This window comes from Acomys russatus, chromosome 12 (assembly GCF_903995435.1).
Source record: "Acomys russatus chromosome 12, mAcoRus1.1, whole genome shotgun sequence".
NCBI classification, from domain to species: Eukaryota; Metazoa; Chordata; class Mammalia; order Rodentia; family Muridae; genus Acomys; species Acomys russatus.
Genome location: NC_067148.1, coordinates 57,867,647 through 59,021,079, shown reverse-complemented (window position 1 = coordinate 59,021,079; position 1,153,433 = coordinate 57,867,647). Strand labels below are relative to the sequence as shown.

The window sequence follows — 1,153,433 nt, the reverse complement described above, 5'->3', positions numbered from 1 at the left end:
TCTAAAATTTCAAGGGCAAAGAGAGAGAGAGATGTTGAATTTTTTGTTTGTTTTGTTTATTTAGTTTTTTGAGACAGTTTCCCTGTGTAGGGTTACGGTTAGGGTTAGGGACTCACTTTGTGGACTAGGCTGGCCTCAAACTCACAGCGATCTGCATGCCTCTACCTCCTGAGTACTGGGATTAAAGGTGTGTGCCACCACCACCCGGCTGATATGTTGCTATTTTTAAAAACCCTTTGTGGCTAAAATAGTGTTTTAAATTTAGGCAGTCTAGATAAATCAATCTCTGTCTCTCTCCTCCTCTCTCTCTCTCTCTCTCTCTCTCTCTCTCTCTCTCTCTCTCTCACTTTGTGTTAGGAATTAAGCCCAGGGTCTTGAGCATATAGACAAATATATACACAGGGGACCCTGGGCTATTCTGATGCAGAACCTGAGGCATTCTCTCACTGTGAGAGCTCTGTGTACTTACTGCAGGCAGATTTCAGCAGCTGAGGAAACCCTGAACTCACCAAATATGTTCTCATCGCGTGGGCATTTGGTAGAGAGTGGGACAGTATGAGGGACCCGGGGGCACTTATACTTAACTACGCTCACTGAGGCAAATGTCTGCAAAGAGGTGGCTCTTGCTTGAGTGAGTGGAAAGCTCTCACTAGTGAGGGGGACACAGTGTAAGCTGTAAATAATAATAATAATAATAATAATAATAATAATAAAGCAAAAATGTAGCCTTAACTTTATAGTTGTTGAATTAATCAAATTGTGTTTTTCATAAGACAATTTCATAAACTCAAGCACATGGACTCCCAGGAGGCAACGTGTAGACTGGATCCCCTGGTGTCCATGGTGATGAAGGGTGCGAACAACAGCAGGCCGTGAGGGAACTCTCTATACCTAATTTTCTCCTAAAGACTTGCGCTATTCTAAAAGAAAATAATATTTTTAAAGCACCTGGTACGGAGACTCCTGACAAGAAAGTGATCCCTGAGAGTGGTTATCTCTTGGGACTATCAAGAGGCCAGTTAAGACTAGTCAAACCTTGGTCATTGTCTAATTTGCTTCAAAACCGTTCAGACATGCTAGAGAGAAGGCTGTGCCATCAACAACACTCACTGCCAACCAGGTGGCGGCAGCGCATACCTTTAATCCCCGCACTCAGGAGGCAGCAGCTGTCAGATCTCTTTGAGTTTGAGACTAGCCTGTTCTACAGCGCTAGTGCCAGGAGAGCCAGGGCCACACGGAGAAACCTTGTCTTGGGAAACAAAAACACAAATGAAGAGCACCTAGGCCTCTCACAGGACACGCAGCTGCTGGCTCGCCACCACCTGCCACTCTAGCTCTGGAGGCCTCTGCCCTCTGCCCTCTGCCCTCCGGCCTCTGCCCTCTGGCCTCTGAGAGCACCTGTGTGCACGTGGCACTCACAGACTTATGGAAGCACAAACACACAAGGAATAACTAATCTTTTTTTTTAACATTTATAAAAGCAAAGAGAATTACGTACATCAAAAGCAGAACGTGGGCCAAACATACACAGTACAGGAAGTAAGTAGCACTGTACAAGAAAATAAGGGTCAAAGGTTTTTTGTTTTGGTTTTTGGTTTTTCAAGACCGGGTTTCTCTGTGTAGCCTTGGTTGTCCTGGACTCGCTTTGTAGACCAGGCTGGCCTTGAACTCACAGCGATCCACCTGCCTCTGCCTCCCGAGTGCTGGGATTAAAGGCGTGTGCCACCATGCCCGGTCAAGGGTTTACAGGGTGCACAGGGCGCAGTTTCTGAGTAGATGTTAAGCACATGCGTGAGTGCATGAGTGCGTGCGTGCGTGCATGCGTGCGTGTGTTCATTGTGTTGTGTGTGCAGGGTGGGCTACTGCCATTGATCTTCTGGTGTGATCTCATGGAAGTGGCACACGGCCTCTCTACTCTGCTACCCAAGGTGACAGCTAGCTCACGTCTATGGAACAGTTCCGAAGCTAAAGGTTAGAACCTTCAAGTTGAGCTTGTGGATTGCTAACCAACTGGAAGCCAGAGTGAAATCTGTCCCTGGCTGGCCGTTCCAGCAAAAGGACTGCATTTTATACTGCAGGCCACAGAGCACAGCCTGTTCTGATACCCGTCTAAGTTCAAAGTGGTATTTATTTGCCTCTATCTCTTTACTCTATTTGTCTACAAAATAAGCTGTGATATTGGGTGTATTGCTGCCTTCCTTATTTTGAGTACAATGGAATTTTCTCATTACTCTTCTTTTTTTTTACTCTATTTCTTTCATTATTGTTTCTACAAATTTTTCAAGCTCATTTTTTAATGTTTGATTGCAAGAGAAGTTATGACACTATTATTTTTGTTTGCTCCTTTTGTCCTGTAAGACAAATATGAACTTATTATATAGGACATACCCCAAATGAGATTACCCTGGTCTCACAGGTAAATCATAGCAGCTGAGTTTTGTTTTTTATTTCTTTGGTTCGTTGTTTTGTTTGTTGATTTTTTTTTTAGTTTTTCAAGACAGGCTTCTCTGTGTAGCCTTGGCTGTTCTGGACTCACTTTGTAGAGCAGGCTGGCCTTGAACTCACAAAGATCTGCCTGCCTCTGCCTCCCAAGTGCTGGGATTAAAGGCCTGTGCCACCATGCTTGGCACAGCTGAGTTTTAATAGTTAAATTAGACTCTAAAGATTTGTGGCAACAGTACTAGCTCCCATTTATTACTTTATATTAAGGACTATGTTGTTATATATTGTACAATATTATATAGGAAACACAAAACTGCAGCATTTTTATCCTTTCTAAAGCTTATTCAAGCTATTGTTTGTTTGTTTCTTTCTTTTAATCTGAGACAAGGTCTCACTAAGTAGCCCTGGCTGTTCTGGAACTCACTGTATAGACCAGGCTAGCCTAGAACTCACAGAGATCTGCCTGCCTCTGCCTCCTGACTGCTGTAATAAAGGCGGGAGCCACCACAACTAGCTGAGTCACTGTTTCTTGCAGAGTGTGGGAGTAGACGTTAAATAACGATTTGAACAGATGACAGCTATGCCAAGTTATTTACTGACTGGCTGACTGAGCCAGGGTCTGCTTCATAGCTCAGGCTGGCCCAGGCTCATGGTGGTCCTCCTAGTTTACGGACCATGCAACTATGCCCAGCTTCCAAGTTATTTACTGAAGCTAGAAAACAAACCAAACAAGGTGGGGACAGTACCTGAGAAAAACACTGGAGACTAATTTCTGGCCTCAACTCACATGCACTTATGTGCAGCCGTGCCACCCCTCAACACACACACACACACACACACACACACACACACACACACACAGGCAAATAAAAATTTTTTTTTTGAGACAGGGTTTCTCTATGTAGCCTTGGCTGTCCTGGACTCGCTCTGTAGACCAGGCTGGCCTCGAACTCACAGCTATCCGCCTGCCTCTGCCTCCCAAGTGCTGGGATTAAAGGCATGCGCCACCACGCCTGGCTATAAATTTTTTTTTTAAATCTCTCAATAAAATGGGACAAAAAAAAGGGACTTGCTCAACCTAATAAGAACCCACGACTCTGTCTGTCTGAAGCGTGTATGGCTGACGGCACGCCTCGTGCTTCACTTCTTCCACTCTTACTTAGGGTCCAGGGACTCAAGCTCACGGGGTTTTCCCTGTGCAACAGTGAGCACCTTTAACCACTGAGCTCTCGCGGTCCTCTCACAGTTCTTTGTGCGTTTTGTTTGTTTGCTTTTTTTTTCAAGACCTGGTTTCTTTCTTTGGCCCTGTCTGTACTAGAACTCACTCGTAGACCAGGCTGTCCTTGAATTCAGAAATCTGCCTGCCTCTGCCTCCTGATGGCTGGGATTGAAAATGTGTGCAGCCACACCCAGCATGGTCCATTTAAAGCAGGAACAGGAGCGCTCGCTCTCTGTCTTCTAGGCAGAATCAAGAGATGCGTTTTCTAAGACTGTCTCCTTTGGACTGAATTTTTCTGTCTTTGTACAAGTCGCGTTGACACGTCCCAGCTCGCAGTGTAGTGGTCCTGTAGTTGACTAGATGTGACATCACCAGTTACTTGCTCATTCCCAGAGAGAGCTGGGAGAAGGCCAGGCCTGTTGAGACAGCTCCCGCAGGTTCCCCACTGTCTGGTCAGCGGGCCGGAGCTGACAGACAGACCTAACATTTACCCCAGGCACAGAGACCAAACTCAAGTCAGCAGGTTTGGCAAAAGCACATTTACTCTAAGAGCCATATTGCCAGCCCTCTTCTGGTATTTAAGTACCAACATAATGACATCATGTTTCTTCCTATATAGTTGAGGATCAGAGGAAAAAGGAACATAAACAGAAAAGCCAGAGGGACAGGAAGAATGGGCTGGGGATACAGCTCAGTATGTAAAGCGTTTCCTATGAAAGCGCGGCCATGTGAGTATGTAAGAGTCCCAACACCCATGTAAAGAGCTGAATGTGCTAACGCTGGAAACACCTGTGGTTTCAGCACTAGGTGATGGCGCCTAGGGGACCCCAGCGTCTTTGCCGTCCAGCTTAATCCAGCTGAATTCTAAAGACCCTGGGTCAGTGAGTGTGCTGGTCTCAAAAGCATGGAGAGTAACAGAGGAGGGCACGTGGCATTAGCCTCTGGCTGCCATACATGCATGCACACACATGGGCACACACATTGTCCTTGCATTCCTCCTTGATAACATGTATTGTTATATAAAACAGCAATCTTGCTATTCTGGCAGGGTTTGTGCTGTTTTTAGACTCTTTTTTTCCTCAATATAACCACGAATTAAAGGCATTTAATATGTTTTATGACATAGCCAGTAACCAGTCTGTGCTACAGCCACACTGACTCCAAGTAAGCCTCACTAAGGTCAGCCAAGCCCTGAGCGCATCTAAATCTCCACAGTTTCCCCCTTAAGACTGGGCATCCAACTACAAAGTCGGGCTGAAAATAGACCCAGTGCGTACATCCACTGCGGAGGGGTGCCTCTCCAGAGCAAGGGGCCGTTATCAGCAACACTGCTCACAACCCAGAGAGAGACAGCCCATTTAGCAGGAAAATCCTTCCATTCTGAATGGACTTAAAAACAGCCTAAGACATGATCGAGACAGGAAGCCTGCACTTGTCGCTCCTAGTTCTGAAGATGACGCCTGCAATGGCTCCAAGGGCAGGCTTCTTTCTCTTTACACTGCACAATATGAAGAGAAGAAGGCAGCACTGGCATTTTCTCCCAGCATGCACTGCTTCTAGCTCATCCGGATCTTGCCAAGAATCTTGAAGTCACTCTTGTTTGAACACAGCAAGCACTGATAAATACCAGCCTGCACACACAGGAGGGACGGGGGCACAATGTGGGACATGGGGAAAGGACTACAGCGTGTTTCCTATATGAAGCTTGTCTAAGGCTGCCTGGCAAGATCCCTGCTCCCTCCAAAAAGGCCAGTCCAATCACTAATACTTGACACGATGTATCAGATTATAGATGAAAAGGATCCTGCACGGAGTAGTCTAAATAACACAAAGCAGTCCACGTAAAGTTAAAGTGGTTTGAGCATAAAAGTTTGCAAAGGAGCTAAGGAAATAAAAATCATTTAAAAATATAAATGTAGAATACCCTGTCAATTCTTCCATGTTGGAAAAATAAGACAAATATATGAGAAACCAGCCGACAACTTCGTGATCATAAAAACAATATCTTCTGTAGACCCAGGGCAGTCAGTCCAGGTAAATGGATATTTAACATCTAATCCTCCTCGCAGCAAGACAGCTGCTCTCCTAAATGAAGCTTCTGAATATAGCTATGGAACATTCTTCAAGAGACCACACTGATGCTGTCACACACACACAGCATGTGGTGTTAATTCCTCCCAACTTTCCTTTGGAAGGTGAGTCACTCAAAGTAAGTGCTAAAAGAAATAGATTCTCCTCAGCGACAATATTTCCATTTTTACAGCCAACGCGAGATCCTTATGAATATCCCGTGGCAGAATATGACCTATGAAAGTGAGACGGCAAGGTGATCCTGCCCCATTCTAGGTGGAATTTCAGAGTGCTGCCATCGTGCATTCCAGGCAAACCCCAGCCGACTCCGGCTGGCTCGTGGAACCTGCCAGACGCTCCCTTGAGGTCACTGGCACCGACATGACAGCTGTAGGTCACGGATTTAGGGACTTCTGCCTTCTCTGCATGATGCACGAGCCACTGCATTATTTACATAACCAGAAAGAGAGACTTTTTTCCAGTTGCCTCAACATATATTTTACACCTAAATCTTAGAAGACTTAAAATTTTACTATAAAAATAAGTTTATTAATAAAAAAAAATGCCACCTAAACCACATGCCTTAGAGAAGAGGGTTAGAGGCAGTGAGTGGTTGCAAATCATACAACTCACGTATATCTACACTGTAAAGATCACTGCAGACTATAAATAGACTTATTAAAAATTGCATATATCTTGTAGGTTCTAGGACCCTCTGGATCTTCTGTTTCCCCATTCTCCCATACTTCTCTCGCTAGAGTCCCAATAGGATGTCCTCCCCTCTGTCCCACTTTCCTGGTAGGTGAAGACTTTCATGGGACATGCCCCTTGGGCTAGTGTCCAGATAAAAATGAGTATATACCATTTGAGTCTCTCTGCTTCTGGGTGAACTCACTCATTATGATCATTTCTAGTTTAATCCATTTGTTCACAAATTTCAGGAATTCCTTGCTTTTAGTACTGAGTAGTATTCCATAGTGTAAATGTACCACAGTTTCTGTATCCATTCTTCTACTGAAGGACACTTAGCCTGTTTCCATGTTCTGGCTATTATGGATCTAGCCAATGGACAGGACATTCTCCGCCATTGAGTGGAGAGTGGGGACTGACTTTCACATGAACTCTGGTGCCCCATATTTGACCACATCCCCTTGATGGGGAGGCCTAGTGGCACTCAGGGGAAGGATAGCAGGCTACCAAGAAGAGACTTTATACCCTATGACCATACACAGAGGAAGGAGGTCCCTGTCAGCCACAGTCATAGGGGAGAGGAATAGAGTGAAAGTGGGAGGGAGGGAGGAATGGGAGGATAGAAGGGATGGGATAACAATTGAGATGTAATATGAATGAATTAATAAATAAACAAATTTTTAAAAATTACATATATCTTACATGTGTATTTTTTAAAGTTCCTATAAAATGTTTTATTTTGCCAGGTGCAGTGGCACACATCTTTAATCCCAGCACTAGGGAGGCAGAGGCAGGCAGATCTCTTTGAGTTCGAGGCCAGCCTGGTCTACAAAATGAGTCCAGGACAGCCAGGGCTACACAGAGAAACTCTGTCTCAAAAAACCAACCAACCAACCAACCAACCTAACAAACAAACAAACAAAAAACCCCAAGAAACAAAAAACAAACTAAAAAAAGGTTTTACTCTTAAGAGTGGTAGAATAAAAATGGCCTCAGTCTGAGGAGACAAACCTCTGCCCAGCACAGTGGGCTGGACAAGCACGCGCACCTAAGCCGAGTGCAGAATGCTGGGACGTCTCCAGGGAAGTCTCTATTGCACAGCGTCATAGCGACCGCTGTAGTGACAGAAGACCTGCTCTAACACTGCTTCGCTACACTGACACCTGCTGAGGGCAAAGGAAACACAGAATGGGGAGTAGAGGAAGACAGTTACAGAGACCAGCCGAGACCACGTGACCAGCTGCAGACATGAGGATTATAACCGACATGAGTGTTTCTGTCATATCTGTAAGAAAGTCTTTGCACAGATATTTGTGTTTTCTTTCCTCGGTTTCTTTACCTTTGAATGTGTAAGGACAACATCAGCTAAGAGAAGAGCAGTGGGCATCAGATTTAGGTTTGAGACATTAAAAGGATGTCCATCAAGGTGCATTGCCACTTCCTCTAAAATTGACAAAGCGCTTGCAGTTACCATACCATGTTAGGCATAATTATGCCCTGGTCAAATATATAGCGCATTTGCAGTTGTTTGTGGGATAGTTGCATCGTGTCAGGGGTAATTATGGTTATTGTCTTCATTGCAGATAAGACTGTGTGTCAAGCTGACCAGGGGTAGACTTGTGGTGGCCATTCCTGGTTCTCAACTTTACTACACCTAGATTTTACCTAAAACCCAAGTTGTTGGGTACACCTGTGAGGGATTTCTTTCCCTTAATTAAATCATGTGAAGTGGGAAGACTTTTAACCCGGATCTTCTGGAGTGGGAGACCTGTCAGCGGGCTCTGCTACTTCGTGGGGTCTTCTTCCTTCCACCGTTCCCCCCCCCCCCTTCTCCTCCCTTTCAACCCATGACGCCAGACGGGAGAGGAAAAGGGATGGAGAGGAGAGGAAAGAGATGCCTGAATAAAGTCAGGCGTCAGGAAGGGGGTGACACTATTGTTAGGCCGCTTCCTGCTGGTTAGGACGTCCAGCTCCTTGGAGCAAGTCTGATCTTTGACATCGGGATATGTAATTTCTTCTTCTTATTGTCTCTTTTTTCTGCACACGATTACTTAACAAACAACCAATAGCAGCCAACCAACAACCCACCCCACCTCTCGGGCCTCTGAAAAGCCCCTAGAATTCCAAACATGACACAATCTCAGAACTATCTGCAGCTGCCAAGATCACACCATTGCTAGAGCAGGAGGCGAATCCTAGTCAGCTGCTGTGAAGCAGCCCACAGCCCACAGCTGGGGCTAAATGAAAACATATTGCTATAATGCTTGTTTCTGTGGTTTTTTAAAAGAAACAAAACTTCCAAAATTGTCACTACAAAGGCCCACCCTTAACCTGGGCCACACCTTCCGCTGGCAGCCTATATAAAGGGAGTGGAAGGGGGAAGCTCTCCCTCCCTGCCTGCTTGCCCTCCCTCTCACTGCCAAGCCCATCCTTACACCCGCATTAGAGGCCACTTCTTCAGGAGTTGGGTGCACACTGAAGACCAGCTGAGACATCGGCCTTGTAGACTTAACAACTACTGGGTTCTTGGACCTTCCACTGGTAGACCACCGCTAAACCACAGCCTATACCCCACAGCTGCATGTCTATGTATGTTTGTATTAAATAAGGTGAGTGTGTGTGTGTGTGTGTGCATGTGTGTGTGTGTGTGAGCATGTGTGTATGTGAGCATGTGTGTGCATGAGCGTGTGTGTGTGTGGAATGGACTGTCTTGGGAGCTGCAGCACTGGCTTTTTCATTGCAAGCACTACTGCCCTCACGAAGACTCACGTTCTGTTCGCAGCTCTGTGTGGTTTATAACAACCACCTGAAACTCCAGCTCCAGGGGCTCTAACGCTCTCGCTGGGCTCTGTGGGCACCTGCATGCCATGAACATGCAAACTCCTGCAGACACACACACACACACACACACACATAATTTGAATTAATGACTCCTAAACTTCCCGCTTTCACCTACAAGACCTCAGTCAGAAAAGCAGCTTTAACTCCCACCCCAGCAAAGAAATCTAAATGGGAAATTTCTAGATATAACAGTTACATTTATGTTAACTTTACTGTTTCCAAGGAAATGAGAGTCTGGGCTTGCTTTGCGGAACAGCCCTTCGTCTGTGCCTTACTCTTCCTGGCACCTTACATAACTTTCTTGTTTAAGGGTACGCTCTTCCTCACTGTGTCTGGTCAATAGTCTATGTGGCACAATGTATGCTTGTTCCTATTTTCTTAGGCCCACTGAGAGAGGGCCATGCTTCTGTATGCAATATTCCAGACAGAGAAAATATGTGTTGCTTGAATGGCCCAGAATTTTGAGTATTGGTTTTCAGATGTTGAAAAATTCCAATGCATCTCTGATGCAGTTTACTTCTTTGGAACCTGTGAATTTTAAATTCTGTATTGGCTTTCAACCTAAGCAGAGACATTACAAGAGCCAAAACATTTTCTGGCTCTGTTGCTGCCAGAGTAACCAAAATGTCCTGCTTCTAGAAGTATCACCATAGCGGATGACACAAGCAAGCCCCTCCAGTGAGGCTCTGGAGCTCTGATAATCTCAACTAGACAGTGAAGGGGTAACGGCAAGACGCAGCACTCAGGCCTCCATCCACAGCCCATCTAACGGGGTTGCCGTATGTACAGGAAACACGCTTATTTAGAACACGTGCCCAAGGTTGGAAGGCTGCTCCTGACATACCCGTAGGAATAGCCATGATCATATGCGGAGGCTGTCTTCCGGCTGACTTCAGACCCTTGAGAATACTGAGATGCTCCAAGGTGGTAGGCCTGAGTGGCCTGCTGCTGGTAGGAGGCGGCAGATGCGTGACTAAAGGCCTCTGACTCCTGGCGGTGTGCTGCGGAGGACCGGCTGCTGTAGGCGGTGGAGCCGTGGGTGTAGATGGCGGAGCGCTGCTTCTGCTGCTGTTGGTAGTGGCTCATGGTGCTGCGGAGGTCCTTGTTGCGGTAGCTGAGATCGTAGTGCTGGTGGGACTTCTGATAAAAAGGCAAAGCCATCGTGCACCCCAGAGGGGAGGAGGCAACCTGCAAGGAAACGGTTCTTTACTGAGCAATCCCAAAGAACAATCATCTCGACCAGTGTATAAAAACGCAGGCTGCAGTCACCTTGCGCAGTGACTGGGAAAGGATGGAAGTTCAGCTCAGCTGGGCAGTCACAAACCCCCTTTTCCGTGGCTCACACACGCACCCCCTGCCATTACACATTTTTTGTTTTTGGTTTTGTTTTGTTTTGGTTTTTGTTTCTTTGTTTGTTTGTTTGTTTTGAGACCGGGTTTCTCTGTAGCCCTGGCTGTCCTGAACTCAGTTTGTAGACCAGGCTGGCCTCAAACTCACAGAGATCCGCCTGCCTCTGCCTCCCGAGTGCTGGGATTAAAGGTGTGCGCCACCACGGCCGGCTGCTTTCTTTTCTTACGTTTTTTCTCTGGCCATTGTGCTTTTCTCCCAACATTCTGCAATGCCCATTTCTAACATTTTGGCATTCTCCTCTGATGCATGTTTCTTTTAGGAGAATGTGGAATCATGGGAAGTAATGTGGCATTCATTTAAGAAATAGTGAGCACCTACTGTGAGCTCCAGCACAAGTACTGGGGTGAAAAAAACAGCAAAACAAAACCAAACAAGAAAACATCCTACTCCACCTGTCCAATGCAGGACTGAGTGTTCTGTAGGAGACTGGCAACAGTGAGAGTTAATAGTTGTGAAGTATACTGAAATGTGCCTAGGACCATGGGGTAAAGTAAAAGAAGGGGTACAACTTAAAGCACCCTCACCAGAGCCTGCTTCAAGGGAGGACCCATACATGCAAAAGCAGCAGGTAGAGGACCCACGCATGCAAAAGCAGCAGGTGGAGGACCCACACATGCAAAAGCAGCAGGTGGAGGACCCAAGCATGCAAAAGCAGCAGGTGGAGGACCCATGCATGCAAAGCAGCAGGTGGAGGACCCACGCATGCAAAAGCAGCAGGTGGAGGACCCACGCATGCAAAAGCTGCAGGTGGAGGACCCACGCATGCAAAAGCAGCAGGTGGAGGACCCACGCATGCAAAAGCAGCAGGTGGAGGACCCACACATGCAGAAGCAGCAGGTGGAGGACCCATGCATGCAAAGCAGCAGGTGGAGGACCCACGCATATAAAAGCAGCAGGTGGAGGACCCACGCATATAAAAGCAGCAGGTGGAGGACCCAAGCATGCAAAAGCAGCAGGTGGAGGACCCATGCATGCAAAAGCAGCAGGTGGAGGACCCACACATATACAAGCAGCAGGTGGAGGACCCACGCATGCAAAAGCAGCAGGTGGAGGACCCACGCATGCAAAAGCAGCAGGTGGAGGACCCACACATATACAAGCAGCAGGTGGAGGACCCACGCATGCAAAAGCAGCAGGTGGAGGACCCATGCATGCAAAAGCAGCAGGTGGAGGACCCACACATATACAAGCAGCAGGTGGAGGACCCATGCATGCAAAAGCAGCAGGTGGAGGACCCATGCATGCAAAAGCAGCAGGTGGAGGACCCATGCATGCAAAAGCAGCAGGTGGAGGACCCATGCATGCAAAAGCAGCAGGTGGAGGACCCATGCATGCAAAAGCAGCAGGTGGAGGACCCACACATATACAAGCAGCAGGTGGAGGACCCATGCATGCAAAAGCAGCAGGTGGAGGACCCATGCATGCAAAAGCAGCAGGTACAGGACCCACGCATGTAAAAGCAGCAGGTGGAGGACCGACGCATGCAAAAGCAGCAGATGAAGAGCAAACATGTCAGTCTCCATACAGAGCTGAGGACAGTGGGGCTTGAAGCAGGTGGAGAAGGTACAAATGATGTCAGAGAGGTGAAGGGCAGGCAAGAGAGAAAGGGCTGATATTGTAGGGTCCTAGACGAGATACTAAGGGCTTGACTTTTTACTCAGAGCTGAGAAGCCACTGGAAGACTCTGCACTGCCAATCCCTTGTTCATGTCTGAAGAATAGATTGTTGAAAGAAAGCTATGGGATCAATATGAGGGCTCTCCTGGGCTGGATTATGCCCCTTTCCCCCAGACTGATAGGCCAAAATGTCTCCAATCCTAGTAGATAGGACTGAATTTGAAAACTGGTTCCTTGAAGGGAAAATTAAACTAAAATGAGCTCATACCAACATAGCTGGTATCCCTAGAATAAAATTAGGACAGTGTCTGCACACAAGACAACCATGTGGAAGCACTGGCGAGCTGGGCCATCTGCAAGCTGTCAGAAGCTTATTGTTGTTTTCCCTATGTTGTTATCATATGTGTCTTGATGTTTTGCCTGCAAGTGATGTTTGTGCACTCCATGTGTGCCTGGTACCTGTGGTGGAGGGAGGAGTGTGTCAGATCCTCTGGGACTGAAGTGACAAATGGCAGTGAGCTGCCACGTAGGTGTTGGGAATTGAACTTGGGTCCTCTAGATGAGCAGTCTTATCTTTAAAAAGACAAGTCCAAATCTAACAGCACTTGCCCTTGGGTTTCTAGGCTCCAGAAACTGAAGGAAACACACATCTGTGGGTTAAGCCATCTAGCCTTGGCACTCTCTTCCATGGGCTCTGCAGATGGTTTGAAGGTGCAGCCAATGGCACGCACTGGATGCTCTGAGCTACAGCATGAAGGAAAAAGAAATGGTGCCAGGGTTTTTGCCTGACTAACTAGCAGGCTGAGGTTGCTATTACCTGAGACAAGGGAGAAAAGAAAACATCACCTTGGAGCTGGGGGGACAAGAGCTTGCTCTGAGGCGGTCTGCATTTGAGGCGCCTGCTGCACCCTCCAGCCAGGTGTGTGACTTTAAGTTGTATAGGATGAACATGTACTCTTGGGGTCAGCAGCGTGAAACGGAAAGCCAGAAAGATGGCTGGGATGCTGGGGCACACCTTTACTCCAGCACTCCAAGGCAGGTGGGTCTCGGAGCCTGAGGCCAGCTGGGTTTGTGCAAATTCAGAGCAGCTAGGATTGCACAGTGACACCTTTCCCAGGCTGGGGGAAGATGGGGAAAATGACAACAAACTGAAAAGCCCTAAGACTGAACCTTGGGGTCTGGTACTTTATTACATACACATTCTTTTAAATCTTGCAGACACTTCAAAACAGCAACTTTCAAACCAAAAAAGTATTTATTCCATGTAAAAACATGGAGATTTCCAGTCTCACTACATAAAGAAGAAAGGGTCGGGCCTCAGTGTGGCATGGTGAGCTTGCAACTGTGTGTGTGTTGGGGGGGGGGGGCGTGCATGTATGTCAGCATGTACATGGAGGACATGTTAGCATATGTGTTTGTCAACATTTACATGGAGAACATGTCAGCATGTATGTGTGTCAACATGTACACGGAGGACACAGGACACGTTGTTAGCATCGGTTCTATCATGTGAGCTCTGGAGATTGAGCTCAGGCCCTCAGGCCTTTACTCTCTGAGCCCCAACATTTCCTTTTGTAAGTAATGTGCTTCCTGAAAGGAAGACTATCGACTGCACGGCACACTAGGGTAAGTCATAACTCTACAGGCACCTCCCCTAGGTTTTTAAAAACACTCTTATGCATAATATTCTAAAATATTTTCAGAACTATGTAAGAAGGCTGGTGAGATGGTTCAGAGGTTAAGAGTACTGGCTGCTCTTCCAAAGGTCCTGAGTTCAATTCCCAGCAAACACACAGTGGCTCACAGCCATCTATAATGAGATCTGGTTCCCTCTCCTGGTGGACAGGTATACATGCAGGCAGAACACTGTAAACATAATAAATAAATAAATCTTTTTTAAAAATTATTTTAAAACTATGTAAGAAAGTTGTTTCCAAGTAAAGGTTTTTCCCCCTAACCTTGTTTTGCTTTAAGCTTCTAAATAAGGAGTGAATCTTTTTAATTTTTATCGTATTCAAAACTAAATTTTACTTAAGCCATTAAAAAAGTCAACATGAACTGCCTAAAGAAGAAAATCCAGCAAACTTCATTTAGAAATATGTAACTAGGTCCCATGGAAAATGCCAGTTTGTGTGGCATTCCTGAGAGGAAGAAAGTAGCTGCTAGGAAGCAACTGTGTTTCAATCTTCAGTAGATTGCTTTTTCCTTCACTCAGGTGCAGAGTTATACTTAATGAACACTATTAGAAAATGGTAACAGTATAAAATGGTTAGAATACATTAACTAGGATGGAATTAGAGTCTGGAAGTGTTCTCTGTAGTGATGCCATCAGAGTAACTTACAAATAATGAGAGATCTTCCATTGTGTCACATTAAAAACTAACATCAGTCCCCAAACGTTCAAAATGTGACCATTCTCACAGAACAAACCATCTAAGTGTCTTGTCCCACTTCTGTTTTTACTCTTGATTATCTGCCCCAACTGTATTCATTTTATTAACACCTACTACTTAGTACATGGGGTCACGTGTTACAGGTAAACAGGCTTTGACTTTAAGTCTCCAGAGCTGACTGACGTCAGGAGCGAAGAAGGGACAACCATGTCCTTTTCTTAAGTAGCCAGGCTCAGATGAACACAAAACAGTCATAATTTGTTAGAAAAAAAAGATAGGTTTGTTGTCCTCTGTGCCTCTGAAACTTCAATTCTCTTTCTAAAGAGAATTTGGGAGGTTAGGAAGAAATACAGACTCCATAAACTGCACTTGGGCTGTAACACTCTTATACCGGCAGCACAGGCTAAAAGCTGATGAGAATTCCTTACAGAAGTAAGAGCTTCGGGGGCACCTGCCAAGTCTGCCACCATTCTATCACCCAGCCATTTTCAAGTCAGAAATATCACTCGGGAGTTCATCTACGCGCTCTCGTGGTACAATTCTTCTTTCTGTCTCTGCCTGTCTGTCTGTCTTGAACTCGTGGCTTTAAGGAGAATTTGTATGCTTCTGGCCTAACTTGCACTCAGGGAGAGCTGTAGGCATGCAGAGTAAAGAACACCTCACTGCTCCTGCCCCTTGTCCAGTCCAGATTTCAATCAAAACACTGAACTGTGACTCAGGCAGAGTTCTTGGGTTGAATCTGAGACAAACTGTGATCTTATAGTTCCAGGAACAGCAGCTTAACTCCAGAAATCGCTACCAGCCCAGCAGGCACCCCGCTGCCCAGCTCTCCCTCCCTGGAGTGCCCTCTGTTACTCCCGCTGAGCTGTGAAGACGACAGAAACTACTGCGTACCTATGTGCCCCTGTGTCACACTTACCAGTTTCTGGGGCAAGGATACCAGGGGGGTGTTCCGCCGCTGCTGTCAAGAGCAGGAGGAGATAATGAAGACCCACTGAGGTTGAATCTGAGAGAAAGTTTAAAGGCAGGGCTAGAGGCAGGATTCTGGGTGCCAGTTCAAAAATAATGCATGTGGTCAGGCAGCAGAATGTCCGGGCCCCACAGCCAGCCTTTTATGGCCAAGGAGGCGGATAAAAATAGCCGCACAAGGGGAGGGGAGCCCCAAACCCAGAGGAGGGAGAGGAGAGGAGCAGGAAGCTGTGTGGCAGGGGGATTAGGTTGATGGCTCAGTGAGTGTGGCCTGATTAAACCAAATAGAACACTTATAATAGAGGACCAGATGGGCTGTGACTTAAATAGAGGGTTATACAGACTATGTCCAAATACCGTTAATTGCTCTATATTTATGCCTGCAATGCAACAAGTGGCTGTATTTGGGGCTAAAAAACAGGTGTGTGGGAATTGATCCTCAAAATGAAACTCATGGAATTTTTAATGCCAAGATATAGCTTTGTACGTGCTGTTGTTAACACATGTACTACAGAGCTAAAGGCACCATGAAAAAAAGACCCCTAGGCTAGCTAAAGGTACTGTGTGGTAGTGTTTTCACTTCACAACGAACGCTCAGTTGTTCCTCTCAGTGTAGGAAAATCCACAAAGTAAATCACGGCTCCAGGTGAAAATATTTAATTACATGTTTATTCGCAATAGCCTTAGGAAGAGGAATTCATTGGTTTATCCTTCCACACTGAAGAGCTCGGTCAGCCCAGCTAAGGGACTCTGTGCCTCTCCCGGGTGTAATGAAGGAGACGTGGCTCCACTGACACTAGGGCCCCGCCCAGAATCCAGTGAAAAGAATCCTGGAGCAATGGTGCACATCTGTAATTACAGAATTCCCTGGAACAGTAACCCCAGGAGTCCTAGAGCAGGACGAGAGGATCACTGCAAAGCCGGGGGCCAACCGGCCTGGGGTGTTCAGAACAGCGAACAAGACCAACCACACAGCAGCTAAGTGACAGGAAGAAATGGACTCCAGCAAGCTGTTCTCTGACCTAGATACACAACACACACACACACCACACACACACACACACACACACACACACGGTACACACACTAACAATAAACAGAAAGTAACTGACTACAATCTGTAACTTTAGAAACTATTTGCTTCAAGAATTCTAATTAGACACCACCCCACTCCATCCCCACAAAGGGCACAGAGACACTTGTTGGTGTTGTTGTTATATCAGTCAGGGGAAGAGCAGGTGGCAGTCCTTTGTTCATCTTAGCTTGATGCCTGGCCTGGTGGCCAAAGCTGTTTTATGCCTAGGACTCAAAAAAAGTCAAAACCAAGTCCAGGCAATGCAGCGCAGGAGGAGGAAGACAGAGCCCTGAGGACTGCCATGCCACCCGCAGACCTGCCCCTTCAGTGCATGGCACAGGTGGGCCATAGACACCTGCTTGGCGTCATGCCACACAGCATGGATGGAGGATGTCACCCAGGTGCCTACCAGCCTCATGGCCAGTCTGCAGCAGGAGCCACCACAATGTGTGAGTATGCGGTGATCAGATGGGAAAGAAAGTGAGCAGCTTGAGCATTGTGAAGACAGATGGCAAAGAGGGGTAGCCTGTGAGTGGCCAGCCCCACCACCTGGGCCATGGTGAGGCTCCAGTCTGAGCTGCACCGAGGGCCATGTCTGAGATGCCAGCAGCAGAGGTCGGTTTGTAGATGCAGTGGCTCATATTACCACTAAAGACCCTGGGGATGTCCCTGGCTGGGGGCAGCCACCAGGAACCTCGTGGATGGGGTGCTATGGGTGCCAGGGTGATGCCTTCCCCAGCTTGCCCATGGCAGTTGGAGAGCTGGTCTTCAGTTTCATGAGAGCCAGAGAGCTAGCCCTGCCCTCGCCTGGGAAGGAAAGTGGGCCCCTGCACCTCACCTCGGGCAGCACAGTAATGCTGGCTCTCGTTGAAAGGGATTGAGTGAGCTATCCCAAAGGACAAAATGAAGGAGAGCTGGCCCCACCACTTGACTGGCATGAGGTGGCATGGGTGTGAAGGTGATGCCCTCTCCCTACCACCTGTACTAGCCAGAAAAGCTGGCCTTGGAGTCATGAGAGTGGGAGAGCTATCACTGCCCCCTCACTGGCTGTAGTACTCAGGAGAGTGGGCCCTACACCTCAGCTGGTCAATACAAATACAGTACAGCTGGCCCTGATGGCGAAGGCATGACTGACGGAGCCAGCCCTAAGGGTGTGAGAGCAGGAGAGCTGACCCTGACTCCTCACAATGCTGGCATTGGTTGGCCTAGCTGGAGAAGTGACAGGAGAAAGAGCTCACCTGGTAGTGTGGGCAATGGAGATGTGGGGGCCTGCTGACCAGCTCAGCTGTTACCCAGGGCCAACTCCAGGGCTCTGAGTTGGGCCACCCCAAAATCTATATTATCTGCAAGTGGTTTAGACTGTGAAAGAGCCAGTCCTGATGACCCAAGCTGCAGGATCTACGTGACACAGGGCAAAACAGGGTAACTGGAGGAATCCAGTGAGGATGCAATATTGATGGCGCCACGGAAGGCAGAGATCTTGAACCAGACCAATGACTCACTGCAGCGAACATTTGCAAGTGAAGATGCGTGGACAGAGGGACACACTGTGGGACACACTGTGACACACTACAGCTGCCACGATGAGATGGTTTCTATGCTTTATGTTTTGGTGTGTGTGTGTGTGTACATGTGTTTCATTGGGGGGAGGCTGTAAGAGCTCAGGGTGGATCTGAGGGGATGGAGAGTTGAGTGGGACTGGGGTGCATGATGTGAAACTCACAAAGAGTCAATAAAGAGTTGTTTTAAAAAAAAATTCTGGCTAGTAGATTTGCCTCACATAGTTCCAAGAGATTTTTAGTAGTTTTTGTGATCATATTGTCTAGAAAAATATTTAATTCTATCATTGCATTTCTCTATATTCCAAAAGAGAAAAAAATCTAGCTAGTTTCTTTTCTTAAGGTAATGACTGGTCTTAAGGTAATATACAGATTTCTTTTTAAACTAGATATACAGCTTTTTCTTTAAATCAGAACGATAGTAAAATACAAGTTGTATTTGGCCCCTAGCATTCTGCCAGCTCACTTTTGTTTTATGGTAGGGCATAAAGTAATTAGTAGCAGATCATTACTCTATGCATGGTGGGGGATGAAAGAATTATCATTAAGGAATGAAAAGTAAAGAAAACAAATAAGAACTAAGTTCCACCTCAAGAAAGCTTTTTTCCTAGGTTATCAATTTTAATTCACAACTAAAACCCACATATCGACAACATGCAAAAAGAGAGATCCGTATCTATTCAGTTCAGTTCATAAAGCATTTATAGAAAGCCTCGTGGTGAGGGCAGCGCTGTGCTGCATCCTGCTAGCACAGGAGGAAGATAGGATTTCTGGTTAGAGCGCACACAGCAGAACCTCACAGGGTGCCTCCCGCCTTTACAAGGTGGGAATGCAGGGTGAGATCTGCTAGGCTAGGAAGGGGGAAGAAACACGCTGACATGGGGCCTGAGGTTACAAATGCCCAAAGCTTAAGCCGTATCTCTCCAGTGAAGACCCTTTAAACCTAAGAAAAATCCTAGCTGTGCCAGGCGTGGTGGCGCACGCCTTTAATCCCAGCACATGGGAGGCAGAGGCAGAGGGATTGCTATGAGTTCAAGGCCAGCCTGGTCTACAAAGTGAGTCCAGGACAGGCAAGGCTACACAGAGAAACCTTGTTTCAAAAAAAAAAAAAAAAAAAAAAAGAGAAAAATCTTAGCTGAATTGTTCAGTGAGCTCTTTTGAAGGCTGCAGTTAGAGTGTGTGTGCTCGCGCACGCATGTATATGTGTACATGTGTGTATATACATGTGGGGTGTGTGTGTGTGTGTGTGTGTGTGTAGGGGGGGCTTAGGTATCTGGTGTCTAGTCTTGCTGTTTACTGAATAACTTCAAGAATCATGTCACCACTCTGTATCTCTAGAGCTACATTGTCTCTCAAGCTGACTCTGGGTTGATTTTCTGTGCTTTCGAACCAGAGAGTGACTTTGACTCTGTCCTCACTCATAAACTGATCTGGAACAGTTGGTTCTGAGGAAGGAAATTGCTTGAGGTTGACACTTCTGAAGTGTCCCTTCGTTGATTTTTTTTTTTAAGCTAATGTCTCTGAAAATAACCCAGAAATATGTTTGTGTTACCATTTAAAGCTCAGGGTTGTGAATAGGGGGGTGGGGGGTGGGGTGGAGAGGAGATTGGGAAACAGCAAGAGAACAGGGCCTAGAATTCTTATCAGAAGCCAAATTTCACCTAGTTACTAAGTGAACCAGTTCTGAACTAGATCTAGGTCTAAAATTAGAGCTCGTTATCTGAGCAGCAGCAAAACGAAGCCAGCAGTCTTCCATCAGGCCCTGCAAGCTCCCTCCAAACCAGGCAGAAGGGAAGGTTTCTGGGTCAGTGATCCTGGAAAAGGGAAGGCCTGTGGTGGTACAGCACTCGCAGATAAGTGATAAGACAGAGTCCCAACATCCCCTCAGATCCTGTCTACCGCCAAGTCCCTAGAGTAGACTCTAAGCCACCAGTAAGCACATTTCATGGAGGCCTTGGTTCTCTGTGGAATGCTGCGGCACTTGTGCACTTAAATACTAGTTTCCCTGTTTTTTTCTGTTGCCTGCATTCCCTTCTCTCACTTCTTTCCTCCATCACTGCAGGGAAGGCATGGTGACACATGAAACCATGGTCGCATTGTGTTCAGGCAGCAAGCAGAGAAATGCATGCTGGTACTCAGCTGGCTTTCTCCTTTTCACTCAGACTGGGCCGCCATAGAATGGTGCCACCCACATTCATGGTGAGTCTTCCTGCTCAGTTACACATTTCTGGAAACACCCTTAAAGACACACCTGGAAGTGTGTCTCCATGGTGACTCTCATTCCTGTCAAGTCGACAACCAAGATTAACCATCACACTCTCCAAGTCGGTCTGATGGGGGGAAACCTTGGTTGCTAAGGTGCATCTGGCCTAGAGTTGTTGGTTAAGTCGGCAGAGGCTGCTAAAACACTTGTGGGCAGGCAGAGATGGTCAGTGGCACTAACGGAAACTCTTACTGACGCAGAGGCAAAGGAATGACCTTGGCTTCTGCCACCACCCTAGATCCAAACCCCAGCCCCCACACATCTCTTCCTAGACTACATATTCCAGAGGAAGGAGAGCAGAGTTTAGTTGGAATGGGGCAAGTCCCAGGCAAGCCTTTAGTACCTTTAACATAGCCGAAGATGATACCCACATGCATGCTGAGAGGATGATGAGGTAGCTGCACTGTGTTTCACTTGACCCACGGCCTGTTCTCGCCATGCCCCTCTGCCCCTCTGCCCCTCTGATGAGTGAGGGGCTCTCTGAACACTCAGTTCTCTTGCTGCTGAACACTAAGAACAGTGAGTCTGACAACTGTTGGCTCAGATTCTTTCCTTTTCTCTTTCTCCCAGCACCCCTTTCCTGTGGGGCTGACAGGGTCTTTGCTTGACTTGGGCTGTAATATTTCTCTTGAATTTCCAGGGACAGAGAATTTGACAATTCACCACTGTTTCCACACAAAGGCATTAGCAACTAGACCCAAACTTCACTCGTGAGTCCACTTATTTTCCAGACTGACAGACACACTGTATATACTTTGTCAAAATTATTGAAGGCTGTGACCCACTCAGGCATCAGCAGTAAGACGTCAGAAAGCATGGCAGTATGATGCGCTACAGCAGACCAGGTCTAAGGCCAAGGCAGATTCGGGGCTGCAGCTGGGGGCCGAGGATGGGCATAGGCAGAGCTCATTTCATCGTCTCCCCTTAGCTCCTCCCTGGGCCCCCGCGCTTTCCCAGCTACCCTCCTTAACACAGGTTAGGGGATCTTGGCCATCTGACCTGCACACTCCTCCAGTGCCACCCCTCTGTTTCTCTGCTTTACCCCTTAGTTCCAACCACAGTAATTCTCCAAGCTCCGAGACCTAATGCCTCAGTCGGTCTACATGTGCCACTCCTTTCAGTCTGCCTAGCCCATGACCGCTTCTTTCCTTGAGGGCTTCTGTCATCCCTTTCAGGAAAATGTCTCCAATTCCACTAGGCTGTGGAATTATTGTATGGTATGTAAACAGTGTGTTTGTCTTTCTGTTTCCTGTACTGTGACTTACCTGCAGCCAGAAGCTGGTCTTTTCTAAGACCCTTGGCATCTAGCATAGCTCTTGACATATAATGGGCATTTGGTAAGGAATTGAGGACTACTAAGAAATGGGGAAGAAAGAAGGATGAGGCAGCCAGGCCGGGACCAACAGATGAGCAAGAGATCAGAGCAGCTTTCAGCACCATCTACCCTGTGTTTGTCTCCAGAGCTGGTGATGGAGCCAGCCAGAGCCTACAAGAGTCAGATCCGTGGGGACAGAACGTAGAAGGGCAGCTGCCAGGGGCTGGAGTGGTGTTTAATGGGTAAATAGTTTTGTTTGGGGGAGGTGAAAAGTTCTAGAGATGAGCTGGAATGGCTTATTCAATGCCACAGAATGGTGTTCTGTAAATGGTTAAAGGGGGCCGGGGGGGGGGGGGGGAGACGCATGCTGACTCATAACCCCTGAACATGGCGAGTTCACCATCTCTCAGTCCTGCCTGCAGAGAGCCCTGCCCTCCCAACAGACAGACTTGCCTCTCTTGGATCAGAGAGAAAGGCAAGAAAGAACTGTGCTCCCCCCAAAGGAGGCAACAGTTCCAGAGGGAACAACTGCTGCTCTGCAAAACAACGCAGCGATGGCCCCACATGGTGGCTCACTCATTCCAGTTCCAGTTCCAGCAGACCCAACGCCCTCTTCTGCCCTCTTCTGAGCTCCGAGGGCACATGCTACACATACATACATGCAGGCAAAACACTCATACATAAAATAAATTAAATAAGTACACAAAATTTTAAAAAGAAAATAATATTGACTAAATTTAAAAACCAGAAATTCTTCGTTCATGTTAATACGCTGTTTATCGTCTATTGTAGCTCTGGTGCTCTAAACCTAGTTATTGAACAAATTTATGTAAACGTCCTCTTCATTTAAAAGACAAGAGCTCCTCCTACTCTTTTCCTCACTAATAGATTAACTCATTGTTACATCATAGAGACCTCATCTACAAGGAATTAGCATTTATGTTGTTAAAGCCAAAGTGACAGAGCTGGAGTGCAGCTCAGTTGCTACAGTGCTTGTCTGAGGGGCTGGGGAGCCATGGGTGGTGGGGGAGCCCAGAGTAAGAGTAGGGTCAAGATATGTGCACACCCTGGAAATCTTGTCCTGAGGTTGGCGGAAGCAGAACTGCTTCTTCCCAGCCCCAGGCCTGCGTGACCTGGCCATGTAGCCCTGTGTCCCCACCCTTGGCCCCCAGAGGAGGTCATGTAGCCTGGTAGCCAGGTTAAACTTCATCTGAGCGGCACCTGAAATTCCTCCTCATGCAAATAAGGCACCCCCAGTGCCCTGCCCCCACCAATGATGTGCACTCACCCTGAAAACCCCTACCCACTCCTCAAAGGTTTGAGTAGGCTTTAAACAAGCTGTCTCACTGAATCCTGTTTCCCAAGAGTCTGTGCCTCCTAAAGCTCACACCGCCTGAGGTCTCTTTCACCCATGGCTATTGCCACCTTCCTTCCCTGCTCAGGACCCACTGGTCCCTGCCCCGCACCATAAGGGCTAGGGAAGCAGAGCCTGAACGGCACTTGCCTACTCTGCATGAAATCATTTCAGGTCCCAGAGTGGCATAAAAACAGGCGTATGGCACATGCTGAAACCCCAGTCAGGGGAAGGAGGAGTTCAAGGTCATCCTCAGCTATTTACGGAGTTTGAATCCAGCCTGGGACTACATGAGACCATATCTCAAAACACAAGCAAACAAAGAAGAATGTAAGCGCATATTTCTCAACAGGCAATGGCTTCTTACATGTGACAAAAATCAGAAGTGATCGAGCCAGTTACGTAGCTAAGTCTTGCCACCAAGCCTGCTGACTGAAAATCCACCCTGAGATGCACATGGTAAAAGGAGAGAACTGATTCTTACAAATTACCTTCTGACTGCTACACACACACACACACACACACACACACACACACACACACACACATACACACCTTAAAAAAATCAGAAAACACAGGCCTTTCATGTGTGCTACTAACTAGCTATATGCACTCAAATAGCCAATTACCAAATATTTTCTGATACTCATAAATATTTGCCCCATGCTCCCTTCTCTCCTACCTCTACAAAACCAAAGATATAAGTTATACTTTTGGCTTTTGTATGGCTCTTAGAATAACCTGTACAAATAACTGAAGTACCCTGAGTCTCAGTTTATGTGAGAAAAGCAAATGGCAATGGCTGCCTCACAGGACTGTGCTAAGAACAAAGTGTTACATAAACACCTGACATATGCCGGGCACACAGTAACTATGAGCTTCTTTTTTCTTTTATCCCAGACCTCTGAGGAAAGAATGGTAAACACTGTCATTTGGTGCTCACAGTACCCCCATATAATCATTGGAATACTGAGTGCCCCAAATCACTAGTGTTTTCTCAGTCTGAGCCCTCCTGGCAGCATCCCAGGCTTCTACTCTCTGCATCCTCGTAGCAGCCCTCTGCTTATAAAGATCCCAAAGGACATTAACAAATGCTCCTTTAGAGGGAAAATCCGAATTTCTTACCCCTGGTTATTGTGAGCCACAGGATGGTGGAACACGATCTCCCATTTTTGTGGGACTTGGGTATTATTTTGAGAGAGGATCCCCCGGGAGATAATAAAGGTTTATGCTGGCAGCAGTGGTGCATGTCTTTAATCCCAGCGCTCTGGGGGGTAGGGGGGACAGAGGCTGGTGGATCTCTGTGAGTTCAAGGCCAACCTGGTCTATAAAGCGAGTCCAGGACAGTTAGGACTACACAAAATTCAAACCAAAAGTTCAGAGTGACTACAGGGTAAGACTCTCATCAGACAGGGCACATAGGAAGGGGGAGCAAAGTGTCTCCCTGCCATGTAGGATGGGACAAGAAAGTGGCTGAGGTGAAGAGGGATTCAACAAGAAGTCAACCAGCCAGTTCCTTAACCTTGGACTTCTCAGGCTCCAAAAGTGGAAAATGAATTCTTGTTATTTAAGCTGCCTGGCCTGTGGTTTGTTTTAAGTATAGCAGCAATGTGGATCAATACTTTTAAGAGGATAGGGAATCTTGCAGACATCACAGATGACGTTAGTGATACTTATCACTTTTGATCTTGTTGCTTTTACTTCTTTTGTGGGTGAGTGTCAGTGCGCAGCTGTGAATGGTGGTTCTCTCCTCGGCCATGATGGTCCCAGGGACTGAGCCACCTTCCCAGCTCTGATATAAATTTACTACTACAAGTTTCAGTTAAAAGTTTGAAAGCCACTCGAAGCTGGGGAGACAGCTCAATGGGTAAGGGCACTTGTAGCTCCGACACGCCAAGGGCTCGCTGGCCAGCCAGCCAGAAATGGAGAAAGACTGATAGAGGGATATGCCCGATATCTTGTTCTGGCTTCCACGTGGCCATGCACAGTGTGCACACCTGTACTATGAGCTACAGATATCATTCATACAATACCACCTGAGTGCACACACACTCACACATATACACTCACACACACTCATACACATACTCTCATGCACACACACACACACACAGAGTTTAAAAGCCACTCTTCTGTACATAAAAAGTCTTCTTTTATTTTTTTTAATGTTTATTTATTTATTATCATGCATACAATGTTCTGCCTGCATGTACACCTGTAGGCCAGAAGAGGGCATCAGACTACATTACAAGTAGTTGTAAACCACTATGTGTTTGCTGGGAATTGAACTCAGTACCTTTGGAAGAGCAGGTGGTGCTCTTAACCACTGAGCCATCTCTCCAGCCCCAAAAAGTCTTCTTTTAAAGCTATAAATGAGGGGCTGGAGAGATGGCTGTTCCAGAGGTCCTGGGTTCAATTCCCAGCACCCACATAGTAGGTCATACCTGTTTAAAACAGGTCCTGTGAGATCCAATGCTCTCTTCTGGTGTGCAGATGTACATGCAGACAAAACATCCTTACATATAAAATAAACAAATCTTTTAGAAAAATGAAATTATAAATGATCTCATTTAATCACAAAGCCCTTTAGGGGAGGCTGGAGAGGGAGTTCAACACTGAGGTCAGCTAAGGGACTTGCAGAGCCCGGAGACCAAGCCTGGAGTGGGAGGAGGTCCTCACCTGCTGCTTCACGAGGCGCTGGTAAGTCCCTGCAGAACAGGGGCAGCGGGCAGCACCAAGAGGCCATGGGAGTGGCCTAATCATTAAACGTTCATATTAGAGCAGTATATGGAGTATTAGGACCTAATTCTTCCACATCGACTTGGCATATCCACAGCTCTGTGGAAATTCTGTTCACAGGGTGAACAGAAAAACCTTCAGCCAGGCTCTTTGCCTCTCCGGACAACACGCCTCTCTGTCCTCCACTAAGCCCTAGAATCGACCCAGCTGACCTCTGTGGTCGGTGACCTTCCACTAGGCCCCAGGTGGGTTTGTTTGCTCTTCTGTAACCTGTTCGTATCTGTCCCCAGTAATTCTCCACCCTTTCTGTCCAGCCCACTGACAGCTCAATCCCAGAGCTGGCGACTGTTCATTTTTAAAGTTGAAAACCACAGCCCCACCACAGTTTACCAGTTTAATACCTAGTGACTGACTTGAGGAGGACACAAGGGCGATTCCTAGAGAAGGAACCAGGCTCGGCCCGGCGCATTGTCATCTAATGGGGCTTTGGTTTGCCCCGTAGGACCGGAGTGGGAAGGCCTGAGCTTCCCAGGGTGACAGGCCGCCCCCTGATGGAAGGGCTGGTTTACTGCAGGAGCCACGCGGCCTCAGCAGGCGAGCTCCGAGAACCCACACTGCCTCTGCGTGCTGAGCCCTCTGAGTTTGTACTCTCACGGCCTGTCACCAGCTGTCTCCCCAATCTTCTCTAAAGGGCATGGCAGACCCCTTAATTCCCTGAATTCCAAGATCTGCTCTAGACAGACCTAGATTCAGAGAGCTGGAGATACAAATGTCCGCACCTGTTTGTATTTTAATTAGCACTCTAAGGGATTTATGCTTTCAAAGAAGGGAGGGAAATTTTGTTTCCTACACCTATGGATTAGGGCAAAAAAATTTTTTTTCTGTCAAATAGCTTTACCTCTGAGTTAACTTTAATCACAAAGTAATAGAACGGCTGCTTCTTGTTCCTTGAAGAAAACAACCGTTCTTAGGGATATTTAACACAAATCCTTTAGAACAGCATTTTTTTTTTTTTTCAGTCAAGAGACAGAGCTTTGAAGATGAAGATGGAACTCTAGAACTGCGCAGGTCTCGCCAGGATCTTGATCTGTTTCTAGACTCGAGGTGACCAAAAACTACAGCCTTCCCAGGATTCCGGACCAGGAGGCCTGCTGTTTCCTTTAACTATAACAATTGTTAGCAGCTGACCCACGCAACGACACCTGAGGCGTCAACAGGTCCAGCGCTTTATTCCGATTCCACCAAGTCACCCTCGGGCAATAGGAGGAACAAGCAGGAGTCGCCATCGGTGCCAAGGGGACTGTGGCAGGAAGTTCCAGGGAACATTCTTGAAGAAGGAGCAATCGATATTGAAACTCATGAACTCTATCTGGACCAAAGACAAAGCGGGGCCCTGAAACGTCAGTGTTTCCTCCCCCGTGGGAAGCGTGAGGAACTCCATAAAAGGCCACTTCATATTTTCGATCCGCTCGCACACGCCCTCCCGCGGTGAGCAAGACCCTGACGCGCACTAGCTGCCTGCGCAGGCGCACTCCAGCCGGCCGGCGGCGCCCGGGGCGGGGCCGAGGCCTGTCACGTGAGGCCCGCGGCGTCCCTCCGCGATGTCCCTAAATGGACTTCGACCCGGGGTGCCCGCCTCCCGCCGAGCTCTGGAATGCCGGCGAAGGCGAGCCCCGGCATGGACGCAACCATCAGCCGGGGTGGGGGGGGGAGAGCGGAGCCACACCGCAGAGAGACGCGGAAGAGACGAAGAGCCAGCAGCTAGACCTAGAGATCCTCTGCGCGCGCCCTGAGTTCTAAGCTCCTCACCCCGTCCTCGCCCGTCGGTGCCCGGCGTCCACCAGCTGCTCCGCCGCCCTCCCCGATGTCCCCTCCCGTCAGCGCCGGGCCCACGCAGGCGGCGGGGAATGGTGGCTCGGCTTCCTTCCGGTTGCCGGTGGAGACCGGAAGTGGCCGTTCTCGGGCAGCGGGAACCTGAGTGAGTGGGTGAGGCCGGCGGCGGAGCTTCGCGGAGACAGTCGGTTGTCGCGGCTGAGCCAGGTGAGTGGTACTGGCGGCGGGGCGTTTTGTGCGGCCGGTCCCGGGGAGGTGTCCGCGCGGGGCGGCGGGGCCGGTGGGTGCACGCCTGGGCGACTGACGACCGTGAACCCGGAGCCCCACCGTGGTGACCCCGGAACTGTGTGTGGTTGCTGGTGTAAACTTGAGAGTGGAGAGCGTTTGCAGATAAAACCGTAGCACGGCCACCGTCTGCAGTGTTGTTGGCAGCCGTGCGCCTACGTGGAGTAGGGAGAACCCACTCACATCTGCAGCTCAGTGTGCCCTCCTCTGACTAGAACTTGTTCTTTAACTGATATATTTAAACAGAGGGGACAGTGGGGTTTCGTTTGCCTCTCGAGGGGACTAAGTGGACTGACTCTACAGAGGAGTGTTTTAGTTAGAGTTGTTGAATAGGTATATAAAATATATTGCTACGTCTTTAGACAAAATTAACGATTTTAACTTCTTAAATGCAGAAGTTTGTGTCTAAAGGTGAGGAAAGCGAATCTATACTAAGATTGCTGGCATTTTTTTCTGGATGGCCCTTGATGAGGATTAAATAGAAAAGCATTTTATCTTCAAAAGTGAGGCGTAGTTGACAAGTCACTCCATGGAACTAATTGACATTTCTAGAAAGTGCTCAGAACTCTTGGGTGTGGCTGTCGAGGACTCTCAACCGGAGTGTGCCTAAGAAACAAAAAGTTGCTTTTCCTTGGGACTGAAACACTTTCTTAAAAACATATTTTCAAAAACTGAATTTACATGCCTTTCCCCCCTCCCTACCCCCAAGAAATCTCATCTTGGGGAGAAAGATTGCACTGATTAGAAGACAGATTTGATCTGGATTTTGAAGTAGGTGGAGCACCTACCTAGGTGCTAGCTCGCCAGAGGTTCTGGGATGGGCGTTTCCCAGAGGATGCATTTCCAGCTTTAAAGAGAGGTTTTCCTTAAAGGGTATTTCCTGTGTGGGCTTAGTGTGGATGTTCTGTTGAAGAATTTCTGGCCTTTACATGCATTACAGGTTTAGGAGTGTGAGCTCCTCCTATTTTTAACGCAGGCAGTCTCACGTATGTCTTACTGTGGTCAGTCCTACTTCCCAGGTCTCACAGGTGCTTTGCTGGTGGTTGGGTGGGTGTCATTTTGGATAGGGTCTCCTTATAGTCCATGCTGGCCTGGAGCTAGAGGTGTCCTTCCTGCTTCAGGTGCTAAGTATAGGCCCAGTTATGAGCTGCCACACACAGCTGTAGCTTTTTCAAAATTTAGGTACCATAGTTTCTATAAATGACACATGTCTAAAGATTCTATAAAATCCGGTTGCCCTTGGTGTGTGTAGAAAGCCTCTGTGGGTGTCTCCATAGCAAACTGCATGGGCAGGGATGTAGCTCAGTGTAAGCAGAGTGCTTACCTAGCATATGTGAGGCAGAGCTGTAAGACAAACAACCCACACCGGAGGAGTCATTGGTACAGCACTTGGTTTAAAACAAGGTTATTCTTGCCATCTGCAAACAGAACTCACCCTGGCCACCTCTGACTGTCCTCTTTCTGATGCTTTGAAACTTTCGTGTGTTCTCCAGAAGGCCAGTCTGCAGATCTTCTTGCTTTTCAAGTTTCAAGCCAAAGATCTTTCACAAAGCCTTCCGAAGTGAGGTCTTCCACACACCCTAAGTTAAAATAATTAAATGATTGTAAAATATTTGCAGTTTTATTTTGCTCTAACTTTTGAAACTAACATGAGCATTACGTTTTACAGCCTCTCCTTTTTAGAGCCATGGCAAACAAGATGCTACTGCTATCAAAGGTTGTCTCTTTGAGGTCATAGCACCGGTCTCCACATGCCCCTTTACCCAAGTGTGTTCTAATCATGCTTGTATGAAAAAAGGAAACAACTTCTTTGCTTTGTGTAGATGTATACTTGACCATCCCGTGGCTGACAAGCTCCAGGTTTCTGTGCTGGAAGATAAGCTTGTGAATCAGTCTCATCTTGAAACGTTTGAGGCCCAAGGAGTAATGTGCTCAACATTACATCCTCGGATTCCAGCAGAATTAACTACTTGAATTGAGATGAACAGCTGGGTCTTGATGATAAAGTTAGTTTGTAACTTCCGAGTGATAACTGTTGGTGTTGCAGGGCCTGATGGTTTGAGGTTGCAGGCCTTTAGTCTGGAAAGCCTCTCTGGCTTGACGCTGCATGGAGGACTCCCTCCCCCCAGCAGAGCCTCTACTCTGTCTGACCTCATCAGGAGGGTGTCCTTAGGCCCAGATGTCTCTAACCATATTTGGATATGAGCTTTGGCACAGTTCCCGCTTGCTCTACCCCCTCCCCCTATAGGATAATTTGGATCCATATGACTGGATCCTAGTGCAAATACAGCATTCCTGGCATGCCCGGCCCCATCCAGTAGAGCCCACGTACCCTAGGACCCCCCCAACTGCTCTCCCCAATAGCTGTATAGCCTTTGTTCATCCCAAATAAAGTTAAGCAGCTAAAGGTGATCCTGGAAGGTCATTTCTCATTTCATTACTCACGGGCCATCCAAATCCTTTGTTGCTTCTTCTCCCTTGTCCCCAGGACAGGTAGCCACGACCCAGGCTGAGGGGAGAGCTACACATTGGGTTGCTAGCTTCCCCTCTGGCCTTATAGTAATGCCACCTGATGAGTCCGTTTTCTTCCTGCCTGTCTGTTTTTGAGGTAGGGTCTCACTGTGTATCCTTGGCTGAACTGAACAGAGATCCCACTGCCCTCCAGTGAGGATTAAAGGCATTCACCACCACTCCCACTGCATTTTTTTCGCTATTTTTATGATTGTTTTAACTTGAGAGTCATACCTCTGGAATGGGAAATATGTAGCTCATTTCGTAAGTTGAGCCAGTCAGTGCATCTTAACTTCTTTAAGATAGGTTACATCTGTGCTTTACATTTTTTTAACTTTCGACTAGTATTCAATGGTAATAACATTTCATAGACATTAATATGATTAGCTGGTCCTAATACAATTGAATTAAGCCTGGAATGAGCTAAAATTCTGTCTGAAGCTATTGTTGATGTTAAATGAAACACCAGAAAGTCTTTTCAGCTGTTTGAAAATGCATTTACTAATTTTTAAATGCATGATTTAAATAATAGAAAATATACTCTTAAAAACTCCATGTTACTTTTAACATGTTGAGCATTTTTATAAAAGAATTTTTAAGAGAACCCCCATCATGTTCAGTTTTATGTGAGATTTTTGTAGATTAAAAATTCACCTTTGTCAGCCATTTGATTTGTGATTCTCATCAGTTTTTCAAATAACTGACATTCCTGTGTCATTGGGGAAGGAAAACAATGTCATACAAAACAGGCTGTTTTTGAAATGATTTTTGACTTCCAAAGGCATGCTGTGCTTAAAATACTGAGATATGGGTTAGTACATATGTGCCACTCACTGGTCTCAACACCCTCTGCAAGTTGTTGAGTACATTTTAAGAGACATAATAATATTCTCCGTACAGTTGTGGTTCAACCCTTTAGATCGGAAGGGAAGATTACAACTCTGTGTAGTAGGAGATGTACAGCCCCCAACGTGTAACAGACTGAAAACACGCAATCATGAATGGTTTTCAACAGCTATGAAAGGGTGTCTGAAGGATAAAAGGAGGAAATTTGAGAATATATAATTGCTGGGCTGTGCATGGCATCTTTCCAGAGGCATTCCACTGTTCTTTCTAACTCTGCCGCTGTGGTAGATAGCTGGAGTTGTAACTGACTATCCTTTTAAGATTTCCTACTAAATCTGAAATCAGATTTAGATAATAAGTAATGGGTACAGGGCCTTTCTAATTATTTCCATTCTTGTTGATGTGTTGTAATCAAGGAAAGAATGTAAGAAATAGCTTTTTTTTTTTAACTCAGGAAAACATTCTAAGGGTCACTTTGGGTACTGGAATCTAGGTAGCGGTTCATTCTTTGCGGTCCACAGACTTATTTTTAGAGTGAGGGCATGGTGCTCTGCTGCATCATGGCTAAATGTTGTTTTCAGAACGTAAGCTTTAAAACTGTTGTCTTGGTCAGAGAGTGAAGTCAGTGGTGCCTGTTTTAGCCCTCTGGGAGAATATAGCTCAGCGGCGTCCTAGTCCTGCGGTCAGGCTGTCGTCGCCACCTCGCTCTGCAGAATGGTATGCTAGAGCTTTACTATCCGTACCTGGGACTTTCCACTCGAAACATTTATGTATTAGATGTTCTTTTTAAGTTTTAGAGGGATGTGTTTATTAGAGAGCAAAGATAGTACCTGGGCTGAGAACGGCATGAGTCCTGTGCATGAACCTCAGTTCCTAAGCTTTTACGGTAGCCTTGTAGCAAAATGTTCTTGAGCTTCATGGACCCCGGAAGGGAGGGTGAGGTCTGAAATGTTACCTGGATGTTGAAGATGTTCCCTTGTCAGTTGAGGGAAGATCTGTGCTGTTTCAGCCTTGCCACTTCCTTGCTTTTCTTTCTCTGACAGAATGGACTGGCTAATTTATGTGTGAGCTATAGGGGATGGGCCTTTGAAGACGTTAGTGTTTCCTAGCAACCCTGTAGTGCTCATGTATAAGAACTGCATGTGAGTGCCCCCAACACACACACACACACACACACACACACACACACACACACACACACACACACACTCTCTCTCTCTCTCTTCTCTCTCTCTCTCTCTCTCTCTCTCTCTCTCTCTCCTTGGCTTCACTTGTCTGTGTGGTTAGCCTCTGTGGTAGGAATGTGGAGTGCGCTAATGTGCTGTGAGCTTTGACTTGATGTTGACTGGGACTGGAAATGTGTTGGTCCTTAAAAAAAGTCTTCCAGCTTTAAGAATGAATGGACTCAGGGTTCACTCCCCTTCCATTCGGTTTGTCGGGGTGATGGTCCTGCATAGCTAGAACCCAGTTCTGTTACCGCTCTGAAACATCTACTGCCTGAGTACCTCAGACCGCGAGTCTTTGTTAATCGCTGTTGTGATTCATACTTAGTAATCATAGACGCTGATTTCGTTTTCCTTGAATTCTTTCCTAATTAGGATTTAATCGCCACCATGTCGAGCAAAAGGGCAAAGACCAAGACCACCAAGAAGCGCCCTCAGCGGGCAACATCCAATGTGTTCGCCATGTTTGACCAGTCCCAGATCCAGGAGTTCAAAGAGGCCTTCAACATGATCGACCAGAACCGGGACGGCTTCATCGACAAGGAGGACTTGCACGACATGCTGGCTTCAATGGGTAATGTCCGCTTGTAATGTTGATGTTTTGGGTAGAATTTCCTTAATGTTTTTCATGATTCTTAAGGCTCTATGAAGCTAGTCTAAGTGACTAATTTTGAAACAGTGTTTCCCACTGGGGCACATGCAGATTCCTGTGCCTGTCTCAGGACTGGACTGGAGGGCTGTGTGTGTCTGTGTTTGTGCATGTGTGTGGTAGGAGTTTGAAAAAGGAAGAGACGCCGATTATAAAGCAGCACTAATGACCCTCGTGCCTCACTGGAATAGGACACGTTATATCATCTCCGGGCGGTTCCCCCAGGTCACGGTCTTGATTCCTGCGATTAATAGTTGATGTGTTTGCTAGTGTGATGACAAATACAGCTCCTTTTATTTAGGAAAAAATCCAACCGATGAATACCTGGACGCCATGATGAACGAGGCCCCGGGCCCCATCAACTTCACCATGTTCCTCACCATGTTTGGAGAGAAGTTGAACGGCACAGACCCTGAGGATGTCATCAGAAACGCCTTCGCTTGCTTTGACGAGGAAGCGATTGGTAAGTCAGGCGTAACCTAATCACACAGATGTTTTAGGTATGTGACAGAGTATATAGTAACTAAAATGTGGTGAGTTAGCACTTTGTGGAGAAGGTTTTCTTCACAGCTTTCTTTTGGTGTGCTCACCACTGGCCTTCCCCCTCCCTTAACTATTGGTAGTTTTCAGAGGTTCGTTGGTTACATTTGAAACCTCTTTGGAAACATATGTACTCTCTTACTTAAAAGTTAGTTCCCCAAGGTCCTGGCTATCTGTACTGTTAAATGAGTGACTGACCAGAGAAACTTCATAAGCCGCTGCGGACCACAGCACAGGAAATGTGCTGAGGAGAGCTTACACTCTGGATTGGGGAGCTTGGTCTCACATTCCTCTTGTGCTGTGCGGTAGCTGTGTCACTCGAGGCTGTTTCCTGTGGTGAGGTGCTGTTTTGTTTTGTAATGATATGACCATCTCACAGGGCTGTTGGAGGAGCCGGCGAGGAAACGAGACGGCCTACTTAGTGCTTGCTGCCTGGCGTACAGCTGACCCTGAGCAGAGCGTGGGCTGCGCGCTGCAGGCTGTGATCCCGGCATTCGGGAGGCTGGGTTGGGAATCAGGGGTTTGGGCTACTGAGTAAGAAAGTCTTTCAAAAGACAAAAGCGTCAACATAGGACTGCCCAGGCCTCGGCAGAAGTGGAAGAGAAAGCATGTTTTCCAAGGTCTCTGCCTCGTGGCTCAGCAGGTGTGTGCAGAGCAGGAAGACACGGTCTGCTTGCCTAGTCTTGACTGGACTGGCTGTCAGGCAGCTGATGCAAGCAGGTCTCACTCTAGCATTCAGGACCCCCACAGAACGGCCATCTTCTGATGGCCACATAATGGCCCTCAACCACAAAAGAGGCACACACAGTACATGTGACTGTGATTTTTGTAGAATTTTTTTCTGGGCTCCTAAAAGCAATAAGCCTTTTCTTTCTTTCAATGTACCAAAGTTTTTTTTTAAAAATCTTGTCTATCTCCTGAATGCGTGGTTGATGTATTTTAGTTGTATGCTTACTGCCAGTCACACTTAACTTCTGTGCCAACCAAGTGAGCTGGCTGGTGTTAGAAATCAGTTCTACAGAGCTACACTTCTAAGATTTTAGGGACCTTTGTTAAAAACGCAGGATTGGCATTTCTTTTCTAATTTTACTTTGTTGTTGAGCTCACTTTGTGTGAAATGTAGTCTTAGTGAGTTCATTTCACAGACCAGGAAGTCCTCAGTCTTTTCTGCATTATGGTTAAACCTCTGTGTTTCCTCATTTCCCACCTATGGTATATGAAGGGTGCGTACAAGTTACTTTGAAATGTCCAGTGCTGGAAGAGAGATCAGGGCTGACACAGGGTCCTGCTTCTGCTCTGTAAGTGGTGACATTGTTTTCTAAGGTAATTTATGAAAATGATGTCAGGTGGCAGTTACACTGCTGTACCTGTCACATTGGCCTGAACAGTAGGTTTGGCCTTGTGTGATGACCAAGCTACAAAAAGGAGTGGGGCGGACAGACAGACAGACAGCACAGTAATGTCACAGTCTGGTTGTCTCTACCAGGGTATCCTCGGCGGTGGAAACACCGTGCTGCACCTCTGAGTGTGGGTGTTCTGACCTCAGTTCTTCCCGTCCAGGCACCATCCAGGAGGACTACCTGAGGGAGCTGCTGACCACCATGGGCGACCGCTTCACAGACGAGGAGGTGGATGAGCTCTACCGGGAGGCCCCCATCGACAAGAAGGGCAACTTCAACTACATCGAGTTCACGCGCATCCTCAAGCACGGCGCCAAGGACAAGGACGACTGAGGACGCCCAAATTCCAGCCCAGTGTTCCCTGTTGCCACTTGGGGTATTTCTGAGATTCCTCTCCTAGAACCCGTGGCATGCCCTAGCTTTACTGCTTTTTGCCTTGTTTTGTATTTATTCTCAGCCACTCTGGGCCTTATGTACCTTTATGATCAGACTGGAAATGGGACTTTCTGTCATTACCCGACTAGAAAGGAAGGTCATTTACAGACAGCCTTGTCCCTCCTGTGTAATAACTGTAGCCCACACAGAGTCAATATATTTTTTCAGAGAAAGTTATCCACTCAATTTTTTCTGAATGACAATTAAACTTTGTGATAAAATACGTAGTCGCTTAAACTTATTTCTCACTCACAGCTTTACTCGCGTCCCTCACACAGGGTAGATGAGGGACGCGCCCTCAGGCTTGGCTTGCATTCTTCCTTCCAGCGCCCTGCTGCCTTACAAAGCATTGGTTCCCTCTGCCCCTGCTTGCTGCTCTCTCCCAGGAGGAAGACTGTCTTCCAACCTGGAAAATAGTTCCTGCAGAATTGCCATCACTTGAATAGCTTAAGATAGCAGAGGTGACCACACTTGCGCCATCTCTTCTCACTTTAAACTTCTGTACGTTTCTTCCTGCCACCTAAAATGAGACCAGGCCACCGAATGCACTAATTTTCACTAGTTCTATTTAGAAACTGCTCCGGCTCTAAAGGGTCTATGGAATGCTGTCAGCAGAAAGACGGACTTCCGTGCTGTAGTCCCAGCTGCTGGACACACACATGGTGTTTGCTGTACACGGCCTCCCCTGTTATAGTAGCCCCTAGAGAAAGTCCACGTTGATGCAGAGGTTCATCAGGAGTCCACGTGTGCATTTTAGACATTCCTGACCTACCCGCAGTCAGAGCAGCTGTGCCACATGCCTGGGAAAGTGAGGTCATTGTTTCGATCCTAAAAATAGCTCGGGTTATTTGTGAAAATTCAGAACTGTTGCCGTGTTTATCAGGGAGTGAGTGAAAAACACTTTTGTTCTGTTTAGTTTCTAATGTTCCGTAAAGTCCTACGTTTAATTAAAAAGGTTTGAAATGTGGGGCCAGGGTTGCTTCAAGCTTGGAGTTTTATGCTAATTGACAAGACTTTCCTTGAAGGAAACCATTACCTCACTGGATAAACAATTACGGAATGCTTTTGAACAGCCAGTTAGGGAGCTGGAGCTTCACCCTAGTAAGGCCTGCCCTGAGAATGGGGCGAGTGACAACTCTTTGCCTCCTTCAAGATTGGAATCACAGAAGTCTGCCCTAATTTGCTGCTTGAATTCCACTTAGGGTTTTAAGCCAAATACTTTTTTCAGAGTCTTGTTTGTTTATTTCCATTTCCACTGAAGCGGGGTAAAAACCCAAACCTATCATCTCTGCTTTGCTAACAAATCTTCAATGAGGAGTAAAATTATTTCCATTACAGAAAAAAAAATGTTCTACTAAAATTATCTCTCGTAACATCTATTTCCATCTGGGCAACCCTTTAAATAGCTGTTAGGAACAATAGGTGGTCAACCCTGAATGAAACAAGTCTCTTAATTTGCTAGTAGGATTCTCTGCCTAATAGCCTGGCTTTGCTCGAGCAAGAATAGCTGCCAATAAAAAACTGTAACACTCTCCTCTAGTGGCTTGAAAGCCGGTCTCCAAGGTTTTCGTGATGAGAAGGACCTCGGAGCCATCCAGATTAAAATCCCAGTAAAACAGTGCAAAGCGGCCGCCCACCTGCTTATGGTTATGTTGCGCTTGGGACCCAAGTGCCCAAGTTGAATGTGATCAAGGAACCCGAGACTTAAGGCCAGGAAGTGAGTGTGCTGCACAGAAGTGGAAGCCGACTCTGAGAAGGGAACCAAGTGTGAGGAGAGTGAGGACCAACACTGACTACAGAGGCATGGGAGGAGGGAGGACGGTTCTGTTAGGTCAGAGACAGGGGTAGAGAGGTTTAAAGGAGCCCACTAGATTGGGCATGCCTCAGCAGCTAGGTAGTTTTGAATGTAGAAACCATAGTGAAAAAATACAGTGAATAATGCTGAAGTTTCGGGCCCTGGCAGACCCGATTTTTTCCTCTCTTCTCTCGTTTTCCTTCCTTTTCCAGGGCTTCTTTGGCTTTCTGGAAACTCAACTCTGTAGACCAGGCTGAACTCAGGTGGCCTGCCCTCCCGGCCTGCCTTTGTCTCCCTAGCACTGGGATTAAACCTATCCTGCCATTTTTAAGTCCCAGCTTTGCTACACCTCCACTTTATGGCCTTGGGCAAGCTGTTTAATCTTTGGTGACCTATTTGTTCATTTATAAAATGAAGTAATGCTGTTCATAATGGTATCTTAACGATTAAAAGCAGCATTTATCTGAAGGTGGGTGTGCTTGAATAAATTCCACCCGGTACCCAAGTAGATCTGTGGCTAGGTTGTTTTAAAATGCCATCTTCCTCATCTGAAATAAGAATTCTTCCAAGTTTGCTACAAAAGTTAGAAACATGAAAAAGAAAGGTGTGAATGCAGCAGATACTCAAATCGTACTTACTCTTGCTTTGCTCTCTAATGGGTTCCTGAAAGAATCCTGAAGGGAAGGCAAGGCTTAAGGGGCCTCTACTTAGAGACGAAGTCTTGTGGGGGGGGGGGGGGACCTGGCCCTCACATGATGCTTAGAGATGAAGTCTTGTATATGGGGGAGGGGGGAGCCTGGCTTTTACATGGTCCTTAGAGACGAAGTCTTGTATATCGGGGGGGGGGGGGGGGGGGGGGGACCTGGCCCTTACATGATCCTTAGAGATGAAGTCTTTTATATGGGGGTGGGGTGGGGGGTGGGGAGCCTGGCCCTTACATGGTCCTTAGAGATGAAGTCTTTTATATGGGGGTGGGGTGGGGGGTAGGGAGCCTGGCTCTTACATGGTCCTTAGAGATGAAGTCTTGGGGGGAGGTGCTTATCCTTACATGATCCTTAGATATGAAATCTTGTATATGGGGGATGGGTGGGACCTGGCCCTCACATGATCCTTAGAGATGAAGTCTTGTATGGGGATGGGGGGTGGGGGGGCCTGGCCCATTCATGAACCTTAGAGATATGAAGTCTTGTATGGGGGGGGGGAGCCTGGCCCTTACATGATCCTTAGAAATGAAGTCTTATATATTGGGGGTGTTAGCCTGGCCCTTACACAATCCTTTGAGATGAAGTCTTGTATATTAGGGGGGCAGGGGGAGACTGGCCCTTACATGAGTGCTGGGAATTCTAACTTGGGCCATCTATCTTGCATAGCACCTCTCAGCCACTGACACACTTCCCCAGCTGCACTCTGTTTTTTAGAGGGGCTTTTGCCGTGTTAAGCTTGCCTGTTTCTGTGCCACTGGGATGCCAGGATTAAAGGCAGGTGCCACCATCTCCTGCTTAGTCACTGACCTTACATTGCCTAGGGTGGGGATTTAGGAAGTGGTCATAGACTTGGAAGAGTCCTACAACAAACTGTTGAAGAGCCAGAATCCTATAAGAAACATAAGTATTTAAGCAGTGACTCTTAAGGACAGATGGTATCAAAGGAAAAGAATAAATACTCATGACTAGAAATAGCATCAGCATTACCTAGTACATATGAAAAACAAATTATTTTCCACCTCTGACCTACTCAATACCAGTACCAGATTTTCAGGCACCGACTTAGAGCCACTCTCAATTTATTCTGGGACTTATTTTATTTTACATTTTATCTGTGTGTGGAGCTCAGAGGACAACTTGGACAAGTTGGTTTTCTTTGTGGGTCCTGAGAATCTAACTGTCAGGCTTGGTCCTGCCGGCCCCTAGGATGTTTTTGTGTTGTAAGAAAACCACTGTGTGACAATAGTGCATCAAAGTGCTTTGTACTGCTGGGCGTGAGTGGTATTCCTACCTTCTGGAAATCTCTCTTTTTTTTTTTTTTTTTTTTTTTTTGAGGGGGGAGAGAAGTTCAAGACAAGGTTTCTCTGTATGGTCTTAGCTGTCTTGGAACTAGCTCTGTAGACCAGGCTGTCCTCTAACTCACAGAGATCCTCCTGCCTCTCCCTCCTAACCCTGAGGGCTGGAGTTGAGGGCATGCTCCACCACCGCCGACCTGGAATTTCTGATCAGATTGAGAGAGAGAGAGAGAGAGAGAGAGAGAGAGAGAGAGAGAGAGAGAGAGAGAGAGGAGAGGAGAGGGAGGGGGAGGGAGGGAGGGGGGGAGGGAGGGAGGGAGAGACAGAGAGAGGAGGAGAGAGAGAGAGAGAGAGAGAGAGAGAGAGAGAGAGAGAGAGAGAGAGAGAGAGAGAGAGAGAGAGAGAGAGGGAGGGGTGTTCAATCAAGACTGCGGCTACAGGGCTGGGGAGATGGCTCAGAAGTTAAGAGCACTGCCTGCTCTTGCAATTCCCAGCAAGCACATGGTGCCCTCTTTTGGTCTGTAGGCGTACATGCAGGCAGAACACTGTACACAATAAATAAATAATAAATAAATAAACCTTTTTAAAAAAGACTGCTGCTAGCCGGGCGTGGTGGCGCACGCCTTTAATCCCAGCACTCGGGAGGCAGAGGCAGGCGGATCGCTGTGAGTTCGAGGCCAGCCTCGTCTACAAAGTGAGTCCAGGATGGCCAAGGCTACACAGAGAAACCCTGTCTCGAAAAAAACCAAAAAAAAAAAAAAAAAAAAAAACCAAAAAAAAAAAAAAAAAAAAAAAAAAAAAAAAGACTGCGGCTAGATTGACTATCCATTATTTCAAAAGAGTGATACCTAGATGCTCACTCCGGTGGGGGCGGGGAGTGGAATTGTCCGCAAGAATGCAGTCAAATCTTGTGCAGTGTGTGTGTGTTAATTCTATTATGTCTTTAAAAAACAACTCAAACCTTTCTTGTGATTGAAAGAGGAATGAGCCAGGCATTGGCTGAGGCCTGATTAATTTGCAAGTAGGAAATGGGGGAGAAAGTAAAGTGCAATTTCAAATAGGCGAAGGCGTTGCCTGAGCTCCGGGGAGGAGAGCTCGGCCGCCGCCCTCTTTGGTATAGCGTTCCTCCTCTAGAAAACTGTGTCTGAAACTCAACTAGGCCGACCGCCCTCTGCTAACTCAGGCAACCTCGGACTGGCCGCCGCCGGCACCAGGGGACCCCAAAACCAGGGGGGCGGACCGCAGCCCACCCGGGTCACATTCCAGCGCTGGCGCTCCGCCCTCGGCCCGGGGAATGCGGAAGGACCGCGGGAACCGGCGCGGGGAGCCGGGGGACGCCGTTGGGCGGGGGGCGGCTGCGGCAGGGGGATGCCGCCGTGCAGGTGAGCTGGGCAACCGGCGCTCAGGGCTACCGGGGACTGAGCTCGTCGGAGCGCGCGGCCAGGTTAGCCGCTGTCCCTCCCTGGCTGCGGGGCCCTGGGTCCCACCGACCGCCAGCAGCATCCCCCTGCCGCAGTTGGTCGCGCCGAGCTAGCCGGTGCTCCTTCCGCCCCGCCCCCGGGCCGGAAGTGCGGCGCCGCCACCGTCCCGCATCCCTCCGCTGGTCGCAGTCTCCGGCCGGGTCCTCGGGTTCGCGCGTGCAGCGTCGGATCTGGTGAGTGGACCCCGGCCCCGCGGGGCGCCCCCACCCCCAGGTCGCGTCCGCCCCTCTCCGGCCGGCGGGCTCGGGCGGGACGAGGCCCTGGCGCGGCTCCTGGGCTGCGGACTCCCGCCGAGGCCCCGGCCCTGCCTGCTCGCCGCCTGCACGGCTGACACCTGGCGCCCGGCTGCGGGCACCTGCGGCGGCTGCGGGCTGGGTGTCCGCTCCGCTGCGCGCGCCGGTTCTGGGCGCGTTGGGGGAGGAGAAGCGGCTGCGCGGTTCCTGCCCGAGGGAGCCGCGAGCCGGAACTAGAGCCCGCAGTTAGACGCAAAAAAGGGCCGGTTTCCACAGTCCTACTGCGTCTTGCAGATATTTAGTTCATTGTTAGGAAAGGGCAATGCAAAGAAAGTGTGAAGAATTGGGGACTTACTGAGCAAGGGCTCCTTGCGGGAGACCTGGGCGGATCTCTGGTGGGAGGCAACGGGAGCAAAAGCTCCAAAGGTGAGAGTCGTATCGTGTGTTCAGGAAGCACAGGACACCAGCCCGGATGGAGGAGAACAGTAACGAACACTCGCTGGGAATGAGGAAGGTGCCCTGGGCGAGGGCCTGTAAAATAAAAGTAGTTAGCTAAGTTAGGCCTTTTTATAGGTGTGTTGAAATTTTGACCAGAAGTGAGATTTTACGTAAGAGGCCTTAGGGAGTCACTTGGATTCCTCTATAAGGAAGTAACAATGATCAGGTTGACAGCTTTTGTTAAAGATGGCTTTGCTGTAGTCCTCTGCGTTAGGGAAACATCACAGCGTTTTCTAATTCAATAGACCCCTTTAGTTTATGGTCGTTGAAAGTGTTACCCTGAAAGGTGAGGCATTTGAAGAAGTCATATGATGTCAGCAAAAATTTTTGTATACCCTCTCACTTCTACACACACAAACACATGCACACGCGCACACACCCCTGATCACTTCCTGTCTGAGTGCACGGCTTTTTGTTTGTTTTGGATACTGTGTTAAATAAGACGCATTCTATGATTGCCCCTCTGTGTTTGTGCTTCAGTGAGGCTGCGACCACTGGACTGCAGCTTCTGAAGGACACATGTCCGGGTGATGGGGGCCAAGGTTAGGAAGGCCGGGGTGGGTCCAGCGTCCCCACTTCCCCAAGGTGGAGAGATACCAGCTGTCTAGGTATGGAGAGTTTCATACCTGGTTACCAGCATCTTTGATTGGGCTCTGACAAGTTCCACACCACAGGCGAATCGGATTTCCCTTCCTCCCTCAGAAGGCAGAAGGCAGAAAACAGGAGAAAGAGTATTCAAAACTCACTGTGTGCAAGGGAGGGAGAAAGACAGGAAACCAAGTCAGCCTCAGCAAGCTTGTTCGCTGTTTGTTGGGGATGGGTTGGGGGGGCGTGTCTGCAGTTTTAGAGGAAGATTATACAATTTTTAGAGGATCTAGGCTTGTTCCCAGTCATGGTAGGAAGGTAGCCTTGGCTACTCCGTTCTTTGTGCTGTGCCTTCCATGGGCAGGTCCTCAGACTTTGGAAGAGAAAAGTGGTCAGTCAGAGAGGCGCCTCTTTGGTTCAGAATATTCCTCATGGCAGGCATCATTTCTGAGCCCCAGGGTACATGCTGGCCTTGCGGGGTTGCGTCAGCTGAAACTGTCGTGGTGGGCTGTGTCCTGTGACTGGATCTCCTAGGTGTATGTCCTGCCACTTGCTAGCTTTTGTCTGGGAAATCGGTACCACAACAGCCTGCATTATCAGCTGTTGTGACGGCTAGTTGTTAGTGCATGTGGTACGCTCACTCTGGTACGCCCGTAGTTCAGCCTGTGTTGATAATGTTCCTTCCAAGTGTTCAGCAAAGGGTAACTGGCTGGTGGGTTTTGTGAAGTTGTCTCTTGAAAATGAGACTGGCCAAGTGTATGCCGACCCGTTGGTAGACTGGACAAAAAGCCTTATTTTAGGAGTGCTCAAGTCCATGAACATTTGTGTATGGAATATTGTTTGTGATGGGAAGAAACTAATTGTATGTATGTCCTGGCTTACCCGGTATTTATGTGGCACCTGCCATGTACAAGGCAGTCTCCTAGACACTATAATCCAAGCAAATAGGCAAAAGGCTTTTAAAAAATATTTGTAAATTCTATGGCCATGGCTGGGTGGTGGCGGCAGCAGTGCACACCTTTAACCCTAGCACTCTGGAGGCAGAGGCAGGGGGATTTCTGAGGCCAGCCTGGTCTCCAGAGCAAGTTCTAGGACAGCCAGTGCTACATAGAGAAACCGTGACTCAAAAAACAAAAACAAAAATTGTATGGTAATGTAATTCTACTCATTAGTAGAAAAGAGTAAAAGGTTGGGTGGGTGTTCAGCTCCCAGCACTGTGCTGAGGCCCTGGGTGTTCAGCTCCTGGCACTGTGCTGAGGCCCTGGGTGTTCAGCTCCCCGCGCTGTGCTGAGGCCCTGGGTGTTCAGCTCCTGGCACTGTGCTGAGGCCCTGGGTGTTCAGCTCCCCGCGCTGTGCTGAGGCCCTGGGTTTGATTCCCACACACTCAGAAACTTTTTGTTTGTTTGTTTGTTTTTCGAGACAGGGTCTCTCTGTGTAGTCTTGGCTGTCCTGGACTCACTTTGTAGTCCAGGCTGGCCTGGAACCCACAGCGATCTGCCTGCCTCTGCCTCCCAAGTGCTGGAATTAAAGGCGTGCGCCACCATGCCTGGCCAGAAACATTTTTTAAAAGAGGAGGAGGACAATCATAAACTAGACACAATGAGTCAGTTTTAGAAATAATACATTTAAAGAAGTCAAGCCTGGAGGACCCGAGGAAGGATGCTTAATTCTCATTAGGAAGAGCAAATAGAACAGACACTGGAGCCGGGTGGTGGTGCACGCCTTTAATCCCAGCACTCCGGAGGCAGAGGCAGGCAGATCTCTGTGAGTTTGAGACCAGCGTGGTCTACAAAGCGAGTCCAGGAGAGCCATGGCTATACAGAGAAACTCTGTCGGGAAAAACCAAAAAAAAAAAAAAAAAAGACAGAGAGAGAGAGAGAGACACTGGAAGCAGTTGAAGAGAGGGAGCAGGACAGGAGCCGCCACCCATGGAGGTCCTCGGAAGGACTCCACCCAGTGAAGGATGGAAGCAGATGCTGAGACTCACAGCCAAACTTTGGGGTGGAGCGCAGCAAGTCTTATGGAAGAGATGGGGGATAGAAGGACCTGGAGGGGACAGGAGCTCCACAGCGAGACCAACGGAGCCAACGGATCTGGATGGAGGAGGGGCTGCTGCAGAGCCTGATGCACCAACCAAGGACCATGCATGGTTAGGACCTAGACCCTCTGCTCAGATGGAGTAGATAGGCAGCACAGTCTCCTTGTGGGTCCCATAATATGGGGAGTAGGGACTACTTCTGAGATGGACTCTGGCCCCCACATGTTGGTCACTTCCACCTGGCAGGGCAGCTTTGCCAGCCCACAGAGGAAGAGGATTCAGGCAGCCCAGATGAGATTTGATAGGCTGAGGCCAGATGGTAGGGGAGGAGGGCTCCTCCTTTCTGAGGAATAGGGAGCAGGGGAGGGGGGATGGGGGGCCCCCGGGAGGGGACAAAGGAGGGGCTGCAATCGGGCTGTAAAGTGAGCAAATTAAAAATAAATAAAAAAAGTCAGGCCGACATAAGCATATGATCATCATTTGATTTAAAGAAACCCAGACCAGAGCAGTCAAGGTCGCAAATACCTCTAATCTCAGCACTCTGGGAGCTGAGGCAGAGTCCTGAGTTTGAGCTCAGCCTTGTCTATGTAGTAAGGGTTGTCTCAAAAAAGAAAAAGAAATTCAATCAAGATTTGCTGGGGGCGGGGGGTGGTGTGTGTGAGGTACACAGTTGACTTCTGGGGCTTTCTGGGATGATGTTAACATCTGTGACTTCCCTGGGTTCTTCCCTGGGTGTTCAGTTACGGTAAGTATGTGAGGTTAGTTTTGTGAAGCATTTTAATTTGATTATGTACTGATTTCCCTTATTGCTGCTTTCAAATCTTGTCTATGCTAATTATGTGAGGATCCCTGTGAAATTCTGACAGACACTGGGAAACATGAAATGAAATTTTTAAAGGTTTCTGCCCTCCATACCTCCTCCTGTGAATGTGCTGACAAATCAAGAACCTGTCACTGCACAGTCCCTATAGTGAGCATCTGTCCTGGGCACCTCAGCATCCGTCCTAGTGAGTCCCCACCGTGAGCATCTGTCCTGGGCACCTCAGCATCCGTCCTAGTGAGTCCCCACCGTGAGCATCTGTCCTGGGCACCTCAGCATCCGTCCTAGCGAGGCTGGGCTAGAACTAGAACTCTTTCTGCTGTAAAGATTTAATTATGTGCATGGGCGGACTGTGTGCGTGTGAGTGGATGAAGGTGCCACAGAGGCCTTACACCCCGGGAGCTGCGGTTGCCCATCTTGGCTCTCTGCTAGAGCCGCGTGCACTCTGACTGAGCCGGCTCTCCAGCCCACAAAACCAGTCCCACCCTTTTCTTCTCCTTAATTGGCTCACAGTCACTAGAAACTTTTATTTTTAGATTTTTATGGTTTGTGTTGTTTGTAGCTCAGGCTAGACTCAAATTTGGGCAATCCTCTCCTCCTTCCTCGGCCTGGAGAGTACAGAGACTGCAGGTGTGCGGTGCCACACCCACCTTGAGTGGTACCTTTGTGATACATATTTTTCAACCAGCATTTAAGCACATTCAAGGACAAAACTTTGAAGAAAGCTGCAATTAGCAAACGAGAAAGACCTGCAAAGCAGTAGAGGAGTAGGAAATAGGATAGCGGTGACGCCGGAGGGGAGAGAAGAGTGGTGTGGGAGAGACAGTACAGATCCGGAAGTTCTATTGTGGTTACGTTTTCTGACCAGAAATAGAAAATCCCCTGGCCACCTGGCTGGTCCTTTTGAACTTTCTGGAATTCTGTGACTCTAATCCCAAAACAAAAATGCTTCCTCATCTCGCTATTAAAGAAGTCACAGAACTGGGGGCATTGCTGCTTTCCCGTTTATAACAACAAATCACTCTCAGTTTTGTTTTGAGCACGTATAGGGCAATGCCTGGGTTTTGTTGCTGTTGTTTTGGGGTTTTTTGTTTTGTTTTGTTTTGAGATAAGGTCTTTAGCTTGCCTCCAGCTTGCCTGGAATCTGAGGCGTGTGCCACCACACCTGGCTTATAAATCCCAGTCTTTGAAAGCCAGGAATCCCTGGGTAGTTGACTCCTGTGTGGTTGTCTCCACTGTGGCTCACTCACTTGGCTGGCCAGTTGCTGCCGGCTTCCCGTAGAAGGCCTCAGCTCCTTGCCACCCTGTGCAGATAGACTCACAGCAGGGCAAGCAGTGTCTGCCAGCCGCCATCATCTCATATCCCACCATTGCTCACACAGGTCCACTCTGCTCGGCCGCTGTGCAGTGACAGCTGTCCAGGTCATGTTGGGGCCTGGCTATCACCTTGGCAAGGCGGGGAGGAATTTCAGTGCCACCAGGAACCACGCACTGTGTGTGCGTGTGTGTGTGGGGGGGCTTGTGCTCATTGAGTACTCATCACTCCAGGAATCTGGGTGTGCTGATCTAGTGATTCCTTCTGCCACTGTTCAAGATGTCTGAAGTTCAGGTTTTTAAGTAAGTATCACATTTAAAAAAAAAAAAAAAGGCAAGCTAATTTTTAAAGAGCTATCTTAAAGGTCATCTTGGGGGCTCTAAACAAGCCTTCCTGCAGACTACATACAATTTGCTAGCTGCCAGTTATTGGCTGTGAGCTACCTCTCAGTATGTGTGCATGTGTGCACATGCATGTGGGGGCCAAAGGACTGGTGCCATTCCTCAGGTGTGTTCACTTCTCTTTGAGACGTAGCCTCCCACCATCTCATCACTGCCCTGCGTGCATCACCAGTCACAGGTCTTAGGCTCGAACTCAGTTCCTCGTGCTCAAAGGGTAAGCGGCCACTGAGCTGTCCTCCTAGCCCATGAGCTGCCCCCTATGTGGCTGAGGAAAATGGGGTAACTAAAGTAGCCAAAGGTCAAGCAGCTGCTCATGCCAGAACTGGAGGTGGAGTCCAGGCCTCCTGTATCACCATTTGCCCGAAACGAGCAGCTTTGAGGAGCCTGGGGAAGCAGGAGACGTGTAAAGCCAGTGCCGAGGGAAGGGTCTCAACCTTAGCTATAAGCTGGAATTGCCTATTGCATTGTAAAAATTTTATCTAATTACTTCATGTTTATGAGTGTTTTGCCTGCGTGTGTATCTAGGCACCACGTGCATGCCTGGGACTAGAGTTACACAGACAGTTGTGAGCCTCCGTGTGAGTGCTAGGAATTGAGCCCAGGTCGGCTGCAAGACAGCAAGTGCTCTTAGCCAATGAAACAACCCATGAAATTCTTGGCCTCCCCTCCCAGCATTCCCTTTCTGTGAGGGAGTGTCTAAGACTCTGGCATCGTTTTTTATAAGCTTCAGAGATGGTGCTGGGAGAGCAGTGTTCATTGGCCACATGGAGATAACAGGCACCTGGGGGAGCATCCGAGGGATGTTGGAGGCCATAGGCCGCCGCAGTATGCACTCTGAGCATCTTTACAAGCCTGAGGAAGCCGGGCAAGCAGAATGAGACTCACAGAGTTCTGCTTACTAATGGCATGTCCCTGAGCTTTGACTTGGACGTCAGACATCTGCATCACCTGTAAAGCCAGCTCCCCACATCCCCTCCTACGTGTGACCTGGCAATACAAGACCCCTTAGGTCACTGTGTTAGGAATGTGGGGAAATAATAAAGTGTATGAAGAGGAAGTGCCTGGTTTTTTGTTTTGTTTGTTTGTTTGTTTTTTATTAAAGGTAACTTGCATTCCGGGCTCTCTTATCTATATCTATGGCTGTAAATCTCCAGGCAGCGGGTTGGGTTAGGTGCCCCCCCACACACACAGACAAAGCACTTTCATTAATAATTGAACGTAAAGGTTTCTCTGTTAAGTCATGGCTAATGGAAGAAGATGCAGTCACTTATTGACCCAGTCTGACCTGCTACACTGCATGATGATCCAAGCTGTGGCTTCTACCTGCCAGTCACTGCTGGGACAGTGGCACTATCCGTGTAGTTTCTCTGGGACAGTGGCACTATCCGTGTGGTTTCTCTGGGACAGTGGCACTATCCGTGTGGTTTCTCTGGGACAGTGGCACTATCCGTGTGGTTTCTCTGGGACAGTGGCACTATCCGTGTGGTTTCTGTGGGACAGTGGAGCTACCTGTGTGGTTTCTCTGGGACAGTGGCACTATCCATAGTCTCTTTACTATAGTTAGGATTTCTATGAGAATACCACTTGTCTGTGATCCGAGTGCAGAGGCTGCTCAGAGACCATGCTTGCCTCCGTTGGTCACTGAAAGGTTCTAAGTGAGTTAAAATAACTAGGAGAGACATTAGCATGAAAGAGGGAGTACGTACATAGAAATTCCCTCTAGTAGGGTTGAGCATGGCTGATGTGGGGAGGTATTTAATGTCCAGTCTGCACTTGCATATTTTGAAGGCAGGAAGTTTCATTTAGTGCCAGGCTCTTAAACCTTTTCACTCATATTTTTTTTTTCTCCTGAGAATGAGGATAGATCGATCGATAGATAGATAGATAGACAGACAGACACATACATATATACATACATACATACATACATCCAATGATACATAGAATACTTGGTGCTGATGCAGTGTCTCAGTGCATGAAGGCCATTTCTGTCCAGTCTGACAACAGCCTCTGTTTCATCCCCAAAGCCCATGTGGTGGGAGGAAACCGATTTCAAGCGTCCCCTGATAGCCATGTGCATGCATAGGCACACACAAAGAAAGATTGCTTTTTAAAAACACCAAGTGTGGCAGTGCATGTTTGTGGCACTGGAGAGGCGAGAGTACGTCGACGTGAGGGATGGAGATGGGGCTCTTCATGCTGGCAGAGAATGAGGAGGTGAGCACACAGAGGACTCTACTGGTTCACGGGGGAGGGTGACTCCTGGCTTCCTGGCTGAGAAATCTGAAAGCTGGGAAGGTGGGAGAGGGGATGGTGGACTCCGTTTTCAGCGTGCTGGTTTTGCGGTGTCTGTGGGATGTCCCAGTGGGCGTGTTTCCCGGGCAGCTGGAGTTGACTCTGGAGCACCAGGTGAAGTGCCCGCCTGGAGGTGGCGGCTCGGAGCCGGATGCTGAGCTATGAGACCATGTAAGAGCTTTATGCCATGTAGGGGAATTTTGATGCAACTAAGTGGCAGAGACTGGCTTGGAGGCTACACACTCATGGATCCCAGTGTGGTGGTATATGCCTGCAGCGTACTGGGGAGGAAGGAGGGTAGAGAATTCTAGACCAGCTTGGGATGCATCATGAACCCTGTCAGAAATGCCAGGACATGAAAAACCCCAATGTTTAAGCGAGTGGAGAAGACAATCCAGGAGGGCTGATCCTGGGAGTGGAGAGCTGAGACTGTAGTGGGGCACAGCGTCCCCAGAGTCCAGCCTAGGCCTGTGTCAGGCACAGTAGAGCCCAGAGAAAGACAGTTTGAAGCAGTTGCTGGGGCTGGAGTGAGGAGGAGTCGGGAAAGTGGAGAAAGCCTAGACAGTCAGATTATAGTTCATACACCTTTGCTCGCTTTTCAACTCCTGTGTATGTTTAATTTTTATAAATGCCGAGTGTGTGTGTGTGTATTTGTACGTCTGAGGATTGAACCCAGGACCTTGAACATATGGGCTCTACCACTAAGTTATCCCCAACCCTAAAAATCTAAATCTCCCAGCACTTAGATGGAGGGAAGAGGATCGTAAATACTGAAAGAGTATGTAAAAGCGAGAGTGCGCTACAGCGCGACAGGCGGTCAGTGACCGCGTTCTCACCCCTCAGCCTCCTTCCCGTTTCCTTTTGGAGACCAGACTGCCGCAGCAGCGGAGGCCGTGTGCCACTGCCCCTCCCAGACTGCTGCACTAGGGGAGGCCGTGTGCCACTGCCCCTCCCAGACTGCTGCACTAGGGGAGGCCGTGTGCCACTGCCCCTCCCAGACTGCTGCACTAGGGGAGGCCGTGTGCCACTGCCCCTCCCAGACTGCCGCAGCAGCGGAGGCCGTGTGCCACTGCCCCTCCCAGACTGCTGCACTAGGGGAGGCCGTGTGCCACTGCCCCTCCCAGACTGCTGCACTAGGGGAGGCCGTGTGCCACTGCCCCTCGGTTTTTTTTCACTAATCACACTCCCTGATCAAATCTTTCCATTTGGTCCTGTCTTGTCATTGCCTTCTTGAAGAACGCTAATTAAACCTCACAGATGTTTAATGTAGGATACATTTAGCATGATACAACTGACACATTGTTTTTTAAATAAAATTACTCTTTAGTAACTTTGCAAAAACAACTGGCTAATGGAACTTATCTGTGCCTTTAGGCTGCTAGTATCTATGAAATCTTGAAATACGATCAGTACTTTTCACATGAGAAAAGCTTTGAGCTAACAGTTTCAGGGTGTGTGTAAAGCATTAAGATACTCAGTAGGGGCTGGAGCTCATTGGGCAAGCATGTTATAACATGCATGCTGGAGATATAGCTCATTGTGCGAATATGTTATAACATGCATGCAGGAGGTATAGCTCATTGGGAGAACATGTTATAGCACGCATGGTGGAGGTATAGCTCATTGGGAGAACATGTTATAACATGCATGAAAGCCTGGGTTTAAGCCTATTCTGGCTAGGTTTAATTAAACTTGACACAAGCTAGAGTCATCTGAGAGGAGGGGACCTCAATTGAGACAATGCATCCATAAGATGGGCTGCAGACCATTTTCTTAGTTAGTGATTGATAGGGGAGGGCCCAGCCCATTGTGGGTGGTGCCATCCCTGGGCAGGTGGCCCTATGTTCTACAAAAAAAGCAGGCTGAACAAGCTATGGGAAGCAAACTAGTAAGATGGGCCCTTCCATGGCCTCTGCATCAGCCCCTGCCTGCAGGTCCCTGCCTGTGTGAGCCCCTGCTCTGGCTTCCCTCAGTGATAGACTGTGTAAGCCAAATACACTGTATCCTCCCTAAGTTGCTTTTAGTCACGGTGTTTTATCACCCCAATTGCAATCCTAGGTAAGACAAGGCCCTAGCAGCAGCAGCCAGAAAAGAGAAAGAAAAGTCAAAATCATAGCTAGTAGACCACATTCTATTCTTCATTTCACTTCAATATAACTATAGTCAAATATCAAGCTAAGTTACAGGAAGGAGAAGAAAAATTAACATTATGCAGAACAGATACAAGGGGAAGGCAAGGTGTTGGGATGATGAAAGTTGATGCCATGAAGCGAGTATAAATCAAAACTGACCCTCAAAATCAAGCTAAGCTCAGAAGAGACACTGAATAGAAAGTGCAAAGCCAGAAGTCCTTCCTGTTGACCAGCTAGCATGGCTAGAGTTCTGGCTGGTCTTTATCAGCTAGACAAAAACACAGCAGGAAAGTTATGTACGGCTAGTCCTTTGTGATTCATTTGAACCTGACCTCTAACTCCAAAGCTGGCATGATAGTGGGGTGTCCTGCTTGCAGTTCTGCATTGTCCTCTAGTGGGATGGATTCTGAGACCTGCTCTGTCCGGCAGTCTCAGTGCTCTGCAGACAACATGGGGTTCATTTACACAGAACCAGATAGAACAGCTTACCGCAGACCAAGACTGTGTGCCATATACCTTTGAACATGCTGCTGTTGACCAAAGCACTGCCATGCATGCATTTACGTCGTTTAAAATGCAGCCAGGGCATGTACCATGCCTGCAGCCCCAGCACTCGAGACAGAGATGGGAGGACCAAGGCTTTAAGGTACCCTGAGCTACGTACTGAATTCAGGGTGAGCCTCAACTCCATGACACCCTATTTGCAAATAGACATGGGAATTATCATCTGTTTGCCAGCTAAAATTAAGTTGCTGGTGGCTGTCAGAGTGGAGGTAACAGCGAAGCCTCCACACGGGAAGATGATGAAGAGGGACAGCTAAGGGGATGTGGGGACGTGAGGGCTGCATGGGTTCTGTTTGGTTGAGACAGGGTTTCTCTGTGCAGCCCTGCCTGTCCTGGGACTCGCTCTGTAGACCAGGCTGGCCTCGAACTCGGAGATCTCCTGCCTCTGCCTCCCGAGTGCTGGGATTAAAGGCGTGCGCCACCATGTCCAGCAGATGATGTGTTTTAAAGGTGAACACCATATCTGGCTACCTTAGTCCTGTGTACAGTGTATGCTTAGTTCTCACCATTGCATTATAATAGGTAGAATATCTGGATGATGAAAATTTGGGGTTCTGAGAGATTTTTCATATTGGTAGTAGAGAGTACCTGTCATATTTGGTGGTTGTGAGGGCTAAATGGGAAAACCCAGCCTGGCGACTGTAAGAGGTTTATATGCTGGGGCTCTGCTCCTTCAGAGAAGTGCTTGGCACGCGGTGCTCAGCCTCTGTGGTTCCGTGTTTTCCTAGAACTCCCAGTGGGTTAGTCTTGGGGCCAGGGACACGGCTCAGTGGTTAGGAGCTCACCTGCTCTGCGTTGGGAGTGTGTTCAGTTCCCTGTAACTGCAACCCCAGGGGCTCCAGCACCCTTCTCTGGCCTCCATGGGCACCTGCACTCGTGTGCTCACACCCATACACAGACATAAACAAAAACACACAGAATTAAAAATAAAAGCTAAAACTTAAACGAAATTAGTCTTGCTGGGTGGTGGTCGCCCACACCTTGAATTCCAGCACTCATAGAGGCAGAGCTTAGGCCTGGACTGCTACAGAGTTCCAGGAGAGAAAGGGCTCCGTAGAGAAAACGCTGTTTCAGAAAAGCAAATAGAACAAAAACGAAATTAGCTTGTGAAATGTGATGGAAAACATATTGATAAATTGTTAGCATATGCTTTCAAAATCCACTTTAACTGCCACATTGAAAATAAGCTTGGGTGCACTCATTCCTACCTTATCAAAGTAAATGTCTTTACTAAGATATTTTTACTCTAGCTGGGCATAGTGGCACACAGCTTTAATCCCAGCACGTAGGAGGCAGAGACAAACAGATCTTTGTGAGTTCCAGGGCTACACAGGGAGACCCCGTTTTTGAAAGGAAAGAAAAAGCTATTCTAGGTGTGTGTATACCCTTTTGCTTTGCGTATTATACGTTGTTTTTGTTTAATTTCAGATTTAAATCGCCACCATGTCGAGCAAAAAGGCAAAGACCAAGACCACCAAGAAGCGCCCTCAGCGGGCAACATCCAATGTGTTCGCCATGTTTGACCAGTCCCAGATCCAGGAGTTCAAAGAGGCCTTCAACATGATCGACCAGAACCGGGATGGCTTCATCGACAAGGAGGACTTGCACGACATGCTGGCTTCCCTAGGTAGCCTTTCATGTGCATTTTCCCTGGTGATAAACCGTCTCTGAATCATTTGTTTTGAGATTTAATCCTCGTCCCAAATGGCCTTTGAAAAGCTTTCAGGTGTTGGGGGGGGCCTTAGCAGGGCTGGGCCAGGCATGAGGGCGATCAGCCGCAGGGAAAGGGCCTGGCAGGTACTGTTTGGGTTAGCTAAGTAGATTGTGCCTGTGTGGGCCTGAAAGCTGTGCGCGCGCATGTGTGTGCATGTGTGAGTGCGCGTGTGTCTGTGTGTGTGTGTTGGTGGTGGCTAGATGTAAAGGATCAGAAGACGTAGTAACAAAAGCCACTAATAATGCACAGTGGGCAATAAATATCCAGTCAGTGGAAGACAGGTCATGAGCAAAGAGGTGACACAACTAACAATTGTCTGGGAAGGAAGGGCAATGTTACTCAAAAATGGACCCCAGGAAAAGAGATCCCCATAATGATCTTTCTTATGATTAAAAAAAAAGAGAGGAAAGAATTTAGTTTTTTTCTAAAAACCATAGATGGGATGGCTTAGCAAATAAAGGCGCACACTGTCAAAGCTGGTGCCCTCAGTGTGAGCCCCAGGATGGAGAGGCCTGGCTCCTGGAAACGTTCTCTGTCCTCAGCATGTACTCCATGACACTGGCGTGTGTGTGCGCGCACAGACACATGCGCACGCACACACAAACAAGATCCATTTTAGATCCCTGTTTCACTCTGAGAACTCTGTTGACTCTTTGGGCTACAGTCATTCCTGCCCTCGCTTCCCAGGGTGCTGCAGGACAGCCGGTTAGACGAGCAGACGGAAGGGCAGCTTTTTACTTGTGTTGTGTTGTGGTGTTTTGTTTTTCGAGACATGTGTCTCTGTGTAATAGCCCTGGCTATCCTGGACTCACTTTGTACCAGGCTGGCCTTGAACTCACAGTGATCTGCCTGCCTCTGCCTCCTGAGTGCACCACCACACCCAGCTTTTTTTTTTTTCCCCACTTGTTTTTCTTGCTCAGTGGCTCCATTAGCACAGGTGAGTTGAGGAGATAGGTGTGGTGGGGCAGAGAAACGTTCAGCCAGATCCTGGCTCAGACTGCCCGTCAGATCTCAGTCTGGTATAACTAGAGTTATAACTGGTATAAACTCAGATGTTTCCTTAGCTCTAAGGTCCCGTCAACACAGCTTTTCCTGTGTGTCAGCTTCATGGCTGCAGGGCCCTGTGAGATGCTGGTGTCAGCCTCCTCGAGGGTTAAGAGTCAAGGAGGCTGGGCGGGAGATGGCGCTACGTTCTGTGTCTGCAGTACTGGGTTTGGGGTCCAGTTCTTCCACCTCCCGGCTCCAGTGAACCGGTCTTCAAACTCCTTCTCCAAGACCTTTCCTTTGGGGAGCTCTGTAGCTACCACCCCTCCCCCACCCCTCCCCGACCCGCCTCGCTGTCGGGCGTTTTCCATGGGAATAGAGATCAAGGTTTCCCTTCACAAACAAGACTGTGCGCACTCGAGGTCACGCCTGGCACGGTGGGTCATCTGTCAGCATGCAGGAGGATGAGGCAAGAGGGTTGCACTTGGGGCCAGCAGTGCTTTCTTTAATATCGTCCAAAATAAACTGCCAGTCCCAACTGACCTAATTGTTTTAACCCAAATGATCAGCTTATAAATAGTTTTTAAGCTACCAATTTTCATACAACTGTATCATAATTAGAAACATTACTGTGGGTTTTCTCTTAATAACAACCCCCGGTGACCCACTACGGAAGAATCTGTGTTCAGCATGTGCCAATGTGGTGTTCCCCATCAACATTTGAGAGTTTTGGTTTTTTTAATGAAAAGTGTTAAGAAGCTGGAGCTTTTGTCTGATCCCTGGAATTCCTGTGGAAGGAGAGAACTGACTCCTGAGAGTCGTCCTCAGACCTCACACATGTGATGTGTGTGCACACGCAAAATAAATGTAATAAAAACCTTTTTAAAAAATACGTTTGGTAGCATAACAGTAGCCAAAGGATCCGGACTGAGGTGGTTTTGTCTTTGCCCCGTGTGCACTCTGACAGGGAAGAACCCCACTGACGCCTACCTGGACGCTATGATGAACGAGGCCCCGGGCCCCATCAACTTCACCATGTTCCTCACCATGTTTGGAGAGAAGTTGAACGGCACAGACCCTGAGGATGTCATCAGAAACGCCTTCGCTTGCTTTGACGAGGAAGCGACAGGTAACGGCGCCTCTGGCCTCTCATATCACCTGGTTCCTCCCTCGCTTGGTCCTCTCTTCCTGGCTGACTGAGCTGCGCTCCCTGCACTGCCGGTCCGGGTGGCACTCCCTTCTGTTCTGGGCAGCCACCTCTTACTCTGACTTGACTTTATATTTCTATACTATGTTTTTTGGTTTTATTTTGTATTTTCATTTACTTGTTTATTTATTTTCTAATTTTAGAGTAGTCTGTCTGCATGTACACCTACATGCCAGGAGAGGGCATCAGATCCCATTATAGATGGTCATGAGCCACCTTGTGAGTTGACCTCAGGACCTCTGGAAGAGCAGCCGGTGTTCTTAAAAACTGAGCCATCTCACTAGCCCAGTAGACTGTGGTTTTTAAGAAGATGTAAAATCTCCATTCTCTATATAAATGTTTTGCCTGTGTATATGTGTATGTAGCAGGTGCGTGCCTGGTGCCCTCAGAGGTCAGAAGAAGGCATAAGAGCCCTTGGAACCGAGGTTACAGATGGCTGTGAGCCACTATGTGCGGTGCTGGGAATTGAACCGCAGTCCTCTGGAAAGCAGTCGGAGCTCTTGCACTGAGCCATCTCTCCATTTCGAAGCTCTTCAGATCCTTTAATATTTACTAAAGCACTTGGAAGCGATTGGGAAGTGGGGGTTTGTGGCAGGTGGTGAGGCGGCGACGGCGCAGGCTGGTCCGACCTGGAACTGCCGTGGCCTCCTTGTGAGTCTGTCCTTTGTTCCCGTCCAGGCACCATCCAGGAGGACTACCTGAGGGAGCTGCTGACCACCATGGGCGACCGCTTCACAGACGAGGAGGTGGATGAGCTCTACCGGGAGGCCCCCATCGACAAGAAGGGCAACTTCAACTACATCGAGTTCACACGCATCCTCAAGCACGGCGCCAAGGACAAGGACGACTGAGGACGCCCGCTGGGCGTCCTGTGCGGTACCTTACTCACTGCGTTTCTCAGACACTCCTTCCACCTCCTAGGGCCCACTGCATGCCACTTAGGTTCACAGCTTTGCCTCTTTTCTAATGTATTTATTCCAGACCTTTCTGTCTCTTAGCACTTGTATAATCAGACTGGAAATGGGGACAATGCTGTAAATTGTATTGAAAATGAGATGCGAATAAAAATCAACAAATGTGAAAGCCCAGGAAAATATATCCGTATTTCTGGTATTTCTGGTTTTGCTGGATTTTTTACATTTTTTTACATAATAAAAATGTTATTTTGAAATAAAGATTATGCTGACTCAACTGGAGTATAAAACAAACAAGTGATAGTTTGGGGCAGTCCTTTCTTCACGTTCCCAACTTTGTAAAATTCAGACTTTATAACTTTCACGTCCCTGGGACAGTTCTTCAGAACTTTTAAATATACCTTGGCATCTTTAGGGCTAGTAATACACCTTGATCTTTATCTTGCTTCTGTGGCGGTGTCAGCTGAGGGCTGAGTATGGGCTGCTACGTGAAGGCTTCACTGGTGTAACATTAATTCTGAATCAGTGCCGTTCACTGTGTAGCACCACGCCTTCCTGGCTCCTGATGACGGGGTCATCACCAACCCTGCACTAGAGGGGAGGTGACTGCAGAGGACTGAACACGCTGACCTGAGCACACTGCACCTCAGCCACACCCCCAGCCTGCTCTGTAAATTGGGGTGGGCCTGGTCACTGTTGGTGAGAATAACGCTTCTCTCTTACTCCAGAGCTCACGGTACAGAAGCCAGGGCCTACAGAAAGCCCCAAGTGCCAGTGCTTTTTCATTACACTGGGGCAGAATTCAGTAATCATTGCTGACATCTAAAATCATCTTGGAGTAAAATAATTATTTGAAAATTTTTTCAGGAAATTAAGCACCAGGGAGAAAGCAAAAGACAAATGTTGTAAGCAGCCTGTGGTATGGATTGGTGGTAGTCCTTTGCAGAAGACAAATGTTACAAGCGGGCTGCGGTGTGGGTTGGTGGTAGTCCTGTACTCAGCGTATATAAGGCCCTATGTTCAAACCTCATTGGAAAGTTAAAGGATAAACATTAAAGCAACTACAGATGTGCTTGAGGACAGCTGCATAGAGTAGACTCACTGAGGGGAGGAGAGAGAGGCAGTGTTACTGAACGCCAGGGCAGGCACTGCTCACGGCCTGTGCCCTGCAGCTCAGTGCAGCACGCTGGGTGGCTTCTCCTGCTGTCCTTTCACTCGCTGTACTCTTCTGTCATCTTTTAAGGGAGCCAGCTGTTGCTGGGGGCGGGGTGGGGGACGAGAACAGTCAGGTGAGTGTTCGCGCTATGCTGCTGGAGCAATGGTACCACGTCTCACTGATGGAGATTTGGAAAAGCCGAAGCTCCCATCCAGAATACAAGCATTCGCCTGAGGCTCCTGTTCCCACTTAGAATCTGAGACTCGCCACAAGGTGTCACAAGAGAATTGTCATGTGGGTTAGACTAGGCAGAACAGACACCAGCCTGCTACCCGACGAGGCCACTGTTATTATAGGGCTCAGATTCTAGGCAGAGATGTAATAATTAATAGCAAATACATTGTGTGCTTGTGGCGAACCCTGCATGGCAGGATGTGGACAGAAACACCCCCAGGGAGCTATGGCCCAGTTGAGGTCTGTTTGACAAGAAGAGGGTCCCTATGCCAAAGGCAGGTGAGGCTGACCACTCACAGGAGCCGACTCCTCCCAAGCCACAGTGACAACAAGGAGAAGAGGAAGATACTCTCAACTCCATGATGTCGCTGGTTACAATCCACGTGGGGAATCCCTCCAGTTTAGGTAGGAAAACAACAACCAAACATGGTTTATGTTTGAAAAACTCATTGTTGCTGTGTGTAGAACAGTGGCAACGAGGAAGCAAGGCCACCTAGGGAACCCGCATCCAGAGACGCAGCCACTTGGCTCAGGCTAATGCGGACCTGGCTGTCTTCGGCCTGCTGACCCCCACTCCAGCTCGTTATCCCTGCCTCGGAGCCGTCTGTATGTTCATTGTATTGCTCTGCTAAAAGCAAGACGGGAAAGACGGGTGTAGGGTACCAGGAGGTATGTTCAATGTTTAAGACAAAGCAACATCCATGTCCAATAATAATACCCTTGTGTTGGACAAGGCTATCTCTTGAGAACTTTGCTGATCCTATAGCCATTGGAGCGTGTGTGTATAAACCTCTTAAGTGTCATGGCGGGGCCTGAGGGTTTGGCTCTTTGGTAGGGTTCTTGCCTCGTATTTACTTCTGAAGCCTTAGGTTCGGTTTCCAGCACTGCATAAAAATACAAAAGTGGCAGCACAGCCTGTGGCCTCAGCACTGGGAGGTGAGGGTGGGAGGACCAGAAGGTCAAGTCAAGGTCAGCTCGCCTGTGTAGTGTTTGAGGCCAGCCTGGGCTACATGAGTCTCCATAAGTAAAGTCCTGAGCATTTTTCTATGGGTACAGGAAAGAACAGAATCTGCCTCTAGGTGGAGACATGCCATTGTCTCCTGTCTTTTTTTTTTTTTTATGATTTAAAAAAAGTTTTTATTTTATGTGCACTGGTATTTTGCCCAAATGTATGTCTGTATGAGGGTGTCAAATCCTGTGGTGCTGGAGTTAGAGACAGTTGTGAGCTGCCATGTGGTTGCTAGGAATTGAACCTGGGTCCTCTGGAAGAGCAGATCATGCTCCACCACTGAGTGTCTCCAGCTCCACCTTTCACTGAGACCTGTGTTGCTCCTGTCCTGAATCTCTCACCTGCTGCTCCTGAGCTGTCACGAGGCTCTGCTAACCTGCCTCCTCTCTCAGTCCCAACTCTCAGAATGGCACAACCTTTTCCTTTTTCTTCCCTTCTGTCATCCTTTTGGATGCTGGCCAGAGCCCAAGCAAGCTTTTCCTGGGGCGTTGGGCTTCCTGACTTTCTCCTGCCGTGTGGCTGCTTGTCCACCACGTGGCTCATCTCCATGCGGTTTTTACTCTCTCCTCTCTCCTCCTCCAGGCAGCTGCCAGGGGCTACAGCTGCCTTCTCTTGGCGTTGTTGGTTTAAACTGTAACTCCATCCAGTTCCGGATGACCCAGCTCCCTCCTCTGGCTTCCTTGGGCACATGGTGAACAGCCACGCATGCAGACAAAACAGCCGTGCTCATATGTAAAATCACACTAAATTTTTAAATAAATGTTATGCCTTAAAAACCGTAAGCCCAGTCCTTGAAATATGAATGTAGGAAGTGCTGAGAAACCTGGTGTGGAAAGATCCCATGAGACTGTCACCTGAGAAACAGAATGAGCCAGTGAAAGTGTAGCACACACTGCAGTTTTGTTGTGTTGTGTTGTTTGGTTTGGTTTGTTTGTTTGTTTGTTTGTTTCAAGACAGGGTTTCTCTGTGTAGCCCTGGCTGTCCTGGAACTCTGCAGACCAGGTTGGCCCACATACTCTAGTTTTGAAGAAAAAGCTCACGCATTGAAAAATGGTGACAAACACAGATTACACACATCACCTTTGTATTTGGTCTAAGCGGGAGTTTTCTTTTTAAAAGTTGTCAAGTGTAGTTCTTTGGAGACAATAATTACAAGTGTCACTAGGTGTCACTGTTATTCCTGCCTGGCAGTAAGCCATTCCTGAAGACTGAGCTGCCTGGTGACTGCATGGCCCCAGTGGTGCCGTCACCCTGTCAGAGTTCTTTGGAAAGAACAATTTTATGAAACACCCCTACAGGAAATTCATGCATCCATACATTCCAGATTTAGGGAGCGTTTCTGGGATTTCTTTTTTTTTTAGAGATACTCATAGCAAGTTTTTCCCTCCCTCTCTTCCACTCATCCATCATTAGTTCATGGATAAATATCTGTTAAGTGATTGGAAAGTCCTGGAAATCAGCTCTGGGGTCTTTGCTCTTCTAAAATCTAGTATTCATCCTCTCTCCCTCCCTTCCTCCTCCTCCTCCTCCTCCTTCTTCTTCCTCTCTCTCTCTCTCTCTCTCTCTCTCTCTCTCTCTCTCTCTTCCCTTCCCTCCCTCCTTTATGGGCTGACATTGAATTCCTGGATTTAACTACTTTAATCTCCCACGTAGCTGGGGCGGGGCTCACAGGCGTGTACCACCTCACTCAGGGTTAGGGCTCCACTCTCTTGGCCATGTGGGCAATTGAGCAAGTCTTCATCATTCCTGCTATTATCACATCTATTTTAGAGATGGGAGATGAAGGCCACAAGCCAGCAGATGTGTATGAAATTGTGTTGTAAAGTTATGCTTTATTTTGCTACCTCAAATATTTTGAGCATCATCTGTTTAATAGCTCTGTATAATGTACTCTACGAAGCCATGCAACCCAGACTCACGGCAGCAACACCACACGCACCACTCTCCCAGAATTATACCAGGAAAAATTACCAAGTGAATAAAAGACCGGAAGTTGTTGGCAGCAGAGGGCTAGAAATATTTTGTGGGATGCGTACAAGTTGGTATGTTTAAATATGAGCAATCATCTTTGATGTATCTCCAGGAAGCTGCCTAACCCTGCAGTCCTACTTCTGCTGTCGGGGGTCGGGGGTAGGGGGATGGGATGGGGTGAGGAGGTGGGGAGGGGGGGTAGGGTGTAGTGGGGTGTCTCGGGCATAGTGCTTCCCCAGGAACATGATGCAGTCCACTTCCTCCTGGACCCTGGTAGCCAGCACCGCAAAAATACTTCCGAACGCTTTCCTACACTCACGCCTCTAACCGTCCCAGTGCAAACTGACTTTGGCTGACTATACTTTCTCAAATAACCCTGTTTCACGCTTTGCTTGCCAAGTCCTCACTAATGACGTTTTTGTTATATTTGGGAGCCCTTCTCTCTGGAAGCAGCATCATACCCCAGCCGTTTAGGGCTGGGGTATGGTTCAGTGGTGAAATATTAGGCTAGCAGGTCTGGTTCAATCCTCGGTACACAAGTGTGCCTGCACACACACACACACACACACACACACACACACACACACACACACAACTTCTCTGCCTAGTACAATGTAGTAAGTGTCAGTTCCCTTTGTTGATCACCGTGGAAGACAGCTGTTATGGAGCCACAATGTGTAACACCCCAGGAAGCTGTCAAAGCTGGTTTTAAAAGTCTGCTTGCTGGAGAACTATGCTTACTTCCTTTGCAGTCCCACTACTGGCCATTATGCGTCAGTTGCCACAGCAACAGTAAGAACACAGCCAGACAAGTAACTGAGGAAGGCCCAGGGTCACATTTCCATCACAGACATAGTGTTTAAAATGTGTATGGTATTCCTTGTCAATAGTTGGGAGCAGGATCCATTTGCTGAAGGAATTTGGGGAAGCAACTCCCACTTCTCAGAAGACTATCGGCCCAGTGCCCCTGACTCTCCCTGGGGAATGAATGTCACAGCCAGTTGTACAGAAGCACCTCCCACCCCAGGCTCTTCCTCTGCCCCTGTGCGCTCCATCTTCACAGTCTATCGGAGGTGGGATTGGCCTGCCCAACCCCGGGGCTGCTGCTCATCATCATAAAGAAGAAGAAGAAGAAGAAGAAGAAGAAGAAGAAGAAGAAGAAGAAGAAGAAGAAGAAGAAGAAGAAGAAGAAGAAGAAGAAGAAGAAGATGAAGATGCTAAGATGATGGTGATGAGTTCCACACTTGAGTTGGAAAAGTGTTTTCACGTCTTTTGAGCCTATGTTTTCTTTTCTGATTGTTTTTTGGTTTTTTGAGACAAGGTTTTTCACTGTGTAACCCTAGCTGTCCTGGAACTCACACTGTAGATGAGGCTGGCCTCAAACTCACAGAGACCTGCCTGCCTCTGCTGGGATTAAAGGCGTCATCACTACCGTCCAGCTGGATGTATGTTAATTCCTTCTGTGTAGCTACAACCAGAGTCTCTGAGAGAACAACTCACCGGAGAAGGAGTGCGTTTGGGCTGACTCTGTGGTTGCTTGGTCCTGTCCAGCATACAGAGAGGAATGCTCACCTCATGGTGGACAGGAAGCAGAGAGCCAAAGGAAGGGACCGGCGGCCAAGTATCACCTTCAAATCCACTCCCCCTGTGACGTACTTCCTTCAGCTAGGAGCTACCTTCCAACATAGCCCCCAGCAGCTGGGAACCAAGTCCTCAGCACAAAAGCCTATGGGGGACACTGACTATCTGAAAACCACAACAGAAACCACATCTTTCATGTAAGAAAAGACAAGAATTTCCAAACACAGAGGCAAATGGGAAACAGTGCCTGCTTTTGTTGCTGTAAACAGAGCAATCTTAGAAAACTCTTATGCCAGCCAATTTTAATCACTGATTCTGAGAAACTACCCCAAAACCCAAAATGTTTGCTGTCTGAGCCTCTTCTCCTTCCCCATCTTGTGTACTGGTTCCTAACTAAAAGAGAACGGGATTTTTTTTTTAAACACCCTTCTTAATCTGTATCACATTCAGATGGATTTTTTCCTACCTTATCACGAGTCTGTTAAAAGACAAACGGGATCTACGGTCCAGTCTCTTCACAGAACATTAACTCAGCAGGAACAGGAACTCCTTTCATCTACCAGGCTTGGGGATCCGAGCAGGCAGTGCAGACGCGCCAGTTGTCCGGAAGTCCATGATGTGCACTGAGAGGGAGAAAGAAAGGAGGGATGGCGTGACGGAGGGCCGCGGACCCATGGCCATCTAAGATGGTGGTACTGGGAAGACCTACAAGCATAGCTGACCCCTGAAGGCGGCAGGCTGGCCCAGGGGTGAATGAACTCAAAGGAAGACATATGGATACAATCAAATTGTTACAAAGAGGAAACAGACAATTTAAAAGAAACCAAATAAGTATTTCTACACTCTCCTCAGTTATGAAGATTGAGAGCCTTCCTGATCTCTTCAGCAAATATCCATTTCTTATGTATGGAGTTTTTGTGATTTCTCTCTTTTTACCTCTGTGTGCCACAAGTCCGTCACTTTTTGCTACTTGCCTTGAGTATAGCAGAACAGACCTCAATTTTAAAACTCTTGATGGAACTTTTTTTTGAAAAGACGCTTTGGATTTAGAAAATACAAAATTATTGTCCTACTTTCTTCATTGCTGGGCTGGACTGGAGGCCTATAACAAAGTGGGTTCTCTTCTGATGGGTGAAGAGAAGTGGCATGCGTCAGGGACCCTTGGCTGTGGGGCCTGGCAGACAATGGCTGACGGCTGGGTGAGCTAGGCCAGGCCAAGGGTGTCTTCCCCTCATTGTATTACCAAACTCAGAACTGACAGGAAAATATGAACCCCTGGGACCACGTGTTAAAAACAGAGTCTGTTTAGAGTCCATAGCCATAGGAAGAGCTACAATGTACTACTATGAGTGGTGTGTGTGCGCGTGTGCGCGTGTGTGTGCACACACGTGTGCCACAGGAGCATGCACGTGGAGGTCAGAGGGCCACTTATCAGGGTGAATTTTCTTCTACAATGTGGGTCCAGGGGATCCAACTCAGGTCATCAGATTTTCAATTTAAAAATTTGCAAGCTGTGCTTGCATTTCTCATTTGGAAAACAAAAGTGTTCTGGAACAGCCTAGGCTACACAGAGAAACCCTGTCTCCAGAAACAGACAAAGCAAAGCGGTTCATAGTCCTCCTAGCAAAACAACATGTTTCGCAAGACTAGGTCAACTTAAAAGAGGCTCCCTGGAGTAGCTCATCCCTTACCTAAAGTAGTGAAACCCCACTTGTCACTTCAGTGGGAGGTAGCGTAGCAGGTTTGTGCGCGAGGCTTTACTACTGACATGTTGAAGTACAGATGTGCATTTATGTGCCAAATGGTTCTGGAACAGTATTGGTTTTGAGCGCTCATGCAGGGCTGTGGGAAACAGTAAGAATTTGGGGCCTGAAAGCCGCCTTCCTGCCCCAGTCACTGGAGGAGCTGCCTGTGTGCTTGGAAAGGTGTGGACCAAGGTTGGCGTGGGGGCGTTGGAAATGAATGGGCTGCTGACAATAATAAAGAGGTAGCTGGGCTGTGCATCACCTGAAATCCACTTCTGTTCACTCCTCTCAGACAGCCAGAGCAAGGGCGAGGGGGCTTCTTTTAGCTCACAAATCCAGACTACAGTCTAGTATTGCAGGAAGTCAGTGTGGTGGGAAGACACTAATCACATCACAGGCGCCATCAACAGCAGAGAACAGTAAGTGCCGACGAGCCCGGTGTTCAGCCTTCCAGGACCCCACACTTGGGGCCGCATCGCCCCTTTCAACTGGGTCTTCCACATCAGTGAATCCAAACAAGACAGTCTCCTGCAGGACACCTGACCTTGACCCCTTCCCAAGACCGACTTCCAGATGTTTCCAAGTCATTTCAAGTTGATGACCACAACTAATTGTCACACTGAGGAAGAAATGACGTAGGCTGTCACCCCTAAAGAGGGGGTGAACTGGTGGAAGGGTCACACAGTGCCTCCGGACAGTGTGATACACTGCGCAGTGGACAGAGTTGAGAGTGAATACACCCAGGAGCAACACTTTCAAAGAAAGGCAAAGCCCAGTGGCCTCTGCGCAGCTGGTACTTACCGATCTTGCTGAGGTCACCTGGACCAAGAATAGCTGTCACCAATTGGCATCTGACTTTTTGTCCAGCTGCTGTTTTGTAAGATAGAGGATCTGTGTTTGCTCGTTTGTTTTGGGGACTGGGTCTTGTCATACTGTCAGGCTGGCCTAGTGCTAGGATTGCAGTGTTTGCTCTAGCAAATGTGTGCTCTTGACAGGTGCAATGTGGTGCCCTTGTAATTTATGCAGGCTCACTTCCCACAAGCTCATTTCTGACTTGTTTCTGATCACTGTGGGCCTTGAGGGAGCCTCTTACGAAATGTGGAAGGTTGGACAGAGGTGGTCACACTCAGCCCCGTCTGTCCTCCCGAGTCCTAGCTCGTGCTGCAGACGAAAGGTTTCTTTTGAGCTTCCTGATGACTGTTCAGCTGGCCGGCTAGTTCTACACACTTTGGATTTCAGGCTCTCTTCTCATTTGAGATTACAATCAGTGCTTATATGGTTCCAGCAACTGTGCAAGACCAACTTTCTACAAAAGATCGTCCCTGAACTATATACCTGAGTTGATGCTAATGATACAGCTCGGGATGGGGCCGGCCAGACCAGAGAATTTGGCCACAAGATTAGGGGGGGTTGCATCTTTCAGCCATGTGACAGCAGCTGATCTCTGATGTCCAGGGAGAAGATTGAGTCCAATCTTATGTGTCCAATGTCCAACCAGTAACATATGCATAATGAAACCAGTGTCACCTGAACACAGACTTAGTGACAAACTCCTTGGCTTGCTAATCCTGTGAGCATAGCAGTGAGTGAAGGGTCCTTAACATCTGGAAGCTTTGACTTGGGGCTACATGCTCCCAAACTGCCCCAAGTGTTTACATCTGCCCCCTGTGACATCTTTTGTAGTAAAAGTATTCTTCTTAGCATGAAATGTTTCTATGTTATGCCAGTCACTTCAGGCAGGCCTGAGGGCACAATGCAAACCTCTGCATTTGCAGTCCATAGGTCAGAGTCATGAGTGCTCAAGGGACCCTGGAGCTTACAGCGGGGACCAAGGGTTAGCCTGTGAAATCAGACCTAAGTCTAGGCAGTTAGTGTTGGGTAGACACTGTTAAAAGTAATATAATGCCCACCCCCCTAACCCCCCCCCCCCCCCGTGTAGATATCATCTAATTTTTGCTACAATCAACTTTTAAGATGTTTTTGTTTTTGAGACAGGGTCTCACTATGTAATCCTGGCTGTCCGGGACTTGCTCTGTAGACCAGGCTGGCCTCAAACTCAGAGCAATGTGCCTGCCTCTGCCTCCCGAGGGCTGCGACTACAAGTGTGTGCCAATGCATGCTTGTAGCAGTCAGAGGATGACTTTTAAGTGTTGGTTCTCTTCTTCCATCTTGTGGATCTCAGGGATTAAACTCGGGTCCTCTGCCTCCGTGGTGGCAAGAGCCCCCCTGGGCCTTCCTGCCAGCCCTTCCTTCTGCTAGTGAGTATTAAAGCACGCGTCGTTAAAGAGAAGGTCCTCTTGATTTTTAAATATAACCACAAACCATTACTATAAAAGATTAGTAGGGCTGGGGACATAGCTCAGTGGAAGAGATCTTGCCTAGTATGAACAAGGCCCCGAGTTCAATCCCCAACACTACACTGGGTTAACTGGAGCTGAGGGATGGCTCGGTGGTGGACAGCACTTGCTGCTCTTGCAGAAGCATGAGTTCAGGTCACAGTGCACATGGGGTGGGTCACTTCCACCTGCAATCCAGATCCAGGGGGCCTTGTCCTCCAAGGGCACCTACACCTATACGTACATATGCACACACTTTTAAATTAACCATGACTTCACCTATCTATCATACTTTTAACGGATTCACAAGACATAAATGTTTAGATGCACCAATATGGTACCATATAATTTATATGTAGATGTATGGTGCTTAATCAATTTAAACACACTGGTTCCCTCATTATAACTTCTTTGTGATGAAGGCATTCGTCCCTCCCGGCTCTTTGAGATGTGTACTGTGTGCTTGTCATGCATGTCACACTACCGGGAAGCGTCATACTGTCATGTGTCACACTGCCATGAGTTGGTGCACTGTCATACACGCCCGACTACTGTAAAGCGATGCTCTAATGCATCTTCCTCCTTTATAACTGGACGCTCACTGTCATGTGTGAGCAAGACCACGAGATACTTGTCCTTCTCTGCCTAGCTTATTTTACACCACATAATTATCTCCAGTTCCATCCACCTTGTCACAAATAACAAGACTCCTTTTTAAGGTTAATTAGCAACCTGTTGCATATATGCACTGTGTTCTCTCTCTCTGTGGCCTGTGTGTACATGTGTATGCATGCACATGTGTATATGTGTGTGTTCATATTTGTATGGGTGCACATATGTGCATACACATGTGGAAGGTAGCAGTGGACCTCTGATCCCATTTCTCAAGTGCCATCGTCTTGTTTTTTAAGAGAGGGTCTGTTGTTGCCTGAGCTTACTGAGTAGGCCGGCTGCTTGGCCATCAGCCCCAGAGATGCACCCATCTCCACCACCCCAGCTCTGAGGTCAAGTGTTGTCAGCACACACAACTCTGTATTGTATGTGAGCTCTGCACGTCACCACCTGAGCTATCCCCGAGGACATTTTGCTTTATTCACTCGGAAGCTGAGGAATGCTTCAGTCAGCTTCATTTCTTGGCCACAATGAATACAAGATTGCCAATACCTCTTTGACATAACTGACTTCCTTTGGATACACATCCAGAAGTGAGGTTGCTGTGGTCTTTTCTGTTTTTAATGTTTTGAGGGGCTTCCATACTGTTTTCCATAATGGCTGCATTAATGCACATTCGCACCCACAGTGTGCACGAGTTCCCTTTCTTCCTCATTTTCACCAGCACACTCTCCAGCCTTTTCTCTATTAGCCGTCCTTACTGAGACACAGTGAAATCATCTCACTGTGGTTTAGATTTGCATTTTTGTTTGACTGCTGATGTTGAACATCTTTTGTCCATTTATATGTCATCTTTTTCCAAGTGTCTATTTAGAGTGATCAGATTTTATCCATTTGTTATTGAGTATTTAGAGGTCTTTATATATTCCAGACATTGACTCTTTTTTTATTTATTATGTATACAGTATTCTGCCTGCATGTAGGCCTGCAGGCCAGATGCAGGAACCAGATCTCATTATAGATGCTTGTGAGCCACCATGTGGCTGTTGGGAATTGAACTCAGGACCTCCAGAAGAGCAGACAGTGCTCTTAACCCCTGAGCCATCTCTCCAGCCCCACACATTAACTTTTAAAGATGAGTTTTCTCTTTCTTTCTTTCTTTCTTTCTTTCTTTCTTTCTTTCTTTCTTTCTTTCTTTCTTTCATCACTTGAAGTGGGAAGACTCACTCTCAATCCAGACCTTTTGTGGCGGGAAGATATATCTTTAATCTGGGCCACACCTTCTGCTGGCTGCCTATATAAAGAACATAGAAGCCGGGTGTGGTGGCGCACACCTTTAATCCTGGCACTCGGGAGGCAGAGGCAGGTGGATCACTGTGAGTTCGAGGCCAGCCTGGTCTACAAAGCAAGTCCAGGACAGCCAGGGCTACACAGAGAAACCCTGTCTCAAAAAACAAAAACAAAAACAAAAACAACCCCCCCAAAAAGAACATAGAAGGAGTCAATCTCTCCTTCTCTGTCCTTGCTCTCACTCTCACTGACAAGTCCGTCCCTTCTCTGGCATTAGCCCACTTTGAGATTCAGACATTTACCAAAGATTGTCTGAGACATCCAGCCTCATGGACTGAACAACTACTGGATTCTTGGACCTTCCATGGGTAAACAGACATTGTCAGACTAGCTGGATCACATCCTGTAAGCAATTTTAATAATAGGTTCTGTGTGTGTGTGTGTGTGTGTGTGTGTGTGTGTGTGTGTGTGTGTGCGTGTCTGTATGGTGTATGTGTGTATATGGTGTGGTGTGGCCTCTGTGTGTGTGTGGTGTGGTGTGGTCTGTATGTGGTGTGTGTGTGTGCATGGTGTGTGTGTGGTATGTTTAAGCATGTGCACGTGCGTGTGTGTGCATGGCATGTGTGGCGTCTGTGTGTAAGCGTGTGTGCGCACATGTGTGTGGTGTGTATGTGATGTGTGTGTATATGTGTGGTGTGTGTGTGTGTGTGGTGTGTTGATTCTATTAATTCTGTTTCTCTAGAGATTCTGACTAGTACTGAGCCCAGTGCTAAAGCACCATGGACAACATTCAGCAAACTAACTCTAGATGTTCCTATAGTCTGGATTTTGATGGTTGTGTCTTCAAAGTGTCCTTGTCATGTCTCCTTGCCTCTCTGAGCGTCTCATCAGGTCTCCTAAATTGAGTAAATGTGCATCTGAGCAGTCTGACGTCTCCACCAGCACCTGTGGTGCTCTCTCAGCCTCTGCAGTAGTCTTCCTGACTTAAAGGTCAGAGGTTGATCATTTGTGTAGCATATATACAAGGCACTGAGTTTGAGTTCTGGCACTTCAAAAAAAAAAAAAAAAAAAAAAAAAAAAAAAAAAAGGAAAAAGAAAGAAAGAAGGAAAGAAAGACACTTGAAACTAAAAGTAAATTTGAGTTCAAATTTATAGCAATTACTTTTAGGTCAAGGAGAGAATATATTTGGTGTTTGTAACGTTAGAAGAGAGGTTGGTATGACATGGGAGAGGCTGAGAGTGAGTGGAAGAATAGATGCTGCCACACGCTCTGCTGGAGTGGGAGTGCTGGGTGCTGGGGTGGGGGTGGGGGGCGAGGGTGTGGAGGTCAGCTGTATGGCCTGGACGGAGTGGGCAGATGTTCTTAGGGGAGTCTCTACAAACCACTGACTCATGCCCCTGCATCTGACACAGTGTCGGTCTGCAGTGCACACTCTGGCTTCAGGTGTGTGAACTCATTGGTGGAGTCATTAACACAGCCCGGAGAGGCAAGCACTTTGGAGGAGTTTGGTATATGCCGCTCATACTGCAACATGAATGAGATGAACTTTGGGGTGCAGAGTGGGTGGTCACATGGCAGAGTGCTTGCCCAGGGGGTGTAAGGTCCTAGTTTAACACCCAGCCTGAAAAGAAACAAAACAAAACCAGCCACAGAGATGAACTTAGCTGCCAAGCTCTGAAGAAATAGGAACTTGGATGAGAAAAATAGAAATAGAATTAAAAATGATTTATGTTTCAGTACTCTGCTTTCTGTCATAAACACAAGGCGAGAAGGAGGAGGGGGGTAGGAGGAGGAGGAAGGAGGAGGAGGGCTGGGTGGAGCAACAGGAACATATGAACCTGAGCTCAGTGGCTGGAGCCAGGACACATGCCTGCAATGAAGTCTGGGCTTCTGGGCTCCCAGGCGGGCTGCGTCGTGGGGCCATTTGTTTGCACCAAGCCACACTCAGGTGTCCTCATTCTCTCTACGCAAGCTTTGCTCATTCAGATGCACACATTGCTTTGGAAAATTTAATGGAAACTTCCTGCTTAGAATTTGACCCGTTTCCTCTTTCCAGCTTCATATGCCCCTCCATACTGCCAGCATAGACTCGTCCTCGGCTCCAGCCTATTGTGAGCACAGGCTGCCACGTGCACATGGAGACCAGAGGACGATTTCAGGAGTTGGTTCCCTTCTGGAATATCAGTTCCAGGATTAAGCTTAGGTCTCCAGGTTTAGCAGCAAGCATCTTCACCTGCTGAGCCAGCTCTCTGGTCCTTAAAACTTCTTAAACCTAATTTTTACTAACAGAAAAATGTAGAAAATATTAGGTCACATCTCAGCGAGATCCTGTGGGTGCTGGTTGTTGTGGTCTGTAGCAAGCATGCTACTCCGTGCATACAAGTTTTCAAGATTCACCAGTTGTTTCTTTCATGGTATGGTGGCAAATATCCTGCCTTGCGACACTCTATTATCATTAAATATGAAGTAATTTTTTATTTAAAAATGTGTTAAGCAGGGCACGGTGGCACATGCCTTTAATCCCAGCACTCGGGAGGCAGAGGCAGGCAGATCATTGTGAGTTCGAGGCCAGCCTGGTCTACAAAGTGAGTCTAGGACAGCCAAGGCCACACAGAGAAACCCTGTCTCAAAAAACCAAAAAAAAAAAAAAAAATGTGTTGAAGAATAGGACCAAAATGATAAAAGGAAATGAATTACACAACCGATAAATTAAATCAACCCTTATTACCATATTATTTAGACAAATGATTTCTTATTTATCATGTGTAGACTTGGAACACATGGATAGATACTCAGGGGGGTGACCTTGCAGGGACTGTCCTTGTGTGACTGACTAAAAGTTAATTCACGTTGTCACAAGGACATTTCAGCTGCTCTTAATTATGTGCCTTAAGAGAAAATACGCTGGGTTTCACAGCGCACGCATTTAGTCCCAGCACTCTGGAGGGGACACACGTGATCTCTGTAACTCTGAGGCGAGTCTGGTCTATAGAGCTAGTTTCAGACCAAGCTGCCAGGCTTACCCAGTGAGGCGCATGTGGCGCAGAGCTTTTGTCTGCTTGCTTGCTCACTTAGTGTGCTGGGGATGGGACCGGAAGACCTTCTGCCTTCAGCAACATCCTGAGCTTCCATGCTGCCAGCTTTATGAGGTCACTGGGTGAGGAGATGCTTTTTCACCTTGTTTTAGTAACAAGCAAGCTGGAGATGCAGCTCAGTTGGTAGTGGAGTGCTTTCCTGGGTGTGGGAAGCCGAGTCCCATCCCAGCACCAAGGGTACTAAAAGGGGTAGGGAGGGGGGAACACTGGGGAGGGTAGGGACGGGGTGGGAATTCTCTCTAACAGGGCATGCCCTGCACCTTGCCTTTTGTTCATTTAATTTAACAGGGTGTTCTTCTGCAACCTGGCTTTAAAGTGCTTCATCTTATCTACTTCAAAATTCCCTAAAAATAAATATGGAAAGTTAAGTTGGGAGGAAGAATTTCTCAGAATAACAAAGCCTGTGCCCACTCCCCTGTATTTAGATGTGTTCGTATTCCTCCTGTGTTGCTCTGGTGGAATCTGACATGTGATGGGTCTGCTGATGTGTAGACTTTTATTGGTGTCTATTGGGAGGTAGAGGCATGTAGGGAGTGTGTGCATGCATGTGCACATATTACTGAGGCCAGAAGCTAGGGTCTTCCTTGATGACTTCCCACCATATTTGTTTGTTTTTGAGACTGAGCATTTCACAGAACCCAAAGCTCTTCCATTTGGCTGGGCCATCCGGCCAGTGAGCTTTATGGATCTGCCCACCTCTGCCCTCCACGCTAGGGTCTCAGGTGGCTGCAAGCCATGATGAGCTTTTTACTTGGGTTCTGGGGATGTGAACCTGGGTCCTTATGCTTCCAAAGGTGGTGCTTTCCAGACTGAGCCATCATGTCAACCTGAGATAAAAGCTGACTAGTGGCTCTTTACTAAGAAGTGACAGCCCTGTCACTGCCAGTGCTGCTTACTATTTCTTAGCGCCTACCTAATGGGTATGGTCATCTGAAACTATTTTTACTCAATACATGAAGATTTTGGGGACATTTCTAAATAGATATTGGGGGAAGCTGAGGAGCCTGACTGGTGGAATTTCACTGTGCGATGCTCCTGTTATATATTTTTCTCCTTAGGCAGCTGTCACCTAAAAGAAATACTCCAGCTGGCCTATAATAGTCTAGATCATTTATAAATCCTGCTGGGCATAAATAATACTGAGAAGTGTTATAAGTGGCATCAATGGAGCCTTTCTGATGATAGCCTGGCTTGAGTTTCTTCAGAGTGCTATTTCTCCATGGTCCTAGCTTTCTCTGTTTTAACAGACACTGTGCTGTAGATGTTCATACTTGCCTCAAGTCTAACCCTGATCCAGGCTCTGGAGCCTTCAGCCCATGCCTGCTTCCTAGTACCTTTACCAACTACTGTTGGGCAACAGCCAGAAATGTCACTGGCATGGTTGCTTAGGTAAGTTTCCATCCAACTTTTGGATATATAGTGGTAGGCAGAGATTTTTGTCAGAAAAATATGTGTCAGGAAATGTATTAGCACCTGTAATTGTTATTGCTACTATTATTATTATTGATTGATTGATTTACTTGCTTCCCATCACTTGCCATGGCTCAGAGGCAAAGGCCAGGGACAACTTGCTGGAGTCAGCTCTCTCCTTCCTTCTCCGTCCATGTGCATTCTGAAGACGGAATTCATACTGTTAAGTTTTGGCAACCAGTGTCGTTACCCTCTGAGCCATCCTGCTGACCACAGTCCCTGTTTGGGTTTTGTTTTTGTTCTGGTTTTGATACAGAGCACAGAATCTAGAGCCTCACGGTATCAACTGCGAGCAGACGTCTCAGTGACAGCGGCTCCCGCGTGAGTCCCTGCCGTGGCCAAGAAGGATGAGCTCTGTCTTTTGCTTTGTTGCATCCTAGAAATCCTGACTTGCACATGAATTTAGATGGAAGCAGAGATCTCGAGTGCTACACTGCTGACTAACATGAGCCTTGCCGGGGGCCCTCCTTTCTCCAGGGACTCTCCCGCTCGTGTGAGCCTCAGCATGATGTGAGGGCTCCGTGTCCCTGCAGCTGGGGGCTCAGCATCAGCCCCTGCCTGTTGTCTCTCTCTTCCTGGGTAAAGCATCACACTGTGTCGTTCTAATGGTTTATCACTAATTGAGGTTTGCCTGGGCCATTCCTAACAGGCGTATGTTCATTGTTAATAAGTCAAGATTGTTGGGAGGAAATGGGCTACAGCGCAAGTGTGATAGAGTAACATAGTCAAGACCCTGAGTAAATACCCTTCATTGTTTCTTCTATGTCTTGGACCTCTTTTGAGGACCAGTTCTGTAACTTCATACCACACCTGACCTTGCCCATTGCTTTTGAAGGCTTTGTACCCAAGTTCCAACTCTTTGACCACATTGTCAGTCCAGGGCTGCTGTTTGGAGGGCCTGTCCTGCTTTTGCGGGTGCCGACTCTGGCTTGCTGTTTCCTAGGGCTGCGCAGCATGACTCAAACGGACTGAAATGTCCTCAGTCCCCACAGACAGGGTCGATGGAGGTGTCCATGGAGTCAGCTCACAGCCAGGCTGGAACCCTGGCTCGGTTGGTACCAATGGAGAAGCTGTCCATTTGGAGAAGACCTGGCACTCCAGCCAAGTCATAGGCGGAGACAGTTTTAGGAAGTACAATTTCAGGAGCCTTTAAGTTGGTACTTAACTAGTAATTCCTTAAATCCAAACAAAATCCACTCAGGACCTGCCTCCCTGGGGTCTCTATGCTCAAACTCTACAATCTCCCTGCCTTTTTCTTTCCTTTAAAAAAACATTTGGGGGTGCCGGAGAGATGGCTCAGAGGTTAAGAGCACTGTCTGCTCTTCCGAAGGTCCTGAGTTCAATTCCCAGCAACCACATGGTGGCTCACAACCACCTGTAATGAGATCTGTTGCCTTCTTGTGGTGGGCAGGCACACGTGTGGGTAGAATACTGTGTAAATAATAAATCTTTAAAAAAAATAATAAATAAATAAAATTAGTTAATTTTTACTTTATGTCTCTGAGTGTTGGTCTGCATGTATGTCTGTGTGCCGTGTATATGCAGTGCTCACCGAGTTCAGGAGAAGGAAGCTGTCATGTTCTCTGGACTGAAGTCACAGATGGTTGTGAGTCACCGGGTGGGTGCTAGGAACTGAACCCAGGTCTCCTGCAAGAGCAAGCAAGTGCTCCGAAACACTGAGCAGCATCGTCCCACCACAGCTATGCGTTTATTCTTAAATGTCAAATGAGCAACAATATCCTGAGACACGAGACACATTTCTGTGACTTTTGCACAATACTAAGGAAGGTGATGACAAACAGAGCAGGCAGGAAAAATAGAACTCAGACAAAAAGAAACAAACAAACAAACCAAAATCGTTTTGTAATCCTTCTGTAATTCATTTCCTTGTTCCACCTTATTAAGTTTTCTCTGATCTCTAGAGCATGGCAAAAGTCCAAGCATAAATAAACCATAGAGAAAGAAGCCTTAAAAATGTTCTTTAAAAGAGATGCATTAAATCTAAGATCATTTGCATAACGGTTTTTAAAAAGAACACACTGAGCTCAGAAGATAAGTTAAAAGATAGTGAGAGGTTTTCTCTAAGGAACAAAATAGATTAAAACACACATATCCTTTTCACTTAAGCAGCCCAGCTCTGCATGACTTTTATTTTAACATTAAAAGGGCCTATGAGGGACGATGGGTAAACCTGACATCCTGAGTTCAACCCAGGAGCCAGAAGGAGAAAGGAGAGGAAACAATTCTACAAGCTGCCCTCTGAGTTCCCCTGTACACACCCACATGTACACACAACACACACACACACACACACACACACACACACACACACACACCCCTCATACACATACCAGATAAGAAAAAATACAATAATAAAAGAAAAAATAAAGACTTGAGAACAGATCCTTAGTGCTAAAGGCCAGCTACAGACCTCTGTGGTATATTTACTCAGAAGGGCACAGGAAACCTGCTGGGTGCACAATCTGGGTCAAGGTCAGGGCCTGGTATGAGGGGCTTGCCTGTGAAGATTTGAGCTGAACAAGTGACTTGGAACATTGCTAAATGCAGGTTACACTTCAACAAGTAAGACTTGAGAATTAATGAAGGGGTTTTCAGACTTTCATTTATTCAAAAGTCCATTTCTAGTTACCCCGGGGCAGAGCTCTAAGCCACTGGACGGCCCACACTTGTGTTCTATGGACAAAACAGAGAACTGACACGTAGGACTGCACTTCATAGTCACCAAAGGACTGGTGGCTGGTCCCAGACACCAAGGGAAGTGTGTCTGGTCTCTTGCAGGAACTGCCATTGGAACACGGATTTTTGTTGCAATGCATTTGAGCCTTTTTAATCTCTTCTTCTTCTTCTTCTTCTTCTTCTTCTTCTTCTTCTTCTTCTTCTTCTTCTTCTTCTTCTTCTTCTTCTTCTTCTTCTTCTTCTTCTTCTTCTTCTCCTCGAGACAGGGTTTTGCTGTGTAGTCTTGGCTGTCCTGGACTCACTTTGTAGACCAGGCTGGCCTGGAACTCACAGTGATCCACCTGCCTCTGACCCCCAAGTGCTGGGATTAAAGGTGTGCGCCACCATGCCTGGCTCTAATTTATCACCTTAAACACAATTTGTGCTGTGTATTCATCAAGAACTTAGTTAGCTGGAGAGATGGCTCAGAGGTTAAGAGCACTGACTGTTCTTCTAGAGGTCCTGAGTTCAATTCCCAGAAACCACGTGGTAGCTCACAACCATCTATAATGAGATCCAGTGCCCTCTTCTGGCCTGCAGGTGTACATGCAGACAGAACACATGTATATATAAATAAATAAACAAACCTTTTTTGAAAGAAAAAAAAAAAACCTTATAAGCATATATTAATGATACAGAATTACATAATAACAGATTAAATGGTGGCATCTCCATTTATGTGCATAATGTATTTTGACTTATCACCCCAATATTCTCTTGCTGTTCCCTTCCTGTTCCCAACTAATCCTTCTTCCCCTTTCTAGACTTTTGCGTGTGGTGTGTATCTATGTGACCTAGTGAATCTCATCAGGGTTGTTTATAGGAGCAGGACCACTGAAGAGATGCACGTCTCCCCTAGCAACCAGTGACTGCCTAGAAACTTTCTTCTACATAAAACCTTACAGACCTTTCACATGAAACATACAAACATCTCATTCTTTTTAATAGGTACACAGTACTTCATTGTATACTACACTTTATTTGACTGATTTCAAAATAAGCACACTTGGGGTGACTTCTAGGACACTGTTATCATTAATGCTTAATGGGCATCTCTATGTTTATAGTGAGGCATATTTTTGCAATTACATCCCATTTGTGAGTCACAGTAGGACAAATGGGTCAAATAATAAGTGCATTTTAACCTCTGGTAGAATTTGTTTACTTGTCCCTCTGTCCTGGTTTGCCTTAGTGTGGGTGTAGTACAGCCTAGAGTCACCTCAGAAGAGAGGAACTGCCTAGCTCAGGCTGGCGTGTGACATTTCTGCAATGTGGATGGGTCCAGCCACCGTGAGCCACATCATTCCTCGGCAGGTGTCCTGGCTGTCTAAGAAAGCTAGTTACGCACAGGTCTGTGGGTGAGCCAGAGAGTGAGGCGGCAAACAGCCTCAGTCTACGGTTCCTGGCTTGACTTCTCTTGGTGAGGAGATGTCACTGCAAGTGTAAGCGAGTTTGCTTTTAATCAGAGGGTTTTATCACAGCAACAAAAATCAGACTTGAACATGCTCCAAAGGGCTTGTCAGTTCATCTTCCAGCTTACGGGTGGGGGGGGGGGGGCTGTCTCTCCCCCTACTGCTGATGTTGGGCCTGATCAATCTCTTATGCTTCTTCTCAGTAACACATATGGTGTCTGTGAGAGGTAGATCTGAAGATCAAAGTTGAGCCATGTAGGGTTCACGGTTCTGAGTCCCCGCCTCTGGCCTGACAGAGTGGCTCCCTCACCCTTATCTGCTCAGCGGTTTCCACTATCGGTTTATCACCTTGTCCCATGATAAGGCAGATGTTTAAACAATCAACTAATCTGCTTCTGCAACTCACCCTAACATTTGCTTCATATTTTAGTGCTGCGTTTGTTTAATAAAATGTCCCCTGATGGGCACATCTACTGCTGAGAACACAAGCACACTTCATTGGATGCTTAGCCCATGAGAGACTTCCTTTTACACGTGGGTAAAAGGAAAAAACAGGTCATGCTCTACAGAACAGGAACAGCTCCCTCGGATGACCTCATGGTGGACTTTCCCTCTGACCCAGCTCCATTCATGCTGACAGCAGCCTGCTAATCCTTCCAGAAGGGCAGAGTGCACTACCCTTTCTTTAAAGCGCTTCAGGCAGTTTATAGCTGATGTCACGGTTGAATATGAACTAAGCGCTGTTTTGTACCTGGCTTCCCAGACTACCGTGAGGAGAGCTTGTAGGTGCACGTTTATTTACAGCCATAGGTGATAAATTAAAAGCTCCCACATTAGAACATGCCTAAAACGCAGTGTCAGACTTTTAAAACTCATCACACAGGTGCTGGGAATGCAGCTCTATCAATAGTGTGAGTACCTAGCGTTCCGGAAGACCTGGGCTCGGTTCCAAACGCTGTATGAAGCTGGATGTTGCGTGGACGCCTGTATTCACGGTACTTGGGGACTTGGGAGGTAGAAGCAGGAAAATCAGAGGCTCAAGGGCATCCTCGGCTATGTAGCTAGTTTGAGGTCAACCTGAGCTACATGAGAACCAGTCTGACTAAATAGATAAAATAAAATGAAAATAACTATTCACAACCTATTTCACCATTCCCATAAGGAATGCTATTGATCACAGCTGTCTTTGCAATTTTCTTTTAAGCTACAAAAACCATCAACTATCAGCCAGGAGCAGCTCCCCAGCCTTTGCTCACTGATCTGTAGCTCGAGCTCTCTGAAAAGTAGCCAAGGGTATGTTCACCACAGACATGATACTTAAAACAATCACAGCGAAACCAGAAAAAAAGGAGGTAAGAAAGAGAGATGCAGAGGAGGAAGGAGGAACACGTGAAAGGGACCTAGGAATATATTAATAGCTTGGTGCTACAGTGCTGGCCCAGCATGTGAGAGGCTCTGAAAACCCCAGTGTTATTCCTCACATGTGCCTGTGCACGCATAAAAGAAAGAACCAGGAGGGAAGGGTGGGGCTGAGGATACAGCGAGGTGGTAGTGCATTTGCCTACCATACACAAAGCCCTGGGTTCAGTGCCTGGCACTCTCTAAACAAAATCAATAATGAAAACACAGTAGGGACAGCCAAGGCTGAAAAACATGGGGTCAGTAGGGGCAAATGGCAGGTGGGTAGTTATTTTCTAATTTGTGTTGCTGTAGCCAAATTTATTTCACCATTATACAGGTCATGTATCTATTACTATTTACTTTCAGAGTTATTTTAGACCAAACTTTGAGAATTTTATACTTCAACCATAATAAGCCCTCCAAACTCTTTACAGGTCAACCTTCTCGACCCAAACAATTTCAAGTCTCTGCCTCCTCTCCCCCCTCCTCTCCCTCCTCCTTTTCTTCTTCCCCCTCCCCTTCTCCCTCCTCCTCTCCCTCCTCTTCCTCCTTCTCTTCCTCTTCCTCCTCTCCCTTCTCCTCTCCCCCCTCCTTTTCTTTCTCCCCCTCCCCTTCTCCCTCCTCCTCTCCCTCCTCTTCCTCCTTCTCTTCCTCCTCTCCCTTCTCCTCTCCCCCCTCCTTTTCTTCTTCCCCCTCCCCTTCTCCCTCCTCCTCTCCCTCCTCTTCCTCCTTCTCTTCCTCCTCTCCCTCCTCCTCTCCCCCCCTCCCTCTTCCTTTCCCCCCTCCTTTTCTTCCTCCCCCTCCCCTTCTCCCTCCTCTTCTCCCTTCTCCTCTTCCTCTTCTTTTCCCTTTCAGTCCATTATCTGTTGTTCAGCTACTTTGGGAATGGGGCCCTAGAGTATGGTTGACTTATGGCATGACACCATTAAAGATAACTGACTCTCCTTATCCCAACAGTTCTTTTCTTTTTTTTTTTTTTAAGATTTATTTATTATTTATACAGTATCCTGCCCACAGTACACCTGCCCGCCACAAGAGGACACCAGATTTCATTACAGATGGTCATGAGCCACCATGTAGTTGCTGGGAATTGAACTCAGGACCTTTGGAAGAGCAGATGGTGCTCTTAACCTCTGAGCCATCTCTCCAGCCCATCCCAACAGTTCTTAAATGCCAACAGCTCCTCAGTTAATAGTGGGAGTTTGTGCCCACTCCCTCCACCCTTACTCTTGGATTTCATTGTGCTTGAGCTTATAGAAGTCTTGGGCATACTGTCATACGTGTCATGAGTTCCCATATGCAACTGCCATGTTGTATCCCCAAAACACTGTCTCCTTGCCATTAGTCACCTCCTCCTCCATGAGGATCTCTGAGTGTTGCAGGGTGACATGCAACTGGTCTATTCCATCGAGGGTTGAGCACCCTACAGTTTCTCACTCTGTATACTGGCCAGTTGAGTCTCTGTTGACTGACACCTTCCGTGAGAGGCTCCTCTGCTGGGGGTTGAGCGGTGCCCTGACCTAGAGTTCTGGGTTCTACAAAGGGATGCGTGGAACAATGGGTCTATCATTCGTTTGTTTGTTTGTTTGATGTGTGGCCTTGCCATATAGCCTAGGCTGACCTGGAACACACTACTTAACCCAGGCTAACCTCAAATTCACAATCTTTCTCCTCAGCCATCTAGGTACTGTGATTTATAGGTGTGTACCATCAAACCGGACCATATGAATCAACACAAAATATTCTCTTAAAACATCTCTTAGTATCAGTGAACAAAATGAAGCTAATATTACTACCAGAATGTTGATCTACCTGCCTCTGCCCCACCATGCTCGGCCCCCTAACTTGCTTTCTATTGCTTCTATACACACCATGACCAAAAGCAATTTAGAGAGTGTCTCAGTCACTGTTCTATCGCTGTGAAGAGACAGCACGAGGAAAGCATTTAACTGAGGCTTGCTTATAGTTTCAAAGTTTAGTCCACTTCATCCTGGCAGGGAGCTGGAGCAGTAGCTGAGAGTTCTACATCTGGATCTGCAGGCAGCAGGAAGAAGCAGACACTGGGCTGGCTTGGGCTTTTGAAACCCCAAAGCTCAGTGACACACCCCGAGTGACACACTTCATCCAACAGGGTCACACCCTCTAATCCCCATCAAGTAGTAGCACTCCCTGATGACCACGCATTCAAATATATGAGCCCACAGGGGCCACTCTTATTCAAACCTGTTAGGTAGGATTCTGCCCCAGTCTGCCTAGTAACCTGTGATGTCATTGCCTACCTGCCACTGGGTGTGGCCCTGCCCAGGGGTATATAAAAGGACAAACCCACCTCCCTCTTTCCCTCTTCTCCCTCCTCCTCTCTCTCCCTCTCTCTGCCCCACCCCTTCTCTCCCCAATAGTTCATAGTTCACATCTCACATCTCATTAGAATGTTTAAAGCCACTACATGGAGGAAAGTTTTATTTGGTCAGCCCAGGACCAGCTGCCTGACAGCGGCTCAAGTCACGGTGTTCTGGTCCCTCCCACACCAGTCATTCATGAAGAAATGACCCGCAGGCTAATAGAGAGGCATTTTCTCAGTTGCCGTCCCTCTTCCCAGGCAACCTGAGCTTGTGTCAAGCAGACAAGAACTCAGCAGGACAGGTGTGCCTGCACTAAGAACACTCAGCAGGACAGGTGCGCCTGCACTAAGAACACTCAGCGGGACAGGTGCGCCTGCACTAAGAACACTCAGCGGGACAGGTGCGCCTGCACTAAGAACACTCAGCGGGACAGGTGCGCCTGCACTAAGAACACTCAGCGGGACAGGTGCGCCTGCACTAAGAACACTCAGCGGGACAGGTGCGCCTGCACTAAGAACACTCAGCGGGACAGGTGCGCCTGCACTAAGAACACTCAGCGGGACAGGTGCGCCTGTACTGCGGATGCTTCTCAATGTACAGCAACGCTACGCCCTGATAATCTCATTGTACATTTCAAATATCAGAAATGCGTTTACCACCCGAGCATCGTGAAGCGGGCCTGCGGAGCCAGTGTTTGGACGGCTGATGCAAGTGAGTCATGGCTACGAGGCCAGCCTGGGCTACGTAAGAGGCTATCTCCAACCAACCCAAACCGTTTTCTGAGATTACCGCATGCCCACTTGTGCTTTGCTGCTCCTTCATAACATGGGGTGGGGCAGGCATGCGTTCAATACACTTAACTATTAAATATCATAGCTCAGAATAGCCAGCCTTACACATGTCAGGACACAGACAGCAGCTTCCAGGTGGGCACTATGGCAGTTTTGTTCTGTTTATGATTGGCCAAGGACAGGTAAAATCCAAAACTCTAAGGACAGCTTTCCCTCACCGCGTATTTTTCTTTTTCTTTTCTGTGTGTGGGTGTCTTGCTGCGTGTGCTTCTGGGCATCACTTGTGTACCTGGTGCGGAGGAGGCCAGAAGAGGGAGTTGGGTCCCCTGGAATTTGAGTAACATTGTGTGGTGGGACTAGAACTTGGATCCTCTGGAAGAACAGCCAGTGCTTTAGCTGCTGAGCCATCTCTCCAGTTTTCTTTTGCTCTATTGAAAAGTTGGAGGAGAGCAGATTAAACTATCACAAATTATTTTCATGCTAAGAATGGGGGTGGGGGGGGAGGGTATTTCCTTCAGGAAGCATGGTGGACTTGCTCATACCTCCCCCGCCCCATTATCCATGGTGGACTTGCTCATATCACCCCCCGACCGCCATACCCCATTATCCATGGTGGACTTGCTCATATCCCCCCCCCCCGCCATACCCCATTATCCATGGTGGACTTGCTATATCCACCCCCCCCCCCCCGCTGCCCCTATCCATGGTGGACTTGCTATATCTCCCATTGTCTACAGTGCTGTCCCCAGGCACAGTAAGAAGCCACAGAAGAAAACTGAAAGTAGAAAGAAAACGCAGGCAGGCGAGGGACCTTGAGATTCAAGGAACAAGAAGATAACTTCTCTCCATGGGCTTGCCTTTGCCTCCTCCAGCCAATACTCTGAAGAAGCCGGCAACCCAGAAATTGCAACTGACGGAGATAAAACAGCAGGCCTGCTCTCTCTAGACAAGCCCTCCTGGGAAGGGGCCACCCGGCCACGGCAACTCTACCCAAACTCCTATCTGCAGAAGCCAGAGCGGGAGTTTAGCCTTCTCCCCTGGCCCAGCCTTGACACAAACCCCAAGTACGCCACCAGGCTGATGTGAGAGGCCACCCCCTGGGGAGTCAGGACACGCCTACAGCAAGCCTCTCACCCTCTGTTGTCAGCAGAGGTCACACTGGGCAGAGAGTGAAACACTCATATCCAGCCAGGGTGCCCTTCTCAGGGTACTGTGGAGAGCCCCACACCTCCGTCCGCTGCTCAGCAAGTACCTGGGAAGCCAGCACCGAGAGGGGGACTCTGCGCCTGCTAAAATTGTATCGCAGGAAGCCAACTAAAACAGAAGCTCTAGACAGGACCCAGAGTCTCTCACACACACGTCTAGAGGCTTCGGTCAGACTGAATACCATTCACTGTTGAAAAAACCCACAAACTTGAATGGAAAAAAAAGAAATCACCAAGAAGACAAATATGTTAGAATTTCTAACAAATGTTTTTAAGCACCCGTGCCGGCTGAGCATGGTGGTGCATGTTGTAACGTCAGGGCCTGGGAAGCAGAGGGCAGAAGATCGAGAATTCAAGGTCACTTCGTCTACACAGAGAGACTGTGGGCCAGTGCCAAAGCCCATCAGACCGAAAGAAACAAAGAATAGAGCTGTTATCCCAGAATTCCACATCCAGTGACCCAAAGAGAACATCCTTCGGGGATGAGGAAAAAATGAAAACATTCTTAGAGAAAAGAAAACTAATGTATTAACCTCAGACCTCCCATAGGAGGATGGCTAAAGGAAGTCTTTAAGCAGAAAATAAACTTTTAAAAGCAAATTGGTTTTGTTTTTTAGTTGTCTGTTTCTGTGGGGTGGAAGAGAGTGTCGGGCTCTCCGGGGCTGGAGTTGCAGGGGTTGGGAGTTGCCCACTGTGTGTGCTGCAGACTGAACTCAGGTCCTCTGTAAAAGCAATTTTGAGCTCTTAACCACTGAACCATCTCTCTAAGAAAGTCCTGTTTAGCAAAGAAGGCTTGAGACAGTTATGGTGACCCACACCTATGACCCCAGCATTCTGAACCCTGAGCTGTGAGTCGGAGGAGAGTTTGGACACGGAGTAAGATGTCTAAAGGCTGGAGGATGGCTCCATGGCCAGGCGCTTGCTGCATAGTCTGAAGGCTGCAGTTCAGACCCCAGAGCCTACCTAAGTGTTGGCATGGTGATCTGCTTGTGATTCCAGCCTCAGAAAGCAGAGGAGCCCAGGGCTCTCCAGAGCATGCCAGCTAGCAAAAGTAGCCATATTGGTGAGCTCCATTTTGAATGAAAGACTCATTTCATTGAATAAGGTGAAAGGGTGACCAAGCATGGCTCCTGGTATCACATCCATAAGCTCACACTTCCATGTGGCTCCACACATGCAAGCATGTGCGTTCACACACAAGAGAGAGACAGAGAGAAGCAGACACCCACAGACACACAGACACACACAGACACACACAGACACACACACACACACACACACACACACACACACACACACACACACAAGAGAGGGGGGGGAGGAGGGAGAATAAAGCCAGCAGGAAGAATGAATGGGAAGTTTCTTTCCCTGGCTTACTGACTATGTAGTTACTTAGTACTGACTATGTAGTTACTTAGTACTGACTATGTAGTTACTTAGTACTGACTATGTAGTTACTTAGTACTGACTATGTTGTACTACACAGTGCTGCAACAAATACCTGAGAAAAAGCAACTGAAGGAAGAAAAGGCTTTGAGGGGAGAGAAACCAGCATGTCAAAAAAGTCATAGTGACAGAGGCAGGGGGCGCAGCTGGTCACATTGCATCCCTGGTCAGCAAAGAGCGAGGAAATCTGATGCTCAGCTGGCTTGCTTTTATTTGATCTAGCAGGTAGGGCAGCTTGCAACCCCACCCTTTGCTGGCCCTTTACAACTCCATTTGTAAAAGCTTTTTCTTTTTTAATTAAAAAACACAGTGAGAGAGAACATAGACAGAAACACTTCAGTAAATGCTATCTATAGTCACATAGAGATCTGGTATAATCTTTGGGGCCTACTGCCCTCCGTCTTCCAGTACAGCAATGGGGGCAGATCTTTCTGGGGAAGGACTTGATGGTGGTATTGGCTACACGTAATTTTTCCTAAGGTAGGAAAGTATACAAATGATTTTTTAAAATAGAAAGAGATTGTTTTCCCACCGTAGTCTGTCAAGCTATTTCCCCCTAAAGTACACTGAGAAGCGTAAAGTTAAGAAGAACGGCCGTAGGAAGAGGGTTACTGGTCATAAGGTGTGGGGTTAGTTAGTGTCTCCTAAAAGGGGGGAGCTTTTACAAATGGGGGTGTAAAGGGTCAGCAAAGGGTGGGTTTGAGATGTTTGGGTGGGTAATGGGCATTTGGACTCCATGGCTTTTTTTTTGTCATGTTTAACTGGGTTATTTAATAGAGACCCTTGTAATTTGAGGTGGCTTTTTGTTTATTTGTTTGTTTTGATTTGATTTGTGAGACAGAGTTTCTCTGTGTAATCCTGGCTGTCCTGGGCTTGCATTGTAGACCAGGCTGGCCTTGAACTCACATCGATCCACCTGCCTCTGCTTCCCTGAGTGCTGGGGTTAAAGGCGAGCGCCACCACACCTGGCTTAGTGCTCTTTCTTAAGATGCCTCAAGCTCTTGATCCCTGGGCTCCATGACCCTGTTGGACTCCTGGAGCTGGCGTTCTCCACTGCAGCATGTGTGGTGGCAGTGGGCCTGAGCATGCTAGGCAAGCACCCCTCCACGGTAGTGTCTCCTAGCCCTAATTTTGTCTGTTCATATATATGCATTGTTTTATTTATTTATTCATTTTATTTATGTACTTTGGTGTCTCTCCTACATGTATGTCTCTGTGAGGGTGTCAGATTCCCCTGGAACTAGAGTTACACACAGTTGTGAGCTGCCATGTGGGTGCTGGGAACCAAATCCTGGTTCTCTGGAAGAGCAGCCAGGCTCTTCTTTCCTTCCTTCTCTTTCTTTTTTTTTGGAGGGGGTGCGGGGGCTGGTTTTTTTGTTTGTTTGTTTGTTTGAGACAGGGTTGCTCTGTGTACCCTTGGCTCTCCTGGACTTGATTTGTACACCAGGCTGGCCTTGAACTCACAGCAATCCTCCTGCCTTTGCCTCCCCCAGTGCTGAGATTACAGGCATGTACTACCGTGCCTAGCTATGTTTTAATATTTTCATTGGAAATAAAAGAGTGTACTTTTCTATTTTGTTTTTGCTCTGCAGATAAAACCCAGGTCCTATGGATATTAGGCAAGAACTTCACCAGTTAGCTGTAGCCCCACAACTTTTTTTTCCTTTAAGTATGTTTTTTAGACAGGAGTCTTGCTAAGTTACCCAGGCTAGCCTTGAACTTGTCATTGTCCTGCCTTCATTTCCAGCATGATATAGCTTAGATGACAGTTCATGGAAAGGAGCTGCTGCAAGGTCACCCTTCAGAAGAGCCTCGTGAGGAGGAGACAGGGTCCTGCAGGGACAGGGCAGGTCTGCAGGCCCATCAAGGAGCTTCGGTAGGAGAGGTAGCCACTGTGTACAGCACGACGAGAGGCAAAAAGGGAGAGACAGACCCTTCTATTTCAGAGAACAAAGTAGGTTTCTAGCTCTTACAGGCTGGGGCTGGGGGCGGGGCGAGCTTCACACCAGGAGATCTAGCCTGGCCTAGCCTATATGCCAAGGGGTATAGAAGCAGGTCCTAGCTAGGGTCATAGACATCCTACAGCAGCAAAGGGGTTGGGTTACAAGGACACAGCACATGATGCTTTCTCATCAACTCTGACTCAGAGATGGGTAGCGTAGGCAGGCTTGCTGTGGGTAGGCAGGCGGGGTGGACAGCTAGAGGGTCTGTGAGTAAGTAAATGTATGTGTCATACATTTACACAAATACACACATAAGAAAAAATAAACATTTTAAAAAAGAGTTTAAGAGGCTGGAGAGATGGCTCAGCGGTTAAGGGCACTGACTACTTTTCCAGAGGATCTGGGTTCAAATCCCAGTACCCACATGGCAGCTCACAATTGTTTGCAACTCCAAGATTCGACACTCTAACACAGACAAATATGTAGAAAAAACACCAGTGCACATAAAGGCCATCATCTGCCAGGCGTGGTGGCGCACGCCTTTAATCCCAGCACTCGGGAGACAGAGGCAAGCAGATCACTGTGAGTTTGAGGCCAGCCTGATCTACACAGCGGATCCAGGACAGCCAAGGCTACACAGAGAAGCCCTGTCTCATAAAACAAAACAAAACAAAACAAACAAACAAACAAACAAAAAAACCAAAAACCCATGATCTGAGCTCCTGCTGACTGTAAAGAGTAAGGAAGCCACATTTGCAGTGATACCAATGATTGCAGACAAAGTTGAGAAAGAGGGACACTGAAGGGTTCTGTGACAACCCCAACCATCCCCAACCATCCCCCCATCCCCCACAAAGTAGCCACCCAAACAGGAAGCCATAGATGAGAACTCTTAAAAAGTGTGATAAGGATGCCAAAGAGTAGCTTCCCACAGCTGATGGCTTCTGGCAGAGGGAGGGTGGGGGCGGGGGCACAAGGACACACGAATGACTCAGTTCTATTTAAGGGGCAGGTAACTGAGAGCTTGACCTTGCTCCAGTGAGTATATAGATAACACAAATTGAGCTTGTTTTCTTTCTTTTACTTATTATTCTTTTTAACTTTTATTTTATTTGGGGGGGGGGGTGGTTGCAAGGGTAGAGGGCAGACAGACGGGGAAATGAGTGTGATCAGGGGATATGTGAAATTCTCAAAGAATCAATAAAAATATTATGTTGATAGAATATAATATTTTAAAAACAAAAGTGAACAAATCTTTAAAAATAAAAAGAAACTTCTGAAGTGAACTGATTGCTCACCCAGCATACCCTACCATAACTCACTCAATATGAAACAAGTAACGTCTGCGTATTCTTTTTAATTGAATTTGTATTCTAAAATCCGGGGTAAAAAAAAAGACTTCATCAGGACCAGATGGTTTTACTAAAGAAAATTGCCAAACATTAAAATAATTAACACCAACTCTGCATAATCTTCCAGAAGGTAGAGCTTTAATGGGTAAAGTCTGTATTACCTTAATGTCAAAGTCAAAGACGGAAGCAAAACAAAAGCCCACGGACCAACAACTTTTCTGACCAGTATGGCTCACGGCAGAGACATGGAAATCTTCAAGGAAACCTCAGAAACTGGAATTTAGCAATAGATACTGGAAACTCAGTTCAGAGAAAGGCAAAAGCAACAGTGTGCCACGCATAGCACAAGGTCAAAGGAGGGAGAATTACAATGTTGCAGACTACCGCCAAATCATCCTCAGATATCAGGCCGGTTCATTGTCCTCCCATGTCTAACCTCACATCCTTGTAGCTATGAAAAACTTTACAAATATATTCTGTAGTATTTTTGAGACTGAGTGCCACTGTGTAGCCTCAGCTGACGTAGAAGCTGGCCTCCAAATTCTGGGCCTGCGACAGCTAAGCATAGTATCAGGCTACAGCTAAGAGCTGTGGGTGCTGCTCCCTTGTCTCCCTCCTGCTATGCTGCTGGAATTGCCTGTTTGAAATTCCTGCCCATGTGTTTGGTAAATGCCTTGATTTATGATTCTCTTCATTCGCAACTACTAAAATCTCAGGTACCGACCAGGAGTGGTGGTGCACATCTTTAATCCCAGCACTCATTTGGGAGGCAGAAGCAGGAAGGTCTTTGTGAGTTTAAGGCCAGCCTCGTCTACAGAGTGTACAGGGAGACATAGAGAAACCTTGTCTAAAAACAAAAACAAAACCCCCACAGAACCCCAGCAACTCGGGAAACCCCTTCCACAGTGGAATATGGAATTTGAAGCAACATGAACACTGGTATTTTACTGTGTTTCTGCATGCAGAATATGAAAAATTAGAAGAAAAAAAGACTAAATATTTTACTTAAGCAAAAATTTATATCAAACAAGACTAAACTATATTTTAAGGATGAATAGTTAGGTGGTAAAAGACAGAAACAAAGCATAGAAGGTCCTTCTATGAAAGTCAAGAAAATAGCTGCTTCTGGTGTAGCCAGGGGTATTTATTGTTAGTATAGGGTATGGTAAGGAGGTATTATGTGCTGGCATTATTTTATTTCTTATGGTCATAGGCAGATTCTGTTATTGAGCATTTATATTTGTTGTGTTTTTATATATACAGTTGCATTTTAAATTTTTATTATTTGTTTATTCATTCATTTATTTATATTGTGTGTTTGCATATATGCACATGCATATTGAAGAGTGTTGTGGGCTCCATCTAAATCTAACATAACTCAAACCCTAGGTCAATGCAGGTGGCAAAAATTTATTGTAATCAGCTGCTACTGCTCGGTCAGGCTCGCAGGACAGCCTTGGAAGCTGAACTGTGACTCTGAAAGAGCATTGCGCAGCATATATAAAAGATGAAACCATAAATCGAGGAGAAGCGGGGTGGGCTGGAGCATTGTCCAATCATATTCTGACATGAGGGGTTGAATAAAGGCGTTTCCACCAATCAAGGTAGGAGTGGGTCCCTGGGCCTGGGAACGCGGACTTAGTTGACCCTGCCAGCAAGATGGAGAAGTTGTCCTTGAAATGGCTGGACTCAGACAACGGTCTCCCTGCAACAGAAGGTGCTGAGCTATTGAGAAGTCTCCAGCTCCCTGGGGACCTGGAGCCTTGTTTCTCCTTATGATTAAATGGAGTCTGAAAACAAAATGGCGGGACTGACAATACATTTGCCTTGCTTGTTCCTAACAAGGAGCATCCCAGGATGCTGGCGTGGAGGTCGGAAAGCATCTTGCAGGAGTCAGTGGATCCCAGGATGCTGGCGTGGAGGTCAGAAAGCATCTTACAGGAGTCAGTGGATCCCAGGGGTTGAGCTCAGCTTGTCTGGCTTGACCCACGAGCCATCCCAACAGCCCTCTAATGTATTTACTAATTGAAACCTTATTTACTAAAATTACTCATCTTCAGGGAGGAAGTCTATACATCCTGACTAGGAGACAGACAGGAATGGTGGACACTCTGGGAGGTGGTGGCAACGAGAGAGGAACAGCCACCAAGCGGCACAGCTTGAACAGTGGGGAAGACCTGAAGAGATGAGAGACGACGAAAAAGTAAATGGAGGGAGAGACAGGTCCAGATGTGGCCATTTGTCTCCACAAATTGTTCCTGTGGCGGCTAGTCCGGTCAATTGGGATAAATTAAGAAACATTTAGGAAGCCGGGCGGTGGTGGCGCACGCCTTTAATCCCAGCACTTGGGAGGCAGAGGCAGGCGGATCACTGTGAGTTCGAGGTCAGCCTGGTCTACAAAGTGAGTCTAGGATGGCCAAGGCTACACAGAGAAACCCTGTCTCGAAAAACCAAAAAAAAAAAAAGAAAGAAAAAAAAAAGAAACATCTAGGAGAAGCAGCAGGCACACGTGTGGCATGCACATATATATGCAGGCAAAACACTCAAAAGCATAAAGTAAATAAGCCTAAAATATTGAAATCAATAAACCTAACATTTTAAATACATATAATTTAAAAAGAACAATCTAGCCTCTTACAAATTGAGTGGCGCATGGGAGGCGGGGCTTGGTACATGGGGGGCGGGGCTTAGCTGTTCCTCAAGCTCTCTTACGCTCTGGCCCCTTGCTGTGGTCTCCTGCTTCCTTCTCCCGTTACCATGTTTCAAACTGCACTGCTCTGCCATGCCCTCCTCACCAGGATGGGCTGTGTGCTGTTTAAGTATCTGCCAGGTATGTATCACTGATACAACAGAGCTGTTTAACACAATCCCCAGTGAAGCACAGTGACTCAAGGACTGTTCATTAAGACCCTAACTGAGCTCCCAGCCATGTGATATCTAGCCCAACGGAGTCTACAGATGAGTATAGTCTTGGCCAAATTTCTGATTTCAATCGTTGGGAAAACGGCAACAAGAACCAGTCTCATCTGGGCCCAAATGACCCACAGAATCGTGAGAAATAAAACAAACAAAACAAACGCCGTGAGGTTTCAGGGCCGCACACACACAGGTAAATAACTCACACTCTTGAGGGTGGTGACTGGGAAAGTGGTGTTGGAGCAGCCGAGATACAGCATGCTCTCCCTGCTCCCTGCCTGGGTTGGGATGTGATCTCCCTGCTGTTACCCCTCTGGAACTGTGAGCTGAAATAAGTTATACTCCTTCTTAAGTGGCTGTGGTCGTGGTGTTTTATCACAACAACGAAAAAGAAAAAAACAGGCAAAACCCTGATTCACTAATAATGACTACAATACAATAGGTGATTGCATGACTGAGTAAAGGAATGACTCAAACCTTAGACAGATCAACAGAAAGACATACTAAAATGTAAAAATCACGATGTATTTATGCTAAGAGGGGTTTTTTGTTTTTGGTTTTTCGAGACAGGGTTTCTCTGTTAGCCTTGGCCCTGGACTCGCTTTGTAGACCAGACTGGCCTTGAACTCACAGCGATCCACCTGCCTCTGCCTCTCAAGTGCTGGGATTAAAGCCATGCGCCACCATGCCTGGCTTATGCTAAGATCTTATTGGTAAGATATTTCTTTTAAGCTTTTTATTTTATTTTTAATTATGTGATGTGTGTTTGGGATGGAGGTATTAAAACCCTGTGCATGTGTTCCTGAAGAGGCCAGACGGATGAGAACCCTCTGCTATGTGCCATGCGATGTTAGTGGGGGCAGACTCAGGTCCTCTAGAAGGGCAACTCAGACTCCTACGACTGGAACACCGCTCCAGAGCCTTGAGCAAGGATATCTTCTTTTTAGACTCAAGCTTGAAAACAGTTCAGTATGTGATAAACATAAAACTGAAGAGACCATTGTCTGTAAGTATATTCTTCATCATCTAGACTTACTCCTGTCTAGAGACTATTTCTAGTTACATGAATTGATCTTTGTGGTATTTGGACAAGGGGAGATTTTGCAAGTTGTATTTGGAAGAGACTCCAGTTGTGAGGCTTTAATAGCTGGTAAAAAGAAAGAGAAATGAACAGGCAAAGGCTTGAGAGCGTGTGAGTTACAAAGTTTAATGGATTTTTCTTTTTTACCTACTGAATAAGGGATTTCATATAAACTAGTTAAATGGCTTTGGGCACCTCTTTGACTATCTTAGGAAGTTAAGAAAATCCTCTAAAACCTTTGATTTTTATACCAGGATACTTTATTTAATCCAATAAAGCATAATTAATTTATTTAGACTCTTGAAGAGTCAGTGTAGGCTTAAATACTGTGCCCGTAGGCTACTGTACAATTTTAGTTTCCTAGCCTTTCTGTGAGTGAAGAAAACAGCTGTGTTTACCCTTTTTGTGGCTGACAAGATCCATTTGTTGGTACTGTGCTATCAAAGTTGCCTTTATAAATGCAAAATCTGACAGTAATTTAATTTCAAATTATCCCGTGTGCCTGAATAGATCTTTCGAGTGAGCACTGGCAGTTTTGAAGGGCTACTGATGCTGCTAAAATATTCATCAGACAGGAAGAGTGCCAAGAGCCTCCCCAGGCCAAGAGCTTCCTCAAGTTACCCAGCAGACAGGATATGCGAGGAGTGTTCACAAAATGGCAAAGTTGCTTAGACACCTTGCTTGAAATTAAATTGAGAGTAGCCAGCCCCACTGAAGGTTAGGAGCAAACAAGAAAGCGTCTTTCTAGAACAAACAGAACCGTGACTGGTCCTGCGGTACCTATCACTGCACAGCTAGCCAAACTTCTGACCAGGAGATTCTAAAAACACTTTAAAAAATAACCTAATTTATAAAAGCACTGGCCTCCTGAATCACACATCCGTTCAACACACAAAGGTTAAGTGCCCGCTTCAGTTGCTGATGCAACTGTTGCCATGTGTGGTCTGTTTAATTAAAATCAGAAACAAAGAAGGCCCCTGCACAGTTTGTTGCCCGTGGTGTAACTTGTAACTCCTTCCCTTCTTCTGGTCCCAAGTTAGCGTCCTCTGTCCTTCCCATATGCCCTTTAGATTCATGTTTAAAGTGTGTGTGCGTGCATGCATGTGAGCACACGTGTGTGTGTGTGCATGTGTGTGTGTGCGTGTGTGCCTGCACAGGTCAGAAAAGGGTACCTGACCCGCTGGAGCCGGAGTTACAGGTGGTTGTGGGCAATCAGACATGAGTTCTGGGACCTGAACTCCCCCTGAGCCATCTCTCCAACCCCGAGAGCCATTTCTCTACCCCCCCAGCCATCTCTCTAACCCCACCAGCCATCTCTCTAACTGCCCCCACCTTCGTATGCCCTTTACAGTTTTTTAAATATTGGATTGGTAGTTCTAAATTATCTTTTTCCTTTGACCTGGAGTCTTGCTATGTTGCCCTCCAGCTCAGCTTTTCCTGCCCACTCTCCTGAGCACTGGGACTACGGTGTGCACCTCCATGTGCAGCTCAGTGATGCTCTAACCTGACAGACTGTTAGACCCCCAAGTTAGGCCTGTAACTTAACTTAATTCTCTGGGGATTCTAACGCAACTGCTCTGTGGAGCGGTCCACACAGGGTAACATGTTTTTCAAAGAAATTCTGCACACGGATCTAGGCTCCACATTATAAGTAGCTGCCTGAGACCCTAGCCTCTATGGCAGACCTGGCAGTGTAGACAGCAGAGGCTGAGGCTGGGAGAGAGGCTGCGCTATACTCCCACAAGGTCTGTGCAGTCCAGCGTGGTGTTCTGGAAATAATAGTCACTAAAATAGCTGTGCACACAGCCCTGCTGCAAAATCCTTCTGTAGACTTTCCTTCCATCCTCATCACAATGACATTCGCTGGTCGCTAAAAATACTAAAAATGCAGTTGGAGAAACTGGTACTAAAACCCTGTGTTACTCCAGACTTGCAGGGATTTGGCAAGAAGTGTAAACCTTCAGGTCACGGAGTTGCCCTGTGACACATGGCTAGAGGCACACACAGCCCAGCTCTGGTCTCATCTAAATGTTCAGGAAGCATCCTCAATCATTTTAAATGATGTCCTGCGCTGGGGAGACTATGCTCTCTGCAAATGAGAGAAGGCCTCACCTCTGAGCCATATGGACAATAATGACATGCGTTTTTTTCCAAGCAGGAACTCCAAGGCTGAGGGTGATCGGGGGGTTAAAGCGCTTGTCTCACAAGCTTGAGGACCTGATTTCTGTCAGCCTTCAGATTCCACACAAAAACTGGGCATGGTGACACAGAGAAAGGCTGATCCCTGGGGTCTGAAGACGGACTCCAAGGCCTTGCATATAGCCGGCAAGCAATGTACCGCTGAACGGTGTCACACCTTTAATCTTAGCACTTCAGAGGCAGAGGCAGGCAGATCTTTGTGAGTTCAAGGCCAGTCTGGTCTACAAAGTGAGTCCAGGCCAGCCAAGGCTACACAGAGAAATCCTGTTTTGAAAAATTAATAATAATAATAATAATAATAATAATAATAATAATAATAATAATAATAAATACTCAATAAATTAAAGTACAAATCTTACAACTTAATGCTTCCTTAGGCTTTTAAGTGCTGCTTGTGAGTTCTATTTTTATAAGCCCAATAGACTCAGCAGCTACTGTATGGAGGCATTTGTTTTTGTTTGTTTTGAGGAAGTTCAGCTGGACTTGAACCTTCAACCTTTGGATCTCAGCCTCCCTAGTGTGCTGGGATTGTATATGTACCCTATCATACCAAGCCTTAAGAGAGCTTTGAGCAAAGCTCAGTCCTATTTGTAAGCAAAATGTTGGGGACAATAGACCATATGGCCAATGCTCAGCCATCTTGTCAGAGTCTGCACGTTTAAGTCTCTGTTTTTCCCAGAGCTTGCCTTTCACCAGAAACTAGCTGACCCTGTTGTGGGTCGGCAGTTAGACTAAAGACGGAGATGGAGCAACCCTGCTTTGGTTTAGCAGTTAGACTAGGCAAAGATGGAGCCAGATACCCTGTGTGGCAGGACATTATGACCCTGTCTGGAATTCCCTGTGTTTTGAGAAAAGCCTGCAGCTGGGTTGCTATAGCAATATGCTTCTCTGCCTTCTGACTTATAAAAGCTGCTGCCTGACTAACAAAGTTTGAGAGTTTGATCAATCAGACTTGCTCTCCTTCTTTGTGTCTTGCATTCCAACAAGTGAACCTCCTCCCGAGTTTCAGTAGAACCCTGCAGGCCAGGGCATCTAAGAGTTTTATGTTTTACTTATCAGTGTGATGTAGGCATTAGGTTATTGTATAACTCAAATGCTAATTTCTGTATCCCTCATATCTGGTTGCAAGCCTTGTTCTGAGAAGCTCCCGTCTTAATGTTGTATAAACTCTGCTCCCCAAATGTCCCCTGGTATGTCAACAAAGCAGCTCACAGACAACTGATGAGCAGGGGAGAGAACAGGGCTGGACTTCCTGCCGCCAGGGAGGAGGAGCTAGAGGAGGAAGGTGGGGATTCGGCAGCCAGGGAGGAGGAGCTAGAGGGGGAAGGCAGGGATTCGCTACCGGTCAGCAGGGGCCCAGGTGACATCAGGAAGGAGCTAGAGCAGGAAAGGTACAAAGTGCAAGTATTGCTGGGATGCACCCTGGGAGGAAACCAGGTTAGCATAGAGGGTTAAGAATAGATTAATAACTGCTCAGTTATTGTGTTGTGAAGCATATTACTAAACAAAAATAACAGAGTTATTTGTGTGATAGCCAGGTTAAAAAAGAAACTAAGAAAAACAAACAGTTACATAAAAATAACATGAACAACGTATATTTGATTTTATTACATAATTGTAAATTAAAGCTCCTTGAGCACTAAATAATTCTAAATTTCATATGTTAAATCCCACTTGCACCAGGACATGAAGTTCTTTTTAACTATTCACTCCTGAATATGAACTTGAACATACCCGAGTTGATTATTCAGACAGACTTTTGCATTTACAAAGTATCTATTCTAACATGTCAATCTTATTCAAATGCAACAATTTTATAACACCAAGTATTCACAAATCCCTTAACACTCAAATACAAACACAGTTTGGTTTAGTTGCCTGAAGTAGTGTTGGGGTTACAAGTTACTTCCATTCAGCCTGCAACTTTCCCATGTAATTACAGCTTGAGGTTGTACAGGCAGCAGATTCCCGCCAGCATGCTAACTTGGTCCCTGGTGACTAAGTGAATGCCACTTGTGGTTGCTAAGTTAATTCCTCCTTAACTGAAGGAGAAGGATGTGGCAAGTATCTCACGGCCGAGACCCTTCTGACTCTCCTGACCAGACTGCTTCTTCTGCATTACTTCAGTAGACTCTGCACATCTTTGGCTCTTGAAGAACAGAAACGTATTTTTCTTGTATAAAGAATGTTGAGGGCCTACAAGAGCTTGGTCAGTAAAGGTGCTTGCTGTCAAGTCTGACACCCAAGTATAAGCCCCAGAGCCCACATGGTTGAACTAGGAAACTGACTCTCAAAAGTTGTTCTTTGACCTTCAATTGTATACATGCGTGTATACACACACACACACACACACACACACACACACACACACATTCCTGCACACACACTGAACAAATGTCTACTCACTCCAAATAGAGAACTCATGACAAAGCACAGATATCACCAAAGTCTAACTTTATGAACCAATTTGGTTTATTAATGTTACTTATAGGAATATAGATGAGGGGTTACTCGATGATCAGAAATGACAGTTCGCCGGGTGTGGTGGCACACGCCTTTAATCCCAGCAGATCACTGTGAGTTCGAGGCTAGCCTGGTCTACAAAGCGAGTCTCAGACAGCCAAGGCTACACAGAGAAACCCTGTCTCGAAAAGCCAAAACCAAACCAAACCAAACCAACAACCAAACAAACAAAAACTAAAAAACCCAACAATAAAAAACAGAAATGACAGTGCATGAAACCTGGACATGTAGCGCACACTGCACAGCCTGAAAGCCACATCACCAGTTGGAAAATGTCCTTTCCAGGTAGCTCTACTATTCTGAGCCTCTTCCAGGCACCCCAGCTTGTCTGGGAGTGTCCCTTAGTCCTTACTGTATATATATGTTTGGGGGTGTGGGGGCAGGACATTGAAGGAAGGTCTTTATATCTGGTCAGTTTCAGGGACTTCCTAAAGCTAATGAGTTTACTTCCTGTTTCTTTCACCTCCCCTTTAACATTCTGTGTCTATATAAACTATCCTCCAAAATGGAAGGTTTTGATCAAAGAGGAAATTGCTACACAATGGTCAATATGAAGCAAAACTGGAATTTTATTTAAAAATAGTTTCAATGGGGCTAAAGAGAGGGCTGAGCAGTTAAAACTGTAACTCCAGTCCCACTGAATCTGACACACATTTGTGGCCTCCGTAAGCAACAGTCACGCATGAAGTATGCGCAGGTAAAACACATACGTAGAATAAACAAAGAAACAAACATTTAAAAAAGGTTTAGCATAATTTAAGTATGAACATTAACACACAAAAAATAAGAAATTAATAAAATATTTCACTATTACAAAAAGGTTATTGGTTTTTATATAAGCAATCTTCATAGCAGTTTTAATAATGCTAATTCTTGATTTCTGGATGTTGAGAGTTCAACTAGACTCTGGTGAGGCACACCTTTTCTCTTCCATGCTCCTTTAATTTTCTCTGCCTTTCTAGCCTCTCGAGGTGCTTGCTGACAAGCCAAATGACCAAGTGCAACCCCTGAAGGCCATGTGCAGGAAGGAGAGAACGACCCTTGCAACTTGACCTCTGAACTCCACATGGGTGCTCTGGCACATGATCCCTACTGCCCCCCCCCATTAAATAACTAAATAAGTAAGTAAATAAGTAAACAAACATTAAGGGGGAGAAAGAGACAGAGACAGAGAGACCTCTTTCTGCTTGCCCAAGTAGACAAGAGCCCTTTACAGGGACAACAGCCTTACTGTTTGTTTCACAAAATTCACTACTGAGTCGCAATGTGCCGGGGTGGGTGGGGCTAACGAAGCAACTCCTACCATAATTCACAGAACCACTGACTCAAGAAAGGGTTACTCCACCTGTGCCTCAATCATGTCTCAAAGGTTCCACCCGTCCTGCCTCTTAAGCCCTAACAGTGGGGAATAAGGCTCATCGTGTGTTTTAGTGGATATATTCAAACCACTGAGAGACGCTACCTGAGCAGCTGGGTATGATTTGCTTGTGTTTGTTTTTTGAGAGAGGGTCTCTGTGTAGCCCTGTCTCGCCTGAAACTCGATCCGTAGTCCAGGCTGGCCTCAAACTCGGAGGTCTGCCTGCCTCTGCCTACTGAGTGCTGGAATTAAAGGTGTGCTCCAGGGCTGTAGAGATGGCTCAGTGGTTAAGAGCACTGATTGCTCTTCCAGAGGGCCCAGGTTCAAATCCAGCACCCACATGGCAGCTCACAACTGTCTCTAACTCCAAGATCTGACACTCATAGATATACATGCAAGCAAAATACCAATGCACATAAAATAAAGGTAAATAAAATAAAGGGGTGTGCCACCATGCCTGGCTTTGTTATTGTTGTTGTGTGTTGTTGTTTATGTCTATAAATTCTGACTCTTACTATGCATTCACAAGAAATGATTGTGGAAAAGGAGTTTCTCCAGTCCCTTTGAATGGGCTCTGCTCCCCTACTTTCCCCCCAGCCCTTTCTTGCTCCCTTCTTCCCAGCGAGACAGTGTTGCTGTGTAGTTCCGGTGGCCTCAAGTTATATATGATCCTTACTCAGCCCCAGCGTGCTGAGCTTATAGGCAAGCAGCACCATACCCGGCTTGAGGAGATTTATTTTAAATAGCCCACAGCCCTGAGTATTAATAAAAAAATGGTTTTTTGGCCTTTAGCAAATCCTAGCCTTCATCTGAAAAATAAGGGAATTGCAAAGACACTTTCCAGGATTTCGTCCAACCCTAGCATTCTGTGGTTTCTACATTTGTGCCCTTGAACTGAAAACTTGTGGTATTTTGTATGATCTATACCTTACCAGAGGATTCAAAACCAGAACCAAAATAGAGAGTTATTTCAAGAATGTGGGAGCAGGAAGAGGAAAGTTGAGCAGGCAATGGCTGGAGGCAGGAAATGAGCTAAGAGACAGATGAGAGTACTGGAGATCCCCAAGCGGCACTTGTCAGGAGTGACTGTGTTCTGAAGGCATGGGGGGGATGAGGGGGCCAGGGTGTGTTGTTTGTTGTTTTTAAATGCACTATTTATTTAGTGGGGGGGGGGGAGAGGAATGTGCTTGCCATGGTTCACGTGTAGAGGGCAGAGGACAGCTTATAGAGTTCATTCCCTACGTCAAGCTCAGGCTTTCTTCCTTCCTTCCTTCCTTCCTTCCTTCCTTCCTTTCTTTCTTTCTTTCTCTCTCTCTCTCTTAAAGATATTTATTTATTATGTCTATGAGCACGCTGTCTTCATGTACACCAGAAGAGGGCATCTGATCATAGTACAGATGGTTGTGAGCCACCATGTGGTTGCTGGGAATTGAACTCAGGACCTCTGGAGAAGCAGCCGGTGCTCTTAACCACTGAGCCATCTCTCCAGCTCCCAAACTCGGGTTTTTCTTGCTGGGGCAGACGCCTTTATTGGCTGGGCCACTTGCCTTTAATATCTGTCTTTTATCTGTCTGCTAATCCCTTCTTCCATTGAAATCTCTAGAACACTTGTCAATACAGAACAGGCACCCAAAAATATTTAAAAATAAAAAGTGTGAGACTCCCAATGCAAATGATCCTTGCCCACTTTTGGGCAAGCTACCACTGGAAAAACCACATTTTCCAAATATAAGAACCAATACTTTCTATCTATCTACCACCTAGCATCTATCTATCTATCTATCTATCTGTCTATCTATCTATCTATCTATCTGTCTATCTATCTATCATCTACCTAACATCTCTATTATCACCTATCAACTAATTTATCATCTATGCATATGCTGCTTTTAACAAAATTCCACATGTCCGACTTTACCAGTGGAGACTTGGGAGCCAGATGCTGGAGTGAAAGCCTGCTAGCTCAGAGAGGCAGAGACAGCACCAGCTGACCTTCCTCCTCAGCCAACACTCCAAAAGGAAAAGTGAGGCTCTCCCTCTCCAAGCTATCTCAAACAACACAAAACAAAACCCCAAACCGAATGTCCCTCCTTCCACTTTCTGTGTGTCTCTCTATCCATCCTTCTGACTTCTCTTACTCTCTATGGTTTTTTCCCTATGTTTGCTCCCTGTCAACTGGTTGCTCCACCTCTTGACCTAGGGTTAATTTTATTTAATTCTATTTAAAGTCTCATGAAACTTACTCTTGTTAAATTCAAATGGGTTTTTTTTTTTGACATTTTTATCTTTTACTTTTCCAATGCATGCATTCATGTGTGTGTGTGTGTGTGTGTACATGCATACATGTGTATGTATTGTATGTGTACAGGAGTGCTTGTGTCCAGGGGCCAGCGATCAACTCTGGGTGTTTCTTTATGGCTCTGGTTTTTACATGGCTCTGGTGATCCCAGCTCGGGTCCTCAGGTTTGTGACCCAGAGAGTCGTCTCCCCAGTTCTCTTCCATTTTTATTAAAATTTTGTTTTTTTCTGGGTCAGATATAGTGTCAAAATGCCTGTGGTCTCAGCATTTAGGAGGCAAAGGGATTTTGTTGTTTCTGCCACTGTGAGCTTCAGGCCAATTTTCCTATATCAGCTTCCAAACCTGCCACAGCCATGTTGAAATTATAGAGGCAAGGCACTCCATCCAGCACTCTATGTGAGTCCTGGGATTTGAACTCAGGTCATCATGTTTGCAAGTCAACTTCCCCTACATGGAAGCCATTTTCCCAGTCCAATTCTTCCTTTGGTTTTTTTGTTTTGTTTTGTTTTTGTTTTTTTCAAATTCAGTTCAGGACTTCTACCTAAGGAATGGTGCTGACCAAACTGAGATTGAGCCTTCCTGCCTCAATCAATTGAATCTGCATAATCCCGATTAATCTGCATAACCCAAGCAGTTAGCCAGTGCTAGACACAGGCTGACCAGCAGTGTCAACCACCACTCTAGGCTCTCTTAACAATGAGATCAATTGTTCCTGTCTCCTGTTCCATTCATTGTGTGTGTATGAGTGTGTTGCCTGCATACATGTCTGTGCACCGTGTGCACACCTGCTGCCCAAGTTGGCCAGAAGAGGGCACTGCGACTGCAATTACAGATGTCTGTGAGGCTGGGAATCAAGCCCGGGTCCTCTAGAAGAGTAACTGCAGAGCCAATCATTGCCGCAACTCCCACCTCCTGTTCTTTTGTTTTGTTTTTGTTTGTTTGTTTTTGTTTTTCTCGAGACAGGGTTTCTCCGTGTAGCCCTGGCTGTCCTGGACTCGCTTTGTAGACCAGGCTGGCCTCAAACTCACTCGAAGGCAGTGTACCTGTCAGTGACGAGAATCGTCCACTGCTCTCAGTTATCTGTATCAGGTACTAGAATCAGACCCTGACAAAGCAACAGGAGGAGTTAATCCGGATGACAGGGAGTGAGCCCAATGTCTGTCCAGCTGAACAGGGAACAAACTTCCTGCGTGAGCTTCTTGTTTTGTTGTTTTTGTTGTTGTTGTTTTTGTTTTTTGTTTGTTTTGTTTGTTTGTTTGTTTTTGTTTTTCGAGACAGGGTTTCTCTGTGTAGCCTTGGCTGTCCTGGACTCGCTTTGCAGACCAGGCTGGCCTCGAACTCACAGCGATCGCCTGCCTCTGCCTCCCGAGGGCTGGGATTAAAGGCGTGCGCCACCACGCCCGGCTCCTGCGTGAGCTTCTAATCTGTCTTCACTACAATACAATGGAGGTGTCAGGCCACGCTTACCTGCCAAGGCTTTCTGAACTCAGGCTGCACACCCACAGGGCCACTGTAAACTTCTTTCCCTGACCCAGTTGTTTAGAATTTTGCCATGTTGAGTACTAATTCATTAATCTTGATAGCCAAGCACTGGTGAGTGTGTGGTGTGGTGTGGGGCGGGGGGTGGGGGGGGGACACGCGATTGCAAAGCTAGAAGTTCAAAGCTATCCTTAGCTACATATTAAGTTCTAGGCTAATCTGAGCTGCATGAGATCTTGCCTCAAAAACACAAACAAGCCCAAAGCAAAACAAACCAAACTAAAGCAAACAAACCAGGCAGGGAGGTTCTGCCTTCGTGATGCCTGTTGAGACCTGACAACTCGTGGTGAGTCTTCAGTATTAACTTGATTGGGTAGAGATGCCGGGAGGTTAGGGAAGCGCATTTCTGGGTGTATCTGTGCGGGCGCTTTCAGGATGACTGGCATGTGGAACAGAAATGGAGGAGGAAGACCTGCTCTGAACAGAGATGGCACCATCCAACAGACGGGACAGTGGGAGGAAGCCTGCCAGTGTGGGCATGTCTGCCTCTGCCTTGCGTCCATCATAAGGTAAGGTACTTTGTTCCATCACACGGTCTCCGCCGTGATCCTGTTCTCAGCACGCAAAGGCCCGGAGGCAATGGAACCGAGTGACTGTGAACTAAGGAGCCAAAATAAATCTCCCTTCTTTGTTTACTTGTCTTCAGGTAATTTTCATAGTAGTGGATGTTAACACAAGTCTTTTACATTAGTGCTATGCTTGAGAGTCTCAGACTGAATTGTCTCCAGCTGCACAGTGTCACAGTAGTATCATGAGGGGAGAAAGAAAAGGACACAGGAGATGGCCAGAACAGGCCTGTCACTCGGCAGCTTGGCTGCCTCCACAGTCCTGAGCCTCGTATTTCCTTGTTACTCAGAAAAGCAATCACATCTGAATGGATGCTTTCTTTCCCCTCATATCCCTCTTTGTGACTCACATAAAAGGTCTGTGGATTTTTTCTTTCAGGTCTCCACACTTGTAAACAATGTTTATTTCTCCGCCCCCCCCCACCCCCCCCCCCAATGACTGCATTTTCTCAGAATCTTGCCTTGCTCCAATGTCTGGTTCCCAGCTGGGAATGTGACTTCTGGTGGTGGTAGAAGCTTTGGTTTGTGAGGGCTGGTTGACAGACACAGTCTGCTAGGAGCCCTTTGAAGGTTACATCCACTTCCAGAGCCAGGCTGGGCCTATTTCCTTGTCTGGTGGCATGGAGCCATTCTGTGTACCTTCCTGCACCACTGAGCCCCTCTGCCATGCCTTCCCTGTGCCCCAAAACATTGAGCCTAAATAAGTTTTCTGCCCCTAAATTGGTTCCTTCTGGCATCTTGTCTCAACAGTGAGACCAGTAACTAATGCTGAAGCTGAACAGTGTTGCTTGGGTCAAGAGGAGAGGAGAGATGGGCAGTGTGGAAGGCGCTGCTCCAAGGGCTTTGCTGTTACTGTTTTGCATGTCCAATGGGCACCAGGGCGTTACTTGCTGCGTTTGGACACCTGGTGTGCACAGGGGGCAGAGTGGTCCATCACACCTCGGAGCCCATTTGCTGATTACCAGCAAAACAGTCTTTTTTATTTTTATTTTTTGGATTATTTGGGGGTCTCACATTACGTACCCTGATTAAACTTACTTCCCAGTCTTTCAGTATCTGTCCCTTCCCCTGTGACTTACCTCCCCCCAACACATACACACAAAGAAAAAAAATGATCAAGTCCATTTTGTATTGTCCATATACCCACTAGAGTATGGCCAAATTCCTAGGGGCCGGCCCACCAAGGGAGGAAGAGACTTTCTCTGCCTGCATCCATGCCAGAAGCCATCAATCAAGGAGAAGCATGTGGTGGCTGATGAGGGGCAGGGCCAACTCTCCCACACCTGTGGCACTGTGCTTCAGGAGGGAGACCAGACCACAGTCATCGTCATGGGCTTTGGGCCTAACACCGATGTCAGACATCAACAAGGCCCCTGGTCATATCAAGACTCCAACCCACTCAGGGCCTCAGCAGCTGCACAGACCACGCGCACGGACTTGGCTTCAGGTGGTTACTCACGACACTCACATCGGCATGGCCCCGCCCCAACCCTGCCTTCTTCCTCGATGCAGCTGCCAGGCAGCACACGGACCCATACCAATGGACAACAGTTGTGCTTTTGACTAAGAGTATTCTAAGGGCTAAAAATCCAGCCAAAGATATTCAAAACAGAACTTGAAAATGAGGAACAAAATCTCCTCCCCAGAGCCGGGCGTGGTGGCGCACGCCTTTAATCCCAGCACTCGGGAGGCAGAGGCAGGAGGATCGCTGTGAGTTCCAGGCCAGCCTGGTCTACAAAGTGAGTCCAGGATGGCCAAGGCTACACAGAGAAACCCTGTCTCGAAAAACCAAAAAAAAAAAAAAAAAAAATCTCCTCCCCAGGACTGAAAGTGGCACAATGTGCTGTATTACTTTCTCCAGTCACCATGGGGAAGAGACCCAAGGACAAAGAAGAGAGAATGTCACTGGGTTCACATAGCTTCACACACACACACACACACACACACACACACACACACACACACACCATACACACACACCCCACCACCAGAGTCTCACAAATAACCGGGCCACAGCAGGGTCAGGCTTATTCCTCAGGGAATCTGTGCTGGGCCCTCCCACACAGGGCTGCCAGCACCAGCAAACAGACAAGTAACTTAAGTTTAGGGTGAACAGTGAATACATTTTTTTTTTGTAAGAATGCCCCTGTGGTTATTCAATTGAAATATAACAAGCCACCCTGTGCATTATCTGACGGCCCTTCTCTCAGCACTTACAAGGGGGTGGGGTTAGTGGTATAGCTACACCAAACTTGGAGAAAACACGGAGGGCGGGACATAACTCTGTGTGGACTGTGTGCCCAGCACATGCAGAGCTCTGGCCTCGTCTCTGGCAGCACACATACGCAAGGAGAAAGATAGAAGTCAGTCACAAAACAGTCTGCAAAGGGATGGATTTTTGTCCTTGTTTTCTTCCCTGATTAAAGCAAACTGCGGAAGTGTGTAAGAACAGCTGGGCGGGGAGTGGGCAGAAAGGAGTCGCAGCTTTGCTTTGCCGGACTCCCTAATTATCTGTCACTCTCCTCAGATCCTGGCAAAAACCGCTCATATTTGGCAGCATCACTGAAGAGGAACTACAGAAGAGGGGCCGGGGGAGGGTTTGCATGTGGCGAGATGGAATACTGTAACATCCGTGTTCACTTACTGAACACAGTGGGAGCTTTTACATGTTGGCTCCATTGCACACCTGAAGAGTGAGCTGGAGGGACCTGGGGCCACCCAGTTCACCCGTGTGTTTCCTCCTGGCCCCAGGGGTTTTCCTGAGGGTCAGATTCCTAGTACTCCCAGCCAGGCGGGGCTGGACGGGAACCCATACAGGCTATTCCTGTTCTTTTACCTTGACAATGCCTCAGTGGGCTTTTGTAGCCACAGGAATGTCAGAACTCAGAGAGGAGAAAGCATGTGAGCGTTTTTTTCCAAGTTTCAGCTAGGGGACAAAGTAGCTTCAGGTTTTATCACTGAGCAACAACCATAAAACAAGGGCTGAACTTTATCAAAAGGAGAGAGAGAGACAGAGACAGAGAGATAGAAGAGAGAGACAGAGAGACAGAGACAGACAGAGAGCACAGAACCATTCATCCTTTAGGATGCCTAAGGAGCAATTGTTCAAAGGCCTTTTCCTTTCAAGTTGTCTGGAAAAAGCTGAACCCCTTTTTAGTCATGACATATTCATAAGTGGCAAAGGAGTAAGAAAATGTAATGATAAACTTTCTACCCCTGTCTAGGCACAGTCCAGAGTTTCTTCTCTTTGGGCCGTTTCTATGGGGAGGTCTGGTTTTTCTCTGTTCCTCACTACCTTTGGCCTCATGAGTTCCGCAGGTTTTGGTGTCTTACCCCTGCTGGTCCACAGTGTGTGACATTTGAGTCTAAGTATCAGCAAGGTCCTTGAGTAGATTCTGACTCTGGTGGGGAGCTAACAATGCCTATTTATTTTCTATGAATATAAGGGAATAAAGAACCTATTTAATGTGGTGTGGTGGGGTTGGGGTGGGTGTTTGTGTGGGAGGGTATATATATAGTGTTTATGTATTCCTAAACATGTAAATACAGCTTGCTCTGCTATGATAATTTTACTTCCTGTGTCTTTAAAACTGAGGTTCACTGAGTAAATACTAGGATAGGAAGAACTCTGTCCTCCATTCACAAGGATGTTACCACATAGATGACCGTGGCATCTGCCTGCGCCAAATGAGCTCGGACTTGGGGAGTTTGTGACAATGCTAGACAGTCACCACACTCGAGGAAACACACAGGAATCCCCCTCTGTTCTTCTGTTCCAGCCTGTCACTGCACTCACTGCCAGACCTGTGGGGGGGCAGGAAATCTGCAATTCGTTTGTGCATCTCCCTATTCTCTCTGTCCTGTGGTCACATCTGCAAGTTCTTTCAGGGTGCTGAGGTGCCATTAATCTAAGTCAGCAGGCAGCCTTGCTCTCATCATCCACCATTAGACACCCCCTTCCTGTCTGCCTCAGAGAGGAGACAAAGCCCTCGCATCTTACCACGGACATTACATATTTCTTATTTACATTGACTGTCCTTTTGTTTTCCCTGGATGTGTCAGGAAAAAAAAATGTGCCTACTATTACACACATCCTTTATACTATAGAATTTTATCAGTAGATATAACAAATGCCAGGATATAATGTGCTACAATGACTCCCCTGGAAGCTGTAGGGTCTATGAGCGTGATACACCACTTTGCACTATTATAAATACACTAAGGAGTTCTACATAGATTTTAAACCTATTCCTTTGAGTTTTCTATTAGTCTGGAATCTTTGTCATGTGTTATACTGTTTCTACAAGACTCAGGTACTGAATCACAGCAGTGTGATTTCCATGAAATGAAAGGGTGTGTTTCTTTCCAACCACATTCTTCCTGTCACGTGCACATATCTGCTGCACACTGCCTGGACTCCCCTCGGGGACCATCCATCAGCCCCTTAGCCACCAGGGTCTGTAAAACTTACACGTTGACCTTTTGCAGGACTGAGCCAACCCATCCCACTCACCTGAGTCCTTCAGCCTGGTACTGATGCGGGGGACTACTGCAGGAAAGAAGGGCTCTACCACTCCAAAGCCCGCCATTGACCTCTGTAACACCATTGTGGGGAAGGGCGGGGCCAGGCCTTCCTAAGAGGGCTCAAAGGGACTCCGTTCTCACATCCCACACACAGCTCTTTGTGGGAAGGCTGAAGGGAGGAGAGGCTTCTTTCTCACCTCTTTGTCTTCTAACACCACTGCCACCATTTACACAAAGGTGTCAGTCACTATGTAGTCTAGGCTGGCCTCGATCTCATGATCATCTTTCTTCAGCGATGCAATCACAGGTGGGCATCACTGTACCCACCTTAAAGGGGCAGTGTGTAGCCCGGCACTGGATGTCTACTGGCACTTAATAAAGTGCCTGGCTGTCTGTGCCCTGCCTGCAAATAGACACATACCAGAGTCTGCTCCACGGGGTTTGAGTTGGAGGAGGGGTAGTCTTATACGGCAATTATATTCCAAACTCTATATTCTAACAGGAGAAGTTGGGGACCGTCTTATACACCCAGTCACCTTATATGTTGGAAAATATGGTAGTTTGTTTCATGACTTCTTAAACTTTCCCACTTGCGGCCTCTCCAGGGTGTCATCCGCTTTCTTCTCAGTCACAGGCTTTCTGAATGAAGCTAAATTTTAACGTTATCTTTTTAAGTGGGGAAAACCAATCAGCTTGCAGCCCCCAGAGGGATCTGAGCCCTACAAGAGCTCTAGTTTATGCCACAGCACATAAAAAAAGCTGAGCCAATGTCTGCCAGGCTGCTCTGTTCTCACCAAGGAGAAATGAACCTCAACCAGTCTAATACTCCTGAACCAATCGTTAGTTCTGCCCATCAGACTGTGATTTCCTTTATGCTATGAGGGATATCACAGGAGCTGGGGCATGGTTCAGTCAGCAGGGTCTGCCTGACATGAACAGGCTCTAGTACACGTCTCTAATCCTAGCACATAGGACAAGGAAGAAAAAGGACCAGAAGTGCAAGGGACATCCTCAGCTACAGTAGGAAGTTGAAGCTAAGCCTGGGGTATGTAAGATGCAGAGAACAGGGGAGAAGGAGGGAAGGAAGAAAGGAAGGAAATCACCAGGCATACTCACAGTCTTGAAAAAGGAAAAGATGCTGTCTGTATTTAACAAACTAAGGGTTGAAAAATATTTGAAGGTAAAAATGTGTCTTTATTGAATATTCATGGATTTTGAGGAGAGCACTATTCCTTGAGCAATACAGTACAATAACTACTTGCATAGTATTGATCTTGTATTCCATATTTTAAGTAATCTGTGTTATTTAAGTAGATGAGAGGACTGAATAAACTTCATGCAAATACAATGCTATTTTATGTAAGAGCCAGCACGTCGTCGGTCAGCGTGGAGGGTGTCTGCAGGGAAGCTGAGACCGTGCCCTGTGAGTCCGCAGAGAGGGCTAACACAGGAAATAAGAAGCCCTGTGTAACTTGAAACCCTGACTTTGTTTGATTAGAAGATGCCAAGTCTTGCCTTCCTGGCACTGTAGGTGGAGGATTTCCTGCATGCCTGCTTCTAACATGAGGTGCACTAGCCATAGTGTTGGGAATTGCAGATTTCTTGGCACCAGTGGATGATGAATAACTCTCTCCACTCCCTTGACTAATGGACGGCTCTGCAAATATCTCCTGGCCCTGACCTCTTTCTCCAGCGTTGGTGCACATAGAAACCACCTGGAAAGAAGTTAGACTCTCAGGCCACACAACCAAGTGCTGGTTGGAGCAAGATGTATTCACTGACCGTGACTCTAATGTTACATGAGTTGACCGCAGCCCATGTGGTGGAAAGCACGGAAGGAGGGGACTTGCTTGCTTATAAAAGATACAGAAAGTGTCACTGACAGACATGAAAACTGGCCGGGAAGATGGCTCACTTGGAAAAGTGCTTGTTGAGAAAGCAAGCATAAGGACCCGAATTCAATCCCTGGCACCCTTGTAAAAAACCAGGTAACGTGGCATGCACCTGCAATCCTGAAACCGGGAGGTGGGGACATCCCTGTGGTTTGCTGGTCAGGCTACCTAGCTTAACTGGGGAACACCAATTAACACCTAGTGAGAGACCTGCTCTCAAAAGGCAAGATAGAAGGCTCCTGAGGAAGGATAGACACCTGAGGTTGACCTCTGACCTTCACATGCAGGCAACATACATACACATACATACACCCACACAAATCTCCACAGGCACACACATGCATGCTCCCACGTGCACACACAGATGTAACAATCAAAGGCTTTGATCCAAACACTGAGTTGTTGGACAGGAAGGAGTGATGGAAAACCCACGTCTTGCATTTCAATTCCCCAATTGCTAAAGAATAAAGCTTTAGAATTGCCTGGTTATTTTCACTTGTGAAATGTGGTGTTGATGGTACAGCCACACATTGCTTACTGGGTGATTTGGTCACTGTACAGGCTTACATAACGGTTTCCAAAGGCATCAGTCAATACACTGCAGGGTGTCTGTGTCACAAGTTGGCCCATCCTTGACCAAATGCTGTTGTGTGGTGCATAACTGTATTTCCCTGTCTGACTGGGGCAGAATGAAGCAGAATGCCTTAGCATCTTTCCCTGAGTGCTAAGTTCCCACATCTACAGGGACTGACCTCTTTTCGATTTTGGTAAGTAGATTTGAAATGAGTTGATGCACACTTGCTGAGTTGGCCATGAGCAATGCTTGGGTGATCTAAAACTGCAGTTTAGAGTTGGGCCTTGTGCTCTTCAGTAGATTCTTACCCCCCCCCCCCCACACTCTGTTCATGTTTTCCTCTCCTGAGAGGCACTCCTCTGAGCATCTCCCTCACTCTCAAGCTTGGCTGTTGATCAGGCACAGAACTTTAGCCTTAGCAGGACTCCAAGTTCTGAGCAGAACAAAAATCATAGTCGCCTCCTATAGAGCTTCATGTACAGCAGCAGGACAAAAATATCTGTTGTAGGGCTAGAGAGATGGCTCAGTGGTTAAGAGCACTGTCTGCTCTGCTCTTCCAGAGGTCCTGAGTTCAATTCCCAGCAACCACATGGGGGCTCACAACCATTTCTAATGTGACCTGACGCCCTCTTCTGGCCTGCAGGTGTATGTGCAGGCAGAGCACTATAAATTAGTCTTTAACAACAACAACAACAACAACAAAATGTCTGTTGTGTACATCCATAAATATTTAAACATATCAATGTATAAATTAATATATAAATGTGCAGGGAGCCTTCACGAGGTCAGTTACTGTATTCAGATTTAGAATGGCCCCCGCCTTCTCAGCGTGTAACCTGTGACAGTGCCAGCCAATCAAAGAGCAGCACAGCTTACCATTGCAAGCAAGCTACCTAATTGTATACATTTAGTAGCGCTAGTTTTAAAAGAACAGGTGAAATTAATTTTAAAGTGACATTTTGTTTAACCCAATGTGTCTAGAATATTCTTTCATCACACAATGAATAAACACTTAAAGACTAAAATTGTTTTAAATTTTGAGAGAAGTTCTCACAATACAGCTCTGGCTAGCCTGGAACTTACTATTTAGACCAGGCTAGCCTCCAGGTCACCAAGATCCACCTGCCTCCATCCAGAGTGCTGGGATTAAAGGTATGTGTTACCATATCTGGCTGTTTTGATTTTTTTATCATATGTGTATGTGTTTGTCTGGGGCTTGGGTACCTGGATGCAGTGATGGAGGAGGCCAGAAGACAACATCCAGCTTCCTGATCCAGGGGTTTGTGTGGCATTCGATGCTGGTGCAGGGAGTCAAACTCCAGGCCTCTGCAAAAGCAGCAAGTGGTCTTGGGCACTAAGCCATCTCTCCAACTCCGCAGTGCACTCTGTTGTCATTGCCCTGGGGACTGAGCTCAGTGCCTTGTGTCTGTAAGTATGTGCTCTACCACTGAGCTATACCCTTGAGACAGAGCTTCTCTGTGTAACAGCCTTGGCGGTCATGAAACTCACTCTGTAGCTCAGGGCTGGCCTCAACTCACAAAGATCTGCCTGCCTCTGCCTCCCGAGTGCTGGGATCAAAGGCGTGTGCCACCACCACCTGGCTTCTCATACTGTTTTTTAACCTGCTGTGTGGCTCACACTGACAGTGTAGCCTTAGTTTAGATCACCCCAGCTCAATTGCTCGCCTGTTACACGTGGAGCGGCTCTGGAGTGGTGTTAGCCAGAAACAAAGCCTAGTTTCCTTATTTATGTGGGACTGTGCAACAATTCCTCATAGACCCTCATCAGGATCTACAAGGATAAGACGAACAAACAGGGCATGCGCGGAGGTGCGTGGTGGCTTATGCCTCGAAGGCTTGTTTCTTGCTATACACTCAAGGTTAAGCGAGGACTCTCGCCACTTTAGGAGAGGCAAATCGGGTGGGAGTGGAAAGCTGTAATCCTCCCACGCATGCGCAGAGGGGTGGAAAGGAAGCAGTATTTGCTGAGCTCGTTTGGTTGACGGTGCTTTAGCTACTCTGAATTGGACTCATGTTGTTTTAGTCATGTGGCGGCTAATTTGGTGGGGGAGGGTGGGTGCTGACATGATCAAGCGATGCGTAAAGGTAGAGTGTAATTCACTTCTGGGCTTGTCGGAGAGTGTGTTTCCAGAGAGGGAGCCAACTGAGTGGAAAAGAACTGCGTCCTGTGTGGACGGGGCTGGAGGCAGGAAAGAGAAGAAAGGCTCTCCCTGGGTTAGCCATCTTCTGTCGCTGCCGATCTCGCTCAGTCTCCAGGTCTCTTGGTCCTTAGGCTCTGAAACTCCCACCAGGGCCCCTGACGCTCTAGGTCCCAGGCCTCTCTCTGCTTGTAGGCTGACCTCAAATCAAATTCCTTGTCATCCTGTGTCAGCCTGCCAAGGGCCAAGACTACAGATGTATGCTGCCACACCCAAACGCCTAACATCCAAATTTGCCTGAGGTTAGACCCATTTTTAGATGTCAAAGTTTAAGATTTTTTAAAAGTTTCACTTTCCAGATGAATTTGGATTTGGATTGAGTTCCTGCCATCAGCGTGTTTGCTGGGGATCAGCTACTAGGGGTCTCAAGTCATATCTGGGTTTAGCTACAACAACGAGCCCCTCTAATTGTTGTAGGTTTTTCTTCAGCTCCGACTCTTCGCTGGGGACATAGTGTTAAACTCCATTTGATTCTGTTCTTTGTGGGTTTTGCTTTTGTTTGTGTGTTTGCTCACTTGCTTTGAGGCAGTCTTTCTGTGTAGCTCGGCCTGGCCTGAGCTCCCAACTCTGCCTCTGCTCCCCGACGCCTGGGCCACAGGTGTGGGCCCACGCACTGCTATTAAACTCATCTGTAGGCGCTTCCCTGTTGCTGCCTGCCTCCTGAGTCTGTACAGAGTGCAGACACCCTCTGCCCCTGCTTGCCCCAGCACCTCAAAAGGCAAAGTGAGGGTGGGACGAGTGACTCATGCTGGCTGTTTCAAGCTGGGGAATTCAGGTTGGGCCCAGGGCCACTTTGGAAGGAAGAGGCGGAGACAGAGCCCCTCCTCTTCTGCTTTGCAGCTCCGTGGGGGGGGGGGGGGCAGCCTACTGGACGGTGCTGCCCACACGAGGGCAGCTCTCTAGGTCCAAGGCATCTCTGCTCCCTGCATAAAGTGTCCTCGGTCTTCCTTGTGCTAGCTGGCTGTTGGGGTATCTGATGATGCTGTGTTAACTACAAGTCATTTACACAAAACTCACTCTGTTGACCAGCCTGCTGCAGACTGTGGTATTCCTCCTGCCTGTGTTTTCCAAGGAGCTTGCATTGCATGTGCCACCACACCTGGACACCACACCTGGACACCACACCTGGACACCACACCTGGACACCACACCTGGAGACCATATTGAAGTTGTCTTCCCCTGCTTGTGTTGACTCAACCCCAAACAGACCTCTGCAAGGAAAGGCCCCAAACTAAACCTGCCCTCTGCACACACTGTGCAGGTGTTTAATCCACTGAAATGTTATACTTAGACATGAGTAGCAAAAATGGAAATTCTTCGTTAAGTATATTTAACATGCATGAGCAGTCAAACACAAGAACACACAAAGGCTTGAAGTTGTACTTCAGTGACAGAGCACGCACCAGCACGCGTGAGACCCCTGGTTCATGTGTTTCCTCTTATCTCTATACCGAAATGCAAACATACACTAAGTTTAGGTGGACTTTGAAAGACAGCAATTCTAGAGTCACAAACATCTCTGAACAAGATGAATGTTCCCAAGCTTAACAAAAAGTTGACTGATATTATATCTTCAATAAGTGTTACTAATCTTGATGGTAGTTTAGTCTTTTAATATGTCTATGTGGTAAGGAATCAAGACGATATAGAGTTTAGTGCTGCACACTTGCAATCCAGCCCTCTGAAGGTGGAAGCAGACGTGCCAGGAGTTCGAGACCAGCCTTGGTTACATTAAGAAGAAAAGAAAGAAAGAAAGAAAATAAAGGAAATCCTTCCCAGTCCCTTTTCTTCATGAGAGTAATGTAAGTAAATGACCAAATTTCTAAAATATTATTATTAATGTCTAAGTAGAGCATGGAAATACAAAAAGAGAGTTCACACAACTGCTCCTGTGACTCAGAACTTAAGAAGCGTTTCTCATGAGTTGCATACAGCTGTCACTACATGAGACACAAAACCACAGTGCAACAGAAATAATTATCTCATGTGTCACAGTCCATGAGTCACTCAGTTAGATAAACAACACGATTCCAGAGAGGTCACTGCCACTCATTTCAACATCGGAGGGTGTGTGTGTGTGTGTGTGTGTGTGTGTGTGTGTGTGTGTGTGTGCAGCTAACCCTGGCTGTCCTGGAACTCACCATGCAGACCAGCTTCCTTGAGCTCATAGAGATCTACCTGCCTCTGCCTTTGAAGCTCTGAGATTAAATGCATGTATCACAGTGAAAGGATTAGTTTATGGCCATAAAGTGTTCTATATAAAGCATATTCATTGAAATGCTGGCTGACTGGTTTTAGTTGGAAGAAGGCCTGAATCATTATGACTCCAGGAAGTAAGAAAGTGTTCAGACATAAACTGGGGAGCAGTGAGATGGCTCAGTGGCTGCAGGCTCTTGCCGCTAAGCCTGAAGACCTGCGTTCAAGCCCAGGGACCCATATGTGGCGTCAGGAGAAAGTGATTCCCCTGACCTACACATGCATTCTGTGGCATGAACAGCCCTTATACCCCACAAATAAATGTAATGTTCAATTTTTGTTTTGTTTTGTTTTTTGAGACAGGGTTTCTCTGTGTACCCTTGGCTATTCTGGACTTGCTTTGTAGACCAGGCTGGCCTCAAACTCACAGCGATCTACCTGCCTTTGCCTCCTGAGTGCTGGGGTTAAAGGCGTGTGCCACCAAGTCCAGCATGTAATTTTCAATTTTTAAAGTAAATGCCAAAGTCCTTAAATAACAACAGAAAACACATGGGCCAAGGAAAGATAAGAGTCTGTCTACAAGAATAATCATTGGAGGGCTGGAGAGATGGCATAGTGGTTAAGAGCACTTCCAGAGGTCCTGAGTTCAATTCCCAGCAACCACCTGGTGCTCACAACCATTTAAAATGTGAGCTGATGCTCTTTTCTGGCATGCATGTGTACATACAGATAGAGCACTCATACATAAAATAAATAAATCCTCAAAAAAAAGAATAGTTGTTGGATGACCAAATCATAATGATTTAAGTATGTACCATATAATAAAAATGAGGGACAGTATCCAGGCATGGTGGCATAGGCCTTTGATCCCAGCACTTGGAAGGCAGAGGCAGGCAGATCTCTGGGAGTTCGAGGCCACCCAGGGCTATATATAAGACTCTGCCTTTAAAAAATTAAAAATTAAATTAAAATTCTGAAAGCTGTGCACAGGTGTTTTAGTCAGGATTTTGGCTGTGTGATGCAATCTTTAGAACATCGCGCCCAACCCTGATCACCTGAGCCTGGCCGAGTGTGCAGGTGGCCAGGAATCTGCACTAGCAGGGTTTTTCTTTTGGTTTAATTTTTGCCCCACCCCACCTCACCACCACTCACCCCACCAACCCTTTCACCACCCACCCCCCAATTCTATCCAGGCGTGCATGGCCTGGAGGACAGTGCTTTAAAAATCAGTGATAGGATTTAAAATTCCTACCTTTTAAATGTGTGTGGGTGCTTTGCCCGTGCACCAAATACATACCTGGTGTAGGATGAAGCCTGGAGAGTTCCAGGATCCCCTGGAGCCAGAGTTTCAGAGAGTTGTGGGCTGCCGTGTGGGTGCTGCAACCTCTGCAAGAACAGCCAGTGCTCTTAACTGCTGAGTCATCTCTCCAGCACCTGAGATTTTTATATAGCCAGAATTCAGCATTTTACAAATGCATGTGAGCATCAAGAGAGAATACGTGTCAAAACAGCCAGGTACTAGCAGCAGCTTCCTGTGGTTGTTTTCTTCATGTGTAGCTCTGCACTCACACATACAAATGACCAACGGAGAAGGTAATATATAAACTCCGTTATTAACCTCAAGAAATTGGTGTAGTTGTTGAGTGACCATGCTATTCATGGACGGGGTGGGCTAGTCTCACAGAACTCACTCCCCACCCAGCTATGTCTGTCATACAACCACTGAAATTAAGAAAAAGAAAACTCACTGGGCATGGTGGCACACGCCCTTAACCCCAGGCACTGGGGATGTAGAGGCAGGCAGATCTCTATGAGTTCGAGGCCAGCCTGCTCTACAGAGTAAGTTTCTCGACAACCAGGGCTATGTATCAAAACAAACAAACAAACAAACAAAAACCCAAAAACCTTGAAGCCAGCAAGTAAGCACGATTAGATACAAGATAAGAAGAGGCAGGAGTGATGTGGGAAATGTGCCGAACTAGATCACCCTCTCACCGAATAGTCCAGAGGGGCCTCCTGCTCTGCCAGGCCACACCCACCAAAGGGTGTCCTGTGACTGGCAGGCCTTCAGCTGGAGATTTGCTTTCTCTGGGTGACAAGGGCAGCCAGGCAGTCAGCTGTCACTACTGACTGTGGCTCTTGGTCTTGATGGCTACCAAGGAAACATCCTGCCCTGAGGACCTGAAATTAAACACAAGTTTGTTGTTTTAGTTGTGACTCATTCTCAGAATTTTCTCTGTGAAGGTTGCTGCCATAGGCCTGTGCATTGTCACTTCCCAAACGAAACACCCGAGAAACAGAATCTCCTCAAGAGTGGGGAGCAGGCGGCTACTGCAAGCAGAGGGCTGTGGCCAGCTTTTTCCTCACTAGTCACGCCAAAGTTTTCCTAGGACTCCCAGGACCACCCTGGCTAGCATTAATGCCATCCACAGCACAGGGTTTGCTTTCTTTCTTCTTCTTAATTTAGGTGGTAGAATTAAATACACTGTAAGAGAGCGGTGGGCTGGGAGGTAACTACAGTACTGTCTGCAGTCTTCTTAACCCAGCCCAGCCTCGGAAGCCTTGAAACTTTGAATCTCCTGTCTCCACTTGGGAGGTGTGCACTGCCCTGCCTGGTTAGGCAGCGCTGGAAATGGTACCCAGGGACTCACACAGGACAGACAAGCGCTCTTGCCCTTTATTTATTTAACAGGTCCTCTAGTGCATTATAGTTTTCTCATTCTTTCACTCTGGACGTGTGTGTGTGTGTGTGTGTGGTGTGTGTGGTGTGTATATGTACATGTGTATATATATGTGTGTGTGTGTTTGCACATATAATTATCTCATACTATTTGAAATTTTCTTTTTATTAAATAAGATATTTTTACATTTTGCAGGGGCTTTTGCAAGCCAGGCTCTCCCTATATGATTCACACTGGCCTCAAACCTGTAATGCTCCAGCCTCAGCTCCCTGGATGGTGAAATTAAGAGCATGAGCCATCACTCCTTTTATCTCCTAAAGTGTGGACGCAATTGTGAATTTTTTTTCTTGGTATAGTTTTAAAATTTTTTTTTTTTTTTTTAGTTTTTAAATTTTTTAAAAATTAGATTTAATCATTTCATGTGTTAGTAGTTTGCCTGCATATCTGTATGTGCCTCGTGTGCGTGCTTGGTGCTAACAGAGACCAGAAGGTGGCACCAGATCTCCTGGAACTGGAGTTAAGGATGGTTGTGATCTTCTATGTGGGTGTTGGGAATTGAACCCCAGGACTCTGCACGAACAGCCAGTGCTCTCAGCCTCTGAGCCATTTCTCCAGCCCTTAGGGTGCAGTTTTGTCTTTGCCTCATCTGTTTTTATATATATTGTATGTTATTAATTGTTTTTTAGTCAGAATTTCACTACACAGCCAAGGCAGGTTTCTAACTCATCTCCTGCTTACACTCCGGTGCATGACCTCTGACAGCACACGGCTTGCGATGTTTAGATGGTAACTGTATATAAGCACTTTTAATTTTAACCAAGCTGCTCCTTTCTTTGTCTTAAGTTGAATACCTCCCCACCCCACCCCCCTTCTTCCTGCCTCCTTCAATCTTTTTTCCTGAGTTCTGGGATTAGAGGCATGCAGCACCATGCCTGGCTTCTATTATACTTTTTTTCATTAAATTGGTTGGCTGTATTTGTTTATTCTTTTGTTTTTGTTCTTTCTGAGGGCTTTCATCTCCAAGTATGGGTGTTTGTGTTTGTATTTTTACCTGGCCCTACACGGACAGACCTAGAAGACATTATGTTAAGTCAAATAAACTAGGGAAATGCAAACACCACATGTTCTCACTCTCTTCCAGGAGCTAAGGCAGGCTGTGGGCTGGAGACCACTGGAGGCCAGGAAGGACAAGGAGAGAAGGGAGAAAGGACTGTCACATCATACTGGATACTGGCTCACACAGCAGCAGTTCCATTTTCATATACACATATAGGTGGAATTGATAAAATCAAAGAAAATACAACAAATAGGCAAAACCCTCCATTTCTACTAGTTGGAGGGAAGTGTTAATATTTTGTTGTGCAGCCAGGCACACGCCTTTAATCCCAGCACTCGGGAGGCAGAGGCAGGTGAGTTCGAGGCCAGCCTGGTCTACAAAGTGAGTCCGGGATGGCCAAGGCTACACAGAGAAACCCTGTCTCGAAAAAAAAATATTTTGTTGTATAAGCTAGGTGGTGGTGGCACACACCTTTAATCCCAGCACTCGGGAGGCAGAGGCAGGTGGATCGATGTGAGTTCAAGGCCAGCCTGGTCTACAAAGCGAGTCTAGGGCAATCAAGGCTACACAGAGAAACCCTGTCCCCTGCCCCCCTTAAAAAACCAAAAAAATTGTTGTAATTTTCTCTTTATTTTTGTGTAAACTTTCTACAAAGTTTTAATAAAATAATGAACAGTTCTACATAGCAAATTTTCTTACATATGAAAATCTAAAAAAATTTTTTTTGAGACAGAGTTTCTCTACGTAGCCCTGGCTGTCCTAGACTTGCTTTGTAGACCAGGCTGGCCTTGAACTCACAGAGATCCACCTGCCTCTGTCTCTGACTGCTGGGATTAAAGATGTGTGCCACCACCGCCCAGCTTGAAGATCTAAATGTTTAAGGTTTTTATAAATTTTGTGTTTTTCTGGTGATACGATGAACACTTTCAAACTGTATTTCTATGTTTCAATTCCTTCACTCTTAACTCCCAATACAGTGTTCATTTGCATTTGCAACATTTAAACAATTACATGTTATCCCATAATTATAACTAGGTGCTTTGTGCTTTGCCACTGAGTTACTCCTGGATATTTTAAATGCCACAGAACGTCATTTTTAGTGGGTCTCTGTGACTACATCATTTGCTGCCTACTCAGAGAGAGGCTTTCAAGGGAGAACTGAATTCCCTGTGGCCTCCTCAGTCCCAGGGCTGCCGTGGGCTGAATGAGACCGGCTCCCATGACTGCAGGCATTTGAACATTTGGTCCCTAGATGGCTGTGGTGCTGTTTGGGTAGGTTTAGTCGTGACCTTGCTGTAGGAGGAAGTGTGACCCCCCGGGGGCAGGCTTTGAGGTTCAAGAGCTAAGTGCCACTCCGGTTAGCTTTCCTGCTTGGCATTTCTAGCTCAAGATGTGAACCCTCAGTTCTCAGCTCCCAGCTCTGGTCACCATGCCAACTGCTGCCCCTCTACAGATGGTGCTGGACTCCCATCCCTCTGAGCCGTAAGCCCCAAATGAACTCTTCCTTTAAGTTGCCTTGCTCATGGAGTTTTATCACAACAACTGAACAGTAACTAATACAGTGCTTTTTCTTGTTTGTTTGCTTGCTTTTCCTGGACTTACTCTAAGTCAACCACTGTTTTTATTAAATATGAACTAGAAATTTAACATTATTGGTTTTGTGACGCTGGCAGCTGAGCTTGGTCCTCGAATACAATAGGTGAGCACTGTCCACTGTAGTCCTAGCCCTTGTTTGTATTTTTTTAATTGCCAGTTTCCTTTTATAGGGAAAAAATTCTCATTCTGAGTTTAACACGCTTTTGGTTTCTCCTGTCAGGAAATGCCTTTCCCCATGTCCTCTCACTTTGATACTAGGCAAGGAACAGAAAAGAAGCACCAGGTTTGGAGATGTGGCTCAGTCCCCAGCATGCAACGGGTCTGGGCTCAGTCCCCAATACTGAGTGCAATGGTGTGGTACCGTGCACATGTGACCCCAGCACTCAGGAGGTAGATACAGGAAGACTTCAAGTTCAAGTTACTTATTGCATAGTAAGATTGAGGCTATCCTGGGCTACATGAGCTCCTTTCTCAGAAAAAAAAAAATGTAGAAAATACTTGCAAAATCTCTTTGGAAGTGGGGTGCTGAGAGGAAAAGGAGAGACTCAAAAGATGGCATTTCCCTAGCTGTGGTGCCCCAGGCCCTTGCTTTGGTTCCTTGTTATTTAACAGCCCTGAAGCTTAGTGGCCAAAAGCAACACCCCTTTTATTATCACTAATGGTTCCTGTGTTTACTGGGTCTTTGGGGCCCGCTCTTAGCTGCGTGTGATGTGGGCTGCGGCTGCACTCATCTGGGCGTTTGGCTAGGCGGGGCTGTGTCGGTGGCTCCTTCTCGTGGCTGGCAGGGACACGGGCTGGCAGCTGGCAGCTCAGCGGGGCTGTAGGCTGGACGCGCACTTGGCACATCCGTGTGGCTTGTGCTTTTCACAGCATGGCAGCTGGGTTCCCATAGTCCCCAGAGAAGTAAGCAGAAACTGCCAGGCCTCTCACAGGCTGGGTCTGGAGAGCGCGGGCGTTCCGAGGCGGGCCGGTGGTTGCCCATCTCTGTGGTCCCGAAACCGTTCCCCTATCTTCCAGCATCGCGTTCACCTTGGCTCAGCTACCTTTCCTCGCATTGTTGTACTCTTGCCCTTTCATTGGCTTCAGGTTTTGTTTGGTTTGTTTTTGCATTTTTTATCAGAGCATGGGAAGGAGGGACTTATGTTAGTGGTGTTCTTTTGGAAGGCTGTGGAATCTTTAGGAAGAAGAACCTTACTAAGGGAAGAGGGCCTGGAGGTTTAACGGTCCTGACCACGCTCTGTTCACTCTGATTTCTGACGCAGCATGGCTCCAGCCATGCCGCCTTCCTGCCGCGATATGCCGTACCCATTTGTAAACTGTAAGCCAAAATAAATCCTCAGCCCTTAAAGTGTTTCCTGTCACGTATTTTGTTACAGCGTCTTTAACCAGTACTGAGGTGGCAGAGGCAGGTGAGTTTGAGGCCAGCCATGCGGCCATAGGTACATAGTGAGACTGGGGGGGGGGGGGAGAAGGGGGGAGGGAGGGGGGAGGAGGGAGGGAGAGAGAGAGAGAGAGAGAGAGAGAGAGAGAGAGAGAGAGAGAGAGAGAGAGAGAGAGAGAGAGAGAGAGAGATAATACAGATTCTTATGAAGTGAAGTAAAGACGGGTGTGTTTGTCTCAGTTTTCGAGTTTCCCATTGCTTTGGTGAGGCTGGCTGACGGCAGCGGAGGGACGAGCACGTGGGTGAGGTCCCACAATCCCCCAGTTGTATTTGCTCAGTCTGCTAAGACCTCCCACTAGGCCCCACCCTAGCACCACGGTGCTTCCCATGGCAACCGTCATAGAGCACGGGCACTCCCTCCACTCACACCGCATCTGGGACGGCTGTGTTTTGTTGAGCATCGCCGTCCAGCTACACAGCCTTAGCGCTTATCTCAGTGTATTGCTGACAGGGCGGTTTCTTCCTGAGAAACAATACAAACAATTCTTCTATTCGGTGTTTGAGACAGCGTCCTCACTATGCATCCTTGTCTTTGGCTGCCCTGGAACTCACTATGTAGACCAGGCTGGCCCTGAACTCAGAGCCTCACCTATCTCTGCCTTGAGAGTGCTAGCATTAAAGGTGTATGCCACCACACCTGGCTTTTATACTATTATTTATTTATTTATTTATTTATTTATTGTTTTTCAAGTCAGGGTTTTTCTATGTAGCCTTGGCTGTCCTGGATTTGCTTTGTACACCAGGCTGACTTCGAACTCACAGAGATCTGCCTGCCTTTATCTCCTGGGATTAAAGGTATGTACCACCACCACCTGGCTATTAATTTATTTTTTATTTTATGTGCCTAAGTGTTTTGCCTGTGAGAATGTATATGCATCATATATGTGGATGGTGCCCACTGGGCCAGAAGAGGGCATCTGTTTTCACTGGCAATAGAGGACATCAGCCCCTGGAACTGGAGTGATGACCTGTTGTAAGCAGTCATGAGGGTGCTGGGAACTGGACCCATATCCACAGCCCCCCCAAAATACCCTTCTTGTAGAAGTCATCAAAAGTACATAATGGAGAAGGAATAGATAATAGATACAACAGTGATAACTATTTTTCCCTATGTTTGATCGAATAAAATATCTGCTGTTGATTTCTATTACAACTCCTCCAACTGATTTGTTTTTTGAGACAGGGTCTCATTATGTACCCCTGGCTAACCTGGGACTAGGATATAGACCAAGCTGGCCTCAAACTCACAGCAATCCATCTGCCACTGTGTCTGGAGCTGAGATCAAAGTTGTATGGCACCACAGCCAGGCTGTGGTGTTGCACACTGTAACCCCAGCACTTGGGAGGCAGAGGCAGGTGGGTCTCTGTGAGTTTGATGCCAGCCTGGTCTACAAAGCAAGTCCAGGACAGCCAGGGCTACACAGAGAAACCTGGCTCAAAAAAACAGAGAGAGAGAGAGAGAGAGAGAGAGAGAGAGAGAGAGAGAGAGAGAGAGAGAGAGAGAGAGAGAGAGAGAGAGAAAAGGAAAGGAAAGAAAAAAGAGACTGTGACAAGTACAGTGCTGAGGTTTGTTTCCTGAGCTAGATCTTATCGCTCTGACAGTCAATGTTGACTACCCGGATTCTTACACGCTGTTTGAGGTTGAAGAGTGAGTCTTGTCTGTCAGGGAAAGCTCCGCCTACGTAACTTCAGGATGGTCTCTGTTGGTGCAGCAGCAGCAGCAGGCACAGCTGGGACTTCACTATCTTAAGGGGTCCATTCCACAACCTATAAAAAAACCATAGACCTCAACATTTTAATTAAGCCTATCTTGGTTTCGCTTGTTTAAAAATTGGTTTTACTGGATCTAGACAGACAGTTCAGCAGTTAAAAGCCTTTGTTGCTCTTCCAGAGGACCTGGGATTGGTTCCCGGCACCCATGTTAGGCACCCATTGTCGTCTCTAACTCCAGTTCTAGTGGATGTGATGCCCTGTTTTGGCATGTGTGGGCACTGTGTGCACATAGTGCACATATACATGGACACCCAAACCTTCATACAAGGCCCAGAAGCCAGGAGAGTTGCCCTGCCCCTTGCCAGCTGCGGCATTGGGTGAGCTGGAGCAGGGCTGGAGAGCTGGCCCTGGTGGGAAAGGGGCAGGAGAGCTGGTGGGCTGACCGGCTCAGATACCGCCCAGACACAGATCCAGGCTTTGAGTTGGTCCATCCCCAACATCTTCCCCATCTACGAACTGCTGGAGTGAGTGCAGACCCAAAGCTGCAGGACCTCCATGACACAGGGCAGCCACAGCAGATCCAAGACGGTCCGGGGTGGTGGTGGTGGTGGGATCCCGTGTTTACAGTGTAGCAGAAGCCAGAGGCCTGAACCAGACAGTGACTCACTGCAGTGAACATTTCAAGTGGAGATGTGTGCACAGAAAGGTGTGCTGTGAGACACGTTATGACACACTGCAGCTTCCACGGTGAGGGATTTGTTTGTTTGCTTGTTTATTTTTCTCCTGTTGTTTTTTATTTTTGTTGGTGTTGGGGAGGTTGCAAGGGTGGAGGGCGGAAACAAAGGGACAAGGAGATAAATGAGACTGGAGTGTGTGATGTGAAATTCAAAAAGAATCAACAAAACTTTGGTTTTACCAAGAAGTCAATGGCATACATGGATTGTCTTTTACTTGAACTGACTTCAGATGCTAAGGCAGGTGGCTTTCTATTGCCTTCCCCCATGCCTCTTCCCTTCCCTGGGTCCTCCTCCCGGCTCTGGATGCTCATCCTCCCCGCTCTGGATGCTCATCCTCCCCGCTCTGGATGCTCATCCTCCCCGCTCTGGATGCTCATCCTCCCCGCTCTGGATGCTCATCCTCCCCGCTCTGGATGCTCATCCTTCCCATTGTGCCTGCTAACTCCTGTTCTAACTCTCCTTGTCCATCTGCAAAGGAAGCTTCCTTTCTTTCCGCCTTCACACCACAGGACTGGAGAGAAGGGGCAGCAGTTAAGAGCCCACGCTGCTCTCTAGGGGACCTGTGTTCAGTTCCCAGGCCCCACACTGGTGGCTCATGGCTCTGTGCACAACGCGCCAGTTAACTCCAGCCGGAAGGGCTCTGACCGCTCTTGCCGCCACAAGAACCACAGTCACACACACATAACTGAAAATATATCTTTTAAACAGTAAAGAAAAGACCTTCATACTAACTTATTAAACCTGGAGCTGGGAATGGGGGGCGGGGAGGAGTCACGACTCAGTTTCTGTCCCTACAATAAGCCAAACAAAGGCTTTAGTCACAGGTGCTTGCAGGTGCTGACATGATGTCATCAAGATTGTATTTCCCACTCTTCCTCTCTGGTTTATTTGTCTGTTTCTCTCTGCATTTGGCCTCATTCTCTTCTGACCCAAGTATGCCCCTCATAGGTTACAGGGAAGAAGGCTGACATTTGCCATGGTCATATAAAGAGCCTGTGACTCACGGTCATGGAGTGAGACCCTCCCCAGAATCCCAGAAAAATCTCTTGGAAGAGATGTGATTGGACTTGCTTGGACAATGGCTGGCTTCACTGTGTAAACATGGCTGGGTTGGCATGATTGGAGGGGGCGGGTTGTGTATTCACCTCAGTAGCCAGTCCCATGGGGATCATCTGGGATCTGGGAAGGACCAATTCTCTGGTGTAAAGAGGGATGCTTTGTTGAGAAGACAAAGGCAGCAGCTGTCCCGCACCTCACACTCTTTGGTATGGAAATGTGCCCTGGCAGTATCCTGCCCTCCTCTGGCTCATCCTGCCTTTGCTTGAGGGTTAGCTGAAAGACCTTCCGTAAGCAGTACATTCTAGTGGACCTCAGGGTGTCCATCCTGTAAAACACAGGGAGCTCTTATTCGCAGGCTTTTCCTGTCTTTTTCCCCCTTAATGATTCCAGGGAAAGGAGCAACAGCTGCGAGTCACTTCACGAAAGACCTTTAACGCTTTGTTTTGGCTTTGCCTGTGTGACATGGTGGAGACTGGAAAGCAAGCAAGGAAGAATGAGAGTAGGGGTAGGGATGACCTCATGAACCCCAAGCTTTCCAAGGGAAATTGTGGCTGCTGTGATTTTACTCTAGGGCTCGGTGAGTTGCAACAACAAGGCAATTTCGTGTGTGAAAGTGCTCAGTCAGCTGGGTAACCAAGTGCTAGAGTCAAAGGAATGTCTTGCTTTGAAGCTATTCACAGAGAGAGACGCACAGTGACTGAGAGCTGGGGGTCTGCCAGGCACAGCGCTGAGTACCAGACACAGCGTGAGAACTTAGAACAGACCCAGAGGCAGCTTAAAATCTAATTTTGTGTTGCATTAGCCTTTTATTTCTTCTACACACTCCATTCTTTATTGTAAGTGGTGACTTTTCAAGGTTCTATTTCCTTTATTTCCATTTTAAAAAGACTCTTAGCTCCAGACATGGCTCTGTCAGTGAGAGCTCCTAGGATACACGAAGCCACAGGTCCCATCCCCAGCATTACACAAGGCAGGCTTGGAGGAACGTGCCTGTAATCCTGGAAGGAACAGAAGGAGCCTCAGAAGATGATGGCCTCAGCTGAGAGCATGTGCTGAGGACATGAGTTCCGTTCCCAGCACCCACAGCAGTGGCTCAGAAGTGCCTAACTCCAGGTCCAGAGGAGCTGATCACTCTGGTTTCCTCAGCAGCCAGGACTCATATGCACAGACACATAGACGTAATTAAAATAACCTTTTAAAAGAAGTTCAAGCTCATCCTTGAGCTATAGTGAGTTTAAGGCAAACCTGCCTGGGACTCACGATCTAAAAAATAAAAATGTAAAGTTCTATTAGGTCGCATGTACTTATGTTATGTATACTATCTTGAATATATTCTAAAACCCCAAAGTAAATATGATTTTTTAACATTTATATTTAGTATGTAGTATTAAATCAATTTAAGGGCACTAGATGCTCCTACCCAGGTATGGCAGCTCTCAGCAGTCTGTGACGCCAGCTCTAGCAAGGAGACTGAAAGGAGTTAAAGATCAGCGGGGAGACCAGGTGAGCATCTCTCAGAGAGACATCTGCACTCTTCACTCTAGTGTTCCTCATCAGACACAGTTACGGGACATGGTCAGCACACACAGCCACAGGTGGATGAGTCAAAGTGCACATCCACACACAAGAGAGAGCTACTCAACACTGGGACGTTGGTGAGAGGGGTGAACCCGTGTGTATGGGAAGCCATGTCAGAAGCGCTGCGCAATCTCACTTATGCACGGGTAGTAGCAGACTGGACCCCACAGCTGGGAAGAGAACGGTGCTTTCCAGGGGCTGGAAAGTGGGGAAATGTTAGTCAAGAAGCAGCCTGTGACCCCAGCACTCGGGAGGCAGAGGCAGGGTGATCACTGTGAGTTCGAGGCCAGCCTGGTCTACAAAGTGAGTCCAGGACAGCCAAGGCTACACAGAGAAATCCTGTCTCAGAAAACCAAAAAAAAAAAAAAAAAAAAAAAAGAAGAAGAAGAAGAAGAAGAAGAAGAAGAAGAAGAAGAAGAAGAAGAAAGAAGAGAAAAAGAAAGAAGAAGAAGAAGAAGAAGAAGAAAAAGAAGAAGAAGAAGAAGAAGAAACAGCTTCCGGTTATACAGTGAGTAGACCCTGGAGGTCTAACATGTAGTGCCATGACCCGCACATGCTGGAAGGGTGCTGTCCATCTAAAATGTTCTCAGTCAATCTTTTTGTAAAAATTATTTTATTTTAAAATATTTATTTTATTTGTGTATCTCCCCCCTGTGTGTGTGTGTGTGTGTGTGTGTGTGTGTGTGTGTGTGTGTGTGTGTGTCCCCAGAATAGGGTAGCAGATGCCCTGGAGCTAGAGCTACAGGTGACTGTGAGGAAGCACTGAGCACAGTCTCCAGTCAAGACTATTCTATTTTTAATGGTGTAAGTGTGTGTGTCTGTGAATGTGCATGTTAAGTGCAGGTGCCCGAAGTCCACAAGAGGATGCTTGGTCCCCTGGGGCTGGAGTTTTGGCATGTGTAAGCTGTAGGCCATAAAAACTGTTGAGCCATCTGCTAGAATCTTTTTTTTTTTCTCAAGATAGGATCTCTCTACATAGCACTCGCTGCTCTGTAACTCAATATGTAAGCCAAGCTGGCCTTGAACTTATGGAGATCTGCCTGCCTCTGCCTTGCCTGACAGGATTAAAGACATTCGCCATAATACCCAGAGAGTAAACCTTAAACATTTTCAGTGTACAAATGTACACAAAGACACACAGCTGGGAACAATGTAAGATGGTGGCCATCAAGGGTACATATATCATAAAAGTCACCAAGGACCTGATAGGTGTCACACCTGATAGAAACACTGTGAGCCATCCCGAGGGTGTAAAGGGAGAGACAGCATATGGACCCAGGCCTAGTGGGCTGGACAGAAGTCAGTGGGCCAAAGGAGTGCTGATTTGTTTAAATTACATTTATTTCTGTGTGTGTGTGTGTGTGTGTGTGCACATGCGCGTGCGCGTGCATGCATGCGTACATGCATATGGACCACGGTGCATGTATGAAGGTTGGAGGACAATTAGCTAGAGTTGGTTTTCGCTCTCCACCATAGAAGTCGTGGGAACTGAACTTAGGTCATTGGGCTTGGCAGCAAGCACCTCTCTGGACCATCTGCCGCATTGGCCAGAAGGCTGAAATGCAAAGAAATGCTGAGTTTCAGGATTTAGATGCGGATGCTCTGGTGGAGGGGCATGCCCAACGCCTCACTGTGGTGGCAGAGCTGGGTCAGGCTCAGCCTCCCACAGCCTTCCACACCCTCCCACAGCCTGCCACAGCCTCTCACAGCCTGCCACAGCCTCTCACAGCCTGCCACAGCCTGCCACAGCCTCTCACAGCCTGCCACAGCCTCCCACAGCCTCTCACAGCCTCCCACAGCCTGCCACAGCCTCCCACAGCCTGCCACAGCCTCTCACAGCCTCCCACAGCCTGCCACAGCCTCCCATAGCCTCTCACAGCCTCCCACAGCCTGCCACAGCCTCCCACAGCCTCTCACAGCCTCTCACAGCCTCCCACAGCCTGCCACAGCCTCCCCTGCCGCACTGAGGAGCCTCCTTGAAAAACAAGGAACACATTGTTCCTGAAACAGAAGAGGAGACTACACAGAAGAAAAGGATATCCCAGAAGACACGCAGGAGACAAAAACGTATGGCCTGGGAATATATTCAGCACAAAATAAATGCAAATAAACATGAAAAGAGGAGTTATGTTTTCAAAAGATTTTCATAATATGGAGAAGTGGCTAAAATACACCAAGTGAAAACAAAGAACGATGAAGTTTCTTCAGCACAGCGCAGTAAGTGAACGCGTCCATTTCAAGTGGCCAGAGGGCAACAGCAAGTGAAAGGGAGAAAAGCAGGGGAAAACTGAGAAGCTGGGAAGCAAAAAAAGAAAGAAAGAAAACATAAGTTTCTTCACAGTGGCTCCCAAGGACAGTGTCCAGACCAGGAGGCCGCAAGACCCCAGCATGGATGAGCACGTTACAGGCTTTGTGTTCTGTGGCACCAGCAGATGGTAGCTGCAGAGCTCAGATCCTTTGCTAGCCACTCAGCACAGTGGCATGAAGCTTTTGCAAGTAGCTCTGTTTTCTGAGAACATTCCCCTGTTGGCCAGCATCCTGGGCTAGCCATTTGGCTTACAAAGCAGCCCTTGTCTAGATAGTAAGACAGTTTCTCCTCCACGGTCGCCGTGAAAGCTCTGAAACTTGGCACAGAGAAAGCAAACGCTGGGCTGTGTGTGGCTGCCTCCCTGCAGCAGAAAGACACCAAACAGGTTCAACCTGAAAGCGCCAGCGACCTTTCTCTTTCCTCGCTCCAAAGTCCTGAGGTCACTCGCCAGCGGTACCAGCTTTTCATATCGAGTCTCCAGTAAAGGCTGGAGTTCTGGGATCTCTATAGCTTAGGAGGGAGCTCCAGGACACAGCATCTCACTGTCTCTGTCTCTGACTCACACCTACATGTTTTCATATTTGGAGGAAGGTTCTTATGGGTAAGGAAGAAATAAAGTTCATAAACACAAACCGGTAAATCACTGGTTAGATGGAAGGGGGTGGCACGACATAGCACTGGGGGAGGGTGGTGGCAACGGCTGTGGCAGCAAGGAGGGAGGGGCTAGATCACACACACACACACACACACACACACACACACAGAGTGACTGTTCAATGACATCACTGTAATTCCCTATCCGCAAGGGGAACTCCAAAGAGAGCTTCAGCGGAAACAAACCAGAAGAATGCGAATAAGAACAAAGATGGCAGCTGAAGAATGGCTCTGTGAGCAAGAAGGTATCCTGACTGCTCGTGCAAAGGACCTGAGTTCAGATCCCAGCACCACAGCAGGTGGCCCATGACCGAGTAACCCTCTCTCGTGGCTTCCCCAGTGTAGTGTTTCGAGGAGGAAGGGCCCCGTAGACTCACCTGTTGGGTGCTTGGCCCATACGGGTGGCATTAGGAACTGTGGCCTTGATGGAGGAAGTGTGTCATGGTAGGGCCTGGCTTTGAGGTCACAGAGGCTCAAGCCAGGCCTAGTGTGTCACAGTCACTCCCTGCTGCCTGTGGGTCCGGATGTAGAGCTCTCAGCTCCTTCTCCAGCACCATGTCTGCCTGTGTGCCGCCATGCTTCCCGCCATATAAAGGACTAACCCTCTGAACTGCGAGCCAGCCCCAACTAAATGTTTCCCTTTATAAGAGTTGCCATGCTCGTGGTGTCTCTTCACAGCAACAGAGACCCTAAGACACACAGGCAAATACAGCCACAAATACACACACAGACACACAAACTCAAGAAAACACAACGGAACTATGAAAATGTTTTGTAGAAGTGTAATAGTGACCAATTAGCATGAGTTTCTCTGCTGAACTAGCGCAGGGGAGTGGGAAGAGAATGGGTATGGGGGTACAGCATAAAGGCTGTACCTCGCCTTCAGAGCGGACAGTCTCCTGCTGTCTGGGTTAAGTGTCCCCAAGCTGTATCCTGGGACTGTTACGTTCATTGTACTGTGCAGTTTGCACCTCCAAGGACCTTACTTAAAACAGCTATTTAACACCCATGGGAGTACCATGAAAAAAAAATTGTAGGCTTGTTTTACAAATGAGGAAACTGAGGCACAGAACAATTAACTATTTGGACAAGGTTGTTACTGCTACCGTCATGTAAAGAAATGCAAGGGCTCCCAGGGTCAGCAGCCCTTCTGTAGAGCTCAGCCCTTGTGGCTTTCTTCTTCGAACTTGTCATATACCCACAGTGCAACAGGGTGCCCAGTAGACTGCATGAGGGGCTGCTGCTGAGATTAGCATTTCCGCAGGGCAGGTGGTAAAGCTGACTGGCCTTTCCAGAGCAGCTGGCCTGGAGGCAACAAATAGTGCAGGAAGGAAGAGCTGCCCTTTTGCTTTCTGCTTGTCTGCTGATGTGGGGACCTGAGCTCCTCGGGCCCTCAGATTGGGGTTCACCTCACTCACTGTTTCCCACCCCTTGCTCCCACATCTCCGAGGCAGAGATTTTGGAAGAGGATTCAGCGCTGGGACACAGCTCAGGATGTCAGGCTCTGTAGCAAGCACCCTCAACCACTGAGCCATCTTGACAGCCCTCTCTGATTACTTTCTCTTTTCCCCTCTTTATTCCACCCAGTCAGTCACCCCTGAAGAGGACGGTGCTGCTAACACTGAGCAGCTATCTCTCTGTAAATAATCTTACATGCATGCCCAGAGAGAGGTGTGCCTCACCAATCCCCTGGGCTTGATAAAATTAACCATCATGCCATCCACACATCCAACTCAGCAGCTGTGGGTTTAAAGGTATCTGAGGGTGCTGGAGAGAGAAATGGCTCAGCTCCTAAGAGCACGCACTGCTCCTCCAGAAGACCTGGGTTCAATTCCCGGCACTCACAATCACCTGTAACTCCAGATCCAAGGGGCTCTGACTCCTCTGGTCTCCGGGGACACCTGCACTCACATACACAGACACAGCCCCATACTTAAGATAATAACATATATACTTTTAGGTATTTGAAGTCAGTTGTTACCGATGCTTTTTAACCCTTGCACTCAGTAACTAAGGCAAGAGGATCATGAGTGTGAAGCCAGCCTGAGCTACATAGTGCCAGCCTGAGCTACATAGTGCCAGCCTGAGCTACATAGTTCCACTCTTCCTCCAGAAACAAACAACAAGCTTACTAAAACATAGGTACGCGTGGTTTCAACCTTCCTAATACTGTGATCCTTTAACACAGTCCCTCATTCTCTGTGAACCCCAACCATAAAATTATTTTTGTTGCTGCTTAATTGTAATTTTGCTACTATTATGAATTATAATGTAACTATCTCATATGCAACCACTGTGAAAGGCTCTCATAGGTTGAGAAACATTGGCCTGGAGAGATGGCTCAGTGGTTAAGAGCATTCCTCGCTCTTACAGAGGACCCTGGTTTGGTTCCCAGCACCCACATGACAGCTCACAACCATCTGTGATCTAGTTCCAAGGAATCTAAAGCCCCTTTGTGGCCTCTGTGGACACCAGGCAAGCATATGATGCTTACACATACATTCATAGGTATAAAAATAAAAATAACAATCTTTTAAAAATAGTAATAATGAGACGGGCGTTGGAGCGCATGCAGATAAGCCCAGCACTCTGGGAAGCAGAGGCAGGTGGATCTCTATAAGTGCTTGCGGAGCACATGTGTGCATGTGTGTGTGTGTGCATGGGTACTAGAGGAAGCCAGAGGTGGTATGTCTTCCCTTGGAGCTAGAGGTACAGGTGGTTGTAAGCCCCCTGATGTCTGATAGCTAAACCCAGGTCCCCTGCAGGCATAACAAGAACTCTCAGCCACTGAGCCGTCCCTTAGCCACTGAGCCATCCCCCAGCCACTGAGCCGTCCCTCAGCCACTGAGCTGTCCCTCAGCCACTGAGCTGTCCCTCAGCCACTGAGCTGTCCCAGCCTGAACAGCTTTATAAAGCCTTTCTTCTCTTTTTTCTTCCTACACTAGGCATTGAGGCCAAGCCTTTGTACATGCAAGGACAGGCCAACACATGCTATTTCACTTAGCTGCATCGTAGCCTCTAAGTCTTCACTACAAATTCTTCCATTTACTCTTCATTAATCATGAAGGCTGATAATATTCTCCTTCTATGTGTGAAAGAGAATGTGTGAGAGGTCAGGTGACTTTTCCAAGGACACATGGTCAATCTACCACAAAAATACAGGACCAGGATTAGGGCGTGTGTGGAGGAATGTCTTGAGTGGATGGAGCAGTTGTCAATAAAGAGCTGTTTGGCCACTCAGATGGGCAGAAGGGCAGGCGCTGGAAGGCGGGACTTCCTGGTGAAGGGGGAGGTGTGTCCAGACAGAAGAGCTCTTGGCTGGAGAAACAGACTTGAGGAGTAAAAGCTGCGCCCGGAGTCACCATATTGGCAAGTTATTGGTTTTCATCTGGGTTTTAATGGTTCTAGCAGGATTGGAGTAGCTCAGAATCTGCCCAGCATAATGCTTACAGTTTAAAAATAAATCATAGTCTCGCTGTGTCAGTCATTGGGGAAGTAGCTGATTAAAGAAAACTACTGCCTTAATAATTTACTGTATTAATTAATATAGAAAGAATAATTTTTTAATTCAGCAGGCGTGTTCTGGATGGAACCAGTCAGGGAAAGCCCCTGTTCTTTGGGATCTCTCATATAACCAGTGTGGCCATAAATGACAAAGAAGTGAATATGGTTGAGAGGTTTTGGTATCAGGAAGAGTTTGTAAGTCCTTATTTAGATCTGTACTATACCAGGTGGTGGCGGTGCACACCTTTAATCCCAGCACTCAGGAGGCAGGTGGATCACTGTGAGTTCGAGGCCAGCCTGGTCTACAAAGTGAGTCCAGGACAGCCAAGGCTACACAGAGAAACCCTGTCTCGAAAAAAAACAATAAAATAAATCTGTACCATGAAGCAGGAGCTACAAGAAGTGTGTACTGCAGGAGAGTGCACTCTTTTCAGATTCACTTATGTAGATGAGGAGGAGTGTTTAGCTTTCATGAGCATACGTGAATGGCGTGTGAATGGCACGCGTGCTAGGTGCCCATGGGGCCAGAAGAGGGCATCAGGTCCCCTGGAGCTGGAGTTACACTGCTTTGGTTGTGCTGGGATCTGAACCCTAGTCTTCTGAAAGAGCGGCAAGTGTTCTCCAGCCCACAGCAGGATGGAAGGCGCATCCTCTACCTGGAGACAGGCTGCTGTTTAGTGCCTCAGGGGTATTGGCACTATGTGTTCCAGTAACATGGCCCTGTCTGGTTTGAACAGGTTTGCTTTGCTATTGCTCTTGGGTTTCTGCTTCCTCCCCCTGGAGACAGTGGAGGTGAAGCGGTGAAAAGCGGGAACTGGGCTCCAGCAACACCAGGGTGGCCGAGACAGGAAGCACGTCTGGTAGGACCTCAGAGGAAGAGAGGTGGCCAAAGGCCACCACTGGAAACCAGTCTCAAGTTTCTATTTTCTTCACAACAGCACCTTGGGTTCACTTCCAACCTTGATAACACCTGTTAAACACGGGAGCCTGGCCTTCCTGAGTGGAGGGCTTCACACTGGGTGAGAGGGCACAGCAGGCAGAGACACGGCTATGAAACAGCCAGAAGGAAGCATCCGAGAAGCCTCTGCTGCATGCGGGGCGTGGAGGAAGTAGATAACAGGTGGGATGGAGCCGTGACACCCAGGTGGCTGAGGAGGACTGCTTCCCAACAGGCAAGTGGCTGGAGTCTATAGGGCTTTGTAGGGGCTTTAAACAGCAGTGATTTCTGGGCAGCCTACACGCGTTCATAAATTCACACACCCTTGAAAGCTGGGGGCTGGGAGGGCTTACGTAACTTTTCTTAAAGGCACAAACTCTGGACTGAAGAAATAGCTCAAGTGGTTAAACTCACTGGCAGCTCTTACATAGGGCCTGAGCTCAGTATCTGGCACTCCACTTCTGGGAGATCTGACCCCCTCTCCGGCCTCCACAGGCACTGCACACGTGTGGGGCATAGATATACATGCAAGCACAATACCCACACACGGTTTAAAACAAGAAAAGAAAAAAGGCAGGGACTTCCATATGTCCTGACAACTAGAAACTTGTGTGGATATCTAGAAAATTCCATCGCCATTAGGTCCCAGCCTCGTGTGTCTGGGGAAGATGTGGACGTGACTGACAGAATGGAGGGAAACGAAACCTCAGAAGTGACAGACGCAAGCCGGGCGTGGTGGCACGCGCCTTTAATCCCAGCACTCGGGAGGCAGAGGCAGGCGGATTGCTGTGAGTTCGAGGCCAGCCTGGTCTACAAAGCGAGTCCATGATGGCCAAGGCTACACAGAGAAACCCTGTCTTGAAAAACCAAAAAAAAAAAAAAAAAAAAAAAGAAGTGACAGACGCACAACTGAGAGGCTTCTCAATGCTGCGCGTGAATGTGCACTAGCTACAGACACAGCCTGCGTCTGCTGCTGACTTCAGACACGAAAGGGAGCCTGTGCTGGAGCCACACAGATTCAGTTTCAGCTGGGACACTTCAGCTCCCACTGGCACTCTTTTGTTTTGTTTTGGTTTTTCAAGACAGGGTTTCTCTGTGTAGCCTTGGCTGTTCTGGACTCCCTTTGTAGACCAGGCTGGCCTCGAACTCACAGCGATCCGCCTGCCTCTGCCTCCCGAGTGCTGGGATTAAAGGCGTGCGCCATGATTCTGGCCTTCTGTTTTGTTTCTATAAGATACTTTTTAATTTTTGAGACAGCATCTCATATAGCCTAGGCAAGCCTCAACCTCACCATGCTCTAAGGATAACCTTGAATAACTTTGAACTTCCTTTTTTTTCCTTTTTTCATTTTGGTTTTTCGAGACAGGGTTTCCCTGTGTAGCCCTGGCTGTGCTGGAACATGCTTTGTAGACCAAGCTGGCCTCAAACTCACAGACATCCACCTGCCTCTGCCTCCCAAGTGCTGGGATTAAAGGTGTGTGTCACTACTGCCCTGCTTGTGAACTTCCTTTTTAAACAGTTTTATTTAAGATGATGAGTGATGTGCAGGGGGGATAGCAAACCAAAACCAAGAGAATTTATAAATTAGCCATACGGGGTCTAAGAAATATTAATTTGTGGTTGGTATAGCTTAGTAGCAGAGCACTTACTAGTAAGTATGAGGCCCTGAATTCAATCCCTAGCAATGCACACACATGCGCACGCGCGTGCACACACACACACAAGTACTTGCGTCCTGTAAACATCAGCTCATTTAAGTGGTCCATTGACGTGACGTCATGTTGTCTGAACAGGAATGGGCTCATGTATTTGAACAGTTGGCCCCCAGGGTGGGGACTGTTCCTGAAGCACTAGGAGGCCATGTTGGAGGAGGTGTGTCACAGCGGTTTAGCCTTTGTAGTTTCAAAAATCCCATTGCCAGGTCATGGCTGCCTGCCTGCTGCCATGTTCCCCACTGTGATGGTCATGGCTCTATCTGAAACTGTAAGTTCCAATAAACTCTTCTGTGAATTGCCTTGGTCATGGTGTCTGACCTCAGCAAGAGAAAAGTAACTGAGACACATGTATTCATAGAAACAAAGCGCCCCCCCCCCCATCTTCCTTTGACTTTTTAGGACTGGATTTCTCTACATAGCCCTGGCTGTTTTTCAGATTACTATGTAGACCAGGCTGGCCTTGAACTCACAGAATCCACCTGTCTCTGCCTCCCTGGTACTGGGATTAAAGTTGTGCGCCACTATGCCTGGCTAACTTTCTTTTTAGTAACAATAACAACAACAGCAACAGAAACAAATTCTGGATTATAGTTGATATTAAAAGAGGAGAAGCAGAGACAGGTGGCTAGCTCTCTGTGAGTTCGAGGCCAGCCGTGTCTCCATAGTGAGTTTCAGGATAGCCAGGGCTACAAAGAAAAGCCCTGTCCCCCCCCCCCAAAAAAAAGGGGGGGGGGGCTGAAGAGATGGCTCAGTGGTCACAAGCACTGACTGCTCTTCTAGAGGTCCTGAGTTCAATTCCCAGCAACCACGTGGTGGCTCACAACCATCGACACTGGGATCTGATGCCCTCTTCTGGTGTGCAGGTGTATGTGCAGATAGAGCACTCACATACTTATATACATACATACATACATACATACAGTCTTTTACAAAATATGGAGATGGAGGAAAACAGAAGCAGAAGAAGCAGCAGCAAAACACAAAAATAATTATAATAGTATTTAGTGATTAGTCTCCTGGGACCCTATTAAAATGCTAGGGAAGGGGCTGGAGAGATGGTTCAGCAGTTAAGAGCACTGACTACTTTTCCAAAGGACCTGGGTTCAATTCCCAGCATCCACATGACAGATCACAACTGTCTGTAACTTCAAGATCCGACACCCTCACACAGACAAACATGCAGACAAAACATCAATGCACATAAAATAAAAATAAATTAATTTTTAAAAATTAATAAAATGCTAGTGAAAAAATTTAGGAGTACAACTAAAGGGCAAAGGTCAATTGAAAGAAGCAAAAGGAGCTATCAGTTATGAAAGACTGAGAAGGAAACAGCAACTTATAGAAACACATTGAAGTGAAAGAGTTAAAAAGGTGCCACTCTGGCCCATTAACTATTTTGATTTCTCGAGTGCTTTGAAAAATAGAAGATATAACACAATCACCATGACCTTTTTGTTCCTCCAAAACAGTAGTTGTAGCTGAGGAAAATGGCATACCTTTAGTCTCAATGCTGGGGAAGCCAGCCTTGTGGTGAGTTCTAAGCCAGCCAGTGCAGAAAAGTAAGACTGCATTTCAAGAGAAAAAACGAAAAAAAGTAGATGCAATTCCCATGGTGAGACATCTTCCCTCCCCAGGTATAGTAGCGCACACCTTTAATTCCAGCACTCAAAAGGGGAGGTAGGCAGATCCCTGTGAGTTCAAGTTCAGCCAGGGCTTCAACATACCAAGGGCTAAGATGATGGCTCAGTGCTTAAGAGCACCAGCTGCCCTTCCTGAGGACCCAGGTTCGATTCCCAGCCTACATGGTGGCTCACAACTGTCTGTAACGCCAGTTCCATGGGATCCAGCATCTTTTGGGCACTGCACTGCATGTGTGTGGTGCACAGGCATACATGTATGAATAAATATGCATGCCTATAAAATAAAACTAAAGAAAACTACAAAAACAAAATAATGGGGCTGGAGGGATGGCAATGGTTAGGAGCCTTTTTGTTCTTGCAGAGGACTGGGGTTGGGTAGCACCAATGTGGTGGTTCATAGCCAACCGTAACTCCACTTTCAGAGGATCAAAGCCCTCTTCAGGCCTTCAGGGCACTGTATGCATGTCCTGCACAAACATACATGCAAAGAGAGCACATGCCAAGAAGAACACACGCAGAGATCATGTCTTGAGAAGACACCCATCATGCCATGAAACACAACATACAAGGGGCAGAACGCCCTCTTCCCAGGGATATGGTATGCCTCAGCAAAACAGGAGGAAACTGGGGCAGAGACATTGGGTCCAGGAAAGGGAAGTTGCAAATGAGCTAAGTCATTAAGGGAACCCCCTGGCTGACAGCTGTGCAGCAGATGTGGACAGCAAAGGCCGCAGACGGAAGTTACTTTGGGAGGAGAGGCAGCTGTTTTTACATTTTTCATGCCAACTTCCAGGGTTTAGAATAACAGAGATCAGCACCCGGGAGGAGCCTCAGTGGGTAAAGGTGCTGTCACCACATTTGGGTTCAACCCCCAGGACCCACGTGGTGGAAAGAGACGCTTCCCACAAGTTTTCCACCAAGCTCCACACACGTGCACACGCGCACATGAATAAATAAATGTAAAAAAAAAATGACATCAAGATTGTGAAAGGAAAAAGACACAAGACAATTAAAAAGCCATATTTCCAACTAAGATGATTTAATCTGCACGCAGCAGTGGAATAAATGAAATGGGGGCTGGGGATGTGGCTGTGCAGTGACCGTCACGCATGACGCCCTGGGCTCAGGCCCCGCCATGACACAAACCCAGTGTGATACACACCTGTAATCCCAGTACCCAACAGGAGGAGGCAGGAGGATTACAAATACAAGGGCATCTTTGGCTACATATTGAGTTCAAGGCCAACCTGAGATACACAAAACCCTGAGTAAAAAAAAAAAAAAAAAAAAGGAACAGGTGTTGTTTGATTCCCTGCACCCACACGGTGGACTGCAGACATCCGGAACTCCAGTCCCAGAGGGTCCAGCGCCCTCTTCTGGTCTCTGCAGGAACTAGCATGCACATGGTACACAGACATACATGTGAGGCACCCATATTATTTTAAAACTAGTAAGAAATTGCTGGGCAGTGGTGGCGCATGCCTTTAATCCCAGCACTTGGGAGGCAAAGGCAGGTGGATGTCTGTGAGTTGGAGGCCAGCCTGGTCTACAGTGTGAGTTCCAGGACAGCTAGAGTTGTTACACAGAGAAACCCTGTCCCAAACTGGCACCCCCCCCCCCGAAAAAAGAAAAGAAAAAAGAAAGAAATGTACTATCCAACATATTAAAGCTCTAAGGTTAGGAAGCCTCAGCTGACAGTTTAACTAAGTATCTGTGATTTCATCAAATGCTTAACTTTTCCTCTGTCTCTGTCTCATTTATTCAAAGGCCAGCCCTCCCCACAATAGCAGATTTCCCACGTTCCCTTCAATGTTTATAACTAACATGACAGAATTCCAAAGGAGCCACCATGGTTCTCCAGAAGAAACCTTTGCAGAATTCCCCAGCAGACGTCCTATTCTGTGCCCGACTGACACTGAGTTCCTGGCACCTCTAAAAGCATTGCTAGGCAGTTAGTCGTGGTCACATGACTAAGTTCTGGCCAATAGGACAGGACCAGGCGTTTGTAAGCAAGTGGTCGGTTGACCCTTTAAATGCTCCGTGCTCTCCTGGGCAGCACGAAGGTCTAGTGGTGGTGGTCAGTGTCAGTCTTTCCCAAGGAGAAGGAACCCAGAACCCAAATCTCTCATCAAAAAATGTTGTGGTGGCACACCTTTAATCCCAGCAGAGGCAGATGAATTGTTGTGACTTCGAGGCCAGCCTGAGTCCAGTATAGTGAAGACTATATAGAGAAACCCTGTCTTGAAAAAACCAAAGAAAGGAAAAAGAAAGAAAGAAAAGAAATGTCTTGACTAGGTGGCGATGGTTTCCTACTTTGAAATTCTAGTTATTTCCAGTCGCTGTTAAAGCAGCGTGTCCTAACTACTGAAATGGCCGAGTTTCACTTAGGGTGGACTTTCTCAACAAGGTGCCTACCCTGGCAGTGTCTGCAGCCTGCGTCACCCGGCTGCTTGTTGACATGTGAACCCTTATACTATACAATCAGATTTACAAAGTTAGAACATCCGAGGATAGCCGCCCCCCCAAGTCCTATTTTTTCAGTAGCCTTCCAGATCATTCTGTTGTACACTAAGTTTAAAAAGCAGGTTACCCACAGGCCCCAGGGGCGACCTTATGCTATTATTCTGCTAGATGGACATGGTATCAAACTGTCCTTTAATTTACTATCTCTACACCACAGATCAGTGGGGCTCTCGGGCCATATTGGGGGGGTCTATGTGCAGTGGACAGCAGTTACGACGGTAACTCACAGCTAGTCAAGGTGTAGACACCGTGTCAGTGACGTGGCCAGCCACAAGTGTGACATCTATATCAACAACCCACCAAAGCCTCAGGACCAGTGCAGAAGAGGCAGGCCGTGGAGGGCCGGAGCGAAGCTGTGCCCTCTGAACAGGACAAGCCCATCGTGCTCCTGAACTCCCAGGACCAGCCCAAGACCAAGCAAAACACCTCTCTGCCATGGAGGGAGGAGGGGCTTGTGAGCCCCTGCCCTAACTGAGGAGCGTTTGAGAGTTGATGGCGTCTTTGGGAAAGGTAGCCAGTCTTCTTTAAGGCTGTGGCTCCCAGTAGGCAGATGGCTCCATACCTATCCATGCAGCACAAGTTGGGCTGGTTTAGCTTCATTTTGTTTTGTTTTTAGAAAGGGGCACTAGGTGTGCTGCACACACTTTCAATTCCACTACTCCAGGAGGCAGTGGCAGGTGGATCTCTATGAGTTCAAGGCCAGCCTGGCTACACAGTAGAACCCTGTCTCAAAATACAAACAAATGGAAATGAAGGAAAGAAGTTGAGGAGAGGAGTGCTCGGGGCAGATATAAAAGGAGTTAGGGTAGGAAGTGTGGAGTAAATGTGGTCTAAATGTATCGTATGACATTCTCAAATAATTATACATGCATGCATACATACATGGACCAACTAACCATGCACGGTAACACACACCTTTAATCTCAGCTCTTGGGAGGGAGAAGCAGGCATTCTGTGAGTTCAAGGCCAGCTTGATCTACTTAGCAAATTCTAGGACAGCCAGTTCTATACAGAGAGATTCTGTCTCAAAAACAAATCAAAACAAAACAAAAAAGGGCACCAATTATTCCATGCTAGAGTCATTCCCTGTTGGTAAGAATGTAATGGGATCGCTCTAAGGTTTATAGGCACATGGAAAATAAAGGGTTTAGTTAGGAGAGAGTGGATGGAGGTTGGGTAGGCTACAATTAGACTTTGCCTCTGTTACAGTCGGGATGGTCCATGTTTTCACCTTCCAGAACCAACAGAAAAATAGATGTTTACTTACAGTTTCAGAATTGAGGTGATGACCACTAATAAAATGGCGGGTAGCAGGCTGGGAAACAGACATGAGAAGGAGAGGGTGAGACGGGAAGACATTGGTAAAGGAAACCATGGGACCAAAGAGTCTTCTCTCTCTGAAAGCTACTAGCATAAGCCGGCTAAAATAGGTGGACAGTGACAGGTGGCCAGGAGGAGAGACGAACAGGCCAGTGAGCAGGGGCATCACAGCACGCGTCCCCAGAACAGCCCCTGAACACTCGTGTACTTCAATTCTTGGTTCCCAGTTGGTGGACTGTTTGGTAAGGATTAGCAGGTGAGGACTTGTTGGAGGAAGTGTGTCCCATGGGATGAGCTTTGAGTTTTCAAAAGCCTGTGTCAGTCCCAGTGCTCTTCCTTCTTTTCTCTCCTCCTCTTCCTCACCTCCCCCTCCCCCCACTGCATCTCACTCTCAGCTACTGCTCTGTGACACACGTGACACACGTGACACACGTGCCTGTCTGCTGCCATGCTAGCCATCACCATGGCCATGGGCTTACTCTGAAACTGTAGCCACAAGTTCACTATTTCCTTTCAAGGTGCCTTGGCCATGGAAAAGTAGGACACCAGTGACAGCCCAAAGCTTTCTGCGTTCTTCATCAGGGAGAGGAGGTGTGCGCAGCACTAGAGGATGATGGGGAAGTGAACTTTGGAGGAGATGAACAAGCCCAAGGAAGGACCACAGTGTGGGTCACTGCACGCCGCTCATGGCTCGCAGGCAGGTGTCAGTCAGAGCTGGCCTTCCATCCTGCCACGCGCGCCAATCTCTCCTGACTGCTGTGATTACCTGGGGGAAGTATACACATAGGAAGAGATCTTCTGGAAGAGCCATTGTTCAGACGTGTCAAAACCTCAGAGAAAGCCCTTCCTTGCTGTCTCCCAAGTGCTGTGCTTCAGATCCAAAGAGGCATCTGAGGTGCTATTTCTGAACTTCCACAGTACAACTTTCAAGTAGACAGGAGGAATACATTTAAGTGGAGGACATAGTCACAGTGGAGACTGTGACAACAGTGACAAAGCATTGCTAAGAGAGCAGATTGCAAGAGTCCCCAACACACATACATGCACACGCACACGTGCGTGGACACACACACACCAGACTCATGCATATATGAGCACACATGCCCCCACACACTCCCTTGCGTGCACACACACACACACACACGGTAAGGAAATGAGGAAGCGGCTATGTTGCCTGGTTTGGTTTAATCACCCTGCATTATTTACATCTATCAACATGCCACACTGCACAACATAAACAAACAAACGCAATCATAATTCACCAATAAAAAGTGAGTTTTGGGGAGCTGGAGAGATGGCTCAGTGGTTAAGAGCATTGGCTGCTCTTCCAGAGTTCCTGGGTTCAATTCCCAGCACCCACATGGTGGTTCACAACCATCTGTAATGGTGACTAATGCCCTCGTCTGGCATGTAGGCACACATGCAGACAGAGAGAAGAAAGGCAGTTAAAACGGTATGTGCTAAAGACCTCAAGTGATGGAGTGAAGGCGGCTCCTTTTCCCTAGTTGACCTTCGGTTTAACCTAGGGCATGTATCTCTCTGGCTGCTGTTCACATGCCCGGGGCAACAATCTGTACTTCAGGTCCAAGTTAAGCACTAACAAGCAAAACTAAAAAAACAAGTAGAAAGTAGCAGAAACCTAGAGGCAGCAAATGCACAGTAAAACATCATCAGGTGAGGTGCTGCCACCACCCAGTACAGGCGACCACCGCAGCTTAATTGGGGAGTGGGCAGCAGAAGCAGCTCATCAAACTGGAGGCTTACAGCACCCAGCAGAAAGAGGCGAGGAAAGAACTTGAAAGGGGGAGCTACTAAGATGCCCCCACCGCAGGCATTTTATACCCTGGATAAACAATTGTTTGTCTGTTCTCAAAGCTGCAATGCTTTTTAACACCCTCAGCTGTTTTCTTTCCTACTCTCAGAGTTAGGGGGACTGCCTGCTACAGAACAGGGAGTTTTGGAGGGCTGTTGGAAATAAACATGTTCGAGGGCCCTGAGACAGCTCAGTGGGTCAAGTCAGTTGTGTCAAGCCTGACAGCCTGTGCCCCATTCCCAGAACCCACGTGGCTTCAGAAAATGGTCCTCTGATTTCTACATAGATGCCTGTAGCCCAAGTGCACTTCTCCCTCAGAGACCTCCCCCACATAAACAACATGTTTTTTAAAGTGCCTGAGGGGGCTGCACATGAAATACTTATGACAGAAAGTTTGCTATCAATTATTTAAGAATAAACCACCGGAAAGGCTGTACAGAATGTAGGGATGCACCTTCCTGCTCTGATGTCCTGCTTTGTTCAGCAGAAGCCACCAGAATGTTTTCAGTCTCTGGAAGGAGCTCTGAGAGTGGTTGGATGGGAGGGGCTTCTGACAAAGGACCCTCCCTCAGGCTATGATCCTCTGGAAAGCTGTGCAGCAACACGTGTGGCCAGGCAACGGAAGAGGCTGTCACCCTTTGTAGCCTGCCTTGGCCAGCCTCTTTCCCACTCAGGCAGAGTACACTGTCTTGAAGGATAATGAGTGCGTTCAGCTGGAGGATCCTGCTAGCCACTCGGCTCTGACCCTGCAGGGGAGCATTCACAGCCCTAAAGTCGGGATCCTTCAGCAGTCCCTGCTGCCCCTCATCCCCCCCACACACACACCCCAGCCCGCCCTATGCAGACAGCCACAGCAGCTGCTGCTATGAGAGCAGCAGTTAAACTGTGGTTCTATCTTTTAATCCAGCTCCCATGCTCCCTCTTAACACACTGTTGCTGCCAGTTTTTAAATTTACTTTGTGCCCCAAAGTAGATGTCAGGATCTTTGCTTTCAGGGCCAAATAATCAGCAGTGGGAATTGGACAGTGTGGCGTAGGGCTGCGCTCTCACAGGCTGCTTCTGGTGGGGCTCTGAAGTGCCCCTGGGAGCGGCCAGGACTTGGAGCAGCACATCGGACTGGCTACTAGACAAGGAGGCTCAATTATATCATTATTCAGTAACTCCTTGGAAACAAGTGGCACACTTAGGAAGGTGACACACGATGGATCCTGTTTCTCATCTGCTTGGTCGGTCTGCAACCCTGAGCAAATCAAACGGCTGCTTTGACTCAGTTCCTTTGGTAGTGAGAGAAGTGGTGGTGTCTTCTTCCTCTTTACCACAAGACTAACTGTAAAGCCTTCTGTGTCCGTCCTTACAAGGAGTACTCAAAACAACAACCCATCACTTTTGGTTTCCTTGTTTCTATGTTCCTCATCTCTTTTCTGTCTCTAAAGCTGGTTGGCTTATTAAAAACACTTATTCTCTTATTCTACTGTAGGGATTGAAGCTTTATCTGATTTGGGAATTGCAAACAATTGAGGTATTAAAACTAAATTTTTGTAATTAAAAAACTTTTTGAAAGCTGTACATGGTGGTACACCATTAATTCCAGCACTCAGAAGGCAGAGGCAGGAGGATCTCTGTGAGTTTGAGGGTGGCCTGGCCTACATATGAGTTCCAGGACAGCTGGTCTACATAGAGAGATGCTGTCTCAGTGCTGGGGAGGTGGCTCAGTGATTAAGAGCACTGGCTGCTCATCCAGAGGACCCAGGCTCAATTTTCAGCACCTACATGGTCACTTACAACTGTCTGTGGCTCCTTTTACAGGACCTGACACAGACATACATACAGGCAAAACACCGATGCACATAAAATAAAAATAAATAATTTAACAAAGTGAGAAACTATGTAACAAAGCCAAAAATGTTTTTGTGTGTATAAAGCATTGGCCTACATGTATGTAGGTGTACCATGTGTGTCCTAGTGACAAATGGCACTGGACCTCATGATTGAGTTACCAATGGCTGTGAGCTGCCATTTAGGGCCTGGGAACTGAACTCAGATCTTCTACAAGCACCGCCAGTGTTCTTAACCATCGAGCCACCTCTCCAGCCCCTACATTTGGTTGCTTTTAGTAATAGTTCCGTTTCTTCCCACTAATTCAAGCTGATTTCAGTGCAAACACTTGATCCATTCACGGTTCACTCATTACTAGGCCAGGTAACATCTTAATCTGGTTGAGTAAACTACCTCAGATAAAATCCATACTCTGTCCCTTAAATTTACTTTCCACCTCTTCCTTGTTCCGGGAGAAAGGGCCTGACTAAGTCCTGGCCAGGCCTGTGGGATCAAGGTATTTTAATGGTGCATTATCTCAGGTCTCCTCAGAGGCAACTGCCTCCACCCCCACCCACCTGCCCCCTCAGCCTGGCTACTGCTTGGCCTGTGGATGCAGGCGTATGAAGTAATGCATGGCTTGGTCAGTGCCTTGTGGCCTGGCACCTTCAGGTGCTCTGAGCCCATGCTGCAGCCTCACCCTTGCACAGCAGGCCCACCCATGCCCTTGCTCAAGGCTCTTACCCTTGTCTCCTTAGGGCTCACAAAACTTCTGTTCTCAAGACAGTCCCCACCGGTCTTCTCCAGTCTGAGACCTGTGAGAGCTTCTGGGCCTGGTGACTTTGGGAAATGACTGTCTGCTTTGACTGTGCTTCATGACCTCATCTTAACCCAGAAAGAGAAGTTAGGAGCTGTAGTTGGTATCCCCTCTCTTCCTATCTCCAGCAGCCCCAAGTAGCAGGCTGGGGCTTCTTCCTATCTGAAAGAGCACTTCCCTTCGCCATGTCCTCCCTCCTCCTGAGGGGATCATCCTCACCCTGGGATAGAAGGACTCAGGAAACAGAAATCAGCTTATCACAAGAAACATAGGGATCTTTCAAAGACATTGTATCTGTTATGAGGGAGAAAGGAGTGTGTGATTTGCCTCTGCTCAGCAAGGCCAGGGCCTGACGGAAGAGGCTAGCTTCAGAGGTGGTGTCAGGGAGCCAGAACTCTCTGAGCAGTGGATTCACTTGGAGCTGGGACTTAGGATGGCCCGATGTTCAGGAAAGCTGGTGCCTGCCTTGCATGTGGCATGTGGCATATGGCATGTGGCATGTGGCTGCCGCTGCTGTTGTCATTATTCCTGCATGTGGAAGCACCAGGTAACCATGCTGATAATGGACGTGATCCAGGTAGAAGGCTGCAGCCTCCCCCTCCCCGTGTCCCCTAGCTCCTGTCTTCTGAGATAGGGTCTGCTATGTGGGCTATTGGTAAAGAGAGACAAAATATAGGGCTCCAAAAAGCTATCAACTCTTTTCTCTGCAATATTGCAAAGAAACTGAATCCAAAGTTATTCAGAAATACAGACTTCTCTTACTACGTGTGTGTGTGTGTGTGTGTGTGTGTGTGTGTGTGTGTGTGTGTGTGTGTGTTTTGAGACAGGGTTTCTCTGTGTAGCTCTGGCTGTCCTAGAACTCCCTCTGTAGACCGTGTTATTCTTGAACCTGGAGATCTGCCTACCTCTGCCTCCCAATTGCAGGAATTAAAGGTGTGTGCCACCACTGCCTGGCAATATATGTATGTATATATATATATATATATATATATATATTGGTTTTTTTGAGACAGAGTTTTTCTGTGTGATAGTCCTGGCTGTCCTAGACTCACTTTGTAGACCAGGCTGGCCTCGAACTCACAGCAATCCACCTACCTTGGCCTCCCTAGGGCTGAGATTAAACGCGTGCACCTGTGTCTGGCTCCATCCATTCCTTTTATTGAGTCTTTTGGCCAACTGACCGACCACTGCTGTAGATCTTGTGGGTTTTCCGCTCCGACCAGCTGGGGAAAGCCTCACACTTACCTTGTTCTAATGCAGAGGTTCTCACCCTGTGGGTGGAGACCCTTTTGGCAAACCTCTGCCTCCAAAATTATTACATTACAATTCATGACACTAGCAAAATTACAGTTATAAAGCGGCAATGAAAATAAGTTTATGGTTGGGGCTACCGCAACCTGAGGAGCTGCATTAAAGGGTCGCAGCGTTAGGAGGGCTGAGCGCCACTGGTCTAATGGATGCTCTGACGTGGTCGTGTAAAGCAATAGCCTTAGCAGGAAAGAGAGCTTTGTTGTTCTGCTTATTGTCCTTCGGTGAAGGGAGACAGGAAGCAGCTTTACTTCGGAAGACTGGGATCCCATTGCGACCCTCTTTCCACCTGTCCTGCCCAGGTATAGTGGTCTCATAGGACTTGGCTAAAAGCAGCAAAAAGCAGTCAGTCCCGATAAATCCTGCCTCAGGCCAGAAGCCCTTCCAGGGCTAAGTGCTGACTGTGTGTGAACAATCCTCTGAGCACTGCTGGGGAACTCAGGAAGATCTACCTGCCTCTGCCTCCACACCCAGCTCCTTCCTCCTGCCTCCTACGCGCAGTGAGTCTACGTCTGTACCTAGCCTCCTGAGGAGTTATGGCCCAGCTGACTGGATTTTAACTCTTTTGTTTTAGGTAGTTTAAAATGTTTAGTCTCCACCCAGGTTGGAGAAACATCTTTCCCTAATGGGCCTCCATAGGAGTGGAAGTGGCAGACATCTTTAATCCCAGCCCTCGGGAGACAGACGCAGGGGGATTTTGTGAGTTCCAGGCCAGCCTGGTCTACAAATTCAAGTTCTAGGACAGCAAGGACAACAGAAAGAAACCCTGTCCCCCCCCCCCCAAAAAAAACCAAAAAACCAAAATGAGGCCACTGAGCAAAATACTCTTAGAAGCCACCGGCATATGCGTGGCATCGCTGTGGCTGGACTGTTGCTGTGTGGCACAAGCAGGCCTTTGAAAAGCTGAGGTAGTGACAATTAAGAGCTCAGTGACGGAACATCTGCCTGATGTGTAGGAGACCCGCGTTTCATCTCTAGTACTGCAGAGGAAAGCGGGGAGGCGAACCAGCAGCTGGTGAGACAAGAGTGGTGCTAGAGCAAACAGCCTGGTCTCGCGCCCCGGCCGGCAGGGCTGATGTTTAGATGCTGACACAGAAACAAAGTCTTTCAAGCTGCAGCCTAATTAATTGTGTATCTCATCCTAACTATCTGTGTTAATTATGATTCTCTTTTCTCCCACTCAATGTTGGAGGCCAAACCAGGCTTTGTGTTTGCTAGCGAGGTAAATTACCACTGAGCTATATTCCCAGCCCTTTTGGAAAAGTGTGTGTGTGTGTGTGTGTGTGTGTGTGTGTGTGTGTGTGTGTGTGTGTGTCTGTCTGTCTGTCTGTCTATGTGTGTGTGTCTGTATATGTGTCTGTGTGTGTGTAATGTGTGTCTGTCAATGTGTGTGTGTCTGTGTCTGTGTGTCTGTCCATGTGTGTGTGTGTGTGTGTGTGTCATATGCAGTGCCTATGGAGGCCAGAAGAGGGTGTCCAGTCCCCTGTAATTGCAGGTAGCCACAGATCACCTGACCCCCGTCCTTCCTAAGAGCAACAAGTCCTCTCAGCAGCTCAGCCATGGCCCCGCTCCCACCCCATTCATTTTATTATAAGTCATCAGTAATCCTAATATTGCAGCGGATAACACGTAGCACGTCTGCACTGCGTGGGGCTGGATGCGCAGCAGGCCCTGCAGGGTCTGGTCAGGGAGGAGGGGACTCAACAGGCGCATTTCTACATCTGTGAGCCAGATTTCTCCACTGTGCTGTTGTGAGCAGACATTTGCCATTCATTTACTGGTGCACAACTACAAAACAACACCAAAACAAAGAAACAAAACAAAAAATCATGGACTCTCCAAAGGTATTTTTCCCCCATGCTACTGGTTGAGGGATGGCTGGACTCCTGGACAGCTCAAGTGTGGAAACCACCCAGTCACAATTTGGAGGGTTGCAGGTTTCAGCTTAACTTCCTCAGTCTTGGAGGAGGGGTTGGAGGCCAGGCTGATCATCACCATCATAGGATCTTCTAAAGAGAGACACGTGCCCCTCCCCCTGCTCATGTTCTGAGACAACGGCTGCCAAGGAACTGGAACTTTCCCAGGAGGCTCATGGCTGGGAAAGGAACAGGCCCTGGTGTCAGCAGTGGGGTGAGACTTTCTCTGGGAAAAAGATGACAACTTGAACAGACTTGGAAGCAGGAGTCAGGACAATGACCGACAGTGATGAGCAGGACCACACCTTGACCAGGACTATTTAATAATGCACACCACGACCGGTGCTGTAGTGGCGCAGGACTGTAATCCCTGCACTCGGGAGGCAGAGGCAGGCGGGTCTCTGTGAGTTCGAGGCCAGCCTGGCCTACAAAACGAGAAATCCTGTCTTGAAAAACCAAAAGAAAAAAAGAAGATGCTACCTCCTGCCCTCTATTTAAGCCTAAATCTTGTGGCAGGGCCCTAAGGATGAGCTTGGGGTAGGAGGAGGGTTTACCAGGCCTCTTTCCTTCCTTTCCAGCACAGCCACATGAAATAACTTAGTTTTCTCTTTCACTACCAGGTGTCTGAGGACAGGCAGCTGAGTTCTTGCTAAGGACTTCCAGGGGTTGACCCTAACAACTCTGGTACCCATGTCTACTCTTCCACAACCAGAGCAGGTCATTTGGGCTGAGCTCTGTACCAAGGCCCAACACACTGTTCCCAGAGTTTTAGGGTAACTGCACTCGGGCTCAGCCAAGGCCTGCTTCTGCCATGGTCAATCAAAGAAAAAGACCACGGTAGGAAGCAGAGGGAAGGGCTGACCTTCTTCAGGCACCTGCTTGAGCTTCCAGTTTAGATAGAGGAAGGGGCGGGGATGAGAGGTGTGAGTGATGAGAGTCCTGGTCTGGGTGTGGCTTGTCCGTCCTTTTCTCCATGGTAATTAAAGAAGTCTTTATTGCTTGAAGGGACAGAGCCATTCCCCAGGCAGCAGCCCCACCTTCACTGATAACTGCCTCATCTGAGGAAAGGAGAGTTTTGTCCTGGGGTTACTCACTTATAGAGTACAGAGGGATGCAACTCAGCTTTTTGCCTTCAGCAAAACACAGGAGACAGTGAGAGTGGAACACAGGTGTCCGACTTCCACCTGCTCCTCCAGCGCTGCCGCACCCGAGGCCCAGGTGAGGAGTCGGAGCTTCGCAGCAAACATGACTTCCGGGTGCCCTGTTTTCATTCCAGACCAAACCAGAACAGAGCCACTCATCCCAACTCCAACTGGAAAGCCTTAAAGCAGTTTCCAGGTAGACCAGTTTCCCCCCTTAAAACTGGAGGTTCCAGTCTCTTCCATGAGGAAGTGCTCTCCACTTTAACCCTCACAAGAAGTAATCGGGTTTAACCTGATGTTAATCAGGTGTTTTTTTCTGTTTCCTCGTTCCCACCTCACAAACTCCACTGTTCTGCACTGCCCAGGGTTGTAGGAGATGCGGTTTCTCATTGCCTTCAGGAAAACAGAGACTGTTCACTCAGGAATCTCAAACTAAAGCCAATTACACTGTGACAAAGTCATTGTCATTTTGTGTTTGACAATACACAATTAAGGCTGCTCTAGTAGGGCAGGGCTCTGGGGAGGGGCTCTCTTGAGGGCAGTATGTCCGTCCCTAGAGGGAGAGGCTTTCAATTCATTACACTCCTTGTATCTAGCTTAGTGGTTCTCAGCCTCCCTGATGCTATGACCCTGTATCACAGTTCCTCGTGTTGTGGCAAGCCCCAGCCATAAGTTACTTTTGTTGATGCTTCATAACTGTAATTTCACTACTGTTAGGAATTGTAATGTAAACATCTGTGTTTCCCCATGGTCACAGGTGACCCCACAAAGGAGTCTCCACCCTCAGACTGAGAACCCATGATCTAACTGTTCATCAGCGTCCTTCATGGTACCCTCTATAAAAGCAGGTGGGCAAATAAATGTGTCTCCTGAGCTGAACTGTTCTCCAAACTAAGCAAGGCAACGGGAACCCTGGCTTACAGCTGACAGGTACAGGTGAGAGAGGGAGTCCTAAGATTGATGTGTTCCTCTGTGAGCCGAGCAGTCAGTAATATCCCAGGAGAAACAGAATTTAGATTCTCTCGCATTGGTTGGCACGTGGCTAAAGGTCTCTGGGAGGGCACCAACTTTGAGTTTCTACTGGAGGCAACTGGGTCCTCGTCCTAGATCCCAGGACAGGATCTGGCTCAGCTCTGATGGGGTCAAATTCTGATTGACCAGGGAGGGAGATTTCCACTAGCAAGAGACACAATGCTAGGGAAGTGAAATGTGGTGTGTCTAACAAGACAGCATCTATCTATCACTTATCTGTCTGTCTATCTATCTATCTATCTATCTATCTATCTATCTATGTATCATCTACTTAGGTCTGGTGGACCTTAAACTCACCAACTTCATATACATTGTTTTAGTTGATTACTTTTAGTTTATTACAACAAGCTCAGAAAACATCTTGTGATAGGTGATCTTGATATGTATATATAGGGAGAGAGACAAAGAGAGGGAGGGAGGGGGGAGGAGAGAGAGAGAGAGAGAGAGAGAGAGAGAGAGAGAATAGGTAGATGAGAGGGAGGGAGGGAGGAAGAAGGGTTTCCAATCCCTCACACACTCACCCAAATTGACCTTGACCTTCAGATCCTTGGGCCCCGCCCTCCCAGTGCAGGGATTACAGGAATGTGCTAGAGACCAAACTCTTTGACTAACTGAGATACACTCCTAGCCTGGAAGCTTCCCCATGCCACATTTGTTCAGTGTAGTGTGTGTGTGTGTGTGTGTGTAGAACAATTTACAGGAGTTGGTTCTCTCCTCCTACCCTGATGTCAGGCTTGGAGCAGGTACCCCACACCCTGAGCCATCTCGCCAGCGCAGTGCACTTATTTCTGACAAAGCAGTGTAGAAGAGGTATTCCCAAGGATGTACCTGCGGTGATGAAAAATACCCATGAGTGCGATAGTTCACGGCAGCAGCTCCAACCTTCAGAGATAAGAAAGGGTTAACTAGAAGGTGGTCCTTGGAAGCCTGGAGTATCATAACACACTGGAAGGAGGGAGGAAGCCCTAACAGGCGCCTGAGCCCTTCCCTTTGGGCTATCTGACTGCAGAGACAATAGGTCCCAAAGAACTGGAATTTCCGCAGGAATCTTACCTAGGAGGACAGTGAAGTCTGGGGCCAGCCAGAGAAGGACGTGGACCCTCCCAGCCCACCTTGCGAGAAAGTGATGGCCCAAATGATGCTGAAGACACACCCTGACCAGGGATGCTTAGGCGTGCCGAGTAAGCCTAAGCTTCACGCCAAAAGCCTGAACATACGGGGCCATTGGACCTCTGTATCTGTCCCTTTTCCAAATGTGCACACTGAATAAATATCCTTTCTCTGCTTTTCCTCTGTTTGTCACTTCACTTGGCTTACGGTGGATAAGCTTGTCAGGGCTGCCGGGCCCTTGGCTTTGATCCTTAAAATTCTGGTAACAGTAATATACAATTGTAAAAATAAGTAAGACTTCTATAACCTGATATAAAGAATTTTCTATATTATTATTATTATTATTGCCAGAAATAAGCCCTAAACACAAGGAATACAGAACACAGTTTTTGTTGTTGTTGGGTTGAGTTTTTTGTTTCGTTTTGTGTTTTAGAGACAAGATCTCATGTAGCCCAGGCTGGCCTCTAAACCTCTAAAGACAAGATCTCATGTAGCCCAGGCTGGCCTCTAGCCCTCTATGTAGCTGAGTAAGACCTTGAATTCATAACACTCCTGCCTCCAGCAGTGACTACAGGGTGGAATCTGTGGGTTTGACTGGTGGCTGGGTGAACTTTTCACTTAGTGCAGACTTTGGAGTTGTGCTAAATGTAGAAATGCAAGAAAAAAAAACTGCAGAGTCAAAAGAATGGGGGAGAGATACAGTATGGAATACAAATAAAAAAAAACCCAAAAAACCTTAAATGTAATTCAAAAGAGGAATAGTCAGCCAGGCGTGGTGGTGCACGCCTGTAATCCCAGCACTTGGTGAGGCAGAGGCAGAAGGATCTCTGTGAGTTCATGGCCAGCCTGGTCTACAAAGTCCAGGACAGCCAAGAATTCAGGACACCCAGGGCTACACAGAGAAATTCTGTCTCAAAAAACAAAAAACAAACAACAATAACAAAACAACAACAGCAAAGAGAGGAACAGTCAGCGACGGGCATGGAGGGCAGAGCTAACTGCATGAGCATGCTCGGACCGACACCCTCAGAGCAAAGGGAGGACACAACAGTCAGTGAGGGGCATGGGGGGGGCAGAGCTAACTGCATAAGGTGCTCTGACCACCACCCTCAGAGCAACGGGAAGACACAGCAGACTTAACCATCAGCACAGGGCTGCTAGCCGCAGTGACCTGCCTGCTGGACTAAGTGCCAGTTACCTTGAGGGAACAGGAAGCAGGTCTCATGGCCAGGAGAGAGACACGCATCAGCAGTGGAAACAGAAGTGTGTGCTGTAGTGTTTAACTGAAATTGGAAGCATCAGAATAAATGTATGTTCCCTTTCTCACACCTGCACCTACACACACACCCCCCCACACACACACACACACACCTTTTTCAGATTATGTTCACATACATTTTAATCCATGTAGCCCAGAATGACCTCAAACTCCCAATTCCCTGGTTGTCTTCTAAGTACTAGAATTATAACTTACATACAGCTACTCACAGTCATGCCCTGGTTGAATTCATGACTTTCAATATATGAAGGTGTGTGTGTCTGCGTGTGTCCGTGTGTGTGTGTGTCTGTGTCCATGTGCGTGTGTGCGTGTGTGTGTGTGTGCGTGCGTGTGTGTGTGTTTAGTTCTGCTGAGAAACCCAGAGGCACTGATGGTTTAGGAGCAACGCTGCAGCCTGGAGCCCACCCTGGTGTCTATAAACAATCTCTTTTCCACTGAGAAGAGCCGGTGCTTGCTGGGTAAATGACTAAGTCCAGGGTCTAAAGGCTGGAGCAGGGAAATGGAGCCTGCTCTGAAGCAGACACTAAAACCATCTCCTAAGAATGGCGGGAAAGGATATCGAGCCAGTTTGAGGAACTATTGGCTCCTGGATGGTGCTGGGGAAGGGGCAATCCTCATTCTCAACGGGGTCCCCACTGGTGAGTCCACCAGTGTCAGTGAATAGTCCCACGCCCAAGGTCACATGAGCCACTGTGGTAAAATTCAGTGAGTCACAAAACAAAACAAAAAGGCCTGAGGGGGCTGGGGGTAAGAGCATTTGCTGCCCTGGTAGAGGACCCAGGTCCCCTTGCTAGCACCCACATGCACTCACTCACAGCCATCCTGACTGCTGTTCCAAGGGACCCCTCGCCCTGGTCTGCCCTCTGCAGGCACCAGGCACGTGTGGAGCACACTGCCACATTCAGACCAAACACTCACACACATGCAGCATTTTCAGTCTTAAGAGAAAAGACATGAACACGACAGAGGGACTCAGAGAGAGGACAGAGGATTGACATGTGTGGGAGGGGGAGATGGAAGGCAGCCGAGGGTAATCAGAACGCAACGTGTAGGTTTGAAATCGTCAAAGAATAAACTTAATTAATAAACCAGTTTGAGAAACTCCCTCTCGGTAAATCTGGGGATAATAATAATAGTAGTAATGATGGGCTACCAATGCACTAAATAAACCAGGACCCCGGAGGCCCGTGCTTCTGTAAGTAAACAAACCAACACAGACAACCGAAGGAGACACTCTTCCCACTGCAGAACATGCAGAAAAGTGGAGAAGACAGGACAGAGTGCAGAGGCACAGGATGAAGGTCTGAAGGACAGGATATCCACACATATCGATACATTTGATAGATTTTTACCTGCAAAGGTAAAAAATAACACCCATAGCGGAAGGCTTTAGAAGATGCCATCTCACCCTGTGACTGGGGTTGACACTGAGAAGAGCGTAAGGCCGCTTTAGGAATGTGCCCATCAAGAATGGAGAGTTTTAATCTAAGTGTGAGAAGCCATCAGACAATGCCAAGGTGGAAGAAGAGCTGTAAAATCCCACGCCATGTCATGAACAACAGGTACAACCTAAGCCAGAGAGCTCCCTTTCGCTCCCAACACCCACTGGTGGCTCTCAGTCTGTTATCGCAGCTCTACTAGCCCTGATGCCCTCTGTGGCCTCCTCAGGCCCCAGTGCCTTCCCACGCCTGCACACAAAAATAAACAATAATTTTCCTAAGGGGGGGGCAGAGTATACATTGCACCCATGTACATGTGTGTGGAAAACCACGAGCAAACTGGAGAGTCTGGGCGGAAAAGAGTTTATGGGATTTCTTTGTACTATTCTTAAATTTTTTACTCTAAGGCTAAATTATACTAAAGTTAAAAATTGTGAGCCGGAGGCCAGGTATGGTGGCATGCGTACTTCTAATCTTAGCACTCAGGAAACCAAGGCAGGTAGAGCATCTCTGTGAGTTCCAGACCAGCCAGGATATACAGTGAGATCCTGTCTCAAAAAATAAAAAGTAGCCGGGTAAGGTGGCACATGCACGCCTCTAATCCCAGCCTGGTCTACAAAGCGAGTCCAGGATAGCCAGGGCTACACAGAGAAACCCTGTCTCGAAAAAACAAAACAAAACAAAACAAAAATCCCAAAAAGCAAAAAATAATAAGTAATTTTTGAAATTGCAGCTAACCATCCTCGTTCTGACGTGAACCTGACCTAAAGCGGTTCCGCTTTCTTGTTAGGTTGACACACACTACAGAACAAGCCATGGCTGTAGCAGGACAGCACTGAATACCACACACAGCTCACACAGGTGAGGCAGCCAAGCCTGCCTTCTGTGTAGAAACTTAAAGTGCCAAGTTAAAAAATTGTTTCTAGAGCCAGGCCCGGTGGCACACGCCTTTAATCCCAGCACTCGGGAGGCAGAGGCAGGCGGATCTCTTGTGAGTTTGAGGCCAGCCTGGTCTACAAAAAATGAGTCCAGGACAACCAGGGCTACACAGAGAGACCCTGTCTGGAAAACAAAAACAAAAACAAAACAAAACACCCTTGTTTCTGTTTTCATGAGCACAGTGTAATTTCTTTCCACTTACTGAAGATCCCTTCTTGAGATGGGCACAAGCTTGACCTGAGTTTGACCCCCAGAACTCGTTCAAATGCAGTGGTGTGCACCTGTAACCCTAACACTCCTGCGAAGAGCCAGAAGACAGAGACGGGAGAATCAGCAACGCTTACAGAACACCTAGCCCGGAACGCTCAGTGTGGAAGCAACAGGAGAAACTGCCAGAAAAAGAAAGGGAGGGAGGGAGGGAGGGAGGGAAGGAGAGAGGAAAAAGGAAGAAAGGGAGGGAGGGGTGGGTGGGAAAGAGGAAAGGAGGGAGGAAGGGAGGGAGGAAAAAGGGAGGGAGGGAGGGAGAGGCAGGAAGAAAAAAAAAGAGAGGAAGGAAGAAAAAAAAAGCTTTTGTCTTTTTAAAGTATTTATTTATTTGAGGGGGCACACATGCCCACTTGAATCTTGAGACAAAATAAAATTTTCTTCTGTTAAATTGCTTTCTGTGGAGCATTTGGTCACAGTGACTATCTAATTCCCAAAACAAAACAAAAAAAAAAAGCAGAGATTGAATGTGTCTCATCAAGCCAAACAACCAAGGACAGAGTGAGCACATATGTGTCAGGTGTCAGCACAAAGAATGGAAACGGGTGTCCAAGACTCAGCCTGTGCAAAGCAGGAATTTTATCTCTTTACTGACCTAAATAATGGGCAACTAGAAATAACAGCATTAAAGTCCCAACTAAGGACAAAATGTAATTGTTCTCTGAAGAAAAGCTTAACCCTAGAAGCAGAAAACAGCTAGGAAAAGACAATTGGGTGTATGATCTGGCCTGCCCATCCCTGGTAAGTGAGCCATTTTGTCAGGCCTCCTGACAGGCAAGCTAGAGCGTTAGCCATCACTGCTCATCCAGAAGCGACGTGATGTCTGGGGTTTGTACCGGCAAACAGAAGAAAGTGTGAGGTTGTTGGTGAAAGGAGACTGCTCAGGAGTCGTGGCTGGTCGTGTAGCCCAGTGGGCAGAGCGCTTGCACACAGCCCTGGGTTCTAGTCCTGCCTCCTTGGAGAGCCCTGAACTCCACAGGCTCAGGCAGCAGGACTGTCATGAGTTTGGTGTGAATTCGCACACCATCCTCAGCTATAGAGTGAAAAAAAAAGCAAAGGAAACATACCCATAATTTTTAAAAAGTTAAAACAAACAAAACCACTCTCGGAGCAATGAAGTCATCGTACCCGAGCTCACCCACCTGTCTTTAGGGTGGCGGGAGAAATACTCAGCAGGTGCAGGCCTGAGGGAAGAACTCCAGGGGCGCAGGGCAGCCAGTGACCAGCTATTGCTCCAGTTCCAGACGATCCAAAGTCCTCTTCTGGCCTCCAAGGGTACCAGGCACACGTGTGACACATAGGACACCTGCAGGCAATTGTATAAGTTATAAAAACAATTGGAAAAAAAAAAAAAAAAGGCTTAGCTTGGCACTGACGGCGCACACCTTTAATCGCAGCACTTGGGAGGCAGAGGCAGGCAGATCTCTGGGTTCGAGGCCAGCCTGATCCACATAGTGAGTCCAGGACAGCCAGGGCTACACTAAGAAACTCTGTTTCAGAAAAAAAGCAAAAAAAGGAAAAACAAAAAAATGGGGTGTCAGTACTGGAGAAACGGCTCAGAGGTTAAGAGCACTGTCTGCTCTTACAGAGGTCCTGAGTTCAATTCCCACAACCATATGGTGGCTCACAACTATCTATGATGATATCTAGTGCCCTCTTCTGGTGCACAGGTGTACATACAGGCAGAGCACTGTATACATACTAAATAAATAAATAAATGAAAACTTGACGCCGCGCATGTGCGTGCACACACACACACACACAAGGGGAGGGGGATTTTGCCAGTACTAACACATATACATATTATAAATTCTTTAAATATGTTAGAGGGTTTTCAAAATGAAAAACTAAAATGGAATATACCAATCTTTGTACACCAAGTATAATAAATAATAATATAGGGGCCAGAATTTTAAAATCAAGTTTTCTAAGGCTAAGGTGTAGCTAGGTGGTCAGTGCTTACCCAGCACAAGGGATGTCCTATGTTCAATCCCTGACACACTGCAATAAACAAGTAATTAAATAAATATGAAAATAAAATGTATTCACATAGCTTGGAAGGGAATAAGTATTCCTCCCTTTTAAGAAAACATGAAGGAATTGCCTTGGCTTCTGCAGGATACCTGTGGAGATCGCTCCATTTACAAACATGCCATGGACTAGAAAGCTTTCGATTAAGTTCCTGCCTTCCAAAGCGTGTACTAACTTTACCCACGCATTTATTAATTCATTTTTGGTGGACGTGATCCAGCTCTGTTTTCACACATCATAATGCTTGGTCTATAAAAAACCATGTGCATCATGATAAATGTTTTTAATTTTTTTCACATCTGGTCACCTAGTCTCAGGCTATGGCAGCATTTGTTCCTGCTTCCTGTAAGGGGCGGCGATAATTAGTTTCCGCTGTCATTCCGGGTTTTTCACACCAGCGAGTGATTAGCCGCCACGGGCTGCAGGAGACAGAGTCCGACCGGAAAGTCTCTTTTCAGATGTTCCCTCAGGAGGCTGAACAAACCCAAGGCAAACAAGGACCAAACTCACGTAGCTAACGGAGACTGACGCGTAACATACAACCCACATACATAGCACATAGCACAATCCACAGCAGACGATCCCTACGCAGCTGCTGCAGGGACCGACGCCACGGGGCAGGCACCGCCCAGCCTCAAGCTCGTCGCTGCCACAGTGCTTCCTGAGTATCATTCTAAACTATGCAGGCATCCAAAAAAATTATGAAAAATGTGGGTCTGTGTGTGCGTGCAAACAGTCGTGGGCTATATAGTCAGGGGTGTAGCACACAGGTAATGTTGTTTCATAAGACCGAATGGCCTGGCCAGGTGTGGTGGTCCACATCTTTAATCCCAGCACCCGCAAAGAAAGCAGAATATTTCTGTGAGCCAGCCAGGGACTCATAGGGAGATCTGTTCTGACTTAAAGGAAAAGGAAAAAAGAGCGGTCCAGTGATATCATATCCATTTTGGATAAAGTCATAATGAAATCACCTAACAACAACAGGTTTCTGGGTGTATGGCTACTGTTAATTGATCAGTGTGCCCTCTAATAACATCAAAAGCCAGTTGTCTTTTTCAAAGTTTTAGTAATTTAGATTCTTTTATTATTAAAGATTTATTTATGTATTACTATGTACACAGTGCTCTACTTGCATACACACCTGCAGAGCAGAAGAGGGCATCATATCTCATTATAGATGCTTATGAGCCACTATGTGGTTGCTGGGAATTGAACTCAGGACCTCTAGAAGAGCAGTCAGTGCTCTTAACCACTGAGCCATCTCTCCAGCCCGTCATTTGGATTCTTTTTGTTTTGCTTTGTAAATGTCTAACCTATAGGTTTATTTGTCAGACTTTTAAAATTACTTTTATTTTCTCTCTCTCTCTTTCTTCTCTCTCTCTTTCTCTCTCTCTCTCTCTCTCTCTCTCTCTCTCTCTCTCTCTCTCTGTGTGTGTGTGTGTGTGTGTGTGTGTGTGTGTGTGTGTGGACAAGTGCCTGTGAGTGCCCAAGGAGGCCAGAAGATGGCATCAGGTCCCATGGAGCTGGACTCCCAGTAGGTGGTTTTGAGCCTTCTGATGTGAGTGCTAAGGATTGAACCCAGGTCCTCGAACTCAGCCACCTGGTCCTCTCTCCAGCTCTTGTCTCACTTCTTAAAACCAGGTTGTTCTTTCTTACAGCTGTGCAGTCTCCTCTGGAACAGAGTCTGTCTTGTGTGTGCTGGAACTGTTTACTCTGGTTCCGTTGCACTTGAGAAAATGAACAAACAAAATGCTTTTTTTCTTTTCTTTCTTTTTTCTTTTGGTCTTTTGAGACAGAATTTCTCTGTGTGTAGCCCTGCTTGTCCTGGACTCATTTTGTAGACCTGGCTGGCCTGGAACTCACAGAGATCCACCTGTCTCTGCCTCCCGAGTGCTGGGATTAAAGGCGTGCACCACCACCTCAGCCTCTTGAGTGCTGGGATTGTGGGGTGTGCTACATTCCTGGCTCTGCTTTTGAAACACATTCTAAATTTCTCCTTCTATTAGTGAAATGCTTATAGACATGTGCATCTTGTGCTGATGAGAGTAAAGGGCTGGGAAACTAGTGGCCTGAGGTCACTCTCAGGAGCTCAGGTAACGGTGGAAGGGGAGGCACAGCTCCACAGGGTTGTCCTCTGACCTCCGCACACGTCCCTCCTGTATCCTCCACCTACACAATACTAAACACACACATACACTCTCATGTCCCTTTATCATTTCTGTGTTTGGTGTTCTAACTTGAAAGGCTTCCTACTCCATGCCTCCTTCTAGAACACGGTGACACACTCTTAACAGCACCATTAGAATACACTTCTGTGCATTAAAAAAAAATTTTTTTTCCTTCAGGAGTTAAGGGGGGGATAGCCCTGGCTGTACTAGAACTTGCTGTGTAGACCAGGCTGGCCTCAAACTCACAGATATCCACGTGCCTCTGCCTCCTGAGTGATGGGATAAAACGTGTGCACTACCATGCCTGCCATTAAATTTTACATACCCTTTTCTTTTCTTACTCAAACAGGTTTTCCTGTGTAGCCCTGACTGTCCTGGAACTCTATAGACCAGGTTGGCCTCAAATTTAGACACCTGCATGCCCCTGCCTCCAAGTGCTAGGATTAAAGGCTTGCATCACACCATGCCTAGCTTTCCAGCTTTATTTCTTAACTAAAGTACCCTTTTCTAAATTACATGAACTGCAGCACTGTTTGTCTATTAAAACACAAGCCGGGCGTGGTGGCGCACGGCTTTAATCCCAGCACTCGGGAGGCAGAGGCAGGTGGATCGCTGTGAGTTCGAGGCTAGCCTGGTCTACAAAAGTGAGTCCAGGACAGCCAAGGCTACACAGAGAAATCCTGTCTCAAAAAACAAACAAACAAAAAAACAAACCACAAAACAGAAAAATAACTGCTATTATTTCATGGAATTTGCTTTGAACTTAGGAATGACTCAGGGGGGCAAACCTCAAGCACTCTTTGCTGCCGGAACCTCACTAGGAAGTTGCCCTACTAAGCGGAAGCTCCTCTCTGCTTCTCAGTCTCCCTGCATGCTCCTCAGTGGGGCCTTCAGGTTTTCTTTGTAAGCCTGGGGCATATTTCTTGTTAATTTTATTCCTAGATAATTTATCAATTTCTTGCTATTATAAATGGTTCCTCTACAGGTTTAGGTAGCAATAATGTAATAAAGAGAAACATGTCAATGGATTAACCTTTTGATGGGAAGGAAGTTAAAAAACTCTTGAGATGTTTGGCCCTTACTGTGTAAAAATATGTACTTATCCCAAACAATGTTTAAAGAAAAGTCACAACAGTCTGCCTCTTGCAATTATAATACTTGAAGGCAAATGAGTTTCTAAGGTAGCTAATGGGCTGGCTTTCAAGGGCGGAGGTACAGCTCAGTGGTGGTGTTTGCCTACACAGGCCCTTCCTGGTTTCATCCATGGTCTACAGAGTGAGTTCTAGGCCAGCCAGGGATCTAGAAAGCCTTGTTTATCCCCACCTCAGAAGGCACCACAGAAAAGCGTTCCAGCAGCCAGACTCTGCCCCACACGGTAGGAAGAGGAGAAAGGGCTCCTGAGCTCAGCCTGACTCAGTGCATGTGTTCCCAGATCCCTGTGCTCCTGCTGGCGCTCTCTCTCTCCCTCTCTCTCTCCTCTCCGCCCCCCCCCCCCCCCCCGCGGCTATGATTAGGAATCAGCAAGAAATGAAAATGACAAATGTGTGCACACACACGAGCTGATTCTCTCCAACACAGAAATTTGGACTTAAGAGGGCAGAGTTGCAGGCTGGAGAGATGCTCAGAGGGTGAGAGCACTACCTGCTCTTCCCAAGAAGTCCAACTCAGTAACCCCTGGGGTGGAGGTGGGGCAAAGCCCTCTTCTGGCCTCCAAGGTGAGCCTGCGCTCACGTAAATAAACCACCCTCCCCCATGTGCACATGATTGAAAAATAAATCGTTTTTATCTAAGAGATAGACCAAAAGAAAGCCAGCGCTACTTAGGAAAGAGTGGGCCATTTTGGAGGACAAGGTACCTGAGTTTCGGTGTCTCTGACGCTAAGGTCGATCGCTGCCTTCATTATCTGTTTGACCTTCTAGAATGACAGAGTCCCTTGAAAGCCAGGTAATCTATGCCCAGTTACGCCTTTTAGCCATGTCACATTTGGATGTGTTGTTCATGATGTCGTGACTGGCTAGGCTACTAAATGAATGTTTAAACGTTTCAGAAACTATGAAGCACCATCAAGTTACAGGATGTTGAAAACAAAGGATTAAAGGCCGGAACTATTCTAAAGGCCACTGTCCGAGGAAAACCAGAGCGCTCATCCCAAAGACACAATAGATCATTAACTCTGAGCTGAATGGCCGATGGGTGGGGAGTATGGCCCAGGGAACCCGGATTTGGATGGGATCCTCCGCCCCCCCCCCCAGACGTATTCTACCATAAACTGTTTGTCACACACTCAGCTATAAATAAATGCATCAAATACCCTGGTGGGATGAGTGGAGGGAAGCTACAGAGACACCTCATGTGCTTGTGGCATTTGTAGCCTGTGGCAGTTAAAGTTGGTAGAAGCTGCTGGTCTGCTGAGTCAGCGCCTTCTTAGGAGCTTAACTGCCGGTCAGGGGAGGCCGGATACAGAGGTAGTGATAAATGACCAGGAAGGGGACCCGAGATACATCCGGATAATTTGGGTCTGGATTGGTATCATTCCAACTCTTCCCCAGACAGGATGATCTCATCAGGTAGCCAGGGTGCAGAATCAACACTGGTGTGGCTTTTCTAAGGTTCTTCAGTCCACTTCACCTAGGTAAAGAAGAGTGACTTCTGCTATGGAAAAAGAGAGGGGTGGGGCTTGGCTGGAGAGATGGCTCAGAGGTTAAGGGCTCTGACTGCTCCTCCAGAGTTAATTCCCAGCAACCACGCGGTGGCTCACAACCATCTATAATGTGATCTGGTGCCCTCTTCTGGCCTGCAGGTGTACATGCAGGCAGAGCACTGTATACATAGTAAATAAATAAATCTTAAAGGAAGGGTGAGGGACTGTGCAGGTTTACAGAAAGTGAACCACTAAGTGTCAACTACCTTTACTCATACCTCAAGAAGATAATTACCCTGATAATGTTGATAAACTCACCCAGGCCAGCCCCTGCAGGCAAAAGACAATGGTTAGCTTCCTCCTTGGGCAGCCAGAACTCCTCAGACCTAAGATGTGACAAATGATTACAGGTTCCTTGTGCAGTGTTGGGAGCACAGCGGCCTGCATATTTTATAAATATCTGCCCTCGCTGCGCTGCAAGCAAAGGAGATTCGATGACTACGCGAGTCAGCCTTCCCCACCAGGGCAGCACCTGATGGCAATCATACCTAACTAACTGTCCAGATGAAACAAACACCTCCCTCAGGCGTTTGACAGACCAGGTGCCAATAATAATAATTACACTTACTGCTACCGGCCTGTTTTCTCAGCCTTCCCAAGTCTGCGCCCGTTGAGTTTTTTGCCTGCTCTAGAGTCTGCAGACGGCGAAAAGTTAACTAACTTGTCTTTTAACAGCTCTGCTGGGCTTAAGGCACCAAATGGCACGGTGTGTATGGCAAAGCAGAAAACAGTAGACAATGGCGAACGTGAGAGCGCAAGGCAAAGGCTCCGTTGCGCTTAGACAATTCGATTAAAAAGCAATAAGAACTCAGTAAATAGCACGTGGCAACAGCCAGCTAGCCCAAAATCAACTGAATCAGTTACACAGAGAGGCTCTGAGAGGCTCTGAGAAGTGGCACAGCCAGAAGCGAAGCTTGTTTTTTCCGCCGTGCAGACAGCGGATAAAATACATACATATATATGTATATATTGCGGGTGTTATGAGCTCATGCTGAGGGGTCGTTTCCCTTTTCTGGAGTTGTAGAAGACCCGGGGGCGGCGCGCAGTCCTGCAGGAACGCTAAGCTCCTAAGGAGCTTGGCTCAGGCCTTCAGTGGTGGAGTCGGGCCGAGGTGGGGGAGGGGCGCCTCGGGGCTCCAGCTGATCGCAGAATCCGGCCAGTGCGCTCCCGCTTCCTAACCGCCTCGAAATGATTTACACGAGCAGGAGGTGTGCATTGGCGGGGTCCAGCTGGCCTTCGCGTCACGGTGAGTTTTTAAAATTCTGCGGTTTTTTTTTTCTCTCTTCTCCCCTCCTAGTTTGAAAGAGGCTTCTCCCCCGCCCCCTCCTACTCGCCCTGTAAAGTTTGTTTTCAAAACCGTAAACTCGTTTTCCGTCTCCGTTGCCCTGAGAATCGCATTCATTTAGCCGGGCTGACTTGGAGAAAAGAAAAACTACCTTTGTGCACATAATGTAGAGCCACCGCGCTGCTGCGGATAACCGCCGAGGGGGAACGTTTCGGCCTGGCGCTGCCCGCCGTGTGGGTTGGGGTTTTAGCGGACCCCAGGCGGGTCCCGTGGAGTGGTTCCCACCCCCACCCCGCTCCCTCCGAAGCCACTGTCCGTGTTAGCAAACAAAGCAGTCACCGGCGGGTCCCCCCACCAGGCAGGCTCCTGCCACTCACGCGGTCCAGCTCCTCCTCCTCCTCCTGGCGTCTCTCCTCCCTCCGCTCCCGAGTTCCTAGCGGATGCGAGCCACCAATCCCAGCTACAAACACCCCTTCAAAACCCGGAGCGAGGCGGCCCTCCAACGGGCGGCCCCCTCCCCGCACCACATCAGTCCCGAACCCGGGGCGCAGCAGCTGAGTCACCGCCAGCCTGGTCCCCGGAAAGCGCTGCGCCCCGGCCAGTTTGCAGAGGGGGCTTGCCAGCCGCTGGGTTCTCGCTGGGCACCGTCCTACCACCGCCTCCTGCGCTGATTTCCGCGTGCGCCCCTTTACCGAGCACTCTGCAAGCCACAGGATTTGGGGGGAGGGGAAGGGGGTGTCGTTTTATAAGGTTCCTGCCTTCTTAGAGTAACGCTTCCTCCAGTTGATTTAATTTTGGAAAAACCACCCCCAGCTTCTTTAAACTCTGGGTTTTCAACGCACTCCCCGGAGGGTTTGTCTTTGGGAAAGGGGGCGCGGCGGAGGCTTGCTTTAATTTCCAAAGTAATCGTAAACAGGCTCCAAAGTCTAGTGGGTCATCCGGTGACCGCCTTAGTGTGACTCGGCTTTAACCTTGTTTTCACCGGTCTGTCTCCTGCCGGATCTCCACCGAGGTCACAAAACCAGAACAGCCACAGAGCCGAAACTGGAGACAGACACTGACAATGACGTCGCCGCCAGGCTTATTTACGTTTGGGTTTTTTCTTCTTCTTTTTTTTAAGTTATGGGGAAAGTCTCCCATGGCATGTGACAGTTGGTTTGCTTTTTTTTTTTTAAACAGCCAGGCATAAGTAAAAACTAGACCCAGAAGTACGGGCATGAGTGTCTTGAAGTCAGCCAAAATAGCATCTGGCTTGTGTTTGGGGTGTGTGTGTGTGGGGGGGTGTCATCGTGGAACTCCTTTTGGGTCGCCCCTCTTAAGCAAAATAAACCAATAGGAACGAGTGTTAACTTAATGGCTAGTTTCTGTTTGAAATACTGAAGCCTGGAGGGGGCCACAAAGTGCACACTGCTTACGGAAACGGACGGACAGCCCCGGCGTGGCCACCCATCTTGTTATAAAGGCGAGAAGGTGTTGGTGATGGGGGGGGGGGTGTCTCAGCAGGGCGCACATGCACCCCGGCCGTCCCCAAGCCCAGACGTTTAAAGAGCATGTGAGCGTGACAAGTGTCTGTCCGCAACGTGTTGGATTTCGAAACTGCCTTGCAATCCAATCCGGAACTCGGAGCTTTAGCCCGGGGGAACAGACATTCGCCCAGTGTGCCTATGTCTGTGTGCCCCCTCCCCCTCAACTGTCGTTGTTGGAAGAAGAGTCCACGAGGAGGAGGGTGTGCCGTGCCCCGCCCGAGTGTCAATGGCAGCTGCGCCTTCTGGAAGAAGTTGGTTCTTGTCTGGAATACTTTTACTTTGGTGCCTCACCCCTTGAATCAGAAGCCGCTGCCTCTGGCGGCTGGAGTAGCGACCGTAGAGTTTGGGGCAGCTGTCAAAAACAAGGGTGGAGGTGTCTTCCCTGGGGTGGACAGGAAAAGGAGCCGTCCTTAACCCTCTCCCCATCTGTTGCACAGTAAACGCACTCTTCGCCAGCCCCAGAAGGAAAGGCCCCAAAAGACCTGGTGTGGTCGCGGAGGGCTGAGGGATATGGGCCGTACTCACGGACTGGCAGGCATGACCCTGTTTCTGGGCTCCGCCACCCTGGAGAGGGGCAGACGTTTCTCTCCCGCGTACCAGGGTTGTGGAGCTGGAAGGTGCGGGGGAGGGGCAGAGGAGCGGCGGCGCGGGCGGGGGATGGGGCGGGCGGCTGGGGGCGGAGGCAGGACCTCCTGTACCTTCCCTCTGCTCTCTCACTCTGACAGCGCCGAGGTGCGCGGAGTGGAGCGGGAAACAAAGGAACCGAGTAGGGAGGGGAGTGAGTTGGGCCAGGGAGAACCCCCGGCTGGCTGCCAGAAGATCCCGGCTGGAGGAAGCCCAAGTGTCACTTGAATTCCAACCCAGGAGCCAGCGCCTGGGACCCGAGCACCTTGTTTTAGCTTTAGTGGCTGGGGCACTGTCCTGTAAGTTACCGGAGCAGGAGTAAAGGAGGACCACCGCCTGAGCCCCCCGCCACTCCGGCTGCTGGCCCCTAGAAACCCCAGCTTCACCTCTCGCTGGGACGCGAGGTCCAGAATGAAAAGCAAGAAAGGTAAGGTTGCGGTGGGCTGTGAGTAACCAAGGCACCGGTGCGGGACATGTGCGGGCCGCGTCAGGTCGGGGGACACTCACTTGGTGGACTTTTTCCGCCCAGTGTCCCCCACGACTGGAGCAGTGGCCGTTCCCTTTGTTGAGGCTGTGTCTGGAATGGCAGTTGCTGTTCTTTTCCTTCTAGACACAACACGAGGGGCTGTTGTGGGGAGAATCAGCCTCGCCACGCTGCTGGCACGTTGTCAAGAAACACGCTCAGCGCCTTGTTTGTGCGCCTCCAAGTTTCATTGTCTTCGCTGACACCCCAACGCTCGGCCCCGCCGCCGCATGGTTTCTAGTGGTGTTTCTGGGGTTGGGGTGTGGGGTCGGTGTTCAAAGGAACCCTCGCACCTCGTTTTCCTCTGCGGGGGAGGGGGGAGTTAGTCCTTGGCGCATTCCAGCCGCCTTACCTTTTGTCTAAAAGTTTGGTTCCGGGTGCTCTCCCACCGGATCCTGGCACTGTTTTTTTAGGGGATGTGGTATTTTTCACTATCAAAGGAATGTAAGCTCAGACCCAATCATACCGCTCTACAGTGAACAAGCTTTGGAAAGCTGGACTTTAAAAATTACTAGCTCCGAAAACTTTTCCCACGATGAGTTTGGGACAGTGTGGGCTAGTAGAACAAAAGTATCATGCAGTCAAGATGTGTCCAAGTGTGACAAGCAGGCTTGGCTGTAAGTGCACACAGAGCGAGGCTGTCATTGTTTCCACCGAGCTTTACAAGAAAAACTTGCCGTCAGTCTGGTTTAAAAACAAAATACACAGGGGAGGAAAGGGGAAAAAAAAACCCCAAAGGTCAAAAACTGTGAAGTCCCTTTTGAAGCTAACTTTGGAATCCCTGACTGGGAGGTCCCTCGAGTGTTCAGTCCGTGGACTGGAGTTGGCTTTTCTGTTGTGATTTATGTGGACTGGTTCAAAACAGAAGTTAGTCGCTTGGGGAAGCTAGCGAGATGGGATCGCTGCTGCGCATGCCCAGGAGCTTCCTCGAGTTTGTTACTCCACATTCTTTCAGACCCAGACCGCGACTGCAGTTCCAACGGAACACGGTTACGGCAGCCTCCCCCCAACACACGCCCCACGGGGTTTCTCTCCGCTCTCTACCATAGAGTTGTGCGGACGTAGTTCCGTGAGAGACCCTGAAACATACGGAACTCATGAAGACCTCGGGTCCTTAGTTAAGTAGGCCTCCTTGCACATCTCCACCATGGGACACAGAACGTGGGCGCTTAGAGTTGGGGACAGTTTAACTGGGCTGTGCGGAAGGCTTGGGGAATCCTCTAGAGAGCCGTGACACCCTTGACAAGACCGGACCCCGTGGGGGGCGTTCTGCTCCAACTGCATCTAAATGAGGGTAGTTTGGTTTTGTGTGGTTCCTGGGCGCGGAATGCAAAGCTGGTTTCCGGGGGGGGGGGGCGCTGACACTAGCCTCCCACTCATGTACCACCCTCTTGGGTGTCCCCTTCCTCAGATGGGAGGTCTGGGGAAAACATCACTGGTCCTCAGGCCCCGAGTGCGCCGGTCCTGCAAGTCAACCCCCGACTCACGGAAACAATGAATGGTGACGTGGTGGAGGGGAAACTTTGCTGCGGCCGCTTCAGCCGCTTCTCTCTCGTGGGGGAGAGCCGAGACTGCTGGTGTTGTCCCGGCGCCTTTCCCTTTTTAGGCTTCCCCAGCACATGGTCCGGGAAGAGGGCAGACTCTTGAGGTTGCTGGCTGCACCGCCCCGTTCCTACTCCCAGCTCGGTTGCTAACTTGTGCAGTTAGCAGGCGGGCTTCAGCTGGCGCTGGAGAACTCTGAAGAACAAAAGCTGCGTGCTGTCCTCGGGCTCCTCCCTCTCCAGCGAGCCTCCACAGCCCTTGCCTGCCCCCCCTCCCCCCTGAGACTGACTACCTGGGAGGGGAGGGCGAGCTTCCCTGTCTTTGGGCCAGGACTGCTTAAACCTGTCCTGCCTATTGTCTGCCTTAGGAAAGTGAACATTTATCCTTTCAGCTTTCCTTAAAACAAAGATTGGTTTGTGATAATAAAGTGCCCTCTTAGAAAGCAGCCAGAAAGAGCTCAGAAAATGTCTTCGGAACAGGCTAGTAGAACATCCCCAAGTGCCCTCGTGGGTCTCCAAGCCTGTTGAATGTGTTTAAGGGCTGAGCTAGCCGGGTTCCTTCCTGTGGATGTGGTGACCAGGGTAACTTGTCCAGAGAGAGAGAAGAGACTTTTTAGGTTTCATTTTCCTTTACCTTTTCCTTATATCCCTTTTTCTAGTCTCATGTATCTTTAAAATCCAAGCTCTCCCCACCCCACCCCCAACCTCGATGTTCACAGCTTCAGAAAAAGAAAGTGAAGAAGCAACGGTTGCTTCTTAGAGCCATGGATCCACAGGCCATCCTGTGGCTTTCTAAACAGCATTTCCTTGTATGTGGATAGAGTGAGAGGTTTGTGATTCTGTCCCACACCCAACTCTCCCTCCCCAACCGCCTTTTTTTTTTTTTTTTTTTTTTTAAGTGTAAGCAAAGCGAGACGGTTGGAAACAAGTCCTAACTGGGAAGCTTTTCAAAAGCTCTGTTACAGTAGGAAATGAGTAACAAGGAAAAAAGTCTTTGTTTTTCCAAGTCGAGCCACAATCGAGAGGGAGATTTAATGAAAGCAGCCGTGTGACAGTAGCAAACGTGGTCTAGCAGCGCTGAACATATCAGCTGGCGCACCCAAGGCACAGAAGTCTCAGCTTCCTGTCCTTTAGCCTCTGTGCACGCTTTGGGAAAACTTGTAAAGAGGTCCGGCACCCTGGCTTTCTCTTTTTCTTTCTTTCTTTCGTTCTTTCTTTTTCCTTTTATCCCTCAAACGAGCGGAGCCGGCAGTTTGGTGCTGCCTAACTGAACCTGCTTTGTGTCCTAACCTGTTCTGAAAGACCCTGCTTCTTGTCAAACCCCAGCGAGCAGACCAAAGGGCAGCCTCCAGGGGATTTTTGTTTCAAGCACTTTGTTACTACCAACTTACAGTTGGGAATTAACTGCTCAACCAGCAAGTTTTTGACACTTTCCCCTTCTACATTTAAGAAGAGGGGGAAGGAAATAAGTAACGTTGAAGAATGTCTGGCTTTTCTGAAGTTGGGAGAGTTGAAGCAAATTGCTTTATTCAAATGTGCTTGTTACCCAATTAACCTGACTTGTTTAAAAGTGAGATTTCCTTGGTTACCAAAGCAAATGTGAAACAGGAACTCATTTATAATCAAAAAGGGCTTTTTTTTGGTAATTAATAGTTTTTCACTCAAATTTCAATATGGGGCTTTTAAAAGTTTCTCAGATTTTGTACAATAAAAGCACTTTCGGTTTTAAAATTGCCCTTCCTTTAAACTTGTTTTTAGCTTGAAACAGATTAATTGCATCTTCAGGAAGGGACTGCTCAGCTGCGCGGCACTTAAAGTGGAGGGTTCTTGTGGTTTATTTATGGCAGTTTGTTAAGCCTTAAGCTACAGTGAATTTGCAAGATCATGTGCCTCTTTTGTTAGAACCTGCTTTTACTTTGTCTTTGCTGGATTTGGGTTTTTCCTGTTGGACTGCCTTCTAGCACCTTCTGCCCCCTGCAGTCCAAAGCTAAAAATGTGTCAACAAAGTCAGTCTGCTCCTGGTTGTAAAAGAATTCCTTTAAAATTCAGAGTTGATGTAGCAATGTAAAGAATATTTCGTTTTTATTTCCTAGATCAGCAAAGGCACACAATGACTGAATAAAAAGCTATACAAAGCTTAAGAAAATACACCTTTAAAATGAACTTAGTCTCATAAATTATAAAGTTTATATTGTCTGACTTTTCGATTTGAAAGGAGTTAATAGCATTTGTTAGTTAAAATGTTCTAAAGTTCAAAATGATGTTTTTAAAAGTTGGCCTGGCCTGTATTCTCACTGGTCTCTGGTTTAAGTACTCTGTAGGGTTTGAATTCTTAGCATTTCTGGTGGGATTAAAGTATTTACCACCAAAATAGCTTCCTTTGTCAGTTGCATATTCAATTTTCTTTGTCATGTAAGAAATAAAGACTGATGGTCAGCATTCTAGGGTCACTTCTGACAGCCTAAGAAAACCTTCAGGCACATGGAAATACACAGTGCTTGCTTTTATAGAAAGCAGAGAGAGCAACCTTAAAGATAAGGTTGTTAGGGCCGCTCCGAACTGCCTTAGCACCCTTCCTGATTTGGATGTAATAACTTACTCTTGGTTAGTAAGTACAGTTTGTCTTCCCGAGCACCATGTGATGGGGGGGGGGGGATTATTATCTCAACTGACAATAGCAAGAAACACTGTGGATTAATTTGTTGAGCCTACACCATCGGCAGTGATAGTCTGACTAGGATACCCTGACCCTGACTGAGAACTTCACCCTCAGCAGTTGAGAAAACACAAGGGTCTCAGCAAATGAGCTTTGAGATGCTTTTAAATGAGTGACAGTGAGTCTTTGTCCTTTCTCAGGTGTTGTCACAGCATCCGGCAGTGACACAGAGGATGAAGACAGCATGGACATTCCCCTGGACCTTTCCTCTTCAGCCTCTGGCAAGAGAAGGAGGAGAGGCAACCTGCCCAAGGAGTCTGTGCAGATCCTGCGAGACTGGCTATATGAGCACAGGTACAACGCATATCCCTCGGAGCACGAGAAGGCACTGCTCTCGCAGCAGACACACCTGTCCACGCTGCAGGTAAGGAGACAGGTTAGTGCCAGGCTTCACGCTGTGCCCCTGACCTATGCATAACTTTTCTCTTTATCATTAGACATTTTATAGCATTCCTGTGTGTTATGTCATTAATCTCTTCCCCTAGTCACCCAGGGAAGAGAGGGAGAGAGAGGATCTTTTCATTGTAAACTTTATAGTGTGAAAAGCTAATAATTGGCTATTTATAAAGGACAGAAGTGCTTGACACTCAACTGTCAGGAAGCATTTCCTTCAGTGCCTGACAGAACCTATGCACCGGGTATTGAAAATGAGGTTAAACCTCACTCTATTGCCCAGGAAACTGGTTTGATATTTAAACAAGGACGGACTTGGGTGAGGTAATTTGTGTTGTGTCTGTTGACACAGTCATTTGAACTGAGAGAAATCAGTTACTGGGGGGCGTGGCCTCTTTTATACAGGAAAGGCTTTCCTGTAGTTGATTAACTTAAATGTTAGGGCGTAGGCAGTGAGTTGAAATAGACTTAAAGGTGAACCTTCCTTAAGGTTATTTTCAGGTGTGTAAGATTTTATACCCTTTCCTTGCTCCTGAAAGGAGTATGGATGACAGCGCATCCTAAAGCAAACTGTACTTACGCAGGCTGACCTGGTTTGTAAATCCAGAGAAGTTGTTCTTTTGTTTTTTGTTGTTGTTGTTTGTTTGTTTTGTTTGTTTGTTTGTTTAATCATTGCTATGGTTGGCCCCTAGATGCTAGACAAAGGCTCTGCCACTCAACTCCGTCCTTAGTCCCGGAGAAGCCCCTTTCTATGCCTCCTTTAAGTTAGGCACACTACATAGGATGCTTTCAGAACCTGTTTGTCAAGTGTCCTGAGGAGGCGCTGAAGCAGCCCCTGTGTGATTTCAGGTCTGTAACTGGTTCATCAACGCCCGCCGCAGGCTTCTCCCTGACATGCTGAGAAAGGATGGCAAAGATCCAAACCAGTTCACGATTTCCCGCCGTGGGGCCAAGATTTCAGAAGCTAGCTCTATGGAAGCTGCCATCAGCATCAAGAACTTCGTGCCAGCTCTAGAAGACAGCCCGTTTCATTCTTGCGGATCTGGACCCAACCCAAGCCCAGGGAGGCCGGTGTCGCCCAAACCTCCCTCCCCGGGATCCATTTTGGCTCGCCCGTCAGTGATCTGCCATACCACTGTGACTGCATTGAAAGATGGGCCTTTCTCTCTCTGCCAGCCGGTTAGTGTGGGACAGAGCACAGATGTACAGCAAATAGCGGCCAGCAACTTTACAGACACCTCTCTCATGTACCCAGAGGACGCTTGCAAATCTGGACCGAGTCCAAACCCTCAGAGCGGGCTTTTCAACACTCCTCCCCCTACCCCACCGGACCTCAACCAGGACTTCAGCGGATTCCAGCTTTTAGTGGACGTCGCACTCAAGCGAGCGGCAGAAATGGAGCTTCAGGCCAAGCTCACAGCTTAACTTTTTCAAGCAAAACAGTTCTCCAAAATATGGTCCTGATTGCCGGGGGTGATGGCATTATTTTATATATTTTTCTATTAATATTTGCACATGGGATTGCTCGAGTGGAGCTTCCTCAATGGAGTACAGTCATTCCAAGAACTACAGACTAAAGCTACTGTAGAAACAGAGTTTTCTTTTAAAATGTTTCTTGGTAGATTTTTCATAATGTGAGATGGTTCCCAATATCATGTGATCTTCCCCCACTCCTTTTTGTGATGTTTTTTTTTTTCAGACTGTGCAATACTTAGAAGCCTAGCATCTTTCTATCACACATGGAACAGGATGCCCACATACAGTCTAATGGATAAACTTTTAGATTCAAGCAAGTATGAATCTAGTTGTTAAATACCTTTTTCATGATGTAATAAAGTATTTTCTTTAAAAGTTATTGCAATGAAGAGTATTTTCTTGTAGGAAGCGCGTAGAGCCCACACCTATAACAGGAAAATCGGGGGCAGGGCAGATTGACTTGGGTGTCACAAACTAGTATAAATAAACAGGATGTGTGATATTTACTCTTGGCTGGAGGGGGAGTTTGCCTTGGCAAAGCATTTAGTTCATCAATGGTAAGCTGCTGAATATTTCAGGCTTCAAGTGACTGGTCATAGCTTAACTTTTTACAAATGAACAACACAAGCAATTTTCATCTGCCTAGTATTTGTTCTATTGGGTAAGGCTTTTGCACTTGAGGACATTTGTAGAGAAATCACCTTTGATACATTTTAAAAGCATTTTCCAGTAATGATACTTTGACCGGGAAGGTACTGTCTATGACGATATTCTGAGTTTATTAAACTTTCCAAGGTCATAAGTTTGAAAGCTGCCATGTACAGGTGGAGCCTGTACAAAGCCTGTTTGGCCAGGAGGGAATTGCTTGTGTCCCTTTAGCTTGTCACATGCCACAGAACCATGCTCACAAAAGTGATGCTTTGTGGGAGGGTCTACCCACCGCATCCCCGCTGCAGCTAGGGTGCATCACAGCTTCTCCGTGGCCTTTCCAGAGAGTAGGAAATTCTTACACATTCAGATAAGATACACTCAAAAAGTTTCTTTGAGCTGGGCATGGTAGTGCACTCCTTTTATCCCAGCACTCGGGAGGCAGAGGCAGGCGGATTTCTGAGTTTGAGGCCAGCCTGTTAAGTCCAGGACTGCTAAGGCTACACAGAGAAACCTTGTCTTGAAAAACCAAAAAAAAAAAAAAAAAAAAAATTTGTAAGTGAAACAGAAAAACACAGTGACAACTAGAAGTGTCACACAAAGCAAAGGTCTCCAGCTGGATCCTGTCAGAGGGTCGCTTGACCATAGTGCAAATTAAATAATGAGGGTAAGTAAAGAATTACGCTTACTTCAAAGTCGGATCAAAGGTCACAAACTTTGCTATAAATCCATGTTAGGGTGTTGCTCACATTAAAAGAAAGTGAAATGAATGTCCCCTCCCACAAAAAAAGTGCTGGGGAGAGAGGCAACTCAAGGCTAGAGGAGTGCAAGGCAGGCCCTGGCCAAACAAAACAAAACAAAACCAAAACAAAACAACAACAACAAAACCCGTGAACTCAGTTGAGGGCTAATGAGCCCATGCTGTATGCAGCTTTCCTTCCTTGAGCTCCGTATAGGCTCTAGTTATCAGTAGCTGACATATACCAAATACAGGACAATGTGCTGGAACAAGCAGTTCAAAAGCTTCACTGTCAACGGGCATGGTGGCACATAGCTATAATCCCAGCCTGCATTGAAAATTTGAATGCTGCAAGCTTAAGAGCTTGTCCAGCCTGGGCTACCTAAGACACTGTCTCAAAACAAACTATTCTGCCAAAGCTGAGCGGAAATGATTCTTGTGTGTCTCCTAGTTACACGGTGTAGCTTGTTTGTTTACTTTTAAACTTTTTTTTTTTTCTTGTTTTTGATCACCATCTTTGTTGGGGGGTGGGGGGGTGGTTGAGACAGTTTCTCAAGCCGGGTGCAGTGGCACACACCTTTAATTCCAGCACTGGGGAGGCAGAGGCAGGTGGATCTTTGTGAGTTCAAGGCTAGCCTGGTCTACAAAGTGAGACCAGGGCAGCCAAGGCTACACAGAGAGACCCTGTCTTGGTTTGGTTTTTCAAGACCTAGACTCACTTTGTAGACCAGGCTAGCCTTGAACTCACAAAGATCCACCTGTCCTCTGCCTCCCCAGTGCTGGGATTAAGGGTGTGCTAACACGCCTGGCCTAAACACCATCTTATAGGGCAATGTATAATTGGGTCTTTCAGTGAGTCATTACCTTTGAATCAACTTGTTGGGTCACTTTACACCTAATATATTTCCAGCACTGAGTCCAGCTACCTGTTGATGTATTTGTAGCCTGTCTGTTCTTTTCCCGGCTTTTGTACTCCTCCGTTTCTGTCTTAGTTTAATTAGTATTTTCCAGTATTGTTTTCTTTTCAGTCGTGAGCTATACTGTTAGTTGAGTTGTGGTGTTTTTGGTCTCACTCTGTAGACCATGCTGACCTTGAGCTTAGACAACACTGCTTCCTCTGCCTCCCAAGCTCCGGAAGCTAAAACACCCGCCCAGCTTTACTGTGACTTTGAGTGGTTGGGGGGATTACAACATGCTACGTTAAATTTTTTTTTTTTTTTTTAGTTTTTGGTGTTTTGAGACAGGGTTTCTCTGTGTAGCCTTGGCTGTCCTGGACTCACTTTGTAGAGCAGGCTGGCCTCCAGCCATCCGCCTGCCCGCCACACCCAGCTACAGCGCATATCTTTGCTGACTTCTCCAGAGCAGCTCTGGTCACCTGCTGTCTGTATACAATAAAGCTCAATGACAGATAAAAAGTTTTGCTTAAAACAGCAACAACAAAACCTGAGCTTCGTCTGGCTTGGCAGAACATTACTTTAATCCTGGTCCTAGGGAAGCAGAGGCAGGGGGATCATTGTGAGTTCCAAGACAGCTGGGGCTACTTAATGAGACCCTCTCTCAAAGAGGGCAAAACAAAACATGGGCTTAACGGGAGACAAAATAGTACTTGTGTAGCACTCCCAGTGCCTTCCATTCTTTCCTGTAGATTCAGTGACATCTAGTGTCACCCCTCCAACGTGTTGACTTTTGGACATTCCTTCATTTATTTCACGTCTGTCTTGGATGCTTTCACACTTCTGGAGAGTGGTTGGTTGGTGCTTGTTTCCCTTTGGCGTGTATAAGGCGTAGCCTCTGTCCCCACTCCTCTGTCCCCCGACTCACACCTGCTGTCCTTTCCTCACATGGAATGCTGTGTTATTTTGGAATTTCAGCAGTTGAACTTTAGTGTGCCTAGGTGCAGTTTTCTTTTCTTTCTTTTTTTTTCCCCCCCGGTTTTTCAAGACAGGGTTTCTCTGTGTAGCCTGGGCTGTCCTGGACTCACATTGTAGACCAGGCTGGCCTTGAGCTCACAGGGATCCACTGCCTCCCGAGTGTTGGGATTAAAGGTGTGTGCCACCCAGCTAGGTGCAGTTTTCTTTTTCCATTCATTTTTGTTTATTTGTTATACTTTCTAGTGTCTTGGAGTTCATTAAACATCTTGGGTGAGTTTGTTTTCCCTTTTGTTTGTTGCAAACAGAATCAGGGAAGTTTTAGCCATTAGTTTTAAAAATAAATTTTCTGTTTTCTTCTCTCCTAAAATGCCAGGAAACTTGTATCAGCTCACCTGGGATTGCCTTACATGTTTGTACGGCTTATATTCACTATGTTTCAAATTCAATAATTCATCTAGGGGCTGGAGAGATGGCTCAGAGGTTAAGAGCACTGACTGTTCTTCCAGAGGTCCTGAGTTCGGTTTCCAGCAACCACATGGTGGCTCATAACCATCTGTAATGTGATCTGATGCCCTCTTCTGACCTGCAGGCACAGCACTGTACACATAATAAATAAATACATCTTTAAAAAAAATTCATCTAAGTAATTTTTCAACCTACTCTTTGTCTTCAATCTGCTGCTGGGCCTATCCCAGGATATTTTGAGTTATATTTTTTATATGTAGATTTCCATTTGCTGGAAATGGAACTCAGGGCCTCGCCCATGCTCTGCTAGTGCTGTACCACTGAGCTATACTCCAGCCTCCCATTTGATTTTTTAAGACAGGGTCTCATTTTGTAGACCAGGCTGGCCTTGAACTTGAAGTGATCCTCCTGCCTCTTTCCTGAGAGCTGTTATTAAAGGAGTGTATCACCAGCCTTATTCTTGGTTTTTGGTTTTGGTTTTGGTTTTGGTTTTGGTTTTGGTTTTTCAAGACAGGGTCTCTCTGTGTATCTCTGCTGTCCTGGACTCACCTTGTAGACCAGGCTGGCCTCGAACTCACAGCAATCTACCTGCCTCTGCCTCCCAAGTGTTGGAATTAAAGGTGTGTGCCACTGCGCCTGGTTTATTCTTGTTTTTGAAAAGCCATTTCTATCCTATTGTGATCTATCATTGGCTGAGTAATTAATTATATATTATTCCTGTGTAAGCTTTTTTAAATTTTTTCCCTCATCTGTGATGTGTGTGTAGGGCAGGCATTGACTTCAAGGGGCCTCAATCACTTTCCATTTTGTTGACTGAGGAGATCACCTGTGTCTTCCTCCTGAGCGCGTGGGTTGCATATGGGCTGCTGTGCCCACCTGGCTTTGGTGGTGGGCGCTGGGGTTTGCACGACAATTGTGTCACCCACTGAGCCATCTCCCCAGCCCCTCATACACTATTTATGATCAACAGCCTTAAAACAAATGTCTGCCAATTGGAATGTGTCTTAATAGACTAAGTTTCTGTTAGCAGCTTTTTACTTGAGTAGGAGGCCAATTCTGGGGGCCAGTGATCTTTTTTTTTTTTTTTTTTAACTATACACCGGACACTGTAGATGTGCCATGCTTAGACGGTCAGTTCTATGGCATTCCTCTGCAGAGTTATGGTTTGTCTTCAGGCAGTTCTCCTGGCTGTAGCTGAAGGCTGAACCTGTCCTTTCACTGTCCTGCAGCAGGCCTGAGAGCCGTACTCTCACCCACATGGGACCTACAACACCTTTCTTTCCATGGCGTTTCCCAAAACCTTCATAACTTTTCTACTTTGTCCACCCCCGGGTCTTTCCATGATATCTTGAAAATAATATTCTTTTTAACTTACTTTGCATGTCGGAGTGTCTTGCCCGCAAGTATATATGTAAGTCCTCTAGAGAGCAGCCCCTGAGCTCCATGGAAAGATGTCTTCCCACGACGCCTTAAGCTGTGAGGGATAGCGCTGGACCATGGCTAGGCCTGAAAATGAGGTTACAAACAAGTACGCCTTTAAGTTACCATCTCTTCTTTTTTTTTTCACTTTTATTGAATGTCTGATTTACACGTCATGCACCAAAATCCCTCTCCTCCCCAGTAAAAGAAAATAAAACAAACAGACATACGAAAAGTCTTGTCACAGAAGCTGTAGTGTATCACACAGTATAGCCTTTTGTCCACATATGTTTACTTTCAAATGTTCACAAGTCATGGGTCTGGTTTGAGGCCTACACTATCGTTACCGGATCCTCCCTGGAACTGCTGTCGGATATCCCACTGTTGCCGGGTGTCAGGGCAGGGCCCTGCTCCTGTGTCCTCAGGGCAAAGTTATCCTGTCTTAAGGGAGACAGTTTCTATCCACTTACATAGCTCAAGCTGGTCTCAGGGTTACCAATTCACTAGCCTTAACCTGCCATGCCTGACTCAACTAGCTTTTTATTTAATAAATACTTTGTTAATCCTGAGTACCGTTAGTCTAGAAAAGGTTCTACCGTTACTGGAAATTAGAATGTCACTCAAAAATCAGTGAGAGAGGAAGGGGCAGGGAGGGCTACATTTAAAAAAAAAAACCCAGACCAGGCAGGGCATGGTGGCGCACGCCTTTAATCCCAGCACTTGGGAAGCAGAGGCAGGTGGATCGCTGTGAGTTCAAGGCTAGCCTGGTCTACAAAGCAAGTCCAGGGACAGCCAAGCCAACACAGAGAGACCCTGTCTCGAAACCACCCCCCCCAAATGTTTTTTTTAAGTCCCCGACGGGCTAACCCGTACTCTCCCATCTCAGAGTCTTGAGTATACTTGTCCACCACCACACCCAGTTTTGATCTTTTTTTTTTCAATTTTAAACATTTATTTTATGCCTTAAAGTTATTTTGTGTGTGCCTATGTGCTTTGTATCCAAGGACTTCAGACGAGAGTTTCAGATATTCTGGAACTAGACTTCCAAAGATCAGTGAGACACCATGTAGTTACTTGGATCTGAACCCAGGTCCTCTGCAGGAGCAGCAAGTGCTCTTAACTGCTAAATCTCTCTAATCCCCTTAAATCACCTTTTTATTTTATTTTATTTTATTTTTTGGCAGGGTGTGGGAGGTTGGTGTTAGGACAGGGTTTCTTTGTGTAGCCCTGGCTGCTTAAAACTATGTAGACCAGGCTGACCTCAACCTCACAGAGATCTACCTGTCTCTGCTTCCCAAGTGCTGGGATTAAAGGCATGCACCACCAGTTATCAGCTATAAATCTGACATTTGGCACTGGATTCGTATGGCAGGATTCATGTGTTTCTTACTACATGAGAAGCCAAGCCTCTATTGGCCCCGAGAACACTGCAGGGAGGTAAGCATTCATATCTATCTACCCCCAAATTAATATGTACGCTTGGAACACAACCAGGGAACCAAAAATAATGTGTGAAGATCAGAGTTTCAGATATTAAGCTCATTAATGGGAGAATATGTTGAGTCTTGACCTCTCAAAATCATGACCTGTAATTAGAAACAGACTGCCCCGTTGGCTGGGTTTGATGAGTCAGAGGTTGAAGAGAGAATGTTCAACAACTGCTCTGCGGATGAAGGGAAGATGGTAGATTAGGGCCAATGGCCACAGTGGCACAGCAGACAAACAAGGGAAAGAGGCATGATAAACGGATGAGTAAGAGCAAGTTTGGCAGAGACTTAGCAAATGTCAAGGACACAGGAGTGGCTAGGGAAGTGCTCTACAGACACCAGAAGCTGCCTCGACCCCGTCATGAGAACTGACCTGGCTTTAGGAGAGGGCTGCAGGCAGACAGGGAGCAGACCTCACGCACAGGTGAGAAAAGCAAAACCGTGCAGAGGTTTCAGAAGATGGGCCTTACCTTAGGAAGCATGGCTTTCGGGCTCATGTCACTTATTTTCTTTTTTTGTTTTTTTTTTGTTTTGTTTTTTAGTTTTTTGAGACAAGGTTTCTCTGTGTAGCCTTGGCCGTCCTGGACTCACTTTGTAGACCAGGCTGGCCTCGAACTCACAGTGATCCGCCTGCCTCTGCCTCCCAAGGGCTGGGATTAAAGGCGTGCGCCACCACTGCTCGGCTTATGTCACTTATTTTCATGTTGTGTGTGGTGTGTGTGATGAGTGTGATATGTGTGTGTGTGGTGTGTGTGTGTGTGTGATGTGTGTGGTGTGTGTATGTGTGTGTGTGGTGTGTGTGTGTGTGATATGTGTGGTGTGTGTATGTGTGTGTGTGGTGTGTGTGTGTGTGTGTGTGGTGTGTGTATGTGTGTGTGTGGTGTGTGTAGATGTGTGTGGTGTGTGTATGTGTGTGTGTGTGGTGTGTGTATGTGTGTGGTGTGTGTGTGGGTGTGTGTGTGGTGTGTGTGGTGTGTGTGTGTGTGGTGTGTGTGTGTGTGTGTGGTGTGTGTGGTGTGTGTGTGTGGTGTGTGTATGTGTGTGTGTGGTGTGTGTATGTGTGTGGTGTGTGTATGTGTGTGTATGTGTGTCGTGTGTGTGTGGTGTGTGTATGTGTGTGTGTGGTGTGTGTGTGTGTGTATGTGTGTGTGTGTGTTGTGTTGTATGTGTGTGGTGTGTGTGGTGTGTGTGTGTGTGTGTGTGTGTTGTGTGTGGTGTGTGTGTGGTGTGGTTGTGTGGTGTGTGGTGTGTGTATGTGTGTGGGGTGTGTGTGTGTGTGTGTGTGGTGTGTGTATGTGTGTGGTGTGTGTATGTGTGTGGTGTGTGTATGTGTGTGTATGTGTGTGGTGTGTGTGTGGTGTGTGTGTGTGTGTGGTGTGTGTATGTGTGTGGTGTGTGTATGTGTGTGGTGTGTGTATGTGTGTTGTGTGTGTGTGTGGTGTGTGTTTGTGGTGTATGTGTGTGTGTGTGTGTATGTGTGTGGTGTGTGTGGTGTGTGAGTGTGTGTGTGTGTGTGTGGTGTTGTGGTGTGTGTGTGTGTGTGGTGGTGTGTGTATGTGTGGTGTGTGTGTGTGTAGATGTGTGTGGTGTGTATGTGTGTGTGTGTGTGTGGTTGGTCGTTTTTGTGCTTTTCTTGTTGTTTTTTGGTTTTGGTGTTGGTTTTTTTTTTTGTTTTTTTTTTTTTTTTTTTTTTTTTTTTCTTGTTTGGTTTTCGAGACAGGGTTTCTCTGTGTAGCCTTGTGGTTTTGGTTTTTTGACACAGGGTTTCTCTGTGTAGCCGTGGCTGTTCTGGAACTCACTTTGTAGACCAGGCTGGCCTCTAACTCAAAGTGATCCTGCTGCCTCAGCCTCCCAAGTGCTGGGATTAAAGGCGTGCGCCACCACACCCTGCTCAGTTCTCAATTTCTGATGGAATCTCAATCATCAAGCTTGGAGAGGAGAGAGAGCCCTTATCACACCAAATCACTTTATCTTAATAATCCTGTCACTGAAACTTGAATGGGTTGACATTTGATAAGATCATTCAAATTTATATTGGGACAATTATCTGAAATTATTGCATATATATGTATATATATCCTAAAGCTATAAGTTTTCTCCATATAAGTTTTAATGTGAAATCTTAAATAAAGGTAGTTGTCACTCTGGTTTTTTTGTCTCTTGTCACCTGGCCTAGTAATATTTCATAGTTCTAAGTTTTTTCTAATGAATTTTGGTTTGAAGTTTGCTTGAAGGATTCTGTAGTTTTCCTTCATCTGCCTTTCTAAGAGTTTCAGTTACTCGGGGCCAAACAAGGACTAAGAATATTAAATGGAAAATTCAAGAAATAAACAACTCATGTTTTAAACTCCGTGCTGCCCTGAATAGCGTGATGAAATCTCGTGCGATCTTACCCTCTGACTCACCCTCTGTTCTGTACAGGGGATGCGCTCCCTGCCTGTCAGCCCCTGGGTGGCCATACCAACCACTGACCGGACTGATGGCATCCAGTACTAGTGTGAAACTGCGAGGAGGAAACAGAGGTCCGTGTTCATCCTGGCTGTCCAGCCTCAAGTCCCACATGGTACCACATGACAAGTAGTTAAGATAAAGGACCATGCCTGTGCATACATAATTCGGAAAAGGCAGTTCTGTGTAATGGGGTCCGGTACTGTCAATGACCCCGGCTGTCCCAACAGGACAGACCACTTTAAAGATGGTTGCTGATTCATGATGCTTAATTTATAGTTTTTGACCTACCTAGGATTTGAAAGCAGAGTATATTCTGTCGAATCGCACTTCCGGTTCTCATGGTGTCCCAGGCAGATGATGATACTGTCATTCTGGGCAGCCATCTTGAGTCACATTAGCCGCAGATCATGAGGGTAAACACCAGGTACCATGGTGTGCAGTATTGTGACCACATATCCATACGTTACATGACACGCTCACTCAACACATTATGGCAGAGGTTCACGGCTCCATCTGAAAACAAGGTGCAGAGACTGCAGGTTCAGTTGGAAGAGCAAGGCCGTGGCTTCCATCCCCAGAAAGCACAAACAAAACACCACAAAACAACAAAAAAATAGGCGAGACTAAACTAGATAGGTATATTAAATTCATTTCGGAATTAGAATATTTTTAATTTATAACATTCATCTGGTTGTAATACGGTCACAAATAGAGGGGTATTTCATAGTCCATATTTTATTCCCAAGGCTATGGGCACAGCAAATCTACACAATCTAAATCACCATTTATTTAAAAATTTTCTAATCAGCCTGGTCTACAAAAGTTAGTCCACGACAGTCAAGGCTACACAAAGAAACCCTGTCTCGAAAAACCAAAAATAAATAAATAAATAAAATAATAATAAATAATTTTCTAACGAACAATTTTGATATGTTAATTAGCTCAACCTAATTTCAAAATTTATATCATAAATCAAGATGCAACAAATATATACAATTTTTTTCTTCACAATTTTTATAAAGACTTTATAAACTTCAAAATAACTTTTTATTTATTTATTTATTTATTTTTGCTTATTTTGAGACAGGGTTTCTCTGTGTAACAGACCTGGCTGTCCTAGACTCACTTTGTAGAACAGGCTGCCCTTGAACTCACAGAGATCCACCAGCGTCTGCCTCCCAAGTGCTGGGATTAAAGACGTGTGCCACCACACCTGGCCTCAAAATAACTTTTTTTGTTTTGTTTTTTCCAGACCAAGTTTCTCTGTGTTGTCATGGCTGTCCCAGACTCAATCACAGACCAGGCTGGCCTTGAACTCACATTGTTTTGCCTGCCTCTACCTCCCTGAGTGAATAGGCTTTCTCTGTATAATAGCCTTGGCATCCTGGACTCACTTTACAGACCACCATGCCTAACCACACCTCCAACTCTTAATCTTACATTTCACTGCTATCCTGGATTAATAGAAAATATTAGAGTCAGGTGTGGTGGCATACGCCTTTAATCCCAGCACTTGGGAGGCAGAGGCAGACGGATTGCTGTGAGTTCGAAGTCAGCCAGGTCTACTCCAGGACAGCCAAGGCTAACACAGAGAGACCCTGTCTTGAAAAACAAAACAAAAAAAGAAAATATTAGAAAAATTCTACAAATAAAAGTTATTTGAGCTGGGCATGGTGGCGCATGCCTTTAATCCCAGCACTGGGATACAAAGGAAGGCTGATCTCTGTGAGTTTGAAGCCAGCCTGGTCTACAAAGTGATTCCAGGACAGCCAACGCTACACAGAGAAACCCCGTCTTGGAGGGAAAAAAAAAGGTGTTGAGATGTGAGCTGGGCGTGGTGGCCCATGCCTTTGATACTAGCAGGAGCATCTCTGTGAGTTTGAGGCCAGCCTGATCTGCAAAGCGAGTCCAGAACAGCCAAAGCTACACAGAGAAACACTCTCTCGGAAAAAAAACAAACAAGCAAAAGAGTTGGGGTGTGGGTCAGTGACTCCCAGCTTTCCTAGGGTCCCAGGTTCAGTTCCAAATGCTACATATATAAACACAGAAACACAAAGTCAGACTAGCTAAAAGCAATAGTAATATATTTATTGGACACCTTATGGTGTCGTTTATTACATTGCTATATTTATTGAGCACTTTATGTACACATAGTTTAAGACTTCACAATCCTAGGATTTTGGAGTTGCCTTGGCAAATGGTTGTTTACAATCTTATTTTCTAAATACCTCTGTTTTTCTGTTGTCTGCCAAGTCACCTCCTCTGCTTCCCAGCCCATTTCGTTTTTGACCACATCTGCTTCTTGGCTCTGGAGACTTGCAGGAGGAACTGACGCATCCTCCGGGTTTTCCCAACTCTCACGAACTAAGAAGACACAATGAATTCCTCCTCTGTGTTCCCCGCAGCTTCTCAGTGTAAGTACTAACACTCACCCAACTTGCCAACACTTTTCAGTTTCTTTTCCAGGTGTCAGCTATCTGAGCCCACGACCTTTGTTTTCCAGTGAATTTGTTTTTGTTTTGACCGTTTTAACTCCACCTTGATCTTTTTCCTTTATTAATACTGTGGCTTTTAAATAGAGACGAGGGAGCAAAGCTGCTGCTTGCTTGACGCGAGTTTATGATAAAGCAATCCATTTCTCCTCTCTCCTAACCCCATCGCATCCATCCATTTTTTTGCAAAGAGGGTGCGCACTGATTAGAGCCAGGGAACTCCGGCGGAGGTAGGACCAACTTTAAACATGAATAAATACCTCTATGCAAAGAAGGCAGACCACGCCTTTCCCCTCCGACGCAGACTGGACCGGAGCCATCAGCCTGGGCAATCTTTCCGAGAGGCTCACCTCCCAGGCAGCTGATTCGGTGTGCGGCCGCGCTGCCCTTCGCGCGCAGGTGTTGCGCGGGCTCGCCAGCTCCGTGTTAATTTGAGCCGGCACAAGGACCTTTGATCGGCGAGCTCTCAGCCTGCGGGCTTCCCGAGCCGGCTCCGGCGACTTCAAAAGAGCTGTAAAATGGATTGTAATCTTGGCCTTCCTGTTCCTGCGCCTGCCCCCCCTGGGTCCTCACACTACGGACCGGCTTCCCACAGGACCATTGTCCTCGGTTCCTCGAGTGGAGTGCGCTTGCAGGGGGCTGGGCCGCTTGGTGGCTCAGATTTCGTCCAGAGGAGGACCGGGCTCAGGCTCATTTGCAGGGAGGTGGAGGTTGGCGTGCCACTATTTAGTGCTTGCTGGCCGGAAGCTTGGGGAAACTACTAAGAAGGCAAGCATTGGAGTGCAGTATACTTCCACAAACTGTGTGTAGGCTGAAATTGTGATCCAGAAACTACAGTAAAATTGCCCAGCAAAGTCTCATCCATCTATCTATCTATCTATCATCTATCTATCATCTACCTATCTATCTCATTATTACATACCTATCTTTCATCTCCATCATCTTTCTGTAATCTATCATCTTTTTAAAAAAAGATTTATTTATTTATTACATATACAATGTTCTGCTTACATGCGCACCTGCACACCAGAAGAAGGCACCAGATGTCATTATAGATGGTTGTGAGCCACCATGTGGTTGCTGGGAATTGAACTCGGGACCTTTGGAAGAGCTGAGCTAACTCGCCAGCCCTCATCTTATCATCTACCTATCATCTATCTGTTTATCTATCTCTCTACCTACCTATGTACCTACTTACCTGCCTATGATCTATCGTCTGTGGTTTTGTTTGTTTTGTTTTGTTTGACAGGGTTTCTCTGTGTAGCCTTGGCTGTCCCTGGACTCACTTGGTATACCAGGCTGGTCTCGAACTCATAGTGATCCACCTGCCTCTGCCTCCCAAGTGCTGGGATTAAAGGCGTGCCCTACCACCGCCCTGTGTCAAAAACTTAACACTTACCTATTTTGCATTGTCAACTGTGCATGCCTTAGCAAGTGGATAGAAATCAGATACTTGAGAGCATCAGTTCTGTTGGGTCCTGAGGCTTCACAGCAGGTGTTTTTTACCTTCTGAGCAGTCTCCTTGGCCTGGGTTTATGGCTTGTTTGGCCATGGGGCTGGGGTGGGGGTGGGTGGCAGGGGGTGGAGTGGCGGGGGGGGGGGTGGGGGGGCTTAAGCAAGCATTCTGTTGTTTTTGTATGGTACTAGGAGTTGAGAAATTGTTGAAAAATCACAGGAGGTAAACTGAGGTCTCTTATGAATATCCCACCTAAGCTGGCAAAGGGAGCAGGTGAAAGCAATCAAAGGCTTTGCCAAGAAGAGGCCTAGGGCTGTGTAATTAAGGTCTGGGCCTGGGGGCTGGAGTCATGTTTCTGTGGTTAGAGCCTTAGCTGCTTTTCCAGAGGACCCTTGTTACAGCCGACTGTAACTCCAGGCCCTCGGGATCCTGCACTGTCTTCTGGCCTGTGCATGGCACCAGGCAGGACACAGTGGGCGCACACACCTGCAGACAAAACACTGGTACCCATAAAATAAATAATCAAAGAACTGGGGTTGGTCCAGGGCCAACTCAGCGGTAAAGCGCTGAGCTAGCGTGTGAAAGGCCCTATGGTAGACCACAGCACCTTAAAGGAGGAAAACACAACAAAATCGCAACAGCAACAAAGCCCCTCCATCTGGGAGACGATCAGTGGTCACCGCATCCTCCGTGAAGCAGTCACAGCTCTCTTGGGCTTACGGCCATCTTTGAAGCCCTCACACTACTTCCCCCTGTGAGGTCCTAAGAGAGAAGAAAATAGGAACCGCTTTGCTGCCATGTCAATGAAAGCAGGAGGAGGCCAGGCCAAGGGTGAGCTCGCCAGGGCCAGCCTGGAGCCAAGAGGGAGGAGCAGGGCAAGGGCATCTGCCCACGAGGAAGAGGAAGCAGGATTTTGGAGGTCATCCAGGGAGAGCCACTGGAAGACTTGACGACAGCATCTGCTCGTTGGCAGCTCAGCTTTCTTGCGAAGAACTTGCTCTTGCTTGGCGTAGATCCAGCACTTGGGACACAGAGGCAGGGAGGTCTCTGAGTTTGTGGCCAGCCTGGACTACCGAGTGAGTGCCAGGACAGCTGGAGCTTCATAGTGAGACCCTGTGAAGGAACAAACAAACCTATGCGACCAACAACAACCAAAAAAGAACTTGTCCTTTGTAACCGTGCATGTGTGTGTGGGGTGTGTCTGTGTGTGTATGAGTGTCTGTGTATGCATGTATGTGAGTGTGTGTTTGTGTGTGTATGAGTGTGTAAGTGTCTGTGTGTGTGCATGTGTGTGTGTATGTCCTTACTCTGATTTCTGAGGCTCTAATAAAAAGCTGACCCAAACCAACTGGGGAGGGAAGGGTTTATTTTTTTGGCTCCCACTTCCTCATCTCAGTCCATCGCTAAGGGAAGTTAGGGTGGGACCTGGAGACAGGAACTGAAGTGGAGGCCTTGGAGCGAGGTTGTTTACTGGCTTGACCCTCATGGCTTGCTCAGCCTGCTCTCTCATGCCACCTAGGACCATCTGCCCAGGGGTGGTACCACCCACAGTGGGGTGACCCCCAACTACACCAAACATTAATCAAAAAAATTGCCCCACAGACAAACACACAGGCCCGTGTGATGGAGGCAACTCTTCAGGGGAGGGTCTCTGTTCCCACTAATGTGGGTCAAGTCAACAAAACTAGCATAGGAGGTTTGACCACATGGTGAAATGATTGTACTTCTTTGGACAAAACTGTCAAAAGGGCCTTTGCAGACTTTAGGGTCACAGGGTGTGGTGGCGCACGCCTTTAATCCCAGAACTCAGGAGGCAGAGGCAGGCGGGTCTCTGAGTTCCAGGCCAGTCTGGTCTACAAAGCGAGTCCAGGATAGACAGGGCTACACAGAGAAACCCTGTCTTGGGAACCAAAAGCCAAAAAAACCAAACCAAAACATTGGGGTTGACACTTCAGAGAAAAGAGCAATCTGTGTTAAAACATTAAATCTGGCCAGCCTGTTCTACAAAGTGAGTCTAGGACAGCCAAAGCCACATAGAGAAACCCTGTCTCAAAAAACCAAAGCAAACAAACAAAAAACCATTAAATCTGAGAGTCATGTTTTTATGTTTCAGGTGGGAGTAATAGGTGTGCAGAAAGGATGTGCCCCGACACATTCGGTGGAGAAGACAGCAGAGGGGAGGGTTGGGCATAGGTCAGGCTAAGGACAGGAAGGCAGGTATGAGACGGTCTGCTGGCAGACCACGAGTTCCAGGCAAGGTGTCTCTGCTGGATATAGGAGGGAAAGGTCACAAAATAGTATTTTTCTTTCTTTTCTCCCTCCCAACCTCCCTTCCTTGCTTCCTTAGTGCTTATGGACAAAACCCAGAATCTTGGGTACCCTAAGCATACATCTTACCACTGAGCTACACTCTTTTTTTTTGTTTTTGTTGTTTTTTTGTTTTTTGAGACAGGGTTTTTCTGTGTAACCCTGGAGGTCCTGGACTCACTTTGTAAACCAGGCTGGCCTTGAACTCACTTTGTAGACCAGGCTGGCCTCGAACTCACAGAGATCCACCTGCCTCTGCCTCCCGAGTGCTGGGATTAAAGGTGTGCACCATCATGTCTGGCTTGAGCTACACTCTTTTTGTTGTTGTTTTGCTTTTGGTTTTCCCAAGACAGGGTTTCTCTGTGTATATCACTGGCTGTCTTAGACTCACTTTGTACACCAGGCTGGCCTCGAACTCACAGAGATCCACCTGCCTCTGCCTTCCAAGTGCTGGGATTAAAGGCATGCGCCACATGACCAACCCTGAGCTACACTCTTAGCCCCACTAATCTTCTGAGGATCAATAGAGCTCCAGTAAAACCTGTGGCCAATCAGGGAGATGGCAGGATTGTATAGCTGCAAACTCAGCAAGAAGCCAGAGGAAGGTCTGTAGGCTGGAAAGGAAATAGCCCATGACTACAAGAAATAAAAAGGCACAGCCTTGAACTCAGGGCATGCACTTGGCAAACGCATGTGCCCACAGAAGGATATCTTATGGAAGAGAGCACTGCAGAAAGGCAAGGCTGGTGAGAGCCCCCCAAAACAGCCGTGGTGTGAAGGGGCTGGGTGAGTGTTGGGGAGCAGGCAGGAGTCAAATTCTAAGAAGCCTGAAACAGGCCCAAGACCCAGAGTGTGTGGGCCTTGAACCCCATGTTCTCAGTTGAACTCTGTAGGACTCCTGTGTGTGTGCACACCCAGCCCCCACACCACTCTGGAGTCTGCCGTGTTGGCATTCTGTTTCAGTCTGCCTACCTGTGATGTCATCACTTACCTGCCAGGGGGTGTGACCCTGCCCAGGGCCATATAACAGGGCAGATCCTCCACGTGGTTGGCCTCTCTCTCTCTCTCTCTCTCTCTCACCCCTCTTACTCTTTCTTTCTCTTCTCATACTTCCTCTGTCTCTGGGGGGCACCCCTCCCCTTTTACCCTCCTCCCCCCCACGCTCATTTAATAAGCTCCATATAACATAATATCTGGTACCTTGAATCTATCATTATATATTAACAGATATAAAAACACATGCCAGGGGGCCTGGAGAGATGGCTCAGAGGTTAAGAGTACTGTCTGTTTGGCCAGGCGAGATAGCGCATGCCTTTAATCCCAGCACTCAGGAGGCAGAGGCAGGAGGATCGCTATGACTTCGAGGCCAGCCTGGTCTACAGAGTGAGTCTAGGACAGCCAAGGCTACACAGAGAAACCCTATCTTGAAAAACAAAAACAAATAAACAAACAAAAAAGTAAAAAAAGAATATCCTGTCTGTTCTTCCAACGGTCCTGAGTTCAATTCACAGCAACCACATGGTGGCTCACAACCATCTATAATGAGATCTAGTGCCCTCTCCTGGCCTACAGGTGTACACACAGGCAGAAGCAATTAAAAAACAAAACAAAACAAAACAAAAACAAAAACACATGCCAGTTCGAAATGCACATGTGGATCACCTTCCAAAAGGACTATCAGGGCTGGCAAGATGGCTCAGCAGGTTAAGGTACATACTGCCAATCCTGACGACCTGAGTTCGATTCCCCAGGACCCACGTGGAAGAAGGAGCAGACTGACTCCCTCAAGCTGTCCTCTGACTTCCACATATGCACAGAGCAGTGCGAGCCCATCCCACCCCTCATAAACAAATAAAATGTAATTTTGCAAAAAAGAGCAAGGGGAGGTATTCAAGTGCTGAGTATGTACATGCTTTCCAACTGCAGTCCCTGGTACTTGGATGGTCCAGGCAGGAGACTCACTTAAGCCCATAGTGCTCAAAGTCAAGAAAACAAAGCAAAACAAAAACATGACCAAAATCAAAGCAACAAGTGACAATCAAAATGCAAATGGAACAAGGAAGTAGGAGGGAGGGTCAGGACTCAGGTCATCTTTAGTTATGCACAGACCTGGGTGACAGCCTGAGGTAAGTTTGACTTTGTCTCAAAAACACAAAACAAGGAGTCCTGCCGCCCTTTGCCCTGCCTGTCAATTTCAGCTCATCCTTAATAGTTTACAGTGGAGGAGACAATTAAATCCTTAGCATCGATTTGATTTTTAACGTTTACCATCATCTTTTCATGGCAGCTTTAACTGGGCGTTAAGATCATTTCACAACATGTAGAATCTCCCAAAGGACAAACTGCTGCTCCACCACTCAGGCTGGTCTTGGTGCCTGTCCCCTTCCACATCCCCTGCCCCTCCCCCATCCCATCCCGTGCGCACCCACCCCCACCATGACTTTTGGACTTCACAGGCTCATATCTTGCCGACACACTGTTGGTTAACACGGGGAAATCACAGGAGCAGGACCTTTGGAGGAGCAGCCATCTCTCCGTCGCATGTTTCCGTGCTCCTCCAGGTGCAGCGGATGGAAGTGAGTTTACCATGTTTTTCCAGACAATGAGATGCACCCAGTTTTTAGAGCAGAAAAAACAGTAAAAACAACCGGACCAAAAGGTGCACCCTAGTTTCCCTCCCCAACCCATCCCCACGCAGCTTTTGCAGGGTAAAGTGCTGTCTTATGGTCAAAACAAAACAAAAAAGCCCCAGTACTTCAGATTACTTGTTATAACTGGCTGTTATTTGGTTTTGTGCCCCTATTGAAAAACAAGTTTTTGCTGCATGTGGGAATTCTTGGCCTGTCCACCATGTACTGCATATCCACCATGTACTGCATGTCCACCACGTGCGGCATGTCCACTACATGCGGCATGTGCACCAGGTGCGGCATGCCCACCATGTGCGGGATGCCCACCACGCGCGGCATGCCCACCTCATGCGGGATGCCCACCACGTGCGGGGTGCCCACCACATGTGGGATGCCCACCACGTGCAGCATGTCCACCATGTATGGCATGCCCACCACATGCGGGATGCCCACCACCTTTTACATGCCCACCACGTGCGGCATGCCCACCACGTGCGGCATGCCCACCATGTGCGGCATGTCCACCATGTATGGCATGCCCACCACGTGCTGCATGCCCACCATGTGCGGCATGTCCACCATGTATGGCATGTCCACCACATGTGGCATGTCCACCAAGTGCGGGATGTGGCATGTGCACCACGTTGGTTGAACTCCAAAGGACTTGAGAGTTTGCAAAGATATCAGAGCTATGAGCAAACCCAGAGAGAGATCTGTATTTCCACAGTTGGCATCTTGCGGAGCCTAGGAGCTTGGTAATATATTGACTCCTCTCTCTCTCTCTCTCTCTCTCTCTCTCTCTCTCTCTCTCTCTCTCTCTCTCTCTCTTTCTCCAGGGTTTCTCTGTGTAGCCCTGGCTGTCCTGGATTCACTTTGTAGCCCACACTGGCCTCGAACTCACAGCGATCCACCTGCCTCTGCCTTCCAGGTGCTGGGATTAAAGGCGTGCGCCATCGAGACCCAGCTTTATTCCTTCTCTATTCATTTAAAACTTGGCTACTGTGAGCGTCGGTTACAGCTCAGCGGTGTCTATTGAATAGTTGAAGACCCTCTGGCCAATCCCCAGCAATATGAAAAAAATATTATTCAGTTTGCAGGAGTCATGTTAAAGTCTTTTAAGTGGAGTCTGGGAGCTTAGGGAAATGGCTCAGTCAGTAAATTTGCAGCAAGCAAACAAGAACTTGGAGTTGGACTCCCAGCACCAAAAAAATAAAATCTATGAAAACACACATTTGTAACCCCAAATCTCTGAAGCTCATTGGCCTTCCTGCCAAAACCAAGGAGCTCTGGATTCAGTGAGAGAAGCCAGCTCAAAAAAGAAGGCTGAGAGCTGGGGAGCTGCCTCAGCAGGTAGGGTTACCTGCTGCCAAGCAAGGCAAGCAAGATGACCTCAGTTCAATCCTGGGAGCCGCGTGGTAGAAGGAGAGAACCAACTCCCCTGAGTTAGCACTTCACACATGTGCATGCTTGATACACACATAACGCGCGCGTGCGCGCGTACACACACACACAAATAAATGTAAGTAAAAAAAATAACAAAACAAGTAAGATGGAGAGGGACTAAGGAGACACCTGACGCTACACACACTCACATGAACACACACACATGCACCACATGCACACATACACACACAGGAGAGATTAACGATAATTTAAAGACCAACGGACAAGTGTACAAGCTACTAGCTCGTGTAAATTTGCTAGTCCCCGCAGTTCCCAAATCTGCTCCTCCTTCGGACTTCTAAGCCCTCATCTGGGGTAGGTGCGAATGATCCTATTTTCTGATGGGTTCGCACGTAGGGAGAAAATTATGTTTACTCTTATCTCCACTTCTGACTGCTTTGTCTTGGGAATTGCTGAAGAAAATCGCACTCACATCATAGCCACCTTTACAAAAGCTATGTTTTTGTGTCTTCTACTGAAATTCCTCTGAGGTGTGCCAGGACTTTTGAAGCTAGTGCGTCTCTGAGGGACTCTCTCTTGGTCTCAGATCTCTGTAGTTGCTGTGGCTGGAACCCAGAGCACACCAGCCGGCACCCTGTGAGCCATGAGCAGCGCACTGGTTTCTGAACCTGCTTTCTGAATGCTCTGTTTTGGTTGCTTATCAAAGTAGGTGCTACAATGCATACATATTTGGCTGAGGGAAAAATCAATGTGGCCTTAAAAACCATCATGTCTGGGCCGAAGAAGCTGGTTGGTGTTTGAGAGGTGGTGCTCTCTTATACAGGGCTGGAGTTTGGTTCCTGCCACTCATGTCAGGAGATGCACAACTGCCTGTGACTCCAGCTCCAGAGGATTCCAGGTCTCCTGACCTCCACGGGGAGCTGCATCCACCCTCATATATGTACACATATGCACGTAATTGAAAATAGAATAAATAAGTGCACATGTGCTGGTCTAGACATACAGTCTGCAGATGTACTTCCATGTGTTCTGAAGATACAGGGTAAGATGGCCTTACTTCTACTTACCTTAATTTATTTAAGACAAGGTTTCTCTGTGCAGCCCTGGCTGTCCTTGAACTCACTATGAAGGCCAGGCTGGCCTCCAACTCACAGAAATCCACCTGCCTCTGCCTCCCGAGTGCTGGGATTAAAGGGGTGTGCCACTACTCCTGACCAGGTCTTTGAGTTTGAGGCCAGCCAGGTCTACATAGTGAGTTCCAGGACAGCCAGGGCTGCAAAGAGAAACTGTCTCAAAAAGCTGTAAAAAAAAAAAAAGGGTATCTTGGCTCATCCATAAAGGGGAACATCTTGAGCCACTCAGGAGGGTTGGTGGGTTACAGGGCTCTGAGACAGACTCATCCATAAAAGGGGGCACCCTGAACCACTCAGGAGGGTTAGGGGGTCACGGCGCTCTGAGACAGAGTGATAAGTAGATTACTAAGTAAAACAAGAGTGCTTAGAGTGTGCTGCCATTCAGTGGGAAAATGTTTGAAAAAACGAGCAGTGGAAGAACATGCACACAATAAACTGTTCAGCGCGGAAGGATTGTGATGAAAAGTCACCCTCACTCTGTCCTTCTTGACATTCTCATTTGAGTGCATTTTTAGCCAAATTAAAAAACAAAAACAAAACAAAAAAAACCCAACAAAACAAAAATCAACAGCAACAAAATGCAGGCTTTGCTCTTCTGGGTAGACGTGTAGAAACTTTTCCCAGTGTCCTTGTGAACCCGCAGATGGCAGAATTGCTACCGAGACAGAAGCCGGGAGCGGTCACGGGGCAGGGAGAACTGTCTGTGATGGACGATGCTCTAACTGACAAATTTAAGTTTTGCTTTCTGCAGCGCAGATGGCCCAGGTGAGCGAGTGAGTCCTGTCTCAGGTGCAGGGTGTGGTGCGTGGTCACCACAGACAAGCTGGGCTAAGTGTCACTTTACCAACCCGGGTTCTCTTTCCTGAACACTTAACACACAGTCCTAACCTGTTTTCTTTGCTGGAAGAAGAGATGGCCCCTGGCTTTCTTACAACCCATCGTCAAATGACCTTGAACTCAGCCTCTGAAAGACTGTAATTAGGCTAAGGACCAATGTTTTAGGTCTGTCTTCCGTCTGTGCAAACCCGTCTTGTTTGTCTGTGCAGGGTCAGCTCTCTCGTGTCGCCGTGGTTTACAAAGTGCCTCCATGTTCACTCCAGCTCCGTTTGGAAATCCCATCCTTCTGTGCCGTCCGCTTCTCACTGTTTGAACTTCCCAGACAACAGAAACCTGAGTTTCTGCCCTCTGACATTGCACAGATTTCCCTGCCTCTTCAAGGCATTGGCTGTGCACCCATCCTAGACCACATACAACAACAGCTGTCATTGGAAAGGGCTCCCTTCAGCCTTTCTAGTCTTCGCTGTCAACAAACAGGCCCCAGGTAGGAACGCTTTTTTCTTGAACATGCTTGGAGCTTAGGGCGACTCCTCAAGAAATCTCCAAAGGAATCCAAGGCTGAATCATTCAAACTACTCGTTTTTACCTTGCTCCCTTGGTCATGCTAGCTCAAGCAGTAAAACACATTAGGTTTGACCTTGAAAATGAAACAATGTGAGTAATCTGGTACCTTCAAGTGTCAAGTACAGAAGTGAATGAGTTTTGTTGTTGTTGCTTGTTTTTGTTTTCTGAGACAGGGTTTCTCTGTGTAGCCCTGGCTGTTTTGGAACTCACTCTGTAGACTAGGCTGGCTTCTAACTCACAGAGATCCACCTACCTCTGCCTCCTGAGTGCTGGATTAAAGGCCTGTGCCGCCGCCGCCACCACCACCACCACGACCTGTGAACGTTTTCTGTAATAAGATAACAAGTAACCAGCACTCAGGAGGCAGAGACAGGCGGATCGCTGTGAGTTCAAGGCCAGCACGGTCTACAAAGTGAGTGCAGGACAGCCAAGGCTACACAGAGAAACCCTGTCTCGAAAAACAAAAACAAAAACAAAAAAAGGATAACAAGTAAATAATAAATCCACTCCCTAAAGTAGACTCTCTTTTTTTTTTTTTTTTTGGTTAGTAAAACATAATACTTTTAAAGATTCACTTTTATTTCATGTATATGAACATTCATCTGCATATGTGTATGTGGCCAGGTGTGCAGTGCCCTTTGGAGGCCAAAAGAAGTTGTCAAATTCTGTGAAACTAATTACTATGGTTGTGAGTCAATACCCGGTTGTTGGGAACCAAACCCGGGTCCTCTGGAAAGGCAGCATGTACTCTTTTACTCACGTCTCTCCAGCCCTCGTGAGCAGAATGTTTTCATTCTAATCTAAATGGGGCCGTAGATAGCATCACCCAATCACCTAGGTCTTCTGCACCATGGAAACTGTTGGTAGGCTTTGGACTCCAGACACCCGGGAAAAGAATGTGTCCATCAATCAGTCACCTCACAATACATACGAGTGGCTGGTTCCGAAACCATGGACACCAAAACCAGTGGATGGTCTCAGATAAGTCTGTCGTGTAGAACGGTGTAGAATTATATATCACTGGTGCACATCCTGCTGTGTCCTCATTTCTAGATTCTCTATGTAAGAAGTTGTAGCGAACTCTTTAGGAAATAACAAAAAGAAACGTTTTTATACATGCTCAGTATGGATACTTTTTTCTAAATAGATTTAAAAATATATATATTATTATATTTATTTATTAATGTCTGTGTTTTTGCCAAGGTTTGTGTGTGGAAGTCAAGAGGACTTGAGTTTGCTCTCTTCTTCCACCATGCTGGTCCTGAGGACTGAACTCAGGTTGTCAAACTTGACGGCAATCACTTCTACCTGCTCAGCTGTTTTGCCAGGCCCTCCAAATAGTGTTGATTGACAGTTGGCTGAACCTGGGAATATGGAACCCCGGGGTAAGGAGGGCTGGCCGTGCGAAATCCAGGAGCCCGGCTGTGCAGGCCTGTTTGCTTTGCAGAGCACTGGCAACCGAAGCATTCAAGATGTCAGGAGTTAGAGGCTACCAGAGCCAGGTGTTGTCACTGATAACATCCTTGAAGAGCCACTGGGAAGGCTGCATTTCCCCTGGGTACCAGAAGGTGCAGTGCCAGACTCCAGAGTCTCAGTTGAAGACTCTCTTACTGAGATCTCAAAAGAAGCTGCCTGATGATACCGGTTCACCCATCATCGGGCTTCCAAGTCTTGTCCATCTGCTTGTCCGAAAGGAGGACTAGAGAGAGCCCGTGGGGGCTGGAGAGATGGCTCAGTGGTTAAGAGGACTGACTGCTCTATTCTTCCAGAGGTCCTGAGTTCAATTCCCAGCAACCACATGGTGGCTCACAGCCACCTATAATGTGATCTGATGCACACTGTATACATAATAAATAAATCTTTAAAGAAAAAAAAAGAAAAGAGTCTGTGGAGAACAGTCTGTGCAGCTGACAGCAGCACGGGCTGTGACAGCAGGGTCTGCGACAGGACAAAACTCAGCCTGTGCCACTTATTAAAACTGTCTCATGCTTCCTGCTACATTCACTCTAAGCTCAGGTTTGTGCTCATTTGTTTAGGAGACATAAGAAGCCCTTGGGGTGGGGGCGCGCGTGTGTGTGGGAGGGGAGAATCCCTGACCTCCTAAACCGTGGCATGGGGTGACTGCACATCAGGGCCTCACATTCTTGGGGTTTTCCCAGGAAGCGCAGTGTACCTGAAGTAGCCCCGCTCTCTTTCTGCCTAGTGGGAGACCATGAGTGACCCACGGGGGAACTTAGGGCCTATTTTGTAAACTTAAAAGTTGGTTAGAAGTGAGGGAGGGATTTTTAAACAGGGTCATTAGTTTCTGTTTGCAAGAGGGATTGGTTAGGTCTTGGTTTCCCAGCTGAAAGTCAAACAGCCGACTGAACAAACAGAAGGGAAATAAACTTCTGCGCCTTTGACTCTCAACGGGAGCTCGTGAGTGAACACGCACACACTGGGATCTTAATGCACATACCATTTATTTAACCCAAAATTTGTTTATAGCTTCAAGGAGTGGGTTTCAAAGATTGAAAAAAAAAAAAAGTCATGTTCTCAACTCACTTCCCCTCACCCCCAATTTGTACTAAAAAACTAAATTACAGTGTCCAGGATGGGATTAGACCTTAACACAGGAAAATGCTTGTCTCAAATAACATCTTCCTCCACTTCCTCCTCTTTCTCCTCCTCTCTCACCTTCTCTTTGTTCTCTTTCATTTTTCTAGGCAGGGTCTCTCTGTGTAGCCCACCCAGGCTGGACTTGAATTCTCTTTTCTTTTTTTCCCCCTTTGAGACAGGTATTTCTCCATGTATCCCCGGCTGTCCTGGAACTCACTCTGTAGACCAGGCTGGCCTCGAACTCACAGAGATCCACCTGTCTCTGCCTCCAAATGGACTTGAATTCTTGATCTTCCTGCCTTACCCAGAAGTCTTCAACTTTAGATTTCCTACATTCAAAAGGAAACTCAGTGTGGGGCTAGCTAAAATGTTGAAGGGGCCTGGATGAAGTAAAATTGGTGAAAAGGCGAGAAGTGTGATCAGATTAGTGCAAGTCATCAGATCTGTGCGCCCCTGTCCCCCTGCCCCTGGGTTTCTGTCAGTTGGTCATTTCACTTCTGAATCTGTTTCAAAGGCATAGCGTGTTATTTAGTGGCCGGCGCAATTGCGTATGCACCACATTCAGAGAAGACAGCGGCTGTCTGCGCATTTATTTCCAAGCCTGTTGCATTATAGGTGAGTTTTGCTGGGAAGTTACAGGAACACGGAAAGGCGGCACTGTGGACACAGCTGACAGGTTTTTCAGTCGATTGATGAGTGCGAGTCCATTTTTGTAAGCGTAAAACTCAGGTGAAAATGGCAGTGTTGAGTAATGACCCAGGCGAACTACACGAAGCGCTACTGAACCACAGAGGTGCTACTGAAGGCACTACACCCAGGCCTGCATCTTAGATGCAGCTCCGTCCCTTAGTAATTGTGTTCAGGTGGCAAGAAACTAAACGGTGAGCAACACTTGGTCATTTTTCACTTCTTCCTCCCCTTGCCTTTGTGGTGGGGGTGGATTAGATCCCCGTGTGTGCTCAGCTCTGAATCCCAAACGTCACAATTTAAAAAATTTAAAAAATTTTTAATCACTGGGGGCATGGAGTTAGAAACACAAAGCTCATTCCTGATTTTACTTGTAAAACTGTGTGGGAGGCCGGGTGTGGTGGTGCAATCTTTAATCCCAGCATTTGGGAGGCAGAGGCAGGCGGATCACTGTGAATTCGAAGCCAGCCTGGTCTTCAAAGTGAGTCCAGGACAGCAAGGCTACACAGAGAAACCCTGTCTCAAAAAACCAAAACAAACAAACAGACAGACCGTGTGGGAGACACAGGGGCGGGCGTGTGCAAAGACATGAAAGCGGTTAAGATACAGATGTTGCAAGGGGGCCTATGGTTCCCTTCACAACCTCACAGTGCAGCGGTAGGAACACCAGAATCAAAGCTCCAAGCGTGTGATTACCAAGGGTAAAAGGCTCCGGCTCTTCCAACTCTGAAATCCGTTACACAGGGTCTCCCACAACCTGCACAGTGGGTAGGCAGCACAGTGCGCCGTTACAGTGAACACGCAAAAGATGGCATACCTGGTAGTCGCTGAGTTACCCACTTCCAAAGACAACCACCTAGATTTGGAACACTGGGGCTTCAGTGAAAACACACAGGCCTGAAAAGCAGTGCATTGATTATTTTATTAATTCCTTCTTTTTACATTATGGGAAACATTCATCTATTTACATGTTTGTTTTGTTTTGTTTTTTTGTCCACACACAATCTAGGTTAATAAGCCTATGAAATACCAATTCAGAAAGCCATAAAAATCTTCCCCGTCTCTCCGTCTTAAGGCTTTCAAATGAATCTTTTTTTTTCCCCAAACCAAAATAATTTTTAAAAATTACATTAGGGAATTCAGATATGCTAATGATTTATATTCCATTTATTTAAAATATGCATCTAGACAGGTTCTTAAAAAAGAAATGGTAAATTCACAAGGATAAGGGTTAAACTAAAGCAATACTGCACAGTAAAACATTAAGGGAACATCTATAAATAACAGAAATATATTACAAATAAATTAGTTCTATTTACCATTTCAAATATTAAAAATCTTTAATCCATTTCTTCATCTCTCTTTACAAAAAGGTTATGTGAATTGTATGGAAACATCTGCAAAAAATATAATAAATACTTAATTTCTTTGAATGTATTTTTTTTGTTGTTGTTTTTGATGAGGGAGACAAACTTCTTTTGTAATTCCCCCCACCCCCATCCCCCCCTGCCCCAAGAAAATGCCCAACACCTTTATACCAAAGTTAAACAAAATAAGTAATTTTCAGGGTACGTACACTGTTCACTATGAACTAAAAAAACATCTCTACAAATTACATCAAAAAGAATAACGCGACAAAGATTATGGTCACAGGTGTCAGTTTCCGGTTCCAGTGGATAACAAGCTATATTGTGTGGGGTCATGCCCTAACGTCAATAATTAGCTTTTTTTTTTTTTTTTCTTATAAAGTGTTTGCACAGTTTAAACTGTGTTTTTCAGGAAGGCAAAGGTTTGTGATGCCCTGCAGACATTCAGCTAAAAGATTAAAAATTCTTACCAAAAATAGCGTATGAATATACAAATGCCATTCACTTAGACAAGGCAAACAGGCCTTCTCTTCTCTCTTTAAAATAGCCTGGGCTAAATCAGTTCCCAAAAGAAAACAGTGTAGGAGGGTCTGGATCCCCTTAGAAACTGACCTCAGGGCGGGAGCTGTAGCAGTGAAAGTGGGTCAAAGTGGGTCTCATGGACGGTGCTTGCTGTGAAAGCTTCCTTGATGAATGTGACCACTGGCTGCCCAAGCAGACTGTCGGCCTTACCCCTGCACACGGCAAGCTATCTTTCCTTGCTGCAAAGGAAAAGTATGTCCTTTTTTTTTTTTTTTTTTTTGAAACTAGCAAATACTTGAAGCTCAAAAATCTCTGCTCCGGTTTGACAAAGCACTCACTGCCTTTGTCGGCCCTATTTAAAAGTTGCTGTTGTTGTTATTGGTTTGTTTGTTTTAAAATAAGTTATAGCCCTTTTCTTGTAAACCACAGCAGTAAACATTTGTGCCCTGTTGATAAGGTAACTCAGAACGCCAATGGCTCTGAGAGGTAGCAAATTCTCTAGTGGTTTTAGAATATGTCTGAAAATACTGGTTGTCAGAACCCATCACTTCTCTTTAATTTTGTAAAGAAAATTAAATTAGCACCTGGCTATGAGAGTTTTTTTTTTTTTTTTTTTTTTTTAAAGCATCTCTGGTGCAAGCATTGTTTTCTTTTAAGTCTTTCATTTATTTTTCTATGGCAAATTTCTAATTCTTTTAGGTTGCAAGCTTGACATATTATGTGGCTGATCCTTTCAGATCACCACATTCTGAATGTTTAAACTGCTACAAGTAAGGGCATTTGAAGACTTCAGCAGGATGCCAGTGCACACAGCCCACCTGGACCATGCAAGCCAGCAGAAAGCCTGTGTCTAACCAGAAGCTTTGATTTCCAGCAGCAGGGTTTAGGAATGCCGACTTTCTTCCCTCCTGGTAGCTCCTGACCCCTATGCACAATCACGTGGCGTCTCTCCCTACCTGTGCCTCAGGATCAAGGACAGCTCTTTGGAATGAGGCAGCTTGTCAACTGGGGTAGAAAACCTTTTATCTTATTCACTTGACACAGAACAAAAATCCTGCACTGGGGAACAAGTGAACTCTGTAAAAGGCATCCTTATGTGGGTGAAGACTAAAGGGGGCCTACCCGGATGGATGCTAAACTTACAGAACCAACTTTTTTTTTTTCCTTCCCCCTCCCATTTAAAAACTACTGCCATGACATTATAATACACAGAGTACAAGAAAAGTTGATAAAACATTTCAGGTTTAAAATTTCTTAATAAGATAAATAGATTCCTTATATATAGGATCTTAAGCCATCGGTGTTTCCTTTGCCTTAACTTTCTTCATTTTATTGCCTTTCAGAATAGATTAATTTCCCTGAAAGATCAAATTTACAATCTTCTGCTGATTGAAACATTTGAAGCTGTGATTGATGAAGTACCAGTGAGGCAGTTTGTACAGCTGCGAGGGCGCCGGTGCAGGGTACCTGCTCTCTATGCCCCTCTCTCCTACACACCCAGCTGCCCCCACCCCACTCCAGCCCTAGGCCAGCTTGGTCCCCCGCTCTCTCTTGGTCACCACTGATTCCGATGAGACTGTGTGATTTCTGGGATTAGAAATAAAGCGCTCTCTGCTTGTAAAAAAATAACCGTTTGGGGCAAATAAAGGGAGTCGGAGCCCTCGTTTCTTTCGCGTGGAAGACGGTTAAGTCCCAAAGGATCACCCTGTTGTAATACGGGGTTTCTGAAATACCCTACTGATTTATATTGCTGAGTTCTAGGGACACACTAGTTTGAGAGAACTGAGGAGGGTGAGTGACCTACAGGTGTCGTTTCTACACAGGTGGGTTCGCTTGGCCCAGAAAAGTAAAGGGTTTGGATGTCTGCACTGAGGCTTCAGGACAGGGGAGCGAAGCTCGGTGGAGAAGATGGGCAAAGTGGTCCAGGGAGCGGGCGGTTTGGGGACGGCTCCTGCGAGGTGGACAACTACGCCACGACGGTGGCGGTCACTGAGCTCAGAGACGGAGGGGGACGGGGGGGGGGGTGGGGGCAACGGGGAGGCGGGACGGTCCTCGAGGGCAGCGGCACTCAGAGCCGGGTCTGCGCCTCCGGGATGTAGATCTCGATGCTCTCCGCGCTCTCGGTGGCCGAGTTCTGGCGGACCGACGCGGCGCGCTTGGCGGCCATCAGGCGCTTGCGGGCCTCCTGGCGCTGCGAGCTCTCCAGCGAGCGCTCCCGGATCAGCGGCGCGGGGCCCTTCGCCGGCTTCTTTGGCACTGGAGGAGGGGCCCTTCGCTCCTGATCAAAGCAGAAGGTTCAGGACATTACACGGCTTCTCAGGACAAGCTTGGGAAAGACTGGGAGAGGTCAGTAGTTCGAACACACACACTCACAATTCTGCTTTGCTTTTTTTTTTTAAACCTAAGGACGGTTAGTTAGTTCTGATCTGCACACTGTGTGTGTATATATATATGCTTTCCTCTTCATTGCTTTGGTTTGGGTATTCAAAGGATTCAGAAACAAAAAACAAAACACATAATCTCTTCCGCTTAAAGCCGATGGTAAAGCTGGATCGCAGATGAACCAGGACTTCCCATGGCAGGATGTGAGCTTTTAAAAAGCACCCCTCAAAAGGCTTCCTGCACCTCGCAGTGCACACTCCAGACTCCCTGGTGCTAGGGATGGGGCTGGGAGAGCTACAGAATCGGTTAGAACTCTGAATCGGGCAGGGGCTTGGTTGGGTTCAAGACTAAAAAGCCCTGCGCACCCTCTCCGTGGGCCCTAGAAACACCCCCCCCCCCCCGCTTGCACGCATTCCTAAGTAGCCAGGTGAAGTTACAAGATTGTATTCCTCAGCCTCGATGGTGCCGTTGTGCGTCACACCTTTTTTGCACACCACACAGGAGCACACAGCCATAGGCTGCACAAGGTCGCCAGGGAGGGAGACTCTGGTACTTCCTAGTTTGGGAAAGACTTTTCCAGAGTTTCCTCGCGCTTGTTTTTGGTGGCCCAGAAGGCAATCCCAACAGAAACCACGTTACTGAAGTTGAACAGAGGACTGACTGGAAAAAAAAAAAAAAAGCTGTCCCTCTTATCAGCAATCCTTGAAACAATTTTTTGATCTTTTCTATCCTACTGCAAAATACAGCCTCTCGTCGCCACTGGGTGATGAGCGAGCAGGAAAGAAAGGCATCTAACCAGCAAAGGGTGCAGTTAGGAGAAAAGTGTCCACCTTTCTGGCTTTGAAAAGCACCCACCACCACCACCACCCCATTTCCATTTTAAATAGAAGACCCTGCTGCCTGCCGTGTGAAGTCAAGTATGACACTTCTCATGTGGGCACCAAGTTGTCTGTGACTGATGCTCGCACAGCCGTGCCTTCTTGCTTGCCAGGGTGAAGAATTACTACACCTGGACTCGCCGTGGTCGTTTTAAAGTGGAGCCTGTGTTTCTGAAAGGACAAAGAGGAAGAACACGGACTGCAAAACAGTCTCCTGCCACACTGTCTTCATTATGTTTTGTTCCCCCCCCCCCCCCGTCATGTTCATAAGATGATGAAAAGCTCTGATCGAGGTAAAATGCATCTTTAAAAATGTAAAAATTAAGCTAATAGCTATTATTAGGTGGCCTACCAACAAGTCACATGGACCGACTTCCAGACATTTAGAAGTCTGCATTGTGGGAGTAACTGATGGATACTTTTAAAAGTATGAATATTGGAAACTTTTTAGTCATTTTTCTTTCTTTGCACACTTTATTATTTTTTCTTAAAAAAAAAAACAATAATGTTAAAGAATCAGGAGGTGAGAAATCGGATGGAGCAGTACTAAAATTCCAGCGTGTGTACATGTGTGTATACTTTTAAGACCGATTTAAAAGCCTTGCCAGCAGAGAAGTTCCACACACAAAGAGAACTAGATGGAGCACAATGTTTGGCTCCTCAGAATGAGTGGACACACACACACACACACACACACACACACACACACACACACACACACACACACACACACACACACACCCCGCAGAACTCCCAAGCTTGGTTCTAAGCCTGCCCAGTGGGATGGCCAGAGGAACTGGAGCCGTGACAGTAGTGATAGCACTGCCCTCCTGTAGACGGTCCCGGGGGCTGGGTTTGTGCTAGGTGCCCACCGGTGGGCAACAGTGGATTACGGTTAGCTCTGCATGGGTCAGGAGACCCGCAAGGGCAGAGCTTTCTCCATGCGGCACGGCAAGAGCCATCCTTCATATTCAGAGGTTTCGCTTCGAACTATTTGGCCTCTGGTCATAGAAGAACAAAACTTATTTAAAAAGTCATACAGGACAAATCAGCCTGGGAAGGTGGACATTAGATACCTGTAGAACCCTGGTGGAACCACAGTAATCAAATGTGAAATTATTATTGGTGAATTAAAATAATTTAAGTCTTTATTCTAAACTGTTCTATGAGGATCGCAGGGAACAGTATCCTCTCAGGCAACCAATCAAAAGTTAGAAAAAAGAATCCCAACATTTCTGATGACTGTAAGCCTCGCAGAGAGAGGTTTAGACTTGACCGTTAGTGACTCCTTCGCCACTGTGCTTATGAGATGATTGTCAGTTAGTTACTTCTTAGGGCCTCCTATTTTTTTTTTCTCATAAACACATCCTGAGGGTGGAAGGAGGTTGAACTCTGGCTCTATGGAACCGTGCACTGAAGAGACAGTTTATTTTAGTTTAGAAAGCAAAATTGAAGGCAGTCCCCTTTAGCGTCTGGTGTGCTTTAACTTAAAAGTTTAATTTAAAAAAAGAAAGAAAGAAAGGGGAAAAAAGGAAAGGAAAGAAGGAAGAAAAGAAAAAGGTAAAGAAAAGCCACATTCCCACTTTCCAATTCACAGACAAGTTTTTCTTCCAAAAAAAAATATGTATATATATATGCCTGACACATAGTACAGATGCTGCCCCAAGTGCTCAGTATGCAAACATTCGTTACAATGAAACGAGTGTGACGCCAGCTCTTTTCCACATCGCAAACAGCGGGCCTGGGTGCAGCGCCTACTTAGACTGTCCAGCGCTTGTGCAGGCTTTTAAATGAACCATACAAAATCTACATTGTTCTACCTTCTTGTCAAGAGGATCCATCTGTTTCCAGTTATTGGCCTTTAACTGGTGAAGTTCGTCGAATTTCATGCTAATATTCTCTATGGACAACTGAAGCATGTCCCAGAACCCCGCCAGGTCCTGGGAGGTGGGTCTCGGATGAGCGTTGGGATTCTGTGCAAGAAAGAGGAAAAGCATCCGTGCTTTAGAGGCAGCAGTGACAACAAACCGGCCGAAACCCAGAGGTTTAAACATTCAAAGAACCTAAGCAGGCTCAGTTCTTTTTGGCTTTTCGATAAGAGATATACGCGAGGCTACAAATGGCCATTTTGTAGATGCCCTATTCCAGCCCCCTGGGCTTTAAATGCCAAGGCTATAAAATTCCTCTGTCCTTACGACAGAGTGTTTAGTTCGGTCTGATAAGTGGAGTCTAAATATTTGAAAAATCCCCTCGTGTGTTATCTCTTCCTGGGTGTACTTAAAAAACGCCATCTTTAAGTGAAAATACCGCCTCTTCATTTACAAGTTCACCCATGCAGTTAATTCAGAGAATAAATGAAAATTCCGGAATAAAGTTAGTTTTAAGACCACTGCTGAGTGAAACACTAGGGCACAGAGTTGGTAAACAGCAAGGTATTTTCAAAATACTTTGTGTGCCGAGGCTTCTTTGATGCTAGAGACTGATCTGGGTTTTAAATATTTGAAGCAAATGACCAACCACAGAGACACATACCGAGTCGCTGAAACTGTTACATATTCAGTATTTGAGATATTACTAGTTTTTTTTTTGGTTTTTCAAGATAGGGTTTCTGTGTAGCCTTGGCTGGACTTTCTCTGTAGACCTGCCTGCCTCTGACTCCCAAGGGCTGGGATTAAAGGTGTGTGCCACCACCATCTGGCTTCAATTACTTTTTAAAAAATATTTATTTATCTATATAAGCACTCTATTGCACATCTGCCTGCATGACAGAAGAGAGCATCGGACAGACGAGGACACCAGATCTCATTATAGACAGTTGTGAGCCACCATGTGGTTGCCGGGAATTGAACTCAGGACCTTTGGATGAGCAGCCAGTGCTCTTAACCCCTGACCCATCTCTCCAGGCAAAGAACCAAGTAAGTACCTTTACCCACTGAAGCTGGCTGATCGACCCAAGAACTGACTTTCGTTAGTTTGTTTGCTTGAGAGCTTGCTGCGTAACCTGTGCTGGCCTAGAGACCTCTCGCTTCCTCCTGAGTACTAAGACTGCAAGTGCACGTCATCATGTCTGCGCTCAAAAGCTGACTTTCTTTGTCCCTGCAGTCTGGTGTCGCTGCCATCACCAACCACCGCCTGCAAAAGCAGCTGAAGGCATCATAAGCACACAGCAAGTCTCCCTCCCTTCTATACATCAGCCTGTCCAGTGCCATTTCTAGCTACTTCTTAGCATTACAAACCACTGTAGAGCCTCGCATCCTTTGGTAACTGGAGCCAGCGTGTATGTTTAAGGTTGACCCTAAGAAAAGTGGTACCCTCAGGACTTTAGGAAGTGCAAAGGCTGATGATCGTCTCATTGTCTAAAGGCTGGAAGCAACACTTACACCTGAGGGTGACCTTGTTCAAAACAAGTGCAAATAAAGGTGCTTGCTATGCAGTATATGTAGTTCCAAATCTACTCAGAGTTATGAGACTCTTTGGAGTAGATAATTTTGTTTTTTTGCTTGTTTGTTTGGTTTTCAAGACAGGGTTTCTCTGTGTAGCCGTGACTGCCCTAGACTCACTTTGTAGACTAGGCTAGCCTTGAACTCACAGAGATGCCCCTGCCTCTGCCTCCCAAGAGCTGGGATTAAAGGCATGCGCCGCCACTGCTGCCACCGCCGCTAACACCTGGACCAAATTTTGCAGTTATTTAGTGCTTGGTTCAATATTAAAACCTGTAACAAGTCTAGTGATACTTGAGGGAACAAAACAGGTTCTTTGTAGTATTTTGACACAGTCAACACCAACTATACCCAAAGTCCCTAAGGGGAGTGGTGGCAAGCACCCACAATCTCCTCAGCAAGGAAGCTGAAACAGCAGAGTCTCAAGTCTGAGACTGCATCCCCCAAACCAACAACAGACCCAAGGGGACAAACCAAACGAGCGAAGAGACCAACCCTCAGAAGAGACAGCAGTTCTGACAAAGCGCCTCTCAGCAGCTCATGATCTCACTATAGTTAGCCTTATCCACAAAGGAAAAGTAAACAGTTCGTATTTTGGAGTTTGGTGACATTTTCTGGGTCACAGGTTTTTGCTGCTGCCTTTATCTCATCACCAGCGAAGGGAAGACTGAGGATTGCGTGTCTCTGATCTGAGACCCTTCGGCCCAAATGTTGAGCTATCAGACTTGGTAAGGTTTGGGAAGGCTGCCTATCCAGTGAGATATCTTGGAGACGAAATACAAGACTTAAAATGTGAAGTTCATATATCTGCCACATACACACCTCCTACACAAAGTCTGAAAGTAATTACATATGTTTCTAGTGTGCCTGTATTTTGACAGTGACATGTTACATGAGGCCAGGTGTATACATTATCGGTGCCTCGGTGTCCCCAAAGTTTCAGACTTTACAGCATTTCTGGTTTTGGAGGTTTTGGGTTTTTTGTTTGTTTGTTTGTTTTTTGTTTTGTTTTTTTGTTTTTTGCTTTGGGCATGTGCAACCTATAGCTCAGTAGCCTACGCTTAACTCTATGTCATGGGCAACTTGGCCTTGCCCCCAAAGGAATCTCCTGGCCCCATTTTGTAGAGGAAACAAAGAGAGTGTAAGCGCTGGCCATCTCAATTCTGAGTCAGGGTGGAGTGACTGAGCTTAAACCAGACCGTCTCTGAGGTGAGAGGTGCTTTTGGTTGCTTTGTGTTAGCATCAGCCTGACCAACAATGGAGCAGAGTGGTAGAAGCTGTGCTCGGAGTCACTCCTGGAGGATGTAGCCTCCTCAGAGAGGCTCTCCCTTTATTTCACCTTTGTCAACTCTGCAAATTCTATCATTATTGCGGCTGCTGTTTGAGGCGTTTTCTTTCCTTTGTTTTTGTATGTCAGAGGTAGATGGAGCACTCATTCCTCTCAGGGTGTCTGATCGACACTGTGTGATTCCCTCAACCTCTGGCCCTTGAATGAAAACAAAACTCTGGTCGGGTAGTGGTGGCGCACGCCTTTAATCCCAGCACTCGGGAGGCAGAGGCAGGTGGATCCCTGTGAGTTTGAGGCCAGCCTGGTCTACAATGCAAGTCCAGGACAGCCAAGGCTACACAGAGAGACCCTGTCTCGAAAAAACAGAAAACAAAACAAAACAAAACAAAAAAACAATAAAACAAAACTCTGATCAGGAGACACGGTTGCTGATGAATATTTTAGAAAGAGACTCAAGTGCCAAAATAATCCCCTTTATAACTGTGTTTAGGTTTGCTCCTTATTTTAATGAGAATAAGATCAAAAGCATCATATAAAATCTAGGAACATGGAAAAAATCTAGGAGCATGGAAAAGCATCATATAAAATCTAGGAACATGGAAAAAATTCAATACAGAGACCAGAAAATGGAGTTTTAACTTGATTCTGCCCTAAGATTATTTAAGTGTGGAATAAAGCATTTTGTTTTAAATGAATTAATTTATTTAAAGAAAAGCAGAGGCTGGGCCGTGGTGGCGCACACCTTTAATCCTAGTACTCGGTAGGCAAAGGCAGGCGGATCGCTGTGAGTTCGAAGCCAGCCTGGTCTACAAAGTGAGTCTAGGACAGTCAAGGCTACACAGAGAAACCCTGTCTTGGGGTGGGGGAGAGAAGGAAGCCAGATTCATCTGTGAAAGACTCCAGTAAGCCTGACTTAACTTGGTTCAAACTGAGTTTTGCTTTGGCTGGCCTGTCTTAAGGACAAGGTCTCTTCCCGGCTGCGCTAACAGAGTCACAGTGACAGGATGGTACCTACCAGGTTCTCTTCACAGAGTTCTCTGAACTGGTAGAATTTCTGCGCCATGAGAAGCTGGGCACTGCCCACCGCGGTTCGGATTTTCCCTAGAACTGAAAAGAGGAGACACAGATGTTTACACGATGCCTCCTTGTTGAGACATAGTCTGGTAAATACAGTGGAGGAAAAAGTTAAGCTGCCAAGGTTTGGGAAAACAGCACCAACCACGTGCCCACGCCCACCCGCGTGGGTGCTATTGTTGGTCCGTGAAACCCGGGAATCCCGGGTTCAAGCATAAAGCCGATTGGAAAAACCCACGTTCCTTGTGTTTGTTTCCTGGGAGAACCGGAGTTTTAGGTCCTTACGGCTCTGTGCTGTATGTACCACAAGGAGAGACAAACAGCCTTCCTTTCATGGTGCAGGCAAATCTCATGGGTGTTTCCTAGTTTCAGCTTTATAGTCAGTGAGCCTGATTTGCTGGCTTGATTTTCTAATCTGGATTCAAAAACAAGAAGAGAGATGCTACCTGGGCGAGGGGAATCTCCCCGCACTCTCCCCGTCCAGTCCATAACCCAGGGTTTCCCAGAGTCCAGCCACTGGCGTTTGCTGATTTGCTAGGGAGTGATGTGCTTCAGCCTGTTGCCTAGGGAACACCAGCGCCAGTCCGACTTTCCACTTTGCAGCCCCCTTTCCTACTAACAAGAGAGCTGCTTCTGGTCTCAGTAAATGCCTTGGAATGCCTCAGCAGGGGCACAGGTCTGTGTGTCCCAGGGCTCCCCCAGAATCCATAGCCCCGTGCAGCTGCTCAGCTGAGCTCAGTCACGCCTAGGTACAGAAACTTTCCACAAGGGAAGATCAGAGAGAACCCAGGATCCCCCTCTCCCCACCCCCCCAGCCCCCCAATCCCTGCCCCGGGAGGAGGCGGCTTGGCTAGGCTGGGAACTCTGGCTGGAAGAGACAGAGTGGGATGAAGAAATCTCACCGTTGGGCTCAATTTAAAGAACTCACACTTCTTTTTTAACCAGCCCCCCCACCCCCCCCCCAAGTCAGGAAAAAGCAAACAAAGCAAGCCACAGGCATGGCCCAGGGCTTTCTAGTAATTTGCTGTCCTGGAGTCCCAGTGCCAGGCTAGACTAGGGAGTTCATGATAAACATTCTATCTCGGTTCTGCTCAAATATTTCAGCATCTGCACCTGTACGTCAGAGCATTCCTGAATTCCTGTGTTCCCAGTCATGCCAGACTGCTTGGGAACACGCATTTGCAGCCTCTGTCAAGTAATAGTGTCCCCCCTGACTTGCAGCTCCAAGCCCTTATGTAGGTGGAAACCTTTGTTTTCCCTAGTCTGTTTTTAAAATCCTCTCAGACCATTGCTGTTTTTCCTCTTTCAATGGAAAAGTCAGTTGAGTGAGGTCTCTCCTTATTAATCAGTTAAGACGGGGCTGCCCTCGTACAGGCAGAAACCTACCTGTTTCTGTCTCTAGAGTGCTTGGATTAAAGATGGCGTGCACCACCACCAAGCACCACTTTTTTTTTTTTTTTTTGTAAAAAGTAAAGTGCATAGGGTGAGCCTAAAGTTCAGAGCTCAGGCCTCTTTGACAAGTGTTGACAGGACAAGTCAAAACTTTGAGCTAAGAGGTCTCAGCCACATCTGAATGTGATAAGGGCGACCACCATAAGAGGATTGGAGAGAGGCACCTTTCCCATCCTCATCCCCCACCCCCTACCCCCAGCCTCACACCCTCAGCCCCACACACCTCCCGCCCTCCACACCCCTGTCCCCACTCCCCCAGCCCCACCCCCCACCCTGCCCCCTCAAAAGAAGGATCCTGTAGAACAGGGTAATCCCCAATTCATAATGTAGTCAGAGACGATACTAAATTCCTGGTCCACCTTACCTCCACTTCCCCAGTGTGTGTGTGTGTGTGTGTGTGTGTGTGTGTGTGTTACTCGGATCCCACAACACCTGGCTTGAAAGTGTCACATACTCCTTAAAAAATAAACGCCAGCCTGGCTTGGTGGCACAAACCTTTAGTCCCAGCACCAGGGGAGGTAGAGGAAGCAGGCAGATCGCTGTGAGTTTTAGGCCAGCCTGGTTTACAAAGCAAGTCCAGGACAACCAAGGATACACAGAGAAACCTTGTCTCAAACACAAAACAAAAAGCCAATGGTCAAAAGTTGATCATGAAAGGAGAAATGGACAACAGATGCATGGTGCTAAAGTTTGGGCTTTGCTTATAATGTCCCAGGCCAACAGTCAATGGGGTAGGGAGGGAAACACTTCTGTGGGGTTTGCAGTTAATCAGATGAAATGCTAGAAAGTTCTGGGGCATGTTTTGCACTAAGGTGGTAATTAACCTTGAAGCTGAGGCCTGGTCCCCAAGATCAACGCCAAGGCCATCAAGGTCAGAGGAGCCTGAAAGAACCAGTGGAATCTAGTGATAGGGCAGGGACAGGCCTTGCCTGCTTCCTTTTCCGCTCCAGATTCATTCACTCTGTCAGCAATATTAGTGAGGGCACAAGCATGCCAGGTGGTTTCACTAGACAGGAATATGGCAGTGGTTAGCAAGACAGAGGCCCTGCCCTCTTGGGCTTTGCACAAGTTAAAAGCAGGGGGAAGCAGACCCCTTCAGTGGAGTCTGACAACACAGGGTTCCTCCTCTCCCTGCTAAGAAACAGAAAACCGAGCAAAAAACATGTCTTGGAGTTTCAGCTACAATGTGAAAGTCTGCTCTGTGCCTTAAACAGTTTGTCCTGAGAGCAACAATTTTCTTTTTCTTTTATTATTATTATAATTTATTCACATTACATCCTGATAGTAATCCCCCCATCTTATCTTCCCATTCCCACCCTCCCTTCCTTCTCTGCTCTATTCCCCTCCCCTAGACCTCGGACAGGTGGGGACCTCCTCCCCCACGGGCTGACCACAGCCTATCAGGTCTCATCCGGATAGGACGTTTCCCCTTCCTCTGAGTCCCACAGGGACTCCCCACCAAAGAAAAGTGATCAAATTGAGGGCACCAGAGCTCATGTCAGAGGCAGCCCCGCCTCTCCCCTTCCTCATGGGGAGAATGAGCTGTCTGTTGGCTAGATCTGAACAGTGGGTCTAGGTTTACTGCATGCACTGTCCTTGGTTGGTGCATCAGTTTATGCAGGCCCCCCTGGGTACAGATTCACAGGCCTTGACAGTTTCCTTGTGGGGCTCCTGCCAGCCCCCCCAATCCTTCCACCCCTCAATTCTTTCATACAACTTGCAGCTTTTCACCCAGAGTCCAGCTGAGAGTCCCAGTATCTGTCCCGATTCCCCCACTGGGTGGAGCATCTCAGAGGAGATCTACCTTGGGCTAATATTCACTTACAAATAGCCAGTTTTATAATTCCAGTGCTTTTTATTTAGTTATTTTTTTTACCTACCGCATTATATCTATGCACATCAAATTACTGTGTATATGTGCATGCACACGTGGGTATGTACCACGGAGTTCAGAGGACAACTTAAAATAAGTTTTTCCCCCTGGTGGTGAGAGTCCTGGGGGCCCTAAGGATTGAGTTCGGGCAATTAGGCTTAGTAGCAGGCACCTTGAATTGCTGAGTCATCTCACTGGCACGTGCGTCTGAGTCTCTCTCTTTTGTTTTATGAGCCAGGGTTTCTCTGTGTCCTAGAACTCAGTAGACCAGGATGGCCTCAAATTCAGAGATCCACCTGTCTCTGCTTCCCAAGTGCTGGGATTAAAGGGGTGCACCACCACGGCCTGATCTTTTTATTTACTTAATAATTTTTTGCCACTATTTTCTTTTTTCTTTTTTTATTTTATTTTTCCACTATCTGGAAACAAATTAAAATTTTTTGGGGCTGGAGAGATGGCTCAGAGGTTAAGAACGCCATCTCCTCTTCTAGAGGTCCTGAGTTCAATTCCCAGCAATCACATGATGGCTTACAACCAACTGTAATGGAATCTAATGCCCTCTTCTGGCCTGCAGGCAGAGCACTGTATATACATAGTCAATAAATCTTTTTAAAAAATAAAATAAAAATATTTTCAAGGACTTGATAATTTTCCATTCAAAGAAAGCAAGTGTCCCTATGTATGTCCTCCCCGAAGGAACCAACTTTAGTTTTCATCCCCACAGTCCTACGCTCCAGTGTGAATTCTTCCCTCTTGATCCTGAGAAAAATATTAGATCAGAGCTAAAACAGAGAGAGACTTTTCTGGCACAATTCAGATGCCACTGAGGTACCCTCTGGTCCTGGAAAAGTGAGAACTAAGAGCCTTTTACAATGCACACAGTTGGGCTGGAGAGATGGTTCAGAGGTTAAGAACATTGTCTGTTCTTCCAAAGGTCCTGAGTTCAATTCCCAGCAATCACATGGTGACTCGCAACCATCTACAATGAGATCTGGTGCCCTCTTCTGGTGTGCAGGCACTCATTCAGGCAGATACTGTATAAATAATAAATAAATATTATAAGAAATAAAATGCACACAAAGGGCTGGAGATGGTGGTCATGCATTTTAATCCCAGCATTTACAGAAGCAGGCGAGTTTGAGGCAGCTTGGCCTACAACATAGTAAGTTCCAGGATAGCCAGGGCTACACAGTGAGACCCTGTTTCAGTATATATACTTTATTTTATTTTATTTTTTTATTTTATGTTCATTGGTGTTTTGCCTGCATGCATGTCTGTGTGACGGTGTCAGAAGCCCTGGAACTGGAGCTACAGACAGATGTGAGCTGCCATGTGGGAGCTGGGACTCGAACTGGGCAGCCAGGGGTCTTAACCACTGAACCATCTCTCTGCAGCCCCATGAACTCAGAAATGGAAAAAAAAAAAAAAAAAAAAAAAAAAGTGCACAGGAAAGCACACTGGGTTGGACCCCTCCCTCTAACAGCTGAGACACTGTGCTGAAGTGACAGACAGACTCCTTCTGAATGTCAGAATGGGCCGTTAGAAGACTGTTTGCTCCTGGCATCCTGGGCAGTCAGCCTCTTTACCTGCAGCCACATGCGCTGTTGTCATGGGCACACTGACCATCCTCAGGAGGCCTATGAGGCCACTGGAAGGTGGTAGACACTTAGGCACTTGGGCCTTCATGGAAGAACTTGGGCTGCCAGGAGGGGGCCAAGAAGGGGACACTGGTACCGAAGTGCTTTTCTCTCTCTGTTGCTTCCCAGCTGCCATGAGGTCAGCCACCTCCTCAACCTTGACGTACAGTGCTACCTGGGGCTCCAAGCAACAAGGTTAAGTGGCCATGAACGGAACCTTCTCCTTTACTGAGGTCTTTTCCTCAGGTATTGTTGTCACAGCTGCAGAAAGCTAACACATGTGAGGAGCAGTGTTTGCTGTCTGTATTCCTTAGGACAAACAGGGCTGATTCTCTCTGTTCCATTTCCCAGCCATGCCATTGCGTGTGGCTTATATACCGCTTGTTTGTGTTTGCTGTGCAGCTCTTCTTACGGAAGTATATGACAGCAGTGCCTGATGTTGAATGGAATTCCTTCTATTTACGACGTGGGTGTTGAGGGATGGCTCAGCGGTGACGAGCACTTACAGCTTTTCCAAAGGACCTGGGTTTGGCTTCCAGCACCTGAACCAGGTGGCTCATAACTGCCTGGTACTGCGGCTCCAGGAGTCACATGTACACACCCACACACTGATACATAACCTTAAAAATAACAAAAATAGGGCTGGAGAGAAGGCTCAGAGGTTAAGATCACTTCCAGAGGTCCTGAGTTCAATTTCCAGCAACCACATGGTGGCTCACAACCATCTGTAATGAGAACTGGTGCTCTCTTATGGCATGTAGGCATATAGACAGGGAGATAATAAATAAAGTTAAAAAAGAAATAAATCTTTTCTTTTGGTTTTTCGAGACAGGGTTTCTCTGTGCAGCCTTGGCTGTCCTACACTCCCTTTGTAGACAAGGCTGGCCTCGAACACACAGTGATCCAGCTGCCTCTGCCTCCCAAGTGCTGGGATTAAAGGCGTGTGCCTAGGCATCCTTCTTTCCTTCCAACCTTCCTTTCTCGTTCCATTTTAAAAATTGATTTCTTGTTTTTTTTAAATGTGTGTATGTGTGTGCATCATGTGTGTGCAAGTCCCCGTGGAGGCCGGAATAGGATATCAGATCCTTTGAAGCTACCATTACGAGGGATTGTGAGCTTCCTAATGTGGGTGTTAGGAATGGAGCCTGCGTCCTGTGCAAGAGCAGCAAGTGCCCTTAACCACTGAGCCATCTCTCCAGCCCTTGTTTTCTTTTTTCCTCCTTCCTTTCTTTCCTTCCTCCTCCTCCTCTTTTGGTTGTTTTTGGAGACAGGTCCTGGTTCCTGGAACTCACTATGTAGACCAGGCTGGTCTTGAACTTGGAGACATCCACCTGCTTCTGTCTCCTGAGTGTTAGGGTTAAAGGTGTGTGCCACCACAGCCATCTCTTTCGTTTATTTTTTGGGATACAATCTCTCCTTCCATTCTGCTCTTTGATCCACTCTATGAATTTGCCTTATTTGTTTTATTTTTCACTTATTTTTAACCAGCGTCTTACTACACAGCCCTGAAGGCAGCCAATTCTTCCTACCTCGGGCTCCATAGTACCAGGTGTTCTAAGCTGTGTTTCACTGCACCCAGGTTTGAATTTCCCTACTTTTTGCATTTCACGAGGTAGAAGCGTTCGGTAACTATCTGTGTCTGGTTTAATTCACCTAACACAGGGAGTGTCCTCCGAGTCACTCGGGACTTTTTCTTCTTTTTAAGTTTAGTAACATTTCCATTTCTAGAACCAAGTGAGGTAGCTCGTCCTTAGGAGGCTGAGCTAGTACTAAGTCAAGCTGCACAGGGAGACCTTGTCTGAAAACAGAAAAGGCAAAGCTAAACAAAAGCAAGCATTCACCTGCAGGATGGGGCGAGAGGCAGCACTGCAGGACCCATCTAGGCGGAGTGGCTGAGCCAAGGTCAGAAAGTGGAGAGCCCAGGGCTCGCTCCACAGAGATGTTACATTGTTTTTTTAGATGTTACATTGTTTTCTTCAAAGATTATAAATCATAATGAGAAGCAGGGGGGCTGCTGTGGGAAGGATTCCTATGCAAGCCATGCTTTGGGATCCCTTTCCTATTAAAGACGGAATCAGATCTCATTACAGATGGCTGTGAGCCACCATGTGGTTGCTGGGAATTGAACTCCAGACCTCTGGAAGAGCAGTCAGTGTTCTTAACCTCTGAGCCATCTCTCCAACCCTGGTTTTTGGTTTTTCAAGACAGGATTCCTCTGTGTAGCCCTGGCTGTCCTAGACTCATTTTGTAGACCAGGGTAGCTTTTTTTTCCCCTTCCTTCCTTCCTCCCTTCCTTCCTCCCTCTCTCCCTCCCTCCCTCCCTCCCTCCCTCTCTCTCTCTCCCCCCCCCCCCAAGACAAGGTAGCCCTGGCTGTCCTAAAACTCACTCTGTAGACCAGGCTGGCCTCAATCTCACAGAGATCTGCCTGCCTCAGCCTCCCAAGTGCTGGGATTAAAGGCCTGCGCCACCATGCCCAGATGACCGAGACATTTAGAAAATAGCAAATATCCTCTTTGCCCACACACCTGTGTGGAATGTGGCTTTTATTTGGGGAACACAGCGATGGTATAAAAGACACAAGGGTCTTTTATAAAAGAATGAACAGTTTCTTTTAACCATGCCAGCGGATCTGTGACTGCTGCAAGGCCTTTCAGGGCGCTGGTGCCAGCAAGCCAGAAGAAAGACCAGTTCCCCTGGGAATATGCCTGGCTTTTTTCTGAGTCATAATCAAAATTTCAGGGCTGGAGGGTGTAGCTTGGCTCCCATGAGGCTCCAAACTCAGCCCTTAGCATCTAAAGCACAAATAATCAGACACACACACAACAGTTGAGCGTTCAAACCCTACACACACCAACCCTTTGTACCCTTCCATGTTCCAAGAAAATTAGGTCTACACCTCAAAAGTGAGAACAGGGGTTTCTCTGGCTTCTTTTAATTCCTCTCTTTTCTTTCTTTCCTTAAAAAAAAATTAATTTATTCAGATTACATCTCAATTGTTTTCCTATTCCTTGCATCCTCCCGTTCCTCCCTCCCTCCTGCTTTCCCCCTACGCCCCTCCCCTAGGTCTATGACCAAGAGGGACCTCCTCCACCACTAAATGGTCATAGGTTATCAAGTCTCATCTTGGTAGCCTGCTTATTCTTTCTCTGAGTGCCACCAGGCCTCCCCACCATGGGGAAGTGGTCAAATATGGGGCACCACAGTTCGCGTCCAAGTCAGTCCCCACTCTCCACACAACTGTGGAGAATGTCCTGTCCATTGGCTAGATCTGAGAAGGGGTTCGATGTTTACTGCATGTATTGTCCTTGCTTGGTGCAGTAGTTTGAGCAGAACCCCTGGGCCCATATCGACCCATCATGATGTTCTTCTTGTAGGTTTCTGGGACCCTCTGGATCCTTCTGTTTCGCCATTTTCCCATGCTTTTCTCACCTAGAGTCCCAATAGTATGTCCTCACAACTATCCCAATCTCCTGGTAAGTGAAGACTTTCATGAGACATGTCCCTTGGGCTAGTACCCAGTTATAAGTGAGTATATACCATGTGAGTCTTTCTGCTTCTGGGTTAACTCACTCATTCTGATCATTTCTAGTCTCATCCATTTGTCCACAAATTTCGGGATTTCCTTGTTTTTAATAGCTGAGTAGTATTTCATAGTGTATATGTACCACAGTTTCTTTATCCATTCTTCAACTGAGGCACATTTAGGCTGTTTCCAGGTTCTGGCTATTTATGAATAAAGCTGCTATGAACATGGTTGAGCATATGTCCTAGTGTGCTGGAGCATCTTCTGGGTATATTCCAAGGAGTGGAATAGCTGGGTCTTGAGGAAGCCCTATTCCCAGTTTTCTGAGATAGCGCCAGATAGATTTCCAAAGTGATTGTACAAGTTTGCACTCCCACCAGCAATGAAAGAGTGTTCCCCTTTCTCCACATCCTTGCCAGCATGTGTTGTCACTTGAGTTTTTGATCCTAGCCATTCTGATGGGTGTAAGATGGAATCTCAGAGTCATTTTGATTTGCATTTCCCTGATGACTAAAGAGATCTAAAGATCTTCACCAACCCTACATCTGACATAGCTCTAATATCCAAAATATATAAAGAACTCAAGAAATTAAACACCACCAAACCCCAGTTAAGAAATGGGGCTCAGAATTTCTCAACAGAGGAATATTGAATGGCTGAGAAACACTTAAAGCAATGCTCAACACCTTTCTTTCCTTTTAAAATTCACTTTTTACTTTTATTTTTGAGGCAGAGTCTCAGGTTTGGCCAGCCTGAAACTTACTATACAGACCAGGCTGGCTTCAAACTCTCAGGGACTAGCTTGCTTCTGGATGTGCCCAACTTCAAAGCCACTGTGCCTCTACTTTAGCGCCCCACACACTGAGTAGAACACACATACAGAATTTGTTCCACGGTCAAAGATAACCTTGACCTCCCGATCTGGCTGCCTGTGCCTCCCTCGTGCTGGGATCACCCTTGCTGGGATCACCCTTGCTGGGATCACCCTTGCTGGGATCACCCTTGCTGGGATCGAGCACAGGGCTCTGTGAGTGCCAGGCAAGCACTCTACCAACTGAGCGACATCCCCATCCCAAACAAACATCTTTTCTCAGGCCAAAAATAGGAAAAGCAGTTAAGTCCCTAATCTACTAACCTTTCTTTCTATCTTAGCAACAAATACCCCTGTGTGGTCTCAGTTGCCACCCTTCCTGACCAGGAAGCGGCTGGAAGCAGAGAGGGTGTACTACCAGGGCCTAGGAAAAGGCAGAAGTCAGAATCCTGAGGCCCCAGGAGGGAATAGCCCATCACAGAAACACCACTGAAGATCGTAGGCTATCTGTGCTCACGTTTGGACTTCTGCTTAGCCACTCGGCTCTTTTTTTTCATACTGTAGAATTTTGGGGTAAAGGAGGAGAGAAGACTGGTGGTGGGGGGAGAGGAAAGGGGAGGGGGGGGGGGAAGGGGAGGGTGAAAGCGAATGGGGAGGGGAGCCAGAGGGGAGGGGGAGGTGAGTCCTTCTTCCTACTTTAAAGCCACATGGATTTGCCGTCAGTCCATGTCTGTATGATTTCAGCTGAGACTATCTGCGCATTGGAGAATGTGTGCTTGTGCCAGTCTCTCGAGTCTGTGGCGCACAGGCCACACATCCCATGTACATACAGACCAGAGCTGCCGCCGACAACAGTGCGTCTCTGTCACACAGTCAGATCTGTTCTCTCAACTGGCTGGTGACAGGTGGTGCTGGGAACTGAAGCCACAGCCTTACGTATGCCGGGCAAGTGCTGTGTCCATCTGTGCCTGCTGGGTTTTTGTCTTGTTTTGTTTTGTTTGTTTTTTTAATTCATTATTGTATGTGTGTGGGTGTCCGTTTACATGTCTGTCTGTACGCAGGTGTGTGCCCAGTGGCTGCAGAGGGCAGAAAAGAGTGTGCATCTCCTAGGCCAGGAGTTGTGGCCCAGTGTGGTCGCTGGGAAAGGGACCAGTACTCTCTGGAAGAGCAGCAGCCAGTGCTCTTAACTGCTGAGCCATGTCTCCAGGCCCCGCTTCCCCTTTCGAAGGAGTCAAAACTGTGGCTGCTAACGTACAGAAAACTGAATTCTCAGGGAAGCGTCTTCTGCACTGGGAGCAGAGATCTCATGGATGTTGATGACCTTTGAACTCCTGTATCTTTTTACTGCAGGTGACAGGCACGTGCCACCATGCCTGATGCAGTCGGTGACAGGCACGTGCCACCATGCCTGATGCAGTCGGTGACAGGCACGTGCCACCATGCCTGATGCAGTCGGTGACAAAGCCCTAACCTACTGCTTACGTAAAGCCGGCTTGAGTGGCATCCCCGGCTCGCTTTTTTAAAAAAATATAATTTATTTATTTTTATGTAATGTACACCGATGTTTTGACTGCATGCATGTCTGTGTGAGAGTGTTAGATCTCTCAGTTGTAAGCTGCCACGTGGGTGCTGGGGCTGCTGAGCCGTCTTCCAGTCCTGCTCCATTCCCACCCCCTCTTTTGGTTTTTTGTTTATTCGTTTGTTTTGTTTTGTTGGCTTTGGTTTTTTGGAGACAGGGTTTCTCTGTGTAGCTCTGGCTGTCCTGGACTCACTTTGTAGACCAGGCCGGCCTCGAACTCACAGAGATCCACCTGCCTCTGCCTCCTGAGTGCTGGGATTACAGGTGTGTGTCACCACGTCCAGCTCTCTGTTTAGGTTTTTTTAAAAGTGAGTTTAGGCTGAATGTGGTGCTATGTGCATGTCATCCCAGTCACTCTAGACTGAGGCAGGAGGATGCCTTGAGCCCAGAAATTAGAGAGTAGCCTGGTGAATATAGTGAGTTTCTTTAGAGTCACAAAATTTTCCCCAGTCCAAACAACCCCAGGAGTTTTATTTTTAAAGGTGGTTAGACTTTGGGTGAACATACATCAGCCACAAAACTGTTAACATCACATATCACCTGCACAAATAAAGATGGTATCTTTGAAAGTCGAATGAAAGCAGGTATTGTGGCCCACCTGGTAATTCCAGCACTGGGAAGGCTGAGGCAAGAGGAATGCCCTGAGCCCCAAGCCAGTTTGGTACCCAGTGAGACCTTGTCTAAAACAATAAAGCAAGCATGGCTGGAAAGAAACCTCAGAGGGCTGGCTGCTTACCACTCAACCTGTGTGATCCCCAGAACCCACATGGAGAAAGTTAACTCCAGACAGTTTTCCTCAGGCATCCACACGCATGCCACGGCACATGTCCTCAACCCTTCCCAATAAATAAATGTAAAACTAAAAACAAACAAACCAGGACATTCTCCACAGTTGTGTGGAGAGCAGGGACTGACTCTGACATGAACTCTGGTGCCCCATATTTGACCATCTCTCCTTCGTGGGGAGGCCTGGTGGCACTCAAAGAAAGAATAAGCAGGCTACCAAGTATAGTGGGGGAGGAGCTCATAGACCTAGGGGAGGGGAACAGGGTGAAAGAGGGAGGAAGGGAAGAACAGGAGATACAAGTAATGGGATAACAATTGAGTTGTAATCTGAATAAATTAGTTAAATAATTAAAAAAATGGGAGAGTGTCAGGCTAAATTTCATTTTATAAACTTTTTTTTTTTAAGCTGAGAAAATATCTTTTAAAAATTGGTGGATACTGGTGGTTGTGGGAAATCTAAACAATTTTTTATAACATTATTCTTTAGAAATGAGAGTCAATTTTACAAACAGATGGATAGCATTCACAAAAACTATAGACCTCTACGATATGATTGTCCCTATGTGAGTGTTTGGAAGGTAAATATCACACATGTATAAAATATTTAATGTCATACTCAAGTAATATTTGAAGTAATTCACCCAAACTTTATATTTTTCTGTTTATAAGAAGTGAAATGACCTACTCATAACATCAACATTTAACTGGGGATTTTTCTTTTCTTTTCTTTTCTTTTTTTTTTTTGGTTTTTTGAGACAGGGTTTCTCTGTGTAGCCTTGGCCATCCTGGACTCACTTTGTAGACCAGGCTGGCCTCAAACTCACAGTGATCCGCCTGCCTCTGCCTCCCAAGTGCTGGGATTAAAGGCGTGCGCCACCACGCCCGGCTCTACCTGGGGATTTTTCTTATTCTGTGGTAGAAGCAGCCATTGTTCTAGGGTTATATCTCCCTACTACACCACGTCGTTTTGGAAAATCTATAAATCACAGGCAAATATTCTTTGTTAGAATCATGTCTTCAGTTTATGGAGAAGCAGAATGGATTAGTCAACTCTTTCTATCAGAACTCCAACGTCATTAAAATTTTAATTTCCAAAGTTAGTATAGAATGTGCAAAACACAATATGAGCAATTCCCCATCACTTAGGTGAGTCAGCACACATCCTGACTGACAGAGTTACCAGCAAAGGGGGCAGCAGGGTAGACAATGTGACTGCCATCTCTCTTATTATATAACAGGTTGTCAGAAGCTAAGGCTTGTAAAAACTTGGCTTGTAAGACATGGACTGTGGTTACATGTCAACTACCACCCATATAAAACTAAAACATCCTGGGAAAAAAAAACCACCACCACCACCACCACCAACAAACAAACAAACAAACTCCCAAATAAGAAAATAATTGAGCTACAGGAAAGCACTTTATATTTTTGTGACATATATGTGTATATATGTATTGTGCATGTCCATATATGTATGTATACAAAATTATGACTTGGGACTCATAACTCGTCCTCTAAGGCAGTGGGATTGGGGGAAGAATACTGAAGTAGGCTTTAGCCCCACTGCTGGGGAGGCAGAGGCACATGGACCCCTGAGTTGGAAGCCAGCCTATTTATATAGTGAGTTCCAGGACAGCAAGGGCTACACAGAGAAACCCTGTCTCAAAAAACCAACAACCAAAAAAACAAACAAACAAACGCATAAATATCTCTGCCTCAGGGTATGACTGTGTACACATGTGATCCAGTAATCCAGAGGACAGAAGCAGGCAGATCTCGGTAGGTCTGAGGCTAACTTGGTCTACACAGAGAATTTCAGGCCAGCCAGGGCTAAGCAGTAAGGCCCTGTCTCAAACAAAACCAAATAAAACAAATGCAGGCAAACACTCACACTTATGAAACAAAAATAAAAAAATAAGTGTGTGTGTGTGTGTGTGTGTGTGTGTGTGTGTGTGTGTGTGCCTCCGTGTAGAGCCCAGAGGCCTACCTGTGGGGCCCTCTCAGGAGTGCCATCCATCTTGTCTTTGATTACAGGGTCTCGTTGGCTAGATGGCTGGCCAGCAAGCACCATGGGGCTCTCTTGCTTTCACCTTACTAGTGCTAGGGTTGCAAGTGCACCTTGGTGCCTGACATTTTTTTGTGAGTTCCGGGGCTTTGAACTCAGGTCATCTTGCTTTCGAGGCAAGTGTATTGCTGACTGACAGCCCCCTCCCCAGGCCTCACCTTGTCCGTTCTAATGTCCTCTGCAACAAATTGGTAAAGGTGTTTCCCTGAGTTTTGTGAGTCATTAAAGCAACTTAGTTGAACCTGAAGAAGGGGCACATGGGATTTATGCCCCCCTCCTTTTATATTTTATTTTATTTCATTTTTTGTTTTTGTTTTTTTGAGACAGGGTTTCTCTGTATAGCCTTGGCCGTCCTGGACTCACTTTGTAGACCAGGCTGGCCTCGAACTCACAGCGATCCGCCTGCCTCTGCCTCCCTCCCGAGTACTGGGATTAATCTTTTTATATTTTAAATTTACGTGTATTTGTATTTGTGTAGAGGTATATGCACATGTACGCAGGTTCCCTCAGAGGTCAAAAGTGTCTGGTCCCCTAGAGAGGGAGTGACAGACGGTTGTAAGCTGCTCAAAGTAGGCATTGGCAACTAAATGCTCCTAACTGCTGAGCCTTCTAGCCTATGGATATTTTTAAACACTTGGGCTGTGAGATCTTCCTCGGTAGTATGTATGTGTGCATGTGAGGGGGGAGGAGTTGGGAGAAAAGAAGAGTCAGTCTTATGAACTGACCTTCAACCTGGGGGATTTGATGCTACCTCCAGATAGTGGCAAAAACTGAGCACTCAGCTGGCCAGGCATGGACACCAATGGCTTTCATGCATGCAATGTGAGAGGCAGAGGCAGGTGCTTCTCTGCAAGTTCAAGGTCAGCCTGGACTTCAGATGAGTTCCAGCCACGAACTCGTAGAGAACTGTTGTTTCTTAGACTAGCTATACGACTTCCCTGGTCCCGTTGCACCTCTTTCTACAGAGAGCAGTGAGCGAGCTTGCTCTCCGAGCCTGTCCACTTCCGTCTCTGCAGCCCGTGTACTGCTGTGGCTCCTTCGGGGTCTGTTTTGCCTGTCCTGGCTTACCTTTAGCATATCATTTCTTGATGATTTAGGGCCATGCTCAGGCTCCACCCCACCCCAAGAAGGACACCACTAAAGGATGCCCCCTAAGGCCCTTGCAGAGCCGGGGCTGAACAAAGCAGAGCAAAAATGGCCAGTCTCAAAAGCTGAGCACAAAGCACATTACACACAATTTCCCTTCGTGGCTGGCACATCCTGTGGTCATTAAGCAGTTTCAGGTTAGCCAGACCTTACGAAACAGGAGACATGCTTTCTCTCCTTGTCTTTCTCTGTCTCTTGTATGTGTGTATGTATGTGTTTGAGTGTGTGAATGTGTGTAGATGTGAGTATGTGTATGTGTGTATATATGTGTGTATGTGTGCCTGTGTGTGAGTATGTGTTTGAGTGTGTGAATGTGTGTAGATGTGAGTGTGTGTGTATGTGTGCATGCGTGTGTGTGTGTGTGTGTGTGTGTGTGTGTGTGTGTGTGAGCACGTGCACTGGGGAATAGAAGGAACTCTTTTGAGGATTCCCTTTAAAGGGATGCACCTGCAGCTTCCCACTTAGCCACGAATGGCAGGCCTCACAGAGTACAGTTTTGTCCACCACCTACCAGCTGATGGTCTACAAGTGTGGCAGAGGCAGCCCTGGACAGGAACCCAGGGATGTCACTCATAGCTTGTCACGTTTAGTGACCAGGCACAGCTTCCGTAACCCAAGCCTAGAACCGGGCGAAGCTTACTCAGGGTTTCATCACCAGCCTCTAGTTCCCTGTCCAAACTCACAGGCCTTCATTGGGGGTGGGGGTGGGGAGGCTACAATCCACTTCCCTGGACAGGATTGCCAGGCAAAGTTGGAGTGGAATTAATCTGCCTCCATCTTTTTCAGATAAAGCCTGGGAAGTTCCACGCAGAAGTTGTCCACTGAGTCAGGAGGCAAAGATAGATTACCAAGTACAACAAACCGGCACTTCGTCCTTGAGCCAAGGAAACCTGAGCCCGCTTCACCCTGGTGAGAGGAGGCTCAGTTCCATCTGGCTGGTCCTCTCCCTGTTAGATAATCCGGCATGCAGCCGTGTAACATGTGAGCCACTGTCAAACAGCGCCGAGCCATCTCCCTGGGACAGCTGTTTCACACAAGGGCTGCATTGTCTGAGGAGAGCTGGTATCATTTTCCTTCAAGTGCCGGAGACACAAGCATCCTGCCAGCTGCCTGGGCTTGAAGGAAAGCCTCGCCCACTGCAGACTCACATTATTCTGTTATCTGGCCCCAAACCGCTACGGACCGGGAGGGCTGAAGGCCTAATCAAGAACCAATGGCTTTGTTCTGCCTCTGTTGCTTTTATCAGGGGGAAATAATAGCTTGGCACATCCGGAAGAATTTATGGTCTTACTCTCACGACGCCAGCTGGCTTGTTGTCTGTCTCCCCTGGGCTCCAGGTAAACTGCACCAAGTTCTCCAGTCTGGGACCAAAAACTGTATCCCAGGGAGAAGCTGTGACTGCTATGTGAGTAAGCTTTGCTAGTGAGATGGATCTTTCCTCTTCTAATATAGATAACTCTTAACTACCCTCGCCCCCAAATCTCTGCTTTGGTTCCAGGGTTGACTCAGCAATCAGACTCCTAACCACGGCTCTCCCTCCCTCCCCTCACCCCCTCCTTTCTCCCTCTCTTTCTGTCTCCCTCTCCGGTCTCTTCAGCCCCTGACTACTGTCCTCCTTTCAGTCTATGCCTTTGATTAATGGAGGTTCTTCACAAAGGCAGAACCATATAGTGTTGATTGATACAGGGCACCGGGAGCCCCCTCTTGGGGTCCTAGGTCTCATTAATATAGTAACTTAAAAAACTGATTCAAATGGAAGCTCAGGGACAATTTTATTAGACAAACATCCCAAGCATGGTGGCGCAAGCCTTTAATCCCAGCACTCAGGGTTAGGGAGGCCGAGGCAGGCAAATCGCTGTGAGTTCGAGACCAGCCTGGTCTACAAAGTGAGTCCAGGACAGCCAAGGCTACACAGAGAGACCTTGTCTCAAAAAACAAAACAAACAAACAAACAAAAAACAAAACAAAAAAACCAAAAACAGCGCCACGCCTTTAATTCCCGCACTCGGGAGGCAGAGGTAGGTGGATCCATGTGAGTTCGAGGCCAACCTGGTTTACAAAGTGAGTTCAGGACAGCCAAGGCTACACAGAGAAACATTGGCTCAAAAAAACCCAAGAAAAACTATTTGGTTCTGCTGCGGGACGTGGCTGGCATGGTCAGCCCTCTACCTAGGGGCGTGGCTTCCCTTCCCCCAGAGATTCAGTATCCAAACCAGACATTTTGGTTCCAGGGCCCTGCCCACCTCTCATGCGCTCCCCTTCCCTCTCTCCTCCTGTGCTGCTTCTAATAAACGTGTGTTTATTTTACAGCTTCGTCGCCAATTAGTTCATTCTGCTTGTTTAATCACTCAGGGTTGACTTCTTTCCTTACTGATCTTCTTTCAAAGAAAGGAAGGAAGGAGAAAGAAAAAAGGAGAGAAGAAAAAAAAAAAAAAAAAAAAAAAAAAAAAAAAGAAAGGTTGAATAAGAGAATTCGGGACACAGAGAAAGCCCTTTGTAACTTCAGTCTGAGTCTGTCATCGGAACAGGGGGGCAGTTGCCAAGGAGCCAGGGACAAATGTGAGGGTCTTGCCAAGCAGCACACGGGTCATTATCTTGTCAAATGTTATTCGCGCAGTGTCTCTTGTATCAGACACTTCTCTGTTTGTGACCTTGGACAAGATGCTGCCAGGGAGCTGTTTGGAGGGCAATGGCGCCTGACACAGTATCCAGTCCACTCTCAGGGGCTGTGCAAACACAGCAGGCTCTCCCCGGGGCTCTCTGGGGCTCGTGGGGCTGCCAGGGCAGGGTTCCCTCACCACTAACTTGGGACTTATTTCATCTGAAATTGGCAACACTTTCTGGAATTACCAGCCAACTTCAGAAATCTGGGGTCACCACAGATTAAGGCATGACTTGGGGCATAAAATAAATGGAGACACGTCCCAAGTGCTTGTGTGATAAAATTATGTTTAGACGCTGGACGGGGCTTACCTAAGATGATCCCAAAGCTATCCTCCAATCAGAGGAGGCCACATCACACAAGGGGGGGGGGGTTGATCCTTGGAGTTTTTATTTTTATTTATTTTTTGGGGTTTTCGAGACAGAGTTTCTCTGTGTAGCCTTGACTGTCCTGGACTCACTTTGTAGACCAGGCTGGCCTGGAACTCACAGAGATCTGCCTGCCTCTGCCTCCCGAGTGCTGGGATTGTTGGGTGGTGGTGGGAACGTGCTTCACAGAGGAACCCTATCTGGGAGTGGGGAGAGGGGTGGCGGTGGGGGTGGGGATCAGGACATGGGATTGGGACTCTCATGAATGGGATCAGTGATCTTCTAAATGAGACCTGGGGGAGCTCTTGTAACCCTTCCCCCACCCCAGAAGGCTTCAGGAAGGGCCCTTGCTGGAAGGAGAAGGTGGGCACCATCGGTGTCTGGATCTTAGACTGCCAGTCTAGGGTCCTTTGCTGTAGCAGCCAGAGCAGTCTCAGGCATCACTTACTAAGTGTTTTTTACCCAACTAGAAGAAAGGTATTGCTAAATGGAAAAGTTGGGGCCTGGAGTGATGGCTTAAGTGGTTAAGAGCACCGGCTGTTCTTGCAGAAGGCCTGGGTTTGACTCCCAGCACTCGCATGGTGGTTCACAACTTCTGTAACTCCAGTTCCAGGGGGCTCAACCTGCCTCTTCTGGCCTCTGAGGGCAACAGGCAAATATGTGGTATACAGACATACATGCAGACAAAGCACTCATACATACAAAGTAAATAAATAAAACATTTTTGAAGTCTTATAAGAGTAATATTTCAAAGGTTTAATGTACACTTACTGATCCTGTCTTACGTGGCAGAGGGTCTGGGTACATAAAGGAGAGCAAGAGAAGTAAACTCTTGCCAGGAGTGGCAGCACACACGCCTTTAAAAGCAGATGGACTCTGTGAGTTCAAGGGCAGCCCACTCGACATGGTGAGTTTGAGGACAGGGCTATGTAGAAAGACCCTTTCTCAAAACCAGAAAACAAAAAACTGGAAAAGAAAAACAACAACTTCTAACTCTATAAAAACGTTGCTCCTATCTGAAAACGAGAGCACAGACTACCATAGTGTAAGGCTGGAAGCCTGGAGAGAGCACAAAGATCCTGGGTACCACACCCAGTGCACCATCCTAACAAGACTGAGCTGGGAACCATCAGCACCAAGATGCTCCTTCAAGCCGAGAGGTGGGTGCGCACATCTTTAATCCCAGCACTTGGGAGGCAGAGGCAGGCGGATCTCTGTGTGTTCAAGGCCAGCCTGTTCTACAGAGCGAGTTCCAGGACAGCTAGAGCCGTTACCCTGAGAAACCCTGTCTTGAAAAACAAAACAAACTAACAGACTAAAAAAAGATGTTCCTTAAGAGCCGTTACTTTAAAATGACTTACAGTCGTAGTCTTTCCTTCCTTCCTTTCGCTTTTCTTTCTTTTTCGGTTATTTTTGAGACTCTATTTTAATTACAGCATTTCTCGCTTCCCCTTTCTCTCTCCAAACTCTCCCATACACCCCTCCCTGCTGTCCTCCAAATTTATGACTTCTTTTGTCATCAATTGTTATTGCATTCAGATATGTCTAGGTATAAATATATATTCTTAAATATATCCTGTTGAGCTCCAGCATTTAGAATTCCAGCACCTGGGAGATGGGAGCAGGAAGAAGTTCAAAGTCATCTTTTGCTACTGAGCCCCACGATAGCCTAGGTTATGTAAGACCCTGTCTCATCAAAACAAAACAAAAAGGCTGAAAAATGCCACAAGCAGGGGTTCTAATGGCCTACGCATTATTGTTATTCTAATATTGCCTGTTAATAAGACTAATAAAACTATAAAGGTTCTAATTGCCCAACACACACACACACACACACACACACACACACACACACACACACACACGTGCACACATGCATGTACACACACATCAGGAGGGCTATTAGTGTTAATTACCAACCTGACAAATTCTAGAACCAAGTGGGAGATGAGCCTACGTGTATGTGTGAGAGATTACCTTAACTACGCTACTGAGGTGGGCAAGCCTGCCCACTGTGGGTGGCACCATCCCATGGCCTGGGGATTCTGAGATGTGCAAGAGGAAAAGGCAAGCTGAGCATTGTTATCCATGGTTCTTTTCCTTGGGTTGGGGGGGGCGCAGCGTGACCAGCTGTTTGTGCTCCCACTGCTGGTGGTTTGTGAGCTGAAGCAAACCCATTTTTTTATAAGTTGCTTTTACCAGGTTTTTTTTTTTTTATTACAGTAACAGAAAAGAAACTTAAGACGTCCCTGGACCTTGTGCTGGAGAGTTTTATGTCAACTTGACACAAGCTAAAGTCATCTGAGACGAAGAGCCTCAATTAAAAAATGCTTCCATGGGGACTGGAGAGATGGCTCAGCGGTTAAGAGCACTGGCTGCTCTTCCAAAGGACCCGGGTTCAATTCCCAGCACCTACATGGCACCTCACAACTGTCTGTAACTCCAAGATCTGACACCGTCACACAGACATGCATGCAGACAAAATATCAATGCACATAAAATAAAAATAAATAAAATTATTTAAAAAAATGCTTCCATAAGATGGGGCTGTACACAAGGGCATTTTCTTAATTAGTGCCTGATGGAGGAGGGCCCAGCCCATTGTAGGTGGAGCCATCCATAGCCTGGTGGTCCTGGGCTCCATATGAAAGCAGGCTGAGCAAGCCATGGGGAGCAAGCTAGCAAGCAGCACCCTCCATGGCTTCTGCACCAGCTCCTGCCTCCAGGTTCCTGCCCTGCTGGAGCTCCTGTCCTGACTTCTTACGATGATGAACAGTGATCCCAAATAAACCCTTTCCTCCCCAACTTGCTTTTGGTCCCAGTGTTTCATCACAATAGTAACCTGACTAATACAGACACTAAGACTAGTTAGAATCAGTGTTAACCCTTCGGGATCAGGCACTTTTCGAGATCATTTTGGGGAACAGAGAACCAAGGAGAGAAAGAGAACACTAGCACGCTGGTACTGTGTGGAGGATGTGACGTGTGCTCAGTGGATTTCGTGTGTGTGTGTGTGTGTGTGTGTGTGTGTGTGTGTGTGTGTGTTCACAAGTTTCTGGTCTTTCAGCTGGAATTGCCCAGCTCTTCCACAAGTTTGAGTCTGGGGTGTGAAACAAGGTTAAACAAAGTTGACCCAGTGGGAACCAGGGAGTGGTGGCCCATGCCTTTAATCCCAGCACTTGGGAGGCAGAGGCAGGCTGGTATCTGTGAGTTTGAGACTAGCCTGGTCTACAAAGTGAGTCCAGGGCAGCCAAGGCTACACAGAGAGAGCCTGTCTTGAAAAACCAAAAACAAAAAGAAAGCTGACCCGGTGGGAACCAGAAGAGCAACGCCCATGAGCGCGAACCACAGGCACAGACAGGAGCTCGGCACTACTTACTGTCCTCCGGGAGGTTGTTTTCTCTCTCCTCTCTCTCCATTTGCTGGCACCACCCTTCCATGCGGTCTCGCTCGGCCTGCAGAAGCTTCAGGAACCAGTGGCCATCCCGGTGGCACACGGACCTCTGAACGGCCTCCAGGGGGTCTTCTGTGATAGAGTCGATCCAGGGGTCCGGAGGTGGCAGGATCGAGGGGTCGAAATCCGCGTCGAAGTCGTCGTCGGCTGCGCAGGCGTGATAATGGTTTCCTGAACCCTGGATACTGACTGTAGAGGTGCTGGCATCCCGGGAGAATTGCCTGGCCATTGGGCCTGGACACGAATTATCCTCTATAGACTCCAGAGAGTTTTCCAGATTATCGTGGAAGTCCAGGTCAGCCTGCACTGCAGTTGTCACGCTGTTGGACCGAGTAAATCTGCGGAAGCTTGGAAGAGAAGGGAAATGAGAATTAGTTCCAGGATATTTATTGAAGTGTAACTATATCCTGTTTGTTTCGGTGGGCATGACAAGGAGAGGTGTCCCATCCTCTCAGTCCTGGGTGTTTAGAGGAACAGTTGGGGGTGATCTTTTAGGTGAATACACTGGCAGCAACGAATCTAAATCACTGTTAAATATGAAATAATAAAGTATACGTAAAGTAATTTTCTTTTTTTTTTGTTTGTTTGTTTTTCGAGACAGGGTTTCTCTATGCTATCTTGGCTGTCCTGGACTCACTTTGTAGACCAGGCTGGCCTCGAACTCATAGAGATCCAGCTGCCTCTGCCTCCCAAGCACTGGGATTAAAGGCGTATGACACCATGCCTGGCTCTCGTAAAGTAGTTTTATGGGAGGGATACAACATGGAGCTACAGAAGTCACTGTTGGAGTCCCGTGTCTGATTTCTTCCTCAGATCTCAGGCAGCTTTCAGAACCACTATGGGAGAAGCAAAGCATTTGGATTTAATGTTTCTACGATTTTCTTACAGGTGGGGAGAAGCATGCCATGTAGGCTTGGCCACGACTATTGCAATTCCTGCACTTCCCCAGGGTCACCTCTTAGGGAGAGTTTCCTGAAATTCCTTAGGTTTCCCTTAAATTCTAAACCTTTTTGCTTGGGAAGCATTCGCCCGCCAGTCCTGTAGAGTCACATAACAGTGTGGTGGTTCACAGTCTTCAGGATAAAGATCAAGAGATCTGGGGTTCTCCGTGACTGCCCTCCGTGTGCCTTTCATGTGCTTTGCCACAATTATTCTTCAAAGGTGGCAAGAGTCTGCTTGTTAACAGGTTCAGACCGAACCTTGGTGTCTCCGTCTCTCTGTCTCTCTTTGAGACAGGGTTTTTCTGGATAGCCTTGGGCTATCCTAAAGCTGGCTTCACAAACTAGGCTGGCCTTGAACTCTCACCAAGATCCATCTGCCTCCGCCTCTGCATGGTACTGATGGTACCTGTCTCTTGCTCACTCCTACAGCCAAGGTGAGGGTGTGTAGATTGTCAGGAGGGTTGTGATGGGTTTAAGGCCAGCTTCTCTATACCCCATCAGCACCTCTTTTTCTGTAGTGTGTGTGTGTGTGTGTGTGTGTGTGTGTGTGTGTGTGTGTGTTTACATGTGTGATATATGTGCATATATGTGGGGGTCTATACCCGTGCATGCACCCAAGCATCTGTAGCAGCAGTGCTCAGCCTTTGTGGGGATGGTGGGGGTGGGGGTGGTGTGGAACAGCCCTTTCACAGGGGTCACATATCAGATTTTTGGGGAGGTTTCAAGACAAGATTTCTCTGTGTAACCCTGACTGTCCTGGACTCCCTTTGTAGACCAGGTTGGCCTCGAACTCACAGCGATCCGCCCCTGCCTCTGCCTCCCGAGCGCTGGGATTACAGGCGTGCGCCCCCGCGCCCCGCTGCATATCAGATGTTTACATCATGATTCATGACAAATTACAGCAAAGAAGAAGCAATGACAATCATTTTATGGTTGCGGTGGTGGTGGGGACACCACATGAGGAGCAGTACTAAAGGATCGCAGCGCTGGGAAGACTGAGAGCTGCTGGGCCTAGAGGAAGACACCGCGTGTCCTGTGCTATCTATCACCCTCCACCTCACTCCCCTCAAATGGTCTCTCACAGGACCTGGAGCTCAGCGGGTGGCCAAGAGGACCCAGCCTGTCCTGAGTTGCTGGTGTCACAGCAGGCACATGGATGGTGGGAATTTGAACTCAGGCCCTCCTGTTTAAGCAGCCAACATGGTTTTAAAGATTTATTTTTATTTTATGTGTTTGTTTTGCCTGTATGTATGTATGTGCACTGTGTGCATGCCTGGTGCCCTCAGAGGCCAAGAGAGGGTGTCGGATCCCCTGGAACAGCTGTTACAGATGATTGTGACTCAAACTTGAATCCTCTGCAAGGGCAGCCAGGGTTCTTTTTGGAGGGTTGAGGCTGAGACAGGGTCTCTCTGTGTAGCCTGGGCTGTCCTAGACTCTGTAGGCCAGGCTGGCCTCGAATCTACAGAGATCCACCTGCCTCTGCCTCCCGAGTGCTGGGGTAAAAGTGTGTGTCACCACCGTCCGGCTTGAGGCCAGTGTTCTGACCACTGAGCCATCTCTCCAGCACTTTGGCCTTTTAAATTTTTTATTTTTATTTTTGTATTTTTTACTGAAGCCACCATAACGAGCACAATGTGGGGTATTTCCTTAGGTAGCTCATGACTATGCCATTTTGGGAGTTTCTCTGCCAGCTGATTTTCAATTACTGTGTCATATTCAACGGTGCCAACCTTAAAGGATGGTGCATTAAGCAAAGTCTATGCAGCATTAAACACCTCAGGCTTTCACTTGATTCTCCTGGAGAACCCTGTGGAAGGCAATAAAAACTAGTGCTTTTAGTCTACCAAAACCAGAAAGGTCCGAGTAACATGGGGAAACAGTCATGTGAACCAGTCAAATCAAACTGTCAAAGGAAAAAGGATCATTATCTAAATAAATAAATAAAAATAAAATCCACATTTCCCTCCAGAGAATTATGTCAAGAAAAGGTGTCTGGAGGACTGGTCTGTGTTGGTATTAAGAGTAAAGACAGGGCCAGGCGCCAGCTATGGTAGCGCATGTCTCTAATCTGGGAGGCAGAGGCCTCTATGAGTTTGAGGCCAGCCCTCGGACAGGCAAGGGTGCACAGAGAAACCTGTCTCTAAAAACAAAACAAAACAAACAAACAAACTGAAAAGAGTAGAGACAGTCACGCACAGCAAGATCCAGGCCACTCAGTTAGGCCATCTTACCACCTACTGTCTTAAAAACTCACATCTATCCCAGTGCTTGGAGGACAGAGGCAGGTGGGTCTTTGTGATTTCAAAGCCAGCTGGTCTACACAGAGAGCTCCAGAACAGTCTGAGCTTTCTCCACCTCCCCCCCCCCCAAATAAAATAAAATAAATCAAATCTGTTGACATGATCAGTTTGGGTTACGTCTGTATATTATTAATACTCCAAGGAGCCAAAGCATGTATGTGTGTGTGTGTGTGTGTGTGAGGTTGTGTGTAGTATGTGTGTGTATGTGTGAGGTTGTGTGTGGTGTGTATGTGTGTGTGTCTGAGGTTGTGTTTGGTGTGCAGGTTTGAAAGCTATGTTAAAAAGTCTCTGTTTTCACAAGGAAGGGCAGAAGAATGATTAGGGTAAACCATTTCCCTCATTTTTTGGCTGTTTCTGTATTTCTTCCACTTTGTCCCTAAACGCTAAATGTCACTTCCTGGTGACTTTTCTCTTCAGCTGCCGTGTGTGACTCAATGGAGTTCAGGCTGTCCCACTAACACAAACATCTCAACCTCACAAATCTTTAGTCTTCTCTTCCCACGATCTCTGCTTGCCAGGAGATCGAATTTCCGAATTCACTAGTCCCACTTGTGCTCCAGAACCGCACACTTGCCAGGAAGGAACCTGGGGCACAGAGGAAACAGTGGCCTGCTCTCCTGTTCTCAGCCACACAGAGCTGTCCTGCTAGCGTTCCTGAGGGCCGTCTCCCGGCCGTGGATCGGGAAATGCATCCACCTTCTTAAGAAAAATTACTTGGCAGTAGATTAATAGAAGTTTGCAGTGCAGTTTAGCCACCCAGAAAGAAATAAAAGTTAAGCAAAATGAAAATGGTTTGGGATTAAAGGCGGTGCCTTTGAACTCCTGCACCCTGCACAAGCTGTACCTCCCACCCCATAAGTCCCATAAGCAAACGCTTTCTGCTTTCTTCCACTCTGAGCTTTCAAAGAATGCTTTGTAACACACACACGCACGCACGCACGCATGCACACACGCGTACGCACACACACATGCACACACACGCACACCACACATACACACATGCACACATACACACACACTTCTCCTCATCTTTCAAGTGCATAAGCACTTGTGGGCAAAGGGCTTGATAAAGTTGTGATTGTTTTAAGTTGTCCCATAGGAACTCAGGAAAGGGTCACTAAGATTAATCCCCATGAAGGGGTAACCCTAACAGCTGAGCCTGATCACGATGCCCCCAAACCCACACTTCCCAGTCTTAAAAGCCCTTCCTTCCTGCATGCCCTGCAGGCACAGTGTGTAATGATTTCACTTCTGAGCACGTCCAGCCAGTATGCAGGCCTAGGATGCAGAAAGCCAGCGATGAGAGACTGGATGAACCAGTGTGGAGGACAACGGCCTGTGTGTTCTGAAGACTGAGCAACAGAAGTCACTGACTAGCAGTCTGGGCTGGGGGCCCTTGTGCCTGCTAAACAAGTGGGGGTTTCTGATTAAAGAACTTAAAAAAAATTTTTTTTTATTTAATTTTAACTTATGTGTGTTGGTATGAGGGTGTGAGATCTTGGAGTTACAGACAGTTGTGAGCTGCCATGTGGGTGCTAGAAATTGAACCCGGATCCTTTCAAGGAGCAAGCAGTGCTCTTAACCACTGAGCCATCTCTCCAGCCTCCTATTAAAGGACTTTTTATACCCGTTGCCACAATGTTTCTTTATGGAACAGGGGGAGGGGTGGGAGGGAGGAAGGGAGGAAGGGGGGGGGGGGGAGAGAGAGAGAGAGAGAGAGAGAGAGAGACAGCTAAGCTGAATGTTGCCATCTTCAGTGTCCGTTTAAGGGCTGGAGTTTGAACCCAGGGCTGTGTTCATGCCAGACACGCGCACTCTAACAGAACTACTTGCATCCTGACACATCTGAGTCTATGGTCTAGACCTGCCCAGCATTCAGAAGTGACACTCAAGTCATGTGGACATCTTGAGGGGGGACTGATGCTGTCATGCCCCCGGGCACAGCCCCCAGCCTCTGGTCACCACCTTTGTCCCTCTATTTACATAAACTGGTGGTCTTTCGGAACTAAATCTGGCCACGCAGTTGGAAACGCGACTCTTAGGCAGTTCTTTCTTCTTAGGAACCTCCAGCTTTTCTCACGGAAGCTCCTATCAGGGTGTGCGTGGCTCTGCAATGTACTCCTCAGGGCCACGGCCATTTTGATGATTTGTGAGCCGGCACCATTTCTGATAAAGACCCAACATAATTCATTATACAAAGTAAAAGACAAAAGAAAGGGAGGCTGAGGTTGAGAGTCCTATAAGAATGTTGTCTTTCTAGTCAGAGCTGCTCCTGAGAGAAAGCTCAGCAGAGCCCAGCTGTGATGTATCCCTCACTCAGAGCATCCCCCTCCCCCTGTCCCCATCCCCTGGCAGCCTTGTGAAGGACACAAGTGCTGTCCTAGCTAGACTGCAAAGCTGTTCAGGACACATCACAGCTTGTTCTGAATTCCACAGTCCTAACTCTTTCGCCCGGAGATCTCTTCAAAGCAGAGAAAAGGGTCATGAAGACTCACTCCATACTGAATATGGGTGATGTATTGGCAGCTAAAGGCACGGGAAGGGAAGTAAGGGCAGGGGGCAGGGTAACACCCAGCATCCTTTGAGAGGAGCCACGTGTGGCTGGTCATCTTTTGGGATGAGCTGGGAAGCTGCTAATATTCCTGATGGCCGTCACTATGGGAAGTCTGGTTCTATCTTTCAAAAATTCCAGAAGAAACTGCTTTGCTTTAGTGAGGCCAGCCCTTGTCCTCTGACCCAAGGTAACTAACACAGCTATGAGATGTCTCCCTAATGAGTTTTAAAAGTTCATTTTGATTTTACGTCTATGGGTGTTTTGCTTGTGTGTGATGTGCCCAGATTTGCTTGTGTGTGTAAGGTGTCCAGAAGAGGGAGTCAGATCCTCCTTGGCTGGGAAACCAACTTAGTTCCTCTACAAGAACGCTGCCCAGAGGCAGGAGCCAGCCTGGCCTACAAAGTGAGCCCAGGACAGCCAAGGCTACAGAGAGACCCTGTCTCGGGAGTGGGTGGGTCAGTGAGACCATCAAGTGCTCTTAGCTGAGGAGCCCTCACTTCAACCCCAGTGATGCGGTCGAACACAGCTTTGGTGAGGTAAAAGTCATAGCTGGTCTCTTTTCTTTCTGTTAACTAAATTATCTTAAAAAAAAAAAAAAAAAAAAAGTAAAATGGAAGAAAGAAAGAGAAGGAAGGTAGAAGGGAAGAAAAAAAGGAAGAGAGGAGAAAAGGAAAAAGGGGCTTTTGAAATTTGAGGCCCACTGATGGTCATGCCTTTAAACTCAGGTGCCTGTTAGGGACTGTGTGAGTAGGTTTCATCATTGTTAAGCATGGAGAGAGACTGAGAAAGGTGGTCACGGGCTGTGTTGCTGTTCCAGGAGACAGTGAGGGGTCGACGGGTCTGAAATTTCTTTGTGGACAAAACAGGGATGCAGTCTTAGGCTTGAAGTGCCTGTTCCTCAGGCCCTTCACTTTGTTTTACTTTTTGTTTTAATGTCTCGTTGAGATGAAATCGCTGAAAGCTCAAATGTTTACCCACTGAAGTCACCAGCGATCAAAGGAGGGATGTTTTATGGTGGCGGCCATTGTGGTCAAAGGGAACAGTGCGGGTTCTCTGCGTCTTGTTCTGCCCAGTTATGAGGCGAATCTGAGCTCTTTCTTTTGTTTTGAAAAATAGGGTTTGGGGGGCTGGCGCGCTACTGGCTCACTGGGTGAGGGCACCTGACACAATACCTGATGACCAAAGATGAATCGCTGGTTCCCACACAATGGAGAGAGCCAACCGATTCCTCTAAGCCACACACGCACCCGCCCATTAGGCAAACATACAGGGTCACCTGTAGCCAAGGCTGGCCTCAGACTTGCTATGCAGCCCAGGTTGGCCCTGAACTCCTGACCCCTGGTGGAAACGGAGGCAATTTTGATGGAAAACCAAAGATACAGGAATTCTGTTCACTGAAGCTTTTGTTTCTGGAGATGACTCTCATCAGGGGTGGCTCTCATCAGGGGTGGGCAGCGCGTCCTCCTAGGCCCGTGACTAAGTCTTTGTTTGCAGATCCGGCAGAACAGCAGCAGTCTTGTGCAAGCAGATGTAATGGGGCAGCCCAAGCTGGTGTCAAACTCATCATCCCCCTGTGTGAGAGTGCAACTACCATACCCAGTTCTCAGGAGTGTCTTTCTTATTTGTAGTCAGCATACTCTTTATGCCTACATTTAGGCACTGTGTAAAAGGCGTGGTAGGAGAAAGAGCAGGGGCTCCATTTTTTTTTTTTTTTTTTTTTTTTTTTTTTTGCAAGTCAACGTATGTCTGTACCAATTCTTTCCCCACCAATATACAGGCAAAGATTCCAGCTTTCTCTTCAAGAGGGTGCTCACGTTTTCCAAATTCACAGAGAAACAAGAGTCATGGTCTCAGTAGGAAATGTGCTGGATGCCTGGTCCCTGGCTGGAGGAACTATCTGGGAAGTGATGGACACTCTAGGAAGTGCGGCTTTACCTGGGGAGCTTGGTCACTAGGGGCACGGTAAACTTTATTCCCTCATTCCTCTGACTCTCTCTTGTCTGACACAGGTTGAAGAAGGTCATCACATGTTCCCAGGACAGTGCCACCCTGCCTAAGGACATGGGACCAAGGGACCATGAACTGATCCTCCTGAAACCGTAAGACAAAATCATCTTTGCTACCGGAAGCTGTTCTCAGATATTTTGACCAAAGCAACACAAATAACCAAGTAGGCAAAAGCAAAGCAGAAAACTGGTTCCAGAAGTGGGGTTACTGCTGAGACTAAAATCTGACCGCATAGTTCTTAAGCCTTTGAAACTAGTTTCTAGGAGGAATTTGGCAACAGAGAATCCTCACAGACACAGAAGACCAGAGTGTTGGCACAGATGTGGACAGTTAACATTATTTTGTGATGTTTTGGACGGGGACAAAGATTCCATTGGCAAACTGTTTGTGTTATACTCTGGCAAAGAACTTGTCTATATTTTGTCCTTGTCCTAAGCCTTTGTGGAGGCTCCAGAGACCAATGGCTTATGCTTTGATCCCAGTACTTAGGAGGTAGGAAGGGTGTTACCAGTTCAAGGCCACTCACAAGTCACAAGTTCAGGACCAGAGAGTAAGAAGATCCTGTAGAAAGAAAACTAAAAATCTATGATTTCTGAGGAGTCTACTGTCATTACAAAGAAGCTACATGTTTTTGCATTGGGACAATAAGAAAGATGCCTTGGAGGAACAGTTCAGGAATTGGCCAGACTTTTAAATGTGAAAAATAAGATGGCAGGCAACAGATATGACATGGAGACGTTTATTATAGTGGGAGGGGCACCCCCAGAGAGGAAGAGAGACAGAGAGAGAGAGAGAGAGAGAGAGAGAGAGAGCGCAAGAGGGAGCAAGGGGTACCCCAGAGAGGAAGAGAGAGAAAGAAGAGAGCAAGAGGGGAAGTGAGAAACAAGAGAGATGAAGAGGTAAGAGAGAGGGACAAGATGGGTTTGTCCTTTTATATACTGGGCAGGGCCATGCCCGTGGCAGGTAGGTGATGATGTCATAGGTTGCTAGGCAGAGTGGGGCAGTATGGTAACACAGACCTCACCCATGGCAAATCCAAGAGTAGAAAAAAAAAAGTATCATTTGTGAAGTTTTTCCCTTGAGAAGAGGGTGCGTCCACTATAGCTTGTTTGCACAGGGCTGCCAGAGAAGTGATTTATTAAGGAGCTATTTCACTGTGCACAGCCACCAGGCATTCCAAGCCCAGGGTCACCGAGAGAGGCCATGTGGCCTGTGAGTGACCTGGCCACAGAGGTGAGGCCGCTCAAGCCTACTGGGGCTCCATCTTGTCCGCATGTTTCAGACATGGAGCTACAGGGTTCAGTGTTTGCCCTGCTGGGTTTTTGCTTTGATTTCAACTCTCTTTTCTGTGCTCTTCCTTAGGACATTACATGTTGGAGGCATGTAACTTGTCTTTTAAATTGTACAGGTTTTACTCATGTTCCACAGTGTACACACACACACACACACACACACACACACACACACACACACACACACAGTGGTACCCACTGGAAATCCCAACATTCAAGAGACTGAAGCAAAAGGATTGCTGTAAGTTCAAGACTAACATGTCTATAAAGCAAACTAGCCAGGCTTACATAATGAGATTCTATCTCAAAATAATGGTAATAAAATTAAACAAGTAAGGGGCTGGAGAGATGGCTCAGAGGTTAAGATCACTGTCTATTCTTCCAAAGGTCCTGAGTTCAATTCCCAGCAACTACATGGTGGCTCACAACCATCTACAGTGAGTTCTGGTGCCCTCTTCTGGCCTGCAGGCACATATGGGGGCAGAATACTATATAAATAATAAATAAATCTTTAAAAAAAAAAAAAGTAAAATACATACTGTTGGCATCAACCAAAATGTAATGAAACATATAAAATTTATAGAAACTCTTGCAGAAAGCTGAAAAGGAAAAACTACTTCCTAACTCAGTGTAAGCTTTATTCTGACACCGAAGACACAAAGACCTTGCAAAACAAAATAACAAACACCCTCAGAATATAGATATGGAAGTCCAACTAAATACCCCTCAGTCAATCGAATCCAATACTATGTGGAAAAGATACAAGATGAGCAAGCTGGACTACAAGGTCGAGTTAACATTTAAAAAAAAAAAAAAATCAGATGGTGGTGGCGGTGGCACATGCCTTTAATGCCAGCACTCAGGAGGCAGAAGCAGGAGGAAGTCTGTGAGTTCAAGGCCAGCCTGGTCTACATAATGAAACCCTCTTATCGTGTGGTGTGTGTTGTTTTCCCCTCCCCAAACAAACACCAAATGTATTTATTTAATTAAAAAAAATAAGTATTTTTAAAATTTTATGTGTATATGTGAGTACCTGCATGGGTGTAGGTGCACCATGTTTGTGCCTGGTGCCCTCAAAGACTGGAAGAGGGTGTCCCATTCCCTGGATCTGGAGTCCCAGGGGAAGCTGCCATGTGGGTGCTGGGATGCTCTGCCAGAACAGCAGGTGCTCTTTACCACTGATCATCTCTCTGCCTTCCTCCAGCAAGTAAACAAATAAATCAGTGAATGCCAGCCGACTGGACAGCCTCATGAAAAAGAATAATTTTGCATCTTTACCTCAACTTACATAAGAAAGAAATTAGCTCAAAATGAATAAAGACTGGATTAAGGTCTAAGGCTGTGGTAGTCTCGGAAGGGTGCGCTTGGCCAAATGTTGACCTTGGGTTTGGTAATGATTTCTTTAAAAAAAAATTAATTAGCCAGGCAGTGGTAGTACACTTCTTTAATCCCAGTGCCTGGAAAGCAAAGGCCGGTGGATCTCTACGAGTTTGAGGCCAGCCTGGTCAACAGAGCAAGTTCCAGGATAATCAAAGCTGCACAGAGAAACCTTGTCTTGAAAAAAAATTAATTAATTTAGTTTTATGTGTATGTGTGTTCTGTCTGCATGTATGTCTGTGCACCACATTTATGCCTGGTGCCCAGGGAGGCCAGAAAAGTGCACTGGATCCCCGAGACTGGCACTATAAGTGGTTGTGAGCTGCTATGTAGGTGCTAGGAATTGAACCATGGCTCTCTGAAAGAATGGCCAGTGCTCTTAATCGCTGAGCTGTCTCTCCAGCTTAAGTGAGATACTAAAAAATATAAGCAACAAAGAGATAGGCTGGACTTTTTCAAAATTAAAAACTATCGCACTCCCCCCCGGCAAAAAAAACCCTATACAGAGAGTGGGAAGCCAGCTCACAGAATGTTGGAAACGGAACATTTTAAATCTGATGATAAAGACCTGTTGTGCAGAATATGCGAAGAATTCTTAAAATATTGAATCACAAAAGAACAAACAACTCAAATTTATATAAAAGGACAAATGACTTGAATAGATACTCTCCAAAGAGATATACAATAGACACATGAAAAATAGCTCCTTATATAGTACAGAAATTCAAATTAAAGCTCTAATGAGATAACACAGCATAGTCACCAACATGACAAGGAGGAGGAGGAGGAGGAGGGAGAGGAGGAAGAGGAGGCAGAAGTAACTAGTGTTAGTGCTTCCTCAATTAAACACATAAAACTTCCTTTTTCCGGGGGCTGGAGAGATGGCTCAGCGGTTAAGAGCACTGTCTCCTTTTCCAGAAGGCCCTGAGTTCAATTCCCAGCAACCACATGATGGCTCACAACTATCTATACTGAGATCTGGTGTCCTCTTCTGCCATGCAAGTTCACAATACAGGCAGAGCACTGTATAAATAATAAATAAATAAATCTTTAAAAAAACAAAAAACAAAACAAAAAAAACTTCCTTTTTCCTTTTTTTGAGACAGGGTCTTTAACTCCTGGCTGTCTTTGAACTCACTATGTATTCCGTACAGACTAGCCTCAAACTCAGAGATCGTCTTACCTCTGTCTCTGGAGTGCTGGGATCAAAGCGTGTGTCACCAAAGTCATTGCTTTACATTTTTAAAGTATTTGTTCTATATGAGTATATGGACACACGTGCATGGGTGTGCATGGGTGTGCATATGCCCAGCTTGTGTGTGGAGGCCAGAGGACAGTTTATGGACCTTGGTTCTCTCTTTCTCCCCTGTAGGCCCCAGGGATAAAGCTCCTCAGGCTTGGCAGCTGGTTCTGAGCTATCTGGCATTGAGGTTTTGTTTTGCTGGGTTTTTTTCTTTGTTTCGTTTTTTTGTTTTTTTGAGACAGGGTTTCTCTGTGTAGCCTTGGCTGTTCTGGACTCACTTTGTAGACCAAGCTGTCGTCGAACTCACAGAGATCCGTCTGCCTCTGCCTCTCAAGTGCTGGGATTACAGGTGCGTGCCACCAGGCCCGGCTTTATGTTTTTCAAAACAGGGTTTTTCTGTGTACACCAGGCTGGTCTCGAACTCACAGCAATCCCTGCCTCCCAAAGTAATGGGATCACAGGATTGCCCCAGCACCTCTGCCTTCTTGGTATGACTTTTTTAATAATAAAGAGAAAACTTATGTGATGTTCTTTTTAAAAATTTTACTATTTTAGCTGGGCAGTGGTGGCGCATGCCTGTAATCCCAGTATTTGGGAGGCAGAGGCAGGGGGATCACTGTGAGTTTGAGGCCAGCTTGGTCTACAAAGTGAGTGCAGGACAGCCAAGGATACACAGAGAGACCCTGTCTCGGGGGAAAAAAAAAGAGAAAAGAAAAAGAAAAAGAAAAAGGATTTTTTTTTTTTTTTTTTTTTTTTTAGTATTTTATGTGTATGGGTGTTTTGCCTGCACTTATGTCTGTGTGCTACATGTGTGCCTGATAGCTTCAGAGACCCGAAGATGGCGTCAGATCCCTGGACTTCAGTTAGAGCACTTGTGAGTTGCCGTGTGCGTGCTGGGACTCTAACCCTTGTTAGTTACTAGAACAGCCCAGCCGGTGTTCTTACCTGCTGAGCCATCTCTCCAGTGCTTCCCTTTCTTAGTATTAACTGAATTATTCAAAAGCACACACTCCTTATTTTAAAAGTCAATGTACAGAGAAGAGATACAGGCACACAGACACGGGCGGCTTTTGTTTTTCCAATTACTCTGAAGCCCACTAGTTATAAACTTACAGTGTCACTGTATCTTTGCCTCTGGGTAAATTTGCATAGTCCTTTTATCACAAAGGCAGTAATCACCTCCCTCTTTGTGTGTGTGTGTCCACTGCTGGGGTCAGAATCACCAGTGGGCTCATGTGACAAAGGGCAGCTTAAAGTCACGGGGCTAACACAGTCGTTACTTAGGGAAAGCGGAGCCCCCTGGGAGCCTTGGGCTTTCTCACCTTAGTTAACAGAAAGGGATTACTTTCCTAGAGTTGTTAATTATCAGTTTGAAAGCCTAGAAGGCTTCATAGGGATTCCTGAGAGCAGCCAGAAGGATGAGAGAGGACGGGCAGGTGTCGGAGGGCTTGCACCCAGGGCTGCAGAGGAGGCTGTGGGTGTCTTCAAATATGTACCTGTGGATCCTGTAGGGTCAGTGCTACCAGCGGGCCTGCGGCAAGGAGCAGGAACTGGGGACAATAGCTGGTGTTTGAAGAAGGTGATGAGTTAAGCTCCAGAGAACGGCCTCCTTGCAAACACTGCATTTAAACAATGAGCTGTGTGTGGACAGCATTCCTCTGTGCATGGCCCCTACTGTGAGACTGTGAGGCTGCCCAGGAGAGGGGACCCGGCACATCTGCCACCTGTGACGGTCCGAGCACGTCCTAGCTGCTCCACCACATCCAAGCCTCTTCCGGAAGCAGACCGCTGCCTAGCACATCTCGCTTCTGTTTTTTCCTTTACAAATAATTTATGAACGGCTTTACTTTAATTCAGAACTCTGAAGTCTCCTGCTTGGTAAACAGTCAGGCAGGTGGGATTTTTTTTTTAGGTTGGTTGTCTAACTAAGCTGCGGCCGTGCAAAAGGCTAGGAGTCCCCCAGCCTCCTAAGTATTCTTTTCTTCTGTTTTCTTTCTTTTCTCGATTTTTGTGAAGTTGCCGCTTCTTATTCCTGTCAATGTGTTAGGGGGAAGGAAGGCTGGCTTGTTATCTGGTATTCAGTGTGAAAACAGCTGGTTCCTCATTAACACTAAGATAATTGGGGGTGGGGGGATGTCCCCAGTCATCATGAAGGAATCTTAGCCGCCCAGTGTCGCTTTGTATCTAACAGAGCTACTACCAGCAGAATCATAAAAAGGAATTATGGGAGAGAGAAGATGAAAGCGACCCTTTCAGAGACAGGGATAGACATTTATGTAAATGCTTGTTTACTTCACAGAAAAGGCCAACTACAAAGCGACCTGAGGAGGAATATTCCTGAAGGTCAGAGCACTAAAATTACCTCAGCCTTTCTAGGGGATTAATTAACTTGTTTACCCATTTAGTGGTTTGGGATTTTTTTTTTTTTTTTTTTTTTTTTTTTTTTTTTTTTGAGGCTGGGTTTCTCTGCATAGCCCTGGCTGTCCTGGACCATCCTGACCTCAAACTCAGAGAGATCCACCTGCCTCTGGCCCTGAATGCTGGGATGAAAGGTGTGTGTCACCACCACCCAGTTAATAATGCTTTAAAAAATATTTTTTTGCATTTGTTTAATGTTTGTGCAGGTACCTGTATGCATGCCCCATGTGGAGGTTCGAGAACAGCGTTTGGAGTTAGCTACTTCTCTGCATCACGTCCACAGGCTAGGTGCCCAGTGAGGGCCTTTACGCACTGACTCGGCACAGCAGCCCCACTTGCCATCAACTTTAGTCTTCATAGCACTTAAGACACTAGCAAAAGAGCTGGGCGGTGGTGGCGCACGCCTTTAATCCCAGCACTTGGGAGGCAGAGGCAAACAGATTGCTGTGAGTTCAAGGACAGCCTGGTCTCCAAAGGGAGTCCAGGATAGTCAAGACTACTACACAGAGAAACCCAGTCTCAAAAAACCAACCAACCAACCAACCAACCAACAGGTAATAGCAAAGGTGAGGAGAGCATCCTTCATGCCAGGCACTGCTCTGAATGCCTTCCTGTGTTACAGGACACACCCCAGGACAACCACCAATACTGATATTATCCGTCTTCTCTTTCACAATTAAACAAATGTATGCTTTTGGCAACAGTTTTGGAGTTCACAGCAAAATTCTATAAGCTGTATATTTCCCGTGACGCCCTTCTTCATTCAGACACACCGTACCCCTATTAAAATCCTCCACTAGAATACGATGCGTGGTGTAATTGGCACCTCCACATTACCAAAGGATTATGGTGTGTATTAGGCCCAACTTGCTTTGTTTCCCACCTCGGGTGATTTGCATAGGAATGGGCCCCCCAGACTCCAGTGTTTGAATGCTGGGCTCAGGGACTGGCACAGGTAGGAGGTGTGGCCTTGTTAGAGGAAGGGTGTTGGAGCATAGTAGACACCCAGTGTCTCCTGTTGCCCAAAGATCAAGGTGGAGAGCTCTCAGCTCCTTCTCCAGTACCGTGTCTGCCTGCATGGCGCCATGCTTCCCGCCATGACCACAGTGGACTAAACCTCTGAACTGCTAGCCAGCCCCAGTTAACCCTTTCCCTTTGTAAGAGTTGCTGTGGTCATGGTGTCTCCTCACAGGAAACTAATACCGCATCTGTGTAGCTGAGGTTGGCCCTAAGAACTCACATCCCAAGTCCTGGGATCACAGGTTTGTGTGACCATGCCCCTCCAGAGTTCAGCCTTGGTTTCCGTTGTATATTCTACTGTTAGTTTGTTTTTAGTTTTCCTAGATGGGGTTCTCTGTGTAGTCCTGAGCGACCTGGAACTCTCAGAGATCTACCTGCCTCTGCCTCCCCAGGACTGGGATCAGAGGCGTGCGCCACCACTGCCTGGGTCTACTGGGTTTGATAAATGTATTCTGCTAAGTATGTACCACTGCAGTTTCGTACGGAGAAGTTGATGGCCTCCAAATTTCTCTGTGTTGCCCCTGGCCATACCTTTTACCCCACAACCCTTGGCTTCATCTTTAATGCCAGCAATCTTATGGTAAGCAGTCTGTTTAGATTGACTTGTTCTGTTATAGCAGTTTCCTCGTTTTTTTCTGCATGATAGCTTTTTTGTTTTGTTTTGTTTTTGTTTGTTTGTTTGTTTTTGGTTTTTTCTTCAAGACAGGATTTCTCTGTGTAGCCTTGGCTGTCCTGGACTTACTTTGTAGATCAGGCTGGCCTCGAACTCAGAGATCTACCTGCCTCTGCCTCTGCCTCTCCAAGTGCTGGAATTACAGGCCTGCGCCACTGTAGTGGCTGGTTTTGTTTTTTAAAAGAATTTTATTATTTGTTTTTTATTGTGTGTGTGTTATTTAATCTGTATTGTATTTATTGATTATAGGGAGAGGTATGTGTCACGGTGTTGTGAGAGTTTTTAAGATTACAGGCACCTATATGTGTGTATATGTGTGCACATACATGCACAGCAATGCACATGTGGAGGTCAGGGGCTGACTTTGGAGGCTGGTTCTCTCCTTCCACTACCCGTGTCCAGGGGTTGCCAGGCTTGGTGGCCAGCATCTTTTCCTGATGAGCCACCGCTCAGGCTCTGGTTTTCTTTTATCATGACTAGGTAGTGTTCTTTCAGAATGAACAGGTGTGAGAATTTTGGCACTTGGTACACATACCAGTGTGATCACGTGATTGCTTTTCCTAGGCATGTTCATGTGCCAATTGTTTTACAAATGTTGAACCAGACTTGCATCCCTCTGAGAAATCAGGACTGATCCTGGTGTAAAATTAACTTACACATTGTTTGATTCAATTTCCTAATATTTTGTTGAAGACTCTCTCTCTCTCTCATTTTCTTTCTTTCTTTTTTTTTTTTAATTTATTTTCTCTCTCTCGTGTTCAAGACAGGGTCTCTCTGTGTAGCCTTGACTGTCCTGGACTTGCTTTGTAGACCAGGCTAGCCTCGAACTCACAGCGATTCTCCTGCCTCTGCCTCCCAAGTGCTGGGATTAAAAGTGTGTGCCACCACCGCTGGGCTAAGATTCTCCTATCTGTGGCCATGAGAAACATTTAGGTTTTTTTTTTTTTTTAATTTGGATAATAGGGTCTTGCTGATCTCGTGAACTAAGTTTGGAAGCAGCTTCACGATTCTTCTACAGTGTGGAAAAGACGGGTGAGAATTTGTATAGCTCATACAGCATGGGGAGCTACAAACCGAACCTCTGACTCCTCTGCAAGTGCAGTTTGCACTTTGACCCTGTAGCCTCTCTCTGGCCCCTACGCGCTCCTCGTGATGCCTGAGAACGCCCCTTGGTCTGTACTGTGCGGCTCTTTCATGCAGCTGCTCCCGCACGCACTCTTTTTACTAGTCTTAGGTGACGGCTCTTTCTCCCTCAACTTATCCAACATCTTTTTTTTTTTTTTTTTTTTTTTTTTTACTTGTTTTATGTGTGTAAGTGCTTTGTCTGCATGCGTGTCTGTGCATCATGTGCATGCACTTCTGCCCGCGGTGGTCGGAAGAGGGTGTCGGATCTTCTAAAACTGGAGTTGCAGGCACTGGTGAGCTCCCGTGTGGGCACTAGGAACTGAACCTGGGTCCTCTGCAAGACTAATAAGTGCCCTTAACCACTGCGTCTTCTCTTAGCTATTTTTGAGGGAGGGTCAGGGCCTCACTATGTAACCTTGGCTGGCTTAGAATATCTTACGTGTAGACCAGGCTGAGCGCAAAGTCATAGAGATCCGTCGCTCTCTCGCTCCTGACTGCTGGAACGAAAGGTGTGTAGCATCAGGATACGGGCTCCCCAAAACTTGTCTACACTGGCCTTGAGCTCACTGGTGCAGCCCAGGCAGGTCTTTCACTTGCCATCTACATGAGTCAGATCTCCAGCAAGGTGGACCACTATTGGCCTGGCTTGACCTCATGAGATAGTTTTGTAGAATTGTCCAAGTCGGTGGCGTTTTCCTCTCAACACCTTAAACACTCCACTCCACACTTGTCTGAGTCCTTTGCGTTTACTGGATCTGTAGTCTGACGCCTGACAGTTTCTCGGTTGTCATTGCTTCAGATGGCATTTCTGTTCCCTCTTTCTGTCCCCTTCTTCGGGCTCTCCCCTCCTACATATATCGTGGTTTGTAGTTGTCTCAGCGTTCACTGTGCAGACCCAGGGTAGTTTTCCTGAGGGAAAATTTACCAAGTATGGCGGTGTCCTAAGCTACTGCTGGACAGTTTTCTCTGGGGTGCCAGGTCCCTCGGGATGGCATTAGGCAGGGGTTGGATACAGGAGGCGGAGGAAGGGTATGCCGCTCTGTTCCCCAGAGCTGGAGTTTCAGGCAAACATGAGCCAGAGGCTGTGGGTTCTGAGAACCAAAACGGGGTCCCCCATAGTGTTTAATCTCAGCTCTGTGGCAACAGGACATCTGAACCCACAGGATTACAGAATCCCATTTAAAAAAAACAAAAACAAAAAACAAAAAAACAGTGATATCACAAATCTGTTCCAAAAGCCAGGTGTGGTGGCGCATGCCTTTAATCCCAGCACTTGGGAGGCAGAGGCTGTGAGTTCAAGGCCAGCCTGGTCTACAAAGTGAGTCTAGGACAGCCAGGGATACAAAGAGAAACCCTGTCTGGAAACAAAACAAAACAAAACAAAAAAAACAGAAGTTTGTTCTAGCAATGAGATTCTGCGATGCTTTGAATACTAAGATTGTCCAGTAAGTTTGCTTTAAGCATCAGTGTAAAACTGGGCCCTGTGTATTTAAAAATATTTTTTACATTTATTTTGTGTGTGTGTGTGTGTGTGTGTGTGTGTGTGTGCGTGTGTGTGTGTGTGTGTGTAAGTGCATCTGTACTCCCAAGCGCACACCCACACACAAACACATACACAGTTTAAAAAGATAGCATGGCTGGGCTTGGTGCTGCATACCTTTAGCTTCAGCACTCAGAAGGCAGAGGCAGGCCGGTCTTTGTGAGTTTGAGGCCAGCCTGGTCCCATGTCAGCCAGGCTACATAATGCAATTTTGCCTTAACAACAACAACAAAATAATACTACTAATCAAATTAACATAAAAGCAGCCATAAAATTTTATGGAGAGGGACCTTTGGCAGTTCCACGTTTGCACTTAGTGTTTGTACGGACACTCTCTCAGCTACTGTCCTCACCAAAGCTCAAATGGAGTGCTGTCATTTACAACACAGGAGGGAACTTAGTATCGACTGGTGCTTTCCAAACTGAGTGGAAAGGTGAGGGAGCGTGCTCGCTTATCACGGATGAGTACCAGACCACCCTTCCCACATCCTGACCGAAGCGCAGGAGCTGCAGACTCACCACTTCTCCTCCTCCACTTGCACTCCCACGGACTGGAACTTACTGGAGGCCTTAGTCTCCACTGTTTTCTCAGGCTCCTCAGCATCGTCCACCTGGAGAAGAAAACAAACAAACAGAGTTGATCCTTTTTCACTGCCTCACTTGAGAAACAAACGCACTTTCACCTCAGGCCTCTCAGGGAGGATGGGACTGCTCTGTGATTTATAATCTCCCTGATCCATATTTGTGCGCTTGAGAGCAGCAATTACTACGTTATTGGTGCGATTCTGTTCATATTTTCTTTTGTTTTTTATTTTTTCTATTTTTAAATTTTTAATTTTATCTTTAATTAATTAATTACTTTTTGGTTTCTTTGTGTAGCCTTGGCTGTCCTGGACTCACTTTGTAAATCAGGTTGGTCTTGGAACTCACAGCCTTCCACCTGCCTCTGCCTCCCTGAGTGCTTGAATTACAGGCATGCGCTACCATGCCCGGCTCTTCAGCTTATATGTGTATGTGTGTGCACCTGAGTATATTTATGTGTACCACATGTAAGCAAGTGCCTGGGGAGGCCAAAGAGGATACCTGAAACTGGAGATACAGGCAGCTGAGAGCCACTATGTTGGTGCTAGAGCTGAACTGGCCCCTTGCAAAAGCAGCAGGTGCTTTTAACCACTGTGCCATCTCTCCAGCCCCTGCCTGACTCTGCTGACTGGAGTAAACCACTGTTTTATTTCCTTCCAAAGCTGACAAATGCCTGTGGTTCCTCCATAGACTTATAGACACAGTCACTCTTTGGTTTCTACAGGAACTGGCTCTAGGATCATCATGGCTATCCACACTCAAGAAGGTTTCAATTCTTACCTAAGAGGGCACAGTGCCTACCTGTCGCTACGCCTGCCCTCCCTTGTGTGTGGCCACCTCTAAAGCGTTTCTATTTTACTTACATGATATGCAGAGTTGCATACTGTACAGTTTGGAGAACAGTGAAAGAAAACACAAGTTGAATACATACACACTTTTTGTTGTTGTTGCTTTCTTGAGACAGGATTTCACTGTGTAGCCTTGGCTGTCCTGAAACTGGACCTGCGGACCAGGCTGGCCTTGGACTCAGAGATCCACTTGGCTCTGCCTCCCAAGTGCTGGGATTACAAGCATGCACCACCACACCCATCTGACAATGCAGAGTTGTAATCCTAGGGCTTGGGAGATGGTGGTAGGAGGACCGGGTTAGAGTTTAATTTTACAAAGCAAGTTGGAGGGCAACCTAAGCTGTAGGACGGCTTGCCTCACCCGACACCCAATCATGTTAAATGAAAAAAGATGGGCTGAACCAGGTGTGGTGGCGCACAACTTTAATCCCAGCACTCAGGAGGTAGAGTCAGGTAGGTCTCTGTGAGTTTGAGGCCAGCATGGTCTACAAAGAGAATTCCAGAACAGGCAGAGCTACACAGAGAAATCAATTCTGTCTCGAAAACAGACAAACAAAACCAACAAAACCAAAACAAAGAAAGAAAAGAAAGGGAAAAAGAGAAAAGGCAAGCTGTTGAGATGGCTCAGCAGGTAACACTTGCTACCTGACAACTGGATTCAGTCCCTGAGGTCACAGGCAGAAAGAAAGAATTAACTCATTAACTCTCATAGTTTGTCCTCTGACTTGTACAAGGCAGCCATGGTATAAGTAAGACTACACACACACACACACACACACACACACACACACACACACACACACACACACAGATAAATAAATAAGCTGTCCTGAAAATGTAGTAAAACATAATAAAACAAAAATTCAGGGGGCTGGAGAGATGGTTCAGAGGTTAAGAGCACTGTCTGCTCTTCCAGAGGTCCTGAGTTCAATTCCCAGCAACCACATGGTGGCTCGCAACCATCTATAATGAGATCTGGTGCCCTCTTCTGGTGTTCAGATGTACGTGGAAATAGAACACTGTATACATAATAAATAAATAAATCTTAAAAAAAAAAAATCAAAGCAGTGTATAGAATATTGTAAGGTACATGCTACCACTGGGGCAAAAATAAGGAATAAGCAAAATACATTTGCTAGAATATTCATAAAATATCAGTGTATACAAACATTCAGTGTATGGATTTCCTTCCAAAAAAGAATTGACTGGCTATTGATTATTGATCATCATTGGTCAAGGCCTCTTGTTATTATGTATATTATTTAAATAATAAATTTTGGCAGCTGGAGAAACGGCGCTGAGCTTAGGCGCACTTCCTGCTTACAGAGTGCCCATACGTCACAACTGCCTGTAACTCCAGTTCCAAGGGATCCAATGGCCTCTTCTTCCTTTTAACCTCTGCAGGCTCCTACACACCCGTGGCTCACAGACACGCATACTCAGGCACAGTCACATACACACGCACATAAAATAAGTAAATAAAATCTAAACAGTGTTTTTGAGCAGGACTGTTCAGCGTCCCAGAGACCTGTGTCCACTGGACAATAACCCTGCAGAAGTCTAGACTGCGTGTGTGTGTGTGTGTGTGTGTGTGTGTGTGTGTGTGTGTGTGTGTGTGGTATGGGGCGAGGTGGTGCCTGCCTTGTGCTCCTGTGGCACTTGGATAATGACGTTCGGGAGTTGGTTCTCTCCCTCTACCCTGCGTACTGGACTCAAACTCCGCAGATCAGGCTGTAGAGCGAGAGCCTTTACCTGCCAAGCCATCACACAGGCCTGGAAGTTAGAGGTCTGAAAATGGCATTCTTGGACTGGAGAGATGGCTCAGAGGTTAAGAGCACTGGCTGCTTTTCCAAAGGTCCTGAGTTCAACTCCCAGCAACCACATACTGGCTCAAAACCATCTACACTGAGGTCTTGTGCCCACTTCTGTCCTGCAGGTGTACATGAAGGCAGAGCACTGTATACACAATAAATCAATCTTTAAAAAAGGGGGGGGGGCGGCTGGAGAGATGGCTCAGTGGTTAAGAGCACCGCCTGCTCTTCCAAAGGAACCAGGTTCAATTCTCAGCACCCCCATGGCAGTTCACAACTGTTTGTAACTCCAAGATCTGACACCAGCACACATAAAGTAAATAAAATATTAAAAAAGGGGGGGGGGCTGGAGAGATGGCTCAGCAGTTAAGAGCACTGATTGCTCTTCCAGAGGTCCTGAGTTCAATTCCTAGCAACCACATGGTGGCTCACAACCATCTATAATGTGATTTGATGCCCTTTTCAGCACTGTATGCATAATGATAAATAAATATTTTTTTTAAAAAAAGAAAGAAAGAAAAAGAAAATGCCATTCTTGCGTGAGCAAGACGGCTCATTGGGAAAAGGCATCCTGCCATGCCTCTCAAGCCGAATTCAACCCTGGGGCCCACACAGTAGAAGGAGAGAATCCACTGATGCAAGCTCTCTTCTGACCTGTACGGGTGTGTCATGGCACGCACACTCCCCTTACTCCTCTTTTATACACACAGTACTGTTTTTGTTTTGTTTTATTTTTCAAGACAAAGTCTCTCTGTGTAGCCTTGGCTGTCCTGGACTCGCTTTGTAGACCAGGCTGGCCTCAAACTCACAGCAATCCACCTGCCTCTGCCACCCGAGTGCTGGGATTAAAGGCGTGCGCCACCACTGCCTAAAACACAAGAAATGAAAAATGAAAAATCTTCATTCTTTCCTGGTGCTAGGAACGCAGTCTCATCATTTGCTGGGTGAGCACAGGAGGACCAGATCCTTTAGTGCTGAGAGGGAAACTTAGCTTCTAGTGAACAAGCTCTGGGGGCCGGCGTGGACCTCTGACTCCTCTGGCATGATCTGCCCCCAAGTTTCAGTACGGGAGGTTCCCCGGCAGACCTGACCATGTGTGCCTGGCCACAGGAAGGCATCTGGCTTCCCTCAGTGAGGGAAAGATGAATTGTCCTTCAAAAGTGAACTTCGTAGGGTGGACTGTGAAAATACAGCAGTAAAGTGGAAGAGTCCGTGCCTGGCTCTCAGATGTGCCAAGAATGGGTTTGGTGTGACTAGGACTCACAGTCCACCACCGTGTAGAGAAACAGGCACCTGCAGAAGGTACCAGATGGAAGGGATTTACGTGAAAGGCCACCTGGGATGGTGGGACAGCTCAGTGGGTAGCTACTGCAAAGTCTGACAACGTGAGTGTGAGCCCCAGGCCCCACATGGTAGAAGAAGAGAATCAAGTGTTGAAAGCTGTCCTCTGACCTCCACATGTGTGTTGTGGCAAGTGTGTGTGTATGTGTGTGTGTGTGTGTGTGTGAGTGCGTGCGTGCGGTGCACACACATGTGATTTTTTTATTGTGCGGGTACAATGAAAAATGTGATAAAACAAAAAACCAAAGCAAGATGCCAAGGTGGGTTGATGCTCATGGAAGTCTCCCTTTCTCTGAGAAGGAAGAGAGAGGGCACAGGAGGGAGGGAGGAGAGGTGAGAGGGAGGGAGGGAGGAGAGGAGGGAGGTCACAGGGAGGGGAACTTCCTACCAGGATGTCAAGTAAATACATAAATTAATGAATAATAATTAAAAAAAACCCAAAACAAAGAAAGATTAGCTAGGTGTTATTTTAGAAAACTTTATGACATAATAAAACATTTCCACAATATTCCCCTCTGTGGAGCGTGCGTTGCGGGAGGGAAGGAGAGCGGTGATCTGAGACATCTCCGACTGGCTACTGTGTTTTCATGAAACGCATGATCAAATAGCCAACAATGGCCCCAAGACTGATCACATTCCTTCCTCGTGATGCTGGGCTTAGACCTTGCTTTCCCCAAAGCAACTGCTTTGCCCTTGGCCTCCCAGGCCTGTGAATGACGGGCGAGTCACACACTGTTCCCATAAGGCACTTCAATGGATTAGGCATAAGGCAGCCTTACAGATTTTTATATCATGTGGGTGTGTGTACATGTGTGAACGTGAGCATTGCGTGTATCTCTGTGTTTGTGTGAAGGTGAGCATTGTGTATATGTGTATGTGTGTGGAGGTGAGTGCTGTGTGTGTGAGTGTGAAGGTGAGCACTGTTTGTGAGTATGTGTGTGAAGTGAGTACTGTGTGTGACTATGTGTGTGTGAAATGAATTCTGTGCATGTGAGTGTGTGTGTACGAAGGTGAGTATTAGGTGTGTGAGGGTGTGCACTGTGTGTGTGAGTATGTGTGTGTGAATGTATTTATGTGTGAAGGTGAGTACTGTGTGTGTGAGTGCATGTGTGTGTCTGTGTGACGGTGAGTATTGTGTGTGTACGTGTGTGTGAGTATTGTGTGTGTGGAATGAGTACTGTGTGAGTGCGTGTGAAGGTGAGCACTGTGCGTGTGTGAGAAGGTGAGTACTGTGTGTGTGAGTACGTGTGTGTGAAGGTAAGTTCTGTGTGTGAGTGCATGTGTGTGAGTTCTGTATGTGAGTGTGTGTGAAGGTGAGTATTGTGTGTGAGTACTGTGTGTGTGAGTGTGTGTGTGTGAAGGTAAGTATTGTGTGTGTGTGTGAGGTGAGTACTGTGTGTGTGAGTGTGTGTGAAGGTGAGCACTGTGTGTGAGTACTGTGTGTGTGAGTACTGTGTGTGTGTGAACGTGAGTATTGTGTGTGTGAGTACTGTGTGTGTGAGTGTGTGTGTGTGAAGGTAAGTATTGTGTGTGTGTGTGAGAAGGTGAGTACTGTGTGTGTGAGTGTGTGTGAAGGTGAGCACTGTGTGTGAGTACTGTGTGTGTGAGTACTGTGTGTGTGAACGTGAGTATTGTGTGTGTGAGTACTGTGTGTGTGAGTGCGTGTGTGTGAAGGTAAGTATTGTGTGTGTGTGTGAGAAGGTGAGTAGTGTGTGTGTGAGTGTGTGTGAAGGTGAGCACTGTGTGTGAGTACTGTGTGTGTGAGTACTGTGTGTGTGAAGGTGAGCACTGTGTGTGAGTACTGTGTGTGTGAGTGTGTGTGAAGGTGAGCACTGTGTGTGTGAGTGTGTCTGTGAGTATGGTCATGTGTGTGTGGCAGCACTCTAGAGGAGGCGAGAGCACATGGTGTTGGGCCTGTCCTTCCACCGTGTGGACTCTGTAGATGAATGGACATTGTGAGGCAGGAAGAACCTCTACCCACTTGGCTCCCTGTCGGCCTTCATGCTGCTCTGAGTGGAGGCGCCAAGAAAACAACGCCTTCGAGACACAGCACACACATGACGTCACTGGCAGCGTGCACGGGCCTGCATGGGTCTGGGTCAGATGGTGCGTGCCAGTGCTGAGAGGAAAAGTGGGCATGAGGCCCCATCCTGACCCAGAAGCGCTCTCCAATTCACAAAGGAGGCCTCCAATGGAGCCTCACTGGGTGTACAGAGCACACTTGACAGCAGGCGCCACGCCTGCACACAGCAAAGTCAACAGTATTTTTGGAGGATTTGTTTGTTTGTTTGTTTGTTTTGTTTTGTCCATAATGCTTTGCTTAAGATTTTTTTGTTTTGTTTTCTAGACAGGGTTTCTCTGTGTGTAGGCCTGGCTGTCCTGGTCTTGCTTTGTATACCAGGCTGGCCTTGAACTCATAAAGATACGCTTGCCTCTGCCTCCATGAGTGCTGGGATTACAGGAGTGTGCCACCTCCCCCAGCACCTAAGATTTTTTTTTTAACCTCACAGATCTTTTGCCTATAGATCATGTTTTCTGATTTTGTGTTTTGTATGGGAGCTGGGTGTGTGTAGATGCACGGCTGCAAGTGTTTCTTAGGCTTTTTCTTTAGCTCTTCTTATTTTCTTTTTGTTTGTTTTGTCCTATTCTGGTCTGTTTGCTTCTACTTTATTTTATTTTATTTTGCTTCTACTTTACTTTATTTTTATGTGCCTGTCTGTTTTCTAGTGAGAGAGACAGAGAGAGTGAGTGCATGTGTATGTGAGGGTTTGGGGATGGGGATGGGGAGGATCTGGGAGGAGTTGGGAAACCATGATCAGAATAACAGCCTATGGGGGGAATATATATATATATAAAATTAATTCTAATTTATGTGTGTTGGTGTGAGGGTGTCAGGTTTTGGAGTTACAGACAGTTGTGAGCCACCATCTTGTTGCTGGGAATTGAACCCCCGTCCTTTGGAAGAGCAGGCAGTGCTCTTAACCACTAAGCCATCTCTCCAGCCCTGGAAAAATATTTTTAATAAAAAGGATTTATTTATTTTTATTATATATGTATGAGTGTTTGCCAGCCTGTATGTGTGTGCACCATGTGCATGACTGGTGCCCAAGGCCAGAAGAGGGCACTGGATCTCCATGAACTGGAGTTATAGATGGTTGTGAGTGTTGGTGTTGAGAAACAGATGCGGGTCCTCTGCAAAATCAGCAGTGTGCTTACCACAGACACAGCTCCTGAACTCTTTGAGAATCAAAACACACATTAGAGACTTAAGGGTATTTTGAGTTATGATATGAAGTAATGGCAGCTATAATTTTGTTATTTTATTTTATTGTTTTTGGTATTTTGGGTTGTTTTAAGAAAGAAATATGTAGCCAGGCATGGTGGCATGCACCTTTAATCCCAGCACTTGGGAGGCAGAGGCAGGAGGATCGATGTGAGTTCGCGGACAGCCTGGTCTACAAAGTGAGTTCAGGACAGCCAAGGCTACACAGAGAAACCCTGTGTCAAAAAACCAACCAACCAAACAAACAAACAAATCAAAAAACCCAACCAACCAACCAACCCAAAACAAACAAACAAACAAAAAGCAGAAAGAAAAAGAAAGAAAGAAAGGCATACGCAGCCAAAACTGTCCTAAGATGGCCTAAAACTTGCAACCGTCCTTTGTTTTTGAGACAGAATATTGCTATATAACCCAGGCTGGCTTTGAACTCACAGAGCTTTGCTTGCCTCTGCCTCCTAGTACTGAGATTAAATGTCTGTGCCACCATAACTGGCCTCAGTTTGCAACCCTGTTGCCTCAGGTTTCTGAGTGTAAGATTACAGGTACCCATCACCCACCCCAGCCACACCTTCTGTTTAGCAGCTAAGAGGTACAGATAAGGTATCATCATAATTCTGATCACACTTAACAAGGTTAAAAAAGACCCACCACTAATAATTTGAAAATCTCATTTTACACAGAGCTCTCTCATTCCCAATGGCAAAATGGTGAACTGGAAAACAAAAACAAAACAAAACAAGACAGGAAAAGGCTTACTTCTTAGTAGCGGGGGTTGTATTTCAAGGGCACAGAGGGCAGTTACCTGTATCCCGATAGACAGGCATCGGTTTTTCTTAAAGTCTTTCTTCCTGTCCTCGGTGGTGACGGTGGCTATGGTGGTGGTGGTGGTAACTGCGGCGGCATTATTGCCCATGTGCTGGCTTGCTGGGCCGTGGATCTGGGCGTTGGCAGCCTCGATGGCAGCCGTTAGAGCCTTCATACTGTCCAGACTTTCGGTGGAGTTGCTGAGGCCAGACTGGCTGATCATGTCCCCGCGTTGGCCCTGCCCGTCCATGTAGGCATCCTGCGCGGACTCTGTGCTACTCTGGGCTGTGATAGAAATGAAAGGTTTCGTGGTAGTTCTGGGTGGGACTGGAGGTGGCGTCTTCTTGTATGTTGTAATGCAAGATGACACTGAAAGACAGCGAAAACAGAGACACTGTGATGTCCCGCATGGGCCTTAGCTTCGCTTATCGTCAGTGACAGCCACTGAAGACAGCGAAAACAGAGACACTGTGATGTCCCGCATGGGCCTTAGCTGAAAACAGAGACACTGTGACGTCCCGCGTGGGCCTTAGCTTCGCTGATCGTCAGTGACAGCCACTGAAAACCGGGGGCACACGGAACAACACTCTCAGACATTGAACGTGGAAGCCACTCCATAAGCAGCAAGGTCCTTCCCTGGGGCTGGGGGGTGTCACAGCTGCGCCACTGATGGGGTGACGCGCCCACAAAGGTGAGCAGGAAAGACTGCAAAATGCCCACCTCTGAAATGGAAGTTATTAAGTCAACAGGAGCCAGATACGAAGGGTGAACTGCAGAAACTGTCTCACGTGGCAAGGGAAAGGGTGAGAAGATGCTCTGCCTCTTCCTCGGGAGAGCAGGAGATAAAACGAGCGACAAAACAAAGCAGGTCCTTTACGGATGGATTTGGTGGTTGACAATAAAAAGTGAGGTTTTTGAGCATGTGCGTTCTGGTCCCAGTTAAGTCTGACCTACTTGGGCCACATCAGCCACCGTAGCTTCCTGGATCATACCTGTGCACACTAGGTTCCTCCCTGCCTCTCATACTTCCCTTTTCATCCTCTGTGGTTTCTTCTTATTTATTTATTTTGGTTTTTCAAGACAGGGTTTCTCTGTGTAGACTTGGCTGTCCTGGACAGGCTTGGTAGACCAGGCTGGCCTCGAGCTCACATCGATCCGCCTGCCTCTGTCTCCCGAGTGCTGGGATTACAGGCGTGGGCCAACACGCCCTGTACTCTATGGTTTCTTTCCTATTTGCCTTCCCTTCCCTGGCCTCTCCCACCCTTGTTTTCTTTTTTGTATAGGTGCTCACTATATAAACTTTTGTTCAGAAACTTTGCCGAGTACAACCACTCACTAAGAGGATGTGCCCCCCCCCCCAAATGATACACTGGGTTATACATTGCCTCTGAGCATTTGTTTGATCTCTCTATAATGTCACTCCTCGAAGCGCTACCCTAAGCCTTCCTTTAGGGTGTCTGACTGTGTCCACCCGAGGCTGCCATTTGTCCAGCTCCTCTCTGAGGTTCCAGGCCCTCTCCAACCATCTGGCTACAGTTTTCAGCATCCAGGAGGACTGTGCCTGCTTCTTAGCTTCCCATTTGGGGTGCACGGTTCAGAAAACAAAGGAAGATTAAATAAACCATTTCCAAGTAGGACTTTCTGTCAGTAAAGAGTAAGCCCCATGCAGTGGCCTGATCTTCGCCCCCACCGCTTCTCCATTAGTTTCCACACCTTCCTACCCGCACACACGCAAACACACACACACACACACACACACACACACACACACACACACACACACACACACGGCTGGCACCGCTGTCGTGACAGCAGGACCCAAGCAACTCCAACTTGCCACCTCGGGTCCTCCCTGCCACCTGGGCACTCAGTGAAATACCTATGCTTTTTTTTTTTTCTCTCAAGACAGAGTTTCTCTGTGTAGTCTTGACTGTCCTGGTTTCACTTTGTAGACCAGGCTGGCCTCGAACTCACAGAGATCCACCTGCCTCTGCCTCCCGAGTGCTGGGATTGAAGGTGTGCGCCACCACCGTCCGGCTCTAAGCATGTTTCTTTAAGGCCACTAAGCACATTCAATGATGAGACAAAAAACGAGAGAGGGTCCTGTTCCGCTGTCCTGCTCTCTGATGCTCTGAGACTTGGAATAATTTTCTTAACCACAGATGAAAGAGTAACAGTAATGTTGGTGCTGTTCTTCTGACAGACCGCCTGAGAACCAAAGGACGAACCCTGCGTAGCCATGCTGGAGCATCGCGGGAAGACGGCTGTGTGAGCACATGATACAGTGACGTCACCGTAGTTCCCTGTGGTCCAGTGATCAGCAAATGCTACATGAAACCTCCCATGTGTGCTTACTGCCAGGGTCTCCTTAGGATTTGGACAGTGAGCAAGTGATAAGCAACTCAATTCAACTTCCCTTTGTTGTTAGTGTTTGTTAATGCTTCAGAGAAATGGGTCCAGTAGCGAAGACACCACCAGAAGAGGTCCCTTGTGCCTACTTAGACGCCCCAGTGGCTCATGGGAAGACTCCCTCTAAGTCATGTGACCCTGGAGGGTCACTTCGGCCTGCTTCGTGGACTTCGGCTGTGCTGCCTCCCGCCTCCAGACAGAGGTAAAAGTGGCAGCTGTGTTTGTGATGCCCCAGTCACCCATCTGAAGACCCCAGAGAGGCTCAAGGGGACCCGATGACATCAGATCATGGCATCTAAGGCAAGTCTCTACAATGCAAACTCATTGCTTCTCATTTGACTCCATTCTCGGGACATGCAGCCTGCTTCATTTCCAAGTATACTAACTGGTGCGCCCCGGCACACAGGCTCTGCTCTGAGCTCTCCCGCCTTCTCCTCCTATGCTGATAATCAGACTGGCTGGCTCTCTGTGTGGGACTGATTACAACAACAACAACAACCCAGATCAGTGCAGAAGAAAACTCATTTCATTTCTATAATATACAGAAAAAGTCCTGCCATGGTTACATCCCGGTCTTTCCAGTGCAATGGCTGTCCCTGCCCCATGCAACGCCCACACAGTTCCCAGGCGTGCCGCAGTTTTTCTAGTGTCAGACCGGACAGGGACAACACTGGTGACATGACATGTTGCTGCAGAGTCTATACTCAAAGGTGATCAGAATTTGAGATTGTCCTACTTCAAGAAAGAGGGCCAGGAGCATTGCTGCAGTTTGCTGGCCTCTTGCTGACTTCCATGCACAGGGAGAGACCCTGTCTCAAAGGAATAAAGCAGAGAGTTATGCGGCAGGGCAGCCACCGTCCTCCTCTGGCCTCTGTGTGTGTGGGTACTTTGTACTTGCAGACACATTTGTACACACACACACACACACACACACACACACACACAGAGAGAGAGAGAAAGAGAGAGAGAGAGAGAGACAGAGAGACAGAGAGACAGAGACAGAGAAAGAGAGAGAGAGAGGAGAGGAAGAGAGAGCGAGACAGAGAGAAAGAGAGACAGAGAGTCAAATCAAGACTTTACATACAACAAATTTTTATCATTTCAGTCACTTTTTTTCTGAGACAGGGTTACCCTGGCTATCCTGGACTCACTTTGTAGTCCAGGCTAGCCTCAAACTCACAGATATCCTGAGACAGGCGTGTGCCACTGCGCCCGGCTTCAGCCAGCTTTTTTTTTTTTTTTTTTTTTGGCTTCAGCCAGCTTTTGAACATTGACTATTTCTTTCTTTCTTTCTTTCTTTCTTTCTTTCTTTCTTTTTTTTTTACAGCTTAGCCTTGAACTCTGTTTGATCCTTCTGCTCCAAGGTGCTGGTAGTACTGGTGTGGACTGCCATGCCTGGCTCAAAGTTGTCTACACTCTAAATGAAGGACAGCCCTTCTGTGGCAAGCCTCTGAAGAGGCTGGGCCAGGAGAAGGCTTTCTGCAGGAACAGGCAGATCCCACCCACTCTGCCCGTTCTCTGTGAGCTCCTAAGCACAGATGTTAGGTGACCACTGAACACACAGGTAAGCAGGGCAGGGACATGCTTTGTGTTGGCTTCTTTATTCTCCCTTAAGGTATGTTTGTTTGTTTAGGTTTTTCGAGACAGGGTTTCTCTGTGTAGCCTTGGCTGCCCTGGACTTACTCTCTAGACCTCCTAATAAGTTTTTACTATCTAAGTTCGCAGGTCCCATAACTGCCACTGAGCCATGAGGGAAAACTGCTTAGCAGCTCTGGGATTACTGGGATTTTAAGAGTGTGCCTGGCCTTTCTGGAGAGAGCCAGTATGTCTGAAGAGGCGTTTGTGCTCCCCTCTTGGCTATAGAGTAAGCAGAGGATTGAAAGGACGGCTCCTGAGTATTAGAATTTCCCCAGCCATCTCTTTATGAGAGATAGGAAGTGGCTGAAAGCTTGGGCCATTCAGACGAGGAAATTGACTCTCCTACAGGGACTGACTTGTTAGCTGGCCATGCAGGAGAGGCTCGGAGCCGCAGCACTAGTGAGCTAGTGCTATTCTCTTGCTTTCTAGTGAGCCCTACACTCATGTGACAACTCAGACGGTGTGCCTGGGGAGTCACTGGTCTCTTTCTCTCTCCCCTCGGTGGCCACGTTGAAGGAATCTCCTTTTTCTGCTTTTTGGTATTAATTGGCTTACTCCTTATGAGTGATGAATCCTGAATCCTTGAGGCACAAGCTATGACCCCCAAGTGCGGTATCAGTATGGAAGCTAGCCTATGAGAGACTGCAAATAAAACATAAGGGTGGTGCTGGTGAGATGGCTGTGCAGCCACAAGCACTCGCTGCTCTTGCATAGGTCCAGGGCTCAGTCCTCAGCACTCACGTTATAGCTAACAACCATTCCAGGGGACCCAGCATCCTCTTCTGGTCTTGTGGGCGCTACACACATGTGCTACACAGACACGTACAGGCAAACACCCATCAAATAAAGAACAGAGCATAAGAAGGCCGCGGTGGCGCACCCCTGCAATCCCAGCAACTCTGGGCTGCAGGGGCAGGTGGAGCTCTCTGAGTTCGAGGCCAGCCTGGTCTACAAAGCAAGTCTAAGACAGTCGAGACTACACAGAGAAACCCTGTCTTGAAAAAGCAAAACAAACAAAAAACAAAACAAAAAACCCTACCCCACAACAAAACAAAAACCAAAGCATAAACCCCACCAATCTACCTAGCCACATTCAGTAACTCAAAACCAGAGATGATAGCACATATTCTCAGCGTTAGTAAGGCAAAGGCAGGAGGATTCTAAGACCATAACTTGCCTAACTAGTGAGTCTGAGCTAGGCTGAGCTACAGGAGACCTTTCTCAAAAAATAAAAAAGAAAAGGAAAACAAACCAAAACCCAACCCCCAAAACAAAATTTAAAAACCCCACCAAGATCAGTTGCACAGTGGTCAATGAAGCGTTCTGTGTGTAAACACGTTATTTTAGGGGACTTTTGCTGCTGGTGTTAGATCTTTGAGCCCAGGGCCACGGGCTTGCTAAGCAGAGTGTTGCCCCTGAGCCCTAGGCTGCTACTGCACTGAACTTGAATCTCAGCTGCCAGCTACTGTGCAAGCCCTGGCTTGTTCAGCCTAAAACCACACGGTGGGAGGAGAGAGCCAAGTCCTGCAAGTTGTCCTCTGATTTTCTCATGCACACCAGAGCAGGCCCAGCAGATCACACACGTGCGTGCAAAACAAACACATGGAAAAGAACAACAGCCACTGTGGTCTGTGAGAGGGCCCCATGGTGAAGACACCAGCTGCCAAATCTTACGGCCTGAATACAACCCCAAGATCCACATGGTAGAAGGTGAGAGCTGAATCCCAAAAGTTGTCCTCTGGCCTCGGCACGCACACTGTGGCATGTGTATGCCCTCTCCCCCCCCAAACATACACAATAAATAAATGCATGAAATTTTAATTAAAAACACAACAACAGTCATCTTGGTGGTTAGTCCTGACAATAGAGAGGCAGGGGGATTTATGTGAGTTCCAGGCCAGCCTGGTCTACACGACAAGTTCCAGCACAGCCAGGACTCCCTAGAAACTCTCTTGTCTCAAAAAGGCCTGCCTTCGGATCGCTGTGAGTTCGACGTGAGCCTGGTCTACAAAGTGAGTCCAGGACAGCCAGGGCTACACAGAGAAACCCTGTCTCGAAAAACCAAAAAACCAAAACCAAAAACAAAAAACAAAAAAACCCTACCCAGATCTAGCCAATGGTCAGAACATTCTCCACAGTTGAGTGGAGAGTGGGATATGACTTTCTCACGTACTCTGGTGCCTCACATTTGACCATGTCCCCTGGAGGGGGAGACCTGGTGGCACTCAGAGGAAGGACAGCAGGTTACCAAGAAGAGACTTGATACCCTATGAGCATATACAGGGGGAGGTAATCCCCCTCAGGAACAGTCATCGGGGAGGGGAATAAGGGGAAAATGGGAGGGAGGGAAGAATGGGAGGATACAAGGGATGGGATAACCATTGAGATGTAACAAGAATAGATTAATTTAAAAAATTAAAAAAAAAAAAAGGGCCTGCCTTCAACTCTCAGTACCACCAATGAACGAATAAATATTTAAAAATAAAAAGTAATAAACAGGCAAAATACCCAAGCATATATAAATTCTAAAAAAATTAACAAAACATTGCAGAAACCCTGCCCAACAGAGTCCACATGGAAAAGTTACTGCCCTGTTTAAAAAATATTTACAGCCTCCCCATTTCCAGGCCGCCCAGAGAGATCGTGGTGGCTTGCGGTGAGAGGCTTGCCAGTCCACCTCTGGGAGGCACGGTGCACCCCCAACAGTAGTCTCTCCTTGTTACTTCTGGCTCCAGGGCAGTGGCTGCGTTAGAGTAACTTCCACTCGAGGCATCCTCGATGGAAAACACTTTTCCCTGAAACTGGAGGGAAAGGGGGGGAAAAAAAAAAGCAAGCAGCTGCCGGCTGCGAGCGAGCGATCCGGGAAGGAGGGGCTGGCAATAGCTGCAGCAGCCATCCACACCCTTGCCAGTTGGTGGTTACCAGGATCCCAGACACTTCCTAAAGCCAGACAACTTCCCCAAGTCTCGGCATGTCTGGCTTGAAGATCTAGTCAACTGATAGCCCCCGCCTTTCCAAGGGAGAGCCCCAGTCAGTACCCGGTGTAATCAAACAGAACATTGTTCTCAGAAGGCAGGAAGACAGGAAAGGCTTGTCTCTGGGCCACAAACCATTTAATATATATGCATGTTCCCAGCTAAAAAGTTGCTACAAAACTTGGGCTTCCAGATGCGAGGCTGTTCTGTACAGAGCGTGCGCAGTATAAAAAAAAAAATCCCAGGAGGGGAGGCATCAGAGCATCTAGAGCCGGCGTAAAACAGAGAAAAGAGGAAGGTGGGGAGGGAGCTCCAGGCACTAGATGCCTGGAAATGATGTAAGACGCAGCCACTCCTCTGTTAGACTAGCAACCAAAGAAGCTCACATCCATCGCAGCCGCTCTACAAATGTCAGCGCCAGCGCTGGGCAGAGCTCGAAACCCACCAGACTCCGGGAAGGCTCGTCTCACCCCCATTTGCCCCCAACCCCAGCACTCTTAGGAACCTGGCAACAGGTAACGTGGCAACCTTTAACTCCGAAAACGGCGAGCCGGATAATTTCAGGGAACAAAATGCATTGTTTTCGAGCCAGCTGCGTCTCTCCTACCGCCCCCTACACCCTCCCTCCCTCCCAACTCCAAGTCTGGGAAAACAAAGTTAAATGCTGCGGGCTGCCCTGCTCTCGGGCGTCCCCTGGTGGCCAAGGTCGGGACCACACGCACGCGCTTGGGTCTCCAGGGCAAATTTCTTCCCACTGTTAAGTGTCTCTGTGGAAGTCCAGGGGGGTGGGGGTGGGGGTGGGGGTGAGTTAGTCCTGCGGACTTGCTCTCCCCGAAAGGGCTGGAATCCATCCGGAACACCTTCATTTTTTTTTTCGAGATAGACAGGGTTTCTCTCTTTAGCCTTGGCTGTCCTGTCATTCACCATGTAGACAAGGCTGGCCTCGAACTCGGAGATCTTCCTGCCCCTGCCTCCCGAGTGCCCGGATCACACCCAGAGCTCCAGAACACCTTCATTTTTAATCTAAGCATATAAACATTTTCCCACTTATACGCTGATTTAAAAAAATCTCTGGACGAGGAACTAGAATCGGTGAGGGTAGTAAACCCTGGGTGGTGGGGGTCTGAGTAAGCACACAGCAGGTGTCTCAGGCCGGCGATCCTTACTCCAGAGGCTGATGTGGAAGAGATCAGGGTTCAAGACCAGCCTTGGCTTCTTCATCAGACTTCTGTGTTGAAAATGCATCAACAAAATGGGGTTCCTGCGGCGACTAGTCCCATTTCCTCTGTCTTGCCTGTGCCTTCTGCATACTGACACCTGCTGGGCCTGAAACCTTGCTAATCTGCATTGCTGGGTTCCTATCTGCAAGGATTACTGAAGACTTCCACACCTGCCACACCAGTTTCCCAGACTAAAGGTTCGCCCAGGAGAATGCGGGAGGCCGCGTCTTCAGGCCCTGTGATCATTTGAGGTACTGCCCCACCCTCTTATTCTTGGATGGGAATGGAGGCCCAGTCTTGACCTACTGTTAGTCCGCAGGACCAGGCACACCAGCTCTGCGTCCTGAGACAGTGCCCTGGAAACTGAGAGGCTTCGGATCAAAGTAACTGTTCTCTTCAGAAACTTACATTAAGTAACTGAATTAGAGGACGCCAAATGCTGCTGGGGGTGGAGGTCCAGGGGTAAGGGCTGAACCGTTCACTACAGCTTTAATGAAGTCTGACAGTCAATGAAATAAAACTACGAGCTGAAAGTTACCATATGTGGAAACAGCCCATGCCTGAAACCATAAGATGCCAGAGTAGTTTTTGCCCAGATCATTTAAGGTCAAAGATTAAAGGTGGGGGGGGGGGGGGGGGGTGGGGGCGTGGTCTGAGTAAGCTAGCATGAACCGCAGCCTCCCAGAGCACAGGGCACCTGTGTTGAAATTCGGGGACATTTTTATTTGTCAGGACTACTAATTTCCAAGGTGTTGTTCCCCCCTTGGGAATTTGATCTAGCGTTCACACTCCGTTTTCCCGGCCTGGCTAGCCGGTGCTGGTGAGTCATCCGCGGACACAGATGACCGCCCTGGCAGCTTCCTCACTGGGAAGATTTCATTTCCAGCTTGATCCACGGCTTTATGGAGTGATTCCTACCTTTGACTCAGAGAGATTGTTTCCTCTCGGACGCAGGCGACTGTTTTGTTCTTTTTCGGCCTTTGTAATCTGTGTGCTTTTCAAAAATATGTCCCAGCCTGGCCTGCAGGCCTTCCTGGGTTGAATGGGCTGTTTTCAGAAGGGGAAGACTCCGGGCCCAAGGTCAGGGTTACAGAATTATATAAGGTTTCCTGTTTGGGCAGCTGGCCGCCCAACCCCTCATTTAGGGCAGACTGATGAAAGACACATGCCGGTCGGGTGTGGGGGCACACACCTAAAGGTCAGCACTCAGAAGCTCACGGTCATGCCATCTGTAGCTGGGTATAGATTTCAGATCTACTAGTGGGGATACGGTGCCAGGAATAGGGAAAAGCAAAACCTTCGCTTCAGATGCTGCCTCTCAGCCGTCCGGCTGACCCTGTATTTCTATTCAGTGATTTTTTTCCCCCCTGGCCAGATATGAGGTGAGAAGGGCATCGCCGTGGCTTGTCTCATTCACAGATGACGCTGCAGTTCTTAGAACAGGCATGTCACACAGCCACGCCATAGTAAATATTTGTTATGTGAAGGAAGGAGAGTGGGAAGGGACTTCCTGGAGGAAAAGGAAACGAGACTTCTCAGGAAAGAGTCATCCGGGCAGAAGCAATGTGACAGCAGAGCCATGCTCGGTGGCCTTGGGTGTCACAGTCCGGCCATCCTGCAGGCTCCGGTGCAGCTAACACCCATGGGTTCCGCCACTCCGAACCAAAGTGCAAACCCGGCCCGCATTGAGCTGCACAGACTTAATAGCGTGGTATACACCCGCAGCATCCTAGCATGCAAGGAGGCTGAGGCAGGGGGATTGCAAATGGAAAGCCAGCTTGGGTTACAAATTGGATACCTGCCTCAAAAAAAACCTAACATCTAGCCAAGTGGGTTGGTGAATGTTTGTAAGCCCAGCACTTGGGAGGCAGAGGCAGGAGGATCTCTATGAGTTTGAGGCCCACCCAGTCTACAGAGCAAGTTCCAGTCTCACGTAGAGCTACAGAGTGAGGCACTGTCTGTCTGTCTATCATTTATCTATATTGTCTATATCAAGTATATATACATTTATACTATATATACACACATACATTTGGGGGCCCAGAGTTCCACTCTCAGCATCACCAAATGAGAACTGTAGTTTCCGCTCACCTGTGGTTTTTCCACCTAACATCCTTCTTTGCCACACTCAGGTCTGCTGAGTGGCCCAGCAGAGCAAACAGCCCATGTCCGTCTGTCCATCTGTCCACTTTTCCTCCCCTTCATTTTTCACACTCATCATTATTGGGCTTTTGTCTCCTGTAGCCTAGAACTCACTTTCTAGTGGAAGCTGACCTTGAACTCCTGATGCTCCAGCCTCAGCTTTCCAAGTGTTGGATCACACACACACTGCTGTATCCACCTTCCCTTCTGGGAACCTTTGTTGTTTTGTCTTTATATTTTTTACATCCTTTCTGCTTATTATTTTATTGACTCACTTGGAAAGGTCTCGAGTGGCTCAGGCTGGCCCGGGACTTGAGGACAACCTTGAACTTCTAATCTTCCTGGTCCACCAGCATGGTTGGGGTTTTATCGTGACATCTTTCCAGGAACCCTCCTCTCACCAGAACTGCCTTGGAGTCCTGAGTCCCAGGACGAACCCAAATGGAACGCACACGCCGCTGCGTGCCTGGGTCTGGTAGACAGACCTCAGCCGGCGTTCGCTCACCCTGGGACCAAGGCCATAAGGAGTTGTAGAGCGCCCCTCGTACTGGGGGAGCTCACTGCACACATGGGGTTCCTCTTGTGTTGCCTCAGCAAGTGAGAGGCCTGTTTACAAATCAGAAAACTGCACATGCATGGGAGCCCAGGTCTGCTAAGTCCTAACTGACAATGAAGCGTCACCATCCCTGTGCCCGGGCACTGAAGCCAGCCACAGGCCGGGAAGCCTAGTGCCTCAGACCTGCAGAAAGGAAATCAGTCTTTTCTTCCTATTGGTTTCAGCAGGGTGCTAGCAGCCCTGGGCTGTGCAGGTAAGCCCTTAATTATTCACCACGCTCCCTCCTCCTCCTCCGGGAAACACACCCTTTCAGAGGGGAGACTTTGCAAGCTGATCCACACTGTTCTCCGTGGTGCAGAAAGGCTTCCGGCTCCTCACCCATACTCACTCAGACAGCAAGAGCAGCTCAAGGGATGACTGACTCTGACTGCTGTGCCACTGACCTCCGAGGACACAGGTGGAAGAAAGTGTCCGGGGCTCCCTCAGGGCGCCTTCCGACCACGTGACTAGCCACCCTAGGGCGGTGGAGCACACACCTAGGGATGAATCTCTAGCACAGGGGGAAAAAGGCCAGGCAGGACAGGAATGCTTGTCATTTGCCAAAGTTTCAGTTAAAAAAACAAAAAACAAAACAAAACAAAAAAAAAACCACCAAAACAAAAAACCCAACCCACTTTACAATCCTTTTGAAGTCAAGATTAAAACTGTTATGAAGTTACTGCAACCTCTGGCCTCACTCGCTGAGCGTTAATGAACCCAAGGCTGTAGCTGGTCTCATTAGATTCCAGAAACAACCCCCACAGAGGAGGGTACACATGGCCAGCTGATAAAAAGGGAGGCAGAGAGAGAGGTTGCTTTGCCCCAGCTCCCAGGATAGGGAAACGGTTCTGCCGATCAAAGCCTACTTAGTTTTCAAACACGCTGCTTGGATTTGCAGGTCATGGTGGGCGAACACCTGTAATTGTTGCACTGGAAAGGTAGAGGCAGAGGGAATCAGGGGTTCAAGGCTGGCTTCAGGTACATTGTGAGTTCAAGTCCAGCCTGGGCTAGATGAAACACTGTCTCAAAACAGTAACAAAAAGATTCTCACCAAGAAGAGACTTAATACCCTGTGAGCATATACAGGGAGAGGAAGTCCCCCTCAGTCACAGTCATAGGGGAGGGGAGTAAGGGGAAAATGGGAGAGAGGGAGGAGTGGGAGGACACAAGGGATGGGATAACCATTGAGGTGTAATATGAATAAATTAATAAAATAATTTTTTAAAAAAAACCTAAAAAAAAAAAGTATAACTACCATATGCCCCACAGTCCTACTTGTGGTTGCACATTCACAGGCAATAAAGAATAAAGTCAATATGTTGAAGAAAAAAAAAAAAAAAAAAAAGATTCTCCTTTGAATCTCTGTGAGGACGGTGCTGCCAGGAGCTCAGGTTGGAAACTCTTGGCCAAGAGTGCCTGGAATGCTTGCTTTTGGGGATTGCAGATGGCTGATGTACAGTGATCCAACACTTGAGAGTAGGTATGAAAGTCATTGTGCAGTTTTTTGTTTTTGTTTTTTTAATTTGTGTCTAGCAGTTTCAAGGTCAGATTTTGAGTGATGGCTTTCAGAAATGTGGATGGAGGAGCTATGTCTCCTAGCCACGTGCCAACTGTTGTAGTAGTCAGAGACCCCAGGAGGGGTCACTCTGCAGCGGTGCCACTTTCTGTACTCTGGACCACCCATAGAGGGTAGTGGGTGTACACAGGTTTTTTTTTTGTTTTTTTAAAAAGATTTATTTATTATTTGGTATAGAGTACTCCGCCTGTATGTACACCTGCAGGTCAGAAGAGGGCATCAGATCACATTTATAGATGGTTGTGAGCCACCATGTGGTTGCTGGGAATTGAGCTCAGGACCTTTGGAAGAGCAGCCAGTGCTCTTAACCCGAGCCGTCTCTCCTGTACACATTAAAAAAAAAATATTTTAGTTTAGTTTTGTTTATTTTGAGACAGCGTTTCGCTGTATCGTACGTAGCCCAGGCTGGCCCTAGAACTCTGTGGACCAGGCTAGTCTTGAAAGAGCTCTGCCTGCCTCTGTTTCTTGGATGCGGGGATGAAAGGCGTGAGCCACCACACCTAGTTTACAAGCATAGCTTACGGTGGCCTGAGACTCCTGATCCTCCTACCTCTGCCTCTTCAGCGTATTCTGCTGCGGAGCAGTTAGGGTTGACAGGAGTTCTTCTGGCATTGCTTCCCTGGTACAGTGCTGGGTGTTCGTTAGTAGGTGGCACCTCGTGGGCCCCTTAACTGTGCCCTTCCCACAGGGTTTCCAAATGGTACATTTACAAAGTGGTGACGCCCCTTTCCCTACCCACAGGCCAACTTCATAGATCACATAATAAAGCAGTTTCTTTTCTTCTTCTAATTTTTTTTTTTAACTTACAGGAGGACAGGTCCACAGTAGGTTCTGCTGGGGGGGGGGGGCTGGGGACACATCTACCTACTGTTTACTTGCAATCAAACTTTTCAGTCATTGACGCTGTGCACAGTGAACACGACTGGAGGTCATCTTTAAATGCGCGGCTCTAGTTTAGACCCAGGTAATGGCTGAGGTAATTGTTTTCACAGCTCGGGTTACCCGAATATGCCGTGGATACAGCTTGTGTCATAGCACTTGCCTAGCACATGGGGAGCCCCAGCCCCAGCACTGCCAGACAATCTTTCCAAACCGACAGATGCGTTGGGGAACTGCACAGGTGACTGATCACACGCTTGCTCGACATTTTTATGACCCCACACAAACCCTGTACCCTACTTCCTTGTATGGATTATATTCTTGTTTTTAAAAATGAACCATAAAAACAAAAGGCAATAAAAATCTTGTTTTGATTTTTTTTCCCCTTTCGGATTTCTGTTGTTGTAGGTCAGATTTTATTGGGTAATAACTTTGGGCTGACAAGATAGCTCTGTGGGCAAAACCCATGTGCGGTCACGCCTACTAACCTGAGTTCAGTCCCTGGAACCTGCAGGGCAAGAGGGAAATGGCTCCAGGAAGTGGCTTCTAACCTTGGCGCCCCCTTTCTCAATAAAGAAACGACTGTTAAAGAAACAAAACAAAAACCTAACTAAATAGAAAAGGCAAGCATGATCATGGAAGATCTCCTGAGTGTGGCTGAGGAGACGTAGGGCGCTGTGGTAGGGCCGATGGCCAGATGGGACTGGCTGGAGGCTGGCTTCGTTCATACCTGAAAGTGCCCTGTCACTGTGGGTTTGGTTCCGGGCAGAACCCACTGGCGAAGGATCAGGAGGGGAATGTGGAAAAACCTGAAACAAGCAAGGCTGGAGTGCAGATGTAAACTACCCGCCAAACCTCAGAGGGGGGGGAGTCCTTTGTGAATGGCGGCTGCCCCAAGGTTCAGTCCTTTTGAGTTGGTGATAACCTTGTCAGGCCCCCAGATAAAGGCCAGTTTTGTCACCCTGGACACCTGGCTGAGAGGCAATAAAACATAGCCTAATCTCCTAAGGGAGTTGCCCAGCCAAGCTTTGCTCTTAGTAATTATAGCTCTGGAATAGCAGTCCTTGACTGAGAAACCCGGACCGGGGAGGGCCTGGGAGGAGAGAAGAGGGTTTCAGGCAGGAAACTGTGTTTCTGTCCTTGGATTTAAAAGAGAAAGGGAGCAAAACAAGGGGAAAGAAAGTGAGGAAAACAGCTAGGGGCTGGCTGGGCTTCCTCACTGGGCTAACTTGCCTGCTAACTGTAAACAGGCACAGCTGCTGAGAGCAATCCCAGAAACGTTAAGTAGGAGCCTTTCCTTTTACGTGTAAATAGTGGAGTCTTTGGTTTGCTGAGCAAGGGGAAGTTACCGGAGAGACTCATTTGCTGCCGTTCGCTCAGGCTGTCGGATAAAAAGCATACGAAAGGCAAGAAATCGACTTTAAATCCCTGTGCTGTGAGGGAATTCCTCTCCAGAGGGATGAATGCGGTCCACACAAAAGAGCCCCTGTTGACATCTCATTTACAATCTCCCCCCAGGACACGTACAAGACCGCCTCAATAAACCGGGCTCAGATACAGCCATTGTTCAAAATCGCCCATTAGCAACGGGCTACTGTCACCCCAAGGCTTTGCAAAAGAAAAGATGTGTTTGGAGGAAGCCTGGGACTGGGGGGGGGGGCGCTGTGAGGAGGAACAGGAAAAACGTCCCATGATCCTGGCTGCCCAAGAGTTCACGCAGAATATATATATTAATTTATATTATGTGTATATAACTTTTCCCCTAAGAAGTGCCTGGAAGAGTCCCAGACTAGTGATTGTAAACACTAGATTTGGTGTCGGTTCTATACAGAAACTTCTGTCAACACGATTGCTAAACAGACCACGGTCTACCTAACGTAAATATTCCTGAACCTGACACCACCACCCGAGTCCGCAGTAGCCATTGCTTGTTCCCACTAGTCCTCTAACCTACACCTGTCCGCAGAGCTCTTGGTCAGCTCTGTCACTTCTGGTTCCTCTCTTTACAGAGTTTGACAGCTCCTGGAATTATATAAATGCTGTCCTTTGGAACTACCATAAATTACAGAATGCATTTGGGTTTACCAAAAGTAAAAGTGGGATTAAAAAACAAACCGTATTATCTTTATTTTCCCAAGACATATTCCAATTAGCATATCTCTTCCCAAACCCGTGACATACGTGTGCCCACTGTTCAAGCCAGAATTCTGGCTGCTCTCTCAGACCCTTCTGTTTCTTTCTCAAGTCATCCTGGGCTCACTCGTGTCCCATTTGCCCCTTTCTGGGCCTCTCGATCTTTCTACTTATTAATTCCTCTCTGGAGTGTCACAGCCACTTCCTGCCACAGGTCTCTACAGCTCCACGTTGTGATTTATTACTGAGTCATGAGATCAACGGAGGTGAGTCATGCAGTTTCACGGTCTAAGAGAGGAAAATGTCTAAATAGAAACGCCAGAGCGCCTCATGGTTAGGAAAAGTATTGTTGCGTGAAGCATGTTTGTCCGGATCTGTGTAAGAAGTAGGCAATAGGTCAAATGCTTTTGTTTGTCCAAAGTAGTTTCTAATTGGCCATCTTGGGTGTCTTGTCCCTGTATCCAAACTGTTGTACACAGAGCCAGCAGTGAAAACGTGGAATGCACAGCCTGTCATCATGGCTTACAAATGTTCCTTGGAGGAAGGTGTCCCATCTGGGGCTAAGGAAACTCCAGCTCCCTCATTCTGCCATTCTTCAGGCCACCCAATGCCCTCTTTCTGAGCAGTTGTACTTTAGTTTATGCAGGCAATCAAGTCTCCTCACTTTGCCCTGGAACTCCTGCTGCTGACTTCCTGGTCCCCACCTCTCCCTCCTGCTCCTTCTGGTCCAGGCGTCAGCACAGGCTCACCACCTGCTAAAGACATCTGCACTGGGGGCTAGAGAGATGGCTCACAGGTCCTGAGTTCAACTCCCAGCAGCCACATAGTGGTTCACAACCATCTATGAGATCTGGTGTCCTCTTAAATTAAGGAAAAGATGGGCTCAAAAATCACCCTGCCTCCCCCTCCCCCAGCCACATCCAACATCACCACATATAATGGCTTCCTATCTGAACACATCCAAATGTTTCCAAATATGATCTTGTGGCTATTTGTTAAGTGGAGAAGTATTTGGATTTCCTTTTATTTTCAAAAGATTTATTTATTTATTTATTTATTACATATACAGTGTTCTGTCTTCATGTATACCTGTCCTCCAGAAGAGGGCACCAGATCTCACTATAGATGGTTGTGAGCCATCATGTGGTTACTGGGAATTGAACTCAGGATCTTTGGAAGAGGAGCCAGTGCTCTTAACCTCTGAGCCATCTCTCCAGGTCCTGGATTTCCTTTTAAAGGTGAAAGTGAGTAGGTCATGGTGGTGCACACACATGCAATCCTAGTATTCCAGGTGCTGTGGCAGGGGGATTGTGTGTTTGAGGACGGCTTGGGCTACACAGCTGTGGCCAGCCTGGACTATGAAGCTAGATCCCATGTCACACAAGAAAATAGAAAAAAAGACAAAAGAAAAAGAAACAAAGCTGAAAAGGAAAGATTAAAGAATTTTCTGCTTCCAGACACACTGTGCTGACTCAGCATCCCAAAGATGCTGAACCGTTCTGTGCGCTTTTCAGGATGCAGGCTCTGGTGTCTAGACCAGTAGGCACATTGAGAGACAGCTGCAAATTTGGTTCATGCACCCCATCTCTCCTCGTTCCTATGTCTACTACAGTAGCAAATTCCCTGAGGTCAGGGACAGACTGTGTTATTTACTCTCCAGTTTGGGTTTAGATAACGTGCACTATAAAGCAAAATTATCAACAGACAGAGATCACTCCTCTTGGGCGTGTACCCTCATTACTTTGAAAGCAGTCCTTGGCAAGGCCTCCTCCCCTCCTCTTGCTTGGCACTCTTAAGGTAAACCCACACCTGAGAGACTGTAACTCACTGCTACATACAGAACCTTTAGATCTACAGGTCCCCCCAAACCACAGGTAGACTGTTGGCTAACATCAGAATGTGTTCCTTTTTAAAAATTTATTTATTTATTTTTAGTTTTGTGCATAAGTAGCACACACCAGGTAAAGTTCTGTGGGGTCTGATTCCCAGAAAAGCAATCTGTCTGACGAACCATAGAGGCAGCACTGAGGGCCAAGGTCCACTGCACATGTTGGCCAGGGAAGAGAAGTACTGGCATTGCCCATTCAGTGTAGTGCTCCGTGTAGTGCTCTGTTCTAGACATAAAAGCCCTTTGTGCTCCGAGTTCCCAGGAGGATTTCAGTGTGACAGTGCCTATGTCTTCTCTAGTCTAGTTGGCTGTTTAATAAAAATCCATTTCATTGGTTTCTGTGCGTGTTCGCGCGCACGTGTGTGTGCGCATGTGTGTGCGCATGTGCCGCATGCACGTGTGCACATACGCGAGTGTGTGTGACTATTCAGGCTCTATCATGAGTACTGTCACTTTGGTACAGTTATATTAATAATATGCAAACGAATAGGCATACATTTCACCAGTGAATTGGATTTGGTTTGAAGGACTCAGTTGGTCGATTTCCACTCTGGAGTGTGAACTATTTCCCTCCAAGGGTGAAGTCTGAAGGTGTGTGATGAACTGACTGGTTCAGGGTTCTGTCTCTAACCCCCATCACCCTACCTTACCCCTGCAACAATCACACAGTACAGTCTTATGCATATTCCCTAGAATGTAGGCAGAGTTGTAATTTGGTTTTTTTAAAAAAAGATTTCTTTTTTTGTTATTTATACAGTATTCTGCCTGCATGTGTAACTTCACACCAGAAGAGGGCATCAGATCTCACTACAGATGGTTGTGAGCCACCATGTGGTTGGTGGGAATTGAACTCAGGACCTCTGGAAGAGCAGCCAGTGCTCCTAACCCCTGAGTCATCTCTCCAACCCATTGTCTTGTATTTTTTTTCCTGAGGTCATTTCTGGTTTAACTAGAATTTGATTTCCTTGTTGGGAAATCCTGTGGAAAATTATACGTCTCTATTCTAGGAACCCCAGGTCAAGATGCCCCAAGCTAACTTAGCTTCTGTTACCCTGTTTGCTTGCATAACACTGTCCCTGCCTCCACAGCTGCAGAGCAAGATACCAGAATGCAGTTTTTGCCAAAAACAGAACAAAGCAAAATAACAACACCAACAAAAGAAAACCTTATCATAAACACTTGTTGCTACAATTGGATCCCGGATACCTGAGTGTAACCCCAGCCATTTGGAATAACAGTATGACTGACTGTGCCTTCCTCCACTCACTGGAAAGTCATGCCCCCACTCCAGTGTTTACGCCCACAATGGGGAGGAGGGGAGAGCTCATACTGGCCTTGACTCAATGCCAATGAAGGTCAAAAGGTCCCTAATTCTAGTCCAGATTCTTGTAGGGGCAGGGATGGCAGGTGTGACTGCCACAAGCACCTCAGCCTTTATTGTTGGGAACCAAAGCTTCAGTTCCCAGATGGACTTGGACCTAGGTCATTTGGGCAATCCAGTGCTCATGGTAGAATGCCAGGTTGAACTGGAGGCTAGACCTCCCTTTTTTATGAAACAGAATCTTGCGTGGCCTCAGGAGAAACTTGCTGTGTCTATGCCAACCAATCAGTTGTAGTTAGGGAAAAACCTTGCCATGGTCAGAGAAAACCTCAAAGAAAGGAAAGAAAGGATGAGATACTTGCCGCCAGGTTCTGTGTACCTGGGCCCGTGTGTGACCATCTTACTGTCAGCATCAGCTGGACCATTGGCTCTTATGCTGATCAGACTAATGGTGGGACACTGCACCCTAAACTGCATCGCTGTCTATATCAAACAGAGAATAAACTCAGCTAAGTTTTACTGGTCCACAGGACCAAAGGGATCCCTCAGGAATAGGACCAGCCAACTCATGCCATAGAACTAGTGGGAATGTGGTGACAGGGTAAGATAGTGCAGAGGCTCCTCCATCTTGTATTCTTACTGAGGCGATTTCAGGTTTAACTTGAATTTGATCTCCTTGATGGATAATCCCATGGAAAATTGCCCTGTTCTATTCTAGGAGTCTGAGAATACAGTGACTTAGCTAGGTGCCTCAGGCCTTTAATTGCAGTACTTGGGAGGCAGAGAGGCAAGTGGAGCTCACTGTATAGACCAGGCTGGCCTCAAACTCACAAAGACAGCCAGAGCTACACAGAGTAAACACTGTATTGAAAGAGGAGGAGGGGGAGCTGGAGAGATGGCTCAGCGGTTAAGAGCACTGACTGCTCTTCCAAAGGACCTAGGTTCAATTCCCAGTACTCACATGGCAGCTCACAACTGTTTGTAACTCCAAGATCTGGCACCCTCACATAGACATACATGCAGGCAAAACACCAACTTACATACAATAAAAATAAATAAATTAAAAAAAAAATTTAAGGAGAAGAGGAGCCAAGAGTGGTGGTACACACCTTTAATCCCAGCACTCGGGAGGCAGAGACAGGCAGATCTCTGTGAGTTCAAAGCCATCCTGGTCTACAAAAGTGAGTCCAGGACAGCCAGGGCTACGCAAAACAAAACAAAACAAAAAACCAAAAAAACCAAAAAAAAAAAAAAAACAAAAACAAAAAAAAAAACAAAACAAAAAAAAAAAAGAAAGAAAGAAAGAAAGAAAGAGGAAGAAGAGAAGAAATCCTAGTTAACTTAGCTTCTGTTAAACAGCTTGCTTGCACAAATTTCCCGCTTTCAGTGACAAGCAAGATACCAATATGTGTTTTTTTGTTTTTTGGTTTTTTTTGCCTTTAAAAACCCCTTACCCTAAACACTTGGCATTATACTTGGGTTCTATATATCTGAGTGTAGTTTCTGCTGGCTGGGCATGGTGGTGCATACCTTTAATCCCAGCACTTGAGAGGCAGAGGTAGGTAGATCTCTGAGTTTGAGACCAGCCTTGTGTACAGAGTGAGTTCCAGAACACCTGGGGCCACACACACACACACACACACACACACCTGTCTTGAAAAGCCAAACCAACCAACCAACCAACCAACCAAACCGAGTGGCTATCTGGTGGGCTCCCTATAACACTGGCTTGACTCCACATATCTATTTTTCTTACTACATAATTTTCTTCCAGTATCTTTAAAAATTGTGCCAAAACATACATAACATGAGACTTACAACGTTCGCCGGTGGTTGGGATTGTGCAGTTCGGTTGTGTCTTAAGTACATCTGCACAGTTGTTCATTCTTCCCTCTGTCTTTCTGGGAACGTCCTCATCGTGAGACAAAAACTGTGCATCTATTAAAATAACTTGTAGGGTTTGAGTGTAGCTCGGTAGCAGAGGCCTCGGATTCAGTGCCCAGAACAAAGCAACAAGCAACCCACCCTTCACCCTATGCAATTCTCCTTTCAGTCTGTGCCCATGTGACGGTTCTTCACATGGGCAGATACAGGGGGAGACTGCGGCCCCCAACCCCCCCTTTTTTTTTTGTTCTCAGTCTCATCAATACAATAATGTAAGAACGGATTCAAATGGGAGCTCAGGGACAGTTTTATTAGAGCGAAGAACAAAGTCACAAAAACAGGGCAGGCTAGCCGCCCAGAGGAGGGAATTGGAGAAGTGAAGGCCCTGCCATTTAGGCTGGCACAGAGGTCAGATAAGCAGTGGACAAGCAGCCATGTGTCCCAGAAGCCCAAAGTGTTAGTGAAAGCACGCTTAGAATGGAGATAGAAAGGAGAAAAGTTAAGAGTTTTCTGAATAATCCGAAAGGTTTATAAACTACATGCGGGGGGTTGGGGGTGCTGCAGCCCTGTGGCAAGCAAGCTACCGCATTAGGGGTGGAGACTCTGGAGAGGAAAGTACAGTACTTCATTAAAGCACTAATTTTTCCACCTGTCTCTCTAGCATGGTTTGAGGTGAGGCTCCACCTAGGGATGGTCCTTTTAGTAAGTGAACAGCCTTGGAAGGTTAGATCTTTACTTAGTCTATAGATTCTATTCTTTTTACAAGAATCATGTTTTTCTTTACTGTAACAGTATTTGTTCCTTTCTGTGACTGGATTATTTCACTTAGATCCATCCATCCATCCATCCATCCATCATGCATCCATCCATCCATCTATCCATATGTATATGCATACATAAGTACATATGTGCACATATATAGGCTAATAAGCAATATATGTTGTATATAATAGATTCATCAATATGAATCAATATGTTTCTATATTGAAACTAGTTCCTATGACTTCAGGAAACCACATATCCGAAGAAGGATGTTGCAACAACAGTCTCTCACACAGCTTTAATCCCTCACACCCAACCTCTAAGGACTTTGAAGACACAGGAACCCGTGAATCAGATAAGTCCTTGGTCTGTTTAACACGCGCACTGTGTGGCTTCCCGGTTAGATCTGTGCGTTGACCAGAAGATCATCTTTCTATCATGCAGCCTACATGACCTGGCCATGCCCACTGTTTAATTTCCTGTGTCCAAGATGTACATTGATGGGCTTTCTAGGACCTGGCGTGAAATTATATATGGGATAAAAAAACCTTCCGTGGCGACGCGCCTCTGGGAGACTGAGTTCTAGCTGCTGCTGTTTGCGCACACAGACCAAGGTGGAGCTCTTCGGTGGGTTCTTTGGCCTCTCCCTTCTTCACAGCCCTAAGCTGAGGCAGCGATGGACACGCAGTTCTGAGTTGTAGGGCACACATTTAAAGCCATCAGTGTGGTCTGCCCCTGTCCATATCTGCCCCAGTTACATCCTGTCCACCTGCTTGGGGACTGGAGATGCTCGGGTTTTGTTGTTGTTATTGTTTCATATTTAGTGCCTCTGGTAGCCCAGGTTGACCTTGAACTTAATAGATAGCTGAAGATGACCTTGAACTCCTGCTCCCTGCCTCTTCCCCCACTGAGAACCAGGACTACAGATGTGTATTGCCAAGCCTGGCTCGACTTGCCGGTAAAACTCCCAAGTGGCTGATGATTGATTGGGAAAGCAGTGGTGGTGGCTGCGCTGGGCGAGTGGAGGCTCTCAGCACATCCACAGAAATTAATCAAAAGCTCTTGACTGCCTAGGAAGTAGGCAGGTGACAAGCGTTACATTAGCCCCCCTTCTCTTCTCCTGGCCACACCTTTTCTTTCTCCCGTTCTTGCCTACTCTTTGATACTGTCTTCCCGCCATCCTTCATTACCAGACAAGCCGGAGCAACGGAGACACTGGCTAGCCCCATCTGACAGCCTCAAGGTATAAATCCTGACCTTGTCTTGTTTTTATTCGGGGAGCAGGAGTGATAAGGGGTGGAGAGACCCATGCTAGAGCTCATGTAGGTGGTAGGATGGTCGGGCAGCAGACAGACTGGTAGCCCGTAAAGATGTGTAATGGCTTCACTGAGAAATGCCTGGCAGTGTTTGGGAAGGTTAGGGATGTACCTTGTGGCAGCAGGTGCGTAACTGCGGGCGGCGGGGGGTGGGGTGGGGTGTAGGGGGGTGAGGGGTGTCTTGAATGTTTATAGCCTTGCTCCATTTCTAGGTGCTTTTTCTGTTTCCTGGGGGCGGATGAAGGGTACGAATAAGCAGCCTCCGGGTGCTGCCGCCTGCTGCCATGCCCTCCCCAGTTACAGGCTCTAATTCTGGAATTGTAAGCCCGAATAAACTTCATTTTATTATAGCAACAGAAAATTAATACAATGGCCATCCCCTAATCTCTGTCTTACGCGACAAAGGGGACTTCGCAGCTATGTTTAAGAATCTTTAAATGGGGTGGGGGTGGGGGGCTGGAGAGATGGCTCAGAGGTTAACAGCACTGTCTGCTCTTCCAGAGGTACTGAGTTCAATTCCTAGAAACCACATGGTGGTGGCTCACAACCATCTACAGTGAGATCTAGTGCCCTCTTCTGGCCTGCAGGTGTACATGCAGGCAAAACATTGTATACATAATAAATAAATAAATCTTAAAAAAAAATCTTAAAATGGAGTGTGTCTGTATATGACAGGGAGGGGAGGGAGGGGAGGGAGGAAGGAGAGGGAAGGAGGGGAGGAAGGGAGTGAAGGGAGGGAGAGGGAGGAAGGAAAGGAGATCACGTGGGTTCAGTCCCGAGTTTGTTCCCTGGAAAACTGGTTGAAGAGGAGAATCTACTCCTGCAAGTTGCCCTCTGATTTCCACACTTATACCCCACAAATAGATAAATGTAACTAAGATGTTTTTTGAAGAATATTAAGATGGGAAGCTTGTTGCTGACTATCTGCAGGGGCTCTGGGTGACAATAAGAGTCCTTATAAGAGTGTGGTGGGCAGGAGGGTCAGGGAAGGCAGCACAATGCTGGAGGCAGAGAGGTCCGTGTATTCTAGAAAGAAAAAAGTGGGGGGGGGGGCCAGGGCTGGACGAGCTTCCTTCTGACCTATAGAACTGCAAGCTATTTGGTGGGGTGTGTGTGTGTGTGTGTTATGTATAGTGTGTGTATGGTGTGGTGTGTGTGTGTGTGTGTGTGTGTGATGTATAGTGTGTGTATGGTGTGTGTGTGTATGGTGTGTGTGTGTGTGTGATGTATAGTGTGTGTGTGTGTGATGTATAGTGTGTGTATGGTGTGGTGTGTGTGTGTGTGTGTGTGATGTATAGTGTGTGTATGGTGTGTGTGTGTGGTGTGTGTGTGTGTGTGTGTTATGTATAGTGTGTGTGTGGTGTGTGTGTGTTATGTATAGTGTGTGTATGTATGGTGTGTGTGGTGTGTGTGTGTGTTGTATAGTGTGTGTATGGTGTGTGTGTGTGTATGTGTGTGTGTGTATGTGTGTGTGTGTAATGTATAGTGTGTGTATGTATGGTGTGTGTGGTGTGTATGTGTGTGTGTGTGATGTATAGTGTGTGTGTGTGTGTGTGGTGTGTGTGGTGTGTATGTGTATATGATAGGTGTATGTGTCTCTGGTGTGTGTGTGTGGTGTGTATGTATGCATGTGTGTCATGTATGTACAGTATGTATGGTATGTGTGTCATGTGCATATATGTGATATGTGTATTGTGTGCATGGTATGTGTATACATGTGTGGTGTGTGTGTATATGTGTCTGTATGTGTGTATGTGTGTGGTGTGTGTATATTGTCTGTGTGTGTGTAGTGTGTATCTGTACAGTGTGTGTATGTGGTGTGTATGTGTGTCCCACTGAAGTGCACAGGTAAGTGGATTGTTTCAGGGTGTATGCTTGCCTTGGGACTTGAGAGAACGGCCACGTTTATCTGTCAAGGATGGGCTCAGTCGGGAGAGTGTGGAGAGAGGGAGCGTCCACAGTCCCTGCCGCGCCCCCCTACCTGCCACCTGTGTCTTTACCTTGTTAAGTCAGGTTCCGTCCTGGTGACAAGCCCACCTTGTGCCCTATCTGTCCCCGCAGGCCAGGCAGAAGGGTTACATTTCCTCTGACTTTCCCCTCTCCCTGAAGCCTGAGGCAACCCTTCTCCAGCTAGTCGGAAAGACACTGCACTCGCTTTCAACACACACATGAGGTCACTCCTCCAGGCCCAGCTTGAAGGCTGAATCACTGACACTGATTTGCAACTAGGAACTAGTTGCTTCATGTCGGCTGTGTGATCGCAGGTGCGCAGGCTCTGTGTTTTCATCTGTATAGTGGACACGCTGAAAGCATGTATGACGGAGAAGGTTAAGTATGCTGGTGGAGGTGTAAGGGCCAAACGGGGCAATCTGTGTGAAAGTCCTTTTGTGCAAGGCCCAGCGGGGACAGGTGACACTACCCTAAGCAGTTACAGTCACTCGTCATCTTGTTTGTACAGGCTGGCACCAGTCCTCAGTTCACACCCACCCACGACCGCTACAGATGCATATATTCACATACAGAGGGACCTAAGACTCTTCCCTCCCTCTCTCTTCCTCTGTCCCGCTCCCTTTCTTTCCCTCCTTCTCCTCCTCTTCTGTGATGCTGAGCTCCAAAAACCTTGCACATGCCAGGCAGATGCTCTACTGCTGAGCCACGACCCCCTCAATCCCAGCGACTCTTCTGTTCACGTCTGTGAAGAAACTCAGTATTAGCATTACCCAAAATGCACCTGGGCACAGAGTGCAGCTCAGTGTAGGACAGCTTGGTTAGTATGCAGAAGGCCCTGGGTTCCACTCCAGCACTGGGGGGGAGGGGGTGGGGGTGGGGGTGTGGACACACAATGTGTTCAGGTGGCCTCTGTTTTCTGGAGCTTTCCTTAGTAAGGCTGGGGTGCAGCTGGACCTGCGTGGGCGGCCACTGTGACAATCCGTCTCCTTGCAGCCAGCAAGCCTCTGAGTCTTAGGGCTGGTACTTTTCCTCTCACCACACCACCCTGCTGGCTGCTGCCACATTCCACTGCTCCAGCCGCGGAAGTAAGGCGGGTTGAGGTCTTCTGGGTGAGTGGCAGTGTTTGAAATGAGATTAGCCAGACTGCCAGTGTTGGGGAAAACAGCCTTTCCCTGAGTCACCTCGGTCCCACCTTCCTCATGACACACACAGTTGAGCCTCTTGACCTCTGGCCTGTGTGACAATGTGTCAGCCTCGGGCTGTGACACAGTGGGCTCTTGTAAAGCTGGGAGCAATGAGTCTACTTGCGAATGTAGGGCTGACTAAAGTGAGCCAGCCTTAACTGTGACAGCCCCGTGTGCGGGAGCTCAGGTGTGTGTGTGTGTGTGTGTGTGTGTGTGTGTGTGTGTGATTGTGCTTGTCACTTCTGTCCCCTGGGGGTGGACGAGGGTTACTCCAGCTCCCCCACCTGCCACCCCCGCTGATGTTACAGCGTTTTTTCCTCAGCCGCCACAGGACAAGGACAGCATTCCAGGAAACCGGAAGGGCTGGGCTGGCTTCTGGGATTTCAAAGTTGACAGCTTGGCCCAGCTGGCAGGTTCCTTTCTGCTGCATCATTTTCCCTGAGCTATAGGGCATTTTTTTTTTTTTTTTTTAAGGACATTCACCACCCTGATCTCACAGGCTTTGAGACTGCCCCCTCTATTCTACAAGCCCACTCATTTTCCTGCAGAGTTTAATTGCGTAGGAGTTATTCTCCACCCGCCATAAAGAGAAAAGAGGAAACTAACAGATACAAATGACCTTTTCTGCTTTTGGACTCAATTTTATAAATCTGCTTTCCCCAGTCTAACTTGGTGGGTTCTCAACCTGTGGGTCACGACCCCTTTTGGGAGGGGGGGGTCAGAATGACCCTTTCCCAGGGGTCGCCTAAGACCAGTGGAAAACATGGATATTTACGCTATGATTTATAACAGTAGCAAATCTGCAGTTACGAAGTAGCAACGAAAGTAATTTTTATGGTTGTGGGGGTCCCAGCATTAGGAAGGTTGAGAACTAATGTCTAACTAAGGAAGAGATGGACCCCAAGGGTACCACAGAAGAAAAATAGCCCCTCCAAACTAATAAATGGTACATACATTCCTAGCCATACACACAGCTTTCCCTGCATCCTTCTCCTTCCTGTTCTAAGAGCAAAACCAAAAAGTCCCTCATGCGTACTCCAGCGGGACCAGCCACCTACCCACACAAAAGGGAGACCCAGCCAGGAGGCCGTAGCTGCGAAGTGTGGTCACAGAGCGGCTGCTCCCCCTGCCGAGGCCGTGAGGTAGTGTCTGTGAATGCTCTAAGTCACGCCCCTGTCTCCCATGCAGGGCTCCAAACCGTGCTGCCTAAGGGTGTAGCACCCACTATCACATGCCCATCACATGACTGCTGAATTTGTAACACCATCCAAGAAGCTGAGACAGGAGGATCAGCACAGGTTCAAGGCTGGCCTTGGATATATGGTCTGTCTGTTCCATGCCCCTGCCCCCTGTCTGTCGCTCTCTCTCTATACACCCATATGTATGTTTATATTATACACACACAAATGTGTATGTGTGTATAGTATAAACATATTATTGTAAAAGGAGTCACAACCTACATGTTGAGACTCACCAGGATAGAGTGCTACAAGGAGATGGTCAGTTTTAGGTCATGGAGGTGTTTGTACAAGTTGGCAATTGTACTAAAATATATATGAAATCATATACTCAAAAACATAAATTTTAATTAAGTGTGTGTGTGTGTGTGTGTGTGTGTGTGTGTCTGTCTGTCTGTGCCTGGGTGTGGGTATGTGTACACATGAGTGTAGGTGGCCACAGGATGCAGAAGAAGGTGCTGGATTCTCTGAAGTTGGACTTACAGGCAGTTGTGGCCTGCTGACATGGGTGCTGCAATGACCCTGCCCTTTCCCTGGGCTGAGCAGAGCGGCTTCTTAAGGCTTCACTCCTGCATGGGCTCCTTCTGGCCACAGCCCCGTCCTTGTGCCCACACACCTCATCACAGTGTAATTTAAGTCTTGATGCATGATCTTGTCCTTTAAGATACCGTGAGCTGGGCATGGTAGTGCACCCTGAATCCTAGTACTCAGGAGGAGGCAGAGGCAGAGGAAGGCAGATCTCTGCGATTCAAGGCCACCCTGGGCCACACAGTGAGTTCCAGACCCTGTGTCAAAAACCAAACCAAAAGAAACCTTTGGCTATTTTCAGCAAAACTAAACACCAAAAACAATTAGGCTTTTGGCCGGGCGTGGTGGCGCACGCCTTTAATCCCAGCACTCGGGAGGCAGAAGCAGGTGGATCGCTGTGAGTTCAAGGCCAGCCTGGTCTACAAAGCAAGTCCAGGACAGCCAAGGCTACACAGAGAGACTCTGTCTCAAAAAAACAAAAAACAAAACAAACAAAAAATTAGGCTTTTAATTGAAATCATGTTGAATTCATGGGTAAGTTTTTTCATTTTCTTTTAAAATTGATTTACTTTAAAAAAATTATTTATTTATTGTCTATGAGTGCTTTATCTACAGAAGAGGGCATCAGATCACATTATAGATGGTTGTGAGCCACCATGTGGTTGCTGGGAATTGAACTCAGGATGTCTGGAAGAGCAGGCAGCACTTTTAACCTCTGAGCCATCTCTCCAGACCTAAAATTGATTTACTTTAAAATTTTATTTTACGTGCATTGGTGTTTTTTGTGTGATGGTTTCAGATCTCTTGGAACTGGAGTTACAGACAGTTGTGAGCTGCTGTGTGGTAGTTGAGAATTGAACCCGGGTCCTCTGGAAGAGCAGCCAGTGCTCTTAACCACTGGGCCATCTCTCCAGCCCTCATATACAAGTTAAAACCGACACCTTTATGAATCTGGGTGCTACAATATGCATGTGGAGTGTCAGCTTCTCTGAGCTTGAGTTCCTGGAAGGAAGCCACACTTACAGTGACATTCCCAAAGGCTGGGTGACTGACTGGAACTTCAGGCACTGTGCAGAGGTTGGAATGTTGACAATTCACAGCCAAATAAATACCTTGAGCTACTTATCCTTCCTTAGCCCTTAAGTAACCTTTCATTGCCAGCCTCTGTGTGTGACCTAACATCCTGTTTCCATTAGGTAAATCCTCTGGAATGTAAGAACAGATCTCTGGCTTCCACAACCCAGAAGTGTCATCAGATAGCATCGGATTCTGGCGGAGCGGAGACCTCCCTGCTCTGCCTAAGCTGTTGACTTGAGGTACCCACCAGCGCATCTTAGCTGTGGTTGGTTTATGGCTTTCTTTGTTCTGTCATAATAAAAACCCCAGCAAGCTGTTCCTGTATGTTAGAGCATGGTGTTTGGTGTTCCCAGCCATGACCACTCAAATTTGCCTCCAGAATAAACCATCCTTTTTCCTTTTCTGAGGTGAGAGCTATGGATTTGTGTGTGTGTGTGTGTGTGTGTGTGTGTGTGTGTGTGTGTGTGTGTGTGTGTGTGTCTCCATCTCATAGTTAAAGGCTCTGTTGCCAGACTGTGGTGAAATAGGGAGGTGGGGTCTAGTGGGGGAAGTTAGGTCCCTGAGATGCCTTGAAGGAATCATGAGACTTGAGTACATCTCGTTCCTGCCCCCCTCTCTCCTTACTTCTTAGCTGCCCTGTGTGAACAGCTTTGCCCATCATGTCCCTCACGCTTCTCTTTTATCTTAGCACACCCTCAAACAACTGGAGCCAAATGATCATGGACCGAAGTCTCCAGAACTTTAAACCAAAATAAATCTTTTCACTTTTTAATTAAAAAAAAAAAAAAAAAAAAACACTTTATAGTAAAAGTGTTTGGCTGAATGTATGTCTGTGCACCATGTACAGGCCTGGTGACCTGCAGAGGCCGGGAGAAGGGGTCACATCCTCTGGAACTGGAGCTACACATGGCTGTGAGCTGCCACGTCTGTGCTGGGAATTGAACTCAGGACCTCTGGAAGAGCAGCCAGTGCTATTAACCACTGAGCCATCTCTCCAATCCCTATCCTCTTTTTAAGTTGATTATTACAGATATTTTTTCACGTTGGTAGAAAGGGAACATACTAATTCTTCCAACATATAAATACCATGTATTATCTCCGTTTATTTACTTAATCTCCCTTCCTACTCGCCTCTTCTTTCTATGTTCATTGGTGTTTTGCCTGCATGCATGTCTGTGTGTGCCAGATCCCCTAGAGCTGGAGGAACAGATGGTTGTGAGCTGCCATGTAGGTGTTGGAAATTGAACCTGGGTCCTTTGGAAGAGCAACCAGTGGTCTTTTTGTTTTGATTTTTGGATACAGGATTTCTGTATATAGCTTTGGCTGTCCTGGAACGCGCTTTGTAGACCAGGTCATCCTGGAACTCATAGAGCTCCACCTGTCACTGCCTCTGGAGGGCTGGGATTAAGCACTGAGCTATCGCTCCTGCCCTACTTAACCTACTTTTTCTTTTCTTTTGGGAGGTGTTTTGAGACAATGTTTCTCTCTGTAGCCTTGGCTGTCCTGGACTTGCTTTGTGGGCCAGGCTGGCCTTGAACTCATAGAGATCCTCCTGCTTTGCCTCCCCAAGTGCTGGGATTACAGGCGTATGTGACCTGGTGTTTCAAACTCATTGCATAACCGATGATGTCCTTGAGCTTCTGGCGTCCACTTCCTAAGTGCTGGGATCACAGGTGTGTGCCATCACGCCTGGCTTATAAGATTCTGTAGGGAGTCTTATGCATACTTACTAAATTTTAGGTCCTGTATGAGTCGATAACCTCATTTACTACTGATTGTTGGTAAATATAATGTATACTTTGTTTATTGATTGTTCAATGAGCACATTTTTCTAATTTACTTATTTATTATATTTTCTTTCAAGACAGGGTTTCTCTGTGGAGCCTTGGCTGTCCAGGAACTCTTTCTTTGTAGACCAGGCTGGCCTTGAACTCAGAAATTCACCTGCCTCTGCCTTCCCAGAGCTGGGATCAAAAGCATGTGCCACTATGCCCAGCCTTTTGTTTTTAAGTTTAATTAATTAATTAGATACAGGGTGTCACTATAAAGCCCTAGCTGGCCTGGAACTCACTATAGGACTAGGCTAGCCTTGAACTCACAGAGATCTACCTGCTTCTGTTAAGGTATGTACCGCCATGCATGCCTAACTCTAAAAATTTTAATGAATTTTTCTAATTTATCGCTACATTCCTTGGCATTCACATTTATTCAACTCTGCCATCTGTGAAACATGTTAATTTTGTTTCTACCTTCTGTGACACTTTTAAATCATAACTGCAGAGCCATCCATTATGGCACATACCTGCAATCTCAGCACTTAGGAGGCTGAGGCAGGAGGATGGGAGTGGGTCCCAAGTCAGCCAGCCTGGTCTACACAGCAAGACCCTGTGTTTAAAAACAAAACAGCACCACCTCTAAATGTATCTGCAGTTTTTGACACCCTCCAGGGCTCTCTTTTATTTTTTAAAGATTGATCTTGGTGATTTGTATGTCTATGTGTGAGTATCTGTACACACGAGTTCAGGCGCCCTCAGAGGCCAGAAGAGGACGCCAGAGTCTCTACAGCTGAAGCTGCAGAAGGTTGTGAGCCACCAGAGGTGGGTGCTGGGTACCAGACCTAGGTCTTAGGTAAGAATGTTACGGGCCACCTCTCCTGTCCCCTATCTCCTTTGTTTAACTAAAGGCTGAAAGACAGTTTTCCATCTTGACTCAGCTCATCGTTGGCTAATAGCTACTTTATTTGCTTGTCTATGACATGTTGGTCGTCAAGTCCGGGGCTCACACATAAGGACAAGCTCTCTACCTCTCAACCACGTCCTTTGTTTCTCTTCAGAGTTCAGGGAATCCCTCCCTCCCTCCTCCCCCCCCCCCCCCCCGCACCTCCCTCCCTCCCCCTCCCTCTTCCTTCCTTCCTCCTTCTCTTCCTTTCCTCTCCTTCCTCTTCCTCCCTCCCTTGTATCTCTTTCCGGAGGGAAGGCCACTGGGCTGTGCACATGCTAAATACACTTCCATTTGAGTTACTCTACCACTAACAAACTTGGCCCTTCTATGACACGCCCTAACATTAAATGAGTAAAACCTGGGCCTAGGTGAATTATATTGAGCCTATTGCCTGAATTTCTGCATGAATTCTCTTGTTTTGTATTTTATTTCTACTAAGTCATACCTTGTGATTTTTTTTTGTTTGTTTTTTTGAGAACATTGTGATTTTTTTTTTTTTTTTTTATACAACTGTATTGTCTCAAATTATGCTGTCTTGGTCGGCTGTCAGAATACAGTCCAAGAATGAAGTCTTGTGAGAATTCTGTGTGCTTGGGAGAAAACCCCAAGAAACCAAGACAAGAGTCTTATGGCCTTCATTTGTTTAGAGCGCAGAATTGTTCTTGGAGCGTGCTTTCATGCCTCTCCCAGGTGTGGCGGATAGGAGTGAGTTTACTTCAGCTTACTCACAACAGCTGGCTAGTGTTTGCTTACATGCCTCTACGGAAAAACTTGCTTTCGCCCTGATGTGCTTGTCCTTGTAACTGTCCCCTTCACTCAGGTCACAGTCTGAACTGTCTGATGCTCCTGTAAAGTCAGCTACTGCAGGAGCCTTCATCAGCTCCATCCTCACGGTCTCACCGCCAGTCGCAGCGGCAAACAGCCCCATGAGGTGAGGCCACCGGAAAGATACCCTGCTATCCATGCAATCTGTGCCTCTGTGCCTAGTTATGGTTGCACTGCCGTGAAGAGACACCATGGCCACAGCAGCCCTCAAGAAGGACAACACTTCATTGGGGATGGGTCACGGCTTCAGAGGTTTAGCCCGTTACCGTTACCGTATGGAGGTCTGTAGGCAGACATTGTGCTGCAGAAGGAGCTGAGAGTCTTGATCCGCAGGCAGCACAAGCGACTGTGAGCCAAACGGGAGTGGAGCCTGGGCAAACTGGCCCCTGCAGTAGCATGCTTCCTCTAACAAGGCCACACCTCCTGATAGTGCCACTCCCTATGGGCCAAGCAACCTTTCCTACGGACACAGGAGTCTGGCCGTTCCTATCAAACCACCACACTCTGTAATACTGATGGACTGCGCAGGTATTTGGGGGTGTACAAAATAACTCCAACTTCCATCATATATTATTTTATTTCTTTGCTGCTAGTTCTCCCTAGCAAGAGGTGCCCGAAATGTCCAGTTTACTCCTGACCACAGAGAGCTACATGTCCAAACTAGCTCAGACACTCACGCCTGTCAGCGGCTGGGAATTTACCTTCCTGGCAGCCGTTGTAGGCTTGCTCCCCTGCACTCAACTGTCACTCCACGTGCCTCCCACACGCAGTGCAGCCTCTCAGGATGAGGACAGATGACTGGCTCAGGACAACCTTTCTCCTTGTTGTCCATCAGGGATGGACCTTCTCTGGGTTCTCGGGCCAGGAAAAGGCCACTAGGTCTGGCTCGTGGCAACTAGTTCTTTGCTAAGTTTGCCTGTGCACGTTGCACTGTGCCTGGCTCGGAGTTATTGATTGCATGGACCATCATTTTGTTAGCTGGTTTATAAGTCTTCAGTGGGGTGGTCCAGATGACTCAGCAGGTAAAGGCACTTGCTGGCAAGCCTGACGGCCTGAGGTTGAACCCAGGAGCCCAGGGTGGGAGGAAAGAACCAACTGTCTCCTGACTGAGCTGCCTCCTGCCCTCCGGGTGTGTGCCCCACCCCCTCATAAATAAACGGGAAACTTACTTTTAACAGATTCTCAATAGGGTTGAGATTTTTAAAAAAAGATTTATTTATTTGTTATGTATATACTATTCTGCCTGTTTGTATGCCTATGTGCCAGAAGAGAGCACCAGATCTCATTATAGACGGTTGTGAGCCACTGAGTGGCTGCTGGGAATTGAACTCAGGACCTCTGGAAGAGCAGCCAGTGCTTTTAACCTCTGAGCCATCTCTCCAGCCCATTTCCCCTCTCCACCCCCTTATTGGAATCTTTATACCAGGTTTGGGTCTTTTTCCTCTTGTTCATTTGTACCTTAAACCATTATGAAACAGAGATCTATCTATCTATCTATCTATCTATCTATCTATCTATCTATCTATCTATCATCTATCTATCTATTAATCTATCATTATCATTTATCTATCTACCACCTATCAATCAATCAATCGTCTGTCTGTTTGCCACTTATTTTTCTGTTGATCCAGCGCACCTCCTTACCCACCAGGGACACATTCTGAGTTGCACAGCAGGTGCCTGAAGCCCCCACTTAACCCTGAGCCCTGTGTGCTGTTTTTTTCCCATGTGTCTTGTAGCATCGCTACACTGAAGTAGGATTAATCTGTCTTTCCTTTTTATTTTTTTGGTTTTTCGAGACAAGGTTTTTCTGTGTAGCCTTGGCTGTCCCAGACTCGCTTTTGTAGACCAGGCTGGCCCCGAACTCACAGTGATCCGCCTGCCTCTGCCTCCTGAGTGCTGGGATTAAAGGCGTGCGCCACCACTGCCTGGCTGTCTGTCCGTGCTTTGAGTCCTGCTGTCTCTGTTCCATTACTACTCTTGTGCTCTGGAGTCCTTACTAAGGAAAATAAAAATTACTTGAACAGCAGCAGCATTGTGGTGCCTCGGCAATCAATCGGACAACCAGGAGACCTACTAAGTGGCTACTAAGTGGCTAACGGCCCTACTGACTGGAGCAGACATGCTGGACACAGGACCTTTCCTGTCCAGGTAGGCGTAGGGTAAGATGTCATGGTGCTCAAAGCAGTGTTCAGCCTACAGCTCATGAGTTGTTCACTTTCGGAATTTTTCATATAATGGTTCTATACTATGGTTGACCAAGTGCATGAAAGTATAGAAAATAAACCCGCAGATAAGTGGGGACTACTGGGTTTCTTGATTTGACATTTGCAGAATCTTCTCTGTGCAGGTCCAGCGTGTGTGTGTGTGTGTGTGTGTGTGTGTGTGTGTGTGTGTGTGTTTTTACTGAATCAAACCCTAGGGCCTCACCCATGCTGGGCAGGCACCCAAATGCTGAGTCATATCCTCATCCTACCAGCCTCTCTTTACTTTTTCCTTTCACTTTTTATGAGACAGGGCCTCACTGTGAGGCCTAGCTGACCTGGAGCTGAGAGCTCTCCATCTGCCTGCTGTTGCCTTCTGAGTGCTGGGGCTAAAGGCATGCCCCGCCACGCCTGGCTACCATCCCTTTCTTTACCCTGTCTTTGGCCCCTTCCTGGATTACCTACGCTGCCCCTGGGCTCTCTCAGTCCTTTGAAGCTGTCTTCGTAGGACTTACACCATCTTTACTTTTGTTTCTATTTCTGAGACAAAGTTTGAACACGTAGTTTAGGCTGGCCTTGCGCTCCATCCTCCTGCCTCAGATTTCCTCCTGTCCCCATGCATTTCCTCATTACAGCTCTGCATACTTTAAACTGGTCCATATGTCTCACCAATGCTGCCGACGCTTTCCTAAGAATAAAACGGACCTTAGAATGCTGCTGGTTATCCAATGCTCAGGTGGGCTACTCTGCCCTTTACTGTCTCGTGCACTTCAAATTCTGCACTTCAGGGGCAGTTAGTGAGGAAAAGGCTAATCAAGGTGTTTCACTTCTTGCTAATTAAAATATTTTATGTTTATTCTCTCTCTCTCTCTCTCTCTCTCTCTCTCTCTCTCTCTCTCTCTCTCTCTCTGTGTGTGTGTGTGTGTGTGTGTGTATGTGTGTATGTGTGTGTGTCTCAAAGGGCAATCTGGAGGTGGTTCTCTCCTTCTACAGTGTAGATTTGGGCTATTGACCTCAGGTCATCAGGTTTTGGGGTCAAATTCTTTTACCCACAGAGCCATCTCACTGCCTACTTCTTCCTACTTGTTTTTTTCTGGGTTTGGTATTATATATTTATTTCTAATTATCCCCACCCTCCGCCAGTTGCTGTCTTGATCTTTCACATCGATTCCTTTGTTCATCTTGAATTACCTGTTAGTAATTTCTGGACTTCTTCCTAATTTTAAACCCTATGTTCCAGTAATATAAAACGGGCAAGTTGGGGGCTAGAAGTGTAGCTCAATGGCTACAATACTTGTCTTCACGTCTGAAGCCCTGGGTCTAATCACCAGCACCCCAAAGCAAGGTGTGTGGGTCCACACTTGTATCCCAGCACTTGGGCGGCAGAGGTAGGGGGATGAAAGTAGTCAAGGTCACCTCAGCTACATGGCAAGTTCATGGCCAGCCTGGGTGTCCTTAGAAAAATCTTCCTCTTGTCTCTGCTTTAGAAACAGGGTTAGTTTATTGAGTAGGCATGCTCATACTTTGCTTCAGAGACATTTTGTCATATCTGTGATATTATTTTATTATCATTTATTTGTTTTTAATTTATGTATATGAGTGTTTTACCTGCATGTATGTTTATGCACCAACCATGTCCACAGTTGCCAAAAGAGGGTATTAAATGCCCTGGAACTAGAGTTGCAGATGGTTCTGAGCTTGACATGGTGGGTGCTGAGAACCAAAACCCAGGTCCTCTGCACAAGCAGCCAGTGCTCTTAACTGCTGAGCCATCTCTCCAGCTCCTGTGATTTTATTCTTTCAAAATTGTTTTGTTTGTTTTTTTAGGAGGCCAGAGATACGGCTCAGCAGGTAAAGGCGACTGCAGCCAACTCTGAAAACTGAATTTGATCTTAGGGACCCAAGTGGTGGAAGAAGAGGACAATTCAGGTGCACACATGCGTGTGCGTGCAGACACACACACACACACACACACTACACAAGTGTAACTTTTTAAATTTTTTTCTGCTGGGCTAGAGATATGACTCAGTGGTAGAACATTTGACTTGCATGTGCAGTGTCCTGGATCTGATCTTCAGTCATAGATAGATGATAGGTAGAAAAATAATAGATAGGTAGATGATGGTAGATGATGGTAGATGATGGTAGGTGATGGGTAGGTGATGGGTAGGTGATGGGTGGATGATGGTAGATGATGGTAGATGATGGTAGGTGATGGGTAGGTGATGGGTAGGTGATGGTAGATGATGGGTAGATGATGGGTAGGTGACGGTGGATGATGGTCGATGGTGGTAGATGATGGTAGATGATGGGTAGATGATGGTAGGTGATGGGTAGGTGATGGGTAGGTGATGGTAGGTGATGGGTAGATGATGGTGGATGATGGTAGATGATGGTAGATGATGGGTAGGTGATGGGTAGGTGATGGGTAGGTGATGGGTAGATGATGGGTAGATGATGGGTAGGTGATGGGTAGGTGATGGGTAGGTGATGGGTAGGTGATGGAGCAAGCACCTACATGCTAAACCATGTACCCAGCATTATCTCATTTTATTTAAGCCTCTTGAACAGCTGGGGTGGTAAGTAGTTTTGATCCCATTTCCCAGATGAGGAGGGTATGGCTCAGAAACTGTTATAGTTTGGACATGAAGTGTTCCCCTGAGGGGCTCCTATGCTGAGGTCCTGCTCTGCAGATGGTTGACCCCATCCTTGGGAAGTGAGTAGATTATGGGGATCTGACCTGATTAATTCATCATGGATTTAGGGGTGCAACAGCATTGCTGGGAAGCGGTCGAAAGAGTTGGGGTGTGGTTGGAGGAAGTGACTCAGGGTTTATCTGTTAGAGGCATGTCTTACCCTTCCTGCTACACTCTGTGCTTCCAAGAAGAGGGTAGATTTTCTCCACTGTGCCCTGCACCGTGATGTCCTGCCCTGCCTGCTACATACCTAAATGCAACTGAGCCAGCCAGCCATGGACTAAATCCTCTGCAACTATGTGCCCCAAATAACTTTCCTCTTTTTTGTTTTGTTTTGTTGAGGCAAGGTTTCTCTGCATAACAGCCCTGGCTGTCCTAGACTCGCTTTGTAGACTAGGCTGGCCTCGAACTCACAGCAATCCGCCTGCCTCTGCCTCCTGAGTGCTGGGATTAAAGGGGTGGGCCACTAGGCCCAGCAACTTTCCTCTTTTGTTTCTCCTAGGTATTTGTTACAGTGACAAAACTAAACAAAGGCCATCAAAGACCATTAACACAGAGTATCCCCCTTCAGACTATAGCTCAGGCCCTTGCACTCTTCTGAACTTTCTTCCAGGACAGTGTCTCTAAACCCAGTATTAACTTATCTTTGAGGCCATCTATACAAGTGACAGAAGGCTTCAGAGGGGATGAAACTTGCTTCTGTATCTTTTATAGTTAAAAGATACTTGCTGGGCATGGTGGCGCATGCCTTTTATATATATATATATATTGTTCTCTGGGGAGGTGAATCCAGGGTCTTTCTGCCTCAGCTCTGTGTAACGTGGTAGGGAACCCCTGACAGCCCACATCTCTGGAGCCTCTCATCTCCCATCGGGCAGCTGAGTTTGCTTCTCAACCATTCGTGACTGCAAAAGTGCTTTGGCGTTTTCACTCTGTGAAGCCAAATGAAATCCCTGCAGCTGCCTCTCCACCTAAGGCAGCATGGATGTAGATTCAACCACCCCGCTGTGTACACTGCGACGGCAGCATTTGGATCTGTAGACCCCTCAGTTGCGCGGACCCTCTGAAAGGAGCATCTCCACTGAAATGCAGGGCGCTACGGATGGCTTAAGACGAATTTTCTAGGGTCATCCTCAGACCACGGCACTCTGTGACTTGAGCCAGTGTCCCGATTATGGCATTTTCCAAAGGGGACAGGAAGGTCTTGGGGATGGAGCTCAGCTTGTCAGGCTGGGAACGCCTCTGTTAGTACCCTCTGCTTCGTTCCCTTACGGTTTCAGACCTTGAAGCATTTATCTGCTTTTCAGTATCACTGATCATGGGTTGTATCAGAGCTGCGACTGGCCCGGGGAGCGAAGATGGTGAGGCGGTGGCTATGATGGTCCCCTGACCAGATCTGGGGTCACTGAGGAGGATTTGGGATGCTTGAGAGCCGTGATCTATAGCGGGTTAACGGATATGGGAAGGGTCAGTAACCCATGGCTGGGGTCCCAGACTGAACAAGATGGAGGACGGAGCTGGGCATTCCTCCTGGCCATGTCGGGACTGCTGACGGAATGTGACTGGCTGTCTCAGGCTCATACTGCTGTACTGAGGATCTGCACCCTTCAACTATCATCTAAAACAAATGCTTCTTTAAGCTTTTACCAGCCAGCCTGCCTGCCTTCCTTCCTTCCTGTCCTTCCTTCATCTCTTTCCTTTCTTTCTTTCTTTCTTTCTTTCTTTCTTTCTTTCTTTCTTTCTTTCTTTCTTTCTTTCTTTCTTGTTCTTGTTCAAGATAGAGTTTCACTGTGTAGCCCTGGCTGCCCTGGAACTAGACCAGGCTGGCCACAAACTCAGAGATCCTCCTGCCTTTGCCTCCCAAGTGCTGGGATTAAAGGAATGTAGCAATGTGTCTAGCTTTTTGTCAGGTATTTGTCACAGCAGTAAGACAAATAACCGAAAAGGTGAAGTATAAAGCTCCCTATTCAGAGAGATGGGGGCTCTGGGCTTTTCCCCTCTTTCTCCTCCTACCCCCTGACTTTGTATCCCAGCCTGACTTTGAACTCAGGGTAATCTTCCTGGGTTAGCCTCAGAAGTGCTGGGATTTCAGGTGTGACCCACCACACTCAGATAGCCACTATTTATTTATTTATTTGGTTTTTTTTTTTGAGACAGGGTTTCTCTGTGTAACAGCCCAGGCTGTCCTGGACTAGGCTGGCCTTGAACTCAGAGAGATCCACCTGTCTCTGCCTCCCAAGTGTTGGGATTAAAGGTGTGTACTACCATGCCCAGCCGCAGGCAGCCACGTTTTTGAAGAAAGCAAGGTGACAAGTAGCAGCAAGCTCGGGAACACTTTGGAAGCACACACTGCTCTGTAATAAACATCATTCACACTAAGGAAACCAGTCTCTAACTAGAACTCTGTTGTCCAGCCTGAAAACCTCCTGCCTCAGACACAGAAGAGCAGGCAGAGACAGAGGGGGCAATCACATCTGATTTGAACACCTCAAATTTAGATGGTACCCCATTTCTGCTGTGACTGTTCCCCTCTGTACAGAGATGTCATGTCTCCAGGTGAGGACATCAGGAGCTCTCTGTCCCATGTAAGGAGCTGTTGGTTTTCTTTTGCGTTCTCAGAGCAGCAGAGAAGGGGGTGTCTGGGCTACCTCTGTCCATGGCTCTGCTCAGAATGAGGCGGACAGGGGTCTGCTACTACCTAGCTGGTCATCTGCTTACTGGATCTTTGGGAAGAGGAGCGTGAGATCAGCGGAGAAGAAGACTGGAAGAAAAAAGAACAGAGGCCCCTGGTGGGCTAAACCCAGTGGTGCACGCCTTTAATCCCAGCACTTGGGAGGTAGAGGCAAGTAGATCTCTGTGAATTTGAGAATGGCCAGGGATACATAGTGAGACTGGATCTAAAAAAAAAAAAAAGAAAGAAAGAAAGAAAGAAAAGAAAGAAAGAAAGAGGAAAGAAAAGAAAAAGAGAGCTCTGGCTTAGTAAAATTCTTTTTTAAACGTTTACAATTTTGTAATGCACACGTGTGTGTGTGTGTGTATGCGTGTGTGTGTGTGTTTGTGTGTGTGGTGTGTGTATAGGTCAGAGGACATCATTTAGGAATCAGAGTCTTCTACCATGTGGGCCTTGGGGATGGAATTCAGGTTTTGTGGCAAGTGCCTTTACCTAGAGAGCTATCTTGCCAACACCCTGTATCCCATCCGTGCCCCAGCCTTTTCTTATAGGGCCAGAAGCTCTTGTAGCCCAGGCTAGCTTCAGCCTTTGTAGCTGAGGATGACCTAGAACTCCTGCCATACATTACCAGTCTCTTGAGTGTTGGGATGACGTGTGCCCCACCATGCCCAGTTTATACATACGTGTGTGGTAAAACAGCCATTTACATTGTGTTGGGTGTCATGACCTCGACCTCATGTCTGCCACATCACACTGCCTTCTCCTAAAAAGCGGACGCAGGGGCAACAGCAAAACTCATCTTTGGAGGGTAAATCTCACTATTTGATCATAATGTACTGATGGATCTCAATTGAGGCCAAGGACTCTGGAGTGCTAGGCAAGGACTCAACCATGGGGTTACACTTTCCATTCCTTTTATTTCTTTTTCTTTTTAAAAAAGATTTATTTATTACATATACAGTGTTCTGCCTGCCTGTTCCCCTGTACACCAGGAGAGGGCGCCACGAGATCTCATTATAGATGACTGCGTGCCACCATGTGGTTACTGGGAATCGAACACAGGACCTTTGGAAGAACAGCCAGTGCTCTCAACCTCTGAGCCATCTATCCAGCCCCCATGGTTTTATTGTTTTTCAATAGATCCCAGGATGGCTTTGAACTTGCAATATTCTTGCCTCAGCCTCCTGAGTAGCTAAGATTGTATGCCTATGTACTGATTGAGGGCTTTTTTGTTTTGCTTTGGTTTTAGCTTTTTGTGACAGAGCCCTGGCTTTCCTGGACTTGCTTTGTAGACCAGGCTGGCCTCGAACTCACAGCGATCCACCTGCCTCTGCCTCCCTGAGTGCTGGGATTACAGGTCTGCGCCACTGCACCCGGCAACTAGTTGAGGGCTTTAAAAATGTTGTTTATTTGGGAAATTTCTGGATCCAGTGCATACCATCATATAGAAAATAAAGAGGGTGAGAGCTCAGTTCTTGACAGGCACATGGGAAGGCGGCTTTTCTTTTTCATCAATTACAACACAGGCTGGGAGCACTAGGAAATGGAAGTGAAGGCCGGGCCAAGCTTTGAGGTTTGTTTCTTTTGAGACAGGTCCAGGCTGGCCACAAATTCCTTATGTCACTGAGAGTGATGCCCCTGCTTCCCCCCCGCTGAGTGCTGGTGCTTCCAGAGTGTGCTGCCGTGCCCTGGCTATGCACACAGAAGGTGGAACCAAGAACCGTGCCCAAATAACTGAGCCACAGCCCCGGGTTTTAATTATCTTAGCTTTTAAACTCTGCTCACTTTACCTACTCTCTCTCTCTCCCTCCCTCCCTTCCTCTCTCCCTCCTCCCCACCTCCCTTTCTGTGTCTGCCTGCATGTATAGCTATATAGATGTGGCGGTCAGAGGTAACTTTGGGGAGTTGTCCATCCTCTCCTACAGTGTAAGCCCTGGGGCTTGAACTCAGGTCATCATCAGGTATGGAGGCAAGTGCCTGCTACACACCGAATCATTTCCCTGGCCTTGTTTTTACTCTCCCGAGATACCTTTCCATTTGATGGCCGAGTTATGAATGTGCAGAGAGCATCACCTTGGATATGATGGTCCAAAGTCCACTGCTCTGGTAAAGATTGTACTCATCAGCCCTCATTGGGAACAAAAAGATCTTTATTGTTTAAAAAAATTATTATTATTATTATTTTATTATTATTATTATTATTATTATTATTATTATTATTATTATTATTTGTTGTTTGTGATGGGGTGTCACTGGAGCAGGCTTGACTTGACTTCACCTGCCTCTGCCTTCTGAGTACTGGGATTACAAGCACGCGCCACCACACCCAGCAACAGTTAGGTGTTTAATTTTAAATATCTGTGTAGCATGAAGTGAGAAGGGAAAGGAAGTGAGAATGTTTGAGAATGTTCTGGAGCCCAGGGGAATCTCTGCTTATGGGCCTAAAGCTGTTCACTCCTGAAGGCTCAGGTGTAGGCTCTCACTGCCTCACTCTGACTGCGTGAACAGAGCACTCCAACTCTACCACCCTTGTGGGAGTTACCATCAAAGAGGAGGGAGGGCTTGGACTGTACTTCACTTAGTCATAGTTTTAAAGTTGCGGGGCCTTTCCTAAGCAAACCTTTTTATCTGGGCTTTCAGAAGAATTTCCTGTCATTTGGTGTTTGTAATTCTTACCTGTAAAGGCATCAACAAATCACTCTTGAGGGGATTTTTATCACAGAACACAGCTGTTAGCAGCAGTAGCAGTCTGCACCAACCTGACAAGGTGGCTGCCTTGTCTTGTCCTGCAGGCTGGCATCTCCCAGAATACCCTAACTCCATCAGAGCATATGAAGACACCATGCCAGCACCGCAGTGGCTGGGCAGAGACCTCTGGCTGGGGCTGGATCCCCCTTCCGGGAAGATACAGCTTCCTGTAGGCTGCCAAGGCTGGTCTGAGGCTGTCCAGCCCTGACTAGTCCCAAATTGCTCCTTGTTGAGGCTCATGGTCTCCTTCTACTTGTGGGAGTGTGTCTTTCTGTCCAAATTTCAGGAGAAAGAATCCACTTCAAGAGGGGTATTTGGGAGATTCTAACTGGGGTGCCTGCCACGGAAGGCTTTTCTTCCCACGTCACGGCTCCAACTTTCTTACCCCAGTTTTCTTGCGTTTGGAACTAGCCATTTTCTTTCTTTCTTTCTTTCTTTTTTTTAATTAAAAATGAAAAACACACCACCCACGCGTGGAGTCAGAGGGGCTGATGACAGCTTCCACCAGGTGGGTCCCAGAGTTTGAACTCGGCATCAGGCTTGGCAGGAAGAGCCTGTATATGCAGAGTCCCCTGCCCCCTCTGTGTGTGTGACTCTCTCTCTCTCTCTCTCTCTCTCTCTCTCTCTCTCTCTCTCTCTGTGTGTGTGTGTGTGTGTGTGTGAGACTCCCTTTCTCTCTCTCTGCTTTGACATGGAACCCAGGGCCTTGTACGTGTTACGCGAACGTTCCACAATTCCCTCCAAAAGCCTCAGCCCTGAGTTTGGAACTATCACCTTAAAATTAAAGTCAAGAATTAATCAAGGATATTGATAAACTATTGTAGTTAAGAAAGATTCATGTCCCCCCCCACCCCCGCCCTCGTCCAAACGATTTTCTTCATTGCAAAATAAAGTGTTACTGTGTGTTTCTGTTTAGCTGTACATTTAGATCTTTCAAAGAACATTTCACTTTAAAGTTTGCCCCTAACACAAGGAAGACCTCTCTCCCCTTTATGCTTTGTGAAGCCACAGAATGCTGAAGGAGATACAGTGTTTTATAAGAGCACTAAGGCACCGAAATTCTTGGTAGGAAAAAGCAAGTGGAACCTCTATAGATTTTTCTTCAATAACTTTCAAAGTTGTCCCTTTTATATTTTGGTGATGAGACTTGAACCTAGGGCCCCATGCACTCTACATGCAGGCCATCTACCAATAAGTGACACCCCAGATCCTCCGAAATGTTTTTCCATAAAAAGCCAAAAAAAAAAAAAAAAAAAAAAAAAAAAAAGGTGAGAACCTACCTAAAGTGCGAACACTAGTTTCAGAGTTCTAGGACAATCCAGAAGAGTCATTTTTTAAAGAAAAGAAGTTTCATTTTTGACAACAGGCCTCTCCGTGGGCATGCAAATTCCTGGACACAGAGAAGCTCTAAGAAGCCGCCTTGAATAGTTCCACAAAAGAAAAATAGCAATTTCGGTCATTAACTCAGCAATTGAACCTTCAATGTTTCATCTCCGAGAGAGGTTGTAACCTGACACACCCATTCCACTGCGCATGCTCCTGAGAGCCTTACATTCTAGATGCACTGAGACCGCATGCATGCTTCGGACTGGCTCCCCCTGCCCGCCCCCCCAGCAACGCACCCCCAACTGCCCCTGAACACACACATTTGAGCACAGACACAGCACAGCATGCTTCTGAGCCTGCAAGCTTTCACAGCTCTCAGCCAACAAGATGCCCAGCAGCCGTGGAAGCCTGACCTCCAGGGCGAGGACCTCCCGTGACCCCGTGACCCCGTGGGCTCTGTGGGGCGGTCAGTGGGGGGAGGGGCAGATCAGCAGCTGCAGCCGGTCTGCTCGCTGCCCTCACTTCCCCATGGAGAATATAACTGTGTGGGGAGCTGAGAAAGGGCGTGCTGCCCAGGGCCACGTGCTGCCCAGGGCCACGTGCTGCCCAGGGCCACGTGCTGCCCAGGGTCAACCTCTTGTGGGTGGAAGAGTGTGCCGAAGGCAGTGTAAAGACAAAGCTTCCAATTCTTACAAAAAATGCCACGATGGCTTAAAGTGACCCACTTTTATCTGTCATTATCCAGGCCCAAATGGCCACAGTCTTGTGTATTATTATTATTATTAGATTTATTTTTTTTAATTTTTAACGTGTGTCTGGTTGTGGTATATGTGTGTGATGAGTGTTCAGGTGTGTGTATCTGTGTGTGTGTATGGTTTCTATGTGTGTGTATGAATATGTATGTGCATGCATATGCGTATATGTGTGTGTGCATGTGTGTGCATGTGTGTATATGTGTGACTGTGTGTGTGCATGTGTGTATGTGTGTATATGTATGTATATGTGTGCATATGAGTATGTGTATATGTGTGTGTGTGTGTGTGACTGTGTGTGTGTGTGTGTGTGTGTGTGTGTAGGAGACCTCCTCTCTTGCCCCTGCCTTACAGTCTTGAGTCAGGGTGTCTCACTGAAAAAGGAGCTCACAGTTTTGGCTAGGGTGGGTGGCCACTGAGTGCTCTATCTGCTGCCCTGCCCAGTGCTGGGGTTACAGGCATGTGCAGCTGCGCCCCGCTTTTTATGTGAGTCCTGGGGGTTCAGGTTAGGTCTTCATGGTTACAGAATAAGAACTCTTATCCCCGAGCCATCTCCCTGCTCTGATTCTTGTGCTTTGATAGGCACAGAACAAACTGGAGAGGCTTTCTGTGCTGTCAAGGCCTGAAACGTGTGCTCTCTGCTGTGCTTTGACATGATTAACTTTGCTCATCTCTGTATAGTGGAACATATTACCTGTTCTTTTATTTTTATGGTGGTGGTGGTGGTGTGTGTGTGTAGGACCCTGCATACACTAAGCATGCACTTCTACCTGGAAGGTTCTGGTCTCACGAATGAGTCCCTAAGCTCCTTCCTCGGCTCCTAACTTGCAGACTGTGGCCATCTGCATTCCTTGGCCCAAGCCCACCCTCTCCCCTCGAGCCTCTTCTCAGCTCCGTGCATCCCCCTACTCGTCAGCACATCTCCCTGCAAGCGGCAAAGCTCACCTGACCCTCTGTTCCCTTTAAGCAGCTGCCCCTGAAAGGATGATGGCAGCTCCAGGGCACGATGATAGCACACTCCCAATGAACAGGAAGCACCCCCCGAGACAAACATGAGACTCACAAAAATCAAGTGTCACATCCTGTATGTTACAACTATAAAGCCCCTAAGTGGAGGAGAAAATCGTTTTGTTTTGTTCTAAATACCATTTAATCACCATCACTCCAGATAAGGAGAGATGCTTTGTTGCTGCTGTTTTCCAGGGTCTCACAGGCCTTGCTACCACAGCTCAGGCTGACCAGGGGCCTGCTACACGGCTCAAGCTGGCCTCAAACTCATGATTCTCCTACCTCAGCCCTCTGAGCGCTGCGGTTACAGGAAATGCTGAGCTGTCTGTAGCGGTCCTAGGCATTCCTTGTGAAATCTGCTGCTGTGTCATTGATTCTGTATTTTCTTTGTTTTTTTTTTGTCTTGGTGCCAGAGAAGGGGCTGAGGGCCTTTAGGTACCCGAGGGGAACAGGTACTCACTGAGCAGACAACACAAAGCTGGCCCCACAGCATCTTCTGTTCATGGTTTTGCTTTTTTAAAAGACAGTTTCATGTAGCCTAGGCTGCTTTCAAATTATCTACGGATAATTGTCTCCACTTCCCACGTGCTAGGATCACAGCATGCACCACCATGCTGGGCCGTCCCCAACAGCATGTTTGTGGTACACAGAATATGTTATTAGATTGACAAGTGCAGTGACTAGCGTGAGTGCCTGCCTGATTCTTCGTGCCCACACACTTCCCAGGGAAACAGGTTCACTGTATGGGCACGAAGGACCAAGGCTGTGCGGAAAGGGTTAGGCTCCCCATAGGCCTTCGCCTCCATCTGCCCAGGCTCCGGAGCCAGGGGCTCATCAGGAGCCCTGAACCGCAAGCAACCACACGAGGAAATACAGACACACACACACACACACACACACACACACACACACACACACACGTACTCCCGTGAAACCGTCCTCCGGGGGCCACGCAGGCCACTGTGGAGGCCAAGGGACTTGTGGTGTGACGACAGGACCAGAACAAGGCAAAACACAGACAAGTTGGCGACAGCTGGCACCTGGAACATGGCGTCAAACACCACGGCCACAGAAGCTTGCTAGCTATGGGCCACGCTGTGCAGCCTTGAAGCAGAACAGTATCGATTTTGCGATTGTAAAACAAAACGTACCTTCAACGGCCGAACTCAGTTTTATCACACCTTAAATAAAAACAAAAGATGGAAGTTATATAATGGACCCCCCGGTCACTTCTTTTTTTTTCCAGTTTTCACATAACACGTACATTTCAGGTCTGAATATTTTGCTGTTGTTGTTGGCATATTCTGAGACATTAAACAATTTTACAAAATGAGAGGCAGCATCTATTAGCACTTCATGGTTTTTCACTCGGTCTTGGGGATCACTTTACACCTGTCAGGATGGAGTTTGTGTTGTAATAAATAATAGGGGGTTGAAAGCCAAGGCATGTCACTCAGCACCGGCTCTGAGCTGGCTGGGTAAGACGCTGCTTTCTCAGTCTTCTGTCTTTGCAGGTGAGCGGTGGGTAGGCTACCGTGGTGTGTCGATTCACGGTGAGGGTAGAAATTACCTGAGACTGGACGGTTGTTTGTTTCCCCCAACATGTCTAAGTGAAAATGCTAAAATAAAGTAAGTTAGACCTGGTCCTGCAGTTTGATTAAAAAAAAATATATGTAAATCATAGCTATACATAGTTCGAATTCTCCAACTTCTTTCTGAAATCTTTGTGTGTATGACGTGCGTGCGTGTGTGTGCGTGTGTGTGTGTGTGCTCGTGTGTGGATACAGGTGTGCATGTTTGGACAGGAGACAATCTCATGTGTCAGTCCTTCCCTTCTACCTAGCTCGTGCCTTCCAGGATGTTCCTGACTCTCTGCCTCCCTCCTTGCCAGGAGCCCCGGGGTCACAACACACACTATTGAACACGCTTTTGTCGATTCTGGGGATATAAAGTCAGGTCCCCAGGCTCGCACTGGAAATGTGTTTACTCACTGGGCCACCACCGCAGGCCATATTCTCTGATTTCTGTGCCACAGCTGTGACTGTTCATGTGGTGCCTGAAGTGTTTCCAGTATTCTTTGACTGAAGATGCGTGTCTCTTTTAAACTGGAAAGGTTTCTAATTTAAATGGAAACAAAAGTCTTTTTTGTACCACCAGGCCTCAGCGGGTATCAGCCAGCTCCCACAAGGCTTTCTAGGTACATGTGCCTGTGTGTACATGCGCCTGTGTGTACATGTGCCTGTGTGTACATGCGCCGTGTGTACATGTGCCTGTGTGTACATGTGCCTGTGTGTACATGTGCCTGTGTGTGTGTACATGTGCCCATTGCAAATGTTGCTGATGTAAACAGTGTGTAGTGTATGGTCTACAAGTAATGAAGAAGCAGAGATGCTAAGGCAACCTCCACACAGCACCCACTCTTTTTAATGAATGATGTCTTCTATTAGCAGCCAGCAATTCAAACCAAAACTGCTCCCCACCCCGAAAATCATACACTGATTTATATTCATTTCAACCTGACCTTTCATCAATACAATTATTGTCATCACATCTTTTTATGAATTTATTCCTATATAAATTAGGTTAAAAGCTTGTTCATTTTGAATAGCTGTAAACACTTGAATCAGGAGGAGCCCCATTGGGCTGGGCAGATCATGCAGGAGCCACAGCACATGGCTGCCAAGAACTTCAAGAATAGGAGGCAACAAGCTGTCGTTAGGAATCCCAAGGTTTTAGTAATCTGTGACCATAGTCAGTGCTGGGATGGGCTTTGAGGATGGGCTTTATGGTGCAAAGCCATACTGCTGAGCTGTCTTCCTACAGAAGATACTTCATGATCCATTTGATCTCCAACACAGGGCCTCCTTGGATTTATCATATATCATTAGCTTATCAAAACCTTAATGTTTGGGAAAATTCCAAATTCATCAAGAGACCTGTAAAGTGAAGCTGGAAGGTCCAGGCCAGTGGTCAGGGCTTGACTGGTGCTCAGGAGACCCCAGATTCAATCCTCAGTGGCATTAAAAGACTGTGTTGTCTGTCTCTGAGCTGTCGAACCAGCCCTTACATTTGTTTTTAATGTAATTTATTTAATTGTGAGTTTACATAATTTAAATTGTTAGAATATAGCTCACAAGCTTCCTGGAAAGGCCAGAACGGGAGAGCTGGCTTCTGCAAGCTGCAAGGAGCCAGGCTTGGGCCACCACCTTCATCACTGATGTTCCCTACCACGCAGGTTCAGAGAAGAAAACCTGCTCATATTCGGATCCAGGTTTTGTTTTTTTTTGTTGTTTTTTTTGAGACAGGGTTTCTCTGTGTAGCCTTGGCCATCCTGGACTCACTTTGTAGACCAGTCTAGCCTCGAACTCACAGCGATCCGCCTGCCTCTGCCTCCCGAGTGCTGGGATTAAAGGCGTGCGCCACCACGCCCGGCTTCAGGGTTTTTTTGTTTTTTGTTTTTAATTTTTCTCCTGATTTTTTGTTTTTCGTTTTTTGTTTTTTGAGACATAGTTTCTCTGTGTAGCCTTGGCTGTCCTGGACTTGCTTTGTAGACCAGGGCTGGCCTCGAACCCACATCAATCTCCCTGCCTATGCCTCCTGAGTGCTGGGATTAAAGGCGTGTACCACCATGCCCGGCATCAGACCTAGTTTTAATTTAACAGAGCAAGCCAGATGTAAACAATTGAGCATTCACCATGGTTTTGTCAGCAGTTTCAAAGCCTCTCAAAACTGCCAGATGTAAGATGTGCCTTTCCATCCTCCACATCCGAAGCAGCAGTCACTGACATCCAGCAAGAGCAAAGGCTGAGGGCGTTTGCCCACTTCGCGGTCGGACAACTAAACGCAGAGGCGAGGCCAGGTCTCAGCACACTACACATATTGATGAACGACTCACCATATTTGAGCAGTAGGAGTTTTGCACAGGTTAAAAATTAGCTTTCCCCAAAGTTGGATCCATTACAAGCTTTGAAATGATTATTCCTGTGTGTGTACGGGATGTGTGAGTGTGAGCATGTGTGTCAGGGTGTGTGTGTGCAGGTCAGAGGACAGCTCTATGACTTCCCTTCTCTCCTCCTGTAAGGTGGGGTCCTGGAATCAAACTCAGGTTGCCAGGATTGTACTGTAAGCATCTTACCCACTGGGTCATCTTGCTCGCCCCTCAGCCATATTTTTTTGTATGTAACTTTCAGCAAAGGTTGCTCATTAGAACAATGTACACTAATTGTGTGCACGGCCTTTGTGAGGAACACCTAAGGAAATTCTAGTACTAGAGTGGGCTGGGAGGGAAACACAGTAATGCGCTTACTGAAGGAGAGAAAAAAAAAGTTAAGTTAAAAACAAAACAAACCAATCAACAGGGTCTAGAGAGTTGGCGTAGCACGCAAGAGCTTGCGCTGTATATCCTGAGGACCAAAGTTTAAATCTCAGCACCCATGTCAGGTGGCTCCCACTGCCTGTGAAACCCTACTCCGGGGGTGGGGTGGGGCACAAGCCCCCGGTGTGCACAGAAACCTGCACTCTCATGTGCATATTCTTCAAATATAAATATATATAAAAAATAAATCTTACAAAACAAAAACAAAACAAGCAATAGCCTGGTTTTGAAACTTTCATTTTGAACATTATTATCTCCATGGAAGTATTATTGAGTCATTAGCTTCAAGTTGATGTTTCTTATAGTTCTAACAATAAATTAGAATTTTCTCTATGTTAGTGTAGGTCTTTGTATTATAAAGTAACTATATTATAGCGAAAATCTAAGCTCAACTAAAGCTCAATATGTGGCTAATATTAACATTTATATTATAGAATGACAGAAAACGTATCTTTTATCTTAAAATGTGCATATTTAAAAGTTTTGGAATAATGTTTTAAAGGTCACACAGGGAGGGTGGTGGGCTGGAGAGTTGGCTCAGAGGTTAAGAGCACTGTCTGCTCTTCCAGAGGTCCTGAGTTCAATTCCCAGCAACCACCCACATGGTGCCTCACAACCATCTGTAATGTGATCTGACACCCTTTATTGTTCTGCAGGTTTCTATGAAGGCAGAGCACTGTATACATAATACATTAATCTTAAAAAAAAAAAAAAGTACACACAGTGTCACTGACTTGCTGGACACAAGCTAGGCATGAGCTATAAGCAGCCGACACTGACGGTGCTGGGGTCCGGGGTAAGCCCCAGCACATACATGCATGCAGACACACAGAATGGGCCCTGCCACTCCCCACTGTGTTCCTCTCAGTTTGCAGAAGGCTTTGAAAAGTACAAACAAACAAACAAACAAACAAGAGAACCACCACTGTTTTGCCCTAACTATGTATCTCAGTGAGACAATTCCTGACCGGACAGAGATTTGTGCAGCCTACCTCATCTCTGTCCTGAGGGTGGGAGCACTGGTCAGCCAGGTGTGCCACTCTCTCCTGTATGCCTTTCTTTGGCTGCACTTGCTTGATTGCAGTACTAGGGGTTTGAACACATCATGCATGTGGGTGCGTGTGGTGTGATGCTCGCCCACAGTGGGGTGGACATCAACTCTTTTTTTTACTGCTGGTGAAAGACGGCTTCTAGCCTTGGCACCAAGCCTCTAGCGGCACATTCCTAGAGTTCCCTGCTTTACTCACAATCCTTGCTCTGTGCTCTTGTGCGCTTGCTCCTCTCTGCTCTGAGCTAGCCTAACTGCTGGTCCACTTGAGCTGTGTAGTCTTCCTGTATCTCTTGTCGTTTGTTTATTTTGTTTTTCTAAGACAGGGTTTCTCTGTGTAGCCTTGGCTGTCCTACACTCACTTTGCAGACCCACCCACCTCTGCCTGCCACTGCGCCTCACTGTTCTTTCTCTCCATTCAGAGTCAACTACGAGGCCTCTGCCCTGAGCCCTCCTGATGAGTACAGTTCTCTATCTGAACCGATCGTCTGGCCCCTGGCTCAACATGTCGCGGGGACCAGAACAGTGAAATCCATTTGTCTTGCTTGTTTCTGGAACTTCTTGCCCAGTAGAATTACTCATATAAAATGAGCACTCAGTAAATACCTTTAAAATATTTTACTTTTGTTTTTGTTTTTTGTTTTGTTTTTCTTAGACACGGTTTCTCTATGCAGCCTTGGCTATCCTGGCATATTTTACTTTTTGAGACAGGAACTCATGCAGCCCTGTCTGGTCATGATCTCAGCATGTAGCTGCGGATGCCCTCTTGACTTGGGGTCCTCCTGCCTCGGTTTCCTAAGAGCTGGGATTACAGGCGTGTGCCACTGTGCCTGCCCACTAAATCCTTACTGAAAGAGCTAACCGAATGACCGACCATAGCCCAGGTTGTCCACTAAGGAGCTTCTCAGCTCCAGCAAGTGTATTTCCAGTATATTATCTAGCTGTGGACAGTACTGAGTGAGGCGCTCAGGGTCCACTACGCTGATCACCACACTGATCACTGCCTGACCTTTTCTACTCAAAGGCTGGTCCTTGGGTAGGGAGAGAGTTGTGGGGCTGAGACTGAAGAGTGGAGAGACTATATATGTGAGTTGTAACAGTAACAAGATCTCAAAGAAACCTGATTGGCTGGCTACTTAGAGCAAGATTGTGCCCTAATCAGACGCCAGGAAATATTAGTGCGTTAGTTTTATATCCAAGTATCTCAATAATACGTAGCTCACGTCAGCACCCTCACCTTGCTCCCACTCTAGCAGTGTTCACATGATAAGGTATAAATACAGAAAAGAAGGGCTCAAAATCAGTGTCTAGGGTCTCCCGAGGGCTGGGGTCACAGGTGTGTGTCACCATGCCTGGCTTAGGATCGGTCAGTTTTTAATATCCTGCTTCTAATTAATTGTTTCACCGCAGCTGGCAGGGCCCCTCGGAAGGTCGTCACCCCTTCAGACTTCTTCAGTGGTGTTTCATTATTTTTAAGATAAAGACAAAGATTCTTAACGCAGGTTGCAGAGCCTTTCAGGATTATCACCCCTCGCAGGACAAAAGAGCCATACATTCTTCCTCAGTCATTCCACAGAGCGGTGGGGGCTCTGCCGGCTCCTGACACTGTTCAAGGCTCTGCCCCCTCTGAATATCAAGGCAGAGGAAGGACACTCTGCCCACCCTGTGACTGGCTTCATGAAGCCAATAGTGCCTTCTTCCTGCCTCAGGGGTTAGAAGGCCTGAGCATGCTCTGATGGAGAGGTCTCCTGAAAACTGGTGAACATGAGTGGAGGCCGGAAGCAGAGGCTATAAGACCCTGTTGGGGAGGGTAGGAGAGGGGAAGCCATCACTAGAGACAGGGGATGTCAATCCTCTTATGTAGTGGGAATTTCAGTCACATATCCCTCAAATAGAGGGGGAAATAGACCTAACAACACATGGTTTATTTGTACTGTGGGGATTAAGACCAGGGCTTCAGAAGTGTCAGGGAAGAGCCCTCTGTCTGAGCTGCCCTCCCTCTGGGCTGCCCTCCCTCTGAGCTACCCACCCTCTGGGCTGCCCTCCCTCTGAGCTACCCACTCTCTAAGCCACGCTCTCTCTGAGCTGCCCTCCCTATGAGCTGCCCACCCTCCGAGGTGCTCTCTCTCTGAGTTGCCCTCCCTGTGAGTTGCCCTCCCTGTGAGCTGCCTTCCCTCTGAGCTGCCCTCCTTCTGAGCTACCCTCCCTCTGAGCTGTCCTCCCTCTGAGCTGCTCTCTCTCTGAGCTGCCCTCCCTCTGTGCTGCCCACCCTTTGAGCTGCCCTCTCTCTGAGCTGCCCTCCCTCTGAGCTGCCCTCTCTCTGAGCTGCCCTCCCTCTGAGCTGCCCACCCTCTGAGCTACCCTCCCTCTGAGCTGCCCACCCTCTGAGCTACCCTCACTCTGAGCTGTCCTCCCTGTGAGCTACCCTCCCTCTTAGTTACCCTCCCTCTGAGCTGCCTTCCCTCTGAGCTGCCCTCCCTGTGAGCTACCCTCCCTCTTAGTTACCCTCTCTCTGAGCTGCCTTCCCTCTGAGCTGCCCTCCCTGTGAGCTACGCTCCTTCTTAGTTACCCTCCTTCTGAAGCTGCCCTCTCTCTGAGCTACCCTCCCTCTTAGTTACCCTCTCTCTGAGCTGCCCTCCCTCTGAGCTGCCCACCCTCTGAGCTACCCTCACTCTGAGCTGCTCTCTCTCTGAGCTATCCACCCTCTGAGTTGCCCTCTGTTTGAGCCACCCTCCCTGTGATCCGCCCTCCCTGTGAACTGCCCTCCCTCTGAGCTGCCTTCAGCCCCTAAGATTTACTTCAGTCCTTAAAATGCCCCTTGTCTCTAAGAGCTACACATGATGAGTTCCAGGCAAAGAAAGAAGAGTTTAAGAACCAACCAGACAAAGATGCTGTATTTTAAGGAACGCTTAGGAAACACAAAGTGCCAAGACCTGGAAAGCTAAAACATAAGAGCAAAGTAAAAACTTAAAGAACAAGCTATTGTCTTGCATTTCAAGAGATGGATATGGACACTATGATCCTTCATAAAGTTACATCAGAAATATTTAAGCATGTGTCCTTCAGAGTTCCTAAAACCGAGAAAAAGACTTTCGGGAATCCCCCAAGGTTCTGTCCCCAGCTCCATTTTGACGAGATCTGTAGAGGTGTCTTGTGTAGTGAGACCCAGTGGAAGGGCAGAGGGAAGAATGGAACCAGGGGCCACACCATCAAATGGGCAGAGTGAACGGGGAGCTCAGTGCGCACAGTCAGACACTGGGCCGGGAAGATTATAGAAAGCAGATAGCTCAGAGTGTGTAGCAAGGGTCTGGTGATGGACCCAAGGGCTGTGAGAGAGCTTTCCCAGGAAGCAGGACTGGGCCCTGCAGCTGAGGGATCTCAAAGCTGTGGGTCTCAGAGCTGCGGCGGGCACCGGGCACTGTGGTGTCTCCTCTTCCACTTTGTGTAGCCATGTTTGTTCTAATTTGGATGGGAATGCTCTCCAAATGCACCTGCATCAAAGGCCTGATCTCCAATGCAATGTTAGGGGTGGAGTTTGGAGGGTGATTGGATCACAAGCACAGTCGGCTACTCAGTAAGTGTATGAAGCCACTGGTGGACTCACGATTGGACTGTTGGGAGGTGGTGAATGCTGTGGAAGGTGGAACCTGGGTTCAGGACGTGGACTGTAGGGTGTGTCTTTGATAGGTGTGGTGGTTTGAATAAAAGTGGCCCCAGAGGCCCATAGGGAGCGGCACTATTACCAAGTGTGGCCTTGTCGGAGGAAGCGCATCACTGGGGGTGGGCTTTGGGGTTTCAGATGGTCAAGCCAGGCCTGGTGACTCTCTTTCCTGCTGCCTGTGGATCCTGAAGTAGGACTCTCAGCTCCCTCTCAGGTACTACTCTCTGCCTGCATGCTGCATAGTTCCTGCTGCCAAGACGACAAAGGACTAAACCTCTGAACTGGGAGCCAGCCTCAATGAACTGTTTCCCTTTGTAAGAGTTGCTGTGGTCATGGAGTCTCTTCACAGCAATGTCTAACTAAGTCTAACTAAGACAAGGGGTGCATCTTGTCCCCAGCTTCTTCCTCTGTCTGGCTGTTTTCCCAGCTGTCCATGAGGTGCGCTTGCTGCAACACTCTGCCCTGACACAAACCTATAGCAGTGGACACCAGATGACCTCTGACTGACACCCCTCTAACCCTGAACTAAGTCCCTCTTTCAATCAGCTTGTGCACTGATGAAATGCTGACCGGCTCAATCGGTTTTTCTCTTCCCGCATCATCAATTTCTGTTGGACACAATAATTTTAACTCACAAATTTTTGTGTAGGGAGAACTCTAGCCTAGATCCACCTCTGACTGCAGATCTTAGGACCTCCCCATATCCCTAATCAGTGGGTCAGCTCTGAAGAAACAGCATCCCAGCTTCACTGCTGGTCTCTGCCTAAACCCCTCACACAAACAAAACTGCATGTCGTACCCGCTTCCCACCGCTGAGATAAAATACCGACTTAGAGGCAGAAGGAGTTCTTTCACCTCATGGCTGCAGTCCCTAGTTGCTTTGACAGGTTGCTGCAGGCCTGTGACAGCTCCATATATCATGGTGGGGGACACAGTGGAGGAGGACTGCTCACCTCAGAAGAAGCGGGTAGAGGGTAAAGGAAAGACCAAGACCAACGGAGAGACAGCAAGAACAAAAGGCACTGGGGGTGGGGTCCTCCTGATCTCTCTCTCCCTCAGGAGCATGAGCCTACTAACCTCCTAAAGGTCTACTGCCTTCTAGTAGAGCACAGGCTGATCACATGAGACTCTAGGGGACATTTCTGATCCAGATTACAAGGCAGAATCTGATAAAAATGGCTGCTTATGCGCGGGTACGCCGTGGCAGGGTGGCAAAGTTTCACAGTGACGACTCAACAAGAATCAACTGTACCTCACCTTTGGTGTCTGACACCTGTTTAGTGGGGCTTGGTGTCCCCACACTCTGGCCATGCCGCCCTTTCATTTCCCTGAATGCTAGCTAGTGGGAGGGTTTTCTCTAGCAGTTTCCCCCTGAGTTGCTTCCTTGTAGTGACCCTCCCTCCCATCAGCACCGAGCTCGCCTCCTTTGGAGCAGTCATCTTTGACGACTTGATTCATGTCTGTCCTCACCTCTAGACTGCACACCCCATGAGAACAGAGGAGCGAGACTCCCTTTGATCACTGTGGAATTCCTGGTTTCACCACAGTGGCTGGACACAGCAAGTACCAGATAAATATTTGTTAAGCAGATGAATGAAATATTTGATGCTGCTGATAAGGACTCACTCCCCGCCGCAGCCTCAAAACCTCCCCACTATTCTTCTTGCCCATGTGCTGTGCAAACCTGGCTACACAGCCACAGGGTGTGGGCAAGGCTGTGACCTATTAATCTCTTGGCTGTGGTCTCTGAGAACAGCTGAGCACCTCTCAAGACCATGAGGCCAGGAGAAGGAGCCATGTGAAGCCCCTGGAGATGTGTGGGTTTAGGGTTGCAAGAGTCAGGGGAAGTTTGTGGTCTCTTGCCCATTATGGGGCCTGGGGTGGGGGTGGGGTAGCTTTCTTGAGATTCCTGGGAGGTTAGTGGCCTTCTTGGGAGTCCTGAGAAGTTAGTGGTGTTCAGACTGAAGCACTTTTAGGTTGAAGTTACAAACCGTTTCTTGCTGTGTCAGGAGCTGTTTTCCATCCCACAACTACAGTAGAATGAAGCTGCTGTCTTGGGGCCAGGCAAAGCTGCCACCTTCCAAAGTAACTGCTCCCAGGATTTATAAGATTATCAGTGTCCTTAAAAATGTCTATTTTATAATTTGAAAGTATTTTCCTTCATGCCTCTCACCCTTCTATAGCCCCTCTCTCTCTCTTTCTGACACACACACACACACACACACACACACACACACACACACACACACTCACAACTGTGTAGGGCATGGAATCTAGGGCCTCACCACAAAAACACAGCTCTCACCTCAAAGGGAATTATGGGAATTTGTTCTGGAGCCAGATATGACCGACCATGTCTAGGGACACCTCAAACACCTCCTTCCAAAGTGGTAACAGTTTGATGATGTTTTTATAGTTACAGGACAAAGCCGTAAATCAAGACATTTAAAAAATATATTGGTGAGAATATTAGGTGTGACTGCCAAGGGGGATAACTCTGCTCTTGGACACACACACACGATATGAGGACGTTCTTAGCCTCTGGGTTGGTGGAAGCTAGTGGCCTGTTAGTACATTAAAGGATTCACCTGAATAGTCACAAGGGTGTTAGGTCAAACATGGGTGGGCAATGAGTGACTTTTAAGGGAGCTAAAGATAGCCCAAGGAAATTGGGGTCCAGACCCACAGAATTTCAGCTTTCCACAACTAGCTTTGTAGGTTGTCTCCCCTCCCTCCCTTCCTCCCACTATCCATTTCTTCCTTGTTTTCTTTGTTTCTTTTTCTCTTTCTTTCTTCCTTTTTCTTTTTTTGGCTTTTCGAGACAGGGTCTCTGTGTAGCCTTGGCTGTCTTGGACTCACTTTGTAGGCCAGGCTGGCCTCCAACTCACAGCAAGCTGCCTGCCTCTGCCTCCCCAGTGCTGGGATTAAAGGCGTGTGCCACTACTCCCAGCTTCTTATTCTTTTTTAAAGGCAGGGTTTCACTAAGTAGTACTTACTTAGAGAAATCTGCCAGTCTCTGTCTCCCGCAGGTGGGTGCACACACCAGGCTAGCCCTGTGTACTCTTTAACACGGTGTGGTTTATTTATTTATTTTTCCTGCCCCCCTCGGCCCCCCCCCCGGCCCCCCCCCCCCACTCCAGTCCACATAGGCAGGCTCTCTTTCATTGAGTCACACTGGTCCTGTACCAACTGCTTCTGTAGACCCGATTTCATGAAATGGATTTAGCAGGTCTCTCTAGCTGGAGATAGGAAGGGTCCTGCCCACCCGTGTGCCTCATTTTCTAACAGTCACGTGTTCCGAGATGGTGCCCACGGCCACCTCTGATCGGTGTCCAACCACTCCCCATGGCTTGCACAATGCCGCATTTGTCCCCTTTGAGTGTGTAACATTTGAAAGCGCAGGGACAGGAGGCAGATGCAGGCACACCTTTGATCTTTCATCCTTGTGGGTTAAGGAAGGGCAGACACCTGGAGGCTGCGAACTGGAAACAAAAACGCTGGCAGGGACTGGAATGGCCCTGAAACTGCCTCTGCCTTGGGTCGGCCGCATAGGGCAGAGGGCCTGATCCCGGTCAGCACCCGAACGATGGGGCTGGCTGGGGCGCCTAGAACACCCTCTCCCTAGGCCGGGGAAGGCCCGGCAGCTGCGTTAAGTCAAGTCGACAAATGATGCAGAGAAGATGGCAGCTGTGCACCAATGCAGACGGGCCATTTCGGGGGGGCGATTCAGGGAGCTTCTAGAAAGGGTATTTAGAGTACTCTCCTTGCTTCGGGGAACTCCATTAAGGGTTCCACCTTGGCACCAAGATGCCACGAGTGTGCCGGGCGTGGTGGCGCACGCCTTTAATCCCAGCACTCAGGAGGCAGAGGAAGGATCGCTGTGAGTTTGAGGCCAGCCTGGTCTACAAAGCAAGTCCAGGACAGCCAGAGCTACACAGAGAAACCCCGTCTCGAAAAACAAAACAAAACAAAAAAACCAAAACAAAACACACATACAAAAAAAAAAAAAAAAAAAAAAAAAAAAAGAACCATGAATGCTTCAAGCTCTCTTCGGCGGGACTGGATTGCCCCCTGGCGTCCATGTGCTGTTATTACGGCCAATGCCCGGGGAGCCAGAGCCGTCAATCACACCCTTGAACAGCACACCTCCCCGGTGCAGGATTGAAACCTTCGGAGAGAACTCCGGAATTAAAGTTCTCTCTTACCCACTCTGAGCTGGGTCTGCTGAGATGTTCCAGAAGCCTTGAAAATAAGTCAGTCAGATTTGAATCTGCCTGTTTTTATTATCGGTGGCTGCCTGGTTACTGCACTCTCTCTTTTCAGTCTACTGAAAAAGTGGCCCTGGCTGGAAAACTTCCCTGACACTTCTTCAGCAACTGCCCAGTGACAGGTGATGGACGCCCTTCTGCTGTCAGGCTTCCGGGTCTGAACGGAAAGGCGAGGGCATGGGATGTTCCAGATCTGCATGTGCAGCTGGTGAGGCTAGGCTGTCTAGTAAGAAAGTGTCCAGTTAAAAAAAAAGTCGTGTACTGTCCACATGTAACAACTGTATTCACATAAAAACTAGAAAATTATCTAGTTGTAATTAACCGGAAACCCAGAAAGCTATTTAGTTTTCAGCTTGCAGCATCCTAAGAGAATGATTTCCGTGAGACTCTGGCATCCCCTCCTCGTTGGTGAGATCACAAAGGACAGGAATTTCCAGGGCGTGTTTCTCACGTGATGTCACTGGATGTTTGTTCTCTGTCTCCTGGAATGGGGCCCTGAACGCGTTGCCACCGAGGAGTGCACTGTTGGTTTGCGTTAATTCTATGTATAAAAGCTGTGTGAGTAGCTCGTTTTGGGGACCTGGCCTGTTACTCCACCTCTCAATGAAATCCTGTTTGCTCCTAAGCTTTTTTTTTTTCCTTTTCTTTTTTCTTTTTTCTGGACAGGTAGCCTCACCTGGCCTCCAGGTCTGACCAAGCAGGACCCTGAACTCCTGATCCTCCTGCCTTTATTGCTCATGTGCTAGGATTACAGGCACTCATCACTGTGTCCTCTCTGCTCATTTGCTCCACGTTTATTTAATTAAACAGCTTCAAGGCAGAAGGCTGGCACAGCATTCTAGAGTCAAGCTGAATCAATAGACACCAATGTTGACTGCTACCCATGTGACCCTGGGGAAGTGACTTGAACTTTTTGTGCCTTTTTCCTCAGCTGTTAAACGAGGCCAGTACTACTGGTATATGCAACCCGGGCCCTGTAAACGCTGTGTGCTCGGTAGGCACTGGCAAAGGAAGGGAACCACATGGGTTTTCTACCAGCGTTCTGAGTTGGGTTGGGGTTGTGGCTAAGCGCTATGGTTCTATCCTGCTATGTGCAAAGCCTTGGGTTCCATCCCCAGCACAGAAAAACAAACCAAACCCCAAAACCCGAATTGTTGAGGGGGTTAGGCTGGAAACCACTCTACAAGGAACTGATATGTCCTCAGACGTGGATGACCCAGCAGCAAAGGTGCTGCTGAACCTGATGGTTTGAGTTTGATTCCCAGGACTGACATAGCAGGTGGGGACAGCTGACTTCTGTAAATTGTCCTGTGAGCTGTAATAAATGCCCCTTCCCTCCATCCCTCTGTCCCTCCCTCCCTCCTTCCCTCCCTCTGTCCCTCCCTCCCTCCCTCTCTCCCTCGGCTGGGCCACTAAGAACAGATAAAGGGATCTTCTTTAGGTGCCCCCTTGAAGGAGTACAGAGTTTCTGCCACTGCAGCATAAGTGCAGCTGAGAACTGCAGACATCTGACCATAGGATCTTTTCCCAGAATCCCCCTAGAGGTAACTGGTGAAGACAGAGCATTGTCTTCAGAGACCTAAGCAGCTGTTACACATTCCCATCTCTCCCATCCATTTCCTAAACTTCCATTTATATTTGGATCTTTCTTTCATACTTGTTGCTGTTGTTCTGTTTTGTTTGACAGAGTCTCACTATGTAGTTCTTGCTGTCCTGGAACTCACTATGTGTGTAGATTCTCCTGTCTCTGCCTCCTAAGTGTTGAGATTAAAGGTGTGTGCCACTACCTGTGGCTTGCTTTCTTCTTTCTTTCTTCCTTCCTTCCTCTAAAAAGAAGTTATAAGTTGTGTGCATCTATGTGTAGGTATGTGCATGTGAGTGCAGGTGTTTGCAGAAGCCAGAAGAGGGCGCTGGATCTCCTGAAGCTGGTGTTACAGGCACAAGCCACCTGATGTGGATGGTAGGAACCAAATTCCGGTCTTCCGGAAGAGCAGTGTGTGCTTTTAACCGCCGAGCCACTTCTCCAGCACCATTTATCTGGATGTAGGTAATTTATGTTTCCTTAAGTTCTCTCTTTTCCTGTTCTTGTGAAGATGGTTTCTAAGTCCCAGGTTGTAAGCTTTTTCCGAGGCACACTTTTCTGTAAACCCCCACACGCACATGAATAAACTCCCTCCCCTTTTTATTGCTACTCTATCTTGTATAAGTTTTATTTGTAGTTCATAAAATAATTTTTTTTTCTTTTCAGCCTTTCAAACACTAAACTAAGCATAGAGGAAAGCTTTTCCTTTGTGTCTTTGGCCAAATATTAGACCCCAGTGTGCAAACTCTCAGGCCTCATTTGGCATGTTGAGTCAGGATATTCTGTTTAAGAAGCCGTCACAAACAAGTTGGTCAGAATACTCTACTAATGGCTAACATTTGGAGAGGGTTTTTTTTTTCTTTAAAGATTTTATGTATTTATTAGGTATACAGTGTTCTGACTGCATATAACACCTGCAGGCCAGAAGAGGGCACCAGATCTCATTATAGATGGTTGTGAGCTACCATGTGGTTGCTAGGAATTGAACTCAGGACCTTAGGAAGATCAGCCAGTGGTCTTAACCTCTGAGCCATCTCTCCAGCTCCTGGAGAGAGCATTATCATCCCTCTCACTGGAGCTCAAAGTCAAAGTCTTGAGCGTACTAGGTGGACATTCTACCCCTGAGCCACCACACATCAGCCATTGTGTGGCACGTCTAAACAAAGGCTGACTAACAGAAGCCTCAGGTTAGATAAGATAAATTCTCACCAAACTGCTAATCCCACCTTTAAAGGTAACATAGGGTAGTGTACGGTTCTAAACTTTCTAGATATTTTTCTTTTCTTTTGAAAATATACACTGATTATACCCAATCACAGATTCTGTCTTGGTTGCTGTCCTGTTGCTAAGAAGCGACACTGAACAAGCCAACCATTGTCAGAGAAGTATTTCACTGGGGGCTTGCTTAGTTTATTTCATTATCATAGCTGGGAGCATGGCAGAGAGAGAGAAAGAACAGGTGAAGTATGGGCTTTTGGAACCTCAAAACATTACGACCCCCCCCCCCCCCGCCCCAGACACACTTCTCCAACAAGGCCACATCTCTCTCTCGCTCTTTTTTTTTTTTTTTTAAAGATTTATTTATGTATTATTATGTATAGGTTTTTGCCTGCATGTACACCTGTAGGCCAGAAGAGGGCATCAGATCACATTACAGATGGTTGTGTACCACCATGTGGTTGCTGGGAATTGGAACTCAGGACCTTTGTAAGAGCAGGCGGCACTCTTAACCACTGAGCCATCTCTCCAGCCCAAGGCCACATCTCTTAATCCTTCTAATCCTTTCAAATATTGTCAGTCCCTCTTGGCCGAGCATTAAAATCTAATGAGCCTATGGGGGCCATTCTTACTAAAACCACCACCTATTCTGTTTTGATATTTCTTATACGTAGATAGGCTATATTTTGGTCATTTTCACCCTCTCTTCTTTCACCTCTTCCCACTGTTGCTCATCCCTTTTCTCTTCCTGTCTCCATTAGGGCTGCTTACAGGAGCATGGACAACAGTCAGTCATAGGGCTGCTTACAGGAGCATGGACAACAGTCAGTCATAGGGCTGCTTACAGGAGCATGGACAACAGCCAGTCAGCAGCGACTGCACTGAAGAAGGAAGAAAATCTCTTGGGGGTCCCGAGAGATGGCTCAGTGGCTAAGAGCACTTGCTGCGCCTGCAGAGGGCTCACGTTTGGCTCCTGACACCCACACAGCAGCTCACAGCTCCAGAATTCCAGTTCCAGGGCATCCGATGTCTCCTTCTGGCCTCTGTGGGCACCAGATAATATATGGCCAACATTCACACACACACAGCAAATGAAGTTTAAGAGGAAAGAAAGAAGATGTCTTCCCCCATAGCAACCATCGGCTGCTGGGAGGGTCTCAAGGAGGAATGACCTCATGAACTCCTCCCCACAGACAACCTTGTCTTACAGCTTTGAAATCTTGCCTCTGTGCTGATGGGAAAAAAACATACCACTTAAAAGCTAAAATCTTATTGCTAGACTGAGATGGACAATGTGAGACTATTTAAACATCTTTCTGCAGGGTTGCTGTGTATTTGTGACATGCACAGGACATCCTCAGATTATATAAAGATGCATCAGGTCGATGACCAGAGATGAATGGTACTAATAATCACCAAGACGGATGCAAAATTCTGTATCTGTGGGAGCCGAGAAGCACATATTATTTTTTAAGGGGACAGCAGGGCCTTCTGATGAGATAGATACCCAGTGATGTGCACGGACCACGAATTGCACACAGCTGGAGGAGCACACTATGGCCCCTGTAGAACCCCAGTGCATCCCAGCCAACCTGAGACTGGTGCACCTGGCCTTCGTGTGTGTGTGGAACCCACCACCCTGCAGACAGGACTCCCTCCCAAAGGTTTTCTCTTTCGTCCAGCAACAGATTTGTAGGAGCGATGATTGCCACTTTCTGAACTAAGCCGAGGGGGAAGGGTATGTTTTCTTTACAGTCTAGTGCACGGTTATAGGAGTTTTGTGAGACATTTCTAAGCAATTACCTTTTAAAAAAATTCTATTTTATGTATATGGGTGTTTAGTTTGCATGTATGTCTATGCACCATATGTGTACATAAGGAGACCAGAAGAGGATCCCTTGGGAATGGAGTCACAGATTTGTGAGCTGCCATGTGGATGCAGGGAATTGAACTCAGAGCTATTTCCCCAGTTCCTCTGAGGAATTTAAATCTCATCATCTAAAAATGTAAGTCACAATTCTGACTACACATGCTTACACAAACTGTGCCTTGAAATTGATACTTGACAGCTGTCACATAAGCGGAATATATTTGTCCTCATCATAAACCAACGAATATTAACTTTTCCATCATCCCTAAGTGCAGTGAGAACAGTTGAATAAGAACACCTGTGTGACTTGATAGAAATCGTGTATAAGCTCCATTCTTCTTTCTAGATCTGTGGATCAGCTGACGAGACCCTGGGTTTCCTGAGCTGGGATTACGTCTAGTCCTGTCCTGGATGCCTTTCAACCCTCCCGGCTCCCAGCCACCCTCTGTGATCATCGGTTCTGGGCCAATGGAAGGCTCTTCACTTTTTATTCTCTTTGCTGGCCCTGGAATTCTCTGGAGGAAGAGATGATTCATTGTCTCTGCCCATGCCGCTCACAGGTGCGTGGGGATCCACTCTTAAGAGCCCTTGTCACAGGATGAACATAATGGCTACACGCTGCACAGGAACCTCCCTCATGTTGCAGTGCCCTTAGGTGCTGCTTGGTGACACATGGCGGATGTGTGCTATGTTTGGATAAATGTCCTCATGAAGGCCCGGGGCTTTGTCCTAACCTGGAGCACTGTTGTGGCGTCATAAAACATTTAAGAATTGGGACCAGGCTGGAGGATTTAGGTCTTTGTGGAGGGGGTGTGTGCCAGCTGGTTTTATGTCACCCTGACATAAGCTAGAGTTGTCTGAAAGGAAGGAACCTTGACTGAGAAAATGCCTCCATAAGATCTGACTGTAAGGCATTCTCGTAATTAGTGATTTTGGGGGGAGGTCACAGCCCATTGTGGATGGTGTCATCCTTGAGCTGGTGGTCCTGGGTTCTATATGAAAACAGGCTGAGCAAGCCATGAAGAGTAAGCCAGCAAGCAGTGCTCCTCCATGGCCTCTGCATCAGCTCCTGCCTCCAGGTTCCTGCCCTGCTTGAGCTCCGGTCCTCAGTGCTTTTGATGATGAATAGTTATATGGAACTGTGAGTGAAATAAACTCTTTCCTCTCCTAGTTGCTTTTGGTCATGGTGGTTTGTCATAGCAATAGTGACCCTGACTAAGACAGCATGCGTGTCCCTGACGGTGATATTGGGTTCTCTCTCTCTGTCTCTCTCTGTCTCTGTCTCTCTGTCTCTCTGTCTCTCTGTCTCTCTCTCTCTCTCTCTCTCTCTCTCTCTCTCTCTCTCTCGTCTGTCTCTGTCTCTCTCTCACTCTCTCTCACCCCTTCCCTCTTCATGCTCCACCCATAAAGTGAGCAGCTTCCTTTACTATGTGATGGGCTGCCTGACCACAGGCCTTAAAACAAAAACAAATCCCAAAACCCTTCAAAGCTGGGAGCCCAAATCAGCCTTTCTTCTTCTAAGGTTGAGTCATCTCAGGTGTTTGCTACAGTAACAGAAAAGTACTTGCTAATGAAAGAATTCCCTGGGTTGGAGAGATGGCTCAGAGGTTAAGAGCACTGTCTGCTCTTCCAGAGGTCCTGAGTTCAATTCCCAGCAACACATGGTGGCTCGCAACCATCTGTAATGAGATCTGGTGGCCTCTTTTGGTGTGCAGGTGTACATGTAGGCAGAACACTGTATACATAATAAATAAATCTTAAAAAAAAGAGAGAGAGAAAAAAAAAAAAAAGGAATTTGTAATTCAACTGGCCATGCTTTGCTGTTGCTTGCCTGTGTCTAGCTGAAAAGAAGACCACATCACGGAAATGGGTTATTTCAGTTGGAGACACAGCCAGTTATTTTCACAAAGAAAACAGATTTTTTTTTCCCTCTTTCTAGACAAACATTTTTCCACCAGGCCACACCTGCAGCCTGAGAAAACAGGTTTAACAGGTTTTGAATTCACTTTCCATTTTCTTTTCTTGCCCCCCTTTTCTTTTGTGATAGGTTCTCACTGTGTAGCTCTGACCTGAACTGAATTTCACTATGTAGAGCAGGCTGGCCTCTCTCTGCCTCCTGAGTGCTGGGCTAAAGGTGTGCACCACCATGCCTCACTGGAACTTGCTTTTTCCAGATACTTTCTCCCCCACACTCATGAAGCATGGAAGGAGGTAGGATGTAAAGAAACTGAAGCAAAGATAGAATCAATGAAGTCACCTCACGTTCAGAATCTATTTTAAAGTGCTTTTATCTTCACACTCAGTTGATTCCCAGTGGAACAACAGGAGTACTCTAGAATCTGGGATCATGTAGCCAGTTTGTTGAAATCGAGAAGTGACTCCTTTTTTACTTATTACAGAGTAATAAAGGCCATGGAAGGGAATAAATGTTTTAAAAAGGATAAGAAGAAGAAGAAGAAGAAGAAGAAGAAGAAGAAGAAGAAGAAGAAGAAGAAGAAAAGACAAGACTCTGGCTTTTTCTGAAAGACTTAAAACTTATTTTAAAAAGTTGTTTTTTATCTGTGTGATTGCTCTGCCTGCCTGCCTGGTGCTGCGGAGGTCAGGAGAAGGCACTGGATCCTATGGAATTGGAGTTACCGTTCTGAGCTCAGCTGCCCTCCCATGTGGGAGCTGAGAGCTGAACCCTGGTCCCACGGAAGGGTGGGCGGTGCCCTTAATCACTGAGCCATCTCTCAAAAACACTGGAAGATCGCTCTGAACAGGAGGAAACATGTCTTATCCAGTCGCTAGAGCAGACACACATGAGAAATTGCTTGCTGACTAAAAGAGTTCTCCCCCCCCCACCCCACCCCGCCTCTTTTCTCTCTTCCTGGTTTTTCAAGACAGGGTTTCTCCCTGTAGTCGTGGCTGTACAGGAACTCATTCTGTAGACCAGGCTGTCAAACTCAGAGATCCACCTGCCTTTGCCTCCTGAGTGCTGGGACTAAAGGCGTGCACCACTGCCACCGCTGCCGCCACCACCACCACCACCAAGTTCAGTTTCCTTTCTTAAGCTAACAAGAATCCCACAGTTCCAGGGAGCCGTTAAGTCTTCAGATACTGTGCATGGCTAACCACCTCTCTTTGTCCGGCTTCAGAACGTGTATTCATGTGGTGCACTTAGGAACGTAACTGCCTTGTACACATCTGGGGGACTCTGCCTCAACTTCCCACGCAAACCTTTCACTCCCTACTTTTGACAGACAAGCACTCCCAATCCTCACCAGTCACACAAGTGTCTCTCCACTGCAAGCCTATACACTTGGCAATATCTCTATCACGATCCTCCGTACATAGAATCAACAGGGTTTCCTGCACTCAAGGCAATGCCCTGGCAGTGAGCTCCACCCCGGGTCCACAGTGGTACTCTTGATCAGCAAAAGCCATCACAGCTTTACAACTAATGTTAGGCTCTCGTTTCCCATCCAGCAGATTTTCACAGCTTTGTTGACTTGCGGTTTTTTCCCTTTAAAAGTTGTTTGTCATTTGCTGTACAGGCATGAGGTACGCCTGCATGTATGTGTGCAGATCATGAATATGCCTGGCGCCCTCAGAGTTCAGAAGAGGGCATCAGATCCCCTGAAACTGCAGTTCCGGGTGGTTGTGACCCACCATGTGGGTTCTGGGAACCAAACCCAGGTCCTCTGCAGGAACAAAAAGTGCTCCTAACCACCGATCAGTCACGGCAGCACTCTCTTCTATTTTTCCGTGGTTCTGTCCCAGTTGGCTTTCCCAACGGACACAACAGTGAGGTCTCTGAAGTCATAAAGCAGGCTGTGTGTGACATCATCATTCTTTCTCTTGAGGGATTTATTATCGACCTTCATGTTCACAAGAGCACGGCTCTGGCTAGCGTACAGCCAGCGTGGAGCCTCACCAGGAATGATTTGAGTACAGATTTATCAGGGCACAGGACTGGCCCCTGCAGCAAGCATTACGGCACATGTGGGCTGTGAGACTGGCCCGTGGCTTCAGTGGTGTCCTGGGCTCTTTATAGTGGTGTGGAAGGAATTCACAGGCAGTAAAAACCATTGACAGAATTTTGATCTCTTTCAATAAATTATATGAGATATCTTATACTTCAAAAACTGTAGGCTTTGTGCTAGATGATTCTGTCAACCTACTGGACAATGTAAATGTTCCAAGCACACTGGGGCCGCTGGCCAAAACTTTGATGTTTTGTTGGTTTAATTAAGTAATTGCATCTTTAAAATGGGGTGGGGTTTGGTTCTGGAAGGTCAACTGAGAGTCTCACGCAGGCTAAACAAACCCTGCCACTGAATTCCACTTGCATCCCCCCAGCATAATATTTTCAAGTTACCATGGTCTAAGCTCCCCCACTCTCTCTGTGTATCTCTTGCGTTAAGGGATTGCCCAGGGCTTTGTGAATACTGTGTGTGTGTGTGTGTGTGTGTGTGTGTGTGTGTGTGCATGTGTGTATGTGTGTGTGTGTATATGTGTGTGTGTATGTGTGTGTGTGTATGTGTGTGTGTATGTGTGTGTGCATGTGCGTGCCCTTCTCCTGTGTTAAGGGGTTGAAGCCAGGCCTTTGTGAGTGCTAGGAACACATGCTTGCTGCACCACACAGTCATTCCTATGCACATTGTTTGGTTAGAGATTAGACTCTGAAGCTCTGAGGAGGAGTCACCGAGCGCCACACTTCCGCGCGTTCTGACTGGGGAACTATGGTGAAGTGGCTGACACTGGATGACCTCAGGTGCAGGAAGGTCAACTATGTTTAAAACATCAGATCGACCCAATTCTTCCTATACTCAACCCATACTAAAAATATTGGCACTATATAAACAATTGTCCTGATACCAACCTATAAAAATAAATCACTGAAATCTGGCCCGACGTTTTATGGAGTTAAGAACTATTAAACTCAGTCTTCTAGTCTAACAAAAAAATAAAAATAAACGTTTTTCTTCCATATTTGGGATAATAAATGGCAGATTTCAGTTTTGAAGGCTTAGCTGCAATACCAAGGGTGAACTAGTCAGTGCTACGGTTTCCTCCCTGTGAGGAGTGAATAACGATAATGATCCAGGAAAGGATGTCATCACGAAAGGAGCTGAGGCACTGAGCAAACGAAGGTGCCGAGTCATCTCAGAGGTGCAAGTAAGGCCAGAAGACACCATTTCTCTAGCTACATGACTGAGAAAGCATGGCAAGAAAAAGTAGACTGAGGTGGGTGACATGGCTCAGCTGGTGTGTGTGTGTGTGTGTGAGAGAGAGAGAGTGTGTGCCTTACAAGTTGACGATCTGGATTCAATAACAGGACTCAAGGTGGAAGTAGAAAACTGACTCCTGAAAGGTTGTCATCTGACCTCCACACTTTTATAATGGCATGCATGTGTTGACAAACAAACAAACAAACAAACATAAAACTCTTTTTTAAAAAGTAGATGAAATAAAATTAGCAGTTGGGAGTGCGTCTGCTACTGTGATCTCTTATCTGCAATGTTCTTGTTGGCACACAGCTTATTTTCCAAGACACACACACACACACACACACACACACACACACACACACACAATTGCTTTTAAAAGTGCATCTCACAGTGTAGGCCAGGCTGGCCTCAAACTCATGGCAACACTCTTGCCTCAGCCCCCTGAGTGCTGTAATTACAGGCATGAGTTTCCCACTTGAGTTTTCAAGATCTATAAAATTTCACCTTCAAATAAAGTAAGAAATGTCACCCACCCACGGTTATAAACACAAAGCACATGGGACTGATTTTGACATGGTAAAGGGTCAATTATCTATGCCTATTATTAGTCAAGAATGTAAGTCATGTGATTAGCCCACCCAGTCAGGTAACCATTTCATTACCAACACAAAGAATGCACTCTAGGTAAGGTGAGCCTATACAAATACCATATACTTATGACATGAGTAAGCAAGATGCTTTAATGGAGGCCATGCTGCCTTAATGACTGATGGATAATATACCTTAAGAAGAGAAATATACTCAAGGTTCTATGCTATGCTGAAGAAATCTGCCCCCCTCTGTGTAAGGTCCAAAGCAGCACTCCAAAATGGCAATGCTAAGGGCATTTTTCTAAACAGAGGGCTTTGGCTGGGCAAACAGAAGGATTGTTATAGGGCGAACAAGTATTCAAGTGGGTCTGGTTTATCAGGATCCTCTCTTAATTTGCTCCAAAGGTCAACTGCCTTAGGCAGAGGACATCTAGTTTCTAGTCCATCCTAACAGCCTGTAGCAACTCAAAGACTCCACCTGCTTTTCGGCCGTTCTGCTCTTCTCTCTGTCCCCAGAGAGGCAGCCTTGGCATCTTGATCAATAACCCTTTCTTTACACCTGCACAGTGGTTCAGTGTGGTGGATTCATTGTGTTTTAGATTACATTATGGGCAGTGGGAGAAGGAATGGCCATGGAGTTTGAGGGCATCCTCTTCCAAGCAGTGGGAGGCATTCCCTGGGAGAGGCTAGGCAGAGGCTAGAGAGACAGGTTTTTCTTTTCAGGAGGGAAACTGCTGAGATTCCATTGGAAGATAATCTTACTTGGGCCACATCTGTATGCAAGTACCTTTCATATAGTACTACCCACTGTCAACATTGTAGCCAACACCTTTCATATGGTACTACCCACTGTCAACATTGTAAGCCAAACACTTTCATAGTACTACCCACTGTCAACATTGTAGCAACACCTTTCATTAGTACTACCCACTGTCAACATTGTAGCCAACACCTTTCATTAGTACTACCCACTGTCAACATTGTAGCCAACACCTTTCATTAGTACTACCCACTGTCAACATTGTAGCCAACACCTTTCATTAGTACTACCCACTGTCAACATTGTAGCCAACACCTTTCATATGGTACTACCCACTGTCAACATTGTAGCCAACACCTTTCATATGGTACTACCCACTGTCAACATTGTAGCCAACACCTTTCATTAGTACTACCCACTGTCAACATTGTAGCCATCACCTTTCATATGGTACTACCCACTGTCAACATTGTAGCCAACACCTTTCATATGGTACTACCGACTGTCACATTGTAGCCAACACCTTTTATAAGGTACTACCCACTGTCAACATTGTAGCCAACACCTTTCATGTAGTACTACCCACTGTCAACATTGTAGCCAACACCTTTCATATGGTACTACCCACTGTCAACATTGTAGCCAACACCTTCATATGGATACTACCCACTGTCAACATTGTAGCCATCACCTTTCAATATGGTACTACCCACTGTCAACACTGTAGCCAACACCTTTCATATGGTACTACCCACTGTCAACATTGTAGCCAACACCTTTCATATGGTACTACCCACTGTCAACATTGTAGCCAACACCTTTCATAAGGTACTACCCACTGTCAACACTGTAGCCAACACCTTTCATATGGTACTACCCACTGTCAACACTGTAGCCAACACCTTTCATGTAGTACTACCCACTGTCAACATTGTAGCCATACTACCCACTGTCAACATTGTAGCCAACACCTTTCATGTAGTACTACCCACTGTCAACATTGTAGCCAACAACCCAAAGAAGAAAGACAGCAGGCATCACCATTGGATAAAACCAAGCAAGAATCTGAATGCAGTGGAAAATTTTCAAAGGATTAGTCAGACAAGGAAACTGCAGCCACATAGTGTTCTCATGCGCAGGGTTCTAGGAGCCATAGTATGAGGTTTGATGTAATTTCTAAAACCCTGATTTTCTGTGATTATTTGAAACAAAGACAGCAGTGCTCAGAAGCCAGGGTAGCTTTGTAGATAGCAACCGTCTTCTTTGCTCTTTAATTCAGTTATTATCTTGACAAGGCTTCTTGGTAAATTTAACACATGGGGAAGAATTGAACTAATTCTCATTATATTTTAACTATTATAATCGAACTAAAGCAGGATAAGAGAGAGGATGTGGGATGAGAGCAAAGTGCATTTCTCTGCTCTTTAGTCTCACGCTGCAAAGCCAGAGGCATCAGCCTCAATACCTCCAGTATAAGATGGGCACAAGTCGAGAAACCAAGAGCTCTTTGAATGGTGTGAAATATTTGCTTCAAGGTCCCTGTCACTTTCTGATGGTGTATGACAGCAAGCTTAGTGGGGCAAGGTGTATAAGAGGGTTTCTTGGAAGCCTGATCACGTTGTAGACGTATGAGGCCCTTTTGAAACCAAACTAGGAAGTTCTAACAGCGACCAAGGAAGTGTAGAGAAGAGTATTCATGCAACTCTTTTGAAAACTGTAGCGAAACACACTTTCCACGCTGTTATATCTTTTTATCATAGTTGGCGGTTGTTGCTGCATGCACGGTGTGGACCTCTATGTGGCGGGCCTGGAGAAGCCACTGGGTGTCTTTACTGCACTCTGTGTTATAGTTTGAGACAGGATTTTTCACTCAACAAGAAGCTTGCTGCTTCAGTCGGGGTGCTTGGCTGTGGAGCTCTTGTGATCGGCCTGCCTCTGCTCCCCAGACACTGGGGTTACAGGCACACAAGGTCAGGCTTGGCTTTTACGTGGGTAGTGCGGATTCATACTCAGGTCCTCTTGTTTGCACTGCAAGTTCCCTTACCCGCTGAGCCACCTCCCCACCCCTGTACAGTGTTCGTTAAAGACTGTTAGTGATGGTGATAGTACTCTGTCTTTTTATTCATTTCAGTAGATTATGGAGGATTGTTGCCTTAGGTGAATAGCCCTGAGGATTTTACATGAAAGTGCTTCTTCCCTGCAATTTTCCTTTTCCCCTTGCTCCTCTTGTTCACCAAGGAACAAGAGACTAATTGCCTCAGAGGAAACAGCCAGCTGGGCAAGATAAAAGAAAACCAACAGTGCTCAGGAGCTGGCATCCTGCATGGGGCACACGTGCCAGGAGCTCTACGGAAATCAGAGCAAAGGATCCAAAGATATTAGAGTCTTCTTATTCCTAGAACTGTGAATGCCACCTAGCAAAAGGGACACTGTAGAAGCAATGGAGGGTCTTGAGATGGGGAGAAGATCCTGGATTACAGGGGTGGACCTAATCTCGACCCAGAGATCCTCAGATAGGAGAGGAGGGAGGCCAGAGAGCTGTCATTAAGATTCATCTACCGCCTCTAGAAAAGGCAGGAAAGGCCGTGAAAGGGCTTCTTCTGAGAGGCTCAGACTTCTGACCTCTGCAACCATGCATCTGTGCTGTTTGCAGCTACCACTTCCATGAAGATGCAGTACAGCCACAGTAGGAAACCAATGCCGGCTCCAGGCTCATGCTCCATTCACTGTGATGTGCCTCAGACTGTGGGTGCCTGGCTAGTTACCAAGTTTTCTCTAAATTAATTAAGGGGCTAGGTGGTCTAAGAGATAGATTTCACTAGAGGTGTAGTTCAGTGGCTAGAATGTCTTGCCTTGCAAGCATAAGGCAGTAGGTTTGAGACAAGGACCTTAAAAGGCCCCCCTTTCTCTGTATGACACATACATAAACACACACAAACACATAGACAGACAGACACACCTCTCAGAAAGAAAGAAGAGGAATGCCAATGCCAATGCCACAAGCACATGTAAAGAACGTAGCAGCAAAACTAATCAGGAACAATCCCTCATTAGTCGCTCCAGATTCAACTTGATGTTGACAGTATCCAAGGCAACAAGAGACTGGTTTCCATCTTAAAATGATCAAGAACAAAGAAGAACATTTACTTTTTAAAATGAAGAATTGGATTTTTATCTTTTATCATTACTATTATTATTAATTATTATTATTGACTCCCCCCCCCCCACAGGGTCTCCCTGTGTAGCCTTGGTTGGCCAGGATCATGCTGGCCTCAAACTTACAGAGACCATTCTGCCTCAGTCTCCTGAGTGCTGTGAGTCACCATGCCTGGCTTTTATCTTATTTTATTTTGCGACAGAGTCTCCTCATACAGTCCAGGCTGGCCTCAAAGTTGCTGTGTAGCTGAATGTGACTTTGAATTTCTGATCTTCCTGTTTCCACCCTGGGAGTGCTGAGGTTGCAGGCCTGTGCCATTCCACCTGTAGGGATGGGACCCAGGGCTCTGCGCATGCGGGGCAAACGTGCTACCAACTGAACCACAAGCTTGGTCACCAGGATGGCTCCTAGGCTTTGAACATATCAGGCCTTGTTAGGAAATTACATAAAATCATCCTGATGAGAAAGTCCTTTTAAAAACACAAAATATTTATACCGTTGTGAGGCATTAACAGCGAGTGGTAAAAATATATGCCACATTTTCACAGGAAAAAGAAAACTCTGAGAAGTCAACACCAAAACTATATGTAAAACATATTATCTTAGACAGAATATTCAAAGACAATTCGAGCAAATAGCAGATATATAACAGTAACTGTGATGATCCCACTCCTTAGCAGCCTTTAAGATGTTGTCATCCTGTTAGACAGAATTATTTCTCTTCCAAATGACTGTGGTCAGAAGGTGCCAAATGTTAATTTCTTGGTCATATAGAAGAAGTCCCAAGATGTAAAATAGATTTGAGATGAAAACTAGAAATTCATAATAAAAGGAAGTGGAGGCAAGGTGGCTCAAGAGAGCGGAAGTACCTCACTAAAAAGAAAAGATGAGTCTACTGCTGAAAGGCTATAGAAACAGAACAGAAATCTGTCTTAAAGTTATGGGAAATGTCTCAGAGTAAAGGTTTGGATGTTATTGTTGATAATATTTGCATTTCTTAGATTTTACATGTGAAAAGAAAACAAAACAAAGCAAAACAAAAGTAAGAAAGGTTTGCCTTCCAGTAAGATGCCAAATGGCTGGAGAAGTGGGAGACGTGGCTATGCTCTCTCCCCCTTCCCGCGGCCTTCTCCATGGTGTCTGGAGCCTTCCAAGGCCCCTCCCTACGGAAAATTCCTGTCCCCCACAGGGACTCGCTAATGGCAAACAGACTATAGCACAAATACTGCCATCTAGGGCCCGAGATTTGCTTTCTGCCTTGTCCTAGGACCCTACTTTCCCCCATACGCAGATTTTAAGGTCCAACTCGATGTTCAATCTCTGTTTCTACAGGCTTCAGCCCTGGACAGTGTCCACTAAACAAACAAACAAACAAACAAACCATCAAACAAAAACAAAAAACCAACCAACCAACCAAACAAACAAACATAAAACCACCCCTGAAGCACATTGTTTGCATTGCTTATTGCTGTGTGATCTGTAAAGCCAGCTCTGTGGTTTCGAGGGAGAATTTAAACACATCTATCTCTCTGCTCACGTTCAAAGCATATTAGTCCCAAACCTCAGTCTATAATTGATATCCTTGAACAACAGACCTTTTCATCGGCCGGAGCAGCGAAGTTAAAAACCCAGCTGCCGAGTCCGGCCCACTCTGCTCTGCACCCGACTGCCGATGCAGCGGAGAAACACAATTTTAAATTTCCCAGCACCAGGGTCAGCTCGCCCTCACTTTGGTGGCACTCTCAATAATCTTTGTCCTTGTGATTATCAGACAACACGTATCATGTGTCCTTTGAAGGCAGACCTATCTTTTTCCTCCTCTAAATGGCACGATGAAGGAGAAAGGTGACCACCATTTCAATGGAAAGCTGATATGTGCCGAGAATTACTACTGACCTCAGCAAACCAAAACATGGGCGACAGACAGAAAGGTCAGCTTTCCAGGGCTCATGCAGACGCGCCAGGCCAGTGTGGTGTGACAGATGTTCAAATAGCACTTTTTTTTTTTTTTTTTTTTTTTTTTTTTTTTTGCCTTGGATGTCTTGGGAGGGGAGGCACACACAAACTAATTAATATTAATTAATTGACATTGTAGTTAAAGCAACTTGGGGAATTCTGGAAGCATTAAGATGACAAATTTTAAGGCGCTCTAGTAAGGCCATGACGTCCTAAGAGCTTTACAGCATGGGATGGCTGTGAGGTTTGTTGCTCTGTAAAATTTGAGTCTGGAACACATCATGACATTCTGAGACATGGTTTGCGAAATGCTCACAAGTACCTATGTGCCTCATTGTACGGGGAGAGTGTGACGTTCTATCCCGTCCTCCCCCCACGGGTTTCTCCTGTAGCCCTGGTTGTCGTGGACTGGCTTTATCTTGAACTCACAGCGATCCGCCTGCCTCTGCCATCACACCCAGTGGAAGTTCTAAATTCTGGGAGGATTTAGCCTACTAGGAACAAGGGCTGGCCTAGGACTGAGTGAAGTAGCCTAAAGCAGGAACTGTGTACCTTGGCCTCAGGGAGGACATACATGCAGTGATGATCAGTTTGTGGGTTTTTTTTTTTTTTGTTGTTGTTACAGGAGCAGAAGGCAGGTTAAGGTAACTCCATGGAGAGAGCCTGTGATACAGGCCCAGATGATCTCCATGCTTGGTCAGTTAAAGATTTGATTATTTTATGCCCGTGAGTGCCTGCGTGTATGTCTGTGCATCATGTATGTGGCTGATGCCTTAAAGACCAGAAGAGGGCATTGGGACCATTGGAGCTGGAGCTACAGGTGACTGTGAGCTGTCGCGTATGTGCCGGGAACCGAACCTGAGCCCTCTGCAAGGACAGGCAGTGCTCTTCCCCAGTGAGCCATCTCTCCAGCTCCATTTAAAACTCTGTGTGTGTGTGTGTGTGTGTGTGTGTGTGTGTGTGTGTGTGTGTGTGTGTGTGTGTGTGTGCTTGTGTTACACATGCATGTGCAGGTCAGAGGACAACTTGCAGAAATCAGTTCTTTTCTGTCAACACAGGGTTTCCGGAGATGGAACTGAGGTCATAAGGCTTGGCAGAGGCTTTCACCTGCTGAGGCGTCGGTCCTGTGAGCTTATTTGATGAGTTCATTGGAGAAAACGAGAGTGGGACGAAAGTGAGTTGCGCAGTGACAGTTGAGTGAACGTGATTATGACTTCTGGCATGCAAGCTTTTGGGTTTCGGAGTTTGCCTTTTCATTTATGTAAAGACGAACACTGACTTCCTGAGGAAAGGAGTCATTCATAATTTCATTCTGCCACATTTTAAAAAGGAACCAAAGAAGTAGTTCCTATCAAGTTTCCTGTGAGGAAAGATGAACAGGAAATTGAAACCAAGCTAATGGTGGTTTGTGTTTTCTACCATCTTTGCAAAAGTCGGTTTCTGACCCTCCCCCACCCCCAAATTTGGTTTTGACGTGGAAGAAGCTATCCTTACCAGAACTTTGAAAAATTTACTAATTATTTTCACATATTATCAAAACATCACCCAAGGAAACAAGCTCCTGGCTGTGACCATGTTGCCTCTGGGTAATGTAATTTAGCTAGAGATCAAAGGTTAAGTGCCTCTTAGCCCAGGCGAGAAGTAATCATTTCCATTATGTGTATTTTTGGAAGTGTTTTTATTGTTAGTACAAAATGGGCCGGACATGCCCCTCCCACAAACCATTAACAGCTCTGAATTTGCATCTTAGAGCACACCGGGAGGGCTATTAGAACGTTCTTGTGGTCTCCGGAGTTCACACGCAATTTTGTCATTTTAATTGGGAGTTTATTCTATTACTCTGCCTCAGAGTTTCTCTTGTGGAAGTACAGTGAAAAAAAGAGCCTTTAGCTTTTCTTTCTTTCTTCTTTCATTTTTTTTTTTGGTTTTTCGAGACAGGGTTTCTCTGTGTAGCCTTGACTATCCTGGATTCACTTTGTAGACCAAGCTGGCCTCTAACTCACAGAGATCCACCAGCCTCTCTCTCCCAAGTGCTGGGATTAAAGGTGTGCGCCACCACTGCCCCAGCAAGCCTTTAGCTTTTCAAGGTCAGTCAGTACCATCTTTGATTCATTTACCCTGGCAGAGTCTCGGTCAGGCGCGTCTACCCTACTCCTGCAGTGGAGGGCTTCCAACACCTTGATGAATGAGCTTGGAGCTCTAACCACTGAGCACTCAGGCTCAAACCCCACGTTGACCACGAGAGATGGGCATTCCCTCTCTATTGACATCTCCAGACAACTTCCTTCTCCATTAGGAGGTGAAGAAGAAGTGTCCCTGGCATTCCAGTCAAGTTCTGTAGAAACTCCAGAGCAAGTGATGCAGTGGGGCCGGGCAGGACTGGGATCCAGACAGCTGGTTCCACATGTGGAATCTCAAGACTCTGGTCGTGGTAATCAAAGCCATGCAGTCTGGCTGCCATGGAGCCGGCGTCTGGGGCAGCTACTAAACCTCTTCAGGTCTTCGCTTGGGGTGTTTTTGGCTCCCCAGTATAAAAGCTACTCTATTTCCTTGCACTGCTGTTGTCGAGGAGTAAGTATGAGGCACGTTGTTTCTAGCACTGCACTTTTCTTCCGTCCCGCATATGTAAGTCTGCATGCTGGAAAAGGCGAAGTGTTTAAGTATACTGTACAGGAGAGAGACTAGTTAGGAAACGGATTTTGGTGTGAAATCAATCACAGGCAGATCAGTTGGGCAGATTCCTGCTCAGGATGATTAGCTCAAGAGAAAAGGGAAACCCAGGCAGCCCAGTGTAAGTGACGCATCACCACTTGGTCAGTAATTGCGCACGGCACCACGGTCCCTCTGTCCCTCTGCAGCTCAAGGCATCATGCCCCAGTGTGTTCAAAGGGGAAGGGTGTTCAACACACTGAAAATGTGTTTATTGAGGGAGTAGGCTGCTGGGTGCATTTAGTTATGGCAGCCCAGTGTCACGAGCACCCAGCAGGCTTTTTGTGTGTGCGTGTGGAAGTGAGAGGGCAACCTCTGTGTCTTCCTCAGCCTCTCCCAACCTTAATTTATCCCTCAACCTGAGGCTTATGAATTTGGCTAGACTGACTTGCCGACAAATGCCATCTCTCCCTGTCGAGCACCAGGGTTCTAGGTGTGCACTGCCGTGTCTGGCTCTTGAAGTGGACTTTGGGGTTATGAACTAGGCCCTTGTCCTTGCAGAGGAAGCACTTTATCCGCTGAGCCATCTCCCCAGTCCCCGATGCTGGCTTTTTGCATGTACCAATGATCTGACCTCATCAGAGGGGTGAGATCAGATCTGAAAGAAGAAATGAGCGAATGTTCTCACTCAAGCTGAGCACGCACTCCACGTGTTCATTTGGCCTTGTCACGTCGCGCATGGGAGAAGGCAGGGTGAGCGCCCACTGACTCGCTCATGCCTGTCCTGTTGGGGGATGGTCTGATGTATTTTGATGCTAATTACTGCTTGCTGTCTCTGTGTCCACCTTTTAATTAATAAAAAGCCATCCCACCTGGGCAGGGTAGATGGGACAGAGGTGTGGCTGAGATTCCCTGGCTTGGGGAGAGAGAGGAATCCTTGGAAGAAGAAAGGATAAGGAAAGAAGTTAAGGACAGGGTCCTGAGAGGAGAAAGAGGGCCACCATGGGTTGGGTGGAGGAGAAGCACATGGGAAGTAGTTTAGAGGATTAATGTCTGCCCTGCCCCGGGTTAACTAAGTCTATCTTAAAATATAACAAGTGTCTGTATCTTCATTGATGGCTAGCTGGGGCCTACAGATAATACAAATAATTTAAAAACAATACTGTCCTGACAAACAGATGGGGACTCTGGTTCTTACAGAGCATGAGATTCATGACACAGGGTTAGGAGAATGGTGGCACTGATTAAAGGCACGGCAGGAGTCTAGCCATGTTTGCAGCAGCTGAGTGAGATGGGATCACAAGGGAAGTGGTCGAGGACTATGGTTTTTCTGGCTGAAGAATCTGAGGAAAGAGCCACATGACCTGGAACAGGGAAAGAGAAAGAGAACTGTGTCCAGGAGAGACTGTGGATGCTCTGTAAGGAAGCCATGTGCCACATTTAGAGCGGTCGTGTGAGAAAAAAAATGGACCAGTTTCCGTAGAGTCTAGTCACAGATGGATATTGAGAGTGACTTCAGGAATCCAGAGCCAGAGAAATCACAGGATCTCTCTCTCTCTCTCTCTCTCTCTCTCTCTCTCTCTCTCTCTCTCTCTCTCTCTCTCTCTCTCTCTCTCCCTCCCCCCTCTCTTTCTGTGTGTGTGTGTCTGTGGCGTGTGTCTGTGTGTGTGTGTGTGAAATCTGAGGGAAAGAGGAACATCAGGAGGACACTGTTCAGAGTGAGTGACTGTTTTCACTGTTTTCCTTTAGATGGCTGAGTTGTCTGGAGCCGCCCCAGCTATGGACACCTTTCTTGGCACATACAGGTTCCCTGAGGCTGGTGTTCCCTCCTTCCCCATGGATACACATGTAGTGGCCACCAGAGGACAACCTTTCACGGAGCAAGCAGAGCACATCCCCAGGGATTAGGCACTTTACATTGCACAGATTTTGGCCCCTTCATGCCAGGCCTGCCTGCTGACAGTTCCCTGAGCACCAGGCATGGGTCTCTGTGGGCAACGGCACCACCCAGAACATTCTGGCTGCTGTGTAAGACTCTAGGCCTCCCAGGAACAGACGTTTTGAAATGTAAAGGCAGGGTGACTAGCTCACAGAATGGATGGGGGCAGCTGACTCACCCTGTTGTGTTTGTTTCTCCACCTGCTGTTTTTAGGGGAAGGACCGCAGGGCTCCTTGGAGGGGATGTCTGGACTCCAGGTTTCCTCTGGGCGTGTGCGTTCTCTTTCTCACATTAAAGGAAATTTTAGTTTCATGACTCAGAGAAGTGGCCAGTTTGGAAACCCATGGCTACGTTTTCTTTTAACTTTCCTCTAACTAACTCTGGATGGAACCGTCCAAGAGAACACTAGGATTTACAGTCCTAACTGAGCAGCCTGCTGGGGGGAGGGGGGGAGTGTCACAGGGATGAGCAGCCTGCAGGGGGCGGTGAGTGTCACAGGGACCTGGCTTTGGGGAGGGATTTTCACTGGGGGCTACCTCTGTTGGAGTTTTACCTGCGTGTTCCTGAGCTGCTGTCACCAGACCCGGAGGAATGCCTGCAGTTAGGAGCAACGTCCCCGGGATTTATTGATGTTGGTATTTATTGCCTTTTGGATATTTTGGGTGGCTGACTTGGCTGAAGACAGAAGACATTAGTACATGCAAGTGGGAGCAACCAACGTTCACAGTACCGTGTTTTGGGGTTCCAGGATGTGGTGATAGAGGGGGTCACAGAGGGGTGACTCTCTAAAGAACTGTTTCCGTGCTTCAGTTCACAAAATTCACAGTGGGATACGATTAATAAATAGGAGAAAGAAGTCCAGATAAAAGTTATTACATTCATTTTTCACTCACTCATTCATTCATTCATTCATTCATTCGCTCGCTCGCTCACTCTGTGCACATGGGCACCACAGTGCACTTGTAGAAGCCGAAGAACAACTTGTCAGAGTCAGTTTCTCCCTCCCTCCCTCTCTCTCTCTCTCTCTCTCTCTCTCTCTCTCTGTCTCTGTCTGTCTGTCTGTCTGTCTGTCTGTCTCTCTCTCTCTCTCTCTCTCCCTCCCATGTGGGTCCTGGGAATGGAACGGAGGCTGTCAGGCTTGTCTGTAAGTACCTTTACCCCCTGAACCATTACATAACCCCCTAGATTTTTTTTTTTAAAGATGGTAAACCTGGTCCCCACGTAGCCCAGGCTGGCCTTAAATGACTCTACTTCTCAAGGGCTGGACTGACAGGCATGCCTCACCACACCCAACTCAGAAATCCAGATATTCATCAGAAGAGAAAGGCACATAATACGGTAGGGATCTTTAATTCTTTTGATCCAAACAGATTTGTTGGCATGGCTACTTCAGCAAACCATCTGTAGGGCTATCTGAAGAGAATCTAAAATAAATGAAGGGACAAATCCAATTTACTTTTGGGGAAAGAAAGATTTTCAATGTTTCAGACTGCTCACTGGGAAACTTCCAGGGGTTTAAATGGAGTCTCACTTGCTTTGGGCACAGCTAACAAGTATTATCTGCTGGAAGGAGTTTGTCTTGATAGGATGATAGAAACGTGGTCTTGAATATGTCACTTTTCTTAGTGACAGTGCAGTTCCTTATAAGAGACCACTCAGAGTAGACTATCAGCAAAGAAGTGTTAGAACACAGCATCATGGTGGGCCTTCAACACTAATACAATTCCAGACTCCAAACAACACGTTTACCGCAGGATAGTTATTTAAAGATTTATTTATTTATTATTATGTCTAAAATGTTGTGCCTGCATGTACAACTGTAGGCCAGAAGAGGGCATTGGATCACATTATAGATGGATGTAGTTGCTGGGAATTGAACTCAGGACCTCTGGAAGAGCTGTCAGTGCTCTTAACCTCTGAGCCATCTCTCCAGCCCATACTGCAGGATACTTGTTAATGGTGCCTTTTTTCCCCCCACTTAAAAATGTCCTGGTTTGGATGATAAGTTAAATGGCCATACACTCTGGTCCCTGAGCCTGCAGGGAGATGAACACAGATGGGGTCTGCTGTTCCGAGGCTCAGGAGTGTGATGTGCCTAGTGAGCACAGGCTGGACCCTTTCCTGGGCTCCTTGGAGAGTTCAAGTACCTACAGCTCCAGAGCAAAGGCAATATGGAGATGGTACCTGAAGCGCTTACAGATACATACCATATTCGGCATCGCACCCAGGTTGTCCCCAGAGATCCCCTCTCCCATGCTAATGCTTGGGCTCTAGTCTATGGTGGCTCTGGGGGATAGCCAAACACTCAGGGGGCGGGGCCTGGTGGAAGGAAGTTAGGTCTTTGGAGGATATGTTGTGATGGTCCTTCCTGGCTTCCTGTGATGCCAGGGTGCCTTGCCCTCTCATGTGGAGCCATGAGGGCCTTACCACCACATGCCCTAACAACGGGCCCACTGACAATCAGCCACAGACTCTGAAAGATGAACCAAACTGACCCTTCCCTCCTCTTGAGTTGATCATTTCACATGTTTTGTTAATGGGAATCTGACTAACACAGTGTGAGAATCTAAGGGGACCCTGAAAATGGAAATATTGGTTCTGAGCTAAGGCAACATGATGACAAAGCCCAAAGAATACCTGTACATGTGAGATGCAGGAATAAATGCTGATGGCTGGATGAGTGATGTTTGACCTGGATGCACAGAAAAGCCCAGGAGGCTCCGATAGCAGAGCTGGAACTCCAGTCTGAGGCCAAGGCCAAGGAAGCAAGAAACACAGCAAAGCAAGCCCTTGCTGGACCCTACTCTCACTTAAATTCTGTGGTTTTGGTTACCCAGAGCCAACAGGATATTAGCTGGGAAGTTCTAGAAATACACAATTTGTGTCTGTTCTTGTTATTATTTTTTTAAATGTGTTTTTGGTACTAGAGATCACACAGCAAGTAGGAACCCAACCGGTGAGCTACACCGGAGGCCTTGGCTTCTTCCAGAGAGGGCTTTGCCCTGTCTGGCCTTGAACCTGCAATTCTCCTGCCTGAGCCTTCTAAATCCCGAGATCACTGGCAAGGGCCGCCATGCCTGGCTCGTTTTTATTATTAGTCATCATTAATCTCTTACTGTGCCTAATTAATAAATTAATATTTATCATGTTTTACCCATGAGAAGCAACTTGAAGGAGGAGAAGGAGTTTATTTTGGCTCACAAGTGCAAAGGACACGGTCCATCATGATGCGGGGGCCATGTTGACTGGAGTGGGAACATGCAACAGTGGACTTACATGGCAGAGACAGGAGAGGCGCAAGGCTGGGAAAAAACACCCAAGACCCACCTCAAGTGGCCTACTTATTGAAGCTAGGCCTCACCTCTTAAAGATTCCACAGCCTTCTATTTCCCCATCTCCTATGACCATATAGCGGCGGAGGAGGTGCCCTTCGGTCATAGACCTAGTGGAGAGGAATACGGTGAAAGTGGGAGGGAGGGAGGAATGGGAAGATACAAGGGATGGGATGGCAATTGAGTTGTAATCTGGATAAATTAATACAAAAAAAAAAAAAAAAAAAAAAAAAAAGAATACTGGAAAAAAAAAAGAGAAAAAGATTCTACAGCCTCCAAAACCAGTAAGTAACTGGGAACTCAATGCTTAAAACTCAAGCCCATTAGGACAGTCTTCTCTCTCTCTCTCTCTCTCTCTCTCTCTCTCTCTCTCTCTCTCTCTCTCTCTCACACACACACAAATACACACACACACTGGAAAAATAGGATACGTGGGTTCAGTCATGTGTGTGGACTCAGGCATCCATCATGGGTCTCATCCCATGTAGAAAAGAGGAGGAGGGACTCATGTATTTCATGGTTAGAAAAAGAAAAGCTCCTAAATGAGAAATTGGTAGAGATTTCTATTAAGAACGCCAGCCAGGCGTGGTGGCACACACCTTTAATCCCAGCACTCGGGAGGCAGAGGCAGGCGGATCACTGTGAGTTCAAGGCCAGCCTGGTTTACAGAGTAGTCCAGGACAGACAGAGCCGTTACATAGAGAAACCCTGTCTCAAAAAACAAAAACAAAAACAAAACAAACAAACAAAAAAAAAAAACCAAAAAAAAACCCCAAAAAACTCTACAAACAAACAAAACAAAATAAAACAAAAGAAGAATAGAATGCTGACAGTGTTAGCACTAAGGAATCTAGGAATGTGGGCAAAAAATTTTTTTGCTGTGAAATTCAGGAGGAGAATTGAGTTTATGCAGAAGAACCAAATGCCAAGCAGTGTAGCAGAGGGAGCTGGAGAGTATGTGGAAATAAGGCTGTGAGGGGCATAGTATTTGTTTGCTGATTTTCTTTTTAAAATTGATTTTATTTATTTATTAACTGTGTATGTGTATGTTTATGCCACACAAAGTTCCAGGTAGTTGTGAGTTGACTAATGTGGATTCTGGGAACCAAACTCGGGTCTTCTGGAAGGGCAGGGCATGCTCCTAACTGTAAAGCCATCTCTTCAGTCCCTGCTGACCCCTCGGTGACCCACGTCACCCTCTGACCCCGCGGTGACCCACGTCGCCCTGCTCATTTGAATCTTCTTTATGTCTCAATGCTTCATGACTGTGCGAGCTCTCGGACTACTGTGACCACATGTCACTCTCCCACATGTCCCAGCGGGTAGGAAAGGGCAGCAGAACGCTGTGGCTGACAGTGCTCATAAGATACACTCTCACACACTACAGGGGCTGCCTGATCTCACTGCAGGCATGAATCGGCTCCTACACACACTGAGTCATTTTAAGGAACCACCAGGTGAACTGGCCTGATCATGTTAGGTTTATGCAGAGTAGGCCCATGGAAACAAAGAGAAAATACAGAGAAGAGTAAAAACAGCCACCCATGGGAGGCCAGGGAAGCTGTTTATACATTAACTACCTGAGAGCAGCCCTAATAACCTACGTGACTGTGGCTGGAATAAGACATAAATCCACCTAATTGTGGTCATGTGACTTTAGGATGGGGGATGAAGATGGACTGTTGGGAGGGAGGTGCCAGGTCAGGCTGGGAAACCCTACCTATCCCCCACACCAAAGATCCCTATGTTGAAGGCTTAGCCCCAGTCTGTGAGGTGGTCAGGACCTTTAAGAGGAGGGATCTACTTGGAGGATGCTCGGTACTGGTGATGTGGTGTTGGGATGCCTCCTCCTCCTCCTCTTCCTCCTCCTCCTTTCTTCTTTTTAATGTTAGATGAAGTTTTAAAAATGAGCATGGGGAGGAAGAAGGAAATGGGGGAGGGGTACCCCAGAGAGAGAGAGAGTGACAGAGACAGGAAGAATAAGAAGAGAGAGAGAGTAAAGGAAGAGGAGTAGAGAAAGCAGGATGCCCCCTCCTTGTTGCAGGATATTTGATCACACTGTGAACCCAGAGATTGTGTTGCTTACTGGAAAAACCTGTTTCTAGTTGTGGTGTGGCTCAGCCCTAGCACACACCTTTAATTCAAGAGCTTTACCACTTGAATAGGATTAAACAAAGTCAACCATAGGTTCAAGAGGTTCAGCAAGCAGCCAGTTGACAGGGAGTGAGGTTAGGGGGAAAAAAAAAAAACCATAGAGAGTAAGAGGAAGTCAGGAGGACAGACAGAGAGACGCATAGGAAGTAGAAGGGAGGGACACTCAGTTTGAGTTTTTGTTTTTTGTTTTTTGAGATGGCGTGGGGAAGGAGGTTGGCTTTTCCTTCTGGGACATGGGCTGAGGAGGAAGGTCAGCTGGGAGCTTTCTCTGCCTCTTGGAGCTAGCAGGCTTTCACCCCAGCATCTGGCTCCTGAGTCTTTATTGATAAAGTTGAACATTTAAGATTCTGTTAAAAATAACACCTTCTTCCTGAGTCTCTTTATCTCCCAGCTGCCACATGGTAAACAGACCCTCAAATCCTTGCTGATTGCCTCAGGTGGTTTGTTATAGTGGCAGAAAGCTGCAACTATAGGAATATACACAAAGGAAGAAATGTATGTATATATAATATATAATATATAAAAGGTGGCATATAATATGTAATATGTTATACACACATATATACACACATATATACATATATTTATACACACACACACACACACACACACACATATATATATATAAAGCAACATACATTTCACTGCCTGTGTTTTCAGAGTCAACCAAGCGAACCCCTTGTATCTGTCCTGAGTGTTATTTCCACACTAATAAGAATATAAGCACCACTTGGATAGCACTTACATTGCAGTAGGTATCAGAAGCATTTCAGACTTAAACGAAAGCACATGGGAAGCACATGGGAAGCACATGTGTAAATATGACGATGCCATGAAGCATAAGGAAGTGAGGATGCCCCTGGAACCGGCAGCTGCTGGGGTAGTGTTGGTCCTAGAGTCAGCCCCACAACACCTAACGGCCGCTGTAAGCAACACGGCTCTGAAGCATCTGTGGCTCATCGGGCCTTAGGGAGAGGCACGGCCAGTGAAGGGACAGACGTTTGGTTTCTAACAGGCTCTAACAGCTGAGGAGGCAAAGCCAGGATGAACACTACCGAGTGGCTTTCCCTGCATTTCACGTATCCTCAGTTCCTCTTGAAAATGGGCCCGTCTTTATGTCTGATTTTTTTTTAGATTCCCCGGATCCACAGCAAGGTATATACTAGAAGACACTGTGGTTGGGGACAGACCTGGGCTCAAGGAGCTTGGGACTGTGTTGGCTGCAGGACCTATGATCCCAGCAGCTCAGCATCCTGAGCCTGATCCTCTCTTTGGGAAAGGCTGCCAGAATCTGTTGCACTTGGAATGGGCCCTTAAGCTCCTGGCCACCTACTGCTTCCGCTGCAGCCCTACAGGGTTCCTGCTTCTCCTGTTCCTCTGCCTGCTAGCCCGTATAGGGTCCTCTTGAAGTGTCTGATTGTGTCACTAAACCTCTGTACTGAGAGCTGAGATCAGCAGGATGGGTTTTCTTCCCCCCAGCTAGCTGTAGGGCTCAGATGTAAGCAGAACAAAAGAAGGCATGTCCGGGCACAGGAGGCAGAATCTGGGGGTGCAATCAGGCTTGATTTTGTTTTTGTTTTTTAAAAAATTTATTTATTATTTATACAATGAACTGCCTGCATATACACCTGCACGCCAGAAGAGGGCACCAGATCCCAGATGGTTGTGAGCCACCATGTGGTTGCTGGGAATTGAACTCAGCACCTTTGGAAGAGCAGATGGTGTTCTTAAACTCTGAGCCATTTCTCTCACTTAATTTTGAATCTGACAATTGTAGTGACTCTGGGTCTCCTTTCCTTCTCTCCCCATCCACAACTGTAGGAGCTAGGCTCACGTTCTCGACCCGCAACTGACTAACACCCCCCCGCCCCCAACTATCTTCAGCAGAACCTGAAAAAGGTAAGGAAATAGAGGGGTGAGGGCTGTGGAAGACAGATGGAGGTGAGGTCCGTGAACACAGTATTCAGGCAACAAGTATTTCAGACACAGAAGATCTGGGAAGCCAACAGGGGAGTGAGTGAATGTTACAGTAGCTTGTCACCACTTGGCAAAGCAAGTGCGTGCAATTGCCCCCTGGGATGAAGTTAGGTTTAGGGTGTTAGGTTGGATTTGGAGAGATCTGTAGTAATTGGCAAGCGGCTGACTTATATATACCTTTGCTTACGCTTCCACTCTTGGACCAGAGCTTTGCATCCGTCCCTTGTACCCCCATTATAGTCTGGACCGCATAATAAGTATGTGGTAGTCCACCATTGGCTGTGTTGTGAGACATTTGTGTGATGCCAGCTCACGCTACGTGTGCTGCAGCTATTCAGTGGGTGGCTGTGGTTTGACTATCTTGCAGAAGGCTCAGAATTGATATTTTAAGTCAGTCTTCAGTTACCTGTCCGAGTCTGTCTTTTAGCCTATGACATATGTGGAAACAGAGAAATGAATGTATGGGAAATCCAAAGATAAAGGCGACTCTGAAAGTGACTGTTCATTGTGAGACATACAGGAGAACCAAGGTGACTGGGTGAGGACAGCACGCAGTCGTGTGAGGCAATGTCCCGTTGCTGTGGGAGGCGTGGTGACGGTAACGCCTGAGGAGGCTTCTCGGTGAGAAGCTGATCTGGGTACTACAAGTCTGTCAGACCACCCCTTTCTAAAAATAGATTTATTTTATTTTTAACTATGTGTACGTATGTGGGTATGCACAGATGTGTGCAGGTGCCCATAAGGCCACTGGGGTTGGATTGCCCCAAAGCTGGAGCTACAGGTCTCTGTGGGCCATGAGTCATGTTCCCAGACCCCTTAACACATCTTTAAAAAAATACATAATTTTGGCATGTACGAGGGGAAAAGGGTGTATGTATCAATAATAAGTATAATTTGAGTTCATCACGTCAGGCCCACACCTTCCTTGCTGTTTGGAGAGACGACTCGGCAGTGAACCCTGTTCTTGCAGAGACCTAAGCTCAGTCCCCGGCATGTGTGTGAGGCAGCACACAACTCTGCACTAGCGCTTCTGGGGAGTGGAGTCACTGAGGTGCACAGTAGTGGACGGCACTGATACTGATCTCAAGGGAAAGTCTGGACCTTGAACCCACTTTCTCCCTCTCTCTTACTTCCTGACCTTGAGCTGAGGGTCTGGCTTTGCCATCTGCTCCTACCGTTGATGTACTGCCCTGCCATAGGCCTGAAGCAACAAGGACAACTGGCCACAGACCATGAGCCCAAAACAACGGTTTTCTCGTTATAAAGTTGATTGTCTCAGAAAGCTGTCTTGACACAAGGATGGAGGGTCCAGTGCTAGAGGTGGATGGAGAGATGTCCCCCCAAAGAAGGCTCTGGACAAAAACATAAACTGATATGAATGGCAGGGTCATGAAGCTCAGGGGGAAATAGACTGGCGAGGTCATCACGTGTGGGTGAGACCCTTCTGTTAGACACACTCAGCACGAGCACACACAGTAGATGCGCTAGCAGGTTTAAAAGTGTCAGCGGATACACTGTATGTGGGCTTTAAAACTAAGCCCATGGGGCTGTGGAGATGGCTGCTGGACAAGCAGGACGACCAGAGCATGGACCCTCAGGAGGTCCATGTAAAAGCTAGGTGGAGGGTGGAGGGTTTTGGGAAACTGGAGTTCACCATGCAGCCAGGTTAGCTGACATGGTGCGTTCCCCAGTTCAGCTAGAGCCCCTATCTTAAAAACATAAGGAGAGACAAGCTCTGACATCCCTGTGTGCCTTCACGGACCACTGCACAGATGCATACACCATCCCCAGCCCCACCCCCAAATACAACTGCATTAAAGTCAGCACACAACACTGTGGAGGATATCCATTCTCTTTGCTTGGATAAAGGATTCACAGGGTGGCTGAAGCAAGATTTGGCTGAGAAACATCAGCCATCTGTGAAAGTTTTTTTTGTAAGCCTGTGATTAAAGGGAAAGTTATTGTTGGTTTCTGGGGTCTCACCCATGCCATGTTCTCTCAGATAGAGATTTCCAGAAGCACATATATTGGAGAAGGGACAAGTGTTGAGCATGGCTTTGTTCTTCATCCTGACATGTGTCATGTGATCTCTCAGCGTGAAATGGCTGCACGCTTGAACTGTCCCCGGGAGGAGGAGGAAGGAAGCAAGCAGGGAGCCTAAGTCAAGAGAGAAGTCTGAGACGGTGAGGCAGGAGAGCTGCAGGGGACCCGCTGCCTGGCCAGAGCACCCTTCTCCCAGAGAAGCAGAGCTGCGCACAAAGACGTGCGGGGTCCAAATAAGCTCTGGACGGTGCCTCATGAAGAGAGATGTTTTCAGGGTAGGTTTACCAATACCGCCTTTTCTTTTTCTGCTTCCGAGCAACATGCCCGGCCATCGCAGGGCAATGGTTTCCTCCGCGCTCTCTCTGCACTTCACTTTTTCTGTTTTCCAAAAAGCTCTCCCCCACCTCTGAAAACATAGGTGCCCTGCACTGTTCTGTTATAGCATGGCCGTGGATCTCTATAGTTGCTTGAGGGAGTTTTGCCAGTGAGAACACAGGTAATTTTAGAGCAAGTCTCGGAGAGCTTTCCCTCTTGTCAGAGCAAGGACGACAAAGACACGGATTTATGTTTCCAAGACCCCGGCGGGCTGGTTTGATGTGGCTTTAGCCCTTTGTCACAAGCTCCATCTCTCAGAACCCACCTGCAATTGTGGCTTGTAAATCAACTGCTACTGATATCTAAAGGGAGAAAAACCTCCCAGATCCACAGAGCCCCAACAGCTGGCCCACGACAGTGGAGGAGGACGGAAGAAAGGGGCTTTGACGGTTTTTACGTGCAGCAGTTCCTATCCCTAAGCAGCACTCGGAGTGCAGAATCAGGAGGGCTGACTGAGCAAGCAACGAACCCCCCCAAAAAAGGAAGTTTCCCTACGAATCTCACGCTAGGAAAAGGTCAGCTCCGGGAAAGAGAGTCCGCACAGTAGTACCATCTTGGTGGGCCACTCCATATAGGAAGAGCCTGAAGCCCAGCCAAGCATGAGTCAGCGGTGGGCAGGGCCACACCTTGACCAGGACTACTTAGCTGTCTATTTCCTTGACTTTCTAGTGTCACCTCCAGACCCTGAAGATGAAGACAAGGTTCGGCAGAGCTGCTGGACCTCCTCATCCGTCTTCCTAATGTGGACAAATTGAAAAAAAATCTCCTTTTTTCTGCCTTCTACTATTAAATTTTTTTTGATTCACTGTAGGATTCTTATAATTAGGAGAAACAGTAATAAAACAAGTATCTTTCTAGAGGGTATCCTCAATTACCCTTGGTCCAGGTACCAAACTCAAGAGACCTTAGTTAATCACAACTTATGGAAACTTCTCTTTCCCAGCTCTTCTTTTCCTTCCTCTGGTGTTGTACAGTGAACCTAGCTCTTGGCGTGTGCCAAGTGTGTGCCAAGCATGTGCTCTGTGACGTCCATTTAAACTGGCAGAATGTGGACACTGGCTGCTCCTCATGATGATGAAATGCCTCTGTATCTTGACTGCATGGTGCGTATGGGAATCCACACCAGTGATAAAATATGCACTCTGTCCTACACTGGTATTTACAGAACCTTGGGTTCATATAATGTTACTGTTGAAGGAAACTGGGAAAAGCTGTAAGGAATCTACATGCTTTTTGTAATTTCCTATAAATCCACATTTCTTCTCCGTCCTTTCTTCTTTCCCGGCGTCTGTCTTCCTCTCTCCCTCTGTCCCTTCTTTCTCTTTTGAGACTAAGTCTAGCTGTGTGGTGCAGACTGATCTAGAACACGCTTGTCTCCAACCCTCAATCCGCCAGCCTCGGCCCCATGACTGCTAGGAATACAACAATACATCTCCACACCAAGCCCAACCCATAGCTGTGTCTGAATAAAAAGCTTAATACAAAAGATGACAGAAAGAAATTCCATAAAAATAATAAAGGCAAATGTTTAAAATCTCACTATGATCCAGTGGCCACAACTGACATTTTAGAGGAGAGAGGGGAAAAAAACCTTTCTCTTCAAATGTACTGTGGAGTAGATGGGTTATAGAATGGAATACAGGAAGTGGATGAAAAAAGAAACTCAAGGTTAGTCTTAAAGAGACAGGGTGCAAGTCCTGTCCGAGAATCCAGATGACTGTCTGTGCCAATGAGACCCATCTCCAAAGCTGCACCTGGTTAAGCAGACTAAGAATATTACTACTATGTGTCTCCTTGAAGTCATAAAATACTCTAGGCATGAAATTACATTTTTTGACAGTGTGTCGTATGTTTTAGAGGTAAATTGGACTATTTATTATGCTCTGTCACTTAAATCAGAAATTATTGGGATCAGTACTAGAATTTGCCAGTAATACTAAAAACCGGAAGGAAGAGGTATACAAACGTGTGTGGGGCTACAGGGGATCGGCAGAGAGCGAAGGCGCGATTCAGAGCACCCCGTGGCTGTGCAGCCTTCGTTTGTTATTAAGACAAATATGAGGCCGTTTCACGTGCCGGTAGGGCAAAGTCCCGGGACTGCTCGGTTCGGCGTGGCCATTTTCATTCAAGGACACTGAGCGCTTCAAAGGCTCACGGCAGAAACGCAAAACCTGGGGTAGGCTTTGGGTTCAGCACCTGGAGCTAAGTTTGCCACTCTCAGAGAGGCTTTAGAGTGCTGCTTAATATCAGCATTAATTATGGGTGTGGCTCCCAGCTGGCCTTTGTTGAACCTCACTGTGAACTTGGACCAGTCCAATCTGCACTGACTGAATGTGGACTGTCTGTGTCCCTCCCTCTTTATCATCTTTTAGAGTTGAGGAGAAACTTACTTATTTTAAAAATCATTTAAAGTTATACAAAGTAATGGGTTCCACATGCTACTTGTCTCAGGCCTGGGGTTACAGTATAATTGGTAGACTTATCTACCCAGCACGTACAAGGCCCCCTAAACTTGATCCTAAGCACCCTATAAATGCTGTGCTGTTGAATGCCCACACGCCCACAGTCTAGAGGTGGCATAAGGGTCAGAAGTTCAAGGTCATCCTCGGCTAGTTAGTACACTGGAAGCCAGCCTGGGGTACAATGAGATCCTGTCAAAAAGGTGTTTTTTTGTTTTGTTTTGGTTTTTGTTTTTAATTTTAAAATGCTATCTATAGATATATCAAAGTGAAATGGTGAGATTTTTAGGTTCTATATTTTCCCATTACTATTCTTTTTTTAATTTAGAAATTTTCTGACAAATCATCCCATTGAACGACCCTAATTTACTAATTTGTGGTTTCTGACTTTTGTAACTGGGTCATCTTATGCCTTTGCTTTCCAGATCATTAAAGAGACCTGTCATGTCAGGATTAAATGCCGCAGGACCCTTTTCTTACTTAACACAAGCACAGAGACCCCTGTCTTTCCCACCAGCCACAAAGCAGCATCTGCCACCTGCTTGGCTTGCATACTAGTTGCCAGAAATTCCTTTTCCCAGTCAGAGCTGCTTGGCAGCCCCGTGGCTCGGCAGGATTGGTCATTTGATCTTTAAATCCATCGTAGTGTCAGCACAACCAAGTATGATAGGAAATTTGAAACCCAGAGGGTGTTTTATTTTTTTTATAGGCTGTTTTCTTTATTCATTTAACAATTTCTCTACTCGTCAGTGCTGTTAACTTAGACTGTAAACAGCTATTTCACAGGCAACATGACAGTGCTTGGCAGTAATGTGGGGGCAAAGTGTCTTTGTTCATTTTTATTTTTGTTCCTTTTCCAGACAGGGTCTTACTGGGTAGCTCTGGCTGCCCTGAAACTCACTATGTAGACCAGGCTGGCCCACCCCCCACAGAAATCCACCTGAAATATTTTCTTTATAAAAGAGAGGTTTTCAGAAAAACTTAAGGAAAATACAGTTTTCAAATTTGGTAGAAGCTAAATGAATATTTATGAGAAGAAAGAATAGGAGGAAAATCTCCTGGGTTTCTCATTACAGAAACAGATGTTATTATTTTAGAGTACATTTTACTTGTTAAAATATTTATAGATGTTACAGAAATAATTTGAGAGCCTCACTGTCTCTTCCTACCTTTGAAACCTGATCAAGGTGTATAAACGTTTAATTTTCTTAAAATTTTAACATTTTATCTGTATTTATTATATTATATTATATTATTACTATTTTTAGTCTTCTTCTTATTGTGTGTGTGTGTGTGTCTGTGTGTGTGTGTGTGTGTGTGTGTGTGTGTGTGTAAATGCCCTGGGGTCTCTGTGGATGCTAGAGCACAGCTCTGTGGAGATGCTTCTTTTGTTCCACCTTTAAGTGGGTTCCAAGGACCAAACTTAGACCTTAAGGTGTCCGTGCATTTTAAACAAGGTCCTACCTGCTGAGGCATCTCTCTTGCCCTTATTCTTTCTTAACTGTGCGATGAAGATAATATCACATACATGTCCCAGGTATTCATTAGGACTTCCATGAGATTATTACGCAGTTGGCTCACAACGCTTGTGTCAAGGAGTAGCCTGTGTGCAACGGTGCAAGCCATGATCATTGTCAATAAACTAACCAGGCTGGGAGATCTGAAATCAGAGCCATGGTAGAGGCATTCTGATGTGTGTCCCCACCGGTCTCCTCTGAGCCGAACTGCCTTTCCCGCCACTCTGGAAGCCCCGGGGCCGTTCACTCTCTGCCCATGACAATCCTCCCTGAGCAAAGGTGGACTCTTGGCAGGCTACGTAAGGCATGGGCCCTCCACTCTCACGAGATGCCTTATGTACTTCAGAATGCCCCGATGAGATGAAAACATCTGGTGTTCTTCAGATTTTAAAATATGCTTGACGTCACCTAGGGTATTTTTCACTTTCATGATTTTTTTTTTTTTTTTAAATACGGTAGAGGAATCCCATCTGGAGTGCTCCGAAGACAAAGGGATCATTAGCGCGTACTCTTCTGAGAGTTCCTGTCAGTTTTTTTCAGATGTCCGATAGACCAGGCTGGGTCATCTCACAGGTAGAGTGGGCCGCCCCAGGGGAAAATTTTTTTTCTTTCTTTTTGCCTAAATTTCCCAAGGTATGTGTAGGTAGACAGATGTCCAGCTTTGCGTGGAGAGATTCAAAGACAGAGATGTCATTAGCAGAGGACAAAGAACCCAGGCCAGGCAATATCCCAACGTTTATTACTTGATTTTTATCTTGAATAGAACACAAACGGGCTTTGTTTGGAAGGCTTCTGCTTGATATCTGGGTGTGCCTCTCACTGTCCGTGGCTGCTTTATTAGGAGTTTATAATTAACTCAGTGCCTGGGAGGAAGAAGTGAACTCTGAAATCTGAGACTTCAGTGAGTCCGATAGGCTGCAACTCTGGTCTCAGTTTACAAAGACAGTCACACTAAATCTATAACCGTACAACAAAGGGTGCAGGCCTGGTGGGTGCAAAGGGCGCAGGCCTGGTGGGTGCAAAGGGCGCAGGCCTGGTGGGTGCAAAGGGCGCAGGCCTGGTGGGTGCAAAGGGTGCAGGCCTGGTGAGTGCAAAGGGCTTTTTTCTGACAACCTGGACTTTCATCGACTTTGTGACTGCCTGGAGTCCTAATGCTTGCTGCTGCCACTTGTCTCTTTCTCCCTTCCCCTCCTCTTCCCCCTCCTCCCCTTCCTCCTCCTCCTTTAGAACAAGGTCTCTTGTGTAGCCCAATCTGGTCTTGAACTTGCAATCCTCTTGTCTTAGCCTTTGAAGTGTGGAAATTACAGGCATGTTCGAGGACTGTGCATGTGTGTTGCTTTCTTTCTTTTTAGACACTTATCACCATGTCTCTGTCCTTGGTGTGCAGCCACATACGGCTGTGATGTCATATTTTTTTCTATTCAGGCTATTGGTATCATCAGAAGTCAGTCTGCACTCAGACACAGAGCGCCTGCCTAGAAGTCAGCCTGCAGACTTAAAAAGGAAGCCTGCCCTGGAGTGCACACCGGTGTTCTCTGCAAGAAGCAGGCTCAGTCTATGACTCTGTGGAGATGTCAGGGTTTATGTGGGTCAGCAAGGTCTACTGTTACCAGAAATACTCAGGTCAATGACGCAAGAGCATTTGTTTTTTTCGGACATGAAGTTAATCATCTCACTTTGTGATTTTACTTTCCTATCATGCCTCTGATCTTAATCAACAGTGGCTTATATAAAACCTTGGAGAGATTTTTTTTCCTATCAATCAAGCTCTGCCCACCTCCTCCGTCCTCTCAAGCCTATGCTGTCCACTCTTCTGCTGCCTGCTTCTGTGAAGTCCAACTTCCTCAGACTCTACATGTGAGTGAGGACTTGTGGCATCTGTCCTTTTATGTCTGGCTTGTTTCAGTTAACGCAGGCAGAAAGGGAAAGCTCCAAAGCCCCAGTGCACAGTGGGCCACCTGTAACGCAATGGGCATTGTGTATTTCAAAACAGGTAGAATACTGTTTCTGTTGCTGTTTGGTTTGGTTTCTCTGTGTAGCCCTGGCTGTCCCGGAGCTTGCTTTGTTGACTAAGCTGGCCTTGAACTTAGAGATCTGCCTGTCTTTGCTTCCCAAGTGCTGGGATTACAGGTGTGTGGCACCATACTCAGTTCAGAAATATTCTTATCACAAAGAAACAATAATTTTTTTTGGTGGGGGAAGGCGGGAGATGCTTAATTGTACGACTGATGTCGCAGAATGCACTTGTACCAAAGCAATAGGGACTATCTCACAGGCATGAGGAGTTATAAATTTATCCGATCTATAGGATTGAGAGTGATCTGGGCGACTCTGGGCTCAGAGAACACACGAGTCTCTCACAAACTACAAAGTCAACAAATCAGTGGGAGAATGAAGCTCGGTCACTAAGTCCCTGACATACTGTGATCTGAGCAGACGTTACCCTCCTCCTCCCCTCGTTGTATCTAGAAGGTCCCTACAGCTATTTACAGCTGCTTGCACAGCTCTTCTACGTGGCACAAGAACCTTCCATGGACCTTTGTTTATTACTTCATTCAGCAAATATACATAAAGGTCAAGGCCGGGGGAGGAAGAATCAATGGGACATTTTGTGGGACACGTTACGTGTTGAAATGGACAGGTTATAAAAATCAAAGTCTTAGCACGTAGACCATTGTTCGGGGGGAAAAAAGGCAGCTACTAGCAGCAGACGGCAGAAATGAAGTGTTTCTTCTGCATGGAGGACTTGTGGGCAAAATGGAAGCTGCTATTAGTGCCCAAGAATAAAGAACCAAGGGAGAGAAGCCGGGAATCCTTATCGGCCTCGCTAGCCCTGACGTAGGCTGACAGGATGTGTGAGAACCATGTCAGAGCAAAGTCACTCCTGATCACCACAGGTGAGCGCACACTTTAGAACATTAGTAAATCCTATGAGAATAGTTTTTTTTTTTTTTAAAACAGGAAATTGTATTTGCTTTGGTGTGAGAAAGAAGCTGCCAGTAAAAACCAACAGCAAAGTCCTAATATGCTAGTACTGAGAAAGGAGGACACGGGACGGAGGTGGGGAGGACAAGAGGCAGATAACCTCATAATACAAATTACACATCCCTTTCAGAAAGAACAAATCAGTGAGATAGGGACTGTGAAACGTAATACCTGGATTTTTTTTTTAATGCTATGCTCTTAAACATCAGATAGATTTACTCAGAATACACTATAATGCTTTTCTTGAATTTGCTTATTTTTCCATAACATTTAATTAATGTTTGGTTTGATGACTGAAAGTGAAGCTAAGAGCTTCCTTGTGTGAAAATCTGCCATGGTGCGCACAGCTCTCCCTCACCTGTGCTGAGCCACAGAGCACGGAGCCTTCCCACCCAGACAGCTGCAGGTGGACAGGGGAGGGGAGCAGCTGTCTCTGTGGTCTTCACTTACTGCTCCTGATCTGGGAGGTTTCTCTCACAGGCTCCCCTGTTACAGACCCCCTTGGGGTCAACTCCGAGCCTAGGTGGGACAACACAGACCCCCCTCCTAGGCACAGCTCATCTCCTAATCAGCTGGTTGGAGTCTAGGGAGGACTCTGAGGACTGCCATACTATACGCATTTCCTGAGGTACAAAGAGATCACTGTAAAGCAGGAAGAGACAAATACACTCGGGACCTTTAAAGCATCACGGTCATCAAATGCTAGATCAGGCTACAGGCCAGAATGTTAAGTTGTGGAGTTGCTTATGGCCAAGCTAAACCTAGCAGGGTTTGAGATGGGCTCACAGTGACCAAGACAAAGGCAGCCGCTACCAAGGGAAAACCTCACGCCACAAAACGCCACCAGTATCAGTTCAGACACCCCGCCACCTGCCCAGCATAGTCCCAGCATTTGTGTGGCGCTGACCAATAGTCACTAATGCTGGAGGTCACACAGCTGAGCAATGAATTATCAGCTTCCGCTGGGTTGCTGGAGATAACGCCTCTGCCTGCTGGTTATGATAACGTTGTCTAGGTTACTTCTCAGAAACAGGAGCCTGCTCGTGCTAAAAACATCAACTCCTTCCTAGGGCCCGTGGCTATCTAATTTCTAATGATTAAAATGGGATAAAAGGCCTGGCATCCTTGTCGCCACGTCGGGTCTGTCCCTTCTGCTGCTACAACCTCTGAGTCAGGCTCTGCTCGGCTCTGCATTTAGCCACGCCGATCCTTTTGAGAAATGTTTTGTCCAAAACTGTAACACAGAGCGAAATCTTGTCTACTACTCCTTGGGGTGGGTGTGTTTGTTTTATCCTGCCCTTCTGCTCAAGCATCTACGATCCCTATTATAATGACCAATCAAATGATGAGGCCACTGCAGAGATGCCAGCAGGTGGGACTTAACAGCTCTGAAACCCTAACAGCTTTGTGACTAGTCTCCAGCATGCGGGACCTGAACCCAGGCTGCTCTGCCAATAGCTGGGGCAACTCAACAGGTGCAGCTTTAAGTCTCTTCCTGATAGTTTGCATACCCAGAGGGCAGAATGCTTGCACATAAAGAGGAAAATAGCCATTGAAACCACGCCCATAGCCAAATGATGGTTACCGAGACTTAGCCCACTCTAGAAAAATTAACAAAAGTCTGACCCTTCCTTTGTTTAAGCAAATCTCTTGGTCACCTCTGGGCCATTTGGCTGATGTCAGCTAGTATGTGTCCCAACACAAGGCCTTGTGTGTTTTGCTTATAGTATGCAGTTAAGTCTCATTTTCACTGGTTGCACGTCACAAGATCCCACGGTCTGGTTTCTTCCCCTGTCCAACATTTTGGCTTCTTTCGTAAAATTACTCATTACCTACCTGGAATTAACTGGGAAGCCTGGATTTCATTTGTCCCCCTTACTAAGGTCTGAACTCTGGAGGTCTCCAGAGAGAGCGAGTTGGCAAGGTCAACTGTGAGTGTCAGCAGACCTGAGAAGACCTGCGGTGGAGAGTGCAAAACCACCGTCTGTGTCTGCGGGTGACCAAAGCCACCAACTGTTCTGACAGGGGAGCTGGGTGTGGCCAGTCAGAGTCTCCCAGCAGCCACTTTCTCTCCTCACCTCACCCTAAGTCAAGGGAGGGCAGCAAGCTGGAGAGCCTCCCTTCCCATACTGTCTCCCGTGGCAGACCCGCCTGGGCCATGCTCTGAGTTATTTGTATTTATGGAGCGATTCTGGCTGGCAGGCAGTACAGTGTTTAGAGAGGAATGATCCCAACACTGGGGAAGGGTGGTTTTAGGGGAGAGGGCACGGGGGTGGGGACACCAGCAGACACAAACTGACAAGATGCAGAAGAGCAGGCCCTCAAAGCCACATGCATGACGTGACGTTACACACACCATGACTGATTTTTAGAAGACATTATTTCAAACACTTCACGAGTCACCTTTCCTTCATTCATGAGTACTGTCTGACAGTGCTCTTGGAGGATTTCCTGTCAAGTAAGGTATGTCTACTCCACTGTCTTTGGTCACGATACAAAGCTCGCAACTGCTAGAAGCCTTTTTCAGTTTTCCATGACCAAAAACAAAAACAAAAACAAAAAACTTTGTTCAGCTTCTATGGTTTTTACAAATCCTTACCTCAGTCATTTTTCTCTAGTTAGTAGGTGTTTTCGAGGACTTATTACTAAACTTAGAATGGATGATAATTACTGCCTTTACATTTTTTTTTTTTTTTTTTTTGAGACAGGTTTTAGCTATGATGTGTTTGACTCAAATTTACTGCCCTCCTGACTCAGCCTTCCAAGGGCTGGAATCCCAGGTGTGCCCCACCATGCCAGGCTACTGCTGATACCTGACACCCCCAGCACTAAAACAGAACGAGCTGACATCCTGGCACAGGCGTTTCTAGTTTACTCCTCATCGATCTATTGAGCTGCTATCCTGGTGCAGGCGTTTCTAATTCACTCATCATTATTTATCTTGACTCTTTAAGTTTGATGCTGTTTTCGTACAATCGCTTTATAGGAGTTAGGCTGAGGTCAAGCATAAAGTTAAACCCAGTTAAGACGGAGGGGTTTTCCTCTTGGTGCTCAGTTTTTATATAGACACACATAGCTCAAGCCTGTGCCATTACGCAGGTTCTGAGCCATGGACGCGATTTGAGCTCTCCCGTGCCTCTGCACCTAAAATCTGAACACACAGATACAGCTCCTCTGCAAAATTACAGTTTAGAGGAAGAAACTGTTTATATACGGCAGGGTTTTAAACTAGCGAAATAAACCTGCCTTTTTGTTGTACTAAAACTCATAAATGCGTAGTCAATATGACTTGCCCATTGGCAGTCCCCCTTTAATTTAATTTTTAAAATTAACAGGGTATTTTTGGTTTCCTGGAAGAGTCACGCCATGGCCACCTTGGAAAAAAGGACTAAGCGACTCCAAGAAGTCCCCAGAGCTCGCTTTTTTGAAAGTCTGAGTAGGGTGGGGTCAACAGGAAGACTCGGCTATCTCTCTTTTGACCACAGCTCCCATGGCGATGGAGGGAAGGGCGCGTGAGCATGGCGGGAGGCGTGGGTACGGCCAGACAGGAGTCTGTCCTTCTGTGTGGGACACAGGTGGCATTTGTTACTGCTAACCGCGCCACTGCACCAAAGCCGCCCCATTCCCGCGCGCCCGGCTGCCCACTCACCGGTGCTGCTCTGGATGGTCCGCACCGTGGTGGTTGTGCGTGGAGGTGAGGACGACCTCAGCGACACGCACTCATCGTCCTGCGAGCATCCCTTCTCGATGGCCCGCACGTAGCTGTGGCTCCGCATGCGGAAGCAGCCCGGCATGGGCAGGTCCAGCGCCTCCACCGCCTGCGACTCCAGCTCGCTGAACACCGACTCGCACACGGATTCGAACTGCCCGTTCACCTCCATCTCGCTCACCTGTGCGGGGGAGGCGGGGGTGGGGGGTGGGGAGACACAAGATGGTAAACTCCACCAGCACCTCCCTCCCTGGAAATTTCATTCCCTGCAAAAACAGCACCGGCTGTATATATTGTTCCAATGTGTACTAGTTCATTTTATGTCACAGAGTTTAAAAGAATGGGCATCTAGCTAGTACAAAAAGATGACATTTTTTAAGGACGACAGCATTGGGGCTGGGAAGATATCTCAGCGTGTGAAAACTCTTGCTTTGCAAACGAGAGGACCTGAGTTTGAATTCCCAGTACCTATGTGAAAAGCAGGGCACGGCTACATGTGCCTTAACAGGAGCATGCGCCTGTAACAGAGCTCATTGGTCAGCCAGGCTAACCAACCTGGGAGCCCCAGTTTCAGCGAGAGACCTTGCTTCAAAAACCAAAGTGAGGAGCAATAGATGGACACTCCTGCCGCTTGCTCTGGAACACACACCTGTGTACTTGGGTGCACGCACCTTCTACCTCTCTTCTCAGCGACGATTTTTGTTTCTCGAGAATTCTATTTACAGTTTCCAGCTAATTTTTTTATTGTGCGTTGCAGCGGATGGAACCCAGGGCCTCTTGGTGGGTAAGCATTTCATCACTAGGTTCCGTTCTCCCCCTCATTAATAACTGGGGTTTTAGAAGCGAGTGTATGGGTTTGTGGCCAGCTTTCATGTGTTTCAGTGAAACTTTTTAGCAACTACTATTTTTGTAAACTATTTCACTATGCCTGTTGAAGTCACTAGTTCATCAGATAATTTTAAGGTTGACTGAAGCTCACTGAGGGCAGAACATGAAACATGTTTTTTTTTTTTTTTTAAATTTAATTTTGTTTTGTAAGATATATTCTGTACTAAAACAGGGCAAGCCCAGATATGTCAAAATCTTAAAAAGCACTACCAAGATTTCAAACTATTTACAGGTTTCACTTTTTATTTAAAAAATGCATAAACTCATCTAATTAATATTAAGTAGTTAGCTGATTGAGATAAGGGCTCTTTATGTTTTCCTGGATGTCCAGGAACTTTCTATGTAGACTAGGCTGGCCTTGAACTCACAGAGATCCTCTTGCCTCTGCCTCTGGAATGCTGGGACTAAAGGTGTGCACCACCAGGCCTGCCCTCATATATAAACTCTTTACAGATGCACTCATGAAGATGTCTGAAGCAAGACCCTTTAAAAAAATCAGACAACAACAACAAAAACAACAGATTTTAGCCTAATATGATGGCGAGCGCCTTAGGTAGAGGCAGGTGAGTTCAAGGCTATGTGCTGAGTTCTCTGCCTATTTCTTTGAGGCACGGTCTTTCTCTGAACCTAGTACTAGTATTTTCTTAGCTAACATCGGCAAGACCCAGCTCTCCTTCTATATTTTCTCAGTTCACATCTGGGGTTACAGCCATGTGCAGATTGCACGGCTCATGACATGGGGGTGTCGGGGTTTAAACTCTGGCCCTTACAACTGAATATCAAGTACTCCTAACTTCTCTAGCTTTCTGATTCTGTAGGGATTTAAAAAAAATTATCTATCTATCTACCTATCAATTTACAGATATTTATTTATGCTGTACGTGCATTTGTCTACACCTGTGATGCCTGGACTACGGAGTGCATGTGGAGGTCCATTGCCACAATGGATTATCTTCTTCCATTGTGTGGATCTGGGTATCAAACTTAGGCCACCAGCCTTGGTGGCAAGCACCTTCACCTGCTGAGCCCCTCTCTGGCTGAGTTATTGAATCAGAATTTGAGTTAAGGATCTGTAGGGGTTTGTATACTTTATATGTGACTCATTCAAGTCTGAAATAATTTCAAAGCAATTTATCCATGTATGTGCACATAACTATAACTCGCTTTCCCCCCCTTCAATTACCGTGGTAACAAATATCACAAAGAAACAGTGGAATATCTCTCCTTGTCAAGGTTGCAGACACCAACCTCGGGTGCCTATCTTTTCAGAGGGTTTATATACCTTCTTTCCTAGTTTTGATAAAACTTAAATCGTACAGCAAACATAAAAATTCTGTACGTTGATTTTGTTTCGCTGAATCATCTAGGCTAAAGATACATTCTTAATAGGAATGTCCTTTTTTTTTTTCTACACATACATAGAAAAAAAAAAAGGAAAGAAATGCCTAAGTTAACAAATAATAATAACAACCAAATATCCTTGGAAATACTAAAAACTCAAGAAGGGCACTTCCAAGCCACGCTTTAGCTCTCCATGTGCCTCAGCTTATCAACAAACCGTCTCTGTTTTACTTTATCCAATTTTTAAAATTTTGTTCACTCAAGTGTGAATCTCTGGGCCCTACAGTTTATTCATTGAAAACAATCTGGCACACACAGGTTTTTTGAAGGGATCAGAACTTGGGGCCTCCTGCATCCTAGGCAAACACTGTCACTATTCGAGGCATCCCCAGCCTCCAGTATGGCATCTAGTTAAAAGGCTAAGTTACTCTTATGATTGTACAGTCTATGTGCACACATGTGTGTATGTGTTATACGTGTGGGTGCGTGTGCCAGAGTGTGAACACCATCAGAAGATAGCCTGTGGGAGTCTTCCTAGGTATGTACGTGTCTGCTTAGTATGTCTTTAGATTTATTGTGTTAGGAAGCTCTGTTTTAAATATTGCTGTTTGAGTGCCATGAATTGCTAAGTGGGCTTTGGCTTGGAATTAGGATGCTTTCTTATATGGCCTTAGACCTATTTCTGCTGTTGTGCCATCATATCTACCTGAAGTGGCACTGTCAGCACCGATGGTGGCACACTCTGGAAAACACCCATAGACTCTCAGTCCGGCCATCAGTGTTCAGCCAAGACTTAGTTCGTTATAGCACCTTCAGCACGGCCATTTGCTCACCTCTTTAGTAAATGTTACAGTTCTATGTATACCAAAGAATTTCCTTAAAACAAATTCATGCTTTATTATCAGTGACTTTGTGCACTTATTTTTATATACTCATGTACCCGGCGCTGCATGAAGAAACTGCAAGCACAAAGGGCTCATGTGTTCAAAAAGCTTAAGAAGCCCCAACTCCTTGGCTCATAAATGCTACTTGATTCCTTCTTCAGAGCCTTTGGTGAATAATGTCAGATTTTAAATAGGAACACAGTACAATGTGCTTAAATTCAACACAATTCTCCTACACACACACACACACACACACACACATATATAAATATAATACTATATAGGAGAATAGCTCTCATAAAAGAAACTCCATTTTCAAAAGTCAGTATTTATGGTTCAATGACTTTGATGAAGAAACTGTTCTCTGGACAATGGCAACGTTGGAACCATAACAGGAAGTTTGAAATTGTTCTTCAAGATAACGTGTTATTTGGTGCTGGAAAAGTGATGAGTCATTAGGGCTCCATTAGGCATAGTCACTAAGTGAGGTGTCATTAGGGGCTTCGTTAAACATAGTCACTCTTTCTGTCCTTTACTTAAGGCCAAATGACTGCCCCTTGGAATTGCAGCCCTTGACCTGGGGACAGCATTAGTCTTTTCATGCCTGGTACTAAGCTGTAACTGGGATGTGATATCCCAAGGAAGGTCACAGGGACCTGGAGCAGCCAGCTGAGCAGCACGGTGTCTCGCTAGGGGACATGACATGCTCTAAATACGTTAAGGTCATAAAGTCCTAAACGTGTACATTTTTCACATTTTATTTACTTATTCATTTTGAGACAGAGGTCTACCATCTAGCCCTAACTGGGCTGAAACTTGTTATGAGGTACCAGGTTGGCCTAGGACCCGCAGAGTTCTGCTTTCCTCTGCCGACTGTGGGATTAAACGCTTGTGTTACCACACACAGCTTCACACAGGTGCAATCTGTGTGCAAGCCTTGCTGCAATGGCCTGCTCTAAACTGTAGAATGTTAATGACTGCAGTTTGCACAAACCCCTCAAGCAACACTGCAGCCGAAACCTCCTCCATCAGGACCACCCTGAAAACTAGCCGGTGCCTACCTGACAGGTTATGCGTTTCCAAGAATCCCTCTTTGTGCCTGACCCACCTGCGAAGGGCCCCTCTTTTCCTTGACCACCAAGGCCAGGAGCTTGCTGGGGAAGAACACGTGGTCTACCCTGCAGCATCTGGCTGTGCTTCCTGTGGACTCCCTGAGCGGGCCGATGTGGGCGTTACTGCCTCCGCTCCTCTGCCCTCTCAGTTCTCGCTGACAATGGCACGTGGGCCGCCCCCCCCCCCCCCCCCCCCCCCCCCAGGCTCTGAAGGCTCTCACCTGGCTTATGGTGCTCATTGCGCGCATGTAGCTCTCGTTTCTAGAGCGGAACTTTGGTGATGTGAGCAAGCCCGCAGGGTCGAGACTGTCCAGGCTTCTGTTGATGGAGACTTCACTCACGGCCCTCAGGTAACTGTGACTCCGGATCTGGAGTTTGGGTGAGTGCTCATTGGAGATCCTGGAAGAGAACGGAGGCGCCTGGGTGAGCGTTCACGGGAAGTCCTGGAAGAGTTGTACTCAATGTTGGGCCATGGCTGTCCTTTGTGCAGCACCCTAAGTGCTAGGACAAACAGTATTGATTTCCATGACTGCTAATGTCCCACATGGTGGCTCAGGAGAAAGACCTCTTCTTTAGTTTCCATGCTTGTGTTCTTTTCAATTAAATTTGCTTTAATTAACACATAGTGATTTTGTATAATGCACAGGGGTCATGGTGTGATATTTTAGTGCATGTATTTAATTTATGACAATTGGATAAAAATAATTGATATGACTATAATCTCAAATATTTATCACATCTCTGTGCTAGGAACATCCACGATCCTCTCTCCTCACTATTTCAAATGTACATTTTATTGTTGTCAATCATAAGCAGCCGACTATCCCACAGGGCATTAGAAGTTATTTTCCTATTTAGCCACACCTATGAATGACGCAGCCATCCTGTCTTTATTCCCTACCCACTTCCCCAAGCTCCTGGCGCTCTGTTCACGACTTCCATGAAGTTGACTTTCTAGGCATCCGCACACAAGTGAGAGGAATCAGGATTTGTCCTTTGGTCCCTGACTTACGTTACTTAACACAACACACTCACAGTTCCATCCACATGGCCACAAATGATAATTCTTAAGTTTCTTTATAACAGCTGACTAATATCCCATTGTGTATATACACTGTATTTTCTTTATCCCTTCTTCAAGTTATGAATTGACATCTAGGTTAGTTCTAGATGCTGCCTATTTTGAATGAAGCCACAATAAATATTAGAATGTTGATGTCTCCTCAACATACTAGTTTTATTTTCTTTGTATATACATAACCAGTGGTGAAACTGTTGGGTCGTCTGGCAGTTTTATCTCTACTTTGTTGAGGGGCTACCATATTGTTTTCATACCATTATCATATGATTTAAAAATTCTCACCAACAGGGTGTGAGAAGTCTCCCCGCCTCCCCCACCTTAAAAAAGGGTATTGTGAGGCCCAGGCTGGCTCTTAGATTGGTGTGAATCTGAGGCTGGCCTTCAGCTCACAAGTCTCTACTTTTTACTCCCCAAATGCTAGGACTACAGATATGTGTCATTACACCCAGCTGGGAAGGAAATCTGTCTCAGGAAATCATTAAGTCTGATGACATTAGAGAACAATTAGGAGTCTCCTTAACCATGAAGGAGTCTCCCTTATAGCACTCAGACACCCTGAGGAATAGGCGACAACAACTGACGAATCTATACAGAATTCTGTGCTTGGCAATATTGAAGATTTCACTTTGTATATATTACTACCAATTTTTTTTGGTCTTTTCACATTAGTAACAGCAAGTAGGTCTGTAGTTATACCTGGGTATACATTAATCAGTCTCTCTTTCACTCAGTAAATCAGTTATCTATCTAACCTTTAATTTTCTCATATAATTGAGGTTGAACTTGGTGAAAAGAAAGTAAAAGCCTGGTCACTGATAATGCACACGTTTCTGAAAATGCACATGTTTCTGAGTCTGATCTATAAGGACAACTTTTCTCATACTTTATACCCTAGAGATTTCTCCTAAAATGCACTAGTTAGCTTATAAAGTATGACATTCTTATTGAAAAATTCAAGCTAGTGATGGGGACATGGCTTAGTTGGTCAAGTGTCTATCAACCAATCATGGGTGTCTGAGTTTGAGCCCTACAGGCCCCCATAGAGAGCTGGGGATGGTTCACAGGGCCAAAAGGTACTGTGAAGTCTGCACTGGGAGAAAGGTTATTGATGGACTTACCCAGCAGTGGACCTTGTATGCTACAATGCTGACTGCCAGACAAGATATGCCTCTGGCAAAATAGTGGTATGACTGCTATGGGGACAACCAACCACTTTCTGATGGGCTTTGAGGCCAACACGGAGGAAATCATGTTTGGCCAATAGTCCATGGCTTGTGGGTATGGGGATGTGGGTGTGGGGTGGGGAGGGCATAGACCCTATTGGCAGAGAGACATACTGTCTCACTAAGTGGACTTGCTGTCAAACGACCTTCTAAGTCGTTTTGTTTATAACCAGAGAGTGGTGCTAATCTCAACCTTGGCCAGGGTGGACACTTATGTAGTGGGCCGCTCTCAGTGCAGACTCTTAAACTGGTAAAAGCACTGAGAATTGGTGAGGGCTGAATGCTCAGCCCTAAATGGGATATTTGTACCATACCCTCAATCCCAAGTCTCAGTGAACATCACAGAAGATGGGGCAGGAAGAACATAAGGGCCAGAAAATGGGAGCGGATGCTATGAAGTGCTGTGTTCTGGATATGGCGTGGAAAGTTGCTCTCATGAACTGATGCTACCTGCTGTCATTACCTGCACCAAACCTGAAAAAAAAAATCAAGTCAGTGAACAGGCTGGCACAGATGGGGGAGGGGAGGGGCCCACGAAGCACTAGGCCTGGCTGTGAGATATGGGCAGTTTATGACTCCTGGCACACGGGGAGCCCCCTTTTTCTTTAGGAATATAGCTGCTGCTCAGCTATTCATATTCCACTGGACGGTCTCACATACGTGAGCATTCAAGCCAATGGAGGCCAACGACTTGCTAGTCACATTAAAGCAGCTGAACATCCATTTTGGGGAAAGCACATCTCCGCAGCCCACACAGATTAAAAATAAGAATATTGGAAAGCATCTTAAGTAGATTTAAGGAAGAATAAAAATCAGATTCAGTCACTGCTGGGCAAAGGCGATCTAGAACTCACCGCATGAAAATAAGTATGAAGGTTCACAGGAAAATAAATTTACATGCCACCTGGCACGTGACAAGGTGTGCAGTCTCACTGAAAACTAGGAAGATGCTGGGGGCAGGGGAGAGGAAAGACACGTTTACATGGCACACCCTGAATGCCCACGGCAGATGAGAACACTCCATATGTCGTTTAACTGGCATGTGCAGGATCACGCCTATTCCTGAGGCTTACATGACGGTGCTTAAACAACAGCTGAAGAAACTACTCTGGATAATATTGACACCGCGGGGTTTGATTAGCAGCTTCCCCCCCCACTCCCCCCGACCCCCTCCTGGCTTGTACAGACAAAGAAACGAAAACAGATGTAGGAAGAAATGTCTTAAGGAAACTATTTTGTTACCACAAGAAAGAAAACAAACTGTTCCAGAAACCTGTCCTGTGTTGTTGCGCTCCCCCCGACTCGTCCTGTGTTTTCCCCCTCCTGTGTTCCCCCCCCCCCGCCCCACCCCGGGCTGTCCTCAAGCACAAGGACAGCTCTGCCATAGGGCAGGTGAGTGTTTTCTATGTGCCCCATGCCACTCTGGTGATGCACACTAGGTTACATATGCCATGCCAGGCATGCTGCAGAACTAGCAAACTCCAAACCATCCTCCCCAGGGGCTTCTGCAAACTGCTGGTTGAATCAGTTAAAAGCTAAAGTTAATTTCTGCTTAGACCTTGAGAACAGGTTGAGGAAAACGTGCTTCTATTCTGCTGTTTCACAAAATGACCCAGAGCAATGACATTTCCCAACATAAATGGCGACGCCACTGCGTATGGTCACCAGGGTGGCAAAGGGGATGGTGGTGGCGCCATCATAAACAGAATATTATTATTCAAAAGAAGAAATAAAAGTCCAGTGTCTGGACATGTGAGTGTCTGCTGGCTATGATGGGGAGATGAGGCAATGCTGTGACAATCAGTCATCCTGGCCACTTGCTATAAAATAAGGCATCATTCCAAAAATCTCAAAGTGGAAAAACAACTTGCCGAGAAGGAATGGAATAGCTCTGTTTTGGTGAATCACTTCTGATAAAACAATGCAGACCATAGCAGCCCACTACACGTGAGGAAACAACCTTTCTCTTATCTAGAGGGCAGAGGCTGCCTGGACCTGCATTTCCTGGTGCAGAGGAGCCCAGTTAAAAAAATGCCAACACGATGAGCTCATTGCCTCCCACCCCTGCCCTCCGACCATGGATCCTCTCTGAAGTGAGGTGTGCACACTCACCTCATCACTTAGTTATTTCTCAGTGTCGACCTCTTGAAATGAGATCCATCTTTTCCAACTCTGTCCTTCTGAGTCAACTGAAGTGGGATTTTTGTCCTGGCTGGGCCGGAGGACCCCACTCACTCTCACAGCCACTTAGGATACAACCCTTAAGGAAGATCTGGGGTTGATCGTGAGGTTGTGGTTGCAAAGAAGATTCTAGAGAACTCAGACCATGAAGTTTCAAATCAATGTCTCGAGAGAGGAAAACGATCAACTTTGTAATATAAAACGGAAAGTAACTTCAGATGACTGCTGTTGTTTTGTTGTTATCCTCCTCCTCCTCCTCCTCCTCCTCCTCCTCCTCCTCCTCCTCCTCCTCCTCCTCCTCGTCCTTTTCCTGTTACAGAGAAGTGGTTTCAGAAGACTGTGTCTGATGGGCTAGTCCTGGGAGGGGACAGGTCACCTTATGCTTTTGTGCTTTCTCAGCCTTGACTCTTTCTGTCTTGACTCTGACTCCTACAACGTCTTGTACATAAGTGATTTCACATGACGCAGAGGAAACATCTGGCTTTGTTCTATTCTGAAGATGAAGATATTTGATCTTGGCCATGACACCGCTATCAAACTGTGGTGACAAACATTTATGGCTTACATGGGGAACAAACATGTATGGGGAGGCGTTGGCTCCTGGGCTTGAGAGTGGGAAATGGGGGCTGGTGAGTGACGGCGCTGGATTACCGGCTTTCGAGATTCTTTCGTGAGTTAGTCTCTCTTCTTCATCCTGTGTGTAACTCCTTGATGGTCTATCTCTTCATTGAGCTGTTACTTGGACTGGCGCCTCTTGAATGGTTCCACCTGACATTTGTTACTATGTATTAAACACCGAGGTATTGCTAATATCCCATTACACATACAAAGAAGCTACTCCTGTAAGATTCTACACAGTGATGAAGATAATTTACTTACTTATTATAAAAAATTTGATTTTGAGGCTGGCTTTGAGCTTGAGAGCCTCCTACCTCAGCTTCCTTCACGCTAGTACTATAGGCAGGGGCCCCCAGGCGCAACTTGTCGGAAGGTGATTGAAATAGAACCTTTGCTTTCTGACTTCTCCACAGTGGTGGTTTGAATAAGAATGTCCCCCATAGGCTCCCGGCGTAGTCACCCGGGAGTGGAATTAGAAGGATGAGTAGATGTGGCCTTGTTGGAGGAAGTGTGTCACCAGGGAGGGGGAGGCAGGCTTTGGGGCTTAAAAAGCCAGTGCCTGACTCAGAGTCTCTTTCTCTGCCCCTGGCTCCTCCTCCAGCACCAGCCTCACAGTCCCGCCGCCATGATGATAAGGATTAAACATCTGAAACTCTAAGCTAGCTCTCAGCTAAATGCTTTCTGTTACGAGTGTTGCCTTGGTGGTGGCGTCTCTTCACAGCCACTGAACTGTGACTAAGACATCTGTCTTCGTTCCTTTCCCTTCCACGTCTTCAGACTCCTGCCTGGATGCTCCTTAGTGTTCTCCCTCAAACTTGCCTGTGTTCTCCCCCCTGCCCCCCATGACGTTACAGTTATTTACCTTCTTTCTAGAATTCTATCGCCATGCCATCACAATCGTCTATTTGTATTCTATATTATTTCACTGGACAACTTAACCTGAGTGTATTCCTGATTTTACGCTAACCCTCCTTGCATCTATCCGCAATGCCTATCTCCCACCCAGGCCTGGACATTAACCTTTCCGTTAGCTACCGTGTGGTTTTCCCTGAGGCTCCACCATCACCAGAACTCATCGTGACCTACAAATGATATTTTATCTCTCCCCTTGAAACGTCTTGTGAGCCTTTAGTCTCCACTTCAACCAGTGCACGAAAACCTACACAATTAAGCAAATCAGAAACCCAAGGGGTCAACTCTGTCACCTCTTAACAGTTAAAATCCAGTTGGCTGTCCCACTTCCTCAGTTTAGCTTCCTACATACATTTGCAGCTGACGTTGCTCCCCACTTCTTCCTGGACTTGCTCAGTTCACGTTTCCTTGTGATTCTCCTAACCAGGCCCCCCGCCACGAGCCAACACCCACGAGGCCTCTGTCTCTCTTCTCCTGTCTTTATCTGACACTCTCCAAGCTGGATCTGTCTTTAGAAGCCTCCTTCGCTCTCCCACAACTGCATAAAGTCTCCTGCAAATGCCAAGTTTCCTTGTTTCCTCAGCTTCCCAGCTTTACAGCTATTTTTATTTTCATGTTTACCTGCTCTTATACTCTTCAGCTTTTTAAAGCTCTCAGATGGAACCATCAGTGTTGCATGGTGGCATGCTATATGGAAGGTTTTTTTTTTTTAAACAGTCTGACTATGTAGGCCACGTTAGCCTTGATCTTGTGATCCCCAGCTTCTTTAGTGTTGGGAATATAGGCATGACCAAACCCAGTAGAGTTGATATTAAAGTCACTAATAGGAATAGCTAACCGTTGTTAGGGATCCTGTTATGTCAGGGACAGTACTTGGATGGTCTCATGAAATGGATGGTGTGTAACAAATGAGAGTCACATAATTGTCACTGCTCTAGGCAATTTTCCTTTGGAACTTTTCTTCACTTATCAAGATGTTATAAATGTGCATTAGTGTAGGTTAATTGCACTGAGCAGACTCATCATAGGATTTACATACACATGTACAGGACTCTTCACTGATCTGTATGCTGGCACTATCTGTCCATCATGTCCCCTCCGGCATCTCTATCCTGCACTATGTGTCCATCATGTCCCCTCCGGCATCTCTGTCCTGCACTATGTGTCCATCATGTCCCCTCCGGCATCTCTGTCCCGCACTATGTGTCCATCATGTCCCCTCCGGCATCTCTGTCCTGCACTATGTGTCCATCATGTCCCTTCCGGCATCTCTGTCCTGCACTATCAGTACATCCTCTCTCTCTCTAGCTGCTGTTATTCCATAGTCTTCCTCTTCCTTCTTTATGCCTGAAAAGATTGTGTATGTGGAAGGAAATGTGCAATGCTTCTCTGTCTGTGTGAGCCTGGGTTATTTTGCGTATCAAGATGACCCCTGCTTCCATCCATCTTACTGTAAGTCACTTGATTTTGTTCTTCACGATGACTGAGACTTCATCATGGACATCTGTCACGTTTGCTTTACCCATCCATCTGTTGGTGGGTATCAGGGCTAATATTGACTTGGCTATGTGAATAGTGCTCAGTAAGGATTTTAAAAAATGTCTTTTGATATAATTCACCCTTCAAAGTCTGTGGTACACTGTTTCTTAGCATATTTAATGAATTTAATAGGTGTACCCACTATGTAAACATCATTGAGATATCATTTAGAGGAGTGCTAGTGAGAGCATCAGCAACAGCGACTGACAGGAGAAGGGAGGGTTGCTAGGCACAGAGAGTCTTTTCAAAGTTTACTCTCTTTGTGATGCCATATCGTTTCTTTAACATTAATTTTCCTTCTGCTTCACAGAAATAAAAAATCCAGAACAGGATCCGTTTTCCAGGGCTCAGCCCCTTCAAATGAGCAGCAGCTTATATACAAAGGCAACTTCTAAGGAATAAGAAATGCATTAAAGAGACGACGCCTATAGGTCCGTGCTGCATTCTCTGCTGCGTTTCCTGTGCAGGTGTTTGATATGGCAGATATGGCAGATGAATGTCAGCATCACTTGCAACACATCCCAACTGTGAAGTAGACATTCCTATTTCCCGAAGGCCCCAGGGCTCCCTCTGCTCAAAGAAAGTTAAGGGAATGCTTTGGAGAGTCATTTAATGCCGTGGCATTTCATTTGCTCTATTAACTTTTCTCTGTAGGAAAAAGACTGATTTAGTTGGAATTATCTGACTGCTCAGCTGTGGGCACTGACAGGGAGCCAAAGGCCCCGTGTGCTAGGCACTGCGGTGATTGGGTTCAGTCATGAAGTGAGACTCGCACACTTGAGCCATCTCATGTATAGAAATCATCAATAGCAAATGCTAATTGTTCTGCACTTATATCCACCACATTTAGGCTCTTGTGATTCTTCGAATTCAAATGTTCTCCCTCAGACTTGAGACAGTACCTCATGGAATATGAAGCAATTAAAACATGTCTGCTGTACATTTGGCTTGTGTTGGCTACAACAGAGACCAGTTGAACGCCGCCTGTTAGGACTTCAGTTTTCAGATTGAGAGAAACATGCAGAACCAACTTCAAGAGAATCTTTTTAAGCCTTTTCCAATTCAAGGAAGCCTCAGCAGGGATAGGAAAAGAACAGACTCAGCTGGAGTGAAGGGGGCAGCTTTAGAGAGACGGTCCCTTTGGGTTAGAACCTGAGCGATCAATTTCTACGGGGCAGAATGCACGAGACACAAGAGATTCCAGACCAGGAACCTGCGGGGCAAAGGCTGGACGGTAGTGTACCGTATACACAGAGCAGCGCAGGTTGCGCAGAGTAAGCCCGCTCTGGTGCCTTGCATTTGATTGTGAATTATTTTGCACCGTAAGATCCGCTGGCTGTCTTTTAGGAGCAGAGCATCCCGTACCCAAAATGATACTGTATAACCTTGCCTCCAAATTATTCCTGATTGTCTGACTAGATGCCTACACCTGGGAAGGGCAGAAGGGAGGTAGGCGGAGCCAAGATTCTTGGGCGTGGAGGACAGGAGGATCATGGGAGACAGGAGACCGCGGTGGGTTAGGATAAAGAACCACGTGGTCTAGAGGAGTTTGCTCTGAGGATAGGGTGACTGAGGAAAGCAGTCCAGATGAGAAAACGGTGCAAGTGCTTATGGGTTATTGGATGGGAAGTTGCCTCACTAGGAATTATTAGAGCGGTCGGCATGAGATGTGGGGGCGGGACCTGCGGTGAGTAAAAGATAGCTTTAGGGGGTAGTTTCTGCCCAGCCCCAGAGTTTCGCTGCTGTAATAATTATATGGATTAAAAGTAAACATTAAATAGCCAATATTGTCTACACCAAGCCTGTGTAGGTGGGAGGGGCTATACATGTAGTAACTGCCTGCTGGCCAGTCTGTGTCGTCAAACTTAGGTTCCCAAAGGCAGCAGCCCCTGTAAGAGGATGAAAACACCATCGTGTTCACAATCCTAGCCCAGGCCTGACTCAGAATTGTTGAACAGCACTGGGAGAGGGGGTAGGACGCAGAGACCCACTCAGACACTGGGACAAGAGGCCCGGGAGGCAATGAGGCCACGGAGTGAATCAGAGAACCGAAGGACAAGCCCAGCGAAGACCAGCAGGACAGACACTAAATGGCCAGTGACCCAAGGACCAGTGCTGAACCCTGTCCCTGGAGGAAGGAAAGCCTATGGTGGCACCTTTCTCCACTATGAAGGACAGAGGTCTAGGGGAATTCGGTTCTCTCTTTGGGAGAAAGAAGTACCCCTTCGTAATACTTGAACGCACCCCGCAGAGTTTGGGGTTGGCTGAAGGCAGAACAAGGGTCATGCAAAGATTTATTTCCGAAGAACCACACGCCGGGCTTTCCTGGCTACAGGCAACTTTCCAGGACACGGTGCACACGCATTTGGGTTACCTACGGCAATCGCTAGCCGCAACTGACCTACTACCGGACCAGAGTGAGGCGGGTTGTCTGTTTTATGAAACAGTCACACAGTGTCTTAAAAATAACACCTGAACTTCCCTCTGCTTTAGTTTGCATAGGGCCAAACTAAGCACCACAGCAGTGAAAACAATCCAGGGAGAGATGCCTTGGAGGCAGTTGCCTTTAACACAAGGAGTTTCACAGTGGGCGGTTTGTCTGAGGGCTTGGCTCTGCATATTGGTAAACACGAGACCTTCAGTTTAAAGAGTGGTTCAATCCATAGAATCGAGAGAGCATCATTAAAAAAAAATCAACAATTAATCCACCTTCTAGAGCCCAGAGAATTTCCTGTGTGAGAAGCATCGTTCTCTCTCCTACCGAGGAGAAAGTACACACAACATAAAATTTACTCTCTTCATTAAAGTACAGTAAAGCATAGGGAAACAGAGGGACAAATGGGAGAGAGAGAGAGGAGGAGAAGGCGAGGCCCGGAGGTGAGGCGTGGACCAGGTCCTGTGTGCATTATGCACGCCACAAAAAACGTCCTGGGAGAATATGGACAACTAACACGTACAATGAAAAGTTAAAAATCGCCATTGTAGCCGCTTTCTGGGTGCATGGTTTAGCGGTGTTAAGTACATTTGTAGCTTCGTATAACCATCCACTATCCCTCTCCAGAACTCTTCTCTCCTACAACTGACCTGCTCGTCATCAGCCCCCCCCACCCCCCCCAACCATCACTCTACTTTCTGTCTCTCAGCCTGACCAACCACCATAGGTGTCTGCTTCGAAGTGTTTTCCTTTTGCAGCTGGCTCTTGATCCTAGCGATGCCCTCAGGGCTCAGCCACACTAGCACACGGTCCCATTTCTGTCCTTCCTGGCTAAATACTCTGCTATTGCAGACACCTGGTGCACCCATCGGACACTTGAGTCGCTCCCTATGGTGTGGTGCTGCTGTGAACATGAACATACGGCCATCTTCCTCAGTTCCTGCTTTCAATTTTTTATTTTTATTATATACACAGAAGTAGGAACTGCTCCTTAGCAGAAGCACTTAGATTCTTTCAATTTCATTCCTTATCAATTGAGGACCAATGCAATAAAAACAAAGCATCACTTTCCCTCTGAGGAGCCACTGCATGGATTATTTATTACAAGTTTTAAAGATGTTAAATAATATAGTAGTACTTCACAAATGATTATTGCTGTGGTGAAAAAAAAAAGATACTTCCGTTCTTAGGGACAGAGCAGTTATCCCGGCAGGACGGGCTGCCGGCTCCCATAGGCACCGGAACCCGCAGAGGCTTGTGTATAGGCATGGGAGTGTATATATAGCTACGTCTAGACTATTCACAACACCCAGTAAAATGAAAATGTAGTGTAAAGTTCTATTCTGTTGTACTTCTAAGGAAATAATGGCAGGAAAAGAAGACTGTGCATTTTCAGAACAAACATTTTTGAGAACATTTCTGATCCCCAGCTCACTGAGTCTGTAAACAAAGAGCCGGGGGGATGGCAGCACCATAAATAGAGCATAATTTTACTGCTCTAGCAATTGAAAAACAGTAATGTAATTAAAACTTGATATAGTATTAGTAATGATAGATTGCCATGGTTAAGACATCCAGCAAAAACAATCCCATAAGATTGCCTAGAGACTGTGGACAGGCATGTCAGTCAATGGACTGAGTACAAATGAAGTCACTTCCTAGGCACCAGGAAAGAGCCCCCAGGATAATTCTTAGCTGGGGGTGGAGGTAATGTCCTAAGTGCTAATTTGCATTGACGACAGAGAGGCTTTTCCTCCCTCTTTTAGATGTGTGAGGGTGGAGTGGGTGCATTTGCAGAGCGGATGGGTCCCTTTGCTTGTTCCCGTGACAAAACACCCAACAAAGCAAGTTATGGAAGAAGAGTTTATTTCCCTCATGTTCAAGAGGGGATATGGCTTGTCGGGGTGGAACAGCCCGCTGGCAGGGTGTGAAGGAGCCGTCAGTTCTGTCCATGCAGTTAGGAAGCAGAGGGATAAGTGACTTTTAGTGACCAGGCAGGTTCCCTGAACACTGTCCCTGCCTTACCCATGACACCGCATCGAAGAACCAGAAATAAATGCACATACCTTATGGACACTTCATTTTTGACAAAGAAGCCAAAACCATACAATGGAAAAAAAAAAAAAAAAAAAGGGAGAGACAGAGAGAGAGAGAAAGCATCTTCAACCAATGGTCTTGGTCTAACTGGAGGTCTGCATGTAGAAAGATGCAAATATTTATCACTCTGCACAAAACTCAAGTCCAAGTGGATCAATGACCTCAACATAAAACCAGACATGCTAAATCTGTTAGAAGAGAAAGTGGGAAAGAGCCTGGAACTCATTGGCACAGGAGACAACTTCCTGAACAGAATACCATAGCTCAGGCTCTAAGTTCAACAATTAATAAATGGGGCCTCATGAAACTGAAAAGCTTCTGCAAGGGAATGACACTGTCAACAGGACAAAATGGCAGCCTACAGAGTGGGAAAAGATCTTCACCAACCCTTCATCCATCAGAAGGCTCATGCCCAAAATATATAAAGAACTTAAGCAATTTAACATCAACAAACAAATAACCCAATTTAAAAAATGGGCTACAGAGCTAAATAGAAAATTCTCAGTAGAGGACTATCTAATGTCTGCGAAGAACTTAAAAGTTCAGTGTCCTTAGTCATCAGGTAAGTACAAATCAAGACAACTCTGAGATTCCATTTTACACCCCTCAGAATGGCTAACATTGAAAACTCAAGTGACAGCACATGCTGTGGTGGAGAAAGAGGAACACTTCTCCATTGTTAGTAGATGTGAAAACTTGTGCAAGCACCGTGGAAACCAATCTGGCACTTCCTCAGGAAACTGGAAATAGATCTACCTCAAGACCCAGCCATACCACTCCTTGGAATATACCCAAAAGATGCTCCACCACACAACAAGGACATTTTTCAACTATGTTCATAACACCTTTATTTGTAATAGCCAGAATCTGGAAACAACCTAGATGTCCCTCCACTGAAGAATAGATAAAGAAACTGTGGTACATTCACACAATGGAATACTACTCAGCTATCAAAAACAATGACATCATGCAATCTGCAGGCAAATGGATGGAACTAGAAAACATCATCCTGAGGGTGAGGACCCAGAAAGACACACATGGTATATATGCACTTATAGGTGAATATTAACCACAAAGCACTGGATAAACATGCTACAATCCACAGAGCCAAAGAAACCCATGAGGGCCCAAGAGAAAATTCTTGAATGTCACTCAGAACAGGAAATAAAAGAGACACTTGAAGTAGATGGAGCGAGGAAACTGGATGGGAGAGGGTAACAGAGGTGGGGTTCAGGTGTGTGGAGAGCTGGGGAGGGCTGGGAAAGAGGACAGAATTGGTGAAGGGGGCATCTCTGGGACGGGGAGGCTCCTGGGAGTTGACGGGGGTGACCCTAGATGAAACTACAGTGGGGACTGTGTGTGAGGGGGCTGGGGTGAGGGGGCTGGGATATGGAGCCTGAAGTCACCACCCCCGTAGCCAGGCGTGACTTCTAGTGAAGGGTGGGGGACATCAATCCACCCATAAAACCTTTGACCCAAAATGCCTACAAGATGAATAGGTACAAAAGGGAGCAGAGGTGGAGGGAATTGGCAAACCAATGACTGGTCCAACTCGAGACCCACCCCACAGGAGAGGGCCAACCCCTGTCACTGTTAATGATACTCTGCTGTGCTTGCAGACAGGAGCCTAGCATAACTGTCCTCTGAGAGGCTTCATCCAGCAGCTGATGGAAACAGATGCGCAGGCCCACAGCCAAACAACTGGCCAAGCTTGGAGAGTTTTATGGAAGAGTGGGAGGAAGGATAGAGGGAGCCAGAGGGGTCAAGGACACCACAAGAAGACCTACAGAGTCAACTAACCTGGGCCCACAGGGGCTCACAGAGACTGAACCACCAACCAACGAGCATGCACGGGCTGGACCTAGGCCCTCTACACATCTGTAGCTGTGTAGGTGTGCTGCATGGTCAACACGTGGGTCCCCTCACAATGGGAGGAGGGGCTGTCTCTGACTCAGAGAGGTAAGAGCTCATTCAGTTGAGAGACAGTGTGGGGAGCCATCAACTTCACAGATCTGAACACAAGCTGTAACTGCCCGTGACACAGGACAGAAACACACTTCAAGGCATTTGTGAGCAAAGCAGAAATATGACCCATCAATACACTGTCACTTGAGTCAATTGTTTAAGTGATGACATGCACTCTGGCTAAGTCACGTTTGGATAAAAGGGGGTCATCATTAGTCTCAGTGGTTTCCCCAGTTTTATTACAAAGATGACACCTCTTCACTTTTATTAATGCCCCGTCGAGGTAAGTTATACTGATTTCTTGTGCTTTGGCTGATAGAAAATGAAAAGATAACAGTCTTAGGGTTACTTTTGCTGTGATAAAACACCACGGCCACAAGCAACTCGGGGAGGAAGAGGTTAATTTTGCTTCCACTCCCCAGTCACCACTGAAGGAACTGATATAACAACAAGGGCATCAGGATAAGACTACACAACAGGGCAGGAACCTGGAGGCAGGAGCTGGTACAGAGGCCATGGAGAGGTGCTGCTTACTGGCTTGCTCCCCATGGCTTGCTCAGCCTGCTTTCTTACCGACCCCAGAACCACCAGCCCAGGGGATGGCACCACCCACCAGTGGGCTGTGCCCTCCCACATCAATCATCAATTAGGTAAATGCTCTACAGACTTGCCTGTAACCCTGTCTGTCTGTCTGTCTGTTTGTCTGTCTGTCATCTGCCTCCCTCCCTCTCTCTTTAATTCATTCACCTTACATCCTGGTGTAGCCCCACCCCTCTTCACCCCTCAGCCCCACCCTCCCTCCCTCCCTCCCTCTCTGTCTCCCCTATTCCTCAGAAAAGGGGAACCCCACTTCCCACCCACCCCAGATGATCAAGGTACATCAGGACTGAGCGTGTCCTCTTCCCTGTGGCCTGGCAACGCAGTCCTCCCAGGAGGAAATAAAAAAAAAATCTGGCAAAAGAGTCTATGTCAGAGACAGGCCCTGCTCCCCTTCCTAGGGGACCCACATGAAGCCTGAGCTGCCCATCGGCTACATCTGTGTAGGGGGCCTAGGTCCACTCCATGCATGGTCCTTAGTTGGTGCTCTGGGCCCTGGTTAGTTGGCTCTTTTGGTCTTCTTGTGGAGTTCCTGTGTCCTCCAAGTCCTTCTATCTTTCCCTCCCACTTTCCCACAAGACTCCCTATGCTTTGCCCAATGTCTGGCTGCTAATCTCAGCATCTGTTTTGATCCGCTGCTGGGTGGAGCCTCTCAGAGGACAACTCTGCTAGGCTCCTGTTGTAGGCCAGGCTTATGGAGGCATTTTCCCAATCGTGAGTCTCTCGTCCCGGATGACTTTAGCTTGTGTCAAGTTGACATAAAACTAGCCAGGACAATGATATTCGCCCATTGAATGTGGATTAACCTCTCCACAGAGAATCACTGAAGAACCTCTTACTAACACAGTCATAGGGACAAATCCTTCTGGCTAAAGTGTTCCCTGCTATGGCAGCGACAGAATAGACCCTACATACTCTGCTGCAGGAAATCCCAAGATCGCAATGAATAAAGTGCCTTAAACACCAAGTGCAGCGCCTGCCCCTAGGAGAGACACAGCTCATAAACAAAGGCCCCTTTCACATGGGCAGTCTAGACTATTAAGACTCGCTCTGTCCTTCCGTCTTCTGACCCTGAGAACTCTTCCTCTTCTGCGGGTCTTTATCAACTGGCCTTTGTCTCCTCGCGAATGAAAGAGGCACTTATGCTCTGTCTTACTCTTTCTGGTGGGAAAAATACTAAGTCTAAAGGAAGACTGGAGTGTTTCCAAGGAAACGCACTCTGGTCTCCACGGTGCCACTGGAGTGTCAGTTCCAGGGATCGCCTGCAGGGGGCGGTGTACACCGGGGAAAGAGCAGGGGCTGGCGCAGCCTCAGAGGGACCTTCAGGGAAACGCAGGGTTATTTTCTCACTTTCTAAAACGTTCTTCCTGGGTGATTTAATGAAAGAGTCAGAGGAACTTGAGTTTCTGAGGTGATTTTTTCTAAGGGTTCCGTTTCTCAGATAAGGAGTTAAACTGCCAAGCTCCGGGTCTAAGTGCACATGAGCTTCTTTGCAGATACCCGGCTGAGATGGGGTGGCCACCCCCACCTGCAGCGCAGGCTTTGCTGAAAAGATAAACACCTAATGGTAAAAGAACACGCCAGACTCTCTCCTACCCGACAGCTAACATTTCTATGATGCAGGCCGAAAGTGACCAGAGAGAAACACAAAATTAAAAGTAGATAGAATTATGAACGCGTTGCAGTATTCTGCTGTTTTACCATGGGCCTGGTGTAAAAGGAGAAAACAAAGATTTTCTTATTGTTTGTTTTCTCTCTCTCCCCCTCCCCCTTTCTCGGTGGGGGAGTCCTGGATGGACAGATGGACACACACACACACACACACACACACACACACACACACACACACACACAGACACACACACACACACACACACACACACACACACACACACACACACACACACACACGGTCTCACTATGTAGTCCCGGCACTTAGTGCATAGACCAGGTTGGCCCCAGACTCATAGAGAGCCATGCTTCTGCCTCGGGGTCAGGGATCCAAGATTGCTGGGGAGTCAAAGGGCATGGCTGCTTCTGTCTTCCTGATCTAAGTTTTATACTCATAAACCTCGCAGGGTTTGGTTCTTCTAGATTTTCCAGTTATAGAAATATGTTTCCCAAAGGTCCTCTGAATTTTATTGGACTCCTTTGCAACACCTTTCATCCTTCAGTTTATCAATTTGGGCCTTCTCGTCCCTTGATTAGTCTGGCTAAGAGTTTGTTAGTCTCGTTTTCCTTTTCAGGGAAATGAAATTTTACCCCACTGGATCTGTGTGCTGCTGCTGTACTTCTCACTTCACCGACTCTGACCTGACCGCCATTATTTCTTGCTGTTTAATACATTTGAGGTTAGCGCGCTCCTGTTTTCTAGGACATTAAAGTACATTGTTAAGCTATTCGAGATATCCCTGATTTTTATTTATTTACTTGAGATGAGTTCTCACTAGGTAGCTCTGGCCTTCGGGAACTTATTATGTAGACCAGGCTGGCCTTGGACCCATAGGGATCTGTTTGTGCTACCACTCAGCTATCCTTGGCTTAAAATAATTAAAATATAATTGCATTTCCCTTTTTTTCTTTCCCCTTCCAACCTCTCCCACATTCTCACCCTTCCTGGCTTCCTCCCAAAATCACGTCCTCTTTTTCTTTAGGTGCCACTGTGTTACACACACACACACACACACACACGCGCGTGCACACACACACCACTTAATGTGTCTCTTTCCCTGTAATCTCTTCATTAGCCTATGTACTGTTCATTTTTAGTTTCTAAATATTTGAGGACTTTCATATTTCCATTATTTAATTTAAGTGCAATTTTGTTGATCAGGAATGTACATTGTATGATTTAAATTATATATAATTATATACACACATATGTACACACAGGCGCGTGCACACACACACACACGCACACGCACACACACACACACACACACACACACACACACACACACAATACCTAAGTATATAGATGTGCCCTGCCCGGCTCATCCCTGAAGAAGAGGCTGTCAGCATTTCTTAACTGGAGTTCTTAGGCTATGGGCGGAGCCCATTGAGATTTGCCCCCCCCCCCCCCCCCCCCCCCCGTCACATTCGCATTTCAGTTGGTGCTGTACTTCCTCAGGAGGTCTTGTTTAGGTAGACATACTGTTGAGGTGTCCCTGGTGTACCTTCACTGTCAGTCCTTGGAGACACAGCCTCTCAGCAGCTTTCCCACCCCTTCTTTCACTGTGTTCCCCAAGTCTTGGAGGCAGCAGCTGTGTTGCAGCCATCTCTGAGCCCTCCTGGAAGTAACCTCAGGAGGAAACCATTAAAGAAAACCACAGCTAGCCGGGTGTGGCCGGTGCACACCTTTAATCCAGAACCTAGGGAGGTAGAGGCAGGCATAATGCTGTGAGTTTGAGGCCAGCCTGGCTCTGCAAAGCGAGTCCAGGAAAGCCAAGGCTACACAGAGATACCTTATATCACCATCATCATCATCATCAACAACAACAACAACGAACAAGTCAAAATACAGAACACACTGATCACAGGTGCCCAGGCCCTGATATGAGCTCTGCTCCTGATGTGAGCACTACCACTGAGGTGAGCACTACCCTGCTGTGATCACTGCCCCTGAGGTGAGCACTGCCCCGATGTGAGTACTGCCCCCGATGGGAGCACTGCCCCGATGGGAGCACTGCCCCTGATGGGAGTACTGCCCTGTAGCTCTAACTTTCCTCTCAGAAATTCTGGTAAGTTGTACTTTCGTTTTCACTTAATTCTAGGAATTGTAGCATCTCCTCCCAGATTTCCTCAAAGCCACCCTTACCATTCAGCAGTATTTTGCTTAGTCTCCAAGAATTCTTGTAGTGTCTATTAATTTTCTTGCCATTGATTTCTAGTTTTGTTTCTTTGTCTTTGGTTTTAAGTGTTTTATTTCACTATCAGTTGTAGATGTTAGCTTTGCTGGATATAGCCGTCTTGACTGGTCATTATCTGAGGGCCTGGGATACGTTGCTCCAAGGTCTCCTGGCTTCCAGGGTTGCTGGTGAGGGACTTGCCACTATTCTGATGTGTCTACCCCTGTAGGTGAGTTGGTACTTTTGTTTTTATAGTTCTTTTTAAAAGTTTTTATCTTATTTACATGTATGTGCTTCTGTGTGTGTTTGCGTGTATAAGCACATGTGTATGTGGGGCTAGCACAGACCAGCCGAGGTTTCCTTGGAGCTGGAATTAAGGGCTACGAAAGGACTTTCCATGCATGCCACTGCGCGATAGAAACCTGAAAATGTTAACTAGCAAACAACATACCCAACTATATTATACTGGAGAAGGTAAGACTGGGCAGCGAGTCCAAGTAAGTAACTGTGAAGGACTTGGAAGGCACTTAGGAAGGCAGGAAACAGATTTCTAGGGCAGGAAGACCACTTTTTATGACACAACAGTGGTTGATTTTGTCATCACCTGTTTCCAAAGCTTTTTGAATGCACAAGACTAAGTGTGAACTGAAATGTGACCCATGAGCTTTGAGTGACAATGAAGACTGAGCAGGCCACTGATTCTAACAATAGACCATGCTGGTGGGGAGTGTGCAAAGCTGCCTGTGGTGGGGAGTGAGGCAGGCTGCCTGTGGTGGGGAGTGTGCAAGGCTGCCTGTGGTGGAGAGTGTGCAAAGCTGCCTGTGGTGGGGAGTGAGGCAGGCTGCCATGGTGGGGAGTATGGAAGGCTGCCATGGTGGGGAGTGTGGAAGGCTGCCATGGTGGGGAGTGTGGAAGGCTGCCTGTGGTGGGGAGTGTGCAAAGCTGCCTGTGGTGGGGAGTGAGGCAGGCTGCCATGGTGGGGAGTGTGCAAGGCTGCCTGTGGTGGGGAGTGTGGAAGGCTGCCTGTGGTAGGGAGTGTGCAAAGCTGCCTGTGGTGGGGAGTGAGGCAGGCTGCCATGGTGGGGAGTGTGGAAGGCTGCCTGTGGTGGGGAGGTGGATGGCGAGGAAGGTTGACTATGGGATGAGAGATGAGACATATGAGAATCTTTTGTATTTCTTTCTCAGTTTCATTCTGAACCTACAACGACTCTGAAAAGTAAAGTGTTGTTGTTGTTGTTTTTAACTTGAAAGGATGAGAGAGCGTGTAGAGAAATTGGGTTTATTGTGAGTCTAGGTAGAGGGCTGTACTCGCTGTGAGAGAACCTCATCACAGGCTGAACTTGTCCTGCAAGTGTGTTAGGAACCAGGCAAGTGTCTCTGTTCACTCAACGAAACATACTGTGTGTACCTGCTCTGTGCCAGGAGCCTTGGAGAGTCTCATTTACATAACCAGAGAAAACCCATGTGAACAGGCAGCTAAAACCCTCGGGACAAATATTAGATGTTTAACAGGGTTCCTAGAACAACTCTACATTGACAATTTGGATTGACTGTATAACTTTCCAGCTTGCTTTTAGAGACAGTGACAATTAATTAGCTGCTAAAACTATGCTGCCAAACTAACTGCAACTTTTCTCAAATAACTTCTTGCCCCTCTGATACGAGTCCTGCCAAATTCAGCTTGAACAGATCGGTAAGCGTTATTTATTTTTAAAAGATTTTATTCTGTTCTGGGAGCAGCAAATGCAGGTGATATGTGTTAGCTCGCGTAGAATGCAGTGGGAGGCAGTCTCTGCTAATGCCCCCTGCCAGCCCCAGCAGCCAGATGTTACAAGTTATAAATTGCCAAGTTTAAAAGTCACAGAAAGAACCGAAATACACTTCTCTGCAATCGCGACTCTGAGCCAAGAAACAAGGGTTTAGTCTTTCTACCCCAAATTAGGCAGCTCTCCTTCCATCCCAGCCCCTGCTGCCCCACCCCTTCCCCCCACGTGTTAGAGGTGGTTTGGGCAGCTGTTTGAGGAGCATGCTGCAGCAACTGCCAACGTTGGTGGGGGGGGGGGTTGGTTACTGCTAAGCTGTTCAAATAAGTCTGTGCCAGTATGTTTCTCTTGGTGAGTGCTAGGGTATAAAAATTCAGACTTTCTGTTTAAGTCATAAGGACTGCTTGGTCCTCTTCCTCTTCTTCTTCTCTGTCCTCCTCCTCCTCCTCCTCTTCCTCCTCCTCCTCCTGGTCCCCCTTTTTAAAAAGTCAGGCCCTAGCTATGTTGCTCTGGCTGACCTGGAATCCCCCATGTAGACCAGGCTGGCCGGGCTTCCCAAGGGCCACCATGCCCGGCCCTTATTTTTTCTTTTCTTTTCTTTCTTTCTTTCTTTCTTTCTTTCTTTCTTTCTTTCTTTTTTAACCAGCCCTTCTTTTAAAGAAAGACTTTAACTTAATTTGCGTGCATGTGTGTCTGGGTGACTGTGTGTGCACTGGCGTGCAGATACCTGCAGAGAACACGGGTGCAAGTCGGACTCCTGGGAGCTCAGCTGTATCTTCTCAGTGACAAGGAGCTTGTCAGGGGGAATTTATAGTGGTCAGTGGTTAGGCAGGCCAGAGTACCGACAAGTCGTGTACACTGTGCTCAACACATGGATGGTCAGCGTGTGCATGCCCATGGGGGTGGGGCTACCCACATGTGTGTTTGTGGAGGCCGGTTGGTGTATGCATGCCTATGTGGGTAGGGCTGCCCACACGTGCGTTTGTAGAGGCCGGAGGTTGGTTCTGGATCCTCCTTGGTTACTTTCTACCTTGTCATTTTTGAGTCAGAGCTCATCCTTTTGGCTAACCTGGCTGGCAAGCAGGCTACAGAGATCTGCCTGTTTCTGTGCTGCTGAGGCTGTGGGTGTGTGCTGCCACGGTCAGCTTTTCCGTGGGCGCAGAGCTCAGACCCCATGCATGTGCAGCAAGCACTTTCCCCACTAAGCCATGCTGACATGCCAATGTCCCTTTTAGGGTGGCGGGACGTGTTCTTAGCTTACTTAGGGCAGCCTCTGTCTGGGTGGTCGAGGAATGTCATTCCTGACAGCTGGCCTTATGCTCTGGAAAGAGAGAGCTCATCCTGGTAACGGGGCTTGTCTTGAGGGGGTGCGGACTTTCTCCGGCTGCTGGGAGAAAATGCAGACCATGAAGGGGAAACGGTGGCAGCGCCCAAGCGTCTCCTCATTCCTGACTTGTCCTGACTCCTTGCGTCTCCTCATTCCTGACTTGTCCTGACTCCTTGCGTCTCCTCATTCCTGACTTGTCCTGACTTCTTTACTAACCTCTTAAGGAGAGGAGGACAGCACGACACAGGTGACATGAAAGGGGAAAAGGGAATTATGGGAGAGAAGCATTAATTGGGGAGAGGAGGGCTAATTAACATTAAAGGAGGTTTAGAAAAGCCATACGAAAACCTACTATTTCATAAGATTCCTAAATATGTTTATCAATATAAAGGAGCTTAACTGGAGTTTCCCCAACACGGGGATAGTGCTCTTCCCAAAATCCATAGGTTACCAGATAAAAAACCCAGGGCTACATTTGGGATCTATCCCTTAGAGTGGTCTGTCTAGGGTGCCCCAGAGACCCCAAAACAATACAGGGTACTGACATTACTACTGGATGCCTATCCAAGCTGGATGGCGATACTCTACAGCTAAAGATACCATATATTTTTGGATACAGGATATGGAAAAATCAAGTTGGTACTGACCAAAAAGCTTCCTAACAGAAAGTGCTAAGCAGGCTTCTGGGGGAGAAAAGTTAACAACAGTCTTACCCAGCTATGAACTCTGTAAGCTACAATAGTGACCAGTGTGGCAAGATATGCCCGTGGGTGCAACAGTGACATGGATGTCATGGGGGGAAACCAAATGTTGTCTGATTGGAAGTAAGGCCTGCTCCATAGGATTATAAATATGGCCAAGAACCTATTGGCAGCCCCCTCCTCTCCCCTGGAGCAAACCTACTGCTATTTTGCTAAATGGACATCATATGAAATTGCCAACTCAAGTCATGTCTCTACCCACAGATTAGTGCAGCTCTCAGACCTCACGGGAGAAGCTTCCTTGTGGATGGTCGTTGGTGGAGAAACTGACAACTGGTCAGTGTTCACAGAGCGCTGTTGCACACTCAGCCACCGCGGGGCATCTGTAGTGCACCCTCTCCTTTCAAGAATCAGGGAACAGCCCGGAAGAGAAGGAAGGAATGTTGTAAGTGTCAGAAGTCAGGGAGGATGTGACCCAGAGTCCCTCGCACTGGTGCTCCCATGAACTCACAGCATCTGTGGGTTCAAGCACAAGATCGAAACAGTCCCCACAGCACCACAGAGGGAGCAAGGGGTCCCGACCCCTGACTCCTAACTTGTGAGGGTATAAATATCATGTGCTTTGAGTTCTTCACTGACAGTAAGCACAAAAATAGACATTTTCCTTGGTCTCTGCATCTTCTTTTTTCTCTCTGGAGGCTTTTATGTCATGTAAGACTTTGATTAAATAAACTTAACACACTTTCCTTTTGTTGTGTCTTTTGTTGTAAGGATGTCAGTTTTGGGGTGGGAGGGATGGCTCAGCAATTAGGAATGTATACTCCTCTTTTAGAGGGCAGGTCCCAGCACCTACGGCAAACAACTTACAACTTCCTGTAATTCCAGCTCCAGGTCCTGCACACACGTGTCAATATCTGTGCACAGGCCACAACGCACACACAATGTAAAACGATAAAATAGACCTTTGGAACAAAAAGTATGTAAGTCATGATTCTCAGGGATGGGGAGATGGGGAGGGAAAAGGGATGTCGAGGGCTCTGCGCATGCCTAGGCACATACCAAGATTTATTCTGTTGTTGATAGACATTCCCACTTTGAAGGTGTTAAAAATAACACTGCAATGAATATTTTACACATTTTTGTTTGTGCCTATGTGTGCATACTTCAGTCATGTTTGTATCCAGAAGTAAAGCTGCTGGTTCTGTGACCATCTACCCTGGACTTCCGCCCGTCCTTCCATATCTTAATTTCAAGCCATTTCTATTCCCAGATAATTTAGCAGTAACTGAAGCTGTTTATATGGAAACTGATGAAGCCAGGGGACTGTGTATGACTGCCGCTCACAGCTTCAGGAAGGGGACAGACGTACTGCTGGTGACAAAAAGATGCTGAGCCCTAGACGCTGCATCCTCGTGGCACAGTCTTCTGTGTTAGTGGCTCCCTCTGGGATGTAGAGAGCTTGGAAATCAGAACAAGGAAAGACGAGCCCGTGTTCCTGCTGTTTGCCACGCTGTGAGCCAATACTGTAGCAGGGAGAGATGGGGGGGGGGGCGCAATCGGAACTAAATACTATGAAAAACACCTTATGGAAACTTGCTTTTTAATAAGCTAATGAAACACACACACACACACACACACACACACACACACACACACACACACACACACACACACCCGAAAGAATAAAATAAGGAAATAAAGAGGGAAAAAGTATAGGTAATTTTATCAAGGCAAAGGTGGTAGAAGAATATACATTTGTGGCTGTAGAGATGGCACATGGGTTATACAAGTTTATGTCTCAAAGTAAATTTCTCTGAGTCCTGTTGAGTGGGTCAACTCATCAAAATGTTGCACATTGGTGTTACTAAGTACTATTTCTCGCATAAGTTTGACCAGAAGGAGCTATTCTGGTCAGATATAAGAGCCTGGAGGGATGGTTTTTTCAAAGGTGGGTGGGTGGCTAGTACATTCTCTCATTTTTGTGCTTTTTTTTTTTTTTTTGCCAACCCACATTTTTACATTATTGTCAATGAGAATTACCTCTGAAGAATTTCCGATTAAACACATCATAAGATAAAATTGTGCATATCAGAGGTTTAAAAAAAAACTAATTAGCATTTATGGTGCATATCAAAACCAGGTCATGGCTCTCATTTTAGCAGATGTAAGAAAGGAAAGAATTTCTGATAGAAGGTTCTAGGTTAGCAATAAAAGACAGGCTCTTGCAACATACTGTGTGGTGGTTACTTGGGTGGCTGGGGATCTTTTCAGAGAACAGTCTAGCAGAAAGAGATAGAGAGACAGAGACAGACAGATACAGACACAGAGAGAGAGACAGAGAGACAGAGACACAAAGACATTCAGACACAGAGACAGAGAGACAGAGAGACAAAGAGAGACAGAGACAGAGACACAGAGACAGATAGGGAGAGACAGAGACATACAGAGAGACACACAGAGAGACAGACAGGGAGAGACAGACAGACACAGAGACAGACAGAGATTGCGCAATGGGCTCATAGAAGAGGCACGCCCTAAAAACTCATGAAGGCAGAAGACGTCAGAGGCAAATAAAGTGAGACGGAAAAGGCTACATGGTTATGGGGAAGCATAACGACTCGTTATCTAAAAGGTAATCAGTGGTGAGCAGAAGGGATGGATTGCCACAGGAGGGAGATCCTGCCTTGGAGACATACTGTGCCTTCGCTCAGTCCCGCCCAGCCGTAAAGCCTTGTCCTACTCCGTCCCACGCCACTGAGCATGTGGCATCTACTCAGGAGACCTCTGTGTCCCAGCCTGCTCCCACCTTCACACCCTGACAGGCCAAACTCCATTGCCTGTGTTTAGCTGGCCCTGACCAACCCAGCCAGAACTGAGCTTCACAACGACTCCCACAATCCCATGCGCACTCTGCTGCTTCCTTGTCCACTGGCCTCAGGCCCAGCCCTTGTAGCAAGCTCTCCTTCTCCTTCCCTATAACTCTTTACACTGAAGGGTCACTCTCCAGAGACAATCTAGCTGACCCATTCTCCCCACAGCAAATCCAGAAGAGTCATTGACTTTCACGGGCTACAAAACAACGTTCAAATCTTCACCAGTTCATCTAAGCCCGAAGTGGTCCACTCATGTCCTCTGGGGTCAGCACCTGCTCAGCTGGGCCTCCTGTACTCCGCTGAACACCACACAGGACAACAGAGTGTCTTTCGTTCGGTGGGCCTCGCTCCTTGGTTCTCGCTGTCCTTCCTTTTGATCTCCCCTGAGTCTCTCACGCCAGCATTGCTCACGGTGTTTCATCACAGCAATAGAAGCCCGAGCCAAGAGAATCACCTTGTGGTTCTGGAGACGAGAAGTACGCAATCGATGTCTCTAGTGTAAAACCAAAGGGTTCTCAGTGCGTTCCTTCCTGGAGTCTGAAGGGAAGAATCTGTTGGCTTCTTCAAGGCTGCCTATGTTCCTTGACCCTTTCTTCCATCTTCAAGACTAGTAATGGCCTGTGGACATGTCACGCGGAACAACTTTACTTACAAGGCCTCTTGTATATTCACTGAGAACTCCTGGGTATTCAAGATCACACACAGACACACACAGGTATTCTGTCTCTCTGCTTCTCTGTGTGTCTGTCTGTTTCTCTGCCTCCGTCTGTCTCTGTCTGTCTGTCTGTCTGTCTGTCTGTCTGTCTGTCTCTCTCTCTCTCTCTCTCTCTCTCTCTCTCTCTCTCTTGGTGCCTTACTCCTTGGATCAAATGATTCTTCTGCCTTAGCATCTTGGGCAGCTTCCACCTTAACCTATATTTAAACTAGCTACCTTAATTTTACCTGTAACTTTAATTACCTTTTGCCATATAGATAGCATATTATAAGCTCAGTATCTTTGGAAGAAAATTTTTTAATGTCACTCACAGGCTCATTACATGTGCTCTTCCTATTTATATCTGCCAATATTAAAAGGTAGACATTTATTTTTAATATATGACTTATAAAAGGGCGATATATCACACAATGCACAATACACAATATACACAATACACAGTGCTGCATTTCTCTGCAGTCCCATGGGTGAAGGCCAGAGCCCTGCCCATGTTTTACTAGTGCTCTGTCATTGAGCGCGGCCATCAGACTCACACTTTGCTTTTAATAATTTATCCTGTATATCTTCAACAGCAGGTCACTGAGAGGTCCTCACTGTTTCTCATCATGTCATTGCTGCTGAAGTCACAGGGCATGGAGAAATCAAGTGGGCATTGAGCAGGAAGCTTCCTCCCTGAAGGGTAGCTTTCCGTAAGCAAAAGAAGGTGGTGTGCGTGCTGGTGGAGGGCAAGGCAGTAAGAGCCTCACCCAGATGTGAACTCTGTAAGCTATAAAACCTACAGTAACTACCCACATGGCAAGAGATGCTGATGGGTGCAACAGCGGCGCAAACATTATCGGGGTGAACATTGCTTTCCGACTGGATTTAAAGTTCGTTTCACAGGAAGAAACACATAGCTGTTACTGTGAATCTGGCAAAGGACTCATGGCTTGGAGCTCATAGGCCCTAGTAGTGATTCTAGTACTACTGTTTTGATAAATGGACATAATGTCAAACTCTCTTCTCTCAGTGCAGCTTTTAGACAATATCAGTTCATATAACTTTTTAAAAGGTCTCTTTGTTCAGTGAATGGCAGTTAATAAAAAAAATTCACAACTGGTAAAAAACCAAAAAAACAAAACCGGAGAATAAGTGTCTGTGGAGTGGTCAGCCACAAATGCGACACTGATATTATTCCTTGTCCATGTAACGGTCAGGACCATTGAAGAAAGAAGGGCAGAAACGTCTCAAGGAGCCAGAGTCAGGGAGGACAGGCCCATAGTGCTGAGGTAACCGAGGCAGCTGGGGTTATCTCACAAGACACGGACAAGACCAACACCACCACGGAGGACAGGGGGCTCCTAAACCAGTGAAGGGAGAAATGCCAGCCCCTGAAACACAGTGTGCCACGGGGCTGTGCCCTGGGCTCCTGGAGGTGGCTTGTGGCCTGGTTTTAGGCACTTGTATGGGATCTGCCGCCTGGACGACTTCCTCTTGAGTTACTTCTACTGTGCCCACCTCCCCTCTTAGCTGGAAGGGAGCAGAAGTCACTGGACACACAGCCCTCTTCTGGGGAAGGCTGTTCCCTTGTGGCCTTGTCACTAACGGAAGTGCCACTCACGGCAGGCTGGCGTGCTTGCCCATCTTGCTACTGTGCATGATGAGATGAAAACACAGGAGGCCTGAGTTTTGGTGCTCTCATCACAGTGAGCTGAGCATGGCTCACAATAACCTACTACGGATTCTATGACATTCTAGAACAGAGGACATGATAAAGAAATGGCCGCGACAACTAGCTCTGCTTGACCCCTACGTCCTGTATGCCCTTATTATTACCTCATCAAACCCTATTGATGTGCACAATTAATATAAGTCAGCTAAAAAAGCTCAGTCTCCATTTTTCTTCTTCTTTCTTTCTTCCTTCCTTCCTTCCTTCTTTCCTTCCTTCCTTTCTCTCTTTTTTATTCCCTCAAGCTGTTACAGTCCTGGGAGAGATTTGAGACTGCTTTGTGTTTTTTAGAAAAATGTATTTTTAGTCATATGTTCAGGTGTCCAAATGATGAAGTCTCCTCTCTCTCTCTCTCTCTCCCAATCAACGACAACCCACCCATAATGTCAGTGTGTTCCCTACTTTGGCTTCTTAATGACAGGCCGGATTCCTGCCCAACTCTGCCGCCTGCGAGGCTCTGCAGGGCGCCCACACCAAGCTGCTGCGGAGGAAGGGGCCTTTTGGGAAGGACTGGTATGCAGCTGGTGCACCAAGCAGGAGCCTTGGTACGAAGTACTGGCAATGCCTGATTTTGCTAAAAAGTGTAGCAAGAGCCTCTAATGCACCACTCAAGAACAAAGATGACAAAACTGTATTGTGTTAAGATCTCCTCAGGAGATTTTAGCTGCTCTCGCCACACAGTGTAAGTGTTTGAGAGGTTAGACTCATGGTCGTAATCATTGTGCCACCATCTGAACACACCTCAAACCATCATGCCGTAAACCTGAGGTATACACAATGATGTAATGAATCTGAAAACATACATCCATGAAATCAGAAACAAGGACAAGGCAATGTATCTCCGTTGGCAGAGAACTCGCCTAGCATCCACAAACTGCCCGTGGCGGTACATGCCTGTAATCCCAGCAACTTGGGAGGCACAGGCAGGAGGATTAAAAACTCAAGGTTATTCTGGGCTATGTAGTGAGTTCCTGGCCAACCTGGGCTACGTAAGAAAGTGACTAATGAACTGTAATAGTTGGTGAAACCCAGGCAACTGCATGTGATGGGGCTCATGCCCCATATTCACCCAGCCCAGCCTCTGGCAGCCACTGGCTCTCTCCCTGTTGTTTGTCTATGTTCCACTATGCCAGCAGGCCCTTTCTGGCTTTATGAGTGGAAATTCAAGCACTCAAAACAAAATATACCCTACTTTATGGACTGAGCGATGCCAAATGCTCCCCTTCTCCAGGCTTATGTCTTCACTAGGCTAATCCTGACTGAAATAATACCAAACCAGAGTTGTGTTAGCTCTCTGCTGCTGCCTCTATTGCTGCTGCGGTGAAGACACCATGAACTTGCCCTCCAGTCTATACTTAGTCTGGAGGCTGTAATCATAAAATGCGTCTTTTGGGTTTTCCTTCATGGTTCTCCTTCATGGTTCTCCCTCACGATTCTCCCTCATAGTTCTCCCTCATGGTTCTCTCTCACGGTTCTTCCCCAGGGTTCTCCCCCAGGGTTCTCCCTCAGGGTTGTCTCCCAGGGTTCTCCCTCACGATTCTCCCTCATAGTTCTCCCTCATGGTTCTCTCTCATGGTTCTTCCCCAGGGTTCTCCCTCAGGGTTCTCCCTCAGGGTTCTCCCCCAGGGTTCTCCCTCAGGGTTCTCCCCCAGGATTGTCCCCCAGGGTTGTCCCCCAGGGTTCTCCCCCAGGGTTCTCCCTCAGGGTTGTCTCCCAGGGTTCTCCCTCAGGGTTCTCCCTCATGGTTCTTCCCCAGGGTTCTCCCTCATAGTTCTCCCTCATGGTTCTCCTCCAGGGTTCTCCCCCAGGGTGATCTGCTTCCTTGCCTTTGTAGAGGAAGCCTGTGCTCCTTGGGTCTGTCCTCTGTCTTCAAAGCTGGCAACTTCGCACACCTTCAACACTTCCTTCTCTCTGTGACCTCTCCTTTGTTGTCTTCCTCTGACTGAGACTTACCTGCCTCCCTTTCCTGAGATCTCTTGAGATCGCACTAGTCCTAACTGGAACTTTAGTTGTGTCTGTAAAGTCCCTTTTGTTCTGTAGGGAAACGCCTTCACAAGGTCTGGGGATTTGGGTGTATAGATCTTTGGGCATTGTCCACTTTCCACAGAGGCTGAGAGCTGAGTTCATGAGAATAATTTGGGGCCAAATGTTTCCATTCTGCTCATATGATGCTGATGACTGCAGTCACATATTCAATACTAAAAGTGGAGACTAAAAATAGAAACAAAGCCAAAAGGAAAGTTAGACATACCGTGTAGTGTTCCTTCCAAGCTATAGGAAAGCCAGCCGATGCTTGCCTGATAGGCTTTATGGCACAAACAAGCTCTCTAAGTATTGAGGCTTGATGTCATACGAATGTCAACTTATAAAAAAGTAGGGCATAGGGGTTATGTTTTCTAGAAGCTCTTAGATTAAAAAAATACTTACTAATTATTGTTGTCATTATTGTCTCTGTGAAAATGTAGGCACACACACACACATGCACACGCCATGTGCGTGTGGACTAGAAGACAGTGTTTAGGTGCTCCAGGGATGGACCTGAGCCATCGGGCTAGGGTGGTAAGCCGTCCTACCTACCTTTAGATTTTGTTTTGTTGTATGTGGCTGTTAAAACATATAATGAGGAAAATTGTGAAAAACTACCACAAGGCAGACATAAGTAAGTAAATCTCTTACCAAAAAAAAAAAAAAAAAAAAACAAACCCAAAACCAAACAAACAAAAAACCAGATGTTTGCCCAGTAGATAAGACTACTAGTGGCTGTGCATCCTTGGGCCTTGGATTCCTGGGCAGATTATCAGTATTGACATGAGACCCTCTTGAAGAGTGGGCCTTAAATCCAACTAGAAAGAAAGCTGTTGGTCACCCCGTAACACACATCCCACTATTGCGCCGATAGACATATTTTGCCGAGCTGCTCTTTACTGTAGCTTGCAGCATTCACAGCATATCAAGTGGCATCAGGACCGAGCACATCCTGTCCTCTTCCCCTGTGGCCTGGTGAGGCAGCTCCACCAAGCGGAAGTGATAAAAAAAAACCAGGCAACAGAGTCCGTGTCAGAGATAGCCCTGCTTCCCTTACCAGGGAACTCACATGAAGCCAGAGCTTCTCATTGGCTACATGTGTGTAGGGGCCTAGATCCAATCCATGCATGGTCCTTGGTTGGTGCTTCAGTCTCCACAAGCCCCTCTGGGCCCTGGTCAGTTGGTTCTGCTGATCTTCTGGAGCTCCTGTGTCCTCCAGGTCCTTCTGTCCTTCCTCCCACTTTCCCACAAGACTCCCTATGCTCTGCCCAGTGTTTGGCTGTGAGACTCAGCATCTGTTTTGATCTGCTGATGGGTGGAGCCTTTCAGAGGACAGCTATGGTAGACCTCTGTCCGTGAGCATAGCAGATTTTCGTCAATAGCGTCAGGGATTGGCTCTCTCCTATGGGGTGGGTCTGCATTGGTTGGACATTCCCTCAATCTCTAATCTATCTTTATCCCTGCACGTCTTGTAGGCAGGGTGAATTTTGAGTAGAAGTTTTTGTGGGTGGGTTGGTGGTCCCCTCCCTCCACTAGGAGTCCTGTCTAGTTAGACGGTGTCCTCTCCAGTCTCCATGACCCCTGCTACTAGGAGTCTCAGATAGAGTCACTCCCATATGTTCCCAGAGGCATACCCTGTCTTAGGTCTCCAGCTTGTCACAAAGATGCCCGGCCCACAGTTTCTGTTCTCCAGCCCCACCTCACCCCCTCTCTCCCTGGGTCTGATCTCTACTCTCATCTCTCCCTGAGTTCCCTCTCTTCCGCCGCTTCTGTTGTCTGTTCTGTTTCCCCTTCTGAGTAATATTTAAGCATCCTCCCTCGGATCCGCCTCGTTACTTATCTTTTAGCTAACAGCCCACCCAGAGTTTGGTGTCCCTTTGGAATCCAACTTCTCCCATCCTGAGATACCCTGGAAGGGAAGGGAGTGAGGCAGCTCATGGATACATGGCTCCGAAGCCGCTCTTCTGTTTTCGCAGCTCTTTGGCTTCACCTGAGACATGGGAGTTGGGCAAGGGACAAGTCCCCAAGTTCCTGTTTGTATTGAAATGTTACCATTTCAGGCTAAGATCACAGTGTATGGGAGAAAAGCAGGGAGTTAACTTTTTAACTTTTCTTTTTTGTTTCTCACGTGTATATGTGTAGTGTGGGTGCACGTGTGTATGTGTGTTCACACATGCATATGTGTAGGGGCTTGAGGTTGACACTGGGTATCTTCTATTTTTCATTTATTTATAGAACAGGGTCTCACAATAAACACAGAGCTTGCTGATTCTTGCTAATCTAGCTAGACAGCTGCCCTCGAGGATTCCCCATCTCTGCTTCATCAGGGTTGCAGATGCCTGTCCAGCTTTTACATGAGCTCTGGAGATACAAACACTGGCCTTCTGCTTACCCAGTGAGCCATCTTCCCAGCCCAGGAAGGAGCTCTTAAAAGATGATAATAGATGACTCCAAAAACACAATGGAAGCTCAGTGTTTCTGTCTTTCCTGCCCTGCATAGTCTTTTCAAACCCCAAAGACTGGGAGAGGTAAGTGATCATTAGCCTGCTCTCCCTTCAGAGGAAGAGACAAAGGCAAGCAAGTTATTTCTATCCCACGAGTGTATCTCAAGCCTGTAAAATGCTAAGCCCCGTCTTCACTGTACGACACCCTCTGAGGATGGTGAACAGCTATGATTAGGTTCATTCGGCAAATGAGAAAATTTGCTCTTTGAGTTAAGTAGCTTTTCAAGGTAGTTATATTTTGGCGGAAGCCTCTGACACTCAGCTTTGTATCTCAGATTTAATCCTCATGAGGCCAGGCTTGGCAGTTCCACCTCTGTCATTCCAGAATGACCTCTGCCATAGAATCCAGCCATCAAAAAGGAAGATGACAGAATCTTTATAAGTAGATGGCAAGATGGTTATAAATCGACATTAAAGGCAAAAAAAAAAAAAAAAAAAAATCGGAACGCAAAATTAAATGTTCTTTGTGACTGGGACCACCTAACAGTGTAAAGTGATGGTCAAAACACTGGAAAGTTGTGGAAAAATACAGGTCTTGTTTTCCATCCTGCCTAGTTCTTCCTTTACTAGAAAGAGTGGCATCAGAAATATAATGATGACTCAATGACAATACACCATAACAAGAATCTCTGGGAAGCATCTGATGATGAACAGCTTATTAGGAATATATCAGAGGGTGTAATTAACAGACATCACTAGCCTACGGAATTGGTAGCTGAGAGCAGGGAGGCAGCGCCTGTGACCTGGTGACGGGAAAGGCTGGGAAAGTGAAGGCCTACAGTGAGATGGGCTAGGCACTGAAGTATGGCGATTCACTCAGAGGGAGGTTGACGCTTCTGGCAGATGTGGTGGTCAGGCAGAATACCAGGTCTGAGGAAGTGGATTTGAGAGGCACACATGGACAAACAGATGACAGATGACTCTGCAAGGTTTAGGCGATATTTCCTGAAAGACCTTACTGAAGGGAGCAAGACCAGGTGGGAACCCCACAACCCATCAAGTGTCAGGACTGAAGGAGAAAGATCAAGGTGGGAACCCCACAACCCATCAAGTGTCAGAGAAGGAGTCTCTCTGACAGTCACTAAGGAAAGGAGGCCAAGAAATGTATCATTAGGTGAACAGAAGAGTTTAAGGAGATAGATCAACAGTCAAAAAAAAAAAAGTACAGCGAAGTGAAAATAAAAAAGACAATAAGTCAGAAATATCCCCTGACTGTGGTATTTATGAAGAGTGACACAGATCCAAGAATTAATGAGAACTAAAGGGGTAACAGTGTTATGTGTGTATATCACACGAAACATTATGAAATATTATATACATTACATATGCTACATGAAACTGGCTTAAAATGATTAAAAACAAGCAACAAGAAAAAAAAAAAAAAAGAAATATTAGAATTTAGGAACTATGCCAGCAATGAAAACCTCATGCCACAGACACAATGTCTGGGAAATCCTGTGAGCCTCACAGGTCACTGTTCTGTGACCTAAGGAAACTACTTTAGCTTACATGTGTGTACATGTTAGTGGGTCAGCTCTTCATGGCCTCAGTTCTGTCAGCTTTTTGGTCCTCAGAGGATACACTAGAATAAGGAAGAATTTAGTTCTTGTTTCTGAAAAGATTACAGAATGAATTACCTTCGCTTTCTTTAGCCGTAAAGCAACTGTTCGGATGGATGTCTGGGTCATATCTTTGCATGGATAGTTTCCAAATCCTTCACTATCTTCCTCTCCTCTCCTCTCCTCCCTCCTCCTCCTCCTCTTCCCCTTTCCCTCATTTTCTTTTCTTCCTTTCCTCCTTTCCTGCTTCTTTGTGACGGGGTCACACTATGTAGCTCAGGCTGGCCTCAAACTCAGTCCTCCAGCCTCAGCACTGGGAGTTCAAGCCTGCGGCTCGCATCCTCATTCCCACTGGTTTCTTCCCTTAGTCTCTGAATTTAGGAATTAGGATTCAGTTGTAGTTTCCATTTCCTGACTTAGTGAAGCACAGCATGAAACACACATAAATTCAACAGGCAGAGGAAGGAGTCCTGCTTGGCTGCTGTTACACAGGGTACATCCTCAAAAGAGCTCGTGGGGTGCAGCGTTGGGACCTAGATGCTATGTTTTTTTTTTTTTTTCACAGAAGGAAGTGTATTGGGTTCTTCTGGGGGAGTTGTGGAGGAGAAGGGCCTGGCAGGTCTTCAGCGCTCCACACGTGGGTCTGTGAGCCTCTCAGAAGGACCTGATCTTGCTTTCAGCTCAAGCTAACTCGCTGCCACTTTGCAGACAAACATGGAAGCTGATTTTGCCTCACTGAAGCAAAGCACCAGCCAGGGTCCTGCAGAAGTAGTCTCCAGTTCTTACAAATGACAGAGTCAATTAGCGCAGGGCCATCTCAGCAGTGTGCTATGGGCATGGCTTCTGGGCTAAGGCAACAGAGACCTGTCAGCTGTGATGATGTCCTCGAGAACAGTGGGAAACAAATGACAGCTCATCAGGAAATGAAAAACGGTATCGCTCAGAAAAGTAGGTATGGGCACTGTAAGGACCCAGTGAACAAACGCCTTGCCTAACACAGCTGATGGTTACTAATCCAGATTGGCTCGATACAGTAGAGTCCACCAGTGAGGAGAAAGAACAGGAGCATAGCATCACACATGTGTGTTGTTATAATGGGGTCAGAAGACGCAGTGGCTTATGGGAAAAATGTGCCCTGGAGTCAGACAGCTGGCTCAAATAAAAGGCTGCTAGCATTTCACCTGTGTGGCATAGTTTCACTTATTGAAGCAATGTGGCGTGTTTGTGTGCATGTGTGTGTGTGTGTGTGTGTGTGTGTGTTGTGTGAGACTGAGAGGGGGGGAGAGGGAGAGGGAGGGAGAGGAAGAGAGAGGGAGAGGGAGAGGGAGAGGGGGGAAGGGAATTCTCATTCACACAAAATGTTTACTTAAGACTTAATGATAATATGTAGCACTATTCTTATCTACACTCTTTAATGTGAATTAAACATCATCCGAGCACAGCAGAAATGGGATGGGGGAGAAGGGTCAGTTGGCAAAGTCCTTGCTGTACAAACATGAACCCCTTAGTTCAATCCCCAGAAATGACATTAAAAAAATAAAAATAAAAAAAAGCCAGATGTGGTGGCTTGCTTGTAATCCTAGTGCTGTAATTAGGATATGCAACCCTAATTAGAAGGATTAATGCAATCCTTGTAATCCTTCAGGCTCACTGGCCAGACAGCCTAACCCTACTTGGCAAGTTCTAGGATGATAAGAGACCCTGCCTCATAGAACAAGGTCCATAGTATTTAAGAGACTGATACCTAAGGTTGACTTCTGACATCCACAGTCATGTATACACACACATGCATGCCTCTCCTGCACTCTCCCACACAGACACATACATGGACATATGTGCACACATATTAAAAAACTAAAAATGCAAACGGGCAGTTTATTATATTGAACAGAAAGTCAGGGTCAGTGGTCAATCCCTATTTGCTTTTCATCTGCATGATAAAGCTCTTCACCTGCACCTGGCTGGCTAGGGCTCTGCCCCAGGGCGTATCTACTTATCCCAAGAGACCACCCGCCCCCGCCCCCCCCCCCCCAGCCTCAGAAACAGTTGGCCCTGGACGGTCATGGAGCAGCAAGCCCCCTGAACGCTGGAGACAAGATACTTTGTTTCCATGCCACACTGGTCTCCCTGATGGAGATGGTGCCCAGAGCCACAAACATTTCCCCCCAACCCTTCCACCCTGGAGGTAGGACCCTGCAACTCCACATGAGGGTTCAGTGCCCACAGGAGGATTCATCTCACTGGACAGCCTGTCTCACCACTGTCTGCAGCTGACTCCCCGCACCCCACAACCCACCACCTAGGCCAACTACAGTGAGAGTCCAGAGGGAGCTTTAGTTGGCTGAACTGTTGAGGTGACATGCTGGGTTGAGTCTGTGCAGCCCTCTCATCTATGCCTAACCCCTTAGCTTGGATGCTTGCCCTCTTTCCTGACCTGAGAGCAGCTCGGGATGGCTCATGCCTCTGCTGTTGTACAGCCTACCCCTGTTGTCTTCATCCTCTGGGCACTGAACATGTCTCAGCCTTCCACAGGATGGCGAGGGCAGGGGGTACACTTTATCCTGTCCCTAGGAAGCTTGTGGGTCCACAGAAGCTCAGTCTGTGGTGCAGCCAGCCTCCTGGGGAGGAAGTTTGGCAAAAGCAGGCAGACGCCAGGAAGGAACTAGTATGTAGGTTCCAGCCCTTTCTCTGGTAAACAGGTCTGTACTAGCTCCACACAGCCCACCCAGAGGTGTCGCATGAGGCCAAATGGCTGGCTCTGTTTGCCTCCAGCACTCTGGTCAGCCTGGTCAGCCTGGTAATGTCCCACCTGCTGTTTGTGCTGTCTTGCCTACACTCCCCATCAGCCCTTCTTGAGAACAGAGATGATTTCGCTCTCGTTCTGGGACTGGGTTATGACAGACAACATGACTTGTGAGGACTAGCATCCTTGCACAAAGACGGCCCATCACGATGGGCAGGGGGCCCTAAGAGGGGACTGCCCATTCAGAGAGTCCACTATGGTCCTTGCTGGTCTGCTGCTGACATTCAAGCCTAATTCACACCTGACTTGGGGTGAAAAAAAATTGGGTGGATTCCTGGACATTTTGATCACTGCTTTGAGTGGCTCTGGAGACGGGCCAAAGGAGAGGCGTTTTGGCTCAGTAGTTCTAATACCTTGTGGTCTAAAGTAGACTGTGCTCAGGCCTGGTGAGGGTCACTGTGAGTTTTGGCGTTTGTTCTTCTAGAACAGAGGCTTCACAGGGCAGAGGTAAGTAACTGCTTTAGGTCAAGTCCGAGAACAGCCTGGTGACCAGGACATCGCCAGCAATGGCCGAGCACGCGAGTGAACAAGCATGTCCCGTGCACACAGGCACGTCATATGTAACTAGGCAGGTCCCTCCTCCTCCTCTTCTTTGCTAGGCAGGGTTCGGCTGGCACCCACCCTAGACTGTTGGTGAGAGCGGCTCGCCATCCTACCCCCTAGGTGGTGGCACTTGCAACTGTGGTCATTTTCTAACTTCCACAGCACTGAAGGTGACGGCAGGTGAAGGGTCAGTGAGGAAACAAGAAACTTATCTCCTGGGACCTAACATAAACAAGAGACTCCGCGCAAATGGCAGCGTGCATGTGGCACGCCATACGCTCAAAGTCCACTTTAACTTTAGGCAGTGATCCTTTTTTAAAAAAATCTTTCTGACTTCAGAATTCAAAGTGAAGAAAAAAAAAAAAAAAAAAAAAAAAAAAAACTTGTTTCCGATATCTTGTTGTCTTGGCTAGGGTTTTATTGCTGGGAAGAGACACCATGACCACAGCAACCCTTATAAAGAAAAACATTTCATTGGGACTGACCTATAGTTTCAGAGATTTAGCCCACGCTCATCGTGGAGGGAAGCATGGCGGCGTGCAGGGAGGGATCGCGTGCCACACTGGTCGGAGCTTGAGCATAGAAGACTTCAAAGCCTGCCCCCACAGTGACTTACTTCCTCCAACAAGGCCACACCCACTCCTGCAAGACCACACCCACTCCAACAAGGCCACACCCACTCCCACAATGCCACACCCACTCCAACAAGACCACACCCACTCCAACAAGGCCACAGGTCCTAACAGTCCTAGTAGTGTCACTCCCTATGGCCAAGCATTCAAACAGGAGTCTGAGGGTGGTGGCGGGGGGCGGGAGGGTATGGGGGTGGTGATGGGGTTGCGTTCCTATTGAAGCCACCGCACTTGTTGAACACGACTTATGTCGACAAGAAGTTGTGTGGGGCCAAGATTGCGAATAACCAACGAAAAGTTGCTATGTGCTTTTTTCTGATGCAAGGGGCAAGTCACTGTGTGCCAAGGAGTCTTCTGATAGCTGAGATTTTTAGGGTACAGGAAAGGTAGACACAAGAGATTGGGGTTCAGTCCTCCCTCTCCTGTGAGCTCCCACAAACGTGCGACTTGGACAGCTGCCTCCAGAGGGCAGACTGATAAAGTTGGGAGGTGACTCAGTTTAATTACCCAGATGGCTGTGCGGCTGTGGGTCACAGACTAGGTATCCATGGGCAGAGAGAATGCTGTAGATTCTCAGCATGGGCTCTGGCTGATTTCTAACGTATGGTGGAGGATAACGCGTTCACCACCACCACCACCACAGACTTCTGCCCAGCTGCTGCACGCTGGCCTCCTGCTGTGGAAACATACACCTTCTTTCCTGGGCCATTGCAGATTACATCAGTGAAAACTCATTGTTGAAGGAGAAATTCATTTCTGCCAGTTTTCCTTGTGAACTGGCCACTTGTTTCCCAAGTGAAATGGCTCCAGTACTTGGTGGATATACACACATGTTCTGGCAAAGCAAAAGGGAGGTCATGGGGCCACTTAATTAACGGATATCAGAAGAAACAGAAAACTCAGGTGCCACAAACAGCCAGAAAAAAGCATGGCTTAGATAAAAAGATCTCTCTCTCCCTCTCTCTCTCTCTCTCTCTCTCTCTCTCTCTCTCTCTCCCCTCTCTTCTTTCCTCTTGACCTTCTCCCTCCACTCTCTCTTCTATTTTTGAACAGTAATTGTCAAAAATATTTTAAATATTTTCTGATATAAAAGGTAGCTTGGAGTGTTGTTGGGGGATAAGGGATACACATTAAATAAATATATTTTCTCCATTGTGTTCGCCTTTCTTCTTATGGTTTTATGGCTTGTAGAATACAAATCACTGCAGTGGAGCACAAATGTTCTTTTTCCACATAACAACCAAAACCCCACAACGAAACTCAGGATGTTTGCATGGTATGGCATCGGCATCTGGCAGCACTGCGGGGCTGAACTGTGGGCTGAGCAGAGCCAAAGGAGCTGGTTAGCCATGGGGAGGTGTCGCCTGACAGTCAAAGGCCTCACAGCATCAGCAAGCTGAGGATCATCGGCTCCCAGTGGGCTCTTGCCAAGTGATGCCAGGTTTCCCCAGCAACCTCAGGCAAGCCTCACTGACACTCAGACATCACACTTCTGTGTCTGTCCTAGGATGCGATGCAGAGACAGAGGGAGAGAAAGGGGATTCATCATGAAGACGGGCCAAGCACTGAGAACTCCGGACCCAAAGTTGTTAGGAAAATCTTTAACAGCAAAAACCAAGATGAAACAATCTCATTTTCTCTTATTCAAACTCACGTCCTCTATCCTTTGTCAGTGGTGACTAGTGTTCTGGAAAATGCACTGGCCGCGGCTACATCGCAGTTTGGCTCATTATCTGAACTATATGGCTTGGATGTTTAATAACCCCTGAAGATCCACTTCGGAAAAATCTTGGTCTCCTATGTGGTCCTCCTGGGATACGGTAGAACCTTTAAGATGCCGAGGAGGAACCTGCAGGTCAGTGAGTGTGCCGTTCAGGGCGAGAGTAGAATGCTGGCCCCTCCTTCTCCTTTTCTGAGTTATTCCATTGTGCGCTTCTTCTGCGAGATGCTTTGTTTCAAGCTTAAAGACATCAGGGCTAATCAAACACTTAACTAGAAACCCATGAAATGGGGCCAGACATAAACCTTTCCTTTCTATAAATATACTCTTTATCAGTACTACAGGCATTTCCTGCAGTAATAGAAAGCCGACTAACACAGCCTATCACTGTGGAGCAAATTCTCCTGCATGAAAGTGGGCTGTTTAACAATCAAGGGAGCAGCAAACGATACAGCTTTACAACCGTGGGAAGTACACAGCCGTGACATACTCATAGCTATGGTACATGGACAGCGTCTTCTTAGACCACAACACTGCACGCTCAGGCGGGACTTAGGCAACGTGTTCTAGTGTCTGACTGTAATTGGCACCTTGCTCCCAGACTTCCAACCCTCAGAACTGGGATAAAGTAGGTTTCTGTTGTTTGAAACACCTTGTCTGTGGTGTGGAAGTCTAAGCACACTCACCACCAAGAGCAGACTGAAGCGCAGAAAACACAAACAATATGTGAAGGAAGCATCCTGTTTCATTCAAGGGCTACAGAGCACACAAGCGGTGCATTTTTAATGTGTCCACCTCACTTACTGCCCAGGCTTGTGTGCTTTACCCAAACTGGTCAGATGTAGGAAGGACTCCGTGTGTCACAGTGTCCTCCTTGAACAAAGGATCCTGAACATGCTGGCCCCACTCCCCGACTCACCGAGTTCCTACAGGCACAGCAAAGGGGCCAGGTTAGAAAAACACTGGACTTCGTCAGTCTGTCCATCAGTTGTTGGGACTTGCTAGGAAATTCTCCCAGCAGAGGAGAGGAGCCAGGGAGAGATGGTACATCTGCAATCATAGGGGGAAACTGGACAGAGCTGGAAGAGACCATCACTTCATGTTCAGCCATTTAAGCCTCTGGGGTTGGCAAGAGAAAACCCCCTTCTGGGGACAAGGAGCAGAGCGAGAGGGCAGCATCAGAGTGGAGCTAGCCCATTGAACAGAGTGGGTTGCTGGTCCACAGGGAGGAGATTTCCAGGGCCAGCAGGCTCTCCACTGTTGTGACTGGCACATTGTAGTGCGTATGGGGTTGGGGTGTGGAAGATCTTATCTTTCTAAATGAATGTATATATAGGGGTTTTCAGTTATCCATTTTCATCTAAGGTTTTGTTTTATATTTTTGAGCTTTAACTATGTGCACAGGTGTGTGTGCATGCATGTGCATGCATGAGTGTGTTGCGTGCATACGTGTGCTTGCATGTGTGTGTGTGTGCACATGTGTGCATTTGAATGTGGTGTCCATGGAGGCAAGAGGAGGCCATTGGGCCACTGGCACTGCTTTGCAGGTAGTTGTGAGATACCCAGTGTGGGTGCTAGGAGGCCAATTCCGATCCTCTGTAAGAGCAGCATGCTGCTTAGCTGCCAAGTGGTCTCTCCTCACGCTAAGACTGTTTGTTTCAAAACAAACTTTGTTCCTGGTAGATAACACAGCGTATCCTCACAGAGTGTGCTAAATTAGTAATGGAACCTTCATTAGCAGACTTAATTTTCATAAATATTTACACAAGGATAGGTAAATAGGCTGGTGTTACTCATGAAGAAAAAACCCGTGAGACACAAAGTACCTCACAGAACATAGTAGAAGGTCAGGCCCACCCATGCACCCGTGGCGACCTTCCCTGTTCTCTCAGGGCATCTTCCCTGGAGAACACTTCAGCCTGAGGTCCCTGGTGGGTCACAGAAATTTGGCTGCTACCACGAAGGGTGAGGGGAGCAGGGGAGGTGCCTGGGCCTCCTGTGCCTTCTGCCCGAGTTTCCTTTCCTTCTAGAAACTGCTTCCTCGCTGTCAGGCCTGAGGGTGACCAGTGGACCCTGACGTCAGCAGCTGCTGGCATTTCGGTGTATCATCCTGAAAGTTGTGCCCTTACCAACATAACGAGGGAGCAGAACCCACTGCAACATGTTTAAAATCTTGATTAAACTTTAATGTAGTTCCCCCAGGGCTCAGGGACTAGTTACGGAGGCCAAGACAGGAGAATCTTGTCAAGCTCTTTCCACAACACCCAGCTCTGCCGCTTTACATGTGGGTGGTTGCTACAGGCAACTGCTAAATACACTCAGGGCGGAGTGGGGGCAGCGGGCACCGGAGAGCACAGGATTCAATGAATTTACCTGATTTCACAGAAACAAAACAAAACAGTTGGTGTGACTTTCCAGAGGGGTCACGGCTCTCTCCTCGAATATTTTCAGGAACTTACTCTACCTGAGATGAAGGTTTTCCCTTCAATAGCCAGGGAAAGAAAGCTAAGAAGGGGTGTGGGGGTGGGAGTGGGTGTGAGGGTGGGAGTGGAGGTGGGGGTGGGAGTGGGGGTGTAGGTCTTATTTTCCATGTAGCCCAGTCTCACGATCTTCAGGAAGGAAAGACGCCAGAACTTTTCATATTTTTTGAAAAATATTTTTAAGCATTTGGTGAAGTGTCAGTAAGACCATGAGCTTAAAAAGGAAAACCAAACAACAAATCCCGCGGCTGGTCCCTCAGTTGTTTCCCAGCTGTATATGGCTTATGTCTAACCCCAAACCGACAGGGTCTGAGGCCACGGCTGCCCACTGGGAGTAGAAGAGGTAGGTTTTGCCACCATCAGCCTTTCTCATTTGAGTGGCTGGGAAACATTTAGTTGTTTCATATCATGCTTTCGGCTTTATTTTCCTTGCTTTCAAATGACTCAGCGCTCCGAGGCCCTAAGCTATTACGTTTATAGCGATTACTTTGGAACTCTCACCTCCTTCCTATATGTTCCTCCAAGTTTCAAGACTGTTTTGACATACAACGAGCATCTCAGTTTGCTGAAATTAGGCCTCCTGTAAGTTTGGATACAAATATCCCCTTAAGAGGAAATTGGTTGCATTGATCACAGGACAAGGACGTAACGAGTGCCCAGAAATCGTTCTGAAGCATGTAGTCTGAGGTAGGAGAGATGGATGGCTCAGTGGTTAAAGTGCTTGTCACAGGCATCACAGGTGGAGTTTGCATCCCCAGAATGCACATACTGTTGGTGAGTGTAGAAACCTGGCTGAGATTCTAGCTTTCTTCGGAAGACAGAGATGGGAGACACTTAGACTAGCCATGTCATGGGTCAGATTTGGGTTTGATTGAGAGACCCAGTGAATAAGGTGGAAGTGAAATTAAGGATGATTCTTGACATCAACCCCAGGCCCCAAATGCTCCCCATACACATGTACCCTCATACATGTAAGCATACATACACACCACACACATGAAAATAGAAAAAAAGTAATAGTCTTGCGCACTTATAGGAGATGCACTTAAGGTATAGTTTGGCAAGAAAAGAGCTTGTCCCCCTCACCTCTGAAAAGAAAAAAGAATGCAAAATATATGTCCATAACATTTTTGAAAGGCCATATAAGAAGCTAAGAGTTTCTATGTTTAGAGGGGCACTTGTGTCCTGTAGGGTCACAACCCCTGTTTCCTGGGCCTTGTTAGAGTTCTTACATAATTATGGCCCCTGGTGGCTCTCATCAGCTGATAGGATTCATCTTGTGAACTGGTTCTGCCCAGTGTGGCCATGCAGTCTTGGGCTTGATGAGAATGGTCTGGGTTACGGCTTGGATCATAAACATCGCCTAAAGGCCACATGCAGAGGCCTTAGCCACCAGCCTGTGGTGATGTTGGGTGGTTGGAGGGTGACGCTGAAGGAGGCACTAGTAACTTCATGTCCTCCTTCTCTCCTGCCTCCACGCAGCCGTTTGGTAAGCAGTTTTGTTCTAATGCTACTTTCTCCACCATGTTGCTCAGCCTCATACTGGCCCCGAAGCAATGAAGCCTTCCAACCATGTTCTAAAATCTCAGAAGCCATGAGCCCAAACATGCTTTCCCCTTTGAATGCCACGTGTATCAGGCAGTTTATCACAGTGGCAAAACGCTGATCATGTTGGTTACTTTTGACTGTCAACCTGACTGGATCAATGAGGACATAGGGCATCAGTGAACGGAGCCTCTACATATGGGAGATTGTTGGGAGTGGTCAGGGGACAAAAGTCAGGGAGATGACTGCAACATGGTTGTGCATGAGAATGTAATAACGACACTTAGTATTGTGTACAATTAATATATACTAATAAAACATTAAAACCCCTATCTGGGTGTGTCTGATATGATATTTCCATAGTCAACTATGTCATGAGAGGCTTGAGGTGATGAATGGATTCATTCATTCACAGACAGATTTATAATCTGACGGCATTATTGGGAGGTGAGAAAGGAAAGATCTGGGAGGCCCAGCGAGAGGAAGCAGGTCTCTGAGGGTGTACTGTGGTACTATATCTTGCCCTGGCCATTTATACAGTTGGCCCCTCTCTCTGGTTTCTGCCCACTACAAGCTTATGTGAGGTGTTCATTCCCAACATCAGGGACATAACACATATACTGATTGACAGCCACTGAGGTGTTTATTGCCAACATCAGGAATATAATGCGTATACTGATTGAGAGCCTGCGACACACACCTCTAGCTTTTGTCTAAAAAGCTGACACACTTTTCTTTAAAATTGGTTTTTAAAATTACATCTATATACTTATCATCTATCTACCTATCTATCTGTCTATCTATCTGTCTACCTATCCATCCATCCATCCATCCATCCATCATCTATCTATCTATCATCTATCTATCTATCTATCATCTATCTATCTATCTATCTATCTATCTATCATCTACCTACTTATTTGAGTATGTGCCCCAACATATATGTGGCGGTCAGAGAACAATTTGAGAGAATAGGTTCTTGCCTTCCATTATGTGGGTCTTGGGGATTAGACTGAGGTTCCCAGAATTGACAAAAAGTGTCTTTACCCATTTAATAACCTTTCTTCATGGAGCAAGGAAGGCCAACCAGTGGTTCTCAACTAGCTCTTTAGCCTAAGGCTCTGAGGAGACAGGCTCTAGGGCAAGTCAAGCCTTAGATGTCTATCTCACCAGCAGAGTAAGAATGTGTGAAGCCTGGGCCAGGCATGACTCAGGTACAGGAGATTTCACATGCACTTGGTAACCTAGATCTATGCCAAGAGTGCCCAGCCTGCTTTTTCTGGGAAAGAGACGGATCCAAAGAACTGAAAGAAGGTTCTAGGCTGAACGTCACAAAGTCCAGATGGTGCAGGCAGCTCCCAGATTGCTTGAGTAAAAGTTCTCACTGTTCCATGAGTCACCGAGCGGAAGAAAGTTGGCAGAGAAAACAGAGGACTAGAGCTTAGGGCGCTGGGCAGAGCTGGGCATTGGCTGATAAGGATGAAAACCCATGAATCTTTTTGTTAACGGTGACTCTATATTACTTTTGAGAACACTGGGATCAAACAAGATGTGCTGAGAATTCTGAATAGACCTTTGTTTGCAACTACTGATCTTGAAAACGGAGCCACAGAGGAGAGGGGAAATGGTGCTGTTTATCAGCACAGATGATCAGACTCCCCTCCCCCTCTCTGGCTTATGTGGATTCCTGAACAAGTTTTAAAAGAACTGAGCAGTTAGTGTGGTCACTGAGGACAACCCCCTCTCCTGCTGCAGAAGGGCTCATTAGTTAGATAGAATCTTAGGGCTCTCCCAGATAACCCAAAGGAACTGTGTTGGCGGCGTTCAGAGTGGGTGACAATACTAGGGACAACTGTGTAGATATTTTTAACACGATAATGCATACCTGACAGCCGGAGCTCCCAACCCCCAGGTGGGCTGGCAGTGCTAAGCAGTGTTGAGAGGCAACAGCTTTTTGGAGAGCTACAGAGTCTGAAGCGTGGGGAGGCTGAAGGATCTGAGGGAGTACAGACACAGCCCGAAGACTCCTGACAGAGGCTGGATGGCCACTCACCTCATGGTTGGAGGTTGACGCCACTGTGTGAAGCTCTCAATCAACCTACACTAGACACGCAGGGATGGTGATGGTGTAGTGAGCAGACATTCAGCGTCTGCTTGGGGCTGGTCCTGTGCCAAAGGCAGCCAAAGCATTACTTGTCTTCGTCACGAGGGGGAAATAAGTTATAATAGCAAAGCGAGAAGACTACCTTCATGAATATGCACCCTGGGAGTTCTCAAGGAGAAGTATTGGCCACAGGAAAGTGTTGGCCTTGGAGAGGAAGGCTTAAAGGAATGGAACTGTTTGTCTAATGCATTTGCTGTTACTCTAAGAACCCAAAGCCTGCGCTTACTGGGATAGCAGCCCATAGCAACGAGGGTGATGACAGCGGGTAAGCTGCAGAGAGCATCTCCCACGTGCCATAATTACCAATCCTATCCCCGAACCATGGATGAGGAAGCTGAGACACAGAACGGTCAGATACTTTTCCATAGCACGAGACTCGAACCGACAGAGCTAAGCGTCTGGGCTGCGTGCTTGGGTGATCTATGGGAGGAAGGAGGACGGATATGGCCGTGCACAGAGCTGGGAGGGAGGAACATGAAGGAAGACCTGGTGACTGCTGCCCACCACACAGATCCAGTTCTCCTGCGGTTCTACAACCCTTCCCTGCCTCTTTAAAGTGACTGTGGCCGTGTAGCTTGCAGTAAAAAGTAAGTCGGAGGAGCCATGTCTCACTTCCAGAAAACGGTGCTCAGTTTGTCACATGCCCCTTTGTTGCTTGGCAACTGTGGAAGCAGGTGCTAAGATGCTGCTGCTGCTGTCTGATTTGGGGTGACTACAAAAAAACAAAAACAAAAACAAAAAACAAAAAACCAGAGGCCCCTGTCCACTGACATACACAGCAGGCATTAAACTGTGCCCATCTGGGAACTGCTGATCACCAGAGCACACAGCTCAACCTATCCTTGCTGGGGCATAAGTTGGAATAAGAAATAACAACAAGAATGAAAAAAAGAACTCTAAGTATATGCCTTGTGGTTTCAGGACTTGTTGGTCATCAGCAAGTGATTGTCATTAGAGGCTGGAGAAGGTGTTGATTAATGCTTCCCAGTAAGTCATTGTAAACTGTTTTGTACGACCTGGGAGAGAGAGAGAGAGATGATGTAACACATGGACTCTCACAGTGTTAATGACATGTTGGTTGCTGTTGGCAACATTTGATAAACTATCTCATGTTGGGAAGGAAATAAATTCAGTGAAAAAGGAGCTATTTCTTTCAAGTAGCAGGGGTAGACATTTGAGAGCTTGCTGGGTTGGAAGACGGAGCTGGTTTTAAACTAACTTGTAGAAGGTAAAACAAGGCCCGAGAAACTCTGAAGAATGGGGGAATGCGACACTCACCCCCTCTGGTAAAGCTCCGTTCAAGGACACGCCCACCATCCCCATCACTTAACCCTCTGAAAGATGCAGCATAATCAGAATAAGATGCAATAAAGAAGATCCTTATTGTTAGACAAGATTATTCAGAGGGGAAGACGCTAATGACTCTGCTTCTCTAGGCCCGGTTCAGTGAGTCCCTAAGATGGTGGCGTGTGGGGTAAGCAGGCGAACAATCCAAGCCCAGATAGTAACTGCATCGTTGTGAATCCTCTGAGTATGAAAATCACTTCAGAGAACTCACTGGAGTCAAGAGATAAGAGGGTCCCTGCAGCGTGATGGGACTGTGCTGTTCAAGGGACCACAAGATCACATCAAAAGCCGTGGCTCTGGCGGAGTCCCGAAATATCGCTTGGGCTCCTAGGGAACAGCTGTTCCTCGGAACGGACTACAGATAGAGTTAAGGAGGGCAACAGAAATGTTCTTCTAAAGAGGAGGCGCAGAGACACGGGGAACAACAGACAAGAAGTTGCTCCCAGGGAACCGTAGCTCCATCGAGAAATACCGCTTTCCTCAAGGAAGAGGCGCTGCAGCCTTCTACCCAGCGGGGCTGTAGCGCCTCCACGTCTACCGTGATCCTGTCTTCTTCCTCCCGAATGAGAGTGTTGATTAGGGACAACTATAGTCGATATATGGGAAGCAGACCATTTGTCCTTTTGCGTTTCTATGTCACAAAGACACATCTGGACCACGTCTCATTCTCTTTAGTAAACGCTATCACAGATCTGTCACAGGATATAAAGTTTAACGTAGACATTTCTCTGGGAAAGGTTGGGGATTCTAGATTCCCCCCACTTTAATGGTGAGCATAAATCTAATTTTTTTTTTGGCAGGACAGAATAAGTTAAATACTTAGTGTCCAAAAGGATGGGCTTTGGTTGTTTTTAGCTGTTTGACAGTGCTTGCATTTATGGCCTAGCACAGGTCAGGTTGTCTGGCTCTTTGAAGTCAGCTCTTGCCACTGGACCAGGAAGGGAGGTGGCCTGCTCCACTTGCGACTGCAGGCTTTACGGTCTTCTGCCCTTGCTCTGCTTTGGTGAGGCGGGAGACTTTTTGCTGTGGATTACCCACACTTGGTCGAGGGGTAACCATGGTGAGTGGCGTTTTCCAGTGGCCCCAGGTGTCATGCAGTACGTGTAAGAAGTCCCTCGCAGTTGTTGGAAGTCTCCGGTTTCAGGGCTATTTTAAAGCACCCACCTTGTTTCTAGCCTATCTTGTTTAGCACAGGTCTAAAGCCTGAAATGTTGAATCCAGAATCGCCCTATGATTGAGACCTAGGAAATGCGTAGAAGGAAAGGGGAAAGAGCTCTGAGGAGCATAGGCACTGACGCTCTGGGACGCTGTGTTGAGACTTTGTGCAGAAGGAAAGTGAGACTCTGAGATTTCAGTAGCCTCATAAAAGGCCTTTGGAAAGAGCTGGAAGAGAGAAAGGCTCCCAACAGCAAGTCAAATTGGTTCATTGGAATCATTCAAGTGAGAAGATGGTGAAGCCATAAAGCTCAGAGGTGTTAGATGCGAAAGCCACAGTGTTTTGCCACGGTGTTTTGGACAGTGGCAATACCACCAACAGAAAGAAAAGACCTAAGAAGAAGATGGGGCCTATTTAGGGAGTTGAAATGTCATCTTCTGACAAGCTCAGTTTCAAAATGGAGGATTTGTGCTCACTGTAGGAGGACAGGGCTCACCCTGTGCTGATGTCCTAGGCTCCCCAGGCTGGAAAAATCCTTATGGAGATGTTCATCACATTTGAGACTCGAAGCAAAATTAGCAAAAGCTCTCAGGGAAGCATAGCACAGGCTGCTTACTAGGTTGCTCAGGAGGGCCTCCTCTAAGAGATGACTTGATTGCTCCTCCCTGTGGGCAACCTGAACTCTGGGCTACCGGGCAGGTTTTCTCCCATTTGCTACACGGGGGTGGGGGGGGGTGGGGGGGGGGTGGGGAGGGGGTGAGTTGGGGTGGGTGGGGGCGTGTGTGTGGGGGAATGGATGGTCTTGCTCTTCTACCCTGTTAAGGTACATTTACATAGACTTTTTCCTAAGGAGGGCTAGAGGTCGCTTTCCATATGGCGGCCGCCTGGGCTTCCTGCTGAAGAAGCTTTTAGTCCTGCGTGACATCTCACTGTCCCGGGTGGTGGTTCTCAACCTTTAGTACAGTTCATGTTGTTCATAAAATTATTTTTTCTCACTACTTCATAACTGCAACTTTGCTACTGTTATGAAGCATCATGTAAATGCCTGACGTGCAGGACATCTGATGTGTGACCCCGTGAAAGGGTCACTTAACCCCTAAAGTGGTCTCCACCCCCAAAGTGGTCTCGCCCCACAGGTTGAGAACCTCTGCTCCCAAAGGACAGAGAAGAAAAGCAAAACTAGTGAGGTGTGCACCATTTGGATACAACAATACTCTTCATACAATAATGTAAAGAGACAAAACCAAACTGTCCCCCTGATGCCAAAATTCCCTTTCCTACGCCAAGTAGACTGTTCAGATCAGGAAAATTCCAAACAAAGCCATTGCTATGATCGGATCTCTTCCCCTGGCGAGCTATGTTCCTGAGTTGGCACCAATCTCCAAGGTCACGTGTTAATGCTATCTGGTAGTAAGGGCCACATGAGGTCACAAAGGTGGGGCCCCCATGGTGGTATCAGTGGCTTTATCAGAAAAGGAAGAGAGACTGTAGCTGGCATGCCCTGACCTTCCCCATGGCCCCTGCCATATCCATCCCTGCGATGACCCTGTCATATTATGATTCGATGAGAAACTAGATGCTGTACTGTGTGGCAGCATTTCTCATCTTTCACAATAGTGAGCAAAACAACCTCTAATTTTACGCTTAAAAAAGCTTCCAAATTTAATAATTACCCAGCCTGTGAGTTACAGCAACAGAAAGATGCACTGAGGCCCATGCCAACATTGACACCCCTAGCCTCTGAATTTTAAGCTCCTTACTCTCTGTTGTGATAATCTTCTGGATTTGTGTGTGTGTGTGTGTGTGTGTGTGTGTGTGTGTGTGTGTGTTGTGATATGGAGTTCCAGACTATAGTAATATATTTAGTGCATGCATTGAGACCATCTGAAGGTGGGTATGGAATCCCCGGGAAGCTTTGCCTGGTGACCAGGGACTGAAGCCACAGGGAGTTCCTTGCACTAGCTGTTTCCTCTCTTCAGTCTGGCCCATTCCAGCAGGGGTTTACAAGATCTTTGCCCACAAGCAAGGGATAACTTATCTATGAGGAAGAGTGATGCTCCTGGTTTTAACATTTTCCAACTTCTTCTAATTATTCTGGGAAGTGAGAAGAGAGTTGGAAAGATCGGGGACAGTAAAGGAGGTATTACTGTCGCTGGGGATGTAAATTTACACTGTTGTAGCGTCTGGTTCTGTAATTCTGTCCTTCCTATGATTGTATGGAGTGCTTGCTAGTTTTTGTCACAATCATACTCTGGGAAAGGTAGGAGGGGAAGGGGAAAGATGTGGAAACAGGCAACATAAGAGCAGAGACATTTCACGGACTCGGGATGAAGATGGTTGATCTATATTGCTGTGTTCTTAAATATGGCTCACATATTTGGTGGTAAAAAAAAAACTAGCAATGCTCCCATCTCTTCCACCCTCTTCCTTTTCTGGGAAGAGAAACAACACGAGGAACAGTCGGTGGGTAGGAGGGCATGTGGAGTGTGAGGAACAATCAGGGACACAGGGCATCCAGGAAGAAAAGAGAAACTTACACAAAGGCGAACATGTTTCTGTGCTCCTGAAGTAGACCTTCACTTCAAAGTTGAAGACGAATACCCTGCTGGCACCCTCAAAGCGCTCCACTTGCCAACACTGCTTCCTCTTGCCTTTAAATTGTGAATAATCAGTTTTCTTCTATGTTTCACCCTTACATTCTTCAGAGACCTTTCATGTAGATGAGCAATGACAGCCACAGACAACAGGGGTCAGTGAGTCCAGGATGAGGGAGCCCAATGTTCATCTATCATTCTGGGATCTGCTTATGCTGCCTGCCACAGCCTAGGTGTGGAGGAGTCAGCTTAGAGCTCCCATTCACACTGCAAGTTTGAGACTTATGCATAGATGTTGAGCTGTCAGCCACAAGGAAAGAGCCACTTGGTGTTTCACAATGCCATCCTGACTGGGGTTGGGGGTTACCTAGGAGCTACACCTATGGGGATGTCTGTAAGGATGTCGTCAGATGGTGTAAGTGGGGGATGGGGCGGGGAGAGAACAGAAGAGGGAGACAGGACCAGCTAAGCATGAACATTGACAGCTCTCTGCTTTATGGACTGTCCGGATGGAACAAGTTCCAGCTGCTTTGAACTTGGCCATACCGTCTCACTAGGGTGGACTGTGCCCTCTCAAACTGTGAGCTAAAAAAAACCAAAAACCCAAAACTATTCCTCTGCTGAGTTGCTTTCATCACCTATTTGGTCATAATTTATCTTTTAAAAAGTGAGGAGTAGGAGAAGAGATGAAGACAAAGACTAATCACCTGAAAGATAAGATTGGACATAAACCCCCTTGAGGTCACTTTAATCTAAATTGCTAAGAGCTCTGATTGGTCCCATTATAAGGCCTAGGTTCTTTCTCAGTGTTCTTAGAAGCTATTTTTCTCCCTACAGAAATTTTTTTCACCTAATTTTTGGATGAAGGGATTAAAAGATGAAGAAACTTTAAAGCGTTATTTGCTTTGGATTACCGGGTATTTGGACTTAACTTTAGAATATTTCATATTGTTGTTGTCATTACTGTTTGCTGTTGTTGTTTTCTTGAGACAGGATCTCATGATGTAGCCTGGGCTGGCCTGAAACTCACTACATAGACCAGGCTGGCCTTGAACTCACAGAGATCTATCTGCCTCTGCCTAGACTTGTGGGATTAAAGCCATGCACCACTGCACCCAACCTAACTTTAAAATGTTTGAAGTGGCAGCTCACTCAGTATCATTTTAGAACAGTCCTTCTATAGCATATTTGAGTGAAATAAATTAAAGGCCAGCTTGGGCATATTTTAACCAACCATTGTAGCAGTCTGTAGTCTAGCTTTGAAAATAAACAAAATTATAAAAAATCCAAACAAAAGATCCATGTTCTTTTTCAGAGATAAACTGTGGGGAAGCATTTTGAAGAAACTCTGGCTCCCAAACCTCTCCCTCACGTGCCTGAAAATTAATTATTGACTATTCGGAAGCTTCTTTGGGAAAAATTATAATAATTCTCCAGGGACTGCGCCATTTCAGATGCGTTGTCAGCTGATCATAGAAGAAGAAGAAGCGAGCGACTAGGCCACGGGTGGAGAGGAAGAGGAGTGTGAGAGAAGATGGTGGCTTTCAGGCAGGGGTTACAAGGAGCTCTGAAAGCCCAAAGATGATACACTCGATTGCCAAGTCCCTCATGACTTCAGACCTGCCCTTAGGCTTTGTGCACGGAAGACTCAATCACTAACATTAAGCAGCTGACGCATAAACACATTTTCAAGATGCTTTTGGAAAAGAAGAAGAGAAACAATGGGAGGAAGTGTAGGAGTGCATCCTCCGTTTCTGAGAGGAGAGGGGAGTGGAAAGCCTCAGACAAAATGCTGTCCCTACTTGACTAATTTTAGTTATCTTGGTTCATGGCTATGATTCATCCCTAAAGCTGTGAATTCTTGAGGAGGAAGGAGGAAAAAAAATGGGCTTAAATGTCAAAGAAGTAGGAACATAAATATAGTTTTCTTTTTTGGGGAGCTAGAATTCCAGGATCTGGGTATCTTTTTCTCTCGCATGAGGGACTGAAATCTTTAAACTTCTAGAAAAATAATGACTCCAGTCAAAACATCACCAAGGACTAAGACAGGATTGATTGCAGATCATCAGCTTTGAGTGTTTCTTCTTCAACACGGTCCACCCAATCACCAGCGAGTGATTGCATGTGACTACACATGATCGGGATATAACATGCAGACTGCGGGCATGCAGGGCAGGGAGAAATACAAGCCGATAGACAGACTCAGGAATAACCCCGGGGAATGTCTTGGTCATAGGGAGGAGAAAGGCATGATTTTGTACTGCTCAGACATCCTCTGGCCTGCTGAGGAACAGGGGTTGACCCAGAGATGGCCTGATGAAACTGTCCTGGTTAGAAAAAAAAATAAGATTTTTAATTTGTTTTGTGAGTAAGCTGGTTTTCATTTTGAATTTCCGTTAATTTGGAGAGTAGAAATAGCCTTCACCCACTCACATTCAATGTGAGCGTTTCACGCAAGTAGACCACCCTCCTCCAGGAGTGTCTGCCCTGCGGCCCATGGACTACACATACGCACCTCAGCTGAGTGTGTCTCCCACACAATATCATAAACATATCTAAAGCATGTGTGTGTGTGTGTGTGTGTGTGTGTGTGTGTGAATTACATGGTTCCCAAGCATGGACTTTGTAGATGACAGCACATCACGCTGTCACAATGCTACAAGCTTGGACACGCCTAAGAGTAGTCACTGTCTGTCTTCTTCCCTCTTCCCTTAAAAACTCCTAGAACCTAAACAAACATGGCTGCTGAGAGATGGCCCAGGAAGTTAGTGAAGAAGTGTTACATAGAAAGCAAAGGAGAATTCATCTCAAGGGAAGTGTTTCCGGGAAGAGCTTTTAGTAGAATGTCCCCAGTGCAAAATTATGAGCGTTGACTTCAGCATCCGTCTGTTCCCAGCCTTCCCAAGGCTCTCTATTATTCTCACAGCCCCTCTCCTCCTTCCTCTTCGCATCTGCGGGTTGCCGTGAGCAGCAGCAATCGTTGTGCGCCATCACCTAAGACCCAACGTGTCACTCAGGTGGTATGTGCCCAGTGTTCTGGCGATGACCTGACAGGTTGCTCTGGGCGAGGGGGGTGGGGTGAGGGGTGTGTGGGGGGGAGGCTGGAGGCTGCACACCCTCAGCTCTGCCTTTCAGAGGAGCCCAGGCACTTGAAGGGCTAACACGAGCTCCTGCGTCCTGTATCCCTTCGCGTGTCTTTTTTGACACCTTGGCTGTGACAGTTACCATCTCTTGTTGATAGTTTAAGGCCTACAAATCACATAATATTGTCATCCTCTCTGGCTACCCTTGCTTCATACCTCCTTGGCTCGCTATCGTTTTTATCTTTTACAAAACCAGTTCACTCTTTGATTTTTCTTAGCACCTTTCTAGGTGTGTCACAATTCAACGGAGATTTGTTCCTGCTTTTAAGTTTCCGCGACCAATTTTTATCTAGGAGTCACGTCATAGGTTGAATCATATCGCCCAAATAGATACGCTGCCACCGTTCGTGAACACCTACAGCAAGAACGGGTCCTTGAAGATTTAATCAAGTTAGCATAACGCTAACAAGCAGGTCCCTAGTGCTATGACGGGTGTCATGAGGGTGATGAGTTGGAGCAGTCAAGCGATGCCAAGTGTTGCTGGCTTCAGCCAGAGTCCAGCAGGAAACAAGGAAGGATTGACCTCTGCAGGCTTTGGCAGTGTTACAGCCTCCAGCTCCCAACTCCTCATGCTGGGAAGCAGGAAATTTGCTGTTTGTCTTAAGTTTGTGGTGACAGCCCTAAGATAACATACAGAAGCCAAGTGAAAGGATGCAGTGAGAAAAAACGGCTCCTCTTGGTGGGTTAGTTAACTAATATATCAGTGCTAATTTTCAATTAAAAAGATTTCAGAGCAATACCATATGGTCCCTTGAAAAGGATCCAAGAGTAGATTTCCTGCCCAGTTCTTTATGTCCTTCACTGTTTAAACGATTCTTGATATAGATCAGTCAGCTGCTTTCCAGTGTTCTTGAGCAATAATCTGATTTGTATTTTTAACTTAACTGCTTTGTCCATTTCTGTCTTATTTGTCTCTCAATGTTTCACTCTGTAACCTAGCCCAAGTGCATAAAGAGTATTAGTCACATGTATTTTATAAACAGAGAACTTTAAAAACACTAATTATCTACAAGGTATATTTCAGCCCCAAATGGATCTAAATTCCAAGGCCCTGATTAACTATTTTATACATATATATATATATATATATATATATATATATACACATACATATACATAAATACATACACACACACACACACACACACACACACACACACACACACACACACACCCAACAGGTCCGTCTGAAATTGTCAGTGTCTGGACTGACACTGGCCTTTAATCCTAGCATCCAGAAGGCAGAAGCAGGCCGATCTCAAGGCCAGTCTAGACTCCACAGTAAGTATCAGGCCACCAGCCAGGTAACAACAACAACCATACACACACAAAAAAGTCAGTTTTAGTTATTTCCTTGGCAAAGTTCTTTTTTCTCTAAATAGCACAAATGCAAATACTTATACTTTTCAAAACAAATGGACAAAAGCCACTTTCAAGGTCGTATAAACTGTAACTTCAAATTCAAACGTGTGTATCAAGAACGATCATGCACACACAGGCGGGTTCCCCGGCACAGCCACATCCTCTAAACTTCTCCGATATAACCATTGCCCTCACGTCACGTCATTCTTTGAAAATCCGAGTCTTTTAAGAATGAGCTCACTTCTACATTTAGTAATTGGGGAAAACAACAATAACAACAACAACCCTCCCCTCCAAAATCGCGTATGCAGACCTTTTCATTGACCAGAAATTGTATTTTTCTTTTTAAAACAATCAAAAGTCATTGATTGCTTTTGTGGGTTAAGCGTTCACTTGCTTTCCCCTGTCTTTGACGCGACACTGATTGTCTACAAATCAAATTCAATGTCAAAACCAACAGGCCGGTCAGTCAGCACACCACGGCATCTGGGGAGGGGAGGGGTTCTGCTTCGCGACATGTCGTCATCAGGCAGAGCCGAGGTGCGGACCCAATGGGAGGCAGAGAGAGGGCATGACTTACTTGAGTGTGGTAAGCTCCGTGAGGGACGGTTGTGTGGCCTTGAGATAGCTTTCTCTTCTTGCAGCCACTTTGGGAGATGGCTTGGGGCTCGTGTCTGAGTCCCCGCTGTCCTCGTCTCCCATGGCCTTGATGTAGCTGCCGCTCCGCATCCTCCGGCATGGGATCTCGTCGTCCTTGCCGCGGGGTGTGTACCCTGCCCACTCATCTTGGGGGACCTGGTCAGGTATAAAACAGACAGTTCACATTCAATAGAACTGAACTTTCCCACCCCCCCCCCACCTCTGTGTAGCCTTGGCCGTCTTGGACTCGCTTTTGTAGACTAGGCTGGCCTCGAACTCACAGTGATCCGCCTGCCTCTGCCTCCCGAGTGCTGGGATTAAAGGGCATGCGGCACCACACCCGGCTCTAGAATTGAACTTTTAAAAGTGCTTCTTGTCCTTTTTTTTTTTTTTTAAATGAATCTAGACTAGATAACGGATATAAGTTATCTAAGCCTCAGACATTGATTTTTGATATTCAAGTTTTACGGTGACTGTTTTGAAAATAATCTTAACATGTGCGCTTCTTTGTTGCAATCATAAGACAAGCTCTGGACCTCTGGGAAAGTGGGAGCCGCGGGCTCTGGCATCTTACACGTCCCGACTTTCTTACAACTCTGACAGGTGAGGTGGAAGAATGTGAGGAAGACAAGAAGCCCGCCGCCGTTTACTGGGAACCAACCTTTCTCCATCCCACCCAGGAGCCAGGACCGCCCCCTGCCTCATCCTTGTTTCTCTGACTTTACATCTGGGCCACCCGTGCCTGTTTTCTTTTCTTCCGACCCCTGCTATATTCCAGCTGCTTTTAGTGTCCGTTCACCCACTCTTTCTGAGCTCTTGTTAATTTATATCTGGCCTCCGTGGCTCTGGTTAGAGCACATTCTGGGAGGTTTCCCAGTGATGCTTTTGTACCAGCCAATTGCCCTTCTCTCAGTTTTTGTGTTTGCTGGCCTCTCCAGCATGCGCACACATCACTCACACCAACCATAGTTGCTGACAGCATCTCCCTGTTTGGCATCCTGCTCGCTCTCTGACTGGGGATAGCTCCCAGCAGCCATTTCCCACCTCAGGCTCTGCTGGGTCCTGTTCTGGATTCCTCTGTGTGGAGTCCACACAGGAGGTTTCTGTATTACACTGCTGCCTCGCATTTTCTCCAACCGCTTCTGTTAGGCTGCGCAGGGCATTACACATCCTGTTGCATGTTTATTAAATTATGACAACCTCAGTTCCTTTTTTCTCCTCCAGCAAGGACTCAGCCTGACTCCTACTTAGCTCCATTCTTCTCCCATTGGTGGAAGACACACACAGTAATCCCTGGATTCACCCTTCAACAAGTATATGGAGCTCACAAAGCACAGTGTGCCCCTGCACAGAGTTCCAGCAAAAGAGACAGACCAGGCTGAGGCCGTTCTTCCCACTGACGTGCACACAGTGCGGAGTAGCAGATACATAAACACAGGAATGCCTCTAAATCGACATGCGTACGGGCTGAAGATGCTGTGCCACATGGAATATCCCACCATAGAGAGACAGGAGAAACATGGCTCTGTCAGCAATGAACATGGCATGAGGAGTCTTACAGGACTCTCTTGAAGTGGTCAGATTTGCAATGAGATAAAATGAATACATACATATATACATACATATATACACACATGTACGCAATATGTATGTACATTGTATGTATGTATGTATGTGTGTGTGTTAGGGTCTCATGGGCAGGCCAGTAGCTCACTGTGGCCCAAGCTGGCTCGGAACCCTCAGTCCACTCGCCTCAGCCTCCTGTATTCTGGGATGAGGAGTGGGCACCACCATACCCAGTGATGAAACATCAGCCCCTTGCATGCTGGGATTAAACGTTTAGATGCTGAGAAGTTCCTGTGTATGGAAAGAGATGCTGAACAACTTGCTTACAGTGACTTATTGTTATCAGTGTATTTCCCTGATTTTATCTTCTTTCTGCAGTTTTCCAGTGAAAAGCTGGAGCTCAGAGAGCTGAGGTCACTGGATGAAGGACACAAGGGAATCCCCGGGACTCACAAGGTGCTGGTTGCCACACTTGGGCAGGCCTCTTGTCCCCAGGACTCACAAGGCGCTGGTTGGCAGGCTGCTTGTCCAGCACAAAACAAACATCATGGAATTTCTGTTACAGTTGTTTTGGCAATTTTCATTGTATTGTTTTTGTTTGATTGGTTTGGTATTCTTATATATATATATATATATATATATATATATATATATATATATATTTTTTTTTTTTTTTTTTTTTTTTTTTTTTTGAGAGAGAGAGAAAGAGACAGAGAGAGGGGGGAATGAAAGTTGAGTGGGAAGGAAGAATCTGGGGGAGTAAAAAGCTGATCAAAATATATTGAATAAAAAACTTAAAAAAAAAAAGTCTGCATCTGAAAAAAATCTGCAAAACATAAAATAGTGCCCCAGTTGGAACTTCAAAATCAGAACATAACAGGTTTTATGAGAAATAGTCTGAATTTGAAACTTAAAAGTGTTAAGAAAATTGGCTATGATTAACCTTATCTATATTAGATATGGATTTCCGGATATTACCCACGGTAGAAAGTGAAGTTATATGTTAACTATCAGAAACACTGTGCTTTCCTTTGTAATCATGGACTTCTCTGTGTAATAAAAAAGCCACCGACTGCTACCCTTTTCAGGTGTGGGGCCTTGTGAGCCTCTCCCTCTCACGATGGCATGGTGGCTGGCCTGATCCTGTGCAGGTATCCAGACCAACAGCCTTGCCATGTTCAGAAGACATTGTTTACTTCAAGCCTGAGGACTCCACAGTCACTTAGCCTCTACACTCTGACCGGTTGTGAGTCTCTGCACTAACTGCCATCTAGTGTAAAAAGACACATCAAACCCCTACCCAGACCTAGCCAAGGGACAGAATATTCTCCACAGTTAAGTGGAGACTGGGGACTGACTTTTACACGAACTCTGGAGCCCCTTATTTGGCCATGTCCCCTTGATGGGGAGGTCCGATGGCACTCGGAGGAAGGATAGCAGACTACCAAGAAGAAAGTTGATACCCTACCATCATATTCAGGGGGGAGGAGGTCCCCATCAGTCACAGTCATAGGGAAGGGGAATGGGGGTGAAAGCAGGAGGGAGGGAGGAATGAGAGGATGCACGGGATGGGATAGCAATTGAAATGTTATAGGAATGATTTTATTTTTCATTAAAAAAATAAGTACAAAGAAAAAAAAAGACACTTCCCTCATGAAGGCTGGGAGCTGAATCCTGCAGCAGAGGAGACAGGGAGATGTAAGAGGCCGAGCAGATGGAGGACACTAGGAAAACAAGGCCCCCTAAATCACCTCAGCAAAGTCGTGAACTCACAGGTACCCCAGCAGCAAATAAAGGGACTGCATGGCGCTGGGTGTGTAGATGAAGGTCTCCGACTCGTGTGCCTGCTCTCGGGACTCCTTTCCTTCTGTTGGTTTGCCTCATCCAACTTAGACGTGATGGATTTTGTTTTATCTCATCATACTTTTTTTATTTTTTATCTCCCAGAAGCCTGTCCTTTTAAAATGACAGAAAGGAAGTGAATCCAGATGGGAGGGGATGTGGGATGGAACTGGAAGGAGTCATGGGAAGGGGAACTGTAATCCGGAGATATTGTGTGAGAAAAGAAACTTTCTTTCTTTCTTTCTTTCTCTCTTTCTTTCTTTCTTCTTGATTTTTTTTTTTTTTTGAGACAGGGTTTCTCTGTATATCCTTGGCTGTCCTGGACTTGCTTTATAGACCAGGCTGGCCTCAAACTCACAGAGATCTGCCTGCTCCTTCACCTGGGATTACTGGTGTGCGGTACCACGCCTGGCTAAAAGGAAAAAGAAAACCCTAATTTTTGGGAAGAAAGTTTGATACTATGTACACTAAGCAAAATAAGAGCAGAAGGTTCACTCCTAGGCTTGCGGACTCCTCAGCCACGTTTACCACACAAAGCCTGAGGTCTTTCCTCTGGAGCAGGCTTTAAACCCAAGGAGAAAGCTGCTGGCTACGTCTATGATGTGCATGCCACTACTGCACCGATGGGTTTATCTCGCCAACTGGTCCCTGTGTTCAGAGAGGGGTAAAATCATCGATGTTTTCTCTCCTCAAGCAGCCTGATGAGCACTTTCTGGCACGATAACAGCCAGGCAGCGCGGAGGAAGCATTGAGGCCAATAGCAGTGTCCTCAGTGATCTCTCCTCTGCCCAAGGTGAGTGGTATCTTCAGTAGTAGAGTCTTCCCATTACAACTTCCACGTCCTTGCGCTGAGCTCCAAGCGTGCAGATGTTGTCAGAAATGTGCTCTGTTAGTTTCTTTGATCCACACAGTTAAAAGGTGACGTTCCTCCCCCCCCCCCCGTTTTACCATGGGGGAACTCAGGCCGTGGAACTAGCCTAGGTTACAGCTGTGAAGAGCGGCAAGCCCACAGGGCAGCTCCTGGGCCTTAGTACTGGGCAGTATTTGATGGGCGTTTTCCGTCTGGGTTGTATTTTGTTGCCCCTGTTGAGTTATGGCCCCTGACACCATCATAGCTCGTCACACGCACATTGTCATTTGTCATTTGCTAGCCACGCTAGAAGCAAGCATAGACTTTGCATTTTTTCCTAGCTCAAAGGCTTTCAGGATCACCACAGCAACAAGGGTTTCTCAGAAAATTACAAATGATGAGAACAATCTTGTTTTCCTTCAGTTGGTAAGTGACTCACTGCATAGATATAATCATGTTCGGATCCTCATCATCAGCTTAGCAATTGCGTCCTAAAAGCTATCAGCAAAGCCGTGGTCACTGATGGCCCGCCACCCGCCATCCCACCACACTGATGTGAAATTCATGAAGAGCTGCGTTCTGGGATATTTTACAGATGAATGAAAACTGATTAGCTAATATGCCAATTCCTGTTCAGGTGCCTTGCGAACTCAGCTCAAGGCAGAAAACCTGGGTTTCAGGAAAAATAGTCTGTGATCGTTGCTAGGGGAACAGGCCGAGAAGTATTTAGTCTGTGTGCCTTTCAATTAATCATTCTTTTCAAATGACAGTGCTGAGAGAATTGTACCAATTTGACTTTCACTGGAGTGGAGCATAAATATTAATAAATTATTCCTCTACCTAAAGGCAGCATACAGCAAGATTTCATATAAAATAACAAAGAAGTTGGTTCTAAAAAAATGTAGATGAACAAAAATTAGAACCTGGAGAAGGGAAATACTATTGCTAATCTGTTAGGACCAGCAAAATTGCTATAACTGAGTGTGTGTGTGTGTGTGTGTGTGTGTGTGTGTGTGTGTGTATGTTAACACTTCAAAGAAAAAGATGGACATCTTGGAGGTACATAGTTCTGGAAGGAAGCATTCTGTTTTGTAGAGTTCAAAGGATGCAGTGCTACCCTCCTTTGGTCAGAAAGAACGAACAGTTATGAGGTGGCAGCTACTACTGTGACCCGGTTAAAGGCTGCTGTGCCCCCGCCCATCTCCCCTGGGAAGGCATGGTCCTATGCAGACTTTCAGGCAGATATGAGTTTGTTTCTTCATTTACTTTCCTAGAAGTTGCCCCAGGCTGGGAGTAGCTAAAGTTTTAGATTTAGTGATTCGCTTCTGACACCAGCGAGCATCCTGCCCTGTGCTGACTGACACGTGTGTGGCTTAGGCTTTCAGGCTGGCGCACACTGAATCCTAATTCGCATCTGTGGGTCCAGCCTTGCACTGCAAACAGCCTTCAGACCCCTGGGGCCGCAGGATCCTCCTGTGGCTCTGTTTCCACTGTTCTCTCCCTGAGCTGGTTGACCTGCTGTTCTGTTCACATCAGAAAGCCGCCAGCGCCTCCTTAACTGCTCCCACCTGTCTGTAGAGAAAAAGCTTTAGAGAAATCTAAGGAGACAGTTAACTGCCCACTGTCCGAGAAAGGCTATGGTGTTCCTGGTGGGGCCTGGCTAGGGGACTGGAAGTCTTATTAAAAAGCAGACAGAAGGGAAAAAGGCCAGGTGCTGTCAACAGTGGAACAGCAGGTGGTTCTCCATGTCTGACCCATCCTAGGAGGCAGCTGCACCCAACAAACACCAAGAAAGTGACACACAAAGGCAGTCTTCTACAGGTCAGCTTTGATACCAGTGACAGACCACAGGAAACGATTACGTGCTTTTTAATGCTTGTGTTTGAGGACTGACACTCTTAACACAGAGCCTTTTTAAAAGATGATTTTGAGGCAGGGTCTCTCTCATTATCTAGTCTAGCCTGAAACTTGCTATGTAGCCCAGGCTGTCCTCCTGCTTCAGCGTCTCTTTCCAGTGCTGCGGTGGCAAGCCTGTGCTACCGTGCCTATCTGAGAGTTTTGATAAAAGGTAGAGTCACGGGAATTTCCTATCTGCAGCCCGCAGCTGAGGCAGCGTGTCACCATTGAGAGGTTGCCAGACTCATCCAACAGTGACTGTAATCAGATGTCACTGACCTCCGACCTGATTGTGGACGCTTTCTGCACTGAGCAGCAGAGGTAAAAATCTATTCAGTCAGAACAGGATCAAGAGTGGGGAGCCAGCCGCTCCTAATGGGGTGTGCCCGTATTTCCTATGCCTTTCTTCCTGCCTCCTGCTCTTTTTTGGTTACTGCTGCAAGCTGTTTTGTTTATCCATCAGCTGCACAGAATTCAAACTTACAGACAGCTGGAAGAGACTGTAACAGATGAGCAGAGAAATAAACAAACATACTCTCAGAAAGCATGAAAGCTGTACGGAACTCAGATGGGACAGTACGATAGGGTGGCTGGAGGGGCCGGCCTTGTTTCTCTCCTGTCTGGAAGAGGTGACATCCAAGAACCATAGCAGCCAGCCTTAGAAGGACCTGGGTCCAGCCAGCATACAGTCAGTGGCATAAGGACAAGCATGAGCAATCAAAAGCCTTGTCATGAGAAGTGTCAGCCTGTGCAGACTTCACTGCGCAGACACGACGCCAGCGGGCAGGGCCAGGTGGCATCCAGCGGGCAGGGCCAGGTGGCATCCAGCGGGCAGGGCCAGGTGGCATCCAGCAGGCAGGGCCAGGTGGCATCCAGCGGGCAGGGCCAGGTGGCATCCAGCAGGCAGGGCCAGGTGGCATCCAGCGGGCAGGGCCAGGTGGCATCTAGCCTGTGAGCACAGCTAACACTGTCCTCCAAAGATGACCTCAGCCGTCTCAGAGCCCCCTTCACCATCACAGTCGGAATTAGCTTCTTCTGGTGTAATCTAGAAATCTTGTCTACTTACTTAGGGTTTTGTGAGCTTTAGCTTGGGGACTAAGTATGGCTCACTGTGTGTGTGTGTGTGTGTGTGTGTGTGTGTGTGTGTGTGTGTGTGTGTGTATAAAGCTTTATTGGAAATGCAGCCATAGGCAGTGATTATATCTTGTCTAATGGCTGGTTTTGAGTTATAAGGGCAAAATTATGTGGTAGTGAGAGAAATGAGAGAAAACTCTCATTCTTTGATAATGCAGATACAAAAATAATTGAATATGTTAAACAGAGGTATGAAGTCAGAGCACACTGTCTGCACCAGCGGTTCTGAGCCACAGCTCCCCATCAGAAAGCAATCTTAAGCTGTCTGTCCTGGGACTTGTTCCTGTTCAGGTAGACAAGCTGTCCTGGCTCCCCAGTGACTCTGCAAGAATGTCTCTTTGTGCTTAGACACCCTAGGTTAGAAGAATTGCAATGGGATCCCCCTCTTTTTTATTTTAAGGTCTCTTAAAAGCATGTTTGTCCTAAGACCTGTGCACTTGATAAACATAAGGATTGTCCAGGCTGGTAGCTGGGGTCAGGGGACTCACAGCCGCTCACAGTCACCAGGGTGGAAAAGGGTGGAAAAATGTCTCACCGTTTACTTAACTACTTCCAGGGCCCAGAACAGTGTATGCTTCATCAAGTGTCTGCATAAACTCGACTGTTCACGCGAGCCTTCACTTACTATGTGTGTAATTATTTGTATGACCACACCTTTGATTCAGTTTTATTCATCTGTAAGGCAGGAATGATAACAGCTATCTAAGGAGTTCATGAACTCAGGCGCCATACAGATGTGAGCATAAAGGTTGGAAGAAATGCAATTGTGTTTTAAGTACAGCCATCCATAAATATCTTGGAGATGACACAGTGGCAGCTTTCTTAGGATGGTACACTTCTGTGTATTAGATACAGCAGTGCAAGGATATACGTGTGACAGAGTATGTGCACAGCCATACACAAAAACATAAGCAGCTCTTCTCTGGTAAGAACACAGCACTCCTAAGTTGGCCATGGGTATCAAAAGGCAGTTCTCCATCTTCTAGAGCCACTGGAAGCGGACGATGGCCTCTCGGAGCTTGTATCCCTCACCTGTAGGTTTCCCCGGATGAAGTATTACCCGTGTTCTGGGTGACCTGAGAAGGGGCATTTGAAGGATCTTCCTTACACGGAACCTTGGAAGGTTGTGAGTCAGAGTTCCTACTTCCATCTGAACGTCTCAGAGTCTGATGCTGTTTTCAGCCTGTATCCTGCTCAGTTAACAAATGTCCCACCCACGTTTACCTCTCTCTACTTTCCGAAGCTGAGACACCTCGTTTTATTGAATCTAAGATGCAGTGCGGATATCCTGGCACTTTTTTTTTTTTTTAGACTAATAGGAAAGAGACACCACCAATGAACTGTTGCTCCAGATTACACACTGTGTGTGTCCCATAAATGATAAATATGTAAGAAATATGGGTCTTAGGATGAACTCACTTTAAACTCTGTAAAATATATATGAAGAGAACCAGAAATTGAGCAGTAACAACAGAGCTTAATGTTCACATCCTGTCATTCATAGTCAGCATTCATCTGTGTTACACTTTTTTTTTTTGCAAAAAACCACACCTATATGTTCATATAATGTCTATGATTCTGATAGCTAATTTGAGTGGTAGCAAGAGTTAGTTTTTAATAATTCTTATCATAATTTGTGTCAAATAAAAAGGCTGGGGTACACAGAGGTTAATAGCTAGTCTTATAGAGCTCTGTGCCCGAGCTGGGTTCCACTGTTCAGGATTCAGAAGTAATTAAAAAAATGTTTATTTATTATTATATATACAGTACTCTGCCTGCATGTACACCTGCAGGCCAGAAAAGGGCACCAGATCTCATTATAGATGGTTATGAGCCACCATGTGGTTCCTGGGAATTGAACTCAGGAGGAGCAGTCAGTGCCCTTAAGCTCCGAGCCATCTCTCCAGCTGTCAGGAGTAATTTTTATTCCATTATTTATAAATTTTTTGACACATGATTGTTATTTTATGCTTTACAGAGTACACACTTGAGATTTGAAAAAAAATTCAACTTCATATGGGGTTAAGGTCCAGCCTACGAGAAAAACAAATTAATATACAAACCACAGTTCACGTGATTTGGATTAAAAATGACAAGAACTGCTATTTCTCACACAGGGAGGCTTGTTTGCAAGAGGTCCTGGCAAAGCGCAAGAGCTTGAGGCTTTGTTTCCGCTGCCTGCGGGTCCTGAGGCATATCTGCACCCAGGACAAGTCAGACATCAGTGCCCATGATGGTCCGATGGCTGAGAGATGGAGCCATGTGCACATCCTTGAGAGCGGAATGTCTCAGGATGGGAAGTTAGATGGCAAGGTTTGGAGTAATGGAAATGTGTGAGACTTGGGGAAATCTGAGAGCCACAAAAGGAGTGAAGACACTTAGAAAGTCCGGACAGCTGAACTGGGGTGCATGTCCTGAAAATCCACACAGGTAGGGCTGCTGCTCCCATGGGAGGTGTATAGTGGTAGTTGTGGGCACGTGAGGAGGCAGAGTGTGTTTCACCAGGGCTGGAGAGGCTGCAGAAGTAACAGGCATCTGGCTGATCAGGCAGACAACAGAGCAAGGAGAAGTAGGGATTAAAGCAGTGCCACTGATAGGCTTATGTTTGCAAGGTGACCACTTAGCACTGTTGACGGGGTTATTTCAACAACAGGACTCATGATAATGGTGCTTGGCCTTGGCTGAGGGGCAGGGGAACCAGCCCTTGTGAGCTTTATGAACAGAGGTCAATTGCAGGGCAAGAGCCCGTGTTCATGAAAGAAGAGGTGGGGGATCTGCTATCTATAGAAAAATCCAACAATTATGGCATAATTGCCAAGGGCTGGGAGCAGCACCACCCAGCAATCCTGTAAAGCAGCCACTGCCATTTCTGCTTTGCCCTCGGAAAGCCGAGACTCAAAAAGAGGTGAAATGGCTTCCCAAGGTCAGCGCAGTGAACATGAGGTTTGCTGTCTGACACCAAAAGCTGTTAACCGCATCACCCGGCCTCTGACGAGGGCATCACGACCGGATGATGAACAAATAGACCACAAAGATGGAAAGGGAAAGTGAGGATGGCGTGCATGCTCCCATTTAAGTGCACTCAAAGATGAAATATAACTATTAAAATAATTATAAATATTATCTTGTCACTAGTTTTCTAGTGTTGGTAAAAAGAGCAAGCACTTAAAATAAGCAGGCGTTTATGTCAGTCAGTTCTGCCTCTCTGCGGTTACCACTGTTCTCTGCATTATGGCTTAAACAAACAAACAAACAAACAAACCAACCCAGTCAGTTGAATGTGTGTGAGGAGTGTGGTTAGGGGGAGCAGAGCTGTCAGACAGTCACACTGGGAACAGTGGCTCTGGATGAACATCTGACAGCAGCTTTAGCCTTGGTAGGAAGCTTGGCTGTGGAGATCAGACTCCTGTGGACAGCTGCCCGCAGAGGCGGTTGCAGCAAGCAGTGCACCGGCCTTCTAAGCACTTTTAGTGGCTCTCGGATTCCCTACTCACTCTGGTCCTTCGCATCTTCTTTGTAGCTGGGAGGACTGCTTTTCTGCTCCACACAGCTTTCACCTTGACAAATACGACTTGGCTTAAGTGTCCCTGTAGCCTTTTTAGTTTGCTCTTCTCATAGCAAAAGAAGCAGAAGAAAAAAAAGAAGAGAGCAGGAATAGGGAAATTACAACGGCACACAGGAGATGCAGACCCTTAGCTGCCCCCTCAACTGTCCTCACCCAAACAGGATTGGATCCCCCTAGCAACCACCCAAGGCTGGAGTGCAGCGGAGGAATTTGCTTTAGATTACTTACAGTCACCTTCTAAGGACAAGCATGAATGCCCACCCACCCACCTTGCTTAAAATAGGGGTGATCCCCTCATCAGAGCTCCCTCCACCTGTTTTTAAATGTTCATCAAAGAAGAGAGCTGTGTAAAGCAGCGGGTGTGCACACTGAGTGACTCTGTGAGATGATTTTTCACCCACAAACATTTACACTTGCCTTCAGGAGACCTGGCACCATAAAAGCTACCGCTTAAATGGGCCCAAAGCATTTTATAAGACAAAGTCTCTGGTCTCAAGGGAATTTAGAAGTTTTAAGTAGATCTGGAGATTTGGAGATGGATGAATAAAATGAGTGAAAAAAAATAGTTTTAAAGCATGTCAAACTGAGGTGGGCACTGCTGAGTTACCTGCTAGGGTTTGTCCCAATCTGCCCTGCTCACTAGTGGGTGACCTCTGTGTTTGTGGGAGTACTGAAAGGCTCTTAAATCAGCACTCGCCTCTGGGGGCTGCTGGGAAGTGTCCTGAAGTTGCAGCTGATGCAAGTGGGAGCTGATGGGTAGAGATTTTGTGACGTCACACCAGGAAATCCGACCTGAGACACCGGGCTATATAGTTGGCTATACAAAGGGGCAGGAGGGAAAGTGAACATATATATACATATATATATTGTTTTAAAATATTTATTTATTTTTATCTTATATGCTTTGGTGTTTTGTCTGCATGTATGTCTGTGAACCACTTGTGTTCTGAGTGCCTGTAGAATAACAGATGGTTGTGAGCTGCCGTATGGGGTGGCTGAAAATTGAACCTAGGCCCTGTGGAATATCAGCCAGTGCTTTTAATCACCAAGCCATCTCTCTAGGGTCTGGAAAATGAGTATTTATCAGTGGTCCACCCTGTATTTTGACTGTAATGGCTACTGCAGGGGGAGCTTGCTATCTAAACCTCACTGCTGGTCACATCGCACTGGTTTCGTTTTTGGGGAACCCTCCTCCTTTGTCTGGGACCCATGTGCTGTAGGAGTAGTTCAGGGGTCACGCCACGCCCATCTGTGCGTTGTTGCTTTGCTCACTGCTCTTTGCTTCGCTGCCCTGCTGTGCAGCTGTGTGTATGATCCAAGCCTACTCAGTGCATATGTCTCTTGGGACTTTTGTCTGGAATGCTGGGCGAAACCATTTTCTCTTTCAGTCAGCAACGCAATAGGGAGGCCTTAGGGAGCCTTAGGCGGGAGCCATTTTAGAAGCACAGGATGCAAGCGTTTTCTAGTATTCCATCAGTGTTACTATCAACCCTGCTGCAAAAATGAGATCATTGAGACTTTATGGTATCAAGTGACACACAGGAAATGTTACATATATTTCTCTCCTTTTTTTTTTCTGTTAAAATCATACCATGGTGTGATCCTGAAGTGAGATCCTGACTTCACTTCAGCAATTTTTCATTAATCATGAGACTGAAGGATTAAATTTTCAGGATATATTTTGAAACACATTTTTTAAAAAAAAATTGAAAACTCTGACAACTAGGACCATTAAATTCTTGGGGTAAACCCAAAGAGTGTGAGGTAATAGACACAGAATACACCACAGCCAGGGCCTATAATTAGCTTCAAAATTTAGTGAAAGGAAAGAAAAAAAATCCAAAACATTTTAAAAGAGTTCAAAATCGACAGCCCCAGGGTTTATCTGTGGCAGATAAACTTGTTTCCACCGGCTACGTTAGAGGGTAATTTGGAGCTCTTAGTTGTTTTCCTTCGGCTGTTTGCTTTTGGGTACATGAAGGCATAGCATTGACTCAGAGCAGCTATGGTGAGCACTGTGGTTTTCCACTACAGCTACAGTCAGTGGTGAGCTGCTGCGTGTGGGTTTTAGGTATAAGTCCTAGCTCCAAAATGGAGTTCTCTGAGGAAAGCTAAAATTCTCCACCGGGCGTTTAGAAGCAGATATAGAGGGGCTAGGTTAGCAATCTTCCTGGCTGGGGTTCTGAAGACACCCCGATACCGACATGTCCTTCACCAAAGGCAAACTGTGCTGTTTGCTAAAATCCCACAAATCACCCAGCCAGCCCAGCAGCTGCCAGCACTGTGCAGCCCCTTTCTGTCTGATTTGCAGGGCTCTGGTTCTATTTCTTTGGAACATGAAGCCTCATAAACATGGGATGAACAAACAGTACAGTTATTTTAAAATGCTTATGAATATAGATGTTTTCTCTTAGAACAGAAAATCTGATAATATTGTTAAAATAGTACAAGTTTAGTCCATAAGACATTCAGTCATCTCATACGCTAAACAGTTAAATATAAATTTTGAAATAAAATTCAGAAAATATTCTTCCTTTGGAACATTTATTATTAATTTTAAAATACTGCTTCTCAAATGAGCATATGACTAATTATGTTCATCTATCTCTGACTTAACATTTTGACATCTACAGACAAGTAAGTGAAGAAAACCTAACGTACTTACGGAGGTGAGCATCCTAACGTACTTACGGAGGTGCGCATCCTAACGTACTTACGGAGGTGCGCATTCTTGCACTTCACCGACTGCTACGCCCTCTTCTTTGTGCTTTTACTTTTTCTTGCCAAGTGGCAGTCACAGCACTTCCAGGTGCATTTACACGGACGGCTGTGGGATTTCCCCTTCCTTAATCTACTTGTTCTCTATCAACGAAACACCATGAGACTACATGAATCTATCTCTTGGCATCTGAACAGGATCAAGTCTTATTTTGGTTATCTTTAAGCATATAGGTGACACAGAATTCCACTTCAAAAACTATCACACAGTGACATTTCCTCTTGGGGCTCTGAATTTTGTTCAGTTTCATCCTACGTCCTTCAGACCGCAAGATGCCTGTAACAGGTATGGGCACAGATGGCCTGCCAGATCGCTACTTGATCAGCATTTTATCAGGTTGTTGTAAAGGCATGGCTGAGGTTTTGGATAGGGATAGAGATACCCAGGTTTACAGACCCCTTTAGGTTGTCTATCAGGGAACGGCTAAAGGGACACAAGAGTGGAGTCTGAGATGGCGCTCACGTAAGAATCCTGGTGAGGAGGCGTGGTGAAGAGAGGAGAGGATGGATTTCTTAAATGATGATTTAGGCATGAAGGCCGGAAGAAAGGAGGCAAGGATGCCCAAGGCTTGAGGCCTGACCGACAGAAGGACCGAACTACTATGGGCTGAAGTAAGGAGGCCCAGGAGGAGCAGATGAGGGGTGGGAGAGCCAGTCCCGACTCGAAGTCAACACATACCGCAGGGACGGCTCAACAGCCCTGCTCACCTCGGTGCTATTCACAACAGACACGTCGTGGCACCAGCCTGGGCGTCTGTCGGATCAGGGATACAAAGAAAGTATACATTTACACAGTGAAGTCACGTACAACCATAGAGAAGAGTGCAATTATGTCTTATTTTTTGTTTTGTTTTGCTGGAAAATAGATCAAGTAAAGGTCATCATATTAAGTAAAAGAGCAAGATCCAGAAAGAAAAATATTTCATGTTTTCTCTCATTTGCCGATTCTATATTTTATGTCAAAACATTTATGTTTTAATCCTGTATATGTACACAGAGGGAAGACTAGTATAAGGGGGTTGACCAGTGGGAAAGTGGGGAGAAAGGAGCCGGAAGTTCACGGGGATAACTGCGGTCACGGTACATCACATACTTGAGGAAGACTTTCTTAATGAAAGCAGCACCATGTACATCGGGTACGCACAAACAGAAAACAGACAAGCGTGTTTGGCATGTCTGCGATACCTTGGAGACAGCCAAGAAGAGATGTTGAGAAGAGAACTGGACATGTGCACATGGTAGGCCAGCAATCTGGGCAGGGAAACCCCACGTGGATGTGTGTACATGGCCTTAAATACCTGAGAATGATGCCTCCGAGCAAGGAGTGTTACTAGGAAAGAGAAGGGGCCCAAGGGCTGTGAAGAACTCAGCTTTCCTCCCATCTTGGAGGAAGCAGCAAGAGTGGTGGTGTGGAGATAGGAAGCTGGGCGGGGCGGGGCGACCCGGAAGTGGGGGTGTGTGGGGCGGGGCGACCCGGAAGTAGAGCAAGGAGAGGTGTTTTAAACATGGAGGGCGAACTGCTACACCCCACCCCCGCCTCCTGGGGTGCTACAATAGCCACATCCATCTAGTTCCTCAGTTGTCTTTGCTTCACTCATACAAAAGACTCTGCCTGCCGTTAATTAGCTTCCCTTTCTCAGCTAGAAGTAAAATCCCTGGGCCTTGCTTTTGTTTTCTTCTTTTTCTCTCTTCAGACTCTTTGACTACTTCCCACAATAAAGAGTGCATCTTACTTTGGAAATCCGGTGCCCCCCCCCAAACACACACACACACACACACACACACACACACACACACACACACACACACACATAAAAGAAGGAAGAAATACTTAACCTTCTGGCTCCCCACGCACTCTATCTTCTTTTCCATTCTCTCCTATTGTATTCTGCATAATTAAGAATAATGTTGCTCCTGACCCACTAAATTGATTTTACTAGCTGCTAATTTGGTCACAACCACAGTGTTGAAAAAACAGGTTTTCACAGCAACTTGCTGGGGGCTTGGCCACATTCATTACTAATCAGAAAGACAGCGTTATTTTTATCTCCACTTTCCCCAATGAACTATATGCAAAACCAGTGCTTGTTGAGTGAATAGTTTTGAGACCCTAACGTCATGTTTCTTGAACTCAGCTCTACAGATTGTGTTGCTTTTGCTTTATTTTTCTGACTGAAGGACCATGCCCGCAACGCTCTTTGTCTAGAGACTGGAGTCTTTTGGGGTGGTTTCTGGAAGACGCAGAGCCCACCAGCTACATCCAAAGCCAGGCAACTCTGCGTGACCTTGCATATTCTCCCATATTGATTAACCTTTTTGAGTCCGGCCAGTGGTGTTGAAAGAAATTTAAGAGCTAGTTGGATGGCGCAGGGGATAAAGGCACTTGCCACCAAGGCTGAGGACCCAAGTTCAGGCCCTGAGACCCACATGGTGGAAGGAGAGGACTGGATCCTCCTGAAAGTTACCCTCTGATCTGCACATGCACCTGAAAGTTACCCTCTGACCTCCACACGCACACTGTGGCCATCTCCCCCCTCTGACCTCCACATGCACACTGTGGCCATCTCCCCCCTCTGACCTCCACATGCATGATATGGTCATCTTCCTCCCCCCAAAATAAATGCAATAAAGTTTTTAAAATGGTAAAAAAAAAAAGACACCGCCATTTTCTAAAAAAAAAGATCTCAATATTTTAGAACAATCTTACTGTTAATATTGCAATTTACATGGTGTTTCACGGCGAGAGGAAATGCCTGTCACCCTTCAGAGCAGAAGGAAAAGGCTCGAACAATTATCTGTGTGATTTGAAACAAATGATCTGGAGGGAAATTTTGAGTACCAATATGTCTTTGAATCTTGAAACATCTGATTAGGGGGATGATGTGCGATTTCACCTGCGCACGCCACTCAATGAATCTTTACAAAGAAAGCCTGGCATGGAGTAAGTCCTCAACAGGTGTGAAATGAAACAAGGTGCTTCAGACGGAAGCACCCACCTACCGAGGGACCCGGGAGGCAGCGGAGCATCTCCAGGTCACCACTCACAGGAAGGAACAGGCCACGACAAAGAGTGCAGGTTTTGGGATCAGGTCAGATGGCACAAATCTGACGGCCGGCCATGTGATTTAATTCCATGGCCACCTTCTAACTTCAGGCTTTCAAATATAAAACGAGAACACTGAGACTTACAGAGATCTTACCGTAAGGGTGGAGATTCTTTTTTTTTGAGAAAGGGTCTCTGTGTAGCCTTGGCTGTCCTGGACTCATTTTGTAGACCAGGCTGGCCACGAACTCACAGAGATCCTCCTGCCTCTGTCTCCCCAGTGCTGGGATTAAAGGCGTGTGCCACCACGCCTGGCGAGGCGGAGATTCTTAACTATAAAATATTAACTTAGAACATAATAACATACAGGACACGCCTATTGAATGTAACAGACACACCCACCAAATGAACGTTTGTAGGGTTTCCTGGGGCTGCAGGGAGTCTGATCCAGAAGGTATTTTTGTGCGAAAATCCTGCGGAAAGGGATTGAGAGCTAAATCTCCATGTGGTGGTGGAAGTCCCTAAATCCCATTTAACTCATGAAGGAGCTGACCCACGAGGGAATCCAAAATAAATCCAGGACTCCGAGGCTTGGTGGGGATTGTGAGAGATTAGTGGGCTTGGGGGATTCTCCAAAGTCTTGGGGTGCCAGTGGGCAACGGCAAGCCTTAGCCGCACACAGGGCCACCTGGAAACTCAGGCGGCAGCAACACTGCCTTCCTAAGGACGGTCTTCCCAGGAAAACCTCAGCTTTGCTCTTAAGGTCATTCTTATTGAATAGCTGTGTTTATAACTCACAGTATGGAGGAGAACTGCTTTTATACAAGGTAAACTGTTGGCTGATTTTATCTGTATCTGTAAGGAGTCTACCACAGCAACACTCACGTTAAGGTTTGACTCAAAGCCAGTACTCTAGCCTAGCCAGGTGGGCACCCAGAAATAACCACTACAGATGGGGACACAGGCAGCAGCTTCTCCGGCAGGGGGATGACTTTGGCGTTTGGGATGATCATCTCCTGCTTGCTTACAGATATTCATGGTTCACTTTGGTTGTGAGTTGTCTGTTTTGTGGAAAACTTACCATTTGGCTCAAAAGCCTAAGCATAAATAAAAAGTCCCCAACTAGCCGCTCTGGAGGCTGAGGAAAATCTCCCCAACACCACGCCTGTTTGTTCTCCTTTGCACCCAGCAGACTGCCTGGGCAGTCAAATTCATTAACAGTTTTTTTTTTTTTTTCAATTTTTATTTCTTGTTGACAAATGAACAGGAAAATGGGGAAGTGATCTGAGGCATCGTGTCAGACGATAACAAAGAGGAATCTGGGAGGTTAACTTTCCTTCAAAACCAATTTTTGAAGGGACCAGTAATTCATAATGCTCCACTTAGTAAAATAAATATGGAGATGACGTACAGAAATCAGGACTTATTAAGAACTCGAAACACTGCTTATAAAATACGCATCGTACTGTTTAAAAACCATTTGCTTGGGAAGTCTGCCTCACCCACTAATCTACAAGCAACTTGAGAGAAAAGACGATGTTTTCACAGACACTGTTACTCACACCTACAGCCCAGTTCCAAGGTGAGTGGTCGCCAAGTGATATAAAAGTGTTCATGCAGTGTCTAACTTCCTCAGCTGGGTTAGTTTTAAATTAACCCACTGAGAAGTGACATATAGGAACTTTTAACCTTGGATTTTCCTCCGTCAATGATGCAGAAGAAACCTGGCATCCACAGTGAGCGGGCAGAGGGGACCTCAGCAGATCATGTTTGGTGCATGGAGGAGCTTGTATGTGCTCGCATGTGCACATGTAAAGGAAGAGGGCAGGCAGGGGATCTATGGCTAGCAAGCAGAAGAGAGGTGTTGGAAGCCTTCGAGGGATTGCACGTGTTTCCATGGTGATCTCAGGGATCCAAAGATACACCTTACAGAACGGCCAGCTGGACTCCAGGCCAAGAGAGGCCTAGCACCAGATGTGGGCAGGCCCAGTGAGCAAAGACAAAAGCCCTTCACCTCACCCAGTGCACTCCAGGGTGTGATTTACTTATCACCAACCCTTAGACATAGTCCGCAGAAGAGGTTTCCAAGAAGGATGCTGGATATGGGACCGCTGGCTTTAAGAAGATTCCAGGAGGTTGCTGTTAAACGGCTACTGCTCTCCAGCCTATATTTTGAGACAGGGTCTCTCAGTGAGCCTGCAGTTTGCCTACTCTGACTTGGAAAGTCTAGCTTGCTAGCAGGTTCCAGCTTTCCTCCTGTTTCTGTCTCTCCGTTGCCAGGGATATAAATAGGTGTCGGCACATTTGGGTTTTCACATGGAGGCTGGAAATCTGAACCCAGCCTCTCACCCTTGTTACTGCAGGCACTTTACTTCCAAGCAACCTTCCCAGCCTGTGCCAACATTGTGATGGTAAGAATTACAAGGCAAGAGGGCCTATTTATATTTAGAAATGATTACCTTTGGATGTAAAACTAAACAGGACCCTTGCTAATCGCACACACACGTACAAACATGCTGTTATTACTTCTCTCAAATCCAGTCCCCTCCCTCCCTCCCTCCTTCCCTCTCTCCTTCCCGCCCCCCCCCCATGAGTCCATAGCACACTGTGTACAGAACAGTGATGTTTTTCCCACTAGGAACTGAGCTACCTACAGAGAGCAATACGGCAGGTGCACTTCACATGAGAAATGCTTTGTATTTTTTTCCTTTTATCTTTTGCTAATGAGTCACACTGGCCCTGTGAGAGCTCTTCAGATATCCCTGCCACCTCCCAGCGCCAGCGCTGGCTATCTGCTGTTCTTACATTTCACTGCAGAGATGGGTGGGCTCTTAACTTCCTACTGTTGTTAGCAACTGTTTGTTTAGACTAAAAGTCTATGCCTTAGCAGAAAAGCATTAAGTTAAATTCCATTTATGACATCCTATAATATTCGGAAGGAGTCTTTTTTGGGGGTTAGAATTAGACCAATACCTAGAAAAATACATTTTAGGGGAGTATGGCTGAATGGTAGGACATGTATTCTGCATGTCCAAGGTCCCGAGTTTGGTCCCCAGATGTGCATTTTCTTGTGAAATGTCCAGAGAAAACTTTACTTCTAAGAAGGAGCTATTTCCTAAATAATATAGGAACAAAAGTCATGTGAGTTCCTAGCTTCTGAACAAGCTAGACAAGTTTCTCAGCATGACTGTAAGAGCTCTGAAACAAAGGGCTGAGGGGAGTGTAGGGTCTGCCACCCGGAGGGAGGGGCAGGCACGGAGGGAGGGGCAGGCACAGAGGGAGCTCTTCCCAGAGTGACAGTAGGGTCTCACAAATGGCACTTGATTTTCTTTTTCTTTTTCTATGTTTCTTTTTAAAACATATACATTTATATTATTACACATGGGTAAAATAAACTACATACAGCAGGAAGAACCATGAGACAATCTGGAATTATATAAATGTTACATTCATAGTGATTTGGCCATTTGCATTAGGTAAACTTGAAGTAAACATCTTTCCTGTCTTGGGTCTAAATTTCTGAATGGAGATTAATATCTATTATAGCCCATCTCTATTAACTTAAAACATCTGTCTTGATCTAAAAAGCTCTTACCCCCTAAACTACTAAGCTTAATTGAAAGATTAAACTATGTGGTCTTCAACCCCATCAGAGATTTGAGAAGGGATAAAACTTAAATACTTGAATGAACCCAGAGTTCAGGTTAGCAGCTTCCCAAATGAAAAAATGACTGAGACAGCTTACTGCCTGAACAGTCACCCACCACGCTCTATAACCTTGGAGCCTCATCTTCAGCCTTCTGGCTCAATATATCTAACAGACATAGTTGCGAGGCAGAATTATGGAGGAGTTGCTTACCCTGTCTACATCTAAACTTGCCCATTTTTAGGCAGAATTCTGTCTGTGGCAGACATGAGGACATTTTGCCCAGTGGCTGGTTTGCCACATTTGAAACCAACTCCATAGGGAGGTTCTTTGATGCTCATCTTCTTCTTCAAGACAGGCTTACTGTTGCCAGGAGTTAACTTGTCTTCTTGTCATCCTTAATCATCAGAGAATGCAAATCAAAACGACTCTGAGATTTTATCTTACACCCATGAGAATGGCTAAGATCAAAAACTCTAATGACAGCCTATGCTGGCGAGGATGTGGAGAAAGGGGAGCACTCTTTCATTGCTGGTGGGAATGCAAACTTGTACAACCACTTTGGAAATCAATCTGGTGCTTTCTCAGAGAACTGGGAATAGGGCTTCCTCAAGACCCAGCTATTCCACTTCTTAGAATATACCCAAAGGATGCTCCTCCACACAACAAGGACATTTGCTCAACCATGTTCATAGCAGCCTTATTCATAATAGCCAGAACCTGGAAACAACCTAAATGTCCCTCAGTTGAAGAATGGATAAAGAAATTGTGGTGCATTTACACTATGGAATACTACTCAGGTATTAAAAACAAGGAAATCTTGAAATTTGCAGGCACGTGGATGGACCTAGAGACAATCATCCTGAGTGAGGTAGTTCAGACCCAGACAGACACACATGGCATATTCTCACTCATAAGCGGGTGTTAGCCACTTAATTCAGGTTAACAATATTACAGTATAGAGACTGATGAGCCAACCAAGGTCCATGTGGGAGGTGGACCTAGTAGACAGCATAGTCTCCATGTGGGTCCCACAGATATGGACTAGAGAGTAGTGGATTCAGGCCTCCTAATGTTGGCAATTGATTTTCTTTAAAAATATTTTTTACTGAAAAATATTCTCATACAATATAAAAAAAGAAAAATATAAACAAACACACACGATCATGCACACCATAAAAACACAAAATTAGAAACTATAATATACAAGTAAAAGGCCAGTGAGATAATAAAAATGCTCAAGCAAAATAATATGGGAAAAAAAGGCTACACAAATATCACTGAGATGACTGTGCTGGCCATCTGCTGCTAGTCGTGGGGCCTGCCCTTAGGTATGGCTTGTGCACCCAGTGAGGCTGCCCTTAGGTGGGCTTGTGCACCCAGTGAGGCTCCCCTTAGGTGTGGCTTGTGTGTACCCAGTGAGGCTGCCCTTAGGTGTGGCTTGTGTGTACCCAGTGAGGCTGCCCTTAGGTGTGGCTTATGCACCCAGTGAGGCTGCCCTTAGGTGTGGCTTGTGTGTACCCAGTGAGGCTGCCCTTAGGGTGGCTTGTGTGTATCCAGTGAGGCTGCCCTTAGGTGTGGCTTGTGTGTACCCAGTGAGGCTGCCCTTAGGTGTGGCTTGTGTGCACCCAGTGAGGATGCCCTTAGGGTGGCTTGTGTGTACCCAGTGAGGCTGCCCTTAGGTGTGGCTTGTGTATCCAGTGAGGCTGCCCTTAGGTGTGGCTTGTGCACCCAGTGAGGCTTCATTAGAGAAAACTGCCAATTATAGTGGAGTCAAAATTTTCTGTGAATGAAGGCACGAGCTTTTGCTTACAAAACTGTATTTTCTTTTGTTCTAACACAGTTGCCAAAAGGAGAAATACACGTTTTGCGTGGGGGTATGTGAATATCAAGAAATATTTAAATGGAAGATTCTAGCACACGTGACCAACCGGAGCTGATGGAAACTGGGACGCCCGGCCTGATTCTTGTGAGAGACATTAGCAGAGGCTCACCATCCAGGAGGACTTAGTCCACACGCTTTGTAACGCATTCCCCAATTGTAACAAAGACGTGGACCACAAAAAAGCTCAGGCTGAGATTCTACTGTTGCACAGATTCAAGCAACAGGGTAAATTAATCCGTTTCTAAAGGAGTTGATGATAAAATAAATATTGATGGAAAGGCTGAATACATAAGAGTGATTTCAGCAATTTGTCTAGCTGATTAAAAAATGGTTAAAAGATTTATTCATAGGATGGTCTGTCACAGCACTTTTTTTCCTTGTAAAAATGTTTAAAAATATTATTAAAAATGTAAAATATGCTTTTAATTAAAATATAACTATGTGGCTTTCTCCTTCCCCTTCCTCCCTCAGCCCTTCCCTTGTGCTCCTTTTCCAACCCCAGCCAGCTCCACCCACTCTCAAATTGAGAGGCTCTTTTTTCTTTATTACTGTTACATATATATAACATGCATCCAAAATATTTGAATATATATTCAAATAGACAAATATGTATATGTGACATAGGTAAACGTGGAAGTGCAAAAACCATAAGCATCTGTATACTCAGACATGCGCTGTCTTCCATTTTAACAAAGTGGAATTGTATATTAACTGAGCCTAGCCCTCGGCCTTTCTCACTCAACAGCACATATTGGCCATTGTTGCATGACGGCATGCTTCAACCAACCTCATTCTTTTTAAAATTATGAGCTCTTCACTGTGTGGTAGACTTCAGTCACTTAGCAAAGTTTAGTATCCATTTATGGCATGCTGAGTATACATCTAGATGGTGGGCACGCGGGGCCAGGCAAAACAAAATCACTGATCTCACCGTCCTAGATTTTCCTGATGGGAGAAAGTCTCATGGGGCCCAGCCTCAGACAAAGAGTTACAACAACTAGTAACTCCTGACAGCGAGAATCAACCAGGACCAGGGAGGAGACCCGCTGGTTATCCAGGCCCAAAGGGTCAGCCCTGGAGCCCTGTGCATACAACAACAAGAAAAGGGGGCACAGCAGGCGAGGTGATATTTATATGTGTGTGCATATAAACGTGTATACACACACACACACACACACACATGCACACACGCACACGAACTCGGCTATACGTATAGAACATATCTGGAGGAAATGCTGCTGCAGGGATGAGGAATGCACACAGGTGGGAGGTTTTTAACTTTTAACTCTATATGATTCTTTACTATTTGGTTTTTTCCACATTTAGCATGCGCAACTTTCATTATAAAAATATGAATTAGAAAAAAAATATGAATTTCGTTCGGAAAACTCTCAGCCTGCAGGTTCGAAGACCCAAGGAATGTTTGGGTTTTTCACGGGTAAACGGGTTCCTGAGGGTGGAGTGCGAGAAGTTAGACTCTTCAGAGAACCAGCATCACAGAGCACACTTTGCTACCCTGTGTCTTCACTAGACTTTTACACTCACAGCGAAGAACATTTACATGCGCTTGGGTGCAAGAACCCATGTGCTGCACAGCAGTCTGTACCACTTATTTTCAATGAGATAAAACAGCTTATTTAAACTTTGAATTTCCCTATTGGGTTCAGACGATTCAGCTGTTTACCCAGCAGCACCCTGCTTAAAAATAGATGGCATGACATTTGTGGGTGCTTAAAAAAATACCCATTGGAAAGAGGAGCAGAGCGCTCATGCCACATTTATCGTTTCTATTACATAAGAGTGGAGAATTGATATAGAAAACAGTCTTCCAGCCCAGGACAGAGCTCAGGAGCCAACAGCATCCTCTGGCTGCATAAGGGCACGCCAACTGAGCACGACTACGCGGTGATTATAATTAATGTAATAGTATATGGAGATTATTTTCCTTGGTTATCCTCCATGTTACAGGATTTCCACCCATCAGTTTATCAACTACATACCGAGTGTTTCCTACATAGTAGGCACTGTCAGTATGAAACTGAATTTCAAAGGTGACACTGGGTTTATTTTACCTTATTTTATGGACCTATGTAATAATTACATTTGTGTCAATCCTCCAAATATAAGATATGACTAATATTGATCTTAAGCCCATTGTCACACAACACCATAGACAACTGGGACAAGAAATAAAACAGGTTGAACTCAAAGTGTGTTGTCATCAAATAACCAAACTGGTAGATGTACAGGAATCCGAAATATTGAAATCACGGTTCCAATCAGTAGCACTGCTGATGACAAAGGATACGGCCAGAAGGAAATGAAACCCAAAGCACTCGGTTCCCACCCAGCACAACATACCTGTCTTGGCCTCTTTACTGATTTTATTTATGAAGAAGATCTACTTTATGAGGAAATTTCATTTACTGGGTGATATGAAGGAGGAAATCAGGTCTGTGTGAGGAACCTGATGTGGCCTTCACAGGGCAACATTTTTATCTCCAGTTTTCTCAGCATTTTCTGAATACTTGTCAAACGCTACAGGGTTAGATCCATCTTCCTTCCTCAGTTTGCGCCTTACCCAGGAGCTGTCACTCCCACTGAGGAGGACATGAACTGCTCCTCCTTCCTGCTCTGTGACTTGAATACTTAGCTCATTCCAAATCAGATTTGCCACCCGCTCCTTCCTGAGGGGGGCCTAGCCACCAGAGGCCATCCCAGTGAGTGGCCAGGTTAGGGGGAGAAAGTCCTCAATAGCTTGTTGTTTTCCATGTCCCTCTAGAATTTACCTCCCGAGGTGGCTTAAGTGGCCTCCAGCCTGACACATTGTTTCATCACTCCTGGTTTCCTTTTCCCAGATTCTGCAAATGGTTCCTAATGGTCTGGGTGCCCCCCACTGAGAGCAGGGATTTTGTGTTTTCTTTTCAATAGCCCGGTCTACTTTTGAGCACCCTGTGGCATTTTGTAAAACTGATAAATACCAATGATGAGCTACCTGGAGGGTCCCTGGGGTCCCTGGGGCTATGGGAGGACTCAGAGTGAGGGGAAAAACAAAACCATTTCTGACAAAGGCAAGATGTGGCCAGCCTCTCATTAGACACAGCTGTTAGAACTGGAAACATTTGCTAGTAAAATGCTGCAGGGACTTTGAGCTGTGAAGCCAAGTGTGTGGACTAGGCTCCTAAGATGTGCTGTTACGTTATTTTTTCTCCTTGTCTTCTCTCTTGTTTGAGCCTGCATCGTGAAGAGTTAGATCTCTCTCTATCTTAAAGAATCTATACTCTTTACTTCCTATACACACACATTTATTCGACTTTCCACGTACAGATGTGAAGACTCTTAGCTGTTTTCTTTTGCACTGTAGTCTGGTCCTACTTGTTCATGACCCAGGTATGACTGCATGGATCTCGGTAAGTGATGGATACAGCTGTTCCTAGAATTTATGCAAATGCACTCTCACCTTAATAAGCAAAGACTTGAAAAATGTTGAGTTATAGAAACACTTGAAATTACTGATAATTTTATTTTCACTTTGAGTGTTTTAAGGACAGTACCCTGGACTATGAAAGTCATATATTGGGTGAGATAAAGGTAAACACCAAACAGTGTTTTTATTAATGATGCATGCCATTTCCATATTGCTTATTTTTTTGTAATAAAGCCAAAATAGTTGCATCTACTTGTAAATTTTGATTCAAACACAACAAGTTCATGTTTCAAAACAAAATAAAACAAAAAACCCTGTGGAAGTTCTGTTCCTTTTGTAGTGTTTTCTTCTCAGAAGGTTAGGTTGATAGAAGGACTTATTTTCTTTAGACACTGATGGGGTGCCCATGGATGTTGTTATTTTCTTCATCTTGTCTTAACAGTTACTATAGGGTACAGTTAGTGAAGGAAATCATCCATGCACTCATCCACATGTGTAGGGAGGGCCCCTCCTGTATGCCAAGGAGGCGGGAGCAGAAGACACAATACTCATGGCCCAGTGTTTGTTCCCAGGTCCAGTTTTGCCCGTTGAGAGAGGAGGAAGGAGCAAGTACAGGCTGACGGAAACTAAACCATAAGTAAGGCGTTGGCATGGAAGCTCGTCCAAGGACTTCCCTGACTTGAGACGTGAAAGATGGGTAAGATGCTGCCAGCTAAGCAGAAGGGGGAAAAGGTGTCCCAGAAGATGAAAGTGTGTGAAGACATGAACATGTGTATTTTCCCAGCACAATATGCAAATTGTACGTGATACATGGAGAACTCACAGGAAACCAAGTTCACTTCAGACCTTTGGAGCCTTGATAGCACTGCTAGACCACATGGAAATTACTCAGACTTGTGTCACCAATAGTCTTAACTTAGTAGAAAGACCTAGAAGGTATTTTTAAGGTTCTCATTCCCGGAACTGTCTTTGATACTAATGCAGTGACCAAGAGGAAATGTACATTTTCTTGTTTGCTGTTGTTGGTGTGTTTGTGTGTTTCTGGAACACAGGCGCTCTTCTATAAGATCCCTTCTTGTTGCCTACGAAAAATTTCCTCTCCCAGAACTTTTTTTTAAATTTCCTGAATGGGACAGGGCATTTCACCATTTCCTCAGCCGCACTACTCTATGACTCTGCCCTCATCTACCACTTATGGTTGTTCTGTTCTGTAAGAGTTTGCCCACACTAATGCTTCGGATACCCACAGATGGCCTTGCCACGCATTGGGTTTTCTCTTGCTGAGGTACAGTGATTCATCCCTTCATACAGTGTGACACGCAGCGGCAGTGTAGAGGACCTCTCTACCCTAAAGCACCACGTATGCAACATCATCCACCTTCCATTAATGTTTCCTTTCCCTTTATCAGCTCATTGGGAGAGTCATCTTTCACTTCTTAAAATGGCCACCAGCTGGATCGGTTTCCACTGCTGCAAACAACTCACATTTATTCCCTCACAGTTGTGGTGAGAATTTTGGTGTCCTTAAAAACCCAGTTGCATTATGTAAACATGTTTTTGCTGTAATCCCAGGTGTGGGATATAGGCTCACTTCAGATTGTCCACAGCAGCAGACTATTTGCCTCATGAGGGCTCTGGCGGCCGGGGTGGGGTGGGGGTGGTGGGTGTTATTCTGCCAGCCGGAGGTAGTTTAATTCTGGGGTCTCTAGAGAGGATGTAAAAGACCAGAGCCCAAAGAGACGGGGTGTGGCTGTTCCTCCTGCTGCCTCCTGTTCCTGCTCCTGCTTTTGCTGGTTTGTCAAACAGTTGAGAGAGAAGAGAGAAGAAGAAGCCAGAGATCCTCTGAGGAGACAAAGATGGGACTTGGTCCAAGGAACTCTGTGCCCCTAACCAGCAGGAAGGACTCTAAAAAGAACTCAATGCCCCCTCTCCCCATTAACCTTCTTTCTTGTCTACCTAGTGTTGAGGTGTTTTAAGGGATTGGGGTGGAGAAGGGTGGTAGACATAAAAACCCAAATAAAGTAGAACAAACAAACACACCAACACATAGCTCTGTAGGTCAGAGGTCCATGAGGTTGATGAGCTGAGAGGCCCACACCAGCAGGGCCTGGGGCCCTTCCTTGTCTTTCTATCTGCATTTCTTGGCTCCTGGCCTCTCCACCTTCAAAACCAGGAGTATGGCATCTCGCCCCCTCCCCTCCCCCCGAGATAGGGTTTCTCTGTGTAGCCTTGGCTGTCCTGGACTCACTTTGTAGACCACGCTGGCCTCAAACTCATAGAGATCCTCCTGGCTCTGCCTCTCTGAATGTTGGGGTTATAAGTGTGTGCCACTGTGCCCGGTTGAGTATGGCATTTTAAAATGTCTGCGCTTCTTTAGTCAAATGCAATGTGTTGGTTAAAAGTCTGTCTACAAGGCCGTATATGTATGTATATGTATATACACGCATATATTTAGTGTCCACCCAGATAGTTTAAGATAATCTCTGTCATGTGATAATGTAAGCACATGTGCAAAACCCTATTTACCATGCACGGTAACAAATGCCCTCTCCTAAGATCCTGATATGGCCACGTTGACTAATGTCCCTGTACTTACTGTGGCCACTCACGCTACCAGCCCTCTGTAATGTATTAGCCACTGTTCATGTTGTAGACATCAATACCATGTCCACCGCACAGAGGAGGAAACAATGAAATGTTAAACAGCTTGGTCAGTTCATATGGAGGATTTCAAGATAGTTGTGCCCCAAAACACTTATTACTCACACACTCTGCACTCCCTCACAGTCTCTGACTGTGCACTTATGAGTGCTGATTTGCACAGCAAGGACTCTAGAGATTATCACAATAAACAGAGAATGGAGACTTCCTCAGATGCTGTGCACTTCCTGTTGGTGTTTCTTCCATAGGGAACACTGCCAATTAGGTGGCTTGGTGGTAGCGAGCAACCCTTTGCTTCTCCGACAAAGACCAACGGGGGCTCGGGTGGGTAGGCTAACAGCAGGCTGAGGCTGGGAAGCATTGGGACCTGACCGGGCTTGGGCAAAAGTGCTACGGAAAGAGTAATCACAGGGCCACGTCCTGGAGAATGAAGTCGGGACCAAAGGACAATGAAGTGAAAGAGGAAGGCAGAGCTCGGCTACTTCCTCCATACGGAGGGCAAGGAGGGCTGGAAGTTCCTGTAGGTGCCGGGGCTGGAGGAGAAAGAGTGAACACACACACACACACAAAGAGCTACAGCTTTCCAACGAACAATAGGGAGAAATACACCCAAGGCAGGGCAGACTGTTGGACACCAGAAAGCAAAGGAATACCAGTAGCTGGTGGAAAATTAAAGCTCCCCCCTATGACCACAATACATTAAGAATAACTCCCTTTCTCTCATTCTAAGAAAGCAGGATGAATAAAAGAGCTGCCCCCTAGAGTCAAGCACACCGGAGGGCAAATTATCTAATAACAATGTCATAAATGGCAGTACCCTCAGGCAGATCAGTCCTGGCTCGGCCTTCCCACGAGTGAGGAACACCCAGCTTCTGCAGCCCCAGGAAGACCACAGGTAAGTCCACTTAGCCCTGCAGCCAGATGTTACATGTTCAGATAGGTTTTATTGTGTGTAGGGCAATGTGCCTGGGCATGGGCCACAGCCATGAACGAGACCACATACCAGCCTCCATGGAGCTATTAGGCTAGAGGCTGGGACAGGCATGGAATGGACAATTCCACATACAATAGAAAGAGCCTGGTGAAGAAGCGATGGAGGCTATGAATGAAGACACAATGAAAGAGGGTGTCTGGGATGGTTCATCTTCATTGTCAACAGGGCCAGAACTGGAGTCGCCGGATGTGTTCATGAGGGTGTTGACGAGAGGTTCACCGGTGGATGGGAACCCACCCAAGTGAGGGTAGCATTCCGACACGCCAGGGTCCAGGGCTGAATAAACAGGAGGACGTGAGCTGGGCACTGCCATTCACTGCTTTGCTTCCTGACTGTGGACGCCATGTGGCCAGCTGACTCGCATGCCATGCTAGACTGCGCTCCCAAATCAAAAACCCAAGACAAACTTTCTCTAAGTGGTTTTCTGTCAGGAGCTTTGCCACAGCAACAGGAAAAGTAACTAATGGGACCCTTGCCACCAGTCTGGCTCATGAGGGAGGGTTTTCCAGAGGGAACGACTTCTCAGATGAGACTGGAAGGCTGAGAAAGGGGTCAGTATGAAACAGGGAGTGAGGTCGGGGAGGGAAAGAACCAAAGAGGAGGAAGTGGCTTGTGCAAAGTGCCAGGTTAGAAGGTGTGACACCTGTGTGTGAGGAAAACAACCCGGGGTGGCCAGAGTGCTGAGTGTGCATGGAAGAGAGAGGAAGAGTGGGAGAAGGGAAAGTGTCCCGAGTCATGTGACCAGCTTATAAGTCATATTAGGGGATCTCAGTTTTATTGTAGGGGTAAAGAGGGACCATTCAGTGATTGTGCGCACGCGCGTGTGAGTGTGTGTGTGAATATGTGTGAGTGTGTATGAGTGTGTGTGTGTGTGTGTGTGAGAGAGAGAGAGAGGGAGAGACACCATATGCATACGTACTCTATTGCTCAAGCCTGTTGTGTAACTAAGGTGGCCTTGAGCTCACCCAGTCATGGCCTCTTAGTCCTGGAGCTTTGGGTATTTGCCGCCTTGTTTGATTCACTGAATGAATGATGCTTATGCAGAATGTTTAATGATTCTGCCTGTATTTCAGAAAAAACCCATTTGGTTCTAGTGGATTGGAGTGGAATGAGGAAAAACTAACAGGAAGATCTCCCTCCTCCCCCAATAATCTAGGCATGGCAGAGATTTAACTCAGATCCTAGGATATTGGCAGAAGACAGGAGAGAAATAGACAAGTTGTACAGAGCTTGGTGGTTTTTCTCATTCATTCATTCATTCATTCATTCACTCATTCATTCATTCCCAGTTCAATCAGCTCTTGTAAGTGCCGTGGATACATGGTATGAGAGAAACGTTAATGAAAGAGATGTTCATTAATCTGGACAGAAAAAGAAGGGTGTGGAAAGGAGAGGAACCGGCAAGATGGAGGTGGAGAAGTCAGGAGAGGGATGGGCATGAATAAGAAGGACATATATATATATGTGTGTGTGTGTGTGTGTGTGTGTGTGTGTGTGTGTGTACAATGATGTCTGTGTGTGAAAATCTCATACCAAGAACCATTGTTTTGCAGAGTAAAAAGCAATAAGGAGAGAATTAAGATACACAGGGCAAGAGGCTTTCTATGAAGGACATCAGGCGCAGTTGTAGCCATGATGTGCTTTAGTTTTATATCCTGGTATCCTTGGGTTCCAGAGTCTGTGCTAATAACTGAGGCCACATTAACGACAGTAGCCCAGCCAAGATGCTTAGCCTCGCTCGTCTCTGTCCTTCCCCTAGCTGATCCTGACAGGGCTCAAGAATGGTCTTCACGTGTGTTTGGAACAAATCTGTTCGCTGCCTTCTGTCAGGCTGCCTGGCCACTGTGCCAAGAACTTTTTCTGAGTGTGGACCATCTGTACCAATGGACCACCTGATCACCGCTGTCTTCAGCTGGAGGCTGCTCTTGGGCTCTGTGTGTACGTGTCAGGAATGTGTGTGTCGGGGGCGGGGGGGGGGAGGTGTTCCGATTTCTCTCATTTTCTCCTCTCCACCGAAAGAGTTAACGTTCAATTGTGTAGATAACACATGGTTCGCATGTGGTGTGGCCAAAACCAAAACCAAAAACCAAAAATCCCCCTCAAAGGGCTAAAATTTCCATTTCTTATAGCCACTATAGTGAAAAGATCATGAGAGGAGTTGACAGTGGTGGCTTTAGGGAACAGTAGTGGATGGAGAGTCACGCGGGTGTATAAGCCATATTTTGGCAGGAAACTAAATTCAACAACTTACTGATTACAGAGGGTCGTTTTCTACTTCCCGTGGCGTTCAAATGGACACGGCACAAGCTACAGGCTCTGAGTTAGAGGTACCAAAGAGAAAGGAAGGTGGCTGGAGGTGGGGGTGGGGGGCTAGGGATACTAGGAAAAAGAAGTAAAAACAATTCCAGGGAAAGCCAAGGGAAGTTTAGAGAGATGACATGTGAGCAAGAATGTGAAGGAAAATAAAATAAAAAGCACTTTAAAAATCCCAGACAAGGTACAATTCTTGTGCCTTCGACACGGCTCTGCACACTGAATACCTGCCGAAGCTGAACCTATCTGAAATCGTGCAACGTGAACAGGTAACGTGTCTTGTTCTGCTCTGAAAAATTAACTGTGAGATGCTGAGGTTCCATGCTGTTTCTTCCTAAATTAGTAAGAAACACTTCAAGGTAAGTGTCCCAGACTTGCAGGTGGGCCTTGCTGACATTTCAGGCAACAATAAGTTGCTACTACAACATAAATACTCGCGTCCACACTCTCAGAATCTTGTTTTTTTTCACTTCCAGAGGCAACAGAGAGGAGTCTAGAGTCCATGGGGAGAAAGCAAGAGAGCTCGGCATATAAAGTCGTTGTGACGTTTAGAAAGTTCAAATGAACGAAACCTGGGAGCCCCCAGGTCGTGTCCCACGCAGAAAATTAGAGCGGGGAGCTGAGACGAGAGGGTCGGGAGGGCAGTTCCTTTCTGTTCCTCCAAAATTCCCCAAACTCTGTCTGTTGTGATTAGACCTTCTAATACCGTTTGAGGTCACCTACTTTGGGAGACTCGGGTCTGATTTTCAGATGACACAGCAGTGCAAGCCCAGAATGCCTACAAATGCCAACCCTCGTTATATTTTCCACTCTTGCCATCCTGATAGATTAGATCACAATTTCTTTTCCATCCTGATAAACCCTTGCTTGTTTCAGGGCTTTGTGTGTGGGGGGGTCCAAACAGAACTAGATCCCTGTGTTAGACACCAAAAACATTAGAATTGCCAAGTAAGTGCTCCCGGCCTGGTAACTGTATCTCTACTTCTTGTTTATACGATATTCTAGCCAAGGTGGTGAGAAAACTCTCAGAAACCACAGCTTCTACTTCTATGAATGTGGGAACAGATACATTTTCCATATGGACTAAAAATCATTGCAGCCGTGGACAATCAAGAAAGTTGCAGGAAAATTCACATTACCGCTAATGCTGCTATTTTAAATATATGTTCTCAAAAATAAAATAAAATAAAATAAAATCCACCTAAACCAAAGCTGTGAGGTAATTTTAGCAGCTGAAACTGATTACCTTTTCTAGAATAACACATACTTAGAAATGAAATGATTCCAGAAAACAATGTGAGGCAGACAGCCTGTTTTCCTGGGGGCAGATTTCACCGTCAATTTATATCACACCATGATAGACATTAACAGTCAATGCTTAGATGACTTAGTCAATCATGGCTGGATCTGAACATTTCCCTGCCTAACTGAACCCATTCTGTACCACAGATGATAAGAAATATGTCATATCGTTTTTATTAAAAGCTGTGCTTCTCCTTCGCCCCTCTGGTATCATAAGCAATCGTCTCAAGAGCGCACAAAGGGAAAACTCGTTATAAATTTTTCATTAGGCATTATAAAACTTGAAATTAGCTCTGGTACGTTTTAAAGAAAGAAAAAGAAAAAAAAATCACAGATTAACACGGAAGAAGCCAAGCGTGAGGAGAGCATTTCTACTTCCAGCCCAGAATCTCGACTACCTTACCTTATTAGCCGAAACACCAAACAGAATGTCCTTATGGAAAATGAAGTTCATTCTTCATGTCGGCTTTGGTTTGGTGTATGCAGCTGAAAGCCTCCAGTTCCTGCCTGGGATTTGCTGAGGCAAAGTGTGCGAGCCGGGCAGTAAACACAGGATTGGGGTGGGGGGGGAGTGTGGAGGGAGAGGGAGCAGCGCTACACTCACAACTCTCCACTTGCAACTCCCCGGTTTCATTCACAGGAAGCTGAAATCAAACCTTCCCGTGGACGGTTACTCCTGAGGGGACTTCCCAGTCCAGGTGGTAGTGCAAAGTGCAGGGCAGGGGGTGAGGGGTGGTGAGGGGTGGTAAAAGGGTGGGGAGTGGGGTGTGGGGGGTGTGGGGAGGTGTTTGCTTGCTTTCTGTGCCACTGGCCTAGCAAAGTGACCCCCCCCTCACATTACCTTGGTGAATTCTTCGGTACTCATTCACCTTAAAGCACATATGGGGGTGATGACACTCCGTCACAGAGAAGTCCACGTGGGGACTCATCCCTGAAAATGTGCAAACCACAGACTGCCTGGCTGTCTCTGTGACAATGACAAGAGGGATGCAGTTCCCAGTTCTGAAGACAAGTGTGTACACGCACCAAGTGGGATGCTACAGTCATGTGACAAACACACAGAGACCCTGGGGAGGGGGAGGGCGGTGTCCACAGCTACATATTCTCTGCACATCAGTCCCTTTTCCTTCTTATTTAGAAAAAAATGGAAATAATACGGCGTTGTTAATGAGTCTTCTCTACAGCAAACAATGACTGAAGCTATACTTTCCCAATCAAAATTTCCAGCCACAACATCAAGGGTGCTTCTGGGTTGCCAGTGGGCAAGGATGACATGACCGGGCTGGGCACGCAGGTGTGCCAGTCTGTACACTGTGGGCTGCATGGCCCACAGAATACCCATGAACACGGCTCAAGAGGAAGTCATTAACTTACTTCCAGCCTGAGGACTGAGGGAGAACTTTTTTTGTAACTTGCTTATGCGGTTCTCGGGTGTGAACTCCATAGAGGATCACGTCATCCTGCAATGTCTATGCCTGCCTGGGACTTCAGAGCACAAAACCTTTCGCACCTTTCTTGTTCTTGACATGATGTCAAACCTGTGGGTTCTTTCCTGAATGGACGGGACTCTGCTGTCTCAGTTTAACAAGAATGATTTATCTACCCTTAAACGTGCAGCAAGTGTTAGTAGTGGTGTCACGGCTATACTCTTGGATATAGGACCAGGAGAAGTGAAAGCAAATGTCACCCAAAGTTTGTATATGAAAGATTTTACAGAGCTGTATCTACAGCAGCCGAAAGGAAAACCAACCCTCACATTCAACTGATGAGTGGATAACACATGTGCAGTGCATCCATAAGAAATAAAGCATTGACTGGGTGTTGTAAGTTGGGTGAGTGTGTACCACTTGTAAAAACCACCACACAAGAGACAAGTTTACAATCGCATTTATCATGAAATGTCCAGAATAGGAGACTCTGCAGGCCCAGAACACGGACTGGACTTGAGGTAGGGCATGAATAGGAGACTCTGCAGGCCCAGAACATGGACTGTTCGCGCATGTGCTGGGCTTGAGGTAGGGCATGATGGGAAGGAACGGACACAGGATGGAGGGGTGAAAAGGTGTTTTTATCACAAGTGCAGTGAAGGCTGCACAACGTAGGGACTGTACTAAACTATTATACCTTTTAAGTAGGTGACTTCATGTTTTGTGAAGGAAGATTCTACAAGGCTGAAAATGGAACCATAGTCATCTAATGCTTATTGTCACATGAATTATCCATATGTAATTAATTCTGCAAAATGTAGAAAGGAAGAAATGAAGGCAAAAAAAGGCGATTCCTTATTGGCGTCTTTATTGAGGACTAGAGAGATGTGGATAGAGCTAAATAAATGCCCATGTGGTGTTTGGGTCCTTCTCCCCCCCCTCCCCCCCTCCCTCCCTCCCTCCCTCCCTCCCTCTCTCTCTTCAGATAGAGCCTCACTATATAGCTCAGGCTGGTTTTGAAAACGTTGTCTTCTTGCCCCAGTCTCATTAATAGGATTACAGGCATGTACCACTCTGCCTATCCTATAGCTAACTTTCCTCTCCTCCCCTCCCCTCTCCTCTCCTCTCCTCTCTTCTCTTCTTTTTCACTCCCCTCCCCTCTCATCCCCTTCCCTCTTTGTGATCCTCCTGCCTCAGCCTCCCTGGTACCTGGAATTACAAACATGAATCACCAGGCTTCACTTGTGACCAATTTTCAATAAGAAATAAAAACATGAGAGAATGAAAGCAAGATAAAGACAATAAACAGATGTTAGAAGAAGATGAGAATAAAGAGAAAATGGAAGGAGAATAAAAGAATAAGATGGTGGTGGAGGCTTATTCCCACCCACCCCCTCCTTTTTCCTCTCAGCAGCAGGGACTAAATTTAGGGCCTTAAGAACTCTACCACTGGCTCCAGACTGGGCTTTGATAGGATAACATGAAAGTACAGAAATTCAAGAAGGATAAGCAGGAATTTTACCACGATGATGACATTAGTGGCGTAGCTGAAGACAAAGGCAGAAATGCTGTGAAAACGAGACTGTTCACCGAGGGCCTTAAGCTGCTCAGACCAAGGTAATGTGTCTTAAACAGAGCCAATGGAGTCAGAGTCATGGAAGAACAGAGGCAAATGTGAGCACAGTGCTTCTCAACCTGTGGGGTGCGGCTCCTTTGGTAAAATACCCCTTCATCTCCAAAATGTTTACATTGCCATTCATAACAGTAGCAAAATTACGGTTATGAAGTAGAAAAGAAAATCATGTTACAGTTGGCGGGGTGGTGGGTGGGGGGTGGGGAGTCCATCAGTCACCACAACACGAGGAACTGTATTAAAGGCTCGCAGCTTTAGGAATGTTGATTCTGGGTTCTAGAATGGAAAGAGAAGGACTAAGACGCAGAACGAAATGAGGCCGCTACACTTTTTTAAAGGTCTTTTAGAACATACAACTCGAGACTAGTAGGAGAGGCCAAATGCAGAGGCTTGGTCCAGATGGTTTAATGTGAGCAGATGACGGAGGAGGAGGAGGAGACAGAGGAGATCAGTGGGGAGGAGGGGGAAGGACAAAACAGCAAGCTGCCAAACTTTCATCTTCCTGCTCTTTTTCTTTTTTTCTTTTTCTACGAAAGGGCACAATATTTGCACTGAGCAGAGTAGATGAAGGAGCGAGGTTAGGAGACAGGTGACCATGAGCAAAATGTCTTCTGTTAGGTGAATCCTCAGTGCACCCTTCCTTTCCATGGCGCCCGTGAACGTAGCCACTCAGTACCTTCTCCCAGGGACGTCTAGATCAGACTCTGTGCTTCCAGCTCCAGCCTTTGAGTAAACACTGTGGAATTCCACAAGCATGCTACGGACACTTCCTGAACCCCCAGGACCCTAACCCATGGGTTTGGACTGTCTGGGCACTGTCCATGTTCCTCAGCATCGTGCCCATCTCCTTCATCCTGACTACCATCTTCTTCTTTTGTTTCTGTTTGTAGTTATTTATTTATTATATATACAGTGCTCTGCTTGCATGTATACCTGCAGACCAGAAGAGGGCACCAGGTCTCACTAAAGATGGCTGTGAGCCACCATGCGGTTGCTGGGAATTGAACTCAGGGCCTTTGGAAGAGCAGACAATGCTCTTAACCTCTGAGCCATTTCTCCAGCCCTCTGTTTGTAATTTTTTTTTTGAGACTGCCTGTCACCAAGTAGCTCAGGTCCTGAATGCTCTACTCTTCCTGCCTTGCCTCCCAAATGCAGGGCGTCCAGGCTCTTGCTAGGACACCTGGTTTTGGGCTGCCATTTCCGGTCCTTTGGGTTGGCGTGCTTGGTTTTTCTCTCCCATGTTCCTTTCTTCCCACGCCATGCAGAGGGATGTTTTCAGGGCGCAATGTATATGTACCAACCTTACTTTTTCTCCCCACTAAGCAAAGATATAAAGAGTTAAATTTAATTTTGGGTTTGGAATAAGTCTTATGTCTCTTTCCCGCCAGCTTGGCAATGTAGACACGCTGGGCTCTCATCTCTTTGATTGTTCTGATGAGACGGGCTCCCTGATTGGTCTAACTTATACCAGTTTTTTCATTTTTATCTCATCTCAGTCACTACCTTCTGGTTGTTTCTCGCCGCACTTCTCGTCAATATGGAAGTGCAGCATGGATACAGGTGACAGCTGGGGCGAGGAAGTCGCACATGTCACTACATTCTTGGAATGTTCAAGAAGACTTGCTTGGGATTAATCTTTGTATTATATTCACTAGAGGGACCTGATTTCCTGTTGGCCATCCATTTAATTAGGAGTGTGTGTGTGTGTGTGTGTGTGTGTGTGCGCGCGCGCACGCGTGTGCGTGCGCGCTATCAGGAAGGTAGGCAAAGGAAACACTTTGGGTTTAGGAACCCAGCCTGATCTGTGTGCCAGGCTTTGATGGAGGTGCTAATATGGCCATTACCTCTATCTTAAGAGTCCATGAGGGACTTTACTCCTACCTGTGGAGAAAGGGTGGCCCTGATTTTAGACACTACGTTACCAGGAACCAGAGACAAGTTCTAAGAATGGTCAGTCAATAGCCCTTAAAATTTGTATCCACTTGTGCGGTTGATTAATTTTTATCTTGTCACGGCACAATAGGGGGCATGTGAGAGGGAAGCCGTGTTTGTTGCTGGTCATCACTGTGACCTCTGCCATCACACGGGGCCTAGTAAGAATAAGCAGTTAGTATTTTTTGAATGAATGACAAAGCTTTTAAATTGGTAGGATATGTGGAGTAGGTACTAAGCATAATCGCTACTAGAAAAATAATTTGATGCTTGCGAGTCTATGTGGGACATCATGGCTAGTATTCTGGTTCATAAATCTGGCCTTTTTGTCTCCACCTCTGTTCAGATTAGCTGAAGCATCATAAAAATATGACACCAACCCTTCAAAGGCATTATTTGCCCTAAGTCAGGCTGAAGAAACCTTAAGAGAATGAAGTCCCATTTCCTCTAAGGGGAGTTGGGTAGGTTTCTGTTTGCTCTCTTGGTCTATAGATGCTTATTTTCATTAGGAGTTGGTTATAAGTTATTATTGGCCTTATACAGAAAGAAAACTTGGTTGGACTTAGAGACCTCTCTCTTTTCCTTTATCTTTCTTTTGTAGGTAAGAAGATAGGAGCTGAAAAGAAAGGATAGAGGGAGAATAGAACAAAAGGTATATTACTGAATCTACTTCTCTACTCAAGGCCTTAATTGTTACTTACAAATAAGGTTATTTTTAATTCATTGGTATAGAGTTTTGTATATTGATGCAAAGTAAGTATAATTCTGATACATTGGTATAGAATTCAAATCTAAGATTATTCTTCACACATTATATATATTTCTACTCTAATATGAGGTATTGTACCCATCCAACTCAATTATAATGCAAGCTTTACTTTCAATACCTTGAAAGTGGTGCTGCAGCCTATTTAGGATAATTAAGTAATACAAGCTAATTGTTAATGGAACAAATCATGGTCATGTCAAATGCCAGTCTATTTTAATCATGAGAATATATATCCTAGGTCTAACAGACAGATATGATTCTACAGATACATAAGGTAAAATAGTTAAATAAGGTCTTCAAAAGCCTCAGAGACCCACAGAATATGGCATTTAAAGATGTTTTTATTATTCTGAAGATTCTTTGACAACAAGTCAACTCCTGGCAACACTCAGCCTACCTCAAAGAAGAGGATGAGCATCAGAGAACCTCCTTACAGAGTTGGCTTCCAATGTGGCAAATCAGACACTGGGCAAAATGTCCTCATTTCTGCCACAGACAGAATTCTGCCTAAAAATGGGCAAGTTTAGATGCAGGCAGAGTCAATGGCTGAACTCTGCCAAGACAGGGTAAACAAGTCCTCAATAGTTCCTGCCTCGCAAATATGTCTGTCAGATATATTGGGCCAGAAGGCTGAAGATGATGCTCCAATGTTACAGAGAGTGTTGGGTGACTGTTCAGGCAGCAAACTGTCTCAGTCATTTCTTCATGTTGGAAGCTGCTAACCTGCACTTCTGATTCACTCAGGTAATTAAGTTTATTCCTTCTCAAGTCTCTGATGGGGTTAAAGACCAGTTAATTTAGTCTTACAATTAAACTTAGTTGGCTAGGGGTTAAGATACTTTTAGATCAAGATAGGTGTTTTAAATGAATAGAAATGAGATATGATAGATATTGATTTTCATCCAGAAATTTAGACCCAAGAAGATAGGAAAGATGTTTATTTCAAGTTTGACAAATACAAATGGCCAAATCACTATGAATATAACATTTATATAATTCCTGATTGTCTTGTGGTTCTTCCTGCTGTATGCAGTTTACTTTATTCATGTGTAATAATATAAATCTATATTTTAAAAAGGAAACATAATAAAAAAGTCAATAATAATAAAAAATATGATGCCAAAGACGTGCGTTTTCTTTAAGAGGTCAGTATGCATGCAGGATGTTGATTTAAAATACTTTCAGACTTGCTGAATTAATAACTTTCACAATGAAGATGTTCTTCCTTTTAATACACTAAGCTTGAAGTGTTTGTGATTAAATTATAATAAAAAGGTTTTTTTTTTTTTAAAATCTAAAACTGTAAAATCAATCTGGGTAATTAAAATAAAAAAATTTGTTTAGTGTGTATGTTTGTATGTGTTCGAGGGCATCAGGTCCCTGGAGCTGGAGCTGCTTGTAATCTGCTCAAAGTAGGTGCTGGGAACTGAACTCTGGAAAGACATCAGGCCTCTTAACCATTGACTCATCTCTTCAGCTCTGCGACACGGAGAATCATAGATCAGTAAAAGAAATGGCGGTGACAGCAGCAGCAGCAAGGAAATGCCTGAAGATGCTAATATGTCTGAATATTCAAAATGATTCGTCTTATACGTAACCTAGGTGGGCTTGTATCCTCCAAGAATGAGTTGTTTGGTGCAAGGTCTCTGGGCACTCAGGCAGAAGCGCAGACTACGAAGTGAAATAACCTACCCAGGCTTGGCTTTATCTTTTACTTTGTAAGTTAAACTTGGTTGATAAGTGAATGAATGTACCAAGCTTTCCTGTGCAAAATCATCTTTGGAACAAAACACCAGGGTGAGATTATTTATCTCTGTTCACAGGGCTTGTTTTCATAGAAACCAAGTTTTCCCTCTTTTCTTGGAATCCACTCTGAGCAACAAAAGCGCTACCACAAAATGAAAAGAAACATTTGTTAACTACATTTTCAGCAGAACCAATAGCGAAACCTATAAACTCCCAAGTCAGAGTTAGGTGTGGAACTAAGGTCTGAAGTTGTAACAACACTGTAAGCAGACAACAGGCATGGAAGGGGATGGCCAGAGCAGACCTAAGAAACACCTGCCTCCCCAGTGGCTGGGCTTTAGTCAGAGAGATAATCTGAAGAGAGTTCACACAAGCCTGGTGTTGCAGGTGTGGCTGCTGTGTCACACGTGTGTCAGTAGCTGGCAGAGAGGAGAGAGGCCACATCTAGCTCAGTGACTTGTGAACGTCTGAATGATTAGAAGCCCGATACTCCCTGAAAACAAAAGCGAGCCTGAGATGACCACCAGTCCAGCTCCATGCAAGCCAGGACAGGCTCTCAGGGCAGGGAGTGAGCTGGAGACAAGACAAACCCTTTGGCAGGAGCAAGCCAGAGACTAGGAGAACCTGGACAGGCCTCGGACAGGAATGAGGACAAGACCAGTCAGGCACTGTGGGACCGGGACAGGGAGCTGGCCCATGCAGGTCTGGCAGGGCAGACTGTGCCTGAGATGGTCTGTACCTGGTGCTCTAATGCACATGTGGGGCATAGCATTCCTGAGATGACTCCAGGTACTCAGAGACCCTGGGCACCACTAAAAGGAGCAAGAGAGTGGTTGAGGAATGGAAGAGAGAGAGAAACAGAAGGATGTGGGCACAGTGAAGAGACTGGAGACTCGAGGGTGGTGAGGAACAGCCTGATGTGAGCAGCCGGTGATGCCACCTGGGACCACGGTGTGGTTCAGGCCTGCTCAGGAAGCACAGTACAGCTGGCCATGGTTGCAGGAGTTGTGGGTGAGCTGGCCTCAACGTTGTGAGCGTGGGAGAGCTGGCCTTGCCACTTATCTCCTGTGCAGTGAGAGGAAGAGTTACCCTCCTCCCCACCTCACCCCTCACCACCTGTGGCAGGCAGGAGACCTGGGACTTCTGTCATGAGAGCAGGAGAGCTGGCCCTGCTCCTCACCAGCTGCAGCACTTGTGAGAGTGGACTCTGCACCTCATCTGAGCAGCATAGTAGAGCTTGCTCTGGGTGTGGGGGTAGAGGGTAAGCTGGCCCTGAGAATTTGTGTATGAGAGATCCAGCCCTGCTTTCCTGTCTGCTGTTCAGTCTCCTTCCCTCCCTTTTGCCCTTGCCACCTGCAGCGGGCAGGAGAGCTGGTCCTGCCCCTTACCTGCTGCAGCACTCGGGAGAACAGGCCCTGCACCTCACCTGGGCAGCACGGTGGAGCTGACCCTGGTGGTGGTGGGTGCTGTCGAGCTGGTTCTGAGAATGTGAGAGTGGGAGAGCTGACCCTGACTCCTGTCTGCTTTGTGGTGCTGTAGGAGAGGGAGAAATGACTTGCTCCTCTCTTGGCCCTCACCACCTACTGCAGCCAGAAGACCTGGCCCTGGGGTCATGAGAGCAGGAGAGCTGGCCATACCCCTCGCCAGCTGTAACACTTGGGAGAGGGGGCCTTGCATCTCGCCTGGGCAGCAGGGTAGAGCTGGCCCTGGATATGGAGGTTGCGGGTGAGCCAACCCCAAGGGTGGGGGAGTGAGAAAGCTGGCTCTGCCCCTTGCAGGTGGCAGCATTGGCTAGGCCAGCAGGGGCAGGGAAGGGGAGCTCATCCCAGTGGTGTGCGCTGATCAATTCAGATACATCTTGGAACCAGATTCAGGGCTTTGAGTTGGCCAACCCCAACATCTACCCCATCGATGAACTGCTGGAGTCCATGAAGTGGTTGGTCTTGCAGATCCAAAGCTACAGAATCTCCATGACACAGGGCAACACCAGGATATGTAAGTGTAGCAGAAGCCAGAAGCCTTACACCAGACCAAGCAGTCATTTGCAATGAACATTTGCAAGCAGGAAGCATGGAAAAAAGGGTGTACTGTGGGGCACACTGTGAAACACTGCAACGTCCACAATGAGATTTTACCCCCTTTGTTGGGAGGAGGTTGCAAGGGCAGAGGGCAGGTACGAGCGAGGGGGAGATGAGTGGGACCCACAAAGAACCAATAAAAAGTTAAAAAAGAGTTCATGCAAAAGTATGAAATCAGCTAAGGAGCAGAAACAGAAGCCGACACCAGACTTAGTCATAGAAACTTCTATCCTCAGTGCAAAGTGCGACATCTAAGAGATAAGGACAAAAGGCAGGAGTCCAAGTTTTTCTGCCCAGTCTGGTTGTCTTTCATGAGCCAAAAATCAAGTAAAAAGTAACCATAGGCAATAATTCTCCAATGAGCTCTAGGAAGAATTTCTTTATTTGTTGTGATAAAAATACCTGGAAAAAGCACTTTAAGGGAGGATGGGTTTATTTGAGCTCATGGGATCAAGGTAAGGCAGTCCATTACGATGGAAGTGAATATGGAGGGAGTTTGACGTGGCAGGCTATATTGCCTAGATGAATTCTGCTTGCTTCCTCATTCCCCCCTTTAGTGGGGAGGATGCTCCTTACATCCACAGTGAGTGTGCTAGCTAGCTTTATGTCAACTTGATATAAGCTATAGTCTCCTGAGAGACAGGAACCTTGTATTGAAACGATTGCCTCCATAAGCTCTGGCTGAAGACATTTTCTGGTTTAGTGATTGACGAGGAAGGTCCCAGCCCATTGTGGATGTGTCACGCATGAGCTGGTGGTTCTGGGTTCTATAAGAGAGGCTTAGAGAGCCACTGAGAGCAAGCCACTAAGCAGTACCCCTTCATGGCCTCTCACTCAGCTCCCAAGGTCCTCACCTTGTTTCCACTCTGTGGACTACAATTCAGGATGCATAAGCTAAGTAAACCCTTTCCTCCTCAAGTTACTTTTGGTCACGTGTTTCCTCACAGCAACATTAACATAAACAAAGACCTTATGTCTTTCCCTTTAGTTAAACTTCTCTGGAAACTTTCTTAAGTGGTTTCAAATCTAGTCACATCAACAAAAGACTAGTGATCTCAGGTCCACACCTGTCACACCAACAACCAAATATATCAGCCTTTAAAACCTTAACATTCTACCCTCGTCCTAACAGATGTATGTCCATCTCATTAACTCAGAACTCAGCCATATCATTAAAAAAAAAAAATCTAAGCATTGAAAGTCCCAAACATTGTTCAAAAGTCTCTCCTGCTTCTCAGGCTAGTTCTTAACCATCAACCCATGAAGTTAAAAATATCAGGTCACAAATTAATATAACATACAATGACAGGAACCGTTTCTCATTCATGTGGGAGGAAAGGGAACACAGCAAGGAACGGCCAGACTGAAGCGAGACTCAATCCCAGAACAGACAGCAGGTCCATGTTGGGGTTGTCTGAGCTCTAGCAGTCTTGGCTAGCCCTAGGCCTCCATTTCTACTGCCTGTGGCATGCACAGACTCCCCTGGGCCGGCTTACTCCATGCCTGCTGCTGCTTTTCACAATCTGGGCATCTCAGACATAGGCATAACAATCACACTTTTGCCAATGGTCTCTATGGTCTTCTTTGCAGGGGACCTGAACAAATGCGCTACATACTGTCTGATCTCAGAAGATTTCTGGAAGCTTGGTGCAAACCCCCAGTGACCCTGTAAGCCTTGAAAATCTCATGCCTGCAACATCAGGACTATTTGGAGGCTGTTGCCAACCTGAGATACAGTGTGATTCCCTTTTACCACAACTCTTCACCAGAGCTGTGACGGTTTCAGCGTGCCCTGGTGACAAATAGGGACATTTCTAGGGTTATGCCTAAGCTTTGGCTGTGGCCCTATTTTGACTGTTTATTATAAAATAAGTCACTAAGTTCAAAATGGTGAAGTTGTCAGAGCCACTCTTTCTTGACTAGCCATAATCTTTGTTAGTGCTGGCATACAGCTATGGCGACCAGTCTTCAGGCCCACTCAGGGCCAGCCAACAAAAGCTCCCACACATAGAAGCTTATATGCTTCTTGTTGACACCCCCAGTTTTTCTTCACAGAGCAAAGACAAGTTATTGATATTGTTTTCTGCTCAAAACTTGGCCTCAAGCGGAGTGAGCGTCAGGAATTATCTGTTGCTGCTATGACTTGTGCTGGTGGCTATATGGTAGATAAGTAGCATCCAGTAGAAGGATGAAATACTATGCATATATTTTACAATGGTCTGAGGACTCCTGTGAGCGCTAAGCCAATGCCGGTGTCCTTCTCAGAAGACTATAAAGCACCATACACTTCCGGCCTGGCAGAGATATGTAGTTTTCGAAGACTACTATTACATGTTGAGTGGGTTCTGTAGTTCCTTCCTATTGATTTATGTATGGGCAAAGAAATTAAAATCCACCATGATTAAAAACTCATCCAGTTCAATGCTGATATATCAGACAGAATGATGAGATTTACAGGATAACAAATCTTGGGAAGATGTTAATTAGATTTCGCATTTAGTGCTCTCTAATTTTCACACTGAAAGCATTCCTTTTGGTAGTCTAATCTTCAGTTTTAGGTTTATGAATTATATGCAATCTCTCTCTCTTGCTTATTGCAGGAAATATATAGTAATAAGTAATTATTACTGCATGACCACATATAAAAGTGATGTCCTGCAAAGGTGAAGGGTGCTGTCCATACCACAGTGAACTGTGACCATGGATGAGAAACAGACTCACAAGTCCACAATAACGAAAGCTAAAGCTAAGAACAGTACTGGCATTGCACTAAGCCACTCAAGTGTTTAATACAGAGTGCAGAAACACATCAATATGTTGACCTGAAAAACAAATGGTCCTAGAAATTTTACAAGACAAGTTAACACTGTTGCCAGACTTATTAGCAAATTGATAGAAATGGGACACTGAGAGCCATAGATTTTTCCACTGGATGCTGTAAAGTTTTGAACTTAACTGAAATGTCACTGCTGTCATTGTATCAGAAGTGAGAGGATGTCCAGCTTACTTGGGATGAGACAGTTTTTCAGGGTGATACTTACAGTGTCTCAAGGCCCATTGTTAAAACATTGTTGCAGGAAGTCTGTCCATGGGAGGTGAAGTGCAACAAGATTGCCGAGGCGAAGAGAGGTTTTATACTGAACATTTGAAGGACAGCCATGAAGAAGGTTTTCAGATACATTTCATATGGTTCTACCAGAGAGGGAGAGATGGGGACACAACAGAGAAGAATCTTCTATAGGCATCCACTCTACAAAGTAGGACTGGAGTTGCTATGTACATACATGGACGCGGAAGAGAAATGTGAAACAAACAGGAACGCCCCCCAAAACAATGACACCCCCAAAAAAGACAGTAAAAGAGAAAGAACACACAGGAGATGGAACAACAACCAAAACAAAACTCATGCTCTTAAGAAGTACAGGAGTGGAGATAATTCGGCAGGGTTACAAAACTGCCAGTCAGAATAAGGCTGGATGCAGGCCACTGAGGCACTGACCCAATTTTTTTGTTAATTAGGAGAGAGAATTGTGATTGCTAAAATTAAGGTGAGCTGGAGGGATCCTAGTGAAGGGAGGCCGGCAGAAACAGCTAATGGCTGGGGCGTCAGTCACTTGAAGTGGAGGACACCTGTACAGGGCGACAGGAAACAAGCTGGTCCCCGCACCCTATCGCATGTTGCAACGCTGCTCGACAGAGGCTTTTGGTGGACAGCAAGAGGCAAATTGTTGCTTTAGAACTGTGCACTCTGTGTTAGACAACAGCGGAGACATTTGTGTGGTCTCTGCCTTAAAAAAAAAAAAAACCAGTAAGATGTATATAAAAATATCTCTGAATAATAATCATGCAAAATTAGAATGCTTAAAATTATTTTAGGACACTAGGATTCACTTGTGTTTCTTCCTTAAGACTGAAGAATACTTCACATTTGGGGAATAATAAAAACAGAACAAATTTTTTTGTCTGTTGTTGAAAATGACAATTAAGGTTATTGGCAATGGTGAAAAGCAGTAAAATATTTTCAAATTTCAAATGATTTAATCAATAAATATCCTAGTCACAGTGTACTTGCATACTTTAGTAGTTATATGATGTATTCACTAAAATAAAAAAAATTATCTTTAAAAATAAGCTTTCACTCAAATGGTATGAAATGAGTGTCACTAATGTCTAACAGTCATTTCCTAACTGCCAAGTTCATGGACAATGTTTTCCTGCCTTATCTGACTTTGTTAAGCTGTTTATTTTTTGAGTTCTTTCTTTCCTCTCGGTTGCTGTAATTTCCTCCTGTGTCACCGGCTCTTGGCTGCTGTGACCAAGGATCTGATGTGAACACCTTCAGGCAGTGGGGTTTGTTTTGCTCAGTAACAGAGTGCCCGGCTATCACGATGAGGAAGAGATGGAGGGGACGCTTACATCCTTACCGCAAAGCTCAAAACATGATGTCAAGAGGATGCAGCCAGCCAGGCGGTGGTGGCGCAGGCCTTTAATCCCAGCACTTGGGGGGCAGAGGCAGGCAGATCGCTGTGAGTTCGAGGCCAGCCTGGTCTGCAAAGTGAGTCCAGGACAGCCAAGACTACACAGAGAAACCCTTGTCCCGAAAAAAACCAAAAGAAAAGAAAACAGGGTGCAGCCAAGGAGGACTGTTCACTCTGTGGCTGAATCAGAAATGAGACTAAAATGGCAGCAGCTGGAGGTGGAGGTACCCTTAGGACCAACCCCCGCCGACTCCACCGGCCTATGGACACACTGCATATTCTAACCACAGCTTCCCCCATCTTAATGTCCTTTTAATTATTTTCTGTTTATTTGTTGTTTGTCTAGCGTGGGCAACTAGCTACTGTGTCTTCTGACTTATTCTTGCCAGACTGAGCTCACTCACTTGCAAAATCTTACACATCTCTCCAACCATTACATCTTCCTGGACTCTAAAGTCACAACGTAGCTATTGGGTTGTCTGCCTCTTTCTCGCCTGTCCCACTCAATTCTTGGTGAACATTGACATCTTCTGGATACCTTTGCTTAGTTCAAGTTATTGACATCTCTGCCCATCTCTATGACTTCCTGATATATCCTGAGTGACCCTGATTTCTTGCCTGGCTTTCAGTGATGTCTTTTTGGCACATAGTTTCAGTCCAACATAAGGAGAAGGCAAGGGAACAGAGGTGTGCAGTAGAAACAGTTCCCAACATGACAGAGCAGGAGGTGCGGAGTAGTGGGTGGGGATGGCAGTGACAATTTTGTAATCCCCCCTCCCCCCGAGACAGGGTTTCTCTGTGTAGCCTTGGCTGTTGTGGGCTTGCTTTGTAGACTGGGCTGGCCTTGAACTCTCAGAGATCTGCCTGCCCCTGCCTCCTCAAGTGCTGCGATTACACACCCACTGCACCCAGCAATGGCAGTATTTTAAAAGTCTGTTCTCTCTTTTTAAAACTTGCATGCGTGTACCATGTGCATGCAGTGCCTGCGGCTGCCAGCAGAGGACGAGGAATGCCTTGAAACTGGAGTTGCAGACTCCATGTGAGCTGCCATGTGTGTTTTGGACATGAACCAGGGTCCTCCAGAGGAGCAACCAGTGCTACCCCCACCCATCTCTCTTTCTCAGCTTATTTCTTTATTCACTTTACATCCGTATTGCAGCCCCCTTCCTCCTCTCCTCCTGGCCCCACCCTCTTCCTTCTTCTCCCCTCCCTTTCTTCTCAGGAAAGGGACCCCCCCCCCCCCCCCCTAATCAACTCTCCCCAGCTCATCAAGTCACATCAGGGCTGGGCACATTCTCTTCCCCTGTGGCCTGTCCAGGCAATCTCACAATTGGAAGTGGTCAAAAAGCAGGCAACAAAGTCCATGTCAGAGACAGCCCCTCCCTGCTCCCCTTACTAGGGGACCCACATGAAGACCAAGCTGTCTATTGGTTACATATGTGTAGGGGCTCTAGGTCCAGACCCTGCCTGCCCTTTGGTTGGTGCTTCAGTCTCTGGGAGCCCCTGCTGGGCCCCGGTTAGTTGATTCTGTTGGTCTTCTTGTGGCATTTTTGTTCCCTCTGAGTCCTTTTATCCTTTTCCCCAAAACTTCCACAAAATTCCCTGAGCTCTGCCCCATGTTTGGCTGCAAGTCCCAGCACCTGTTTCTGTCTGCTGCTGGGTAGAGCCTCTCAGAGGACAGTTATGCCGTGCTCCTGTCTGCAAGCACAGCAGAGTGTCATTAATAGTGTCAGGGGTTGGCTTTTCCGCCATGGGGTGGGTCTCAGTTGGGCCAGGCATTGGTGGGACAGTCCCTCAATTTTTGTTCTATCTTTATCTCTGCATATTTTGTAGGCAGGGTGAATTTGGGGTCGAAGGTTTTGTGTGTGGGTCGATGTCCTCTTCTCTCCACTAGGTGTCCTGCCTGGCTAGAAGGTGGCCGTTTCAGTCTCCATGTCCCCCACTACTAGGAGTCTTAGCTAGAGTCACTCCCATATCCTCTCTCTTAATGGCTCAGCCATCTCTCCAGCCCCTTACACCTGTTCTTTCATTTCTGTTCACACTGCTGCCACCATGTTTTCAGGTTGGTAGTAACAGTATTAATGGAGTCACTGTGTAAGTCTCTTTCTATGCTCTGTTCTTCATGTCTCACCCATGTTCATCCATTTAATGTTCTCAGTATTTCCAGGTGACAGGCACTTTCTTTGTCCCCATGTTACAGAGCAGAGGACCAGGGATGAGAGAAGCTGAATCATTCTTTCATATAATTAGTAAACGCATGATTTGAATGCAAGTTCCTGGCACCAAAGTTGTGCTCGCATTTTGTGGAACTAACATCATGGCCCTGTACTGCACAGCTTTCAAAGAATGTGTCCCTCGCACGGATGCATCGCCAGGTGGATCTGCTGGCTATTGTTGTGGCGGATGGATGTTTTTTGGCCCCACATATCTTGCTCCATTGAGTCATTCCCTTGAGCAACAGAACGCGTAATTAATATAAATTAGTGGCCGCAAATAGGCAGGCTAACAGGTTCACCTGGGCGGGCCCATCGTAGTAACTGGTGCCTTAGAGTAACTGCCTCATGCTTTGCACATTTTCCCACCATGAAATAAGATAAAAAGAAGTTTCTTTGGCTGATGGCAAAGAGTTGGTGGCAGAAGTTAGTTTTAAATCAAAGTAAAGATCCCATGTGCTGTTGTTAGCCTGAAGGTAAGCAGATCTCTGTTGTATAATTTACCTGAGCTTCTGGCCATGGGCACATCCGTCTTTCTGATCTTCTCCACGGCTTCTTTCTTTCTTTTCAAAGCAAGATTTATTTTTAAGCACATGTCTATGCTTGTGTGTGGATTTGTGCACATGTGAGTTCAGGTACTCAGAGTCCAGAAGATCACGTCAGATACCGTGGAGTTAGACTTAGAGGCTTTGTGGCCATCTGAGTAGTGAGGAGTCAGGCTCCAGCCCTCTGTCTTAACCCTGAGTCATCTTTCTGGCTGTACAACTGTTTGACTGCAAGGCTGTTGAGCCGGGCTGGCTCCTGAAACAACCTGTGACGTCACATAGTCCAGTTCTTTGTTTTTCTGAGCTGTTGTTCACAGTTTTACTGCTGTTTCCCTTTCTACTCACTCATTCATCCACTCATCCACACACCCACCTACTCACATGTATATCGTGTTTGCTAGGTGTGGGGTGTACAAGGCAAGGGAAGGCTAAATGAATAATTGGAAACCACTAAAGGCAATTTCTCTCAATATGATCTAAGGAAATGCTGCCGAAGTGTTGGAGATAGATTTCCAGTGGTTCAGTTAATTTCCTTCTGCTATGGTAAAAAAAAAAAAAAAAAAAAAAAAAAGCCCACAAAAGCAATTTAGAGGAAAAGGATTTAGTTTAGTTTGTATTCCGAGTTATATAGTCCATCATTATGGCAAAGTCACTGGGACAGGAACTTAAGCCGCCTCGTCAATGCGCAGTCGATGTGTTTTGGTCCACAGAAATGCAGAAATGGATGTGTTTATCTTGTACCTGTGCTCAGGTGGCTTTCTCTGTCCTTACCCACTTTGGGATCCCCTGCCTAAGGAATGGTGCCACCCACGGTGGGCAGATCTTTCCTTCCCAACTAATGAAGTCAAGATGACTCCCTGTGACATTCCCACAGGCCAGCCTGCTCTGGGAAATCACTCACTGAGACTCTCCTCCCTGGCGAGTCGACATATGCCAAGTTGATAGAAAGCTTTACCGGAAGAGTTGCATTCCTTTGCCCCTCACTTCCTGAAACTCAGAACTGAGTTTGCCATCCTTTAAATCTCCAAATACTTCGTTCAGAAAATGTCCCTGTATTGTACTGATGTATTTAATATACCGCTAGACTCTGAGTTTTTTGACTATATCGTTTCACAGAATCTTTAATTTCTGCGTCCTCTTAGTTTTAACCCTTGACTATGCAGAGACCCTCACGGTTTTGTTACTCAAACTTAACTGATGACTTCAGACATATCTCTAATTCCCAACAAACTATCTATTTGTTTCAGGAGCTATTCACCACCAAGAATACTTAAAAAAAAAAAAAAAAAAAAAAAAAAAAAAAAAAAACAAAACAAATGTTCTCTGTCGTCAAATAAGATGGCTTGATGGGTAAGAGCTTTTACCATGGAGCCCTGACCACCTGAGTTCCATCCTCGGATTCCATGGTGGGCAGAGCACTGACTTCTGGAAGCTGCCCTCTGCCCTCCACATGTGCATGGGGGGCATGCATATGCCTCCCATACACACATATTATTTACAACATAAATATGCAAAGTATGCATACATACATCATAAACATTTAAAAGACCTAAATATTCTATAGCTGCAACCCAAATTTATTTTTTGGTTAATTCATTCTACAAAGAAGAAGAAGAGAAACTATCAACACTATGATTTTTTTAAGGAAAAAAATCTTTAAAAAATTTAAATTACGATATTATGATTTAAACTTGTTAATGACTCTTCAGTTTTTAGGGATATGTTAAAGGCTACAAGTTTTTTTTTTCAAGAGGATGAACATGGGAACACTCTGCCAGGGGCTTGCAGCTTCCAGCCCGGAACATCTGTATTAGGTGGGTGGTATGTCCTACGGTTGACATTCACCTCGACTTCCCTTTCAAGGAAGGATGTCTTCAGAAGCCACCAAAAGCTTGGCTGGTCAGTTCTGCTCTGGGCTCTCCCAGCCATGTGAGCACCCCCTCCCCCCAAGGATGCTTCAATAACTGAAACAATCCTCTGCTGATGGCTGTGTTAGGGAGTCTGGCCTCTGTGTGCTTTTAAATTTTAATTTATTTTAGAACTCTATGCCCAAGCACTATAATCACACCATTTATTGGCTTACAATGAATTACTTTTCATTATGGCTTGATTAATGTACTTGCTGCCAGTGGCATTTTTCTGACTTGCTAGGTTGAAGCAAACTCTCTCTCACTAAGCCCTAAAGATGGCCAAACTTGGTTGAAGGGAGCAATATCAGAAATATTTTAGAAATTCTGGGAGTAAAAATGAGGTTAGACAACAAGATCTTTTTTGTGTGTTGACACATCAAATCAAATCAAAATTACACATTGCTGGGCTTATAATCCCAGCACTCGGGAGGCAGAGGCAGGCGGATCTCTGTGAGTTTGAGGCCAGCCTGGTCTGCAAAGCGAGTCCGGGACAGCCAAGGCTACACAGAGAAACACTGTCTCAAGAAGAATAGTACACCTTGCTTATTTTTGCACAAAATAAGTGTCTACTAGATTACCTAACAAAGTATTACACTTACAATTCAAAACAACATGCTTATGTGCCACTGACACCCAGGGGCCAGTAACATGAAATTCTCAGACAACAAGTGAATAGAAAGCAAGTTACAACTGCACCACTGTCAGTGCTAACTCAAACTCAAGGGTCCTTCTAGAAGGCTCTTCCTTCTGGTCAAAGGCTGAACATATGACAACAGTGGGGAAAAAGTGTCTCCTGTAAGAGTGCCACCTAGTGGTGGGGCAGGGTTTTGTGTTAATGGTTCTGTCCTGTGACAGGCTGCAGCAGACTTGACTGAACAAGGCCAACTTCCGAACCCTTCCCTGCTCCTAGATGAAGCTCTGGCAGGTGGCAAAACATTACAATTTACAAACGAACCCAGAGGGGAACAGTTTTCAGGCTCACTATTTGAATGAAGAAATAGGATGAGCATTCCTAGTCCGAAGATTCAAAAAACCAAATAATCTGAATTTTTTTGAACAACCATAGAATGCTACAAATGGGAAGTTTCACCTGAGGTCATGTGACAGGCTGCAGCAAAAACACAGAGACCCAAATAATAGGTTATAAAATTGCCTTCAGTATAGTGTATATGTAGTTCATAAGGAAATTTTGTGTTTAGACTTGGACTCTACCCCCAAGAAATACCATTTCATATACATATGCAAGATATCAAAAAAATTCACCTAAGTCTTAAATCTAAAACACTTTATGTCCCTAGCACTTTGAAAAGGAATATTCAAACTGCACTTTAAATAACTGGCCCCTTAAGACCATTCTATAAACTAAGTTTTTGAAAAGCAAGAAGCAAGGTAAGCATGGTTGAATGCTGCATAGGATTTCATCAGGATTCAACTCCCCTCTCCTCTGTCTCTTCATGGGAACTGAGAAAGCCACCAGGTAGTTCAGAGTCTTCTGACCACAGGGCATTACTTTTTTTTTTTTTTTTGATTAAACTAGATAGAAGTCAAAATGGAAAAAAGGAGAGAAAGAGAGAGAGACAGAGAGAGAGAGAGAGAGACAGAGAGAGAGACAGAGAGAGAGAGACAGAGAGAGAGACACAGAGAGAGAGACAGAGAGAGACAGAGAGAGATCATGAGCAAGAACAACAACCACAACCCCTGTCCACTACAATGTTCTACAATGATGTGTTGCACAACACAATGAATGCCAGCCACAATGCAGGTGCTGTGACTGAGCGGCTCAATCTTCTTAAATAAAACTTGGCTCTCAATATAAAGAATCACATGTGGTCAGTGAGTACCATTGACCTGATGATCTAAAAGGAGCCCTGGGGCCATCATCTGACCACTGCAGAGATATGGCATGCCTGACCCCTGATGTTTTCATCTGGTCTCTTACTACGTATTTTTCTTTTTGAATAACATGTTGATTTCCACTCTACTTGGGATTTGATGCCTTTGCTAGAAAGATCATCTCAGGTGGGGACGAAGTGAGGCTTGTGTAGAATTAAGGACATTCACTGTTCTCTGGGTCATTTGGCAATCTCCGTCTGAGTTCTTGTCATGCCTGTGACCTTTTAGGGCTCCACGTGTGGCTACTGCATCCACAGAGCCACTGGCTGCAGACACCATGGTCAGCAGCCTGCTCTGCCTCAGACCTGCAGTGTCTACGCCTCTCAACAGGCTGTTTGCCTGAGTTCTTTTCCCCATGTCATGGATTGCCCTTAGAAGCAGTTTTTACAGATTCACTTGCTTTGGGCTTGGGTCATTGGATATAGGTTATTGTTTCTCTTTGAGAAACTAGTGAAAAATACAACATACCATCTTGTATGTCACCTGCTGAGCAATCGGGTTACCTATCTGTTTATTCTTTCCCAAACAAGTCAGCCCACATTCTACTTTTATCTGGCCATCTATCTCTAGCATTTGGTTTGGGCTAAACAGGTGCAGAATAAATCTTGGTTGAATGAAAGATTTGTTCAGAACAGCATTTTTATTAAACTTTTAGACTTTTTCCCCCATTATACTCTTGAGGACCAGTTAATGCAGAGACTCTGCACTGGGATAATTAGGCGTTTTTACCACTGGCGGAAGCTGAAAGACAGGCTACATCCTGTTTGCTTGTTAATCTAATAACAGCTTCAGAAACATAAATGAGATTGAACTGACATGGTTTAATCTCAGCAAGTCCTTTCATTCATTATAAAGTCTTCTTAAGTGAGTAATTCACATTTCATTGTTATATGTGGAAATATATGTGATGATGACTGTGCTCATTATTTCAAATTAAATTTATACGGGTTTAAACAACAACAAAAAGAAGTGTATTAAACAGAGGTTTGACAGAATACTAAAGTATTTGCGGTGTGATTCATATATACAAGGAAAACTGCAAACAAGGCAGGAAGCAGAGCCATGAAGAGTATGCTGAGTTCAAGGCCCTCAGTGAGCATGAATGACTCCTGGGTCCTGACATGTTTCACAGGCGTCCCTGCTGCAACCGTTGCTTATCCTAAGGATTTAGCACAGACCCCATCCTACACGGAGAGTCTATGACTCAATATTACACGTCTCTGGGCAGTTAAGTGGATTCTGTGGATAGACCTTTGACAAAAGCACAGTTTCCTTCAGACCTGTGTAGTAACAACATATTACAAAGTTGAAGTCCTTAACTATTAGCCAGCCTTGTCGGACATATAGAACTCATGCCAGGCAGAACTTTGATTCATAACACATCTGAAAGATTATAAGCAAGTTCCACAAAGGGACAAATATTTAGCACAAAGTGTAAAGCCGTATTGCTCTATGGAGGAGCTGGGATTGGGGATTCCTAGTTTACTTCTGTGAGGCTGTTGCTTATAGAAATGAGCATCGCTGAGCACAGGAAACTATGGGCAGGGATGATGTGGGCACAAGAAACTTCAAGAGCTAAATTACGACTGCAACCAGCTGATCAGTTTTATTGGCTCAATAATGATCATTCTTTCTGAAATGAATAGATGAGCAAACAAATCAGTAACAAGATCCATGAGGAACGGTTGTTTCATGGGCTGAGATGTGGTTTTCCAGCTATGTGAAATGACACCATTCTGTTGCCACTTAACCTTTACACATAGGGCTTCCCAATTGAACCTCATGCAGCCCTTGCTTTCAAACTGGACTGAGCATTACCTCTAACCATACAGGTAGCACCTAGTTTTAAAATTAATAGTTATTTTCTATTAAAAAAAATAAAACAACCACAAAGGAAAATTGTCTTGTAGGAAAATAATGAAGTAAACAATCATAAAACAGCCCTGGCTGGCTGGGTGGCACAGAAAGTGAATAGACTTTGGAATTAAACATACTAGGGTATAAATTTCAATTTTATCACTTAGTAGCAATATAATATTGAACAAATATATTCCCTCCTTTCTAATAAAATGAAGGTAAGAATAATTACCCCAGAATCTACAGAAATAAGAGCAATATGATAGCAACAGATGCCAAACACAGGTTCATGTAACTATCTCAGCAAGGTTTTTGTTTGTTTGTTTACTTTGGATTTTGATTTTTCCGAGACAGAGTTTCTCTGTGTAGCCCTGGCTGTCCTGGACTTGCTTTGTAGACCAGGCTGGCCTCAAAAATAACAGAGATCCACCTGCCTTTGCCTTCCAAGCGCTAGGACAACAGGTGTGAGCCACCGCGCCCAGCTTCTCAGCAAATTTTAATTCTTCTCTTCATCCCTTTTATTTTCTTCTGTCCCCTTCACATTCTTGTCCTTACCATTACTCACGGTGATTGTTAGCTTTAATTGTTAACGTGACATCATCTGGAATCATAAGGGAGCAGTTTTCATGAGGGTCTGTCTATATTGAGTTGGTCTACGGGCAAGTCCATGGAGGAGTGTCTTAACTTAACTGATGTGGGGAAAACCCAGTTAATGGATTCGGTGGCACTGGCCCTCGGCAGGGACTCCTGAACTATGTAAGAAAGAAGAGGCTGAGCTGGGCACAAGCAGGCCAGTCAGTGAGCATGCTACAGACCTGTCTCTGTGCTCCGCACTCTGGATGTGACATGAATAGCTGCTTGAAGTTTCTGCCGCTGATGGATGATAACTTGGATTTTTTTTTTTAAGCTGAAATAGACCCCTTTCGCCCACAAATTGCTGTTTTGTCAGGGTATCTGGTCACAGCAACAGCAATGAAACTAGAGCAGTCACTACTGCACCAAGGGGAACTCAGCACGGGATGGAAATAGCTGTTCTTATTGTCATGCTATCTAATGAGCACTCAGCTAGGAAGGAAGGAGCTTGTGTTTTCTGAGAAAAGTCACTTCCTCTTTGTGTGTCACAGCTGAGAAAAACAAAATGAAAGTAACAGGAATTTACGGGCTAGTATGAGATGGAAAAAAGAAGATAATATCTAAGAGCGATTAAGGAAATGATGGAAATACGTTCTTATGTAACCCTTACAATAAATATAAATGTCTCAAATTCTCTAATATAAAGACACAGATGTGTAAATGGATGACAAAACAGGACCCATGATGTCACATGCCACTTACAAAAGACTGGTTTTACAGAGAGACTGAATGGTTGGAAAAATGTTGAGAAAAAAAAAAAAAAAGAGAATAGACTTAACTGTATGTACCTTGGCAAATAGACTAAATTTTAAGAAGGAAAAAGAGTAAAAAAAAATCATTATATGAAAAGATTTAGCAAGTGGATATAAGAGTTGTAAACCTATAAAAATATATGCACCCAAAGATACATTTGGTAACGAAGGTCTTTTGAGTCATCTGTAGTATTCACATGTGGTTGTAAGAAATAACACAGAGTGAAAGGCAGTGGATGAGAAGTGTCACCCGAATGACCAGATAAAGACAGCAGCAATAAGCAGAAGGACCAGACTGCTGTGCCCTGCTGTCCACACCAACTCCCTAACTTGGGGACTAGCATCCCTTGTGCTCACGAGCCAGTGAACTTTCCTCAGAAAACAACCCAGGCTGCTGCCATTGTCACGAGGACGTGATCACCTCAGCCATGCCACTGCTGATGAGCGTCAATAGCCTCTCCGAGTGAACAGCTTATAGGAATTCAGACAGGAAAGTCTAGTTTGTTGAAAACATGGAGACTTGACTAAAGCACAGCGAAGACTGACACCAGCGGCACAGGGAGGAGAAACCGTGTCACCTCAATAAGAACCAGCAGCATGGCACAGGGAGGAGAAACCATGTCACCTCAATAAGAACCAGTGGCATGGCACAGGAAGGAGAAACCATGTCACCTCAATAAGAACCAGTGGCATGGCACAGGGAGGGGAAACCGTGTCACTTCAATAAGAACCAGCGGCATGACACAGGGAGGAGAAACCGTGTCACCTCAATAAGAAGAAAATATGGCACAAGGGCACAGAATAATACCTTCTACTTTATGTTATTGCCCATTTTAATTTGTATACTTTAGTTGCTAAAGTTTTTTTATATTCTAGTTTTTGTGATTATTTACATTTTTGTACTTTAATTGTTAAGCTATCATTTTTTGTTTGTTTTTTGGTTTTTCGAGACAGGGTCTCTCTGTGTTAGCCTTGACTGTCCTGGACTTGCTTTGTAGACCAGGCTGGCCTTGAACTCACAGTAATCTACCTGCCTTTGCCTCCTGAGTGCTGGGATTAAGGTGTGCACCACCACGCTCTGCTAAGCTATCATGTTTTAACTTTCATATTGTTGAAAGAAACTTTCATACCTGTCTTTTTATTTTTCTTACATAAAAATGTGTATACATCTACAATGGCCTCTCTACTGTCTCTCATAACTTCAACCCATTTACATTTCTGTAGAGAAATGTTAATTAAGAACATGGCTGTTCTGGCGAAAGATCACATCAAAAGGCCTTCTAGGACTATGTGTTCCGGCTGTCAAGAAATCACATCCAATGATCTTGTAGGTCTGTGTGATACAGCTAGAATACAAACATGTCTTGAATGCAGGAGACAGAGGAAAACAGACCGAGTTCAAGGCCAACTTGACGTACAGCAAGAATCAGGTAAAGAAAAGCTTAGATCCAGGCGTGGTGGTGATACATGCCTTTAATCCCAAATGAAGGTAACATTAGTTTGTAGAAGGAAGCACCCATGTTTGAAAGTGATGTCTAATTGAGCGGCAGAAACAGTGACGAGTCAGAGAAAGACTGACAGAATAAGATATGCCCAACTCTCACGAGAAGAGAAAGGAAAAGGAAGCTACTCAAGAGGTAGTTTTATAGAGAGAGGAGGCAGGTTTACCAGGGCAGTAATAGAGAGATGGGTTGCAGAGAGAGAGCTCAGGTGAATATTAAACGAGCCAGAAAACGAGAAGCCTGAAAACTAGAGCAGATTTTTGAGTTAGTATGAGGCCAAGCAGAGCAATTCCAGGCCAAGAGAGAAGCCAGATTAAATAGGTCAGCTGGGAGAAGAGTTTGAGCCAGAAGAGTTAAACCAGCCAGCGAGAGCTCAGAAAGAACAAGAAAGCGTGAGCTCATTAAGCATTAAGTCTCAGAGGCTGAGAACATTCTAGGCCCAGGTCAGATTGTACAGAGGCTAAAAGCTTCCAGGACTAGACCTAGGTTAGCAGATGGAGGTAGTAAGCCTCCCAAACAACAATTGAGTCAGGAGAATAAAAGTTACTTTGACACTTTTCTTCTTAAAGAAAACAGAAAATGTCACATAGGTCTTGACATACTGACAGTTGGGACCGATATTTATGTTTATGTAGGTCCTTCAAACTAAAAATCTGTAAAGAAACTTCAGAGATAAACTATAGATCAGTTGGTTTCCAGAGATGTCTACTGAATATTCCACCTGCCAGGTAAGGGATAGGCATTCTTCTCAATCACACAGGAACCCTTTCCAAAATTATCACACTAGCATATGATCCCACCAACAAGTACATACAAAAGGGGCCATAGGTTGTTCTCTCTGTGGGAGGGATATGGTTAAAGGACACAAGGAAGCCTTCTCAAGTACAAAGATAGTAAAGTAATCCCTTGTATCTTACCAGATCACAGCAGAACAAAACTGAAATCTAACAGCAAAAAACCACCATCTAAACCCCAAAGCCAAAACAAATTGAGAAACTACTCTAGTACGTGGAGACAGAGCAATATGCACTTGAATGAACAGTGATTAGTTGAAAAAAACTAGAGGGGAAATTTTTTAAAAAACGTCCTAGGATCAGATGAAAATAATAGCATCATGTACCAGGAACTCTGGCATATAGCCAAGGCAGTCACAAGAGGGAATCTTACAGCTGTAAGCACTCACATCAGAGAGAGATGCACTTTACAGTCCTTGAAAAGCAGGAGGACACCAAAACCAAACCCAGTAGATAGTACGAAATAATAAAGATGAAGACAGAAAATAATGAAGCAGAGAATAAAAGAATACTACAAGGTCAATAAAAAAGCTCTTTCTCAAAATGAACAAGAAAAACTCTTAGCTAAACTACACAAAGAAAGAGAAGACACAATTTAATAAAATTAGAGACAAATGGAACTGTTCTAACAGACTCCAGTCAAACCCAGATCATTAGGGAATATTTGGAAAACCTACATTTTAACAAGCTAGAAAACCTATAAAAGTCATTAAATTTCTATAAGTATGGATAAAACTTGTATGTTCTACTAAAATTAAATATAGAGGACATAAACAATTTAAACAGATTCTTAACAGTCAGTGAGATTGAAAATTAAAAAAGGTCTCCACAAAGAGACACCAAGGACAATGCAGATTAAGGACAATTTAATAAAATAATTCTAACTGTTGCATGAAAAAGGGAGGGGAGGGACACTACCACACTCACTCTGTGAAATTAGCATCGTTCTGACACCCGAACCAGCAAAAGACAAAAGGAAACTAAAAATTGCACCGATGCAAAAATTCTCAACAAAATATCTGTGAACTGAATTTAATAATGTGTTAAAAAGATCATGTATCACAATCAAATTTATGCAAATCTGGTTCAATAAACATAAGTAAATAAATGTAACATCCATATAAATATATTTAAGGACAAAAGCCATATGATTATCTCAGTAAATGCGCAAAAGTTACTTGACAGAATTTAAAATTCCCCCAGCCATGATCAATTCCTGGAGAAATAAGGAATAGATAGAACATGCTTCAACAAAATAAAGACTGTATTAGATAAACCTGGAGCCAATGTTATTCTAAGTGGAGGGAACTGAGATAATTTCTTAAAATACTTGTCATGTAAGAAGGGAATCTATTGTGTCCATTCTTAATATAGTACATGAGGTCTTAGACTGAGTAATAAGACCAAAAAAAAAAAAAAAAAAAAAAAAAAAAAAGATATAAAAAGAATACAAGTAGAAAAGAAAGACAGCAAATTACCCCTATTTGTGGACAGCATAATTTTATATGTAAAAGATTCCAAAGACTCTATCAGAAAACTCCTAGATCTGACAAACATATCCAGTAAAATTGTAGGATACAAAATTAACAAGTAAAATTCAGTAGCTTTTTAAATATATGAAAAGCAAAGTTGCTGAAAAAGAAAATAGGAAAATACCACATTTACAGTAGCATTAAAGAAAGCAGCTAGGAGTCAATGTAACTACGGAGATGAAAGACCTCTACAATGGAAACTTTAATACAACAACAACAACAACAAAAGAAGTTGAAGAAGACCTTCTGTGTTGCCATATTGACAGAATTAATATTGTGAAAATGACTAAGTTTTAATACATAATCTATAAATTCAGACTTCACCAAAATTACAGTGACAGCATTACCTAGAAAGAAACAGCAAAATTTATATGGAAATGCTAAAGGTTATGACAGCCAAAGCAACACCAAGCAGATAGAACACTGTTGGAAGTACCATAGTATCTGACCTAAAATTTTACTGCAGTGGCAAAGACAGCTTGGTACTGGTTCAAAATCAGACATGAAACCCATTACCCTGGAGAATTATGAAATTAGACCCATATCTCTCATCCTATCAAAAAATCATAATACAACAAAAGCAGAGCCTGGTGAGCACACGGCATTCAGGCAGAGGCTGGTGGATCCCTGAGTTTAAGGTCAGTCTGATCTACATAACGAGTTCCAGGGTCACATGGTAAGACCTTTGTTTCAAAAGACAAACAAATAGATCTAAGACTTGAATTAAAAACCCAAAGCTACCAGAAGAAAACACATAAGAACCCTTCACAAGATAGGCAGAGACAGGAACTTCTGACAAATGGGATCTCACGAAATTAGAAAGCTTTGTATGGCAAAGGGGACCCAAAGGACACAGTTCATAGAATGGGAGACAGTCTTCCCTCCGCTGTAGGTCAAATACGGCGTTGATGCCAGAGAACTGCAAAATTGAGACAAACCCTACCAGTCAAAAAAACAAACAACAATAACAACAAAAAACAAACAAACAAAAACAACAACAACAACAACAACAACAAAACGGGTTAACAAGGCAGTTCTCAAAAGAAAGCATGTAAGTGGCTAATAAACACTGAAAAGCATTTGGGGGCTTGGGCGATGACTCAATCAGCTGGCTGTGTAAGCGTAAATGAATCCTGAGTTCAGATTCTCCTACGAAAATACCTGGCAGTGAATATCTGTAATTCCAACATGGAGGCGGTGCCGGTGGAGACAGGTGGATCCCAGAAGCTTGTTGGACAAGTTAGCCAAATCAATTACCATATGATCATTCAAAGACTGTGACAGTTAACATTGATTATCAACTTGCTGGGACTGAGACACCCAAAAGACAACACTTTGAGTGTGCCTGTGAGGAATCATCTAGGTCATCTTAACTGAAGAAGACCCACCCTGACTGGGTGGCACCAATTCCTTGGGTGATGGCCCCAGACTAGGTAAAGAGGAAGAAGCCAGCTGTAGTGGTTTCAGTAGGTATGGCCCTATAGATTTATGTGTTTGGGTTCTTGGCCCACAGGGAGTGGCACTATTGGGGAGGTGTGGCCTTGTGGAGGAAGAGAATCACTGTGGGGGCGGGCTTTGAGGTTTCTTATGCTCAAGATCTGCTCAGTGTGAACTCTAAGCTTCCTCCTGGCTGCCTGTGGAAGACAGTCTCCTGGCTGCCTGTGGATCAAGTTGTAGAACTCTTGGCTCTCCCAGCACCAAGTCAGCCTGCGTGGTGTCATGCTTCCTACCATGGCGATAATGGGCTAAACCTCTTTTTCCTCTTTCTTTTAAAATTTTTTATTTTTATTTAAGTAATTTATTCAGATTACACCTCAATTGTACTCCCCTCACTTGTATCTTCCCGTTCCCCCTCGGTAGCCTGATTATCCTTCCTCTGAGTGCCACCAGGCCTCCCCACCAAGAGGAAGTGGTCAAATAGGGGGCAGCAGAGTTTATGTCAGAGTCAGTCCCCGCTCTCCACACAACTGTGGAGAATGAGCTGTCCATTGGCTAGATCTGAATGGGGGGGGGGGGACGCCTAGGTTTACTGCATGCATTGTCCTTGGTTGGTACAGTAGTTTGTGCAGACACCCTAGGTCCAGATCCACCAGCCTTGATAGTCTTCTTGTAGGATTCTAGGACCCTCTGGATCCTTCTATTTCCCCATTCTCCCATACCTCTCTCATCTGGAGTTCCACTAGGAAGTCCCAGCATCTTCCAATCTCCTGTTAAGACTTTCAGGGGACATTCCTGTTGGGCTAGTATCCAATTATAAGTGAATATATACCATGTGTATCTTTCTGGGTCTGGATTAATTCACTGAGGATGATCATTTCTAGTTCCACCCATTTGCCTGCAAATTTCAAGATTTCCTTGTTTTTAATAGCTGAGTACTATTCCATAGTGTAAATGTACTACAGTTTCTTATCCATTCTTCGACTGAGGACACTTAGGCTGTTTCCATGTTCTGGCTATTATGAATAAGGCTGCTGTGAACATGGTTGAGTATATCCTTGTTGTGTGGTGGAGCATCTTTTGAGTATATTCCAAGGAGTGGAATAGCTGGGTCTTGAAGAAGCCCTATTCCCAGTTTTCTGAGAAAGCACCAGATTGAGTTCCAAAGTGGTTGTACAAGTTTGTACTCCTACCAGCAAGGAAGGAGTGTTCCCCTTTCTCCACATCCTCACCAGCATGTGGTGTCACTTGAGTTTTTGATCTTAGCTATTCAGATAGGTGTAAGATGGAATCTCAGAGTCATTTTGATTTGCATTTTTCTGATGACTAAGGATGCTGAGCATTTCTTTAAGTGTTTCTCAGCCGTTCGATATTCTTCTGTTGTGAATTCTCTGTTTAGTTCTGAGACCCATTTCACAATTGGGTTATTTGGTTTAATTTCTTCAGTTCTTTATATATTTTGGATATTAGACCTTTGTCTGATGTAGGGTTGGTGAAGATCTTTTCCCAGTCTGTAGGCTGTCGCTTTGTTCTGTTGACAGTGTCTTCTGCCTTACAGAAGCTTCTCAGCCTCATGAGGTCTCATTTATTAATTGTTGACCTTAAGGCCTGGACTGTTAGTGTTCTGTTCAGGAAGTTGTCTCCTGTGCCAATGTGTTCCAGGTTCTTCCCCACTTTTTCTTCTAACCAATTTAGTGTCTCTGGTTTTATGTTGAGGTCTTTAATGCACTTGGACTTGAGTTTTGTGCATGGTGATAAATATGGGTCTACTTGCATTTTTCTACAGGTAGACATCCAGTTAGACCAGCACCATTTGTTGAAGATGCTATCCTTTTTCCATTGAATATATTTGGCTTCTTTGTCAAAAATCAAGTGTCCATAGGTGCATGGATTTATTTTTGGGTCTTCAATTTGAGTCCATTGATTAACCAGCCTATTGCTGTGCCAGTACCACACTGTTTTAATTATTGTTGCTCTATAGTACAGCTTGAGATCAGGGATGGAGATTCCTCCAGAGGATCTTTTATTGTACAGGACTGTTTTAGCTATTCTGAGTTTTTTGGTTTTCCATACAAAGTTGAGAATTGATCTTTCAATGTCTTTAAAAAATTGTGTATTTTGATAGGGATTGCATTGAATTTGTAAATTGCTTTTGGTAAGATGACCATTTTTAGTATGTTAATTCTCCTGATCCATGAACAAGGGGGAATATTTCCATCTTCTGAAGTCATTTTCAATCTCCTTCTTCAGCGATTTGAAGCTTTTTTTCAAAGAAGTCTTTCACTTGCTTGGTTAGAGTTACTCCTAGAGACTTTATATTACTTGTGGCTATAATGAATGGTGTAGTTTCCATAATTTCTTTCTCAGCATGATTGTCATTTGTATGCAGGAAGGCTATTAACTCTCTTGAGTTTATTTTGTATCCAGGCACTTTGCTGAAGTTGTTTATCAGCTGTAGGAGTTCTCTTGTGGAATTTTGGGGGTCACTTACGTACATTATCATATCATCTGTGAATAGGGATAATTTGATTTCCTCCTTTCTCATTTTGATCCCCTTGATCTCCTTTTCTTGTTTAACAGATCTAACTAGAACTTCAAGAACTATTTTGAAATAATATGGAGAAAGTGGGCAACCTTCTCTGGTTGCTGATTTTAGAGGAATTTCTTTGAGTTTCTCTACATTTAATTTTGTGTTGGCTATTGGTTTGCTGTATATAGACTTTATTATGTTTAGGTATGTTCCTTGTATCCCTGATCTCTCCAAAACTTTAAACATGATGGGTGCTGAATTTTGTCAAATGCTTTTTCGGCATCTAAGGAGATGATCATGTGTTTTTTTTTCTTTCAGTTTGTTTATATGGTGTATTACATTGATGGATTTCTATATATTGAACCTCCCTGCATGCCTGGGATGAAGCCTTGTTGGTCATGGTGAATGATATCTTTGATGTGTTCTTGGATTTGGTTTGTGAATATTTTATTCAGTATTTTTGCATCAATGTTCATAAGAGAAATTAGTCTGAAATTCTCTTTCTTTGTTGGGTCTTTGTGAGGTTTAGGTATCAAAGTGACTCATAGAATGAGTTTGGTAATGTTCCATCCATTTCCATTTTGTGGAGTATTGATATTAGCTATTCTTTGAAGGTCTGGTAGAGTTCTGTGCTGAAACCATCTGGCCCTGGGCTTTTTTGTTGTTGTTGTTGTTGGAAGACTTTTAATGACTGCTTCTATTTCTGTAGTAGAAATAAGACTACTTAATTTGCTTATCTGATCTTGATTCAACTTTGGCATGTGGAATCCAACAAGAAAATTTTCCATTTCTCTTAGATTTTCAAATTTTGTGGCATATAAGCCTTTGAAGTAGGACCTAACGATTCTTTGTATTTCTTCAGTGTGTGTTGTTATGTTTCCCTTTTCATTTCTGAGTTTGTTGAGTTGAATAGTGACTCTCTGTGTTTTAGTTAGTTTGGCTAATGGTCTGTCTATCTTGTTCATTTTCTCAAAGAACCCTGGTTTTGTTGATTTTTTTGAGTTGTTCTCTTTGTTTCTAATTTATTGATTTCATCCCTGAATTATTCCCAGCCTTCTATTCCTCTTGAATATTTCTGCTTCTTTTTTTCCTAGGGCCTCCAGATGTGTCATTAAGTTGCCTATACGAGATGTTTACAATTTCTTTATAAAGGCACTTAGTGCTATGAATTTTCCTTTTAGCACTGCTTTCAATGTGTCCCATGAATTTGAGTATGTTATACTTTCATTTTTATTGAATGTTAGGAAGCCCTTAATTTTTTTTCTTTCTTTCTTCCCTGACCCAGTTGTCCGTAAGTAGAGAATTGTTTAGTTTCCATGTGTGTGTAGACTTTTTGTTATTTCTGTTGTTGTTGAAGTCCAGCTTTAGTTCATGGTGATCAGATAGGATACAAGGTATTATTTCAATTTCCTTGTATCTGTTGAGGCTTGCTTTGTGACTAACTATACGATCAATTTTGGAGAAGGTTCCATGAGGTGCTGAGAAGACAGTACAATCTTTTGTGTTTGGGAGAAAAGTACTGTAGATATCTGTTAGATCCATTTGATTCATGACATCAGTTAGTGTCATTATTTCTCGGTTTAGTTTCTGTTTTGTTGACCTATCCTTTGGTGAAAGTGGGGTGTTGAGGTCTCCCACTATTAATGTGTGGGGGTCGATATGTAGTTAAATCTGTTAATATTTCTTTTACAAATGTGAGTACCCTAGTATTGGGTTATAGATGTTCAGAATTGTGGTGTCATCTTGGTGGAATTTAACTTTGATGAGTATGAAGTGTCCTTCCTCATCTTTCTTTTGATTAATTTTGGTTGAAAGTTTATTTTATTGGATAGTAAAATGGCTACACCAGCTTGCTTCTTCTGTCCATTTGCTTGGAATACCTTTTTCTAGTCTTTTGTCTTGAGGTAATGTCTATCATTGTGGCTGAGATGTGTTTCTTGAATGCAGAAGAATGTTGGATCTTGTTTATGCATTCATTCAGTTAGTCTGTGTCTTTTATTAGAGAATTGAGACCATTGATGTTGAGAGATATTAATGTCCAGTGACTGTTCAGTTCCTTGATTTTGATGTTGGTTGCAGTAGTGTGTTTGTGTGGTTATGTTTTGCAAACAGTGAAGTTATCTATTTCCTGTGTTATTTTGGTTGTAGTTTGTCACTTTGGGTTGGAGTTTTCCTTCTAATAACTTATATAGAGCCAGATTTGTGGGTAGATACTGTTTGGATTTGTTTTTGTCATGGAATATCTTGTTTTCTCCATTCAATAGTTATTGAAAGTTTTGCTGGGTATAGTAGTCTGGACTGGCATCTGTGGTCTCTTAGGGTTTGCAGGACCTCTGCCCGGGCCTTTCTGGCTTTTATGGTCTCTGCTGAGAAGTCTGGTATAATTCTGATAGGGTTGCCATTATATGTTACTTGGCCTTTTCCCCTTGCCACTTTTAATATTTTTCTTTGTTCTGTACATTTTGTGTTTTGATTATTATGTGGCAGGAGGATTTTCTTTTCTGGTCTATTTTATTTGGTATTCTAAAGGCCTCTTGAATGTTTCTATGAATCTCTTTCTTTAAATTGAGGAACTTTCCTTCTATGATTTTGTTGAAAATATTTTCTGAGCATTGGAGCAGGGCTTCTCTTTCCTCAACTCCTATTATCCTCAGATTTTGTTTTTTCATGGTGTCCTTGATTTCTTAGACGTTTTGTGTCAGGACATTTTCAGGTTTAACATTTTATTTCATAGTTTTATCAAGTTCTTCAGCTGTATCTTCTACGCCTGAGATTCTTTCCTCCATCTCTTGAATTCTCTTAGAGAAGCTTAACTCTGCATTTCCTGCTTTCTTCTCCAAGTTCTCTCATTCCCGACTTTCTTCTGTCTGTGATTTTTATCATTGTTTCCATTTTCATCTTCAGATCTTGAACTATTTTATTGATTTCCTTCATCTGATTGCTTGTATTTTCCTGAATTTCTTGCAATGATTTCTTCGTTTCTCTCTAGAGTCCTCTTTAAAGTCTTCAATTTCTTTGGCTGCATCTTCCTGCATTTATTTACAAAATTTATTCATTTCCTCCATTATCATCTTCATTACTAAGGATTTGAGGTCATTTTCTTGTGCTTCAGTTGTGTTTGAGTTCTCAGGGTTAAATTCTTTGGGGTAGCTGGGTTCTGGAGATGCCATATTGTTTTGGTTTTTGTTCTTTGTGTTTTTTACTCTGGCCTTTAGTCATCTTGCTGTCACTGACATTGAGGGATAGTTTCTGGTGTCCCTCACTGGTCGTTGAAAGCAGTTCCTTGGTGAGTGTCTATAGGTTGAGAACCTTCACCTGTGTTGACCAGGGAACTCTTCCCTGAATCTGGCAGGTGACCTGGTTTCAGCTCCAGGGGACTCTGCTCCCCACCCTGGGCTCCCCATTGGATCAGCAGAGGCTGGTGCTGTTGCTCTGCAGCCCAAGGATCAGTTAGAGGTCCTGTAGGAATAGTCTGTTATCTTGTCTTCGCCTGGACTTTAGAAACTCTGCACTCGGCCACTGGGGTTTTTGGGGCCTAGGTTCAGTGCGCCTGAGAGAGTGGATACTGCTCTCCGGCTTGTGGAGGTTGGCTAGGCTTTTGCCTGATCCGTTCAGACGGGTTCAGTCCCACTGGAGAGTGCTGGGAACAGCTTCCCGGGTTGGGGCGGCTGGCTAGGTTTCTGCCCAATTTGCTCAGGCCAGTTCAGACCCATTTGAGAGCTTGGGAACTCCTGTTGGGTTGTGGTGGCTGGCTAGGCTTCTGCCCAATCATCTGTTCAGGGTGCTTCAGTCCCACCTGAGAGTGCAGACAGGCTCCCTGGGTTGTGACAGCCGGCTAGGTTTCTGCCGAATACCCTCAGGCCAGTTCAGTCCTACCCAAGTGTGAAGGAACAGGCCGCTGGGGTGGCTGCCTAGGTTTCTGCCTGATCAATTCAGGCTATGCTGCCTTAGATCAGTCAACTCGAGAGAGCAGCTATGAAGCTATAGCCGGCGCATGTGTCCACAGCCACCTGGGCCCATGCGTGGGCCCTGGGTCCCTCCGTGGACTGGTGGGATGGTTTGAGGTCAGATCTATCCCAGATCCACACTCCCAGCTCCCCCTGGGCCAGCAGACACTGACACTGTTTCTCTGTATCGCACTGATTAGTTAGAGAGAAAGAGTGCAGGTACAGCAGGGCACAGTAGGCTGCGCTGGGCTTTGGATTCCGTGTCTGCATGGTCGCTGGCCCCTGGGGTTTTCTGTGGCCTGGCGGGACGGTCTGAGGTTGGATTCACCCATTTTCCTGGGTTCTCTCCAGGCCAGCAGATATAGACTCTGGTGCTTCACAGCCCACAGTTCAGTCCCAGATACAGATTCTGTGATGTAGAGCATGGCTACAGCTCGCAGGTGGGTACGGGTCCAGACTCTGGGGACTGGGCACCTGTCCTCCATGGGCTAGTTGCATGGCCTGAGGCTGGACCTACCTTGCTATGCACTGTACGGGCCCCTCTCACCTAGGGCTCCCCAGGCCTCATGGTCTGTGGCTTCCAGCCGGGTCCCTAGTTTCTGTCTTGCAGGTCAGATACTGTGGATGTTCATTCTCCAGGTTTTAAGGTGGAACTGGGCTAAACTTCTTAAACTGTAAGGCAGCCCCAATTCAATGCTTGCCCTTATAAGATTTGCCTTGGTCATGGCGTCTCTTCACAGAAATAAAACAGCAACAAGACACGAACTGAACATGGTCATTTGCCTCTGTCTCTTGACTATAAAAGCAACGGGACCAGGTGTCTCAAGCTCCCCAACGCGTATCTTTGAGCTGTGAGTCTAAGTAAACCCTTTCTTCCTCAAGTGTCTTCTGTCAGGTACTATGTCACATGAACCAGACAAATGACTAGCACAGAAACCCTGACTCAAAAAAAAAAAAAAAAAAAGATTGAAAAGAGACACCTGATATTGATCTCTGGCCTCTACACACACACACACACACACACACACACACAGGGAAATGCACAATACAACTACTCTGACAGTTCATCTTACTCCAGTCCGAGTGGCTATGTCAAGAAAACAAAGATAATGTTAAGACACATGTGCAAGTGGAACATTTCCCCCTCTCTGGGAGGGCATATAAACTAGTAGACTATGATGGAAACAAGTTTGGAAATTTATTAATAAACTGAAAAATAGACCAATCAGAGGATACAGGCACACCACTGCTGAGTACATTCCCGAAGGAGTCTGTACTCCACATCTGTGTTGGTTCCATTCACAGCAACAGGTAACAGAAACGTCCCTAATGACTAACATCAGATAAAGGAATAACAAAAAAAAATGTAGCACATACATACAGAGTAAATTTATTTTCCTATAAAGTAAAATGAAATTCTGAAATATGCAGGGAAATGGATCAATCTAGAAATCATTATATCAAGTGAGGGCACTTGAAAGACTATACTCTCCTGTGCAGATGCTAACTGTAAATCTTTATGTGAGTGTGGGTACAGGTCATAAAACTGGAAAGAGGAACACAAGATAGGGACAAAGAAACACCAAAAAAAAAAAAAAAAAAGCATGTGAGTAAGTGTGTGTATGTGACAGAATGTGTGTGAGTGCACGTGCACACAAATACACATGCAAGTGGAGGTTTGAGGTTGGTATTGAGTGTCTTCCTTGATTGCTCACCACCATATACTTTGAGGCAGAGTCTCTCCTGAACCTCCTGAACCTTCACTGCTTTGACTAGTCTGGTTAGTCGGCTTGCTCTGTGGTGTTTGCCTCGGGTTGTACTGGGATTATAGCTGGTCCATCGTGTCCACCTGGATTTTTATGGGTTATGGAGATCTGAGCTCTGGCTTCACACTCTGGGATAATGTTTCACCCAGTCAGCTATCTCCCTAGACTCCAAACATTTTATTTATTTATTTATTTATTTATTTACTTATTTATTTATTTACTTGAGATAAGGTTTTTCTATGTCATTCCAGTTTCCCTGGACCTCGCTCTATAGACCAGGCTGGCCTTGAACTCACAGAGATCCACCTGCCTCTGCCTCCCTCGTGTTGGGATTAAAGGTATGCACCACCAGGCCTGGTGAGTAAATATTCCCTTGAGGGAAGGAGGGGCCAAAGAGGACCGACAAGACAAGTTATGCTAATACAAATGATTACTTTATATCTAAAGTGATAAAAGGCAGTGAAACAATACATCCATTCAACATCTGAGCACCTAAGCACACACAGCAAATAGTAATAGGCATATAAAGGGAATGCAGCATAGAGCGGCAGGGAGCCTCAGCACTCCTCATTCTGCAATGATTTTCCAGACAGAAAATCAACAAAGAAACATCGGCGTTAAGCTGTGCTCCTACGGAGCTCTCCCTCCAACATCCACAGAGGACACAGATGCAATTTCACTTGTAGCAGTTGCGGGGGGAGGTGCTGCTGGGCTTCAACAACTGAACGAGATTGCCGTCACGTTACGTTCTTTTTCCACCACAAAATCAAACCGAGAAATCAGCAACAAGACGAATCTTTGAAACCTTAAAATTAAATAGCACGCTTCCATTTAACCAATGGGTCGGCGAATAAATGAAAAGAAAAATAGGAAAAATTATTTAGACGAATGAAAATGGAAGCGCACTATCCCAGAACCTCTGGGATGTGTGGTGGTTTGAAGGAGATGGGGCTCCGCTGTTCTAGGCCCTGTGCTGCTCACTCTGTCATTGTTCCTCGGATCAGGAAGTGAGCTCTCAGCCACCGCTCCAGCGCCTGCCTGCTTTCCTGCCGCCATGCCCCGCCATGACGATCACAGGCTCACCCTCTAAACTGTAAGCAAGCTCCCCGTTAGATGCTTCCTTTCACAAGCTGTCCATAACGACAGACCAGGGACTAGAACAGGGTGCAGCGAAAGCCGTTCTAGAAAGCAAGACTGAAAGCAGGAAACATCCTTCTTAAAGAGGAAGACTTCAAACAATAGCCTAGCGTTGGGCCTCAAGAAAGTAGTAAGACAGGGAAAAAACAGCTGAAACGAAGTGAGCAGAAGAAAGGAAGCAATGAAGATCAAAGCAGAAATAGACGGAATACAGCCTAGAGAAACAATGCAAGGCCATGAACCAAAGTGATGATGGGATATGACCAGCAAACGCTTAGCTAGAAAAACAGAAGAATCAAACTCAGGAGGGGAGCAGAAGCGGAGACAGCGCGGAAGACACGACGGAAGCGTAGAGCAGGACAGTAGAGAATGGGATAGCAATCACTGACTGAAAACCTCGCGGGATCTGCAGTCATGGAGGAGGAGACGAGCCTCTGCATCCTCCCGCAGGGTAGTTCACCGAGACAGGAAGACCCTGGCTGGGTCTACACAAAAAGGAGAAAGCAAGGTAAACTGAGCGCTCTCCGCTTTCCACTGGACTGTGGATGCGATGGGAAGAGCCGTGACTTCCTTACCTGGAGCTGCAACAAAAACTAAGCCCCGCCCCTTCTCCCTTTGCTTTTGTCAGGACACTTTGTCATAACAACAGGGAGAAATAACTGAGAGTTAGTATAATAATTTGGATAATCCAAGAAGAATTTGACAAATTCCTGGAGACATAACCCACCAAGATCAAAATTATTATGAAGAAAAAAATTTTAAATGTATAGTCCAATTACAAGTTGAATAAATTATTAATAAGACTCTCCTGTAAGTAACTGCTTTAAAAGATGAGAACCTAGCGGCGTCATTGTTGAATTATATTCAACATACAAAGACCAACCAGCTCTTTTCACATATTTCAATTGAGGAGGATGGGAGGTATTTCTAAACTCACGCGGTCCCCAAATCAAACACAATAAATAAATAAAATTAGAAATCATCGACATCCTTGAGAAATAGAGATAGAAAATTTCTTGAAATTCTAGTACATGAAAACCAAGAGCACGTTAAAGAGACTGTTCATCATGAAAAACCGTGGCTCTTCGCAGCCATGCAAGGACACTTCAATATATGCAAATCCATGACTCTGGTACCCCTTCTAACTAGCAAAATTAGGCAGAAAACATATTATCATTTCAGTAGATTAAAAAAAAAACCCTAAGCAATGGCCAAAAGTCAACACCTTGTCATAATAAAACCTCCTAAAATTATGTGAAGAGGGACCACACAGCACCAAGCAGGGCCGTCTTCACACCAGAAGGTCTGGAAGCACTTCCTCAACACCTGGAACAAGACGAGGACACTCATTTCTATCACTTCTGTTCAACACAGGGCTACAATTCCTGACCACAGCAACTAGGTGAAAGAAAAAAAAATGGCATCCAAATTGAAAAGGAAATAAGCTAAACTGTCCCTATTTGCCACTAAAAACTGATAGGTCTAACAAGTAATTTCAGTAAAGTTTTAGGAGGAAAAAAAGAGAACAAAAACAAACAAACAAAAACAAAACCTCATCAATTAGCAGCACACATGACCAGTAAACTATTTTAAAAAGAAACTAAGAAAACAGCCCTACTTACAGTAGCTGAATAAATTTATACAGTTAGGTAAAATATCCCCTCACTGAAAATGATAAAACGTTGATGAAAGAAACTGAAAAAGACACAGATAGATAGAGAGATCCAATGCTCAATGGACCAGACACATAAGTATTGTTTAATGCTCCTGCAGATCCAATGCAACTCTTATCAAAATACCAGTAATACTTTTCACAGAAATAGAATACAGCACTTCTGAAACTTGTGTGGGACCAGAAAAATCCCAACGCAGAGAGAGATCTTGAGTAAAAGGAGCAAAGGTGGAGGGGTTGCGTCACCTGACTTAAAATGTATACATACAGGGAGATTGAATCTGTGCTGCCGAATAACGAACGGGCCCATGGAGAAATTTAAAAACTCCGTGTTCTCAATCTATGCGATACAGGGAAAGGCGGGTCATCAAAGAGCCCAGCGCTGCATGAACACATGACCGAGAACAGAGCTTCAGACATCAGCCCAAGGCTTTATACACAGCTGGTTTTGACAGAGGCTCTAGAACTGGGGACCAGGAGAGACGCTTAAACAAGTGCTCTTGGGTAACTAGATGCTCGCAAATAGGGAAATACAGACCTTTATCTAAAGTTAACTCAGCATGGATTAGGCCCTAATGTTATTTTCAAAACTATGAAATGACTTAAAGGAAAAAAGGGGAGGGAGGTGCCTTGGCAGCGACCTTGGCAATGACCTTTGTGACATAATCTCAGAAGCACAGACAACAAAGGCAAAAAGGAGCAGTGTGATTGCATGGGACCAAACAGTAGCCCTCTGCACAGCGAAGGAAACCTTGAAAGTGCCCGGACTGCCTACACATCTGACCTGTATGCCGTTTCCAGAATTTGCAGGGAACTAAAACATTTGAAGGAACAGATCCAACAACTACTTTAGAAATGAGCAAAAGACAAACATCTTCCAAAGAAGACATGAAAGGGGCAGAAAGACATGAGAGGGGCAGAAGGGTATCTGAAACATGTGTTCTGCAGCACAAATTATCAGCAGACAAAACTGAGCTGGGGTTGCACACCTGCTGGGATAGCAATTACCATCAAAAAGGCAAAGTCAGAAGAAAGGGGAATACTACCTGTCGTTGGCAAGAATGTACACTTGGGTAGCTATCATAAAAAAGCGTAGGATTTCCTTAAAATATTAAAAGTGGAACTGCCATAGTAGTGACCATACACAGGAGCAGTAAACCATTCTAACCTCCAACATACAAATCTGTATTTAAAGAGGTATCCCCAAAGCCTTGATTATTACAAGAACATTCACAAGATCTAAGATGTCCATTGACGAATAAAACAATAAAGGAAATATGGTAGACATGCAAGGGCCACAGAAAGAATAAAATCCTGTCATCCGTGATAACATATATAAATACGGAGAACACCATATAAGGTGTAATAACCACCAGGTGATGGAGGAGGGACCACAGTAATGGGAGGGGGAGAGGGTGACTAAAGAGTCCTGGAGTCTTTCTATGAGTGACAGAATGTCCCAAAATTGTTTTGATGGTTGGCAAATCTGTGAACACACTTAAAGCCATCAGATCATAGATGCTGGTGTTGGAGAGTTGTGTGTCATGTGGGTTATCCTTTGCTCACGTCTCTGTCTCTGTTGTTGGTGTGTTCTCTGGGTGGCAGATGATCTGCAGGCCCCGCCCCTTACTGAGGAGCCAACTGGATGTGGCCACTTTTAGGATTCCCGTGGTCCACGGGATGGCTCCCGCCCCTATGCATTTAATGGCAGCACCAACTTAATTAAGTCAATTATAAAACATTTTAAGAAATGAAATTAAAAACAGGGAAGATGCCGTGATAGCTATGGCTTACAATCAAATTCAACAGCATCTGTAGGTGGGAGAAGCAGGAGAAGGGGTCAGGGGTCAGGGGTCAGGCCAGCACTGACTGAGTGTGCCAATCACCACGGTAGTTGGACGATTCTTCTCATGGGACCAAGGAAGGAGAGTTAGCCCGAGGGACAGGAGGAACCAAGGAGAACTCTGCAGTTCTGCCTTCTCTGTGGCGAAGAGGTCTTTCCAGAACGCAGTCTGTAAGCGGATGACTCTGGGTGAGTCTTCTACCTCAAGCTGTTCAATAAAATAATAAGTGAGAAGCGAGCGAGAAGATGAAGCTGCAGGAAGAGGGGACGTTGCTGGGCAGCAGTAGGGGTGGGGGGAGGGGGACCCACACATGGGTAGATCAGGTTTGTTCTTAGTAAAATCAGCAAACGAAGACATTAAGGTCTCTCTCAACACAGGTACAGCCATCCAAAAATTACCTCATTCCTAGGCTGGGAAGCCTACTGATGGTTGCTGGGGCAAGGGAGAAAAAAGACCGGGCCATCCAGCCAGTCAAAGGTCAGTTGCTGGAGGGTACACAAAACCAACCTTCCAAATTCCCCACTCAGGATTAGCCACGGTGGCCAGTTTTTTTTTCAGAGCTGCAGACTGGATGTAATAGGTAACCGCTGGCTTTAGGATCATTTTCTTAAAGTAGCGTCAAAGTCCAAGTACATATTTTTTTTTCAAAGCACCAAAGTTCACAGGAGACATTTGTTATTGATTGTTTGGTTCATGAGATCACCCGGCACAAAATAAAATGTTTTCTTTTTCAAGTGTAGTGACTGCCCAAGTCAAATATGGAAGATCAACCCACCGGACACTTTTCGGCTGAGGCATCAGCATACACCCCTCATAGAGAGCTCTTGTTTCTGGTGGATTTGTTTCACCTTCTATGTGAATGCCTTAGAGAGAAGGCAGTACGAAGGGGGTGGGGGAAGTCAGCTATTTATAGGCGTTTTTTTGACTAAAAGAGTCTGCTCAGTGTGCTATGGAATATTTCCAAGAGGTGGGAGGACAGGAAACTATCTAAATCAACTGGAAGACTGGGGGAGTATTATGGGGGAGCGATTCTGAGGGGAGTATTATGGGGGAGCGATTCTGAGGGGAGTCCTTTGCAGAAAGCTTAGGTTTTGATTTGCAAACAAATGACAGCTACTTTTCCTGACACTCGGAGAAGCCAGCTAAACTTCTACTAGTTAATGAGAGAAGAAGAGAGGGGTGAATTAAAAAAAAAGCAAACCGTGAATTCTTCAGGTATTACAATAAGTTGGAACCTTTACAGGGGTTTTTAAAGGGGAACACGTCTCTTTCTACACCTAACCCTTGGTAGAAGAGCTGCCATGGATGATGCCCACAGAACACACGGTGTGGGCAGGTGGCTCTCTAAGAATAGACTGCAGGTCCCTGTGACCTAACAGGGTCCTGCCGAGACCACAGGGCAATCTTTACCGCCAGTCACCTCCACTTTTATAACGGCAACAAAACAAAACAGCAAAGACTGTCTGCTTGCGCCTTTACAGGCAGGAAACAACTCCATGAAATTCTGTGTGCACCTCATGGGTTTTGCTTTCACCTTTTTGGGTGGTCACGGGAAGCAAGTGTGGTAGGAAGACTTGGGACTGTCTGCCAAGAGACAGGTGGCAGCTGCTGAGGAAAGCCCAGGCTTCTGAGGGCTCTGTAGGGAGGAGGCCCAAGAGGGACCTGCCTTCAGCCTGTGTTTGTTCTTTGAAATGCTACAACTTTGAAAGAATGATGTTCATGGCTACATAAAATGGGCAGGTTAGCTGAGGACTGTGCGAAGGAGCAATGGAGGGCAAAGCCTAGGACCTGTCACCACCTCCCCTTTCATACCTGTCTGGTTTCCACGGAGGAGGAGATACTCCTCATAGAATTAGTTAAGCCTATAGAGGATGTGATGGAAGGGTGGGCTGAGCTACCTTGCAGACATATCCCATAGTTGTTCCTGTTCCTTAACACATCCTGCCGACTTACCAGCTTGCCTGGAATAAGGCAGGAGGGCGCTGGCCGGCTAAAGCTCCAAGAGTAAAAGCAAAGCTCATGTGAAGACAAACCCTTGAGCAGGCTGGACTGTGTTCTACCAGCAAGTGCTGAGCCACATGAAGACTGCCCCCCCCCCCAGGCTGAGAGAGTCGAGCTAGCCCTCCTCAAACCCCCCCCCCCCCCACTTACAGTCACAAGCTTCATGTGTTTAGTTGGCAACTGGTAAAGGAAGCGTTCATGTTGTGACTAAGATCTACCATTCATCTAGCTTTTTAGTAGCCTGACCCTGACCCTGACCCTGACCCTAACCCTGAGCCACCGGGCAAAATGTCTTCCTTCCTGCCACAACCAGAATCTGCCTAAAAATGGACAACTTGGATGCAGGCAGAATCGACGGCCACTCTCTGCCAAGCCAGGGTAAGCAAGTCCTCAATAGTTCCTGCCCTGCGAACAAGTCTGGCAGAGATATTAGGCCAGAAAGCTGGAGATGAGGCTCCAACGTTATAAAGTGTATTGGATGACTGGTCAGGCAGTAAACTGTCTTAAGTCAATTTGTACACTTTGGAAGCTGCTAACCCACATTGCTGGTTCACTCAGGAATTTAAGTTTTATTCCTTCTCAAGTCTCTGAGGTGCACTGAAGAAAAGATAGTATAGTTTTACAACAAAAGTTTAGTTGGTTAGGGGACAAGATCGTTTTAGATCAAGATAAAGAAATTAAGCTGTTAAATGGCCAAGTCACTATGAATGTAACATGTATAGAACTCATTGTTCTCATGGTTGTCACATGGTTCTCCCTGCTGTATGTAGTTTGTTTTATACATGTGTAATAAAATAAATGTATAAAAAAAGAATACTTATGAAATGCAATAAAAATTTTAATGCAATTAAAAAAAAAAGATCTACCATTATCTTGCTTTGGGTAGGGGGGAACCGTGGTGGTGTGGGGAGGAGTTTTCCCTTGTCCATGGAATCAGACATGTCTATGCTTGTCTTGCTCATATTGAGAAAAATAGGAAGGGAAGAAAAGGTTATAATACATGAAACAAAGAAAAGGTACAAAGCATATTGGTGGCCAGACATGAATGCTCTGAAGACCTTTCACACTATAGCTTTAATTGATTGCAAAATTCAGAGTTAATCTTTCTCCCCTAACACTTGAGACAGATGCAGTCATATCTCTGTGCCTATTTCACAGATTAATAAATGGAGGTACGAGGCAGAGGGAATCTAGTGATGTGGGAAGCCGGTGACAGCATCAAAGCTTGGCTGAGCACGCAGAGACCACGTTTCCTTCTGTCAGTTAGACTCTACTGCCCCCTACAGTACAGTCACTAAATCCGAGGCTCCTTTGGATTGAGAGGCAGTTCTTGGATAGATTCTACTGGGATCACTCCAGATGTATGTCATCAGATAGGCCGATGGCAGAAATACTGGCTTTACAGACCCCTTCAGTGTCTGTGCGCGGGTCTCTCAGCTTCCGTAAGTCACCCTGATTTGATGTATTTGTTCTCATTGTCCTTACACTGCATAACTATTGTTACATCAGTTTTTGCCCTGATGCAGTGAGGTGAAGGATTCTGACCGCCAGAAGACATGGAGGAAGCTGGGAGCACGTGGTCTTTGGAATCCAGACTCTGAGCTCTGAGTGTTGGATCTAAAGATCACACACCCCAAAGTGGATCTGTTCTGCTCTGTCTTTCCCCTCCTAGACCCTAATCCACCCCTAGTAAAGCTGTTAGGATGCAGAAAGGATCAGTCTGTAACAGGAGAAACATACCCTGCCCCCTTTTTTTGGTGGGCAAAGAAGAGTTATAAATATTATCATGGGGCTAATGAGTTGGCTCATCAGACAAAGGCACTTGCTGGGCAAGCAGGAAAAAAAGTCTGAGTTCTACCCCAGCGCCCACAGGGGAAGGGGGAACATGCACCTGGAAACCGTACTCTGATCTTCACTGGCATGTGTGGCACATGTGAATTTGCATCCGCACACAGGTCCCTCTCTCTCTGTCTCTCTTTCTCGCTCTCTCACACACACACAGAGTAAATGAAACAAAGATACGATATGCACTGTGTGACTACAGAGTTACAAACTGCAGATAATTGCTCGGCTGACAAGCATTTTTGTCTCCTATGAGCCCTTTGAAGCATAAACATGTTCCACTCTCAGGTCACCGTCCTATTGCCTGTCTGACCTCATTGCCTCCAAAGAATGTAGCGGGGACAGAGAAGAGAAGCAGGAAGCTGAGAAGGGCCGCCAGAGGAGGTCTCTTCTGACATGGCAGATCTTGTCAAGGCACTTCCTTTCGTCATTTGAAAAAAAAAAAAAAGAGTAAGTAAAATTAAATAACCTCAGAAGTTTCTTTTAAAAGATGCTCACTACATAAGGAAAGGAAGCTACAGTGTCCAGACTGTAGGGAGGAGGTTGTCAGCGATGAGGTTTACAGCCAGGAGTTTCTGTTATTCAGAAAACGAGAAGTTCGAAGGAAATACCAGTAAGACATTAAGCCTCTAGATGGGTAGATCATGGGATTGGACAACCTTGAAGGTTTATATTAAATTGTGGGTTTTCAAAGGCTGCAGCGAGCAGAAGACATTTTCTTTCATGGTTGTTGAATAGGTCTTTGAACTAAAAGGACTAGCACCGGCCTTGGTGTCACACCAGGAAGTCAGGACATGCCTAGATTAATTATGTAAAATAAGACTGAAGAAAGGTTATGACTTTTTTACTTGGATTGATAAAAAAAAAAAAAGCACACATGGGGCAGGGCTGGTGCCTTTACCTTATGAGTATTCTTCTACGGATCTTGTGAAGTGGCCCGTTTTAAAAACGAGATCTGATTTCATCAACCAGAGATCAAGGGCATCAACAGCATGTATATGGTATGTAGAAGTGTGGGTGCCCAGGCTGAAGAGGAGGTGAGGGGAAGATCATACACCTGTGTACACAGTAGCCTTCACTACGCTTCAGAGACAGCTTCACACTCACAAGCAGGAGTTCAGCTTTCCTCACTCACTGAGAACAACGATTAGAAAATCCACGTGGTCGGGAACAGTGCTCTAATACACAGGAAATAAACACCTGCATATCTAGGGAACTCTGGTATGGTTAGTTTGGAGGTCTCCTTGGCTCGGACACAAAGTATGGCATAGCATTAAACTTCAGCAAATGAAGAAAAGGCAGTTTTAAAGGAAACTCTGTATTTTCTTACATTTGTAGGGTTAGAGCATCAATAAAAAGGCCTTCTCTGTTCATACAGGTAATCCCCAGAAGAACTAAAAGAAATAAGAAATTGGTCCAAGGACACACAAGGAATGGATGATGCCTTCCGGTACCCCATCTCCCCTTTACCTCTTCCGAGTGTGCTAACAGCTAGCAAGTAGCTTCTAGGCCATCCTCACCTTGGAGCTGCAAACAGAGGGCTCAGGTGTTGCAGAGTGAACCAACTTGGAAGGCATTCCAACCAGGGACCATTCATTGAAAGAAATAGAAGCATTTTCCCAGCTGAGTGTAGATGGACACTCGCCTGTGCAGAAGAGATGCCCTCCGCATCACAATGCCACTCTCGTGGCAGCTCCTGGTCCGCTCGTGGGCCAGGGATGAGGGTCTTGAGAAACAGGTGAGTGAGCCCTGTAAGCAAAGCTATCAGTGCATGCACTTCTTCCCTCTGGACAAAAGTCTGGGCTTAACTTCCAGATGAATAATATACATTTTAGCAAGGTCATATAAAAATATGGAGATTATTAATAGTAACTTAGTTACACCTGAAAAGGCAAATTTTTTTTTTATCCTCCATCAAACTTCCCTGATTAATGACAGATAATCTGTTAGGTGGTATTGTGATTTTGACAAACGTGGAATTTGATGGCATTTCCACATGAGTCCACCCTGCCTGTGCTCTGTGGGCATGGACCCTAGCTGCACATGTTCTTCCAAAATGAGGGAAATTATACTGAATCTAAGTAATAGAAAGGCTGATTTCACTGAACTCACCATGATCCACTAAACACTGAACTCCAAAATGGAGCAGAATATAAGCAAATTCTAAACCAAAGCCAGTGCAGTAGTAGTACTGCATGGACCCTTTTTCCAACACACACACCACGCACCCACACACATCCACACACACCACACACACACACACACACACACACACCCCACGTACACACACCCCCACACATATCACACACATACACACCACACACACACACACACACCCCACGTACACACCCCACGTACACACACCCCCACACATATCACACACATACACACCACACACACACACCACACACACCACACACAGGCTGCACACACATACACACACTGCGTACACCACACATATACCACACACACATCCCCCACCCACATCCCCCAAACTACACCACACACACACACACACACACATCCCCCAAACCACAACACACACACACACACATCCCCCAAACCACAACACACACACACACACATCCCCCAAACCACAACACACACACACACACACACACACACACACACACACACACCACACCTGGAACAAGAAACTGCCATTCACATGTCGCCCTGTTAAATCTCATGACACCATGATCTCAAACACACTGGGGTTTAAAGACGGATCATTTCCCAAAAGACATGGTGAACCATGGGTTGTCATCTTTAACTGTCATCAACTAAGTGGTGGTTCTCACGGGAGAGCAGAAAAAGAAATCACGTCCATGGCCACTGAGTGATCCAAGGCTGCATTTTCTCTTTTACACTTTCCAAATCAATGTTGCCTCTTTAATTAGTAGGTTAAAATGCGGTGAGATAAGCAAATGTGCCCAGAAGCCTCTGGCCTTGTCTCGCCAGGTGTGTTTTATGCTGCTAACAGTGATATCAGGACACTAAGACATTGACCAAGAATAATGAAGTCTCCTTTAAGAGGGCTTTCCTATTAATTTGTGCCTTCCCTCTCCCACTGCCGAATCTTTCTGGACTCCTGGTTTCTTAGGGTGTTTTGCAATTCTCTCCCTATTAACAGAATCAAGGCAACAGTGAGAACTGCAGAGAACCAGCACAGAGGGCAGAGGGCGACAGAATTCCAGGGCTTTGTCGGTGGTCATGACTGCCACATTCCAAGTTAGGACCTGACCAGAGTAATCTCCACTTCCCTCTCAGTGGAGAGGTGCTCTTCTAAGATGAGTGAACAACAGGGAGAGAGGACTGTTTGAGTCAGATGTAAAATGTACTCAAGGTCCTTAGCCATACAAATTAAAAATAAAGAAAAGTACATTTCTAGACAAGGCAGCCAGGCAACACTGCAGTTGGTGAAGTCATAAACAGAACTGGCAGTTTTATAAAATTCATATAAAGTAGCTAAAACTGAATTAGTATAATTTAAATTGTTTTTAGACAAGAGAAAAAGAAACAAAAGAAGAAACACACACACACACACACACACACACACACACACACACACTACACACACAACTCCCACTGGGCAAAAAAAAAAAAAAAAAAAAAAAAAATGGAAATAGGTTTGAGACAGATTTGAAAAATAAGTGTACCTGCAGTTTAAAATAAAAGCTCAAGCTCACGCTTGCTAGGAACGCTTCATGCAAACAACAGATGAGAAAAAACAAAAACAAAAACAAAAACAAAAACAAAAACAAAAACCACTCCATCACCCAGAAATCTAAATCCGAAAAGAAACAGTAAGTGCTGAGGCTTTTCGGTCATCGGACCACAGCTCACATTCCAATCACCAGGCATTTAACACCCCCCAGCCCTCAGCATGCACTCCAGGACCGTGGAGAGCAGGGGTTTTAGAAGCCTCTGTGAGGAATGGCTTATAGGCACCTGACGTCTCCACCTGTTTCTTATCACCTGAACATACATCAGTCTGTTAGCTCTTTCCGACGCACTATAATAGCAAAACAACCGAACTATCTTTACCCCCCCCCCCCCCCCAACTCCCCTTTGCGGGAAAAACCCCTTTCAAAAGAACTGTTTCACATCTATAAGATACAAAGTAATAAAAGAGTTATTTATACCCAAACCTGGTCAGTCCTTCCATTTCTGGAAACTTGCACACAAACCGAAGAAACCCACTCAGCCTTAAAAAGGTCGATCATTTTGCTGTCTACAGCTTCATCTCCGACAGAGAGCTCCGGCTCCGCTGGTCCCTGACTGAGCTCCCTCTCTCTCTCCCTCTCTCTCCCTCTGTGTGCCTCTCTCTACTTCTACAGAGAGGAGAGGTTCCCTTCCCTTCCCTGCTTCTGCTGCTGGATGAAGGGCGAATGCTAAATACACGATTCCAGGGGATTTTTTTCCCCTTCTTTTTCTTAGGCGAACAGTTGGAAATCTAAAATCTTTCTGTTCTGAATGGCTTAATATGCCACTCACTCAACACAGAGCATTTATATAAAGAGGCATAAACACAACCAAGAATTCTACTTTAAAAAAGAAAGAAAAAGAAAGAAAGAAAAAGAAAACAACCCTCCCCCTGAGCCTATTCTGTTTACTTAACTATTAGCACTTACCCTGAGATGTGCCATAAATGCTCTATTCCAAATGTACAAAAGCCAACCACATCTCAGCTGAGAATTAAACAGTTTTAATGTCTTCAGATCCATGCTGCTGCTCCAAGCCCCAATACAGGCAGTCACTGGCAGCGGTACAATAGCTCTCAGCAGCAGACATCTGATTCTTGACATTTAAAAATAACAATATTGGGAAAAATGTAGAGCTTTAAAAAAATTAACTAAAACAGCTTGTGAGTGAGCACATATCACCCATCGAGTGTATTGATTGGAATGTACAGTGACTCCAAGAGAGCCTTTGTCAGGTACAGGCAGACCCCTCAACTCTTACATAGTCATGGCAAGAGGCTGCTTCAACTTCACTCTGAGTGACACTCCCCAAAGATAGAAGATGCAATTTAATATTTAAGTTCTATTATCTAGTGAATGCTTGTTCATTGATACTAATTAGTGGTTATTCAGTTTGGTTTTGAATTAAATTAGGGATTTTGCTTTTCTTTCCACTGGCAGCCTACCTTCACACTGACATTCTTTTACTGACATGGACGTACCGTAGGCTGAGAATGCACACAGGCGTTTGATTCGGACTAAGACAAAGGATAACGTAAGTCACGCGTTAGCACCTACGTCTGAAGCATGTTACAGAACCAGGCGGACCTGGGGCCAGCCGTTGGCTGCCCTGTGCACTCTGTGCATTCCCTGTGCCTCTGTCAGTTTTGTCCATGAAGCTTGGCAGAGGCGGACTTCTGGGAAGAGGAGAAGTAACTATGGAAATAGGGGATCGATACAACCATTGGCAATGAGTGACGGCTGAACATGACCATCAGAACGGAGAATCATTTCTGTTCAAGAGGAAGTTTGTTGTGAAGACATTTAAAGTGAACACTTTTTCAACGTTGTTTTGGATGTTCAATGAGATCTAGATGGTTCCAAACACATGGAGGGTACAGGGGTGGGGGGAGGGAGGGAGCCGGGTGAATGGACAGAATTCAGACTTCAAAGGGAGAAGAGTCAGTGTCAGTGTTGGCTCACTGCATTATTGCTGTGTGCCCTTGGTCACATTATTCAACATGGTTTTCTAAGTCTATTCCTGCCCCCGCCCCACAACCCCTCTGTGAAATGCTTTTGAAATTTCAAAGAACAAATTAGGTAATGTTTGAGAAGCATCTGCTTTCAGCACACGCTTATGAATCGAGGGTTCCAGGCCTTCCCAGCTCCTGGAAATTGCTCTAATTGGTACCCTGAGATACTCAATTTGTGAATTTATTAAAGTGTGCGGAAAGATTACAACTTTCTATAACCAAGTGCCTGTGTCTCAGTAGATGAAGGAGGCTGCCTCCAGCAGCATCTTAGTGAGTGGCCAACGGGGACCAGAAGGCTAGCGTCCCTTGTGGAATGGAGCTGTGTGTGCTGACTAAACGCGGCGGTGTTGATGTTCAACAGGCCTCTGAATCCAGCTTTAAGTCAGTCAGCTTCTACAGTCATATTAATAGAAAACTAGACAAAACAACTCTTCGTTTCTCTAAATCTGCTTCTAGGGATGAGTGCACACACAGAGTTGTCTCACAAGAGTGGACGGCAGCTGGTTAATCCTGTTTCCTGAGAGGAGTAGCCACAAGACGTGGGATTCTTTCTCTCTCCTTCTAGGAGCAGGACTCAGGTCTCAGAGGCATCTTCTATTTGCCCTCTGCTCATGGATGCTCAGCTCTTCCCTCCCTTCCTGTGTAAGACCTCAGCACGGGGGGTAGGAAGAGGATGCGGTTCTCTGCATTGACTTTTCACTAACGCGACCGTGCCCCATCCTCCCAAAACGCAGAACTGCCACCATGTTTTCACCTTGCAGGCCGTGTACAGCACGGGGAGCTCAGTAAGTGTCAACGTTTATTAAGTGAGTCCTAATGCAGATGATCCCAGTGTGCATCTAAAAGGGTTGACAGACATGGCTTAGGGGTTAGCTCTTGCCCAAGTTGCAAAAGAGAATGTTAACTTGTTAACAGTTTCAAGAATACAAGAAGGCGCCATTGGTTTTAGGTAGCAGGATGGGAATGCCTCAGAGGGAAGCTCATGTAAGATTTATCCTAATTAGTGTTTCTAACTTGGTGGTGTGTGTGTGTATATGTGTGTGTGTGTGTGTGTGTGTGTGTGTGTGTGTGTGTGTGTGTGTGTTTGCTTCACTTTAGTTTTTCTCATAGCTTTCATACATTTTTTTTTAAACTAGCCTAAGGAAAGTAAATAATTTGAAAGTAGAGGTTTGTAGTCATTACAGTGTGAGAGCCACCAACATGTCTGATATTTTGACACACTTTGATCTTAAAGATTTCATTCTGATGTCCCTGAAGACTGTTCAAAATTATTATTGTGAAAACTCTACTTTCCTTTCCTCACCTTTCCATTTAGCTTTGGCATGAAGTAGGAAAAAGTACAAATTTCAGTCCTATAACCTCCAGGTCATAGGTCAAAGACCCTCAGTATTTTAAAGCCACAGCTTCTTCTTTTATAAGCAGTGTTATTGACCCAGCTTTCAGAATAGCTCTGAAGATGGGATGCATTCACCACAGTGTCTGGGACACAGTAACTTCGCAGTTCGTGCCCATCGTCTTCTTCCTTCCTCTACCCTTGCACACTTTACCACTTTTTGAAAATTTGAATTTAAAAGGCATTAAAAAAGGAAGAAAATAAATAAATTCCAGGAAGGAAGAACATAAACCATTGTACAAGTACAAGTGAGCATTATATTACTAACAATGGCTGCTGTGGGAACCATGGACAGCAATCCTTCTTAAGTGTAATTCTTCTTATTTTTCATATCCCACCAGGATTCACTATAGTACAGGCTTTCAAAGCCACTAGTAACAGAGCCTTTTCATAGAAAATAATGTGCCAATTTCTAAGACATATCTGTCTCTTTACTTGTCCTTTCTTCAAGACAGTATTTTTTTAAAATAAAGTACTCTGGTTGCTAGATACAATTTATGTGCCTAAATAATTTCTAAATCCTTAACTTGAAGCACACAGAAGGATCATTTTGTGAGGAGACTTGGGTTCTGGTCCGGTTTCTGCCACATACCAACAGTACAGCCCACTAAGCTTTTATTTGAGTGGGTCAGGTGACAAGCAGAAGAAGGTGTCAGATCTCCTGGAACCGGTGTTACAGATGTTTGCAAACTACTATGTGGGTGCTGGGAACTGAACCTGGGTCCTCTGCAAGATCAGCCAGTGCTCTTAACCACTGAGCAATGTCACCAGCTTCTCCTGCCGCTTTGTTTATATTTATATGCTTTTATTTAGAGGAGATCCTACACTCAGTGGGAAATACTAATTTGCATTTGTGACATGGTAGCTTCTTCTAAACTTTGGGCATGGGCCCTGTCCCTTTTCCAGAATTGCTAGACTAGAGTATTCTCAGGGCTCAGGATAGGTCCACCCAAGGAAGCTATATTTATCTGAAAGAGTTTAACAAGAGGAAAAAATAGTTTCCCTCCTGCATTTCATCTGAAGGAGAGAATGGAGTTGACTACGACATGCTTTTATGGTCTGGTAAAAACTTTCACCGAGAGGTAAGAGAAAGAGAAACGCAGATGCTCTGAAAGGGTGGGTGTGGGGGAAGAACTCATGAGGTCATTCTCTGGAGCCCTGTGTCTTATGGAGAACAATCCTGGAGGGAAGAAAAGCGGGAGACAGCTCTGCCTGCCTACGGCTGGTGAATCTAGTTCAAGGGGCAACAGAAGCAGATGTGGACGGGGAAGAACAGCCTGCGTTGGTGGCTGTGTGTGGGGCTTACATGTTGACACTAATTATGTTTTACTGCACGGATGCTTCCCTGTCGCCCTCCTCTGCTCTGTGGTCCTGGGCTTCTGCAGCTGTGTTTAGCAGGTCCCCAAACTGCCTGTGTCTCCACCTCTGCAGGGCATCACTCAGCTATTCTGTGTCTTGGAAGTGGGGCAGGCTGGGAGATAACAGTTGCAGTGAAGGAGGCGGATGCACGCACTGCATCTAGTGTCTTTTTTTTTTGGTTTTTTTTCGAGACAGGGTTTCTCTGTGTAGCCTTGGCTGTCCTGGACTCACTTTGTAGACCAGGCTGGCCTCGAACTCACAGGGATCCGCCTGCCTCTGCCTCCCGAATGCTGGGATTAAAGGCGTGGGCCACCACACCCGGCTGCATCTAGTGTCTTAACAGAACTGGATTTCCCCCATAGCTGCAACTAATCACTGAGGGTAATAAATAACCCCCTCGAGTTTACATAGACAGTTCAGAATAGGGCCCAGACTAGAACCCAGAAGCAAAGACCACACAACCGAGTCGCGAACGATTTCACAGCATCTGTCACTTAACATGGAAAATACCTGGAGGTACTGGCAGGACCGCTCCTGACAGGCCTCCGACTTCACCATGGCCTGATCCATGTTCACTGAGGCTTTCTGGTAAACCTCTCGGGCTCTGCTTACGGTAAGAGTGGAGGACCAGGCACTCTTCTTCAGGAGCGGGGCATCCAGGTTGACTGGCAGATTAGCGCAGGTGGAGCACTTGACGTCATTGCTACTCCGGGAGGCCTTCACCGCCTGCTCGCTGATGGTATTGTACGCTTCCATGAAGTATTGCGAAGCAGAGCGGTCGGGGCACCTGCCCATGGTCATCACACCCGAGGGCGTGTGGTAGAGGCACATGTCGCCATCCAGGTTGTCATCTGAGCTCCACCAGCTGGGAGAGGTCGGGGAGGCGTTCGAGGCGTTGGACCTGGCCTTGGACTCCGAACGCCTCTCCTTGCTCTTGCTGCGCTTGCCGTACCTCACAGTTTGCGACTCATCGGGGCTCGCCTTGCCCCCGTTGACGCTACCTTTGGATGGCCCCTCCAGGGAGTGGGACTTGGTGAAGAGCTTCTGGACCGAGTGGACCAGATGCCGGATGCGGCCCGGGCTATCGCTGCGATGCTCCACAGCGGTGCGCTTGTACTGTAGCGTGTGGTAGCCATCCCGGCTAAGGGGCAGCTGCCTCTCAAACTGGTCCAGCAGGTTGGAGGGGATGCGGTTCGCTTTGGTGGCCAGTGTGCGTGGCACCAGGGCACTCTCGTCTTTCAGCTCCTGCTGTGAGGTGTAGTGCCTGCGTGGGAAGGTGCTGCTGGCCAGCGGGTCGCTGAAGGGCCCCACACACTCGGCCTGGAAGGAATTCCTCTGGGTGTAGTAGGGATGGTCTGCGGGGTGGTGGTCCACTGGGCTCAACAGGTACGGCTTGTGGTCTGAGTGGTGTGACAGGGAGTCACAGGCCGACTCGCAGGTGATCCCATGGTGGTGGCTGCGGCTACCCGATAACCCTTTCATTGCTGGCTGGAAGCAATCGCAGGGGTCATGGGAACGCTGTTAAGTTCCAGACCCGTCTTGGGCAAAGACCTGAGGGATGAAGAACAAGACAAAGAGTTAGCTCTTCCCGTCAGAACGTAAATACCTCTCCTTTCCGTGACCAGACACCACCTCCGGGTTTCTGGTGGACTTCAGGCTCTTCCTAAAAGCAGCTTTCATGCATTGGAAAGGTCCCTCTCAGCGTTGTAACGGGGCAAGGGTCACTCCGGGACAAGAAAATACAATCTTACTGTTGATTGTTTTCGGAGACAGATTCTTGCATACACAGCCTAGGTTGGAGCACCGAAACCTGCCTCCACCTCTGAAGGATGGGATTACACTGAATAAGTACCACCACACTGGGTTGACACGGGCAAGTACCACCACACTGGGCTGACACGGGCAAGTACCACCGCACTGGGCTGAGATGGGCAAGTACCACCGCACTGGGCTGAGATGGGCAAGTACCACCGCACTGGGCTGAGATGGGCAAGTACCACTGCCACACTGGACTGAGATCTTCTCCAAGTTCTGTGTCACAGTAACTGTTTTCCTTTCTGATTTCAGTAGCTGGATGTATCTTTCCTTTGCTTTCCTTCTTTATATTACTTTTAATAGGATATCTTATTATTATTGTTTACTCTGTGTGGTTGTGGGAATTTCTATATCTATATGCATATCTATATCCGTAGCTATAGCTGTATCTTTATCATTCTCTCTCTATGAGGCCAGGCTGAGACCATAGGTATGGGGCCCTCGGAGCTGGAGTGACAGGTGGTTGTGAGCCGCCCAAATCCAAAGCTGGGAATTGAACTGAGAGTACCCAGCCTCTGGCCCCATTTACACACTAATCACAGACTCAGCATACCTAAAGGACTAGGTTTCTGTGCAAAGCATTTCCCGGTACCCGTGGCAGAGAGTTAGTTATGGTCTTGTGATTTTTATGGCATCCACTCCCTAGAACCCACAGAACTATTTGTTTCTGTCTTTCCCAGTTACAGTTCCTTGCAGCCTGGCTTAATGCTTTGTCACTTTTATATCTTCCTATCAATCAACAAGGTATTACTATAGGCACAGAGAAAGCCTTCTGTAAGCGGAGATAAAAAAAAAAAAAACAAAAAACAAAAAACAAGATGAATAGAAGAACATTAAATCTTTAGGGTATAACTTGGCATCTTCTGCCCGTCACAGCCCCTGTCTGGAATTCTCTAGGAACACTTGTAGTGCCCAAAGAAGCCTGTGTATTAGTCAGCTCAGATAGCAAGGCAAATCGATCGGAGCTGTAGGGAAACTTGCCCATATATTTCTGTCCTCAGAGAGCCAAGTGCCCTGTTGTCATCTTTTCTTCTGGTTACCACAGTTTGGATCCTAAACAGCCCTAGAGGTCAGTGTGTTGAGGGCTTGGTTGCTGGCTGCAGTGCCACTGGTGGGTTGCGGAGATTGTGGTAGGTAGAGCCTTCAGGGAGGAGGTTAGGTCATTGGGCAGACCGTGATCTAGGCGCCTTCCTGCTCTTGCTTTTAAAATCCCTGGCCTCCGTGGGATAAACAGGCTTCCTCCACCATTTATTTTTGTCCTAATGTGCTGCTCCTCCACAGGTCAAAACCCCATAGGGCTTTGTGATCGCCTCTCCAAGACCACGAGATGAAACACATCTTTTCTTTTATGAAGTTGATTTTCCCAGTTATTTTGCCACAAGGAAGGAGGGCTAACACACTGGTTTAAGGCTTTTGGCTAAATATTCCCAAGAAAAAGGAGAACAGGCAGAGGAAAGGCTCTTGCCCTTGAGGATATGAATGGAAAACTCTGGACTTTATGCTCCACTGAGCCTGTAGGAGAGGCCGCCCTCTAGTTCCCACAGTGGGAGCTTACACTGAGTTTATCTCTGAGCTCAGGTTGCATGGAGATCTGGAGACAGGCTAGGGCTCCTGCAGGGACCCCTTTCTCTTTGGACTTTACCACAGTGTGCTTTTCAGGAGCTGACTGAGGTCATCCTGACAGATTGTTTAAACTTTTTTTTTCTTAACTCATACAGTTAAAAAAAAAAAGTCATTTTAAGAATTGTTCTGGAGAGCCAACTCAAAAAATGGCACTTCAGATTTTCAAAAAGTGAAAGATAAATGGCTAGCAAACATATAGGGTGGGATAAAATGCACACACCTGTCCTCATGAAGAAAGACATGGACTTTAGAGAGGTCAAAGCTTGCCTTTCCCAGGGGACACACAGCACATGTGAGCTCCTGACAACACTGTCTATGTCTATGTCCTACTTTCCTCATCTCCTTTTTCTGTCTGGTGGTGCTCAGGACCGAGCCCAGTGTCTTGAACTTGTCAGGGAAGTGATGTCTCCCATTTCATGGCTTAGTAGTTCAAAACCGCTGGTAGGGAATTTTAACCACTGGCCTTTTAAGATTGCTCAGTCTGGTAAGCTATGGAGGCCGAGACTCACTTTATTCAGTCTCATGTCCAGTGTAAATACTCGATCACTGAGAACGCATGTGATCAGAACTTCCTCAGGTGGTCCATGCTGTGATGCAAGTAGTGTCTGCTCAGGGAAAACATGACAGTGTGGCCATACAGGGAGCCCTGGGAGCCATTTCCCTGTGCTTCAGCAAGGCAGAAGACGGCAGGTGAGCTTCTGCCTTGTTTCTCTTCTTCCTACTTCTGCTTTGCAATGGCCCCTGAGGTCCATCTGCCTGGAAGCCACCATCTGGAAACCAAAGGATGTCTATGCAAAGGTACTGTATCTGGGGGAGGGGAGGGGCTGAGAGAGACAGAGAGGAGGGAGAGAGAAAGAGACCTAAAGACACCAAAAGGAATTCAAGACTCATGACAAACATGAATTAAAAACAAGCCTATAAATATAATATTTTCTACTGAAGAGGTGCTGACAAGAAAGAAAAACCTGGGACAATCTTTTTTTTTTATGAATCTATGATGATGGTAGCAGTAGATGTTGGCAAGAAAGGACTTAGAGGGGCTAAGTAGCGCTTTAGCAAGGTGATGGCGCAAGCTAACTTACGAGAAAGATTTTCTCCATTAGCCACGTGCCATGGAAGGCAGTTTTGTTCGTCAAATGTGGACTTAATAGAAAAAGACAGAGCTAAGGAAACAGCTAGGTGACAGAGTGCTAGCCTAGGAGGAGAGACACCTTATGTTCAGTTCTAGCATTGTGTTAAATAAATAAATGTAAACACATAGACAAAAGACGGGAGAGTCCTGGAAGGCTATACCTACAGAACACGTTTTGGGACTACATGGAATTGGTTCTTGGCATATAAATTAGCACGACATCAGACTTCAGACTTGCTGTCTGCAGCAGCCATGTCCTGGGTAGATATTCTGTGTTAAATGGGATGTGAAATTGGCAAGAGCTGAAAACATGGATTTGCTCTAAAATGTACAATGTCATTTCAGTCAGGTGCTCCAATCATCTTAACGCAGGAGCAACGTTGTAAAGACCATGATAGTACAGGCAGAGAGCCGCCGATGATGAGTCACGCTAAACGATGTAGCTAATGATAATTTATGTAAATTAAGCATACACGGTATGGTATCTACTAAACTCTACACAGGCTATTTTCATCACAGTGACAAGCACCTAAACCTTCAAAGAGGCTAACGAATTTCCTCAGGCCTGAATACGATAAATCATTTCCTTGCTACTGTGTGAAGGGACACCAAACTGTTATTCATTTTTCTACATGTTAGTGGCTCTCAATCTGAGGGTCACGACCCCTGCAGGGGTCTCATATCAGATACTCAGACTGTGATTCATAACAATAGCAATATTACAGTTATGAGGTGGCAATGAGGTAATTTTATAATGGGGGGGGGAGGGCTCACCACAACATGAGGATCTGTTTTAAAGCGTCCCAGCATTAGGACAGCCGAGGACCACTGTTCTATGTAAATAAGGCCATGCTAAGGGCACTGCACTATCATGAATGTTTAAAATTGCTTTTTTTCTGGTCAAGGTTAAGAAGTTACCAGCTTGGACCTTTCTGTAGAATATCTTATTATACTGTCTTTTACCCTCTTACCATTTTAAAAGGAAAATAGATCAACTTGTGGTTAGAAATTACAGCAGCTCTGTCTCCCGTTTTTAATTGGGTTATTTGGTTTGTTGGGGGTCTGGGCTAAACAGAGAACTCTCAACAGAGGAATCTGTAATGGTCGAGAAATGCTCAATGTCATTAGTCATCAGGGAAATACAAAAACAAAAACAAAAACAAAACCCTCTGAGATTCCATTTTATATCTGTCAGAATGGCTAAGATGAAAACTTAAGTGGCTGGCAGCCTATGCTGGCGAGGATGTGGAGAAAGGGGAACACTCCTCCATTGCTGGTGGGAATGCAAACTTGTACAACCACTTTGGAAACCAAATGGTACTCTCTCAGAAAATTGGGAACAGCTCTACCATAAGACTCAGTTATGCCACACCTGGGCGTATAACCAAGAGATGCTCCACCATACAACAAGGACACTTGCTCAACTATGCTCATAGCTGCTTCATTTGTAATAGGCAGAACATGGAAACAACCTAGATGTCCCTCAACTGAAGACGGGACAGAGAATGGACTGCGTACACTTACACAATGGAATACTACTCAGCGATTAAAATTACGGAAATAATGAAATTCACAGGCAAATGGATCGACTGGAAAATGTATCATCCTGAGTGTGGTGACCCCGACTCAGAAAGATGCACATGCTATACACTTTTATAGGTTGATATTAACCATGAAGTGCAGGATAATCAATTCTATAATCCATGCCCCGCCTAAAAGCTGTACAGGGATAAAGATGGAGCAGAAGTTGTGGGGATGACCGAACAATGACTGGCCCAACTTGAGACCCATCCTATGAGAGAGAGCCAACCCCTGACACTTTTAACCATATTCTGCTAGACTTGGAGCAGCAGGAGCCTAGCATAGCTATCCTGTGAGAGACTTCCAGCCAGCAGCTGATGGAAACAGATGCAGAGACCCACAGCCAAACATTAGGCAGAGCTCAGGGAATCTTGTGGGAGAGGGCGAGGAAGGGTTGAAGGATCCAGAGGGGTCAAGGGCACCATAAGAAAACATAGGGTCAACTAACCTGGGCCCATGGACGATCACAGAGACTGAATCACCAACCAAAGAGCATGTACAGGCTGGACCTAGGTCTCGTCCACATATGTAACAGATGTGTAGCTTCGTCATCATGTGGGACCCCTACTGGGGCAGGGGCTGTCTCTGACTTTGCCGCCTGCCTGTGGACTCCTTCCCCCTAACTGGACTGCCACTTCTAGCCTCAATAGGAGAAGATGTGCCTAATCCCACCGTATCTTGACATGGCGAGGTGGGTTGATATAGATGTGAGGCCTCCTTTTCTCTGAGGAGAAAGAGGAGGGGCTGGGATGTGAGGTGAGAGGGAGGGACTGGGAGGAGAGGAAGGAGGAAAAGCTGCGATTGGGCTGTACAATAAATAAATAAGTTAATAAAGAAAGAAAGAAAGAAAGAAAGAAAGAAAGAAAGAAGAAAAGAAAGATGATTACAGCAGTGTGCTTGGCAACTTCCTGTTCAGCAAAGCAGATGATGCAGCACTCTCATGTCATTGACCATGGGTAGACAAGTGTGGCTGACCCCTGCTCTGGAGTTCCTGAGTTCTCTTTCCTCACTCTTCTTCATACCTTCCATTTCCTACACACCTTTCTCTCTGTGACTCCTGGCTAGTAACCTCCTAATCTATGTTTCTCAGTGGCATCCATGTACACCACTGTCTCCCACCTGTGGTGTGGCCCACAGCATCAGTATAAAGTGTCAACCGAGCGTTGCTCGTGCATACAATTTAGGGCTTTCTGCTGCAAACGTGGCCAAGGACACACAGAATCCTTACTGGTTGACGGGGCTCTGCTCTGCTCAGAGAGATGTGATCCAGCCATGAGAGAACCTGACACACGGCTCTCCTTATCTAATGCATTCTTGGGGAAGGAGCTGCCAGTGGCTCTGCGCTAGGTTTCAGTTGGCTGTAATGATGTCTGAAAATAGAAAGGTAAACTGCCTCCTTCTCCTCTCTCTCTGAGCAAAGGCTGTGGAAGTGTGGTCAACGTGTCTTCGAGAAGGTTTCTATGGCTACGGTGATTACGTCTAATTCTCCCTTGTTCACTATGACTTCAAATTTATCCTTTGTTGTTCTTTAGGCTCAATTTCTGCCATCAGATCATATGTCCTGATGCCTGGATTGGAGGATTTGTTGCTCTATTGGTGACTGGTGAGGTGAACTTACTGTGACAGGCACATTGTTTTCTTTTTTTGAGCATCTGCACCTGGAAGCAGAAGCGCCTGTGCACAGATGATGAGTGAAGCAAGAATGACGAAGCTCTGAAAAAGGCAAATCCCCAGGTGGTCTGCGAGACCCCAGGAAACAAGCAAACCAAGTACACATTAGGAAATGCTGACGGAGGAGAACACTGCTGCAAAGCAGGCGGTTCCTCAGGTCACTTTGCCTTTGTTTAGGGATGCTTGCTTTGGTGTTTCTTTTACATGCAGAGAAGAGTCAACGGAAGGCCTCTCACCATCTTACTCAGTGAGGGATGGCAGACAAGCTGTGTCATAAACGATGTGTGGCGGGGGTGGAGAGGATGGGGGGCTCCTGCCTGAAAGAACAGAGGACGTCATGCCCTGCTTTGGGAAGGCAGTGGGAAGAGGAAAATCTTTGTGTTCTTACAGGGTCAAACTACCTTTTTGGCTTTCCTCCACCTGCCTGTGACTTTCTCATGCCAGATTACCGCAGTCAAGTAAGAAGAAATAAAAGACTCTCCCATCGAAAAGAACAACCCAGTCCTTGAGTAAGGACCAGGCTTCCAGGTGTCCTTTGATGCACACAGGGGACTCATCCTGAACAGTGTGATCTAATAGGAAACGGCATGTGCGGTTTTCTGCAAAAGCTCTCAAAAGGGAAGGGCATGCTCTGTTCCACCCAGCACCTGACTGGCATGCAGACCTGAGGGCTGGTCAAGCGGTGACCTCATGACAGGACATGAATACTGCAAAGTGAGTAAGCACGGGTGGGATACAAAATAAAGGTCTGGCCACTGTGGAGTGCCACATCAGCCTAGTATCTTGCTTCCACGAGAGGAAAACAGATGTCTGTTTGGCTGGCACCCCTGTCCCGCTCCCTTGGGAGCCAATTTCTGAATGAGATTAAGAGTAGCCGAGGCCATGGAAAGTTTGTCATGATGCAGAGCCATATATTGTGGTTGGCGGTACCCCACTGAAGATTTCCATAGGGTAGTGGCATAATCATATGTGTCCTAAAGATAAGGCAGTGGGAAGAAGAAGGTCCAAGGAAGCCTGGTGATGTCCTGGCTAGCGAGGCAGTTCCCCAATTCCTGGTCTCTCAGCCAAATGGGGGTCTTCCTCCCACAGTCTGAGCACATCCTGTACATCTTCTAGAAACAACAAAATACTCAGTGTTGAGGATCCAGCTTTCTCTAGCAATCTTTTTTTTTTTTTTATCTACTTACAACAAAACCCAGTTGTCTGAGCAGCTCCCAGGCCGGTGAACTAAAGAAGCCTCCTTTCTTTATCAGAAGCTAACCCAACTTATTTCATTACGGTAACAAAAAATGGAATTGTATACTTAAAGGCATACAGATATTAGTGAAGCACGTTTGAGTGCACAGCGTATGAAATACTCCAATTACATTATTCAAAGCCCAGTGCTGAGCCATTTTATACGTACAGAATGTACCTTGGCTTCTATCAGCATTAATTGCTATCCTACCCACCTGCGGTTTGGTTTTGTTTGTGAATACTTTGAATCAGGGGCATTTCTCTCTCAAAAAGATTTGGCATTGTGCACAAAGAACAAAGCAAACAACTGAAGTCTTCTCTAATTCAGTCACAGCAGGCAGCACATCATTGTCGCCTCACAACGCTTGGGAAAGGCAGTTTTGTAATAGCTTTAGCGAGTCAATGGCAGGGCTGAGCCCCTGAGAAAGGCTGGTGGGCCACGGTTAATACTGTTACGGACTCGCTGTTGGGGCAAAACACTGAGCTTAGGAGATGATTTTACGTGGAGATGACTGAGGTGGCAATTGTAATATGCCATGTTTATTTGGGATAGACAGAGGTAGGCGGTGGCTGTCTTTCCTCCGAGGGAGCTGGGGGTACACTCCTGTGGGACTGTTTTCACTGGCTTTCCAGGGCAAGGGGCATTGTCTCAGCTAAGCCTGTTATGAATGGATGACCTGGGACTGAGCCAAGAGAATGTGACCGCCCTCCTCGTGTCAGTTAATGCTCTTTTCAGAGGAACTGTGAAGGGAGCAGGGATGGGAACAGCTTATCTTCCGGGGTGCGGTGGCCTTCAGAATATTGACAGGGAAGACTGAACAACCACCAAAATCTCCTAAAAAAAAGTTGAGGAAAACTCATGAGCTACCGCTTAATCAAGAATAGACAAAGAAGGATGACAGATCAGAGCTGCCGAATGGCATAAAAAGCCAGCTGTGATGCAGGACAGGAAAACAGGGAGCAACGGCAGCCAAAGCAGCAAACAACACAACTTGGAAAAAGCAGTGGGAAACAGCCTGATAGAAACTGAGCTATTTTTGTCTATATTTCTTATAACTAGCGAAAGAGTCTGGTGAGCACATTTTGGCGTGATCTAGACAAGCTACTTCACAGTTAGGACACCCCAGCCCCTACATATCACACACACACACACACACACACACACACACACACACACACGCACACACACACACGCACATGCACACACACACACACGCACATGCACACACACACACACATACATACACGCACATGCACACACATATACCACATACAAACATACCACACATACACACACGCGCACACACACACACGCACACACACACACACATACACCACATACGTGTGCGCACACACACAGAAGGAGAAATCTTAGTGAGGATTCAGTCAAGAATCTATGTAACCAACAAGGACATATGCTCAACCATGTTCATAGCAGCCTTATTCGTAATAGCCAGAACCTGGAAACAGCCCAAAGCCCCTCATTCGAAGAATAGATAAAGAAACTGTGGTACATTTACAGTATGGAATACTACTCAGCTATTAAAAACAAGGAAATCCTGAAATTTGCGGACAAATTGTGGACAAATGGATGGAACTAGAAATGATCATCCTGAGTGAGTTAACCCAGACCCAGAAAGATACACATGGTATATGCTCACTTATACTTGGACACTAGTCCCATGACTGTCTTCACTTACCAGGAGATTGGAATAGATGTGGGGACCTCCTATTGGGACTCTAGGTGACAGAGTATGGGAGTATGGAGAAATAGAAGGATTCAGAGGGTCCTAGAAATCCACAAGAAGAGTATCATGATGGGTGAATCTGGACCTAGGGAGGGCTGCCCAAACTACTGCACCGACCAAGGACAATACATGCAGTAAACATTGAACCCCTATTCAGATCTAGCCAATGGACAGGACATTCTCTACAGTTGAGGGGAGAGTGGGGACTGACTCTGACATGAACTCTGGTGCCCCACATTTGACCACCTCCCCTTGGTGGGGAGGCCTGGTGGCACTCAGAGGAAGGACAAGCAGGCTAACCAGGATGAGACTTGATAGGTTGTGACCATATGGTGGGGGAGGAGGTCCCCTTCTGTCACAGACCTAGGGGAGGGGAATAAGGTGAGAGTGGGAAAGAGGGAAGAATGGGAGGATACAAGTGAGAGGATAACAATTGAGATGTAATCTGAATAACTTAAATAAATAAATAAATAAAAAGGAACAAAAAAATCTATGTAGCTTTGGAAATAGATAAAAGAAAAAAAAAATGTCTCCAAAATCTGTTTGGTCCAGGCAGTCAGTTCCTGGCCCAGGGTGGCTGAGATCTTGTAGTAGTTTGTGGCAGAAACACAGTAGCCCAGAGAAGCTTATATATGTATATATATAAAGGGAACCACTCTTCAAAGTTGGGGGGAGCACGGCTGACCAGAACCACTGTCAGGGGTCTGTGTCCAAGTGGGCATAACGGGCGTCCACAGCACCAACCCCACTGGGGTTGTCGTCACACAACCCTATTTACTGAGTGTGATAGATTATACACGCTTCTGCACACACGTCCTGCACATTTTATATCCACTCTTGGAAGTGCTTGTTGGTGCCTCCTCCGACGTGAGAAGCGCAGCCTCTCCAAGTATCTGACACACTCAGCAGCCTCTCCAAGTGTCTGACACACTCAGCAGCCTCTCCAAGTGTCTGACACACTCGTTTTCCTCTGGCAAGCTCAGTGTCCCTGGAGACTCCTGTGGTTAATGTTAGTGGGGTCAGACTTTTGACTCCCCAGATCCTTCCTTCTCTTCCCACCATTGGGTAAATTACCCTTTGGTAATTTGCTCCCCTTTTAATCACTGTTTTTCAACACTTTTTTTCCATCTTGGCACCAATTTCTCTTTTCTTGAGAATTCCTACACCCAATCTTTTTTGTTTTGTTTTGTTTTGTTGAGGTTATTTCATGATTCCTTTTATTTATTTTATTTTTATTTTTAAAATATATTTTATTAATTTATTCATATTACATCTCAATTGTTATCCCATCCCTTGTATCCTCCCATTCCTCCCTCCCTCCCACTTTCCCCTTACTCCCCTCCCCTATGACTGTGACTGAGGGGGACCTCGTCCCCCTGTATATGCTCATAGGGTATCAAGTCTCTTCTTGGTAGCCTGCTGTCCTTCCTCTGAGTGCCACCAGGTCTCCCTATCCAGGGGACATGGTCAAATACGAGGCACAAGAGTTCGTGTGAAAGTCAGTCCCTACTCTCCACTCAACTGTGGAGAATGTCCTGTCCATTGGCTAGATCTGGGTAGGGGTTTGAAGTTTACTGCATGTATTGTCCTTGGCTGGTCCCATAGTTTGAGCAGAACCCCTGGGCCCAGATCCTCCCCTCATGATGTTCTTCTCCTACACCCAATCTTAAAGTTGAAATGGACAAAACTCATCTCTACTAAACACTAGATGTGCATGTGTGGGTAGACAAGGATTTCATGTCTGTATTAAAGTCCAAGGGTCAAAGTTTTGACAGACAGAATCAGCCAGCAAGGCATAACTCCTCATGTCCCCAGGTCTGTACGCCCATATGTTGCTTTAGTGTTTGGCACAGAGCCACATCAAGTCAATACAAACAAACCAATTATTTATTAAGAAACTATTATTCCCCCAATGAACACTGAGAACTATAAGAGAAATTGAGGGTTCTTAAGACAGCATTTTCAACTTTCCCTCCGCCATTTTTTTCTCATGTTCCTCCTACTCCTGTTCTGTCTCTGCCAGTTCTAAAGAGAGCTTCTTCTACTCCCTCCGCTCTCTCATTTTCTCTAGTCTTCTCAGCTCGAGGGACACAGCAGGTCAAACGTGCTGCCATCTCCTCTGCTCTGTGATGTACTTTACTGACTCTGCACACTATATAAACCAAAGGATGATGTCACCATGTTTCTGTCCTTCCACACAGAGGCTGCCGAGCGTCCCTGGGGATAGGACTGGTGCAGAGTCTGAACTCTCTTCTCAAAGCCTAGTAGAAGTGCTACCCTGAATCTCCTTTACAGCTCCTCTGAGTCCTTGAACCCACTCCTTCCTTGTTTGTGAGGGCTTGGTTGAAAAATAACCAACAAAAGCTAACTGAGTAAAAAAGGAATGGGGTCTGTGTCCCTTGTGATCATCTATCAAGTTAACATTTTGAGCGATCTATCAGCACATTCTGAACATTTTAAATGTGTGATATCCATTAACTATTAAATAATCCTATATGGTAGGAACTCTAGAAAGCCATATACACCCAAGGAGGGTGTATTCGAAGACCCTTGATAGACGTCTGAACCCTTTGATAGCACTGAACCCTGGATAGGCTGTGGTTTCTTCTATACAGACTTGTGTTTAACTTACAAGTCAGGAACAATATGAAACTAACAGCCATCAAATATTGTGGTTATTAGTAACCTCAGCATACGATTCCTCCCCCCTTTCCCTTATTGTGCCAATAACTTTCACCTTCTCACCTAACGGAAACACTTATCTCCCTCTCTTTGGCATAGCTGGCATATCTACATTGCCAGAATTATACTCTTGCCCTTTAGGGAATTATTAAAACCTGTAGAATAGGAATTTCTGTTATTATATTCTGGGCTAACTCAAGACCCTCCCCAATGACTGAGACAGCCACTAAGTGGCTAACAGTCAGGGGTATATGCAGCGTGAATATGCAGCACGAAAGGATGACTCACACAGGAGGTGGATGAAGCAGGCAAGACATCTCGGCATCTCACTCGGGAAAGCAGACACAGGACTTAAAACTCACCAACTATTTACTTCTAAAAACTTGACTCAGCGCTTCAGGTAACTGACTTTGGAGTAACTGAAATTGTGAAAAGTGAGACTGTGTGTGCGGTGGTTTGAATGAAAGCAGCTCCCCCAGGCTCATAGAGAGTGGCACTATTAGGAAGTGTACACAGCCTTGATGGTGGAAGTGTGCTACTCGGGGGTGGGGTTTGAAGCTTCAGAAGCTCAAGGCAGGCCTCCTGCTCCCCGTCTCTTCCTGAAGCCCGAGGGTGCAGATGTAGAGCTCTCAGCTCCTGCTCCAGCACCATGTCTGCTCATGTGCCGCTATGCTTCCTGCCATGAGGATAATGACTAAACTTCTGAACTGTGAGCCAGCCTCAGTGAAACGCTTTCTTTTATAAGAGTTGCTGTGGCCGTGGTGTCTCTTCACAGCACTAGAACCCTAACTAAGGAAGTGCGTAAACCCTGACTAAGGAAGTGCGTAAACCCTGACTAAGGAAGTGTGTAAACCCTGACTAAGGAAGTGTGCAAAGGGTGATTATTTGTGGGCTTTAGGTAAAAAAAAAAAAAAAAAAAAAAAAAGACTTCCAAGAGTTAAATGACTTACTCAAGACCAGGAATTAGTAAGTTTTGAATGCATAATGCTTTCAACTAGTATGTTTTGACAACTGTTCTTATCACCTTTGACACACTCTCACACAGAGACGCACACAGACCCAGACTCACACACACACACACACACACACACACACACACACACACACACACACAGTCATTGGTAATGCTAGCAGCAGGCATAGCGTATGTTATTCACTCTTTGATTATGCCACCCTTTAAGTTCTAAAAATTCCCCTATAATCATAGAATATAATACCAGTCTTTCAATATGGTGCACAGTAGGCAAGTGGCATGGTCTGCCACCTGCCCTCCAGACAGCCTTATCTCCTGTCCCCTCAGCCTTTCTCACACGTTGGCAATGTTGCACTCCTTGCACTCCTTGCTCTGTCTCTGTGCTGCACGCCCCTACAATACTCACTTTCACTCATCAAGCAAATTCGCATTCCTTCTTCGGAGTGTAACCTCCCCCAGAAACATTACTGGGCTGAAGGAAACATGGAAATTATAGGCCCTATCTAATTTATCATGTTGGTGAAAAATAAAAATGAAAAATCACACAGACGTGACAATCACAGGAAAATACAAGTCAGAATCCAATCAAGCCCCGAACAGTGTGGTACGTGTTGCACATGTAATGAGGCGAGTGAGAAGCTTTGGGAAGAGAGAAGTCTGAAGATGCAAACGTTAAGGAGTACCGAGACATCTCAACGTAGAAATCTGACAGCAGCAGATGCTTCAGATGGTGAGAGCACTGCGGACACCTCTCTATATTTTCAAGACCCAGAGCCTTGTCTTTTGCCTGATTTTTTGTTTATGTTAGACAAGTTTTCTTTTTGTAGCCACAGCCTTGACTGGTTGGAACTTGCTGTGTAGACCAGACTGGCTTGTTTGTGGTGATGCCCCTGCCTCTGCTTCCTCGTGCTAGGATTATAGGAATGCACCACCATGCTTGGCTATTCTGAAGGATGGGGCTTCCATTTCTGCCATTGATAAGGCATTGATGCTGCTACCGATGCATTGGCCAGAGCCTCTGAGACCTACAAGCCTGACATTGGTTAGTCCTGCTGAGCTCCTTTGATGGAACTGCTCTTGGATGTTGAGCCACCATGCTCCACGAAGGGCCTTCCCTAAATAGCTACACTTGCTTTTTATTTTTATTTTATTTTTCCTGTAGGGACATCAAACATCTCATCAAAAAAAAAAAAAAAAAAAAAAAAAATGGACTAGAATGAGGTGCATGGTGGAATCCCAACGAGGTTTTTAGTGTTAGGAGATCTGTGTTCTCAGCACCTGCCTTTCAGCTTGGAGGTGCAGCATTCTTGCAGGACCAGGGTGTTTCCTTCCCAGCTACAGTGGGTTCCCTCAGCTTCACCACCATGAAGGTTATTGGGAAATTTATGAGAAAAAAACAGCAGCATTTCCACTACTTTCCTACTTTTAGTCTAGCTGCACTGCACTCCAGTAAGCTTTTCTTGTTACTCTATTTGGCGACACAGACAACCTACAAGCCACGCAACCCTTTGTGGAGATGCATTACGTTAGAGCAGCAGGCCCATGCCTGGCTGGGTAGCTCGGTGTCCATCAGCGCTAACTTGTGTCTTCCCCACTCAGGGAATCATGGGTGGGATGCGACAGGCTCTCCGACATGAGTGAGCATCAGAATTGGATAGAACACCCGTTAAGAACCCCGCGTGCTGGACCCGCTCTCACAGTGGGGTGCTTCTCAAGAACTGACAGACCTCATGGAGAGGTTTGCAGCAGCCTCCTGTCCACACGGCGGGGGCTGGGCACCACAGCAGTTTGGGCTGGGGAAGCATTTGTTGAATGTGCTATGCAGAACTAACAGGTGCCTCCTGTGTTTTCTTCCCTTCCCAGGCACTACCTCTCCTTTCATCAGGCCTCACCGAGGGCTCCCTGCTGTAAACTGTTTCCCTGCATGCACCACTCCCTCTGCAGACCATGCAGTTCTACCAGAAGTAGAAGGCCCTCATTGGAGCTCCTTTCCCGGTTCCATAGGTAATACCCCCAATGCTACATGTGCTCAGCAAGCATTAGCCAAACAAGCATGATTAGAAGCCTCCTTTTTCCTTTAAAGGTGCTAGTTTCTAAGTAAAACAAGCATCATCATTCTAGAAAGAGTATTTTCTGTACAGGGGCCACACAAGGCTGAGGTGTGGTGCTAATTGTTGAATATTGAGCAGCGGTTAATGAAGATGGCTGGAGCCTACTTTGCTCTCTCATCAGTCTACAGCCTCCCCCTCCCGCGGCCCCCCCCCCCGCCTCCCGGGCACCCCCCCCCCCCCTCCCGGGCACCCCCCCCCCGCCTCCCGGGCACCCCCCCCCGCCTCCCGCGGCCCCCCCCCCCGCCTCCCGGGCACCCCCCCCCCCCCGCCTCCCGCGGCCCCCCACCCCCCGCCTCCCGGGCACCCCCCCCCCCCCGCCTCCCGGACACCCCCCCCCCCGCCTCCCGGGCACCCCCCCCCCCCCGCCTCCCGGGCACCCCCCCCACCCCCCACCCCCCGCGGGCCCCCAACAGCTGCCCAGAGGCGGCTCATTCATCTTCCTTTAGCCTCCTCAGCATTTACCCTCTCTGGCCACAATAGCAATGATTGAGGAAGCCATTGCAGAAAATTTTCTGCATGTCTCTGAGAACAGGGACTTTTTGGTTCAAAGCTGGCTGCTGGTTTGGTTCTAGGGGATCCAGTGCCTCTTCTGACTTCCACAGGCTCCTAACATACATATGATGCTCATGCAGACAACTCAGGCACACACACACACACACACACACACACGCATCATTTTCTCTCCCTACATGTCTGTCACGATGAATATCTAGTTAACAGGAGTGTGTATTCCTTTTCCTGCCTCATAAATGGGCAGACTGCAATTACAGCGGAGATCTAAACATGAGTTGCCCTGGCCAGCAGGAGTGTCTGTCGTTGGGTGAGCACTGGGCATGCAAGTCAGCTGAAAAGCAGCTTACAAGAGTAATAGGAGGGAGTGTGAATGGTATTGCTTAGAGGAAAGCAGTGCATTGACGAAACCTTTGTCTGCTTAGGAAATTAGTCACATGAGCCAAGTCTAGGCTGTCCTGACCCTACATCTTACTGTGCATGTGCTGGGGCAAGGCCTGCTGTGATTTTTACAAAATGGTCCCATCATCTATTTTAAGAAAGGTTAACTTTCCACACCTTCACGTGAGGCAACTGCTTTCCAATTACTTAACATGAGCTTTGTCTCAAGATTTACTTTTGTTTTGAACTTCAGAATTACTCTGGGTCACTACAAGCACACAAAAACCCAAACTAAAGCCAAATAGTAAAACAAATCCAATCAAAGAAGTTATGGAAAACAAACAGTTTTTAGGTATGAAAATGAACTTGGTAGGAACCCAGTGTTGAACCATCACAGTGGGAGTCACTGGAGCACTGTTCTTGAAACACCCACTTCTGTTGCTAAGTTCATCAGAGACCTGAATTCTAACTGGCAGCACAGCTTCTCCTTCCTGTGTGCTGCTGGGGAATCATAGGTAACTCATCATGGGTGGTATTTGACATTGTTGATTTTTCTCATCAGATTCCATGCAGCTCTTCTCAAGGGCCTTTGCATTTCTCTTTTCTGTTTCCTATCTCCCAGAGATAACATTTTAGCCTCTTTTAAGCAGGACGTTAACAGAGAGCAGTCCTTTGCACATTGTTCTGTCTTTTGTTCCAGAGGAGAATCTAGCCACTGGCCTAGAGCTCAGCTAGCAGTGAGTACATCAGACAGAAGGAAGAGGAGACCCACAGCCCGCTGGCCCACCTCCAGGGCCCACAGATGAATTAGATCCATCTCCAAGACGTATAAGAGAGAAAGGCTACACCTTTGGGGTACAGGAGGCTCCTTACGTGACTAGACTGTCTAGAAGACAAAGGAATTCGGTCTCAGAAAGTTTCCTTGTAACATGGGTGGTCACAGGTTCTGTCTTGGAACATCCTCTTCATGTCCCAAGATGAGCCAAGGAGACCATCACAGAGAAACAGTACAAAGGTTCCCATGGTGCCTGCCTTGGCTTTCCTCCTGAACGATCTTTCTAACCTCCTAAAGTCATGTTGCTACTTCTCTGTGCAAAGTGTTGTGTAAGCCAATGATGATGAGAATGACGATGATGATAGTGACCATCGTCTAGGCACCTTGTGCGCTTAAGCCTCATCACCACAGGCCCTCACTAACTCATCATCTCCCTGGGTGCAATCACTATGTGACTCTTTAGTGTCCCTGCTTCTGCCCGCCCCCGTGGTACTGTGGACAGCACCTGTGCCCTCTGTATGGGAAATGCTCTTCTCTGTCTCCATAATGCTTAGTCGTCCTCCAAATATTTTATCACCTATTGTTGCAGGATACGTGATCCTATTGTGAACCCCAGGATTGTACACTGTGGGAAACCTGTTTCTAGTTGTGGAGTGGCTCAGCCCTAGCACACATCTTTAATCCAAAAACTTTCTGTAAATAGGATTAAATAAAGTTAACGCTAGGTCAAGAGAGAGAGGAGAGAGAGCAAGTTACCAGTTGACAGGGATTAAACAGAACGGCTTTCAGTTGAAGAGTAGTTAAGACCGCATGGAGATGATGATGATGATGATGATGAAGAAGAAGAAGAAGAGAAAGAAGATCATGAAGATGAAGATGAAGAAGACAAGGAGGAAAACAAAGAAGATGATGAAGAAGATGACGATGATGAAGAAAACGAAGAAGAAAACAAAGAAGAAGAAGAAGAAGAAGAAGAAGAAGAAGAAGAAGAAGAAGAAGAAGAAGAAGAAGAAGAAGAAGAAAAGACCTTTTCAGTCTGGGATGTTGGCTGGGTAGAAAGATCAGCTGCTGCTTTCTCTAACTCTCTAAACTAGTAGGTTTTCACCCCAATATCTGGCTCCTGAGTCTTTATTGGTAAACTTGAACAATTGGGGATTTCTTTAAAACCTACAGCATTACTTTCATTGTACATAGCATTTATATTCAGCCTAGAAACACCACCCTTTGTTTGATTTTCTTAAAAACTAAAGGTGGGCCTCTAGGACTTGGCAATAAGAAGAAAGCACTGCCACCACCGCCTCCTCCTCCACGGGTTAAAAATTAAATTAAAGCCCAGAAGTAAGAGTTAACTCCTAAACAATATTGAACTGGGGCAGAAGTGTTATACGACTGCCTCAGCCTCTTAGGTGGCCCACAGAGCCCTTAGCCAGTCACAGCACAGTGATGCTCTCAGGCTGAGATGCTATGTCATGTCTGTTGCTGTGTTTGCTTACCTTTCTGTTCAGGCTCCTAGCAAAGTGAATGCAGCTGCTTTTGCTGCCTCCATGGCGGTGAGCATGCTGCCTCCATGGCAGTGAGTATGCTGCCTCCACTGCAGTGAGCATGCTGCCTCCACTGCAGTGAGCATGCTGCCTCCGCTGCAGTGAGCATGCTGCCTCCACTGCAGTGAGCATGCTGCCTCCATTGCAGATCTTTCTTATTCCAATCAGTTCAGTCAAAAGCAGAAAAATCTCCATTCATGGATGATCTGTTTTAAATGTCTCTTTAAGTAGATGTATTATCTTTTAGGACTAAATAACATTTTTTGAGCCCTAGTTTTTATTTTTATTACTAGCTTTTATCTAAAACGGCAAGGCTAATAGAAGTGATATTAAATTTCTTTGTAAACAATAAATATATCGAAATGAATTAAAACGAGTAGAGATACAGTAAGACAGTGTCAAAAGAAAGTGCCAGTTAGAACCACGGCTGGCTTGTGTACGTAGATGACAGGTGTGTGGGAGACACTGGCACAGGCAGGTGCACAGCACATGTCTATCTAACGCATTAGTGGGTCCCTCACAACGCTCTCTCTCCTTTCGGTCTCTGTAAGGTAGACCCCATGTTTGTTCTACTGTACCTGGATCTGGAGCCTCACTCCTGCCGCCCTCTTTGGCTTAACTGCCCCATGTATTAGAATCACCTCCTTGTAAACACACTGGGGCTCTGCCTTACTTGGCAATAAAGAGGTGTCTTCAGTCACTCCAAAGGCTGGCTCAAGGGTGTTAGAGCAAATGTGTCATTCCAAGCTCCACTGAAGAGACCATGTGGACAGCTGTGGCTCCTGGGCTATCTCTGCTCTCCACCCATCCAGGTCCCCCAGCGTCTGTCTGTGCTTTAAGCCCTGGCAGCATTTTGCCCATGAGGGGACATCTGCGTGTGCCTTACATTTAGCAGACCCCTTCAACATTTCCTGAGGCACTCTACTTCTTCTTTTAGATTGTAGACGACTCTAAGAAGGAAAGACCCAATTTCCATACAATTCCAATTCCACTTTTGTTGACTAAGCACCTTGAAGACTGAAGTAGGAGGTGAGTGGAGATGGCAGAGGATATTAAGAATTGAGGATGTGTGGTGAATCAATGACTGTCACCCAGGCTGAAGGCCCAGCAGGCACAACCCCAACACAATGGCATGCTCACTAAGAATGAAAAGATGATCACTGACCCATGGGAACATATTTTTTCTCTTAGAGATAAATGTAATAGTATTTTAAATTCTCCACAGCTGTGGGGAGAGTGGGGACTGCCTCTGACATGAACTCTGGTGCCCCCAATTTGATTCCCCTTGGTGGGGAGGTCTGCGGCACACAGAAGAAAGGGAAGCAGGCTATTCAGATGGGACCTGATAGGCTATGATCATATAGAGGGGGAGGAGGTCCCCTTCTGTCACAGGTCTAGGGGAGGGGAATAGGGCCAAAGAGGGAGGGAGGGAGGAACCAGAAGATACAAGTAAGGAGATAACAATCGGTATGTAATCTGAATAAATTATTAAAAAAATAAAATAAAATTACCTATGATCTAGCCTATATCCTTTGATTTTAGGGGGAAAATTTGAGATAATGCAAATTTAATACTGTATGGAAAAGCACATATTTGTATTTGACTAGCAAACTGAAGCAGAGAGAAGCGTCCATGGCACACACCAAACCTCAGAGGAGTCACACCCTGTGGTGCTTTCTTAGCCATCCACATGAGGGTAAGCAGTAAGTGCCATGTCTTCATTACACAGCGGGTCCCATGGGGTTTTAGTGTTTGTTGGATGATTCCTGGCAAACACAGAGGTTGAAGTGTCTGCTGTCTTCTCAGACTCACCCTTCCTTTCAGAACAATGGAATGTGAGTATGAAAAAATATTTAAAAGAAGGCCCTCTGTATAACAGCTGCTTCTCACTGTGCCTGTGCTGTTCAGCTTCGCAGTACAGGGCGTCTGGTGCTGCTCTGAATGGCGGTGGCCCCTCAGGCTCAGGTGTTGGAATGCTTGATCCTCAGTTGGTGAAACTGTTTGAGAAGGATTATGGGATGTAGTCTTGTCACAGCATGCGTGTCACTGGGGGGCTGGGCCTTGAGGTCTCAAAAAGAATACCATCCCCAGCCTCTTTCTTTTTGCCTTCAGCGTTTGAATCAAGATGAAAATTCTTAGGGCTGTTTCTGCCACCACGCCTTTGCTCTGCCATCATGGACTCTAACACTCTAAAACCATGAGCTCCAAATTAAAGGCTTCCTTCTGGATGTTGCCTTAGCCACGGTGTTTTGTCACAGCCATAGAAAAATAGCAAATACACGTGTCATTAGAGGAACAGTAATACTGAAGCGGCTTAGACAGTAATGTCAGTGACACTATCATGTCGTGTAGCAAGCAAAACAACAACAAAACCAAATCAAATCTAAAGACTTCATCCTACAGATATACGTTGGCCTCAGGAAGCCTTTATTTGTCTGATTCCCGGGAGACAGGACAAAGTCTCCCCAGAGCCTCATCCTGTGTCCTGTGGCCTCGGCCATAGCTGTTTTTGGAGTTGCCGCTCAGTCTTCAGTTGTTATCAATTAAGGAGAATTTGACTTCATGTGCTCCAAGCGTTTAATGAATCGGTGATTAAAAGCCGATGGATTTCACGGCCAAAACAAAGCTGGGAAGAGCAATTACTTTGTTTTCTACAAAGAAAGCTAATTTACACAATTTCTAGGTGATAGGGCTCAAATTTTTTAAAAACTCCTTCAGAGGGGCAGCGCCCTTCACTGTTTTTCAAAAACCTTTTTTATTCACTGGCATCTTGTACAAAAGGCATCAACTGAACAAACCTTGTACCTCACTCATTTGGCACATGCAGTATTTTTGGCTGGACTCATTAAATATGTGTGGACTTGTAAGATTTCTTAGCAATTCTGTTCTTTATTAATTATTAATATTATTATCACGTTAATCTGTTTCCTTTTCTCTGTATAGGTCTTTTAGTGACTTAAAAAAATAATCCAGGACATTAGAAATAGACTTGTGTAGTAGGGGGAACCCAAGAAATTATAAAAATAATTTGGAAGTTATTAATATCTGTATCATGTTAATGTTCCTTATTAATACAACATTGAGGCATGGCCATCACTTGGTATAAAGTGAGATATTCTGAGAAAGCTCTGGCACATTGCCATCCTCTTTTCTGATGTAATTCCAACTTTGTCTTTTAAAAATGACCTCTTCTTCTGGCATTCTCTCTCTCTCTCTCTCTCTCTCTCTCTCTCTCTCTCTCTCAGTGTGTGTGTGTGCGCATGTGCACATGCATGTATGTATTCCTGTGTGTGATTGTGTGTGTGTGTATATGTGTGCAGGTCCATGCATGTGGAGGTGAGAGGTAAGCTTTGTTCTTCAGATGGCTTCTACCTTATATTTTATATTTATTTATAAATGATCGTGTGTGTAACATGTGTGCATGTATGCATGTGGTGTGTGTGTGTGTGTAACTTGCTGCAGTCAGTCAGTCCTTTCCTTCCACTGTGTGGGATCTGGGACAGACTCCAGCTTTGGGGCAAGTGGCTTTACTCACTGAGCCATCTTGCCCAGGCCACCCAGGTTTTTTGAGGCAAGCTCTCTCAGTGGCCGAGGTTTTGCCTATCAGGTTAGGCTGGCTAATCCGGCGAGGCGCGGGATCTTCTTGTCTATGGCTCCGCACTGGGATTCCCAGCGAACCTCCTAGTGCTTGCAGCTTGTTACCCCTGGCAACTGAACTCCAGACCTCAAGCTTGTGTGGAAAGCACTTTATCAATGACGCGATCTCTTCCACTCTCTCTGGCAATTCCTAACAGTTAGCTCATTACAAGTCTCAGTGGCGCAGGGCTGCGGCCTGAACCCCATGTCGCCTTTGGATGAGAGAGGACCCTAAGATACTGGGGCGCAATTTTCTCCACATATTCTGCTGCTCTTAGGTCTTGAGGAGTGTATGTCACAGGAGAAAAGACAAACAAACAAACAAACAAACCCAGACCAGACCAGAGCAGTTTTGGGGGTTTTAGCATGTAGCCTGTTCAGACTCAGAGGCATTGTGGGTAAAGACCCTTTCAACACTTTCATTCCGCTGCCTGGTGAAGTTACAGGATCTTTGTGTTTTCCCCCATAGTGCTTGGCCTCACGCCTCCCGCCTCACGCCCGTTTAACGCGTTTTTGAAAATTTTCCTTGCCAGTTTTCAGAATGATGGCTCTTGAATACGCCTGGGGAATCACGTGACCCTGCTGAGCCTCCCATTTTGCAAACCAGGAAACAGATTGGGGTTAATTTTTTTCCCAGACTGGGGTTCGCTTTCTTTCTGCCTCAGTCATAAACTTCCCGTAAGAATTTTGGGTTGCTATGGATAAGCGGTTTAGAGGCTGAGTTTATCTAACCTGGAGTGATAACTACCCAGCTTAATTAAATATTTGAAAAAGATGAAGCCAGAGCGCAGGAGATTAATTTTAAAATGTTCTGGAAGCTTTGCAAAGGCAGCGGCTGTGAATGCTGCACACTCGATGAGGGGCCGCAGGCACTCAATCCTAAGTGGCCAGACCGAAACAAACATATAGTTGGAGTGAGTGATGTGGTGTGTGTGTGTGTGTGTGTGCATGTGTGCCGCTACAGAAGTGGTTGTGGATGACACAAATGTGTATAGTGAGCATTTACACAGAGACTATGTGTGTTAAAATTGCTCCGCATGCCCCCATCTTCAGATTCTAGATACACAGCACCCATGTTGATAATGCAGGAGGTAACTCTGCCAAGCAATAAACTTCTTCTCTTCCTCCTCCTCTTCTTCCTTTCTCCCTCTTCTTCTACTTTTTCTTCCTTTTTTCCTCCTCTTTCTCCTCCTCCCCCCCCCCTTTTTTAAAGCCTTGTTCTTCAATAAGAAAGTTATACATTTTTGCTTTAAGTCAACTCTAAACATTTAAAGAAAGGATCTTTAAAGGACTCTTCATTTAACTTTTATGAGGAGCTACTAGTTAGATGAGCTGGTTTAGGGGAATTGTCAACTTATATCTGACACTTAGAGATATTCAGGGCCTGCATGACATTTTGTGGAACTTGTCCACAGGGTTATGGCCCAGGGCTACGGAAGAAGGGCCGAGGGAGCTCCAAGCCTGGACACCTCAAACGTAAGAGGAGCAGGAGTTGACTACCTTCCTCCTCCCAACATGGCGCCACAAAGCTCCTGACCATCAACTCCCAACCATCAACCCTGGAAACAGTTGTCAGGTTTCACTTCTTGTTTGACCTTATAAGGTCATGTCCTCTCCCCTCCCACTCCCCTACTCCCGCCCCGGATCCTACAGGGCCACACAAACCTTGCCCCAGACACCCTGGCCACCTCTTCAGGGATATAAATACCTTCCACCCCCAATAAACCAAGCCAGTTCTCCGACGCTGTTCCTGGGTGTGTTCACTGCCCGCACACTCATCACCAACTGAGACCCTGCACTGCATGCAGCCCGGCTAAGCTGTCCCCCTGTAGCCCAGGTTACCCCAGGAGGAAGCAGGGATGACAGAGGGTTGAGGGCAATAGGTATGTTTTAAATTCCTCTTATTTTTTTTAAACATCCTCTACTATTTGAGCTAGATTGGAGGGCAAGGCTGACCAGCCTAGGGGAAGGGAACAGAGAGGAGCTTGAGGGATCTATGGCCAAAACACCCAGGTGCAGGAGTGAGAGGAGCCTGTGTTTGAGATCTGGGTTCATACCACAGGGGTTTCTCACTAGGAAAGTGAGATGTAAGAATTCCTATTGGGAGACCAAAAGTGTTTTTAAAGGACAAAAGCAAGAGACCAGAGTCACAGATCCAATAAAAACCTCATTTTTATCAACAAATAATTATCATTCCTATTTATGGGGCACAATGTGATGTTCTGATCCATGTATGTATTAAAGAAAGATTGAATAAATCCAATTAACACATCTGTTACCAATCCACTATTGATCTATTTCTGACTGAAAGTATATTAAAAATATGATTTATTTTATTATCTGGTATCTTAAACAGCACCACAGCAGGCTCCTATGTTCAATTTGAATTTGGACATTTGCTTCTATGGACTGCTATGCCAATTAAGATACTTAAATAAATAATAAATGAACACTGAATTATTTCTTGATCTCGGTTTGGAAAACAGTATGTATATGTAGCAACTGACACTACAAGGAAACCGATGTCTCACTCTGTCCACATCGATGGGCCAAACCCGGTGTGGAAGTAGAGCTGCGCACAGAAGACAGGTCTGGGGAACGCTACAGTTCTCTTGCTTGGATTCTCAAGCTTGGAAATATGGAAAACAAGATCTCTTTAGGCTTGAGTCAAGTTGTCCTTGGTGAGGGCCCCGGGGACAACTTGCAGAGTGAGTGACCTCAGAGACTCTTGGTTCTTGGTTAGGGCATAAGGAAGCTGAACATTCCTCAGAAGGTCCAGACGTGCTGGAGGCATCTGAGGAGAGTAAGATCTGGGTGGGAACACATGGTGTACCCCTCCCTGCGAGACCAGAAGCAGCAGTAGGGACCATAGGTGTCTTCAACCAGTGGCCGCTCAGGGGCCCTGCAGGCTGGGCTCTCTGCCTCTTGGGAGACAAGGGAGAAAGGGAGGACGTTCCTGTTCATAGGTGCAGGAGTACAGGCTGTGAGGAGGAGCTGCATCACGGATGCTGAGAAAGCCCCTCAGAGTGACAGAGGGCATTCAGTGTGGACAACCACTCATCTGAAAGACAGAGCCCTGTGGAGGCCTGTGGAGGCCTGTGGAGCCCTGTGGAGGCCTGTGACCCCGTGGGCAGAAGCAGCATTATGCGTTTATCCCAACTTAACTGGAATTGTCTTCCAGCGCTAAGCATGGCCTTAGTTGTAGAAAATGCTATGCTACTGAACATGTGATCTGTGCCCTGTACATTTTAAACCTTCTCTACCTGCGTTGAAGGGATTTGTTGGTGCATGAAAGCAACAAGCAGTCCCTGCTGTTATTTTTAATATGTACCCGGTGCCAATGTTCCCGGCATTGTACTGACTGAACGCAGAATCAGACACAACTCCCTGTTCGCTTGGCTCACAGGCAAAGCGAGAGGGGACAGAGTATGCAGAGACAGTGTGGTGAGGGAGCCGGGCAAAATGACGGTGGATAACGGGATCTCAGGATGTACTGTTTAGAGGCAACGGCTGTGTGAGAATTAAAAACTGTGTACCATTATTGATTCAATGCCTTGGAAACAAGTATACGACGAGAGGCTTTGCCTCAACTCTGGATTCCTCACCAGTGACCTTGAAAAATCACAGATTCCTGGATCTCAGTCCTGCTAGCTTTACTTGGCTCTTTATATCATCAAAATGGTCCCTTGGTGCCTGACATATGTCACTTCCATAGAAGGCACTATGCAGTTTTATTTATTTACTCTACTTATTTCTCTTATTTTGGGGACCATAATATAATTGCACCCTTTCCCACTCCCTGCCCTCCCTCCAAACTCTCCCGTACACCTTGCCTTGTGCTCTTTTAAACCATTGCCTATTTCTCATTAATTACTGCTACATGCTTAGATGTAGAGACGTATATACGTATATATTCCTAAATACACAAGAATAGCCTCCTCGGTCTATACCGTGTTATTTGTATGCATGTTTTCAGGGATGACCTTTTGGTGTTGGATAAGCAGTTGATGCGCTTTTCCCCGGGGAAACCCATTTCTCCTGCTCTCAGCATTCCTTAGCTGCTTGCCGTTCTTTGTATCGGGTTGAGACCTGGTAGGGTTCACTTTAGCATGTCTATTGTGCTGTCATTATTCAACTGATGTCTCAGCAGATATAGGTTTTCAAGATAATATTATATATATTGGTGGTGGGGGGGCTTGGCCTCCTTAAAAGGTGATAAAGTATTTTGATAAATTCTCTAACACTTTTTTCCCCTAGCAGAAAAACATCCTTAAGTGTACTATTAGTATTTACCATCTAATTTTACATTAAGCAGAATTTACTTTTTAGTAGATTATATGCAAAGTCATAAATTTATGAAAGTATATGTGAAACACTGTGTAGGAGCAGCACTCCCAAGATCGTGAGTAATAAACACCCTGTAAGAGCAAAGACCACCATGTTTCTGCTTGAAAACACTAGCTTGAGTAACAGGAAGCCTTGTCAACCCCGCTCTTCACAGTGCTGGCAGCAAGGTAGCTTCTGTTGAGGAAACTATAGCTGAGGTGCAGAAATTGGCAGAAACACGGCATGTGGTCCGGCACAATCTGGAGACAAGTTTTGTTCACACTGGAAGATCTAAGATCCATGGTGGTGAGTCTCTGCTTAGCTCCCAGGAGTGCTCACTGCCCTGTGTGCGAGGGGTGGGAGTGGGGAAGTAGTTCCTGCGCTAAGTCTTAGAACCAATTATTGATCTTTCCAGAGATGATTTTCAGCCATATGCAAGAAAGGCATAGAAGTATCATATTGGTGGGTTTTTAATCCCCCAAATTCTGAGAGTCAAAATCTAAGATCAGCTGGGCCTGGTGGTGCAGGCCTTTGGCTCTAGCTCCTTGACAGGTAAGAGGATAAAGAGTGAGTTCAAGGCCAGCCATGCAACCAGTGGGGCTCTGCCTCAAAATTAAAAGAAAAAAAGAAAAGAAGTCTGGATCTATGGCTCAGTAATAGAGTACTTACATAGCTTGTGAAGGCTCTAGGTTCAATTTCCAGTGAAACACAGATACACAGACACACAGACTGACAGACAGGCACATATGGGGGGAGGGTAGAGAGACACAGTTGCACACACAGACACACACACACACACACACACACACACACACACACACACACAGAGAGAGAGAGAGAGAGAGAGAGAGAGAGGGAGCTGAAGATCACATAAACCAATGATGACAATTACGTTTGAGTCTTTGATTTGTAATAAAGGTAAGCTGAAATTTTACATCACACCAATTCTATGGGTCACATTATAAACGGAGCAAGGGTGAACAAGTGACCACAATGTGCAGTGTTTTCAGGTTGGCCTAAAGGGGGAAGAACATGTAATAGCAATGCCATACAAGCTGCAGGCTAGTTTTTGACATTACTGTTTGGATCACTTATTTTTAAATGATGAACGATAATCTTTATTTCTACCCCACTAAGAGAGTAGTTAGATAAAGTAAAATCACGGGGCAGTTCTCTCTTACAGACATCTCTTTTTCCTAGTTTTTTCGGTATTAATGGAGAATAATTCATTGACCATCAGGGACCATGGAAATCCTGGATCACAGCTGTCCCTCAGTGTGCCACATGCAGGCTGCAGTGCTTGCTTGCCGCTGCATACTTGCAAAAGTGTCTTTTTGATAATTTTATCTTTCTGTTTGAGAATGCTGATCACATTCATATTAGAAACAGGAGCTGCACAGACAAGCTTTTTCTCTTGACTACTGTGGAGTGCTTAACCATCTCTGAGTTTCCTGGGAGAAATATATCCCCTCTCCCCAACTAGTAAACTCAGGGTTCACATGGATGAAACTGCAGCTTTCTTGATCTCTGATAGTTCTACCAGATGCAGTGCAAAGTTCTTAGGATCTGTCTAATGATGTGGAGATGGGAAGTCATTGTTTTCTGGGTTTCTTCCCATGATTGCAAACTTCTGGTAATAAGATGCAAGAATGAACAAACATCACCTAAGGAATAGTTAGAACACTGCTTCCTAGGGCGCACACCCATTGACTTTCTTTGAATGCTAACACCTCACAAAGGCAGAGCTTGGACTCGGATACCTTATTATACTCAAAGACAGTTTTCTCCCCCACACCGCTGCTCTCAAAGAAAGGAAGACAGAATACAATTGCTGGTAACTTCTCTGTTATCATAGTCCAATGTAGAATGAGAGGAAATTGATGGAGGAGAAACTTAGTGATTTAAGACAAAGCATTGAGTGTGGTTGAATTTTTGTTTGGTTCTCTTGTTTTTGTTTTTGTTTTTAGATCAACTACTAACATTTTCATCCAGTAAATTCTGTTGCTTCCTACCATCTATGTTCAAATTGGATGGCCAGAAAGATGGAACAAAAACCAAGCATTTCACTCAGTGACCTCATGAGGGCAAGAGTTTCAAAGTCTTCACAGTGGACGCTGGAACAATTAACACTAACAATGGCTTCTTGGAATAAGAAGGACATGGTCACACTGAGCATATTTACCACCTGGCAGTGTTGTCTTATGCAGCTTTGAGAAGTCGACTTGGGAGTTGCATGTGCTGCAAGCCTCAACGGAGTGACTCCCCGCTCCTAGAAAAAAGAGCAGCTTGGAGGGTGACTCTTTCTCCAAATACATGAAAACGTTGATGGAGTGAGAATAGGGATCTTTCTGATAACATCAGGAGAGGATACAAAATGAACACCACAGAGCAGTTCAGTGGAGATGGGACACGCTTTCTCTAAACCCTACAGGGATCACTGCTTGCTGGGAGTAACAGGGAGTCACGGTCTAATCTTGGTCTTGACCCATTAGCTGCCTGAGGATGAGGCAGTTAAACACTCCAGAGCTTTGTTTCTCCAGCTGTGATCTGGAAAAGCCTTAGACGAGCACAGGTAGAGCAAACCTTAGAAAGCTGTGGATGCAAAAAGCCTTCAGGTAAACTTGCATTCTGACTGGCAACCAGGAAGTTCGCCAGAAACCCACTTTGTGCCTCACTGGGGACAGTTTGATATGTACTCTCTATCTTCTAGGATGAAGTCTGGCTCTTATGTACATTTGATTATTCCTGGCAAAGTACGCTCAGCTAATAAGCAGCATCCAACAAATATTTGTCGAATGAACTGATTCTGCATACATTACCTCACACACAGAAAACAAATCTCCTTTCTCTGAGGGTAGGTGAAATGGAAGAGAAGGAGCAAGGATGCACAGAAGAGCAAGAGGGATCCTTACAGCGAGCTGCCTCTCCACCGAGACACATTTTCCACAAAGTGTCCCGGCTGATGGACAGACCATTCAGAACGGCCAAGGAAACATTTGCACAGTGTCAGGCATGGGTCTTGTCCCACGGGTCTCAAGTTGGAGCAGACATTGGCTGGCCATCCCCACCAGTTCTGCACCACTGTTACCTGAGCTTGGTGAGTGGGATGTTGCTTTCTGTGAGGTAACACATGGTATGCTTGCTTATCTGAATAGCCCAGCAATCAAATGCCATACATTTTCACTTCCACAGAAATGGAGTCCAAGTCTATTTTTTAGCAAGCTGACTGATGCCTCTTCTGTGAACCACAAAGCAGGAACTGAAAGAAACAAGAACCCTATTCTTTTTACTGAACCATTGAACTCTCCTGTCTTCAGCTGCAGCCAGGGTGCCAGAGGGGTGAACAGATGATGTCTCTTAGCTGCTGAAGGGTCAGCACATACTGAGGATGAAAATTTACTTGATATCTACCATGTGACAATGAGGTTAGTGGTATCTGGTTCTCAAAGTAGGTTCTTTACAAGCCTATGGCATTAGTACCACTTGAGACCCTATTTGAATGTATGTCTTCTGACTCAGACCTATTGAATTGGGCACTGCTAAGTCTTTCAAGTTGATAAGCTAAAGTTTTAAAACCATGGATATATGGTTTTTAAATCTGCAGTTAACCATCGGGCATTTATTCTTCTTAGGCCCATTTATATTTTTAAAAGATTGTTATGTGGCTATCCACTTTGCATGACTCTCTCTATATATATATAATTTCTTTTATTCCCAACAGCCCTAATGCTTTTACCTAATATCTTTTATCATTTTAGGCAGGACCACTGTAATTCGCCTCAGATGCCTGCCTGTAAGTATCCCACCTCACTGAGGGTTCAATTCCCAGGCTGTGCAGGTGAGTTTGCACAAGTCAAGTCTCCTTCTCGTGTCTGCTTCTGGGCTTTTAAACTAGTCTGAGATGTGGCTAGATTTCAGTATTTCAAAGATCTTTTGCTAAGCTCAAAGGGCTGGAGATGTTAAATTGGAGATCTTTATCTAGACACAGGACTTGCTTATTCATTTCTCAGGTTTCTTGTGTATAAACCTTTCTCTTTCTTTACATTTTATTTGCAATGCTAAGGATGCAACCAAGGTCTTGTACATGCCAGACAAGTGCTCTATCACTGAAATATACCCTCACCCTTTAGTTTTCTGTTTGTTTGTTTGTTTGTTTTTAATTAATTTTATTAATGTATCCAGATTACAACCCAATTGTTATCCCATCACTTGTATCCTCCCATTCCACCCTCCCTCCCGCTTTCACTATATTCTCCTCCCCTAGGTCTATGACTAAGGGGGACCTCCTCCCCCACTATATGGTCATAGGCTATCAAGTCTCATCTTGGTAGCCTGCTTATTCTTTCTTTGAGTGCCACCAGGCCTCCCCACCAAGGGGAGGTGGTCAAATATGGAGCACCAGAGTTGATGTCAAAGTCAGTCCCCACTCTCCACATAACTGTGGAGAATGTCCTGTCCATTGGCTAGATCAGAGTAGGGGTTCAATGTTTACCATTGTATTGTCCTTGGTTAGTGCAATAGTTTGAACAGACCCCCCTGGGCCCCAATCCACCCATCACAATGTTCTTCTTGTAGGTTTCTAGGACCCTCTGGGTCCTTCTATTTCCCCATATCCTATAATTCTCTTACCTAGAGTCTCAGTAGGATGTCCTCACATCTATCCCAATATCCTGGCAAGTGAAGACTTTCATAGAACATGCCTTTTGGGCTAGTGCCCAATTATAAGTGAGTATATACCATGTGAGTCTTTCTGCTTCTGAGTTAACTCACTTATTATGATCATTTCTAGTCCCATCCATTTGTCCACAAATTTCGGGATTTCCTTGTTTTTAATAGCTGAGTAGTATTCCACAGTGTAAATGTACCCTATATAGTCAGACTGGCCTTGAACTCATAACCCTCCCATTTCAGCTCCTCTATGACTGGGATTCTGATCATGAAATTCCAAGCTCATCTCTAATAATTTTTTTTTTAATTTATAAAAATACTCCTGCAGATGAGAAAGGACCGCACCACAGACACAGAACTGGACGCCCTTCGGGTAGTTGTAGCTGTAGTTCCACAGTCTCCAGTTCCTCGTGTGGTTCTGGGAGGGCTCATTAACAGGAAGCACCACTTGGAACCCTTTACAGGAACTTTTTAATGGAGCTCTCAGGTAAGTGACAAATATTTCTATTAAACACAGCTTCTATTAAAGACTCAGAATGGTCTATAAAAATGCCTAGATTTTCCTTCGGAGACATAATTCTACCTGTTGTTCTTCCTGTCCTGATTTAAGAATAGAGAAAACAGTTGTTCCTTCTATGGCTGAATAGAGAGAGATGCACAATGCTTTTGGACTTGGACCAAAATTCTAAAATAGGTCAAACCTTAACTCAAAGGAGAAAAATATCTTATGGTTCAAATCCTCATTAGTGTTGCTCCTTACGCTAAATTTACCTCTCCAGTTAACTTTCTATTCATGAGTATACTGAAATGATGTTCTCGCCTTTATCCATACCATATGGCTCGCCCGCGTAAAAGCCTTACAATAAAGATGCATCTTCTTCCTCTAAGAAGAAACCAAAAGAACAGTGCTCAAGCCAGTGGAAAGTGGGGAACTCGGTGCTGGTTTGAACTGGAAGTGATCACATTCTCCTCCTGTAAAGTGGTGATTGGTCTCGGGTTTGCAGTCTGATTGGACTGAGACGAGCCTGGAAGACCGGTAAGGCACACCTCTGGGACTGTCTGTGCAGGTGTTCCCAGAGGCTGGACGAAAAGGAGGGGGCAGACATCTGCCCCAGTGTGGACAACATCACCTCATAGGCTGGGTCTCCAACAGGTTTGAAGGAGAAAGTAGCTGGCATGACACAGACTTTCTCCTCTCTCCCTCTTCTTCTCATGTCATCCATTGAGATGCTCCACAGCGCCCTCCCCAGGACGGACTAGAACTTCTGAAACTACATACAGAACAATCCCTTCCTCCCTTAGGCTGTTTATGTCACAAACATGCACAGCCAGACACAAGCCACCAACTCTACCTTTGCTAAAAGCCCTTCCAGCTGGGTTTGGAGAGATGGCTCGATGGCGGAGAGCATTCGCTGCTCTTCCACAGGACCTGTGTTCTGTTCCCAGATCCCACATGGTGGCTCACAGTGTGTGTGTCACTGCAGGTCTAAAGGACCTGACGCTCCCTTCTGCCTTCCATGGGTACTACATGCCTGTGAAGCACATACATACATGCAGGCAAAGCGCATATAAACATAGAAGGAAAATAAGTAAATCTTTAGAAAAGCCTTTCCAATAGGTACCGAGACTTGTTCTCTTGGCCCCTCACAGGTAATCAATTTATTTATTATTTATTTTGGTGATAATATGTGATGTGTATTCTCAGCAATTTTCATGTATAAATTGTTAACAGTTTTTAGGCTGTACAGCAGCTCTCTATATTTATTCATGGCATGTAAGAGCACTGTGTCCTTCCACTAACCTCTTCCTGTCTCTCCTTTCTTAGGCCCCGAGAACCACTATTTATCTCATAAGCTTTTCCAGGAGTGCGACATTCTTAGGTACCACATGTGAATGTCTCATGCAATGTGTCTCTTTCTATGTCTGTCTTACGTCCCTTACCATGATGTCCAGTTTCATTCATGCAAATTCCAGACTTTCCTTCTTTTAAAAGGTTGGATGTTATTAGTGTGTGTGTGTGTGTGTGTGTGTGTGTGTGTGTGTGTGTGTGTACGTGCATGTGTGTTTCACATTTCTTTTGTCTGTTCATCCATTGATAGACTGTTGGTTTGGCTCCACATCTGCTCTACTGCAACGGGTTTAGGAGTGTAGACAGCTCTTCGACAAACGTGGTTCCATTTTACTTGGGTGTACATGCAGACATGAGGTTAGATGGAACAGACCGGTGTTCTATTGTTAGTTCCTTTGAGAAACTCCGATGCTCCTTCTCCCACATTCTTATCAACAAGGTACAAAGTTCTCCACATCATCATAATATTTACATTTTAATAAAAACAATAGCGACTCTGACAGGTGTGAAGTGACCCCTCGCTGTGGCCTGAGCTACGTGTCCATTATTTTCACCATGGTTAAGGCTGTTGAGAGCACTGCATGCCTACATATGCACTGGCCATTTGTACGCCCTCTTTGAAAACACTGTTCAAGGTTTTACTAATCCCCCCCCCCCCCCCCCCCCCCCCGCCTCCCTCCCTCTGCCTCCTTCCCCCTTCCCCTGCCCCGGTCATTAGTTGTCTTGCTATTGAGACTATGGCTTAAAAAAATAATGAATCAGAATAGTTTTACTCTAAGCTGAACTTCATAAGATCAGCAGTGATGACTATGTACAAGAAGTTTGAAACTAAATTAAACTTTAAAGTTGTGGGTGACTTATAAAATGGCAGTTCCCGCAGTGGGGCCTAAGGGCCATGTGACTGAAGTGCAATTTGCAGTGTGCTTGAGATCAGAAAAGAACAAGATTGAAACTGACAACACACTGTGCGGTTGATCTGTTCTGTGGCTTCTGGAAGCTGCAGTGTTTCGAACTCAAATGTTTGCTTTAGGAGAAGCAGGCTTGCAAGGGGGAATGACAGATAAGACAAGCAGGCCAGCTTCCCAGGACACCTCTGAAGTGTCACTTCTTGGGTGAGCATTTTCCAAGTCTTCTTTGTTGGAAGCTCTCTGCCATCTAGTCAATACCTTTAGAAAGAGTAAAAACTTGGTAAATCTTAGAGCTCATCAGAGGAGAAAGTCAATGAAGCTAGAAAATTCCCCATTGTCTACTAGGGGCAAGGTACCCAACAGGAGAAAGAAATATTTTAGAAGCCTATGTCATAGCTCATTGTGATCCTCCTTGATGAAGTGAACAAATGAAAAACCCCAAAGACATCAATACATTTATCTTCCAACACCCAAGGTCTTGATTTGCTCTCTATGCTGGCTACCTCAGAATACGCTCACTCCATTGCAGCCCTGCCTGGCTAGTGCCAACTAGCCCAGGGGCAGTGATGCTGGCTGCCTCAGAGACACCCACGGTCACAGCAGCACGTGCCAAGTCAGCTTGCATGACTGTGCCTTCCCAGAGAACAGAGCAGCATATGGACGGTTTGGGCTTCCTGCCATCTGCCAGGAGTGGGCAGGACAGTGCGTGCAGCTCCAGTGTGCATCAGTGCTCAGGAGATAATTCTTTCCATAGCAAAGGGTCTGCTGCTCGCAGACAAGGACAGCTGCCTCACAGGGACGGTGAGAGGCCACACGGCACAAGCAACTTGGCTTCAACTCCCCTCAGCTCTGCTCAAAAGCTCTTACGGTCATTACACATATGGCACCAAAGAGAAGCCATCCTTGTTCATCACTGGTGATGGAGTTAGACGCCCACCCCTGGGCTGTACAATGTGACAATCACCACTGTTTCAGTAACAAAACCAGAACCATTTGGTGAAGTACTTCCTGGTGACTGCTTTCTAACTCCCAAGAGCACGGTGGTGAAATCTCCTTCTCCAGGGACTCAGACACATATTTTACTCTTTTTCTACCGCTGCTGCCTCTGCTCCATCTAGAAAGTTAGGAAAATGGCAGTGGGCATTCCTTTTCCTAGGAAATGGGTTTGTGAGTTCTCTTGCATCCTTTAAAAATTAAAAAAAATATTTTATTTTAATTTTGAGACAAGCTATCAGGTTAGCCCAGGCTGGCCTTGAACTTGCTGTGAAGGAAGGCCTTGAGCTTCTGACTTGCCTCCACCTTCTAAGTGCTGGGATTGCAGGTTTTATGCCATGCTGGAAATCAAACCCAGATCTTCATGCATGTGAGTCAACTGGGCTGTATCCCTGAGGCCTCTGGCACTGCCATTATCACCTACAGATCTGATCTTTTCTTTGGATTTGGACCAACAATGAGAAATGACCAAATGAAACTGTATAAAACATACAATTAACACCCAATGATGTCCTATAACTGGCCTGACAATGATAAAGACTCTCATGTCCCCTCACCTTGGCTACCAGACTACTGGAAACAATGGAATCTCATGGCTGTTATGGAGTAGTGATCTGCATTGCTATTTGTAAATGTGTGACATCATTAGATAACGCACCTGGTACATATCCAGGAAATGCTTCATTGAACTATAGTTTCCTCTAGATGAATTGCATGGTAAGAGACTTGGGGACAATCAGATGGCTTAGTAGGTGAAGGTGCTTGCTCCCAAACCTGAGTTTAATCCTTGGGCCCTACATGAAGGAAGGAAGGAGGAAGGAAGAAAGGGAGGAAGGAAGGAAGGAAGGAGGAAGGAAGGAAACTGATTCCTGCATGCAGTTCTCTGACCTCCACACATGGCCTGTGACACTCATGCCCCCATCTCTGCCCCAGCAAATAAATGAAATCTATTTTAAAAAATTAAGAAGGAGAAGACTCTGGCTTAGACAACTATTGATGATAGTTTGAGTGACTTTTTGTTACAATATTTAATACTGGCTATGTAGCAAATACTCTGCCAAGGTAAAGATAGTGATATTATTTCTGCTTATATTTTAAATGCCATATAAACACACACACACACACACATATATAAAATATATTATATATATGACATATATAAAATATGTATTGTCAAATCAACAAACCTTCAGGCAAACAATACTATGTAAGTAAGATGTTCTCCCTTCTAGACTAGGGATGTGCGACAGTGGTGGTGATGACTACAGAGAGGAGACTGGTACCCAAGGCTGAAGGAGATTGGTACACCAGGCTGAAGGAGGCTGTCCCATCGTCCCTGCTTCACAGCCACCGTCAGCAGTAAAGAGGCAGGAGTGATGGAGTGGAGCAGGAGGGGCTCTTCTGCTCTCCTTTGCTTCTCTGCAATCAGCCCTATTCAAGCTGGAATGCACTGTACCTGCTATTACCAGGCTCGCGGGTTAGGCGTGCGCTTGCTGTTCTCCTAAAATCGCATCGGTTGCCATGAAAACGAAGCACTCCAGGTTTCAAACATGTTATCTGAACACGGCAGAAAAGGCGTACGTAGCACACTCCTAGTCTTGAATGAATACATAACCGAATAAAGTCATTTAGCGTCTCTGAGCCATGGTGTCTCCTATGAAATAAAGAGGTGCTGTGAGATGTTTTCCACACTTTCTTTAGCCTCCAACAATTAGGTGTGGAGAGACAGAAACCAACACTCAAATGGAAACACAGCAGTAAAAGGGGGTTAAAGTCACAAGATGCTGGGTAGGGGCGAATCACGAGCTTCGGGTTTAGGAGTCAGAGCTTGTTTTTAAATATGGTTTCTAGACCTTTTCTCTTCAGGTTTTCTCTGTTGAAAGAATACCTTCCCTTTCTTCTCAACTGCTTTCTTCTTCTCCTCTCCTCTTGCACTGTGGGCACTGAACCCAGAGCCCAGGAGAAGCGAGGGTGGTGATCTGTTACAGAGCTGCATGCCCGGCTGAAGGAGAGACTTCTCCCTGCGGTACAGATGTCCCTCAGCATTTTCTTTCTAAGCATAGAGCATCCTTTTGGGGGATGTTCTGGGGCAATAAGAGAAAGGGGGAGGAAGGGAGCCAACAAGTTGCCTATGACAAGAGGTCAAAGGCATTAGTGACAAAGCTTTGAGCGGGGGTGCTGGCGGCAAAAGTTTGGAAAGGGTCAGATGGACAAAAACTATGACGCGGAAGTGGCTGAGGGGAGTTCATTTAAAAAAAAAAACTGTGGCATACACTAATGAAGGATAGCTGGAAACATGTACACACACCAGCAGCTCACGTTGGCTCTCTGCAGCGGTCTCATCACACAGGCACAGTCGTGCACAGTCAGGCACAGACAGAGTGTGCACAATCTGAGACACACACCTAAGTGAGCCACAATTACATTAACAGCATTTTAAGAAGATTCATAAAGAAGCACAGAATTGTTCAAGATGTAGTTTAGGGGTAGGAAATTTGCTAGTATATGCTGGGCTCTGAGTTTGATCTTCAGTGCTATAAGAGAACAGAGAAAGCTTGGTGGGATCGCTCTCACTTCTCTCTGGTGCTCAGTTTCATAAGCCTGTGGGGTAATTTTAAGCTCTGTTTTTGTTTTTTGTTTTTTATTTTTTTTGGCAGCTGGGAAACACTCTAGAGTCACACATCCTCATCTCTGTTTGATGGTTCCTGTGGGCAGGTCTGTACCTTTCTCTTAGCAGTAAGGAGTCTGAGACCATCCATGCCACCCAGGGCTAGGAGTGTTCATGTGTAAGCTAGCATTGCTTTAGTTCGCCACAGAAACACAAAGCACAGGGATTCCTCCTGAGGTCGAGGCTAGATTGTAAATGACTTTAAATTTTGAGTAGACTGGATTGGGAAGAGGGAGATACTGATAATTTTGTACATGGGGTGGCGGTGGGGGTGCCCTAATTATGATGTTATCTGAACAGTGTCAATAGGGCAGCAGAAAGAAAATACAGTGGCCGTGAGGGTTTGCCTCTTGCTATCAAATAATAGCTTACTGAAACAGGTGAGCTACCAGGCGATAAGACTGGTAGCCAGAGGGAAGCTGGGCTTCCTGCTAACTAAACGGCTTCACCTACAAGGATCATCCATGCGCATTGCCAACTTGATTGGATAGATAGACGCCCCTAGGAGACTAATCTCTAGGTGTGTTTCTGGGGTGGTATTAACGACTCACCCCAGACTCACCCCAACTGTAGGTTTAAGGGCTCAGACTGAAATCAAAAGGGAAAAGAAGAAGATCAAATGAATCTGGCACCCCCTTTCTCTCCGTCCCGACCGCGTGCACAGAGGCCTACCACCTGCCGGGATGGACTGTGACCGCAAGCCATGGGTTCAAAGGAACCCTTCGTCCATTTAGCCTCTTCTCACCATGTGTTTGGTAACAGCCATGGGAAAGGCAACTAACGACCCTCTGTCACCCCACTTCCTGCGAGGTCTCCTGAGCATTCTGCAGAAGAGTAAGCCGAGGATCGTAAACTAAGGGCAGAGGAAGTGGAGAAGCCAGGACCGGAATGGGGCCGAGCAGCGCCTTCGCACCTGTGCCATCAGCCAGTTGGTGAATAAAATGTCAGTGATAAAGAAAACGGATGCACTGTGGCTTTGGGAAAGCGAGAGAATGACCCATGAGCTGAGGGTTGTCTTATCTTCCAGGTGGATTTTCTGTGTACGCCACAGAAAAGAGACCTTTCTTTTTACATCAGTGTTCTTACCGATAAGAGATCGTTTAAAAGTGCTGAGGCAGGGCTGGTAGGAGAGAAGAGATCTGTTGTGTTCAGCTGCTTGCACTGTAAGCCAGGTTACCTGCACACCTACTGGAACTGGGTGAGTCATTTTACCTCCCATCAGCTGCCTCTGGCCATGTCCAGTTTATGCAGTGTACCTTGCGCAGCGTGTATTTAAGGCTGTTTATTGCTGCTCCAATGCCTGAGCTTTTCCCTGGGCATGAAGGCTGTCACATTCACAGCTAGGTTCAAGTCTGGCTTTATCTGGCTCTGGGTGTGATATTGAAAATGTTACTGACGTGATAAATTAAAAAATAAAACAGAGAGGTTGAGACTCTGGTCAGAAAAATAAGGAGATATTTTTCAAACTTCAACACGCACAGTAGAGCCCCATGCAAGTATCAGAATGGATTGTATGAGCTTTTCTTAGGACCACAAGTGTCCAAGCACATGCCACAGCAACTGAAATAAGTCAGTATATATGTATGTATGTATGTGTGTATGTATGTATGTATGTGTGTATGTATGTATGTGTGTGTATGTATGTGTGTATGCATGTATGTATGTGTGTATGTATGTATGTGTGTATGTATGTATGTGTGTGTGTACTGTATGTTATGTGTGTATGTTATGTATGTGTGTGCTGTCGTATGTATGTGTGTGTCTGTCAGTATGTGTGTCTGTGTGTCTGTATGTGTGATGTGTATGTATGTGTAGTATGTGTAGTATGTGGTATGTGTGTATGTATGTGTGTATGTGTGTATGTATGTGTGTATGTATGTATGTATGTGGTATGTATGTTATATGTGTATGTATGTGTGTATGTGTGTATGTATGTATGCATGCATGTATGTGTGTATGTATGTATGTATGTATGTGTGTATGTATGTATGTGTGTATGTGTGTATGTGTGTATGTATGTGTGTATGTATGTATGTATGTGTGTATGTATGTATATGTGTATGTATGTGTGTATGTGTGTATGTATGTATGCATGCATGTATGTGTGTATGTATGTATGTATGTATGTGTATGTATGTGTGTGTATGTATGTATGTGTGTATGTATGTATGTTTGTATGTATGTATATATGTATGTATGTATGTGTGTATGTTTGTATGTATGTATGTGTGTGTGTATGTATGTATGTATGTATATGTAGCCACCTTTTCCTCTAGATGAGTGACTTCTATCTAGGTCTAGGCCGTGCATCAAAGAGCTCATCTGTAGCTGCCTTTGGACGTGATGAATTTAAGGTGCTCATGGTGGCCCAGAAGGAGGAGCTGGGGATGCAGTGGGATATCTCCAACTCTTCTGGAGTTTAGAAGAGAGATTGAGTGTGGCCGATTCAAAGCACAGGAACAGGAGGTCGGCTGCCACAGGGCCTGAGGGATGTGCACGGTTTGTTGCAGTGTGTATGTGTGTGTGTGTGTGTGTGTGTGTGTGTGTGTGTGTGTGTGCATGCTTGGCCACGAGGGCACACATGCACTACAGCGTATGTTGGGAGGATAGAGGATTACTTGAAGGATGAGATTCTCTCCTCCTATGTGGGTTCTGGAGAACAATTCTGGCTGCCAGGCTTGGTGGCAGAGCCTTCGCTGGTTGAGTCATATCAGGACAGCAGGTCACAGTGAAACAACTGCTCAACACCAACAAAGCCACAGAGAGGACAGTCTAAGAGCAAGGCTGAAAATGCCTGTTTGGTTCGACAACTGGGTCCTTTTGTCTAGACTTGTCTGGATTTAATTTTAAAAGTTTTGAATTGAATAAAACATAATTTAAAAGAAAATAAGTAAGGAAGCTCATTATTTTGGCTCTTCTTTCCAGAGCCAATGGCTCTTGCTGCCCGTGAGACTAGGACGAGGCATGAAATGCTCCCCGAGCCCAGGGAGGGGACTACAGGACACGTCCCACATGAAATCCTTGAATGGCGCAAGGGATAGGCAGTGGCTACCCCTTGAATTCTTGGGTGTTTGAAATAAAACTCTCATAATTTTACTTTTCTAACTACAAGGATGACTGGAAAGTAAATCTCCAGCTTTTGGGTTCTGCTTTCCAAAATAACCATTGCTAATAATTTATGTATCATTTGTATCCTTGGCAAAGGAACCTGTGGTGTGTTTGTGTCACCATGGCATGTTTATGTCACTGGTGTTATGTAATAGTGGGTCTCTATGCAAATTATCATGGAGATCTAATTGTACTTTTCCTGTTGCTGTTCAGGCTGCCCTCCAGTTTCCTAGGTAACTGAGGATGATTTTGAACTTCTGATTCTTTTCTGTCTGCCCAGTTGTGGGGACTATTGGTGTGTATTACTGAGCTTATGGGGTGCTGGGAGTCAAACCCAGGCTTTTGTGTTTGCCAGGGAACTGACATCCCAGCTGAGTTACATCCAGGTTCTCAATAGCATCCTTTTGACATTTTAATTTATGTTCTATTTCTTTTTTATTTCTTTTTTATTTTATATGTGTGAATTTTTGCCTGCATGTACAGTAACAGATCTCCTGGAACAGCAGTTACTGTTGGTTGTGACCCAATGTGTGGGTGTTGGTAACAGAACCTGGGTCTCCTGTGAGAGCTGAAAGTGCTCTTAACCTCTGAGTCATCTCTCCGGCTCCATAATGTCACCTTCTTATATGGTGACGCATTACTTCATGCGGTGCATCCGTCATGATCTAAATGTCCTTTATGTTTCGAGCTTTGTGTTATTTGAGTCATGTCTTAGTAATGTAACGTACACCTGTTTTCATAAGTATCCATTTCCAGGCTCTAAATAAGGGCGTGCGGAGCTATTTCTGGGTAAAGGTTACAGATAGATAAAATTGTATCCATATCATCAAATGTCATTTGAAGATGCACCGATCTTGTACATGGTAGCAGTACATAGGATGAAAACTCCCCGACCTTTCCCGTCCTGAACGTGGCCAACCTTCACATCTTTTGTTAGTTTGATGAAAGCAGCATCTTATATTATTTTTAAATGACCTATCTCGTGATAATTGTCAACTCACTGCTAACAGGAGTCAGAGTTTTCATGTTTATTGCTCATTTTTATATTCCTTCTGTAAATTTTTACTTATAAAATTTGCCCATGTTTATATTGTTATTTTGATTTGTAAGAATGCTGTGGCTTTTTTTTTTGGAAATTAATAATTTGCAAGTCCTATACTGCATATATATTTTTTAAAAAAAACCTTGTTTGCTTTTACTCAGTTGAATTTTTAAGTATTTTACTTCAAGATTTGTTTCACAGTGTGTTTATAAGACTCCTCTCAAACTTGATTTAAAAAAAAAAACCCTCTCTTTAGGACTAACAATGGTTCAGCTGGTAAAAGCACTTGCTGCCAAGCCTGATGGCCCAGACCCTAAGTTCAACCCTCTCTTGGTCCAAGGAGAGATTGGACCAAAAGTTTAACTGGCATTCCTACAAGTTGTCCTCTGAACCTTCACATGTGTAACACCACACACACACACACACACACACACACACACACACACACACACACACAAGCACACACATGTATGCATGCACGTATGCAGGCAAGCACACACACACACAGGCACACACACCCACAATACAATTTTTAAAATTACTGTTATTTTTAAGACTTCAAAAGTTCCTTAAACCTTCAAATCAACTTTGTGTCAGATATCCCGTTGCTATCTGAAAATACTGTTGCAATGTAGAGCTTTTATATCTCTACCAAATCAGAGATCTGGTGACTTAATATTAAGCTTCTGAATAAATTTTATCCTATAGCCAATTCACTTTTACAAACTAGAATGATAAAGAATCTCGAGGACCCCGACAGCATAAAGTCAGGGCAGAAACATCTTAAAGGACACGGCGATGTTTGGTCCGCATGATGGTGACAGGCAAAGCAGCCATCTTTACTCTAAAGCTCGAATTCTCTGGTGGAAACAGGGTTGCCTGCCCTACCTGTTCTGAGGGCTGAGCTGCATGCACACGGCAGTAGCTCCTCTGTGTGTTAATGAAAGGCATCAGTGATGCTCTGAAAAGCAGGAGCTGTTTCCTGTCCAGATACCACACAGAGTCTGTTGGCGGGTAGGAGCACTCATCCATTGCCTCTTCTGTCTCATACAGGGCCAGCCAGAGTGTCACCACTAGCCCACAGGAAGGGACAGCAAGCAAGCTTGCACCGTCTTGCATAGACAAAAGTGGATGCACTGGCCGGGAAGGAGGCAGCCGGAGATGCACATGAGCTGACAGGATGCCCCGCTGCCCAGAACGCTGCTCTGTCCTGAGCTTCTCTGGGTTCTCTGTTTACGTTTCTGTCCCTTTCTCCTCTGCGGAGCAGGTCACTACGTCAATGCCCTTAGAACCCACCAGTCTCAGATCTGTAGAAACAACAGGAGCAGTAACCACTACCTCAGAGTGGCCCAGTTCACTTCCTCCATACCCAGGGTGAGGCCTTTTTGCCCAAATCCTACAAAGGGCTGCACAACCTTTGTCCTTGCAGCTTTGGGGACGGTAGACATTGTGTGACACAGTAATAGTTATTATAAATTCTTTCCAAGGAATGAAAACCCCAACCTGACAATTTCCTTTCTTAAGTTCTTCCATCAAGGATGTCAGAAAAGAAGCTGTCCAGTTTCTGTGTTTTCTGCTTGGCTTTGGTACTGACGGCTGATCCGAAGGCCGCATGCATGCTATAGGTGGATCTTACCACTGAACATGCCAGCATATCCGATTCTATAGTGCCATCATTGCTTAGCAGGTTTGCTTTAGATTGGCCCATTTTTCTGTCTATTCAGTAACAGACTCATAGAATTTTTTTTTTGACTCATAGAATTTTTTTTTAAAAAAAATTTAAAGTCACAAGAAACATATGCAAGTATCATTGGCAAAAGCAGGGGCTTTTATTTTGTACTGCCCCCACCACACCCTTGTTGGTGGTCTATCTTCTTTAAGAAGTTCCCACATTTGTTGGGCTGTAGATAGTTGTAGACACCTGCAGAGCTAGGCTATTTAAGGCCTAACACTATATCCAAACGTCAGCACCATATTCCTAAGGGACAGCATTCCCTCACCTCTAAGATGACTAGTGCCTTGCACTCCTGAGTAGCTGCTCTCAGCCCGATGGTTTTATGATTCCCCATGATCTCATGCTGGGCCACTGTGGCATCAACACAACATCTTTTTTTTTTTTTTTTTTAAACTTGGTCTATTAAGCCAATTGTGTAACAAAAAAAAATGAGTGCTATGGAGAAAGCCTCCTTGGGCATGAGATGTTTATCCAGAAAAGCACACTGGCCACACTGAGATCAGAGCTAGGGCAGTAACTATGTTCAGGGACCTTTGTCTTCCAGGGCACTCAGCTCCCAGCGAAGCAGACTGGTTTTCAAAGCTCTAGGTACAGCAGAGAGGCAATCAATAAAGCACAAGTTGGCCCTGTGCATTAGCAATGCTCAGAAAAGGCTCCAAGTAGCCTGAGCAACATCTGGGAACTGTACCTGGGCCAGCCTCAGGCCATAAAGAAAATCCCAGGTTGAAAACACCAAGTTTTATAAGCATGGTTGCTTCCTTGTTTATGGTGTATGGTATATACGGTATATGTGGTTTTTGTTTTTTCTCAGACTGTCTACTGTGGGTGAGGAGCCCATACTTTTCCCTGCTGGAAAGACCCCAGCATAAAATTATTTCATTAATATTTCATAACTGTAATTTTTCTATGTTATGAATCATACTGCAAGTATCTGTCTTTACTAGGGTCTTAGGTGACCCCCGTGAAAGGGTTATTTGACCCCCAAAGGGGTCACGACCCCAGGTTGAGAGCCATTGCTGTAGGAGGATGTCTTACAGTTTACAGAATATTTAGTCATGTCCTGGCTTCTATTTACAGGATGTAAGTAGCAAATCCCTTCCTAACAAATATGTCTACACATATAACCAAGTTTTTCCCATGACAAAACTGGCCCCATCTGGGGAGAATCATTCATCTAAGTTAACAAATTTTAGTTGACACATACGGATGCTGATAGCAATAGCTATATGTTTGTATATGCATCATTCTGTTATTATAACAGATACTCGAGATGAACCAAATTAAAAAGAGGGAGTGTTTATTCTGGCTCATAATCCTGGAGGGTTCAACTTATGACCAGTTGGCTGTGCTTCTGTGGGCCTGTGGTAAGGCGCCATATCATGGCACGGCAGGAATGCGTTGGGAAAGAGGATTGCTCGCTATATAGCTGGGGGAGAGAGAGAGGGAGAGAGAGGGGGAGAGGGAGGGGAGAGGGAGAAACTGACTCCATCAAGGGCAGGATTGCAATATGTTAACATTCTTCTGTAGTGAAAGTTTTGGTGACTTTAAGAACTCCTATGTTATGTAAGCATGTTTTTGTTTTAACTCCAGGTGTGGAATATGGGGCTGATTCAGATTGTCCATTGCAGCAGCAAAACATTTGCCTCATGTGGGCTCTGGGAGGGGCTCTTTGCCGGACGTAGATAGTTTAATTCTGAGGACTCTGGAGAGGGAATAAATTCCAGAGCCCAGAGAGAGGAAGAGGACTCTGAAAAAGAACAAGGATGCTGGTGTTCCCCCATGCTGCTCCTGGTTGCTGCTGATTCAGTTTGACGAAAAGTTGGAGATGTCCTGAAATGAAGACTGGACGTGCCCAAAGGAAGCCAACGGCTCTCACCAGCAGGAAGTAGCTAAGAGACCTGCACCTCTTCTCGCTACTGACCTTCTTTCTCTCCTACCTAGTGGGATGATGGATAGAGAAGGGATTCGGGTGGAGAAGGAAGAAAAAGATAGAAGAAAAGCAAAACAAAATAGATTTAAGCATTTACATCAACATTCTCCCACTAGAACCTGACTCGTTAGCCGATAGTTTGCCGCCTCGCAATAGCCAGGACAGTTCCTTTCTGGGAACTAAATCTTTGCCACATGAGCCCTAGGGGGAGGGGTGCATGTAAGGCCCACACTACTGAACCACGATATGTTTGCACATTATTCATGAATTTTCCAACTCAGTCTCAATAGGCTCTGATGGTGATAACTCCTTAGCATTGCTAGCACCCTGGGCTTGAGTTCTAATAACCATTCATTCCTAAAAATAGAAGTCTCCTTGTAGGGCTTCTGAAGGAGATCATTGAGGCTGGCAGATCTGGACCCAGGGGAGCCTTCACAAACTGTTGTCCCAACCAAGGACAATGCATCCAGTGAACCTAGACCCCCTGTTCAGATATAACCAACAGACAGCTCATTCTCCATGGTTGTGGGGCAGGGGGCATGGAATCTGCCTCTGACATGAGCTCTGATGCCCCCAATTCGATCACTTCCCCTTGGTGAGGAGGCCCAGAGGCACACAGAAGAAGGGAAAGCAGGCTACCCAGATGAGATCTGATAGGCTGTGGTCATATGGTGGGGGAGGAGGCCCCCTTCTGTCAGAGGTCTAAGGGAGGGGAATAGGGCATAAAAAGGAGGGAAGTGGAATGGGAAAATAACAATTAGGATGTAATCTGAACAAATTATAATAAAAAGAATATTCAAGCAAAAACATCTCAAGACACGGTCTCTTGGAGAAATGGCTTCCTCCTGAGTGGAGAAAGAGAGGAAAAGATAAACAACACTTCCTTCTATAAGGAAAATGCAGAAGGAGACAGGTCACAGGAGAGAGGCTTGGGGTTTGCCTGAAGGTGCACCTCCTACCAAATATGATGATGCAGCACCTTTAGAAAATGTGGACAACAAAATCAATTGTAAGTTAGAGATACACAGCCAAAGTCTGCAGCTGTCAAGCATGTGTGAGCCCGGGGTTCAATCCACAGAAGGGCAAGAGTGTGTGGAAGACTACATAGTCAATAGTAACTCACTAAAAGAACAAATGCATGAAGAAGAGAGTGCTTTACTACTCAGTCCTCTTGCTCATTATCGGAAGATCACACAGTCTGGTAATCAATGGATGTTTATGTAGGGGTAAGGGCCTTTGAATGGAATTATATTTACATCTTACAATTATTGTTGCACTGTGCTGGTTAGTGTTATGTTCACTTGACACAAAGCCATTGTGGATGGTGCCATATGCTGGGCTAGTAGGCCTGAGTTCTATAGGAAAGCAGGCTGAGCAAGCCACAATGAACAAGCCAGTAAGCAGCACCCCTCCATGGCCTCTGCATGAGCTCCTGCCTCCGGGTTCCTGTCTTGTTTGAGTTCCTGTCCTGGCTTCCTTTGATGATGAACAGTTGTTATGTGAAAGTGTAAGCTAAATAAACCATTCCTCCCCCCACCCCACACCACCCCCCCCGACCCCGATCCCCAATTTGCTTTGGTCATATCATTTTATCATGTCAAGAGTACCTCTAAGACAGATACCAATATGGTTGTTTTCCTGTGCAAAGGATTTCATTGAGTGATTGAGAGGCAGATGTGTATATTATGGTACATACAGACTCAAATGAACACATATAAACATACTTAGCACCAAAATCACTGTTTGTTAACTGAAGGGAGGCTATATCCCCACCTCTTGTGACGAACGGCTGCTGTATCAACATGAGTCATGGATGTGACATGTGAGCAAAGCAGCTGGCTGTGATCTTTCTTAGCCTAAACACATTTTTATTATGTCAGCAGAGAAGCTTTAAATGTTAGGCCTTCAGATATATACATATAATTTCAGACCTAGATGCTGGAAATATACTTTTATTAGTAGGATAAGGAAGGCAAATTTGAGTTATCTTGTGGTAGTCAGTGTTTTGATAAGAAGTCCCACTATGGTAAATTACAAGGGTTAGTAGCATGTGCCTTTATTATTAAGGAATAAAAATTGCAGCATGCTCACTGAACCCTACAACAGTAAGCAGCATGGATGTTTTTAAAACACAATGCAGACTCCTTTAGATTTGTGTTGACCTACCCTCCAATAAAAGCATTTTCCTATTTATAAAAAGTCTGTGTTCCCTGAAGCTGAGGTGATCTGACTCGCAAACACCATAAAGTAAAAGGCCGTAACAGTCATCTGCTGGAGGATTGGCTTCCATTCGCTGGCAGCCTCCTCGCTGCCTGCAGTTTTCCCATAGTGTATGGAGTTTCTTCACTTACAATGCCCCATCTGTGGCTTAATGCACTCCCTGGGCGTCTGGGAGTACATCAAACTAGGAGCAATCACAGTACTTCTGAAGAGCTTCAGAAAACAGGAGATTGGAATAAACCACTCTAAGTTATTATTTGCAGAACAAATTAAGAAAAAAGTAAAAAAAAAGAAAAGATACACTAACAACAATGAATATAATAATTGAGTGATGATGGCAGTGAGGGAGGCTCCGGCCACAGTTCCCAGGACCTCAGATGCTTTGGGCATTAAACACTGGTAATTCTGTGGAAGATACGCAGCCACCCCCTCCCCATTACAGACACAGACTGAGCCAGAGAGAAGGGGCATGCTCACTGAGAAGCTGCGGGCAAGTCTTAGCATCTGGGATAAACATGGGCAACGCGGCTGCATGTGCAGGTCCTCACCCAGTCCACACCCAAATAAAATCGTGGCTTTCCTTTATGGGGAATGATTCCAGTTTTAGATGGAAGGGATTTCAGATAACAACAAGGTTATTACCTAATCTAAGCAGGACCTTGACGTCTGAGGGTTAATAAAGTGTAGCCTATTGTCTTCTTGGATGTGACATGAATTTGAAATGAGTTGACAATGACCCCCCTGCCCCCACCCACTCCCCACAGCCCTGGGCATTCCAGCAAGGTCTTTAGGTCAACTCGATGCTTTTGAATCAGAAGACGAAAAGAAGTCTTCAGTCCAGCTAAGGTCTGAGTTCAAGAGTCAAAGCTACATTTGGGGTTTTCTAACGTAAACACAGAGTGGAGGGGGGCTCTCGAATTACACCTCGTGTGCAAGTATGGTGTTTGGAAGACAGAGAGATGTACTGTTGTGTCATTCACTCTTTATACATTTCCCTTGGGAAAGGATTAAGCCATGTAGACATATTCTATCCATATGGTATGTGTGTGTTTGTGCACAAATTTGTGTGTGTGCGTGTGTGTGTGTGTGCACATGTGAAGGGCTTGGCTGGGAATTGGTCCCCAGGAGCCTTTTACTTATTTTTCTCCTGACAGACACTCTCACTGGACCTGTGGCTTGCTCATTAGAACAGGCTGGCTGGGTAGTGGCCCCGGGGATCCACCTGCCTTCCAATGCTGGGATTACAAATGGATGATGCTCTTACTTCTGGCCTATTTACATGCATGCTGGGATTTGAACTCAGGTCCTCACACTTGCATAACAAGCACTTAACTGACTGCGCTATTTCCTCAGCCTAGTATGTATATTTCAGCAGGAGAAACCCAAACATGAGTCACATTCTGTTCTCTTGGTTGAACATTGAATTCTGTGCAGTGGCTCTTCCTTGCCGACCATGAACAGCCCTGTGGGGGGCTCTACAGAGATTTCCCTCAGAAAACAATGTGAGAGAGACAACACTCTACAGATAAATATCACGTTCATCTTCTGCCCCTTAGAATAAATCGCACAGAAGGGTAATTTCTGCACCAGTCTCTATGTGAACATTCTAGAGTTTGGGCTCTTGTCACATAAATTACCAGCTTACGTTAGGAAGCCGTCTCTCCAGCATGAGTTTGTGAGGACTTTCTGGGCAGCACTTTGGCCAGGAGGGAACAAATATGGGAGAAGTGCTGCTATGTTAGTTTAATTCAGGGTTTATTAACCCTTGTTGGATATATTATTTGATGCTTTGTGAGCTACTTCTTTTGTGAATTGTGTGCTTATGTTTCCTGCTTTTCTTATTGATCTGTATCAATAAGCTCAGAATACAGCCCAGTCTTGATGATGACAGCAGCACGTAAAATGCATTCCCTACTTCTAGTCATTACTACATGCCCGGCACGGGTGTTAAGGCCCCTGCCCTCATATTCACAGCACGTCTTTTCCCATGTGGCCTGTGTTTTAAAATACTCTCCCATGAAATCACCACTCCTGTTTCTTGAGGCCCTTTTTGGTGCAGTCTGTTTTAGAAGCCGGCATTAGTTCATTTTTAGCATTTAACATATTGAGAGGGGGAATGAGGTGCAGAGCCTGAGTAGGCTGCCCCCGGGTGTGCGGCTGGATGGTTGTCTTTCATTAACAAGGTGACCGAGTCTCATCATGACAGTGGCGTAAGCGTGGGCACTACCCGGACACACTTTGGTCTTTGGCACAAGTGGGAACCTTAGAATTAGGTCCCTCTGTCCCTGCCTCTTCCAGGAATCACAAAGGGCTGACACACTGAGGGGGGTGGTCTGGCACACTGAGGGGGGTTGAAGCTGTTTTCTGGGGACACTAAGGTGTGTGAAGTGTGCAGTAAACTCTTGGAAATTTCTTTATCTAAGCATCTGTGGCCTATGTTGCTTTGCGTGAATAGCAAGGACCCATGCCCAAGCCAGGGTGACTGGCATCGAGCAGAAAAGGACAGCCTTTTCCTGGGTGTTGGCTCCGCCCCATTATGCTAATGAGAATCCAGGAAGGAGCTCTTCCTAGGGCCCTAGCCTACACATGTGGAGGATGTGCCTTGAAATACGAAGCCACCTGCATCCTCTAGCTGCACATATCCCCTTTGAGGACAAAGGCCAAGGGATGAGAATCTGTCCAAGTCATTTGTGAGAATGGGCATGCCTTGGAATAAATTAGGACACATGTTAAACCTAAATTCTTGGGCTCTGTCCCAGATGGTCTCAATGGGACTAGGCAGGAGCAGAGACTCTGTGTTTGTAACTAAGTAATCAGTTGAGTTTTTGAGTAGGCAATGCTGTGGAGGAGCTAATTCTACTGCAACCCTTCTGGCATGGGAAACGACGCCTGGGCGCAGAACTGGAAGAGCTGCTTTTTTTTTAGCTCAAATCACTTGAAGAACCCAATACCCTTCTTCCTACACATCTGACCAGCAGCTTCACAGGACCTTTATAAAGGGGGGTTATTTTTAAATGCAAATTAATTATTGGAACAATTAAGGTCAGTTAAGGAAGACTGGCTTTTTTTTAAAGTACAGCTAATAAATACACACCCAGCTAGACATTTGGTAGCACACACTTGTGGCTTCTCACAGCATCTTGGCTTCTATTGCAGCTCATCTCACTCAGTATTTGCTAGGCTGACAGCCTGTGTTTTCCAGCCTGTGTGTCCCCGGTCTCTTCTCCGAATGTCCTTCTTATTTCTTGGATTACTTTACCACCTGTATGCCTCTTATAACGAGGGCTGCCATGAAATTCTCCAGACACCCATATGCCCTGTCACAGAGGCGGAAAGGCTGGCTGAGAGTGTACACAAGTTATTTAAAATAAATCTCCTTTCTGGCCCTTTATACATGGCTGGACCAAAGCATGTCGATTGCGTCTTGCCAGGCCCACACAAGACAGAGGTTGTGGCAGCATCTTGAGGTCGCTAGGCCGAGTGAACAGAGACAAGGCCCAGGCCTAGGAATTCATGACATCTCACCTCCCACAGACTGCAGGAGTCAGAAAGTTCTCCTGCATACTTCTCTCCCTCCCCAGAGTTCTAGCCAACCACACAAACAAGAAGTGCTCAAATGCATCCTCTGCGGTTCGGTGGCATATGGGAGCAACCCCCACAAAGCTTGTGCCAGAATGAAGCTGCGGTATCAGCCCCCAGGATGGAGGCTGCAGCATCACCCCCAGGGAACAGCCCAGGCCCTGCTGTCACCAGGAAGACACACCCTCTACTTCCTGTGCTTCCCATATGACCAAAAGGGGGCATGGCTGATGACAAGGTTGGGTATGAGGACCATAGTTGCAAGAGGCGGCTCTCCTGTCAGCCAAATCTGTCTTACAGCTAAAAATAGAACCAAAGGCAAGAACATGGGGCAAGTCACAAAACCTATAAACAGCTCCTCTCGCCCCTAATCACTCATTCCATAGTGAACTGAGAGCTCAATGCTAGGCACCAGCTGGGTAGAAACACACCAACTGCTACGCAGATCGTTAGAAGTAAGTCTGGAAGAAAATTGTCAGTTGAGCAATGGAGAGTGTGCGGCTGAGGCGTAGCATGGAAGCCCGGCCTGACAGACTGGATGCAGCAATTTCCTGCCACAGGTGTGGTGTGCAAAGGGCAGACGGGTGACAGGCCTGATGGAGGAGATGGACGCCGAAGCTGTCCATGTGGGCACTACTATATACGGAAGCACGTTCTAGCTCTTCAGATTCAGTTGGAACACATCTGGGCTTGTCAGTCAGCATCTGCTGGGACTGACTTCCAACTCAGAGGCTACATATGTCTTTTGTGTTACCACTCTCCCCCTTACTCCATTGATGAGAGGAAAATTCAGGTGTTCTTCAGCACTGCGAAGAACACAGTATGAGAGAAGAAATGAAAATGAATAAAACAGCAACCAAATTCATAGGGAGGTCAGATATTAGCCATGACTTAGGCAGTGGAAATGGGACGTTCCATGTTTATCTCAACCCCATCTGCCCTCAAGACCCTGTTTCTACTAAGGAGTTTGAGGGTTCTTTTCCCATAACCTTTTTTGGTAATTTCAGAGTTGATTCATTCAAAATCTGTTAAGGAAAGGTCTCTTGTCAATCCTTGTCATTCATGTCAGTAGTCCTCTCTCAGTATGCATCTGGGAGCAAGAAAAATAACATAGTAGCGTGCATCTGGGCAGAATCTACTCTTTACGATTACTTTTGTTTATGTTTTTAAAGTCTCACCTTCAAGATGGCTGGTTATTAGTTCAGTATCATCTGGGATTAAAGACATCACGTAGATGGACCTCGGCTCAGATCCCCTCTTCATTTGCAATGCTTCCCATGAGGGACGTGGGGGGAGCTTGATGGATCTGAGTCTTAGGCCAGGCTCCTTTCTACGTCACTACCCTCCTTAACACTAATGTACCCATCAAGTTGACTGGCATCTAGAAGGAGAAAGAATCTTCCTTTATAAACACACCAGTCTGACGATACCAGCAGGCTGCTGTGTCATCGGTCACTGGCGGCTGCTCTGTCATCATCCGTCACTGGTGGCCATTTGAAATAGCCCAGTGGTCTCCTAAACATGAACTGATGGATTTGCTCCCTATGATGTGCTCAGAAGGCAGATTGCTTTGAGGAGCAGGCTGGTTCTCTGGGTCTTATTTGGTGGTTTTGCCTCGTCCCCAGAAATGGAGGCGCGTTTGCTGAGAAGAAATGGTGACAAAGTGCAGGTATTTATTTCCACTCATTTATTTTCATTAGTGGCTGCAGCCACAAGAGTTAGAATAGACAGTGGGAATTCCCCTAAAGGTTCTTGTCCTGAAACGAATGATTTTACGATTACCTACAGTCAATGAACTGGGAGGGCTTTCTAGAAACAGGGCACATGGAAGACGTTCACAAGGGTGAGCGTCTTCAAACCCACCTGCACTGATGCAGCTGTTACCCATCCCGAGTACTGCGCATGGTTAGATATCCAGGGATAGCTACCCTACGCTGATGCTGAGGGATGGGCAGACAGTGATAGGGCAAGAGGGAGAGGGGAAGAGATCAGATAGAAGATTCTAACATTATGCAACATGCATCATCTCTGACTTCAAAACTCCCGGAGACTCACTGATGATGTTATAATTACACATGTTGCGGGACACTTCGAAAATCAGAAGCAATAGCGGACAGCAACGCAAAGATTCACTCGTGCTGTCCGCACTATGATGTACTGTCCAGGGAGTGAAAGTGACCGTTTGACAGAGGCACAGCCAGGGTGGGTGGAAGGCAAGGCTAACCTGAAAGTGGTGGGACAACTGGAATATCCAGGATTTATTCGAGTCAGCCTCAAAGGCGAGGTTGTGTATATGAGTATTAGTTGCTGTAGTAATTTGAGGGCTGGTGATTCAGCTAGACAGGATTTCCTTATCACGAACGAGACATGTGCAGTGGTCCGCCCGGCGCTCTTTCCTGCCTTCCCCTCCCTTCCAAAGTAATGAATGTGCTAAGGACAACAGTGCAGGCATAATAGTTAGCGGGTGTGAGGAGCAACGGTTGTCCGAGCTATGCAGATGGGAAATGCTGGATCTGGAGCTCTGTCGATGAGGGGCCGTCATGCCTCGTGCTTGGAATGCAGATCTGAATCCGGTGCTTACTCAAAGCAAACGTCTTTTGCGCTCTATCATTTTCTTTCAGGTTTAAGGTGGCTGTCTTTCCTCGAGATAAAGGAGATGATTAATTTTCATAAAAACCCCACATCAGCATCAAACCCCCATCACGGGTTTATCTTTATCTACCTTCGTCTACTCTGTTGATGGTATCAACAATGACTCTCCCTACTATCTTGCAGGGTCCTAATCCACTTTGAAGGAGCAAAATGCCAGTCAGAAAACCAGAAATTTTTTTTGGCCTGGCCTTGTCCAAGGGACTTCTTGCATGCATTTTGCCTCCTACTGACACACAAATTCTTATTCTTCTCTGTAGGTCATGCTGTTTGGCTGGCGTTGAATGTTTCCCTTTTCTGTATATTTAACCTCTGACTGGTCCTGTTCATCCCGTGGGTCCTTCCCTGGGAGAGGAAGACTGCTCTCTGACCAGGGAGAAGTGTTTCCAATACAGTCATATTCTGCATTTTTTTTGCATCTTCTTCAACAACAGGATGGTACAGTGACTGATTTGGATCCGCTTCTGCCAGCTGTGATTTAACTGTGTACCCCAACAGTTTATTCACTGGAAACTTGATTCTCAAGTTTAGGTGCTAATGGCATTTGGAGATGGGATCTTTTGAGGTGCTACGACATAGTCGTGAGAGTGGGGCGTCCAATGATGGCATCAGATGTTTTGTTAGGAGATGGGAGACTCACATTAGCCTCTTGGCTCACTGTGTGACACCCTGCATTGTTTTACCATGCAGTGAATGTCAGCCATGTTTTTGATGTCCTTGCCTCCAGAACCAGGCATTAAATAAACCTCTGTTCTTTATAATTTACTCACTCTCAGGCATTCTGCTATAATGGCAGGAAAAATAACAGACTAAAACCCACTATATTTGATTATAAATGCCTGAGGTAAAGCTCCATTGTCTTATTTTGTATATTTTTTTGTCTACTGTAACTAGTTGAGTAGGATGTTTGCATGAACAAACGAATGGATGGATGAATGAAACGTTCATTTGTATTCCACTCAAATAGCTCTCTAGAAAGTTCTAGCATTCTAGTGCCTAAAAACTTTCCGCAATCTGGAGGCACACACGGGTCAGGTGGCAACCGTCAACTTGCCCAGGATCAGGGAAACAGGAAGGATGAGGCGCCACAGAGAGGCTCCTGTTGGTGTGTTGGATCCAGGTAAGAAGCGGGAGAGACACACTCATCTTGTGTAGGTGTTGTAAACCGGTCATCTGTAACTCACAGGCTGCGCTCCTTGGCACCTACTCACAGCTAGTTCACAGAGAACCCTCCAAGGAGGCAGGAGGAGGGTTTGTGACTGAGGGAGGGTTTGAGTTCTGAGTGGAAGCCGAAGCACAGCGTGCCCCTAAGGTCCAGCTTCTGCGGTGGCTGCAGGAAGCGAGGAGAAGGTTCTAGAGTCATGGTGCCACTTGGGACCTACTTTGCATCTTTGTGGCTCCTGCTTATATAATTGCAATTCACACACACACCAGATTTAGCCACCCATTGTCCCATCTCTGAGAGGTAGTGCTAAACTAGATGTTACTAAGTTTGCCAGTGCAGATCGGCTTTGCCCAAAGTCGGGGTCCTGTAATCACAACATTCACTCATTAGAGCTGATACCCTGTATTCACAGGAGACTCCCCACAGGCACAGAGACAGAGCCAGCCTTTCTCTATTTTATATGAGACTTTAGAACAGTGCACATCATGGGCATTGAAACAGACCGCATTCACCGTCATCTGGCTGTGACATTGCATTTATTAGCTGAGCGCCCTGTTACAGACTTGACTTTGTGGGCCTCAATTTCCTGAACTGTACAGTATAAAGAATATTGGACTGTATATACACACAGGATTATTATGAAGTGGACATTAGCTAGTGTGTGGTAGACATCATTTTTAGGCTCATAGTGGGTCTGAAACCACAAGTCAGGTGTTGGAGCTAAGGTAGGTCTCTGCTGATGGTGTCTTCCTTAAGACAAGTCTCTCTCTCTCTCTCTCTCTCTCTCTCTCTCTCTCTCTCTCTCTCTCTCCCTCTCAGGCAGTTGCCGCCAAACGCAGGACACCGCTGCTGCAGCGTCCTGAGTGCTGAGATCATAGGAGTGCATGGCCACCCTTGACTGAGGTTTTCATAAGAGCACAGGAGTTTTGCAAGGATACGGAAAGGTCCACAATTTTGGGAGCTTAATCCAGCCACTAGAAATCTTCATTTAGTAAGGGACGCTGGCATTCATAGGTGCCCACCATAGGTGCAGCATCAAACAAAAAGCAGCTGGCCTCAGGGAGAGGGAGAGCTGAGGAGCCTCCCTGAGAACTCAGTGCCGTTAGGGTGCAGCACTCATGAACACCTGGGCAATAGCGTTGTTAGGAACGGAGGGGCCTCTGCACAGCTGTGAGCCTTTCGCGTGTGTGCTGGGTTTGGGTTTGGGTTCGTGAGGGCATGAGTTTCATGAGGGAGATCCATTTGTCTGTCTCATTCTCCTCCACTATGCCCCCAGGAAACCAGGAGAACATCTGGCGAAGGAGGATGTTGGCTTAGGTAATGCTTGTCAGTGACGTTAAACAGGTCAGCGTGGGCAGTGCACTGGGAGACAGGATGGGTGAAGCAGAAGGGAGGGTCGTCAGGACAGCAAGAACAGACCAGGGAGGCTCTGGACTCCATGAGGGGGTCTTTAGTGTCACCTGAGGAATGTTGGGAGGCAGATAGACCCTTGGGGGTAAATGCACCTCAGGATGTGACTCACACTGTAAAAGTGCCACCCGGGCTCCTGGTGGGAACGCAACACAATATAGGGTGACAATGAACGGAAATTTAGATGAACACTGACGGTAAAGGGGGTGACGAGAGGCCTGGTTCTAGCCACATTGTGTTTGTCACTGTGTAATGGGGGTGGGGGAATGGGGGGGGGGGGGAGGGGGGAGGGAGAAGGGCTGAGCCACTCTCAGTGAGGAACTGGTCAGGCAAAAGGCAGTAGATGTGCATAACTGAAAATCATGCAGCAATGACCTAGATACGCCAACAAAGGGATATATATGCTTAAAATGTGGTATAGAGGATATATTTCGGGAAAAAGGCCCGAGGACAATTTGGTTTGCATACATTTAAAAAATAAATCTAATGAGTCTTGGAAAAGCGTATCTATATATCTGTGGAGTTGGTGTTTGCTGTGTGATATTTGTTCTCTGCATCAGACAGGGAAAAAATAATTGTGAGCAAAAGGGAGTAATAAAATAAAATGGAGCAGTGCTCACAACAATGCCACAAAGCAGTGGATATGCTTAACTCTTGGTCCTCGTGGCCCATGGAAATAAATCCCTCCGCTCCAGGTCTCGACGACCCTCTTCTTTATGAGAACATACATTTATAAAACTCCCTCTCTCTTTTTGCAGTGTAACTGTTCCATTGCCTCTGGAAAGGTTCCCAGTGACCACTCAACCCTTATGAATCTCGTCTTTTAGGAATAGGGCTAACCTGTCACTCAGTGGGATTTTTAGAAATGACCACCGAGGACATTTTGTCCTATGTCTCAGTCTCTTGCCCGTTTGCTCCGGGGAAGCAGGGGACAGTGGTATGAGGACACTCACGCAGTTCCATGAAGGTCCACGAGATGAGAAACCCAGGCCCGCTGAGAACATCTACCGTGAACTTTCCAGCTCTGTGTTTGACCATCAAGGAGAATTCCTGCGAACATCGTTACTGCAGCCTCATGAGACGCTCTGCCAGAACACCCACACCAGCTGTTCCTCATCCACAGCAACTGTTTGGGGTTAATGAATGATTATTGGTGTCTCAAGTTGTCTGGTTTCAAGGTAGGCTTTTTGTTTTGTTTGTTTTTGGTTTTGTTTGTTTGTTTGTTTGCTTTGCTATCGTTAGCTGGAGCCCTTGAAGTCAGTCTTAGAACTCAGAACTGCCTTACTTAGGAATCTGAAGAAAGGAAAGCAGTGTTTGCCTCACGACTCATCCGTAGGTCCCCTTCCATTCTAACAGAAGAGGTGTGAAAAGCAATAATTTTAATCAAAATAATAACACCTGGCTCCGTTAAAATCAAGTCCTGTGAAATTGGTCTTTAAGAAACCAAATGCTGGCACTGCAGGTAAGTTTAGAAGTTAATCTTTAAAGAGATGAGTCTGTCCTGAGGTTGTTACACAGTTTGTCATGAAAACATCCTCTCATATTCATGCAGAGGTCTAGAAACTCCCCTGGCTTTGAGACCCTGTCTGTTCTTTTCACTGCATCTTTAGAGAAAAATCTACAGTACATAAATGAGCAGATGAATTTAAGTCAGTGAAATAATTTCTCATTTCCTGACTTTTGTAAGAAATTGAAAATTTTCCACAGTGGGGTGTGTGTGTGTGTGGGTGAGGGGCGAGTTAGCTCCTAGTCTAATAAAGAACTTGGTTAGAGTAAATATCTCCTTACTACCACCTCCTAGAGGAGAAAACTGCAGGCGATGATGAAACATGGTGTTTTCCTCCTTGTTTGGCACTGTCTGTAGTCCTATCAAATTACTTAAGACAACAAAATCTAGAGTGTGAAACTCTAGCAAGTCAGACAATCAGGGATGTGAAAAGGATTTGCAAGACAAGGCAAAGGCACAATCTCTGCCAGGCCAACTGTTTGTACTAGAAAGAAAACTGCCAGAGTGTAGGTTTCACTCACAGGGAAGGAGCCCACCAAGTCAAGGGAAGGACCAATCCCGGCTGCAGGTGTGTAAGCCTGAAATGAGATGCTGGCAGGGCCTTGGGGAAAGGAAGGAACAAGGCAGGCAGGAAGAAGGAAGGAAGGAAGAAAGGAAGGAAGGAAGGAGAAAAGAAGTCGTAAGAACTGGATAAAAGTCAAAATAGGCCTGAGGAGACTAAGGTGAGCAAAGGCTTATTCCTAGAATCTAAAAATGGAGAATTCTAGGAAAACAAAACAAAGGGAAAGACTATATGATTATAAATCTGGAAGATTCTTTGGAACCAGAGCAACAAATGGCTTTCTGTTACAAAGAGCTGCCACCAGCACCACTTCCTTTATTTAGCAACAAACTCTTTTTTCAAAATAAGTAGCATTTACTTTTTCTGGAAAAGCATCTGACATTATAAATGCAGTTCTTTTGCAGTTCCAGAGAAAATCCCACACAATGATGAAGCTTAGATAAATTTCAGACATTTATTTGTTTGTTTGCTTTTGAGCAGATTCTCATGTATCCCAGCTGGCCTTGAGCTCACTATGTAGCAGAGGATGACCATAACCTTCTCAGTGCAGAGCTTACAGGAGTGTGCCGCCATGCTGGTTTATGGGATCTGGGGACTGAACCCAGGGCTCCGTACACACCAGACAAGTACTTGTCAACTGCGCGTCACCCCCGGGACCCAGGTCTTTCATAAGAGAGAGACTCCATGTACAATGAAGATCATGAGTTTTGAATTCAGACCATGATCGTATTTCATCTTAAGTAAGCTGGTGGCTCTTGATGTCCAGACGTTGGCACTTAGCAAGTGGCTTTGTCATATATTAGGTACTGTGGCCCAGCAAGCTGAATACAGTTTCCCATTGGATTGCTTTAACAGCCATTTATAGCATGAATGTGCCCCCCCCCCCCCCCCCCCCCCCCCCGTCCCCAGTTTGTGTGTTGGAAGTTTGTGTTGGGAAGTAGGGTCTTCAAGGAGTGATGAGTTCAAGACAGCTGTGCCCTTATGAATGAATGAATGAATGCTCCTATCTCAGGAGTAAGTTTTATACAGGGGAGCTTGGCTTTTCTTATGCTTTCTTACTCACCCCTTTACTCTGTTACCTTCTGTCAGGAGATAACGCAGAAAGAAAGCTCCTGTCATATGCTAGCATTTTCAACATTCATTTTTATTTAACTAATGTCTACTTGTTTAGAGGGCCCAGGTATTATGTACATGTGAGTACAAGTGCCCATTGTGGCCAGCAGAAGGCGCTAAATCCCTTGGAGTTGGAACTACAAGGGGCTGCTGGGAACCAAGTCCAGCTCCTCCTCAAGAGCAGCGGACACTCTTAACTGCTGAGCCATCTCTCCAGCCCTGATGCTGGCAGCTTCAGAGCAGACTTCCTGTCCTCTGGCAATGAAATATACATATGAATATATAATTAAATGTGTTAAATATTCACATATAATTATAAAGCATGACATATTTGTAATTTATTCAAATGTATAATAAATTGGTATAACAGTACTACAGTAAGGAATGTTGTCACTATTTACATGATTATAAATTAGCTAGTTTGTAGCACTCTTTTACAGCAACACAAAATAAACTCAGGTCACCTCTCTGAGGATTGTATTCATTCCAATATATGAAGAACCTGAGAGGCCACATCTTAAAAAAAAAATTATTAGTGTGTATGTGTGTGTGTGTATGTGTGTGTGCACACGCACATGTGTATGCGGTTTGTACAAGTATGTGTGCACAAACATGACTGTGCGTGTGTCCCCACAAGTGTGTGAGTGTGTGCATGTGAGCATGTATAAGCAAGTCACAGTGTAGCTGTGGGGTCAGAGGGCAGCTCTGTGGAGTTGGTTCTCTCCTTCCATGTGTACACGGGTTCGGAGGACAGAACTCGTGCACACAGCAACTATTTTTACCCGCTGAGCCATCTTGCCAGCCCCAGATGTTAAAATTGGGGTCGAGACCGCTAATCTGGAGAGGGAAACTGAGAATATCAAGGCTGCAGGAAGGACCTGGAGGCAGAGGAGCCTCGCTGCAGATGTTGTTCAGCTTTGGAAGCAGGTTCCAGGAAGGGCAAACAAACCTGTTACACCTTAGAGGGTGACGGCCAAGTTTGCCTTAGGAAAGGGCTGTCGTGTCAGCCTCCCCTCGGTCCAAAGACAGAGAATGAAGGGAAAGCCAGGGTGCAGTTCTGTGGCTCCGTCCGGAGCATGAGCTAGCCTGAAGCCAGAGCTCCTGCCTGACACCATCTGTTCTGGGACTTTTATTGCTTAGATGCAGAAATGCATTCTGGCCAGAAACTAACACCTAAGACTCAACATTTAGTTCCTTAGATCGACTATCATGGAATTTATTTGTTTTGTAGACTCTCAGACACCGATGCTCCACATCGGAATATAGGTAGTGTTTAGAGTTAGAATTTGCCACAAGACAAACCAGGTGGTAGGGCTCAGCTGGGGGCCAAGGATGGGGATCAGGAATAGTGACATTTTCAGGCTCTATCTGCCTCTCCCAGCTCGCGGTGCAGCTGCTGGAGCTGAGGTCCAGGGCTCTGTTCCCACCTCCTACTCACTTTATAGGAAAATGGTTCCCGCATGGATTCTTGCTCCCAGTCAGGCTTTCTGTCTCACACCGGCCTTCTGTTATTTAATTCTCTGAGGTCAATCTTTCATCTTAAAGTCCACCGGGCCTTATCATCTTTCCTGTCTAAATCTGTGGGCATCTCTGTCATTTTCCAACGATCAAAAAAGCTAAATTGACAAATAGGTAGTTTTGAGGAAGGAATGGGAAAAAAAAAAAGCATCACCACACCAGACTGGTGTCGAGAGTTGGGACGTTTGGCTTCACAGAAGGCTGGTCTTCAGTGGTTTAACGGTGAAAGGCTGTTTGGAATCTGGCCTCATCAAAGACATTATTCGTGGCCAGGTTTGAACGGTGACAAAAATACAAAGATGGAGATTATCTGCCGTGGAAGAAATGGGCTCATTTCCAGCCTGGCCCGAGGGAAGGAACACCACTAGCAGGGCTGCTCATAGGATTAGGCCTTTTGTAATTTTGCAAATCAGTAAAAATGGCCAACCCTTGTGGAAAGGCAGATAACAAGCTGTGGAGAGGAAGCTACACGCCACACCTGAGAAAACCTGGCAAGGAAAATGGACTCAGGTTCATGCCAGGCGTCCCACAGTCCCATCCTTTTCCTTCTCACTGGCTGCGTTTTCTCAGGTGGGTCTGTGTGCGCCACATCTCCACAGCGTGCAGTTCTCGGGTTTAGAGCTGTGAGCCCTGTGCCTCCTGGATTTACTGTGGAAGCTATCTTGCGGAGGGCTGATTCTAGACCCAAGTATTAGTACTCAGCAATGTTTCTGATGTCAGGAGAAATCCACAGGAAGCGTATTTAATGTCAATATTTTTCTTGTTAAGGAGCTTATAGCCTTGGTTAGTTATTCATCTTTGTCCCTTGATTATTTTGCTTTCATAACTGGAGTTAAAAGAATGAGAAATAATAACCTTCAGGCCAGAGTTATCGTATTCGTCACTGTTACCCCTAAGGACAGCCAGTGACAAGACAATACTTTGGGCATTTCTTCCGATACATGAATGACTAAGTCTGACAATATGGGGGACAGATATGTAACATGAGGTTTGAGTGGCCTATCAGACCAGGTAAATCCAAAGACCCAGTGATGTATCAGTTACAGTTTCTGTAAGCAATAATGAAGTAACTAAAAGTTAGCATTTTTTACATGAAGTCAAACATTAAGAAATTAATCATCTCCCACTCCAAATCAAAATAAATGTGATTCTATATCCACATATATGCTTTAAAACTAATTTGATTATTTACATTACACCATCAGCAGAGGAGGGTTTGAAAGACTTTGTCCAATCCATGAGTAGCAATATCAATCTTTTTAAAAACCTGTATTGCTTTTATTTACATGCATGCGTGCATGCATTGTGTGTGCGTGGAGCTGTTAGCCTCTGGACAGGGGCGCTATGAACTGAAGTCTGGCCCCTTGCAAGAACATCAGTATTCTTACCCACTGAGCCATCCCTCCAGCCCCCACAAATCCAGTCTTTAAAGCACAGTTTTTCTTTGTGGAAGAAAATTATTAAATATTAAAAATAATCAGACCTGTAATCAAAATCTTTCTGAAAAGCCCTATCATTTTTTTGATGGCCCTGACGTTACTCTTAATTAAAGGGTCTGATTTGCTGCTGATAAAGGATCCCAGAAGCCATCTGAGTCACTGCTAAAATTAACACAGAATTTTGATGGAAAGGGAAAAATGCTAACACGTTGCATCATTCATTTCATTTATACACTGATATGGTGCTTTTTAGACACTGCTGCCTTAATTTGAAGAAATATTTATAGGCTTTCCCCTTGTCGCATGGAGATATTCTTAGGGAGAGGTCATTCAGGATGAGTGGCTAAAGTTCTTGGTTTATTTTTTGAGTGGACGCGCAACTGTGTGAAGGCAGCTGGGGAGTGGGAGGTTGGGTCTCACCGCCCTCCTCCTGCGATTTCTAATCCCAGCTGGATCATTTTCATTCTAATTCAGAAGTGTCGGGCTGGGTGTCCTACAGACTGTGTCCATTGCAATCTGAGGTACTTTCAGGGGTCAAATCCTGCAGAGACTTCACACAAGTGAAGCTCCGCTTACATCTGCAAATAGTCAGCTAACATGTCAGAGTTCTAAAGATTCATTTATTTATTTTTCTTTTAGGTGTTTGGCCTCTATATATGTAACTGTGCCACATGCTTCAAGTGGCATGTGTGTGTGTGTGTGTCTATGTACATACTGTCTCGACACACACACATATCTCTAAGTTATATAAGATTGAATTGTACTTATGTGGTTGACCTAACACGATGTAAATTTCTTTTTTTAATATCACACCAAACATTTGGTATGACTACTAGCTTATCCTTTGTTCTCAAAAGAAAATATATTTTTTTCTATCTTTCTGGGATAATTCATAACCTAAACAAGGTGTTAGTAATACTTATATTAAATAGCAGCATAAATCCCCTCGGAAAAATATCTTATTGAAGACCACTTATGTACCCATTTTGCAGTCTACAATGATATTTAGTCTTTTTATGGAAAACAAATTCATTTACATAAATTGAGACACAGGAAGTGTAGAACACACCTAGTGTGCCACAGCCTTTTAACAAAATCTGACCTCGATGCAGATGGAGTGTGTTCCATACTAGAGATACTTTCACATAGACAAAGAGTTCCATGTTCAGGAACAATTTGATAAGGACTCCTCACCTACTGCACATCCACTTAATGAAAAATAGCTTCATCACTTCCAACATCCTTCCAAGAATAGTTAGTTAGGACAAAAAACTCCCTCCCAAGGGAGCAGAGGTCATTTTTCATCATTTATGGAGAGTCGCGTTAGCGTCCTATTGGTCCCAGATCAAGGGATCTGCGCACACACTTCCGTGTTCACACACTTCCCCTTGGATGGTGTTCCCTCTCCTAAAATGTCTTACACCCTTCCAGTCTAAGATGAGTGGGCACCTTGCCATGAAGTCCCCTCTGATGCGGTGGCATCTCCAGGACGCAGGCCTGCCCGACGGGCACACAGCAGATGAAAGTCCACACTCGCTGTTGAATTGTTAGACTAATGTCGCTCTGTCCTGCTGCATGGCATGAGCCGGGAGAGCATGCCCTGTTTCTCATGTTGCCTGTGACATGTAAACAATGCAGCACAGTGACTGGCAGGCCCCTCTTAAGCGTGGAAGTGGCTGGCTACCGCACCGAGAGCCATCTCTGATGGGTGCGCTGCTGGGATCTTCTGAACCCTGCTTCTATTTGACACAGGCTGAGGGAAATTCACCCTACCAAGACCATCTTCTCCTGGCTAGTCCTTACAAAGGACTGTGTTTTCTAACAGTAACATTGCCATAATGAAAGGAATTCTGAGAGGTCAGCAGCTTAAAAGCTTTTCGCAGACACTACTATAAGGAAGCAACAGGAAGTGACAGCAACTCACTTGCAAATGCAAACACTGCAGAGGAATCCAGCTTAGGAGAGAAGGTGCTCGAATGTCTCACAACTGGAAGTAAAACACTGTTCAGATAAGAAGCTATCTTATCTGCCCTTTATATTTAAAAAAAGATCAATAGATCTATTTAGCCACTGGAGAAAGAAAGCCTGTGTATTTCTACATTTGTGTCACATGTTTAAGAGGAATGCAACTTAACTAGGGCTTACCCAACCATTCTACACCAGTCAGAAGAAAAAGACCGAGTTAAAAAGGTGACCAGCAGTGGCTCACTGAGATACTGTGTTACAGTGCAAAGTGAAAAGCATTACCTTGCATGAATATGCAGACACAGTTATGTGCTGAAAAAAAAAAAAAAAAAAAAACCCTGATGTTTGGGTCAATGACAGAGTGCATTAGAAGGGCAGTCCAGTAGGAGCACATCTCTCAGTGCTGTGCCCTGTGGCGTTTGCACAGTGGTGGACCACCCGAGAGTGCTTTTCTCAGAGTGCAGCCTCACCACTAAGTAGTACATGGCTGGACATGTGTAAAAATAGTTGGAAACTACAAAGTAAGAGACTACCTGCTTCCCAGGGGGATATGAGAATGACTCCAGCAGAAAAACTCCTGGTAGCAGGGCCCATAGAGGTGGAAGAGGGCACCCTATAACTAGACAAGTTTCCTAGTAGAAGGAGGGGAGCTCCAACCCACCCACAGAAACCTTGACTTAAAATTCACCCTGCTTAGAAAATGTGCATGGATAAAGATGGAACAGATAGAGCAGAGATAGAGGGAATTGCCCAACCAATGCCTGGCCCAACCCAAGACCCACCCCATGAGAGAGAGCCAATTTCTGACACTAATAAGGATGCTCTGCGATGCTTGCAGACAGGAATCAAGCAGAGTTGTCTCTGAGAGGCTCCACCCAGGAGTGCTTTGAAACAGATGCTAAGAGTCACAGCCAAACATTGGGTGAGGTGTAGGGAGCCTTGTGGAAAAGCGGGGGGAAGGAGAAAAGGACCTGGAGGTCACAGGGCTTCACAAGAAGACCAACAGAGCCAACTGACCAGGGCCCAGAGGGGCCTGCTGAGACTGAAGCACCAAGCAAGGACCATGCCTGAACAGTACCAATTTACAAAGATGTAGCTGATTGGCAGCTATAACTTTATGTGGATTCCCTAGTAAGGGGAGGGGATATCTCTGACACGGATTCAGTTTCCAACTTTTTAATTACTTCCTCTTGGTGGGACTGCCTTTCCAGGCCACAGGAAGAGGACACTCTCAGCCCTGACAAGACTTGATGAGCTGGGTGGATGAGAAGGGGGGCTCCCCTTTTCTGAGGAATAAATTTAAAAGATAGTGACTATCTGGTACAGTTGAGCTAGTTACTTTGTTTTTGTTGTTATTTTTAATTCTTACATGGCTGGCGTCAAATTCTGGCATAAAACACATCTTGTAAAATGAATTAATTCTTTAGAAACTTCTGGATAGTTAAGTGCCTTGACACTACTATGCTATTTCTTCACTTCAATTCATCTTTATTTTTTTATTGATTGCTTTTTTGGTCCAACTCTGACTGAATTTACTTTCCAATGTACCTACTAAATTATTGTAATTCTAAAAAAAAAATTGGCTTATTAACTTGCCATTATTTTTCTTGAAGATTCTGGCTAATGTTATTTATTGAGACACTATAGGCAAAATTCAGGTAATATGGAGAGGAAGTTGCAGTGAGGGGGAAGGGTGGTTACCAGGGTTGTGTTACATTCTTGTTAGCCATTAGTCAGATGGCAAGATAGATTCTAAAGCCATGTGTGGGAGTATCTGATTGAAGTCAATTAACATGACTCAGATCACATCTCAAAATAAATAAAGCCTTCCTCCCCTTGGGGATGCTATTTGCTTGCTGCTTTTATTTTTTAGTGCCAGGGGAAAACAGCAAGAAGATTACTTTGACCTCCTTAGCTCACGACTGTGCCTCATCACGCAGGGCTCTCTGGTTCCTTGCTCCCAAGACTGCAGCCTTGGAGTGGGCTCTCCAATGACGGCAAAGCCTGCTTTGGTTCACCCACATGCCCTCCCTCTTCTGATTCAAAGTGCTCCTGTGTCTGGATGGAGGTGGGAGAGAGGCCTCTGAAGAGGCTGGCTGACCACTGCCGCAAAGCCACAGCCTCAGCCCCACCTCCCTTCTGTCCCAACAGACTCAGCTGAGAGATGACACAGAAGAGTGTGCTAAGGGCAAGAACATCACTGGCGACAGTGATTCCAGAGAACAGGAGAAATTAAATGTTGATCATTAACAACATATGTTCCTCTGTTCAGCGTCAAGAAGACTGGGTCACATAAACAAAGATGGCTGTCAGGTGATTTTCTAGAGTTAAAAAGAATCCTACAGATAGAATCTGAAGCAGTGTAATACACACGTAAGAAGAGGGAGCTTATGGTGACTGAACAGCACATGGCGTCTCTTCAAATTATTCCGAGGAGGTTGCTGCTCATGGTCCTGTTAATGACTTAGAATGTTCTCCTGATCACCTGGGCAAGGAGCTCAGTGACTGAGCCCTTACGTTTCTACTAAAGTTAGCTTTTGTCTTCTTCCATGAGAGGTTAGAAGCTCCCACCCACATCTATCAGCTCTACGGCAGATTTACAACGCAGAAGGTAAGTACTTACCAAGTTAACTATCTAGAGAAATGGCTTCATCTCAGAATTCTGAGCAAACTCTCCTGAACACATGCCCAGTACTGAGCTGGTTTGCCCCAGCTCTTCTCTGGCAATATTTAGCAACTGAATTAATGATGCACTCAGAAGGACTGTACTTCACTTCAGCTGGTGTGAAAACACCCACAGGGCTTCTGTGGCATCTCTAGCCCCAGATATACCAGAAAGGTGGCTGGGGACTCTCTCCAGCCTGAAGTTAGGACTTTTGGCTTGGGACCTTTTGTTCCCAGCATTGTTGGATTACACTGGGGGAGGAACGATTGGTAATGCTATTGTTACAAGAAGACACTTTAAGCTTTGCTTTTGCTATTCAGAAAACATTGGTACTTTTTGTTTTTTAAACACACAAACGTTACAGGCACTTGCTTATCGCTTACGCAGGAAAGGGGTGTTTCATTTCACGGTAGGCAACGCAGGAAAGGGGTGTTTCATTTCACGGTAGGCAACGGGCCATGTCAAGAGGCTAAAGACTTCAAAAGCCACCCAGGATCTCTTTAAATTACCTTCTCAAAAAGATATCTTATTATTTTTCTTCTTTCTTGACAAATTAGAGTCACGTCCATATGATTTCTCCAAAGGGACAGAAATAAAAAGCCCCATGGGACTTCAGAAGCCGCTGATATCAAACTGTCAAAACAGGACTTCTAATGTTAAGTGGTGTGAACAGACTGAATTTCATTGACGCCTCTGAAGACGGGAAACAGGATGAAGGGTGGCTGCCCCACCACAGCGCAAGTTCAACAGCACTTCTGCTAAGAAGTAAAACAAGAAGGGAGTTTCACACCAGAGAGTCCCCATCAACTTTACGGATTTTAAAGCAAAAACTCTCTATGCCTGACCTCTTGAGAAACACAGCATTATATTCAACTCGATGGGAAGCTCAAAGTGTCTCTATGTGAAAGAGATTTTTTTTCTTAAATGATAAAAAGAAAGGTAAGAACTCCTGTGACTGCTGAGGTATGAGCTGCTTCTGTCAAGCTTCTGTTGAAGGCAGACATATTTATTTTCTACTTGAAACAACCAATGATACCAGGGGACACGCACATAGTAAGCTCTCCCAAGGCACTGGGTGAACTAGCAATGAAGACAGTGACCTGTGAGAAACCAGAAGCTGAGCAGTGGAGCCCGCCTATCACTTCTGCACACGACAGGGCACTTCCAGGCTGTGGCATGGGGGGAGCACACGGGAAGGACTTCTCAGAAGGCAAGAGGGTTCTGAGTATAGCAGACGGAGATGACCAAACGCAGAAAGACCAAGGCAGCTGGAAGTCTCAGCACGGGAAGCCCAGATAGCTGCAGAGGGTCTGGGTGGTCAAGGCACGTGGAGGGGTGGGGGCGTGGGGTGGGGTGGGGGAAGCCACAGGAACAGTTTGCAGAACAGCACCTGTTGCCTTTCCAGGGATTCGCTATCAGAGGAATCAGCACATGATCAAAGAAATCAGAATTCGCATGGTACTGGGTGCAGCAGTCAAGACCGTGCTGCCAGACTGAGTTAGAACAGTCAGTCTTACACCGTGTGCACACTGAATTCCTGTAGGAAATCACAAAAGCTAAGATCTCTCAAAGCGACTTAACTGTGTTTGAAAAAGTTTAAGAACATTTATAAAATATGACACACCTATCACACACTAAGAAAAATTTGCAATGTCCAGCTGTCCATTAAGAATGTAAGGAGAGGGGCTGAAGAGATAGCTCAGGGGCTAAGAGCAGGCACTGCACGGCAGAGGAACTGAGTTCGATTCTAAGCACCCACATAGGGAAGCTCAAACCTGCCTGCAAGTCCAGCTCCAGGGGATGCAATGTCTCTGGTCTCCACACGCATCTGCACCTCATACACAGTTAAATAAACTTAATCTTAAAAGTTAAATAGAGGCGGGCATGGTGCTTTACACTTGTATTTCAGGCCTTGGGAGGCCTATGAAGTTAGTCTGTGCTCCGTAGTAAGAGACTTATTAAAAAACAAGCAACAAAAACCAAATCCGACCAACCAATCAAAGGAAGAAAACGTAAGTAGAAACAGAGAAGATATTAAAGTGATTCGAATCAAACATCCGGAGAGAAAAATAATGTGCGAGAAATGGTAAAAGTATACAGGGTGTAGTTGGCGATGCTAGACATGGCTGAAGAAATGATTATTGGAACTGAAGACAGAAAAAGAGACTGTTCAAGTGAAGAGGTAAAGTAAAAGAGCATGCCACCAATAAACAACAGCATTTAGTGACCTCATATATGGGTAGCTAGAGTCCCCTAAAGGGGTGTAAAAGGAAGAAGGGCTGAAGTTTTTATGGTAACTATATAAGTTCCAACTCTCACTCAATAAAGCTCAGGCACGTGAGCTATTAGAGGAGATGATTATATCAAAGAAAACCACACCAAGGCTCACTGCAAACAGCCTGTCTAAATGCAATCATAGAGAGGACGTGTTAAAAGTCACTGGAGAAAGATGCTCTATCTCGAGGAATGTTGGCTGATGTCTCACGGGTATACGGCGTGAGGAGACCCATCTACATGAGAGAACGCTGTTCCACATACAGGTGGGACCAATGCCTCACCTTGTGAGAGAGAAAATCGGTTCCAAATTTATCCTTGTCTCCACTTAAAGGCCCAGAGGGGCCTGCTGAGACTGAAGCACCAACCAAGGACCATGCATGGCCTGGACCTAGACCCCCTACACAGATGCAGCTCAGGCCTCATGTGGGTCCCCTAGGAAGGAGAGTGGGGGCTGCCTCGGACATGGACTCTCCTGCCTGCTTTTTGATCACTCCCCCTGGTGGGTCTGCTTAGCTAGACCACAGGGGAAGAGGACAGACTCATTCCTGATGGGACTTGACGAGCTGGGGTGTATGGGAAGGCGGGGCTCCCTTTTCCAAGGAATAGAGGAGGGGGAGTGGGGAGGGAGGGGCCTGGGAGGAGAGAAGTGAAAAAAAAAAAAGGTAACACACACACTCAGAAGAAGAAAGTATACCACAGCACATTGATTTTAGAAACTGTCTTGGGTTTTTGTTTCTTTTTTAATGAATTAAAACCACACATCTCATCAGGCACTCAGCATTCTCCCTCTCTGTTTGTCTACTGTCATTTTAAATGCTTACCTTGCCCACCCCCTTTCTTGGTTCATCTGATGAAACAAATTTCCTAGTTATGTTTTCAGAGAGGATGCCCTTTGGTAAACTGTAAAAAACTGTTGGGGACAATAGGCTTATGTCTACTCTTACAGGCAGCTGCACCCCTCCCCCTCCCCTACCCCCTCCCATACACAAATATTGAGATGATGGCACCCCACCCCCCTCTCTGCCCGGAAAACCATCCTTCACTATTTTGGTTCAAAATATATTTGATTCTACTTTTGGCTTTATATTAAGAGGAGCAATTTACTGTTTTGGGGGCTTATTTATTTCTGCTACATAAGTGAAGCTGTTAAGGGCCGCTGAGATGTCACCCAGCTATGCAGCTCGGTCCCAGCGTAAACGCACAGAATAAATACGTGGCTTTACAATGACATCAGATGCCTAATTCTGTATCTCCACCTACGATGTCTCCCTGCCTGGCCCCTGGCACGTCTCCCAGCAGCTGACTGGAAAGTTCTAGTTGACTTAGATTACCACTACCAACTCGGAGCTTCATGGCCAAGCGGGTTGTTGGAGAAACCGTCTGACGGCAGCCCTGATCAAAGCAACCAAAGCAAAGTTCTGAAGAGAACCCAGCAAGTGTGCTTAGTTCCTCCATAGCTTGTTCCATTTGGCATGTTCAGACAACAGGGTTAAAATGGCTCCAATCTGAGCTCAAATCCACCAAAGGTTCCCCCCTTCTCTGATCCTCCTGCGCCATCAACCTTTCATTGGCCTTTGTTTTGTTCTGTGTTTACAAGGAGGAACCTTTTCATCTTAAAAAAGAAAAGCTAAACTTTCTTACCTCAACTTCACATATTATAGATGCTACAAGTCTCAGATTTTTATATTTTATTTGGCAGAATTTCTTGAGCTTATTTCATCTGTTTTCTTCACACTTCTTAACCAGCCTGCTCATGTGGCTCATGAAACATCTTTACTGAGTCTTGCTGGATACTTAAAAAAAATAAAATAGAGCAATTTACAATGATGAACACATGATGCCAGAAGTTTTAAAGGGTGAATACGCTCCTATTTTACTGTGGCTCTTCAAAAGACAAATGCTAGCTGGATGAACTCTTAGAGAGAGCGCTGTTACACAGGCTAATCTACAAACCGGTATTCAATTACCTGAGTACACATCACCCAGAACAAGTAGGGACCATGAAATTCAAGAGGAAAGTTCTTTTCTTTAAACTGTGGATTGTAATAACCCAATCAGGTTCCTACTCAGAACAGCAGATGAGTAGTAGTTTGTAAAGGGGCTTCATTCCCCCTCCCTCCTGCCCCCTCACTCCTGGCCCCTCCCTCTTGCCCCCTCCCTCCTGCCCCTTCCCTCCTACCCCCTCCCTCATGCCCCTTCCCTCCTACCCCCTCCCTTCTACCCCCTCCCTCCTGCCCCCTCCCTCCTGCCCCTTCCCTCCTGCCCCCTCCCTCCTGCCCCTTCCCTCCTACCCCTTCCTCCTGCCCCCTCCCTCCTGCCCCTCCCTCTGCCCCCTCCCCCTGCCCCTTCCCTCCTACCCCCCCTCCCTCATGCCCCTTCCCTCCTACCCCCTCCCTTCTGCCCCCTCCCTCCTGCCCCCTCCCTCCTGCCCCCTCCCTCCTGCCCCTTCCCTCCTACCCCCTTCCTCCTGCCCCTTCCCTCCTACCCCCTTCCTCCTGCCCCCTTCCTCCTGCCCCCTCCCCCTGCCCCCTCCCCCTGCCCTTCCTCCTGCCCCCTCCCTCCTGCCCCTTCCCTCCTGCCCCTTCCCTCCTGCCCCCTCCCTCCTGCCCCTTCCCTCCTGCCCCCTCCATCCTGTCCCTCCCCCTGCCCTTCCCCTCTGCCCCCTTCCCTGCCCCCTCCCTCCTGCCCTCCCTCCTCGCCCCCTCCCTCCTGCCCCTCCTCCTGCCTCCTCCTCTGCCCCTTCCCTCCTACCCCCTCCCTCCTGCCCCTTCCCTCCTGCCCCCTCCCTCCTGCCCCTTCCCTCCTACCCCCTCCCTCCTGCCTCCTCTCTCCTGCCCAGCGCTGAGTAGTGAGCAATCAAAATGGCGAAAATACTCCACAACAGGAAGAGAAGTAACTAGGAAATTGGTAACAAAATAGATGATTTTTGTTTGGAAGAAAATTGCATCGCATCTCCCCTTCAGTCTTGTTTTGAAAAAGACATATATTTATATGTTACAGGCAGGGAAGGACCGCTGGGGAATGACGAAAAGACAAAAGCAAGGGAGTATATTCTGGAAGAGCAACCTTATCTTCCGTGCTAATAATACAAGAAGAATCATGACTGTTTGTTTGGTTACTGTAGAATTGGAAAGAACAAAAAGGACTACCAGGGACACAGTTCTCCAGGTCAAAATATTTTAATATGCCCGGGCCAGATTTAACAGCGCCCTAATTCACAAAGCTACGCTACAAATCGTAGTAAGGACCGCTTACTCTGTCCACTCCCCCAGTGGTTCGCATCTAGGAAGGAATGTTGTCACCACTCAGTCCGTTTTGAAGACTGTATGGCAGAGACGCACAGGAAGGTTTTTCACAGAACCACCTGCTGTGTAGAGTCTCCCTCACTAGAGCCTCGTGTGTTACACTGTGGACAGGCCCAGCCATGAGAAAATAATGCAGGCACAGAAAGACATAGAAACAAGGGTCCTTTAAAACAAATGGACACACGAGATTTCAGATGGAGAAATGCCAACTGGAATGGGATTGCCAAAGAGCTCCCGTCTCCAGCTTTCCTTAAAAATTATTCAAACAAACCAGCACAGATGCAGCCAGTCTCTCGGCTTTATATTTTAGCAGCGGATCTCCACAACTCAATGTGAAATCGAAGTTATTGCCCTTAGTATGAGTGCCAAGTCCCTTCTGCCAACCAGTCTGTTTGTGCCAGCGTGTAGCTACTGAGCGCAAGCCAAACATGACGTGTGCTTGCTTTTTAACGTGGTGCATGTAAAGCCTTTCATGTATGGAGTGTGCACAAGAATTGACTCCAGGGTTTGCCTGAAGGCTGACTTGCCTGTGTTTACCATGGAAGGCGCATGCCAGGAAGCTCTCCAGTCTGCTATGTTATGGTGTGGGTGTCTGATCAGCATTTAACGGCGCCAGGTTTAGTGTTTGCCGCTGTAGGTAAAGGGAAAGAACAGTGTTGTCCCGTGAAGAACTAAGGAAGTGTATGACAAAAAAGAAAATGCAGAATTCAGGGGAGTTGAGTATTGTTGAACTTACACAATTTCTCCCCTTCTGTACTTAGTGTAGGGTTATTGCACTCAGTTTTATTTTAGTTCATTAATCAAAGCTTTAGCCATGATTAATGGAACAAGTAAGGTGATTTCTTTGATTTTTCACTCCTAAAGAGCTTCCACAAAAGGATGCCAACCAGTTAACAGCAGCTGCTCCTGCCCAGAGTCTTTCCTGGAGTTCCGAGGACCAGTCACACAGCAACAATAAGGAAAGCCCCTGGGGAAAGAGGGTCTCAGCCTACGAGTGCCGCTGCCAACTGCTGCTTTACAACAACGTTTTTTTGTTACAATTTGTTAGAAACATGTCAGCGGGCAGGTAGCTGACGAGGAAACAGGGCTAGACAAACGGAGAGGTAGTTGCGTAGAAAATGTGAGAAATAAAGGGAAGAACAGGAGCGTCGTCTCCTGTTACTATGGTGAACAAGAGACCTCTTACTGCCGTCACTCATTCACGTCTGAAATAGAGCGCCAACGTTATCTGACAGACTGCGCCAACAACATCTTGCTACTGTTAACACTAAAATGTGCAAGTGTGGGAAGTTTTTCTTCAATTTGAACTGAGATTCAAGGCCTGATTTTTTTTTTTTTTAAGGAGGGAATCTGGCTCTTGTGGCCCAAGCTGGCCTTGAACTCACAGAAATGCTGCCTTAGTCTCACAAGTATTCCTTTGTGTTAAATTATTGCATAACATTTCTTTTGGACCACTCCTAACAGTAAGAGATACATTTACACTCCACCTATAGGAAAATGTATATTACACACACACACACACACACACACACACACACACACACACGACAAGTTTCATTTTAAGATTTGCTTATTCACTTCTTTAATTTTTTCTGAGTTGTTTTCATGGCAATTGATACCCGCCATAAGGACTGATAGATTGCATTTTGTAATGTATTTCTCTAGGGCTCTTTTTAAGACTCAGCACAGTGAGCCGTACCAAGGATGACGTGAGGTATTATTGGAGCACTCGCAGAAAATCCCTGGCTGATTGCTTTGGGGAGTCTCAGGGTTACAAGTTTAGGAAAACTTAGAGCAACAAAAATTAAACTTAGCAAATCCTTATGCAGGGTTTTCTTCACTAATCAGTTTGAGAAATTCTGTATCAACAGGCATTGTAAAATTCATGGTCTCTAAGATCAGCAGGGACCACAACAATAAATCTAAAGCTAGGCTTTTAAGTAGTCACAGAGCCGTACGTGACCTAGGCCTCTCTAAGGCGACTAAGAAAAGTCCCTTCCCTCAGCCTCCTGTCAGAAGACCACAAACTGTGACAGGGCAAGACAGTTCCTCCATCTTGTATTCTTGCCGAGGTCACTTCAGGTTTGACTAGAATTTGGTCTTCTTCCTGGAGCATCCCATGGAAAATTACCCAGCTCTCTTCTAGACGCTCAGGCCAAGCTGCTCCAGGTAACGGCTCCTAGATTCTCTTACATTGCTTGTTTGTGCAGATGTTTTGCCTTCAAAAGACCCTTGGTCTACACGCTCAGGCACTGTACTCCTGAGTGCGGTCCCATCCTGCTAGAATACCGACTTTCAATTAGCTATAAGCTATGCCTGAGTGGTCATCTCTGATTGGCTCCACATAACAAAATAGTTTGGGTTATTTTTTACAATGTCCAACTAATAAGAAAGTCCTGCAATGTGCAGGTTTTCAGCTTTCGAGGACATGTATTTGTATTTATGAAGATGTCCGTGGGAACACTACACCTCACCTTGGTAGTTAATTTTTGTGTGAGTGCACACACACTGTGACGTACCTGACAGTACAACATCTCAACCTACACAGTGAAGACACATCATGGGTCAGTTTGCAAACAAGCTGGCACATACTTCTGTCATACGTGTCAGTTTATAGATATGATTTCTTCCTCTCTAGTTCTATTGTCAATTTATTCCCTGTCTTCTGTCTCCTTGGTTATTTAGTAATTATATGAAATTGTTTTGACTTCGTTTCTGGAAGTTCCGGATTTACAACAGTGCTTGGAATGTATGTAGAAATGTGAGGACACATTAGGGAGCTGCTTACTAAGTGGCCACACTCAGACCCCCACATGCACGAGATAGCTCTGATTGGTTGAAGGAGCCGCTCCCTAGCACCACTATACAGCCAAGTACTTAGCTGTGATGAGGGCTCAGCTTTCCTGAGGGGCTGGCGAGCACCTTCAGGGCACGCAGCAGTTCAGTTGAGACTGCTCACACGGGTTAGTACTTGATTGCTTAGTTCCCAGTAGGCAGTGCTATTTGGGGAGGCGGAGCCTGACTGGAGGATGTATATGTCTCTGAGGGTCAGCTTTGGGTGTTCCAGTCTTTCTCCACTTCCTGCTCCCGCCACCAATCCCAAGGCTTGTTGCCATGCCTCACTGACCACGATGACCTTTTACCCTCTGGAACCGTGAGCCAAAACAGAGCCTTGCTTCCTTAAGTTGCCTTTGGTCCTGGTGTTTCCTCACAGCCCCAGAACAGGTATATTACAGAGTGGGAGAAGGATTGTGGGAAGCCACCTTGGCCTCCCCTGCCCTGGCCAGCAACTGAGGCGTTCTCTTGACCTCTGTGTTAGTTAACTCTTAAGCTGCTGTGACAGAACACCCAACAGAAAAACTTAAAAAAAAAAAAAAAAAAAGAGGTCTGTTCTGGCTCTGGTTTCAGAGTTCAGTCAATGGTTGCTCAGACTGTCCTTGGGCAAATCATCACGGTGGCAAGGACATGTGACAGAGGCTCTTACCCTTGTGGTGGACAAGAAGTAGGGGAAGTGAAAACAGAAAGAGGCCGGAAAAGGACAGACCCCAAGGAAATCACCTCAGCACCAGAAAAATGAGATTAAATTGTCACCACGCACTTCCTGACCTTTTAGTGACTCCATATTTTGCCTTCAAAATATAGGCATATATTGATAACCTTCTGTTAACATTGTACTTATTTTAAGCTATGTTAAAGTAGTAGCTATGTTTCACAATCTACATGCTACTTTATGGTACATTAATTAATTATGCATTTATTTATTTAGTTGTTTTTCAAGACAGGGTTTCTCTGTATAATAGTCATGGCTGCCCTAGACCCACTTTTGTAGACTAGGATGGCCTTGAATTCACAGAGATATGCCTGCCTCTGCTTCCCAAGTGCTGGGATTACAGCATGCACCACCACATCCGGCTTCGGTGTCTTCTTTTAAAAATTGTTTTCACACCAGAACTCTGGTTTCCTTATAGCGTGAAGCTGCATATGCAGTCTGTCTTCCACTCGGAATCCACCACAGTATGCCGGGTAGAGTACAATGCGACGAGTAAGCAGAGAGGAGGGCGGGCACCGGAGGAACGGCGTTAGGGAACCTTAGAGGTAGGCCTAGCTGGGGAGTATGCCAAAGTGTGAGAATGACATGGCTGTCTGGCTGAGGAGGACTCTGGTCTACCAAGAGGTGACATGCACAGACTCAGACAAGTTTGGGGTTATTGGAGGTGGCGGGACCTGAGATCAACAGCCTAACTGTTAATGGGGTATCAGGTAGTGAAAAGAGGCTCTGATGAGTGCACACAGCAGGTTGGGAGCTGGCCCAGGGAACAGGCCTGTAAGTGCTTATGGGGGTTGTTGTAGTCTCTCTGGAAGTGAGGTCGCCTCTTGTCTCTCCAGGATGGGTCTGTGCACTGTGGGGCTTCTTGTGTGCAGGGGAAGGGTCTCCTCCTCACTTCAGGCAGCACCACGAGCTTTGCCCTGCATGCGAGCACTCCCGCGTACCTCTTGCTCTTCCCTTGAAAATACATGTGCAGCAATTTTCACCTCGTAAGCTCTGTCTCCCGGGACCAGATTGTTATGCTGAGGGCTTAATCTTATCTACTTTCTCACTACTTTAAAAATTACTTATTTTTAATTGGCGACCAAAAAGTGTACATATTTATGGCGTGTGCTCTATTTTGAAATATGTCAGGTATTATGGGTTGGCTAAATGAAGCTAGTGTAGGCGGCATCTCACATTTAACATCTATTTTCTTCCCAGATTTCAAGTGCACAGTATGACATCATTATTATGAGCCTCATATGTGAACAGCAAATCTCTTGAACCTGTTTTTGTGAGGCCATTATATTGTTATTTTAATTTCAACTTTATTTGGCTTCCTTTGACATAGAATTTTTTTATTTTTATTTTTATTTTATTTTCAGCCCAGGCTGGCCTCAAACTTACAATTCCCCAGTTTCAGCTTCCTGACTCAGTGTTTGATATTATGCTTCAAGACAAGATCATGGCTCCTTTGAATAGAAACTTTCTTTTTCAAATGGTGTTTAGTTAGATACACTAAAACAGTCAACTTCCTTACACATGCTTAATAACCAATGTAGAAAGTGAGCATTCTTTGAACTAGAAATGATCATAATGAGTGAGTTCACCCAGAAGCAAAAAGACTCAAATGGTATATACTCACTTATATCGAGACACTAGCCCAAGGGACATGTCCCATGAAAGTCTTCACTTACCAGGAAAGTGGGACAGAGGGGAGGACATCCTATTGGGACGCTAGATGAGAGAAGCATGGGAGAATAGCAAAGTAGAAGGATCCAGAGGGTCATAGAAACCTACAAGAAGAACATTATGATAGGTGGATCTGGGCCCAGGGGTCCTGCTCAAACTATGGCACCAGCCGAGGACAATGCATGCAGTAAACATCGAACCCCCACCCAGATCTAGCCAATGCACAGGACATTCCCCACAGTTGAGTGGAGAGTGGGGTCTGACTTTCACATGAACTCTGGTGCCACATATTTGACCATGTCCCCTGGATGGGGAGGCCTGGTGGCACTCAGAGGAAGGATAGCAGGCTACCAAGAAGAGACTTGATACTCTATGAGCATATACAGGGGGAGGAGATCCCCCTCAGTCACAGTCATAGGGGAGGAGAACAAGGAGAAAATGGGAGGGAGGGAGGAATGGGAGGATACAAGAGATGGGATAACAATTGAGACACAATATGAATAAATTAATAAAATATATTAAAAAAAAAGAAAATGAGCATTCTCCCCAACCCCCAAGATTTATTTACATAAAAACAGAAAAAAGGCTTAGGTTGGCTAGTAATGCTGAACAGCTGACTAAATTTAACAAAGTGAAACAAAACCCATAAACCGAGCAAAGAACAATCAACACCAAAATTAACATCACGGACATCCTCACAACTCTCTATCCTGTCGAGAATAAAACAACCAAAGCTTGTTCCCCAGAGAGTCCTCCAGTTTGAGAGCGAAATTTTCAAGACTTAGAAGAACAAGGAAAACTCACTAGCCCACTCTAAAATCTGTATTTTTTGGAGGCAGAGCCAGCAGAAGCCATGGAAAGGGTAGTGCTGGAGGTCTGCAGGCAAAAGCTACTGCGGTGACAGCAGTCCACGGAAAGGGTACCAGGGAACATAGAGCTGGGATTTGCAGCAGAGATGTGAAAAGTCAAGAGATCTGAAACTCAGAGCAGAGAGAATGCCACCAAGGGTCCTATTTGGTCAGAACCAGAGAAAGAAGCGGGGGGAAAAGCTCGTGGAGAGAGTAGAAAACATAAAATATTTCAAAAATATTCTCAAAACTGACCCGATCTGGATTTAGCCACTGTATGCCATGAACCGTGTGAGCTGTTCAGACTGGGCTGGATCTCAGAGAACGTCAGGTCTGGCGCCACCCACGGTGACAGAGACACGGCGGGGAATGAACACACGCCACTGGTTATTTGCTTCCGTCAAAACTAAAAAGCTCACTGCCTTCCCACTTCCGTGTTTCCCCGCTGCCTGTGAGGGGTCGCAGTGTGTGCCCTTCCCAGCCCAAGTCACCCATGGAGGCTCTAAGCCCTAGTGCCCCAGATCATAGCTATGTTTGGAGATATGGTCTCTACGGCGAGACCAGCGGGCTCTATTCCAGTCCTGATGGCCTTAGAAGAAAAGGACCCTGGGCTGGCGAGGTTCTGTTTGTAGAAGGCTTATCCAGCCCTCCCCTAGCACTGGGTAGACCAGGCTTGGGCCACAGGCTTAGAACCACCAGCAGGAAGATGAGTTAGGGGTCATCTTCCTTACACAAACAGAAAGGCAACTCGGCTACGTGAGACCCTGCCTTGGTACAAGGAAAGAGAGAGCAAGGGGGGGGGGAGGGAGAGAGAGGATGATAAAGAGGTGAAAGGGGAAGAGGAAGAAATTGGCACACAGACAAACGCAGAAGGGAGGGCCACAAGACATACAGGGAGCAGGTGCCATCATCTGCCAGCCACAGGGAGAGGCCTCCGAGGAAGCCGGGCCCCACTGCTACCTTGATTTTGAGCCTCTAGGATTATGGAAAGGTAAACTTTTCACGTCTGTTCTGTCTGCCCTGTAGAACTTTGTTGGTGAGCAAACCGAGCCCTTCGGAGACTGAGTGGTCTCCAGCGGTGCCCCCTCTACTCAGCCGACCTCATTTCAACACTTGCAGCAGGCATGGCGTCGCTCCAGCAGCCCCACGGTTCCTCTTTACGAGGCTGAGTGACTTGATTACCAACTCGTTGTCTGTCAAGTCCCCGGAGGCAGAGGAAACTGTTTCACTTATCTGTCCTGAGGCCATTCGATGCTCTTGGTCCGATGACACAGGCCACTCATGGCCCAGCGGTCACCTGGAGCCTGTGAAGTTTCCCTTCCTTGACGCTTCTCACAGCCCAACAGTCATTACCATTCCTTGTTGTGATGTCATTCTCACTTCTGCTTCGGTTGGTTCCTCATGTCCCCGTTTCAAAGGGTGGGGGACAGCGGATCTCTCCTGCCTCTGACTTGACCCACTGCTGTTCAGGATGTACTTAGCCACAAACCAGTTTCTGTCTCGAAGACCCTTTATCTGCGCAAAGCACACCTTGGAAGGTCCCACGGACTTGCATCTGCTCATCCTCAGCACCTACCTGCTATCCCAGAAGGTCCCTTCCATTATCTATGACTGTGGCCATGCTTGTTCTGTGTCCAGGGGCTCTCTCTTGCTTTTACCTTAGTGGGTGTGCTCAAGTCATTTTCCCTTCTCGCGAACCTCTCCCATTTACCACCCTCACCCATTCCTGACAGACAATTTCATGTCTACGATCCATAGGAAACTTCTTCACTCAGACTCCTGCTGGATGGTTCTGAGTTCTTTGGGCTCCGTAACACACCCGGTTTCCTGTCTCATCTTGAGTCACATGGGCTCTCAGCCACACATGACACCCTGGAGAAGCTGTGTCTCTTTGGCTTCAGTCACAGCTCTGTCTCTTCTTCAGGGGTCCTGCAATACTAAAGCTCCCTTTGCTGTCTCTGTTTTTTTGTTTTTTTCTTTCAACAAAAAACCTTAAAGGCTCAAGGTCTTGTTCATAGTCAACTAAAAAGTAACTATTAAATTACAATAAAATAAAAAGCCATCCTAACTAAAATGCATGGCATCCACAGGGTTGCCATTTTAAGGCTCCCTTTTGTTTGAGCTCCGTTTTGGGGGCATGACTTAATATTCTTCCCACACTTTTCATCTTAGAGGCTAAGCTTTTGTCTTTTAATAAATCCACATAGGGCTGTGCAGAAAAGTTTCTTGTCACTATAAGAGAGATGTGCATTTTTAGGAAGACTGGAGGATAAGTTTACTTTTTTTTTCCTTTCTAAAATCAATGTGGAAACATCTGCTTTTGGATTTTATGGGCACTATTTTTTTTCTTTTCATTTTTACAGACTGGTAAAATAGTTGTGTGCCATAACATCCAGGGTGTACCATCACTCTGCCAAACGGCAGCGTGACCAGTAGCTGACCGATCTTCCTTTTCAGTCTTCCACTTGAGGGAGCCCCCTCCTTCCCCTGATGCCGAAAAATGACATGGCAACACTTTTCTGGAATATTTAAGAGGTTCAGCTCTGGCTTTGACATGGAAAAATCTAAGAGACTGCAGGGATCGGGACGTCATCGTAGCTGCTTGTACGTGCTTTGTTTTATCCCCTGACACAAGCTCCCAATGGGCAACCATTCCTGCCTGCCCCACGGGCATCCCCAGAACATCCTCGCTCTTCTCACTAAGTCAATCCACCGGTTTTTCCACTTGGAGCGCCCAGCAGACGTTGGGCTTTGTTTATGCTCCATCACTACCTTCCGCCTGCTGCGCCGGCGCAGTCTGCACAAAGAACCACCTGCACTTATTTATTTCGATAAACACAAGGGAATGGCAGGTATTCTTGAGTAAAGATGGAGATATGGACCAACTCCTATAACCTATAAGTTTCTGCTATCAGTTCTAAGTCTTCCTCTTATTCCGAATGTTGCAAACAAGACCTGGATGTTGAGTTCTGTTCCAGGCACTCTCAACTGCCTATGGTCAGTTGGGTTCAAAAAAAAAAAATTTTTTTTTTAATCCAACCTTAACAGAACCATTTCTTTATTATAGACAGACTCGCTCACAACAGTGGATAACCGGTTTTCCATATTCTCTCCAGCCTGAGAGGACGGCTCACGGTAATCTTCCTTATAATGGTCAAGATCGTTAGAAGGCAACTACTCCTGCAAGACAGTAAACGCCCACACTGCTTCAAAAAGCCCAGAGAACTTTAATTTCTAGGATGACCAAGTAAGAAGCAGATGCAGGTTTTCACTTCCCTCTACAGTCTAACTGTTCCCAGCAGGATTCCAACCCAATGTGGACCGTTTCCCACCTTTACAAGACATGTTCAAATGCCCAGAGCTGACATTTCGGTGCTACACTGGTTTGGAGCTCGCTGGACTCATCAGCTGTTAAGATAACTTTTGTTCCCACCAGTGTGTCCCCATTGTCCTAACCTACACGGCCCCACAGCTTCCTCGCTGCAGCACGCTGTTCCTATAGGAACACACTGTGACTGAAGGCCGAGAGGGTTCCTTCCGGACCCAGGATGCTCACCTGGACCAGCAATGGCTTACTGTGATTACTTACTGTTGTACAGATATAACTAACTCTTAACTGTATCAGGTATCTCACAACTGTCTGGAAGTATGAGCCATATGAACAAGAGCATCTTGGGAGTTATTTTTCTTGTCTGTGAAAAGCAATTGAGGGAGGCACAGCTTGGCTTTCAGTCTGGCTGCCAGAGACATCACTATGGAAGGCTGCTGTTAAGTAGAAACCTGTCCCTCTGCAGGTCAGCCCCGGCTTATCAGCTGCCTACTCCTTGAAACCTTCCTATGTCTTTATATAAATGGTTTTGGAAATAGGTTTCTCTGCTTCAAAACAAAACCAAAAACAAAAATAGGCACACAAATAAACAAAAAACAAAACAAAACACGTTGGAAAAGTACAAGCTTAAACGAGAGTTAATATTTAACCTTATTTTAAAAGCTTAAGATCCAATTATAACCATAATTATAAAAATGGCATGTACAGTACAATATCAAACAATTATATTGGCCCTACTCCAAGCTAGGCATTGTATGAGTGCTTTACTATATAGTTATTTAATCCCCAGGATAACATTATGATCTGGTTTGATCATTATAACAATTATTACAATCTAAAGAAGAGTACAGCCAGATATATTTATTTTCACATCACAATTTTCTTAGATATATTTCAAGTTATAATTTATTCAAAACTAATATTCATATAATGATTATTTAATAAGATGCAAGTCATGATATTATCTTTCTTATGTATCCTAATTACAAATTTCAAAGCCTACTTTATAGAACATTTTGCCTTTCACTTTTGGATTCATGATAAAAAATTTGGCTTCCGTAGCAAAAGTACATATGCGTTTTCTCTATGGTTAGCACCATTTGTCTCTGTCTTTGTCAGGTGACTGCAGCTGCTTAGCTGGAATAAAGCTGTGGTACAAAACTGAGTACAGGGTTCTTCACGGCTCTTTCCATGTGGGTCCATGGAGGAGGTGGCAGGCCCGTGTCTGCTGTCCCTGACAACCTGCACAGCATCACTTGTACCACGGGTCCCTAAGCGTCTGCAGATGCTTCTGTCTCCCATGGCCCCATCAGTGTGCTTCTGGGTGGGAGGAAGTTCAGATGGTGGAGAGTACGGTTGTCTCTCAGGGAGTCCACAGGAGCTGGGAAAGGGAAATGTAGGCACGCCGAACCTCATGAGGAGAGAGGACCTCTAGGGTTCCTGTTTCAGTAAGATGGGCAGGAATCTGGAAGGACGTCCCTGGTTCTTGCAGCCTTGCTGGGCTGGAGTATAGCTCACTAACACCGTTTCCAGAGCTGGGTGCCTGTGGAAGGCGATGAAGATTTCCTGAGCATGGCAGCCCTCTCAGGGTGGTCAGATGGCTTGCTATGGACGAGAAATGAATCCAAACACGATGTGTGGAGTGGCCATATGAGCTCTCTGCAGCACTCATCATCCATCCAGACTTCACCCCACTTATCTTGTTCTTCCTATGAGAAGCATCAACTTGCCACAGTCCCAATGAATGCCCTCCCCGGGAAGTCCCCGGCCTCATTTCTCTTTAAAGTGCTAGCCTATTGTGAGTTTTGATGGTTTTTACTTGGTGTCTTGTTCAAACAATCTCAATAAAGACTCAAATGTAAAATAAAAATAAAATACAACAAACAAAAAGACTCAAATGTCTAGAACTAAACAGAATTCTAATACATTTGAACTTGCATACCTTTATTTCTGTATTTTTGGTGGTGGAATAGATTGAGAACAAAGCAAAGGAGATATTGACTTCCATAGGAGTCAAAGCCTTTGCTCACGAGGTCACTGTCAGGAATTTGAGACATGGCCTAGTGGGAGTGATGGGAATCCGGGCGTGGGGTCCTGGAAATCACATCACAGAGGACACAGGAGGCCCTGCCTACTCCTGGGGTGAGTGGCGGCGGACCCAGGGCTCCTGAGTCTTTTTTGGAGGATTTCCACCTCTGTGGCAGACACGACCCTCCTCCCAGAGCTACGTAGTTAGGGTTGAGGGGGCTGGAAACACAATGTCCTGGTCACACATTCCTGCTTTAATATGCAAATATTCCACCTACCCACAGACTGAGACGCTGACAACCACTCTGACCCTTTTACTCAGAAACAGAAAACTGTTCTGCCACACTTCCTGCAGCATCCTTGGCCAATGCATTATAACAACTTTAACTCTTGTTCTGGTGCTGGCTTGGTGTAATTTCCATACTGGAGACCATGAAACATGACAAATTGACGAGCTTTCATCTCTGCAAGTTGGCTTTTATATCACCGAGTATCCCCTTCTCTGATGGCCAGCCTCTCCACACAGCTGCCTCATTTGTACGAGAAATTTACATTACTAAAATACTGCGTGGAAAGAGCCTTTCATTCTTTACGGTTTCTTTCCTTAATCCCTTAAAAATCCCTTAAACGTCTCCTGATTTTTTGGCTTTCTCTCTAATCCTGGTTTGCTCATATTGGTCTCCTCCATTTTGTTTAATTTTCAAAGTGTGTGCGTGTGTGTGCATGCCTGTGTGCGAATGTGCCTGTGTGCGAGTGTGTGTGTGTGTGTGTGTGTGTGTGTGTGTGTGTGTGTGTGTGTGTGACTGCATGCACATAGAGGTCAGAGGGCAGTCTGTAGAGTCTGCAGAGTTATTCCTCTCCCTCCACCATGAGGATTCTGGGAGAGAATTCAGGTCAGTAGGCTTGGCTGTGAGTGCTGACACCCTGAGCCACGTCCTCAGCCTTTTGTTGTTGTTGTTGTTTCCAGAGAGAATGAGAGAGAGAGCGAGGGAAGGAGTTGGCACGAAGCTGGGTGGGTAGGATCTGGGAGGTCACCACCACCCAAGAAACTAAACACACAAAATTAAAATAATGCGGAAAAAATCCCAAACAAAATAGAAACAACAATAACAAAAGTACACAGAAAACATTGAGTCTGTTTTGTGTTGGCCAATCCTGACCACGACACCTCTCCTGGAGCATGGCTGACCCAGTGGCAGGGGCAGTCTGTTGGAGAACACTGGTGTCCGCCTTCCCAGTGGGTATCACATGCAAACAGTTTCTTAGGTGGGGGGAACTTTGTGCCCAGCTCCCTTCTCTGTGCTGCTGATGGGACTTTGCCTTCACTAGCTCTTCTTAGATTTTTTTCTTTTTGGTTGTTCTTTGAGGCATGGTTTTTCTGTGTTGTCCTTGGAACTCACTTTGTATAGACCAGGCTGACCTCAGACTCAGAGAGCTCACCTGCCTCTCTCTGTCTCCTGAGTGCTGTGATTAAAGGTGTGTGTTACCACCTTCCAGATCAGCTTTTCTTTTTATACTTTTTATTCAAATTAATTAATCTTCACAAGCATCAGCTATTTCAACTGCCACTGATTTTTACCTTGTACAGTCTGAAAAAAAAAAAACCAATTGAACTGTAACTATCAATATTCATGATAAGCACAAAATTATTAAAGAAAGGCTTAAACTTTCCTTGAATAATGATTTAAAAAAAAAAAAAGTAAAGGTGGTCCTCAGAAAAGCTTCAAATCCCCACTTGTAAAAATGAGAGAAAAATTACCCTGACCCACATTTCACAAGCAAATTCAATCATGCTAAGTCAATTCCCCACGCAAGCAATGAAACGGGTTCTGATTTTCACCAAAGCGGTTCAGGAGGTACTGGAGTTAGTTTGGGAATGGCCTGTGAGAAGGAGTGCTACAGAGGTCACCCATAGCTTTTATTTTTTTCTTCATTCGTCTGGAAGGATCTGTTTCATATGTTCTCAACTGTATCAGTAGTCTATCTGGGAAAAGCCAGCGGATGAAAAGATGGCGGCACCCAAGGGGAAGCCGGTCCCTGAGCACCAGCCCTGTGGACAGGGGCAGCAGTCACCAGGTCAGGGGAGAAGGAGAGGGCGCCTGGAAACAAGCCAGGCAAAGCTTGTCCAGAAGAGTAGGGGCGCTCTTAGACAAGAGAGAAGTAATGAGTTTTTATCTACTTCATAAACTGTAGTGCAGTGTGTACTTTTTGAAGGAAGGTTTTTAATCCATTTTTTTGGGTAGTTTCTTTAATGATAGTTTTTTAGAACAAAACGCCATATTTGCTCTTCACACGTCCTTTCAGTGAAAATTCAGGAAGGGAATGCATTAGCGCTGGAGTCGTAATAACTGAGAGAGGTGGGTAGGTAGCTTCGCATTTGAAGGCAAACGCTTGAGTTAGCCACAGCGGCCGGGCTGGGCAGACCGACTTTAGTCAGGGACCGACAATAACCCTGTACCCCTTTTCCTGGGGTCTCTGTCTGAGCTCTCTAGCATCAAGGGATGTTGAACCCTCTTAAAAGTTTTTCATGGGACGTTGAGAAGAAACTCCACATTTTTCTGGGCCAGCAGATGTTTCCCACTGAACCTCACAAAAGTGTCAGATATGATGCGGGGAACAGAAAGCCTAGCATTTCCAAGGAAACCCTTGGATTTGGTGAAGAACTTGCAAATGGCCTAGACACACAAGGGGAGACCCCCCCTACCCACCCAGGGGGCCGATCTCCCACAGCCAGGGCCTGTTATTCTCCACGGCTACAGCCACCACTGGGTCACTGGGTTCCCTGTTCCCTTTTTGCTCTGGGTGGCCAAGGTCAGGCTCTGGCTGAGGCAGAGCAAGGAGGAGGCAGGTTGGGGTGCCCGTGCCTCCGCTCACCCTGTCTTGGTGTTCTGGCAGTGGGGTGTGGTCCTGTCCAAGACTGCAGCTCCTGAGGGCCCCACATCTGTGCTTCTCAGAGAACTAGCCAGCTTCTTCTTGGCTGTTCCTTCAGGCCCAGGGAGGTGACAGCTTCTCACTGTACTTAGCCCTGGGCACCCCAGCTTTTCCACTGCTGTGAATGAGCTGGTTTACGGTTCATGACAACCGTCTTGTCAGTGGGACCCTTTCCCCAAAGAATGCTGACTGATACAGTTAAGACCAAAGTTATCTCAAACCCGACAGAAGCTGCTACGAGTTGAAATTTTGAGTTGCACAAACATGGATCCAAATTCCCTCTATGTACAGGAGAGCAAGCCACTTATTACTTACAAAATATGGAGAAATCAGGCTGCAAAAAATTCCAGGCACAAATCAGAACCAAGCAGGATTAATGGCATTAACACACCTTTTTTTTTATTCTTTAAAAAAAATATTTTTATTAATTTATTCTTGTTACATCTCAATGTTTATCCCATCCCTTGTATCCTCCCATTCTCCCTCCCTCCCATTTTCCCCTTACTCCCCTCCCCTATGACTGCTCCTGAGGGGGACCTCCTCCCCCTGTATATGCTCATAGCGTATCAAGTCTCTTCTTGGTAACCTCTGAGTGCCACCAGGTCTCCCCCTCCAGGGGACATGGTCAAATATGAGGCACCAGAGTTCGTGTGAAAGTCATACCCCACTCTCCATAACACACATTTTCACAACCACCACCTGCTGCGAATGGCCCATTCCAAACAGAGAACTTGAGTTCTGATTGCTTGTTCCACACAGTTCTCTGAGAAATAAATCATGGGTAGGTCAAAGCGGAGTTCAGAACACATCTCACGCAGTACTCACAGAGTCTACTTTAAAAAAAAAAGTTGCTAGTGCATCAGAAGGCTCACTGCTTACTAAGATGGAGGAAGAGGGAGGGAGGCTGAGACTGGGAGGAGAGGAGTGAGGGGGCTGTGATTGGGATGGAAACTGAATAAATAAATTAATAATTAAAAAAAAAGAAATAAAAAGGAAGGTCCTGGGACTCAGCTGGATTCTGAGTTGAGCATAAAATGCTAACGTTATCACCCCATTTGCAGTACCTATGGTCTATGCCCAACACTATGTGATCTATCACAAAAATCACCATTGATAGAATACCATGCTTTTAAAGTGAACTTCAAAACGGAGGAGGACAGTGGCACAGTGTCAGCGTGACAGCACTGGGGAAGCTGACCGGGGAAGATGGACAAGCTGGGGCTACACTGTAAGCTTCTGTGTCAGAAACAAAACAACAGTAAAAACAAACAAACAAACACATTGAAAAAACCCACCCACCCAAAAAACCAATCACCCAACCATTACCACCGCTACCAACAAAGCCAGGTAAAATATAATTTTAGAAAATGGTAAATAAGTTTCTATGGCTTCGATTTTTAGTTTTGACGTTTTAGTTCTTGTTCTTTTTTTTTTTTTTTTAGGCTGTGGGCTAGTATCCAAATTGGTTATTTAGTATATTTTTAATTGGAACTCAACAGAGTTGAGTTGAACTAAGAATGGAAAGAAAGTTAAGGCAGCAAATGGTAGCTCCTGTCAAATACTATCAAAAGTGACAGAGCGGCCAGGACACACGTAAGAGAAAAATGCAGCAGCAACTAGCAACTAGATGCTATCTCTGCACAGACTTAGAAATTGCTACTTAACAAAAAACAAAAAACAAAAAACCCAACCATGTTCACTTTTCTTCTTTTTTATGGGAACAGGAAACATAGTTAGAAAAGCATTTCCAAAAAGAGATTATGAACTAGCTCTGAATTTGAGCAAAGGGTCTTTCCAAGAGGCGAGGATGGATTGTGCAAACTGCCCCTGTGCCTAGACAGACAGCAAGAGTTGCAGCTACCAGACTCCGCGGAGCCACTTTCCAGTCTGCGTTGGGGGCGACAACACTGCCCCCTAGTGCTCTTTTATGTGGATGGAATGTGAGCCAAGATTTAAACCTGTTTCCAAAACATAACAGTTACCAATGCGCTCTTGCTTGACAGTGAATGTTACCTCCCTGTGGACTAGTTAGACTTACATCATATCTGTCGTATGTGTGAGTTTAAGCCAGCATAACTTTTCTTACTTGACAGTCTAAGACAAAAGTGAAAGTCTAGATGACATCAAGTATGCTTTCTTACTTAATGAACCGCACCCAGCATTAGGTGGGACATATTAGACATCAAGTCTGAGTGATTTTAATTCCACAATTTAAAGGGCAAGCTTTCTGCTGAGGCAGCAGGATTGCCATGTGCCACAGGCATGACTGGATTATTTAAAGAGACACTGCCCCAAATAAACCAAAAAATACAATACAGCAAAAACATAGTAAAATAAAAACATGCCAGTGCTTCCTAAAGTCACGGCTCAAGTTCCTCAGTTTGATGCGTTTCCTGAAAGCTGTTAGAATAGACTAGTGCTACCCAATAGGAATATAATATGAGGCACAAATATAATCAAAATTGCAACGACTACTTTAAAATTAACCTTCATTGTATACACTTATTTTCCTGGTATTACATGAATAAATAATCAAAGTTAAAGGCTACTGAAATGCACATTTTATTTTTTGTGTTAAGTTTTTGCCATAGTATCTTACATCTCAGCTTGGCCTGGCATCATGTCTAGTGTGGGCAGCCATGTGGCTGGAGCTGACTGAGTGGAGCAGCAGACCTGGGGCGGGGGGCAGGGTCACTGCTTCCGGCAAGCATGTCCATCAAGGGTGCTGTCCTCCTGCATTCTGAAGCAGATATCTTTATAGTTTTTTTTTTTTTCGTGACATTGTCATTGACTCTAAGTGTCTACATCCAATATACTGTTGAAGGTCTCAACACAGTGACACAACTTTAGCACTATGTGACAGGGGACACTTTAACAGAGAGAAACATCACACCGACTTCCTCAAGGAACCCTCCTCAAGCCTGATAGTGAAGACACTGGGCAGAGACCCTGGTCTCATGGTGAGGGTCTAAAATTAATCTTTCTGAGAACAAAAAGATAGGAAGCCCTTTTTAATAAATCAACCTTCACAAATTCATGATACTTCTTATTCAAACTCAAGTGGAAGACTGCTATTTTTTAAAAACTGTATTCCTTTTTCTTTTGTGAAATTTCAGCTTTCTGATGATGACTGTGTTTCCTCACTAGCCTTAGCCACAAGGCTCGGCACACACACAACACTGTGAGACTAAATCCAGAGAGAACCCCAGTGAGATAACGGTAACGGTTAGCTTACAGTTCCCTGCAGTTGTGTTTGGCCTCCGGATAACACAGCTTGGGTGAACTGTGCATAACCCCTGTGACTTGACCGCACCTGGCGCCTTGCTCCTAGCCCTGCTGTGCCACCTGCTGGACACCTGGTGCCCTGCTCCTAGCCCTGCTGTGCCACCTGCTGGACACCAGGCACCCTGCTCCTAGCCCTGCTGTGCCACTTGCTGGACACCTGGCACCCTGCTCCTAGCCCCGCTGTGCCACCTGCTGGATACCTGGCACCCTGCTCCTAGCCCTGCTGTGCCACCTGCTGGACACTTGGCGCCCTGCTCCTAGCCCTGCTGTGCCACCTGCTGGACACCTGGCACCCTGCTCCTAGCCCCGCTGTGCCACCTGCTGGATACCTGGCACCCTGCTCCTAGCCCTGCTGTGCCACCTGCTGGACACTTGGCGCCCTGCTCCTAGCCCTGCTGTGTCACCTGCTGGACATCTGGTGCCCTCCTCCTAGCCCTGCTGTGCCACCTGCTGGACACCTGGCGCCCTGCTCCTAGCCCTGCTGTGCCACCTGCTGGACACCAGGCACCCTGCTCCTAGCCCTGCTGTGCCACTTGCTGGACACCTGGCACCCTCCTCCTAGCCCTGCTGTGCCACCTGCTGGACACCTGGTGCCCTGCTCCTAGCCCTGCTGTGCCACCTGCTGGACATCTGGTGCCCTGCTCCTAGCCCTGCTGTGCCACCTGCTGGACATCTGGTGCCCTGCTCCTAGCCCTGCTGTGCCACCTACTGGACACCTGGTGCCCTCCTCCTAACCCTGCTGTGCCACCTGCTGGACACCTGGCGCCCTGCTCCTAGCCCTGCTGTGCCACCTGCTGGATGTGCAGGCACAGCTGCCTCAGTTTACTGTTGGTGTTACAGATGGCTTCAGAGTTCGTTCTGCTCCACAATGAGGTGAAGATTTATGCGACTCTAAAGTAAACGCACAAGGTGAGTCTAATGCTTCCCCCTTCTTATTCTGGCCCCCTCCTCTGCCTGAGGGTGCAGTTTTATTTTTAAATGCTGTAACATATTTCCACTAACATATTTTGCTATATGACATTAATTTCTATCTCTTTTATTAGATAAATAAAAGAATATTTCACAGACCCCTGTCTACCTGGAAAAACGAATATATATTATTATTTCAGGCAGAGAAAAATTTACCACCTATATTGTAACTGACATAGTAGATTTGACTTTATATTAGGCAATCTGAAAATGGATAATATTTTGGAAACAGGTGAAGTCATAGGCAGCAGCTTTAAATACATCACTGTTATACAGTTCTGTCCAGAGACAGGATGGCTGTGCACACAAACCCACAGCTCTGTATCTACATCCACCACTGTCCTTTCACTGTGTGAGTGACACCCATGCTGCAGATGGCTGTCTCTGAGATCTACAGTGCCCTCTTCTCCTCTGTCTAGGTCACGTTTAGAAACACACTAGTCCCCCTTAATCTATGATTCATTTTTCTGTTGATTCAATTACCCACAGTCAAACATGGGCCAAAAACATTAAGTAGAAATTTCCCCAAATAAACTTCCTAAATTTAAAATTATGTATTATTCTAAGCACTATAATCAGAACAGCCCCTTGCCTTGTCTGGTTCTGTCCAATAAGGGACATGAGTCATGTCACGTGCATGTAGTGAATCTGTAGTTTAGTATATGTTATACGTTATTTATGGTACACAGTCGACTTGCCTCTTGTCAGAGGAGAAACAAGGAGAGAGAAATAAGTATGCATATGTTGCTGCATTCTGGTTTACTATTAATCTCTTACTATTTTAAGTTCATGGACTCAACTTTATCATTGTTATGTCTACAGGAAAGAAAATCACAGTACATCTAGACTACAGTCTGCTGGGGCCTTGGGATGTAGCCTATGGCTAAGGGATCCTCTTCCATAGCGTTATTTTTAGATATCTCCTAGTTCATTCCTTCTTCTTCCATATCTACCTGGCTTTGCTCCCTGCCTTCTTGCCTTCAAACCATCTTCCTGCTCCACTTGGGCTCCATTTCTGGCAGTTGCTCCCCAACATGGGGGCTGGCTGGAGGAGAACGTGTTAAGAGTCCCATCTGAGTGTCTGTTGAGCTCGGGCTACTCCAGCCCACTTGGCTTCTCTACGCCCACCACACGCTGGAGCCAGAGAGGCTCATGGGGCCTCAGATGCTCCTCCCAGCCTGACCCTCTAAGCTCTGTGGTGATGGCCTTGGATGACTTTAATTTCTCTGTCTTTTGGTGGTAACAGGAGGCCCTTGGCCATACTGCTGCCTTCTATAACACAGTTTGAAAACCATTCCTGCCTTAATATCACTAACAATTTGTGCAACCCATGCATATTTTTAAAAGGCTCAAAGGGACCCAGTTTACCACCCTGCATCTCAGAGCTGCCTGGTTTTGTTTTTTCTGTTCTAGTTGTTATGCTTCCACAGCGTGGTTTGGTGGAGTAAAAATTCTTGTCGCATCGACACTGTCTTTTAGATGAGGTAGCCAAACTCATAGCCTTTCTGTCAGTAGGCTCTGCATGCCTGGTTCATGCTCTGTATGCCTGGTTCACGCCAGCATCTTTTCTGAGGCACTTTAGCTGCCCTTCCATTTATAGCGGGTGGTCGCCTATTAAGCTGTCGAAAACATGACCCCAAAGTAGATTTCACACTCTTAACCTACTCTCCAGCATGGCCTCGTCTTCCTTAAAGCACATGGAATATTTATTTTAGCATACAGTTGGACGAAATCATCACACAGAGGATCCATTGTATCATAAAATGCCGAGTATGCCATACAATTTAGTAAATACTGACTGTATGAAAAGCAAAACACAGAGCATAGCATAGACACGCATTTTCAATAGTACAAAGTTTAAAAGCCATAAGCCAAACGGGAAGTACTGAAATGGCGCTTAAACAGTGTGGTCACGCTCAGTCTGCGTATCTTAATGCTTGGCGGCTCCTGTGTACTGCCATCGCGCATCACGCTTGTCTGTTCCCATCCCCCTGCCTCCTCCTCTCTTCCCTCTAAGCAGCCCCTCCCTGCTGCTTTTGCAGTGTCGGTGCTAGTTTGGGTCTTCATTGTCTCTTTATCTTCCTCAGTTTTCTTCTAGGCCATGAGACGCACTGCTTTTGGCAGCTCTTTGGTCCTGTTTCCTCACCACGAAGCCTCCACCCCCCCCCCAAGTGGGGACAACCAATCATGAACGGGAAGCCCTAAAACTGTGAGCCAAAGTAAACATGCACACTTAGGAATAAGTCACCTATGTGAGTGTGTGAGTGTGCGCTACCGCGAAGCAAGCTGATAGGGCACTCCAAGATGTTTCCACAGAGGCTAGCAGGGGTCACACGTGTGACGTGTCCCTGCCCAAACACCTGGTCAGTCCCAGACATCCCTCCTTCCTCTTCATCACCAACAAGTTATCGGCATCAATTTTAATCGAGGTACAGGGGAAATATGGCCCCCAACATGTAAAACTTGGTGGGAAATGCCCTGGGAGGCAGCAGCAAGGGAATAAATGCTTTAGTGGGTGTAGGGCCCCCCAACCCCGTGCTGTTCTTGGATCCTCTGCTCCTGGTGGAGAAGACAGAGCACAGTGAGAGGTGGCCCCAAGTCCACTCGCCTCTGTGCTCTTGGGCAGAACACTGGGAACTGACCAAGTGAGATAGGAGACAAAGAGCAGAAAGTGGCGCCCACGGGCGGAGCTGTTTTGAGCTTATCTTCTTTGGGTAGCTTCACATATGAAACCAATTTATTCTACAGGCATTTACAGTCAGCCTACCTACCTCACAAGATGGCGAGGAAACACAACTCTGTTCAAAACTCAGCTTTCATTTTATAGTTAGAGATAAAAAGTATTGATGGGAACATCCAAAAGAGGTGACACTTAGGGTAAAAGTTCCTCCATGAAAGACAAACTAACAATTCCAAGTCCCTGGAGGAACCATACCGGAGGGGGAAAAGGCTAGGGGTCAGGGTCTGTGGTGCAGGGAGGAGGTTCCCCTCCAGAAGGTAACAAGATGCGTGCATGCAGGAAACAGCCATCACTCTGCCAATCAACCTACCGACGCAATGGTCTTCATTTGTGCATCAAAACACTAATAGTCAGTCAGCCTCTTTCCCCCTCCCCCCTTTATCTCTCCCTCCCTCCCTCCCTCCCTCCCTCTCCCACATAACGGTGTACATAGATGCCAGGACCATATTGCCCTGGTTTCTAGAATGAAAAGCTGCAAAGGTTTGGTAATATGGTTCAAAGGTCATCAAGAGTCAAAGAAACAATGGTTCAAAATAGAGCATTCAAGGTCATTTCTGAAGAGTCCACAGAAACTCCAGTGTGCAGGGCACATTAGTAGCATAAAGCCATGTCATAAATAACTCACACACATGGGTGCAACGACCAAGTGGACGTGCCCTCTGTAGGTTCACAACCACACGGACACCAGGACAACAGGTACTTTTGTATTTATGAGCCTCTGTGTTTTCTGTGTTTCAGATGCTATTTCCTCCTTAACTGAAGGAGGAACACGGGGCTCAAGGTCACCCAAACTCAGTTCTTTGCTGTGGTATTATATTTTAAAGTACACTGTTAACATATTATTATATATTAAAAATAATTTCTTTCTTCTGATTTCTAAATATGTCAGGGCACACAGTGGCAGAGCACAGCTATGGAGACAGCCTGCCATTCCCCAAGACTCTTCTCCCTGCATTTTTCATTTCCAGGACTGAATGTACCTAGTCTTTTTCTCATACATGTATGTGTGTGTATGTATGAGTGTGTGTGTGTGTGTGTGTGAGTGTGTGTGTGTGTGTGTGTGTGTGTGTGTGTGTGTGTGTATGCCTGGTGTGGTATGGAGGTGAAGTGGGAGCCAGTAGTTAACTGTGAATTCTGGGAGTACTGCTCGTGCCTTGCTGCTTTCTGTTTTAATGGAGGATGTCCGGTTCCACAGGCCCCGTCCCTCCCACCCTACTAGGACTCACTGCTCTTAGTGTCTTTGTCATTCAACAGGAGTTCTCTGAAGCAGCCGCAGGGGTCTTCTGGTGACATTCAGGGGATCCCAGAGCAGATGTAACCTGTCAGAAGCACAGTTCATACTTTAGTCTGCTTGTCACATGCAAATACAACATGAGAGGTTGACAGCAGTTTAGGAATTGAGGTTGAGGAGCCCACGACTCATCTCTACACACCTCCCTTGCATACTCTGAGCCATATTTTTATAACCTTGAAAGTGAACTCAGGCCCCTGCCTCTCGCCAAAACTTCTATCCTTTTAAATTTGCTTTTTTTTTTTTTTTGTGAAACCCTATTTTCCTATCCCACCCCAGTATTCCAGATTTCATATCATATATTTGCTGAAGTATTTACTGAAAAATTTAAAAAAAAAATTCATTACGCCCTGGAGTTGGGGCAGTGAACATGATGTAGCCCTCGGGAATTTACATTCAGCGGGCTGCCAACTGTGTTTTCTTCTAGTCCCACCGGACAGGTGCACTTGTAGCTTTAGTTTCTTTGTACCATCTCTATGTAGTTGCTGTGGCAGGAGCCCCCTCCACGCCAGGCCCACAGTGTCAAGTTCTCAGTGCCTTACAGTGTGTGAAGTTCAGAGACTCTGCAGCTCGGTTCTGTGCTGCTCGCCCTGCGTTACTACTTTGCAGTCCTGGCTCAGTGTCAGGATCCACTAGTAATTTGTGGGAAGGTCTATCTATTTCTGTCACAGACACCTCGGAACCTGCCCGTGGGACGTTTACGTGGCTTTTTGATATGCAGCCCGGCTATATGGATCCAGGCCAGTCAGTAGTCAACACCACACACTTCTGAGCCTCCACCTCTACTCAGCTGGCTAGAGTCTCTCCATGTAAGGAAGTCTTAAGGTCTCACGTCTCATTCCCCTTTCCCAAGGATGGAGATCTGATTACTGAAAGAACTGCTCAGCTTTAGCAGCTACTTTCCCCCCCAACCCTTAGCCTTGGGGCTTCAAGCAGCCTCATTCTTCTGTGAGCAGTGGAAGAAGAGAACCTTAGCACTCAGCAGTCACATCTTCTGCTATTTTAATTCTGGTCATACTTATCCCTGCATATTCTTTGTGAGTGATTCTCTTCACGTTCTTTGGGACTAGAGAGTACACTGAGTCTGCCCTCTTTCCCGGCACAGCAGACTCTGTGCTGTGTATAAGAGATCTTCAACATGCTCTTGTTGAGTGTGCTACGTTTCCCCATCGACAAAGTCACAAGTGGTGTTCGGCTTCCATGTTGAGTCTTAGATTTCTTACTCTACTTCCTCCCCAGCCATGAAGCCATCTCTAATTTTAAGGGTTCCTGTGGTGAGACGGATCCGCTGGGATGAAGTGGAATAATCTTCTCATGATACAGCCGTCTGGCTCGATGGGAAATCCCGCCACCCACAGCACGGCTCCTTTGTTTTTATGTGATGTTATGCATTGTAACTATGGAACATTCTTAATTGTCATCTATAGAGCAGGAGACAGAGGCACAACAGTTCAATTAACATATTTCTAATTCAGAACTAGAGTATGTCAGAGCTGGACAACAGCTCAGTAGCTGGTGCCAGGATCCATCCATCCATCCATCATCTCTATCAACTATCTATCTATCGATCTATCATCTTTCATTTATCTACCATTTATGTATGTATGTATGTATGTATCTAATCTTTCTTTCATCTATCTATGAGCTATGTATGTACATATGTATGTATCTATCATCTATGTATCTGTCTATTCACCTATCATCTATTTGTTTAATGTTTGTGTGTCCCAAAGCGTGTGTGGAGAGGTCAGAGAACAGCTTTTAGAGTTGGTTCTCTATTCCCACCATGGGGCTCCAGGGACTGGACTGAGGTCATCAGGCTTGACAGCAGCTGCCCTTACTGATGGAACCATCTCAGCAGCTTCACGCCCACTCACATACACGCTTTCCCCTGAGACGGTTTGGTGAGTCTCTCTTTGGAATTTCCCTTCAAATCACAATCCTTCTGCAAATATCTCTTGAACAGGCTTATGTCAGTAACATTGAAGCATTTCGCAGTGAACAAAGCATATCTGCCTATGCCGTTTAGTTCATCCCCCCAAGAAAGAGGGCATTTTATTGTGATTAGTTCTACTTCACAGATCAGACATTAAGAACCGAAGTGGCTCCTCCAAGAAACATCATTGTTAGCAAATAGCACAAGTAGGGACATTTGTCACAGAAACGGGTTTTTGCTGGGACTCAGATTTCTGCTGTAGTAGGGTTGGCATAGTTTTTGGCTGCGAACATCAAACAATGTTTCCTTCTAGTGGCTTGATAGATCTGGGCTTGGGGAATGGCTGCCGCCCCTTTGCACAGACCTCTCTTCTCACTGCTGTCTTCCTTCCACAGCCAGAGTCAAGTTTTCTACAATAACTGTAGGACAACAGGGACCCGACGCGGGAGCCTGCAGTGACGTCAGGTGACTGCAGATGAGGAGAGGTTCTAACCTGAGGCCTGAGGTGGTCAGAATATGGCATACGGTGCAGAAGAGGAGGCGGGGAAAGCCGGGGAGGGCCCCAATGACAGAGTCTCCAGGGCGTCTCCAGGGCATCCTGGCACTGCTCTACCTACACCTCACTGCAGCTATGGCTGCCTGAGTAAGACCTGCATGAAACCAAACCGGCCAACATTCTTGCACGAAGAGGGGAAAGGCTCACAAGCCTCCCACGCCTGGAAGGGAGTCACTGTGGACAATAATCGATGGTTTCTGAGGGAGGAAGTTACTTTTCTCTAAGCGTGTGGCCCTGGCTGGTGTGGTACCCAAAAGCATATGGGTGGCACAAAGTGGATTCAACAGGTTGCAGGGGTAGATGTAGGTCAAGTTAGGGATTGAATATGATCAAAACACATTGTATGAAGTTCTCAAATAATCAAAGAATGTTATGATGAAAACAAAAGTTCCATTTCTAATTACAGTCGTGTTATCATCTGGCCGTGACTCTCACAGACTCCTGTGAACACAGCCAGTGTAAAGAACCAATGTTTGCACTGCCACTGTACTAAACACATGGATCCCAGTCAACACTCACACAGGAGCGCAAGGCAAGTAAGTCAGCTATTCACTCCCACTGTTGTAAGTTTGCTTTCTCCTCTTTTGTGGGTTACAAGGACTTCTTGTCTGCTGTGAATTTTAATTGGGATGTTATAATTTCGCTTGCTTACTAGTGAGAAATTATAAAATTATAAAATGTAAGACCTGAGGCTTCTCCCAGTTCTCGTTACTGCTAGCCTCAGGAGTTCCACCCTAGTTCCCAGAATAGCTACATGCGAGCTCCCCACTATCAAAGGTCTCATACGGTTTCTAGTAACCGCCCTAGGGACCCACACCCAAGTCCCCACAAGAGGTCTCCCAACGCCAATGCCCATATGGTCTAGCTTGATAAGCAACCCCACCTGCTTTGCGGTCTTAGCCTTTAAAAACTAGCCTGTAACAGTCACTCGGGGTCCTTAGCCTCTCAAGTGCTGTAGGACCCTGGCGCGTCAGCAATAAACCTTTGCTTTTGCATCAGTGCGTGTGCCTCGTGTGGTCTCTCATGGCGACCCCCTTCCCAAGTTGGGCGTGAGGGTCCAACACTAGTTACATAAAGTGCCTTCTAAAAAATGAAATCAGTCACTAACAAGTCCTGTGGAATGGTTTCCCCTCAAACCACTAGGAGTTGCTATAGAAACAACACAATTATCATACCCAGCTCTTGTGTAAAACACATCCCAACTTGTCAGCTACAAAAATCTACTGCTATTTTTATTTTTCAATTAAATTTAAACAAAAGTACTTATCTTTGCAAAGAGTTCTAATTTAATTTTTTGTTGTCATGATAAAATATCTTGGCAAAAAACAAAGTAGCGGAGAAAGCGTGCATTTTGGTTCTAATTTCAGTGTGAGGGTAGGTCAAAGCAGCTAGCCGGTCACACCACATCCACAGTCAAGAGCAGAGAGAAATAAATGCACGCACTTCTGATGGTTTTCTTGCTTGCTTCCTCACATCTAGCTGTCCTTACCTTACACTGTTTAGGATCCTCTGTCTAAGGAGAGGGTTAAACCCGGGGCCCGGTGAATGCTAGACAGCTGCTCTATTCACTGTGCGGCAGCTCCAGTACTGCTTCTCTCAGTCATTTCTGTCTTGGGTGTTGCTGCTCAGGGGCAAACCGAGGGCCTCAGCGATGCTAGACAAATCCTCTACTAGGGAACCAGCTCCGTGCTCTGGTTATTACTGAAATCCAAGCAGTGCATGAGTCACCCAACATTCCAGGTGGAAAAATGTACACGTTGCTCATGCTACACAGGCTGGCCTTAGTTTAGTACTCTCCTGTTTCAGCTTCCCCACCAGTTGGCCTTATAGTTAAGCACCACCATTTAATCTTTGTCTGTCTGTCTGTCTGTCTGTCTGTCTGTAGTAATACTTAGTAATATTAAGTTCTGGTTTCTGCAAGTTCTCTTGATGTGTTAAACATCTCTTCTCTGTCTGTGCTCACTGCAGAGTGCTTACTGTAGAGTGCTTATTGCAGAGTGCTCATTGCAGAGTGCTTACTGTAGAGTGCTTATTGCAGAGTGCTCATTGCAGAGTGCTTACTGTAGAGTGCTTATTGCAGAGTGCTCATTGCAGAGTGCTCACTTCAGAGTGTGCACTGTAGAGTGCTCATTGCAGAGTGCTCACTGCAGAGTGCTTATTGCAGAGTGCTCACTGCAGAGTGCGCACTGTAGAGTGCTTATTGCAGAGTGCTCACTGCAGAGTGCGCACTGTAGAGTGCTCAGTGTAGAGTGGTCATTACAGAGTGCTCACTGTAGACTGCTCATCCAGAGTGCTCACTACAGAGTACTCACTGTAGAGTGCTCACTGTAGAGTGGTCATTACAGAGTGCTCACTGTAGACTGCTCATCCAGAGTGCTCACTACAGAGTACTCACTGTAGAGTGCTCAGTGTAGAGTGGTCATTACAGAGTGCTCACTGCAGAGTGCGCACTGTAGCTGTAGTCCTGTGCTGTGCTGTTTGTTTACTGTGAACTGTTATCTCTAGCACGGGCTGATAGTGTGTCAGGTATGAGGCGACCGACTCTGGAGTTCCAAAGGCCCATGTGCTCACAGTCTTTTCTTCTTTTGTCATTAAGTGGGTGCTATGAGATGGGCCGCTCCCTATCGCTGTGCATAATCACCACTATGTTGCCACAGGAAAAGAAAAAGTCACCAAGGCCTGAACCTCCAAAAACGCTGAGCCAAAGAAACCTCTCGTCTTTTCAAGTTGATTATCCTAGGTATCAGCTCCAGTCAGGACAGCAGATCAACACAAGACACAGTCATGTGTGAACTATTTCCTATTCAAACCTCCTGTTTACAGCTTTGTTAGTCTCTTTACCCAGAAGAAGAAGCTCATGGCTCACACGGTTCACAGAGACCGAAGTGGTAAGCACGGTACCTTTATGTGTCTGCACCAGGCCCCCGGCACGGATGCTGTGCCTGTTAGCTTGCTGTTTCTGTGCGGCTCCTCACAGTGGCAGTGGGTGTATCCCTAACACTTGCCTGTGCTCAGGCCTTTTTCCTCCTGCTTGGTTTTGTTCTCCAGCCTCGACACTGTCCTATTGCATTTTGATTAGTTTGGCTGTTGTCTCTTGGAGGCCTGCCCTCTTCTGAGGAAAAATTGGGTGGAGGTGTGGATCTGAAGGACAGGGAGGAGCAGCTAGGAGTGGAGGAGGGGAACCTGTGGCTGCGATGTGCTGTGTGAAAGAAGAATCTATTTTCAATAAAGAGGAAAAAATTGGAAACTAAAAAGGAAAGAAAGGAAGGAAGGAAGAAAGAATGAAGGAAGCTGTGGCACAGAGTGTAAAGTTACCTGTGGGAAGGGCTGTAAGCTTTGTCACAGGTGAAAGCAGTCTTGGTGGGCTTTGCCCTCGGACACACCATGGATACTCCCTGAGATTAACCTTGAGATAGACTGGGTGGAGCCATCTTGGGCCTGAAATTCAGGAAGCAACCTGGGGACTCCACCTGGACTATTGTGTTTCTCATCGACCCTCAATGGGAGAAGGAGACTGCTCCTTGCACGTGACAGACAGGCTGGCGGAGAGGACAGAGAGGAGCAGCAGGTTCAGACCGGGCTTGAGCGCACACGTGGATCTGGAAGAGGATCAGCGAACAGGCCAGACCAGCGCGCAGGCCAGAGACACTGAGGGACCCATCCCGTGGAACAGATACTGGAAAGTTTACTCTTTTTTCCCTGTAACTTCTTTTCCCTCTTGTGTAAGCTAGTTGGGTTGTATAATAAAGTTTAATTGTTAAGAAACAGAGCCAACAGTTACCTGCTAAAGATCACACAACTAAGACATTCGGGAGCTGTGCCCTGACTCAGATGGTCTGTCCCAATCTTAGAGTACATGAGATTTCAAACACACTTTACTTTAAAGGCCAATAGGGAGACATGGGATTGCTTAGCTTGGAAAGTTGAAGAAAAGTTCTTTGTGGTTTGCAGAAGATAAATCACAATGGAAACTTCGGATAGTCTCCCCTCGAGTCTATTTCTTTTCATGTTTCCTTCATGCAGACTTTACCTCTATGGGGAAACTGGAGCCACCACATGGAATTCCCAGGCCACAGAATGACCAGAACACAGGGAGTTCTTTAGCAGTTTGCAATTAGTGGCCTCATCTTATGATGAATGTTATTTGAAGATAACATTAACAAAGGTACCTATAATTGTCACATGTGAACAGTTTTCTGTAACCAACTTATAAACAGTATGTTTCTAGAGTTCTAGCTGGCGAGATGAACTGACACCTGTTCGTTTTACAATGCATTTTTCTGTTCTAAATATGACATGATTAATTTTCAGTGCACAAATCACTGTGAACATCAATACTGCACACTTGTATGTGCTTGGCAGAAACTAGGGAGACTTGTTTGTCCTTTGTTGTGCTTGGCCCATTAAAAAAAATCATTATGTTCTTATTTTTGAGATTATAATATAATTATGTATTTTTCCTCCCAACCCCTCTAAGCCTTCCAATATACTCCTTGCTTTCTTTCCAACCCACAGCCTTTTGTTCATGAACTGATGTTATGCTCCCCACACTACACATACATTCCTAAATACATAAGCAGAACCTGCTCAGTTGTTTGGAGCCAGCCTGGGGTCATTCAAGGCTAACCTTCTACTGGCTATGAAAAAGTACTGATGCCCGTTCCAAAGCATAACTTTCTTCTTTCGGCCTCTGCATAACTTCCTTTCAGCTTATGCAGATGTTGTTTAGCAGATTAGCTCGGGACTTCCCGAGAGATAGTTTGCTAAGATAAGATAGAAACTGTTCCCCTGACCTGATGGTATTATCTGGAGACATTCTCGTTCCCCTCCTACTGCTTAGTTCCTGCCTCCACCCCATATAAGCTTTAGCTTTTGAGTCAATAAATGGACCTTGATAGGAATGCTACTTGGTCTCACCTCTTTCTTTCCCGTCTCATCATTTTAGGTATGGCTCCCCTCGCGACCCTGTAATTACTGGTCCTGCTGGACGGGACACTCAGTCTATATAATGTTACTTGTATATATGTTTTCAGAGATGACCATTTGGCATTAAGCAAGCAGCTGAAGTGTTCTTCCCTGGGGAGGACTATTTCTCCCACTCTCATAGTGTATCTTAGTCCCTGTAGGTCTTAGTGTAGGGTTGAGGTCTCCTAGGCTTTCCCCATCCACTCTGGTATATGGACTGCTGTAATCTTTGTTCAGCTCCTATTTAGGTGGCCATATTGGTGAGACTTCATGGATGTGGCTTCTGATTTTCCTGGGAGACACAACTCACTGCAAACCCCAAGATCCTTTGGCTCTTCAGTCTTTATGCCCACTCCTGTGACGCGATGCCGGAGCCAGGTGCAGTCGTGTGTTGTACATGTGTCAGCTGCCTGCCCACTCTTTAGGGCCGTTTGTGCTCTTTAGCAAGTCACGAACATGCAACCATGAGAACAGGCCTGCTCCGGCTGGCGATCTGCTGAACACAATGAACTCATCCATGGGAAAGCACATGCCCTGGGGACACTCTGGCCATCTTGGCTTGGTGGTTTGTTTCCCTCTCCATGTACAAGCAGGTGTCAGGTGCCTGCCTGGGAATCCTAAGAGTGCAACTGCCACTGTGCACTTTGCCTCTAATGATCAGCACAGAACACCAGCCCTAGACTTTACAGACTCTCCCTGTGAACTGTCTGCTGTTTACCATATACTGAGAGCTCTTGACAGAAACAGCGAAGGACCTGTGCTCAGTGTGGCCCTAACTTTGGCCCTTTATGGATTGAAAGTTCTCAATTCTCTCCCTCCCTCCCTTCCTTTCTTTCTTTCTTTCTTTCTTTCTTTCTTTCTTTCTTTCTCTCTATGTGTCTCTGTCCATCTCTCTGTCTCTCTCTCTCTCTCATCGATATACCAACATACACAATGAACGTGTAGGGCAGAGGTTGCATGTTTTGTGACCTCTGGAGGATACAGTCTCTGCTGACTTCAGGTTTGTCGCCTGCAATCAGCTTGTACTGAAGATGGAGAACACTCTTCTGAAGTGGGTGTGGTTCCAGTTCATTCTAAACAAAAGAGTTTGATGATCTCTTAGCAGCCCTTGCCTCTACGTAAGGCACAGCTATGGTTTTAGCTCCAAAACCCTTAAATTACTACAGAAAGTCAGGAAGCTGTGCATAGAGGCCACACACCCTCTGATGGAGCCAGCAGCTAGCTTCCTGGACTCGGTCTTAGAAACTCCCTGTTATATCTGACTTTACATTTATGTTATAATGTAATAAACAAACTGCCACAAAATTGTGACATACAAAAGAAGTTCCTGTTAAACTCTGGCATCAGGAGAATCTTTGCTTCAGTGCAGAATGTCAGGGTAAATATGGGCAACAGAGTATACAGTTTCCCTTTGACCTTAGAGAAAACTTAGTGCCGGTAATTATATTCATTGACATAAAATTTGTCAGACGATGACACCAAGGTTTTTTTTTTTTTTTTTTCCGAGACAGGGTTTCTCTGTGTAGCCTTGGCCATCCTGGACTCACTTTGTAGACCAGGCTGGCCTCGAACTCACAGCGATCCGCCTGCCTCTGCCTCCCGAGTGCTGGGATTAAAGGCGTGCGCCACCACGCCCGGCTGATGACACCAAGTTTTAATATCTTGATCTATTTTTCATCTCACTGAGGCAGGAATACCATTAGCTGTGTAAACTCTTTGGTAGGACAAAGTGGAATATATAGAAGTAAACAAGTACTTTTTGTATATTTGTCAACATCTTATGTCACCTATGCAAAAAACAAAAGCCACTTCAGCACCAGAAAAGATTAATCAATTTTATGACATTAAGGCTGAAGAGTGATGGACATTCCCCCTGTTGGCAGGCTTAAGTGTTCTACAGAGTAAAGTACCAACTGAAACTTTTCGTCCCACAGGTCCTCTCCAGTATGACTGGACGAAGTTTTTCTCTATAGTCCTATCTTTAGCCTTTAATTTTATACACATAAATAAGAACAGAAAGAACATGATATTCAAACAAAATAGTCAATATACACTCACATTGGTTTTCAGAATGCCTTCCTTTTTCATAGTTATAAATAATTAGCTCAAGTAATTTCCCCAAACACGCATCAAGATCCAGTTAATATGGCTGCCTAGGATGTGGTTTCCCTTTGCTTTCAGCCTTTCTTCACCTCAACTGAGATTTTTCAGTCCATTTAAACCAAAAGTCCTATATTGGCAGTTGAAATAAAAAACAACCATGTACTGTAAGCAAATAAATGAGCCGCGGGGTCTGGAGAATGGGACAGAATGCTCAAAAGCATCTCCTGGCAGAAATCTAGATCTCCGTTCCTTCTGTTTCCTTCTCTCATGCCCAGCCTTTCTCCCACAAGGTAGGATGGAAGAGACAGTGGGCCATAGCCAGGAGTGTAGGCAGGGACCGTGCCCATTTTGCTCTCTGGGGCATCCTGAGTGTACTGAATGGGTCTTATATGAACAAAGTGCCCAACAAAATAATTGATAAAGTGAATTGGACACCAGGAAAGGAAACGGTAATTTCTAGAACTTGACCCATTGTTTTCCCTGGAGTCTGGGGACGAGAATGATTTTACTTTTTATAAAAAGCAGAAGGAAGTCCCCAGCTCCCCATCATGGGAAAGGTGCTAGGTCCTTCTTCTTTTTCCTCAAGAAGATTGCAACAAAACAAAATGGGAAATCTAAAACCACAAAGCCATGGCGATGCTGGTCTGGCAGAAGGGTGCACACACTGCTCTGAAAGGCAAGTGTAAATGTGACTGACACAGAAAGCAACGTCACCCTGATGGACTGTGTCTCCTGCCAGGTCCTTCTAGGGCAGTTCTCAACTTCCTAATGCTGTGGCCTGTTAACACAGTTCCTCATGTGAGATGACCCTCTGAAACACAAAATTATTTTTGTTGTTACTTCATATGTAATTCTGATACTGTTATAAATTGTAATGTAAATATTTTTTGGAGATAGAGGTTTGCCATGTGGGTGGAGAGCCATGGGTTCACAACTGCTGTTCCGAGCTGGGCTGGGCTCTCACCCTTGCCTTGCAGTCTACATGGAGGAAGGTATGAGCGTGTTCCATTTGCCACAGAAACAAAGAGCAGTGGGGCAGTGGCTTTCCAGTCACCAGGGTTTGCTCTGTTAATGGGCAAACACTCAGCTAAGGCTACTTCAATATTTGGTATGAGAAAGTCCTACCAGTGGAGGAGCTCCATGTAAACACTGCCGGAACAGCCAAGGACTCGGTTAACTTTTCTTTCTTTCTTTCATTTCTTTTTTTCTTTTTTTTTTTGAGACAAGGTTTCTCTGTGTAGCCTTGACTATGCTGGACTTGCTTTGTAGACCAGGATGGACTCAAACTCACAGCAATCTACCTGCCTCTGCCTCCCAAGTGCAGGGATTAAAGGTGTGTGCCACCACTGCCCAGCATCAGCTAACTTTTCTAAAGACACAATTATCTTGTATCAGTTAACAGATGAGAAGTCAGCATAGGGCACTGATCTTATTCTAGGCACGATACAGTCTTTCACAGAGAATCAACCCACAAACCCAAGTTAGGTTGTAGAGCTTTCTGTTTGGAAAGGCTAGCTCTTGTTGCTGCTGCTGCTGCTGCTGCTGCTGCTGCTGCTGCTGCTGCTGCTGTTCAAACTTGATAAGTACTGGATATTTTAGGGACCAACTCATATTGTTTCCCTGGATACTAGCTGAGATGATGGGACCTGAAGAATACCTCTTGACAGTTGATGCGCCCTGTGGCTTACTTGAGTCTTGGGTTGCCACCAGAGAGTTTTGCCTATGATATGAAGATTTGTGGAATTTCCCTGGAATGTGCTTGTGGAAAACTGCCCGTTGCTGTATTGAGGGTTGAAGGGTTCAGGGGAAGGAAATGTTGGTCTCTCTGTCTGGATAACCCTTCAGACTGATGGACACAGAGGCAGGCAGGAAGGCTGGCCCTCTATATTCCTGACAGTGGCTAGCGATTGGATGTGGGTCGCTCTGCAGAGAAAGCATACCCTTGTGTGTAGTCATTACCGTAAACAAAATGTTATGCTCACAGAGGGATACAGTGGACAGCTGCAATCCCAACGGCTGAAGAAATAAGGACCTAGGCCAAAATGGGGCAACTGCAAGTTGGCTTCCAACAGCATTCACCCAAACTGGCCAAGGTGAACACCAGACTATTCTGGAGACAGCATATTTTTTCCCCTCTATAACCTGAACTTAATATAAAGGACATCCAAGAAGCATTTGCTGAGCTAATGAATAAGTAGTTATTACGAGGGAAGAGAGGCTGATTTAAAATTCGTCAGAAGGGATTTAAACGAGGTCAAAGAAAAATAGCAAATGACATTAATCCAAATGGGTCCAAGGCTTGCAGCTGTGGATTCTGCTGTACGATGCTGGCCACTGATTTAGGCATTAAAATCATCCAGCATCTGAATCTGCTAAGGCTTGGGCAAACAGCAGGAGAGACCAGAACGGAGGTATCACCTGAAGCTGAACATGACATGGGGATGCCCTTCTCGCTGACGATGGCTAGAAGTTTCTACTATATAAGAATTTGATGGAAAGCCTTAATACTTTAAATAGGAAGTTATTAGTTTGCCGGAAACAGGAAAGAACTGACAAGAAGCACTGATTGAACCTTTACGAGATCAATCACTCTTCCTGCCAGAAGCATTTTAGCTATGGAAATCATCATCTGAGTTTTGTGCCAAGGCTGTGTACGCAAGCATAGTCTGTTCTATTCAACTAAGAATACAACTCCTCCTCCCCACCCTCCTCCAAGCGTTTGGAAATACCTTACAGCCAGCAATGTAATCGCAAAGACCCTCCTCCAAAGTTCGGAATTCCTGCAGTGGATGGAGTTACAGAGAGTAGGGGCTTGTAGGGTACCACCGAGGATGTGCCACCTTTGCCCAGTGTCCTGAAGCAAAGTAGGCTCTTTCTAATACTTAGCTTGCACGAATGTCCGTCCCTTAGGAGTCACCTGATTAAAAGTGTGGATTAATATTTACTGTATTCAGAAGATGTGATTGCTAAGCTAATAAGCAAATCCTGTCTTATGAAAAAAGGTTCTTTTTAAAATTACTGCTTATTCTGAAGTGGTTTATCTTTCAGATATGTCCATCTGACACTTTGTTTAATGTCTCTGTGGAAAATATATATTTTTTTCCTCCATAGGACAGACATGTGATGGTTCATGAATCTGAATATACTGATGTTTCATAAGTGCTTTTGGACGAGGGTGATCAGGCCATTTGGGGAATTTGCCGCTCGGATGATGAGGTTACTTAGAGAAAAAGATGCTTCTGTTATGTTGCAAGGTCAGCTGTTACCCACATCAGTGACTACACCTCCCCAGGGAATCTCTGCACAGAAGCACACAGGCACATCCCCCACACACCTGCCACACACAGACACTCACACGCCTCTGGAAGCTTGAAATTCTACCACTGGCAAATTATATGCCCTTTGTATAAGATTAGCTCTTTCTGTGGTTCCCTGTTAGAATATTCCTGAGTACGGTTTCATTAAGGAGATGGCAGGCGGGGCCTCAATGCATAGTTATTTCCCACTTCTTACAGCGGAGAGAAAGAGTGCTAAATTTTGCCCAGAGACCCGGCTCATGCATGACTCAACACAGAGAGACATTCTTAAACATCTAAATAATTAAAACAGTAATGGGTAATTTGATAATACACAACCAATCATGTTTATCAATAGCTAGCACAAAAGAAGGAATGAAGTTCTTTGGTCCAGTAAAAACAAATGTTGTACCTGGCCCTGTTACCCTCCGTAGTCAATTTTTACCGCCACACACCTATTAGTAACCTGGACTCTGCTTTCAATGAAAGAATCATCAAATTTCTTTTAAAAAATTTTTTATTAATTTATTCATATTATATCTCAATTGTTATCCCATCCCTTGTATCATCCCATTCCTCCCTCCCTCCCATTTCCCCTTACTCCCCTCCCCTATGACTGTGACTGAGGGGGACCTCTTCCCTTTGTATATGCGCATAGGGTATTGAGTCTCTTCTTAGTAGCCTGCAAATTTCAAAATAAAAACATTCTCTCACGCAATCATGAATGAAGTGCCTAGATAAGCCTTGCCCTTATTCCACTTTCATATAAAAGGCATTTTATATCCGTGCTCATTTTCTAGAGGATTTAATGCCTGTACATAAAGGCATAAACTGCCCTGGTCTCCAGCAGCAATGGCTCTGGCTTGCTAGGTTCACGTCCCCTGGTATACCAGTTAGTTCCTCCTGAGCAGGAGCAGCACTGGCTGTTATCAGGTTTGGCCTCACATTTACTCCCTGAGTTTCTATTATGATATTTCTACAGATTTTTATCAAATACTTATTAGATACTTGGGCCTAGGAAGAGGCCATGGCATGACTCACTCCATCCTTTGACGGCTGTGACCATAATGAGTTCTTTAAAATTTTATTTTCTCTGTCTAAGTGAGTGCCACTACTCTTTAAAACTAAAAATACCGGGTTCAACCTCAGCTTTCAAGAAAACTCTCAAATGGAGTTGATTATTTTTACTATGTTATCCACATGTATTAACCTGATTTTGCCTCAACTGTTAAATGTTTAGGAAAACAATTAAGAAGGATACCTCAGATAAGCAAATTTAAAATGAAAGATACAGCATACTGCCACTGTCAATGCACAGGGCACTCCTGTTTAGCCTATGCTACTTGAAGTAACTTTTATTTTATTTTTTTAAAAACTACTTATTTATTTATTATTTATACAGTATTCTGCCTGCATGTACATCAGATCTCACTATAGATGGTTGTGAGCCACCATGTGGTTGCTGGGAATTGAACTCAGGTCCTCTTAACCTTTGAGCCATCTCTCCAGCCCTTGAAGTAACTTTTAAATTTTATTTCCTGCCCCATAGTTCATGTCTCTTTCCCACTACATTTGTTTTTACACTATATTTAAAATATCTTCTGATGTCTACCTTCTACATACACACAAACACACGTAACTTTGAAATTTTGTCACCAAGTGTGTTCAGTCTTCATCCACTTAACATGTCTATATATCTATACATAATGTTTTCTGTTCAGTGCTGTTTTTGAGGTTCTGCACATAACGTTTACCACAGCCCTAAGCTACTGCTTCATGTACTCCGTCCTGTGCTGTGCTATTCACACGCTGGCAAATCTGCTAACAGCAGCAGCCATGCCACACACAGCAGCACACATTTTCCCCTCGAGCCATGCTGCTTTCTGGAGGACAGCAGCAGCAGTGGGATGGCTAGACCATCGAGTCCACATAGTGTCACAGATCTGGGAGAACGCTTTCCAGCGACATGAAAGCACACCCCAGGGCCCCAGTGACTTCACCTCTTCACCAATATCTGCCATCAGTGCTTTAGTTCTTTTCCAAATTGGACACTGCATGCAGATGGCACTTCACTGCTGCTTTGACAAAGGCGTTCCTGATCTTTAGAGTGTCTAAGGATTGTCACCCCTGCCTCTCCTTTATGTGGGCTTTGCTTTCTATGAACAACCTAATCACAGCATAGAGACATTTCCTGTGCTCCTTTCTTTCAGAAAACAAGCCGCATGGGACATCTTTTCTTTGTCAATATCCTTTAACACTGAGCAACCTTAGCTTTTCCTGAAGCCCTGAAGCATGTAAACCTTTATTTCCTTTGTACTGTTTAGGAAACTTCCGGCCCTAGCTGACATGGAACCAGATATCAGGGAGCATACTGTATTCTATTCTTTGGAACTAATTTTTAATTTCAAGGTTATTAGTAACTTCATTTTTAATGTCTTTTTTTTTTTTTTTTTGTCAGAACCTAATTCAAAGGATGTTCTGAGGGAGCCATGTACAAGTGAATCAATAAGATTATTCCCCTCCCCCCCCCCCCGCCAGAAAAATGATCCACCTTTGTTTTTAAATTCTCCCCCTCTTATTTTAAATTGGTCTTTCTAGAAACAAACATGTTCCTACACACCAGAGAACCACAAATGGTTTTCAGACTACAAGGCTGTAGGCGTCTCTGGTCCAGTCTCATGCCTTCCTACTACAAGTTGGAAGACACTCAGAACTCTCTAGGGGATACAGGACCAGTCCAAACTGGAATGTACTAGTGCCAGGCTTAGACTTTTTTCCATTTATTTTCAACTTTCTTTTGTTGTAGAAAAAGTGTAGATATGGGTGGTACATAGCTCAAAACACATCTTTTGAGGTTGACTCAGACAAACGCCTGGTGCCTGCCTGCCTCGCGCTGACCTGCATTCGAGGGCTCAGCCAGAAAGGAGACAAAGACAGTGGAGTAACAATCACAAAGCGTCACTGAACACACTAGGAGAGAGATCCCCATCGGGGGTCAGCCATGTGAGCCTTACTTTGCATATCTCACATACATGCGTCATGTGATACATGCAAGGTGTCAGCGATATGAAAGTTTCCAGAACAACCATTTCACTAATAGGCAACAAAGGTTTGTCACGGAAAACTGACTGGCTGAGCTGATACAACGGGGTGACATAGCTCTGTTTTCACTCTATTTTTAGTTCAGAACACCATCATTTTGGGTAGAAAAAAAATCAAGTTGGAGTTCTGCATAACACCCCCCCCCCCACACACACAAGGGTTCCTCTCCTAAGTCAGACAGAGGCTCCAACTGGAATCAACCTTGCACACCCGTTCTCCCGCCACTACCTCCCAAGCGCCGGGACGGCAGGTGTGAGCCACAGCTGGACTAAATCTCTACTTTCTAAGGCTGATGTTTTCTGGGTTCTGTTCCAGCTGGTAGTCACAACATTTTGAGAAAAACTCAAGCCATTTATGTATGTGACATTTCCTGAATATTTTACATGACCACCAAGGGATCTTTCAAATTGACATTTAAAAAATGCCAAGTAAATTTATTGGAGGTATTTTTAGAAAATGGTGACTTTGATTTGAAACAATTTCTTGCTATAATAAGAGCTGTCTCACCTTGCAGACTGCCAAACACAGGTAGTCACAGGATAATTAAATCAGAATCTGGCTTCACTTAAGGGAGTCGAATCCAAATGTCAAAATATTGCCTGCTCTTCGTGGGTTTACAGTAGTGATGGCTTGATGTCAGCGCGCACTGGTGGGTTTTCTCGGCAGCAGCGGCAGCTGCGGTGGCGGCGGCGGTGCCTACAAACCCAGTGAGGAGGTTGTTAGGACGAAGGCTCTTGGCCTCCGCCACTCACACATGTAGATGGTGGGCTGAAGTGAGTGGAGTTCACAATGCTGTAGAAAACGGCATCTACATCATTGAAATCCATGTTATAGGCCAACTGCAGGACTAGGAAGGGGAGTAACTGTCTTCTCTTTGAACTATCTGTCCATTTTAAAGAGAGGGTGAAATTAAAAAGGACCATGACAATGATATAGGGAGGTTCCTGTCTTCTGCCCCCTCCCAGTATTCAGTGAAGATTCAGGCTCAGTACATCCTGTTCAAGAATTCGGAGCAGAGCCCTGGGGCCTCAGAACACACTGCTGAGGAGTGCTTGGAGGTCAGGTGTGACTGGAAGGTCAGAGACATGCCGGAAGGGAACAGGCAAGCTGAAAGGAATTTTCTAGCCCACAGCCTTTCAGGAGACAGAGCTCCGAGTCAGAACAACCATTTCCGGTTCTCACCGTGAGGACAAGCATCAGGAGGGCTGGGTTTCCTCTTTTCAGCTTTTTATTCACACAGAGTCTGTCTGCTCTCGGGTCAGATGAGGAGCGAGACCATTTGCCAGGAAGAAGACAGCAGCAGCCACTTCCCAGTCTTCGCTTTGGTGTATCTCAAGTGCACACTGGAGTTGGCACGTGGTCTCTGAGTCGGTCTGAGAGTTTTGTTACTTTCCAACGTTCAGGTGCCGGCTGCCAATAAGGGATGGATTATACAGATTTTGTTCCTTTTCAGCCCCACAATGAGACTTACTCTGAATAATAAGCCAGTCATCTTGGACTCTGCGCCCCAGCTCTCCTCCAGCCACAGCGCTCTTCATGGATTTGACCTTAATCCATCATATTTGCAGGTTTCATGCTTGTGAAGTAATGACTCACAGAATAAAAATGTTCGAAAAAAACCAAAACCCTTGCATCTGAACCAAATGTGGATACATTTTTCTTGCTAACCCCTATATTGTGCCCCAAAGTACAATCCCCACTGCACAGCATTTATACTGCATTGGGTATTATCAATTATCGAAAGGTGATTTGGTTCCATGGGGAGTGCTCACATAGACTGCATGCGACGCAGTGCCACTCCACTGAAGACAGGTGAGCATCGACAGACTTTGGTTTTTCTGTGAGTCCTAGAACTGATTGGCCACATACACTAAGGTTTGGCCATATTAACCAAGGCAGTAAAATCTGTAGCTAAGATGAACGTGGTATTAAACTGCCCTCTAAATCTATACTCTCTGCACATATACAAGTGCCTCTCGGACCTAAGTGAGAACATTCTTTGTGCACTAGACAGTGGTTAACACAGAAACCAAGGTGGGAGAATAAGTGCCAGTGGTCGCCCCTAACAAAAGACATCCGTGTCATACCCTCTCCAAGTCTAAGGGGCCATCTTAAAAGAGGGGGCAGAAAGACTGTAAGAGTCAGCACTTAGGGAGGGATGGGAATAGACAGTGTTCTCCGGGCACAACAGCGCCACTGTGCTCGTGAAGTCACAACTGGGTTGATTCTCTGTATAAGACCTGCACGAGATCAAGCCAGTCAACACTCTACGTGGGGGGTGGGGGAGGGGTTCGCAAGACCCTATGCATAATTGGGGAGTTACTGGCCTGTGGTCAGTTGACTGTGCTTCACTTGATAGTCACAGGTGGCAGCGTGTGGCAGCACAGGACAGGCTCTGTGGGTTATTGACAACAGAGGACAGGAAGTTGGGAAGTGGTTTGGACTGGAGTGTGGATCTGTGAGGAGTGGGCAGCAAATGCAATCAAAACACACTGCATGAAATTCTCAAGGAATTAACAAAAATAATACGCTTTAAAAAGTAAAGAAAACTCTGTGGAGAAAGGCAACGGGCGTCACATTCTCCCGTGGAAAAGGTGCTTTCGAAGGCCCTTGCCGTGGACCGGCATATAGATTATGAATTATAAAACATCTCAGGGGTTCAGATCCCCATTTAAAAATAGGAATTAGAATAGGCTGAAGCAAGATTTAAGGATATAAAGCACTTACCCATCTACCCAGCACACGCACCACACTAAGTACCAAGTCCCCTCACTGTCTCTTCTTTGTAGGAGAAGGTAAGTTCTATAAAGTTATGGTAAGATTCCCTCGCTGCATAGAAACAGAACTCACGTGAACTGCTTAGAATTTCATGGGTGCCAAAACCTAGAGAGGGTGGACTAGAGGGCAACACACCCCCGGCGGATGCAGACTCAAGCGGTTTGCTTTTTTTTAAACGCAGCGGTACCAGGAGACCCTAAGTAATAAGACCTGGAATCTATTTTCCCTCTCTTAGAGAAACACTTTAAAAATATTCTCTTGAGGCGCTTTCAGGATGCTGTGCTTAAGTTGCAGGAGATGGCAGCATTTTCCCCAGATGGCCCTCTGCAAGCCAATCACTGCAGTCTATTTACCTCAATAAAGAAAAAGGGGTAAAACACTTCAGAGTGAAGAGAAATAGTGTCTATTTGCTGGAAAAGTGTGGAGTAGTAGCATAGAGAACTCTAGAAATAAACCCCAAATTGCTAGGACAAATCTAAAACCTAATTATTTCCCATTTCACCGATGAACTGCTGGTAACCTATGATGGTGTGTGACCGTATAAATTTTAAATCATCATGACATGTAAGTAAGTAGTGAACAGTCTCGTGTGTGTGCGTGTGTGTGTGTGTGCGCATGTGCGTTTGCGTGTCATAAGGAAACATGGAAGGAGACGCTGAAAGGATGGGGCCCACTCAACAAACACAATGTTTCGTGTAATCAGTAGTGCCACTCTCCTGGGAAAGTGCCAGCTGTGGTGTGCATCCTCCTGTGTGCCACTCTGCTTCAGCCTTGATGGGTTTCTGAGGGTGAGGTGTTGGCATGGTTAGGTTTTCCAGGTTACAGAAGTGTAACATCAGTGGATGAATCCTTTTTGTAAACACATGTACTGGGAAGTCCTCATTAATGTGTCCAGTATTTCCCCATTTTGCCAACTCGGTATTTTAAATACTGTTTAATTTGCCTTCTCTTACTGTCTCTCTCATTCTGTTTCTTAATACTTTTCAGGTCACTATGTTAGAAAACAAACTACTTGAGCTTTTATCCTCTGTTTCTTCCTTGCTTCCTTTGACTCCCCACATTCCACCTGTAACCCCTGGTATCCACCATTCCACCCTCGAGGGTCCCAATGTCAGATACAATGTATTTTTTTTTCTAACTCTGCACAGTATCCATCCCTCCCTCCCACCGTGTGTGTGTGTGTGTGTGTGTGTGTGTGTGTGTGTGTGTGTGTGTGTGTGTGAGAGAGAGAGAGAGAGGGGGGGGAGAGAAAGAGAGAGCTATCGTATTGTCTTTACCTATTACATCTATTAGTGGATACTTTGACTCTATGCCTTGGTTATTGTGTTGCTGAAGACACGGGAGTGAAGATACTTCTTGGACATAGTGACGTTATTTCTTTTTCTTACCTGCCCAGTGGTTGGAATCCTGGAGATGATAGTGGTTCTGTGTTTGTGTTTTTGACAAGGGTAACAGTAATCTACACTCCTATCATCAGCGCACAGGGCCGTGTTGTTTGTATGCAGCTGACCTCTTTCCAGCTAACCTTTATCACTGAACGCATTTCAGCGCTCGTCCTAGCAGGTGAGGGTACCACTGAGGCTGGCTGTCGGGACTGGTCACTGATCCCACCACTGATCTGTGTAGCTCCTGCTCTCCCTTGTGGCAGGGCTTGCCTCATTTGTCATCTTCTTGACAAGGTGCTCCCAAGAGGTCCTATTTAAATCTGCTGCCCTCCCTCCATACCTCCTCCCTCTGATTTAATTTGCTCTGATTCAGTTTTTTCTCTGCAGCATACACCATAGTCTCTTCCTGAAACCAATGTTACACTATTTCTTGTTTTGCCCTTCATACTGGAATGTAAACTCTATGAATTTTTCTTCTTTTTTTAGTTTTTGTTATCTGGAAATAAAACCACTGTGTCTCTAGTGGTAGAATCAGGGGATATTATAGGTTTTACATGAGAATTTGAGTAATGCGTCCCTCTGTGACTAAGACTGGACAGACATTCGATTTCTCTATGATTGAGGTGCCACAACACAGCCACCCTCACTTAGCTTCCTGGTTCTTGTTTTCAGTCACCTGCAGGCAACTGTAATGCAAACATATTGAATAGAAAATGCCAGGAAAAAAAATCCTAAATGGGCCTGGTGAGATGGCTGAGCAGGGAAAAGCACTGAACGTTTTTCCAGAGAACTCAAGTTGAGTTCATAGTGCTGATATTGGGATGTTCACAACTTCTTGTAACTTGAGCCTCAGGGGATCCAATGTCTTCTTTTGATCTCTATGAACACACACACACACACACACACACACACACACACACACACTCAATGGACATGTATACACATATACATATAAATAAAAATAAATCTTGAAAACACAAGTTTTAAATAAATCTGAGTATTGTATGTTGCTGAATATTCTATGTTATTATCATATGGCTATTTTGTGCCTAATTAACAAAATAAGCTTTGCCTTAGGCATGTGTGCATATGCACAGAGGAAACTCTTGGCTTCAGGTATCTGTTGTTATTTTGGAATGTGTCCCTAAGAAGGGTGGGAGGGACAACTGTGTAATACTTGGCAAAAAAGTCAGTTCTCCAGTTAATTTATTTTCTGCTGTAAACACTGAACAAAATCCTTCTGGTTAAAAACAAAACAATGCAGAATTTTAGCTGATTGATCCTTGGCAAAAGCCAGTTTCTTGTCAGGTGCCAAACACCATACATGTGGTAAATATCAGGAGCACTGGTGGCCATATCATCAATGAAGCCACACTGTACTTACAATGGTGACCTACTTATGGAAAGCCATGTGCATGAACGCCAAGCGGGCACACAGTTGGGCCCACCCAGGGTCCTCTCTTGTGCCACAGGGATCTGAAGAGGTCTCTTCAAAGGTCCTTGGTTGGAAAACCACAAGTGTTTGTCATAGAGCCTCTTGTAAAAGCCTCAGAGGTTTGTGGGTATTTTAAAGAGCAATTTTCAATGAGTAGGTATACAAAAAAGCCTCACAACATTGAGTGTCAAAGGAGGGTGAACTTGTGAGGAATCTGTTGGAAAGTGGTGATAGGGGAGGTGACTGGTAGCATCCTGCCTCACTAAGGAAACTGTGAAGTAATTTGCTGGGTAGAAAATGCGGCTCCACTCAAAATGATCACTGTGAAGGCTGCAGATCAACGTAGAGCATATGAGTTAATATTGAATTATTTACATGTACAAAGCCACATGTAGCAGCTGTAGCCATGCAAAAAGTGCAATTTTGTCTAAAGGCTCTCTCTATATGAGTAATGATAAAATGATCCACATTTTTTTTTTTTTTTGTATTTTCAGTTCTGAAATTAAACATTATAAGGGATAAAGTACGGGAACAAAACACTGATCATGGTGCATAAGTGACAGTTTACCAAAGATAACTCAGGACAGCTTGCTTCTGATGGCAAATGATTACTGGAGGTTCCAGACTCCCATCTCAAAGAGATTTTTCTCTGCAGATCTTCAGGTGAGGAGCTGTGGCATTCACAAACAGAGGGGCATGAAGCTATGTAACACTCGAGCCCTGCTGAAGATTCAAAATACCTAACCAAAAGCTCCGAGGATGTGTGCAGAGAAACAAATGATTCGATGGGGCTTAACTGAGTTTCCCCTGACATCATTCCGCCATCTGCTGGTTTTCTTTCTCTTAGTCTAACCAAGGATCTCCCAAGGAGCTCATGGCACCGCACATGAGGGGCAGCATCCACGTTAGCACTTTTCTATGAGCTGCTGAGCAAAAGGAAGGAAGAAGCCGGTGGCTCCCTCGAGCTGTGCTGCTTTGCATCTAGGACCTTACATCAGAAATGTTGAGTCAGCCTGTAAAGTCTTCAGGGCGAGGCGTTACGTAGTGGTCATTCTACAGACCTCTCCTCGCAGGGCAGGAGTCACACACAGAAACAGGTGCATGTGTCGCTCTGCCTGGAAATAAGCCACGCAGTCATCAAGTCTCAGGGCTTATAGAACGGCGCTGGGAGTGACTAGGGAAGATCCTGTGACCCTGTGTTCCTATGATGCCCTATCCTGCTTGCTCACTGTTAGCACCGAAGTATTCTTAGTGCTAGCTCTCAGGAACGTGTGGGCTCCTGTATCTGTCCTCTTAGCCAATAAGCTTCTTGGTGACTCGGGCCATGGCAGTTACCTTTGGAGCCACAACGGCTGAAACTCTTATGGCATTGAATAGATGAAAACACATTGAATTAGTGACAGGATGATGAATGGGTGAGGGAGTCCATGCTTTTGTATCGGAGAAGACGAATGCGGCATTCTCCCCAGGTGCAGATCGTAAGAAAAGCAACCACTACTTAACTCGCTACACTTTTAGATTGGAAAGTACATGCATGGACCTGCCCAGCCTTTCCTTAATATGCCTTTTCTTATTAAATTTCATACACAGTCTTAATTTCATCATATGTAAAATATTCAAACATTATAGATAAAAGTAAGGTGTCTCTGGGCTACAAATCATAGAACCAAGTCTGGCACACCAAACACTGTCGTCATGGTCATTTGAGTTTAGGAAACAGACCGAGCGTATGCTTTTCGGGACCCACAGAGGATTCCACAGAACAGTGTGCACCGCATTTTTCAATTTTCCCCGACTGACATCAAGACTCTTGCACAAATATTTTTATTACCAGATCAGATGGCATTTTTCTTATCCTGCACTTTTCGGGTTGATATGGAATATTAGCACCTCCCCCCCCCCGCCCGCCACCCGTGGTACGCTGGGATGGCACTCATGGGCCAGGGATGGCACTCATGGGCTGGGGATGGCACTCACGGGCTGGGGATGGCACTCATGGGCTGGGGATGGCACTCACGGGCTGGGGATGGCACTCACGGGCTGGGGATGGCACTCACGGGCTGGGGATGGCACTCAAATGCTAGGCAAATATTTACCACTGAGTTACCCCTCTGTAACCATGAACTATGTTTCATAAACTACCAGTCATGAATTAATTTAAGCCAAGATATACTTAATCATATTGAAGTCACTTTAGGACATAAAAACATAAGCCAGTAGTACAGCTTATCAAATTCTCCTCCCTTAGTCTAAGCAAAAATGTGCCCTTAAGCGTCCTGAATGTAGCCGTCTGTCCACAAGGCTGTAGAGAAGACCAGCTTTATAATCCTCAGGAAGAGTGAGAGCTTTGGCTCCTTTTCAGTAGAACTTGTCGACTTTCTGGACAAAATTCTTGCTTCAAGAAAACATTAGCTTGTCCACTTCTATCACTGAATCTGCCCTCACCAACACTACCTGCTTGGCGATAGCAAGTGAGCCTCTGTCACTCTGGTCCCTGTCACATGGTGGCCTATTTAAGGGACTAGTCTGCTGTGTCTGTTATGAATTTAGCATCATCACAGAAATGGTCAACTTTCAGATTCTGCAAGCCCCACCCTCAGTGCTAGGTTACGCACCTCACTGTAATTCTCCTATTGTTTGAAAACTAACCACCACAGGAGTCCTGTGTTGTCAAGAGGCACAATTATGATTAAAGTGGACATGACTGTGGAGACCGAATTGTAAAGAGTTAGTTACTGACTTATATGACATAGCACATACACCCTTCCCTCCTGCCGCATTCTGCTTTCTTTCCTTTTCTTTTTCTTATTCTTTTTTCTTTTTCAAGACAGGGCTTCTCTGTGTAGCCTTGAATATCCTGGACTCACGCTGTAGACCAGGCTGGCTGCGAACTCACAGAGATCCACTTGCTTCTGCCTCCCCAAGTGCTAGGATTAAAGGCGTGCGCCACCATGCCTGGCTTCTTGTCTCATTCTTACAAGCAAAAGTGAATAAGCGCAGGCAGTGTCTGAGTAAGAAAGAATGCACAGTGGTCCCTGGTGAAGGCCCCTTTAACAGCTCCCCTCGCCCTGCCTGCTGCAATTCTATATATTCTCTGATCAATAACTGTAGAACAGGGTTATGAAGGTAAAACTATTACCTAAAGGAAACATATATCCATATTTTTCATGGACAATTAAGCACTTGTAAAAGACATAGGTTTGCCTTTATTTGAGAGAAATGCCACTGACAAGGCAATATGTAGTTTTGCTTAGAAGTTGTTTGTTTCCTATTTTTTTTAAATTTTTTATTATAATTTATTCACATTACAGTCTCATTGTTATCCCTTCAATCTTCCCGTCCCCCCCCCCTTCCTCTTCCTCTCCCCCTGACCTCTGACAGGGGTATCCTCCTCCTCCACCTTCTGACCTCAGCCTACCAGGTCTCATCAGGACAGCCTGCATCCCCCTCCTCTGTGTGCCCCCACCACGGCCGCCCCACCCAGGGGCAGTGATTAAACTGTATGTCAGAGGCGGTCCCCGCTCCCCCGCCCTCCTGGAGAATGAGCTGTCCATCTGAGCAGGAGGTCTAGGTCCTCGGCTGGTGCATCAGTCTGTGCAGGTCCCCCTGGGTCCAGATGCCCTGGGCTTGATGGTCTCTGTGGAGCTCCTCTCTGGGTCCTTCCATCCCCCAGCTCTCCTGTACCACTGTCAGTGCTCTGCCCAGAGTCCATTCGGGCCCCTTGTCCTTTCTCTGAAAGCCAGGCTGAAGCACAGCTCCCACCCAATGGTTATGGGCTTTCCAGTTCAGGCAAGCCTCTGGGCCTGGTCCACTGACTGTTGTGCACTGTGGAGAATACACTCTCTCAGCTGTGTAATGAAGGGCAGGAGAAAAGTCTGTGGAGACTTCATGTTCGTAACCATGAGTTTCTGAAGATTTATTTGGTAAGAGTCTTGAGAGGACTCAGGAATAGGACGTGAAAAAACACACGGAGGACGTCACCTCACCCTCGTGTCTCTTACAGTTGCAGGCTTCCCTGGAAGGCGTTGCCTCTTCCGTCCCTGGATGCGTCACAGGACTCCCCAGGCTCTGCTCAGCCATTCTCATGTCATTAGCTGAGCGGACTCTCTTCTGATATCCATATTATTCTCCGTATGACTGATGGACTTGACAGATGAATAAATGCCTTTTCTATTCAGCTTATTGAAATGATAGAATCTGGATCCTGAAGGCCTCCGTGAATAGTCAAGGAGAGTATTTTTTCATCTCCCACTTAACAGTGCTTTTGTTTGGGTTTTTTTGAGACAAGGATTCTCTGTGTAGCCCTTGCTATCCTGGGCTCACTTTGTAGACCAGGCTGGTCACAGAGATCCACCTGCCTCTGCCTCCCGAGCGCTGGGATTCCAGTCACACACCATCATGCCTGGCTATTAGCAGTGGTTCTTAGATGCTCCAGCCAGGTTAGCATACCAGCTCACTGTCCAAGGGAGTTGTGCACTAGGGAACTGAGCTGGGGTTGTGCTGCTGCCACTCAGTGCAGAAGATGCAAGTCCTGTTTCTGGGATCCACTTAACAAAACCTCCAGCTTACATAAATCACAAAGGAGCCCAGAGAAAGTCAGCTTTCTGTAAGTTTTCCTCCCTTTATTTTATTTAGCTTTATTGTTTATTTTACCAGAAGCGGAGCAAGAACATTAAAGGCAGAATGCAGGCTTTTTTTTTTTTAAACACATTTTTATTGAAAGATAAAATAATTCATATTACATCTCATTTTCTATCCCATCCCATGCATCCTCCCATTCCTCCCTCCCTCCCACTTTCACCCCAACCCCCCTTCCCTATGACTGTGACCAAGGGGGACCTCCTCCCCCTGAATATGGTGCTAGGGTATCAAGTCTCTTCTTGGTAGTCTGCTATCCTTCCTCCGAGTGCCATTGGGCCTCCCCAACAAAGGGACATGGCCAAATATGGGGCACCAGAGATCCTGTGACAGTCAGTCCCCAGTCTCCACTTAACTGTGGAGAATGTTCTGTCCCTTGGTTAGATCTGGGTAGGGGTTTGATGATGGTTGCATGTTTTGTCCTTGGTTGGTGACTTTGATCAAGCAGAACCCCTGGGCTCAGATCCACCCATCATAATGTTCCTCTTGTAGGTTTCTAGGACCCTCTGGATCCACTTACTTCCCTATCCCCTATATTTTTCTCACCTAGAGTCTCAATAGGATGTTCTCACCTCTATCCCACTTTCCTGGTAGGTGCAGATTTTGATGGGACCTGCCCCTTGGGCTAGTGTCCAGTTATAAGTGAGTATATACCATTTGAGTCTTTCTGCTTCTGGGTTAGCTCACTCATTATGATCATTTCTAGTTCAATCCATTTGTCCACAAATTTCGGGAATTCCTTGTTTTTAATAGCTGAGTAGTATTCCATAGTGTATATGTACCACAGTTTCTTTATCCATTCTTCTACTGATGGACACTTAGGCTGTTTCCATGTTCTGGCTATTATGAATAAGGCTGCTATGAACATGGTTGAACAAATTTTCTTGTTGTGTGCTGGAGCATCTTCTGGGTATATTCCAAGGAGAGCAATAGCTGGGTCTTGAGGAAGCCCTATTCCCAGTTTTCTAAGGTAGCACCAGATAGATTTCCAAAGTGGCTGTACTAGTTTGCATTCCCACCAGCAATGAAGGAGTGTTCCTCTCTCTCCACATCCTCTCCAGCATGTGTTGTCACGTGAAGGTTTGATTTTAGCCATTCTGATGGGTGTAAGATGGAATCTCAGAGTTGTTTTGATTTGCATTTCTCTGATGACTAGAGATGTTGAGCATTTCTTTAAGTGTTTCTCAGCCATTTGATATTCCTCTATTGAGAATTCTCTGTTTAATTCTGAGCCCCATTTCTCAATTGGGTTATTTGGTTTGGTGGCGTTTAATTTCTTGAGTTCTTTATAAAGTTTGGATATTAGACCTTTGTCAGATGCAGGGTTGGTGAAGATTATCTCCCAGTCTGTAGGCGGTCGCTTTGTTCTTTTGACAGTGTCTCCTGCCTTACAGAAGCTTCTCAGCCTCATGAGGTCCCATTTATTAATGGTTGACATTAAGGCCTGGGCTGTAGGTGTTCTGTTCAGGAAGTTGTCTCCAGTGCCAATGTGTTCCAGGCTCTTCTCCACTTTTTCTTCTAACTGATTTAGTGTCTCTGGTTTTATATTGAGGTCTTTAATCCATTTGGACTTGAGCTTTGTGCATGGTGACAAGTATGGGTCCAATTGCATTTTTCTACATGTGGAACAGAATGCAGGCTTTAAAGCTGGTGAAAAACTTCTCCCCAGTTGGAACATGTGAGTGTGTAAGCAGAGCTAGTGAGGCAGGGAGGATTTGGGCTGAGAAGCAAAGGCAACCTCCACTGGTTGGCAACTGCGTTTGCACTCACTTGAAGAAATTTATCTTATTTTTCTTAGGTTTTAGTAAGAATTTATAAAACTGAGCAGGTTTTTTTTTTTTTTTTTTTTTTTTTTTTTTTTTTTTTTTTTTTTTTTTTTTTTTTTTTTTTTTTGTGCTTCTGTGGGTGAACAAGACTTAAAGAAGTGTTAGAAGCACAAACTATGCCATAGAAACAGCCTTCATAAATCAAGGTTAAAGCCACAGGGAAGGACCCTGCACTATATCAGTGCATGCAAACCCGTGATCTGTCCAGCACTGGCATTTGTATGAGGGCTGCAGTTTGGGTCTGGGAATGTTCTACAGTTCCATACCCTGAAGGAGTGGCTTCCAGCCTGTGGCTCCAACTGGAAGGTGGCAGCATCTTCAGAAGTGTGAACAAGTGGAGGGACACTGGACCACTGGAGGCTTCCATGGAAGGGACACTGGACCATTGAAGGTTTACATGGAGGGTCTTAGGTTCCTCCTTCTCTTTATAACCCCTATCTGCTGTATAACCCCTGTCTGTCTGCTGTATAACCCCTGTCTGCTGTATAACCCCTGTCTGCTGTATAACCCCTGTCTGCTGTATAACCCCTGCCTGCTGTATAACCCCTGTCTGCTGTATAATCCCTGTCTGCTGTATAACCCCTGTCTGCTGTATAACCCCTGTCTGCTGTATAACCCCTGCCTGCTGTATAACCCCTGTCTGCTGTATAACCCCTGTCTGCTGTATAACCCCTGCCTGCTGTATAACCCCTGTCTGCTGTATAACCCCTGTCTGCTGTATAACCCCTGTCTGCTGTATAACCCCTGTCTGCTGTATAACCCCTGTCTGCTGTATAACCCCTGCCTGCTGTATAACCCCTGTCTGCTGTATAACCCCTGTCTGCTGTATAACCCCTGTCTGCTGTATAACCCCTGCCTGCTGTATAACCCCTGTCTGCTGTATAACCCCTGTCTGCTGTATAACCCCTGTCTGCTGTATAACCCCTGCCTGCTGTATAACCCCTGCCTGCTGTATAACCCCTGTCTGCTGTATAACCCCTGTCTGCTGTATAACCCCTGTCTGCTGTATAACCCCTGGCTGCTGTATAACCCCTGCCTGCTGTATAACCCCTGTCGGCTGTATAACCCCTGGCTGCTCTATAACCCCTGGCTGCTGTATAACCCCTGGCTGCTGTATAACCCCTGGCTGCTCTATAACCCCTGGCTGCTCTATAACCCCTGGCTGCTCTATAACCCCTGGCTGCTCTATAACCCCTGCCTGCTCTATAACCCCTGGCTGCTCTATAACCCCTGGCTGCTCTATAACCCCTGGCTGCTCTATAACCCCTGTCTGCTCTATAACCCCTGTCTGCTCTATAACCCCTGTCTGCTGTATAACCCCTGTCTGCTGTATAACCCCTGTCTGCTCTATAACCCCTGTCTGCTGTATAACCCCTGTCTGCTCTATAACCCCTGGCTGCTCTATAACCCCTGGCTGCTCTATAACCCCTGGCATGTTCTCTCACCACATGGGCTGTGAGGCACAAAGCAACAAGGTGAAGTGTGCATGGACCGAACGCTCCTCAAGCTGGAGCCAACACACACCTTCCTTCCTCAGACACTGCCTTAGTTCTGTTATTTCTTCCAGTGAGGAGAAGCCAGCATAATGATCCCCATAAAGTTAACTACTGAATTTTTACCACTTAAATTACATTTTAACTGATTTAAAAACATAAAAGTGTCATGTGTTAATGAGGTAACTAACAGTCAATGCTTCAACACATATAGATAATATAATGTTTAAATTGCATTAAACGCATCTCTTCATTTATCATTTTTATAGGAAAATGTTCAAAATCCTTTTTTCTAGCCTTTTGAAGCCCACAGAGCTTTGTTAGCAAGTGTGACACTCGACCAGAGTTTCTTCCTTTTTTCTTTTCTTTTCTTTTCTTTCTTTCTTTTCTTTCTTTCTTTCTTTCTTTTCTTTTTCTTTTTTTTTTTTTTTGAGACAGGATCTATCTGTGTAGCCTTGGCTGTCCTGGACTAGCTTTGTAGACTAGGCTGGCCTCGAACTCACAGCGATCCACCTGCCTCTGCCTCCTGAGTGCTGGGATTAAAGGCATGAGCCACCACACCTGGTGAGAGCTTCTCTCTTGACTAATTGTAACTCCATCCCCACTGACCTTTCCTTCCTTCCTACCTCCAGCTACTTCCAATCGTATGACTCCTATTGTCATCTGTGTGGCCAGTTCATGTGCCCTCGACAGCAGCATTTTGTGACGCCTAACTTCTGTGGACACTGCTCACCCATCACAGTGTTTTTTCTCCTCGTTGTCACCGTTAGCCTGTGCCACCCACCCGCCTTCAGTGATGTTGCACAAACGTCTGCTAGAACACAATTATCTGCACTCACTAGTGCACCTGTGAGTTACGAAACGCATCTGGAAGAAGATTATTTCTGCCACCTACACACATTTCCACCGACTGCCTTTCTCAGCTATCAGATTAAAATGTGCTTTTTATACAACCACAGAGAAAAGGATGCCCAGTAAAACTCGGGTTCTATGGCAATAGACTTAGGACTGGAAATGCTGACATGCCAATTAAGTAAAAGACTAAACATCAATTGCTGTGCTCTGGGGTGCTGTGAGGAGTGTCTTGTATTACAGAGGTGTGGACAGAAAAAAAAAATTAAAAATACCTGCTGGGATGTAGCCTGGAAAGCCAATCATCTATTTACTCCTCGGAAAAATGACATCTTAGGTGAAGGGGAACAATATATATTCACCCTGTAGGTTCTGGGCTCTTGGAATGTTCCAGAAATAAATCTGTTGAGCTCAGAACACCAGGAAATTGCCACATATGCTCTTAAAAAGCATCACACTGCCACCCAGACACCTATTCGCCAACGTATTGGTTGCTAATGGTTTCTGGCTAAGGGATTGATTCTCTTTGTTTCAATTGGGAATGATTACCTCTTTCCAAGTCAATCACAGTCTGTCAGCTCCTTCCGTTCCAAAAACACCGCTCCTGGGTCTGCACTACCTGAGAGGTGCTAGGTTGCTAGTCTAATTTTGGTGACAATGGACTCAGTGCCATAATTCTTGTGCCTATGTCCTTGACACCATTGATAGGCCACTTGGAAAAGGTGGAACCAGCTGTTTATTTCTCGCTTACAGAAGAGTGGTCCAGACACTTCTTACAGAAGCAGTTCTGTTTGAGAAAATCCCATGACTAATTGTAGCGGGGGCGGGAGACGGAGTTGTCCTTCACCTCTTTGCCTCTGACCCCACGTGCTGGGATTTCTGGCATCTGACTCCACATCTGGTGCTACGGCAGCTTCTCAAACATTTTTATTAAGTAGACTAAATACCACAGCACAAACAAAGTCCATGGTACCAAGTTATACTAAAAGGAAAACAGCTGGCTGTTGACGCAAGCACCCGTGGAAAGCAGATGCTCGCTAATGGAAGCCAGGTGTGCGGAGGGTATGAAAATTAGTCTCGGTGCAAAAACAACGTGGATCTGAAGCTCAGCCGTCGGGATAAATCACGGGGTACATTTAATTACGATTCCCACTTTTACAATGGAGAGACTGAATCCTCTCGTGGTCACACAGAAACACAAGACGTGCATTTATATGCATGCGCTAGCAGGAGGTTTTCTGTAGTGGCCCTTGCCCAAATACCTGCAGCTCATTTAAGCTGAGGTTTCCTTTTGTTAAGTGTCGGTTTCTGCTCTCTGGGCCCCCGTAGGAAGCACCAGCATGTCTCTCAGGAGCTTTCTACACTGCTGGCCTCTAAGTACTTGGTGAGAGAACTCAACCTGCGGAGCGGGCACAACAATGCTCATCCTGTTTGTTCTCTCACCGCACACCATCCAATTGGTTCCTATTTAAGGACCTGTTTTTGGAGGTAATGTTGAGGAAAGAAGACAATTTATATATTGCATGCTTAGGAATGAGGCGGGGGAAAAAAAAAAAAAAAAAAAGCAAAAGCCAGGCTAGAATTCAGTAAACAACAACAGCAATGCCTCCTCCTGCATGCCCGGTGCAGACTCCAGCACTCGGGTCTTAACACGGACAGACTGACGCAAAGCTGCCCTTTTATTTTCATTTCTACATCATCGTAGTGAGCTCTGTTGTGGCATTACATACATGTGTGTCACCATACCTTGTTGTCAATCGTTCCCCTCTCCAGCAACCCCCTCTGCATGCCCTCGACTCCCCTGTGGCCAGTTCCCTTTCTTCCTAGACTGTTTGAGAACTCCAGACATGCTCATAGTGTGTTTTGACAAAATATGTACCTCTTTATCCTTGTTCCAATTCTGTCTCTGTTCTCCTACCACCTTCCCCTCCCAACTACATTTTTACCCTCCCTCCCTCCTTCTCTCCCTCCCTCGCAACCACTGGGTCCATTTAGTGTTTGTTGCTTGTATGTTCACGGGCATTTGTCCATCTGCTGGAGCATGATCAGTCCCACACCCCTCCCTCAGCAGTCACCAACTGCCACCAGCTCCTCAGATGGGGGGGGGGCATAATTCACAAACCCCTCTTTTCTCCATGCCTTGCCCTCTGCTGACCTGATCTTGCTCAGGTCTTTCGCATGTGCTCCTGGCTTCCATGAATTTCCGTGTGCTATGGTGCTGTCATGTCTGGATGTACTGCTCAAAGCAGACATAAATCCCATTTAGCTCTTACAATATGCTGATGAGCTCAATTTACACCAAACCAGTATGGGAGACAAAAGGTTCAAGTCACTCAAATATTTAAAGCCTTTTGAGATTAATGAGGGGAAGTGTTAAAGTTATTTTTATAAAACTGTTTTTGTTTCTCAGTTTCTCTCTTAACCTGGCTATCACCCAAATAATTGAGACTTCTTTATATTTGTTTAATAATAAACTTCACAGCACAATGACTGAGCAGTTATTATTCTATTCTTAACGCTCTAAACTAATCTGGTTTCCTCCCAGCCTACATCTTGCAGTTGGTAGCTTTCCCTGTTCTAGCTCCTCTCCTGATGTGTCCCCGACTTCTCTCCTGGACCTACTTCTGCTTTGAATTCTGCCTCCCCTGCCTGGCAGGAAGTGCAGCACTAGTCTCTCCCCTGCTCAGCAAATGGCTGTAAGCAGCTTTATCTGCATACCAGGGACAACTGGGGAGCAGTGTTTACACAACATCGAGACAGGAAATTCTTAGAACAAGGACTGCAACAAGATAGAAGAGGTACAGAGGTTTACGCGATAACCTTATGCCTAAGGGAAGGGGGAAATGTGAAAAAAAAAAAAAAACCTGATATATAGTAACTGATTTTTCACCTTTTGTGAATGAGCCCTGCCTTTCCTTTCTGTACTTGAGCAAAGATAGAAATCTCTCTGTTCTTAAATGGACAGATAGATCTTGTCATGCGTAAAACATTTAAAGAATTGGGTAAGAAAAAAATCACCCTGAAACAGATTAAAACTCCACTTCCATCTTAGTACATTATATTTTTTCCAGGAATTGAGATCCGAATTCACGAGGACTCTAACTATTGCTGCTTGCTGCACTGCAGGTCCACAGAGCTGGTGCTGATGAGAATAACCAGCAATGTACGCCCTTTCTGCTCTGACAGCTCTGCGGTTGATATTTGGCTGTGTTCTATATTTTCTCAGCATTTAATTGGGCAATTAGAAATTAAAAATCTTATCCGAATTGGAAGTCCTTCACTAGAGAGGTCTTGTGTAGACAAGCAGAAATCATACAATACAAACAAAGCCAAGAAGAAAATGTTTCCTGTCTTGCAGGGGATGGGGCAGTCTGTGGTGAAACTTCCCTTTGGGTGAATTTGGGTAGGTGGTACTGCGTCCTTTCGTGGCAGGATAGAGGTAAGATAGAGGATTGCTTATTTCTCTTGGTCAGGGTCTAAAAGTACCCACGGCAGTCAGCTGGAGGCCACTTTTCCATATGCCTCCTACAGACACGTTGTCTTGTAACACCAATTCCTGGACCCATCCTAATTTCTTATTACTTGTTATCGTAGCCTCCTGGAGTGTTTGTCGGGGTGGGTGCGCAGCAGGAGTAGCGACGGTGTCTGCACTTCCACCATGAAAGGTACATAGCAAAGCAGCAGCAGCTGGAACCGGGGTCCAGCCCACCTCCACCCCCTCACTGTACAACAGCAGTGAGAACCGGGGTCCACCCCACCTCCACCCCCTCCGCATACAGGATCTGGCTTGGGATCTGGTGTTTGCAAGGAGGGAAGCAAGCAGACAATATGGAAAGAAAGGCCCTTCGTGTCTCTTGAATTCCCCCTTGTGACACCTTCCCCATAGGAAGGTGGAGCATCCTAACCTCAAGGCAGGGACCCCAAGTGCAAGAACTCCAAGGGCACAGCAGCCTGCTCACTCCCCGTGACACCCCAGCTCCAGCCCCTCTGCCTGGCCTTGGCTCACAAATCAGTACTTTTTATCCGACTTTAGTTTTGGGGCTTTTTTTTCTTTCTTGGAGGGGTGTGCGTGTTTATTCCCCACCCCCCACCCCGAGGGTCCCATGTAAGTTTGTGTTCATATTAAGCAAGTTGAGCACTTTTCTCCAGTTAACTGAGTCACATCAACTCTGTTCTCAGGGCCAGATGGAGACGTTTCCCTCTGTGACGGAGGAAAAATGCTGCAGAGAGTGCCTTTGGCCTCTGTGTGGCTTGCTATCTAAAGGCTCATTTCAGGGAGGGGCAGGGCTACCCACGATGGCTTGTGAAGCTGTAGCCAGTGCTCATCACTGTCACGCTGGGATGTATTGCTTAGTCTTCTTCCATCTGGAGATTAACTGATAGGAGGATTGCCTCGATGCAACAATACAATATTCTGGAACTTTCTAACATTCCAGGAGGCTTGAACTTTTGCTGGACCTCAGAGCAAGAGTTAATAACACACCTTGAGGTCACTTACCTAAGACTGCGATCCTATTGTGAACTCAAACGGTCTGGTCTGACTTTAAGAAAACCAACCTTATTCGCCTTGGATTGCCCACGTAATCAATATTTACAAGCTAAGATGATGCACAGCGACAATCTTAAATTATGTAGCCTCCCACGCCCCTAACTATGAATGCATATCATTAGCTCAAAGCAGCAAATACAGAAGTTGAAAGCAACTTCCTAAAATTCACCATAAAAATGGGAAGTGGCCAATTACAGATATTGGTGACAAACATGATGTGTGTTGTCTGAGTCAGAGGGGATCAGTCACAAGCAGTGACTCCCTCCCTAGGAAACTGTTAAAGATTTCAGTTAGGGGAGGCAGGCTCTCCTTTCTGTGGACCACGAGAGGGAGGGAGCAGGTGGGAGGGAGGGAGCAGGTGGGAGGGAGGGAGCAGGAGGGAGGGAGCAGGTAGGAGGGAGGGAGGGTGGGACTGGAAGGTGACAAGGGAGGGGGCTACAGTCTAGATGTAAAGTGGACAAATAAAAAATAAGAAAATAAAACGATAACAAAACAACAACAAAAGATTTCTGTAAAATGGCCCTCATTTCTTCCCCATTTGATGTTTTCTGTGATGCTCAGTAAATACAGTGTGAAAACCTTTGTTAGAAACAGACAGAGATACACACACAGGCATGCATAGAAACACAGAGACAGAAACACACACAATCACACACACACACACACAACACACACAGAGCTCATACAGTAGACAGGCATGCATAGAAACACAGAGCAGAAACACACACAATCACACACACACACACACACACACACACACACACACACACACACACACCCCACACAGAGCTCATGCAGCAGACAGGCATACACAGAAACACAGAGACAGAAACACACACACACAATTGCACACACACAATCACACAAACACACAGAGAGACACAGGGACTCACACAAACAGAAGCAGACAGAAGACAGGCAGAAGGACAAAGCCACAAGGCGACCTACGGGCGGGCACCGATTAAGACTTGTGAAACAGAGGACAGAAGACAGGGAACAGGAAGCAGAGAACTCAAAACTGGACTCTGTTGGTTAACCATCTTCAAGCAGAAGGACATTTCTCTCTTCCTTAATGAGCTCTGTGCACATCACTGGTAACTCAGAGCTACCCCAGGATGCGCAGATGTCCTGCATCCACCAGCTCTAAGAACACCTTGCAGAGCCGAATGGTGTGTGTAGGATACAGTGCATCTTTTGGCGACAGTGACAGAGGCAAAGTGTAGGACTAAGGTGGGTCCTCGCATCTTACAGACTGCTCTGCACCCTGAGCAGAGTTTTCTTATAATTGAATCATTTCTAACTCAAAAGCACCTTAAATATTGACATCTCCCTCCAAAATCATTTTCAGGTTAGCATAGTTTTTGTGATAAAACAGAACTAAGAAGGACGGTGGGCACCTGGCTTTTCTTTCACTCATACGACCTTGCAGCTCTCTAAACATCCCATCATGAGCACTGGATGGGCCATCAATTCTACCATTGAAGGGTAGTAAAAACAAACAAACAAAACAACAACAACAACAAAACACCCACTTCCTACAGAGGACCAATTGTTTTGTTCTATGGGTTTAAAAATCATTTTGGAGGGCAGGGAATGCAGCTCATTGCTGGAGCACTTGCCTAGCACGTATAAGAAGAAAACCGGTGGAACAATGACAACAAAAAGCACTCAACACATGTAAGGACACATACAGTATAAAGCGGTCAGCACTCAGCACATGTAAGGGCACATACGGTATAAAGCACTCAACACATGTAAGGGCACATACGGTATAAAGCACTCAACACATGTAAGGGCACATACGGTATAAAGTGGTCAGCACTCAGCACATGTAAGGGCACATACGGTATAAAGCACTCAACACATGTAAGGGCACATACGGTATAAAGCACTCAACACATGTAAGAGCACATACGGTATAAAGTGGTCAGCACTCAACACATGTAAGGGCACATACGGTATAAAGTGGTCAGCACTCAGCACATGTAAGGGCACATACGGTATAAAGCACTCAAACACATGTAAGGGCACATACGGTATAAAGCACTCAACACATGTAAGGGCACATACGGTATAAAGCACTCAACACATGTAAGAGCACATACAGTATAAAGCGGTCAGCACTCAGCACATGTAAGAGCACATACGGTATAAAGCGGTCAGCCACAGGGGCAGGTACTGGAACTTAGCTTGAATGAACTATGGCCACGGCTGTGAACGTGGAATGGCAGAAACAAGAAATTCTTATGGAAAACATTTGTTTCCTTCCCTTGGGTCACAGAAGTGTCTGGGAAGAGGTCCACATTTCTCCCAAGGACATGTCCTTCCAGGAAGAACCATAGAAGAATTAAACATCTCTATAATTGATATACTTTTCTCTTTTAGACGTGCTATTCTCTCTATAACTATAAATTGGACAGTTTTGGGCTGGTGAGTTTTACAATGTGAAATGACAGTCATTTGGAAGGCTTGCCAAAACCCAATGTGCCAAACGTCTTGGCTAATGGTAGTGATAATCACTTTCATTTCCATAAAACATAACTGGCCTCGAGTCTGCGGTTTAGTGAAACAGGTTAACATTTCCTAAATTCCTTCAAGCCCTGTATCAGGCAATATTTGCCAATACTTTAAAGTTTTGTAAAATTTTGACCAGCAAGGCTCAAATTTCCCATCATTCTATTTGTCTCGGGGGGTTGCATTATGAAATGCTGCGGAGGAGAGAGGTTTGGAGATGGCTCCAGGCCCCCAGCAATTGATTGTTGAACCAAACCCCAAAGCAGGCAGTGCTGCAAAGGAACTGGGCAGCTGAAGTCCCCGGCCAGGCGATGTTAAGCCAGGGGACCCTCTTGGGCAGAGGAGAACGCATTTTAGAAGTTAGGGGGGAGGGAAGTGCAGGTTGGGGTGATTGGCTTCAGAGATGGATGAAGTCACCTGCCAATGAACTGGGAACAAACCCTGACGGACATTTGGACAGGAAATGAACTTCAGAACACACAAGGGCCCATAGAGGAGCCCTGATTACAGGACTGTGCTACCCGGCCTCCCCTGCCCCACAGAAGGTAGGCACCATAGTCATGATGTGTTAGTTTGTGACAAAGTTGTTATGCTGTGATAGAAAACCAGTATGAATTTTGGCTTTGTAGAGAAATGTAGACAACCTTAGTATTTCCTTAAATGATTTATATACCAAAACATCACATTTTTCTTCAGAGATCATCCCATTAGCTATACATCTAGAAAATTGTAACACTACCTGTGATTGAGAATGAATGATAGAACATAGGATAACTTGTCTCCTTTAAAGAGACTCAATTTATATTATTTGAAGTCACTTGAGAGAGAATACAACACTTTATTCTCCAATCAATAAACTATGTTTACTTCTCTGCCCACCCAAAATCTAGACTTCATTTTTTCTCTTGGCTCTCCTCATCACAGGAGTTTCACTACATACCTAATTTCTACTGGAAATATTTATTGTAAATGTAATTTCTAACATATAATTGCATGGGATACAATTGAATCTAATTAGCGAAGGGCATATATATATATACATGTATATATGTATATGTGTGTGTGTGTATATATATATATATATATATATATATATATATATATATATATATATATATATAAACAGATAATGGGAAAGCACAAAGAACAGATACTGTAGAACCACGTGTCACTTAGCTTCCACTCTCTACAATAAAATCTACTCGTAGTTTTGGAGATTACTGCCTGTGACTGATAGCCCCCATTGCTTTGGCTGTAGAGAGTCGACATTGATGGTGGTAGTGTACACTGGAACACAACTGTTCACCTGATAGCCAGGAAGCAAAAGGAAGAGAGCGGGTCTGATGTTCCCTCACCCCCACTGGGGACACAATCCAGAGACTTGAGGCTTCCCAGTCCATCCCATTTCTTAGTTTCCACACTCTGTCAGTAGACCCACACTAAGTCCAAGCTTTTAGCACATGAGCATTTGGTGAGTCTCTCAAGATTCAGTCTCCTACACAGTGTTTATGAAAGCATGGGTCTGCACTCCTGGAGGGGACAATTACTTGGCCTAATGCTAGTTTTGGGTATTCGTAGTGGCCGTCACTCCAGAGTAAATCACATCTTTCTGAATGGCACTCAAGGCCTCCCATGAAAGGGTGGGGTCATGCCCAACTTTAAAGGAACAAGGAACATCCCCCCACCGGACCACATGACAAGCACTCTAATGCAAGACGCCATTGGATCCACAGGAACCACTGTGGTAAATACAAAATCCCAGGCTGACCCCGAGAGCATTCTGCCCACACACATACATGCTCTCTAAAGCATTGCTGGATTCTGCTGATCAGATATGAGACCCAATGCCTGTGACTGCCTCCCTTCCCTAGCAAAAACAAAAGCAAACAAAGGAACAAAATCAAAACAACAACAGCAAAAACAAAAACCAACGAAACAACTGAAAAACAAACCCCTGCACAGCAAGAGAAATCAAATCACATCTACAGGTGTGAGTAACAGCTAAGCCGTGTTTATCTCCTCTGTCTGCATCAGGCATTTGCTCTAAGAGCGGACTCTGTTCCAATGCTGACACTATCCGGAGGTAGCCATGTGTATCCCGCCATGTGTATCCCACACTGACTCGACTGGTCTGCTGTTCCCCAGCTGTCTTCAGTCTCTTATGAAACACGGCAGAGACCCTTTGTAGTGACCTCAGTCCATTTAAGAGGTGTCATCAGCTCAGTGGTCCAGCACTCGCCTAGTGTGTTCACGATCTGAGTTTGATCTCCAGCACCAGAAATGACAACAAAATGGTTTCATGTGTGTTCGAGGCAACGTGAAACAGAACTGGTCCATCCCTTGCAAATTGTACTCCATCCCTGGCTTCTAGTACACACACTTACCCAGATCTGAAATTCTGGGATGTAGATATCTGATGGTAGCAAATAACATTACAAAAATATATTTTTTGGTATCATAACCATCTTGTTTCATCGTATTTCTCCCATTTAGCAGTTTGGTAAACTGTTAATTACAAATGTCTGTGGCTGCTTATGGCACATGTAGCATTTTACTGCCTTTTAGCTTCCTCTAAAAGACTAGTCTAGTGTATTTCTCCTGAAGTTTTTAAGCTTTAAAAAAGTACCATGTTAAACAGAAACTAAAAATAGCAGTGACCTCACAGGAGCCAAATTTACCTTACAGCCCTAGAATTAGAAGATTCTGGATGAAAAAGAAGGGTCTGCATGTCGCCACCTGGTGTCTGTCAACCCAATGCACAGAGGTACTGGCTGAACACAATTGCCCCAAAGCTGATTACTTTCAAATTTTAACAAAGAAAAAAAACATAGACCATTTTGCCTTTTTTTTTTTTTTTTGTAAATATTAACACCTGCTGGTTGGTCTTCAAATTGTTCTGATATGGGTAGAGCTAAAGATTGCATAGGATTTATAGGACAAATCTCAGTAATAGCACTGGCCAAATTTTACCAGGATCCTCAGGAGTGTAACCATAAACAGTTCAACAGGTCAGCCCTTCCTAGATTAAAAAACAACACCATCTCACTTAGCATGCAGTAAAGGATGACTGATCTTCTGTGACACAAAAATAAAATTTTAAAGCATGCCTGGAGCTCAGAGTTTCATCAGAAATAACATACACTCGTAAATCATTATAAGGTTTTAAAATGTAAGTCGGGAAGACACGCTGAGATGATGGGAGGTCCTGTGTCCTGGGGTGCTGTCCTCGTCTATCCCCCCAAATGCTAGCTCAGTACAGTGTCCTGAGGGCTCTCAACAAATTGCTCTTGAAATGAAATTGAGTAACTAATCACAATATTTTACCTCTGTAGTAATCAAAGAATCAAACGTGTGGAGACACTCACTGTCTTGCCTCACGGTGAAAGGGGGCTTTACCCATCCTTAAAACGAGCAAAGTGTTTTCATGTGAAACTTTTGTTGTTGTTTCTATCGTTCTGGAGATTAAACCCTGGGTCTTGGAAGTGCCATGCAGGTGCTGAACCACTGAATGAATAAACCCTTTTTAATGTCTCAGGAGAATCATAGGCTGTGAACATCTACAGAGCATCCTAGTGGCTGCTTTGGCCACCCGGTCCCGAGGGAGGCTCAGGGCCGTGGGAGCACCACCTTCACTGCGCTCCACAGAGACGGAAGCAGGCAGGAGCGCCAACGCCGTCATGTCAGGCTAGGCTGCTAACGGCCTTTATGCTTTGCTTCCAGGCACTAATCTTGGACCTGGAGATTGTTCCTATATGGTTGCAGTAAACTGGATTTTGCAGCCTATTCTATTAACCTACTTCATTGTTTTGCTTCCAGAAGATAATTAAAATCAAATCTTCTTTATACCTCCTTTGAAACTATACCAGAAAGACAGTCCCGTTGTTTATGGAAATGCTTTGGATGTTCTCCTCAGGGGTGAGTGTGTTTGAGTGTGTGTGAGTATGTGTGTGTGTGTGTGTGTGTGTGTGTGTGTGTGTGTGTGTGAGAGAGAGAGAGAGAGAGAGAGAGAGAGAGAGAGAGAGAGAGAGAGAGAGAGAGAGAGAGAGAGAGAAAGTGTCCTTATCTCAAGCCATGCCTTTGAGAGAATAAAATGGGCAGTTGCAGTATTATAAGAAATGGAGGCTAGCCTAGGAAGGAAGTAAACTGCGATCAGTCATCAGAGCTGGAAAACAGTGATGTAACCATTACTGAGGTGGAGGCTCTGAGGCTCCGGAACGGCGCTGCCCTATGCGGTGCCTTCGTGACTAAGCTATATGCAGAGCAGCTGAGAGCAAGGACAGTGGACACAAGAACTCCCCTGCCCTGTGCATGAAAAGAAGTGTGTTCAGCTACGAACCGGAACGCAGAACATGCACAGCCTGACAGGGTTGTCTCCTTTGGCTCTTCTATCACATCACTGAGCTTTGGCAAGAAACAGAGGCTTCCACTTAGCTGAATGTGGTAGCACACACTCATGCTCCCTGAATCTGTGAGGAAGACGGATAGTTCGAGGCTAGCCTGAGCTACACAGCAAGCTCAAGGCCAGCCGGAGCCACACAGAGAGTACTTGGTTCAAAACAGAAACCAAAGAAAACCCAAACAATCACAACCAAACAACTAAAACAAGGGCCTGGACGCAGCTCAGTGACAGAACGCGTCTTAGCGTGTACAGGGCCCTAGCACGGAGGGAGGAAAAAGAAAGCGACCCTCTCACTTAAGTTAGAAGGAGATGACCCTTCTCAGTGTCCTGCATACATCTGAACAGATTCAGAAAAACTGATAAAATGTACGAGTGTGAACTACATCATCCAAAGAGACTGTGAAAGTTCTTTATTTGGCCACTTTCAAAAAAAAAAAAAAAAAAAAAAAAAAAAAGCACTGATTCTTGGAGAAATATAATCACTCAGATCTAAGACGAAGAATCAAAACACCAGCCTAAGCTATCAGAACCTGTTCTTGACATTTCAAAATAATGAAATTCAAATTTTGCCTTTTATGCTTTTCTTATGCCATATTGATTCTAAGTGACTTGGGGTTTCTCACAGCATGACGAAGCCTGGAAAGTGCAGTTTGCCGGAGTCTTTTTTTTGGGGGGTCGGACGTAGGATGTATCCTGATGGGCCTGCCTGTCAAACCGTGCTCACCCCACTCATGCAGTATAATAAGCAAAGCCAGACCTGAGATTCCTGTCCCCCATTTCCTTGACAGTTGTACAAATCTTGGGATACATATGGAAGGAAAGGAGATGAGACGTAGTCGTGACTGACTTGTGGCTTCCACTAGGTCAGTCCTGAGCCACCCAGGAGAGGACATGAAAACATCTTTGACTACAAGTAGCAGCCGCTGTGGGGACGCTGATGATTGCCACAGCACAGGCGGTAGGGAGAGGCTGCAGACAGAGACGGCGTTTCCCACTATTTCTAATGAACAACTACTTAGCCTACTGGTCAGTCTTAGCCGGGGGATGGGGGGGGGGGTGGACTGACAGCCTCTCCTCTCCTGCCCCCTTCATCAGAGCCAACTCTACTGGTTAGCATGCCTGAAATCTCTGTTCTTCTGAGGTGCCCTATCAGCCCAGCTGTCTGCTTCATCCTCCATCTCAAAACCATGCCTCAAACATAGTTTCCCACCAGGTTTTAGATGATTATGTCAGGACCGTGTCTCTGTCTCTTTAGGACACCCTACTTCCAGCCAGAGGGACTAAAGGTGTGTCCTAAGGGAGCGTCTGCATATTCCCGCCAGATCACACAGACCTGGCTCTTTGGATGTGATCCCTTGCCACAGCAGCCTTGTTGCTGGGTTAAAATTCCTCCATGTTGTTACTACTCATAGACGCTCTTACATATTCAGAGCCTAGCTGTAAGATATATGCAGGGTTGACTCTATTTTCATTTCGTGGAAAGCAAGATTCATGCAATTAGAGTGGGTTTAATTATTGAAAGGAAAAATAAAGCCTTATCAGTACCACGAGAGTCTATGTACTTTGTAGGTACTCACGGGAGACGTACATAGCTCCCAAAGTCTTAGTAATGTCACTCCCTGTTACTGATGTCTAGGAGAGGCTGGCACGTCACCCGCTGCGGAGAGACAGCAAGAGACAAGCTGTAAAGTGTTGGTTTATCATCTGCTGGGCACTTACTGCCTTCATGTACGAACCTAAGAGGGATGGAGAAAGGAAACCACTCATTTTTTTTTCTTTGAAGGATGTGAGATCATTCCTAAGCCCTGACGAAGCAGCAGAAAGCTCCTGGAACACTCTCCAAAGAACGCTCAGTGACTGCGATGCCCGGCCGAAGTTCCACCGTGGCGTGGTGTTCTCCTTCCTCGCACGCTATGCAGCCAGGTCATCCTGCTGTCACTGGTTGTCTTTAGTTCATCGGATTTTGTTCTCACGAGTCATTTGTTGCTTTCTCTTTTACTCTGGCTGAGTCTATCTACTCCATTTTCATTTTCTCACATAAACGTCCTTCCTTAAGTCCACCTGGTAAGAGTATGTTTCTAGACGGCAAAGTACTAGTAAAAATGTTTGTTCTACTTTATGCTTTCCACTTATCTTATTTCTGTAAACGATTGTTTTTTGAAGTCTGGTGTTTAACATCACAAACTTAAGAAATAAAATATCAATATGGGATTTTGCATTTTTACGCCGGCATCGTATTTCAAAAGTGCTTTTAGAATGGTCTTGACTGTTAAAGCAAGAATGTTGTATGTAAGTAAGCATTCATTGTGTGACTTTTTTTAATCTCTCCATCTCTGTGTGTCTCTGTGTCTCTGTCTCTCTGTGTCTCCCTCTGTATGTCTGTCTGTCTGTGTCTGTCTGTCTGTCTGTCTCTCTGTGCATGAGTGTACGCACTTCAAGATGTGCTCTCTCAGCTTCCTGATCTGACCTCCTGCTGCCATGCCTCCCCATCACAGTGGATTTTCCCTCTGAAACTGTTAGGGAAAGACGCTCTTTTATATGTCACATTTGGTTGTGGTGTTTATCACAGCGAAACAAAGCAAACTAGCATGCAGAGAAAGCGCTAGTCTGATGGAGGTGCCTCCATCGTTCCTCTTTTTTGTAGTCATTTGGTTTTCCTAAACACAGAACACTCTGATAATCATGGAGATTGTGTTCAAAGGAAGCTGTGGGCATCACCTTGTTGGTTCTGCATCGCTGTCAGTTGGCTTGGTCTGGTACATTTGTAGAATGGAGCCTGTCTGTCTGGTGGCTCTCCCTCGCCCTCTGAGCCTGTGGGTCTGTGTAGCTGTTGTCTGGTGCCTGTTCTGAGTAGTAAAATCATGGACTTGTCAAGCCCATAACAGATACTCTAGTGATAAGGTATAAAAAAAGAAAAAAACAAAATCTCTAACAATTGGGCTCTTTTAAAATTAGATTTTTCCTCTGAAAAGTTTTAATTGAAAATCTCTCAAAATGGGAAAGTAATTCACCGATCTGTATTTTAAAACTGCATATTCCTTCAAAAGAATACCTAGTCTGTATGGATTCAATCACAGTTTGTGTCGGAGCCTGAGAGAGAGCTGTAGACAGGTGCAATCCTTGATTACACAATGCTGTACAAACAGGGAAAACATCAGCATTACTTTAATAAGCTTAAACCTCTCTGCAACTTCACTGTCTCCAATTATTCCAAGTACATGGAGAGGATAAGAACAATGAAGCATGCTTAAACCTCCTCAGGGTTAGGGTTAGGCGTGACATCACGGTCCTCACGGGACATCACGGTCCTCACGGGACATCACGGTCCTCATGCGACACCACGGTCCTCACGCGACACCACGGTCCTCAGGCGACACCACGGTCCTCAGGCGACATCACGGTCCTCACGGGACATCACGGTCCTCATGCGACACCACGGTCCTCACGCGACACCACGGTCCTCAGGCGACATCACGCTTCCCATGGGTCACAGCATTTACAGTGTGGCTCAGTTGTTGAGTGCTACATCAACTCTAATATAACACTTCTATCTTAATGACATTTCTACATTTAATGACATTATGTTTTACTCAACCAAAAATGAATATATATATTTAGGGTTGACTTTCAAAACCACACAGACTTTAAATGGGTAAGAAAACTCATTTTTTTAATATTGAGGTGGTAGGCACCCCAAGTTGGATGAAACTTAATGACTTCATCAAGCTTTCAGTATCTATTCTGATGTATTGGTTTATGGCCGTGAGAACAAAACATTGACTAGAATTTGTCAGTGCAAAATAAAAACCAAGAGATCCTGGTTAAATAAGTCCAGACATCGCAGAGATTTGGAGAAAGTCTCATCCTTGATCACAAGCCATGATCAGTGAAGCGGGTGAGATGAGATGGTCCTGAGTCCGGGTAGAACACGGGCAGACAGGTTCAGTCAGATGAGCTTTCCTAAGCTCATCAAAGCAGGGATAAGAGCCCAGGTCCACACGCTGCCTACACACATTTCTTCCTAGCAAAAGCAAGATGCTTTGGGTCAGTTTTTACTGGCCCAATAGAATAATCCAATAGCCAAATTCTGTGGTTACACTTATTTAAAGTGCACTGGGAGTAGAATTCTACTGTCTGCTCCAAGAGAAAGCTGGCAATACTTGGTAAATGGCACTGAGGTAGTTACAGAGTGTGTATGCTACTCAAGACAGTGCCACTCAGTGCCACCAGGCATGCTGGTTAAATAAATGGCTTATCATAAAAAAATTCAAGAATTAATCACATTGCCATAAGTAAGATAGCTGTGTTATCATCACCCTGCTGCTGGGGCCCGATTCAGTGTTAATCAAAGATTGATGACAAGGAAGAGGCTGATTGTTTTTATATTAAAGGCAGATAATATACATTCCTGTGATATGTTAATTCAAATTTGGCGTGAAGCAGATGCTGAAGACAGGATTACATGTGCACAAGATTAATGGGGTGGGCACAAGAGAAGGCAGAAAGGGCACGTAGAATATACGGATCAACCCATAGAGGAGATGGTGAAGGAGAAGGCAGGCTGGGAATCCCAACAGGTCTGCACGCCACAGGCTTCTGAAGATGGTCCTTCCATTTATTGGATGAGCCTGTCTTTGTACTTCTGGTATGCTTAGCCACCGGGTGAAAACATCACATGCTAAACGTATAACAACACAAATACGGGGTTGATCCTACGACCAACAGATGGCTACCCAGGCAGCTACTCCCAGCTACTCTCCTGCCAGTGGAAGATCCAAGCGTTCATGTGTGTTCATATATAAATATAGTGATTTATGTAATAGTAACATGAATAAAAGGAATTATTATTTACCTGGTGACCAGGCCTGCAAGGAAGGTGCTAAGCAAGTCGGTCCTTGCTCTATGGCACCATCTGCTGTGCATATACAAAACAACAGTGACCACATCAAACCTCTAGAGGGCTAACAAGAACCCTTGGAAGCCAGAGAGTCTGGGAGAGGCAGAGAGACTCAGAGAGAGAGAGAGAGAGAGAGAGAGAGAGAGAGAGAGAGAGAGAGAGAGAGAGAGAGAGAGAGAGAGAGAGAGTTCACGTGACTTGTTCTAAGCAGGGCTGGACACAGAAGAGCTATGTGGGATGGTGAGAAATGTGAGTTCTGGAGTCAGATTCAGCTTCGCATCTTCATGCATGGCCTCCTCAGCACACCTGTTGAGAGCTGCTGACATTTACTCTGCACGATTGCTGTGAGACGGTCCACATCACCTGGCAAACAGCACAGCTACCTGTGCCTAGGGAATGGAAGGCTAGCCCTCCCACAGTAAAGGCATTTTATCTAAAACCATCAGCGACGCGCGGCGTGTGAGGTGCTTGGTTCCTACTAATTAGCTAAAAAGTACACACCGAACGTATGGAAGATCCATAAGGAGGGGAATTGCGTCACATCACACATCTGTTGCAGTCACACTGAAACAGTGCACTGTGGGTACATGAACCTGTTTTAGAAAGTGCACATAATACCAATCAGTCTACGTCTTCATTTGCTTCTGGAGGGCTCCTAACTGGTGACCACACCAGTCCAACTTACAGCTCCAGTATTTTCAGAGTACTCACATCTACCGCTTCTGACTCAAGCTCAGTTTTCAAATGAAAGCTTAATTCTGTGTTTTTACCTTGATTTCTTTTGTACTTAAAGATCCAATCCCTTCCTGTCAATCACATGTTCATAACAAATCAATCTCTGAACGGAGGCTGTCCCTCCAGCTTGGAGAACTCAGGCACGGGGAACTCACATGGATGCCAGCTATAAGAATGAATGTTTCGAGTAGCAACACTTCCAAAATATGAGATCTGCAAAACGTTCTCTCATTTTCACAAAGCTTAGAGTAAGCAGGAAAATAAAAAAATAAAAAAGCCAGGTTTTTTTTTACACCCAGTGACAAACGATGTGTGTCTTAAGAGCTTGGGGCCGATGGCAGTGAAGACGTTCACAGAAATCAAAGAACACTGGTGGATGGAGGTTGGGAGATTCTGCAGACATCACAACATGAGATGTCACTCCTTATGGCATTTCTGTAGACACAAATGACACTATTTTGCAGAGCATTAATAGCTTCCTCGTGGAGCCTCAGTCAAAGCTAAAGCATCACCTAAGAACACAAGAGGCAGAAGGGTACTGATAAAGTGGAGGTCAATGGTGGAAGATGACCGCACAGTGAGATCCTTCCTCATAAAATGAAAAATAGGTGGGGAGGGGAGCAACTCATCAAAAATTAGCCGCACATCAAATCTGGAATGACTGAGGCTGTGGTACTTCCATGGCTGCTCAGCCGAGATTCTCCTGTAGGGTCCACTAACGCAACAGCGATGTGACAGGTTTCTGAGTGAGGGCCTCGCTATGCAGCCATGGCTTGTCTGAAACCCACTGTGAAGACCAGGTTGGCCTTAAACTCATAATGATCCACCCGATTCTGTCTCCCAAGTGCTGGGATTAAAGGTGTGTGCCACTACCCATAGCAAATGTGATTTTTAAAAACTCAGCAATAAAGAGGTATTTAGTAAATGGCTATTTTTTCCAAATCCAAATATTTTTTTACTGTTATGCACAATTTTATAACCTTAAATATAAATATTTGACATGTTTATGATGAAGTTTTGGGGCTCAGATTAAATACTCCCCACACACACACTCAAATGAAGTGCTTACTGGAAAAGCAACAATCACTAAACAGTCCTTTGTGTCTACTTGAGTGTTTTCCCAGAAAATATTAACTCAGCTATCATCTGATAAGGAGTCATGAACATCAAAGCGATCCACCTTGTAATTATTTAAATATCTCATGGCCAATTGCCAATCTCCTGCTTCAAATGCTTCACAATCCCCTTTAGTAATTCTAAGCACAACTAGCTGAATCTCAGCCTCCGCCTGTAGCCCTGACTCCCGGAGAGCCCAGGAAAGGTGTGTCATCCAGTCCGTCAGATCAGGAAGATGGTGTTCCGTCATCATGGCTGAGGGCATCACCGTCCGTCCCACTCTTCTCTTCCCGTACTTACTGGTCCATAATGTGTGATAATGATGCTGCACTGGAATCCTGTGCAACAAGTCTGCCTTGACATCACGACTGGTCACAAAGGTGACCCTGGCTGACTGAACTGCCAGGGGAGAAGAGGAGGAGGCGATGGGCAGCCTCCTCCTTTCAGAACGGCTGTTTTGATTTTTCTCATGCATTCTCAGTTGCGGAGAGAAGTTCGAGTTGGTCAGTTTCAAATTCCCATCCTTGTGGCGCCTGTCACAGGCCCTACGGTTCTCCATTGCTCCTTTATAAAGGACATAAAGAACGTGTTCACACCTGTGTACTCCTGTTCACACTACCTCCTGGTTCTTGAAGCTACCTTGTCAAGACTGAGGACATATGCTTTGTCTATCTGTCCCCTCCATGGCAGTACAGGGGAGAGTGACTATCAGATGGTGACAGGGCGGTTGTCTGCACCTTCAGCACTGTGCAACGAAGATCCAGGCCCAGAGGTGCACACAGGCTTTCAGGAATTACAAGGAGCGTCACCGCCTTGGTGGCTCAGAGCCTTGACTGTGGCCTTATTGAAACATTATGGTTGGGAGTGGGACATATTCTTCCCCACGTGTCTTTCCCTGATCACTTTCTGGCTTAATAATACTATAAATCACAGTCATTTTCATTGTTGCCGCTGCCACACTATTTTTTTTTTTAATAGCTGCTTCTACTGCTCAGAGTCAGAGGGGAGGAGGGACGAAGGCTGTATAGTTATGCTTTGATTTGATGGACGAAGAGACCACAGCCAGGGAATTCAAGTCATTTACAGAATCTCACAGAGTTAGGGGTGCTGGAGTCCAAATGTGGGCCCTTGCCTACGAGTGGTCATTGAAGACTACTGTCCCATCTCCCCATAATTGTTTTCCTCTTCTTGGAAAATGTCATGCATCGATGGACACACGTCAAAGATGAAGACGGGCTGAGGAAGAGGAAGTCAGACGAGCTTGGTGGCAAACATCTGCAAGCCTAGGCTCTGTTCCCATCACCTGTGTTGTCATCTAACAAGTATTATCAGAAGGCTTTTATCTATGATAAAATTTAAATAATGAATGAAGGCCAGTTCCAGGAAATCCCTACTTCTGATATAAAGCAGATTTCAGGTAAGACACAAAAACAAAAAACAAAACAAAACAAAAATCTGCCTCCATATCAAAGACACGATGTTTATATGAAAAGAAAATGGGAGCAAGAGTGTCTATGTTAGCAGGGCAGCGGTGGTGCATGCCTTTAATCCCAGCACTCGGGAGGCAGAGGCAGGTAGATAGCTGTGAATTCAAGGCCAGCCTGGTCTACAAAGGGAATCCAGGACAGCCAAGGCTACACAGAGAAACCGTGTCTCAAAAAAACAAAAAACAAACAAAAAGAGTGCCTATGTTTGGGCTGGGGACACGGCTCAGCAGCTGAGAGTGCTCCCAGGGACATTTCATGACTTGAGTTCTGTGTGTGGGACTCATGTGTAAAGCCAGATGCCGTGGTGACTATCTGCCTCCTGGGCAGCTATCCTGGAGTACACAGTGTGGCAGGAACAAGAAGAGAGGGCGAGAAGGAAGGAGGGAACCAACTCCTCAGGTTGTCCTTAGACCTTTACATGCATTCAGTGGGGAGTGCGCGTGCACACACACTCACACACACACACAGAGGTACACACATGTACAAGCAAACAATAATAAAATTATTTGAAAAATGAGTGCCTTCCTGGAACAGAAGGGAAGTAGAATATGAAAACAGCCTGTTGTCACCAAAATGCGATGCTTTCCCAACACAAAGGGACTTCCTTCTCAGGCCCCAACTTCACACTCAGATTAGAAAAGTCAGTTATCTGCTGCGATGCTCTCTGAGGACAATGGAAGGACTGAAGAGATGGAAGCACATCTAAAACTCCCCACATGTCTCAACATGGAGCTAATTAAAAATGGCCTTCTTTTAGAAACAGAATACCTAAGCAAGGAGGTATTTTATTTTATTTGTTTTTTTTTTTTTTTTTTTGTTTTTTGTTTTTTTTTTCAGACAAGGTCTTACCATGTGGCTTTGGCTGTCTCGCTACTAACCATATAGATCAGGCTGGCCACAAACTCACAGAGATCTGCCCACTTCTGCCTCGCAAGAGCTGGGATTAAAGATGTGTGCCACAGCACCCGACCAAAGAGGTTCTTTACACAGTGAACTAAGTAGATAGGAATTCTAGTAATTTCCTAGGATTACTAGAAATTTCAGCACAAGCTGGTTAGTAGGAAATAGGAAAGACTGTCTTCGTCTTTGACTATTTCATTATAAGGCCTGTAGACATCAGCAGTCACTTCATTCTGAACATTTCACTGAAGGAAGCCAACCGAACTCTGATCACTCATAGCACAATGATCCGCTTACAAACTAATCACCACTGTCGACCACCCCAGTGAGTACCTTGGAGTCTAAACAGAAGTCAAAGGGGACAATAGTGTTTGTGGTGGATGCTCATGGAGCAGGACTGGGCACAGGTGACACTTGTCTCCACTCACTTGTGGACAGATAATGTGACTTAAAGGACGAGAATAGTTTGAATACAATACGTGGAAGACACCTTTGTCCATAACTGATGCTTGAAACATTTAAATATTTATTAAGAACTATGAGTGACTTGGATGTGAGAGCATTTCCTCTACAGTAAACCCTCTGTCCAGGAGCTGGCAGATACCGACTGAATACCAGAAATGTGTCCATATTTATTTCCAGGAAGTCATCACATTTTTTTGCTAGATTATTAGATGGGCACGATAATTAATTTAAGGTTTTCTGCACCTCTAATACTTCATGCAGCATATGCAAGGCTCCTTAGAGCAGCAAGGTTTGCCTGACTTTCAGTTTGATGGAAATGCCATCTGCTCTATGTAGAGGGAAGAGATGGAGGGACAATCTCTTATTTCAGAGATAAGTCCGTTACTGGTTCTCAGGGTTATCAGGCCCCTACAATTTCCAGCCTGACCTCCAGGAAGTCATTTTAATATTAGTTTTGATTCTGGAAGCCAAATAAATTGCCAAAAGTTAGAAAATTGGACCTTTGAACTCTAAAAGTTTCCTGGGTTGGTTGACTGTGGTGTTTAATTTATAAGCTAAGACAAATCTATGGAGACACACAGTGTAACTACTGATGTTATGCCGAATCTGAAGGAGTTTCAGAAAGCATTTATTTAAAGTGGCACATGACTATTAATCTACAATCAGCAAGATCAATTGATGTCCTTGATATGAACGTCAATATGCAGTTTTCTGAAAATGTCGGTGCTATCTAACTTGCTTTGCTGTCTGGTCCTGCACATGCCTGTTTTCATGAGGCTCTAGGGCAGCTTCAATCTGCACACAGTCAGCCCATCTGCACACAATCATCCCATCTGCACACAGTCAGCCTATCTGCACACAGTCAGCCTATCTGCACATAGTCAGCCCATCTGCACACAATCTTCCCATCTGTACACAGTCAGCCAATGCACACAGTCAGCCCTCAGAGAGTGGTCACTGAATATATGGATGAATTCACTTCTGATACACGGCACAGATTATAAGATTACAGTCCCAATCGCCCCTAAAGAGACCGTTTTCCTGCCAAGCATGGTTTCTTCGTGCTTTCCGTTAATCTAACCTTTTGAAGGTCAAAGCTCTAGCATCATTAGTTTTCTTGACAACAAAATGACTGGAACCTTTTCACTCGAGAATGACCAGCATTTACCAATGGGAGTCCTCCTGCTGTTGACTTTGCAGGGCGGCTCCTTGACATTAAACGGCCTGCTTAAGCCCCATTATGCTAAAAGAAGTTAAAATGATGACAGTCATTTCTCCAGCTAGGATTTTCTTTTTCTTTTGGTTTTAAAACCATATGGTGCTGGTGAGTAATAGCAGAAAGTCTCTGAGCACCTTAACAATGATTGCTGGTTCCAGTCCTCTGGCATGAGAAAGGGCTTGCCCTCCTTCACTGTACAAAAACAAACAGCTGAGAAGCAAGTGGAAATATTTTCTCTTTCTTCTTATAAAACACAACAAGATGAATACAACTCTCCACCAGCTATGGTAGGAGATGCACGGGGTCATCAATACTTAATGACTTGCATGCACCTGTCCTGGCACTTAGGCAAGGGAAGTAAGGCTGCCCCACCCCCTCTTAGTTTAAGCACAGCGCTCTTGAAAGCCAGAATAAGGCGCAGCAAAGAGCTCACGGAGCACACTGTAGATGCAGCCTCTTTGTGCTGGAGAACAGCACCAAGCACTGGACGCTCTGCGGTCACCTGGAAGGTAAGCGTTACTCATGGCGGGACGCTGAGGCAACCTCGACACTTCCTTTCTGAGACTCTCAAGCCAAGTATAGGACTCTTGTTAGAGCTGTGCATTGATGTGGCTTTGGCTTAGCCTGCTCCATAGGACACTTGCTGATTAAAGAAAGAAGGTGGCTCTTTTAATCAGACTCCTTTGTTCTCAGTCTCCCGATGGATGGAGGTAACTGTCAGTCACAAAACCTACCACAGCTCTTGGGCTGCTTTGCGCTTGTGAACTTGCGCCTGTCTGTCCCTCTGCTCCTCTCTGTCCACGCCTACTGAATTTCCAGTGCTCTGTTTTCTGAGACGTCTCTCCTGCTCTCTCACCATCCCACACACATACAGGCCTCTTGCCTCCAGCATGTCCTCAAACTGAGTACAGCACAGGACTTGTATTTTTTTCGTAGGCGGCTCAGTACACTTCTGTGAAATATGTCACTTTTAATGGCCCCCCTAGAGACCCACAATATATTTTACTCTATTAAAAGCTTTTATGTGTAAAGAAAAAGAGTTCATTGTAATTGGCACATTCAGGCGAATGTGGCATAAGATTGGTAGAATGGAGATGCAAGAAAGTAGCACAGTAAAATCTTTATTTACCTAGGAAGTCAAAAATGCGCCCATAACTTATAGGAACGGAGGCAGTGAAGTAGTGAGAACCCCAGAAGCAAACCCTAACGCACAGGAAAGAACCTGCTTTTTGGAAAACGAAGGGTGAGTGCCCCGTGCCTGGAGCCTGTTATTGCTGCAGCCTGGCGTCTTCATCTTCTGCAGTAACCCATTGTTTCTTTCTCTCTGCAGCCCTCAGCACTGTTGGTTCCAAGGCTGGTTTGCTCATGCTTGTCTCCTGCACGTGGGTAAACACCACGTGAGGGGAGGTATTGGCCACTTTGCTTGGGGGATCTCCAGCAAGAATTAGTCACACTAATGAATAAAGGGGTTAGCTCCACCCCATGCTACACAGCAGTCATGGTACAAGGGCCAGATTTTTATCTACGTTAGTGGTTTGATATCAAAAAGTACAAATAATGTAAGAATGTTAAAAGGATGGATTGAATAAGAGCTAAGTATCCAGTGATTTCTCCTCCCCGCGCCCTCTGTGTGTGTATGTGTAAGTACACACAGAGAAAGAGGGCACTGGGTATGGTGGCGCACGCCTTTAATCCCAGTACTCAGGAGGCAGGCAGATCTTCCTGAGTTCGAGGCCAGCCTGGTCTACAAAGCGAGTTCAGGACAACCAAGGCCACACAGAGAGACCTTGTCTCGAAAAACCAAAAACCAATCCAAACAAAAAAACAAACAGACAGACACAGAGAGAGAGGGATGAGGGAGACAGGGACAGAGAAAAAGAGTTTGAAATATTCTGTGCAGAGAAGAGCTGTGCCTGAAGTAATTCCAAGTCACACTGAGCTTCCTAAATCTTAACAACCCGCTTAGGAGCTCACGCAGGTCCCTAAACCCTATGCAAATTTAAACTAGCCATTAGATAATCTTCAGGCTCTGGTGAGGAAAGCACTGGGCACTTAAGAGCTCTGAGTCACAGGGAGGACTGCTTTACCTAGCTGGAACGCAAACAGGCCATGTGTGAAGAGCAGGGATGCTGAAGCCTGCTGTGGAATATGGCCCTGACACTGATGTCGTCGGCAGCGCGTGTGCCTGGGAGTGTCATGGGGTTTTCTAGGTTAGATTTTCTGAGTCATTAGAAGCCAGGTGCCACTCTGAGTTGTGCAGCATGGTGGTCACTTTCAGTTGTAAATGTGCCACCATGTGACCGAAAGAGAGTGTCAGTGGTAGTGCCTCAACAACAAGGGTAATGTCCTTGACTCTGCTCTCGGAGGTAGAAGGACTTGCCTATTGTGGTGATGCCATTCTCTGGGTTCGGGCCCTGGCAGATACGAAAGTAGAGAAAGCTAGCTGAACTGCAGTAAGCACGCATGCGTTCTATCAGCTCTTTTTTTTTCATATTCTTTTCCTCTTTTATTAAACAAAGATTCTTTTCTCGTACAATATAATCTGATTGCAGTTTCCTGTCCCTGTACTCCTCCCGGTTCCTCTGCACCTCCTCCCCATCCAGTCCACTCCCCTCCTCCCCCATCCAAATCCACTCCCCTTTCTGTCTCTCATTCGAAAAGAACCAGCTTCTAAGACGACAACAACAAAACACAACAAAACACAATAAGATAAAACAAAAGCCATCATATCAAAGTTGGACAAGGCAGCAGAAAAGTGAAAAGCTCTAAGGGAAGGTACAAGAACCACCGACATATGTGTTCACACGTTCACGAGTCTCATAAAAAGACCAAACGGAAAGCTGTGATATAACACACAGAGGAACTGGTGCAGGCCTCCTTAAAGCCTGAAGCTGCTGCTTCAGTCTCTGTAAGTTGATAAGGACCTTGCTCAGTTGCTTTAGGGGCTCTGGTGTCCTCCATGCTGTCTCCTCACCCCTTTGGCCTCCTCTTCTGCGGGGATCCCCGAGCTCTGAGGGGAAGGGATCGGATGGTCTCTGTCTGGTTTTGACTGTGAATTTGACTAGCTGCTCCACGTTCTGGCTGCGTTGTTTTCCCAGTAATGATGGGCTGTACCCCAGAACTACAGACTAAAACAAACCCTTCCTCCCCTAAGCTGTCCTGTCAGAGTATTTCATCACAGCAACAAGAGGGGAGACTGGAAACACATATTTTCTAACAAACCAGATCCTTTCCCAGGGAAATATGTAAAGCTTCAGGGATAGGCAGGGAGTTCCGTCAGTAAACTGTCTGCTTTGCAAGCATGAAGACCCAAGTTTGATCCCCCAAATTTACATAAAAATATCTCCTGGCTTGTACCCTAGCGAGGCAGAGAGGAGATCTAGGGCTTGTTGGCCAGCTCTCTAACCTAATTGGTGTGCTACAGGTCAGTGAGAGACTCTGCGTCACAGGAGGTTGAGAACATCCCTGGGAATGACCCCTCCAAAGTTGTCACGCCTACACGCACACGTCCCAACCCAATTATTAAGAGTTTCAGAGACTTGAGAGAGTTAGGATAGAATCTAAACTAGCTCATTTATGTTATCACTCTAAAAAGTTATCAAAATTAAACTGACATATATGAGGAGATTAAAGCTGTCAGTAACTAAGACAGGCAGGCAGAACCAAAGCTGGAGGAACTGATTTGATGCATGGTTCTGTTCACACAGGAATCTCTGTCTCTCATAAAGCTTTACACGTTTACACTTAGAGGGAGGTAATTGGGTGAGATGTGGGCCTGCAGCTCAGTAAGATAGTGTTTTCCTGACAGGCACGAGGCTCTATTTGAATTCTGTACCACAAGAAAGATGATGACCAAACGCAAATCCAGCAGCCTTGAATCCCACTCTAAAATCCAGGAATGGACTCGCCAACTGATATGTTTTTTAATGGCTTTTTTTTTTTTTTTTTGGTTTTTCGAGACAGGGTTTCTCTGTGTAGCCTTGGCCATCCTGGACTCACTTTGTAGACCAGGCTGGCCTCGAACTCACAGCGATCCGCCTGCCTCTGCCTCCCGAGTGCTGGGATTAAAGGCGTGCGCCACCACGCCCTGCTTTCAAAATACTTGTATGAAAAGACGGTTGGCAACCCCAGGGAATTGGGAAGGCGAAACATAAAGTCTGGGATGAGATGCTGAGCTTCTCCAAAGTTCCTTCAGATGAACAGAAACACCCCACGAAGGGGCAGATAATGGGGTGCTACAGTTGGCCCCACAGGCTTACAAAGCAATGCTGCCTGTCCCAGAAATACCTTTATAATCTGTACACTTGGTCCTCAGCATTTCTTGTGGGGAAGAACGGAGGACGAGAGGGGAAGGTGTGGAGTACGGATGAGTTTACACATGGAGCCACATGAGAACTAAGGCCTTCTAGGTACCAGAGCCTTGGCATTTCCATGCTGATGAAGCTGGGATAATGACACAGACTCTCCAGACTAGTCCTCATGTGGCGCACACTGCAGCTCTCATTTTATGGCCATTATTACATTCTTCAATTATTAATTACTTTTCTTTATTACTATTAATTAATTAATTTACTTGACTTTACATGCCGGTAGGAAGTTCCTCTTCCTTCTATCCTCCCAGTCCCTCCCTCTCACCTCCCCTCTCTTCCTCTTGTGCCCCTCCCTTTATTCTCAGAGAAGGGGAGATTTCTCACAAGTACCAAGCCACCTAGTGATATCAAGTAGGACTGAGCCCATCTTCCATTGAGGCTAGGCAAGGCAGTCCAGCTAGGGGAAAGGGATCCAAAGGCAGGCAACAGAGGCAGAGGCAGCCCTCTGCCCCACCCCACCCCCGCTCCTACCATTAGAGGTCCCACATGAGGACCAAGCTTTACATCTGTTACATCTGTGTGTTAATTACTTTTCTAAATGTATAAAAATGTGATAAAACTCCATGACTAAGACAATTCACAGAAGACAGAATTCATTTTGGGCTTTTAATTCCAGAGGGTTAGGGTCCACAATGGTGCAGGCAGCAGGCAGCAGACATGGCAGCCAGAGCTGGGAGCTGGGAGCTCAGGTGTCAAGCCACAAGCAAGAAACAGAGAACTTACTAGAAATAGTAACAACATGGCTTTTAGATCCTCAAAGGCCACCCCAGTACACAATTCCCTAGCAAGGCCACACCTCCCAATCCTCCTCAAAGAGCCACCAACTAAGAAGCAGGGGATCTCAGTCAGGCCACCACAAGCGCCTTTGACTGCTCTACAATTATTCCTGCTCAGAAAGCTTAGATAAATAAACGTGGTTTGAAAAGCTAAAGACAGACAGCATCTGGATTCAGCCTTGACACACAGGTAGTGAATGGTCTGAGAATCAGTTTCCTATGTAAATTGAAAGCAAACGAAACTAACGAGACAGATTTGAGCTATTGGATGCAGGCCATCTAACATGGAAAAATCTGAGAGAATGTGTGTGTGTGTGTGTGTGTGTGTGTGTGTGTGTGTGCGCGCGCGCGCGCGCGCGCGCGCGCGCGTGCTCGAGTGTGGGTCTTGCTATGCATATCAAGCAAGTGGCCTCTTTTAGGTTTGCTTTATCTACATGTAGGCTTAGTTTTGGGTTAGTGGGGGAAGAAATCACACATTTGTAGTGGGATTGTAGATGAGAAACAGATCTGTCTGGATAAGAGGGGGAAAAAAAATCAGAAAGCAAGCTGTGTTCCGCTACTGGCACTTGTGGGGGCTCAGCAGCTCCCGTGACCCCATCTGTTCCCACACAGATACGACAGGACACGAGTATGTCTACGCCACGTCGCTGTAGCCCTTGGTTTACTAATTCGTTGCAGAGACTCTGACTTCAGTGAGTCCAAAAACAGAGCCTAGGTTCTGTAGCTGCCTCAAGGGAGCTCGCTCTCATGAAATATGTGAGGATGTAACTGGGAGCATCAAAGCGTGTGTCCATCAAATTCTCCACCTGTCGTGCTCAGAAACAAAATAAAGTTGGTAGTGGGAACTACCCAGGAATCATTTCTTTTCTCCCTTTCCTGGGTAGTTTCCAATTTTAAAGAAAATTTCAAATTGCATTTTGTTAAATTACAAGCACTTTATGGCTCATAGTGAAGGAACGAGGCTCCATTTGCCAGGAATTTGAAAAGAGGGAGCAATAGAATGTAAGTTCCTCTTTGAGCTAAAAATAGACACACTATAATGCTCTGCCTGTGTAAAACCTGCTTTGAGGGAATCTGGCCTTAATCGTAAATTCCATTCTACTTCACCACACGGTGGCGCTGGTGAGGGCTGGATAGTGATGACAGGAATTATACAAATGTCTCCTTTTTGGTGACATGGAGGGAACATTGAAAGACACTATAAGTTATTGAGTATAGGTTGTCAAACGCTATGCTAGATCTTTCCAAATGCTACTTAATCATGTCTTTCTCTGAAAGGAAAGACACTGACATATGAGACAAGTGCACTACCATTGAGCTATGCCTCCGTCTTTAAGCATTTTTCATATTTACGTGTGTGTGTGCGTGCGCACTTGAGTGTGTGTGTGCACATGCGCATGTGTGCTTGCATGGGTGTGTGTGTCCCCAAGCACTCTCATCCACCAAGTTGCTTTTGGCCAAGGTGTTCATCCCTCCAACAGAAATGAAACTAGGCAGTTTCTATCTATGCACACACCTATTTTTCTAGTAACCTATCACCTGTTTACTGGGAATAGAGCATTCATGATATGAATTTGAATATGCACTTTACATTTTAATTTGTTCTAAAGATTTTAGAGAAAACTGATTCTCTATCACAATATGTTTAATAGCTTTTCTATTTTCTTTCATTTTTGGTTTTTCGAGACAGGATTTCTCTGTGTAGCCTTGGCTGTCCTGGACTCACTCTGTAGACCAGGCTGGCCTCGAACTCACAGAGATAGATCTGCCTGCCTCTGTCCCACCACGTACTGGGATTACAGACGTGCACCACCGTGCCTGGCTAAAGCTTAGATGAACTCTTGATACAGTTTCAAAAACACCACATTAGCACTACCTACCAATACAGACCTTGGCATGCTGAGTATTCAAGTGTAAGTCGCCTGAGACAGACGTGGAAGCAAACTGTCCAATTTTCCACGTTTCCTCTCATGACAGGGCTAGTGACACTTGAGAGATGTCCACCCTATACCCAGAAGGAAGGAATGTCCTTGTCTCTGAAGATACAGGGAGACAGAGAAGGCTCTGGAACCCACTGCCCCGGCAGGTGGCCCACATCCTGGTGGTTACTCCCACCTTGTTACCAGACGCTCCCTCTCCACAACTCCCCATTTCATCGTCAGAGTCCGTGTAAAACACACACGGGGCCTCATGGAGATTCCAGACCATAGAAAATCTATGAATTGAACTTATGGGTATCAATCCTGTCAATACATCTTGTTTGTTTGTTTGTTTTGGTTTTACTTTTGGACACAGGCAATTATGCTAAGACAATGCAAGGAAAGAATTTTACTTCTCCCTCTCCCCCTCATTTTTTTCCCTTTGACTGACTGAGACCAGGGCTCATGTTGCCCAGGCTGGGTTGAAGCTCCCTACGCAGGAAAGGATGACCTTGAACCCCTGATGCTCCTGCCTCTTCCTCCCAAGTTCTGAGATTATAGGTGGAAGCCACCAGCGTCTAGCTGAAACTTACTGACTCCAAGTCAAGAAGAAGCTCTCCCAAAGAGCAGGCGTACTTAAACTAACTTCAGGATGGTTAATGACGGGGCCCATCACACATTTCACCTACCAGTTATAAGCACATGGGTGAGCAGTGTGTCTGTCCTCACAGATGACTCTATACTGCTCTCCATACCACACGGGGATTATTAACATGGGCCATGCAGTCCCCATGAAATTGAGGAGCAGAACTAAACCAGGACATGAAAATGGAGACAGGCAATATCATTTGCAGAATCCTTCCCAACACCAGCCTCTTTACAAATCAAGAAGTTATTTATTTACCACACAGACAAGCCAGCAAGACGGAAAGAGAATGTGGGTGCTCATGGGTTTTGATTGTTTCCAGAGGTGGTGATTATGTGTGCCATCCCCCCATTCTCTTCCATGCTAATTAGCGGCTTTTATCTCCATTGAAGAATCTGTTTCCTTTGTGAAATTCAACAAACCAAGCTTGCAGCATAGGCCGCCATGGAAGCGAACATTATCGCTTACCACAAAGAGGAATTTCTTGGGCATTAGTGCAAGACTGCTGGCTCTTACAGACCTAAATCTACAACTATTAGTGATTTCTAGAAATGGATTTAGTGACAGAAATTAGCTGAGAGTAAAACCTTCCAACTGCCACTGTCAGTCCCACAAACCCTACAAGCCTCTGCTCCTTTCAAGCAATTTTCAGATCCCTGGGCTCATCAAGTCATCCCTACATGGTTTCAGTCCTTGCCCCTAAGGAGAACAGAGAGCATTTTTATATTTTAACCAGGCATGACTTTCCGTAGATAAGCACAGAAGGTAACTACCTCGTCTGGTCCAACAATCTGCAATGGCGGTGTTGCGGTTTCCTCTCTTCCTTCAACTTTCCAGGAAGCCTTGGTACTTTTGTTAGGGTTCTCTGTCACCTCCGCTCTGCCCTCCGTGGGAAGCTCTTCTAGGAGTGACTACCTGTGGTCGGGATGTGTCTCTCAGCTGCTCTGCAGCACCACGCCTGCCTTCCTGCTGCCATGTTTCCCGCCATAGTGATGATGGACTAGGCTGATGAAACTGTCAGCAGTCCTCCCGTCCAGTGCTGTCCTTGATAAGAGTTGCTGTGGTCATGGTGTCTCCTCACAGCAATAGAACAGTGACTGAGACTCTACTGATTTTGTTGCCTAGTCAGTTTAAGGTTTTGGTGACATAAATGAAAATTACACTGGGCAGAGGCAGGAAAATGAGACCATTTATGCTTTTGCGTATTTGAAAGGTGGAGACAGTAGAATGCTCACTCAACTCTATTTATTCCTTTCCTCTGGGACAAACCCTAGCCAAGGAATGGAAACTGGGTGGCCTCAAATGGGTTTCCAATGCAGAAGTGGTCAAATGCAATTTTCTTTGCTTCTTTTCTCTTTTCTTTCTTTCTTTCTTTTCTTTTTTTCTTTTTGGAGACAGGGGTTCTCTGTGTAGGCTTGGCTGTCCTGCACTCACTTTGTAGACCAGGCTGGCCTCAAACTCACAGAGATCTACCTGTTTCTGCCTCCTGAGTGCGGGGATTAAAGGCATGTGCTACCATTCCTGGCCAAAGGAACATTTTATAGTCACAAAATGAAAAAGAGTCATAAATCAAGGCATTTACCCAGTACATTTGGTGGCAGTATCCTGGGGCGAGTCTCAGAAAACCAAGAAAATCTTGCCATAGGTCTTAGATGTTACTAAAGAGAGCCCCAGATATGTCTTACCCTTGAGTCTGAAACATACAACTCTAGTCTGGGAGTTGTCAACAGTGGACTCTTGAGTGTCTCTGTGGCCTTTTTCTCCACGAGTGTTGGTTCACAGTTCACAGTTATTTAACTTAAACTGTATGGGAATTTATTTGTTTCCATGACTTAATCCAGGTGGTGTATCCTCAGTTACGTTAAATGTGTCGATGTTTATTTTGTGGTCCATGACCTGACCTGTTTCTGGTGTGTGCACCATTTACAAATAGTGGATAAATAGCTATCACATCAGTTGAAAGTTCTGCAAACGTCAGGCTGGGTTGCCTGCTTGCAGTGCCTGATGTTTCTACGTTCCTGCCAGCTTCTGTCTTGTTCCATTACTTATGTGGACAAGAGCGTTGAAGTTCCCAAATACAATCCCTTTGGTTTTGTCAGGTTTTGCTTTATGCATTTTGAGGTTCCATTGTTAGATGCACACACTTAAGACTGCTGACTTCCCTTGGGGCCCATGCTGGTACTACGAAATGCCAGTGCTCCTCTGGTGCCTGCTAACACCCTAATTCTGATGTCTGTGTCATCTGCTGCACATATAGCCAGTCCAGAGTTCCCTTCACTGGCATTTGCATGGCATTTCCATGTCATATGTGTTAATATGCATCTACTCTTAGCCTTTTTCTTTATATACAGAATGGATGTCATGTAGACAGTTAACTTCTAATATTTCTTTCAATTACTGACCTACAAATGTTTGGGTCTTTTATCTTAGTGGTTTAAGGAGAATGTCTAGAAAGGAATCAAATTAAGCCATAGAAATGTGAGGAAGGTTATATTATTTTTATATTGCCTACTGCTGCTTATAAATACTCTACACCCTTTCTATTTTGTCCAAAGCCTACACACATTTTATCTGTGTTTTGAAATGTCCTTTCAAAGACAGGCTTTATCTTCTGCTGAATCACTCCATGCTTTCTTCTTGTTTCTGAATTCTGTTTCACAAGTTCCATTCCTTTTATCCTCGAATGGAGAAAGACGGAGGCAGCTGACCTGGGTATACGAAAAAACACCTTCACATTTCTTTAGAATGTTGTTGGCATTGCCCACTTAGCTCTCCCAGAGGGGACACAACTTGAAAGGGTCAGAGTCTCCTGCTTTTTCCTGCTGTTTTAGGAATGTGTGATCGGCTGAAGTAGAAATTCCAGACTACATGGGTTAGCGTGCTGGCCTGCCCAGTGACTGCCTATCAGTGCTGACAAGGGTTATTTATTTTTTCAGTATTGCAGTTTACTTGTGTATAAAACCCAGCAAAATATGACATATCACGAACTTGTGAAATTAAGTGGATTAAGTTTAGCACAGAGTTTAGCGCACAGCCTGACCCAAGTTAACTGTTCCACGCTAGTTGACGCCTTCGCTGTCATCATTCTCTTAGGGATAAACCTCATCCATTGTTAGGAACTGCAACGCCACACAGCACTGGAACCTGCAGACCCTTGTGTCATGCATGGATTGACTCTCTTCCTCTGACTCCGGGCCGCGCACATGCAGGAATTCAGGCTGATGTCCACACATGCTTCCTAAAGTCACAGTAACATTATCTTTTATGTGGTAAGATGGCAAGAGCTGGTTGTTGATCTGAATTCAACTAACGAACAAAAGCTCGGGTTAAGGATGACAGCACGCAGACGAACCACTTCCTGCCTATGAAGCTGATACAGAAAAGTTTTCTTAACTTCTTATAAGATGAATTTTTAAAATATTTCAACCTGAAATTCAGACAGGTCTATTTCCTCACAATATTTCAAAACTCACTGAATATCAACAAACATAATGACAGGGTTTTCTACTAAGGAAGACATTGGCATTAATGATTTAGCATTACTTCAAGGCTCAGTATATAAGTAATGGCTGTGGACTTGGTGTCAAGAATCAAAAGGGAGTAAGAACTCTAAGAGGCCCATGGGTATTTAATTTAAGAAACATGGCAGAAAGTTCTGCCTTCACACTGCAAATCCATTAACAAACACTTATTATGCCACTGAGTGAAGGAAAGTAGAAGGAAGGCCATAATACCCAAGACATAGCAGAGCTGAGGAGCGAGGAGGGGACTGTTCTCTAGTGAGGGCAGCTGGGGAGCAGGGAGGGGACTTTTCTCCAGCAAGAGCAGCAGTAGTTAAGACTGGACTTCGGCTGTGGCAAAAGGGTTAAAAAGGAAACATAAGGTGCAGGTATGTTAGAGAGAAAACATATGGGGCATGGAAAGTAAACAGCATGGACGTGCACGTACGCACACACACGAGAGAGAGAGAGAGAGAGAGAGAGAGAGAGAGAGAGAGACAGAGACAGAGACAGAGACAGAGACAGAGACAGAGACAGAGACAAACAGACTGACTCACATGCTTGAGAATTTTGATCCCTGGAAGGTGGAATAATTACCAACCCACAAAAGGTAAACAGACGGGATGTCTGAGGGGTGGCTGGGGCAAGAACGGTGAGAAGAAAGTAACACAACACATGGAAATAGCTCAGATGTAAATCCTCAGGGCAGACACCCAGGGGGCTTTACAGTTCTCATCATTGGTTTGATGACCCCAGAGAGCCTGGGATGTTCAGAGTGGGGAAGTAAGTTTTCCAGTGCACCGAGTGGAAAAGTCTGCACACCAACCATCGTCCCTTACGGGAGGCGGGGTAAGCCATCTTTGAGTTGGCACATCATTTGTTTGAACTACCAGTTCTGTAAATTGTTTCAACTCTTCTAAGCTGCTTTTCCCATCCGTGTCTACCTTCTACATTTGCAGTGGGAAGAATGAAAAGACAGAAAGTGCTTAGAGCAACTGGCATGTGATAAAAAACATGGATAATATTTTACCCAACATACTGCTTCAGTACCAGACCCGCTGCAGAGACACTAGGCTTGAAATTAGAAGTCAGACAATATGTTCTGCCAGCACACACATTCTATTTACTTAATGACAACCTATGTACAGTCAACATCTAGGTGAGTCCTAAAGAAACTGGTATTTTTTGATGCCTAGTTTGTCCAGCGGCACTAAGTCCTCATTAGAGCTCTATGTAGAATTTCTGCTCATTTCTTTGTTGAAGTATAGGAGTTTTTTTTGTTTGTTTGTTTTTAGGACGTTTCACTCTTTATAGTACAAAGATATCCACACGGGTTGTTTCCTCACTCACATTTATAAACTCAGAGAGCCACTGTATATCTCACGGCAGATCAGGTTGCCCTGAGTCTGCATAATTGTTCTATTATAAGCAGCTAAAAATATCAATGGCCTTGATAAATCTTTTAAAAATTAAAATTACTATTAAAACGGATTTTTAAGAATTTCCTACATATGTATTATATTCACATTATTTATGCCCCTTCTCTTCCCTCAAACTTCTCTTGTGCCTCCCACATTCCCTCTAAAGTTGGGAACTCCTTTTAAGATTAGTGTTATATATGTACATGCACACGCACACACACACACACACACACACACACACACACACACACACACACACACACACACACACACACACCAGAAAAACTACTAAGTCAATTTAGTGTGTTTGTAAGTGTTATGGGATGACCACACGGGATTGGATAATCTGTCAGGGGCCTCGGCCTTGGAAAAGCCCGAATCTACCCTCCTCAGCCTTTTGTTGCCCACAGCTCTTCATCCGGATGCAGGACCATGCGAGACTTCCCCTTCAACACTGGCATGTCAGCTGGTGTTGACATTATTCAGGTCTTCTCTAGGTAGCTAATTTTGGTGCTTCATGGGCGCAGCTTCCTTGTCATAGATGGAAGACACCATGTCACAGCAGCACGTGTCCCAACACTAGGGAATTCATTTCTGGTAGTATCAACCAAGCCAACTACCCATAGGTAGTGAGGTCATAGACATTCGAGGGGAGTCTACTCTGCTACTCTCAAAAGCAATGCAACTTCTAACTCCATTCCAGAAACTTAGCCCCAAGACAAGAGGTTCTCAGCATCCAAGAAGCTTCCTTCTGCAGAAATCCACATCTGGTCACAACACAGAGAACTGTGGGGACCCTAGAGACCGCCAACAGAGCTCTCTGGGGACCCTAGAGACCACTAACAGAGCTCTGTGGGGACCCTAGACACTGCTAACAGAAAACTGTGGGGACCCTAGAGACCGCTAACAGAGCTCTCTGGGGACCCTAGACACAGTTAACAGAGAACTGTGGGGATCCTAGACACCACTAACAGCTAAAAAGCAACCACTACATCTAAGAGTGAGGGAACACCACAGGAAGACGGAACAGATGATTATATGAGCGTGATGACTTTTAATGTTGCATTTCATGGAGAAAAATACAGAAGTGAGCTTACCCATTCTTAAGCATTTATAATTGAGAACATCTCAATGCTTCAACCAATAGCGGTAAGAACAGAGGTCCAAAGAAAGACATGCACTGAGGTAGACAGGCCGCCATAAGTCAGCAGGTCTGTAATACAAGAATCTGGTCTGCTCAGATGCTAAGCTGAGGTGGGCAGCTGCACATGTCCACGGCTCCCTTTCTATTTCACTGTCGGTCCATCTGATAGCACCACAGTCCTGCCTGCGCTTGCTGTTGGAGTCTGGAGTTACCCCAAGTCCTCACTGGTAAGATGGGGCTACAGGCACATATGTTCATGGCTTCTTCTCCCCCCAGTCTGTTTACCCAGTCTTCTCCTCCCAGTCTTCAAGATATTAATTGAATTTTAATTGCAAAAAGTTATAATGAAATGTAAACAGTATTAAAAATATAGAGCAAACACAGCAAGCAAAGGGCTCTACTATCAATTGCATTTCTTTCTTCGTTTTGGAATTATTTATGTCCTTTGCTTAACTTTGTTAGTTCATCATTTGTTCCCTTATTTACCAAAAATATTTCTTATAGGCCTGTGCCACTAGTTCTTTGTCTTTAAATGATTTACAGACACCTGGGTCTGTTGTTAACTTGTTTTCGCCTGCATTTACGTCTCCTGTGAGTAGTGAGGGTTTGAAATGATGGTGATGCCAATGTCTAGACCTTTGCTTTTCCTTTATGCATTCTGCTTTTATCTTCTGTTTTTCCAGGAAAGTTCTTCTTTCTCCTATGTTATAAATGTCTGTTTATTGCGTTTTCTATACTTTAAAAGCTAGAATGTTCATTTACATGCTTTATAAGAATCAAAATCACATTAAAAGACAAAACACTGAAAGTCTTGCTTCTAGTTCTGGCTTTTTATTATATTTAGCTAATTTCTCATTTATTTTCTAGTATTTTCTAGTGCAAATGCATATTTATAGAGACATATAAACATGATATGCATAAATATACTGCAAAGTTGTAAGTACCAATTCATTTGTGAATGCATGTAAGCATTGTCCTTGGGGTTCTGGTATCCGAATCCCCTCAAGGTGATCAAATCCACAAACGCTCAAATCCCTTCCTGAGCATTATGTAATATTTGTACACAGCCTCGGCATATCATCCCATGTATTTTAATCTTGTCTAGATTACATATAATACCTAACACAACACAAATACTATGTAAGTACTTGTTAGATCGTCCTGTGGAGAGGAGAATTAAAAAGTCCATGCGTGTTCCCTGCAGATGCAACCGACGTAAACATAACTACACTTCAGCGTACGGCTGGGAGCCATGATACAAAGGACCAACTGTGCATAGTTTAAACGCACAAACGATTGCTTTAGTAACCTCATTTGCCAATATACTTGGGACTTTAGCGATAATCAGATGTGAGAATCAACATTTACATTGATAGATCTCTTCCTTCCTCCTTGCGCCCTCTTTCCTCCTCTCTCTCCCTCCCTCCATCTCTCTCTCCAGTTCCCTCCTTCTCCACCCGCTCTTTTTTCTCTGTTCTGAAGCGTCCCTTGAGTGAACACTAATCATCTGGGGAGCAGTATCTGCTGCCTCACCCCTGGGGAATGGTACCATATTGATTACTTCTTTCGTTGCTTTGACTAAATTCTTGAGAAAGCAACTTTGGAGGAAGGACTCACTCTGCTTCCTGGTTTGGGGATGCAGATGTCACAGTAAGGAGGCATGAAGGAGTTCCACGGAAGTGGGGACATGCAGCTGAGACCCCTCTCACCTCAGAGTAAGGGGGAATGCCTGTGTTTCCCTTTCGTTCACTCAGGACCCCAGTCCATGAGTTGATGGTGCCATCCACCCTCAGGACAGGCCCTCACTCCCTCCCCCAGGCATGTATTGTGGAAGGCCTTCCCAGACACGCCCGAAGCGGATATGCCTTTAATTTTATGCAGATCGAGCATTCTTAATCTAAACTCCCCCCTACTCCTTCCCAAAAGTTTCTGAGCATCGACATAGTGCTGCAGACAGAACTTCTCTACCTGACGCCATGTGATGGGTCACAGATAAAGATGCATATGCACAGAATTAAACAGAACCACCTGGAGGTTATGAGCATAATCTACATATGGACCATAAGTGAGATCTGTGCCCCAGAACTCCCACCTCATAACTAGGACGCCTCTCTCTCTCTCTCTCTCTCTCTCTCTCTCTCTCTCTCTGTCTGTCTCTCTCTGTCTCTGTCTCTCTCTCTGTCTCTGTCTCTCTCTGTCTCTGTCTCTCTTCGCTCGTCTCTTCTCTCCCTCTCTCTATGTCCTCTCTGTTCCTCTCTCTCTCTGTCTCTCGCTCTCTCTCCTTCCTCTGTCTCTTCTCTGTCTCTGTCCTCTGTCTCTCTCTCTGTCCTCTCTCTCTCTCTCTCTCTGCTCTCTGCTTCTCTCTCTCTCTCTCTCTCTCTCTCGTCTCCTCTTCTCTGTCTCTCTGTCTCTCTCTCTCTCTCTCTCTCTCTCTCTCTCTCTCTCTCTCTCTCTCTCTCTCTCTCTCTCACACACACACACACACACACACACACATCCAGAAATTCAAACAAAATGTAAAACTCAAAGTACTTCTGGTCCAGAGTACTGCAGGTAAAGGTTGCTCAGCCCATACTTTGTGCTACAGAGAGCTCCTTATGTAGTGCCATGCTTTTCATTTTAGGTGTACAGCATGCATGGATATGTAATTTGCATATTAATAAGTACCCAGGCATCTGCTAGTCTTTCAGCTAACATTAATATTGCTTACAAGAACCTTGTATCACCATTCCCAGCTGTGTATACTGACTTATTCATTTTCATTCCTGTGTGAGTGTACCTAATAGGTTTTGCTCTTCTTCTTTTGGGCATTTGTGCTTTCTTGTTTCTTGTTCTTTTCTATTATCATTGTTTTCCTATGAGCTTTGCTGTGTAGGTCTCCTGGCATATTTTGCAGAGGTGCCAACAAGGCATCCTTATCCCCAAATGGATGAGTCCAGGGGCATAAGCAGAGACTGCCAATTTTCCACCAAAATCCATTTCCTCTTCCTTACGTGTGAACATCCAAATCGTGTTTTCCAGAGTTGTTTTCAGTTGAATGCAGCTTTGGGACCAAGTTCTTAGTAATGGAGCCTACAGGCTGCCTGCTTCCTGGAGTCAGAGCCTCGAGGCACAAGCGCCTCCTCTGTGCTCCCGTACCTCTCCCACAAGTCCAAACCCAGACATGGTGGTGAGGCCCAGGATGATTATGAGGATCAAAGCCACTGACCGATACAGATCGAAATTCAGATCTGGGCGAAGGAGAGGAGGAAACCTCTCTCCCTCTAAGCTACACTATTATGTGTTGTTATGATAGCCTGTGCTCACCATCTTTAACGCAGGAGGAAAACATGCCAGGACTCTCCGGAGGATGCGAGGTTCCTAGCTAAACCCTCTGTGCTAAGTGTCTCTTCCACGAGTGTCTCTTGTCCGCTTCCGTTTTGGTGCCAGGCACCGCACCCTGATTTACCACCATCCTGCCTTCACATTCTCCCAGGAGGAGAGAGGTCTACTTTACTGAGAAACTACAGTTCTTGTGCCATGCCTCTGGGATCAAGAGAACCACTCTCTGCTTCCTCCTGAGGCAAGAACCCTAAAAAAATGTGTTCTGCTCCATAGCAGTCCTGTCTGGTCCTCTGTTCGCTGTAGCATGGTCTGGCGCCTGTGTGAAAATTAAGGGAAGAGGGTTCAGGCTGCACCCACCCTAGTGTTAGCACCACCACAGGGCACTCTGTGCCAGCCCCTGACTAGTCTCGACACACTTGGTGGGAGAAGGTGGCACGGGGTGTAAGGGAAGTAAGTATTCAGAGTACCCGAGAGCAATACAGGTATTTTACTACCAGGTGTAGAAAGTGTCTCCATGATATTTGTCCCCTCTCTTCTTCCTAGAAATAACATAGCTCTTCCTGCACACACATCAGGCAATCTGTAAGATAATTTTAAACCCCATGTATTTTAAAAAGAGGGCTTTTGTTGAATTCTGGAAGTGCCAGAGATGTCTGTGGTAAGCCATATGCATTTGCCCATCTATTTTTGATCTCGAAACCATTTATGTCTGTTTATTGATTTTATTCCTAGTCAACTTGATTGACTCTTTATTAATTCTAATAGCTTTCTGTTCACCTTTGATTCTGCATAGACAATGCTACCATCTCAAATAATAAAAATTTGGTGCTCTCCATCACAAAGCATTTTATAACTAACGTCATTGGGTAGAGCCTATCAGTGTATAAAACAGCTGACATAGCATATATCCAAAACCTACCTGTTCCTATATTGATACTTCCTAAACACATCAGCATTGGTCACGTTGCCTGCTTATAACAGCGGCTTCAGAAAATTCCTCTGTTGTTTTCTACTGCTTTGAAAATATTTCATTAATCTTTTTTCAGGACAAAATCATACATTTTCCCCTGTTTAAAGCGGGATAGTGGATTCAATAGTTATTTCCAGGTGAGCTGATTTACATGGGTAGTATATTCCATGCTTATTCCATATGTTTAATTCTCCAGATTATTACGCACTTTAATTACTAATTATTTATTTAGGAATCTCGCGGCCATGTTTACAAGTGAGCTTGACTCTGCATTCTCTTCCATCTAGCTGAGTACCAGAGTTTTCTAGCATATCGTAATTAGTCAGGATATTGCTGGTCTTTTTTATAACCTGGGTGTGATTTTCAAGAGTTTAAAATTAAGTTATTTATTAAGTTTATTAGAAATTACATCCTTTATCCACCTCTTACACCTAATTTAGGGATGGGTTTTGTACTATATATTTTCTATAGTTACTGCTCTTTTAAACTTTCTTTTCCTGGCTGAGCATGGTGGACAGACCACACCTTTACCCCAGGTCTCCAGAAGGTATCTGTAATATGAAGGCCAGCCTAGCCTTCATGGTAAATTACAGGTTAGTCAGGGCTACACAGTGAGAGCCTGTCTCTGAAAATTATTTTCTTATCTGACTTTGTATTGTATCTATTTTTTAAATTTTTATTTAACTAGTTTATTCAGATTACATCTCATTTGTTATCCCCTCACTTGTATCTTCCCATTCCCCCTCCCTCCCTCTTTCATCCCATTCCTCTGCCCTAGGTCTGTGACAGAAGGGGACCCCTTCCCACACTATAAGATCACAGCCTATCAGGTCCCCTCCTGGTAGCTTTCTTACTCTTCCTCTGAGTGTCACCAGGTCTCTGCACCAAGGGGAAGTAGTCAAACATGGGGCACCAGAGTTCATGTCCCCAGTCAGTCCTGCTCTCCACACAGCTGTGGAGAAAGCGCTGTCCATTGGCTAGATCTGAGTAGGGGTCTAGGTTTACTACATGCATTGTCCGTGGTTGGTACAGTAGATTGAGCTGACCCACCTGGGTCTAGATCTGCCAATCTTAATGGTCTACTTGTAGGTTTCTAGGACCCTCTGGACCCTTCTATTTCCCTATTCTTCCTTACCTCTATCACCTAGAGTCCCGGTAGGAAGTCCCAGTATCTATCCCAATCTCCTGGTAAGTGAAGACTTTCAGGGGACATCCCTTTTGGGCTAGTGTCCAGTTTTAAGTGAGTATATTCCATGTGTATCTTTCTGGGTCTGTGTTAACTCATTCAGGATGACTATTTATAGTTCCATCCATTTGCCTGAAAATTTCAGGATTTCCTTGTTTTAAAAACTTAGCAGAAGCTGTAGAACTTTCAAGTGTGTGTGGCTAATCCCCCAGGCCATGAGCGCCTGGGCTGCAGCTGCCCTTCCCTGGTTTCTATCACTGTTTGCTTATGGTGAGTCTTTCCCTTTGATCAGCTTTGCTAAGAACCTGTGAGTTTCAAGGTTACTTGAAGAATTCTACAATGCTGTTTACTTTAACACTTTTGGTTATTTCTGCCTTATGCTTTTACACTTTTGAAGTATTCAAACATACTATTGTTTTTTTCTGACAGCATGATATTTTTTTCTGATACATTCTATTTAAAGATCACATGCATGTGGTGTCATGTCACAACACCACCACGTTAGATAACAGAGCTAAGGATTAAAATAGGAAGAGCGTAGTCTTGACAGCTCAGCCATTTGTTTTTCCCTTTCTTCTTGAAGCCAAGGGTCACCAAGTGTGCTTCTGCGGTTTTCGCAACAGTGCTGGTGCCACTCCAAGTTCCACCAGGCTTGTCTGATATTACTCCTGCCACACCCTCACTCACCCTCTCTTCCTGGAGCTACGTGCTGTGACTTTGAAATAATGTGCTTATGTAATAGATACCTATGTACAACACGAGGTACATGCACTGTACGTGACCCACAGAGGCCGTGCCTTACTGAGGAATGTACAAAGTGTTCTAAAATGCAGTCAGGTTGTCAGGGAGTGGACAAATGCTCAGCAGGGGCTGCCCATCTCCAGTGATCCAAGAGAAGATGAAGCAAAGCGCCAACCCAGCAAGGGTCATGAAGCTCCCAGCCTTAGCTTGTGAGCTAGTGCTGTGAGCCTTCCCTCAAGCTCTGACATGACGCAGGGAGGCAGACAAGCACAAACCCAGTGTTGCACATGTTTGTGAATTTTATAAATGATTTCTTGAGGAAAAGGAATACCACTAAAACCTGCATGTGATGTGAAATACTATCTTGACTTCAGATGTAGAAAGATCATTTTCAATAAAACTGCAAATTTAGTCTACATATCAAAGTTTTAAGTATTTTTTGATGCCTTTAGCAATGTTGCCTAGAGTGATATTATGCAAATTTATCATTTATTTCACAGTTAAAGCTTATTCATTTTAATGCAGCCTTTGAACTTCTGTGTGACCCCAAAGAAACAAATAGAGACTAAAAAATAAATTATTATTATTATTATTTAAAATATGTACAATCTATTTTTGAAAAATTATGTTGCCTCTTTACTCTTAATATCCAAAAACCAGGGAGGAACAGAAGCTTTTAGTTTTCTTAAGGCAAGTTTCCTCTGTGTAACCCTAGCTGTGTTGGAACCCACTCTGTAGACCAGGCTGGGCTTGAACTCACATATCCACCTGCCTCTGCCTCCCTGGTGCTACAATTAAAGGTAGAAGACATCTTGAGGCTGCTCACTGGAGGCTGCTTTGCCAGCTTGTGACACCACCAAGAGGTGGTGGAACACTTAGGACATGGGCGCTGGTCACTGGTGCTTTCATGGGAACACTGGGACCCTGGCTTTCCTCCCTGTCCATTTTGATTCCTGACCACCAAGAAGTAGATAACTGGCTGTAACATACAGTCCCTACACCGACGCCTGTCATGGTTCCAAATCCATAGAGGCAATGGCCCTGTGCAGAAGCCACCAGGATTGTGAGTCAAAAATAAATTTATATATATTTAAAAAAATATTTTATCAATTTATTCATATTACATCTCAATTGTTATCCCATCCCTTCTATGCTCCCATTCCTCCCTCCCTCCCATTTTCCCCTTACTCCCCTCCCCTATGACTGTGACTAAGGGGGACCTCCTCCCCCTGTATATGATCATAGGGTATCAAGTCTCTTCTTGGTAGCCTGCTATCCTTCCTCTGAGTGTCATTGGGCCTCCCCATCCAGGGGAAGTGGTTAAATATAGGGCACCAGAGTTCATGTCAGAGTCAGTCCCCACTCTCCACTCAACTGTGAAGAATGTCCTGTCCATTGGCTAGATCTGGGTAGGGGTTCGAAGTTTACTGCATGAATTGCCCTTAGCTGGTGCCATAGGAGCCAAAATATATTTAAAAAAAATTTTTTTTAGGTCTAGATAGATGTCCTAAATTGATAATGACAATATGTGATGGAGATTGATTTACATTCAGAAATTTAAACGCACCAAGATAGGAAAGATGTCTTCTTCAAGGCTGTCAAATACAAATAGCCAAAACACTAAGAACGTAACATTTATATAATTCCTGATTGCGTCATGTTCTTCTTGCTATAGGTAGTTTATTGCATATATGTGGGGTCATCAGTGTGTGACGCCAAAGGCAATGCCTCCTTCAGCCTTTCAGACCTGACTGGACAGGAGACACACAGCATCGATATTGTTATCAAGGATCTGTCTGTTGTGCGAGGCCTGCTCCAGGGTGTCACCCTAGGTCCATGTGAGAGCTGTGACACTCGCTGCTGGACTCTTGGCTGGACACTCTGCAGCTACCAACTTCTCCCAGGGGGGCTGGCACTCTGTTGCTATTGCCCTGCTCAAGCTCCTACTTTCCGGTTTAGATTGTTCCTGTGTGGCAAACAAGCTCTGGCGTGCGTTCCTCTCCTGGCTGCTCATCGCATTCTTAAACAATTACTATTATTTTATTCCACATATGAGCGGTTTTGTCTATATGTATGTCTGTACAGCATGTGTGGGCCCGCAGAGGTCAGAAGAGGCCATCAGAAACCCAGGGGGTTCAGTCACAGACAGTTTTGAGTTGAGCAGAGTTTTGAGGGTGCTGGGATTGAATCTGCATCCTTTGGGAGAGAAGCCAGTGTTCCCATCGCCTGAACCATTATCTTCAGCTCCTTCCCACTCCATGCTGGGAGGGAAGTGAAGACAATAGCTCGAAGTGAGAATTGACTGTGTCAACATGGAACAGAGAGAAGTGACATGGTCCTGTCACAGTAACTCAGAGGACACATGTGGCAAAGGACGGAGGAGACTCAACTCACAGCAAAGGTTTATTTGGACCGTGAGTTCAGAAGGTGAGATCATGGTAAGTCGGTTCTACCGTTAGACCTGTGGTGAGGCCAAACCACTAGTAGGGCATGTGGCACTGGCTACTTCAGCGCAGCTGAGGGGGCCAGGAGGGGGGAAGGGAGGGAGAGAGGGAGGGAAACGTGGTGTGTACAGTTGTTCCAACATCCCCTCCTTGGCATGTCTGCCCCACATAACTACAGTTTCTCCCTCAGACTCTGCCTCCAAAGGAGCCACCGTTGTACAACAGTGCCAGGCACCAAGCCTTCATCCCAGGGGCCTTCGGGTGTGGCTATTTCACACACTAGTCATGGCACCTTCAATACTACTACTAACTGCCATGGCTGTAGGCCCTCACAGGCTCTTGGACCACTCCTGAGGTCTCCCTGACAACCCTCTCTCTGGGAAGACCATCCCTCTTGTCACCCATTGCCTGGGTGTCTTACAGCAGGGGCCGTGGCTGCTCCATCTGTGGCAGCATCTGCAGACCCAGTATGTGTCACCTTTCCATGCCCTGCTTGCATAGGAGGAGGCCAAGAAGAGGACCAACTAGAAAATGCCATTTGTCTTCAGAAATTGTTAAAGACTGTTCGTATGTTTCATCTAGCTGTTTGTCTGCAAGCCAGGAAAGAGGCTGGCAGTGCTTCTGTTCAGCCGGCAGAGGGAACAGACAGTCCGAAATCCAGGGTAAACTTCTGATAAGGCACCGCCTGTCTTCACAGAAAAAAACTTGAAACAAACCTAACTGTTTCCCCTACACACACACACACACACACACACACACACACACACACACACACAGACACACGGAGTGGTTAGAAACCAGTTTTTGAAAGGGTTATTTACTGGGACTTTTAAGACCAAAGGAACACATTTTAAAAGTCACATGGTTAATCTTTACCCACAGCAAGGTAGGAATGCAAAAGCAAGACGGAGGTTGATCCTAGCTACCATCACACACACACACACACACACACACACACACACACACACTGACAAGCTCGCTCTTTTTTAGCTCTTAGATCAATTCAGAGTTTTTCACTCACAGAAAGGCATGGACATGAGTGTTTCAGTGTGGCTGTTTGTGGCTGGTGAACGCACTAGTCACATTCCCAATTATTTTACGGTGAACTGCACTAGCTTTTCATCACAGACTCTGGTCTCTGAAACCTCAAAAGAAGAAAATGAAAGGAAAACCACACGGGCCTTTTAAAATCAAGCATTTGTTTAAAAGTTGCCTAGCTAAAACACAGCACCACTTGATTACAATTGCCTCTTTGCTGAAGCAAAACACACTGAGCTCCAATTCTCTCCCAGCCTCCCTTTGGGAACGATGTGGGGATTGCTGTGCTGAGCGGTGTAATGCACAATCCAGCCTTGTTGTGGGGCCCGACACTCCCATTAGACTTAAATGGAACCACACAGTGAATTTCCCACGAGCTAAACTTACTAGAGAAAAGCATTCCTGAGCTATCTGCCTTCCAGCTGACGGCCAGGAGCCCGAGTGATCTGCAGAGAACACGCATGCTCCTTACCCGCTGCCTGCCCCACTCGCTCCCCACGGCCCCGCACGGATTATCATGCCTAATGCTTTGCCACGATAAGTAAAGGGATTTCAGCGTTTGTTGCTGGGGAGATGAAATTTAGTTTGTAGTGATAAGTGCATGATGCTGAGTGAATGAACACATGAAAAGCCATTGACCTATACACACACTGTAAATGGGAGACTTGTTTGGAGTGAGATTGTTTCTCAACAGGGCTATTAACAAAATAAAAGGAAGTCTCTCTCTTTGACAACAGTAGTTTATGTAAGAGCATTCACAGTGACGCCTGGTCTCACTGATTCAATGTAATTCGACTGTTTCACGTCATTTTCACTTTTTTCGTCTTCCATTTGGTGCCTGTGCTTGCTGTACTATTTTTCTCAAACACTGAAAATGTATGGATGTGGAGAAGGAAACACTGTGGCATGTCAAGCAGGTCTTTTTCTAAGTTTGCACCGGAGTCACAAGGCCTGAGGGGCCTTCTCATGCAGCCATTGGAAGGCCCAACCGTGTCTGTGGGTCAGCGAAGGACTCGCTGGCAAGTCAGAGACGGAGGAAGCGGATTATGCAGAAAGGCCCCGTCACCTGCTCTCACACCCTCTTTCCTGGGCTTGGTTGTAGGAACTGAAATTCTCTTGGCTGCCATGGATGTCACATGGAAGGCTACTAGGCCACATGTGCTGTGAAGGAAAAAAAATGCACTGTTATGGGCTCTCCTCTTGCAATATCTTCTGTATTGCAAGACAAAGAGAAGAAAGGAAATCATAAAGCAACGGAACTCTGGGACACAGCAGAACGTCCTCACTTCTGCGGGTGTGAGCGATGATCGCGTGACCGTCTCACGTGGCTCTCTTACCCCAACAGCCCTTTGCTTCTCTCCATGTTATGTGTAGTTGTCAAATCTATTACATTTTACTTTTTTGGGGGGGACAACCATACAGCAGGGCGACGCCTGCATCGTCCCTCCCTTTCTCCACTCCTCAAATTCCTTTCCCCGTCAGTGTCTGCCTTTTTAAGGATTACTGCCACAGACTCAGTGATAAGATACGCACGTTTCACGCAATTTCTCCTTTAAAGTAGTTTACAGAAGAACACAGTTTCAACTCTACTGTCTTTTGAAATTTGCCTGCATAAATACCTTCACCAGTATTTACCACCACTACCCCCTTCCCCATGGAGGTTGGAAATGTACTACTGTGATCTCATTTGAGCATGAAAACCTTCTCCCATCCAGGAACTAACCAGGCCCAACCCTACTTAGCTCATGAGATCAGGCACAGGTCAGGGCTGGGTGGCTCAAGACGCCCGTGAGCCAGGTCAACAAACAGCTCTTTAACGTCTGGGGATGCTGCTGTCTTCCCTTCGTCTTCACAGACAGGATGTGCCGAGGTTCTCCATGCTCTCCCCTCGCCCTGCTTGGGGTGTGTCACCCTCTGGTGGTGTCAGTCGCTGGTAAGGAGAGGTCAGGGGTGGTGTCGGTCTCTGGTAAGGAGAGGTCAGGGGTGGTGTCGGCTGCTGGTAAGGAGAGGTCAGGGTTAACAGTCTCCTGTTCTCCCCACAGCGATGACGATGACTCACCCTTCCTTTGGTGTTCGCTCTGTCTTGGAGCACTTCTGACAAGTGTCTGGCAGTGGATGTATCCCCGCTTATTGTTTGGAGCCGACTGAACTTGTATATGTAGGTCATCTGTGTCCTTGGCCATCTCATTCCTTGTCTTGTCTTCCTGGCATTCCTCTATGTGTTTTTCCCTGCTATGGTGAATGGCGTCCCACGTTTCTAAACACTGTTCATCTCCCCTCATCTTTTTATTGTTAAATGACCATATAATATTTACAGACTTATTTTTTCTGCTTTCAGGAGCGCAGGCTTCCCATTGAGTTCCTACTGAGTCCCTCTGGTCATGTGCTCACTTCTGTATGGTTTTCTTTATTTAATGAGACATTGTCTTCATACATTTTTTTCTTCAGACATCATCTCCATTAGTTGGGTGAAAATGCTCACAGTACCTGCTTTGATGGCATGGGGCTCTTTCAAAAGGGAATTTCCTAAACTGAACATGGTGCAAATCTTGCATTCAGGAGGCGGAGGCAGGAAGATCAGTAATTCCAGACTAGCCTAGGCTATATAAGTGACTTAGAGGCTAGCCTGGGCTACTCAAGGCTCTCTATTTTTTTTTTTTAAAGGCATTTTCTGCCTTTACTCTGCTGGTGGGTCTGTTATAGGTGGAACTGTATCGGACAAAAGCTTACATGCTGAAGTGCTTACCTCCAGCGCTCCAGACTGTACCTGTGTTTTACACAGGGTCTTTAAGGAGGTAGCTATCTGTAATCCAGTAAGATACAAGGGGAAAATACATAAGGACACCTGTGGGAGGTGAGCAAGGCGGGCATACGGGGCTCCTGAGGGAACGGTTTGGCTGGCATCTTGATCTTGGAATGGCAGTATGCAGAATTTTGAAGATGTGATTGTGAACCCAGCGTTTAAGGGCTAAACCATCTCCCCAGCCCTGCTATCCAGAATTTTAAGAAAACAGTTTCTGTTCTTTAAGCCACTCAGTCCCTGATACTTTGTATTAGAATTATCTAGCAAACTAACACAGGGACACATGCCCCTGTTTCTTTTCATGTCTTTACTTTTTATTGAGATCTTGATATTTTTACATAATACACTGTAGCAAATCTATTCACCTCTTCTCTAGTCTACTGGGTTGGTAGTGTTGTGCTTTTTGCTTTTTGTTTTTTTTGTTTTGTTTTGTTTTTTGAGACAAGGCTTCTCTAATTTATCTTGGCTGTCCTGGACTTCCTTTGTAGACCAGGCTGGCCTCGAACTCACAGCGATCCGCCTGCCTCTGCCTCCTGAGTGCTGGGATTAAAGGGGTGCAGCACAACGCCTGGCTGGTAGTGTTGTTTTTGTAATTTATATGTTCAGTCACTAGAAGCTAATCCCCTGGACCTAGTAGGTAGGCTCTTGTTTACAGTCTTATATCTTCCCCCCTCTGTCTTCTTTTCCGTCTCTTCCTCCTTTTGACTTAGAGTTTTACTATGTAGTCCAGGCTGTCCTAGAACTCAGGACCCTCTCATCTGTTTCCTCAACCACTAGAATTACAGGTGTGCTCCACAGCACTCAGCTTCTTCCTGTCTTACAGTCTGACTATCTAGAAATTTCTCTTTGGCCAGCATACTACACATGTGTTATAGAAAACTTTATCAACCACATGCTCTATTGTTTGATCTATATATGACTTACTAGTTGTTATCATAATTTTGTTTTGTTTTGTTCTTTTGTGTTTTTTCGAGACAAGGTTTCTCTGTGTAGCCTTTGGCTGTCCTGGACTCACTTTGTAGACCAGGCTGGCCTCTAACTCTCAGAGATCCACCTGCCTCTGCCTCCCGAGTGCTGGGATTAAAGGCATGCAGTTATAGAGTTTAAATAGTTCTGTGTCCCCTTCTTGTCAGGGAGTACTAGCCTGGATTTCCCCATCCCCCATCTCCTCTGGGAAGGCACAGTCCTATGCAGACTTTCAGGCAGATACGAGTTTGTTTCTTCATTTACTTTCCTAGAAGTTGCCCCGGGCTGGGAGTAGCTAAAGCTTTAGATTTAGTGATTCACTTCTGACACCAATGAGCATCCTGCCCTGTGCTGACTGACACGTGTGTGGCTTAGGCTTTCAGGCTGGCGCACACTGAGTCCTAATTTGCATCTGTGGGTCCAGCCTTGCACTGCAAACAGCCATCAGACCCCTGGGGCTGCAAGATCCTCCTGTGGCTCTGTTTCCACTGTTCTCTCCCTGAGCTGGTTGACCTGCTATTCTGCTCACATCAGAAAGCCGCCAGCGCGTCCTTAGCTGCTCCCTGCAAAGATGTTCACCGGTTTTGACAACATCCTTGGGCACGGAATTCTCCATGCTCTGAAAAAAAGGGAGTTCCCTCAGGCACATGTGTGGAGTTTATCCTTGAGACCCATCTCTCCTTTCCAGGGCACTGTCCCTCTCCTCCGTATCACTGCTGGGCAAGACTTAGGGCTCCCTTTTCCCAGAAGTAGTCTTTGGGAGTGGTGGTTGTGGTTGTGGTTGTGGTTATGTGTGTGTTCTCTATTTTCTTTCTTTTTTAAAAAAAATATAAAAATATAAAAAAATATATTTTAAATTTCATCATAACTAATTCACCTTACATTCCACTCGTTAACCCCTCACTCTTATCTTCTCGTTCCTGCCCTCCCTCCCTCTTCTGCCCTATTCCCCTACCCTAGACCTCTGATGGGGGCAGAGGGGGCCTCCTACCCCACTGTCTGCTCTATCAGGTCTCACCAGGATAACCTGCATCCCCTTCCTCTTTGTGCCTGCAAGGCTGTCTTGCCAAGGGGGCAGTGATCAAATTGTGGGCACCAGAGTTCATGTTAGAGTCAGTCCGTGCTCTCCCCACAACCATGGAGAATGAGCTGTCCATCAGTGATGTCTGAACAGGGGGTCTAGGTTTACTGCATGCATTGTCCTTGGTTGGTGTATCAGTTTGTGCAGGCCCCCCGGGTCCACATCTGCTGGCCTTGATGGTCTCCCTGTCGAGCTCCTGACCCCTCTGGGTCCTTCCACCCCCTCAGTCTTCCATACAAATGTCAGTGCCTCAGCCAGAGTCTGGTATCAAGTCCCAGTATATGTCCCAATCCCCCGCTGGGTGGGGTCTCTCAGAGGACACCCATGTTGGGCTAATATGCACTTATAAGTGAGTATAAACCATGTACGTATTTCTGGTCTCAGTTACCTCACTCAGGACGATCATTTCTAGTTCCATCCTTTTGCCTGAAAATGTCAAGATTTTCTTGTTTTTAATAGCTGAGGAGTATTCCATAGTGTAAATGTACCACAGTTTCTTTATCTATTCTTCGACTGAGGGACACCTAGGTTGTTTCCAAATTCTGGCTATTATGACTAGAGCTGCTATGAAAATAGTTGAGCAAATGTCCTTGTTACATGGTAGAGCAGCTTTTGGTATAAGCCCAGGAATGGTATAGCTGGTTCTTGAGGTAGCACTATTCCCAGTTTTCTGAGAAACCTCCAGATTGATTTACAAAATGGTTGTACAAGTTGCACTCCCACCAGCAATGAAGGAGTCTTCCCCTTCTGCCATATCCTTGCCAGCATGTGCTGTCGCTTGAATTTTTGATTTTAGCCATTCTGATAGGTGTAAGATGGGATCTCAGAGTTGTTTTGATTTGCATTTCCCTGATGACTAGAGATGTTGAGCATTTCCTAAAGTGTTTCTCAGCCATTTGATATCTTATGTTGAGAATTCTCTGATTAGCTCTTTACCACATTTTTAAATTGGATTCTTTGGTTTTGTGGTGTTTAATTTCTTGAATTCTTTATATATTTTGGATATTAGCCCCTTGCCAGATGTAGGGTTGGTAAAGATCTTTTCCCAGTCTGTAGGCTGTCGCTTTGTTCTGTTGACAGTGTCCTTTGCCTTACAGAAGCTTTTCAGTTTCATGAGGTCCCATTTATTAATTGCTGATCTTAGAGTCTGAGCTGTTGGAGTTCTGTTCAGGAAGTTGTCTCCTGTGCCAATGAGCTCAAGGCCTTCCCCACTTTTTCTTCTAATAGATTTAGTGTGCCTGGTGTTTTCTATTTTCTTGGTATCTTTTCTGGAGGTGAGGCCTTGGCGTCCGTAGCCTGAGGGAGGGTGATTAAGCCCATATTCTTGGGATGCTATTCCTAGAGAGAACTATATCCTATAAATGGGGGTGAGTTGAAAGAAAGAAGCACGTGTTGTCTTTTTTTTTTCCTGCCTGGAACAAAACGGGGCTAAAACAAACAAGAAACAATGCCAGTCCTTCATTCCCAGGGTGAATCCATGGCCCTAGTCAGGAAGAAGGGCAGATGAGAAGACCGCTACCCACTTTATGTATGCCCCGTGGGAGGTAAGGACACCCCAGTGCTCCACACCTAGGGCCTTATGTATATGTCTTTAGGGCTGACCTTGTGGGACTGAGTGACCTCATTTCTAACTTTCACTAGAGAAAGGACCTATGGGGGCTGTAGGTGCAGGTCAGGAGTAGAGCACCTGCTCAACACATGTGGGATTTTGTGTTCAACCCCCTACTAGGAGGTGGGGAACAGTCTTTTTAAAAACATGCTTATTTTCTGCCTGGTGTAGCAGTACGTTTCCCCACAGAGGTTTGTATCATTGTTTCTTTGCATATTTTAATTTTCTAACAGCATGATGAGATTTATGATTATGGTAAGACTGTCTATGAAATAAGACGCCATTGTAATATAGATATGTTCAGTGGCAAAATTACTTAACATCTGCATCTATTCTTTATTTGATACTATAAACAAATCTTAAATATTTCTCTTGGAGATTTAAATATTTAAAAAGAGAGAGATTTAAATATTCCACTGGAGGGCAGAAACACTCATAAAAAGCAACCTTTTAACAGCAGAGGGGCTGGCTGAGAGAGAGAGAGAGAGAGAGAGAGAGAGAGAGAGAGAGAGAGAGAGAGAAGAGAGAGAGAATACTGAATTATACTTGTCACTTAATTTAAAAAGTTCCTTTAAACAAATCACTATTTTAAAAATGAATATTTGTCACAGCCAGTAAAGATTGGTTTTTAATGCTATTTATTAATAACCCCTTAAAAACTGCCCAGTGTTTGAAAAACACCCATGAAATCAAGGCCTCGTTACTCAAGCACTTAACGTTTGCAAGCGTTAAGAAGAGCAGTGATGTGCTACAGTGTACATTACAGTGTCCAATGGAATCACTGCAGGTTGTCAGAGGCAGCAGCACTGTGCAAGGGCTGAAGCTGGAGGCTTTGTCCTTGGGAAACGGATAACAAGATTCTGCATAGAATCTAGCACATGGACAGAAAGGCACCGCGGAAGAGGGGACATCCCTTCTGGCTCTACAGAAGCCTCGTCCACAGCTTACTCTTGGTTTGAACCCCCTGGACACCCCTCGCTATAATATACCTGCAGTGTCAACAGCATAATGGTAAACAGGTCACATTGAGACCAGTGTCAAGGCAGCCGCATCTGCATATTTCTCTTGGCAAGAGACAAGATCAGAAAACTGGAGTGATTGCCCACTGCTTCTACCGGGTCTTTTCCTTCTGAATTCAAAGAACAGGACCATGCAGGCAACTCTTTCCAATATTTGAGTGCCTCCTTTCCCCCTTCTCCCTACTGCATTCCAACTGGGCTCATCCTAATAAATGTTGTTATTGAAAATGAGCTCCTATTCCCTTTCTCCCTGTGGCAATGTGGGAAGTGAGAGACAGGTAGCCCAGGGAGCAGTCTAGGTAGGCAGCTGGTGCAGAGGGGGGCTGAGAGTGTTAGTGGCTGGTAGAGTCCTGGCTCCTTCTGTCTCTGTATCCCAGGTGCAGGGATGCTGGGGGTAAGAGGATAAAGTTAACTGCTAATTTGGATGCAGGCAGAAGAAACCATATGTCTAGTGGGTGGGAGAGGGAGGTCCTTCTGTAGACCCTTACCTTTGGACAGGAAGCACAGAAGAGGGGCAGGAAGAAGAAAGGAAGGCCCCCAAAAAGCATGTTTATCGGAATACACTCAGCATGTAGGGCAGACATGATGTTCTGGTATCAACATCTTAAAAAGGACAACTCTCCCCCCCCCCCCCCCCCCCCACTCCCCCCCCAGTCCCCCCCCCCACCGTTTTACCACTACGTGATGCTAAGTGTCCAACTGGGCAGAACAATTGGAAATGCTGATCTTCCCTTTAATCTCCACGGAGGTACCTTGGAGCCAGCTGCCAGCTGATCAGACTTAGGCCAGAAAGAGTTAGGGAAACATGGCTACGACTTGGTCAGCAACTGCCCTTACATAGAAAACTGAGACCCACTGGCCCCTCCACTCACATTCTCCGTCTGATCTCAAATTCCTACAGAGATTTTGGGCAAAACATAATACTGTTCACAAAGGAGATCTCTGATGGTGTTATCTCTACAGAAATCCTACGAGGAGTTAAGAGTTATTGGAGGAAACATTTGAATACTTCTCCTGTATCTAAAAGCAGGAATGCATGTCTCACCGACTGCAAGTCACTCTGGGTATTACATTTTGATGTGCCAAGGAAAAGAAAGTCACAGCAGACGGTCTCACACCATGCCACGGTGATGGACGGGCCAGCGTTCAGAGCAGCTTTTGATCCAGGCAGAGCTTCGGTCTCAGCTGACACCACACTTGGCTCAATTTTCAAACAATGGTTTTGGACTTACAGAAATCCTTCACCATATCCCATCATCTCAATTAATCATCATCAAAGACATTAAAGACAACTCATTCAGTCCTTTCTACTTTTCCATTGAGAGAGAGGGTTGATGCACTTGGCATTTCTCTTGGAACTAAAGGGCAACACAGATGTTAAGTCTAGGCTTGGGGGTCAGACTTTGGTACAATAGCCAGTGAGCGTAAGTGTGGGCTGGATGTGGAGAGTTAGTATAAAGGGAGAAGGTAAAGAGTTGGCCACAACAGGTGCAGGATGCAGAAACATAACTGGGAAATCCATTCGTCCACTGAAAAATATGAATGCTTGCCTGTAGGACTAGGCATTTTGTTAGCCACGGGAGGCCCTAGACTATGGAATTGGGCAGTCAATATGCATTTAGACAGTTGCCATTCACAGTAGTGCATGTTTGAAATGGGACAGCCCTCCTGCAAGTCCAGAGAAAGGGCATGTAGCCTGCCTTAGGTGTAAGAGAAGAGGCCCCAGATGATCTGGTACAGAATAGACTGATGCCAGAGCCGAGCCCTATCAGATGCAGAGAAATCCAACAAAGGAGAGAGTTCTAGCATCAAGGATGGAAGCCTAGTTTGTGTAACTGGATTTCTGTGAGATCCAACCAATATTACCCAAGTACCCAGCACAGTGTCTGGCTGTACAGACAGGGCCGGGGCAGTGGAGTCTCAAGAAGCAGCTTTACATGTATGCGCTTGGCTAGGGAAGGTGCGCTGGCACCAGAAAGATGGAGTTGCAGACAATAATAAGACAATCATTTCAGAAGTGAAGTAGTTGAGGTCATGGGGGGCATGAATTCTATTCACAGGGATGTTGGGAAAAGTAGACCGAAGAAGCTAAAAACCGGTGGGGATAGATGCTGACCGCCTCCCTTCCTGGCTGAGCGTTGGCTGCTGTGTGTGTTAGGCGGGAACCAAGAAACACAGAGCAAACGCCTCTACAGGGCCAGTGTGACTGGGACCACAGAGGACAGTGGACAGGCGTCAGCAGTGAAGAAAATGAGGACACAAGCTGGAGCTGGCATGAGCTGATGAGGGAGGCATTTTTCCTGACCTAGTTCTAGCTTTCTGTTTTGTTTCCTGTGCGGCAGGAATCAATCCCAGCACAGCTGGCCCAGGCCCATGCACGGAAGCTTGCAATCCGAAGCACCTGGCCATCAGAGCCCGTGTCGAGCAGGGACACAGCTGTGGATCTGTAAAGTGAATCCTCTCATGGGCCAGGTTGGGAAAGCATATTACGAAATAAATAAAGGAGTCCCTGCAAAGACAGAGACGGCGGTGGATTTCTCCGCCATTATTAAACATTCGGTCTCTGAGATGACTTTGTAGTGCCCCCAAGCATAGCAGGAGAGATATCAGCATCCCACACACTCATTTACTCACGTATACAGGGACAACTTCTGTGTGCACATCTCCCAGGAAAATGCAAAGCTCATTTATGATGCTCTCAGGGTTAACCTGTTAGATACCACGCACAAATGGACCATTTAAAAATGTGCATGACACAGTTACAACAGCTTTCTTTATCTATTTGCTTTAATTACATAGATGTCCAAATGGAATGATGTGTGTGTTATAAATAAGTAGACAATTACACATACCCCTCTATACCATTGGTTATTTCTATGGTTCTAACATTAGAATGCAGGGTTTTGTTTTTGTTTTTTTGAGCATCTTAGTAGGGAATTACAGCTGCTTGAAAATCCTATTATGGCTTTTCCTCTGACTTGTCAGCAGTCTGATGTGTCCCTCCCAGCAGCAACTCTAAAGTGGTTACATGTGATGCTGAAAGATTAAAAGAAAAATCTAAATCACAGAAACCCAGATATAAAACTATCAAAGAAACATTTCAAAGGCAACTTCTGGAAAGGATAAAACCTCTTGAGGTAGTTGTCCCAGATTAATGCCACCTTCCTCCCTCAGGGAAATGGGAATACCCTTCAAGAAAGAGCCAAATGGCATGACAAAATCTCTAGAAAAATGCCTTCCTGTCACTTCATTCTTTCTACATGTAGAGCAGCTGCCTATCCGTCCTACCTTAAGGATACAAGTGGCATGACAATATGTTTGGGCTCCTGATGATCTGGCTCAGAGTTCCATAACACCCACAGGAGTTTCCAGGGAGTGCTTTTTGAAGACGAGGAAGTCATCATTGGTGGCACTGATTTGCAAGGCGGAAACTCTAAGAAGCAACAGACACCACGCATTCTCAAGGTTACCCAAAGTCATGCACACACCCACACATGCTTCACAACACACATGTAGTTGTGTACCTCAGAGAATAGATCTGGTAGTCTGTAGCACCCTTACAAAAAAAAAATAAGTACTTTCTCCACAAAGGAAAAGGTCATTATTTCATATTTCCCTCTCAGTGTAACAGGGAACTTCCTACTGCTATAAGGAGCATTTGGAATGATTACCAAAGGCTCATGCAGCGAAGGACAAGACCCAAGACTGTGGTGCTGACTGGAAAAAGGTAGAACCAACCGATGCTAGGTAGGGTTAATGGGTGGATGTTGTCAGCGGGAGTGTAGCTTTGACAGGGAGAGACAGGAACCTCACTTTCTCATTTAGTTAAGCTTTACGAGAAGGACAGGCTTGCTCACCACACATTCCTGGCCACTATGTGCGAGACTGTATAGGCAAATAAGCAACGGGGCCAATCAAACCAAAGTAGACAGGGTCTCTCAGGGGGGCAAAAGGCAAACAAATTCTTGGGCCTCAATTCAAACCCTGTTGTCTGGTAAACAGTCTCTTATATTGTCAGCAATATACAGGAGAGGCCCACAGCCTTTCCTCACGACTCACACTCTCCTCACAGAAACCAGGCAGCTGCTGGGACACAAGGATGAACGGCTACTGAAAGATTGCATTTGAGGCCAGTTTGGGCTTCATAGCAAATCCATGTCAACAACAACAATAATAATAGCAACACTGAAGCCACTTTGAAAAAAAATCACCCTCATGTCCTCATGACCGATGGGAAAATGACCAGACCTGGCCTCCAACAACAATCCACGGAAGGGCCGTTTCAGTCATCCTATGCTGCAAACGCTCTTCCCCATTTTCCTTGAATCTCTTATCTATGTCAACCTAAGTGTTTAATCTGAAAATTTCACTCTCTCTTTACTCTAGATTTACATTTCTTATCACAGAGGCAAAAAGATCCCTTGTGTGTGTGTGTGTGTGTGTGTGTGTGTGTGTGTGTGTGTGTGTGTGAGAGAGAGAGAGAGAGAGAGAGAGAGAGAGAGAGAGAGAGAGAGAGAGAGAGACAGCAAATCCTCCAAAACTGTGTGTCAAAAAAATAAACCCTATTCTCTGAGTAGGCCAGTGATCTCAGGTACTTATTACAGTGACAGCAGCTGACCATCTCAGCTTTCAGTAGTAGTCAGTCAGACGTTAGGCGAAGATGTGTTGGGTAAGCACAAGGTTAACAGGGTCACGGGGAAAGAGAAGCTGGGAAGAGAGAGGGAAAAAAAGATTCACCTTCTGAGGAAGGAGAGTGGAAGAGGACATTTGGAAGCACTCACTCACTCACTCACTCACTCACTCACTCAGCTCATCCATGAAACAGAAGTGTCAGTCACAGCAGGGAATACATGGGGCCATCAGCTATGGAGCTAGTGACAATGGTGTGACAATGGCGTGACAATGACATGACAATGGCATGACAATGGCGTGACAATGACATGACAATGGCGTGACAATGACATGACAATGGCGTGACAATGACATGACAGTGGCGTGACGATGGCTTCTCAGGATTGAATTCCTTACCTAAGGAACGCAACTGAACCTAGCCATGAGGATCACATACTCGCTTCAAAACAGGAAATCAGACATTACGATACTATTTACTGTCAGTATCTTTTGTGACTGTAATAGTGAGCTAAAACTTCTGAAAACCAGAGCTAAAAGACAGAAAGAAAAGATTAAAGCTGCAATCACATCTTGGCTTATTCGGTTAGCTTAAATGATCTATTCACCACAAAAAGAAATGCATAGAGAACCCATTTTATCTACCTCACACTGCATAAACATCCACTCACCTGTCAAGAGAAATCACTGAATATAATAGTCTACAACATGGCTGAGGTTTTTAAGAAGCACTTTGAATTTGGGTAAGCCTCGTTTTTAGTGGAATTCCCCTCCCTTTGTTAGCTACATAGTGTTTCCTTTCAAGAATGCCACTGAATTCACTGAGAGCATTCTGTGTCCCAATAGGGATTCTGTGTCTACGTCCTGCAACTGCCGGTTTCACACATGGAAAGATGATCGCACACTCACCATTCACATGGATAGGAGCCATCACAACTAAGGACCGAGTCCTCACCAGGACAAGTGGACTCTTGAGGGTTAAAGCTGGCATGACAATCAGGAATTGGATGCATAACACTGGCAAGAGGCCCCAAGTTATTTCACGAAACCTTTGGGTACAGGCAGCATCTAGCAAAGTGGCAGGCGAAACATGCTTGAGGTCACAGCCAGTGATCAAATCAACAGATCCAAGGCCTGAGAATCTCGGCTGTAGTGGACCAGGGTGTTTTAATGACCCCAATTTTAAAAAAAGAGTTTATTTTTAATTTATTCACTTTACATCTCAACTGTAGCCCCCTCCTTCACCCCAACCCCAACTGAACTGAAATGGAATTAAGTGTTGAGAAACACTGGAAAGCAGATTATTATTTTTTGCTCTTTCTAAAAGTTTCCCCCAAATGCCCACAAATTTCCCGCTGAAACACTACTCAGTGTTATAAAATTAGCTCAGGAAACATTCCTAACACAAAGAGCCTATAGAGTGAGCGAGCTTCCTTGGCTTTTGTATTGCATGGGGAAGAGGGAGGCATCTGCAACCAATGACAATCCTTAAGAACAGGTATGTTTCCAGACCTAGTTAACTGATCTCTGAAGAAAGGCTACAGAAACTCCACAGCTCAATCACTGCCCACCGCAAGTTGCACAAAGAAACAAGCGTGTCCTTTGCTAAGTCCACAGAAGGAAAAACTAGCAGCATGATATTCATAGGTAAAGGCAAGGGAAAACAGCCAGAGGTTTTGAGTTTAAGGGGAAGCCAATAGCAAGGTTCTGATTCTAAATCCAAATTAAGGTAACATACACATCAGCTTACAAATTATGTAGTAGATGCCTCTCTCCTAATTTCCGAATTTTCTGAGTGAGTCAGTTTCGGTGACATCATTGACCCATGTACACCCATGTCACCCTAAGTTAGCAGCACATAAACACAGGACCTGGGATAAAGCTTATTCAATGATGTAGAGTGGACCAAGATGACGACATACAGTGACTTCATTCACTAAATTGGATGAAGATTCTCAAGGAATATGAACATATTTTAAAATCTATTGCCATTTTAATACTTTCAGGACATTCATGTTTGATATAACTACACACACACACACACATGCACATGCACACGCACACATGCACATGCACACGCACACACACACACACACACACACACGCACACAGAGTTAAGCAGCTAATAAATTAGAAGCTAGAAAAGGCAGTGGTGACCTCGCCAGCCTCAGTCCTTGCTGTTGGGAAGTATATTCCAGTAACGAGCAGTTGGCCTCCCGCCCACCACTCAGGTGCCCCCAGAACGTACGTGTGGACTAGTGATGGGTCAGCAGAGTCCCAGGCTGGGCCTCCAGGAGACTTACAGCCAGGGAAGCCAGCTCTGACACTTAGCAAAGACTCCACAGCGGACACAGGAAGCAGGAGAAAGACCAGAGGGCATGTAGCAGGAGTAGCCAGAAACTGGTCTTTTGTGAAAACCTGAAGGGAATTACTCTCCCTCGTTATCCAGGAGGAAGGAGGATGGGGCAGTGATAGCCACATACAATTAAAAATTCCAAGTCACTGATACATGCACCGCTGGTATTGCCAACAGTCATAACTATAACCCTGTGTATTTCTTCAGAAAAATATGTTATAACCAACACATTGATACCCCAGGCCAAATACAGGCATTTGACTTTCTGCAGAAGGAGACAAAAAGTCCTTATTTTTCCTAGTTAATCAGGTTCAGAAAGTAGCATGTCTGTGTGTGTGTGTGTGTGTGTGTGTGTGTGTGTGTGTGTGTGTGTGTGTGTAATTTCTAATTGTTATGAGATTATAGTCAAGCTCTGTGTGTGCTCTTTGTACTCATGACATTCTGGCTACCACCCACCATCGCGCCAGCATTTTGTGCCACATGGTATCACGACTAGTTTTATGTCAACTTGATATAAGCTAGAGTCATCTGAGAGGAGGGAGATTTAATTGGGAAAGAGCCTCTCTGTAAGATCAGGCTGAAGGCAGACATACAGTACTTTTTCACAGCAAAATATCTGGGAAGACAGTCAGGTGTGGGTAGGGACATCCCTAGGCAGGTGGTCCTGGGCTCTAAAAGAAAGCGGCTGAGCAAGTAGTATGGAGCAAGCCAGTAAGCAGCACCCTCCATGGCCTCTGCATCAGCTCCTGTCTCCAGGTTCCTGTCCTGTGTTAGTTCCTCCTTAACTTCTTTCAGGGATGAACAGCCACCATGAACCATTAGTCAAAATAACCTTTCTTCCAAGTTGCTTTGGTCATGATATTATATCACATCACATAACTCTAAGCACGGCAGAAATTGGTACCAGGAGCAGGATATTGCTGGGACAGACCTGTCCATGCCGTGTTTGGGAGAATTGTGGAAGGATTGTGTGTTGAGAGCTGAGTGCGCTGTTCTGTAGGAGCTCAGAAGATGAACATGTTGAGAGCCATGCAGAGAGATGATGGGGTCCTAGCCTATAAAGCTTCAGAGGGAAGTTTAAAAGATTCTATCGGGGTTATTTGTTATTTTGAATTAAGATTCTGGTTAGCTGGAAGCAAAAAGTCAAGTGTGACTAACAAGAGATGACAATCGCTAAAGTGAAACCTTAGCCTTACTGGGACTGTTGATGTTGGTCAGCTGGAGCTAAGAAACCAGTGTTGATTAAGAAGGGACCAGCATCACTGAGGTGAAATCCTCTGGGAGGTGTTACCTCAGAGTCAGCACTGTGTTCCAGAGGGAGCTGAGGCTGTGCCTCTCACAGGCAGCTGAATTTGGAAGTGTGAGAGTCACCTAGGTGGTACTAGATTTGAAGGGATGGAAGGGTGTAGCCCAGGCTGGCCTAGAACTTGTGATCCTCTTGCCTCTGCCTTCCTCCATGTGCCACAGCAAATGGAGCAGCTGGGGCTCGGTACCGTGAAAAGCCAGGAGAGGCTATCGGTGAAGGTGCATACAGTCTTAGTAGGAGTTGAAGGCCAAGGATTGAGGGGCCATGTAGAGGGGATAAGCTTGGCACCATCGAGAGAGCCCAGAAGAGACGATTGGTAAATGAACAGCCCAGTTGTAGGAGAAGACACCAGCGTTTGGAGATGCCAGGACCTTGGGATGGCCACCAAGAACATCATCAGTGGTGGAGTGGAGCCAGCTTGAGCCTAGAAGACAAGATGTGTGCTCTGCAGAGGATGGAGCCAGAGAAGTGATCCAAGATCCTGGGGGGAGCCCAGAAGATCATGAGTGAGTCCCAGATATTGGAAATTGAATTATTGACACTGTTAGAGTCTGGTTTTTCTTTGTTCAGATTGTGACTGTGCCCTGGCTCTTCCCTCTTGAAATAAAGTATTTATTTCAAATTTTAAAGAAACCCACTTTTGAGAGAATTTAAACTTGAAAGTAAGAGGAACAGTGAGAGAGAAAGAGAGAGAGAGAGAGAGAGAGAGAGAGAGAGAGAGAGAGAGAGAGAGAGAGAGATTTTAGAGTTTCGCAGAAACTTTGGATTTTAAAAGAGAACAGATATTTTTAATAAGTTTTAAAAAATATTTATTTATTTATTATTATGTATACAGTGCTCTGCCTGCATTTATACCTGCACACCAGAAAAGGGCATCAGATGCTTGTGAGCCACCATGTGGTTGCTGTGAATTGAACTCAGGACCTCTTGGAGAGCAGCCGGTGCTCTTAACCACTGAGCCATCCATCTCTCCAGCCTGAGGACAGATATTTTTAAGGTATAACTTTTAAAGTGTTCAAATTTGTAAGGCTGTGGGACATTTTAGGTTTTCAAAAATGTTTTGTATTGTGATGTCTTGATTAATGTGTGATCTTGAGGAGGAACAAAAAAAGGAATGTTTATAGTTTAACAGTGATGTGTTTTGTGTGTCAAGTTGACAAGGAGTCAGTTGTGCTGGCTAGTTTTAAGTCGGCTTGACACAGGCTAGAGTCACCTGAGAAAATAGGTGTTCAAATGACAAAATGCCTTCATAAGGTCTGGCTGTAGCATGAGACCCATGCTGTGAGAGAGCTTACCTCTGACACTATTAATGATATTCTGCTATGCTTCCAGACAGGAGCCTAGCACAACTGTCATCAGAGAGGTTTCACACAGCGACTGATGGAAAGAGATGCAGAGACCCACAGCCAAACATTAGGCAGAGCTTGGGGAATCTTGTAGAAAATGGGGAGGAAGGATTGAAGGAGCCAGAGAGGTCAAGGATGCCACAAGAAAACATACAGAGGCAACCAACCTTGGCCCATAGAGTCCCACAGAGACTGAACCACCAAACAGAAAGCATCATGGGACAAACGTAGGCCTTCTGAGCATTTTTAACAGTTGTGATGCTTGGTCTTCTTATGGGTAGCCTAACAGCAGGATCCGGGGCAGTCTCTGACTCTGTTGCCCACCTTTGGATCCACTTCCTCTCCTTGGGCTGCCCTGTCGAGACACAGCAGAAGATGATGTGCCCAGTCCTACTACAACTTGATATCCCAAGGTGGGTTGATACACATGGGAGGCCTCCTCTTCTCTGAGGAGAAAGAGAGGATGAGGGTGGTGGTGGACGGGAGGTGAGAGGGAAAAAGGAGGGATGGAAAGCTGTGATTGGGATGCAAAGCAAATAAACTAATTAATTAAGAAAAGAAAACAATTGGCTGTAAGCAAGCTGGCTATTTGTTTCCATTTAGGGCATTTTCTTATTCAGTAATTGACGTGAGAGGGCCCAGCCAATTGTGGGTGGGGTCACTGCAGGGTGGTGGTCCTGGGTCATATAAGAAAGCAGGCTGAGCAAACCATGGGGAGCAAGCCAGTGAGCAGCACCCTGCCGCCGCCCCCGCCCCATGGCCTCTGCATCACTTCCTGCCTCCATGTTCCTGCTCTGTTTATGTTCCTGTCTTGACTTCCTTTGAGGATGAACTGTGGTGATGAAGCAATAGCTAAATAAACCTTTAGTCACAGTGTTTGCTCACAGCAATCGTAACCCTAGCTAGGACACAGTGATGGGGGACCTTGCAGACACACAGTGGAAGGGAATGAGACCAATGGGCAAGATGGTGGGGGAGGAGGGTCCCCTGTCAGAGGTGTAGGGCAGGGGGATAGGGCAGAAGAGGGAGGGAGGGAGGGAACTGGAAGATAAGAGCGAGGGGATAACAATCAGGATGTAATGTGAATAAATTATAATAAAAGCCAAACAAACAAATGAACGAACGAACAAAAGAAATAAGGCAGATAAAGACAAAACACATGAAGAAAATACTGCAATATTTTGGAGCACAGAATCATCAGACATTTTTTTGAAAGCGTCAGATAACAATGACTTAGACTTTCTCGACAATACTGTTATCTGTGGCAACTGCCTCATTCAGCCTTTGTAGATAAAACCAAGAGCCACAAATAATACGTCACAGTTGATGCCAGGGAATGCTTGGTCATCATTCACACCTGCCTGGGATTCAGCCCTCAGCACCACAGATAAAATAACACAACACGGCAAGCAAACAATAAACCTAAAACTCAACAGGGCACAACAGAGCACCTGTGTCCGTGCCCCACCAAAATGTTATCTTTGGCAACAGGAGCTGAGGCAGATGCGGGGGGGGGGGGGGACAATACTTGCTATCCTCTGCTTTAGTGGAACAGAAAACAATACAAAACAATGTGAAAAATTCTTGTAATAGTATAAATCAGATCCGTAAAACACAGGCATGAAGAGAAAGAGCATATTGCCTGCTGCAGGACGCCATTAGCTAGCTGTCCTAATATTATACTAGCCATAGGCTCGGTGCCATGCGGTGTTGTAAAAAGAAGCCATCACTATCTCTACTGATGCCATGCAGAGGTTACAGGAATACTTGTCAAAGATTTTATTTTCAAAATGTCGCATGAATGTTTCTGGCGTGAGGGTAGCAAGTTGGCGCAGATAATCCAAAATTCTCATCCAAATCTAGAGCTCCAAGACTCCAAAATTTAAATTACAACCCAGTCAATAACATCTGGCAGCACTTCAAAAGTTAGTTGAAATAGAATTAAATGTCTTCTTCTCTTTCCCCAGTTTACTGTTGTGCAGATTCTAGAATGCTGATTCCTGAAACCTGCCAAGCTCAGCCAGTAACGACTATCTCCCAGGCACTTTGAAATTGCTTCCTCTGAATTGAGGATGAATTGGCACAGCGTATAGAATCTGAAAACTAAAAGTGGGTGCGTTAGGCAACTATTTTTTAAAGGCATATGACACAACTGCCATTAAGGCATGACTTACCTTCACACATCAGCCAATGGCTATCTTGATTGACGCTCCCAGAGCACAGTCACTAAGTACATATTCATCCACTGCCTATCAGGCCCCCAAGGGCACACCTGATATATGGCAGCATTTAATGCTGCTCATTCAATAACTGAGTGTCTGGACAGAAACTCTAAGCTTTGGTACCTGGGTTCAAACTTCAGTTTTCTGTTTACTATCTGTGTAAACTTGGATAGAAATTATGGAACCTTTCTGTGTCTCCCTTGCTGACTGGTAAATGGAGAACACAGACAAAAAAGCACCCAGTTAAGTATTGTAAGAATAAAAATTAGATGCTACTTACAAAGCACACTGCCTCATTCATGGTAAAATATCAAGAAAGATCACTGGTAATGTTATTTTTATTTGCATCTTCTCTTCACAAGGCAGGTGTTTAAGTAGAAATGTCATGTGTTTCTAAGGCAGAAATGGTCCTCTGCCAAAGCATTGGGTCCTACTGGTTACCACACAAGGCAGAGTCCACTTAACATCCTACCAGAAGGCATCTTGCCTTCAAAATGGAAAAGGAATACAATGTGAAATAAAAACTAGAGATAGGAACATGCCTTGGGGAGAGGGCAGCTCCTCCCACTAGAGTGAGGGAACAGGGCATGCTCACAAGGGTGGGTGATGCAGATATTGCTTCCACCCAGGAGGTGCCCGGATCTCTGCAGAATTCCATAATTCCAAGAAACCTTCACCATCTGCTCATCAGAACCACCTAGGACAACAGGCTCCAACCACATGTTTCCCTTGCCAGGTCTTTAAAATTCTTCAGTCAGTGTTTGCCCATCAAGGATAATTCACACTCCATTGTAATCTGTCCATGCTTATCTCTTGGAGTCTGGCCATCCTTGTATCATACTTTTATGACATAATGTTACTGGTGTGGGCTCTAGCTAACTCCTACTTGACTTATATTTTCTAAAACTCTCTAAATACCATTGTTTTTCATTTTAAAAACAGGAATGAGCATAGCACGTACTATCTGAATTGTTATAAAAACAAAGGAAAGCAGAATTCTTAGCATAGTGTCTGGCACATAGAAATTAGGCAAACATTACCGTTACAAATACATCATAAGGAAATAATTATACTGAGTAGATATTTGTTCATTGCAGCCCTATTCATAATAGCCAAGAAATAAAAACAATGCAAGTGTCCATCAAATGACGAATAGATAAAGAAAATGTGGTCTTTTCACTCAATGGAATATTATTCATTCATAAAAATATTAAACAATATTATTTGTGACAATTGGATAGAAATAGAGATTATGTTAAATGAGGAGGGGCAAGACACAAGAGAAGACTCACATGATCCCTCCAATATATGAGCTGTAATGAGGTTGGACTCAGAGAAGTTGAGGATAAGCGGGGGTTCCCATCGCTGCCAAGAGGAGATGAATCAGGGGAAAAGGTTGATCAACAGGCACTAAATTACAACCAGATGGAAGCAGAAAGCTCTAGGGCATCGCTGCACAGAACAAGGATGACAGATAATGATTACATGATGTACATTTCAAAAAGCTAGGAGGGTTTAAAAATAACTTTACCATAGACATGACAGAGAACTGAAATTGACAAATGTGTTCACCTTGATTTAGATATTATCCAATGTATGCATACATCGCACGTTGCATGTGACCCCGGAAGTATGTTCAGCTTCTTCTTTTGTGTATTAGTTTAAATTAAAGCAATGCATCCATGGCGGTATTGGGGGAGGTTAATACAAAAACAGCTTTCAGATTGAAACTGTGATGAGAGGCTCTCATGAAGCCCAGGCGTTGGGAAGGGTACTCAGTGTAGTGGCGAGACGTCAGGAAGGGACTGAAAGACCCAGAGAACACAAACCAAACATCGTGAGAGGACAGAGAAGAAGGTGGGACTGACATGAAGGGCAAGTCAATGGTGACCTCAAGATTCGGACATTGAAACAACATTGGTCCTTCAAAACGTCAGATCAGGGAGTTGGGGGTGAGTGAGTTTTGCAATTTACAATTACATAACTTAGAAGACAGATGCCACGTTTGAAAGTTAGAAGTTTCCAAGCTGAAAATCACATTTTCATATTAATTAAATTCTGTAGTTTGGGGCCTGAGGCACTATATATTTACCCAGTACATTCAAGGCTCCACGTCCAATCTTCAGCACCACAGTAATAAAATAAAATAAAATCCCCATCCTGATCCCCAAACTTCTTTCTCAGCCTGCGTTCCACAACATTGTACATCCCTACACATCTCAGTACCTGCCCTCCCCCCCGGCATCCATCTTCTCCTACCACCTACAGGAGGGCCCTTCCCAGAGGCCAGGAACTAAACCTCTGTTTCTCTCAGCAGTCCGTCCTGTGGGGTGGGTAGCTAGGCTAGACATCACCTTCCTCTTCGCATCCTAGTGGTCCTCAGGGCTTCAGTGTTCCTACCCAAAGCATCTTCTTCCATAGTACAATTACGAAAATTATCCACAGATAATTGGGAATGGAAACAACCTAATGTCCTTCAACTGCCAACTGGATGATGACAATGTGGTCACATACACAGCAGAATACTAGTTAGCTGTAAAGAAGAAAAAATGAAACAACGAAGTTTGGAGGCAAATGGGTGGAACTAGAAAAGGCTGTACTGAAAAGGGGAAAGAAGTCGGTACAGAAGGGCAGGTAGGGGGAGGGGAAACAGCGCCAAGGACGGTTGAAAAGGCTGTAAGAAATCATATTATCTCTTATTTACCTAAAATTGCATATGATACATATAAGCACACACACATGCACATAGTTTAAATGCTCCCTCCCAAGAGCCACAGACTAGCTAACAAAAACCCCAGTACCAGTCAGGAGAAACCACCTTGTGGGTTGTTGATGAGGGCAGTCCAAGAGACTCCTCAAACTATACGTAGGCGTGGCCTCTTGTGCTTGTTTTCATCCCAGAATTCGAAGGTAAAGTCTCTACTGCTGAAGACATCATGTATTACATACTCAAGATTTGGAGGATTTGGGCTGGATATGCTATGACAGCCTCCTTCCTGTAACAGAACTTAACTTTCATCATCCAGGCAGGTTCTATGCAAGCAAGAAGGAAGCAACCAGTACTTGTATCTATGATGTCTATGAGCCACAGCAATGACTGTGTGGCAAAAATGTCCCCAAAGGTGCAAGGGTGGCACCCATGTCTTAGCAACAGTGGTATCCATGTCTTAGCAACAGTGGTACCCATGTCTTAGCAACAGTGGTACCCATGTCTTAGCAACAGTGGTACCCATGTCTTAGCAACAGTGGTACCCATGTCTGAGTAACAGTGATACCCATGTCTTAGCAACAATGGTATCCATGTCTTAGTAACATTGGTACCCATATCTCAGCGGTAAACAATAACTATGCACTTGGACTTAAGACCCATCATCAGGAAGAAATCATGCCAGAAACAGGAAGCCTAGCAAACTACCTGGGGCTAGTGAGGTCAGGGATCTTAGAGGAAAACCTACCACCACCACCTTATGAGAGCAGCACAATCCCTAAGTGGAATTCTAAACGGTCATCTTTAAGCCCGCAGTTGAGTGGATCTCTCACATCTTTATCAAAGAAGCTTCTGTCTGCAGAAGATGGAGATCATTGCAGAAAGCCACAGCTGCTCAAAAGCTCAGAGCTACAGCCTATAGTGCGCCCATCGCTTGCATCTAAGGCTCAGGGGACATTGCAGAAGGAGGCTGGGGGTGGGGTAGCAAGGTTGTAAGAGCCTGAAGACCAGGAAGTTGGTTGTGAGATTTTGTCTTCTAGAAAAGTCAGAGAAACTACACCCATGATATGCCAACTATACGGTCACCCAAACAAGACCTGAACAGGCACATCAGTAGGAATGCTATCATGGAAGGGGAAAGTCTCATGGCACTCTTCCCTTGACAGAGAATTATAGACAACTATAATTCTCCTGAGAGATGAAGAATTATTCACCCACAGGATGAGCCTCTCTCTGACTGGGTAGCAGTAATGATGAAAGGAAAGAGGAGACTTATTTGAAAGGGAGAGAGGGAGGGGTCAAGGAAAAGGTAGAAGGGAGGAAAAGAAAACAGGAAAACTCATACTAGGAAAAGGTTGAATTGTATATATATATTAAATTATATATTATATATATTAATTAAATTATAATTACATATTTAAAAAGAAGCAGTCACTTTAAAGCTCAAAAAGGATATGTTTTTTTTTTTAAACTCTTCACACCCGTGCACATGTTATTTATTGGTCATTTTTAAACAATGTTTGGAGCATTTCTCAAATTCCTCATGAAATACTTTATGTGTAACATTTGGAGGTTGTTAACCTCCCCCAAAGCATATGCAAATGAAGGCCTAATTAAGGCCCACTGTACACTGCAGGTCGAAGCACTTGGATCCAAGAAGTCTGACTAGGACAGGGGCCTTGCCAGGGTACAGGATGCTTCCGAGGTGACAGAACTAAAGAAGGCATTAATAAAAACATCGTGCCATCTTTTGTGGGTCTGTCTAGTGTCAGCAGTACCGCTAAGGTCACTACCCATCTGCAGGAGCAAATGAAAACCCTTACACAGACATTCAACAGTGCAGCCAGAAACCAAATTAGAAAACAGCCCTGAAGCCTGACACTCTCCAAATGTTCTCAACCCTCACCCTGGGTCCTAGTTTCCCTTTTGTGCTATGTAAGCACCATGACCAACCATGACTCAGATAGAGTAAGGCTTATTTCAGTCCATTGTCAGGGGACAGAACTCAAGGCAGGACCCTGGGGGTAGGCACTGGGGCAGGGCTCATGGAGGAATGCTGCTTACTGGCTTGCTCCCCTTGTCCCTGCTCTGTTAGATTTCTTATAAAGTTGAGGACCACTTGCCTGGGCTTGGTTTGTCCCACATCAATCATCAGTGGGAAGCCAGCCTTATATACACAGGGAGTTCCAGGACAGTTGGGGCTACATAGAAACTGTCTCAATAAAATAGTCCCTAGTGTTTGAAATGCCAGAGAGAGATGGACCCTGCGGATCCTGAAGTTTTGTCAAACTTGTATGTTGATTTTCGGTTCCCAGATTGCGTTGGGAGGGTAAGAAAATGCCAGTGCTAAAGTTAGTTATGCAGCATAGTATCAGCATTCCCCTAAATTTAGCCTTTAATGAATATGGTCTCTTGGGTGGAAATACCTAACATATGCTGAGGACACACTAAGATGAAACAAACTGAGCCAGAAATCTTGTTTCCTTCTTTCTCGTTATTCTTGGAAAGCTGCACCCGTTGTACGCAGTGGACATGGTTCCTGTGTGCTCTCACAGATGAACAAAGACACAAGAACAGTGAGCTGCAGTGAAGTCCATTGTAGTTTATCTAAAAGCAAATTCATCCCGCTACAGAGTGTAATGCCTTTATATTGTGAATAACGGATGTAGTGAAAAAGCAACTCTAATGGGAAATATTGGGCTGTTTAAATAATTAATACTGTAATTTAAACCACACTTGATCTGTTATCCTTCTGTGATCTCTCTCTCTTAATTTATTTATCTTTGACTCATCTATATTCCTGTCTGTCAACTACCTATCTGTTTACCATCCACCTATAATCTAATCTTTATCCCATCAGCCCTGAGACACTCTCATCAGCAGGATTTTCATCCTGATGGTGACATTTCTGAGACATGACCAACACCATTCATAGCACCACACAGTTAGACTTTAGTTTCTAATAAATGTCTGAGGTAATCACGTTCTTCAGAGAGCACTGTGGTTTTCAGCTTCTAAATTATTTCTGACATAAAAAAGGGGACAGATGACTAGACAGTAAGAACTATCTCCAAACAGTCACTTACAGCAGATTTACAGGACGTTTGAAATTGAAATAGAAAAAAAAAAACCCAAAAAACCAAAATATGAGCTCCTGTGTTGAGGTTGAAATATCACACCAAAGCTTTGTTGATTGCCTATTAAGTAGGCCACTCTGAATTTCTGATGATGAAGTATTGGGGTTAACCAATGTCACAGAGACATGTCCAACAGGAACATGAATATTGTAGCAAATGAATCTTCTATCGACCAAAATTTGATTTCTTTTGCCTCTGGAGATGAAGCTGCATCTGGCAAATTGGCTGTGAGAAATGAACGTTTTATTTTGAGACATAAAAAGAAACAACTTCGCATATACTGTAATCATATCTAAGTTCCAAGCATATGGACTTTTTTTTTTTTTTTGGGATGATTCTCTGCAGTCTGTAGGATATCTGGGTTGTAGAATCCAAGGGTATGGGTTGATTAGAAGAGAGGACACAGATGCCACTTGGAGACTTTACTCAAAGATGAAAAAATCATTTGTTTTCCTTTGGGGAGTGGGTGGAGGGGAACACAAGGTCTCTTTAGATAGCACTGCTTGGTCTGGAACTTGCTATGTAGCCCTGGCTGGCCTTGAACTTTGGATCCTTCTGCCTTGGCCTCCCAAGCACTGAGCCAGTGAGTGTGAACACCTGTGCTCCACTGAAGGACGTATGCTTGAGGTGAAGGGCGTGGCTTTCCGCTTATGCTCACCAGCAGCGGGAATGGCCAGTGACATCCCTTCCAGATGAAAATGCACAATGAATTCTCCCATGAGCCTTTTAAGACTCACATGACTCAATTATGGAGACATTTTCTAAAGCATGTTCATCTTTTTTTGCACCTCAGGCAAAACTTTCCTTAGCCCCGTGGAAGAAAATGAAATGTTAGCTACCTTAGTTTGGGTTTAGTCAGTTTTGAGGTCTGTTAGAGCTATATATGTTTAGTGTCAACCAAGTTCTAGATTTTTTTCTGTACATTATCTCTTGTTTTCAAAACAACCTTAAAAAATGACAATCGGAATTACAGCAGCCCTAATGAGACAGAGAACTTAGTTTGCTGGTAGAGACTCTTAGGTGTGTGATGTGGTCTAGAATATTCTCCAGGGCAGCCTTGTGAGAAGTGAGAAAGGAGGACATCGAACTCACATCTTTCTAAACTTTAAATCCTGCCTTTTAAACTCTACTTCAAGCTGTGGACAGTTAATAGATTGACCATTTCATACTTCTGAAACTACTTTTAGGCAACACGGCATGAGCTATGTACCCCGCGACTGGAGCTGGGTGCTGGAGGGAACCTCAGGGGTTTGACCTAAACAGCTTTTCCTTCTCCTCCGTCTCCACTTTTCTTTTCTAAAAAACATATTTTTTATTTTTTGTGCTTTGCCAGCATACATTTCTATGTGTCACGTACATGCCTAGTGCCCACAGTGGGCAGATAAGGGCACTGAATCCCCTGGGACTGGAGTAAGGGGTGGTTGTGAGACACCACATGGGTGCTGGGAACCAGACAGCAAGTGTCTTAGAAGACAAGCTGTGCTTTTTTTTTACAGTAGGCAAAAAATAATTTTAATATATAAATTTTAAAAAAGCAATGAAAAATTTATGCAAATGTGTAGTTAATTTCTGACTCACAAATGCTGGTCTTTTTAATGCTTTGCAAGGGCAACAAAAGTTAGTAGATAAATAGATTAAATGACGTGCACTGCGCGAAGAGCAGAATTAGAACATCCAGACAGGAAAGCGCTGCCTTTCCCTGATCAGGATACCCAGATAGAAATTATTAAGTTTCTTCTTTATAGTTGAAATATTCATTAGATATAAACTTTTTACATGATTCATTTAAAATAAAATGATCCATAAAAAACAAATAAAAATAATTGCAGCAATATGATATTGGTGCTTAAAAACAAGATAAATCATATGACCAATGATCAGTAGAGTTTGTTTAATAGGGCTAAGACTAAGACTTTTTAAAAAAATACTTTAGTCATATTACATATCAATTATTACTCTCTCTCCTCCTTCTGCCCTATTCCCCTCCCCTAGACCTCTGACGGAAGGAGGCCTCCTTCCCCACCATATGACCACAGCCTATCAGGTCTCATCTGGATAGCCTGCTTCCCCTTCCTCTGTGTGCCACCAGCGTCCCCCACCAAGGGGAAGTGACCAAATTGGGGGCACCAGAGTTCATGTCAGAGGCAGATGTTAGCCCAACATAGATGTCCTCAGAGAGACTCCATCCAGTGGGGGTATCGAGACAGATGTTGGGACTGGCTGCTGGACTCCAGGTGGAGTGCTGAGAGTGGTATGGAAAAATGGGGGGCGGGGAATGAAAGGACCTAGAGGGCTCAGGAGCCCCAAAGGGTGACCAACAAGGCCAGCAGGTCTGGACACAGGGGTCCTGCACAAACTCTTGCACCAACCAAGGACAATGCATGCAGAGAACCTAGACCCTAGACCCTCTGTTCAGATGCAGCCAATGGACAGCTCATTCTCCACAGCTGTGGGGGAAGAAGCCATACCTTTAACCACAGTACTATATCTCTAGCCATCTCCTCTTCTCTCTTAACACCATGTGCATGCATGCATGCGTGTGTGTAGGTGCATGTGTGTGTGTTGTCTATATATGTGTGTCTGTCTTTCTCTGTCTTCCCCTGTTCCCTGTGTGTGCAAACATAGTTGTGTGCCCATGGGGAGCTTCCCAGAATTCTCCTCTCTCTAACTCTCACCTCAGAGTGCTGGGATTGCAGACATGGGCTTCACATTGGCTATGAAAACCTCATCTCTGGTCTCTATGTTTGTGTGGCAAGTATTTTAGCCGCTGAGGCAGCCCTGAGCACCTAGCTCTTCCTTCTCTAATTGAGGCAACAAGTCCAGCCAGGACTCAACCAGATAAATACACCCACAGAAAAACAAAGGTAAAGCTAGTATTTTTATGCTTTAGTTAACATTTAAGCTTTAATATGAAGCATGCTATGAAATTATTATTATCTTTACTACTAAAATGAATTATGAAATAAATTTTAATTAATTATTTAGTTAACTTATTCAGATTACGATTAAATTGCTATCCCATCATTTGTATCCTCTCATTCCTCCCTCCCTCCTGCTTTCCCCCTACTCCCCTCCCCTTTGTCTGTGACTAAGGGGGACCTCCTCCCCCACTATATGGTCATAGGCTATCAAGTCTCATCTTGGTAGCCTGCTTATTCTTTCTTTTAGTGCCACCAGGCCTCCCTGTCAACGGGAGGCGGTCAGATATGGAGAACCAGAGTTCATGTTAGAGTCAGTCCCCGCTCTCCATATAATGGTGGAGAATGTCCTGTCCATTGGGTAGATCAGAATAGGGATTCGATGTTTACTATTGTATTGTCCTTGGTTAGTGCAACAGTTTGAACAGACCCCCAGGACCCCGATCCACCCATTACAATGTTCTTCTTGTAGGTTTCTAGGACCCTACGGATCCTTCTATTTCCCCATCTCCTATATTTCTCTTACCTAGAGTCCCAGTAGGATGTCCTTACATCGATCCCAATCTCCTGGTAAGTGAAGACTTTTGTGGGACATGCCTTTTAGGCTAATGCCCAATTATAAGTGAGTATATACCATGTGAGTCTTTCTGCTTCTGCATTAACTCACTCAGTATGAAATACATTTTAAAGATAAAATTTCAGGCATTCATGCTCACCATACTCTATGGTTAATTTTGATAATATATAATTGTAAGCATTTTCATGGATGTATTTTCGACTTTAGTACACAACCAAATACACAGGCACCAAAATATATGGGACTTTGGTTTTAAAACACACAGAAGAAAACTCATACTGAGCTTTGAAAGAAGGCACTGAAGCCACTTTCTGGAATAAATCAAAGAGTAGGCAGAAAACAGACACTAGGAAAAGTTATTTTAGCCAAAAAAGTGGGATAAATTTGCCAATGCAATCATGGTCTGAAAAATGCAGATAAAAATACAGAGAGAAAACATGCAACACTGATCATGAACACATTTCAAGGCAAGAAACCAGAAAGAGCTTTTGTCCTTGGTGTGAATAAACAGTCAGACCACATTGCAGCTGCGAAATCTAAACTCAAGGAGACGCACTTACAAAAGAATTTTATTAAGCTGATGTGATTTCCTGGTTTCACACACCCAGTGGCTCTTTCATAAAGTAAAATGTACAATTTGTCTTGATAAAAATGACATTTCTTTCATTGTATTCAATCAGATACCAAAAAGTCTTTTGTGAAGAGCTGTCTTATTAAGGAGCACAGAGCTGGGGATGCCTGGAAGCTCCAACTCTGAACAGACAAAGTTACTCCTCTATTAAGACACTTTTGGTGTTGAGTGCCATTTATAAGGAAGATTCCATTCAACCCATGCAAAGGACAACTGTCTTTCTTTATAAAGTATCCCACAGAGATTTCTTTGTAAGAAGTCACTGTTGCTGAATCCATTCATCCACTGCCCATCCATCACCCACCCATCTATCCATCCACCAACCCATCCACCCATCCACCCACCCAACTATCCACAACCCATCTATCCATCCACCCACCCATCCACCCACCTACCCATCCATCTATCCACCCATCCACCCACCCATCTATCTACCCACGCACCCATCCATCCACTCACCTACCCATCCATCCATCACCCATCCATCCATCCACCCATCTATCCACCCACCAACCCATCCATCCATCCTCCCACCCAACTATCCACCCACGCACCCATCCATCTACCCACAACCCATCCATCCATCCATCTACCCAGCCATCTATCCATCCACCACCCATCCATCACCCATACATCCATCCACCCACCTACCCACCCATCCATCCACCCACCTACCCATCCATCCACCCACCCACCCACCCATCCATTCATCCATCCAAGTCTATAATACAGTAGGAGATAGAAGATATGCCTGGGAACTTAGTATGCGAATTTTTATGATATTAAGATCTTATTTCAGGGTTGGCGCAAAGGCTCAGAGGTTACATACCTACTGCTCTTGCTGAGGACCTGGGTTCGGTTCCCAGCACCCACATGGTAGCTCACAGTATGTACGACTCCAGTTCCAGTGGATCTGACACCCTCCATGTGTACTACACGCATATGGTGCACATATATACATGCAGGCACACACTCCAACACATACAAAGATAAATAAATAAAAATAAATAAAAACCAAAAATATAAACCAAAAAGATAAACAAATTATTTAGAAAAAAAGGTCATATATATAGTTTAATCTCTTTTCCTTTTTTGAGTCAATGTCTCACTTTGTAGCACTGGATGCTGGCCTGGAACACTGTATGTGATCAGACCAGCTTTGGACTAGGAAGTCTCCCTGCCACTGCCTCCCCGATGCTGGGATTAAAGGCTTGTACCACCATGGCCAGCTAATAAACCTCATTTCATTCCAAGACTCAGATCCTATCTGGAGCTAATACAACTCTCCACAGTGTGAGCTGGCAAGAAAGCCTAGTCTCGCCCTAACTCAATCAGTGACGTGAGCATTATAGCGCGCCGCTGCCCCAGTCATCCATGTTATGTAGCTGCTCTCCAAACAAACAGGAAAGCATCTGCTCAAAGCTTGTTAAAAATGCACATCTGTGTCCTCATCGTGTACTGATCTATGCCAGCCAACCACAGACCTACAAACGCAGCCAGAAGCTTCACAGACCACAGATAGTCCTTCCTAGACAGTGCGCTAGACCACAGGTGAGTGAAATCAAAGAGTGAAAGCCGGCAAACTGAGTGGCAGGCTTTAAAATCTTCTGCATTAGCAGTTAGGATAACGATGGAGTGGTAAATCTGAGAATATCTGATCTGAGCTGAAACAAGATATAATCAGAGTTTTCATGTCGGAAGACTTAGACCAAGTGAGAGGTGGTGACAAGTGTGACCAGGAAGGGAACTTGTCATGCAGCAAAGTCTCTGGGATAGTAGTCACTCCCTTTACACCTTGTGCTCACAGTAGAATGCGTTCTGAGGGCACCTCCCCACTGCTGGCCAAGTCTTGTCAACTCAGGGTCTGCCTCTGTCTGCTCCTTTCGGTGTTTCTGCCTGGCCATCCGCCACAGCTTCCTTGGATGCACTGTCCACCATCTTCTCCTGCCCCCCCCCCCCGACACTGCTCCCTGCACACCACTTTCACTGCTCTCATTAGAAAGCTGTGCATCACTAGGCACTAGTGAGGTGTTTGCTAATGTCTACTTGTAAGTTACACAGTTAATATCTAACTCCTTTCTAGCCATATCTTCTAGTGTGATTATATAGATTTTTTTAACAAAACCACCATTTTTATCCAACTTAATTTTACTCTTTAACAGTTTAATGAAGAAGAAGAAGAGGAGGAGAAGGAGGAGAAGGAAGAGGAGGAGGAGGAGAAGAAAGGAGTCGGGGCAATGAGATGGCCTAACCAGTAAGTGGCTTAACAGGAAGTCCATATATTGAGTATGGTGGAGTGAGAGAGAACCAACTCACTCAAATTATCCTCTAGAGATGAGAGAGATAGGAGAAGGTGTGGAGGGAGGGAGGAAGGGAGGGAGGGAGGGAGGGAGGGAAGGAAAGAAGGAGTGGGAGAGAGGAAGAAGAATAAAGAAGAGGAAAAAGAAAAGGAGGAGGAGGAGTGGGAGGGGGAGGAGGAAGGAGACAAAGAGCAAGCATACATGTTTACATACTTTCAGTGTGAATAATACTCAGTAACTTCTACAGTACTATTAAAAGTTATTACACTATTTATAACTCTTCCAAAAATGCTCAGTGCACTCTGAAATCAATAGTGTGTATATATTTATACAATGAATACGTATAATATATTATATATATTAAAAATACTGTATGCCAAGATGCATGCTTCATTTTGGGCACATATCTATTGGTAAAAACGTATCTTGAAACCATTCATTCTGGATTCCTGACACTTAGATGGGATTTTAAAACATGAAGCAAGCAATGGACAGTTCTCCTCTGCACCAGATTCTCTTGGCCTTTATCATTTCAGAGATAACTGAGTGTTTTGCTGCTAACACATCCTTACACTGTAGGGGGCTCATGCCCTCCTTGGCTGACCCAGAGAGGGATTCTCCTACTGGATGCCTTCCGGGTGCAGGTTCCAGACAGCATCCAAGCCTCCAATGAGAGGTGTCTGAGGAGTCAAGTTCCCATGATTCCTGGGGCAGGTTCATTAACCCACCCATGTTCTGGCTATGCCCCTATCTATACTTCTGTCCTTTCCAGAGGCACAATCTTGATGTGTAGCTCAGTCTGGACTCAATCTTACTACCCTCCCGCCTTGGCTGGAAATTACATCACGTTCCAGTAAGATGGCCCAGCTGTTGGGATCATCTTCCTGGTAAAGTGCCATTTCCAAGTCCTTGTCTTTGTTGTACAAGTAACCCAAACAGGAGAGCAGCTCACTGATGCCTTCAGCAGTACTAATCCCCTCCCGATCTGACACCACGCATGTAACGCATTTGACTTACACATTTTACAGTCTTCCCCTCCTAATGGAGCACATGAAAGGAAGGGAGTGGAGACCGCAGCCTGGGCCGCAGCAATCCCACTGCCTTTCCTACCAGGTTTAGATCACAGTGGCCATGCCTGTGCTGATAAGTGCAAAATTTGTACAGCATGCAAAGAAAATGCAAAGCGGATGCTGTGCCGTGGATTTCTTTTTTTTTTTTTTTTTTTTTTTTAAATATTTTATTAAACTTTAACTTCTGTGCATTGGTGTGAGAGTGTCAGATCTTGGCATTACAGACAGTTGTGAGCTGCCATGTGGGTGCTGGGAATTGAACCTGGGTCCTTTGGAAGAGCAGGCAATGCGCTTAACCACTGAGCCAACTCTCCAGCGCCGTGGATTTCTTTTATTCCATGCTTAACCTCATGTCCAACAATTTTTGGCCCACAGATCTGACATTCTAGATTGCCAACAACAATTACTCCACATGTGAACTCTATCTTGGTCAAAGTCTGTACAGGTAACCAAGGAACTAAAAAAGAGGCTTTAAGTTCTATAGCCTGGCTATAGCTTTGAAATCTCAAGGTAGAAATATATCACACTATAAAAAGAGAAAAATACTTCCATATAGTGCATCTTAAAAGGGCGTTATAGAGTGGGCTAATACAAAGGAAACGAGGCTTTACCTTTGGTGATCACTTTTGCATTTTTTCTTTTTACTTCCAACACAGAAGGCGATCCGAGTTTCAGGTTGCTGTGACACTGTTAACCAGATGTCACTCTTGCTATGTGATGTTCAACTGCTCTGAAAGATAACAAATGCAACAATTAGACACGATGACTTGTTTGAAACAGAAACTCACTGAGGACTGAGCTCATAAAAACGACACTGGCAGCCATTAAGACCAATGGTGTGAGACAGAGAACAGCACAGGAGACCCACACAGCGTTACTACTGCACTTGTGATAATATCGCACCCAGTATCTTTATGCATCTCAGAAAAATCAAATCAACCAGAAAAAAAGTATGCCACTATTGTAGGTAAGCTTGATATTCCACAGCATGCTTGTCTGTAACTATCACTGTGTTCTCTTTAAAAAGTGGTAAAGGGAGGTGGGGAGAGATGACTCAGGGGTGAAGAACATATTCTACTCTTGCAGAGGACCTAGATTCAGTTCCTTGCCGCTCCCCTCCCCGCCCTCAGCATCTGAAGGCTCACAGCCATCTGTAATGCTAGCCACCTCTGGCCTTTGCAGGCACCTGCATTCATGTACAAAGATCCCCCCAAATACACACAATGTAAAATAATAAACACAAATCTTTTAAAGAGTAATAAGTACAAATATCAAATACATGATTTTGTAAGGCACAGCATATGCATGAGATTTTAGTCATTTCCTGGGAACTACATGTCTTATTGACACTGCCAGTAACCAAATGGCTTAAAAAGAAGTAAAAATTGACATCCTTCCCACTCTGGTCTCTGACATCACAGCAGCGCCCAACATGGCGTCTCTGACATCACAGCAGCACCCAACATGGCGTCTTACGCTCAAGTATGGGCCCGCTGACACCCAAGTCAAGCCATTCACAGGATTATCAAAGGTGCTTTCTTCCAATGCGACTACACAGAGGTTATATCCGGGCCACACTGTGGGATGGTGATTGTCTCAGTGCACAGCGCATGCTGCGTGTGGAGCTGTGAGTCTCCTTCCCAGCTGGTCACAGGCAGAAGGACTCATCGCACAAATGGCCTGATGTTTTAAAGTGCTGGGTGCTGGGGCACCTCCTGTTTTTTTTTTTTAAGCAACATAACTCTGTATGCCTTGGTCACACACGAAAATATTTTCAGAACGAAGGGGAAAGCACATTAAAGCAATAAGCAGACATGTAGTCCAGATTCAAAATTGAGATGAACAACGTGAGTGTTGTCTTAACAGAGTCACTGTAAGAACTTGAAGACAGAGTTCATGTTTCAGAACAGGGCTCAGAGGTCATGGGGGTGATGTGGGCTGATCACTTTCTCAGGGATGTCAAAGGCAAAGCTATAATGCCAGGGCTTCTGCCTGGAAGTCCCATCACCCAGTACTGTGGGGCCTTCGTTCCCAAAACTAAGCCTGGATGGTCAAAGAGATCATGTGTGACACTGTCTTAGTATTGTCCTGAGGCTGGCACAGCTGATGTGTGTTAGGAGACCGTCAGCAGTGGAAAACGAGATCAGTACTAATGCAACCATGCTACGTATTTACACAGCACTAAACGAGGCCCCGTAGGAATGCAATAAGGGGCACATGGCTCATTCCTTCATCCTAGAGAAGACAAAATGACTTTATCAGTTACAATGTAAACACTTGAAGCCCTGACTTATGAACTGTTACTCTGTTTAGTAGTCTCAATGTTCCAGTAAAACAAAGTCTGAGGAGAATGTCTTCCCCTACATGTGAGGACCAACTTACTTAAGAGAGAATGAATAAATGCTGATTTTTTTTAAACACAAAGAGCTTGACCACGTCATATCTATTCATGAATATTTATTTGACCCTTTATTTTGTACTAAATAGAGTCTGAATATTCAACTAAATAGTGTTGTTCATTTGAAAAGAGGAGAGATGACGCAATTTCTAAAACCAAAACCAAACCAAAACAAAACAAAACAAAAAAAAAAACCCAAACCACCAGATTACAGAATATGAACGAAAAATAGGTTTCGTTACAAATAGATCATTGTAAGAGTTATGTAATTATTGGGTAAGCATCTGCTTTAATTAGTAAAAGGACTCTTAGATGCTACCTTGTGTAGGGTGCAGTGGGTCCCAAATATGGTTGCCTAGCCTTGCTACCCGGAAATCTTAAAATTGCAAATTATAGGATTGTGAAATTTCGCCTTTAATCAAATATTTTGAGGCAGCATCTATGTTACCCAGCTGCCCTTGCATCCTCTGTGTCATTCTCCGAGGTAGCTAGCTAGCACTGCAGGTACAGGGGCCACCATGCCTAACTCTCAGCTGGGGAAGTCAGGGCGGGCAGGCGGGTGTACTCCTGGCTCTTCACTGTCTTCACCGCACAGAGCCCTGAGTGCTGACTTGTTCCAAACATTTGCTTCTTGGTGATGGGACTGAGCAATCACAGCTGTTTCTCTGGGACTCTCACTCTTCCCCATCCCGAGGGGCCCTATCTCCCTGCTTAAATTTTGCTCTGGTCAAGTAGCAGTTATGTAGCCCGTGTGTTCTAGAAAAAGAAGAGTGAAAGGACAACTATAGTTACTGGAGTGATGGGAGATTTACTCAGTTTTCTTTTTCATCCGTATGTATGTTGATTTTACACGTATGTTGCTTCTGGAATTTTCACATTACTTTTTGATTCAATGGTTCGTCTTGCATTATTAAGCTCTCTTTTTTTCTAGATGTAGATACTGTGGGGTGTTTGCTAAGACCCCTTCTCTGGTGTCTGCCTAGGACCTGAAATTCTCCTACCACCAAGAATACCACATGTCAGCTGCTTGGACATGAAGTCCTTGCTCCTGGCCATTATTTCTGTCTAGGTTATCATGAGTGGTTTGCACAAAGAGGACAAGGCTGGCGCTTGGTAAAGGAAGTTCCTGAGTTCATTTGTCTCCCCTTTCCTCTCTTAACCTCTATCCCATGATTCACCGGAGCTGAAATATCTATGGAATATTTCTGCAACAAAATTGTTCTAAAATTAATTTTTTGTGTTACTCTTATTTTGAAATTTTTTTTTGGTTTAACTCTGATGTCAGAGCTTAAATTAATATAGCTAATACTGTTCATTTCGTGGGAGTTACTGCATAAGCTAACCACTTCCAGTTTTTGAAAAAGGCTATTTAAAAGCATTGTCTGAGGATACGGAAAGAGAAATGCAAACTATATATGCATTAAATTTTATGGAACACCTGTATTTTCATGAACTATATTTATAATAGATTTATATTTTCATGGACTATATTTATGATAGATAGATGATATAGATAGATAGATGACAGATTGATGACAGATAGATAGATGATAGGTAGATAGATGATAGGTAGACAGATCATATACAGGTAGGTAGATAGATAAATATAGATGATAGATAGAAGACAGATAGATGATAGATGACAGACAGGTAGGTAGATGATAAGTAGATAGATAGATAGATAGATAGATAGATAGATAGATAGATGATGGATACATAGATGACAGCTGAGAAGCTTCCTCAATCTTATCCCTGTGTTTTACAAGATTTAGGACATGTCAGAGTAACTAGGTGTCTTGGGATTTCAATGCTATTGTTTGTAGAACACCTGCCGACGAGCTTTAGGATAGCACGAACGCTCACACCTCCTCAGACTCCTCATGCATTCACTCACACACACCACTCCACAAACACACATTACCACATCCCAGGCACTACTAGCATGTGGGAATACACCAGGGACATTTCCTTTTAGTGGAGGCAACTAAACACAAAGAAATAATAAATATGATGAAGCAATAAATTTGGATGTTGGTGCCTTGCTGGCTTGTCATGGAGGTCATGGGGGTACACAACACTGGTATGCAGGGGACAGGCATGGACACGGTGGGTTATGCAATTAGCTCAGAAAACTGGTTGCATTCTTATTTTTATTTACCAAAGATGATTGATTATACAGAGAGGTAAATAACATATATAAAACACATAAAATTTGGTACATACAGGAAACTGATGAAACTTATGATCTTAGGACTTATTCAATTTTTATTATGCATTTATTTATTTATTTATTTATTGCTGTTGTTGACTACACTATGATTGAGTTTATCTGTGAAAACTTCTACAAGACATGAAAATCTCTATTTTACTTTTTGTCAGTTGTTTTAAACATAAGGAAGATAACCTGCTGATAAAATAGTAACAATATTCAATAAGCCATGCATGGGATTTCCAGGGAGCTAGGCAAAGTTTACTTTGGACGAGAAGAGTTGAAAACCATCTAAAGAAAAATAAAAGAAAACAGCCTGGGTCTCTGAGGCCTCCCAACTTGTATTAAATCTTGTTCCCTGGTCCCTCCTTACATGCGTGCCTTGTTTGTTTGCTATTCTATTGCTCTCATGTGTAACATTTAACAATGATCCACAGACCCTTATGATAAGGAAGGGATGGACTATGTGGCAGATGAACATTCAAACCACAGATCCAATAACCGGCCCAAGCACGCATGTGCCTAGGGTCACAACCTCTTGCAACTCTGGGAAGAATTCCTTAGGAGACCACACCCCTTTGCTATGTAGACACTTTGCATCTTCACGAGGTCCCATTCGGTAATCACTGGCCTTCACTCCTGGGCAAACGGAGTACTTTTTGTTAAGTCCGTTGCAACCTCAGTCTTACAGCTGCTATCTACACTGTCTTCTAGCTGTTCCTGTGGTATAAATACCTCGTTCTCTGCATAAATACTAAACTAGAAACTGTCTCTGTTCAAGCCTACCTTTACACGTACCGTCTTTGGGACTAGAGAGACGAAACCATATTTCCTAGGCCACAACTAACCAATGGCAAAGCCAGGACTAACTGTGCTATTCCTCAGGTAATCTCTTCTCAGTTTGTTTTCATCCAGTATCTCTTTTATATAATAACAGCATATGCTGGAAATGTTATTTTTAATCAACTTTTGCATTTTGTGATAAAACCCACAAAAATTAGGTTTGCTTGAAGACACGTTAAGAAGACACATTAAGCCCCTGGCTGCCTGGTGGTCCCCTCAACCTCCTCCTTCAGGGGGATGCCCGTGTCCTGCGTTTTGTGACTTCCCACACATCTGAGGCAGTGTTAGCTCATGTAATGTAAAGGAAAGTCCATACAATTTTTTATCTCCTTTGCAAACCACACTGTTAGGTGATTCCTCAGTTGTGGATAAGAAACCTCAAGGCAAGGCTGGCTTCCTGGTTGTGTGATCTGTGGGCTTAAAAAGACTCATGGTTCATTGAACCCAAAGCAGTGCATTGTGGGTAAATTCCAACAAGACTTGGCTGTGCTAGGGGCAAGAACGTGTGTATGGCACACATGTCTGTAGATACACCCCTTACCGCCTTGCTTCACACTCACTCTGCAGGATCGGGCACTGGACGGCAGCCGATGGGGATGAGTGAGATACAGGAGCAAAGCTGAGCAAACACATTGTATCTGAGACTAAGCAGAGAGGGTGAAGAGCAAGGAGCCTGTGTTTCTCTGGAGACCAGGATTCTCTCCAAATCATGAAGGAGACAGCGTTGTTCTAGGAAAGAGACCTGCCATACCTTCTTCCTATCACGTGCTTTCCTTGTGTCATCCAACCACAGATTGAAGACGACAAGGAAAGAGAAAAGGGAAGAAATGGTCCGCATGGTTCTTTCTTGCAGCCCATCTACTCCTCGGTAAGCCAGAGGGAAGTAGTCGCTGGAATGTACAAACGTTTGAGAGTGACGTAAGGACAGTCTGGGAAAGGTCTGTGCTGAATTTTCACTGTTCTGGTAAGAACAAAAGGCATATACATGGTCCATGAAGTCAAAATAAGAACATATTTGTGACTCTGTATTGAGTGATTTATATACACACTGGACAGTACAAAGCCAAATGGTAAAATTCATGCCAGTAATTTATGCCGTCGATTTCCGCTTTCACTCAGAACAACATGCAAAGGCAAACAAAGCCACTGAGATATATGAAGAGACCTGGCAGAAGAAAGGAAATGGCTTGTACATTAGTGACTTTTGTGGCCCCTGGAACCTATGTTTTGAACAAAAGAGCTGCGTCTTCATTTTTCCCTGGACCCTGAAAATCACAGGGCCATTAACTCTCATCCTACTGTGATGGACTGGCACAGACTCCATCAGGGCTGCAGGCACTAGCTCAGAGCTCCAGCGGTAAATGGCCCATCTATGGGATCCTGGAAATGATCCGTCTAGGACTGCAATCCCAGTGCAACTACAAACTAAATACATTTAGTTTCCTAACCTGAAACAACACCGTTCAAAAGGACCTTAGTTTTAAATTCCGTTTACTTTTTTTCCTTCCTGAGACAGGGTTTCTCTGTGTAGCCTTGGAGGTTCTGAACTCATTCTTTAGACCAGGTTGGCCTTGAACTCACAGAGATTTGCCTGCCTCTGCCTCCTGGAGTGCTGGGATTACAGGCATGCACCAACATGCTCAGCTCGATTTAATTTCTAATTTAGCTTAAATTTTCTATTTAAAACCCCATTTCATTCATGGTGAAATATTCATCAGAGACAGAGAGTAATAAAAGAAATTGACTCTAACTAGTATATAACAGAGACACCTGACATTCTTACGGAACAGTCGCATCTTAAAGAGTGTATGCTAAAAAAAAAAAAGAGTATATGCCCAAACTCACCAAATTGCAAGTGTCAAAGTTATACGTTGCTCCCTGTAGCAACCCAATTAGTTAGACTTAAATGACTTTGATGTGTTAAAATATTCTTGGGGTATGTCTATGTGTGCATGCTGTGCACATATGTGAGCATGTTTGCATGAGTGGAGGTACACATGTGTGTGTGGTGCACTTGTGTTTGCATGCATGAGGAAGTACAAGGCTAAAATGAGTGAATTTTTTTCTTTGATCACTCTCAACCTCATTTATGGAGTCAAGGTCTCTCGGTTGAAGCCAATGCTGGCTTTTGTAGCTAGCTACCCAGCCAGGCTGCTGAGGGCGTGTCCCCTTATCTTTCCCCCTCACTTGCTGGGATTGTAGGCAGCCAGCCACATCCACCAGGCTGCTAAGGACTTGAACTTGCAAGGCCAGCACTTTACTCACTGAGTCACTGCCATAGCCAGGCACGGTATTTTAAAGGGGGAAGTGAAGACCATCTGTTTATTCCTGTTAAGAACGCCCTTTTGACTCAACCCATGTTCAGAAGCACGTGGAGGTCTCTTTCCAAACCGTGAACGCGTCTTTAAAACTGAGGCAATGTACATTCAAAACTGTCTCAACAATTCCCTCTAACTGACAATGGCCTCTCCATCACTTGGTGCATAGGCTTGTTTCCTGTCCCGTTAAAGGAGTATGGTTACAGTATGATTATACTTACTCTCCTATGGGAAGAAAAAGTCACTAGACTCTCGGAATACACGCTGCCAAGCACACAGATCCCATCACTGTCTCCTCACTCGTGGACTGCTCTTGACATGTCTTGGACCATGCCTTCTCTGGATAAGCTTGGCATACACAATAAAAAAATGGCTACAGTACGGAACACTTCCTATGTGGGGGGGCAAGCACTGCTCCCAACACAGAGCAGTGGTGACCCAGGGTTCATGATCCCCTTGAGGCAGCTGTTATGGCCAACTTGCAACACCGGGAGAAGAGGTCTCAATTTCATTGCTCAGTATTTGTCTCAGGACAAATGTTATGACTTAATTCTCCATGAATCCTTCCCACACATCTATCTTAACCCCTTTGCATTCACCTGGCTGTCAAGCTTACAAACGTTACCATGTCGTAAGAGCTTTAAGTTATTTACTTCACTTAGGCGGTATTATCACCATCCCATTTCACGGATGCCAAAATCGAGGCCCGAAGATTACGTTACCTGCCAAAGACTCACACAAAACCTCAGAGCTGGGATTCACTACACTTCTTTGTATCATTATTCCCTATTTTATTCTGTTTTAGATGTAGCTCCCTGTATTCTTAAAAAAAAATCAACTTTCCTGCCAAAACATAGAAGAGCCTTATTAGTTTTGAATCAAGTTGGTGACTAGTTCAAATATTAGAGCCAAATTTTCAGTTGCCAGAGAGTGGAGAGTCTTGCTTGTAAGCCTGTATATGCCAGCTGGCAATGCTGGCCCCACAGCCTCCAACTGTAACTCCACTCCTAGCCAGCTACGTCCTGAACTCCCACAGCTAGTCACTGGTCAATCAGTGACCCAAACACTAGGTTGGGGTTTACTGTCCATCAGTAGTATCTGTCCACTGCACAGAGAGTTGGTAAGAATGGCAAAGGCATCCCACTCCTTGGAATATACCCAGAAAATGCCCTACCACACAACAGGGACATATGCTCAACCATGTTCATAGCTGCTTTATACATAATAGCCAGAACATGGAAACAGCCTAAGTGTCCCTCAGTAGAAGAATGGACTAAGAAACTGTGGTATATTTACACGATGGAATACTACTCAGCTATTAAAAACGAGGAATTCCTGAAATTTGTGGACAAATGGATTGATCTAGAAATTATCATGAGTGAGTACACCCAGAAGCAAAAAGAGACAAACGGTATATACTCACTTATATCAAAACACTAGTCCAAGGGATACGTACCATGAAAATCTTTTTTTTTTTTTAATTTTTAGAGTCCCAGTGTATCACACACTTGATTAATAAACTCTGAAGTACTGAAATGATTCTCTGTCATTAATCATATTCTCTCCTATCTCTATATTACCTGAAATCATTAAAGGAGAACAAAGCCTGAAGTGCCATCAGCTACCAGCATGCTAATGCAACGACTGCACTCTCAGCTCCACACAGGCTAAAGAAATCAAATGGCAAGTTATAAGTAGATGGCATTTTGTGTTACGGGGCTTATGCAGGAATCTTTCTTTAAAACAAGGGCTATCTCATGGAAACTACCTTTTAGTGGCATTATAGAATACATCTTGACAGACGGTTTGGTAAAATTCTCCTACCGGAATAGAAATTGACAGAATTCCTGCTTTAAGTAGATGGAAGTGCCCAGGAGGATTTCAGGATTTCAGATATGTTTTTCTAGCAGTTGAAAGGAACTTCACAACTTCAGGAAGCAATTTGACATCATCAGTTAGCAGATTAATTTTCACATATATAATGCACTTGTCAGTATGGCCTTACCAGGAGATGATGCAGCTTCTCTGAGATATGAGTCCATCTATTTACTTTTTCATTGGACAAACTAGCTACGTGGTCTAACTATTGGTTTAACACCAGACCTAAAGATGTAGAGGTAAAGGGATCTCTGTGAGTTGAAGGCTGACATTATCTACTATGAGTTTCAGGACAGACAGAGTTATATAATGAGACTCTGTCTCAAAAAATATGTTCGGAAGAATTCAGTACATACGGGATACAGAGACATATAATACACATTCTCTTGTCTATGGAGGCACTGCACTATCAGGGATGTACTTATTTATTGTGTGCCTACAAATGGAGAAAGTGGGTCAGAGGAGAGGATATCCGATTGAGACTTTAGGCAAGAGTAGCATGGAAGAAAGAGGAAATTGTAGGACCCACAGGGTCCTGGAAACCTACAAGAAGAACTTTATGACAGGCAGATCTGGATCCTGGGGTCCTCCTCAAACTAAGGCACCAGCCAAGGAGAATATAGGCAGTAAGCTTCGAGCCCCTACCAAGACCTAGGCGACGAACATGATACTCTCCACCGTTGAGTGAAGAGTGAGATCTGACTCTCACACGAACTCTGGTGCCCCTTTTCTGACCATGTCCCCCAGATGGGGAGACCTGGTGGCACTCAGAGGAAGGATAGCTAGTTACCAAGAAGAGACTTGATATTCTGAGAGCATATATAGGGGGAGGAGGTCTCCCTAGGTCACAGACATAGGGGAGGGGAGAAGGGGAGAAATGGGAGGGAGGGAAGAATGGGAGGAAACAGGGGAAGGGCTAACAATCGAGATGTAATATGAATAAATAAATTAAAAAAAAAAAAAAAAAGAATGGCAAAGGCACACACACAGCTCATACGGAGCTTGGCTGGGACAACGGATTCGCATTTCCTGACAGAAGTCTGGGTTCCATAAAACAAAGGCAGCCTACAGGGTTATTTCCTTTTAAACACTAAGCCAATATTTAAAGAAATGTAGTCCTTCACTGAGTAAGTGTTACATGTCTACCACGTGTTAAATACTGTTTCAGGTGCCAGAGGTAGAGCAGTAGATGATATAGACATCTTCCTGTTTACACTCAGATTTGTATTCAGGCATCACAATGGTTAAAAAAAAAAAAAAAAAAAAGCAATCTGCTTTAAAGAAGTAACATATTATGAATTAAGTTTTTTTTTTCTTTTGGAGTTAGCTACTGGTTCTAGACGATCCAAAGCTATGACTCCTCAAGAGTTGTTTAGTTTATGTGTGGTACCAATGTTCGGCGTCTGTCTGAGTGAATGAAGAACTATCTCAGGCTTTGCAAGTCAGTACGATGGATGAAAGTCTCAATGTGGGTGGCTACCATCCAACCAGCAGTTGGCCTGGCAGGCAAAGAGCAGGCTGCTGGCTCTTAGACGTGGGCACACCACTTCTGCTCCTGGACATCACAGCTCCATACTCTTTGACCTGTGGGCTCCAGAACATGCAGTAGCATCCATCTGGGGACATAGGGCTTCTGGCTCCAGCTGAGCATCTGCCCCTGGTGTCCTCAGCACTGAGCCACAAGGGCACCCAGCTTGCATGGACTTCTCCATCAACTGTGCGTCAGCTCCCTGATGAATGAAGGCCCTCTCACCTTCTCCCATCTTCCCTCGTGGGTCTATCTTTGCAGGATGCTGACTGAAACAGTATCCTATAGTTCTGCACATTTAATCAAAACCCATCATAGTGGGAAAAGCTATGGAGACCAGTAACTAGGAACCCAGAGACTATAGGGGGGCGATGGGAAGATAGAGATGTGGTCCTGCTTTCAGGAATGAGATGAAGTCATATAGATTCCAGAGGTATATTTTATTCTGACATCAAGCTACTTTAGGCAAACTCGACATTCTAACGTTATCTTTTATTCTGTGACAACTAAAAATCATTCTCCAGAGCTGTTGTGCTGCATCAGTTATGACAATAATTAAGCAAATAATCTGAAATCCCCAATTCCAATAAAAACATCTGAAATCGATTTACATAGCCTTTAAAACCGTCATATAAGTAATTTTAATAACAACATGTCCAGTGTCAGAGAAATAATAAAATGTAAATTGGCCCTCTAAATTGACACACAATCTCTTCCTACCCCCTATTCACTACAAAAATGGAGTTATAAAATTGGATGCTCAGCCACTAAGGCTGGTAACATTTATCATAAGTCTGAATAAAAGTGACTACCCTAAAGTCATTTAATAAAGAAAAAATAAAAGTCCCACAGCTTAAAGCACTAGGCTTATGCTGTCAACTCACATAATTATTTGCAAGGACTAGCAGATTTTTAAAAATTATATTGTTATATTTAAGTTAATCAGAAAGCATGCATTATTTTTTCAAATATTAATGCTTTGGTCTAAGTCTGCCCTTCAGCAGTTCTGTCAAATAGGGATGGCTCATAGGCTGTTCCCTGAAGACTGCCACCAAAGGTCAGCATGGAAAAGTATCTAAAACCAATATATATATCAATAATGGTGTAATAAATTTCATTGCAAATTCATGCTCCTTGGTCTTTGCTTATAAACTTGCTTGAATATTGAATTGCCGAAGATACATTTTTGAATAACCCTCTACCATGCTCTTGTAGAAGCACATTTTCACCTATAGTGAATTCCTTATTTACTGCTTTGGTGGGCAGATGTTCATGGTCCCACTGAGAAAAGAAAGAGACCAGGAGCTCAAGGCTTTGCTCAGCTACGTAACTGAGTCTGAAATCAGTCTGGGCTATGAGAGACCCTGTCTCAACAACTGGAACCAAAACAAAGCAAGAGGCCAATAGTCACACAATGCCATCAAACATGAGGGGAATGCAAATCAAGTCATAACATGCAGCCACCTCAGACATCCTAGCGTTGATGCCATGAGCATGAAAAGAAACAAGCAGAATATAATGTGTTGACAAGGAAGCAGAGGAACTGAGTTTCTTTAGGGTTGCTGGTGGTAATGCTCAGTGGTAGAGCTGTTGTGGAAAGCAGGATAGCATTCCTGCGGAAGTTAAACACAGAGGCATCATTTGATGTAGACCTTCTGTGCCTTAATATACACCCCAAAGAACTGAAAGCACAGACCCATGATAGATGTTATCACATTAACATTCATACTCTCCTTAACTCACAACAGCCAATAGGCAGAGAGCAGCCCATGTGTCCATGAGCACAAATAGTGGAAATGTGAGACAAGCATTCAGACCAATATTATCCAGCCATATGAAAATTGTGATGATATCATAACTCTTAAGAACTATGAATATGTTATTGCTAAGCAAAAGAAAAAATACCCAGAAAAGGACAGACGTTGCATGATTTCAGATAGGTGAGATTTCTGGGATAGGAAAATTCATGTAGAGATAAGAGATGAAGTAATTGTTACCAGGAACTGGGAAGGCAGACATGCTGGATAGAATTGCTGCTTGGAATAACAGAAAGTTCCAGAAACTGACAGTGTGCAGTCCCCAGCAGGCTCATTTGTTTGAGCACTTGGTTTGCAGCAGGGCTTGCTGGTTTTTGATATTACGGAACAGAGAGTCAAGCTGGCACAAATGGGTCAGTGGTGGAGGGCCTCGCCTTACACCTCAAGCTCACGGCCAAGCTGGGAAACTCTCCAGATCCTTCTTTTAAAACATCCCCCTCACCTTACTTCCACTGGACTGTCAGGATCAAAGATGGTAAGGCAGCACTCTGAGAGTGAGATCAGAGCAACTGTTGGGGACAACTGCCATGCCTGGGCATCAGGTTAGGCTAGGACAAGAGAGAATACATGTGAAGACTCTACATATTATCATATTAACCCAATAAAGTTTGGTTTTTCAATTCAGTGCTGGACATGAAAGGGAGAAGCTAAGAAGGATCCACAAGGCTTCTAGCCTTAGAAACAGATTAATGGAATGTGTTTTACCTTGGCTTAAAAAAAAAAGAAAAAAACCACCAAGAATGAGAAACTTCCATTGTTAGGACTGGACATGTTACATGTATTAACGGCCTATTAAACATCCAGATGGAGAGAAACAGCGAGCAGGAGTTATTGTTACTGTTTTGGGAAAATGCCGAGAGAAGTCTGGGGATGGAGACGGAGCGACAAGGAAGCTGCAGGTACAGCCCAGGCAAGGACACAACAACAGCCAAGATAAAGATACAGTCGGAGCGATGAGGGGACACGAGGGAGTTGAGTGTAGCTTAATCTCTTGGACAAGACATTCCATGGCAGAGGGGATGCAGGAACTGCTCTGCCCGGCAAGCTGTGGTCCCTTCAGCAGATAAAGCTCAGCCAAGTGTGGGAGCAGCAAAATCAGATGGGGTAAGATGGATAGAGCCGTGCGACTTAACCTAATCTACAGATGCAAATGAGGTTTACTTCATTATTTAAGTAAGAACAAAATTAGATACTGCCCTCTCAAATATTTCCCACAAAAAGAACAATTTAAGCCATTTTTTTTTTTTTTTTTTTTTTTTTTTTTTTTTTTTTTTTTTTTGTAAATAGCTGAGAAAGAATGCTGGTATTCAGTCAGTTTTTAAAATGTCTTTGTTTATTTCCTTCCAGGGCATGGAGGACAGGGAGGAAGATACAGCCTCTGTTAGGCAGCTTAATGCTTTTCACTTAAGGTTTAAATATGCACAAATATGAATCCATGCTGATACATACTAGCACTTGGCATGGTCTCATGACCTTGGCATGAAAATTATTTTTATTCTGAAGTTTTAGTCTTCAGTTATCACATTTCATCTAGCATGAGAAGAACCTTCTCTCTCCTCAGAAAATCTATCTGTATCTATGCATCTGTACGTTACTAGACTGAAAAAAAAATGCTTCAAAAGTAACTGCTTAAAATTAATGTTAAACTGTATCCAGGGTAACACAAATGCATGCAATACACTAATTGTGAAAGATGGAACATATTTGTAGAATGGAGAATTGTTGAAATGAAAAAAGAACTCATTAGCAAGTTGAGAATAAATAAATGTTTCAGGAAATGGTTCAATTATTTTCTGACATAAATTTTATTAAAGAAATGTCACATTTGCTCATAAACCTAGCTTCCAGTGTTATCTGACATTGAAGAGTACAAATGCCACATGAAAAAGATGATTATAAAATCCGATCATTATGTGCTTCTAGGCAATAAAATCTCAACTATGCAGTGTTAAGCCAGCTTACTCACAAGTCCCTTCCTGAGCCCACTGCTGAGTGTATATTTGGAAAAGTTACAAACTTGTGTCTTGTCCTGTTTAAACAGCTTAGTGACTAGGCAACAGGGCACAGAAGCTTCTGGATCTTGTCCTTTAAAGGTTGTTTCTGTTGGCACATATAAGAGAGCAAATGAACCCCTAAACAGCAGCAATTGTGTTGATTTTGACAGTTGTCATAGAAATTAACAGGATACAGCCACCTCCAATTTAAAGTGACTTCTCTGTTTAGGGTAGTGGCATAGATGCCAACATTCGCCCTTTGTTGTTTCTCCAAATCTCACGACCTAAGAGTTACATGCCTCGCACACAGGCAAGTTTCTAAGCATTTTAATTGTGAATGCCCTTATAGGCACGCATTTCCTCTGTAGGCCATTTGGGTTCTTACTGTTTCCTGAGAAGATAAGTAGTGGACTCCTTTTATATCTAATTTCAGCTCCTTCAAAGCAGGCCAACATTATTGAGACTGCCCTTCAAATTAAAATAAAATAGCATGAGTCAACATAGAAAAAATGTCAACTGCTGAACATAAGGCTCTGAAATAACCGATCATAGTCTGGCAAACACTCAAGGCCACCCCCATAGCAACGAAGCTGATGGCATAGCAACCACAGCTGCTCCAGCACAGAAGAATTAGGAAGAAATATTCTTGGAGAGAAACATACAACTCATGTCCAAGCCATGGAGTCATTTCACCTTCGTGAAGGGTAGTGAGTGTGAGTGTGCCAATGACACTATTACTTACTGGTGGAAGACGCTATAGTGCAAGACGGAAGCCATCTTGGCTGCGATGGTCCAGGCCAAGTGCTATGAATCTAAAACTTCACAAACTGCACTTTTTTGCAGTGTTAGAGACTAATATATAATTATTTTTTTCAAGGATCAGAAGGTTTTCCACTGTTTGAAAGGAGCACTTGAAAGTAAAATTTACTGAAGTCATGAATCCACTTCATTAGCACTTGAAGAGTGTTAAGATCCATAATGCACTGCTTTGATTAAGATAAATATTTTTACATTGATTGAAGTAGAAGCTCATACAATTAGGGGTTGAAGGATCTGAGCTGAACGCTTTCTTTATACATATGCACACACACAATCACAGGACATTTCCAGAGGCTGGGGACTCAGATCCTCTTCCTTGGTGTCAAAGGTTAATGACCATCAAAACTAGAAGGGACACAGTCTAACTCTGTGGAGGAAGAACTCAGATGAGGACCACCACTTCTCTGAGGTTCGAGGGTCACATCACCCTGAGGGCCCAGGAAGCCTGAAGACGGGGTAACAGGAGCAGGATGAGCCTACAGGAGCATGTACTTAAAAAGTGCGTACACCATCCTATTAATTTACCATCACGGATTTCAAGGTTTCTGCTAGACGCTTCTCAGTAGGCATCCATGCTATCTCCTCTAAAATCTGTATGTTTACAAGGAGTTAACTTGTCACGGGGGTAGGGGGGTGGGGAGGTGGGAGGTGGGGCTGGAGGGGTGGGTGGGTGTGGGTCAACTCCATCCTTACTAGAAGGGTAGAATTTGTGGAAAAAACCTACAGACTCATCTTATATAAGGTAAGGAGTCCAGGACTCATCCCAACTTATTAGTGTTAATAAGGTTTATAGGCAACTGTTGGCTTGTTATGAGCCTCATCTCTAGGCAAAACGGACAGAGCTGAAGTGAATTGGCCATGCTAACACTCTACACCTCCAGGCCCCAACTAAATCTTTCTCACCTTCTGTGAAATTGGGACAATGAGAGATAATAGACAACACCCCCCCAAAACCCCTAGTTTTTTCCAGCACGATGAAAAGCATTGCTTTAATTTTTTTAAGGGAATTAACATTTAAATTACCTGTCTATATTCCTCCGCCCTTTTGTCCTATAAAATCAAACTCTTTCCTTTCCGAGAAAACTCAGTGTTACAGGATGAGAGGATGCCCAGTTCAAAAATTACACATGAAAGCCATTTAAGATTTTTGTTTTACATTTTATTTTTGAAATAATACTATAATTTTATCATTTCTCCCTTCCCTTTCTGCCTTCCAAACCCTCCCATGTGCCCACATTTACCCTTTTCACATTCATGACCTATTTTTCATTAATTGCTATGTCATGGGATTTATACGTAATGTGTTCCCACTCTGAGTCACACTATGCCAAACTGGCTGAGTCTCACAGACTGTTTTCTCAAAATCTAGACTTCTTCCTCCCCTGACAGTTTACAAGGCTGAAAGACAGACCTTCAATGAGGTCTGCAAAGATGAAACGTGGCAGGAGTCAGGCTCCTGGGAGAGTACCATGCACCATACGAGTCACGGGGACAGAACAATTCAGAGGCACACATTGTACATACATGCAGTGCATTACCCCTGTGACCCATGATTATATGCAGTTATTAGGTAATAATCAGTACACATACACACATGCACGTGCACACACACACATACACACACATACACACACACACACACACGAAAATACAGGTTATTAAAAAGAGCAAATGCTTCAAAGTAGGTTTTTGATCTGCCAGAAAAAACAAACAAACAAACAAACCTCGTCTGTGATTTTCTTTCCCATTTTTACTATATTGCCACCAAAAAAGTGTGTGTGTGTGTGTGTGTTTATGTGTGTTAAAGATTCATAGTAGAAAGGAAGTATTCAAAAGACACAGCAAGGTCCAGTTTATGGCTGCTCTCTTGTTCTGTGTCCCTAGCTTAGCCTACTGATCAAAAGCTGCCCCAGGCTCACAGATAACTGCCGGGTGTGGACGCGCATGGGCAGGACCCCTCTGTTCTTGAGTGGCAGCCCCCCCTTCCCTACCAGTTCTTCCATGGCTCACACCAGCGCAGGGATATACTCAGATCCTGGATCTCCACGACGGTGGCACACTAACAGGGGCTGGGGAGTCACTGCTCCTCTGAACCCTCGGCGGCTCCTTACAGCTTTTCCCTTTTCCTACTCTCTCACAGCTGTGTAAGGTCTAACTCTGACACAAAGGAAGATGTCGCTCGTACCAGGGTGTTTTCACAATTAACACCTGACTAATGCATGTGCCTTGGCTTTGAAACACACACACACACACTCACTCTCTCTCTCTCTCTCTCTCTCTCTCTCTCTCTCTCTCTCTCTCTCTCTCTCTCTCTCTCTCTCTCTCTCTCTCTCTCTCTCTCTCTCTCTCTCTCCGTGTCACTACCTACTTGTTTCATTCTAACTCTTTAGACTGTAACCCCTTTATCCCTAATTTCTCAGAAATATCTCCACACCACTTCTATCCAAATGTCTTCTATATCGAGACTGATACTTCAGAAATATCTAAGAACAAGATGGCAGAAGAGATTACTGGAAATCATGCTTGTTAACCCCAAAGATACAAGGAGAAAGACCACCAACTCAAATAAGCATGGCCAAATGAATTAAAGCAACTTTAAAAAAAATTTTAATTAGGGCTGTCTAATTTTCTATATGTGCTGCCTCTCCCAAAGGCAGGCTTGAAGAGGTCAGCCTTGGATGTAAGGAAGACAGGGTTTCTAGAGCTCATGGGTAGGAGGGGTTCCAAATGGGGGATTCGGCAGGCAGAAATAGGAGGGGGGATCACAGGAGCAGAACAAAGACGTCACAAGTTAGTCATAATGACCTCCTAAAACAAAGGCATGACTGCAAGGTGGCTGTAACAGCAGACAGTCATAACAAGGTAACAATAAAAACCTTTTGGAACAAAGGTAGGGTAGCAAGGTGACTGTAGCAACCTTTTGAAACCAAGATATGGCTGCCATTTCCAGAAACAGGCAGTACAGAACCATTCGTAGTCAATGGTGCAGGTGGGGCATAGCCCAGTCCTTGAGAAATACAGGCTTAAGCATAAACACAAATGGTCCTAGTCTGTCTTTACTATAAGATGGTTTTTTAAGCCTAAGATGGAGGCTGCTTCATCTTGTTCTCATCTCAATTTGAAATTTAACATTTTCCCCCCAATGAAACTCAAGTCAGCATTCAAAGAGCAATTAAAAAAAATCAAATATTCTAGCACGGTTAAGTCCAAAGATAATGTAACTTTGATACATGTTTGAGAATGGTGGCAGGGGCATATAAGGCCTCTGCACTAATTAAACCATCACAGTTCTATAAGAGCAGAAAGCTTTGTATGCACAGCAAGAACACTGCAGCTTATAACAGGAAGGACCTTGAACCTAGGCTGAGTGCTGAGGAGGGCTTTTGTGCAGCACAGCATCACACACAGTTCATAGCGTACATGCTGTGTGCTCAGCACCGAGGCTGCAGTCATGCTGCACTATGGCTGAGTGCTGCTGCTACTGTCTCAAATTCATGACTTACTGGATTTTGAGTTAATTTGATCATTGTTTAATCAGACATGCTTACCATTGCTAGCTTTGTTTGTTTGTTTTGTTTTGCAAACCCCATGCTCACCTATCTCACCTCCTACATAGGGTCTGGAATCTATGCTTTAGAAGATGCCAATAAGTTCAGCAAGCTACCAGCTGCATAAGAAAACAGAGTCCACTATCACAGGTCTTGACTACATTCCTTCAACTTCCTGGAGGCTGCACCCACAAAGAGTCACAGGCTGGGAAAAAGGGTGTTGCTAAACGGAGATCAACACGTGACAAGGTACACATGGAGTAGATGCCAACGAGGCCAACACGTGACAAGGTACACATGGAGTAGATGTCAACGAGGCCAACACGTGACAAAGTACACATGGAGTAGATGCCAACGATGCCAACACGTGACAAGGTACACATGGAGTAGATGCCAACGAGGCCTCTAAAATCTCTCCAATCATGGTAGTTTTTTTTTTTTTTTTAATTTTTATATCGGCCCCCATCAACCATTCTGTCCTCATTGCTCATGCCAGGATCCAAAGTTTTACAACCGTTTCTGGATCTCTTCATGACGAGGCCCAGTTAAGAGAGACCACACACAGGGAGTGGTGGCGTGTGTGGACCCACAAGCTGTATTTATGGAAGCCATTACAGACTTCCATGTGTTCCGTAGATGTTTGGCCACTGCAGGACATCTGACCACTGGAGAAGCAGAACCTTCTTGGCAGTTCCCCGAGAGGTCAGTCTTCCATCAACTTACTGCCATGTTGTCCAGTCCTGTGGATTCCTTTTGATGTCATTGCCTCCCTAACTGCAGCCAAAGCAGTGCTCACACTGGCAGGGCAGGACTGGGAACCCTGATGCCTGTAAGACAGCTGGCTCTTTTAGGCAACTGACAAAGTTATTACTTACTGGATAGACCTGTTATTTTTTTCTAACCTCCAAGTCGTCAGGGATTATGGAACACCAAAATGTCAATACGCAGTAAGTGGGAGGTCATCGTTGTTCATGGGGACTGTCTGGAGGTGTGATGCTGTGCGATGCAGTCTTCTAAATGACACCAGAGACTCAACAGTTGTCAAAATAATGCTTCTCACAATGTTCTCAGGGAAACATGTTAACTTTTCTATGAAACACGCAGAGCTCCCTTCTGTTTCAGTTAAAATTCTTAGCACCAAGGTCATCGTGGCTGCCTCTATTACTGTCTCACTGATAATGCTCACTGAGTTGTGGATACTTTGGCATTTATGCTACAGTAGTTACATAAGACACCATGCCTTACCTAAGACACGTAAGAAGCCACAGGAACTGAGGGACAGGGATGTTGTTGGCAGTCACACTGCTGCAAAGACCAGTGCATTATCCTAAGCTGCAACATACTGGGTCAATTTCAACTTCTAATCCTCAACTATCCTATATGGGTTTAATGCTTAGTAATTTTGTCAAAGAATTGAAACATCACTGATTTTAATTCTTTCTTCAACAGCCCCATTGAACACATATGTGGCCATTTATTAAATCTCATTATTCTTTTTTTTTTTTTAATCTCATTATTCTTAAAAAAAATCTTTCTTTGCATCCATTCCAAGCCAACATACTATACTAGGCCCCGGGTTTATTCATTAAGCAATCATATTGGTTGTCTTATATGTTTAAACCATAGCTCTTAGTATCTGAAAATGGAAACAACAATTTTGAAAATTTTTTCATCTTTAAGAGCTCTAAAATTTCACTGGAGACAGTGGTTTGGGTCTTGCTATCTTTGGAATGATCATCTATTTTTTATAGTAGTCCTATAGATAATATGTGGTGCTGATATTCTGCTTTAGAAAACCGAAGCTCACTTAGCATAGGACAAGAGACTGAAATCACACACATCCTGTGTCAGAATCAGACCCTAATCTCTTATCTGACACCCAGCATATACTCTGAAGTATTATGCCATCTTCCATGTAACGTGCAAATAGGAAGGGTTACATGGGTGATACAAACAGAACATGCCAGATGTTTACCAATGGAAAGAACAGACTCTAGCAAGACTAACACCAGGGAATTCCACAAAGGAGTATCAATAAATGATAGAGAGGTCTGGGGTGGGCAGAACTTAGGGATACACCCACACCTGAGGGATGCAAGCAGAGCTGTGCAGTCAGTATAAGGATTTCATGGGTGCGTGGGGTGTGGGCTGTACATAAACAATGGAATAGAAAATAAAAAAGTTTGACGAGAGTCATGAGCATGATTTCTAATTTGGCCCTTGTGGAAGCATTTCACCTCTCTGGGTATCAGTGTCCATATGTGAAAGTTGAGCATGATGGCATTGGCTTTGGAAATTGTTCTGAAAGTGAGGGAGAGTTGCTAACATACCCCGCATACACAGTAGTCCAAATAAGTATGTTCTCTATTCAGAGCTAAGGAATTCAGGTTTTACCCAGCAAGCTGTGGGAATCTTCAAACAACAGCACAACCCTCACTTTGTACATGCTCTTTGTCCCTGAACAACCATGTGTATCCTAAGGATGAAGTTCCTTCCAACACAACTGTAGTGATCAGTATGAACCTGACAGAGTCACATGACTGTGATAATCAGTGTGAACCTGACAGAGTCACGTTACTGTGGTGATTGGTGTGAACCTGACAGTCACACGACTGTTGTGATCAGTGTGAACCTGACAGAGTCACATGACTGTGATGATCAGTGTGAACCTGACAGAATCACATGACTGTGGTGATCAGTGTGAACCTACAGAGTCACATGACTGTGGTGATCGGTATGTACCTGACAGAGTCACACAATTGTGGTGATCAGTGTGAACCTGACGGAGCCATGTGACTGTGGTGATCAGTGTGAACCTGACAGAATCATGTGACTGTGGTGATCAGTGTGAACCTGACAGTCATGTGACTGTGGTGATCAGTGTGAACCTGTCAGTCACCAGGGAGCAGCCCGCCAGCTACATCTTTGGAGGATTCTCTTGATTACACTGTTTTGCATGAGAAGGTCCGCCTTAACTGGTAGCTTGGCCATTCCCTGGGCAGAGAATTCTGTACCACATAAAGAGAGCTCACGCTGCACCTTGGTGTCACACACTCATTGCCCTTCGCGTCTTGACTGTGAATACAATGCGAACAACTGTGTCACACTCCTGCTGCTTGGCTTTTCCTTCCATGAATGACTGTACCTTGAAATGTGATATAAAATAAGCCTTTCTTTCTTTTCTTTTCTTTTTTAAGTTTCTTTGTCAAGATATCTTACCACAACAAGAGGAAAAGAAACCAAGTCAACAACACAACTTGATAACATAGCTTTCTCTTCCATTGTTGCTGAGAGCCTTCTCCGGGTTCCCACTGTTCAGAGACTGAATAGAAATGTCTTCCTTTGTGCACCATCATTTCTGCTTCAGCTGTTCCGACCACCCCAGGGCAGCGCGACCCGGGTACCCTTGTCTGCAGAAGCTGCGTGGAACACCAAGGGACTAACCCTTCTCCCTCTAACACTTCGCACTTTCTGGCGTACTGGGTACTTAGATTTTGTTTTCAGTCTATCAGGAACTGTGTACCTTTAAGACTTAGCCACAACCAGACACTAAAATCAGAATATCTGGCACCCATAGAAGAGCTACCATGGAGTAAGACGATCAGGATCAGCTGTTAAGGGTTTGGCTAAAGCCACTTATCTGGGATGTGTTTAGCTGTTGAGAGCATGCTGCAGTGGCTGTGCACACACCCTCCACAAAGCCCCAGTACTGATGTGGCCCCTGCCCCTCCTCTTCCCTCCCTCCATTCTCCAAACCACAGGTCCCCAAATAAGTTGCATGAGCCCGTCTGAACCTCACAGGCCAAGCTGAGCGAGAAGCCACTTCCAGCCTGGAGGAGACACTGGAAAGTGGTCTTTAGAAAAGCACTTTTGGGGAAGTTAGAAATGTTCAGAGCACTGCGTTAGGACAACAACAGGTACAGGGGCGTGTAGTTAGGTCCAAACGGAAACCTGAAGAGACAGCCTGTGAGGAGGCTGCTACGTGGGTCTAAAGCAAGAACTTCAATGAACGGGCAGTCGGAGCTGATGGGTTTCAGTGAAAATGAACTAATAGTCTATTGATCTCTAGGGTAGATAGAGAATTTCACATTTCCGTTGCAATTTGACTCAAACCAATAAGATCATCAGTGGCTAGGAAATTTGAATCCACATTTCTTTCAAAAAAAAAACAAAAACCGAAGGCCGCCTAGCATATTCATAACAGACTATTAAAATTAAGTCTCCTTTCTCTAAAGAATAAGAGCTGTGTGTACATGAAAGACTGATTTCCTGGCAGAGTTACACTAGGTGAATGAGCAGCAACTGAACATAAGCTCGCCTCCCGAAGCTCTGGGAACCTGCTCTCAATTATCACTGAAATGTCACCAGAGACGCATTGAAACAGCTTTTGATAAGATACAAACTATCAAACTGGATCCAAGTGCTGCTGGGAGGTACTTTTAATTTCACAGTTGGTTGATATATATATACTATGGTGGCATAAAGCAGAGAGTGTGGCAGCGGTTGACTGCGATGGTGAGCAGATGTCAGCGTGTGAGAAGCACCTTCTGCCTTGATGGGAAACGCCTGGAGAAAGTAGCTAATACGTTGTGCTTTCATTTTTTTTTCCCTTTTGGTCACACTGACCCAACGTTCCAATAAACAAACATATCTATAGCCCTGCCGTTGGTGTAAATAGTGTTCTGTTTACACTGAGAACATTGTAGCAATATTGCCAAAGAACTGAAGGGTGTTCTGATCATTAAGAGAAACAGCAGTAACACACACGTGTGCTCTGGTCTGAACTGCACGTGCATTCAGTGAAGGAGAAGACAGTAAAGGGATTGATGAAACCTCACATATGGGCTTAGTCACAGAGTTGGGTGCTGAGGTGTGTGGTTATAAGCTGGGGACACTTTTCCACAGTGGAGGGCCACGAAGATTTGCACGCACATTGAAGTTGGCCATGGAGAAAGCACACAACCCACAGAGATTGCTTAAAGCATGCCTCTTGGACATGCCAGGCCGAGGGCAATCCAGAAGAAGCAGATACAGGAAGCTCAGCACCTTCCCTCTGTCTGTCTGAAAGCAGGGCACAGCTTACCACATGCAAACCATGCTCCCAGGTCCCCTCTCCACCAGGGCGAACAAGGACAAGCTGTGGACAGCTTTTGGTGGCACCAGGAGATGGCACCAGAGGGATCTCCATTGGCATCAGTCAAGTCCATATCAGCTACCACCTCTAGAGACACTTGTCATTGTCCTAAAAACATACTGTCGTTATTGAGAGTGCCACGTATGCTGGGATTGAGCGTCGCTTTTCTGACACCATGCTCATTCTCTGGGCACACCCATGCATCTATAAAATACGCCTCTCTGTTTTATTTCTGTTAGATTGCTGCATGTAATAGCATTTCCTTTCCATTAAGATCTCGGGAGTTAATAAAAGTGACCGCCATTAGCTTGGTCATGTCATGCTGCCTGGCTCACCACCACTTCTAAGGATCTCTGGGTTGTGTTACCGTGGGATGACAAGCAGGTGAAAGCGAAACTGAGAAGTGCTGTTCCTTGTACGCACAAGACCCGAGCAAGTTCAAACCCCAGGCAGAGAGGGAAAATTAAACACAAAGTCCCACTGCTAACCAAGGACCTCATTGCATATGATATCTGCCAGGAAAGGGAAAGTCAGTTTTCTCCAGTGGAGTGTCACTGGGTGTACAAGCCATGCTCCAGGGCAGGCCCCATGCCAAGGAGTACTGTGCCAATGCAAAACAGACTCCTGGGTTTTATTTTGTTAGGTAATTTTTGTCTTTCTTATTTTCATTTTTTTATTTGACAGAAAGAGAGAGGGAGGGAGGGAGGAAGGGAGAGTAAGAGAGGGGGAGAGAGAGAGAGAGAGAGAGAGAGAGGGAGAGAGAGAGAGAGAGAGAAGAAGAAGGAGGAGGAGGGGGAGGAGAAGTAGTAGTAGTTATTGTTGTTGTGTGGGTAGAAAGGTGAAAGGACCTGGGAAAAGTTGAAGGAGAAAAAATATTAGATTATAACATATTATATTAAAAAATTAAAGTCTGCATGTAGAAAGATGCAAGTAGATCCATATTTATCACCATGCACAAAACTCAAGTCCAAGTGGATTAAAGACCTCAACATAAAACCAGACATCCTAAATATGTTAGAAGAAAAAGTAGGGAAGATCCTGGAACACACTGGCACAGAAGACAACTTCTTGAACAGAACACCAACAGCCCAGGCCTTAAGGTCAACAATTAATAAATAAATGAGACCTCATGAGGCTGAGAAGCTTCTGTAAGGCAGGAGACACTGTCAATAGAACAAAGCAACAGCATACAGACTGGGAAAAGATCTTCACCAACCCTACATCTGACAAAGGACTAATATCCAAAATATATAAAGATTTCAAGAAATTAAACACCATAAAACCAAATAACCCAATTAAGAAATGGGGCTCAGACCTAAACAGAGAATTTCCAACAGAAAAATATCAAATGGCTGAGAAACAATTAAAGAAATGCTCAACATCTTTAGTCATCAGAGAAATGCAAATCAAAACAACTCTGAGATTCCATCTTAAACCCATCAGAATGGCTAAGATCAAAAACTCAAGTGACACCACATGCTGGCAAGGGTGTGGAGAAAGAGGAACACTCCTTCATTGCTGGTGGGAGTGCAAACTTGTATAACCACTTTGGAAATCAATCTGGTACTTTCTCAGCAAACTGGTAACAGGGCTACCTCAAGACCCAGCTATTCCACTTCCAGGAATATACCCAGAAAATGCTCCACCACACAACAAGGATATTTGCTCAACCATGTTCATAGCAGCCTTATTCATAATAGCCAGAATCTGGAAACAACCTAGACATCTCTCATTCGAAGAATGGATAAAGAAACTGTGGTATATTTACACTATGAAATATTACTCAGCTATTAAAAAAAAAAGGAAATCCTGAAATTTGCAGGTAAATGGATGGAACTAGAAATGACCATCCTGGGTGAATTAACGTAGACCCAGAAAGATACACATGGAATATATTCACTTATAATTGGACACTAGCCCAGCAGAGTTGTCCCCTGAAAGTCTTCATTAAGCCAGAGATTGGGATAGATACTGGGACTTCCTATTGAGACTCTAGGTGAGAGAGGTAAGGAAGAATGGGGAAATAGAAGGATCCAGAGGGTCCTAGAAACCTACAAGAAGACCATTAAGGCTGGCAGATCTGGACCCAGGCAGGTCAGACTACTGTACCAACCAAGGACAATGCATGAAGTAAGCCTAGAACCCCTACTCAGATCTAGCCAATGGACAGCACATTCTCCACAGTTGTGTGGAGAGCAGGAACTGACTCAGACATGAGCTCTAGTGCCCCTATTTGACCCCTTCCCCTTGGTGGGGAGGCCTGGTGGCACTCAGAGGAAGAGTAAACAGGCTATCAGGAAGAGACCTAATAGTCTGTGATCCTAGAGTGAGTGACCAGCTCCCCTTCTGTCACAGACCTAGGGGAGGGGAATAGGATGAAAGAGCGAGGGAGGGGGGAACAGGAAGATACAAGTGAAGGGATGACAATTGAAATATAATCTGAATAAATTACTTAAATAAAAAATTTTTAAAAAGTCTAAAACAATAGTGTGTCCTTACTGAGGCTGCTGTCTGGATGGTGATCCAAAATGACTTGAAAGTTCATCCCTCGGATTCACTTAGTAAAGTCAAAGAACAGCACAGTGTTTGGGGAAGCTGCAGATGACCGAGGGAGAGTTCAGATAAAGCCAATCACAGTTATGTTCTTCAGAAACAGCCAGTGTAAGCAAGTCTCTGCCAGTGTCATGGCTGAGAGTCACAGGAACAGAAGCTGTTGGTGTAGGCTATTCAAAACAAACAAAAACAAATTAACAAACAACCCCGCCCCCCTAAAAAATCCAACTTAAATCAAATTCTTGGTATCTTAAATAGGCAAGCCAAACTTAAGGGTCATCAATTCTACTTTCTTGTAACTTGATGCCTATCAAGCAAGCCTTTGTCACTAATGGCACACTCTTTAATAGACTAGTTCAATTAGGGCACAAAATAAAACGAACATTGATGGATTCCTTGTGGTAGGCCAAGGAAGTAAATACCTACAAGAAAAGGAATGTTTTAAGAGTTCATAAATTACATGTGCATAAGCAGATGAAAGAAAAATCCCAGATACATTACTTATTTATCCATGTCCACACTCACTCACTCACTCACACACACACACACACACATGCACACACACACACCGATATACAACAGTCAAATGAAGGCTGCCATCACACTCCTGATCTATAATATGTTTTGTGCTACTGTTTCACTTTCCTGTGCTCTCTTCTTGTTCCGCACAGATCACACGACTAGCCATCCACTCTTCTGTGCACAAAAGCACACAGACACGTGGACTGCAACACGCGTGTTAAAACAAGAAGTCCCTGGTACCATGAAGATTTCCATGGCAGACATCAAATCGCCTTGGCACAGGATCCTTGCAGCCATATCTCTAACCACAGCAAGCCTAAGTCTTTCCTATAATTGGACCCTGCCTCTAATCTCCCAGGAAGAGCAGAACACATTGTATTCTTTTTAACATCAGTTGTGGTCTAAGAAGTCATTCCCTCTTATGCTTCCAGAACGCTTTCACAGTTTGACAGAGGAACCTGAGGGTATTTTCTTGTCTTGCTGCAGAGAGTGACAGCACAGAATGTGCACAGATGCCCACGCAGAAAAGTTAATAATATTCTACCAAGTGTCTATTTTTAGACTAATAGAACTGGCTTACGCAAAGCAGATCTGCACTGCACAAAAAGGAGAAAATTCTTTAAATGTTAGAAATAATTGTGGATAAACTTAAAGAGAAAAAGCAACCTTTCTTTTTCCCACATTGGGTTTAAAATGATTAAATGAATTCAAGGCCTTAGCCACTTTGCACAGCTTTTTAATTGCCCATATTGATCACGACCTAAATTAACTTCTGCACAGTTCATGGAGCAGCAGTGGGCACTTGAACTGAAGCCCTCAGGGAAGGGCACGCTCCACAGCCATCCTCGCATTACCAATGGTGGACTAATTATTTACATTTATTAATCTACAGACGAGGATCATTTTGTTGGTGGGCCAGATAATCAAGTCTTTACTGGCTAGCACATTAAAAATTATTGTTTTAAAGGTCAGGAATTCTTCAATGGGGCTTTGGGAGACAATTTTGGTTTTCCCAGAGGAGAGAAAAATCTCTCACTATGCATATAGGGCCATTACCCTAAATCTATTCAGTCAATTAGGGTTATACATAGTCCTTAAAAAACAGGCCAGCAGACCCACTCACTCATGGTGTTTGTAAGAGCTGGTGAGTGTACACAGAGAGAGGGAACGCATAACCAGTGGCTTTCTGCTTGGGCAAAATGTAAATATCGCTTTTCGCCTTTTCTGCTTTTAATAAGTGTGGTTCTTATTTTTGTTAGAAACCCATTTTCTAGGTAAAATACTGGCTCTGGGAGGTTCACAATACTTAGGTCAACACCCATAGCTGCTGTTTTCATGGGCAGTTGTGTCTCTGAACCACAGGCAAGGTTCCAAAGGCCCAGTATCACGAAGCCTGAGCCGCATGTTCCCAGGTGAACAAGTCTGTGAGTGGCTGAGCCAGCGTGCAGCGGAACCAGCGTGTGGCTCAGGCAAATGTCTTATGATTTCACATTTGGTTGTGGTTAATTTAGCCTCAAAATCATGGACTATCACTTTTGGAGCGTTCTTTTCTAATTTTTTGGGGGCAATGAATATTATGTGCACACAGGATCTATTTTGTTAGAAGTAAAAACCGCAATTTTATGAGTGTCTTACAGTATCAGAGCACCTTTGAAAGCAGAGTCTGTTTGTCACCATTGACAATGTATTTGATGGACAAGAAATATTTTAAACATTGCTTCCACTTTTTCCTCCTTTTTTTGTTTTGTTAACTAGGTAATACATCTCTTGAAACAGTGGTAGGCTAAGTGCAAGCCAGGAAATGTAAGGTGCAAATTTCTCCTCAAGTAGACAGAAAGACCCTAATTTACTCACAGAACCTACAGCGTGCTCCAACGACAGAAACCAAGGACCCAAATGACACAGAGACCCGAAGAGAGACTTAATTTCATTAAGATTTCATCTCTTCCTAAGCTGATCTCTAGGTTTTCCATACTCAGTCAAAACGCCAGCATCCTATTTTACAGATGCTGACACACTGAACCCAACGCTTATGTGAAACACAAAGGTGGCAGCGAAGGATCTTGGCTGATGGCTGGATCTGGACGAAGAAATAAACCGCTGGGTCGACCCACAAGGGATCTTCCTGACCTGGCTGACGGGCATGGAGAAGGCTGTTCTAAATGTGGGTGACACCTTCAAGTGGAAGCCCAGGTAAAAGTTCTGAGGGGACGTGTTTCCTTCCTTCGGAATCTCACTGCCACACACATTTACTCTCTTCGGAAGTGCTTCCATTCTGTTGCTTCTGCATCCCTTCGCTAAGAGCTCAGCCTCTTCAGGATCCCAGTGTTGACCAGAGGCCAGTGGCTCCCAGGAATGCTCAATGCTCTAAGCCCCAGGCTGGAACTGCTGAGGCATCCAACCTCCTGGGATTCCCAGCCTCCCCAGTGAGATGGCAGTCACTGTCAGACCACCCAGGCTGTATGACACAAACCAACCCAAAGGGTCGCCTTTTACTGTATCCATCCCATCATCACTTCTATTCCTCTAGAGAACTAATATAGTAAGAGAACCAGATGTTGCCACTGCACAATACTAAAGTAGAACTGCACCCAAGACTGGGCTTCAAGTTTATTGCGAAACTGCAGTGAGAGAAAGAATGTACTATTTTGGACAGAACAGAATAATAAATCAATTGGAGCAAACAGAGTACACCCGCATAAATGAAATCAATTTATCTTTGACAAACTAGCAAAGGCAATTTACTGAAAAAAAAAAAAAGAGGACAGATTCAACAAATAGAGTTGAAAGTACTAGACAGTCACAAGGAAAATCAAATAAAATCTAAGAAGCTGCAGGAATTGTTAGGCATCCCTTGTATGAATGGATAGCCACTTTACGAGACACGCTAGCAGTTACATACAAAGGAACACCTGGCAACGGCATTCCAAGACACTACATGAGCTGAAAACTTACGCTTGCAGAAAGTTTGTATATGAATTTGATTTATAGCAGTTTCGTTCATGTTTTTCAATACTAACAGCAATCAAGATGCCTTTCCCACAGATAAATGGATTTAAAAAAAACTGTTGCAGACTCAGAAAATGAAATATAATTTAGTCATGTAAAGGGATAAGTTATCAAGCCTTCCCTTTTGACACAAATAAAAATGACACAGAGGTGTAATCTTAGTTTTAAAGTAAAACAGAGTTAGTCAGAAAAAGCATATGTAATCTATGATTTCAACTGTGCAGTACACTGGGAAAGAAATGGTGAAGGGACAGAAAGAGGCAGTTATCACTGAGCATTACGGGCCCAGCTGTAAACACAGAGAGATGAGCAGATAGAGCACGGGGCGATTTTGGAGAGGGCGAAGCTTTGGTAAGATATTTTAAGCATGAGAGTGGGTGTATGACAAAGCCCTTATGATACATAACAGCGTCAACACTAACGTAAATTACAAACTGCAATAAAAATTAATGAATCTGTGTGGGCTCAGCAGTTGCAACAAGCGAGCCAAATGGCTGCAAAATGCCATTAATAGGTGAAACTTGTCACAAGGGAAGGGACTATGCAAGGACCGTACTTCTTACATAAAGGACAGTCTACTTTATAGAGTGAACACTGCCGAGAACCTTCACTCCAGTATGAACTGTTATGAGGGGCACTCAGGCTGAAGCCACAAGGGACAGCAGTTTCTGTCCCTATGGCTTCTGAGGCATGCTGTTTTCTTTTTGTTAGCTAACGGCTTGAGAGACAAGTGTGGTAGCTCATGTTTCTAATCCACTGGGAAAGCAGAAGAAGGCAGAGTTAGCAGTGAGTGTCAGATCAGCCAGAGGAACACAGTGAGACCTTTTCTCAAAAACAAACAGTTTGGGACAGCAGTTCAGTTCACTGAGAACAGCTGCTTCGCCCTCCTGAACACTTGGGTCCAAGCATCCATAAAGTCAAATGAAAAAAAAAAAAAACATGATCCAACTCAAAATACTAATATTTTTTTATCCGTTGACATTTGCCCCTACTCCCACCGTGTGAGTCTCTCTTGAGAAACCAGCTTCCTTTTGAGTATACTACCATCCTTTTCTTCAGTGTCTTCTCCTCTCAGCTCCCACACTTAAATATAAACATGTACTATTACTTCTCAATAAACATCAGTTTCCTTTAATTAATAACTCATTTCTTTACTTAATAATCCCTTAATTTTGCTTCATTAAAAAAATAAGAGAGCTGATAGAAGTAATGTGGTCAGAAAGGCAGAGATGCTAATTAGCTTCTCATTGAAAGGAGGCATGGACAATGAATTCCAGGAAAACATAATACCGTAGTCTGCTTATTTGTGAAGGGGAAATAGAAACCCACATAACATGGGAGGGTCTGTCTTCCTTGGTGGAGTGATTTGTACAGACTCCTCATTGATGACTCAGCCACAATAAGGGTGCTGATCAGTCGATGCTACCTCATCTATTAGGAGTCCCCATGGGATCCATTAAGGACGATACTGTCGCCAAGCTTTTTGCAACCACAACACAGCTTCTCTGGATGCAGAAAAATGGCTGCGTTGGATGACAGCCTGGCTTGGATTTCAGGTCTGGGGCATGGCCAGCTCTGGCTAGAATTCACATTTGATCTCATTTTAAAATATGTTTCTGTTATGTTTTCCAAATTATGCATAAATTATTGAAACTGGGTCAAAACTAACATCATCAGCCAAGTAGAGTTAACAATGCGTGACAACTTTGCAGTTGCCCTATCCAAGTACAAAGGACTGAAGAAGCCATCTTGGAAGCAGCCATGATTCTGAGGCACGGTCCAGCTCTGGGAAACTGTCCATGAGTAATGTCTCTGGGGATGGGTCAAGTACTAGACAGAAACCAGTTTCCATGCAGGAGTCTGGGAAAGACTGACACAATCAAGAAGATGGGTCAGCTTTATGAGTGTGCTGAAGATGCTCACGGTTAGAGACATTTGGCCCATAGAGCTTTATGAATGGAAGTGTTGTGATAAAAATCTAACCCCTTTAAGATGGTTAAGTACATGAAAGCAGAGAAAGAAAGAAAAAGAAACAAAGCCAACAGCCAGAGTTTGCATGACCTCATGGGCACGAGCACTCTGCTGCTTCTGTTTGGAGAATATTTTCAGAATACTGGTGAACTGAACACAACACATCCACCATTCCTGCTTTCCTAGGTAACCTATCGTGACAGAAGCATTTGTAGATGTAAAACAGCAAAGTGCTCACACTCGTTTGCAGTGGTGTGCAAGCTGCTGGCAGCAGCATTGAGGTTCACTGTATTCGACCCAGACCTTTAGTCCCCAGGGGAGGCAAACCTCCTGGTTATGTCGGTACTAGGAAACTTTAGCTCTTCCTGCTCGCAGGCAGGCATCTCCTGAGCAAAGAGGAATGATCGTAAACGTGTTAGAATCAAAGGCTCCATTAGCTTTAGTTGGCACTTTAACCCTGTGAAAGGATGGTTCCAGCAACTGACAGCTTCCCAGTTGATCATGACTGTATACTGTTCTTTATAATGTGTGTGTGTGTGTGTGTGTGTGTGTGTGTGTGATAAATGTGTGTGGGCATGTATATGTAAGTGTGCATGCACATACACGCATCTGTGTGTGTAGGCCTGAAGTTGACATCAGGGTCAGCTTTATTGACTGAGCCAGGATCTTGCTCTGACCCTGGAGCTCACTGATTCGACTAGTCTAACTGTCAAGCTCTCCATCTCCCCAGCGATCGGATTCCACGAGCCCACCCACACCTGGCTGCCTTTTGTGTTCTGAGGAGGCAGAGTCCCTATCTCACACCTGTATGGCAAGCTCTTCACCCCACTGTACTGTTTCTCAGTCCTAATTGCACACGTTTCTGTGCTCTGACTCAGTGGCACATACTGTAATGTCTATGGCTGTTGTAGAGGTCACAGCTAGAGTCAGTGGATGAATTAAGATGATAAATTATCCTGGGCTGGCTCATGGCGTGCTTCAGGGGTGCTAATGCCGTCTGGTGCTCGAGAACTGGTTTAGGGGGGTTCTAACTAACTGAAACCTTAAAACCATCACATTTCCACAGAGAGTCTCCGTCTCCCAGAACGGCATGCTGAAATCAAGCTGCTGTGGGAAGTTGCTTGGTGGGGAAGCTGTTTTAGTGGGTTAGCTTTGGGCAGGAAGAAGCAGGGACCTTTGCTAATTCTCAGACGTGGATTTTATGTTTGAAAATGATTGTTCTCTGTCCATTATAATAGGGACATAGCAGCTTCATTATGGGAGGAAGCTTTTTAAAAACTTTTTTTCCTAAGAACTTTATGAGCAATTTAGTTGCAGGGTGATGGTGGGACAACTTAGATGGGTAACTGCAGTTTTCAGAAGGTCTTACACTTGCAGATATTTCACTGTCAAAGTTACGTAATCAGATGCAACCATGCATACACAGCCGTCAGCTAATACTATGGTTGTGTTTCGTCTAGTCTTTTTTTTTTTAAATAAACAATTTTTATACTTTATAATATATATATACACACACACACTTTGTATCTTTTGTCTTATTTGTTTCTAGGTATTATAAGTATTTTCTGATTATTATCTATCCATCACACATTAGTCACAATCTTGAAAAGTTACATAATAATATGTAGGCAGATCATATTTCACATGTGATTTTTCTGTACTGTTCCTGACATATGGTTAAGACAAACCCACAGCATTGTGTGTATTTTTAGATACTTCTTTAGAATCAACTTGTGTGTACGAAATTTTAAAATAATCAAAATACCATTTTAAAAAGAAATGTTACTTGTCACAGTTACGCCTATATATTTCATGATTTCTATAGAACGAGTGGACCAGCTTCTTTAGATGCTACCCATAGGAGCGCCAAGTTCATTCATGTCGTATTTTAGCAAAGACAATGAGCCCTAATTCTGGCTTTCCCGTGAGTGCACGCATGCATGCATGTGTGCGTGCACGTGTGCGCATATGTGTACATGCGTGTACGTGTGTGTATGCAAGTAAGTGTTGTGGTGCATGTGGAAGTCAGAGGACAATTTGTGTGTGTGTGTGCGTGTGTGTGTGTATGTGTGTGCAAGTAAGTGTTGTGGTTCACGGGGTAGTCAGAGGACAGTTTGTGTGTGTGTGTGTGTGTGTGTGTGTGTGTGCGAGTAAGTGTCGTGGTTCACGGGGAAGTCAGAGGACAATTTGTGTGTGTGTGTGCGTGTGTGTGTGTATGTGTGTGCAAGTAAGTGTCGTGGTTCACGGGGAAGTCAGAGGACAGTTTGTGTGTGTGTGTGTGTGTGTGTGTGCGAGTAAGTGTCGTGGTTCACGGGGAAGTCAGAGGACAGTTTGCAGGAGTCAATTCTTTTCTCCTGTGTTGATTCTGGGCATCCGACTGAGGAGGTCAGGCTGGTGGGAAGTGCGTTAGCTGCAGAGCCACCTCACTGGTCCGAGGTTTGGTTCACTGTAGAATTTACAGTGAGGCTCAGTTGACTTCATTAGAGCTTTTCTGCTTCTACTTATCTCATCGTACATACTGGATCATTTTCTCGTCCTCAGAACTTGGGATAATTCTTCTAAGATGACTGCTTCCTGGGTATTGCAGTACTGACTTCCTGGCTGAGGAATACATCCTTCTAATAATTTATTACCACGCAAACAGCTTGTAGGATTCACTCTTCTCATTTTTGTGTGTTTGTATTTCTTCCTCAAGATCTCTGACAGACTTTAGAAATATTTGGTTACATTATTAAAAAGAGACTTTTGAAGTTTCTATTACCATTGCAATAAACCTGTCAAATCACAGAGAAATGAAATATGTACAGTAAGTGGCAGATTTTTCAAGTTTTTCTCAGGTCATGTAGAAAAAAAATCTTATTAAAATAAATAAAAGATTTTTATACAGGCTTTCTACAGTAAATAAACATTCTATTTTATATATTTTAAAAAATAATCATAAATTACAGTTTTTGGTATTTACCAACATTGTATGAATTATAGGTTCTTTTTCAAGTTATTCATCTTTCTCTAAAATAAAATGCACAGTAACATCACAGGGAAGCCATGTTATACGCAGCTGTTCAAGTGCTTACATGTCATGGCCAGAAACTTCAAAGCAATATAAAATAATTTAGGTAAGACCACTATTCATATTTTTATGACCAGTTCTCAATCTGTGGGCCACACCCTTACACAGGGTTGCATAAGACCCTCAGAAGACACAGATATTTATATTAAGATTCATAACTATAGCAAAATTACAGCTATGAAGTAGGAACAAAAATAATTTTATGCTCAGGGTCACCACAATGTGAGGGACTGCATTAATGGGTCACAGCATCAGGAAGGTTGAGAACCACTGACCTAGTGTACTGTGTCTTGGGCACCGCCCACCTTTCTTTCTGAGACAGTCTCTCACTGTCCTGATACTTACCATGAGCTAGGCCTGCCTTTGCTTCCCCAGTGCTCTGATTATATGCTTCTACAACCACTGTGGAGTCTGTAGCCAGAGCTCAGGCCATGAGCTCATTAGTGCACAGGTAAGTTATAATTGCTTGTATTTAGCACAGGTTGAAATTGGAGTAATTCTGCCTCCCAGTTTCAAAGTGTAAGGGAAATATGTGGTCCGTGACGTTACATCATCTGAAGTGCATGTCTGCTCATCTGATCAGATTATTTATGGCAGAGCATCAGTGGGAGGAATGAAATTCATTAAGCTTGAAGGCCTCAGACAAGTAATCGGGGTTATCTCATTATCATCACAACGTCACGGTGTGGATCTGCTCCGACACATCCCTCTACTAGCCTTACAGTGCAATATGACAAAGAAAGACAGACCATATCCTGTAGGAAGACAGACTGTAGTTAAAACTGTTAGTGATGAGCACAACACATTTGTCAACCTAGAAGATATTAGAAAATACTTCTAATTGTGTGTAATAAAATAAAAGCAAGCACAGATTAGTACTTGATAATGAATGTTTAAAATTAATTCTCTCATGGATTCGAAGGTGTAAGGGGTATGAGAAGGGCTTAAGGGACGAGATGGAGGAGGAATTACATAAATACTATATATATATATATATATATATATATATACACACACATATACATATATATGAAATTTAAAAAACAAAAACTCTGCTAACCATTACTACACTAAAACAAATAAACAAATCAATGAACTATCACATTAATGCTCTCCAATATCTATTTTCTTGTACGTTGTGAGGGCTCAGCTCACTGGGTTCAACCTCCCTGAAGGCTCAAAGGTTGCACTTAGGTATTGAAAGAGAAGCGTTCATAAGGAAATTACCAACTGAGTTACCATGATACAAAATTAGGCTAAACCTTTGGAAATAGCTTTCTAATCCCTCAAATTAACAACAACAAAGCAACTGTGTGGGCACCTATTCTACAGACCCAGATGTAAATCCATCAAACCGGCCAGGTACCAAGACAATGTAGCTAGATGTGTCATGGTAGGCCAGGTTCTGGGCACAGATGGATACAACTGAGTTATATTGTAATCTTCTAGCTGAAAGTTCCTAGGATGTAGCACGTATACACCATTGAAATGTAACAAGGCCACAGCAACACCACCAAGGAAACCCACAGCCATATGCACTCTGCAGACAGTGTATATTACTCCAACCTAATTCTTCCAAACCAAAGAAACATCTGATAGAAAGATGATCATGTAAGTAAAGTCACATTTTTAGGAGGCACATATGAGCACAGGCAGATTTTTATCTCCAAATTGTTCTTCAAGTCATTCTATTAAAACAGAAAACTTACAAAAGGGTGTTATCTCTACAAATATCACTTTATTTAAGTGTTTGTGTGTTTATGTCCATGTGTGTGCCAGTGCCAATAGAATCCAGAAGAGGGGATAGGGTCCCTGGGGCTGGAGTAGAGGCAGTTGTGAGCTATCTTATATGGGTGCTAGGAAATGAACTTTGGTCCTCTGGAAGAGCAGCAATGATTCTTAACGCTTCCTTGGGCTGGAGACGTGGGATAGCAGTTATAATTTTAATATACAAAAACCAACATAAAATTCTCTTGGTTGCAACTATGGATCCTTGAAATGCCCATGAAATATGTTCTGGGTTGCATGTCTGGCCGAGTATTAAAACATATGCATAATATGTACAAAGCGGTTTTCTCTCCCTAGTATTCAATACCCAGCTTCTAAGACTGCGAATTTATCATGAGGGAATAGCTTTCATGGGCAGAATCTGACTCTCCTTCTCAGGCCTATAAAACAGAAACTAATCAAGCTATCATTGAAAATGTAAGTCTGTCAAAACTTTTCTAAAGTCTGTGTTTTTATGTGCTTCAGTTTTCCATTGGCATAAATTTATTGCACATGGCTCTGGGCTACATGAGGACACTTGTAAACAGAGCTATCCTGTACTACGGACACACTAGCACCATGCCGTACTTCCCATGAGCTTTCACTTACTCCAACATATTTTTACTATGTTTCTTTTTTAACATATACATTTATATTATTACAGATGGGTAAAATAAACTACATACAGCAGGAAGGACCACAGGACAATCAAGAATTATATAAATGTTACATTCATAGTGATTTGGCTATTTGTATTTGTCAAACTTCATATAAACATCTTTCCTAAATTTCTGAATGAAGATCAGTATCTATCATATCCCATCTCTATTAACTTAAAACATCAATCTTGATCTAAAAACATCTTAACCCCTAACCTACTAAGCTTAACTGATAGACTAAGCTATCTGGTCTTCCAACCCATCAGAGACTTGAGAAGGGATAAAACTTAAATACCCGAGCGAACCTGGAATGCAGGTTAGCAGCTTCCAAAATGAAAAAAATGACTGAGTCAGTTTGCTGCCTGAACAGTCACCCAACACTTTCTATAACATTGGAGCATCTTCTTCAGCCTTCTGGCCCAATATATCTGACAGACATATTTGTGAAGCAGGAACTATTGAGGACTTGCTTACCCTGTCTTGACAGAGTTCGGCCATTGACTCTGCCTGCATCTAAACTTGGCCATTTTTAGGCAGAATTCTGTCTGTGGCAGAAACGAGGACATTTTGCCCAGTGTCTGGTTTGCCACATTGGAAGCCAACTCCATAAGGAGGTTCTCTGATGCTCATCCTCTTCTTTGAGGCAGGCTGGGTGTTGCCAGGAGTTGACTTGTATTGTTGTCAAAGAATCTTTAGAATAAGAAAACATTTTTAAATGCCGTATTCTGCAGGCCTCTGAGGTTTTTTTAAAGACCTTATTTAACTATTTTACCTCCTATATCTGTAGAATCATACCTATCTATTAGATCTAGAATATATACTCATGGGATAAAATTAGACTAGTTTTTGACATGAACATGATTTGCGTCAATATACAAAATTCAATACCACTGAATTAAAAAATAACCTTATTTGTGAGTAACAATTAGGGCCTTGAGATGAGGAGTAGATTCAATAATCTGCATTTTGTTCTATCCTCCCTCTCTATCTCTATATCCTCCTTTCCTTCTTTTCAGCTCTTATCTCCTTACCTATGAAAGACAAAGGTACCCATCAGAGCAAGACAGCTTCCAGGACAGCATTGTAGAAAGCTTCTGATCCCAATTGGCTCAGCAGTTCAGACTATCTCACACAGGACTCCTATTAAGCCTGGAATTTCACAACTTGGCTTACTTAACCATTTTCCCCAATTATATTTTTTTGCGGAGGACTTCAAAGGAATTATTCACCCTAAATCAGCCTGAAGAAACCTTAAGAGAATGATGTTCCATTTCCTCTAAGGGGAGTTGGATAGGTTTCTGTTGACTCTTTTGGTCGACAGATGCTATTTTCATTGGGAGTTGGTTATAAGTATTATTGGTCTTTTACAGAGAGGAAACCAGGCTTGACTCAGGGACATATCTCCAACATATTTTAAAGCCATTAGATTTCTCAAAGTTTAGAAACTCTCAGGGATTATAATATTTAATGTTAATATACTCATCATTAAGTAAACCCATAAAATAAACACCCTTTCCTCCTGGTCTTCTCCCTGCAAACGTGTTTGCCATCTATCCAGCTAGAGCCCTGTGGGAGGTTCAGACACATGCATACATTCCTAGCGTACGCAGAATCATGTGTGTCTATGCACAAGGTCTCCCATGTTGAGCGGCGAACATGCGTGCACACAGATGCTTGGTACACAGTGAGGCTTCCGCTGAAGAAAAGGAAGACACGAGAAGCCAAGAGGAGGCTGCTGAGCTGATGCTCTGCATCTTTCTCGCAATTCTCCTCTGCTTTAGTGCTCGCAAGTGCAAGGGGCTTTGGATTCACCAGTGTTGCTAGATTGACTGTCAAACACCACACAGTCCCTAATGAGAAATCTAACTGACTATGACCCCCATAATCAAAATAGGAAGTAACAAAACTCCATTCATTATGCATTCCCTTCCCACAATGCTCCACTCTGTTTAATAGCTGTAGCTCTGTCAGCTGTCTGTGCACAATGGTGTCAAATGAAACTAGCCGGATAGTGCTAAGGAGAGAAACACTTTTCTGAACAATTTTTCTTTTAAATGTCAATATTAGCATCCTCAAAACCACAACAGATTGTTCTGCATCCCATAAAACCAGGACAAGGCTACGGTTCTCTTCACTTCCCTGTAATCAAGGTGGGACCTTTTCCAAGAAAACTCTGAGCAAAAGGGCATTTTCCCAAGGAACATTTAAATTATCATTCATTCAATTTTTTTTACAATGATTATAAAACATTTATAATGCTGGCTGTATCTAGCGATTTTAACTGACAGGGTTGTTTTTCTACTGCAGTGCACCATTTTAAATGTGTCCTCCCCCCTCACCAGCAATTTCACAATGGAAAACCCAGGCAAATTGTTTTATTCTTGCTTAACCTTGAAAGATATATGATGTACTCAATGGACAATCTATTACTTAATTAGTTTTAAGAGATTTGACATCAAACAGGAACACATTTGAAATATAAATGAAGCAAGAGCTGAAAGGATTCAATTTAGGATTCCAAAGGGAAATGTGGATGTTCCACAAAGGTCAAACTAAACTTCTCTCCAAAGACACAGACTCAGCGGACTATAGCGTGGGTAGCAGTAGGTGAACACTCCCCTACCGCTTAATTATTTCTTATTATCTCATGATTTATTTGAAAAAATATGTGGGGTTTTGTTGTTGTTTTTGTTGTTTCTGTTTGTTTTGTTTTAGTTTCTTTTTTGAGATAGAATATGACCAGGCTGGCCTCAAACTCAGGACCCTCCTGTCTTATCCTCTACAAACCTCGGATTGTATGGTTAAGTTTATTTATTTTGAAGTTTAACCTAACTCCTTTCCCCTCCAAAAAAACATGTTAGCTATCTACCTGATATAGTAATTTTGAAATTTGTCCACAATTATGTGGATGGGTGCTGAGAACAGGTTTTGTGAGAGCCACAGTGACCATGGCCTTGTAGGATTTGAAGAGTGTTTGAGAGACACAAAAGGCAGAAGATATGTCACATACCCTCCAGAAGCTCTCACACACACACACACACACACACACACACACACACACACACACACACACACACACACAGGACACCAGAAGGGAAACATGCAGGGGACGGGCATCTGTGTGAGTCTGTAGCATACCACACACCAACTCATGGACACAGGTGGGAACACTGTGCTTGGCCTGTAAAGGCCTTACATGCTGCACCAGGTGTTTTGTATTTTTTCTTTATATATGTAATACACATTATTTTGGTCACTGTCCACAAACAAGCACTTCCATTTCAATTAAAAATATATACAAACAAAAATTCTGTTACTCAGTTGCACTGGATACCTTTTATGTGCTCATTAGCCACCAGAAACTAATGGTTACACTCCTGGATGACACAGATAGAGCATGCTCCCAAAGTCACTGGCAATGCCAGTGATCTGCATTGGTCCTAATATGGATGAGCAACATCCAACTGCTCATTATAAACAACGTCCTGGCTTGGTAGGTCATTCTCAGGGAAAAAAGCTGATTCACAGCATGCAAAGGCTTGGTACAGGGGTGAGCAGGACTGGAAGCACAGCGACAAACGGAAAGCAGCAGTGGAGATGGATCCAAAGGCGGTGTTGGAACCAGAATGGCTTGAACAGGCATCAAAAAGAAATGTACCCTGCTGCATGGAAAATGGAAAGTTCCCTTCACTGACAACCATGAGAGGAAACTATTGGGGCTGGAGACCAAGTAGATTTATCTTTCACTGTCTAGTGTGAGACTTTAGCCTGAGACTTCAAGATGTTTGGGTCAGGAAGTCTCAAAAGTAATTTCTAGTTTTTTTTTTTTTTTTCATTTGCAGTTGATTTCCTGCCTCAATTGCCCCAGCACATACTGTAAGATCTCGCTTGACTTCCAAAGCTTTCAAACCAGACCAAACCGTAAAGGAGAGCTGAGGTCCAAACTGGTGAGAAGGATGGCTCGGACTGAGTTCTAGGTTTCTGAACTTTGTTTTACTGTCCACAAAACATCCTCACGACGGAATTATACCAGCGAAGAGTCCTGGCGAGGGGCCGCTGCTCCTCCATGCAATCTCTCTCCTAATACCTGAGGGTCAGTGATATCCTCAGGGAATGAACAACTTTCCAGTTTAGAGGAAATTAGTTACAGCTTCTAGTCTGTGAAATGCATCAGTCTGAGTATGGCCCACATCCGCATACAAGTGCTTAACAGAGAGTTATTTCACAGCACGGTTAATGGCACCTCCTCACGGCCTCCTGTCTCTCTCTCCCACCCTCTTTATTCCTTTATCCCACCAGAGGACCAACCTTTGATAATCCTCCAGTATTAGCACACTAACATGCTTCATGTCCTTTTCTATTGATCACCTCACACACATACACACACAAAAAGAGAGATATACTCCAATTCTGGGTTGACAGCTACCTTCATCCATATCCATCAACTTCCTGCTTGTTTGAAATGAAGTAATCCTTACTATTAATTTACAAACAGAAAGTCACAGAAGGAAGGAATAAAAGGAGCAAAAGAAAGTGATTGAGCCAACACAAATGATTACTAGTATAGAGTAACATAATTTAGATTAATTACCTTGGGCTGGGAGTTAAATTGCTGTACTTAAATATTTACCTCAAAGAGTCAGGAATGACCAAGAGCTGAAGACACAGAAACGGATGATGAAGTCTCCTAAGCAGCTAGAGTGGATGGTATGAAAACATGGAGATGCCGCCTGACCCTGACGCAGCGGAAGGGGTCATCGACGGAGCAAAGTGAGCAAGAACGTGGACCAGAGAGAAGTCACTCAAACAGAATCCTGCAGGCCACAGAGGATGCATGTAGTCACCAAGTCTTCTTGTAGTTGTCCTCAGCTTGACTTCCTACGCACTGAACTCCACATATACTGCACCTTCTGATGCACTTGGGAGAAACAGTGCACAATCTGAACACCCTCTCGTCCCAATGGGACACGTAGTCTTTCCTTTTTAAATCATCCATATGTCTCAAATTGTCAGTTGTCTACCAGAATCACATTCACGGGTTTTTTTTTCACACAACCAATATGCAACCATTTCTAAATGATACCAAATTTCCATGCCTTTTTAAGTACCCACACTCTAACCTGAACCCAAGGATCCTCATCTGTAAAACTTTTTTTTTTTTTTTTTTTCATTTTCAGAGAAAGGTCAACTGCACGGAGAAAATTTCTATGCAATTAAAATTTAAGGTGAAAATTGTCCTGTTTATTCTTAAGACAACAAAGAAGAAATAAAAGATAAAATCTCCACCATTATGATTTTCTGGACAGGTTGTTCACACCTTATCAACAGGCTGCTTCAGAAGCTCACTTATAAATTGTGTATTTTGGAACATAGGACATAATTTCCATAGAAAATATTATAAGTTATAATTAGGTTCCCAGGACAGCTCATAAAAGCAAATTTAATATACAATATACCTGAAATACCATGGACTTTCACAAAATAATAGAAAATAGTAATGGAACATGATCTGTCCTTTTGCATTGTCCTTATTGGAGCTTATGCACAGCGTGATGGTTTTCCTCATCCGCCGCTGGGGATCGAGTCATAGGCGAAGCTGGACATTTATTTTGGTCAATTTCCATTGTGCTAGTGACATTTCAGGAATGTCAATATTGTGGAGAGTCTATCTGTTGCCTGAGGGTACTGGGTCAGAAACAGATGGTTACACAGCTCTTGAGCCAAGGGATACATTTTGTTTTCCTCTACTACAGGACATCAGATAACCACGATGTCCCTTACTTTGACTAAAACTGAGAGACAGACAGTTGGAGGGAGAGAAACGAGAAAGGAAGAGTATTGAGAGAGCCAGAGGATGAGAGCTTTGGGGAGGACCCAACCATCTAACCATGAACACAAGAGGAAGCTAAAATGGCAGCTAAATATGCACTGAATTCATTGACTGCAGGAAAGCAGAGAGGCAGGACCCCCATGACTCTAGCAATAACTGCTGGCAATTAAGTTGCTAGGCAATGGAAGACAGATGGTAAGGAAGAAAAAGCTGCTCTCTCCATCCAAGTGATGAGGAGGAAGGGTTAAGCCAACAGATTGGTGCTGAGGACATAGCTCAACAGAGGATATGGTAGAGCTCAGCCTATCGCCAATGCCAGGCAGAAGGCGAGAGGCTCTCCCCTTACCATGTTACTTGAGAGACACGAGGTTAGGGTCACAGCACTGGTGACTCAGCACAGTGAGCCTGGGATCTGGCAAGATGCAAGAATGGGAGCCATAGGAAGAGACCTAAGGAAGCAAACTAAACATATGCTTGCCAGAAGATGACAGTCATAAGGACAGATCATATCTCCAACCTGTGAGTCCCACCCACTATGTCAGAATGCTGCTCAATTCTGCCGAGGGTGTGACTGGCTGAGCCACCTCGAATAATGTTGCAGAGCACTCTCTTTAATAAATCTTCCAAGCTGAGTTATCGATATAGCTATTGGCTGTTGGAAGTGTGCAATTCTATACTGGCTTAATAAAGTAAAAAGAAAAAAGATTGCCTGGTTTATATTTAAATACATTGGTGACAGAGCCTTTATATCAAACTTAGATACTTTCTCGGAGGGCCAAAATGCATATAAACAAAATACATAATAAAACAGCTCACTAAGCCAGGTATGGTGGTACACACCTTTAATCCCAGCACTACGGAGGCAGAGGCAGGAACATCTCTGTGAGTTTTAGGACAGCCTGGTCTACAAAGAGAGTTCCAAGTCAGGCAGGGCTATTAAACAGAGAAACTCTGTCTTGAGAAAACAAATGAAATAAAATAAAAATAAAACACGATACTGCATTGATAATACTTAATAACTGAAGTACAGTTTATAAATTTTAATTTATCATACAGAAATTTTATGAGTACTTAAGGACATGATCTGTTTGGAGTGAAGAATAATGCAATGATGGACAAGAGGCTCCTGCCCTGTTGGAAAAGAAGAGCGTAGTATGAACGAGAAGGGAACAGGGACGCGCCCTCTGTTTTGAGGTGGGCTGAGAAAGGAGAGACTGGGGTTGCCAGGGCAGCACTCAGACGCTGAGAAGCAGTGTCTGCTCAAGTGACTTACAAGATCCCCAATACCTAGAGCTTGGACCAAGCCGTGTAGAAGGTAGGCAGAGCACAATCCTCCAGAGAGAAGCTGTTTCCAGGGAAAGAGTGATGTGAGCGGGCTGAAGAATGCATCATGGTGGTTTTCATCACCAGCCCTTCACCCATCACCAAATGCCATTTCCTCGTGGGCAGAACCATGCAGGGAGCCACCTCACATCCTTCTGGTCCAGGACGCGACTCTTGACCCAGCTTGCTTTCTCACTAAGCCATGTCCGTCATGGTAGCTTTTTTGTCTTTTTCTCATTCGTGAGTAATTATGAGTGTGTGCTGGGAATCTTTTTTTGGGGGGAAAATAGTCTGTGGTTAAAAAAGTAAGAAGCTCTTGTCTTCTGGATGCTGCCAGAATGGACACTTGGAGCTACCTCTACAGCCCTTTGCTACTAGCCTGAGAATAAAGGGCCACAAAGAAGGTGTGCTTCACAGACCACCACGAAGAGGCTGGTGGGAAGCAAGGATACAGTGTGCAGGTTTTTTGTTTTTTTTTTTTTTTAAGCTCTAACTTTTTTTTTTCTTGGTTGTTTCTTGGTTTTTTTTTTTTTTTTTTTTTTTTTTTTTTTTGGTAAGGCAGCAATTTCCTCGTCAATCTTTAAAACAGTTTTAGAAGCCATATTCTGCTTGTTATTGTGGAAAATGTATTGATCAAAAATAATGTACAAGCTGGAAACAGAAATGAGAAAAGCAGACCAGCCCCTTCCACACAGAGAATGCTATCCTCTGCCCTCTGGTAACTAAGAACAAACACGCCACTACTGTATTTTATAGAAGTTGGTTTGAATATGGGTGACAGGAGAACATGCAACAGGCCCAGGGTGAAGAAACTGTTGTGGTGACAAAGGTGAGACGATGCTTTCCCTTTGGGTGTCAGTAGAGGAAGACAGGGAGATGCGCACAGGGAAGATGTTGGCTTTAGCTCCAACTGGGAGAGCAGGCGCTGAAGATCCAAGACAGGATGGTCTGGGGCTTTCAGGGGCTCGCTGCTCAGGAGTGTTGGGGGGAGGGGAGACCACTTCATCCCCAATAAGTGCAGGCAAAATGGTCACTGGGACTCCAGATTCTGTAAGAGAGCATACCAGTGACCGAGAGAACAGATGAGAAGTAGCAGGAGACGAGATAGTTCATGCGGACACCCCTGGATCTCCAGCCGACTCCACAGTTCATTGTAATTTCACTACAGCTCTATTCCATTTATATATGGAGCCTTCAGGTACATGTAAAATGACGTAAACAGACCCAGATTCAGCTCAATCCATTCTCTTCAGTGATCTTTCAGCTTGAAATCCAGTCCAGGGGAAGACTTCTCCTAGACCCGCAGAACTGGTCAACCGCCCTTTTGTGGGGCCTCTTGGCCTGTTCCATGTCACCGTTCATTTGTAGGGATCTTTTATTTCTTTGTCAGCTGTTTAGCTTTCATTAGAATCCACACATTTCACTTTCCTGTGAGTGGTAGTTTCCAAGTGTTAGGTAAGTTTCTGAGAAACGACTGAAGAATGACCATATGGCAATAATCAGAAACATCTGCCTGAAAATGAAGTGTGGCAGGTGATGAAAGGGGCAATGCTGGGATGTGGCTGACACATGGTGACTTAAGCACCTTCCTTTGTAACCCTTACTGATTGGAAAACTGCACCCAAGTGTTACCACGAAAACCTCCAATATACATGGCTAGGAAAAGGTGACTCAAATGGACCAGGCATCTTCTCAACTTTTACTGCTGTGTCTGATACAATTTTAACTGCACATGAGGCTTCTCCCAGGGCAATGAGCCAGAGAAATAACAAATGTTGCAGATTATTTTTAACCATCTGACAGCCTATCAGAGAATAAACGTAAAATTCCAGGGATGAGTGAACAAGGTTCTTTTTTATATTATTTAAAACCTCAGTGGTTCCCAGATAGAAAATAGACACATCCCAGCTGAGATTTGGAACATCCCTGATCCATTACATCTGAGCTGGGTCTGTGACTCTACTTCCTTCTGCACGAATGACCCTTCGTGTGAAGCTCAGCACTTTCATCTACATGTCTGGAAACTGAGCTTCCGGGGAGAGCCTGATGGCAGAGACAGGACCACTCCAGGCACCGAGGAGAGTGCTCCCCGCAGTACTGCTCCCTGCAGTAGTGCTCCCCACAGTACTGCTCCCCGCAGCAGTGCTCCCCGTAGTGGTTCTGGAGTGGGACAGGATCTTGTTGAAAGATATCATTGTCTTAACCAACACCTGAGAATCTACTTTTGAAGTTGGAGGTGGAAATTCCTCCCCTCCCCTCCATACTAAGGCCTGAGGGTGAGATGCAGCCACAGCCACACAGTGGCCACTATGACAAACCACAAAGATTTTCTAGATGTATGTGGTGACCATGCGCCTGCAGGTGTCAGGGGCCTTATGCTGAGGGATGATTGAATGGCATCAGACACAAGCAGTTTTCAAAGAATGATGAACGTCTGTTTCTTATCGCTGGGTACAAAATAAAAAGGATGGGCTGCACGGTACATGTGACTGACGGGCTTACCAAGACATCAGCTCTTGCCCTTACTCAATATTGGGATTGTCAAAGGGATTGCTTAGTTTTAGTTTTTTGATAGGTTCTTCCTTTTAAGGCATGGGAACATTAGACTCATGATAGACTATGGTATTTGTTGATACTCCTTTACAGCTCAGGGGGAGCGCTGTCCTTTGATGTGTTTTCCTCATGGAATATTCTAGATCATCTTAGCAGATTTAGGGCAGGCAGGCAGGCAGGCAGAAATCTTAGTGGAAGTTCTAGAGGGGAGGCAGCATGCCCAGCATTCTGTCCAGAAGCAACGCTGGCAACTTCATTACCTGCAGGCATTTGCAGAGACAACCAAGACCAGGGCCTTGAGACGAGGAAGAAAAGGTGGATTGGTAACATGACCGTGTCACTGTAGGCGAGTGAGAGACGCCAGTGTAAGTCCTTGAACTAAGGACACTTTTCTGAATTCAGGTTTTGCTTCATTGTAAGCAGCATTCCTGATCAGCTCATTCCCTAAGTCAGCAGGACAGAATGACACACCTGGTCTTGTTTGAGCAGTCTTTACACATGTACAACATGTGTCTGGTGTACGATTCTAAAACTTCTCATTTACCCTCCTGTGTACGAGTTGATTCTGTCCCACGTGTTTCCTTTTCCTTCCTTCTTCCTTTTTAAAAAAAATTAATGGAGATAGTCCTAGTAAGAAAACATTTTCTCTGCAACATTATAATCTGCACAGGTTAAATTGTATGTCACTGAGCTATGACAGAAAGACAGGTGGGCGGGCAATGTGTTGCTTAAATGTACAGCTCTAGCCGCAGGGGCAGAGGACACTGTGTCATGGAACAAGATGAGTGTGCGGTGCCTCTGGCTGAGCCTTAAATGCCATGGGAGCCATTTATGCTCCACAGCACATCCTCTTCCTCAGTAACTCCTGCCTGCCAGACATGGCTATTCATCTGGAAGTGGATATAATTTGTAGGTTCCTTGAACAGGACTCACAACTATGCCACATAATGGAGATGCTCCTGAAAGTGTCTAATTGTCGTCACATGTTTTCAGTAAAAGCATTCATAATACAAATATTCTAGTTCATTGGGAGCCAATGTATAAGACTCATAAATTAATTTTGTTGTGATTGTAGTGCTGGGCAGTTGGGACATAGAGCATCAAGCACGCTAGACAAATTACACTACGTCTGAGCTATATTCCCAGCCCTATAAATTATTTTTGAATATAAATGTTCCATTGCTCAGGGTGGAGAGATGAATCAGGGGTTGGGAGAATGCGCATCTCTTGGAGAAGGCCCGACTAGTTCCCAGCACTCATATTCAGGTGCTTACAGCTACCTACAGCTCCAGTCCTAGGGGAACAACCGGCTGCTCTGTGTCCTGCACTCATATGCACAACTCCTAGTATATATACCCATATGCACGTAATTAAAATAACAAATTAAAAAAATCCCATTACTGATATCACATTTAATATGACACTGGTTTTACCATTCAAAACATTCTCCAGGAAGGCACAATAAATCACCACAATTAATGAGGACAGTAATCACATTTGTCATCAAAGCTGCCAGGTGACAAGATGCATAGGTAAAGAAGAAACTAATTTGTTATTTCATAAAGTAATTTTTGCTCATGTGTATTAATGTATAATCATAGTTATATCTATTGCTTCATCTGATTATATATATTTGAATAAGCATGATGGGGCATTGGGAATAAGCATTAAATCCATATCTGAAGTATAAATTTGAGATATGGAGTTTAAATTAATACACTCTTTGCTCACCCTTGAAGCACATTCCAGAGAAAATAAGAACCCAAACATGAACATAAGAAGTTTCACCCATGAGCTGCAGGCAACGGAGGAACAGGGAAGAGCCTGTAGGAGTGGAGCAAGGACCCTATAATGAGGATTCTCTAGGAAAGTGACCGGAGGTGCAGCCGGAGGAGCATCACGGAATTCAGGCAAGCCACGATGCCTGTCAGGTCTCCGGACTGATTGACAGAAGGCAGTAATGGCAAGAGGAGAAACACTGCAGGAGCGCGATGAGTCTCTCAGGTGTAACTCTGAGATGTGGCAGGGGAGCACACCATAACTCAGCCCTTTGGACACACATAAGACGGCACCTTTCACAGATGCGTAATCCTGCAGGGATACAGGTTTGATCCTCGGAGATGTTGAGGTAAAATGACAAACACTGGGGATGTCAGAGGGGAAGTCATGGCATGTCTGAGTGGGAGCTACACAGATACAGAGGTCAATCACATCAAAGAGCACAGAGGGGTGTGGGGACGCCCACTCTTCCTGCAGGGCAAGGCTTATGAACGTGACAAGGCCAAACAGGAGAAACAGGGTTCTGGTATTTGTGACTGACAAAGAGTGAACCGTGAGAGGAAGCAGGAGGCAGGCAGTGTGCTGCTTCCTTCTCAGCACTGGCAGGAAGGGCAGGGGACACTGAGCTGCAACGTCATGGGACACGATGCTGCGGTAACGGCACCCGATGGACCGTGAACACCACCAGATCCATTTCCGCCTTACGCCATCCTCTCCATCATCAGCTCCTGGCTGGAAGATTATGGACAAGAAGACTGAGAAACAACCAGGTGATACAGAGGAAAAGCAAGGGCTGGTGTAAAGATGAGGACATGGTCCACAGTGTCTTTGAATTCAGAATCCACATAGGACGATTTCCTGATGTGGGGCTAAGGGGTCTCCTTAGATCTTAGCATAAGAAGTTTGCATGGCAACAAAGTACCCTGCGTTGAGTAGTCAGCAGAGATGGGAAGGCTGGAAGCTGCAGAAGACATGACTCCCCAGGAAGCAACCCTGCAAAGACTGAAAAGTAAGATGGAGGATCAAAGGCAGCTTTGGATCTTTCTTCTTGAAGATAGAAATGTTTTTTAATGTGATGAGAAAGAAACCAAGGGAAGATAACTAATGGGGTCAAAACTAAGTGATAAGGAAAGTAATGCACAGAAGACACAGGCGATTATGGAAAACACAACACTACACTGTGACAGATGCTGGTATTATTCAATGTATAATCCCATGCTTCCTATTTCATTCCCAGAGAAGCCTATTTTCTATCCACACAGCAAGACTGATTTTTAGCATTATCTTATAGTGGCGCCCATGAGAGTCAAGCCATGCATGCCATGCTAAACTGAGCAGGCCCCTTTCCCATAAGGAAGGGACTGTTGGAGGTAGGGTGGGAGCAGAGGGCATGACATGACCCAGCCAGCCAAGACCGCCTGTGACAACCTTAGCACAGGCTTGCCGTTTGCTCCAAGTGCAGAGGAACCCTGTAGACTTTTGTATTCCTTAGACATGAAGAAAATCACCACAAAGTATTCTGACTTCCCTTATACCATCGCAAACCATTGTCTCCCGAGTGTCGACTACTAGGAAGGTGACTGGAATTCGTTAACCTCCGCAGCGAGTGGCATTCTGACCTTGGTCTAATCAGGCCAATTTTCTACTCTACAGAACATGATTAATTATCCGGTTCATTTACAGAATAAAATCCAACAGGAAAAGCAAACAACAAAGAAACAAAAAAAACCCCACATGCCTATTTCCCTTCATTACTAAGACTTTAGGAATGCATTTATCCATAGAATGCATCTTTCCTTTGAGGAAACAACATGTAATAAAACGAGGGCAACACTGGACTTGCAAACAGTTATGGAAAGTAACATGCAATGCTCAGGCTAATTCTCCTGACACTACACGATATTTTGTGAGCGTGTATTTCTCCATAGAAAGAAATGAAAGTGTGTTACATTTGAATAAAATCTGTACCACACAAAGAAAATGATAAACCCTGTCTAAAATACTTTGAAAATTGGCCAGGCATACTAGTAACTTTTGCTGCCCAAATTTAAATAGCACCATCTACTACTGGCTAGCCAACTGGACACAAAGACACAGAGCAGCACTTCTCCAGCAGCCACTAACAGACTTAAAACGAGCCTGCCAACAAAAGCTGTGTGTGCCAGTGTGCCACAGGTTGCATCATGTGCCTTGCTCTCCATTATCCTTGCCCAAACTTAAACCCAGACTTTGCACAGCTTCCATGATTTTCAAGAGAAGGCGTGAAGGTGTTCACAAACAGTTTAGGGGCAAACAGTCTCTTATTTCTAATGTGATTCAGGCTCCTCCCCAGTGCTCAATGTTCCCATGGGGACCCGATGTTGTTTTTGTTGAACTGATCCATCAAATGAAGCCTAATAGTTAAACATTCTTGGAAGGAGAGCAGCCATCACTTGATTCTGCAGTCACAGTTGCCGGCTTATGTGGCCAAGGAGGGAAACAGTCTTTCCCCTTTCATTAAAACAGATGGACTCATTTGCCAGCCAAAGCAAAGAGGGTCAGGGTTAATTTGGGGCACCCTCTCTGTGCCAAGGACATTGGTACATTAAAAAAAAAAAAAAAACCACACAAGGAATAGCTTGCTTGGTGTGTTTAAAATAGGCTTGGTGCTGCTCTCATGGCGAAAGTAACGGCTACATCCTGGCAATCTGGCTGTCCCTAACCCAGGTGCCTCTTCTGTCCTGCCAAAAGCTGGAACAGGAACAGGTTTGGAAAGGAAGATGGGTCTCGAATCTCCACAAACAAGGTCAACAGTTACTTCAGGGAAGAGACAAAAACGGATAACTACGAAGAAATTTTAGAATGTGCAAATATATCACATCCTTGAAATCAGCATCTGACCAACTGATTTAATGGCTTTTCTCTAGAATTTTCTTCCTGCTTTTCCTTCATTCACAACCATGGTCAAAGCCCTTAGAAGGCATTTTGAATATGTGTGTGCATGCCACACACAAGCATGTGATTTTTGAATCATTAATAAATTAATAAGTATTCATTAGCTTAATAAAACAATTACCAAGCTTCAGATCTATCCTTTATCTGCCATTGTAGGATTTGGATACTGAGTAAAAGCAAGAAATATGCAGAACATATGTCTCTTTCATAGAGTTAAATTAGATTGTTTGTTTTTAACAAATAGAATTTATTTTTAGTATAACTTTAGTTTGCTTGATGAGAATTACTAGAAAATATATTTTGATAGCTGTAGTTTTCTCTGTTATTTCTGTCTTGCATGAATTGGAGAAATTGTAACTGCTAAGCCGGTTTGATATTCTTGACTAAGGCCCATAGTCTATGCGAAGGCTCATCTCTGTACAGTTCTCTCAAACGTGATGAGTGTATATATCATTACATTATATCAAACAGTTTAATTTTCCTAAATACTATGTTCCATATATTCACCATCCTCTTCTCCCCCTCACTAGACACCTGGCAGCCAGCAGTCTTTCTTAGTGTCTATGACTTGTTTCCTTCTCCAAAATGTAATATACTTGGGATTATGCAGCACACAGCTATTCTAGACTCGCGTCTTTTATTTAGTGATAGGCAAGTGCAAGATTCCTCCACATCCCTCTGGGGCATGCTTGCTCATTTCCTGTTAGAGGTGAACAATACCTCCACTCTATTGATGAACTACAGTTTACTCATTCATTCATTCATTCATTCATTCATTCATTCAGGGCATCATGATTGCTTTCAATTTTTACCAAATATGAACAAGGCTGATATAAATACACATGATCATTGTATGTGCAGGTAAATTCTCAAGTGACTTGCACAAAAGCTTAGGAATTTGACCATTGGAACATAATAGCCATATTTGAAAGAAATAGTCACTACGCTTTCCAAGGTGGTCACACCATTGGCATTCCCGCTAGCAACAAGTGAGAGCTTCTGTGGCTCTCTATATCATTAGCACCTGGTATTGTCTGTTCTTTGTACCTTAGAAGGTTTACAGTGACGTCATGTTTTATTTCAGTCCTTCCCGTTGATGTAAACATTTGATTACCCTTGTATGCTACCTTGCTGTGTGTCTTTTTGTTGTGAGGTGTATGTTCGGACTTCTCATTTTTAAACTTGATTATTTATTTTCTTATTGTAGAGTTTTCATAATTTTGGTCTTAAGTACTTAATATATAGTTTACAAATACTTTCTCCCTGTGTCTAGATTTTCTTTTCATTCTCATAACTGTCTTTTTATAGAGAAGTTTTAATTAAAAGACTAAAATAAAAGTTTTTTCCTTTCAGGGACTGTTCTTTTGGTATTATATTAACTTTCTATACGCTACCATGTCTTTGTTCTATATTTTTCAAATTAATAAACTTTTTAATATTGATTTTAATTTAATTTTTTTGTATGCTTATTTTCTTCTGAGAATTCAATTTCATGTATTTTTTTTTTTTTTTATCACATCTTCCCCTCCCCTAACTTTTCCTGGATCCTCGGCCAGCCACCCTACCCAGCCAATTTCATGTTAAGGAAAAAATAAGCCAACACACACACACACACACACACGTACCATGAAGCCCATTTTGTGTTGACCAATCACACCTGATCATGGGGATCTTCCCTGCAGTATAGATGACACACACAGGGAAGACACCTGGTTTTCCCAGTTCCTAAGGCTATCAGTTTTTAGAGTTTCCTGATTTTGGGTTGGATTTCATGCTCAGGACTCTGAATGACATGATTCTACACCCACTGGTCAGTGTATTGCTCAACCTTCCTCAGAGAAGCTTCTACAAGCAGTAAACAGGAATTCGCAATGACAAAGGACAATGTGCAGAAAGTTTGAGACTTTGTAGCACTCAGCCCTGAAGTGTGAGACTTTGTAGCACTCAGTCCTGAAGTGTGAGACTTAGTAACACTCAGTCTTGAAGTGTGAGACTTGGTAGCTAGCACTCAGTCCTGAACAGGATGTCTCTGTCACACCCCTCTCCCCAAGGCTCAGAGATCTATGTAGAAGAAGAGGTAGAAAGATTTTAAGAGCCAGAGGCGGAGGACAACTCCAAAGCAACAGTGTTTTCCAGACACAGCAGGGCTGATGCACATATGAACTCAGAGACTGTGACAATGTGCACATGTCCTGTAAAAGCTCCACCCAGACAATACCCAAGCACAGACTTTAATTTGAATTACTAATGGTACAACATCAGTCTCGAGTTTTTCACATGCTTACCCAGCTGTTCAAGCAGCATTTGTTAAAGCATCCATCTTTGCTCCACTGACTTGCCTTTGCCCCTCTGACTAAGATCATCTGACTTGGTTTGTTTGAGTTTCCCTCTGGGCTCTTTTGTTTTATTTCACTGATTTCTTTTGCTATCCATTCACTATGCTGCTTAATTGCTAGAGCTTTCAGTAAACTTCTGCCCTGACTGTCAGTCACTAGCCTCCCTGCTCCTCTCCCTTCCTGTATTGCACTGACTACTCTGGCACTTTTTTTTTTATTGATATGAACTTCAGAATCACTTGGTAAATATGCAGAGCATGAATTGCTTAGATTTTTTTTTTTACTGGGGTTGTGCTAAATTTACTAAATTATATCGATAAGAATGGACAGTTTAGTACAGTAATTGATTTATCTAAATAGTCTATCCTAGTCGGTAATTATTTATATTTTTAAAAATCAATGTTCATAATTTTTCTTATTTGGGTCATATAAATGTATATATTATTTTTAGACAAGTGTTTCAAATGTATACAGGTAACACACACACACACACACACACACACACACACACTCACAATTTAGTGTCAGTTTCAAGTTCCATCAGTCCATTGATAAATAGAGAACAACAGGCACTGTCCTCACTCTAACCCTTTTTTCTACAGCTTCCAGTGAAGTGCTGACTAGTCCTAGCTCTGCTTTTTCCTGTCCTTTGGAAGTATCTCGTGCAGATAAACACGGTACTTATGAACATACATTTTTATTTTTCTCTGTTTGTATACATACTTATTTTATAGTTTTATGTAATTATTTTTATTCCAGCATTATCTAGGACTTCCAGTACAGTGTTAAATAGGAGCAGTAAGGAGAGACGTCCTTGCTTCGTATTCAATCTTAATACAAAGACATCTAGTTCCCTACCATTAAGCCTGATGCCCTGTGGGATCCTTGTAATTCTTTAGCAAGCCAAAACTATCTTGAGGCCTGATTTGACACTCTTGCTGCCTTTAAAAAGCACAACACTCCTTTTAGTTTCCCCATGTGGAAGTGGACAGATATCCACTAGCTGGGTGTTAGGTCTTGGCAGGACACTGTCCAAGAACTGCAGGTGATCACAGCAGTGTTTACCTGCCACTGATGTTAGCACCTACAGACTGTCTTTTCTGGCATGACGGTGACTGTCTTTAGGATGTAAGTAACCAACTCACGTGCTCTCTCAGCCCTGTGCTCAAACCACCTCTCCAGCTGCTTTTACTTTTGGACTCACACTCCAAAGTTTGCCATTACTCTAAACATTTTTTCCTGAAAAAAGTTTTTTTTTTTTTTTTTTCGGTTGGAGACAGAGCTTCTCTGTGTAGCCCTGGCTGTCTTAGAACTCACTTTGTAGACCAGGCTGGCCTCCAACTCACAGAGATCCACCTGCCTCTGCCTCCCTGAGTACTGAGATTAAAGGCATGTGCCACCACCACCCAGCCACTCTAAGTTTTCTTAAGTACTAAATTGTTAATAATAAATGACTTTCTACCTCTGTATTCTTTTTGGCTTCTAATTACCATGACTTTACTTCTCACTCACCAGACTCTCTGCAGGGCTAGTCTATTTTCCTTCCATTGCATCAGATTTCCTCAGACAATTTTATCCAACCCATGGTTTTATTTTCTTCCATTTATTAGTTGATATGCAAATTCATATATTTCAAACTTCTCTTTTTTTATTAATTTATTCTTGTTACATCTCATCTTATCCCTTGTATCCTCCCATTCTCCCCCCCCTGCCTTTTCCCATTATTACCCTCCCCTATGACTGTTCCTGAGGGGGATTTCCTCCCCCTGTATATGCTCATAGGGTATCAAGTCTCTTCTTGGCAACCTGCTGTCCTTCCTCTGAGTGTCACCAGGTCTCCCCCTCCAGGGGATATGGTCAAATGTGAGGCACCAGAGTAAGTGAGAAAGTCATATCACACTCTCCACTCAACTGTGGAGAATGTTCTGACCATTGGCTAGATCTGGGAAGGGGTTTAAAGTTTACCGCCTGTATTGTCCTTGGCTGGTGCCTTAGTTTGAGCGGGACCCCTGGGCCCAAATCTGCCTATCATAATGTTCTACTTGTAGGTTTCTAGGACCCTCTGGATCCTTTTATTTTGCTATTCTCCCATGTTTCTCTCATTTAGAATCCCAATAGGATGTCCTCCCCTCTGTCCCAGTTTCCTGGTAAGTGAAGGCTTTCGTGGGACATGCCCCCTTGGGCTAGTATGCAGATATAAGTGAGTATATACCATTTGATTCTTTCTGCTTCTGGGTTAACTCACTCACTATGATCATTTCTAGCTCAATCCATTTATCCACAAATTTCGGGAATTTCTTGTTTTTAATAGTTGAGTAGTATTCCATAGTGTATATGTATCACAGTTTCTTTATCCACTCTTCTACTGAGGGACACTTAGGCTGTTTCCATGTTCTGGCTATTATGAATAAGGCTGCTATGAACATGGTTGAGCAAATTTTCTTGTTGTGTGCTGGAGCATCTTCTGGGTATATTCCAAGGAGTGGAATAGCTGGGTCTTCAGGAAGCCCTATTCCCAGTTTTCTGAGATAGCACCAGATAGATTTCCAAAGTAGCTGTACTAGTTTGGGAGCAAACTTCTTACTTTACATCATTATCCAAATATTTTAGGATACATTGTGTTCAACATTCCCCAATATAATGCTGTTAACACTGTGTTCTTAAATCTTCACTCTTATTTACTTTTAATGTATGGTATTATTGGGTTTTGCAATATTGGTATTTATTTTATTTTCACTCATTTTCTCATACGCTTTCTATGACGGATACGAGACCCATTTTGAACCTTACTGTACTTGATGTAGAACAATCTGGAAGTACAGGCAGGCATGATAAAACAAAATAATTGACAATCACACACATCACAGTGGAAGCTCAGATTAGTACATGATGCTAAAAATGCAGGGAAGCAGTTGTTTCAGATGCTTGGCTACAGTCAGACAGTTAACTTGTTACCAGAACAAGGAAAGCCAAAGGCAATGAAATAACACACTTAAGGGCTTCAAGTTAAAACAACCAACCTATAATTATTTTATACCTTATCGATAACAAACCAGCATGAAGAACATTCTTATATAAATAAGAACTCAAGATTTTGTTTAGTATGCACCAGCCTTCTACAAGGAGCTATTAAACATGTATTCTAGACTGTATGAAATTGGCCCTGTAAGAATAATAAGATGCAGAAACATGGAACAAAAAAGAATAAATCCACACAAACCATTGCTAAACAAAGTCATAGCAGTGTTAGATTTAGGGGTGTTAAAATGGAGAAGACAAACATATAAACATAACTCAAAACTGGCACTGCTATAGACAAAGGTAAATCAGAGGGCTGAGAACACATTCGATATGCAGCTGCCATCATATTCTGAAACTGTGGCTCATAAGGTGCTTAAGTTTACTCTTATTTTTCATGTCTTAGTGATGCTTTATAAGTCTGAGGTTTCATAATATTTGAAATATATAAATATGTGATTTCTTACCTCTACAATGATGAAACATGTTTACATCAGAGTAAAAACTGTATTTCACTAGAGGGTAAGTTTGGCTTAGTTTGCTGTTCTTCTTATTTGTTTACTTGAAGAAATATATCAAGAACTCAGCGAGTTTTGAAGTTTTACAGTTTACTAAACTCTGATGGGAAAACATGTGTTTGAAGTTTGCTTAATTACTTTAGTAAGGCTCAAGATTAGGTAGCGTCACTTGGTGGTACAAAGTCCACTAGGCAAAGACATAATCTGCTTTGGGAAGCAATTCTAAATATTCATGTCAGAAATGTAAATTTTTTTGAAGTTGTAATCCTAGCGGAATTGTTTCTCTGACATCCATTTCTGCAGCATGAAGCTCCACTATTCCCAGTCCACACTGAGGACAGAGAAACCACGCTAAGAGCCGCTAGGTACTCAGTCCTCACAGAGCTAGCCGTGCGAGGAAGAGGGTGTGCACTAAAGGGCCCAATCATCATAATTAAAGTCTTAACTATAATTCCATAATATCTTTAGGCAACTAGACAAATATTTGCTTGAACAATTTAAACACAACTTGGGAAGTTTTAGCCACAGTAATGGGATTGGGCATAGTGAAGTGTTAAGCACCGAAAGGCTGCAGCGTGGAATCTTCTGTCCATGGTCCTGACGTGGAATCTGTCCATGGTCCTGACGTGGAATCTGTCCATGGCCCTGAAGTGGTGTCCCTGTGGCTTTGCTTCATTCTTTATTCAGTATGTATGTAAGTTAACAAAACAATTACCGATCGAGTATGTTTTTAAATTCTTTATTTTTGGGAAATGGATTGTCTCCTGAAGGGAAGCATGCATTATATTTACAAATAATAAAATCGTTCATTTTACATCGCCATTTGGACAAAAATCTCAAATACCTTCAAAACCTTATGTCTAAGAGTATTATAAATATTGCCTACAAAAATGGATTCCATATAATGAGATGTTTTCTTGTGAATGTGTGCTGCTTATTATATGTTTTCTCCATTTCCAAAATCACCTTTCATACTACACGTTCTGACTTGGAAGCTGTAGCAGCCAGTCTCTAGCACACTGCCAAGATAACCAGCTCCTGCTTGCTTGCCCGTGGACTGTGATGACCTCTAGGAGATCAAGTGATGATCAGAAATGACAAAGGGGAAACTGGAACGTTTTCTCCCTTCTATAGTTTTAACAGAAGTATCAGGAAACAGTTCAGTATTTTAAAGATTACCACAAGCCACTGCATGATCTATTTTGGGGTTTCCAGTCCTTTGGGGGCTTATTCCACTATTAGTTCATTTTAAAGGAAAATAACATACATCACTAATCCTGCCTCTGTCTAGATTCAGGGGATAAGGGGGAGGGAGAAGGAGAGGGAGAGGAAGAAAGGGAGAGATGCAGACAGACAGTGACATAGAGGGAGGCAGAGACAGACAGACAGAATTTTTACATATACGCCACCCAAGTGTGTCCTATTTCCTGAGAGCCCTGTAGATGATACTGAGACACTAAGTCACAGCTAACATATCAAACTATTAGACACAATATGTGAGTATAAATTATCTATTATATACAAATTAATACAGAGAGGAGATATGCACTATGGATGGAAATAATGGGTGCATGGTCACTGTCAATCAAGAACAATAGACCTCGTTTTCATCTTAGTTACACATGTTAACACTTACTCGTTAACTTACTAAGACTGTGATGGTTCATTTAAACAATTAATTTGACACAGATCAGAGCCACCCAGGAGGGAAGACAGTCCTAATGAGGTATGACATAGGTCAAGTTGGCCCATGTCCATGTCAGTGGGTGACTGTCTTGATTATTAATTGATGGAGGAAGATCTTACCTGTTGTGGGCAGTAGCATTCCCTAGTCAGGGTATCCTGGAACAGTGCAAGAGATGAGAAAATTGTCTGAGAGCAAGAAAGCAAGGATGTGTTCACTTCTTCTTTGCTCTTTTCTTTGGATTTGATTAGCTGCTTGAATTCCTGCTTTCTTCCTCAAAATGATGACCTGGCATTGCAAGCCCTTTCCTTTCATATGTTACTGTTCTGTCAGGGTATTTGTCACATCAGCAGAAACAATAATAGAATACTAGATAAATTAAATATTTATGATTTCACAACTTACAGGTTACTATGAAATTAGCTAAACATCTTAGAGTCAAACAGTATTAAAACTAAGAAATTATTTTATCTTATTAATTTTACAAAAAAGGAAAAATGGACACAAAATACATATCACATCCCAAGAATTCCTACCATTCACCACAAAAAAAGCTGCTTGTAAGAAGGTGCAACCTTATTGAAGTCAAAACTTCTGTGGTGTCTTATTTTATGCTATATGTGAAAGTGTTTTCCATGCTACCTAAGGACCTGAGTTTCGTCACTGTGGAGCCATTGTTGTCCTTGTTTATCTACTTGACCACGTCTGAAATTAACTAAAATCCAAAAACAAAAGCCAGAACTGTGAGGTGTTTGTTGTTGTTGTTGTTGTTTTGTTTTGTTTTGTTTTTTTGGTTTTTTTGGTTTTTTTTTTTTTTTTTTTTTTGCTAATTTGAAGTAGAAAGATCCACTTTTTTTTCAGGGTGGGTTCAACACAGGATTTCACTGTGTAGCCTTGGCTGTCCCAGAATCACTTTGTAGTCCAGGTTGGCCTTGAACTCACAGAGATCCGCCTGCCTCTGCCTCCCTGAGTGCTGGGATTACAGGTGAGTGCCACCACGCCCAGCTTGGAAGAGCCACTTCTAACATAGATCTTGGAGGTAAAAAGACATACCTTTCTTTAATCCAGGTCTTGAGTTAGGAAGACACACCTTGAATCTGGGAAACACTTGAAGTCTGTATAAGGACACTAAAGAAGGAAGCTTGCATTTTGCTTGCTTGCCATCGCCCTTAACCTGCCCTGTTCCTGTATCCTTCACTGATACTAGAACCGCCTTCTTCAGGCTTCCAACACAGACCAAAGAGCAACACCTCTCTAGGAATCACCCAGGTCTTCAGCACCAGATAGGTACACAAGCCAATCTAATACACTTCATATCTGTCTGCCTATACTATCTATGTATATATAAAATCTCACACATATAACATACCTCATATATAATATCATGTATATATATGTGTATGTATTCATTCTATCAGTTCCTTTCCTTTAGACTATTCTGACAATAGTCTCCAGTAAATATTAATAACAGTATCAAAACCACCTTCAAGTACTGGAGAGTTTTCCACATAGTCTCTTTATACAGTAAGAAACTATATTAGTACTGAAATTCAAAATAAAACCAAAGAATTCAGAAACAACATAAAGGCATGTAGCAGAGAAGCAACTGCAGGTGGACGTAACATGATTGTTTTAATTAGCCATGGCACATATGATTAAGAGCTGATGAAGTGCTCCTTCTTTTTGTTTTGTTTTTACTTATCATTTTTATTTATGACAAATATTCCTGATCTCTTCTGATCAAAAGTTCTTGGAGATAATTCCATCAGCTTTAGCCACTACATTTTATTAAAAACAAAAATAAATCAAAAGAGCCTCCTTCCGTTACAAGTGTGCACACGAATTTCTGCATCACAGCATTTCACAAGAAATGTCTGAACAATGGGAGTAACAGTAGAACTTACTAACACGTGAAGAGAGGAACTGGGTGCACACATGCGCGCGCACACACACATGCACGAGTGCGCACAAGCACAGACACACACACTGATAAAGTGCTCTTGGACTAACAAGTCTTCTTTACCCCAGTCCAAGGCTGGTGGTAACCAAGCAAAGGTTTTTCTTCAGTGCAGAGGTAATGCACATTTCAGGCGTCCCTAAGGATTCACAAGCCTCTCCAACTTCAATAACTGCACCACAATGATTTTCTTTGAAACACTCCTAATTTTGACTTTGATAGAAGAGCTGTATCAGTGGAAAATATTTTGTATAACAGAGTTATCAAACACAGCACTTCTTTGAACTTTATTTTAGAAGACATTTACTCTCTTAGGAGAATAGCAGCAGGCAAACAAATTTAGATCAGTTTGAAAACCAGAGTCATTATGTAAGTAGGGAAAGTAATTCCATCACCACTTCTCATCGTGCCCTTGTATTCTCGTGGCCACTTGGCCAAACACCGACCATCTTCGTGGCCTTTTATAGTTCACAAAGATGAGACCAAACAAAGAGTTCAGAAGCAACCTAACGATGTGTAGCAGAGAAGCGAGGGCATGCAGACCCTAACACTTTTTATCTTAGCATCCCACTCCTCCCTCTTTACCTTTCTTCTCTCCCTCCCCTTCCTTTCTCCTTCTTTTTCTATAAGATAAGCTAAAATAGAACACAGAAAATTCCAAAGCCAGTTTTGCCTCATCTGTGAGTGATCCCTGCTTTCACCACAGGTCAGGACAGCTCCCTTAGTGTGGGACTGCCTTCTTTCTACCATTTACACAGTGAATCCCACCTTTAGCCTCCTGAAAGCACGTATTCTGTCCTTTGATGAAGAAGTTCACAAAATGGTAAAGCATGTCTCATTCATCTTGCTCTCCCATGGTGGCCACTACACAGTGGACAGTGCCTACCCATTGACTTTATCCAACTGAATTTATAGAACACCCTTCTTTTTCAGAAGTTCCCAAATTGCATATAGTCAATGTATAAAACTAGGGGTGCAAAACCAAAACCAATGGAAAGGAAAGGAACTTCACTGGGGGAGAGCTACTGTTCCTTCTCCGTGTGGACTATGGAAACAGAGGCTCAGAGCAGTCCTGCTGCCCAGGGGTGGGCCTGAGCACCAGAACTTTGCTCGCTGTCTCCAACTGCCTAGAAGCAGACACAGATGACCATGTTTACTATGTTGATCCTACCGACCCATGAGCACGGGAGATCTTTCCATCTTCTGATATTTTCTTCAATTTATTTCTTCAAAGACTTGAAGTTCTTGGTAAACAAGTCTTTCACTTGCTTGGTTAGAGTTATGCCAAGATATTTTGTATTATTTGTACCTATTGTGAAGGGTGTTGCTTCCCTAATTCCTTTCTCAGCCCAATTATTCCTTGTATAAAAAAGGGCTACTGATTTTATTTCTTAGCTAATTTTGTATCCAGCCACTTTGCTGAAGGTTGTAGGAGTTCTCTGGTAGAAATTTTGGGGTCACTTATGTGCAATATCACACCATCTGTGAATAGCCAAACTTTGACTTCTAAAAAGAAAACTGGTAGAGTGGGAACAAAATTTGCCTATCATGTAGCAAACATATACAGAACAGTTCACATATTTTTTTCCTTGCTTTCATTTTACTTTTTAAAAAAATTACATCACAGTGTGAGGGCACTGTGCCGCAGCGCATGTGTGGAGGTCAGAGGGAAACTTACAAGACTTGGTTCTCTCCTTTCACCATGTGGAGTCTGGAGATCAAACTCTGGTCCTCAGGCTCAGCAGCAAATGTCTTTACCTACTGAGCCACCCTAAGGGTTCTGTACTGAACAGTTCAAGGAGATGTACTCAGCGGCATGACTTTGCATGGGAGAGCCACATTCTCCTGTCATTGGAAATTACATAACCTGGGCAGAGTCTGAACATGAAGCTCCACGGCACTAGGAAAGACTAAGCTGTCACTACTGAACTTCCCAGGAGACACTGCCAAAGGCTATTCAATCTCTCTGTTAGGATGGAGGACACCCTAATGAGGGAAACGCTACGGGGACTTCAGTAACTCAGAGGTCACTTAATGACCAAGTGATAGCTGAAGCTGTGGTCCTTGACTACAGCCTGTGGGGAAGCGATTTGTAGGTCTCGCACTGGAAGTTCTTTCAAACTGCACCGAAATACACAGACTCATCTACTGTTTCTATTGACAACATCTGTGGAGCTCAGTGGCTCCCCATCTGTGAAATGACTCGATTTCTCCCTCTCCGATAACTATATGCTCTGCTCTGTGGATTTATCATAAAGATACATAATACTATACATGTAAACCATGATTATAGTCAGCACTGGGTATTCCTAGCAGCCAGGAATCCAGTCCAAACACAGGCAGAGAATCCTGGATTGGGTCCTTTACTCTCACATGTTCTGGGAAGCAGCGTGTTATGTACAGGTCCAATGCACTGTGGCGCTAAAGAGAAACTAGAAGCAGATAAAATTCAACCCGCGGATAATATCACTAGATGATTTTTGTCCTTCAGCATAAAGTAATAGACAGAGATAAAATGTTGTGTCCAGAATAGGTGCTGATAAGTGATCACTTATCTACAACACCTAGTTTGCTTTTAAGAACGTGTTTGTGAAACCATGCACCATGAGAAGGCAGTGAAAAGCACTGAGCCCGACCTGGGTACAGCTCACCTGCAGTTTTTGGTCCACCGCTTCTTCTCCAGCATGGGTGGGAACTGGGTGAGATGGTCTCTAGTTAAGGTGATGGTAATGCTCTTTTGATGATGCTATGGAGTCATTGGAAATCTCGGTTCGTCAGGCATCAACTATCCACTCTCAAACAGGGAAGGTCGCTACAAACCACCTCCCAACACCAGAGTCATCAAAATGACAAGAGGACAGCGAAAGAACGCTAACAAAAACCAAAACAGGTTGGCATCTCCAGATCCCAACAATCCCAATGAAAACAACCTGGAGAACCCAACAACAATTGATATACAAGAAAATGACCTCAAGTCCTTAGTAAGGAAATCACGGTTCTCTAGCTGGTAGCTGTACATATCACAGGGCTCATCTGCCACAGGTCAAAACTCTGCCTCTTACCACATTCCCTGCTGTCTTTGGAAACTCATCTGCTCCTCTCTACATGGTACCGATCAGAATTTTTATGACAAATACCTACCATTGGTTCATAACTACATTTTAAAACCATACAAGGGCTGAGAAGACGGTTCACTGTTCAGTGGATAAAGTTCTTCTAAAGCAAAGGTGAGGACCTGAGTTTGGACCCCTCAAAAGCTTTATGTGATGGTACATGACACTAACGCCAATGCTGGGGCAGGTGGCAGACACAGGAGGCTCTATTCCAGCTGACACGGTGAGTGAGCTCCAGGTTCAGTGAGAGGCTGCTCAAAACTGTCGTGAAGAGTAGCAGAAGATACCTGACATCAACCTCTGGTGTCCACATATGCATGCACAGGCAAATTCAATCCTCTTCCATGGATATGCAGCATTTACACACACACACACACACACACACACACACACACACACACACACACCAGATTGGCTCACTAAGTTTGTATATGCTTGGATGTGTGTGTGACAATATAAGTCTTGACTCAGATGTGCATATCTAGAGAAATGTCCCAGTTAGGATTAGTCCTGCTATGGTAAGGAACTCAGGATAGGAACTCAAGACAGGAACCTGGAGGCAGGAGCTGATGAAGAGGCCATGGGGGGGGGTACTGTTTACTGTATTTTTCATCATGGATGGCTCAGCCTGCTTTCTTATGCACCCAGGACCTCCAGCCCAGGGATAAAACCACACACTGTGGGGTCCCCCATCATTCACTAATCAAGAAGAAAATGCCCAACAGCTGGATCGTATGGCGGCATGCTTTCAACTGAGCTTCCATCTGTTCCAATGACTCCAGTTTGGGTCAAGTTGATATAAAATTAATCAACACAATATACACGTGGAATGAAAGCAGTGCCCACATCAAAATGGTAGCAGTAGCTACTTAGAAGACTATAATATTACACAGAAGTTTAACTTTCTACTTGTAGACTTGCTATCTGAATTTCATACTGGGCACATCATACTTTAATGATATAAAATTAAACTATGCTGGATCCTGTTTTGTAGGAAACCCCAACGTCTATATTTTACATTTCCTCTGGAAGTTCTGACATACCTTTCTGCTCACCTGTTATTCTTCCCTATGGCAAAGGGTGACATTGCAGCGAGTGACAGGAAGAAGTGGAGTCTGCTTAGTTTAGCATGTGTCCCTTCTTAGTTTCGGGCTTGCCTGACAGTGATGAGGCCTCATGCTAGGCTACGTGCTGCCATCTGGTCATGGGCCTCCTGGGGTGTGCTGGAGCTCACCAGCTGCTGTAGTCTCTGTCTCATTAACAGGTGACATCTGAAAAGCCTGGCTGGCTACAATTCGAACACGGCACCCTCCCACCAGCTAGTACTTCAAGTTGATGACACTGTCCTCTCTAGTATCTCCCTCTCTCTGTATCTCTCCATGTCTCTGTCTGTCTCTGTATCCAACACCAGTGCACATGTATACATGCATGCCTGTATGTGTGCTGTGAGTGTGTGTGTGTGTGAGAGAGCACATGCTCACTTTTGCAGCGTGTATAAGTGTATGAATCAAACTCAGGAGACTTGGGGAGAAGCTGTATATTATCATTTCTCAAAACATCCAAGCAGATACTTGTTTTCTCATTATTGTCGATTGACGATACTCATTTCCTCCCTTCTTAATAACACACCCAGTTCTTGGGGGGAGGGTCTCCTTCAACAGGTGGAATCTTAGTGAGATTTCTAGTGCCAAAAGCTCAATGAGTCCCTGGAGGCTTCTTATGGTGGGAGTTCAAATGAAAAAACCAAGACCCAAGTGGATGTTTGGAGTCAATGGCTTTACTCTGGGGGAGGAGAGGAAGAGGAGAGGCTGCCTCGGCATCCAAGGGCAGGCGTTCACACCCCAAGCACTCTGCTGTGTCTTATCCTGTCTGCGAGGGTACTGGCTTAGTTTGCTTTCTGTTTCTGTGAAGAAGCACCATAAACAACAACAACTTAGGGAGGAAGTGGTTTTCACATCACAGTCCATCTCCAAGGGAAATCAGGTGAAGGACTCAAACAGGAACCTGGAGGCAGGAACTGTAGCAGAGGCCGTGGAGGAGGGCGGCTTACTGGCTTGCTCCTTCCTAGCTTTCCTGGTCTTTTTTTTTTTTTCCTTGCACAATCAGAACCCCCTGCCCAGGTATGGTACTGCCCAGAGAGGGCCAGGCCCTTCCATTTCAATCACCAATCAAGAAAATGCCCCTGAGGCTTTGCACGCAGATCATCTCATAGAGGCATTTGCTCAACTGAGGACCCTTCTTCTTAAATGACTCCAGCTGTGTCACCCACAAAAAGCCCACCAGGACCAACACAGTGCAGCTTTTTTTTATAGACTTGTTACTTTTCCAAGCTCATTCTAAAACAGCCCTTACCTGTGCACGTTACGCACAGTCGTCATTTATTTCTTTATTATGCTTCATTCACATTACATCCTGATTGTAACCCCCTACTCCCTGTTCCCTCCCTCCCTCCCTTTTCTGCAATATTCCCCTTCCCTAGACCTCTGACCCCTGGGGTCCCCTTAATTTTTTAAAAATGTATAACAGATATTATTACTAAACAGTTTTGAGAGAAACAAAAGAAAGCAACTGGTGCTCAAGTTATGAGTTGATTGAAATTCAGCGTAGAGGAATGGCTTAAGTGACAGCACAAATTAAAACAAGTTACGGGGACATGAATCACTCACTTTGCAATTATTTTATATCACCGATCATTGCATAGCACCAAATGAACTACTATGAGTTGTAAAGCCATAATGGAAATATTATGATGCAATCTTGTTATAGATGCAAAGTAAAAAACTCATTTGGATATTTCACCTGTGAAAACAGTCTTCAGATGCCACATGCCATGAGAGTGTTGTGGCAGTACAGCTCGGTCTGAGAAGCAATTCTCGTCATGTGCAAATGAGAGGGGCCACTTTCCTCAGAGAATCATGAGTTAATTGAGACAATACCTCTGAAGGCCCTCAAGGGAACTCCCACTAACTATGATCCAAGTCCAAAGGGACATTGCAAACTATTTCCTAGTCAAACTAAAGATCAATTTTAGGCCCCTTTAAAGTAACATTTAAAGGACTGAAATTTGAAATCATTCAGATCACGCAAAAGAACAAATCTAGCTTGGTAAATCAATCTGACAACTTCCTGACAGTGTTTTGATGAAGAGCACAGTCTTTTAATTAAATAGAAGCAGGAAAGGCTTCGTAGCACTGGAATATCTTAAAAATTATGCAAACACAAAGGTGAGGTTTTGAGAAATAGGACCCCCTTTTCTAGCATTAGTTTGGTACAGTTCCTTGAAAAGGATCATTGTTTACAGAGGATGGTCACTGTACAAGAAATGACACGAATGAGAGAGGGTCATGAGGGATTAAATATTTATAACATCATCGTTTTGTTTAGGTCTAATCAAGCCATGCAATGCCTGTCACTTCAGGCTACTGAAGCGAGTTTGCTGACAATGAGGTTCTTAACTCTACACATGCTAGAAGCAGGTACTTTTCCAGGTAAAGATCTCACAAGTGTAATCCTGAGGTCTTCTGCATCTGAATCACGTGGTTTACCTTTCAATAGATCCAATTTATGGGATGAAACCAACTACTGAGTGACAATTTCTTAAGTATAAAAGAGTAGAAATGAACACCAATAACAAATGTCCCTTATAGTTTTCTTTCTTTCTTCCTTCCTTCCTTTCTTTCTTTCTTTCTTTCTTTCTTTCTTTCTTTCTTTCTTTCTACAGTGTTTCTCTATGTAGTCTTGGCTGTCCAGGCCTCATTTTGTAGACCAGGCTGACTTCGAACTCACAGAGATCCTCCTGCCTCTGCCTCCTGAGTGCTGGGATTAAAGGCGTGCGCCACCATGTTGAGATGACTCCTGATCAACTCTATCACAGTGGATGTTGTACAGGATCTCTGAAGGTAAGACTCAGGTCAGCACCAGCAAGGGTTACCAAAATAGCCACTGAGAGAACGCATCCCATCCACACAGACCTTAGATTTTGGGCTGATACATATGTTTGTATACATTATGAGGCACAATGTGACATTCTCAGTCATGCATATCCAAAGTCATGACTGATACAGAGTAACTAAGTGTGGAACAATTATAATTTTTAAACACTAAAGTTGTCAGTGTCACCAAGAATAAAATGTACAAAAGCCCATGTTTTGATCTAATCCTTAATCCTAAGTGAATTACCATTCTGAAAAAAATTTGTTTTATTCCTTTTGAAATTCAGGTTTTTTTTTTTAACCCAGGGGTTAAAAGGGAGACATTCCTTCACTCAGAAATGTTAGATCCCTCCAAAGTATTGCAAAAAATTTCACCTGCTGAGACCTGCAGCTTGTTATATGCAGTTTTTCAGAAGATCCTTGAAAAATATTATAAAAATCCATTTCTTCTTGTCTCCTATGGGTGAAGTGCACAAACTGTGTCACTGCTTAATGATACCCTACCAGCCTGACTGCCTAAACAAGACTAAAGGACACAACACCGACAGACATGCTGACCTGGAAAGGGGCATCTCACAGGGCCCACCCACAGACAACTAAGGGTTGCCTATGGCTGGATTATCAGTCATCTCCAGAGATGAGCTTAATATGTCAGGTGGTCCTCCGTGAAGCCATACAGCTACAAAGCACTAATGGACTGAACAGATGGTATTTATACCATATCTACATATTTAGGAATATAATATATATGTATATACATATATGGATGTACATATATATATGTATATATGTATGTATGTATGTATCAGGGTTAGGGCTATATTTACATTCATGCCCACGAACACACACACATCAGCAACAACTAAACAAAGAAGTAATGATTTCAAGATGTAATAACATAGGGATATTCAGGAGGGACAGGAGGAAGAAAAGGGAAGGAGGAAAATGATACAATCATATTTTAATTTAAAATTTACAGAAAACGAAATTTGAAAACTCGTCTCACGCCACGTTGGAGTGGTGTGCCTGTGTGAAGGGCCTTAGGAGCCCCAGCCAGAGCTGCAGCATCTCAACACCCACCTTCCCAAGTCAGGTAGGAAGCCAACTGTCCTCACGTGAATGAAGCCAAACTAGGCAGCCCTCCTTGCAGATGTGCCTGCCCATGGATCTCTTCAGTCACACTGACCAAAACAGTTCTGACTCAGAAGGTGAAACAGTGAGATCATCAGGCCCCTCAGCGCAGGTTGCCTGCATTGGTTCAACTTTGGGAGCACAATTTTTCAGTCAAGTGGAGCCCCACAAATCCCTGCATGATCCGAGGCCCTGCTAAATATTCCCTCCTCATATCTTTTCTCTTCTTTTGCACACTCTGTTTGTTTATTTAAAACTCTTCTTTCATCTTCTTGGTCCTTCAAGCATGTCAAATTTGCCCTCCAAATAGACAGTTCTTCTTGTGGAAATTCTCAGTTAAGCATTTCTTTCCTAAAATGTAAACTAGTTATTGAGCTGCTGTTTTTGAGTAGACAAGGTCATCTTGGTAAATTTACTGTTTGCTTTGATCATATAGTATTTTTATGTATTTTATCAGTGAAAAACATTTGTAGTTTTCTCATGTGCATGTTTCCTCAGGGCCCTTTAGGAAATACAATGTATTTTTTTTCCATCTGTCATCGTTTCCAGTATAGATGAGCCTTGAGTGTATCAAATTTGCCAGCAGATAACACGCCAGTAAAATAAACATATTGCCTTAGAGAAACCAAGACTTGAAAACCATGTAGAATCCCAAGTATATGCTCTTTGAAAATATGTTACTAAAGATCAATATTCTACTACTAACAAATCTCTTGAAATTAAGATTTGTCTGGTAATGCAATGCTTGCAAAACCAGACAGAAAGCATAGAGACAAAGACCAAGCAAAAACCACATGTCCTAACATGAGTTACAGATTAAGGCCTACAAGATATTTCCAGTTACAAGTCACAGAAATAGCTTTTTTTCCCCTAATGTGAACTAAATTGCTAAGAATATTAGAATCGTGAAGGTGGCTTACTAGAAACTTGCAGTTCTGTTTTTCTTTCAGGACGCAAATCCTGCCCTGCTCATAAGTTCCATGTGGTTGGCATGAAGTCATATGAATGCACGCCGTTTCATTTGGCTCACTGATGACATACAGTAAGCACGACCCAAGGGACAGATGCTCTTTGACCTCAGTGCCACTAAATCCACCAGTCACTGGCTTCCCACTCGCCATGCTCAGAAAGATGAGTGTATCAAGGAGAGGAAGGCAGATGTCTGTGTTAACTTGGGCAACTCACGCCTTGAGTTTACTAAACGCCAGTGCAACGTGACCCGGATTTGGGCTACATCATCTCCCATTGCACAAACCTGGCTCCGGAACTGGCTATTTCTGTAATCCAGTAGTTCTGAGACTCAGTAGGCCCGTTCAGAGAATTCCGACACCCCGATGATTCTTAGCACGCCCGGGGTCATGGTGAGTCCCAGAGTTTTTGAATCGGTAAGTCTGTCGAGACCCTGGATTTACATTTTGATGTCCTTTACACAAAGTAATGAGCAATAGTGCTGCATTTTCATACGTAATTTGTACGGGGTTTGTTTTGTTTTGTTATTGCTGCTCTGCGGGCTTCCTACTCCAAATTCATCCCCTTGCCTCACTCTTCCCTCATCTCACTCTCCCCAAAGTCCTCTTTCTGCCTCCATGTCACCTGTATTCCATGATCCTCGTTTTGGGGAGGGGATTTCCTTTTCCTCACTACCTACTCCCTTGAGATCCCACGCTTTCTTGTCCAGTTCCCTCCATATACACAACTATGTACAGATCAATATCTATGTTCTGCTTTTGAAAGAAAATGTGGCAATTAATTTTCAAGTCTGTCTACTTTCACTTTACATAATGATTTTCCAGTTTCACTCACTTCTTGGAAATGCCATGGTGTCAATTTTCCTCCTGGTTGGATAAGATCCCATTGCATACATGAACCACATAACTTTTTATGTATTTGTCTATTGGTGGACGTCTAGGCTGGCTCCATGTCAGGGATATGTACAAATGTCTACGCAATATTGACCGAGGTCCCTTGAAACACACCTGAGCCATATAGTAGCTATGTTTTTGTCTTTTGAGAAACCTCCACTAATTTCCATGGTGGCTATACCAGGCTATTTTCTCAACAGCAAGGAAACTAAATTTCTAGGGAGTAATTATAAAGAAATATCACTCACAATAACTTTACAATAAAAATGAAAACAAACAAAAACTATGTAAAAATTAACCAAAGAGTTGGAAGACCTTTTCAGTGAAGCTTTAAGAAATGAGATAGGATTTTAGAGAAGAGAAAGATTCCACCTTTAGGATTGGCAGAACCCATATTGTGAATATTATAAAATGTCCTCTCTAGGTGGAACACAAAATAAAATTCCAAGGTTATTCCTTTGAGAACTAGAAATGGTCCTAGAGTTCACATGGAAGCAAACAGTCTGAACAACCAAAGCAGCCCTGAGTAGAAAGAACAAAATAAACACCTGATCAACAGCAACAACACAACACGCATTGGCCCAGAGCAGACATGTAGACCAATGGGATAGGACACCCAGATATAAAACTACAAAAATATAGCTATTTAACTTGACAAAGGTGTCCAACATACATTAGAAAAAAGATGAAGCACATCACAATAAAACCTTGATATTCACATGTAGAAAAATGGAACTAGGTCAGTTTTCCATGTAGTCCTTCAAAAACCCAATAAAAAATTATCTTAAAAAACCTTAATATAATATCCATAACTAAATGTTCCAGGGGAAACTGGTAAAACACTTTAAGGTATATGTCTATGCAAGGATTTTCTGAAAAGGACGCACACACACAAGAAATTAGCTCAGAAGTGGGCAAACATTGACATGAAATTGAGAAATTACACGCTTAGGAAATGACACACCCATCAGACTTCAGAGATAAGAGCCGTCTTCCTGGCTCCTTAGAGAAGGAGTTAATATCAAGAGTGCATAAAGAACTGAAAAAATTAAAGTTCATTTGCGAGTCTAGCAAGGTCCCAGGTGGTGCAGGTGTGGTAATTTGGGAGGCACATTTGAGCTGCAGCACCAAAGTGTGAACCGCTCAGTGATTTCATAGGCTATTTTTCTTCTGCAGGACATTAGGATGATGAAATCTGACTGTAAATCCATAGATAAAATTAACATAAACTACACCGCGTCAGCTCTGCACACAGCCCTTAAGAACAATGGGTTCGTACGAAATGCAAATGCATGACAAATTGCACAGAGCCTACAAAGAGATAAATCTTTGTTAAGTGGATGAATAAAGAAAATGAAATAATTTAGCACCAATCTAAAACAAATAAAAATGCAAAATTCAGCAGCACTGGCTGTAAGATTTGTGATGCTACCAACAACAACAAAAAATATGAGACTTATCTTCCTTTTATTTTATTTTCAAAAGTAGTCGTTTTGGGGGACTGCCACTGCATTCCTACATATTGATAAGCTCACTTGGAACACTACTCAGGCAGCAGTTTTGCTAGAATATTGATTAGCCAAAAATATTCTCCTGTGGGTTACTTTTTATGCGGCTATTTTAAAATACTTCTTAAAATTATTTTTTTTAGCTAACAAATAAATATTGTGTATATATTGTATATGGAGTGTTGGACTATCTACACACTGTGGAACAGCAAAGCCATACTGTCTTGCAGTTATTTATGGGGTTTCCTACTTGCCATTATGTAGAGAAGGGTTACATTAGGAATCCTCTTTCACAAAAACCGTAAAGTGACAGACAGGTAAACCTGACAGCATTTCCGTTATCTGCAGTGATTACAGTTTGTGTAGTTTTGTTTTGTTTGTTTTCTTTTTGTTGTTTGTTTTGTTTTTGAAGAAGGTATCCTTCCATAACCCTGAAATACACTCCAATCCTTTGTTTAGGAAAACCACAGATAATGTCTTCAGGGTAGATCCAATTGATGCAGTGTCAAGATTTGCCTTGTTAAATGGACACAGTATCAAATTGCCCTCTATGTCTCTATAATCCCAGATTAGTGCAGCTCTCAGACCCCATCAGAGACATCTCTTTGTGACTTAGACGGTGCTTAACACACAGAAACTCTCGACTAGTCAAAGTGCAGAAACTAAGAGCCAGCGGAAGCCTCAGCCACAAATGGGACATCTACATCACACCCCACTCAGGCTCAGGGAGCATCACGGAAGATGGGTCAGAAAACAGTGTATGTGACACAGGTCTGGGAGGCCCCGAGTGAACCACATCTGCATGTGACAGGACCACAGCACCAATAAACGCAAAGCAACCGTGGTTGCTGACAGGAGTCCTGCGTGAGACGCAAGCTGGTCAGCATTCCGGCATGAAGCGAGGGGTCACTCTCCTCACCCCTAACTGAGGAGGAAGAGTTGGCTTTCTTCAAAAGTGTGGCTTCTGACGGGGCAGGGGGGTCATGCTCCACTACGTGGTCCCATGGACATGAGTCTGTGCGTGGGACAAACTGGACCCAGCAGGGTATTATTAAAAAGGGCTATGTCACGTTTAGAGCGCGTTGGGTTGGGAGTTGATCTGGGAGGATTCGGGGAAAAAATAAAGAGTATAGATGATAGAAATGTAATTCATTGCATACATATATAAAATCCTCAAGGGGTTACAAAAATATAGATAGATCTGAAGGGAAGGAAATTCATAAACACTTAGTTACTTCACAAGGCTAGGGTAGATTTGATCTTATAAACTCCAAATTAAAAAAAAAAAAAACAAAACAATTTTCTCCTTCAAAGAACTGCCGTGCTTTACCTTTGAGAAAAGGCAAAACAATGATCTCTACTTGCTTTCTCATTCGAACATTATTTCCAGAAACATTAAGATACTAGGCAAGAAAAGGGGGGAAGGGCAGCAGGAATATGCTCCAGAAATTAGGAACAGGTAAAAGCCAGAGGCACATGGGTTCAAATGCCTCAGGGGCCATACTCAGCCAGGACCGAGTGCACTCGTGTGGTAAGGACATGCCAGGGAAACACAGGTAAAGCTCAGCTAATCACTGTTCCATGCCCCGGGCAGAGCTCATGATTCGGCATGGTTTTGTGATGCACAGCTAAAAGAGTTTATGTTCCTTCATTTACATAATAGATGCTATTCCTTCCTCGTAGAAATTGTCTGTTCGCAACACCGTGTGGGCACCTGACCGTACCTGGGGACAGCAGCAGTATGCCACTGCTAAGCACGCAGAGATCTCTGACAGATAACAAACACACAGCATACTAGAAGTAGGGTGCCAGCCACTCTGCTACCGACTGCCCGGTCCTTCCAAGACCCACATTGCTGGGGCATCATGAGAAGAGAGTCCTCCCCACTGGAGAAGGTATTCACAAAGAGCTAGTTAAAGGACACTTTATTATTCATAATAGTTTGGATTTTACTCTCCAGTCCACAGTAAAATCCAATCAATCTGAATATCCTACTTTCCCTTGATGGGTGCTTGTACACTACAGCTAAAAGGCAAATGACGTGCAAGTGGTAGAAGTTCTAGTCTTCAGAATATTTTCTCCTCACATTTGTATTTTCGAATAATTCAGAGCTTTAGAAAGGTCACAGTGGCAAGGTGAACACCTGCACGCCCATCACCTGACTTCATCGGCTGTGACTATGTCGTCCTTGTAATCTTATCACAGTGGCAAGGTGAACACCTGCACGCCCATCACCTGACTTCATCGGCTGTGACTATGTCGTCCTTGCAATCTTATCACAGTGGCAAGATGAACACCTGCACGCCCATCACCTGACTTCGTCGGCTGTGACTATGTCGTCCTTGTAATCTTATCACAGTGGCAAGGTGAACACCTGCACGCCCATCACCTGACTTCATCGGCTGTGACTATGTCGTCCTTGCAATCTTATCACAGTGGCAAGGTGAACACCTGCACGCCCATCACCTGACTTCATCGGCTGTGACTATGTCGTCCTTGAAATCTTATCACAGTGGCAAGGTGAACACCTGCACGCCCATCACCTGACTTCATCGGCTGTGACTATGTCGTCCTTGTAATCTTATCACAGTGGCAAGGTGAACACCTGCACGCCCATCACCTGACTTCGTCGGCTGTGACTATGTCGTCCTTGCAATCTTATCACAGTGGGAGGGTGAACACCTGAACACCCATCACCTGACTTCATCGGCTGTGACTATGTCGTCCCTGTAATCTTATCACAGTGGCAAGGTGAACACCTGCACGCCCATCACCTGACTTCATCGGCTGTGACTATGTCGTCCCTGTAATCTTGTTTCTACATCCCTTGAAGTTGCGTTTTGAGCATCTTGATGTTTTACTGCTAAGATGTCATTCTGCTTCGTTGTACAATTTGCCTTTCGGTGAGCAGTGAATAGTTGTTACAACGAATAGTCTAGTGTGTGTTTTGGGATAAGTATTGCTTACGATGTGTCAGAACAATCCAAAATGCAGGTCACTATTTACTGACAGGGAGATTGGCAATGACAACAAAACAGACAATGTTGTCCCATATTTATATATAATATTCACGTTCATATCACCTATAGAACCACACAGACAATAAAAGGATGAATCTATAGCATAAGATTACTCTGTGTTTACAGGTGATCGTTTATAATAAAGACTGAGCCACATGTGACTCAGTGAGACCCACTGTCATCCAGTGTAACACAACGGTGTGGCAGGGGTGCGCCATCAGGGTGTGCAGCATTTTAACAGAACTGCCCTCCCAATGTGACAGCTGTTCGCTAATGCATTCTCTGTAGCTTGTGAAATTCAGCGAATAATGCCCTTATTCTTGGTTAAATCATATAAAATTATTTACAGGTTAGAGCGATTTAACAATAGCAATTTCATACTGGTCAACCTAGAATCCACCACAGTTGCACCATATTTATCTACTGCTGAGACCACTCAAAATGTTATCTCAGTATCCAAAGTTGTGTAAACTCATATATGCGATGAGGAAGACAACACCGAATTCCTGAAGAGAACACTATAGTAACTAAATCTATAAGGTCTCAATATTCCCACAGGAATTGTCCTTACCATTCTAACACTTTGGGAATAGCACATGTGAATATATATTTCACGGTGTGCTAAAACTATGACATGAGGCCCCAGAAAGACATACGCCCTCTTTCAGAGGCTTATGTACTAACAAGATTCTCTGCTGTCTTTCTCCAGCGAACGAATGGGTTTAACAGGAGGAAAAGCAAATCTTGCTGTTTCTGCTATAATGCCATAAAACAAACATTTCAATATATCCACAGCCTTAACATGAGCAATGCTAGTTTTCTCATAAGCAATGGGCCTAGATTATGAAATAAGCAGCCAGTGCCAGGACACAGCAGCACAAGGATTGGCCAGAGTCCCCGAGCAGTTCACTGGCCTTACAGCCAGAAGTCATGATGTACCCTCAGAACCTGCTTGGGCAGCACCACTTTGCCAAGAAGCATTCAGCTTCCTCTGAAGTAAAATTTGATTTTGCTGCTATTTCAGGCAAGGCTAGGAGCGTTTATATCAATGAAATGCAAACATGTCTTTATTAAGGAGATCACAGCCATGTGCCGCAGCGTATACTAAGACCTGAGGGCCAGGCCCTGGTTCATTACTGCCTTCTGCGCAGGTCGACTTTAGGTCACCTTCATAGGGTGGAGGGACTCTTCTCAGGACACTCAGGCCCTAAAATTCAAGGACTTCCAATGACAACTGACAACTACTTAGCATCAATACTTGATTAGAAAGAAACACTTTCAGTAGGTCTTTGTCTTATAACTAAACAGTGTGTTTGTTTTTATTACTGAAAGTGTGTGTGTGTGTGTGTGTGTGTATCTGTGTATCTGTGTATCTGTTTGTCTTTCTCCATCCAAGGACACATGTCTTATATTGGCTAGTAAGAACAGCATAAAAGAACTAGAAAATATAATAAAATATATTTAGGTTTATGAAATCCTTAGCATAGATACTAAAAATATTCTAAATCATTTTTTTTCAATCTCTGTTGGAGAATATCATGACAACTGTTATTTTGAGCAGGCCAAACAAATTTTATTTATTATTATTTCTAGAACCAAGTACATATGTAAATGTGTACATGATTTTGAACCACAGATCACATGCTAGATGCATTGTGAGCATTTGGACTCATGTGAATAATTTTAGAACATGTATCATCAAGTCAAAGTAAATATTTCTATGAGTTCAAACCACTCCATCCTGTTATATAATAACTGGTAGCAAATCTCTACCACCAGTGTTCCTGTTTTACAGTGTTTTGGCTTTCACCAATGAAAATATTTTTGTTTGTTTTATAAGTGGGCTATGTTTCTTTCTTTTTCTCTTCAAATATATTCTTTTTTGAATTTTTATTAATTAATTAAAAAAACTTAATTAAATATATGTAAAGTATTTTTACATATACATTTATATTATTAAACATACGATAAATTACATATAGCAAGAAGAACCATGACACAATCAGGAATTACATAAATGTTACATTCTTAGTGTTTTGGCTATTTGTATTTGGCAGCCTTGAAGAAAACATCTTTGCTATTTTGGTGTGTCTAATATTCTGAATGTAAATTAATCTCCATCACACCTTGTCATTATCAACTTAAAACATCTATGTGGACCTAAAAACACCTTATCCCCTAAACCACCATATTTCTTAAACACCCAGAGCTTGGGAATATTTCCATGAATGAAATGGTACAGCATCTGTCTTTAACAACCCCGTATGATCTAACTTCTAGGTGCTGAAGGCTCCATGCATGACAGACCACGGGCTCTCATGGCAGGGAGAGGTTCAAGCCTACTCAGAAACAGAGCGGGCAGGAGACTCAGACTGAAAGGGCAGAGTGCTTCCTGGGATGCCTCAGAATGCCCATGTTCTGTTTCACCATCTATCTCCTTGCTCTCTGGGATCTTAATCTTAGGGACAATTACTTGGAATAGGAAACAGGATCCGGTCAGTGCATTACAGGATCAAGCAATTGAGCAAAGACAACAGTGATGTAGGAGGCTCGTTACAGATAAGGACATGGTAGTTACTTTAAAATTTCTTGGTGATATTTGTGAACTCCTTTTACTTTGTTGCTCCCTTTTGGGGAGACCAAAGAGGGGAAGAGAAGAATCAATTCTTTCATTATGATATCAGATTTCAAAGTCGGGAAGGCCTATAACATAAGATGTCTTATCCAAGATGTCCCAGAATGCTGCAGGTCTCTAAGAAGACTTGCCTATATTAAAATTCAATGAAGCCGCAAACTGGCTCGGCTTCTTGCAAAGTGTGTCTTGGGTTTAACTCTACACTAATAAGCTAAGTAGACACCAATGTCTCTAAACCTCAGAGGAAACTGCCACCTTCACTGGGAGGCGGAGGGAGGCAGCTGGAACCATAGTTTCAATTTCTTCCCAGGATTTATGTCTTGAGGCTGGTACGCTTTTTTAAAAATTTTTACTTGATAAGGTTTACTCTATCCTACAGCAAAACCTTTTTGACTTCTCAATTATTATTTATTTATTTGGCAAATCTGGCTTGCAAATGGCTCTCTGCTTTAAATAACTGCCTGTTACATCATCTCTCTTAGAGGTTGCTTAATCTGTTGAATAATTCAAGGGGAGGGTTGAGACATTTAGATCCATGAGCAAAGGAGAGGAAAAAATACAATGGGGGGGAGGGGTCCAATGGGCATCAGCCTTCTCTACCCAGCCTCTGGCTCATCACATCCACCTGGGTGTCTACTATGATGTCCGAGTGTACAAATGTCCTCTGATTTTATCTCTTTTAAATTCTGCCCTCAACAGGATGATGCAATCCTTTGAAAGTCAACCACAGTATGCCACTCTTCTCATAAAATGTCTCCAGGGGTCTCCTTTCTCCTCAGTAAAATCAAACTCACCTTCGTATACACCATGTCTCTACACAGTGAGACACTCCTTGGGTTTCCAGCTGACTCTTGAGTACCCCTGTCTCAGTACATTGTTTCACTACATGTGTCCCATGTCAGCCTGCAGCATACCCATATCCAGAGACTGTTGAGCATCTAAGACCTAGTTATGTATAGGTGCCTTGCTCCCTAAGGGGCGGTACCCTTCTGGCATCTATGAAAATCCCAGCCTACTCCCTTGGCCCTTCCCCGCTTTAATTTTTTTATATTCCACTTAGACCCATATAGTACATAGATGTACATGTAATAATGCATCATTCCCCACTATCTAGTCTGTCAAGAATATTAAATGGATGAAGACAAGTTTTAGTCTGTTTTGTTCACGACTTATTTCCAAAGGAGAGAAAACTGTCTGGCATGCAGTAAAAACTCAATGTAGATTTTTTGAATGAGTGAAACTCCATCGTGTAAAATAAAGAAATAAGCCTGGATGTGCAAAGACTAAAGTGTATACCTATCTATTTGGAGATAATAAAGAGTCCATCAACTTAATGGCTTGGCTTGAATGAATGTTCTGGCAAAGAAACACATGAGATGTTCCTAGCCAAGCAGGCAGGCATCGCCTCTATCACGTCAGTCCAGTAGGATTTCAGTGGCGGATGGTAGATTTACTTCTTAATTTGAGCTTCTCCATATCAGCCTGCTGTTCAGAGCCACTCCCTCCCCTGCCCTTCACTCTACTCCAAGACCCACAATTACACCTGGAAGCATCTCATCTTATGTACTCCTGCCACATACGCAGACAGGCCACTTCTCATCCTGTGCCTCGTTAGAGACTGGAACCTACAATGCACTAAACAAGTCATCCCTGTAAACCCAGAAGATGCTGGTCTCAGCTGGAGGCAAAGCTGGGTCTGCCGATGCCTGCAGACTCTTTCTGCCTTATTGCTGGGCCTGCCTTTCCCTTCACCCACAGCGGTTGTATAAGGTAAAGCCAACTAACCTTGGTGTTGATAGTTTGTGCCCACCACACAATCGCCTCCTCTGAGCAGTCAACAGAACAAATGGTACTCTCATGGGCTTCCAGGCCACACATCTCTGTACCTGAGAAAGCCCTGATCCCAGCAAGGTGCACGGAGCAGCTGCTAATGGCTGTTCTGCGGCTCCATGTATCACATTTCACTAATTTCTAGAGACCTCTTCCTTCCACCTTGGGAGCATTTGTTCTTGACACCTTCTCATGCCTGCCATCCTTGTTCTTAAGCAGGATTTTTACCGAAAAAATGACTTCAAATTAGGAGAAAGCCTGTCTTGATATAAATTCTAGGCAACTTCCCAGTGTGAAGTGCAGTGAAAACATGCCCCTTATATCCTACAGAATCTGACAAGTAAAGCCGGACTATAAAACATGACTTCAAAATGAAATTCCACTGCATAAATTACTGACTTAAAAGCAGATTCCCATGATGCAGGAAAAACAAACAAACAAACAAACAAAAAAAACAACAAAAAAAAAAAACACAATTAAACCCTGTGGTTTGGAAACATTACAACTGTATAACCTGAGTCAGCAACTCTGAGGAACATACTGAATACAAAACATGTAGGTGAACACACACACACACACACACACACACACACACACACGAATACATACATACACATGTAAAAACAAGAAGACCTGCCCCCCACCCCTGCCCCCAATTCTGGTGGAAGGAGGTATAAAACCATGAGAAGGATTTGCCAATGTAAAATCTTAAAGTGCTCAGCAGACAGCTAAACTGAAATGATAAAACATGTAACATGTAAAACACAGAAACATGAGGGAAAGGGGCTGTGAATATTCACAGCTTCCAGGAAAACATGAGACAGACAGACAGACAGGCAGACAGACAGACACCCCCTGCTCTCCCACACACACTGGAGGGGAGATTGACAGAGACAGAAAGAGAGAAACAGAGACACAATGTCCTTTTTCATTTTAAATCTTCATATATTCATATTTTAAGTTGCTTACTTGCTTTTGTCTTAAGAAGGTTCTCCAGATGTGGCTTATGTAACCTTCTAAGCTAGAATATCTGTCATGTTCACTTAGTCTAAGAACTTGCCTCTCAGAGGGGACAGTTATGCCTGGAGGAGGTACAGTGAGCAACAGAGCAGAGCTTGGCCACAGAAGCCCCAGCCTCTGTCCCAGAATCCATCTCTAGTAACCAGTGTCAGATACAACTGACTTGATACAGACGCCTCAGAAATTCCCAGGATTCGCTGAGACCTTGTCAAGTCTCCAAGAACTCAGGTCTCATTTGAAAGGTCATTTTAAAGGCCTTGTCATAATCCAGTGAAAACAGAATGTTCAACGTAGGTTTTATCTGTAAGATAAAGATGCCATCAGCTTTGAAGGAGCACTGAAGTCCCAGCACTTGGTGGGTGCAGTGTAGGCAGGAGAATTAGGAGACCAATGGTGGTGCTCAGCTATTTAGTAGGTTCAAAGCCAGCATGAGTGGCATAATTTGCACATGATTTAATACATAATATATGTGCAAAAGCATTCACTGTTTTTGTGGCCCCTCTAAGCCTTCATGTTTAACTTAGGATGGTGGGTGGAGTCCCCACTCACATACTATCCCAGGCTCTGTCCCAAAGCCTTTTCTGTCCCAGGTGCCTCGCTGGTTCTCTGTGGGCTCTTAGAGGCACCTAGAAGCAAAAATGTATATACTGAAATGGGGGTCCCTGTGCCCCTCAAGCAAGGAGTAGCTTCAGGGATGGGGGAGCCACTTGTGAAGCCTCACTTTTACCAGGGACTGCATTGAATGCCCTCTACACCTCGCACGGAGGGAGGGGCCCAGGCAGCTTCTCTGTTGTGTTCTGTCTAACTCCTATCACTCTGAGATTGTGAGTGTGCAAAACACGCCTCTTCCCTGAGACTTCTGTATGGAGGAGCCTTAGAGTGACTGGGATAGAGTGAAATTCAGTGAAGCCTCCATCAGTACCCAGGTTGAGAAAGGTGTGAGGGGTTGAGGCTGAGGGTGGCTTCCGGGGTTACGCTGAAGAACGCAGAGAAAGAAAGAAGGAGAGAGAGATGGCAGCCCATGTCTCCACAGAGCCATTATCTTTGTTTTACACAAAGGACTACTCACCTCTCTTGCAACAATAAGCGTTTAAAGCATTTGCGATTTCCGATTTCTCTTTAAACAAATACCAGAGAAAAGGAAAGCAGGATGTTCAAAACAAAGCAAGCAGCCAGCTTCCCCCTCCACTCCTAAATAATAGGTCTTGCAGAACTCAAACGCAGCCGCCATTGAAGATAAATCATTAACTGAAGATGTGACAAGGGAACATTGGCCAGGATGTCCCTGCGATTTATCGCCACAGAGCCCAACATCAGAGCTGAACTCTCAGATGACAACACCTAGCCACTAAGCACAAGACACCTTTCCCCCCCTTAAACAAAGCCACAATTTTTTTCTTATTTTCAAGAAACTTGGAAGCAGGCTGCTTTCAAGACACTGAGGGACTGATTGTTTGATTCAAAGACTCGTGGCCTCACACTGCTGGCTGGTGTTTGAAATTCCTGGGGGGAGGACAGATGCAGGCTGCTGATGCAGCGCCAGGTGGGGGAAGTCCACGCACTCTCCAGCTCGCTCTGCTTCTGAGAGACTATCAAAGGAACACTCATTTCTCAGGGAGGCCATGAAGGTAAAGCCCCAGGGGCATATTATGCAGCAGGGACTCTGTGGCCAGTCACCTCAATTGCTTCTGCTTCCACCGGTCTTTCCCATGGTGGCCATGTATGTAGTGAACCGACCTCAGGTCAAAAACATCCATAAAAAGCGTTTTGTTCTCAATGACACGTGCTGCGCGGTTAAGGCTGTGGCGGCCATGTCTTCTATGCCCAACGTGCACACTTTATTTTTCTTGCCCGAATTTCCTAAGCAATATAACATTTATATTGTGTCCAGTGCTACACAGGGTGAGACTAAGCTGCAGGAATATGGTATAACCAAAGACAAGTTTCAGTGAGAAAAATAAAATGATATTGGAAAAAAAACCCCCACAATTCTGACACAGCACACGGCACACCCTGTTCCAAGAGCTTCCACTGAAGAAAATCCCAACTTCAACTTACATGGTGGTCATTAAAGCACTAATAGCTTCAGGACAGAAGGAACCTTTTCAGTGCCCAGATGGCTTTGTCAAAAGAGACTAGATTCTTTGAGGGATTCAACCAGTTTCTACTTCCGCCATTTATGCCAGCGCTCCGTATGTCGCTCCCACTGCCTGGCTCTCTGATGTTGGGGGCTGGCTACCACACCCAGGGGAGGCCTCCTCCTGTCAGATTTTCTGAAACTCGCCTGCTTTAGAGAACATGAAAACCAGAAGTTGTAGCTCTGTATTGGCCTGCATCCTTTTGTTCCTATCACCTCTGGACACTCCGTGGCACACAGTTAATTTGAGCACCAGCAAAGTTTTCTCCTCTTGTGTCAAGCGAGATGGAGCAGGGGGTGGAGTTTCAGCCAGAGGGCGGAGCTGATTTATAACAAGGCTTCCCTGGGAAATTTTCTTCCCGTGATCTAAATTGGGAATCTTGATTCTTAGACATGGTTGTTTTTTCCACGCACCCCAACTTAGCCACACTGAGTATAAAGATGTACTTGGGTTGTGGGCTCAGTTACCAACACCTAAATGGAAACTGACACCCTAGGACTGTGAGACGGATTAGAAAAAGAACATCTGGTCCAAAATGCCCCAAATATGGTGGCACCCATACCCAGTGAAGGCTCATGGCCACCCAGATTGTAAGTAGAAAATTGACAGCCCAAAGTTTTAATTCTGGGACTCTCAGCAGTTGTCCCATGGGTCAAATCTGGAATTGATATTTTACCGCTCCCAACCAGGATATACCCAAGACATCACTCTTACCACAAAGAATCTCGCCCTGCATTTGGGAACACTATTTAAATTCTAAAATAATGCTTCTAACCATAGTATTTTGTATTATCTTGAAGACAGTGAAACCATAGTTTGAGGGCAAGAAGTAGAAAAGCATAGAAAGTTTCATACAATGTCTCACCCCATGGTCTGTCCTAGTTTATGGAAATTGACAGAAAGTTGAGATGAAGATTTTTTTCCACTCCACTCTATCTTTCAGAAACCCACATAGAATCAAAACTTGCTTTGCAGTGTCTTCAAGGCTTCAGCAGCTCTAAAGTAGGAAAGACAGGCAAAGTGTGACCCGAAGTAGCTTCCTTGCTGAGAGGAGGCGCAGCCACGCCAACCAGGAAATAAAACACCACACTGTGGTGCTAATCTGTGCTACCTGGGGGGGTGGAGTTCAGGAAAAGATCCTCTAGGAAGAAATGCTGAGGAGCCTCAAAATTGGCACCGTGGGCCGGTGAAGACGGCAGCCAGCAAGGAAGAGACACTGGGCCTGAGCGGGGCAAGGGGTGGCCGTCGTGTCAAGCATGCTAGGTCAAGACTCAGCAGCAGCATTTGGCATCCACATGCTCTGGAGCAGAGCACGTGCCTGGGCTTCCATCTCCTTTAGATTGCCCTTGGTGATGGGCTGTAGCCATCTGAGAAAAGGACGTGAGCACAGGACAGCAGGCAAATGAGCACAGCACTTGCTCCCATCAGTCTCCAGCCTCGCGTTTCTGAGCTCCTAATGCTATTTCTCAACAGAACAATGCCTGTCTGTCATCTCACAGAGGAAAGTGTGTCTTTTCTCAGCTTTCCTTTCAACCTCACAACCACAATGTGCATGCATGCCGTGTGTGTGTGTGTGTGTGTGTGTGTGTGTGTGTGTGTGTGTGTGTACGCGCACACGTGTGCTTGGGAAGGAAAAAGCAGGATACAAGTGACATCCCAATTTCAATCGTGGCTTAGTTTCTTTAGCAAGAGAATTCATTAATTAGATGAATAATTTGTTTGATTATGTGCGAGGAAAAGGACTTAAGGGAAAGCGTGAAGAGCTCTGACATCTCCCGGCCGCAAACATACAAGGAGATGGTAACACAAGTTGAACTGCTGACTCTCTGCATTATCATACACAAGTGATCTGATGTGTGGCTCTCCCGGCCAGCCCTGCGGCAACAACCAATCAAAAGCTATTCTAGTAATGAAAATCATCCTTCTACAGTGATCCTGCTTTACCTGGATTTGTTTTACTTCCTTAGATTTGTAAGATTTACTCAGACGTACTCAACTTAGCTTTTTTTAGGAGGAAATAGGTGCACATATTAAATGTTATTCAACTCTGACTCTTTAGAGGGCAAAAACATCTATGTGGGGGCTAAGGGTTGCATATTCTCTCTCTCTCTCTCTCTCTCTCTCTCTCTCTCTCTCTCTCTCTCTCTCTCTTTCTTTTACTCTCTCTCTCTCTCTCCATACCTTTAGTTCTACCTCTGTAGAGTGAACCAAATTTAGACTAGAAGCACCAGCCAAAGGCCAGGGTGATGGCTCTGTGGTTGAAGCGCGTGCTCTCCATGCATGAGGGTGGTTCCGATGCTCAGAAACCCACACAAGCAGCCAGGGGAGTGTGGTGACCACCTGTAAGTCCAGCCTCCTAAGACACAAACAGGGGTCTCCAGGTCATGCTGTCCAGCAAGAGGGGCCACATCCAAGCTCTGAGTCTCACTGAGACACCTTGCCTCTGTAAGCAATGTAGGAAAGCATCCAGAGATGATTTCCAGCAACATCCCGGACTTCCACATGTGTGTGCACTGATCAGGCTGCCAGGGACACCGCGCTGAGCCCTGAGGACAAGTGGTTAAGTTGTTAGGCCTACGACATAGGAATACCCATATATATTAGTGTACACCTTACCTAGTAGTACACATGGCTAAATAAAAATAGCTGACCTGCTACAAGGCTAGAATTCAAGGGCCTTGCCAGGTACTGTTATATGTGTCAGCCAACTCTCTCCCCTAGAAATTCATGAGATCTGCTCGCAGAAGCACGCCTCTGCTGGCCACTTTGTTTCCTGTTTCCTTGCCAAGCCAGAGTAAATACATGATGACACAGGTCACACACAGGTTCTGTTGGTAAAGGTGAGGGTTTAGTTTGGATAGGAACTTGGGCAACAGATATTGATTGTCTCAGATTCAGGCTAGGGATACATCTCAAGACATCCCCTCTGACAGCCAAGGATAAGGTCTCTTGTTTCTAATCTAACAGCCAGTGCTGCAGCTCAGTGAACGGCCCTTTCTACAGTCTCCTTTTCTGAAAGGCAAGGTATTTTGAAGTGGGTTACAAATCTATTTTATATTTGTTTTCCCTTACAGCTCATTACACTATCATGCACTGTTATTAACTATGTACATATATGAAAAATACAATGTTGGACAAAAATGTGATTATGTGTATTTCTATATCCAAGTAGAAAAATAAACAGAAACATCTTGGCTAAACAGAAAAATACAGTTAATAATAAGATGGTATACATTGAAAAAATTACACTGTGATTTGGAAAACTTAACAAATTTAATTAATTTCATTTCTCAACTCACAGTTCATTACAGAAACATATTCCTCATGGCAGTTTGTACTGACACAGCAGTGACCACCAGGAAGAGGGCGCGGGTTGTTGAGGCTGCTCCATGCTTCTGAACACGTGGCCTCTCCAAGTCTGTGGATATGAATTAAAAGCCCTAGTGTCTGAAGTCTTGTGATCTTTGAAAGGAAGGAGCCAGGCAGACAGTCCTTGTCCTTGCTTTCTTCAAACCATTATAAATTATTTGAAATATTGATCACACTGCTGCTTCTCCTCTTAGAAATCCCGCCAAGCAGACGTGCCTGTGTTTGCTCTCACACTCTGAGCCACTAGGTGTCTTTATGCGTTAGAATACATTAGTTAGGCTCAGGGGTTTACTATCCATGAGTTTGGCTTTGAACAGTCTTCGGCGTACGAATAAAAATATGTAATAAACACCACCTTCCAGAGGGTATGAAGAAAGCAAACAGAGGCAGGACGGCTGCAGTAGAGAGAAACTCACATGGGCGGAGGAGAAAACAAAGAGAGAAAAGAAATAGGGCCTTTGTGTGCATACGTGCTGAATACAGAGGCAAAGAGAAAACAAGGAGAAATAAACCCTGGAATTGTTCTTTGAGATAGTGTGTGTGTGTGTGTGTGTGTGTGTGTCCATGCATGGAGAGGTCAAAGATAAATTTCATGTCTTTCCAAATTCCATCTAATTTTCTTGGTGTGTGTGTTGGGAGGCAGTATCTCTCACTGGACCCAGAGCTTATCAACAGACTCCACGCCCAGCACAGGACTTACAGGTATGTCAGTCAGTTCACCCGGCCTTTTTGAGGCTGTGGTTGTGACGACAGGAGATCAAATTCCATGCCTTATACTCACACATTGATCTCTACAGTTGAATGACTTCCTTAAGCCCTTGGGAATATCTCTAAAAAGTCATTTGGAAAGCAACAAAGTACGTCTGTGCCAAACTGCTGGACATGTTGTGGTACAGATGAGAAGTAAGTCAGGGAGTCAGTCTGCATCATGGTAAATGGCAGACGGAAGACAGACCTGAAGTCAGGCGTCCAGTGGTTGTAGTGGGAAACAGGAGGAACGTGAACCTTAGAAACCAAGCAATGCCCTGGACATCTGAACAGTCCTTTGAGAGCCCCAGGCTGGGTACTGACCTGTATGTCATAGGATAGTTTAACAGCCTATTCTCAGCAACAGAGGTGGTGAATTTTGGTAGACAGTGTAAACAAAAGCAGGTAAAAAATAGAAAGCAAGCTGTTCTGTTTAACAGAACCAGCTCCCTTCTAGCTTACTGCTATCTTTTAGTATTATACTCCATGCATTAAATTACCTACTACTTTTTAAAAAACTAATTCAAGTGTATAATATTGAAGACAAAAATCTTCTCTAATGAGGAGTTGCTTTAATATAGTAAATTAATAGAGAAGATCTTTTCTTGGAAGCCAGGGAACTAATATATTTCATTTCAGTATCGTAAGAATTGAAATCAACGAGCTTCTATTTGTAGCTGATTGTATATAATAATATTTCTAGCTTTGCTTAAAATAAACAAGTTAACATTATCTTCTTTAGCTGCAAAAGGCTAAGATTATGTTAAGTGTTAAAAGGTAAACTGAAAACAAAACAAAAACATAAAGAATTCATTTGCAAAAAAACTCAATAAAATACTCGCAAACCGAGTACAAGAACACATCAAAGATATCATTCACCATGACCAGGTAGGCTTCATTCCAGGCATGCAGGGATGGTTTAATATACAGAAATCCATCAATGTAATCCACCATATAAACAAACTGACAGAAGAAAAACCACATAATCATCTCCTTAGATGCAGAAAAAGATTTGACAAAATTCAACACCCATTCATGTTTAAAGTTTTGGAGAAATCAAGGATTCAAGGCACATACCTAAACATAATAAAGGCTATATACAGTAAGCCAATAGCCAACATCAAATTAAATGGAGAGATACTCAAGGAAATTCTTCTAAAATCAGGGACCAGGCAAGGCTGCCCACTCTCTCCATATCTCTTCAATATAGTTCTAGAAGTACTAGCCAGAGCAAAAAGACAACAAAAGGAGATCAAGGGGATCCAAATGGGAAAGGAGGAAGTCAAATTATCCCTATTTACAGATGATATAATAGTGTACATAAGTGATCCCCAAAATTCCACCAGAGAACTCCTACAGCTGATAAACACCTTCAGCAAAATGGCTGAATGCAAAATTAACTCAAAAAAAGTCAGTAGCCTTCCTATATACAAGTACAATTGTGCAGAGGAAGAAATTAGGGAAACTACACCCTTCACGATAGCCACAAGCAACATAAAATATCTACAAGTAACTCTAACCAAGCAAGTTAAAGACTTGTTTGAAAAAAAACTTCAAATCTCTGAAGAAGGAGATTGAAGATGGAAAAGATCTGCCTTATTCGTGGATTAGAAGAATTAACATACTAAAAATGGCCATCTTACCAAAAGCAATTTACAGATTCAATGCAATCCCTATCAAAATACCTACACAATTTTTAAGGACATTGAAAGATCAATTCTCAGCTTCATATGGAAAAACAACAAATCCAGAACAGCTAAAACAATTCTGTACAATAAAAGGCCCTCCAGAGGATTCTCCATACCTGATCTCAAGCTGTACTATAGAACAACAGTAATTAAAGCAGTGTCGTACTGGCACAACAATAGGCTAGTTGATCAATGGAATCAAATCAAAGACCCAGAAATAAATCCACACATATACAGACACTTGATTTTTTGACAAAGAAGCCAAATCTATTCAATGGAAAAAGGATAGCATCTTCAACAAATGGTGCTGGTCTAACTGGATGTCTACATGTAGAAAAAAATTCAAGTAGACCCATGTTTATCACCATGCACAAAACTCAAGTCCAAGTGCATTAAAGACCTCAACATAAAACCAGAGAAACTAAATCTGTTAGAAGAAAAAGTGGGGAAGAGCCTGGGACTCATTGGCACAGGAGACAACTTCCTGAACAGAGCACCAACAGGCCAGGCCTTAAGGTCAACAATTAATAAATGGGACCTCATGAGGCTGAGAAGCTTCTGTAAGTTAGGAAACACTGTCAACAGAACAAAGTGACAGCGTACGGACTGGGGAAAGATCTTCACAAACCCTACATCTGACAAACATCTAATATCTAGAATATATAAAGAGTTCAAGAAATTAAACATCACCAAACCAAATAACCCAATCAAGAAACTGGGTTCAGAACTAAACAGAGAATTCTCAACAGAAGAATATCGAATGGCTGAGAAACACTTAAAGAAATGCTCAACATCCTCAGCCATCAGAGAAATGCAAATCAAAATGACCCTGAGATTCCATCTTACACCCATCCGAATGGTTAAGATAAAAAACTCAAGTGACAGCACATGCTGGCGAGGATGTGGAGAAAGGGGAACACTCCTTCATTGCTAGTGAGAGTGCAAACTTGTACAACCACTTTGGAAATCAATCTGGTGCTTTCTCAGAATACTGGAAAAAGGGCTTCCTCAAGACCCAGCTATTCCACTTCTTGGAATATACCCAGAAGGTGCTCCACCACACAACAAGGACATATGCTCAACCATGTTCATAGCAGCCTTATTCGTAATAACCAGAACCCCGAAACAACCTAAATGGCCGTCAGTCGAAGAATAGATAAAGAAACTGTGGGACATTTACACTATGGAATACTACTCAGCTATTAAAAACAAGAAAATTCTGAAATTTGCAGGCAAATGGATAGAACTAGAAATGATCATATTGAGTGAGTTAACCCAGACTTAGAGTCACATGGTATATACTCACTTATAATTGGACACTAGCCGAACAGGGAAGTCCCCTGAAAGTCTTCACTTACCAGGAGATTGGGATAGGTGCAGGGACCTTCTATTGGGACTCTAGGTGAGAAAAGTATGGGAGCATGGTGAAATAGAAGGACCCAGAGGGTCCTAGAAACCTACAAAAAGAATATCATGATGGGCAGATCTGGACCCAGGGGGAGGGTCTCCTCAAGCTACTGCACCAACCAAAGGCAATACATACAGTAAATATTGAATCCCTATTCATATCTAGCCAAGGGACAGGACACTATCTACAGTCATGTGGAGAACAGGGACTGACTCAGACATGAACTCTGGTGCCCCATATTTGATCACTTCCCCTTGGTCGGGGAGGCCTGGTAACACTCAGAGAAAGAATAGGAAGACTACCAAGATGAGACTTGATAGGCTGTGACCATATGGTGGGGGAGGAGTCCCCTTCTGTCACAGACCTGGGGGGGAGGAACAGGGTGAAAGAGGGAGGGAGGGAGGAACAGGAGGAGACAAGCAAGGGGATAAAAATTTAGATGTAATCTGAATAAATTAATAAAAAAGAAAAAAAGAATTTATTTGCACAAGCATGAAATAGAATTACACTTAGGGAACACAAAACTCAGGGCTTTTTCCCTTAAAAGTATAAGAAAAACAAATAATATATATGATTGGTTATAATGAAGTGACCATCTTACTTTGGTCTCTCCTTATAGAAATATCCTATTTATATAATATTTGCTGGTTGATGCCTTCAATTGGTTAGCCTTGTTTAACTTTTCTGTAATAAAACATTGATTATAAATTTCTTACATTAGCTTTTATTTGCTTGTAAATCATTCAGGGCAAAGGCCACCTGTGAGGCCTAAGTGGCTTTGTGTGTCGAGCATGCAGCTCCCAGTTCTCTTACATCTTTCGCTAACATTTCCCTCTGGCAGTGCCCCTCCCCCTGTTTTGCTTCTTCATCGGATGGTTCCTCCTCATCCTTTACCTAGCTCAAAATCATCTACTCAAGAAGATGCTCTTTACACCTTCCTTCTGTTTCCCGCCCTTCTATTCTATGCAAAGTCCTTGTCTCTTGGACACACTTTATTTAATATACTGATTTAAATATTCCGTTTCTGTCTTCTGTTACAGGTAAAGTGATGACTCAAGGTGCTTTCCTAGCATGGGTGGCTATGGATTTATACTTACTCAGAAGATGAGAATATTTATTTATCTAAATATTCCACTCTTTAAAAAGGTGAACACACCACACCCAGCACCAATGGAGCTCTAAGAGCCAGGAAGTGAAAGTCACTGAGGAAAGGCAGCCGGTGCCAGAAGACTGAGACGTGTAGAGAAAAGACCAAAAATGAGCCACAGTCCAAGGACTCCATCTGCTTAACAACAGAAGAGAAAGGCTAGCAGAACTGAAGGGCAGCCTCACGGTCCCTTCAATAAATGAGAAAAGATTCAACAATGTTGAGCAATCCTTCATGATAAAACTGAAAAAGCTAGAAAGGAAACAGAGGAAACCCAACACAGTAGAAGCCGCAGCCAACATCGACCCAATGAAGGAAAGCTGAGGCCGCACGCCCAGGTCTAGTGTGAGACAAAGGTGCTCAGTTTTCACTCTCCTTCAAGTAGCATTTGAAGTGTTCGCTGCAACAACAAGGCAAGAGACTGTAAGAGATACAAATAAGAGAGGAAGAAGTAAAATTATGCCTACTGGGAGCAGCATAGCCCTACACTGCGGAATATCTTAACGTTTTCATCAGAAAATGCTTATTGCTGATAAATACTTTTATCTAAGTACAGGATTAAAAAAAAACCATAAGAATAAGTAGCATGTCTAGATACTGATAACAAACTTACTAGGAGAAAAATTCAGGGGAAAAAATCCTGCCCACATTAGCTCTAAGAAAAATACGTCAGTGACAAGCGCAGGGGGAGCTTCAGAGACCGGGAAGGGTGCACTCTCCCAGGCGGACATGTTAGAGGAATGGATATTGGGGAAATGGCTGTCTTTTTTATTTAATTAATTTATTCAGATTACAACTCAATTGTTTCCCCCTCATTTGTATCCTCCCGATCCTCCCTCCCTCCCATTTTCACCCTATTCCCTTCCCCTAGGTCTGTGACCGAAGGGGACCTCCTCCCCCACTACATGGTCATAGGCTATCAAGTCTCATCTTGGTAGCCTGCTTATTCTTTTTCTGAGTGTCACCAGGCCTCCCCACCAAGGGGAGGTGGTCAAATATGGGGCACCAGAGTTCATGTCAGAGTCAGTCCCTGCTCTTCACACAACTGTGGAGAATGTCCTGTCCATTGGGTAGATCAGAGCAGGGCTTCGATGTTTACTATGGCTGTCTTACTAAGAGCAACCTCCAGGTACAGTACAAACCCCACTGAAATCTCAATGACATTTTATCACAGAAGTATAGAAACAATAAAAAAAAATCATATAGAGTCACAAAAGAATAGCCCATACAACCATAAACAGAAAGAGTAACGCTGGAGGTGTGAAAATACCCGATCCCAAACTATATTGCAAGGCCACAGTAAGAGGAAAGCTTAGGACTGGGGTAGAAACTGACGGGCAGACTAATGGAACGGAGCCAGAAATAAAGCCACACCCACCTGAGCATCAACAAATAACCCTGGAAGACTGGCAGTCCACCTGCAGATGAATAGAATTTAACACATACTTTTCACCTTGCACAAAACCCGTTCAGAACAGATAAAAGGCCTTAAAAACAAGACGTGAAACAAAGCTGCTGTAAGCAGCAAAGGCAAAACACTGAGTCAAGATATAGGCGCAGCTCCTCTGTTGCTGGTGGGAGCGAAAACTTGTACAGCCACTTCGGAAATCAATCTGGTGCTTTCTCAGAACACCGGGACTAGAGCTACCTCAAGGCCCAGCCACACCGCTCCTGGGCATATATACCCTAAAGATGCTGCCCCATACAACAAGGACATTTGCTCAACTGTGTTCCTAGCTCCCACCTAATGGATCACCATGATATGCCACATATACATTCTTTGTCACTTAACCTACTTATGATAACGTTTAACCCATGACTTAAGTACAGGAAGAAATGATTAAAAATTGTAAAATAGAACAGCTAAAGCAATGTGCTATACTACGTCATGGAGGTCGTGAGTACCCTACCCACCTGTGTGGTAACACCGTAGTTGATCTGACAAATGGGGCATCTGTTAGGTACCTAATGGGCAGGTAGCATACATAGCATGGATCCATTGACCATAGGGATAATTCCCAGAATAGTGAATGACTTCATCGCGCTACTCAGAGGTCACACTATTTAAATCTCATGCATTGCTTGTGGAATTTTCCACTTATGGTTGACCGCCATGGTCAACTGAAAGGCAAAGCTGTCGATAGAGGGAGACTCTTGTACGTCCTGGAAGCGGGCAGCACATCAAAGCGGGCACAAGCTTGTACTCTGTGTCCAGCTGCTCTGGTTCTGACCCACCTCCAGCCACGCACGGCTGTGTCTCTGGGAAACTTCACTTTGGTGTGCCTCAGTTTCTACATCTATACAATTGTTATACCATTATCTACTTAATATTTTTTTTTTATAGATTAGATGTGTGTGTGGCCCCACACAGCACCAGAAAAGATGTTGCAGCACGGCAAGGGACCACACACATTAGCTTTAAAAAAATTATACGGGGATACACAGTCATACCAACTGAGCCCATGGCTATTGACGCTAAGTGAAACCCTATTGCTTACCAGCTGCTTTTGATTTGCTGGGCTGGATCTAAAGGTAACATTAACGGTAATGATAATCTTAAAACAGTTGCTCAATTCAATTCCTTCACAGAAAGGAAATCAGAGATGTGGCAATGTCAAAATTAATGGCTCTGAAGACCGAGGGGCCAAGAGCCAAGAAATGAGGCTCTCAAGGCGCGGGGGTCAGCTATCATCTGGATTCATGACAGCGGCCAGAAAGGTGTGTGGCATGGAGTCCTTCTGACCTCTTGAAGATGGCGAGCACAATGCATCTGCCCTGCACTGTGCCGCCATGTTTGCCCGCTCTGTCATGGGAGGAATAGTAAACTACCTCAGGTGCTACTGTGGCAGCATGAATGACCATGGCCCCATAGGTTTTCTGTATTTAAACGCTGGGTCCCCAGTTGGTAGAAGTATTTGAAGAGGAGTGGGATGTGGGGCTTTGCTAGAGGTGATGTGTCAGTGAGGGTGGGCTTGGAGGTTCTGAAAGCCCATGCTGTTCTGTTTACTCTTTGTCTGTTTTCAACTTGTGGATCTGACGTAAGCTTCCGGCTACTGCTCTCCAGTGCCGTGGCTGCTTGCATGCTGCCATGTGCCCCGTGTGATGGTCACTGATTAAAGCTCTGGAACTATGAAACCTTTTCTTCTACAAGTTCCCTTGATCATGGTTTACAGCAATTAAAAAACAAAACAAAACAACTAAGACTCCATTTCTGCATTGCTTGTAATCACTGAAAATACAGCTATGTCTTCAATCAGCAGAGTCTTGTAATTGTGAGGAAGGTATGTCGAGTCCCAGGGGTCGGGGAAATCCCTGTGTGTGTGAACTAAAACAGCAGAGGTGGGAAGTGACTCATTCCAAGGAGCACTTTCCCGTCCAGTCCACACACTGCAGAATCCCTCCTGCCAGGCCACCAGATGTGTGACTTAGACTCCACGCTGAGTTCCAATTTGAAACTCAGTCTGGTCAGAGAAAAGAGGCCACACACTGTTCTCCTGTCAGTGATGTGTCAGACTTGCTTGGGTCCCGGTCTAACTCTGAGCTGATGGGTTACCGCCTCTGAACCAGTGAGTACTCTCTAAAATTAATTCCATACCTGGGTTCACCTGCTGTATTTCCTGAAGCTGCTCATCTTGCAAACTCGACACCATCCCACCCGGCGGCTCAGAATTTCTAGGGCTTCAAGGAACCTGTTCATCTCACAACTTCGGCTTTCAATATCAGGGAATGCACAATGGGTGCACACAGGGGAGTGTGGGCTAATCCACTAGGTTTAGAATAAATGGTGACCTTGAGCTGAACTGACAAGACCTAAAACTGATCTTCAGTTCTAGAAATTCGTAGCCACCAGAAGCAACCTGGAGGATTTACAGGAGCACCAGGTGATAATGCTGTCTCCAAGAGTACCCAAACTGTTGTGGCCTTGAGCAAAACGAAGTGAAAGCAGAAAGATGGCTCACTAGTGATTGTGGCTTAAGTTCCATTTGCGTTCTCACTGCTTCTGTGGCTGCTTTGCACTCAACTGCTTTTCTCAGCAGAGTCTTTTCTGTGATGCATCCATCAAAACTCTCGCAAAGAGGCAGGTTTCTGGGAACTTGTTTTTAGCAAACATTTTTATTAATGTTTTGAGAATATTTATTCGATGTATTTTAAATGTTTCTGGGAACCATTCATCGGGTTAAAACAGCCAACAGTAAATCGTTCAGTTGAAGAACTCTTCTAATATGCTTTTTTAACCCAGTGATGCCATTAAATCTGAGATCTGTAGATACATTTTTAAAAAATATTCTAGATACAAGAATTTTTTTTTATTTTAGTTGATTTGTCAAAATACTTTTTAAAAATCCTGCAGCATTAGAGGCTAGAGATGTAATTCATGGTACAGCCCTTGGCTGCCAAGCATGGTGCTCTATATTTGATCTTCTATAATATAAACAAAAATCAAACAAATGGACCAGAGCAACAGTAAAGATGATTTCCAGGTAAGGTACCATGGTAGAAGCTGTCTCTATGTGAACCGATGAAAAAGAATCAGAATAAGGAAACAAAGCAGCCAGGCATGGTGGCACACACCTTTAATCCTAGCACTCAGAAGGCAGAGGCAGGTGGATGGCTGTGAGTGCGAAGCCAGCCTGGTCCACAAAGTGAGTCCAGGTCAGCCAAGGCTACACAGAGAAACCCTGTCTTGAAAAACAAACAAACAAAAAAAAAAACAAAAAAAAAAAAAAGAAAACAAAGCAAAGAGTTTTATTCTAAACAGAGGAAGAGCAAGAGAAATGCACAAAATGCGAAAATCAGGCAAAGAAGTTAAGGAGAGAGCCCCGGCCCTCGGCCCCCTTGCTAGGTGAGGGGAGGCTCTATAAACAGAACTACTCCATCAACAGGCAGCATGCAACCACAGTCTGCCTCCTGGCTGTGCAGTGTGGAGTAGTGAGCCCTGAGGCCACACAGACAAGCAATACAAACAGGTTCCCTGAGGAACCCTCAATGGTTGCACATGCACAGTGCCTTTTACCTTCTGGTCCCTGCAATGACGTTCCACTGGTCACACAAGGCTAGCCACGTGTGAACGATGCCACCTCAGTCAGCCAACGCTGAACAACTGATGTGGCTCTCACAGTGCTGTGGGCAACGCATCACTCACGACTTCATGGTGACACTGCTGAGAGAAGTCTACTGTGAAGCCAGTCCAAAAAAAAAAAAAGGAATGACTGTTACTGGTCTAGGCAATTACGATATAATGTTCACTGTGAGTTCAGAGAGCACTTCTGTCTGTAAAATGTACCGCGGAGCAGCGCAGTGTGTCATGTTGGCAGAACCCACGCATGCTCCTTGTTTACTGTGCCTCTTCGCTGCTTCAGGGGCAATGTTGTGACGGACTTACATGATCTAGGGTAGGACAAGTAGCCTCTTTATAGTCTCAGTGACAAAATCACCCGCCCCGCCCCTAAGAGCACACATGGCTGTTATGCCCATATGTGGTTGTTCTAAGAGTTGCCTCAGGGGTACATGTAGACATGACTGTCAACAAGGTGGGTCAGTGAAGGCCTTCTCAGAGGTACTCTCGCATAGAAAGCCATACACGCTCTCTCTTCACAATTAGCCCTAATAAGAGCAGAGCTTTTAAGCTCACCTCATAAGAGTAGAGGGGACATTTGGAAACTCAACTCACTTGATGCCGGCATATATGTAACCACGGAAATACAAAATTTTCAGTTTGAATGGCAGTTTTACAACTTTTTACAAATGAATCAGTGTGGCATTTTCAAATGATATTTTTAATAGCATGCGTGGGTAGAAAGTATACCAGAAGAGGGAAAGAATGAATGAAGAAGAAAAGGAGATGGGGTCATTGGTAGACAGATGCACGTTTGTTTAGTCTTCTAGTGTTAGTAGTAAAGGTGTGACATAGCCACAATCATAGTCTCATGATAACTGAAATCATGTAGTTTGCACCAACATACTGCAGTGTTGTTAGATTTCTACAGGAATATTTGACACTTAGATTTAAAGTCATTGCACTGAGAGGGAGTAACTATTGAAACTTGGAATATTCCAGAAGCAGTTGTTCTTGCCTTAAAGATAACCCCTACTCTGATCTAGCCAACGGATAGGACATGCCGCACAGTTAAGTGGAGAGCGAGGACTAACTCTCACATGAACTGTGGTGCGCCATATTTGACCACCTCCCCTTGGTGGGTAGCCCTGGTGGCACTCAGAGAAAGAATAAGCAGGCTACCAAGATGAGACTTGATAGGCTATGACCATATAGTGGGGGAGGAGGTTCCCCTCAGTCATAGACCTAGGGGAGAGGAATAGGGTGAAAGCAGGAGGGAGGGAGGAACGGGAAGATACAAGTGATGGGATAACAATTGAGCGTTTATCTGTATAAATTAAATTTTAAAAAGATAACACATTTCATGCACTTGCTGCTTGCCACCAAACTAAAGCACCAATGAACTAAATCGAAGTATTTATATATTTCAAGATTCCTGCAGGGGTCCATTTGAAGAGGTGACACACGACAGAGGGGAACGCATCAAGTGAATAGTAACGGTATTTCACGTGTTCCTGGACTCAGTGGTGAGTTGTTATATGATCTGGGTTTCACTAGCTCTCCCAAAGGCCCAAATGCCAAAGGTTTAGTCATCAGTGTGTGGGGAAGGAAGGAAGTAAGAGCCACGTGAGAGGAAAGTAGGTTATTGGTAGTTGTGCTGTTGTTGGGTGTGTAAGATCCCACCAGCACGTCCATCTCTCTCATCTCCCAGATGACATTCAGTGAGCAACCCTCCCACTGTATGCTAACACGATATACTGTGCAGCCGCCAAACCCCGGGTAGCAGGGCTACGTGACAATGGTTAGACGATCCTGAAACTGTGAGTCCCAACCCACCCCTCCCCTGCAAAAATAAACTGGCCCTCTTTTTCTTTCAGGGGAGGGGAGGGTTGGGACTCATAGTTTCAGGATCTTCTAAACATTGTCACTCAGCCATGCTACTCTGGGCTTGTTCACTGAATGCTATCTGGGAAACGAGATGGACAGTGCTAGCTTATGGGCTAGGGCCTCTTCAGATATGATTTCAACAAGCTATTTAGTAGTGCCCCCCCCCCCAAATACAAGCCACTCTGACAGATTATTAAAAACTGGTAAATCTGACTAGTCCATTTTATAGTAATTAGGGTTTCTTTCCAGAGATAAGTAGATCTGCCGCTATTTGTCATATTTCTGCTTCATGGTGGCATGTCATGGGTGGTATACCTAAGTGCATCCTCTTTCGGTCTTTCCACATGTCTACTTTGCATCTGTTTAACGTTGAATACGATGTTGACTCCTTGAAGCAGGAGCAAATGCTGTTTTGGAAACAAAGTATCAGTGCCGTTCTTACTCACACTGCACTTTCACCCAGAAGGAAAACGTTTAGAAAGGCACAATGACTTAATCTGTGGATCTTGTTACTATTACGAAGTTAACAGTAGCCAATGACTCAAGGCAAAGGGCAACCTACACATTCGGCAAAAGCATCCATGTACACAGGTTTAGGGCTGCTCAGGTAACTCATATGAAAGCCACTTGGTGGGGGGCATGCTTGGAACAGCAAGTGTGAGCTTCAGAAGCCATGTGAACACGGAAGGAACATACCAACACTCCATGGCCGCCCTCTGAACGCCACAGGAGCACTCACTGCCACATGCCCGCCATAACACACTCGCACATACATGATAATGGTTGCCATCTTTTTTTTTTTTAAGTTTAGGGTCAAAATTCATTTTCAGAAGAGCTGGCAGACTTTCTTCCCGTGAAGCACCAGCTCGCCTTCATGTTCAGGGGTCCTCATCTCAGGGAGGAGACAAGAATGCACCATTATTCAAAGCTTAGTGCTTAGTGATAGACACTGGCAAAATCATGACATTCAGGCTCCTCCTGAGCTATCGCCCTCAGCGATGCTATTTACTTTTGTCTTCCTTGCAGCTATGAACACTTAAAACATTACACACAGGAAGCAGGACCACCCTTTTTCGTTACTCCAGAGACAATGTTCTTAGGAAGGAACTTCCAGCATATCCCCAGATCCCAAGTGGAACCACCTTGGAGGCATTCAAGCTTTATGGTGCAGAACAAATGTCCTGTCAATTCAAAATCTGAGGTAAGAAGAACCTTCAGTATAATATTTTAAACATGAATGAGTAGTCCACCAAAATATTGCATATTGACTTTTTCCACCACGCAAGATTACTAGCTGAAGATTTTGAATGCATTTTTTTTCTTAAGAGGCACTTCAATTGAAAACAAAGAGTGCACTTGGCGGTCTTCACCGGGTCCCTCCCGCCATAGCTCAGGGAGTGCCATGGAAACAGGGAAAGATTGTAGGAGTCAGAGGTGACAGAAGACACCAGGAGAATGTGGCCCACAGAATCAACCAAGCAGGGGGCATGTGGGGCTCACAGAGACTGAGCGGCAAGCACGGAGCCGGCACCAGGTCCTCTGCAGTTATGTCATAGCTGTGTTTCTGTGGGACTCCTAACAGTGGGACCAGGTGTGCCTCTGAATCTCTGGCAGGTTCTTGGGACTCGGGTTCTCCTACGGAGTTGCCTTGTTCAGCCTCCATGTGGGGGCTTTTGCCTTTTCTCATGGTGCCTTGTTGTGTAGTGTTTGGTTGTCTTCTCTTGGAAGACTGCTCCTCCGTTCTGAAGGAAAATGGAGGGGCAGTGTATCCAGGGAGAGGTGTGCTGAGGCGGGAGAGCTTAGAGCAGTGAGAGAGGGGAAACTGCAGTTGGGGTGCATTTCATAAGAGAAGAGTCTGTCTTCAATTAAAAAAATAAAAATAAAGGAAAGTTAAGAGTGATTAAAACCCATATGGAAGAGGGAGGATTAATAATGTTCTTTTCTAATGAAGGAAATATCATTTAGATTATTTACTAAATTGGAAAGCTTACGACAGCAAACTCTCTGCCTACACCTTCCCAAATTAAGCATCCGATTGTTCTGCCAGAAGCTTCATGCACATTTCCATCAGAATAAATTTTAATTCAGTAATCAGAAGCTTTTCATAAGCTTAGTTTTCAAAAGTAAAGTTTCCAGAACGCTTTTCAATAGAACGTCAGCTACGTGTTCCGTGTGGGCGCGTCTCAGTTGCTGCTCGCGGGTGTTGACAAGCACCTTGCATGGTCTGGATGGTGAGCGCGGCTCCTGCTTCTTCTTGTTCACCCCATCGCTCTCACAGCTCTGAGCAGCAGTTCTCATAGGAAAATGTTTTATTCCCTGTGGGTGGTTTTCTGGGGCTAAGACACAGGACTTCACAGACGGCCTTTTGTCTTCTCCATTGATTCAAAGTGTGGTTTTGTTCAAAATGTATAGACTGTGGTTCAAAGTCTTAGGGGGTTAATTCTAACCTTCCTTCCTTCCTTCCTCCCTTCTTTCCTCCCTCCCTCCCGTATTTTATTTTCTATTAGCAGACTTTTCCAAGCTTCTTCCACACTGGAAATACTGGGGAAGATGTACAAATAACTCCAGTTCAGAACCAAGCCCAGGCTGACCCCTAGAAATCCTGGTTTTATTGATCTGGACAGGGGGCCATCGGACAGCTGTGAACCCTATTTAAAACCTCTACTTAAGACACAAAGAACTCTCCATGGAGATCACACTTTTTTTTAATGCCATATAGTTTCCCCTGTATGAGTGCACATCACCGGCATCATGCATTTGAAAATTAATGTTATGAATGGAAGAATTCTCCAGATCATAGTTAGTCTACCAATGGCCAGCTATTAATATTTAAGCAACCTATTATAAATCTTCCTAGTAAATATTACATACATTTGTATCTTGAAGAAAATACAGCTGTATGTCCTCTGTATCACTGGGGGACAGATTTTAGGACTACCTAGATAGATTAGGACTACCTAGAACCCACGGGTGTTCAAGTAGTTTTATAAAGTGTAATGTAACCTTGCACACCCTCCTGTGTGCATTAAATCATCTCTACACCACTAATAGTATCTAAAACAATGAGTGTACTATAAAAAAACTGTCGTGGTGGCTAGGGAGTACTGGTAAGTGGAAATGTCTGCACATGTTCATTTGCCACATTAATTGCATCTGTGGGTGGCTATGGGCACAAAAGGTTGAGTATATATTAAATACAATTTAACCTTGGTGTTTCCTTCAGATGATCAGTGTCAATGTTTATAACTATATTACCCTAGTTTTTGTTTGTTTTGTTTTTTGTTATACATAGGCGCATCTACCAATTGGTTGTAAGAGCTCTCAAGTCACTTGGAAGCACTGACAGTTAATGTCCTGACTCCATGAGGATTTCTTAGTGCTTTGAAATTGCTTCATCCACTCACTCATCTTCCTGTGCTTTTGCCCTCCCTGCCTCTACCACAGTGATGTCAGAACTGATTATGCTGAAATGACCTTACATAGCTTGGGAAGAGCACGGAGTTTGGAGAAGCAGGTAACCATGCACATTAAATCAAAGATGCATGTTAATCCATCAGTGACGCATCCCCTCCTGCTGGCTGTCTGTGAAAACAGACGTCTGCCCTATATGATAAAGGACGTGGATGCTGTCAATTTTCGCAGTGGGGTAATTCACTAGTTTCTTTCTTTCCTTCATGACTGTATTAAGAATAACTTAAGCTAGCAAAATTTTATTGCTATGTAAGTAGGACATTCATGTATTGAAACCCTACATTACTTAGAAAATCAGTTGGGATAAAAGAACATTTAGGATGTACACACAAGATGTTCAAGCTCTGTGCACTGTGATCATACTTTTTTTTTTTTTTTTTTTGGTATTTTTGTTTTGTTTTGTTTGAGACAGGGCTTCTCTGTATAGCCTTGGCTGTCCTGGACTCACTTTGTAGACCAGGCTGGCCTTGAACTCACAGTGATCTGAGTGCTGGGATTAAAGGTGTGTACCACCATGCCCAGCTCATACTCTTTGCACGACAGAGAGGCCAGGAGCCTGCAGGGCCCAGTTCAGAGGCATGGGCCAAGTCTGAGGAGCATCGAGAAGTGAGCAGACAGAGACTCAGCCGGTTCCAGGGAGGGGTCCAGCGATGGCGGGACTTCACAATGTTTCCAACTAGAGGCTCCAGAGGCAACAGAAGTAATGCCAGACACATTCTGGCACCAAGAACTTGTTTGCGCAGAAACACTGTGGCAGTAGTCTCTAGATCATAGTGACTAATTGTGAACTTACCTCAGACCAGAATGTCTAATTTTTAGCATGGAATACTTACGAGGAAACATTTCCCTCTGGACCTGGGTCTACCTCTAAGTCCTAAACACTGAAGAAATGAATGATCCAATGTTAGGTAAGCCAAAGAGCTCAGTGGTCATGATCTATATATAGTGTGTTTATATTTTATGGTATCAGACTAATACATAATGACACTGTGTCATTTGTGTAGTGCTAATGGTATTGACAAAATTACGTATTATTAAAAATGTTTTTGTGTCATTTTAAGGTATAATTATCTGTCTAATTAGAGTGAAACCATTTTTGCATAAGAACCTCGTTTATAAGAATACCTCAGAAATCTGCAAGGGGTCCATGGAAATGGCTTAGTCATTAAATTGAGGCCCCCCCAAAACACAAGGACCTGAGTTCAATTTGCAAGTTGACACTAAATACTCAATTGTGGCTGGATGGTGTTGGCGCACGCCTTTAATGCCAGCACTTAGGAGGCAGAGGCAGGCGGATCTCTGAGTTCGAGGCCAGCCTGGTCTACAAAGTGCATCTGGGACAGCCAGGGCTACACAAGGAAACCCTGTCTGGAAAAGCAACAACAATGAAACTCAGCTGTGGTTTGATTTGCATTTCCCTGGTAACTATTGATATCGACTGCCTTGTCAGGTTGATAGGCCACTCGCCAACTTGTTCAGGTGAAATAACTTCTCCAATTTTTAAGTTTTGTTTTTGAAGTTTAAGTTCTTCTGTATGTAATTTCTTAAATCTAGGAGTACTCTGTCTGCATGTACACATGCATGCCAGAAGAGGGCACCCCAAGTCTTTATAGATGGTTGTGAGCCACCATGTGGTTGCTGGGAATTAAACTCAGGAGCTCTGGAAGAGCTGCCAACCTTCTTAACCCCTCAGCCATCTCACCAGCCCCATTTTTTTTTTTTTAAATTCTTTTTATCCTAGATGCAAATAATTAACCAGCCACACAAATTTCAAAATTCTCTACTATCTTGTGACCTAGTTTTTCACTTAATTGACAGTGTCCATTGAGGCACAAAATTTCTAACTTTGATTAAAATCTAATTATTGCTTGAAAGGAGCGGCTGCTCCAGTGTTTGGAGCTGTGTTCTGCAAGACTCAGCCTCATGGCTTTACCGTTATGTTTTCTATTAATGGTTTGGGCTGACATGTTTTTTGTCTTCCTAAAATTTTTCTTCTTTTGTTAAAAGTAGATTCTTTCCTCAAACAATCTCTCCTGATTACAGTTGTCCTACCTCTGCTCCCCCAGCCCTCCCCACCTCCGCTCTTCTCTGGACCGACTCCCTTTCCGTCTCTCAATCGAACAGAACAAGCTTGGAATATACCCAGAAGATGCTCCAGCACACAACAAGAAAATTTGCTTAACCATGTTCATAGCAGCCTTATTCATAATAGCCAGAACATGGAAACAGCCTAAGTGCCCCTCAGTAGAAGAGTGGATAAAGAAACTGGGTACATATACACTATGGAATACTACTCAGCTATTAAAAACAAGGAATTCCCGAAATTTGTGGATAAATGGATTGAGCTAGAAATGATCATAATGAGTGAGTTAACCCAGAAGCAGAAAGAATCAAATGGTATATACTCACTTATGTCTGCATACTAGCCCAAGGGGCATGTCCCACGAAAGCCTTCACTTACCAGGAAACTGGGACAGAGGGAAGGCATCCTATTGGGACTCTAAATGAGAGACGCATGGGAGAATAGCAAAATAAAAGGATACAGAGGGTCCTAGAAATCTACAAGTAGAACAATATGATAGGCAGATTTGGGCCCAGGGGTCCCGCTCAAACTAAGGCACCAGCCAAGGACAATACAGGAGGTAAACTTTAAACCCCTCCCCAGATCTAGCTAATGGTCAGAATATTCTCCACAGTTGAGTGGAGAGTGTGATATGACTTTCTCACGTACTCTGGTGCCTCAGATTTGACCATGTCCCCTGGAGGGGGAGACCTGGTGGCACTCAGAGGAAGGACAGCAGGTAGCCAAGAAGAGACTTGAAACCCTATGAGAATATACAGTGGGAGGTAATCCCCCTCAGGAACAGTCATAGGGGAGGGGAATAATGGGAAAATGGGGAGTGGGGAGGAATGGGAGGATACAAGGGATGGGATAAACATTGAGATGTAACAAGAATAAATTAATAAAACAAACAAACAAACAAACAAAAGAACAGAACAGGCTTCTAATAGACAACAGCTAGACATCATAATTAGCAAGGGAAGGCTTTGATCTCTTGCAGTTTGCTAGTGTTTATAGCTGCTCCCATTCCTGCCGCACAATGTTCATAATTTCTCTAAGTCCACTGGTGACCTTTGCACTTTCATTTGTAATTTCAGGAATTTGAGACTCCTTCTTTTTCTTGAAGAGGACAAGGTTTGGCAATTTTTCTGACTTTTCCCACTGACCATATTTTAGGGTCACACCATTTGTCGGTCTTTTTCTGCTCTCTATTTCACCAACTTATGTGAAGAATCTCTGTTCAGTTCTTTTCTTTCTTTTAGACTGAGTTAAGTTTTCTGCACATTACCTGAGGGCAGGTGAGGACACTGTGGATTTCACAGCTTCCTCCTGTTAGAAACAGGCCTTTGTAGGCATCCATCGCACTGTGGAAGGAACGTTTCACCTGCCTTTTGTTTCTCTGCGCCCTCTTCGCTTTCACCCATTTCGGCATATTTTCTGATTTTTCCTTCTGACTTATTTATTAATCCTTTAATTATTCATGACGTTTGGTATAATTTCCATGTATTTGTGAATTGCCCAGCATTACCCCACACTCGGGGGCTGTTAGCCCACACTCGGGGAGCACAGAATGCCGCCTGCATTATTTCTCTATCTAAAGTGACTGAGGATTGCTTTGCGGCTGAGCACGCAGGTGATTTAGAAGAGGCCCATCGCCTGTTACTGCAGGCCATCAGCAAGCACAACAGCCATGCCTCAACCACCTCTGAGTATGCGAACACAGCCTCAGCGGGTAACAGATAGAGATGAGGTGGACTTGATCATAAGAAACATTAAAATAACAAAATGACTCCATTAGTAATACACAATTAGACAACATGCTACCTAGACAATATGACAGGTTCTTAAGTGTAACTGCACCAACACTCACGCCTTCTCCTGATGAGTTAACTCCAACAAACTGGTATGACGGAACTAAATAATGTCTTGACATTTAATACAAAAATCTTGCAAAGATTTTTGCCCCCAATACAAAACATCTCTAATTTTAAAAACTGATAAATTAATCTACTAATAGGTTATAATAAATTTCTATGTGCTAGACTTTAATTATTATGAATATGAATTACTAATGATTACAAAAGACATATTTATGGCTATTAGATTCTTTGTTATTTTCATTGTAAACATAAGGTCCCTGTATGTCTCTGGTGCCCACTGTGCCCACTCCACCCCATTCACACTGGCACTTTAAGAATGTTCCCAGTGCTGCTCAGGGGGTCCCACCTCTAGGGACACTCTTGCCACACACATGCACAGGCAGAATTTTCACACGTTCTCTAGGCCTCGGCCCAACTTTCTAATTTACTACAACAACCTGACTCTGTATTTCTCCCTATCTTTAATACTGTGGAATCCTGTCACTAAAATAGTAGGAGGGTTTTCCTTTTCAGTACTACCATTTCGATTGCTTTTCATCAGCTTATAGAGAAGACTGTGAAATGTGGGTACATTCTGATTGGGGCCAGGGGGCCATGCAAGCCTTTATGACTCAGCAATGCTGAGCTTTTACAGAAAAGACATGGAATTTCCAAGGTTTCCTTACAGAGTTCTTACATTTTTATTTGTAACCAAAATTTGAAAATAGAAAATAAGTCTGTGTGTGTGTGTGTGTGTGTGTGTGCGCGCGCGTGTGCGTGCGTGTGTGTGCATGTGTGCGTGTGTGCATGTGTGTGTGTGCGTGTGTGTGTGTGTGTGCGTGTGTGTAAATCTCAAAACACCAAGGAGCTCTGTTCCTTTCCAAATCATTTCAGATGTCATGGTTACTTTGAACTCAAAGTGTATTTGTACATTTTCTAAAAGTATGAATAGTTTGTGTGGGCTTTATGTGTGGGAAGATATATGTCATATGTTCAATGAAAGATATCGAATGGGTTAGTATATGAGCCATAAGATATTTCTTTTCTACATTCAAAGGAACTTTCCAATAAGAGACCTTGCACAAGAAGTAACATCTCGCCTCTTTGGGCTACTCAGTGTAGACTATTTTGTGGGCCGGTTTCACTATTCTTTCAGCCCAGAGTTCCCAGATCTACTTCAGTAACAGAACTTAATGAAAGGACAATCCGCTCTTGCTATATGCATTTGATCGTGTGGCTTCTAGCTGCTCAGCCACTCGCTGTTATCTTCTTTTCTTCACAGAGTTCCTGGCCTTGGAAACAGACTATCCGCTGCCACTCTGCCCTGCTTGGGCTCAGAAACACTCCCCCTATGAAGGAGAGAAGCATTTGCAAGGGTTCCATGGCTACCTAAGCCTCCTTTTCCACACTGTCTTTGTCTTCCCAAGCATATGAAGGGGCTTTCTTTCTTCTCTCAAATCCCCCTTTTGAAGTCTGGCTGCTCCACAGTGAGCTCATTTGATTAAGTACTGTCCCCAGGAGCTCACTAAGCATTAGAGGTCAGCTCCAGGAAGTTGGAGATAACCCTGCACCCAATGCCCAGGCGAACTTTGTTCCATGTTCTTATGTGTCCTTTGGACCCATTTATTTACCCTAAATTTCCTTTGCTCTCCCTTAGAAATTGATTCCTCTCTTCCCTCATCCCTCTGGGACAAGGGCGGATAGAAACTAAGTTTGCCAGCTCGTGACAAGCCCACCTTCCTACAACGTTTCTATGAAGGTAAGAACTTGCATGCCTTTTCCCTTGAAAGCTCGCCTATGCCAGTTTGTTTTAGCAGATCAGTTGCCAAGCCATCAGAGGGTGGAGGGACATTTCCTTTTCTACAGCTCCCACTAGGAAGCCTTCTGCCAGCTTCTCTTCCTATAAGCTGCTGAACAGAGAGGTTTGCTAAAGGAGCTGGCAAGTGGGTCAGAGCTTGTTGTTGGACTTCGGGGTGTGTTCAGACTCTGTTAGAAGAGAAGACCAGCCTTTACGCTTGTTTCTTTGGCATTCTCTTCAGTGACACTGTACTAGGTAACTGCATGCTCTTTTGAATGCACAGGTTTAGTGAGACGTGGTGGTAGGTTCTGTAGTGTTAGGATCATGAGCGCTTCCTTAGTGTTTCTCAGCCATTTGATGCTCCTTTCCTGAGAATTCTGTTTAGCTCTGAAACCCAGTTTGGATAGTTTGGTTTGGTGGTGTTTCATTGCTTGAGTTCTTTAGATATTTTGGATATTAGCCCTTTGTCAGATGTAGGGTTGGTGAAGATCTTTTCCCAGTCTGTGTAGGCTGTTGCTTTGTTCTGTTGACAGTGTCCTTTGCCTTACAGAAATGTTTCAGTTTCACCGGGACCCATTTATTAATTGTGGTTCTTAGACCCTGAGCTGATGGTGTTCTGTTCAGGAAGTTGTCCCCTGTGCCAACAAGTTCAAGGCTTTTCCCCAATTTTTCTTCTAATACATTTAGTGTGTCTGGTTTTATGTTGAGGTCTTTAATCCACTTGGACTTGAGTTTTGTGCAGGGTGATAAATATTCACATTTTTCTACATGTCAACATCCAGTTAGGCCAGCATTATTTGTTGAATATGCTATCCTCTTTTCCATTGTATGGATTTGCCTTCTTTGTCAAAAATCAAGTGTCCATAGCTGTGTGGGCTTTTCTAGGTCTTCGACTCAATTCCATTGATCAAGTAGCCTATTGCTGTGCCTGTACCATGTGTTTGAATCACTGCTGCTCTATAGCACAGCTTGAGAACAGGGATGGAGATTCCTCCTGAGGATCTTCTATTGTACAGGATTGCTTTAGCTATTCCGGGTTTTCTGTTTTTCCATATGAAGCTGAGAATTGATCTTTTAATGTCTATAAAGATTGTGTGGGTATTCCTGAGAGTGGTATGGAAGAATGGGGGATGGAAGGACCCAGAGGGTTCAGGAGCCTCCCAAAAGAGATCATCAAGGCCAGCAGATCTGGACACAAAGGAAGGGGGAACAGGCTATCTCGATGAGATCTGATAGGCTGTGGTCATGTGGTGGGGAAGGAGGTCTCCTTTCAGAGGTCTCAGAGAGGGGAATAGGACAGGAGATGGAGGGAGGGTGGGAATGGGAAGATACAAGTGAGGGGATAACAATAGGGATGTATTCTGATTAAATTATAATAAATTAAAAAATAAAAATAAAATTTAGAATAAAAAAATTAAAACAGAAGCATTACTATTCCTCATAAGCAAAAAGAAACATCTGTATGTCTTCCTCAAAATACAAAATATTCCATAATTGTGTGTGATGCCCTAGCTACAGAAGAGTCATCTATTTGTTGGTTTGGATAAACCAGAACCATGTGGGTTCAGCCATTTGCAAATGCAATGGAGAAGGAGGGCAATGGGTATCTGAGGATCCAGCTTCAAAGCAGGAAGTGCAGACGTGGGTGTAGTCCTTCCTTCCTGCATTTCAGCAGATGTGCAAGCATTGGGACTCACACAAAGCTTTCTTCCATGAAATGAAGAGCTTGTTATAGAGCTACTGAAAGTGCGTAATGAAGCTGAGTTAGGAAATAACCATGCATCTTTATTTTACCACGTTTGGTAATAACCTTCCCTTGGGCATTGAAGATACATCAGGGGATTCATGTTTTTCCCACCTCCCAGGCACTTGAGTATTTAGAAGAAGTAAAATAAAATTTTCTTACTCCATTGGGAAAGACCGTGTAGGTTTTATAAAATAAAATGTTGATTAAATTTTACTCTACTGATAAAATATATGATTAAAACTCGGACATAACTATAGATATAACAAATTTTTTTGAGGTTATTGTGTAGTTTAAAATTTTTTTAATTAAATATTTCTTTTATTTTTTATATATACATTTATATTTGTACACATCTATACAATAAACTGCCTACAGCAAGAAGAACCATGAAACAATCAGGAATTATATAAATGTTACATTCTTAGTGTTTTGCCTATTTGTATTTGTCCGTCTTAAAGAAAACATCTTTCCTATTTTAGTACATCTAAAATTCTGAATGTAAATCAATATTTATCATGTCTCATCATTATCAACTCAAAACATCTATCTAGACCTAAAAACATCTTAACTCCTAAACTACTACTAAGCTTAATTGTAAACTAAACTATCTGGTCTTCAACCCCATCAGAGACTTGAAAAGGAATAAAATTAATTACCTGAGTAGACAGGAAGTGCATAACAGGGACAGTTTGATGCCTTAACAGTCACCCAAAACTCTCTATAACATTGGAGCATCATCTTCAGCCTTCTGGTCCAATATATCTGACAGACATATTTGTGAGGGAGGAACTATTGAGGACTTGCTTACTCTGTCTTGGCAGAGTGTGGCCATCAACTCTGCCTGCATCCAATCTTGCCCATTTAAGTAGAATTCTGTCTGTGGTAGAAACAAGACATTTTGCCCAGTGGCTTGTGTGTCACATTTGAAGCCATCTCCATAAGGAGGTTCTTTGACGCTCATCATCCTCTTTCAGGTAGGCTGGGTGTTGCCAGGGGTTAACCTGTCTCATCAATGAATCTTTAAAATAATAAAAACCTCTTTGAATGCCATATTCTGTAGGTTTCTGAGGTTTTTGAAGACCTTATTTAACTATTCTACCTTGTCTTTTTATAGAATCATATCTGTCTGTTACACTTAGGATGCACAGTCTTGTGACAAAAATAGACTAGTAATTGATATGAGCGTGATTTGACCTACTAACAAGTAGCTTGTATACCTTATTTCACCTGCAATAGCACTTTCAAAGTATTGGAAGTAAACCTTGTATTTTAATTGAATTGTATGCGTATAAGATATCACATATTAGAGTAGAAGCGCACACACACACACACACACACACACACACACACACGTATATTTAGTGAGTACGTGAAGAATGACAGTAAAATGGAATTCTATACTGCTGTATCTAAAATTAAACTTATTTTGCATCTATATACAAAATTCTATACCTTGTGAGTAACAATTAAGGCATTAAGTTGAGGAGCAGATTCACTAATCTACTTTTTGTCCTATCCGCCCTCTGTATTTCTATATTCCTTTTTCTTTCTTTTCAACCCCTACCTCCAAAGACAAAGGAAAAGAGAGACATCCCTGAGTCCAACCTTGTTTTCTCTCTAAATAAGACCAATAATAACGTTTAACCAACTCCCGTTGAAAATAAACATCTATTGCCCAAGAAAGCAACCAAACACCTACCCAACTCCCCTTAAAGGAACTGGGCCATGGTTCTCTTAAGGTTTCTTCCAGCTGACTTGGGACGAATAATGCCTTTGTAGGGGCCCAAATAAAATTGGGGAAAATGATTAAACAACCTGGAAATGGCATGTGTGGTCCAGTTTCTAAATGTTGAGAAATTCCAGGCTTAATCAGAGTCCTGTGTAGGACAGTCTGGAATGCTGGACCAGTTGGGATCGGAAGCTTTCTTCGAAGCTGTCCTGGGAGCTATTCTTATAAGAAACAGGAACTGAAGCACTTGGTGCTGGAACATGAAGGATGCAGGATGTCAGCGTCCAGCATGCTGAGAGGAGTGAGTCCTGCCAGGTCTGATCCAGCACCAGTGTCTGGTTATTTTCTAAAAACATGTAATTCCTCACAAGCTTTATACAGTCCTAAAATTATAAATGTATAAGGTGTGTGTGATGCACAGGACAGTTAAGGCTGGTTCTCTGCTCATTGTATGAGCAGGAAAAAAGATATCTGTAAATATTCATTCATGCAATATGAAGAATGTCATCTAATAATAATTCACAGGGATTCTGTAGCCATCCAGAAGCATTGTCTATGCCTGGACATTCACCTCTCAGGCAGTCTCAGAGCAAATTATTTCATCTGCCTATATCTCTCAACAAGCCCACAGGTTCTGATATACTCAACAGGAAAAATGACTTAAATGTGGTGAGTAGCTTAAATATTGCTGAAAGGATATTACATAATTTGCTATTTTTTAATCAAATTTACCAATTTAACAATGATGTAAAGAGTCACAGAATTCAGTATATCAGCCAATATCTTAAGCTCATTAATTTTATATATGTTATTATTCATTCCATCTAGTTTTACTGGTATTATTTCATCTTACTATCTTGAAAATCTGAGTTCCATGGATGATTATTTTTAGTTAAAAATCTCATTTATTTACTAAAATACCATTGTGTTTTGAAGTTTTGAGTTTCTTATCACTCATATAAAAATAATTGCTTTTTTAAAAGCTGTTAATTTTTTACAATATTACTAAAATTCTTCAGGCATTTATAACTTTTTGCATTTATAATTTTTAATTGTTTCTTTGAAATATGACATAGCTATGGGTGCCTATTTAGCTCAACATATAATTCATATTTGGAATGATGAAAAACTTCTTAATATCATATAAGTATATTTTAGGATTAAGGAAAAAAAAGCATGTATGAGACTATCAAAGTACCAATTAATTAGCACTCACCTAACAAGTATCTACTGAAGACAAGACCAGCACTGTTTTCTTGTGTTGGAGAAAACAGCAGTGGAAAAAAATCCCCTCTTTCCTGGACTCATGTAAAACAAAATGAAAGAAGAAACTCAGGCCTGTGTGAATGGATGGATGTTGTGAGGCGCAGGGCTTGTGTGTTCCCAGTATCCCCCGACTGTAAGTCATCATAGGTGCATATGACAGCTATGTACTGAGGTCCTACAGTCCACACTGACCCTCTCTTTCTACTCCACATTCTCCCACTTGCTTATAACGATTAATGAACAAACACTCTTCCGTTATTAGCAAGACTCAGTAATTCATGGCGGTATCATATACTTGCGGATCTTACAGTATTAAGTGCAGAGAACTGATATGAAATTCTTGACATCTGATTATGTCTGAATGAGTTCTCAGAAGATTTTATGCCATTTTCATTAACTTATTTCTTTGAATTTTTCATGAGTCCATTTTTTCCTTGAATTCATTTTTTATTCCTCCTTTTAAAAAATTATAATTTATTCAGATTACATCCTGATTGTTATCCCTTCACTTGTATCTTCCTGTTCCCACCCTCCCTTCCACTTGTGCCCTATTTCCCTCCCCTAGACCTCTGACACAAAGGAACCTCCTCCCCCACCATATGACCACAGCCCAAGTCCTTGTATTCTTAATAGACATAAACTCTTATTTTTAACCTGTAAATTGTCTTTGGTTATATTTTGAGATATCTCAAGTGAAATGATTGTCACTGCTAATTTTAGAATGAATTATCAGTCTAAAGTCTTTCTTCTTTAATATTTTATCAGTTGACATTTTAGTCAAGCCATACTCATTGAACAGTGACATTTTATATATATATGTGTGTGTGTGTGTGTACGTATTTTATATATATATATATATATATATATATATATATATATATATATATATACGTGTGTGTGTGTGTGTGTGTGTGTGTGTGTATAAAACAAGGTCTCGTTCTGTAATTTAGACCAGCCTGGAATTCACTATGCAGTTCAAGGTGACCTTGGGCTCAGGGATATCCTGCCCCAGCATCCTGAGTGTTAGGACTCTGTCACTGAGGCAATGTACTAGTTATTTGTCTAATTGGCAGAACAAATTATATCACAAAGTGATGTGAAGATGTAAAGGTCTGTGTCCGAGGGCATGGGGGCAGAAATGTAGGCAGCCGGTCACAATGCTTCCTCAGCCAGCATAAGGGGAATGAGCGCTAATGCTCAGCCAACTTTCTCCTTTTAATTTAGTCTGGGACACAAGCCCCACAGTGTCCATAAAAAGATGCCATCTACAGTGAAAGAGGGTCTCCATACTTCAATTAATTTAATACAGATAATCCCTATCCATCATGCCCAGGCATTTGCAAATATTTATGAACACGTGGACGTTGTAAAGGCAGCTACTGCTGTGCAATATAAAAGTCAGAGATACTAGAGTTTTACAATTATGGATTTTTAAAATTAATTTGATTTAAAATTCCTTAAAGTACGGACCATCCAAAGGACTTGTGGCGTTGATCGTACATATGTGATAACTAGCCTCCTCTTCTGTTTATTGCAATGCTTTGTTGTTGCTTGCCATACTACTAGTTAAAGAGAGAACAGCCATTTCTCTGCAGGGGACACGTTTAGGACTTCATAAAAGTTACTAAACTCAGTTCTTAATTTTTTAAGCATATAGATACACACTTATATACACGAAATGCATGTAAATATATAAATATATGTGGTGGGTTCATTGAAAATGGCCTCCTTAGGCTCATAGGGAGTATGTGACACTCATAGGCTATTGGGAGGTGTGGCACTGTTGGAGGAAGTGTGTCTCTAGGGGTGGACTTTGAGGATTCATTGCTCAATCCAGGCCCAGTGTCACTTCCTCTTTCAGAACTCTCAGCTACCTGTCCAGCACCAGCCTGACCGCATACTACCATGTTCCCTGCCACAGTGACAATGGACTAAAGCTACCTACTGTAAGTCAGCTCCAAGGAAATATTTTCCTTTGTTAGAGTTGCTGTGGTCACTGTGTCTCTTCACAGCAGTAGAAACCCTAACCAAGACACTACATTTTTACTCAGTTGCTGTATTTATGACTCTGTGTATCATAGAAAAGGTTTCCTCTGAATAAAACACATGAAATAATATCATAATGCCAGGGCCACATTAAGAAAATTCAAAAAAGAATAGTCAATTTGATAAATGTTAAGAAAAGAAATAATGCCATTTATTATAAGTACCGTGTTATTACAGTTTCCGAAATTTTATATCAGAATTTCAGAGGAAGGTGATGCACATGTTTGTGATCCCAATCTGGGAGGCTGAGGTAGGAGCATTGTAAGTCTGAGGCCTGCCTTATAAAAACAAGTCCCTAAAGACAGAAGCAAAAACCCATACAAATGAAAAGTATTCTTCACTGTTGTATATTTTAAATAAATAAATAGAATATATATATATATATATATATATATATATTAGAGATGATGTTGATGATGATGATGAAGAAGATAGATAGATGATAGATAGATAGACAGATAAAAACAGGACAGGATACACTTTTATTCCCAACACTTCAGAGGCAGAGGCAGGCTGATCTCTGAGTTTGAGGCCAACCTGGTCTCCATAGTGAGTTCTAGGTCAACTAGACCTACATAGTGAGACACTTCCTCAAAGAAAAACAACAAAAATAAAGTAGTCTTTGTAATAAGACAAATGATCCTCGCATATGCAGACAGGATGGGCAGGTACCTAGTGATGACAAGTTCTCAGAAATCCATCGTTATGAAGGTGAAAATAGTAGATGTGTGTGAGCCACGAGTCAATCTTAAGGAAGCTCCTAAGTTTCCTTCCAACTTGAGTTCGAGTGACACATCTGGGGCAGGATCTGCACCGAAGAGTAAAATAACTTAAATCTCAAAAGAAGTATTTGACTTGGAAGCGTTAACAAACCTTTGCATCTGTTACAGAAACCTTGCTTCGTTTCTGCACATAAGGATTTTCTTTTCTTTCTTTCTTCTTTGTCCAAGGGACGATGGGAACTCGTGGGGGTGAAGAAAGAGGAGAAACAGAGACCATGTTCTCCTGCACCTGGCAGCCCCCTCTGCCTCAGAGTTCAATCGTAAAAGCATGGGTTGGATGACAGCGAACAATTGGAAGAAATGCGCCAAGAACTAGCGGACACCATGATGAATAGTCTGGGTGGTCTTGTCTCCATTTGGTCATTTGGCAACACTTGAGTTTCAAAAACACCAATCAGTCTGCTCAACATGTCAAGTCCAGCCACACAAGACCTAGGATGCTTGCTCTGACCAAGTGAATGAGACAAGCTGTAGTGAGTGTGATGTGGGTTGGCATGGGTTTATCACGTGTGTAGTTGTCAAGAGGAGTTAGTGAAATATTTGGATGCAGAAACGATGGTGCGAACACAACAAAGAGGAATAACCTCAGGAACATGAGCTGTAACTGTTCTCTGGGCCATATGGACTCTGATGCAGTGTGATGGTTTCTGAGTCAGGCCTCAAATAAACATCGACAAGGTCAAATATTTTCAGAGTAAAGCAAGTGTTCCTGAAAGCCTGCAACATGAGAGATGAAAATAAGAGGTTACTATACCAAATGGGAGGCTTGGGAATTATTTGTGACTGTATGTATTTTAAGGAGCTTTATGTAGCAAAAAGGTTGCATCCCCTTTGACACCCTGAACTACTAGCATTATTAAAGGGCAGTTAATGAGTGGCCTACACTAGAGGGAGGACAGCTAGGAAAAAGAAACAGGAAACAGAATATGCCAAGATTGACCGTGTCAGGGAAAATAACTTCACTATGCATTTCTATGTGGTCTTTCATTAGTGACACTTGGGGGATAGATTTAAACCAGAGGAGAAAATGCATCTTCATCTTGAGACTTTGCAATGTAAGATTCAAGAGGAAAAGCAGTTTGGGGTAAAGAATCCTTTGACACAAAACACACAAAATCATGAATATGTATTTCACATGCTTCCCAGGATGTCATCCATGTACTTCCATACTTCTTAATGTAAGGAACTCACAGTAGAATATATGCTTTCTTTAATAAAACTGGTTATAAGTTTAATGTCCAAAAGCATGCTCACATCCCAACAGCTGAGCAAATATGCCTTTATCTGATGAAAGAAACATGGATCCCAATTGACACATCAATGGAATTTTAAGGAGGGCAAGGACTTGGATGTGAGAATAAAGGATCACACAAAGGGACCAAATGTGGAATTCAAAGGCACTGGTGAGAGGTCAGTTCCAACTAAAGATCAAGTGCAGCCATCCAAGCAGGAGAACCCCTCAGTAGCACAGGCCAATTCCCGCCTCTTCCTATGTGCAGGGGAGGCTAGGAGAGGGCTAGGATGGGAGGCACACAGGAAACAGAACCTAACAATGAGACTGGAACCCAGATAATTGAGCTTGAATTTGGGCGCAGAAGTTAGTGTCTATGACCTTGTGGTAGGCGAGCTATAGCTCCCATGGGCTCCACCGCCACTGCCTTTGCCGGGTGGTGGCAGCAGGATTTGTGCTCATGAGGTAGAAGTTTGTTTTCGTAAGTTTCACAAGTGAACTACCAGAACAGATGCCCTGCTGGCCGCCTCGATCAGTGCGGCACTTGCCGTAAGGAGCTGGGTTCAGATGACAGGGTTTGCCCAGGGGCAGTCTCTTAGCTGTCAGGCTGACTCTGAGTCCTCACGTCATGAGTCCTGATCATGGTTGACTGTGGCCTAGGCCACTAGAGGATAAGCTGCCACTAAACAGTGTGACAAAGGGAGTCTCCACTAGTGCTGCCCGTGGATGTAAATACAGAAACACTCAGCACCATTGCAGTTAGTTAGAAAGGATGAGGAAATTAAAACCCGCGTGTCTGGGGATGTCCTCCTGCCAAGGAGAACTGGACCAAGGAGGCAAAGTATCTATTGATGCAGGAGTGAGACGTGATGGAAAAGGAGGTGCAACTTAGCCAAGTTGAAGACAAAAGCAAAGTATTCTTAAGGAAAAAGACATGCAAGGCAGGTAAGGCAGCCTTCTACGGGGGGGTGGGGGGAGGACAAAAAACAAGGGGGGCATGTGTCTTCAGAACTTTTAGGATAGCCTGGGCGGAGGTGGCCTGATTCACGAAGGACTATTAACCTGTCCTACTCAGAGGGGGAGATGTATTTGGAAAGACAAATGACACATTCCCGCATCCTTCAGTATGTGTGGGGGGCGGGGGAGGAGGGGACAGAAGCATGGAAGCGAAGTATCAAGGTTGAGAGGACAGAAAGGAAGGACTGAGGCTGTGTAAGCCAGGGCAGCTGGGAGCAGAGACAGGTCCCTGTTAAGCAGTGGGTAATGACATCACATAAGCAAGCCTGATCTCCCAGCTAAGCGCGTCTGCTGACAGGATCTTAAAAAGCATCTTCACGACAGAGAGGCAAAATGGACTAGTCCTCAGCCTGGGGTCCTCAAATCTGAAGGAGCACAAACATCTAAGGGTCAGGAGTCACTGGGACACACGCCGCAAATAGTATCAGACAACGGTTAGCTGGGCTTCTGAGAATAGCTGTAAAGCTTAGAGGCCTTCCAGAAAGTCAGGGCAAGAAGACCACGGTGGCCACTTGTCACCGCACAGGGCAGTGAGTCCAGCGTAGGGAGGTACAGAGGGAGGGTACTAGAGGGCATATGATTCCATCAGCCATTCAGGAGGTAAGTAGCAAGGCCAGCCAGGACACCTGAAAATAAAATAGAGGCAGGAACCCCAGCTTTATAGAATGGCCATCTCAGGACAGATTGAAGAAAATAAGCAAAACTAAGGAGTAAGGAAAGAAGACTATGCAGCGTTGGGGCGGAGGCTGAAGGGCGGGGCCTCAGCTGCTGCTTTACACTGAAGAGGGAAGGCCTGAACCTCAGGGACATTCAGAGCTGTGTCCTCCCACCGTAAGAACACTCAGATGCAAATCCATGAAAACAGGCTGGTAAAGGAGCCCAAGCATCCTAGGAGTGAAAGCACTGGTGGCCACGGCGATATATCCTCAGCCTTGGGGGCACTGGGGACACAATAAATAACGTGATAGGCATGAATAAGATATTAAGGCAAGGAGAGAAACTGAGCCAGATCAGGAAGCTAAGGTGACCACCTAGTAAGCATTAAAGAAAAAAAAAATTTAAGGTAACATTCCTTATATGCCTGAAGAGTTCTTTCTATGCCATAACTGGCAGCGGATACACTTGCAGTTGTCTAGTAAAATTCATCATATATACAAATTTTGAGGTAACCGCTCTAGGCCCCGTTCTCACAAGTTTATGGGTGGCCTGGAATTGCAATGATTTCCTAAACTCCATGGCTCTTAAAGAACGACGTTACACAAAAGAGCCACGCACACATGGTAAAGTGATCTAAGCATAGAATGTCCCAGAAGACACTGTAACACCTACGCACATGCTGTACAGAATGTTCCAGAAGACGCTGTAACACCTATGCACGTCCTGCTCCATTCACCACCTGCCTGAGGCTGAGCAGGGCAAGGGAAGCCAGGATCCAGCCTTCCGTGTTACTGGAATTCAGTTCACACACACAGTTCATTTTTTAACTTAAATTTCTACTGGAGAGGACTAATTAACGATCCAAGGAGGTCCGCTGAGGGCTCCTGTAGTTGCTTGTGTGCGCTCCTTCTCTCAGAGGAGGCTCCTCGTGAACCTTCCCTTTGCCTTGATCTACTACATTAAGAGTCTGAGTGTAATTTAACAAAATGGAATGACAGCTAAATTGTGGTGTGCTCTTGAGAACACTGAAGCATAGCTCTGTTCCGACCCGTTCCAGCATCTTCTGAGGGCAAGCTGCTCACTACAAGGAACTCCACAGACTTGGCCAAATGAACATAAGTATGTGTTCTCTAAATGGAATTTCTCATGTGTGTGTGTGTGTGTGTGTGTGTGTGTGTGTATGCCTGTCTGTGTGAATATGAATGCATGTATGTGTGAGCCTTATGCATGTGTGTGAGCGTGTGTGTGAGTGTGTGAGTGTGCCTGTGTGTGTGCCTGTCTGTGTGAGTGTGAATGCATGTATGTGTGAGCCTTATGCATGTGTGTGAGCGTGTGTGTGAGTGTGTGTGAGTGTGCCTGTGTGTGTGCCTGTCTGTGTGAGTGTGAATGCATGTATGTGTGAGCCTTATGCATGTGTGTGAGCGTGTGTGTGAGTGTGTGTGAGTGTGCCTGTGTGTGTGCCTGTGTGTGAATGCATGTATGTGTGAGCCTTATGCATGTGTGTGTGTGTGTGTGAGTGTGCCTGTGTGTGTGCCTGTCTGTGTGAGTGTGAATGCATGTATGTGTGAGCCTTATGCATGTGTGCGTGTGTGTGTGAGTGTGTGTGAGTGTGCATGTATGAGGAAGCACTGTTGATGATATGGAATACTGTGGCCCAATTTGTTTAAATCAGATGACTTCATGCCTTGACTGCTGAAATGTTCTTTACAAACATGCAAGATTATCAGTGAGGAAAGGGTTAGGATTATGGATATTTCTTTCAGTAGATCTTAGACGTAATGAAGCAGGCTTTTAGGAGGGTTCCGTTAAGAGGGAGGGAGGGAGGGAGGGAGCTAGAGAGATGTCTCAGCAGTTAAGAGCACTGGCTGCTCTTCCAGAGGATCCAGGATCAGTCCCTCATACCCACAGGGTTCTCACACACATGTGCAGCTCCTGCTCTCAAGGGATCCAACGCCCCCTCTTCTGGCCTCCCCTAGCTCCAGGCAAACACAGGTTGCACAGACATCCAAGCAGGCCAACCACTCAAACACACAAAAATCAAAGAAATGAAGCTAAAGAAAGTCAAAAGAGGGGGAGCTATTAGCCTAGTTTTAAAACTTTAAGTGACAAGAAATATGTTCTAGAGTTATAGGGTTAAATTCTTTTTAGTCACTCTGCACTCATTAAAAACACACCTATTTTGTAACCTAGATTTTATATAATTACAGGTTACTATAAAGAACTTATATACCCAAAGACAACACTCATATATTAAGAGACATTTTCCACTTCCTTTTAAGGTTGGTCTCTGAGACTCTTTATCTTTTGATATATATCCCATGCACCTCAGTTTATTCTTATATGAAACTTTATGAAAAAGAGAATATCAAGTAATATCAGAAGTTACTTGTGGCAAATTATATGTACTTTTGCGCTTCATTCTTCTGCAAAAGCAGACTTTTATTTTATTAAATTATTTTCACTCAATATATTCTGTTCACATTTTCCTCTCCCCCAAATCATCCCACACCCTCACTACCTCCCCAAGCACGAGTTCTATCTCTCTCTACATAGAAAACAAAGAGGCAATCACACACACACACATACTCACACACACACACACACACACACACACACACAATAACACTAAATTAGAGACCATAATATACAAGAAAAAGACTAATAAGACAGAAAACAACATGTCCAAACAAAGCAATATGAAACAAAAAGTCTACAAGAATACACTGAGTCTGTGTTGCATTATCTAGCTACTGTAGTGCATGAAGCCTGCCCTTAGGTGCTGCTGGGTACCTGTTCTCTCTTGTTACCAGAGAAGATGAATGTGGATCATTTCAAATCTTGATATTGTCATCATTTAACATTTGTAGGAATTTTCATGGTTATCTTCAGCTGCCGACTTGACACACGTAAGAGTCTCCTCAGAATGAACGGGAACCTCAGCTGATGAGCTGCCTAAATTAGACCGGCCAATGTGCAGGTCTTGGTTGGCAAGCGCGGGGCTAGCCGACTGCGGGCGGCACTGTTCCTAGGCAGGCTGGCGGGCTCTGAATAAGAAAGCGAGCAGAACACAGGTCTGGGGGTGATCCAGTAAGCCACACTGCTCGGTGGTTTCCGCTTTACTTCCTACCTTGAGTTCCTATCCCGACTTCCATCAGTGGTATATACTGTGGCCTGGAAGTAATCGCCAAATACGCCCTTTCCTCCCCAAGTTTTTGTGGTCATGGTGATTTTCATGGCGTAAGTGAAACAGGAAGCATTTCTAAGTGCACACTTCCTAAAGGCCAATGAGAAACGTAGCTTTAGGGGAAGTGCTTGTCACTAAAATTTTCTTAAAGGGAAATATATTCTGTAGGTACAACTTAAAGAATGACTATCAGAACTGAACATTTTCTAAAAATCACTTTAGCTGAGCTAACCTATAAAACCAAATTACCAGTCCTTCTCTCCAGCTGGGCTAGCAGGAGACAATGCCTGAGTGTGAGGTGTGCAGATGAAAACAGACACCCTGACAGAACAGGCACCTCGGTTAAGTGCTTCCTGGTCACTGCAGGGCTGAGGGTCAGTCTGCCATGACATCTTTTATAACTCACTAATGAGTGCCAAGGAAGGAATGTTGCTGACAGTCCCAAGGGCGACAATGTGCCTTACAAATCAAAACCCAAGAAAAACCAAGGCAGAGGAGAGGTCGCATATTTGAGCTGTCAATCAGCAGCGTCCAGGTGTCCAGGACCAAGGTTCGCCAGTGATGCCTTGTTTTAATTTCAGATAATGTGAGCTGCAAGAGCAAAGCCAAAGCTCTCCAATCACACATAGAGACAACAAAACACGCACGTCTTCTACTTTACAAACGCTTTTCAATCTTTAATGAGCCTAACGCAAACTACCCTTCAGAGCTGGTCAGGATGCTTTCCATGTCTGCTAAAAGGGGAGCAGATGCTTGACAATGGACATTGAGATGCAAATTACATTATTAAAATTTTAAAATCAGGAGCTCGAGTAAAGGGAGGAGCAGGCAGATTTAGGAATATGGACTTCTTTTCAGAGTGTCTACTCACTGTTAAAGGAGGAAGCTGGAAACTGAAAATGAAAGGACCCTGACCTGAGCCTCATGGCATATCTCAGCGGGGCTGAGAACACACAGGTTACTACTGCTCTCAGTCTCCATCAGGTTATATACACAGAAGCAGAAGTCCTCACAGAGGACAAGTCAAGTCCTGCTGAGCCTCAGGAGGGAGGGAAGGGCTGGCAAACCAGCACAGGGGCAGATGCAGTTTCACGGAGGGGAGGGTGGTCTTGTAAAGTGCTGGAATTTTTTGCTCGGTATCATGCACGTAGGTGTGGCTTCATTTAATTACAAAGGATTAATAATTTATTGGCTAGGTATCCACATGAGCACACTGCCTGACCTGCTACAGCGAAATAGTTCAATGCCCAAAAAATCAGTTTTCTGAATTCCAGTTCTTACCAGGTGTGTGTGTGTGTGTGTGTGTGTGTGTGTGTGTGTGTGTGTGTGTGTGTATGTGCACGTTCACGCACATGGCCATGTTTTTAATACCTACACGGTCATTTCACATATACATATGTTCACATTTACTGCTAAAGGAGAGGTCTCAGTTTTTTAGACAGAGTACTGATACTAGAAGCTACCAAGAAAAATTGACACGATCTATAAACCTGTCCTATTAGGCCCAGATGAGTCACTGACACCACCCACTCTAAGGCTCAGGGAATGCTGCAGAAGGAGGAATGGGTGGACATAGGAGCTGAGGACCAGCTGAAGGGTTATGAACGGCCTAACTTGCTGGACCCTTGGGATCATGAATTTTCATCAACCTGCCTTGTGCCCACACACTGCCAGCCCCATCAACCACCAGCCAGCAAAGGGTTATCGGTGGATGGACTCTGCGAGCGTCCAGGGTCCATGTTCCTTAGTTGTGCAGCATCTGTTGAGCCCACCAGGCTCTGACTGAGAGGTCCAAACAGCTGGCCACACAGAGGGCTCTGGTCAGTCTTGGTAAAATGTGAAACAAACCAAACAGACACAAACTCACGAGACATATTTAGGGTGAAGAGGGAGGGCGGGCACGGTGACAAGGTGGGAGTTGAGAGTGGTCAGCATGCAGTGTGAACATGGGAAATTGTTAAAATAATAAATAAAAATGTAAAAAGTACTACTAGTTTGCTTTTATGAAAACCACCATCAATGGGTATTCGTAACCTGCTCTCTGCCATTCGTGGGTCCAACGCTCAAGTAGATTATTAACGTAAGTAATTTAGCAGAACTACCAACTATCAAAAATAGTCTAGAAAGTTCAGAAATGGGCAGCCTGTGAGAAACATCCTCTTTGTCATTTTCTAACTATATTTCTAACATATTTAATATATGTTGTTTTGTGGGGGGAGAGAAACAGTAGTAAAAAATCTACCCACTGATTACCACTGTTCTCGTTTTTCCTTCTGATGTTTAAAGATACCTTTGCATGTATGTGTGTGTATATCCATATATGTATGTATGGATAAATTTGTATGTTTAAATGTAATCCTTGACTGTATTTTAGCAAGTTCTCAGTATAGCCACACTATAAACATTTCCTTTTGCACAAGTTTCCTGAAACTCTGCATTACACCGTTCATCTTTGCCAAATACTATAGTACGCATTACTAATTTCTTCTTAATTAAAATTAGAGAAATTAGAGAAAAAGATATGTTACAAATACTGCTTTTTGGTGACATCTTTAGGGTAAAATTTTCCTTACTACTTATGAAGTAATATATTTAAAGGAATGTGGCTTGGAGACCAAACACACACACACACACACATACACACACACACACACACACACACACACACACACACACACACACACACACTTCCTTATAAGTAAAATTAGGTCAAGTAAAATTTAATTTCAAGGACCATGCTTCCACTGTGCTCAAAAATAGAAACCATAGACGGGAACAGTGTGTCGAAAACTGGTCAAGAACAGCAGGTGATAGAAACAAACAAAGTGGAAGAGGCTCAGATCTGCTGTCAGCAGCAGCAGCAGATCTCTTCCCAGGGGCTGGCATGGCCCACGGAAGCCCACTTGCAGATTCCTCTGTAAGGGGCAGCCCTGAAATACACAATTGTTCACTTATTTATTTAGCACAGGGAATCTACCTAGCGCCTTCTGCATACTGGTCTAACACCCACCAAATGCTGCATGGGCACTCCACTTCCCTGTCTAGGTAACTATGTGGTTACAACACACGGGGCCTTTTAAGGAACAGAGGTAAAGGTGATATGACCTATGGCAGTTCAGGAGCTGTTTGAAAGCAAAGGTCATGAGTCTGTTGTCTGGAAGTCACTTTAGATCTTCCTGTATTTTCTGCACACAGCAAGCTGGCAAGAAATAATAAGCTGAGGTGGGGCTGGGGGTCACCTTCCAAGAATGAAGGGTATGCGGAATCCACACACACCATCTTAGGTATGGTCAACCACATGCATTAAATAGTTGGATCTCTGAAATAAAGTCTCCTATATTTTGGGAGATAAACTCAGCTGACGGGACATAGTCAATTAATATTCAATTCGTCACAGCTACCGTTACAAGAATAAGAACTGTTTTCTGTGAAACAATCGTTTAAACTATTTCAAAACAACACTGAATGCATTAACTCAGCAGGCTGTTTGCTTCCACCAAACTAAATCAAGGAATGACATCAGATACTAGCCATGAGATGTTCCCTTTTTCTGTAACCTGCCTCTCTGACATTCCTCTCTAAGTATCTGGAAGACACCCTGATTTGTGACCTTCCTTTGTTTTCTGATTCATGTACTCACTTCATCTCTGGGGCACGTCCAGGGCAACGGGAACCTACAGTCCTGGCCCAATAGTTGCTCATATTTGACTCAGAAACAAGAGCTTTCTCTTTGTCTTCTTGGGGCGAGAGGTGTGTTTTTGCATCGACAGAGGGTTAATGTTTATGATATATGTTTCCCTGAATATAGATTAAATGTCCTTATGATAAAAAGCTTTAGCTTAGGAAAACAATTTTAAGAGCCATAAATGAACAATGTGGTGCTTCAGTGGGTTTCTGCAGCCAACCCCTGACCCACCCTTTTCTCTCCCTGTGCTTCCTCTCCCCGCACCATCCCCCAGCAGAGACAGAATGCAAGCCATTGAAAAACAAGAAAAATGTATCTCTACTTCATGTACTTAATTCACTCCAAGGTTAGAAAACTTCTAGAACACCCAGAAGGGAGCAGCCGAGGAGCTCGTGGGAAAGAAGCTGTGCTTTATCACATTGAGTAAAACTAGGAAGCTGATCTTTGGGGATGAATCAAGCACAAGCTACAAAAAGCATATGCTCCAAAATTTGATGTTAACAGGAGTATTTGCTAACAGGAGTATTTGCTCTCATCCTATTTTCCTCATCTCAAGCTGTAAGAAAGTCTGAGGCATATAAATCCCATGCATTAAAAGTAGCAGAATACCGAAGCTTTTCTTGTTCTCCCTCTTTTTATTTCCATCTGGGGAATAACTTATTGTTATTAATCCGTGGACCCAGATTTGCCTTTGACACATCATTTGCAGCTATTTTATCAATCTATTTTGAATAACGCTCCATAGCTTACTTCCCTTTCACTCCTATGAAAAATATCCACTAACCAGTCAATCTACATGCATCGTTCCCGTACCTGACCACATCTGTAGTGTCACATGTCCAGGTAAAATGCCTTCCAGGGTATTTAACAGTTACCCATGGAGCCGCAGTGAGAATGCCTCGGGCTTTGTGGCCGTATTCACGGGGCCTGGGTGGGAAGACACGTGGCCTCATTGTGGCGACCGGTGGTGAGGTGGCAAAACATTACAACCCTTTCCTCTTCTTGTCCCCATAGCTCCAGAATGTCCACACTGAGACCCAGCAGCCACCTGCCCAGGTGCTTACTTGGTGATATGTGTGGTCCCCAGTGGAGTAACGGCGGTCCCATGCCTTGTCCTCACGGAGGTCTCAGTAAACATTGGCAATGTTAAATTGAATTTTGCTTGCGGAGTTGCAGTTATGCCTTGGTTCTCATCAGAGTAGTGGATGAATAGACCAGGGAGTAAGACAGTGAAGAATCTAGCAGGGTATGGACGTAGGGTTAGAACAGTAACGAAGGGAAATGAGTGGATGAAGAAAGTGAAGGTCAAGGCCTCCAATACTACATGAGCTAGCACTGTGCTGTACAGAAGTTTCCTCTGAGGTTAAAAACTTCCATTTTAAAGGAAAGATATTTTTGGTGGGGGGAAGGGATGATTTTTTTCTTTTTCTAATTTTTCAGATTATGACACTGTATGTTAGAAAAGAGGTGAAACAGAAGGATGTTAACTGTATAGCACTTCTGGAGAAGCTCGCTAAGGTCAAGAAGTAAGCAATTTAAAGACCCCAGGAAGTCCCTGAAACTGAGCAGATACACTAGGTTCCGCCCCACTCAAAGCACATATAAATGGCAAGCATGCTCAAAGACACTTAGATAAAGTGACGTGCCCAGAAGGAGCAGAGTGGTCCAGCTGCCTGAAAGAGGCTCAGAGCCACTGTGCTACCTGGAAAGGACACTGTGCACTAGGACATTGAACTGCCCATAGGTTGTATGGTACACTCCAGCTTTCGTGAGCTGTCTCCCATCCTGGGGTGGTCTTTGGTAAGTAATCCATCTATGCCTTGCTGTTATTGGCTTCCTATCCAAGGTGGATGGATGTTTGCTCACACCTCCCCAGGAGTGGTATAATACAACATGCCCTTCCACGTGGTTCTACAACTATCCAGGTGGTGTGTGGCCCTGGGAAAATTATGTTATCCACTCTCCTCTTTGGCTTTCCGTAGCTAAAAAAAAGCTCTTCATGCTGTTCACAGAATCAGCCCGAGTATGAGCCACAAATGTGACCTCAGTAAATGTGACCTCAGCATGCACTAAGAGACCTCATGCTGTGCTTGTCATAAAGGCCCTTACTGGCTGCCTGCAGTTGCTGCTGACTCAAATAATGAGTCAATAGTCAATATCTTTTTTTTTTTTTTTTTTTAGGACATCTGATAAGTGGGGCACTGCCTTTGCTATGCTATAAAATTTTAACAACAGGAAAATGGACTAAATGGGAAAATAACAGGCCACAGGTCAGTAAGGAGAAAGTAAAGTCTATTCATGTCAACTCCATGGTCTGGTCTCTTGGTACCATCCATGACGACAGTCATGAGTTCTGGCCCAGTCTCCCCGTGTCTTGATCTCGCTGAGATCCGCATTACTATGAATTGATATGCCATCTCCTTTTACAGTCCCACTAATTATAAAGCCTCAAAAACAGACTAGTCTCTCACACTCGTGCCACTCAGAGACCTAAGCTTGTGTACACATGTGCAACACACACACACATACACACACATACATGGCAGAGTTGATGATCTGCATCCACTGCAGGACGTGAGTTTAAAAAACAAGCAGCAAGCCTGGAGCTGGGCAGATGAACTGGGCCATCCAAACAGACCATACAGTTCCAATAACCGCATTGCTGTACCTCGGCCATGCTTTGTTGACTTCTTTCTTTTTTCAAGTCTGCAGTTCAGTTGAGGTTGTTGTCCTACAGTTGTGAGTCATCCTACAATCAGATCCAAGTTCTGTTGTCTCTTCAACCCTGCCATTAAAGTCACTTTCAGCTTGACTGCCTTGATTAATAGCACCGGCGTGTCTACAGTCTCTGCTGGACAGAACACTTTGTGTTCCAAAAAGTCACTCTTGACCTTTTGATCTTGACAACTTCAGTCAGCGTCAACGGAATAAACAGCCACGTGGAGTAAATCCCTGAGGCCAGCCGCTCTCGGCAGGAAATCACATTTTCATTCCTTCTCCTCTCTCTCATCTGTGAACCGAAGCCGCAGAACAGGTGGCCTCCGACCAATAGCTGCCCTGTGCCGGGCAAGGCATCCGCTTCCCGCACAGACCCAGAGTGGACTGAACCCTCCAGCATCTTTAATCACCCAACCGCATTTCCTTACAGCACTGCATCATCTGGATGTATTTTTTTCTGGAATCAGACAACCATCCCGGTTGAGCCTGACGTGAAGTTCATCTACTCTGAGAGTTTGTTTAGTGGGGTCCTGTGTTGCTTTGGATTTATAGATGACACCAAAACAGCTCTGAACTGATGTCAGCTAGCGTTGTCATTTCTGAACACCACAAAGGTCAGAGATGTCCACAGAAAGTTCTTTTTCCGCAATAACGTTCGGGAGATATCGGATTTTACCAATTATGAAATTGAGGTTCAGATAAATTAAACCGGGGATATCGGCAACAGACGATGCTTACGTGTGGCAGAGGAAGGGCCCTTGTTATGTGACCCTGAAGACCCCTCCTGTGTTCCCACCCATATCATGATGTGAAGAACATTAGTCTCCAGTAGCATCTAATGTAATAATATCTCCACGCATGCAAAACAATGCTGAAGTACAAGTTGTACATTGGAAAATAATAAAAATTCATGGCTAAACCTCAGCAAGTGAAAAGGATGCTTAATCAAAACCTAAAATAGTTTGTATTTTTAACACTTTCTTATTCATTGTTGGGGGAAAAAAATGAATTATCCCTGGCTATTCTCTAGTTCCTGAGCATTCAAAGCAAGCGAGGGGTAAGCTATGCGTCACAGTGCTGAGTCTATGCAAATGGTGAACACCAGACTGGCCCACTACATCATTTCCTGCCAGAGAGCTGCCAAGTCTAAACTTTGGGTGAATAGTGCACTTTGACTTTGACAACGTAATAGAAATATCCCTTATTGTTTGGTAGTCCACTAAGAAGTACATCAGTGGGGAAGTCCCAATGGGCTTGGGTACCATATCCATCCCCAAAGGCCTAGTTTCTTATTCCATTCTTGGCAAGCTTTAGGAATTTGGTTTTGAAATTTTTTCAAAATATTTCTTAAGAAGAAACAACCCTCCATATTTTGTTGCAAAGCCTCAAGTATTTTAATTAATTCCCAACTGAGAATTTGGGTTTCCTCTATCCTATACACGTAGCAAGTAGTTATTGATCTTAATATTTCCATTTTCGTTGAGTTAAAAATAATTATAGAGAGTTGGGAAGTCGGTATGCGGGGCCCAGGAATGGGTAGCCGTGCGGGTGTTGCGTCTCAGGTTGAAGGCACAGGAAGAGCAGGCTGGTGGGTGGCTGTTGGTGATGGCTGTCCACCAACGTGAGCACACTTATCACTACACACATGGCAGATGGGAAATTCAGCTTGGACGGATGTGACTGGCTGATGGTCTCTCCCTACTATTGTGGTCGAGCACCCACTTAATACCGCGGAAGTCTGTCTGAGGAAGTCTATTCCAAAGCTACTGTCACCGTCCTGTTCAAGTTGGTCCCTAATAGAAGTGAAGTCTTTGTGACTGATTCCAACATAATTCATTTCAATTTCTTCCTTGCACTACAGATACACCTCATCCACTCTTTTTGCCTTTGACATTATTAAACAAATACATAGGCATACACACTAATTTAAAGTTAAAAAGTTGTTCAATCTAACATCAGAGGGGACTCCCAAGAAATGCACAAAGTTTAATGCAAATTAAAAGACATCAGCCCCACCTTGGGTATTTAAACCTATGTGGTGAGCCCTTCCTTGAGCGCAATATCCTTGAGAAGCTGCTTTGTGTTCAGAAGAGACTCTGCGCCAGATTCTCCTGGGTAGGATCCATACGTAAATGCAAACATCATCCAACAAATGGGAGAAATGCTAAGGCTTCGTTTAGGTACCTAGTGCTGGGAGCAAACTGCTACTCCTCCTTACATGACCCCAACTGGACACTCTTTATCCTCGAAGAGCATCTCAAGCCTGACCTCTGACTTCTACTTTTAACATACTTTACTGTGTTCATTTTACATTTAAAAAAAAACCCTCACATGCACACTCACGGGACCACCATTTTTTAAGCGTTACCGAATAGGCTTAAGTGCTGTGGTGAGGATGCAGTTTAGTCAAGGATAGCACACAGCACCCCATTTACATAGAAAACACCACCACTCTGGGGCAACTGTTTTAGCTTTTGCTGTGTTCCGTTTTTGTTTTGTTTTGTTTTGTTTTGTTTTGTTTTTCCTTAAGGCTCAAGGAAATGATATTCCAAGAGACAGACCTGGGAAACAGAAAGGCCAGGTTCCAGACCCTGAAGTCTGCACTGTAGCCCTGGCTTTCCATTCAGCGGCTTCCCGACTGAGGCCTGCAGAAAGGTCAGGTTTCCTACTTGTTGTCACCTCTTAACTTTAACACGAGCTGCAAGGTAGTTATTCTCACACATGTCAGGTGATCATGTGATCAGTGACTCTTCTGCCTAAGAGTCTACGCAAACCCCTGACCACTGTGCTCTGAGCTTCTGCTTTGCATGTAAATCTGTACGACAGCCAAACATCTAAGCCACCTACAGATGTTCTCCTATCGCAACCCCACACAAACACTTGATAATTGCGTGTTTGCAGCCGCACAAAACACAGCAATATGCCACACATGTGAAAAGGTGACCAGACTCCTGCCTTTGCTCTTTAAAGTCATTCACACATCTTAAGCAACCGTCTTTATAATCAGTGGCATTTTGAATTCAATGGATGATAAATTGAACAAGAAAGCTGTGTGCATCAAGTCAGTGTTCTATTTTTGCACCATATTTGTACCTTTATACGCCTCATTATAATGTGGCACAGAAAAACTCTAAAAGTCCTCAACAGACTATCAATAAAAACAAAGAACCAACCTTGTTATACCTGACGATTAGCCCCCAATATGAAATCAGATTGTGTTCACAAATTAAATTGCTTGAATTTGTGCATATAGTGATAGATCAGGATTAGATGTTAGACAAAAAACAAAACAAACAAACAAACAAAAAGACAATTAGTGGTGTTGCGTGGGAGCCAGTAAGAAATGGCTCAGTGTCTGTGTGGAAGTCCCTGCACCAAGCCCTAATTTGCCACTTGACCACACACACTTTGTGCCAAACAAAATAAAACTCTTCCCTTTAAAAATGCCAACCAGCTGGAATAAGTCATTAATCAGTGGATCCTGTGAGACCCCAGGTTTTTAATGACACAGAAGCGAGGTGGAGGGAAATAATTGCTCCATTCATAAGTGAGTTGGAAAGCGAATGCCAACTGCCCGCTGTAGCACCTAGGTCAGGAACATGCCTTCGGTGTATTAAGGAATCAAATCTTACACCCCGAAGGACACTAAGGCTGGGAAGCCATCCCGTAAGTTGCATGTATTCAAGACATAACAAGATGCATGGCTTTGCTTCCAATCAGAGCTTAGCTATCCATGGGCGTTTTGGCTTTGCTTCCAATCAGAGCTTAGCTATCCATGGGCAGCAGTGTTAGTTGTGGATGTTCACATCATTGGACCACATCCAGTTCAGGGTCTAAAGGAGAAAGTCTGCCAAGTGTTTGTGGGAAATAGTGTACTGCGACGTGGTTGAAAAGATGGCTTAGTCACTACACTGCACAAGTGTGGAGACCTGAGGTAAGATCCCGACACACTTGTAAAATCCTGAGTGCGCTCACAGCACATAACTATAATACTGGCAGTGTGAGAGACAAAATCAGGGTGGTACCTGGAGGCCACTGGTCCACTGGTCTTCCTAGATTAATTAGCACCAAGTTTACTGAATGCTTGTCTCAAAAAAAAAAAAAAAAAAAAAAAAAAAAAAAAAAGTGTGGAGCAACAGAGGAAGGCACATGGCATGAAGCTTTGGCTTTTATGTGTGTACACACATTTGCACACACTCTGTGTGTAGCACAGAGAGAGGAAGAGGGAGAAGGAGAGAGGGAGAAAGAGATGGAAAGAGAAATGGAGAAGGAAGGAGGGAGGGAGGGGGAGAAGGAGGGAGGAAGAGAAGGAGGGAGGGAGAGAAGGAGGGAGGGAGAGAAGGAGAGAGAGAGAGAGAGAGAGAGAGAGAGAGAGAGAATGAGATAGAATAATTTTACTGAATGTATGACAGAGTATCGTCAATGCACCAGGACTCTCCGAGTTACTCTCAAGTGTCACAGGTCTGCTGTCCTGTCTCTTCTCACCCGCTAAGCACTCTCCAATATTAAATGCCCAGAATAACTCATCCGTGCTTGCATGGAACCAATATTGACACCGTGCTCCCTTTTCAAGCCGGAGTGTGATGGTAAAAACTACTTCAAAAATGGCTAAGGGAACCTAGGTGTGAGTCAACACACAATCCAATAAAGTATGCCCACACTGCACCAGACGAATGGGTTTTCCACTTGGACAAAGCCATGTGGGGCCAACGCTACTGCCTGCTGGCTGACCCTCAGCCACTCACCATTTTAGCGCACACAGCCAAACTTTGACAAAAGAAAGATTTTAGCATCTAATTCATAAATCTCCCTAATTTATGCACCAACCTCACTATTTTTAGGGTGCCCATGGGGGTAATTACATACAGTGGCTGTCTCAGTCATGTCTGCTTTATTTAGATAACGAGCCTTAAAGGCCAGGGGTGCCTCTGCAGTTTCTATCTATAGCCCTGACTACAAGACACTGAGCATCTGTGAAACGGTAATACTAGGTTTGCATCTTTCTGGAGCCGCCCACAGTGGCATCAGGGGCTAGATTAGAGCCAAGTTCTGTTTACTTTTGCTTGGATTTCAATATTGATTCCATCTTGAGAAATTATAGGCTATTAGTATATCATTTAGAATTTTCTCTTCTGGAACAATTTTAGCAATGCCTTTCTGGTGTTTAATCCGACATCTGGGTCTAGACATTAGTTTTTCTACAGATAATGCCAGTCACATCTCATTAAGATTTTCTCAAAGGGATTACTGGGTAGAAGAATTTGCCAGGGAGTGTTCATGATATATATAAAAGCAGAGAAATACTCTTAAAACTTATTGGCTGTTTTGCAGCTTAGAAGATGCAGTACCTAAGACTGGTGTACAGGTCGTGGATTTGAACATGTTTTAATCAACACCCGACACAAAGACTAAGCAGTAAATAAGGAAATACCTCTCTAACAACTTGACTTTGACCAAAACACCAGGTGAAGGTCAGTAAACGCAACTGCAGTATTTGCCAAATACACTTGCTCTGTTTTAACCATCACACGTTTACTGAATATTTTATGTTATAATCCCATCTGTAATGATGTGCAGATTTTTTTTTTTACCAGATTTTACTGTGTGGTATAATCTAAGTTGTTTCATAGTATGAAAAGGTACTTGGGAAATTTGTTTAGGAAAATAGAAGTTATTTGTTAAGCAAACTTGTGCAGTGACATCATCACATTAGTCGCACAAGCATGTGTGTGACAAACTCACTTCAGCTGTGCCTTTCTGTATCACACCATCACGTCATCTAGTGAGCCTCCCAAAGGCTTATGAGTAGAAACACACAAATGTGGTACGGAGAAAATGGGCTGTTCTTCCAAGACAACAACTTTCATTGGAAAAAGATCAAACAGAGGATTGGGAGAGAGAGGTGGCTGTTTCTGACCTACAAATCGACTGTGGCTTCTAGGTGTTCCCAAGGTTAGGAAAGCTCAGCAGGTCATCCTCGGAACAAAGGAGCTGGGCACATAAAAACCTGAGTAGCAGAAACACAGTTGAAACGATGATGGCTTTAGCTACTCAAGAAGTGAGAGAAAAAGGGTAACAAGGGAACCTTGCCCAGAGTGCACCACTCTGCGGAAGCCTCGTGATGAAGGGGTGGACACTGAGCACAGAAACTGCTGCGTAAAACTGGTCCAGATCTCAGCTCAAAAGAAAAAAAAAAAAAAAAGCCAAAGAACAGATAAAACTGAGTCCCTATAAAACAGAGACGTATGAAGTCTGCTGGCCTTTAAACTAAAGCTGGAACATAAGCTCTGTAAATGTTGCACTTTCTACCTTCTGTGATTGTGTGAGCTATTGTGTTCCTAGGTGTACATATGTGCGTTTACATAGTACATGCAAATGTACTATTGCTTCTACTTTTTAAGATAGTAGTTAATCTTTTTTTTATTTTATTTTTTTTAAGTTTTAATTTTTTTTATTAATTTATTCTTGTTACATCTCAATGTTTTTCCCATCCCTCGCCCCCCCCAGTCTTCCCTCACCCCCCCCCCAAAGGGGAAGCAGGGTGCTATGAAGTGTCTCACTACTATAGCACTTGTGTAGCAGGCATAGAGTGCTGTGTCTGATCCTGATCACTAAAACATCAGGTAAGGGTTAATCAAGAGAGTGTTAGTCACTCACAATAGCTAATTATTTCAGGGATTCAGCCGATTGGATGAGGCCCATACACATTACAGAACATAATCTTTTTATTCAACCTACCAATTTAAATATTAATCATTTTCAGAATCAATCTTGACAAAAATAGCCAAGGTAATGTTTAACCAAATATTTAGGCACTCCATGGTCCAGTCAATTTGCCATATAAAATTAATTATAATAAGCAGCAAAGCTTAAATGTCAAACCCACTCAAGGTTAATACCTTACATTCCAGAAATGTCCATGTTCATGTAGTAAGTTTAGTAAGAACCACGTCCAGAAGAGTTTGGGTGCCTCTTTGACCTTTTCTAGCCTCTTTCTTTCTTTAGAAATATGTGCTTGTTCTATTTGCCCCATGTAGAACATTCCATACTGGTGGGAAACACATTAAGACAGAAGACGCAAGAACTCAAAGGCTCAGGAAGTCCATGAAACATAGCAGACGTACAAAGATTCTGTTTCTCCAGGGATATATAAACAATAAAAACTGCTGAGGACATTCCCTCAATGTGTCAAAATGCCTACAAGCTATCCAGAGACCTTCTGGGTTGCAGTTTTCATGCATTGTCATACATACTGTTGTAGACTTTAATGATGTCGCTGTCTTTGGGTTGTTTATGTTTCTATAAGAAAAACCAAAAAACTTACTGTTTCACCAAAAAATAAATAAATAAATAAATAAATAAAACAGAGATGTGCAGGGGTGTGGGGGCAGAAGAGGAGCCATCATCCCTCAGCGCAGTCTAGGGATAGCTTATCAAATTCAGAAGTAAGAGTCAGAGAGCTGGGTGGAGACTCTGAAGTGCCACAAACGGAGAAGAGGGAGGGGTGACGTGAGCTAAGCAGACCCATGCTGTTCCTGCAGACCCAGTAATTTGTACAGAGAAGGGAAACATGGGACCTGGTTTTCCAACCGCCCCATTTTCATTTACATTCTGAATAGCTTTGCATCAAATTAACCCAGAGTAAGGGAAGACTTTAAAGTCTCATAAGCACTGCACAGCACAATAAACAGCTGACTACTGTACCGTGATCAGGAAACGAATGCTTAGAAGCCAGCAGGAATGCCTCTGCCAACTTGACGTGATTTTACTAACCGCTGCGATCTCCAGAACTGTGAGTGCTATTTTTGTTCTTATTTATTCCTTGGATTCAATATTTCTTTTTCTTTTTTCTTTTTTTCTTTTTAAGACACCTCTCTTGTATAAATCCACCTGGCTTTATAGCTTCAGAGAACTTCAGCCATTGCAGTTAAGTAATTGGGTATTAGTGAGTTGTAACTTCTTTCCTTCAAAAATACAGCTTTATGAGAGCTGAGTGAAATCTGTTGTTTTTCTTGCTCTTATGGCCAGACCACAGGCCAGTGCCTGGATAGATGAAGCATACAATGTATATTCCCAAATGGATTAATGGGAGCATCGAGAATACAGCTTCAGAATGGTTATAGCAACAACCGTGGCATCTTACTCAGTGTAATGCTGCAGGTGAACAGTGCAAAGACAGAAAAAGCAGCAGCAAGGAGCTGGGAAGGCGGTTTATGGACAGTCAGGTCATTTACACATAGCACACCCTACCTTGTCTGCTGTCAACAGTACGAATCTCAACGGATACCCTATGTATACTTTGTGCTACACACACGTTAACTATGTACTAGACACAGTAAGAAATTAACAATTGACAGAAACAAGAGCAACTGTAACAGTACACCGTACTAAAACGTACGCAAATGTGGCTTGTCCGTTTTTCTCTTACAATACCAAACTTTCTCCTTTCCGCCCATAGGAAGAGGACTCTGTCTCCCCTTGGTGTGTGATGCATTGCTCATCTCATGCTTTGGGACCCACTGTTAACTCAGCCACGACTACAGAGACACCAGGACAAACAATCTGTTAAAGCTGATGGCTGTTTATGTAAACAGCGGCATTGGACACCCAGCTAACGACCCAGCAATAGTGCAGTCCTGATGCGAGGAGGAGAATCTAAGCCATCAAAATCCCTAATAATATTCTACAAATATTTATTCCTATTTCCATTCAGTCTGTAGTTGAGCACGGGGAAATAAAACCTTGAAAAGTGTCCCAATGGCTAAGCAGAAACACTGATCTTAAAGGTGTGAGGACAATACACTGTTTTCCAATGACTACCGGCTCCCCACCCAGGGCAGTGCATCTCCAGCAAGGCGAATGGGACATGGACATCTGAGAAGCAACAGTTCTATTTTCCCAAATATGGATCTATGTCAGCTATTAAAGCTTGTCACACACTGCACTAAAGTACAATTCACAGATAGCCATGAAGTTAATAGTCCTAAGAAATATTTGTGAACTCACAGGATGCTAGGGCATAACTTCGGGGGTGGTACCCACTTCCCCGGAGCCCTTACGAGCTGCGTAGGTGACGTCAGCTGAGTTTTTTCGTCTCAAAGACAGTAGAATGAACCTTAAAGTTGTGAGAAAGTAACGAAGTCACAGAGATAAGGCACTGATAACAGTTCCTGCAGTCACCGGGAGGCTGTCTCTCCTTGTCCTTAGTATCTGCGTGATTTTAATTAACAACTGATAACAGGCAGATGTCCATGGCACAGACTTAGACATTTTAAGTGAACTAAATTTTCAGTCACCATGAAAGTATTCCTTGGGGCCTGTTAATTGTCTTTGCCTGTTAATTAGCTTCTGGTATGTCTGTGATAACTCTAAATTATTTTGATTACAGTAGTTTTAAAACTTTAAATTATCTCAAAGGCTTTATAGAAACAGACAAGTAAGTTATAGGCTTTTAGTTATTACATATAGAATGATAATTACGCTACTTGTAATCACCAAATCTATTTCAATTAAACATTTCAAATTTATCAATTATTATTAAAAATGAAATGCTTTTTAGGCTTAAACTAAAGAAAGTTAATTCAGGTTCCAGATGTTTGAAAAAGCTGACAAAATTATGTAAGCTTTTGAAATAAACCTGATATACATTGACATTCTTCACTTCTAATGTTTTTATGTTAAGCTGGAGTGGCTTTGACTCTAAGGAATTTGTCAAGAGGTATAAGATTTATATACCACAAGTGCTCAATAAAGTTGATTAGATGAATGAATGGCCAAGCTGATGATATTTCTCAGTTGAATGTGATGATCTAAGGCAATCTTGGAAATATTGTTATTGGTTATTATTAAACATAATCCAGTAATGATGTTCAAATGCCTGATGTAAAGCCTGAAAGAAAACAAGGCAGGTGAACTGATAAAACAATTTGAAATATTCTCCTTTTGCTACCTATGATTTCTTTTTTTTTTTTTTTTTTCTTTTGAAAACATGGCACATTGAATAAGGATGACATAATAGTGCCTACGCTCTCCTGGACCTGCCATACCGATCGTCCCATCTGTATAGTTTTCATTAGCTTTGGACCACTAACTTTAACTTTCCTCTTTATTATGCAGCATTGTGCTCTCTGAGGGGGAAAACAACACACGGGCACCTTTATGAAGTAACTGTGTTCTGTTTAAAGTTTATGTTGGATGTGACAAGCATCTCATTTCTATTTATTATGCACAGGTGTGCGATTCAAGAAGACAGGCGGCTCCTATCTCTGCTCCCCGTGGTGTGGTAACCTGCTGGTACAGGCTTGATGGGGAGAGTGAAGTCTGTCAGTGATAATCAGAGACCCTCCCTAAACTCTCCCTAAACAACACCGCTCTCAACAGTCAGTCATACTTGGAGCTAGCCTGGGACACCTCAGTTGGGTGTCTCTGCTGCAACTGCTCTGAAGGTCCTTGCTGCGTAAAAGGACCACCGAGGACAGGAGATGGCAGTAACAAAGCCACCGCTAAGGCTGCAGAACACAGCGACTGCCACATCCCGAATCTGCAGATGAAAGGCTCTCTGCCTGAAGCTGAGGTCTTGCTCACATTGTCATCTAGGCCGTAGCTGTTATAAACCCGTCAGATTTCTGTGGTCTTTTGCCACCGTTATCACTGAATCTCTGAATCTCCGCCCTCCACGTGTCTATCCCTGCTGAGGCCCCTCTTGGGTGTCAACAGGAACATCAACTCATGATTACCGACCTTTTCCAGAAATAAAGGGATTTCACCACATTTTCCTCTCAGAAACCCATCTCCATCTCTCCCATCCTGACCTTATGACCTATGCCCACACCCACCAGCAAGGCCCACAATGGAGACGACCTACATATGAGACGCTGGGTGTTAGTGGCACATCTCTGTCGAATGTCAGACCAAGTTTTGGATTCCCTATAAAATATGAAAGACGTAAAGGATAACTCTGTGAGCTTTTGTATTTCGTCCACATGCTTCTTCTCATGCCAGTGACCCTGGTGCCCTGCTGTGCCGCTCTCCTGCCTGCTGGGAGATGTACTCACCCCCTTCAGAGCCATTGCAGAGATGTTCAGCTGCCTAGACAATCCCTCACATGCTACCATCTTCCCAAATGCTCACTGTGCCGGGCGTGTTCATGTGTTTGATCCCATCCACTAACATCTGACAGCTCTAGACTTATTATGCCGTGTCAGAAGCAGGTAATTCTTGGCCAGTTTTCAAAACATCATACCTTTGAGGGTTTGCTTGGTAAGGTTCATTGGCCACTGTTACAATAAAAAAGCATCTATTCCTTGTTCTGTATTCCATTGCTAACGCTGGGAGTAAAAAGATGAGGGGAGAATACGCTTCTGGGTGTCTCACAGTGACCCACGCACGAATTGAAAAGCCTGGAGAGCTAGGAACTTTCAGAGTATTGCTCAAATGTCTACCTGTGTCGTGCTTGTCCTCCAAGATCTTAAGTAGAATCTAAGCTAGGGAGAAAGACTAAGAACAGACATAGAATTAGAATTCCCTGCTCCGTGGGATCAAACATAACTTCAATGCTTGCGCTGATTTATCAGGTACAGAAGAACAAGTAAAAGATATAGGAAGAACAGGAGGTTTTTCTGTTTAAAAGTCCTAATTCACTACCGTAACAAAGTGATATCAACCAAAAAAAAAAAAAAAAAAAAAAAAAGATTTCCTATAGCGCCCAGATATGGTCCTTGGCTCAGACACTTTCAATGACTCCTTTAACTGCAGAAGAGTATTAACACATTCCTCTATAATTTTACCACTTGTTATTGGAGAGAAAAGTCAGGGTTTTCTGCTGCTCGATACAGCATCATTAATAAGCTTTTATACAGAATAAGATGTGAACTGCTGAACCACGAAAATGCTCGGCGTGAGCGACAGGAGGAAATCTGAGCGCTGGAATATGATATCAAAATCAAAGCACGCGTGAAGTGCATGCTGAATGCTGAACGGAGGGTTAGGCCGATCCCCAGTCTCTGGCTTGAGCACAATATGGCGCCCCTTTCTGTCCTGAGAGACAAGCCTGCAGCGAGCAGCAGCAGAGCTACAACTCAAGGCAAAGAAAACTGTGAGGAACAAGGGCTTCTTTACCTTTGAAAACATCATTTTTGGGGTTGGTGAGATGCCTTCTCAAGGCAAAGGCAACTTTTCTCTGAGACCAGGACAGGTGATCCAGGCTCTAGACCTTAAAGACGGAAGAGGAGAAGCAACGTCCTCAAGTTGTCCCTGACTTCACACATGTGTTCATATACGAGCACACCACACCTGCACACGTCACACAATCTCTCTCTCTCCTCTCTCTCTCTCTCTCTCTCTCTCTCTCTCTCTCTCTCTCTCTCTCTCTCACACACACACACACACACACACACACACAAACAATCTCTCTCTCTCTCACACACACACACACACACACACAATCTCTCTCTCTCTCTCTGTCTCTGTCTCTGTCTCTCTCTCTCTCTCTGTCTCTGTCTCTCTCTCTCTCTCTCTCTCCAACACACTCTCGCTCTCTCTCTCTCTCTCACGCTCACAACACAACACACACACCAACACACACAACACAAACAAGCTCTCTCTCTGTGTCGTCCTTTTCTCCGACTCTCTCTCTCTCTCTCTCTCTCTCTCTCTCTCTCTCTCTCTCTCTCTCTCTCTCTCTCACACACACACACACACACACACACCAGTAAACTAACTTTTAAAGTTAGTTCAATTTGTACCTTCATTAAGAATAGAAATCTTGTTTAAAAAAAAAAAGAGTGGAAGTCTCAGGCCATTTTATTTTAAATTTTACAAAACTTCAGTGCTCTTATGTATGTAAATAAGGGCAATTAATGAGGAATCATCTTTCACGGTTCCATTCTTAAGGTCTCATATGCTTTTCATTACCAATATTAACACCGCTTCTTCACAGGGCTCCTGACTGATATAATAGGCATAAACGTATGAATTTCAGTTACAAGATGAAGTTCAAGGGGTCTAGCACATGCCATGGAGAGCACAGAGACACACTATCTACACCATGGATGCATGCATCTGTTACTAACAAACAAGACATGCAGTCACGCTGAATTTTAGTGAGTGTCTACTCCTGCAGAAAGCACAGAGACTAACAGAGCGGATCAGCCCACGGTGTACACTGGAGGGTCAGCCAGGTACCACAGACACATGACGAAGCTCTGTCGAGAGGCATTGCTAACCAATAGAGAGCTCCTTGCGGGAGGCGTCAAGCTGAACACCTGTAGCTGATTGTCACAGCACGAGGAAACTTGGAAGCGGCTCCAGCAGGTAGTGATGGTTTCATTGAGGACTGACAGAGCTCAGGCAGAGGACAGAATTATTGAAAAGGCTCAAGACACATTTGCCACACCCCGGGCTCTGTTTTGCAGGGTGACATTAAAGTGTGAATAAGGGACACTGCTGAGATGGCGCTAATTGACCTTCTGATCCTCACGGGAAGGCTTACGCAGAGCACTTCTCAACAGCAAGACAACAGCACACCTCCACAAGTGGGGTTCAGAAGCACTTAGTGCCCGAGGCCCTGGCCTTTCCTTTACTCTGAGGAAGATGCACTCTCCATTCAGCTCACAGCTCCGACTCCCAGAGAGGACTCGTTAGCTCCTTTTCTCTCAAACCTCCCTCCACTCATGATTTTTTGCTAGAATTAGTTAAGTTCTCACTAAATACCAGAAGAATCACCTCAAAAACCATTTTATGAACATAATGCAAGGCTCGAGGGGCCTGCTTCGAAATGTGGCCGTTGGCAAGTGAACAACGGAGTGTCACACAGTGCAATGGCTAGGGTGTGCACCCTGCGTGCCTCTCACTAGCTGGACAGTCACTGAGTCCTTTCAGCTACGGAGCTAAGAGGGATGACAAGAACGAAGACACGAGGTGCCTGTGTCCCTACTCTCTGTAGGTGCTTCAAACTGGAAAGTCAAACGCAACTACTTTTTGAACACTTTGTTCTCTAATAAAATGGAATTTTTTTTTTTTATTATTATAGCCCAATAGGTGAGATGCTTCACCGCTGTTTCGTGATTTGTAACTCCTGTTCTTCGGCACACACTCCCACGTTATATAACGAACGTCTTCTCGGCTGCCAATAGCAAAACAGAGTAGGAGGCGAATCCAGAAAGGCAGCGGGAAACACGTCAAACAATGCAGCCACCTAATCAGTACGTCGGGGACCTGCCCCCACCTGCTTTCTTACAAATACAGTGAAAAGTTCTCCTGTTTGTTTACTCTTGCCCTTGTGTATAAAAATTATCTATGGGAGGACAGTAGTTATGATTTCATCCACATATACAATAATATAACTGAAGAAAGTCAGGCATAGGGGGTGCACACCTGCAATCCCAGCACTCAGGGAGGCAGAGGCAGGCAGATCTCTGTGAGTGCGAGGCCAGCCTGGTCTACAAAGTGAGTGCAGGACAGCCAAGGCTAACACAGAGAAATCCTTGTTTCAAAAACTCCAAAAATATATGTGACTGAAGAAAGAAAACTCAACAATGGAAAAGAGTTACTCATGATTTTTTTTTAATGTCTAAAGAAAGTGAAAACTAAACACAGACCTCAGTTACACTTAAAACTGTGGCATTAGGAGGCTCAATGAATCCTTATTAGATGCTAACCTTTGAACAACCTTCAGAACACTCTGAATTCCAGAGCCTCAGGACAAAAAAAAAGCAGAATTCTCCAGTACATGACACTAGATGTAATTGAAAAGTATATTCCTTAAATATGCTACCATTTATAAAAGGAAACTATTTTTCTGGGCATGTTGTCAGTCACCTTTCTCTCATTGCTTTGTCTGTGGATGATGCACTCAAGCCTGGGTAATAAAAACATCATTTTCAATCTACAGGCTCAAGATGAGAGACTCTTTCATGCTGTCAACACTTAATATTCAGTATAAATTCATAGATACCAGAGTCTATTATTGCTGGAAACTGAGGTGGTGGGAACAATCTACACAAGCTCAGGCCGTGTTAGTCACGGGAAATATTACATAATTAATGTCATTATGATACACTGTCATTGTCATTTTACCAAGTCTACGGGCCTTATGCTCACGGTTGACAGGACTCAATTATTGATGAGAAGATGTAAATACAGACAGTTACTCAGTCACTTCGTGGCTGAAGATGGGGCGTTCTGTCATTTCATCTTTACAGTGCAAAGTGGCAGAGCTACAAATGACTGAACTGGAGAGCTAGCTGACCTATAGCAACTTCAATTTAAAAGTACCCTGTCCTATCCCAATACCATTTTCCCTTTAAAATTAAACTTAACAGGCTCTACAGAGACACAAAGCCTTCAAGTATTCCTAGAACACAAATCAAGCCAATAGAGCATCTGAGATATATACCAGAGAGAGAGAGAGAGAGAGAGAGAGAGAGAGAGAGAGAGAGAGAGAGAGAGAGAGAGAGAGAGAGCGCAAGAGTGAATTACACATTAGTATATTTTGGTCAACACAGTCATTAAGAACACACAACATGAAAAGCACAGTGTGTTCAATGAACCACACCAGGGAACTGGGCATCTACATGCACAAGGATGGAATTGGTTCCTATTTTCCTTTTCTTCTTTTCATTAATTTAAAAACCTGCTGTACCACGTGCACTATATAGTGAGCACAGCCTTTGCATACCCCACACCTAACCCTGTCCATTAGCTGTCTTCTATGACCCTCGTCAGTTTCACGTTTGCCTTCACGCCATATATGCATATATTATTTTATGAATCTATGTAAGATCCAAGCGCAAAAAAGGTGGCAAAACGTAAAATATTTATTTCCTAAGACTAAGCTAATTTATCTAATATTATTGTGTTCAGTTGCATCTAATTTCCTGTAAGTATGCATACACACACTTACATCTCACATCGTCTTTGCCCGCTCCTCACCTGGCAGCCACCTCAGTAGTTTTGTGACTTAGCTATTGTGAATAGTGTTACAGTTGACACTGATGGATAATTACTGACTTCCTGTCCTTAGGGAAAGTATTCTAGATGGGTACGGTTGAGTTGCATGCTACATTGATTGGTAGATTTTTTTTTTTTTTTTTGAGAAACCTCCGCTGACTTCCACGGTGGCTTGACTAGTTTACATTCTCGCTGGTTGTGTGTAAGTATTCACTGGTTGTGTGCAAGTGTTCACTGGTTGTGTGTAAGTGTTCACTGGCTGTGTGTAACTGTTCACTTGGTCACATCTACACCATTTGCTTTCATTTGTTCTCTTAACAATTGATGGTACGTGGAAGGATGAAATCTAGGCACCGGTTTGATGTGCATTCTTTTCTGATTCTGCCGTTTCGAGAACTGAGCCAGGACCTTGCCTTGCTCGGGATGAATGCCATCACTGAGATATACTGGCCTACTTTGAACTATTTGGACAGCTTCTGCGGTCGGACATTTTCTTGTATGTTTACTGACCATTTACGGTTCATTCTTTGAAAAACCGTTTGTTCCACTGGCATTATTGAGTTGTTTGAGTTCTTCCTGTTTTGTTCTCTAAGTTCTCAGCCAGAGCTTTTTATATGAAACTCCCTCCAAATGAATTACAGCTTTAATAGAACTGGGGCTATGAAACAACTCTAAAAGAAAACATGGGACTTCTTCAAGGCATGGCTCTAGGCAGGTTATTGTTTATTTGACTCCTCCAGACACAACTAACAAGAACAAAAACTTGACAAGTGGGCAAACTGACAAGCCTCTGAACAGCAAGTGAAACAACCTGTGGACTGAGAAAATAGGTTCATATGACAGGTGTGCAGATAAATCAAAATATATGAGAAATTTAATTCATAGAAAGAAAAAAAAAACAGACTGGTTAAAATCAGCCAAAGAACTTCCTCAGAAAATAACAAAAAACAAACAAAAAAACCACCAAACAAAAACTGATTACAGCCCTGATTTTCCCTCTAAACCCATCTCTTCCCACCTCTCCATGGGAAAACATCAAATTCTGGATTCCTCTGCTCTTCCTGTATTGTGGCTTTTTTTTTTTTTTTTTTTTTTTCTCCTTAGACAGCATATCTGGGCTCTGCCCGGAACACATTCCCCTCAGTAATCTTCCTTGTCAGCGTTTAACCTGACATAAAATTAAAAATTCAAAGATACTGGTGGCTACCCTTAAGAAGCCAAGTTCACTGTGGAATAAAATTATCTCTCCATGAACATGTGCAAATGTGTCCTTCAAGAAGTTCAGCAAAGAAAATGAGCACAGGGCTATAAGGAGACACAAGGGGGAAAAAACCCAAAAATCTGATGAAGTTATAAGGACTTTGCTAAGGAAGAACTCTTTGACTAAGATCTAGAAAAAGAGTAACTGTTACCCAAAAAGTCTGAATTCAGTGGAGACAAAAAGCATATTATCACATTTTAGTTCATACACTTGTTGTGTTAATAGGAAAAGTTATGGTGACTTTGATTTGCTATAATGTGATAACTAATTACAAATCTCAAGTTGCTATCTTCTTGTCATATAGTTGTAAGTAAAATAATGGGTTTATGATTTGAGTAGAAAGGGACGATATGCTGTACACTGTGAGACAGATGAGCTAAAAGAACCAAAGGGTCATATCACACACAGTGACGCAAGTTTCTGGTTCTTAACTTTTAATATAAAAACATGTTTTAATGACTATAGAGACTATTTAAGTGAAAATGATAAATGGAAAATACTTCTATTTCAACACTGTATTTGTTAGGAATGTTCCATTGGCAAAGTAGCCCCCTTTGAGAAGTGCTATGTTAATTATAGAGTCATAAATTTGTGTGTGTGTGTGTGTGTGTGTGTGTGTGTGCGTGCGCGTGCGTGCACACACATTTGTGAGTGTATGTTTTACAGTAGTTATATTATTAGATGGACATAAATAAAAACCCAAACCAAAAATAAATTATCTGATTGCCCTCATCACTGCCACCCCTATATAAAAAGTGCCCCAAACTGAATGTAAAAGTGAGATATTTGCAACTGTATTCATCTGCGACAAGGTATCAATTTTTAGCTTTATTTTTGTGGCACATTAACAGCATTTGCATACGAGTTTACTAAAAGACACAGGATAACTCAAGTTTTTGTTAGGAAAATGTCTGTGAATTACCATGAATCCTGCCTTACTTTGCTTCTATAAGAGGTTCCGACTGTGGTAGAACAACCTGGAATCCCAGAATTCTTACAGTTGATGGAAGGATCCTGACTTCAGTTCACAAAACCACCAACCAACCAACCACCCAGCCACCCAGCCATCTATCCAACCAAGCTACCAACCAACCACCACTACCACCAGTAGCTTCTGGAAAGATCTTAGGCTAAATTTAGGGATGGGCCACGTGCTCGCAAAAGTCTTGTGAAGGAACAGATGAATACCACCTTGCATTCTACTAGGTACAATAATTCAGGAAAGAGCAGAGGATTTTCTTAAATGGAAAAGGCATTTGACGCTGGCTTGGTGGCACACGCCTTTAATCCCAGCACTTGGGAGGCAGAGGCAGGCAGATTTCTGTGAGTTTGAGGCCATCCTGGTCTACAAAGTGAATCCAGGACAGCCAAGACTACAAGAGAAACCCTGTCTCAAAAAGAAAGAAAGAAACAAAGAAAGAAAAGAAGGAAAAAGGGGGGAAGGTATTTGAAATGACAGCAGCTAAGTCACTAGCATTGCACCATTCCTCACTTTCAGACCCACATCCATTTGGCTTTGGTCTTGATATTTGAATTTATGTAAATTATAGGAATATAGCTATAGCAATACATTCTATTAGGAGTCTAAGTCTTTCGGGAAAAATATCAATGGGACAAGGAAAAATGCGATGAGGAACTTCCAAACTTCATCGTAATTTATATTTGCTTTGTATAATGGTTCAAATTGAATGTGAATTTATATATTGTTCCAGGCAGTTGAAGTACTGAGAACCTAACACTGCTGAAAACAAATCTTTGGTTGAAGAATTTCCTTTTTGCATTATACATCAAATGGCTATAGTTCGGTTGGATAACGCTGCACACAGTTAATTCATAAAGGAAAAAATCTGGTGGACTAAGCAATAAATATCTCAGTAGGCAAGACTTTTAAACAGTAAGAATGTTCAAAATAGAAACAGAAAGACTCCCGTGGTTGGCTTCAAAGACATCCTAGAGAGCAAAAAGAAAGATGTATAGGAAAAGAGCCCAGCAGGAGCCTAGAGCTGCTTGGACTTCTCCCTTGATACAGTACAGGATCCAAGTACGGGAACGGGGCCACAATGGCGGGTCTTCCCATGCAGTGAAGAGCTGTCCATGTAAGCACACACTGGTGCACCCAGGGTCTGCCTGTCTCCCAGATGGCTCAAGATTTTGTTAAGTTTACAACACTACTCATCATACCAGCCACCCACAAATCTACAAGAGTCGAAAGTTATGTATCATTATTAATTCTTTTTAAGGCCATGGCCCCTGGGCTGGTCTAACGTGCTCTAGTGAACAGTAATGGCAGTCAGTGGATTAAAAATGAGTATGCAAAGTCGGGCAGTGTGCAATGAGGTGTATCTTGGGAGAAATGCGGAAAGGAGGTGAAAAATGTTCAAAAGGCAGTATCTGATATTTTCAAAGAATTACTAAATCCACAAAGTGGAATCCAGACTTTTCTTGCCATTATTCCATAAGCAACACACCACAACAGTTATTGATAGTGCCTTATAGGCGATCTAGACATGACCTTGAACACATAGCTCCCTGCAGGGGTGAGCAGGTTCCATGCAAACACTTTTATTTAAGGGACATCAACAAATCAAAGTCTAGAGATTGGAAGGGTGTCTTGGAACCAATCCCCTGCAGATACTAAGGGATGACTGAACACCAAACTTGAGAATGTAAAAAAGAAAAAAGAAAGAAAAAAAGAAAACAGGAAATCAAAATTATTCATTTACTATTTTAAGTCCTCAGAACCCAAGTAGCCTGAAACTAATCGGTGCAAAGTGTACTTTAAAGGAAGAAATTAGCAATTGAAATGCTATGGTATTTTAAGATATGGAAATGCCCTTGGGCTTCTGAATTAAAACTCTATCAGTGTCTTATCTCATGCAGGTATTTAAAATGTGCATATACTATTAATCAATTGTGATTTTTTTTTTTTTTTAAATTCAGAACTGTAACTATTGGGTGGTTTCCACTTTGGGCATAAAATGATGCATCAAGAGATAAGTTTTCAGCCTGTATCATACAAAAGCCAGGCATGCAAACCACACAGGCCAAGCTGCCTACCTTTATAATGCCCATCCCAGTTTGTTGATGAGTAGGTGCTGGCAACATCCCACTCCACACCTCCCTAGTTAGGTATATTCGTCAGATATTTGCATTAAAATGCAATACGAAGGTTCACATAGCACATTGTTTTCGTTACTGCTAACTGAATTATGTACAAACTGTTGAGTTATTTTTATAAAACAGTGTTTGTATCTCTTAGCTTATTTCTTAACTCGGCAGCTATCAGACAAATAATCGAGACTTTATATTTTTGTAAAGTTAAGCTTCACATCACAATCTTGAACAGTTTATGTCTGCTCTTAAGCCTGCACGCCATTTTGTCTTACTCCCAGGAAACTTCACAGCGATACCTGCACTTCGTAGCTTTCCTTGGCTCCAGCTCCTTCCTCCAGATCTTTCCTGAACCTTTAACCATGGCTGAATGCCTTGGCTGAATCTCTACTTTATCTCCTAACGCCTCCTCTCCTGGCCTGCAGGAAGCCCAGCACTATTCTCTCCCCTGCTTGTTGATTGACTGTAAGATGCTTTGTTGACACACCAGAGCAACTTTTGGGGAGCAGAGTTTATAAAACATTTAGACAGTAAACTCTCAAAACAAAGCTTGCAGCCAGGCACAGGGAGAACAGAAATCAGCATTTAAACTACATAATAACCATCCACATTCTTACAACAAACAACAGATTCCAAATGCCAAAGAAGCTTTGGACCATCTTCTTTTTGGTAAGAATTCTTGCTATAAAATGGTAATCCTTCCAGCATTGCAGAATTTTTTTTTTTTTTTTTTTTTTTTTTTCTATCTGGAGTATTTTGTGATTCTACATAAAATTTAGGATACGTTTTCCCCTATTTTTTTCAAAGATTGGGATAGGGATTTTGAATCATACTGCACTGAATCAGTAAGTGACTTCTGGTACTTGTTTTCACAATATTAATTCTACCAATCCATGAGCATGGGATGTCTTTTAATTTCCCAGTATCTTTTCCTATCTTTCTTCAGGGATTTAAAGCTTTCATTGTAAAGGCCATTCTATTTCCTTGGTTAGGTTTACGTTTAGATATTTTACTTTCCTTGAGGCTGTTGTGAATGGGAGTGTGCCCATGACCTCCTTCTCTGTACGATTGTTGTTGGCTTAAAAGAAAAGCCATTTGTTCCTGCAAGCTGATTATCCTGCCACATAACAAATTTGTTCATCATTTCTAGAAGATTTCTAGTAGAAATTTTAATATCTCTAATGTATAATTATCATGTCATCTGCAAACAGGAATATTTTCTTATCACACTTACTTAGTTTCTTATATAGACTTATTAAGTAAGAAATGGAATTCTTATTTCCCTATTTGTGTCTCTTTAATATCCTTCCCTTGTCTTATTGCTTCATCCAGTGCTTCAAGCACCGAAAAGTGGGGACAGAGGACAGACCTGGAAAAGTGGGGACAGAGGACAGACCTGGGCCAGCCTTGACTTCAGTGCGATGAGTTCAAGCTCCTTTCTATTCGTTTAGGATGATGTTGACCGTGGAATTTTTATGTATCTCTTATTATGTTTGGGTATGATCCCTCTAAGTTAATTTATCCTAAAGTATTGTAATATTTTAATCAATGACTTTTTCTACATCTATTGAGATGGTCAGATAAGTTTTTCCTTAAGTCCATTTATATGTATTATTACATTTATTGACTTTTGTATGTTGACCCATGCCTGAGACTCAGGGATAAAACCAATTTGGTCATGGTGGATAATCATGTACTTAAAATTGCTATTGAAATATGTATTGTAACTGTTGCCATTTGCATTGCCCAGGTACTTTCTTGTTTAATAATCATGGCTTTGCATTTCTTCAAGTAGACTCTTGGATTTGTCTATTCTTCCCTTTGGTCTGAAATATTGCTTCCTGTATTTACTTTAGGTTGGGTTGATATATGTTTTTTTTATGGCAGGGAGTTTTTCTTTCTCTTTCAATTATGGCAGATAGTTTTGCTGGATATATTAGTCTAGGTTGGCGGCCGAAGGTTTTTTTGTTTTTGTTTTGTTTTTTGTTTTTGTTTGTTTTTTAGAACTTGTACTGGATTGTTCCAGGCTCTGTGTCTTTCAAAGTTTCCAGTAAGAAATCAGCTATCCAGCCTTATTCATAATAGCCAGAACATGGAAACAGCCTAAGTGTCCCTCAGTAGAAGAGTGGATAAAGAAACTGTGGTACATATACACTATGGAATACTACTCAGCTATTAAAAACAAGGAATTCCAGAAATTTGTGGATAAATGGATTGAGCTAGAAATGATCATAATGAGTGAGTTAACCCAGAAGCAGAAAGAATCAAATGGTATATACTCACTTATATCTGCATACTAGCCCAAGGGGCATGTCCCACGAAAGCCTTCACCTACCAGGAAACTGGGACAGAGGGGAAGGCATCCTATTGGGACTCTAAATGAGAGACGCATGGGAGAATAGCAAAATAAAAGGATACAGAGGGTCCTAGAAATCTACAAGTAGAACAATATGATAGGCAGATTTGGGCCCAGGGGTCCCGCTCAAACTAAGGTACCAGCCAAGGACAATACAGGAGGTAAACTTTAAACCCCTCCCCAGATCTAGCCAATGGTCAGAATATTCTCCACAGTTGAGTGGAGAGTGTGATATGACTTTCTCATGTACTCTGGTGCCTCACATTTGACCATGTCCCCTGGAGGGGGAGACCTGGTGGCACTCAGAGGAAGGACAGCTGGTAGCCAAGAAGAGACTTGATACCCTATGAGAATATACAGGGGGAGGTAATCCCCCTCAGGAACAGTCATAGGGGAAGGGAATAATGGGAAAATGGGGGGGGGGGAATGGGAGGATACAAGGGATGGGATAAACATTGAGATGTAACAAGAATAAATTAATTTAAAAAAATTAAAAAAAATTTAAAAAATTAAAAAAAAGAAATCAGCTATCATTCTGATGCATTTTCCTTTATGTGTGTCTTGTTTTTTTCCCTCTTGCAGTTTTCAATATTTTTTTTGTTATGCACACTAAGTGTGCTAACTATGATATGCTGTGAAAATTTCCTTTTCTGCTCTTGTCTATCTGGCGTTCTGTGTGCTTTATACATCTGTATGTGCGTCTTTCCTTAGTTTGCAGAAGTTTTCATCACCTATGATCATGTTGAAGAGCTGATCTGTGCCACTGATATGGGACTCTTCTCTCTCACCTGTGCCTATAATTGGAAGGTTTGCTTTTTCATAGTGTCCCGTATTTCTTACACGTTTCTTTCATGTGTTTAAAATATTCATACTCTTTGATTATTTGGTGTAGATTCTCCACTTTATCTTTGAGTCCTGATATTCTCTTCTGCTTCATCCATTTGCTTGTAAGCTTTCCTCCTGGTTTTTCTAGCTGGGCTATTGAATTGTTAATTCCATCTTCATTTCAGCTTGAGTCCTCTTCAATGTTTCATTTTTGAAGACCTGGATTGGATCTTTCATTTACATCTACCTCATGTTGTGATTTCTTGGGCATCACTCTAGTGTTTATTTTCTTTTTGTTCTTTATTCCTTAATTTCAATGAGCTACTTCTTGGTGTCTTCTTCAAATTCCTTGAATTCTATGATAAACTTTATATAGATACATACATACATACACACACACACACATATAATTAAAATACGTGTCCCAGAATTCATCTAGGTAATTATCACTGGTCAACATTTCTACAAGACTGCTAGATTTTAGAGGGGAGAGATTGGCTTGATCTTTCACATTATATTTTTGCCATGACATCTGGGCATGTGTTCTTGTTACTTCTACGCCTGGTGTGAACAAAGCTGGTCAGGGCAGAAGATAGGATATGCAGGTGGGTTGAGCCTAGATGGTTAAATGACTTCAACAGAATGAAGTTGTATGGTCAAAAGGCAATGGGATGGTGTACAGGATGTGAGGCTTCCTCCAAGCCCATGAGTGGGTGTAGACAGCTGCACAGAGAGCTAGGAATGTGACATGTGAGTGGCCTGTGGGTGGGAGACAGGCAGAGCAGGTCCTGGCAGAAGCCTTGAGGTTAGCTGCAGTGCAGCCAGCAGTGGCCAGGCTAAGCTGGGAACACTGGATGTAGGAACTACAGTGGGTCTCGCAGCCTGTGGAATGTCTGTAGATAGCAGAGTCAAGCAACTCATCAGGCTAGAAAAGGATGTACAGGATCTACCTGGGTGGAGAGGTTGGATCACTTTAACATCTTAACAAGACAAGTGGATTAACAGTGGACAACAACAGTCAGTGTCAACACTGAATAAATGTGGCCCCGTGAAAGGACATTATCAGTTGACTCTGTCTAAACCTCACATTAACCACCAATACGAAGCATTTTGTTTCCTTTAGGGACCCAGAAAATTAGTTGAATTTTTCTTCTCAAAAGATATAGTAGAATTGTCTTGAAAGCCAAGTGGTCGTGTTGAGTTTTGCCTTGTGCCTCTTCTTCAGCCTCACCATGCCCACTGTACTCTTCTCAAAAAACAACAACAACAAAAACTAGTTCTAATAGGGGGAAAAAAAGAGAAAAAGAAAATATATAAATTTTGGTCATGGTATATGAAAACCTTGCCATTAACATATTTAAGTCAGATACAAAGCTCTAGAAAGATTTAGTTTGAACCTTGTGTGGGAGGAAAATCTTGTCTCAGAATCTTCCGTAGATCGCTAAGATGGAAATCACCTGCAGAGCTGTAGGGTGTGACAACTTGGAACTGACCGAGATTAGACTTTGGCATTCTCACCCCTCTCCCCCTGTATCTCTTGTCTTTCTGTCTCTCTGTGTCTTTGTCACTGTCTCTCTCCATTTCTTGGTGGTATGACTTTGAGATAGTTACTTTATTCCTCATGTCATATTTTTAAAAATCTCATAACTGGACTCACTTCTCGTTATCTCCTGAATTGATTAACTTAACATGAATTCTCCTCTCTATAGAATAAATAGACCTACAAGTCAATATCTGGCACTATATTAGCTTGTGTTGAGCCCCTACTTTGTCAACTGGTGTTTATGAATGTGGATTGTGGGATTTCACAAATGCCTGGTAACTCCAAAAATCTTTGAGCTAAATTGGTCATCCATATTTTTAGAACATAAAAGACTAGATATAATAATACAGATAGAAAATATACTATATAAATTTTTACATTTTAAACACTGTTAAGTAAATATTTTACATATATAAAACTAAATGGACTTAATTTTTCCTATTGAAAATAGCTTTTAACTTTGCATTTGTGCAGATGGTCTCACACAACTCATCACCTACACTGAAAGAACTTATGATCTACTTAGTTCTATATGCTCCAATGAAATAATTACATTTTTCCTGTCAGAAAATCTGGCCTATGCCCTGATTACATAAATAGGTAAATTAACTCTACTGAAGATTACTATATTTAATGCCAGATAAGCCATAAATCTTATGACACATCTTGAGAGATACAGTGTATCATTCTTATTGCTTGTTCCTGTAACTTACTTAAAGTTGTAATGGAAACAAATATACAACATTGAATGGAAGAAAAAAAAAAAAACACATCTAAAGTGTGATTGTGTTGCTTCCAAAAGTTCCTGCAATTTCATTCTGCATGATGCACATCAGTCTTTAGCATTAGATGTGGATTCAAAGTTTTTGGATTCCTAAAACTCATCTGTTGTGGCCAATCATCAATAAAATAAGAGTTGACTTTGCGGTTGGAATACAGAGCCAGACTCTAAGTGTTCAAGACCATGTAGGCAAAACAGAACGCCATGCTAGAGCATCCAAGGAAGGGCAGCACAATGTGGCGATGTCTTGCCTTTTGCTCATTTATCTTGTGATTTTGAAGGTTGAATCAATGTCTCAAAGTTCTAAATAAGAACAGAACTGAGGGAAAAAAGCTGTTAGGAATCAAAGTGTAAAGTGACACAAAAATCAATGTCTCATAATTTCCTCTGGAAATGATAGCATTTGGAAAGGTTTTAAGTATTTTTCCATAGAGATGAGTTAGCAGCATCACAAGATGAGGTTTCTGATTAAGCTAAGCATACTGCACCTCAAGGGTCTAAATGATGGGGGAGCATCATGCTCCATAAGTTAAATTAAAAACACCATAGGGTGTTTTGTTTTCAGTTTCACAAACTAAAGGCTCGCAGTAACTGCTGGGCAACACCTGTAACGTGAGACAAGCCTGAGCTCCATGAGACCCTAGCGCAGCAGAACCAAGTAGATCAACCACAACAGCAGCCCGGTGTGTATTAAGGTAGAGTAATTATAACCAGGAGGTTAGTAACGTTCACTGTGGATGACTGGATTTGTTAACGTTGTGGCACACCCTATTCAGTGTAGCATTTCCAATCCGTGGTAGCCTGGACACATATTCTATCAAAGAAAAGGGGATCAAGAAAAGTTACTCTGCTCAATAAATTGAGATGTCAGAAGTGACAGCAGTGGTGATAAAATTCAACCTATAAGTCTTCAGACATATTTTGATCAGATTTAAAACCCCTAAATCTATGCTGGAGAACTCCAGTAACATGTCCCAACTGCAACTGGGTGTGTGAGAGTGAGGAAAAGTCAACTGCAGTTTTCTTCAGATGAGAAAGTTAAGAGAAAATTAAGATCAAGATCAATTAGCCTAAAATCAGTTTAAATATTTGGACATTGGCTTAATAAAATAATGTCCACTTGTTGAACACCTATTGAGTGCCAGACCTAGTATTAGACTCTACATATTATTTTCAAAACTATGCCAGAAGTCATGCCCAGAAGGTAGCAGGGTCAAACCAGGATTGTTGATCTGTCCCGAGAATATTCTCATCCACCGTGTTGGCAACAGCGGCGTATATACCCCCTTCGCCTTCCAAGTTCTCATTTTCTGGGACTTTCTTACTAATAAACTTTGAGGAAGTAAATCCTTCTCACAGTCACAAAATAAATGAGAAGTTGCTAGACACTGGAGATGAAAGTAAACCTCAAAAGCTTGTCCCCGTATCTGCAAAGTCAGTAGCTCTCTGACTTACGCCTCAGAGGCACTGGTTCAGATCTCAGGTATTAGACGGGAGAGGACAAGGGTAACTTCTGTGTCTGAGAGGGGAACTCTTTGGCTGGCTGACGCGACCCTGTATCTGTCGACTCACTGGTTTCACATGGTGAGCATCACTGCTTTGTATCCCCAGGGTTCTGTTCACAGGAAGCCGCTGTGCCTCTGGAAGCAGCAGAGCCATCTTAATTCATCTTCTCTCTCAGGAATCCCTGCAGTAAAGACTCCCCTGCTCTGCCATCTGCCCACCTCACTGTCTTTTACTAGCCCCAAATTCTCTGAAGGTTAACCCTGACTGGAGTATCTGGCAATTTTACGTATCACAACAGAATCTGTCAAAACTGAAGAAAGAACCTTGGGAATAAAGCACTCTATAGGAGTCTATGCACACATGTGTGAAATCGAGATAAACTAGACAATTTTCAAGGGAAAATTCAGACAAATTGAATATGAAAGGAAGAGGTAGAGACACCTGATCCTATAAGTAACATGAACCAGAAAACAATAAACAAAAAATCAAATATTGAAATAATCAAGGCTATAGCATATAAAATTCAGAAATTCACAGCGTTTGTGTACCTTGTATTACAAATAAGAAATGACACTTAAGAATCTCAGACAGAATGGAGCTAAACTAAGTAATCTTCAGAAACATGATTGTGACCATATATGCCAGGTCTAATGATAAGGCAATCTTTAGATGCATCCCATACCATTAATTTTTATTTTTTATAGTGATATAAAATTATAATTGTGAAAATTCTTTATGGAGCACTTGAGGATGGCACAATTGATTAAATATACTGATGACAAAGCAGTGAAGTTTCTCAGTCTGAACAAAGCAGTTATGAAAAGGTAAGACATGCCTGTGAAAGTGCTCCAGGGAAACATGTTACAGCATGGGACAAGAGTTCCAGAAGAAATGGAAAACATTTTTTAAAATACAGGCATGAGCAAAGAATTGCAAAAGGATACCATTAGCCCAAAATGTTAAAAAACAAAAATTATCAAAACAGATTGCATAAGGGAACAACTGGGTGAGTAAAGAGACAGTCTACAGAATGGGAGACATTTCATGGCCACCGGATATTTAATAGGAGATTAATATTCAGAATATATAAACCCCGCCCCCAACTCAAGTGACCGGTGCTGCTAACACCCAAGCAACAAATGAGCAAATCAACTGAATGGTTTTCAAAAGAATTAAATGTGACCATATGCGTATAAAAACAACAACAACAAACCTCTCAACTCATTTAACCACGAGGGAAATTTAAGTCAAAATTACATCGGCATTGTAAATCATCCTGTCAGAATGGGTATCATCAAGAACAGTAAGAATGAATGCTGGAAAGCATAGGGGGAGCAGGCTTTATGCATTGTTGTAGACAGGTAATATAGTACACACATCGTAAAAACAAATATAGAGTTTCCTTCAAGATAAAAACAAAAAGAATTCCAAAGGCTACTGTGTGTTACACCTACTCCACTGCTGGCTATATAGTGAGGGGAACCTCCTCACTGTTCCTCAGAGTGTTTAGCATAATCAGGAGGTTATAGAATCAACTGCCATGTCTATCAGTGAATGAAACTTTGGACTCTATCTCCCCCCGCCTTTCCTTGCTAATGGAGTTTTATTTAACCATAAAGAAGAAGATGGAATCATGTCATTTTGGAAAAAATAGATGGATTTTGTTACCATAAAAATAATCGGGTAGGAGAGACTTAGAATGGTAAACACGCACGTTTAAATCAATAACCACATATGTGAAAATAGACAGGAAGCCAACAGGCGTGAGCGAGGTGGCGATGAGGAACGCTAAGCAAGGGAAGGATGTTAGCAAGGAAACGAAATGACATCACTCCGCACAACAAGTATATTCTAGTGATATTTTAAAAGCAGTTCCATGTAGTAGAAAGAGCCATGTGATATTGACCACTGGGGGCACCAGTCGGACACTAACGCACATCTTCACATGAGCGCAGCGACATGAGCCAGCCGGACACTAACACGCATCTTCACATGAGCGCAGCGACATGACAAGGTATAGTTGTGTACCTCTGTGTGTGGGTCTACGGTTACACATTTTCAGTTCAAGTCAGTGACAACAGAGCAATGACCCAAGTTTCCACCGATCTGTCCTCAGCAAAAAGAATCAAGGATCTCAGAGGAAATAGTTGATTTGGGGAACAGAATGGGAATGAAGAAGAAGAGGAAGAGCAGTAAGATGTGACTGCAAGATCTTGTGGCGCAGAGGGGAAGCAGAAACTCAAAACTGGAAACAGGTAATAGGGGTGCAGGAATCGACCTAAGTGTGCTCCGCAGTAGCATGTAATAGGGCCACAGGGCTCAGCCTAAGTATGCTCCCCAGTATGGCCCAATCTAGACCAGTATGAGCAGAACAAAACCAACACCCAACAGCTATTTTGTAGTAATCAGCTGAGTCAGTGAGGATGACCTAAGTCATTCTCAGAGTAGAACTCTCGTCAAGACGCACAGGGAGAATAATGGGAAAAGAAAACGGCATTTACATAAACACTACCAACTGTTTTGAAGGCCAGAATCATTTCTGGGTGTTAAAAGTAGTGAGAAGAAAAAAATAAAACACATGATATAAAATAGGCTATTGGATAGTCCAAGGCAGCCTTCCCACAATACACTTACTCGCTAATAGAGAAAGAAAATGTAAATTGGCCATGATGAAACTGAACATCTTCTACATGAACCAAGTGAGGGAACTTCACCTCACCGGGCATCAGATGATTCAGCCTCCTGAGGTCTCACTCAGCTCCTGTGGTATTCAGATGAGGAATGAACAACCTGAATTTAGCCAGAAAGGAAAACATTGCGAAGCAACTGACAGATGTTTTCAAAGCAACTAGCCAATGCTCTTACAACATCAAGGTTCAGAGAGAAAGCGTCTCGGAGGGATCTCCAAGTCAGGTTAGGATGGATCCAAATTAGGACGAGAACAAATGACAAACGTGGGCCAGACAAGAATGACAACAAGTGTGTCACAACTGCACCATTCGAAGCAGGTTATAAACACCACCAATATTCATGATTTTATAATATATCATAGCTATGTAAAGGGTTGACATCTGGTGAAGGTACAAGGTTTGTGGACACTGTGTCATTTTAAAAGCTATTTCATAGATCTTAAAAGTAAATGCAATCACACATCTCTTGCATAATTATAAAAAAAAGAAAGTAATAATTTCCTGAGGATATCTATGCCAGTTAACAACCAGTTAGCTTGAATGAACTGAACTGAATAGAATTTAGCCTCCTAAATGATACCCACTCTTGCAGAGTCCCTCTTTCCTGCATATCGTACACAGTCCCCCTTGGGGACTTCACACGCTACTGAGGAAACTAAGTGAGCCAACCCCTGACAAATAAGTGTGAGCTCTAACCACGCAGATATCTCCTTCAGCCAACAGAATGCAGGCTGCTCAGGGATCTTGTGGCTCTCCAATCCACCTGAAGGGCCTATGAGGCAGTACATTAACACAGGCAAATATCAACATATGCATTCTTTAATTCTGGAAGGTAATGCCACATCTAGGGCAAAAAGGAAACAACAAACCAGAAGTAATTTTCATAGAAATTAATATAATATTAAATTTGATTCCACAAATGTGTTCCAGCTGGCTAAAATGTTTACTTTTTAAATCATTCTTTATCACCACGTTACCGGGTAAATGAGCTATTACTGTACAGACAGAGTCATTCACAGGTCTTAGAACCAAGTAGAGGTGCCGCTGTGTGACTCTGAACAACATATCCCCTCAAACATTAACAGCTTTTGGTGATACACATATTATTTCTGACCCTAATACTCAGAGAATCCTATCCTGAACTGTACTCTAGTCTAGCGATGAAATAAATAAAGTTTTCCAGTTCTACTGACTTTAACTGCTGTCATTACAAATTCTTCAAATTATAGGCTTGATCTAATCACCACATCATTGGAATCCAGGGAGTAGCATGTCATTATTTCACTAGCTCACACTCTTCGGGAGACACTGGAATGCAGGCCACTTTGTAGAAATACTGATGACTGAAATCACAGCCTTCACGCACACTGAAGGCAATGCAATCAAATATGCTTTAGGCAATTTTTGCAAAAACAACAAAAACAAACAAACAAACAAACAAAAAAACCAAAAATCCGATGTTACTGTAAGCAATCCGTAAAGCAGAAAATGGAGAGTGCACAGGCTCACAACAGGAGGCAAGTGCTTCTTCTCAGGCATTCACCCACCAGTTCAGCGTGTATGATTGTCTGATGGTGATGTAACCACCAGCGAGGAATGTTAGCAAGGGCCGCACAGACCTCCCCTCCCCGACTGCGTACTGTGGGTGAAGCGCTGCCACAGACTTTCAGTGGTTTGGCAACTCAAGCTGTGGAAATGTCACAGGGCCTCGCTAGCCCACTAGCTGTGCTCCACAGAGCGGAAAATTAAGCCTGGCATATTTGGGGGAGAAGCTTTCTGGTCTGTAAGAATTTATAAAAATAGCCATATGGAAAGAACCCGGGGTCATATTTGTACGTTTTTAATAGTCCTGTGATAAACAATTTTGTTAGACATGCTAAAATCTTACCTCGTTCGGTGTCAGAGCCTAGCTAATGTCTGCTTGCAAGAATTTATTTCGTCTTCTAATGAGGAAGATATATAAAGAGTGCCATAAAACATTTTGAAACCTATGGTACGTAAAAATACACAAAATAAAATCAGCATCAGCGACTCTGTTCTGCTTTCGGATGACACAGTTCCTCTGATTCCTCTCAAATAAGGATTAAGTCTGAGCAAGTGATTTATCAAAGTAGTAGGAATTCCATCGTGAGTAAATTAGTTCCATTGCACAAAGGCAAAGCTACAAGGGGAATCATTAATCTAAGTAACACTGGGATGAAGTTTATTGTTTTTTTATGTGTTTTGTTTGAATTATGCTTACTTTTCACATGAATATCCTTTCTGTAGTGACACATTTGCTTAGGTACTCATGAAACACTTAAGCTCATGTCTTTTTTTTTTTTTTTTTTTTTTTTCAGTTACAAAAACATGCAGTTTTCTCACACAGTCCACAATTTATTTGTGAATGTGGAATAAAACTGTGGTATTGAAATGTCTGACAGAAGAGGGCCATGTGACAGAGAACAGAACATTAGTTGTTGGACATTAGGGGTGGAGGTATGTGGTTTAAAGAAGACAGCTCAGAGAATCGTATGACTATGGAAAGGCCTGGATCTTGATTGTGCAGGTGGTCACACAAATCTATGGATTGTGCAGGTGGTCACACAAATCTATGGATTGTGTAGGTGGTCACACAAATCTATGGATTGTGTAGGTGGTCTCATAAACCTGCAACTCTGTGATCTACAGAACACACACACACACACACACACACACACACACAGAGGCACACTCATATCTGGGAATTACCACAAACCCTATGGACACCGATGCCCATTCTGTTCAACATTTTACTATAGCAATGCAGGTTGCTACCTTTGGGAAAACTGGGTGAAGATACATGGTAACCCTATACACATCGCATATTATACATATACTTACGACTTCCAATGACTTCAAAGGAAAAAGGCCATAAAATTAGGGTTTCTTTCCTTGGTTCCCCATGCATGAGTGACGCTTTCCACAAAGCTCATCCGTCTGCTGCCTGCAGTCTGTTGATCCCACCTCAAGTCTGTGGCAATCTCTGGCCCATCCGCCAGCTCTGATGTGGCCATCCTTGTCACGACACAATGACACCTGCATTTCTAAGCCCAGGATCCAGCTGCCAGCCCCACATTTGACAGAAGTGATGCTACACAGTTGGTGTGTCTCCGTGCCCTTCATGGACCACTATGGATGTCTTTACTTTCCATTATGAGGCTTACCTCCGTCTCATTTTGAGGTTCTTTTTAATTTGGCAAAGTTATTTATTTTCCTAAGGTTACATATTATGCCACCAAACTTCCAAACATGGGTCTCTAGTCCAAATAGGTTTTTTTTTTTTAATTTTTAGTATTTTACTCAATATGTATCCAACTGTGTTCTATGAGTCTTTAGTCCAAATAGGTTTTTTTTTTTTTAATTTTTAGTATTTTACTCAATATGTATCCAATTGTGTTCTATGGGTCTTTAGTCCAAATAGGTTTTGTTGTTTTTTTTTTAAATTTTAGAATTTTGCTTAATATGTATCCAACTGTGTCTTATGGGTCTCAAGTCCAAATAGTGTTTTTTTAATTTTAGAATCTTATTCAATATGTATCCAACTGTGCTCCTTGATAAACACCATGACAACACCACCTTGGGGCAGGAATGGGATTATGGCATCCTGCACAGCCAGGTAACAGTCCATCACTAAGGGAAACCTGGCTGCCCGGTGGCCCTGCTCTCTCCTTCATGCTTTGCAAAAGTCTTATAGAACCCAGGATCTCCTGCACAGAGGTGATGCCACCCATAGTGCACTGGGTCCTCCCAAAACCATCAATCATCAAGATAACCTTCTTCGGACATGGCTACATGCCCACCCGATCTTAGAGATGCCCCAATCAAGTAGATGCCCTCCTCAGCAGCTCTTGGTTGTGTCAAGTTGGCAGCAGAGGAAAACTAGGACAAACGGTCTCTATGCAGCTAATTAAATTACATCATTTACTTAATATGTCCCAACCCGAAATCCTGACAGCCCACAATTATTTTTTTTATGTCAAAATTAAAACAACTTTTATTTCTAATAAAAAACAACTTAAAATACTGGTATTATTTTTCTCCCATCACATCCGAATTGTGCTGCTGGCTCCTTTGAAAATAATCCTGAATTTAAGAAAGTCCTACTGTGGTTTCAAGATTTCAGAAGAAAAAATACAAAGGAAATGTTCAATAAGATGAGGATGGGAGCTCAGGAGACCTGGGAAATAAACCCCACAAGTGCAGGAATGCTGGAATTCAAAAGACTCACACATATGCACACAAGTACACACATGTACTACACACTACACATATGCACACTCAATACACACACACACACACACATACACACATACGCTGGGGTGACGTTTTTGGTGATGTAGCTACTTTTGAGTCACCCCCATTCCTGTGCGTAGCCACTTGCCCACAGCTGTAAGTATACAGACTGAGCACCAAGTAGAACTGCGGTGGACTTGTTACGTTCACCTGTTGGTTCCTGTCTGAGATGAGTAGACATTTGTTCGTATGTTCTTATAGATGTCTCATATAATTCCTTACCATTCCTCTTCAGACTACAAACTGGAGCCGGGATGGATGGACAGATGGATGGGTGGATTAGATACATCGATCGATCGATAAATAGATGGATGATAGACAGATGGATGGGTGATAGCATGATAGAGAGCTAGATAGATGATAGATAGATGGATTAGAGACAGATGATAGATGATTGATAGATAGATAGATAGATGATAGATGGGTGGTAGATGATGCTAGGTTAATGATAGATGAGAGGCAGAAAGATGGATGATATAGAGAGATGATGGGGAGGAAGATAGTTTATAGAGGACAGGAAGATGATAAATACATAGATGATAGATGATAGATAATGATAGATAATTAGACAGGTAGGTAGGTAGGTAGGTGATAGGTAAATGATATATGGATGAGGAATTTAAGGTAGAGATTGTCAAAAAGTAGGTAGGTGGACACTAAGCATACATAGAGATGAAGGAAAGAACACTAAGGTATAGATGATAGGTAGGCAGGTCTGGACATGATCTGAGTACCTTTGAATGTGAACTTCATGACTGAAGGCTCTGTCCCCATTTGCCACCGCAGCAGAGTCACAGATATTTGGAGTTTAGCTGAAGGTGTATGAGCCACTGAGTGGACACTGTTGGGAAGCGGTTCTCAGGAGGAGGTATATGAAGTTGCCTTAGGTCCCTCTTGGCCCTGTCTTTGCTCAAGATGCAGTCACCTGACCATTGCTTCCTTTTGCCTAATATTGTATACTCTAAGTCCATCCATTATCTTGAAAATTTTTAACATCATTTTAATTTTGAGAGCTGGATGTCAAATTTTTCATTACCCACTCATTTGTTGATGGTCAAGTAGGTTTATTTCAATATTTTGGGGGAATAAAGCAAGCATGGACATGGCATGCTTGTTAGCTGGGTGACTGTTTTCCTACTTCTAATTATGTCGTGGATGTTTTGGTTTGGTTTTGGATAAGTGTGTAAAATATATCCAATACTGAAAGTGTAGAATGTAATGTGAAAGTCCATAGCTTCCACTATGAATACCTATTCTAACTATATAGAAGCTCAGTGAGGTATACATTTCAGTATAGACCTTACATATGGTTAATTTTCTTGTGTTTTAATTTACTTTCAAGTATGTCACAATACATTTTATAAATTTGAAAAATGCACCCTGCCATGTCTAGCTATACCAGTACGTGAAACAGCCAAGCAACAGAGCTTGCTGAGGTGTACACAGCCATGCCTGGACTGTGACCTTGCTAAGTGGTAAACTGAATAAATCTCTCTTCACTTTGTAACTACCTATTTGACGTAGCTTTCTGTAGTGACATAACCTGTTATTATCTGACATCATCTCAGTAGTGATGCATATGTGTGTGACTTTTTATCTCTATATGTGTCTGTGAATAATACATATATATGCATGACGAATTGCCTATTTATACTTGTGAGTATATGTGTTCATACATATATATTCACACAAACATATGTGTGCTTGTATATGTGCCCAATACATATGATTATTATTTATCATATATACGATACACACAAATATATGTTATATCATTTGTATATTTATTATCTGTGGATTCCAATTAGAATATAAACCCCATAGATCAGAGGGCTTTGTCTGTGTTTCTTTTTCTGTACTTCTATAAGAATAGTGGGGTTAACAAGAATAAATTAATAAAAAAAAAAAAAAAAAAGAAAAAAAAAAAAAAAAAAGAATAGTGGGGTAGCCTATACACTGAGAACTCTAGGAAAGCCTGGAGAAACCCTCTGCTCTGTGGCTACTCAGGTCACAGCAGCTAACACTTCCCTATGTGCTGGGTCTTTAAGTCACACCATCTCTCCATGGAGCAGGGAGAAGCGACTGAGTCCCACAGACTATTCCACAGACTCTACAGAGACAAGGGCAAAAGAAGCCTTGTCTCCTACTTCTGCTTCCCCTGGTTGCTGAAGCAAGAGCCTCTGTGTCTATGCGACTGTAAGTTAGTAGGTTACAAACAGATGTACGAGTGTTTTCCGGAGCCAGAGCTTTCAGGGTTTGGCTACTGAGAAGAATAAGATGCTCTGGGTTCATTCCTTCCACAGGTGTTTCCAAAGGGGCCTCCTAGAAACAGCACCTCTTAGACTCCAGGGGAAGATAGAGATCAAAAGCCACAATAGCTATTCTTGAGCTGGAGAGAAGCAAATAGCAACACAGGCAAACAAATTAGCAACAGTGTAATTTTAGACAATTATAAAACTAGATGACAAAGGATGAAAGATGCACAGTAGCTGATAGTGTGATTTTCCCACTCAGGAGCTCAAGGAATCTTTAAATAGGCCACGTTCAAGGCCACAAAGTAATTTCTGGTAAATACAAATAATTATTACATTTTAAAATTCTTTTTCAGGCCATAGATGAATAAAACTAGAAACCGAATCTAGACAAACAATAGAAACGGCTGGAATACTTGAGCAACAACAACACGCTCTCTAATCTACTGATGAAATCAGCGAGGAAATGAAAACTTCCCGGGGTAAAATAAAAACAAGAGCACAACAAAATATTTGGGGTACAACTAAGCTAGTTCTGGGGGAAACTTTACAGCTGTGTGTGTATGTTAAAAACTCACAGTGGTCCCGTCCTAGCTGGTTCTCTATGCTGCAACAAACATCATGACTAGAAACTTGGGGAGGCCATGGAGAAACCCTGCGTCCTCTCTTGCTCCCCACAGGTCAGGCAAATGGAGGCATTTTCTTAATTGAAATTCCTTCTCCTAGTCAGTTGGAACTCCTGTCAAATTAAGGGGGGAGGGAACCTCACCAGAACAGATCTTGAATAAAGCCATCAACGATAGACTTCAAATTTTTAATATAACTCACTTCAAACTCAAAGCATTTGCAGCAAGAAACAATAAAGACTGTGGCAATTTAACGCAATGCTCACTAAACGGTGTCACTGGAGTTAAAGCAAGTTTGAAGAACAAGCCTAGACAAAGTAGCCATAAAAGAGAAAAGCTCCAGATTAATAAAATTAGAGACAAATAACAGGTAGGTTACTCAAGATTATAATATCTAGGAGGGTAATTGGGGGATGCTTTGAAAACTTTCATTTGCCACACTAAAAATAAAATAAAATGAAATAAAAAATAAAACAAACAGATAAATTCAAAGGCACTCGGGACTTATAAAAACTAAGTCGCAGGATAAAGATAAGTTAAACAGATTCAGAACAAGTGATGCAGCTGTGCCAATAATAGACACTTTCTTTCTTTTTTTAATGTTTTTTATTAATTTATTCTTGTTACATCTCAATGGTTATCCCATCCCTTGTATCCTCCCATTCTTCCCTCCCTCCCATTTTCCCCTTATTCCCCTCCCCTATGACTGTTCCTGAGGGGGATTACCTCCCCCTGTATATGCTCATAGGGTATCAAGTCTCTTCTTGGCTACCTGCTGTCCTTCCTCTGAGTGCCACCAGGTCTCCCCCTCCAGGGGACATGGTCAAATGTGAGACACCAGAGTACGTGAGAAAGTCATATCCCACTCTCCACTCAACTGTGGAGAATGTTCTGACCGTTGGCTAGATCTGGGAAGGGGTTTAAAGTTTACCACCTGTATTGTCCTTGGCTGGTGCCTTAGTTTGAGCGGGACCCCTGGGCCCAAATCTGCCTATCATAATGTTCTACTTGTAGGTTTCTAGGACCCTCTGGATCCTTCTACTTTGCTATTCTCCCATGCTTCTCTCATTTAGAGTCCCAATAGGATGTCCTCCCCTCTGTCCCAGTTTCCTGGTAAGTGAAGGCTTTCGTGGGACATGCCCCTTGGGCTAGTATGCAGATATAAGTGAGTATATACCATTTGATTCTTTCTGCTTCTGGGTTAACTCACTCATTATGATCATTTCTAGCTCAATCCATTTATCCACAAATTTCTGGAATTCCTTGTTTTTAATAGCTGCGTAGTATTCCACAGTGTATATGTACCACAGTTTCTTTATCCACTCTTCTACTGATGGACACTTAGGCTGTTTCCATGTTCTGGCTATTATGAATAAGGCTGCTATGAACATGGTTGAGCAAATGAATCCACACACATATGGTCACTTGATTTTTGACAAAGAAGCCAAATCCATTCAATGGAAAAAGGATAGCATCTTCAACAAATGGTGCTGGTCTAACTGGAGGTCTTTGTGTAAAAAAATGAAACTGGACCCATATTTGTCACCTTGCACAAAACTCAAATCCAAGTGGATTAAAGACCTCAACATAAAACCAGAGACACTAAGTCACTTAGAAGAAAAAGTGGGGAAGAGCCTGGAACATATTGGCACAGGAGACAACTTCCTGAACAGAACACCAACGGCCCAGGCCTTAATGTCAACCATTAATAAATGGGACCTCATGAGGCTGAGAAGCTTCTGTAAGGCAGGAGACACTGTCAAGAGAACAAAGCGATAGTCTACAGACTGGGAAAAGATCTTCACCAACCCTACATCTGACAAAGGTCTAATATCCAAAATATATAAAGAACTCAAGAAATCAAACACCACCAAACCGAATAACCCAATTGAGAAATGGGGCTTGGAACTAAACAGAGAATTCTCAACAGAGGAATATCAAATGGCTGAGAAACACTTAAAGAAATGCTCAACCTCCTTAGTCATCAGGGAAATGCAACTCAAAACAACTCTGAGATTCCATCTTACACCCATCAGAATGGCTAAGATCAAAAATTCAAGTGACACCACATGCTGGCGAGGATGTGGGGAGAGAGGAACACGCCTTCATTGCTGGTGGGAATGCAAACTAGTACAGCCACTTTGGAAATCTATCTGGTGTTATCTCAGAAAAATGGGAATAGGGCTTCCTCAAGACCCAGCTATTCCACTCCTTGGAATATACCCAGAAGATGCTCCAGCACACAATAAGAAATAATAGATATTTTCACAAAGAAAAGCTGAAGACAGGGCTGAAGAGATGGCTCAGTGGATAAGAGCACCATCTGCTCTTCCAGAGGTCCTGAGTTCAATTCCCAGCAACCACACGGTGGCTCACAACTATCTGTAATGGGATCTGATGCCCTCTTCTGGCCTGCAGGTGTACATGCAGATGGAGTATTCATAGATAAAATAAATAAAAGTTTAAAAGAGAGAAAAGCTGGAGATAAAATGAGTGCACTCTACAATTCCAGGAAAGCTATAATGAACAGCTTACCCCAGTGTTCCTTAAACTATCCCAGAAAACAGAGGTGGAAGGCACACTACCAAAATCATTTCAAAGACAGGATTACCCTGCTACCAAGGCCAAATAAGGACACAGCGAGAGAAAGCTATAACTCAATTTCCCTGACCATAACACAAATATTCCCACCATAGTCTAATTTCCTTCATTAACACAGATGCAAGAATTCTTTTTTTTAACTAAACATTTTTTATTTTTCATATATACATCTATATTATTATACATATATACAATAAAATACCTATAGCAAGAAGAGCCATGACACAATCAGGAATTATATAGATGCTACATTCTTAGTGTGTTTGGCTATTTGTATTTGACAGCCTTGAGGAAAACATCTTTCCTATCTTGGTGCATCTAAAAATCTGAATGTAAATCAATACCTACTAAATCTGATGCAAGAATTCTTAACACTTGCAAACCACATTTAATAACATGTAATAACACATGGAGGGAAAACATAACACACCATGACTAAGTTGATTTTATCCAGGGACACAAGTTTGGTTTCAACGCCTATAAATCAATAAGTGGAACAAAACACAAAAATAAATTTAAGGACAAGTATCACATGATCCTCTCAGTAGAGACAGCTTCTGTTACCCCTCACATGCACGGCCTGGAAGATACGAGGGACACAGTTTGTATACCACAGCATAGCAACGGCCACTGACGACAAGCCCCCCTCAGCACAAACTCTGTATTGAATGGAGCCAAATTTCCAACCTGAACTGAGGATGAGAAAAGGTTATCTACTCTCTGGTTTCACTAAGGATGGTATATAAGAATTTGGAGTAATGAAATATAATAAAAGAGATAAAAATAGTAAAGTAAGAATAAAGGCCATGCTGTCTTGCAGACGACATCATCTCATACTGTAAGATTCTCCCCCAAACAACCCTGAGACTCCCAGCCCACTTTCATCAAAGTACAAAGGTGCAAGCCACAGTCAGTCATCTTTCCCAGTGATATTGCTTGGAACATAATTTGAGGGGAAAAAATCAGATTTATAATGGCTTCTAAAAAATGCACAGAAATGAAATAAAACAGGAAAGTGACACCTCACAATGAAAACCATAAAAGTAAAGAAGACTTGAAATGACAGAAAGGCCTCCCGGCCTGACATTACCAAATGACTGTATTATTGTAAAGATTTGGTGCAACACCACCAAAATCCCTACAGTAGTCTCCACGGAGCTACAAAAACAGCCGTTAAGATTCATAGAAATGCACAAAAGATACATAAAAAAATCTGAGCCATCCCAAGCAGAAATAACAACGCAGGCAGCACCTCAGTCCTTGATCTCAAATGCACAGAGAGCACAGAGGAACTGCATGAAAAGAGTGAGGTTTCTGCACTAAAACAGACATGTAGTTCACTGGAGCAGAAGACAGGTCCCAGAATTAAGATTTAGGTACAGAAAGCTACATTTTGACACAGCTGTCAAGGCATACATTGGGAAAAGAACAGGCACAGAGGTCCTTAGCTGAAACCTTCAAAGAGTGCAGAGAAAACAGGCAAAACATTTCTATACACAGGCACAGGGAAATTCTGTCTAAAGAGGATGCGTATAGAATAGGAAATAATCCAAAGAACTGATAAATGGAATTATATGACATAAAAAAAACCACTTCTGCACACACACCACTAACACAAACACACACATAAGCAACCCTAAAAGGACTCAACAGGTTTTACATGCCTACCTGTGCATGCATAATAAAGAGACAGAAGGGACAGCTAACGTGAGAAAAATGTTTGTCACTGCAGCTCAGACAAGGGACTGATGTTCAAAATACATAAGGCAAATGATCTTAGTGAACTGGAGAAATTGTTCAAGAAATGCAGATGGCCAAAAAGAAATTTCCCAATGGGGAAATGCAAACTAAAGCAACCCTGCAGTTTCATCTCACCCAAGTCAGGGTGTTTTCTTGGAAAAAACAGGAACGAACAACACTGGAGAAGATGTGGGGAAAGAGGGACCCTTCCTGCTGATGAGAACCTAAACTGGTGTAGACAGTTGTCAGAAAGAAAGAAAAAGAAAAGAAATCCTGAAGCTAGAATGACTGGTGATAAAGGACCCTGAGGTCAACCTACCACAGAGACACTTGCACACCTGTGTGACTGTTACAGTATTTGTGACAGCTAGGAAATAAAACCAGACTAAATGTCCATCAGTAAAGTGAGTGGATAAAGAAAACATGATGCATATTCACAACGGAACATTATCCATCAGGAAAGAAAAAAAAAATCATGTCATTTTCAGGAAGATATAAGGAACTGGAGATCATTTCCTAAATAAAAGGTTCAGAAAGACACCTGCCACATGTTCTCTCACACATAGGATTTGGGTTTAAACTTGGAGGAGGATATATGCACATGGTGCGTGCTTGATGGAACCATGAAAGTGGAAGGGGACCACCTGGGCAAGGAAGAGCCCTTAAAGAAGAGGGGAGAGTGCCCCCAGGTCTCCTCATCCAGGGGACATGGTCAAATATGAGGCACCAGAGTTCATGTGAAAGTCAGACCCCACTCTACACTCAACTGTGGAGAATGTCCTGTCCATTGGCTAGATCTGGGTAGGGGTTTGAAGTTTATGGCCTGTATTGTCCTTGGCTGGTGCCATAGTTTGAGCAGGACCCCTGGGCCCAGATCCACCTATCATAATGTTCTTCTTGTAAGTTTCTAGGATCCTCTGGATCCTTCTACTTTGCTATTCTCCCATGCTTCTCTCATCTAAAGCACTCAGAGGAAGGATAGCAGGCTACCAAGAAGAGACTTGATACCCTATAAGCATATACAGGGGGAGGAGATCCCCCTCAGTCACAGTCATAGGGGAGGGGAGTAAGGGGAAAATGGGAGGGAGGGAGCAATGAGAGGATACAAGGGATGGGATAACCATTGAGATGTAATAAGAATAAATTAATAAAATAAAAATTTAAAAAAGTAAACAAATAAAGGCTAAGGTAACGCAAGAAGAAGAAGAAAGAGAAGAAGAAGAAGAAGAAGAAGAAGAAGAAGAAGAAGAAGAAGAAGAAGAAGAAGAAGAAGAAGAAGAAGAAGGGAGATAGGAAAAACTAAGGATACAGGGATTCACATGGCACGAAAGCAGAGGGAAGCGGCCCTACTTTGCTATCTGTTGTTGTGATAAACAGCCTTACCAAGAGCAACTCAGGGAGAAAAAGATTTATTTCATCTCAGACATAGAGCTGAGGGAAGTTCAAACATGATGCCGGGGGCAGGAACTGGAGCAGAGACCACAGCTGGACACTCATCTCTAGCTTCTTTACTCAGATTTGCTCAGCTACCTTTCTCATGCAACCCATGCCCACCTGCCCAGGACAGGCACCACCCACAGGAGCCTGGACCCTCACAGCTGTTGCCCACGCTCGCTTCCCAGGTGACTCTAGTTTGCCTATAGTTGACAAAACTATGCAACACAGGAGTCCGATGTGAGGATAAAAAGAGGGGGATGGGAAAAACAGTAGAGGAGGGGACTGGATAAGAACAAATTATAAGGACACATCTGTATGCCATAATGCATGCTGATTAAGTAGAAAATAAATTAAATTCAAGAAGCTTTCATCTCCTAGATATTGTGAATAGAGCAAGGATAACAGGCGATACCTGTATTATAGGATGTTGACTTTGCCAAGAAATGATTAGCTTTTTGAGTATTTTCATATTGGTTTCCACAGTAGCTGCACCACCTTGCAATCCCACCAAAACTGAACGAAGTTTCTTTTCCCTGTAGACGCTCCAGCCATTTGTCAGTTGATTTTTTTTTTTTTTTTTTTGTCTTAGCCATTCTGACTTTCAAGGTCCCACCCCCTAAATGAAAAGCTACAGGCAATTAATGGTTGCTGAGAGAGAGACAGAGAGAGAGCAGAGGGAGGGAGGGAGAGAAGGAGAGAGGGAGAGAGGGAGAGAGAGAGAGAATCCATTTTCTCTAGGGATGAGCTCCCTGATAAGTTACTTCAGCTCATGTTCTCACCACTAAACACATGCACACATGAGTGACAATAAGGAAACTCAGTACGTTTTATATTCACTTATGCTAATGTGGAACAGAAATTAATAAGGAAGAGGTCATGAATTTGAGAGGGAATAGAGGAGGAAGCAAATGAAAGGGAAGCGGGTGAAAATAAGTAATATTGTACTTGTGCAAACCTCCTTTAAAAAGTAAATAAAGACTGGGCAAGAGGATATGTACCTAAAATCCCACCACTTGAGGGGTGGTGGAGACATGAAGTGAGTCCAAGATTAGCCTGTGCTTGATAGTAAGACACTGTCTTAAAACACCAAGAAGAATAATCCTAAAATTATCCAAGAAAGTAGAGAAATCCTTGCAAGGAGGATAATGCGCTTCCAGGGACTGAGTGAGAGACAGCCTGCCGGCCAGGTGTCAGCCGCACAAGCTGCAGATGAGGACATCAGGAAAGGGGAACAGAGATGGAAGATCCTCTCAACCCTGTGATCCCACATGAGGAAGCCATGTTTCATTCAGGGCAGAAAAATGCCTTAAAATCTTGCTATGGGATACTGCATCTCTGCTGTTAAGTGTCTTCTTTGTGGGGAAAAAGAGACTTCCACAGATGATGGAGGCTCATCTGGTGCCCTGGAGCCTCTCAATGGTGCGTTTCAGAGTAAGAGCTAGGCATGAAGAGGCAAGCCCATTTCTTTCACATGTGCAGAGCAGAGCTACAAGCCTGCAGAGGGGTTTGGGACCAGATCGCTTTCACAGCATCAGCCCTGCACTACTTTGGAATGTCTACCTAATGCTAGCACAGCAGCAGAAAGGTCACTATTGGCATTCGCAAGTCCAGGAGCTCTGAGGGCCCCACCAGGGAGAGAAACGCCAGTCCTGCGTGTTTGGCTCCTTTGGCTCCTTCCCTGGCATTACAACTCTGGTAGTGACAGGAGAATTATCAAATAACCTCTTATTATCTTCTTTTAAACAAGAGATAAGGTTATTCCAGCTTCTGTCTGAGACTGATTTGCAGAGGGGAATAAATGAATTGACAAAAGAGCAAAGAAGAGCTGGGCTCAGAAGCCATTATCTCAAAAACAGCACTGTAGCACGGGAGCCCTTTACTCCTGAGTTCAGAAAAGCTAAAGAGAATTCTCTGACCTCCTCTAGCTGCAGGTCATAAGACCCTTAGATAGCCGGAGGGGAAAATGTCCTTCACCAAAGACAGACACACAGAGAACAAAAAAGAACAAACAGGCTTTGCTACATTCTTCAGGACCCACATGTAGAAGTTGGCAGAAGAAAGGCTACAGAGTTGCTTATATAAATACATACAAGGACCGAAGAAAACCCAGTGAGAAAGTGAAAACACAACAGGATGTCAGATTTGAAATATGGACTATTAATTCAAGAATTACAGGGGGAAAACAGCAACCCATGAGTTCAAAAGAAAAGAAAACAAATAACGAAATTCACCAGAGGGATCCACAGTATTCTTGAAGAAGTAGAAGAAAGAAATAGCAAACCCGAACAAAGCAAAAGAGAAAGTTTGTAATTCTAAGAAATAAGATGAAGTAGCAACGCATGAACAGGAGAAAGTCCATCAGAAAGGGCACAGAGAGGAAGAGTGAGGCTGAAACTTTTTCTGAAGAGATAATGGCTGGGAATGTCTTAAACAATAATTTAAAATATTACAATAAAAAAAAAAAACCTTAAAGGATACCCAGGAGAATAAACTTAAAAACAGAAGGAAACAAAAAACAACACCTGCTAGAGTTTGATAGTCTTCAATACTGAGGCTTCCGTGTGTCTGACTGACTGTGGTGCTTAGAGGGGGGCTTTTGAGGAACAGTCAGTGTGGCTGAGTGCTCGTGGTTGAGACCTGTTGGCTTCGTCAACAGAGGACATAACAGACGCTCGTTCATTGATGTGAATCCCCATCTCGGTATCACTATACCAGCGATACAGTGATTAGATGAGCACCTTGGATGCTACATCTTCAGTGATGAAGTTAAGCAAGCCTTTCCTTTAGAAAATCAGCCTGCTCTGGTATGTTGTTATAATGACAAGACCAGAGTGACACACTTAGGAACATTTCCTAACCCATTTCTGAAATCTTAAGAAAACTATAGTAGCTTGAAAGACATAAAAATGAATAGTAAAACACAGGGAGAAAGGTCTAACGGACTGTCCATTTCTTATCAGAAACAACAGTCAGAAAGCAGACATATTCAAAATAGAATGTGGGGTAGAAACTATAAACTGAGAATTTTACAGTCAGCAAAATGTATTGCTGTTGTTGTTTAGAAAATGAAGGCGAGCACTGGAAAGATGGCCTAGTGGTCAAGAACACTTGCTGCTCTTCCGTACGATGCAATTTTGGATTCCATCACCCTGTAAGTCTGTTCTGGGAGATCTATCACCATCTCCTGGTTGCTGTGGGCACCTGAGCAAACACGGCATATACACACATAAACACATACATATGCACACAAGTAAAAGTAAAATGAAGATTAATAAAAAAGATATTCACGGATAATGCCTGTTAAGCAGAGGCAGGTGGATTATCGTGAGTTTGAGGCCCTTGTAGTCTACATAGTGGTTTCAAGGGAACCCCAAGCTCTATAGTGGTCTCACTATACCTTTCCTTCATCTAAAAAACAAAAACAAACAAACAAAAAAATCAAACAAATCAAGAAACAACAAACAGCAGCAGAAAAACATATTCACTGATAAAATGTACTGAAGTAATTCATCACCAGAAGACCCATCCTAAAAGAATCAAAGCTATTTGGGATAAATGAGCGTCATGGCAGACGTTTGCTCAAATGCACAAAGAAATCTAGACAGAGCTACAAAGGCGTGAAATAATATCCTGACGTCCACTTCCCAATTTCAAAAGCGTCTGCATAAAATAAGAATCTAAAACTCCACTGCCAGCTTTATGACCAATAAAGCTCTAAAAACTAAGGCAGCCATAATAAAAGGAGAAGGAAAGCTATATTTCCAAGAGAGTTTTTAAAAAATTTTTGCTGGAATTAAATTAATATTAACGTAAAGTAGACAGATAAATTGAGGTGTATGTTATGATTTCTGACTAAGATGCTAAAAAATAGTATAATTGAGTAACAAAAGTAACAAAATATGAACATGATACACTGAAAACATTTAACAAAAAGAAATTAAAAAACAGCAAAAGAGAAAGAGGACAATGAAGAAAATAAAGAAATAGCAAAACGGGGAATATAAATGTGATGGCTTGACCAGGAATGTCCCCTTAGGCTCAAATATTTGAATACTTTGTCTCCAGTTGATGGAGCTGTTTGGGAAGGATGAGGAGGTGTGGCCTTGTTGGAGGAGGCGTGTCACTGTGGGTATGCTTATACATCTCCAAAGCAACTGATTCAAGGAGGACACTGAGATATTAGTATGTATGGTTATTCATAGCCTGATGGAGGAGAAAACTCCAGGAAACACATCACACAGTGATTCCACCATCGTGTGAGTACTATTACTTGGGTTTACACAAACCAAGATGGTAAGCCTGCTGTCCAGGATGAACAGAAAAGCTATGGCTACGTATGTGGTCCACAGGGATGCAGTGCAGAGTACGTGGTCCACGGGGATGCAGTGCAGAGCATCCCCTTTTACATTTACAGCAAAAGCATTAGTAAGAAGAAAGGTACAATACAATACAGCCCTGTAGACTGGTGCTGGGAGAGAGTAACACCGGGCCAGCTCCCAAACCTTCCACCCAGACTCCATGATCATAAAAAGCAACAGAAAAGGAATCTGTGAAGACAGAGCAGACTGATGACCTCCTGCGGCAGGGCGCGGGGTGGAGAGGCGACTGTAAACAGGATGCAGATATCCTTCCGGGGTGACAAAGAATTTTCTAAAGGTGGAGTGTTAGAGCAATTGTGTAACTTCACAAATGGACTTAAAAAAAAAATCACAAGGATTGAGTTACATAACCAAAATAAATAGGTTTAACTTCACTAATGCCATTGAAACACGGTGACTTCATTAGCAATAAAAAGCATGCACAACTGTATCACAAATAAATGAAATTCCATGTTACTAAATCAAATTCAGTGCTAGGCACAAGCATGGCCTTAAAGATTTTTAAAGTATTTATTCCTGTCCTTTAACTTTTTTATAATCAATAAAATAATTCTTTCTATATATTAAAAATGTAATGTTCACATTAAACAACTAAATGACATCTTAAATAAAAAAAAAAAACATTTAACTTAATACATGTTATTTACCACGATATTAAGTAAATGCCTACATCTGTATTCCTACGATGATAGGGGCTCTGTGGGAATGATTCCCTAATCATATGGACGTGTCTAATTAATAAGGGCCCATTATACAGTAACTGTGTACAGACGGATTGTAAACTAATCTGACTCAGAAGTGGCTTTCTGATCTTCACTCTTACAACATATAAAATCTACTTGAGAATCTGTCCCACTGCTGCGGACGGAGGAGGGGGTGGGGCTTGTTCTCTTCCTCAGCAGCTGCAGAAGTAGGATGGTTGGGGCACTGGAGATTGTGCTAATGTAGTGCACCAGCGTCTTCTGCGCTGACCTAAATTATAAAGGACCGGCTTCACGACCATCGGGCACACTAATTTTAGACACTAATTACACCTCACACCTAATGCGTGAGCTGTTCTGAGGCAGCAGCGAGGATGCATTAGACGATCTGGCACCATATAATTTCTGAAGGCTTAGTGGGCATGTGGTTTTCAGAAATATTGAAACAGTAAACCACTGGCTATCAAATCATAGGTGGATTTGATTCATTGTTTTAATTTATGAAATATGTCCATCATGACCATTGTCCTAACTTAATCAACCCTACCCTCCCTTACCAAGTAAGGTTTCTTCCATGGTAAACAAACAAACAAACAAACAAACAACAAAACCAAAAAGCTTGCAGTTTCCTAAATTGAATGCAGGAACTACCAAGAAATCAAGCTATTCCATTAAAAGACAGCAGTTTTTGTAAATCTTCTACCCCAACATTATGTGCAAAACAGAAGAAACATAGAAATAGAAAATTAGCTCTTTCAAGAATTTAGGGAGTTTTTGAAAAGGTATTTTTGTATTAGTATAAGTTACATATTTTACTCAAAAAAGTTCAGTAAATCATTACATGAATCTTACTTTACTGATGTTTGTATGTAAAACACACACACACACACACACACACACACACACACACACACACACAATACATACATTTCAATGTCCTTTAAAACAAACATCAACACAAACGGTGGTACAGGGTAAATGTTTCCTCCCATAATTCATTGCCCGGAGGCCTGGTATGTGAAGTAATATATTAGCAGCATTTGGAGGTAACTGAAGAGATAGCAAGGGGCAAATTAGGTCATGAAGACAGGGCCCATGGTGATGTGAGTGAGAGAGACACTGAAGCTGGTACTCTGTCACGTGACAGTGCACAGAGACCTTCGGCAGAGGTTAAACACAAGGCAGAGTCCTGGTCATGAGCCAGATAAACCCATGTTTCATAGATTACCCAGTTTGTTATCATAAGATACCATAGTATACCCCATGCATGCTCCATCATGCAATTTCACCATGTGCAAATATAGAGTTTAAGTACATAACTTCAATGCCCCATTTGCTGTATGCCCATGCTTCATGGCATCACCTAATTGCAAATTAATTTTCATACTTGAAAAATTGTATTAATTATTTGAGAATTTCATACAGTGTATTATGATCATATTCACCCTCTTAGCACAATTCCTCCCATATTCCCAACACACACTCTCTCCTTTCTTCCTCCCTCTCTTCTTCCTCCTCTCTTTCTGCTCCTCTCCCCCCTCCCATCCTCTCTCCTTCTGTCCCCTGTACACACACATAACTGTTTTCATTTGAAAGGTCATATAATATTGCTAAGAGTTTTTAAGTATATAGTGACTTATAATAATTGACACAATTTTATTTTAAAATAAAATGTTATTAAAATTCATGGATGATATGTGTACGTATATGTTTATGGACAGATGAATGCATGGATTACCAGACAGACTGAAGGATGTATACACAGGCAGATAAGACAGATAAATAGAAGACAGACAATAATAAACAGATAGGTAGGTAGGTGGTAGATTGATAGATGGACAGAAAGACAAAAAGACAGACAGATGGGTGGGCTGGCGAGCAGACAAGACAGACAGATGGGTTGGTAGGTGGGTGGGTGGATGGTGTTTCTCTCATAGGCAGGTCCTATCAGCCAGCCAGCAGCTGACAGTTGTCAGTGACCATGCAGGCACATACCTGCCTCCCTCTGCACTGCTCAGGTGAAATGCAGCCTCCTTTCCTGTTCCCTAATGTGCAATGTGTGTGAATTCAAACACACACACACCTAACTGAAAATGCACATCTGGACACCCTGATGTGTGTTTCACGAGAAGCCATGCTCTGCCACGTGTGGTACCATGTGTGGTGCCATGTGTGGTGCCACGCGTCTGTAATCCCGCTACTTCAGAGACAGGGAAAGGTGCATCGATGATAAGCTTGAAGCTGTAGCAGGCATGTATCAAAGCCCTACACTCAAACACCAACCTGAAACAAGAACTACGTAATAATGTTTTTTCTTCTATTTTGTTTCTAGTTGACAAAAATCCTCAGGCTCCAAAGTATAAAAGCTCAAACAAGAACTAGAAACCATCATGTGTTCCCTTACGCATGAGCCTGGGGCAGAAGAACTTCTTGAGCCAGTTCAAGGTCATTCAGGGCAACATAGTGAGACCACCTCAAATAAATAAATAAATAAATAAGGTAGAGGAGGAAAATCTATTACTGTTTTCTCTTGAATTCTAATTTCAATCTAAATACCCCATCCTACTACTATTCGTTTTGTTTTTCAAGACAGGGTTTCTCTGTGTAGCCTTGGCTGTCCTGGAATCACTTTGTAGACCAGGCTGGCCTCAAACTCACAATGATCCGCCTGCCTCTGCCTCCCGAGTGCTGGGATTAAAGGCGTGCGCCACCACCGCCCGGCCCGGCCTACTATTTTTACATTGAAGTCAAACACTGAAGGTGCCATGGTAAGCAGCAGAGGTAAACGCCACCCTTAGCACTGCAGCATTTGATGGACAGATGCCCGTACACTCTGGGCCAGATGATGGGAGCACGTGGAGGAGGACGGAGGACCACAGTTAGCGTAATGCCGGCAGCAACTGCTAGGGAGGAAATGCCCAGGGTAGCCAAGACCTAGAAGCTCAAGTCTGAGAGGAGAGAACCTCTGGAGAGAAGGGAGACGCTGCTCTGGGCAAAGCTGCTAGAGCAGGCGTGGCTTATGGCACAAAGGACCAGGGGAGTGATGCCGCCTGCAGGAGGGCATGGCCTCCCTGTGACTCGATGATCCTCACAATTGTTCTTCCACACGTGGGAGCAGGAAATGTGAGCAAAGGCCAGAATGCTAAGTATGAAGCCATCGGGACACCCGGGACGACAAGACAAGGACCTGGGTTTAGGAGACGATGCAGTCAGTCATTCTCCTTTATTCACACCTTCCAGAACTCCGGGGGGAGCCAAAGGTGACAGGTGGCACCGAAACCTCTGCACATTGTGTTTGTCATATATACACTCGCCAAATTATGAATTAGTATGGAGATAAGCTAGTCACAGTAGATTCATCTATTTACGTATTTATCTACATATATATGCTTGTCTACATGTATGTATCTATTTATCCATGTATGTATGTAGATGTACATATGTGTATATATTTGTTTATCTATTATCTATATATCATCTACACATGTATTTATGTGTCTATGTGTATATGTGTGTATCATCTATTTATGCATATATGTGTGTAAATATGCATATACATGTATGTATCTAACATCTACGTATTTATCTATCATGTGTATATGTATGTGTACATACGCATCTATATGCATGTGTGCATTATGTTTATCTAGATATCTATGTATATACATGTGCATGTACGTGTGTACATGTGTGTGTATCTGTATCTTTCCATGTATATATGTGTGTGTGTTTGTATGTGTATATATGTGTATATATGTGTGTATATATGTGTGTATATATGTGTGTATATATGTGTATATATGTGTGTATATGTGTGTATATGTGTGTGTGTTTGTATGTGTATATATGTGTATATATGTGCATACACATACACATATGCTTTGATTCTATCCACAGTTGACTCTAGGTTAGTGAAACCTTGGATAAGATGAGCCTCTTATCTTACTGAAGACTGCTGGGGTGTATTGGGTTAGAGGAACAACTCAGAAGCTACATTTAGAGTTAGAGAATACACAGCCAGGAGTGAAGAAGCAGGCAGAGTTTCTGCTAAACTAGAGAGGAAAACAGATCAAGTAGGAATGGGAAATGGGAGAGAGTGTGATGTCATTGCCATGAGCTTCAAGTGGGGTGTTCAGAGTTGTGACGTCATCACCATGAGCTTCAAGTGGGCTATCCAGAGATGTGATGTCATCGCCATGTGACGTCATCACCATGAGCTTCAAGTGGGCTATCCAGATATAGATTCCCTCTCACCTATTGAATGTTTGAGTCTGGAGCTCATGGGGGAAAAGGGAGTAAAGATGGAGACTTAGTCATGATCACATCATCAGAACCCCTCTGCTGACGAAGGCTGAGCAGTGATAATACAGTTTTTTAAATGGAAGCAATTCTCATTGATTTTTCCACGTGTCCAAATATTTTATCAACATCATGTCCCTAATTGTGCTTTAGGATTTAACAGTGCTAATAGCTAGTTACAGTCTCATTTCCCCAAAGGGAAAAATGAAGCCAGCTTGACACCTCACCTCACCCAGGAATGTGGGTGTAGATAGGAAATGAAAGTTGCCTTGAAGTGAAGGCTTTTTATTCCCCACCCCACTCACTCCCTGCTCTCTGGTTCTGCCAGGAATATATGCATACATGTGCTGGCTCTGCCGGGAATACACATATGCATGTGCATACTTCACTTTCCAAAATTAACCCAGAACTACGCTATCCGTGCAAAGTCATGTCTAATAGTAAAGGAGGCTCACCTTATAACATCAGCATTCAGGAGGCTGACCCAGGAAGATTGTGAATTCAAGGCCAGCCTGGGCTATAAGGCGCGTTCAAGGCTAGCCTGGACTACCTAACAAGACCATGCCTGATTGAGTAATTTATGAATCACTAGTCATATCCTCTTCTGGGTTAAAAACTGCTTGCTTTGCAGTAATATCTTAATTCCAAATAAAGGTCATAGAAGGACAACAAAGCAGCACGTGCGCGCACACACACTGACAAATCAATGGAAACAAGAGAAGACTAAGAAAATGGCAGCAGCGTGGGCAAAGCCACCGGGGAAGACCAGCTGTCCGAGTCGTGCAGTTGATAGTCCACTGCCTTAGCTGACTTACGTACCTCGGTCCGGACCACAGGACATAAGTAAGAAAATAAGGTGCTACAGAGTCAAGTAGAGCTGATCAAAACCAAAGCTCAAAGGAGCAATCGGAACAATTGGGCACAGGGAAACAGGGACCTCTGCCAGGCAGGAGCACCACCCTGGGAGTCCTTGTCTCAAGCATCTTGGTTTAAGTGCTTGCATTTGCCTGTCAATCCACACGGTACTGACTAGATCACAACAGACAACTCTGTCAAGTTCAAATGGCTGATGCAGAAGCCTCAGCACTTCCCACCTTCAAAGGTTATTTGCTCTGCTGTCCTGTTCTAAGCTTTTAAAGTTACTGCTGTCACTTCTCTTACAAACTTGAGTCTTCAACCACTGTCTAAAATGTAACTTCACGCATCTGTGCCGTTAGGAACGAAATTGCAGGAACACTACAAATGCATGAGGCCTTCACCAGAGAGTAACTGTGTGGTGTCCGGGATTGGTGGGGGTTGATTGATAAGCAGGGAGATTCGATTTCCTGAATTCATTATCTCCCTTTTCTGTCCGACCAATAAATGAAGCGCTTCACATTGCGCGGCACCATGGTGGTCTAATTCAAGTCCAGGTAGTGACATGTCAACTTCCTCTCAGAGATGTTGAGCGCTCACCTAAAAAGTGATGCATCTCTCTAAAGGTGGAATATCAAGATGGTATTCTCGGTTTCAGAAAACGACCTATTTTAAATCACAGCGCAGCATCTGCGTACATCAGCAGTTAAGCTGAACCCAGAGACATATTTGAAACCCACGTAATATCACTGCACCTAACAAACAGAGGCGTGTGAGGTGCGGTGAGCGCAGGGCAAGAGAAACATAATAATGTGGCTTATCATCTAGGGACTTATGGCCACAGATCGTGGGCATGCTTACGACGTGACGTGAAATCACCTCTTTGAAATGCTCTGCATCAGAAGTGGCTTCGTTGTAGCTGTTGCTGTTTTAACAGAATTTGGAAAACACCTGCATGTATATGATGAGATACCATGGGGATGGGACTCAAATCAAACACACAACTCATTCATGTCTGACTAACACCTTAAATATGTAAATATATATATATATATATATATGCTGAAAGGAGTTTAGACAATGTTTTGAATAATTTTATTAACAAAATAAGAGTTTTGCGGTGTGGAATTTTCCATGTGTGGCGTCATATCACAGCTCGAAGGTCCTTGTTTCAGAGAAGTTCACACATTAGCTCTTTTGTCTAGGAATACATGTCTCCCCAGAAGTAAATTTTGGGAGTAAAACAGTAAATTTGTTCTAATGGGGGGGGGGGGCTCTGAAAAAAAAAAGAAAAAAAAAACTAAAGCTTCTAAACAATATAAATACCATGGAATTTTAAAGAAAGCCCAAACTATATTTGTCTCCGTAGGTTTAAAGGACATATTTTCCCCTGAGAAAACTGGTCAGAGAAATGGCCAAAACTGAACATAACCTTAACAGCGTTATTCAACTGTAAAAATAAGATGTTTAGGAAAATGGGCGAACAGATATAGCTATGAAAAAAAAGCATGACCAGCTGGGCCCTACACACAGACCACTGTGCACAAAGCGATGAAATGTTCGTTGCTTGCAGGATTCGTTGTAAAGAATAAAAACACGGAACACAAGGGTTATACTCTGCCAAGGTGTTGTGGAGATCACAGAAGCAACATGCCAGCCTTCATCGTCCTGCAGAAACACGTAATGGCATCTCCCATGGGCCCTTAGTACTGAATCACCTAGGATTATCCAGAAGAGAGACGCAAACTGTAAAGCCAGAAATGATACTGAAATCTATTTCACAATAGTTTAGTGAGATAAAGAAGACACACTTACTTAAGCATTGGTCATATACAGGGAATTAAAATATTTCCTAATGAGATAAACAAATAGCCATGTTTAAATCTAGTGTAGGTACAAGTACTCTGTTGGAAATATGGGTAAAGAACAACTTCTATTTTCTATTAATAAAGGACTGAATTTTAGTTATTTTGAGGAGTGGCTGATTTTCAAATAAGCAGAAATTTATTCATGATCCACAACAAAGAGAGTCAACTCACACACTCTAGTGAGAACACCCAGACACTGGGCCACGTCAGGGGGCTCCAGGCTGTGGGCTCTCCTCTCCTTACCAGGTAATTTGATAGCTTTCCTCTGAGCCTCCCGAAGGTGCTCTGCTGCAATATTAATAAATGTGTGCACATGAGGAACCAGAAGAAGTGGTGTTTGGATTAAGGAGTAAATTAACCCAGAACTTCAGATCTTATTGATTCATTCCACCAAGTTCCAGCCCAAGAGGAGTGGAGGTCGGACACTTGCATTCAGCCACACTTTAACCTAAGGCACCACACACTCCCTGTTTGCTCACGTCCTGATGCGCCTGTGTGCACAATCCCGAAGCCACTTGTTTTCTTTTGCAATGGCAGGTTTCTATACTGAGAGTGACCAAGCTGAGAGGGAGCTGTGCTCTAAACACTGGGTTCCACAGCCATTAGGTTTCAACATCACAATCAAAGAGTGCTGTTGATCACCCCTCTTCCTTCAACCCTCCACTAGGAATCCTTCACCTCATGCTGGCTGGCACACGTTGGATCAGGGCTCGTGGTGCCCAAATTCTAGTTGGATGCTTCCTAAACATGTGGAATCCCAAGGTCTATCTGCAGAAGTCCAGACTGAGTAAGAAGTCAAAGAATAAAATCTTCTCAAATAAACTGTGATTTGAGAGTTAAGCGTCATCACTGCCAAAGCAATTCCTTATTGCAGTTAATATTTAAGGCTTTCTCCTCTGATGAGGTCCATTGTTATAGCTACCAATAGCTTTCTCTTCAGGGAAAGCTCATAGCTTATAAACGTTCACATATGAAAACTTGGCCAACGCAACTGGTTCTAACGTAAGATACATTCTTTGATGCCTAAATGAAAAAGAAAAAGAAAAAAAGGTGCCGTAAGCATAAACAACGCTTAGCGTACGTAACGGCAATGTTTCAAATATGGTGCGAGGGCCGAGGCAATAACCAGCTACACGTGTCACTGTGTTCTCCTACACAACTTACTAAAATTGTTTTGCAGTGTGTACCCGGTTATTACTGTTGGCACAGACTTGAGTTCCATGGCCGGTATCTCCAATCTCAAGAGCTTTCAGTGTGATTACCTTCCCCATGATGTAAGACTAGAACTCCATTAGTGGAGTCTGTAGAAGCAGCCGAGCCTCCAGCTTTCTGCTGGTTTAGCCCATATACCCTGATGCCCTTGCAAATGGCATTCGACTTACAGAAGATGCTCCTGCAAACTGATGCAACTTTACCTCAGCATCAGCTGGTACCATACCCTACACTGTCCCCATCTTGGGACTGTCATCTGTCATTTCTTTTGAAAGCATACCCACTGACTTAGAAATATTAATTCTAGCTAAGATATCCCTGTGTCAACAGGAGAATCTCCAAGTCAGAAGAAACTTAGAATGCCATTGTCTTGAAGAGGCATCCTGACAAGAAAGTTGGGGCACCGGAAGAATAGTTCTAAGCTCTTGGTGATGAACCCCTTTACCTGGCTGCATTTCCTTTGGCAAACCTTTGGCTGAGGTGAAACAGGCTGTCTATGTAACAGGCTCCTTGAGTGTTTATCACCACACACACAGCAACACGCCTGGTGTCAGGTGTTTGCAGCTGACATTATGTGCCAAAGAACCAGGAACTTTAACCTATAACCTTCCTGAGCACTCTAAAAATATGACTTCCTTGACAATTTTACCTGTATAACGTGTATGTCAGAGTATCCAAAGCAAGAGAACTAAATTCTGGCACCACATAGTGGTGTCAGACATATAGGACCTTTACAGATCCATGGGCCTCCCATACAAGCCAGAAAATTCCAGAAGGTCAGATGAATATCCCGTGTACCCATTACACATCACAGCATCTTGCATATGTATGATTACACACACATACACACACACATATACAAACGCATGAAGACACATGCGCTAATGAACACATATGAATACATATACACACAAACACATACACATGTACACACACATGTGCACAAACACACACAGAGTCCAGGAGCAGATGTGTGTCAATGGTGCTGCCCCAGGACTGGATGAGCCTAAGGACTCCGTCCACTTTCATAAACTGGAAAGAATATTTACTATTTCTTTAATTGGTGAAAGAAGAGAATTATGTTCAAAATAGAAAAGAGCCCAAATATTCCCCCGAGTTTATTAATTTTTGACTCTGAGTTAATTTTCTTGTGCAAACACATTTCTTCCAAATGTCAAGTATTTATAAAAGCTCAAACACCTTCCATTTTTGGCCATACTTTTCTATGAAATATAAACTTTGGGTTTCATTGAGATGGGAAGTGGCCATTGCTTTTGGGAGAATACAGTTGCGTTCAAAAGCTCACTCTCCTTAGTGTGACCTTCAATCACTCATGGAAAAGTCTCTTACATCCTTTTTATCCTGAGGCATGTACACCATTCCTTTTTCATAAATATATAATCTATACCATTGAGTTAATAAAACATGCTCAAAAGACGTCAGGGGAAAAAAAGGGGGAATAGAAAACAGGCAGTTTCTACACTGTTGACAGCCATGCCCAGTGGTACTGCTTTTTAGCAAGGCTACTTGATTGCATTAAACAAAATCTGTGGAACATGTATCTTTGATCCAAAAATTCCATAATTCTAAGTCTGTTATAATCCTTCATATATAAACATAATTATGCATCCCTAAAAGTGTGAATGAAATGATTGATATTATATTATTAAAGAAAACTTTATTTAACTATTATTGAACATTTACTCACGAGGGTGGCCACATTATGTACACATTATGGCATGCTATGAACATCATGTACTTATCCTGTAGTATCCAGGAGGGACCAAATCCAGGCTCCTGTAATCATAAGCTTCAAGTAGTCATTTTCCTTATATAAAATAGCTGGTAATTGCACATAACTGACATGACTCCCTCTGCCTAGGACAGATGAGTCTTGATGACTTCTGAGAGATACCTATGACACTGTAAACACTATCTCTGTCTCCAAAGGGTGTGGCTTAGAGTATTTACAGGGCAATCTTGATGGAGACTACACAGATAGGGAGATTTTACTCAACAAGCCAAAGAAAGAACAAGCTATTCCCTCTCCACTTTTACGGGACAAGGGCTTCTGTCCTCTGTTACAGTATCTGATTTCCCCAACTCAAGACTCCACCTATCTGAGAGAAATATAGGAGATAGGGAAATAGATGGATCCAGAGGGTCCTAGAAACCTACAATAAGAACACCATGATGGGCAGACTAGGCCCAGGGGTTCTGCTCGATCTACGGCACCAACCAAGGGCAATATGTGTAGTCATCATAAAACCCCTACCCAGACCTAGCCAAGGAACAAGACATTATCCACAGTTAAGTGGAGACTGGGGACTGACTTGCACATGAACTCTGGTGAGCCCTTATTTGGACATGTCCCCTTGATGGGGAGGCCCGATGGCACTCGGAGGAAGGATAGCAGACTTCCAAGAAGAAACTTAATACCCTAGCATCATATTCAGGGGGAGGAGGTCCCCATCAATCACAGTCATAGGGAAGGGGAATGGGGTGAAAGTGGGAGGGAGGAAGGAATGGGAGGATGCACGGGATGGGATAGCAATTGAGATATAATATGAATGATTTTATTTTTCAATTTAAAAAATTTAAAAAATAAAATAAAATAAAATAAACGTAGAAACAATAACAACAACAAAAGACTCCACCTATCACTGATAGATGAAGCCAGTCCAATTGTCTCCTAAGAGTTTAACCAAAACTGCCATAAGTGCCAATGTGGAATCAGTTGCTGTGGTTCCTTAGAGTTGGGAAATAGTACAAAAACAAAACTCATAGATGGTCAGAGTGCTACATGTACTGTGTATATGATAAGCATATTAAATAGCAGGTGCTCAGATAAGTATGTAGGTAAATAAAAGATGGAGGATAAGTGTGTAGGTAAATAAGAGATGAAAAGATGATGATTTTTCAAGGGCTGGGTAGCTAACCCAAAGGTAGAGTGCATTCACAGCATGTTCAAGGCTCAGTTCAAGCCCTAGTACTGCAAAACCAAATAAATGAAGAAACAAAACAACAAATATTCATGAATTATGCCATCACCCAGGAAGCCTGCAGGCTTAGCTCATCAGAGCTGTGCGCGCCTACAATTCTAGTAACAGGGAGGCTGAGGGAGGGAGCTCATCAGGTTGAGAGCAGTCTGCGGTTATATACTGAGGCACTGTCAAAAATACTAGAAATGAAAGAACAATCTGAGGTTTAACAGAGCATTTAAACTGCAAAATAGAACAATACGATGCTCAATACACAGACGCGGGAGAAACACAATCTGAAAATGACAATCCACAGGCAATATTTCATATAATGGATACATCTAAAACTTTCAAAAATAATCTCCCACAGAGTAAATCGAAAGTCCCCGGAGTAGCAGCAACAATTGTGTCTTTCTGTGGTTTCGTGCGCGCGGTCTCTCAATTCTGTGTCTCATTCTCGTTCGTCTGTGTTGTAAGGTTATGTTACTGAAAGCTCTCCATTTCCTATTCATTTTGCATTTTGCCTTTGTACTCCTTAATATATAAGTTCAATTTTTCTCTCCCCCGAAAGCCTGACCAACATCACATCTTTTGTGATTCCGAGGAGTCTCCTCCTACTCAATGTGTCTGGACACCTCTCCTTCTGCACCCTTCTACCATCCCATTCCAATCACTCTCTCCTCACCAGTGGAGGAGAGGGGCCAAGACGCCAGGCTCTGCCCTCGCTGGCCAACAGCCCTCACTGAGTTTGACCTTCCTCATGGATGATGATGAGATGAGTACCAGTGGGTGGGTGTTATCCCTTAGGCTTACACAATTTCAAATATCAGGTAATCAATAAAGACCAGCCGTTATCAGATTGTAGTTTTTAATTTTTATACTACAGTTTTTAAAGACTTCTTTCTATGTTTTAAATTTTATCACAAAGAAAAATTTATTAAATTGACTCTGATTTTTAAAAAAATGTTGCTAGTAAAGCCACACCACTGTGTTATTTTTAAAGTATTTCTTAGTGGTAATTTTTTTTTTAAAGTTCTCGAATCATGTATTGCTAAGGCCACAGGAATAGATTTGGGGGAGGATCAGTTAGACGCAGTCATCACCACTTAACAATTAGAAATGTGTTGTTAGGCTATTTTGCTATGTGACCATTGGAGTGCATCACACAAGCTAAGCTGGCTATGGTGTCACTGAGAGATGTAGTTCCATGCAGCCACACTTGTATACACAGTCCACTGAGAAGCCACTTTCTAGTACCATCTACAATCCAATCCAAGAGAAGTCCTGTCCTTTGTAGATGTCCAGTCTTTAGCTTATGGTTTAAATAAAATATTTACTTGATAGCCACCAAGAATAGGAACACCAATCCACATTTGGAAGAGAGAATATGAAATTAATTATTTTAATAATAATCACTTTTGTTCTGCAGATGCTACCTTGCATGTGCAGAACTCTGATTTCATGCAGCACTTGAGACATAATGGGGATTTTTATTAAAGGTTCATTGAATGCATCTCCTCAAGCTATTTAAATCAAGATAAATTGACTCTATATTCTAACAATAAATTATTTCAAAAATAAGGCAACTAAATACCCTGCAAACCAAGAGATGAGCATAGGGGTAATCAATATTATAGAAACTATGGTTAGAATTCATAGATAATTCCTGGCCATTTTTCAGCATATTATCTTGTCTAATAAGAGGTCAAATAACAGATATGCCTGCTAACCAAGTTTAACAAAGAAATTTGAGATTAATTAGCTCAGTTCTTATTCTTGCACAGGCTAAATGTCCTAAGAACTACTGAAATATCTTCCATATAGAACAAAAGCACAAACAAAAATTTAAAGTATTACCTAGAGAATGGCATTCCTCTATTCATCTAATGGAAAGGTCATTATTGCCCACAATTGTAACTTTTCAAATTCAACTGCACTGCAAGAATATTTACTAATGAGTCAAATATTATGCACCTCACCTCAAAATATTCAATATATTGACAAGACTTTCATGGTTTTCGTTAGCATTTGTTTTCATTTCCTTTTTCAACTAAATTTTGATAATAAAATCCTAAAGAAACCGGATGTCAGATACCTTGTTTAATGTCAAGAGAATGTAATGGACTTGTGGTTAAGAGATACGGGTTCTGAATCTATTCATCCTTAAACAAACTGTGTATGCATCAATATATAAACTTCAACATTTCCATTCATAAAATACAACAATTCTCCAAAGGAATATTTACTTATGAGGGTCGAGTAGAATCATTTTGGGATGAGGTTGTGTAGAGCAAAAGAGCTCAAATAGTATTGATTATTTTAATTTCCTTTCTTTCTGTCCATATAACATGAATGTGTGGTCCTCTCTGGCACACAGATAGAGCAGGTTTGTATACTATGATGGTTGGCAGAGAAAAGCTGGTATTCCATCTCCTCTCAGGTCTGCTTTATGGATACACTGAAAACATAAGTTTGAGGAGAAATACGAGCATGACCACTTCATTAGCTCCATACAATACATAAAGCAACTCTGGACCCATCCCCTTGATTTCAGTGAAAATGAGATGAAAAAAGAAAAAACAAAACAAAACAAAACAAAAAAACCCCACAACTCACTCCCCTTACACAATACTCAAAAGTCAAAGCACATCCCCAGACTAAGGCTACATGAACAAATGGTAATTATCCTCTCAGCAACAGGCAATGTGCAGCTCTAGTCAGCAGTTTAGGGCTGCCTATGAGGCAAAAGTCCCTAATGACAGAGTCACATGTGTCCAGCACTGTTAGTTCTCATGAACAACAAACGGCACGTTCTGCACTCAGTTCTTTGACTTCCAAGTTTGTCACCCAAGGCTTTTTCCTGTTTTGTGGTATGGGGAAGGTATTTCAAATGCTAAACATCCATTTAAAGTGTTAATCATAAATCCAAAACATCCCTTCTTGCTAGGAAAGCAACAAAGTGACGCCAACAAATTGAAATAAGACCAGTCCTGTCTGTCGAAGCCAAGAACCTTGTGACTACGGTTACCTTTCAGGTCACTATTTTCTCCACTCTGATAACACACAGCAGAAGCAATGACTTATTGATAGTCACAAATCCAAGTCTTTGTTCTCAAAGTTTCCTCTCTGAAAGAACAACGTGTAATCTGTTCTGGTTTGCTGCATTTCCTTATACAAGCATAACTGCTTCCTGCCACCTTTAGACAATGAACGGTTTCTGAAGATTAAAGATGCAGGTAGACCAATAGGACTGTGTACTGTTGACTTCTCAGTGTGTCCTTCTAGCCTGTTCTATGAGGAAATGAGCATACATCTAGCTATTTTATTCCCGGACCCTGTAAACATGGAGAAAGCAAACTTTCCCCAGTACCAGATATAGGAAATGAGAACATATCCTGGATCTGTTGGCTCCTGTTACATTTCTACTTTAGGTCCTTACGGGTCCTACCCCTCTTCTCTCCATTTTCTTTATCCTCTTTACTGATTTCCAACTCCCCTGTGGCTGTTATCCAGCCCTGATGCCTGGAATAGTGCCTCGTTGCCATGGAAATAATCACTTTAAAAAACAATACAGTGCAATAAAATAAGTAATAATGAAGGCTTAGGCAGCCTGTACTGCAGCCAAGAAGGGAAGGCAGATCCAGAAATAGAACGTTAAGTAGACCAGTAGACTTCACTTTTTCTTATCACTTTCATTTTCATATTCATCCCCTCACATGATAACAGACAGCATGCAGACAGAAGATGTCAACATAACAGTGGACAAAGGAACACTCCGATGGCCACATAAGTCTGCATATAGTGTACACCATGTTCAAGAAAGTTAGTTCTTACAATGCCATCGTCAGCTTCCTCAAGACCTGTGTTAAGCTGAAACAGACATTACATTGGATGTTAATTTCTCATTCCTTCCCAGTTACATTGGCGAAATGTGTCCATTCTGTCCACATCTTAGTAGAAAGCCTTTCTTTTGTTCATCACAACTAATTTGAGAGATGCAGAAGTGATGTGCCATACCATAACACAAATCAGTTAATTAAGAATCACTGCAATGTACAATATGGATCTTGAAAAACCACAAGGCTGTTACAGTAACAGAAATATGTTCAAGGTTTTCATCATCCAAAAACTTATAAAAAAAATGCACCAAAATACACATGATACAACAGTAAGACCATTTAGACTGCACATTTTATTTCTCTACCTTTAGTGGGATAACCCCATATTAATTTTAGAGCAATGTAGAAAAAAGTTCAGATAAATAGGCCCTGGGTTGACAATAATGTTGTACTGTTGTTCAAATGTTTTCTTCTTTTGGCTGAGTTAGGAACTTCTTATAACCACTCAGAAGAAATCCTATGAAGCTTTCCAGGCAGAGAGAAGCAGAGACAAGCCATAGACTGAGTTCTGGGATGTAACTGCCTGGAGGATGGAAAGGAACACTGCTGTGAGTTGATGAAGCATCTTTAAAGCTAAGGGTCATTTCCTCAAAAAGTATTTAAGTGCATTTGTGACCAGATAAGTGCCCAGGGGTGACTGCAATGAGGGATATGACCTCTTTGGGACTTAAAAACCCCTTCAGGAGGCACAAAGTCCCCTGGACACTGCACATTACTAAACAGAGTGGCACTTAATCATAGCAATAGCAATATGTGAGAGAAAAAGTTGATAATGATTGAGCATTTTTAAATCAGTCCCTGGATAAGACAATGAATATCTCCAAGGTCAAAGATCTGGCAAAGAGTCAGCGTTGGTCAACGGAGCACAATCTGAGTAGGAATATTCCCAGGGCCTCAGAGTAAAAGGGACAACACAAGGGCACAGCACTCATAAGGAATGTGCTAACGGAAGTCATTTGTGGCCACCGACAGTAACTGTCTGAGAGAGCAAGATTCTATGTCAAGCCTAGGAATCAATGGGAGAATATTCTAAGAAAGCACGCTGGATTTGAGGAGATGCTGATTCAGGCAACAGAAATCAGGTAAGGAGAGGAAAACAGTGAAGTATGAAGGTGGAATAATAGGGATAATTAGGATATAAAAATCTGTGGGGAAAGTGTTTGGAGGGAAAGGGAATTGTTTTCTCAATATTACTCATGGATAAATAAGACCAAACTACCTTCCTAGCATGCCTGACAGTGAGACTAGACTTGACTTAGCATCGCAAGTGTGCAACTCCTCTTTAATATTTATTGAACACCTGCTGCTTTCTGTGCACACGAGTGAGCAGTGGAGTGGCAATAAAATCAGCAGGGATGGGTGATGAGCCCAGGGTGGAAAATGGCAGGGCATGTTTGAGTGGAAAGTAGGTGACTGTAACCAGTGGGGACGCTTACCGAGCCTGGGTTGCACATATGCCTACGAGGTCTTTAGTTAGGCTTTGGGGGCAGTGATAATGATTTCCATTGTCATTGGAAAGTAAGGGATAACTGGGTGAAAATAAAGCAAACATGGCCACTTTTAAGTAATAAAGATTGAAATGTGGCCATATCATTGACCAGATGGTGGTTCTTAAGTGTCACTGAAAACAAACGTAATGGAAATCTATGTAGTTAGTGGAGACAGGTATGAGATTTTAATTGCCTAACAAAGTTTTGGTCAATGACAACCTGTGTGTATAAATGTGGCTCCCTACGACTGCATACCCTAGTGACGCTGCAGCCATCGTAGTCTGTATAAAGGATGCACCATGATGCTTCCACAATGGCAGAGTGCTTGGTCATGCAGCGATCACAGCCTATGCTTACACTAAAGGAAAGCACCTGTAAATGATCTGTTACAGTACCTCATGTGTTAACCTTGGAGGAGGAGCACTGACCACAAAAATCTCAGCATCTCAGAAGGTGGTTCTCAGCTCCTCACATTGTGGTCACCCTCAACCATAAAATTATATTGCCTTGCTACTGTTATAAATCATAATGTAAATATCTGATATACAGGATATTTGATATGCAACCCCCTCTAAAAGTGTCATTCAACCCCCCAGAGGTGTTGTAACCCACCAGTTGAGACCCATTGATCTAGGAAACAGGAACTGGTCCAACAGTGACAGAGGCCGGTTGAGAACATCAAGGCAAATGGAGAGATCTCCGTGTGAAGGGAAGGTGTTCTGAAGCAGAGGCAAAGCAACGGGGGCGGGGCAAGGCGAAGAGGCCGAATCAACAGGACAACACGGAGAGGGAAAAGTCTAGAATGAATCTCAGTTTTCTGATCAGAGGTCACTGAGACTTATGTGTCTGAAGGAGGGGTCTCTGACCTCACTTCTGAATATGTGACCATGAGATACTACGTGGAGACTGTGTAAGATGTACCCCAGGAACATAAGGCACCCCTAAACCCAAAACACAGCTATGAGTTTTGGGTCAAGAGTCGTGAGATGATGAGATTGTTTAGTGAGGACCAGAAGTTTAGAAATAAAACCTTGGGGTTGATGAGCCTTTAAATAGTGTGCAAAGGCAGAGACATGGCTGCAGAAAAAAGGGAGTAATATAATATGGTAATTACTAGCAGATCATTCGCCTAAGTTTTCTCAGGCAATGTTTTTACTAACTTCAAACATCCATTAACAAGGGGAAAGTGCCTCACACTTCACCCTGATCAATAATAGATTTAACACAATTCGCTATATTATCACATATATGTGTACCAAAAGGCAGATGAACAACGATGAAATATCATTTCACACCATCTGGACAGAAAATAGTATTAGGTTTTAGGCAAATTGGAACACTTGTGTACTGTTAATGGTAATAAAAAATGATGTTGCCACAGCAGAACGTACTAGGGCCTCAAAACACAGAAAATGATCTAATAATGCCACTGGAGGATTTATACTCAAAAGAAATGAAAATTAAATCTTTCCAGGGTACACACTGCTGTTCATGGCTGCATTACAACTACACCTCAAGCTTGGAGGTAAGGCAAGCATGAATGATGAAAAATAAACTGTGCCACACACAACGGATTAATATTCATCCCTCCAAAGCAAAACTGTGCTGACACGTGCTGTATCATAGCAGAACCCTGAGGATGCCTTGCTGAAGTAAACGAGTACGGAGAATACCCTGCGATTCCACCGTGCAACGTCTCCAACCTGGTCAAATTCTTAGCAACAAGCATAAGAGGGGTGGTTTGTAAGTCCCAGCTTCACAGGAAGGAAGCTATCTGGAGATGGGGTCTTCTTATGAGGTTCCTGGCCCCTCCCTTTTATCCTTCTCTCCCCCCGCCCCCCAGCTCTTCCATTAGTCTCTCTGTGCTCCCCACAATGTTTGGCTGCGAGTCTCAGCACCTGTTTCTATCCGCTGTTGGCTGGAGCCTCTCATAGGACATCTATGTCAGGGTCCTGTCTGCAAGCACAGCAGAGTATCATTAGTAGTGTCAGGCGTTGGCTCTCTACTGCGGGGTGGGTCTCAGGTTGGGCTAAGCATTGGTTGGGCAATCTTTGCTCTATCTTTATCTCTGTACATCTTGTAGGCAAGGGTGAATTTTGGGTCGAAGTTTTTGTGGGTGGGTTGGTGTCCCCTTCCCTCCACTAGGAGTCCTGTCAAGTTAGAGGGTGGCCTCTTCAATGCCCAAATCAATGGACTTAACTCTCCGATAAAAAATAATGTGCTTTTTAACTACTACTGATGAATACTACTCATTATTAAGCCTGAAAATCTTGTTTGTGTTTATATGACAATTCTTGAAGGAGGTATTAATTAAATGTCATTAAACACCAAGTTCATCTAAGACACTATAGCTTCCAGGATAAAGGAACTATACTTTTTATCTTAAAAGTGTGCTGTTATGATAGGATGTACTATTCTGTCTGTTACTTGTTTTTCTTTAATGAAACAATGTTTGTACATGTTCTGTTGGCCAGTGATGACTCTCCTTTTTATGTTCATGAATAATTCTTTTTTATTTGTTTGTTTTTCAAGACAGGGTTCCCCTGTATAGCCTTAGCTGTCCTGGACAAACTTTGTTGACCAGACTGGCCTCGAACTCACAGCAATCCACATGCCTCTGCCTCCTGAGTACTGGGATTAAAGGCATGCACCACCACTGCCCAGCTATGAATAATTCTTAAATGTAGAACAGCTTTAATTTCAATAAAAACTGAGGTAAAAGTGTAAATCTTCCCATGGCCCCCGTCCCTGTAGGTATGCAACAGCCTTCCCACTGTTAAACCGTGCCTCAGTGGTACTCAATAAGTTAGCAAGTAGCCAATAACCCAGTCCACGGTTCACACTAGAGGTCACTCTTGGTGCTCTTGCTTCATGGGTGCATACATCCACCGCTGTGGCACAGAGTGCTCCTTTGAGAAAATTCTCTATACGCTGCACTCATCTTACCCCCAACATCGTCACCCCTGGCAAACCAAGAACTTGCCATAAAATATTCATTTGTTTCCTGCACAGAGTTTTGGAGCTGTCTAGCTCTTTTCCTTATATTACTGGATAATACCCCATTACGTGATATACCAGAATTCTTCTCAGTTCCTCACTGAGATTCCTTGGTTTTTCCGGTTTGGGTAGATCTGAATGAAGCATCTCAGATAAACACCCCGGTGTGGCTGTGGAGCCCCTTTCAGCAAAGGCTTATGGTCTCTCTCACGTTCATGACGCCTCTAGACTCTGCCCTCCCTCTGACCACCTCTGAGAGGGCTCACCACTGGAAGCCCCATTATCCTGCACACAGTCTGGCGGGTGGTGGTGGTGGGGGGGAATAATCCTGGGATTATTTACCTGCTTTGCCACCACAGAGTTAGTTGCTGAATATTTGATATTCCCAATACTGACCAATACTGGTGTCGACCAACAGCTGATAGTCGCTTGTTATCAACGGCGTCCATGGTTCTTATGCTGAAGTGCCCACTAGCTTGAAGAAACTACAAAAGCAGCCACAGAGCCATAGCAACACTCTTTAATTATAGCTTCCAACTTAAACGGATCCTCCCTGACAGCCACAGTCTTTAGGTTCGTGCAAGCAGAGCCACTGGTTGTATGTTGTCCCAGAGCCAAGCACCTCTACCCTTTGGTAAAATGTGCCTCCAGTGACCTGTTCTCATGCTCAACAGTCACCCAGTGAGCCCAGGGGCTTTGAACATCGTTCAGAGCAGCGGGTCACTCCAACCGAAACATGCTGGCTTCAGGTCTACACCTCTCCGCAAAGCTATTATACCATATCCCTACTTACTTATAATAGATAGATAGATAGAGGATGGACAGATACAGATGGTAGATAGATATAGACGGATAGATAGCTAGATGGGAGATAGATTGATAGATGATGGATTGGTAAAATATGTATTCTTGATTTCTTTGAGGATGAGTTATTAGAAGCCCCTATTGTCTAAAAAAAAATAAGTAGATTGACAGGAATGTTAAGAAAAATCAAACCTAAAGGGCTACAGTTCAACATATTTGCCACAATTTTTAAGGACTCTCTTCAGTATCTTCCTGTCTAGACTGCCTCATTTTTAGGGGAGGAGGGGAGGGGCTGTCATGGAAGCCTCTGACGGCTCTCACTGTCAATTATGAGTCTACTGTCATGGAAACCACTCCAGGAGAAGCTTCCTTGCGGCTAACCGACAGACAGCAGCATGGAAACTGTGACAAATACACTGAACTGCAGCGTTTCGCATCTGATGGCTTCTGCCGAGGACGGGCCTGGACGGGGCTAGGAGCCTGCGGAAAGACTCGGTTATCTCATCTCCAAGGGGCTAGGCACTGGCAGTTTGACTGCGGTGAGTGTGTGGGCAACACAAACTGGACCTGGTGCAAGGGTGTGAGGGTGGATATGGGAAGAATGGGCATCAGGTGTGATTGGGGTGCATTTATGAAATCCCCAAACAGTAATAGGGATATCGTGCTGGGAAAAAAATAAAGAGAGGGGGAAAGGACATGTGACAACTTTTCTCACATCCTAACCAAAGTACAAAATCATACTGATAGACTTGTAGAAATAACATTATGGACAAGTTGCAAAAACATTTTTAAGCTTCCCAGATCCCAGCTCATTGTCTGTGCTTCGTGTTTATAACTGAAGGTCTCAGCCCTCAGCTGCTTTCTCCTCCAGCCAGGCCTGCCGTTTGCTGCCATGCTTCCCCACCGTGATGGCCTCTTAGCCCCCTTGAACTCTAATCAAAAATAAGCATGCTCCTCCATGAAAAAAAGAATCATTTATTTCAGAAAGAAACAATTTCAATCTGGATATAAAGAATAAAAGAAGCCATGATCATGCCCCACGGGACCAAGCTAAGAAAGGACTTTCATGGAGGAACTCACTGTCATCCAAGGCGGTTTGTGAGCTTTATCTAATCCTGTGTGAGTCTGCACTCCCTAATGCCACCAAGACGTAGAAGGTCTGCAACACATTTTGTTGAATGAATGAGTGTGAAAGGACTGACATGGATGAATAGGGCAACGTGACAAAGTTTCCACACACAAGACATGAGACAGAAAAAAGAAGCAAGCTACCATGGGTATGTGGGCCACAGAGTCCCCATTTGCTAAGAAATGGATGAAGGGCTTGAGAGATGGCTCAGTGGTTAAGAGCACTGCCTGCTCTTCCAAAGGGCCTGAGTTCAATTCCCAGCAACCACATGGTGGATCACAACCATCTGTAATGTGATCTGATGCCCTCTTCCCGCCTGCTGGTGTACATACAGACAGGACACCCTATACATAATAATAAATAAATCTTAAAAAAAAAATGGATGAAATACCAATAGGTGAGATAAAACAAGCAACAACTATTGTTTGCTTGTTGTTTGGGTTGCTCACCAGGTGTAGGCATAAGGTTATTGTGTAATTCAAATGCTGTACCCTCGTATCTGATTGCAATCCTTGTTCTGAGAATCTCCTGTCTCAATGTTGTCTAAATACTGCTCCCCAGTTGTCCTCTGATAGGCCAATAAAGCAGTTTACAGCCAATTGCTGAGCAAGGAAGAAAACAGGGCTGGACTTCCTGCCAGCCAGGGGAGGAGGAGTTAGAGGAAGAAGTAGGGGATTCAGCCATGGGCAGATGTCTGGGAGAGCTCAGCAAGGAAGGTCACAAAGTGCAAGTGTCTCTGGGATGTACATTGGGATGAAGCCAGATTAGCTTAGATGGTTAAGAATAGATTAATAACTGCCTGCTTCTTGTGCTGTGAAGCTTATTAAAATAATACAATAGAGTCTTGATTATTTGTGTGATAGACTGGTTAACAGAGCAACAGAGCAAACACGGTATTATAAAATGACTTTGACAACCAGGACATCTCGCTATTAATACTCCAGCTTCTAGTTTTCAGTCTTTTGAGTCTGGTGTGCTTCCACAGAAAATGCCATCTGCAAAGGCCATACCACGGCCCTTGGTGAAGGAGCATCGCCAACACATGGTGATCGTACTATTAGCCGAATGTACCCATGTGGGATGGTAAGAACATACTGGGGTTTGAAAACCCAAAAGAGACTGAGAGGGAAGGCAGAAGAAGAAATCCCTTATTATCTGCCCAATCTGAGCCAGTGGGTTCATCTCCCAGTCAGTTGAAGGGAGTCCACAGGCGTGAGGGGCAAGCCTTGATTCAGTAACTTAAGTGGTCCTGGCCCATAGTTTCCAAAAGTTATAATGCACAGTATGCTCTACGGGATAATTAGAATATATTTCACATGTGCGACTTTCCAAGTGAGGATGTAACCAAAAGGGACAGGGAAAGCAATCACAGAGAAATAAAGTGTTTGGGTCAGAGTGCCATGACCAAGAACGGTACCTAAGTTCCTCCTCCTTCAGTCATAACTACATAAATAAGTAGTGGCTGTAACAGTGCTTACTATACAGCAGTTCACAGCCTCTGTCACCCACTCAACAGCCATGACTCCTTAGTCAATAGAGGCTCGGTTTTATTCCTAAGAACTTTAACACCGAAACCAAAGTGTGCACGGTTGTAAAATAATTCCTCCCACGAGTTTGAGAACCCCGAGGACAGCAGAGTCTATGATCCTCAATCCCTTATATACAGTGAAACGCTGACTGGGTGGTGGTGTAAATGAGAGTGGTTCCCACACACTCACATGTCTGGATGCTTAGTCCCACTTGGTGGAACTGTTTGAGAAGGATTAGTAGGTGTGGCCTTGTTGGTGGAGGCTTGTCACTGAGGGTGTGTTTGAGGCTCCAAAGACCTGGGCTACTCCCAGTTATCTCTTGCTGCTTCCTACTCTGAGATGTGGGTTGAGCTCTCAGCTGTTCTTGCTGCATTGCCTCTGCTCTGTCGTCCTAGAATCTGGCCCTCTGAAACTGTAAGCCCAATTAAATGTTTTCTTCTATAAATTGCCTTGGTCATGGTGTTCTGTGACAGGGGTAGAAAAAAGTAACTACTTTTTAAAAAATGCAAATAATTTATTCATATCTTCCTGTGTGCATATTTAAATCATATTTAGATTATTCAAAATGCCACTCTGGTAAAAATGTTTTGCAGATAGATATTATATTGTATTGAGCAAAAATGTTAGGAAAAAAACATTTACATATTCAGTTTGTACACACTTTTTGTCTAAATATCTTTATCCAAAATTGGTTAAATCCATGGTCATGTAATGTAGTCAAGCCACTAAGAGTTATTAAAGACTCTATGATGTAACCATTTAGATTTCAGCTTTATATACACACACACATATATGTACTTGGAAGCCACACATTGTATTCCATTACTACAATAGTCCTTGTGTTCATTTTCCTTGAATAAACGTTGTGTTTAAATTACTCACAGGGCTATTTTTATATTATGCAAAGCCCCCAGGCTTTGTTTCTTGCATCCATCCTTGGCCCCTGGTTGGACACAGAGGAAGCCATTCATTACACAGGAGCCACAGGCTCACAATGGGAGTCAATGCCTGGAGGCTAGGGTTGTTAGAGCTTAAATCAGTAACTTCACTCATCACTACATTTCTAGTAGACCAAACTCGGAGACACAGAAGAATAAGCAGGAAACTTTATAGCCTATTCTCACCACACTTTAGGAGCCAATAGTATTTATAATTTAATAGCTAGAGATAAAGTTGTCCAAATATATTTTCTCCTAGATATATTTTCATAAGTATGAGGTAAATTTTAGGGTAAATGTGCTATTTTACAGATTATTCATCAGTATTTTAATTTACTGTCTACTTCTGTTTCCAAGATTAAGCGGCCTCCTAAGGTGTAAACAGATAATGGAACAGCATACATGAACTAGGGTCTATATCCTCAAATGTGTGTTATTCTTGCCAGATAAGTTTTAGAACTATGAATATATATAAATACTTAAGCCAACAAATATTTGTAAACTCTTGAGTGCTCAGAACTACCAAGAATATAAATCATATTGGGTGGAAGGCATGCATACATGAAACAAGCAATAAGCAGAAAAAATTATATATCTAACCATCAATAAACCCACGGTGACAAAAATTCCAATTTGTGCCCATTGCTTTTCTTCAGAAGCACGGGGACAGAGGCTGGAATAAAGTGCTCCTATATGATTGGAAACATTACTTCCCGCTTTTCTTAACAAAGACGTTCCAGTAAACTACAGAAAAAGTAGATGTGTTTGTATTCAGTGACTGTGCTGCAGCTACATTTACCCAAAATCGACCAAACCTGTCCCTTCTGCACTCTGCATGGGCTGCTCAGCAGCTGGCAGTGCAGCGAGCTGGTGTCGCCTATTAGCAGTTATTACAGAACTGCTGGCTCTGGAGATTGGCGCTGAAGGGCTGCAAGCCACCTCACAGACACCAACTGGCCAGTGGGAGGAAACTGAAGACTTCTGCTTGCACCCATTAGCCAAAGACATGGCACCAAACCTCAAAACAGGAACTTCTTTTAGGTTTAACCATCTTAAACAGCCAGGCTTCTCCAGATCGTGGGCGGTGGGGGGGGGGGTATGTATTTTAAAGACTCTTAGAAAGAGTCACTTAAAAATATCCTTCAGCAACTCATATGTCCAATTGAAAAAAACCAACTACACCAAAATTAATTACTGTGTCTACACTGTGCACGAGTCTAATATTCTATATTGAAAAGAAATCCCTAAAGCAACATAAATAATAAACCAATCCACTGGTTGTTGAGTATCTTCTTTTGTGCTCTTAGTTTATGGTTTATCTTAGTTATATTTAGCAAAAATTAAACTAAAAAAAAAAAAAAAAAAGAGCACCCAGAAAAACAAGTATTGTCATCTCATTTCACAGTGGTGAAATTGAAAATCAGAAAGCTTAATGTGGTCATAGTTAAACCTGGAAGAAACAGAACAGCAAAAGCCTACGCCCAATAACTGACATGCTCATTTTATTGGTGCCGTTGTTTGTTCTGATCTCGTGGTTGGTGGTGACACCCCTTGTGCGTGCCCACCTTGGCCGACCAAGCTATGGCTCTGCTTCAGCTTCCGCAGTGAGCACCGTGAGCAGTGGGGCTGCCTTCTTACGGGTTTACATTTTTCACAACTTTATAATGCCCTAGGCAACCATTATTCCCCATTTCTTTTTTTCCCTACAGAAATCTTTTGTTGAAAGTGTTAGAAGTAAAGCCAGGAATCTGTCTCAGCCCAATTAATCCTAAATACACGATGCTTAATATTTTTTTCTTTTAAATTACAGGTGTAGAGGCGAGCTTTCTTAAGTGAGGCAGGTGGAGAAAGCAGGTAGACATGGGGAGAGACAGCAGTTAGGAAAGGGGGAAGGAAGAAAACCTCTCCGATCATCCCGCGAGTGCCCTGTGTGTTCCAGGGCACACTTTTCTCCTGTGCTGCCTAACGATGTGTGTTAGTGCCACCTTATTACCATGCGTGCTAAGTGACCACCTGGGTTAGGTAAAAGGCTCTGTGGAGTCTCAGGCAGCCCTGAACGCTCTCCTTGTCAATGCCTTGAATGGGGAGCCAGGAGGAGGATGCCAGCAAGGCAGGACCTGAGGAGAAGTCCATACCAGGCCCACAGGCACTGAGGCCTTGTCTCCTTTCTTTTATTTGGAGCTAAAAGAGATGTATCTTTGAAAAATAAATGTTGAATTTTTTTTTTTTTTTTTAGCTAGAGGAAATCTGCTCTGAACTGCGCTATAGAAATATTGAAGGTTTGAACTCTATGTAACATAACAGGACACTTCTTTTCTTGCTATTTTTATAGAAAGCGGATGGGACAAGTTATCCAACTGGCTGCTGCTATCACACCTCTTAACAGGCAGGTGCTGGCCGGGTGCTTGTAGGAGGGGTTGCGTCACCAGTGGGCTGACCTGAGCTCAGAGAATCCAGCTGTCAGGTTGGGGTGGGCCATGCCTGGCACCTAGGCATGTTTTCATGCACATGCGTTACTGCATTTAAAGGACCTGGGATAAGACGAGAGGACACGCAGAGAATGCAGTCTGGGGAGCAGGCGGCTGTAAAGTGAGCACCCCGTGAACAGAGGCTCTGAGGTTCCACAGGTGTACCCGAGGATCCATCTGCACGAGCCACATAACCACAAAGAAAACACTGCCAAAGTCATGAGCCAACAGAATAAACACAAGAGCTGGTGGCTGTGTGGGCTGTGCGTGTGGCTAACTAGCCACGGCATAACGGAGTGGTGCTGTTAGCAGAATCAGGGGCTGGAGAGATGACTCAACACAAAAAGACACCTGCTGCCAAGACTAAGGATCTGAGTTCAGTCCCCAGAGTCCCACATAGCGAGGGGATTCCCACAGGCTGTCCTCTGTAATCTACAGGGCACGTCATGGAACATACACACCAAATAAATAAATACCATAACTGAAACAAAGCCAGCGAAATGGGCTGGGACAAGTATGATGATCAAGGGAAATAACAGGTTCTAAGAGGGAAATACAATAGTAATATTTTCAAGTATTTAGAAATAATTTGAAAAATAATAAATAAAAACATTTTCAAATATTCAAATATTTCAACGAGATACAAAAAATTCAATCTTTAAATGTCAGGACAACAGGCTTGACCGGGTGCGACATACTTCTCCGTGGGAAATCTAACATGAGGGGCTTCATCTGAGATCTCACTCAATGGAATACCGGACCTGATGGACTCACGGTAACTGGCGATGAAGATCTTGGGTCCCAAAGAGCTGGCTCCACCTGAGGACTCGAAAGCCACTGCAGATCAGACACCTTGGCACACATCTGCACCAGCTGGAAGGCCCAGCAGAGCAGGGCATCGGCCTCCTCTCCTCCTCTCAGAGGGTCTGATTATGTTAATTATGGGATGGCATGATGTTCCACATCTTTTAGCAAGTCCCTCTCTGCAACAAACTGAAACACTTCTTCTGGTCTCAAAAAGTTTTTAATTTATGTACCATCAGCCCATGTGTCCACGGCAAGTGCTATTACTTTATGCAAGCTCATTAACATACCTGCATAGTTTCCTCCCTGGTACCATGCTGATAAAGATGACTTCATGAGTTATCTGGGGATTAACTAGGAAGATGCAAACAAAAGGCCTTAATTGTTACTCACAAATAATGTTATGTTTAACTCATTGGTATATAATTTTGTATATTCATACAAATTAAGTTTAACTTTGGTACATTGGTATAGAAGACAAAGTTAAAATTATTGTTCACACACTTTATATATATTTCTACTCTAATATGAAGATTTTACCCATATAACTCAATTATAACACAAGGTTGACTTCCAATACCTTGAAAGTGCTATTGCAGGCTGCTTAGGACAATTAAGTAATACAAGGTAATTGTCAGTTGACCAAATCATGGCCATGTCAATTACTAGCCTATTTTTATCACAAGAATATACACCCTAAGTTTAACAGATAGATATGATTCTATAGATAGATAAGGTAGAATAGTGAAATAAGGTCTTCAGAAACCTACAGAATATGCCATTTAAAGATGTTTTTATTATTTTAAAGATTCATTGACAACAAGACAGGTTAACTCCTGGCAATATCCAGCCTAATACAAAGAGGATGATGAGCATCAAAGAACCTTCCTAATGGAGATGGCTTCAAATGTGGCCAACAAGCTACTGGGAAAAATGTCCTCATTTCTACTACAGACAGAATTCTGCCTAAAAAGGGGCAGGCAGAGTCAACGGCCAAACTCTGCCAAGACAGGGTAAGCAAGTTCTTGATAGTTCCTGCCTCACAAATATGTCTGTCAGATAAATTGGGCCAGAAGGCTAAAGATGATGCTCCAACATTATAGAGTTTTGGGTGACTGTTCAGGCAGCAAACTGTCTCTGCCATTGTTTTCATTTTGAAAGCTACTAACCTGCACTTCCAGTTCACTCTGGTAACTACATTTTATTCCTTCTCAAGTCTTTGATGGGGATGAAGACCAGATAGCTTAGTCTTACAACGAAGCTTAGTTGTTTAGGGGTTAAGATATTTTTAGGTCTAGATATATGTTTTAAGTTAATAGAGATGAGATATGATAGATACTGACTTTCATTCAGAATTTTAGACCCACCAGGACAGGGAAGATGTTTTCTTCAAGTTTGTTAAATGCAAATAGCCAAATCACTATGAATGTAACAATAATATAATTCCTGATTGTTTTGTGGTTCTTCTTACTGTATTATTTTATTGTATATATGTGTAATAATATAAATGTATACATAAAAAAGAAATGTAATTTAAAAAGCACAGAATTAATTTAAATTATTTTCTAAAATAAAAACTGGAGAAGGCCAAGGAACAGTTGTTTTTAAAATGATTAATATAGGCTGACTAAAAATTCTGTAGCCATTGTCGGCAGCGTCTGGCTTATTTTCTCACCATGTCTAACACCCAAATCTCAGTCTCCAAAGGGCATGGTTTAGAGTATGGACAGGGCAGGACAGTCTTGACGGAGATTACACAGATTTACAGGAGTATCATCTCCAGCAGTGCTGCAGACTCGGACATTTTCACTGTAATGCTATATTGCAAGATAACAGCTGAATATTTCAGCTGTAGAAAATACTGTTAATACATCCTGGCTACAGATACTATTATATTGTGTTTTTGAAATATTGGGGATTACATGTAGTTCCTTGCACACCAGGCATGCATCTCACCACTGAGCTATGTCCCCACTCTTTCTTTTTTTTTTTTTTTTTAATTTTGAGGCAGGACCTTGCTAAGTTGAACTTGATATTCTCCTGCCTCAGTGTTCACAGAAACAGTATCAGGCCGGCACCAGAGAAGCCAACTTAATGTCAGATTTAGAAGTATCCCACCATTTCCTTTTCTCCTGCAAAGTATTACAGCTAAAGATTTATTGCCAAAATTAACCAACATCCGGTACTATTTGTCCTGATTTGGAAAACACCAACCAATTTTACAGTCACAATATGATTTTTTTTTTAAAGTCTGAGCTCCATTAATGTTTCAAAACTTCCTTTTCCACATGGTCCCACTTACAGATGAAGAGCTACAGATGTTCAGTGCCTGATGAGCAAGGGAGCATCATTCCCCAGGTATGAGCTCCTACATGGTTTCCAAATGCAGTGGTCCGCCATGGACACAGGTACATACAGGCAAAGCCAGATGGCCTCAATAAGTTATACATAATGCATGCATATATGTACACACACACACACACATAGGTAAATACATGTGACAATAATACTTAAGGGAGAGGTTATGTACTCGGGATGGGGCACACAGGAGGAATTATAGGGGAAGTGGGAAGGTGGGTGCTATGTAGATGCTGTACTTATGTATGAAAGTCTCAAAATTAAAATTGTTAAACCAAAACTATGCCCTTTTAATGTATGAGTAATTGCTCATTAAGGTGGACTCTCACACCGCCCTGTTCCTGTAGTCTGCAAACAACGAAGGGAAGTTCAACCAAAAAGGTCTTTCCTGTGTGACTAGCTCCTTGTTAATACCTGTAACACACAGGCTGAATTCTTAAAATTCTTAAAATTCAGTAGATGTGTGGTATCACCGATCTAACAGCAGCTCTCTTGCGCAACCAGATGGCTCTTTTATCTTGCAAACTCTTCCCAATGATGCCCAACAGAAACCCAGCGTTTAAAGGAATCAGGTATGCAGGTTACTGAAAACTGCCCCGCCCCCGCCAGGGAGGCAGTGCCTGAGGAGCCTCACCTGCCTGCTTTACAGCACAACACTTTGATGATGAAACTTCCTTCCTGTGTCAGGGTTATATTCCTGACGAATTCTAAGCCCTGTTTGAGGATTGTTTTGATTTTATAAATAAATATCTTTCTTTTTTTAAGTGGGGAATTTATTCCAACTTCCACATGTGTTTCTTCATGTTGTTTTAAAAGCTACATTTTTCTAAAGGAAATAGGCTGCCTTGTTGGTCCCACTTCAGGCCACTTCCTTCTCCCTTTCTCTTTTCCTGTGTCACACTCCACGAGTAGAAAGCCACAGATTAATTTTAGGACCAACATGAAAATTATGTGTGTGTATGTATGTATACGCGTATGTATGTATATATGTACACATATATGCACATTGGGGTACACGATACTAAAGAGAACTGTATCACTTCCCCTCCCCAATCTCTAGTTCATTCCGACTCCCCCCCCCCCACGTTTTCCTTAATTCAGTTGTTGCCTCTTTTGTTTTCCAGTCATCAGCCTACAGGGCTCCCCATCCCAGCCAAAAACCCTTTGCCCCCTGCCCTCCTGCCTGGAGAAGGCCAGTGTTGGGTGAGGAGGCTCCACACCAAAGACCAGAGTCCCAGGGCATTTGAAAGAGAGAAAAGGGGCGCTTCAGATGGGAAACAGGGTGTTCTGTAGCCAATGGTTACTCACTTTTACCTTCTTTTTCATTAATAAGTAGAGATGTGTGAAATACCATTTAATAGTGTTGGATTATTTAAAATATACTTGTGTTGAATTCCAAACAAATTTGGGTTTCTTCCTTTAAAACCAGTTTTTTTTTTTTTTTTTTTTTATAATAACTACTTTTAATAAAGGTAGCACATTTCAAGCACACATGAACTATGGTGAACAGAACAAGAAAATATTGAATTAAAGCAAGAAGTTAGAACCAACTGCACACAGGCCAAATTCCCCAAACTGAAAAACCCAAAATGCAAAGTTTTTGGATAACATGTTCCCACAAATTGAAATTTTTAAGTCCTGGAATTAATCTTTATCTACAGAATTATGTAAAATAGTCTATAAAGCTAGCTTCAGGCTATAAGGTATGGAAGAAATGGAAACAGTTTCATCTGTCAGCATGGCTCCTATCTCTAAGATAAATCACCTGTGTTTATATGAAAATATTCCAAAATCTAGACATCTTTCAAATTAAAAAATATGGTCCCAAATATTCTGAAAAGGAATATGTGTGTAATAACCAAGGCAGGATGCCTAAGTCCTGCGATGACTGTAACTGATGAACTGATGTAAGAACTGACAAAGGCCTGCCTATGCACACCCTGCGGGCAGGTGATGTGTGGATGATAAAACAGCGGCTGAATTGCAATAGACTGTGGATTTTTTTCCACATAAAATTTTCATCATCTTGCTTTGAGATATTTATATTAGCTCATTTACCAAATTTAAAATACTGGGGGCCTTCCACATGCTTGAAAATCCTGGAGATACACTCTACCATAAAAGCTATTTTCCAAGCACAGTCAAGTTCTTCAAAAGAAAAAAAATACCAAAAGAAATGTTCTAAAAACTGAACTCAAAGGAAGAGCATTATGTGGAAAATTTAGAAAGTGCTGCAAAAATGTAGTAAAGTCACTGAAAATTCTTGCATGAAAGAAAAGCATCCTACATACAAATTCATGTCATATAGACATACACAAATCACACACACAGTATCATACAGAAGCCAAACATATATGTATCTACCTCCTGAATAAAAACAAAACCAAACACAACTTCTCTCCATTTCTTCTAATGTTCTCAAAAGAAAAACCTAAAATGGAAATAGCAACTGACCAGTCCTGAAATCACATCATTATTTCCACACAAGTAACATTACATGAACTATAGAGATTGTATTTATATATTCAGGAAAACACACATACTATATACTACACACACACATACACACACACACACACACTATACACTACACACACAAACTACATGCACACACACTACACACACACACACACACACACACACACACACCACAATTAACTAGCAATAGATCAGAGGTGATGAATTTACAAGAGAATGGGAGCGGAGGACAGGAGTAGGACATGGAGCAGGACATGGAGCAGAACATGGAGCAGGACATGGAGTAGGACATGGGAGTGGTTGGAGGGAGGAAAAGAGAAGGGGGAAATGAACTAATTATATTATAATTTAAAAAAACAGAAGTAACTGTATTCTACTTGCTTTTTTGAGTAAACAGGACAGAAAATAACCTTGGTGAAGAAAGGTTCCCTCACTACACAATCAAAGAACAAAGGACAATAGAGTTCTACTTGAGATTAAGTACATTCAATTATACACAGTGGGAAAAACATTAACATTTTCAAATGAGGTGTCAGGACTTGGATTGGTTGAAAAGGAAAGGGGCATTTCTGTATTAATTATGAACCACAGCTCAAAACTTCATGTCCATCAGTCAGCAAACAGGGCTGCATCGAGGCAGAAACGTCCAGAGCCATCGCTTGCTCTCTCTGCCTCTTCTGGGAAATGTTTTTTTTAGGATAAATAGGTTTATAGCATGTATGACCATCTTTTCTAGAAAGTTGCCTTAGCCTGGTGAACTCACAGCAACGGTCACCATGAAGCACTGGGGAAAGAGATCCTGAGGAACACAGAGTTCTTCCATTCCAGTGCCATGACATATGCAGTTCTACAACAAAGTGAATACTTTCTTTCAAAAACTCGGTCTTGATACTGTGTGTCTATTGGTGTTGTCATTGTTTGTATCTTCTGTAGGTAGCCATACTGTTTTAATTACTGTCAGCTCTGAAATCAAATACATTCAGGCAACAGTAAATGGACTCAGCCATGTGTATTTATATATTTATGAAGATATATAATTTCTATATGTGTCACATATATATTTGTAACAATAATATAATGGTAACTAAAGGGGAAAAAAGGCCATGAATTTGAGAGGAAGAAAGTTTAGAGGGCAGAGATAAATTAAAATTCTTTTTAAAAGATCAATATTTCTAGGCAAATGTGATGATTTCTGATCACACACACACACACACACACACACACACACACACAGACACACACAGAGAGAGAGAGAGAGAGACGGGTCAATAGACAATGGAATGTAGGTTACAGATATTAGACTTTATGTACCTCATATTTGACTTGTCACACTGTCACAGGTCATACAAAGCAGCTTTCATTGCTGGACATCTAACTGGTCGACCTTGAAGACTACCTTGAGACAGAGATTCATCCTGGAAATTGTCTCCAAACACGAGAGTTAATGATGTCACTACCTGGGTATCCAAACTAGGCTTCAATAATGCACTGACCATAAAGCAAGGCCTGTGTAGTGAGAGGAAGGGAGTGACTACAGCATAAGGCTGCCCACATGAAGATGCACAACAAATAAATGCACGGCAATCACAAAGTTTAAATAGAAAAATAAGCTAATTATACCTGATCTCAACAGATCACTGACTAGAACAGACAGAATCTACAAGCATCACAGGAATGCAGCGGAGGTACGGACTTCAGGTGCTCGGCTCGTGTAGGAGCAGCCACACAGAGACGGAAGTGTGATGCCAGGCATGGGGTGGATTACCTTGGGATAAGATCAGACACTTCCTTTGATAGTTCTTTAGAACAAAATCAGAGCTAGTGGAACATTTGACCATTCGTTATGAAGCCTTGTGTAGTTGTAAGGCAGCTTTGATCTCTGAAACAGAGCTGTGTAGTTGTGGGGTATGGCCATGCTTTACAGCTGAGAACGCTGAAGTCAGCGGGTGGGGGGGGGCGGGGGCGGGGCATGGATGTGCATGGCTGTGCTGCCAGGAAACGATGTGCATCGCTCCACCAGGAGGGAGGGGAAGCTGTAGGTTAGCAGATGTCCTTTATCAGCCTTTCCTGTGGATTTAGTGCAGAATGATAGGGCTAGCTCTGTCGTAGACTCATAGGCCTGTGTTAGTTCAACTACATACCAAATAAGATACAGACGGAGATACAAGAGGGCCAACTGGTGTTGAAATCAGAATAAACCTTGCAATGTTCAAAATTGAAAAGATACAAAATCATGACCTTATGAAATGATGTAAAGAGAATCTGGCTAAAGCCAGAAAGACATATGCATTGGTTTGGTTATTGGATACTCCCAATGGGATCTCATGAAACTGAAGAGCTTCTGTAAAGCAACGAACACTGTCAATAGACCGACAGAAGGCTAATATCCAAAATATATAAGGACTCAAGAAACCAAATGATTCAATTTTTAAAAATGGAGGAATACTAAATGGCCGAAAGCACTTAAAGAAATGCTCAACATCTTTAGTCACTGGGAAATGCAAATTAAAATGACTCTGAGATTCCATATTATACTCGACAGAATGGCCATGATCAAAAACTCAAGTGACAGTACACATCATGCGACGATGTGGAGAAAGGGGAACATTCTTCCACTGCTGGTTTCAGTACAAACTTACACAACCAATATTGGAAATCAATTTGGTGCCTTCTCAGAAAATTGGGTCTAGCTTAAGACCCAGCTATCCCTCTCCTGGGCTTATACCTAAAAGCTGCTCCACCATACAGGGACATTTGCTCAACTATGCGCATAGCAGCCTTATTTATAATAGCCAGAATCTGAAAACAACCTAGATGTCCCTCAACAGAAGAATGATAAAGAAATGGTGGCACATTTACAAAATGGAGTACTACCCAGCTATTAAAAACAAGGAAATCTTGAAATTTGCAGGCAGATCGATGGATCTGGAAAAGATCATTCTGAGTGAGGCAACCCCATATCCAAAAGGACACACATGGTATGTACTCATTTATAAGTGTACGGATGGAAGAATGGGAGGATACAAGGGATGGGATAACCATTGAGATGTAGCAAGAATAAATTAAAAAAACAAACAAAAACAAAAAAACAACAAAAACAAAATCACAACAACAACAAAAAAAAATGAGTGGATGTTAGCCATACAATAAAGCATAACCACACTACAATGCACAGACCTAAAGAATCCCATCGACTCCTATACTGAACAGTTCGTCCACAGGATGGTGCTAATGGGAGGTTGTGGCATTGCTAAGAGGTAGGGCCTGGCGGGAAGTTGTTAGGTAATGGTGTGTATTTCCAAGACTGCGAAACCTGGCTTTACTTCTTGTCAATGAGACAATGGTAGCTGCTCCAATCCATTCTTCTCTGTGACGTGTTGGCCTCACTACAGGCCCAAAGCTGTGGGGCCAGTGAGCTGTATGCCTATCCAATGCTTTAAGTCAAATTCAACCTTTCCCCTTTATAAAATTTTTGTTCAGGTATTCACAATAGGCACAGAACACTGACTGGCACAATACACTTCTATGATGTTACCTTAAGCTGATAGTTTCAACAAAATGCAAGTTTTGTGGTCTCTTCCGACAAAGTTCGTGAGTGGACGGTCATCTCTGCTTTTCAAATTGCACTAGCCCACCACGCTATGTGAGCTTGCATGCTGCACCCTCAAGGCCTATGTGTTCTCTATATGGTAGTGACTTACTCTATGTAATTCTAGCTCTTGCGTAATAACAGTAAAATTTCATATCTCTTTTACCAATCCTAACTGCACTAACCAGAGAAAATAATGGACAAACACAATTCTGTTAAAAAAAATTTAATGTAATTTTTTTTGTCAATAAGCAAAAAAATTAGAGTTACAGTAATTTTAGTTCTAATTCTCTGAGAAATACTAACATGCCATAGGGTGTTTTTTTTTTTAATTATAAAAAGATGCCATATTTATGCAATTAAATTAATTAACTTCTATCTAGATGAACACTAGCTAAGAAAAACCGGGTCGTTTGGGTCTGACATTGTGGACTGAGTATGTACACAGAATCTCTGTAATTAGTCTTCATGACCTCATAAGCAAAAAGGGCATCAACGTGATTCAGCCAAGAGAACACAGCACTGGGATTAGGACCTGGTTGTAATCTCAGCTCCCTGGCCAAACAATATCTCCCATTCATGAAACTAAACCCGTCTGACAGGCGTGCACAGACAACTGTCAGTCAAACAGCAGGCGCTTTGATGGTCTCTGGGAGCACAGAAGTGAACGAATGACAAGCTCTGGCCAAGACTGGAGTCCAATGGAGCCACGCACATCTGTAATCAAGCTGTGAGAGCTGTAGTGGTGATGTTGTGATAGGCAGCGAACTGCAGTGGTGGACTGGAAAGGTGAGAAGCTTGCAGTTCCAGAATTCCACCTGGGACCGTAAGCAGCCTCTGGAACAACTGGGCATCAACTCAACATTCTCTGTTGATGAAACTACCTGTCCCTGCTCCCTCAGACACACGATGTGCCTGAGAGGGTCCCCTTGTAGCCTTCCTGGGCGCCACCCACCACTGAGGCATCGGCTCTGGGAAGGTGATCTCAGTCAAAAAGAAGAGCACATACAGCTGCTTTGCCTCTATAGAGTCTGAACGCAGACAGAACAGCTATACGTCAGCTATACGTCAGCTACGAGGACAGCTTTCCTTTACACGAGGGTAATTGCTGGAATGTGGGATAACGAGACTTTTTGAGAAACAATACTGTATTTCTTATCCAGATGCTATTGACAGGGATATGATCACCTAGAAACCCATCTAGCTGCGTCCCCCTATATATTCTCATAGGGTATCAAGTCTCTTCTTCTTGGCTACTTGCTGTCCTTCCTCTGAGTGCCACCAGGTCTGGTCAAATGTGAGGCACCAGAGTACATGAGAAAGTCGTATCACACTCTCCACTCAACTGTGGAGAATATTCTGACCATTGGCTAGATCTGGGAAGGGGTTTAAAGTTTACCTCCTGTATTGTCCTTGGCTGGTGCCTTAGTTTGAGCGGGACCCCTGGGCCCAAATCTGCCTATCATATTGTTCTACTTGTAGATTTCTAGGACCTTCTGTATCCTTTTATTTTGCTATTCTCCCATGCGTCTCTCATTTAGAGTCCCAATAGGATGCCTTCCCCTCTGTCCCAGTTTCCTGGTAAGTGAAAGCTTTCGTGGGACATGCCCCTTGGGCTAGTATGCAGATATAAGTGAGTATATACCATTTGATTCTTTCTGCTTCTGGGTTAACTCACTCATTATAATCATTTCTAGCTCAATCCATTTATCCACAAATTTCGGGAATTCCTTGTTTTTAATAGCTGAGTAGTATTCCATAGTGTATATGTACCACAGTTTCTTTATCCATTCTTCTACTGAGGGACACTTAGGCTGTTTCCATGTTCTGGCTATTATGAATAAGGCTGCTATGAACATGGTTGAGCAAATTTTCTTGTTGTGTGCTGGAGCATCTTCTGGGTATACTCCACGGAGTGGAATAGCTGGGTCTTGAGGAAGCCCTATTCCCATTTTTCTGAGATAGCACCAGATAGATTTCCAAAGTGGCTGTACTAGTTAGCTGGGCACTTATAACTATGGTGTCCCGGCATTTTTTTTTTAATTACACAGGTCAAGAAAATAAGCTCGAAGTCTCATAGTCCTCTTTGTGGTCCAGAGGTGACTTCACCTAGGGTGACATGGCGCTTGAGTTACCATCCTCCCTCTCTGAGCCCCACAGGCTGTTGAGGACCTAGATGTCTGCTGTGAGATTATATCTCCCTGAAATGACACGGTGGCTATACAGATGAAACCTCAAAAGTACGTCTGCCTAAACATGACCTGAACAATGAAACAACTAAAGGGGTGTTAATACGGAAGGAGAGCCCTCTCACAGGAGCCCAGTGCTCCACAAGAGCCACAGGCAACTAACCTGAGGGGTGGCTTCTCACCACCGATGAAAACCCTAACTGCCATCCCATACCAAATACCTAGCCAGCAAGTCACACACATACAAACAACACCGAGAGGACTCAGCATGGTGTGTGTGTGTGTGTGTGTGTGTGTGTGTGTGTGTGTGTGTCTGTGGGTGTATGTGTGTACGCATGCTGCTTGCATGTATGTGTACTTGTGCATGTGTGTATGCGTGTTCATGAGTGCATGCTTGTGTATGTGTATGTTTGCATGCATGTATATATGTGTGCGAGTGCCTGTGTGCACATGTGAGCATGCATGTGTGTAACAATAATAAAGAAAAAAGGATTATGGATTTGAGAGGGAGCTGAGGAGGACTCGGAGGTGGTTTGGCAGTAGAGGACACAGGAGAAATTGGAGAAAGAAAAAGGGAGGAAATTATGTAATTATATTTTAATTTAAATAAATAAATAATGTGTTATTGTAACGGTAGCATACATAATGATACATTACATATAGTATATGCCGTAAAACTATACATAAGCACAATTACTACGACAAATACTGAATCTGTTACAGGAATACTCATAAGTTATGTAAACACTACGTTTTCTTACAACAATACGCAGTTTCATAGTGTCAGATGACCAACACGGCCTATAAAACATTGGCACTTTTATGTATGAATTTTGAGTTAGCAGCATCTGTTGACCCAGACTGCTTTTCATTTGAGTTTCTACTTCTTCGTTTCTACGGTAAAGGAGATGATACTTACCCTAAGGTGTATGTGCTGAGTCGCTCTAAACACACACTTGCCGTGCCTCTTCTTCCTCTCTGGCCAAGAACACATGTTTGCATGGTGGCTTCTGAGGTTGGAACAGAAGCCTGTAGCCAACAGACAGCTTCCAAAGGCATGTCAAGGGCCACGTGCCATGAAACCTGTGTGCTGAGCCTTCAGACGCGGATAGCACACTACTCAGTTTTGACAGTTGAGAAACAAATAGTACGGGAAGGAAAAGCAGAACTAAAGTCACAGGGCCTTGTTTCAGAAAACTTTACTAATTAGCATTTATGAGGGAAGGGAGTGGTGGTGATTTAGCAAATATAATGATACGCAATGCTTTATAAAATATTGCACTATTTGTAATGTTGAAAGCTATTTTACTGCCTGCCTAATAAAATAAGCATTAAAAATGAAAAATTTTACAAGAATGCGTACCCACAACAGTAAATCAGGCAGAAGATTTACACAGGTAATCAGGACATAATTCAGCATTTTTGAATCACCTTTTAGCAACAAATCCACACCAAGTTTCTAAGTACAAAAATTTTAAAGTATTTCTGGTTCAGTGATTTTTTTTTCTACCTCTGCAAATATCAGCCTGGCAGAATGCAAATGGGTTATAGTTTACATTTTGTTTGATTATAGGCTCAAAAATGAGGTCTGTCATTGAAAAATTTTGTGACTTGAAAGTATAAGGGAAGACAGAGGAAGGAAGGGGACCAGAGACAGGAAAAGGGACAGGGAAAGGACAAGAGGTTTGGGGTGAACATATCCAAGGTGCCTTATCTATCTGTAATTTCATTTATGAACCCATAACCATGTACAGTCAATAAATGCTGGTAATTAATCACTATAATTTAATAACCTTGTATCCTGAACTAACATTTTTTAATTTAAAGATTTTTATATTTTTATATGTTATGAGTTCTGGGCCTTCATATATGATGTGCACTCCATGTATGCCTGGTGCTTTCTCAGTTCAGAAGAAGGTATCAGATCCCCAAACCACTGTGTGGGTGCTGTGACCTGAGCCTGGGTTCTCTGCAGGAACACCAAGTATCCTTCACCACTGAGCCACCACCTTGCTAGCACCGGAGCCCTCGTTTTTATAATCAAGCTGAGGCTCAATGTTTTCATCTGCCCAATGGGCTCATCACTTCTTCCATGTTATAATTATGAAGAATTAGCCAATGTTCATGAAGACCACACAGTACTTGGAAATACAGAAGTCTGATAAAGGGGAAACTACTCATAGCCTGACACTTGCACTACGACCATCACTGAGTTCCCAAGGAGCGATTTAGTTTCAGTTTTTATGTTTCCATTTCCGTTTCTGTTCTTCCTCACTCTCCTGATTTAATCACTTTATGCTCTATCTGCAAAATATAAAGCTGAGGCCCCACTCGTTAGATTCATAATATTCAATAAACACACCACAATGTTTACACCTTGGCCCCTGTGCCTCACCAAGCATCCTGGCTAAAGGATATGTATGCTTCAGGAGCCATGTGTGTGGGAACAGATTAACACATCACAAAAGTCCACAAAGGTGCATTGGCCTTTAGGAAGGGATGAAGATTACGTGCATACCCCATCACTCAGCGTTATCTGTACTACCATTATCTGCTGTCCTATGCCATGGCTGTTGTGTCTTCTGTGGACACATTATAGTGGCTCTGGCTTCCATAGAGGAGCTTATGCCAAGGCAAGACAGTAAGCGGCCATTAGTAATGAGTTAAAAGAAGACCAAATGGCACAGCTTTACTAATAATAGATCTTAAACTTTGATTTCTCTTATTTATGAAAAAATTTAAAAATACACATTGATGCCAATAACATTTTAGTTCAGGTAAAAGCAACCGATAACATTTGTAGAACATGTACTGCTCACCTTATGAAGCCTGAGACAGGCTTGGTTAATACCTCTGAAACAGTGAGAAGTGTTATCACTTGCCTATCGACATGTGGAGTTGTATAACTCCAAATTCCCAACAGTCGTCATGAATTAGCTCTCTAGACAATCTGTCTTAGTCAGTTCTCTACCACTGTGACAAAAGACCATGGCTGAAAGCAACCTGGAGAGGAAAAGGTTTATTTCATATTACTTTATGTTCCATCACAGGGAAGCCAGAAAAAGAACTCGGTGCAGGGACCTGGGGGCAGGAACTAAAACAGAAGCAATAGAGAGACACTGCTTACTGGCTTTCTCTTTACCATCCAGGACCACTTGCCCAGGGTTGGTACTAACCCCACCCCTCTACCCTGAGCCTCACACACCAACTCCTAGTTAAGAAAATGCCATACAGATTTTCCTATACACAAATCTTATAAAGGCTTTTTCTCAGTTGAGAGTTCTTCTTCCCAAATGGCCTTAGCTTGTCTGAAGTGGACGTAAAACTAGTCAGCATGCAATCTAATATTCCAAACATTCTAACAGCCAGGTTAGTACACAAACTATACACTCAGGAAAAGTGCACGTGGGTTATCTAGCTTCTAACCTGGTAGGGACAGAAGGACATGGGTAAAGTATCAGGTCTTGCATGGCCAAGAAGACTCGGGTTCAAGTGTTGGCCAGATCCTGTACTAGACCCATTATTCTTATTGTTTTTTTCTCATTCTGAAGTATGAGCTCAGGGTAAGCACAATTTTCCTTGAGATTTACACAACCAGACACCAGTAAGAACAGGTCATCTAGGATGAAGGTCTAGAGAGACATGGTTGGGAGTACTTTCTAGGGATAAGAGACACTGGAGGACTCCATGGGTCTTACATGGTGTTCTCAGTTGACCTTACCAGAAGCTAACAGAACTTTTAAAAAGAGTTTTAGGTAGGTACCACAAAGGGTGGCAATCTGTGAGAACAAAGCAAATGCTACTGCAGAGGTAAAGAAGCCTGCGAGAAACTCTCTACAGAAGGAAGGTTGTTATAAGAGCAAATGATAACCATCACCGGGGGGGGGGAGGGGCGACTACAGAAAACACACTGTAGGTGAAAGTATGACAAACACAACCAAAGGAAATAAGCAACAAAGAGCAACCCTCCAGTGAAGGTGTAGAGACATTCTGGGCTTGGAAATAGGATGAGGAGGAGGCAGAAGAAAGAAGGAAGCCATATCCTCAGGTCTCAGGCTACAGTGTCTGCCTAATCATGCAGCTCCACCAGAGCAGCACAGAATACCCATCACTAGCACATCCTGTTACCATGTTGACATATTGTCAATGGGAAAGACTGTAAACTAGTGCTTGTCAGAGAAATCAGTAGACTTAGAAACTCTCTAATGTTCAGGGCAAAGTAAATACCTCACACTGAGAATAGAACAGACATCGAAAAGAAACAAATTAAAAATACTTCTATAACCTAGACCAACCCTAGACACAACGTATATCAAGGGGACTTTGAAGCTTGTGGAGGCCAAAGGGCAATCACAGTGACAACCAGCTGATCCCCATCAAAATTACATCCAACCAAACCCTTAACCATATTTACTGGAAACTCTACAGTAAATGCTTAACTGAAGGAAAAGCATAACCATCCCTAGGTCTTAAAACTCTTTATCTCAACCTCCTTTTGGATTGTGCCATGTGTCTGGTAGTTGACAACAGAAAACTCAGAAGGCCTAATGATATGTACATACACACACACACACACACACACACACACACACACACACACACGCCTCAAACAGTGGGAAGAAGATAATGCCCTCAAAAGGCAATCCTAGTTGACAAAAACAAAAAACAAATCCACAGAAGCAGACTCAGTTATGATACTGAAAATTTAAAATAACTATAATTAGTATGCAAAAGGATTGATAAAGAAAAGTAATGACATACAAAATCATATTAGGAAGTATAGCAGAAAGGAAATAAGCAGGTAAGGATCATTTTATGAAAAAATGTAATATGGTTGAAGGATCCTTAAAAGACAGGTTCATTCACAGACTCAACAAAGTAAAAGAAAGACACACTAGTGGAAACCAGTAAACAGAAATACAGGAGAAAACGTGTGGAGGGCGGCCACAACAGGGCATCGTCTGCTGGGAAAACATCCAATGATTTCACATACATTGTAACTGCAGTCCCCCAAAGAGACCAGAGGGAAAGGGCAGAACACAGAGCACAGGTTTGAAGAATGGCAAAGATCTTTCCCGCCCTCTTCCACGGTTTCACTGAGCCTTGGGTGTAGGTGTTGTGTTGCTTCCGCTGTATCACTTGGGGTTGCGTGCACATGGTCAGTTGCAGTAAAAGAGAAAACACATCTCACAAATAAATTTCAGTTGGGTATGCCATATTCAGCTGATGACAGCAGAAGACGAAGAGGGAACCGTGAATGGAGCCATAGACAACCAACATGCTCAGGGACAAGGAACAGTTGCACCAGGCTGGTAGCCATGATACAAGGAAGAACTGAAAACTTTAAACCTAAGCCAGAATTCTACATCATGTGACAAAGACACAGAAACAGATAGTTCTCGAGGAAAAACTGTGATAACTTGGCACCAGCAGCCCTAACCTACGAGAAAATGCTCAGAGTAAAGGGACTGGAGAGAACAGAGGAGCTGGAGCCTCTGCGAAGAGACAAGTGGTGGGAAAATGAAATCCATTAGAGCTCTGTTTGGTTTGTCTGTCAACTTGATACAAGCTAGAGTGATCTAGGAAAAGGAATTCCAGCTGGTGACATGCCTCCATCAAATGGCTGGCTGACAAACCTGTAGTGTGGAGTGCCCAGCTCACTGGGGGCAGTGCCATTTCTGTGCTTGTGGTCCCGGGTTCTATGAAAAAGCAGGCTGAGCAAACCTTGGGAAGCAAGCCAGTAAGCAGTGTTCTTTCATAGCCTCTGCATCAGTTCCTGCCTCTAGGTTCCTGCCTTTAGTTCCTGCCTCTAGGTTCTTGCCTTAGTTCCTGCCTCTAGGTTCCTGCCTTCAGTTCCTGCCTCTAGGTTCCTGCCTTCAGTTCCTGCCTCTAGGTTCCTGCCTTCAGTTCCTCGTCCTGCTCTGGCTTCCCACAGTGATGGGAGTATGGCATGACACTGTAAGACGAAATAAAGCCTTTTCTATTCAGGTTACTTTTGATCACGGTGCTTTGTCACATCAATGAAGCCCTAACTAGGAAAATAAGCAGGAACTAAAATTAATTTTTCTTTTTGAAATTCCTCTTGAATAACTGACTATGTGGCACATGTGCCTCCTCATGCACACACGCACAATACAATAGTAATGATGATTCCAATTTTATAAATAAAAATAAAATCAGGATCCTAATATAGATTGTCAAAAAAAAAAAAAAAAGGTACACTTTAAAAGTTCAGGTCAGCTAAAAATGGTCAGAAAGGGATACAATGGAATCACTAACTCTAAGAGCATCAACTGCAGCCCTGTGCTCTTTGCAGAAATGCAGGCCTGGGAAGAAGACATAGGATAGGTGATAAAACAGGCAGAATGATGTAAGAGACTGATTCTTTGGGAAAACAACCATACTAAGTGTGTATGCATATTAACACTGGAGGCTCCAAAGAGCAGTGGAGAAATGCATTCTTCTTTACGAGACTGGCAGAGCAAGTGAATCGTAAACCAATAAGCATACAGGGCTAACCTGTGTCATTGACCAGTTCCTAATTTGAGTTCTGACACTCCGATAAATACATTCTGACTAAAAGTGGCATGGGGGAGGAAAGGGTTAGTTTGTTGCTCTTCCAGGTGACAGGCCATCATTGAGGGAAGTCAAGTTAGGAATTCCAGCAGAAACAGAAGCAGAAGCCATGGAGAAGCATTTCTTGCTAGCACATGCTTAACTAGGTTTCCATATATGCATATGTGTGTGTGTGTGTGTGTGTACATACATACATACATGGCCCAGGACCACTTGCTTAGTGAGTGGTACTGCTGAGGGTGTGCTGGACTGTACTACACAAATTAGTAACCAAGAACATCCCTCAAGGACATGTCAACAGACCAACCAACAGAGAGGTTTCTCCTCTCAAATGACTCTCAACTGTGTCAATTATCAAGGCTAACCAGGACAACCAACCTTGACATGTTATAGCTGGAAAAATACACCTCCATACAGGATAACCGCACTACAACTGACAGACCTAAATAACAAGGAGGACCCGAGGTAGGATGCTCAATGCTCAGTCAGAAGGGCAAACAGAATAGACATTGGAAGTGGTTGAAGAGAGGGAACAGGACGGGAGCCGATGACAGATGTCCTCTGAAGGACTCCACCCAGCAGGGGATGGAAGCAGATGCTGAGATTCACAGCCAAAATTAGGGGTGGAGTATAGGGCGTCCTATGGAAGAGCTGGGGGATAGAAGAACCTGGAGGGGACAGGAGCTCCACAAGGAGACCAAGGAGCCAACAAATCTGGGCCCAGGGGGCCCTGCAGAGACTGATGCACCAACCAAGGATCACGCACAGAGAGGACCTAGACCCTCTGCTCAGATGTAGTCAATAAGCAGCACAGTGTCCTTATGTGCTTCGTATTATGGAGTAAAGTCTGCCTGTGACATGGACTCTGGTGCCTGCTCATTGACTACATCCCCCTGGCAGGGCAGCCTTGCCAGGCCACAGAGGAAGAGGGCACAGGCAGTCCAGATGAGACTTGATAGGCTGGGGTCAGATGGTAGGGGAGGAGGGCTCCCCCTTTCTGAGGACTAGGAGAGGGAGGGTGGGATCAGGAAGGAATGAGGGAGGAGGCTACAATCAGGTTGTAAAGTGAACAAATCAGAAAAAAGTTAAAAAATAATTCAGAAAAAAAGAAAAGTACACCTCCAAATAAAAGCAAAACATAGAATCTTTGGAACTACACAAAGAGCACATGTCAACATGGGTATGTTATGACATAAAATCTCTTAACATTAAAACTTTTTTTTTTTTTTTTTTTTTTTGGGTTTTTCGAGACAGGGTTTCTCTGTGTAACAGCTCTGGCTGTCCTGGAACTTGCTCTGTAGGCCAGGATGGCCTTGAACTCAAAGAGATCCACCTGCCTCTGCCTCCCAAGTGCTGGGATTAAAGGCATGTGCCGTCACCACCCAGCCAAAATAATTTTTAAAATATAGTTTACTTTCTTACCTATGAAATGGAGAGGAAGTCTCATGGAAAGAGTAAAAGTATTTTTAATCAAATGTGCCATGGTCAGACTTGATGTGCTAACAGTCTCTGTGTCTATTCAGGAAGCGACTGTAATTATGTGTCCTAGCTGTGATATATCAGGAAGGATCACGTTTGAAGTTGGTCAGTGCTTGGTCACAAATAAGGCCTTGTGTGTGGGAAAACCCCTGTGAAGGCCAAGCCAATGCTGTGACTCAGGGCTCTGGGACCTGAGCTCAGTGTGATGGAAGCAGGAACTGCAAAAGTACTGAGGGGCGGGCAGAGCCTTGAACGGGTGCTGCTGTTTGGTTTTATGTGCACATTTATTCTGTGGTGCCGGGGGACCTGGCTACACAGTCTCTCGCACGTGCTGGGCTCGAACTCCACCTCTAAGCTAGCTCCAGCATTTTTGTTTCTACTTTTTGTTTTGAGACAAGATCTTCCTCCTACATTGCCAAGGCTGATAATGAATTTATAATCTCTCCCCCAAAAACTCTGTGACTGAGAGGCCTGTGCCACCAAATCTGGCTAGTATTGGTAATCCTTACATCACAGTGACCTCTCATTATCCACAGAGCATCTCCCCTCTGTTCCTTTGTGGATTTCATGAAATTTCAGATAACAGTAAACCTTACATATACTATGCTTTCCCTGAAAATATTATGAGGCAGCCTAACATAATAAAATGGTATAACTATAGTATTTTAGTGGTAGTAAAAGTGCTAGGCCCATTACTGTTGTATGCTGGGTACATTATTAAGTAAAGTAAAGTAAGGACTGGCCGAGCATCCACACATCACTGTGGCCACCGACAGGTGGGTAGCACACACAGGGTAGACACGCTGACTGTAGGTGAATCGTGCCCCATGTGAGCAGAGCAGGGCTGCAGGATTCCATCACTACTCAGAGTGACTCGCAACTTAAAACTCACAAGACAGTTCTGGAATTTTCCGTTTAACGTCTTCAGGCTGCATGAGAGCACAGAAAGCAATGGGATGGGCACAGCTGTATCTCTTTTAAAACTCGCGAGCCCTCCACCACTGACTCCCTCAGGCAAGGATAGTGCTCTGCCACAACCTTGGTGATTTTAACTGTATGAGTTGGTACAGGAGGCCGGAAATCAAGACCGAGATGCAGCAGGAAGTCTACGGGCCACATTCCCTTTGCTTCTTCAGCTGTTGCTGGTCCTCAGCACTCCTTGTACTGTGGCAACTGTCCCGTCATCCTGTCATCTCTACCTCGGCCCTAGTTTATGCCTCTTTTTCCTCTTCACGTCCTCAATGTGTCTTCTTCTCCATATATCAGTATTTATTATTGGTTTTTTCCCTCTCTCTCCAGAAGGAGAAACCTGACTGCATTAGCCACTAAAATAAAGGTTACAAAATGCTACCCATTGGATGGTCATGTTTAAGGGCAAACACGAACCTAAAATAAGATCTGGTAACCGGGCTTAGGGTAGGAGCCCTTTAGATCGTCAGAACTTAATTTGGTCCTTCATTTCTAATTTTTCTTCAGTGATATTATTTATGACGTTCTTATGAAAGTGCAGCCTACCTCTGTTTGTCACACATGTAACTTTTCCTTCCATATGTTCATACTCCTTAAAAATTTCACTGTTGGGGATATTAATGCTGGCATTAGTCATTTATATCTCGGCAACGGAGTGGACTCCCCTTTGTCAATGAGGGTAATAAACACACATTATTTAAGAAAAAGCTGGCCTGTAACTACAAACACAGCCAGGAAGCCATTTGAAAGTAAACAAAATGCTCCTGGTAAATAGCGCCTGTGAATGACCCACACCCACAAAGCCATATCCTATGCATAAGTCCTTAAACATAATTGTGTCTGAAAGAGATCTGACCTTACTGACACACCAAGATTAGTGCTGCTCTCTTCCACAAAATGGGTGTTTTGGCACTTACTTTGATTTATATCTAAGTCATAAAATAATGATGTTTTATACACTACCAATACACAGTACATTTTACAGCTCAAACCTAAAAAAAAAATCACGAAACTGCATTTTTCTGTCATTAAGTGTGATCCACTAGTTCTGCAGGAAGCAATAAATATTCACTTCCAGTGGTATTCACTTCCTCACCTGGAAAATGGATTAATCAGAGAGCAGCCTCCTAAAGCTTTATGGAGAACTTTATGCAGCTCATCCTAAAATGAACAATGGAAACTTCTGAAGCAGAGACTTTGCATTCACATTAAGGTGAGACACGGTGCACAATTAATCTGCCAGGTATGAAATTCATCAGTCGTTAAATTTTTGTTAATTCATGCCATGAAAGCTTGTCAACTAAGTGCAAGAAATTTATTTCACTGCAAGCTTAATTAATGATTCCCAAAATGCTGTCAATTGTCATTTTCAACTTGTTGTAGCCATCATAAATTATCAAACAGAAAACTTCCAAAATGATGTTTACAAATAAAATTTCATAAATCTATTTCAAATATCTGATCATTAAAATTCTTAGTTAAATATATCTATTCCAACCTTTGTCATTCAGAGAGTAAGCCCATAAAAAGACGTTCTTCTAATACAGAATATAACTGTGAGACAACGGTTTCAACTTTGTCCCTTCTTAAATATCTCATTGTGTTAAATGAACATCATAGTTAGTGTGTGGGATATAAATAGATATCTAATAGAATTCTAAATTTATTAAAAAGAAAAGGATACATTTTAAAGAGCTTGCACAAGGTAGCCTTAGATGCATGTAGTAATTTCATAGGGCTTTAGAAAAAGGAATATTTTTTTACTCTCAGAAGGACAGATGATTAAATATAGAAATTGTACTTAAGGCTGAGTGTTTCAAAGTTTCTTGTTCTCTGCACATTATCCAGTAGTGGGTCTCTGTGTTAGTTCCTAACCCTGAAAAAAGAAGTTTCTCTGATGAGGTATAGAATTACGTTTTATTACTGTGCTCTTTTAGCAGAATGAAAGTAGGTTATCCCTGGGCCCTTAACCTGTCTAGATTCAGACGAACCTGATGCTTTTGTTTGTAATGTTTCTACTGCGCAGCTCTTGAAAAACCTGCTGCATGGCCTTCCCCTTTCCTCCTTTCCTCCTTCCTTCCTTTCCTCCTTCCTTCCTTCCTTCCTTCCTTCCTTTCCCCCTTCCCTCCTTCCTTCCTTTCCTTTCCTCCTTTCTTTCATCATTTTCATAGGATAAAATGAATCCCAAGAATATTCTAATCCAAAGATACAGCAGGAAAGGTGGCACACACACGGGATCTTGATGTATAAGAAAAGTGAGTGTCATGTGATCAGAGCCGTTGTCTGACCTTGGAAGCCAAGAACCTGAAATCAAAAGCCTTCACTAGGTGTTTGGTGGGTCAGGAAGAGGGTGTGGTGGGATGCTTGGTGATAAAACACCTAAACACGCTTTATCTGCTTCTACTTTATTCTTGACTTAATAATCAACTGTGATGCCGATGTGCTCGGGTCCCAAATCTCAGGACCCTAAATTTTTTATTCAAGTTTGGACAAAGCTGGGTATCAAAAGTATTTTCCAGAATGAAGGTCTTCTCTTTTTATGCCTGTGATGCCATATTTTGGTACTATTAGAATAAAAAAATGTTAATATTTGTTTACAAAATGTACCTCAAAAAATGTTCCTCAAATGGAAAGATGATACAAGATGACCATAATCACTGAGATGAAGAGATATTAACATTTTAAAGGATAAAATTTGTAATTTATACTGTCTTCTCTTAAAATTATGTTCTGTTGTTCAAACCATCTGGCAATGACTTCAAACTGTGACCATATATTCACCCACCTTTTCCCTGTGGGAGTCTTATTTAATTCACTGATTATCAAAAAATGTGGAGTTACCATCACAAATTACAACAGAAAAAATACTGTGCTTAAATATCTATTATTAAAAGTGATATTTCCTTTTGTAATGTTTGCAGAAAGAGAGAAGGTACAGATATTGATGACAGCGAGACCCACTAAATCTGCATCTCATTATTCATTGACTTAAGCAAAACCAATTTATTGCCAGGTCCCTTGAGCTGCGTGTATATAACGCTCGCTGCTGCTGTTTGTTCTGTTGGGGGAGATGTCTTCAAAATCTAAAGCATAGCTCTATTTTTTTTTTTTTAACTTCAATGCATAGCTAATAGCCTGCGCATACCAAACTCTGTGCAAAACTCCAGAGACATTGAACAGCAGTGCACTTTCCAGGGGGCTGAAGTGTGATGGGTACCCTTTAACCTTCTCACTGCTATTTCTACAAATTCAAAGGTTAGCAACAAAAAGTATTCAAATACCATGAAAATATTAAGTTTGGAAAAACGCTTCCACAAATGATCACCACAGAGCTTAGATGACTCATGGACCAAAATAAATCACTGCAGATTGGCTTTCGAAATCCAATTATGAAACTGTTTATTCTGGCCATACTCAAGTCGGACACTGGTGACTAATCACACTCATGTGCTTACAGGGGCCAAAGTCGAACTGATGCTGAGGCACGGGGAGGTGTCAGCTCCACTTCCCAGGGACCAATCCGACAACAGCACAGCCTTTGACGGCACAGTCCTTGACAGCACACTGAATACAACCTCATTAACTGAATCCAGCCTGTCCAACCAGACTACCTGGCCTGTTCGGAGACAGACAGGCACAATGCATTCCTTTGAAAATTGAGAAAAAAATTTATCTCCCTTTACTTTTCAATCCAGAATTCTCTCCTTAAATTGGATGTACAATCCCTGTAGAAACCGCTGGCAGGACATCTAGTGCTAACACGTGATTCAAGTCAGGAGAGCAATTACTGTATCTCTAGGGTTGGGGAGGACTTGACATCTCCTCTCTTCTTTCTTTACAATATGCTGTTGGTGTCTGAGTTAAGATGGTCACTACTCTCCACTCATTTCCTTATTTCCACAATGTTTAACTTTGTAGCCAAGTCCCAGCCCGATTCTGTTCTCAAATTCTATGAGAGGTGACGTTTTTAGATTTCACTACCTTGCAGGGCTTGCTCTTTAGCGCCTGGCCTAGTTTAGTTAATGCCATGTCCTTTGCACCCACAGACTTGTCACAAGGGATAACAGCTGCGTTTCATGGCTGAAACTGAATTGCGCGTATCATGTTATCACAACTATCACAACTCCTCCCCTTGTGAATAACCATGCAATAAAAACAGCCACACAGCTACCCCCTTACCAGGTCACCTGCATTCACTTTGGGAATACACCCAGAAGTGGGATTCCTGGGCGCTATGGTAGTTTTGCTTTCAACATTTTGAGAGATTTCCACATTTTCGTGTCTGCATTAATTTATATAGTACCGTTTCCTTGGATATGTTTATATTTATACACTCCTACATGTGTTGAACATCTGCTAAAAAGTTAGCAGATGTCCTGCTGAAGGTCACTGTGCCAGAGGCTGGTGACACAGATGGGACAAAGTCAAACATGGCCGTCATGACCTCCATGGAGCAAGGCAGACTGGGGAGAGGGAGGGAGGCATCGGATCACCATACTCTTGACCTTACCTCTTGGGGAATCGAGCAAAACTATACAAAGGCTTCACAGCTGCTCTCATGAAGCCCCAGCTTAGATTCCTCTGATGACACCCAATCAATCTTGCTGGTCCTTTCTCACACCATAGCAGCAAATCTCCGTACCACGGACAGACACCTGTGTGACGTCCTCTGGCACCTGCCCAGTAATTCACATTGTCTTAACATTTTTTCCCATAGAGCACTGAAGACCAAATACCCTCCCCGTTATAAGCAACAGCAAAATGGCCTCCTTAGGAAGCTGCAAAAATAAAAGCTAGAAGTTCTCCTGGGAGAGCCTCTGTTGAGTGTGCACATCTTGCGTGCACCAGGGTGACTGATGCAGCCGCTTAGCCCTGCTTCCCTCAACTCTACCCTCATACTCTCAATGCATGTGGGGAAAATCAACTGGGCTCAACCTGAGGCCACTACGGGCGGAAACATTCTCCATGCAGCCGTCTCTCCTCTGTTGCTCCGATAAGGTATTGTAAGCCCTGTCTCATCCACATTCTGTATATAAAACAAAGAAAAGCCCTTGTAAAATGTTGGCTGTGGTTCCCCCCACCCCCACTTTTCCATTTGTCACTGTGCTCTGCCCATGCCCTTGTACCAAGAAACAGATTTACTCATTTGGCAGAGCAGTTGTGCTCAGAAGGAATGTAAGGAGGGAGAACATGCCTTGTAGTGACATGAAAAGGCGGGGGCCTTACAATTAAGAATGCTGGGGCCGAGCCAAGTGGGGTGAGACTCTGGTAATCCCAGCGTCCAAGACACTGAAACACAAGAACTGTGAGTTTGAGGCTATCCTGGGCTAAACACTGAGAGCCTGTTTCTAAGCAGAATGAAAAGAGGCGATCCTGGCCAGAAGGAAAAGAGGCTATCCTGGGCTAAACACTGAGAGCCTGTCTCCAAGCAGAAGGAAAAGAGGCTATCCTGGGTTACACAGTGACAGCCTGTCTCCAAGCAGAAGGAAAAGAGGCTATCCTGGGCTACACAGTGAGAGCCTGTCTCCAAGAAGAAGGAAAAGAGGCTATCCTGGGCTAAACACTGAGAGCCTGTCTCCAAGCAGAAGGAAAAGAGGCTATCCTGGGTTACACAGTGAGAGCCTGTCTCCAAGCAGAAGGAAAAGAGGCTATCCTGGGCTAAACACTGAGAGCCTGTCTCCAAGCAGAAGGAAAAGAGGCTATCCTGGGCTACACAGTGAGAGCCTGTCTCCAAGCAGAAGGAAAAGAGGCTATCCTGGGCTACACAGTGAGAGCCTGTCTCCAAGCAGAAGGAAAAGAAAGAATGTTAAATCTAAAGGTAGGCTCCACATGTCTGCCCGTTTCACAAGGTATCACCAACAGCTCTGTGTTTTGGTACCCACATCTATAAACTAGGGATACAGACATTTTATCATAGCTTATTGTGAGAATCAAATGGTAATAAACATAACTATCAAACCCACTACCTGCCTGAAACAAAACAGGACTCCACTCAGTAAATGCAACAAATGATTACTCCTTTCGCTAATGACTTATCTCCTCAATTGAGTAAGAAATCATGTACAAACCAATCAAATGCGATGGAGCGTCTTATGGAAGACCAAAGACCAAAGTGGCCAGGATGGAGACAAATATCAATGAAGGGGAAATATATTGAGTTTAGTAATAAGTGAGATGAATAGCAACCCGATACTGAGATAGTGTTGTGGGATTCCTGGTGTTGGAGGTGTTAGAGGTTTTACCACGGCAAACCCCACTCTTTGTGGTTGGGTGGAAATGAAAGGAAACCAAGGTGAGAAAGTCTCGGAGCTTTGTCATCTCATAAGCATAAGTGCAAGGTGAACCGCAGACACAGTCGGAGATTAGTTAGCCAAATGGAGCGGAGAGGCTGCCTTTCCGAGCTAGTGATATCATATTGGGCAAAGCCACATGTAGAGGAAATGAAGAGTTAACGGGGACAGAGCAACAAGCAGATGGATTAATTCCACTTTGGGAAAAGCCCAGGTGAATTATGCAATAAAGAAACAGCATCCAAAGTTATGGAGTGGGGTCTGACTTTCACATGAACTCTGGTGCCCCATATTTGACCACATTCCCTGGATGGGGAGGCCTGGTGGCACTGAGAGGAAGGATAGCAGGCTGCCAAGAAGGGACTTGATACCCTATGAGCATATACAGGGGGAAGAGTCCCCTTCAGTCACAGTCATAGGGGAAGGGAGTAAGGGGAAAATGGGAGGGAGGGAGGAATGGGAGGATACAAGGGAGGGGATAACTATTGAGATGTAACATGAATAAATTAATAAAATATATTTTTAAAAAAGAAAGAAATGGCATCCAGAGAGGCACTGTGATGACCATGGATGCAAGCGTCAGATCTTGACACTAAAACTCCGGCAGAATAAATTAACCAGTGTTTGGGAACACACATGACCTCAGATCTGGGTCGGGCTTCAGAGAGCATATGGGGGAATCTGGGGTTGGAAACGCCTCTTTGGGGGGCACTCATAATTTGCCTTAGCCGCTTCCAGTCCTCACAGCTTGAAGTCTAGACTCTTCCATTTGCTACCAGGAAGAGGACAGAGTGTAGCCTGTAGGAGCAGGGTGGTCTGTGTTCCGTCTGGCTTCAGGTGGAAAATGGCAGCTATTTGCTTTAATCGTTTTGAGATACTCTAGCAAGGCACAGGTTTGGGTTATGTGAGAAGGGAACCACGGAACCCCAAATAGATCTTACAATCAGCTTGCCCCCAAATCTTACCCACCATCTCCACCCTCTAGTAACTGATCACTGGCACCCCAACGTCTTTGTGGGGGTGTTTGAAGTGAGCCATTATGCTAGTGTTCTCTGTCCAGCACAGGTTCACGAAACACCACCACCTCTGCTGTCTAACTTGAATGTGAGACGATCAGATTCGTGATCAGAGAAAGACATGGTTATTAAATTTCCATTTGCGGGCACTTATTGGGATCTAACCAAAATGTGTTCTGCTTATTCAAATTTTCTGGTCTAGTCTCACAAATTACTTGTTTGTCTTATTTATTTATGTATTTGTGTCCTTAGTGATTCTGAGACTCAAGCTGAAGCCTTCGGTGTGCTAGACAAGTAGCCAGTACTTAGCCAAAGCCCCATCACTGAGAGCCATTTTTCAAGCAGAGTAATTTTCTTTGTTTGGGTGGAGGGTAAGGAGAGCTGGAGAGCACCCTGTCCATCGGCTAGGTCTGCGTCGAGGTTCAAAGTTTACTGCCTATATTGTCCTTGGCTGGTGCCATAGTTTGAGCAGGACCCCAGGACCCAGATCCGCCCATCATAATGTTCTTCTTGTAGGTTTCCAGGACCCTCTGGATCCTTCTATTTCCCTATTCTCCCATGCTTCTCTCACCTAAAGTCCCAATAGGATGTCCTCTCCTCTGTCCCACTTTCCTGGTAAGTAAAGTCTTTCATGGGGCATGCCCCTTGGGCTAGTGTCCAGATATAAGTGAGTATATACCATTTGTCTCTTTTTGCTTCTGGGTGAACTCACTCATTATGACAATTTCTAGTTCAATCCATTTGTCCACAAATTTTGGGAATTCCTTGTTTTTAATAGCTGAATATGGACAGGACATTCTCCACTGTTGAGTGGAAAGAGAGGTCTGACTCTCATACAAACTCTGGTGCCCCATTTTTGACCACACCCCCTTGATGGCGAGGCCTGGTGGCACTCAGAGGAAGGATAATAGGTCACCAAGAAGAGACTCGATACCCTAATAAGCATATACAGGGGTAGGCGGTCCCCCTCAGTCACAGTCATAGGGGAGGGGAGTAGGGGGGAAGTGGGAGGGAGGGAGGGAGGAATGGGAGGAGACAAGGGATGGGCTAACAACTGAGATGTAATATGAATAGATTAATAAAATATTTTTTTAAAAAAGAGCTGCTACGATTTCCTCAACTTCACCACAGACTAACGTGGGAAGGTGACAGTATTAGGACCCACCAGGGCAGCAAACAACCGATAATGCCTGTGGCATATCACCCACATCATTAAATTCCAGCCAGCCCCCGAAGCAGCTTTTAACTGCAGAACTCTCACAACAGTTCTAAGAGTTACAGTGTTGTTGCTTTCATTGGCCTTCCTGTTGTAATCCACTTAGGTCACTATGTGATGTCATTCTGAGTCATTTGTACAGACACACAGGACATTTCCATCTCTCCGCGCCATCTTATAGAATGGGTTTAAGTGGCAGGATAAAATCAATAGCTATGCACAAGCTGAACTTTATTTAATTAATTCAAGAGTATCATTAAATATTGATGAGCATGATGGTGTTACTGCCGAATTCAGCAACAACCGTCATGCAGAATGTGAGAAAACACCACTCCAGCTACAAAAATGCTGGGCTTTCTGCATGTCAGTGTGATGTGCGTTTCTTAATTATGCTGCTTGAGGTGAATACAATGTGTTGACTTTGTACCCTCATGCAACACTTTAAGTGGATGTCTTACAGAACAATCTTACTCCCCAAACTACTACTTAAAAAAAAAATAATCTTTGATGGCTAATGTCAGCCCGCCAGATTGGCAAAAATTAAGAGGGCTGGTGACAGTGGGTGTTGGCAAGAGCTGAGAACTCTAGAAACTCATATGGTACTCTGTGCAGTTGAAATTGGCACAATCAATTTACCAAACATCTAGGCACTGTGTTCTGCATCTGGAAGCCTACACAGCCCAGCCTCCTGCGCATATGTGTCACGTCATATGCAGGAGAGCGTGTGTGTCACAGTCTGCTCACTAGTAGGAAAAATAAAGAAAAAAGGAAGTCTTGAACCAAATACACAGAAAACGAGAGAGTGGGTGAAATGCATTGTGGATCTCAGGCTGCTACAGGGAGACCACCTGAAACACATTCACACGTCCCCCACCACACGCTGATATCAAAGCACAGACTTAAGGGGATAAGCGAGTCTCAGAATACAGTTTGCTATTTTAAGAAAGTTCAAACATAAGCAACACCTACGCCAACCCTGGGCAACAGAGCACTGAGAATAAAGACCACATCAAGAAAAATACAGAATGCTTCTAGAATGACAGTAAAGGTTAGGGAAGGTCTCCATGTCCTAGGGGAGAGACTGAGGCTGGGTACAGAGCGCTCACTGTTCGTGGCGCATGAGGCGCTATCTGCAGATGGTCCCATGGGTACGAATTCCCTGAAGTGCTGTGCTTCCTGTCACTAGTATATATGGAATTGCTAAAACATGCTTTTAAATGTGTCATGTAAGGGGCTGAAGAGATGGCTCAGTGTTAACCAGTTAGTTGCCTTTGCTGATTTTCCAGAGGACCTAAGTTTGGGTCCCAGCATCCATATTCGAAGGCTCACAGCTACCTGTAACTCCAGCTCCAGTAAATCTGTTGTCCTCTTCTGGTCCACATACATACATACTCTCCTCTCATAAATAAAAATTGCAAAATGGAAATTTTTAAACGCACCAATCTTGTCATGATACCAAACTGCCTTCTAAATATTTATGTTCCTAATCACAGACAAAAATGCTACCCAACCTTAACCAGAAAATCTTCTCTTTGCAAAGGACGAGGTTGAATTCAGGGACTTGTGGCAGCCCAAGGTACAAAGAATACGTAACAATTCAATACTTGGCCATAAACAGAACTTTTTTCTTAACCACTCCTTCTGAGATTCAGGGAACACCAGAGAAGGGGGAGACGGGAGAAGAACTGGAAAATGAAAAGGGCTATGAAATGCAGGCCAAGCACAGGCGGTACAGTCACAACCAGTGAGCTAGCTGACAACAGCAGTGACCACACAAGAGTGACCCTGCCAATCGCCACTCACGGATTGTGGAGGCTGGTGGGGACCTACGCCTCCCTCATGAACTACTGGCAGCAGATGGATTCTGGACAGGGGCAATGACAGTCTTCCAAATTCATGGTCACAAAGATAATCTCTGTTATATTCAGTGAGTCTCAAGAACAGTAGGTATGAAAGTGGAGAAGGGACTTATTGAGGGTGGGTGGGAAGTGGGACTGGGAGGGGGCTTAGAGAGAGAGACAGATTTTAGTAAGCAGAATGCAGTTGCTTTTTTATTTTCAATGTTACTATTGTGGCATGGTGTGTGGTGTGTTGGGGGGAGTGTGTGAACCACAGAACAGTCAGGGGACAGTGCTCTGAAGTCAGTTAGCTCTTTCCCACTTTATGTGGGTTCTAGGATCCAACTGAGGTTCTCGGCTTGTTAAACAGTCCCTGAGACATCTCACTGGTCCAGACACATAGGGACTTCATTTTATGTCCGTCTCAGCTTGTGAAGGAAACAAACTAGTGAGATGCATTTTAAAGGCATCCTGAAAGTGCTCAGTAGGATTTCCCCTCCGGATTCCTCCCAGTGTGACCCAGCCACTGCTGGGAACCTGAGCATAGAGTCAGGCTCCTTGTGACCTCAGTCTAGCGTAACTTTTAAGCTTGGGAATCGATATTTATTGGGTCTGTTGACAGCTGTTATAAATTAGCATCTACTCTATTAACTGTTTTGTTTTGTTTTAAATCTGACTTTGTCATTTGCAGCCTCTGTACCTAAATTAATTCTGTGGGGAAATGATCTTGGTATAAGCTTTATTCAAATGCAGCTTTAAGAATGGCCTTCTCTTCCTGTAAAGGGCAGCAGCGGGGGATGCGCAAGTCAGAACTGATCCCCACTGGATGTGTGGCTTAGAGGAGGCAAGCACGCTAATAAATCCTTAAAGTCATCACTGACTATGTCACTTGGATCGATGGCGTCCTGGTGTAAGGAGCGTGATGTCGGTCGATGATCAGCTCTGTTGTCTGCATTTGCTCATGTGATCCCGTGAAATGAGACTCTTCGCAACCAAGGGACTGTGTTCTAAACTTCTTAAATGTATGGAGCGTCTTATTGTTATCTTTGTGTAAAAAACAACCTACTCTACTCACGAGCACTTCTGCTTCCTTAGACTAATTATATTGTGATTTACAGCTGACGATAATAATGTGCAACAATGAGTAAAAAAAAAAAAAAAAAAAAAAAAAATGAGATGGTTATGCTTATCACCCAGTTCTATAATTATGTAGAAACCATGTTTGCTTTGTGCCAATTATTTAGCATGATCAATGCCGCCTTGACGTCTACACTCTATCCTACCATACAGATGCCCATGCCTATTGCTACTGCATTTTCATTTATTTATTAATTTAACCTATTTCAGCATGACCCCAGCCCCCTTCCTCCTCTCCTCCCAGTCCTGTCCTCATGCCCCTTCCCCCCATCCCTACCTCTCTTTTTTCTCAGAGAAGGAGAGCTGTCCCAAGGGATATTAACCTACCCAGGCATTTCAAGTCACAGCAGGATTAAGGGCATCCTCTCCCACTGGGGCCTGACAAGGTAGCCCAGCTAGGGGGAAGGGATCCAGTGGCAGGCAACAGAGACAAAGACAGCCCTTACTCCCATTGTTAAGTGACCCACATGATGATCACAACGCACGCCTGCAACATATGTGTAGGGGTCTAGGTCTAACCTATGCATGCTATTCGGTTGGTGCTTCAGTCTCTGTGAGGCCCTGTGAGCCCAGGTTAGTTGACTCTGTAGGTCTTCTTGTGTGGTGTCCTTGAGCCCTCTCTCTGGCTCCCGCTATCCTTCCTCCCACTCTTCCACAGAACTCTCCAAGCTCTGCCTATTGTTTGGCTGTGGGTCTCTGCATCTGTTTCCATCAGCTGCTGGGTGGAGCCTCTCAGAGGACAGCTGTGCTAGGCTCCTGTCTGCAAGCAGAGCAGAGCATCACTAATAGTGGCAGAGGTTGGCCCTCTCCCATGGGTGGGGGGGTCTCGGGTTGGGCCAGGCATCTGTATGCATCCCCTCAATCTCTGCTCCATCTTCACCTTTGCTGTAAGCAAGAGAAATATTGGGACTAAAGTTTCATGAGTGGTGACCCCCTCCCCTACTGGAAATCCCACTTCAGGCTCCTTAACCCTGAAGCTGTAAGTCTCAGCTTGGGTCACCCTCATAGACTTCCAGGACCCTCCTGTGCCCCAGAGGTACCCTCCAACAATTTCCATTCTCTCTACAGGCCCTCCCCCCATGGCCCCACCCCTGTTCTCCAAACAGTTGATCCCTACCCCCCCCCATTACCCTCTGTACCATTCCCCCACCCAGTTCCCTCCCTCCCTCCACCTCCAATGCCTATTCTATTTCCCCCTCTGAGTGAGATCCAAGTATCCTCCCTTCGGCCATCCTTGGCTTCTTTTGATCTATGGATTGTAGCAGGGTTATCCTGTAACTTTTGGCTACTATTCACTTATAATTGAGTACAAACCATGTGTGTTTTTCCGGGTCTGAGTGACCTCACTCAGGATGATCTTTTCTAGTTCGGTCTATTTGCCTGCGTTTTGCATGATTTCTGAAAGCGTCTTCAACAGACGGTGTTGGTCCATCTGGATGTAGAGGAATGCAAATAGATCCGTATCTATCACCCTGCGCAGAACTCAAGGCCAAGCAGATCAGAGACCTCAATAAAAACCGGATACACTAAATCTAATAAAAGAGAAAGTGGGGAACACCCTTGAACTCAGGAGACAACTTCCTGACCAGAGCTCCAACAGCTCAGGCTCTAAGATCAACAGTTAATAGATGGGACCTCATGAAACTGAAAAGCAAGGCAAAGGACGCTGTCCTTAGGACAAAATGGCAGCCAACAAAATGGGAAAAGATCTTCATCAACCCAACACCCGATAGAAGGCTGCTGCATTATAACAGCAGGAACTGGAACTAACCCAGATGTCTCCAAGCAGTTGAGTGGATAATGGAAGTGTGATAAAAGTCTACAAAATGGAGTATTGCTTATATGTAATTAAAATGAAACTTCTGGGGAAAATTGATAGACTAAGAAAATATATTGAGGTGACCCAAATCTCACATGCTGTCCCTCATATGTAGATCCTACACTATAAGGTATGATATATATGTAAACAAATATATGTGTACATTTACCGTGACATTTTGTTAGGAGACCAAGAAAGGGCAATGCTGGATGTGAGGAAGGTTGGAATGCAGGCAAAAGGCACAAGAGTATTTTAAGTATTATAAGAATCCCAGCACTCGAGAGGCAGAGGCAGGCGGATCTCTGCGAGTTCGAGGCCAGCCTGGTCTACAAAGTGAGTCCAGGACAGCCAGGGCTACACAGAGAGACCCTGTCTAAAAACAAACAAACAAACAAAACAAAAGATAGTCAAAGTGGACATATGTATTGTGCCTGCACCTGAAGAGGGTGTCAGGTCCCCTGGAGCTGGAATTGCAGGCACTGAGAAAGCCTGCTGGGGTGCTGTGGATGACCTCAGGCCCTCTGCAGGAGTAGCAGGCACTCTTGACTACTGAGCCATCTCGCCAGCCTGCTCTTAGAGGAATTTTTTAGTAAAATCATAATTTATAAGTGATAAGAAGGTTAAAAACATGGGGGAAATTATGCTGGCATATAAGTAATTAGATAAAAATGTTAAATTGTATCAAAATGAGAATGTGATATAATTTAAAATTAATAGCTAGAAGGAATTTCCTTCGATTAAGTAATATGGCCATATCTTTTCAACATTAAAAATGACCTTCATAAATGCATGAGCCAACAACTTTATCTAATGGCAGTACTTAATACTCACTAAATTAATATTTCCCATTCCTAATAATGAATTTCATTAAAAAAAAAAAAAAAAAACACCTAGGGCATGGGACAGGTCTCAGCATTGAAAAGCGCTATGTAGCTCCAAAGCATGACCAGCTGAGTCCAGTGCCGCAGACCCTCATGGTGGAGTGAGAGAGAAAACTGACCGTCATGGTGGAGTGAGAGACCTGACCCCCAAACTCTGTCCTCTCATCTCCTCACATGAACCATGTCATGAGTAGAGAGACACACATACATACCAAATAAGTAAGTATACAAATACAACTCTAAAATTTTTTAAATAAAAATTTCTTACTAGCTCCAATTTAAGGAAGGGTTAGACAGGAGAGTAGTAGAGGGTAAGTGAAGGAGAGACAAATGATGTGACTATATCTTAAATTGAAGATGACAAAAAAGTGAAGTAAACTTAATACCTTTAAAAGTATGTGAGATTACACATATATATATATTTAACTGCTGCAATCAATCAAAACCATTAAGGTACCCATCAACTCACAGTGGATTCCTGATGGAAGACTTTCAGGGTCTGTTCGCCAGCTCCGGTGACACGGCTCTGTGGGTGCAGGTTCCCTGCTGCCACCCCAAATGATGTGGGTTTGATTCCCAAGACTGGGCGGAAACAGAGGACCAATCCATGCAGTATGTCCAATCTCCAGATATCCCATATACAAATTAACTAGCTAATTAATTAAGAAAGCTTAAAAGACCCTCTAGTCTCTTTAGCTGGTTTTTAAGTGAACCATATGTTATTACCAATTCTAGTCACCATTGCACATGGCGGACCTGTACAGCAAACGCCTTCAGACTTTCGCGAGCTTTACGGTCAGCTCCGTGCGTGCACGCTCCTCCCTCGCAGATCCCGGGACCGGTTTTATAATTCAGCTTTTGAGCCTCTATCCAATATAACGCCAAGTTCTTAAAAGCCCCCATGGGGTTATGGCCAAATATTGTTTTAAAAATTGGTAGTGCACTTGGGAGGCAGAGGCAGGAGGATCGCTGTGAGTTCGAGGCCAGCCTGGTCTACAGAGTGAGTCTAGGACAGTCAAGGCTACGCAGAGAAACCCTGTCTCGGAAAACAAACAAACAAAACAAAACAAAACAAAAGGAGGAAACAGGACTGACGCTCGTCACCCAGACTCACTGCGTGACGTGACTGACGCTCGAGGGCAAGCGCTTCACGCACAGGCGCTTTTATCTGCGTTTCTGGCTTCAGTCTCTTCAAGAGAGAAAAGCTATTTAATATATCCTTCCTCTTACATACACATGTCTATGTGTGAGTGTGTCTGTGTATGTTGTATGAATACGTGTGTGTGTGCGTTGTACACACGCGTGTGTATGTTCTGTATGTGTATGCTGTGTGTTGTGTGTGTGTATATAAGAGCATGCTAATATGTTTGTACCTTAGGTATGTATGAATGTCTGTCTGTGTGTGTGCGTACGGTGTGTGACTGTGTGTATGTGTGTGAATGTGTATGTTGTGTGTGAATGTGTATGTTGTGTGAATGGGGTGAGTACTTTGTGTGTGTGTATGTGCATGCTGTGTTGTATGTATTGGTGTGTATGTGCGTGCATGTCTATACATGTGTATGTTAATATATGTTTAGACCTATGTATGTGTGTTTATATGCATGTATATATGTGTATGTGTGTAGATATAGGCATCTGTTGTTTGTATGTATGTATAAGTGTGTATATCTATGTATGAATACGTGTGTCTTTGTGTATATTTTACATATATTTGTATATGTTTTTCTATGTGTGTATGTGTGTGCATGTACATGTGTATTTTAAATGTTTGTATGTATGTGCATTTGTGAGTATGCATGTCTATGTGTTCTTGTGTATATGTGTGTGTCGTTTGTGTGTATGTGTGTACATGTGTGTGTATATTGTATATATATGCTTATGTATGTTTGCGTATGGATCTGTATACGTGTGTGCATATTGTATTTGTGTATTTGTGTGTATGTGTATATGTATGTGTGTTTGTGTGTGTGTATGTGTTTGTGTGTGTGAGTGTGTAGAATGTTTTCAGACCTACTCCCAGCAATTTTCAAGTACATGTTATTTCAGTGCTTTTTAAATTTTTTCATTTCTTTGTTGATTGTTATGGGGGGCTCCCTCAAACCGTGGTGCACATGTGGAAGTCAGAGGGCAGCTCGTGGGAATTAGTTTTTCCTTCCCTCACGTGGGTTCAGTGGGTCAGACTCAGGCTGTCAGGCTTGGCCGCCAGCTCCCTTCCCACTAAGCCCCGACCTGTTGGCCCTTATGACGTTCTAAGTGATCTTTTGCTGAGTAACGAACAAAATCAAAATCTGCAATGCACAAGTAGAGCTGTGCTCTACTCAAGCTCTCCCCAGACACGGCCCTTAGAGATGCACCTCTGTGCGAGCTCTGCCGCGGAGTCTAAAAGCCACTTCCTTAGTAACTGTGTCTCCCTTTATACGGTCCTTTGAATTAAAACTTGCTCTGCGCTCCCAAGACACTTCACCTCCATAAAACAGCATTTTACTCCGTGTAACAACAGACTTGCATGTATATATGTTTCTCCCTCGAGAACAAGACACTCTGCCTGGATTTGCAGGTCTGTGAGTCTGAGAAGACACCTGTACATGATCTCTGATCACTAAGGCGTAGTCAGTTGACACCTGAAGCTCAACACGCCATGTTTCCTATTCTCTTGTTTTATTGGTTAGGCTCTGCTTTATTTTCTGTGCTTTCATTTCTAAATTCTCTTTATATTAGTTCAAATTATAACACCTTCTCCATTACTCCCTGTGGCCTCCATTCATCCTTCCTGTTTGTTCTAACATTATCCTCTGCTGTACCTAATGTTCAACTCCTCTGCGGGGGGCTGGGGGGAGGAAGCTGCATCTACTGGCACCAGAAAGTGTCCTTTCTTCTCAGAAGACATCATGGAGAGATAACATAATAGAAAAGCTTTCAATATGCTATACCAAAAGTACGTGAAATACTTCTGGAACCATAAAAGACTGTATGCAAACCTTCCCAGGGAAAGCCAGGGGTGCCTCAAGCTGTCCTTAAACACCTCTGGAGATCTGTCATGCAGAAAATAAAGCAAGATCATCCTGAAGAGAGGGCACAAGTTGTGGCAAGACAGAGAGGAACTTCATAAAACACAGTGCCATTTAGGAAACAGTGAGTAAAACAGGCAGAATGCACAAAACTCCATCAGGCTGAGTGATGCCAGGAGTTAAGGCTGCAAAACCGTATTCGCTGAGTTACAGGAAAACCCCACTGCCGTGCACACTGCAAACTTTGAGCTTCACCTCATAGATCATGGAGGGTTCAGACAACAAATGATCCAATTTGGGAACTTGAATAAACTCTTCAAAGTGATTTATAAAATAGGACTTCAAAATAAAATTCAGAGGAGGGTGAAATTAAAAATGTGGGTGTTAAGGTCGCCCCCAAGTTTGTGGGGCAATAAGGATGTTAACGGCATCCAGTACACTGGACAACTTTAAGAGGTAGAAAGTTAATCTGAGAGACGCCCAGGCGTTTAATCAATAAAATGTGAAGAGGTGGTGCGCGGGGAGTAAAGGGTTAGGTGTTTCAGTTAAGCTTCCGGCTGAGCAACTGCAAAAATAGCGAATAGAAAACAGAAACTGGAGCCATGCTGAATACTGTAAAAAAAAATCTCAAAAGTGAAAATAATACAGTAGAGTAAAATGAAAAGGAAAAGAATAAGAGTTGGAAAGAGAATTCCTAGACCCCAGAGAATAAATTGGGGTGGGTAAGTGAAAATGGAAATAGAAGAAAGAGGCAGCGGCCATCAATCAGAGCCCGATCCTCACACCGAGGAGAGGGAATATTCATGTAAAACTACCATGATTTAGCAGCATCCATAATTTGACTTGAGAAAGAGATTTTTGTGTGCATTTGAGTGCAATTGCTCCAGATGTTTAAAAAACAAAAAAAACAAAACAAAAAAAAAAAAAAAAAAAAACAAAAAAACCAACAACTCCTAACTCTTTAATCACAGTAATAAAAAACCATTCTGCAAAAAGGTAATGCTTTTACCTTTTTACCCTGAAGTGGAAAACGCTCAGTTACTGAGTTCTTTTTTTTTTTTCCTGCTTTCCTCCTCCCAAAACATGAGAAGTTAAAACCGAGAGCCCCAAAGACAAGTTAGGCATGATTCCCAAGCACAGACCTCAGGGTGAGGCCACGCTGAGAGAGGGAAGGCTGCGTACACACCAGGAGCTAAGGAAGCGGCACAGGCAGCCAACGGGCAGATAGGCACGTCCCTTTCATACACCACACGGGTCACTAAAAACAAGCCAAGTACAAGGATAAGTGACCAGAATAATTATCGCTTTAGCTCCAATTATACCAGATGTATTTGGTAGTAAAAGGAAAGGTTCAAACTTGGAGAAACATTTGTACAAGTCCAGGGAGGTGGTGAGCTACTCAGAAAACAATCCTGGTACTTGCAAAGGGTCTCTTGCTGTAAGCAATGACCTTTATTTTATTTTATTTTATTTTTCTCTCTTGTGAACAGTACATATTCTCAGTCATGAGACAAGCAGGCATATGTAATACAAAATAAGAACCTCCCTGGAGATGGGAACCCAAATGCTAGTGGTTCTGAGACACTGCTGCATAGGCAGGTGATTACCTGGAGAACGTGCTAATGCACTGACCTCTGGGGCCTGCCCTGAGAGTCAGGCCTACAGCCTGAGACTCTGTACTGCTACTGCTACCTATGCCCGGCTGAGATGACGATGCTGGTCAAGGGACTACAGTGGAAAGCCTGACTCCGAGTCCTTGGCTCTCATCCGTAGATGCTGGCTAGAATAACTAGACCAGCTTTGTAAATATCCCTATGGTTAAGCCAGCAGACTGGGGAGGTAGACTGGTAACAGGTACATTTGTTTTTTAGAAGTTTCCTGGATAATTCAGCGTGTAAATGTGGTTCCCAGTTCCCATTGCACATGGACATAGGCTTAAGCAGTAAGTGAGGAAGTCCTTTCTGGACTCAGGAAGAGCCTTTCCTGAAAGCGTGCTTGCTCCTCTCTTATCTTATGGGTTGTATTCAGCCATGGTTCTGATAATGGTGATCTCACGGGTTTTACGGAAACTTTGAGGTCATGTTATTGTACCTGTGAGTTGAGACATGTTGAGCTTTACGCCCTGAGAAAGAGCGTATTACAGGCCCCAGAAAGCTGTTGTAAGCAACATGATGTTGGGAAGACGGTGAGCTTCACATAAGCTCACTTAAAAGGCTTTGGGAAGATTCACACTTCTAAGCCACCATTTAAATTCCCTTGATACCCCAATCGCCACCTTTGGCACAGCTGTCTGCTCAGCTGAGTGAGCTCTGCAGGCCTCCCACACTTACCTATAACTCAGCCATGCTACTGGATGGTGGAACCTTTATTCTATCTTTCTGGTTGATAAGAGTGAGGCCCATGAAACAAGGATGGTGTCATTTCCAATAGTAAATTTCCACTGTTTGTGAGGAACTGGCATGTTCAGAAAACTCAGGCTTAAAGTCAACATTTCACAACCAACCTCTTGAACTAGCAACCATTTAAAACATGTACAGCTGTGACCATAAGCAGGAAAGCGAGGTCACTGAGCTGTTACCACACATACACTCTCTGAACACAATTATTAAGAGTTAAGTATTTGATGAGCCCCATGAACATGTATAGTGAACGGAATGCTGGGAGTGGATTGGGTGAAACTGTCTCACGAATGAGAGTCTCACTAATGAGAAAGAAAGAGTCATGTGAACAGGAGTAAACAGTCGCCACGGGGACAAACTTCCGGGAGATGGAGGAAGGCACCTCAGGCAGCACTAACAGATCTTAGTCACCCTTGCATCCACCATGAATAACATGTGAAGGTTTGTTTCCATTACACAATTTCTAATAAAACTTTTTACTTAATGTATACGCCACATGAGATGGTTTTGAGAATATGTTCAAGATATGTAAGTTGACCTTGACTTTCAGCACAGGGCATGCTATATAGACCTAAGTGTGGTGAAGCATTTGACTCCACAGATCACGTCTCCAATAAAGCAATGCACTACTACTAAAACATTACTGTTCAGCAGTACCTTCAAGGTTCAAGTTCTATCCTGTGTCGGGACTGCGAGGTAATTCAAAGCAAAATGGTAGCACTAGAAATAACCTTCATAGCAGCTCAGCAAGAAACATTGTAGATATTTAACCCATAAAAAAGCACTTTTTTTAATCTGTGATGCTACAGTTGACAGTAAGGTCACTATAGAGACCACTAGCTCTCCTCCCATGTTCATGTGAGCGTGTTGTCACTGCAGCGCTCGCCAATACACATGCGCAAACCACCAGTGCCAAGGTTTGTGTGCATGAGGACACTCACACATTCATTCTTCTCCTAAGAAATTAAAAGTTTAAAATGAACTACACAACCAGTTTAGAATTTTATGGGCAAGTTGGATAACCTTGCTCTCAAGTTGAACAGCAACTCTGATTTGCCAATGTCTATTTAAGGAGACGGATGTTTTAATTCCACTAAGCTGAGCTGCAAAGAGAGCCTAGAGATAAGCAGCATGAGGTTTTCAGGTGTGTGTGCGGAGGGCAGTTGAAGAGCCTTTGTTCTTCCTTGCTACAGAAGGAAGTCCTTATCTGATCCTTGTAGAGGTTGCACCAGGCCAGTTAATTACGATGTCTACACTACATCTTTACCGCAGGCTCAATCTCTGCTTGTGTCCCCTTTGTCTTTGAGGTCCGCAGTTATTTACTCTCTCAAACAGATTGCCCGACAGGAAGCGGGGAGCTGAGTTACTTTACAGCTGGCAGGATCCTTCCCTGGAAAGAAGGCACTAGCTTTCCCCAGGTCTAGCAGATGGTCACACCCCTAGAAGTTTCCAAAGAGACTCACCTCTTGTCATGAAGGGTTTCTCTAACAAATGAGAAGGCATACAGAGAAAGAGGGCAAGCCAAGCGTAACCTATTTATGTATGCTGTTCTTGATATCATCAAAATAGCCCCTGTCCCAAAATAAGCCACTAAAGCAGTGACTAGTCAAAGCCTAAGACAGAAAGGGGAAATGATAAAAGACTTTTTTTAACTGACATGGGAGAACAAAGTAACTTCACCTTTAAACTAGAAGCTTGGGATTTTGGCATTTGTGTTGGTTCATCTTCCTCGTCAACATGATCTGGACTCACCAGGGACACTCCGTCCCCTGGAGTGTACCCATGAGAGGTTTAATGGAGAAAAGAAAGATATAGGTGGCGCCAATTTACACAGCACGGGTACTGAGTGGATAAAAGCGAGCAGCAGTAGCCGGCGGTGGTGGCCCAAGCCTTTAATCCCAGCACTTGGGAGGCAGAGGCAGGCGGATCGTTGTGAGTTCGAGGCCAGCCTGGTCTACAAAGTGAGACCAGGACAGCCAAGGGTACACAGAGAAACCTTGTCTTGAAAAACCAAAAAAAAAAAAAAAAGCGAGCAGCAGCCGACCTGGCCGGCACTCTGCCTCCTGGTATACTCGGATGGGAGGCATCCCACCTGCAGGCTACTGCTACCACCAACGCAGACACGCCTCGTCCCCTGCCTTGGCAGCTGGTGCCCTCTAAACCACGAGCCAGAAAAATTCCTTCTGTGGCGATGTTGCCTCCTGCCAGTTATTTATCTGGTCCAGAGATTAAAAAAGAAGTAACTAGTAACTAATAACAGCATTTTAGTAGAAGTAATTTCACTTTTGCTATGTTCTCCATATGTGTATGGCAACAGCTGGAGGGAACTAAGGAAAAAAATAAAGTACCACTTAAAAAAAAACAAAACAAACAAACAACAAAAAGAAAAACACCTGCTGGGCCCACCCAAGCTTCAAAGTGAAATAAATCAAACCAAGAAGAGTATATCGTTCAGGCAGCTAGAAACACATTTCTGATAGCTATCAACTTGGCAATAAAATACATTTTTTATTTCCATTTTTCCATTTCACCCTGTATTTCTTAGACGTCATTCAAAATGGGGTGATATATTAGGCACCCAGGAAGAGTAGACCATACTTTGGACCCCAGTTCAATCATCAACTCCATTGGTGACAGCTCAGCAATGCAAGAACATATTCAGTAAGCTACATTGCTTTCTGCGTAATGCTAGTGTTAATATAAAACACAATTACTGATATAATGGGCTTAGAGTGCAATACACATCCAATAAAATATAAGGTCTATTATTATTATTTAAATACAAGTTTGTAGGGAATTTCTCTGAAACTACAGTTAATGATCCACTGGGATATCAAAACCCAAAGTCACATTAATCTTGTGGTGAATTCCTGTGATCCCTAAACCTTGGTGACAGATGCAAGCAGATGATCAGTTTCAGGCAAGGCTGGGCTACCTAGTGAGCTAATGTCCAATTTAAACTTCCAAGAGAGACTGGAAGCTCAGCGGTGGAACTGTGTGGAGCGTGTGCAATGACCGCGGGCCAATCCCAGCACTCCAAAAGAAAAGAGCAAGAAGCCTAGTAGGAAAAAGCAGATCTGCAGGATTAGAGTGGCGGCCACTGCACTGGAGTGCTGGTCTACCACACGTCTACCACAGGACAAAATGATGCTGTCAGTGACAAAACCCACACCTTCCTATGGAACTTTTCCAACTCTTAAAACTAGGACATGTCTGGTGAAGGTCTGAACTTAAGAAGAGAGAAGCAAAAGTTTGTTTTTTTATACATGGTAAATACTATAATCCCTGCTAATTTCATTCCATTATTTTTCCATAGCTGTAAAAAGCAAACGTGAAATCACAAAGTATGCTGTGTGGTTATACACACGTATAACTTCATCATTGAGAAGGCTGAGGTAGTGGGGCTGCTGGTTAAGGTAAAGCTGGGGCTACATAAGAAGACCGTGCATCTACAATAAAATAAAACACAAAGACATGTGTACTGCATTTCCTCCTATCCTGCATAAGCACCAGGGCTCTACAGGGACTTCTTTACTCTTTCACTATTATTCAAGTATAAATTAAAAGAACTCAGAGTGGTGAATAGCATGAAATATTTTTAAATTATTGTTCACTGAATGAAAAAAAATGGAGGGATGAAGGAATGCATCAGTAATACGCACCATATAATAGTGGGAATAGTGGGCATCTTCAAAGTTTGAAATAACAGGAAAAGAAAGATTTAATAAAAGGTACCTAAGTTGGTACGCACAACTCTACTGGGAATGCTCCTCACACACAACCCTAGAGCCATCATGGCTACGGAAACAGAGGGAAGCCAGCACCATCGATGCACTGAGCTGTGCACGACTTTCACTCAGCTCTGGTCCTAGACCTGGACATTGAGAGCTGATAACAGAGCATCGTCATCCAGTGATGCTCACTGGCAGAGCCAGAGAAACCCATGTTCCACGGGAGACAAGACGGCAAGTGAGTGGCCACAGGCAGTTTAGGGTGGATCTCTTCACAGATTCATGGCTTTGTTGAATTTCGGTTTGGTTTACAGAAGATGGGTCAAGAAGAGTCCATGGCCACTGCCCGGAAAAGCACAGTCTCAAGAGGGAGAAATTACTCAATATAACCCACTCAGCTTTTGTTCTCCCACGAGAATTTTACGATAGTCTTTCTATTTCCGTGAAGAACAGGATGGAAGTTTTTATTAGCATTGCATTGAATCTGTAAATAGATTTTGGTAAAGTGGCCATTTTCACAGTATTCAACCAACCAATCCCTGAGGGTGGGCTGTCTTTCTGTTTTCTAGAATATTTATGTTCAGCTTTCTTCAAAGGGTTAAAGTTTTCATTGTGTGAGTGGGGAAGTGGGGAGAATCTGGGAGGTGGTGGGGGAGGAACTGAGATCAGAGCACATTGTATGGAAAAACCGCTTACAACAGTAACAAAAAAATCTACCAAAAATGTTTTCATTGTATTTGAGTGTTCCTGGTCTCATGGAAGGAGTTTAGGAGTGTCCATTCCCTCCTCCTCTTCCTCCTCCTCCTCCTCCTCCTCTTCCTCCTCCTCTTCCTCCTCCTCTTCCTCCTCCTCCTTCTCCTCCTTGAAGGATTGGGTGTACATCTTTTCTTCATTGTCTGGTAGAATTATGCCCTGAATCCATCTGGCCCTGGATTTTTTTTTTTTTTTCAGCTAGACAGGTAAAATCTCCTCATGCGGTACAAGGCACTTTAGGATGTTTCAATTTAGGATGATTTAAATTTGGTGGTTTGGATGAATCTGGAAACTCACCCACTTCTTTTAGGTTTTCTAACTTAGTAGAGTACAGTCTTTTAAGTATCCCCTTACATTATTCTGGGTTGCTCAGAGAATTTAACATTCTGTCATCTTCCTCTGCTCAGCCACGTTCACTGTAGTTAACAAATGGCAACAACATAAGTGTCCCTCAACCAATGAACAGATAATTAAAATGTAGTACATATATACTACTGAGCTGTAAAAAAGGATGAAATCACGAAATTTGCGGGTAAGTGAGTGGAACTAGAAAAAAAATCATATTTAATGAGGCAACTTGGACTCAGAAGAACAGTGAACATCCTCTCTCAGCTGAGGATCCTAGCTCCAAGTCCTCAGATATGAACACAAATCCTAGGGTAACTGCGAAAATCAAGGAAGCAGAAAGGGACCATTTTAGGGTCTGGGGTGTAGGGTCAATAATGATTGATGGGAAAAAGGGAATAACAGGGAACCTCCAATTATGGGCAGGAAGGGAGGTAAAAACAGAAACAGGGAAAAGAGTAAAATAACAGGATTCCAAAAACGTCATAAGGAACCATACTACTAACTATCGGCCTGTAAGTGCATATGATGTATGTAACTTGATGAACTAAATAAATGTACATAGTTCACAGGAAAACTCCCCTTCTGGGCTGACAATGTCGTCTTCAAGAGCCAAAGACCATGGAATAAAAACCCCAACACCAGGCATGAGACGCCCCAAACCGTTGCAGGCTGCCGATATTGTATTTCGTTGCCTCACAGAGACAGGAGGTCAGCCACTATTGTTAAGGTGCCACGCACTTCAGACATAATGCCCAAAGGCCACTGAGCTGTTCACTGGCCTGGAAACCTCTTCCAGGTGACAACAGAAGACATCATGTAATCTCTCAAAGGAGGGAAGCAACCAACTGTCCTACTTAGCTATGATGCCCTGGAACACAACAATGTGCGTTATAACACAGTAGCCTTGAGGGGGCAATAGTAGTACATGTACCTGCTTGGTGACCAACAGTTCTCTCATCGGACTTAAGACCCACTCAACACGAGGAGAATCGTGCTTGGGACTGGACACCTAGCCAAAGCCCTGGGGCTAGTGAGTGCGGGAGGACAACCTACAGCCAACCACTTTACTAAACCAGTATAACCCCTGACCACGTTCTAAATATTTGTCCTGATATCCACAGTTAGGTGTAGTCCCACCCCTCAGCAAGGAAGCTTCTTTTTTTGTGTGTGGCAGGTAGGAACCATTACAGAAAACCACAACCAGCCAAAAAACACAGAGCTGTGAAGCATAGCCCCAAGGGATACACCTACACTACAGCCCCCACACCTAAGGCTCGGAGACCGTTGAGGAAGAGAAAGCGGAAGAACTGGAAGAGGCAGGGGGATTGCCCAGTTCACTGTGAGACTCTGTCTCCTGAGAATGCCACAAGCTGCACCCATAAAGAAGCTCCATGACTGCCTAAGCCATGCGCCAAGTGAGGGCAAGGACATCAGGCATGATGTCATTCCTGCATGCTGTTGGAAAGCCTGGGAGGCCTCGAGCCTACACAAAGAGCTACAAGCAACTAATAAGTGATGGCAGTAGTTGAAACTGTCTTCCTCAGGGATACGCACACATGCTGGGTATCCAATACCAAACAGTCAGCCCTGAAAACATATCTGCACGTAACACAGTTCAAACTGAGTAGACCGTGCTTACAGATTTAGAAGCCATGTATATAACCACAGTTAATGGGAGGAAAAAGAAAAAGAGAAACTATGAATTTGAAAGAGAGAAAGGAGGGTTTAGAGGAAAGAATGGGAAGGAAAGAGGAAATCATATAATTAATTGTATTATATTCTGAAAGAAATAATTAAAAGTGAATAAACTATCCAGCTTAGCAGTGCATGACGGGAACACAGCCTGCTGGTGCTGCACTCAGCTGTGTTCTACAGAGAACTCAAGATGCTCTGTGAATGCTAGCATCTCTGCCCTGGCAGGATCGCTGGAATAATAAATAAGCAAAGTGTCTTTATAAAATTCTATCGTGTTTTAAATGCAAACAGCAAATATTTGGTGTATGGGTTATTAGAAAAGATGACAGCTTTCCTAGAATGTTTCCTTTTGATGGCATAAATAAGAAACAGCGGGTTTTCCCTCTACTCAGTCTATGGAAAGTTCTCGCTTGGCTTGTTGTATAGGCTGTAGAGTCTTCTAAGAACAGAAACTGAGTGGACTGGGAGATTTGTCGGTAGTAGACTAGCCAAGGCGCTCAGAGCAATGGCGCCTTCCACCAGAAGCTAAGTGGCAGCAGGAAAAATCTCCTCCATAGAGACCAAGACACAGCGGCCATTCCTCATTTCTCACAGCCCCTTAGGAAATACACACTCTAACCAAAGTAATTAAAGTTTACACTCCGGATAATGCTCCAGATGCACACCACTGTTCTGTGAGAATTTCTTCTCACATCAAAGTTAAATCTTCCTCAGGGAGAAAGTCGCTCCTGAGTTTCATTGTCAGCTCCTCACAATCAGACGGAACGGTGTGACACGGAGCTTGGCTGTGGGGCTGAGGGAGCTGCCCTGTGGATGCCAAACTCACATCCTGTCCAAGGGACATGGGGAAGCTACATCCTGACTGAGTACAAAGTCCGTGGTACTCAATGAATACTAGATCTGCTCAAAAAGTCATGGCCGCTGTGAGCGGGTAATGGAGTCGTGTGAAATAACCAGACGCGTGGTTAGCTCTTAGTGGGAGGAGGAGAGTGTCTCACAACTAGACAAGCCATTTGTGTGCTCCTTGCTTGGTATCACTTGGATGCAGAATGATGGCTGGCAAGTTAGCTCCTGTGGATAAAATACGCTACTAAGAACATGCTTTAATGGCTCACCGTGGGTCCAGCTTTGAAACAGATACTTTCCACAGGTTGGCTCATTTAATCCTTTCAAATGCATTGAAATCTAAGTTTAATGATCCTCGTTTTTCAGATGAGAAAACTGGGCTCAGTGAAATTACCTTGCGCAAAGTCATGTAGTTAGTTAAAGGGCCCAGTATAGTGAATATCATGCTTGTGGAGAGACGTGGCCTTTTCCACGGGGAAAACAGAAACACAAACAGTGGCTTATGCTGAGACTCTGCTGACCCACCTCTAATTAACATCTCAAATTTTATCATTTCAGAAACTCAGGTCTAATCTTTTTTTCTTACTTATAGGAAATATTCAATCTCTTTTTTAAATATCACAACCAAATTATACCTTAGTTGCTCCAAGCACACTCACTATTTCAAATCCCAGTATGTTCCAACCTTCCCCCAGCCCCCCAAAAACCCTCAGAGTCCAAGTTTCCATTTATCCTGTGTCATCTCCAATAACTAATCACCCATCATCAAGAGAGCAGCTGTTACCTGCTGAAAACCCTCTGTTAGATACTGGGCTGATACCAGAGATGCAAAAACATAAATTAATCCATCACTGGGGGAGCTTAACGCCTACTGGTAGCCACATGTGTAAGTCATAAAATAAATGACCCGGTTAAATACCAGTGGAATTAAAGAGGGAGCTGGCCCTCAGCTCAAAGTGGCCATAAATGCTTCATGTGAGAGGTAACATTTGCCTGGACTCCAAAACAATCATTTTAAAAAGGAGTGTGTTTGCTCACGGCAATGTAACCCACATAGAACACAGAGAGAAGCAAATAAGGGGGCGAGAATTGGCCAGCGGCAAAGTCCTGGCCAGGCAGGGCCGCCATGGTGGAGAATTGAATACAAATGACTAAGAAGCAGGGCTAAGTGACAAAGTAGCTGGGTTTGCCCCATGGCTCACGTCCTGGGGATGCATCTGAAGGCGCATTACAGACACGCGCATGCTTGGTGCTGGGTGGATGGGTGAGGAGTAGGGGTGCATGTATGCTTCTGTGTTCCTTGAAGTCTCCTGAAGACTTTAGAGAAGTAAGCCTTGCAAGCAACGCTGACGTGAGCCTCCCATGCCAGCATCTGGAAGACGGAGGCAGGAGGAGGGCTGTGAGGCTGAGGCCAGCCTGGTCTACACTGTGAAGCCCTATGATGCAGGTTTGGAGTGTCAGGGCGGGAGGGGGGGAGGGGAGAGGAAGAAAGAAACTGAGGGGAGGAGGAAAGGGGGAGATGAGGGGAGGAAGAAAAGCAAAGAGACTTTTTGGGCATCCTGTTTAGAAGTTTCTGTACATTCCAGGCATAAAATGAAGTCTTGATGTTTTTCAACAGCAAAATTCATTTAAAAAAAATTCAACAACCTCCCTGTAACTTAATGAGGAATAAATGAAGAGCAAAACAAGATTGCATCTTTCTCAAATATGGGACATGATTAAAGGCTTTATAAAGTCACCATAGATGTCAAAGTCTTAAAGAACTCAATGCGAAAGTATAGCTTTAGTAGTTAAGAGAATGAAAGGATAAGTTCCTTATCGCTTCAGATCAGGAAAAGACTGTGTAATCTACCTACAACAAGGAATGATCACATCTTTAATCTTACAGATTAAAGAAACATTTTACCACACGTCACCATCAAAACCAAGACAAGCCACTGAGTGAGCGAGGACTGAACTTTATGTCACTGAGAAAGAAGCATCTGGCGCCCAGAACACCTAAGTCAATGAGCCTACACGAATAGCAACGAGAGAGTAGGCGTGACGTCTGAGAAACCAAAATGTTAACAGGAAGGAAAAACTGGCCAACATCCCTAGCAGTCTCTGAGCACAAATTAATGCCACAACGAGACACCATCTCACATTCACAAGATTACCAAAGCACAAAACTCACTGCCAAGCACTGGCAAAGAGGTGGGACAAAAGGGCCTCTTCTGGATTGCTGGTTACAATATAAATAGATGCTGCCAATTTTGGTAACCAGGCATAATCTGCCAAGTGTGCAGGTAAAATGCCTTCCTCCTGCAACTGTGCGCGCTCTCGCGCTCGCGCTCTCTCTCTCTCTCTCTCTCTCTCTCTGTCTGTCTGTCTCTGAAGGGGAGACGGGGAGAGCATGCCCCAGGGCACCCTCCTTGGTTGGCATAGGGGGAGAACATCTGAATATGAACATCAGCCCCATATTGAAGCAGCTTAAACACCAATCATGAGCAGACTGGCGCATGAACCACGATGCAGCCACAGAATGAACATACCATGGAACAGCGAGAACAAACTGCGCCTGCCCAGGACATCAAAAGGGAGCGTAAAATACACCTCTTTTACAGCCTAAAACCCCAAACTATGTCGGTTTTGTTTGTGAATATTTGTACACAGCAAAGCATACAAAAACCCAAGGGAATGGTAAGGACAGAGGGGCGGCATGTCTCCAAAGCACCAGGAGCACCCGGGACACTGTGCGCATGGACTATTTCAGTCTGGGTGGCAGCTGTAAGGTATTCACTACAGTGCTACTTGACTTCCTGTGTAGACCCATCTCTCAGAATGCTCCCTAAGATGCTGGTCTAGATACTCGGCTACTTCCGAGTGGCTGCTTCTTCCACTTGCTGTCTATTTGGAATTCCTGAGTGGCTCCTAGCATATCCAAACATTCCTGTACAATTACTAAGCCCTCCTAGGGTAGGTCTCTATCAGTAGTGTCACCATCCTCCAAAACCACATTCATGGGGACAAGGATCGAGGACCATTTCCCCAGACCACCGCGTATCTGCAGACATCTAAGCAAGTGTGCTACTCATGCTGTATTTGACTTAATGCCAACCAACCTATGAGGCCTCTGTTTAATGTTTTTCTCGCTTAAGAAGCATCCCATAATGCTTTGATAAACCCCACATATTGGTAGATGGGTAGAAAATAAATACAGTAAATATGATTGGTGGTCCCTTATGTTTGAATGGTTGGTTTTCTTCTATAACCCGATGTATTATTACTAATTATTCCTACATTTTTCTTGTTTGTTTTGTGATGGGCTCTTACTCTGTAGCCGGAAACTCAGTTTGATCTCCAGACTGGCCTTGAACTCATGGCAAATCCCCCTGCTTCAGCCTTCCAATATCTCCCATGTTTTAATCGCATCCTCTTGGTTGAATCTTATGCCATTAAGTGATTTGAAATATGTCTTGCACTTCAGTGCTCTCCATAGTAGCAAGTGCCCAAGAGATGCCACACATATTTTGATTTCCTCGTTCTTCGACACGATAAAGAAATGCCAAATATTTGACAGCTATTGCCTGGATCCTGAAGGAGTCTAATTATCAGGGTAAACTACTTTAAACCAATGACATATACATTTAAGTCTAGGTACTCTGATATGATCAGTTATACAAACACGGGTAATGCCCCCCTTGGCCCCCATCTTTCCTTACGGGTACTCAAGGTTGAACTATGGATGTGGCACACAGAGTGGCTTGCAGTTGGCAAGTCACCATATCCAGGAAACTGGTCGGTCTCCCTATGGCTCTCAAATATCCCAGAAGCCGAGATTTGGGAGAACAAACTCTTATACTTAATAATTTTTTAAATGGTTTTTAAAATGTTTATTGAAGAAACACTTGGAAGGCCACACTCCCACTGGATGGAGATGTTGGGTCTGAGTATGACCTATACGTGGGAGCATCACTGTGGTTACCAAGAACTCAGCCTGAAGAACATCAGGTCAGGCACCGCTTGTCTCTCACCCCTGTGATACGGCCCGTTCTTTTGGTCCCTACCCTACTTTGCTTTCTATTGCTGTGACTGGACCAAAACTATCAGACAACCAACTTGGGGAAGAAAGCGCTTGTCTGTCCTGGCTTATAGCTCCACATCACACTCCATCCCTGAGGGAAGTCAGGGCAGAAACTCACATAGGAACCTGGAGGCAGGAGCTCAAACAGAAACCACACAGGAGTGCGACTTCCAACTTGCTTCTAGGCCCCCATTCGGCTGCTTTTCCCATAACTCCCAGGACCACCTGCCAGGAGTGGCACCACCCACACCCAGCTGGACCTTCCCACATCAACAACCAAGGAAATGGCACAAAGATTTGCCTAAAATGGAGGCACTGCCCACCCACGTGACTCTGCCCACCCAGGTGACTCTAACAAACTTTTGCCTCTTTCCATAGGCGCCCTAACCCTGATATCCCTTGAACGTCCAGCCTTCAGAAACTGAAAAGAAATCACAGCTTAAAACGAGGCACAGGTGTGCCAGATTCCCTATGGTAGGTGGCAGGAAAGGAGATCTGAAAGATGAGGCAAAAAGAAATGGTCTGTGTAGGCTATTGATGAGTTTGTTGTGCATAAGGAAGAAGGCAGAGAGTCGTTATCAATTACCATTGTATCTTACCTCTTTTCATAAAAAGACCGCAGGCCCCTTGCTGGAACTTGTAGCCATTACTCTGACATACTGGCCACTGTGGGGTCATCTGCCTCTTGAGTGTATTATTCAAGTGAGCCTAAGGAAGCTGACCCAGCAAGCTGATTCATGCGAAAACAATGAAACATTACCTTTGGAGTTAGGTCTCTGCACAGCTGGGACACGGCTCCTGCACTCACTCACTCCTTTATTCAATTATTCAAACGTCCACACAGCTGGTATACACTGACCGTTTTCCGGGTGCCCTACACTGTGCTGGGCATCGGCGGAATTGATGAGCTTGCTATCTTTAGTGCCCGAGGTCACGAGGTCACGGAGGGGGGGGGGGCGAGGGAGGAGCACGTTTTGTAGGAGGGCAGACCTTCAGATAAGCCATCATCGGATAACACAGCCTGACTGACTGAAGAGGAGGAGCCCACAAAGCCGTCCAACCGTACCAGCTGGGGAGCTTCTCTAATTAACTGACTCTTCAGTTGAGGTTGTGAGAAAGAAGCAATGCTTGAAGAAACCGGCTTCCGGCTTCCAGGGAGAGAGGGAGAAGGCCTTCCATCCCAGTTCCCACAAGCCACGCAAACCAAGTGAGCCTCTGCTGAGTCAGGCCAGCAAGAGCTCCCACAGTAGAGCTCCACACATGGCAGGGGCTTTCTGGTGCCCCAGACGCCCTCCCCAGGTAAAGAGGCAAGCACATCCTTGCTTGGAGAAAAAAGCTAGAAGGCCGCGCTATGTTCGCCATTAAGGTGTGAAGGAAAATAAACATTAAAGGAGATGCGTGGGTCCTGCTGCATATAGCACGCGACAAATCCCATCAAGGAAGAGCTATTTGCAGAGTCTGAGACAAAGATCAAAATGCCATTTTCCTCGCAAAGCACTGCGCTGTGTTTTTATAAAGGCATCCGGGTGATAATCTAGCAGGGGAAATTTCTAGCCCAGAAATAGAATCCACACTGAGTTGCCAATGAAATTGAAACCAAGAGAGAAAGGGTCTCCCTCCGGGGAAAGTCATGAGGTTAGGGCGGGGGTTGATGCCAGCCAGTCTACCACATACTCAAAAGCCAGTAGTAGAACTAACAGGGAGGTTACTCTACCATACGTTTTCAAAATCAGCTAAAACCGTGCCACAGAGTAAGGCTGGGGCTGGAAACGTGCCCAGAGACACCGTCTAGGGAGCCGCCTGAGGGAGCCCTTTTAATGTCTCTGAACAGTCCTGGTGCTGAGATTCAAGACCAGGGAGGTAGGCAGAGGCACAGCACTCCTTCCTTTCCTAATCGCTCTGCCATAGCTCCCAGGAGCTCGCGAAGCCGAGGAATGCTAAGTGGAGCTGGCAAGGTTGGGCAGCTCCGGATGACACACTTCAGAGCTTGGCTTTGTGAACCTGCTCAGTAACCCGACAAGAGACACTGAGAGAAGCCAGACAAATTGTCAGTGACAACAGATGTGAGTTAGAGCCGAATATGAAAATAAATGGTTTTGTTTCTGGCAAATTCTAGGGAGAGGGAGGAGGGCGAGCGTACGTTTTCTTTGTGTATTCAGGGCACCGCTATATAGTTAGTGTGCAACCAAATGTAGAATACTAAAACACACAGTCGCATCCCAGCCACCCTGGCTTCTGTCATAACCAAGCATCAGAGAGCGCGTCCAGTGTGCAATATTTTTCCCTAATTGGGATACCACTTGTTTCCCATTAGCTATTAGCTTCTACAACAAGGAGGAAAAAAAAAAAAAGAAAGAAACATGAAAATCTTAACTCAGCTGAGATATCTACCCAGCCCCTACCACTTACTAGATTAAAGGAGGAGAAATTGTGATGCCAGAACCTCTGTGCAAAACCAACTTCGAAATCATAGTAAGGGAGCAGTGTACCTCAAGGGGTGGCCATTCACCATTTAAACTGCCTGATACACGTGTCCATTTTGTTGCTGTTCTTCTTCTTCTTCTTCTTAATCCCATCTGATGTGTAAGTTTGTACATTCAAGGGTTACAGAGAAGGAAGCCATAAATACAAATTATAAAACTGAATGGATATAGGTTGAAGAAAAGCTTCTGGCATCTGGCGTTCCATGCCACTGGCCCTCCTGTGGTTGTTTGAATTTAAGAGGGCATTAGAAGGCTGCTTACAAACCTCCTTTTTCTAGAAAATGTTTCAGGTCTTCCTAGCAGCAAATCTTTGACAAGAGCACAAATCTAGTGAAAGTAACCTTCACCAGCAATGTAAAGGAACCAGCCTGCAAAGGCTCCCATGATTTAAAACCATGAAAGATATCTTGAGGGCACCATAATGATTCTTTTCTTGGGAAACAGAGAACTGAAAGCACTTAGGATTCTAAGAACTCCCAGATGTTGGGAACTCTCAATATTCTCAGCAGCACAAAAATTTTCTAGACTGCTATCAAAAGGCCTTCCTGGTATGATAGTCATATAATTTAAAAAAAGATTTCTATTTTTAATTGTGGGCATGTTTATGGGTATGTGCACATGAGTGCACTTACCAGCAGAGTCCAGAAGAGGGCACTGGAGTCCATGGATCTGGAGTTAGAAACCGTTGGAGGTTGGTCTGATGTACTTTGATGCTAATTACTGCTTGCTGTCTCTGTACCCCACCTGTAGCTTGCCTAAGAGCATAACCTGTTTGACCAATAAAAGGTCATCACATCTGGACAGGGCAATAGGATAGGCATGGCTAAGGTGCCAGGGCGTGGGGGAGGCAGAGAGAATCTGGGGAGGAAGAGAGACTGGAGGAGATAGCAGGAGAGAACGGCTGGTCCATAGGTTAGGTGGAGGAGAAGCACATGGCCAGTGTGGATGGAGACTTGGCTCAGATGATGATAATAGGAAGTATTTGGAATTATGGATAGGAGGTAGCTTGATAGAAATTATTAGAAGCAGATGGCATGGGATTGGGGCGGGTATGGGCTACCTGCTTCACTATGGGAAGTAGTTTAGGGGATTAATATCTGCCTTGCTCCAGATTAACTAAGGCTATTTTAAAATATAGCAAGTGTCTGTGTCTTGATTTATTGCTAGTGGGTTAGAAAAATACTGCTGTAATAATAATAATTATAGGCCTAATAATAAATAATGTTTATTATTAGGCCATACTAAAATAACCACAACAGCAAGCAACTGTAGGCTGCCCAATGTGGGTGCTGGGAACTAACTACAGCCCTTTGCAAGAGCTGTGCGTGTTCTCTTAACATAATATTTTTTTAAAATTAACAACAGACCAACATATAATAGGTATAAATTATAATTATGGGAGTTCCATATTGAGTTTTTCAATATCCTAATTAACCTTCTTGTTTTAATGGTGATTTCTTAAAGTTTATGCAAAGAGAGGGAAGAAATAAAAGTATTCACGGCTATATCATTTCCTTAAATCAGGAAAAGCAGTTTCTAAGAAAATGAAATCTTCCAATTAGAACCCCCTCCAGTGAAAATTAATTCTCATCCCTCTGAAAGGGTTAAAACAATAGATAAGAAAGATCACTGAACTAGCACAGCATGAGGTGAGTTGAATGCCCAAATTTCACTAAGGAGAAGTACAAGGGCAACATGTTTACTTTTTCCTCCAGTTACAAAGTGTCATGTGGAATGAAAACAGGGAACGAGAGTTTCTTTTCAAAAAGTTTGTGGTGCAGACCTCCACCAAGCTGCAGCCACAGCTCTGCTGTGCTGTCCTTGGGTCCTCTAGCAGAAAATCCCATCTGTGTGTTGTTAGTTTTATATAAACTATCAGTCTTGATGGCGATCTGGAACAAAGCTATGCCCTTAACAGACACAGTCTCACTGCTTCTGTGCCTAAATCCAGATTCAGTAAGAAACTTAAAATATCAGAAATCAGAGCACGTAGGTTTTGAGGAATTGTCCTGCATAATATTTTGAAGTCCTCTTTCCACATGCTCTGAATAATCACCAGTGTGATTCATCATGTTTTCAGTCCTTCTAGAATAAAATGAACGTGGATAGAGAAATTAGAGGTGCTAAACCATTAAAGTCCCCACAGGGAAAGCTAAGACATGTGTCATTCCTGCTAAGCACAGCGGCTTGGGTATCATTTGAAAAGTTTTGTCAGGAAAGTCCTTAGTGGTCTTTTAAAACGTCTGCTAACAAGTTCATTTGGCCAAGGTTTATGTTGCCTGTATTTATTTTATTTTTGAAAATTCATACAAATATACAGTATATATCTTGGTCCTATCCATCTCCCACCCTCCCCCTAGGCTGCATGTATTTTATTTAGCAAAAAAAATCTTAGAATAACAGACATGCAAAAGTCGTTTTTTAAAAACTTAGCCTACATTTGCAAGTGTTTTCTCATGCAAAGTTACGTTTTTCTCTTAAGCAAGCCACTCAGCTTCAAAAGATTTCACAGAATTTTAGATCTAGAACTTGGAATAAATATCTTAAGTAGTGGTCTGAGCAACTTTCAGCTGAACCATCAAATCCAAATAAAATGAAGAAGCAAGCTATGGACTCCAGATTTCTATTAACCTCATTTCATTCCAAAGTTTGACTTTTCTGGGCCCAAAGGCAGCGTTTACATTTTAAAGCACCTAACTTCTGAACATGTTACACAAATATTTGTTATTGCACTCACTTCCCTCTTGACAAAGCTAAGCAGAGACAACTGGCCTCGGGTGCTGTATAACCCAGAACAGCTGCATCCTTCTTTGGTCCTGCCTGTCTCTTCCATCTAAGTCAGAATAAACAGTACCACTATCTACACAAAATGATCAGGGCCAATAGCAAGTTGCTTCCTGAAGCTGAAATTGTGATTATAAATAACTGTCAAAAAGCTGTTCCTCACAGCACCTCCTTTCCGATTTAAAACAAAAACAAAACAGAAAAGGGCGCGGGGGGGGGGGGGGCGGTTGTAAGATGTTTGCCTTTGCAAAAAAAGAAAGGGGGGGGGAAAGATGTATGTCTTTGGCCCTAAATGCCCTTTCTGAGTTCTAAATTCAACGCATCCCTCATTCCTGTTAGAATGGCCCAACTGTCATCTTCTAAGAAGTCATTCATGAAGACCACAAAAACTCAGGGTTAGGTGTGTCTTTAATTGTCACTTTTATTATCCATCTTGTAATTCTGTTATAACTTCACTTGCTAGGCCAAGAGGCGTGAGAAGCAGCCTCATGGAGCTCAGAAGCAGTTTCCGTCTCTCCTAGAGAGGAGTGAAGAGCCTAGCCAGGGTCATTAAAGACAAAAACCTCCCACCCCACAGCAACCCGTCCTCCCGAGCCTTGCCACCTGCAACCCCTTCCCTTTCACACGCCCTCCCCTTCTCAAACAGAAAATTCCGCAGCGCTCCAGGCCAGGCAAGGGGTGAGCAGGAATCCTGGGCCAGCGCGACGCCCGCCAGGCACAGGCGCTCAGTGTCTCTGGAGCGGCCACCCCTTCCCATGGCCTCAGGGACAAGATGAAGACGGGACGGGTACCGCTAGCTTTCCACGGATGATGAGTGCGGGGGGGGGGGGGGGGGCTCCATCGCCACGAGAACTCGTGAGCGCCCCCCCCCCCCGCAGCTGCAGTCGCCCCTCCATCAAAGTACAATTTGTCATCTGGCCCAGACCAGAGCAAGGAGAGGTGCCCATTCGTCCAGACTCCAGCGCCACTCATTTAGTCCTTTTGAGTATACAGGCTCTCACCGCCAGCCATGCGATTCGCAGGCAGCTGGCCTCGGGGACACTCAGGTGGCCCCCCTGGGACCCTCCCCTCTATGCGCATCTCTCCGTGCCACTGTCTTTGTGTCTCTCTTTCTCTGCTACCACCGTCCCCCCCGCTGGCTCCCCCCCCCCCCCGTCTTACACACACAGGGAAGGGGGTCGCTGTTGACAACCAGTGCTAAAAATGTCACACAAAAAGAGTGCAACAACTTGCTTTGCAAAGGACTCCGGGAGTCCGTGGTGAAGTCCCCTGCAGTGAGCAGCTGCCTGCGCCTGCAAGGTGCTGAGCCTGGTGTGAACTGGGCGGGAGCTGATGGAGACATTAGGACCCCTGTCTTGTCACCTCCCTTCCTCCTCCAGGGACCCTGTCTCAGTTAATAATCTGTCCCTTCTCGAACACCCTCGGAAGCTGGGAAGATCCTATGCCAGGGGAAGGGTACCTTGGCCCCGGGTATCCCGGGGTCACTATGGGGGACCAGACCTGCTCCCGGGGGCAGATGTCAGGGAATTTAGAGTGCCAACCAATGGCCAGCCTAAGCAGCCCGCAGTCCCTAGGACAGGAGGGCAGCCGCGACCTCGCAGCGGGAGGTGAGCAGGAGCCACCCTGCGCGCCGCCGCCGCCGCCGCCGCCACCTTCGCCGAGCACGCCCCAGCCCCGCCGCGCAGCCCGGCATTACCTTGCCTCTGCCCGCAGTCCGTTCCTCGCCGTCTGCGTCCAACAGTCTGTCTGTCGGTCCGTCCCACGAGCCTCGGAGCGAGGGTCAGAGCGGTGGCCACCCACCCCGCAGAGTCCGGGACGCCTCTCTCAGCGGGACGAAGGGAAGGAGCCGAGCCAGGCGCCGCCGAGGTGGCCGCGGCCGCTCGCGCAGCGGGACCTGCCGCTCCCCGCCGGCGGAAGGTGTCTGCGAGGCCGCGTCCTCGGGATTGCGGCGCCCCGAGCGCAACGCTCGCCTCTGGTGCGGGGGCTGAGCGCCGGGACGCGGTGGGCAGGGGCGGCGAGGCTGGGCTGGTCACCCGCCCCTGGGTGCATGTTAATACGGCGGGGAGGAGGAGTCCTGCGCTTCCTCCGCCCAACCACGGGAGCGGGAGAGCGGGCGAGCGGGCGGCGGCCGCGGGCGGCCAGAAGCCAGGCGCCCCCACCGGCACCGGTAACTACGGAGAGGCCACTGGCCTTGGCCCTGGCCCCGGCACGTGCGTCCCGGGCCGCGGGGAGGCGCCGGCGGCTCCCGGGGAGGGGTGGGTGCGCTCTCTCCGGCTCAGCCTCTGTGGCAAGTACGTCCGCGCCTCACCGGGAGCGGACGCCAGCCTCTCAGCCTGGAGGGGAGGCTGATACCCGCCAGTGGGCGTGACCTATCCGTACCCTTGCGCAGCATCTTGGAGAGGGTAGGGGGCGGGGAAGTAAACTTCCGCTCCAGTCCGCCCAGCGCTTGTCCCTTACTCTGCCATTCTTAGTAGAGAAAGCAGAACTCTGCACTGGGTACAATCTTTGAGAACCTGTCACTGAGCAAAGGGTTTTTGGGGAAGCTCTCCTCTCCATCCTCGGAGGCCATAGTAGGATCTCTTGAAGAAAGAAGCACTTAGAAAGGAACGCATTTGTAGAAAGTGTCGGACAGGCATCCTCGCATCAAACCTGGCACCAACAATCAAACTGTTCTTCCTTGGCGACTTCAGTTTCCTTGTCTTTATATCAACAGCTCTTGGGCGGGTGATGTGGGTTAGATTGGACAATATGTTTTTCATTCATTCATTCATTCATTCACTATTTTAAATAAGGAAAGGAAAATGAATTATATTTCCTTCTGTTCTCTGACCTCGGGATTGGACAATAAATTTTTCATTCATTCAGTGTCTCAAAGAAAGGCAAATTGAATTGTATTCTTTCTGTTCTCTGACCTCAGCGGTATTTACACGTTCGTGGGTTTTGAACACCATACCACTAACGCTCTGAAAGAAAGATGGGCCCACCAGCATCACGGAAGGATAATAATGTGGACCCGGTAACCCGCCAGTCAGTTAAGAAGCTGCGGTCAGCATCGCACTCAGGGTCAACACTAGCATGCTAAAATGGCTAATTGTCGTTAATCGCCATCTTCCTGTTTACTGCCACCCCCAAAAAGAAATGGCATGTTCACAGAGAACATGCCTTTGTTCTTCGGCTCCCAGGGAGAACACTATGATGAAAAGTATATAATCTTCTTTATGTAATTGTACCCAGAGAGTTATAACATAAGATTTAGCATCTGTTTGGTGTGCTATCTAATTATAAATATTAATAGAATATTCTTTTAAAAACACTTCTAAAAATGCATGGAAGTGAAAAGCAGTTTCCATAAAAATATGACTCAGATAAATAATCTTCACAATTTCACTAAGTGATTTTCCACTAAAGAAAGAATAATCAAGCTGCTAAACAGAGGTAAATTCTTAGCTTTCTAACAGGTATCTCCAGCCAACTCAAGAATGGCAGTATAGAGATGTCTGACCTTCCTATTTGGCTCCATGAAAAGGCCGGGAAAAACAGTCTTCATAATTTGGAAACGGCAACTACAGGGCTTTTTTTTGCTTGTAAATTTGTGGAATCCATAGATATTTTTGTGTGATGCCAAATATTTAAGAAAACATTCATAACTGCTAAGCCCTAAGATAAATTAGATAACTTTAGTAAAGAAAATAACTTGCCAGAACCTAAAATTCCTTCATGGTTTTACTGAAAATATTTTTTCATATAACATATTCTGTATAGCTCAAGGATAGAGCATTTGATTGCAGAAAACAGAATTCTAATGGGAGAATAATAATATCTATACAATACTACTTTTGTGAGGATCTCCTGAGTGTGATAGAAACCAAATATGAGTGAATGCTGTTCATCGGAAACATAGTAAAAAACTTCCAGAACTAAATAGTGGGCTCAAAACCATCGTTGGCAACAAGCAGGAGTTGGAAAAGTGCTCCCAGGGGCAGATCAGGAAAGCCAGAAAGAGTTTAGTTTGTTATTACAGAGTCACAGAGGGAGAACAGCAATGGTTTGTTCCAGTCTCCCACTGCTGGCCCAGGACTTAGCCACCACTGATTTAAGAGTCTGACCAGCCAGTCTTCTGAGAGGCAGTAACTACCTGGCTGCCCCTGGAGGGAAGAGAATAAGCTGGGCCCGCGGTGTCCATGATGCAGGGCAAACACTTGGCGTTACCAGTCTTTCAGACACACGTGGGAGTAGAAATAGAGTAATTCATCAAAATAAATAAAACAGGATATCCAGTTCGCTGACCAGCTACTGAATTTGTATTACAATATCTTACATACATAATATATAATTCACATTGTATTTTCTTAAAGCTACTTTGAAACAAATAGTAGTTTATAAAGAAATCTGATAGCATTTCTTTTTGTTTTTGTCCATATATTTGTTTCTATTTGACTTTTAAGTTGCTTAATATCTGCCATATGAATAACTATTTACATAAGCAGATTATAAGCAGTACACAAGTCAGAGCTAGTCAGCTGGACTCCTTTCTACAATAGTGTGTTGACTGAATAATGCATGAAAAGATGTCCCCAGTCCCTGTCGCCTTCTGTGGGAAAAGGAACTTTGTAGATAAGGTTAATTTAAAAATCTTGAGACGGAAGATTATTGTCCTTTACTCTTTTAAGTAGTCTTTATAAGCAAAAAAGCAGAAAGGAAAGGTGGGATCCTCAGTCTGTGTATCCTATAGCTGGAGGAAGAAAGCCTTGAGGAATGTCGGTTTCTGCAAGGTTGAAAAAAAAGAGGAAGAGCCTTCCTCAGGAACCTGCTGGGAGCGCGTTATGCTAGGATCTCGATTTTAGCCCACTTAAGCTGATGCCAGGTTTCTGATAACCTGACATGTCTTCTACCACCAAGTTGGTAGTGATCATTAATAGCAGCCAGAGACAAGTCATGCAAACACTAGCCCCCTACCCCGTGCTCACGTTTCTGAAGGCACGCTATTGCTAGCAGGCTGCATGAGATGTTCTAGCCACTCAAAACACCAGAAAGGTGTAGCCAATCAAGGAGGAGATTACTCAGCATCGGCTAAGCCAGCAAATATGCCTATAAGAATGGGAAATTTGAAACTACCACAGGCAAACAGGTTTTCTGTTGTAGAGTCTCTCATTTTCTGTCTAAAGCAAAATGGTGGTGCTCTGACTTGGCTGTGACACACCCAAAGCAGGTAAAAATACAGGTAAATTACCACACAGCGACAGAAGTACCCTAAGACCCATTTGAAAAGTAAACATGAAAGATATGTCTTTATTTTAACGGGGCATTCTCAAATATTTCCCACATTTTAGATAACACTGAAGTGATGATATCTAGATCCAGACATCTTTACACCTCCGCTAGATTTAAGACATGTGAATCCCAAAACCTGCTAGAAAAATCCCCCTGAACTTTCCAGATACCCCAGACTTACTAGATCAAAATTATTCCGTCATGTACTCTTCCCGCCGCCCTGCCGCCCCCGTTCAGATTCACTTGTCTCCCTGGCGACAGTGCAGCACAGAAGTAAAACCGCTTTCCCAGCACTTGTGAGGCCTTGGATTCAAGACAGCAGTGGACATAAACACTTCTTGTATTCACCCACAGCAATGGCATGCACCCTATCAGCAGGATTTGCATCAGACACCTGTAAGTAACACTAGACTTCATACGTAGGAGTCAATTTCAATCCACGACTAATGCTGACCTCTTGTATCATGTCAACAGGTCTTGGCTCCATCTCTAGCATTTAGACCGATTGGGTTCCCCAACCTCCCATCTAGTTTAGAATAATGGTTTTCTAGTCCTTTTTTAAAAGTCTGGATTTGCCTTTTCTTCAAAAGAAGAATAGTACTACTTTTAAAAAATATATATTAAAACTGCAACTTTGGTGATGTGATTGTGCTACTTTGAAGTCACATTTATATATACAAAGTATAAATCCTCACTATGATGCACAAAGTTCCCGGGTTCTTGCTTCTTCCTTATTTTGTCTTTGTGTTCATGGTTTGTGCATTTTCTTTCACAAATAGAACTTCTCTCTATACTATAATTTATGTGATGTGTTTTTTATTCTCTCTGGAATGTTCTGTCTCTGCTTTGTTGACTACTTCAAGAAACTACCCCCCCTTTTTTTTCCCAAATTATCGGGTTGGGTCAAAGGTCACCAACGCTGGTCATGCCCCTCACATACTAAAGAGTTCAGGCTAGATCAAGAAGAGCCAGCCTAGTACTTGTCTTTCCACAGACAGTAGATATATATTTGCAATTTCAATTGCCCATAACAGCTTTGAGAGTATTTTATGATGTCAGAATATGTGTTAATGTGATTTAATAGGAGCCCATTTGATACAATATTAACCTGCTGGCAAATTTAAAGCCCATTCCATTAACAAGTTTAGAAAATGAGAATCCAATCTTTAGGTTTTAGTGTCTAAACGTAGAGTAACGGCATAAATCAGGAAAAGGAACAAGGTGACTGGGGACGAAGGAGAAGGAACTCTCAGTGGGGAGCGATTGGGACACAGACATTATGCAGTGGGAAATGCAGGGGACTGAACTGGTGAGGGGAGGGAGGGCAGCACAGAGGAAGGGGGAAGGAGGAGAGGTAAGTGACACTAAGGATGTCTGAAATGCCCATAAGAAAACGCCATTTTAATTATTTTTAAGTTCATTTAAAGTACACATACATGTGTATATTTTTTACATATAATGTACTTCTACACATGCATATATATGTTAAGTGGAGTTACCTCATATGTGGTGTTAGTGTTCACCACCCCTCCCTCAACTCCTGGAAAGATAAAGTATCTACAACAAACAAACAAACAAACAACAGCAACAACTCTGTACCAGGCAGGATCCCTCCCCTAGAGACTGAGCAAGGACTCCCCAGGACTCCCAAACACAGCAGGCTGTTATAGCCCTTCCTGTATATTGCTTTACAGAACTTGGAGGTAAGAGACTCTGTCGCTTAACATATCACACACTGTGGTCTTGGGATTTCAGATTTCGGGGGGAGTCAAGCTGCTGGTACTGACTTGGAAGACTCCAAGGAAGAGTGCTACTAGCAGTTCTACCCAGCTATGAAGCTTGAAAAACATGAAAATAAATGCCCCACGATGCCCCCAGTGGAGCAATAGTGGAACTTATATCTTGCAGGTAACCAACACCAAGGGCTATCTAATTGGAACTAAGGCCCACTCTGGAGAGGCCGTAGATGCTGGAGAGAACCTACTGCCGACATCTTCCTAGTTAGCAGGGCCTCCAAATGTAGTCTAGACATCTATCCTAACGTTCATACACAAGTAAATCTCTCTCCCTCCTCATCAAAGACACTTTTGTTTGTAGCAATAAAGAGGTTACTGCAGAGATCCGAAAGGAGGCAAAGAGTAAGGGATCGTGTGTGATAATAATGCCCAAGCGAGGCATTTACGATACAATCCCTAAGTCGAAGACCAAGGAAGCATCATGAAGGGAAAAGAGGGAAATAGTGTAAGAAGAAAGGACCAGAAAGAGTGCTGCGAGTCTAGGGACGCCATCCGCATGAACTCTCAGCAGAATGGTTCCGGGACAAGACCACACCAGCGGACAGGCCAAAGCGCATGTAGGGAGACCGAAGTGGACAAAGGGCTCCAGCCACTCGATGGCGGCTGAGGAGGGCCAGTTCTCGTCAAGGACGAGCCCCCAGGTAGGTTTCCTAATCTTAAGTGGATAGCTCTAAACAAACGCACGCACGTGCGAGAGCAGCACTGACTCAACGCAGCAGGTTCTGTAAACATGATAATTATAGAAGAAATGGCCAAGAATTCGAGAAGAGTTGGGCAGTACAGGAGGGAGTTGGGGGGGGGAGAATGTGGAAAAGGTGTAAACACTGTGTATAAAACTCTAAAATTAAAATTAAAGTTTAAGAAGGAAGCAGGAAACGTTTTTCCCCCACAGTAGGCAACAGTAGCTGCCACCACCACCACCACAGCAAAAAGCAAACCCAACACTTAATGAGAACCAAGCATGTGCACCCTGCTCAGAATGTCCTTTTAGTAGATGGTTTTAGTCTCAAGCACTTTTTGGCGACCGCTTTGCTTTTTATTTACTATTTTATGAAGATGGTAAATACGTTTGCAGACGCGTTAATGCTGGGGCGCAGGGGATGAGCTTTGTTTTAGGCTTTCGTCTATCCTGTGAACCTCACTGGCGGAGCTGCCTTGGCCTCCTTGTTCTGAGAGAAGTGGTTTGGTTTTCCCAGGAAAGGGGACATTTAGACTTTGTTTTCCCCGATCTCTGTGTTTAATTTTAGGACAGTAATAATGCATTTTCAAGTTTTTCATCAGAACCTTATTGTCATTGAGTATGGTGGCACCTGCTTCTGCAACCCTACATCCCAGGAAGTCGAGGCAGGAGGACAGTGAATTGGGACCGCACTGAACTGTGTAAAGAATCCCTGTCTCAAACAGAAACCAAACAAAGTGCGTTTTCCCCAGTTACGGATGTCAGTCATCTCGCTGTGCCCTGGCTTTCCTTTCCTCTTACTCCTCAGTGCCCAAATAGGAGCTGAGGCCATTTGTGAGGAGACCTCAGAAGGAGAATTCACGGTCGGGGCCTTGTCCCTATCACAACCAGGGAGAGAAGCCAGGCTCAAGACTGGAGATGCGGGAGGGGACCAAGGAAGACAGTCGACAAAACCAAAGAATGTAAGATCCGCCAGGCCTGGACTTCAAACCCTCATTTCCGTACCTCTATACAAAAGAAATGCAAAGACATTTTCGCTTCAGCACCACAGAACAACCGAGCTACCTCCCGCACAGTGCTAACAGCATCTCACCTACTCCAAACGCTCAATTCCATCACACACCATGGGTGTTCACATGGTGGAGTAAGTTCATTTCATTACTAGTCATAACTGGATTCCATGTGAGAGTTCAGAAGTCAGAAATGCAGCCTGTTGGGCCTTTTTCTGCAGCCTTACCCCCACATCTAATTAGCCGCCAAATTTTATTAGCTTCCTGAAACACGAAGCTACTTGCTTCATTCTGATGCCTTAAACTTCGCGTAAACTTCTCTTCTCTTAAAGATAACATTGAAAAATCTTAGATATGACATCTGAATTCATTCACAATCCTCATTAAGTTATAAAAATAATTCACTTGAGTACGATCGCTAAACTTTTTGGACCAGATTTAAAAACCTAATTAAAATTATTTTCACACATTGGAAACAATTTCAGATAAGAAAAAAAAAATCAAGGAATCTTTGAAAAGTAACTTTAAAAATTAGAATATCTCCCACGTAAGGTTACTAGCAAAAGAGAAGTGAATGCAAGAGGAGAGGAAACAGCAACCCTTGTAATTAACAAAAATAAAATATTATTGTGAAAATTTGAAGGATTTTATGTCCCATATTTTTGTGTCAAGGAACTATAATACTTAACAACTCTACTTTAAGCTTTTTAGCTTAGGAAGGCATTTGACAAACTGAAGGAGCCTTGTAATCCTGTAGTATTCTGATTCCCCCAGAGACATGAATGGTCTTCGCAGATTACCTTAAGTAAAATTCAGCAAGAACAAATAACAGCAGGAGGGGTTGACCTTTGATTCTTCCCTGGCAATACACCCAGGAGTCATCTCATTATTAGTAGCAACTGTTTTTCATATTATGTTTAATCTGTTCTTTCTGGTTTTTCCAACTCCAGTTCACAAAGTTTGTTGTGTTAAACGGACTTACTCATACGCTGTCAGGAAAAAATACCTTAAACATGACCCTCAGTAGAGATAGTCCAGATGAAGAAGAATTCAAAATTTTGCACATGGCCTGAAAGCAGAACAAGCCAACAATTAGACCGTCAATGAGCAACGAACACTCAGCCTTCACTTTATGCCGTTCATGTTGTTGTACAAAGCAGGGGAGAAAAACATCTTTTATCAGTGAAGGTGGGTGTAGCTCAGAGGGGACACGTGACTCCCTAAGGCTCACATAAGACACACATGGAGGGGCTGGAGAGATCGCTCAGTGGTTAAGAGCACTGCCTGCTCTTCCAAAGGACCCTGGTTCAATTCCCAGCACCCACATGGCAGATCACAACTATCTATAACTCCAAGACCTGACACTCCTGTACCAACACATGTACATAAATTTAAAAATTAAATAAAATACTTTTTAAAAAAAGACACACGTGGAAAACCCCGAGAACCAACTGCACTCTCTTAGGAATCTGGTTCTTTAGATCTAAATCTGTCCACCATCGGGAAGTGGCAGAGGTGAGCCGGGTACTGGTACCAGAGGCTGCATTCTCACACCTCTCCTGTAATACGTGGCCAACTTTTATCAACAGGGGTAGGGTAGTAACCTACATATCATAAACTTTAAAGATGTGTTTTGTTTACTAGAAAGTAAACAACTTTCATTGAATCAACCTTGTGACAAATGATGAAAATTATCTCCCTGAAAAGATTCTGTGTGACTTGGCTCTCGGTTTCTTATCTCACTGAGCATATGAGCTGGTTTTATCTCCGTCCAAATAAACTGAATTGCTTTTTTTTTTTAAGATTTTATTTATTTATTTATTATTTACATAGTATTCTGCCCCCATGTGTGCCTACAGGCCAGAAGAGGGCACCAGATCTCATTATAGATGGTTGTGAGCCACCATGTGGTTGCTGGGATTTGAACTCAGGACCTTTGGAAGAATAGACGGTGCTCTTAACCTCTGAGCCATCTCTCCAGCCCGCCCCCAATTACTTATTATAGCTGAAGAATAGAGAGGGTTTTTTTTTGTATTTTTCTTAAGGAAACATTAAGTGTTTGAGAGGACTGATATATTTATTCTTATTTAAATATTATCTACTATATACATGTATTGAAACAACATATGGTACACCATATATATGTATATATATAATTATTTTGCTTCTATATTTCAGTTTTTTTAAAGGGGCCATGAATTTAAAAGAGCAGGAGGGACATATGGGAGGGTTAGGAGGGATAAAAGGCAAGAGGAAATGCTGCAATTATACTGTAATTTCAAAAGATAAAAGGAAAAAAAATCTAATTTTAAGATACTAAAAATTATAACAGATATTAGCACAGAGAAGCACACTGCATCTTTAAAGGTTACTATCCCTTTCTTGTTTCTGCCTTGGCCTATTACTAATTACATTCTTAGGAATCTAGTACAATCAAGACTGTAACCAGAAGCATAGATTTATTTTCTTTGCAGTTATCTGAGGGCATTAAGTTATGATGATGCCTCCTGTCTCGGCTTGGTCTGTTCCTCTTTTACGGTTGGTGACATCTGCATGGTGGGAATGAGCTGGCTCCGAAAAGGACCTCGGAGAACCGCAGTGCTGTGCTGGATGCGGACACTGCACAGGAGAGCCGCAGTGCTGTGCTGGATGCGGACACTGCACAGGAGAGCCGCAGTGCTGTGCTGGATGTGGACACTGCACAGGAGAGCCGCAGTGCTGTGCTGGATGTGGACACTGCACAGGAGAGCCACAGTGCTGTGCTGGCTGCGGGCACTGCACAGGAGAACAGCAGTGCTGTGCTGGATGGGGACACTGCACAGGAGAGCCACAGTGCTGTGCTGGCTGCGGGCACTGCACAGGAGAACAGCAGTGCTGTGCTGGATGGGGACACTGCACAGGAGAGCCACAGTGCTGTGCTGGCTGCGGACACTGCACAGGAGAACCGCAGTGCTGTGCTGGATGCGGACACTGCACAGGAGAGCCGCAGTGCTGTGCTGGATGTGGACACTGCACAGGAGAGCCGTAGTGCTGTGCTGGCTGTGGGCACTGCACAGGAGAGCCACAGTGCTGTGCTGGCTGCGGACACTGCACAGGAGAGCCGCAGTGCTGTGCTGGCTGCGGGCACTGCACAGGAGAACCGCAGTGCTGTGCTGGATGGGGACACTGCACAGGAGAACAACAGTGCTGTGCTGGCTGTGGGCACTGCACAGGAGAACCGCAGTGCTGTGCTGGATGGGGACACTGCACAGGAGAGCCGCAGTGCTGTGCTGGATGCGGACACTGCACAGGAGAACAACAGTGCTGTGCTGGCTGTGGGCACTGCACAGGAGAACCGCAGTGCTGTGCTGGATGCGGACACTGCACAGGAGAGCCGTAGTGCTGTGCTGGCTGCGGACACTGCACAGGAGAGCCGTAGTGCTGTGCTGGCTGTGGGCACTGCACAGGAGAACCGCAGTGCTGTGCTGGCTGCGGACACTGCACAGGAGAGCCGCAGTGCTGTGCTGGCTGCGGACACTGCACAGGCCTGTGGAAAGAGAGCGGGGTAGACCTTTGGATGCTTTCCCCAGTGCTCAGCTCTTGAAGGTCAGCTTCACAACACAGCAGCCTTGATTCTGGTCACTAATGTCCAATTCTTGGAAGCTCCTCAGAGAAGCAAGGTCAGGCTGACATGAGACATCAGCTGTGGCCCACGAAGCCAGGCCTTTCCCATCTCAGAGCAGCATGCACTTGGATGTGAAGGGGGACTCACAGTAAGGAACCGCTAGGGTGTGTTTGTGAAGGACTGGGGGCCACCAAAATCCATCACAGGGAGAGCTCCAGAGCCACATGCCACTGAAGCACCAGCATTAGAAGGACAAAAGGCGAGGGCTGTTTTCAAAGGAGGCTTTGAGAAAGAGACCACCGGCTTGTTCTCTAAGGCAGTTATGGAAAATGCAGAGGGGAAGAACAGAAAAAAACCACCAAGACTGACTGAAAAACAGTAAGAAGAGGAGGCTTTGAAGGCCTTTTTTTTTTTTTTTTTTTTTTGCTGGAGAGATAATCTTGTTAAGAATAAAACAAACATCAATGGTAGGAGCCACACACTTCCCACGGAATGCTATGTCTGAGATGACCTTGGTTGGCAGAAAAACTGAATGTGGCAGGACGTTAAAACAGGAAATTAAGACCATTTTGGCAAAACGGTTTTTTTTTCTTTTATCTTTTCTATCATTTCTATTTATGAAGAAAAAAAGATTACTTTTTTTTCTGTGATGAAATACCATGACCCAAAGCAATTTAAGGAGGGAGGAATTTTGTGTGTGTGTGCGGTTTATGGTTCCTGAAGGCTGGAGACCATAATGCCAGGCATAGCCTGACCGTAGCTGGCAGGGTCAGGAGGCTGAGAGGCCACATCTTATCTGTGCACAGGAAGCAGAATGAGAACAGAAAGTGGAGAGAGGCTATCAACCCCTCAAGGCTACCCCCTCCCCCAGTGACTTCCCACCCACCCCCACCCCCTCCTCCAGTGACATTTCCCCACCCCTCCCCCCTCCCCCAGTGAGCTCCCACCCACCCGCCCTCACCACCTAAGGCTGCACTTCCCAAATGTTCCCTAACCTCCACAAACAGGTGTTCAAATGCATGAGCCTGTGGGGGGCCTGTTTCCCCTTCAGACCCCAACAGTGGGGCAACTCAACAACACGAAAGTCCTTGATGGTAGTAAAATGAGCATAATTTCAAACTTTAAGATACACCAGGAAACACACCATTTTCACAGGGTTCTTTTGTACAGAATGCCCGATAGCCTCGATTCAACTTACAAAATAAACCGCTTATTTTATCACCAGAAATAGATAAATGCGTGAGGTATAAAGTTGATGTTTCATATTGCACAGTATTATCAAATGCCTACATTCATTCAGAAACACTTTACTCTTACCTGTGTCGTTATCCCCTTGTAGGGAAGCAGTGACCTCTTTGTAGCCTGACCCTAGAAGTTAATTTTAAAAATGAAGAGTCAAGCGTTAAGCCTCATACATAACCCAGTAAATATGGCTGGACCCTGGGTGGCCATCAAGGCTCCATTCAGTCTCTGCTATTAGTATAGTTCAGTGGCACTCCAGCTGTTTGATGCCACGGGTCTGCAGTCTGCCGAACTCCACTGGTCCCTCCACAGATGATGTGGATCGGTCTCAATCCTTGGCACAGTGGACACTTACTTGGAACCTTCTAGCATCTTGTTTTCTTTCCTTGCTGCTACTGTTATTTCAAATGCTGCTATGGATGAGTTTTACGGGTGGGGTGGGGGGCATTTTCTTTTCCAAGATAGTGAATATTTTCTTTACTAATTTTTCCCCTATAAAAGGGTGTAGTGGATGTAAACATGTTGTTTTGATCCTAAGTGTGGGATGTGAGACAGACTTGTGTAAGGGTGTGCGTGTTTTTCCACTGAAAAGAACTTATGAGAGAACAGGTGATGTTTGTCTACTGGAAGAGGAACCACCTCTTGCGGGTGCATGGTCTTTGCCAACTGATAAACATCCTAGTGTGGACTCTGAGAGGATACATATACCCAAAACAAGAGGCTGGGCTCTTTGGTCTAGGCTGTTGTTCATCACTCCACTTTAAGACACTCCCTAGAGAGAACCGCCCCAGTGAATGCTTCAAGGCTCTGGGTTCTGGCTGCTGCTCCGGGTTCCAGCAGCTGAGTTTGCAGTCACTTTTTTTTTTTTTTTTTTAATTGCTGGCTCGCTGTCTAACGGGTCTATTTGGAATCTTGTGACTATGCCAGTGCAATCGCTCCAAGGAACTGCATCTTAAAAGAATGTATTTCTTCTGTTACTACTGACCTCTTTTCTTTCCTATCTAGGGTATGGGGGTTGGGAGGAGGGTATAAGCATTAAAGAACTTCAAATAAAGTCAGTTTGAAAATTTTCAAAGCCTACAAAAGGGCTCTATGGAAGACAATGAAGTAAGGCATAAGCACGTGAGAGACAGGAAGAGACAGGTAAGAAGACTCTTCATCTGTGAGAGGTCTTCCTGTTTGTACTCAGGGAACACGGGCATGGAAAAAAATCATCTTAAAATGAAGACTGGAACTAAAGGTTCAGGAGAGAAACAAAGAAGACGATTACAAGTTTTCATGAGTTTATTTATGAGGCTATAGCTGTCACCACTCTCCTGTCACATGCCTGGTGTATACCTGAGGCTAGATTAGGACATACCCTGGTGCCGTATCCCGTGTTGGATTAGAGACCAGTGAACGCAGTTGCTGGTCCTTGCTGCCTGGATTCCTCGGCAACACCGACTAGTCCATGACTCCCTCACTATCTTCCTCAGCTACACAGCACAGCTTAGGACAGCCAGCAGCAGACCTCAGGGCAGGTTCTGTGCAATACCCTCATCTTCCTACCCTCTCTACAAAAATGCTAGAATCATGAGTGACATGTCTTTGGACACTAGCAGGTGAACAAATTGTTCTAGTTCTTCTAAAGAGCATGGCTGGGCAGTTTCACGTCTAATCAGCAATTATAACACGAGATTTCCTTATTTTTCCTGCTTATTTGTTTAGTTTCACCTCTCTTCTTCGACCGTGCTAGTGTACTGCATAAGCTGGTTCAACTCTTCCTTGAATACACTTAGTTCACAAATGGTTTATCTCCCGATGTTACCAACGGGTATCTTACATGCTCAATGAAAGCGTCTCAAACAAGGGCATATCGTCAACAAGTTCTAAACCACTGATAAAGAGAGTATCCAAGTACTCTCTGAAGAAAGAAAACTTTATTTCTGAAACTAAAAATTCTACCATTCTTCTAAAACTGTAACTGTGTCGGGTCTGGAGCAACAGTTCCATGGTTAACAGTGTACCTTTTCCTTCCAAGGAAACTGGTTCAACTCCCAGTACCCGTGTCAGGTGGCTCACAACTCCTTGTAATCCTCCCAAGAGCCATAGACTATCTATCAATAACCCAGTGCCAGGCACGGGAAACCTGTCTTGGAGTTGTTGGTTGGTAGAGTCCAAGGGCCTCCAAAACCAATATAGGCTGTTGCTGTCCTTAGTTGCTTTCAAAAAACTGAAAGTAAGTTCCTATTACTGAAGATACTGCCCACGTTGGACACAGAACTTGGGGGAACGAAGCTGAAATTGACCTGGAACCTCCTCTCTGAGGATTAACGCCTACAGTACCTGAAGTTGACATGTAAGCTGTCAGGGAAGAAACCCAGTCAGTGGCCTCACCTATCTGTGAAGCCTACAGACCACAGCAATGACCAGCAGCAAGACATTTCTGATGGTGCAACAATTTATATCCCAGGTGACACCATGCTGCCTGATTGGACTTAATGCCCAGTCAATAGGAGGAAATTGGTGTCTGGTATTGTTTTTGTTTGTTTGTTTGTTTGGTTTGGTTTTTCAAGAACTTTGTAGACCAGGCTGGCCTCGAACTCACAGCGATCCACCTGCCTCTGCCTCCTGGGTATTGTAAAACAAGCCAACTGCCTGTGAATGGTGAGGTCAGGGACCCTGAGAGAAGACCTATTGTTCCCACATTCCTAAACCAGTATCATCTCTGACTTCGTTCTAAATAGTTACCCTATACCTATTAATAAGAATAGCTCTCGTTCCTTGTCAAAAGAAGTTGTCTTTTCAGCAAAAAGAGATGGCCACAGAAAGTTCCAACTAGTCTAGAGAACAGACAATAGGGTGCCCATTTTCACTGGTTACAACTAAAACAACCCTACACCTAAGGCTCAGGGACCACCATGAATGAGGGCGCGGGTAGACTGTAACATCTAGATGACGGTGACGCGTGCTGTGACTTACTGTCCTCTATACAAAACAGGGAAGCTATGCCCCTGAAACCTAAGCAACAGTTGTGCCTAAAAATGGCAACACCAGGTGGCAAGCCAATGCACTTGGAGGTAAATATCACAAGGCCCCACTCCTAGACGAAGAGGAGCTTTGGGAAATCAATAGCTGCTGAGAGACAGACATCCAGCCATCTCCACGGTCGACCCCACTGACTGGTCTAATGCTAGGAAGTCAGCCCTAACTGGCCCCGGTCCCCCCTACCCCCCACCACACGTGAGCCAAATGTGTGTCATGGATGTGGGAGGAAGTTGAGGGCCACACAGGTGAGGTCAGAGGTCAGCAGAGGGATGAGAATGATGTAAACTCAGTACTCCTGCATATGACATTCTCAAAAAAAAAAAAAAAAAAAACTTCAAAAGAAACATAAATCCTAAAACTATAAAATCCTCTAGAAGAAAATATAAGAAGACGTTTCAAGGACTTTATTTTGAGTGGACACTTCTTAGTTTGGTTTGTTTAGCCAATGAAAACAAAAAAGGAACAGGCTTGGAGGAAAAAAATTGCATAATGACTAGCTGGAAAAGGTGCTGTATCTAACATACTTGAAGAAAATTCAACCCAATAAGAAAGATAATGCCCAATTACAAAGAGGCTGTAATATGTGAACAGACATTTTGCTAAAGATACACAGATGGTAAATTGGCCCACAAATAAAAATGCAAGTTCATTAGTCATCAGAGAAATGAGGATTAAAATCATACTGTGGTGCCAAGAGAATATTTAAGATTTAAAACAATGAAGACTATAAATGCTGAGGGGAAAATGCAGGAACTGGAAATACCACGCATGGCTGGCAGGAACAAAGTGTTTCAGTCTTTGTAAAGAATATAACTATTTTATTTATTTTCAAAAAATGTCTTTACCAGAGCAGATTCCTTCCTGTGTATTAACTCAATAAATGAAAACCTACGTTCACCTAACATGTTTCCAAATGGCTACCACCACTATACTCCAACTCATCCAGAAGTTGAAATTAGTCAGTCTCTAGCCCAGGAAAAGAATAAAATAAGTGGTGGCACATCCGTACAGTGGAATATCACTCAGCAATGACATAACATTAATGACATGTGCAGGTCCTGACTGTATTCTGCGAACAGGAAGAGGTTGGTTTTAAACACTCCCCAATTGCTCCACTCATATGATAAGTCTATGAGTCCCCTGTGGTACTACATTTGTAGAACCTAAGCGCGTAGTGGGCTGAGGTCAGGGGATTATCAGTTTGAGGTCAGCCTGGGCTAGCATGGGCTACTAGAAAATTTGAGCTTAGCCTGGGCTGCAAGGGAGACCTTGTCTCAAAAACAAAACAACGAACAAAACAAACGAACAAACAAACAAAAAACAAGCAAGCCAGCAAACAAAGAAGTGCCCTTAAGAATGAATACACTAGATGTGGTGTTCTCACTAAATAATTTATACATTTGACAATGTCGTGTTTGATTACAGTGCACTGCAATCACACTCAAACTTCTGTACTCCCTGCGCCCTCCCCCCCACTCCCTGCGCCCTCCCCCCACTCCCTGAGCCCTCCCCCCACTCCCTGAGCCCTCCCCCCACTCATTGCGCCCTCCCCCTACTCCCTGCACCCGCCCCCCACTCCCTGTGCCCCTCCACTGGCCCGCCCCCCTTCTAGCCCCCCTCCTACCCTCACTGTTTTCTTTTCCTCTTCTCTTCCCTCCTCCTCTCTCTTCCCCCTTTCCTCCCCTTCCTTCTCCTTTTTCCTCACTCTTTTCCCTTTTAAAAGCATTCCGTCCCACGCAGGCATTTACAGATTGTTTTAGCGTTTGCAATGCTGATGCGATATGCAAAAGATATCACCCCACTAAGATCTCCCTCATCACTGGATCCCCAAAACCCCTCTTCTCTAATGTCCCTGGACCTCCAACTGGTTGGCACAGAAAACCTGCTTTCAGCTGAATGCTCAGTGTTCACGTATTCTCATCACTTTGGCCAGCTGTGAGTCCCCACTGTGACTGTTCAAGTCATGTTAATTTGCACATTTTGATGCCAGAAGTGATGATGAATGTAGTATGTTAGTCACTGAGGAAGACAACCGCAAAGCCAATAGTGACGATGACCTCCCGCTTCCTTCTTCCCATACGTACCTGAATTGAATAAAGCCAACCGAATTAAATATGTAATTCACAGCGGCCACAGAGATACCATTAGAGGACCAAATAACCAACCATAAAACTCCTAGTATGTTTGAGAAATGAGCTATAACAAAATGGTTTGACGAAGTGTACAGGGAGACTTGCCAATCATTTCTGTTTAAGCTGGTAAGCAAAATCCAAGCTCCATGCAAGCCAGAAATTTGGCCTGTCTATATAAAAAACTAAAGCAAAATGCAGCTCATTGGAAGACATGGAATTCTCCACGTTGTAGAACTAAGGCATCAAATGTTTGCAGCTTATGCTGTCATGGCTGAAAATCACTCTGCTAGTTGCACTCCAGAGAACTGGTAAAAAAAAAAAAAATAAATAAAAATGAATACATCCAGAGTAGGATAATAAATGGTATAGGAAGCAGTGTTCATATCACATAAGAAACAGTTTGATCACTGGAAAACGTCAGCTTAGATGATAGAGCGACTGTTCGTCCCGGGTGATCTGTGCCTCCAGCTTCCCTCCACAGGTTCTTAAGAAAAGGCCAAGACAGGGTAAGCAAGTCCTTGACAGCTCCTGCCTCATGACTGTGTCTGTCAGATCCACTGGGCCAGAAGGCTGAAGATGATGCTCCAACGTTATAGAGAGTTTCGGGGGACTGTTCAGGCAGCAAACTGTCTCTGTCATCTTATTATTTTAGAAGCTGTTGACCTGCACTTCCTGTCTACTCATGTAATTAATTTTAATCCTTCTCAAATCTCTGATAGGGTTGAAGACCAGGTAGCTTAGTTTTACAATTGAGCTTAGTTGTTTAGGGGTTAAGATGTTTTTAGGTCTAGACAGATGTTTTAAGTTGGTAATGATGAGATATGATAGATATTGATTTACATTCAGAATTTTAGATGCACCAAGATAGGAAAGATGTTTTCTTCAAGGCTGCCAAATACAAATAGCCAAAACACTAAGAATGTAATATTTATATAATTCCTGATTGTTTCATGGTTCTTCTTGATGTAGGCAGTTTATTGTACATATGTACAATAATATAAATATATATATATATATGTATATAAAAGAAAAGAAAAAAAAAAGACCCAATGTGTTGTGTACAGAAAATCATCTATCAGAACTAATTGTTGGCCTCTGAGACAAGTTAATCTTTTCATATATAAATGTGTAACATTATTGGTGAGTTTTTTTTATTATTCTTTTTACTTTTCAGTCTTGACTGGGATCTGTACTTTTTGAGGCCTCAGGCAGATCTGCTTTTGCCTTGGGACACATGGTAGTGAATTAAACCAAAAAAACCTCAAGATTCTCTGGGTAAACTTTCTGGAAAAGTGACCCCTGCCACTCCGAATCCAGTAGAACTTGGTCCTCATGGAGATACTCAAACATTTTCTCTGAGCTTGCACATTTGTCACCTTGTCCTGTATCCAGATAGCTACTACATAAAGAAGCTTCTCTTTCGAGTGACGCTCTGATGGACTCACCTGGTATCGCTCGTTCCATCCTTCCTTTTGTAGTAAAATCATGAGACCGACAACAGAGCCCTCTTCAGGGCCTCTGTGGATGTAGAACATACAGGTGGTGTAGGTTTTCACCTGTGGGACAATAATTCACATTTATTTCAATGTTTAAGAAGGGTGACAAGCAACATGAAGACACTTTAATAGAGAAAACAGTGAGATAAATCTGCAATTAGAGATATTGATGATGCTTGGTCACCAGGGTTAGAAGGACACCTGGGCTTTCATACTGGGAGTATAATAAAAAGGGACGGGTGGCTGACATATTGACTGCCTATAGATGCCCATCACAATAACAAGTGCACGGGCACAGCTGTGAGGTCCTGGATTCTGTGACAACGTTACTGCTTTTGTCACTATGATGGCAAATGCCGGAGCAGAGATCAGCCCAAGGAGGGGAAAAAATGGATCTTTTTAGACTATGCTCCATCTTCATGGATGTTGGACATCCAGGAGCTAAGACCAAGGAAACCCAGACTGACATCCTCAACTGCCCTAGAAGCTTCAGATGCTGCACCTATAGTCACAGCAGCATGGCTGCCTAGACATGAATGAGAGCAGCAGTAGACACGCTAAGAGGGATGCCTAGAAGCCTGGGACGCCTCAACTGTGCGCAGGAACTATGGGCACCTAAGGAACGCTGACATTAGGAGAAATGGTCTTCCCCAGGGACAAGCACACTGACTGGTTATCCAATGCCCAATGGTCAGTCCTCACAATGCACACACCAAGTAACACTGTACAGACTGAGGAGGTTATATTTAGGAAGATTTGCACATATACAGGTACATATATGGACGCAATGACAACTAACGAAAAAAAGAGGCCATAAATTTTGAAGAGAACAAAAAAAAGTATATGGGAGGATTTGGAGCAAAGGACAGGGGAAACAATATAATTATGTAACAATCTCAAAATTCATAATAAGAGAAAGAAATAGAGAAAGTCTAACCTCATCATAAGTTGTTCTTCGAAAGGCCTTAAGTAAATTCCATTATTTCCTAGGCTGTCACATGTGTAGTCTCTGCTACTCTGTCCCTTTCAAGTTTTTTGACTTGGTCTGAAGATTTGAGGTAGTCTAGGCTCTACATGCAACCATCCCTCAGTACGCATACGAACAGACACATCTGAGAACCAAAGAAGCCAGTGACCATTTCCCCTTGCTGGGGAGGCCTGGTGGCACTCAGAGGAAGGGGAAGCAGGCTACCAGGATGAGACCTGATAGGCTGTGGTCATATGGTGGGGGAGGAGGTCCCCTTCTGTCACAGGCCTAGAGGAGGGGAATAGGGCAGAAGAGGGAGGGAGGGGGGAACGGGAGGATACAAGAGAAGGGATAACAATTGAGATGTAACCTGAATAAATTATTTAAATTAAATAAAAAAAAATCATGTTTTCACCAAAATTCTATGCCCTGCTACTGATAGTAAAAACATAAGATAGTGGTTACACCTGACACGTGATTGGAAGTCATTTGACATGACTATAGAGTATTAGGACTCCAAAGCAGCACTTCCTTAAACTTAACATTTCAAGAGTGCTGATGCACAAAACACACGGTAGAAAAAGTATTAGATCTTGATTGTGTAACATAAAACTGCGGAGAAATTATCGGGATGATTAGACGCTGTCTGTCTGTCCTCAGAAGAGTTTTCACTGCTGCAGACAGAAGCTGATTAGACGCTGTCTGTCTGTCCTCAGAAGAGTTTTCACTGCTGCAGACAGAAGCTAAACAGGCTTTGGGAACAACGTTTGTTGCCACTGGGTGTAGTGTATATTTATTTTACAACTCAGCATTTCCCCCAAGTCATAAGTTCATTACGTTGAATGTGGCACTGTCTGTGCCCCAGCAACTCCTGGGGCACCCAGGTCTAACTGGGGGAACTCACCTAAGTTCATCTAAGTGTGGATAGCCAAACTGTTAGGACAGACACACAGGGTGGGTGGCACTGTGCACATAAAAGCCTGTTTTTCATATCTGTTTTGTTACTTACTTTGCGTCACAAGCGATTTTTATTAGTTGTTTGGTTTCTCATGAAAGTGTCTTTGTTAATTTAAAACAACATACAGTTGTAATTTGCACACCTTTTATCCATAGTCAGCTTAACATTCCCCAACAGAGCATAGTCAGTTGAAACAAATGAGAAATATGAAGTACAAATCAGACGCTCTACTCAATGCCGTGTGCCTTTTCTGTCTTAATTTGCATGCGGCTGGACTGGCTTGCATTCTGCCTCAGACAGGATTGGCCTCAGGTCCTCTTGACTGAGGCCCTCCTCTGCCCGGCTTGACCTTGGTAGCATTAGTTGACTCTGAACATTAACTTGCTGCTCTTTTGGTTGCCTAGGGAGGACGACTTTCGCTTTCACCTGGTCTGGGTCGTTCCCTGCACTGTTGCAAAGAGACCTTCACTCACGCTTCTGGCTTCCATCCCAGAATGCCTCCACTTTCACACAGGAAGTTTGTTTCTGTGTCTTGTCTGTGCACCCCCCCCACCCCTGAGCTTGCTTTGTGCCTACACTTGACTGTGGGTATCCCCTTCAGTTGAAAGGTCAAATAGCACATTATTATTATTTTTTTTTGAGATTGTAATACACAATGGGAAATTTTATTTATTAGATCAAAATATCAGAAAATACCATCACTGATCCCTACCTGGTATTTGATAGACACACCCTGCCTCAGTTACCATTCTACTGCAGTGAGGAGACATCGTCGCCAAAGCAACTTATAAGGCAGGTAATTGGTTATGGTTTTATAATCAGCATGGCAGGCAGGTATTGGAACCTTTGGAGGAGAGAGAGACAGAGACAGAGAGATAGAGAGACAGAGAGACAGAGGCAGAGAGATAGAGACAGAGAGAGACAGAGACACAGAGAGACAGAGACAGAGAGAGACAGAGACAGAGAGAGAGACAAAGACAGAGAGAGACAGAGACAGAGAGAGATAGAGAGACAGAGAGATGGAGACAGAGAGAAGAGAACATGAGAGCAAATGAGAGACAGAGAGAGAGAGAGAGAGAGAGAGAGAGAGAGAGAGAGAGATGGAGACAGAGAGAGAGAGAGACAGAAAGAGACAGAGACAGACAGAGAGAGAGAGAGAGAGAGAGAGAGAGAGAAAGAAAGAGAGAGAGAGAGCCCTAACTGCGGATGGCATGGGCATTGAAAACTGTAAGCCCTCTTCCAGCGACCCATCTCCTCTAACAAACAATTCCATAAATGGAGCGAGCACCGGGGCATTCAAATACATGAGGCTGTGAGGCTCGTTCTCATTCAAACCACCACAATCTGATGATGAGCTTCATTTTTTGACATCAAATTAATACCATAATAAGTGAGTCACACACTTTTTTGGATCCCAAGTTTATGTAAAGGATTCATTTATTTACACAGTGTACGTACTGGTCAGGTTTTTTGTGAAGTGGACAAAAATCAAAACAAAACAACAACAACAAACAAAAAAGAAAACCTGGAGTCTTCTGAGAGGAGGGGACCTGTGGGCATTTTCTTGATCAATGATCGGCTGGGGACGGAGCAGTACTATGGGATGTGCCACCCCTGTGCAGGTGGTCTTGGAGCGTATATGAAAGCAAACTGAGTAAGCCATCAAGGGTGGGCTGCTGAGGAGCAGGGGAGCAGCCTTCCTCTGTGCCTTCCTTCAGGTCCTACCTCCATGTTCTTGATTTCCCTTCTTTGATGGACTGCAATTATCAGCTGAAACAAATCTTTTTCTCCTCAAGATGCTTTTCACCAGTGTTTTAACACAGCCATAGAGTCCCTAAGACTAAACCCACTACCAGATTGTGGGGGATTGCGGTAACAGACCTGCCCGTGCGATTTGGGGGAGGACTGGAGAAGGACTTTGGGAAGTTTGGGCCAAAAAAGCCATTGAGTGTTCAGAGCTTCAGGAGGTATCATTGTGGAAAACTTGACGCTGATAAGGCTGGAAGCTGCGCGGCTCCTGAAGCGGGCTTGTAAAGTGCCAGGGTGAAGCAACGATCCTCTCAAGGTCAGTTATGTGGTATTTTGAATTAAAAACAACTGAAGTGAAACCATTGTCTTGCTGTGACAATCAGCGCTGAGAAGAGGCCAGCAGCGTCATTAAAGGGAAATCTTAGGCAGTGTTTCCTCAGGGGCAGCATGCAGAAGCTGTGGTGCAGAAGCACCCAGGCTGCACCTCACGCTCGCAGGAGAACTTGGTGGTACCGGCTGGGCAGGCATGAAGGGGTCCTGGAGAAGCACGGAGGCTCAGCACTGTGTAGTAGGGCTGAAGTCCCTGAAGAGACTGAGGAGACGCTGGGAGCAACCACGGGTCAAAGCGCAGCAGTAGCTGCTGCAGTAGAAGACCTGGGATTGAATGGGTCACCGGAAGAAGTTGAGGTTTGGCACCCTGAAAAGACCCCGGAAGAGGCTATTCTGTGAACATGGAGCTATGCTGAGCTCCTCCTTGTAGAAAAGACAGATTTCTCGGTGGCCAAATCCCTTCCGAAAGGTCTGGGCTTTACTTTTCCCCCTGTCCATCAAAGCAATCTCTGTACCAGTGCTTCGTGAATAATGGGGCTTGACATTTGAAATCCTCTCCATCCAGGGGCTGCAGAAGGACTGTTGTGCGAACGGTGCTAGTAACATTAGTCTTGTTGTACATTTCTCTAGCGGGAGCTCCTGGGTAACCAGGTGTATTGTCAAGGACGGTAATATTTTCAAAATATTCTTTTTTTTTTTTCCCCAAAGCGGTAAGTCTCAACAGGGGGCTTAAAATATTCAGCAAACCATGTTGTAAACAGATGTGCTGTCTTCGGCAGGCTTTGTCGCTCCATTTATAGAGCACCAGCAAAGAGTCTAGGCTGATTCTTATGGGCCCTGGACTTTGGGATGCTGAAAGAGCGCATGAGTCAATTTAAACTCAGCTTCCAACAAGCCAGCCTTACTCTGGGGCTCTGAAGCCACGTGTGGACTCCCTAGGCTGTGGAAATCTGATGCTGCACCATCTGAGGATGCTGCAAGGCTCTGTGCCCCACAGAGAGTTCTTCCTGAGGAGAGGGTCGCCATGCGTACCTCACACTTTAGCAGGGACGGTCTTTTGCTCTACTTTGTGAGGACCTTGTGTCTGTACAAAGTACTTATATGTTTTCCTTCCAGATCTGTCTCTTTGTGCTCACGCATTTATTTATTTATGCACTCATATATAACAGCATGAATTCATACTGATTACAACTAAAAAATAATCTGAGTTATAATTCCAATCTTACTTTATTCGTTTTGTTGCTCAAAACTCTCCCTCAATGGGGATTTCAAGTCTCCCCCCCACTCCCTCCCTCCCTCCCTCCTACCTCTCTCTCTTCTCCCTGTCTCTCATCCTCCTCCTCCTTTCTTTTTTCCTTCTTTTGTTAAATAGTAATACAAAATGTTCAAAGCTTACCTTCAGTCTGGGAATTAGCTGTTTCTCCAGAAAAGAAAGCATTACCATTTAACTCCTAACAACCTCAGGTGATTTGTTTTTCTACTTGAATGTATCATAATAAGTTATGATCTGTTCATTAAGATACAACTTTCAAGGCTCAGGAATTATGATAGCTCTTCTTGGTTGTCAACTTGACGGCATCTGGGATGAAAAGCCCCAGAATGGAGTGCACAGCTGTGTGGGATATGTTTGCCTAATTTAAAGTAGGAAGACCCACTTCTAATCCAGGTTTTTGAGTTAGGAAGGTGTGTCTTCAATCTAGATGTTGAGGTGGGAAGGCACAACTTTGACCTGAGCCACGCCTTCTGCTGAAAGTCTATGAGGACTTGGAAGAAGGAAGCGTTTGCTCTTGGCCTGCGTGCCCCTGCTAGGATGCCCACTCGCTCACTGGCATTAGTCTACTTCTTTAGAATTCCAGCCTAAAGACCTGCTGAGACATCTAGCCTTGTGGATGGAGCAACTGCTGGATTCTTGGGCGTTCTATTCACAGTCAGCCATTGCTGGATCAGCTGAACCGCAGCCTATGAATCATTCGTGTGTGTGTGTGTGTGTGTGTGTGTGTGTGTGTGTGTGTGTGTGTGTACGTACATATTCACTCTATTGCACTACAGAACTGACTAATACAGGGATCAATTCAGAAGAGGACTTAAAAAGACTCTAAGAGGCAGCAGTGGTGGACAATTTCAAGGAAAGAGCAATGTCTACACACAACAGGGCTGGTGCACATATGAACTTAGAGACCATGGCAGCACGCGCAAGGCTTCATAAGTTTAAAACAGACAAAATCCCACCCCAAACCAGATTCTATTTGCAACTGATAGCTGCTCAGAGAGAAAATTGGCTTAATTACTTTTCTTTAATGGAGTGGTATTGGATACATTACTAGACATTTTAATGAAATTTGCACATTACATTTGTAAAGAGGCAATTCATTGCTTAGGTCTCCTATGTTTTGAGGACATAAGTGATTTATCACTGATATAGTCAGTATCACTATTCACATTTTTAAATACATCTATGTGGTCATACTTAACATTTTTTCTTATAAATTCCTCATACATGACAGGATTGATGAATAATAAAATAAGCTTACAATCATGTGCAGCTATAAAATTTAAAACATAACCAGTGACTCCAGAGGTGATGATTTAAACTATGCTTAGACGAAAATCTGCAGTGTGATTATAAGTGAAATATTTAACAGTTCTCAAGTGAAACCCACATTCTTTACACTACTTTGTTTGTTCAATATGGCAGAAGATGTTTTAACCCTCTTTAACTGAGATGTCACTGGGTCAGCCTGAAATTCCAGGAGACCTTCCTTGCCCTCCTTATTCCTTCCTTCCTTCCTTCCTTCCTTCCTTCCTTCCTTTCTTCCCCTCTTCTTTGATATGAGATTGAGAGTATATGCTTTGACACAAAGTCTTTTCTGCCTGACTACTGCAGATGAATAAATGACCCCAAATACATATTTAAGACATCACATACTTTGGACACAGAGTGTGGAGTAGCCAATCTGGATCTGACTTAAAGAGCTCCTCTGTGAGGACTAGTTCCGTGAACCAAAAGGCACCATGTAAGGAGTCACGGAAGGAACGTACTCAACAGTCCTACACATCTGTGATTGTATGAACCACAAAAATGACAAGGAAAGCAAAATACATGTAAAGGTGCAGTAACGTCACTTATATGTAGGCAGTAACTAACAGCTGTCTGGTTGGACCTAAGGCTCTCTCAACATGAGGGAACTCATGGGTAGCACTGTAACCCTCGCAGACTAACCACGGCTGGTTAAGCTGTGGACTCTAGAGGAGAACATGGTGCCACCACTTCCCCAAACGTATAACCCCAACTTCTATGCTTAATCTTACACCCATAGATATATGTGGCTCTGGATACTTATCAAAGGAGAGGCTATCACAGAAAGACACAACTGGCCTGGAATACAGAGAACCACTGGACATGTCCACCTGCAAAGCATAGGTCTACAACACGACCTCCATACCTGAGGTGACACAGAAGAGGGCACTGGAGGATTGCGGGAGTCAGAGAACCAGGCCTCTACTGTGAGACTGTGTTGTCTATATGTCAGGAAAGCCAAACGCATGAACTAGAGCAATATGGCTACCTAAACAGGTGCTGACTAATGACAAGACTAGTTGACGTATCAACTTGGGTGTGACAGACCTTACAACTCCCCTCCCCAAGATAAATAGACACAGGAAATTAGTGACTACTGACAGAGGAAAAAATCAGCTTACCCACCACCAGGAATAAGCGTCATACCGAGTGGTTAACAGTGTGTGTGTGTGTGTGTGTGTGTGTGTGTGTGTGTGTGTGTGTGTGTATACATTATATATGTATATATATATATATCACTCAATGAACTCAGCAGGCTTTACTTGTGTATGAATTCAATGTGTGCTAATAAGAAAAAAAGGTGATCATGAATTTGAGCGGAGTGGGTACAGCATGGGGTGCACTGAGCCAGAAAGGGAAATAAAGTAAATATTTTTTGTTAAAAGGGAATCACCTGTGCTTCATGTAGCTCACATTGACTCAGTTGGCTGGGTCTCCTGGTCTCACACGAGGTGCAGGTTACTTTTACATTATTCTGAAGTTGGGATATGTATCTGGCAAAGACAGCTGGATCCCAGGCATAGCTGGGAGCCAGGACGCTTCAATTCCGCTGTCTACCCATGTGGTCTCGGAATTTCACTCCTTCCCTGACTCCTTTCATCACTGCTCCATGTTGTCTCAGGCAAGATAGAGACATTTCTCAGCTGATGGTTTAGAGCCACGAACAAGAGTTAGACCCGATTAAGCTTCCTTAAGAACTAAATCTAGTACCTTCTGTAAAGCTGGGTTTGTGGATAGGTACTGTTTGAATTTGTTTTTGTCATGGAATATTTTGTTTTCTCCATCAATGGTTATTGATAATTTTGCTGGGTAAAGTAGTCTGGCCTGGCATCTGTGTTCTCTTAGGGTTTGCAGGATCTCTGTCCAGGCCCTTCTGGCTTTTATGGTCTCTGCTGAGAAGTTGGGTGTAATTCTGATAGGTTTACCATTAAATGTTATTTGGCCCTTTTCCCTTGCAGCTTTTAATATTTTTTCTTTGTTCTGCATGTTTTGTGTTTTGATTATTATGTGGCGGGCAGTTTTTCTTTTCTGGTCAATTCTATTTGGTGTTCTGTAGGCCTCTTGTATGTTTATAGGCATCTCTTTCTTTAGATTGGGGAAATTTTCTTCTATGATTTTGTTGAGAATAGTTTCTGGGCCCTGGAGTCTGATGTCTTCTCTTTCTTCAATGCCTATTATCTGCAGATTTCTTCTTTTCATGGTGTCCTTAATTTCTTGGATGTTTTTGATACGACTTTCTCACATACTCTGGTGCCTCACATTTGACCATGTCCCCTGGAGGGGGAGACCTGGTGGCACTCAGAGGAAGGACAGCAAGTAGCCAAGAAGAGACTTGATACCCTATGAGAATATATAGGGGGACGTAATCCCCCTCAGGAACAGTCATAGGGGAGGGGAATAATGGGAAAATGGGGGGGGGAGGAATGGGAGGATACAAGGGATGGGATAAACATTGAGATGTAACAAGAATAAATTAATTAAAAAAAAAAGAACTAAATCTAGAAGCAGTACCTCATGTCTGCCACATCACATGAGTTAAAGTAAATCTCAGGACTTCCTCCATTCAAAGGACAACAGAGTAAAAAACGGACTGAACAGAGTTTATTGGAAATGATTTTTGGACACTGGCTATCACATGTTATTTATTGGATGTTGTCATTCACTGGCTAAATTTTATTTTGCTCCATCAGAGGTGTGCGTCTCATTATTTAAGAAACATTATCTTTGCTGTGTTAATATTGTGTCATGTATTTATCTAAAATCACCAAAACTGTGATAAACAGTCAGGACAGTTTCAATTGTATAGTGAGTACATAATTCTTAAACTACTAGTTCAGTGATTTTTGTGTATTAATGAGTCGTTTTCCTAGTTTTTGCTTAAAGTGCTACCAACACTTCATATTGTAGTCAAAATAGTGTAGTTTCCAAGAAGCAATGTAATAAAATAAATCAGTTCAGACAGATTGTCAAAGCATTCTTCAGGAGAAGTTGGAGACACTCCACAGTCTAAAGACATGAGGCCGTTATATGTATTGACTAGGAATGAAGTAGACAGTATTTAATGACAATAACTTGTCAATTTGTTACAAAGCAACACTTGTTCTTACAAAGCTATGGGATAGGCAGGAAAATGCTGGAGGGCCACTTATTCTGCCACATGCAATAAATTATCATTTTAAAATATACTTCACAAACACAGGAAGCATGCTAGGTAATACAGAGTTACAGTTTTGACAGGCCCCTACACATGTATCAGTTAGTTTCACTGAAAGTGACTTTTTGTAAATAAAGTTGTCAGGTAATTATTCATTACTTTTGCAAAATGTTTCTTTTCTGTTGATCTTGTGTTGACAATATTGGTTAAAACATTTCAAGCTACATGATGGATATAAATATCAATTGTATAAAGATGCTTTTTCTAAAAAAAAAACCAAATCACGTTATTTTCAACAGGATGCCAAACAGGTACTTTAAATTTTGTATAGTTGTATATTCAAATGTCTCTGATTTGAATATTTTACTCCTTTCAGTGGAAAATGTCTTGTGGGGTGGTTTTAGTATACCGCAAAGGTGAAAATTGTCTTTTGTAATGTGATGCACTCAGTTTCTAATACTGACACCAGGACCTTCTTATCGACCAGTTCTGGAAACATCTTCATTTCAAAGTGCTGAGATTTTCCTAAACTACCTTCAGCTGTTGTGTGGACAATGTAGTTGTGAACATCAAAGTACAGAGGAAAAGATTAATGAGAAAAGTGAAGAAGATGTGGTCTTACTTCTTCTAGCCGCGTATAATAAAATGAGAAAGCGATAAATTGAGGAAGGAACTGTTAACCAAAATAGAAATAGAAGCCACTGATTTGGAAATCCTGCCTGTTCAGCGAGATTTCTCTGGTAACACGGCCAAAGGATATCTGAGTGATGTTTTCATAAGGGGTCAGGCATGCAATTTATGGATCCAATAAGTCATTTCCTTAGAAGCATTGTGGGCTTGGATCAGAAGAGACGTGACAGAGAATCTGCTAAGTGATGATAGAAACTACTCATCCAGGCACAAACTTGGCGGCACCAAGACTTGGAGATTCACACACACACACACACAGAGAGAGAGAGAGAGAGAGAGAGAGAGAGAGAGAGAGAGAGAGAGAGAGAGAGAGAGAGAGAGAGAGAGAGAGAGAGCACGCACTTGGGATTCCCAGTGTCTTGGGCTTGGGCCAGGAGACACATTTCAGAGAGATGACCATGTGCCGACTTCAAGGGCAGACTTCTGTACAGTAACAGAGTGGAGCTATCTAACATGTGAGCCTGTCACATGAGAACTGTGGTCTGTCACCAAACACTGGGGAGTGGGCTTGAACCTCACGGCACACTCATTTTACACTTAGTGCCCTATGAACTGTGGTAATAATTTTTTCAAGCCACTTGCTTTGTGGTGAATTGTTGTGAAATTCCCAAGAAACAAACATGGGGCGAATAGTGAATGCAAAGGGTGCTAGCATCTTTAGAGGAGGCGATGTTTATCTGTGAGCTATTCTCCAAATGAACATTCTAGTTAGCAGCTGAACAAGCTTCTCACAGGGCAGCATCCAAGAGGACCAGAGAGTAAAGACCGTTTGAAGGTATGACGCTAGTACTGTGTACAACGATCACAATTGTGAGAAGTATACTTTAAATTTTTATTCTTTCTCCAAAATTAGGTTTCTCAAAAACAACTCTCATCACTCATGGCACATCTCTTCTGCCTCACTCTATTCTGTCCCAGTAAGGCTGACCACGAGGCTCCAAGTCGATTTTAAGACTCAGTAACAGAAACTGCTGTATACAGAAAGCGTGGCTTTAGGTCACATTCTCCCACCATTGCCAGCATCCAAAGCATCATTTTTTAAAAATTAATCTATGCATCTTTCATGCACTTATTTTAATATTTTAGGCTTTCATTGAAAAAAAAAAAACATAACTATTCACCAAAACGGCTCACGATGCACAGCATGGGAACACGACACATGCTCATCAAAATGGCCCACAATGCATGGCACCTCCCGCGAACACAACATGTGCCAAAGTGTTTTCTTCCTTGCAAAGTAAAGAGAACACAAGATTGTGTCATTGGGCTACTTGTTTGTGGTTACATTTTACTGCTTTCCTTGCAGTAGGATGAGTAGGACAGTACATAGCCATGCTGTAGTGATGCTGCACATCGGTGCTGCGGGTCCAGGCCTTGCTCATCAGAGAGGCAGCCAACACTGAAGCCAGGAGGGACTTGCCCTGGCTTTTAGCAGCAGTGATCGGTGGCAGACGGGCACCAGTACTGAAATGTGCATTAACTATGGGTGTTACCATGGACACAAGTGCAGCACAGCAAATCAAGAGTAGGGAAAAAAAAAAAAAAAAAAAAAAAAAAGAAAGAAAGAAAGAAAGAAAGAAAAAAGAAAACGATGCAGACCAAGAATAGCTTCTCTGCATAAAGGATGCATTTCGGAATTTCACTGTCTTATCATTTTCTTACGGGGCTTTTCCCTCGCTTTAGACAAAGGAGCCCAGTTTTGTTGAAGTTCAAAAGTCTTCATAGTAGAAGTAGAAAGGAAAGGTGCTGGTTTAAGTTGCACTAGTAGATATTTCTTTTCTAGTCTGTTTGGACTACTGCTTTTGATCACTTTGTGATACCATTTAACACTAACAAGAACTATTCTTGTTGTCCTCCAGAATAATCAGTGCTACAGTCATTTATACTGTAGGTAACATACAAAAGCTATAACGCTGCTCTTTAATAAATTGCTTCAAACGGTCATTTGCATCTACTTTCAAATTTTCCACCCATTCAGGCATCTATTTACTTACTTATGTTGTAGATCAATTATGATATGAAGTGATAAAGAAATTAGCATACAAATGCAAATGTTTGTATGTTGTAGTTATTATATATTTGCTGTCATATTTAGAGACACTGACACGGAAAATTTCACATTATTATTTTTACTAATTATGTATATATTATGAGGGAGGATATGTTCATGGTGCAGGGCATTGTAAAAAGAAGTCACAACACTAGTAAATAGACTATATTATCACACAAGATTGTGTCAGAAAAGAAATAGGTGGTTAGGTGTGCATGCGTGCGTGTGTGTGTGTGTGCGCGCACGCGCGCATGCATATAGTATATGTGTGCTGGCTTATTCGATTTTGGGAGCTTCTGAAGCAGTTATCTGTAATACTTCTATTCTCTCACTTATTACCAGATCTTGAAATACACAGAACCAGAAGGTAGAAAAAAAAGCCAATTATAAAACGGAGCAGGTAAAAAGCTTCAGGTAGCATAAGCCGAAACTCGGAAGGGTGCAATGCGAGTCTGTGCCCTCTTGCTCGGGCCTTGATCATGAAAACAAACATCTTGCTGAAGCCACTGTGCAGGTGGGGAAGCTAAGCCGATGCCTTCAGAGGTGAGGAGTGAGAGGAGCTACAGAGAGGCCTGAGGGAAGCGGAGCAACCTCCTAGCCGAGTGAGCAGAAGCTCCACACCGGGAAAGCGCATCAGCAGAGAAGAAGTTTGAAGTGCACGTGTTGGTGCTTACTTCTTCTTTGTTGTTTTGTCTTCCTACCACGAGAGAATTTTGTGACAATGAATACAAGCAGTTCTCCACTCCAGTTTGAGGCAGGAGGATGACTACCCACCTTGTTGGGACATCCGAACTGCAGAAGATGCCAAGCCACCGACGCAGCACAGCTGATGAGTGGGTTCTCCTCCGGAGTAGAGCACGTGACGGTAAAGGCACGTGACAACATTAAATCTATAGCGCGCTTCCCTCTGACTACAGCTCATACACATGCCTGGCTTATGGCCACTGTGCCTCGGTCGCCTTTTCTAGACATTTTTAATTCGTCCTTGGTTGGCACTTCTGGTACCCACTTCTGTGCCCTTAGCACTCACGAGGCTGAGGGAGGAGAGTCAAGGGTTTGGCTAAGCCTGGCTTACACAGTGCGACTTTACCATTTAGGTTTTTTTTTTTTTTTTTTTTTCTGGTTTATATCCTTAAGCCCTTCACAGATTTCAGTGGTAGCTACCAAGCAGGGCGCGTTTGCTCTACAGCAGGGTTAGCTAAGGTCCCATTGCACCCTGGCAAACTTCCCATGAGGCAGTCTGTTAATAAGCCACGTTTACAGAAGAGAAAAAAAAATTTTCTTTAGAGAGATTAATACACTTATATAATGCTATAATGCTAAATCATAGGCCAAACAGGAGTAAGGGTCTAGCAACCTGACATTGAGCTTACACTCTGATTCTCTGAACCACACGCGTTTCTTGGACTCACGGGCTAAAAATGTGTGTTTCATGTAAACACTTATCACACTTTTTATTTTCTGAAAAATTCACATTGTATACAATGTATCTTAATCAAATACCCTCACTTCTTCCCTCTGAGTCCCTCTGCCCTGCCTCACGTCTCCCTCCCAACTTCATGTGCTTTAAAACTAACCCACTGAGTTCACTTAGAGCTGCCACCCCTGTGTGGCTATGGAAACGTCACTAAGGAATGGCCAGCCTCTGGGGTCGTGCGTGCAGGTACAGAGAACAGCATCCCTTCCAGGGGTATTTGTACAAGCATGCTCCTCCATACCCCTCTCCTGTGTGTGTGTTGTGTGTGTGTTGTGTATGTGTGTGTGTATGTGTGTATGCATGTGTGTGGTGTGTGTGGTATGTGTGTGTGGTGTGTGTGGTATGTGTGTGTATGTGTGTGCATGTGTGTGTGGTGTGTGTATGTGTGTATGGGGTGTGTGTATGAGGTGTGTGTAGGTGTATGTGTGTATGTGGTGTGTGTTATGTGTGTGTTGTGTGTGTGTGTTTTGTGTTGATGGTAAGGAGGGAAGGGCGCAAAGGGGCTTGTGGAGGAGGCCGTTCGTGAGTGTTGGAGATGGCGGACTATGTGTGGAAGCTGGTACAACGGAGTCACAGCCAGGGCTTCTAATGAAGCGCACTCCAAAGGTTCCTGCTTTGTTTTGTTTTGTTCGTTCGTTTGTTTGCTCGATTCATGGTATTTGCTACGCCACAGCAACAAGGTGGTGTTTTCTGCTGTTTACCAAACCAAGTCATTTGAGAGCTGCGATACTTGCTTTGAGAAAACAGGAATATTTTGCATCTCATTTGCCCCTGGGTAGCATTACTGCCCAAATTAAAAGCTGCAGCCAGGATCTATGTTAACCGCGGAGACTATAGCTGAGGCTCCCCGCTGATTTGAGCTCATTGGCTATGAGGCTCTTCCGTGATTATAAAGTATTTGTTTGGCTGTGGCTGACCATCACCATTAGCAAAAAAGAAAAAGGAAAGGAATGGGTGGGACTCCTGAATGGAGGCGGGACTTCTGAATGGAGGCGGGACTTCTGAATGGGGGCGGGGCTCCTCCTGAATGGGGGCAGGACTTCTGAATGGGGGTGGAACTCTATCATTCCTTCACTGGTAGTACCTACGTGTGATTCCTAAAATCATAATGTGAGCAGTACAGCAGGATTCATCCCAGCTCATCTGTTAAGTGTCACCTCAGGGCAGCAAAGCATGACACTATCATCTGTATGGATGAATTATGGTAGAGTCTGTTTCCTTTTTTATACTCAGTGATCCTACCCATGATCCTTCATTTCCATTCCTCTAATAACTCATAAACTAGGTGAAGGTTTTGAAGATACTATTCGATAATACTTAACATTCTTTATTAAAATTTAAAGGCAGGCTGGGCATGGTGGCACACGCCTTTAATCCCAGCACTCGGGAGGCAGAGGCAGGTGGGTCGCTGTGAGTTCAAAGCCAGCCTGGTCTACAAAGCAAGTTCAGGACAGCCAAGACCACACAGAGAGACGCTGTCTCGAAAAACCAAATAAATAAATAAATAAGTAAATAAAGGCAACGTATGCTCATTTTAGTTTTATGGAAACTAACCACTGAGACATGAAGTTAAAATGTCACTCATTTAAAATACTTATAGACAAATGTTAATTCCATTACAGTGCCAGTATTCCTTAGGCTTAATTTTGTATATAAAAATTATTTCTCCATTTACTATTAAAAACAGTCTATCTAAATACTCCATTTTTAAAATAACATTATTTTTTCAATTTTTCTCTATAATTACAATATACAGTAACAAGTACATAATAGCATGTATATTGAACATTTCAACAATAACAAGTATTTTCAAGGAAAATATCCAGTAATATGAGCATCATGTTTTTAAAATGTTCTTTCAGATACTCAGGAGTGTTATAAGTAATACGCTGACCAAAATCTTCATATCTGTGCTGTTCAGTGTTTCCCAGTCGGGATAGACAAATCTATGCTGTATCAGCTCACCATCACATCATCATTTAAAGTCCTGCCATCCATCCAAGGAAACAGTGACCTCAGGGCTCACTTTTCACATGGTACTTTGAGGCTATCGTTGTATTTTTAAAAATCTTTGCTAACTTGAATAAACACTATCATTGTTTCAATTTACACCTTTTTTTCTTAAAACAATCTTTTGCAAATGACTCGGACTCTGATGCGTCGCTTATACCCAGGAGCCTAACCTCGGTCTCTTCTATAGTAGGAGTCCAACTCGACATATGCACTTACTAAGAATTTGGCCTTCCTCTAGGAGCACTTTAAATATTCACTTACCTAATTTCCATTGCAGCCCATAGTAACCCTTGTTATTATCCATGAATCTGTGCTGGCAGCCTCTGTCTGCACTGTGCTGTCCCCACATGACTCCTGGACGGTGGCTGTCGTTGTGTGTCTGTCCTCTGCTCCCAGAATACTTCTACAAGGGTAGTTTTCATATTTTTCTGTGAATTGGCTATGCATTTTGTTCCTTATCCAATCATTTGCTAATTTAAATTTTTTTCATGCCACACTATATTCATTTTTCTTTGATAATATGGAACTGGTTGTATCTCATGTGCATTAACCTCTACTCTCTGGAAATTTAAGGCAAAGCAACTGTCGTTTTGGTTTCTCTCAAAAACATGAGTGATTAAACAGAGGAAGTTTGGAGCAGTTAGGGAGCAGAAAGCAAATACCACTTGGCGCCTTGCTTCATTATAACAGGTCAGATTTCTGCCTGGCACGGGGTTCGGGATGAGAAGCAGTTCTGAGCAGTGAGGCACAGTAAAGAAAGACAGGTGGCAACTCAGCCCTCTGTAAATAACCTAGAGTCTCTCCTCGTTATGGAATTTTGGGATGTCAAGCAGAAAGCATACACATTCAATGATGGTAAGTGGTGGTTAGATTATAGCTCACCTTGAATGAGAAAGTAGCTTAACATAAAAGAAGGAGAAGAGAAAGAGCAATCCAAGGGAAGAATAAAGCAAGAGAGCTGACAATACATAAGATAGATAAAGATTTTGTAGGGGTGTGTGAATACATATAGTTCTATGCACTGCGGCAGACTCTATGGAAATAAATTTATATGTGACACAGCTTTTGATTTCAGGTTAAGTTAATGGAAAATAATTATATCTGGCTGATTTGGTCATTTTTAATGAAAGGAGTTTATCTAGCTCATAGCGTTGGAGGCTATAGTCCAAAGTGGCCTTACCAGTGTGGTCTCTGATAAGATTCCTGTGATAAGTCACGTGATAAGTTGACATGGTAGGAGCATATGCTAGCCAAAGAGCTTTCAAATAAGACAGGAAGCCAGAGATGGGGTGGGGATAGGCGAGGTCAGTTCTTTCTAAACAGCCCTTTCAGCAGAATTAACTTAGCAAAGACAGCACACTTGGGTCTAATGGCTCTTCCTGCACTCACCGTGGGAAGCCATGCCAGCTCACACTAAGGAAGAGCTTCCTGCAGACAACCCTGAATGGGGACTCACTCACTCAGACCTATGTTTCAACTAATTAGGCTACGCAACGACATGAATAATTATTTGTCTTCTGTAAGAGTCAAGAAAGAATTCACAGACTGTGTGTGAATGACTAATTGCCTCATCAGAAAGCTAATGGAAAAAGAGAACCCTAGCTGAACAGAAGTGGGTAGGTGGCATCATTGAAAGTGAGGGGAACCGTAAAGGTCAAAAGCACATGGCTTGGAAACAAGACAGTGTTTGTGTCCCTGCCGCTCTGTGACAGTATCACCACAGACATCTTAGCTTAAATAAAACACTGCGCATGTCTTGACTCTCAGTTTGGCTGGGACGAGAGTTAGGGCTGGCCCGACTGAACTATCTGTTTCAAGATTTCCATCTTAGAGAGCATCAGTAGCTAGATCTTACCAGAAACTTCACGCAGGGAAGATGTACTTCCAAGCTTACCCAGGCTTGGCCAGAGTCCACTCATTTACTGCAGCCAGCCTGCCTGGATTCCGCTTTACAATTCTCATAGAGGCTATTCCCACAAAATGTCCGTCAAGCCAGCAAAGGAGAAGGCTGGTCTGCTGGATGAATGCCAAGTCCTATACAATGTAATCATATACATGACCTCACATGGGTCATAGTATCATATGAAGAGTAGATAAACATGTTTTTGTGTTGATCCCAAGTGTGGGATTGGGAACAGACTAGTGAGAGAGCAGGACGTTTATCCCCTTAGAAGTCAAACCACTTCATGGGGGAGCTTGGATGTTGCCAGCTGAAAACTACCTAGTAGAAACTTTGAGAGGAGATATTTGTGTGTGTGTGTGTGTGTGTGTGTGTGTGTGTGTGTGTGTGTGTGTGTCCCCAAAACAAGAGGTTTGAGAGAGAGAGAGAGAGAGAGAGAGAGAGAGAGAGAGAACTTGGGATTGTTTTGGCTGTTGATTGCAACACTTCAAGGGACGCTCCTAGAGAGAACTACTCCAGGAAAAGCTTCAAGGCTTTGGGCTCTGGCTGAGGCTTCAGGTTCCACTGCTCCAGGTTCCAGCAGCAGCTTTGGTGGGATTGCTGGTCTGCTGAGGTCCTACTGACTACGCCAGGAGAATCGTTCCTCGGAACTAATATCCTTAAGGTTTCGTTAGTGTGTTCTTCAATATCCTTTTCCTATTGTTTGGGTTAGTCAGGTTGTAAAGGAGGTAGGCTCGTTTAATAAGTTCATAATAAAATATAGTTGTTTAGAAAATTGAGCCTACAATCATGTGAGTGTGGATACTTGTTTTACAACTGCAATGTTCATTTGTATGTTTGAGACTATTTTCTAGATGATCAGGAAGTGACCACATGAGACAAATGATACTTAAAACACCAACTTTCAAAATATAGAGTCATAGCCTTGAAGGATATGGATATATTTTATACTAACATATAATGCACAATAAAGTATCATAATATGTTTGATTTGTGCTTTATATAGTTTACTTCAATAGTAGCAGGATGAATCTCATAAACTGTAAGGTTAGTTAAGAAATCATTCAAGTCCAGAAACAGAATGAGCCAATTCCCCTGATAGTATTAAAATCACTGAGAATAAACAAACATTGTTGACATCCAGAACAAAAAATAGAAATGGCTTTGATGTCTATGACCTCATATCCACAGTTTCCTTAACGATATATGCTAGGCCGCCACCAACGCTGTGGTCTTAGGTGGAGCAGTGGTACTTTTAAATATATCTGGAACAATTCCTCTACTTTCATTTACTAGAGAAAAGTATAGACAATGTAAACTTTCGTTCTTAGAAATATAGAGTGCAAGACATCCAAACAAAACAGCACAGAGTGCAGCGAATCAACACAAGAAGGGAGTCTGGCTTGACTAAGCAGGGCCTGGGATCCAGCAGGGGCTCAGTTTGCTTATCCAACTGCTTATCAAATCACCCAAATTTAAACGTATTGATCTACACACTGTCGTGATTTGGGGCACATTATGAATTCATAACAAAGGGGTGGTATGCTGAAGTGAGTTCCCATGGGAGAAAAGCTCACCAGAAAGATGAATTAAAAGGATATCTGCAATTTGTAAGACAATGTAGATGTTTTATGGTTGTAACAAATTGCTGCTGGTGGTGGTGATGACTGACAGTGGTGGGTGGGAGAGGTGGCGATAACAGAAGTGGAAAGATTAGTGGGTAAATTTAAGCAGCCACGGAAAGAAGAAATAATGACAGGTAATGACTAAATACATGCAGAGGATTTAACAAATAGAACCTAAAGCAACTTCCTGGTGCCAGGGTTCATTTTTATCACTTGGCATTATTGTGGCTTCATAAAGTTAGCCTGGAGTCCCAGATGGTTCATGGGACATAGAAGAAAGGCAAAGTCGAGGTCAGAGTAAATCGATAGCCTCCAAAGACAGAGCAAGATTAGGTCAAAGGCGCCTTTGCTGTTTTGTTTTTGTGTGTGTCATCTTCCAAAATTTACTAAAAAAATTTACTGGTTTTGCAATTAAAAAAATAAAAAGCTAAAAGGAACACACCCCAAATCCTAATTGTTATAAAAATATTTCCCTGTATTTTCTCAAATTAAGAAACATGGTCATTAAAATATAATTAGGATGTTTACACACCCATTAGAGGCAGGCCTAGCTTCCTGCTGACCAGCTATTGAGATCAGCTATAATTGCTGGAGATGAAAACCAAATGTCAACATCAAAAGCCAGCCAGGCCACAAGGACTTGAGATGTTAAAATCCTGTAAGCACCGAGTTTTTAACTTGGCCATCTGTCAAATCATATGTTGGGGCTGAAAACTGAGTACAGTGCCACAGTGTTAGTGTCTTGACATCCTAACTGAAGTTCAGGACACAACAGGAAACAGATGTTTTCTTTCCATACTCTGCTCCAAGTCCAGCCCTCCATCCTATACCCATCCCTGTTGCAGACACCTGCTGCAGCCCCCACTTCCTCTCTGTCCTGTCTCCAGCAGATCACACAGATGTCCTTGTCCAACCTTCCTCCCCACTCACCTCCCTTCTCTCAGCCCCAGACTCCAGCAGGAGTCACTGGGAACCCTCCCACCAAGCTTGCTAGAGAAGCAGATCTCCACTCTTCCTCTTTCCCTTCAAATCCAATCCCCCAGTCTCATTTTAGCCTCTGTAAGGATTACCTGCTGTGCCTCCCCTTACTCTTTGTGTCCCCCATCCCCAGGGCACCAATCAGATTCTTGTGGAACACCATGCTCTGCCCCCCACCCAACTCCCTGCTTGCAACTCTCCCCTTCTAGTCCATCTCCACACTTAAGTATAGATTTCCAATACCACAAACACACCGTATCTGGAAATCCCAGTGGACAAACCTAGAAGTATTCCAGAAACTTTCCTTACCAGGCAACACACAGTTACCACACCGCCTTAAGAACCAGAGAGAAGAGCAACAGAAGCCAAAGAACAAAACGCCCAACCAACAAAGACAACACCAGATACCAGCACCTGGAATTACAATTGTCTCAAACCTAGATGCCTGGACACCAGTGGAGAAACTCACTCAGTAGCAAGAAGGACAATATGCACACATTGCAGCCCAGTAGCCCTACCATAGTTGGCCCTGAGGAACGCAACACAGATAAAGCATAAGACAAGGACCTTAAAACAGCCTTTATGAGTGTGACAGAGGTCCTTAAAGAGGAAATGAATAAACTCCTTTAAAAATCTGTGAAAACTCACAAAGAAGGAGGAAGGAAGAAAATAAAAACTTTAAAGATTTGAAAGTGGAAATAAAATCAATAAAAGAAAGTCAAAACTGGGAGGATTTGGAAACCAATATTTAGGAACTCACTCAATCAGGAGCCTCAGTGGCAAACCTCACCAACAGAATACAAGAGATAGAGAGAGAATTTCAGGCATTGAAGCCAAGGTAGAAGAAATGGATACCTTGGTCAAAGAAAAAGTTAAATCTTTAAAAACTCCAAGAACAAACACCCAAGAAATTTGGGTCACTATGAAAAGACCAAGTTTAAGAATAACAGGAGTAGAGGAAGGAGAATAGAACCAGGTCAAAGGCACAAACCATATTTTTAACAATGTTCTGGAAGAAAACTTCTCCAATCTAAAGCAGAAGAAGCCTAATGAGCTACAAGAAGCACACAGAATACCAAGTAGACCAAATCAGAAAACAAATAGCCCTTGACGCATAATAATCAAAACACTAAATGAACAGAAGAGGAAAGGATATCAAAAGCTGTGAGAGGGAAAAGGCGGTGTTGAACTTAGAGACAAACCTTTTAAAAATAATTCTTGACTTCTCAATGAAGACTCTAAAAGCCAAAGAGACCTGGACAGACATTCTACAAATTCGAAGAGACCACAAAAGCTACCCTATACTACTATACCCAACAAAACTATCAATCACTATGAATGTAGAAAGATTTTTAACTGAAAAGAAAAGGCAGAGAAGGACACTACATCCACATCAAAGGAAAAATCCAACTGACATCTCAGTTTCTAACAACTATGCCCCAAATACAAGGGCAGCAAAGTTAACCAAAGAAACACTACTACAGCTTAAATCACATATTGACCTTCACACAGTGATAATGGGTGACTTCAGCACCCCACGCTCACCAGTAGATAGGTCATCCCAGATTAAAAACTGAACAAAAAATGATGGAGCTAACTGATGTTATAAACCAAACGGACCTAACAGATTTTTACAGAACATTTCACCCAAACACAAAAGGATATATTTTTTCTGTACCTCATGGAACTTTCTCCAAAATTGGCCACATACTTGAGCACAAGGCAAGCCTCAGCAGATACAAGATACAACTGCATCTTACCCGACCACCATGGAGTAAAGCTAGCTGTCAGCAACAGGAAGCTTGCAAATTCATGGAAGCTGGACAACTCACTACTGAATGAGAAATGGGCCAAGACAAAAATTAAGAAAGAAATGAAAGACTTTCTAGAATTGCATGAAAATGAATACACAACATACCCAAACTCATGACACACAATGGAGGCAATTCTAAGAGGAATGCTCAGAAAACCAGTAAGATTGACAAACCCTTGGTGAAATTAGCCAAAAGGTTGAGAGACAAGATCCAAATTGAGAAAATTAGAGATGAAAAGGGCCATAGCAACAGGCACTGAGGAAATCCATACAAATCATAAGGACACACTTTAGAAAGCTGTTCTCCAAAATAGGAAAATCAAAATGATATGGATACTTTTCTCCATACATACCACTGACCAATTAAATCAATATAATATCAGCAATTTAAACAGACTTGTAGCCTATAGAGAAATAGAAGCACTAGTTAAAAGTCTACCAACAAAAAGGAAGGCCAGGACCCGAAGGTTTTAGTGCAGAAGTCTATCAGACCTTCAAAGGATCAATACCAACACTTCTCAAATTACTCTACAAAACAGAAGAAAATATTTTCCAATTAATTTCATGAGACCCCAGTAGCCATGACACCTAAACCAAAGAAAGAACATTATAGACCGCTCAATATGATCTACCAAAGATGTGAGGATGGCTCAACACACATAAATCAATAGATGTAATCCACCATTACAGTGATAGTTTCACTAGTCTCATAAAAGACCATTGACAAGAATCCAACACCCATTCATGACAAATAGGGTCTCGTGGGCATCCTTGAACAACTCATGCCATTCAAAAAGCTCAGGTCACATTCCAAAAGTTCAGCTTGGTGGCAATAACACCTACACAGCTCATTGACCACGGAGAGGTTGAGATGGTTCCTACTGAGAGTCTTCACCTATGCTGGCTAGTGATTGTGGTACTGGAAGGTTAGTCTGTATGTTACCAAGTGAGATCTACAGTGGTACACTGCCTGCAAAGCACACCAGGGCAATGGATGGTAGCACAAACTTTATGGCAGTAACTAACCAATATCTGATTGGATTTAAGGTCCTTTCCATGGGATAGAACCCGTACCAGACTCTGCTCACATGACCGAAAACCTGACACTCGGTAGGCAGGGACCTACAGGGAAACCAAATACTGCTATTCTAAGAAAGGGAATGTGTGGCAATGAAATGACTACTAATGGCATTCTGCTATACTCATGGACCAGTGTCGTGCTCAGCCATCATCCAACAAGCCATCTCCTGCAGCCGATGGAACAAATACAGAGACCCACAGCCAGACAACATGCAGAGAGTGAGACGCCTTCAAACACTCAGCCTTAGATGGAAAAATCTCTAGTAAATCTGTTCCCTCTGAGCTCAGGAAATGCTGCAGAAGAAGGGAAAGAGTCCATGATCCAGAAGAGACAGAGGGCACCAAGGAAACAGGTCATATAAACACAGCAGCCCCGACGCTGAAAGGAAGTCAGGGAGACTGAGGCAGCATACACAAGGCCGGCACGTGTCTGCATGAGGCGGGATTCTAGGGATGAAATGAAAAGTGGACACATGCCTCCCTCCCTAACCCAGAAGCTATCTCCAACTGAAAACCACTTGCAAATAAAAATTCAGTTTTCTCCAAGGGAGTAGCAAAGGGAAAAGAAATTACTCTTAAGTGTAGACTGCTTGCCTAGCAGTAGATGCCAACAGAAAACAATGCTGAGGTGATTTTAGAGGTTCCTTGACTCATAATGTCATGACAGGACCTTTCATTTTATTTTTAATTTTTACTTTACTTCTATCATCAATTATCTATCTATCATCTATCTATCTATCTATCTATCTATCTATCTATCTATTATCTATGTGCCTATCTATCTATCTATCTATCTATCTATCTATCTATCTATCTATCTATTATCTATCATCTATCTACCTATCTATTATCTATCTATCTATCTATTATCTATCTATCTATCTATCTATTATCTATCTATCATCTATCTATCTATTATCTATCTATCATCTATCTACCCATATAATATATATTTATTGTCTATTTTTACTCTACAGGTTTTGTGGAGGGTTTCTATAGCTTCCAGTTTTGTGTTTTTATAGGATTCCTGAATGTGTGATGAAGTGGGTCACTGTGTGTATATCTGTCTTTTGTGTCTTTTATTGGTCTTTTCCTTTTGTTTGTTTTGTCCTATTTTATATTTTTTAAAAATCTGATACTTGCCTACACCACCGGCCCAAAGGTCCCCATTGTTTCTGCCTTCCCTGAGTCCTTGTCCTGCCCACACCTGCTATGCTGCTATGCACCAAGCACCCACACACCCCGTGGCCCTCACGGACCCTCACACCTGCTATGCTGTTATGCACCAAGCACCCATACACCCTGTGGCCCTCACGGACCCTCTCTATCATCTGTTTATCATGCCCTCGGCCACCGTTAATCTATTTTCTTTCTTTTTTATTATGTTATGTTTACAGATGTTTTGCTTCCCTGTAACTCTATGCACCACGCACATTTGGTGCCTACAGAGGACAAAAACAGGTCGCCAGTCCCCCAGAAAAGGAGTTGTGACTGTTGTGAGCCATCTGTGGCTATCATGATTAGATGTTTACCTCAGCCTTGCTATAATTGGAATTGTAGATCCATAACTGCTTATAAGATGACTGAAAATGCTTATCTTGCTGTCTTTTAAAGTCTATGAAGGCAGAAAACTGGAGTCTGTTTTGTCCAACTATTTAGATCTTTGTAGCTGGCATTAAATATGGTATTAAATATCTGCATACTAGAAATACGCTGAAAGGAAGAAGGAATGAACTCATGAACGATTAAATGAACAAAAAGTCTGTAGTGACTAATTTAAGTACTGAACTTCTCACTGTTTTAAGGGTCAAAGTTCACTCCCTGGAGTGACAACTGTGAGGGTAGATTGCTGCTCTTCCTTACCACTTAGGCGACTACTAACGTTTTCTCTTAGCTACTATAGAACAAAGAACTTTAACAACTCATTAACAAACTTTATTTTCTTCCCTCTTCTCAATTCAGAATAGTGGAAGAGTGGGGCGGGCAATGGCAATATACCTTAATAGGAGTATAAATGTTAAAAAGCAAAGAGTAACAGCCCGGAAGTTACTCTTCTGACTTTATAGACACACAACCAACGGCTTCCTGCTTCCCACTGAAGTACCATGCGGTGCATATAAGCGTAAGACTCTATTTTCAAAAACAGTTTTACATAGCTAGGTGCCATAGTCAATGGCAATTCACAAACTTAGTGAAGAGATTTGCTATAATTTATGGATATGAACTGGTTCTACTCTAGAAGCTATAAGACATTCTACAATAAAACACAATGGAGACAGATAGCATCCTTTAGGCATTAAAGCAATATCAGAAGTACTGGTAGTATTTTAGGAACTTAGTCTAACTTGTCTGAATAATTGTTAATGTTATAAAAAAGAAATGTAACACACTCTGGTGCTTTCCATAATGACTCATTATGACATCTGTTGAATTAGCTAATTAAGCATTTAGCAACTTTATCTCCATATGTCTTAAAAGTGTTTGGCCCTTGTATTCAGTATTGACATAGGCATGTTTGGGCTACTGCAGGCAATAAAATGCAGATAATGTACACTTTTATTGCTTAATCTTAAATACTGGAACAAGTTTTTGTGGCACAGACCTTTGCAAAGCAAGTATAAAATGCTAGACTGTTGAGCTGTACTCAGCTCATCCTTTGATGACCTAATCTTCATAAAGCACCAAGAAGTAGCTAATGACACATTTCAAGTTCAGGTCAACATCACTTGTCTTGGGTTCTTAAAAGTGACAAACAATAAAAAGACCTGGGGCAGAAATGTCAAAGAGTGTCCTGGGTTTTGCAGAAGAGGTAATGGCATGGGCATTAGGCTGGACAGAGTCTGGAGGAGTTTCATCAGTCACAGAGACAACCAAGCCACTTGAGAAAGTCTTATGGATACGCAGCAAGACCCACATTCATGCCAAAATTTACTACATACAGGATGGAACACATTAGCGCAATAATAGCAGAAGAAGAAATTGCTGAACATTTCCCAGATCAAAACGATACAAGTACAGAACAGAATGAATTAAGATAATTGGATGCACAGACATAGTGTTGGAGTTGTAAAACAGAGAAGAGGAGACAAATCCTAAGACGCGGCCAGAGTGGTACCAGCCACAGGATGTCCAGTGAAACCAGTGCACCAAACTAGCAAACCCAGATGCTACACCATAGTGAGATGATGTATTGAAAGTGTCAAAGGAAAATTCCCCATGTGGGGAAGAGGATTCAGGCTACACAGATGAGACCTGATAAGCTGTAGTTATACAGTGGGGGAGAAGGAGCCCACGCAAAGTCACAGGTCTAGGGGAGGGAAATAGGGTGGGAGAGGGAGAGAGGGTGGGAACAGGAAGAGAAGAGTGAGGGGATTATATGTGGGATGTAATGTGAATAAATTGAAATATAAAAGAAGGAAAATAAAAGAAACTCTATGCATAGATAAGCTGCTGCTCTTGGGTAAAGAAACGGCACAGAACTTTTATGCCTACAATTACCAGGAGAATTTATCCCCCTCACAGACTCTCATTAGGATAAGTGTTAAATGTATACTCAGCAAGAAGAAAAATGAACAAAGAAAGAAGCAAGGAGGATGGAGGGGGGTATTAAAGGAACAAATGCTAGCTCCATAGCTGACTAACTGCCGGGAGATTTCATTAGGTAACTGTGAACCTTAGACAAACGCATGTTAAAACAAGCATTTGATATTGTTTGTTTACACGACACCATATGGGCACAAACGACAAAAGCTGACAACGTAGATTTAGATATTGTGTACACAGACAGATACATATATACATGTATATGAAATATGCCTATATATATGAAAAGTAGGCTATCCATTTGAGAGTAGGGGGAATGTGAGGAGCTGGTGGGACAGTGCACGGGAGGGGATGGTGGGAGGAAAGGTAAGTAAGAAAGTGGTGTGATTCTATTTTAATTCAAAATGTCTTAAAAATTTGTTAAGATGGGATCAGGTCCTTCCAAAGTTACAAGAATTTTTCCAAGCTTGAGACAGAAGAAGATAATTAAGTTAAGACACTGTGAAGAAACAAGTTGAGGGTAGATGTGTAGTACTCGTGTCTAATGCAAAAGAGGGGGCAACGGAGTAAGCTATGTTTACAAATACGACAATACAAGTGTAGCCAAGTGCATCGCATACCTGCTGTGCCACTAAAGTGAGGTATAGTACCTGGTCTTATTTAATAGTAGACAAGTTCTAAAAAAAAAAAAAAAAAAAAAAGACATCTAATGTAAACATAGAATGTGAAAATGTGAAAAATAAACTAAATGATTCAAGAAAATCCAACTATTTCAAATATCACAACTGAGAAGTATATACCAAAACATGATTTGTATATTGAAAATCTCTTCTATAATACGGAAAACAGAAGCGCCTACAGCAAAAACCATTGAGAAATGTTTAAAATGAATACCAGAAAAAGAAAACATGCCAACTTTTGTAATTATTGGGGAGGAAAAATGCTTTTGTAATTTTTAAGTCAAATTTAGAAATAAGATAGGAAAAGTGACAAATCCAATGATGTAACTATTTCCACATCAAAAATACCATAAGGTTTAGTGGCAAGTCCAAGACAAATAACTGAAGTATGTGCCATAGAAGAGTACTGAGGGTTACTACAGGCTTATGTACCTTAGGGAACCCTACCACACAGTCAGGCATCGGAGGGTTACTACAGGCTTATGCACCTTAGGGAACCCTACCACACAGTCAGGCATCGGAGGGTTACTACAGGCTTATGTACCTTAGGGAACCCTACCACACAGTCAGGCATCGGAGGGTTACTACAGGCTTATGCACCTTAGGGAACCCTACCACACAGTCAGGCATCTGAAACAGTCATTTTATACCTCATTGCTCTCTACAGAAGTGAAAATTCAAATATCAAAGATGTCCATAAACATCACTACTGCAAAAATAATATAATAGATTAATTTGATCTCTCTATTTTCTTGCACGTCTACACACCTCCCCACATATTTATAGAGTCTATATTTATACTTATTGCATAGTTTTTGAACGTTGTTTGATGTATTATTCTCTTCCAACCTGTCTTCTATCCTTGCCAATTAGTTCTGACAGTCTCATCCATATTGCTTCATGAAAATCAGATTTACTCATTTCTCTTGCTCTTATATATCCTGTTAGAGTCTGGTAATAATGAATCTTCATTTTCCTAGAAGTTGGTCACAAATGACTTGCAAAATAAACTAAAAATGTAGAATCTGCTTTTTCTATTGCCATGTCTTTTCTGATGAAAATGAAGGCAATTTTCATTATCTCTGTGGCCTTGAGAGAATCACTCCAGAGTCATTAGGCCGACACGCTTCCCAGTGTATGAATGGAGCCACTCCCAGCCATGGTTCCAGTGTGCAGTCTGAAGAGTGACGTGAAAACTCCATCAGGTATGGCAAACTCTCATCTTGTCTCTTTGTTTCAGACTCCGATATCAGCCTTGTACATCATAGCCTCAGGCAGATGCTCCGCTGAGCACCGAGGAAGTTGCTGCAGCTGCCTCATTAACCCATGGCTAGTGTAGGAGCCTCTGAGAACAAACTAAAGGGAGTTCCCCAACTGCAAGTGCAGAATTCTGTGCTGTAATTCTTTTAAAAGTTAATGCTACAAATTCTATTACCGACCTTTGAGCAGTGCTTAATAACCGCTAATGCCATTTGAGGAAACTTTCCTTTACATTGTCAGAAATTAATTACTTGCTCTATGAAATTCCTTGATTAAAGGTAAATAAGTTTCTAGTCACATGACTCCTAAAATATGTTTTGAAAAGCATGCGTTTCAGTATGGAAGACATCATAGTCTCAAAAGGAAACTTAGGATTCTTATTTTTAGTCATGGGAAGGGGGGTTGATTTCTTAAAATGTACATAGCTTTTCCTGCAGTGAAAAATAATCACATTGCTGATATGCTAATTATGTTGCTTATCACGAAATCTCTGTCCAGACTTCCTTTGTTCTCACTCCCTGTAACCAGATTTCAGGTGGCATACAGACAATATCAAAGACAGGTCAAGTTTATTGCAGAGTAAAAAGACGCACCTTCCACCTAGGCACCGTGGTGCACTCCTGTAATCCCAGCACTCAGGGAGGCAGATGCAGACAGCTCTGTGAGTTCAAGGCCAGCCGGGTCTCCAAAGTGAGTCTAGGACAGCCAAGGCTACACAGAGAAACCTTGACTCTGAGGGGGCGGGGGAAGATGCAGCCTCAAATAGTAAGGATGGGCGCCGTCCGAAGGGACCGTGTGTCAGTCTGCATCTTAGACGGGCCTGACGCTGGTGCTAGTGTGTCCAAAACAGCTAGTTCTCCCTGGGATGTCAGTCCTGCCCATGTGACTGGCAGGTCCACGTGGACTGAGTCCTAGAAGGGTACAATGGCGCATCCTTGTCCTAAGTCGGAAAGCAGTCGTACAAGCCTTGGGGCTCCAGAGCCAAATTTAGATAATCATCTATTATTGTGCTCAGGACTATTGAGGAAGCTATGTCTCCCCTGAGAGCTAATGATTGGACTTGGGGTTCCTCTGAGAAGTGATCCAGGCCTGCAGTCCAGGCTTGTGTTATAATCCCGACTAGGAGGGAGGCCCCAGTATCCACCAAGCCTCCCAATACAGGACTAGCCGCAGGACACGATTGTTACATATTACCCTTTATGCTTTCCCCCAGCCTCTCTTGAAGTTTTCATATAACACAGAGGAGGACACAATTTAATGAAACCAGAGTGGTATAAAATTCCCAGGTAACTTTGGTTATAGGGGTCACGTCAATACATAAGACAGAGATTTCAAGACATTCAGGGGTACCTGTGGTCACCCGTGATTGAAAATTGGCCAATTGAAAAATAGCAACACATGGCTTTAACCACGGTGCTCGGGGCGGGTGGGGGGAGGGGGAGCCAGTAGGGTCAATCAGTTGGAGGTGAGTCTGGACTACATAGCAAAACCTTAAAAATAAATAAAAATAGATAACCCAAAGTAATTCTTGTTAATTAATTGTCGATCTTAAAACCTAATAGCGTTCTAACTAGATAGCATATGTAAGAACTGGAGTTTTATGAGGAAGATTAATTTCTTTGGATTCACCACATTAAGCTTATTTCACATGAAACCAGAAAGCTATTTTTGGAAATAAGCAAAATATCTTTTTTAAGTACAAACATATCGTGGGATTGGAGACACAGCTCTATGGTTCAGAGCCCGAGCCAGTCTCACAGAGGCCCCAAGCCTTGTTTTCAGCACCCACATTGTGCCTTTCTTCAACTGTCATCTTCTGATCTCTGTGGGCTCCTGGAAGCACATGGTATGCATGTATACATACATAGTACACACAAACATACACTTGTATGTGTTCGAGTAATGCTCAAAAAAATACACAAATTTTTAAAAATTATTGCTCCACAAAATAATTATTTACTCTAGTCTCTATAGCTGGATACATCTTTTAACTCTCAGGAGGCAGGTATTTATTAGCAAGTAGTCAGGTATTAGCCAATAGGCAGGTATAAGAGAAAGAAGGCTTTGCACTTTTTAAGACATGAAGCACGCTTACTTTATGAGAAAATTTTAAAATAGCTTGATAAAGTTTAATAACATGTTTTTATTTTCAGCTAGTGATTGATAACTTCAGTGTTGGCAAGTTGGGAAATGAGATTCTTTTTTTACATATTTAATGAACTTCTTATTTTAGTCATTCTGGTAGTTTGCCCTTAGGACCACATATTTCAGGAATCATATGTTTTATATGTTTTACACTGTCTAGAAAAAAAATGTTCTAAATGTATTTATTTCCATGAAAAAAAAAGATTGAGTTATTTTACTGTGTTCCTTACAGTGACTTCTATGTAATTAAAAAAAATAGAGCTTAAAATTTAACTTTTAAGTAAAAAGCTGGTAACTTTTTAAAGGTTGTTAGAGGTTGCTGTTGCATCTCTGTAATCCTTAAAGTACTGACATAAAACATAACACATAATCAAAAAGTAAAATGTCATCACTAGGTAAACCCAGCAACACGGCACAAGAGAGATAATTATAGCGACTAATTATCAATTTCCTGCTATGTGTGTTTAAAGAGCAATTACATAAGAGCAAGCCCTAAAAGTCCTCTGACTGTAGGCTTTCTGGGCAAATGTAGAGAGTGGGTGTTGCTGGAATTACTGGCTCCCCATCATGACTGCTCTACGTGAATGTCCTTTGCCCCCTACTTTTGAAATTTTTCTGTTTTCACCTTGGATGTGGCAATCCATCGGATCAGTCAATAGAAGGGGACTCAGCCTGTCTGCCATTAGCACTACACCAAGGTCAAAGACCTGAACGCAGGCAATGTGTTTCTCATAGTTTGGGAGGCTGAGAAATCCAATCAAATTGCTAGATTTATTTTTTTCATGAGGACTGTCTTCTTGGCTTGAAAAGCAATCAACAGCATTGTCACATGGTGGAGCGGGGAAGCTCCAGCCGGACTTTCTTTACAACGGAGCTGAGCCCATCCCAGGGACTCCACCCTCACAATCACATCTCAGCCCTGCTAACTCCCCAAGGACCCACCTTCTCTCATCACCACATTAGACAAAAGGCTTCAACATATGACTTGAGCAAGGACAGACTCACCTGGCTTATAACATGAGGCTTATGCCAGAAAAAGGCCAGGTTTAAGGGCTAGGTAGACTCTTCTGCATGGTCTCTTTCAGTCTTACTGTTTGTCCCTCTATTGCAAGACATTCTGGACTAGCCTGCTGCTGGAGGCATTTAAGAGACACGTGAAGGCTGGTGTCATAGTTTGAGCAGGACCCCTGGGTCCAGATCCGCCCGTCATAATGATCTACTTGTAAGTTTCTAGGACCCTCTGGGTCTTTTCTATTTCCCCATTCTTCCTTGATTCTCTCGCCTAGAGTCCCAATAGGAAGTCTTCCCCTCTGTCCCACTTTCCTGGTAGTCACAAGGACAATACATGCAGTAAAACTTCGAACCCCTACCCAGATCTACCCAATGGACAGGACATTCTCCACAGTTGAGTGGAGAGTGTGGTCTGACTTTCACACGAACTCCAGTGCCCCATATTTGACCACATCCCCTGGATGGGGAGGCCTGGTGGCACTCAGAGGAAAGATAGCAGGCTACTAAGAAGAGACTTGATACCCTATGAGCATATACAGGGGGAGGAGGTCCCCCTCAGTCACAGTCATAGGGGAGGGGAGTAAGGGGAGAATGGGAGGGAGGGAGGAATGGGAGGATACAAGGGATGGGATAACAATTGAGATGTAATATGAATAAATTAATAAACTATATTTTAAAAAAAAAGAGAGACACGTGAAGGAAGGAAACAGGCATCCCAAGTGTTCCCATTCCAGCCCTGACTGTCTTAGATCAGCTAGCCCTTCGGCAAACCCCTGACAACAGTGCATTGGAGATTCCAGCTGAGACTGGGTAAGTCAAACCTCCATAGCTGAACCCCCAAGTGTCCCTCAGGTTCACGCATGACCATTGTGTGTTAAGCCACTTGCTCGTGGAGGCGTGTTAACAGAGCAGTAGCTGATGCTCCGCACCACTTGAGCAGGCCGACACTTTCTCTTCTGGCTCCGTGTTGGTTAGACATTCGGAGCCTGTGAGTCGCCCAGATGCTGGCCTATAGCTCAACGATTTGCCCTCTCTTAGATAATGATATATAACTGGCATTCCACGGTGGAATTCACACTTAAAGATCTAAGCTCTATTCCAAAATCTAGTAAAAAACCGGATACATTTTCACTTCAGAATTTATGGTCATAGCACACACTCCAGAGTCAACATAAAGGAACATTATTACCATAGTGAGTTTTTTTTTTATTACACAAATAGAAAAATGAACTTCAGAGTAACTAGCATTGTTTCCAACATAACAAAGGACATCGATGGCAAAGGCTATCCTTAGATGACAGTTTTCTCTACCCAGAAATAGCCTCCAGCTGCTATCCTGCTCAAGTCAGCAGAGACAGCCAATGGGAACTGAAGCTCAGGGCTGAGAGGAAAGAGTGGGCTCTGCATGAGCTGACACTGAGCGGCGAGGGAGGAACACCCAGCGGCTGGCGGCTGGCACTGAGATCTCCAACCCACTGCACTATCTGCCACTAGAAGGTTGGACCTAAAATTGTGCATGTGTAAAACTCTAATAAGAGGCCTGGCCTCCACAGACTCCATGGTGTGAAGCCCCCACCCACCCCTGGATGAAGCAGTGTGAAGTCCCTGCCCCTGGATGAAGCAGTGTGAAGCCCCACCCCCGCCCCTGGATGAAGTCTGCAGGGCCAGTGCACTGAATCCTACCCTGCTGTGTAGAACCTGATATAAACCAAGAGCGTGGCCATCTAGTTTGCTGTTATTTGTTCCTTTCTGTGAACAATATGGAAAGAAGTAATTTTTTTCCTTCTATTTGTTTCCTGTCTTCTGCGTAAGATATCTTGGCTTGGTTCTTATCAAATGAAAGAAAGTAAAGTAAAATCCACAAGCGTAGTGGGATTGAATGCATACATATAAATCTCACCTTAAACTCTGCTGTTTTAAATACGCTATAGTATTTCCTTTTCTATGGGACCAATGCCATCCGTTGTTTCGTTCCTGGGAGTAAAAGAGTCACTGCAATCTCTTGTCTATAACAATACATATATCAAATTTTACTGACCCTATTTTGTTTCTTTCCCTAAAGTGACTTTTCTGCGAATATTCTCATTGAAGAAAGAATGTTCTCTCAGGACCCTTACAAGGTCCTGACTCCATTTTCAAGTTTTTGAGCCTTCTGCCTAATGATGGGTGTCTTCCATATGTTCTACTCCCCACTGCCTGGCAAGTAGGGGGTCATAGTTCAACACACGGATTGTGGGGAGACGCTGAACTCAGTTTAAGCCAGCCTCCCAGGCTGAAGTAGTTATTTCTACAGCCTGAACTAAGACAAATATTAAGTTGTATAAAGGGATAATCACAGTTAAAATGTGCCAAGAAATCACATTTCTTGCGATAAATGTAAAACTACTCCATAATTTAAAAATCTGCTAGATTCTTATGTATGTAAAAATGTCTAGAGTGTAAAAATTTAAGGCTCAAGGGAGCAATATATATAACTTCAATAACCACAGAAGGGACAAAAAAGTTGTATTTAAAAATAAAAAAGAACACACTGCAACATTAGTGCAAATAAAAATGCAAAGCAGTAACAAGCTCCTCAAAGAACAAATGGAAAATGCACCGGGATGTAGCTTGTGTGTGGGAGGGATGGAAATGGTGGCCAGAGGGCAGATAGCATCATTTTGTGTTCTCTTGAAATAACCGCAGCAATTTTTCTGGTCTAATGAGCACTTCCAGAACTGTGGCAATCCCTTACCAAATGCAATGTAGCGAGGCCCTTGACAAACAGAAGGTGGCAGGCATGGCCAAGCATGGCGTTCAATGCTGAAAGGTGACTCAGCTTAGAGTTGGGTCCCTCCTCTCTGCAGGGACACTTATTCTTATGCTTTAAAGAAACTTAGATCAGGTTGATAAAGAGATGGAATCAGAGAGCGAAGTGCTTGAGGCCTAACCTGAAGGATATTCGTTGGCTATCAGAGGCATCTGCAGAAAAGCGGCCTGTTCCTCTAACCACAGGAGCTGGGGTGAAACCAAGAAGATCCCAGGGTCTTGATCACCGACAAGTCCAGTTTGAGAAGGAAACACCCGGCCCAGTTGGAGGGCTTTTCTCAAACAAAGATGGATGGCCACAGAGGAAAGCGTTCAGCTATCAACCTACGGTTCCATGTGTACCTGCATGAGCGAGTGTGTGTCCACACATTCACATCAGTACACACACACTGATCAAGTGGGGAGGCTAGACACAGTGCTATTGATGACGGACCGAGCTAAAGACTCAGCCTCCACTGTCAAGACAGACATATGAAGTGACTAGACTGAGGATGGTTCTAGCCTTCACGTTTTACCACTCTCCACACAGAGCCTGCTTACTACAGCTGAAGCTGCTGAGTTTTGGGTGATTTGTCACACATCAACAGACTCTAACTAAGTCGATGGCTCTTTGGTATATACAGGAAGAGATTAAACTTCTTTTCCATTGTTTTATTCAGGTGTGAGGTGATTTGTAGTGTTCTGCAGCTTAGGACTAAACCTCAAAACTCTGACTTATTATTACACACTTGAAGAAATTAAGGGATTCAAGTAAGATCAAATGTGCCCTTAGATTACCAAAGTCTCATGGTATGTCTGACTTGGCTGAAGTGTGCAGCAGTGTTATCCACAGGGTCTCCATCAGGGCAGGGCTCTGTCTACCGGGACCTCCCTTTTTGATATGTAAATGAGTCCATGTGCTCAGAGCTTCCTTCACGCCAGGATCTTCCTTGGCACAGGTCGCTGTTTCTCTCAAGCACAGTTGTTCCTACCTCAGAACAAAGTGGCACAAGGTCCCATGATTAGGCTTGTGGTCTGATTGCTTAGGCTTGTGGGCTGTGGCAATAAGTTCCATCCCCAGGTCAATTCTAGTATTGGCACTTGTAATAAAAAATAACTCAGTAATTCACAATTAAAATAGTAGAACAGCTGACACCTATTACCCAATGGAAAATAATATCAGGCTTAAATAATGGAGACTGGAAAGATTGTGGTATTTGCTGTGTTAAGGACATGCACATTTATTAAAACAACAAAAAGGGTGGGGTGAAACATAGGGAAGAAATCCAGTGGGCTTGTATAGCTTTAGAATAATTTACATTATAAAGGTGGATTTTATTGAAAATTAGAGAGAAAATCTTGGAACTACAGTTTCCTTAGATGGAAGGAGACGCTGCTGGTGTGTTCTCTCTACAGCAGTTGTTTCATCAAGACCCGGACTGTAATACAGCTCGTTACCACCCTGAACATGGCTACCAGTAACAGACACAAAGGTGTCCTGAGACAATTCTGAAAACTGGAAAAAAAAAAAAAAAAAAAAAAAAACAACGAAGATGGCAGGTTGCTATGAGTTCTACTTAACCTCCTGGGGCTCCATCAGGAAACCTCAAGTACAAACCTGAACACTTGTGGGTAACACGAGGAAGCTCAGGGTTGCTGAGATGCACAGTTTGCATAGGTTGTTCTATTTAAAGCACGGCACAGTCCACAGAGCTTAAAGTAAGATAGCACACACTTTGGACGAAAGCCTTGGAGAATGGAGCTGGCACCATCCTGGCAGCCTCTTTCCTGAGGACTAGCTCACACAGTAGTGGAAGGTGCTAGCCATCCAAACGGGAAAACAATTAACAGTCCCACAGGGAACCACAACAAAACCAGTACAGGACCAAAGTGCAGGCATGGCTCTTATCAACAGTCATTTAATCAGACTTCAGGCCTGAAAAACAGTAGGAAATTCATGCCGAGTACTGTAAACCCACCCAACTACCCATGGATGGTGAGGTCATAGGGCCTAGAGGAGAACCTACCGTTCACACCTTCCTACGGCAGCACTCTAAACACATCTTTATACTCACAGAGAGATACAGACCTTGCCCTGTCTCCAAGATGCTTCGTTGCTGCAGCAGATGAAGACCATCACAATTGAGCAAATGCAGACAGCAACCGATAAGAGCTGTCTATGCCCCATAGGTACTGTCTGCAACACAATCCCTATGCCAAATCTTAGGGGGGAATCACAGAAGGAAAAGGCAGAAGGCTGAAAAAGTCAGAGGACCAGGATGTGTCCTGCAAGATGGCATCTTCTATATATGACAGGGAGCTACATCTATGAAAGCTCAACACCATGAGCTATGATGCCCATGGCAGATGGTATGCCAGTGTGGATGGAGGAAGGTAGAAAAGTCCTCCTGATGTGAAGAGAAACATGCAATTAAAAGTTGCTAAGAGAATGAAAAAATCAGTCATTTTTAGGGGCACAGGGAGAGTCTGAGAGAGAACAGGTTGGAAATGACACAAACTAATGTAAACACTGAAAAAAATTAAAAACTGAATCAAGTAGTAATGCCCATGGTTTTAAGTGTGTCACGTATGTGTCACTTACCTTCAGGGAAGTCATTGTCTTGTGAGGAAGAGTATAGATTAGTCAATTCAGAGGGTACAGAAGGAAGCTCAGCTGAGTGGACAACATATCAGAAGGCAGGAAGCAGCAACATGCTCCGCCAAAAGCATTGCTAATGTAACAGGACATGAGGTATTCTGGACCCTTGGTACGCAGCTTGTTAGGCTCCATATTGCTAAATGCAATAGCTAATCACACGCCTCTGCCTCAGCAATTTAGACACAAGAGTTTTGAAGTCTCATGCTTCTAAAATATGCACATATGAAATTTATTTATCTGAGGTCCTCATTCAGACTGTCGTCACTGAGGACCGTCTGTGGTGGCAGGTGCCGGACATGGAAAGACAGCAGAGAAAACCAGAAATGAAAATGCTATAGCTATGTAGTGCACTATAGACCTCCTGCTGTGTGGAGTCCAAACCTGAGGTCCTTGGTCCTGGGACCAAGTTCACAGGTTTCCTCTCAGCTTTGCCAGATGACTACAAGGTAGGTGCTCCTTCCCAGTCTTTGTTTAAAGTTTTACACAGAGAAACAAGGGAAACCCCTCTTCTTATCAGAGAACTGTAGGGAGCCTCGTCTAGTAAAATGCCCTCCTATGCTTGTCCTCAACATGGCTACCTGACATAAATACGCAACTGAAAGTCATTCCACCATGAATGGCAAGTAGCCGCGACACAACCGTATGGTTTGAGAACTCTAAAAAACATCCAGAAACTCCAGGAAACCCAAGTAACATTCTTTTATGCATAACCCACTCTGTTGAGAAATCAAGGACTATGGGTGAGGGTTGTCCATGGAGATGCATATAGAGATGTCACTGTTACTCGGTTGCAAGGGGAGCTGGGGAGGCTCAGCAGCCATAATCCAGAAGTTGTGATACAGTGTGACATGATGTCAGAATATGGACTTCAGCTGCCAAGGGGCAGAGTGTGCAGTCTTCAGACTGGTATTAAGATAGACCCTCACTGGGGAATATTCTAAATAAGAGATTAACTAAAACACACACACACACACACACACACACGTATACCTGCACACACACACTCACACACATCTCTGTTTTTAGGAAGATAATGAAGGTTTTTTTCTTTTTTATATTTTAATAGATGCCTTTATTTTCTTATTTCTTACAGATACATTTATATTATTACACATATATACAGTAAACTACCTATAGCAAGAAGAACCGTGAAACAATCAGGAATTATATAACTGCTACATTCATAATGTTTTGGTTTTGTGTATTTGGCAACCTTGAAAAAAACATCTTTCCTGCCTTGGGGCATCTATCATATCTCATCTTTATCAACTTAAAACATCTGTCTAGATCTAAAAATCATTGTAACTCCTAAACAACTGAGCTTAACTGTAAAACTAAACTATCTTGTATTCAACTCCAACAGAGACTTGAGTACTCCCTGAGTATACAGGAAGTACAGGTTAGCAGCTTCAAAAAGGAGAAGATGTGTGGGGAGCCATGCTAAATTCAGCCAAGTTAGAAATCCCTTGCTTAGGCTGCAGGCTGTGACCTTTGAGTTGTTGACTCTTGCTGAAGGAAGTCTTGTGCCTTAGGCTATCTTTGGATTGTCTTCCCAGAGAAATAGGGAAGTCCTTTCAGGGAGCTGTTCAGACAATTGTACTCTTGCCTAAGGGCTAGGGAAAGTGAGATTAGAATAGCTCCTGTTGACCTAGCTATATAAAGTTTTACTCATCTGCATTAAAGAGAGTCTCGATTAGAAATGTCCATACTTGACTCATTATTTCTCGTGTCTCTGTGTCCTCTTTCAATCCACACCCCCTCTTTCAGGGGAACCCTGGCTCAATTCATCCTGTAGGCCAGGACAAAGATGACAGAGACAGTTCGCTACCTGAGCAGTCACTCAAAGCTCTCTGTAATGCAGGAGCATCAGCCGTCTGGCCCAGTGGATCTGACAGACATATTTGCAAGGCAGGAACTACTGAGGACTTGCTTATCCTATCTTGGCAGAGTTGGGTCATTGACTCTGCTTGCATCCAAGCTTGCCCTTTTTTAGTCAGAATTCTGTTTGTGATAGAAACAAGGACATTTTCCCCAGTGGCTTGTTTGCCACATTTGAAACTATCTCTATAAGGAGGTTCCTTAATGCTCATCATCTTCTCTGAGGTAGGCTGGGTGCTGCCAGGAATTAAACTGTCTTATTGTCAGAGAATCTTTAAAGTAATAAAAGCATCTTTAAATGCCAAATTCTGTAGGTCTCTGAGGTTTTTGAAGACCTTATCAAACTATTTTACCTTATCTATCTATAGAATCATATTTATCTGTTAAACCTAGCATGTATATTTTGTGATAAACATAGGCTAGTAATTGACATAACAATGATTTGATCATCTAGCAATTAACTTGTATTATTTAATTATCCTAAGCATCTGCAATAGCACTTTCAAAGTATTGGAAATAAACGTATTATAGTTGAGTTGTACGGGTACAATACCTCATATTAGAGTAGAAATATATATAATGTGTATGAAGAATAATCTTACATTTGAATTCGATATGAATGTATCAAAATTAAACTTATTTTGCATCAATACACAAAATCCTATACCAATGAACTAAGAAAAACCTTGTGAGTAACAATTAAGGAATTAAGTTGAGGAGTAGATTGAATAATCTACTTTTTGTACTGCCATCCTTATATACTTCTATATTGGATGGGTTATTTTGAGACTTTTATCTTGGCACAAAAAAGTACAGGCAACTGAGGGAAATCTGGGATAAGGAGAAGTGGCCTTCTCCAGGGAAGAGCACAATTTGTTTTCCAGGGCCATATCATCAGATCTGAAAACATATATAGAAGTAACACTCTACCGACTGAGCAGGTTTTATTTAGTAATATACATTACGAATATATATGTTTAAACATATATGCTGCAGTAACAATTAGTGAAATAAGAAGCCATGGATTTGGAGGGCAGCAAAGACGGGAGCTCAGACACACAGGAGAGCTCGGAAGGGTGCAAGGGAAGGGAGAACTGATGCAAGTACATTATAATCCCTGCAATTAAAGAAGCCAAGTAGTTAATATAAGGATTGGTCTCTACAGGAGGACATTCTAGACAAAAAAGACTTGATAACTGATTTCTTCCTGGTGACCAGGAAGAAGAGAGAGAAGAAAAAGGCAGCTCAGAACAAACCACACCCTTTAAAGGCAGTCCTCCTAACAACCCACCTCCTCCAATTAGACCCCAATGACCCAGTGACGCACATCTTCCAAAAAGTTCTGTCTTCCTAACATTTCTAAAGTTTCTATAATCTTCCAATAAACTATTAAGATGTGGACCTAAGCCGGGTGTGGTGGCATACCCCTTTAGTCTCAGCACTCTGGAGGCAGAGGCAGGTGGATCACTGTGAGTTCGAGGCCAGACTGGTCTACAAAGCAAGTCCAGGACAGCAAAGACTACACAGAGAAACCCTGTCTCCAAAAAACTACAACAAAGAGGAGGGCATATTTGTGATTAATTTTTGGATAAGATGAAAGCCATAATCCAGTCATCTCCGAAATGCCCCACGTGTATACAGCTGAGTGATGGGGCTTAAACCTTCAGCATATGGCCTTTGTGGGTGGTATTTATGCTTCAAACTGCAGTGTTATACATCTATTGTAAAGTAGACCATGTTCAACTTTCCCTGGCCACCTTATTAATGACCTAGCCACTTTATTTGTAATTTAGTTTGATGCAGAATCACTTCAGGAATCACTGTAATTTTCTTTTGACCTCCTTAGTCCACAGGAAACACTGCAATTTTTCTTTTAATTTATTTAGTGAAATTCTTCTATCCTTATCATGGCACCTTGTAGATTTTCACAGAAGAAGCAGCCCAGCAAGGATCAGCTCACAGCTACAAAACTCCATAGTGCTTAAGAACACCATATACTTGGATAGAAAAAATATATCAAGAATTAATAAAAGAACATGGCAACAAAATAAATAAGATATAAGCATTTTAAAATAAGGTCAAGATGTAAAAGAAAAAATAAAATTCTATAGAAAATAAACCGATGTATTAGCAAAAATAAAAGAATCTGAAAATGCGTGAATAGAAATTGAGACAAAGCACAGTATAGATGGCTGGATGCTATGTAGGGTGGTGAACAAGAAGGAAACATAGACAGCAACACCATGGAAAAAGACATACACAGAGGGATAATATTCAATATATATATATAAAATTAAGTACCAATAAATCAATTAATCCAATTTAAAAATGGGGTCAGAGCTAAGCAGAATTCTTAACAGAGGAATCCCAAATGGCCGAGAAGTACTTAAAGAAATGCTCAATGTCTTTAGTCATCAGGGAAATGTAAATCAAAACGACTTTGAGATTCCATTTTACACCTGTCAGAATGGCTTAGATCAAAAACTCAAGTGACATCACATGCTGGCAAGGATGTAGGGAAAGGGGAACACTCCTCCAATCCTGATGGGAATGCAAACTTAACTTATACAACCACAGTAAAAATCAACCTGGCGCTTTCTCAGAAAATCGGGAATAGTTTTACCTCAAGACCTAGCTATACCACTCCTTGCCTTATACACAAGAGATGCTCCACCATACACCAAGGACTATGTTCATAGCAGCTGTATTCATAATAGCCAGAATCTGGAAACAACATAGATGTCTCCCAACCGAAGAATGGATAAATGGAATTTATCCATTTACACAATGGAATACTACTCAGCTATTAAAAACAAGGTAATTGTGCAATTTGAAGGCAAATGGATGGAACTAGAAAAGATCATCCTGAGTGAGGTAACCCAGACCTAGAAAGACACCCATGGTATGCACTCACTTACAAGTGGACATTAGCCATACAGTACAGGTTAACATCCTCCAATCCATAGACCCAAAGGAGCTAAGTAACAAGGAGGGCCCAAGGGAGGATGCTTGTATCTCATCAGCAGATAGAAACAGATGCTGAGACGCACAGCCAAACATTTGGGGGAGCACGGGGAGCCTTGTGGTAGAGTCGGGGGAAGGACAGAAGGGTCCTGGAGGGGACAAGAACTCCTCAAGAAGACCGACAGAGTCAACTAACCTAGGCTCACAGAGACCGAAGCACCAACCAAAGCGCATGCATGGACTGGACCTAGGCCCCCTACACACATGTAGCAGACGGGCATTTCCGTCTTTATGTGTGTCTGCTAGCAAGCGGAGCAAGGGCTGTCTCTGACATGGACTCTGTTGCCTGCTTTTGGATCACTTTCCCCTAGCTGGGCTGCCTTGTCTGACTTCAGTGGAAGAGGATGCACTCCGTCCTGATGTGACTTGATGTGCCCAGGTAGGTTTGCACAAAGGGTTGTTCCCCTTTCTGAGGAGAAGGGGAGGAAGGGAAGGAGGATGAGGGTGGGATGACGGGACCAGCTGGAGAAGAGGGAAGGGGCTGTGATCAGGACGTAAAATGAATGAATACATATTTTTTTTTAAAAAAGGTAAGACACAATGTATTTTAAAACAGTTTCATAGGAAGCAATGGGAAAGTGAAGATCAGAGCAGAGATGCCCAGATAGACGCGTCCTGTGGGAATTACAGAAAACCAAGCACAGACAAACATTGAGCAGATCCGAAGGGAAACAGAGACCTCACACGGGAATAGCTGCAGTTTTAGACAACACTTAATAATTTCTCATAATGCATGTGGTGAAACTGGGTGCATCAGTATAATCTGGAACATTTCTGGAGCACTAGTGCCAGGCAGAACAGGACTGGAAATAGAAATCAACAAGATCTGCACCATTTGGTCAAAAATCTATGCCCCCCCCCGACACTCGAGCAGAACAGATAATTATTATGAAGACATCATCTGAAGCTCACAAAGATCACCATCATAAACGTTTATATGGCCGCCAGTTTGCAGGGCTGGAGTAAACAGATGGACAGCTCAGCTCTGGAGGTGCTTTCAGCTTTGTGATTTATGTAGCAAGAATGCTGCCATGTATAGCCTAAATAGTGCCTGATAGAGATTTGTGTTTAAGAAATAGCTCAGTCTTCCGTCTGTGTACAGAGCAACAGCACTGTGAAATATCAACAAAGCATACACACATCTGAAGAGCTCACATCAGATTTAAACGACTTTTAAATTAGTCACAGGATGTTTTGTTGACATGTCCCTAATCATGCCCATTAGGGACAAGGCAGCTTTTATCTTATAGAATAGAAAGATACTTGGCACTCACGTCTTGAGCATATTAACTGTGCTCAAACACATGTGATCACTCAAATGAATGGTTTGTTGGTGAGTCTAACGCAAAGCAACAGAGGTATCTGCTCCACATGGTGGGGTGGTGGTAGTAGTAACTGAATACTGGAGGTAGGGGGCGATAGAGAGGCCCCCACTTTGTGAATATTAATGCAAAAATGATTCGGGCAACGGTTGTAACTCAGAGCTGATTTTTTTTTTTTTGCTGAGAAGCGTCTGGAGAATATGATGTACTTGTTCTCAGGGTGTCACTTCCAAGGTTACTCACTATAAAAGGAGCACGGAAGCCGACGTATGATGTAAATACGACACTCCCAGAGACGACACTTTTATGTCACAGGGAATGGAGTACCACAGAGCCCCTCACTGTGACACAGGGAGAAAGAAGCTCCACTGATGGGGAGTTGAGCATAAATCTATGAATCTAGAGTATGGATGTCGAAACAAACAAAAAAATATGAATCAGAAAAATTTAAAGTGAAGGCTATGGGTCTAGTGATGTCAGTATGACCCTGAAAGTAACATCTTAAAGGACAAAGAAAAGAAATGCAGGGATTTCTCTGGATTAGGAGATAAAAGTGACAGTGAGAGGTGACAAGTCAACACTTGGGTTCTAGATCAAAATGGAAATAATAAAATAGCTGTAACGTTTTATTAGAATGGCCACTGAAATCTGAACAACGTGACCTATGTATTACATATTAAGCTACATAGAGTAGATGGGTTTGGATCTTAAAGGCACCCCCAAAAGTGTGCAGCAGTACTCATTGGGAAGCCTTTGGGAAGACTTTGAACCATGAGATCTCTGATTTTATAATATACTCACCCTTTAGTGAGCTGCTGGGATGTGTGGAAACTTCAGGAGATTCGGCCTAGTTGAAGGAAGTAGCTCATGAGAGGGGTGAGTAACATCCATCGTACTATTCCAGAACATTTTCTCTCTGTTGGAAGACTATCCAGATATAAGTTGGGGAAATGTGACTGTACAGTCAAGCTTTGTGTTTCCTGTAAAATTTCCCAAATTTACAGTTTTGTAAATATTTCCAAAAGACAACCAAGGATCCTAATAATATAAAACTGCAAAATAATAAAAGCTATGTTCTCATAAATGATTGCTTGCTATCCTAGATACCTCCTCAAGCACTCTAGAGTTCATCGTCTTCCCTTCAAAGAAGCAAACTTTAATCACTCAAACCATTCATGCCAGAAAGCTGGAACTCAGAGCACTGATGCCCACTTGCCCAGTTACTGTAATCCAGAACATTACACAGCTCTGTAGTCAACATTCCTGTTGGTACTGTTTACTTGAGAGTATGTGTACATAAAGACTGTGATGTGTACCTGTCTGGGAAAGGCACATGATAATGAAATAAGACTCCAAAGGAAATAAAACAACTGTACAAATAGGCTTAATTAAAGATAAATAAAAATGATTTTCAGAAATGGTTAACAAGTTTTTGCTTTTAAAAACGGTATTTCACATATATTCTATTATCTTAACATTTCTGAAAATCTTTGCCTTCATTGCTGCTTGAGTCGTACTTATAATTTATTTGCCCATCTTAATTAAAGTAGATTAAAACAAAACGAGAATGAATCAGACTGTTTTAACCATGGGCATGAAGTCAAACTCCCTGAAGGTGCTGTATTAGTTCCTGATTTGTCTTTGAATAGCTTTTACTCTGCTCTTCCAAATGACAATACATGATCACACAGTGCCTTAAAGTTATTTTGATAATTAAGCTAGATAACCTTTGTGGCGCTCTCTATTAAGATTGCATGAAATATTTTTTGTGTGTGGATAATAGTTTAGTTGCTTCAGATGGAATCTACAGAAATAGAGAGCAACATTGTAACTAGGACAAGGCACACGGAGGGGTTTAATACTAAGTGTTGGAGGGAATACTTTGAAAACATTTGCTTTAGGAGAACTACACTCCAGATGGAAGATTTACCAGGGGCAGAAAAAGACTTAATCCTCGGGCATCCACAGAGAACCTCCAGAGGATTTCTTTAAGCCCAAGAGAACAACATCATGCAATTAATAGAAATCCATTCACTCAGTTCCCTCTCCGACAACGCATGGTGTACTCAGTAAGCAAATGCCCATTCATTTGTTTATTCACATGTTGCGGTAGAGTCTCTATTCTACCATGACCGAAAGCAATAAGGGGGGGGGGTGTTTATTCCATCTTAACACTTCCACAGCACAGTCTGTCATCAAAGGAAGTCATGGCAAGAGCTCAAGGCAGAACTGGGGGCAGAAGCTGAAACCATAGAGGGATGCTGTTTCCTAGCTTGCGCCCCATGGCTTGGTCAGCCTACTTCCTTACACAACTAGAACACCTGCTCAGTCCAAACTCCAGGGTCGGAGGCGGGGTGGTGGTGCTTAGACATTTGGGTTAGAGTAGCCATTGCATACTTAAAACTTAATCTGTGATTACTTGAGGACTTGAAATGTCAGAATTCATAAAATGATGCAGACAATGAAGTTCTGCCTTGTGAAGTTTCCAATTCAAGTAAAGATTCTGTCAGAGCCATTTGTATGATAGTTTAAGTTAAAACTCTGGTTGTCTGCGGGTGGACCATCTGCTGCTATTAAGAAAAGGCTGTCACTGTTGAGGGAAAATCTTCTAGTAAGTGCTTACTCAGAGGCAGCACACAGGAACTGTGGACCAAGGACAGGCAAGGCTCTAAGACCTTATCCTGGCAGACGACCCGGTAATGTGTGAACTTTGCAGGTGATTCAGACTGGGAATGTTTGAAAGGTTCATGGAGATCAGGTGAGGCTTGGCACAAGAGGCCACTGGCAAAGGTGATACCTCAGTTGCAGGAGAAGCTATTGGTGAAGATGCCAAGTGTCAGTGGAGAGCTGAATATTTTGGGAATGCTGGTACCATGGACAGCAGCTGTGCAGCAGAGCTGGTCTGAGCCTGTGACATTTTATGTGTGTGCTGTGATGTTCATGCCCTTGGGTGCCCAGAAGACCGTGAGTGTCCAAGACATCAGACAAGAGCTATTTACAATGTTATAGTTGTGTTTGTTTTGATTTGACTTTGTTTCCTGACTTTTTTCCTTTGGGTGTTAAGAAGCATTCAGTTCTATTTTGATTTTTACAGGAGCCCACAATTAAAAGACTTGGAATTTTTAAAAGAGATTTTGGGGGTTTGAGAGATATTGTACTTTTAAAATGTTTAAGGTTTTATGGACTGCATGACTTTTAAAGTTATACTATGTGTATATTGTGACATTAAAAGGATATCTTGGGGGAACAAACAAGAAAGAGTTATGGTATGTCATGTGTTTTGTGTTAAGTTGACAAGGGGTCAGTGGGTTTTTGTTGACTTTATCCAAACCCAAACATATTTGGAAAGAAGATATCTTAATTGAAAGAAATACCACCACAAAATTGGCCTGTAAGGGACTCTGATAGTGAGGGAATTAAAGTGCAGAATTCATACATAAGATTTCATGAAGCTAAACTCTTCTGTACATCTAAGAAGACCACCATTTGAACAAAAGCATCAACCTGCAGAATGCATAAGAATCTTCACCAATTTATCTGATTGAGGTTTAGCAGCTTAATGTCAAGAAAGCAAATAACCCAATTAATATGGGGCATAGGTCTGAGTAGAGTTCTCAAAAGATGAAACACAAATGGCGGAGAAAAACCTTAAAAACATTCAACATTCTTATCCATTGGCTAAATGCAAATTAAAACTGCTTTGAGATTTCATCTTAAACCATTCAGAATAGCCAAGATCAATAAAGCAAATGACAGCCCCATGCTGGTGAGGTTGTTGGGAAAGAGTAGCCCTTATACATTGCTGATGGGAATGAAAACTTGTACAGCCACTATGGAAATCAGTGTGGCAGTTCCTCAGGAAGCTGTGAATAGATCTACCTCAAGATCCAGCTATACCACTGCTGGTCACATACCCAGAGGATTCTCCATGTTACTACAGAGGCAGTTGGCCAACCATATTAATTGCTGCTCTGGTCATGATAGCCATGGAAATAGCCCAGTTGTCCATCAACCGATGAGTGAAGAATGAAACTGGTACATTTACATGATGGAATATTATTCAGCTGTTAACATAAGTAAGATTTGGAGGAGGTAAATAGATGGAGGAATAAAAATCATTCTGATTGATCACTTCGATCCAAACCCAGAGAGACAAATGTCACATATTTTCTATTATGTGTGGGTGTTGGCTTTCAAGCCTTTGATATGTGTGCTACAGTTCAAAGCTCTAGAGAGGTTGGATAGCTAGCAGGAGACAGGGGAGGAACAGGAAATCTCCCAAGAGATAAGAAATAGAAGGTAGTACTATAAAGGGGTAAAAGGAAAACTAAAATAAGAGGAGTAAGTGTGGATGGCAATAGGAGGGCAGGTAGATGAGGGGACATGGGAGGGATAACTAACACTAAAGGACTTTGAAAAGCCATATGTCTCCTCCTTGTTACTTATCTTCTTTAGGTCTGTGAATTGTAGTATGTTTATCCTGTACTATATGGTTAAAATCCGCTAGTAAGTGTGTGCATACCATGTGTGTCTTTCTGGGTCTGGTTTACCTCACTCAGGATGATCTTTTCTAGTTCCATCCATTTGCCTGCAAATTGCATAATTTCTTTGTTTTTAATAGCTGAGTAGTATTCCATTTTGTGAATGTACCACAGTTTCTTTACCCATTCTTTGGTTGAGGAACATCTAGGTTGTTTCCAGATTCTAGCTATTATGAATAAGGCTGCTGTGAACATAGTTGAGCATATGTCCTTGTTGTATGGTGGAGCATCTTTCTGGTATATGTCCAGGAGTGGAATAGCTGGGTCTTAAGGTAGAGCTGTTCCCAATTTTCTAAGAAACCTCCAGATTGATTTCCATAGTGGTTGTACAAGCTTGCATTCCTACCAGCAATGGAGGAGTGTTCCCCTTTCTCCACGTCCTTGCTAGCATGTATTGTCACTTGAGGTTTTGATTTTAGCTATTCTGAGAGGTGTAAGATTGACTCTCAGAGCCATTTTGATTGGCATTTCACTGATGACTAAGGATGTTGAGCATTTCTTTAAGTGTTTCTCAGGCGTTCAATATTCCTCTGTTGAGAATGCTCTGTTTAGCCCTGTGCCTCATTTTTAATTGGACTATTTGGTTTGTTGTTGTTTAATTTCTTGCTTAAATCTCACCCAGAAGGGGAATAGAGTAGGCAATGGAAGAGGTTGAAGAGAGGGAGCAAGGGAGGAGAGGGCGCGCAGAGAGAAATGAGGGTGGAGATCAGACCTGGGGAGAGCAGGGGTGGGAGGACACAGGGCTTGCAGAGACAAGAGGAACTGTGGGAAGGGGCATCTCTGTGACAAGCTGGAGACCTAAGGAAGGGTAGGCTTCTGAGAGGATATGGGGTGCCTTTATCTGAGATTCCTAATAGCAGGGGTCATGGAGACTGGAAAGGACAAGCTCTAACTAGACAGGACTCCTAGTGGAGGGAGGAGAGCACCAACTCACCCACAAAAACTTCAACCCAAAATTTAACCTGCCTTCAAGATATGTAGGGATAAAGGTAGATCAGAGATTGAGGGAATACCCAACCAATGTCTGGGCCAAGATAAGGCCCACCAATCCCCGCCACCATTAACAATACTCTGCTATGCGTGTAGACAGGAGCCTACCATAACTATGTTCTGAGAGACTCCACCCAGCAGTAGATTAAAACATATGCTGAGACTCACTGCCAAACATTGGGTGAAGCATAGGGAGTTCTGTGGAAAACTGAGGGGAAAAATAGAAATACCTGCAGGACATAGGGGCGCCACAGGAAGACCAACAGACCCAACTAACTTGGGTCCATAGGGGGCTTGTGGAGACTGAAAACCCAACTAAGGACCATGCATGAACCGGGCCCAGGCCCCCTACACAGGATGGGCAGCTTGGTCTTCATGTGGGTCCCCTAGTAAAGGGACTGGGAACTATCTCTCACATGGACTCTGTTGCCAGCTATTTGGTCACTTTCCCCTGGCGGGACTGCCTAGCTAAGCCACAGGGGAAGAGGATGATGCACTCAGTCCTGACGTAACTTGATGTGCTGGGATGGGTTGGTCGGGGGGGGGGGCTTCTTTTTTCTGAGGAGTAAGGGAGTGGTAGGGGGAAGAGGGAGGGAGGGTGGGAATGGGAGGAGAGGAAGGGGGGGTCACTATGATAAGGATGTAAAGTGAAGGAGTAAATAAACAAATTAAAGAAAAAAGCCATTTGAAAACCTAGTCCCTGTAGACGCTTCCTAAAATACATAGAAAGATGTAATGGAGTTACTACATAGTGCAGGAGGCTATGATCTAAATTCCCAGTGCAAAGGGAAAATATCAGATAATACAACCACTCTCTGTGTTTTCGTATTCTCTTGTATTTTCTACTTTGCCCTCTCTCTGACAACCAACAAAAGCTGCATCTTGCTTCCCTTGTCACCAATGGGTAGAAATATGACTTTTATTCCACCCTTGGCATTTGTCCATATATATATATATATATATATATATATATATATATATATATATATATACATACATACATATATATATATATATATATATATATATATATATATATTACCAATTGACTGTGATGGGTGACGAAGGCACTCATGTAGGCTCTGTGGCTGCAGGGATAACTCCGAGCTGCAGTTCTTAGGGTTTTCCAGTCCTCACAGAGTCATGCAAGATGCTGAACTCTATAGCATATCTTATTAAAGGATAGAATTTCCTCACATCAATGGGATTCTATCATCTCCCTTTAGAGACCCAGACAACAGAAGCCTCTGCCATTTACTTATAAAAATCAAGTAGATCCCAGCAGCTTGCTGCTTAGTCCAGCTGCAACTTGAGATGCCATAGAGGGTTGGTACCCCTTGGGAGCCTCCCCTTCTTGGATAAGAAGGGGAGGGGGTAATGGGAGGAAGGGGAGGGGGTAATGGGGGATGGGCAAGTAGGGGAGGGACTGGAAGGAGAGGAAGGAGAGAGTGGGATCAGGCTGTAAAGTGATTAAATAAAGAAAGAAGAAAAAGATTGAAATAATGTAACACGCATGTAAGAAGCAAGTATGGCCCAGCAGTATACAAGACAAAACGTGAGCTTATTTTTCTTAAAATCCTTTAGATTGTGTGCATGTGTGTGCGTGCATGTGTGTGCATGTGCGTGTGTGTGCATGTGTGTGTGCATGTGTGTGTGTGTAGCCCAGTATAGGTACTGAGAACCAAACTTGGTTCCTCTGCAAGAGCTGAGAACACACTGCACTGAGCTCCAGCAATTTTATTTCTGAGAGATTTGGATTAGACTTCTTTCTCTCTCTAGGAAGTTTTCGTGTGTGTGTTTATAACATGCATTTAGCGTGTGCTATGATGACATTACTTTGTTTCCCTACAGATTGCATAAAAATATAGCTAGAAAAACTATATGCATGTTTACTATGGCAATATATCAGATACATAAATAAGATGACGTTAAAATAGGCAAAAATGTAACTATATTAGCTATAAATCTCTAAGTCTTGCAGGTATACTTGGAAATTAACACTTTTGTGGGTTTTCTTAAATTTTTGTAAAGAAGGAAATATAAGGAATTTGGTTTTGCTGTTTTGAGTCATGGCCTCACGTTGTTCACTGAACATACTATGTAGTCAAGGATGGCCTTGAACTCTTGACACTCCTGCCTCAGTCTTCAAGTTCTTGGATCAGGGGCATGTACCACGACACCAGGATTTGCCATTAGGTTTTTTTTTTATTTAGTTTAGTTTATGTTTTGCTTATTTTCCCTGGGGGTAAATTTAGGGCATAAATTAGGTCTCTGTGGGTACTGAGTGTGTAACCCCAACTCTGCATAGTCTTACCAGTAACCAGTCCCTCGCCCTGGCCACACGCGACTGTTCATACACTTTCGGCTTTTTATAGACTTGATCATTGCAGACACTGACTATATATAAATAAACTCATATAGAATGAAGCCTTTTCCTGCATATTTAATCCTTTAATGAACTGTCCTGATTTCTATGCTGGCAGCTTCATTTTATATTCTTATCAGCACTATCTATCCCAAACTCCACGCGTTCTCACTAACACTTGGCATTAACTCTGTTTCCCAGCCCCAGAGATACAGCATAAAACACTATGTCATCCTTGTTTCAATTTTGATCATCCAAGTCGTGACATCAGCTGTATTTCCATACGGTAATTGGTCATTCATGTGACTGCTTTGGAAAAAGAGGGATTAGTACCTGTGGTCTGGAATTTTGGTTCCTCTAAAACCTCAGAAATGTTGTAAGAATATGTTCTTGTTTTAATCCCAGCTGTGGGGATATGGGACTGCTTCCCAGCAGCTGACTACGATTTGCCTCGTGCTCTAGTGGAGGTGTGATTTTGCCAGCTCCAGCTGCAGAATTCTGCGATTGTGTGACATTTGGAACTCTGGGAACTTTTTTTAGGATCCATAAATGCTAGAGCACTGATGTGGGGGTTATTGGTTGTGGACTGTGGGTTGCTGTTGGTCACGGGTTGTTAAGTAGTGTGTGCAAAGAAAAAATAACAACAGGAAGAAATTAAATATACTGACGGCGAAGATCAAACTTGCCCCAAGGAGCTCAACACCTCTAACCAGCAGGAAGTGGTCTAACGATGATGTTGTCCCCTCTCTGACCCCTGAGTTTATTCGCCCATATCTGATTAAGTTGCGTTTCATTTACCACCAAGTTATGACACATCCTCCCAGGCTGTGGATACGCATTCCAAATCCAGTCAGCATCCAGTGCGTGTTCTCCACTTTACTGCTTGGTTCTCTGTACCACAAGAACTCAAAAATTTTTTTGACATGATTACTTTTACTTCCCTTGTGTGTTTTTGATGCCATTGCTATGAAAATATTTTTTAGTCTGAGGTTACAAAGATTCCTGTCTGCACTTTCATCAGAGAGTCTTATGCAGTCATACTGACACACTGACTCAGTGGTCCCTTTTGAATTAACTTTGTCCACAGTAATGTGTAAGGGCCCAGTGTTGAGAATTACAGATGCGTATACAGTGGTTCCAATGCCATTTGTTGAAGAATCCTTTTCCCTATTAGAGTCTGTGAAGTCCCTCATCAAAATTTAAGTAATGAGGACTGATCCTTTGAACCCAAATTTTTTCATCGACTGATAATCCAATCCATATTCATTTTAAACTTCTACAGTATGCATTAAGCATGGCATTTAGAAAGCATAGTGTCTGTGTGTTTCAGATGAGTGGCAGTAAAGCAGAAGTGACCTTTTCTGGGGGTTTTAAAAGTCATTAGTTAGCATCTGCGTGTGGTAACTTGCAATCCGCTTGCACCAGGTCATTAAAGTGTCCTAGCCCTTTAATTCTGGCATGCCATTATTACCACAAGACTGTCTAAACTCTGTGACACAAACAGCCTGACTCAAGGTCACAAAAGAAGACTGCTCAGTGTTTGTTTTTTCCTGTTATGTAACCATTTCTTGCCTGTAACACTCTTCTATGTTCTTGTTAATTCCATTCCTGAATGTAGGTGACAAAGTTAAATTTATAAGAATGGCAACTCTGTTTCTCTTTTCTTTTCTTCTCTTCTCTTCTCTTCTCTTTTTTTTTTTGGGGGGGGGTTTGGTTTTTTTTTTTTTTGAACTGAGAAAGCATTTTGTGACATTTTTAGTTTTTATATTCTGTATTATATAAATTAAAAATAGGAATGCAACATAATAATTATATCAAAACAACTGGACTGTGGGTGACATTATATCAATCACATTTACTGTGTACAGGTGTTGTCCCATTGGGTGTATATACAGTGCCATTTACCTTTATCCAGAAATGGAAAGGGACCATACTATAACGTCCACTCTAAGAAGAGTGTATCAGAGCACAAAGAGATAACAATTTAACTTAGTTACAGGACTAGAAAGTTTAATAGGCCAGGGTGTGGTGGTGCACGCCTTTAATCCCAGTATTCAGAAGGTAGAGGCAGGTGGATCGCTGTGAGTTTGAGGCCAGCCTGGTCTACAAAATGAGTCCAGGACAGCCAAGATAACACAGAGAAACTCAGTCTCAAAAAAACCGAAACCAAAAAAAAAAAAAAAGTTTTAGCATCAGAATCAGACACTGAGCCCATGGCTCAGGAAAAACTCCTAAGGAGAGCCACAATGTTTTTTAATACAGGAGTGAGGAAGATGATGTCCTTGGATGGTTGATAATTATTCAAAATTTTAGGGCCCTGAAACATGGCTATTCATATTGCACACTGCACAAATCTAGGAGTATATATATGTATATACTAGAACTGAAATGGTTTAATCTATTTTCTTCACAACAGCCCTACATGTCAATTCTTGTCAAATGCATATCAAATCCCAGTGTATCTACTTGGATGGAATATTCTAAATGTCTATGTAACTGGATGGTTCCAGGTGAGCAGACTCCGATTTCTCCTCATCAAGAAGCTTTCATACTGCCATGCGTACTGATGCCATCCTTGTTCAGGTCATGTTTCGGCAGTCGTGTCGGCGAGGTTCTGTGTTGGCGAGGTTTGGTGTCGGTGAGGCTCCATCTCGGCGAGGTTCCGTGTCGGCGAGGTTCCGTGTCGGGGAGGTTCCGTGTCGGGGAGGTTCCGTGTCGGGGAGGTTCCGTGTCGGGGAGGTTCCGTGTCGGGGAGGTTCCGTGTCGGCGAGGTTCCGTGTCGGCGAGGTTCCGTGTCGGCGAGGTTCCGTGTCGGGGAGGTTCCGTGTCGGCGAGGTTCCGTGTCGGGGAGGTTTCACTGGTGCAGCTTCACATCAAGCTTCCTGGTCTTCTGTCGCCCGCAGTTTTCTGCCTCCTCTTTGGCAGGTGAGGAATACTGAGAGTAGGAGATGGTGTTTCTTCCATGGAGAACTCGTCTTCTCCATGGATGAGCAATTAATTATCCAATCCCAAACAGCCCCGGAAACACACGTACAAGTAACATTATACAATCTGAACAGGTTATGCCTAGGATCATATATGTATGTATATACATATACATTTATGCACACAATAGGAATTAATATAAAGAAGAGGTCACGGATTTGAAAGAGAGCAAAGACGGAGGGTTTGGAGGGTGGAAAGGGACAGGAGAAACCTTGTAAATATACTGTAGTCTCAAAAATAAATCAATTCAAAGAGCACTCTCCATGTCTAACACACTCAGGCTCATTCGTCACAGCCTATATTGTATCCTGAAATCTGAGAGGTTATTTGAGTTTTTAAATCTTCTTTCATGACTGAACTCTTATAGTTTTGGTTGTGAGCCTAGCCTTTAATGGCTGAGCCACCGCTTTAGCACTTGAACTTTTAAAGTGTTTGAATTGATAAGGACTGTGGGACTTTTAAATTTACAATATGTTTTATGTTTGTGATTTATTATTCTGGGATGTTGGATGGACCAAAAATAAAAAGGAAAGGTATTGTCTTAAAAAAAAAAAAAATCTTCTTTCATGGAAGGGCTCACTTTTTGTGACGTCCAGGTCGATGGACTGTGACAACTGCAGGGACTCACATATCCATCACCCTAGCATTGTGCAGAAAGCTTCCATTCAGGCTCCCCAGTGACTCTGGTTTGCCCAGAAGAAAGAGGGTTCCTGGGACACCGGCCTCCCAGCTCACCATTGAAGCAGTCATGAACTGTAAAGGTGAACAGTCCACCCAGATTCTAGTCTTCTTTTTTCCTAACATTTCAAGTCCTGTGCTCTGTGGCGATCATGCACCTTTTTTTTTGTCTCATGTGTGCTTTTTATTTTTCCAGAACATCGCTTAATGGAATCCTGTAACACATATGGTCATCTCCGGCTCCATTTCCTTTGTTCCATGATGGTTTGATAAAGGTTATCAGTTGTAACTTATTCTGTTTCTTTCCTTTTGGAGTGGTGGGAATACTGCCCTCTCTGGCTGTGCCCATTTCTGAGTTGAAATGAGTCACCTACTTTTTGAAGGGAGGAAAAAAAAAAAAAAAAAACCTTGAACGATATAATACTTAAATACTGGTGTACAGCTATGAGCTGGTTATGTCATAAGAGCAAGTGAAACGGACGTAAGGGTCAGAGTGTTTGCCAAGATGGCTCTAGGAAGGAATAGGTGATAACAAAGGGACAATGTGGAAATGTTAGGCACCGTACAGAACACAAAATGCAGACCCAAAGAATGATGTGCGCCATACAAACACAACGTCCCCTTTAGGACCATCTGGGGGTGGCGGGGGCGGGGGGAAGCGCTTCAAGCAGGTCTCTGCCAGCTGTTACTGTGCTCTGGACTTACCAATTAAAGACCAGCAGCTCACGGAAAGCAAGTGACTGGCATCATAATTCTTTTCACAGCGCTGAAAGGAATGAACACTTGGCGACTTTTGTTTCCTAGCAGACTCATCTTCTAACAGTAATCATAAAGTTATTACTCTGTAACCTTGTAAGTAATTGCAAGTTACTAAAAGGAAGAGATAGCCAGGCTCTCGGTGCACAGCCAGGGAGTCCCAGCGTTAGCAGAGGAAGTCAGATGTGAGCGCCTGAGGCCTTTCTGCACACCAGTAGAAGAGTGTACGTCCTCTGTGTGCTATACCATCCTTGTGGGTTTAAAACACAAGGGTAAATTTTGTTCCTCCCAAAATATTGCCTTCACCACATGGCTCATTCCTTTATTCTTGTGTTTAAACCTCCCTGGTTGGACATAAGAGGGATTATATTATTTGAAGGGACAGATTGTTTTATGGGCAATATTAAGAAAGAGAGGGGACACTATTGTACACTGCAAGCCTTTAAATAGTTTTCAAAAATCAGTACACACATATACAAACACATGTATACACGCAGACACACACACACATATATGTATACACACAATTCGGTTCTTTAACAATATAAGAAAACACAAAATTCTAAGGTCGTTTTGGAGAGAGGATGGTGGGACAACTCTCCACCATCTTTAGGTGCTTAAAGCCTAATATATGTGTAAGAGAATAACACAAGACTGTAAATAGTGCACATGTGTGTATGTACACAGCCATTCATCCAAAACAAAAATGAAGTAAATATGTCATGGAGTGTATTTGAAAATAAGATAAATATTTAGTTGCCAGAATCAGCACAGATTCAGAGTGAAGAGGCTTTGAAAGTTGCTAACTTGGCAAGGTGCTTAAAAGCCAAAAGAAAAACCCAGTAGACCTGAAAAACATGTGGGTCACACCTACTCAGCTTACTCTCAGAAATCACCTACGATAGCACAGATATCCTAAATGCTTTAAGCTGTCTCTATTTATTTACCATTAAAACAACCTGAGCTCACTGCATTGGGTGAAGAAAGGTTTTGGGTTTGTTTGTTTGTGGGTTTTTTGTTTGTTTTGTTGTTTTTTTTGAGACAGGGTCTCTCTGTGTAGCCTTGGTTGTCCTAGATTCACTTTGTAGACCAGGCTGGCCTCAAACTCAAAGCAATCGGCCTGCCTCTGCCTCCCGAGTGCTGGCATTAAAGGCTGGAAGTCCATGGCCAGCAAGAATTGGCTCCGTGGCTTTTTTTTATTATTATTATTAATTTATTCTTGTTACATCTCAATGTTTATCCCATCCCTTGTATCCTCCCATTCCCCCCCCCCCATTTCCCCCTTATTCCCCTCCCCTATGACTGTTCCTGAGGGGGATTACCTCCCCCTGTATATTCTCATAGGGTATCAAGTCTCTTCTTGGCTACCAGCTGTCCTTCCTCTGAGTGCCACCAGGTCTCCCCCTCCAGGGGACACATGCTTGAACAGTGCTGCTCGCATCATGGTTAGGAAGTAAAGGCGATGAGGAGGAAGCACAGGGATCCTCAATACCTTTCCATAATATGGCCCCCGTAGCCTGAAACCCAGTACACAGGCCTTGCCTCCTACGGTTTCTACACTTCCCATGAGCATCAGGCCAGGGAATCCACACCTGGGCATCTAAAAGGTGCTCAAATGCCAACCTACAACATCAGAGTACTGTAAGGTTCACCCTTAGGCAGAAAGTTCTTACTCCAACACCCATTTTCCTTTCATTCTCAACGGAGCCTGTACCCATGAGGCTACATGTTCATACGGCTGCCTGGAAGCAGGGACTGTATCCCCTGCCCCACCTTCCAGCTCTGTGTGGCTCTGTGTGGTCAAATACTAGTCAGCAAAGCCTAGATAAAAAGGTGGCGCTTGGCAGGAAGATCGTTAAAGGGGAGAGGGTCGGCTTTTCCTGCCTCTTGCCCTTTCGTTGTTTCATTGTTTTGAGAATAGAACAAATGTAAGGTCAGCTAGCCTTACGGGCAGAAGTAAGGGGGCCATCGCCACACCCCGGATAGTCTAGCTCCAAGGTGTTTTCACGTGAATGAGAAACAAACTTGTGTTTTCTAAAGACTTTATCATGGGCTTAAACCAGTCCTAAAAAGTATTCTAAAACTATTTCTGGCTATAGGTTAGCACTTTGTTATTTTATTTGTTGTTTTGTATACAGTGTATGTGTGAGTATACTACCTGAGTCATGTAATATTTTAATTTACCATATTACATCTAGGAGGCATTCTGAATACGTCTACGGTTTTGAACTAGTCTACAATCAAATGACTCTTAGGAGAGCCAACCCTTAGTGGCCCTACATATCCAGTGACCTGTGTCAGTTACTTGAGCGGCCTCTCAGGGAGCCTCAAGCTTCCAAGGGAACCACACCACCACTGCACGTGCTCACCCGTGTGCCCCAGCCCCCACTGCATGTGCTTGCTCGTGTGCCCCAGCCCCCACTGCACGTGCTCACCCGTGTGCCCCAGCCCCCACTGCACGTGCTCACCCGTGTGCCCCAGCCCCCACTGCACGTGCTCACCCGTGTGCCCCAGCCCCCACTGCACGTGCTCACCCATGTGCCCCAGCCACCACTGCACGTGCTCACCCGTGTGCCCCAGCCCCCACTGCATGTGCTTGCTCGTGTGCCCCAGCCCCCACTGCACGTGCTCACCCGTGTGCCCCAGCCCCCACTGCATGTGCTCACCCGTGTGCCCCAGCCCCCACTGCACGTGCTCACCCATGTGCCCCAGCCACCACTGCACGTGCTCACCCGTGTGCCCCAGCCACCACTGCACGTGCTCACTCGTGTGCTCCCGCTTGTCCATCCTCTGGCTACCCTAGGATTTCCATGTTGACAGCTCTCCCCAGCCCCCACAACCACGTGAGTGATTTTCTTCATGAAATCTCTTAATATGTGTCAGGATTGATTTCATTTCTCTGGCTCGACCTTGACTGATACATCCTGAAATTTAAAAAAAGAATAAAAATAGAACGAAAGGATGATTGGGAGGGGGAAGCAAATTCTACGAATAAATCAAGCTATGGTTTTTATTTCATAATTATGTCAAAGTTCCAAATAAGGAAATATATTTTTCCTTTGTTCTTATGTAGGCCTTTGGAAATTTTCCATTTCTGAGATGACAACGTCCCACCACATATTGTAATAGTTATTTATTTACTTTCATACCAATCTCAGCTTCCCCTCTCTTCTGTCCTCCCAGTCCCTCCCTCTCCTGTCCCCTCCCCTCACCCACTCTGCCACCCCTTCTCCTCAGAAAAGCAGAGACCTCCAGCTTCCGATGGGGTCAGCCTGCCTCGCCATGTCAAGCTGCAGTAAGATGGGGCTCATCTACTTCGCTTGAGGCTGCACAACACAGCGCAGTTAGGTGAAGCAGACTTGAAGGGAGGTGGTGTGGTCAGAGACAGGCCCTGTTCCTGCTTCAGGAGTCCCACAGGAAGACACCACTGGGCCTAGGTCCATCCCACGCATGATCTGTTCCTCAGGACTCCCCAAGCTCTGGCACAAGAGACAGCTTCCTCAACAAAACACCAACAGCTCAGGCTCTAAGATCAGTCAACACTTGATAAACTGGTCCTCACAAAGCTGAAAAGCTTCTGTAAGGCAAAGGACACCATTAAAAGGACAAAATGGCAGCCTAGGGAATGGGAAAGGTTTTTCACCAACTCCACATCTTATAGAGGGCTGATATCCAAAATACATAAATAACTCAAGAAAGTAGACATCAACACACCACATAACCCAATTTAGAAATGGGGGGTACAGATCTAAACAGAGAATTCTTGGCAGAAGAATATCATCAAATGGCTGAGAAGCACTTAAAGAAATGTTCAACATCCTTACTCATCAGGGAAATACAAACCAAAATGACTCAGATTCCATCTTACAGCTATCCAAATGGCTAAGATAAAAACCTCAAGTGAATGGAATACTATCAGCTATTAAAAACAAGGAAATCTTAAAATTTGCAGGCAAATGGATGGAACTAGAAATGATCATCCTGAGTGAGTTAACCCAGATCCAGAAAGACACACATGGTATATACTCACTTATAATTGGATATTAGCCCGACATGGATGTCCTCTGAGAGTCTTCACTCAGCAGGGGATCAGGACAGATGTGGGACTTGCTATTGGGACTCCAGGTGAGAGGGGTATGGGAGAATGGGGAGATAGAAGGAACCAGAAGGTCCAGGAACCCTACAAGAAGAACCTCAAAGTTGGCTTATCTGTACCTAGGGGGGCCTGCACAAACTGCTATATGAACTGCTATATTCAGTAAACCTAGCCCCCCATTCAGATCTAGCCAATGGACGCGCATTCTCCACAGCTGTGTGGAGAGCAGGGACTGACTCTGCATGAACTCTGCTGCCTGCTACTTGACCACTTCCCCTTGGTGGGGAGGCCTGGTGGCACTCAGAGGAAGGGGAAACAGGCTATCCGGATGAGACCTGATAGGCTGTGTGATCATATGGTGGGGGAGGAGGTCCCCTTCTGTCACAGGCCTAGGAGAGGGGAATAGGGTGAAAGAGGGAGGGAGAAATGGGAAGATACAAGTGAGGGGATAACAATCAGAATGTAATCTGAATAAATTAATTTTAAAAAAGGTATGCCAACAATTGATACTCCACATTGGGGAAAAACTCAAGTCAAAGCACATGCTGGCGAGGATGTGGAGAAAGGGGAACACTTCTCCATTGCTGGTGGGAGTGCAAACTTGTACAACCACTTTGGAAATCAGTCTGGGACTTTCTCAGAAAATTTGGAATAGCTTTACCTCAAGACTCACTCCTAGGCATATACCTGAAAAAATGTTCCTCCATACAGCAAGGACATTTGCTCAACTATGTTTCTAACAGCTTTATTTGTAATAGCCAGAACCTGGAAACAACCTACATGTCCCTCAACTGAAGAAAATGTGGCACATTTACACAGTGGACTCAGCTATTAAAAACAATAAAATTATGAAATTTGTAGGCAAATGGATGGAATGACATTTAATTGAATTAATTTTATTCATAGTTCCCTATCATAACCAAGTCAGTGGGAAAATTTTTTTATCTAGGAAGGAGTATTGTGACAGATCACATGCCTGGTTTTTATCAGGTTGTGTCATAGATTTGAGCAGTTTTTGTTTCTGTTTACTTTGAAGAGTCCATTAATGATCTGTGACTCCCTTCAAGAGTATTTGTGATTGGTCATTTTCAGCATCTCCTGACATATTCCCAGGAATGATGTTTGTCTCTGTCTATGCTCTTTGTTCCAATATATAACAGAGTCGATGGCGTATTATCAGCCTTGCGTTTGGTATACTGAAGTTTTGTGTGTACTGTTTATCTGGAAATCACTGGTTACAGTTATCCCTGAGGCTCTGGGTTGTCTGGCATTGTGAAACGTTTTTGAGAAAGTAAGTAGCCAATGACAAGATGGACTTTTGCTGGAGTGAGGGACTTTCTATTTATAGGAATTTCCAAGAGTGAGTTTTGTGATATGTATGAATGGCAAAATAATAATAATAATAATAATAATAATAATAATAATAATAATAATAATAATAATAATAATAATAATAATAATAATAATATCTACCATTCTAGAACACAGTCATTGTAGTACAGACCTTCTCAAACCCTTAATATATGGACATATTTATGCATGACAAGATGTAAGGCCAGCATATGGCATTCTACACGCCACAGGACTCAGACTCGAGTAATCATCCCTGGGTAACCTATTTGGTAGTGTGTTGTCAAATGGAACCATCTTCCTTCCATGAGCTACCAGTATATGACCTATCTGGCTAGAAGCCATCTCACAGAATCACTGTGTGACATCACAGACTTACTGCACATCCTATGCACATCCTGAGCACTCACAGTGCACTGCTATCCAAAGTTTCGAATGTGACACTAAACCTGCTCGATGATAGACTGCACGAACTGCATCTTCCCAGTGGACCTGAGATCTGAGAGATTCTATTCTTTCTTCTTTTTTAAAATATACTTTATTAATTTATTCATATAACATCTAAATTGTTCTCCCATCCCTTGTATCCTCCCATTCCTCCCTCCCTCCCATTTTCTCCTTACTCCCCTCCCCTATGACTGTGACTGAGGGGGACCTCCTCCCCCTGTATATGCTCCTGCTCAAACTATGGCACCAGCCAAGGACAATACGTGTAGTAAACTTCGAACCCCTACCCAGATCTAGTTGATGGACATGACGTTCTTCACAGTTGAGTGGAGAGTGGGGTCTGACTTTCACACAAACTCTGGTGCCCCATATTTGACCACGTCCCCTGGATGGGGAGACCTGGTGGCACTCAGAGGAAGGACAGCAGGTTACCAAGAAGAGACTTGATACTCTATTCTTGCTTCTAAGCACTACTGTTGTTTTCCTTCTGTGCTCCCCAACACCCACGGTGTGTTGCAACTGCCATTAATCTTTTATTACCCCCTTCTTAAACAAAACTTTCACAATATCTTGTGGATGGGCACACATTTCCCAGGTTTTAAAATACCAGCTTTGCTACAGTTTGTGTGACCTAAACCTTCTTGAAAGACTTTCCTCCTGACTTAAGATTTGATAGTTTTGCAGTAATACTAAAGAATTGGGCCACAGATTAGATCGTCTCTGTGGAATGCAACGGTAAACTGCCCAAAGCTAACACAACCTTTAGCATCTGTGTGACCAGCTCACAGGTCCGTTTTTATTTCCTAGGCTGTGAGGACTCTGCACATTAAAGATGAGTGTGTTAAATAATATCGGTGCACACACATTTAGCACACCAAGATGAAGCAGCAGTGCTCAGAAACACGCAGGCTGTCATTTTTCCTCATGAGACCTTAACAGAAGTAGTGTGCAGAGAACGTGAGGGAGAGGGCACTTCTGGTGAGAAAGTCTTAGATAAATTCAGAAAAGAGAATTAAAGCAGATTTGGATGATACAGTTAAAAAATTGCCTATAAAAAGATATTTCACCTCCTTTTTTCAGTTCAAAGCTTTAATAAGCTGCTACCTACATTAGAAAACGTAAATTTTTATTTTTCAATATTCTGAACCCAAAACGTTAGACTATGAGTCATATAGATATTAAACACAAATATAAATACTGAAAAGCAATGAGTTACTATTTTAAAAGCATAGAAGCAGATTATCTTAGTTACACAACTCAGGCAATTCTGTATAGAATGGCTATTAATACACATTAAGGCAAAATGCACCTCTAAAAGTACCTTTATATGACACTTGTAAAGTGTCTTATATTGTTTTCTTAATTTTTATGCTTTACTGAGTGATGAATTACAAAAATAAATATATGATATTTAAAATATAAAACATAGCTGTTTTTTTTAAAGTGAGCAAAAGCATCCCTGTCCCCTTTTCTTCATTGCTTGCCTTAGTTTCCCCCTCCATTCACATGGTTACTTACTACTTTTTAAAAGATGGGCATTCTGTATTTCTCAGCAGATGCGTAAACTATATAAGGCTCTCAACTACAGCACGTAGTCCAAGAGCAAGGCAGCCATCAGAGGAAGTAAGCACAGGCAGCCAGTGGAGTGGATAGAGTCCCCAGTGGGTCCCATCACTTTAAATAATACCTCAGAAAACTCTCTTTTCCCGCATCTCTCCTTTCATGCATCCCAGGTGCCACCCAGCCCTCTTCACCCACACCTGGCAAAGGAGCCATGTAAACCCGACCCAGTGTGCCCAGCTCCCTCCTGCTGTCCCATTTCCTCACACTCAGCATAAAGCACCAAAGAATGAGATCATGGGATGTGAAATATGCCTGGGACTATAAGAGCCATCAATTATCATTTTCAGTATGCTGTATTTGAATGCATGTGTTGCATATCCAGGAACCATTTGAGAACGTTCTCTCCCCGTTAGCTCACTGTCAACATGAATGCTCACCCTTTCCACTGGAGATGCGTGTGAGCATTCTCCTATTAATAACCTATGCATCACAAAATATTTTCCTAACTTACACATCACATTTTAGTTGCATATACATTTCCTTTACTTGTTTGCTTAAATGGATCACAGTCATTTAAGAATTTTCACTTCTTCCTCAGTTGCGTAATTGTATGTGGTTTGCATTTTCTATTTCCAAGTTGAGAGACAAAAATCTCGCATATTTAAGTCATTGCTGTTTTCTACCTTGTTACTTGTCTTTGAGTTTAAGCCCATTGCCGGCTTGTAACAATATCAGCTTATGGTTTTTCCACACTTTCCATGTACTTAAAATGACTGAAAGCACTGTTTCCTTAGAGTTTACACAGGGCACACGAACTGCACTGGAGGATGCCGCCATCTCTACTTTGACTACTTTCATTAGGAATTAATAAGATAATTTGAGAACATTTATTTAATTTCTATGCTCTTAGAAAACCCTAAACCACTTTTAAAATACCTTTCTTAAATGTCTGAATGAATTTATCTGTGTATCAGCTCTAGCTTTCCAAATGTTACCTGGAGAGCATAGCTTTTATGATTTCCCTTCTTGTTGTTGCTCGTTTTTTCTTCCCCCATCTGTTAAAAACAAAGCAAAACAAAACGTGGCCGCATACTTTATTTTAAATGGAACAAGAAACTATAGGCAGAAAAGAAAGAAGCTGTAGAAAAGATGGAAGTTTCAACCAGCACTTTAAAACCCAGCAAAACACGAGGATAGAAGAGTCTTCAGTCCTCGGGGGCGCTCACGGGCAGGGTGGCTCTCTACACGGCTACACCGGCAGTTGGCTGCCTCATGCTTCTGTCAGGTACTCCCGTATCCAATAAGTTAAAAAAAAACACACAGGGATTATTTGAGCCACTAAGTTAAAAGTGTCTTTGGTTCCGTACCTCACCTATATGGAGCATCCCACACACGACGAAGTCCTCCAAAATGTTCGACTCGGAGCAGTTGACTCATTCACGAACAGCCCTGTCCATTCCCTAAGCCCTACCGAGTTCCTATCGTGTCCGAAAACTAGAGCAACTCAGCCATGCAAACTAGCACAGAAGCAGCTATTTGCTAAATGGATCCCTGGTGGCTTTAAAGAGTACAGATAGCTTCTAAAACTACCTAACGAAGCCTGTTCAAGGCGTAAGCCCTAGAAGGGCCTGGCTCGCTGTAGACTGGTAACTTCAAGCACGAAGATTCTAAAGCAGGGTTGTATAAGCAGCTGGGCAAGAATGACGAGGAGTTTTACAACAACTTACACAGTTTAATGACTGTGAATTGGTAATGAGTGTGGGGGTGGCACTGACTTAGTACACCTCTCCTGTGTAGGGGAGTAAGCTTTCCCATCCCGGGACTAAATTACAAAATGGAGAGTCGCAGGAGGTGTTCAGACTGCAGGGAGCAGCAAGCACCTTGGGACGCACATGCTGTATATCCAGCCTTGAATGAAAGGGAGACTGGGGACCAGGAGGCCAGCTCCTAGCTTCGTCTTGTGTCTCACACTGATGACACTTCAGTACTGGTATTGTGACATTTGGTGTGATCAGGGAGGATTCTTCTACTGTCTTGATTGAAATTCTCAAAAAAAAAAAAAAAAAAGGCAAACTAAACTCGTTTCTTTGTGTCATTTTACGAATTTGTCTTACTTATGATATATCTAGAGACAGTTTGCACTTTACGATTTTCAGTATCCAGTTGCTCCAGGCGAGTGGAAGGGTCAAGCTGTACGAGTGAAAAGTTTAGACAAGTTGCCTGATGAGTTATGAACCCACGGAGGCAGTGAAACAGGTAATTTGAAATGGAGATAGTCCCAGGAAAATCTGCATATAAAATTGTCACTGCGGTTCCCAACTTGTGCTCGTGTCCAGCCACTGTGTTTAAAAACCTAGGTAAAATGAAAACTGAATTTAAATTAATGCAGGTTATCGTTTACCACCTTTTAATCTGGAGCATTACCAGATAGCTATATTCTGTGAGACAATTTACAAAGATAAGTGATTGATTACTTGTTTTGATAAGATCAATGTTATTCTTTCCAACAAGTATAACCTATGCCACATTTAACAGGCTCCCAGGAGGGTTCTGGGTGTTACAGGATATGCCATGAGGCGCCTTTGGAGGACTTTGTGCACCAAGGAGCTGCCGCCGTGAGACTGGGCCATCGAATCACCCAGGGACAGCAGCATTTTCTAAAACACGACAGAGAAGTGCCTTGAGTAGAATTCTGTAGGAGAGATTTTTGGGTTTTTGTTTTATTTTTTCTATTTAGTGCATGGGCTCTGATCAAGAACACACACAACTCTAAACTTCACTTTCTGAGGGGAAGAAAATGTTTTAGCCCCGATCAGCTAGACATTCTCGGGAGAGAGCCCCTCTGGAGAAGGAGGGTCCCCTGAGCCCAGGCAGGTTAGTGTTGCTCCTTCCAAGCTAGAGTGAGGGCGAGGCATGGGAGACTGAGCAACCATGGGGCTGTCTCTATTAGTGTGGCTGTGATTGGAAGATTCTGTAGCGGACACAAGCCTTTATTTGGTAAGCGCGATAGGGTTATTGGTTCTTAAGCACTTTTGGTATTTTTGCTTAAGAATTTTATACATGCGTATAATATGTTGTGGCTCCTTTTCCCCCTTATCAACTCCTCGCCCGCATCCCACCCACCACTTTCCCCTCCAACCGCATCCCACCCACCACTTTCCCCTCCAAACCTCAAGTGCTGTGCGTAAGATCATCTACCGGACTATGGGTAGCCTTTCAGGGGCCGGTTAGCTCCTCAGGGGCTGGGTGGCCTCTAGGGGCTGACTCCCTGAAGTAAAATGCATTTTCCTCACCCCCGTAGCCAGGAACTTGCCAATGGCTCCTCGGCTGGGATTGGTATTTCATGAGATCTCCCCCAAAGCATGCTGGGATGTGAGTTGGCTTGTTACTGTGCAGACATTCTTCCAGCTGCCAAGTGTTCGACTGCCTTACCATGTCCAGATGATGCTGGACACTGTTTTAGTACAGATAGCCACTGCTTCTGGCTCCTAAAATCTGTCCATCCTCTCTTCCAAAATAGTCCTGAGACTGTGTGTGTGTGTGTGTGTGTGTGTGTGTGTGTGCTTCATTTGTAGCTGAGCCCTCCAGGGTCTTGCTTTCTGCATGTTGACGTCTCTATACTAACCATCATCCACTGTGAATAAGGTCCTCTAGTGAGAGTAGGTACATGCACTACTCCATGGATATAAAGACACGCATTTTAATGATGAAGGCAGAGAAAATGCACCTGATCTTTAAGTATAAGATTCTAGCATTCATAATAAAGAAACACAGAATATTCAGGCTTTTGGGCATATTCGGCCCAATTTTTGCCTTTCGGGAAAGTTCACAAGCCTCAGAAGAAGAACTCTGTTTTTTAGCATTGGCATCCTGGTTTATCTTCCACCGCTGACTAAACTGAGCAGCATTTAGCTCTTCCCTGTGTCTGCGGGCTGTGTTCGCACACATTGCAGAACAGCGGTTGCTGTGCTGCTCAGAGACTTTCGCCTCTTTGCGCAGCTGTGTCACAAGGGCGTGGTCAGGGTGATCCGGTCTCAACGCCCTTTTTATTTTGGGATTCATATTAAAGTTAAGGCTAAACACGATGGGATGTTACGATCATTGACAATGGCTAATTTTCTCCCATTTCTCAAATAGATTTTTCTTGAAACGTTGCTCAGAAATAATTTGCCTTCCCGTGCAGCAGTCCTGTTGTAGCCTAGTGGGCTTGTGGAATTACCACTATAGATTTGGCCTGTTTCCGTCACCTCTAGAAGAAATCCTATAACTGTAGCCGCCATTGCTATCCACCTCCTACACCAAGTCCCAAGGCAACTACTAGTTGGTGTTCAAATGTGTACACTTCCTAATTCAGTACATTTCATGGGAATGGAATCCATAAACTTTGTGGCCCTGTTGTGACTGACTTTACCTGAGGTCATATTTTCAATATGTATGTGTATTATAGCAGTTATTAGAATTTTATGGCCAAATAATTTCTCATTGTGCATGTACACCATGTTCAGTTTAATTTAACGAGGCATCTATTTATCTTTGGTTTGCGGCTATCGCAGATAATATGCTGCCACCCACCCATGCATAGTCATGCACAAACTTTTCTGAAGGTTTATTTTATAATTTTTAATGATCTATACGTGTGTAAGTAAGGGTGTATATATAAGTGCAGGTGTCCAAGGAGGTTAATGCTCATCTGATCCCTGGGGCTAGAGCTACCAGCAGCTGCTCAGCTTATGTGCTCGGAAGTAAGCGTGTGCCTTCTGCAAGAGCAGTGCGTGTTCTTTCCCACCACGCTGTCACTCCATCTCCATGAAATCCACGCACTTATTCTGAGTCTGGGGTCTCACTGTGTAGCCATGATTAGCCTGGAACTTGCTGTGTAGACTAGACTGTCCTCAGACTCACAAAGATCCACCTACCTCTGCCTCTCTCTTGCTGGAATGAAAGGTGTGTGCCACCATGCCCAGCTCATGAGCAAAGTTTATATAGACATCTTTTCATATTGTGTGTGTGTGTGTGTGTTGCACACATGTATGCAAGGGTGTGTACATCCATGAAGAAGCCAAAGGGGGATTTTGAGTGTCCTGCTCTATCGCTCTCCTGTTCATCGAGACAGTCGCTCACCGAATATGTAGCTAGGTGGGTGACCAGCAAGCCCTAGCAATCCTCCTGTCCTCGCCCACCAAGGCAGTAGGGTAGTACTTGCAGGGAGCCGTGCCCAAATTTTTACACGAGTGCTAGGGATTCAAACCCAGGTCTTCCTGCATTCTTACCTCTTACCCACTGAACCATGTCTAAAATCCCCCTTTTCACATCTCTTGGGTAAATGTGTCAGGGTACAATTGCAGGCACATAGCACTTGGTATTTGGTGAATTTCTAAACCATTTTCAGAAGGAGCTGCAGCACTTTATACTCTCACGAGCAGCATCTAGCCACGCTAGTGCATGTGAGTAGAAGCTCACTGTTGTGTTGACAGTGTTTTCCTGGTGATGAGTGACACTGATCATCTTTTACTGCACTGTTGGTCATCCATACTATCCTTTCTCTAGTTTTTGTTGGCCTGGTTTTCTTTTCCTTACCCACAGAGTCCCATGATTCCCTTATCCTTATCCCACGGCTTTGTGCTTTCCTACCTAAAAAGGCGCTTTTAGAACTTTGCTTTGTGTGCTAAGACTCTGCCTTTCTGGAGAGCACCAGGGATTTTATTGCCTTCCTCAAGGCTCCACGTCATGACTAAATAAACCCGACACAATTTTCTTCTGCACTAGTAGTTAGAGCTTTTCAAGCAGAGCTGCCTTTATGCATCCCCACGGGCTCACTAACAGAGAACGGCAAAGACTTGGAGGGCTAGGTGAGTCCCTAAAGAGATTACAAAACCTCAGGATCTCTTCCACGCTCTTACAATGGCTATATAGTTTCCGATTGACTTTTAAAACCTGCCTTGTATGGTTTTTTTTTTTTTTTGTATGTAAAAAGACAGAAAATAATTCACTTTACAAACCTTACAAAGTTATTTTAATAATGGCTGAGCATTCATTCTTAGGTGGTTTCTGTGTGCATAGCACATTTGCAAAAGTTACTCTTCATAATAAAAGGAAATTATGCACAATTTTTCATGCTAAAATATAATTCAAAAATATAAGAAATTGACAGAACTATGAGTAATTATATATTCTAAAATATCATTCTCTTTATTAATAAATAAACAAAAGAAATCATTAAAAAGCAAGAGCATATAAATGGAATAATCAAAGAAATATGACAAAATTAGCAATTATTCTAGAGTTAGCTGTTTAAGTATCAATGAGAAAGCCTAGAGTATTCCTGTTCAAGGGATTGGGTGGGGCTCAGAAATACAGAAGCTGCCTACCATGCAAATAGCACTGCATATAAAAATCACAGAATGGTCCTTCCCATCAAGAAGACATTTTAGGTAGGCATGGCTGTGTAGCCTGTCATCTCAGCACTTGGGAAGCTAAGACAGAAGAGTCGAAATCTCAAGGCCAGAATGTTCTAGGCTAGCAAGAGCTGTATAGCAAGGCCCCATCTCAAATCAGTATGTGTGTATGTGTGTGTAAATATCTCCACCCAGGAGACTAATAATAATTTTGCTTACCTTCCAAAAAATCAATTTATTTCTCTTAAGACAGAATTAAAAACATGGTATCATGTATAATATGGAAGCCATATATAACTTGTGAACCTCATAAGCTATAGGCCTGGCTTTCTCCTCTCCTCTGACACCTTGAATTCCATCCATCATAGTCCAGCTTTTAGAGAAATGCATAAAACTGCTTTACACTAAAACCCTCACCAGTTTTTAAAATCAGGGATTGCAGTAAATTTCTGTTTTTATTAAAAGGCATTAGCACCAAGAAGCTGAGGGACAGGCACTCACAAATCCCATAGAAACTCTCCCAAGAATTCTTTAAGGGAAGCATTTAGCAGAGAGTCATAACAGAGAAGCAAGGATGAGTCACAGAGAGGTCCTGAAATTTTGTCCCAAATCTCTCCTGATCTCTAGTTAACTGAACTAGGACATGTGGACGCACTTGTGGACTAATTGGCCTCTAAATTTCCTAAGACAAAAATCCCTGAGACTTAGGGGAGAGAGAAAAGCAAGCGCGACAACAAGTCAATGTGATTTTCTCAGGGCTTCTCTGCGTGAGCCAAGAAAAGAGGATGGTAAGTGGAAAAATAAGGGAACTGCTCTCCAGGTTTTAGGGAAGAATGGAAGAATTTAGTGTTTGTATTTCTTTTCTTTTTTTCTTTTTTGAAAGACATGTGTCCATCCACACCCAGCCATGCATTACCTATAATCAAAATTGTATACAGGAAAACAAACAAATACCTGTGTGATGAAGGATGATTTTTGTGAACTGTGTATTCAATTGCTGACTTCCGTATCCAGAGATAAGGTAGCAGTCCTGGCATTGTCACTTCTACAGAGCATCTCCTGTCACAATGTTGTGTAAAAATTGTTCTCTATCACCTCTGATTGGATTTTTAAAAAAGCTGAACAGCCCATAGCTGGGAAGGAGAGGATGAGGCTGGACTTCCCACCCGAGTAAAGGGGTTCCAGGTAGAGGACAGAGGAGAGTAGTCATGAGGAAGTCGTCATGAGGACATGGACGGAGTAGGAGCAGCCAGGGTGAGACCAAGATGGAGGTAATGGGCCACGTGGCTGGGAAGAAGTCCAGGCCAGCATGGATGGGCTGTAATAGCTCAATAGCTGCCCAGCTATAGTGCTTGGCGGTTATTAATAAGTATAATAGGTCTCCGTGCTTTTATTTGAGAAGTAGAGTGATCATCAAAAGCAAAACACTTCAGGGCTAGGTGTGTACCTCAGAGCAATTGTGCAATACACACAAAGCCTTGGGTTTGAGTCCCCAGAATTGCAAGAGAACACAATTTGGCGAACCGTTATTTCTATAAGGGAGCATGAAACATCATTTGGCTAGAAGGAGCCTGAAGACTGTGGCAGCGACATGATCCCGAGATATTCAGGTCTGGGCCTCACACAGCAATGCTGTGTGCATGATGTAAAAGGAGAGCAAGCCATAAAGAGAAACATGGCTTGTGAATAGTTAGCTTATGAAATGAACAAACAAACACTAGCGTGGACGTGAGAAGGGACGATGACAGAACAGGAGAGGGCGGTGGCCTCTGGAAAGCCATATGTTCTTGAGAGGACAGTGAGAGCTTGGTGCCTTACAGTATGGATAGCTCAGTTTAATCTGTTTACTATTTAACTTTGATGACATTTTTTTAAAAAATGAAACGCATGTGTGTGTGCCATAATTTAGGCAAATTGCTTTCACTTATCTCTAACGACCCCTGATAATAGCGCCCACGTCTCTAAAAGTTCTCTAGGGAAAGCTAAATTCAAAGTCCCATGATTTTATTCTGAAAAAAGACCTGTCAGAAACTTCACCTTGTCACATGCTAACTCAGTCCCCAGCAGGTCCACATCAACCATTCACCACGGATTTGAATAGTTGACTGGAGATGCACAGTTGATTTAACTGACCTCCCGCTAAAGCTTGAAATGTCCTTCTGCAATGACTTCCACCCAGGTCTGTTGGGCTCAGCCAAGGAGCCTCAGAAAGGATTCTGGAAACATCCAGAGATCAGTGCAGTTCCAGTGATATCTGGAGTGCACTCAGAACAGCCTGCCGACTTCATGGGTGCCCAGTACCTTCTGCTGCCCCCATGCAATGGGGAGCTGGCACCCCTTAGAAGTACAATCCACCCCCCTCCGCCCCTCACTGTCCTCAGACACTCAGCCTGCACTCCCCTCCGTTTTCACAGTATGTTCAGTACAATCATTTTAAGATTAGGCCTTTGATTTGGGTATATTTCTGCTCTCGGGGATTGCTCATATCTTTAAAATGAAGTTAAGGTTCTCTAAATATCATTTTTTTTCTGAGTGTTTGCATGTGTTCTTGCTACTGCTGGGGACACTGTGACCACTGTCTCTCCATGTCCTTGGATCAGTTTCAGTTTCTGTCTCATTGTCATCCCAACATTAGCTCCTCTGAGAAGCCATCTCATACTCCCTGACCTTGGAGGGGAGTCCTCTGTGTGTTCCAGACACATCCTTTTTCCCCAAGAACAGTGCAGATCACACAGCGTGCTTCTGGCCTGTCTGTCATTTCCTCTCAGGAGCAGGTGCCAGGATGGAAAGGGGCCAGCCAGGGCTGTGGCTGTGTCTTCACTGCCTTGTATATGGTAGATTCTTAAGAACAAATACATAAGTTATATTGCTTCTGGTTGTTTTCATTTTTCCTCTATTTCAAACGAAACTTTGTTTCTCTCTCGGATGTTATAGAGAGATAATATAATATTTTAAGATGAGCAATAAAATAATCCCTATTTTACAAAAATTCTTCATATATTTGAGTGTCATTGGCATTTTCTTCTCTTTACATCTTCTATAAACTAGGTGAACAGTGACAATTTTTAATTCTTTCACAATAAATGTATATATGAGCTTGAGGAACATAATACACACACACATACACAGGCACATGCACACACACACACAGACACACACACACACACACAGGATGCATTATCTATAAATGACACAAAGAATGTCAAGGTATGTGGCCAACAGTAGAACACAGTTTTGTTTTGCTATTCATTATAGTTAGGGACCATGAATCAGGGAATTTGAAGAGTATAATCATGAAATTTTTAATCCTGTAGAGTAGTAGAGCACACCATTAATTACTGTCATGAAATAGTCCAGGACAGATAGCAATCTTAATGCACACTAGCAGGAGATGACCTGCACCCAGTCATGAGTTAGTGCTCTTAGCACCATTCTAGGAAATCATGGAATAAAAACCCAGGAAAGTTTCCTTTGGGGATGTTTCTCCATATGGAAAAGTAAACCAAAAAGAAAAGCATCTCCTCTAGGTAAGACAGGCTTTCCCATATTCTTTTATAAAAAAAATTTTAAACTTTGGTGGAGAAGTTATTTCTTTTCATTACTAATTTCATTTTTTTACTTTTTAACTTTAGGTCAAATATTAATACATGATTGATCACAGATAAACCGCTTACTAATATCTTATATTGTATTAATTTATCATTTGTGTACTCACTATTGAGTCTATATTTATATAAATATTCCTTTGATAGGAGTCCTATATTTATTAAAGGATGTAGCCGTAATTTTCTAAGGAAATGATTAAAAGAGAAAACCGGCAGCTGGTCACTGAAAATGTTTGGCTGATATGAAATTTGTTCCAGTGCCTGGTGGTCCAAAGTAGGAACCTGGGGCTGTTGCTCAGGGTCACAAGAATACAATTTATATTATGTCCATTGTTTTTTAATCTGATGTAAAGTTTACTTGCCTTTTGAATAGCAAGTTGTGTTCACTTAGAGATAGGCCCTTCATTATAGAACCATAGGAAACAACTTTAAGTTGAATAATTTTCTTTTTCTTACTACAAACAATGTCCTATAATCACCTTAGTCTTTTGTTCTTTCTAGAAAAAAAAAAATCATTCATCGAGCACTTTATAGCCTGTGGGTCTGTTATGCTGCAGAGCCAATCTGGATTCTTTATTTTCTCTCTTATAGATCTGTTAGTGAGGTGAGGAAATTCCTACGTGGTTCGCTCGAGGACCGCAGCGTTCCAGGTGAGATGGTGACATGTTTGCTGTGTCATCTGCAGCCCCTCATGTGTGCTACTGAGCAAACAAAATTACACTACGTTTATCGTTCGGCATCAGGACGTTTATGGGCACATCTTAAAGGCATTGGCTTTAGAACACTGGTAGATGAGTGGCTCATAATTTAATTCCTCTTCTTTCCCTTCCTCCCTCCTCCTTTTTAGAAGTTATTAAATTCTGTTCTTTGACTACTTCACACACATAATAATGTTTTCTGATTGCTTTGCACCCTCGCCTTGTTTTATCTCCCTTCCTACCCTGCACACCCGCCTTCCCTGCTAATCTTGTTCCTGCCATCATGTCTTTCTGGTTTGGTTTTGCCCTTCTAGATTTGACCAGGGCCTTCTGTGTGCCTTGGAATTAGAACGATCTACTGGAGCCTAGTGGCACCCAACTGAAGAATCTGACTCCTCATACCCCACAGTCTGTCTGTACCCTGTAGTTCAGCGGCAAGACTGGGAGCCCCATGAACCTCTTCTCTACCTGTGACTGCCAAGAGGGTCTAGAGTGTAGACAGCTGGTGAAATTAATTATAGCAATTATGAGTTCAAAGATACCTCAGCTGTGTTTTATCAAGAGGAAGGGATTTCACTGCTCTTCTCTCTTAAATCCATCTCCTCTTCTACAACGTCCCTTGAGCCTTCCTTTGAGGAGGGGACAAACTAATTATTTAGGGCTAAGCTTTCCTCTGTCATTGATTCTCAGCCTTTGGGCAGCCTCTGCGTTCACTGCAAACAGAATCTTCTGTGGTTAGGGTTGAGAATAACTTTTGTCCAAGAGTATTGGCATACATATTTAGAAAGCAGTTTGGCAGTTTGTATATTTAGCCACCAGTGATAGCAATCATCCTTAAAGCACCTGTGACTTCCTGAAGCATGAATTTTTAACTTACAGCACCAGGATGAGGACTAGGCTTCAAATTCAAGCCGAAGGCAGTTGGTTATCGCTGTGACCGCCGTGCCACTCTTGCACACCATGTGGGCCCACAGGTTGCCATGATTCACGGAGTTCCACAATGGGTAAGACAGCGATGTTCTCGCCATCCCAGTCTTCATGGGGGCCCTAAGACACTCTGAAACCCAGCCCAGCAGGAAGGAGATTCTCAGCTCAATCCGAGTATGAATTCTCTATGTCTTTCAGCCACAGTGTGCAGTGTCCTCGGCAATAAAGTCTTCTCATTTTGTTCTGGTGGACAACCAAGAAGAAAGGAACAACGGGGCCGACGGGGACCCACTCTTGGGTCCCCCTGACTAAACTCCTATGGAGGTACCCCACACTTGTCATGGGGATATTGTTTAGCCATCTCTCTGCTTCCAGGAGCAGCAGCATTATGTAGCCATATAGGGCATTTCTCTTCAAACATTTCTTTATAATTTATTTGATTTAGAAGAAAGGTAGTAGGTTTCAATGTGGCTTTATCATAACCCCTTCACTTTGGTCTACCCCCCTTCTCACTGCCATCCCCTGTCACACAGTCACTGCTATCCCCCAACCATTCCATCTCCATCCCAACAGGCTCGTCTCTAGTTTTGTTTTACTATCAGCCTCCTGTAAGGTTTAATTCCAGACTTCAATTTTCATTAAAAACTAGCACATCTATGACAGACGTCATATACATATTTTGTTCTTAAAATCTAATCAAGACTCACAAATAGTTTTCTCACTAGAGTTATAACAGAATTATATGTTATCTCAAGATAGCCTCATGTCTATTTTTAAAGTTTTCGCATAAAAATGTAAAATCCTTCTTCTGAAATGTTTGATTATTTTTTGTATTGGTATTCTGAAAATAAAAATAATTACCCTTTTCTTTGTCCATGAGATCAGCATTCATCTTCAACAAGGCAGGATTTGGCTCCTCACTGTGCAGGAAGGCTTCCTCACACACTCTTCAGTGGATGCTGTGCTATCTTGTGGTGTTCCTCTTAAACACAAAGCTGAGATGCCCAAAGTCTCCCAATGGAAAGTCACCTCAAGTATTACCGCAAGCGTAGAGCTGCCAGGCAGAATGTGGGCACCAGCATCTGCAGGTGCAGAGGAGCAGGGCACAGCTGAGCCAGCTGCCACCACTCTACGCCCACATTGGTGTCTTTCTCCAGTGTGATGCCAGCAGAGCACCCCACTGCCCTATGGGGGAGTGCCCACACTGTGCTCTGGCTCTGGATCCAGGTGTCTACGTGCTTTGCAAGGCTGATAACGCTGCACTGCGTGTGGCTTGATCTCATAGTGACCTTGCAGTCACAGAACTCTACCAAAATGTCACAATGCATTCTTTTCTACTGATCATCCATGCATATATGCTTTCCAACTGCTTCTGTGGTTGTCTCAGAGATCACATCTGCAAGTTTACCCCCATGGTCTTTTCCATCACCTTTCCATAGTCTGTCACCTGTGTCCTCTTTCCTTGGCTGGTCAGCATCATTGCTGCTAGAGAAGAGTCATCCAGGGTACCAAGTCCTGTATTCTTCACGAAGAGGGAACATTTGAGGATATGCTTTTAGTTTTACGTCTCCATACTTTGACCTGGAGTTAACTTTAGAAAAGCTGAGATACACTGGAATACTCAAGGAGATTCCTCAAGGACATACATGAAAATAAATACCGAGTTCCTAAGAAATTGGCTTCTTCCATGACTCAGAAACACTGTAGTGCATCCAAAAGCTAAGAGAACTTCTCCTGGATCCAGACCATGGATGCACTGCCGCGGCACACTGTCAACATTTCTAATATCTTTCCTCTGAGCTGTTATAACCTTTAATCCAGCCTCAGAGACCATTTTTGCTCACACCAAACATCGGCTTCGGCCGCCAGGACACTTAGGTACCTTTTCTCAAACTGTCAAATAATTTTTCTCCCAGAATCAAGACGAAGGTGTGAGATCATTGGCGGGATGGATTAGCAAACCGTTGTCCTTTGAGAGAGGCCGAGCGTGATTCACTGCGGTTGTTTTTTTAACTTCACTGTGCTTCAGGGATGTCTCTGAAAACACTGCCCAGGATACAGATCCGTGGGGTTGAGGCGCTGCGTGTCTGACGCAGTCGGTTCTGTGTGGGGCCTGAGAGAGGCATTTATGAGCATAACGGTGTCCCCTGTGGGTTATGACGGTCGCTAGACAAATGCTTCCAGATGAGAAGCGATGACCCACCTCTAGCTCTGTCATTTGCTTTCAGTTCTTCCTCCAACTTCCCCGGCTACCTTTTATTTTATAATATCTTAGAGACAGAGTCTTGCTGTATATATCATAAGCTGACCTTGACCTTGCTCTGTGGTCCACGTAGGCCTGGAACTCATAACTTTCATATCCCAGCCCTTCAAGTTGTAGGACTATAAGCATACACTATCACGGCCGAGTCTCAGTTTATCTCAGAATTGTGGCTGTGGATGGATCTAGTTGGCAGAGTGCTTGTCTAGCATGCCCCAAGTCTTGGTTCTATCCCTAGGACTTTAGACAGCGGTCCTGGCGGCACATTCCCATAATACCCACGGTGGGGACAGTGGTCGTGGTGGCACGTTCCCATAATACCTACAGTAGGGACAGCGGTCGTCATGGCACATTCCCATAATACCCACGGTGGGGACAGCAGTCGTCATAGCACGTTCCCATAATACCCACGGTGGGGACAGCGGTCGTCATAGCACGTTCCCATAATACCCACGGTGGGGAAGGAGAGGCAGTGAGATAAGAAGTTCAAAAGAATTTTGTGTGTACTCTATGGATTTATATGTTGAGGTGTTAACCTGATTGTCTTTGCTTTCCATTACTGTGACAAACTGCTAGAGGTAACCAAATTCAACCGAGGCAAAGTTTACTTTTGCTTCGTGTTCCGGGGGTCCTGGTCCTGTTGCTTTGGTGTTTATGGAGAGGCAGCGAGTGTTAGAGAGGAGTGTGGTGGGTGAACGCCCTCCACCCTGAGTGGCCGTGCATCAAGGAGAAGAGAGGCTGGAGTATCAGATTCCCCTTCAAGGTGACAATATCACTGACACTGTAATCCCAGTAGCTCCCCAAACTCAACTGTGTCTAAGAACATCATGCGTTGCTGACCCTACAGCCTGGCTAACACTTGCTTATACAAAGTTTTCTCAGTGATGTTTTAAGAGATTGGGTCTTTGGTAGAGATAACATAGCGTAAGTCCTCATGAGTGGGACAGTTGCCTCAGCAGAAGAGGCCTCAAAGGGCCACCTCACTCCTGTACCATGTGGAGACAGCGAATGAACCGAGAAAATCAGCAGGTGCAGATCTGCTGGCACCATGGTGTCAGAAATCAGCCCCTCAGCTGTGGGAAGGTAGGGTTCTGTTGCTGAAGCCTTCCACTGTAAGACACTCTGTGACCAAAGTGCGAGCGAGCATGGACTGGTCATTCAGCTGGATGTGGTGTGTTGAAGATTCGTTCATCCATTTCTGAAGTTTACCTGCGGTGCTCTATCACCCAGGTTGTTACACGGGGCATGGTATTTTCTTTCCTATTATTGCGACGCTTGCCTGTTTCTCGCTTAACCCATTCTGAACTCTTTTACTCTGGCTACCCTTGGTTATAATCTGGTACCTGAAAGTAAATGTTTATTTAGGGGTACACAGCTAGCAATGAAAAAGGTCACGTGTCTCATGTAACACTTACGTTAAAGGATGTTTTACAACACAGTGTTCTTGTCGATGATGCATGAAAATCTGAGCTGCTCCATTTCTTAGCCAAGTTGTGGTATTGTCAGACACTGATTTTTACCGAGATGGTGGATTCACACTGGCGTTACTGCCATGGCATAGTCATTGTGACTTTAAATATCGACTTCACTGGAGTGAAGAGGTTTGAGACTTTTGCATTTCTGCTGGTCATCATGATGACTTGCTTAAAGTCTACTCAGGCGAGGAGCTATTTGTAGGAAATGAGATTGTCAACTCTGGTGCCCCATATTTGACCATGTCCCCTGGATAGGGAGGCCTGGTGGCACTCAGAGGAAGGATAGCAGGCTACCAAGAAGAGACTTGATACCCTATGAGCATATACAGGGGGAGGAGGTCCCCCTCAGTCACAGTCATAGGGGAGGGGAATAAGGGGAAAGCAGGAGGGAGGGAGGAATGGGAGGATGTAAGGGATGGGATAACAATTAAGATGTAATATGAATAAATTAATAAAATATATTTTAAAAAGAAATATATGGCAAAAAGAAAGAAAAAAGAAATGAGATTGTCACATGGTCTATACTTACATCCCAGTGGGGGGTTGAGACAGATGTTGGGGCTCATGCTGGACTCTGGGCAGAGAGCTGAGAGTGGTATGGAAGAATGGAGAGATGGAAGGACCTAGAGGGCTCAGGAGCCCCAGAGGGAGACCATCAAGGCCAGTGGATCTGGACCCAGGGTGTCCTGCATTAAACTGCTGTACCAACCAAGGACAGTACATGCAATGAACCTAGACCCCCTGTTCAGATCTAGCCAATGGACAGCGCATTCTCCACAGTTGTTGGGGGAACAGAGACTGCCTCTGACATGAACTCTGGTGTCCCTAATTTTATCACTTCCCCTTGGTGGGGATGCCCAGCAGCACATGGAGGAAGGGGAAACAGGCTATCCAGATGAGCCCTGATAGGCTGTGATCATCAGGTGATGGAGGAGGCCCCTTCTTTCAGAGGTCTATAGGAGTGGAACAGGGTGGAAGAGGGAGGGAGGGTGGGAACGGGAAGGTATATGCAAGGGGATAACAATTGGGATGTAATCTGAATAAATTATAATACATTATTTCTTTTAAAAAAGAAACCACATTGTTTTTGTTTCTTCATTGAATTTTGGGATATTTTCATGGTCTGAGTGTTTTCTCCTTCTTGGTTGTATATTAAAATGTATTTTCACAAGCTGTTATTTCTTTTTATCTCTGCTAAGGTTCTAATTTAAAATCTAATACAGTTAAATTTACCAGTTTTCCTGTTGTGGTTAATGCTTTCCTAGTCTTACCTCAGTATTTCCCACCTACAGATTATAAAGCCGTTCTGTCTTATTCCAGCAACTTTATTATTTTTATTTTCACATTCAAGTCAACTATTGACATCAATGGGATTGTGTGTAAGGAAGAAGCGCAGGAGAAGTTTTTCATAATTTTAGTGTAGATAGAGTTACCGCTCAGACACTCCCCACTTTGCAGCGTTCCTCGTCTTGAGCCACGTGTCCTCTTGTGGTCATGGCCATTTCGTTAACTGTACTGATTACACTTTTACATCCATAGCATAATGCTGTATGTGGGCGCCCGGAGTTGCGGGTTTTCTCTAGACAACATAAAGGAGAGTTTCTCTGCTATTTTATGATAACATTATTCTTCAACCACATTTCAGAATAAGCTCTCTAATTTTCACCCAAAATAAAATAAAATAAAATAGAATGGTTCAGAGTTTTTTAAGAAGTCCAAATTTGATTAAATTGGATGGAATCTATGCATTGAGCAGCGAAGATTTGACACCTACATGTCTCTTTATGCTTCCCATTTGTTTGAGGTGTTTGTGTGTGTGTGTCTGTGTGTATGTGTTTACATGTGTGTGTGGTGCATTAGCCTGTATGTATGTGTTTGTGTGTGTACGTGTGTGTATGTGTGATGTGTGTGTTTGTGTGTATGTGTGTGTACATATATTTACATGTATGTGTAGTGCATTAGCCTGTTGTATGTGTTTGTGTGTGTACATGTGTGTTTGTGTGTACATGAGTGTTTGTGTGTACATGTGACATGTGTGTTTATGTGTACATGTGTGTATACATGTCTTTGTGTTTACGTGTGTATGTGTTTACATGTGTGTGTGGTGCATTAGTGTGTGTGTGTGTGTCTGTGTGAAGGCCAGAGTTTGGCATGCCTGCCTTCCCTCAGTGCTCTCCCCCATACTTCCTGTTTCTCTGAACACGGCTTTGCTGTTGCAGCCGGCTGTACTTAGCCTCTGTGACCTGCCTGTTCCCTGCTCCCCAGCACTAGGATTAAAAGCCAGAATCTCCTCGCTGGGCTTTAGGTTGATGGTGGGATCCAAACTCTGGTCCTTGTGCTGTTGCAGCAAGTGCTTTGTCAGCAGTATCCAGTGCTGTATATTTCCTTCACTGTGATTTTATAGTGCCTTCCACACCTTTTAGAGCACTTACTCTGAAGTATTTATCTCTAGATTATTTACACTTTCTAAATATATACTATATATTGATACTTATTTTGTCTTTTTCAGTCAGTACTTCATAGAAGAAACAATGCCTCAACATATTGACATTTACATTTTTTTCTTTTAAATCCTTAAAACTTTCTCTTTCTTGGTTGTTATGCTGACCAAAACCACCATATTGGACATAGCAGGGGCTTTACTTTTACTCAATTTGAAGATAAAATTTTGGATTTTTAGATTAGTTATTTTTTAAAATTCATTTTGTTTGGTTATTTATGTGTGTGTGACTTGGTGTGCACCAGGACATGCATGTACACACACCCACATGTGCTCACTCCTGTGTGTTTGAGGAATTAGGCGTAAATGTGCCACAGGGTATAGAAGAACAGGGACAACCTCTGATACTGCTTCTTGTTTTCTATATCGTTTGAGACGGGGTTTCTTTCTTCCTTCCCAGCCCAGGAATTTCTGAAATCCTCCTGTCTCTGCCTCTCATCTCCTCACAGAAGCAATAAGGCTATTACTATCGAGGCCTGTGCTATGTGTCTGGGTTCTTATGCGGTGTTTTTGGGATTTGATTTTGGATCTGCGCACTTACACTTACAGTTAATTCCTAACTCACATAGTTAAGAGTTAACTTAACAGATACAACAAAAACTGCTTTTGGGCATTACCTTACATAACAAGTAAGCTGGCTTGCACATAGCACGTGGTACATACAGTTGAAAACGGCAGCTTGTTCGGTATTAAAGCATCCGTTTGGGAAGGAGAGGCACTGAGATCATAAGCGTGCCTGCTCGTGCGCACCCCTCCCTGACAGCTGATGACAGTCTTTTCTCCAGGTCACAGAAAGGAAGACACCAAGCTGTGGAGAACACAGGGTTCTTCCCTTCATAGATGCCCGCAGGGAACAGAACACTTAGGATGAAACAGTTTGTGAAAAGTCCCTGTACTGAACGTACTTGGTCACTTTCTCTAGGAACTAAATGGTTTAAAACACACACACACACACAAAAAAAAAGAGTAAGAATAAGAAAGAAAACATAAATATAACTGAAGTGGACAAGATGTGTGAGTCTAGTAAGTTATTTGTGATACATCCAAGCTATTTTGAAAGAAAAAAAATTGCCCATGAAAACTTCCGTGCTTCAGTGGCCCCTGAACACTGCTGAGGTGCCCATAAAGGTGAGGAGTGAGGAGGCAGGTGGGGCTGTGAGCACTCCTCCACACAGAAGGCTTTGTTCTTCCTGGGCCCCTTTGATTTGCCAGGACAGGAGATGACCTGTCTTCATGGAATCAGGAGGCAGGAAGAAGGTTTGCTCTCCTGTTAGGTGATCTGGGACCAGAGTGCTTGTTGTACTGAGTGTGGGCAGACATTCAAAAGAAAGTGGGGAATAAAGAGGTAGCAGTTTCTATTCCAGGCTCGATGTGAGGCTTCAGGCTGCTGGGTATTGTATGTTTTTCCTTTTCCAACCAATAGATACAGAAGAGAGGCCAGCTTCAGACACTCCCTCCCTCCTCGTCTCTCCCCATCTCTTTAAAGTAATGTATTTCTGACGTTTTGAGAAAATTTTAAAGAAACATTAGAACCACGGCTCTCAGCCTCAGCTTCGTAATTAGTAACAATGTCACATGGAGCCTTCGCATTCCCAACCTTCAGCAGAGGCCAAACAGAAGCTTATTTTAAAAACACAGCACTCAGGAGGCTGTGCCGAGGCAGGCCGATTGCTGTGAGTTCGAGGACAGCCTGGTCTACAAAGTGAACCCAGGACAGCCAGGGATACACAGACAGACCTTGTCTTAAAAAACCAAAACCAAAAACAACTAAAAACAAACAAACAAACAAACAAAACCCAAAGGCTTGGCCAGGAGATGGTGGCACACGCCTGTAATCCCAGCACTCGGGAGGCAGAGGCAGGCGGATCGCTGTGAGTTCAAGGCCAGCCTGGTCTACAAAGGGAGTCCAGGACAGCCCATGATACACAGAGAGACTCTGTCTCAGAAAACCAAAACCAAACAAACAAAACACGAAAAGGCTCACTAACACCACGCAGAGGTGATCTCTGTGAGTGAATGTGTAAGGCTAAATGTGAAGGCCACGACCCTCACACAGTTCTCAAGTCAGACCTGGGGCTTGCTGTCATTTCCCTGTCGCAGTGCCTCTCAAGAAGATGGCTACCACAGGAGAGGGGTTTTTCTGTGATGAATGGGGCAGAGGTGGAACTAGGTAGGCAGTGGCCTGTGAGAGCTGCAGTACCTGCTGGGAGTCGTAAGAGAGCAAAGTGTCTGTGAGGCCCAGGCATGCATACTTGCCCTTTTTCTAGGGCCATATATATATATATATATATATATTTTTTTTTTTTTTTAATTTTTAATTTTAATAGATCATTTTTGGTTTGTGGGAATATCACAGCACTTTGTTCTTCAGTAGTGATGGCATGGACCGCCTAGGGAATGAATCTTAGGGGTCCATGGAGACACAAAAATGGAAAGGTGGGCTGTGAGGAAAGGATTCTATGCGTGGGTTGGGATCGGTCTGCTTCCTCAAGAGATGACCAGTTTCTGAAACTGAGGTGGGAGAGGTGCCCAGAGCCATCCTGTTAAGGGCGCTCACTAGGCAGGTGGGCTGTCTAGGAGGTGATCTGGTGTTTTCAAGGTCTTGTACCATGATGCACCTCCAAACTGCTTCCAGCCTCTGACTACCTATCAATTGTGCTTTGCTGCCTTTCTCTAAAATCTGGCATTAGAGGTGGGCATGGTAGCACGGGCCTTTAATCTCAGCACCCAGGGAGGCAGAGGCAGGTGGATCACTGTGAGTCTAAGGCCAACTTGGTCTACAAAGCGGGTCCAGGACGGCCAAGACTACATTCATGGCCAGCCCAGTCTACAAAGTGAGTCCAGGACAGCCAAGATTACACAGAGAAACCCTGTCTTGAAAAACTAAAAGCAAATACATCTGGCATTGGTGTGAAGTGTTATTTTCTGGGCACTGACCAGCTCTGATTGAGCAAACATCCTATAGGATCTTATTGAAGATGTAGTGTTTGTTATTCAGATGAATTAATCCCTGATATGGAATTCCTGATTTGATTCAAATAGTGTTAAAAGTTAAAGTTAGTTTATGGCTGCAATAAATACCTTTGTGGACCTCCAGATGCCTCACTAAGGATAGCCTTGTAGCAGGTTTGTGGCTTCAGATAAGCCCCCACTCCACATGGCACCACAAATCCTGGTATTTCACCATCAATATAGCCAAGTTTGTTTAAACTTTGCATGAACCTAAGTGGAATGAAGTTACCTAGATATGTCTGAATTTACTCTGTTTCTTAGAATGAAAGACAGATAAAATTATTGTCCTGAGCTCATCATGAACTAAGAGATAGCTGGATAATGTATAGTTAGGCCCGTCCTAATGGATAAGTCGTATAGTCTTGTAAGTTTCAGACCCTATTAACCTTAGACCCTGTCAACCTTTGTCGTTCTGAATTTACTATGAACTTATGTAATGGATACATAGATAAGAAATGTTTAGATTTAAAACATGTAACCTGTTATATTTTGGAGTTCATCTGTTTTTGTGATTAATTGTACTCTTTTGACTGCGGTAACTCCCCTTTCTCAGAAGTGTAAGTATGATCTTCTACAATAAACGCAGCTGGAAATCGGGAAGCTTAACTTCAATTGAAGTCAAGATACCTAATTTCATCCTCTCTTCTTGAGTGGTTTATTTTCTATCTCTCTCTTGCTTCATATTTCTCTGTAGATTCACAATTAAGTTAGCAGACTCAGGGCCATCAGCCTTCTACAGCTAATAAGCTTAAGTTTACACCAACTTATTGGAGATCTTCGCAAAGAGGCCTAGCTACAGATCAAAGAGCCTCCTTTTACGACCCCCGAGCCATTTTTCTAGCCAGAAGCCGCTTTTATAGCCTCAGCCACAGGTAACTTGTGGTTAGTTTAAGCTCTCTTCGCTGCAGCAGCATAGCCAGTCCCTAGAGAATAAGCCTCAGGCTCTTTTTCCCCTTCCCTCTTTTCTCTTTCAATCCTGATCGGTTGCCTGAGCCCTCAGCTCTGGCCACCCAAGAGGTAAAGTGAACTGGAAGGGCATCCGCATCCAGCCCCAGAGACCCTGCCCTGGACCTCTTCAGAGCACCAGCCAGGCATTAACAGAGAGGCTAGGAACAAAGGCCCCCGGGAAGGAGCTGTCTGCAGGGTTTGAGGGTCAGCCTGGAGGAAGCCCAGGTGATGAGATTCTGAGTAACCAGGAAGCAATGGGAATTAGATGTGGGTGTATCAGCTGGGCTACTGGGGTGCACATGAGTGTCTGCTCACCGCGTGTGAGGTAGGGTGTTACTGAAGAGTAATAGGCAGAAAACTCATGATCTCACTTCTGAGGGGAGGGTGGAGAAGACAGGCCAAAATGGAATCCGAGCAGGTAAATATTTAGGAATAACCCAAAAGGGGAATAATGGAGACTTGGATCCTGGGACCAGTTAATGGAGTGAGGAGGTATTGATGGTAAAGAGGGAGGGATTCCAGAGAACACTTCTTCTTCTGGAGAGAGTCCAGAATTCTAACCGAAGGTGGCAGGACATCCTTGGTCCTCACCTGCACTATAAGGGCTCAGGCTGAGGGACTTGCCAGGCACTAGTCTACCATGGCTCTGAAGAGGCTGTCCTCAGCTACATTTGCATAAAGGTTCTAGAATCTATTCTTATCAGCGGCTTTATATCCGGGATCACTTGGCAAGGATCTCCAGGAGTACCGTGACATAGCTGATAAAAGATCTGGTGCTGTTGACTGCCCATACACGTGAGAATTCACTTAAATCTGAATTTCCAGTCTTCCACTGTGGTTTTCTATTCATTTACAAGTCAAGGTCATATGGTCCTTGTTATGGATGTAGAGGTATTGGCAAGACACTCCTAGACATAGGCATTTCTTTTCATCATCTTCAACAAGGACATCTTACTAAGTTCTTCTCCCTCTGAAATCCTCCAGGCTCCAACATAAAGTAGTTATATTCCGAATGTAGACGTTTAGTGGAAAGAGAAAGAGATGCCAGTTTCTATTTCTTTCTTTCTTTCTTTCTTTTTTTTTTAAACTATTTTTATACAGCTCATGGCTTTAGTTCTTTAAACAGCTCCTGGCTTTGACAGTATAGAAAACAAATTAGACAAGTTCTTACTTAGAGCTTTGATAAGTCTGTGGATGTCTAATGTCATCCCAAGGATGCTGAGCGCGATTGCTGGTGGAATTTATCATTGTGACTGAAGGCGAAGATCTGGTGCAAATTTGGAAATAGTTCGTATGTGCTCATATATGTGTGCATGTGCATGTTGTATGTGTGTGTGTGTGTGTGTGTGTGTGTGTGTGTGTGTATTCACTGAATGTCTAAAAATCTTACATGCTTTACACATGAGGTTTATATATGATTATCTTTTCAAAATGAAATTACTTTCTCAGAAAAAATTCAAAACCAAAATCATATAATTTTTGCCATGCAGTTCTTTCTAAATGATACTTTTCTTCTCCCATAGAGCAAAGGAAATGGTGTTAATCAGTTCTCTCTGCTGCCTGTGTCAACAGAGGTCGTGATTTTTCATCTGAGAAGATCGTTCTATTCAACTAAGTGAAAGGAAATTCCTCAAAGGAGCCTTTAGCCTTACAGAATTGATAGGACAGCGAATGGTGAGATTTGAAGGAAATCGGGGTCGTTATTATGCAAATATTTTATGAAAACAGAACTAGAGGCAACAAGAATGAAATGAATTTTGCCACAGAAAACAAACACAAACAGGCCTGACAAACAAAAGGCTTGTTTCTGAGACGTTGGATACTGTCCAGCATTCTGAGACGTTGGACACCAAGGGATACTGAATTCAAGACTGAAATAGATCAGAGGAGAGTTAAGGCACCATCTCTTTACACTTTGAAGACATGCTTAATATTTAGTCATGGGTTCCCAACAGTTTTAGAAATAAAACAAGTTTTTTTTTAAGCATTCTACAGAGATCATGTGTAGTGCATACATCTTAGGATGTATACAAACTGATTCTTCGCATGGAATGGTTAGTTAACATCTACTGAAAATTTACAAACAGCTATTTCACATAGTGAATCTTGAGGCTATTCATATGAATATATATATATATATTCCTTATCCATATATACATATATGTGAATACACATACACATGCGCACGCGCGCGCGCGCACACACACACACACACACACACACACACACACACACATATGGAAAAATTCACAAAGCCTGGCATTTAATTGAATATTTCAACTCAGTTCCTTTCTGGAGACACTTCACAGACACATCCACAGTGCATCTCACTATCTTGTAGGTAATTTGAAATCCAGGCAAGTAGAAAATACAGGTTAACCATCACAAAAGATTAAAAAAATAATGAAGATGGCAGACGTGGCTTATAAATGAATACAAAAAGAACATGGGGTAAGTCAAAGCCGCTGCTGCTGCTGCAGCTGGTCCTGCATGTGCCCCATCTGAGAGCCAGCATGCCAGAAGGAATCCAGTTAGCCCTGAAGACAAATGCTACTCCTGGAGAACATGGGGTAAGTCAAAGCCGCTGCTGCTGCTGCTGCCGCTGCAGCTGGTCCTGCATGTGCCCCATCTGAGAGCCAGCATCCCAGAAGGAATGCAGGTAGCCCTGAAGACAAATGCTACTCCTGGTAATGTCTCATTTCCACAGTGACCGGTGAACACTCAGGACGTTTCCCTTTGTAACTGCATGTGGCAGGAAGGCCTTTCCCCCAAAGCCGCATGGCTAGGCTGTGTGGAAGCACACAAGAGGAACATGGCCAGCAATCGTGCCAGCTGTGATGTACACACTGGAGAGTTCTGTTGTTCTGTGGGTGCTTACTCTAAACCCTCAGGATGTTCCAGCAGAGCAGAGTCTATTCAAGGCATCCACATTTCAGCTTAATTATTGAAGTTTTCACATTCTTTACCACTCACTAAGACTTTTGTTCAATAAAGGATGTCAGTGAGGCAGCTCACCTTTCTGTGTGTATGTTCTTTTGAACAGATTCCACAGATATATCTGCCCCTCCCCTGAATAGTTAATGCTTTCCATGGGTTTTACAGATGACTATTTTGGTCTTCAATTCTTTTATCTACTCGTATCTCTGAGGAGGGGGATGAGGGAAAGAGGGAGAGAGAGACAGAGAGAGAGAGAGAGACAGAAAGAGAGACAGAGACAGAAAGAGACAGAGATAGACAGAGAGACAGACAGAGAGACAGACACAGAGAGGCAGACACAGAGACACAGAGAGACAGAGAGACAGAGAGAGAGAGCCCTTGCATGTGCACAGGTATGTGAATAGTTGGTGGGTACACTCACATGTGTGCACATGTGCATCTGGATGCTGGATATCAACCTTGTGTGTCATTCTTCAGGATCCATTACCTTGTTTTTTGAGACAGGATTTCTTACCAGGACCTGCGGCTCACTAGTTTGGCTAGGATGGCTGGCCAGGGAGCTCTAAGGATCCCCGGTGTCTGGCCCCTCAAGGTAGAATTACAAGCCTGTATCACAGTTCCTGGCTTTCTAGTAGCTGCTGGGACCAAATTCAACTCTTTCATGTCAAGCTTTTAACCCAAGCTGCCTTTCAGATCCTGTTCACTAATCTTAAGTGAAGTGAAATGCTTGTGTGTTTGTTCTCTAAACTATATAATTGAAGAAGCCAAGCAAACTGTCCTTAGTTCATCTGCACATGGCTGTCCTTAATAAATGTTTGGTAGACATTTTCTCTTCTTTGTTTAGTAAACTATTTGTCTAGTCCTGTCTGGAAATCTTTTGTTTGAATATATTAAAAGATTTTAGGACTAAGCTGATTATAATAAATTTAAAACTCTAATTCTAACTCTGTTGCTAATTACTTGTCACCCTAGTTACATGTCTTTACCCTTCAACATTTCAGTGTCTTTATCTACAAAATAAGAAACAGAAAAGAGAAGACAAATAGGACACATACCACTACTACCCATGCTCACACCCACTGCAGACATGAGTAATCGAGCACGGAAACTTTTCCTGTTGAACTCAGACACTACTTCAGAAACTTTTCTGCCACAGCCATATCCCTGAATTTAGCTATTCCTCGCTTTCTTTAATGAAGACTCTCTTTCAAGCTCGACTTTAAACTTCTATGAGTTGCATAAATGTGATCAACTCTGTGACATACTGCAAAGCCTACCCTTTTTTTTCCCAGAGTCAGAAAGCGAGGGCCCCAAATTCATATGTCATAATCAATAGAACTGAAATCCAAAATCCTGTGTGTTTCCCTGCCTTTGTTACTTAGCTTTTGCATGTTCTGTGGTCTAAAGAACTTAAAATGTGCTACAGCCATTGGACAGTGGGAGTATCCTCTATCTTTGGAGACGTTTTGTCATGTAGTTCGTTCTCAGCCCTGAGCCCAGTGCCCAGCTTATAACGGCTACTTTGTCAAGACTGGCTGATTAAATAAGTGCTTCCAACTCCATAACCATAATGACTATATTTTCTAAAACTACATTCTTCAATTCTTTTGTGCTGCCTGAGTTTCCTTTCATGGCACTCACATTGGTTATTTTCTAGTCCGACATCTTATTTGTTTCCTCTCTGACATTCTGCCCGGTGTTCTATCTTGGTCCTTCATTGCTTTTGTGTTTATTCTCAGAGTTGCCGTTTGTTAGGACCCTGTGCAGCTGAGTGCAAACCCAGGAAATCCTTAATTGGGGGTACAGAAGTGCCTGTTTTTTTTTCCCGCAGAGCCTGACTTGTACCATGCTAGAATGAGCCTGAGATAGTAGTGTCAGTGGCAACGCTGGGAACAACCTTGGCTGACTGAGGAGCAGACGCCCTTGAGCAGGGTTAGAGCACACTTGACGTGGCCTGAGTTGCTTGCGTGAGAAGAAGGGAGATTCTGAACAGACCCTAACAGTGACACAGGCAGAACAAACTGGAAAGGAACCTTTCATAGTGAAGTCTGTAGAACCAGATTTTAGACTGTTCAGAACTGATGGCCTGCCCAACTTATTCTTTGTGCTCTAATAAAATAAACTAGCACTTATCTAAACTATAAATGGCAACATAAAAGCTAAAAGTAACTAGAAAAGCTCATGGTTGGGGCATGTTTATATTGTTAAAATGACAAGTATATTTGGGGTATACTCTTACAAGGCTCTTGGCATTAGAATGGAGTAACTATGACTTCTGAAATGATTGTATTTTACCCAAAGATAATCTTAAAAGGAGGGATGAAGGCTTTGGCTAGCTTCAAATAATAATAATAAGAGTATGTTGGCATAAACCACAGTGGATAAGAAAAAAATAAGGGCAGAAAGGTAACAAAGCTGCACTCCCCACTAAGGGCCTCCAGCAGGAGTTGCACAGAATTCAGAAGGGGGAAGAGACCTCATGAAAACTTCCAGCTGGTGCTAATTGTGCTGCAGCCACTAGCTGCCTCCTAGTGGTCCTTTGTGCTTGGTACAATTGCCTTCCAGTGCATGGGTGGCTATCTGCCCCCCACCCCCAAGAGCGCGCTGGGTAATTCTGTACAGCTCCAGGAAGAAAGAAGTCCATGGACATATTGAGTTGCAAGGAAGGAGACTACAGTCAGAAAGAGATAATTCTGTTATGTTAAGACAAGTTTGTGTTTTACTTAAAAACAGCAAGCATTAGGGTGCATCAGGATGGAGAATGGAAAGTTGCTCTTTAAATTCCAGTGAGGAGGTGTGGCCACAGGTGGAGCCTGCAGAGGCAGGTGCAGAACTGCTTAGACTTTGCAAGGTGCCTGCTCTTCAGTGCAGCAGTGATTCCCAGAAGATGCCAAGGAAGATTGGGACCATTGCCTTACAAACTCTTAAGCTACCTTGGACAACACCCCTTGTCCAACTCTGGATAGCCATTTTGTAATCATTCAGATATCCTCCCTCTTAGGCGAGTCTACTTCCAGAGAGAATTGCTTACGGAACTGTTCCTCCACTTACAATGGACTAAGCAGTGCCTGCCCTCAGCAGTTCCATGTGGGAGCTCTGACCCCAATCTGACAGTATTAGGAAAGGCTTAGGTGAGATATTGAAGTTTGTATCAGATCAGAAAAGCTGGCGCTGGTGCAGGAAGCTGGCCACCTCTCTTTGTCAGTTCACCAGAGCTCAGGAATGGCCCTGTGAGACCACGTTCCCTCAGCGGGTAGCTCTGTGTCTGGGGAGATGACCCAGCTGGTAAAATGTCTCCTGCATGCCATGCAATTCCAAGCATAAGGACACAAGTGTCTCGATGTGACACTGTACATCTGTAATCTTAGATTTGGTACACTTGAAAAAGAGGGTCCTTGGGGCCTGACACCCCAAAAAGCCTAGCCAACCATGAGCTTTAGAACTCAAAGACCCAGGTTCAGTGAGAGATCCTGCCTCAAAAACTAAGTAAGTCAGCGAGAAACTGAGAAATACAGCTAATGCTGACCTATGACATCCACATGTATGCACAGACACACACATATACATGCATTTGCATACACATACATATACATGCATGGACATACCAAACACACATGCTGCACACACATACTTACACACACACACTAACATACACCTGCTCCCCCACCCCCTCTCTCTCAACACCAATGCTTCTGGCACTTGCAGCTTAGACTTTTAGTTTCCTGGGATGTAACGAAACATTTCCTGTTGTTTAATGTATGGTATTTTTGTCATAATAGCCCTAGCTAACAGAAATAGCCTCTGCTCCATGTCATCAAAGCATGCTAAGATATAGGCAGTGTGTTTTATGAAATACATTTCTTTTATATTTAGGAAATCAAATGATACAGGTTCTGCCAAAAATCAGTCCTGTGGACTTGGCAGATACACTTAGCTGTTCTTGCTCTCCCGGCAAAATAAAGGGTTTAGCTGGATGGTCCAAAAGAGTAGTTCAGGAACTCCCATCTGACAGGATGGAAGTCTTGACAAGAACTACTCATTTGCTGAGTGGGTGCAATTGCATGAGGGTTGCAGGAGACATCCTAAAAAAAAGGATGTTCAGAGCAGATAGTCATGGCTTCTGTGCCTTTATCCCTGTATAAATGATAGGACAGCAAAGGCTTGCAAATTGACCCTCTTCTTGTACAGCTGCTGACCTCTGAGACAAAATGTCACACCAGAAGCCAGCCAGGCCCAGAGGCTTGGACGGGTTCCACCAGCAGTAAACATAGCTTGTTCCTGCCTGTCATCCTACACTAAGAAGGGGACGGCCCAGTGGTAGCTACTGCTGGATGCAATTACGCGCTGCCCATGTCTCCTCTGCTGAGCGAATCCTGGCTCTGACCCAGCAGAGGAAGAGCTGAGCCCTTTGGGATGTTCTGTGTAGCATCGGGTAACTGGACCCTGCACCTAGTTGTGGTTATGACCAGGATGATGCCTTCTTAGGGCTCTCCCATAGGCAAATAAATAGATTTTTACAAAACCTGGAAGCCAAGTGCCTCTGTCTTATTACTGTCATCCGAGACTTCAAACTCATCCATACAGCTGCATTCTACGGTGTTATGAAAATTACTCAAATGCATTAAAAAAAATCTTGGCACAGACTATTCTGGGTCTGCATCACTCTATTATTCCGGGGCCTGACTAAAATGTAAGTGGTATATAACAGCGGTATTGTACTAAAAAGGGGGAGACTTTCCCTCACACAGCGGGTGAAGGAAGGCAATTTAAATGACACCCCCTTCAAGATTTCCTTGCCTTTGCTGCGGAGCTTTGTTCTTATTCAACTATATTCTAACAGGATGTAGTGGATGTAAAGGAGCTCTGAAAGCCCAAGACAAACGAGAGTGACTGTGACAGATGAAGGCTCCTTCCTTCAGGAGTTATTTGAACCAAAAATAACTCCAGTAACTTGCACAGCTTTCCTGGGAAGCAACTGAAAACTCATCCCGCGAGCACTGTATTCATAACAAGCATAAGAGCTTTGCTTCTAAAGCTGTACTCTTAAAAACCATTAGCGATTGGTGAGAGGCCTGAAGAGACAGCAGGTAACATCAGTGTGCCCTGGAGAGCCCTTCAGCATTAACTTTGCAAGGGCATCGTTGAACCTGTTTGTTTAATTGCCACAAAAGTGTGTCCCTTTAAATATTCATTTTAGAATTGCCTTCTCCAGAACTCAATTGTAGGGAAGAGATCCAAGTATCATACCAAGCTCCAGGGGCGGCGTTGCTCCTCGCCAAGGCTGAGTAACATCTATGGGCATAATTACTTGGGTTACTGGATTCTGAAGGGCAGTGCTCAGAGACGTTGCTAAGCAACCTCCAATGCACGGGACAGCCCCAGAGTCACCACACCCTCGCCCTCGAAGTCAACACTGTAGTGGTAGAGACTCTGATCTAAAGAACAGAATCTAAGGCACAGTGACAAGGATGTCTAATCTGTCTTCTCTGGAAGAAAGCACTCTTAACGATCAAGATAAATATGATTAAAAAAAAAGTTAAAAACCTTTCATTTTAGTGCTAAAATGAGAGCCATTTTTTAGGTTTAAAACACAGATATTCTAATCTAAGAAATCATACATATATATGTGTGTATGTGTGTGTGTCTATGTATATGTTTAATTTTTTAAAAAGACATAATGGAATACAATACCACTTATATTTATAGGAAGTTAAATCACTCCTATATTCAAGAGAGCTGATGGGAAATTATGAGTTTGAAAACTCAGTTTTTCTTTAAATCAGATGAACAATGTTGATGTTCTGGTAGTTAAATTTTCACTAAGTAAATTTTCACCGGGCTCATGGTGTGGGCCTGAGGATGGAGCTGATGAGTGAGCCCAGCACCATTTACACATTTGTTAAATGAACGCTTATGGTCCTGCCTTCTATGTGTCAGTTGGGGGGGGGGGGGGACCACTGAACACACAGCGCTTACTCATCCTGTTGTGATGAGACTGAATTTAGAATTAAGATGATAAAACATATGGTCTATAGAACCACCGTGAAGCCTGTGCTGTGAGCCTGTGATGTGTAAGTCGGGAGTGCTAACACAGTCTGCAGGGCCTCTCTGGAGGAGATTTGTAGGACAGGTGGAATTAGCCAGCTAAGAATCGGAACAGAGGAGAAGTAGTCAAACAAAATGTCATCAGTGTCCTCTTTCCCTCCCTAAGACCCAGCAATCAAAAAACACAGCATATATCACAAAAAAGGGAGATTTTCTTCACTGCCCCCTGATTCTTCAACGTCACCCCTCCAGTTGGCTTTGTGCGCCCACAGCAACCCCTAAACGGCAACATCACAGACTCTGAGTTACTCTTTCTGTGCCTTCTGTCCATTTGCCTAGGAGTCTAGAGATGACTGTATAAATGAGAGAGCCAGGTGCCAACAAAAACTCACTAGGAAATAATTCAAGAGAAAAAGTCCTTTTTCAGTAAGTTTGTAAACCATGAATATAGAGCCTTCCCTGGCATGGTGTGCCCTGAAGGGGAAAGAGGTGGGTCACCTTCCATACAGTGAGTTCCCACTCTAGCCTGCAGGCGCTGGTGTGCTGGAAACAAGCATTCCAAGCTAGCCAGTGGCTTTTTTTTTTTTTTTCAGTTTTTTTGAGACATGGTTTCTCTGCATAGCCTTGGCCATCCTAGACTCACTTTGTAGACAGGCTGGCTTTGAACTCACAGCAATCCCCCTTCCTCTGCCTCTGCCTCTGCCTCCCAAGTGCTGGAATTAAAGGCATGTACCACCACATCCGGCAAGCCAGTGCCATTTTAATGGGTTGGGTTTTTTCATTTGACTGCCAGGTCATAGTTCATTCATGAAGTCAAGATAGGGAAATGGGACACGTTTAGCTTCTCTCTCTCTCTCTCTCTCTCTCTCTCTCTCTCTCTCTCTCTCTCTCTCTCTCTCTCTCCCAGTTGAGACTAGTAAGAGTGCTGAAGTTCAGCTTCTGGTCATTGCACATACATCATGTGCGTGACACCAATGAGCAAAGGGGCCACCAGGCGCTGTCTTGGATTTGTGTCCCATTAGGCCCCACGAGTCCTTTTTGAAGATTGCATTTTCTTAAAGTTGACATTATATGTTCACCTTAATAAGAGTTGACAGTGAGGTCAGCAAAGCCCTAATGCTGGAATGGAGGACAGCCGGTAGCTATTTTCTCAGTGTCAACTCAGAGTGGAAAGAACATTGGATCATGGTGCGCCCCCCCTCTTGTCACAGCTAAAAGTATTAATACAAGGTGCTACTTGCTAGTAACAGTACTGAGAAGAAGAGAATTCAGATTAAGAAGTCAGTAACTAAAGTAATCTATAAGTAGGCCTAGTCTTTTAGCAAAGCCTGGGCTGACATTCCTACCTTGGTACAAAGTAATAAACGACTAACTCGGTTCTCATCTTATTCCCACACGAAGCCATTAGCACAATGATTGTCATCACTGGAATGCTGTCCCAGGCAAACATTGGCTTGACCTCTGGGAAAATGTTTTTAGTAGTTTGAACATTTATATATGATAGCACTTCTTTAACAGCGGCACACACATGAATGTACATTCTCTCTCTCTCTCCCCCCCCCTCACACACACACACACACACACACACACACACACACGCACACGAGTGAGCATGCACCAGCAAGCAGGACACTTTCTTCCACTCACATCGTCAGATGTCCCCTGACATAGTCAAGGCTGCGTAAGATTTACATGTCACTGTGTGGTACCCAGAAGGATGTGCTGCTGCCTCAGAGAAGAGAGGAACCTAATGTTTTGATATCTGACCAAAGGTCACAGTTACCCAACTCATCTTCTCTGTTCAACTCGACTCTAAATCAAAGTTACATGAAAAACAATCATTGTACTAATATTTAATGCGAACTCGTCAGGGAAATAAAGGCATCACAGGTTCTGTTTGTATGATTGGGGGATTGTTTGTTTCCTTTTCTGACAGAGTCTTATTAGGTGGTCATAGATGGCTTAAGCTTGCCACATAGACCACGCTGACCTAGAACTCAGAGGTCCATCTATCTCTGCCTCCTGAGTGCTGGGAGTAGGGCACACAGCATCATACCCAACAACCTTATAGTTTTATTTAGACAAAGAGGAGGAGATGTATTCCTTTCCTATTCACCAACAATCAGTAAAAAATGGTTGAAAGCATGCAGCTGTTTTTTGTTTGGTTCGTTGTTATTATTTTATTTATTTATTTTTTTAATTTCAGAAAAGAAGCAGACAAAATGTCTGTCAAGCACTTAGAATTCTCTCTAAAGGTAAGTAGTTCAGAAGAGCTGATGCCTACAACACCACTGTGAACTTTATTAGGATTTAGAACAATCTTGTGAAGGGATTGGTAGCATTAAGAAACTGAATATTTTGGGCTGGAGGGATGGCTCCCTGGTTACTGAGCAGTGACTGCTCTTCCTGAAGACCCAGGGTCCATCACAGGCTCCATCACAGGCTCCATCATCACAGGCTCCATTACAGGCTCCATCACAGGCTCCATCACAGGCTCCATCACAGGCTAAGGGCATCCAACACTCTCTTCTACCCTCCACAGGTAATGCACACATACAGTGCATAGGCGTACATGCAGGCAAAATATTCATACACACACAATAAAAGAAATAAATTAGAAATTTCAGCTAAGAGGGATAAATGAGTTCACACAGGACTATAAAGCTATTGCTTAACTGAGAAGCCTGGGTAAGTGACTGAACATTTTTTTTTTAAAAAGGTATTTGTCCATGTGAACTATATCACCATTATGACTGCTGCCTTTGTTTGTTTTGAGACAGATTTTATCTGTGGAGTCTTGGCTGTCCTGGACTCACTCTATAGACCAGGCTGGTCTCACAGAGATCTGCCTGCCTCTGCCTCCCTGAGTGGGATTACAGGCTTGCATGCGCCACGACGCCCAGCTGATTTCTGTCTTTACAAATGTATCAATTCCAGATTTGGCACCTAACTAAAGAGGTAGAATATATACTCCATCTCACATTAATGTCTTTTAGGTTTGCTCATGAGTGGTGTAAGGCACAGTTGTATTTCTTCTTAAAGCAGAGTAATTTTCTAGTATATGTTCACTTCCATTGTCTGTTTGTGGACACCTGGCTGGTTTTTGAGTTTTAGCTCTTAGGAACAAATATGTGGTAGACATGGGTATGCAATGTCTGTTGAAGTATCTGCTTTCATGTCTTTGGAGATATATATATATCCAGGAATGAAATTGCTAGCTGAGATGGTAATTTTTTTGTCTAATTTATACGGTTTCCACAGTGACTGTGCCATTCCACATTTCCATCAGCAACACTCAAGGGTGCCAGTTTTCCCCACATCCTTGCCAATGCATGTTATTTCTGTTTTACTTTTTCAATAATAGTTATCTAATGAATATGAAGTGTCATTTTGCTATGGTTTTGATTTGCATTTCCCTAATGATAATGATGCTAACAAATACACTTCTGTGTGCTTACTGGACATGAATTTGCCTTCTTTGTAGAAAGTTTCATTCCAGCCATGCACTCATGCTTACATTGGGCTATTTGTTGTGTTCTTAAGTCTGTAAATACTCTTTACAGGTTTTATATTTCAGTATCAAATCAGGCACATAATTTGAAAATATTTTTCTTATGGTATAGGTTGTTTCACATTCCCTCGAGTGTCTTTTGATTTTTAAAACATTTCCATGTCATCAATTTTTCTTTTGTTGCCTGTGCTTTTGTTGTCTTATAAAATTTTTTAAAATCTATAATCAAAGCTTGGTGGGCTGGCACACACCTGTAATCCCAGCACTCAGGGAGGCAGAGGCAGGTGGATCTCTGTGAGTTCCAGGCCAGCCTGGTCTACAAAGTGAGTCCAGGACAGCCAGGGCTACACAAAGTAAACCCTGTCTCGAAAACAAAACAAAACAAAAAGGAAATCTAGTATCAAATCTTTCTTCTAACAGCTGGGTTATATTTTAATTAGTTATTTTTAGAGGTATTTTCCTTACTGATCCAAAGAATAGCACCCTTCATGGAATACAGTTTTTATTTGTGCTCTAATAGTTGCAAATATACCAAGAGAAATAAAGATATTTATCCAGCCTAACAATAATCTCAAAACTACCCATGTTTGCTTTGGGGGTGTGTCCTATATAAAGGATTTAAAGGTCTTGAAGAAACCCACTTGCTACAATGGACTACAGTTCGTGGTAGTTTTTCACTCTCATGGGCAAATCTTGCTGCAAATGCATGTGCTCTGTGTGGGGCACAGGAACAATGCGTGGATTGTGTCGGGCCTCTGTGGACTAAGCGGCTGTGGGGAAGGAGTTCCATGTGCCACTGCAGTCCGAGAAGCCATTCATCGTGTTTATCTGTATTCAGTTGATGTGGACACAATCGAATGAAATGATGGGGCTGATATTATGGCATCAAAAACCCCGAAGTGCTTGTGCCCTGGGCCATTCGCCAAGCTGCTCCACAGGGGCGGCCTGCACTTCGGACTCGAGAGCAAAGGCAAGACTAAACAAACCCAGTGAAAATTTGGCTTTTTGTTCAAGACTTTATTCTTTTTTTTTTTTTTTTTCCGAGACAGGGTTTCTCTGTGTAGCCCTGGCTGTCCTGGACTCACTTTGTAGACCAGGCTGGTCTCAAACTCACAGCGATCCGCCTGCCTCTGCCTCCCGAGTGCTGGGACTAAAGGCGTGCACCGTTATTCTAACTGTATTTATTGATAACAAAGCAATTTGCGTTCTGGTTTTGAAGGGTCAGGAGTCAGAAAAGCAGCAACTGGAAAAGAGGAGAGGAATTAGGCAATTTATGTTACTTCCCTGATCAGGAATATTCTCATGCTTGACAGGAATTATTCTGCACTTAATAAAAATGTACTGGTACTCCGGTTCCAGGAAAATTGAGTTGAGCTGAAATTTTGTTTTGTTTTGTTTTTTTAAACTAAACATGTCAGAACAACCAGAAAGGAGTTATACCCATTCCAAACATCATAAACTTAAAAAGCAACTCAAGTTAGACAGAGGTTACAATGAAATAGTATTCTTAGAAGTAAATCTTAATGATCTTGAGCTAGGCAAAGGCTTCTTAGAAACAATAAAAAGTACAAGGGATAAAATGAAATAATACTAAAATGTATTTCATTAAGTGAAAATTTGTTTTTCAAATGGAACCATCAATAAAATGAGAGACAACGCGCAGAATGTTTATAGACCATAAATTCAACACGGGACGTGTCTGGACCACATAGAGGACTCACTGTCGTATTGGCAACACTAATAGCATATTTTAAAATGAGCAAAGGGCCTAAATTCTCCATAAAAGATATGTAAGTGGCCAACAAGCACATAAGCTGTGAATGAATGTCATAATGCTACATGACCCTATCTCATACACTAAAAGGCATGCCATTTAAATTCTCTCAGTATTTGATAAAATATTTACAAATCTTTATAGTCTTGTGATCCAGGCAGCTCTTCCCAGTGTCGCCACAGATTCCGTATGTCTTACTGGTTGATGTTGCACTTAAAATGTTGAAAAGTACCACTAGGTTTTATAAAATATAATTTCATTTACAAAGCTGTTTTCATCAGTGTCTGATTTCTCCCTGGTGACGTAAGAGGTGCTTCTTATTGATTAATAACATTACCTTCTCCCAAAGGGAAAAACTAACAATGCTCTTCAATTCTTAAGTTAAGGAACATAAGGAGGGGAAACTTCCAGAATGAAAGGATGGCCTCAGGGCATCCACTTGCCCCATAAAGTCAACAAGAACAATGGCGAATGGCATAAGAATGGAACAAGATCAGGGCAGTGAACATTCCCACATGAGGAGGGGAGAGGCTCGGGGCCCCACCCCGGGCTGAGAGCTGTGGACACTGGATGGCTCCTGACAGAGGGGAGAGCCCCCTGGGAAGTGGGACATGCTAATACATTGGCCCACTCCCAAGAAGAGTCTGTGGGCAGCACAAATTGGGTATGGTGGATTATACCTGAAGTTGGGCAGAAGTTGGGAAGTAAGGAGTGGATATGGGGGGAGGAGTGGATAAGATAAAAAAAAATAGTGCTTGTATGTAAAAATTCTCAAAGAATAAAATAAAATATTTAAGATATTTAGATGTATGTGCATACATGCATGCGTGTAGCAACGATTAATTTTAAAATGCTGTGAATCTGAAAGAGAGAACGGAGGAGTATATGGGAAGATTCAGGGGAGGAAATGGTGAGGGGGATGAGGTAATCATAATCTCAAAAGTAAAAAAATGAAAGAAAAAAAACAAAAAACAAAAAACCCCAAAACTAATAATGGTAAATCTATCAATTCTAATTAATTTCACATTCTGAAAAATCAGTTAAAGGCACAAAACAACAACAACCAAAAAACAAAACAAAACAACAACAACGAAACATTAATCCCAGAAAAAAAAAAACTACCACCAAACCTGGCCAGAGCGTGGGAACCAGAGCCTAACAGGGCAGCTCCCTTCTCTGACAACCGTGAAACAGAAGCGACGTCATATTCAACAAGGAGACAGATGTAACTTTAAACTTTGATTTAAAAAAGGAAAAGTTGTGTCCCTAGACCTCTCATGTGATATTTTGCTTAGGGTTTTAGTCACCTAGAAGATCCCTGAAGCCAGAAGATTCTCAGTTAATCAAAGTCAGAGCATAGCTCTACAGACTAAGCCAGCGGCAGCCCAGTGGTGTGGCTAACCCCACAAGCGCCTGAATCTGATTCCAGGTGAATCAGAGACTGAAGAAGACGTGAGTGTGAACTGACCATCGTACACTCTGGCAGCCTGCGACACGCTCCTCAAAGCACAGCTACCTGTGAGCCCGTGTGGGATTTACTGCGTGTCCAGCCAGCACTGAGAAAGCATGGGCTCCACTTACTCGCTGAATAACTGATCTTGAAGGCTATGACAAAAGTAAATGAAAGTTATAGTTAACTTCTATAATGCCTGAAATTTGTGGCCGTTCACCGATTAATCTCTTGGGCAAAACAGTAAAAATTTCCTGGGTCAAGGAAAAAAAAAAAAGCCATTGACTGCTTCTCAGAGGGCTGTGAGAGGATGACTTAAGGAGGAACCCGAGAAACCAGGATCAAAGGCGAAAATAAGAATTTTAAAAGAAAAGGGTCATGGTGACACAGTTGGGGTTTGACTGTATTCCATGAAGGTTCCCGTGCTACAAACCTGGTGTGAGGGGCAGGGATTAGGTTGTGGGGTCTTCCAGCTGCAGAGCCTGTTGGGTGTTGAGGTCATCTGAGCGATTAGGAGGGGCTGATGCAATCCCAGTGATGGACCTCGATGTTCCCCATAAGAGCACATGCCATTTTGTTTTGTTTTTTAAAGCAAGCCTTGTCCTTTTCCCCTCTAATTTTCTGTTTTTACCATCTGACTCCTTCTCTGAATGTCCGTTTGCCTTCCTGCTTCTTCGCTGTGCTGCTACACAGCCAGGGAATTCTCACCGGGGAGGGAGTCTCATGCTGTAAGCACTCTAGTCCTAAGCAAACAATTCCCTTTATAAAGCAAAGCACAAAGCACGAAGCTTCAGACGTTTTGCAATTAACACAGCACCCAGCACAAAGAACCCAGAAACCCCACTCTGTAAGATATGCGACCTAAGACTAACTAAAAAAGCAAGCGCTGAGGAGGAAACCTGGCACCAACATTGTTGCAGCATGTTTTCCAATGTTTTCCTTTTTCCTCAACATGACATAAGACATAAACAAAGGCATGAAAATCTCTAGTTCATACACAAAGGGGAAAAGGACTCAATCCAGTCAAAATGCGTATTTATGGAGCCTAGTTCCCAAGGCTATACCTACAGACCAGTTCCCCGCTTAGGTTAGGGGAGCATTGTAGAAGACGGGCCAGAAGAGTTTTCTGTGAGACTGGGTCTTCTAGCACTGTCAGAAGAGACACCCATAAAGCCTCACTAACATGATCCCCCAGATTTGAGATGAACAAGGACTTCATCAATAGATGTGCCAAAGTGGATGGGGAAAGTTGGCAAGACCCCAGCTCTACACAAGGAACTACAGGCAGCCAAGGAAAGGGGTGGGGAGGTGGTCCTCCCCAAGGAAGTGCACATCAATTGGTTGTACAGTGCCAAGTGGCCATTGCTGAAAACATACAAATAGGTAACATTATATAGACTGAGCAGGTTATATTTGCGATGTATCCATATATGCAATAACAGTGAAAAATAGGTCCATGAATTTGAAAGTATGTGAGGAAGGATATATAGGAGAATTTGGAGGGGGAAAGAAAAAGAGAAATGTTGGACTTTAAATCACTACTATGAACATGTTCAAAGAACTAAAGAAAACAATAAAAGATAAAAGCAATGACAAGTTTATATTTACTTGAATAAATAGCATGAATAAAGACATAGAAAAAAATTTTAATGCTAGTAGAAGTTCTGAATTTGAAAGGAAAACCTAAACGTGAAGTTAACTAGACAGGCTCCATTTGGGGTTGCAAAGTCAATAATTTACAGTGAGAGAATGAGTCTACAGGGATTCAGAGATGACCCGGTCTTAGGAAAAAATGAAAAAAAACGAGGGAAGAACAGATAAGGAGAAAGAATAGGATAAAGGCAAACAAAAGGACTAAAATGAGGAAGAAGAAAGCCGGGCATAGCTGGTGTATAGATTGAAATGTACACATGTGGAGCTCCACAGCCTGAAATGTACACATGTGGAGCTCCACAAGAATAAAAGGAAGTAGCACAAAAAAGCATTGAATAAATGTTGCCAGGAGGTTTACAAAATTTATAGAAAATCATAATTTATATATCCACGTGGCCCAACTTAATTCATGCAGGGAAAATTCAGAGATACATTGTAGTCGACTTTTGAAAATCTATCACAAGGAGGTTTTGAAATCAGTGAAAGAAAAGTAATGCGTTACATCCCAGGTGCTTCAATAAGTCAGCAATAAAGTTACCTGAAACCATGCAGGCCTGGCTTACTCGGATAATGCACTCTAAGAGGTCCAACACGAACAGCATCTGTGAAATACTGATAAACATAGAATTTTCTCCAGTACTGTTCTTATTTGATCAGGACGTAAAGTGAATATATTAAAAATAAATAAACTTTAAAAAATTTCAAAAGAGTCCACGGTGAATTAACAGGCATAAAGCAAATACTAGAACATAAAGCCACTCTGATTAAATCTTATAAGGTTAAATCATTCAAATGAACCACAGTGTAATTTAAATAGATTCCAAAAAGAGGAGGAAACCTGGAAACCATGTGAATTGTTTTAAAAGTCCCTGGGTAATTGAAGGTCTCTTAGGAAGGACGTAGAGACAAGCCTCTGGCACGACTGTGAGAGGTATTTGGATTTAGGTTGTGCGGATGCACTCTAATTGTGCGTGGGACCTTCCATGGCATGGAATCCTTCAATAAGAGGAGGAAGTGGGCCACATCCACAGTTCTGTGCTGCATGGCTGTGGGTGCCATGTGACCAGCTGCCCTTCTCTGTCTCCTGGCACTGGGATTCTGCTACCAAGATGGCCTTAAGCCCTTGAACTGTGAGCCCAGAGATAATGTTTAACCCTTAAGTTGTTGTCATCGGGATATCTTAGTACAGGAGCAGGAAAGGTAACTAAGAGAGAAAGTGTGTATGAAGAAATGGGCTGTTGCTGTGATAAACGTGACTGCACCGTGTGGTTCCCAAGCCTTTCGAGCTGGTCTGCTGAGTGAATGTGGAAGAGACTGGAACATCAGGCTAGAGCCTAGCAGTCCACTCTCCTGGGAGTCAGAGGAGCCTGACTGGGGAGACCAGGGAGTCTGTTGGGAAGTGGGCTGGCGGCTGTGCCTACTGCACTGGACCCCTGTCCTCAGAACTTGAGTGAGGCTGGATTTAAATGCAATAGACCAATTTCTTTGAGAGATGGAATCAAGCCAGCATCGCAATTCGTCTCCTCTGAGCTCTTATTCAGACCTCCCACGAGAAAGCAAAGACACAGGAAAATGTAAAGTTCACCATAGAAAGTTGTGCAGCAAGTTTAAAATTGCACATAAGTATAACGCAGACTACAAACCATGGGCAGCCATTGGAGAGAAACCTCATAGTCCTCTCCAGCACAACGGGAAAGGTACCCTGAAGGCGAGACCCCACACATCAAAGGCTCTCCCTTATAAAAATGCAAATGTATAATAAAGGAGAAAGTCTAAGCTGAGAACGCCCCTAAAGGGGTTCCCTGCTGGAAAATAACTGCCTAGGAAGAGTGATTTTGCTGCTGAGCCACCAAGGCACACAGAGGTTGCTGTAAATGGGGCCCAAAGGGGGCCAAGCTCCATCCTAAACTCATAGCAGAAGTTGGCATCATGGCCCACATAATACTAGTTTTGCAGGAATGAAATATACAACATTAGGGGGAAGGCACATAGTCTTGACCCAAGACTTCAGAGAGCTGCTGGGGCCAGATAGTGCACCGTGGTCAGCGTTCCTGCAAGAAAGCCCTGAGAAGCTGTTGTCCGAAGGTGTGAAAGTGGAGCCTAAATTGCAATAGACATCAAGGTGTTGCAGATGCCACGAGCATTGATAGGACAGCCTACAGAATGAAAATAGATCTTCACCAACCTACATCTGTCATAAGGCTAATACCCAAAACGTATAAAGAATTCAATAAATTAAACACCAACATACAAAATAATCCAATTTTAAAATGTGGTACAGAACTAAACAGAGAATTCTCAACAGAGGAATCTCTAATGGCCAAGAAGCACTTAAAGAAATATTTAAGGTAATCAGTCATCAGGGAAATGTAATTCAAAACAACTCTGATATTCTATTTTACACCCATCAGAGTGGCTAAAATAAAAAAAAAAAACTCAAGTGACAGCACATGCTGGTGAGGATGTACAGAAAAGGAAATACTTCTTCATTGCTGGTGGGAGTGAAAACTTGTACAACCACTATGGAAATCAATTTGGCACTTTCTCAGAAAATTGGGAATAGCTCTACCTCAGACCCAGCTATACCCCTCCTAGGCATATACCCAAAAGACACTCCACCACACCACAAGGATGCTCGTTCAACTATGTACATAGCAGCTTTGTTCATTATAGCCAGAGACTGGAAAGAGCCTAGACGTCCCTCATCTGAAGAACGGATAAAGAAGAGGCAGCACATTACACAACGGAACACTACTCAGCTATTGAAAAATAAGGGCGTCATGAAATGTGAAGGCAAACGGAAAGAAGTAGAAAAGATCATCCTGAGTTGGGTAACCAGGACGTGGAAAGACAGGCATGGTGTGTACTCATTCATAAGTGGATGTTAGCCACAAAGCACAGGATAACCATGCTGCAATCCACAGACCCAAAGAAGCCAAGGAGGCCCATGGGAAGATGCGTGACTCTCAGGAGGGGAAATAAAACAGACATCTGACGTAGATAGATGAAGGGAACTGGGTGAGAGAGAGGGGGTCGGGAAGGCAATGGGGTGGGGATCGGGTGTGGGGAAAGGGGGAGGTATAGGAGAGAGAACGGAAGTTCTTAGGGGCATGAAGGAGAGGGGAGGCTCCTGGGAGTCTGTAGTGGTGACCCCAGGTGAGACTCCACCTCCTGTGCCAGGTAGGACTTCCAGTGGAGGGAAGGGGAAGCCAATCCACACATAAACCCTTCCATCCAGCCAATCAATGACTGGCCCAACTTGAGTCCCATGCCATGAGGGAGGGCACACTGCTGACACTACTCATGATATTCTGTTATTCTTATAGAGAGGAGCCTAGCAGCAATACTGTCATCTGAGTGGCTTCACACAGCAGCTGGTGAAAACAGATGCAAAGATCCACAGCCAAGCACTAGACGGAGCTCGGGGAATCTTAGGGAGGGCAGAGCTGGGGGAATGTTGAGAGAGCCAGAGAGGTCAAGGACACCACAACAAAACCTACAAAATCAATTAACATGAACCCATAGGGGTCTCATAGAGACTGAACCACACCAGAGAGCACATATGTAACAGATTGAAGCTTTGTCTTCATGTGGGACCTCTAACAGCAGGAACAGGGGCTGCCTCTGACTCTGTTGCCTGCCTTTCAAATACTTCCCCTTAACTGGACTGCCTTGTCTAGCCTCAATGGAAGATAGGCCCAGTCATATTTGGTATGTCAAGGTGAGTTGATTCCCATGGGAAGTCTCCCCTTCTCTGAGAAGAAAGTGGATGGGTACAAGTGGAGGGGGAGGGGACTGGGGGGAAGGGAAGGGGATGGAGTGGGAAGAGAGGAGGTATGGGACTTCCTACTGAGATATAAAGAAAATAAATATATTAATGAAAGAAAAAAATAAAATGTAACATGTAAAAATTATTTTTCTTCTTACTGCAAATGCTTGTTTGTAATATTGTTCCATGAAAGCATAACCAGCAAATACATATTAAATCTGTTTACAAGATATAACTGAATCAGCAGCAAAGCAACCATGGGGCAAGGAGCTTGCTCCCTCATGTAATTAAAGCTACCAAGCATCCACAGATATCTGAACGCCTCTGTGTAATCAGAGCCTCCATGGTAAAAGCCACATATTTATTTTTATCTTTTTCTGAAAGTCTAATTGTTTGATTGATGGTTCAGTGGAGTGAATTTAACAGATCTGGTCCCTCCTTTCTGGAAAATGACCAGGCAGTGTTGAAAACTACACACTCATATTTTGGACCATTGCCCAAAGTAACACTTAGAATTTGGATAAGCAGCTATGTTGTTTATTATAGAAGGCGCCATAGCTCAGAAGAAAGAGTGCTTGCTCGGCATTAAGAGAAGTGTCCCAAAGAGGCTGACATCTTCCCACTGTTCGTAAACTCTGCAAATTGCAGGTTCCTAGAGGAAGACTAAACTGCTGCAACTGGAGGTTACTGTGGTGGTTAAAAGACACTGTCTCCATTGCTATGGGAGAGAAAACAGCAAAAACTAAAGGAGAAACATAGCCATCTCTCTGCTTAGTGGCTCGCTGTACCCATGATGCTTGGCTTCAATGGGTGGAGAGCAGGAAAGGGGAACAGGATGCTGAAGATAAAGGAGAAAGTGAGGACGTCTGCCGTGTGGGGGCCTCCAGCAAGCTCTCATGGAGAACAGCCCATGCAGGCATACCCTCAGAGGGACAGGCTTGCAAGTTGAAACAATCAAAAAAATCTGTTAGACTTTTTCTTTTTTTCTTCTTCCAGTACTGAGGATCAAATCCAAGGCCTTGTGTGAGCCAGAAAATGCTCTACTGCTGAGCCCCTTTCCAGCCCGATGCACACTTCTTGAAGATAAAAGCTGGATGTAATTTTTTTTTTGTTTCTTATGTAGCTTAATATAGCATTACATGTTGTATCTCAAAATTTCCAGGGGAAAAAAAGCTCATTTTTTAAAATTGAGAACTGCAATTTTAGGGCAGTTTTCTTCGTACCTTAAATTTTTAGTTTTAAAAAAATCTGAAGATAAAAGAATTGGGTCTCCTAGGTATATAAAGGGCACTAGGTCTACGCTCCATGCTATGGTTTGGGTAATTGTCACCCCAGAGGCCATATAGTAATGCTTGGTACCCAGCCTATATCCTAGTTCAGAGGGTGTAAACATTAAGATATGTAGACTAGAGAGGGGCTGTATAGGCACCGGGGTTATGCCTTTCAGGAGACTGGGACCGTAGACCTCCTCCTCCTCCTCCTCCTCCTCCTCCTCCTCCTCCTCCTCCTCCTCCTCCTTCTTGCTCCCTCATGTAATTAAAGCCACCAAGCATCCACAGATATCTGAACGCCTCTGTGTAATCAGAGCCTCCATGGTAAAAGCCACATATTTATTTTTATCTTTTTCTGAAAGTCTAATTGTTTGATTGATGATTCAGTGGAGTGAATTTAACAGATCTGGTCCCTCCTTTCTGGAAGATGACCAGACAGTGTTCCAGGCATGAGGTGGACATTTCAACTACACGCAACCACTAGAATGTCCCATTTGAGCACAGGCAGGAAAGCAATGAGACCAACCAATCATGGACTGACCCCAAACCTGGAGCCCAAATAAATATCTTCTTTTAACAACCTGATTATAATAAGCATTTGGAATAGTAATGGCAAACCAGCTACATGTCAGCAGACTATTCTAACAGACTTGTAATTCTACCAACCCCACAAGGGTCAGGAATCAACTGATTTGCCCACACAATTCATGAAATACTGTTGCATCATTCAAATTGACCTTAAATCTCCCCAAATTTCTTCATGGCCTTGTGTCTTCTCTTGACCAACTGACCTCCCATGCAACCATTTCTGGGGCCTATGATTATAGAAAATAACTGAGATTTTGCTCCATTTTCCCAGTGAGGCAATGAATGATTTTATACTCTTTAAGCAAAGAAGTTGAGCTGCGTACAGAGACATTCTGTTTGCACATAGGGAAAATCTGGCGATGTTTTTGCCTATATTGTTGCTATGCAACCACACTATGCACCACACTAAAGTGAAACATGACTTCATAGTGGGGGATGACTTGAACAGAATGTAGCTAAGGACAGGAGGTTCATCAGAGCTGCTGTCTCCTGGAAACTCTTAAAAGGAAAAAAAAACTGGAAAAGACACCAACATCTTTATAATAGTTTTTAAGATTGTTTTAAAGGAAACCTAAATACAGATGCATGAGGCTATTACTTCGCATCTATAATTACCTCACGCTGTTCATCTGAAATGAACAACTAATTCTGATCAAAGCAGAAATCAACCCCCTACACCAGTTATGATGCCAAAGAGACGCACTACCGTTTCAGTTTTTTCAAACTTCCACCTGTAACTGAAATATGAAGTAAGTATTGTAATGGGGGAGAACACAGTCACTGTGGGTTACAGAAAATCTCCCGTACAGATACCTTTTCTCTGTATGAAGTAGAGTGCCCTCTGTCACTTTGGTCTTCCCCTTTCCTATAGAGTGTCGAACTGTAGCCTAACCACTCGGGTATGAAGGAAGACCTACACTTTCTTTTTAGAAATCAGACTGTTGGATGGGCCTGCATGATGGAACACCTAGAGTCCCAATAGGATGTCCTCCCCTCTGTCCCACTTTCCTGGTAAGTGAAGACTTTCATGGGACATGTCCCTTGGGCTAGTGTCCAGATATAAGTGAGTATATACCATTTGAGTCTTTCTGCTTCTGGGTTAACTCACTCATTATGATAATTTCTAGATCAGAGAAGCATGGGAGAATGGGGGAAATAGAAAGATCCAGAGAGTCCTAGATACCTACAAGAAGATGACAGGCGGATCTGGGCCCAGGGGTCCTGCTCAAACTATGGTACCAGCCAAGGACAATACAGGCCGTAAACTTTAAACCCCTACCCAGATCTAGCCAATGGTCAGGATATTCTTCACAGTTGAGTGGAGAGTGGGGTCTGACTTTCATACGAACTCTGGTGCCCCATATTTGACTACGTCCCCTGGATGGGGAGGCCTGGTGGCACTCAGAGGAAGGATAGCAGGCTACCAAGAAGAGACTTAATACCCTATGAGCATATACAGGGGGAGGAGGTCCCCCTCAGTCACAGTCATAGGGGAGGGGAGTAAGGGGAAAATGGGAGGGAGGGAGGAATGGGAGGATACAAAGAATGGGATAACAATTTAGATGTAATATGAATAAATTAATAAAATATATCTTTTTAAAAAAAGAAAAATGGAACAGTAGGAGATACCACTGCAGACAGTCAAGAAATTGGTTCTCGCCATTTTGGAATCATCAACTCCCAATATCTGTAAAGTGAGATACAGGTTTGAGACCTGGAACAAAGAACGGCTCATTTCCTGTCTGGACCCTGAAGGCATGATAGCTCACTTCCTGTCTGGACCCTGAAGACCTGATATATTAATAAAGCCCCATGGGCAGGCACAGGGGTAGGCTGCTTGCTGTGAAAATGTGACTTTGGGTCCCCAGCACACACATAAAAGCCAGATGGGCACGCAGTCCTGGGAGGTGGAGAGGAATGCCCTGGGAGGCTCGGTGAGCTCCGGTTTCAATGAGAGGCCCTGTCTCGAAGTGAAGAGCAACAGAAGAAAGGACTCCCAGTGCCAGTCTCTGATGTCTCAACGCACAAATGGCAGCCTGCAGATCCGAACGAAGGATTTCACGTACTGGCACCAACAGGCAAGTCTGAAGTGATCATCCAGGGTCAGGGAACAGCATCAGTCTGGCTCTAAGTATGAGTCAGTTTCCTGCTGGCTTTGCTCCTATGTTCACACTTGCCACTCGGCTACCTCTGAGGAGCAGATTGTCCATGCTTTTCCCTTATCAGTCATTGGACTGGACACCACCTCTTCCTAAAGTGACTGAAGCCAAGCTTAAGAAAAATATCAATATCTGCTAAGGCAAATCATTTTCCCTGAATACAGACTGTACAGAGTTGCATGCCACGCCCTAAGAATTCAGAACATCTCCTTGTGGACATCTACAGGACGGTGCAGTGTGTGCTGTGTGAGGAGGACTCCTTCCTTTCCTGTGTGTCTTATTTGTCCTGTTCTCTGCACCCATTTGCGCTGTAATTTACGCTTGAAAGCTGAGATGTGATTCTTCCCCTGTACATGTGGTGAACAGACTCTGGATGAATGAACAAGTCAGTGAATGAATAAAAGCGTGAGTGAATACTAGACATAACCTCTGCTTGTGTAAAAGCCTCGGCTGTCGTTAATTACGGACATTTTCTGGATTGGAGACTATTTGGTGTCTATGAAGAGCATTGGTTTGAAGACAAAATAGCTGTGCAAAGGCAGAGGGGGGGACAGCTGTTTGGGGACAACATCCCTTCGAGGGGAAAGGGTCGAAGGAGGAATGGATTGGCTTGACTCAATTAATGTTTGGGACACTCAGGTCATCTATTTTTGTCTTTCTTGTCTAAGAATTAAAATGACTCTACTGTTCAGCATGTGTGAGGTTTTTGGTCTCCACAAACCTTTGCAAGCTTTTTTCATGGCTGTCTTCACGTAGCATTTCAGTTCTGTACAAACTGGATGTGAGATGAGGTTCTGAAAGCCTTCCTCCCAGGAACAAGAGTAACAATGTGCTCCGGTAGATGTTTCTCTTTTGCTTGGAGACAGAGCAATACACTGAATTTTCTGTTTTGACTGAAAGCATAGGTGTAGTGCTGTGATGTATATTTTGATCATACCTTACAATACTTTGCTCTTCTATTTCTGTGGACAACCCTGCAGAACTGCACAAAGTATTTCAAATGATTTTCCTCCTTTAATTATTGAAAGTTTACTCATCTCTTTGGTAGTTATTTTTATTGAGATACAATCTTAACATCTGCAAGATTAAAACCAATTTCAACTTAAAATTACCAAGGTTTCTTGCTAAGTAAAAAGACCTTCCAGAAAATCAATCTTTTAAGGGCCAGGATATCTATATTTGTTTAGACTTCACAGCGTGCATGGACACGATGTCTTGGTCACTTTGAGTATCGTGGGAATTCAACTATGTGCCTTTGTGAGTTGAATTTGCTTAATTTTCATGTCTATGGTATATTCACTTTGCTCTTTCAGTGTCTGTCTATATTTAGCAATAGAAGTTTAAGGATGAGGATAATATAAGTCCTGTTATCAAAGGACTTATATTTCCTTTTGGTGTAGTAGAAGTAGTCTTTTGTTTGGCTTTCTGTGTCATTAAAATATCAATACAAAGCCATCAAAACTTGAATCTGATGGCTTGGTTGAAGAAAACCCAGAAGAACCATCTTATCCTAGAGACCCACTGCTCAGCATGGCAGCTACTATACATTTGACAGTTGCCAAAAAATAAATCTTCAGGATTCTTGCCACTGAAGAAAATAGGTTTTGAAATGACAAAGTTGCATTTTGAACTTCATCCTTTTAAAGGTGCACACATGTAAATGTACCATGTTTCACACTGTAAGACTAGTCAACTTTCATTGATAAATTAGCTCACATGTATGTTTCCAAACTCATTGAGAAATGTTTATGTATTGGCAGTTTTGGAGCACCATAGGTTTCACAGTATTGGATGCTACAGGGGATACGAGGAGTAGTGACTCCAGCCTCCATCTGACTGTGAGGCGAGCGTTCTGCTCAGCAGCTCTAGTAATAAAAGAAAACTACATAGGCTGTGCGGATAAGCTACTAGTCCACAGACACTCCAGAAAACTAAGTCTACTTGTGAGGAATGTTAATAAAAGCATGATGCCAAAACCAGAAAGGAGAGTATGAAAAAAAAAATCAACTGGGACTTAGAATATACAAAATAAAGCAGATAAAGGAAAATAATCTGCAGATTAAAGAAGAGGTATAATAAAAGTTAGGGAAGGAAGAAAGTGTTCCAAAATATGTTTATAATTATTTGTTTTGTGCACGTGAGGTGGGGTCAGCGTGAGGTCAGATGACAACTTACGGAAGTCAGTTGTCCTCCCACCTTGTAGGATCTGAGACTGAAGTCAGGTCCTGAGGCTTCTGTCTTGCTCCCTTCCCACATACCCATCTCTCTGGTCCTGAAATGTTTTCCATGTGTTTGAGTGAAGAACGAATTCAAATGAGCAGATAAACCTACACGGCCTTTGCAGTGAAATCTAGTGAGCCTTTAATGCTTTCCAAAGAGCCTGTGTAAGCTTTGAATGCTATTGTTTTCCTTTCTGGTGGAAGCTGACTGTTTGCAAAGGGCTCTTTAAAAATGCATTGGTTATATTTTTTGCTATGGTTACTTACAGCAGTATATGTTGAATTTTTTCCAACTAATGTATGAATAAGAATGAGAACAGCAAAACAAATGTCTGAGTGTTTCAGGACTCATTAGCTATAGATGGCAGCCTGAGTATTGGATTTCCTAACTCAAAGTGCCAAGTAGCAGCAACAACAAAGTTGGCACCTCACTGCTATTGAACAGTGTCCTTAACGCTGAGTGGTGATTGACAATTTCAAAGATCTATTCAAGTTCAAGGCTGTCATTGAACTTGCTCAGTACGCAGCCAATTTGGGAGAATACGTGTGTAATGCTTTTTGAAAGTCTGAACAGCCTCAAATGTCTAGTGCTGGGTAAGTGCCTCAAACACAGTAGGACTGGAGGGGATGGCAGGATGCGGGTCTCTGTGCCTGGCCATGCTTTCTTTCCTTTGTGAAATGTAATTTTCTGGAAGCAGTGTTTTGGACTATATTCTTGAACACAAATTTTCAGTATTTCAATGCTGAAATTGAGACAGTATCAGCAAAAAGCTCACTGTTGCCTCACATTTACAAGTTATTGGTTTTTCTAGATGAGAAATGTCTATAAAATATCTATTTGGGGGCCCATTACCTTACCTATTGTGCCAAAATAACTCTGTCTTTTAAAAGCAGCAAAGCTGTAATATAAAAAGGGACATTTGAATCTAATCTTTGACAAATATCTTTAAACGACTTCAAGAATGCTGTGAACCTCCCTGTCCCTCCATGACTTTATCAGAGCAGGGGTGTGTGAGTGACCCCTGTGGTGTTTCCGAAGGTGTCTGAAGATACAGAGTGCCCTGTCAGGTTGAAGAGGGAGATTCTTAGTAAGCCAGGCAATCGTATGGTGTCCAGGCGGGGTGCGGTCTCCCAAATCTGTTAACTTGCCAAAACTGAGGCAGCATATTGGCATGTAATCACAGAATGTGATGCAAGTAAACAGGAAATTTTGCTGTCTCATAAGGAAAATATATATTGGAAAAGTTAAACTCATGAGGGTCTATTACACCACAGTGAAAATCTGGGATTATTTGTATTACATATGCTTTAAAAAAACTCTTTTTAAATATTATATACTGAGCAGAATTTAACTTTGCATTGAGAAAATGATATCTTACGTAAAAGAACATAATGAAATGGGAGCCTTCACAGCATTTTCATAAAAAATGGGCAAGGTGTTATAATAACCAACTCTAGATATAAAGTTCAAAATTGGGCGTGGTGGTGCACTCCTTTAATCCCAGCACTCTGGAGGCAGAGGCAAGTAGATCTCTGTAAGTTTGAGGCCAGCCTGGTTGGCAAAGCGAGTCCAGGACAACCAAGGCGACACAGAGAGATCCTGTCTCAAAAAAACAAAAATTAGTAGGGTGGAGAAGCCTAGTGTTTACTTTGCCCATTTGCTCATTTGAGAGAATGAGCAAACTAGGTCTAAAAGATGATATTATTTATACCAGTAATTGTGGTGACACAAACTCCTGCCTCTTCATGTGGCTTTCATCATGCTATGCAATTAAGATGGAGAGTGTACACAAAACTTCAAGAATGTGGCCCAGAAAGGGACCTTGTGCAAGTCACAAGGGAAGAAAGGGGCAGGTGGGCTTCAAATAGGTGAACCTCCCACGGCTCTTGAGTCAAAAGCACGAGAATACTGGGCAGTAGAAACATTATTGGAGACAGGAAGAAAGCTGAATGTTTAAAAGAAATTAAAAACAAGAGAGAAGAAATAGATGAGGAGAGATATGTGATGGTTTGTGTCTCATTTCCTAGTGCAGATGTATGAACCATGGGAATGGAAGAGCAGTACTGTAATTTGTAGCTGGATTTGAATTCTGAATACACCAAGCCTCTCATGTCATCTAAGTAAAGCAGCGTCTGATGTACTAATGGGATGTTTTCATCGAAGTCCCTCCTTACAGGGCATGAGGATCACGAGGAAGAGGAGGTGGAAACAATGTAAGAGCCAGAGGGGGATGGATGACGCCAAAGAAACAATGTCTCTCACTGGTGCATGCATGAACTAACTGAGACATGGCAGCATGCTGAAGACCTGCCAGGTTCAAGCCGGATGGGGCTCCAGCACTGAGTGGGGGAAGTAGACATGGGGTCCCTTCCCTTACCAAGAAGTTATTTGCAACTTATGATTGCTAGCAAAGGGAAAAATCAGTGTCCTCCAGGGGAGGGTCATTGGGAGTATCAAGGACGCTCCAGGGAAGGTCCCATGCCAAAGAGTAGTTGGCCAACACAAAATTAACTCAGAAGGTTTTGTTGTTTCATTTGGGCTTCTTTATCTTGTTCTTGGTGTGTATGTGTGTGTGTGTGTGTGTGTGTGAGAGAGAGAGAGAGAGAGAGAGAGAGAGAGAGAGAGAGAGAGAGAGAGAGACAGAGAGACAGAGAGACAGAGAGACAGAGAGAGACAGAGAGAGAGCATAAAGTTGTATGGATGGGAAGGTGGGGAGAATCTGGGAAGAGATGGGGGAGGGGAAGTAATCAGAATATATTGTGTGGGAAAAAATGTAATTAAAACAAATAGGTTCCAGTATTGCTTGGCACTGCATCTTTTCTTCCCTCTGCTCACATTCCTTCCTTCCTCCCCCAAAAATTGTCCGAATTCACTCTATATTTCACAAGTGTGGACTTGGACTGGCAAAGGTTTAAGAAGTTTATCCGTCTCACAAAGTCAGTCAATAGGGGACCTTGAATTAAAATTTACCCCAATCATCCTCCAGAACACTGAAGGACTGTCAGTCTTGGGAACCCCGAGCATCCATGCTTCACAAGACGATAAGTCAGAGTATAGAGACGTCGCCTGGGTTACTGTATTCCAAGGAGCCACACTCTGACACCAGATCAATATTAGCTTTATGGATTATTCATCACTGTTGCCTTTCTCTACTCTCCCCCCCTCACCCTCCATCCTCCACCCCCCACCAGCTTGAGAGGCTTCCCTCCTCTGCCTGAATAGTCTCCCATCAGATATACACATGCCTTACATGTCACACCCTCACAACCTTGGTCAAGATTCTAGACCTACAACCTTATGCCTGACTTCTCCACTCCCCCTTTCGTAACAGCAACTTGCATTTTCAGAACACACCTCGTAGTTTATATATTTGCCATTCTATTTTCTCCAACTAGAATACAGGCTGTACAGTGACGTGGTCAGGTCTTCCTGGTCCTCCTGTGATAACAGCTTACTAAGTGAGTTCTAAGTTATGCACCAAGACAGAAAGAATTGCCAGATGTCATGGTTGGCTTCAAGGTTCTGTTTTATAGCTTCAGAACTGAGGCAGCGGCTTGTATTAGCTAACTGTCTGTCGCTGCAACAAAGTCCCTGTGTTACAGTAAATATATCTGTTTGGACTAGGAAGCTGATAACTGACACAGAGACTGAAACGTACTTTTTTTTAAAGTCCTTTTCTTTAATTTCTTTTTTTGTATTTTTACGTATATATTTATATTATACACACACACACACACACACACACACACACTAAACTACATACAGCAAAAAGAACCATGAAACAATCAGGAATTATATAAATGTTACATTCATAGTGTTTTGGCTACTGAAACGTACTTTAAAGCTGCAAGCACTACGCTGGGCAAAATCTAAACTGATACTAATCTACCCGTAAACTAAAATGAACTACTCTAAACCTTGTAACATACATATATCCCAAGCACTTGCCAATCTGATCCTCAGAAGCTTCTCTCCTCCTTCTCCTGTCAACTGTCAACAACTGTCCTCTTTCCACCATCAACTATCAACTCTTGGCTCCTCCCCGTCTCCAGGAGGTCCCACCTTTCACTTCCTGTCCTTCTGCCCAGCTGATTGGCTAAACAATGCTTTATTGACAGTTGTTACATCCACTCAAGACATTCCTCCACCTGAGCCGGTCAACTTGAAAGAGTTAATGATTTTAGAGGTTTCAGACCATGCTCACTTGGCCCTGTAACTTTGGACTTGGGTTGGGGACAGGAGACTGTATGGCAGAGGACACCTCATGCAACTAGGAAACAAAGAAGCAGGGATGGGCTGAGGACCAGTATCCCTGTTTACCCATCTCCTGCGTCGCCCGACTCCTCCTACATCCTCTGGGTTCTACCACCTCCAAATAATGTTCTGTCCCTAAGGTTTATCCAAGATCCAAGTAGGACCCATATCAAACAATCTCAATGAAGTTGACAACTCGGGTTGATGTCTGGTCAAACCATGGAGAGTTTAAAACAGGACAAGATCACTGCGGTATGGGCTTTTCCATATCCTGGGACACATTTGCTGGAGAGCGAGCTACCTGGAGTTCCACAGTCAGCAGACTGCCACAGGCATGGCTCAATAAATCATGTCTAGGTAATATATAGCCATAAAAAACCTGTAAATTTGCCTTTTAAATGCCACATGTGAACCATTAAAGTCATAGTGACCCTAAGTACACAGAGACATTCCAAAAGAGAGGATGGGAGGGAAGGGATGGTGCAGATGAGGGCACACCGCTGGTGTGTTTAGTCAGACCTCCACAGTGATGCTATAGTGTGCAAGGAATTGTGCTAAGCACCTTCTCACATAACCTCTCAGCCCATGGCCTTCTTGCAAGCCCCCTGTTATCCAGAACTGTAGCTGAGATAAATAGGTGTGATTTCCTCAAGCTAGACAGCATCTCTCTGGAGCAGTTGTGACAATGACAACTTCAGCTGATGAAGCACACATGGGCAGGTGTACTGGAGTTCTACCAAAAAAAAAAAAAAATAGTTAAAAAAAAATTGTAGAAAAGAAAGAAACAATACTTTCTTATGCAGTTGTCCAGGAGATGGAAGCCAGGAAGTGAAAATAAAATAATTCCAACTGAGCCAGAATTGAGTATGAAAAAAAAAAAAACCAAGAACAACAACAAAAACATTTTATTTTATTTTTAAAATATACATTTATTTTATTACATATGAATAGAACAAACTACATACAGCTGGGAGAACCATGTGACAATCATGAGCTATATAAATGTTACATTCATAGGGATTTGGCTTTTTGTATTTGCAAAACTTGAAGTAAATATCTTTCTTCTCTTGTTGGGTTTAAATTTCTGAATGAAATTCAATATCTATCATAGCTCATCTCTATTAACTTAAATCCTTTATCTTGATCTAAAAAGATCGTATCCCCTAACCAACTAAACTTGATTGTTAAACTAAACTATCTGGTCTTCAATGCCCCTCAGAGACCTGAGAAGGAATAAAACTTAAACGCCTGAGTGGGCTGGCAGTGCAGGTTTTAAAACACACCTTGAGACGCCAGTTTTGCCTGAAGGTTGTGTGGAAGCTGAAGCAAGTGTGTATGAGCAGGCGTTCAGGCCAAATACAGAGGAGAATAAGCACTAGCCTTAACTTCTTTCTGTGTTCAGTGACTCAGGGTTATTGGCAAACTAAGATTTAAAAGCAACTGGGGGATAAAGGAAAAAATTATAAAATGCTGAGAAAACACATAAATATGCAAAAGATACAGTGAAATAGCAATACCCCTGTGAGGGTTATCAGTGTGAACTCACATCAATACACCTGTGAGGGTTATCAGTGTGCAACCACATCAATACACCTGTGAGGGTTATCAGTGTGCAATCACATCAATACCCCTGTGGGGGTTATCAGTGTGCAATCACATCAATACACTTGTGGGGGTTATCAGTGTGCAATCACATCAATACACCTGTGGGGGTTATCAGTGTGCAATCACATCAATACACTTGTGGGGGTTATCAGTGTGCAATCACATCAATACACCTGTGGGGGTTATTAGTGTGCAATCACATCAATACACCTGTGAGGGTTATCAGTGTGAACTCACATCAATACACCTGTGAGGGTTATCAGTGTGCAACCACATCAATACACCTGTGAGGGTTATCAGTGTGCAACCACATATTTGAGTAATGATAATCTGCCTGAATCATTTCCAAACAACATAATGACATGAAAACAGTACCTTTCGCTCTTGCACCAATAAGCACAGGAAAGATCATGTATAAAGGCAGAATGTGTGGAATCTGTGGTATTGTAAACCAAAGAATTGGTGTTGGTGTCCTCAGTTTAGAAATGTGCAACCCTTCAGTACAAGGGTTCCAATGTGTTGTTATGTAAAACTACAGCCTGGAAATGAAACAAATAAATAACCAAAAAGGGGGCAGTGCATTAGATAAAATTTAGGAATAAGTCCTAATTAAGTCTTTTGAAGAAGAAGCAGAAGAAGAAGAAGAAGAAGAAGAAGAAGAAGAAGAAGAAGAAGAAGAAGAAGAACCTAAAGAATTAATAGAAAATTTACTTTCTCAGAAGAAATAAAACTTGACAGAAGGATAGCTATATGGAAACCATCAGCTCCAAATGCTTTTGAGTTGCCAGAATGTGTTCAGATAATTACATAAAATAAGAAGTGTCACCAACAGCAATGTAGAGTACGGTAGACATTCCTGGCATCAGACGACTTTGCTAGAAGCCTTATAGAAAGCAATTTCTGCTGCAGGTGGAGTAGAGGAAATGGTAATAATCAGGAGGGGATTTCACCACACTGGACGGGGATGGAGGATGGCAGGAAAGCCAGGAGAAGGTACAGGGAAAGGGCGAGTAGTGGGGATCTTAAAGTTAAAAACTGAAACAGGAAACGTGGCTCAGGGATGGAGCACTTACCCAACATGCACAGGGCCTTGAGACCAATCATCACTACTGACAAAACGAATAGATGCATAGTAAATAAATAATAAGTAAAAAATGATTCTACTTTACTATTTTAAGAATTCATGTGTTCACGAGAGTGAAAGATAAAAAAGAAATTGACGACTAAAAGTGAGACACCAAGACAAGACCAAGAAAACGCACATCCCAGAGGCAAGCACTGACACTGGAATGTGGGCAGTGTGCTTGTTCCTGGATCTGAGAGTCCGTCTCTGAGGTTTACAGAACCTTAAGTCAGCACAAAGGGTACTAGATACATTCCAGCGATTTCTTAAAATTACACAAATGATGAACAACATAGGAAGAAGCTCTAAATAGAGACAATCTTCTGGAGAGAATATAGAAGGTCACAATTGCACACACCAAAATGTCTTTAAGTAATATGACTTACAGAGATGTTGGTAAAATATTCAATTCCTACCATCTTCGCGGTGAACTATAATTTACTTTTCTCTCATACCTGCACTTACTTAAGAATTTAACTACTAAACTAAGACAGAAATCATGTTTTATTTTGTTCTGAATGCTAGTGCTAAGAAAAACCTTAGTGCTTCATGTCACTGGCCTGAACAGTCCGTGTGGACTTGCTACTCATCAGTGAAATTAGCGTTCAGGAACGAATAAGTGCGTACAAACTGTTTCCAACTGTATGTGACGTCAGCGGAATAACTCAAAAGAAACAGCTCATTTCTAAAAGTAGCGATATGCAAAACCGAAATAGATCTGGTGCAGTGTTTAAAATGTGTCCAGGTGATGTCATTTTGTGGTGTTTTGAGTGAGAGCAGTCACTGTAGGCATTTGAATTCTTAGTCACAAGTGAATGGAACTATTTGAGAAGGATTAGAAAGGTTAGGGGGTGTGGTCTTGTTGGGGGAAGTATGTTGCTTTGAAACCTCAAAGCCCACACCCTACCAGGTGCCCACCCCACCTCCCTCTCCTTCTCCAGCCTGATTCTGTGCTCCCACCATGATGGTCATGGACCAACCCTTCAACACTGTAAGCAAAGCCCCCAGTTAATTTTTAAAATAAGTTGTTTTGGACAAGGTGCCTTTCACAGCAATAGAACAGTAACTAAGACACCATGGGAATACCAAATAGATAGCTCTAATGCTGAGAGTGGTATGAAAATGCATTTATGTAGCTGGACATACATTTATATTGCTGAACACAATTACTTAGCATTATTTTTATTATGGTAACCATTAAAAAAAAATCAATGCAATAAGTAAGAAATGAGATGAGAAAATTATTTAAAAACTGGATGTGCTAAGACTTGATCATTGGATATGTAGATAGTGATGAAAAGGAAGGGTTTTGTATTATTTTTCACCTTTGTTCAAAATTTCTCAGACAGTGACAGATAGTCTAGGAGAATGTGTCTGGACGCGGATGTCTTGTATGATTTTGTATGTTTTGTATCTCATGTAAAATCGCAGACTCCATTCCATATAGAGAAATAGTTATTTTTGTTTCAGCCACATTACCAAATCCTAGTTACCATAAACACTACCTCCCTCCACTCTTTTCACTCATCCTTTTTATTTTTCTATTTTATATGTGTATATTTTATGTGTGTATCAGCAAACACATCAACATCAACATTAAGTGAAACATGATTTTTGGGAGTCATGATAGTGAAGGACAATATTTACTCAATAGAGTGGTCATTAGCCTCATGTGCTTACTTAAACATAAATTAAATTAAAATTCACTTTGTTATCTACAAGATCTATATTTCAAGTCCTGAAAAGTCACAGGTATCTATGAACCATTATAATGTGTATGTTTGTGTGTGTGTGTGTGTGTGCGTGTGTGTGTGTGTGTGTGGTGTATTTTTTTCAGAATTTCATACAGTATACAATGAATATGATCAAACATACATTCTATCCCCAATTTTTCTTTCCTATTCTCTCCATATCTCACCTATCATGCCTTTCTCCTAACTTTGTTTCTTCTTCTTCTTCTTCTTCTTCTTCTTCTTCTTCTTCTTCTTCTTCTTCTTCTTCTTCTTCTTCTTCTTCTTGTTCCTCTTCTTCTTCCTCTTCTTCTTCCTCTTCTTCTACCTCTTCTTCTTCCTCATCATATTTATTTTCTTCTTCCTTCTCCTTTCCATCTTTTGATACTCTGCTGAGTCTAATTAATTTTAGCCTTATGCTTATGGGTGTGAAGCCATTCACTGGAGCAAGGAAAACATATCAGTATCTACATCTTCAAAAAGGAATGAGTCTCTTCCCCAAAAAGCTATCTATTGCCAGTCACCCCTCAGTAAGAAGTGGGCCCTAGAGAGCATCTATCCCTGTATGCCAGGATCTTGGCTGGGATGTTCTTGCGTAAGTAAACATAGCTTCTGTGAATTGAAGAGCATGATAACCGCATCATGCTGAGAAAATGAAGCCTGGTCACACTGCTCTCCATCCCTGAATCTTGCATTATTTCTGGTCCCTTCCCTGGCAACGATCCCTGAGCCTTTGCCATGGTGCGTTTAACGTGGATGTCCTGTTTAGGGCTGAGTACTAAAGTTCAGCATTTGGCCTGTTATACACCTTTCCACTCACTGTTGCTCACTGTAGGAAGCTTCTCTGCCCGAGCTTAAAAGGTCTAAAGGTCTAAGCATATATTTGGAAGGCGACTTTATAGCAAAATGATAATAGTAGTTTCTACCCTAAGGCCTATGACCACTCCAGCCATAGGCATTTGGCGATGATTCAGTACCAAGAAAGAATTCCCTCCTGTGGATCAGGCCTTAAATCCAGTCAGAAACCTGCAACTTATCCCATAACTACTGTACCTATGGGATCACCTTTCCTGACAGGCCAGTGCTGCAGAATTTACTGTTCAGCATTGGTTGAAATTAGTGCTGTCTTTCCCCCACCAGCATCCAGAAGAGCACCTTTTGGCATAATGAAAGCAATGCAAGCCCAATTAAAATTCCATGAAATTATTTGCAGACACATAAACAGTTCAAATACTTATGTGGATTCAAAAGAGAACAAGCATAGCCAAAGAAATCCCAAGAAAAATGAATATTGCAAGAGCATCTTCATTGCCGTGAAGAGACACCATGACCAAGGCAACTCTTATTAAAAAAAAAAACAAAAAAACATTTAGTTGGGGCTGGCTTACAGTTTCAGAGCTTTAGCCCATTCTCATCATGGCAGGAAACATGGTGAGGTGCAGACAGACATGGTGCTAGAGAAACCAAGAGCTCTACATCTTGATTGGAAGATAGCCAGGAGGAGACTACGTCACACTGAACGGAGCTTGAGCTTAGGAGAGCTCAAAGCCCTGCCCTGTGGTGACACACTTCCTCCAACAAGGCAATCCTTCCTAGTAGTCCCACTCTCTCTGGTCCAAGCATTTAGTCACATGAGTCTCTGGGGACCAGACCTATCCAATCCACCACAGTAAGGTCACTTCTTGTTGGACACTAGGATCCCATAGAATCCCACAGACATTGCAGGCTGCTGTCACTGCTCTTACACTTCAGAACTTGAAAGTGCGACCCCACTGCTGAAGACAACATGTGCTCAAGTCACACGAAGAGACTAAGTTGGTACCAATGTAGAAGCATCATTCACCCTTACTGACTATCTTCCACACACCTAGAAGGGGCTATGTATGCAATGGGAGAAAAGTGATCACCAATCAATCCAGCAAGCAACAAGAGCAAATGGCTCGGTAAATCACACCCACTTGTTAAATTGTGACACAAATAATATGAGAGTAATCAACCACTTAGTGATTGGATTTAAGGTACACTCTATAGGATGGAATTCGTGCTCAAAACTGTTAACAGGGCCAAGGACCCATGGTTGGGTAGATATTGACACTGGAGGAGAAGCGACTACTATTACTATTATTATTATTACTATTATTATATTAATCTATTAAATGAGCATAGTATTAAGCCAACCTTACACCTGTACATTGGTACCTTTCTCAGCCCTTATCAGAGAAGTTTCTTTTCACATTATATGATGATTGACACAGAGAGCCACTGCTGTCCCACATGCAGAGAACAGGAGACTGTGGAGTAGAGTGCTCACCCCTGAGACATCTAAATCACACTCTCTTCTTCCAAGGCTCAAAGAGCATTGTAGAGGAGTGGGTAGAAAGACCACAAGAGACAGAGGAAATGAACAACTACAGTGAAACAGTGTTTTCTGGACATAGCAGGAAATTTGGACATAGGAACTTATAGCAGCCGTGACTGCGTGTACAAGATCTGTGCAAGATCAAGTCAGACAAGAGTGTCCCCATGGGTTGGGAAGGTGATAACAAACTCAACTGAGGCTGAGGAGCTTTGGTAGTTGTTGGCAGCTGGGAGGGGTATGGGGGTCTCTTTGGGGCTGTGTCCTCTCAGCGACTACCTGTGTTCTAGCTGACGTCCTAGGCACATTCTCATACAGGCAGCACTGAGCTATCTAAGCAGTCTTAAATGAAAACACATGAACTTGAGAGGAAGCAGGGGTGAGGAACGGGGAGGAGTTGCAGCAGAGGGGAGCAGGGGTGAATTTGATCCAAACACACTGGGTGTGTTGCGTGAGATTCTCAAATAATAAACAAACATTAAAAGTAAAACAAAATATTCAGGAGATATCACCTTCTCTAATTTCAAATTATACCGCAGAGCCGTAGTAACAAAAGCAGCACAGCGCTGGCACAAAAACAGACACACAGGACAATGGAATAGAATTGGGGACCCGGACATAAATCCATAAAACTACAGGTATGTGGTCTTGTTTAAAGATGCCAAAAATATGACACTGGGGGAAAAAAGCAGGATCTTCAACAAATGGTGCTGTGACAAATGGATTTCAACATGGAGAAAAATGAAACTGGACCTGCATTTCTCACTGTGAAGAAAGCTTAACTATAAATGGATAAAGGATTTCAATATAAAACCAGACCCTGAAATTGCTAGAGGAAATGTAAGGAGCATTCTTTAACTGATAAGCACAGGGAAGAGCTCTCTGAATAAGACTTTGATAACATAGAAAAGAAAATAAGCCTAGCAATCAACAAATGGGATCCCGTGGAAGCAAAAGGTGAGAAATGTGAAAGAAATCAATGGACATCCCAAAGAATAGGAAATCTTCCTGATACCCATTCTGTAGAGGATTATTGTCCAGACTATACAGAGAGCTATAAAACCCTAAACATCAGGAAAAGAAACCATCCATTTAGATACAAGCAACACAACTGAATGGAAAGTTCCCAGAAGAATGCATATTGATAGGAAAAATTGTGACAGGTGTGCAACAAAATTTAGCCTTCGGGGAAATACAAGTGAAAACCAATTACACTCGTATCTCACACCTTCACAATGGTCATTTTCAGGAATACCAATGAAAACCAGTGGTTGTTTGAATGGGTACAGGGAGAAGCCTTATGTATTGTGTATGGGAGTGTAAGTCAACACAACCACCGTGAAAATCAGTCTGGAGGTTTCCTAAGCAATGCAAACAGAACCACCGTAGAGCCTACATACAAGTCTAGGACTGCGCCCAACAGTCTACACAGACATGTGCAGATCCGCGCTCCTTGCTTCTCTACTCACAGCCATCAGAAAATGGAATCAATCCAGATGTCCATCAACAGATGGACAAATAAGAAAATATTTTTAATTCTTACCACAGAAAATGGTACATATAAACAGTTGGATAATAGTCAGCAGGAAAAAAAAGTGAATAATAAAATTTGGTGTGAAATGTATGTTGATATGTAATATATATTATGTTATATATAGTTATATATATGTTATATTCAGGTCCAGAAAGGCAAATTTTGCTTGTCCTATGTCATATGTGATCCAAGATTAAAATCTTCTGTTTTGTGCATTTTACCTGTAGCACAGGTGGAAGTCAGCAAAGTAGAAAGAGGCCTTTGAGGTAAGGCAGGGGCACACTCCATTATAGGTAAAAAATAAAAAGAAGTGTGGTGGGGACACTGGGGGTGGCAAGGCTTGTGCAGAGAGGAGCCAGTAGTAGGGGAAATTAGCTGAGATGTAGCTATTTTAATCTGCCCAACGCTCCTACTAAACAGAGCTGGGTTAAATGTCTCACCAATTGCTTGCCTAAGTAGAGGGCTGGAGGAGGGTATGCAAGTCAAACAAAACAAAACGTACTTTTATTTTTTGAAGAGATTGTTTTGAGGGAAAATTCAGACTCCATCTGAGTATGGTGGCTTTAGGACTTGCTGAGGTTGAGGGTTCTTTGATCCATATCTTCCATTATGCTAATGATGCTCGAGAGACAGGCCAAGCCTAGAGACTTGGAGGGGTTTCACTCTGCACATGTCTTTGTGGCTGTCGCTCTTACACATGTGCTTCTAAGGGTATAGAAAAGTGAGCTTGCTATTTCCAGCAAAAAGAATTCAGTAACAATGGAAGGACAGAACCTTCAGGACGTAGTTCTTAGAATTCTCCAGATGAAAACAAGAGAAATGGTATAAAGGATAAATGGACTGATTGATGAGCAGGAAAAACCCAAATTCTCATGAGCTCAACTAAAGTGGGCTCTTTCATTTTTTTCACCATTTTTTAAAAATATTTTTGTATTAGTCCTTTGAGAATTTGTATGAAGTATTTTGGTCCTATGACCCCCTCACCCCAATGCCTTCCATTGTAGAAAGGGAAAACGGGTTGAAGTTTCACCCTGAGAACCACTGGCAAGTAACTGGTAACTGTTGGAAAAAGGTCAATTTTCCTCAATGGCGTGAACTCTGGTAGGCGAACCATGTTCCAGGAGAAGGTCACACACCCAGGAATATGTGGGCAGCACAAATTGGACTTGATGCTTAAGATGGACTCTTTCAAACGGAATTTATTTCAGTGACATCAAAGATAGCAGCTAGTTACAGAGAATTAGCTACGGAAACAGGGATGTTGCATGGGGTTTGTCAGGCAGAGTTTATGGAGCCGCCAGGGGAAGGGAAGCCACAGACACCCTGCAGAGGATCTGTTGATTTCATATCATGGGCAGTAAGCACTAAGAAAGAAAGATGAGTTGTTTAAGGAGAAAGTGTTTTGTTTTCAGCTGCAGTACACCTGAACAGCAACGAAAAGGACCACTTCAGAGACAGAGGCTGATGATGTAATGGAGGGTTAGGTTAACTGATAGAGCTGGGAGGAAATCATGATTTTAAAAAACCTTGGTAGATAGGCTTCTGGAATGTACTGCCTACCAGGAAGTATACACTCTACTCACTGCGGGCTGGCCCATCAGGTTAGTGCCATGAAGCATATGGGAGTAAAACACTAAGCCTTGGAGGAAACTGACAAACCCCTGCGGTAGCTGAACCACAGACACTCCTAACTATAGGAAGAATAGAAGTAAACTGAGAAGTGTACAGCCCTGCCTGGACCACGGCAAAAAGCACTTCATGAAATGAAGCTATTATTTCTGTGCATCAGAAGTTCAGCAAGATTTTTAAAGGAGAAGAGAAATATAACACAGGTAAAGTACTTGTTTTTAACCACAAGGAAGGACGCTCAGGCCCCTTCGACTTGACAGTGTGGGTAGAGAGGCTGGAAGTATAAACACACTCACTGTGAAGAGAGCGAGGCTGCCTGTCATTCTGCAGTGAGTGTTCTTACATCCCTTGATTAGAGGGAAATCTAGTTAGCCTGGGAGAGGGAGGAGTGTTCAAAGCTTCCAAAGGAGGGAAACAAGCATCAGCCCTTCCCAGCTACACTACCTATGAGCTACAATGACCAGCATGACACAGTAACCCTGAGGGTGCAGTGGAGGTGTGCAGTAACCAACAGCTCTCTCACTGAACTTCCTTCAACAAGAGACAAATTGTACCTGTCCTGGAAACCTATCCAACTACCCAGGGCTAGAGAAGTCACAGATCCTAGGGAAGAACCTACAATTGTCACTTTACTAAGCCAGCACAATCCAATGTTCGAAATATGCACCATTATACCCACAGATCAAGTGCTGTTCTTACCTCTCATTAAGAAGACTTCTCATGGCAACAGGGGCCATTAAGAAACAACAACCAATCAAAATGCAGAGCTGTGGAGCCCAGTACCAAGCTATACATTTACTACAATATGATTCTTGCTCCTAACACTCAGGGATTACTTCAGAATAAGGGTTAGAAAATCTGTAAGAGGCAGAGGAATGGAGTGTGCTATAAGAGTGTGTCTCCTAGAAATGGCAGAAGCTACACCCATAAAGCCTCACCCAACATGGCTGCCTAAACATGAAGCCTCACCCAACATGGCTGCCTAAACATGAAGCCTCGCCCAACATGGCTGCCTAAACATGAAGCCTCGCCCAACATGGCTGCCTAAACATGAAGCCTCACCCAACATGGCTGCCTAAACATGAAGCCTCGCCCAATATGGCTGCTTAAACATGAAGCCTCGCCCAACATGGCTGCCTAAACATGAAGCCTCGCCCAACATGGCTGCCTAAACATGAAGCCTCACCCAACATGGCTGCTTAAACATGAAGCCTCACCCAACATGGCTGCCTAAACATGAAGCCTCGCCCAACATGGCTGCCTAAACATGAAGCCTCGCCCAACATGGCTGCTTAAACATGAGCTAAGCAGGGATAGCAGGAGACATGCTGAAGCAGACCAGGGAAAGTCCAGGAGGCCCCATCCTCACAGAACTACAGGCAACTGGAGCAATGCCGAGAGCAAGAGGAACATTCTTCTCCAGGTAAGATCACACCTGTTTGCTATCCCATATCCAATTGTCTGCCAGACACCGTACTCATGCAGGCGACACTGTATAGACTGACCAGGTTGTCTTTACGTATTTAAGCACATGTCGCAACACTTAACAAAAAGGGGCCACAAATTCGAAAGGAAGAAGGAGAGGGATAAGGAGAATATTGCGGGAAGAAAATGGGGTAGGGAATGTACTGATTATACTATAATTTCAAAAATTAAAAAAAGTTATAGCTTCAAGTTTTCAGTTATTTAAATGGGAGCTACCTGTTATTCCATTAGAGTTACTGAACTATCACTTTATAGGCCAGTGTCAGTACTGATTAATGAAGCGTTCTACGTGCCAGGCAGATGAAGACTGAGTGTGATCAGAAAAATGTCCATTTGCTCTAAGGTAGAGTGACATCAGTGGTGCCAATGCTTTCCAAATCTAAGTGGAAGCTGTGGTGCTAGCCACGAGGCAAGAGGCAGAGACAACTAAGGAATGGCACAGGCTTTTGAAACCACGAAGCCCGCTCCCGTGGCACGGCTCCTTCAACTAGGACACACCTCCTAATCCTTCCCAAACAGTGCCACCAACTGGAAACCAAGTATTCAAGTATATGGGCCTATGGAGGCCGTTCTCATCAAAGTACCAAAGGACATATTTGTGTCCTATGAGGTTCAATTGTTGTTCTAAGTTCTCAAGTACGGAAATATTTCCAAAAACATTTAATTTAATTTTTAATATAACTGTAGTAACATAAGAAGAATTATAATGCCCATACAGTGTGCGACGAGATGCTCTGAAGCAGAGCACTCTCTTTCTCTGCCTTTACTCCCCCCCCCCCTTTATTTGGAGGTATTTATATCAGGAAGGGAGCAGATGAAAGAAGCTGGCCTAGCAAATACAAACCGAAGTCCTACAGGGAAGGGAGCTGCCCATGTGATGATATACCTGTGTGAAGTGAAGACTACAGGGCCTTCCATTGTTGTTCTGTATGTTTGGAGGCTGCGTTTCTATAAGAGAAAAAAAAATCCCAATATGATTAAAGTATCTAAATATACAGCAACTGATATGAAAGGGTCAGAGAATTCTGTTATCAGAATCCAGCCCATGTTACTGTTACGAGTTTATGTTTAATTTTACGTTTTAGACCATTCCAATTCATCCTATATTCATACTAATCACTAGATATCTCAGTTGTCCACATTTTAAAAATGCATTGTTTGAGAATTTCAAACACGGATACAATGTGTTTTAAACAAACACAACCCACTCCCTTTTCTCCAACTCCTCTATATACTACGCACCCCACATTTTCCTCCCAGTGTCACTATTTTTTTTTTTAATGTACTTGGGTCTGCTCACTGCAGCCAGTTTGTGTATGGGTGTCGAGCTGTCCCCAGGAACACAAGCAGCCTGTAAGGAGTGGGAGGACGTCTGAAAGAAACTGACAAGTATTGTTAAGTTATAAAGGTTTTTTCCTAAGCATTATTCTGTAAAATAAAGAGAAAATGCCAGCAGCACAAGTGAGGCACAGCCAATGCAAAAGCACAGCTGCTGCTGTCTTAGATCTAAGAGCAGAGATATCTGGGCATGGTCTCGTTTTCCTGCATTTAGCCAATAAGCACTTTACAATTTACCTCAGATAAAAGGTTTAGCAGGAGAATGATTCAATAGTCAGCAACGCACACCAGAGAGGCCATGATTATTATGAGTCTCCCAAGAACAGATACATTTTTAAAAGGGGGAAAAGGTAACTCACGGAGATTAATTATAAATTATAGAGATAATCGGCTTTTTTTTTTTTTCAGAATCCTCTTTCTGCTTCCAACTGAGTATTTATATAGTAAATATTTCATGCCTACTTTATTTGTGGCATTATAGTGGAAAACCAGTTGGAGAAAGTATTTGTCTTACCAGCTGTGCATACAGTTTTCTGGTGTTTGCACTCTCTGGTTCTTGCTTTTCAGCACTTTGCTTCCTGCCTGCACTAGCACTTAGTGCCCTACATTGGATTCCTCTAGTTAATTTCTGAAGTGTTAGGTATGGAAGCTATCAAAGTCCCCACATTCATATCACCTTTCATTAGCAATTACACATACGTCACAGACAATAATTCACACCAGGGAAGCCATCAAATGCAGAGTCCAACAGCTCAGTGACATAGACAGTTACTTTGTAAGCCACCTCTGCTAACCATGGGGCGTGTTAGAGACAAAGCCTCGGCCCTGAAGTAGGAATATAGTCACTGCACACAGTTTGAAGAAAGAGCCTGTCGCTGTGTTACCAAGAACGCGGGAATCCCTTTTGTAAGGATTTTCCTCTCACAGGCAAGTGAATTTAGCAGATTGTGGTGGCCAACACAGACAGGACATGGTGACAAGATGGAACAGTGAGAACTGAAAAGAATTTATACACAATTTTTAAAAAGGCAGAGCAAATGCGAGGACAATTTCCATGGCGTCTGAGAGGAAAAAGGAACAGGTAGTTCCGCTGTAAATTTTGGTGGCTACCTAGAAAAGGGTAAGAGATAGGAAGGAGTAAAGCAAGTTGAACTTTCTGTGTTAAAATTCAGAAAAGTGGGCAAGCGGTGAGGGCCTCTAGGCAGCTGCATCCAGGGACGAGCCTCAGCAAGGGGAAGGTGAGTCCTCCCATCTTTTTGCACGGTTTTAGACAGGACAGACAGATGTCCTGCTGGGTGGTCTTCTGTCCAGGTGATTGATAGCCTTACTCATCTTAGGGGATGGAACAACAGTAGTTTATAATCTTATAATCCTTTGGGCAGTTTATAATGCCATCTTTTCACCAAGGCCAGGACACATTTTGACCAGAAAATCATGCACTATAGTAGATAAGATATTTTTAATTTGTATAAGAGTTTGGGTTCAGTGTGAAAATTTATCAAAAGGAGGCAAGAGTGGGAGTAAGTGACTTGTAAGAAGATCAGGGTAGAGGTAGAAAAAGAGCGGGCAAAGATGAGGGGATATTTTAGAAACAGAATATACACATTTTCGTGAGCACTGACAATGACTGTTTCTGACTGAACCGACCAGGGGTTTCCAGTTCTGTTACTAGTACCAGCTCATGTCATCCACTGGGTTTTCTTATTTGTAGAAGGAGTAGGGGAGGTGATGACAGTAATATATTTGTGTTTAATCTAGAAGTTGACATCAGAGCAATCATAAATTAATTAAGAACTTGAATTGACATTTAGACACTTCAGACTTGAATTCGGTGTTTTGTTTTGTTTTGTTTTTTAATATGAAAAACGTCGCACACATACGCTGCCATTCTGGGACTAGTTGTCATACATGGCCCAACCTTCTGTTAGACGTGAGCCTGACTGTAGCTCCAAAGTAGAGTGAAGATCAGTGAGTTTGATTTTGGGAGCCATTTGTAAAGGCTCTCTGTCCATAGGCGTTGCTCTCACGCTCTCTGCTGCAGCATAAGAATCACACAGATTGCTGAGACCGTGATTAGGCAAGATGTGTTGCCAAGTGCACACTCAAGGGCTCCAGACTATCAGAGAAAGTACATGGTAGCCTCAAGGCTGAGAGTCGGTTGAGATTACACCGCCGGTCCCATGAGAATGTCAGCATCATCTCCTGAGAGCGACCTTCTGTCTTGTTTCCCCATGCCTGAGATGTGTATAAATTAAAGTGGTGAAGAAAGATGAGGTGTCTCTCGAGCCTATCCTGTGTTTCTGACTATCTTTTGCCTCTGTTTCTTTTTTCTGCTCTTTTATTTCTCAATCCTCACTCCCTGGTCTAGGATCTGTTTGATATTGTCCAGAGAGGGCTCTGGCAGTTTCATAAAGACATATCCACTCAGAATAGCAAAGGACACTGAATCCAAGCACAGCAGCCAGTGCCTGTGATCTCAGTGCATGAGAGACTAAGGGACATTGCAATTTGAGGACAGCCTTGGTTACACACTAACTACCTCTCAAAACCCAAAAACATAAAAGGATTCTTCATAGTGCGGAATTTTTCAAGCACCGAATACGCTTCACGGCTAGTGAGTTTCTTCCAGTAAGTGTCTCCTAATGGGGTGGCGTTAGCCCTCAGTCAGGATGCTAGCACGATAATCCTTCACCAGGCAATTCAGAAGTTTGTACAGCTTTATAAAAGCACATTTCTCTATATTTCCATTTGGAGCCACTGCCAGGCAGCACAAGCAAGCAATGGATTGCCGGTTGGAATAAATGGTTCTTTTTTAAAACGATGTCAGGGTTAATGGAATTACTGAAGTATTCACACTGCTTCCGCCCGTTCATCAGGACTTGGTGTCAGAACACACTTTTCTGTTTTGTTTTGTTCTGTGATTTTCTCTGCTCACAGTTTCAGTCTATGTTCACTTTCACTCTACACTCATTTCCTCTTCAGCTTTTCCTACAAAAGCGGGCATCTTGGTCTAATTCATTTGCAGGAATATTGTGTATGCCTTTGGAGTACCCGCCACTCAGTACAGCATTGCTAAGTGTCAGCTCCCGGGTGGTACATCTCAACCTCACAGCTACTGTTGCCAGCTGCGCACTGACCGCTTCCTCGGGAACAAATGGACCAATGGATCTTCCCTAATGCCCGCAGTCACGTCCAGGGAGGAATTTAGGAGACCGACTTCCTGGAAAATAGCTCCACAACTTATGTTACTATAGAAATATGAGCACATATTTACTTTTATTATAACTGGAAACTACTTTTGCAGATAAAACTGTCAAACAAGGAACTTATGTCCATGTGACTCAGCAGCTCAGACATGCCTGAGGTCACTTATATCCTTATCTGCAGAGAGCTCTCCAGTACATGAAAAGACGTCACTTGTCTAGATTTTAGAAGGTTGCCAAATTTCCTGGGTCGGAGGGTGGGGATGTGGTCTGTATAAAGTCATTTTTTTTTTTTAATTACAAACAGGATAGCCAAAATGGAATTTATAAAAGATTGCCGACAGTATATCTTCTATAGGAATATTTTGCAATCACGTGTCCTAATTTGGAATTCCCAAGCTATCCATCGACACTGCCCTGGGGTGTGTGGTAAGCGATGAGCTTGCACAAATACAGTCAGCACACCTGGGATGGCTCCTACGGCGAATTCCCTTCCTCGCTGTGTGGACCACAGCATCAAGTTCATCGTCCTGCACGTAGGACCTCTCATATATAAACTTCAGCGTAAGTACCTTTGCAGCAGGCTCCAGGCATTAGCCAGCTCCGAACAACAGGAGAGTCTTGTCCGTCAAGCACCCTGCTTCTGTCCCAGTGCTGCCGTTATTTTTCCATCATGGTGTCTTGTACTTGCACTGTGTTCCCTCAACAAGGGCCGTATTGCAGTAGAAGTGCATTTGTCTGAGCATTCACTTCACTTTTTAAAATTTTAATAAAGTCCACATTACTGAGAATTTTGTGACTATTCCATATACCTGAGATAACATACTAATAAAATAGTTGTTTGGGCTCCAAATTCAGAGTCTACAAGGCTATGAGTAGGTGATCCTGTAGGTTTTTCATGTTGTTGTTTTGTTAGAGGCAGCACACCATGGAGAAGCATTCTGGGATCTGGAGGGAAGCTGAGCATCATGACATCCTTTAAAGGCGTGGCTGCCATCATCCAGCTTCCTCACAGCAGCCCTACTTCTAAATGCGCCATTACTTGATAGTGTTATGGCTCTGAAGTGAGCTTTTAGCACATGGGCCTTTGGGAGGCGCATCCAAATCACAGTCACGCAACGTGGCAGTTAGTTTTCCACGGATAGATCCTTGGACACTGTATTGGAAGGACACTGCTGATCGTGAGCTCATCTGTATCTCCCTCCATGTCATCTGGCTTTGTAGATTTGAATTCTATGTGTAGCATGGCACACCGATCTATGCCAAGTTATGTCTCCAAAGAGCCTTGTGGTTCATGTCTGCATTCTCTGCAATCTCTACATATGGATGTCAAGTTGCTCCAGCATCATTTGCAGGAGAAAGCTATCCTCCTTTGCATATTTAAATCATCATAGACTCCTTGACTTGTGCACTTATCTCTCCACCCTCAGCACACACAGGAAACATAGAGACTGATGGGATAGAATTATATGATCACAGGTGCTGTTTAAACATCTCACAACAAACCCTATATATACTGAATATGAAAGTAAACGTCATTGGAGAACCATCTTATTCTAAAAATCCCATTATGTATATCATGACATTTCTATTTTTAAGTGGAAGAAATAAGGCAATTCTACCAAAAGAAAAAAAAAAGAGGTTATTGTTAGTTAAGATCCTTTCTTGGGTGCGTTTTGCACACTCGCTCTCTTCCTCCTTCCGCTCTGATTCCCTCCCGGATGCCGTGATGCCGAGAGCTGCCGCCCAGCAGGGTCAGGGCAAGCACATCACAGAAAAAGCACTTAGGATCCAAGTACGATGTGGTTGATGGACTTGTTTTCCTATGGCTCAGGGGTGGATTCTGCCGGGGAAGACTAACAGTGGGAGGGTGAGGTCCTTGACTGAAGTAATGTCCTGATCACTACGTCAGCCAGGCTTTCTGCTTTCCGGGAGTAAGACAGGCTTTTTAGTCATTACAGCTGAGGGCATGTGTGGGAGCGGGGCTGGTCCCTCGGCTTCCACTCTACGACCCTCTCAGAGACTAGATCATAAGAGAAGACACTCCCGCCACTTACTTCACTTTAGGAACTGATTCGGGAGCCTTGTCTATCCTTTGGCTACACCACGAGAGCACCATTCCAGGACTGAGACTTCGCTTGAGGGAGACGCTGTTCCGAGCAAAATAAGACTTGGCAGGACAGGTCAAGCAGAAAGAAAGGACCAAAGCCGTCTACGTAGAGTGAGGAAGATGAGCCAGCAGGGAGATGTCAGAGGGCAAGCTGTCATACATTTCCACTGAAAGACGGTAAGGGAAGAGGGAGAGTTCTGGTGATGGCAGAAAGTCTCTCAGGGACTAAGCTTACATAAAAGTCAGCAACGCATAAGAAGTGTTGCTCCAGTCCTACCTGAGGTTTTTTTTTTTTTTTTAAATTGTTGTTGTTCAATCAGCGTGGTGATGCTGATAGCTTTAATCTGTGAGTTAGCGCCAGAGGACTAGAGGCAGAAGGTTGCCTTGCCTACACAGCCAAGCTTGAGGCCAGGGTGTTTATACACGAGGTCTTACTTCTTAAAAACCATGAAAAGAGAAAATCAAAGTATACATACTTTTTTTTGTTTTTCAAGAAAATAAAAATGAAACCAACTTACTATATGCAAGTATTTGGAGGATCATTAACCCCTAAATTCCACTACGGTTGCTTCATAGGTTTTACACTGGAAATTTTCAACATGCATTTCTGCTGCTACTTGCTAGTGAATTTCAAATGAAGTCAGGGGAAGAATGCTGGCCAAGCTCTGTCCTTAGTATACAGAAAGAAATTGGTAGGTAGTGTTTGCAGTTACTCACCTCCGCGCCCACCCCACCTCCCTAAAGCTCTTTCTCATTTTCCTTTGCTGTTTTCCGGGAGGAAGACAGCATTCTGTGTGGAACACTTGAGAGTGTTGTGACTGAGTTGCAACGGAGGCATCATTTTTGAGCATTTTAGTCAGCTTTTGTTGGTGAGAGAACAAGAAGGCATTGGGGGACGGTCAGGAAGGTGAGGTGAGAAGGGAAGCTGACCTTGTTTTTCTCAGCTGCGGTGGCTGGCCTGCTTCCCCGCACTTGCCCCATTTTTCCTACCAGAAAGGAACACAGCAGCAGGCATAAGAACATCCTAAAGTCTCCCTTTCTTCAGGCTCACACACGTACCTGTCTGTGCAATGGTCAGGCCAGCCCGTGGTGCTGCCCAAACACTGGATAGGGCACTATCATTTAAAAAATATATATTTTAATTTTTTTTGAGATTATAATTGTGCCCTTTTCTCCCTCCCCTTCCATCCTCCAAACCCTCTCATGTGCCCCCCGCAACCTTATTCTCTTCAAATTCATGGTTTCTTTTTCTTTAGTCAGTGTTATAAACATGCATATGTGTGTGTTCCTAAATACATAAATACAGCCTGGTCAGTTCATATGTAACTTGTGTGTATACTGTAGCTCAGTATTTACTAACTATATATCAGGTGTTCCTTTTCTAATTCCAATGTGACCAGATGTAGTACCGAGAGTCTTCATTTCTCAGAGCAGAACTCTCAGCTTCCATCCTAACTGTGCTGCTTCCATGTCAGTACTGAGCTAAGCGAGTTTCCACCCTCTAATGCAGAAATCTCAGTCTTCCCTCGTTGGTCACCCTAAACAGTCTAGCTTTGTCCCTTTCCAGCCACATCTATTGTTTTAAAAAAAAATTAAAACTATTTTTATGTTGGGGATGGTGAGGTGAAAATTGTGTTTCACACATGCTGGGCGAGTACTGTCCTGCTGAGATGCACACTAGCCTGGCGTTCTGCTTTGAGCCTAGTTTGTTTGGCCATTCTAGGGCCATGTTCCAGTCACCAGTGGACTCTATAAGCAGCGTGCCTAAGCTGCACAGCATTTAGAAACCATGTTAACACGTCTTGTTGGACATGTCTACCATGATAGCTATTTTGGCTTAATCCACAGCACTTTCCCTCAGGCAGGAGGACGGGTTATGTTACTCTGACTTCTGTGGTCTTCCTTAAGCTAGCAGGTGAACACATGTATGTCACTAGGGCAAGTTGAGAAGTGGTGCTTACTTCCTGCTTTCTTTCACATGAGTAAGTTCTTTCGTTGTCCGAATGGAGCAAGCATTATCTCACCCACTCCTCTCACAGCACTTATACACTCATGCAGGCAACTCTGCCTTGTTCCTGCTTTCACTTCCAGACACAGCATCTGCACAGGGAGCTAGAGAGATGCAGGAGCCATCCCCTGGTCAAAGCCTTGATCACTTTGAAAAATGCAAAGCTGCTGGTCTGTGAGGCTGCCTGTGACCTTAGCCTTTTGTCTGTCTGGGCAGACTTCTACCGTGGCCTATACCACCTGCTTGCATCGATTAGTCTCCTGAACTCCTCACTCCCTCAAAACCAAAGTTCTTCCTGCTTCAGAACTTTGAAATATTTTAAACAGAAAAAAAGTGTTTAGGAATGTCTGTTGAATATTATTAAAAATATTCAAAAGGTCAGTGTTACTAGTCTAATGTTGTGTTACATAAACAGACAAGTTTTATCGTTGTTTCAAGACCAGAAGATGGTAATTAGAAGAACTAATACTTAAGATGTGTAAGAATTCGGGTTTCTTCTGCTAAATAATATAAGGAAACAACATTCTCAAGGAAAATCTTGTTGAATTCCTAGTTGGAAATTACAAGGCTTACAGCGGGGGGGTGGGTGGGGGTGTGGGGGGGTGAAGAGACAGCTCTGCCATGAATAATAATAACAATGACTGCTAATGCTTTGTTGTTTGATATTTGGAGGTTTTAAGGCATATGTGCTTCCTTTGCTTCCATGTAGTATATCTTCCTTCTCTATAATTAAACAAAACATGTAGCCAGCATAGTTTAAACATCTCCAACTCCACACCCATTTCTGGTCATCAAACTCTTCGGGGAAAGGGTTATACTTCTTATAGAATACAAAAGAAAACTGCAATAAATTTGGAGAAAACATTAATTCAATGTACATGTTGTTTGTAAAAAAATGCCAACAGTTGAACTCTATGGATCTCGTATAAACTGCATCCTGATCTCATGAGATAGCTTCATCTTTTGTAAGTGCTGGGTATCATCAGATTTAAAGAAGCAACATGTGATGGTTAGTCGGGCTTGGATGGAGAAACTCACAGGAGACAAGTAAATCTGGCCGCTGAGTAGGTCTGTGAGAGCTTTTCCAGATCACTGGAATCACGTGCACTCTGACCTAATGAATGGATTCGGCCCCTTGGCTGATTCATAATTCAATGACATTGAAAGGAAGCAGCAAAAAGTAGGCTTAGATGGGGGAAGTAGATCACTTCGCTGGGTGGTCACCCTTTGAGACTACGATTAGCTTATTCCTTCCCGTATTGGTTTCGTCAGCGTGACAGGAATGGTCCGTTAGTCTATGAGCCAAGCAACCGTGACCTGAGTCTTCTGAAAATGTAAGTAGAAATCAACCTTTCCAAATTAAATTCCTTCTGTCAGACATTCACAAAAATGAATTAATTCCATGCTTAGAAGGTGGAAAGCAACTAGATTGATGGTAGCCAGTGGAGATTTCCTTTACCAAATCAGTCTTTCTTCCTCCTCACCAGCATCTGTCACCATTCTGGGATCAGGTACCCTGGACGGATGCCCCCTCCTCCACTTATCAGAGCTTTTCCGGTTCCATCACAGATGTGATTAGCATGACTAGCCAGACACAGTGACCCATCTTTAATCTCAGTGCTCAGGAGTCAGCAGTAAACAGATTTCTGAATTTGAGGCCAACCTGGTCTACATAAACAGTTCTTGGCTAGCCAAGGATACATAGTGAGACTCTGTCTGGAGTGAATGGCCAATGGACTGTGGGACATTTGGGAAGTTAGGATGTCCAAACAAGATCTGTCTTTACACTATACTGGATTTAGTCACACAAACATTCCTTGTAACACCACACTAATATAAAAATTAAACAGATAATCTCACCAAGCAGGGAACAGTTGTTCAGGCAGAAAATGCTACTACAGGATTCCACTGGGGAATCTTTGTAGTGAGGACATTTTGGAAGCTTGCAGGTTCAACCCACATCTGCCATGAAGTCCTTTGGCCATGACAGGCTGCCCCAGGAATCCCTGCTGCTAAGGTCAAAGTCCAAGATTACCAGAAAGCCCAGAGCTTGGTGCAAAATGGTGGACTCCCTTTGTCAGAGGGGCTTCCTCTTCTCTTCCTGAGGGATCCCACCCTCCTACATCTGATACCTGAGGAATGTCACATAGTCCTTAGGGGACATTACAGGTCCAACTTCTTTACTCTCAGTAGAGCCTGTTCAGCAAGCACCTGGGATTCTTGGGATGCCTCTACATGCAAAAGAGGCATCTCAGTACTTAGCCCTCCAGCCAATGACATTCACCCACCCTGGAAATCCCCACCCCTCCCCCAAGGTTCTATATAACCCTCCATCTGCCTCCCTGCAGTGGATCCAGGAGGTCATTCTTGCTCAAGGTCATGCAACATTCCCCTGCCTCTGCTCCCCTCGTCCTCTAGGACCGATGATCTGGGAAAGGAGGCATGGAGGGGGGCAGGGAGAGCAAAAAATGGCTGGGGGTGGCATTACATGGGGTCCCAGAAAGTCCTGGAGAGCCTCAGAAGAAACCAGTGCTGACAGGAGGGCAGAAGGGCGTATATGTTTACCCAGAAAAAGTGCCTGAAGATCAGTGGTCACTGAAGCCAGGGCCACACACAGGGTTTGTGTGTGTGTGTGTGTGTGTGTGTGTGTGTGTGTGTGTGTGTGTGTGTGTCTTCCTAGCAATCCTGCGATCCTGGGGACCATTTCCAAAGGTTCCATTTTCATATCATTAAATTGGGTGGTAGCTTTGCACTATCAGGGATCCCAGCGTGGGGCTGGTTCACTAACGTATCAGTGCCACCTTGGTGTCGATTCATTGGCACATCAAGGGATGTTCTGGACTTGGCTAGTGTCTGGGCTACCGAGTGGTCTGCCTGTGGCTGGTGCATTCAGCGACTCATCAGATCTTGCCTTTGAGGTCCAGGTCTTATCAGAGCTGCCTGGCGGCACAGTCTTGTCTTACAGGCCTCACACCATTCTACACTCCACTCAACGGTTTTCAGGTTACACAGAATGGTTTTACGTATGCTACTAACACCCTCTCTAATCTTTAAAAAAAAATAGACCAAAGTGACTGGCAGATAGATCCATAAACATTATCTAGATACAAACGTATCTGAGAAATAGTAAATAAGTGGAAATATATGCTTAAAAGAAAGGAAGAAATAACATTTGGGGAAAAAAACTAGAAAGTTCTCATCTTTGGTGGAAGACATTGGCGTACAGATTCAAGCATTAAATGAAATCAAATGTAATAAGTATAAAGAAAATCCTATCTAACACCAACAAATCTCTGACATCACAGGTTTTTTAAAAAATTATAAAATCCAGGGGCTGGAGACTCTCTTTGTAGTGTGCATAGAAGCTGTTTACACTTCCTGCGTGTCCAGAAGCTTCGCAGGAGGCTGCATTTCAAGGCAACAGAGTAATTAACACGGAAACGTCACCGCAGCTTAACGTTTGGGACATGGCCATGGAAACATCACCACAGCATAACATTTGGGGCATGGCATGGTTACTGCTTCCCATTTTTAGCCACAATTACGGTGACATTTTTTAAAAGGAGAAATGAGATGGATTTGGAAAACACAGGGACCGGTCAGTAGAGAGCAAGCTGAAAAGCTGTAGATGAGGAGCGTAGTTTTTAAGGAAATTAGCGCCACGAGGAAGGTTTGAAGAGGATCCAGGGGACAGTTTTCATTGGAAGGCAAATGGGAATAGCTTTTGGAGTGAAAAGTTTAGCTTTGGAGCTGGGTACAAACACATATTCTGTCACAATTTAGTCCTCAACTCTTGAGTCTTACTATTTTCCCACAATATCAGAATACGGTGGAGGATTTCATAAACTACAAAGAGTTGCTTTTTTTCTTTCTATTAAATTTTAGTTCTCATATACTGATGTCTTCAGTGAGATTATATAACAAATGCTAAAACCGTGAGGCTGACAGTGAATAAAGTTTATTGGCACCTAAGTGTAACAGCCTGAGCTGAGATCCCAAGCAAGCACGTAGGAACCATGGGGCATTCAGTTACAGAGCGGAACCATGGGGCATACAGTTATAGGGTGGTGCTGGGGAGCAGCAGATACACAGATGCTGGGGCTTCTCCAGTCAGTCGGTCTAGCTGCAACCGTGAGCTCCGATTTCAGGAAAGCCACGTCTCAAAAAGGAAAGTGAAAAAAAAAAGATATAAAGATACTCCATGTTGACCTCTGACCTCCAGACCCGCACACATGAGAAACACCTAGACAACATACACGTGCACACGTTTACATTACACACACACATATACACACACAACACACCACAATTTTAATTTAAAGGCTCTAGCTAAAATTCAAGATTATGGAAACACCGCGTTTTACAAAGTAGAAAGAGTTCTAATGAGATAAACGACGGGTATGACTTTAAGGACAGAAATACAGGAGTAGGAAGAGACACTGGGAGCTTAGAGTGGGCTGACCTCCGCAGCATTGCTCTCCTTATCATGGTTGGCAAGTCAGCCTGCTTCGGGATCTGCCTAGATTCACTTCCTGGTCAACTCTGATTGGCAGCATGAGCTTCACCATGGTTACCGTGGCAGCAAAGGCTACAGGGCATAGCTGGGATGCTCAGTCAAAACCAAAGGCCTACAGTACATCTCACTGACCGTACATGGGAACACCAGCTTCACAGCGGGCGTGAGTACGTGTAAAGTCCTGAGAACGACCCACACGTGTGCTCAGCAGTAAACACGGTTAGCTGCACTAGTGCGTCTCCGCTGCCGTGGTGAACGTCCCGATCTCAGTGAGCTCGTAAGGAAGAAAGGTTTATTAGGCTCAGAAGTCCGTCCCGTTATGGCTTAGGCTTTCTGTCTCGTGAGAATGCCATGCCGAAACAACACTGCCCACCTCATGTCACTCAGAAAGTAGAGAGGAAGAAGCCAACGGGACAGGCTAGGGTCCTGACATTCAGGTGTTCAGCTAATGACCTCATTTCCTCCCGTGATGACTTACTTCCTAAGGAGTGCTTCCCCTCGTAACAGTGCCGCACATGGATAACCACGACTTTAACATGTGGAATTTGTAGACCTCTGTTTCTTTCTCTTCTTTCTTTCTTTCTTTCTTTCTTTCTTTCTTTCTTTCTTTCTTTCTTTCTTTCTTTCCTCTCTTTCTTTCTTAAGTATTATTCACTTACACCCTGACTGTAGCCCCATCTCTCCTCACCTCATAGACCCACCCTCCCTCCCTCTCCCACATCCCCTTCCCCTATTCCTCAGAAAAGGGGAGCCCCTTCCCATCCCCCCCCTCATCTGTAAAGGCTTTTCTGCACTAGGTTAATTGACATAGGAAGGACCCACCCACCATGTAGGCGAGCCCCGCCTCCCATGCCCTGGGGAGAAGTGTTCTCAACCTGTGAGCTACAGCAAACCTTCCCTTCCTTAAGCTGCTCCCATCAGGCCTGTTTGTCACAGCAAGGAGGAAAGTAATGAACACAAACAGTGTCTGTAAAGAGAACATTTTTTTAGGAAGAGTTTAATTAGAATAGTAAAAAGGAAACCCAGACAAGCAATACCACAGAAAACTTACAGTAACTTCCCTCCACCCTGGCGGCCGCAGCTGAGTCGTACCAGGAAGCAAAGAAAAGAAGTGACCATGAAGCCACTGACTGCAAACTCTAGGGAAACAACTTTGCACCGAAACCCTGAAAGCAGAGCGCAGGCCGGACCGGACCGTAACTGGGGCTCCATTCCTAACGCTCCAATTCCTTTATAAAGGCTCCGCTTTATAAAGTGTCAACGACCTTCTGAAACAGTGCCACCAGCTGGGGACCGATCTTTTGAACGCATGAGACTCTGGGGCACGTTTCACATTTAAGTCAGAACGGACAACATAATTCTTTTCATGGCTTTGCACAGGGGAAAGGCAAGGCAAGCAAGGAGCGGTGTGAATGGCCATTCTCCTCATCCCGTCTGGCGGCCGGGCTTTGGTACCACGCTCTGTGGCGCTCAGACAGGCTTCCTTCAAGGTGCACTGACCCTTACTCACAGAGCGAGAGTTCCTGGATTTTGGGATGCCTTCACAGTACCTCCACACACTGCGCTGTCCGTGATAACTAGAAGTGCCTTTGAGGGTAGTGGGACAGGAAATCTGTAAAGGGCAACGCAGAAATGACTAGAATCCCTCAGAGCACACACCAGCTGGAGCGGGGAGAAACTGGTCCTTGCACCTTCTCATAATGAGAAGCGACAATGCTCCGCAACCGTTGCCTTCCAGGCATGCCTGGCCCTACCTCAGACCTAAGGCCGAGGTTCTGTGCTCTTACTTCCAAAGGTGCCACATCGCTGTCACTCTCTAAACACAGGTCCTGCAATGGTATAGCTCAACAATATCGCATGGCATGCACAGGCGCCGCCCCGCCACAACATCCGGTGCGCACGTCTGCCTTAAGATTCCCTCCTAGAAACTAGGGCACATCACACCTCCTCGCCCTCTCGCATCCTGACATAATGACAGACCTGCACACTATTAAGGAAGCGTGTTATATAACACTTCAAGTGGCCACTGCGACGGGGTCCGAAACACTCTCGCCTTGTGTGTGTATCTGTTTTACTTTGTGTCATCTCCGTGCAATATTTTCTATTTTCATTCCTTTAAGGCTTTCAACAATATCTTGAAAAAAATTCTTTTCTTCCTGGAACAACTTTAATTTTCAAGCTAAAGACTGGAATAGGGTCAGAAATGCTGCATCTCATCCAGGGAAGATGCTGTGTGTCTGACTTGCTCTCAGTGGCACTCAGACATTTACCCTATGGTCTGTAGAGTTTGTCCCTTTAACTGTCTTCCTGGCCACAGCATTCAATGAGTCCGTGCTGTCATTTCCTCTTTTTTTTTTTTGGACATTTGTGTTCAGGCTCCCAGAAAAACTCTGCTAAAATACCAGAGAGAGTTCTCTGATGACCAAAATTATCCTGCTACCTAAAATAACATCTCATCCATCCCTTGCCATAATGCAACAGTGCTGAGGTTAACCGGAGACAGAGTGTGGGATGGGGCTGAACTCTATAGGAGATTTAAAAGAAGGCTTTGAATATGCTTATTTGCCATTAACCTTACCCTTCACCAGCGTTGCACTGGGCATGCCATTTAGGTGATGTAATAACTAGTTACCAGCCTCCTCCAAACATCCGTACTTGGGAAGGCGTAGCTTTTGTTTTGTTTTCTTTCTCTGTGTCCTTTAGTACACGCATAAGCTTTTAGAATGGTGAGGCTCGTCTTTGCAGCCCATTGCCGGAACATCTCTGCATCTGCATTCTCTCTGCTTTTTACCAGTAGGCCCTGAACACCACTTCTCAGTACCCGACAGGTGGAGGGTGCTGCCGCCAATGACAGTAAGAGGCTAATTAGCACTGGAGATCAGTGGCAACCTTGCCTCTCATACATAGTCACTGTGCAGAAATTGCTCCAGAAATTTATCCATGGCAATGTTACAGGCTGTTCTTTTTTACCCTGAGAGGTGAAAACAAAGTAGGAACTAAAATTGGAGTGTGCAGAGCCATCTGGATCTGATGTGGCACTGACAAGAAGAGCTGGCAAATATTCTAACCCTTGTCACGCGGGGGGAAGGCAGGGGACAGAGAGGCGGGCAGCACCAAGGGCTCATTAAGCACACGTTGTGTAAGCGGATGGAGATGCAGAGGAAAGGCTACGCTATAATTCTTTTGTCAAAGGGCCTCTACCTAAAAACACCTAAGAGCAGGCAGAACTTCCCTTTAAGTGAGTCCACCTCATTCTGTAGAGCAAGCCACCAGAGAACTTTAGGAGCTATGGAAGAATTCCTTATAGAGGTCCACATGTGAACTTTTAGGCTATGAAATTCAAGAGCTCCTGGAACAGTCAAATGCACAGTAGTTTGCTTAGGCTCCTGAAGTTAACGTGGAACTGTGGGGGCAAACAGACTTAGAAAAGACATAATGTATGTTTAAGTCCTAGGTTGACTATTTCTGGATGGGAGCTCTTGGCGAAGTTCTTCCCCCATCTGATTCTCGGGTCTCTTATGTGCAAAGTGGGTATAACACCCCCAATGCTTGCCTTGCTGAGGCAACAGGATCAGTAGTTTGAGAGTGTCCTAGTCTAACAGCCATATGTTAAGTTGGGCTCTATTGTTTTAAATAGAAAATTTTTACTGTTCTAATTGTAAGCATTTTTTCCAGAAAATACATTAACATGTAAGTCAGAAAAAGTGGTTTCTGCTCACAAAGAGGTGACTAGTGCCACTCTCTGATCACCAAACCCTGATCGCCACACTCTGATTGCCACACTCTGATAGTTTTCTTTAGATGTCATTTGTGCACACAGTCCGCATTTACAATAATGGCAGCATACTATACAAATTGTTTGTGAAATTGAGTTTTTATTTAATGTTATGTGAAAGGGTGTAAGCTATTATTACTTTCGCTGCAGAAAAGGAAGCAAATGACTTGAAATTGAAGAAGCCACAAATACAAGCAGCATATGGCATTTCCTCACTGTGTCAAAGTGAATTATTCATGAGCGTTCTTCGGAAATATCCAGTGCTGCTGACTTATTCTGGAACAGAGAGTACACACCCTGTGGCAGTGACAGCCCCGTGTTCACTTTCTTTCTGGCCATGAGGCAGGGCTCTCTGTAATGGGGCCTTTGCATGGAGATGCAGGCATGTGGAGAAGCTCCAGCCAGCAGAGCAAGGGAAGGAGGAAAGCGTGCTCAGTCCTCTCAGGTGCTTGCTAAGGTGTTCGTCCTTGCTGGGAATCCCTCATCTGCCCCGGGAGTGGAAGGAGCCTAGGAGCCTGGGCCCACCATGAGGCACATCTGCTGCCAACTAAGCACATGCTTGTGTCAACCTGAATAAGAACTGTGCTTTTACTAGCCCCTACCTAATGTCAGAAGCTTATATTATAATAACAAGCTGTGCTTGGCTTGACTAACCGAACGCTCAGCATGCTTCCAAGTGCCAGATACAGCCATTGCTCAGTCCTCATGGGAGGTGATGCCAGGACCCCAGCACATACCCAAATCTGCAGATGCTCAAACTCCTTGAATAAAATGACCTGGTGCTTGCATAGAGCCTAGACGCTACAACCCCACTCCTGCACAATTACATCATCGGTAGATGATGTGCGATACCTAACACAGTGTGGAGGCTGTGCACAGTCCCTCTACTGTGTTGCTCAGAGAATAGCGGGACAATAGAGACTCTGCACATCTTCAGCAGAAGCACAATTTCCCCCAAGTGATTTTGATGTGCAGTTGGTCGAACCCATAGCAGTAAAACCTTTGAGTGTGGCTGTATAGACTGAAGTTTGGAGTTAATCCCAAGTTTTCTTGACTTATGGAAAGAACTGAAAAAACACTGAGCATTTTAATTTCAGAAGTAAAGAGAATGAGTCTCTGGCACAAATAAATTTTCTTCTACTCTCTTATTAAAAATTCTTAAATTGCTATTTCTAGAGACAGAGTCTGTATCTAAAATTGAGACTGAAAATGCAAATATCTCCAAGAGAGGCAACACATTTATTTTACCCTAAGGTGTGAACAATGGATATAATTTTTTTACAGTTAAAATTCAGGGAAAGGTGAAAAGGATCCAAGAAACAAAGACTCTAGGAGCAAAAGGAGAGTGTAATAAAGAGAAAGAAAGGCACCCAAATGGATGACTCAAAGTTCAAACATTTCAAAGTATGTCTGAGAACAATTGGATGAAATGTGTCAATCGAAGGTGCAATTATTAGTTTAATAAAGATGGTGAAGAGAGAAGAGTCGATATCAGCATTGTGAAGTCTCACTTGCAACCTAACAAGTTGGCTTGTCTGGCATCTTACAAGGAACCTGTTGAAGGTATGACACTGTCAGGTCAGAGACAAAGCACGATTCTCACGGCACAGCAAACCATCAACTTCGTTCCCCTGCACCATGTACCAAGAAGCAGGATGCAGGGGCGGGGGCGGGGGGCAGTAGATGTGGTACGTAGTGAATTTCACATCTCATCTCACTCAGGAAATCTGCACTTCTTATAACAAGCTGTAACTAAACCCAAGAGCTATTCACCCTGATGAGACACGTCACCTTCATTACACAGAGCACCAAGTGAACCTACTGTGCGCTCCAGAAAGGGCCAGCTGATCTCGTCTCCAGAGCTGCTTATTAAACAATAATCCTCGGAAAGATAGCTCAAACGCCAGTTCACACCGGGTACACAGAAACATGGAGGCTTCGAAGCACCGCTTCAGTCATCCCCAACACACAAAAGCTTAACATCTCATTGGGGGAACCAGGTCAGTGGCTCTACAGGAAGCTGTTGGCACAGCCTCAAAGAAAAACTTAGAAATGTGCTCTGGAGAAAACCCATGTTTTAGAATTAAACAAACTTGAAATTAAGTCAGATCTCTACCAATTGCTCCTTATTTGACTTGGGGAAAGTTGTGTAATTTTGTTGATTTCAGGGTTTTCACCTTTAAAATAGAAATAAAACAAGTTCAAAATAGTGTGGGAAACGTAAAGGATGACACGCAAGGAAAGCAGGCGAGTACATGGCATATACTAATGTCACAGCACTCGATACAAATGTCACTTCAATAAATGGCCACATACATTTCATAGGACCCGTAGTTCATTTTATTATATTATTGTATATACTTCTCCTGTGCTCGTATCAACCAGCTGTATTATTTCTCAATTATTTAAATCTGTCACTTTACCTCAAAAGTCTCTCTCTCTCCCTTTCTCTCTCTCTCCCTCTCCCTCTCTCTCTCCCTCCTTCCCTCCCTCCCTCCTCCTGCGTGAAGGTTCCTCCGTAGAACTGCTCAAGGAAAGGAAGGCCCTTGTTTTTACCTGAAAATATATCATCGTCTCAAAATCAAGTGCTTTCATTTATTTCTGCATTTCTGGTGCCCGAGACAGCTGCTTTTGACAGCTGCATCTGGTTTATTATGGAGGAATCATCCTCCTTCCTGATGGCCTAAACAAAAGTGCTTTGGTTGTGAAGGGCCTTGAAGGCCAGGTGTCCATAAATGTGACCAGTGGGAAACTTGAATTTCAGGGTGTCACAGCCTGTGTGGGGAGTCCAATACTCCAGCATGGAGGGCCATGGAGAGTCAATTTAAGGGATGAGATCTCAACCAGGAAATTCTTGTACTGGCCAAGTAGGAGGGGGTCAAAATTCTGAATCCAGTGAAATGTGGTGCAAAGCTCTGCAAATTTTTATTTACATATCTACTTTCTTCCATGTGGCAACTTTAAATCTGTTTTATGCATCCTTTGCAGGATTATGAGGTGTTTTCTTGTCTGCTCACAGGCACATATTCATACCAGACAAATTCAGAGTTAGCTAGCAGTTTAGAACTCTTTCCCAAATTTTACAACACTCATTACTACAAGCTGCTTTGACACACTCGGCTGTCTGTGATCCAAAGGCATCTGTGCGCACTGTCTGCTCTCCTTGGAAGTCTCTGCTGATCACTTGTTATCAGGCAAAGTATAATCCACTCTCTGGTCACATTCCCCAGCAGACCTTTTGGCATTATTTTGATGTTTTTATGCTATGCAAAAGCTATGATAGAATCTGTGTTTTTTTGTGTTCCTTCAATAAACTTGACCTTACCCGTGAGGGTAAGGTCAACACTGCAAGGTTCACTGCTGTCATCTGAAGATGTGGTGAATCTTCAGAAATAGAATGTGCTTGAGGGCCTTCTGTGACTGTAACAAATACCTGAGATATTAAGCTTCTATGGAGGAATGGTTTGTTTTATAGACTTCAGTCTGTGCTCCAATGGCTCAGCTGCTTTTGATGCCACGGAAAAGCCATGGTAAAGCGGTACATCATGGTAGGTTATGCATGATCTGGCATCCACCTTACTACTGAAAAGCAAAGAGTGAGGAACTGGGATCCCACAATCCCATTATAATATTAAATTCCTTCTTAATTACCTTAAACCTCCTACTAGATGCCACTTCTTGATTCCACTTCCTCCTAGTGGTGCCACTCTGGTGGTCATACCCATAAATACATGGGCTTTGGGACAATATTTAATATTTAAACTATAGCTTGCAATATAACACACACACACACACACACACACACACACACACACACACACACACACACATATTTAAATGGGAAGTTGTATAAATCGTCCTAATTTGTTCAAGAAAACCAGCTCCTTATGACCTTTTATTAAATACGTGCTCCAAGCTTCAGTTAAATTTTGGGCGCGCTTTCTGAGATAAGGTCTCTTGTTGTTGTATCTCAGGCTGGACTGGAGTTTACTATGTAGCCCAGAGTGGTCTAGACTAGTGGCTGTCCCTCCTACCTCAGGCATGAGCCTCTCTGCCCAACTCTCCATTCAATTTTGAAAATTAAGGATAATCATGATACTCAATATGAATATTCGGTGGGAAAACACATTTAAAAGCTCTTAGCACAGAGCACCTGGCATATAACAAATGCTTAGTAAATGCAAGCCATTAATCAGAAGCCAATTAAAGTCCCTGCCAGCACAGGGGGAAAGAGCATGCAGGTCCTCTATTGGAGCGTTTGTCTCCTTAAGTTCTGGACCTACATGGTGTTAATGCCTTCACTCCTAATCCCCTGGGGCTGTCCCTAGCCTGGGAATGAGCAGCAGCCATCGGTACAGGGCCACCATTACAGAGGAAACTGGTCTTAAGGTCTGTGTTTCAGCCAAAATAAAAGTTTCCTGAGACTGTTCTATGATTCATTGTTTTTCCCTCCTGCCCTTGTCTCCTTCCACAGAATAAGGCGAAAACCTCTGCCTACTCACTCCTGTCATAACCGTGGCCTTTCTCCAGCATCCCACCCATGACCACAGGCATGCTCTCATCCTAAACATCTGCCTTTCAGAGAACTAAAATTAAGGCAGGAGGGGGCGGGGCTACAATGAGTACAAAGGAGAAAGACTGAAGAGGGTCCTGGGGCTGCTTAGTCACTGCCCAGAAGTCAAGGGAGACATGTCCCACGTGCAGGTGCACACGCTGGTGCCGGTGCACAGTACAGTCTAGCTGCTAAAGATCTCTGAAGTGTCCTGGCTTCAAAAGGTATCTTGGTGGAAGAAACATTCTTTAAGAGCAATGACTCAGGAACCAGGAAGATGTGGAATATAGTCACTACAAAAATGGCAGAGTCATCTTTCTGTTGTTAAGTTGTTTTGAGGCACTACAGAAGAGTAATGAGGAAGAAAATGCCATGAATGGATGAATGGATGGGTGAATGAATGGATGGGTGGATGGATGGATGGGTGGATGAATGGATGGGTGGATGAATGGATGGGTGGATGGATGGATGGGTGGATGGATGGATGGGTGGGTGGATGGATGGATGGGTGGATGGATGGGTGGATGGATAGATGGATGGATGGATGGATGGATGGATGGGTGGATGGATGGATGGGTGGGTGGATGGATGGGTGGATGGATGGATGGATGGGTGGATGGATGGATGGGTGGATGGATGGATGGGTGGATGGATAGATGGATGGATGGATGGATGGATGGATGGGTGGATGGATGGGTGGATAGATGGATGGATAGATGCATGCATGCATGAATAAGGAAAAACTCGAAGAGATTTTGGATATGCTACAAATAGGTTATTAACTACTACAGTCTGACTTTGCAGAAGCTAGCCTCATAATAACCAGAACTCAGAGCTCAGAGAAATTTTATGCTTATCCAAGTTTAGAGTTTAGGTTGAGAAAATTGTCCACCCCACTCCCCCTAAGCATGGGACAGATTCTAGAGACAGAAGTTCTTGGGTGGTTAAGCTCTGTGGCTTTTAGCCCTCAAGGGCAAATAGTGCAACAGGCTGGTGAAAAGGGATCAATATCATTAGGAAGTCAGAGGATTGATGACAAGAGGGGCCGAGTTCAATCACAGATGGGTTCACTGGGTCTCAGGACAATGAGGAGCATGTGGTCATACTCGCCCACCAGAAGCCAGAAGGCTACAACTCCAATAACCACTAAAAATCCAGTAGGGAAGTCAATGTCAATTGACTCCCGAAGGTGCACAGCATGACTAGAGTCAAAACACACACACATTCACCCAGGACACCGCTTACTTCTATAGTCATAAGAAGGAAGAACAAAGAACCAGGCTGATGACACGCATCACATGTTTTCCTTACCACTGTGGCAGAGTACTAAGCGGAATCCACTTTGGGCGGAAGGTTATGTTTCGGTCCACTGCTTGGAGGATGCCAGTCCACAGGGAAGAGAAGCCAAAGCAGCTACAGTAACCATCTCCCTGGTAGCGGCGGCTTTACAGCAAGATGGGCACACAGTTCTGTGGGTTTAGAAGCAAAGACTGGGAGTAGGATGTAACCCTCAAAGAGCTGCCCTGGTGCCCTAGATCTGCCATCTTTATGCCATGACCCAGATGTTCTGTAATTCCCCAAATAATGTCACCAGCTCAGGAACAAGTGCTCTGAATCTAGACTCAGAGAGGAAATTCCACATGCAAACTCTAAGGGGGGAGGAGTCCTATTGCCCTCTGTAAGCATGTATCATGCTTTCTCAGTTCTAACGTCCAGTGACTGGAAGGGACTTAGAAACTGTGGAAAGAGTATACTTGATTCTCCTGTGTTCTTTCCCAGAGGAAATTAGCACCAGCACTTCAATGGCAAAGGTAAAGAAAGGAAAAGACTCTGATATTATGAATGCTACTGGACATGGGACTTAAGAGGATATTGATTTTTAGCAACCCAAAGAATCACTAGAAGTCCTCAAAAGTGGTATCAGCTAAATGTCAGCAGCATCATTATGGGCACAGCAGCAGCTTCCACAGAGATGGAGATGGAGTCTGTTATCTATGCTGATCTCAAGATCGTCACCTGTAAAAAACTAGCACACAGAGAACAGAAACCATGTACATCTTGATTCCGGCCATCTCCCTTAAGAAGACCAGTTGGAACTTGGTGATAGGGTGACAACACTGGGCTTCTTCCATCATGGGGTGGGCGGCTCAGCTCTTAAGTTTTATAGCAGCTGTTCTCAACCTGTGGGCCATGACGCTTTCACAGGGGTTGCATATCAGATACTTACATTACAGTTTATAACAGTAGCAAAAAAGTATAGTTATGAAGCAGCAACAAAGTAATTTTACGGTTGAGAGGGTCCACCACAATGTGGGGGAACTGTGTCTATGGAACACAACATCAGGAAGGTTCCAAACCTTATAGGAACAGCTACAGTTCTAGATACAGATATAGCCGTCCTGTTTGAGGGGTCTCTCTCAGCATGCTGCTCTGGGTCTTATGGATTCCTGTCACACAGGCACGGGCTCTCACACACAGAGTCCAAGCAGGACAATCAGAATACTGAGCCCATGATGATAGGATCCATTGTGTATCAATCACATCTCCCAGAATCAGCCGACCTCATGGGAAATTCAAATGACTTCCTAAGGCACAGGGAATTCACCTGCTCTGAGGCGAGCCTGCAGGCAAGCGGTGTGTTACCCGGCAGGGTGCAGCGCATGCGTTATCAAAGACCTCACTGTGTCCCCAGTTAGAAGGCAACCTGAATGTGGACACCAAGGGGCAGAAGAAGGGATGTCCCACTTCCTCCCTCACTCCCGACATCCCATGTCCCACTGGGAGATTCTGCGCCTCTCATTCCTGCAGCATTCGGGCTCTGCAGGGTTGGAGACCCTGGTTGTCAGATGTCGAGTGTTCTTTTCAGAACTGTCTCATTAAACTACAAAGCTGCACCAGAGCACAGTGGCATCTCTTTTCTATGTCCCGGTAGGTAAGAGTTGGTATTACCATCCCAACTGACATAAGCCATCAAGATCCGCAGAAGTTATACAATGAAGGAGGAAGGAATGCCTGTAGAGGGGCAAGCCAATACATCCTTTTTGTCCCTTGTTTCGTCTACTAGAGCCATCAAGGAAAGCATGCTCAACCTCAGCTTGAGAGCACCAGGGGACCCAAGTTTCTCATAAATGCCAGTTTGTGACAGAGATTCCAAGAAGCCACTGGAACATAACAAAGTAGTAAGGGGAGAAGGGTAATTTAGAACGGATGACCAGCAAGCCCACGGGTCAGTTGGCATCAGAAGCCCTAAGATCAGCTGCCTTGATACTTTATTCCCCTCATCCTCCTCTTTACTGCCCAGGCAGCAAGGACAGCAACTCCCTGAATTTGGGCAGCAAGGGTCGGGTCGGGGTTTCTGACCCTTTAGGAAATACTAAATAGGAATGATTTCCTAGGCACCATGGACAGCAACTCCATGACTAATTTAAAAGCTCCCTGGCTCTCCAGAAGATAACTGTGGAAGCCATAACAGTGTGTTCTTTCGTTCTCTTACTGAAGGGAACAGAGCGGATTGATAACATCAACTACCAGTGACAACAATGTCCTAGCTGGCCCCAGCAGTGCATGACGCCACTGTCGATACTGCTCCAGGCCCACGGACCTAGGACTGGGGCCTCTCTGCCAGGCAACTTTGGCCTTACAGCTCTCCACGGACACAAAGATCTGTTTCTGAGTTGCACACAGCAGTCTGACTTCCCCTACCCACTTCCTCCTCTCCCTGTCTCATTGCTCGGAAGCCTCTCCCCATCCCCCCTTTCGCTTTCTCTCCTGCATCTTTCACATACACTTTTCCAACAAACTCGTGAATGATCAAGCCAGAGTCGGCGTCTGATTTCAAGTGTGTACAGGGAATTCATTACCTAACCACTGGCACTTCTAATGAAAGACCATGATAAGCAAAAAGTGAAATCTAACCTATCCCCTCATTCTGCGTGAGTATTTAGAGAACAAGGTGACATTGAGGAACCAATATTAAACTCGGAAGAACTCACAATTTTACTCTAACCTGGGCCTTGCATTTTTCTGCAAGCTGCAAATAGAATGCTCTAATATATTTTCTTGGTATTTTGGGTGATTTATTGTTCTGTTTTCATGAACAGCAAGAATACAGAATACAGATATTCTATAGACTGCAGAAAACGGAATGTAACCTTTTCCTATGAGAAGCATCAACTATACACCAGGTAAATTGTTATTGCTGGGGGCGGGGTCACCATGAACCTGGATCCTTGTGCATTGTTATTGCTGGGGGCGGGGTCACCATGAGCCTGGATCCTTGTGCATTGTTATTGCTGGGGGCGGGGTCACCATGAGCCTGGATCCTTGTGCATTGTTATTGCTGGGGGCGGGGTCACCATGAGCCTGGATCCTTGTGCATTGTTATTGCTGGGGGCGGGGTCACCATGAGCCTGGATCCTTGTGGCATTGTTATTGCTGGGGGCGGGGTCACCATGAGCCTGGATCCTTGTGCATTGTTATTGCTGGGGGCGGGGTCACCATGAGCCTGGATCCTTGTGCATTGTTATTGCTGGGGGCGGGGTCACCATGAGCCTGGATCCTTGTGCCTACCTTATTCTAGCAGCATCAGAATCTGCATTTAACGAGGGTCGTGGGGGATATGTTGGCTCCACAGAGAGAGCGAGCCTCAGGGAGGATGACAAGTTGCCAGCTGACACATGGCTTAGCATCTTTGAACTTTAACCTCCTCAGAGACTATGTGGAAGTAACTGCTGCCCATTCTCCTTCTCAGTCATAGATGCCTTCTTGTGTTGCTGTCATCATGGCATAGCACGCTTCTCGTGTGTTGATGTTCTATCTCTATTCTCACAGAAGCCTCCTTATAGAGTGCTCTTTCATCTGCAGGAATGTACACTCTAGCTCACTTACTTAAGAAAGATTGAGACAAGAGTTGGCTGGGCTCCTGCATCCTCTGACCTCCAAATGTATGCTCTATACTCACTGCATATGCGTGTTGTGAACACGATCCCACAGACGCAGTAACAGACCCCAGGCTCAAACCCCTGACTCCCTCCATTTCCATACCAGCAATGCCCCCATTGCTCCACACTGGACTCTGTTAAAACTGTTACATCCCTGGCCATCAGAGAAATGTAGACTAAAACTGCTTCAAGGTTCCACCTCACTCCCATCAGAATAGCTATCATCAAAACTATCAAAGACAACAGATGCTGAGGTGCAGGATGCTGGGAAAGGTGACACTTCCATAGTATTTTTGAGAGTGTAAAATAATACAGCCACTTTGGAAATTAGCCTGAAGGCGTCTCAAAAATCTAGAAATGAAAATGCTATATGACTAACCTATCCAGTCTTGGGCATGCACCCCAGAACTTCATATCACACTAGAGACGCCTGTGTATCTACGTAATTACCTATGTGTTTATTGCTATCTTATTGTCAGTGGCTAGGGGATGAAAGCAGACTAGATGTCCATCCTTGATGGACAGCAATGACGTGGGATGCCTACCCAGTAGAGTATTAATTACCTATAAGGAAAAATGAAGTTTGCAAAAGTGAGTAGATGGACCTAGAACCAGTTACACTGAGTGAGGTAACCCGGGCTCAGAAGGACAAATGGCATGTGCCTCATCCTATATGCACGTCCTAGATTCAGCATTTTCATTTTGTTTGTTTTGCTGAGGGGTATCAGGGGTAGATTCCTTTAAGGAAGGGGGATAGTAGGCAAGAGTGAGGGGAAGACATAATACTGCAGACAGAAGAATTCAAAAAGGGAGGGTTGAGGAGACTGGGCACAGGGGAGAGTTAACCTGAAGGGCATTTGAAAAAGCCAAATGAAAACCAACTATACTGTAGCTCACTTTAAAAATATATAGATAGATAATGGAGATTTCAAACATGGCTAGGTAACAGTCCTCTGGGAGGCAGTGGGATACCAAACAAAGTACAAGGTTAAGGCATATCTTTGTAGGACATGCTTGTCAGAGAGAGCCCAGCAGTTCTCAAAACAGTCTTCTCGGCTGCTCACCAGAACTAGAGAATATGACCCTATGATGAAAGAGACCACACACCCCAGATACAAGATAAAAAGAAAGCAAGCTAGAACTAGGTTGGGAACTTCCTCCAAGAGCAGGAAAATGCATTGTAGGGTTCTGACTAGGTGTGAGGGGCGTGGTGAATGTTCCAGCTGGAATACAGAGAGAAGGGGTGGGAAAAGCCATCCTCTGGGCATGACACAACCATTGCATTCAGGAAGTTACAGCAGCTGTAGCTACCTGCCCTGGGCCTGCACATGACCGGCTCTCTCACCAGTCACTCATGTGACAGATTGGGAAATGAGCGATTGAGTTCAGTTTTGTTCTACTGATGGGCATGTCACCTCCGGTGGATGGCTCCAACTCTATGCTCACACACAGGGCCCAGGCTAACGTTCAGTGGGTCACAAAACAAATGGGCAGATGGAGGCTGTGGAGACAGAAGGAAGACAAAAGATGATGAACGTACTGACATGCATTGTACACACACACAAAATGCTCAGAGAACAACATTAACTGTCCAATAATTTCGTTGAATGAGTGTGAAAGTTGTTTGACTATTTCTCATTGAACGCCACACCAGATTCCAGGCCCCCATCTAATGAATAATCTATGTGCAGGTGAGTGGCTTACGCAGACTCTAGTGACGTGCAAATTCTTCCCCGTGCCATACCCTTTGCTGCTATGCCTCGGTTACCTGACAACCAAATAAAGCCTTCCTCTAAATGACCTCTGAAGACTCCTTGAGTCCTAAAACATTCTAATATGACTCTAGTCCACGGATTCATCAGACCAAACATTTGTTACTATGTATGCAAAGGCAGGCATACATGATGTAATGTGTTCACCTCAGGGCCTGTGTAAGAGGCAGCTCACCGCAGAGCAGATCTGGCCTGAGGGGGTGACACAATTCTTCTCATTCATCCCAATAAAATCCAATCATAGCAATGTGAGGAGGCTCTGGACAGATGCTCTGATGCAAGGGTGATTTGGTTTTTTTTTTTTTTCATCTTTAATCTCGAGCCTCATTTCATGTCAATGATTCATCTCATCGAAGGGGTCTAACATCTCCATCCATTCCCTAAAAATAAATATGCATGAAGTTTGGACCCCAAAATTAAACTCTAGGATTTTGAGGTTGATTTTTAAATGAGGCCAGATGATAGCAAATTCAAATACTGACTATAAATGTATGTGACTGTATAATTGAATCACTTAGCACTCCCGATGCCAGAGAAACCCTTTCCATAAACAGTCCTCTCCTATAAATCCTGTCTAATTTCCTGTCCATAAATCTTGATAGAACTGGTAATCTAAATTCTGATTCATTGTTTTATCTTGGGTTGATGACACAATATTACAAAAATATAACCAACACTTCTGGGATTGTATTAAAAGCCCTTCCTCTCAGAAAATAGCAATGAATGCCAACATTTATATACTCGGAAGGCAGATTCCAAACCTCAAAGTGCTCAGCCAGTTCCAGCAGAGACTTAAGACTTATGGCTGCAATAACAACATGCCATACTGGAATGTTAGCTGCAGCTTAGTATTTCCTGCCTGCTTATTTACTGGCTTACAGATTGTAGCAGGTTGTTCAGGTTTGTGGATGGCAAAGGCTGACTGACTGACTGACTTAGGGTAAAGTAAAGCAACCTTATCCATTGACTTTTAGCAGTCATTTGCTCTGCATCTGAGATGTCCAGAGGAAGATTCCTTGTGGTAACCACCATACCCACAAATGCCTCTCAAAGGCACATCAAGGGAAAATACATTGTGCACAGTCTCCCTGAGGTTCCCAGCAGGGTAATTACAAGACCGCCAGAGTCCACACCTGCAGGGGTTTGGATGGGAAATGTCCCCAAAGGCCCACGAGTTGGAAACATGGTATCTGGGGTAGCACTGCTGCAAAGTGACAGGGTCTTTTAGAGGGAGGGCCTAGTGGGATGCCCTTAAGCTACTGGACAGGCGCTCATCAGAGTGCCTTTTACTTTTCTCTTTCCGTTTCCTGTTGTGAAAGAAAATTCCTTGGCTTTGCCAAGGGTATCTGCAATGAGATGCTGCCTCACTGCAAGCTTAAAGGCAAAGACGTCAACCAGTCATGGAGTGCAGTCTCTCAAACGGTGAGCTGAAAGGACCTCTTTCTCTTCATAGGCTAATTACCTCAGGCACTTGTCACAGTGCTAATAAGTAGACTAACATATCATCCTTTAAATTGACACTTGTCCTAACCAGTCTACATCTAAGGTTTTTGTTTGTTTTGTTTTACTTTGGTTTTTTTGTTTGTTTGTTTGTTTTCATCTTTGTTTGTTTTTGTTGTTGTTTTGACACAGGGTTTCCCTGGCTGATCTGGAGCTCACTCTGTAAATCAGGCTAGCCTCAAATTCAGAGACCCACCTTCCTCTGCCTCTTCTGAGTGCTGGGACTAAATGCCCATGGCACCACTGGTATTTTATTAGAGTGGATTAAATCAGATCCTACTAAATTATCTTTTACCAGTGTGCTAACAGCATGTTACTGCATCCTTCCTCTAAATGCTGCAGTCTTATGTGATGGTAGTATTAGTGCCGTGATCAATTTTTGTTTTGTTTAACTTGAAACAGGTTCTCACTTGTACTAGCTGGCCTTGAATCCCCACATGGTCCTACCCCAGCCTCCGTCAGTAGCTGTAACTACATGTGTTCATTGTCCACTTAGGATTCATATTAGTAATTGTAATTTAGTTTCCTTGGTCTGAGGGACCGTGCTTTCTTTGCTACCTATGAACACATAACTTCAGTTTGCGTCGTGGGTTCATACTTTATCCAGAGATCAGTGTAGTCTCCGCCCTTCATAAAATAAACTTCTCTTTGCAATAGATGGAGATGGCCACAGGAAAAAAAATCACAATAAATCCGTATACAGCGTTGTGGAGCCCAGTTCTAATGAATGTCGAGCGTCTACAAAACACTCCCGCACCTGAGTCTCAGGGAACATTGTGGAAGAGGGGGCCAAATGTTCTGCGAGCTGAATCGGAGACTTGGCTGAGAGATTGCATCTCCTAGGAACGTCAGAAGTCCCACCCAGAAGGTCTCACTAACATGACCGACCACCTAGCATGAGCCGAAAAAGGGTGACACCAAGAGCGCACCAACCTGCATGGAGAAAAGACCGTGAGGCCCCATTCCACTCTGGGACTAGCAACCCTAGTCAGATCTTTCTCCAGAATCCCAGGCCCTAATCTCTCACCGTCATTCAGAACAGCTGTCACCAGGGGCGTCTCCCACTCAGTGGGTGTGGTGAGGGAGCTCTCTCAATCCCTAACTCTCCCCATGGAGTGACTTCCACCTTGGCTGTTGAGGTAGCCACTGTGCAGCCACCCAGTGATCTTTGCCTCCACAGATTTTTTTTAACCATATAGAAGTTATTGATAAACAAGTTCAAGGAGATCTTTTTAAATATTTACCTGTCTTTATGTGCATTTATGTTTTGCGTGCATTTGTGAGTGTGTGTATGTGCCAGGCTCCCTGGCACTGGAGTTATAGACACTTTTGAGTTGCCCTGTAGGTACTGGGAATTGAACCCAGATTCTCTGAAAAAGCAATTAGTAATCTTAACTTGTGGGCTATCTCTCCAGCCTCCCAAATCCAAATAATTCTATTTTGTTGTTTGTTTGTTTGTTTGTTTTTTGTGACAGGGTTTCTCAGAGTAGCCTTGGCTGTCCCGGACTCACTTTGTAGACCAGGCTGGCCTTGAACTCACAGAGATCTGCCTGCCTCTGTCTCCCAGAGTGCTGATTACAGGCATGTGACACTGCGCCTGGCCAATTCTAAGTTTTAATCTGTCCAAGTAACTCCCAGCGGTCTGCTGTTCAGGTAAAGTGACAGTTTTCTAATTTCTTAAGCTACAGTATAGTTTGACAGCATTTCACCTACACATCCAGGTGCAGCAGACGGTGTTGTGGTTGGAGCTAACCTAGAGGCTCATATGCTCTGTCTTTGATGATGAGCAAACAGCTTGAAGACCAGGCACAGGCAAACCCAGCAACCTGCTTCTCCATCTCCACCATTTCCACCTTCCATACTGTTCCAGGAAGGACCGTCATAAAACAGAGATATGGTAGATCTCTATTTTAAAGATTCTGCCCAGTACATACCTTCAGTCAAGACTTGGGAGGCAGGCAAGGAGTCATGAGTTCAAGACTAGCCTTGCCTACATAGTAAGGGGCCTGGGCTCAGACTAGCTAGCTACAGAATAAAATTCAGCCTCCTCCACATAAACTTGTACCCTTGAGTACCCAGCCACTGCTCACAGCTCAGTTCACACCACAGCCACATTGGCCTGCCACTGCCCACAGCTCAGTTCACACCACAGCCACACTGGCCTGTCGCCACTGCCCACAGCTCAGTTCACACCACAGCCACACTGGCCTGTCGCCACTGCCCACAGCTCAGTTCACACCACAGCCACACTGGCCTGTCGCCACTGCCCACAGCTCAGTTCACACCACAGCCACACTGGCCTGTCGCCACTGCCCACAGCTCAGTTCACACCACAGCCACACTGGCCTGCCACTGCCCACAGCTCAGTTCACACCACAGCCACACTGGCCTGCCACTGCTCACAGCTCAGTTCACACCACAGCCACACTGGCCTGTCGCCACTGCCCACAGCTCAGTTCACACCACAGTCACACTGGCCTGCCACTGCCCACAGCTCAGTTCACAAAACAGCCACACTGGCCTGCCACTGCCCACAGCTCAGTTCACACCACAGCCACACTGGCCTGCCACTCTCAGACCTCAGTGGTACATTCTAGTCTTCAGCTTAAATGCTTTGTTTGACTCTGAAACTGCACTGGCAGCAAAGTACAGGAACATCTCTTACTTCTGTAATTCCACTACTGCCTCTCCAAATGCCACTGCTGCCCCACAGAGCTGGGTCCATCAGACAGAAGGAACAACACGCTCGCTTCTGTACAACAGTGGATATACAGCCTTGGTCTTCCATCACTGACCACCTTTCGAATGACGCTTATAACCACATTTGGTAGGAATTTGTCACCTTTTGCACTGAATTGAGCTGTCATTCTCACCAACAGCCAGTATGCTGGTGTTCTACTTTGCTTTCTGAAAAGCAACTTGGTTATAGTTCTTCACTGCGGAAAACCCAGAGCAGGAACCAAAGCAGAGGCCGTGGAGGAGTGCTGCTTACTGGCTGTTGACAAGGCTTATATTCAGCGGCCACTCTGATGTAGCCCAGGCCCACCTGCCTAAGGATCATTCCCCCCAGTGTGGGCTGAGACTTGCCATATCAATTAACAGTCAGAAAATGCTCACAGACACGCTCCCAGGAGAAGCTGATGGAAGCAAGTCCATAGCTGAAGTCCCCTCGTTCAGAGGCCAACCAACATTAGCCATAAGAGGGAGAGAATACTGTCCAACCTTCAAATAAGGCCCTTCAATTTATAGAGCATGGATCGCTCATTTCCTCAAAAGCAATCAATATAGAGGTGCTTTGAGATCTACCCCATTCTATGTCTTGTATGACTAAAGCCATATAGAAAAATAAGATGGGTTTTATGGTTTAAAATATGAGTAAAACACCAATTTATGAGCAGCAAAGATCAATGTGTAATTAAGGAACTAAATTTTGCAGGTGACTGACGCTAAAGAATGGAAGCGTGTTCTAGGATTTTTAGGATAAGCCTACTGAAAAATATTGTTTCCAATTAGATTTGAAAGGCAGCGCTACAGGGCAGCCTGCAGAGACCGGTGCAGCAAACAAGGGCATGGAGAGGACCTAGGCCGCCTGCTCAGATGTGGCCAATAGACAGTGCAGCCTCCATGTGTGTCCCCAGGTAAGGGGAGCAGGGGCTGCTTCTGATATGGACTCTGTTGTCCACTCATTGACCACTCCCCTGTGGTGGGGCAGTCTTGCCAGGCCAAAGGAAGAGGGCACAGGCAGTCCTGATGAGCCTTGATAGGCTGGAGCCAGTTAGTGGAGGAGGAGGGCTCCCCCTTTCTGAGGACTAGGGGAGGGGGAGGGGGCTGAGGGAGGGGGAGGCTACAGTAGGGATGTAAAGTGAACAAGTTTTTTGTTTTGTTTTGGTTTTTTCAAGACAAGGTTTCTCTGTGGAGCCCTGGCTGTCCTGTACTCACTCTATAGACCAGGCTGGCCTCGAACTCACAGTGATTCATCTGCCTCTGCCCCCCAAGAGCTGGGATTAAAGGAGTGTGACACCACGCCTGGCTAATCTTTTTTTTTTTTTTAATTTAAATTGAAAAAAAAGAAAGAAAAAAAGGCAGGGTTGATTTACATGAGTAGAGGAAAGGCAGGAAAGGGTTTCAGGCCAAATAAATAATGCAAGCAAAACACAAAGGTTGAAAACAATCCGGTCCATGACAACAGTGGAAAGAGGAAACAAACAAAGATGCTGAGGTAACTGAAAACAAGGCTAACCCAGAAATCACCTCAATCCTCAGTGCATCGCACCACTTCATGGAAAGTCTCGCTGTGTGTCCTTTTATTCATTAGTTTCTATAGAAAGAACATGAAACTGACACTGATGAAAGAACAGTTAGGAAACTGGGGCCAGGAAATCGGGGTGGGAAAGCAGGAAGCCAGCACAGAATTGAGGTGCCCTGGCTGACCACCCAGGCCCAGGGCAGCAGCCAGGGTGTAAAAAGTGTAAAGTGAAAGGGAACACCAGCAGGGCTTTTGAGCATCTGGGTCTCATCAATAGAAGAAAAAAATGAGCAATACTAATCATCATCTTGAGTAATACGATAATAATGTTGTTTTGACAGACACAGCATCTAACTTGAATGATGAAAAATCGTCTTTTTATTAAAAAAAAAAAAAAAAAAACAGCTTCAAAATTGAAGAGCCCTCTTCTCTGAGTTTCTCTGGGAAACAGAGCTGAAGGCAGCTGGTAAGCATGGATGCCTCACTTGGGAGGCGGTGGAGAGGCACTAAAGAGGAGAGGAAAGATGTCCAGTGAAGCAGAGCGTTATCTAGGGCAGGTGGACAGACTGGGCACGGTCCTGCTTGGCAGGGCCACTCACTCAGCTGCAGGACTTTCCACACAGGCCTTGAGAGTAAAAAGGCTTCGCGTTAGTATATGTTCAAGATGAAGAAGACACAAGGTGGCCAGGCTCCCATTAGACTCTGTTCCCTCCTTGCCCAACCATGACTCCATGGGATGCTAACCCTGCCCTTCCCCTAGACTTTAGATTTCAGAGCTGTTCGGAGTCTGACAAGATGAGAAGGTGTGGGACCCCGTGCCTCGTCAGCTAACAGCAGCGGCCAGGGAGGAAGACACCAGAAACCCTGGGCTGGAATCAGGTGATGACGGTGTTTTACTAGAAGAACTGGATGAGGAAAAGTGTGCACCAGACAGGCTTCGATATAACATGTGCCTCTGCTGACGAAACAACTCCTCCAGGGAGTCGACTGGA

General features: G+C 44.7%; 6 protein-coding genes and 1 pseudogene across 23 annotated transcripts in view; 4 read left to right on the top strand and 3 right to left on the bottom strand.

Annotated features, from left to right (window-relative positions):
* The window catches only part of LOC127196634 (myomesin-1), a 166,541-nt gene extending 156,087 nt beyond the window's left edge, over positions 1 to 10,454 (bottom strand). The window contains exon 1 of one of the 2 annotated variants that reach the window (XM_051154495.1): positions 10,107 to 10,454. In XM_051154495.1, coding sequence (XP_051010452.1) covers positions 10,107 to 10,423 — 317 coding nt within the window. In that variant the 5' untranslated portion in view covers positions 10,424 to 10,454. The remainder of the gene's footprint in view (positions 1 to 10,106) is intronic. The other variant, XM_051154496.1, reaches the window with a different exon arrangement.
* The window catches only part of LOC127196630 (myomesin-1-like), an 84,278-nt gene extending 68,626 nt beyond the window's left edge, over positions 1 to 15,652 (bottom strand). The window contains exon 1 of the mRNA XM_051154487.1: positions 15,601 to 15,652. The gene's annotated coding sequence lies outside the window, so the exon portion shown is untranslated. The remainder of the gene's footprint in view (positions 1 to 15,600) is intronic.
* LOC127196631 (myosin regulatory light chain RLC-A) overlaps positions 1 to 35,900 on the top strand; it is a 72,632-nt gene extending 36,732 nt beyond the window's left edge. For 2 of the 6 annotated variants that reach the window (XM_051154492.1, XM_051154489.1), the window contains exons 2-4: positions 33,029 to 33,227; positions 33,604 to 33,765; positions 35,403 to 35,900. In XM_051154492.1, coding sequence (XP_051010449.1) covers positions 33,044 to 33,227; positions 33,604 to 33,765; positions 35,403 to 35,575 — 519 coding nt within the window. In that variant the 5' untranslated portion in view covers positions 33,029 to 33,043 and the 3' untranslated portion in view covers positions 35,576 to 35,900. Of the gene's footprint in view, positions 1 to 27,831; positions 27,996 to 32,111; positions 32,148 to 33,028; positions 33,228 to 33,603; positions 33,766 to 35,402 lie in introns of those variants that run through there. The other 4 variants (XM_051154490.1, XM_051154491.1, XM_051154493.1 and 1 more) reach the window with 3 other exon arrangements.
* A 5,065-nt stretch (positions 35,901 to 40,965) lies between these two features.
* On the top strand, positions 40,966 to 56,836 carry Myl12b (myosin light chain 12B). The gene is made up of 4 exons (XM_051154494.1): positions 40,966 to 41,125; positions 53,262 to 53,460; positions 55,499 to 55,660; positions 56,417 to 56,836. Exons 2-4 carry the CDS (start codon positions 53,277 to 53,279, stop codon positions 56,587 to 56,589), a joined length of 519 nt encoding a protein of 172 aa, XP_051010451.1. The 5' UTR covers positions 40,966 to 41,125; positions 53,262 to 53,276; the 3' UTR covers positions 56,590 to 56,836.
* A 106,203-nt stretch (positions 56,837 to 163,039) lies between these two features.
* On the top strand, positions 163,040 to 172,629 carry Tgif1 (TGFB induced factor homeobox 1). Of its 2 annotated transcripts, none has more exons than XM_051154482.1 (3): positions 163,040 to 163,150; positions 170,260 to 170,483; positions 171,362 to 172,629. In XM_051154482.1, the coding sequence occupies exons 1-3, from the start codon at positions 163,093 to 163,095 to the stop codon at positions 171,935 to 171,937; spliced, it is 858 nt and encodes a 285-aa protein (XP_051010439.1). In that variant the 5' UTR covers positions 163,040 to 163,092; the 3' UTR covers positions 171,938 to 172,629. The 2 variants fall into 2 exon arrangements, with proteins under 2 accessions (XP_051010439.1, XP_051010440.1); XM_051154483.1 differs by lacking the exon at positions 163,040 to 163,150 and adding an exon at positions 165,687 to 165,766 and having other exon boundaries at positions 171,362 to 172,628.
* Positions 172,630 to 201,097: 28,468 nt separating this feature from the next.
* On the bottom strand, positions 201,098 to 710,600 carry Dlgap1 (DLG associated protein 1). Of its 11 annotated transcripts, none has more exons than XM_051154471.1 (13): positions 710,480 to 710,600; positions 601,002 to 601,094; positions 504,920 to 505,960; positions 417,111 to 417,325; positions 361,593 to 361,770; positions 357,087 to 357,327; positions 303,461 to 303,490; positions 256,642 to 257,012; positions 248,494 to 248,585; positions 229,410 to 229,831; positions 208,069 to 208,160; positions 204,146 to 204,298; positions 201,098 to 201,343 (listed from the first exon to the last, which is right to left on the bottom strand). In XM_051154471.1, exons 3-13 carry the CDS (start codon positions 505,889 to 505,891, stop codon positions 201,134 to 201,136), a joined length of 2,976 nt encoding a protein of 991 aa, XP_051010428.1. In that variant the 5' UTR covers positions 505,892 to 505,960; positions 601,002 to 601,094; positions 710,480 to 710,600; the 3' UTR covers positions 201,098 to 201,133. The 11 variants fall into 11 exon arrangements, with proteins under 11 accessions (XP_051010428.1, XP_051010430.1, XP_051010429.1 ...); XM_051154473.1 differs by having other exon boundaries at positions 256,642 to 256,928; positions 710,480 to 710,594; XM_051154472.1 differs by lacking the exon at positions 303,461 to 303,490 and having other exon boundaries at positions 710,480 to 710,594.
* LOC127196731 (uncharacterized) lies at positions 457,949 to 458,069 on the top strand (annotated as a pseudogene).
* Positions 710,601 to 1,153,433: the final 442,833 nt, after the last annotated feature.

Excerpts from the sequence above, each read along its gene's own strand:
- Myl12b (XM_051154494.1), top strand. The coding sequence starts at position 53,277 with ATGTCGAGCAAAAAGGCAAAGACCAAGACCACCAAGAAGCGCCCTCAG. Across the intron at positions 53,461-55,498 it reads CGACATGCTGGCTTCCCTAG|GGAAGAACCCCACTGACGCC; the intron begins GTAGCCTTTCAT and ends GCACTCTGACAG. Across the intron at positions 55,661-56,416 it reads CTTTGACGAGGAAGCGACAG|GCACCATCCAGGAGGACTAC; the intron begins GTAACGGCGCCT and ends GTTCCCGTCCAG.
- Tgif1 (XM_051154482.1), top strand. The coding sequence starts at position 163,093 with ATGATTTACACGAGCAGGAGGTGTGCATTGGCGGGGTCCAGCTGGCCT. Across the intron at positions 163,151-170,259 it reads CAGCTGGCCTTCGCGTCACG|GTGTTGTCACAGCATCCGGC; the intron begins GTGAGTTTTTAA and ends GTCCTTTCTCAG. Across the intron at positions 170,484-171,361 it reads CACACCTGTCCACGCTGCAG|GTCTGTAACTGGTTCATCAA; the intron begins GTAAGGAGACAG and ends GTGTGATTTCAG.
- Dlgap1 (XM_051154471.1), bottom strand. The coding sequence starts at position 505,891 with ATGAAAGGGTTATCGGGTAGCCGCAGCCACCACCATGGGATCACCTGC. Across the intron at positions 303,491-357,086 it reads GACCATCCAGAGCAGCACCG|GTGTGATAAAACTGAGTTCG; the intron begins GTGAGTGGGCAG and ends TTTTTATTTAAG. Across the intron at positions 257,013-303,460 it reads ACTGAGTTCGGCCGTTGAAG|TGTCATCTTGCATTACAACA; the intron begins GTACGTTTTGTT and ends GCTGTCTTTCAG.